This window comes from Crotalus tigris, unplaced genomic scaffold, assembly GCF_016545835.1.
Source record: "Crotalus tigris isolate CLP2741 ecotype Arizona unplaced genomic scaffold, ASM1654583v1 scf7180000017549.6302385, whole genome shotgun sequence".
Taxonomy (NCBI): domain Eukaryota; kingdom Metazoa; phylum Chordata; class Lepidosauria; order Squamata; family Viperidae; genus Crotalus; species Crotalus tigris.
Genome location: NW_024096467.1, coordinates 4,442 through 1,157,874, shown reverse-complemented (window position 1 = coordinate 1,157,874; position 1,153,433 = coordinate 4,442). Strand labels below are relative to the sequence as shown.

General features: G+C 37.8%; 14 protein-coding genes and 3 long non-coding RNA genes across 53 annotated transcripts; 6 read left to right on the top strand and 11 right to left on the bottom strand.

Annotated features, from left to right (window-relative positions):
- Positions 1-61,406: 61,406 nt before the first annotated feature.
- IL17REL (interleukin 17 receptor E like) lies at positions 61,407-115,781 on the bottom strand. 4 transcript variants are annotated; one of them, XM_039337334.1, is made up of 19 exons: positions 115,626-115,781; positions 102,762-102,789; positions 98,567-98,716; positions 96,671-96,780; positions 92,483-92,597; positions 90,068-90,112; positions 87,973-88,109; positions 85,756-85,827; positions 85,184-85,238; positions 80,921-81,084; positions 78,287-78,331; positions 77,057-77,114; positions 74,505-74,650; positions 73,044-73,109; positions 71,188-71,245; positions 68,886-69,002; positions 65,676-65,730; positions 65,302-65,354; positions 61,407-63,289 (listed from the first exon to the last, which is right to left on the bottom strand). In XM_039337334.1, the coding sequence occupies exons 1-18, from the start codon at positions 115,719-115,721 to the stop codon at positions 65,351-65,353; spliced, it is 1,521 nt and encodes a 506-aa protein (XP_039193268.1). In that variant the 5' UTR covers positions 115,722-115,781; the 3' UTR covers positions 61,407-63,289; positions 65,302-65,350. The 4 variants fall into 4 exon arrangements, with proteins under 4 accessions (XP_039193268.1, XP_039193288.1, XP_039193296.1 ...); XM_039337354.1 differs by lacking the exon at positions 68,886-69,002; XM_039337362.1 differs by lacking the exon at positions 98,567-98,716.
- Positions 115,782-121,870: 6,089 nt separating this feature from the next.
- On the bottom strand, positions 121,871-167,427 carry TTLL8 (tubulin tyrosine ligase like 8). 3 transcript variants are annotated; one of them, XM_039337251.1, is made up of 15 exons: positions 167,402-167,427; positions 166,754-166,851; positions 159,843-159,938; positions 155,255-155,346; positions 152,763-152,919; positions 150,769-150,836; positions 148,630-148,758; positions 136,279-136,393; positions 134,387-134,503; positions 133,970-134,150; positions 131,338-131,486; positions 130,640-130,886; positions 129,745-130,180; positions 127,264-127,732; positions 121,871-123,803 (listed from the first exon to the last, which is right to left on the bottom strand). In XM_039337251.1, exons 2-15 carry the CDS (start codon positions 166,815-166,817, stop codon positions 123,598-123,600), a joined length of 2,526 nt encoding a protein of 841 aa, XP_039193185.1. In that variant the 5' UTR covers positions 166,818-166,851; positions 167,402-167,427; the 3' UTR covers positions 121,871-123,597. The 3 variants fall into 3 exon arrangements, with proteins under 3 accessions (XP_039193185.1, XP_039193194.1, XP_039193202.1); XM_039337260.1 differs by lacking the exon at positions 167,402-167,427 and adding an exon at positions 167,341-167,397; XM_039337268.1 differs by lacking the exon at positions 167,402-167,427 and having other exon boundaries at positions 166,754-166,926.
- Positions 167,428-170,230: 2,803 nt separating this feature from the next.
- Positions 170,231-193,980, bottom strand: MLC1 (modulator of VRAC current 1). 5 transcript variants are annotated; one of them, XM_039337283.1, is made up of 14 exons: positions 193,856-193,980; positions 190,937-191,075; positions 189,970-190,153; positions 187,347-187,436; positions 185,454-185,507; positions 185,260-185,361; positions 183,825-183,926; positions 179,373-179,444; positions 179,171-179,287; positions 177,379-177,435; positions 177,155-177,220; positions 176,061-176,183; positions 171,507-171,674; positions 170,231-170,785 (listed from the first exon to the last, which is right to left on the bottom strand). In XM_039337283.1, exons 3-14 carry the CDS (start codon positions 190,147-190,149, stop codon positions 170,711-170,713), a joined length of 1,206 nt encoding a protein of 401 aa, XP_039193217.1. In that variant the 5' UTR covers positions 190,150-190,153; positions 190,937-191,075; positions 193,856-193,980; the 3' UTR covers positions 170,231-170,710. The 5 variants fall into 5 exon arrangements, with proteins under 5 accessions (XP_039193217.1, XP_039193238.1, XP_039193229.1 ...); XM_039337304.1 differs by having other exon boundaries at positions 171,507-171,671; positions 193,856-193,975; XM_039337295.1 differs by lacking the exon at positions 193,856-193,980 and adding an exon at positions 192,780-192,797.
- A 64-nt stretch (positions 193,981-194,044) lies between these two features.
- On the top strand, positions 194,045-241,317 carry MOV10L1 (Mov10 like RISC complex RNA helicase 1). 3 transcript variants are annotated; one of them, XM_039337217.1, is made up of 27 exons: positions 194,045-194,262; positions 198,955-199,139; positions 203,429-203,585; positions 204,440-204,552; positions 206,281-206,471; positions 207,416-207,556; positions 208,712-208,860; positions 208,952-209,126; positions 210,323-210,517; positions 212,952-213,066; positions 216,785-216,962; positions 219,203-219,273; positions 219,630-219,721; positions 221,413-221,471; positions 221,672-221,781; positions 222,808-222,889; positions 223,117-223,295; positions 223,853-223,999; positions 224,897-225,018; positions 225,767-225,866; positions 230,221-230,385; positions 231,815-231,988; positions 233,261-233,410; positions 235,237-235,344; positions 237,057-237,194; positions 238,818-238,909; positions 241,137-241,317. In XM_039337217.1, exons 1-27 carry the CDS (start codon positions 194,178-194,180, stop codon positions 241,144-241,146), a joined length of 3,483 nt encoding a protein of 1,160 aa, XP_039193151.1. In that variant the 5' UTR covers positions 194,045-194,177; the 3' UTR covers positions 241,147-241,317. The 3 variants fall into 3 exon arrangements, with proteins under 3 accessions (XP_039193151.1, XP_039193162.1, XP_039193170.1); XM_039337236.1 differs by lacking the exon at positions 198,955-199,139 and having other exon boundaries at positions 194,124-194,262; XM_039337228.1 differs by lacking the exons at positions 238,818-238,909; positions 241,137-241,317 and having other exon boundaries at positions 235,237-235,433; positions 237,057-237,193.
- An 8,456-nt stretch (positions 241,318-249,773) lies between these two features.
- On the top strand, positions 249,774-280,595 carry PANX2 (pannexin 2). Of its 4 annotated transcripts, none has more exons than XM_039337198.1 (4): positions 249,774-250,255; positions 250,938-251,263; positions 270,660-272,111; positions 277,335-280,595. In XM_039337198.1, exons 2-4 carry the CDS (start codon positions 251,038-251,040, stop codon positions 277,694-277,696), a joined length of 2,040 nt encoding a protein of 679 aa, XP_039193132.1. In that variant the 5' UTR covers positions 249,774-250,255; positions 250,938-251,037; the 3' UTR covers positions 277,697-280,595. The 4 variants fall into 4 exon arrangements, with proteins under 4 accessions (XP_039193132.1, XP_039193124.1, XP_039193117.1 ...); XM_039337190.1 differs by lacking the exon at positions 249,774-250,255 and adding an exon at positions 250,276-250,478; XM_039337183.1 differs by lacking the exon at positions 249,774-250,255 and having other exon boundaries at positions 250,276-251,263.
- A 9,256-nt stretch (positions 280,596-289,851) lies between these two features.
- On the bottom strand, positions 289,852-312,726 carry LOC120306098 (tetraspanin-7-like). 3 transcript variants are annotated; one of them, XR_005556173.1, is made up of 2 exons: positions 300,806-302,847; positions 289,852-290,421 (listed from the first exon to the last, which is right to left on the bottom strand). XR_005556173.1 is itself a non-coding variant. In XM_039338754.1 (2 exons), exon 2 carries the CDS (start codon positions 302,047-302,049, stop codon positions 301,312-301,314), a length of 738 nt encoding a protein of 245 aa, XP_039194688.1. In that variant the 5' UTR covers positions 302,050-302,255; positions 312,337-312,726; the 3' UTR covers positions 299,181-301,311. The 3 variants fall into 3 exon arrangements, 1 of the variants encoding a protein (XP_039194688.1); XR_005556172.1 differs by lacking the exon at positions 289,852-290,421 and adding an exon at positions 297,285-297,451; XM_039338754.1 differs by lacking the exon at positions 289,852-290,421 and adding an exon at positions 312,337-312,726 and having other exon boundaries at positions 299,181-302,255.
- A 2,066-nt stretch (positions 312,727-314,792) lies between these two features.
- TRABD (TraB domain containing) lies at positions 314,793-350,504 on the top strand. Of its 2 annotated transcripts, none has more exons than XM_039338741.1 (10): positions 314,793-314,961; positions 321,481-321,542; positions 322,893-322,971; positions 324,988-325,154; positions 329,606-329,746; positions 336,607-336,717; positions 339,392-339,531; positions 343,761-343,933; positions 345,239-345,365; positions 347,334-347,464. In XM_039338741.1, the coding sequence occupies exons 2-9, from the start codon at positions 321,519-321,521 to the stop codon at positions 345,352-345,354; spliced, it is 951 nt and encodes a 316-aa protein (XP_039194675.1). In that variant the 5' UTR covers positions 314,793-314,961; positions 321,481-321,518; the 3' UTR covers positions 345,355-345,365; positions 347,334-347,464. The 2 variants fall into 2 exon arrangements, with proteins under 2 accessions (XP_039194675.1, XP_039194667.1); XM_039338733.1 differs by having other exon boundaries at positions 314,794-314,961; positions 345,239-345,350; positions 347,334-350,504.
- Positions 350,505-355,195: 4,691 nt separating this feature from the next.
- On the top strand, positions 355,196-364,275 carry SELENOO (selenoprotein O). Its single transcript, XM_039338720.1, has 9 exons — positions 355,196-356,076; positions 356,945-357,148; positions 357,698-357,878; positions 358,519-358,649; positions 359,558-359,838; positions 361,107-361,257; positions 362,826-363,011; positions 363,332-363,488; positions 363,817-364,275. The coding sequence occupies exons 1-9, from the start codon at positions 355,538-355,540 to the stop codon at positions 364,021-364,023; spliced, it is 2,037 nt and encodes a 678-aa protein (XP_039194654.1). The 5' UTR covers positions 355,196-355,537; the 3' UTR covers positions 364,024-364,275.
- A 5,405-nt stretch (positions 364,276-369,680) lies between these two features.
- TUBGCP6 (tubulin gamma complex associated protein 6) lies at positions 369,681-397,684 on the bottom strand. 4 transcript variants are annotated; one of them, XM_039338665.1, is made up of 26 exons: positions 397,393-397,684; positions 394,043-394,872; positions 393,219-393,382; positions 392,013-392,223; positions 390,726-390,899; positions 388,805-388,926; positions 387,289-387,364; positions 386,637-386,746; positions 386,314-386,405; positions 385,863-386,002; positions 383,169-383,318; positions 382,922-383,003; positions 382,747-382,835; positions 382,448-382,563; positions 381,485-381,623; positions 381,287-381,403; positions 378,837-380,082; positions 378,098-378,150; positions 377,299-377,491; positions 375,917-376,085; positions 375,208-375,349; positions 374,774-374,968; positions 374,457-374,589; positions 373,592-373,805; positions 371,600-371,799; positions 369,681-370,181 (listed from the first exon to the last, which is right to left on the bottom strand). In XM_039338665.1, the coding sequence occupies exons 2-26, from the start codon at positions 394,790-394,792 to the stop codon at positions 370,090-370,092; spliced, it is 5,169 nt and encodes a 1,722-aa protein (XP_039194599.1). In that variant the 5' UTR covers positions 394,793-394,872; positions 397,393-397,684; the 3' UTR covers positions 369,681-370,089. The 4 variants fall into 4 exon arrangements, with proteins under 4 accessions (XP_039194599.1, XP_039194591.1, XP_039194616.1 ...); XM_039338657.1 differs by lacking the exon at positions 397,393-397,684 and adding an exon at positions 395,166-397,366; XM_039338682.1 differs by lacking the exon at positions 397,393-397,684 and adding an exon at positions 395,166-397,366 and having other exon boundaries at positions 378,837-379,959.
- A 2,000-nt stretch (positions 397,685-399,684) lies between these two features.
- HDAC10 (histone deacetylase 10) lies at positions 399,685-429,635 on the bottom strand. Of its 2 annotated transcripts, XM_039338696.1 has the most exons (21): positions 429,561-429,633; positions 428,304-428,370; positions 424,312-424,446; positions 421,026-421,122; positions 420,142-420,239; positions 419,956-420,060; positions 419,811-419,879; positions 419,104-419,230; positions 418,443-418,508; positions 417,055-417,114; positions 416,863-416,952; positions 414,308-414,414; positions 412,098-412,165; positions 410,564-410,849; positions 409,535-409,622; positions 406,943-407,028; positions 404,310-404,363; positions 403,566-403,647; positions 401,936-402,121; positions 400,484-400,643; positions 399,685-400,331 (listed from the first exon to the last, which is right to left on the bottom strand). In XM_039338696.1, exons 1-21 carry the CDS (start codon positions 429,589-429,591, stop codon positions 400,306-400,308), a joined length of 2,088 nt encoding a protein of 695 aa, XP_039194630.1. In that variant the 5' UTR covers positions 429,592-429,633; the 3' UTR covers positions 399,685-400,305. The 2 variants fall into 2 exon arrangements, with proteins under 2 accessions (XP_039194630.1, XP_039194640.1); XM_039338706.1 differs by lacking the exons at positions 399,685-400,331; positions 400,484-400,643 and having other exon boundaries at positions 401,978-402,121; positions 403,562-403,647; positions 429,561-429,635.
- A 3,647-nt stretch (positions 429,636-433,282) lies between these two features.
- Positions 433,283-445,759, bottom strand: LOC120305950 (phospholipase A2 inhibitor and Ly6/PLAUR domain-containing protein-like). The gene is made up of 5 exons (XM_039338421.1): positions 445,711-445,759; positions 443,368-443,484; positions 440,130-440,285; positions 438,835-438,975; positions 433,283-434,863 (listed from the first exon to the last, which is right to left on the bottom strand). Exons 1-5 carry the CDS (start codon positions 445,757-445,759, stop codon positions 434,655-434,657), a joined length of 672 nt encoding a protein of 223 aa, XP_039194355.1. The 3' UTR covers positions 433,283-434,654.
- Positions 445,760-471,185: 25,426 nt separating this feature from the next.
- Positions 471,186-474,289, bottom strand: LOC120306048. The gene is made up of 3 exons (XR_005556164.1): positions 473,149-474,289; positions 472,209-472,517; positions 471,186-472,110 (listed from the first exon to the last, which is right to left on the bottom strand). It is a non-coding gene; the product is annotated as an uncharacterized LOC120306048 (long non-coding RNA).
- Positions 474,290-497,906: 23,617 nt separating this feature from the next.
- On the bottom strand, positions 497,907-535,316 carry MAPK12 (mitogen-activated protein kinase 12). Of its 2 annotated transcripts, none has more exons than XM_039338642.1 (12): positions 534,931-535,316; positions 529,825-529,949; positions 518,951-519,009; positions 514,650-514,761; positions 511,903-511,932; positions 511,168-511,215; positions 508,204-508,318; positions 506,245-506,316; positions 504,926-505,005; positions 502,849-502,927; positions 502,311-502,484; positions 497,907-499,281 (listed from the first exon to the last, which is right to left on the bottom strand). In XM_039338642.1, the coding sequence occupies exons 2-12, from the start codon at positions 529,837-529,839 to the stop codon at positions 499,211-499,213; spliced, it is 855 nt and encodes a 284-aa protein (XP_039194576.1). In that variant the 5' UTR covers positions 529,840-529,949; positions 534,931-535,316; the 3' UTR covers positions 497,907-499,210. The 2 variants fall into 2 exon arrangements, with proteins under 2 accessions (XP_039194576.1, XP_039194568.1); XM_039338634.1 differs by having other exon boundaries at positions 529,825-529,954; positions 534,931-535,046.
- A 9,581-nt stretch (positions 535,317-544,897) lies between these two features.
- MAPK11 (mitogen-activated protein kinase 11) lies at positions 544,898-587,177 on the bottom strand. Of its 3 annotated transcripts, none has more exons than XM_039338598.1 (12): positions 586,965-587,177; positions 569,905-570,034; positions 567,959-568,017; positions 562,901-563,012; positions 559,873-559,902; positions 559,722-559,769; positions 553,767-553,881; positions 553,593-553,664; positions 552,122-552,201; positions 549,392-549,470; positions 548,552-548,725; positions 544,898-545,777 (listed from the first exon to the last, which is right to left on the bottom strand). In XM_039338598.1, exons 1-12 carry the CDS (start codon positions 587,075-587,077, stop codon positions 545,704-545,706), a joined length of 1,086 nt encoding a protein of 361 aa, XP_039194532.1. In that variant the 5' UTR covers positions 587,078-587,177; the 3' UTR covers positions 544,898-545,703. The 3 variants fall into 3 exon arrangements, with proteins under 3 accessions (XP_039194532.1, XP_039194542.1, XP_039194553.1); XM_039338608.1 differs by lacking the exon at positions 586,965-587,177 and adding an exon at positions 586,669-586,820; XM_039338619.1 differs by lacking the exon at positions 586,965-587,177 and adding an exon at positions 571,006-571,028.
- A 62,105-nt stretch (positions 587,178-649,282) lies between these two features.
- Positions 649,283-1,053,680, bottom strand: PLXNB2 (plexin B2). 13 transcript variants are annotated; one of them, XM_039338498.1, is made up of 38 exons: positions 1,052,498-1,053,680; positions 1,016,073-1,016,143; positions 927,938-928,015; positions 753,718-754,834; positions 752,735-752,917; positions 749,585-749,707; positions 747,160-747,260; positions 740,160-740,286; positions 736,907-737,057; positions 733,775-733,886; positions 732,708-732,810; positions 731,964-732,065; positions 726,587-726,679; positions 724,600-724,681; positions 716,281-716,441; positions 715,341-715,489; positions 714,717-714,825; positions 699,558-699,694; positions 696,879-697,049; positions 695,400-695,535; positions 693,112-693,327; positions 692,209-692,385; positions 690,657-690,793; positions 689,542-689,642; positions 681,559-681,788; positions 680,668-680,849; positions 672,919-672,985; positions 672,477-672,623; positions 670,018-670,174; positions 668,132-668,232; positions 667,337-667,421; positions 663,538-663,692; positions 659,627-659,787; positions 657,344-657,491; positions 656,141-656,205; positions 653,218-653,293; positions 651,434-651,508; positions 649,283-649,420 (listed from the first exon to the last, which is right to left on the bottom strand). In XM_039338498.1, the coding sequence occupies exons 3-38, from the start codon at positions 927,979-927,981 to the stop codon at positions 649,316-649,318; spliced, it is 5,586 nt and encodes a 1,861-aa protein (XP_039194432.1). In that variant the 5' UTR covers positions 927,982-928,015; positions 1,016,073-1,016,143; positions 1,052,498-1,053,680; the 3' UTR covers positions 649,283-649,315. The 13 variants fall into 13 exon arrangements, with proteins under 13 accessions (XP_039194432.1, XP_039194475.1, XP_039194482.1 ...); XM_039338541.1 differs by lacking the exon at positions 1,016,073-1,016,143 and adding an exon at positions 793,212-793,317 and having other exon boundaries at positions 927,836-928,015; XM_039338548.1 differs by lacking the exon at positions 1,016,073-1,016,143 and adding an exon at positions 793,216-793,317 and having other exon boundaries at positions 927,836-928,015.
- A 684-nt stretch (positions 1,053,681-1,054,364) lies between these two features.
- On the top strand, positions 1,054,365-1,124,144 carry LOC120306026. The gene is made up of 3 exons (XR_005556156.1): positions 1,054,365-1,054,596; positions 1,066,215-1,066,358; positions 1,124,037-1,124,144. It is a non-coding gene; the product is annotated as an uncharacterized LOC120306026 (long non-coding RNA).
- Positions 1,124,145-1,134,483: 10,339 nt separating this feature from the next.
- LOC120305962 lies at positions 1,134,484-1,143,246 on the top strand. The gene is made up of 4 exons (XR_005556143.1): positions 1,134,484-1,135,246; positions 1,136,120-1,136,229; positions 1,139,139-1,139,217; positions 1,143,187-1,143,246. It is a non-coding gene; the product is annotated as an uncharacterized LOC120305962 (long non-coding RNA).
- Positions 1,143,247-1,153,433: the final 10,187 nt, after the last annotated feature.

The following is a 1,153,433-nucleotide window of genomic DNA, read 5'->3' as shown; positions in this document are numbered from 1 at the left end:
CATCCCTGCTGAAAAACATCCAGGCAGGCAGGGGGAAGCCCTAGGTCCTTGCACAGGCACAAAAGATCCAGAAATTACAGGGGGTAACCCCTTAAGCTCCATAGAGCCTTATCTATCTATTCCCAGACTGAGCTGGCTGTCTAGGGAGATTCCTGTATAACAGACAGAATATAATGAAGTAGCAATCTTGAAACCACTAGAGTATAAAAACAGAGCACAAAGCCACTCTCTTCTAACATTGATGATGTTACCTAGTTGGTAATGAAGCATCTGCAAGAAAACAATCAAGCTCAGAGAGCACCAAAGATCCCACAAGCTTGAATTCTACACATGTGGGACTGGTTGCTGGTGTCTGACAATCTCAAAGGAATGACATAAACCTCTGCAGCCTAGAATTCACTGTATATCCATGAATTGTCAAATCTGTTGTTATTTATAATAACTCCTACCAAACATACATTTTATTTTTATTCCTAGCTTAGGGACCATTTTTTTTTTCAGATCCCTGAGTATTGATCCATTGATTGTGACAGAAATTGACTGACTGGCTTGTCACCTAAGTTGGATGTCATGGGCTGGGAGAGAATGACTGGCCCGAAGGCACTGAGCAGACTTTTATGTCTAAAGCCATTACAAAGATGTACATTGTATATTACAATGATTTATGACCACAATTGAGCCCAAACTCAATTGCCAAGCAAGGCAGATATTAAGTGAGTTTTGCCCCATTTTATGACATTTTCTGCTACAGTTGTTAAGCAAATCACTGCAGTTGTTAATTGAATTATGCAGTCATTAAGCAAATTGGGCTTCCCACCTTGACTTTGCTTGTCAGAAGCTGGCTGGAAAAGTTACAAGTGGTGATCACATAACCATGGGACAGTGCATCTGTCATAGGTACTGTTATGTCCCGAGCCTTGCAAACGGCTCGGGCGTTTGCAGGCAGTCCCGGGCAGGTGCAAAGCTGCCCGGGACCAGACAGGCTGTCGCCAGCGCCGTGCGCATGCGCGGGTGCTGGCGCGGGAAAAGTAACCCATTTACCCGGGAGTTGCCTATATAAGAGGCTGCGAGGCATTTGGGCGAGGCTGAAGCCATCTTCCTGTAAGCTGACGCTGAATAAAAGAAACTGAGAACTCCAGCTGCTTCTCGTGTCTGTTTTCCCGCCAAGGACGCAACACTGGCGACGAGGGTGGGATGCCTTGCACTACCTGGAAAGGAAGAAGTGTAAGCTTACCCGAGGAGTCCTGAGCGGCGGAAGAGGAACGGCGTCGACTCGGCAGCTACCCGCCAATCCGGTGCGCATTCGGGGGTAGGCTGGCTGATAGACCCGTCTCCTGAAGATCCGAAGATGGCGAAAATCGGAAGGCTTTCGGAATTCGACGTCTCACATCCAGAGCGGTGGGAGTCCTACGTATCCAGAATGGAGAACTACTTCAAGGCAAACCAAGTGAGGGAAGATAGCTTGAAGGCCGCCACCCTGCTTTGCGTTTGCGGCCAAGACGCCTTCGAAATCGCAGAAAATCTTGTAGCACCTGTTCCAGTAGAGTCTGTAAGCTACGCAGACCTGAAGAAGCTGCTGAAAGAGCACTTCCACCCCAAGGTGTCCGTTATCTCATGGCGCCACACCTTCGAGCAGAGGGATCAACGGTCCGGTGAAACAGCCAAGGAATACATCGCCGCGCTACGGAAGGCCGCCAAGCCCTGCGAGTTCAAGGACCTCGAGGAACGACTGAGGGACCGATTCGTGTGCGGGCTAAGGCATCGAGAGCTACAACAGAGACTTTTTGCCAAGGAAGAATTATCCTTCCAAGACGCCTTAAGGGAAGTCACCGCAGAAGAAGCAGCAGGCGGCGCCATCAAAAACATGCGGCCGATCAGAAACAGTGCAGAGGGTGCGTCCGTGCACCAGGAAGACGTCCGACGAAACTCCGAGGAGGATCCGGACGAGGAAGTCGACCGTCTACACCCCGCGAAGGAAGAGAACCAGAAGGGAAGCTCTTCGGCTCTGCTCAAGTGCATCGGCTGTGGAGGTCGCCACAGGAGAACCGACTGCAAGTTCCGCTCCGCTACCTGCCGGGCATGCGGCAAACAAGGGCATATTGCAGCTGTGTGTCTGAGCCGACGAAAGGCACAACCCCAAGAAGAACGCCTGAAAGGTACCAGATTCCCCAGCCAGAATAGGGTAGGGTTTTGCGCTTCGCGAAGAAGCATCTGTAGAACAGGCACACACAAGCCCATGAAGAAAAAGCTGTCACTCAACGTGAAGCTACAAGGGGTTCCATTATCTATGGAACTAGACACAGGGTCTGCCCTGTCCATCATTTCATTGCATACATTTAGGAAGATTTGTTCCAGTAGTGGGTCTAAGGCCAAGTTAAGGCCTTCTGATATTGTATTAACAGATTTTCAGAACTCAAGAGTGTGTGTTAAGGGGGAGGCCACCCTTAACGTGCAATACAAGAGCTTTGAAGGTCCACTAGACTTATTAGTAGTAGGGGGTGAACGAACGAGTCTCATAGGACTCGATTGGTTTGAGGCCCTGGGGATACACGTCACAGGACTCAACAGCTTACAAACACTCGACCTACAGGAAGTCTGCAAAGAATTTGCAGATGTTTTCAGCCCCCAGCTGGGCACATTCAAAGGACCACCTGTGTCCTTAAAGCTAGACCCCACTGTCACTCCCATTAGGATTAAAGCAAGAAGGGTCCCTTTTGCTTTAAAAAGTAAGATTGACACTGAACTAGACAAACTAATCCAACAGGGAATCCTAGAACCTGTTGATTCCAGCCCGTGGGAGACCCCCATTGTCACGCCTCTAAAGGCAAATGGGGACATTCGCATTTGTGCTGATTACAAATGCACACTCAATAAGGCATTGCAGCAACATGCCTATCCTGTTCCTGTGGTCAGTCACATCCTGGCCTCTCTCAAGGGGGGGCGTGTTTTTGCAAAGCTTGACCTAGCTCAAGCATATCAACAGCTGCCTGTTGATGATGATGCTGCCATAGCTCAGACCATTGTGACCCACAGGGGAGCCTTTAAAGTAAAAAGGCTACAGTTTGGAGTAAATGTCGCTCCTGGGATTTTCCAAAGCGTAATGGAAAACACACTACGAGGTATACCAGGGGTCTGCCCCTACTTTGACGATGTCTTGATTGCAGGAGACTCCACACACATTCTAGCTGAAAGACTTAGGGCTGTCCTGTTAAGATTCAGGGAATCAGGCCTCAAGCTCAGAAAAGACAAATGCAAGATCGGGGTGCCTTCTACTGAATTTCTGGGATTCAAAATTGATGCTGCTGGGATTCATCCTGCTGAATCCAAACTAACTGCTATTTTACAAGCACCCAGGCCAAAGTCTAAGGCCGAACTTCAGGCCTTCCTAGGCCTCCTGAATTTCTACAATTCTTTTCTTCCACATAAAGCTAGTGTAGCTGAGCCTCTTCACAGGCTACTAGACAAACAAGCTGTGTGGCTGTGGTCACAAGCACATGAGGCTTGCTTTAAAGAAGTCAAGGCCTTGCTCACTTCTAACAGTGTTCTTGCACATTTCAACGAGTCTCTTCCTGTGTGCATCGCTTGTGATGCATCCCCCTACGGGGTTGGAGCTGTCCTGAGTCACCTCAGGTCTGATGGAACTCAGGTTCCTATTGCATACTACTCCAGAACACTGTCTTCTGCCGAGCGCAACTACGCTCAGATAGACAGGGAGGCTCTGGCTGTTGTTGCTGGAATTAAAAAATTCCACGATTTTCTATATGGCAGGCATTTCACGGTCTTCACTGACCATAAGCCTCTGCTGGGACTGTTTACCACACGTAAGCAGACTCCCCACATCATTTCCCCTAGAATGCTTAGGTGGTCTATTTTTTTGTCTGCATATGATTTTTCATTACTCCACAAGCCTGGGAAAGAAATGGGCCATGCTGATGGCCTCAGTAGGTTGCCTCTGCCAGTAGTAGAAGCTGACCCCGCGCCAGCTGTCAACATTCTATCAATCCAAGCCTTGCCCGAGCTCCCTCTTAGTGCCAGGGATGTTACCGCTGAAACAGGTACAGATCACACACTTTCACGTGTCCGCTCCTGGGTCCTGTCCGGGTGGCCTGAGCACTGCCCTAGTCCTGAGTTTCAGAGTTTCTGGTCCAAAAGAAACGAACTGTCCCTTTCTCAGGGTTGTCTGCTTTGGGGAAACAGAGTTGTCATTCCCACCTCAATGAGGACTAGGGTCTTAGAATCCCTCCACGAGGGTCATCCTGGCATTGTCCGTATGAAGGCTCTTGCACGAAGCCACTTGTGGTGGCCTGCTTTAGATAAAGATATTGAGGCTAAGGTGCACGCATGCCACCTCTGCCAACGATCTCGCCCAGAGATGCCCCAAGCTTCCCTCCATAGATGGGAGGAAACACAGTCCCCATGGTCTAGGGTGCACATTGACTACGCTGGGCCCTTTCAGGGCCAGTTCTTCTTGGTCCTTGTTGACAGCCATTCAAAATGGCTTGAGGTTGTGCCTGTCTCATCCACCACCACTGCAAAGACTATTCAGGTACTGAGGGGGATTTTTGCTGCACACGGGCTGCCAGATGTCATCGTGTCCGACAACGGCCCTCAATTCACCTCCTCCGAATTCCAAGCTTTCTTACAGGCAAACCTGATTCGTCATGCCACGTCTGCGCCTTTTCACCCGTCCACCAACGGTATGGCGGAACGCATGGTGCGCATCGCAAAGGACGCCTTGAAGAGACTCACCTACGGGGACTGGCATCACAGGTTGGCTGACTTTCTCCTTTCTTATCGCACCACACCGTCCACTTCTACAGGGAGAAGTCCAGCTGAACTTCGTTGGGGGCGCCAACTTACTACTAGACTTGACCGGTTGCATCCGGACAGACTGCCTTCATCTACCTCACATCCTAGGGCACCTAGACAACTACTTGTGGGTGCCCCGGTTTGGGCTCGCAATTACGGGCCTGGTCATACATGGGTCCCCGCTTCTGTGTCCAGGATCACAGGTCCTCTCTCCTACGAGGTTGCCCTGGACAACGGTCGTGTCCTACGTCGGCACATCGACCAACTTCGCTCTAGGCGAGACTTTTCTGCTGAGACTCCTGGGTCTTTTCCAGGGGGGGAGGGGGACCCTTTGGAGCAAAGGGAAGGGCAAGAGTTACTGCCCATCTCCACTGAGGGAGCCACAAACGGCCCGTCCCCAGATTCCGCAATTGCTCCGAAAAGGAAGTCATGGAGCTTACCCACACAACAGGCACTCACGCCTACTCCAGCCAGGGAGTCACCCCGGGGGCATACTCACGTTCCACACACGTCACACAGCACTCCAGTCACGGAGGATACCCGGGGGCATCCCAACAAATCATTCCCCGCAAGAGAGCTGGCACACAATCCCCCAAGTTGGCCTGACCTTACCCCAAATCCTACAGGGGGTCAAACATACACAGAGCTAGTCGAGGAACCAAGTCCCGACTACAACAACCCTAGCACAAATCAGGGAACACCTGAGTTTTGGGAAAGTACAGAAACCCACACGAGCCCGAGCACAGAATGGGGTTCAGGGAATGGACAGCCTCCTGACAGGTCTTGGACTGACCTAGGAGGTTCTACAGAGACGCCCAGCAGCGGCTATCACTTCAAGGGGCCTGAGGGTCTACAGCTAGGTAGGTCAACCAGGTCACAAAGTAACAGAAGCCCTGGCCTGACGAGCCCGGTGGGCAAGCAAGCAGGCCAGGCATCGGGGCACAGTCCTTGGAAGACACCAGGGCACAATAGAGAGAACAGGCTCACGCCTCCCTCCAGTCAGGGGACTTATGCCAGTAACCCACAGCTAAGAAGGTCACAGAGAGCAAAGAAATCTCCTAAGTACCTAGAAGACTACATAACATTGCTGGCAAGGCAAAGGCCAGTAAACAGTGGGAGCACTGGGGAGCAAAATGTCATATAAAAATAAATGTTGTATGTTGGTAGTAGTTTTAGCCCGGGGGAAAGGGGTGTTATGTCCCGAGCCTTGCAAACGGCTCGGGCGTTTGCAGGCAGTCCCGGGCAGGTGCAAAGCTGCCCGGGACCAGACAGGCTGTCGCCAGCGCCGTGCGCATGCGCGGGTGCTGGCGCGGGAAAAGTAACCCATTTACCCGGGAGTTGCCTATATAAGAGGCTGCGAGGCGTTTGGGCGAGGCTGAAGCCATCTTCCTGTAAGCTGACGCTGAATAAAAGAAACTGAGAACTCCAGCTGCTTCTCGTGTCTGTTTTCCCGCCAAGGACGCAACAGGTACATTCCAGTTGCCAAGTGCCTGAATTTTGATCATGTGACCATAGGGATGTGGCAACAGTCATAAGTGAAAAACAGTGCTAAGTCACTTTTTACAGTACCGTTGTAACTTCAAGCAGTCGCTAAATGAATGTTTGTAAGTCAAGGACTATATATATAATTTTTTTTTACTAATCAAAATCTTATACATGTGTGGAATTTCAGCAATACAGATAGATTAGAGGCCACAAAGAAGGCACTGTCAAGATAAATGAGCTGGAAATAGTGAACAAACAACCATTTTACACAACCTAATATGTGCCAGGAATTACAGACAAGTTTTGACTTGAATCTTTATTCTACTTATTGCAAAGCAACCTTATAAAAGAGCTATCTAATTCTTTGCCAGCACTGATTTTCAATGAAAAGGAAAGTACAATTAGCTTACCACAAAGGTGACATAAAGGTACCATAAGATAATTTAAAAGAACTCTTGATTTCAATCTATCCATTGCAACTATTTTATTAGAATAAGCTACCAGAGGAAAGGAAATTATGCAAAGCTTTTCATGATGTTAAGTCCTTGCATTTATTCTGTCTCCCATTATTCTTTTTTGGCTTGCAAAATATCTAAAAATAACTAAAACTTGATCAGCTTTGGAAGGAACTGAGAGAAGTTAATGATAGGAATGGTAGGTGAATAATTTCTGGATACAGCAAACCTCAAAAGAAATGCATTTGTGAAGTTATACACAATTTGTGAATTGAGCAATATCCATCCCTATATATTATAAATAATACTGAGCTATCCAGACTAATTATAAGATTAGCATATTGCAGTTCCTATATATCTGGGACTAATGCAGAAACTATGCAGAAACTTAAAATTATGAAACCTATGAAGTACTATATAGAAACAGGGCTTCTATACATTCAAAGAACTGGTATGCAGGTGAGATATTTCTGAGATAGCAACCAGGGGTTCTGCATTCCTGGTCAAGAAAACAACTTTCTTAGAATTGCTTTTTTCCATACATATAAAGTAAGTCATAGTCTTCCATGTCTTTTTATATTTCTCTTTGTAATCATGGCTCTCCTTGAGTGATTAATAGTATACAGAAATATCTACATTTTATTTAAGGAGACAGAAATCATATTTGTCAGCTTGATCTTCTTCCACAATTGTTTTTTATGTTCTTATGCCACTGACATTTTACTGCAATACTTCATAAACCCTGGAGAATTTATCTGATACCTTCCTTCTGGAACTGAATGAAATATATGCATAGTCTGTCAGTAGGTCATCTGTCTCTTGCTAAGGTAGATTTTTCACTTTTTATCAGTGGATTTCAAGACAGAGAGATGACTTGCAGATTGACTAGAAGCTTGCTTTATTAACATAATATTAAAGTCTTCGTTCCATTGAAAGGAGGCTTAAAACACTGGCTACTGTAAGGCTACAAAGAAATTCGTGACAGTGTTATTATTCATTCTATGAGAATATGGAGTATATTTTAGGGAAACATTTAGTCCAAACATATGGAATTCTTACTATAAAAAGATATAGAATACACAGCAATTGCTTTCCACATGTGTTGGGATTGGAAATCCAAGAAAGCCCATCCAGCATGTAAATTCAATGTAAGAAATAAAACTTGCAAAACAAAAACCAACAGTTCCCCACCTGGGAAATACCATGATGTCAGATATCTTTCAAGACCATCAAAAGAGTGGCTGAGTATCTGTTGACTCAAAAGGGTTTGAAGAAAATGCCTAGAATTTAAATTGTGAGGTGAAAACCTATGTAAAGTTATGTGTCATGCAGTGGGAAAATGCTCAGTATATTTAGAGCTTTGTTGTTTTCTACAATAGACACTACTCTTATCTCGTCATGTTTGTGAGCCTTCATATCCTGACAAAAGGATGTGATCGAGGGAACCTGATATTAAGGGAATTCTGGCTCATACTTAAGTGATTGTCCATTGGGACACCAAGATCTTTCTCACAGTTATTACTGTAGAGCCAGGTACCTTCTATTCCATACCTTTTCCTTCCTAAGTGCAAAATCTTACTTTTCTCTCCACTGAACTATATCTTGTGCATTGGAGAACTACAAAACAAGAAGTCAAGTAAAATTAAACTACTGAAGCACTAATAGATTATCGGGATTCCTCACAAGGCAAAATCATCTTACATTCTCACAAGGCAAAATCATCTTACCTTGGGGAAGGATCATTTTTTTTTAATTCCTGTCTAAAAGCCACCAGGGTCATGAGAACCGTATTTATTATCAATTTATTTTATTTATATCCTGCCTTTATTATTTTTATAAACATTTCAAGACAGTGAGCATATCTGATACTCCTGACCACTCCTCTTTTCCCACAATCACCTTGTGAGGAGGTTTAGGTTGAGAATGAATAACTGACCTAATGTCACCCAGCTGGCTTTCATGCCTAAAGTGGTACTAGAATTTACAATCTCCTGGTTTCTAGTTGATGTCTTAACTACTAAACCAAATTGGCTCTAATAGACCAAATTATTCCAGGGGAGGGGGAAAAATCACTCTGGGGGAAGCTATAACAGAAAAGGCATGGATTTAAGTCTCTTCTTATGACATTGCTTCAAAAAATCAGCTTGAAATGGGCCTATCCAATTACAGAATGTGGAATAGACAGAAAGAATTGGGAAATATGAATCCTGCAGACAATCTAGCCCTCCATCATATACAGCTTTATAAGTGATAACCAGCCCCCTCAATTGCATTTAGAACTAAGGCATGAGTGATCACAAACAGGGCTTTCTGATTGCAAAACAGCTGCAATTGAAATGGTGTACACCTTGAGGACTCCCAAACTGCATACCAACTTGGTCAGGAGGAGGACACAACACCTGCTTCCCACTCCAAATCGCCTGAGATTGTCCAGAAGGATCTCCTGATCAACTCAAAATCCACTGAGATCAAGAAGGTCTAGGAAGGATTTAGTTCCCCTCAACACTTTTCTTAGACTATCAAAGGTCCTCAGAAAGCACAATCTATGATGCCTCAGTACTATGTCCCTGAATCCAGTCTGAAAGGGATTCAGATAATCTATTCCCTCCAGAGTCCTTTGGAGGTGCAGATGAATTATGTTCTCAACTCTCTTCACTAAAAAGGAAGACTGGAGACAGAATATAATATTATGTAATTCTGTTGCATGGATCTAACTCATGCATCCCAACCCCCACACACAAACACATACTTTAGAAGCCTTGCCCTACCAGCAAGGGAATGGATTGTGACAGATAAATGAACAACACCATGCTTCAGTCATTTCCATAGGATCTGGGTATCTGATAGCAAATCTGAGCTACTTTATTCACCAAGGGCCAAGAATAGTCCATACAATAATCTCCCCAGTATTGGTTCATCCCAGCAGTCAGATGATTCACCAAATTCTTGCTTCTCCACTGATGGCAATGGAGGCCAATAGAATAATGACTTCCAGGAAAATATTGCTTCTGGTAAGTGAACAATTGGTAGATAGTATCTGTACATACATCATGTATCAATATAAGCAACTGATTCTCTCTCTTCTTAATAACAGTATTTATGTGGAAATTTATGTGGGTTTTGCTTTTCCCAGTGCCAACTAGTCACAGCCAACTTCATGCTATTGACCTTGTTCATACAATTTGGCCTTTTGTTATCACCAGCAGAAAAATGATTTGCTTTGCAGCAGCTTAGTAATGCCACCAATGTGCCTAAAATGCTTGTTTTTCCTGAAAATATTTGGAATTATCCTCAATAGGGTATTTACTGATCAAAAGATGAAAGCTCTTCTAAATAATATTACAGCAGTTTCGCCCTTCAAAATACTATATGTAACTTAGGTAAAAAGCAAATTTTTTTCTATGTTATCTCCATCGTTAACACCAGGGATTGTAGCTAAATGCTCCACTAGGCCATGAAATCGGAATAAACGCTGAGTCCTTATACAGACAGCAAGTCTATGTCTTTATTGCTTTTCTGAGCATTTCATTTTTGAATAACATCAATAACTGTCCATCTTTAGCCCTTTGTGCTATCTGAATTAGTCAGTTTACTTTCATATGAGGTATGTGTACCTAATAATTTAAAACCTTTAGAAATTGTACAGTCCAGATTCCTAATAAGGCTGTTTGGGATACCTTGCTGCATATGAATTTGGGATTTAGAAACTATGATGATCCACCTGGAATCTAGGCTCCAAATATGCCACTGTGGTTCAAGCTTCACTTTCCAGTAACTCCCTGGCTGTCACAAGCCTTTTTGATGTTTTTCCTTGCTTTTGGAAGTCCAGAATTCAGAATTATCTATGCCAGTGCAGCTTTTCAAATAATTGTACAGGGAGACAAAATCCAGCAACATATTTCTCCAAGTAGAGCAAGGTGAATTGGACAATCCATAATGGCAGGATATAAAGGAAAGTCTTCACACCAGGAAATTACCTACTTGAATTATCCGGCAAATGCACTGTGGAGCCTTTTCTTTAGCCATTTTCAGGTTTTGATCTCTGAGACATTGGAAAGGAGGGATAGCAATACCTCTTTTACTGAGCAAGCCTGGCCCTTTAATGAGGAAGAACCTAAGACCCTATCCCACATGTTCCTTTAATTCCCTTTCTACTGCAACTTGTGCCCTACCTCCATACCTCAGCTTGCTAATAAATGTTCGGCTTTTCTGAGGCTGATCTCCTTTGCTTTTGACTAACATACCAGTACCCAAATATTCCCAGAGAGTAGCAAAAATTGGTTTTTACTGCCATTGTACACAGAAAAAAAAAACTCTCCTAATTTTAGCACCTCATAACTATATAAATAAATGTTTCCCATGTTTTTATGTCTTCTGTTGTGTCTCAAAATATATGAGATTTGTATGCATAGTGGTTAAGGTAGTGGAGCAGGGAGATCCCTTTGGCTTGTTACTCTTTCTCAGTCTGAGAGTAGGAAGTGCAAAACATCTGTCTCCCAACCTCTGGCAGATTGCAATCCATACTCTTCAATGAATAGTTCCTTGTCCTGCAGTGAGCTGATTTGCACTGATAATAATGACTATATACCCATGTACCACAACATATATTCACTTAGTAATCTTGTAACTCAGTATATTAGCTTCTCGGTATTTTATTCACTAAGTAGTTTTATAACTTAGTCAATGAGTTCTAATAGAAGAGAATAGCAATGAGATTTAAATCTTTAGACTTTTTAACTCTTTTTTCCTGTCAGGTTTATAGTGTTTGGTCATCTAAACTATTTTATTGATTTCTATTAATCTTTCAGAAAATGTTTATGTATTTTAATCTGAGCCTTGTAAACTTTAAAAAATCTATAAAATGCTAGTCAGTGATAATAAAAAGTTACCATTAGTATATAGAATAACAAGATTGGAAGGGACCTTAGAGATCTTCTAGTCTAACATCCTGCCCATGGCAGGAGATCCTATACCGTTCCCGACAAATGGAGGTCCAGTCTCTTCTTGAAACCTCCAGTGAAGGAGCACCCACAACTTCAAGAGACAATTTCACTGAATAATTCTTCTCATGGTTAGGAAATTTCTCCTTAATTCTAAGTTGGGTCTGTCTTTAATAATTTTTCATCCATTACTTGTTATCCTGTCCTCAGGTGCTTTGAAAAATAGGTCGACCACCTCGTCCCTGTGACCCCTAAAGTATTAGAAGACTGCTATCATATCACCCTAGTCTTTCTCTTCAGTAAATTAGACGTACCCTGTTCCTACAACCATTTATTGTATGGTTTAGCCTCCAGATTCATTATCATCTCTGTTGCTCTTGTCTACACTGTTTCTAGACTGTCGGCATTTTTTTTTTGTATTGTGGTGACTAGAAACGGACACAGTATTCCAAGTGTGGTTTTACCAGTGCAGCATAAAGTGGTACTACTTTCATGTGATCTTGAAGACTGCAGCTATAGCAATTGCTGGCTTAAACTTAAATCCTAGTTTACTGGAACTCCTAGATCACTCTCATAGTTGTTACTGTTGAGCCAGGTGTCATCTATTCTATACCTACTGTATACATCTGGTTTTTCCTGCTTAAGTGTAAGACCACACTTTTCTCCCCGCTAAATTGCATTTTGTTAGATAAGTCGCAGTATCTCAAGAATGTCAAGTTCTTTCTCTTTCTTAAGTTTATCTATTCCTCCAGCTTGTTGTCATTTGCAAATTTGATGAGTTCCCAATTGCATGCTTTCCTCCATATTGTGAATCTATCTGTTGGTCATACAGTCTATCCCACATTGTTCTATTTTACCAACAAGTGGGCTATAGTCTACTTTGTCAAATGCTTTACTGAAGCCTAAGTAAACTATGTCCACAGCATTTTGCTGGTCCACTTTTTCAAATAAGACAATATTGTCTGGTATGATCTGTTTTTAACAAACTCATGTTGGCTTCTAGTAATAGTCTTGCTCATTTCTATGTGCTCACAAATCCACAGCTTATTTTTTCCAGGAATTTCCCAGGTATTGATGTCAGGCTGACTAGTCTGCAAGTTCCTGGATCCAAAATAGCACATCAGCTATTTTCTAGACCTCTGGTTGTTCCCAGTGGTCCATGATGTTTGAAATATTTTGTTCATTGGTTCTGAGATCCCATCTGCCAGATCCTTTTGAACCTTGGGATGTAACACATCTGGTTCTGGTGATTTGAACTCATCTAGACTGGATAGGAATTCTTTTACCATTTTATTGCCTGTTTTGACTTGTATTCCTATTCTGTCTTCTACAGTATTGCTTTTTATAGGTTATACTTTTTTTCTTTTGTGTAAAGATGGGTGCAAAGAATGAATTAAGTAGTTCCACTTTTTTTCCTGCTTCCCATCTTCTCCTTGCCATCTGCTCCCATTAGTGGACCAGTCATTTCCTTGACTTTTTTCTTTTTTACATGTTGAAAGAAAAATAACAATAACAATATTTTAGCATTCATTGCAAGTCTTGGTTCATTCTGAGTCTTAGTTTTCCTGACTTTGTCCTTGCAAATTATGTGTCCCCTTTCCATTTTTTATTCTTATCATCTTTGTCTCTCAGTTTATCAGAAAGTTCTTTATGCAGCCATGGTGGTTTCATGGACTTTTACTGTATAATGTCACTTGTCAGAGTTTCCCAAACATCTTGAGTTGTTTTCCCCTTAAATCTTAAGATTTCTATCCATAGAAGCCTTCCTAAGATCTGTCTAAGTTTGTTGAGGTCAATAATCTTAAAGTCTAAGACACTAATTTGACTTGTTCAATCACTTGTGCCTGCATTACTCTGATTCCACTATGGAAGAAACTTAAATAACAGGGATGTTCACTTTCTACAAACTATGACTTGGGTTTTACAGTTATGCAATGAAGGCTGCAATTGTATTCTATCTGAAATGGCATCCAAATGCCACAATGATACCCAATATATTTATTTCAATTAATTTATGCTACTATGTCAAATGCCTATATTTTTGGCTTTCCAGTCAGTCATTTTGAGGAGGAAGAACTGACTTCAAGTTGTTTTTCCAAAAAGATAAGAACTTTGGAGAGATTTTCTGCATAACTTTTTTTCTCCTACAAAGAGAATTTGCTCTTGCATGTGTATGTATAAGAAGACTGTTGAGAACAAATTAACAAACAGCTGTGCAAGCTAAAAAGCACTTTAATAATTTAAAGAAAGATGCTCTGTAGCAGTTCCTTGTGTTAAAAACCACCTTTTTAAAAGGATTTTCCTAGTTCTAACGCTTTGTCTACTAGCCAAGAAAGCAAAGGATTTGGGGGAGGGGGCAGATATAAGGAAAGTAGTTGCCCTTCTGGCTAGATTTTTTCCACAGCAACCCAAAGATCCTATACTGAAACAATTTCCCATTCATATTTAACATATGGATCATTTAGCCTGCATACTCCTTGCATAGTAAGCTAACCCAGCCAGTCATAAAACTTAAAATCCTTAAAAGTAAAACTATTCTGTTGAAAACCAGATTTGAATTTGTACTATGCCAAAATCTAACAGGATGGAATAGGACTCTCCAATCTGGTATACAACGTACTATATACAGTTTTGTTTCTCTAAAGGAGAGAGGTTTTTCAGATTTTATACTGGAAAAAAAATGCCCCAATTTTTTTCACTTCAGATTCATTTGGTTGGGCTTTTTTTTTTCTATTCTCTCCACAACAAATTATCCGCCACACTTCATGTGCACTTCCAAAATGTTGACTAGAATTCATCTTTCATAACAACCTGACAAGTTGCAAACTTCAAATGGAAGATAGGCAATGTTTCCTCTGTGACGGGACATGTGTTCACAGACCCAGTGCTTGACATCTGTCCTTTTAAGGCAGACTTGGATGACAAGCTGGAAAATTGAACTCCAGTATTGACTAGCATTTTAATAGACAGGAACCATATGCCTTTGATTTTTGTTTTTAAAAAATGTTTATAATGAAATCTTTAGATAAAACCTCAGTGCCCTTTTCTTTTGGAAAAATGAAAGTCCTTCAACTACTAATGTGAAATGCTACAGCATTATTTGACAACAATAAATATCTTTTAGAGTGGATGAACATGGTGTCTCTTTACATAATGCAATATACTTTATGTACCTCTGCCAGGATGTCATTAACCTATACAGAAATGGTTTCAAATCAAATCAATCTTCATTGTGGTCAATAAGCAGCACATTATAAATATACATAAAAATATATTTAGATAAATGTATTTTTAGCTAAACTTAAAGGATTAAAATAAGTTACAAAGGGTAAGTGTGTAATTTTTACTGAAAGAAATGCCAAAGATCACTTAACATTAGACCTAAGGATAAAAGATTTTTAGAATGTATTTATCCATGTGATTTGGATGCTGTCCAATTCTACAAGTTTCTGGGCTGTTTACCTAACGGATAAAGAAAACAGTAATTTTAACAAAGACATTTAAAGATAAAAAAAACATCAAATACAAGAAGTTTTGACTAAGGAAGGGATAGGGAACCTTGGCTCTTTTATGACTTGTGGACTTCAACTCCCAGAATTCCTGAGTCAGCATGGCTGGTTCAGGAATTCTGGGTATTGAAGTCCACAAGTCATAAAAGAGCCAAAGTTCCCTACCCCTGGACTAAGGAAAAGATAACTTAGTCCTAAACTGAAGTCTAAGAATAAGCATTTGTAACAGACCAAAATTAAGCAGATTCAGCTGCTTTTCATTGACATATGTATTTTGTATGCAGCAGCACTGAATCATGTAATGAGCTCTTTGTCTCAGAGTTGATGTCAGATAGCAGAAACTGTATACATTGTTGGTTGGTAAAGCCCATAGTTTTTAGAAACAGCATAATTAGAGCTCTGTGGGGCTTCTATTCCTTGACCATAGAGAAGGACTGGGTCCAATAGATTCTTCCTGCTCAAGTTGGAATGGACATACAAACATTAGCATTGCATTGGGTCAAAAATCTATTAGTAATCTGACAACTAAAAATTTCTATTTCCAATAAAAGCATAATTATTTTGCTATTGTGAAAGGGGTATAGGCATCTGTGTGTGAGAGTTGATAAAATCAGGACCTGGATGTATATTTATTTACTTTAAAAAATTATATGGCCACTCAACTCAATCATAGTGACTCTGGATAGCTTAAAATGTACAAAACTGTAATAAAAAACAGCCCTCTGGTGGCAAGAATCAGACCAGTCACTTGATGGGCTCTATGCCATTCCAAGGTCCCCAGGCTGATTGGGAGAACTATGTCTTCAGGTCCTTGAGAAAGAATATCAAAGGTGGGGGGCAATTTTATCTCCATTGGGATGGAGCCATAACAAAGAAGTCCCTTTTTGGTCTTACTAGATACACCTTTTTAAGAGAGGGGACACTTTCTCTTTTTCCCTGCTCTAGTGGTGGCCTAGATATGGGAAAAGGGTGTCCTTCAAATAACCGGATCCCAAGCCATGTCAGGTTTTGAAGGTTACAACCAGTACCTTAAATTGGATCTGGAAGCAAATTGGTAGCCAATGTAGCTTCCACAGGAGAAGTGGAATCTAGGCTCACACAAAACAATGTGGCCCACTATATTTTGAACCAATTGAAGCTTCTGGATACTTTTCAAGAGCAGCCCTGTGTAGAGTACATTGCAATAGTCAAGACTAGGGTGTGAATAATTGTGAACAGAGATTGTATTGCATAATTCTTCAAATATGGAAAGGAGTTAAAGAAAGATTGAAAGTGACTGGGCTTTGATTCAGAAGTGGCATTCAAAGGGAATTCAGTAAAATCTCTGAATTAGATCGACAGTTTTGATGGTCTCAAAATGCATCTCGATCCATTTGAAATTTAGAAGGGCTTTTGTGCATATAAAACAGCCTCTTTCTTCAAATTTGAAGAGCCCTGGACAACCTTTAAGAAGGCTATGAATACATGGCTTTTCTCCCCAGGCCTGGAGTTAGAAAACTACAATATACGTTTATTCTCAGTTTTATATAGTATTTGGTTTCTTTTTGTGCGGAATTATTTTTAATTATATTTTTGTTTAGTTGTAGAAAATATCCATCTACCCATACTTGAATAAAATATAGTTTATATATCATAAACATAAAAATCTTAATTCAATACATGCACACATACACACAGGTCAGTTACTCAAGTGATTATAGATCACTTTTATATCAGGCATTAAATTTTGTGCACTGATATATCATTAAACCAAAATTAGATTCTTCACCCCATGATTTCATTCTACATTGTCCAGGATGTTTACCAGTTATTCACAGATGTTTATTTCCCTTTGGGCCTGAGATAGTATTTATAAAGAGACAGAGATCAGACAGGGATGAGCAATTTATCTGAACTCAGATGGTTTCCAATTCTTACATGGAAGAAAATTTATTCCTATTTTCTTGAACCTCTCACTGATGATAAATATTTTCCCTTTCACTCTTTTTCTGCTATAAAAATTAGTATTTCCAGCTCTGTGATTCTTAAAAATGGAGCCACAAGGTATTCTGCAACTTCTGGATGAAACCAAAGAGGATAGAGAAAGATGGAGAATAAGTTTTGCAATGAATCCTTCCATCTTAGTTCCCAGAAGGACTAATTTATGGGAAAGATCATATTTAGAAAGTGACATTCTAGAAGATGAAATCTGTCTCCTTGCAAATAAGAAAAGAACTACAAATAAAAGAGAGAAAGGTGGAGCCAGAAGATATTGGATAAGATACCCCTTAAAGGAATAGTAGAAATGTGGATCAATAGTATAGTTGCTACTTAAAACATTTCTCCCTTCTATGCATTTAACATTTGAATTATCTATGACAGATAAGAGTAATTTCTCATATCCTGGTCAGTTCTCTTTTAATCAAAAGGGAGGTGCTGAGTCTCCAGTGCATTTTCTACAGAACCAGCATACAGGATGCTCAGTCCCAGCAGCCCTTTAGCCTTGATTATTATTCTCAACTGCCAATTTGCTATTTAGGAAAGAACATTGTGATGCCTTAAATGCTAACAAAGACATTTCTAAGTGTGTGAGAGTGTGTACAATTCTGTGTAATAGGAGCACAATTAAAAACATCAAATTGGGCCTGCTCTGTTCCCTTGGTAGTCCTTCCAAGAAAATGCATATATTTATTGGAGCTGTTTGACTGATGAAAGATTTTTATGACATGAAATTCTTGTTCAATGCGTTTTTGTTCACTAGCAGTCTGTGAGGCAAATAATGTGTAGCAACATAAAAGGTTTCATTAGAGAAGGCAATGGGAATAGATTCAGGCATTCAGAGGGGAAAATTTCACAAGGCATCAGGAGAAAAGAAGTAGGCTTTTTTTAAAAAAGAAAAAGAAAAAAAGAAAAGAATGCCAGCACTATAAACAAAGACAACCTTTTGATTAATGAAAATTCCTTCCTTTCACCCACAAAAAGGCCCTATCAATACAATACCACAAATGAGCTTTCTAAAGCAATACATAGGACAACTTTTTTAACAAATAAAGGATAGGCAAGACCAGATGTTTTCATTGTATGAGAATATATTAAAATACAGCTGCCTTTTAAATTATTTTTTGAACAGGGACATATACCTTGACCAACACTAACATCTAAAGTCAGGATATTGATGGCACATTATCCCTCAGCAGGGACCACTATCATATTGACATCTTATATACCAGACTTTTAAAAGAAATCTCATCCGTTCATTTATTCATTGTCCACCTATGATGTTTAACAAACACATCGTTTCTGTTTATATTAAAAATTATTTTTCTATTCCAAAATCTCAGACTCCTCAGTTTGTATTAATGAAGGACTTCATACCACAGTAAACAAATAGCAATAACTTGGAGAAGAATAACCACAGCTATTAGCTCTATGAAATGCAGGTTCAGCTTTTAATATCTTGAGGTCATTATTTGTTTCTATACTTGTTTGTTTCTATATGTCTATATCACTTTGTTATAAAACATTCTAATTATAAAAGCATCAGAAAAGCTTACAGATTTGTTTATAATTGGATTGTGTTAGCTTAGAACACATCAAATTGAGATGGATCCAGTATTAGAGCCTGATGCAATAAATGCATTTAATATGAATACATATACTCTGCCAAACAGTATGTGCTTAATATCCATCAAATTCTGTTATTTGGTCAATAGTATTTCTAGATCAGTGAATCAGCGCAAGAACTCTGCACAAGATCCTTTGAGAGCCATTATCAGCAAAAATAGACACTAATGGCTTTGAAGGATAAAGTGTACCCTTTCTTTAAGACTAAGAAAATAACATTGTTCATGAGATTCAAGGACTCTCCTACTGATTGCTGCACTACTCACTACTCTTCATTCATTTACTTTCTATTCTGCCAGTAAATTTGATGAACAATTGTGGTATAACAGACTGTAAAATAACTAAATAATCATTTAGCAGAATTTAGTCACACTGATGTGGCAGTTATGATTGGTTGCACAGTCAGATGTTTAGATTGGATTTGATATTTTTATCTACCTACTCAATCCTTCCCAAGGACCTGGAAGTTGAAGTCCACGAGTCATAAAAGAGCCAAGGTTGCCTACCCCTGCACTAGAAAAACTTGTCATGGCCAACTCATCATGGCCATCTCACTGTGGGACAACTCCATGCCAGATAACTCAATGTGATAAATGTTATCTGCCACTGTTTCTTTGACATTTCCATTTTTGTCAATGGAAGTATTATCAAAGAAACAGTGGCAGTTAACATTTATTGTATTGAGTTATCCAGCATGGAATTGTCCCATGGTGAGTTGTCCCGCAGTGATTGGCCCTGGTGAGTTGTCCCCCAGCAAGTTGGCCGCAGAGAGATGGCTACAGAAAGTTGGCTGCGGTAAATTGTTCCTTTCTGGTCAAGGATGTAAACTGTTCCAAGGAAAACTGCCTTTTTTAACTGGTGATTTTGTCAATGCTCATAGTGTTCAAGTGGTGGTCCCAGATGTTTTAAGATTGCACACATGAGGTCTATTACTTTTTTTGCTTCCCCCCTCCACCACCGTTGTTCTACTTCTATTTGCAGGTGTTTGTATTTTGTGATTTTCTCCAGTTCTTTCTTTTCTATTCTATTGCCTCCAGGTACTTTTTGTCTTTCTTATCAATAATTGCTAAGTCTTGAATGTTATATGACAGATGCTTGTCTGTTTGGATTCTCTGTTTGAAGTCCCAGAGTACTTTAGCTTATTCATTTTCTATTACTTTGTCTATTTTGTAGTCCCACCAGTTCTTGCCTGTAGGCAAATGGTATTTCTTTTTTGTTGTTATTGCCTTCAAGTCAGTGTTGACTCCTGATGACTGCCCAGACTAGTTTCTGCAGTTTTTTATTGGCAAAATTTCAAAAGTGTTTTGCCTCCTTCCTAGGACAACAGAGAGTAACTGACCCAAAATATACCAAAATGGCTCTCAATGTTTTATATTACTTGACATCATATTTTACTGCCTTATTTCTACCAGATTTCTAGTGTCTCTGCAGCTAAACTCATTTAGGGCATCTCTAGCTTAATGTTTTGCAGCAGTTCAGAAGCAGTATGAGATTTGTCTGAACATATAACATACTGAAAGTTGCATTATACAGCTGAATTTGAAGGATGTTTTCTGACTTTTGATACAGTTATTTGAAATTGGAACAAAATTGGGTTGTTTTTTTTTTTAAATTACAGTGACATTATGGCATTTGTCAGTAGTCTGTTTTCCCACTGGCACAAACCCATCTCTAGGTTTCTGCATTTTCTCTCTCCACCCTAGGCATTAAATCATATTGTGTTTCATTTCACCAACCCTTAGCATTAATTAGTAGTAGCCCTACAACAAAGCCACTATTTCTTCCTCTATAGCTTTCTTGAAATCTAGCTTCAAATTCTTTGGTAAGATCCTGAAATACTGTTAATCTATCCCAACCAATCTTCCTCTATAGCAGGGGTGTCAAACTCGCAACATCAGGTGATGTGTCATGACGTATCGCAACTTTTTTTCCATTACCAGACAATGGAGTGGGCACAGTTTTGGTATGACACATCCAGCCCACAGGCTGGCAGTTTGCCACCCCTGCTCTATAGCTTCAGTTTGCAGAAATAATTTGGTCATGATGAGTCAGCTGTACCACACTACTGTAGATACCTGAGCTTTGTGAGCAGCCCTTCAGTTGATAAACAAACACTAAACTGAATAATCCAATACCCCTGCTTGTCAAACAAAGAAAATATAAGACTATATAGTACAGTGATGAAATGTGAAATCTGTGCCTTTTTTTCTTGCATCTTTATCCCATTCTATTTTCGTCCAGTGTCTTCCAACTAAAAAGACCCTTGAGATAAGGTAGCATAGAGTGACCTGTCCATGCCTGCCCAGTTTGATCCAGTCAGATGTCAGGTTTGCTAATTTCAATTATCTTCTAGATTACATTGTCCTCTACAGTTCTTCCCTAGGATCTGCACAGCACATCAAATTCCCTCCTATGCAACTCTGAACCTGTACAGTTCTTTAACTTCCACAATGCATTTCTGCTGGAGTCAAAATGCCAAATAAATGTGAGCTACAATCACCTGATTTAAATCTGGATTATAAGCTTATTAATAGTTCCTTGCAACAGTTATCAACAACAGCCACAAAAAAGAAGGGTGGGGGGAGAGAAACTATGGATATTAATGTAATTAGGTTAAGTGACCCTGCAATTATTCATCACTGGTGTAAAGCTACTCGGATATGTTGAATTACACCAAGGGTGAATTTTGCTTTGTGAGAGAGAACTTCCAAGAAATATGAAGCTGCTTGAAATAAGAGATCTCTGCTGACGTACAAATGGAAAAGCAGGGCAGAAATAACAAGGCAAAGTCAAGGTGGAAAAAAAAATATCAAAGAGCAGAGTCATACCGATCAATTATCCAAGTAAAAGGAATGTACTCAGCAAGCAAAATAAGCCCTAATATTGGCCCAAGAACATTATGAAAAGGTAGATTGGCAACAATGAATGAATTAATATGATGAAAGTGAAGTAAGCTGAACAGATGGGCAGGTAGCATTTAAAACAATATTGGAAATTGTGATTTTTACTTGATGTCCTTATTAATAAACAGAAGAATGCCACAAAACATAATCAGGCTGAAATGCTATAAATGAATATAAACAAGGGCTCGTTCTGGTACTTTAGGATTGCAAAAATATGTCTTAGAAATGTTTTCAATCATTTGTTTCCATTTTTGGTGATATTTTTGTTCTCCTCACCCACAGGACTTGAATATTTCCTCTCCCTCTGAGTGGAATGGATTTGGAATCTCAAAATTTAAAAAAAAAATAGTACAGACTTAGTACAGGCAAAACATTTTATTAATAAGAAAAGTATATGATGATATATTATTTCAACATTTTTAGCCTTAAATTAAAAGAAAAAATGTAAGTCTTTTCTTTGGCAAAAATGATCCATATTATTATGAATAATCCATGGAAATGCTTGTCCGTGAATCTACATAGCCCATCAAAATAGCACTTATATCATTTAATCTTTTGGCTAAAGCCTCATAAGTCTTGGACTATCCTGGATCATAAATCTTAAGGATCCATTTCCTGAAGGATCCCTATTTGCTATTTGCTCGAAATGGGCATTTCCATCTGTTCAACATCCCCTGTACAGAAGCTAAAAGATTTTCTATGGTGTTTTACTTCAAAGTAGATAAAGGGAAAGCACTTGTACTGCATCTGATGTATGATGAAAACCTGCCTGTAGTAGTTCATTATATGTAGTTTACACAAAGATATGTTCTCCAATGTCTCACCATCATTCCTCACCCCACTAGCATCAGCACCTGATTCCAGCCTCTTTTATACTGATGATGCCCTTCAATAACCTCATAAAACAGTTCAACAGTTCTTACATTAAATCAAATATAAACAAAAATAAAAAACTTTCTTATCAGGTTCCACAAGGCATCATGAAAGTTGGGTAAATTATTCCATTTGTAATAATCCTAGATTAGAGTACTGCATTTTAATCCAGCACATAAAAAAGGAATTCATTATTTAGTCAAAACTTGCTCCAAAAAAGTTTACTGCACTTTTTTGGACATTTTCCAACAAGACGCCTCTACTAATGCCATTTTTTCAATACAAGTGTTTGTTCTAAATCTGTAATGATATGTTATAACAGAAGCTCCATCCTTTTGAAATTGTACAATGGCAAGTACTAAAAGGTAGATGTTGCGTCACATTGACATGGCACACATTTCATCACTTGTCCCTGATCCTTTTGCTCAAATATCAAATAGCCTTTGTTATCCTTTTATGAATCCAAATTGTGCAGGATGGGCAAATAGGAATGTGGTGCTCTGTGAGCCTGGTGATTTGCAGACATTTTATTACTGAACTAGGTAATTGCTAGAAGAGAGTGGAGTTTGCTTTTATTTTTTTTATATTAGTGGCTTGCCCTAGCCATACATCAAAAACATCTTAGAAACCACAAACAAACTATTACAACCTCATAACAACAATGTAGCACACAAACCACGTAAAGCCGTCCCAAACTGGAATGGGACAACTTGCCGTGGCAAAGTCACCACAGCCAATTTGCTATGGCCAACTCGACACAAGACAATTCAATTTAATTATTTAAAATAATTTTAAAAATATTTTCATTGTTGTCATTCACATTTCATTTTGTCCCTCCTTTTGCATCCTTTCTTTAATGATTCTATTACATCATTTCTTTGATATTAGTGTAATATTGTCCCACAGCAGGTTGTCCCTCAGGGAGTTGGCCATGGAGAGATGACCGCAGCAAGATGGCTGTGGTGAGTTGATCATGGAGAGTTGGCCATGGCAACTTAGCTGTGACAAGTTGTCCTGGACTCCTCCAAAACACCCTAAGTCAGGGGTGTCAAACTCGCAACATCACGTGACGTGTCGTGATGTATTGCAACTTTTTTGCCATTGCCAGCAATGGGGTGGGCGCGGTTTCGCTATGATGCATTTCGGCCCACAGGCCAGCAGTTTGACACCCCTGCCCTAAGTAAACCAAAAGACAAAATTAGACAACTGAATAGGATAGCCCTTATAAACAAGGAGTTTTTAATGGATTTAGTAATATCTAAATTTTTCTGAACAAATAAAAGTACAATTAGATTATCTAGTACAACTAGATAAACAGCTTGGTCATAAATAATCTTCAGAGGAGGTATATTATTTTAAAAATGACTAGATTCTTTCTTAATAACCTTTGATTCACTATCATAAAGTTGAATATTTTTTTAAAAAAAATCCTGATTTAGTAGATGAGGGTCATCATCTACTTTTCCTTGAACATCCTTAAGAGTTAAAATAGTATTACCATTAATGCTACTTCCACTTACCTTATCTTTCTACTCACCTCAGTATCTGTGTTATGTTATTCAATGGAAATCTGGTGCACAGAGAAATAGGTTCTTTTTTTCCTAAACCAAATATTTAGCAATGAAAAAAATTATAGAATAAAGTGATCAAATATTTGTAATAAAAGCAAAAATACTAAACATTCCTTAACACTAACATATATATATATAAAATATATACAAAATGTTAAATAAATTGAACTGCCAGCAGCTCGAGAGAATTAGGTTATAATGCAGCAGGCATAAACACTTCTTTAGAGTTGGTGTAGATTGTCTTATAACTCTCTTACACATAGACGAAAAAAAATTGCCACCTTTATTGTCCACATTTTCCAGTACATAAATTTATAGCACTGTATATGTGTGAGAATTACATTTAGCTGAAATAGAATTACAATCTAACAAAAAATCTTTAAAAATCTAAAAGCATATGGAAATTTTTAAGCATTCCTGGCAATAGCCTAGATTTCACTGAAGCCATAAATGAATATAAACTAATATGATTTTTTTTCTGCCTTCAAATCAGTGTGGGTTCTGGCAACTACCTATACAAGTCCCTGAAGTTTTCTTGGCCAGATCTCAGATGTAATTTGCCCTTGCGTTCTTCCTAAGACTGAGAGAGAATGACTGGCTCAAGGTCACCCAGCTGACTTTGTCCCTAAGATGGGACTGGAACTCAGACATCCCTCTTTGTAGCCTGATGCCTTAACCACTACACCAAACTGGTTTGTACTACAATCCATATGTGGTACAAAATTAAACACAGCATTTTTTGAAAATTTAAATATTTTCTTACTACTTATTTGTTTTAGGTGTTTATAGTTCCCAAATAAAAACATATTTGAAAAGGCAGGTACAGTCAGTGAAAATAAGAGGAGGACCAAGTTTCTAAATCACTGAAGGGTGTTTTTTGTCCTTGATTTCCCCCCCCCCCAAAAAAAAAACTTCTTTTCCCTTTTTTCATATTTTCAATTGCTGTCTCCTATTTTTTTTTCTCTTGGAATATTAAAGCAATAATTGTCATTGCCAGCCATTCAGTCATGTCCAATACTTGGCCACTCTGTGGATCAGCACTCTCCATACCCCTCCATCTCACATTGCCTCCTTCTGATCTCCCATGGTCATCCCGATGTTCTCCTTTATAGTGTCCAGTCAATGTGTCCAGCCCCTTCTTCTTTTTCTGCTGATCATTCCCAGCATAACTGACTTTTTGAATGAGTCAGCTCTCATGACATGACCATTGCCTATTGGTCTCCGTGTCCAATTCAAGGTGTTGGTTATTACCTTTAAAGCTCTATATGGCTCAGGGCCAGGCTATTTGTGAGACCGCCTACTACCTCATAGTTCCCTTCGTCCGGTTAGATCCCACAGGCTGGGCCTCCTTCAGGTCCCATTGGCCAAGCAGTGCCATTTGGCAGGGCCGCGGGAGAGGGCTTTCTCTGTGATGGCGCCCACATCTTGGAACCAGCTCCCCCTGGAGATTAGGACCGCCTCCACCCTGTTGGTTTTCTGCAAGCTGCTTAAGACCTGGCTTTTCCGGCAGGCCTGGGGTTTATAAAATCTGACCCCTGGATGAATGTTACTGTATTGTTTGTCTTGTTAAGTTATATTGTGTTTTTATTGTTAGCCGCCCAGAGTCCTGCGGGAGTGGGGCGGTCTATAAATTTTAACAAATAAATAAATAAATAAAAGTATGACAGCCTCTGTTTGGTGATCTCAGCTTCAAGTGATATTTTTGGTGAGGTTCGGTCTAGGACTTCTTTTTATTTTTGCAGTCCATGAAATGCGTAATAGTCACCTCTAGCACCACAGTTCAAATCATCCATCCTTCTCCTATCTGCCTTTTTCAGAGTCCACATTTTGCAGCCATAAGTAGCAATTGGAAAAATTATTGTGTTAAATTACCTGCATTTGTTTGTGAAGCTGATGTCTTTCCTCTTCCAGATATTATTCATACCAGACATTGCAATTCTTCCAAATGCTATATGCCTTCTGATCTCAGGGCTGCATTTCCCACTTTGGTCATTTTTAATTTTAGATAAATAATTTGAGATAATTTAGATAACTTTAGATAATAAATAAGATAATCTAAAAGATCATGGCTGTTATAACTAGTCAGGCCTTGAGAAACTGTTGAAGGGAATTTGAGTAAAACACGTATAACTAAAAGGTACTGTTCTTATTTTTACCAATTAATGGAGGGCATAGGAGGTGACAGCATCCTGTTTATCCTTTGTACAAAGTCTGTCATTAAATCTACATTCTGCCTAGTTTTCTACTATTCATCTAATTTTCAAAGAAAGACACAATGAGAAAATTCTGTCCACTGGGCTTTCCCATATTGAGAAATATGCCCTTTGGAATGATGGGAAAATGTGCAACAGAAGACAGCATTCCAAGTAATAACTCTTCATCATTTCCATCCAACAAGCACATAAACTCAAAAATACTAACAACAATTTGAAAGAATTTCACAAGGATTCTGAAAAAAGATAGAAAAACCGAAGTTACTATCACAGGGACAGATTTAGAAATAAATCTTGAGAAATAATATTTAGAAATACTTACCTCAAGGTGAGATTTTCCTATCAGTATGATTATCCAGCAAAATGGACAGAATAAGAGCAACTAGTGAATGAACAGGACTCTGGTTAGAGCTGCATTGAAAATCAACTTGCAAGCAATTCTTTCATTTCCATTTCATTCAACTCTTTCCTTCAGCACTTCCTGTTTCTATTTGCTTTCATCACCTTTTAAAGTGATAGCAAGTCCTTGAATAAGTTTATCAGATCACCTGAAGATAGGAAGACCTATGTTTCCACCATATCTTTTTATTTACAAATATGCAGCATAGCCAAAGGAAGAAAAGATACAACTAGCATAAAACAGAGTTACTTTTACAGAGAGACTCAATTGCCGAATAGAATGTTCAAGTGTCTGTTATAGTTCTTCAAAATTGCTCCTTCTCCAGCATGATTGGATGGAGAACCCACGGATGGGTTGTCTTAATCTATCTGCTCCAATTAGACTAAGTCTGAAATTTAGTACCGCCCCCTCTGTGCCAACTGCACCCCAGTTTTAGACTTAGTCTCTTTGCTCTAAGACGCGTTTTTTCTTCGCTCCTGGAGCAGAAGACTGTGTATTTTCCCTTTTTCTTATTCTGTTAGCCTAGCTCTAACTACTCATTTTTCATTATTTAATTGATTTCATTAATTAATTTCATAATATAAAGAAGATTTCCAGCAATTGGAATCATCCTCACCTGACTGCCTAGCCGGGCTGACAGGCTGGGCATCTATAGACCCTTTTTTTCCTCTCCTCTTCTGAGAGCTTCCTTGAATTGCTGCTAACAGAGCCAAGCTCTAGTCTGACTTTTACAACTGACTGCAGCTCCGGAAGCTCCGAAACTTCACCGAGGCCTGAAGGCCTTATCGGGCCTAGGCCAGTCTCAGAGCCTCCCAGCTGACCATCCAAACACCCTCCGCTGCGACTGAGAAGAAGACTGATCTTTTATTCAAAATTGTCAAACTGTTTCTGTCAGCATTTCATTGCCTGCCAACCAGCAGTCACTAACTGCCAAAGCAGTCAAGCAATATCTACCGGTAAGAACATAAGAGGGATTATAATCTCTTTATTGCTTACAGTGTCATAGTTTCCCCTTTAATAGAGAAATGGTATCAGGAATCACTCCATAAGGTAACATGGTGCCTTAGGTTGAAGTATATTCAGGACATATATATGTCAAGTGTCTGGGATAGCTGACAGGTTATAAGTAACATATACAATGTACATTTTCTTTGGTATTTTCAGAATAGGTCTCAACTTCATAACCAACAATAAATCAAGCTTCTCCTTTCCATTTTAGCACTTTTCTTAAGAGAACTGGGGAAGTGGAGTAACCTTACAACTTTTCAATCTGTAAATGTTATTTTGTTCTCCCACATTTCTGTACATTGTCTTCAGAATCTATCTTTCTAATGGCTTCTGTTTGCAAGCACATAAAAGATGAAGGTTAGTCAACATTTCATAAAACACCAACATAAATTATTTTCTTGTCGAAGCATCCAGCACCAGGAGGCAAAAACAAAACTAAAACCCAGAATATTTTGTTTCTTCTTTGTAGAAGATGAATGATCTCCATCTGCCCAGGTAAAAAAAAACTGTCTCTGAATTTCCCTCTTATAAAGCTATGCAGTTTGCCTTTGATCGTCTGGGATGACACAGAAACCTCTTACTGCATCATACAAATGCCTACTGGCTTTATCTAAAGTGGTAAGTAATGTGCTGCACTTCAGGTATTGTACACACTAGACAATTGGCTCTCATTATCTGTGATTCAATTCCCAAATCAATTTCTAGAAAAACATCAGTTGACACTGTTATAAGTTAATTATAATTACTGAAGACTTTAACAAAAGAAAAATCCTGAAATTATGTTCTTTAAATCAATTTAATGTAGGTTCAAATATTGTTTCTCCTAGCACACTGATAAAACAGTATATTGCTTGGGCTTAGGACTTAGCTTTATGAAGCCAGAACATTGGTTTATCTAAACTAGTATGGTTTGTAAAAAGCTTTTTCCAAATTCAAATCCTCCACAGATTGGGATGAAAGTTCCAAATCTAGTCTTCAAGGCCAAAGTCATGTTTCCAGAGAAATCTTATATTATCCCAATGTTCTTGTGGGACAAGATTAGGAAAGGTTAGTTTTAATTATAGGTAATTGCTGTCCAGACAGGACTCTCAGACCAAATGTTAGGAAAGAAAAATGGAAAAGGGGGAGGACTTATGAAAGTGACAGTAGAATCCTCTTACACTAGAATCATCCAAAAGGATCTGCCATGCAAGCAAGGTCTGTTAACTAAAGGAGATCTATAAATCAGGCAACCCAATAGGGATGTAAACATGGTGATCATGTGTACCTCAGAAAGTGTCTGAAAGGGAACAACACAATGAAAATATATAAGTGATAAATGACAATGCAGGAGGAAGTAGTAATCATTGGGGAAATAGCATGCAGTGGGGAAACCAAAAATAGTGTTGTGGGATCAGCAGTAAAATATGAAAAAAATCCATGAAATTACTTCATGGGAGAAGTTATAAGAATGGGAATCAAGGTGAAACTAACTATCATTTAAACAATGTTCAGGGAATAGCAATGAAAAATCATCATCAAAAATTCTGGCAGTAAATGATAAAACTGCATATGGAATGTAGTTTTTAGAGAAATGGGACCAATAAATACTCCATAAAAGACTTTCTTCCCCAGGGGTTTTGGGTGGAGAAGAGGAAGATCTGGCTTTGCTGTCCACATAATACAAACATAATTTGCGGTTGAAGAATGGATGTTTAGAAACTAATATTACAATCTGTGGCAGAGTTTGTTTTTTAGATGAACTGATCACAAAGATCCAGATATTGAAAATAGAAATAATCTTTTGGCAGCTCAAAAAGAGAAATGCTTTTACAAAAAATCTCAGGAGATAGCTTTTTGATTAGTCATTCAAATTATTTTAACTATAATTGTCATTACCATTCATGTTTTACTCACATTTAGCCCCGAAATTGTAAGCCTCAGTTTGATTCAGCAATCCAGAACTATGCAGAAGCCAGTGTCTACTTCATTCTCAGTATAATGTAGCATCTACTATATATTGTCAGTTCATCCTTTCCATTTCAAAAGCAATTATTGGGAAGAAAGATTCAATCTTCCTCCCAAGTAAAAACAATCCTGTAATATTCTTTTATTTTTACTTTGTTAAAGTCATTAATTCTGATATTTCATTCTGTTTTAGTAACTGTGAAAGGAGTTCATTTCAGATAGAAAGTGGGGTATCAATTCAGTGAATAGATTTATGTCAATAAAAGCCATATAGACCTTGATATAGTAGATACAGCTCTACTTGGCAAGTGTGGTATTTTAGCAAAGAAGGATTTGTTCTGACAACCTATTTTCAGCACTACTTTCAATTAATTTGTATCCTATGTCACATTTAAGGAAAAGTAATGGTGATGATTGCCAGTAAGTTATGCCCTTTGCATGATCTCTCTCCTTGCACCTTGGGGCACATCCATAGAGCCATCCTTTCATCAGATTGATCAGTGGTAATAGTACAGTACTTGTTTTATAAGGAAGTGTACATCTCATTCCTTTATGTTCTTGAATTGTCCCCTAGCCCCATTTCTGGCTTTTATAAGTGGAAAATAAAGATTACTATCAGGTAAAAAACTGCAGGTCAGTTAAAATCCTTATGTAAAACTCATTCCCGGCTCTAGAGAGCCATTAATGATAAGGCCATAGCGAGCTTGCTATTAAATGAGAAATAAATTTCTGACACTATTAACTAGAGGGGGGGGTGAAATTAAGTTATTAGAAACACAATGATTGGCTAGTGTAGTGCCTTTCATACAATCGTATCAAAGCAATAATTTTATAAATTGTAAAAAGATTAGAAGGGCTCTCAGAGACCATCTAATGCCAGTGTTTCTCCAATGCTGGCTGTGGAATTCTGGGAGTTGAAGTCCACATGCCTTAAAATTGTCAAGGTTGAGAAATACTGATTCCAACCTTTTGCCCAGTACAAAGCTACTACAACAGCCTTTGTTTAAATAGCTCCAGCAAAGGAGAGTCCCCCACCTTCAGAGGCAATCTTTTCTATTCATGAACAATTCTTACAAATCAGTTTGTCATATTGGAAGAGGTGCCTCTGCCCTATATCAGTGGGGATGGAAAGATTCCCCTTGTTGTCATTGTAGTGTTTCTATGCAAACTATGAAACGTATTATGCAAGATTGTCCATAATATGCATTCTCTGATTCCCTAGAACAGGAGTGTCAAACTGCCAGCCCACCCCATTGTTGGCAATGGAGAAAAAGTTGCGATATGTCACAACACGTCACGTGACGTGAGTTTGACACCCCTGCCCTAGAAGATCTGCATGAAGCAACACCAGAGACAATCACCTGGATAGCTGAATTGGACACCCAGTTATGAGGCTGCTACCGTACACACCCCCAGAAGTTTTACATATAATTAAGTGGATTGTATATATATGGTTACTTCTCTTCTTTCATGTTCTTATCATAAGCTAAATAATAAGTTTGTCATATCCAAACAAAATCTATTTTCATTCTAATTTGAACCCATTTCTTTCTAATCCTGCCTTCCAAAACAATTCTGCCCTGACTTCTACACCACAGCCCATCAGATACTTGAAGCCACCTATCATATCTTTCCATAAAGTATCCAACTGGTCCTCAGAATTATTTTCTTCTGGGCCCATATTATCTTGGTTGCTGTTCTCTGGACACACTCCAGTTTATCAACATCTTTTCCTAAAATATAGATGGTGCCTGTGTCTAAAATTGGATACAGTATTCTAACTAACATGGTTTTGAAGATACGAGTCTCAGGTATATTCATATTCAAAAACTAAAACACAGATCACTGAGACTAAAAATTGTGACGATGTTAGCAGACGCTGACGAAAACTAAGTTTTTAATAAATTTTTAGTCTCAGTGATCTGTGTTTTAGTTTTTGAACAGTATTCTAAGCATACCCTGATAATAATGCAGAATTGGCAACAACAATGATTTCTTATCCATACAAAGTGAGATTTTGTCCATATCTTTCCTTGCCTGGGAGAAAAACAGAATAGTTGACAAATAGTGTTGGCATCTACCTACAAGCTGTCAGCCTTCTAAGAATATCCTGCTCCAATACAATTCTGAATATGATCTCCCTGCCTAATCAGGAGCTCAAGCTTAATAGAAGTGATGAAGCTACATTTTATTCACTGCTATGTTGCAAGAAATAACATCCCTAATCCATTCTACAGTACTATTATTATTATAATTCATTTGCATCTTATTGACATTTTGATTGTTGATGTTTTAGTTTGTTCACAGCTTTTTCTGAGAAAGAAAATTGAGATTTGAAATAAATTAGTGAAGATTGATAAATACTGCATCTGCTTATATGACTTTAAGGCCTTTCTGTAGGTGTTGTCAAGATTTCAGAGTTCTGTCTAATAACAAATGATAGTAGGGCAGTGTGTATGTTCATCTAACACCTGCAATAATGTCTTGATCATATAAATTTTAAATAGTGATTTCCATAATGCAAGGTCTCTTATGGCTACACAGAAGTAGGAATTGCCATTGGAAAAATATAACACTTATTGACCAATGACCAAAATAAATTGTGATGACAACATGGAAAAAGAAGGGAATTGCAACCAGATAATTGTAGCAAAAAGAGGCAAACCTGGTGCTTAACACTATCCATCCTGAAGGTCCTCTTCCATCCAGGAGATCTAAATCTGTACTTTGATTTACTAGGAAACTTGGAACAGGACTGAACATAGAAAAATCACTGGGCTAGATCATGCTGAACACAAAGTGGTGCCCTTTGTAAAGGCTACTTAAAATCCTATTCTGTGGCAATAACATGAAAAGGACTTCATTCTTTAATGCCACTACTATCAAAGGTGTACTAGCAGGAGTTGTCATTATTTTTTGCAATCAATCAGTTGTGTCTCAATTTTGACTACAGTATTGGTGCAGGTCAATCTTGGCAACCATTTGTTCAACCACTGTGGAATTTTTTCATAGATAGAACAGTAACAGTGAGATGAGACTACCTCTTTGTTACCCTTGCCTTCTAGCTGATTAAATTGATTAGATTAATAAGATAATAGAATTATAGGTCAGGAAAGGATCTTGAAAGGCTTCTAGTCCAGCCCCTGTCCAAGGCAGAAGTCCTTTACCAGCCAAGACAAAGTTGTCCAATCTTTTTTTGAAAACCTCCAGTGATAGAATGCCCATAACTCCAGAAGGCAAGCTGTTTCAATGATTTATCATTCTCACTTTGGAAATGCCTCCTTAGTTCCAGTTCCTTGAATCTCCCTCTGATGAGCTTCCACCACTGCTGCTTGTACTGTCATCGGGTGCTTTGGAGAATATATCAACCTCCCCTATGACAGCCCTTCAAGTATTAGAAGATGGTTACAGTATCATGTCACCCCTAAGACTTGTCTTTGTTAGTCTAAATATTCATAGTTCCTTTAGCCATTCTTTATACAATTTAGGCTCCAGATCCCTTATCATCATTGTTGCTCTTCTCTGCACTCTTTCTGCACTCTACATCTTTTTTGTATCATCGCGACCAGAACTGGATTCCAAGTATGGTTTCACTATTGCAGTATAGAGCAATACTATATCAATGCTTCCTTAAGTTTGGGGTGGTTCCTATCTGTTTGAAGGAGAGAATTATGTTAATTAAATACCCTTTCTGAACTTGAACAATCTCTATAAATGAATGTCAAATATTCATTTCTTGGGTTAGGTCAGTGATGACGAGCCTTTTAGAGACCGAGTGCCCAAACTGCAACCCAAAACCCACTTATTTATCGTAAAATGCCAGGGCTGCATCAGCATTGTGGTGCCCTCAGGTGGGGTGGGGGGGTGGTCCACTGGGTGGGCGTGGCTGCAATGGTCATGGCAGACTGGGTGAGCGGGCATCCTCAGGGGGCCAACGCCGCTTGCTCGCTCACTTCCTGCCCTGTCACTTCCAAACGCCACGTGCTCGCTACTCTGGTGAATTCTGCTGGGGCAACGGCATGCGTGCCCACAGAGAGGGCTCTGAGTGCCACCTCTGGCACGCGTGCCATAGGTTCGCCACCACTGGGTTAGGTGATAAAGAAATCATTCATTTCTCAGTTCTAATTTTCCTGAAACTGTAGTTTAATTTCTGTTGACCATGCTATTCTTTGGGCTTATCTGGGCTTGAGGGGACAGCACTGGTTTGGAGTGGACCTGGTCCTTTCTGTTGGGAAATGTTCAGAAGGTGGTATTGGGAGAAGACTTTTGCCATTTGGTTTAATCTATGGTGTCCTATATATTCTTGTTCATTCCTATGCTATTTAACATCTACTTAACATTTGTTTAGCATCTACATGAAACAATTGGAAAGTATGTGTGATATGGAGCTTTGGAATGGAGTGTAATGATGACACCTGATTCTACTCTTCTCTACCATGTATCTCAAAGGAAGTAAAGGTAGTCCTCATTTAATGACCCTACTTGAGATCAGAAATTCCATTACTGAACAATGTGTCATTAAGGATGGACCCTAGATGACCATGAAATTTACAATGGTATTTTCAGTCATTGTTATGGTGGTCTTTAAGTAAGGACTGCAAGGGTCGTTAAATGAAGGTTTTATGTGACCCCAGCTTGTGACTTCCTACCGGCTTCTCCTCGTTGGGTTTGCTTGTCAAAAGCTGGCAGGGAAGGTCATAAATGACAATCACAAGATCAAGGGATGCTTCAATGGTTGGAAATTCAGGCTGGTCACTGAGCAAACAAATGTTGATCACAGGGACACTGCACCAGTGATAAATACATGGACCAATCATAAATACTACTCATACAGTACTGCCATAACTTTGAATGGTGGTTGAATGAATGGTTATTAAGTGAAGACTACTAGTAATCAGAACCACTGTGTAGTCCCAGTCTTGACTACTGCAATCTTATCTAAGTAGAACTGAAAAACCTCCATATATCTGTGCTTTGTAAGCCACCCAGACTCACTCTGGATAGCAAGTTGGGCAACATACAGTATACATTTCATGAATAAAAAAATAGAAATATGTCCAGAAATTGAACTCTAAAAAAATGAAATCTTCAGGATACTAACTATTGCAAGAAATAGGGATCATATGATACCTATAAAGAAAAATCAGCACTGACTACCAGTTGCCTGCTGGAAACATGGCAAGTTCCTTGTTCATTTGCTTTAACACAATAGAACCATAATTTATCAGTCTCTCCTTTAAGGAATAGCAGTATCCAAGATTAAGAAGTGGGAGCCACACCCAAAGGCATTATTAAATAATGAAATAACCATCCTATTGAGCAGGTTAAATTGTTCAGATACTGTACCTAAGCATAATCTTTCCTGCCAGGATTACACATAGAATGCACAGGAATGTGTAGTGCAAAATGATCAGACATCTGTTTCTCAGAGAAAATGTTTTCTTCTTTCTTCAGGTCTTCTTTCTGCATAAATAAAACTTAGAAAGAACTTAAAGGGTATTTTATTTCATTAATATCTAAAGGGGGGGAGAAAAAGAGAGAGGGAGCAAGAGAGAGCTATTTGATCAGAGAAAGCTCTTTGGTGTCACCTGGTGGACTTCTTAAAAAACATGCCATGTACTATCATTCTAATGCAGTCAATGACTCTTCCCCCCCCCAAAAAAAACCTTTCCATTAGTGCTAGTTTCTAATAAATCACAGCACAGAGAATGACATGAAAAGCAGCCAAAAGATAATGCATCTGACTCTGAAATGGAAGTGCTATTCATATTGCTTATGATTTAAAGCCAAAGAACTGGTTTCTGACATTCAACAGCTTGAAGATACAGCTTTAAAATATTGGTCTCCAGCTTCAGAACTATAAATTTGTATATTTATAGGATACTTAAACTAAACTTGTAAAATGTGTACACAGTTTTAACACCCATTCATTATGCTCCCACTTTATAGGCGAGAGATAATGGAGCAAAGCATTTTCCTGTATAAAATACTTTGGAGAGACTGATCCCTGAATTTAGCAATCGGTAGTACTATTAGCTGCTCAAATTCCTACCCAAGGAGCTCCAATAGGTACACTGTGTGCATAGTGAAGGACATGGGACCCACTTTGCTGAGCCAATTTTTAAATCTTTACAATGACCAGATATAATGCTTATAGGCGTAAGACAGTGGTGACGAACCTATGGCACGCATGCCAGAGGCGGCACTCGGAGCCCTCTCTGTGGGTTCTGAAAAATCTGGAAGATGTGATCTCAGAACCACTGAATATAATCTTTCAGAGCGTCTGCAACTTGGGGACTTATTAGAGGACTGGAAAAGAGCTGATGTGGTTCCAGTCTATGAAAGGGGGGGGGGGAGAACAGATCAATCAGCCTGACATCAACACCTGAGAAGATTCTGGAAAAGATAATCAAGCAGCACATTTGTGAGCACCTAGAAACGAAAAAGACAATCAATACAAGACAGCATAGACAAACTTTATTGCCTTCTTTGACAAAGTAGATTACAGACTAAATCAGTGGAGAAGGGGGAAATGTGGATATAGTTTACTTAGAATTCAGTAAGATATTTGACAAAGTAGACCACAGCCTACTTTTTGGTAAGATAGAACAATGTGAGATAGACAATACCACCACCAGATGAATTCGCAACTCACTGACAAACCACACTCGGGGTATCCTCAATGACACTGCATCTATATGGAAGGAAGTATGCAGTGAGGTACCTTACAGTTCTGTCTCAGGCCAGTACTCTTCAACAACTTCATAAATGATCTAGATGAGATGATAGAAGGAGAAATCAAATTTGCAAATGACACCAAGCTGTGGGGAATAGCTAAGACTTTAGATGATACTAAAGATTCAGAGGACCATGACAGATTTGAACACTAAGCCCTATCCCACAAAATGCAATTCAGTGATGGGAAAAGTAAGATCTTACACATGGGCAAAAAAACCCAAATGCACAGATATAGAATAGGTAGTATTTGACTCAATAGTATCAACTGTGAGAGAGATCAAGGTGTTCTAATAGATCACCACTTAAATATGAGCCAGCAGTGTTCTTCAGCCAAAAAAGTCAATGCAGTCCTAGGTTTCATCAACAGAGGGATAGTTTCAAGATCATGTGAAGAGATAGTACCACTTTATACTACACTGGTGAGACTACACTTGGAATATTTTGTTCAATTATGGGCACCATGATACAAATAAAGATATTGAGATCCTAGAAAAAGTGCAGAAAAGAATAACAAAGATGATAAGTGATTGGGAGGCTAAGCCATAGGACAGTGGTTCTCAACCTTTTTAATGCCGCGACCCCCAACTGGTCATAAGTCGAGGACTACTCAACCGGTCGTAAATCAAGGACTATTCAATTGGTGCAGCACTGTTTGCAGAATGGGACTTTTGGTGGGCTCAGCAGGGCAGAGACAGCCTGGACAATTCCTATTGGCTTTTGAAAGCCAATAGAATTAGACTCTATTCAAGAGAGTCTATTCTATTGGCTTTCAAAAGCCAATAGAATAAAAGGGAGTAGCACAGCTAAGGAAAAGGGGGAAAAAATGGCGGACTGCATTGTTTGGCGACCCCAGTGAAATGGTCGTTCGACCCCAAATGGGGTCCCGACCCACAGGTTGAGAACCACTGCCATAGGATGAACAATTGAGGAAAGTAGGTATAGCTACTCTAACAAAGAGAAGGACTAGGAGTGATATGATAGCAGTCTTCCAGTAATTGAGGAGCTGTCACAGAGAAAAGAGGATCAACTTGTTCTTCAAAGCACCTGAGGGCAGGACAACAATTAACAGATGGAAAATCATTAAAGAGAAATCCAATCCAGAACTAAGAAGATATTTCCTGACAGTGAAAACAGTCATTGGAACAGCTTGCCTCCAGATGTTGTGGGCATTCCTTTGCTGGAGGTTTTTAAGAAGGGACTGGACAGCCATTTGTTCAGAATGGTGCAAAATTTTCGTGCATGGGATTGGACTAGAAGTCCTCCAAGATCCCTACCAACCCTATTATCTATGTTCTATATTCTATGTTCTAATTATTGGGAGGTCTGGCCAATAATCTTCATTATATATACATGGGTTATTATATAACATTACAATGTTAACCAAATATCTACATATATTTACTAGTAGCATAAAATGTCTCTTGCTATTCCCAAATGTGAGCAATATATGTGGTATGTAACACCATTCTCTCTTAGGGTTTGATCTACTGAGTATGAGAATGAATGGTTAGTGTGCCGCAGCTACCAAACAAAAAACAAAAAACCAACCAACCAACCCAGTCCTGGGCTAAATCCACAAAGAGATATTAGAATAAAATGTTGATTCTTGGAACTTCTATTTAGCAGATTTCAGATGCAGTGGACATTTTTGTTCAGTCTTCACCTCCAGACCACAGACATCAATCCTCTGGATGAGTAGGTTATACAATTTATGTAATTTATGTTCTTTGTATACTGACATAATTGAATTTTTTTCATTTATGTCATTTGTGTAATTATGCAGCTACACAAATGATATTAAATGTCAATCATATAATTAGACAAATGATGTACACTGACACAAACCATGCAATTTAGGATTTAATGAATATTCTGCGTTAATAGGCAGTTCTTCCTCCCAAATGGCCCATTAAATTGAGGTTTTAATGTATTCCCTTAAGCAGTGGTATGCAAAGTGGAGAAAAGGAGGAACAAATGAAGAACTAGAGAAATGAAAGTAATAGGACATTTAAAAAGGAAATAGAACTAAATCTAGTTTAGGCCAAAAGCAATCAATTTATCTCTCCAGGCCTTTCTACCCTTGCAAACCATCCTGTCATCTACAATGCATATACATTGCTTCAAACATTGACATTTGGTCTTTACGTTTCTCACTCTTCCTTCCCCAGTGAGGAGAGAAGACAGAATAGAAAAGTAGTAAGTAAATAAAACAAAAAATACAACAAGGAGAAAGGGAAAAATCTCTTTCTGAAACTTTGTTTTTCCTTGCAAGTGATAATAAGTAACTTTAGCTCAAACTCTTAAGCCTATAAACTTATACCTTAAATCTTATAAACCTATAAAAAAGGGGGGGGGGGAGATGACATAATGTAACATCTTTATCTCTGACCTTAAGGAAAAATGGACTGTATATACCACTTGAATAGATTCTACATATCCCTTCCTGTGACTATTGAGCACCAAGATCTGGATAATATCCAAAGATAATGCACTGCCTATAATCACTGAAGGTCCATGAGCCCAATAGAAAGTTTGAACCATAAAATAACATCAGAAAAACTAAGGATGAAGCCAGTAACAATGCCTGACTTGCTTTTGATCTATGTGACTGAAAGAACTACTGGAAGTCTGGGAGTATACAAATTTAACAATAAAATACAACATAGGATATATATAGATATAAAAAGAAAGAAATTCCTGCCTCTTCAAGGGGCCTTTAAATCCATCCTCCATAACTCATGTAACATCTGTAACTTTCTCCTCTGAGAGTTTAAGGGAAAGTGGACTGTACATAGCAATGTTTTTCAAAGCAGTGTGCCATTCATACAATAAAAGGTGTTTTTTTACATGGGGGCCAATTACCAAAGGTGTTGATGCGTGCTTCTCTCTGCCAGATTTCTGTTCCAGCAGAAATTGGACAGTAATTGGTCAGAGACACCTTCAACTGGATTCCTGCATTGAACAGGGAGTTAGATTTGAAGAGCTAAGAGGTAACTTCCTTCCAATTCTGTTTCTATAAAATGGCATTGTGTGTAGGTAGTGTTTTCCAACTTGACAATTTTATGTTGGCTGGGAATTCTGGGAATTGAAGTCTTAAAGTTGTCAAGTGGGAAAAACACTGTTAAATGCCATTCTAATAGAATTTATACATTTGTAATGCTCAGAATGAACACACGAGGGAGATATAATATCAATTTTCTTACTCTGGTTTAAATTTAAATCCCTCTTAAGGGATGTTTGACTCCTGGTGGCATCACAGACATATAGTCTATTCTTTCTTGGGTTGTCTGTGTTTTGCCTCCTCACAACAAAGAAACATTTTGTCTTTTTGAATATATGAAATTAACCAGCACTTGAGAATGTTCCTGTGTCATGCTTTTGATGATATAGTAATCAGATCCTCTTGCAATTATAAAATGAGGCTGTATGGAATAAATTAGAGATAACTATGTTCAGCTTTCATTTTGACACCTGCTAGCAAAACCACAAACTGCTTCATTTAATTAATCCTCAAAACTTAATTCTGTGTAAAGCAAGTCAATCAAGGCATAAAAAAATCAGCACTTCAGTTTCAAGGAAACATTTCCCAATCTTCCCAATTCTCTCATTTAACTTCATAGTTTATTTAGGTAGATCTTGCTTACTGACAGCCTCATTCAGCAACTATGTGACATTATGATGATACTGGAAAAAAAATAACTATAACCAATCCCAATCACCTTTATAATTAGCAAATTTTGCCCTTTGCCTTCTCCTTGGTTCCCGAAAAGAAAGTGGAGAGGAAAGGATTGCAAGAGAGTAAGCAGGTACACAATAGGGAATACACATCAAAAGCAATGCACTGATACCTGCAAATGATCAAGCTGCGAAGGCACTATGCAAACAGCCCAGTTTGTTCTTTGTGCATGCCTTTTTCCTCCCCCCCCCCCAGAATGGAGTAGATGGGTTATCTAAGAAAATTACATGGTAGAGAAATCCTCTTCTAATCATCTTGGTAATTTTTTGGCATGGGTATGGCTTTAAGTCAATCTTGGCTCCTGAAAACTACTTGTGCAAGTCCCTGCAGTTTTCTTGGCAAAATGTTTGGAAGTGGTTTGTCACTGCCCTCTTCTTAGGGTTGAAAAAGAGTGACTGCTCCAAGATCACCCAACTGGCTTTGTGCCTAAATCCCAGTTTTCTGATTTCCAGGCCACTATTCTTAACTAATATATCAAATAGACATTCATAGTGACATGCTAGACTACTAGCTTGTTGAGAAAATGTTCAGCAGTCATTTATTGGTGAAAAATAAGCTTGAAGAATTGTACAAACATCAGAACTAATACAACAAAAATAATGAAATAAAAAGGAAGAGCTAATGAATCAGATTGTTATCTAGTTATCTAATGAATCTGAATGTTATCTAGGAATGGGAAATCTTAAGGCTGTTAGCCTGACGCTATCTATAAATCAGGATCAGAGAATTATATCTGAGAAAACATATACATGGAAGAAGCCTGTGTGGTCACAGAAAAACTCATTTACTACCTTAGGGGATCGGAAAGGGAGGATAGATTTTTTAAAATATATATTTCTTATTTGTAAGGCCACCTACCCTAAGCAAATAACACATTACTAATACAAAAAACCAATATAAAAAGAGACCAGAAGCATACAACCAAAAGCAATCATAATGAAAACAACAACCAAAGTACCTTGAAAGCTACTATACTTCCAAACCAGTCTGGTTCAGAAGGAAATGCCAGGTTTTCACAGACTTTTGGAGGCCAGCTGGGTTGGAGATGGCTGGATCTTAGGAGGCTGTTCTACAGGGAAAGTTCATCTCCTGGTCCTACAAGATGGTACTGTTTCGCAAAAGGGACCTAGAGTATGCCCACCCTTTTAAATTGGGTGGGATGAGTAAAAACTATTGGAGAAGAGTGGTCCTACAAGTTAATCGTGTAGGGCTTTAAAGATGATAATCAGCACTTTGAATTGCCCCTGAAAGCCTGGTAGAAACCAATGCACTTGGCGCATCAGTTATTTGCATCTCCTGTTGCAACAGAGTCTACCTTGAGTTGCTCAGTGAATGCCTGAAGAGGCCTGTATAGGTGGGTGTGGCCAATGCCCAAATATTCAAAGAAAAATGTTCCTGTACTGATTCCAAGCTATGGAATTGGCATTTGTATTCCCTCTGGCTCTTTCTGCTTCTAAGAAAGATAACCATTTCTCCAGAATTCAAATTCATTTTGATGAATATATTTCATGGTTCTCTTGGCCCCTTTACAAACAGTTGCATGATGGGAAGTTTATTAAGAAGTGACATTAGTTCAAAGTAATGCTTCCTTACTTGCCCCTTGCTTTGTTAATTTTATTTTTTAAGGAGGAATTTGGTTTGTTAAATATCTCACTCACAAAGAAAGGTTTTTAAAGATTCCTTTTATTGACTCATGCTGGGTATCTTGATTATGTGTCTGTTCACTGCATTATTTCTCCTAACTGCAGGATCATTTATTTACTTATTTAGCATATGGCAATGTAGCCAGGAGACTACAATGCTAATGCAGAGTAGTAGTTTGGCTGCCTGTTTGCTAATCCTATTTGGTTCATGCTTGCATGCTTCCCAAGGAGGATGAACTAGCTCCACATCAGAAAGAAAGACAAGCGGCTTTCCTGCAGCTTCATCTGAGACCCTCTACCTCCACTGAAGCTGCCTCACAAACAGGTGTCACAACCAGGAAGGTTCTAACCATCCGCCGGATGTGCTGGTTTGTCTTCCCACCAGAGTGGTACCTATTTATCTACTCGCACAGAACATGTTTCAGACTGTTAGGTCTGAGGTGAGTGGTAGGAGCTCACCCCACCATGCAATGCTAGGACTCAAACTGCTGGAGCAAAGACCATCTCCAATGTCATTAAGCCACGGAGCCACCATACCTTCTTAACTGCAGGATGTAGATAACAGAATATTGGTTTGTAATGCAATTCTAGGATTAGAAGCCCTACCTTACGTAGAATAGCTTGAGGATATAGGGGTAAAACTGGAATTTTGTTATGCTTGTGAAATCCTGATTAAAGTGTTCCAAAGTGGCTGGCTTATTGTTAGGTATGACTAAAGCAGGTAATCTGATCTACATCTTTTCTGTCTTACTAAAACCTGTTATGTGAAAGCCTCAATTGACCAAAGCCATAAAGGACAATGAAGGGATCCATCTGTTGAAAATCATGATATTTAAAAGACTCAAGCTTAAAATATAAAAGGAGTGATCAGTAAATAGCAGGACTTAATGAAGGGAAGAAAAATAGGTATGCTGTACATACTGGATTTTTATTCCTCACAAGTTCACAAAGAAATAAAATATCATTTATTCCATACTAACTGGTACAGAGAAAGTGTGTGTTCTATGAATAGTGTTGAATTGCTGTTTAGCAACCAATCACAGCTATGACAGCACTGAACAGGTAATTTTATGACCAGTTTTTGCACTTATGGCCATCACAGCATCTCTATAGTCACATCAATGAGAGTTGAGCACTTGGTAACCAGCAAGTATTTACAATACTCAAATGTCCTGCAGCCATATATCGCCATTTGTACATTTCACAGATGTCTTCCAGCAAGCAGTCACCGGAGAAGCCAGTACTAAAATCATAAGTCATGGTCATGTGATGACCATGTCACTTAACGAGAGAATTGATGGTTCCAATTATGGTTATTAAGTAAGGACCACCTATAGTGAATGGTTGATTTGACTGTGAAATTGAATGCTGATTTCTGAAATTAATGAATGGATGGAAATAAAGCTGAAAAAAACAAGTTTCTGTTTATACTGATATTATGGATGTAATTTTACTGCTCGGCTTATTTGTGGATGGGCTTATACCTGACTCTACTCTATACAGTAAAACAGGGGTCTTCAAACTTGGCCCTTTTATGACTCGTGGACTTCAACTCCCAGAATTCCCCAACCAGCAGTCCACGAGTCATAAAAGGGCCAAGTTTGAAGACCCCTGCAGTAAAACCTCATTGCTTGATTAAATTACTGGAATGCTTTTTCTGTGGGGAAGCTTTTGAAGGAGGTAAGATCAATTAGTACAAAATGCAGCAACCAGTCTCAGTTTTAGCAAATGAGTGCTACATCAGCTACATCAGTATTGTGGGTAGCTGCAATGGAGTGAGGAAATGACCTTGAGGGATGAGAAGAGATGCTGCCTGGGAAATAATCAAACAAGAGAGGGAGGAGCCCCCTTTTGGAGGAAGAAATTTAAGAATCACCCATCCCAGTGATCTGATGGTTCAAAGTGGCAGCAGGATATTTTTTCTCTGAGACTTGCAAGATAATATTGATGTGTCCTTACAGGATAATAAAGTAGAATTAGTCATCTAGTTATGTTTCCTGTTTGGTTTACCTGGGTTACTAGCACTATGTTGCTTTCCAGTAAGTTTCCAGGTATAATTCAAAGGGGTTTTTTTTCATGACCAACCTCTGCATGGCTTTAACCCCAAGGTGTTTTGGTTCACCTCATACAGATAACGCCAACCTAAAACCAGTGAGAAAAACCAAGAAGGTCATGACTTGATATTGTTATTGAGAGATGGAGGGAGGGAGGGACACAGAGAGAGGCTTAAAGCATAAAAAGCAAATGTCACGCTATAGAATAGAATAATAACTTAGAATAATAATAATTTAGAATAAAATTATTATATTCTAAAAGAAAAAGAAAATTTTCAGCAACTCCACTAGCTGGCTACTATAGCTTACATAACGAACATAATTCAGCCTAGTATTGTGGAAACAGCTGTGTGATGTTTATAATTCAGGAAAAGAAATACTGTGCTAATGATTAAACCCTGGTTCAAGTTTGGATCTTGGCTAAATCATGAACCTCAGGTATTGTTATCCTTGTGGATGAAAAATTGCAATATTCTTTGAAGAAGAGGGAAAGGGCTGTGGTATCCTGGCAATTAAAATCCACACATTAACGTTGCTCGGGTTGAGAAACACTGTCTTAAAATGTTGCTATTGTTATACCTTCTTGACTTAAACAGCAACATGAAATACAGATGTTGGCTGAATTTATTTTTTGGATATTGAAATGATTAATCAGAAAAATACAACTTCCAAGAGATCAGCGAAACGGCAGTGAGACCTTATCTCTGTTTGAAAGAAAGAAGGTCCGTTGTTGAAGAAATTCTTTTTGCTTAGACAACATCCCTCACAATGCTGATCAGGATGTTGGCTTCTTTTCCAAAACAGCAGGACTGGAAGCTGTCAATCAGATGATTAATATGTGTTTAAGGGTAATTCAATAAAATAGCAACAATTCAGAAAAATAGTGCATGTCTATGGAGATTCTCAGTCATCCAGGTCATGGTTATCCCAAAGGTGCTTTTCCAAAAGACAACTGGACTTTCTTGGTTTTTTCCTTGAAAACATTTCATTTTTCATCCAAGTAGCTTCTTCAGTTCTAAGTGATTGATGGTGAATGGAAGGGTTTATATTCTTTGCAGTCATCTGATTGTTAGCTCTCTGAGAGTTGTTGAGGCCATTGCGGGTTTATCTGCATCCTCAGAGTTACCTGAATCAGAGGGTGAATGTGTGTCTTGGGGTTGCTGAAAGGGCTGTGGTGTGGAGAGGGGGAGGGATACGACACCACTGATCTCCTGTCTACATCACAGTCCTTTCACCAGTCCCAAGAAGGTTCTACACCCGTTTGCACTCTGATTCGGGTGACTCTGAGGATGCAGATAAATCCCCAAGTGGCCTCAACGACTTGCAGAGAGCTAACGACCAGATAACTGCAAAGCATATAAACCCTTCCATTCCCCACCATTGTCAGAACTGAAGAAGCTTCTTAGTTAAGAAGCAAAACATTTCCAGTGCAAAAACCAAAAAAAGCAACTTTGGAACAAGAATAGTGCATGTAAACACTTAAGAGTTCAAATAAGGCTATTTGCTAGCGAACAAGAAAGTACATGGAGACCTGTGATTTTCTAACTTATTCCCTATCACAGCTGAAATATTCCTGACTTAAGGAATAAGCTGCATTTCCCAGGATGAAGAAATTCCCCGCCTACACAAGGCAAACAAGTGCTAGCAAGAAGCACCCTGGGCCATGCGTTAGGCAGAAAGTACATGAGTCTTTTTTAGCAATGCACATTCATTTAAAAGCAAAATAAAAATTCCTGCTTCTTATCTGTGCTAGTTATTTAGCCTTCATCATCACTGTTCCTCAATGATGAAGTACGAGACATGACTTATTGCAGCTTTTTGGAGATCTGAGTCAACAGCATGAAAGACATAGACTTTCTGGCAGGAATAGCCAACACTAGACATAAGATACAGAAGGATCTTGACAGACTTGAACATTGGGTGCTATCTAACAAAATGAAATTCAGTGGTGAAAAAAGTAAGGTTCTACATTTAGACAAGAAAAACCAAATGCACAAGTATAGTATAAGTCAGGCATGTCAAACTCGTGACGTCACGTGATGTTGCGCGATGTATCGGAGCTTTTTCACCATTGCCGGCAATGGGATGGGCACAGCTCCAGTATGATGAAACTGGCTCACAAGCCGGCAGTTTGACACCCCTGATATAAGTGGTAACTTGCTCAATAGTAGTAACTGTGTGAGGGATCTCGGAGTCCTAGTGGACAATCACTTAAATATGAGCCAGCAGTGTGCTGCAGCTGCCAAAAAAGCCAACATAGTGCTGGTCTACATTAACAGAGGGATAGAATCAAGATCACCTGAAGTGTTAATACCACTCTTCAATGCCTTGGTAAGGCCACACTTGGAATACTGCATCCAGTTTTGGTCACCATGATGTAAAAAAGATGTTGGGATTCTAGAAAGAGTACAGAGAAGAGCAACAAAGATGATCAGGGGACTGGAGACTAAAACATATAAGGAACGGTTGCTGGAATTGGGTATGTCTAGTCCAGTGGTTCTCAACCTGTGGGTCGGGACCCCATTTGGGGTCGAACGACCATTTCACGGGGGTCGCCAAACAATGCAGTCTGCCATTTTTTCCCCTTTTCCTTAGCTGTGCTACTCCCTTTTATTCTATTGGCTTTTGAAAGGATTTGCTTAACGACTGTGTGAACTTTGTGACCATGGGATTTGCTTAACAACCACTGTAAAATGATCATAAAATTATATCCAGTCACATTATGACTTACTTAATGACTGTATCACTTAATGATCAAAATTCTAGTCCCAATTGTGGTCATAAGTCAAGGACTACCTGTACAGTAGTGTCATTTGTACTTAAAGTAGTATGTAATAGAGGAGAGCTGCATCTAAATACATCAGGAAAAGCCATTTCTATACAAAATCACATACTGTAGGATACAAATAAGTCTTTCCTCTCCTGATGCCTCTATATGTGTCAAATCCTGGATTACCCAGCCAGATGAGTATTGCCTGTGTAACTTAAAAACTCTGGGAATTGTAGTCACAACAGGGCAAGCTGATTTAAACAGGAAGTGTTTGAGTGAAGGACTTGGGACTGTTTAATGTGAATCAACATCACTACTATCAAACTGGGTTATGCACTGATGGAATACATTCTAGAACAATAAGAATAGCTGGACAGGCTTATATTGAGTATCTTATTGGATTTCCCCCGCACAAAAAAATCAGAATTTCTAGATGTTCCATAGGAGAAAGGATGTCTGAAGAACATGTGTTATGGTACACCAAGCAGCATCTCAGCTTATGCTGTAGCAAAGCCAAGAAATAATGTATCATCTTTTCTTATTTTCTTAATGCTAAATATTTAGAATTAGTAGCATTCAGTGCCTCAAATGTTGCAGAAGCTTAAATCTTATCCAACCTGTGCATACACAGAAAATGAAAAGAATTATAATATCACTCTCAGCTGCCACCTTGTTTGTGCTTCACTGCTAGGTGGTGACAGACTGTCACGAATTGTGGGAAGGGGTAATGCTTTGGGACGCAAAAGTAAGTGCTGTATCTCCTCCAGACTGTGCCTCAAGGTCACCCAGTTGGAAGAAGGAAGGGGCCACATACCAAACTACGCTTGGATGGGTCAATAGGAAAACATCTTGCCGGAATCTGATTGGTTGCACTGGGTTGGGCAGTGAGAGACATCTGAAGGAGGGAAAGTAGAATTTAGGGATTTTGGCATGCAATTTTCAGTTCTGACTTTGCTGTGCTGCAATACACTTGATCTCTAATAAAACCATACCTTTCTCAACAAATGGAGCCAAGGATCGTTTTTATCTAGAGATTCAAGGTGTGGGAAGTCTGACACTCACTTCCGCTCCCTGTAATGACACTATCAACTCATCCATGATATTCCCTGAGAGTGTTAAAAAAATGAAAATAAATCTTCCTTTCCATGAGCCTCAGGTCCCCTGAATATATTCATTTAGAGCAGTGGTTCTCAACCTGTGGGTCAGGACCCCATTTGGGGTCAAACGACCATTTCACGGGGGTTGCCAAACAATGCAGTCCACCATTTTTTTTCCCTTTTCCTTAGCTGTGCTACTCCCTTTTATTCTATTGGCTTTTGAAAGCCAATAAAATAGACTCTCTTGAATAGAGTCTAATTCTATTGGCTTTCAAAAGCCAATAGGAATTGTCCAGGCTGTCTCTGCCCTGCTGAGCCTGCCAAAAGTCCCATTCTGAAAACAGTGCTGCACCAGTTGAGTAGTCCTCGACTTACGACCGGTTGAGTAGTCCTCAACTTACGACCAATTGGGGGTCACGGCATTAAAAAGGTTGAGAAACACTGATTTAGAGGCCTTTTTCAGTGATAAAGTAATGGCATAGAATGCTACTTATCAGACAGACAGTCCAAAATCTGTGGAGTTCTTGGTACAGACATTTTATTACCCAACTAGATAACATCAAGCAAACAATCAAGCTCAGAGAGCACCAAGAACTTCACAATTCAATCCTGAGCTACAGATATTCTCTTCTTTTGGAGTCTGGAATCCCTTGCTACTGGGATACAGCCTATCACAAAGTTTTTTCCACAATTATATATAGACCAGTTGCTTTTGAATAAGTCTTAATTTATTCTAAGAGATCAACTAAGTAAACATTGGCCTATGCTGAACACGTTCAGCAATTGCCTTAGTGACCATTCATAGTTAAGATGGTGATGAAAAAAAAAATGTATAAAAACTGTCACAGTGGCATGCCCTCCCTCCCTCCCTCCCTCCCTCTCCCTCTCTCTCTCTCTCTCTCTCTCTCTCTCTCTCTCTCTCTCTCTCTCTCTCTCTCGGTGTTATGAAGTTTCTTTGCTCTTTTATTTTATTTCTATTTTATCCTTTGGAAATTTATATTTTATAATGTTTTCATGTATTTAATTCTAGTTTTAATTCTATGTCTATACCTAATGGTAAAATTAATTCTAATTTTAATACTAAGTCTTTTAGGCTTTTCATAATTCTTATAGAGTCTTAGCTGCCTTCAGCAATTGTTTCTGATTTTTCTTTTTTTAATCTTGCTGGCAGAATAAATAAATAAATAAGTTAAACATTGAAAGGCTTAAGGAGAAGTCTATGATTTTCTTTGTTTTCACTGGATAATAAGTACAGCTTGGGGATTAAATTTCTTGGCTTTTTTTGGAGAGTGAGCCCAGTTCCTTGGACTATATCACTGAATGCTACTTGATTAGATAACGCTTGAAGCAATTATTGCTACTTGATGAAAAGAGGGGTGTGATGCTAAAGACTCACCTATACTTAGGTTTCTTACCCTAAATATGCAAATGATGGTGCAGTCTGTTATCAGATCGGGAAATCCCTTGGAAATTGCCTTTTGCATGGAATTTTTATGAGCCCTAACACATCAACTTTTATCAGTTCTAACACACAACAGTCTTACCCCACCTTTGCTGTTGAACACACACCCAGAGCTTACGCATTGCCAGCAGCAAATTAGTATTAATGTATTAGACAGTCCTCCCAAACCCATTTACTTGCCACCAATTTAAAATCATCCTTTTTTCCTTCTCCTGCTTAAGACACCAGGCTAAAAATCAGGAGACCGAGTTCTAGCCATGAAAGCCGGCTGGGTGACTTTAGGTCAGTCATTTTCTCAGAGTCCACAATGTCAGGTTTAGGCAATAAATTGATTGGTCATTTCCAGTCACAGTCAATAGATTGACTCTCAGTTGATCCAAAAAGAAAACAAATAGTAGACCCTGCACTTGCAGGAAGAAAAGAAAAAAAGAAATAAAAATTTTACAGACAATATTCAGAAGTAGGTGGATATTCATACCAAAGCTGCTCAAGCTATCAAACCTTCCTCCTTGCATTCACTCATGTGATTTAAACTGGGGGGGAGGGGAGATGGTTTGCTAGCTATGGAATGTCCTGATTGGTTGATTGATTGACTGATTGATGTAATTTTTTTTTATTTCAAACATTTATATAGCCACCCATCTTATAACAAACTCTGGGCAGCTCCCAATCTAAAACTAAAATAACATAAAAACCATATTAAACTAATAAAACCAAAGGCATAAAAACAAAAACTTGGCACCAAGTCAATTTTCTGATGTGCAATCCACTTTCCATATTTCACAAAGTTTGCCAGAAATGCATGAGTATGTTCTTCTTCTTCATTTTGGGGGTGGCTTTGCTTCCTTTCCTATAAAGGAAAAAGAAAGGGACTATGGGTGATTCACAGAGGGCTCAGATAAATTCAGTAACTGACACACTAATTGTCTGGGTTTGAGGATTCCAGTATTGGGTAACTCAGGCAGGAAAAAAAAGGACTGACAACAAGCATAATACTATTCTTAGTATGTATGAGACATCCACATGGTGATGAAGACACATTGGGGAGGACACATTAGACTTAAGGTCCTTTCAAGATGGCTTGTGATAGTTCAATGATTCTTAATCTTGGCAGCTTGAAGATAAGTGGATTTCAATTCCTACAATTCCCCAGCTAGCATGTTGTTGGGGAATTCTGGGAGTTGAAATACACACATCTTCAAGTTGTCAGGAAATACTGAGATAAATAGTAGTATGGTAGAGCTTTATGTTTGCCTTCTGCAATATATAATCCCAACTTACCTGCAGAGAAATATGCAAATAAAATTAAGATGTCTTCTATGCTTTTCCTCCTCTGATATGCAAAATTGGCATGTTGACTTAGTTCAGTAGATGTTTATTATAGATGCTATATTGTAGAATGCTGCAGAAACATGGTTAGCCAAAAACCCTACATGAGATCAGAAAAATCTTGAAAATATTATTAAGAATACTATAAATGGGCTAAATCTCATAAGGTTATCAAGTGTTGTGCAATTTTATATTTATTGGATATCTAGCTATCATTTAAGTGTGATACTTTTTTGTATCTCCACAATCCATAGACTCTCAGCAGTATATTACCAAGTAAAAAAGTGATACAAAGGCATCACTAAGCAATCAACTCAGTTCCATCTATGCCCACATAACCTCATGTAGAAGAAAGTCTCAGAATGTTCTTACTGAATGGACAGATTCAATTGTTGCAAGGAAGTGCCTGGTATAATTAACCAAGTACTGTGCCATATATGCACTCTCTCATGTCATCTTATGAGATTTCAGGTGCAACATATAAGAGCTTGGTGATTTAACAATGCTACGAGATTATGCAATAGTTCCTAAATTCCCAAAATATGCCCTTCTCCTCTATCCTAAATCCCAGGCACTACGAAAAATCTAGTAAGAAACACTTTATCATATGCTGCTCAGTTTTCACAAGATTCAGGAGACAGAATACTGCCTATTCACTGATGTTGCTAAATACTCCTCTACTTTTAGAGCTTGCCACAGCCCAGATGCCATCATAATATGAATTTCACCATCACAGAAGGCAAGGCCTGGCCAATTGCTATACGGTTGAATTTAAGGAGTACATTGTTGCACTAATAGGACTAAGCAGTGCTTTTTTTCTTAAAAAAAAAAAAGGTGCTGGAATTCACACACGTCATACAACCCGCCTTGCCTACCCTACAGGGTTCCATCCAAAAAAGGTGCCGGAACTCCGTTCTGGGCATTCTATGAGAAAAAAAGCCCTGGGACTAAGTATGCTTGAACCTGATTTTGACTAACGTGCATCTGAAAATGACCTAAGATTAAATAATTAAAAGCATTACACATTCCAATAGAGACTAATTGTTTGCTTAGGTAGCCTGTGCATCATCTTAAAATCCCTGGCCAGGAATTAGATTTGTAATGATGGACTAATATCTAGAATGAGTAAATGAGTAAATAAACAAATAAATAACAAGATGCCCTTGAAATTAAATTGCATGGCTTATTGCATATTGATTGCATACATGATTTTCTTGGAAGACATCTCTACATTGGGTTCAAGCAGTTGTTGGCTCAGAGGTATCTTGCCTTGTTTCAGCGGTGATTTTCTATCATATACCTTCACACACTGGGCTTTCTTCAATCATGCTTTTGATTGAATTCAGTAACATACAAGATACTGTCCTATTTTTTAAATTCAGTATTATTTCTTCAGTGGGGATAAAGTAAATAAGCGAAGATGCTCCCTGAAGATTATTTATGAAGTACATGAAACCATGAAAGGAACAGCATTACAAACAGCTACAAAGAAAACCACTGACCATGATTTGCCCATCAGGGGGAAAAAAGCACTTCCCTTCATGTCCCACCAGAATTCTAAAAATAGTTCCTTTTCTGCAATAAAGAAATGACTTTTTTTCCCCAAAATACCCACAGCTTTTGTTTGATGTTTTGAAATGATTATCACGAGGACAGGTTTAAGCCAGAGAAAGATTGTAGCAGAGCAGCATGACCTGCTTTTTAAAAATATATAATTTTATTGAACGTTTTAAAAACAAGAGTAAGAATTAATAAACACTAAAATGGGCTAAGAAGGAAAAACAGAAAAAGAAATAAATTCAAAACTCCCCAGGCTTGCTGCTAGGCTAGGGTACATCATTCTGAACTTGGAGGCTCCATTTTTTTTCAGCCAGCATGAGGCAATTTTCTTTTTTTCCTTTCTTATATAGCAGTTCTCACAGCAAATATATCCTAACCAAAGACAGGGACCTGAAATTGCCAGACTAGTTAGGGTTTCCTGCATGTTTGCTGCAAGTAAAGTTAGCGTACTGAGTGGAAAACATGTTTTGTCTACATGAGACACAAACCTATCTTTATTTTTATTTCATAGACTTTAGAGCAAAATGCTGGAGCAAAAATGCTAAAAATATTATAGATAATTATTTGATTTCTGACTTCTTTTTTTGGCACTCCAGTCAATTTACTGCATTTATTAACATAAACCTTGGTAAAAGTCATACCCTAAGTATTTTTAGTTGTCTTGCTATTTATCAGTATTCAAAGCTCACTTCCATTTTCCATAGTAATTTGAATAACTTGGTAGGCAGATACACAGCTCTCTGGAAGTCTGATAACAAAATTAGTCTAGCGCAGATATGTCAAACACAAGGCCCGGGGGCCAAATGCAGCCCATGAAGTGGTTTCATGTGGCCCGCGAAGCCATCCTGGAAACAGTGAGGGAACGGCCCCCGCTGCCTTGGCCCTGGCCCAGGCCAGCTGGGAGCCAATGTACAATTTTGTGGTGGCCATCTATGCTGAAACGCATTCAGTCTTAGCTCCAAAAAGGTCATCTAGAAACAGCAAGGAACCAGCCCCTGCCGCATTGGCCCCGCCCCTGGGTGCATGCTGGGGAGGTGTCACCCTTTGTGAGGAATGAAGAAATGCACCATGTCTTGGCGCTTGCTCCAGTCCCAACCCCTTCTGCCAGAGACCTTCAGATCTGTCCCACTCCTGCCCAGGCCCCCACAGGCACCCTTAACGCGAACGATGTAGAGCTGGCCATGCCCACCCAATAGGCCACACCCAGTCAATTCATATCCACCCAGTAGGCTGCACCCTCCCTGGCCACACCCACCCAGCCCCCCTGAGGGCAACCACAATGCTGATGCGCCCTCAATGAAATTGAGTTTGACACCCCTGGTCTAGCGACTTGCTTCCAATAATTATCACACCTTTGAGCTCTACATAAGGAGTGTATCCTAAGTCTCCCTAGATTTCCTATAAAAGGATATTCAATTGCAGAATTACAATTAAGAAACAATTGCATAAAAGAACCTTGATATAAGTAACCTAGCACTTGGCAGACCAATGTTTTAACTCACTGTAGCCTTCAGCTAGGCTAAGCTGAAGAGCTTCATTTTCTAGGTCAGGGGTCCCCAATCCCCATCCATGGACTGGCACCAGTCCGCAGAGTGCCAGAAACCAGTCGGAGGAAAGTCCCATCCGTGGGATGCAGGCAGCATGGGAAACCATGCCCCTTCTCTCCACGGAACCGGTCCCTGGTGCCCAAAAGATTGGGGAATGCTGTTCTAGTTGATGGAATGAAGACCATTTTCCACCAGTCCCTGCACAATTTTTTGTATATACAAATACAAATGCTCTATGCCAATGGTAGAATTTTTATGGAAATAAATAATAAAAAGATGAACTCTTGTCATCTTACAAATGTATAAATGTATATGTATATCAGTCCTCTATGTGTGAATGTTAATGACTTATGATGATCTGATGCAGTAAATTGCTTTTCTGATTGCCTTATTTCAGATTCTTCATTAGCAATGAAGGAGAATGAAATATTACTTAGGTCCGCTGGGAATTACCCAGGAACATCACACAAACAAGGAGAGGTCATTTTATCTGATATGTTCCACACATATTTAGAGTTCAATGTCCAAAATTCCCAAGCAATATATTTGGGTGTGCTGGTTGGAAATTCTGGATAGTACAGTCTCAACATACCTGGAGGGCACTGAGTTAAACATGATTGATTTAAGAACGATAGCTATTGGCATATTTCATCAACACTTCAGTAGTACTCAATTAGATATATGATGCAAACCTACTGTGAAGATGAAGTTCCTTGACTGCTAGTGTGCCAATTGTTCATGCACAATGTTTTTCCTAAGAATTAAATTTGAAGGAAGGGAACACAGATGAATTTTTAAAGGCAGAGATTGTTAAATTTGTTGACTTGGGTTAAATAACAAAATAGCATTAAATGAATGCTAACATTTCACCATTATGAAATTTTCATTCTTTTAACACAGTTTAAGTAAAGGCTAATGTGATGATACATTCTTTGTTTGCTGTTACACTATTCCTTCTTAAAGAGTATTAAATATTTTTCATATATCTGGTTTTCAGGTATATATTTATTTTTCAGATCGTATATTTATTTTTTGCTCACATGATCAAAGAGAAGTCAGTATCTTTCAGAATATTTCATTCTCTTTGAATAACAAAACACAAAACTGAAGTTAACGTTGTTTCTAAATGACTAGAATTAAACAGTTTTCCCATTTTGTTGATTTCAGGAAACACAGTAAGACTGGGGTTTTTTTTAAGATAAAAGATGGTAAGACCAACATGACCTAACATGTTGGTTACAGAATGGTAGCAGAAAGGTATGATAATACAGGGTGTATTTTTTATGATTGTGCAGTGGAATATATTGATGATGCCTAATCTAGTTGTACATTACCTCCCCAAGGTTGAAACAAGAATGCTGACAAAAGCTTAATTTTGTGTCTATAAGCCTATAATAATATGGATTGGTCAAAACAGGCTTAGTTTAAATCCTGCAAGATGGATTTACAAGGGGAGCGGTTCTGATGTTAGCTCTTGACAAAGTATTTGGTTCCTGATATTTGGGCTGATGAACTAGTTAGTTTAGGCTGGATTGTTGCCAGTATATAGTTATTTACTATAATCTATTTTGTGGTTAAGTGTTTAAATTTGAATTTAAAAAATGCTATGTCCCCTGACCTTTGGCTCTCAGAAACATACTAGATCATGCAATTAATAGAAAGGTAGCACAGTGATCCATTCCAAACCTAACAGAGATTTGCATAAATCAAGGAAACAATTATTCAGTGATACACTAATCTAAGTGTTGCATATCTCTCATATGTAAATAACACAGAATAAATACCATGTGACAGTTGATGAGATATTCTAGCTCTTAATTTTTGTAAAATGCCATCCTGTATAAGTTCATAAAATGCCATCCACTGTATTCTTAGTCGCATACACACAAACACACCTGGCAAAAATAATTTTAGCAAGAGCTGTGCATAAAGCAAAAAAACCAAAAGAAGCATTGGTTTCCAAAAGTAAACAATATATGTTAGAAAATTATTTCCAGCTTCCTTTTGCTAAGAACAAAAGAATAAACACATGGTCTAATAGGAAGGGCTTGAGACAGATGTGTGCTGATGGTTTTTTTATTATTATTATTATTCTGAAGATCTGAGAGTTAAGCCAGCTAAGGAATATCTGGGCAACTGGAATTTTTGAGACTTATAGTTAGGATCTCTAGAGGGTAGCAGATTGGAAGAGGTTGAATCTAAACATGTTGGTTAGAAATTGAATGATTGTTTGGCTTTGTGCTTGAGGGATTATTTTGGGTGTATAAAGCTATATAAAGTCTCATATGCACATATGAATGCAAGTCATTAAAAAGGTACCAAATTATGCTGAGGGGCCCCAGATGGGAAACAAGTGGGTGGCCCACCCTTACCTTGAGATTTTCCAGATTTGAGGATGGGATGATTACTGACAACAATTCAGTCCTAGCCTGAGTCTAGTTAAACTATTAACAGAAGCAAATAAAGTTCACTGGTCACCTGGTTCTAGGTTACCTCATATGGGGAGCTGCATTGTTTGTCTACAGTACTGAAATCCATATTTATAGCTATGCAAATTGGTTGTCCTGCTGGTTTCTGTGTCTCCTCTTTTTTTAAAGTATGTGAAGTAACCCCCTGTCCTGTGCCTGATTGTCTAACTTGTACTTTTGTATTTTCTTCTTCCTTTCCCGCTTCCCAGGATTTCCTCTCTTGCAGAGGGAAGAGACTGCTTGGACAGGCTATTTTTTCCTAAATTGCTTTGACAGGTAGGTTGCACTTCCCTGAAAGGTGCTAGCAGCAAGTTAGTTCAGGTCTGCAACCTTGATTAGCACCTTTGCTGCCTTGTGCTGCCCTGTGCTACTATCTGAAATTGCCATGGTCTTAGTCAATTTAAACCCCAAGTCTTCTTTTTGTATTCTAAGTAGGGAGGAACACTGCCATTCCTTTCAAAGTGTATTCCCCACTATGTGCTTGTTTATTCTCTTGCAATCTCTTCCTCTCCAATGAACATAAACACAAACAGTGATTTCCCCCTTGCTAAGTGTCCCTGAACCAATTAAGGGAGTGGAGAATAAGACTACAAGATATGCCCTTTTCCTAGTTATTCCTAGTAGACATCCATCCCAAACATCTTAGTAGACAATCTAAGCATCCTAGTAGAAAACCTAGGAGTCCTAGAAGACAACCTTCTAAACATGAGCCAACAGTGTGCGGCAGCAGCCAAGAAAGCCAATGCAATCCTAGGTTGCATTAACAGAGGGATAGAATCAAGATCATGTGAAATACTAGTACCATTCTATAAAGCAGGGCTTTTCAACCAGTGGTATGGGTACCACCTGTGGTACATTGGCACCTGCCTGGTGGTACACGACCATCCTAGAAAAGTGGTAGCACGGGAAGGGAATGAGCTGAACTGGTGGCAGCACCACACAAGCCTGAGCGAGACATGGCTGGAGCTGCAGGACTGTCAGGGCTCAGCGGAAGCACCAGGATCAGCACTTCTTCGGGGCTGTCAGGGCTCAGCGGAAGCACCAGGATCAGTGCCAGGCTCCAACTGGAGCTTGGCACTGATCCTGGTGCTTCTGCTGAGCCCTGAAGAAGCGCCGGTCAGCTGGAAAGCAGCACTGATCCTGGCCCTTCTGCTGAGCCCAGAAGCGCCAATCAGCTGGAATGTTGCAGTGTCTCCAGGGTCTTGTGATTTACATTCAGATGCTTGGCAACTGATTCATATTTATGATGGTCACAGTGTCCTAGGGTCACGTGAAGTGACCAAAACCTGCTGCAACCACCCAGCAGACGGGGGAATAAAATCCAAACACCCCCCATCCTATCCCCGCTGCCAATCCCCAACAGAAATGCTCACAACAATGAAAACCTCGGACAGGAGGAAGAGTGTGGCCGGGCAGGCAGGCAGATGTCTTGCTCAGCTGTGGCTTGGGGGGCCCTTTTTTCAGTGCCATTGTAACTTCGAACAGTTACTAAGCGAACTGTTGTAAGTCGAGGACTACCTGTACTTCATCACTTTTTTTTTTTTTTTTTTTGGTCATCACGTTTTTGACACCTTGCTAGGTGACTGGTGGTACTCGGATATTGCCATATCCTAAAAGTGATACAATGGGTGAAAAGGTTGAAAAGCCCTGCTATAAAGCCTTGGTAAGACCACATTAGAATACTGCATCCAGTTTTGGTCATCATACTACAAAAAAGATGTTGAGATTTTGGAATGAGTTCAGAGAAGAGCAGAGAATAGCAACAAAAACAATTAGGGGTCAAGAAGCTAAAATGAAGAACAATTGCAGAAACTGGGTATATCTCGTCTAGTGAAAAGAAGGACTGGGGTGACATTACAGCAATCTTCCAACACTTGAAAGGCTGCCACAAGGAAGAGGGGACCAACTTATTTACCAAAGCACCTGTAGGCAGGACAAGAAACAATGGATAGAAACTAAGCAAAGAAAGATGAAAACTAGAACCAAGGAGAAAATTCCTAGCAGTGAGAACAGTTAACTAATGGAACGACCCGTCTCCAGAAGTAGTGGGTGTCCCATCACAGTAGGCTTTTAAGAAGAGACTGGATAGCCATTTATCAGAAATAGTATAGGTCTCCTGCGAGAACAGGGAGTTGGTCTAGATGATATCCAAGGTACTTTCCAATGTTACTGTTAGCTTCCTTGTGTGTTGAGTTCCAGAACATGAATCTTCCCAATCATCTGGCTGATTGTCCTTTTGACACTGAAAGTGCTTAGTAAATCTTTTTCAAGCTTTATTGAACTTCTGATATCTCTCTTGATGTTCTCCTTCTTTGGTATCTGTCCTGCAAATTCTAAATTAAGTGTTGACACATAGTTTAATGGAAACACCTCCAATTTAGAGAGTTTTCTCAAGTTTTCCCATCCCTTTCTTTTAATTGTCATTATTAATTCCTGTGCTTTTTATTCTATACCATCTCCAGAAAAAATATAATAAAATGTGAAGATGTTTTTTCTCCTGAATCGTTTCATTCTTTGGTTGGAGACATCAACTCAAAAGGGGATAACATCTTAGCAAATGAACAGCAATAGTATTAATATTATAAGGAATCAGCTTCAGACTATCCAGTGATGGAGAACCTTTTAGAGATTGAGTGCCCAAACTTCAACCCAAAACCCACTTATGTATCGTTGGGTGCCGGATGGGCATGGCCCATTGGGTGGGTGTGGCCAATTGGGTAGGTGTGGTCCATTGGGTGGCCGTGGCCCATTGGGTGGCCGTGGCTGGGATAATGGCAGACTGGGTGGGACTAAAATGTTCAATCAATTCCAACTTTGCAAGATCTTTTTTTTTCCAACGAGAGGTTGAAATTGATTGAATCTTTTTTTTTTTTTTTTGAACACGGCACTGGAGGCCTAAAGCAAAAAGGTTTTATACAATCCAGCTGAAGGTCTAGGACTGGGGCGATGGCACGCGTGCCCACAGAGAGGGCTCTGCGTGCCACCTCTGGCACACATGCCATAGATTTGCCACCACGGGGCTATACTATAAATATGTCTGACAATGACGCTTCCAAAAACAGCTTATTTCCTCCTCTGTCTCTCAATTCCACAAGCCACGACCAAATCTTAAAAATAAAAACCTAGAGGATTTCAGCATGACTACATTGTTCAACTAAATAGAGGATTTCATTTCTACAGCTGAAGGTTGGCAGAGTAGGTGACCCTTTATACTGCATGTATGATTCTGGTCTTTGGTAGATGAGAACAAAAGTGTTTCAGTTAAATTGCATTGATTCTGTTTCATGTGATCCATTTTTTGCTATCTTGGATTTTCCTAGTGAGATGTGACAGTTGAGTTCTGGGAAGAAATCTGGAGGAAGTTATTATTGTTATGCTTTCAACAGTGGATATGTTTCCAAAACCCATGCTGGAAAATTCACGTCTGCTTCCTAGCTGTATGAAACAGTATCATAGTACAGACATGAAATCACATTTCTTAGCAACAGACTTTTGCAAAGATCCAAATTGTGAAACAGTATTTCATGCATATTGAGAGAGAGATCATGTGTTTAAATGATTCTGAAATTAGTTTTCCATGTCACAAGATTTCTTGGGTGCATGAACATAGCAGTCACTTCCTCTAGGACAGTGTTTCCCAGACTTGACAATTTTAAGGCATGTGGACTTCAACTTCCAGAATTCCACAGCCAGCAACACTGGCTGTGGAATTCTGGGAGTTGAAGTCCACATGCCTTAAAAATGTCAAGTTTGGGAAACACTGCTCTAGGAAAAGAGAAGCCTGTTTCTTTAATGTTGAACAGTGCTAAAAGAAAGGTAGCCAGAGCATTTCAAATGAAGACGGACTATTGCACTTTCTTTGATTCCATCAGAAAATTGAAAAGCGATTATAGTCATTTAGTTTTGTTATAAATTGTCAAAAAAAACCCAAATCTTGTTTTTCAGCTTTTTAACAAACATCCTTTCTATGTTTGATGTAATATATGACAGAATAAAGGCTCATGTTATGAAGCTTTATGCTAATGCAGTGGTTCTCAACCTTTTTAATGCCGCGACCCCCAACCGGTCGTAAGTCGAGGACTACTCAACTGGTGCAGCACCGTTTGCAGAATGGGACTTTTGGCAGGCTCAGCAGGGCAGAGACAGCCTGGACAATTCCTATTGGCTTTTGAAAGCCAATAGAATTAGACTCTATTCAAGAGAGTCTATTCTACTGGCTTTCAAAAGCCAATAGAATAAAAGGGAGTAGCACAGCTAAGGAAAAGGGGGAGAAAATGGCGGACTGCGTTGTTTGGCGACCCCTGTGAAATGGTCGTTTGACCCCAAATGGGGTCCCGACCCACAGGTTGAGAACCACTGTGCTAATGAATAATTATGTCATTTCCCCCTTCAGTTCCAGGAAATGGTTATTTCCCCTCACCAAAATCTTAGGCTTATTCATACAATTTTTGAATAAAAGCCATACAAATTAGGTCATTTAGTAACCTAACTAGAGTGAAATGTGAAGCACTATATGTACTAAGAAAATATTCAATATATGGTTCATATGTCCCTAATTTTTTTCTGAATGTGGCAAAGGAGCAACCAAGTCTGAAACTATTATGAGGAAGTAAGCAAATCCTTAAGACTCTCAATCTATATTGATGCACATTTATCATAATTCATTTCTTTTGATATTGTTTTTTCAAGTATATGAGTTTAGCCATCAACCTTAGCTTTCACTGGGAGGTATTATGGGTTGCAACTTTTCTCTTATAGCACTGCTCTTTCACAGCAATCACAGCACGAAAGGCTACCCCAGACTGAACTTATTTATGGAACTCATGCAACATAACAGTAAACCAGCACAAGTAGTCTTTGTGGACATGACTTTGGAGGAAGGTGGAAGAGCCACAGACTAGAAAATGGTCAGAAAAGCAGCAGCTGAATTCACAGAAAGAATGTGGGTGTGGCAAATGTCTCAGAAGGGACTTTCCCTAGTTTCAATATGGGTTGGGTTTTCACATTTCTATGAAATGTGCCTTTTGAAAACCTAAGAGAAAATGATTGATAGATGGAAAACATTTCTCTACTGCCAGGCTTTTTACAGTCTTCACTATTTCTCCCTTTTGGGAAGATGTGGGGACGGTAGAAGCCATTGCCTGTGTAAATCAAGTAAACCCACATCGTTTAAACAGCATAATTTTCATGTCTGTTACCTTTAATCCTTTTTTATGAGAAATTAAGAATGTAGGGCAAGAATTTAGATGACAATAGGAGAAGTAAATAACAAACTTTTGACATTTGTAGAGTTCAAAGTATTTTATTATTTTTCTTTGCAAGTATAAATATTGACAGGAGTATATAAAACATTGGCATGAAAGAACACATCTTCTTACTGTCTCTTTTGCTGCAAAACACTAATACAGCTATCCATTTGGGAACATAAAATAAAGTTTCCCCACGTCCTTTGGATTTCTGTTAAATATTAAATACTTTACAAAGTTATTTAAACATAGTCCAAATATCTCCCTGTGGCCAATACCAGTAATACAGTTTTCTTAGAAAGATAAACATTTTTTGCATATTACTGCAATAATTTAAAATCCTAAAAGTCAAATCTTAATCCAAGATTTAATTTGAATGTAAAGAAAAATCACACATGAATACTACACATAGCCCATACATAAGCTTAGATTAGCAAGGGTAGCACAGCTGGAGATGGTACTGTATAACCAGACTCCACCTTATTAAGGTACTCAATAAGTTATTGCTTTTTTATTATATTCTTCCACTAGTTCCCTTGCTTTTCCTCACATTTTCTCCCCTAGTTCAGATTTTGCTGTAGACCTAGGTGAAAAGCTTTTAGGAGGACTGCTGGAGGAAAAAGAGTAATAGTAAATGGAGCATTCCTGTGAACCTTGTAAGAGAAGACCCATGTTAGTCTATGGCAGTGTTTCTCAACCTCAGCAACTTTAAAATATGTAAACTTCAACCCTCTCAGAATTCCCCAGCCAGCATGCTGATTGGGGAATTTTGGGAGTTGAAATCCATGCATCCAAGGTTGACAAACACTGATCTATGGTAGCCAAATTTGGGAGTTTGGTAGCACTTTTCATACTAACAAAACATTAAGAGGCATAAACTTCATCAGATGTAATCTAATTAAGTGAGCTGTACTCACAGACATTAATGCTTTTCTAGAATATTTGTTACTCTGAAAAGATGCTACCCTAATGCCATTAAACATTGAAATGGTCTGACAAAGTTAGCTTAGATCATAGGAAACAGATGATGGATAGTTCATAGGAGCAGCCCACTAATCAATAACAGACTCTTTTGGAACCCGTACATAAGAAGTAAATCAGACACATGTCCCACAGAATTTAATAGAACTCAGTTCTATCTAAAGTATGCCCAGAACTTTAATCACTGAAAATATTGTGTCATTGCCAGTTACATAAATCCAATTCTCTAGTAAACCTGATCAGTGTCTAAGTGCTAGGTTTCTATTCATGGCAATACTTTTTAAGAACTTGTTTATTTAAAAAAAAACAATTTCTGGAACTTACATATTTTCCTGACATATTTATTTCTCTTAATAGAAAGTAATATTCCGAATGGAATGATCTTCAAAGAGGAAGGTATATAAAACATGAAAGAATCATAGAGATCAGTATTTTTTTTTTTACATTACAGGGCATATTTTATCATAGATTCATCCTATATACTGTAGTGTTTAAAAATGCCATGAACTACACTGACAGTGCTGTTGTCATGATTTATTTCATGGAATTGATCATCATCAGGATGAGAATAAAACTATCAATTATGTATGAAATGTCCAGGTTCCAATTCCTTCTCTTATGTTGGTAGGAACACATTCCACAAATATATAGGGCACCATCATTGATTCAGGAGAAACTCACATCGTTTACAGAAAGACTTTTTGTTATCAAATTATTTCAGCAAGGGAGACAATAGGGCAGAGAGTAAGGAATTTTCCTCACAAAAATTTATTCCTATGTTACTGAAGTCAAAGAAGACCTCTGACACAGGAGGATTATTTATACATGTAACTCTTTACAGTAGAGAAATCTTTCAATTACTTGTTAAAATGGAGAAAGTGACGACATTCTGCTAAGTTGTCTGCTTTTCTTCATACCTAAAACAAATGGTGCTATTTCATCCTGAGGAAAGAAGAAAATGAGACGCAAGACTCTTGAAATATCTGCAATTTGAAAAGTGCAGTTATACATTTCCACTTCTATCAGTCACTAAGGCTGCCAATCTGTTTTACTAGCTCATATATTCCTAAAAAGAGCTCGTTCTGCAACTATTGGCAGGCAGTAGTAGCTGTAATTTATATCATTAGACAATAGGTAATAATTCTTTGCTTGTAAAGCAGGAAACATATCATTAGATATGTAGACAAAAATAGATATGTAGATATTTTTCATTAGATATATAGACAAAAACAGTTTGAATATATTCTATCACAAAAGGAGTAGAAACTATTGATCCTGAGAGTATTGATAAAAAAGATATTCATTTTCTATGAATTTGTCAAATGGGAAATGCCCTTTATCAAAATATGTCAGATCTATCTCCCCATTCAATACAGATGAAAACAAAACATCCCCCCAAAATAGGAAAGGCCTTAATGCATTCTCTCTACAGTTACTGGATTTCTAGGTCTATAAAAAGTTTCTAAATTGGCAAACAAGATGCATCAAATGAAACCATAGAAAGATTAACTCTCTTAATGGGAAATTGAGAATGATGAATAATAATGTACATAATTGTAGTTAATGCTAAACATATATAACCAGGACTAATTTAATTCCTTATACCTGGCCAAATTGGACCCCTCTGCAACATATTTATGCTGCTTTAAGTCATAAGGTGACCAACTGTCCTCCTTTAGGGAGGACAGTCCTCCTTTTTTAAGTTCTGTCCTCCCTTGAAAAGTGTCCTCCTACATGTCCTTGCATGAGCTGTGCTACTCCTCCTATTGGCTTTTGAAAGCCAATAGGAATTGCTGCTGAGCGCGCCAAAACACCCAGCCAGCAAACTTTGCACATGTAAATTGTCTGCAGCAAAGGCGAATTGGCAGGAACTTTGCACCCCTCCCTGCTACCCAACTACACCATCTCCTAGTTAGTCCCAAAGATAAGGTGACCCACCATCCTCCTTTAGGGAGGACAGTCCTCCTTTTGTAAGTCCTGTCCTCCCTTGAAAAGTGTCCTCCTACATGTCCTCCTTTTCAATATTTGAAGACTAATCTGCAGGGCTTTTTTTTTTTTCCCTCATAGAACGCTCAGAACGGCATTCCGGCACCTTTTTTTGATGTTTTTTTTTCAACTTTTGCATGAGCTGTGCTACTCCCACTATTGGCTTTCGAAAGCCAATAGGAATTGCTGCTGAGCATGCCAAAACACCCAGCTGGCAAACTTTGCACATGCAAGTTGTCTGTACTATTGTTGCAATGAATAAAATGTTTCTTTTATTTACGATATTTTTTCTTCAATTTATTTGTGTCCTCCTTTTCATTGTAAAAAAAGTTGGTCACCTTATTTAAGAGCTCTCCATTTCCTTTTCCATTTCAAACTAATTAAATACAGATGAAAATGTTTCCACACAAAGTAATTTATAGCACCTTACAGCATCAGCCATCACGGTGGTCTTATAAAACCCATTTTTTTTTAGTGAAACAGCACTACAGGGATGGCTGAATGACATGATAAAACATGATGAATCTCTGGTATGGAAATACTCTGAAATAAATGGCACCTGCTAACGCAAAAGGGGGGGGCTTGCAGGTGCACACATGGGTGCACTGGCCAGCCACTCATGCAGCCCAGTGGCCAACAGCCCACAGCCCGGTAATGGGATGTGGCCCACAGGTTGGGGACCTCTGGTTTAAGGCATGAGGCTAGAAACCAGGAGACTGAGTTCTAGTTGACATTTCTAGGTAAAAGGTTCAAGCAATTATCTAAAGTAATAAGTGATGATTTAACAATCAATTTCAGAGAGTGAGAGGATTTACATTTCATTCCAAAACATCAATAAAATTAGCCCAGGCCTTCTGAATTTAAATAATAAATGACAAGCTTTAAATTTATTTAAACTATCAATTATGTCCTAAACCAACTTAAATAGCCTCAACCCAAGTACACAGATCCTTCACATGATATTTTACCAAGGCAGAAGTGTGAGGTATATACTTCATATCTTTCTCGAGAACCGTGTTACCTAAAAGTAAATAGAAACTTTAAATTATTTCAAATAGGGAAAATTGTAATTTTAGTGGAATCAGAAATTCTAACAGAAGAACATTTCTTCCATCATTATTAGAACATTATAAATGTATTTGTAAAAAATGTCACATATTTATAGAATATCCTCTGACATTTTTAGTTGTATTCATATGCCTTTTATTTTACTGATATTAAAAAATTAAAATTCATCCCCAATTTTAAGAATTCATGACACACTGACTGTAAAATAATTATTTGCATTTTAGAGCAAAGATTCTTCAGAATGTCAAAGAACTATACAAAACTGCATGCTTACCTATGTATTATCATGTGTATTACACTTTTTTCTTCATAAGTCTTCCTAGAATTAACTGAGAAAAAAATGCAATCAGTTCATACTGTTCATCACTGTGGCTCTTTATGTCACTATGAGAGTCTTTGCTCTGTGAGTTTTTGGCAATGTATATGGCTCTATTCCAATGAGTTTTATGGCTGTGTGGTGGTAAATAGATAAATTTTTCTCTTAATCTCAATACCCCTAGTGAGTTCATATTGTCCTTGGTTCACATGTCCACCAACCATTCAGCTGTGGAAAGCTTCTCTGAGCATGCATGGTGATGGCATTGGATTAAGCTAGAACTAGGGTCTCCCAACCATTGGGAACTTGGTGGACCATCTGAAACATGTTGACCGGTTTAAATGAGAAATGTTATGAGTGTTAAAATTCTAAAATTACTGTTGGAAAGCATACCATTTCCAAAGCATGGAGGTTACCTGCTACTCCACTCTAACTGATCATTCCACAGGAAGTTCTCTGCTAATACTGCCTGCCATTTTTCTTTTTCTGAGTAGATGGATACACCTCATTTACAGATTTCATCATTTTTATTTTCAAAGAAGCCTTATGTGATCTATTTGAGGCTCACCTAGCAAATTCCATAGAATTCAAAATGCAGTAAAGGACTGCTCATGTGCATTGCAGCATTGGAGTTCCACAATTTTTAATTTAAAAAATCAGTATAAAAAAATCAGGTGGACTGAGAGATTGATAGTAACCAAAGGAGGTCTGTATGTACTCACTGAGTCCCAGACACTATACTGGGGCTCCCAAACACATTTTATTTGGACTGTAGTATTTGTAAAAACATCCTTTATATAAAAAAATTAATAGGATTTCATTATTCCATCTTGACTATACAATTACTTTAATATCAGTATTAAGATCAAATTATATAAACATGATTGTAGACTATTGCTCATACAGTTGTTTCAAAACCAATGCTTTTTAACAAAAGTATGAACATTGCAATTCAGTACAAGTTACATGATCAATCAATCACTAAGTAGTAACTAAGACATGAATGTGTGAATCAGCCAATAAATTCGTATTATGACTTTTATTTTCCCAAATTACCATCAGACATAGTAATCCACCAGGATACCATAATTGGAATGCTTGTCTGCTTTTTGAATGAACAGTCTTAGACAATTTGAGAGTTGAATCACAAAACTTACTGTGCCCTAACTCACACATTGATTTTGTTTGTACATTTTTTACTCAGAAATGGAAAGCATGCATACAGGAAGGCCGTACACAGAAAATGAGCCGAGGTGGCGCAGCAGTTAGAGTGCAGTACTGCAGGCCACTTTAGCTGACTGTGTTCAGCAGGTCAGTGGTTCAAATCTCACCGGCTCAAGGTTGACTCAGCCTTCCATCCTTCCGGGGTAGGTAAAATGAGGATCCAGATTGTTGGGGGCAATGTAAATATATATATACATTGCTTACTGGTGTACACCGCTTAGAGAGTGCTTGCACTTAAAATGGTATATAAGTCTCATAAATAAATAAATCCAGGGTTTTTTTAGGAGAAATCAGACAATGGAATTGCAGCAATGCATATTAACATATCTACTGATGCATTCAGGTGTGAAAAGGAAGTAAAATACCATCAATCTTTATCATTGATATTATGGCGCCAACATTGTATTTTCTAATGAATGTGGCAACTTTAGTATAGCATGATTATGGGAAGTTCAAGCTAGTTGGAAAGTACCAAACTGGGGAAGATTGACTTACAGAACATTGGCCGTCTGTAAGCGACAGGTATAAAATCCAAATCTATTATGTAAATGAAGCTGGAGATGTCATACAAATATTAAGTTTTATTGCTGAAGCAAGAAAGGGTCAATCCCTCTCTTGAAAGAAATTTAGAAGTAGTTGGCCTATGCAGTCATGTGGTGGACTCAGCCTCTAATCCAAAAGTCAGTAAGTACATATAGAATTTCTTACAGACATTCCGGATACTTGGCACATCCCAGACAATTTGCCTCACCTTGATTTTAATTTTTTTTTAAATCAATTTTTTGTCAGTAGTTGTCACATTTTCAAAACACAGTGCCAACTACAAAATTAACTGCATATCTAAAAATGCCCTTAGCAATTCGTGTCTCTGGGTCGCATATAATACCCAAAAGCATTCATAGAAAACATTTGGCTTGGAAATGCAGTACCTGCCTGGAAAAAGAAAATAAAGAGACTAAGTAGCATACCAGGATGATAAAGGCAGTAATGGAAAGCAACCATATCCCATTTATAAGAAATGGGTATTTTGGGATTGATTCTACTTGCCCAGATGGGTGATCTATTAATAGGAAAGTTACCTCACTTCTAGAACACATTTTCTAAAAGGATTTGCAAAAAAAGTGGGGGGACTGTACTGATTTGCTTCTTTTGCATGTTTTACCCAGAGAGCATTGGCTGGACATCAGTTTCATTTATAAATTAAGTTTGACTTGCAGAGCTCACCCTCAAAATGATGCATGATAAAGGATGCTTTAGACATTGTCTCTGGTTATTTATTTATAAAAAATATAGAAATTGCTCATCTTCCTCACGAAGGAACTCTGGGAGTTCTATAAGTAAAATATTAAAGCAAAAACTTTATATAAAATTTATATAAGAGGCAAAAAAGTCAAAATTCAACATTAAAATTTAATTAAATTAATTAAAATAATTTAATTATAAATTTATTGCTGGAAGATTTTGTACCCACAATCCTTGTCTTCTATTTCCTCTTTCTTCATAGGCAATATTTTATTATTACTGCCACTGGATCTCAATTAAATTTTGTATAAAAATAGATTTCATGCAAAAACCAGAATGCATGTAAAACAATAGGAACAAAGGGTGCTTTGAAGAGGGAATAATTCCAAATGTAATAAGCTTCTGCAAATGGGTAAAAAAATGCCCTGATCATTCAGTATAATAATCAAAGGAAAATTTACATGATGGAATTGTAAAAGCTATCATTTAAAAAAAACCCACTTGTACATTTTCCCTGTGCAAATTTTTCTTGAACGTATATTGTGAAAATACAAAGCTAAAATAACAAGCCGTTAGCTGATTGCGTATTAGTACTTCTAATAAACTTCCAAGCCAGTGTTGTAAAATTAAAATCTATCGATTATAACTAAAGTTCTATTGTTACAACCAAATTGTTGACTTTTTCACTGCATAAATAAGTACCTGACAAAAGTTTGTGTCCAAGGAGAGCCAACATGATTAGAAATATGGCAAGAAATGCTATGAGAGAGAGGATGCTTAAGGAATATTCATAATATTCTTGAGTCCCAGTAGAAGAGTCTGGAATTAAACAAAATAGTATCTTAGATGTTCATCTAAGAATAAGAAGGCCCTTATTATTTTCCTTCATTAGATTTTGATAGTTCTTCTAGTTAAAGCCAAATCATAGAAAAGAAAAAACAGACCAACGTGCTTCATAACAAAGCACCATGTAAATGAATTAACAGGGATTGGTGGCCATTAACCATTAACCATCATGTTCCAAACAGATAGCAAAGTGGAAGATCCAATGGAGGTTAAAATGGATGTTGACATACTCCAGGAGTGTTGCTGTCATCAGCACACAAACCTACTAATATAGAAAGCCTCCCAGCGGAAAGTTTGCTGGAAATTCAAATAGTGAAATGCCCTAATTTTCAATTGTTTGGAGTGGGAGGAAAGGGTGAAATACACAATAAGATACATGTAAGGAATTCTATATTTTGTCATGTTTCTTATCATCTGTTTGCTTCAATTCCTCTTTGTTTGACAATATGCAAAAGATTCTTTTGTTCCCCAATCTATTATAATAAGAATGGACAGAGAATAATGATTTCTGGGTCAAACAGAGCTATCAAAATTCCTCCATGCTTTCAAAATACTGTTGTATCTTTTGCCCTCAGTACGATTGGCTGAACAATGGGAAATCAATAAGCACTGTGCTTCATCTACATACTATTACAATTCTTCTGTTTGTCTGTAACAGTGGTTCTCAACCTGTGGATCGGGACCCCATTTGGGGTCAAACGACCATTTCACGGGGGTCGCCAAACAACGCAGTCCGCCATTTTTTTCCCCTTTTCCTTAGCTGTGCTACTCCCTTTTATTCTATTGGCTTTTGAAAGCCAATAGAATAGACTTTCTTGAATAGAGTCTAATTCTATTGGCTTTTAAAAGCCAATAGGAATTGTCCAGGCTGTCTCTGCCCTGCTGAGCCCGCCAAAAGTCCCATTCTGCAAACGGTGCTGGACCAGTTGAATAGTCCTCGACTTACGACTGGTTGAGTAGTCCTCGACTTACGACCGGTTGGGGGTCGCGGCATTAAAAAGGTTGAGAACCACTGGTCTATAACCTTTAACTATGCAAAATGGTGCATCATAGGGCAAGAATTTTTGAACCAAAGTATCTCAAATGGACTAACTTACAGAGTGCATCTAAAATACAGGAGCCTTGACTCCCATGGAACTGAAATTTGGCAGATTTTATAAAACATTTTATAACATAAAATTATTGTAATTATTGTATTTTATGACACAATATAAAATGCCATAAAGTATTTCTTGTGGTTTTTTCCTGTCCTCGTGTTTGACTGTACTATATACTGTAGTTCACCACAGGCTATTTTCAAGGCAGAGGCTGTACATCTCTGAATCTCATAGATAATAATCTTGAGAAGCCTTAGTCTTTTTTTTCCTTTTTGTACCTTTGAGTCAACATTGACTACTGCTGACTGCCTTGATAAGTCCCTATACTTTTCCTCCCAGTATTTCAGAACTGGCTTGCCATTGTTTCTCTCTTAGGGCTGAGATAGTGACTGGCTCAAAGTCACACATTTGGCTTTATGCCTAAAGTGGGATTAGAACTCCGGGTCTCCTAGTCTGCCTTAATCACTACATTATACTGGTTCTCATCTTTAGCCTGCCATCACATTCATAGTCAGATTTTATCTATATGTCTGGAGGTTTTATTTGTTAAATCAGTATCTTCTCTTACATAGTCCTCATAAAGCCATCATGACTGTAATCTTGGTAGCTGCATATTATCTTCTTGCAGTTATCACCATGATGGCAATCTCAATAGCTCCATATGTATTTATTAAAGGTTTTCACTTCATTACAACATCTTCACAGGTTCCTCAGAACAACCTTCATATTCCAGAGGCAAATAGTCTTGAATAAAAACCATAATATATCAGCTGCCCATCACAACAGGTTGAAAACTCTAACTCTCCAGACCAATGTTTCTCAACCTTGGCCACTTTAAGATGTGTGGACTTTAACTCCCAGAATTCTTCAGCCAGCCATGGGCTGGGGATTTCTGAGAGTAGATGTCCACACATCTTAAAATTGCCAAAATTGAGAAACACTTCTCTATACCAAAGGATGATGATGGTAGTGTGCTAGCTTCCCAAATCACTTCTATTAGGAAACCTCAGATATTTTGTCTTATCTCATATGCAATAGCCTTTTTTTCTATTGAAACTTACTGCAGGGTAAATCACAGACATATGAAGAAACAGAATAGTCCACATCTGTCCTCCAGCCCTTGTTTAAAAAAAAGAAAAGGAAAACATTTTCCTGAATAATCATGAGAGACAACATGCAATAAAATCCAAGTACATATATTCTCAGGGTTTTTTTAATCATATAGATGAAATACAACATGGGAGAATATTTTAAAAAAATGTTTTGGAGTGGCACTAAATGGAATTCTGTACAAGGGTGCCTTATATGGCTGGGAAACTCCTAAAAATTACAAATAGTTCTTGTTTAATATCTGCCTTGTTTTAGCAATCATTCACTTAGTAACCTTATGACCAAACCTCAAATGTATGACCTTTGCAAATCTGTAAAGCAAAGGAAAGTTGAAGGAAGATTGAAAGTACAGTTGCAGTTTTATTTCACTACTGCTTTGCTTAATGATTGAATTACCAGTCCCAACTACAATCATTAAATAAGGACTATCTATATCTTCTTTTAGTTTTGTGATATGTGAGTGTTATGAGCATAGATCTGAAAGGACAAGATGAATGACTCTGGTCAGGAATAAATCATGGATAGGCTAACAATTCTCTAAGGCCAGCCCTTTGCCAGAAAAGGCCAGCATTGATTAGTTGCTCATTCTTTGTGAACTGTAGAACTGTGCATATTCAAACATTCCCAAGTTCATATTGTCTTACTATCCAAATAAGTCTAAAAAGGAGTCAAATCAACATGGATCCATTTCAAATGTTTTAAACTGGTTTTAGACAGGGTGAGAAATGAAAAGGCTGAGTATCTGGAAGAAGACAAAGCTGTAATAAAAGCTTTCATGGGAGAATTGATTAGGTCTAAAAAGTTAGTAAGAAAAATAAATGATACCAGCAAGGAAAAAAAATCCACTAATTCTCTATATTTTGGTTTGTTTTTTTTTACTTGTGACAATGATAGCTGCAGAGAAATAATTCAATAAACCTGAACTTACAAAAAAAATACTTTGAAGCAAAATACTATATCAGAAGATCACTTCAAAGGCTTGTTGGTGCTCCTAGTTGAACAGAAATATGCCAGAAAATTGGAAATTAAAAGGTATTTGAGTGACTCTTTACAACTCCACTTTCAGGATACCTATCTATACACACCCAAGGACAATGGTACTAGATTGTGAAGGAAGAGCTATGCTCTGAAGCAGCAGAACACACACTGACAACATGGATGCTTTGGCCAGCAGATTATATATCCCAAATTTAAAAGGAGGAGAAAGAAAGAGACTATCCAACTCTTTGTTCCATTTCCTGCCTGCAAAGTAAAGTACTGCTCCTAATGTTTGCGTTTAGCTATTTGATTTATAGAGATGTGTTTATTATTACTGCTCTATGTACATGCTTTTACCTCAGTTGGCCATTAAAAATGCAAGAAACTGATTTGCTGAAGAGTTTGCTGCTACTTATGTTGTGATTGCCCTCTGTTCATGGTCCTCAGGGTATGAAGGTTTTTCCCATCCTGCCCAGCTATGGCACTGCTCCTACTGCCCACCTTTAATGACAGCTGATGGGTTTGGCCATCATTTGGGCTCTGATTTCTCAACATCTGGGGAATTTCACTTCCAACTAAAACAGGGATTGAATCCAGGTTGCCCTTTCAGAAAGCTTTGAAAATATTATCTCTGTCAGTCAGAGATAGTTGCTTTGCATAATTTAAAATGTTGAATCATTTCCCAGATTGTTAATATCATTATTAACATTATTTTAATGTGAGATGTTATGATTTTTATCTTTTACGTGTTTCCCACATACACACACACACACTTTTAGTTATTAATTGCACGCAGATCCATAAGAGAGCATAATATCAAAAAATATACCTTAATGCAGATGTTTGAGCCACAAGGTTTCCCTGAAATGTTGACAGATGGTAAATGTAATCCACCCTGGAAAATACAAGTCAAAACCAAGTCAACTTCAACAAAATAAAGCCGTGTAATCTTTTGGATCTGTTGCCTGCCACTTATTCTGCGGTTTCACAAAATATATTAGCTTTATTCTAATGCAGATTTCACTGCTCCTGACATGTTCATCAAGTGACTTGCTATGCTAGAGTCATCTGAAGGTGCTTTTTAATTGATTTAACATTTGGGAATACATGGGAATATGTCTTATTTCTCAAACTCTAGAAATGATCTTGGAATTTCTGAAATTGCCATTTGTTGATATTATAGAGAACACAGATGTCAGTCAGCAGACACATTGATTTCCAAGAAATAAGGAGAGGGAGGGAGGGAGAGAGGAAGGGAGGGAGGGAGGGAGGGAGAGAGAGAGAGAGAGAGAGAGAGAGAATACAGTATACTCAACATATTGCCAAAAAGAGACTATTGGCTTATGATCATGTTGATACCCCACCCACCCACCCCTCAAAATAATAATACTCTGTCTCTGTTGGGTTTCTAGAATAAAAGCTAGGAGGGAATTTCCAATTTATTTAAATCAGTCTGGAATTAAAAGTTTGACAGCCAATCTTTCTTTAATAAATATTTAATAAATATTTCATTGTAAACATAATACAATATTGCATATTATTTTGTATACTGGAAATTCAGGTGTAATCTCTGGGAGCATTGAAAGAACAATATGGGCGTTTTTTAAAAAAACAAACAAACCCTGATCTCTATGAACAAGAAATAAGTTTTTAGGTCAGCAATAATTGCTGACTGTGAAATTACTATGAGAAAATTTGGAAGGAGTCAGTATGTAAAAGTCAGTATGGAAACTTTGTCTTCAAATCATCATTTCCCAGCATAGCACTAAAGAACATTTCAGGATTTTTTCAAATATATGTCTACTTTTAGAGTAAATCCCTTGCCTACTGTCAAGAATGAAATGTGATGTTTCTTCTGAACTGAGTGTTTATTGTTTCACACAGAGACACACACAATCTTGTCAGACTGAAAGTTCTACTATCTGCATCCAAAATATATTCTGTGAACTATTAGGGAGGGGCTGTGTTGCTTCTTACACTTCTGCAGTACATCACTTCTCTCCTGAAAATCCACCTCCTCACTACATTTCATCATAACTATAGTCCAACTGTATGTATGTAGTTGTTCACTATGATTTAAATATATTGCAGCATTAAGAACTTATGTTCACATGTGTGAATAATTGTGAGCACGGTAAGTGTACATATAGACATATAGTTCTTTCTAACATAAATGTTTCTCATGCATTGCATCCTTCTTAGCATTTTTATCTGAAATGAATTTCACAGACATATCTCCTTCACACTGGATTTGCTTAAGCATCTTTGAAACATAAAAAGTTGTACTAACCACTGAAAAGGCTTTGAGGGTCCCAGTAGAGTTGCATGAATGCAAGTTGGTCCTGTTACATACAAGTACTGAAAACTCTGCTTCAAAATGTGACAAGAAAGAAACTTCTATTTGTTGTTCCATCATAGCAAGTCGCATTTTCCAAGCTGAGAACAGAAAGAAACCCATCAAACTGATATGTAATCCTAGCTGGATTAGTAATATTTCAGTTGACATACCTTATTATTATGACTGGGTTTAGAAAGGGTGATCAAACCAGATCATCCGCTGAATTTCAAGCTGAACCTGGGTCTCCTTGACCTAGTCCAGGGGTAGTCAACCTTGGCTTTTTTATGACTCGTGGACTTCAACTCCCAGAATTCCTGAGCCAGCTGTGCTGGCTCAGGAATTCTGGGAGTTGAAGTCCACGAGTCATAAAAGAGCCAAGGTTGACTACCCCTGACCTAGTCTAACTCACTAACCTCTACACCACACCGGATGTTTATTCTATTCTTAGGCTTACAAATAATAATAAAATGCATTCTCATAGCCCTATGATAAACATTCTTTTTAAAAAATATTTCATACACTCATAATTTTACATTTTTATAATATTATGATGGAATCATATTCCATGAAGAGGTTTTGAACCAAGCTCCAAAAGCATCCTCCTCTCCAAGAGTCTTATTTCTACTTCTAAAATTTGCAATCAAAAGCTTCCACATTCATCAATTCAATTTAATTCAAATCTGTTGGCAAAAATGTTGGTTGCAGGAACTGGGTGTGGCTAGTCTAGAGAAAAGGTGGACTAAGGGAGAGATGGTAGCAGTGTTCCGATATTTGAACAAAAAGAAGAGGGGGTCAAGCTATTTTCCAAAGCACCAGAAGGCAAGACAAGAAAACAATAGATGGAAACTAATCAAGGAGAGAAGCAACCTGGAATTAAGGAGTAATTGCCTAACAGTGAGAACCATTAAGCAGTGGAATGGCTTGCATTCAGAATTGTGGGTACTCCATCACTGGAGGGTTTTAAGAATAGACTGGACATCCACTTGTTTGAAATGGTATAGGGTCTCCTGCTTAGCAGAAAGTTGGACTAGAAGATCTTCAAGGTCCCTTCTGACTCTGTTATTCTGTATTGCGTAAAATGCCTAACTTGACCATGTGATCCTAAGAAAGCTATTGGAAAAAATATGTGAAAGTTCATTCCTTCAGGAGCATAATAAACAATCAAATAATCAGAATAAAGCTGGAAAACCTCCAATTTTTAACAAAGTTTCCAACAAATACTAGCCCTGGGCTGGATACCTACAAAGATTGCAGCAAGGGTGTGGTGCTTTCATGCACTTTAAAATGTCACCCCAGATTAAGTTAAACTCATAATTCTTAATTAGTAATTTATACTCATATTGGAAAATACTAAAAATGTGAAAGGAATAAGGAGTAACTGGAAAATATTAATCTAAATCTGCCTAAACTGCAGATTCCAGCTTGATCTGAATGATTAATAGACAATCAGCCTCAGTCTGAAATAGTCAGTTTACAGATGATTTCCATTAGAATGAAAAACTGAATTGTAACTGGCTTTTGGAGGGAGCTTATGGAACAGAGATGTATGTGAATCAACCTTTCACAAATCACTCTGATGTCATGCAGATGAGATGATCTTTGGGAGTGACACTCACCTGCAGGTTTTGGATATCTCCTTCAACTATTTAATATACAGAATTAGCAGATAAGTACATAGGGATTTAAGTATCTATTAAGTGATTCCTATCTTTCAGTGGATCTGTGTTTGTAGTTTTAATCATAAAAAGCAATTTGTATTAAAGTATTCCTTATATGAAGAACAATCTATTGAAAACTTATCAATTAAATTAATTGCTTGTTCTGCTTTCTTATGTGGGCAATGAATTGTAAGGACATCCTATCTAAAAAAAACAGAGACAATCAAGAAATTCATAAACACATACTAATCTTCTTTTCATTAAAATTAGGACTTTACTGGATTGGCTGAAATAAATTTAATATTTCTGTAAATTCTGTATGGGAATTTTATTGGAACAGGATGAAGACCAGCAGCTAGTATAATTAATAGATGATGACATACAAGTCAAAAGTTGCACTTCAATGAACGTCCCTATAGCTTAGAAAATGTTTGATTTATTCTAAAGGAATAAACACTATATACACTATATGATGAAAAATTGTCATGTTCCAAAAACCAAGAAAGAGACTTGTACCATAAAACATATAATATGAGAACTATTAGAGAGGAGTTGTCTTCACTCTCTTTTTCCCACACAAACTATCTAAACTGTGTTGTCTCTTGCTCCTCTGAAATGCATTTCCTCTTCTCCTGGGAATTTTATCATTTTATCACAAAAATACCACAAATCAAAAGATATATTCTCACACTACTTAAAATTCTTCACGTTTAAATGATAGTAATAATGAAATCATTTACATGTTATGCTATGTATAGACCAAACTATTTCTACATGCTTTGGTTATTGTTAGTCATTTAATCCATTATGAATTACAATTACATTACATTACAATTAATATCTTACCTTGAAATTGTCCATGATTGAATGGGCACTTAACCCAGATGTTGTGCTCAGTTGCAAACTAAAAAGTTTAAGAGAAATTAACATTTAATTTGAGTTATCCAGCCTGAATTTTCTATTGCAATAAACTGAAGCAAAATGTTGAATGGATTGAATCTCTGTCTCTGGAGAAATTGTCCTATCAGACTGAATGACAATGTTGCTTATAAGGTTAATAAGACCAAAGAAATAATAGAGCAACCTATGGCTGCATCCTAAAGAGTAAGCCCACTATAACCAATCAGATAAACTTTTGAACAAATATCCATAAAATTAAACAATGAAACTCTTCCTAGATATTTTAATGAAGGGTAGTGGGGATAATGTAACAATAATTTATAATTTGCATCCTATTCCAATTTATGATGCACTATATGTTAATTCCTTACCATATCTATAGCTTTTTGACCCACATGAGCTGGATTTATCAGTCATGCTATGCCAAAACTATTCAAAATTTTAGTATGAATTTGATATAAATTAGCAATTGCCCTTTAAAAACCATGGCTTATGGATTCATGCATTGTATGAATCAATTGTGGTTTGTTCAATAAACTATGTTAAACCTATCACTGTTTGCAACAATGGATGATCCAGACCATACTGTTGGATACCTTTTCTACCATAACATTTATGTATAATTAGCATTCTGGGTCAACAAAAGTGTTTATATTATTAGTCGTGCTTGTTTCTTCCAAATTATCTCTGAAAGGTGATTATACTTAATGTCAACATATACATGGTACCTTTACACAGTGTACACATTTTACAGTTCAAGCAGTGTTAGCTATTGATATGGGCTTGTGAAGGATGGGAAGGAGCTCTAAAATTATCTTCCACCCTACTATATGGCTAAGACAAATTCTTCCTCTGAAATTGACATTTGTTTCAAAACGACATATCACCTGATTTCAGTGGAAAATTACCCACCACCACATGGACACACAAGTCAAATGCCAGGTTCAGAAAAGAGACTCTCTTCAGAATTCCTGGTGGGATAAATTTTTCCACCATATCTACTAAACTATTAGTTTCAAGCTCCATCAGAACAAGAGACTTGCACATTAAAAAAGTTCATTACTGTATCAAATCAAATCAAATCTGTATTGAGACCATAAACCAGAATAAGGGTCATAACCTCTCACTTAGACATGGCAATTGGATAAATGGATAAGTTGTTAGGAAATAATATACCTTCATACAAAGACTTGGATGTGTATCAACTCGGGAATATTTCACCTGATTGAAAAAAGATTATTAAATTGTTAGCCAACCCTGAAAAGACAAGCATCTGAACAAGAACATTCTATAAAGTTTTAATGATATATCATGCACAATGAACACAATTGGAGTGAAGGGGGAAATCAATCTCTGCTGACCCTAGTCCCTGGCTGTATTTGTCTCCACAACTCCTCCCTCTGCACTGAAACTATTCTTTACTTGGACAAGAATATTAGATTTGTAATGGAGGCTATCTGATCTGATCTCTGCTAAGAGCAGGAATTGTAAAAGAAATCTCTGGTGCTAAGAAAGGGATGGGAGAGTCTTAAAAGAGTATTAACAATGAGCAGAGGGTTGCTGTAGATTAGAATCAGTTTCATCTAGAAAAAGGGTGGTTAGCCCTTTAGACTTGCCTCTGGAAAAAGTTCTCAAGCTTGATGAATTCACTATTAAACGAATTTTGGTTTTCGTAATTAATTGGTTTGAAAAATCTATATAATACCCCCATACCTTCCTGACAATAAACCTACCATGATTCCATTTCTGACAATGCTTTGCTGACAGATGATTCTTTTAACTATAACATGCTTATTAACAGAAGACCATTCCATAACCTGCTTAACAGTCACCCATGCCATGGTAATTCCTATTTGAACTATTGTAATATGTTCTACATGGGGATGCCCTCAGTTGGCTCAAACCAAAACTTTTAAACTTTTAAAGCTCTACATGGCTTGGGGCCAGTTTATTTGAAGAACTATCTCTCCCCAGTTACCTCTACCTGGCCCATCAGAGTGGGAAGGCAGAGCCTGTTGAAGGTCCCATCGAGGAAATAAAACTGGTGGAGCTAAGAGAAAAGATGTTCTCTGTAGTGGGTCTCTCCCTTATTCCTCCAGTGATGAGTTTCACCACCTTGTTATTTTGCAGTAAAACTACAAAGACATGGTTCTGTCAGTAGTCTTGGGGAACCCGGATTAATATGGAGCCAATCAAGTGACTTGTTTGACTTGTTTGTTGCTGCTATGAGGGAGAAGGGACTGACGGTGGGGTTAAATTGTCACATTTTATTGTTGTACACCACCTAGAATCATTATGTGGGATTTGGGTGGCCATATAAATCTGTTTAATAAATAAAATAAAAACTCAAATGAGTAAGCACCCCCAAAATAGGCCATGTCACTATTAAGTAGTCCCTTTGCCCATTGGGAACTTTCTCATAAGTGGTTAAAATTTGAAATAACAGACATTTGTTATATTATTTATGCACCAAAGTTATGGGGTATGAAAAAGTAGATCCTTCACTTACTAGGATTGCATAATTATTGTCCAATGGATGCCACTGGGTACAAATTTGACAATGAGTTCCCACTGGAGCCCAAAATGAAATAAATACTAGTCAAAAATAAAACTCCACTATTATTAATCTTCCTGTAAGACATTCTAAAAGTTACTGGATGTCAGGGAGAAGTGTTTTCTTTACTTCCGTTTTTAAAATGATCTGCATTCATGAATAGAATGGACTTCTCTGTCTCATCACTTCCTTGAAAGCCCTTGTATATTATCCTGTTTCTGGCATTTCAGAAATTGATATATAAAGAGGAAGCTCGAGTTGGAGAACCTAGAATTGCTGCAAAAAATAGCCTTTTTATTTCTGCAACATGATGAGGCAAGCCAAAATGAACTTCCTCTTCAAGCTCAATAAATACATGTTTTCATATAGTCATACTGGTCTTTATGAAGCATTGATATAAAGTCTTTGTTGAGAGCTCGGAAATCTTGTGAACATCTGGTACATTTTTTAAACGTGAAGGAGGAGGAAAATATTTGGGTTACTTTATGCTCTTAATAAAGTGTGATAATTCTTTCATTACCGTGCAGTTTTCATTTTTTAAAATCAACTGAATGAAAATCCATGGATTGCAGAGATCCATATATCCTCTATCTTGACTCACTCACTCCAAAGCTCATAATACACATGGTTAGTTAACTGTGCAGAGAATGTAATATGCAGTTGTGAAAACCTTCTCTATTATTGATGTTTGCAGGTAAGCTTCTACATTATAAATCTATGTTTGCATGCAGATCACCACTAGTTTAAAATTTTTGGCTCTGCTTTCATTAGTGCTAGCTTTGTGAAAGAGGATTAGCATTGGCTATAGGTGTGCCTTGATTCAGATGTTGCTCCATATGCATGTCAAATAATATAAAGCAGCATCTTCCATGTTTACAATAAGACATCGATGTGATTCAAATGTTAGAGAAGTGGGAGATATGTCAAATGGAATATACTCTATTTACAACCCTGGTTAGCTTTTGGCTTGGAGAAAGTTGGACTGGAGTATGCGTTTTTGGCCTTATAAGTCAATCAGATATCAAAAAGATAGGCATAGTGATCCTCTGTTTTTATTTGCATGGGCTTTTGAGTACCCTATAGGGCTTCATTATAGGAACTTGACAAGTCTAAAATATTGTCTAGTGAATCTGGCTAAAATGGTTCTGTTGAACTGAATGAAATTTCATGCATCTGAGAAGCATTCATGACAGCCAGTAGTGTGGACAATAAGCCTGCTTCTTATGTAGTGAACATTTTCTTTTATTATTGCTTACTTTCTCTGTAATGATGTTGACAGTGCCCTCTAGATCAACACACTGATCATTAATCTTCATCAGTTGACAAAGGCTGACAGTAACATGAACAGGACAGACAGCTTCCCAAGTCAGTGTTTGTGTAGCAGGTTGAAAAACAATATTATCCCACAGGGTCTTAGTATCTAAGACAAAGAAATGAAGAAAACAAAGACATATAAATATGAGTTTCTCTAACATTCAGAATGTTGATCTGAATCTGAACATTGATCCAAAATGCTGCTATACCAAGTGCCTATTGTGTGGGCTAATATAGGATGGAGAGAGTTGTGGCTTCGTTGGGTTACCATATCTGAGTTTTAAAAAATCCTAATGCCCTCAGGAGGGCATCAAATAATCAAAGGTTTTTTATATCTTTGCTGCTATTCAGTACCCTTTTAGATTTTTCCAGCAAAGACGTATGAGAATCCTGATCTGAGCTGTGTGAAGCATGAACCTAGTTAATTCTTGCACTGTAAAGAACCACGCTTCTTACTCCTGGACTCATTACTTGTGCTACAAAAACATAGATCAGAGTTTTCTTCTGTGTGGTAGTTTGAATTCATGTAACTGACATTCCTTCCCCTCTTTAAATCTCATGCTTCATGCTATGAATGCATTTCTGTACAATGTTCAAGGATCATGGGAGCTGAAGTACTGTACCAGGATGCCAAGGGAGAGAACCTCAGAAAATCAATAAGCAACCACAGAAAATCAAAAAGGATTTGATTTTCTGTGGTTCTGTTATACAGTATAACATTAAAATACTGTAATGCTGCTTATCATTATTTGATTTGATGCTCAGCATTATCAGTCTTATGCAAACACTTAGCCCAGGTCCATGAAGGTTAAAAGGAGAGATGGCTATTAAGGCACATTCCCGTCCCTGCCCCCCTGGACATCTGTTTCCTTGCCTGCTTAATTTCTTCTCTTCTGTGCTAGTAGAGTAATATCCAAACAAGATTTCAACTCATGTTTGCTTGAACATACAATAAATAGAAACCTCCACAAACCCAGGAACTTTGCTTGGTCAGACCAGTTCAATAGTGGAGGTAGGACTTGCTATTTAATCTTAATGGGAACAAGCTAGTCTCTCTATTATGGTTCAATTTTAGGCTAAGAAATTTATTCTGAATTATGGAGTTCAAAGGCAATTCTGCAGTTTCCATTCACTTATCAGTCACATGTTTGAATGGGAAATCTCAACTTAACTGCACCTATTGAGACAGCCAGAAAAGATAAGAATCCTTGAGGTGCATTGCAGTCTGACAGGTCATATTTATCACTTCAGCAGATTTGCCAGAAAAATATCCCTTTTAAATAATCACCAATAGTTTGAAACCCATACCAAATAATCTTGCAGAATTAATTCATTTTGCTAGAAGGTATGATCTTTACAGAGTTATATAATGCCCTCTCTCTCTTCCTGTTCTTATTTACTTTTCTTTCCATATACATAAGACTGGATTAAAGCCAACTGATGTCCCAAGCATAACCCAACAATGGCACCCCTCAATGGAAGGGAAGCTCTCCTTCTATGGAATGGGAACAAATGTGGTATCCAATGATCGCTTCAAAACAAACTTTTAAACTTTAGTCACTCATTATACCAAAAAACATATTTTTAGCAATGCAGATTAAAATCAAATACAGCAGATAAGACAATTATGTGAACCTGACTAAAGTTAAGTATGGAAGTGAAAGAGATAAGGACTTAATAGGAGATTAAGCACATGCTTATTTTGTATAATGATTAATTCAGACCTGCACGTGCACATTTGGAAGCAAATTTCATGTATCCAAGGAATAAATGTTTTTTTTTCAAAGTTAATCTCTACTACTATTGTTACATGTTTTATTATCCTTACACTATGACAGCTTTGAGTATGAGTAAGCCTAGCCTGATTTAGCAAACTTTATTACCTGTTGCAAAAAATAGACATGAAGCCATCTGATGATCATGCCTCACCCTTAAATATCACACTTGAAATTGCTGACTTCAAATTCTACATTTTGTCTTCTCTTTATAAGCTTATACAATTTATAGCATGAGATATAAAAATGTTTCTATCATATGCTAAAGTAGTTTCTGACAGTTCTTGTAGCTAAAAAAAATATCAGTCCACATGAAAATATGGGTTGTGAATCATTGGGAATGCTATTGTTCTGGCTAAATATATATCAAATGAGCTTTTAATTTTTCATGGCAACTCTAAGCGACAGTAGAAAGGGGATATAAGTAGTGTGTATTCATATTTGGACATTCATTTATTTTCAGGAATCTACGTGCCATTCAGTTCCAAAAATATTCATTCAAAAATGGTACAGAAATAAAATTGAAAGAATTAAAAAATATCAGCTTGCCAACCTACAAACTTTTTCTTAGATGTATTGGCTAATGCAGTGTTTCCCAAACTTGACAATTTTAAGGCATGTGGACTTCAACTCCCAGAATTCCATAGCCAGCAACAGTGGGAAACACTGGGCTAATGCATGAAGGAGAGCCATCCTATGTCCAGTCCCCATATTTTTTCCAGAAGAGCTGGGTCTTTATAGCTTTCAGAATATCAACATGATCAATGCTAACCTGCCTTCAGATATAGCACTCTTGCAAAAGAGAGGGTCGGGTCAGCTACAGAAAAGTCACACTTTTGTGGTTCCTGATAATGGGAATCCCTCAAAGATGGAATTCAGAGGTCCCTGCTAGATTTTATTGGATGGGCACAAGCCACTCAGAAAAGAAGGTCCTGCAAGTGTTCAGGACCTGACCCATGTAGGGCTTTAACTATAACAACCAGCATCTTGATCATCAGTGCAAGTGGGGTTGCTCTGGCAAACAGAGAAATGACCTTAACCACATCATAAAGATGTTCAGATGATACCACTTCACTGGCTTTGGTGAGACTCCATAAATTACATTATGCCCTAAATGTTTTCTTAAGCATATGCTCAACACTCTAACAATAGTTAGCATCATGTACATGATAACTTTGATTCATGTCAACAAAGTACTTCACATTGTTCCACAGTCTCAACTAGCATTTCTCAGAGTTGGAAGAAGCTTGTAGATACTGCAAGTGCCAGCTGAAGATGCAGAAGTTGCCCCTAGAGAAGAGACAGAGTCTCCCATCCTCTGTGGAGCATTTCAGCACTTGCTGCTATTTATTACTTAGCATCTATGATGGGAGATTTCTTCATTTTGCCTCTCTTAAGGCCTGCATTCAATCCCCCCAAACACTTTGTTTTTTTAAAAAAAGCTGGTTCTCACTGCTTTGCTTTTCTGAAAGGCAAACAAGATCAGTATTTTTATTTTTAATCCAGTGAGTAAAAAGGTACCATATAAGCACTGCATAAATCTTGATGACCACAAGCATGCAGTAGAGAGGCAGCATTTTGTTACTCTTTCCTCCTATCTAGTAGTAATCTGGATTTTCACAGCCCAGATGTAATACAGCTAGTCTAAAGGGACAAATCATCAGAACAAATAGACAGTCATTCCTTCCTGTTTCCCCTTCTGCTTCACTTAAAATCTCCAGTGCTTATTTAGTAGTGGAATAGTTTCACTGTTTCTCAAGTTAATATAAATCCTGTGGTTCTGTTCAGTGGCACAGGAGAAAAGGATAAACCTCAGAATGTATTGTTACTATTTCATATATTTATAATTGACCCTACATCTCCTATGGTATCATACTAATATGGCCTATTCTGTCATATGACTTGAATCAGTGGTGGGATTAAGCCAGTTCACACCAGTTCAATAGAACCGGTAGCTAATTTTTTGTTGCCCAGGCCCAGAATGGACTTCCAGAAGCGGCATCCACACAGAGAACCGGTAGTTCACATATTTGAACCCCACCACTGACCTGAATCCATGGTCTTGCTACAATTAGATCAGAATGATGAGTGAATATTATGTGCCTGTTTTGAAATAGCTGCAGAAATGCTGAGATTTTTGCAATTATTTTCATAATTAGAAAAATAAGGCAGACACTCAGTTTTTTTATTGTTATAGGGCTCCCTCCAAAATTTTTATAAACAAGCAAATGTAGGAACACAAATGTAGAAGTCAGATTTATCTATTGTTTGTTTACTTTACAATTTGTGTATGCTACCCACTCAAATGACTCAAGTGACCTATTATTGGGGGGGAAGCTACATGTGAGATTATTATTCCCGCCCATTAGTTTATGTTTCTAAAATAGAATAATCACAACTCAGAAAAAGCAAGAAGCACATTTCACTTGCCATTCTTGAATGGGCACAACTGCATTCTTCGTGCATCTAAAATCGCTGGCCATACCTGTAATCCAAATATGTATCCATTAGTTCACATCACCATAAATTGCTTTTCAATTAAGTATTGCCCATATGACAGCTTCTATGTGGCCTTTCTCCTAAGGTGTCTTATGGAGTAATTAAATTACATAAATGTATAATAGGAAAAATAAACCAAAAATAAAATATCAGTTCTTCTTTAGAAAAAATCTAAATAAAATGAATTTCACTATTTTTTTGTAATGATTAAATATTGAAAACTGGATGTAATACTAATGCAAACCATTTTGAGATTTTTGTTATCTGTGTATCATGGATGCGAGGTTTCCATTTAGGATTAGCCCTCTCCTCTAAGTCATGATTTCAGAGCTGTCTTCAGGGTGTGGTCAAAAATCTCAAGATGGTGGCCACAATGGCATAATCAAAGTGCCAGCTGATTTCTATGTATATTGACCCAATCCTGTAGACAGCTGTGAATGGGTATTTGAAGAATTCCTGCATATTGAGCTAGTTCATACATCAAGCTACATGGAAACATTTACCTCAATACATAGACAAGGCAGCAGCTGAGTGTATTGCAAAGAAACAGATTTCATCAAATCCTGTCCCTGAATCTGAAATTATAAAACAACAGGTGATAAGTCAAACATTTTTGCATAGACAGAAAAGTTGCAGAAAGATGTATCTGTCTATACAAAACTCCAGTCATTTTGCTGTTCCACACACACAGGGTCTTCAAGCTGGCACAAGATGATTTCTTCAGCACTTTAAGCTTAATATTCCAAAACTTTGCATTTATTTATGGATTATTCCAGGATCATGGTAGAATTAAAGCTGTCTTCTGACTTATTCAAAGAAATTGTATGTATATGTTTAGACTGCGTTGATTACTTGGGAAGAAGGAAAATGCTTTTGCAGTTGTGCCAAAAATAACATCCTACTCAAAGAGATGGAGAGAAATCCTAGTTCTTTCATAAAGATTAAAAGATTTTACATTTTTGAATCTCAGTTACACCCCTCAGCCTCCCTCCCAAATGAAATGCTCAGACCTTCAAAGGTTTACCCATCTTTGCTTTCCAACAATTGTAGTTACATGTCTTTGCATTAACTTTTTTCAGCATTAGCTTAAACATTAAAAGCAGATGTATAATATGATCTAAAATTAACAGGGGTCAGTCTAAGATTTACTGAAATAAGAACATGCCAAGAAATCTACTAGATGTCCCCAAGGAGTACCTAATCTATCACTGACTATAGGAATATCTATTGGAAATCTATAATCGGGACACAAAGACATTATTGGGGGAAGAGGTCAGAAATTGTTGGAAGTTCCTAATTGCACACAGTCCTGAAAAAGATAAGCTCCCTCTTGAATAGGAGGGAAAGGGTGAAGGTCTCAGTTAAAGATCTGGTTGAGGAAAGAAGACTTATGTAGGAATCCTTATGAAGTCAGTGGGAAGGAAGGAAATATAAGAGAGACTAATGGAAAAAGAGTCTCCTACTGACTTTGAGAAGAGTTTCCATTGTAAGGGAAAAGATCAGTTAGGTCTGTTGTGGTTGTTTTCCTTCTGTGTGTGTTGCATTGGTTGTTCACTAACATTTTTGCTGGTCAAGATGTCTAGTATTCTATATTCCCCTCTTTACTTATTACAGATTAAGTAGATAGGGTTAACACCCTGAGAAGATCAGATGTCCATTGTCATATATCTTATTCCAGCCCAGTCTTCCATCCTACTTATATTTCCAGCACCAAGCAACATTTCTTAGTAGCTATCTTGTTGTCTGGACAATTGAAAGGAAGAATGAAAGCTAGAATTAATTCTCTAATATTGACCTTAACCCATAGTTCTCATAACTAATAGCTACAAATGGGCTTACCGGTACCTATTATGAACTAATCTAAGCCTTTTTAAAGGTGCCCAACATGGCAGCCACCAGTTTTATTGGTAGCTACAAAATTCTATAATTTGACTATGGGTTAAGTGAGGAAATACTTTCTTTCATTTGTCCTGTATCCCCCTGTGTTAAGTTTTATTCATGATTCCATTCTGATATTCCAAAAGGCAGACACATTTCCCTCTATAATATCCCAGTATCATGAATAACTGTATGCACCTGTTTTCTTGACATTTATTATTCTGACTTTTTCTCAAGCAAAACATTCTATTTCCACAATAAGCTTTAATCATTAACCACTGGTTACACAGAACTGAATACAGCTTCTTATAGATATTTTTCTTATTCATAATACTTAGCAAAGATGATTTCCAACATAACAACAAGATCCAAATCATATTAGGAATTATGCCTATGTATCCTTGTTTTCTTTTTCCTTATACCTAATTTATTTATCAAATTTGCTCAATTCCCAACAGTTCTTATTATATCCTATCCCATATACTTTTCCACCAACTTTCATAAACTGGTATTCTCTTTATAGGGCAACAAGTCAAAATCTTATTATTTGCATTTAGAAATCCTTAGAATTTCTATTCATTTAACTTCTCACAATTAGATGTCTTCAAATACTAGAGGGAATGGGAGAACAAAAAAGCAAGAAAAAAAGATTGAAGAAAGAAAGGTGCAGATTTTAGAAAAAAGGGGAAAATAATATTTTTTAAAAACACATTTCTATTATTCTTGGAATTCTCATGGAATTATGTTACCCTTTAAATGCCTTCAATAAGTAAGAAATTTTATATTGTTTTGCTAGCAGAATTAATTTTATAAAACATTTTCAGCTTCTCTGAAGTACTTACCAAAGTGACAGGCCCCACATCTTCACATACAAATCTTTGATGACATAAACGGACATAACAGTCTATGTTTTGGACATCTGAAATATTCACTGAAATGGTTTTTCTTGTTCTGTCCACATTATAAGCCATTTTGCTCACTGAAATTTACAACAAAGAAAAAACTGTAATTGTACTGTTTTATATTTGTATTTTCTATAGCCAAAAATTATAGTGTGTCAATACAGGACAAGATAATTGAAGACTTTAAATTTTATTTAGAATTTAGTGTTATTTGTGTAGGAAATTTGATTTCAATAATTATTAAATGTTAGTGTACAATCTTATACAAATTTATCTGGAGTAAATACAAATAAAATTGTAATACCATCTGTCAACTCTTAAAGAATCCTAAAATAAAATGTCTCTGAGACTGTAGATAAAAAATGGCTTTAACAGCAATCCTAGTATGTCCAATTGAAAGTAAGTCCCTTAGTGGTCAAATTAAGTAAAGTACTAAAAATCATACGCATTTTGTAATATTTATTTTGTGTATGTGAAAGAGAGTATATTGTGAGTGTGAATGTGCACATGCCTTCAAGTCAGTGTTACTCCTGGCAATTGCCAGAACAAGTCTCTGCAGTTTTTCTTGGCAGAAGTGGTTCACCATTGCCGTTTTTTTCTTAGAGCTGAGAGACACTAGCTCAAGTTCAACCACCTAAGGTGGGACTAGAACTCTCAGTTACTGGGCTTTCCAGCCTGACGCCTTTAACCACTACACCAAACTGGTTCTCCAATTATTACACACAGGCTTTTAATCACATTTATTTTTGATAAGGAAGCTGCAAAACTCTCTAGTCTCAAGAGATATATGTGGAACTGTCTTTTTGAACTACCAGGTATTCAGCCATTGCTCTGTTTCCCCATCTGATAAAAGAAAACACACATCAGATTTGGAAATCAGCTAAATGTAGGGTGAAAAGTACAACAAAGTTCAACTCAAAAAACCCACTAGCCTGTCTAGGACTTCCATGTTCAAGCTTGCCAGATTGTTCCATTGTTCTCCAGTTACTGGTTAGAAGGAAACTATAAACAGATACCAACAGATTCTGTGCATTTGTAATACATATATAAGCATTATAATCATTACCTTCAGCTCTTATTCAGAACATAGAATAATAGAGCTGGAAGGGACATCAGAGATCTTCCAGTCCAAACCCCTGCTTGAGCAGGAAACCCTATATTATTTCAGACAAATGGATATCCAGTCTCTTTTTGAAAGCCTCCAGTGATAGAGCACCCACAATTTCTAAAGGCAAGCTATTCCATTGATTGATTGCTTTCACCATTAGGAAATCTCTCTTTAGTTTTAGGTTGCTTCTCTCCTTGGTTAGTTTCTAATCATTATTTATTGTCTTGCCTTTTGGTGCTTTGGAAAATAGTTTGATTCCCCCATCTTTGTAGGAGCTCCTCAAATATTAGAACAGTGCTATCACGTCACCCCTAGTCATTATTTTCATTCGACTAGACATATCCAATTCCAGCCCCCTCATCATTTTTGTTGCTCTTCTCTGCCCTTTTAGCCAGATGTTATCTAAAATAGGAAACAATTGGTCTATAATTCTTTCCTTTGAATCTTAAAAATGGGGAATGCGGATGCTAGAACAGCTAGTTGTGGAAACAAGAATCTCATTCAATGATGGCAGGACTATATGGAAAGTAGAACCTCTGCAAAACAAATTACTCCTGGAATTCATCAATTCAGGGAGAATTTCTGCTGGAGAAATGAGATGAGAGGGCTTGTGCTAGAAAAATCTCTCTTTTTCATTATTTTTAGAGAAATCGGACCCAACCTTGATGCACAGTTTTTCTCTTTGGAACCCTGATTTTCTTAGTAAGTGGTGCTACTCCTGCATTTCAGTCCTCATTATGTCCTATTTCTGGACCCCTTGATTCAACTCCAGATGGCCAGCTTCAGAAGAAAAAGAAGAATTGAAAAACTGGTTTTCAAGAGTCAAGCTGAATTTGATAGATAATACCCATGTATTCTTGTTGAAATATTTAATAGACTACTAAATACTGTATGCTACTGTTTTAGATCTCGGAGATCTCAACTTACCAAAACAATCTGGAATATTTTTCCCCACATCATTGTTTCTGCAGTCTGCAAAATAAAAAATCAGATTTTCAACTTGTTTATTTCTTAAGACATCTGCTGTTCTATTTTCATGGGGGATGGTCAGAAGTCAGTACAAATCCCTTAATAGTATACAGATTACAAATATTTAATTGATTCAGTTACGATAAATAAGGGATTTAATTGGAGTGACAATCTGCTTCTAAGTCTGTGTGTGTGTGTGTGTGTGTGTGTGTGAGAGAGAGAGAGAGAGAGAGAGAGAGAGAGAGAGAGAGGGAGGGAGAGTAGATTCACATATGCTAAGACATGTCATTGCTTTGATTTTGGAGAAGTGTGCTTTGTGAACCTAATGATGTGGCTTATTTAAGTCATTGTGTGATTGTGAGATTTCCTGGAGGGAGAGAGAAAAGGAAGAAAGGAGTAATGAAAGGAAGGGTGGGTGGGGCATAGTGGGGGTGGGTGGTGTGGTGGGGCAATTTTTGGTCACTCAGTGTCTAAAAGGTTCACCATCACTAAGTTATTCTGTTTTCAGGAATGAAGCTAATAAACCAGCCATGCTGAGTTTCTTCAATACACAGCTAGGGCAGTTTACTCCTCAGGATTGAATCTTACGTTGGCTTCTTGGCAGAACTTTCAGATCTACAGAGTCCTGCTCTCTGTTGTAGAATCGTTATCATGTACCTCTGCCTATGACTGGGGGTTGAATTGTCAGTTGGTGCAGTTAAGGAGGCCTGGGGGCTTAATAGGTCTGCTTCAACCAGAATGGACTCATTGGTCTCATCACTATTGGCATCACCTAAGTCTATTCTCCATAAATGAACCTGATTCTACTTCCTCTCTATCCTCCTCATCAGCAATATGTCCAGCAGGGCCATAACATGATTATTTTCTAGGGCAGTGTTTCTCAATCTTGGCAATTTTAAGATGCATGGATTTCAACTCCCAAATTCTTCAGCCAGCTATGAATTCTGAGAGTTGAAGTCCACACATCTTAAAGTTGGCAAGGTTGAGAATCACTGTTATAGGATTTTCCTAAGTGTTGATGTCAAGTTGATTGGTCTATAGTTTTCTGGGTCTACTTTTCTCCCTTTTTCAAAGATTGTTAGCTCTTCAATCTCCAGGCACTTCTCCTGTACTCTAGAAGTTCTCAAAGGACAATGATAGGTAGAGGACAAAATCAAGTATATCTTCTCCACAACCAGTCAGATTTGTGCTTCCTAACTATAGGAACAGATTCCAACAAGGCAAACTGCATCTAAAATTCTTAGTGAAAAAAAGTCTCTTTCCCCCATTATTGGCTTGACTTCACTTCAGTGAAAAAACTAGACCGCAGAATAAGAAAATACAGATGTGCAAGTTGCCATATCCAGCAGTTCCAGAAGCAGTGTGTTAGCAAAAGTCTCTTTCTGCAATTAGAACTGCTAGAGGAGACCTCAAAGACCAGGTGAAGCAAAGCAAAGTGGCTAGTTTGACATTAAAAGCTGGTTGCAGGGGTGTTGAGGACATGTTGCATTGTGAAACAGCTTCTGGAACTTTGCATAAACCTTCACAGAAGCAAAACGTCCCACCACAGCTTTTCATAGCCTTCCTTTAACAGCTATTTCAAAAACCAATGTTATATATCCAAATAAGCTGAAAACCTATAGTGAAAATGATATCAATTTATTTTTATTTTCATCAAATGAATGTTATATAGTCACAGGAATAAATGTTTGAGCTCCTGTACCACAGTTTTAAGATCACAAGTAGTAGTTAATATTACTTAAGCACAAGATAATTTGCTCTGTTACTAGTAATATAAAAATAAAATGGACATCCTAAAATTTAAAAGTAGGTATCTGCTTGATTAAAGTTTGATTTTTTTTTCTTCTTATTGTACTGACATGAAACCCTAAATTGAATATGGAGGTAACTGGATTTTTGCTGGTAAACTATAAGTTGTTCTTCATGTGCCTAGGGGATTTCTGATATAACACCAACTTTTAGATCACAAAGTACTCTTGTTACACTTAAGTAACAGCCATTTAATTCAATATCCTGATCTTAAGGCATGGTCTAAAGCAAAGTTCCCCAACCTTTTCAGTTTTGTGGACTAGCAGAGGGGGGGGGGAGAAGAGAAGGTTCCACACATGTGGCAGGCAAATGCACGCACAGCTCCATTTGATTGTGGAGATGCTGCAACATTTGTAAGTGTGAGTACCAACTGTCAATTACTTCTTTCAGTGTTGTTGTAACTTCAAACATTTGCTAAACAAATGGTTGTAAATCAGGGAACCTGTGCTGATATTTGTGTCAGCATCATCTTCATTTCAGTATTAGCATTAGCATAGCCATGCAAGTGCACACACCTACATGCATGTACATGCACAAGATCAACATTTTTTTAATGTTTCCTACCTTCAACATAATATTCTTGAGTCTGTTTAACTCCACAATAATTTGGAATTGTTGTCATGGTTATGTAAAGATGTTGTCCCACACTGACTTCAAAGCAATTAAATTGTATTTTCACCTGTTTGCATCAAACGAATCTTCAGTTTAGACACTATTTCACAAAATGAGAGCACAAGGAAACATGCATTCCACTAAAAATTATTTTTCAAATGTATTAATGTTATGTTTCATTTTTATTTTATTTTCTCACCCTGAATAATTCTGGCAGATAGAACTAAAATGTCCTGACAGTGAGAACAATTAAACCAGTGGAACAGTTAGCCTCCAAAAGTTGTGGATGCTCTATCACTGGAGGTTTTAAAGAAGAGATTGGACAACCATTTGTCTGAAATGTATAGGGTTTCTTGCCTGAGCAGGGGTTTGAACTAGAAGATTTCCAAGGACCTTTTCAACTCTGTTATTCTGTATTTATTAATTTCCTAGATTTCACTTAATTATGTTCTCAGTTTCCAAAGACTATCCTGTTTCAAGAAATGCATTGATAACATTCCAAATTTAACCCATAAATCAGAGTTTTCACAGTCAGGACTATCCAGCAATCTACTTGAGATTGTAGGAGTTCTGCCCTCCTGTTAGAACTTGCCCATCCACTGAAGATCCAGGAAGCAATTCTAACCCCTTCATTAAAGCAAACATGACTGGGCTCACGAGCTTAAACCCTGACTGTATTTTATATTAAACTCACAGATTTGGATTATGATAAAATAATACTGTTTCTAATATAGAAATATTGATATATGAAGGCATATCCTTTTTTCATTCTCTTTTATTTTATTCAAAAGGAAGTTAAGATATAAAACTCCCAAAAATCCAAAAAAAGACAAAAAACAAAAACAAACATAAAAAGACATACCTTTAGAACTTCTATAACTTAAAATGGGACGCCCATCTATGAACCCACAAACAAGCCATAAAGAATAGAAGAGAATTTAATTCAAAGTAAAACATTTAAAAGATTATGTTGCTTTGCAACATTGGCTCTGATTTAGCTTTCTTTGCAGGAAGCTAGCCATATGTAAACACTGTTGGCCTTAGATCTGTGTTTGTATTTCTTATTCCCTCATGAATCAAATGCCATATCCAAGCAATTCAACTAGGCCAGGATGAGCATATGGATATAGATGTATATACCAATAGTATCTAAATTGTTTGCGGCAATGTTCAAACCTTTACCCATGAATCAATATGAAAGTATTTTCATGAGGTATAAGCTTTTCTGGAAAATCCCTTTCTGCAGTAACATTTCCTAGCCATAAAATATATACTGTATATATTCATTGCCTTTACCAAAAAGAAGTCTGTAAAAATACAGATTTCAGAAACTGACAGATTAAATTAGCTGTCCTTTTGAAACAAGAAAGAGGTACACAATATTTTATGTTAAAATATGAAGTGAGCAGTTGGATGTAATTAAGTTTCTGGGGAATAATGGTTTGATTTATATCTTTAGGGATGTTCTTTTAAATAAATCCATATGAGAGCAGTGGCATGCAATATTCTTAGCCCACACATAGTCATCATATTAATTTTCTTAGCACATGCAGACAATCCTCTCTGAGCCAGACAGTAATCAGTCAGTGAATGTGAAACCAATTTGAACCAATTCTTGTTCCTTTTGTACTAATGTTGGGCATCCTGTTTTAAATAGTTTAAATATCTTCATTCTCACTTTGGCCAAGCAACCATTTGGCTGATATAATACAGTGGATAATAAACTAAAATGCCAGAACTGAGTGGGATGGATAGATATCTTCTAATCTAAAAATAACTTCCAGAGCCAACATTGGAGATTGGAAGTTATGATGATGGCAAAATAATGTTACACACATGTCATGATCCCATTATATAATGATATGAGTCACTGGCATAAAGCTGTCACAGTACAGTTGACATTTTTCCCTCTTGACTCTTTTTTTTTATTGAAAGTTTTTAAAATTTTACAATAAAAACCCCTTCCCCAATCCCTCCCAACCCTCCCCAAAACCATCCCCCATTCTTCCCAGAGCTGAATACAGGCTTAACTAGAACTTAAAAGGAAAAAAAAAATTAAACCCAAATAAACCTTAAACCAATATCATTACACTCAATAAACAGATTATAACATGCTTTAACTCCATTATATATAAAAAACAGAAAGGAAAACAAAAAAAATAAAAAATTAAAGAATAATAATAATTACACTTCTAAATAAATATCTTAAACTTTAAATATAAATTATTCAAAAGCTAGATGGTATTTTCTTATATCATACTTATATTGTATAAAATTTATCCATCTTTTCCACACCAAGAGATACTTCTCTTGCGATCGATCTTTCAAGAAAGCCGAAATTTTTGCCATTTCCGCTAAATAAGAAACTTTAAAAAACCATTCTTGCAGAGTAGGCAAAGATTCCTTCTTCCAATATTGCCCTATTAACAACCTAGCCGCAGTAATTAAATTTAACATTAAAGTGATCTCTTTGTCATCACAATCCGATCCTCTTGACTCTTCTCATAGGCCCCATGAGGGCCAATCTTCATAGCCATCATTACCCAGTTACCCTCAGCACTATCCATTCATCCTTTCCAGTCTATAGCATTTGTGGCATGGGATGTTTGCAGGGCTGAAGCAGCAAGTGGTTAACTATCTTCTTTCTTTTATCTTTGCCTCTGGTGAATTAAACAATGATGTTGATATCTTATCCCAGTGCCTCGAGCCTGTGGGAGATCTGAATGAAGAATGATAAACTTCAAGTGAACCCTGGCAAGACTGGGTTTTTGAGCCTTCTGGATCTGATATTTTCCATCGTTGGTACTAGATGAGGTAGCACTATCCAATATATGGTCTGGATTTTTTCTAGATTCATATCACAACTCTTGCTTGAAGAGCAAGTGGCAGTGGTGATTAGGAGGGGTTTTGCACAGCTTCATATTACCTATCAGTTGCACACTTTACTGAATTGCAAGGCTCTACTCCCAGTCACCCATGCTCTGGTTGCTTCCAGAGTAGATTACTATAATGCTCTTTGCATGGGGCTTCCCTTCAAGAGTATCTGACAGTTTCAATTGGTGTGGAATACAGCTGCATGAATAGCTGTATATGTGTCCTGTGAGCTGAACTGGCTGCCTCTTTGCTTTTGAATGCAATTCAAGGTGCTGGTTTTCACATTTAAAGTCCTACATGGCATGGGGCCAGGCTATTTAAGGGACCACCTTTTCCCAATCACATCTCCCCATCCCATCAGGTCCATCAGGGTTGGGTTGCTGCTCCCATCTGCTTTCATACGATGGACCCAAACAGCATGCTCCTGCCTTCTAGAGCATCATACCCCTGCCCGAAGGTGATGTTAGTTTTCAGAAAACCCTGAAAATGTAACTTTTCCAGCTGCCTTGGGGATCCCATGGAAAACTACATAATTATTATATTGTGCTTGGGTGCATGTTCTCCACCAATCCTGCTTTTATTTATATTTTCAGCTTTTTAAAATAGCTATAGCATTGTTTTAAATGTAGGTATGCTGCCCAGAATCACATTCAGTGAAATGAGCTGCCATATCAATTTATTAAATAAATAAATACAGTACATCTTGATTTTTCTGCAGTCTCAGTGATAACTGACAAAAAATATATAGGAGATGGTCTGCAAGGGAAGATCCACAAACCTTCCTATTTGTAATGGTCTGCGGGAATGACCTTGGAAGAAAGAAGGAAGAGTCACAGCTTAGCCAACAATCAAATAAGAGAAATCTGAGTCCAAAGGAAGTGTCAGGGTAGACAAAGCATATCAGAAGGAACTCTCATTAGTATTTGGGAGAGTAAAAGTAAAAGACAGAAACTTATAAACTTGCAAGATTCTGTTAGTGTAACCTTCAACTAAAAATAGTTTGAATACTCATGGTTGGTATTTTTTGTTTAAACTACCTACCAAAAGGCTGATTCTATCCCATTGTGTTCTGTAAATAACTTTATAGCTTTATAAAATGAGAAAATGGGAACACCGTCTTTACCTCTGAACATACAATTTTGCCCTATCAGCTTAAAAGAAAAAAATCACTTCCAGACCTTACATTGAGGCACACCATATCACCATCTTCCTAGACTATTTAAATTTAGCTCTAATAAAATAACAGAAACAACTGAAATCTTTTACCTTATTTCCCTCAGGATGGGCATTTTCCCCCCTGGAAATCTTCACATTCACACACTTGGATTTTTGAGTAACCATCAGGAAATAACAAATTCGAACACCATAAGTATTTTCTGAAAATAGTGTAGAAATAAATGCAAATTCAGAATTCAAAGAAATGAACTTTGAGAGGAAGAAATTATTACTCACTTCCAATAGAATATTGTGAAAAAGGGAAAAAAAATCTTTATAAATGAATCATAGAAATAAAAAGCCCTTTGAATCAAATAGCATAAATGTTAGAACCTGTAGGCCAGTAGTGGCGAACCTATGGCACACGTGGCCAGAGGCAGCACTCAGAGCCCTCTCTGTGGGCATGCGCACCAGAGATGGCAACCATCCCTCTTCAACCAGCCACTCGCTAACTCGCCAAGGTCCCACGTGGCCAGATGCATCCCGGCACAGCTGGTTTTTCTCCCCCCTGACCCATCGCTCCTGGCCTTGCATGCTCTCCTTTTCCAGGGCACGACCCACTGCATCGCCTCCTCAGCTGTCAACCGTCCGTCCAGCTCAGAGGCAGCTTCTCTGAACTGCTGGTGGTGGGCTGCGGAGCCCGAAAGTGCATCGGTTGAGGGGCTGGCAGGTTGTGGCTGCTGACAGACACCATCAGCCCCCATGCACTCACTGGCCTCTGTGTGCAGGCCCCTGCCTCACCTTTCCTCGCAGCAATGGCACCCCTGCCCTGCCTCGCCTCACCTCATCCCCCAGGATGAGCCCACTTTGGCCATACTCTTCCAGTCTACCATGACTACCACAGCCACACCCACCCAGTGGGCCATGCCCACTGGCACCTGGCGATAAATAAGTGGGTTTTGGGTTGCAGTTTGGGCACTCGGTCTCTAAAAGATTCGCCATCACTGCTGTAGGCTAATCAAAGATGAACACCTCACTTTTGAAAGGTGAAATACTCCTCAATCAAAGTTCTACCAAATAAAATGTAGGAGATTTTTAATTCTACTTTCATGGAGCTAAAGTGTATTAGTAGCCAATCCCTGTAAATGCCAATCCAGCTTGATCAAATCCATTAAGGTCAATGTTGATTAGACAGATGACTATCCTACTTTCATATCTCCTTCATCTCCACTAAAATTTCTGCTAGAGAAAAAATTTTCATAGATTCCTATATGGAACCATGCAACTGGGAATATTGATTTACAGTATTTTGTTTGCTGCACAAAAACAATTCCTATTGTTTTCTTTGATGCAGTAGCTTTCTTGATTTCTTTCAAGTTGCATTCATTCAATTTTAATTTGTAGTTTCTTATAGGCACTTGGAAGCATCTTAAGAACCCAAGGAATATTCTCCCATTGTACTAAGCAGAAACCCACACTGTTGAACTTTATATTGTTTTAAATTGCCTCAGTATATACTGATGTGACCACAAGATGGCAGCAAACGATATAACAATCCCCATCCCTTTGCTGCTCTCTAGTGATCATCCATATTCTTGCAATTCAAATACGATAGTTTTAATTATGATGCAACCTATTGGCACTACACACACACACACACACACACACACACACACACACCAAGAGAATATTTTACACCAAGACCAGCTTGTGTGTACAAGCAAATATGTGTACAAGCTTGTGTGTACGAAAACAAATATGCACTCTTTACCCTTTTTACCAATATTGTGAAGAAAGCCCTATCTGACAGGATTATCTCAGGGCCCAAAGAATGCCCTGGGTTTCCCCTTCTCTCATATGGAATAATTCTCCAGGAATTCGCACATTAGTTCTTCCTAAATCTCTCTAAAAAACTGGAAATAGAGCTGGGATTTTCTGCACATGCTCTTCTACTGAACAAGAGCTCTCAGTTATTATCCACATTCCCTATGAAATCTTCTGATTTACCATTAAGTTGCAGGTTTGCCTTGAGACTTAAGTAGAGAGAGCAATGCCTGTGATCTTCACACTTCATTGTGGTCCCAAGCTTCATGTTTTTAAAATTGACTGGAGAAAGGGAAGCAGGTGCAGGATGGCAGAAACTGCTCACAACCTCCGCTGTAAAAGTAACAAATATATGTGGCTCTGTGCAAAAACAAACTTGAAATAGCTAAACAATAACTTAAATCATTGAAGAAAAACTCAGCAGATGTCCTTATGATCATCCCTCATACACTAATAGATAGGCTAGGAGAGACATTCACTAGTCCAACAATGCACTATAGACATATACTTCAGTCACATCTTCTAAAAAAAACATGGTAAAGATTTCCCCTGTCCAGCCAATTCCAACTCAAGGGGCTAGTTGTACATATGGTATTTTAACACAAAGAAGGATTTTAGATCAATCAAGAGTCTTCCCTCGGAGGAAGGAACTATAGGTTTATTGGTCATAATGTCTTGGGCCAATTTAGATTTTGACCAAATATGACTGTACTGAGAAAAATGACTAGTGCACACATCACCTACAGGCAAAATGATTGCCAGGGAGAAGATCTACTCCATGCAATACATGTGTTTGTATTAGTTCAAATCATTCTTGACTCCTGGCAGTTGCCTGGACAAGTTTTATTGGTTACATTTTCAGAAGCAGTTTATCATTACTTTCTAAGAGAGAGAGAGAGAGGGAAGGAGGGAGGGAGGGGGGAGGGAGGAAAAGAGAGAGAGAGAGAGAGAGAGAGAGAGAGAGAGAGAGAGAGAGAGAGAGAGAGAGAGAGAGAGAGAGAGAGAGAGAGAGAGAGAGAGAGAGACTAGTCTAAAGTTATCCAGATGGCTTTGTTCCTATGGGAGGAATAGAACACATGGCTTCTTGGTTTGTAGCACCAGACTACACCAATCTGACTCTTAATTGTTTAATGAATGTACTCTTAAGTTATAAAATTGACTTGGAAATAAAAGACCCATTGGTTAAATGCTTCCCCTCCCTCCCATCCCCCCAAAAATGAATAACTAGAACAACTAATTGGGGTTGTGCTACCATTCTATGTATAGAATTATAGTCCAAAAATAATTTCCAAATATGATTGAGCTATACAGAAGGTTTTTTTATATATATATAATAAAATTATTCTAGACATCAAAGCATATTCCCACAGTTTGATTAACCATTCTTCCACAGAGGAAAAGAAGGCTCTTTTCCAATAAAAGCAGATAAAATTATTGCAGCTATTATCTTAAATAATGCTAGGTCAGTACAATTTGAAGAAATGTGTGCTTTAGTAAAGTTAAATAGAAATATCGTAAGTTGAAATGGAATTACAACTTTCAAATCTCCTTCCATTCTACAAAGAATTAATTTCCAATATTGTTGAGCGTTGCTGCATTAACATTAGATTTGGAAGAAAGATACAATCTGTTCATTTCCAGCATTTGCTGGGGCGGGGGGAATCCCTTTAGCTATCATGACTAGAATAATACACATTATTAGCCATAAACTATCTTATAGCAATTCTCTGTGATGTATAAAATGAACTTAATATTCTTTTTCCATTGAAATTGTCATTGCTCAATCTCTGTAGCAATGGAAATGCTATTCAGATTTTGCACCTGCTTAATTATACATCCAAAATAAAAGCTAAGGACATGACGATAAATGTTTTGGACTTGATGGATTAAAAATTCAGAAAATACCTAACTTGACACTGCTGCTAGCCTTTGTCCTTGAAGTAGCTTTGGAGAATGCTGTTCTGCAGCCTCTGAACATTGCACAAAAATAGATCTTGGTCTTGCACAATTTTCAGAGACTCAGGAGGCCACACAACAGAATGACTCTCTCACATGATTCCCACAGAGTCCAGAGGCCACACAAGAGCATACACCATTCTCATGCAGCCTCTGCAGCTTCCAAAGCCTCCAAAAGGTGGACAAAAATATGAATGTGCTTTCAAGAATATTTGTCAGGATTTGGGGAGCACTGGTGTGTCATCCAAAATGTCACAGCATATCACCCTTGATCTGCGTGTCATAGATTGACCACCACCGCCCTAGGAGATGGTTTGTGATCAATAGAGACACCACCCCATTCCACCTTGCTTCCCCACCAACTCCTCTCAACCGATTTTCAGATGACAGGCATTGGTAACATCAGACATCCTGAGGATCATTTTGTGAAAGAAGGGGGCTGCCCAATAAATTATTGGGACCTTTTCATTTCGTAGGTCAGTACCAGCCTTCTGATAAAATCTTTCTGCCCTCCCAGTCCCAGCCCCAGTCCCAACTCATAGTAGAAAGAGTGATGGGTGGACATCAGCAGGTAATGCCCATTGAGGAGGAAATGAAACCAGGGAATCCACCAATCTTTGTCCTTAATATCAAATATGTGTAGACAGCACCACTGGGTGGCCTCATCACGGAGACAGAAAATGACTTAGCAACTGAAGGAGAGAAGCCTGTGCCAGAGTATTTTTCTGCTGACTCAAGGACTGTAAGAGTGCAGGTTCAAGGGGCCATGAGCAGAGAGATAATAAATTTCTGAAAATAAGAGTGATGGGTACAATAAAAGCTAAAATACAACAACTTACTCTAATAAAAACATAGAGAGACCAAGTTGTGAACAATCTTTCACAAGATTTGATCATTTCTACAATCTTTTTATGTTGGCCTCTTTATTCACTTGATTCCCCATACCTTTATTGTTCTGATGTTTTAATATTTTTAGGGACTTTTATTGATTGTAAGTCATTAGAGTCACCTCCAGCAGAGATGGGTGGCATATAAGTTAAATAAATAAATACACAAATACATAAATATACTGTGCTTGAATTATATACCTAGTACACCAAGGCCATAACAGATGAAGAAAAAGAAAATTATATCCACCTTCTTGAATATACCATATTTCCAAGTCAATTTTATAACTTAAGAGCCGAGGTGGCGCAGCATTTAGAGTGCAGTACTGCAGGCCACTTTAGCTGACTGTGTTCAGCAGGTCAGCGGTTCAAATCTCACCGGCAAAAGGTTGACTCAGCCTTCCATCCTTCCGGGGTAGGTAAAATTGCTTACTAGTGTACACCACTTAGAGAGTGCTTGCACTTAAAGCGGTATATAAGTCTCATAAATAAATAAATAAATAAATATAGAATATCAAATCTACTGGGGGTGGACCAGTAAATAGACTACTTTGGTCTAGTAATTAAGGCACCAGGCTAGACACTGGGAGACTCTGAGTTCTAGTCCTGCCTTGGACATGAAATTCAGCTGGGTAATTTTGAACCAGTTCCTCTCTCTCAGCCCAACCTACCTCATAGGGTTGTTGTTGTGGGAAAAATAGGAGGGAGTATTACATATATTTGTCATATTGAGTTATTTTATAAAAATAATAAAGGTAGGATAAAATGAATAAATAAAAAATAAAAAATGTTGTAGTGATTTTAAGTGATGATAGCTATTGAAGATACACACATACACACACACAAACACATGCAATCAAAAGCTTATCACATCCCACTCTTCAGGAGAAGGGTGGGACAAATCATTGTAGAATGCAACCAAATTGAATATTTAGCCTATAACAAGAGTTGCAGGCAAATGGATTTGGAACATACAATAACATCTGATAACTCAACTACTGATGCAATGTACACTTCAGTAACTATTCTACACTGCTAATGTGCAACTTTCACCCATTCAAAAACTCTGTTTAAAGATTTTGGTAGCTATTTATACAACAATTTACATCCAGAAAATTTGGTGCGGAAAAAGCCACCATTGATATATGACAAATGAGTATGCCCATGATTGTTCATTTGCAGTACTTGTGTAGTACTGATATTTTCTTTCAGGGACAATGGGTGATAAAATCAAAATATTTGTGTACAAGCTTTTTTGTTTAGTTTTCATGGATGAGTGGTAATACATTTTGTATTTTGAGAATCAAACCTTGTTTTTAAATAATTCTTGTTAAACATAAGTGTACTATTTTAGGTCATCCACAAAAAAGCTTACATTCTGACATGACCCAAGACATTTGAGGATGAATAGGAAGATCTTCAAAGGAATTTTTTTAAAAAATAATAAGCTTTCAGTCTGATTGGTCATTCAAAAGTTTTGTTTTCCTGATCTTAAGAATGAATGTAATATAATAGGAATGAAAAATAATACTTACTAGAAAATTGATATTTGCAATGAAATCCCTATGGAGGAGAAAAACAAGATATATTAATTTAAATAATATAGCTAAGGAATAAAATAAGACAAATAATACATATACTGTTCATACAAAAATATATGTTACTTCTTAGAGGTTACTTGAATTATGTGACTGGAATCCAAAACATAATAGCACATAAGATTTCAATCCTGGTTAGAAATATTAAAGAAATTGCCTAGATAAAAGAAAATTAAAGGAAGATGGAATCACTCTCTTAAAATATATGAAGAACTTTTACACAGAAATGAATTACAACTGCTCTATGTTACTCTAGACCGGGGTAGGCAACCTTGGCTCTTTTATGACTTGTGGACTTCAACTGGCTGGCTCAGGAATTCTGGGAGTTGAAGTCCACAAGTCATAAAAGAGCCAAGGTTGCCTACTCCTGCTCTCGACAGAAAGACCCAAATGAAATGGTGAAAAATACAAAAAACTATAGAACGGCTATATCTGGGAAATAATGGGCCCTTCTTCACTGAAGCTATTGATATCAAAACTAGGCAATTACCTATTTCGGTTGTAAAAGCAAATCATGTACTGCAAATTCTACCTGAAACTTCTGGAGTAAATGATCTTCAAGTTCTCTTCAACTCTACAATTCTAGGAATAAACATGAGCTTAAAATTAAATTTGATTTCAACATTTGTTTTCTAGAAAGAAAAAATTTCAGCCATCATAGATTCAGATGAACGTCAAGTAAAATTCTATTCTTGGTAAATAAGTTGCATAAATGAAAGGGAAATTGTGCCACGTGTACTCTTTAAGTACAACAGTGTCTATCATATTATGCAAATGCACCCTCAAATAAAAACATTAAAGAAATATTTCAAATACAAATAAAAATAACCAAAGGGAAAAAATCAGAAAATAATAATTAATTGAAGAACAAACTGTACTATGACTGAAAATTCTGGCAAACAAAAGTATTTGCAATGGAATTGACAAAACATTCCAAAGTTAGCATTTTTTTTCCCTCAAGCCAACAATTTGTTTGGAAATAATAATTTCCACATTCAACCTCAATTAAGGATCTCAGTAACAATACAGTATTGCAATTTTAAATATTGAATTATTATCACCTATCTTAAACTATAGGTGAGTAATTGAGACCTAATCTTAGGAACAGGCTTCAACAAGGTATTATCCAGTATATGATTATATTGTTAGAAGTTGTAATTCTGAATGAATCAGAAGGCAAAGGAAAAAAATGAAGCTCAGCAATGGAGAGACCATATCTTTTAGTGAAAACCACCCTTAGTTTCTACTATCATGTAACTTTTGGTCTTTCTTTCATATTTTTTCATATAATATAACCTCAAGATAGCCCCTTTCCAATTTCAGCTCCAAACAATTTCCTTCAGCATGCTGAATGATAAGTATTGAAGTTAATATCCCTTGGATTGATATTAAGTTGAGGAAGAAGGGCAACAGAATTAGATAATTTATTGGCTCAGCAGAGATAGCTGCTTTTCTAATTTATTTCTCTACCTATTTTCTTTTTAACTAATGAAAATCTGTAATATCGTAACACAAGATAAAGCAGGTGGTTATCTCTCAAGTTATCATTTATGGAGTCCATGATCCGAAACAAGATGGACAGAATACAGGTTTGACAGATGAATAAATCCATTTTTATATACAACTATAACAGATTTATGGATTATGTTTTCACTTAGAGATTTGCAATCAGACCCAGCAATATTTAAATAACATTACAATATGAGCATTATTTGAGTTAGTTATAGAATTAAATATTCCATTGATTGAATCTTAATTGAAATCCTAAATATCTAAGAAGAGAGAAGTCATTTTCTTACTGGATTTAAATTCTATGTCAGGGAGAAGATATGGGACTTATACAACTTCACTTCCCACACACTTATAACAGAATCACTATTTCATCTACCAAAAATACTTGTCTTAAGAATTAATGCTGGATAGAGAACATTTTGGAAATTGTAGCTGCAAAAAGCTAAATAACTAAAGATCATCAATCATGTCACAACTGAAGTGAATAGTACAGTTAATCAAAATATTCACAATAAAGGCATAAAAGGAAATAACTTTTGTTAGTCTCCTTTTATTCTGCCTGTCAGAAGACATCTGGAATACAAAATATAATCTCTGCCTGGCTCTTGTTCATGGAGAGACATCTGAAAAGTATGTTCTATGAAAATGGTATGCAAAGCCCAGGGAACCAAAGAGTAAAGGAACCATGATGCTTGTTGACTCTTAAGAGGTGGAGCAGATTTAAACTATGTTGCTTCAAAGATAAAAACTGAAAATAAAGGGTAGAGATGAAAAGGAGAAGCACTTTAATGATAAGAGTTGTTTGCTGGTAAAACCGACAACTGGACAAGTTCATCTCCTTCACTGCAGATACTTAGACAAAATGGAACGGTCAAATACCACAATCTTGTTACTTTACTACAGATCGTACAGACTCTTGCCACCTCTCAGGGAAAAGTGGAAGTTGTGATACTTCTTTTCGAGAATCTAGGCTCTAGAACAGGGGTGTCAAACTCAATTTCATTGAGGGCCGCATCAGCATTGTGGTTGCCCTTAGGGGGCTGGGTGGATGTGGCCAGATTGGGTGCAGCCTACTGGGTGGGCGTGGATGGAGTGGGTGTGCCTACTGGGTGGGCATGGCCAGCTCTACATTGTTCATGTCAAGGGTGCCTGTGGGGGCCTGGGCAGGAGTAGGAGAGATCTGAGGGTCTCTGGCAGAAGGGGGTGGGACCAGGGCAAGCGCCAAGGCATGGTCCATTTATTCATTCCTCACAAAGGGTGACACATCCCCAGCATGCACCCAGGGGGTGGGGCTGATGCGGCAGGGGCTGGTTCCTCGCTGTTTCCAGACGGCCTTGTGGAGCTAAGACTGAATGCCTTTCCGCATAGATGGCCACCACAAAATTATATATTGGCTCCCCGGCGGCTGGCCTGGGCCAGGGCCAAGACAGTGGGGGCCGTTCCCTCACTGTTTCCAGGATGGCTTTGCGGGCCACATGAAACCACTTTGTGGGCCGGATCCGGCCCCTGGGCCTTATGTTTGACATGTCTGCTCTAAAATGTTTTTCCACATAGAGTTGCTTGGCAGTGACTATTATGCCCTTTACTCATTTAATCTAAAGCATTTGGATGGCCCAAAGCACCAATTAAATCTCTTTTAAATTTTTCTTCTATTTAGTCTTTATGTGTTTAGATTGTTCGAGTTTCCATTTTCTGCCTTTTTACTGTGTATTTCACAGTAGTGCTATTCATTTTTATGCTTTTGCTATTTTAAATCTTTGGTACGTCATGCTGAGGAATTCTTTGGACTGAGAGAAACAATATTAAACAAAAATGTATTATTTATTTATTTATTCATTAGATTTAGATGCTGCCCCTATCACCCTTAGATGAGAGTGCCTTTGTTGTTATTTCATATTATGCTTCCTTCCCAAGGAACCTCGGCATGGTTTGAAAGGAATAATAAATTTTCAGATCAATTTTCAGATAAAACCAACAATGTTTAAAAATAATAGACATATAATAACAACTTGTAAAAGCAAAAAAGCAATGTCCTGGAGCAACATTAGCCCAGAAATAGCTAGAGAAAAGGATATTTAATTATTCTGTGAAATAAGTTAGCATGCAGGCCATCCAATCATCTCTTGAAAGAGGGCACTGAAAGACGGCACTAATTGTGGCATTGAACTAAGAAGTTCCCACACCTGGCCACGACACTGAGAGATAGTCCCATTGGCGCAGCATAAGCAGCTGGTCTTACACATAAGGTAAATAGTCTTTTTCAGTATCTGGACCTTAAGCAATTAGGGTTAATTGACTAATGACACCACTTTAGGTGTACACAATCAGTGCTGTTCTTTCAGAATTAATATTATATAATCTCAGTTAACAACCAGACTGCTCTCCTTAACAGACAGCTGTATGCAGCACTATTTGCGATAACAAGGTTATTATTATGAGATTCTTATGAATCACTACAGGCAGGTAGCAATGTAGGTGATATACTAACCAGGCACAGGGACTCCTTGTGACTGTTACAGCTTGCAAATACAGGTGCATTTACATGCAAATATAGATACATGGTAAATAATTCACATCAACAATTAAGAAACTGAGCTTCACTGAGTATATATGAAAATTTAAGATCTTTAACCTTGCCCACAATAAACAAGATTGTTTAATCATTGTTTAACATATAATAAAATAATATAACTATTTGCTTGTCTACTAAGTAGAGTGACATTTAAATTATGGATGTATTTTAAATGTGAATTTCAAACAAATTCATATGCCTTTTATATATAAGCATACACATATTAAACTCTACTTGGTATACTTTCTGCTCTATTGTTTTGGGGCAGGGGGTTGCCTTAGGAATTCAGCAATATGTTTTCACATCCAGTGATTTTTAAACAGATTATTTCAGCTTTTAGCAACACCTATCAGAGTGTGGTGAAAAACATTATAAATCATATTCAGTTATTAAAGTGCTATGTACTATGTTTAACTGTAGCAAAAATTGCAAGAAAATATAGCACAGTATGAGTTTTGGTGAACAAGATACGAGGAGAGAGAGAAAAATAACTAGACATGGTAGTTTTTCCAATCAACTGGAATAGATTGTATTAGTCCAGATCAGCTTTCTCCATTCTGCTGTTTCCAGATATATAGAATAACAGAATAACAGAGTTGAAAGGGATCTTGGAGGTCTTCTAGTCCAACCAGCTGCTCAAGTAGGAAACACTATACCATTTCAGACAAATGGCTCTCTATTTCTTTTTAAAAACAACCAGTGTTGGAGGCAAATTGTTCCACTGATTAATTGTTCTGTCAGAAAAAATTCTCCTTAGTTCTAAGTTGGTTCTCTTTTTTATTAGTTTCCATATACTGCGCCTTCAGGTACTTAAGAAAATAGGTTGACCCCTCTTTACTGTGGTAGCTTCTTGGATATTGGAAAACTATTATCATGTGACCCATAGTCCTTCTTTTCATTAAACTAGACATACCCTATTCCTGCAACTCCAGTCCCCTAATTATCTTTGTTGCTCTTCTCTGCACTCTTTCTAGATTCCCAACATCATTTTATATTGTGGCAATCAAAATTGGATGCAATATTCCAAGTGTGGTGTTACAAAGCATTATAAAGTGGTATTAACACTTCACATGATCTTGATCCTATCCGTCTGTTAATGTAGCCTAGGACTGTGTTGGCTTTTTTGGCAGCTACAGCATACTGCTGGCTCATATTTAATCCACTATTTAAATTCCTCAACCAAATTTCTGGTTAGGATTTATTTGAGCTGGGGACATAAACATATCCAGAGATCATGATATGGAAGTCAGTTGCAGCAGTGGGGTAATTTCAAATAGTTGCTAAACTGGGCAGTGACTAACACAATACTACTACTTAGTCCCTTTTAAGCTTATTTCAGGCAAATTGTGCATGGTAGTTTTCTGTGTCTAAGCTCAAGCTGCCAAAATGCTGTATATTAAAAGGATGAACTACTAAACAATTCCATGTCTTGTACCCCAACTCTAAGGATCATAAAAACAAAAAGTTTACTTACTCACTAAGCTTACTCATTATGCACTGCCCTGATTTTAACTACAGGTTGTTGACTAAGCCATAATTGACTGGATTCATACACTGAATGAAGCTAAGCTAAACTAACTGCATTTCAATTTAATACAATGTGCAGACCAAACCAATAAGGTGTAAATTCTGTAAATATAACATTAGGAAGCTAAGGTATGGGCTTTAAGCATCACTTTTATTTTTTTAAAAAAAATATTGACAATTCTTCAGAAAGTTAAATTGACCTCAGCTTTACAGATTGTCTTCAGATATAAAATTAAGCTATAAAATGATTTGATCCCAGATGCGATTTATGGATAACATGAAATGTAAATCCACCCATTGTAATTTACTCTCATCATGGTTATAACATGAGATGTGGGAACTCTGCCACAGCCTAATCCTATTTTTTTTTCACAAATTACTAGGCCAGATAGGTTACACAGCAGCCTTTGCAGAATGAAAAACAGATTCAATTAGTACTTGGAACAGTCATGTAATTCAATTTATTATGAAGTCAAGCCACACAGAATTTAAACAGTATGGGGGAACTACAATAAAAAAAAACAAGCCTGAAAACCAGGAAAAAGCTTTAAGAAATGAAATATAGCCCTCTTCATGAACGATAGCTAAAATACATAAGGAAGTTGTGAAGAAAAATGGTTACAGTAATGTGTCTGTAAAACCTTGAAAATACAATATGTGAAAAATAATTTCCTTTTCAAAGAAAACAGTCCGTAGTACAGTCATACAGGTTAAGAGGTATCAATGCAATTTCTAGAAGGATATGCAGTTCAAACTCAATGCAGTTTATCTCCGTGAGCTAATTCAGCAAATATGCTAGACCTCCACTTTGACTACTTGGTTAGGTTACAGAGCAGCCAAGGAAGTCAACTGTTTTGCTCAGTGCCTTGTTCACTTACTGTAAAGCAACCAAATCACTTTGAAGAAGCCATATTATAAAGATGGTATAATAGAGGACAACGGTTCTCAGAAGCATATTTAGAGATGTACTGTCTCCTGCCTATCATTTCATTGAGGGATTACATTGTATGACCCCAAAATAGATTAGCCATGTAAGAGTTTCCTGACCAAGACATTTTACCTTATCCAAGAGAATGGAAAGGTGGCATGCCATAATTTACTTAGGGAATAAGCTCCCCTGTCTGTCATGTGTTTAACTAGTAAGCAAAGGAATGTGCTACAAGGTACAAATCATAAACTGAGACAGTAGAATCAATGGTGATTAGGATCATTTCACAATCTGTATACGTCAATTTTTGTTTCACAATATTGTGTCCAATGTGGCATTGTAGATATGAAAGTGCTATCAACAATGCATTCATTTGCAAAAACTTGTATATATCAACCTTAGGCCTGAGCAAGTTAGAACTACAACTACCAAGAATAAGTCAAATCCAAGTGTTTTTATAAAGCTATGACCTAAGATCCAGAAAGGGAGTCACATTTTATTGTTATCTCAACTGCATCATTTCTTTTCCTGATAGCACAATCAGGTGATTGAGCAACTTTTAATCTGGAGATGTAACAGTGCCATCTAAATTTTCATTAAAAAGACAAACATTATAGAAGATGTCCATAAATTCCACCTGATTGTATACACATGCAGCTGGGTTAGTAGTAGTTATCTCCTCTATTACTGTGACATCTATTGTATTTCTAATTAATTTTTAACCCGTGTAAATCATCCACATAGGGAATATTTTATGCAGATCTATATATATGGTGTTCTTAGTTATCAATTTCTTCATAGTTGGTGTTATAATAACTAATAATTTTAGCAGGTAAATTTCATCTTTTCCCTTTCTTTTGATCATTAAAATGCTTTAGTCATTTCTAATCCCATAGAAAGCAACAAGATCTTCCTAAAAATAATTTAGAAAATATTTAAGAAAAATAATTGTCTCAATCTAGTGTGACAGATGAAAAGGTTGTACAGTATCAAAAATGAGATAAAATACAATTGGTGATATTAATTAGAAATAAATATAAAATCTGCAATAACATCTGCAATACAATTTTCTAGGAAAAATTAGACAGTTTGCCATTTTAAAAGACTCATTTTTTTCTTAATGTTTTATATTTGTCAGATAACCAAGATCAGTGTTTTAGGTGATTGGGAAGTCTTCCTCCAACACATTATTTTTAAAAAGCCAGGATAAAAACCTAACAATATTATTTATAAAAATGCCAAATCCAGTCTCAGCATTTGGCTGACTATTCAGTGAACCATAATAATAATTCTGATATTGGTGTAAGTCATTATGAGTGTTTGTGGTTGAAGTGGATATCTTATTACATATAAAAGTTTTAAAAATAAAACCTCTCTAGTGTTTCACGCAGGTAAACTAGATAAATGGAATAAACTCTTAAACTGCAGTCTGGAATGAGAAGGAACTTGGTGAAAAAATAAGGAAGCATCAGTGTGTAAAACCAAAAAGAAGGAAATAAAATTCACAAGTCCTAAGTGGATTTCAGTCCTATTTCTTCAACTTTGTTCTAAGAAAAGAACAAAGAACACATGAGGACATCTTGGGCTGACCCAAATTGACATAATGATTCAAAGAGCATATGGCATGTAAGGACAGCATAGAATACTAATCTTTTGTAGGACTTGAATAAAGGATAAAGAAAGCAAAATAGTTTCTCTTTCATGTTAGATCCATCATCCGCTCTGTCCCACTAAACAGAAGATGTATTTATGCCTGGAGGGAGGTTTTCTTTTCTTTCTTATTTCTATATGATTGTACTAGTCAAATTTCAAGGGAAAATGGGCACTTCTCTCTCTATTCATATAACTCTAGATAAGTTAGAATGTAGGTCCTACCAGGTTTAGTTATCTTGTAAGTCATTTTCAAAAGAAAAGTGGATAAAGGCCCTAAGATAATTTTCTTACACATTTTAATCAAATCTTGGCAGCCAAGGATTTTTCACTCCCATCTCACCTAGATGTGGGATGGAGCTTCCAGGAAGGACATCTCCAGAAGGCAAGGGCTGACATTTTCAGCCCTTAAAGTGGAGGATAGATATTGAAACGTCTTCTCTTTTACATAGGAATTTCCTATTTTGCTTCTCATTTCTGTAAAACAAAAACTTGCTGTTGGATTTTGGCCACTTGGTGTCCCTTGTCTGAATCCTGATCTGGGAAGATCTTCAAGCCCACAGAAAACAGTTTAATGTGGTATTCCATGCCTTAAAGGTCATTTTCCCATTATCTTGTAAAATGAGGTTCATCTCAAATTTTATCTGAAAAGAATTTGACCATCTCAGAACTGCAAAAATGGGATCTGAAATGTGTTCATTTTGCCAATGTATATATTTTCAGAAATTGGTTACCTGGCTTACACAATGCTCTTGTGACTCTGTTGATAATTCGTATGACAGTCATGGTTGTGGGCAAAAAGTTAATGTGTAATCCAAACTAGCAGAAGCTGGGGCCACAGGACAAATTGCCCCAATTCTACCGGTGTTCTTTCAGCTCATACACTAATGGCATAATCTTTTTTCATTTAGAATAGTCACTGCCGCTGGCTGAGCTGGCCAAATTCAGTAAAGCTTTGGTCCCACATCAAGCCAAGGAATGGGTGCAATTCAGTGATGGGATTCAAATATGTGAACAACTGGTTCTCTGTGTGGATGCCACTTCCAGATGTCCATTCTGGGCCTGGGCAACAAAAAATTAGCTACCAGTTCTGCTGAACTGGTGTGAACCAGCTGAATCCCACCACTGGTGCAATGACTCCTTCCATGTAATATCCTTGCACATTACTAGAATAACTCTCCATTAAATTATAAATGTTTATTATTTGGATGAGAAAAGCTGAATATAGAGATGTGTATCATTGATGACGAGCTGGCAGTCTCTAGGGTGGGTATTTGTGCAAGTCTATAAGGACATCCAACAAGGCGGAAAAAACAATGCAACTTGTACACTACAAATCTGCTTATAAGTTGGCATCATGAAGACAAGCATAAGTACATATATAGAGAACAATCACTTAAATAGAAAATGCAATGTGTGAACTTGTTTGATTCAAGTCAATGGCATTCTTCATATTTTTAATTTAGAGGTCTGTATTTGGATCAAGAAATAGTCTGTTTTACTCAAATGGATGGACTGCTGTCACCTTATTTTTCCTCTTTTGAGAAATCATTTCAGACCCTGAAAGGATTTCAAAATCCCCATTAAAATGCACTTGTTAAAAAATCTTTTTTCAATCCACTATAAACCGATGTGCTGCAGCAATTGCAGCTTAGTTGTCATTTCAAAGTGATCTTTTTTTCATATGATTTTTTTAAAAAAATTGAATTGCAAGTCTAAAGACCACAGCATTTTCTGAAGAAGTGACAATGAAACATAGGGAGTTTGCTGAGGTATTATGGAGTAATATTATATGAGGTATTATATGAGTATCCATTAAGAATAATAGAATAAGAACACATGTACAAGTGCTTCCTTTCTGCCCTGCCCAGACTTCTTTTGGAAAACAATTGGCTGATTTGTTCCGTTTTGATGAGTCAGTGCAAACTGAGTTTTTTCTTTTGTTCTGATCAGCAAGTGTATTTGGCCGTAATCTGAATCCTCTTTCAAAATAAATCAGCAAAAAATATGATGTGACATGAATCAACCACAGGCCAGTTTATAAGCAAATCTTTGAGTCTGGCTTTACTTTTACTTTAAAGCTGTTTTTTCTAGTTGCTCAGATTATGCAGGTTACAACACACAGGTCATTAAGCTGAACTATACCAAAGGTGAAGAACTGAAGTCACATCTGATTGGGAAAGAGCTCCTTCATGATTCATTAACTGCTTTTTAATCAACTTTCCTTTGGCAGGGAAATCCCGTGTAAAATATTGCTATTTCCTCCTTTAAAAGTGTATTTCAATCATGGGAAATAAAGGAAAAGAAATCCACATTGTGAACATTTATCATTTTCAGTGCATCACACATACCCACTCCCAACTCTCAAGAATCGGAATGTAGCAAGACATCCATTCTTCACACATAGATGTTCACCAGACATGAGTTGCAAAATTAACTGCACCAGGATGCAAGTCAAATCAGGGGATTTCCCTATACATTCTACTTTAAAAAGAACATTAGGTAATGTAGCTTATTAACAGTGCAATCTTGTGCAGTAGCAGCTTTCCCAACTTGGATCTTCCAGGTGATTGGCAATTTAGGGATTTAGTCTCAAAACATTTAAGGGAGACCAGATTGGCAAAGATTTATAAGGAACCTTTCAGATAAATTTAAATCAATAGTACCTTTCATGCTCAATGTACATAAAAGAGATCACCATGGGTGACATTGCAATTCTCCTCCCTTTATCTCTCACATCCCAACATTATTGTGGAATCTGAATAAATATCTGCAGTATTTGAGGAAAGAGAACAACTTCTGTGGTATCAGAGTTATTTTGTTATGAATGTTTGCAGGCAAGAGGACAATTTGTCAGGTGGATATTTTTCCAGCAAGGATTTCTTGGGTTTATTTAGATTTGTAGCCCCAACTTTTCTTCTGGAACTTGAGAGAAGCTGATGGGGCAATCTTCTTTCCTTCCCCCCCCCCCCCAATGTCATCTGAAAAATATGTTGATCACAGGAGAGCAGGAACTTCCATGGCTGAGGTAAACTCACAATCAGGTTTCCCCAGTCCTATTCCAAGATCTGAGTATAGGAAAGTGCATTTGGGTTTGCCGGAGCTGGGGTGGGCATGGCCTCCATATGATGCAATCGACCCAGAGGCCAGCAGTTTGACACCCCTACATAAAGCATCTCTGCCTTTTCTTGGGATCATATAGCTGCCTTTCTAGTTGCTGTACATTCCAAATACTTTTAGTGACAGAGCTGTGACAGATAGTACAGGGAAGGGGTGTGTGCCCTTACACACTGCAAATCCCTTTTTCTCTTTAAATCCAAGGTGGTGCATAACATTAATCTGAATCACCTATAGCAGTACATATAGCAGCAAATGTGGATCAGCACCAACTGATCAATCAATCATTGCATTCCCTAAGGCTCATTCAACACAAGCTCGGTGAATTATGTTGTCAACATCAGCTGATAACCTCTCAGATAATGAGATACCAAAGTCAGAAAGTGGGTGTATGCCTCAACACTGTACCTTACAAATAATTTCTTCAGAAGGTATTCTAGTATGCAACGATGATAATTCACCTGTATTTTTTTCAGGTAGAAATTAATTTATGCCAAACATTTAAATAATCCAATGAGTTTAGCCTTCCTTCTCTAAAAGTAATAGCACCAAATAATTAGTCCACAGAGCTAACTCTGCCCGTCATGGAAAACAATAGTGTGGGCATATTTTCTCTTGTAGACTGAAGCATTTCTGCTCTCAGGAAAATTCCTCAGCAATGTTGGGACTTCCAGTTATGCTTCAGACATTCTGCTAGCAAACGTATTCTAACATTTTGTGGTTCACAACTCAGTTTTTCAAGCATCCATTAGCATTTGCACAATTTTGACTTCTAACTCAGACCATCTGCAAGGCTGCCCTCAAGTGGAGTTAATTTAGAAAACCACCATTCTCAAGATATTGCCTGCTAAAAGTGTAGTAGAAATAATGTATTTTTTAAAAAACACAATTGGTGTCCAGAAAAACCAAATCTAAGTATTACATATTCAAGTTATCTAGTTTTAATTATTATGTAAACATACTTTAATATCCAGCTTTTTATTTTGATTTGAATCAAGATATTTTATTCAGTTTAGAAATTATAACACAAGAATTAATGATTTGATATTAATCAAAGCAATGGTGACATGACAATATGCTGAACTTTTTCTGATTTCTTTGTCATATATATATATGTGTGTATATATATATATATACACACACACACACACACACACACATACACACACACACACACACACACACACACACACATATGCAGAAACTAGAAATATCACTGATATTTTGTGGCAATGTAGCATCTAATATAGTCAATATGAATTCAACAATTATCAGCCCCAATATACAACATAACAAATCTATTAATTTTCTGCAAATGTAACCTTGAGATTTTCCTGAATCCTAGCCTATACAGATTTATACTTTAGAAAAAGACTGACATATTTCTCTATGGACACAAGATTGTAGCAAATACACATGTTCCTCAGTGAATCAGATAATGGAAAGAGGATGGTGCTATTTAGAGACTGCAGATATAAATCAAATTGTAACATACCTGTGAACAAGTGATTCCACATTCTTTAATCCTGGGAATGAGCTGATAGCCATATGTTCCATAAAATATTGCAAATATCTGCCATATAAACTTCATCTTTGAATTGTTAAGCTTTTTTTTTTTAAGTTACTTTCTTTTCTGGTTTTATTATGGTGACTGTCCTAAAGAAACAGCTGTTTTACTCTGACAAGGCATTTAAATAGTGTAATAGTCCCACCCTCCCCCCACCCCCAGTACCTTTGAAAAGAACTCCTCCTTTTAGTAGAAATCAACACTAAAGATGAGTCATAGGGAAGTTCAGTTGTTACTGGAAGCTATAGCATATTCTAGGCTTTTTCTGAATTTAATAGCTTTAATTTTCAATCAATGTTGTTTTATTTATTGTAGCTACTATGTAAACATTTTCTGTTGTTCAATCTTAACATAATTATCAATTGATCCTTACAAGGACAGATATAATTGTGCAAGAATGTTTGTTAAGATATAATAAGTAACAGACTTCTGACTGGAACTATTTCGTTCTATTTTATGTAAGTTGATGACTAGAACTTATTCTCAGGCTGTCAATAAGATGCCACAGTTGTAAGTAACCATGAAAAAAATATTACGGACTTGATTCCTCCCACTTGCACTTTTTTTCCTTTTTTAATGTAATTTGTTTTATGTTTATATTTCCCCTTTTCCCCAAGATGCTGTAAACAATTTCCCCCCCATCAATTCTAAATGAATAAAAGTTTGTATGAGTCAGGTTAGGGTGAGGCTGTCTACCTCAGAGGCAAAGCAGAAACTTCAGTTCCCAAAAAGAAATGGACATCTCAAATATTTTATCCAGCAGAGCATTGGCAAGGACAGAGTTCCTTGCCCCAAGAGATCTAATCTAATCTAATTATAAATTTAAGAGACTTCAGAATGGAAAACAGAAGAATTTGAGGCAGGAGAGAAGCATTTACTATTCTTTCAATTATGTGTACTTAATAAGCTATGCTTGGTAACATAATAAAATTTAGGAGATGTATGAAAGGGATGATAGAGAAGATGAACTTTCTAAGAACTGCATTCCCAAAATATGCAAATATTGGTTAACCAAATCATGAGTGAGTAAATAAATTTATTCAGATTCATCCAAGACACAAATTAACCATAGGGGCTGGATTTGCATATATACATATAATTCAAACTAGCCAGTACCACTACAACATACAATCTCCCCAATTATCTAATTTTGCCAAGACTTTCTGACATCCATGGTTCATTATACTACAAGAAAACAGATCCTGCAACAGCAGGGTTGGCCTCCAACTATTACCTAAAAATTCTACTGCTAATGCAAGTCTTGCTATAACCAAATCAAAGAGAAACATCTTCCTTACATCATGATTATATGGTTTCTTCACCTTATTCACTTTTCGGCGGGGTGAGGGGGGGGAACTCTCCAATTTAGGTGTAAACATTATTTCAGTTACTAATGAACTGTTTCAATCTACTATTTCAATCTACTATTGTTGCCATAGCATTTTTGTAGTCCAACGTGCTATGGCAACCCAACTATTTGATTCTTCTCCTCTACCAAGCTATCTTAAGACAGGCAAATGGCTGAGAAAATTAGCTTTCTGACAAGCCATCAAGGAACAGCCTGGTATCCAATAACAGTTACAAAAATAAAAGCCAACCCATTCAAAAGAGGGGGCCAAGCATAGTAAGAAAGAAAAGCAAGCCTACAAGGCTTGAACACTGTTTCAACACATAGAGCTTGTTCTTAAATTACAACACTTGCTGAAATTCTTTGCTTGCGGCTCTCAAGTGTCTTCATTAAATATTACTTACCTGAAATTGTGAGCTTGCCAAAATGGTTTATTCCTGCCCACAGGGTAAAGCTTGACATAGCCTCCACACATATTTTAACTTTTCATTTCTTCAATTCTTTGTAGAAAAAGATTCAGGAGGCTCACTGGTGTAAAGTAAATTTACATTTAGGGCCAGATAAACAGGTGGAACACAGTGGAGACACCAGCTAAGTGCTTCATTGCCTCCGTCACATAGACTTTTCCATTTTTCAGAACTGTTAATATGTTGCTTAGTGCTCTCTCCATCCTCCAGAATCCTCTTAAGCATTATTCAAACTAGTAACAGTAACTGCTTCTGTTCCAGGTTTATTGCATGTTTCAAAATTCAAAAATTAAACTAATCTGGTAATAAAGCAGATTATTCACCAGTGTGAGGGGCTCTCTTCACAAGTAGTTGCTGTAACCTTCAAAGAACTAATCTGTAAAATACTGCATTTTCCCTTTTCTCTTTCAAGAAGAAATTACAGAAAAGGGAGAAAAAGAGGAAAGAGATAGGTTAAAGAGAACTGTATAGAACAGGGGTAGGCAACCTTGGCTCTTTTATGACTCGTGGACTTCAACTCACAGAAACTGGCTCAGGAATTCTGGGAGTTGAAGTCCATGAGTCATAAAAAAGCCAAGGCTGCCTACCCCTGGTATAGAAGAAAAGAGCAAAACTGTTGGATCCAAAATTCCCCTCCACCAAATTATTTCTTCATAGTGCCAAATACAGGGGGAGATCACCTGGCCTTCTACTTTCCATCTCATTCTGGTGCTGTTCTATACATCAAAAGGTTAAGACTGGGATTTATTTGTTAAAATTAAAGACCACCAATCTCACTACCAAAATTCCTCTGAGAAATGTACAAGGAATAAGCAAAAGTCATTCTTTTTAAGATTATCCAATATTATATCATTTCCAATAGTTCTGGAAAATTCTGTAGAAATATTAAGATAGATAGATAGATAGATAGATAGATAGATAGATAGATAGATAGATAGATAGATAGATAGATAGATAGATAGATAGACAGACGACAGACACAGACAGACAGACAGACAGAAACAGACAGACAGACAGACAGACAGACAGACTATTGTTCATGTCACACTCCATCACCCATCCCCTGCATTTGTCTGCATTTTACCCTATTGGGCTAGTTAACTTTTTTGATATTTGCTGATGTTTAATAAACACCAAGTTATAGTTTTACTAACTATTTTGAATGGCATATATGCTTTCTCTGATCTCAATTTGACCTGAATGTGGAGACTGTTTGGGAGCATCCTGGGTACAAACTCAATCTGGAAATTATCCACACTCATTTTCCAACAAAAGCTTCACTTAGGTTTTACAAAAAAGGGTAAAGTTTACTAGCCAAATACTGTATTTGCTGTCTTTAGGCTAGCTCAGGGGTAGGCAACCTTGGTTCTGGCTCTGGGAGTTGAAGTCCGCGAGTCATAAAAGAGCCAGGGTTGCCTACCCCGGTAGCTGTTAAAAGCATCTGTATTTTTACAGCAGCAATGCAATCATTTATATTTCCTGTTTATTCCTTGATTTTTCACACTTTTAAAGGTGGTATGAGCCTTTGTCCCACCCAATGCAGGGATTAATTATTAGAGGCCCAAAAAAGTTTTTAATATTGGGTGATGGTGGTAATATGGTAGAGCACTGTGGGATTTACAGAATGTACAGAAATGTTATCTCAGTGGGATCTGATGGTGTCTCCTTCAAATCACTACCACCAGCATAATTTGAAACCTTAGGGCAGGGGTGTCAAACTCGCAACATCATGTGACATGTCGTGATGTATCTTGACTTTTTTGCCATTGCCGGCAATAGGGTTTTGCTATGATGCATCCAGCCCGCGGGATGGCAGTTTGACAGCCCTGCCTTAGAGCTTTCAAAGCTTGACAGAAGTTCTTTGAATTTGCATTAATCAAGCAAGAAATCTTCTGGTGGTCTGTTTTTGGCATACTATGGAGCAAACTTAAACATTGTCATAGCTAACCTAAATCATGCACACACACACCACACACACTCACCCATTCCTCTTCCAAGGTTGCTTTTATCCACAGATGAGAGAATTTTTTGCAAATGAGTATTCCTTTGGTCCTTTAATGTTGCAAAACTTTGATTTAACTGGCAAAACATATCATAAATATTAATCAAGACTTCAGTAATCTGAGCCATAGCCAAATGTAATATAAACTGTGTGGAGAAGAGCAGCTGAATTCCTATGTGTAGCAATCCACTTGTAAAGAAGGGGAGAGGAAAAAAAGCATTGTCTGCAGCTAGAATGTGGTTGGTTGATTTGTAGCTCAAAGTATTGTATACTTTCAAAGTCCTCAGTCATGGACAAGGCACTAATTCAATCTTGATCTCTAATTTTGGCCTAAGGGTAATTAGAAATTAGCTATAGGAAAATCTGAAATATCATAATTCCATAATATCTACATGTATTATTCTTTTCAAGTATCTCACCTAAAATCCAGACAGTAACATGTCTTCCTGTTCATACTAGGTACTTGCTTCAAGACAATCCATACACTTATTTAGTGAGTAATTTGTAGTAAAAAATAGTCACGATGTGTTAGCACCAGTCACAATATTACATTGGCTACAGCAGGGGTCCCCAATCCCTGAGCTGCGGCCCACTACTGGGACTTAAACTCTTCAGAACTCAGCTACGGAAGGGGCAGGCAAGCATATGCACATGCCCATCCCCACTTGAAAGAGCAGCGTTGCCTGCCACTCACATGGAATCATTATCTCTCCTTCTCCCAGCCAGTCCTCAAAACCAGAAAGGTTGGGGAACTCTGGCCTATAGAGTTAAAAATCTGGGAATGATTTGGAGGAACACGTGATACATCCCAACATTTGCTGTCTAATTTAAAAAAAAAAAACAAATATTGCCATGACTTCATAACAAAAAAAACTTCAGAATTAAATCACAAAACTGGACTGGTAAATATATTTTTCAGTTTTGTTATCACTCTCAGATTTTTGTCTACACTGTACATATACTGTAAATGTTTATGATGTACACTTACCGTTTTAAAATAACCACAGACATACACAAAAGAGTGATGGTAGAAAAGAGCAAATGAAACTCCTTGTTTTTAAAGTCAGGATATGAAGACTTCCCTATTCCTTGATTTAGAATTGGAGAAAGTTCTCACTAGAGGAAGGTATCTAACCCTAAAACTTAAATAAATATTATAAGTATAAAGAATCCTGAGAACAATACTTCTATTTTCAGAAACTTTAGAATGGTTAAATAAGAACATAACAAAACCCCTAAAATTTTGTGCTGTAGCCATCTGAAATTTCTTAGATCCTGAGACAGCTTAAAGTAAGCAAATATAAAATGTTAATCAGCATATAAATAATACAAGCAAGTATGACAAATAGGTGATAAATAGAATTCTAACCATGCTGGAATAATTTGAACACACTTTTGATGTATTACTAGGAACAGATTTTCAGGGCAGACGTGTTGAAAACGTCTTAAAATAGCAGTCTTGACCAATGATGTCTTCAATTAAGAGGGAAATTCAAGTACTAGTGTTTCCTAATTGTATTTATACAAGGATAAAATGTGTTAGATACACAAATTACAAATGAATAATCCAGGCCTCAATCAATTGTCAGATTTTCTTTGATTAGTGACCACCTGGCCTATTCCCAGGATTCTTCGTAACCCAAAGGATGTCAGTGGGTACATTCCCTACTTGCCTGAGTTGGCTGAGGGGATTGAGATTTTTGGGTATTATATTTCAAACAACTTTGAAGAGTACAAGCTTTACCCAAAATTGTATTACACTGACAAGTACAAATGGTCTGATTAGTCCATGGCAAGGTCTGAGCTGTTTGCACTGCTGAGGACCATATGGCATAGACATTTCAGAGGAACTCTGAACAAACTAGCACCCAGTCCTGGAGAAGCATCATTTCAAAGTTCAACTGACTCCCAGCAAAAATAATAGTGTAGATACAGTATGTTGCTGGAAGAAGAATGGAAAATAAGGAAAAGTACAGTTCTTTTCCAATGGTGCTTTCTTTCATTGTTATTGTTGTTCAGGGTAGTGAACATGCAACCATAAATTTTAGCCTAGTAGTTTAGTGAACAAGTAATTCACTTAAAAAAAAAATCACATATTTTAAATTGTCGAAACAATTAATGTATATTATAAAGGTTTGCTTCTAGACGTCAAATTGTCTTTGAGATTGACCACATGAAAATAGTAAAACAGGATTATTCTTATTTATTATTATTAATAATAATATGTTACAGGTAGTCTTTGACTTACAACAATTTGTTTAATGACCATTCAAAGTTACAATGGCACTGAAAAAAGTGACTTATAAAGTGTCTTCACCCTTACAACTGTTGCAGCATCCCCCTGGTCACATGATCAACATTCAGGCACTTGGCAGCCAGCATGTATTTATGACAGTTGCAGCATCTTGGGGTTCTGTGATTGCATTCATGTCCTTCCCAGTTAGCTTCCAACAAGCAAAGCCAATGAGATTCCTTTACCACTGCCCAATTCACTTAGCAACTGCAGTCATTCACTTAACCATGGCAAAAAGGGTAGTAAAATTGGGCAGGACTTACTTAACAACCACCTTGTTTAGCAATGGAAATTCTGGTCCCAATTGTGGTTGTTAAGTCAAGAGCTACCTGTATAGCCAACCACGCACATTGGTGAATACAAAACAATACAAACTGTTAGAAACATACAATCTTATAGGCAGCCCAGATTAAAGCCAATCAAGCAATAACAAATGTAGTGAAATAAGAGGCCTTACAAAAATATCAACCCCAGGACTGTGACTGAAGGCAGGTCTTAATTGTTTTGGGGAACCATAGGAGAGAGAGACAGCATTGTCTGGACTCTCTCCCACAAGATGACAACATTTAATAGAAAGGACCTGGAATGTATGATTTTGCTGGAACATATTGGGCAAGCAGAAACAGTTGACGATTGGACTTGGGGACTTGAGAAGTAATAAAGTGCTTTATAGGTAATGTCCAGCATTTTGAATTGTACCCAGAAGCCTAACTCACAACACAAATGCTGCTCACATAGCAGTGGTGACACATAGGAATACAGGAAGGCAGACATTATTGCTCAGGCATTTTGTATCAGCTGTAGCTTCCAGGTGGGCTTCATGTAGAGCACAGAGCAATAACTCAGTCTGCTTACTTAAGATTTTATCCTAACTGTTCTTCATAATTCAGCTATGGACCTTGGGCAGAATCTGAAAACAGTTTTTCAAAGTGTAAAGCAAGCAGAGACCAGTATGCCAGTATTTCATCAGATTTTTCATTTTCATGTCTTTGCAGATCTGCAACCTCTTTTAGTATCATAAACTAGTGTCCTTCAGTGTTTTGCCACACAGGTTTACTACCGACAAAGCTAAAAATCAATATAGCAATCCCTTCTTAATAAGACGCTAACTTGACTTGTATTATCATTACCGTAAGAATCTCTTGGGCAATCTTTCCTCATTTTTATTGTTTCATGTCAAATGTGGTGTTTTCCAGTTTATGCTAGTCAAGCACTGATGTCTGATTTGCCTACAATAAATAAATCTCTCCACTCCATATGACTACAAAGTAACATGGGTCTATAGCGTCCATCGCCTGCCTTCCTTCCTTCTTTCCTCAAAAGGGATGATAAAGAAGAGTAATCCACCAATCAGGAGCCATGGTGAAAATGGTCCAGAAAGAACACTGGGCATCACAATAGCCAGAATGGACAAAGGGACTGAAATCTGAAAAGTTGACTTTATTTCTAGCCAATTGACACACAGGCATCAATCGGGATTAGTTCTGTCTACAAAATCCACTACTTCCCTGGTGCTAATCACCTTTCTAAAAGAGACTTTTCCTATTTAAATATGTCCATCCAAATACTGGTAAGGCTGATGTGCTGTTATGCTGCCCATAAATGTTGAATGGTAAGATTTATACCAATAACAACATTTTGTCAAATTCCTATCACAGAATTGCACAGGTTTGGGTTTTTTTACGAGGACTTTTTTAAAATACAAGGATGGTTCTTGAGTTCTGTTTTATCTTTTAGGGAATTGGTTGTAAAAAAAAAAAAACCACTATCTCAAGGCACATTGAATAGAGTCAAAAGTATTTTGGAAACCCATAATATGGAGCAGCCACCCTGGTCTTGGCCATCTTTTCAGGAGCAGAACATGGACTCATAGGTAAGTATGAACCTCCTTGTAATACAGTTGCACAAAAAGAGCTGCAGCGTTTACAAGTTTTCTCCGACTGGAAACCATCTCCACAAACTAGGCATGGAGTCTTCTTGGTTTCGTTCTGTAGACCTTTAAATAGAGAGCAAACAATAATTCCTATCAACACTGAATCACATAGCTTAATGTGTCCCACTTAATGCGTTTCTACAAAATAAAAAGTAAAACAAAAAGAAGTGGTCTTTGGGTCAAGGGTATTTGGACTCTTAAATGAAATACACATAAAACTTTCTCTAACTATTAGGAGTTGGGCTTCCAACAATTTCCAAGCTTGAGATGTTACCTCTTTAATTAATTGTTCGCCCTACAAGCATATACAGATAGTCCTCAACTTACAACAGTTCATTTAGTAGAAGTTACAACAGCACTTATGACCATTTTTCACTCTTACAACCGTTGCAGCATCCCCATGGTCACATGATCAAAATTCAGATGCTTGGCAACTGGTTCATATCTATCACAGTTACTATGTCCCGGGGTCACCTTTTGTGACCTTCTGACAAGCAAAGTCAATGGGGAAGCCAGTTTCACTTAACCACTGTGTTATTAACTTAACAACTGCCAGGATTCACTTAACAATTGTGATCAAAAAGGTCATAAAATGGGGCAAAATTCAGTTAACAAATGTCTCTCTTAGCAACAGAAATTTTGAGCTTAATCGTGGTTGTAAATCGAGGACTACATGCTTAATCAGTACATAGTGTTACTCATGGTTCATATGAAGCTGTTCATCCTTCATTCCCTCTTTGTTATTATTTTGACAGCCTATGGGGATTTTTTATTCTCTTTTATCAATAGACACTAGACCTAAGTTTATATGGCAAGGGGAAAAAACCAAGAATCAGATATAAACTACTGAAAGATGTTAAGGAAAGAGGGGGTTTGGGTTTACCAGATCTGAAATTGTATTCCAATGCTTGTTGTTTAGTCTGGCTAAAAGAGTAGGTGAACCTCCAGAATAAGAGGCTACTTGATTTAGAAGATCCTGAATTAAGATTTGGATGGCGCTGTTATTAATGGTATGGCAAGGTTAAAGTAAATGTTGATTTGAACAACTAATTGGTTAAACGTGCCATTCTAAGAGTTTGGAATAAATATAAAACAAGGATTTTTTATGAAGATGCCTCTCTGGTGTTTCCCCCCCCCCCCAGGAAGCTTTTTTTTTAGAAAAGAAATGGTGCCCAAGCCAGACTGGTGGACTTAAGATAAAGTAATATCTTTTAATTTTGATGATCCTATCCTCAGGTCTAAGGAAGAGCTAGAATCAGAAGGACATGTCTGCCACTGGTTTACATATTTACAATGAAAGAAAGATTTAAATTAGACAAAAAGCCTTAGGGGTTTGAATTTTGTTAAAAATGAATTGAAAATCCTATGTGTGGTAGTGATGAATATATTATTGCTAAGGTCTATAAAACATTATTGAATTTGAATTTGGAAAGTGAATATGTAAAGCATTGTATGATTCAATGGGCAAGGAATTTTGGATATAATATACAGCCTGAACAATGGGAGAATATGTGGGCAAAAGGTTTAAAATTTATATTAAATTAGAATTTAAAAGAAAATTTTTATATGATGATGTATCATTGGTATTTAACACCAGATAAGTTATCAAGAATGTATAAAGGTATTTCAAATGAATGTTGGAAATGCAAATGTAAAGAAAGGACTTTTTATCATTTATGGTATACATGTGATAAAGCAAATAAATATTGGAGTAGGATTTATATTCTAATACAGAAGATTTTAAAAGTGAATATTATAGATAAAAACCAGAAACCTTTCTTTTGGGTTTAATGGAAAAAGACTTGGGGGGGGAAATGTTGGAACTTTGATGTTATATATGTTGATGGCAGCAAGATTACTTTATGCACAAAAATGGAAGGACGCTTCAATGGATGAAGGGGTGCATAAACTGATGGAGTTAGGTTAGCAGAGATGGCTAAATTGACTGCTTCAATAAAAGAAAAAAAACACAATTACTTTTGTTTCTATTTGGAAACCCCTTCTGGACTTTGTGCTTGAGGTGGAAAAAAATGAAATTTTGATTTTGGGTTTACTGATTAGATAGACCTGTTGTTATAGAAATGGCTAGTTTATACTATTATGTAAAAGTTGAAGTTTGATGTTACTAACTTACCCTACTGCGCCAAAGGGATTCAGAAGTCATTGGCTTTTCTTTCCTTTTCCCTCCTTTTCTACACTTTCCCCTCCCCTAGTTTTCCTATTATTTGCTTTTGTATTTTTGTATTTTATATTATCAACTAATAAAAAGGATATTTTTTTTTAAAAAGGGGGGGGGGACAAAAAAAAGACACTGGTCCAGTAAAAAAGTAAAACCCATCATGCCTTGTTAACAGTACACAAATATCTCCCTAGCATTATTTTATAGCAGTTGTTTTTAGAATCCAACCGAAGGTTATAAAATAGTGTTCAGTTTTTTGAGTTTGCCCAGTCAAGGAGGAAAAAGAAGGGAAGAAAAAGTAGCTGATTTTCTGTATATATCATGCCAAAAGTCTTACGTGTATCTCTAAGTACAATCCCAAATGCTGTATATGTAATTTAAACATGTGTAGTAGATTTGTATTGATGGTGAATAACAGAAGAGATAATAATAATTCCCTGGGAGAAATGCAAGAAATAAAGATGGTAGTGAGCAATTTACCACCATGGTTATATTGAGCAGTGAAATGTAGTGCCATTTCATTGACACTTCCAAAGCATCTCTAGTTAACAGGGAAAATGACATGGGTGACTTTATCCATTCATATATTAAAATGTTAGCATCCTGCATGAGGATGTAATCTCATATTGCAAGTATGCAAAATCAGGCTTCAGTGGCTTGATTGTGAAGAAATTAGTCTTCAATAAACTAGAAAGTGGGAATTATCTCCACCTTGCAATTCCCTTAAGAACCATTTCTCCATTAAGTGGAATGCTTCGTCTTTATAAGAGGTTTCCTGAGTTAGCTACGAATGCCCTTCTTTATTTAAAAGAAAGAGATTATAATAATGTGTTAGGGGTACAAGTCTTCAACAAAACAGATGCAATTTTGAAGATTAGATTTGGACCTTCTAAGATATTTTTTAAGAAAAGAAACACCAAAGAGTTTCAGTCAATTTGGAAATGCAGGGATGGGGAAGGAGGTTTCCCACCTTGACCATCTGAGAATGCAATCAAGGAGATAGTTGCTTCACCTCAGAATTTACATGATGTCTCCATGTTTCTTAGTGCAGACAGGAAAATTTCGAGAAGGGAAATGTGGCACAGAAAACACAATGCTTAAGCTCTGCCCCATGAGGACAGATATCACCTAAAGATTTGTGTGCGGAGCGTTTGAGGTTAAATTACCTTTGAGTCAAGCTGGATTCCTGATGACTTATGTGGACGCAAATGTGCAAATATTTTGGCAATACAAAAATGGTTTACTAAGAGGGAGAACTGGGAAATTTATCAAAATTATTTGAATGAAATCAAAATAGTTTATGTGTCTGTGTGTGTCTGCATATGATTTACATATTTATTGTACCTGTATTTTTAGAGGGCTGAAGTAATGCCCAGTCTAATGAATTTGAATTTGGAAAGCTGGTGGCTGCTTGATTTCCAGTCTGCTGTCTGGGTTCTTTAATTGCCTTGGACTTTTTTTTATCAGGCATAATTGCTGCTTCTTGGAGAATAGTTATGTGAGGGAAGTCTATGATTTTGATGTGCTTTTTGTTAGTCGACTTTACTTTAGTGCTTTTTTCAGACTTCTTCTCAAGGGTCTTTGGCAAGGTGCAAAGAGTGCTATTTCCATGTTTTACTTTTATGATTTGCTTCTCATTGATAGGTGGAATTGAATCTCCTTTACTTTCCTGATTAGTTGAAGACTGCACTATGTTCAACAGAGGTTCAATAAAATTAAAGTTACTGATGACCACATGCTTTTTCAGTTTCTTAACACCGATTCCTTCCACAATGAGGTCTGTAGAATTAAAGGGTGGCATATCCAACATGGGCTACAAAATAAAAAAAAAAGCCAATGTTTCATTATTAGTTTTACAATTTGTCTTAATAAAATAGGTATTAGTTAAGAGATGCTTATTCTCTGAGTTCTGGATTAATGGAGAAATGGAAAAGGCCTGTTAGTTCCCATCTAAAAATAATTATGACTCCTCTCTAGATATCTATTGAACATCCAGTTTATTTTTCCAGTCTCATTTTTTTTTAGATTTTTATTCTGCTTTTTTTTCATATATAACTCAGGGTGGAAAATATATCAGCATTTCTTCCCTATTTTCTCCACAACAGCTCTGTAAGGTGAGTTGGGCTGAGAGAATGAGTGGTCCAACATTACCGAGCCAATTTTTCATGCCTGAGGTGGGACTAGAACTCAAAGTCTCCTGCTTTGTAGGCCCACACCCTAACCCCTATGCCATACTTTTTTATTTCTAAATAAAATTTTATTTAGAAATAATTAATTTTATTTTATATTTCTAAATTTATTTCCAAAGAGGTATTCCAAAAATCTTGGAAAACATTTCCCTGGTGCGAGCCCTCATAATCAGCCCTGGAACCTGATGTTTTGATATAATCAGAGCTATCTTTCCTTTCCAAGATTATGTATTAACCTTCGTTTGATTGTGCTGAATACTTAGTGATTCAATGCCTTTTATACAGATTGGTACAAGCAGGGGCTTAAACCTGTCTGAGGCTACCTCATGCAAAAGGGAAGTTTAAACTCTCTCTCTCCTCACCACTTCTGCTTTTCAAAATCTTTCCACAACCACGTTTGGTAGGAACATCAAAAAAGAGCCAATTATTATTTGGGGAAGGGGTTGCATTTACATTTCAGAGGAGTTTTCAGAATAAATGAGCAATGGGAAGTGTTTTATTAGGTGCATTAAAAGCAAAAGGAGAGCTACACACAATGTAATGTATTTTAATAGTTTAAATTTATGAAAACTATCATAATGGAATACAGGTAGTCCTTGACTTATGGTACAACAGTTCATTTAGTAGCTGTTCGAAGTTATAACGGCACTGAAAAAAGTAACTTATGACCATTTTTCACTCTTACACCGTTGCAGTATCCCCATGGTCACATGATCAAAATTCAGATACTTGGCAACTGGTTAATATTTATCACAGTTACTATGCCACGGGGTCAGTCATCACCTTTTGTGACCTTCTGACAAGCAAAGTCAATGGGGAAGCCAGATTCACTTAACAACCATGTAACTTAACATGTAAAATGGGACATCATTCACTTAACAAATGTCTCACTTAGCAACAGAAACTTTAGGCTCAATTGTGATCGTAAGTCGAGGATTACCTGTAGTTAGGGAATGGGAATGGGAAAATCCAGGTTCTTGTTTTGCTTTAAACATGGGAATCAGCTAAATCAGGGGTGTCAAACTACTGGCCTGTGGGCTGGACGTGTCATCCAGAAGCCGCACCCACCCCATTGCCGGCAATGGCAAAACCGGCCCGATACATTGCACGATGTCACATGACGTCACAAGTTTGCCATGTCTGAGCTAAATGATTGTGGGCCAACCACTTCTCTTAGCAATAACTGGCATCAAAGTTTGTGACAAGCTGACTGATGAACAGAGCCTCTTGTTATATCGTGCATTGATCGCTTTGCTACAACTCAGCAAGCATGAGGCAAAAGCAAGTGAAACCTGCAACCCCATGTAACAAATGCTAAGAATAGCAACCAAAAATGTTTGGCTTTATATTAGCAAGCCTAAAAAAGATAAACTATTTAAAGACACCCAGGGAAATAAAATAGTATAATTCCTACACTAAACCAGCACTATGTCAAAATGCTTTCAAACTTACTAAAATTTATTATTTGCATGAGGAGAGGACCTTTTCCTGAAAGTAGAATTTGATATTTCTCCATTATTATTCATATTCTGAAACCATGGTTCTAATTTCTCTAACCATAGTTAGATATACAATAGTTATAACTGAACTGTTTTGTATACTATTCAGCTGTGGAACAAAATGAAACACTACTTACTTGTCTCCACAGAAGTTCAAAATTTCCAGTTTCACAATTTTTGTCAAGCTTCTTGTCAAGCACAACTTTGATTGTGTCTTCTTGCACTTTAGCACAAAGGTCCATTGTAATCGGAGTAGAAGGATGCATAGTTGGGCTACTGTTGATTTCAATCAACCAAGGTTTGAAATCACTGCCAAGAATGAAATCCGCTCCATACAGTTCAAAGCTGCTCCTTCGTGGTTCCACTTGCTCCTGAGCCATCTTTATTATATATATTAAGATTTTTTTCATAGATGGATAGATGATGTTGCACCAAACATGGCCAAGGCCTCTCTTCTGCAAATACTCTTGGAATTTGCTACTGGACCACATGTTGTGATATGGCAACTGAGAACTACGATCTGATGCATTTTTGTAATTTTTCTGGACGAAATTATTACAAAGATGAATGGAGCTGTGGAAATTAAAGAGACCAGTTAGTCTTGTGTAGACATTACACCAAGTACAAAATATGAACATAAATACTGTACCAGGGGAAAATTATAAGAATGATCTGTTGAACTTACTTTTTTTTCCTCTTACTTTGAAAAAAATATATAAGTACTAACCAGAAGGGACTACTTGTAATTCAGCATCATTTTAAAAATAAAGTAATCATGAGTATATTGAAATTATTCTGTGATCTAATGTAACATTAAAGAAATACAAATGTTTTGCCCCAAAAAGGTGAGAGAAGACTAGATAATCACACAGTAGAAGTCTGATCTGGTGCCAAGTTTTTGTTTTTAATAGGCAGCCACATAAATATTTTAAATAAATAATTATTTACCTGAAATAAATCCTTCTATAGGATATTATCCATATACATAATCACATATCATACAATCAAAATTAGAAGTATAATCTTGGTTACCTGTGAAGATTTTCTAAGGAAAACCGTTGAGTTGAAAATCTCAGATAGCTTTCTTTGTAGAACCATATAGTCAGTGGGTTCCAATCTGTTACAAGAAACCACTGCCTAATATCAAATTTTGTATCATAAATGAGGAGTGGTTTCTCTATATACTTTTGGACAACCCACTTATGATCTTTAATTGGAAATTGATCAGTTGGTTCAACAAGTTTCAATATTTCATCCAGTCGATTTTTGCATACTATTTCTGGAGAAAAAGATAGGAGAATTATCCTTTGGGCATCAGCATACATCAGCATTGATAAGAATATTGCATATTATTCACAAGCATTGTGCTGCCTGATCACTGCTACTTGGTACTTTCAATTGAAAGTTTAACTAATACTAAAAATTGTGTTGCTCTTTATCAAACCTGAAATGAAAATCTTGTAATATGTTTTAATAGGAATATAGATTTGGACACAACCGTATTTACTTTTTTTGTTGGGATGTTGATGTTTGCTGATCTTGGTTTCTTCTTTGAAGGTTTCAATATCAAAGTAGGTAGCATTATGAGTGTTACATTAATTTCTTTGGTAATTTCTCATTGGTTTCACAACTTCTTGATTTTAAGGTATAACATTATTCTCAATACATGGCTCCACAAAAACGTAGATTTTTAATAATCTTTAATAATAATATTTTTTTTATAATCCTACCTCTGCCACGGGATTTTGCTCCAGGCTTAATGATCCAAATGTTGTAAAGACCATCAATCTCTTGCTGTGGGTTAACTAGCCTGATTTTATGCAAAATATTTTGACACTGAATAAAATAACTGTCTGCATTACAAATAACTGCACCTTCACTGGAAACAAAACAAGAAAATTAAACCAACCATGTAATAAATTTGTATTCAGAATTATTACAATTACAGATTATTTGGAGTACAGTATAACATTTTAAAGAAAGGAAAATAGGATATAACTTCAAGTCCAGGATCCTTTTGGGAAAACAAGTCGATGTCAAAGTAGTTCAGATACACATTAAAATTGTTGGTCCCCCTATTTCTAGGGGAAGTGGGCAATTTTGAAAGCTTCTCATGAAAGGTCTATTGTGGAAAGGCAGGAGAAAAAACAAACACTTTTAGAAAGAAATATATTTTATGTTACAACTAATTCACCAAACAATTGTTGAATGCAAAAAGAATATAAAAGAAATCATAATGAGACTAAAAACAATTTAGACAATATAAACGAGCAAATCTCCAAATTAAATCTACAACTAGAAAACTCCCAGATAATGACTACAAAGTATGAACAAATAATCCAGAAATCAGAAGACGAAACAGAGGAAATGGATTTAGAGATGGAAGAGATAAATGAACTGCAAGACTTAGCTATAACAACGAAAATGCAAAAGACCTTTTACCCCTGCAAAATATATCTGATGGCAAAGAAAAAGATTTTTAAAAAGGGAATATAGAACTGTTAAGGGAAATTTCACACCTTGAGAGACAGGAAATGAAAAGAGAAATGGAGGGAGAAAGGAACTGGGAGTTGTTTAAGGAATATAAACGGGTGGAATTCCCCCCTAAAAATACCCTACCCAGATTATTTTCCTTATGCCAAGCAATTTTCACAAAAATAGAAAGAAAATTCCTGGGCAATCTAATTGCCCTGGCTTGGAAAGCGATTTGACAAAGAAAGAAAGTGAGAGTCAGATTTAAAAAACAGAAGACTTGACCTTCTAGAGGGGGTATTATATGTTTAAATATTCTTTTGAATAAGATTAAAAGAATGGAAGATTTTTAGAAATAATTAGATTTTTACAATGAATTATATGATTTAGAATTAAGAGAGCATTTTTTCTCTTTTTTTGATGTGGGAAATATGAAGATAAGAGGATTGATTTGAATAAAATTTTCAGCTATATAAATGTAATTAATATTGAAAAAATCATAACTGATAAGGATATTTCAAATACTGATGGGAAATCAAACTTTAACAAGCGCACGAAAAACAGGATATTGATTAATGAATTGACACTATTGATTTATGAATTGATATTATTGTTATTTGTATGACATTAGTAAAATATGATGAAGATGCTCATATCTAACTTTGTATACAGTAATAGTACCAAAAATTGTAATGATGTAATGAAGAGAAAATCGAAAAAATATAGAGAAGAAAGGAGAATCAGGGGGAAAATACTGGATTGTGTAGTATGAACAGATTTATATTGAAACAGTTAAATGTTAAATATTTGAACCCAGACAACATGTTGTTTACTAAGCACTAAAGACTGTAATTTTTAAAAATTAATAAAACTTTTATGAAAAAAGAGAGAAGTTACTTTGGCCATTTCTGTAAGTTCCATTGTTTTCACCAACCATTTCTCCATTATGGGTAGTACTGAGTCTTTCTACTTTTGCACATGTAATACTCTTGCTGCATAGTTCCACATGTGGAACCATGTGAGCTATAGAGACATTTTGGTATTGTCTTATGTACTATACTTGCTTAACATTTATCTCCGCTTATCAGCCATTCAAGAAGCCCAGGTCAAGAAAAAAGCACCAAAGATCCCAAAAATACTACTTTATTATCGTTGGGTATGATAACAGATTCTTGAAAATCAAGCTTCCTTCTGTCCCACCCTATACCAAACAAATCAAAACAGGATTATTTTGAATTGCTTTTTTACACTTCCTCCAATCTCGGGACTGTGTACAGTAATCTCTTGTGGAAGTCCCTTCTTAACAGTTCTTCAAAACTTCCCTAAGGTCAGTTCTACTTTTTTTTATATTCTTTATTTACAACATTTTATACATTGATACACAATTACACACAGAGAGAGAAAATTCATAGTGTGAAACCCTTCTTTGTAGAGTCCTTGGTACTTTCCAAATGTGGTTGTTTGCTTGTAGACATTTCATTACCCAATCAGCACTGTAATCAGCACTGATGATGTTACCTAGTTAAGTAATGAAATGTCTGCAAGCAAACAATCAAGTTCAGAGAGCACCAAGGACTTCATAGTTCAACCCTGAACCACATATATTCTCTTCTACTAAAAACTCTTTTTCCTCAACATGATGCATGGTGCTTATAAATTTGTTTTCTTTTTTTCTTTTCTTTTCTTTTTTCTTTTTTTGAAAGCCCTCAGATAGCTAAGGAAAGCTTACTAGATGAAGGAGATAAAGTTTCTGCTGGGTTTTGACTAGCAACCTCTTACATATTTGCACGTGTGAAATTATAGTTTCCACAAAGAAAGACCTATAAAATTAAGAACCAAGATAAACATAAAGCTGTTGATAATTTTCAGTTAACAGACAACAACACTTACTGAATGAGAGAATAGTAGTGGTCAATGAACTGATTCCATTCTGTTTCTGAAAGTACTGGAACATTATCTGTCTCTGCATCAATGTCTTCATGTTCAAATTGTTCAAGGTAGGTTTCACATATTTTGCATGCCATTTCTACAAGTTCTCCAGGAAGCTCCTTAACTTTCTTTAACTCATAATCTAGGAAATCAAGGCAAAATGTTTATCAATAATGGCACTCTGTATGCAGTTCAATCTATTTCTCCTTAAAGCTTCTTTGCAAGATCCCTGTAACATTTATGCAATTCAAAATGTGCAAGAAAAAATAAGTTTGGCAGATTTCATTTAAATCAACATTGAAAATAAAAAGGCAAACTGAAGCTGTCACAAATGGACATTTATTCAACTGTAGAAACAGCCACAATAGTAAAGAATACCTTTAACCTGAATGGCATCTTCTTTGTCACTGTTTTCTTTAGACGACCAGTCATCAGAAATATGTAAATTGACAACCCATTTAATTATGCAGAAGGCTGCTGTTTTTCTGAAGTCATCTGAAATACATGACATTTCTTTTAAGCAGCAAATTGTCTAAATGATAAAGCAGAGAGCAGAACTATAAGCATATGGTGAAAACATCACTAAATCCATCCAGAATCATAATTAAACTGCAGTTTAAGAGAAAATAAGTCATGGCTACAAGTGTGAAATGATTTGGAAACATCTCCAGATGCTTTTTCTCTCTAATTACTCTACCAACTGGTATAGTTCAGTCTTGATGCATGTCATTAGGAGGAGATCTTAGTACACTGTGAACAGTGGTGGGATTCAAATATGTGAACAACCCATTCTGTGTGTGGATGCTGCTTCTGGAAGTCCATTCTGGGCCTGGGCAACAAAAAATTAGCTGCCGGTTCTGCCGTACTGGTGCAAACTGGCTGAATTCCACCACTGACAGTGAATATTAAAATACTGGAGTCTTGGGAGGGGGGGTTCTTTTCAAAAACAAGAATAAGAGTTGTCTGTAGTAACACAACTAACAATTTAGTGCCAGTGCAAAAAATCTAGAGTACAATCTGTTTTTGTAAAATTGTAGGCCTAATATTGTCATACAACTTTTATTCCCTAACAATAATAAGATTAAGAATATGAAAGTTAATATTGAATCATTATTAAAATGAATACTAATTTAAGAGAAAGGGGTTAACTTGCAAGTCTGCTAGAAATAGTACATCACAAGTAGATTCTATTCAGTCTATTCAGATATTTCCACAGGCCCTCGGTTCCTGAGAATGGCCAGAATTAAAATTAAAAGTGATAACAAGTAAGTCATACATTCAAAAACCTAAAATTTGACTTTGGGGTCCTTCTGGCCATTCCTCTGATTGGTTCTAATCACAAGCAGTCAAGAAAAGAAGAAGCACATCCATCTTCAACATAGTTTTCCATTGTCTCTATTACACATCCTTCATTCCAAATCTGCTAAATAATTTTCTTGCTATTCTATTTTGCAGGATTTTTGCAAAAGAAAAAGAAAAGATGGATGCAGCCATGAAAAACAGGAGCTCATTATAATACTTGACTATCAAATAATTGGAGACTTTTGTGATAGTAGTAGTAGTAGTAGTAGTAGTAGTAGTAGTAGTAGTAGTAGTAGTAGTAGTAAAGTTGGAAGGGACCTTGGAGGTCATCTAGTCCAACCCCCTGCTCAGACAGGAAACCCTATACCATTTCGGACAAATGGCTGTCCAGTCTCTTCTTTAAACCTTCCAGTGATGGAGCATTCACCGCTTCTGGAGGCAGGTTGTTCCACTAGTTAATTGTTCTAACTGTCAGGAAATTTCTCCTTAGTGATATAGTCAAGTACAAAATTGTGCACAAAAATGTAATTTCAGATTTAAAAAGTTTAGGACAGATCAAGAGATTGCATAATCCTGTAGGAAAATAAACTGTTTTCTTAAATCGGTTTAGGAGAATTCTTAAATCATCTGCAGAAAGGAAAATTATTACATAGTTGTAAGTGAGTTTATGAAACATTCCTCCTTCAAGGCAATAAATGTCAGGAAAGCTGCAATTTTAACACATATTTAAAAGTTCTATTCATCTCAATGGATATTATTTCCAAATAAATGTAACTAAGATTGTAGTGCTGACTTATCAATATGGACATTTCCCTAATTTCCATTGAATTGGAATAAATGCTCAACAAATGCATGCATTGTTATAGAATTGTTATAGATTTTAGTTGCTTGTTGTCAGCCACAACAATAAAAACTCTTTCACTGGCAGGTTTTCAGGGCTAAAATGAAGGAAATTTAAAATAACTCACCGATAAAAGCAGATTTGTCATCATCTAAACAGATGGCATAACACCGAGGAAAGAAACTGTTTGGGTTCACTGACACATACCATGGCAAATTCCTCATGTGCAAACAGAGTCCTATCTGTAAGTAATATATATATATATATTATCAGTCTTTTATGGATAATAGTAAACTAGCTCTGTCCAGGAATAAGTATAGTTAGTATACCAACCAAAGTTGTTCACATACTTAATAATGCTTTGATCAGTGCTTCTCAATCTTGGCAACTTTAAGATGTGTGACTTAAGATATGTTCCCCTGGCTGGCTGGAGAATTCTGGAAACTGAAGTCCACACATCTTAAAGCTGCCAAAGTTGGGAACAGTTTATTGCAAGCATTTTATTGGAACTATCCTTGTGCTTGGTCTGCAAGCTGCAGCTGATACAGCATCCAACAGTCATATCACTATTCATAACCCACATCTGTTCATATCCCACATCTGTTGAAGTATCTGTCCTATTGATAATTAGTTGTTGAGCCAGAGTCAAGGGTTTGTTAATATATATAAAATATAAACATAAGTCATTGGACTAGTACCACCCTCTTAATTACAAACAGGGAAGATGTCTGAAATTGTCAATGGAGGTTTTGCTTATTATGTCTCGAGGACTATCCGGTGATTGATCATGGGCAAGTTTTCTTGTGCTGGCATCTAAACTCTACATTGCGTGTTCCCTGAAATCTGTTAAATGCCTCTGTTACATCCTCTAGATATTGTTAAAGAAGCCCTGTCTTTTCATTTTAGATCTTCTCTGGATGAACTTGGCTTCTGGTTTTGTTTTTCTTTCCTCCCCTCTTTTTTTATGTTTTCTCTCTCTCTCTCTCTCTCTCTCTCTCTCTCTCTCTGTGTGTGTGTGTGTGTGTGTGTGTGTGTGTGTGTGTGTGTGTGTGCGCACGCACGCGCGCACACACGCATGTGTAATATATTTAATTCATTTTATAGTTTCAATGTTTGCAATGGCTGCAAGGAAGATATGAAAAACAAATAGTGCTGTTAATACTAGAAGGAATACATGGAACTGGTGTGATCATTGTAGTTTTATATGTAAAACTTACAGTATAGTTGCAAATAAATAAATATAGTACAATTCATTTTATTACATATCTTATATTTTGTAAAGTGCTTTTTTTAATTTTATTGTGCATAAAGTGCTTCAAGGAACTTGAGTATATGTAACAGCATTAAAACACAGAGTCCTTTGTGCTCTCTGAACTTGGATTTTTTTTGCAAATGTTCCATTATCCAAGTAGATAATGCCATCGGTGCTGATGATCAACAAGCTCAGAGAGCAACAGGGGCTCCACAGGTCAACCCTGAGTTGCATACATTCTCTTCTATTGGAAGTATAAAATATACTAAATAATAATTACAACAACAGCAAAAGCATAGCTGATATACTGAGCAAAATTGGAATTGGCCCGCCCCATCCACGTTGGCAGAGGAGGCTTGCTGAGGGCCCCATTAGCCGGAGTATTCCAGCTGGTGGGGTCCAGGAGAAGAGCCTTCTCTGCCGTTGCTCCTGCCCTCTGGAACATCTTGTCCCCTGGAATGAGGTCTCCACCAGAGCTCCTGACCTTCTGTAAGAGCCTAAAGATCTGGCTCTGCCAGTTAGCTTGGGGCTGCAATGGGGGAGCATCACAGTGGTTGACTGATGAACCACCGATCCCACCTCTCTCCCATCCTACTCTGCCCTCCCCATTCTTAATTGGGATCCAGTATTTGGATCTTCACATTATTTTATTTATGTCTTTTAGCTTTTGCATAGTTTTTATCTTTTTATGATTGTAAGCCACCCAGAGTTATCTGTTGTAAGATAGGCAGCCAATGAATTTTGCAAATAAATAAATAGTAAATTATTGCTTCTGACCACTGGGCTCCAATGACAACAATTACTCTAGGAATAACCCTCAAACTCTGTTCTGCTTCTAATAAAGTGCAATTCCTTTTAGAGCAGGTAGTCCGCCTCCCAATTTCTATACCCAAGACGCACCCTCCACAAGAATTCAAAGCTTGTTTTATTTTTTATCTGAAGTATTTGTAAGATTGTTATGTATTGTAAAGTTGAAAATAAAAATTTTTACAAAAAAAAAAAAGAATTCAAAGCTACTTTATTTCCCATCATCCATACCTTCATTGCATCTAGACATAGGTTCAACACATGTCAAGCCTTTCCTAATTAAAGTGCTGTGGAATGGGGAGAATGTAATCAGCATATTGATGAAATTCCTGATGAGTGCTCTGATTGACTTCATATATATATCTTAAATAATGCAAGGCACATAATAGCACTACAAATCATCCCACAGTAGGATTCTCAGGGTTTAGAGGCACTGTCATCCAATGTTACTTTTTGAATCTATTCCAGCAAGTGGGAACAAGACTACTGTAATAAAAGCCCCAACTTATAGAAAAATCCAGTAGGATATCATAATTGGTAGAATCAAAAACCCACTGAAAAATCAGTCAGGTTTAATAGTAACACTCCCCAATTTTCTCCCCTGTAGGAGGTTATCTAACAGAAAAATTATGGTTGGTTCAGTCTCCAAACCAGACAATGAACCAGATCAAGAAGGTCAAAAAAATTGGTGCCCTCCAAGAATATCTGCAGTTGCCCAGACACAACCCCTCCCCTGCCAATAAAAGAACTGAATATATGATTGAATGGTACTGTAACTGGTGATAGCTGTTTCAGTAGTAGGTGAACCACTGCCTACTGTACTTTAAGACAAGCATTACCAGCTCTTTATCCAAAAATATATTCACTACTTCTTAGATTAGTGGTTCTTAAAATGGTTCCATTCAATTACCACACTTCCTGGTCTTGAATAATGTCATTACTCCCATGACACACATAAACACAAACACGCATACATACACCTCTGTTTTTGGCACAAATGGTCATTCCAAATCACAAACAAGAAATTATAAAGTGCCTCATTGCCCTCCAAATATGCCCAAATTTTTTCCCTGGATTTCTACCAATTTAAGAACCATTGTCCTAGATCAAACCAGTCAGTCCTCCTCTTAGCATGTATAACCCAAAATAAGTAAGAGTCAACAGAACCTGTGGTTGACTAAACACTATGTACATCCTCAGGCTCATAAATTGTAAGTCCATTCTTATCACACACATCATAAATCAGCTACCAGGAGCATGGCAAAAATATATCCTATCACAGACTGATTACCCTATATGCCTCCTTTTCTCTACCACCATCATTTTATGTGTGAGTACAACAAGCTCATCTGAAACCCTCTGAAGTTATGAGGCTGATCTTCAGGCCTCCTAGAAATATGTCTCTCTTATGTCAGATAGTTAAATTACTCCAAATGAAAAATAATGTAATATTAATTTTATTCTTCCCTTTTAACCCACTGTTCTCCATCCCTCACTCTAAAATCATACATGAAAAAGTCATCTTTCACCATTCCTATATTACCTATGAATTTTCAACTCAGATTTAATCTATTCTACTTCAAATATTCCAATTTGCTCATAACTTGAGTCCTCCAATGCAGACAACTCTAAGATCAAATTATACAATTTCCAAAATAATAAGCTTGCAATGGATTCTTTTTTTTTATTGAAAATTTTTAAAATTTTTACAAATAGAGAAAAAAAAGGACAAAAAACAAAAAACAGCCCTACCCAACCACCCCAACCCTCCCAGTCCATCCCCCCAAACTTCCCAGAGCAGAATATAGGCTTAATTAAAATTTCTAAAAATCTTTAAAAAATTAAAAAAGTATAAACCATAAATATATCTAAATACATTACATAAACTTATAAGATAATTAACAATAATATATATGTAAAACAAAAAAGAAGCATAAATATTAAAAAAGAAAAATGCTTAAAAAGAAAAGGAATGAAAAAGAAAAGAAAGAAGAAAAGATATATATATATATATATATATATATATATATATATATATATATATAAAAAGAAGTAAAATAAGATGAGATAAAAATAAAAAATATAAGGAAAGAGAAGAAAAAAAATACAATCTATAAAATATTAAAATTTATATATAGGTTATTGAAAAACTAAGTAATATTTTTTTATATCCAACTTATGTTGTATAAAATCTATCCATTTTTCCCATACCGCAAAAAACTTCTCTTGCGATTGATCCTTTAAAAAAGCCGAAATCTTTGCAATTTCCGCCAAATAAGAAACTTTAAAAAACCATTCTTGCAAGGTAGGCAAAGATTCCTTCTTCCAGTATTGCCCTACTAACAACCTTGCGGCTGTGATTAAATTTAACATCAGTATAACCTCATTAGCATCACAATCAGTAACGATACCCAACAAAAACAATTGTGGGGTAAATTTTACCCTCCTTCTAAAAATTCTTTGAATATTCCACCATATCTTAATCCAAAAAGCTTTTATATTTTTACACGACCACCAAATATGATAATAAGTAGCATCCAAACAACCACATCTCCAACATTTAGGCTATAAGTCAGGATACATACGAGACATTTTTTGTGGATCAAGGTGCCATCTATAAAACATTTTGTAAAAATTCTCCCTTAAGTTCTGGGCTTGTGTAAATTTAACATTCCTCACCCAGATGGTTTCCCAAGTATCTAGTAGAACTGGTTCACCAAAATTTTGTGCCCATTTGATCATACATTCTTTAATTAGTTCTGGTTCTGAATCCAGTTCTACTAGCACCCCGTAAATTCTCTTAATATGAGTTCGCCTTTGGTCTTTTACTTGTTTAAAAAGGTTTTCATCTTCTCTAAGCAAGCCCATATTACGATCTATCTTCCATCTATCCGCTATTTGTCTATACTGAAACCATGAATATGTAATATTTTCATGTGCTAAATCTTCCAAAGATTTTAACTGCCAATTTTTACCATCCCATCTGAGTAATTGTGCATAAGAAACACTATCCATCTTAACTCCTCTCCTTATCTCCTCTATCGCATGCCAAGGTATAGCCCATAATGGTATTTTAAAATCACTTTTATAATATTTCCTCCAAACCTGAAGTAAAGAAATCCTTATAATATGAGATTTAAAAACCCGGTCAACTTTTTTATTAAAAATTAAATAGGCATGCCATCCAAAAAGTAAATCCCAACCCTCCAAGTGGAGTATTTCTACATTTGTTAAATTAACCCAGTCACTAATTAATGTTAAAGCCACAGCATCATAATACAATTTCAAATTTGGTACCTTGAGTCCACCTCTCTCACGAATATCTTGCATAATTTTAAGCTTTACTCTTGGTTTTTTCCCTGCCCAGATAAATTTATTGATACCTTTCTGCCATTCATTTAAATTAACCTCATTCTTTAAGATAGGTATCATTTGAAATAAAAAGAGAAACTTTGGTAGGACATTCATTTTAATCGCCGCAATTCTTCCCATAAGAGATAATTGCAGCTTCTCCCAATTTTTCAAATCTCTTTGTACCCTGACCCACAACCTTTCATAATTGTTTTTATACAATTTTACATTAGAAACAGATAAAGTGACCCCCAAGTATTTTATTTTATCAACAACTTCAAAGTCTGTCAAGTTAACCAGAGTCTGCTTATCCAAATTAGTCATATTTTTGGGTAATATTTTAGTCTTATTGTTATTAATTTTAAAACCCGAAACCCGTCCATATTGGTAAATCTATTGTAATAACTCTACTACAGAATAGGTAGGTTGAGATAGGGTAACCACCAAGTCATCTGCAAAAGCTCTTAGTTTATATTCTTTTTTATTAACTTCTATTCCTTTTATTTCCTGCGATTCTCGAATTTTAATCAGCAAAATTTCCAAAGTTAAAACAAACAGTAATGGTGACAATGGACATCCCTGTCTTGTCCCTTTTTCTATTGTAAAAACCTCTGACAAACGCCCATTAACTATAAGTTGTGCCGTTTGTTTTTGATATATAGCACCAAGAGCTTGTAAAAAATTTTCTCCAAAATTCATATCCTCAATTAATCTTAACATAAACTGCCAATTCAATTGGTCAAAAGCTTTTTCAGCATCTAAAAATATCAGTCCTGCAGAAACTTAGTTATTCTTATCTAAGTATTCTAGTAAGTTAATAATTTGTCTAACGTTATTCTTCATATACCTACCAGTTATAAAACCCGTTTGGTCCTTATGTATAAGCTGGTGCAAAACCCTCATAAGCCTATTAGCTAAGATTTTTGCAAAAATAATCTACATTTAAAAGAGATATAGGTCTATAATTCTTTGGTAAAGTAAGATCTTGATCTTCTTTTGGAATTAAAGATATAAAGGCTCTGCCCCATGACGGAGGAATCTCTAAACCTTGTAATATATTATTAAAAAGCTCACATAAAGGTTGAATCATCTCTTCTACCAAAGTTTTATAATAAATAGATGTCAGGCCATCCGTACCCGGTGCTTTACCTAATTTTAATTCCTTAATCACTGTCACAATTTCCTCACTAGTAATTAAACCATTAATTTCTTGTTTCTGATCTTCTGTTAATTTGGGGAAGTTGGCTTCACTCAAATAGTTTTTTATATCTAAAGTTTGTACATTAGTACTCTTATATAGTTTTTGATAATAATCTAAAAAAGATTTCTTAATCAACTCCTTCTGATACACCAATTTACCATTATAATTTATTTTATCTATAATTCTCTGTCTCTGTTTCTTTCTCAATTGGTAAGCCAACCATCTCCCTGGTTTATTGGCATTGCAAAATGTATTTTGTTTCATATACAATAAGTTAGTTGCGGTTTGATCAGCCATCAACATATTAAATTGTGTTTTGAGCAATTTTATAGATTCTTTAGCCTTCTCATCTGTAGGATTTAAAATCAAAGTTTTTTCTTTTAATTTAATCTCATTTTCCAATTCCTTACGTTTCTGAATCTGCTTCTGTCTATGAGCATTATTCATTTGTATCAAAATCCCTTGCATGAAGGCTTTACCTGCATCCCATACCATAGACATTGAAGTTCCCTTATGCATATTTAAAACAAAATAATCCTTTAGATGCTCCTTTAATTTTTGAATATTCTTTTCTTGTCTAAATAAATTCTCATTCACCCTCCACGATCTCCTCTCCTCTTTTTCATTAACCAACTCTATCCAAACTGGACTGTGATCCGTCAACGTCCTAGGAAAAATTTTTACATTTACATTGCCCTGAAATATAAATCAGTTGTAATAAAAAAAAAGTCAATTCTTGAAAAGGATTGATGTCTGTCTGAAAAGAAAGTAAAGTCTCTCTCCTCCTGGTTGCGTTCACGCCAGTAGTCTCGCAACTCCCAGTCCTCTTTCAAATCAAAAAAAGCTTTGGGTAGTTTAGCTTGTTTGAAAAAAGTGGAAGATCCTTTTTTATCTCTTTGTATATCTAACACACCATTCCAATCTCCCATTAATATCACAGATCTATAATCCAACAAAGTTAGTTTCTGATGCAACAATCTATAAAATTGTTCCTGTTGTTGGTTTGGTGCATACAGTCCCACTATAAGTATTTTCTTACCATATAAACCAACTTCAATCATAACATATCTCCCTTGAAGATCAGATTCTACCAAACGGGCTGATAAGTTTTGCTTAACATAAATGACTACACCCCCTTTTTTCCCAGGAGCAGAAGATACAAAATGAGATCCCAAACGAGCATTGACTAAATATTTTTGATCTTTAAGTAAAATATGTGTTTCCTGCAAACAAATAATATCATTATTATGTTGCTTTAAGTAATGAAAGATTTTCTTTCTCTTTTGCGGGGAATTGAGGCCATTAGCATTCCAAGTCAGGAGCTTTACCATCTCCCTTAACCAGAAGCCTGGAGAAGACTGCCTGAAGATCTGCCATTGAAGAATGTGTTGCAGAACTCTTGGGTCTTGCTTCTCCCACCGGCAATGAAACACTTTCTTGAAGAGATTCTTTAACTTCTTTCTTTTGTTGTTCCTTTTCCTTGTGTCTATGTGCTGCACGGGTCATTCTTTGCTCTTTGATCTCTGTTTGTCGCAACCATTCCGTCTGTAACTTTCCAGCAACCATCACACCTAATCCTTCAGACTGCTGTTCTGCCTCTTTACCATCCAGAACTTTCTGCATCATAGATGACGATGAGCCTGCTCCCAGGACCAAAGTATAAAACTCCTTTCCTTTAGTGATTGTGTTAAGTCTATAACGCGTCCCCGCATGGCTCAAAACAATACCCATCAGAATCTCCCATCTGAATGGCATCATTCTTGTTTTAAGTTCATTAGCTAAAAAAGCAAAGTCTTTTCTATTTCTTAGAATTTTAGATGGGATTTCCTTTAAAATGATAACATCTTGAGCAGCAATCTGGAACCTCTTATTGTAAAAAGCTTGTATAATTTCATTGCGCAGAGATCTCTTTGCAAAATAAATCACCACATCTCTTGGTAAGTTCTTCTGTTTTGCGACCCAGGAGTTAACTCTGTAAATTTTTTCCACTTCTCTACGTAATCCATCTTTCTCCCTATTCAAAACAGCGGCAAGGTCATTAACCACAATTTCTGTCAAATCTTGATTCATGTCCTCTTTCAAACCCCTGATTCTTAGGGCATATTCCATTTCCCTGTACTGAGACATAGCAATATCATCTTGTGAAATTTCCATCTTTTTTTCCATACCTTCAAATTTATCTTCCAGGATATCAACTTTGTCTGCGACCTCTTCCACTCTAGAATCAAGCTTCTCAACCACAGAAGCCAGTCCTGATAGAGCCATAACTATATCTTGCCTCAAAATAGTGTTATTCTGCTCTAAGAGGTTCTTCATTTCTCCTCTAATTTGAGTTTTGTTCTGATCTAAAAGCTCCTTCATTTCCCCTCTAATTTCAGATTTATTCTGATCTAGAAGCTCCTTCATTTCCTCTCTGATTTGGGATACAGCATTTCCCATTATATCTTTCATATCTTGTACAGATAATACTGGCAAAGGAGGAGAAGATGGTGGTGTAGCTTTAGGTTGTTGTACTGGTAAGATTGCAGGAGAAGAAGCCATCTTAGGAACTGTAGAAGCTGCTTGCCTCTTTGAAGCCATTTTTTAAAAAATCTTGTTCCCTCTTTCTTCCTTCTTAAAAAAAAAGTACTAAAATCCTCAAAAATTAAAAAAAACAAACAAAGGAGAGTCCAAAAGAAACTTCAAAACCACAAAACCACTTTCAGAAAAAAGTTTAGAAAGTTTAAAAAAGAAAGAACTATATAGTCCATTACATTCCGTTTAACTCGCTTCTTTCCAGAAAAGAAAAAAAAGCACTTTCAAATCGCCATTTTACTTTCACTCTCCACACCAGCAAAGAACAAAAGAAGAAGAAATCAACGTAAACTAAAAAGCAAATAAAACTCAATAAGTAGAATCCTTTAACCAGCTCTGTCCGCTTTAAAAATCACTCACCCGATCACTTTAGGCGCGGAGATGGTAGCGGCGTTTCACTTTGTTTCCGAAGAAACAAAAACAGCTGGGAGGCGGAGGCAACATGAACTCCAAGGGAGCTCTCTTTCCACTCCCAAAAAAGAAAAGTCCTGGGGGGGTTAAGAGGCTCTACCTCTATTCGTGTAATTCTCTACCCCCTCCCTTTGCCCGGGAGGGGGATTTCGAGCCGCGGGACAGCTGGTATCCACTGTGCTCCGCGGTTCTGACGCCATCCCAGGAGGACGGCTAGAATGTAGCCGCCATCATCGACACTAACCACCGGAAGTCCCAAGCTTGCAATGGATTCTGGCATCTGTTGTAGATGACAACTAATGGACAAATCTACTTGCTACCTATGTGAAATGGTAGAGTACTCAAAACAGCAATACAAAATTTTTATTTTCATCAGATCAAATTACCTAAGCCTTTCCTTGATGGGTAATATATCTTGGATAATGCAAGGGCAACTTCTGTTGTGATGGTAGAACATCTGTTTTCCATTCATAAGATCTTTGATTCAGTAAACATGTCACTTTTCCTTGAGACTTTGGGAAATTGTTGCCAATCAAGCATAGACATAATATTGCCCAACAGTTGCTTACAAGCTTGATGTTATAGCAAGCAGATTATTCAATTCCAAAAAATATTTTAACTCTATCAACTGGGAGGAATACATCCACAAAACTAAATACCACAGTGATGTCAAGCTCAAGATTTGCCAGCATGCTGTAGGTGTTGTAGGGCCAATTAAATCCCCTAAGCCAAATATATCTTCTCAGGAAAAATAAAGCTTTGGCTCCAGTATCAAATTAGGCAACTATCCCATTACAAAAAGACTTTCCCATAAAAACTACACTGTTAGCATAGTCACAGAATGGTCTGGAGGCCAAGGAATGTTGAGTAAGTTGAGGAAAAGATATTGGAAGCTAAGCAGAGCTCTGTGAAAGCTAAAGAAAGTAATTCCTTGAAAGATACTGTGGAATAACTGCCTCCTTGTTTTTTCAAAACCTCATTGTCATTGTAGTCCTACCTCATTACCTCATAGTTATACCTTAAGGATCTCACTGACTTCACTAGGCATATGAGTTGTTACATCCAATGAAACGCCAGGCTGCTTTTTCCAATCATAGATGCATTGTAATTTGCAACTCTGGCCCTCTTTAAACCCATCTTTGCCTCCAGGATTAATTAAAATATTTATAACTAAACAACATTGTTGACAAGTTAAACCTCAAGGGGGAAATCTCATTTTTTACTCTGTTGTTAAGAAATTCTGTAAAAGCAATTTCAAATTTGCAGTCCTCACACCTTTTTTTCCCATCTGGCCTCTGTGCTAGACAGGAACATCCACAGGGAGTAAACAAAAAGAACAAGTTGGCAGCCATAACCTTTTTTACAATCATTTCTGATACCAGGTTAAGCTGTTTGCTGGCTAATCCTACTGGGAGGTATTGTTTGCTTGTTTTTCTCTGCATCTTTCTTACATGCTTTTGGTTTGATGGACAACATGAGAGAAATTATGTTCATCAAAACAAAAGTACTGTCAGTCAGTAAGATTGCTCATTGATAAATACAGTACATACATACATACTTACATACATACATACCTAAATAAATAAATGATTTTTGAAAGACTTTCCAATAATGCATAAATTCAAACCCAACTCTTAAGGAGTCATATGCAATTTATAGGGAGAAAGGCTATCAATTTTTTCTATATGTATTTTACCTAGTGACATATAAAAGCCTCCAGTGATGAAGCACCCACAACTTCTGAAGGCAAGCTATTCCACTGGTTAATTGTTCTCACTGTTATGAAAGTTCTCCTTAGTTCTAGGTTGCTTCTCTCCTTTATTAGTTTCCATCCATTGTTTCTTGTTTGCCTTCTGGTGCTTTGGAAAATAGGCTGACTCTCTTTGTGGCAGCCCCTCAAATATTGGAACACTGCTATCACATCATCTCAGTCCTTCTTTTTCTCTAGACTAGCCATACCCAATTCCTGCAACCATTCTTCATATATTTTAGTCTCCAAGCCCCCTAAACATCTTTGTTGCTTTTCTCTGCACTCAACATCTTTTTTATAATGTGTGTGATCAAAACTGGATGCAATATTCTAGATATGGTCTTACTAAGTTTTTATAAAGTGGTAGTAATACTTCATGTGATCTTGAGTCTATCCCTCTGTTTAGGCAACCAAGGATTCCATTAGCATTTTTGGCTACTGTGGCACATTGCTGGCTGATATTTAAGTGATTGTCCACTAGTACTCCAAGATCCCTCTCATAGTTACTGCTTTTGAACCAGGTTTCACCTGGTCTGTATTTGTACATTTGGTTTTTCTTGTTTAAGTGTAAAACCTTACTTTTCTCTAAATTAAATTTCATTTTATTGGATAGGGCCTAATCCTTACACCAATGACATTAGATTTATTTAGGTGCATAAGGGTGTCTACCATCTGTGCAAGGGAAACCAATCTTCTACAGCAAATTCATGAAAAATAAAAGAACTTTTATTATAGGGTTATAACTGAATCTTGCAACCCTGAAAGTGTCTGTTCCCTTCCTGCCTTTATCCTAAAGAGAACTATAGAGGGACCAGTTTGAGGTGCTATCTCAAGTACCATTCATGCTTTGGGCTGGGAGTTCTCTTGTCTGGTTGTTGCCTTGACTACAGACCTTTCTCCTCTTTCATGGTTATTTTCACAACTCATGAGAGTGTCACACTAATTTGTATATCATTTTAGGAATCTATGGCTCCACAGTCTTGCTCTAGTTTAATATTCTATCAGTTAGGATTTAAATGAATTTATTGGGAAAGTTGCTTTCATTATTCTGGAAATGAATCAACCTTACTAAGCTAAAATATGTGTTAAACATTTACTGATATGTTATCCTTGTCACTATTTACGTACTTACTTTGGTTGTAAAAGAGCCAGTTTTTGAATAATGGTTCAACATTTGATCAATATGGAGAGTGTAGTAATCAACTGCATCCTTTTTAGTAGTCCAATAAAAAGATGTTTCTTCATTTCTTATCAATCTAGACTGGCCCAAAGAAGACTGTGTTATGTTTCCATACGGAAAATATTATCCACTTCATCCAATACTCTTTGATAACCCATCTCTGAATTGAACAAATTGAAGCAACACCTTCACTTCATTTTATAGGAATTCCTGTTGTGCAGTAACTAAGGAACGAGAAGTTCCATGAGGATCCAAGGCTATAATTGTTACACAGAACAATAAAGCATGGAAAATTAATAGAAAGAGACATTCAAATTACAAGAAAAACAACATGGAAAGTGGAAAATTGAATTGATTGAAATCAGGATTAGAGTCAGATTCACCATAGAGCTTGGTCTTCAAATCAATACATATTGATTCCTAGGCTGCAAACATTATGATTATCTAAGAATAACTCCAGTTTATTTCTTTGTTAAATTTATAACCCTCTTTAATCATCAAAGGGTGAATACATTCATAAAAGGTAATCAATCATTAGTCCCATTCACATGCATCAACTGTTTGAAACCTGTGCTCCTATGATGTAGGTGAACTTTTGTGAGTCTTTCAAGCTGAGCCAATGAACTCGAAAAATAATCACTTCAGATCATACTACAGAGAAAATGTGGTCCAGTTACTTGCTAGTATTTCTTCTAGAACTGCAGAGTAAGGAGTTGCATTTTAGGGCAATCAGAAGGACATTCTGATGAATCTACTAATCTCTCAACAATAGGTAGATGCCTCTACCCTCATTGAAAATAAACTTGATGAGGTAATGAAAGGGTTGCAGGAATAGAGTGGCGGTGGTGGTGATGTCCATTTTTGTGTTCCACCAGCTGGGGACAAGGAAGAACTACTAATCAATTCAAGAAGATCCTTAGAAGCCAGGACAATAATGTAAGCATTATGGGCAGAATTGGGAGATGGGAATGGTGGCTATGTTACTGTTGTGTGAAATGTCTTTTATAAAACTATAGCAGATTTCCATATAATCCATGAGTCTTGGCCAATTGCAGAATATGGGACTATATTAGAGACATATAACTCAGAAGATCACCCGAAGACTTCAATTCACCTTTAAAGATATAATTTACAGTAATTAACCATTGTTAAGACACAAAAGAGAATGGAATTATTTTTATCAGAAAATTGGAGCCTCCAATCTGGCTGGGGAAAATATCTCACATCAGGATTCTGCCAAAATAAAAAGTAGATGACTTGCATGTGCAGATTTAAACATATGATTAATATAACTGTACTTTTGGCTCATATATTGGGTGTCTTGGATGCTGTGAAAAAATATTAGTCTACTGAGACAGAATAAAGTATGTAACTGCTACATAATTTCAGCCAAAAAGATTCCTGTTTTATCTGTACAAAACTGGATAGAGATAAGGCCAGTGAAACAAATCAAACTTAAGTGAGGGAGAGATAAAAATTCTGCTTGCATTTTTGTATCTGGTGCAATTGGATCCATGATATTCAATGGTTCCCTCTTACATGGAAGACCATAGAACAGGATTCAGATATTTATCTTAAAGCTGTGGTAGATTTTACAGATGCTAACAGTGTTGTAATGACCTGGTCCCAAACTGTTTAATTCTCATGAAAAACTTCCAAGCCAACCTTTTATTGTGCAATTGCTCTACTTTACAGCATTAATAGAATTATTCACAGGTCCTACAGTGTGATTTTCCATTAATAACCCTACTGAATCATCTTTCCCTCTACTTTTTCCCTCATTTTTCCATGCTGAAAAATCCACTTCAAGGGAAAGGCAGAATAACTACCCAACATCTTTTCTGTAGAAATATGAAGAACTGTTCATTTGAAGTAGCCCATAGGAGCTATATAAAGTATCAGGATGAAATCACTAAAATACATGTGATTTGCTGATGAACTGAATTAGATTACCATGATGAATTAGCCTGAAACCAATAAATATATTGTTTTTCCTCTGCTGTGACATAGATTAATGGGGCTGAGAATCTGTTTTCTGTACCAACAAAAATCCTAAAACTTACTATAACATGATTATCTCTATAATCTTACCATTATATCATGGATGTCATTTGAATGGTTTAAATGACGTTCTTCTTCATGCAATACAGTCTTGCTTTCTTAAAAAGAAAATATAAAAAGTTAAATAGGCTGAAGCAAAGCATATTGAAAATACATTATTGCTATGAATTAAAAAATATGTAAGATTCAAATAAGGTTAGCTATAATAGAACATTGAAGTATATGTTAAATGTTTTTAATGTTAAAAAAGCTATAAAAAGCCTCACTTCAGTAATATTTCCCAAAAATGTTATTAGAAAAATCAAGTCATGAGATAGAATAATCAGAATTTTGTTGTCACCACCCCCCATATACCAAATCTTTTTCCTAATGCCCTGATTAGGTTTTATATTGTAAAGCCATATCATTTACTGTCATTAACTTCAAAATGAAAAGGCAAATTTACCAATTGGAATGCTATTACTTGCTTTAACATTGAGGAGGAGAAAATCAAATTTGATAGATATTTGTAGCCAAAAATGGCAGCAAAGAGATGGAGCAAATGTGAATCCAGTACATAATTGTCTAAATTTTTGTAACCCAGATATAGTAGGCTTCATTTAAAGGAAAATATAAAGTGTATTTCCATTGTTTTGAACTGTAGTGCTGGCATAAATTATTGCATATACCATGGACCAGAGTAACTAACAGAAATTAAATTGTATAAAACCAGACACATCACTGGAAGCTAAAATCATAAGTCTACGTCTGATTTACTTTGGCCATGTTAATGCATACAAATTCATTGAAGAAGGCAATGATGTTGGGAATAAGGGATAAGCAAAGAACATGCTGGTTTGATAACATCAAATCCGAAGCAAAGTTGATTATACAACAATTGAAAGAAGCTGTGCTTAAAGGATAGAGTCACCAAGAGTCAGACATGACTAAATGGTTAAAAACAAACATTTCCACTAACAGCTTACAATGTGTATTGTCTATAGCTTAAGCTGATCTTAACCAACCTTTTATTTTCCAACAGTTGCACTTATTCACAAATTTCCTGAACTGGTACTTCTCCCTCTTCACCAATCAGATCAATTAAGAGCATTCTATAACCTCGTAATTGGTAAAGTTATCATCAAGGGAGAACACTAAATAAGAAACTAGCAATTTTTTGGCTTCTTAGGGCAAAGAGAGAAATGTATCTGAAAAAGTATATGGACATAATATAAATCTCAAATAATTCATACATCCATGAGAATTATCTGCATTAATTAATCAATCAGAATAGAGCTGGAAGGGACCTTGGAGGTCTTCTAGTCCAGCCTCTGCTCAAGCAGGAGTCCCTATATCATTTCAGACAAGTGGCTGTCCAGTCTCCTCTTAAAAACCTCGAGTAATGAAGCACCCACAATGTCTAAAGTAATGTTAGTAATAGTAGTAAAGTTGGAAGGGACCTTGGAGGTCATCTAGTGTCCTCACTGTTAGGAAGTTTCTCCTTAATTCCCTGTTAAGTGATCATTACAACTCCAAGGTCCCTCTCACAGTTACTGTTTTTGAGCCAGGTTTCACCTAATCTCTACTTATATCTTTGGTTTTTCCTGCCCAGGTGTAAGATCTTGCTTTTCTCCACATTAAATATCATTTTATTCGATAGGGCCTATTGTTCAATTCTATCAGGGCCCATTGTTCAAGTTCTTCAAGATCTTTTTGGATCCTTGTATTCTGGGGTGTTGGCTATTCCTGCCAGGTTAGAGTCATCTGCAAATTTGATAAGATCCCCTTCTATTCCCTCATCTAAGTCATTTATGAAGATATTGAAAAGTACGGGGCCTAAGATAGAACCTTGTGGTACCCCACTACTTACTTTCCTCCATGTAGATGTAGTACCATTAAGGACTACTCATTAAGTATGGTTTGTCATTAAAGTTTACCAACCCTAAAAGTAGAGTAGAAAAATGTATTTCTCATTCAAGCCAACTATTATACATTTCTAAGCAAATAAAAAGCAAGAAAGAAACCATGGTTAAAAGATCTGTTACCATTCTTAACACCGTTGTCACATTCTACTTCAGTCCCTTCATCTTTATGGTTCTGAATGTCAAATTTAAGAATATTCTTTCTTTCCACCCATCCTCTCTTTCTTAAAGAAGAGCGGATTACTGGGTAAGGACCACAGATGGTAAAAATTCTCCTTTCCTGAAATCATAAAGAAATGGGTTTCAGAGCCAATGTTAACATAAAGTAATAATCAAACTAAATGTCTGCAATGATATGTTCTTCATCTTTGTATAACTAAATGTCTGCAATGATATGTTCTTCATCTTTGTATCTAACTAATTTTTTAAAAAGTCTTTCTCAAAAATAAACTGCAATGCACAAAAAAACTACAAAGCTTTGATTGCACTGGCTGGCATCTTAACATTTTTTTACCATACTGTGCAGATTCTCTGCCATCACTGTATTGCCCTCAATGCTTCCAAGCAAATTAATGTTGTTCTAAACTGGCTGAAGGCTCCATTGGACTTGGATAGCTTATCCAAGCCAAATAGTAGGCCAGGACGAAAACCTAATTTGAGAAAGGTTTTCCCTTTTTAAAAAAATTAAAATTGATTTCTGTAAAAATGTACATTTAATTAAAATTAAACCTAATAAAATTACTCCCAGTGAGATGGTTAATAATTTACCTCCTGTTGTATAAAAATAACCTTTTAGTAGCAACAGTTGGACATCCCTGGGACTGTCTCCAAGGATGTTGAGCCACTCATGACTCCAATTTAAATCCTGTCAACCTCCAGGTTGGGAGCCATCAGCATCATCTTGTTATTAGTGTTGCTGGCTCTATATGTGTGCAACTATATTATGCATTTTATGCCATGTATTTGTGTGAAAGTATGAATAAACATGTACAAAAGATGGGCTCCATGGCAGCCTCTCAAACAGGTGATAGATACAAAAGTTTTGTGATGGTAGATATCCTCTTCTCTTTCCCTGATCTCAGCACATGAAAAACTATCAGAATGAGGACTCAAAAAAGACAACAACAAAAATGTAGTTCACAAACAAGAATTTCTATTGGTTCCGAGACACAAAGCAATTTTCAAAACCAGAGATGGTCTCATGTGAAATGAATGAGGTCATGGCCCTCAAGTGGAAAAATATTAGAGGGGACTGAAAAAAGTAGCAAGCTGGTTTGACTGACTGATAATCATAAAGGTGGAGGGAAAATATAGTACTTGAGAGTCATCACTGAAAATAAGATATTATGTATGGTGAGTGGGAAGGACTCTGTTTCTTATAACACAAATAGAGAAAAAACCATGCTCCGTTGAAGAAAATAAAATAATAATACATATGGTGCTGTGGACTAACTATAATAGGGAATGAGGAATCTGTGGCCTTCTAAGTTGCTTAAGTGGAGTTTCCCAATAGCTGATGGCCATACAGTATTAGGAATATTAGGAGTTATACTTTAGCAGTACCTGAAAGAAGAGTCAGCGATTCCCTTTTCTGAGCTGCATGCAACTTTTACAGATAATAATCAGGAAACAAACATGCTTGAGTTCTTCTGTATTGTGGCAGAGGGCAGAGCTGCATATGCCATGATACTCTTGTCCCCAAATCATCATGGCAATATACACAGAGGAATCTTGTCTGGATAAGGAAGAATCCCACCCTGACTAGGAAGCCTACAGTAGGGCTTCTGTGTCTTTGACATTATTAGAAGCAGATCTGGCATGGGTACTTTCCCTCTCATGTTCCACTTGCAATCAGCAAAAAACTAAGAGAAAAAGCAGGCCAAGGAAAGCTAAAATCTCCTATTTGTGTATAGGAGAATGGACATACTGACATGATTTCCCAATGGTATCATTTGATACTTAGGACATTTAGATCTTTTCAAAACTACTTCTGAGTCTCTGTCGGAACCATGACACCCTGAACTCAGCAAAGCACTGAAGGGAGTCACTGAAGAATGAGATCTCAAAGCCAAACTAGACTGGCTCAGACACCACCTCACCAACACATAATAGCAGTTTTCTGGGGTCAAGAGAGCAAACTTGAAGAATTTTGAACATTGAACCATCCTACAACAGATATACAGATATACAGATATTATTCTTTTTCTCCCATTGCCATCTCTGAATTAATTAGAAGATCTTGCAGACATTTGACACATCTGAAAACTTGGGAAAATGCACTGAAAAATTCCTTTTCAAATCACTTTAAAATCGGTGAAGAAAAAAATATTGGCATGATCCCAGCTTTTAAGAACCTTTTGGAAGAATGAAAAAATATAGACATTACACTGAGTGTGAAAAATTATTGAGCTGTATTTTTAAACAGATGCCAAACCTATTCTCACTTTTGCCTCTATTTGTTCAGTGTAATATTTTCCCTTTTTTTTTTCTTATTTCAGGAACAGTAGTGCTGTACTTAGTATTTTGTGGAATATTTTTAAATGGTTTAATTCCAAAAATGAGCTAGACATGCTACAATACAAATACTATTTCAAAACTTTTGCTACTAAATATACCCTGATGGCTTTATCAGCTAAAAATCTTGCAAGCTTGTATTTGTCTATTTTGGGGGGAGGAGGCAATTCTTCCACTGATCTCGGAGTGAACTCTAAAAATATAAAGAAAAAAACTATGTTATAAAAAGGGTTAAGTAAAAGGAGAACAATGTAGAATTAGAAATGCACTGGAAAATAATAAGGTTATTTGGTAATTCTTATCATACACAAAACAACTAAAGAATTTACAAAAGAAACACTTGAATATCTCATAGAGGGAAGCAAATATTCTCTGCACTACACTGTCTCCATAATAATAAAGACCTAATAATGGAAGATAAGAGTATGATTTCTTTCAATGTCACAGCACTCTTTACATCCATGGACCCAGAACAAATGAATGAATCCATGGCAGCAGTACTGCACAACACACTTGACCAAATTCACTAAGATCAAAATGCCCAGAAATCATGGATCTTATCAACCTCTGCCTTACTACTTTTTCAGATAGATGGACACATATACCTATGAGTTGGGCTGTTGGTTTGATCACCAAGCTTGGCAATTTGGCTGTAAACATTTCATCTCCATTCGAGGGGGCATCTTCAGTGCACTATGAATTGTGCACAATTCAAAGTACACTGAAGATGTCCCCTCCCTGAATGGAGATGAAACATTTGCAGCCAAATCGCCAAGCTCGGAGATCGAACCAACAACCCAACTACCATCCCAATCTACTAATATTCAAACACATTTCAACCTACAAATTAGAAGAACAACCATGGGATCACCACTCTCTGGACTCATACCAGAGACTGTAATGCAGCATCTAGACACTATAGCATTCCCATTCAACCAAAAGTATGGGTCTGGTATGTGGATGACACTTCATCATAATAAAAGAGAAACAGCTAGAGAAGACACTTGTACAATCAACATCATCTTCAAAGAAATAAGATTCTCAAGGGAAGAAGAAAACAACAACACACTATCCTTCCTGAATATCCACATCAGCAGAGAAAATGGCAGCAAATTAGAAATACAGCTGTGTAAAAAAACCCACGGAACTGCTCCTCCACCAAAGAATCCAATCTATCTCAAGAACAACTGTGTTAAGAACATTATTCAGAGAAGCACATATGCACTGCTACAACCCAGAACACCAGAACGAATGAATGAATCGATGGCAGCAGTACTGCACAATACACTTGACCAAATTCACTAAGATCAAAATGTCTAGAAATGAAGGATCTTATCAACCTCTGCCTTACTACTTTTTCAGATAGATGGACACATATACCTATAAGATGAGCTGTTACTTTGATCTCCAAGCTTGGCAATGTTACCTAGTTGGGTAATGAAACATCTGCAAATAAACAACCAAGCTCAGAGAGCACCAAAGACCTCATAATTCTTAGTCATATACATCATGGAGGCATATATAATCTGTATAGCAAAAGAAGCATTTATATTTAGTATTAGAATGCAGCTTCAAGTATCTGCTCATAAATATAAATAAATCTTTCTAGCTGACCTCAGCCATAGTTCAATTTCTCTAAATGTAATCAGCATTAGAAATTATTAAAGCTAGAGAAGATGATCATTTCGTCTATCTGGACAATATGGATACTTAATTTGCAGCTTATTTTGGCCTTTTGAGAGTAAATGCCTATGGATTTGAAGCGTGAGAATATTTATAAGCAACAATCATTGGTTTTAAGAAACATCCAGAGCATCAACACAGGTAATCTTTGCCACAGGCCTGATTTTGCCCAAAGGAAGGAAGGAAAAACAAGTTATTGTTGAAGTAGTATCTCTATTTACACATTTGGTGTAGACAAGTCCAACCTTGGCAACTTTAAGACTTGTGGACTTCAACTCCCAGAATTCCCTGGCCACAAGCCTTAAAGTTGCCAAAGATGGAAACCCCTTGTCTATACTATATTTAGCATATTTTCAACGTATAATTACCCAAATTCATAAAAATTACAGTTTCCACCACTACATAAGCTTCCCTGAAATGTACAAACTCTATTATGCTCTTCATCTTTCATATTTTTCAGTGGGGTTAGAAAAAAGTAACATTTTTTTTAGTTTTTTTATTCTGCCTTTATTAATTTTATAAGAAGCAAACATACCCAATACTCCTTCCTCCTCCAATTTTCCCCATAACAACAACCTTGTGAGGTAGGTTGGGCTGAGAGAGAATGACTGGCCCCAGAGTCATCAAGCAGGCTTTCATGTCTAAGATGGGACTAGAACTCACAGTCTCTTGGTTTCTAACCTGGAGCCTTAACCACTAGATCAAACCATTCCCCTGTCTTTGAGAAAATTTCCCCAAGTCCTTTTTTCATCTTGGTATCTATCAGTATGGAATGAAGCTTTATTGCCTATTTCTTCTCTTGGAATGTTGCCATGGGAGATTATTGGAAACAAATGCACTTATAATGAGGGACATTCCATCTGAGAAGAGCTGAGAGTCAGAAATGTTGGCAGATCTTCTTTCAGAAAATGAAATGAAATGAAAGGTTATTATTCTAAATTAATCTTACTTTCCCTCCCCCCCTCTTTTCTCATGCTTTCAAGCACATCATGCTAACAGTACAGGTAATGGCAATTGGGTCCAGCAACTCCATTGCTAAGCGACATGATCATTAAATGAAACATGATGTGACCACACCTGACTTACAACATCAATTCCACTAGAGTCATTAGGTGAGGTGTCATATCACTGTGACTTGTGACTTACTGGCCTCATTGACTTTGTTGGAAGTCAGCTGTGACACTCCAAAATGGCAATCACATGACTTGGGACAATTAACTGTTATAAATCACACTGGTTGCCAAGGGCCAAAATCATGATGACAAGACCATGAAGATGCTATGACTCCTGTAATTATGAGGACCAGCTATGACCCTACTTTTTCAGCGTCATTGTAAGTTTGAATAGTCACTAAATAGGACAGTTGTTAACTGAGGACTACCCATAATGGATGTAGCAAAGACGGATTATAAAATTTGTTTAAGGGACATTTTGCTCTTTGGATATTTGGTTTCTGACCACAGATAGGCATGTCTCCATAGATCTTGTAAAAAGATAGCAACTTTTAATTTTCTAACTTCCTAATCTAGAGTCAGATTTTTTTGTCTCATGATTCCAGCCTCCACCTAAAGTACTCAGAGAAATTAAACCAGGAGGATGCAATAGCAATGATGTTTCTCCTTCTCCTTATTGGCAGCTCTGTAATTTTTAACCTTAGTCATTCAGTTGTACAGACTTCAGGCCTAATCTAAATGTTTTGTCAGAGTGGGAGTTGTGGTTGTGAGATACCTGATGGACCCAGTGGTTTATTTACTCCCTGTGTCCAACCACTAGTCACACCTCAGTTACAGACTCCCTTGTGTTAGAGTATTTTGATACAGAAATGAACTAGCGTTTTGCAGTGAGACAGAAAAAAGAATCTGATCTATGTTATACTCTCTGAAGTTGGAATCCTACGATGGCTGGGATCATAGGAGCACAGTCCAAAGCTCTAATCCTTTACTCTGGAGTCTTCAACCTTTTAGGGTTGGTGGACACATTTAGAATTCTAATAAGAAGCTAGGAGCATTCTCACAAAGGACTATGGTAGGGGAGTGTAACTCATAAAATCACTACCATGGGGACAAAGCAGTTGGAAAACATGGATTTAACAGAATGCTATCTCCCTCTGCCCTCTTCCATAGGACTTTTTCTACTATCCATGCTTTTTTCTGGGCATTTGGGTACACTTCCAAACTGTGCGTTAAGATGCAGCCCATCATCATTTTTTAAAAAAGTTTTGGCACGATTCAGGATCTATAGTTACAGTATTCCTGGAATAAATGAAGATGCTGCTGGAGGGCCTAAATATGGCAGCTTCTCATTCTTTTAATTATTTTTTTTAATACAAAAAGGAACCATAGGAGGGCCTGTAAAAATATTTGTACTGCAGCCAATTTGGTGTAGTGGTTAAGGCAATAGGCTAGAAATGGGAGAAATCTGAGCTCTAGTCCCATCATAAGCACAAAGCCATATAGGTGACCTTGGGCCAGTCAGTCTTTCTCAGTCCTAGGAAGAACACAAGAGCGATCCACTTTTGAATTTTACCAGGAAAACTGCAGGCAGTAGTCCAGCAGTCACCAGGAGTCAAACTGACTTGAAGACAGATACACACAGTGCATACTGAAGGCTCTATTTTTGCTCCTTTGATCAGATACAATTGCTCTAATTTTCTTTTTTTTTATTAAAAGTTTTTTAAAAATTTATACAATATATATCCCAAGTCCCTCCCACCCCTCTCCCACTTCCCAGAGCTGATTACAGGGTTACAAAAAACAATCATAATTTAACTAACATTACCCAACTATACTAACAATCAAATCCATAACATACTTTAACTCCTTTTCAAAATAAATATTAGCAAATTAAAAACAAAAATAATAATATAATTAAATTGCTCTAATTTTCTTATACCATATATTCCCGACCAAAATGCACTGTGTGTGTTAATCAGCTCCCGTGAAATATTTCACAATATTTTTTAAAACGAATGATTAATATTCCAGTATATAGATGCTGGAAACATACCCGGAAACATCCCATGGTGGCAGGAAACTACAGGAAGGCAATTGTCCAAAGCAATATTCAGGTTCTTTTCAGGGGAAAGTTCAGACTCTGTTAAACCTGATAGAAAATGAGCAAAACTTGTCAGATGAATGATGATGAGTAGAAACTAGAATTGGAGTGCATTTTTACATATGTGGAATTAAATAAACTAATAGGCAGGCCTCCTCTGAATGCTCAAATCAGAGGCAAATTGGCATCTTGCCTACAGGGCAGAAGGTCTATAAATGTTCAATAAATTATGGTTTGTTGTACAATTAGCCAGATATTTAGACAGGATTTTCCATTTTTAGCGACCTATTGAGTCCTTCCCAAGGACGTAGAATAGGCCAATGGTGTTGTTTGATGGTGTTAAAGGTATTGTCACAGGATGTAAGCTGTTCCAAGTAAAGCTGCCTTTTGCAATTGATTGATGGTGATTTTGTCAGTGCTGAGGGTGTTCAAGTAATGCTTCAGTTAATTTGGGATTGCATCCAAAATGCCAATTACCATTAGTAGTATTTTTGCTTCCTTTTGCCACAGTCATTCTATTTCTGCTTGCAACTTTTTCTATTCTATGATTTTCTTCAATTCTTTCTCTTCTGTTCTGCTGTCTTGAGGTACTGCCATATCAATCCAGACATTTTTTTTTGTCTTTCTTATCAATAATTGTTAAGTCTGGGGTGTTATGTGACAGGTGCTTGTCTGTTCAGATTCTAAACTCTCAGAGCACTTTAGCTTCTTCATTTTCTATTACTTTCTCTATTTTATGGTCTTGTCACTTCCTACTTGCAGGCAAATGGTATTTTTTGCAGATATTCTAATGCACTATTGTTGCTACTGTTGCTACTGTTATTATTGATTATGCTGAACCATAGCCTGGCAACAACCTTTCTCTGCCTTGTTCCCATGATATTTCTTTCATCTCATGGTAAAACCATGAGGGAGACTCCTTAGGTAGCCCAAGCTACACCTGTGTTACTATAATGTCATTCCCTCTTCAGCCAACAACATCCGGTGGCAGTTGCATGAGGGATAACAACATTGGAAATGAGGTCAGCTGACCAGTAATGACTGGGATCACAGTAGAGCAGGGGTCCCCAACCCCCAGTCTGTGGACTAGTACCGGGTCACAGCATGTCAGCAACTGGTCCGCATAAACAAGCAAAGCCCCATCCGTGGGATGCAGGCAGCACACAAAACCATGCTCTCTCCAGTCCATGGAAAAACCTTTCTCCACAGAACCAGTCCCTGGGGACCTCTGCAGTAGAGCTTATTTTCTGCTTCACTGGGCATGTCCCCTGCATTTCAGAGTCTGATAAGCCTAGCCTACTGCCTTTTTGCTATCTTTTTCCTGAGATACTGCTAAACCAATCTTCCATACCTGTTTCCTCATCTTTCTGATGTTAGAATTTTTAAGATTGGAAAAGACTATATAAATTCTTGGGAGGAAAAGATTTCTAAGAATCTTTGGAATTTTTCTTTATTTTCAGAAGGGCAAATTGAAGATACCTTAGGACCCCTTAAATGTTTTAATTACTTCACATTGAAGCCAAATTGTTATAAATGATGTCATTTCATCACATCATTTTCATATATTAAGATTTAGATCTGTAACTTTTTGTAAGTACCAGTGCACATTCTAGAATAAAATATTCCTTCACTTGTCATACACTCATCCATATACCTGTCATATATACTGGAGGGTAAACTACTAGATGGCATGTTCCATAATTATTTTAAACCAAATGTCCATTTACTGTGACCTAGAATTCCATCTCTTGCAATAGCTAACCCATAGCTCATATGGACATCCTAAAATACAAAATAATCTTATACATCTTTATGTGGGAAGATGGAAGTATGTCCTGCAGGATTGAGCTGAACCTATATCTCTGCATACAATCATTTATCATCTTCTTAGGACACTTATTTATGGAAAGCTGTATGGTCCTCAATGGAACTACATCTACAGTATGTGAAGAGAAGCATACAATTAGGTATGTCAAGGTTCTGTCTTGAGCCCAGTATTATTCAACATCATCTAGATCATCCCACCTAGATGAGGGATGAAGGGGCACTCATCAGATTTGTGGATGATAGTAAACTGGAGTATATTGCTAACACTTTGGAAGGCAGACTCAAAATTCAGAAGGATCTCGACATACTTGGGCATTCAGCCCTTTCCAACAAGATACAGTTCAGTGGTGAGAAAAGTAAGTGCCTCCACTTATGCAGGAAAATCCAAATGCACAGACACAGACTTGGCAGTACTGGCTCAACAGTAGTACTTGTGAGGGGAATTTAGATGCCCTAATGGACTACCACTTAAGAATGAGCCAGCAGTGAACTGCAGCTGCCAAAATAAATCAATGCAGTCCTAGGCTGCATTAGCAGAGGGATAGAGTCAAGATCACGAGAACTGATAGTACCACTCTGTACTGCACTAATAGTCCACACTTGGAATACTGCGTCAAGTTCTGGTTGCTATGATACAAAAAAGATGCTGACTTCCGGTGGTGACGGCCGTGGCAATGGCGGCTTTCTTCAGCCGTCCACCCTGGGATGTGTCAAAGCCAGCTGAGACAGCGAGCAACAGCTGTCTCGCGGCTTGGAACCTCTCTCCCCGGGTGAAGGGGAGGAGGTGAGCTTTCCTCAGATAGTGGTAGAGCTCCCTGAGGCCCCAAAGTTTTCTTTTTTGGTGGTCAGAGGGTGAGAGCTCCCATGGAGTCTGGGATGTTCTCCACATTCCAGGATGCCTTTGCCCTGATTTTCCCAGGGCAAAGCTAGACGCTGCTTCCACATCTGTGCTTAAAATGAACTTGTGAGTAAAATTTAAAGCAGACAGAGCTGACCAGGAGAGACTAAAATGGGGATTATTTCGGACTTTAACTCTGGAAAAGAATTTATCTTCTCCTTCCTTTAATTAAGAGTGGTGAAAAATGGCGCTGAGATGTTGATTCATTGAGTGAAAGGACAGGAACTTCTACTTGGAATAATGTAACAGATTTTGTATTTGTATAAATTGCAAGAATCTTCTTTTTTTCTTTTAAGGGGGCTTTTGTCTTTTTTCCCCTTCTCCTTTTTTTTGGGGGGGGGGAGTATTTGTTGATTTTATAAGATTTTAGCAGACTTTTTATAAGTGGTCTTAAAAATAAAATGGCTTCAAAGCGTCTCAGAGCTTCTGTTGCTTCTAAAGCCTCGATCTTCCCGGTAATGCAGACAGCTCAGCAAGCTAAGTCTAAGCTTCCACCACCTTCTCCATTGTCTCCAGCATGTATACTTAAAGTTTTACCGGATGCCTTGGAAAAAAGGCATGACAGATTAAAGAAGAGATGGAGGTTTTTATTGAAAATAAATTCATGAAACTAACAGAGGACATAGCGTTTGCGTTTCAAAAGTTTGTTGGTCACATAGATCTTCTGGATGAGTGTATTGATGATGTTGTGGAAAATTTTGAAAAACTGGAAGATCGAATTGACAAAATGGAAAATAATGTGGAAATAATACAGGATGAAATTACTATGTTACAATACAGAAACATGGAATTTGCTTTAAGAATAAGGGGAATGAAGGAAAATATTCAAGAGGATTTGAGACAAGTGGTGGTAAAAGATATAGCTTTCATTTTGGGGGCTGAGCCTGAAAAAATATTGAGAGAGACGGAAAAAGTTTTTAGGGTTAATTCTAGGGTTGCAAGACAGAGGAATTTGCCATGAGACGTGGTTATCTATTTTTCTAGGAGATCACTTCGTAATGAAATTTTACAGGCTTTTTATAAGCAGAGATTTCAAATTGCAGCTCAAGATGTTATAATTTTAAAAGAAATACCTTCAAAAATTCTTAGAAAAAGAAAGGATTTTGTTTTTTTGGTTGATGAGCTCAAAAAACGACAGGTTCGATTCAAATGGGATATACCGGTTGGAATAGTCCTGAATTATGCGGGGATATATTACAGACTTAATACAATGTCAAAGGCGAAAGATTTTTACATTTTGGTTTTGAAGGTGGGTTCTCCATTATCTTTACGACCTGAGATAATAAAAGAAAAGTTGGAAGAGCAGCCGGTTGAAAGTGCTATGCTATTGGATGTGGGAGACAAACAGGCTGAACCTTTGCAGCAGTCTCTTGAGACAGAAGATTTTTTAAAGGAACCGAGAATGACTCATGCAGCCTATAGACGTAAATTTAAAAAACAGCAGAAGATGGATGTTAGAATAAAGAAAAGGAAATGATGAACTTTTGTAGTAGTTTTTTGAGATAGAAGATGTTTTAAAGGAATAGTGATGATTTGTATTTAGTATGTTTTAAAGGAACAGTGAATGATTTGTGTGGTATGTAGATGTAAAGAAAAAGAATAATAGAAGGTGTTGATTTAGTGGAAAAGTTTAAATATTTGGGAGTATATATATATTATAAATTCTTAATTTAAAGTGAAAAATAATTATGAGATATTATGGGTAAATGTGTAAAAGAATTCAAATTTTAATTATCTCTGTTGGTGAGAATTTTAGAAAATGAATGGTTTGCTGAAACTTTTTAAGTAGGAGGATATTAATAGACTTTCTTAGGGGTAAAAAGCAAAGAGCCAATTTTATTGAATGTAAGTTTATTGGTTAGGTTATATTGGAGGGGAAATTTTGTGTTTATTATGGATGAATGGTTGTTTAAAAGAAATATACACCTCAGCAAGGTGAAGATGGATAAATTATATGTAGAGTAAATATGGGTTATGATATGGGTTTAAAATGCATTATGCAGATTATGAATTATTTATAGTTCTTAATTTGGAAATGCTTATATTATTAATTTTTTTCCTTTTTTGTATTTGAGTTAAAGTATATTATCGATTTTATTATTTGTATAATTGGATAAGTTTATTTAGAATTTGCTTGTTTATTTGTAACCCTGTAACCAGCTCTGGGAAGTGAGGGGGGAGGGAGGGAGGGGGTTATTTTAGGGGGGGATATTGTTTAAAACTTGTATAAAACTTTTCAATAAAAAAAAGATGCTACAGATCTAGAAAGAGTCGAAGAAGAGCAACAAAGATAAGAGGTCTGGAAGCTAACTGTATAATGAATGGCTACAGGAACTAGGTATATTTAGCCTTATGAAGAAAAGGATTAAGGGTCACGATAGCCATCTTCCAATACTTGAAAGGTTGTCACGGGGAAGAGTGGCAGTACAAGAGGCAATGAGCAATGAAGACAGTACAATAAGCAATGAGTGGAAGCTTATCACAGGAAGATCCAAACTGGGACTAAGGATAAATTTCCTGACAGTGAGAACAATTAGTCAGTGGAACAGCTTGCTTGGGATATCCATCACTGAGTTTTTTTATGATTAGACAACTATTTGTATAGGATAGAATAAGGACTCCTGCTCTGGGCAGGTTAGACTAGAAGACCTCCACGATCCCTCACAGCCCTACAATTCTATGATACTCTATACTACATAATTAAGGATTCTGGTAAACTTACTCTAAAGTAGAAAGTAGGTTGGAATTCACTGTAAGAGTTTATGTCTTCACTATATTTAGTTTGATTATGTGCTATCAAGATGGTATGAACTCTTACCGTATCCAGGTGGATCTGTTCCCAACCTGGTCCTTCATGTCTTCCAACAGTGCACATATTGTTGCTATAATTGAGTCCAACCACATTGATGCTAATCACTTCGTTTCCTGCCATCTTTTTCTTAGACCAGAGGACATCCAAGGTCCCTTCCAGCCTAATGAGTCTATGAGCATTATCGATTTTATTATTATCTCCAAGTCTTTGCATAATATGTCTAAAATATAATAATTTGAATCGGATTATTTGCACCTTGAGTGAGAACTCTGATTGATTGGTTGATTTGATCCATTTGTTTTCTTGGTTATCAGTGTTTTTTCTTAGGAATCTTCTCCAACACCAATGTTTAAAAGTTCACTCTACTCCGATACCCTACTTTCTGCCTTGCTTCTTCAAAGCCTAAGTTCAACTCTAGATATAGCTTAAAAGAGCCGAACTCATGGTTATTAGAATACCAATAGTAAAAGGGAGTCAGAAATAGAATTTCATGGGATTCGTTGATTCCTGATTCATCTTACTGAAGCAGTGAAATAAGACTATTTCACCACAGCAGGTGAATAATAAATATATTAATTAGGATTAATCGTATTGGTTGATTCTCTTGCTACAAAAAGATACCATTTAGAGAATGATTAGGGTATTGGACCAGAAACCAGAGAACATGAATTTTGGTCCTGTCTTAGGCATAAAGCCAGCTGGGCCACTCACTAACTCTCAGCCCTAAGACAAACCACTTTCAAAATCTTGCCAACAAAACTGACCGGACTTGTCCAGGCAGTCACCAGGAGTCAAGACTGACTTGAAGGCATAAACTAAAATCTGTTGAACTTCTAGTGACATGGAAATACCATTCTGTGTATAGATCAGAGCATTCTGACAACAGAGTATTCACCATCTTAATACTTTGCCAACTGTATCTTTGAAGGATGGAAATGAAGGATACAACTATCTCCCCCTCCTCCTAAAGGAATTTAGAATTTTTTATCTTCTCTTGCAATCAGTGGGAAGATTTGTATTTAGATCAAAGGAACAACTAGACTAAATTTTCCCCTGACCAAATTCCTTCATTTCCTGCTATCTAACAGGATATGCCCCCTTTTTCTGATCTTGGGAAGTGTTACCTGCACTAAATGACACAGAAGTGAGACAGATCAGATATTTCCCTCTGAAGTTGAAATCAGGTTTCTGACTGAGTGTGGAATTGAAGGGGATGATCTTTTAAGGGTCATGTAATTATCCAGTCATTTCCCTGTTTTGCTTTTAATACTCCCCTTCCCACAACCCCATTAATAAACCCCGATGCTGTAATTTGTAAATACTAACTATTTTCTCCTTCATGTTTTGTTTCTTCGTTTTTAGATTTTCTTTCTACATGAAGCCGGTTCATCCTGTCATTGTTGCTTCACTGTTTTGTCACAGTCCTGCCAATGGAGAAATATTACAACCTTAATACTATATTTCAACCAAAAGGTACAAGCAGCAGTTATTCAAGAAAATGAAATATTAAAAAATCCTTTTTTAAGGTATGGCTAAATCTCTCCTTAACTTTTCTGTCTACTACCAAATATATAATTTTAACTGTGAATTTCTAAACATATGATTTTCATGGAATACTTTACTGTAGTCCTTAAACTGATCTGTCATGGTTGTCAGGAGAAGCAAACATCCTCTTTAGTTACTTCCAAACAAAATGTACCATCAATACATATTATCACTAGAAACAAATGGAAACCCTGTTTATGCTTAACCACACCATTTATGTGAATTGATATGAAAAACCCAAAGTGTAATTTGTTATTCATGAATACCTGAGCTCCTAAATCATTTTTACAAGGTTCTGATGCATATCCTAGGAATATGTAGTCAATCACTCTCTTCATGTCATCTTTCTTTCATTATCATGTACTTACTAGACTTTCAAAAGGGCCCCTAGATTGGCATTCTGGCTATTTGCTTTCCATTTTGTCTTACCCTCCTGGAAGCAGCTGAGCTCCTCTACCTGGTGACACCTGAGACTTCTCCTTTAATCCTCCCCTTACAAAGGGTTACATTGCTCCTTACACCTAACTACCATTGTGACCTCTGTAGGCATGCAACCTTGTGCATTGTAGGTAGGGAATTGTACATAAAGCAAACATATTTGTGAAAGGGGTAAACTCTGTATTATTATTTTTTACTGATTAAGCTCCAGTCTCAGTGGTAACAAATGCATTTAGTTAGACAGTTTTGTATTAAGAATCCTGAAAAGGAATAGGAATTGCACAAGTATATTAAAGTATGAATCAGCTCAATTTCAAACGCATGTTGCTTGCTGCCCACAGTACATGCATCTAAGCATTTTTTTTCATCACACCTGTTCCAATCCTGGCTTGATTCCTTTCTAAGTCCATAGTCCATATTCTAGGACTGTTTTTGTAACATTGCACAAGTATCAGATGTTACACATTGGATTACCAATATCCTATTGAGGAATGCTTAATTTTGATACAGAAGTTTATGTTTTTGTTGCTGGCTATTACTGTAACTGGAAAGTTATATTCTTCATGTTAATTATTAAACTTGTCTTCTGCAACAGAAACCTTCATTCTGCTTTGAAAGTTTTCATTTAGCATTTGAGAGGAATTCATTAGCACGTAGAAACATTTCTGGAATTTTTGATACAAAAATTAGTTAAACTTCTACACTTGTTTCTTTCTTTTCCTATAAGAGATTTATGATGTAACATAAAAAGGGGTATGATAAACCAGAACATGTTTTGATTTAGGGTTTTGTTTTGTTTTTTGTTAGTACACATTCAGACCTTCATTGTCATATTCTTAACTTACAACCACAACTGAGCCCAAACGTTATGTTGCTAAATGAGAAATTCGTTAAGTGAGTTTTGCCCCATTTTACAACTTTCCTTGACATATTTGTTAAATGAATCACTGCAGTTGTTAATTTAGTAGCACCATTGTTAAGTGAATATGGTTTCCCAATTGACTTTGCTTGTCAGAAGGTTGCAAAAGGTGATCATATGACCCTGGACACAGCAACCATCATAAATGTGAGTCAGCTGTCAAATGTCCAAATCTAAATGACATGACTATGGGGATGCTGCAGTGTGAAAAATGTTCGTAAGTCATTTTTTCAGTTGCTATTATAACTTTGAACAGTCACTAAGCAATTGTTGTAAGTCAAGGACTACCTGTTCTAAATATTGTTGATATAAGATGCCTATGACCATATTTAAGAATGTCCATGTTTAAGTTTATTCATGACTGACTGTTTTATACTTTATTCGTATTTTGTTGTGTTCCAGAACAAATTTGTCTGATACTACTGATGCTTTTAGCATTTTCTTTCTTTTGAATGTACATATACAATACTTCAAACACAGGAGCAGGCTGTAATATAAACATTTGATACCGTTATTACTACTATAATTGCTACTGTTTAGAAAAATCAGATAGACACAGCATCTTCTATAATTAAATTCTAATGATTACGAAGTATAAAGTGAATCAGACATCATTACTCTTATCGCATAATATAATTTGTTTAAACTGTGTATTTTCCAGTTCATTTCTGCGCACAGTTTAGAGTTCTCATTATTTTCAGCAAGGTTTTCTCTGATTTGAAAGCAGAATATCAAAAAGTGCTGCCTTTTGTCAATTGACACTACTTATCCTCTAAGGCAGAGGTCCCTAACCTTTTGGGCATCAGGGACCAGTTCCATGGAGAAAGGTTTTTCCACGGACCAGAGGGGGCATGGCTTTGTGTGCTGCCTGCATCCTGTGGATGGGGCTTTGCTTGTTTGTGTGACCCGGTACCTGGCATGCCATGGCCCAATACCGGTCCATGGACCAGGGGTTGGGGACCCCTGCTCTAAGACCTTATCTCACATTCTCTATCACTGGAGTTAGGGATGACTGGGACCCAGGAATTACCTTTTTCAAAAGTGACATCTGAGCATGAAAATAACTGGAGTGTAAGTTTGGTTAGCATACTCTCTTATTGCTTTCTTGGACATAATCCATACATCACTCAGGAGGGTCAGATATTTTCCAGCTATCAACATTAGTTTTTTAATATATTACCATATATTAGTACTGAACTATTATAAGACCATCATATCAAAAATAGAATTTGGTACAGAAATGGATAATTAAGGTGAAAAACTCTGAACACTGAAGCTGTTTCAGTTTTAAAACCCCCATAAAGTTGTGTAATACAAAATCAACAGGCGGTAGTGTGATATTTCTTTCCAGGATGACAAATGATTTGACATTTCATGACAAATGAAAGAAACCTGTTCCTACTTTAGAAACCACAAAAAGAAAATGGCTCATCTAAACATATAGCTAAATCTGCACAGTCGCAATTCCCATTGACAATTGTGGCTGTATTTTTTTAGTCAAGGTTGTTGGCTAAAGTAGAAACAAGTCATATTTCAAAATTATCAACATTTTTAAAAAATCCTGGTTTCTTTTAGCTGATTCTGCCTTATATTCTTGAGCATTTATCAAAGTAGTAAACTGAATACAAAAGTAAATCAAAAACATTCATCATCATTTACTGCACTCAATAACCTCATGATTTCAGACTTACAGATTTCTGGGTTTCTGCCCTAACCAAACACAGCTTTATTCATTTTCTTCTTTTGATAGATTACACTATGTGAAAACTACATTATTGTTTTGTATAATCTATGAATGAAGCATTATGTGTCCCTGTGATCATATCTACAAGTGACATCTATCAGAAATTGTGATATTTCTGTGATTTTAGTTAAAGCAACATCAATCCAATGACAAGAACTGGCTTGCAATAAAGATTTTTATTTTATCCAAAAGTAAAAACAAGTTTAACTTTAAAAAAAATAATCAGAAAAAGATTACAGGTAAAATATATTTGTTACAAACTTGCTTAAAATTTTATACCAGTTAAATACCAGCAATTATATTAGCTTCTTGCAATAACAAAACTAATTGCATTAACTGTTCATGTGGTCAAAATATTTAATTAACAATGGTACTGTTTAAAACCACAGTTTATAAAGAAAAAAAGTTACTGAAATCAAGATGAACTAAAATCAAATACATGTACTATTAGAACAATCTATTACTTTTAAAGGATGTTATTGTTTATTGAAAATATTCTGATGCAAGAATTGTTTTCAAGCCATTCTGGTCAATGGAGTTGCTATGAAATTAATTGCTTTGCATTTAATACCACAGCCCTTGTATACAAACATTATTTAGCCCTAAAATTTATCTGGTTCAGTTTCCCAAGTACAGATTACTGAGCCATCTGCACTACAACAGCTTTCCAAGCTTTCTCTTTGTCAAAATCCTTCATGCTGTTATTGGACACCTAAAACAAAACAAAAAAAAGATGTCAAGGAATGGAACACAGAACAAAATGCAGAAGAATCCGTAATAATAATGGGTCATGATTAAATGAGTTAGATAAATTGATTACATATTTCCATGATTATAAATACCATAACTCCCTAATTCATCAGTTTCATCAGGGCCACAAGAGAATTTTAACTTTTTCTACTATTTTCCTGAACAAACCTTCTATTTGCTCTAATTTTGAAGCACAAATGTCAGCTTTCCTCCCAAGGCAAATTAAAATAAATATCAGGATGCCAATTCAATTTATAAAATAGCATTTAAGAAATGCTTTAAATCCTTTTCTATACACCACTGTTTCAGGCCTTCTGCTACATTAAAAAGATACAGAAAAAAATCTAAGTATAAATCTGCCTTATATTGTTTGATTCATAAATACATGAGGCAATAAGTGCACAGATATATTTCTTTAGCTATGATGCATGTAGTACCGTTAGATATAATTGCATATAACATTTTAAGGTATTTTATGGGATTGATCTATGAAACAGTTGAAGTTGCTAGATATTGACACATGCATGTCAAAAAGAATTGTAGATGTAAAATATTCTGCACATTTTAATGAATAATTATGTCAAGCTCTACATGGATACCACCATTCAACAATTTTGGGAGCAATAAGATTTAAATTATTAACAATATTTTTTTATGAAATTTAATCTGTAAATATTGCTCACCTCTGTTGTTTTGTATTCTTGTTTGTTTGTTAGTGGCCCCACCCATAACGAATCATGCATTTTCATTTTTGCTTTAAAATTTACACAGAGTATGACTGTCCCAGTTGTCAGAAATGCTTGAACTAACAGCATCAGCATTAGAAGCAAGAGCAGCACATCATAAGACTGCTAAAAATAACAGATATATAAAACAAATTTTAATTATCCTGAACATTATGTACTTTTCTATCTCAAAATGTCATTTTTGCTAGAGGCATTTTGGCTGATTTAGTTGGTGCCTTTGAGTCAGTATTGATTCTTGGTGACTGTCTGGACTAGTCCCTGCAGTTTTTTTAATTATATTTTTTAAAGTGGTTTCTTCTTGTCTACTGCCTAGGGCAGGGGTAGGCAACCCAAAACACTCAAAGAGCCACTTGGACCAATTTCCCACCAAAAACAAAACACCGGGAGCCGCAAAATCCTTTTGATATCTAAAATGAAGATAACACTGCATATATCCTTTTTTACCTTTATTATAGGTGTGTGTGTGTTTGTGTGTGTGTGTTTGTGTGTGTGTATATGTGTGTGTGTGTGTATATGTATGTATATACACACACACACACACACATATATACACATACATACAAATACACATACAGGTAAAAAAAGGATATATGCACTGTTATCTTCATTTTAGATGTCAAAAGGGTCTCTCTCTCTCTGTCTGTCTCTCTCTCTCCCTCCCTCTCTATCTGCCCTTGGTCTGCCTGCCACTTCTCTTCCCCCACTCTCTTTCTGCTGCTCACCTGGCAAGCTTCAAGCTGTTGTCCAACAACCTCCGAGGTAGGCAACCTCGTCTCTTTTATGACTCATGGACTTCAACTCCCAGAATTCCTGAGTCAGCCTAGCTGGGCTAGCTAGCTCTCTCCTGCCCTTCCTGCTTCCTGCTTCCTGCAGAGATGCAGCAAAGGGAGGAGCTCCGCCCAGAAAGCTTTTCAGCTCTTCGGAGGACACTGTGAGTGTAATCTTTTACACACACACACACACACACACATACAGAGAGAGAGAGAGAGAGAGAGAGAGAGAGAGAGAGAGAGAGAGAGAGAGAGAAGGAAGCAGGGAAGTGCAATTGCCTCTCTCTGTCTCTGTCTCTCTCTGCAAAGGCAGAGGAGGCTGGGAGCCACCGGGGAAGGCTCAAAGAGCCGCATGCGGCTCCGGAGCCGCAGGTTGCCGACCTGTGGCCTAGGGTAAGAGAAAGTGACTGGCCCAAGGTCCCGCAACAGGGTTTGTGCTTAAGGCAACTCTAAAATTTACAGTTTCCTAGTTTTTAGCCTGAAACTTTAATGACTACATCAAACTGACTCTAGAGGGGTGTATTAGGCTCTAGCAATTCTATACATAGCAATTGAGATTCAAAGATCATTCATTTTTCAAGTTGCATAATTAAGAATTTTCGTATTCCTAAAGGCTAATTTAATATCTTTGTTATCATTTCTTAGCAAGAGTTTACTAAGTATGAAATACAAGGACTCATCAATGTTTACACACTGTAAACACACACATATGCATATACATATATAAACCTTTGTGTTGTTACATGTTAAATTGAACATTTAGATTGTCTTTTAGTTTGTCTTTGAAAACAAAAAAAGAGCTTCTATCCTGTAGAACAGTGGTTCTCACGTGATCAATGGCCAGGGGGTGTGGCCAGCTGATCACTCAGGTTGCAGAGTGCCTGTGGGGGGGGGAATCTGTGGGTCTCTGGGATGGGAGTGGGGTGGGTGCCTACCTTCCTTCCCTCCCTTCTCTCCCCTTGTCCCTTCCTTCCTTCTTTTCTTCCTTTCCTTCATCTCCCTCTTAGTTTCTTCCTCCTTCCCTCCCTCTCCCATTGTCCCTTCCTTCCTTTTCTTCCTTTCCTTCACCTCCCTTAGTCTCTTCCTCCTTCCCTCCCTCTTTCCCATTGTCCCTTCCTTCTTTCCTTCCTTTCCTTCACCTCCTTCTTAGTCTCTTCCTCCTTCTCTCCCTCTCTCCCATTGTCCCTTCCTTCCTTCTTTCCTTCCTTTCCTTCACCTCCCTTAAGTCTCTTCCTCCTTCCCTCCCTCTTTCCCATTGTCCCTTCCTTCTTTCCTTCCTTTCCTTCATCTCCTTCTTAGTCTCCTCCTCCTTCCCTCCTTCTCTCCCATTGTCCCTTCCTTCCTTCTTTCCTTCCTTTCCTTCACCTCCCTTAGTCTCTTCCTCCTTCGCTTCCTCTTTCCCATTGTCCCTTCCTTCTTTCCTTCCTTTCCTTCCCCTCCCTTAGTCCCTTCCTTCCTTCCCTCCCTCTTTGTCCCTTCCTTCCTTCCCTCCCTTCCATTGTTCCTTCCTTCCCTCTCTCATTATCCCTTACTTCCCTCCCTCTTCGTCCCTTTCTTCCTCCCCCCCCTCCATGCCCAGGAAGAGACAAGGGGAGGGGGACAGGCTGCGATAGGCAGAGGAGAGCTCCACCCAGCTCACTTGCTCAGCTTCGCCAGAAAACATGCTGCTTGCTAAGTTAGCAGAAGCCCCAGGATCAGCGCCGGGCTATAGCTGATTCGCGCTTCTGCTAAATTAGCAAGCGGCATGTTTTCTAGCAAAGCTCGAGCAAGTTTGCTGGGCAGGAGCCAAGGAGAGCTGCTACAGCTGACCTGCTTCTTGGCTGCTCTGCAAAAGCACGGATCAGCTGTAGAGGTTCGCCCCGATCCTGGACAAGAGGGAAGGAAGGAAGAACGGAAGGGACAAGGGGAAAGAGGGAGGGAAGGAGGAGCAAAGAGGGAGGCGGAAGAAAGGAAGGAAGGAAGGAAGGAAGGAAGGAAGGAAGGAAGGAAGGAAGGAAGGAAGGGACAAGGGGAGAGAGGGAGGGAAGGAGTGACAAAGAGAGAGGCGAAGGAAAGGAAGGAAGGGACAATGGGAGAGGGAGGGAAGGAGGAAGAGACCAAGAGGGAGGGAAGGAAAGAAGTTCCAGCCAGCAGAGGCTTGGCAGCCCGGCTACCGAGGAACAGAAAAGCGCAAAACCAAGGAGAAGAAGGTGGCGGTTTCCTCCCAAAGGGGGCTCCTTTTCTCCACCCCTTCCCTGGATTTGGGGGGAATTTCTCATCACCAATGCTGACAGGTGCTCCTTCGAGCCCGCCACGAGCTTTCTCGCCCCCTTTGCTTCTCCCCTCCCTCCCCTGCTTTCGTGAGGATTGTGGCGCCCTTGGGAAGCCGATCGTGCTTTGAAGCTTAGGAGAGGAGGAGGAGTCCCTTCCTCCTTCCCTCCCATTCTCCCTGTCAAGCCCCGGCGGGCTCAATATGAACGGGCGGAGGAGTCGAGGACAAGCGGGGTGGCAAAGGAGACTGGTGGCCGTCGCTAGACCTCCCAGCTGACAAGCGCAAGTTTGGGGGTCACCAGCTGACAGGCGCAGGAGTTGGGTGCTGCGGCAGCCTCCCCTTCGCTAACCTGCGTGTACGAGAAGAAGTCAATCCAGTTGCTGCACAATGGGTCTCTGGGGAGGGTGGGGCCTTGCTTTGTGCCTGCACTCTTCATGCACCCTCTGCAGGGCACATTTGGTGGAGTTTACGCAGACTGCTGCCAAGCAGCATATTTTCCACAAACAAGTGAGGTGGAACGGGGGGGAGGGAGAGAAGGCGGTTGACAAGCCCTGCCTAAGACCATCGGAAATATGTGTTTTCCGATGGTCTTAGGCAACCCCTGTGAAAGGCTCGTGCGACCCCCAAAAGGGTCGCGACCCACAGGTTGAGAACCGCTGCTGTAGAAAATAAAGTAGTGGCTTATCTTTAGTTTCTTACAAAATTCTGAATTCTGCAACACAGTGTTATAGTATGTTTAATCCAAGAAAGACAAACTAGGAGTAAATTTGTTCTTTTTAACAGGGTCATTAAAACCCAGATAAATAAGCTTTGGTGCAGGCAACACCTTTCTTTACTGAACAAATGTAGGTTTCATATAGTAACATATTTAAAAATTATGAATACACTTTCCTAAAATTTAATTCTTGTGTCTAAAACATTTACATTGGACATCTGTGGTTAGAAATACTAGCACATGTTATCACAGCTGACAAGAAGAAACTTGTGAGTGATTGAAATTCTTTCCTGAAATGAATGTCTTTGGCAGTATGCAAATATGCAAATATTTTCCCTGTTGATATATAAACTGAGTTCAATCAACTGATAAATATCTCTAAAACATTACAAAAACAATAAATTCCATGTTCACTAGTCTTGACTTGGTCTCCACCAGTTTCTCTAAAATTCTGTGTTAACTAGTAGACCTGCAGCCAACTATTTTCTGGTTAATTTAAATGTTTCTGACTTTTCATTTTTGATTTTGCTGTCCTTTTAGTTCCTAGCTCACATTTTCTAATTGTAATCTCCAAAATATACACAATGTTCTACGAATTGCTACTTCTGTTTCAAAATGCTTTAAAATCACATTTGTTTTAATAAATCACAGAATTTCTTTCATAAGAAATCAGTTATTTGCACAGAATATTATGACCTATATACAATATTCATAAAAGCTTATTATGCATTAATAGCTAAAAAAATAAAACATACTTGAACTGTTGGTGGATAATTTTTAATCATGTCCACAATGCGCATTACACTGAAAGACAAGTATCCTGAAGCTGTGAATAACAAGGGTGATGTAACACTGCTTATGGCAATAAGAACTTCCACCTAAATTAAAGATAAAATTGTAAAATATACAGTTGCAAAGAAGAAATATCCATAAATGTGTGCCTTTTTATGTCATCAGAATTGTTATACTATTATTTTTATTTACACAAATATTTTAATTAAGCTATAATCATAGAGAAATTACCAATGAATATTAAAAATTAACACATAAATATTTCAGATATTATATTTAAATGTATATTCAAAGCTACAAGGTGGCTGAAAATAGAAATCAGGACTTAGTACTAAGCTCAATTGAAGTTCTGACAGCAATCATTCAATGGATGACAAGGAAGTACAATATGCAGGTACATTGTGACTGGACTAGTACTTTACTCAGCTTGCAAGCCTGTACATACCTGGGCACGCAATGGATGCTGTTTTGCATATGCTATTAAATTATTTAAGGTGTCCCTGTTTTAATATGTCAGTGATGTCAGGGCAAGGTGTGAGGAGGAATAAAACAAGTCAAACTGGCATTCAGGACAGCCCAGTCAAAATCCCATTCCTTCTGTACGTGCATCTACATTGCATACATATTGAAAGGAGCAGGGCTTCAATTAGACTGTTGCAATTGCCATTTTGATTTTTTTTTTAACTATATCCTGCTAGCGTCCATCATAACATAAATTACAGAAGAGATGCATAACTAATAATGTAACAATGGAGCCATGCAAAAGAACAGATTGAAAATAAAAATAATCAAGTTTGAAACTGTATATTGAATAAGAACTGAAGAACAGAAACAAGTACTACGATTCTAAATAGTTACAAGAAATGGAAACTGAAATATTTGTAGATGAAAAAATATAAAACCATTTTGTCCCACTAATCATATTTGGACACATTGTTTAATTGTATAAAATCCTGTTCAGCCATTTTTTCAGCAATTCTTGTGAGATCAGTTTCCACATGGCCCCAATAATGGTCTATTAAGTTATCTTCTTAAATTTTATGAAATAAAAAGATACCTTTTTGCTCAGTGAAAAGGAAGATCTCAAACAGTTCAGCAATACCTTTATGGGCCAATAGGCGTCCTACGATATCTCCCAAATAAAAGTGTTTCCCAGTTGGGCATTGTATGAAAACAGAAAATACATTTGAGGTAAAAACCACAAGACTAATACAGAGTTTGGTTTAAATGATTTAGAGGCTATTATCTGTTACCATTTAATTATTTTAACAATGTACTCACCAAGCATTTGCTTGGATATTCAGCAGCAACATGACTTGCAATAGCACTGGGAAAACACTAAGAAAAATAAATAAATATGACAAAATGTTCACAGTAAGAACCATTGAAAGCTATACTTCAAGAGAATAGTAGATCCTTCTAGGATGCACATTCACAACTTTGGTTTTTGTACCTAAGCTCAGAGAGAAAAAAAATGTCATGCCTAGTTGAAGCTTTTCTATTCTTGACATGCTATGGACTAAGAATGAATCTTTATTATATACAAAGACTGAAGCCACTTCCAACAACAGACTGCCCTCTATGCAAATGAAGTGTAGTCCATTCTTAAAATCTTATGTTTTAACTGACAACAGATTGCTCTCATCTTACAACCAGTCGTTTGGTGGTTTGGAATTACAATGGCCATGGAAAGGATGACTGCACCGCCACCCCCATGGTCATGCAATCGCAATCTGAGTGCTTGATATTGTGTTCAAACATATGACCAGTTGTCAAGTGCCCCATGATCATATGATCATATCTGAAGTCTTTTCTGCTGGCTTTTTTCCCAGAAAGTCAATGGGGAAGTCAGCAGGGAAGGTTGCAATCTGCTGCCATTTGCCGAGAGGACTCCTCTCATCTCTGGGGGATGGCTAAAACAACTGCCTGCTGAGGGGAGCCAAATCCTTTGAGAGGGTACAGAAACAACCTCCATTCCTGCATCCTGTGAAATGAGTTCCCTTCTGCATATGAAGGCGATCTCAACTCCTTTGGTGAGGTGCAGAAACCAACTCAAATATTAAAAATCTGCACTACATTCCTACATCCCACCAAAGGAGTTCCCTTCCCTATATGAAGGGAGTGAAGCTGAATTCTTCAGCAGGCAACTCTTTCAGCCAGCCCCCCCCCCCCGAGGCAGAGGGAACCAAAATCCAAGCAGAGTGCAGCAAGACAATGCAGTAAAGTAAGGAACGTGGAGTGCCTCAAGCAGGTGGGGGAGACCCTGGAAGACCCAATGCAGGCCACTCACAAGTGTATCTTTGCTCAAATCCTGTTTGAGTTTCAGAGTGGAGGATTTTCAGTTCCTGAGCCAAGACTCCCAAGGTCTCCTCCACTGCTGAAGCATCCCGCACTGCTTATCTGGGACACTGTCCACTTAATATCCTACAAGATCACTTAACTATTGCAACTGGGAATGCCAGGATCGTGGTCACTGAGCAAAGCAGGCACATGTGTCTTGATTAACAACCACTTCATTCAACCATCAAGATTCCCATCCCAACTGTGATCCTAGGTTAAGGGTTATCTATATGTCTCTCATTGCTTAAGGAAGGCCACTTCGTGAATCTCATGCCTAGTGCTGGGTGACTGTTGTTTGCTGACATTTTCAGCATCCATAGCCTGGGAAATTCTCCCAGCTAATCTCCTATTGGCTTTCCATCATGGGAAGATACTATATCTAACTCATATATGAAGCAATTAATTTCATTTACTATCAAAATATATTTTAACAAGCTATATATTATTTGCTTCAAGTCTCATTCCCAAACTTTGTACATCTTTTTGAGACAAGAGTTTCAAGTAAATTAAAAATAGATGGAAATTACCTACAAAGGATAAGGATTCCTTTTTATTACTTTGTTGTACAGTGGGATTCAGTGATATCCTCCAATCATATTTTTAGAGACAAGTTATTGGAAATATTAAAGGTAGTTTACAGATAGTATAAAAGGATATGACAATAATTGTTCATTGTTAACAAGAGTTTGAAATGAAAATAAAAATAAGCTATATTCAATTGAGTGCTACTTACAGCAACTAAGATCCAAAAAAAAGTGACCGAAAGGTATGGGCCAGAAATTAGCACATCCATATTCAAGGCAATTATTCCTCCAAACACTGCAGAAATTCCAATAATTACTTCTACCACCTTAAAAAAAATAATATGATTGGAATTTGATTATAGTAACAAAGTGCTAAAAAATTCCTCAAGAACAATAATATAATTTCCTTACCGAATAAGATTTTAGGATCCGTATTGGGAAGTTGACATTATTCAATGTGCTAGTAGTATCATAAATAATTGTCTAAAAGGGAAAATATGATCAAAATAAGAAAGCAACAATATCAAACATTAGCAATCTACTGAAGCTATTGATAGAATTATATTGTTAAGGTTTTACCATATAGTATGCATATATTGAGAAAAGAAGGTTCTTATGTTTAAAATCATGGCATCGTGCATATTCATGTTTTGTGGTAAATATGAACATGATCCATTCTTTATCAACATCATCAATACATGAATAAAAATCGCACATATTTTCTATACAGCCTTTAGAAGGCTCTTAGGAATGTTTAAAACAGAACTGAATGTTTCTTACAAAGTATGCCTGCTAGTGGAAAACATTCCAAATGTGATCAAGATAATAGTTTCTTTAAGGTCGGATGACTATTCAGAATCTGAAAGCAACAGTCTTGGGAAAAAAAAATCTGTGAGACAAAATTAAGACACAAACTGGATATTCAGAAATGCACTAGTCTAAGAAACTGTGGCAGTGGATTGTTCAATATAACTATTCCACAAACTCTAGAGGAACGCTATGGAGTTGGCTTTTATAACATTATGTTGTCCCCCCTCAGCTATCATCTGGCAACAACTATTCTAATACAGGTAACTGCAGAGCAGAAGAAGCTGTTTCATACCTACCTAATACTTCCCAGTTGGCAGACATTCCAGAAAGCTTATTCTTTCCTGTTGAACACTAATAAGAATGCTTTTTTTTTTTCAAAAGATATCTGACCTTCTTTCCCTGCCCTCTCCCTACTTTTCCTCTACCTGTTTTAAAATTATAAATCTCAGTAGGTATTGTTATAATAAAGATTGCTGTAAATCACCTTAAAAACCCATTTGGCTAAACAATGAAGCAAGAATGTTTTAATGCAAGCATGTACTTTGAGGTATTGCAAGCCATTATATATAACTTTCAAAACATTTTGTTAATAGATTTGGTTAAAAAATGCATACTGATATATTTTGCAAGAACTTTCTCAATGCTTTGGACTGCAGCTTTACATACAAAGTGCCCTACCTCACATAAGGTATCTCTAGATTCAATCTTGGTTGGTTAAGTAGAAGATATGATTTAAAAATGTAACTTTGTTCCACTGAAAAGTTATGAGCAAAATACAGATCACAGCCTCCTTATAATATTTCAGAATGCACTAACACTAAATTATGTACACACTGTATATACTGTGTATAGATACACACACACACACACACACACACACACACACACACACACATATATCTTGAGTGCTTTTGTTGCACCCTGTCGACCCAAATATGGGAGAAAGAAATCTTTTGCCTTGTATCAGCTCAAATTAGAGCCATCCTCAGGCAGCAGTCACAACTGCGACATCATTTATATTATAAAATTTGGATTGCTAACAAAGAATTAAGGGAGAATGGAATAGCTATTTCGAACTTTTCGAAAGATTTCTTTCTCCCATATTTGGGTCGACAGGGTGCATCAAAAAGCACTCCCCCTGTCTCTTCCCTCCCTGACACAGCTGACAAAGTGAGAAAGAGCCTGTGGCCTAGAGGTTAATACAGCTGCTTAACATGCAGACAACCCAGGTTCGAATCTCAGAAGGGTATGTCTGGTTGACGAGAACTGAAAAGTTCAAAATAGCTATTCCATTCTCCCTTAATTCTTTGTTAGCAATCCAAATTTTATAATATATATATAACTACAGATAACTACATAACTACAGATATTGCAAGTGTTGTATTATGTGAGGTTTGAGATACACAAATACATTCAAAACAAAATGATTAAGACAGAATTTCTTGTAAAATTACAATATGGTTGTGGACAACATTTAAGAAAAATGCATTATTTCAAAAGAAAAGCAAGTTTCTGATTTTAAGGTCAGCCATAGTTGTACAGAAAAATATTATATATATATATATATATATATATATATATATATATATATATATATATATAGGTCTTTGGTTGTTCGGGTTTTCTCCCACGTAAAATTGGAAGTGTCTTGGCGACGTTTCGACAAAGTCCCATTCGTCATCTTCAGGCTGGTGCTTTCAGCTTCGTGCTTTGAGCAGCAATGTGTGGTCTTAGCTGTTTCTTCCTTTTAACTGCCAGTGGGGGTATGAACTGATTGGGTGGGAGCTTGGCTGTGTTCTGATTGGGTGGAGGTGTGTTCTGAATGGTTAGGGGCTTGGCTGTGCTCTGATTGTCTGGGGGAGTGTTCTGTTTGGTTGTGCTCAGGTTAGTCTGAGTTGCAGAGGGGTTTAAGATTTTGGGCTGCCTTGCTATTTTTTGGCTTCGCGTTCGTGGTCGTGCTTCATCTTCATGGAGGGTGTCAGTTTGCTTCATGTATGGATTGGAGGGGTTTAAAGTGGCTAATGATACAGCTGTGGTCTGGCTTCTGGTTTGTGGTCGTGCCTCGTCATCGGTGTGGCTTTGGGTTTGTTTTTTGCGTGGATGTGTGGTGGTGACCTCCTGTGTGGTTTTTGTGGGTCTGGTATCATTTTTTGTGTTAGGGAGTCGTTTGTCAATAAGGGCGGGTTTCCAAATGGCTGGTAGGCGGGAGGTATCATCTCGCTTGTCCCTAACACAAAAAATAATACCAGACCCACACTGCTAAACGGATTAAGACCAGGGTCCACGAACACAGATTGGCAGTGAGAAGGGGAGATTGTTACTCCCAGATATGGGCACACACGGTAGATCTGGGCCATAGGTTTAATTTTAGTGGCGTCAGCGTATTGGCGAATGATAACACCAAAGGGGGCCGCCTACTTAGAGAGGCATGGCTCTCGGATAATAGATCTATTAACAGGCATGTTGACCTATGCCCGGCATACGTGGCTTTAAGATCATGGAGCATTAATAATCAGCGGCAACACCCCCGATGGCTTAATAATAATCCCGGTGATACCAAAGAGGAAGGGCAAATTGCCCAACAGACCTGGTGCAATCCGGAGGAGGAATGGCAACTGCGGGACACCCCGACCATCCCAGTGAGGCTACCGCAATCCCAGAGGACTAGGGGGATGGTGGAAACTGAGATCTGGAGTTCTGATAGTGAGAACAAGATGAAGGAGGATACGGCAGGTGGAGGCGCGGGGGAATCGCCAAACGCAACAGCTCGCCTGCGCGCCAAAAGAAACATCGTGGCCGGTCCGGAAGGGAGGAGAAGACCCCCTCGCGCAGCCAGAGCGATCGGACTTAGGAGGGATAGATCACGGGATATGGCCAACGACGAACCCCCGAGCACCGCCGGAGAGGAGGGGAGAAGATCAGAGAGCGGTGGAGTGCGAGGGATTGAGTCGTTACGCCCCCTACCCGATGATCCTGAGAATTCCCATGGAATGCACACGAACACCAACAGTGCAGAAAGGGGGAGAGCCGAAGAGAAACGTTATGACAGCCAGAAGGAGCGTGATTCGACTACCACACACACACACCCCGGACCGAGTACCCGAAGCAGGACGCGCACAAGACAGCTGGGTATGGCGATGACCAGGAAACGACCCCTCCACCTTGCTGAACACCCCCCCACACCGTATTTGACTCGTACCAGCTCGCAAGACCATCCGGATGACGGGCGCACCAAAAATGAAAGTATTGGGACTAAAAAGGAAAGTTACTTTAAAAGGAACAATTGGGTAGGACATGGCTGTGAAAGGAACGTGGAATGTGCACTACCACCTGAACCTGGGGGGAGGTCAGAATGCAAAGACAACCAAAACAACTGGAGTTGCCACCCAACCACCCCAAGGTTGAGAGAAATAAGGATGGATGAAGATAGAAATGCAACCAAAAAGAGAAAGGAAAAACAGGTTAACCGTACGCAATTGAATCAATCAGGCCCGATAACAAGGTCAAGGAGCCGGGCGCAAACCTTGACATGCCTATAAAGGACTTCCTCATTCACTGGCGCGCTAGCCCTGAAGATGCCGGCAGGTGACGGCGAAAGCTTGGCGCTTTTAATTAAACTTTTATAGTTTTAATTAATTAAAAACTTTTACAGTTTTTATTACCCTGGTGTTCATTTTATTTCTTCACCATATATATATATATATATATATATATATATATATATATATATATATATATATATATAATAGAAATTAGAGAAAATGATTATCATATGTTTCTATAAGTTATATTTTAAAGAAAGCGTGACTCAAAGAGCAAGTTCCAATAGCATAGACAGAACAGAATATTGACTATATTGTTAATTAACAGGGAATATATTCTCCAAATCACTATGTACAAATAAACAAATTATTCTGATTTGAAAAAAAGGGTATACAATATATATTGAAATAAGGCAGAATTGCCTCAGGCTAGATAGACAGCATGCAAAATAAATAAATAAATGCATACATACATGAAAACTATATTAAAAATAGTAAAAGTCAGCCTTACTCTTTTCTTCCTGCAGCATTCCTCATTAGACCTAGCAGATATTATTACAGTAGTTGCCATGAAAACCTCTAGCAGACTCAGGAGAATCAGGTTGAAATTTATCTGTCAGTAAAATGTTTTAAATAATTTATATTAACATTAAGTATATTGATAAAATTGTTGTATATGTTTTAACATAATGTAGGAATCCAGCTATTTTCAAAAATATCATGCTATTTATCTATTTATTTACTTATACATTGCTCTAGTTGCTGACAGCTTTGAAAGGTATATATATATATATATCCATCATCTATAATTCAGGTTAAAATAATAACAAAATTACAATTTAAAAAATTCAAGTATATTTACATATGTGAACAGTAATATCAATTACATTAGACAAATATTCCAAAGCCCAGGGAGGGAGGAGGCAGACATTTCAATATCTCAGTCCTTGAGGAATAACCAGGTTTTAATGTCTTTCCTAAAAACCAGTTGGATGGCAGAATTTAGAAGTCTAGAGAATGGATCAGACAGATTTTGTGCTCTCTCCCAGGGTCGATTTTTAAAATGGGATAAAAATATATATCTTCCTTGAATATTTATAGAGAAAACAGTAAAGGAACATATGGCTTAGGGATTCCACAGAGTCAGCTATCTCCTCAGGGACATAAGCATTGCTAAAAAAAAAAGGGGGGGGGGTTATACCATCCCCACAGAACTAGAGTTCTGTGCATCTAATGCATACAACCTGGCCAAAGTAAAAGCCCCCAAAACCTTCAGAATTTGAATTGAAGAGAGCTAAGATGATGGCACATGACCATCTGAGAAGAATCCATAAACTGTAGGGTTGGATATTAGGCTTAAACTAAATACATTGTTTAAGTTGACTCCTGGCACTTTCCAGCCTAATGACTTGAAAGGATTAAAGTTTGCTACTGGCTTTTGTTAGACAGATTGATTTAAAATGGTCTCTGAGAACCAGTAAAGCGGAAAAGGAAGATCTTAATATCAACCCATACTTTGCAAAACTACCAGCAAAACCTCTAATGAGCTGGAACACATATGCTATGAACCATCCTCTCTCACTGGCCCTCAGATACAAATCATAATTTACTATGTACTAAAACAACCCTAGCACATTAAATCATCTGCAAGTAAAATAATAAAAGTTTACTTGGTAAAGAAATTAGATATTGAGCAGAAAGTCTGGGTTAGAAAATAAATTAGTCATGCTTCAATATAATTGAAATGTGTATGAAAAATTGCTTGAGTTCCTAACTTCAATTAATTTTAATGAAACATACAAGTGTATGCAAATTACTGACTGTATTCTATTGATAAACAATTGTATTTTATCTAGCCTTTATTTAATGGTCACAAATGCACAGCAAATCTTTGCTGTGAACACTTGAATTGTTCAAATGTTCCATATTTGTTGTTTACAACTCACATTTATTGCTGTAGGTGTTAACACAAGCTTGCATCCAAACCAAATTAAACACGTTGTTGTAATCGCAAATGTTGAAACAAACAGAAACTGAAAATCAGGTATCTGTAAAAATGGTAAAAATATTACATTTCTTATTTATATATAAAATAATACATAAATAATACTACTCAGCTTTCTAAACTTAAAGAACTTACCACATTAGCTTTGTTTCTGGCTATGGCAAAACTCACTGCTGCTGAGGGACTACACTAGGCCAAAAACATTAAGAAAACAACTTAAAAAATAATATATTTTTCATGTTAGTGTGAGACTTACTATATGATAGAAAAATCAAGTTCTATTTCAACTATGAAATCTTATATCACTCATTTAAGTTGGGGGGGAACAATAAATAATATACCATTTTTAAAAATTATGCAAGGCCGTTTCAACAAAAAGTTTGTATCAAGGACCTAATTTAGTTGTTCTCCTGGAGTTTAAAAATAAAGACACCCTCAAGACAAACTCATCTCCTAGGGGCCACATGTACATAACCTTGCAATGTTGTATTGAGCTTTACTCCAGGATATTTTTCAACATCCAGCCCAGTTTGTGATCCTAAGGTTTTCTGGTGGTCTTCAAAAGCAGTCATAAGCAGGACTGAATCCGCCTAGCTTCCAAATCCTGACAACTCTAGCAAAGTGCTGCCACTTGCTGAGATTTTATACAGTATGAGATGATTTAAAGAGACTACTGGTAAACACACACATACACACACACAAACACATTATCTGCGCTGCAAGAATCCATGTAATGATAACAAGAAGATACAAAAAAATCAATCTTTTATTATTTATGAGCTGAGGTGGCGCAGCAGTTAGAGTGCAGTACTGCAGGCCACTTTAGCTGACTGTGTTCAGCAGGTCAGCGGTTCAAATCTCACCGGCTCAAGGTTGACTCAGCCTTCCATCCTTCCGAGGTAGGTAAAATGAGGACCCAGATTGTTGGGGGCAATGTAAATATATATATATACATTGTTTTCTGGTGTACACCGCTTAGAGAGTGCTTGCACTTAAAGCGGTATATAAGTCTCATAAATAAATAAATAAATTTATGTAAAGGTTGCAGTTCTTATAGGTCAGTGATGGCGAACCTTTTAGAGACTGAATGCCCAAACTGCAACCCCAAACCTACTTATGCATCGTCAAGTGCCAGGTGGGTGTGGCCCATTGGGTGGGCGTGGCTGTGGTGGTAACGGCAGACTGGGTGGGACTAAAAAGTTCAATCAATCAATTCTAACTTTGCAAGATTTTTTTCCCGCGAGAAGTTGAAATTGACTGATTATGACTGCTTTTTTTTTTTTGCACACAGCGGTGGAGGCCTAAAGCGAAAAGGTTTTATAAAACTCAGCTGAAGGCCTAGGACTGGGGCAACGGCACGCGTGCCCACAGAGAGGGCTCTGAGTGCCGTCTCTGGCACCCGTGCCATAGGTTCGCCACCACTGTTATAGGTCCTATGAAAGGAACATAGATGGGGTCAGTCATTAACACGTGTATAATTCCCATCCTAGAGTGAATGGTTCCTGGGCTACAGCAGAAATTCTAAAACCCTTCTTCTCAGTCCCAAAATATCTGATCGTAAAGTTTCGTTCACATTAAGTTCTCATCCAACAAAATACATTCATGACAAAACACCAGCTCTAACCCCTCTAATTTCTTGTGAAACCAGAGAACATTTACATGATTTGGGGGGGAAAGAGTCTATTTTTTTTTAAACTGCTAATAATAGCATTTCATTGCAGGACTTATTTTAATTGAAATGCATATATAAAATAACGTAATTTTTATTGTGGATTACTCTATATCTGCTTGGGTGAAAAAAAAATGTATTCACTTGGCAAAAAATGCAGCAATTTTATGTTAAATAATTTATCAATGATCAATAGCTAGGAAGCTAAAGAAAACATATATATATATAGATTGTCATAATTGTCAATACAGAGAATTTGACATAAATATGTAACATATTTGTAAATGAACATTAAATAATTAAATTGCAATTCTAATTCACACTTCCATGGAGTCACAGCAATGCTGCAGAATGCTTACTGAACCTGCTGCACAACGCAAATAATCCATTTCAGATGGAAAAACATTCCCCAGGTAAAGGGAAAATCCAGAAGTAACAAGAATACAAGTCTGAAATATAAAAATATAACAAGCATATACTGATTAATATAGCCATAGAACTATGTAAACTATGTAAATTTGAGAATTATTAGCCGATAATATCTGGCAGCAATATAAAAATATTCATAATTCACTAAGAAAAAATACATTGAAGAAATACAGTGAGAATGTCCCAAAGATGCTTTTCAAAAGGCAACTGGACTTTCTTGGGGTTTTTTTCCTTGAAAATATTTCGCTTCTCATTCAAGAACTTCACTCTTCAGTTCTTCAGAACTTCAGTTCGTCTTCAGTTCTTGGATGAGAAGTGAAACTTTTTCAAGAAAAAGAAACAAGAATGTCCAGTTGCCTTCTGAAAAGCACCTTTGGCACAACTATGACCTGGATGATTGAGAATCTCCATAGACATTTACACTGAGAATGTGATACAGATTCAGAGAAGCAATAATATTTCCCTTCTCTATGCAACTGCTGTTAATATGCAGGCAGCAAGCTGATATTTCTGTCATTATATTTCCCGTATCAAATATGAAATTCAGCAATCATTTAATAAATTTAGTTAGTTAATTGCAGTAACATTATTAATATATATGCATAATTTTTTTCTTGGCAGACACATACAACAATTAAATATCCATAGCTTCCCTACATTTTCTGATTATATAGCCACTATAGCAAAGTATGTTGGAGCTATTTTTATTCATAAACTGCTTAGAGAAAATATTCAAGAGCCACTGTACTATTACGGCAATATTGCAAGTAGGTATCATTTAGTCTGTAACAATAGTGGAATAGAATTTCCAATGCCAAAATCACTATTATTAAATATGTACATGTATTAATATATAATTCATATTAGTATTGTTATGTTACTAAATGTTTCTAAGAAATAGGAAGTCCTGGGAGTGCAGAGATGATTCAGCTTCCTTCCTATTATATATCTACTTAGAGTGTGGCCGACCAGTAGGCTGAATGAGACTTTCCAGCATTCTACTGCCCACTAGCACTCCAAATTCACTTCACTGATATTTGGAACCTAAATCTCCCAAAATGAGGCTGCAATTTTTCATTCCCTTCGCCCATTGTTTTCCTTTGTTTTCCCACAAACCTAGTTGCCATCATCACCAGCATGTTCTGTTCTCCCAATATCTAGATGGCCCCCGCTCCTGCTTTTGTTTATAAGAGCCATGAAGGTTCTGGAGCAAGGGAAAGTGAGACCCTTTGCTTCATTCTGCCTTCCATCTTTTATCTTTGATTTTTAATTGTCATTTCTTTTGATTGTTGTGAGTTGCCCAGAATCATTGACAATTGAATAGCATACAAGTTTAATACAGCAACAACAGCAGCAGCAGCAATTTAAGAATGGGAATGGAAGTAGGCATGGAAATTGTTCCCACTTCTATTTTTTAAATCTCTACCACCAAAATCTGAAATTATTCACATAAAAAGAATTTGGGGGCTTTGGAGGAAGTTAAAAATGGTGGAATACTGTCTTCCATTCCCATTTCTGAGTATTCGTCTTCCATTCCTATTTCTATCTTTAAAAAGAAGCAAAAAAAGAGCAAAAAAAAAAAACATTCCTGTCCCTTCTGAAAATGTCACTGATCACTGAACGCAGCACCCTAGAAGAACAAGAAGCTCAACCCCTCAAACAATCCCACACTTACCATAAAACATCACAAGGTTCAAAAATCATCTTACACCATTATTGAATATAGGGAGCAAAAGAGTCTCATCTATATTAAAGAAAACTCTTTATCTTTATCTTTTATATAGAAATAGCGTCCCTTGTTACTGACATGGGTTCTGTTCTCGCCTAATAGACAAACATAACAAAAACACAAATAAACTTGAAATTTACTTTAACATACAGATGCTATTCTCTGCATGCATGAAATATATTAAAAGACTCCAAGAGCTCTCCTGGAAACACAACCACACACCAAAAGTGCAGGTAATCCATCAGCACAGATCATAAGTATTGTGTATTTTTATTAGTCAATGAAAGGTATGGTCACAGATAATAGAACTGTAGATAACAAGGGCCACCCATTTTCTTGAAAAAAACTGTGAGAACGAATACTGTTATTGCAGAATTCTTTTTACATTTATCATGTCATCATGGAGATAATTCATAGGCAGCTCTGCCCTCTGATAAAATTGCACTCTATAACTTTTCCAAATTGCATTGACATGCTAAAAGCAAATTTCTGCCTATTACTTTCCTTGAAGGCAATGCCATATGAGAGAATTAAAAAAGGGTGTAACAAGTGCTAAAAGGAACCATTGTATTCAGACATTCTCTACTCTTTTTGATGCTTTTTTTCCCCTTTTAGTCAACAGGCAATGAACTCTCTGCTTTTACCAGGAGTTACAATGATCCTTTCTACAGACTGTTTAAAATTACTTTAAGTCAAGGACTGCACATAGCCCTAATCTGCCTATAACTGAATTAAATAGATGAAAATGTAATGTATGTTTTCCATGTACACGAAATCAGTAACTAGCTAGACTAAAGTAGATCTGAACAATTTCTTGTACTTACCCCCATCAGCAATGAATAAATCCAAGTTTTATAAAAGAAACAAGGATGAAATTTTTTGGAGAGCTGAAGATTGCTAGATTTAATATCTGGAACATAACTTCCATTCTGTTGTTTTCCGCGCTCCAAAGTTGGCATCCTATCATAACTAAATTCTTCCCTGTAAGATTCTTCCTTTGTCATAATGCTTTAAAGAAAAGAGATAACAAAATATCCAACTTCATTTATTTTCCACACTATGCCTTGAGGTAACAGAAAAATGTATTTTTTTAAAGGTTAGATAAAAATCTAATAATTATGACAAAGCTCCATGCTTCTTTTAGTATCTTCAGTTTTATTATGTAATATTACACTTAACATACATATTGCCCCCACACATTTCATTGCATAGAAATGCTCAAGATACTAACTTCTCATCCAAGATTTATTTAATAGATGATAAATTTTAACCTATTTAAGTGTTAAGATTTAAGTTCCACATCAATTTGTTTTGGACTAAGGAATAAATTATTTAATAAATTTATTTCTAATTTTAATTAATTATCCTGATAAATTACTTAATAGTTTTCTATCATACCTTACAAAATATTACACTGTGAAACTAAAAAAAGTGGTTTCTAACAGTTGATGTAAATTGGAATATATCTTATTAATCATATTTGAGTAAATTTCAATGTATGTGCACACTTTCTTAATAATGATTAATTTTATCATGAACTGAGTAACTGTTCATTTATATACTGTTTCCTAAGTTTTATTTGGGTATGAAAATCAGCAAGTACTAGAAAAATGACAAAAGATCCTTACTTAACCTGACATTTCAGTTGTAATGATTGTGTGACAAAATACTTTCTTCTATACATACAACTAATCAATGGTACCCAGATAAATTGTTACATTATTTACAGCACAGATTGATTACTATAACTTATCTATGCATATATCATTCCTGCAAAAAAGCTATACATACCTTAAACTGAGAAGTTTAATAGTCAACTTTGAATAGTTTGGTGAGTAGAGCTGCCTGGATACTTTGTTATAGTCTCACTGTGTAATGATTCATGCACCCTTTGAAAATTTTTCTCCTCCACTTTGGCTTTCAACAGGATCTATTCATACAAGAACAAAAGCACAGCAAAAAACTCAGGCAAGGGAACATAAAAATGCCAACAGAATGTTAATGAAGAGAACACACTACAAAACTACTACACCATATTTTCACAAGGTTTTTCCATCATAGTCTTCAAGAAGAATTTCAAGATAAAAGTTCCATGCTGCTGAGAAGTAAACATATAATATATAACATAACATATACTAAACAGTATGATTGTTTAATTATATTTACATTGTGATACTGAGAAATTATAATTTCAGTCATAACACATTACTGTGTCTAATGGACTTATTTTGAAATATATATATAGTATTGTGTAGTCCTAGGCCATACCTGCAAAATTATTCCATTACAAATAGCATTGTAGAAAAAGGATTAAAAAGGGGGGGGGGAGTCAGGAACTTAAATATGGACAGTGATTGTAGGACAGAAACTCAAACATGCCGACATGAAAGTATTATTAATTTCAAATATCTTTAACTTCCATTAAAAATAAAGGTTAAAAACAAGATTTGAAAATACAAACAATATTATTATTCTATATTTTGATTTAATCCTCTGCATAAGAATACTATATGAAATGAACTTTTCTATATATTACAGTATATATGCCTATTTTTGTAGCGAGAAATTTAGAATAAGACAAATCTATATTCTCTCATAGGGAATATAAAATACTTTTGTTTTATTTTCTCTCTCTCCTCTCTCTCTCTCTCTCTCTCTCTCTCTCTCTCTCTCTCTCTCTCTCTCCTTATTAAATACTACTGGTATTAAGAATACCATCTTCTATGAAGCTACTGGCACAGTTAACTGGAACGATTACATTTTGTACTGCCTTAACATTCCTTGCAACTAAGAAATAACTCCAACATAGAACTTTGAAAAAAACTTCTGTCTATGCTAATTTTAAGAGAGAAAGTATTTTGAGACACTATTTTTTCTTGGTAAAAAGGAAATAGATGGCACAATTACAATAGCTTTTATCTAAATGCAATTGTTCTCAATATTAAAATGTACTATCCAACCTATATCAGACTTACATATATACACAGGTTGTATACATACATCAGATCTGGTGCAAAACTCCAAATGGCCATTAGATAGCAGCCCACATAAAGTAGCATTAACTCATTTGTTGTATCAACATAGCCATTAAAAAGCCACTTCACTTATTGTAGTGTCCTTTGTACATTGTGAATTAAGACTGCTCCCAAATATGGGTTCAAACATGGTTAGTACTAGGGACATCTACAGAGCGATGTTTTAAAACAAAACCTCAAAAGGTTGGTCATGGTAATTTGATCAAATCTTGTTTTTATCTGTCACCACACACACATAAAACAGGCAAAGCTTAGATACTAGCATCATGGCTCCTTTTTGACTCATAGGCACTTCTGTTTACACTAAATTACAGCATTTTTTTTCAGCCAATGAACTTTGCAGCCAAGATCTTTTGAGAGCATGCTGGCTCAGGAATTCTGGGAGTTGGAAGTCCATGAGTCATAAAAGAGCCAAGGTTGCCTACTCCTGCCCTAGGTTTTTCTCATTTGTTCCTCTGCCCCTTCTAAATCTCTTCAGCCCCAAACAGCCACATTTCCATTCACATCCTGAAAAAAAGTCATTTCATTCTGCATATGGACCGAAACATCAGAAATGCATATTTTGGTTTGTGCACAGGACTTTTTGCATATTCCCAGACCTGGGCTAGACTTTGCAGTCAATGAGCTTCTTCTTTTTTCTTTTCTTTTCTTTTCTTTTCTTTGTTTTTCTTCTTTCTTATTAAAAGTTAAGTGGAGTAATTTTGCAGAACAGCACAAAGTATTCATAACCCATGTTGGGGGTGCAAGCTTTCAGTTATAATGTGGATTATTTGGTGTAATTTCATCAACATATTCAGTGCTCTGTCAGTCATGATTTAGGGCATAGCACGGATGGAAACACCTGACCAATTTCATTTGATTTTGCAAAGCTAAGTAGGATCAATTATGTTTAATACTTGCATAAAAAATATCTTGCCTAAAAACTAGACTACACAAGCATCCTGGAAAAGGGCAAGCCAAGCCATCTTCATTGTGTCATCAACTAATCTACATCTTTTCCAGTAGGGGGTGCATACCTATGCCTCAAGGACAAAGCAAAGTAGCCTTCTTGATTTTTTTTGACCCCCACAGTCCCCATATGCTTGCATTCATGCAATCATGAGTCCTTTTTGCTACAGGATTCCTAATAACTCAATCAACTGAGGTGAGTGTAAAAATGTTATCCTCTCTACCAAAGCTACCAAAACGTACCAGCACTGCCTTTAAAGGTTAAAAAAAAATTGCAAGACTTTTATAATGTGTGAATATAAAAGATGCGTATCCTGTGTAAATGATACCATATATGTGAAACACACACATATAAGTATACACTATACCAGGGGTAGGCAACCTAGGCTCTTTTATGACTCGTGGACTTCAATTCCCAGAATTCCTGAGCCAGCCATGCTGGCTCGGGAATTCTGGGAATTGAAGTCCACGAGTCATAAAAGAGCCAAGGTTGCCTACCCCTGCACTATACATACACATACACACATTGCTTTCCCATTAAAGTGCATCTGTCTTCAATTACAAACGGTTGGTAATTATGGGAGCCGTAGTCGCACCCTTTTCGGGGCGCCGAGCGAGACACCGAGTTACATGACTTAGGGAAAGCTGTGAAGGCATCCGGGTGGAAGAAGGTACCTCCCAAAGCGCTGAGGACAAAAAAAAAGTGGGGGGGACTCATCATACCCACCTGTCACGAGACGGGAAGGGGAGCGGGATTTAAATTAGGAAAGGCAAAGGAGGACCCCCTCCCCCCAACTCGTTACACATCCTTCTCCTCACGAATAGGTGAAAGAGCAACCCTTAATTGAGCGCGCATGCGTGCCAGCGAAAAAGCTCCTCTCCCCGGCTGGGTGGAGCTTGACCTGCCTGCGGGCGCGCGGAGAAGAAAGGGGTTGGGAGACACGTGGCGTGATTCGCGGGGTTTTGGTGCGCGAGGAGGAGGAGGACGACGTCGACGACGACGAGGCCTTGCCGAGGATTGAGCGGGGTGTGACTGGAGGCTTGGTGAAATGCTCCAACTTTTGTCCAGAGGCTTTTCGTTTTTCTGGCGGGACGCCGAGCGGGAGGTCGAAGAGGAGTTTCAAGCAGCCCGAGGTAGAAGAATGGAGGTCACTTGGTGCTTTTTCGTTACACCAATAATTGCTTGGACGGTAAAAAAAAAAAAATGCAACAAGGGAGAGAATTCATATCACAAGTGTTATGTGCGAAAACAAGAAAAATAAGAGCTTAATAGGCGAACTGTTAGGGCCTACAGGAATTCAGCTTAATTAGTATAATTAATAGATGTTATGGCCACTTCTCCCGAAGACTGGGTGGCTTATTCTTTCATTTGGTTATGCAAGGGCTTTAGGTTTTCATTCGTCCATTTGGTTATGCAAGGGCTTTAGGTTCTCCCATTAGACAGTTTACTGTATTAATTCGTTGCGTTTATAACATTTCAAGAATTCAAGGTGGCATAGAGGATGGTCTCCCCCAAATGTTATCTCCACAACAACTCTAAGGGCTAACTAGCATGGCCTGAAAGTGATGCAGCCAAATAATGGATTTGTGGTGGTGTGAAGATTAAGAGTTTGGTTTTCCCAGTCAACCTAATGCAAAACCAACCACGTTGCATTGGCTTCTGATCAAGACTGAGGAATCTTTGGCTCTTTACAAGATATGCTTCTGTTCAGCCTAATATGAAGGTCAAAGAGTCATTACCCTTCTCTATATTTATGCCTGATCCCCAAAGTCACCCAAATTGGGTGCTTGATAACCTGCCTTTGCTTATGATCTCAGGGTGTTTCCCCCACCCGTCCATCTCCGCATCTCTGTCCTTTTTATTGTCCTGCACAGTGGCATGTGGTGGCAGCATCAGTGGCACTAGGGCTGAAGTAGAGGCTCAGGCCCTTCCAACAGTTTCTGTCAGCCACCTCCACCAGAATATCTACTTCATCCTTAATACCACTGATGCCACCACGGCCACTAAGGAGTGCTTCCTCAAGCCTTGCAGCCAACCACCACAGTGGAAAGCCCTCGCCACTTTGCCCTCACTGGCCGTACCACATTCAGCTGACCATAACCAGCTTCTTCCCACTGCTGATGAGGCTTATTTAGCGGGCCTATGAAAGGCAGCTGCTGGCTGCAATAAGCTTTTTTCCCCAAGACTGCAAACACAGTTCTGCAAATTGTATGTATCCTCACAGTTTGGAAAACAGCATGCATGAGTTGGAGAACAGTAGTGGCATGGGATTTCAGGTGGTACTCAGAAGTGGCGCTAGCAGGGCTGCGGCTGAAGTAGAAGCCCTGCAGCAGTGACAGCCAGATTAGACTGGTGAAAGCCCTGGGCCTGTACTTTAGCACTGGTACTGTCACCATCACAACCAAGGAGTGACACTGCAAGACATAAGGGTAAAAAGGGGGGCCATTGGCAAGTGGAGAGAGTTCAAGAAGAGGTAGCACCCTGCCTTATTGAGACTCAGGGCTTGGAGGAACCAAACCAAAGTGCTGTTACAGAGGATGTGATAGAAAGCACAAGACTCACAAGATGGCAACGTTTAATGGAGGGGATCTACAGCATATCCACTCTGCTGTAAAATACTGAGGGCCAGAAACAATTGGAAACGAGCATTCTCTCTGGTATACTGGCCTTATGCCATACAGGACTTAATGATATTAATACATTTATATAATTGTATGCATGACAAAAATTAGGAAATAATCATCTCCAAAAACTTAAGTAGATTTTTATTGGGAGTTAGTATTAAATGCAAAGTATATCTGTATAAACTTCTTTTTAAAAGACATATTTGAATACACTAGTTATATACAGTTCTTATCCTGAGATACAGAAGCAAGTTTCCTAACATTTGTATCTTTGAGTATAACTTTATTAAAAACAACACTTAACAATAATAAAATCACTTTAGGAAAATTTTATTTTCTCAGACCAGCTCTTACTTTCTAAATCTAAGAAATACATTGACATTTTAGTTTTTAACATTTTTGGATATCATCGGCTTGTTGCGTAATTGTTGCATAACCTGTCTTATTTGTCACACAATATTTATTAACTTTTAGTAAGTATATTTCTAAGAAATACAGTTCTGTGAATAGTAGTGCATCCCACATGTAGGCTGACTTTCTTGAACTAGAGGCTGTGAAAATATTGTTTTTCTAAGAATGATAGAAGTACACATTCTTGAAATGGATGCTCTGAATTTAAATCAGAGTAGGCAATCTGGCCTCCCTAACAAATGCTTTGAGCGACTGTTCCCACAATTCTTGATAATGGAGTGGGAGGGGAAATTAACCTAAAAGTTTTGAAGGATGTAAGATTGCCTCTCCAAAATCAAGATCTTTAATTTTAGAATATTTTTAAGAAATATTCCTTGACAAACAATATCCAACAAAGCTAATCTATAGCAGCAAAAAAAAAAAATAGCCGCCTGTCACTTTAAAAAGTAAAATTAAACTGAAATATTTTAGTTTTGGGGACTAATTGACCTTGGAAGCCATTAGTGTAGAATAGTCTTTGTAGGGTATTTATTGTAAGGTTTAAATTGTCTTGTTTATTCATTACAAGTTATGTTCCAATATAGTGGAGGAAGTGACTTTAGCAATCAAGTATGTCCTAGAGAAAGGGTAAATGATACAGGAAGAAGTTAGGCTTAAGGAGCTTCCATATTAGTTTCAGACAAAAGTGGTCATGAGAGATTTGATTTTATTCATTGAAAACTTTACCTTTAATAACCATTTGGTGATCACAGAAGCTCTGTAAGCTTTCAGCTAGAAAAATGAAACTGTTAACATGTTGGATTATACTTTAGGAAACCCAACTGAAGCCAAGAAACTCACTGACTGATTTTGGTAAGTTCATACTTTTTCTGCTCAGCCATTCTTACATCATTCTTTGGGGAATTGAGTAAGAGTACTTGGCAAGTTGCCTTGAGCTACTCCAAAAAAGGAAAGAATCTAGTAAATGAATAAAAATAAAAGTCAGTGCTTACCAAATATGTCCAATTAATTCATAGCATGATTCAAGTAGATCAGATTTCTTAGTAACATATTTGTGATCAGGATACATGGAATGATTTACACGCATTTCTTCGTTCCGTTTTGTTACCTTGTTTGATGAATATATGTAGTACAACACTTTGCATTGTCTCATTTCAGGATATAAGGATATATATTGAGAATCAGTTTGGTTTAGTAGTTAAGACATCAGGAGTCTGTGAGGTCTAGTCCTGCTGGCAGGGTGACTTTGGGCCAGTCATTCTTAGTCTAAACCACCATCACCACCACTATTGTGGGGGAAATTGGAGGTGGAAGGAATATAGGTAGTCCTCAACCTACGACCACAATTGAGTCCAAAATTTATGTTGCTAAGTAAGACATTTGTTAAGTGAGTTTTGCTCATTTTACAATCTTTCTTGCCACAGTTAAGTGAATCACTTGAGTTGTTAGTAATATGATTTTTAAGTGAATCTGGATTCCTCATTGACTTTGCTTGTCAGAAAATCACAAAAAGAGATCACATGATCCCAGGACACTGCAACGGTCATAAACACATGCTAGTTGCCAAACATCTGAATTTTGATCTCGTGATCATGGGGATATTGCAAAGGTCCTAAGTGTGAAAACCAGTTATAAGTCACTTTTTTCAGTGCTGTTGTAACTGTTCAAACAATCACTAAATGAATTGTTGTAAATCGAGGACTACCTATATCAGGCATGTTCATCTTATTTTTTTTTAGGAGAGGTGAAAAAAAATAAAAAATAAGTGGGCTAACTGGTGAAAATTTAACACTACCTTAGCAATTTTTCAATGTTTTATATAGTAAAAGTTTAGATAACAAGGACGTTACACAAAACTTGTTTATATAAATTCTTTTGCCTCTTAACGAAGACATGTCTTTAAAAGGTGGAACTGTGTATGCTTGGCTTGTTTGATGTTTGTGAAACTAGTGGCCTTTCATCTTCTTGGGTGGTATATTTGGAAAAAAAATTCCACAGCCTTCTAGGGTTCATATTTCTATGCTGTCAATGTGAACTTTCTAGCCAAGTCTCTCCAACATGTTTGTACAAGCAGATATACTTTTGAAGATATCATGCAGTGAATTATAATGCATAATAAACTAGAGAATATTTTCAGAAAGTCCATAAAACCCCTGATGCTTGGAAAATAGGAATATATGGAAATTTAGAATACTATTGACAATTTACATATAAGGTGACATGTGCTTGACAATGCAGAATTTTTTTTATTGAAGAACAACAGTAAGAACATTGTGACTGTACAACTGGATGAAACAGGGTAATTTACTGAATACCATACTTATTGCTAAATTCAAGACAGTGTCTTCTTTCAGGCAGACAAAATAGAATTACTAGATGTTGATTTATTTCAGTTCTGATGCCAAATTTTGAACTGATACTACTACAAGGAATTTTTCACTTTTCTATTGTGAAATGCAATGTTTTTCAATTCAAATGTTACGAAAAATCTTATTGAGTATCATTGTTGATAATCATTAAATTACCTAGCAATTTATATTATATGAATTGATGTAGGGAGATACTCAATTCTGTGAACATAAAAGGGAGATTTAAAAAATGTGTTGTAATGTTTTGTGTGCTGTTTTCATTTGTAAAACCGCTTTGCAAAGACTGACCTATCAGAAACAACTGACTATGCTTTACTCTTTTCTATAATCGAATACAAAGAAAAATATTTTTAAAACACATTTTTGCTAACAAATACAGATTTATTTAGTATTGACACAAATGTTTCTTTATTTCTTTAAGATGACAAGGAGTTGAAAACAGTAGAAGGTGTAGTAACAAGATTTTGTCCGGACTATGGGATGATCGATGATTTAATTTGCTTCACCAAGGATGCTGTGATAAGGAATGTGCTACTGCAAGTTGGACAAAGAGTAATAGCTCACGTTGAAGAAGATAAAATATCTCATGGATTAAGAGCAGTTAGGGTGAGGTTAAAACAACTGGAAATGCTTCTTAAACTTCAATTGTTTACAATAGTGGACCCCTGAAGGGGGCTTCAGAGTTATTACAAAGGGTCTGTGATAGACCAAACAGAAAACAAGTCCAAAGCTCACTCACATGGCTCTTCCTCTTGAATGGACTGAAAGGTACTTCACTGCCATTAGTAAAGTAGAAGGGAGAAACAGAGGAAAGGAATAGAAAGCCCCAGAAGGAAAGAGTATCTCAAGTTCCAGTTGGAAATTTTTTGAGCCTCAGCTCAATAGCCATACCAATAGCTTGTTTCAGCCTCCTGCCACAGTAGCAGAGCCGAGAAAAAAGCATCCTCAACTGCATCAGTGTAGTTCATCTTGTATAGGCTGCCAGAAGGCTCTTTCCACTGTTTGCTGGCTGCCATCACAGACAAATACAGAAACTTAGATTTGTGGACGATTCACAGGAACACCAGCCTGCCTCTGCCTGTTTTATTTACATACACACACACCATTTATTTTCATATACAAATCAAGACAGTGAACAGACCATTATTCTTCCCTCCTCCAATTTTCCCCACAACAATAATCCTGTGAAATGAATTGAGATGAGAAGTTACCCAGCTGACTTTTTCATGCCTGAGGCGAGAATAGAATAGAATAGAATAGAATAGATAGGGAGAATAGAATAGAATAGAATAGAATAGAATAGAATAGAATAGAATAGAATAGAATAGAATAGAATAGAATAGAATAGAATAGAATAGAATAGAATAGAATAGAATAGAATACTTTGAAGGTGATTACCAGCACCTTGAATTGCACCTGAAAGCATAACCACTGCATCTCCCACAAAAGAGGTGGCACGTGCACCTATTGAGTCTTGTGCAAAACTGGGCCATTGCATTTTGAACCAACTGAAACCTCCAGATTTTCTTCAAAGGCAGTCCCGTGTATAATGCATTTTAGTAGTACAAACTTGAGATGACCAGGGTGTGGGTGATTATGAGAAGGCACATTAGTCCAGGAATGGGCATAATTGGCACATGACTCGCAATTGTGCAAAATCCCTCCTGGCCATGAGCGCCAGCTGCTGTAGCAAGAATTGTGAATCCAGGTTATGGACCAAGTCCATTGGGCAGTGCAACTCCATTTATGACTAACAATGGTAATTCTCCAAGACCCAAGAATCCCTAACTCAAAGTCACTTCATCTTTCTAGGTTCAGTTTTAGTCTGTTGCTCTCCATCCAGACTTCCATAGCCTCCTGGCACCGAGAGAGGGCAGCTGCAGTATTGTTTAGTTCACTACAGGAAGAGATGTATTTTAAGTGTCATCGGCATATTAATGATACCTCACCCCATGTTGACAGATAATCTCGGCATTTTATGTAGTTGTTAAACAAGAGAAGTTACTGTTATTTACTGGCAGCAAAATTGAGAGGATGTGGTTATTTTTTAAGCATGCACAAAGAGATTGTGCATAGGAAATAAGTGCATAGGAAGGAGAGTTGTTTGCTAAAAATCTTTCTGGTTTGTTTTGACTTTTATTTATCTTGCTGTGAACAAGTATGGCAAGGAGTGAAGTATGAAAAGGGGGGATTTCACTACCACTTGAAACCATTTTAGCAGCTTGCCAAAGGGCTTCATCCTTTGAAAGGGAAAACCATAATCTACAGACTGAAAAAAATGTTTACATAGTGCTAATTTTAAATTGAATGTGGATCTTGTGATTAATAAAATGCAACATCGCCTAAAAACACTATTGATCATTACTGAATAGCTAATAGTCTTTTGTTATGTTTTATTTCACTTAACAGATACTTGATATACAAAGCTATCCTGTGCAGGTCTGCAAAAAATTTGAAAAGGGATCTTCTTAAATAAAAAAAATAGGGAACCACTGGTTTACAAAATAGACATTTTAATGTGATTGCCACCCAGTTAGTCAGATTGAGAAGACCTATTGAGTGTCCTACCAAGGGAAAATTTAAAGTTTTGGAATACATAGATCTGTCTCCTACCACCTAAATGTGGAAATGCAATGAATGGTTTAGTTTATATATGGTATTGACTATGATTTTGCCCAGGTTTTGTCAACAGAAAATAATTCAATCTGAGATGAATCAGGGAAGAGATTTCAAATTCAGATACATGCAGAATAACCTTAATGAGATATTTTCAAACAGGTAGAAATTTTCAGAAAAGAGGAATACCTGCATCCAAATTTCCTGATAAGAATAGAGTATGCTTAGGGTTAATCATTTACACTTATGAGTTCGTTTTTGTGCTTCTTTTTAATCATTTGGAATTCCTTTTCCCCTGAACCATATAGAAGTAGCTGTTGTCTGGGAACTTGCCTCCAAGCACTGAATTTTTGTTCATTCTACGAAAAGTATAATTCTAGATAAGACAGAAATGAAAAATACAAATAGACTCTGTGTATTAATAATAGACACAGGAAAGCACACTGCAGATGGAGGAGGTCCAGTAGGGGGCAGACTTAGAGCACAAGTTGAAGTTCAGTCAATTTGAATTGATAAGGTTAGGAGAGAATGAAAGATCTTTCACCTTCGTTGGAAAGTAAAAGTAAAATAGGTTTTAGATAAGAGTGCCTTCAGAAGTTTGCTGCAATTGTTTTAAATAGATAAATAGAGGTGAAGGGGAAGGGTGTGGCCGAATTCAGAAAAAAGAATGTAGAACAGCATCCAGTACAGAGAGAAACACCCAAATGGCATTTTCCATGAAATGGTAGGATATTATTAGTTGCCTATATTTGATCAATTGTTTTTCATTCTTGACACATTGACTAGAAAACACTTCCCAATGCGGAAAAGCAGTCATCCATACAATCTTCAAGGAAGAAAGATTATAGGCACCACAATTTTAAATAGAGTACTAATTTCATTTTTATCATGCAAATAAAATATTAATACCATGTACAGTAGTAATACAGTACCAGTGCAGTATATTCTGTAGATCTGAGTGGCTGTTTTAAGAGGGGGAAATAAGTGTCCATTTTATCTGTTCCAACAAGGCTTAAATAGGCACTCTAGAATAATAATAAAAGGTCTAATTTCCCTTCTCACAAATATTTCTGTAGTAGTAAACAAGATCCAGTCTATTAGTATGATGATTAAATGAGTGTAGCAGGAGCCATACATCCCTGCTGGTTTAAAATCTTAGCTGGCTTGGCAAATTATTTCTCAGTAGCTTAAATGCATATTATGATAAGTTACTAAAATATTTCAATTGCCTTCCATATTTTGACACGTATTAGAAAATATATTCCCTTTTTTAGATTGGAAGCTAAAGGATCTATGTCCTTTTTTCTGTTTCACACCCAGTTGTCTTTTACCATTTATGGTATCTGCTTAGTAATAGTGGCGCAATGGCTCAGCGTTTAAAGATGCTGAGCTTGTCGGCTGGAAAGCTGACAGTCTGGGTTTGAGACCCAAGCACCACACAACAGCGTGAGCTCCTGTTACTTGCCCCAGCTCCTGCCAACCCTAGCAGTTCAAAAGCAAGCAACTAGAAGTAGATAACTAGGTACCACTTTTGTGGGAAGGTAACAGTGTTCCATGTGCCTCGATGTATAGTCATGCTGGCCACTTGACCACGAATCTCTTCAGACAACACTGGCTCCCTCAGCTAAGAAATGGAGATGAGCAGCACCCCCTAGAAGTGGACACAATTGGACAGGGAAACCTTTACTTTTATCTTAATAATTGTGTCCTTGGGTAGAATGCCTGCTGTCCTGTATCAATGGGTTTAAAGGAGATGCAAAAACTAATTGCATAGATGAAATAAAAACTAACTAATCTCTTCTGATATCTTTCTATTTTTACCTTAAGTCCTATATGTCTGCAGGATATGATGCCAACGTGATGTTTTGGGGGGATGATTTAATTCACATGTTCAACATTTCATAGGTTGAATATGTTTCTCAGAAGTATCTATATGTGTTTCCGTTCTCTCCATAAAAACCTTCAACTTAGTGATTCCTGTTTTGTATTTGGTTTAGCTTGATTGCCTTAGAGCTGTCTGCTCTACTCCATGACTGTCTAGACTCTAGAAATTATAAAAATAGTTTCACATGTCTGAAAATTATTGGTTTAAAGAAAATTCTCAACTTTCAGTTGGGCTTGATTACCTATCATTTGATCTAGTGTTCAGCTCCTTGTTCTTGTCTTTAGAATGATGCCATGAAGTGATTCAGGCCAAGTACACAAAGGTTGTTAAAAGGGCTGCACTCCTCCCACCAGAAATACCATCAATAGAAATATTTATTTGTTCCTTTTTGCAGGTAGAAAGCATCTATGATAAATGGGATGATAACAGCATAAGTTCTTACACAATGGATACAAATGTTAAAACACTCATTGGAACTATTACAAGGTTTACTGGAGATAGTGGCCACATCAATCAAACAACCTCTTTCTCTATGAGGGTAGTTTGTAAAGGTAACCTGTATATTTCCTTGGAAAGTTTTATTTTTTTTTAAAGCTACAGTTTTAGGTTTCAAATGGTATATTGGTTTAAATACAGATAGTCCTCAGTTAACAAAAGCATTTGGGAGCGGAATTGCCATTGCTAAGTGACAGTGTCATAAAGCATGAAGTCACATGACCACACCACTTAGCAGCAATCTCATTTGCCATCATAAAGTAAGAATTTCACATGATTATGATGTCAACTTCCTAATGGCTTCTCCATTGAATTTGCTTTGGAGAGCTTGCAGGGAAGGACAGAAATTATGATTATGACTGCAGATTGCTGCAATGTCATAATTGCAAGCCAAACTCGCAAGTGCCCATATCACAATCACATGACTTCGGAGATACTTGATGGCTGAATTAAAGAAATATTTGCTCCCAGAAAAATATATCTTTGAACAGCTTATTTACTTTTAAATGTGATTAAAATATGTATTGACTGCTGAAATGCATATCTTTTTTCCTGCTTTAGTTGTTTTCTTTTGTAATCCAGCATTTGGATAAATTACAGTGTGGTGTAAAAAGGTAGTATCATCTGTTACATGTGCAAAGCCTGAAAGGGCTACTTCATTTCAGTGGCGCCTTTGACCAAATTGTTTCTGTGGTGCAGTTTTGTCAAGCCACACTCTGTCAAAATAAAGTGGTCTACTCTGGTTGGAGGTATTGAGGGAGAGCACTTAGCTTTTCCATTTTATGGCATAGCTTCATATCAGAACCAAGGCAGCTTCACAAAGTCGAGCAGTGCCATTTTATACAGCCTTGAAGCCTCTCTTTTAACAGATACGGAGTTTTTCCATACTGCTTTTTATTTTATATTTAAGACTTTTATCCTTGTAAAGGAGATTTGGTGCAAGCTGAATATATTGTCAACCCAACAAGATGGACTAGTGAAGCCATATCTGTAAAGCCCTTACGGTTCAAAAGAATTGACAAGGTACGTATAATACATTGGGAGACCTTGCAGGTATTTCAGTTACTGTAATGGATGGTGGGAGGAGCCACAGTAGGAACTGTCTTGATGCAGTTAGCTTAGAATAATTCTGATTCGGTCCAATAGCCATGAAATCTCTTTGTTGCAATGGTCCTTATCCTCTAACAAGATTACAGTTATCAAGGGTGGTTTTGAGAGGAGGGGAAAGATATGGCAGTTAAATTGTTATAAAGTCTGTTGTGGTGTCATTTTTTTCTGTAAGATATACAGAGCTATCCTGTGCAGGTCTGCAAAAAAGTTGAAAACAGATCTTAAATAAAAAAAAAAAATAGGGAACCACTGGTTTACAAAATAGACATTTTAATGTGATTGCCACCCAGTTAGTCAGAGTTAATCTAAAAAGTTTTTTTAGATTAAAGTTCATATTGGTAATCTGTTCCTGAAACATTGAACTGAAAACAGGACATAAGTCCAGTAGCAACCTCTGCAGGTAGTCCTCGACTTACGACCACAATTGAGCCCAGAATTTTGTCATAAGTCGTTATGGTCATAAGTTGAGTTACCATGACCAGACTTGATTTTACACCCATTTTACACTGATCCTTTAGCAAGTCACTGCATGGTCATAAGTCCAAGTCCAGCTTATCCAATGTATATTTTTTGCCAGAAAATGGCAAAAAAAGGTCACAAAATGTAAGCATAAACACTCATAAATGCAAATCGGTTGCCAAGCTCCCAAAATGTGGTCATCTAACCACAAGGATGGTACAGCAGACATAACTTTGAGGATGAATTATAAGTAATTTTTTTCAAGTCCATCATAATTTTGAACTGTTAAGTGACTGGAATTAATGTTTTGGCTGTCAGGAATTGTAGAATAAGAGTTCTTCCTGCAATAGAGAAGATAGTTTGATCTAGTGGTTAAGACACCAGACCACCATCCAGGAGACTGTGAGTTCTAATCTTACTTTAGGCATGAAAATCAGCTGGGTGACTTAGGACCAGTCACTCTCTCTCATTTCCTATAGTGTTGTTGTGAGGAAAATAGAAGTATCGTTTGCCACCTTGAGTTATTTATAAATATTTTATGTATATAAATGCAAACACGTTGTGACATATACAGGCAGTCCTCGAGTTACAACATTCATTTAGTGACTGTTCAAAGTTACAGTAATTTGTGACCATTTTTCATACTTAGAACTGTTGTAGCATCCCCATGATCACGTGATCAAAATTCAGACAGTTGGCAATTAACTCAATTTATGAGGGTTGCAATGTCCCAGGATCATGTGATCACCTTTTGCAAACTTTTGACAAGCTATGGGGAAGCCAGATTCACTTAATAACTGTGTTACTAACTTAACAGCTGCAGTGCTTCACCTAATAACAGTGGCAACAAGGTCATAAACAAAACAGGGAAAACTCACTTAACAAATGTCTCTCTTAGCAACAGAAATTTTGGGCTCAATGGTGATTGTAAGCCAAGGACTATTTGTAATTTGGATACGGTACCAAAACCTATAAGTCATAAACTATTAGAAGACAAACAAGCTAGAGTTCTTCTTCACACATAATGCTGAACAAATCACAGAAGGTACGAGTCTATTTTATCATTTCTGCTTATCGGGGGTGCTTAATCAGGACATACCAAGCATATTCATACATACTGGGGTATCAGATTACAATTGTTTATACTCTTACTTGATCTAATGATAACTACAATTACTACAGATTCATATTTCCAGTATGTATGGAAGAACTGGTGTAGTAGACAACAGTATATTTTTCAGTCTGGATTTTTTGAGTCTTCCTAAGGATTATTTACCCCATAAACATGATCTTGTCAATGTTGTGGTTGTGGAGAGTAACCAGTCCTGTTATAATTGGAGAGCATTTTGCATGGCTCCAGCAGACAAAAAAAGGTAATGCAGTTTTCATAATTCTTAACAAAATTATTTCATTCCAGTTAATAAAGTGTTTCTACGGTTCTTAAAAATAAGTGTGATTGAGTAAAATAGTGTCTGTTCTGTTCTGTTCTGTTCCGTTCCATCTTATGGTTTTTGTTTGAGATAACTTAAGAGTAACATGTTCGTTATCCTTATTTATTTTGTCACTCAAGGATAGCTCATGCTAATAATAAAGAGATTAATAGTTATTTTAAAAAGAACTGTGGTGAGCAAACTTTCAAAAGGTTACACTCATTAATATTTACTGATCATATTTATTTCCACTATAAATTCAAGACTATATAATGAGCTGATACGAAAAATGGAGTTTTAAATAATATTTTAAACAGATTTAAATAGTATTTTTCCCAGGGTTTTTAAAGGTTTTTTATCCAGTCTTTATTATTTTTTATAAATAATTCAAGGTGATGAACGTATCTAATACTCCTTCCTTCTATTCTCTTCACAACAACAACTCTGTGAGGTAAGAGAGAGTGACTGTCCCAGAGTCATCCAGATGGCTTTTATGTCTAAAACAGAACTAGAACTCACAATCTCCTGGTTTCTAGCCTGGAGCCTTAACCGCTAAACCAAACTGATTCTTTTCTAATTTTCAGTAGTTTCAAATTAATCCTTATAGAAAATCTGTCCAAAATAAATTGGCAATCGGCAGTCAAATATGTTTTCTATCTATTTCTTAAGAACTTGATTTAATAAAATATACAGTATTTTAATGATGTTACATAAAATATATGATAATGTTTTTATTTGCTTTTGAAAGTTTGGTCCATGTTAAGTTTTTTTTTTTTTTAAGATACTGGATGAAAGTGTATGTTAGCTGCTGGTACAGTTACATTGATACAATGAATAAAATTTATTTTAATAAATTTATTAAATCATATTATCAATTAATATTTCAGATCATTGCTATCACAAGACATAAATCTCAATGAACCAGATGAAAATTTATTGAAAGACAAAGAAGGACTTGAAGTGTCAAAAATGACAGATTTTGGAAAACTCAAATTAGGATTGAGCAAAAATATGGAAATTTGGATAGAGTAAGTTAATTTTGTTATTGCCTAGTTTTTTTAAAAAAAATATTTATCATAATTTAAATCTACAGCTTACTCTGAAATCCAAGGCTGAGCTACCCACGACCCTTTCCCTGTCTAGCAGATGAACAGGACAAAGTGGAAGTCCAACAATGCAGTCCCACTTTGGTTATCCTGTATCTTTCCTTTTGAGAAAGACAAGGGACAATTAAAGCGTTTTACTCTGTATGTTTAACAAACACTTAGTACGATCTCCTAGTGCAGGAAAAACGACAGTACTCCATGAACCAGGCATACTGGAAAAAAAATGTGTGTTTATCTAATGCGTGGGGGGGGGGGAATGTTTTTCCTACAGTGTGTAGGAAAGTGTTTTTCCTACTTGGTCCAAAAGTCACAGGCAAGATTTTTTTTACTCTTAATGCACAGCAACATGCAAAATACAGGCTTCGAGTATATAACCACAACCACACTCTAAGCTAACTTTATTAGTATTTTAACTTTATTAGTATTAATAGAGGGCTTCTGAAAATCCCTGCAAATGAAAGGACTTCATTGGACATAGTCTCTTGTCGTCGCAGGGATACAGTTTCTTGTCATCATATTTCTAATATCTTGGGATAAAACTGTCATAGAGTATTTTCTTACCACTCTAGAATTATTTATGATCCTATTAAAAATGTACAAGTAGTCTTGACTTTCGACCAACCATTTTACGACCAGTCGAAGTTATGATAGACATGGAACAGGTGCTTTATGGCCCATAAAACATCCTTGTCATCCTAAATGGTTGTTCCCTCCACCCTACCCTGTGCAACTCTATGACCGCATGTTGGGCAGGTCAGCTCTACAATTGGTCCCGGTGTTCTGTGCTCATGTGACCACAATTTATGGTGCTTTTTGCTAGTTTCCAACAAAAAAAAAATGTGCAATGAGACGAATTGTTTCACTTAACAATCACTGTGAAAAAAGGAAATAACTTTTGGCCACATGAGTTTCTTGACCTATGACTGTAATAACTGAAACTGGATTTCTGGCCCCAGTGATGGTTATAAGTGAAGGACTACCTATATAAATTTAATAAAAATAAAATTATCTTGAGATACCATTTCTTATATACAATATATTTAAATATTGAGATGGAAAGTGGTGCTATTATTTTAGGAACAAAGGGGAAACTGAGCATTCTTTAATTAGCTGCAAATTATGTGGCTGGGATAAAGAGAAGCAGTTCTGTCTTCAGTTGCCAGAAAAAAAACAGGTGTGCTGGAAAACAACTTCAGCATTGACTGTCCCTAATGGAGCTACTTCAGGTAAATATACATCCAGTATTTAAAAGCTTATTACAGTGCTCATTAGCTCTACTCTAGCTAGAGTATTTGGTTTGGTTTGTTTTTGTAAAAGGTGAATTTACATACCTAAGCAATATTGGAGATCGTAATAATTCTAAAGCTGGACAATCTGAAAGTCTAATCTGTGAAAAACAAGAATATGAAGGAGAAGAAACCACAGGATCTAACGGAAGCATATCTTTATCTTCTGGGAGCAAGACTTCTATAATGGTTGTATGCACTGCAAAGTAAGTTTCCTTTTCTCTGAGTCCCAATTTTCTGAAACAATAATGTATGGTTTTCTCTGTTAGAAGTCAGGATTTAAATTGATAGACAAAAGGAATTACACATGTATATTATCAGACTAATTCCACTCTAGATCCTTCTGTTCTGAGTCTGCTTACCTGTTGTTTTTTTACTTGATAAGGCTTCATGAAAAAGTATGAAAAAAGGCAACTTTTATTGTTTAACATTCCTTCCATCCAAAATCCGAGCTCAGGAGTGTTGATTGCCCATATTGCTGGAATGGAATTATTTAAACTTTAAATTAATGTGGGGACTTAGCAAACATCCAGGAGTGAATTCATTGAAGCTGTCTAAGTATTAACCAGTGATTTTGAATGTCTGTTAAATTCATCCTAGCTGTTGGAGCTTAGAGAATCTCTTTCACAACAAAATTTCCTTTTAGTGAGTTTAAACCAGTAAAATTCAAGAAATTATACTTAAAGTTTTTAATTTCTTGATTTAGATAGCTGTGTTGATCAGAATCCTGAAACCTAGGGAAGATAGCCACTTTCTTGATATTTGGACTTCTTGCTAAGATAGAAAAATGTGGGATATTCACAACTGGCTAACCAACGGCCTTTGGAGGGAAGCATGCAGTGGGATACCTCAGTGTTCTGTTTTAGGCCCAGTACTCTTCAATATCTTCATAAATGATTTAGACAAAGAAACAGTAGGGAAAGTCATCAGATTTGCAGATGACATCCAGCCTGGGAGAACAGCTAACGCTTTAGAAGAGAGATTCAAGTTACAGAAGGCTCTTGACAGACTTGTCAAAGGAGTTAGTTGCCTTAGCTTTCATTCACAAACACTGTTCAATGCATACTATGCATTTTTTTTTTAGTTAACGAGCCTTTGTCAATGTGGTTCCTTCCTGATATAACAATTCCCAGCTAGCATGGCCCAGAAAAAGCAAAACAGACAGTACTTGTTATCAATCCAAAAATATACAGAAAGTGAATGGCATTAATTGGTTTTCTATAGATTGAAGAAGTCTGGTGTGCTTGAACCACCCAGTATGATCTTAAAACAGCTAATATTGTTCATATGGTTGTCATATGGTCATCTTATTCTCCTGCCAGCCATATCTTGGGATAAAAGCCAACTTTATTATAGGTTGTTAACTTTTTATGGTTTTAACTGAATTCTTATTTTATTCAAGAAATCCTGGACGCTGCACAGAACTTTTGTTGCTGTGTTTTTCTGACTGCATTATTGGTCGGTACCTCGAAGCAACTATAGTAACGGAAGAAGAGTCATTGATAAAAGCTACTGAGAAGTATTCTCAGAGAAAATGTCAAGCCATTTCTGAACCCCAGTTTGCAAAAGCAACAGTGATTTTACCACATTTGAAAAGGTACTGCTGATTAAAGTAAGATTAAATCCACTTTAAACAAATGGCTTGCTTTTCTTGAGTAAAAATTCTTTTAAGCATTAATGTCATATTGTTTGTCTTTAAGGGATAGTGATTATCTTCATATCAGAGATTTATTAGTAGAAATACAATCAGTAGGAGTTACTTCAAATAAATGGAATGTCTGTTTCAAATACCTATTTTAGGAAATCCAAGATTTTCAGGTTGCATTTTGGAAACTTGAGTGCTTTTGATCAACCATTTTTTTATTGTGAGAAGAGAAACAGTTTTTCATTTGGGATATTTCAGTGCCCTGTATATTTGAATTTTAAAGAGGACTATTAGATAATAATAGTAATAATAATAATCACGAAAATAACATTAAGAGTCTGGATGAGGAAGATTACTACAAATACTTGGGTATCCTTTAAGCTGACAACATCAAGCACACTGAAGCCAAGAAAAAGATTAGAGGTGAATACATCAAGAGAGTGAAGAAGATCTTAAAGTCCAAACTCAATGGAGGAAATACCATAAAGGCAATCAACACCTGGGCAATTCCAGTCATTAGGTACACAGCTGGAATAGTGGACTGGACTCAAGCAGAACTAAAAGCAATGGATAGGAAGACCAGAAAAATAATGACAATGAATCATGCCCTTCATCCATGCAGTGACATTGACAGACTTTATCTACCAAGGCAAATAGGTGGGCATGGAATGCTACAAGTACATCAGATTGTTGAAGAAGAAAATATGGCTTTGGAAGAATATCTGAAGAACAATGATGAAGATGCATTGAAATTAGTATATCAGGAAGGCTTACTGACTACTGGAGAGACCAAACTGGCCTACAAGAAAGACCAAATGAAGAATAGAATAGAGGCATGGGTAGACAAAGCACTACATGGCCAATACATTAAAAAAATAGCTGGGAAAGCAGATAATAACAAGACCTGGCAATGGCTAAGAGCGGGAAAATTGAAAAAAGAAACCGAGGGACTAATTCTGGCTGCACAAGACCAGGCCTTAAGGACAAATTCATATAAAGTCAAAATTGAGAAGACAGCAACAGACAGTAAGTGCCGCCTATGCAAAGAAGCCGAAGAAACAGTGGACCACCTGGTAAGCTATTGCAAGAAGATTGCACAGACTGACTACAAGCAGCGGCATGACAAAGTAGCAACAATGGTGCATTGGAAGATCTGCAAAAAATATCATTTGCCTGTAAGCAAAAACTGCTGGGATCATAAAATAGAGGAAGTCATAGAAAATGATAAAATTAAACTGCTCTGGGACTTCAGAATTCAAACAGACAAGCACCTGCAACATAACACCCCAGACTTAACAATTGTCGATAAGAAAGACAAAAAAGTCTGGATAGTGGACGTGGCAGTGCTTGGAGATAGCAGAATAGAAGAGAAAGAACTGGAGAAGATAACAAAATACAAAGACCTACAAATAGAAATAGAAAGACTGTGGCAAAAGCAAGCAAGGGTAGTACCAATAGTCATAGGCTCCTTGGGTGCAATCCCAAAACAACTGGAGCACCACTTGAACACCATTGGCATTGACAAATTCGCTATTAGTCAATTGCAAAAGGCGGCCTTACTAGGAACTGCTTCCATCCTGCGATGATATCTGTAATACCATCAAACATCCACATCTGCCTATCCCAGGTCCTGGGTAAGGACTCGATAGATAGACAAAATGCCAAATCCAGTCTGAACATCTGGCTGACTGTGCGATGATCGATAATAATAAAGTTGGAAGGGACCTTGAAGGTCATCTAGTCCAACCCTCTGCTCAGGCAGGAAACCCTATACCATTTCGGACAAATGGCTATCCAGTCTCTTCTTAAAAACTTCCAGTGTTGGAGCATTCACTGCTTCTGGAGGCAGGTTGTTCCACTGGTTAATTGTTCTAACTGTCAGGAAGTTTTCTTCCTATATCTGTTTTAAACCTAGATGCACCTTTTCAATATCTGTATCTGTTTTAAACCTAAATGCACCGTTTCAATATTTAAAACATTGCATTCTACTTAGTTTTAAGGAGTACATTTTATCTGTTTAGCATTTTATTGAAACTTTCTCCAAAATTGTTTTATAAATCATTCCAACAGCTATGATGTTGAACCAGTAGCAGTATCCATGTGTTTTTATGGAACTGTGTTTATAGTTTATATGTGACTTTTTGTCATGTCTGACTAGTGGCCAGTGAAGCTTCCTTATTGTGGAAATTAACTTCAAAATCGCTACAGTCTTTTTTTATTTCTGAGAGAGAAAAGTCAGAGACTTTGTGGAAAGTATTGCAGAAGAAAATTATGTTATGTTTATGATGGCAAAAAAAAGTTTAATAGTATAAATGGCTGGCTAACTGCAAGAAATGGTTTGTGTATTTTGAGTACTAACTACTCTTTTGATTTTCTAATACCTTAGAAAGTCAAGGAGACAGCTGCCAAACTTCCTTCCACAGTTCAGTATTCCAGACAGAATAAGAGAATGTGTGGAAAAGAAAACTGATATATTAATTTTTTATCCAGAACTTGGAGAGGTAAGTAAAGATCTCTATCAATTTAAATGTACAGATGCATGAATCTGGTACAACTGTAATCAAATATCTTACTAGTAATATTGACTAAATCCAGATTATTGCACATAAATGTATGTTTAAGATCAATATGTGTGTTACACTAGGCCAGCCTTTCTCAACCAGAATTTTTCTTGTACTATGCAGTGCTAATGCTCCCAGTGGTAGGAATTTTTGCACATGTTGACTCAGCTACCAGCCTACTGTTTTCCTCTTGTTGCAGATAATTGTAAAATGAATGTTACGTAGGATAGAAATGAATTATACTATGATTTTTGGTGGGGGAGGGTTGCAATTTTTACAATATGCCTAGCTTCTCTTGGACCTGAGTATTATTTCAAGGGCTTCTTGAGGATAAAAAGACTGAGAAAGACTGCACTATAGCATATCTTTTATTAACTATAGCGAGTAAACACTTGAAACTTGGACTGAAAAGATATCAGCATTCTGCCTTTGTTTTCTTAAAAGCATCAAGGTGGTCCCACTGAAGAATGGCAGGGCACATAAGTCTTTGTCGACTCTAGCTCAGAATAAGTAAAATATAGCTTTTTTCTCACTTTTTACCAGTGAGGTGGGGAGGAGAGAATTTGTTACAAAGTGCTAGCTTATAAGAACAGTGGTTTAGAATGGACTCGTATAAGAGAGTATGCCTTATTTGAGATCCAGTTTCATCTAGTGGTTAAGGCACCAGAGTAGAAACTGGGAGACAGTAAGTTATCATCCCATTTTAGGCACAAAGCCAGTTGGTTGATCTTAGGAAGAAAGCAATAGCAAACCACTTATGAAATCTTACCAAGAAAATTGCAGGGATTTGTCAGGCAGTCACTAGGAATCAAAGCTGCCTTGAAGGCACCAAAATATGCCTCACTTGATTAAAAAACAATTTCCTAATTGTTAATTAGGAAATAATAAACATCTGTACTTGTGTAGGCTTATTTATTATTATCGATCATCGCAGAGTCAGCCAGATGTTCAGACTGGATTTGGCATTTTGTCTACCTGTCGAGTCCTTACCCAGGACCTGGGATAGGCAGATGTGGATGTTTGATGGTATTACAGATATCGTCGCAGGATGGAAGCAGTTCCTAATAAGGCCGCCTTTTGCAATTGACTAATAGCGAATTTGTCAATGCCAATGGTGTTCAAGTGGTGCTCCAGGTGGTTGGTGTATCTCAGCTAGGCTGATAGGTTGAACCCCTCCTGCTAGACCAGTAGGACGCTCAGCTATGGCTAGGATAGGTTCAGTGTCCTTCTCAGCTATTTTGAAGAGAATTTGAAGAACTTCTCTCTTTGATCACTAGGGGTCGCTACTTGTAGATCAGCTTCTGAGGTGCTGTCTGTGGGTGGAGATGCCACTGGGTGCGTTCTCCTGTGTTTGTGGGTACTTCAGTGCAGTTCACCCTTTCACCACTAGGGGTCACTTGCTGTGGGTCAGCTACCAGGGTGCTCTGGCTTCGAGGTTCACCCTTTGTCCACTAGAGGGGCTTCTCTGGGTGCGGTTAAAGGCTTGCGTGTAGAGCTTCCTTTAACCACTAGGGGGCGTCTGGAGAAAATTGGGTGAGTGAGTGAATGCTTCTGGTAAGATCACTCTGTGCCCTCTGGGGGGTGTTGGTAGCTTGGGATAACTTTAAGTAGCTTGCACTTTAACTAACAGATTTGCTCTGTTGTGTGCTGAATTAATTGTGGCTGTTGTGACTCAGCTAGAAAAAAAATTGCATGACCACCAGGGGGTGCTTCTGCAATGATGATTCCTCCTTATAACATTGGCTGAAATTCCGAGCATACCTAGGGCTGTCACTATGGCAACAGATGAGTTCATTGAAAGGCAATAAACCTTGCTTTTGTCTGAACTTTAGAGGCAGTCATTAAACAGTTATTATTATTATTATTATTATTATTATTATTATTATTATTATTAAACTAGTATTCTGACTATTTAACAACACTCAGCATCTTATATAACATAATAAAAGTTAAAACCTCAATTGTATAATTAAAAGCTAGCAATAACATTGTCGTGGTTCTGATAGATGAGACCAGCAAAAGCAGAACTCCAAGGCATGAGGTTTCCTTAAAGAACATGTTTATTGACTACAAAGTATCAGCACAGCCAAAAGAGAAACCAAGTCTGGAGTTCCCTCCAAAGAGTTACAGTGTTACAAAGTTGAACTTCCCACCCCTGCTTGATGTAATTAACTACATTCCCCAATAGAATACTTTGGCAGGGTTTCTAACAGAAGGCTCAGCCCGCCAAAAACCTTTGTTCCCACGGAATAAAATATTGTTTAGTCCAGTGATTCTCAATCTGTGGGTCCGGACCCCATTTGGGGTCAAACGCCAAACAACGCAGTCCGCCTTTTTTTCCCCTTTTCCTTAGCTGTGCTACTCCCTTTTATTCTATTGGCATTTGAAAGCCAATAGAATAGACTCTCTTGAATAGAGTCTAATTCTATTGGCTTTCAAAAGCCAATAGGAACTGTCCAGGCTGTCTCTGCCCTGCTGAGTCCGCCAAAAGTCCCATTCTGCAAACGATGCTGCACCAGTTGAGTAGTCCTCAACTTACGATCGGTTGAGTAGTCCTTGACTTACGACCGGTTGGGGGTCGTGGCATTAAAAAGGTTGAGAACCACTGGTTTAGTCTAACGTTAAAACCATTCATCCCCCCTCCCAATACTGTGGCAACCGAAGACGAAGCAAAAATGGCTTCAGCCAAGATCATTGCAGAGTTGACATTTGGGTCCCCTAGAGAGAGAACAAATCCTGTTGACAAAGAAAAGTTAGAGTTAGGAATCTCCTTGAGATTTATGAGGATGCTTATCAAAAAAATCTCTGTATTAGCCTATCTGCCTTGATGTCAGCACTTTTTACCCACGTAGCTTCTGGTGTGGGTGTTCCTTCCACTGTACTAAATACTGTGTACTGTGTACAATCTAGAATCAAGAATTTGTTTTATTTCATAATTTGTTTTATTTCATAATGGGTTTCCTCCTGCACTAAAAGGGGACCACGTGCTTTCTTGGGAACAGGTCTTAAGGAGGATTCCCTGACAGGTTTTAGTAAACTGCTACAATAATCCAGGAGGCTTTCCAGGACCTTTTTTCATGGCTGCACAGCTTTTCACATTACTTTCCACATCCTTTTTCATACCTGGCCACCAAAATTGCCTTCTGACCAGATGTAAAGTCTTTAGAAACCCAAAGTGGCCACCCTGTTTGGCACTGTGGCTGCGCTGAAGTGCTTGGACTCTTAAGTATTCCTAGCAAGTACAGTTTTGATCCTTTCCAGGTTACCATCTCGATAAGTCAGTAACCCACTTTCTTAGAAGCAGAAAGTCACTGGTATAATCTAATACAATGTAATAATAATAAAAATAAAGTACATTATTTATTTGTTTGTTTATTTAGAAAATTTAGAATATAATGCACTTAAATCATCCTGAAACACACACACACACACACACACACACACACACACGTCCATGGAACAATTTTCTTCCATGAAACCGATTCCTGGTGCCAAAAAGGTTGGGGATCTCTGATCTAAGGTAGGCATGAGGATGGGGATCTCTGGTGTCCAAATGTTTTTGAGATGCCATTCCCCAAAGCAGCATCACTAATTCTGAGAAGACCTGTAGATCTAGAGCTCCTGTAATTTAAATTTTCTCATCTTTTTTGTATTTCAGGGTTTAACTCTACTTAATTATAAGACAACCTTTTCTACTCTTTTGTGGCTTGAAGAAATCCATTCAGAGGCGGAACTGAAGGAGTTTGCCATGTGTGGGGTCACTTTGAAAAAAAATGGCAATTTCCTAGTACTTGAAGTACCAGGGATCCTAGAGGGCCGCCCTTCACTATTCCCTGGTGGGTACTTTCTATAATTTTATATACAAAGCTATATACTGCAGTCCTCAAGCCTCATTTCTGCCTCGCTGAAGCACAGCTAGAAGCGTGTATCATATAAGCAATATACTTAGCCTTTTCCCCATTAGTGTTATACTTGTTTTTTTAAAGAATTTTATTTATAATTCATTGTCGACCAGATCACAGTCCACATTCAAGCAAAATAAGCACAATTAAAGAACTATTAAAATTACATGCTAGTGGTATATTTACAGCAGTGGTCCCCAACCCTTCCGGCTTTGCGAACCAGCAGCAGCAGTGGCAGGGGAAAGAGAGGAGATGGTTCCGCGTAAGCAGCGAGCACATGCACCCGCTGCTCATACAAGTTGCAGCCCAGTTCCGAATGGGCCATGACCCAATACCAGGCTGGGGTTGGAGACCCATGATTTACAATCAATGTAAATGATTTCATTTTATATTACTATAACCTGATACCTTTTCCATCCAACTTTGCCAATAAGGCAACAGAGCAGCCCTACTATCTAATAATTGCTATTTTCAACAACTGCTCACAACCTCTTTCACCAGTCAATCTGCTTTATTAAATAGATTTTCAAATCTTTCTCAAATATATCCAAAGACATGCAGTTGTGCATTGGTTTTTTTTTTTCATCGACACGACTACTATCTCAGGGAAACACTACCAAGGAAGGAGCAGGTGCATAGTTTGAGGTTTTTTTCTGGACTCATGGTTCCTGTTGGAAGAACAGATAAAAAGATGCATCAATTATTGCATTATCTGATGCAGGAAAATCTAGATGCCCTCATTATCACCCAGTTATTTTTTATTTATTATTTTATTGCTTTTCAAATAATAATAACAAGGCCCTACACTGAAGGCCCTACATTGGTTGTTGATTGCTATCAAAGCATAATTTGACTCAGTTGGGTTTAGTGGTTAAGGCACAAGGCTAGAAACTGTCATGGATCCACCCCTGGACCCCCTACAGGTACGAATTCAAAAGAGAAGGGTGAGTTTGAGTCTGCAGAGGAAAGCACAGAGCTGAGTATTGGTCAGGATTAGGGCTCAGAGAGTGCTAATTTGATGGAGCAGCTGGGTCAATCAGACAAGGGACAGACTGAGGCTGAAGGAGGTGAGCCACAGCTGCAGCAAATTGGTTAGGAAGCTCTAGGCAAGAACAAGGAGCAGTTGCTGTCTGTTGTGGAGGAGGTGGCGTCCATACCGCCTCCTGATCCAAGGACCCTAAAGCAGAGAGGAGGCAGATACGTTGGTCAGCTATACTATTCATGAGGAGGCAACCTCGCCTCTCATGAAGGGCTGCACTTATTTAATCCCATCCTGAGGATTTGAATGTTGCTGGAGCAACATACCCAGTTCTGTGCCTTGTGTGCTTGTGCTGTGTATCCTGATCCATTTGAATTGTGGACTGCTTTCCTGGATTTTGTGTGTCCCTGTTGGACTCAGTTATCCAATGCCTCTTGCTGTGATGAGCTCAGAATCTGGACCTGCGCACAATGTGCTTTCTGGGGGGGGGGGTTGAATAAACGCCTGTATAACTCTTGCTGTATGTGTGTGTGTGTATGTTGGGAGCGGGACACCACAGAAACCAGGAGACTGAGTTCTACACCCATCTGTCTGACTTTGGACCAGTCAGTCTCTTCCCACCCAGCTCACCTCAGGATTGTTGTGGGAAATTAGGAGGAGTATTAAGCATGTTAGCTGCCTTCAGTTATTTATAAAAATAAAGGCAGGGTGCAAATAAATAAAAATAACTGAAAGTCTGGTATTGACTTTAAAGCCTTGGTGGCTTGGTACATCAGTACATGATGGTTGGCTCTCCAGATCTTCTAGGGCAGGGATATCAAAGTTGCAACATCATGTGATGTGTTGTGACGTATCATGACTTTTTTTCCATTGCCGGCAATGGGGTGGGTGTGGTTTCACTGTGATGTATCCAGCCCGTGGGCCGGCAGTTTGACACCTCTATTCTAGGGAACAACTTATTGTCCCAGTCTTGAAACTAGAAGCTGTTTCTCTGTGGCAGTTCTAATACTTTGGGATGGGTTCCTGGCAGGGATCAAACTATTTCCCTCCTTTTGGGCCTTCAGGAAAATATTGAGAAAGAGAACCTTACTAATTTGATATAGTGATATGGTTGGATTTCCTAATTCTGTTCCATTTGCAAAATTATTACATTTGGTACCAAGGGAAATAATGTAACATATACACTTTAAATTAGGTGACAAAGTGATACTGAAAACCCAAGACTATTTAGAAGAGATAATTCACTATGTTGCATATATTTCTGAGGTAAGTTTATTTTGTGTACAGTTATGTCTTAATAATGCAGCTCAGCCATATTTACTTAAAATAACTCTCTTGTATTATTAGGAATCAGTTCCATGTTAGTGATGTAAAATTGTATCCTTCAATTTGGGTTTTTTTTAACTCTGAATTTACTGCATTTAAACTTTAATTTATATGACCTCATACCAGATTCCCACATGTTTCGGTTCCTGCAGTTTTTGGAGCTTTAGTAAGTATATTAATAAAAGAATCTCTCAAATAGTTCAAATAGGAACATAAAATTTTACTCTTGGTGTTTTGTTAAGAGTTTTTTAAGTATGGGTATATAATGAAATAATTAGCTTCTTTTGTTTATATAGATTCATGATGAAGATGTTACCCTGAAACTCAACTCAGAATTTGAACAGGCATATAATTTTGAACCTATGAATGTGGAATTTATTCATAGCAGGTACTGTTTTGAATACTTGCATCTCATTTCATTGTGAGGCATAGTATATATGTTCTTGCCAGTTCAGGAGACTACATTCTGGTTCTCTCAAGCACTCAAAATGGATAAAAAAATAATATTCACATTGGTAAAGGATGGGTCTTAAAACGATTACTTTGCAGCCCACGTAAAAGACCATGATTGCTTTTGTTTGAAGGTTCCTTTTAATTACCATTATACAAACCCTAAAGTATTTTTTAAAAAATAGTTTGATAATGGTCAGAGAGACCTCTTGGGGCGTTTGCTAATATTCATAAGAATAAATTTGATAATAAATAATTAATAAATGCATAAAAATAAGAGCCAGTTTGGTAAGTGATTAAGGCACCAAACTAGAAACCAGGAGTCTGTTAGTTCTAGTCCCATTTTAGGCACAAAGCCAGCTGAGGCCAGTCACACTCTCTCAGCCCAGCTCCTCTTTGTGTCAAGTTTCAAAGCACAGTTTTGCTCCTGCGACAAATATTGCTTCTTAGCTTGCCAACAAACTTGTGGGGAGGGGAGAGGTTTGGAATGCAGACTTCAAAGATTAAGAAGCCAGACCATGAGATTCAAGGACATTACACCAGGTGCCTGGCCAGACCCAGAGATGCTTTCTCATAACAATATTTTTCCACTTAATTGGGCAATGTGGCCTGATGCAGAGGGAGGAGGAAGAATTCAATGCTTGTACTATATGGGTTTGGGAGGGGTCTTGCCAGAGCTGTTTTGCTTTCATTAGTGCCAAAGTGATGTACTTAAGAGAACGGAATGTCTCAAAAGTGTTTGCTTGGTTAGGTTTATCAGTCGGAACCTTGACACTTTGTCTATCATTCTTTGTGTTCTACCTGAGATTACTAATCCCAGATCACTTCTTTCTGCCTTTGTTCCCAGGCACACATATGGAGCTCATTGTGTTATTTTTCTCCTCCTGTTAGGCTCGGCCTGCCTGCAGTGCATTTTTAAATAACTCTTTTCTGTTATGGTTGTAAAAACTGCACTTTTTCTTGCTCAGGTTACAGTCACAACTCTAAAGACACAAACACAGAATGTTTCTGCCTCCAATAGCAACTAAATGTGGCATTTAGTCTATGAATTGTCAGCCTTTGTTTAAGATAAGCCTTTATAATTTTTAATCTTAAAGGATCCCAAAATAATTCAGTCTAACAAAATAATTTTTAAAATGGGGTGGTGGATTACATAGCATTCCTTGATTTCAGCCTTGGACTGTCTATTAGGCACCTTCCCATCAAACAGATGCAGTGTTGTCAGAGTGTCTTTGTTGCCATTTCACAGCTTTTGTTTGTTAATGACATCTGTTTTGTTAATGAATTTGTTTTTAATATAAGATTTCAAATATTTCATATAATATTTTGAAAACTAATATGGATCTTTTGGTACCAATTCTAATAATGAGCCATTTGCAGGCATTTTTTAAGACAACACATTCCTCCAACCACCCTTCCAAATTTAGGAAAATGATAAATAATGGTGTTTTGGATAGGTGATATGTTTTGCAGTTGCTAAGACAAGAAATATGAGCAAACACAAATGGATTTAGACATACTTTCCTGATATCATATATAACAGCAATCTTGAGCATAATACATTGGTCAGGCTTACTGTTTTAATCTGTTGGAAATTATGTTTTAGCCTTTTTTCTGAACTTTTTACAGGATAACAACCAGAAGATGCCATCATGCAACAGAACAAGCCATCCATTTAGGAGCAAAGGGTATAATATGTCCTACCTACTTGTTTATTTTTACTGAAACTGTAATAGTCTAGATTTTTTTCATTGTTACTATTTCAGTAGACACAGTACATTGAGGTAGGTTATTGTTGAACTTTACAAATAAACATTTTAGCATCTTCTACAAGGATAGCTTCTATTAATTTCTCATTTTTCGTTCTTTTTTGCTCTTTATTCCAAAGTTTTGTTTCCTGATATTCTTATTGTGCAATCACCACAATTCATTAAGCAGCAGCATGATTCAGAATATTCTTACAACATTCCAAATCAAAGTGTTATCCAAGAAACTAAGGTAAACTCCTGCCCATAATCTACTTCTCCATTAATTAATTTTATTGCTGTGGTGTTTAACCAGCTTGTTTGTAAGTAAAATGTGAAATGTGTTCATTTGTTTTTGTATTTAACATATCATTTAACTATATTTTATTTTATTAGTCTTATATGTTGCTCCAATCCTAATTACTCTGAACATCTTTACATTATCCTGTAATAAAATTAGCCATACACAATACATAATAATAATAGCAACAACAACAAACTGGGCACCACATACATACTCCCTTCCAAGATGGATCAGTGTCTTTATAAATCTTTGTGGAAGACAGTCTGATATCTGGAGGAATGTTATTCCAGAGAAATGGGGATTAGAAAAGATTGACCACCAAGATCCCTGAAGATGGCATTTGTCAGGAGCTTGAGCCCAGAGAGAGATTTTTGTTCTAGATCTAATGGGTGGGCAGCATGCCTCTAGGACAAGGGAGTACTGAAGATATCCACACATCGAGATTCATTTATTTATTTATCCAATTTATTTGCTGCCTATCTTACCACAGAGTAACTCTGGTAGGCTTACAATATTAAAAAATAAAATTATATAAACAAAATATTACAAAAACATGAAAATACAAAATACAATAGGTCAAAGTTGGGAAGAGAGGAAGTAGGATAAATGCGGTGGGGCCTGATATTAATCTTATCAACCACCCCAACATGAAATCTTCCTTTGGAGCCCCAAATCAGCCAGCAGACCTAGATCTTTAGGCTCTTACAGGAGGGTTGGAGTAGATTTCACTTCAGGGAACAAGATGTTCCAAAAGGGCAGGTGCAATGGTAGGGCTCGTCTGGACTCTGCCAGCCAGAATACCCTGATGGGGTCCACAGTATGCTTCCTCTGCCAGCCTGGATGGGGCAGCCAATCCCAGTGGGATGAGACAGTCCCGCTTGTGAATATTTTAAATTACATTAAAATTGTCGCTTTATTCAAAGTGGAATGAATGAAACATTACAAATGTTGATTTTCTTTTTTTGCTGGTTTCAGGAAGAAGGGATAAAAAAGGAAAAACAAATGCCAAAAAATGAAAAAGTTGCTTCTGATACAGTTACTATTGCCACACAAACAAGTTGGTATCATTTTGTTGGGATAATATAAATTGGTTTAGAGGGTGCATTTTAAATACTTGTTAATTTTTGCTATATCAAATGGCAAACAATCTATACTTGTTACCTATTTAAAGGGATAAGTGTTTTGAAGGTTACTATAATTTTGGAGACATTTCCATATACTGTTTTTTTTAAATTCTGTGCACCATAATAAGATGTTCATTAAATTGTATAATTTTGGATATAGTAAATAGAATTCTAACTTGGAATAGACAAGACTGTGACTTTTTCAACCCTCTGCTGAATGAGCATCAGAAACTCGCAGTTAAAAGGATTCTTAGTGGTGAATGTCGTCCAACTCCTTATATCCTGTTTGGACCACCAGGAACCGGCAAAACTGTCACAATTATTGAAGCAATTTTGCAGGTAATAGTGAATTGTAACTGGTTCTTGTCTCTGCTATTTTTAATAATGTTAACTCTTTGTTAAAAATTATTCACCCTTTTTGTTTGGGAATATACTTTGTGAATGAATACTTGCTGCTATGGAAGATAGGAATTGCTGATGGATTTTCTTATCTACAGATAACAGAATTTTAACATGCACGAGAATGCTTTGAAAATAATAAGACCTTTTCTCTCTAGATTAAAATAACATGAGAATAATTATAGTAATGTGCTTTGAATGCTACTTTGGTACATGCTTTAAAAAGAATGTTACAAGAAATTGTAACTTTTTATGGTGAATCAATATGAAGAAATAAAGCACTAGTGCATAATTGTAGCTTATTGAAATATTCTGAATATTGTGTTAATGTCTTCTCAGTCTTCAGTACTGCTAGTAAATATATCCATATCTAGCATGGAAAGAAAATAATATTGGAATTTAATTGGTTCAGTATAATTCTTAAAAATTACCATGTAACTGTTCACTGTATTAAGATTAGCAATACAACATATGAATGCTTGTTTTTCTCTAATTAGATATATTATAGTTTACCAAGCAGCCGAATACTGGTCTGTGCACCATCAAACAGCGCTACAGATCTTATTTGTTTACGACTTCATGAGAGCAACTTGTTAAGACCAGGAGTTATGGTCAGAGTTAATGCAATCAACAGAAATGAAGAGGTAAAAATGTATCTAAAAGACTTTCTTGCTCTGTGAGTCATTCTGTCTCATCATTAGACAAATGGTGCATTTGAGCTCAGAATTAGTTGTAACCAATTAGTTCATACTTATTTGAACTGAATAGTGCTTGGTTTTCCAAATTACTCTGTTACCATCTGTTACTTGCTAATGTCTCCTCCTAAATTGTTGAATATGATCTCCTGAAAGATTGAATCTTAAATCATAGGCCCAATACGTCAGTTTCTGCATAAGAAAAGTCAGATCAAGATGTAGAAAGGGTTGAGGGAATTTCTCCAAGGTTCCCATCAGGACAGAAAGATGTATCATGTTCTAGAGTTTATTAGAAGAAATGAAGATTTTTCTTTGACTTGGGTATTTTCGAAACAATAGAACTTCCAAATGAAATAAATCCTCTGCAGAAACTAGTTCATAATTGCATTACACCTATGCAGTTTTGATGCAGAATCTACTTACAAAGAACGAAGGTAAAGAGCTATATGAATATATTGTACAGTTTTAAAACAGCAATTACACAATGAAAGGTAGAGAACAGTAGAGAAACCAAGTATCTAACAGAATGCAAAGGGGTCAAAATTAAAACAGAACATAGACAAAAATGTTCTGAGAACTCGGATTTTCAAGAAGGGACATGGTGCTTCAAAGCAAAAATATTTGAGAGGAGGATCTCATTCACTGTTTTCAAAATTAAATTGAAAGATAGGATACAAATCGAATTAGGGATGCTTTATTGGTATGAAGAGGCATTGCCTTCCTTTCAGAGTATAATAATATAATAAATATCATAACGTTGGAAAGAATGCTTCGTGTCTGCAGTTGAAAATGTGTAAACTTAACTGATGATAGGCATATTAATAACGTCCTTCTTTGTACTGGCAGAGTTTTAATGAAGTAATAAAGTTTTACTGTAAGGGTGGAGAAGATATTCACGAAGCATCTCGGTTTCGAATAATTATTGTGACATGCAGCAGCGCAGGAATGTTCTACCAGATAGGAATAAGGTACTATGTAAGCTTTTCTGACTATTCCAGGAAAAGTAGGATATAAAAATATAAGCAACTTCTTAGAGAGAAGGAAATGGAGAGCAAGAAGCTATTACCTGAACTAAGTAAATGGGCAAAAAACTCCCTCCCCAACAGCTGATAAATGGCTGGAATTACTCCACATGGGAAAAGATCCCAGTAAATGAAGAAGAGTTTCTTTCAAGATTCATATTGTCATTAAAAATATGTAATAGTCATATATTGCAATTAGCTTTATTTCTTATTCTTGAACCTCCAAGTAGAATCTATATAATTGCCACTGTGAGATAAAATGCAGATGTTTACCCATTTGTACTGTAGCTCAGTCATACATTTATACTAGGCTACAATATATCTGAATCTGGATATACAAAGATATTCTCAGAATCCCACAATCAAAGTTGGATAATTATCATTTTTATACTAGGCTACAATATATCTGAATCTGGATATACGAAGACATTCTCATAATCCCACAATCAAAATGGGATAATTATCATTCCTTGCTATTTTCACATTGAGATTGCACAGTGGCAATTGAAAATACTGTACTATGAACCTCAGTGTTCTTGAAAACATAATAACTTGTCAAAAGGGCTTAACTGAAAGTAAATACTTTTGTTTTACCAATGTTACTTTGGTACAATGTTCATTATTTTTTTAAAAGTGATGTCTGAGAATGCAGAGCATATTACAAGTAGTTCCAATTTTTATTCAACAATATTAGGTTTGGACATTTCACACATGTATTTGTGGATGAAGCAGGGCAGGCAAGTGAACCAGAAAGCCTAATCCCTCTGGGACTGATTTCAGAAGTCAATGGGCAGGTATATAAGTTTTTATTATATCTAATTGATTATATCTAACTTTATGTCTGTTGTGTGGAGATTGTTTGATGTTCTCTAAGGAGGCAAAAATTCTGTTTGTAGATACTGCTTGCATGCTGTTGATCTAACGTATCTAAAATATATAATATGAACCGTGCCCATTACTAGAAAAACACTATGCCTATTTCAAATATTATTCATCCATGTATTGGCAAGGGACTGCACTGTCACAAGTTCAGTTTTCATGCCATATCTCTAAGTTTTATTAAAAAGGAAGAGGGGAAACTCTTAATTGATTATGGATGCCAGTGGTTTTCCATAGTCAAGGTCTTGCCCATGGCCGTATCATTTATTTGGTTTAAGGGTAGTTTTATCTTTCATATCTGTTTCTTCTCTCTACTATGCCCTTCATTATGTTTTTATCATCTTTTATTTATATGCAATCCAATCTTATAGCTCATACCAGTTTACCACAATAAATGTAGTCAGTACACAAGAAAAACTACACAACGGTCTATCAAACAGGAGGAGTAAAATAAAAACAGTAATCCTTATCCAGTCACATTAATTATAGGCACCCGTGAGTGTAGTTGGCATGGCTATTTTGAAAACCCCTTCAAAATAGCCTCCATTTTCATTGCCGTAAAGAAATTCAAAGCCTGGAGAAGACTAGACTTCAGAAAGAACCATTTAATAAGGAAATGCCTGTTTCTGTAACAGACACACAACAGGTTTTCACCAAACTAACCTGTTAACATACCAAGAATAGGTAGCGTCTGCTACCAAATTAGCTCACCATGTAGGATGGTTTTAACTGAAGAAGGCTACCCTGCAGGACCTAGGTACCAAATCATGCACGGTTTTAAAGTTCAAAACTAAAACTCAAAATTGCACTCAGAATCTCTTGGTGATCAGAACAGTATCCACAATGTACATGAACTATGAACAAAGTGGCATTTTTCACTACTTGTGAGTTTCTAAGTAATCTTCAAATGTGGCTCCTTATAAAGCAGTGGTTCTCAACCTGTGGGTCGGGACCCCATTTGGGGTCGAACGACCATTTCACAGGGGTCGCCAAACAACGCAGTCCGCAATTTTTTCCCCTTTTCCTTAGCTGTGCTACTCCCTTTTATTCTATTGGCTTTTGAAAGCCAATAAAATAGACTCTCTTGAATAGAGTCTAATTCTATTGGCTTTCAAAAGCCAATAGGAATTATCCAGACTGTCTCTGCCCTGCTGAGCCCGCCAAAAGTCCCATTCTGCAAACGGTGCTGCAAGTTGTCTGCAGCAAAGGCGAGCTGTCTGGAAGTTTCCACCCCTCCCTACTGAGCAACTACTAAAAATGTAAGTAAAAGAGTGCCAGGGGTGGGAGATGGGAGGCCGGCGGGCACAGGGAGGGTTGCTGGCATGCGTGGGGCCTGGCGGGTGCCTTACCTCTCTTGGGCTGGGCCAGCTGGTGGCCCAGCCGGTGGTCGGCCTGCGCCGTCTCTGCCGCTTGCCAGTTACGCCTTGGCCAGCGCAGGGGGCGGCACCACACATGCGCGGCACTCCTGGGCAGGGAAAGTCCTCGACTTATGACTGGTTGGGTAGTCCTCGATTTACAACCGGTTCGGTAGTCCTCGACTTACGACCGGTTGGGGGTCACGGCATTAAAAAGGTTGAGAACCACTGTTATAAAGCACATTGCAATAGCCAATAAATGCATTATCTCATATATTGTCATTCCATTATCTCTTGCAGGATTTTAATACACAATAATAGTAGATCACTGCCCACATTCTTCTCTTTTTTAAAAGATGGCTATGAAAACGGAACAAGAAGCATCTCAGCAAAAGAAATACAATTAACAAATCTGTAGCAATTCAAATTAGACAGGAGAAGATCATTTCATTTCTTTAAAACTCCAAAAGTGGTTAATATCTAAGTAATTGTAATACTTGAATGAAATGGTCATACCAATGGTAGGCTATCATAATTTGTGGGCTATCATAATTTGTGGGATACTAATAAAATGAGTATTTGTCTAGTAGTTATTCAGTTAACTCAGGGACAGGGACCTTGGACAATCTTAATTGCTGGGAAACTTCACTTGAGGAAATAGAGATTTAGCCTATATCAAAATTATAGGCCATTTAAAGGTTAAAGTTTATTTACCGTATTTTTCTGTGTATAAGACACTATTTTTTCCTGCAAACACCCTGTTCAAAAATCAGGTGCGTCTTATACAAGTGCATCGTCTTATACACGGAAAAATAATGGTAACCTCTGCAGCCCAGGGCATGCCTGTATAGGTTGCCATGCTGCTTGGTGCAGGTGTCAAGCCCCTGTGGGCTTACCAGTAATGGGACGGGGCAAGATCATCGGCCAGCCAAACTTCCGGATTTGCTGGCTCAGCTGTTCGGTGCTCTGCCGAACAGCTGATTGGTGCGGAGAAACTCGCATGCCAGAGCATCTTATACAAGGGTGCGTCTTATAGACGGAAAATACGATAATTAAAACTCCATATCATCATGAGGTGCTCATACTACTGAATCCTCAGAAATCTTTTAATCATCTCAACTTCTAATGATACAGAGAAATACAGGTAGTCCTTGACCGAAAACCCCAATTGAGCCCAACAGTTGTGTTGCTACGTAAAACAGTTAAGTATGTTTTGCCCCATTTTACAACCTTCCTCGCCACAGTTGTTAAATGAATTTCTGCAGTTGTTAAATTAGTAACACGGTTATTAAGTGGATCTGGCTTTCTCACTGCTTGTCAAAAGGTTGCAAAAGGTGATCAACATGACTCTGGAACACTGCAGCCATCCTAAACGCATGCCAGTTGCCAAGCATTGGGATTTTGATCATGTGACCATGGGAATGCTGCAATAGTCATAAGTGTGAAAAACTGTCATAAATCACTTTTTCCAGTGCTGTTATAACACCGAACAGTTACTAAACAAATGGTTGTGAGTCGAGGACTACCTGTTACTGCCCATTGCAGCACTGATCATAGGTTTGATCCCACAGCCTTAAGAATGTTCTTTCTTTCCATTCTGGAGATAAGAGGAAAGTCACCTGTTTTTAAAACTGCTGATTATCCCACAGCATTCCGCTGTCTATACTTCAGGATTTGGCCAGAAAGTTGTTCTCTCCTTCTCTTACTGTCAAAAGAGAAGGAGAAAGGAATTTTCCTTCCTTGCTGCCTGCTTCTCTCCCTCCCAGGGCAAGTATGGATTTCTCATCTTCCTTCTTCTTCTCCCTTCCCTGGTCCTCCATTCTTGTGAAAGAACATCTCTGCTAGTCCCAATAGCAGTAGCAGGTCACTGCCCCACCTAGGGCAACACGGGAGGGGTTAACTGTGGCGGCTGTTGTTGAGGGAGGTGTGGATGTAAAGGAAGTTGTAATCGCAGGAGGATCTGGGAGAATGAAGGATCTGCAACTGACTATAAGGATTGGGGAAAACAAGGAAAGCTAAAGTAAGAAGATCAGCAAAGTGGGAAGGTATTCCATAAAGCTAGGCTTTCTCTACCCCAAAGCAACTGCCAGTACTGGCTGGTGGTGAGATTCTGGTCACTAACTGAAATAGCCAAGAGTTAAAGAGCCTTTCAGCAAGATAGGAAAGATTGATCCTGCAACATCTCTATTGACAAGGTTACCATTCTCCATTCTGGTGACACAATTATACAGGAGATTTTTTTTCTATTTCTCCAGTGAAGACACTAAATCACCATATTTTTCCGTCTATAAGACACACCCTTGTATAAGACGCCCTGGCATGCGAGTTTCTCCGCGCCGATCAGCTGAGCCAGCAAATCCGGAAGGCCTCAGTTTGCCACAGATAGAACTTCTGCCGAGAGTGTTTATCTTTCGTATGGAGTGCTTCTGGGCCAGATGAGGCCTGGAGAATACTAGATATTTCTACTATATAGACTAACCAGATTATTCCTCTCCTTTCTATATACTGTATGTTATAGTAATAAAAATAGGTAAAATTTAAAAATCACATCAGAGTATCTCTTGGTCAATAGCAGTCTGCCTGCTAGTTAAATGTTATAAAAGGCATTATTGTGAGCTTTTGAGCCACTTGAGCCTTGAACAGCCATATTGGTAGAAATATTGCTTCTAAGTGAAAACCTGGAGATGCTGCCTTGGGAAGATTATGCTGCTTTTAATTCAAATGCAACAGTAATTCAAATATAATGTCCTACTTTGGATATGGATAACTATTTTTTATTTAAAAAACCAGAGAGAAATGGGTATTACTTTTGATTTGATGGCATCTGTCTCCCAGGTTTTTGTTATGTAATTCATGAAGAGTGTTATATGAAATGCAAGTTGTCACATTTTGAAAAAATGTTCTGTATCTGAAGATCATACTTTCAGGGGATCCCATGCAACTAGGTCCAATAATAAAATCTAAGCTTGCAACACTTTATGGATTAAACATCTCTTTGTTGGAGAGGCTGATGCATCGCCCTTTGTACCTGCGAGATGAGGATGCTTTTGGTCCTTGTGGATCATACAATCCTGTGTTGGTAAGTGAAACAGGGCAATAGAGTGATTAAGAGCTGCTTTCAAACTGACAGATTCTTTGTGTGGAAGTTTCCTAAATCTAAGGCATTTGTATCAAATTGCTGTTAATATAGCAAAATTTTGTTGTATTGTGAATTTTGATTAAATTTAGAGCTGCAGTATATGGACTTCCATATGAAGGAGCCCTAGTGGCACAGTGGTTAAAATGTAATATTGCAGGCAAAGTCTGCCCACAGCCTGGAATTTGATCATGATGGGGCTCAAGATTGACTCAGGCTTCCATCCTTCTGAGGTCGATGAAATGAGGATCCAGATTGTTGGAGGCAATATGCAAATAATGCTTCTACATTGTAAACCTCCCAGAGGGTCCTGTAAAGCATTATGGGGTAGTATATAAGCCTAAATGCTATTGCTATGGCTTTTCTTCAGCTGTAATTGACTAAATATATTTAAGATAACGTTTATTTTTGGATCAATTTTCAGGCTGTTTGCCATTATAATTTTAAACCACTAAATCATGTAATGTGAGACACTAACTAATCACCTTTGGGAAGCAATGTTTCTGTTCCTCAGACCTGACAATTGTGAGTCAATCTCACATGTACATAAGTTAGCAAAAACTAGTACCATATAAAACATCTTGTGCAGCTGAATGACAGGGACTACTAATTGTGAATAGAAAACAAGATACAGCCAACAAAACTTTCAGTAGTTGGATCTGGTTTTCTCTTTGCTATTCCCATGTATTGTGGTATTAATATTGTTGAAGCCAAGAGGAATCAAGAGGAGCACATAGTTGTGGGTTTGACTGGTGCTCTGAAAGCCCTCCCTTCACCTTTTAACTAATTTTAAGAGTGTTTAATCATCTTTGCTTCCTTTTAAATGCTTAACTTTTCTATAGTGTTTAAACTGCCCAGAGTCCCTCTCTGAGAGAGATGGGTTGTTCAGAAATAGCTTAATTACTAATGGAGGTTGAGTTCATAACTGGATAGACTTCTTTATGTTAGTATAGGAAAATCAGTGATGTGGATGAATCCATGTGTTTGCATTATGAGTGAGAGATAGAAATGGTGGCTCCCTTTTTTAGTTCCACATATGACTGATACTCAGAATGTGACTGAAAACAATGTCCTCCTGATGTACTAAATATAACCTAGTAGGGCAGTGTTTCCCAAACTTGACAATTTTAAGGCATGTGGACTTCAACTCCCAGAATTCCACAGCCAGCGTTGCTGGCTGTGGAATTCTGGGAGTTGAAGTCCTCATGCCTTAAAATTGTCAAGTTTGGGAAACACTGTAGTAGGGAGCCATTTAGAGTTCCTCAGGTATTCTGTCTCGTTTTATAGAACTGGACTCACCTATCAACATGTTAATGCTTCCGAATATAGCCGTATTCATGTTCATGCTATGGTGTTGGTTCTATGCTTGCAGATTACAAAGCTTGTGAAGAATTACAGATCACATGGTGCATTGCTTGCATTGCCATCCAAGCTATTTTATCATAAGGAACTAGAAGTCTGTGCTGATCCTTCAGTGGTAAACTCTTTGTTGGGGTGGGAGAAGCTGCCAAAGAAAGGCTTTCCACTGATTTTTCATGGAATGAGGGTATGTAAACAATATTTGTTGCATTATACTTAAAATTAGATAGATTTTAGAAATCTCAGACATACACAAAAGTATGTAAATCAATAAGCATATCACATTATTTAGATTGTTGTGATACCATGTAGTTTGAATACAACAAGAAATTTAACATAAATGTTCCTTTTCTTTATAATTTTATGTAATATTGTGATTTATCTTTGCAAGAGAATATTACAATCTGCTGTTCTATTTTGGGAAAACCACACTGAGGGCTCTTGGGCATGACAAAATAACAATTTTAATTTTGCTTCTAGGTGCTTTAAAAGAATTGTGTAAAAACCAGATGCAAGGAGAAGCTAATTAGCTTTCTATCTTCACACATTTCATCTTATGAATAATGAAAATATAACGATGTCACTCTGCTGATGAAAACTGTTTTCATTAATTTGTGAATGAAGATTATGTTCTAGAAAGGATGAGGACAAATATTTAAATTAAAAACTATTTCTGGAGAGACATAAGTGATAAAAAATGCTTAACTGTATCTCCTGTTTTTCATTGGCTGAAATTACAGCTGATTTTTTAAAAAATTGCTTTAGCACCCAAACCTTTCTAAAAAAGGGAAGATATATTCAAAGACTACATAATTTGATGGAGGCCACATAGAAGTAGAACAAGGGGGAAGTGCTCATCATCAAAAAAATAACAATGTATGAATCCAGAGTAAAGCCACTTTTTCTTAAATCTACTATTTTAATATTCACCTCCACAACCATCTTATTTACTCACTAAACCATCAATTTCATTTTACTGAAAATTATGAGGCATTAGGGAGGGGTCTGTGCAAAGAATTTGGAAAAACCTGCAGAATTGTTGGGAAACTACAAATTATCCAGAATAAATTAGAAATGGCTGCAGAGAATATTCCTTTTAGCAAAGAACAGTGACTATTACTGTTCAAATTCTGAACTGGTAATGATGCCCCATAAAATCTTAATTTTAAGGACCTGTTCTGTAGAAACTCCATATACTAAAATCCATTCAAAGAGGTTTTTTTCTGTAATGAGTGACTTAAAGCCCTTTTTTAAATTGCCCCAAAGCTACAGTGGTATGTTCAGTCACTATTGTACAGAGTCTCCTCAGGATGATAAACATAATATTTTTGGAACAGCTCTGGTTATTAAATGCCTGTTTGGACTTTTTATTATTAACATAAGCACTGTGAAAAGAGAGTTAAGTATTTGAAATAATATTTTTTTCTCTGTTTTTCATTTCTTGCCTTGCTAACATTAGGGTACGGAAATGCGTGAAGGCTGCAATCCTTCTTGGTTCAATCCTACAGAAGCAGTTCAAGTGATGCGCTACTGTTGCCTTCTTGTTAAAGGCATCAACTGTTCAGTATCAGGGAAAGACATTGGGGTAGTTGCACCTTATCGAAAGCAGGTATAGCTTTCTAATCCAGCTTTTTATATTTGAGTATTTTTAATTGCATTGTATATTTTGATGTTAATTTATTTGTTTGTCTGTTACATTATTGGACTATAAATGTGAATACTAAAAACATTCTTTTTGGGGTGTGTTAAGAGATACGGTATTCCTGAATCTCCTCATTGGTAAACCAAGGGCTTTGAAATTCCCATGATATATTTTTTAGCTTCCCAGATTGAAAATAATTTTACAATGATTTATTCATTATATCAAGCTGATTTTTTACCTAAAAGGCAGTTTAAAAAACAATGTTGGATATTTTGGAATATTTTGGAATTGGATATTTTGGAATATTTTGAACAGCACAATGAAAAACAAGTTGCATTAATTTTTTCAGATGCAGAAAAAGCTTCTGATAGTTTGAACTGGACATTATTTAAAAGTTTGAAATATATATACTTTGGGGAGAATTTGAATTATGAGCCGAGGTGGCACAGCAGTTAGAGTGCAGTACTGCAGGCCGCTTTAGCTGACTGTGTTCAGCAGGTCAGCGGTTCAAATCTCACCGGCTCAAGGTTGACTCAGCCTTCCATCCTTCCGGGGTAGGTAAAATGAGGACCCAGATTGTTGGGGGCAATGTAAATATATATATACATTGCTTACTGGTGTACACCGCTTAGAGAGTGCTTGCACTTAAAGCGGTATATAAGTCTCATAAATAAATAAATTTTATAAAATGAATAAAATCTATTTATACTTTACAGAAGGCATAAACAATTGTTAATAGAGATTTATCTATACCCTGTGAGAAACAAAAAGGAACAACACAGAGTTGTCTATTGTCTCCTGCTGATTTTAGCTTTAGAAATATTAAATAAAAACAAGAGGATTTAAGAATGTAAAGATTAAAGAAAAAATATAAATTAAGAGCTTTTGCAGGCAATCAGTGCAAAAAATAGTGTCAGCTATTTTCCCCAGCTTGATACCGTTGGCATGTTTGATGATTTCCCTCTATGTAGACATTGTTCCAGTGAGGACTATTTGCTGAGTGCAGTTCAGCCAATTGTAAATCTATCTGATGGGTAATACTGTATAAACCACCTTGTTTTACAAAATTTTACATTGTTTCCTAGAGTAGTTAAAGTAGGTGAATGACCAATGTGGTTCACATTTTATTTTTAGAAAAAAAATATCGACAAATAATATCAAAAATGAGCTCAATAAAAATGAATTTTTACTGAGACTAACTAAAAAATAGTTTTGAAAAGTATACTGAGAAAATTGTTTCTTCAGAAGTATAATACCAGTGCCTCAAGTAGAAGATCATAATGATAGACAGTGATCTGAAACATGGTTGAAGATTTTTTAATGTTCAGCCTGTTTTAATGTGTAGCTCAATTTTTCTCATTCATAAAAGATATGCATAGTGAAAAATACATGTTTGCAAAAGTGTGCTTCCCCATCCAAGACAATCCTTGATAGTTGGTAGAAGATACTTCTATCGAATTTTGGAATAATTTGATCAGCATGAAAAAACAGAAAAAATAGTGGATAATTATCCCAAGAAAAGTAGGCCTTATTTGAAGATCTGCAATTAATTTATTCATTTTAAGTACATTTAAATTCAGATTGCTTTCAACAAACTTCCATATTTTCTAACTCAGATTGTAGTAAAGTACTATCAGTGAGATAATTATTCAAAAATTTCAAAAATACAATTCAGAATTGACTTGTTTAACTGTTTCAAAACCTGAATCATTTTATTTTTATTTTTAGAAAAAAATCATGTTATTTTTTGAGTCCAGTGCTTTCTGTGAAATAATATATGTCATTATTTTTAGGTAGAAAAAATCACAGTTCTCTTACGCAGTGTGGATCTAGCAGATATTAAAGTTGGCTCAGTGGAGGAATTTCAGGGACAAGAATTCCTAGTGATCATCATATCAACAGTACGTAGTGAAGTGCTGCTTGTATGTGTGGTATTCAGAAGCTAATGTCACCCCCAAGTTAGCAAGCTGAAGTAGAACAAAGTGCATGTGTAAGTAACTAGTAAAACTCAGGACAGGCAGATTTTTTAATATATATATATATATATTACATGTCAATCCTTTTTATTATAATAATAAATACAAAAGTACAAAAGCAAATAATAGGAAAAATAGGGGAGGGGAAAGGGCAAGGTGTAGAAAAGAAGGGAAAAAGAAAGAAAAGCCATTGACTTCTGACTGCCTTTATTGCAGTAGGATAAGATAGTATAACTAGCCATTTCTATAACAACAGATCTATCTAATCAGTAAAACCCAAATCAAAGTTTCATTTTTTTTCACTCAAGCACAAAATCCAGAAGGGGTTGTTTCCAAGTAGAAACAAAAATGATTGTGTTTTTTTCTTTTATGAAAGCAGTAAATTTGGCCACCTTTCCTAACTCCATCAACTTTTGCAACCATTCATCCATTGTGGGGATTGAAGTGTCCTTCCATTTTTGTGCATAAAGTAATCTTGCTGCTGTCAACATACAGTATATAGCATCAAAGTTCCACATTTTTTCCCAGGTGTTTTTCCATTAAACCCAAAATAAAAGTTACTGGTTTTATCTTAATATTCACTTTAAGAATCTTCTGTATTAGAATATGAATTCTACTCCAGTATTTCTTTGCTTTATCACATGTCCAGCATAAATGATAAAAAAATCCCTTCTTTACATTTGCATTTTTAACATTCATTTGAAATACCTTTATACATTGTTGATAATTTATCTGGTGTTAAATACCAATGATACATCATCTTACTAAAAAATTCTTTTAAGTTGTAATTTAATGTAAATTTAAACCTTTGGTCCACATATTCTTCCATTGTTCAAGCTTTCCTCCTGATATTTCAAACTGTTGCTCTCACAATTACTTGCAATTGATCGTCCTGTCTAGCTGAAGTCCAAAATATCTGGAAGATATCTCTTTACAGATAATACAAACCTCTGCATAATTATTCATTAGTAGCTTTCAGTGTACATAGTGAAGCTGATCAGTGTGCTTAAGATTGCAAGTTGTGTATTACTACAAAATGTGGTAGTTGATATATGTTGGTTGTACTATAGTCTATACCAGTGTTGGCGAACCTATGGCACGCGTGCCAGAGGTGACACTCGGACCCCTCCCTGTTGGCACACGTGCCACCACCGCCAGCAGCAGGTCCATCAGGCCACCACTGCCACCCAGAGCAGGAGCCCCGCCCAGCACAAAGGAGGTGAAGCGGCCGACTGGCAAGCTCATTTTAACTCACTTGCAGTACTTGGTAGAAGAGAATGATTCATTCTGGGCTTTGAAACTTTTCAAAAACACATGGTAATCATCTCGAAGGCTGCACAACCTCTACATCATGACTATATCCTGTCTTTTCCTTCAAGAGTTCAAGGCAGCACAGATAGTATTCTTCGCTCCCTTTTTTCCCATAGTAACAGCTTGGTGTTAGAAGGATGGGCTAAGGGAGAGCAACCAGCCAAAATTCACCTAGGGAGTTTCTGTTGCTGAGGACAGAATTGAACTTGAACTCTCCTAATTCTAGTCCATTTTAATCACTATGTTATATTCAACTTCAGATTATAAAATTGTCTGCAGTACTATGCGTAATTGGAGGAATTAAATGGTCGATGCTTATGTTCCAGGTTCGGTCAAATGAAACTTTACAAAATGATGAAAAACCCTTTTTAGGTTTTCTTGCTAATTCAAAGCGCTTTAATGTAGCAATTACCAGACCCAAGGCTTTGCTCATTGTTGTGGGAAATCCTCATGTGCTTGCCAAAGTAAGAATTTCTTATTTATTATCTAATTCATGTTCATTTAATTACATTAATATAATAATTTCATTGCCATATTGGCAGCTGCCTGTCTCTATTTCTAATTTAAAGTTCTGGGGGAAAGCTATGTGCTAGTGATTCATCTGAATCTTTCTTAGCAATACATTAATCCTTAAATGCAGAAAAGATAATTTTTCTGAAATATGGTGAACTCAGTCTTAATTTCAATAAATGAGAATACAGCAGGGAGCCAAATGAAGTCAACAAATGAACGTGTTTACTTGTAGTAATATATGCTATCATAAATGATCTTAAACATCTGACTTGTAAGTTGTAAAGTTTTGCCTCGTCCTGAAAGAAATTATGTAGTCACTAAGTGTTGACATGAACATATGGCATATATGGATTATATGGCATACAATCAAAAGTAATGCCACTTTTAATAACAAACTGTTCTTTCCCTCAAAAAAGCAACCATATTATGCATTATTATCGCTAAATGTGGTACTATGTTAGTAGATTGTATTGCATTTAGTTGTTGCAACTGGAGATGGGCAGCATATAAATTTAATGATATTTTTTGTTTATGTACAATTGAAATTAATTGATAAATTCAGCTGTCGGTTGCAGCAGCAGTCTTCCATGCTATGATCCTCATTTGTCTGTTTTTTGCTAACTCACACTAATATAACTTTAGCTAATATAGTATGGTTTATTTTATTTTGCTTCTTCTAATTTTTCATAATTAAGAGAACAGTGGTGCTATAAATTGGACAAATCAAATATTAAGCTTTTCATAGTGCCTTTATAGCCCAATATAATTTCTTGTTTATATAGTTCAAAAGTGACAACACCTAGTAATAATTGTTGAGTTTCTGTTAACTCCAAATGGAGACTAGAATTTCATGGGAAAGCATAGTAACTAATTAAATAGAAGTGTAGTTGTGTTTTTAAAGACTTTTTTTGAATAACAAATTAATGCGGGTATTCTTTAGGATGTTCCTTTTGTAAGAATGTTGATTTTCATGGCAATACTGAATCCCTAGACTAAATTGCTAATTTCTTTCCTCTTCAATTTGCTTGTCTTCAAAGAAAGTGTACCAGAAATTGGGCCAGGTTGTTCCACTTTCACTATAGTAATAATGGCAATAACAAAAGACAACAAGAATTGGGAAGGAATAAATTGACCCAGGATATTTGGACAGCTAAATTTTGATTTTTAAATGCTAGTTCAGATCTTGAAACACTACTTTCTAGTTATAGCAACCTTTATTAAGTAAAGTCTGCTGAACATCTTGAATAGTTGCCAAACCAAGTCTTTCAAAAAAAATAAGGAAACATGTAATTTGTCTCAGTGAAATAAATGTTACAAAAGCCTATAAAAACTTTTAATGGGATTTAGTAATGTATATTTTAAATTATAAGTTAGACTATGCTTGCTTTAGCCAGCTCCCACAGTCATCTTAGGTATCCTAGCAACACAATGTTATATCAGCTGCATATAATGTTCTAAAGCTAATTCTTATTTAGGCCTGCTAATATTAAAGAATATAAACCAGAAAAGTATCTATGGCTGATTTATAGTATAATAGTTTGTACAGTTTTTATAATCCTCTTTCCTTTGGCCAGGATCCCTGTTTTAATGCTCTTTTGGAGTACAGTCTGATAAATGACGTTTACATTGGCTGTGACTTGCCTCAAGAATTTGAAAATCAGAAAAAGTGAGTGTATTTTCAACATTATTGATGAAGAAATAAGTGGAAATGGATGAATCATTAAATAATTTAAGGCCTTTGTTGTATGTTCTCTAGAGATCTGTACTGGAGGCCATCAGAAAGAGTGAGTGAAGCTCTGTTAGGGCAGGGAAAGTGGTCTCACACTCCTAAATCTTCTTGCATGTGTGAACTGAGATGCATAAGATTACAGATTTGTAGTGGTGTCATACATGGTTTTATAGGATTTTGTACTTTCTTGGGGTATCTAGTTCACCTATGCACAAACTATTCAAAATTTTCTAGACCTTTCATAATTCTTGGTAGGGGTACATATGATGCATGAGTAGTCTTACTTTATGCTGAGCCACTTTAATCTGTTTTGACCACAAGAAACAATAATATATCCATTCTCAGAGCTTTCAATTTTCCTAAAATATTCTTTCCTTCACGTCCTCTATTTTATTTTGATATATTTTAGTCTTTTTTTAATATCTTCATATCTAATGTTGACTCCTGGAAACTGCCTGGACTTCTCCCTGCTTTTTTCTTGGCAAGATATTGTAGTTAGCTTTCTCAGCAAATAATTCACTTTACACAACTTGAGGTTCAGGGTCAGCTGTTCCTACGTCCTCCAGTTCTTGAGGATGATATTTAATGTTACTAGAGTAGGATTTTTTTTTAAAAAAAAAAAATCTAATAAACCAGTGGTTCTCAACCTTTTTAATGCCGCGACCCCAACCGGTCATTAAGTCGAGGACTTTCCCTCCCTGGGAGCGCTGCACATGCGTGGTGCCGCCCCCTGCGCTGGCCGAGGCGTAGCTGGCAAGGGGCAGTGACGGCACAGGGCGACCACCGGCTGGGCCAGCCCAAGGGAGGTAAGGCACCCGCCGGGCCCCACGCACACCAGCAACCCTCCCTGCACCTGCCGGCCTCCCACCTCCCACCTCTGGCCCTCTTTTACTTACATTTTTAGTAGTTGCTCAGCAGGGAGGGGTGGAAGCTTCCAGACAGCTCGCCTTCGCTGCAGACAATTTGCAGCACCGTTTGCAGAATGGGACTTTTGGTGGACTCAGCAGGGCAGAGACAGCCTGCACAATTCCTATTGGCTTTTGAAAGCCAATAGAATAAAAGGGAGTAGCACAGCTAAGGAAAAGGGGAAAAAATGGCGGACTGCGTTGTTTGGCGACCCCCGTGAATGGTCGTTCGACCCCAAATGGGGTCGCGACCCACAAGTTGAGAACCGCTGTAATAAACTGATACTAAAACTACAAGTGTATGATAGAAGTTCTTGCATACAGTGTCTTCCTGGCAGAAAGAGTGAAGGCCGTGTCATCCTCCACTTACCTATGCATCACTCCCTTGGATTCAGATATCATACAGTTTCCATCTTTCTATCCCACCTAGTTTGTGGAGTCCTTTCACTGATAGTTAATTCTCATTGATGATGTAACTTTGTGCTTTCCCTGATGCAGGTCCTTATTACCATATGAGGAGTATACTTTTCATCTCTTCACATCCTCCTATCTAAGGATTTGATTCATACTAGAAGTATAGCAGCATATCAAGAATTAGAACTATTGGAATAGTTGGAAGATATTCAGAGTCTTTGAAGGTTTCCTCTGATATCCCATTATCCAAATTGTTTCAGACAATGCTACAGTTATCTAGTAGATCAACATAGTTACATAAGATCCCATTTTTTCCCTTTCATATTGAATATAGCATTGGTGTGTTCCATATTTACTCTGGCAGTCCATCTGCTGGAAATAACTACTCTGATCAGATAGTCTACTTGCATCGCTTACAAATAGAGACTTCATCAAATAATTATGATTTTCTTCATAATTGGCGGAAAACCCCAAAATCAATCTCTTTGCACTTCAGGACAACCATCAATGCCTAGGCTCTTGTTCTGGAGTTAGAATGCATCCTTAATCTTAAGACGATGTTTTTGTTTCTTTTATTATTTTCTAGCAATTACCCTGTTAATTAGAGCTCTTTCAACCATGTGTGTGCATGTTTATAGATGGTCTTAAAGTTGCAAGAAAGCAATTACTTTGGAATGCATGATACTATCTAGACATGATTATTAAATCAATTTAAGCTAGTAAAACAACTATTTCATATGATGCCTTTGGTTATAGGTACCATTTCCTGCATTCTGGATTAACTGATTAAAATAATATTTCTCTAATTCTTGTTTTATTTCTTGTCTTACTTTGTTGATATGCAGGTGCAGTTAAATAGAAGAAGTGCCGCCAGGCCACTTTTCCAGCCTATGACTTTATTTCCTTAAAAAAAATAGAGATTTGTTTTCTTGGTTGTTGAAAAGAATATACTATAAAACAGTGCTTATTGAGTTATAATTATGGTTTCATTGTTGCTGTATTTTTATGCTATAACAATAAATATGATTAAAGCATTTTGCAGGTATCTTCTTTTTTCTTGTAGAATGTACAATAAAGTACTAGATTTTATTCTTCATGGCAAATCAGCCTTAGCTTGTTCTGAGATTCTTCAACTTCATATAAATATTGTTGGCAGTTCTATATCTGAACAATAGTTTTCCCAGCTAGATAAGAGTGTATGGCCAACCTGGGCTGATCTCAGAAAAAATGAAGCAGAGTGGACTGCTTGACTCAATCAAGAAGAGAAGCAATCTGGAATTAAGGAGAAACTTCCTGAAAATGAGAACAATTAAGCCGTGGAACAGCTTGCCATCAGAAGTTGTGTGTGCTTCATCACTCCAGGTTTTAAGAAGAGACTGGACAGTCACTTGTCTGAAATGGTATAAGGTCTCCTGCTTGAACAGGAGGTTGGACTAGAAGACCGCCAAGGTCCCTTCCAGCTCTTATTCTGGTTGGTTGGTTGGTTGGTTGGTTGGTTGGTTGGTTGGTTGATGCTTGAAGGGAAGAAAAGGAAATACACAGTGCTGTGGTCTAAAGGGGAATGTGTGAGGGAGGGAACGATTTGGAAGAAGTTTGTGGCAAACTACTCCCAAACTTCTACTAGTGAATTGTCAAAGTTCAGTTCGGTTTGGGGTAGCCTTTATATTTAAATAAACTTCTCCACGTTGTTCCTGTGTTACTTTGGTCAGAAAGTAGAATAGCAAGCAAGATGATGATGTTACCCAGTCAGTCACATCTGACTTGGTGATTCTGTGGGCCAAGTCTCCATATTTTGTAATCCTGCACTACTACTTTGATTTTTTTTTTCTTCAGATGAACTGAAAAAGCTTGGATGAGAAACACAACATTTTCAAAGAAAATCCAGTTGCCTTTTGGAAAAGCACCCTTGGGATATCCACCCATTCTCAAGCCACAAAAGGAGGCCTGTTCCATTACAGAAGATATTTCAAAATTTTCCCCATAGGACAGCCAACGGAAGCCCTTCTTACCTGAATGTTTTCCCTAATATGGGGAATAGAAGGAAAGAACGGTAGATTCTCAGGAACATACACACTTTTTGTTTAGCTGGACTTCACTTTATCAGATGAAAAGCTGCCGTGGCCAGTAACCCAGGGACTATGAGTGAAATAGTATTTTTGCGTAAGTTGGGAAGAAGGCCACTTTCTCTTTTGTGTTTAATTACTTTTCAGGGCTTTTTTTGTCATAGAACCGTGTTCCGGCACCTTTTTTTGAATGGAAGAACTGGTTCCTTCTAAGCTTCCAGCGCGAGTATAGGTATGGCCCGCAGAGCGATTTTGCAGACACACAGCAGCCCGATCTGACTCTGGAGGCCTGGAAAAGACCTCTGCCGCCCGGATCTATGGCTGCAAGAGTGATTTTGTGGGGGGCCCCCATGGCCGATCCAGGCTCCAGAGGCCTTTTCTAAGCCTCCGGAGCCCAGAACCATGGCCGCAGAGCAGGCTGCAAGGGGGCCACAAAACTGTTCCATGGCCATAGATCCGGGCGTCAGAGTCTCTTCCAGGCCTCCAGATCAGGCCGTGGGAGGCTATGGACGCATTCCCTGGCCTCAGATCGCAGTGGCAGCAGGAACTGTGGCACAGACCAGACAGACCTTTTCCAGGTGAGTGATCGGAAGCTCGCTAAAGCGGTCCCCCCCCCCCGCTCCATAAAGGGCTTTCAACTGGAGCCAGAGCTGTGCGTGAGTTCCGGCACTTTTTTTTTTTTTAACAAAAAAAGCATTGCATTTAATAATTAAAAAGGGATGCCTAATAATCTTAAAAAGTATGTGGCATTTGTTTCATAAACAAAAACTATTCTCCTAGGGACTCTACTGCATCCTCTTAACCCCTTTATTGCCACCATTGAATAATACAAAACTTCCTGTATTGACTTCTTAAGACATCATGAAGACAAATAGGAATCTTGTTATCTTTACTTAGTAGAATGGATGTATTTGGATCATAATTAACAGTGATCTGCCCTATATAAAAACAAGGCTTCTGAAAGCAGATTTTTATTAATGTCAACTTCCAGAAAAGGAAAGGCTATATTGCAAGATTATCATATATAATATGCATGAAAGGCTTGGTACTACCTTATTTTAGGAAACACTTATTAAATACATTTAGGAGATTTCACCACATATGTAGCATCAGTTCTATGGAATTTGATGTCTTTACAACACAAGGCTTTTTATCTTTTTACCACCTATTTCCAAATATGAAAGAAACTCAAGTGAAATAATTTTCCTTAAATTATTTATGTCTCCCTTCTGTGGGCCTGCCTTTGTACAAGATGCATTCAGAGCACAGCCATGAAAGACCTCCAGCTGAAGAGATTTAGAATCTAAAAATAAACTCAAGAGAAACTAACAAAGGGGGTTCCCACAGCATCCAACAGATGTCTACAGGAAACCCACAGTAGGGTAGGAATGCAATAGCTCTTTCTATCCCAGGTTCCTTAGCAACTGGTATTCAGATCTGACAAGGAATATAGAGGCAGGACCAGTAATCATTGCCTTACCTGCAATGATTATTTTGGATTTGCCACCACCATATAATATGCAATGCACTCAAAGCACACACAATTCTTTTAAGACAATAATTGTCCTCTAAGATAATTCAAGGTAATTTAAGTTTTAAGTGCCTGAAATAAGCAACCAAGGATAGAATACTCAAGCATATTATGGGAAGAAGTGAATGGAATCAATAATCAGAATCAGAAATGTTTGTGGTGCAAACAGATGTCCACTGGAAGCCCATCAATAAAGTCAAGAAGGCACCCATAATCAGGCCAGCAACGACCCACCTTAAGAATATATATGTACAAGTAGTCCTCACAACATTCATTCAGCAACCGTTCAAATTTACAATGGTAACGAACAAAGGAACTTATGACCCACGCCCAAAGTTACAGCCATTGCAGCTCCCCCAGTCATATGGTCAAAATTCAAGCACTTGGCAGCCCACCCGCAGTCACCATCTCTCAGTGCTGCAATTCCTCCCACCCGCCTATCCCTACCTGGTTCTTCCAGAAAATTATGGAGGGAAGCAACCCCAAAATCAAGATTTAGATTTGCTCAGGCTAAACTTTCCTAACATTGATTGGCTGCCTTAGTGAAGCCACACCCACTGCTTCCTAACTACCCAGAGGAGAAGACCACAGATGTGAGATCTCAATGACCAGTCTCAAGTCAGAAAGCTGATGTCTGGCCATTTGAGACCCTGGGAATTTCATGGTGTCTCTTGGGGAGGAGGGCAGGCCATTTCCTCATTCTCTGTAGTCAGAGCTGTTTTTTTTTTCATCAGTATAAATTAACAGACAAGGAGGGGAGGTAGGGTTTGGAGGCCAATTTCTGTCCCCCCCCCCATTGGCCAGCTGTGGTGTGGACAATTATGTCTTGTTGCAAGAATGATTCCAAAGATTTGGAGAGTGGCAACAAAATGCCCTGGGTGGAACCTATACATGAAGATCCAGCACTACAAATTCTAGACTCTGGATTACATTCTGAATTATTCATGTAACACTCATACAAAGAGGTACAGATTTTGTTCTTGGGTAAGTCTATTTATGTTATCTAAGCAATTCCCCCCCCCCAACTATATATGTGTCATTCAGTGACTCAGGAGATAACATATTGTCTGTTTATCATCACTTTAAAATGGTGCAGATGTTCTGCTATGGTTCTAGGGGGAAAGCAGCTAATGTTCTCCAACTATACTGTGTTTATTAAATTATCAAGCAATTTAAATTTTACAAGGAAAAAAATCTATCTTCACCAGTAACTCATTTAATGTTGCTAGAAATATTGGAAAACTACAGGTTCAACAGAGAAATTAGAATTTTAAATTAGAATTGTAGAATTCTAATCTCTTTCGGAAAATATAAATTGTAGATGTTGCTGCATTTTCCCTACAGATTTTCCTGTTAGCATAAAGAATGGAAGGGTGAAAGTATGAATCCAGGAGTTTCCCAAATCCCAAATCTTTTGTTCAGTAGGAAAGAAGGATCCTCAATTCTGTTTTTGAAGTAAAGATTTGCTTTTACTAAAGTCAAGCGGTTATAGCATTAGCAAAGCTGGTTCTGAATATTCCTGTACAAAACCTGTGTTTTTTTTCCTCTCCCTCTGGCCCTCCCCCCCCCTTGACCAGTCCATCAGTGGCCAATGATATTTGACTTTGATTTGGGAATGGCTTGAAGGTATGATGCCTCTTTGGTGGAGTTTCACCTTCTGTTCTCACGGCTCTGCCCTTGATCGTCTGGGTCTGTTCCAGATTTACACCTCTGGATCCTTTCATCCTGTCATTCCCCCCCCCACCACCACCTTCCTAACCTCTTTCCCCTCCCTGCATTTTATTGCAGAATGCCAGCAAAGTATGCTAACTGCCAGGGTTCCTGGCAGGACAATCTTCTGAAGGTGAACATGCTTAGACTCAACCCTGACAAGACTGAGTGGCTCTGGGTCTTGCCTCCCAAAGGCCAACTGGATGGTCCATCATTAGTTCTGGGGGGGGGCAAATTTACCTCCCTCAGTGCAGGCACGCAACTTGGGTGTCCTCCTGGACTCACAGCTAAATTTGGAACAACATCTATCGGCTGTGGCCAAGGGGACCTTTGCACAGGTTCGCCTAGTGCACCAGTTGCGGCCTTATTTGGACCGGGAGGCTTTACTCACAGTCACTCATGCCTTTGTCACCTCAAGACTGGATTACTGTAACGCGCTCTACATGGGGCTACCCTTGAAGGGCGTTCGGAGGCTGCAGTTGGTTCAGGACGCAGCCGCGAGAGCGATTGTGGCCGCGCCAAGGTACGCCCACGTGTCACCTATCCTCCGCGAGCTGCACTGGCTTCCTGTGGGTCTCTGGACGCAATTCAAGGTGTTGGTTATCACCTTTAAAGCCCTTCATGGCATAGGGCCAGGTTACTTACAGGACCGCAGTCTGCCGCATAGTTCCCAGAGACCGGTGAGGTCCCATAGATTGGGCCTCCTTCAGGTCCCGTCGGCCAGACAATGTCGGCTGGCGGGCCCTCGGGGAAGGGCCTTCTCTGTGGTGGCTCCGAGTGGAATCAACTTCCCCCCCCGAGGTTCGAACTACTCCCACCCTGCCAGCCTTTAAGAAAGCCGTTAAAACTCTCCTGTTCCGGCAGGCCTGGGGCTGATGTCCCCGGGGGGGGGGGACGGGATATGATCGGACTCACGGTATGACTGTATTATTTTATTGTTTTATGATTGTTTTAACTCTGTACGCCGCCCTGAGTCCTTTGGGATTGGTCGGCATATAAATAAAATTAAATACAAAATACAAATACAATGATTTCCATCGACACTGATGCTGCTACAGCTCAGGAATGAGCGCTTTCCTGGTAGAACATTTGGCTGTTTGAATGAACTTTTCTATTTTGTTCTTAGTCTTTTGTAGAACCTCATCTAGTTCTCATAGAACTTCATACAAGAATGAAGAATCCTAATCTAGTGAATATACAGTATAAAAGATATAATGCCTAAAATATGGTAGATACTTTGTTGTGTCATTATTTTGAATACAACACCAAGTAACATATGATAGTATTCTATAATTAAAAATATTCGCTCTAGTCATAATGGGTAACAAAAGCAATTATCTGAAACCAGAACCATCTCCAAAATGCCTGAGATGATGGACCAAATAAGGCTCCTACATAGGATTTGTCTTAATATGTCACACTGTGGAATGTAATTTATGGCCTTTCAGAATAATTAAAAATTGCAATTTGAGGAATGTGTGTAAAATGTAAAAAATGTAAAGAAATGTTCAACTCTAAAGTCTCAATATGTGTGAATATCTAGCCCAGTGGTGGCAAACCTATGGCATGTGTGCCAAAGGCGGCACTCAGAGCCCTCTCTGTGGGCACACGTGCCATTGCCCCAGCCTCGCCTCCCCCCGCGGCCCCCTCCTAAGCAGCAGCCCCCCTGGATGAGAGTTATTCCCGAGTGTGGTCCGCATGGAGCAGCATAGCCAACGACATGGAAGCTGGGCAGTGGTGACAAGACTCTGCCCTCACACCCCATCACACGCAGTTGATGCTGTGGGGTGCAGGCAGAGGGCGTCACCACCAAGGCACTGCTGGGCCGCCTGGGCAATCTGCAGCAGGCAATGGAGGCGGTAAGTGGCCCTGCAGGTGGGTGGGGTGGGGACGGAGCAGGGGTGGGCTGGGGTCGGAGCGGGGTGGAGCAGGGGCGAGCTGGGGTGGTTTTGGGGCACTCAGTCTCTAAAAGGTTCGCCATCACTGACCTAGCCTATTTCAGTTAACTTCCAAAAAATGAAGGCGCTTTGGAACTTTCCCCATTACAGCCCACCCACTTACCATCTCTCAGTGCTGCAATTCCTTCCTCCCACCCACCTATCTCTCATCTGTCCTGTGCTCCACCACCCCAGCTGACCTTTACCACTGTTTTTGCTCCCACTGTTGATGAGGCAATGAGGCACGTCTCTGCTGGGCTATATGGAGTTGGATTTGCATTGTGAAAAAATGAAAAAAACAGGTTAAAAGAGTTGGAGTGTGCCAACAATACCTTTGTGTCGTGCTCTTGGGTGGTATGGGGCTGGCTTTGCATTGGGAAAAGGCAGGGGAGCACAAAGTAGCCCCTCCCTGAGCTGGAGTGGAGAAAAGGATTGTTTTGTTCTGTTCTATTCGCTTTGTGTTTCTTCCTTTTCATGACACAAAGCCAACCCCCTACAGCCCAGAAGCCAGACCAGGCACACCTCAGCAGCAGCAGGAGCACGAGGATGATGGTAGTGATGGCCAGCTGGGGCGGTGGAGCACAAGGCAGCAGGGGTCTCAAGAGTGCTGGGTGGCAAGGGGGACCAGGGCTTGGCTTGGCTGACTTCAACTTTCCAGGGCACAGCAAGCAGCTCAGAGCTGCATGGTTTTGGGCCTGCTTGCTGGTCCACAAGGTAGGATACAGGATGGCCAAAATGGCAGAGTTGAGGGGTTTAAGACAGGTGGGGGAGGAGTTGAAGGCAGTTCCTTACCTTACTGAGGCTTGGGGTAGGTAGGAGGACCAAGCCTAGAATGGCTTGCATGGAGTGGGTACTCTGCTAGCAACCACTTAATAATGGTAATGGGGATTTCTGGGAATGTGGTCACTAAACAATGCAATCATGTGATATCCATATTTCTTAAGAGACTGACATTCCAGTCCCAATTGTGGTCATAAGCTGTGGCCTACCTTAAGTTTTTTTTAATACACATACACCAATCACAGTCAACCCCTGGGTACAAACTTGTGATGAGAGTGCCAGATTTGTGAGATTTTATAAAGCTCAAATCAATCTTGTTTTGAAGATATATTCATACAAACTGGTTCTAGTTATTCTTTTACTTCATGTGACTGAACTGGATGGGAAGATTAGTTTTTCAGTTATAGGTTACATTGCTTTATGAATAAACAACATGAATCATTGTCTTTCGGCTTCCTTTTATATGTATATCCCCTAGGATCCACACATAATATTCAATGACAAAGGTATGCAAAACCTCAGATATAACTCCAATAAATTTTTTCCTCAACTATTTTTAGACCAGGCATGTCCAATCCGTGGCCCATGGGCTGCATGCAGCTCACGAGATAGTACATTTTTAATATTATATGATTTTATATTATGAAACTATATATTTTATATGTAGCCCAAGACAATTCCTTCACTCATTGCAGTCCAGGCAAGCCAAAGTGTTAAAAGACACCCATGTTTTAGATCAAAGCTTATAAGGAACTACTTATGTCATTGCAAATAAGGGTCTGATAGACAATTTAAGCATTAACTTGGTTTCCTAAGCTACTGCTTGATTTAACCATGGATTATGGAACAAACCATAGTGGCTGGATTCACACTAACCCACAACCAGCCCTAACTATCCTGGTTTAATGGATGGGCAAATCCATTCTAGAGATAATAGAATGATTTTGATTATATTGTAACTTAATCCTGACCATTCCTTTAAATCTTTAGCACTGGCTGTCTGACTATACTTCTTGGATTCTGCCTAAGTTTTAGGCAACGTTTGCCAAAGAATATCCAGCAATGCTTTGGAACCAGGAATCTACATCTATTCCAGGGGTAGTCAATCTTGGCTTTTTTATGACTCCCAGAATTCCCGAGCCAGAATAGTTGGCTCGGGAATTCTGGGAGTTGAAGTCCACGAGTCATAAAAGAGCAAAGGTTGACTACCCCGATCTATTCCAAGAAGCCTAAAAGCCGCGACCCGCCGATTTGGCGCATGCGCCTCAATGCCATCGAACGCTGGAATTAATTTATAGGAGGTGAATTTGCAGAAGAACTGAATGGGCGACCTAGTAATGAAAGGAAGTCGAGGGAAGCGAAGCAACCTGAGAACAAAACAAGTCGCCAGCTGCGTTTGCTATAGCGATGTTTCACCGCCGCCGGTTGCTGCATTTCCCTTCCGTCCCCCGCATCTCCGCCTTTTTTTCCAGCTTCCAAAATCGGAGGAAGGGGGCCGCGAGAGGCAGGTCTCGAGGCTGGCAATGAACGCTTTTGAGGAAAGCGCTTGGCCACCACCGTAGTAGCCGTAGCCGCAGCCCGACTGAGGACCGGGCCCGACCTTTCATTGCCGTCCCGCCGGTCGCAACGGGTTGCGTTGAGTGACACTGCAGCTTCTGCTGCGATGCCAGCGGCCACTGCCGCCCCCTCCCGGTTCTCCCGCCTGGCCCGGCGCAAAGCTGCCAGCCCCGCCTCCCGCGGCTGCCAGGCGATGCGAATTCCAGATGTGGACGCGAAGACCTTAAAGGACCTCTCGCCACCGTCTGCCGGGGCTTCCGGGCGTCCTTCCGCCACGAGTGCCGCGGCGGCTGCAACACCCTCCCTGCCTGGGTGGGCTCCGAGGGGAACATTCCGAGCCTGCGCCGGCATAACTGAGCCCAAAAGAAATCGGCCGTCCTCATAGGGTTGTTTTATGTTTGTTTAATCCGAGGAGGGGAAAGCAGTTCCAGGCTGGGGGGGGGGGGGTACAGACTCTCTTTTGGACCGGGAGGAAATTCCAGGCCGGCGCTTTCTTCTCCTGCCGCAGCATCAATAATTTTCATGCCTACCTTTGCTTTCGCGCGCCAGCCTTTCGCTCCCTCCGTGGACGGGGAGAGCCTTCCCTGCCCCGCTCCACAACTTCACAAGGTAAACTAGGACAACCCTAGTTCCGCAGTAAGCCTTTTGCTTTCCTACCGCTCGCGCCCCGCGTGTCTTTTACGCCCCAGCAAAACACCCGCTTGTGCTTCGCTTGGATCCGGTTTTTAAATCTCTTCCTCAATTGTGAGGGTGGCGGTGGGGTTTTTTGTTGCTGTTTTTGGACGCCGGTGGCATTTCCCCGACAGTTCATCTGCTCGCGTTGGTTGCAGCAGAGCCTTCCTGTGTGTAGCCGTGCTTTGCAGCTGCCGTTGTCTCCGGTCCGGGGAAAGGAGGGGAAGGCGGGGTGTGTAGGCTTTCTGATCGCGCGCAGGCAGCCTCCCGCCCCGGGTGCCGCAGTCTCGATAGAGACCATGCCTGTCTGGCAAAGAATATGGTGCCTCCCCGGCCCGCGTCCTCCGCCGCCCGCCTCGGCCTGCCCGGGCGCATTCATTGGTCTCCTCCCCGCAGGCTGAGCCCATCTCGGGCTCTGGATCTTCTCCGGCGAGGCGACAACGCCGCTGCTCCGGCCACTGGAGCCCAGTGAGTGCCCTCCTACTCGCCGCCGCTTATGCAACACATCATCGAAAACCATCCGGACATGGCAACGGCGCTGCTGGCTGGGGAGAAACTTAAGGAGCTGATCCTGCCGGGGCAGCAGGACGACAAGGCGGGCTCGCTGGCCGCGCTCCTCCTGCAGCTGAAGCTCGAGCTCCCTTTTGACCGCGTGGTCACCATCGGCACCGTCCTCATCCCGATTCTCCTGGTCACGCTGGTCTTCACCAAGAACTTCGCCGGTAAGGGCAGGCTGGGGAATGAGCTGGCTTTGCTGGCTTCAAGGACCGGTGGCAGGGGGAAATGCAACAGGCCGTGGGATGTAAGGACCGGGTGCAGCTTCATCTGTTGAAATTTTGCCTGCCAGCCAGCAATTGAAAGTGGTGATCCTAAGGAGAAGGTGCAGCAACAGCTCATTTAGGTCAAAACAGAAGCGGCTCTAACTGCTGCTTAACCACTATTTATACATCTCACCACTAGGCGGCAGCCAATAGAATTAAAGCAGTATTTCCCTCTTAAAGACAAGCTAATTAACATGTAGACAGTCAGTCTGGATCTTAAACAGGTACAGCCCTTTGGCCATTTCCAACAGTTTCCAAGTAAATTAACCTCAATACATAACAGAGCTGGTGCACCTACCCCTTCCCATCTGGAGTAGTGAGCATACAAGGAGGAAAACTCTACAGCTTGATCCCTTGTTACTGGAAAGCCAGTAGGATCTTGTTTTATTTGCAGTGCTCTTGCTGCAGGGTCACAGGTGGATGATGTTATATTGTCTGGATGCTCTGTAAATCAGTGAGCAAGGAAAGATGGGCACGCACAAAATCTCTTGTACAGACCCACCCCAAGTTCTTTATGAGAAGGTTCTCCCACGATTCAATTTCATTGGAATCTTGAATTCAATTTGGTCACAATCCTTGGCTTCCCAGCCCCTCATCTGTACTTCAGGAACAGTAAGGGCACCCTACTTACAAATTTGTTTTATCAAGATGACTGGCTACTTTGGTGTATTAAATGCCTTGGGCATGCATGAACATTATATTTGGATTGTCAGTAAGGATAATGGTTAGGGTAAAGTTGCAACTGAAAAGGCAAGACAAGAAAATTGTCACAAAAGTGCCAAAAAATCAACATGGTGGCCATCAAAATAGTCAAGATGATGCTTGTAAAAAAGGGAGTGGGATTTGATTAGACAGTTGTGGCTACCATCTTAACTTTTTTGATGCCCCCTGGTCATTTCTGCTGGAGGTGGAAGATAGAAGGGCAAACCAGAGGATTGTTTAGAAAAAAGTTTCTTTTTTCTGAGTTACAGGCCTCCACTTCTCCTTGGTAGGGTGTCAGCAAGCTGTCTTCCAAGCCACTTCTAGTTACTCACTTTCTTCTAAGATAATAGGGGACAAAACATATTTTATTCATGTTAAGGCTGCCTTTAGGCAATGTTGGAATAAGAAGAAGAATAATATTTAATGACAACCTATACAGTTAAGAATGGCTTATGTCTGTTTCACTCATGACTGGAGCTGAGATGAAGGTAACTTTATGATGAGACAGGCAGAAAGACAGATAGAGACAGAGAAGGAGGGAGGGAGGGAGGGAGGGAAGGAGAGAGAGAGAGGGAGAGAGATCAGTTTGTCCCATGATAGGATGCAGAGGGGGGACATGGCTAGAGTGGGAATGGCAGAGAAAACAGCTGTCATGTGCTTGTATGTGTCACACAATATGTGGTGGTGAAGATATTGGAAGGATGAGGAAGAATTCTACTCCCTAAAACAGCCATATTTATGTGTCCCTCTATTTTTAAATAAACTTTCTAAAATAGTTTTGTCAAAGGATCATATTGGCCTAGGTTGTCCATAGGAGCAGAGAGCCAAAATGAATCAAAAATAGCTGCACAAACACATGCACGTGTGCAGACGCACACATGCACGTGCATACTTTTTTAAAGACTACAAAACAGGTTCAACATAAAAAATAAATTAAGCAAGATTAAAACTTTGGACTTTTGTACAACTTCAACCTCCAGAGCCCTGCAGAACAATACCACTTTGGCAGCTTTTTGGGAAGGGCGCCCAAGGTTATTTTATTTATTTATTCGATTTTTATCTCGCCTTTATCACTGTATAAGTAACTCAAGGAGCAAACATCCCTAATACTCCTTCCTCCTCCTATTTTCCCTACAGCAACAACCCTTTGAGGTGAGTTGGGCTGAAGGAGATGATGACTGGCCCAAAGTACCCAGCTGGCTTTCATGCTAAGGCCAGATGAGAACTCACAGGAGGTTGGTGTTAGTCTGACCTCTGAAGGAAGCTAGTGCATGATAGCCCTTGTGTTCTACATGAGCTAAAAGAAATGATGTATGATGTGCCGACTAAATAGTCATTGGTTCTATTGTTCATTTCATTTCTTGTTATATTTCCAACTCCTTGGTGTCTTGGATTTGGTCTTTTAGAATGCTAGTCTAATGCTCTTCATTTATCTGTTTTTATATACATAGAAAACCCATAAGGGTGAGAAGGAAATTTTATTTTACTGTATATGTATAGCAGTTTTGGCAAGGTAGACAGCTAAACAGCTCCTCCGTTGCCCACTTGGAGTGATGGAAACTCTTTCTTTAAGATCTGATTTAGCACAGTGATGTAGTTGTTGTTTTCATGAAGGCTGCGGTATTTATAATTGGCCTGCTGTTGACATTTGTAAGATTGCTGGAAGTGCCTTCTTGCATGGCCAAAGGAATCTATCCCCAACCAGGCTCCTTTCCAGATGTGTGAGAACTGCAGTGCTCAGCATTCCCCAGCAAGAAAAGTCTTTGACTGGGAATTCTGACAATTCTCACACCGGGAATTCAAAGTACTAGAAGATGTCTGGTTTGGAAAGACTGCTTAATGGCATTCAAGGATGTTTTCAGTTTTGACTTGGCAAGAGATAAATAGATAATTGCCCAGATATTCTGATCCTTTTCAATTGTAATACAGTAGTAGGTCTACAGCAGTAGAAGAAACTGCCCTTATATCTTGAACAGAAGATATGGCCATGTATTAGTCTGTTGTTCCAGGCATCTGGCATGGTTTCTTTTCCAAGAGGAATAGACATGTTTACTTGTAGTATCCTAAAGAAAAATACACATAAAAGGTTATGATATGAATGAGAAATTGAGTGCTGGTATGAGCTGCTTTTTCTTTGAAGTCATTACTATATAGCAGTGTCTGCTCTAACTGTATCTTCCATGTACAATTTCCCTTGGAGATTGACATAAGGCCAGCAGAAGGATAATATGTGTGGTCTGTTAGATAAATGAGAAGTATCTAATTCCATACTGACTTTTTCATATTGAATTGGTTGTATGAAAGCTCAGAGAAACCAGAAATTCTATGTGCGGTGAACCCAAACTTTCTTTTTAAAAAATGATTTATAAGAACATTCTAAATAAATGTTACATAAACCAGTATGAGGCATTTAAATACTTGATGATTTTAGCTTGATTGACCTCTTTGTTTTATCTATTTCACAGCCCTTAGAAAATAAATCATATTGGCTGTTGAAATCTACCTAACCACTAAGTGTTTAGATTTTTACTTGAAGCCATTTAGTTTAGTAACTTTAACTTACTGGAGTATGTTTATTGGGCTGTATAATAGCCAGCAGTATGTTCTAGGGCAGACATGTCAAACTTGCGACGTCACGTGATGTCGCGCAACGTATCGGAGCTTTTCCCCCATTGCCGGCAATGGGGTGGGCGCGGTTTCATCATGACACGTCCAGCAGTTTGACACCCCTGTTCTAGGGCTAATTTCTGTTGGTGTGAATAGAACATAGAATCATGGGGTTGGAAGAGACCTTTGAAGTCTTCTGTTCCAACCCCGTGCCCAAGTCAGGAGATTTTATACAATCCCAGTCAAATAGCTGTACAGTGTACTCTTGGAAACCTCCAGTGATGGAGCACCCACAACTCTGGGAGTCAAGCTGTTCCATTGATTAATTGTTCTCTGTCAGAAAAATTCTTATTTCTAGATTCAATCTCTCTTTAACAAGCTTCCAGCCATTATTTCTTGTCCTGTCCCTGGTGCTTTGAATAATAAGTTAATCCCCTTTTTTCTGTGACAGATCTTCAAGTACTAGAAGATAATTATCATGCCCTTCCCTCCAAACCTTCTCTTTGATAGCCTAGGCACACCCAGTTCCCTCACCCATTCATGATACAATTTAGCCTCCAAACCCTTTATCATCTTTGTTGCTGTTTGCACATTTTCTAGGGTCTCAGCATCTTTTTTGTATCATGGTGACTAGAACTATACACAGCATTTCAAGCACAGCCTCACTAGTGCAGTACAAAGAGGTATCATCATGTCTCATGACCTTGATGTTATCCCCCTGAGTTGCATCAACAGAGGAATAACATCAAGATTCCAAGAAGTGATATACTGTACTAGTGAGGCCATACTTGGAATACTGCATACAATTCTGATCACCATGATACAAAAAAGATGCTGAGTTTAAAAACATTTATATGAACTGGAAAAGGTGCACATCTTATGACAGTAGTAGCGTTTAGTGGTGGCACAGTGGTTACAATACAGTATTGCAGGCTATCTCTGCTCACTGCCAGGAGTTTGATCAGGTTGACTCAGCCTTCCATCCTTCCAAGGTCGATAAAATGAAGACCCAGATTGTTGGGGTCAATATGCTGACTCTGTAATCCACTTAGAGAGGGCTGTAAAGCACTGTGAAGTGGTATATAAGTCTAAGTGCTATTGCTATTATTTCAAAAACAGATGCCTATTTCCATATTATATTCTTGAAATTGGTATTTTTTATTTTTGTGAATTTCTCAGGGGGTTCTCTAGGTTAATGTAATCAGTTCACATCTGATCAAACAAAATTTCTGTGTGAAAAGAACATTATCTATAGACATTATGGGGGCCACAGTGGCTAGGACGTTGAGTCAGAAGACCATTGAGAGGTCTACAGTTCAGCAGTTCCAAACCCAAGAGCATGAGCCACGTGACTGAATGTGTTCCCACCAATTTGTCCCAGCTCCTGCTCACTTAATAATTAATCAATCAATCAAAATAGAGCTGGAAGGAACCTTGGAGGTCTTCTAGTTCAACCACTGCTCAAGCGGGAGACCCTCTACCATTTCAGACAGTTTGCGAATGTAAATAGATAAATAGGTACCATTTTAGTGGGGAAATACTAGGGACATGAAAGGAGCCCACTCAGGCATCCCCCTGGGCAATGGTGATGTCACCAGCTAATTCTTTCAACCTGGAAGTGCCTTGGTAGGTGTTTTCAATGCAAATATAGTAGTGTAGAAATAGTTATTGCTAAGCAATAACTCTTGTAAAAACGTACATATTATAGCCCACCCCCTGTTTTAGCCAGAGGCCTTAAGCTCTTCCATGATACTCAAAGGCACCCTTTCTCAATTTAGGGTTCTGCAAGAGGCCTCTAGGGGTTCTGTTAAAGATCATGCTTAAAAATTACTTGGATTTTTTGAAATTTATATGTCATAACATAGAATGCTAGGGAATTTTTATGTACCACAGTTGAGCTCACTGATCACACTACGTGATCTACAATACTATGAGCTATAGATACTTTTTTATATATAAACCTGTTGACAGGGACTGTGATTAAATTTTGTACGACATCCAAACTTGGATCATACGCCAAACAACCACAGTTTTTAATCTGACTTCTATTATGGATTAGACATTTGCATAACATTTGAACTTAGATTGGATGGATATGTGTGATTAATCTATTGAAGTTGTGAGTCTGAAGTGACTGCACAATGAAACTGTTCATCTATAGCAGTGGTTCTCAACCTTTCTAATGCCGTGACCCCATAATACAGTTCCCCATGTTGTGGTGACCCCCAACCACTTATACATCACCGGGTGCCAGGGGCGTGGCCAAAGAAAAGGGGGGAAAAATGGCGGACAGCCTTGTCTGGCGACCCCCGTGAAATGGTCATTCGACCCCAAATGAGGTCCAGACCCACAGGTTGAGAACCACTGATCTATAGCATCCCAGTGGTCTCTCTCCTATTTCTTTCTCATTTTAATCATTTGCAGTCATGTAACAGAGGTGGAATCTAGGCTGCAAGCTGTTAAAAATAAACCCAAAAGTGTCAGCCAGCCTGCCCACAGAGGTAGTTGAAATAGAGGCCCAGATGGTGATTGACTGGCTATCTACAAGAGAGTATAATTTGAACTCAGTGGCTCAGATTTGGTTCATTCATTCAACTCTTTGATGGCAAATCAGTGAAGAATCATGACAGGACAGAAATGTACTACTTCTGTTGGCCTGAGGGCCACACTAGGCTTAACAATGGATGTTGAAAGCCACATTCCAAACATTCCAGGGCAGGGTTCAGTTTTTAAAATGGGGGTTCCAGTGTTGTTAAGGGAGGAAATGGATGCCTGAGCTCTTACAGTGACTGAAATCACACAGTTTTGCCCCATAAATCTGCCCCAAACACCTACAGTGCAAACATCTCCAGTTTATGCTCTGTTTGGGAGGAGACTTGGGGGTCATGCAATATTGATAAGTCCCACTTTTTGCACTCCAGAGGTAGCAGAAAAAAAATATCTGGCTGAAGAAAAAGTTTTGAATTACAAATTCAGAAATGTTTCTCCAGTCATCCATTAAAATAAATGCAATATTATATGTATTTATTTTGGAATATGCCTGACTGATTAAGTGGGGCTTTGACTTTTTAAGATTGTACTATTCAAACAACTTAAGCAGAAATACTTCACTAGAGAGACGTTGCTGCTCTAACATTCTCTTTATCTAGTTTAAGAAGACAATGTTGCTTACAAATTGCCTTCTAGATGGACAGGTGCATAATTACAAAAGTTCTTATTTACACCTTTTCTATAAGAACATGGTGCTTATATGGTAGGATCTTAAATTACATAGCAATATCATTGGGAATATAATTCTTGATAGGCTTCTGGGGTGGGCATATTTAGTACTGCAGTGTTAGATACCAAGAAGAAAACAATTCTAACTTTTATCAAAATAACTAAACTCTCAGAGATTAGAGCAGCTAATTTCTAGATAATAACTATAAATGGGGGAAGAGCAACTAAAAAAGTAATGATACAGTGTTTGAGTTGGTGAAAAATCTGTCCAACAATAAAGTCCACAAAAAGCCATTGGGCAAGTAAATTTCTTATATCCTATTTACAAGACTGGCTTGAATTAAAGGAAAAAACACACCCTTTGACCAAGAAAAGCTTGTTGAGAAAATCTAGATGCATAGGTGGTGCTGCTTTGGCAAAATTATGGAAATGGTTTAACATTGCTTTTATCTAATTTTTTTTTATTTCAATGACCAAGTTGGTTGTTGCTTGTTTGTGTTTTTGAGATTAGCCAAAGTTGCCACCAGAGTTTGGTGGCAGGATAAAAAGGATAAAAAGCAGGATAAAAACAATAAATAATGCTACGATTTGTCAGACTACAAACAGGCCACCAGCAGACTGAGTGACTGAATCAATGGGTTTATAACCTATTTTTCTGTTTAAGCACTCAAAGGAATTTACAACAATTAAAACAGAAGCTGTAAAACCTGATAATAAAAGTAGTACAATTCAAATTAAAGACAAAAACTTCAAAATCAGTGAATAGTTAAAAGAGTGGGGGTTTTATTCCAGTAGTCCTTAAATATTGGATGATTATTTGTAATATCTCATAGAGCTGACTTTTAATTGCTTAATTAGCTCATTGTAATATTGTTTTATGTGAATTCTTTTGCAGAAGGGCTATAGCAGGATTATGTAAGTGCTGACAGATTGAGGTTTTTGTTTTGTTTTGTTTTGTTTTTAGTGTCAGATATAATGTGCCCATTTTAGTTTGTAGGGTTTTGTAACAAGAGAAAACAAGGGCACAATCCAAAACAAGTTAAGCATCCTAATGTCCCCGAAGTTTCCATCTTACAAGTTGTCTTTATCTCTCATTAATCTTAATAGGTATTTCAGTCAGTCATGGACAAACTCAACTGGGAATTTGGGGAGATGCAGTTCTAGCATAACTGGAACTTGAATGCTTTTTACTTTGATGCAAAGAAAACCCAATTCTTATGTCAGCCTTTCAGGAATTAGGGCAGTGGTTCTCAACCTTTTTAATGCCGCGACCCCCTAAGTCGTAAGTCGAGGACTACTCAACCGGTCGTAAGTCGAGGACTACTCAACTGGTGCAGCACCGTTTGCAGAATGGGACTTTTGGCGGGCTCAGCAGGGCAGAGACAGCCTGGACAATTCCTATTGGCTTTTGAAAGCCAATAGAATTAGACTCTATTCAAGAGAGTCTATTCTATTGGCTTTCAAAAGCCAATAGAATAAAAGGGAGTAGCACAGCTAAGGAAAAGGGGAAAAAAATGGCGGACTGCGTTGTTTGGCAACCCCCGTGAAATGGCCGTTCGACCCCAAATGGGGTCCCGACCCACAGGTTGAGAACCACTGAATTAGGGGATGTTAAAGTAGCAACAAAAAATTGGAGAATGGCCTTATGAAGCAACTTTAATAACTGGCTTAAAAATTAATTACTCCTCAAATCAACAAAAAAAAGGATTTTTCTTTTGCTGGTATAGAGAAGGCATAGAGCAGTGGTTCTCAACCTGTGGGTCGGGACCCCATTTGGGGTCGAATGACCATTTCACGGGGGTCGCCAAACAAGGCTGTCCACCATTTTTCCCCCTTTTCTTTGGCCACGCCCCTGGCACCCGGTGATGTATAAGTGGTTGGGGGTCACCACAACATGGGGAACTGTATTATGGGGTCGCGGCATTAGAAAGGTTGAGAACCACTGGCATAGAGAGACCACAACTCCCCTTTGCCATGAGATGTTACAGTTCTCAGTTGAAATCTCATGAGATTTGGCAACTTTGCCAGACTTTTACCATTTTACCTTAGAAAAAAAGAAAAGAAAATAGTTGAGCTTGGGCATAAGACTGTTAAAACCTCACATTTTAGCTACCTCCTTCCATGTCTATCCATTTTGTCTGGATTTGTAGGGTTCATTATGTTAAATTATTCATCATGCTTTAAAGCAAGGTTTCATTTCCTAGCAGCTGCATCATCCAAATGAAAGGACAGATTGTTATTATTTCTGCCATTGGTAAGTAATTTTGGAATTACAGCATTCAAAGAAACAGAAGGATAGATATTAAAATGAAACCACTTACATAATGTTGTTGTAGTCTTCTATTTGATATCCAGAAAAGATAGCATAAGCTTGCCACTTTTTTTTAATATAGAACATTTCTCCCAAATGTGTTGTAGTTTTGTCTTTTTTTATAAGATGAACAAATTAAATAAACTGTACTTAGATCAATCTGCATGTTTTGCCTTCTATTTTCTTATTGCGTGTATTTGAAATGGCCTAATTGCAGCAAAAAAAGCTCATAAATGCTGTGTTTTTGTATCTCTTAGCAGTTTCCAATTTCAGCCCTCTTCCATTCTCATGAAGAAAATAGTGGAGACAACAGTAAGTGACATGACTGATCAGTCAATTTTATTGGTTTTGTTTTATAGGTGGTCCTTGGTTAACAGTTGCCTTGTTCAGCAACTGTTCAAATGATAGACAGACAGACAGACAGACAGATTTATTTTTGCAGTTTTAGTATTTTATCAGTCATGTGTACTATACTGACTTTGCTATTATTGGTTCCCAGAGACAGCTTTTTAACATTCATTTAAGTGAGCTCTAGTAACGTGTCTATTTCTAAAATATCTTCAAATATCATGCAGTGTTCCTTCTCAGTCTTGGTTGAGATGATTTGCTGTTTGAACAAGAGGAAGGTTGTGGTTAATGGTGCAGCATCAATTTAGTCTGAAATGATGAAAGAACAGAAAGATGGTGACATGATCAGAGTAAACTGATGCCACACCAAATGAAAGCTGTAGCTTTGATATGCTAAAATTAGATTTTGGATCTATCAACTGCTGACTTCTTTGTTTTTTCCCAAAAAAGGGGGGGATTGGAAACTACAGTCAATCTACTTGCAGCACAAAGAAAAATTCAGGAAGATTATAACTTGAACATAACTTAAATTGCATATATTTATGGTTCTTAAATCCTGTGTTTATTTTTCTTAATGAATAAATCTGAAAAGATCCAAACATTCTCATTCAAAATTAAAGCATTGAAAAAGAACTCAAGTTCATATTGTTTCCAGTTTGGTACTCCTGATTTTGAGGTCTGAAAAGTCTGTTTTGAAAATTTCCTAAATGATCAAAAGAGCTCATTTCATTCTAAAAACAACTGTCTTGCATTCAGAACAGGACCTTTTGAATTCAAAACATGGTAGTTTGCATTCAAAACATTTTCCACACCATAATTTAAATTTTCTGTAATTGTGCCCCTTTGGGCAATAACAGCATTGGCAGATGGTAAAACCTTTTCACTTTAGTGCACCTGTATTCCCACATTCTTAACACAAATATAACACAAAGAATTACACCCATGTTTTTGCATGCCTTATAGGTCTTTCAGCTTCTTTTACTTGATCTGCAAGTTTTGAAGTAATGTAGCGAATATTAATTAATATTTGAAAAAATTGTAAAGCACTTTATTCTGGAAGAACATAAATGTAGGAAGTTCTCCTGTTAAACCAAAATTCTGCTGCCATATCTAGCTTTTGAACATACTTAAATACTGGTAGTCCTTAACTTACAACTATTGGGACCAGAACTTCCATCGTTAAGAGATTCAGTCATTAAGTGAGTCACGTTCAATTTTATGACATTTTTTGCCACGGTCATTAAGTGAATCTGGCTTCTCCCATTGACTTTGCCTAATGGAAGCTCTCTGGGAAGGTCACAAATAGTGACCTTGTGCTGTTGCAACCATTATAAGTACGAACCAGTTGCTAAACACTTCCATTTTGATCACGTGAATATGAGGAGGTTTGAAGATAAGATTAAATGCTGATTGCTGAAAGACAAATATTTAAGAATCAGAAAGTGGTCAGATGATCTTCATGATTGGAATAAAATAAATGGATATCACTTGTCTAAAGCAGTGGTGGCGAACCTATGGCACATGTGCCACAGACGGCACTCAGAGCCCTCTCTGTAGGTACATGTGCCATTGCCCCAGCTCCACCTCCCCTGCAGCCCCCTCCTCACCAGCAGCCCCCCACAGGAGAGTCATCCCCAGGCGCAGCCCACGCAGAGCAGCACAGCCAAGGACATGGCAGCTGGGCAGTGGGGACAAGATTCTGTCCTTGTGCCCGTCGTGCACAGATGCTGTTGCAGGGTACAGGCAGAGGGCATTGCCGCCATGGTGCTGCTGGACCACCTGGGTGATCTGCTGCAGCAGGCCATGGAGGCTGTGGGTGGCCCTGCGGGCAGGAGGTGGGGCGGGGGTGGTTTTTGAGCACTTGGTCTCTAAAAGGTTTGCCATCACTGGTCTAAAGGAACAAAACCAATACAAAGGAAGAATTGTCTATGTTTAAAAAAATACATGTGTACAGAAGTTCAAATTGAACTTGGTGATCCTGGGTTAAAATAAAAGAAAAATGAAAAGCAATACTGTTGGTGGTGTCTACTATAGACTGCCCAGCAAAACAAAAGGTGATAATTTCCAAAAATAAATTTAAAATAGCCATTAAATATTTTAAGTCTTGATTTTGATGGAAAGTTGAAGGTAGTCAAATATATACCTTGGACTTCAAGAAAGCAGGTTTCAGTAACTCACAATTATTTCTCACATCAATAATAAATATAAGTGAATGAAGCTAATGAAAAGAGGAATACAAAATGAGTGAAAGTTCCTAAAAAATTAGTTGAAGATTATTTTGATGGACTGATAGATACCTATGAAAAATGAATATCTTAGGGAAATCAAATGTGCAGTATTGTAGATACATGACTTGATGATAGTGTATGAGAAAAATGTTTTGGAATTTTAGTTGATCACAAACTGTATCTAAATTCAACAATCTACCATAATTACAAAAAATTAGAAATTAAGTCCTTCTAGGAAAAATTGAGGAAATATAGTCATTACACAGAAGAAAAGAGAGAAGCCACTAGGCCTGTTGCAGATAATGAGGTTAGAAATAATTCTAAAAGCCATGTTCCTTGTGCATTCCAGTCTTGGTCTTCTTTCCAGTCTATTTAATTTGGAAAGAGATAATGCAGAGGGGGTCAGGATTCTGCCCTGATCAGAGGATAACTCTCTGAAAATTGAACCATGTGAGATCAAACTCTAATCTCAACCTATAAAAGCAGTTCAGCTGTAGAATCTGTTCAGCACTAGAAGAGATCATGAAACCTTTTCCTGGATATGCTCAAGCAGAGGCTGGACAGTTAATTGTCAGTAACGCTTTAATTTGAGTTTCTGTATTGAGCATAGAGGATTGCACAGAAGGAGCTAAATTCTATGATATTAAAGACTATGGTATTTCTAAAACACAAAGTGTTTTTTTAAATATACAAGTTTCATAGCATTGACTCTGTAGTGGCCTGAAAGATTATATTCCTTCTCCTTTCCTTGATGTCAAGAGGAAGTGTGGCCAATGATGTCATGAAGCCACCAGAATGGTAGGTCCAATATTTTCAAACCCAGGATGTTTTTTTGTTGTTGGGAAACAAGTTGAAATTTATGAGGTGTATTGTTTCCTATACCGCTAAAGGAGGAAAGAAAAAAATGGCCCAATTTGGAATTAGGTTTGTGATTTTACAGGTACTGTGGATGTCTTAAGATCTTGCTAGTCTTGTAGAATTTATCTTGTCTTTTCAAAAGCCTTCAAATTTCTCAAGCTAAAAAGAAAAAAAAAAGGTTGAAATATTCAGCCTCATACAATCTGGGGGCCTCTATGGGCTGCAGAATGGTATTGGGTATGGGGGAGGGGGGTTCTATGAAGGCAGTAGGTTGACTGTTTGTGTCTTAATTCTATTGGAGTTTTGCAGAGTCTATTTTCTGCCCCCTTTTCTGATGCAAGAACAAAGTGTCTTTGTTCTCTACAGATCTCATTCTTTCCCTCCCCTTGGCTCCAGCCAAAGAAGAATGACTAATCCCCACCTGTCAGCGGCTATCCCAGATACTATGACAAACACATTTCCAAAGTGTTATTCCATCTGCTGCTCTTTTAGGTTATTGAATTCCAAATAGAAATTACCTGTTTTTCTGGTGTTTGGATGCATTGCCTCAGAGTATCCATAATATTAACTAATGGAAATCGGACTCCAGAATTCTAGTTGGAAAGGATTCTCTGAAGTCTTTTTTGTTTAACTTTGTTATGGAGTACCCACTTTAGACTAGTATGTCTCTTCTACGTTTCCACTAACATATGGAAAGAAAAATACATAAGATAGGGTCTTTATCCATGATTGATCTTGAGAAAGGCTTAGCAGGCCTGACTAGTACTTAACTGGGAGTCTGTCAGAAAAATCTATCTACCGCTATCTATCTATCCATCCATGGCAGTTAAGGAACAACAAACTATATTCCTCTGAAAAATGAAATAGCAAACTATCCCCATGCATATTGCAGCAATAAATTACATAGAATTTCTAATGGAATCATAAAAGTCAAGCGAACCTGAAAGGAAACATAACTTTTATCCATTAATAAGTATTACCGGTACTTGTATGAATTGAAAGATGGACTAGGTTTCGGAATTTGTGGATTTGTTTAATCAGTGAGGAGGGAAGAGGATGGAGAAAATAGACTGAGAGAACAGCCCAAAGTCCTCTCCATAGACAATGCATTGAACTATGAAATTTGAATGCCAGATTCCAGATCTGCTTAGAAGACCTGTGGATTCTTTTATCTTTGGTTTCTTTAATTAACAGCAGTAAGTATCCTAGTTAATGCTAAAAATATTGCAAAAACTCCATTGTGCTTTTATTGGATTCTTTATAGCAACCTGCAAACAGTATGGCTACCATTACCCCACCTGCAGCTTAGGCAAAACCAACATTTACAATCTTGGTAAATAGGGGAACTTGAATGGGGAAAAACAAATGATTTAAATTAAAAATGTCAAATTGGGCTGATTCCTCCCCATTACAAAACTCGCTGACTTCAGAGATAGGGTTTTTTTTACAGGCATAGGCTTCAGTCAGTAGAAAAATATCTCCAACTCCCACTCCCCAACAGTAAGAGGATTTCATACCATCTCGGGGCTCTGATGTGCTGTGGGATAGGTATGTTGAAAGAAGAAAAATGTGGTGACCCCTTAATATTTGAAGGGGTTTCATTTGAATTCCTAGCAGCTAAAAATCTTGAATCCTTCATTCTAAATATTTGTTTTAGGTACTGATTATATATACCAACTCTTATGTTTTTGCACTATGTCTCAATATGGTGAAGCAGCTTTTCTCAGCTTGTACATTGGACCAGATATTGGCGGACTTTGCACATTGTTTACCAATGAATGGGCTGCTTGTTTAGACATTTATTCTCATTTCATATAGTGGTAAAACTAACTAGGAAATGATCATTTGTAATTGCCAGATCCAGATGCCTGTGTAATCTTTTTCTAAATATGCCGAAACCATGAGCATGTCCGACCCAGTAAGTTCTAGTTTATACTCCTCTATTATTCAGAGAGTAACCAAAATTTCAAGGGTAGATATCATACTATGGTAGTAGACCAATGCAAACATTATTTAAACTGTATTAACCAACTTTTAATTTATTTTTCAGAAAGAAGAGGATCTGGAAATTTAAAAAAAATATTTGCACTAACAAAGGAATAGTACTTTTCATTAAATAAAAAAAATCAAATAATTCATGTGCCGGGTTGTATTCTTATTTTTGGGAACTACATTTGGCTAAGATTGCTGGGAGACTTGTGAATGCAGTAACCATGTGGCATATTACAGTCATGACCTAACAGGAACATTTCCGCATGAGCACTAAAGATGGATGATAAACAGCAGAGCATTTTTGCTCGGAGAAGGGGGAGGGGCATACATGAGGTCTCTTATTTGCATTCAAAACCTTTATGTTCATGCTCATATCTTCTGCAAGATCAAATCATGGCCACGTTCAATATTATTACTAGAGTATATGTTTAAACCAATAAATAAATGTTTACTATGGATTTTAGCCATACAGAAACTATTTTTTAACAAAAAAATCCATTTCATCTCCCAGTAAGGCTTCAAGGCTATGCTAGTATAATTTTCTTCTCAGTGATACAGAAGTATGTTGTCATTTCATTCCAAGGTTTTGTTCAATCATAGGGAATTTCCTTGATTCTCATCCAAGTATTAATCAGGAGAAACCCAGTTTAGCTTTTTTTTTTTTTTTTTTAAGAATTAGCCAAGGCAGTCTCAGTGCTGCCAGCTGCTGCAACATAAGCCATAAAAACTGTAAAACCCTTGACTATATTGGAAAAGATCCTGTTTCAGGCAAATTAAATCAATCCAGTTCTTTCCTTAATGGTAAAAAAAAAACCTATGGCCAACTTAATTGTTTTTAAATATACGGTATCTTAATTGATTCTTGTTTTTACTGGTATTCCTGTAAGCTTTATCCCAAAGGTGTAGTCATATTAAATATAACATTTATCTACAATCAAAAACCAGCTATCATTTCTACATTAAACATATTATGGAAGATAATCAGAAGTATTATCTTACATAAATTAATGGAATATTACTTAAAGGCTATAGAGAGAGTGAAAAGGAAAATAAAATTGTAACAATAAGTCACAAACAACAATAGTTATGTAATGGAACTTGGTAACCTTCTAATATTTCTAAGACAGAGTGGGATCTGTATAAGAGCATCTCTTTGGGGGTGGTCAAAAAAATATAGTGGCTGTGACTGTGTGGTTAAACTGCCATCTTTTTTTACCCAATCACCACCTTGACTTCTTTAATTCTTCCTGCAGACACTCCTGGATCTGTACAAATGCACAGAAACATAAACAGTGAGAACAGAGAGCATGGTTTTGCCAAAAGGAGGGAAAAATATATAGTTGCTCAATGAATTAAAAATAAGGAATGGGACTATTCTGAATAATATCAGTAATATAATAATATAACGTCAGTAAAATATCTTGGCATTGCTTAGCGTACTATATTTTATTTATTTACCTATTCATGGTTTTATTTACATTGCCTCAAATGTAATTTAGGTTGGTAAGATTGCGTATACAATTCATTCATGCATGAATAAAAATCCAGACTGTTCACAATTTTCTGCTCGCCTTTGATAGGTCATGTCCCATTAATATTTGGGAATTATTAAGATCAGTGTAGCATTTTATGCTATCTGTGTGCAAAGAGTGAGGAGCTTACAATCTCAGAAAACAACAGGAAGGGGAGGGAAGTCCAAGTAGGGGCAACTAATAATTAAATGAGCTGTTGTTTCAGTTGCATGTGCTTTGATTTACAGATAAATTTAGTACTCATTCCAAGGAACTAGAGGATGGTGCCAAAACTTAGTGGAAATAGCAAGGGTTGAAAATGGATTTGAATCAATGTGATTATTGTACATGGAACCTGTATAAATTTTCAATTTCTAACTTCGTACTTTAAATACGGATACTTATCAGTAAAATGTCATTGCTGCATTCGTAAAGTAGAGGCAGGTTGACACCCATAGGCTGTGGTCTCATTTTATATCCAAACTTGCACCAACAAAATGTGATGTATTAATGTCACTGTTTGCCCAAGTAAATTTTATTGGAACAGAGAAGAATATATTTTATTTTTGTGCAAGTGTCAGGCTTGGAGATTGTTTCTTTGGCAGAAGCTGTCTACCACCACACATTTGTTGTTTAAATTAAAATGCCTTTTGGAACCCAGATAAGTGGGCTGTTCCATACCAATAATAAGGAATGGTTAAAAGCTGAAACTCTTTATTCATTGGTTTTTAAAAATTAGCCTGTTTTTCACTATTGAACAGAAATTCTAAAGAGGAGATTTGCTTTACAGTTAGAATTTACTCATATGGCACTTATCAGGTGTTTCAGATGTATTTATTTTATTGGGCTTATTGCTGTTACAATCTCTCAAGTTTTGCTTTTCTAGTTTAATTTTTAATTCTGTTAGTAAATAATGCTATCTAAAAAGATAAAGAGTAACACTACATAAAGATTAAAGATACCTGCAGGAGAGGGATCAATGGCAGCTTAATGCTATTGTAGTGCAAGTCCCACACCTTCATCACGGGTCTCATGACAACCTTTGTACCTATCAAACTTGCATCATGACAATATACCATTTTCATCATTTTGACAAAAGTTTTAAAATCTTTGGACAACTGGTAAATAAGAAACTACTCTCCATTTTAGTCGAGTTTAAAAATAGAACCATAAAAATTAATGAGGCAATTTAGTAATGCCTATCATATCCCCGTAGAATTAAATAAATTTACTCTGTGCTGTATTAGATTTGACTTCAATCTAATTGATGGGATTTTGAATACAAGTGAATAAGGTACAAGATGAGTTTCTATAGATTGCATTCATTTACTTACAATATGTTTTGCAAAGGTTTGCTATGCCTTAGTGCTGAATGATAATCTTGAAGATGATTCTGAAATCTATTACTTAGATTACACCGGATTAATATTTTCAGAGAGCAATGAATATGTGTGTGTCATTAACACAATCCCAAAAGATATTTTGTGCCAGACTTTCTGGAAATCATAGAATGTATTTCTTTATAATGCTTTCGTTTGTATTTTTATAAAAGCTACTGATTTTTATAAGATGCCATTTTATTGATTTTCATAAGATGCCATTTCATGGATGTGTGATCAATACTATATATAGACAATGAAGTCTCACTGTGCAGTTCCAAAAATTATTAGGGATAGTGTTAATATCTATAGTTTCTTTTCAGGACGTCGAAAATTTAGTCAATTAAGGAGTATCCTTAAATTCAAAACAGGTTCCACCAAATTAGATATCTGGCCCCAAAATGATGCGATTGTGCATACTTGGGCAGTATTTTTTTTTTCTTTAGAAAAATTGAAAGAAAATATTTGCAAAATTGTAACTGGCAACATTCAGATGCAAAATGTTCATTTAGTAGCATATAGTAAGACTTTTGGGGCAAATTAAATTTCAGTCTCCTGATTCCATTTTTATTATTTCCACGCTAAGCAATAATTCTGTAGGGTCTCAAACCTGTCTTTATTACAACAGGATTTTGATTAAACTCTGCAATATTCCTTTCATTATAATTTGGGGCATTGACTATGAGGAAATATTTTCAACTGTACCTTTGAAGTCCATAATATTTCATTTTTCCCTATTGAATGGAAGCAATTTAATGGTCTATAACACATTCTGAATTCAATTACTTTTGAATTTAAAATGTCGTGTTTTGTTTAGCTGCTCCAATCGTTTGGAGAGCATTTCAAGCTTATAACAGTTCAGTTCTGAGCTTAAAACACTTCCAAAATGATCAAAGCAGCCCATACTGAATACAAAATAATGTTCTTTAGCTCAAAGTAGGGAGCCGCTGTCTCAAACTACTTTGAATCTGAAAATATTTCCTACCCTTAGTTGCAATTATTCATACACATTGGAGAAACAAAATTCTTTTGAGTACATCTATGAGATGGGAATTGAATATGCCCCCTGTATTTAGGATGGTAACATTCATTATTCATATATTTGGAGATGAATCCCTATTACAGAAATGGTCCTATATTGAGATGTGCTTTAGAAAATTAAATATTTATTTATTTAAAATATTTATATCACCACTTATATTATATTATATAATATTATATTAAACACAACAGCCCTGGGTGGGTCACAACAATAAGGAATAAAAACATTACTATGTAAAAAAAGTATTTTAAAAAATGGCACTAGAAGATCTTCATTGAACTCCTATTGATAATCATAGTTATGGGATTTTTTTTTTTTTTTTTTGAGATGACCTACCTCACTGTCTTTGCCTCCTTTTACCAGAAATTTAATCAAAGCTTACAATTTCAAGAGAATTCTGGTCATTATCATTGTGGGGTAGAGGGTTCAGAGTTTAAATCATCCATTTTGTCCTATAACTATCTCCTTGCAATAAAAAAAATCTGAGTTATGTTGAATCTACGAAACTGCAATTTTTGCACTTTTTAAATATACTGTTATGAAGCCAAAGTTTCTCAAGAGCTCAGCAGAAAATATAACACATTCACAGCTGATCTTTTTCAAGTTTCGGTGATGTGAGAAAAAAAACCTCCAATGTACTTTTAGATTGCTTCTCTTAAAAGGAAATGAAAAATCAGAATTTTTAAAAGGATAGCTGCTCTTTTGAATGTTCAATATGAAGAGATGAACTTGAGGACCTTATGCAAAATACTTTTTTCATAGGATGAACCCCCTAATTATTACACTGTGGGACTATCCTGTTGATTTGCTGTCCAAATTTGATTGATTAGTATGAAAAATTATCTCCAAACCCATTTTCCAAATGTAATTTTTCATTCCCACTTCAGGTGTCGCTGTATATTGAGTATATAGATTTTTCTGCATTGACCTCATGTCTTGGGGAGGCATTTTTTAACTCTTAAGAGAACAGAGTAGTTTGAGGTCATGCTGAATATACCATAGACAAAAACCGATATACAGTAGCTTATGAAAATATTTATTTTGCAGAGCTCCTTTTGTATGTTAAATGTACAGCAGTGATTTTTCTCTCTGTTATACAGAGGAGCCCATATACTGTTACACACCACACAACTTCACCCGGGATCAAGCCTTGTATGCCAGAGGATACTGTTGGACAGAGCTAAGAGATGCATTGCCAGGTGTAAATGCCAGCCACTGGCCTTCCTTGTTTGAGCATAAATTTCTTCCATATGCCTTGCTGGCTTTTGCTGGCATTATGTACATTCCAGCCCTTGGGTGGGAATTCTTGGCTTCTACCAGACTGACTTCCGAACTTAACTTTTTGCTCCAGGAGATAGATAACTGCTATCATCGAGCAGCTGAAGGCCGTGCACCAAAAATCGAAAAACAAATCCAGTCAAAAGGTCCAGGGATAACAGAACGTGAAAGAAGAGAAATCATTGAGAATGCAGAGAAGGAAAAAAGCCCTGAGCAAAACCTGTTTGAAAAATATCTGGAGCGCAGAGGGCGTAGCAATTTCTTAGCCAAGCTTTACTTGGCAAGGCATCTCTTCATCATTTTTTTAAGCATCATCCCCATCACATACTTGTCCACCTATTATGCTACACAGAAACAAAATGAATTCACATGTGCTCTAGGAGAGCCTCCAGACAAAACAAGCAATTCCAAATTGCTCATACGGGTAAATTGCAAGCTGCCCTCTGTTCAGCTGCAACGCATAATCGCTGGAGTGGACATTGTCCTCCTTTGTTTCATGAACTTGATCATCCTCATCAATTTAATCCACCTTTTCATAGTCCGCAAGTCTAATTTCATATTTGACAAGCTGAACAAGGTTGGCATAAAGACCAAGAAACAGTGGCAGAAATCTCAGTTCTGTGATATTAATATCCTGGCCATGTTCTGCAATGAAAATCGTGATCACATCAAGTCTCTAAACCGCTTGGATTTCATTACCAATGAAAGCGATCTGATGTATGACAATGTTGTGCGTCAGTTGCTGGCGGCTCTAGCCCAGTCTAATCATGATGTTACCCCAACTGTACATGATTCTGGAATACAAACAATAGACCCCAGCATTAACCCTACAGACCTTGACCCTAATGAGCCACTAATTATCAAGCGTCCTCGGAAGAAAATGAAGTGGATCCCAAGTACCAATCCCCTTCCTCAGCCATTCAAGGAGCAGCTAGGTACCATGAAGGTTGAAAACAGCAAACCTGAGAAGCCAAAGCCAGTGCGTCGGAAGACAGCAGCCGATAGTCTGATTGCACCTTTGCTGGAGACCAACTCAAAACATACCCAACCATCCTCCATTCACAAAACTGAATCTAGTACTCTGTCCAGCACAGGTAATGAAAAGAAGCATACGCGTCACTTTTCCTTAGATGTTCAACCATATATATTGAGTAATAAGAAACCCAAGCAAGAAATTCCATCCAATACATCTATGGCAACATCCAAAAACCAAGAGAGTGGATTCTTAAACCAAGAAGACAAAGCCATAGTTCGTGTCACTTCTTCTCTCAAAGGTATGGAGATATATTTAGCTACTTTTTCCAATCGCAGTTGCAACTAACAAAATTGCTCCTTGTTTTGGAATGTTTGAAATGTGGTCGAAGTGATTGGGATTCCATTTTCCATCCTGTTGATATCTTGCATGATAGCTGTAGCCCAGGGGTAGGCAACCTTGGCTCTTTTATGACTTGTGGACTTCAACTCCCAGAATTCCTGAGCCACCATGGCTCAGCTTTGAAACCTCTCCCTTTTCCCTCAGCATGGCTAACTCAGGAATTCTAGGAGTTGAAGTCCACGCGTCATAAAAGAGCCAAGGTTGTCTACCCCTGCTGTAGCCTCTGCTGGAAATCATTCATCAGGCAGAGAGAGAGCACTGGAAAATGTGACTGATACAAACTGAAATATTGATCACATAGTATGGCAGCTACACGATTAATGGGATGTTTGTTAACCTGAAACTTAACAGCAAGAATCATGCTTTTAAGCTTCGAATGTATGAGCCATTTGTGAGCCTTTAATTTTTATAAGTATATTTCTAGCATTGGTGTGGTTCAGGAAAAAAAAAAAATACTTGTGACACTTAATCGGTGACTCAGTTCTGATTTCATTTTTTTCTCATAAAAATCTTTTTCATGAAATCTAAACTTCTTGGGAGCAGTTTCCTGCAATTTAAAACATCTGAATCTTAGAGTTGGAACAAAATCACAATAAATGTCAAATATTAACAAGGACTATTGGAGAGGGAGTGGAGTGGAGTGGAGTGGAGTGCAGTGGAGTGGAATAGAATAGAATAGAATAGAATAGAATAGAATAGAATAGAATAGAATAGAATAGAATAGAATAGCTTTATTTGGCCAAGTGCAATTAGACACACAAGGAATTTGTCTCTAGTGCAGAAGTTCTTAGTGTACATGCGAAGCAACAGGGTAATAATAATCATAATAATGAAACCAATAAGAGGGAGTAGTAGAGAAGATGAGAAGGACAATAATACTACAGCCATATAACATGGGTGAATATACTTAGACATAAGACAGTATTATGAGGATTAGGTGCTCAGCAGAATGATGGCACAAGGGTGCCCCTGTGTCTAGTTGTTTTGGTATGCAATGCCCTATAGCAGTGGTTCTCAACCTTTCTAATGCCGCGACCCCATAATACAGTTCCCCATGTTGTGGTGACCCCCAACCACTTATACATCACCGGGTGCCAGGGGCGTGGCCAAAGAAAAGGGGAAAAATGGCGGACAGCCTTGTTTGGCGACCCCCGTGAAATGGTCGTTCGACCCCAAATGGGGTCCCGACCCACAGGTTGAGAACCACTGCCCTATAGCAACATTCATAGGGGAGGAGTTGAGTATACTGAGAAGAACATCATAGGAACCTGGGTAAAGAAGAAATTTGATCTCTGGCTTCTATTGATATAATTTTCAGATAACTTGAATTATTATTGCTTGCGATATTTCCTCCTGTAGGATTTCAAAAAACACTACTCAAATATAGTGACGCTATATTGAATAGCCATATGAAATTTAAGAATAATGCATTACTTCCCTTAAACATCTTCTGAAGAGTGCACTGTACACACTTAAAGCAATTTGACACTGTAACAGTAATATAATTTTGAAACTTCCCTGAAGTTTTTGTCTTTATAGTTGAATCGCAGAATGTTAAGTAACCTCATTAGCTTCAATGAAGGTACTTTGGTAAGCAATCTATGCTGCCTTCTTATCTTAAAGTTTTGTTTTCTGTACTTTTTAAAATAATGCTACATCATTTATTTTAACAGTTTGACTATGACTGTTTCATATCATTGATTATGATATCACAATTTCTCATGTATTAAATATTTACTCTTCTGAGTTTTTTTTTTAAATATAGTCCAGCATTCACAGGTTTCTCACTACTTTGAAAAATGCAGTGTTTTCTAAAAAAAATCTTGAATCACGCTATAAACTTTAACACAATCATTCAAATGAAAGTCAATTTTCCTGAAGAGCTATCTTTTGCTGTTAAAAATCTGGAATAACTTGTACAATAACCTTGTACAAGTAACATTACCTACAAATAGTAAGGAGTGTCATCATCTGGATGCCTTCAAAATAAAGGATTTTTCAGGAGCCATTCAGGTCAGATAATGGGGGCCTCTGCTGATGTTCTGAATTAGCAAATATTTTCATGGGCTTATAATATTTATCACTTTCAATACCTTGGTCTTCCTTCTCCAGACGCCTTGGAGAATTCTGCATATTTATTTTCCATGGAATATCTTGGTCATTACTTTTATAACGGAGTAGTATTACCCAAACAGCTTTCTAGAATTTTTTGTCTTCTTTTCTGCCCTAACCCTAACCTTTCCTGCTATCTATTCAGCACCTATTCCCACATTGACTTCTTAATTAAACATGCATTTCTATCCTTCCATCTTTATTTAGAAGTGCTCAGATCAAGACAGCCATAATTACCACACAACCAGAATTACAGAGATTATTTTCTTGCCATGGAGAACAATTTGAAAATGTCTTTGTTTTGCTTCCCTGTTGTGTCAATTGTTAGCTGGATTTCCATGGTTTTTCCTTTTCCAAAATGCAATAGAAAGTAGCCAATTCCAGGAAACACAGAAGAAAGATGACACAGAGTTTATTTGTCCTCCTAATCCAAAAAAGTTAAAGATCAGTGAGCATTAACACATAAAGATACGAAGGAAGCTTTCTAAGGGGATGGTAGCAACCAGTGAGCATTAAAGAGAGCTAACTCTTTAAAAAGATTATGTGTCATGCAGCCAGTGAGTCATATGGAAAGATGTAGCATCCTACAAGTCAACCAGCCATGACACAGTCTATCATCAATGAAAAGACTGTGCTTTTTAGAATGAAACTGCACTCACAAAAAATGAATCCATGAAATTTTCCAGAATTTATTCCATTTCTATAAGAAGGGAACAAACTCATTCATGAATGCCAGTAAAGATGTGGTAGGACTTCTATGAGGGACAAGATGGACAAGGTGATCATAAGTATGTCTTTATATTAAATAGGCAGGGAATTCTGTAATTGTAATGAAACTGCAATTTCAGCATATATACTAATAAATAGTAATCCTCCAGCAGATCTAGAGAGAATATCTTTTCCGAAGGTGGTATTTGAGGTGTACGTGTGTGTGGAAGTGATTTTTCTTCCCAATACAAATACCAGCTTTGGAGAAAGGATTTTTCCTTAGAGTTCCTTTTTTCTTTCTATCTATCATGATCCTGATGAAGATCATGAAAAAAAACTCTCCAGAATCGGTCCAAGGCTCATCTTTGTCCTTCGTATTTTTTTTCCTCATATTCAGTATTCAGATCCTTCTGGGTGGCTCTCAAGCAGGAAACATAGCTATTTAACAGCATGGATTCCCAATTTCAAGATATGCTATATCTTCTAGACTTATAGACCATCACCCTTTCTAATGATAATGAATTATATAAATTAATTAGAGCTGGGCTGCAGGAAAATATGTTTTGTCTAAATTTTCTAAATTTTCTTTCAGTTAAGGTCACTAGTTGCCTACGAGCTTTATTTTACTAGGAGAAAAATATCTCTTAATTCACTTTTTCCATAGCAATAATGATTTTAGACATTTTAATCCTATACTCCCTCAATCACCATTTCTTCAAGCTAAAAAGTCCCAAACGTCCTAATTTTTTTTCTCATTTTGAAGGTGTTGAGACCTATTATAATGTTGGTTTTTCTTTTTTCTGGGTTAATTATTTTCTTGTTCAAACCCAGGGACCTAAATGTACACAGTATTCCAAGTGCAAATGTACCATGTATATGTATAATGGATTACAGTATTGTAATTTTTATTTTTCTGATTATTTCTAACCTGACCTTTGTCTTTTTCAAAGCTATTGCATATCGAATCATCATCTTTATAGATATGTCCATTATGACTCCAAGTTCATTTTCAAGTTTAGTTCAGATAGGTTAGATGACATCAGTGCATAATTAACTGTGCATCACTTATGTGCATGATCTTACTCTTGCATCAATTGATCATACTTGCCATTCAATTCTCCATTTGTCATGCCTATTTACAGACCTCTTCAAAATTATTTTTGATTTTTATCATCCTAAATAGTACTGTATGCAAAATACCTAGGCTAACTTGGTAGAAGCTAAATCAAGAGCAGGTGATTCTGAGCAGAAATATCTGTTGTGACAATAACCAATAACTGCCCAACTTCAAGGACACGAAGCTGAAAGCAAAGAGTCCATTAAGAAGCAAACATATTTAAACTGTCTGGGGTGTAAAAGTGAAACTTTGCCCACTCTCATGCTAAGTGAGAGCAATTAACACATAAATATGGCTTCACTGTGGCTTGCAATAAAGATACTTATTTAGTCATGCCATGCATCTTAAAATTCAAATATTCATTTCTTAACAGGATCACCTCCACCTTCTATAGCATCTTTATAGTCTCAAAAACATGAAAGGTTTGGAGAAACCTCCATGTTTTCTTTCTATAAGCTTGTTAGGTTTTTCCCCCGTTTGGTTACCTTTTTTAATCAATTTCCATTGAACACATTCTAAGCTGACTGTCCTGTAGCTTCCAGGATTTACCCTTTGGACCCCCTTTTAAAAATTGTTGTTCAAGTTTGAGCCTGATTTGAGGGCTAATTACATATTTTTCTAGAAGGTCAGAAATTTCAATTTTGAGTTAAGATATTTTGGGATTAATTTTGATCCCTCTCTAATCGGGATTGTATAAAACTTACATAATAAGTACAAAATCACATTTAAAGCTATGTATAGTGAGGCCTTGAGTAAAAAATATAATAATTGTAGTTTAAAAAAAAATATGGTATGCATTTTAAATGCATATTACAACCAATAGTCCTAAGACATATACTGGGCTGAGAGAGAATGCCTTCCCAAAGTCACCTAATGAGCTTCCATGACTGAAGATAGAGTAAAACCTGATTGCCATTCCTAGTTCAAAACTTACACTGCTATACTACGGTGGCTCTCTTCTAAAATAAGCCCCTTTTGAAACAGAACTTGGAGGGAAGAAAGACATCCACATTCAGGCCTTTCCTTATCCTCCAACCTCACTAAATGCCTTTGCTCTCATCCAATTTAGCAAGATGAATTGCTGTTGTGGAAATAAAATGAAGAGACCGCATATAATCATTTTTTTTCAATTTGGAAAAAAGATGTCAATTCATTAACTAAATAAGTGTTTTGCTTCTCTTTCAGATTCTTCCCTTCCTGGAAAAGAGTCCCTTTATTCCCGTGATACCTGCAGGACAGTGCCTGCAACAGGGGTTTTTCTCACCTGTACCCATAACCATATAGCAACAAAAGTCTCTCTACCCCAGACTACTGAGGTAGAATCAGGGCCTGTCCTGAATTGCAACCCTGTGCATCCACTTCTGCACATCAATACGCTATATGAAGATCATGAAGAAGAGGGCTCAAACCTTATAGATGATTCTTTAGACAATAGAATTCACTCTCCATCAGAAAACGGAGACATCATTTCTATGCCTTCCACAAAACAAATCATGTTGGCAACTTTTGATGAGCCCTTGGCAATAGTGAATTCGGTAGAATATTGATGCACAATCCAGAACTGCTGTTAATCAAACCTTGAACCTGATGTTCCACCCACAGCAGTACGAACCTTATTCTCCCACAAACTACTGCATGAGCATGGAGTGCTGAAATACAGACCACAGGTTACTCCACATCGGTTATTCAGGGTAGTGTCTTGGCTAATGTCAATAGCTTGCAAAATATGACAATAATAATAAGCCAAACAAATTATTCTATGCTTGGAAACACATGCAATAAAGCACAAGAAATATTAGCTGTACCTTCAAGAAATCACTTTGGATTACTACAACTATCCAAAATGTTTGAAGTGCTTAAATGCATGTCACACCGTGTTTCTCAAAGCACATACCGCCTTGAAATTCCAGCTCACTATATAAAGTAGCAACAGACGTAAATGTGTAGGATATTTATTCTTCCCTTTTAAAAACAATGCAGCTGTAAAATTGTGCTTTGTCTCCCTAAGATTTTTTTTAAAAAATAATTTTTTAAATAATGAAATTGTGTTTCACGGGTATCCATGGCTCCCTCCCATCGCTGACATTAGTATAAAGAAGAAATCAGGAGCTGGACCTTAATCATTACTATGTTTTTATGTGCCAAGAGATGATGAAAATTAAGAGTTTATTTTTTTATCACCTATTTTATTGTGAATGAGAGTTTTTGAATCAGATACTATCTTTCCAGAGTGTGGGAAGAGGGTTGCCTATTGCTGCATATTTTTGTCAATTGAGTGAGGTTTATAAAACCAGGTTAAAAATTTTCTATAATAAAGCTTTACAGATGTGAAGAATATTCAAATAGTGCTGCTAAAATATTACAAATAAGTTAATTTGCAATGATACAGAATTTTAGAAGTTGGATACTTAAATCTTTTTTAGGACTTGCCTTCACTACAGCATAACACAAGCAAATACAGGCTTTTGATACATCTAGCATGTTATGATTTATTCCAATGGTTGCTTCTTGGAATCCTGTTAAAAAAAGCTGGCTCAAACATGCAAAAGAATGATGTAGTACAAACGAAAGCATTTTTTCTAGGAAAATTAATGCAATCAATGAAGTGACCTTTCAGAAGTTCCTTCAGATATCTGCCATTTTTTTTTAAATTGTCTGCCCCATTGTCCCCAAAATAAGGTAAGGATGAAGTAGCATGGAAGTTGCAAAGTTGAGGCCACTTTACTGCCACTGTGGTTAGTGAGCTTCATCCAAGAAGGTATGGAGAAATTTCTCCTTCCACTTGAGAAATTTTGTCCATGATAGAAGTTCAGGTGGCTGAATGTGTAAGTTCTAGGCAGGCTTTACATGATACATAAGGATTTGTTTTAGAATAATTCCCCTTTTATTAAAAGACTTCCTATATGAAATTTAATAGAAGTCTATTAATTCAGTTCTTACCCTGAAAAGCCAGAGGCTGATAGGAAGTATAAGATTGCTTTGTGTATAAATTCTAATCAATTTTTGACATTATTAACTGAGATTCAAATTTATAATTGTTATGGATCCATGTAAATTAAGTTCATCCTGGAATTAGATAATGAAATTAACTACTCAAATTCGCAAGTCTGAGTTGACAGTAACTTCTAGATTTACAAACTGGTCACCATATCAAGAAGAGCTGCCAGTTTAATGGAGTGTGATACAAGCCTGCCCCAAGATATTTGAAATGTATCAAATGTTTGAAAATGCATCTATTGTTGTTTGAAATGCTTTTTGCAAATATCTACCATTGCTATCTTCCCATCTCCTAGCTGTTTAGCATCCTTCAAAAAGCAATTTTTTTGCTTCTCTTCCCATCTTCCCAAACGGGATCTGCATTTCCTTTAAAAGTGCTCAAGGGAAGACCCATTAGCAGTTAAAATGATGTATTTCAAAAAGGAAGAAAATATTAGCTAAGGGCTACAGATATTCAGGGGAGTTCTCAACAGGAGGTAGAACAAAAGTGGGCTTTAAATAGAAGACCTCCTAACTTACCTGTATTGGTTTTTGATTGGACCTTTCATAAGCCAGTCATCATCCAGTAGTACCTCTTAAGGGGGGAAGGATTGGTATCAATAGAAATCAAGATAAAGGTTGCATAACACAATTGAAATCCCACTCCTTTGGAATACAAATTGACATTGCATATATATAAGGGCAAGGCTTCATTCCTGCTTTTGCAACTGCCATTTTGACTTTTTTTTAACTCCTCCCAGATGCCTTTGGTAAGAGCCCATTCCAAGCAAAAATGGAAGAAAAGACAATCCAGCTCAATAACTACCACAAACACAATTTGGGTGTTATCTCCATATGATTCTATTCTTCCTTTTTTCTCCAGTATAGGTATTACAGGTCAGCTTCTGATTAAGCAGTTTCCACTAAGCACATGCCTGTGTTAAGCTGTCAGATGGTGAAGTCTAATGTAGCAGATTACTTTATGATTTCCTGAGCTTTAAACATAGGTGTAGCATTTAAAGCTAAAACCACAAACTTGTGCACGATCAAAACTCAGTTTTAACAGTGTATATTTTAAAGATGAAACAACATACCTACCAGCACTTTCCTATTTCAGACCGTACATTAAAGAGATGAGAATGTAGTAAGCATTGTTTTCATACAATGTTTACCTTGCTTGGCCTAAAGTGCATCCTTATGGCATATTTCTTCCTATGATGTGATGTTCTTAAGAATAGTGTGATTTTCAAAAAGCACATTGGAAAAACTAGTACGCAATAACCATTCTTTATCAGTTTTCAGCAAAAGAGAAGTTTTTAATACTATTGAAGTGACATGGAAGGAAATATGACATTTCTGTTTGATGGTTATGAAACAATGCTGCATAAATTTATAGGTTTAGATTCTTGATTGTTAGTTTATTTTACCTCAGTATGATACAGTATTTATTGAAAATAGCACTGAAAGCAAATAAATATTCTCAATACAATTCATGTTTACTGTTCTATATTCAAAATGGTAGCTAGCTTTTATAAATAATATATACAATAGTACTTATATAGTACTGTTAGCAGATCTGAAGAACCAGGTTAGGGACAAATTGCCATAGAGAAAATCTATGTGATTACGAAGAGTGAACAATTTGATGGCACACAATCAAATATTTAAAACCCCTATATATTAATTAGTAGTGTGGGAAGAATCCAGAGAAAGAAATATTTTGGGAAATATTAAAAAGGCAGAATATATTTCTCCAAAGGAATAATGAAGAAGATCTTTTTAAAAAGACAGAAACTTCTCCCAGTTTTTAGAAATGCAGATGTAATAATCCATTCAGGAAGGTTGGAGCCAGGAAGCTAGAAGCTGATGAGATTAGGAAGACAAAGACCCCTAAAATCTATATACCCCACCCAAATTCTAAAAGACATGACCTTTGGGGACATAATAGGATTAACCCACCACTACTGAAAGGGCACACTCAGACTTAGGTCAAAGTACATGACACAGGAAATACAAAACCTCAAACAGGAATAGGAAACAACTTCAAAAGCCCAAGAAGGTATAAAAACCTACTACTCCCATCTACATGTGGTCAGTTTTTTCCAGAGCCATCTTTCTGTCTGGCTCGCCTCTTCAATAAACTGCAACCTTCTTTCTAAAGCAGTCTCCATTTTGTAATTCCTGGCTTGGACTGAACCCTGATGATGATTTTTCTTTCAACATTAGTATAGTTTATTACAAATGGTGGTGGGCATGATGCAAAAATGATTTTAAAATTCCCACAAAAGTTGATCTGGAGAATATGGCATCCTTAATTCATTCCTTGAGCTTCAAAACATATATCTCTTAGAAAGTTTTAACATAGTTTCTGAAAAGCAAATTCAAAATACTGTGCAATATTCTCTGCCAAATTCCAGTGAAATTATTTAAAGGATTAACCAGAAAATCAAACAATTAAGATATGCACCACTGCAGGTAAGAATGAAAACCATCCAGGCATTGATTGTGTGCTATAATGCAGAAAAGTTAAATCCTATTTATATATTGCTAAGTATCCTCTAGAGCAAAGCTTTTTCAACCAGTGGTACGGGTACCACCTGTGGTACATTGGCACCTGGCAGGTGGTACACGATCATCCTAGAAAAGTGGTAGTGGGGGAGGAGAATGAGCTGAACCAGTGGCAGCACCGCACAAGCCTGAGCGAGAGATGGCTGGAGCTGCAGGGCTGTCAGGGCTCAGTGGAAGCGCCAGGATCAGCGCTGAGCTTCAGCTGGAGCTCGGCACTGATCCTGAAGCTTCTGCTGAGCCCAGAAGAAGCACTGATCAACTGGAAAGCAGCACTGATCCTGGCACTTCTGCTGAATCCAAAAGAAGCGCTGATCAGCTGGAATGTTGCAGCATCTCCAGGGTCTTATGATTTACATTCAGATGCTTGGCAACTGATTCATATTTATGATGGTCACAATGTCCCAGGGTCATGTGAAGTGACCAAAACCTGCTGCAACCACCCAGCACATGGGGGGGAATAAAAACCAAACACCCACCCCACCCTACCCCCGCTGCCAATCCTCAACAGAAATGCTCACAACAATGAAAACCTCGGACAGGAGGAAGAGCGCGGCCGGGCGGGCAGGCAGGTATCTTGCTCAGCTGTGGCTTGGGGGGCACTTTTTCAGTGCCATTGTAACTTCGAATAGTCACTAAGCAAACTGTTATAAGTTGAGGACTACCTGTACTTCATTACTTTTTTCTTTTCCTTTTTTTTAATAATCAAATTTTTGACACCTTGCTAGGTGACTGGTGGTACTCGGATATTGCCATATCCTAAAAGTGGTACAATGGGTGAAAAGGTTGAAAAGCCCTGCTCTAGAGCATGGGTGTCAAACTTGCAACATCACGTGACATGTTGTGACATATCGTGACTTTTTTCCCATTGCCGGCAATGGGGTGGGCGCAGTTTTGGCGTGAAAATACCTCTGCTCTGATATCTAGAAAGTTATCTCCTGAAATACTCAAACATTGGTCCTTGAGCAGCCCCAGAAATTGTTTCCTAATGCTATACTTCACATCAAGAACAAACATGCCTGTTTCCACATTTTTCTTGTATTTGTGTTCTTTTTCAATAAAACTGTCCTCTACATGTTTCAGAGCTCTAGGGGAAGTCCTAAACATTTTTGGAATCTCCATGCAAGAAAAAGAGACAATTGCATAAAAATATTCTGAGGTAAATTCACCTCAGTAGAAAGTCATGCAACAGAATTCATTACTTGAATAAAAGTCTTATTCACTCATGACTTGAAAAGCTGTCATCCTTGCCTCAATTTCAAAATCTGAGGGATGGACCCCACAATGATATGCTTTTGTTGGTGGACTGCCATATAGTTAGGAGGGCTTAAGGTAGCAAATGGTGTGGAGGCTAAGTTGGGGAAACCTGCTGTTAGACCACTTGCTCAATTTTCCCTGCATTCTCAAGTTATTCTGTGGTATTCAAATGTAATAGAGTATATGTTGAAGTAAGATTCAATTGCTATTGCCTTAGCTTCTGTAGGTGAAAGAGAAGGTGAGGGTTGTTAACCTTTTCCCTTAAGACAGCTGGTATTTGGATCAGCTTTAGCATGTGCCTGATTGTTACGTTTCTAATACTATATAAAACAGTTAAAATTGGAACGACTTGGAGTATCTGAGTGCATACCATAAATTCAGGCTATATATTTTTATTGTTGGAATCAACAGCAAAATTCCTCTTGATTTTAATATATTAAGAAATCTGTCAAAATCTATAAATCAACATATTTGAAAAGTAATTATGAAGTCATTTTCATTAAATAATGGAAAGTATGAGACCCAGGAAGTGTGCCTTCATTTGTCATGGTATTTTTCCAATGGGATACTATACCATCTCCTCTAACTTGATTTCCAATAGCCCCAACCATGCTAACCTTTCTGTTATTATATATTGGTTGAATTGATCCAACTAAATTGGGTCTCATCAAGATACAAAAAGAAAGCCTTCTTTTACAAATATTATCTTATTTACCAAATATAGTAACTTCTCAGGGCATGCAAAATTGCAATAATAATATTTAGCCCAACAGCCAGTTTTATTGCAATAGCTAATAAACAAGAGTTAACTGGAATTGAAGTTCTATTAAATTCAACCAATTACATCAGACAAACTGTTCTTGGATCCCTCTGGTGGCTAAACTGATTTTTTTTTTTTTTAACAGAGCACTTTTAAAAATAAACCATTCACCTTATTCTACATAACTTGGGAACATAAAATATAATTGTCATAGAATGCTCTTATCTATTTTTAGTTCTTGACTGTTTCCCATTCTCACCAGAAGGAAAGCATCAGCAACTAAGCATCACTTTCTTTAGAAATTTAGAATAATTATAGCTTAAATATAGATGGTTCTATATTTATTCTAGCCTTAAGTTTGTAAGTATATTTGATCTTAGAAAAATAAATGTTTAGATAAGTCATACATGGTATACCTACGCATGTGTCTTCTAGATCCTTAACATAGTGTAATATGTCAACTTAAATGCGATCCGAATGCCTCCCACCCTGATAGCATTTTGGAAAGCCTGGAAAACCACTTGGCTGTTTTCCCAGGGTTAGGGCAGGGGTGTCAAATTGCCAGCCTGCTGACCAGAAGCGTCACAACGAAACTGCACCCACCCCATTGCCAGCAATGGGGGAAAAGCTCCGATACATTGTGCGACATCACATGACGTCGCAAGTTTGACATGTCTGGGATAGGGCGACTGCAGGCCCTACTAGATTCTGTGGGACATTTTGGACTGACTCCTGGATTCACCATTCCATTCTTTTTCTTCCTTTTTAATTTGGTTTTGGTTGTATCTCAGTTCTTATTATGTTGTTTTCATTCTCCTTAGTGTAGTGGGAGCCAATCAGACTCACTCTGGATTCAGGTAGCTGCAAATCAAATCAACAAACAAATACTCAAGTGTAATCTGCTGGAGGAAGCTAGACTAATTAGGCCCAGTTGAATCAAAGTTGGCTGGTATTTAAGGAGTAGCCTGTCTTGAGAAAGATCATTAATACAATATTAGTAAAGTAATGGTGACCTTTTTGCCCTCAGAGTGTCAAAAATTCAGAAAATGCTTAGTTGACTCTGCTGGTGTATCTTTCACTCACTCGTGCACATATATACACACACATACACACAGACATGAGAAACAATTATCTCTCTCAGTGCCACCCCCACCCCCAATCTAGGTGACCCTGAACAGCAGCCCTCAGCAGCCGCCCTAAGGCTACACTTGAAGCAGAGGCCCAGGCCTCAACTACAGTTCTAGTGCCACCACCGCCACTCAAAAAGGCCTCCTTGCACTGTTGCCCAAGGAGGGATAGCCTTGGGGATTGGTGCAATTGCCCTGCCCCCCCCCCGGGCCAGCATTCCACAGCATCTGCCATGCAGCACTTACTTCAGATGGTTTTCTCTTTCAAGCCACTGCAGCCTCCCTGAGCCTGGTCCCAGTCGCACAAAGCCTTCATTCTTGAAGCAGCTTCTGAGAAGACTCTTCCACAGCCTTTGTATCCTCTGAACAATGTGTGGTAATGGAGCGTGCTTTTGAGAATAATTGTTGCCAAGTGTTGGTAAACATTGGCGCATCACCCAAAACATCATGGCATCGTTGTGTCATAGGTTCACCATCACAAGTATAGTCTATGAATTTTCCTCTGAAAATTGTTTGCCTTGAGTTTGCCTATATGTGTATGATACATGATTAGATTCACAACTTCAAGATAAGCCCAAATATATTTAAGATACAGAATGAATGCAGTCATTCATATGACCTGGATATCATATAGCACAGTGGATATTTCCTGAGACATCATATTAAATGACAGCCAGAATTCTCCAACCCCTAGGAATAGCAATAACCCACAAACCCACAGCCACACTCTGCCAGGAAATATTCAGAACCAAAGACAAGATACAGAAGAATGAAAGAAAAAATGTAATCTACAAAATCAACTGTAACCATTGCAACCAATTCTATGTGGGACAAACATGTCAATTAAAAACCAGGATCCATGAACACCGGCTGGCAGTCAAACACCACGATCCCAAATCCCTAATCTCTACCCACACTGACACCAAACAGCACCAGTTTGATTGGAACAGCACAAAAATCGGCCACACTACCACCCACCGTGATCATGATTTCATTGAAGCCTGGCACTCCACAAGCAATTCCATCAACAGACACATCAACCTACAATCAGCCTACGAATCCCTCAGAATCCAAATCAACCGCCAGAGACAGCACCGACCCTCAATCAACCCACACAAGCTCCCCTCCCACCAGCAGTTCACCTCTCAATGACCCTGACCTGAAGTAACCTCCCCATCACAAGACCCATCACAAGGTTCACTGATGACTCACACTTGACCCATCACGGACCCTCACTTGACACACCCACACCTGAAGCCCTTATAAACAGATGAACACTGACACTGACATCCCCTAAACTCTGCTAAAGATGTTACCTAGCCTGGTAACAAAACGTTTGGAAACCATCCCACAAGTTCAGAGAACAAACCTTTACCCTTATCTTTCACCTGAGCTACAGTACAGATATTTGCCACTATTGCAAACATATTAAACTTTGGTTGTCCCCAACTGCTACTATTTTAACTCCGGAGTGGGGGGATTCTTTGAAAGAGCACAGAAATGCATTTGGGGTTAACACTTTCTATGACTCCAAGGCAGTAAGAGCCAATATATAAAACTGAATAAGGAACTGTGCAATCCACAATAACCTTTCAGTCAGCCTAATTCAGTCTCTATTCTCCATGAGTTCAGTACAATGTGAATGAATCCATCTGACCCAACATTCTGTTTGGACACGTAGTTATATAAAGAAGCAATAGATACGCTGATGCCCTCATATTATCCTCAGCAAGTAGGCCCAGTGGCAGCAAGAGTTAAGTCCAAAACGTCAGGATGACACCACAATGTCTCTTGTGCCTTAAAAATTTGTCTGCATGCCAAAACTAGTTAATGAATAAGAAATAGTAATAGTAAAACTAGTCAATGTTTATTTATCCTATAATAAACTTTGGACACATACACAGCATCGTATCTCCACAGCTTCATTCTAGCACAATGCTTTAACCCAGGGATGTCAAACTGGCAAAGTCACATGACATGTCTTGAGGTATCGCAACTTTTTTTCCATTGCCGGCAATGGGGTGGGGGCAGTTTCGGCATGACACATCTGGCCCATGTGCCGGCAGTTTGACATCCCTGCTTTAACCCAATATTTCTCAAGCTTGGCAGCCTGAAGATGTATGGAACTCAACTCCCAAAATTTTCCAGCCATCTTACCTGACTGGGGAATTTTCAGAGTCGAAGTCCATACGTCTTCAGATTGCCAAGCTTGAGAAACACTGCTTTAACCAACAGCAAAACAAGCATGACATCTCCAAGTAATAATAACAAATGGCAGCAAAATTAATAAGAAAATAAAACCTTTTCATCTAACCCTGCTTTTTATAAACAAAGAGGAATTTTATAATACTCCATCTGAATAGTTTTATGTTTTATTATGTCGCCTGAGTGTAGTTTTCCTTGAATCTTTAATTAGCATGTCAGTTTTTTAAATGTTAAATTATCAGCTATGACTACAGCTCAAGAAGTATTTAATAAAGGTGCCAGATGGGGCTGAATAAATCATAATTGAATTCAGTGCCCTATCAAGCTTTGTTTAATAATAGCTTTTTGCAAATAGTTACTTTTAATTAGTTCTCATATGTTGATTTATGATGTTTTCACTTGTTTATTTAAAAAAGAAGAAACATACAACTCTTGAGGCACATTGATGAGAGAAGTTTAGCATAGATGACTAGCCTAAGAATAATTTTATGGTCCAGGAATAGCTTTAATGAAATGCAGATGGTTGATTTTACAACTATAGTGTTTCTATAGGCATAAATATTAGTTAGTAACAAGCAGGTGAAAAAAAGAATATTTTTTTAGAAAAATATTAAAGTCAGTTGGGCTGGTAAAACATATTGTTATAAATATACATGCTTATTTTCAGTTTGCATTCAAGGTATATCATTATTAGAACCAGACACAGTTTAAAAATGATTTAGGAAAGCGTACCTGCAGTGGGTAATAAAAAAAAACCCAAAATGGCAACTATGATCATGCAATCAAAATCCCACATCTTTTAAATGTGCGTTGGACATGGGATTCATATAAAAAGGGGGTGGAGATTTTTCAGTCATGGTCATAAGTCTTTTTTTAACATCCCTCTACAGACATCCAAATAAATGGTAACTATGGGAGGGTTCAAATAAGCAAGATAGCCAATACAGCCTTGCAAAGCAAATACATAGAAAAGGGCCAGAGCTTACATCCACCATCTTTCCATTTAGATGCCCGCCCCACTGCTCTTTCTGAATTATACACATAATTTTAATTGTCTAAGTTCTCATTCTCATTATTATAAATTCAAGGAAAAGAGTAGTTTTCCACAATAAACTTTTTTCATGGGCAATTTGTGATCTTTTATGCTTCACAGAGTAATACTGAACTAGTTTTGCACAAAACATTAATGGTGTCTGCCATTATTTCACTTTTGAGTATCCTGTGGACACCTTGACCTACCCAGAAGAAGCAAATCCAGTAAGCACATTATACATACCATAGTATATGTTGGTGGGTTACTGCATACATCAGGGATGTCAAACTGCCGGCCCATGGGCCAGGTGCATCATAGCGAAACCGCGTCCACCCCATTACCGGGAATGCAAAAAAATCGCGATATGTCTCGACACGTCACGTGATGTTGTGAGTTTGACACCCCTGGTATAGATGGTCTTAAACTTTGATTTTACTTATATTGCTGAAGGAGAAAAAATCTTATTTAAATGAATGAAAATTGGCATAAATACTAGTTTACAACTAGATAAATGGCCCTAAATTACTCAATAAAGGATAATAGCCCCTGACAAAGTATTCTGTGCAGGAAGTTTTTTCTAGCTGTATATTAATAAAATTCTCTATCCATCATGCCATTTGACCAACATCTCATCAGGTGCAGTAAGATTGAGAATCCTTAAAAGTCAGCAACAAATGGAAGAATGTGGTTTAGAAAGGAAAGAATGATTGAATTACATGATAATAAGCTGCAGTAGCACATAATAATAATAAGATGGAAAAACACTTCTATTCTGCCAGAAAGTCTTCTTAAAGCAAAATATGGTAATCCATTTTGGTTCATTTAATGAACATTAATTATAATCATTTGCAGTGGTGAATACCAGACGAGGAGCTCAAAAATTATTCTAATAGGCTTTCTCTCTCTCTTTTCTTTCCATTTTATTTGATAGTATGAATATTTCTCTCAATAATCCTGCTTTATTTTCTATTGTACCATGCTATTTAAATTGTGAACTTGTAACCATGGATTCTTATTACTGCTAACAGCTTTTGTCTGAAAAATGGGAAAGGTTCAATTAATAAAGTATCTCAAGGATTAAAGCAATGGTGATTGAGAATTTGAGAGAGAGAGAAATATGAGAATAAAGATTAAAAATATTTAGGAAAATGTCAGATTATGGCATCAGCAAACCTCTATATTTTATTGGAAAATACAGCAAAGGGCCAACAATTCTGCAATATAACTACTACAGTATGATCTTTAATTGTGATATGAGAATATTGCAAGATTGATTATCTAATCTTTCCTCAAATTTGAATTATGGATTTAAAAAACAAGGTGTTGAATGAAAGCTGCATGTTTAATATGGGAGTCATATAAATAATTACTAATGAGTCATCCTTAACTTGCATTACATATTAAATATTACTATAATTTGTTCTCTCATTTTCTACTTGTTGGAATATTGGAAAAACTTTATCTACAGCACTATTTCTTAATCTATTTCCTCTCCAATTTACTATTTGGTTATAATTTTACAACATTGTCAAATGCTCCCGCTTAATGACTTTATGCTGATCCTGGATATGAGTATATATAACTTCAATAATATAATCAATTTAGAAAGTTAATTTCAAGTTGCACTTTAAAGCATTTTACACAATGAGTTGTAATTTAACTGTAATTTAATTAATTCCAAGCTGTTTTCTTCCATTTCTCGGCATGTAGGAAATATGAATGCCATCTTAGAGTACAAAGAAACTTTGTTTGATGTCAAAAAGAGAATATTTAGCATATATATTGATAAATGAAAGATCCGTTTTCAAGAAAGAGGAAAAAATTTTCCAGGGCTACCTCAAAAGGAGCAGTATTGTGGTGAGGAGAAAATGTTGCTGATTAAGCAAACAGTCCCTCTTTCTTTTGGATGGGGTGAATACAATCTGGTTATTCTGACAGAGTGAAATCTGATACCTTGTAATTAATTACCATAATCAAATTATACTGAGCAAAAAAAATTGGGCAACAGAGCTTTTTAGAGAAATAAAATTCAGATGAACATAATGAGTAAAGGCACCATAACCAAAGATCTGGTTGATGGCGACATAGCAGTAAAAAGTTATTTTTCTCATCATATGAACATCTCAATGTTTACAGCTTGGTCTGCAAAACCCTTAAGGGGTCACCTCTAATTCTGAAAATAATTACAGTCTTAGCTACTTTGTTAGTTCCATATGTCATAGACTTTGCAATTCTACCTCTTTTTAAATTCAGATTATTGAATAATCTCTTTGGAGAATTTCTCCCTAAAGAAATGCTGAGAAATTTGGGCATCAGGAAGCATTTCAGCTTGTAGGCTCCATCTGAAATCTGAAAGAAAAATTAAAAACTGGATGATTTATATACTTGCAAATAGAAAGTTACATGTTTGAAGTTCAGCTTATATTTACTCCAGCTGTTGACCTGCTCTGACATTTCTGTGGATCAGAAGCATAGTTCACAAACCACAAAAAATTGACAAAACCCAAGAGTAGATTATTTCCATTAGTTCCAAGAGTTATTCTACTGAAATGAATTTCAAATATAATTTTATTTCATTGTTTTAACACAAAAGGCAAAAATTGTTTTGCTAGCTCCAACCACTGATGTCAAGATTCAGGGTGTTTTCTTGCATGAAATTAGAATTACTCTTTTCCACTAGCATTATGTAGACAGACAGGTTGAAAGTAAATACTCTCGCTGCTATTTTATTATTAGTTCCAGCTGAATAATAATACACATTTTCAATAAAACACAGCCAAAGAGTCAGAGAAAGATTCCCTTTTCAGTGTCAAAATGTTTTCACATGAATATGATTGCTTCTTCTACTGAAGGCACTTTGGGGCCTCATCTATGTAAATCGCCATCTGAAGCCATTGCGTTTGAGAAAGATAAGAAAAATAACATTATAATGCTTCAGTAGTAAGAATCTTTCATGTTTCCCCCTCCCAATGTGACTTTACTAAACTCTCTCTTATGGTGTATTTTCAGATTTCTGAAAAGAAATCCCTGCAACATCTTTCCAACAAGCAGTTCACGATTGTCCATTGCCCTGAAGCATTTATTGTTTTGGCTAACATCAACCTTTTTCTCTTTTTGCAGTTCCTTTGCCTTTCTTGAGCCATACAAAATCAATCATTTGCCTGTTAGAGGCATGAATGTGATTATTTGTTCATTTTTATTATTAATAACAATCATGCTAAAACTGCTCTGTTTATTAACCATATCGATCTGAATATTAATATTAAAAATGCTTATACTTAGCACTGTTTTATTTATCAATGTTAATCAATAATTTAATTGCTTGCTCTTATCAGTCACAGAATTATGACTCAGTGATAAAGCATTTGCTTTGTAAGCAAAAGGTCTTGGGTTACTTCTTGACACAGCCAGTTGAGAAAGTGGCCCATAGTCACTTTGGGTACAACAACTTAAAACAATAACAGGTTCCAGAAAGAATCTCATTTTCTGCATTCTACATATCTTTTGTGTTTCGGGATTCGAGGCATTGAAGCACGATACATCGTAAACCAAACTTCTTTATTTCTCCTTAACTCCACTCCAAGCAACTGCAAAACAGGTACCCAGGCCTTTTATAGTTTTCCAACCCCCAGGCAGTCCAGCAAATAAGAATCCCTCTTTCTTCGCACCTTGCGCATGCACAGTAGTCCGGCGCCAGCCAGTCTGGTCCCGGGCAGCTTTTAGGTTGCCTGGGACCATTTGCAACATTTCTGGGACTGCTGAGTTCCCTTATCAGGCCCAGGACACAACAATATCCCTTTCAGTTATATCCAGATCTTAAGCACTACCATAGTTCAAACATTATTCAAGAATCAATATACTAAGTATAGGATATTGCTGTCAAAAATAAAATGATTAGCAGGCAGCAAAAGAACAACTTTTCTGTTGGGCTTTTTTTTAGTCAAACTGTCTTTGCTAGCAAGGTTCTATTGGTGATGATTTTGTAAATAAAGCGTTTTAAATTAGTAATTATGTATTTAGAACATATTGGACTACAACAAAAACAAAGAAAGTATATGCAAATAATAAATAGATAGGGACATATTGCATAAGGACTTGGGAAGAGAGCACAAGGCTCCTTATGTTATGTCAAAACTAGAGTTATTTATCTTGTAACCCTTGCTTTGGGAAGGGATCGTGTTCATTGTTTATTTCTATAAGCTTGGATTAAGAACTGTTCTGATGATGGTGATGATGGTAGCTTTCTCTGGCAGAAAAAACTGGTTTCCTATTTCTGTGGGTCCTATAATCTCTTCCATTTTGACTTTCAAAGGAAACAGAGTCTGGCCAGCAAATTAAAAGAGGAATTAAATGTGAATGGTGGCATTGTCAGATGTTCTGAGCTGATCCATAGCCAGGAGTTTAAAAGAAATCCAATGAATAGTTTCTATTGAAGCCCTTTCACAGTGACATTTGATGGCGTTTAGAAATTGGTTCTTGACAAGAGCAGGCTGAACTGATGAAAAACAAATGGTGTAAGCTATGCATGGAATACTGAGAAGAATAAGGTGCCAAGAAAGTTATATGAACATGTCCAGGTAGTCACCAGGAAATGGGCTTGACTTAAAGGTGTCTTTACCTTTTAGAGCATAGGTAGTGCTTGGTTAGCAACACTTGTTCAGTGACTGAGCTTTTGATACTTGTGGCCATCACAGAGCCCCCATGTCATGTGATCGTGATCTGGGCACTTGATAATCAACATGGCTTTCCAATTGTCACAATGTTCTGCAATCATGCAATCTGTAACTTTCCTTCCAGCTTCCCACAAGCAAAGTCACTGGGGAAGATGGTAAGAAATTGGAAGTTATGGTTAAGTGAGGTCCTCGCTTAATAATCCATGGTGATTCATTTAACAATGGTAACTAGGGGACTGCCAGAATTGCTGTCATTCAACAGTGTGATCATGTGATGTCACACTTTATGACCCTATTGCTTAACAATTGAAATTCCTTTCCCAATTACTATTGTTAAACAACATATGCTATTGAGCTCAGAAAGCCAATTGGGTATAAAGGACCAGGCTAGAAACTGGAAGACTGTGAATTCTAGTCCTGCCTTAGGCACAAAACCATTTGGGTGACCTTGAGCCAGTCATTCTTTCTCAACCCTAGGAAGCAGACAACAGCAAACCACTTCTGAAAAATGTTGCAAAGAAAACTGCCAGGAATCAACATTGACTTGAAGGTACATACAAACACACAAAAATTGAGCACAGTGTTTTTCTTCTCCCATTGATTTGAATAAGTCTTCTCTGACCATGCTTAAGCCTAGATTTACTAATTCTCATTTTAAAATCTGCATGAAATGTTTCCATGTTTGGGGACAGAGTGTTCTGATTCTTTTTGATTAATAAAAGCCTTTGGCTTCCTGTTGGATAAAGTTATACACAGTATGGATTAATCTTAGAAAGAAGCACATTGTTTAATGAAGTTGCTGCTGTGATGCCATCTGAAGGGCTTTATGCAGATGTCTATTGTTAAAAAATCTTCTTTCCTTCATCCAAAGAATTATTTGCACAACAGCCAAGAGGACAAGTACTTGCCCAATGCTTTGCCGTAGACTTCATTGATAAAGATACTTACTTAGGTGGATGCCATGTCTAAGCAAATTTTAACTGTGTGAAACAAGAAAATGTAAGAGTTGTTTCCTGACATCATCAGGCAAACAACACCCCCTCCTCCCCAAGGAAACACTTTCCTTCATTTTATACCAGAAAATAACAATTAAAAACATCCAAGATTTGCAGCAACAATGTTTGTAGTCATTTGTATACTGGTTCCTTTCCTTATTTTTAACAGTGCTCTCTAGCTTTCTAACCTTCACCTACTGCATGCAGAGAACTTTATTATTATTATTATTATTATTATTGTTGTTGTTGTTGTTGTTGTTTGGAGGGAAATCTTCCTCTTCCTATTTGGGAAATGCTGCAGTCTCTTTAACATTTCTTCCCATTAGTAACTCTAATAGTCTAAAGCAGTGGTTCTCAACCTGTGGGTCGGGACCCCATTTGGGGTGGAACGACCATTTCACGGGGGTCGCCAAACAACGCAGTCCACCATTTTTTTCCCCCTTTTCCTTAGCTGTGCGACTCCCTTTTATTCTATTGGCTTTTGAAAGCCAATAGAATAGACTCTTTTGAATAGAGTCTAATTCTATTGGCTTTCAAAAGCCAATAGGAATTGTCCAGGCTATCTCTGCCCTGCTGAGCCCACCAAAAGTCCCATTCTGCAAATGGTGCTGCACCAGTTGAGTAGTCCTCGACTTACGACCGGTTGGGGGTCGCGGCATTAAAAAGATTGAGAACCACTGGTCTAAAGCGAAACCAGAAAGCCAGTCACAAATTGTACTTTTAGTATACTTTCAATTAACAACCCTAACCCTGTGGCCATTTTTTTTTCCTGTAGGCACTGAAAACCACCCACTCAGTAAAATCAAGCATCTATTTGAGATGCTTGTCTTTCTTTTGTTTTACTTCCCTTTTGGGAGGCTGCCACTTTCTTGTACATCAGAGATGATATCCTGGTGATAAAATGAAAGGGACTGCTAGTTATGATATCTGCAGGAAGAGGCAATGGAGGAGACAGCATGACATTGCAATGCAAGCCCTGCTCCTTCTTAAAATGCATTGTGATATCATATGCATATGCAAGAAGGATGGAGCTTGCAGTGGGACAGCACAGTGCTGATTTTGTCATTTTGATGTAAGCTGTAAGCTCCCTAGATGCCCCCTAACTGCTGGTGCTTCTTAAATTCATGAATTGCAGGATATTATAGCATGTCACAAAAATATGGACAAAATGCATCCCCAAAGTTTAAAAAAACATACTAATAAAGGCCTTGCGTTCTTAAATGCTAGAAAGGCCCATGCGGCCAACAAAACCCAGGGGATTAATCGAACCAACATGGTATTAGCAAACTTTTTATTTATGGAATTTCACATGCCTTAGCAGAACGTGGGTGTGAAGCATGGGAATGCCCTGTTACCTGCACAATTTGCACTATCTGCCTGCTGTGCTGTAGCTTCTCCATAGAAAATATGGCTTTTTTAAAAATACCAGCAGTTTACAAAGCAGGAGAGAAGACTCAGAGCTGTGAGCAATTTTCTTCCACCTGATCAGAGATGTAGCTGTTGATTTCCTCTTGATACACATCTCTATCACTCAGATAAAAGCAATAGATCAGAATAGATTTCTGTTGCTCTGGTATTTGTCCAAATGCTTGAGACAGCTGCTTCAGGGTTGAAATTTTCAGAGTTGAAATATCCCTGGATTGTGTAAAGTGATATAAGACATTTCAATACTATTACAACCCAAAAAACTATGGCTGGTGCAAAATGCAGCAACCTGGACACTAGTGGATATGCAGCACTATAGTAACAAAACATCTACTATATTCTCCAGTTTCTTTATTGATTAGTGAGAGGTTTCCAAGTCCAATTCTTAGTGCAAACTTTGACCTGCAAATCCGTACATGACTTGGCTTCATGATACCTCCATATGGAATTTTCCTGGACTATTTGTGTCTATGTACTGAGGGGAGGTTTAATATCAGCACTGAGGTGGAGGTATGGGCCCCCAAACAGGACTCCCGTTTTTTAGAGTTACCTACAATCTCCCAGCTGCTATTTTACAAGACAGTGAAGACTTTGATAAATAGTTGAGCATCTCGGTAGATGACTGTGGTAGATTTTTTTGAATTTACTATGGGTGTAAATTGGCAGATCTATTACTGAAATAATGGAACTTTATCTTTTCCTCTGTTTGTTTGACAAAAATGAGATGCTCTGCCATTGTGCTTCTTTGAAGAGAAGGCTTGGGCCTGATAAATCACCTGCTTTTCTAATGATATTTTAAGTAGTATGGGAAATACACGATGATGCAAAGTGCTGAGGGCATGGCTTACACCAGGGGTAGGCAACCTTGGCTCTTTTATGAGTCGTGGACTTCAACTCCCAGAATTCCTGAGCCAGCCAAGCTGGCTCAGGAATTCTGGGAGTTGAAGTCCACGACTCATAAAAGAGCCAAAGTTGCCTACCCCTGGCTTACACCCATGGGCAGGATCAGGATTTCTCTCTTGTTTTGAAAGAAATTATAGATTTTCTTTGGTTTTTTTTTTTTTAAATAATGTTCAGACAAAATTTACATTTTCAGATGTTCAGACAACCACTCAGAGGTAGAATTTATACCTATTGTAGTCATTAAGATCTTTGGAATCCAAATATAATTTTTTTTTTTACAGTTTAACTTTTGCAGGATCCAATATGAGTCAATCACCAGGACCAAAGGTTTATTCTTCCAAGCTTTCAGGCTTGTATTGGAGTCCATGATTAAGGAATTTCTCTCTTTCCAGAATGTGTGCACAAAAGTTTAGCTTTTGTCGTTCTCCACCCCAGTGGTGGGAAATCAAATCACTGATTCTCATCTACAATCATCTCTGAGTTCTGTCCAGAAGACAATTTAAGAAATGGAGCATATTCAGGCCTATTTTTTAAACTCATATTATATAAACATTTAAAGAGTTTTGAAACATAGAACATAGGGCCTGAAAGACCAGACTGGATGATCATGACAGTAATGATTTTACCAAATTTTGTCTAACTAACAAATTTATTTATTTATTTATTTATGAGACTTATATACCGAATTAAATGAGAGGAAACACAGAAGTTTTGGAAGTTTTCAAGATGGTTATGACATATGGTCATATACTAAATTTCATGTACAAACATGAAATCCCCCATTGGTCAGGGATGAAAATAGTAAACACATACATGAGTTAGAAGTCCTATCCCATTTTTACATGGGTTTGATCCCTCATAGTTGCAAATGTGTGCCACATTTTTTTTTATTTTAAGTGAATGATGCTTTTATTTTTCTTTAAATTGCATTATTTTATAGGAAATTTTGCTCTGGCTTTTGTGCTCAGAAATGAACCATGCAAAGATCAAAATGAATTTTACTGTTGGAAGAAACTTTATGAGAGTTATGCACAGTGCTTTTTTTGTTAAAAAAAAAAAGGTGCCAGAACTCAAACATGTCATACAACCCGCCTTGCCTACCCTACAAGGTTCCATCCAAAACAGGTGCCGGAACTCCGTTCTGGGCGTTCTATGCCAAAAAAAGCATAAATAGAAGTATACTTCTGAACAAATGGGAGAAGAGAAAGGAGCATAACGTGCAAGCACATTGGGGGTGGGAGGCAGAATTATGATCCCCTGAATGTTCTCACAGAAAGTCTTAATATATTGAGTTTCAACATTGATGCATTTTAGTAGCTTGATTAACTGGCTTTGAATTCCATCTCTTCTGAAGCCCAGTTTGAAACAGCATTAGCACATATTCTATAAACAGAAAGGCAGAAGTGATAATTAGACTAGACGTTTCTAAAGAAGATTGGCCTTTCAAAAAAAACCCCTCACCACTTATCCATTTTTCATTCAAACTGCACGAAATGGAAAATTCTAATCTGGATGTTAATGTCAGAATATTAGAAATCTGGGAATGGTTTGGAAAGGAAATAAATTGGTTAGGCTATGTTTTCTTCCATTCTGTTTGCTTTTTTCTGCTGATACACGACTTAATTGTTGCTCCTCGCTTCTCACCAGATGGTACTATTTGCTTCATGGTAAATTGAATATAAATGGGTTCAAACATCATTGTAACCCACTAGGTGGTACATTTCATTTTGGCTTTGCATGTGGTGGTCTGTCAACATATTTTATGGCTTTATGGCTTCTTCAACAAAACTGTTAAAGCATGCCATGGCTTAGTGATTATATTCTCCAATAGCAGAAAATAGTAACCAAAGTTCTTTTGCCTTTAGCTGAATAGAAAAATAGTAAAGTGTTGCTAAGAAACATGGAGTCTTGCTGTAGGGCAGGGGTCTTCAAACTTGGCCCTTTTATGACTTGTGGACTTCAACTCCCAGAATTCCTCGCTGGCTGAGAAATTCTGGGAGTTGAAGTCCACAAGTCATAAAAGGGCCAAGTTTGAAGACCCCTGCTTTACATGATGGAGAAGAAGAAGCCATATCCAATCTTAGTTTTGCAACTAATGGATTATCATTTATTTGGAGCAAATGTACCCAGCTTCCTTGCCTTAGCATAAATACAGTTCATTAAAATTTTCTTGGGGACAAATTCCCATCCACCCACCTGTATCTCTGTTCTTCCAACAGATGAAGTAACTTGAGGAGAGTTTGAGGGGCTATGCCCTTGAAGAGTTGTTTTCCATAATATTTCATCTCAAGGGCCATGTATGGACAATGTAAAGTGTGATAATATCCATTGAGAAGCCAAGAAGTGATGACACGTTCCATATGGGACTCCTGTTGCTCTAACTGGTTCTGCCAGTTCCCTGGGGAATTACCTCTTTCACTTCAATTGATAATCTATCCACATCTATCCCTCTTTTGGGTCTGAGAGACTGCTGCCCACTGCCCCTTTTTCTTTTCTAAATGGGTTGACTGAGCAGTGGTCTAATCAATGCACAGAGTATGTACGCATCTGGCATTGACTGTACTATTGCCAATGTCACAAACCCCAAGGAAAGGGTGACCGGGGGAGAAAAAGATTCTTTGTGTTAATATGCATGTGGTTTGTTTGCCTCTTCACACGGTTAGCTCACTGAAGAAGCAATCAGGAGGCATCCAAGATACACAAACTTGAAATCTTTGCTACCACTTAGTTGAGCCATAGCCATATTAGGTATATATTTAGAGGTATTAGATAGGTATGAAACAAATCAGTTAACAATATAAAAAAGAAAAAAACTTGGAGTGCAGGAAAGACCTGAGGGTTGGACAAGGGACAAAAATTGTCCAGACAAGTTGGGTCCGATAATGATTTCTTGAGGATGGGGCAGACCAAGGCCTCTTAAATGGTGCTGGGAATACCCCCTCCCATGTATTAATCACTGAACCTGCCTGAAGGTCACCTGGAGGCTTTCACCAGCCAGGAAGGATAAGAATCTACCATAAAGCAGGGTGGGGGAAACAGGGAGAGAGCACAAGAAAAGACAGGGTGGGAGAAACAGGGAGAGAGCACAAGTAATTTCTCAATAGAGTTACAATTTGCAGGGATTAATTTATTTTCCAGGCATAAAGAATCCCTTTGCAAAAATTGCTGATTTTTTTTAAAAAGTACATTGCTATGATTTCTTGTGTTACAGCATAAAATACACAATTACAGAACTATAGAAATAGAAAGGAAAATGCAACTTTTAAAATTGCCATAAATGGTAAAGTTTTAAGAACAGTTACATTGTGGGTATTTACTTGCCAGACATTCACAGTATAATATGGCAAGCTGCCCACCCCTACACTAATTACAAATATAAACATAATATCATAAACATTAATACAACAATTCCTTCAAATGTATTTGTAAGCTAAACACAAGACACTTAAAACCAGACAAGTCATATGCTATACTTTCCACTGAATGATACCATTATATCTTTTTGCTCTCCTTCTTCAGCTGATCGTTTCAGTTTGTTACCGTTGGAGAGATTTATTTTATTAGGCAGTCATTTTAATGATTACAAATTTAATACTGTTATTCTGAAGCTGTTTAAAACCATTTTTTTTTCAAACTTGGCCACTGTAAAAGGTGCAGAACTCCCAAAATTCCTCAGCCAGCATTGACTAAAGATAAATTTCTGGGTATTGAACAGAATATGAGAGTCTGTGACAATCAGACCCACTTGAAAAGCCAGGCATAAACCTACCATACCAGTCATTGATAAATTATTACTCATTGACATCTCTGCCAATTTGTAATTTAAAAGAAACTGAATCAAACAGAATAATTCCTCTAAAAAATAAAACCAGAAAGGGTAGTGATTAAAGTTTTCTTTTTCTGTTTTAGATAGCAAGATCTTACATGTTTTTCTCTTTGTGAAAATTGCCAGGAAAAAGAATCTAACTTTGTTTCTGACAAGATCAGCAACTTTAATGCCCATAGCTTCTTATTAACTCTTATGGAAGTAAAAAACCCACATTTGCAAATGACATATCATATGAATAGGTTTAACTTTGAAGAGTTAACCTCAGAAAAATCATGTGCCCAAGATGAGGTAGCCAAATTATCCATGTTATTAGCTGGCCACAAAAGTTTTCCATGTCAGTCGAATTAGGATGAATATAACTTACAAGGAAAGGGGACAGGCTGTGAAGAAATACAAAGAAAAACTCTGATGACATAACATTACTAAATAGGGAAATATTTTTGCTTGCTAATTAAAACAAAATAAAAAATCACAGTCCAAGGTTTTAAATTCTGTAATGTTCACATACAATACTTAATGTATGGTGATATCAGCTGTAGATAAAATATTAGGTATCAGATAGACAGGTTAGAGCAATTATCTTAAACATCTTAAGCCTATAACTACACCTTGAAATAATGTAGATAAATCAAAATACAATTTAAAGGAGAAACAGTTGCTGAATTAAGACCTACAGCATGATGTCAAAGACGCTTTTCATGAGTATATGAGGGTTGCCATTTGGACTGCAATCTTATGGATTTCCTTCAGAATAAACTCTATTGAAGCCACAGGGCCTTTTTCTAGGCAGAAGTACATATAGTATTATTTTTTTTCAAGAAACATATTACAGTATATTATGACTGAATTATAATAAGTTACAACCCCCCTTCCACATTCCTATCATAATACTGGGACTAACTTCTAACCTTAATCTGTGTCATCTTCTCAATTCTCTCCACTCCCCCAGCAAACTGTTATCACAAAACTTTCACTGGCTGGCACAAGAAAAAAAAATGGAGGTTTTGTTCTTCTTAGCACTGTTGATAAAAGAAGTAGTTTTTAAAAGGCATCCAACTGAGAATAGCTTTACAGTTTAATTATCTGTGAAGTGAGCCAAAAAATCTCCAGCTGAATTACAGAAAGGCTGCCAACTCCAGTTGCTAAAGGTGTTAAAAAGGAAGCTAATTGGGAAAGAAACTTCTTTCTGCAAGACAAAATAGCATTGTTCTATATTACAAGAAAAGAGAACAAGAGAAGACATCGAGTAGTTTCTTGTCATGGTGACAAAGATAATGCTAGCTGGAGCAAAGGAGTCTACAAGAGTCTGATATGCAACTATCCAACAATGTTGGAGAATTTGGTCCTGCAAAGTGAAGTTTATGGAAGAAGGCTACAATGCCTTGGAAGAAGGAAGGCTCTCAGGACTCCATATTCAGTGTGAGATGGTCCCTGCAACTGATTCTCCCTGTGGTAGGATACGTGCAGCCAGGAGGCAAGAAAGGACGATCCCCACAACTTGCATGAGGGCCAGCCCAAGTGCAGCTGAGGCAATGTAGAATATATTGTAGCTGACAAAGTCATGCACCTTGCTGAAACATCCGTTGTGGTAAATACCTTTAGCATCGGAAGGGAGTGGAGCATGCAGGCAACCTTTTCGGGTCCTACAACAGCTGAGGGGCACAGAGCCATTAGGTGCCTGTTGCTCCACAGACCAGGGTGAGGAAAACCAATCGCGGTAACTGTCTATGCCACAGCAATTCAGGTTGCGCTGAATGGAATCCAGGGCCTCTGCTTTTTCCTCATCATTGGTGTAGGAATTTATGGCTTCTCGCAGTCCATTCTGGAAACCTTCAGCAATATTCTCACGATAAAACAAGCTAGACAGCCCTGCTGTCAGTCCAGCAGCCAAGACAGCCAGCTGGAAGCCCCCATAAGTGCGCAATAGGCAACGATGTTCAGTGGCAGCACTAAAGCAACCCAGAAAGCCCCATATGATGATAGTGATGCCAGCAGCCAACAAAATAAAGGGGTTGGGAGAGTATTGATTGGTTGACAGCATCAAGTAGGTACCTAATGAAATCTTGGCCCAGATACCAATGGTGAGCATGGTTAGACCTGCTGCCCAGAAGACAAAGCTGAAAGCCATGAGAAAAAGTTTGAGGAGAGCCATGCTACCTTTTGGATGAGGAGAGATGGATTTCTGATGTGCTGCTTAGGTGCTTCCAGTCCTGGTATGCTGTCACCGGATGCTCCTGAGTTCCACCTTTATTCTCCACCTTGCCAACTGGATAGCGTTGGTTGCCTCACCAGAGATCCTTGTGGAATGCTGTTAATGATGCTGCCAGGTGTTCCAGTTAGAAAAATGTTGTGCTGTGCCTTTTTCATAGAGTAGAAAAAAATAGAGCTTATAACTTGCTCAACCTGGTCAGAATCCAAAATGCAAACTTGTTAGTCTGTATAGTTGTCTCCCACCAGCACATCACAAATGCAGTTGGATTGTTTGCCTGGTCAAATAGGTAGCTGGACTGATTCAGTCTTAGGGTTGCAGTACAAGCTGTTTCTAACGTTCTGGAGAATTTCCTCCAGGGAATTGCCTGCCTCTCAAATTGTCACTCAAGGGCTCCTGTCCTTGTTTCTCCTGTTACATGCCACACTTTGATATCCCAGTTGCTAATTGGTTTGCCGTGGTTCTCTGATTTCCCAATGCTAGAAAGGTTTTAAACTTCAAAGATTGCTTTTCACTGAATTGCCACTCAGAAAAATCAGGTTCCATGAGAGCCCTGGTTTACTGACTTAGCAAGCTTTCTCTTGATCCCCCTCAACCGAGAATATAAGATTCTATTTAAATATACTTTTCCCCACTGCAAAGCTGAAGACCACCGTTTTTCAATATATCCTTATCAACAACATAACACCCCAGCATGGAATTCTGCTTTTCATCTAAAAAGGTGCTCAAAATATTTCCGTGATATGCGATAATCTGAAAAACATCAACCCTTTTGAAATACAAGGCTCCGTTAATGGAGATGAACGTGAACTTTGCAACCAGAAAGAATTTCCTTTATTATGCATTAATTTTAGAAAAGTGTTTAGAAGTACACAGAAAACCCCAAGTTATTATTCAGTCCTCTTGCTCATTTGCAACTACTTTTATATGGAAAGAGATACAGGATTCCAGAAGAGATGATAGACAATTTAGGTTTCCATCCAGTCAATTTACTCCATACTGTAATGTATCTATGTACTGTATAAGAGAGATTATTTACTCTTGTTTAATTGGAACTCATAAAATGAAAGCATTTTGCAGCTGGGACAGGAGATTAATCTTGGAGACAATACCTGGCAGACCGATATTACATTTTTTAAACCATACTTCATAAACCCAGTACATAAAAGCATAAAAGCAACCAGTATAATCTATTTTTGAGCAGTTCTTAATAATGGAATCTCCCAAAATTGCATCCCCTTCCTCTTTTGTTAACAAATTGACATCAGTCCCAATTTTTCCTTCTTTTCTTGGATATGCTCTGACCAAGAGTTGATGCATGTAAAAGAGGGTGAAGCTTTGGTTTTGTTCTACCCTCATAGATGCCTCTGGTTCTGAAGCTGTATGATGACCAACAAATCAAAGTTATCTGTTTATATTAATATATAACTAGTGCTCACATAAAAAAATTTTTTTAATTCATAATAGAAACAGAGAATTTAATCAGGATTAGGGTTTGTAGTGTTACTTCTTTAGGCTCTGATAGGATTGGTAGATGTACAGATAACCCTCCCAATATTCTGTGATTCTATTCCACAGTATATTCCTATGTTGAGAAAAAATATTAAAAACATTTATAGGTAGTCCTCAACTTATAACCGTAATGGAGCCTGTCCATCATAATCATAAGTCATGACAGTCATAAAACAAGTCACCCAAGTCACCAACCCAATTTTACTATCTTTTTTACAGTAGTTGTTAAACAGTCTTTAAGTGAACCAATAGTTCAATATGGGCCAGTTTTGCTGAAAGTAAATGCCAATTTTCAGCAAAAAACATAATAAAATGTGGTCACATGACTGGGGACGCTGCACGTGGCCATAAATGCTGAATGAGCTGTTGCCCAGCACCTGATGTGGTCACATGACTGCAGGCAGGAGGTAACTGTCAGAATTCAGAACTGGGTCATAATTACCCCAGGAAAGTCCATTGTAACTTCAAATGGTTACTAAGCAACCTGTTGTAAGTTGAGAACTACCTGTTGTTACTTACTATACTTGCTAAAGCTATATGTTTCATATTATTATAACATGGGATTTAACTCCCAAATTGTGAGATTTAAACTTGGGGCTAAAAGAAATCTAGTCAACTGTTTAAATTGAAATTTATTAGCCATAATCTAAATAGAAATTTATATTAAAGGGCATATTAAACAGCAAGATTAATTTGCCAGTTAAGTAAGAACACAGTGAAAAAGAAGTTCATGCATTCTCTGACTGATAAAGCTGAAGCTTAACATAAATTTTAAGATAAAATTATGATTTTATATTTTCAGTTTATGCCAAATTGCTTGATTATGATACTTGGGTTCATGAAGTTCAAAGTACTGATTCATGCTTCATGATTCATTAAGGTCACCTATGGATCGTGGACAGATTGTTTCCCCCATTTTTCCATCACACTGTTAGTAGTTTTAAAATAAAATAATAAAATGCCTCTAACTGTTATAAAATACATAAAGTGATCGGAAAATTCTTGTCAATCTGTATTTGAGATCAGCAGTTAGTCCTATTCATAGGAAAGGCAAGAAATATATGTGGATTAATAATTTACATGTAACTTGCTTTAAGCTAAGCATAATACACTGGTTGCCCTCTACATTCTACTATGTGAGAAGAGTAAAAGAGAAGAGGGCTGTGTTACAAGGCTTGATTTATTTTGGAGAAACAATGGCAACTGACTGTATTTTGAAATATTTGCTATACAAGAAGAATATAAGAGAGACAAAATGATTCCTTTTCTAACTTTATGTTAAGTTACAAACCTGGGTTCTAAATATTATTTCTATTACTTCCAAAAGCTCCCATTAGCTGGGGGGGAGGAACCATTAATGCGATTGAGAAAGTTGTATGATTAAAATCTGTTACCGTTCATAATGATTGAAAAGAGTACTGTGGGGTTCTTGGTGGTTTCTGAGCTTGCTTGTTTGCTTGCAGACATTTCATTATCCAACTAGATAATATTATCAGTACTAGTGAGTGTGGGATTTGCTCTGTTTATATATAATAAATTGTCCTACCATGTTGGTGAAGATGTGGTTTTCTCCTTGGTAGTTACTTGATTAGGGCATTGTTTTCTGCCTGCTTGTTTGTCTGGTGTTAATTGCTACTTATCTGGATATTGGCTGCTGGACAGGATGTGTTCTGGACCTTTTGTTTCCTTCTTAGCTTTTTATTTTCTCTGTATGAATGGTATGTAAATATTGTATGGTTTATCTCTATGTGGCTATTGAGATCTGATTTGCTAGAATCCCCATCTTACAGGTATTGCCTAGTACTTTTGGATTTAGTTTACAATGCTTGCAGTTTTACAATTGAAACCATAGTTGAGTTTGTCAATGTGTTGTGAGAAAGGAGCTTTCACCTTGTCTTCTGACTGCTAACTGGTGTTCATGGATGTACTCTGCTCATCTTCTGCCTGTCTATCCTATATGGTGGCTGTTGCAGTCCTTACACTGTATGCAAGATCCAATCTGAGTTGGTCACCAGAACCAAAGATTTACTCATACTTTTTACACTGTTTGTTGTCAATGACTTCTTTTTCTTCTGGGGTTACTGGTCTTTTGGGTGGCTTAAGATGTTTTGGAAGGCATTAGTTGATTTGTGTGCTACGGTGATGCCATGTGGTTGTAATCGTTTGTGCATTGTTTCAGAGATGTTGTCTGATATATGGTAATGTTGTCCTTTTCATAAATTGTGCTGGTTGTGCTGTAGTGGGTTGAGTGGTCAGGCACTTTTTGATAAAGTTGCCTGGGTATCTATTTTGTTGGAAGATGTTGTATAGGTGGTCTGTTTCCTTTTTTTGAAATCCCAGGTTGTTACAGTTTGTGCACACCTGAATACCATTCTTACACAGCTCTTCTTGTGGAAGGTTTAGTTGTAACTGGAGCACTTGGGTTGTTTTTCAATAGATTTGCATTTTTAATTTGTCATTGTTTCCTCTACTAATGAGGATACTTTTATCACACAAAATGAAGGCTGAAATACAGTACCCACTCACTTATGGAATAGGCCTAATGGAACATAATGGAAATAACACCTGAGTAAGCAGGTGAATAAGTTAGGACACAGTTTGTTTAACTACAATTTCTTGAATAAATCATAATTATTTGGGTTTGTTTATTTATTTATGTATTTATTCAATTTGGATGCTGCCTCACTCTAGATAGCCTTGGGCAGCTTATAATGAATAATTTAAAAAATGTGTGTCTATGAAAAAATAGTTTTAAATCTCTGTAGAAAAACCAATAGGGATTCAACAACCATGTTACTCCAAAGTCTGAGAGAAGAGTCAGGCTTCCAGAGATGTTGAGAGCAGGGTTGTTTGGAGTTCAGGATGTTTATAGTCACAAAAATCCAGATGACCACTGGATGGAAGGAAAGAGATTTTTTTCTCCACTGTTTGTCTTTCCTGCCTTCCGCTTATTATCCTGACTTCTGCAGCCCTAAACATGCTAATCCAATGGTGGCAAACCTATGGCATGGGTGCCAGAGGCAGCACTCGGAGCCCTCTCTGTGGGCACAGATGCTGTTGCCCCAGCCTCGCCTCCGTGACCCCCTCTCCAGCAGCCCCCCTGAAGGAGATTCACCCCCGAGCGTGGGCCACGTGGAGCAGCACAGCCAAGGACATGGCAGCCAGGTAGCATAGACAAGTCTCTGCCCTCACACCCCATCACGCAGTTGATGCTGCAAGGCGTGGGCAGAGGGCGTGGCCGCCATGGTGCTGCTGGGCTGCCTGGGTGATCTGCGGTGGACCCTGGAGGCGGTGAGTGGCCTTGTGGGCAGGTGGGGTGGGGGAGGGGCAGGGGATGGAGTGGGGGCGGGGCCAGTTTTGGGCACTTGGTCTCTAAAAGGTTCGCCATCACTGTGCTAATCCAAAGGTTTGATCTTGTAGCAATGGACAGCATCTATCTCTGAGGAAAGCACACCTGACCACAGATGATGACAACTAATATTGCATTATTTATAATGCACTTGAAAACTAAATGCAGAATAAATGTTAATTGAATTTAAATATACAAAAACACGAAGTAGACGTATATTAAAAGGCAGCTCTGTCTCTAACAAAAAGTAGAATACCAAACAAATAGCCTCTTTACAATAAAGAAAGTAAAGACACTAGACCCTATAAAATCTATCAATTTGCTGTATAGATTAAGAAAAATTAAATAATAATTCAGTTTGATAACTATTAGAGCATATGTTCCATTGTGGCAATTCTTGGAAAGCAATTAGAACCAGCAATATTTCTTGAATGTGATCATGAAACTGCAACAATATATTCATGTAGTCATCAAGTGTCAAACTTTAAAAAATGTAATTTTGAAAAATATGCAGAAACAAATTAAGTAATTTACAGTAATATAATAATTATCAAAAGAATACCAAAATAAATTCTAGAAAAATAAAACAAAACAATTTCACTAAGAATTAACATGTTAAGTTGATATAAATCATCCAAATATATCATATATTTATACCAGGAGTTAAAGGTGATTTGAAAGAGACCTTATTTTATTAATCGGAATTGCTTAGATCCATGGATATCCAATTTATGTGGTTTGGAGTGAGACTAGCTGATTGACTTTCCACCAGGCAGACCTCTTCATGGCACGATGTATAAGAGACCTCTATATCAGGACTGAAAATGAGGATTTTTAATTACAGAGAAGGTCATACAATGATGAACTGCCCTTCCTGCCCAAAATGTAGAAGTACTAACTTCTTTTAGATATGATCACCAGAACGACAATCCTAAACTATTCTGTAAATTAAGAAAGCTTTTTATGTGCCCCTCTTAATTATTTACCTCAATTAAATCAGTTGCAATCGTTGGTTTTATACTCTTCTAATAAAAACTTACTAAAGATTATTTATATTGCAATTTCTGTTTTTTTAAATTACTGTATGATGTCATATGCTCTCCAGCCCCAGACTGAAATGTATCCAGTTGTCTATATTTGTGAAACATTAAAAAAAAAGAACATGTGAGCTCCTTCTAGCGGCTAATCTATTACAAAGCATTTACTATACTTTTGAAAGCCAAATGTATTCATTTCTAGGGCTATGCTGCAATCCAGATTTAAAGGGACAAATGTGGTTAAGAACCTTTGAGGGGACACGCAAGCCCACACCCATTCTGAATCCTCTATCTTTTGGATCTGAATTGCACCACACTCCTTTTAGTTTTCAACATATTTCTCCATAAAACTAAAGAATGAAATACAATTTCTGCTTTGTTTTGATCTAGAGTATCAAGCTGTGTACCAAATATTATTTTACGAAATATTTAGCACAGGGTTCCCCATAGTGGTCAATATCAGCCCCCAAGAGTCCAAGAGATTATCATAATGGATGATCCATGGGTGGGGATCAAAACGGGGTCAGTAAATGTCTGGCAGTGAACAGGTGGTTGATAAATGATGGAAGGCCAATTGGGGTCTATTAATCTTTTGGGGTTCTGCAGAGCTCCATACTAGTCCTGAAAATGAGATGGCTACCAGTGAGATGGGGTTACCCAGTGTTGGATGGTCAGTCACCAGTGAGAATGGCCTCGAGTTGACTCTATTATTATTTTTAGTACTGTTACTTACAATGCTGCAATCTAAATTATTTTTGCATAATAAATTTGAATGAACAAGCTGAAACTTCATGAAGGGAATCAATGAATTGAACAGTGTGATGACTCCTGATTTACAAATAAAATCTTAGTAAATAAAAATGAATAAAATTCTCCTACATGAAAAAAGATAATTTGAGAACATTACTCTTAGATGATTTAGTGGTAAAAGGATTGGGTCTCTAGGATTCTCACTTATGGATATTCCAGAAACTCAGAAAAAGTTATTTTGAGACTGAGTAGAAGAAATATTAGCATTGTTCTTTCTTTGATGATCCTGGTTCTCAGCAAAAAGCCAGTTGTAATTTCCCTTTCAATTGCTTGGTATTTGTCATATCTGAGAAAAGTTATCAAACCATTGCTTCTTCATTACTATCTCCCTCTCAGTTTCCCTTTCCAATAGCCATCGATCACAATATTTCACCAATTCATTTGTTCTTACTCAAGCAAAGCTGGGGATTGGAAAAGTGGAAAGAATGGATGAGCAGATGGATGGATGAGGAAGTGAATGGAAGAGGGAGGTGGGATTCTTGCTTTAAGTCAAGGTTTGTGAAATAAGCCTCAATAACTGGGATCACAAAAGCATGAAGCAAAAAGCAAGCAACTGATATTATGGCATTATGTAATGCCTGGATCCTATGGAAGAGTTTGAGGCCATTTCTTCCCTAGTGATTCATAATCTGGTGGTCCCAGATTACCTCTACTGTACCAATGTAACATCATTAATTTATACTAAACAACCCATTTGTTGGGTCATTGTTTCATAGATATTTTTTTTACCATGGAGATAAAAAGATGAAAAATATAATTTACAAGCATTTATGACAATTTGGTATTTATATTAGAAGATCCCTTAGAGACAAGCCCTAAATTACTGACAAAGATTGAAGAATTTGGAGAAGTAGCAGGATTAAAAATAAACAGAGACAAAACTAAAGTGATAGTCAAAAACTTTACAGATAAACAAAGAAATCAATTGTCAGAAAAAAACAGATCTCCAGATAGTTAAGAAAGTTAAATACCTGAAGATACACCTAACAGCAAGGTATGTGACATTAAAAAAAAGATAATTATTTTAAACTATTAAAACAAATAAAATTAGATTTGGAAAGATGGAAAAATCTACAATTATCGATGTTGGGAAGAACAGCGACAGTGAAAATGAATATTTTACCAAAACTACTTTTTTATTTCAAACAATACCTATAAAATTGGAGAAAGATTTTTTGGGATGAGTTAAATGCATTGATTTTGAAATTTATCTGGCAAGGGAAAAAAGCCAAAATAAGATTGAAATTGCTACAAGAAGCAAAAGAAAATGAACTATATTATCAAGCAGCTGTATTAACATGGTTAAAAGAGTGGATAACCCTTAGACACAAAATATTACTATACTGGAAGGACATGACTTACAACTTGGATGGCATATTTTTCTATGATATGAGAAGAATAAAATCCATAAATATTTTCAAAATCACTATATAAGAAATGCCTTGCTTTTGACATGGGAAAAGATAAAAATGAAAATACCAGGATGGATTTTGACAATGGAAGCGTTTGTGCACCCAAATTTAATCAACTATGAGAAACTTGTGACATACAGAGACATTTTGAATACTGAATGGAAATTACAAACTAAACAAGAATTGGAAGAACAAGGCATTGAGCTATCATGATGGCCACACTTGCAGATGCAAATGAGATACAAAAAAGATGCTAAAACATATGGTTTTTATAAAGATCAACCAGTGTTTGACCAGATATTATTGTCATCAGATGAAAAACTGATTAAGAAACTATACATTTTTGTTAAACTTAAAGATGGAAGGTGAACAAGTCAAAGAAACAATGATAACTTGGGCAAAAAACTTTGGGCATAACTAGAACTAGAAAAATGGCAAAACTTGTGGGAAAGAAACTATAAAATAACAAGGGCAACTACTTATAAAGAAAGTTTATATAAAATGTTTTATAGAGGGAATTTACCACTTGCAAGATTAGCAAAAATGTTTAAAAACATGTCTAGTAATTGTTGGAAATGTAGGCAAAAGCCAGGCACATACTATCACCTCTGGTGGACATGCCCTAAAGCAAAACTATTTTGGTCAAAAATACACACGTGGTTAGAGAAAATGTTAAAAAAACATGCAGATCTTAAGCCAGAACTATTTCTTCTAGGTATAATTACAGAGAACTATGACAAGAAATGTATATATTTAATATTACATGTATTAACAGCAGCGAGAATTACATTTGCACAGTATTGGAAAAATAAAAAAAACCAATGGAAGTAGACATAATTAGAAAATTTTTGGACTGTGCGGAAATGGACAGGCTTACATTGAAAATGAAAGGGAAAGAAGATACAAAATATTTTCAAACGTGGGATAATTTTTACAACTTTGTGCAAAGAATTTTAGAGACTATTAAACAGTATATCTCTCTTTCCATATAGACACTCAGCATGTTTCCAGATCCCTAAAAAGATCTCCAGGGATTGGGACAAGAGGCATTTCATTCCACCAGTTTGACACATAGTAGCTCTAATAACTCTTGTTCTCTTCTTGATTTTCTCTATCATCAGTAATCCATGCCTTACAGTAATCCAGCATTCTTAATCCTTGGCTCCTATTCTGCCCCAAATGTCTTCTGTTATTCTGCATGTTGTTCTAGCTTTTTATCTATCCTTCCCTGCCTAGAATCGACTGTCCTATTCATATTAATGACAGTAACCACTCATTTCAGTCAACAAAACCTTAAAATCCAGAAATCCCAGAATTCCTTGTAGGTGGGGCAGAGATCGGGGGAGTTTCCTGTTAAGAAGATAGGATTGCCAAACATCAGAACTGTTTGAGTTCTGATGTTAACTGTTTGAGCAGTTAACTCACATCCCTTTTTGCTTTTTTTTTTAATTAAAAGTTTTTAAAATTTTACAATAAAAACCCCTTCCCAAATCCCTCCCAACCCTCCCCAAAACCCTCCCCCATTCTTCCCAGAGCTGAATACAGGCTTAACTAGAACATAAAAGAAAAAAAAAATTTTTTAAACCCAAATAAACCTTAAACCAATATCATTACATTCAATAAACAGATTATAACATACTTTAACTCCATTATATATAAAAAACAGAAAGGAAAATAAAAAAAATAAAAAGAAATAAAGAATTAAAAAATAATAATGATTACACTTCTAAGTAAATATCTTAAACTTTAAATATAAATTATTCAAAAGCTAGATGGTATTTTTTTATATCATACTTATATTGTATAAAATTTATCCATCTTTTCCACACCAAGAGATACTTCTCTTGCGATTGATCTTTCAAGAAAGCCGAAATTATCTTGTGAAATTTCCACCTTTTTTTCCATTCCTTCAAACTTTTCCTCCAAAACCTCCACCTTGTCTTGCAACTTCTTCAACTCGAGAATCCAATTTTTCAACCACAGAAGCAAGTCCTTTTAAAGCCAAAACTATATCTTGCCTCAAAATGCTATTATTCTCCACTAAAAGCTCTTTCATTTCACCTCTAATTTGAGATATAGCATTTCCCATTATATCTTGCATATCTTTTACCGTCATTGGTTGCAGGGGAGGAGAAGCTGGTGGTATGAGTTTAGGTTGTTGTGCTGGTAATATCGCAGAAGAAGCCACCTTAGGTACTGTAGAAGTTGCTTGACGCTTTGAAGCCATTTTCAAAAATTTTATTTCTTCTTTCCTCCTTCTTAAAAAAAAATACAAAAAATGCAAGAAAAATCCCTTTAAAAAGTTTAAAAAAAAGGTTAAACAGAAAGGGAAAATAGTCCTCTTAAAACCCAAATCCACCTTCAAAAAATCAATGTAAGTAATCAAATCCGTTCCGTTCCAGTCACTTAAAAAAAAAAAAACCCTGCCGATCGCCATTTTACTTTCCCTTTCAATAAAAGAAAAAAAGAGGGAATAAAAATAAATCTTTAAACTAAAAGCCCAAATAAAATAAAAAAAATAAAATCCTCTATTCAGCTCTGTCCGCTTTTAAGATAACTCACCAGATCACTTTATTCGCAGAGGTGGGAGTGGCGTCTTGCTTTGTCCCTAGAGACAAAGACAACTGAGAAGCGGAGGCAATCTGAACTCCGTGGGAGCACTCTTTTCACCCCCAAGAAAAAATTCTTTGGGGGATTTCAGAGGCTCTACCACTATTCACATGATACTCCCCTCCCTCCCTTTGCCCGGGAAGGAGGTTTTGAACCGCAGAACAGCTGATGCCTGCTGTTCTTAGCGGTTCTAACACTTTCTCAGGAGGACGGCTACAAAGTAGCCGCCATCACCAGCGCAAAACCACCAGAAGTCCTCATCCCTTTTTGTTTTATCATTCCTCACATTCCTTCCCATCTTACCATTCTCTGCAGCCAGCATCTGTTCTGAACTGCAGAGATCTTCATTTGCATTTGCTATGCTGTGAGTTCTTTAGCCTGTCCTTGTTATTAAAAAAAATTACACTGATTTTATGCTGCAAGAAAATACTGGAACCATACGAGTTAAAATGGGATATTTGTATTTTTATTTCATGAGACCAGATCATTCCACTTGATATCTGGAAATGACATTGTCCCTGATATGGCATTTCTTGTCACCTGCCCAGAAACTTACCTAACATGAGTTTTAAAAGCTTTTTAATTAAAAACCCAAAAATGAACATGAGACAAAGCATGCTGCAAAGCATCAACACCAAGCTTCCCAACAATCCTTGTAAGTGCCACATAAAACCCAGAAACTTTGGAAACTACAATGATGGGTGACTGCAGCTCAGTTCTTTGCTTCTAGCGTGGATGGGTTGGCCATCAAGACAATTGTTTGCTAAGAGTCCTCTCAAAACTGCAAATGGACCAGTAACTTCCCAAAGCAGGGAAACCCTGTTCTAACCGGGTTCTTACTTGGAAGGAGAAAACAACAAATGCACCTAAAATTATAGCACTACCATATTTAGATGTAGTTTTGAAAGAAAGTGGGGGGAGGATGGGGGAAATTCCAGTCTTCAGGGCACACAGCTTGTCTTACAGGAACCTAAGCAGCTGCATTGCATCTCTCACATCCCATTTCTGTCTGGCCTCTCTGTTGATGTCACTCCCTCTTCCTCCCAAATGACATACAGAACTCTCTTCTCAGGAGTTTAGTGATAAGTGGAAGTCATCTGTCACCATGTATGTCCTAGTCTTGAATCTACATAGACTCTCTCCATTTTGGATTTTTAATTTCCAAAATGGCTTAGAAAGTTTAGCTCAATGGAATCTGAGCCTAGCATTGCATCTTATCTGGCATTCCAGCATTTCCTGTTGGACACATATAATCTTACCCATCTTCATAAAAAAACCCCAAACCTATCACTTCCAGATCTGACGTGCAAAAATCCATGAGTGCTAAAAAGCAGCAAAGAGATATGAAAGTTATAGCCTCCTGCTCCTATCCAGTGGCTGTCCAGAGTTTTGCAGAACAAGCAAATTCCACTGATTTAACAAAATCTAGGGAGACTAAGGAGCAGAGTATCACAACTCTATAATGGTTTACCCCAGTGTTACTCAATCTCACCAACTTTAAGATGCGTGGACTTCAGCTCCCAGAATACTTCAGCCAGAAGACTTGCTGGGGAATTGTGGAAGTTGAAATCCGTATATCTTAAACTCGCTAAGCTTAGAAAACGCTACTTTTCCCAACAATCCTCTACAGACGTTGATAGCCGAGAAACGCTCCTAAAACCAGAGATGGGCGGCTCTATAGAATGAATTCAATAAATAAACAAAGTTGCAGCTCGCAGAATGCATTCCACCCATGCAGAAATCCTCCCACGGAGAAACTCCAACACGAAAGCGGACCACTCTCCGCTCCTAGAGTCAGCGCACATGCGCCTTGCTCTGCACCTCGGGAGTTGTAGTTGGCCGTTCCAATCTCCGCCCTTTGCCGTGCAGAGGAGAGGAGCAGGAAGCGAGGCTGAACTACAGCTACCAGAATGCACAGCAGCGCACTTCCCTCCCCCTCCACCTCCCATATGAATGACTAATACAACGTGTTGTCAGGCTAATCTGCCGCGAGTCCCAGGAGGACTCGTTTTCCCTTTGGGGACTTTTTCTTTTCTAAGTTTGGTCCCGGAACCGCTTTGAGTTTCAGCTGGTGGTTCGTACGCACAAGGTTTCTCCCTTGTCGGGGAGCGGCATAGCTTGGAAAGTAAGTAAGGGGCGAGGTAGTTAGTGTTTCCTGCTTAATTTTTGCTTGGAGCAGTACGGAGTTGGCCGAGTCTCTCCTGGTGTGTCTACGGCATGTCGTTGGCAAGGCTTTGACTGCAAAGGGACAATATCGGTTTAATTTTCAGGCACCCTCCCCACCGTCCTTTCTCCAAAATGGCCAAATGCCAAGTTGGGGGGTGGGAAGAGCAGGAGGTGTGAAATTAATATTTTTTTTTTATTCTGGTGGAAGTTTGTGAACAAGTGGGCTTGCTTTATATTGTGTATTATTTTTGATGGGATGTCTGCTTTGTTGTACCTTTAAACTTTTTTTCTCCTTCCTAGCATCTCCCAATTTATCTAGGTAAAAGTCTCTTCAGGGATTTTCCCACGAGGCAGCCTAATTGGAAAGTTGTGCAAAGGAATCCGGCAGTGGCATATGGCGGTGGGGAATTTTGATCGAATAAAACTTTTTCTTTTTTTAAGATAGAAAATGATAATATTATAATGTGTGACAGTGTAAAGGGACCTTATCTGTCTATTCTTAGCTCTTGCCAAATATGTGTTATTTTGTAGAAACTGGGAAAGCAATTTAGATTACTTGCTAATAATAGGTTGTAGCACACTTGTAGTTTTCGTTGGTGGAATGATCTGTGTAATTCCTTTTGCCCTGTAATAATAGCACTTTTAATGAAGAAAAATACCATTCAGCCAGAAATTGAATTGGAGCAAAATTCAAATTTTAAGAGAACAATATGCATTTAAATTCATATTGCTACTAATATGTTCCAAAAAATACAAGGTTTCATTCCCTTACTAAAATAACTTTTCTGTTGTAATAACAGAGGCTTGTTTTGGAATTATTTGAATAATTGAAGCAGTGGCATGATAATATATAAAATATCATTTTAATGTGGCATTTTAATGTGTGTATATAGTGTGTGTATATAGTGTGTGTGTGTATCAAATTGTCTATATGCCCATGTTCTATTTCATGAAAGTTATACTAAAAGTAAAATCCAACAGCTTAAAACAAGGTTAGATACAAGTCAACAGGACTAGAAAGCAGTCCCATGTGAATCTAATTTTGAGGTTTGACTTTCCTTTGTTATGCCCAAAACTTATATATTGCGACATTTCTGCACCAAGATGTTTGATATGCATTTGATATCCTGTGCCAGTTCCAGTAAATCTGATCTAGCTATGGTCTCACTTAAAAGACCGAAAACATATTTATCCCCTCATTGCAGGGATGTGAGTCAACTGTAACTACTGGAAATTTACTTGGAACTAGGTAGTTTGCAGGTTGGCCTGTTTAATCAAATAGTATATGAACTTTTGGAAAAGGTTTCAGATTTATAAAAGAGGTACCAAACTCTTTGGCTTAAGAATTGGGGAAAAGGGGTGTTTATTTTGTTAGTCTATTATCACCCCCTGGAAATTCATGTGTTTTGTATGGTGGGTACATTGCAATCCTTTTTCTCCAATCTTGTGCTCTCCAGATTTGTGGCCAGTAGTCATCACCAAGTTGGGGAAGATTGCTTTAACACATCAGATATACATGTTTTTCCCCTGCATTTAAGGAACCAGAGTTGACTCTTGTGACTATGCATTATCAAGATGAAGCATTTAGTTCCCTCTTGTACATTTGGTGAGCTTACTATATCTGTATTTTATGAAGTAACAATTCTTTCTTTAAGTAACTTAAAAGTTACTTAAGTTGAATTGTAGTCTAACAGGTTTCATGGGGACTGAACAATACATCAAATGATTGCTTAAACTCCTGAAAGATGAGCTAGTTTGACAGGGTACAAATTCCAGCATCCAATTATTTCTTGGTCCTGGAAGTGAACTTTGGGTTCTTGACTGTTCACTGTCTTGACTCCAGAATGAATGGTGCAGCAGTCAGGTCTTTTTATGTTTTGGGATCCATTGACCATATAGTAAAATAAAAGAAAGTTCAAAGCAGGTTAGTATTTTGCAGTCTATAATAACAAAAGAGTATACCATTATTGTTTTCATTGGTCAAAAATACCAGCAGCTGATCTGTTTCTGTTTTCTCTTATTTGATTTAACTTGATCAATTCCAAAGCAACGTGATAATTATTTTTCTGGAAAAGCTGAGAATAGACTACTACGTTTATTTAAAAAAATAATTATCTGGAATAATATTTTACTTCATTTGTTTTGAAAACCCTTGGAGTACAGTCATCTATTTCATGGGTGGTAAAAGAGAGTGAGTAGTACCTCAAGTACCAAACTGATTTCAAATTGATTGGGAATATGAGATCTTTATAGAAATATGCCAGTTATTATCATTTTTTATCACTGGGGATAGCATTTATTGACCCATTCATTTGTTAGACATATATTTCCACCTGGAGCTCAAAACAGTCTGCAAACACTATCTTCTTCTTTCTCTTCCCCCCCCCCCCCCAACAATAAGCGAGAGTGTGATTGTCCCAAAGTGAGTTTCAGTGTCTGAGGGTGGATTTGACTATGTTCCTAGCCAGTGCCTTTACCCCTATACAAGACTATTTCTTAAGGCAATTACATTTTTAACATCTGAAAATTTAAAACAAAATAATCCTTTTCTAAATGAATCAGTGAAGTGACTTAGAAAAAAATAGATGTTAAAAACTTGCAAATTCAGCTGAAATATGTTAAAACAAATTAGTTGTAATGAACTAGGCCAGAATCTGAAAAAGTAATAATAAAAGGAGTTTGTATAGATTGGTTTAAAAGAAAATTCAAATGTGAATAAATTAAAGTACTTTTAAGTAGATTCAGATATTTCTCTGGAGACAAGGGAAAATGAGATTTTCTCTGTTTCAATATATTAAAAAAAATAGAAGGTGATTCAGAACTTGGTCAGACATTAAAATTATAAATAAGATGAATGAGAAGTATTCTGCTTATTGTTGAAAATGTCAGTATAAAATAAGAAACTTTAATTTGCTGACAAAGAAATACTGGGAGATAATTAACAATTGGAAAGAGTCCAATTTCATACTGAACAAACATATGGTAACTGTAGCATGGATGTTTTATGCAAAGAGAAATGGTGCTAAAGCCAAACTTGCAGGTAGACAATTAGATCATGTGGAATTGTAGTGTTAAAATAAAAATAACATATGGTATTAGAATGGCATATATGCAAATGATAGGATGAATTCATGGAAATTGATCAAGTTTAACTGAATTTTGCAGTAGTTTTTGACTTTTTAGCAATATGATTTAATGATTTATAAAAAAAAAGTTATTGAAGAGGCATGAATTAAGTTTGATTTTTATGATACAGTTTATTAGAGACCATGTACAGTTAGGGAATTAGAGTATAAATAAACAGAACAGCAGATTGCTAGTTTCAAAGATGTCCAGCCTTAGAAAGCCAGAGGTGGATGATCACATATTGACTGATTCTCTATAGCTGTAAAGGTACAGTATAAGTGTGAATTGTTTCGCTAAAAATTATACTTCAGTCTGTCAGATTTGCAAGCCACAGTTAATGACTTAACTTCTTCCATCAAGTACTTATTAAATACCATTTTTTAGTTCCATAAAGGCCAAATAAAGAAAAGAGTGGGTGTGCCCAAACATGAATAAAGTAAAATTCAGAGGGCTGAAATTAGACAAATCTGTAGTGACAATTTAGGCTTCTTCCTCAGCAGGCTCCTAGTCACACTTAACTCCCATTTGCACATTATTATTTGCAATTTATTATTTACAATTTAAGGATTATTGGGTTTCTTTGTACAGATTTATTCAGTAAGTTCCGGGACATTAGAAATTAACATTTGGAATAGAGCAGATCTAAAAATAATATTATTCATAATGTTATGCCTTTCAGCACAGGGGCATTCAGTAACATTTCTGATTTAAGTATGAGTGAGTATACTGTAAATGTGAGTAATTAAATGAAAAAAAATTGTATCTCTAAGAAAAAGCTTTGTTTCTTCTGTATTGTTAATTTCTACTCTATGGCACATCATCTTACAAACGAGTTTGGACATATGATGTACTATCAGTGATATTGTTTAAATTTGTGTGCAACTAGTACTAAAGGTAAATTTGATACTTTTTTTAATCTTGGAAAAGGTTTCTTCCTAATGCAACTTTCAAACAGAATCTTTAAGGTATAATTATTTTTGAAGGATTCATTTTCCTTTTGAAGTCCATTTTAATGACTTTATATTGCAGCTATTTGTAATTCAATCAAATTCGAACTTTTCGGTCCATATGGCAAAAATACTAGAAGGAGTGTATATAACTTTAGTGTTTGCTATGCTATCTATCCTCAACTCCCAATGCACTGTTATATTAAGTCATCTGAACAAAGAAGCTGGAAGTAGCATTGTATTGAATACAATGGGAGTGGAAATCGTGGATTTGCTGTCATAGACGATTTCCATTCTTTTTCTTCCATTTATGAATGTTACTTCCCCACTACCACTACCACCATTCATAGGATAGCAGTAAGCTATCTGGTCTCCTGTGATGAATTGCTTGGCTTTAAAGGACTTGCTGAAATAATTACAAAGTTAATTTCTCTGAGTGCTGCAGCATCTGAAGGCTAACACATTTAAGGTGATATAGAATTTTGTGGACTATAGCCACTTCAGCAGATGCATTTTTAGTTTACGCTTTGCACATTTTTGTGAGAAAATACTGGGAGAAGATTTCATTGTTTAAACCTTGTGATTTTAACGTGAGAGTTTGATCTTGGGAAGAAAGCAGATGTCAGCCCCATTGGTTAGGCCAGACTATGAAACCAATTCCACAGGAAGGCTAAAATTACAAAAATAATGATGATAATCATAATATAGGTGGCCCTTGATTTACAACCACAATTGAGATCAGAATAAGTGGTTAAGCGAGATGCCCACATGATTGCTTTGTTCAATGACCACAATCCCAGCACTCCAGGTTATACTTGTTAAATGATCTCACAGCTCATTAAGTGGGCAAAAATCCCATATAAGGAGCCTTGGGGGGGGGGGATCCAGGGATTCCCAGGATCAGGAGCTGAAAATCTTCCCTGTCAAAATCCAGGCAGATTTTCTGAGTGAAGATTGAAGAGACGACGCTAATGTGCAGCCTTTACCAAGTCTCCCAGGGGTTTCTCTCACTCCTCTGAACACTTTGCACTCCTTACCATGTTGCTTTCTATTCGGGAGCTGAAAATCTTCCTTGCAGAAATCCAAACAGGATTTTCAGCCCGAGTGAAGAAAAATGTATTGGTCTGTGCTGGGCCTCCCCTACATGGCTGAGACACCCTGTGCTCTTTACCTTAATGTGCTGTCTCTCTGCTTTCTGCTTGGATTTGGGATCCTTCTCAACTCTGGGAGCTGGCTGAAAGAACTGCCTGCCAAAGGATTTCAGCTTTGGCAGTGTACTAGAGCAGAGCTGAAATCTTCACATTTCTGCATCCCATCAAAGAAGTTCAGTCCCCTTATCAGGCAGCTCTTTCAGCCAGCCTCCAGAGATGAATGGGAGTCCTCTCAATAGGTGGTAGCAGCTTGCAACCTTCCCTGGTGGCTTCCTCATTGATCCTCTGGGGAAGCTAGCAGAAATAATGGCAATCGCATGTGGGCACCTGGCAGCTGATTGTAAGGGTGAACAGGTTACCAAGCACCCAGATTATGATCATGTGACTGGGATGATGGTGTAACATTTTGGCAATGACTGGAAGTACTTTATGGCAATGGCTTTATGGGCTTTGTGGATTTCTCTGAGATCTTTATAATTGTTAGACAGTCATAAGTCAAGTCTACTTGTAAGAGTCTTGCAATTCTGCTCTGTACCTCCTTTCCTTATACTTCAGTGAGTTAGGGAGGTGATGCTTGAGAGACTTCCAAACCTTATCAGATTGTTCAGGACTTAAAACATGTTTCAGTCTTCTCTGAATAGGCAACAGTTTCTGCACTTGTCCATCAAGATCATCAACCTTACTCTCTACATGGGTGAGGAGAACAATTGCAGACTGGTTTATGTACATCTGACTAAGCTTAATATACCTTGCTAGGTAAATATTCAACCTCAGGCTGCCTTTTTTACCTTTTGTTTTCCTTTACATTTTGCATAAACTAATAAACATTGTCATTATTGAGATCTAGTTTGGTGTAGTGGTTAAGACACTGGGCTAGAAACTGAGAGATAGTGAGTTCTAGTCACCTCTTAGATACACAGCTAGCTGGGTGATCTTGGGCCAGGCATTCTCTCTCAATCCTAGCAAGCAGGCAATGGCAAACCACTTCTGAAATTTTGCTTAGAAAACTGCAGAGACCTGTCCAAGAAGTTGCCTGGAATCAACACTGATTCAACCCCCACCCCATATCTATGAGAGAAATCGAGCCAGTCTTTCATACTTCTTGAATATCTTTTGGGCAGGATTTATATACTCTTAGTTTAAGCAGACATTTATGATTAGCCCTAATTAGTGACTTGAGCTGGTACTTTTTGATTAGATACTTTAAACTTTGTCAAAACAATATCCTGAGAGCTTCTCTTTTCTTTTCTGTAGATCTTACTTGATTGGTAAGAATAAGGGACATTCCAGCGATGGAGGGGGATCAACAGCAAGAGGTAAATTTGCAAATTACAATACGGTATGTAGCTGGGAGAAGTTCTTCTGCTGGTATATTTAGCAGATATTTGTGGTGTGTGTAGTGTACAAGCAGAAGATGGAAGCTAACCTGATAAGCTGCAGATGTGTTGAATTTGAACTTTCACAACTCCCAGCAGGCAGAGTCAAAGGCACTAAATTGGGGAAGGCTAGGTGAGACTGATTGACTGATCTAAAGGTAAGGTTATCCATCTACTAGGCCTTGAAAATATGGTATCAGAGGCTACACTCTTGTGTATACTTGCCCTGCAACGCACTATAAATTACCAAAGTAACATTGTGACAGTGTAACCACCAATAGATCTTCCTTCCACCCTGAGAGCTGTAGCATCATATACTGCCACTCTGGATTTGTTATTAAACCTTGAGCATTCATTTGAATAAAAAGATGGATATAAATCTTATTTTTTAGCAGAGCTCCCTTAATACAGCTACTTTATTTATCATTGATTTGCCTTAAGGAAATAGGATTATATCCTTGCCTGTTGTTTTACATGGAGAGGGCAGGGTGTGCTTGAATTCCATCCAGCAAATCTTTTGTGGCAAATAGCCCAAAATGCATTTACATGAAAGATTGACAACCATCTCTTTAAAACCATTCATCTCTAAAAGGAAGAAAAAGCTCGCCTGCCTCCATTGCCATATGCTCAATACATTTATGGCTAATTATTAATTAATATGTTACAGTATTGTTGCTTTTAGGTAGGTGCTCTACAGGTAGCCCTCCACTTATGACCAGTCACTTAGGACTATTCAGATTTTCAGCTAACCTCCTTCATGCGATTTATGACTTATTTTCAAAGATCCAATGGCTGCCCCCCCATAGTCATGTGATTTCATTTATGTCACTTGGTCATCAACCCATATTTATAGCTGTTGGCAGAGTCCTGTGGCCACATGACCACGATTTACGACATTTCTTGCCAGAAACTGGCTTTACTTCTGGTTTCTGGCAAAAAATACCCACTGCACACAATGGGCTTGCGTAACAATCACTGCGTTCATTTAACCACGAGGAAAAAAGATGGCTTGTAAAATCGGGCGCAGTCACGCGACGATCCCTTAATGATCACCACATCCATAATTTGAGGTAACTTGTAAGGTCATTGTAACTATCCATGTACACTTGGAATTGCCTGTGTTTTTCAATTACAGCCTGTTTCCAAGCAGTAGAATAATTGAAGTTGTAAATTAACTTGTTTCTTAACCTACAACCAATATCAGTAGTGAATGAATTTGAGTGGTGTAAACTAGAATGTAAAAAATAATAATTAAAAAAAGTCTGCATTCTTTGTTTTTATTCCATATAGACTGTTGCAGAACCAGAACCCTTACCTAACGCAGAAGGCGATGGTCCAGAAGATGCTTCAGACATTGCATCAAATATTTGTATGTTTTATCCTATTGGAAAGCCAGTTTGCTTCATAGTTTTCTTTCAAAGCCATTAGCAGTTTTGATTAGAGTTAGGGCTTCTTAGAGAAAGTTAAGTCTTGTTTACAACTGCTGTAGCCTAAAGAGTCAGAGCTTGATGCATTAAAAGACTTCCACTTTGGATTAACCTACACATGTATCAGAATAGATGGCATATTAGACAAGGTAGAATGACCCACATCATTTTGTTCTTGTAGAACTGTGTTCTAGAGGCTTCCATGTGCACAACATATTTCTATTTTTATAACTGAGGGTGAAAGCTCATTCCCCACAAGCTCGGAGAACGAGCCTTCACCCTTATCCTATACCAGAGCTACAGATATTCACCATTTTTATAACTTTCTTTGGTTAAAAAAAAAATAAACCTGTTATTGCAGGATTGGCTGAGACCTTTGTAATATATTATTTGCTTAAAATAACTTAAAGGTAGAGACACTTAAAATAATGTGTTAGCAGGAAGCTATTAGAAAAATAGAATTTAATGAACGGTAGTTCCCATTACTTTTGCTTTGTCTTTAGAGCTGTTGCTTTCAGTAATCTGGCTTTTGGATCTGTTTTGATGAAATAGAATATTTCTATCTAAAAATACCCTAAATGACATGACAGTTTTATCAACAATGAATTCTTAAACTGGCTAATTTATATAGTAGTAACTGTAAGAATTCCAAAATTTTGTTAGAGTTAGAAATAGAGCAGTGGTTCTCAATCTTTTTAGACCGGCGACCCTGGTCATGAGCAGGCGGCGCGCATGCGCGGCGGCGCCCCCCTGCGCGGCACGCATGCGTGGCGGCACCCCCTGTGTGGCACGCATGCACGGCGGCGCCCCCTGTGCGGCACGCATGCACGGCGGCGCCCCCTACACGGCACGCATGCGCGGCGGCGCCCCATGCACCGCCCCCTGCGTGCCGGGCATGCGCGGCGGTGCCCCATGTGCCGCCCCCTGCGCGGTGTGCATGCACGGCGCCGACCCCTGCGCCGGCTGAGAAAAAAATAGTGGATTGCGTTGTTTGGCGACCTCCGTGAAATGGTCATTCGACCCCAAATGGGGTCGCGACCCACAGGTTGAGAACCGCTGCAATAGAGCATTGCTGATTCTGAGTATTTAAGAGCCAGGTAGCTCATAGGATGACAGACTAACAATTATTTGCAAAGTTTTTGCATTTAGAGGAAAGCTGATATAAATAGGATTTATAGTTATGATGTCCTCCTAAACAGAGATCTTATATTACAGATAACTATGGTATTATTCTTTCTGATTTAATGGCTAGACGAGTAAAACATGTTAATTCTTGTGGGCAAGCTGCTTAGCTTGTTTGATGATATTTAAATTGTGAGTGTTCTATGAAAGATTGCCTGTGCAAAAAAACAACTCTCTCCAATTTATGATTTGGAATAGAGTATGATAAATCTGAATCATTTTGTCTTTGGTACGACTTTTTATTGTTGACATGCAACAAAATTGGATTGTAAAGAACTGTATTACATCTGTGAACTGTTTATGCCTTCAAAGAATCAGCTGGAATCCCTTCACACAGCTTTTTTCCCCGAAAGGCACTGAAGCAATAGGGGAGGATCCTAAGGCTTTTGCAAACAGAACCAAAATGGGGCTCAAAAAGAGTGAATGGTGTAAAGAGGTTTTAGGTATACATTCTGAACCCTTCCTGTTTTTGACCCCAAAGTTCACAACCCAAAATGGAGGTTAGACTAGTAAACTTAGTCTAATAAACTTAGCCTAGTCTAGTCCTTCCATTGCATAGATCAGTGTTTCCCAAACTTGACAATTTTAAGGCATGTGGACTTCAACTCCCAGAATTCCACAGCCAGCGTTGCTGGCTGTGGAATTCTGGGAGTTGAAATCCTCATGCCTTAAAATTGTCAAGTTTGAGAAACACTGGCATAGATGATAGGCTTGTGAAAGGTCGCCACTGAATATTTGAATATTTGAAATGAATGTCACTGTTTTCATACGCAAAGCTGATGCAGATGCATTAAAAATACTTCTGGAGATGAAGATGAAGAAGAGACAGAAGATGCCCAGCCTTCCCAGCACTGTGACGGAATTTGCAACTGAAGAGGGCTCCAAAGTTTATGTCGTTGGCACTGCCCACTTCAGTGATAGCAGCAAAAAAGATGTGGTAAAGGTAATTATTGATATTTGCAGCGGGGGGGGGGTTAATAGATCATCTTCTATGTAATCTTGAAGAATTTTGTAAAATGGAAATTTTAAAAAGGAATTTCTTTATGATTGAAGAGAATGTACCTTTGTTTCAAGTTTCGATCAAATCATTTTTGTAATGTAAATACATAATCTCTTTTATTTTTTTTTTATTTTTTCTTTCTTTACTTTTCTTTTTTTTTTTATTAAAGAGTTTTATAAATTTTACAAAAAATAAAAAACAATACAAAAACAAAAAACAACATATACAAATAAAAAACAAACATTACCCAACAAAACCCCCCTTCCCCCGCCCCTACCCAAACCCCCCCCTTCCCCCCCCAGGACCTCCCAGAGCAGAATATAGGCTTAATTAAAGAAAAAGTTAAAAAAATTTATAAAAAAAGAATATAAAATAGAAATATATATATATATATAAAGTTAAAAATTATGAAAAAACTATATAATATTTTTTATATCAAATTTAAATTGTATGAATTTTATCCATTTATCCCAAACAGCAAGAAATTTCTCTTGCGTTTGTCCCTTTAAGAAAGCCGAAATCTTTGCCATTTCCGCCAAATGAGACACTTTAAGAAACCATTCCTGCAATGTAGGCAAAGATTCCTTCTTCCAATATTGTCCTACTAACAGCCTCGCAGCTGTTATCAAGTTTAACATCAATATAACCTCCTTTATGTCACAATCAGTAACTATACCTAACAAAAATAATTGTGGAGTAAATTTTACCCTCCTTTTAAAAATTCTCTGGATATTCCACCATATCTTAATCCAGAATGCTTTTATCTCTCTGCACGACCACCAAATATGATAATAAGTAGCATCCATACAACCACATCTCCAACATTTAGGTTGTAAGTCAGGGTACATAAAAGACATTTTTTGTGGATCAAGGTGCCATCTATAAAACATTTTATAAAAATTCTCCCTTAAGTTCTGTGCTTGTGTAAATTTGACATTTCTCACCCAAATAATTTCCCAGGTGTCCAATGGAACTGGCTCACCAAAATTCTGCGCCCATCTAATCATACAATCTTTAATTAGTTCCGTTTCTGAATCCAATTCAACTAAAACCCCATAGATCCTCTTAATGTGGGTTTGTCTTTGATCCTTCACTTGCTTAATAAGATTTTCATCTTCTCTGTAAAAACCCACCTTACAGTCCATCTTCCATCTATCTAATAATTGCCTATATTGGAACCAAGAATAAATAATATTTTCTTGTGCTAACTCTTCCCGTAATTTTAACTGCCAGTTTTGTCCATCCCATTTAAGTAACTGTCTATAGGACACCATATCCATTTTAACCCCTCTTTTTATTCCTTCTATTGCATGCCAAGGTACGGCCCATAATGGTACTTTGAAATCACTTTTGTAATATTTTCTCCAAACCCTAAGTAAAGAAATTCTTAAGATATGAGATTTAAAAGCCCAATCCATTTTTTTATTAAATATTAAATAGGCATGCCAGCCAAAAAGTAAATTCCATCCCTCTAAGTGAAGTATATCAGAATTTGTCAAATTTACCCAGTCACTAACTAATGTTAAAACCACCGCATCATAATATAATTTCAAATTCGGCACCTTGAGTCCTCCCCTCTCACGGAAATCTTGCATAATTTTAAACTTAACCCTTGGCTTTTTCCCTGCCCAAATAAATTTATTAAGGCCTTTCTGCCACTCAGTTAAATTGATCTCATTCTTCAAAATCGGTATCATTTGGAACAAAAAGAGAAACTTGGGTAGAATATTCATTTTTATCACTGCAATTCTTCCCATGAGGGATAATTGCAACTTTTCCCAATTCTTCAAGTCTCTCTGTACCCTAACCCACAACCTTTCATAATTATTTTTAAATAATTTTGCATTAGAAACAGATAGCATCACCCCCAAATATTTTACCTTATTAACAATTTCAAAACCCGTCAAGTTAACCAAAGTCTGCTTCTCCCGACTAGTCATATTTTTAGGTAAAATTTTTGTCTTATTAACATTAATCTTAAAACCCGAAACCAAACCATAATTATGAATCAGCTGTAATAATTTTACTACAGAATAAGTAGGTTGCGACAAAGTGATAACCAAGTCATCCGCAAAAGCTCTTAACTTATACTCTTTTTTATTAACTTCTATTCCTTTAATTTCCTGCGACTCTCGAATTTTGATCAACAGTATTTCCAGTGTTAAGACAAACAGCAACGGTGATAATGGGCACCCTGTCTAGTACCTTTCTCTATTGTAAAAACCTCTGACAAACCTCCATTAACGATAAGTTGTGCCGTTTGTTTTTGATATATTACCATAAGAGCTTGCAATATCTTTTCACCAAAATTCATCTCTTCCATTACTCTTAACATAAAATGCCAATTCAATTGATCAAAAGCTTTTTCAGCATCTAAAAATATCAGCCCTGCAGGAACTTGGTTGTTTTTATCTAAATATTCTAATAAATTAATAATTTGTCTGACATTATTTTTCATGTACCTTCCAGTTATGAACCCAGATTGATCTTTATGCACAAGGTGGTGCACAACCCTCATAAGCCTATTTACTAAGATTTTTACAAATATCTTGTAATCCACATTTAAAAGAGATATAGGCCTATAATTCTTAGGTAAAGTAAGATCTTGATCTTCCTTTGGAATCAATGATATAAAAGCAGTACGCCATGAGGGAGGAATCTCTTGACCCTGTAAAATGCCATTAAAAAGATCACCTAATGGTTGAGTCATCTCCTCCAGTAAGGCTTTATAATAAACAGCTGTTAACCCATCCGTACCCGGTGCTTTCCCTGGTTTCAATTGTTGAATTGCTAGCGAAATTTCCTCCTTAGTAATTAAACCATTAACTTCATGTTTCTGATCCTCTGTCAATTTAGGGAAACTAACCTCACTTAAGTATTTATTTATCTCTAAAATTTGCACATTAGTAGATTTATATAATTTTTGATAATAATCCAAAAAAGATTTCTTAATCAATTCCTTCTGAGAAACTAATTTACCCTTGTAATTTATTTTATCTATTGTTCTCTGTCTCTGTTTCTTTCTCAACTGATAAGCCAACCATCTCCCTGGCTTGTTAGCATTACAAAATGTGTTTTGTTTCATAAACAATAAATTGGTTGCAGCTTGATCTGCTAACAACATATTAAATTGTGTTCTTAACAACTTTAAGGATTCTTTAATACTTTCATCAGAAGGATTTAAAATCAAAGACTTTTCTTTTAATTTAATTTCATCTTCCAATTCTTTACGTTTCTGAATCTGTTTTTGCTTATGACAGTTATTCATTTTTATCAAAATCCCACGCATAAATGCTTTCCCTGCATCCCATACCATTGACATTGAAGTCCCCTTATACATATTCAAAACAAAGTAATCCTTTAAACACTCCTTTAGTTTCTGAACATTTTTTTCTTGTCTAAATAAATTCTCATTCACCCTCCAGGATCTTCTCTCCTCTTTTTCTTGAGTCAACTCCATCCAAACTGGACTATGATCCGTCAAAGACCTAGGGAAAATCTTGACATTCTTTACTCTATTATATAAGTCCGTTGTAATCAAAAAGAAGTCAATTCTTGAGAAGGATTGGTGTCTATCTGAAAAGAATGTAAATACATAATCTATGAGTATATAATTTGAGGATCTCTTTGCGGCTTTAATACAACTTTGAAGGTTTAAAGCAGTGGTTCTCAACCTTTTTAATGCCGCGACCCCCAACCGGTTGTAAATCGAGGACTACCCAACCGGTCGTAAGTTGAGGACTACTCAACTGGTGCAGCACCGTTTGCAGACTGGGACTTTTGGCGGGCTCAGCAGGGCAGAGACAGCCTGGACAATTCCTATTGGCTTTTGGAAGCCAATAGAATTAGACTCTATTCAAGAGAGTCTATTCTATTGGCTTTCAAAACACAATAGAATAAAAGGGAGTAGCACAGCTAAGGAAAAGGGGGGAAAAATGGCAGACTGCGTTGTTTGGCGACCCCCGTGAAATGGTCGTTCGACCCCAAATGGGGTCCCGACCCACAGGTTGAGAACCACTGGTTTAAAGGAAGAATGGAGTGTATGACAACCTTCTTAGGACAAAAGTCCTGATGTGAAAAAAATAAGAATTCTTTTCTTTACGTAAAAAGAAGCGTTGTCATCTTCTTTTGATGACTTCTATAAGAATACTAAAAAAAACTAGTATTTTTTAAAAAGTTCTTTTTAAAAAAGATTATTTAAATTATTTAAATCATTTGAATAATGTAATTATTTTAAACTTGTAAAATTTTGAAAACAGAACACAAGCCTTTATACTTCGTTGCATTTTTAAAGATGTCTCTGATGAGGCTATTCGGCACTCTAGTATAGAACGTTGCAGGTTGGTTCTTTTTAATTTTGTCCGTAGGTTTGAGCCTGAATCCATCTCTTGCAGACAATACAGGAGGTTCAACCTGATGTGGTCGTGGTCGAGCTGTGCCAATATAGAGTTTCTATGTTAAAAATGGATGAAAGAACTTTGCTAAAGGAAGCCAAAGAAATCAATCTGGAGAAGCTTCAGCAAGCTATAAAGCAGGTATGTGTTCCTCTGTGATAAAGTCCACTTGTTTTGGGCGTATGAGATAATTCATCACAAAGAGATTCAAACCATAACTTTTCAACTTTTATAATCGGCTGCAACTGAGTCTGGTGTTAAGTGTACAGCACGAAATCAACTGTATAATTCTTTTTGTAGCTTTTTCAAGAGGTGTCCTTTAAAATAAGTATGCACAGCATTAGCACACAGCTGTGAATAACAGCATAAACTTGTATAAGTTTAAATTTTCCAACATTTTCTGAAATTCCTACAGGAAAGGATTGTTTGAGCTTCCATTGCTTTTTCACACTCTGAGTCAGAACTGTTTCTTTTATCGAGGTCAGGGCTGTCCAACCATGGCAACTTTAAGACTTGTGGATTTCAACTCCCATATTCTGGGAGTTGAAGTCCACAGATCTTTTTTTTTTTTAATTGAAAATTTTTATTTTTTTAAAACATACAATCATTTATAAAAATACAATAAAATTTTAGAATAGAGAACCCCCCCTTACCCTCCCTCCCACCCCCACCCCCCCTCCCTTCACTTCCCAGAGCAGAATACAGGGTTAGAAAAAAAAAAGAAAATTATAATAATTAAGAAAAAAGAAAAAAAAAGAGAGAAAGAAAAAAAATATCATAATTAACCTTTAACTCCATAACCTATAAAACAATTCTCTATAATATTTGATATTCATTCATAAAATAAATAAAACTTTTTAATTCCATACTTTTTCTGAATATAATCTATCCACCTTCCCCATACAGTAATATATCTTTCTTGTGTATGATCCTTTAAATAAGCAGAAATTTTTGCCATTTCTGCAAAACTAGATACTTTAAATATCCATTCTTCTAAAGTAGGCAAAGAATCTTTCTTCCAATATAAACCTACTAGTAACCTTGCTGCAGTTAATAAATTCAACATCAAAGTAGTTTCTTTTTCATTTAAGTCAACAAAAATACCAAGTAAAAATAGTTGAGGAGTAAACTTTATCTTTTTTCTAAAAATCTTTTGAATGTTCCACCAAATCATAATCCAAAAAGCCTTTACTTTTTTACAATTCCACCAAATATGAAAGTATGTCGCATCATTATTGCCACATCTCCAACATTTGGGCTGTATGTTGGAATACATACAAGATAATTTTTTAGGATCTAAATGCCATCTATAAAACATTTTATAAAAATTTTCTCTCAAATTTTGAGCTTGTGTAAATTTAACATTTCTTATCCAAATTATCTCCCATAAATCCAATGAGATCGGCTCCTGTATATTCTGAGCCCATTTAATCATACAATCTTTAACCAATTCTGTTTCCGAATCTAACTCTAATAAAACATTATATATTCTTTTTATATGAGCCGGACCTTGGTTTTTAATCTGAATAACCAATTGTCTATCTTCTAGTGTTATTCCCTCTTTCTTGTCTACAGTCCATCTATCTATTATTTGTAAATATTGAAACCATGACTGTAGAATATTTTGCTGCCTTAATACATCTAGGGATTTCAAATGCCAATTCGAACCAGAACAAATTAACAATTCTTTGTATGAAATTTTATCAAAATTTGTCCCCTTAGAGGTTCCCTCAATTGCATGTCTGGGAATCCCCCAGATAGGTATTTTATAATTTAATCTATAATAATACTTCTTCCAAACACGAAGTAAGGCATTCCTCAAAATATGTGATTTAAAAGTCCGATCAACTTTCTTATTAAAAATTAAATATGCATGCCAACCGTATATTAAATCCCAACCTTCCAAAAAAAGAATATCCATATTTGTTAAGTTAAGCCAATCACTTAACCAAGTTAGGGCGGCTGCATCATAATATAATTTCAAATTAGGTGCCTTAAGTCCCCCTCTTTCTCGAGCATCCTGTAATATCTTAAATTTAACCCTTGGTTTCTTCCCGGCCCATATAAAATTATTGATACCCTTTTGCCATTCCTCCAAATTTGCCTCTTTTTTAAGAATAGGTATCATCTGAAACAAAAAAAGAAACTTTGGTAGAACATTCATTTTTACAGCTGAAATTCTCCCCAACAATGACAATTGCAATTTTTTCCAATCTCTTAAATCCTTTTGGACTTTTGCCCATAGTGGTTCGTAATTGTTCTTATACAATTTTCCATTTGAAGCAGTTAGATATACTCCCAAGTATTTAACCTTTTTTACCATCTGAAAACCTGTGGCTTTAATCAAACTTTCCCTTTCTTTAACTGACATATTCTTAGATAATATCTTAGTCTTATAATTATTAACTTTAAAACCAGAAACATTCCCATACTGTGTTATAAGTTCTAATAAACCATCAATCGCCTGATTCGGCTGTTCCAAAATTAAAACCAAATCATCCGCAAATGCCCGCAATTTATACTCATTCTTCCTTATCTTTACACCCTTAATTAACTTCGATTCCCGAATCTGAATCAATAAAATTTCCAATGTTAAAACAAATAACAATGGGGATAATGGACATCCTTGTCTTGTCCCTTTTTGAATATTAAAATTCTCAGTCAATCCCCCATTTACAACAATTTGTGCAGATTGCTGCTGATATATAGCTTTAAGTGCATGTAAAAAATTGTCCCCAAAATTCATTTTCTCTACCAAAGAAAATAAAAATTGCCAGTCCAATTGATCAAAAGCTTTTTCAGCGTCCAAAAAGATAAAAGCCACAGGAATCTGATTATTCTTATCCAAGTACTCAATTAAGTTAATAATTTGTCTAACATTATGTTTCATATATCTCCCTGTTATAAATCCTGCTTGATCACTATGAATCAAGTCTTTCATAACCTGCATTAATCTATTTGCCAAAATTTTTGTAAAGATCTTATAATCAACATTCAATAATGAAATTGGCCTATAATTCTTAGGCTCTAAGTCCACAGATCTTAAACGTTGCCAAGGTTGTATACCCCCCGACCTAGGTGTTTCTAACCTTAAGTCTGGGGTCAACAAAAGAGCTATCATGTAATAATCACTTCTTGCTCACTGCTTTTCAGAGGGGGTGGAGATGAATTGCAGTGTGGTGTGAAGAGCTAATATGACTTGGTCCCTTTTCCTCTGCTCAGCCATGCTCTGGACATTGTATCCACTTTTTATTGCTTAAAGTTTAAATGAGCCATTGCATATACGTTGGAAATAAACCAAGCAGAGAGAGAGAAGAGGAAAGACCAGTTTTTAGTGGCGGAGAAGGCGATTCTCCAAAGTATGCAGGGGTATAAACAAGGCTCCTCCAGAATTGCTCAGCAGCCATTTGATCCTGGGAGCAAAATGCTGCTGCACACAAGAGCTATGCTTGTACCCTCAAACCCTCCGAAGCACCTTTGACTCTTAACATTTTGCATAGCCTTAAAATACATAGCCTAAATAGTTTGAGAGAGAGAGCCCCAAATGCAACCCAAGAACATTTTAAAAATGATAATTTCAGTTATGTCAAATCTTTTTGGCAGGACAATCTAATCAACATTTTGAAATGTGATTATATGGTGCAACTTCCAACAATGTGCAGATAGAGAACCATGACATGTAATAAGCTTTAGATAATAGTCTCGGAAGACTGGACTTAATATTCTAAACATTTCTATTTGTTCCTGATTAGGTATGGGCAGAGAATGGGTGATCAGTAACCTGTGACTCACCCTAAAGAAATAGCTTCTGTTTCCTGTTACAGTTGTCAATATTGCAACATTTAGAAGTTACAACAAAATGGTTTTCTAATCTACATTTGAAAACAGGAAATGGGAGGTGGCTCAGAGACTTAATGACACTGGAAATGGTCTCAGCTCTCACATTTCAAGCCCTAGCACTGTGTGGCAGGGTAAGCTCCTGTCACTTGCTTCAGGGCTTGTCCACCTACAGCAGGGGTAGTCAACCTTGGCTCTTTTATGACTCGTGGACTTCAATTCCCAGAATTCCTGAGCCAGCTTAGCTGGCTCAGGTATTCTGAGAGTTGAAGTCCACGAGTCATAAAAGAGCCAAGGTTGACTACCCCTGACCTACAGTTTGAAAGCATGTTCTGTGCAAGTAGATAGATAGGTACCACTTTGGTGGAGCGATGAGTTGGTGCTCTGTGCAGGCAGTCAGATGACAGCTCTGAACCTTCCTGGTTATGGTGTCCATTTGCCAGGCAGCTCTGGGAAGGGAGGGGGCCTTGCGTGATGCTGTAGGAAGAGTCATTCATCTTTCTCTCTGGTGCAAAGCCAGCTTGCTGTCCTGTGGTGCATCTTGGGAAGCATGCAAGTGTCTTCCAACAATGCTGGTATCTAGGCAAGCCAAACTATTACTCGGCAATTGCCTTGTGATCTCCTGGCTCTTGTAACAATGCCCTATGCTAACAACAACTTGAATTGTTAAATTTTTACCAGTCCCAGATTATGAATCAAATTGAAAATTAACCATAACAACAACAACATGCACCAATGACATTTAGAAATTCTGTCTTAAAGTAAAAGTACAGTCTGATGGCAAAGGAAATCAACTAAGACCACAATATCATTAGCAAAGGAGGAGAACGCTATATTGTTTTTAAAGTAGAAAATCAGAATTTTAAAAAAAAAACAAATAAACCTGTTTTTGTTTTAAGTAGCAAGAAAATAAGCTGTATGTTGTGTTGGACCTTTTAATTACTGATTTACTTAGGGAATTATTTTTACTGTTCCTTGATAAGAAGGTTGAAACAATAAACATTACTATGCTAGAATGAGTCAGATAATTTTAGAACCATTTTCTTCCCTTTTGATTTTCCAGGAAGGAAATTAACAGATGACTACACGGTTTTTAGTTACTTTTGGATTATATGTACATAATTATCACTAGTCTGAATCAATCCACTCAAGGATGCAGACCTCTTCACTGAATGTTGTTGATCATACAGGAGGGCCTTTGCACACATTAGAATGATGTGTCAGTTGAAGCTTTCTTGGATTGGGAGGCTTGGTTCATAGTCATTCATGGTCTCATTAGCTCTTGTATTGACTACTGCAATGTGCTGTACATGGGGCTGCCCATGAAGAACATTCAGAAGCTACACAGGAAGTAGGAAGTAAAGGGTATTGGATATTTGACACATTGTAACACAATTGCTTCATGAACTGCAATGGTTACCAGTGTGTTTCCAGATGCAATTCGGGGTGCTATTATCTATATATTACTAACAATCTCATTGTCATGACCTTTAACTGGGTGAAATGGTGAATCATAAGGCAACAACTTTTTAATCAATACCTCAAATGGACTAACTTATAGAATGTGTCCAAAATCCATGACCCGGGACTTTCAAGAGAATGAAATTTGGGGAAATAGTTTCAGTACTACTGGATGATGCTACATTGTTGCTGCAGTCATAGTCTTCATTTTCAATGTTTCATGACAGTTTCTCAGCCAGTCTCTCAACCCCTGCCTGCTGTGAAGGGGAGGGGAAGGGGAAGGAAAGAAGGTTTATGCCTGAGTTCCACAAGCAAAATCAATGGGGAAGCTGGCAGGAAGTTAGAAGTCGCTACTGCTCCCACTGGTTTTTTTTCCCACCCATGGTCATTCTGTTTAGCTAAAAAAATATTTCTGAAAGGATGACCCCCATAGGGCGCGGATTGTCCTAGTCACTTTGAAAGCCTTCATGGCTTGGGGTTGTGTTATCTTAGGGCAGTGCTTCTCAACGTTTGTGTGACGGCGACCCCGGTCACACAAACGTGCCGCGCATGCGCGGCGGCGCCCCCATGCGCGCCTCATGCATGCGTGGTGCGGCGCCACACCCATGCGTGGTGCCACACCCATGCGTGGCGCACATGCGCGGCGGCACCCCCATGCGCGGCATGCATGCGCGGCGGCGCCCCCCGAGGGGGAAAAATGGCGGATCGCCTTGTTTGGCAACCCCTGAGAAATGGTCGATCGACCCCAAATGGGGTCGCGTCCCATAGGTTGAGAACCGCTGTCTTAGGGACTGTCTCTTCTCAGTTGTTTCTACCCATCCAATTCAGTCAAGTAGGTTGGACATGTTACAGGTCCTGTTAGCAAAGGAATGTTGGGTAGCAACTTGCATTCTTTGCCATGGCCCCTCTCCTCTAGAATATTCTCTCTTCAAATATCAGGATGACCCCGATCCCTGCTGCCCTTTTGTAAGACCATGAAGATTTGGTTGTGTGCATGGACCTAGGCCCTGTATGTATTAAGGCAGCGGCCCCCAACCTTTTGGGCACGAGGGACTGGTTCTGTGGAGAGAGGTTTTTCCATGGACCAGAAGGGGTGTGTCTTTGGTGTGCTGCCCGCATTCCGTGGACGAGGCTTTGCTTGTTTGCATGGCCCGGTTTCTAGCATGCTACAGCCCGGTGCCAATCCTGTGTTAAGGGGCCCATTTCCTGCTTGTATGACCATGCACAGTAACAGTTTACTTGGTGCCATATGTATTTATTTTGTACTGTTTTAATTGTTTTTAACTGTTTTTATGTTTTATGACGGATGTCGCCCAGAGTCACTTGATGAGATGGGCAGCTATAGAAATCAAATAAATAACATAAACAATCATTTTAATCCAGTGCTGGCTGGTAGATAGATGGTTTTTGACTTCTGTTAAGGGTTGAAAGAGCCAACTTCTATACCTAAGGGAGGACTAGAACCTGTCGCTGTACTCCTCGCTCACCATCATCACCACCACAATGGCTCTGTGTGTACACCCCCCACACACACACACTTTATATAGTTTGTAGGAAATTTGGTGCTAAGCCAGCTCCAAGTGGTAGAATAACTGTTTTTTTCCTTTCACAAGACTGTTAATGGAATTATATTTGTCTTTTCTTCTATTCAATTCAAGATTAACAGATTTATTTTAATGATGTCTCTTTCTCCCTCATGTTAGAATGGGCTCATGTCTGGATTGATGCAAATGCTGCTGCTGAAAGTCTCTGCACATATCACGGAACAATTAGGAATGGCTCCCGGAGGTGAATTCAGGGAAGCTTTCAAAGAGGTGAATTTAAAATAAAAATGACGATACTTTTTTCCTTGAGGCAATATTATAAATTGCAAAAGACTGGCAGCTAAAAAAAAAAATGGAGATATCCATTTATTTCATCAGATTCTCCTGGGCCAATTTCTGCCTTTTAAAAATGAAAAGAAATTCTTAAAAATAACAACTTTTTTTTTAAAGTATCCATTGAACAGAATGGGACAACTCATTGCATCCAACTCACTGTGGAACAACTCAGCACAGGACAATTCAACAAATACAAAAGTTAATTTTGACCGAACTGTGCCCAGTAATAAAATAAAGTCAATCCAGAAATACAGGAGTTACAATAATTTCAATTTATTATGGTCATCAATGATAAAAGTAAGTGAATGAAATGATTAATACAGTGTTGAATAGTCCTGCAGCCAGTTGTGCTGTGGTGAGTTGGCTGTAGCGAGTTGTCCTAGACCCCATCAGAGTCTGTGCTTCTCTACTATAGGTTTCAATCTCAGTGCTAATGTCAAGTATCTGTAAGGATGGTGGTTTGGGTATATAGCCAAGGAATTTGAAAGAGATTTCAAAATATTCTGGCATACATTAGCATATAACTGTGATGCTCAGTGTTTCTCAATGTTAGCAAAGCCCTACATCTAGATGTAGGACTTCAAGTGCCCAAATTCCCCAGCCATTATGGTTTGCTGGGGAATTCTGGGAATTGAAATCCCTATAGATAGTCCTTGATTTACAACCAAAATTGGGATTGGAACTTCCATCATAAATTGATGGGGTAACAAAGTGAGTCGTCACATGTTTGGACCTAATTTTTTGATCATTTTTAACACAGTCATTAAGCAAAACACTGCAGTTGTTAAGTGAATCACACAGTCGTTAAATGAATTAGGCTTCCCCAATTTATTTTGCTTGTCAAAAGCCAACTCGGAAAGTCACAAATCACAAGCACATAATCCCAAAATGCTGCAGCTACTGTAAATGTGAGCCAGTTACAAGCACCCTGACATTGACCACACTTTGACCTGTAAGTGGTGTAATGGTCATAACTTTGAAGATGGATCATAAGTTATTTTTTTATCATTTGAACCGTCATTAAACAAATAGTTGTAAATTGAGAACTATCCATCTTAAAGTTGCTGAGATTGAGAAGCACTGTTGTTAGATCACAACTCGGTCCAAAGCTATCATCTTTGTTTGCTCTGAAGACATGTTTCTCTTCATGCTAGTATTACTTCAGTGTATTTATTTATTTATTTATTTATTTATTTATGAGACTTATATACCGCTTTAAGTGCAAGCACTCTCTAAGCGGTGTACACCAGTAAGCAATGTATATATATATATATATATATATATATATATATATATATATATATATATATATATATATTTACATTGCCCCCAACAATCTGGGTCCTCATTTTACCTACCCCGGAAGGATGGAAGGCTGAGTCAACCTTGAGTCGGTGAGATTTGAACCTTTGAACCTATCTGATGGATGATAACTAAAATGAAAGAGATAAATATAGGCAACATTCAGTTTGTTTAATTTGAACAGTGATGTTGCCTTACTATATTCTCAGGGATTATATTGGCATCCAGAATCTAAAGAGTGTTCTAGATTCCCTGGATTGATAAACTGAATCCTCCCAGTGTGGTTGATCCCATATATTTAAGTTCCCAGTCTAGTTGCTCTTTCAGATTGTGTGATATAAAAACATTTAGTCACCTTCTGCTGACTCAAATCTAAAACTCTTTAGCAATTTGAAAAGTCAGAAATGATTTTACTTGCAAAAAGGAATTTTTAATGGCAACCCTTCCCCCCCCCCATTCCCCACAAGACCCATTCAGTCTTTTCATTTGCCCTGGGGCTTAAACCCCTAGAAGTTTATTTTCATTTATATCACATAAAATCTGGTTGTTATGTTTACTGCCAGGAAGCCACATATATCAAAAGCTTTCTCTTGAACCTGGGTTGTGGTTAGTTTGGGTATTCTGTAGAAACAAAAGTACAAACTTTATTATTATTATGGATCATCGCACAGTCAGCCAGATGTTCAGACTGGATTTGGCATTTTGTCTACCTATCGAGTCCTTACCCCGGACCTGGGATAGGCAGATCTGGATGTTTGATGGTATTACAGATATCGTCGCAGGATGGAAGCAGTTCCTAATAAGGCTGCCTTTTGCAATTGACTAATAGCGAATTTGTCAATGCCAATGGTGTTCAAGTGGTGCTCCAGTTGTTTTGGGATTGCACCCAAGGAGCCTATGACTATTGGTACTACCCTTGCTTGCTTTTGCCACAGTCTTTCTATTTCTATTTGTAGGTCTTTGTATTTTGTTATCTTCTCCAGTTCTTTCTCTTCTATTCTGCTGTCTCCAGGCACTGCCACATCCACTATCCAGACTTTTTTGTCTTTCTTATCGACAATTGTTAAATCTGGGGTGTTATGTTGCAGGTGCTTGTCTATTACTATTATTATTATTATTATTATTATTATTATTATTATTATTATTATTATTATTATTATTATTATACCATGACAATATCTTCCAATGGGTGGCTTATCTTTACTGATAAACGAAGATTAAAAATGAACCAAGACATTCATGTCAATATTATTGTATATCCTTGCTGTTAGAAACTTATGCAGCGCTAATCTGACTCCTGTTTTAGGCGAGCAAAGTGCCTTTCTGCAAGTTTCACCTTGGAGATAGACCCATTCCAGTCACATTCAAGAGAGCCATTGCTGCACTTTCTCTCTGGCAAAAAATAAAGCTTGCTTGGGGCCTCTGTTTCCTGTCTGACCCGATCAGGTAGGCATAAGTGTGGCAATTAGTAAACAGATTGCATGGTTCTCAAGGGATACTAGATGCTTGTGCAAACATTTGTAAACACAGTGAAAAGAGTGGCTGAGGACAGCACGTCTTTAGTGCCAGTTCTGTGGCAAAATCAGGGTAGGGTAAGATTTGCTAAACAGCTCCCTAGTAGGATATAAATCTGTAGTTTAGTATACAGTATTTATATAACAACTCACAGGAAAAATATAACAATTTAGAAGGTAGAACATACAGTGCATGAAAAAGGACATATAACAAAATCTTTATTCCAACATGAAAGGCAAAGTTCACCCAGTAAGCAGAACTTCAGAGTATAAATACAGAATTACTATGCTGGATGATAGCATTGTTAAGAAATCAGCATGTGAGAGAATGTTGTATTCAGAGAAATTTTTTTAAGAGAGACTGTCTGAAAATTACTCTTCAACCACAATTTTAAGGAAAGTTGAAGTAGTAGAATGCTGCTAGACAAACAGAAACTACTGTATGTCTGAATTATCTTTTAATTATGGAGAACATTGTAGAGATTAACAAGTTGCCTTTCTTGTTTTTACTTCCAGAAAAAAAAAATCTGCATTTAAAATTTAACTTAAAGCAGTACAATATATTTAAGCATTTAAAAACATTTTGCAGTAAAAGGCACAAATAGCCACTTTCTGTGATCTAATTATATAAAATATATTTTAGAAAGCCAGTAATTTTAGCCAAAATTTCAGATTTAGAATAGTTTATTTTATTCATTTTGTGTATTTCCTTGAAATCAAAAGGGTAGATTGAACTTGAAAGGGGAATGCAATACATAGAAGTTAAATTAAAATTAGGGTCTCATAAAAATTGTTACCGGTAGTCTTCAAATCTTTTCAGAATAACAACTATCATGTCATTGACTAGATGGAGTTTTATTTCCCTGTGAACAGGGCGCTTTCATGGAATTCTAGTGCTTTTAAAAATATATTTGCTTTTAAATTTTGCAACCAGTGATCTGTTTTTGTATTTATGTCTTATTAGCTGCTTGTTCAAGAGTGTTATCTAGGCTGTTTGATCTAGTTAAAGTATCAGATGGCAAATGGTTGCACACATTAAAACTGAACCCCAAATTCCTATTTTTTCTGCTGGCATCTCAGGCAGTGTGAAGGAAAAAGGCCAGGATATACCTGAGATGGATGAGACATTGTATGAATTGGGATACTCCAGAGCTTCCAGATAGCCAGCATGTCAAGGCAGAGTAGAAAAAAATGGCAAGTTTTGGCTTAGTTGCTCAGTTTTATAAAATATATTAGACATTGGCATCTAATGAATAATTTAACTTCAGTCAATTATTTTTTAGAACATGAAAGGGACTGTAGTTTATGGATGAAAATATCTCCCAATTTTTTAATATGCTTTTGTCTATTTAGTTGAATAGGGCATTGGGCTATTTTAAATCTGAACTATATCAGTCCATCCCAAACATCAGAATGGGTAGGGTTTAGGATTGAGGCTCGTACCTTTTAACCAATAATGCCTTTACAATAATTTTAATTATCTGTGGACAGTATCAGCCATGTTAAAAAGGAAATGGTGTTAAATGATGAAATTAAAAAAGGGTAAACACCTCTAATGTCACCAGTCATGCTCATTGAGCAATATCTTCTTATTGCTCTTTGAATAAAGCAACCAGAATCAAATGTTTTAATCTGGATACAGAGTTGAGGTAAGATTTGACATGATGCTTCAGAGGAGTTTAAAAACTGCTTTGAAGGCTAACTGAGCAGCCTCTTGCAGCAAACTCAGAAGGATGATAGGGACACCCTTGCATACTTGTGTGCTGAAATCTGATGCAATTCTCTAAATTGCAGTATTTAACTCACAGCACATGTTTTTTCTATTACTGCTCTGTAAATGCCTCTGACTCTGTAACTCTGAATCAGACAGTAATGAAATTCTTCTGTCACATTTAGCATAAACAGCAAACCAGACCCATTTGGATACTATCATGGCCGTGGTGATACGAGAATAATGTAAAACAAGGTCTAATGACTGAGGAGTTGTGTCTAGTGGGCTTTTTGGTATCTCAGCTGTACCAAATCTTCTGTTGTATCACATGCAACATAAATGTAACAGCCAAGCAAAGCTAAACATCTCCAAAGAAATGACATCTTATAATTAGAATGTGTTTTGTGTACTTTTAGTCATCCACACCTCCCACTCACTCTGTGAGCATAGTAAGGTAACAGCTGTTTTGTTAAGTTTCTATTGCCCGTTCTTGGTAATAGAAATGCCTACTAAGTTTGTTTACAAATATGTTGTTGCCAACAGTTCTTGGTCCTGAGCCAGATTTCCACTGCATGCAAAGAATACACACAATGATTATTCAAAGGGTTACTTCGCTTGCAAGAAGGTATTACATAAGTTTAGGTTATATTTACTGCCGCCATAGTTAAAGAACCTTTTTCTACAATTGTGATGTCCAGATTGTATTGGACACTAGTTGAAAGAGGAGTCTTGCAAGATCAAGCCTTCAAAAGCAAATGACAAAATGTTCAATGTTTCTTTCATAATCTCATCATTGCATTGCCCTTAATTACTACAAGTAGTCCTGCACTTACAATCATTCATTTATGACCATTCCAAAGTTACAACGAAAGTGACGTAAGATCATTTTTCAAACTTACAACAATTTCAGCATGCCCTTGGTCACTTGCTTAAAATTTGGATGGTTGACTACTGGTTCATATTTATGACAGCTGCACTGTCTCGGGGTCATGTGATCACCTTTTGCAATCTTCTCAGAAGCAAAGTCATAGGCAAGCCAGATTCACTTTACAACCATGTTGCTAATTTAAAAGCTGCAATGCTTCACTTAACAACTGTGGCAAGAAACGTTGTAAAATGGGGCAGAATTCACCCAACTATCTTGCTTAGCAACAGAAATTTTGGGCTCAGTTGTGGTTGTAAGTTGAGGATTACCTGTACTTAATGTGACAGATCAGTTTTTTAAAGACATTTGACATTTCTAAATCCTTTTTTTAAAAAGTAATGCTGTTAATAAGTATCACCAGAAAAATAAACAACATAAATCCACAATTCCCAAATAAGGAGAATATTTAAAAGTGGGCTGTGTAGAAAAACTATATACATAATTTATAGCAATCTTTCCAGTCAGTAAAATGAGCCAGATAGTTGAGGGCAATATGCTCACATTTGTAAACCACTCAGAATGCTCTAAAGCACTGTGGAGTGGTATATAAGTCTAAGTGCTAATAATTTTGATCTATCTATCAAATTTCTACACCATCCATTTCACATAAGTGACTAGGCAGTTTACAATTTTGCTTGAGTTGAGTGTTATAGAAGTCATTTGTTATCTTTTACATCCTGTGGTAGATGATGAGTCCTTTAAAAAAGGTGTACAGTTGGAATATTTTGGGATTCAAGTTGATATTGTACTAACTATAGTTAGAACACCAGATCTTTTCCCCAATATTTTATAAAACAGAACACCAGACCTTTTCCTCAATACTTTATAAAACAGTACTTTGTAAATAATACTTTATAAGTAGGAAGTGAACTCTGAACTCCTTTTTTCAGAAAAATAAATAGCTTAGTTGCATCAGTGAAAAACCAGTTATTGGTGCAAAATAGTATAATTTTTATACCATTTTAGATAGAATTTAATATATATAACATTGTAGAAACCTATTTGTCAAGGTATTTAAGGTTTGTACCTAAAATAATTTTTAATGATTAATAAGCAAAAATGTCATATTTCTGACCTCAGATATGTTCATCAGTAATTTTTCATTTGATATAAGTTATAATCCATAGATTTTTTTCTCACAGAAGTCTCTCTCTCTAGGTAACATCCAAAGCACTTACTCATTTCTTTTTAACATTAGTTATGCAGATTTTTTTTTTAAACTGCTTTATAGTAAAGGGAAAAGACTGTCATGTGTTCTACTCCAGGTGGTTACTTATTACTTATTAAATGAATATCTCCTATTGTTTAAGGAAAGTGAATTTGCAGTGTACCAACAATCCTTTAAAAAGGAAAGACTACTACATCATTTCTACATGTTCTGATTTCTGTGATTGATTCCTACTTGTGCACTTGTCATTAATTTCTCAGCTAGCTATCATTTATTGTAAATGTTTTAGTTTTCAATTTCCATTATCTTTTTTTCCTCTGAGAACATAATGAAGACATTGAGACATTTTTGTTTCAGTAAAGATGATGTGGAGAAATGCAAACAAAAGGATTTACTAGAGCAAATGATGGCAGAAATGATTGGAGAATTTCCAGATCTTCACCGAACAATTGTTTCAGAAAGAGATATTTATTTGACCTACATGCTGAAGCAAGCTGCAAAAAGAACAGAACTACCTCGTGCTTCTGAAGGTATGAAGTTCATGAGCCAAAAATATACATTATATATACATGGGTAGTAGCTCTTATCGTGTGTTTTTTCTCAGGAAATCTAACCAATCTGCATTGATAACAGTTGAGTCAGCTTAATCAAAAAGGTTAAATTATGGAGTGCTTAAAAAACTTTCTTAGCTAGCAATTTTGGTCTTTATCAAGATTGTCAGAGTTGATTAAATCAAAATGTAACTTAAGTTTACATTCTTGAGCTTAGCCAAAAAGGCCAAGAAGCAATTAGCTTAAGTTTAAATTTAAAATAATTATATGATTATTCATGTATTTAATAACTTATGTTAAGAATCATAATTGGACAGTCAGATTTGAAGCAATTCTGAGAGCATACCCATGTCTATGACCTAGGAAACTCAAGGCTGCATTTCTTTTCATGGATGTGCCAATGAATGGTTTTGTGCATCATGCTAAACTATGATTTCCAAACCATATGTCATGGAATAAAACACATGTGCTAAACCATGAACATGTTTCCTGTGGTTGAATTCATACATAATACTATATACAAATAATGCACATTCTAGCTTAGTCTAGTGAATCAACCCAGTTATTATGGTCTTCATATCATGTTTGAGCATAATGTTATCTATATCTAGCTTATTTAAGACACCTTGATTGAACAAACCATGACTTAGGACAGTAAATTAGCCCAGTGATCCAAATATTTGCTACCCATTTACACCTTACCTCTTTAAGCAATATCATAATCAGATGCATTAATGGGTGACAACCGTATTCCTCCATTTCCTCTTCCTCATCTTTTTTCCTTCTATTTTGGAATGTTTATAGCAATAGCACTTAGACTTATATACTGCTTCAAAGTGCTTTACAGCTCTCTCTAAGTAGTTTACAGAGTCACCATATTGGCCCCCAACAATCTGGGTCCTCATTTTCCGACCTCAGAAGGATGGAAGGCTGAGTCAACCTTAAGCCAGTGATACTTGAACGGCCAAACCTCCACAGCTCATGTTTATCCTGTGACATCTATCATAGATAGAAGAAAAAGTAGAGGCTAAATGCTACAGTTTGTGTTTGAAGGCAGGTGATCTGTGCTTCAAAACTAGTATCAGGGAGACTTGCTTTCATTTTCTGTAAACTAAGGATGAAGAACCTCTGGCTCTCCTGATGCTTAATTACAACTCTCACTATCCTTTGCTATTGTCCTGTTGACTTGTGCTAAATAATGCATTCCTTTGAATCCCTAAAATAATACTGTAGTTAATTAACATTGATATTACCAATTATTGTTTCTTTTGCTCTCCATCCTAGCTGAACCTAGAAGATGCGTCCCTTCTGTTGTAGTTGGGGTGGTCGGCATGGGTCATGTACCGGGGATTGAAAAAAACTGGAACACCGATTTGAATATCCAGGAAATAATGAGGTAATTCTTTTTCGGGTAGGTTTAGTTATTTTTCTTATAAGTTACAATGGCTGCAGTTACTTTGAGGCAAGAATAAAAATAAAAAACTAGAGGAATAGACATAGGTGCAAACTGTAATATTACAGATGCAGTAATTACCTTACCTTGTGCTCAAATGGCTTTGATTAGATAGAAAATATCTCAAAAATCAGTATTTGGTAGACTGCCTATTAAGTAATTTCATACCTGGAACAAATGGTGCAAACAGCAATAGAAATGAGACATCAACATTGAAACAAAAAAGCTCCTCATTAGCAAATATGTGTGACCTGTAGATATCGATATGTAAATATATTCAAATAGTCCTTGATTTACAACAATTTCTTAAGTGACCTTTCAGAGTTGCAACGGCATTGAAAAAAAAGTGATTTATGAACATTTTTCATACTTACAACTGTTGCAGCCTCCCTGTGGTCACATGATCAAAATTTGGGTGCTTGGCAACTGGCTTGTATTTATGACGGTTGCACTGTTCTAGGGTCATGTGATCACTTTTTGCAACCTTATGACAAGCAATATCAATGGGGAAGTCAGATTCACTTCACAACCTTGTTATTAACTTACAGTAACAACTGCAGTGATTTATTTAACAACTGTGGCAAGGAACGTCACAAAATGAGGCAACACTGGCTGTGGAATTCTGGGAGTTGAAGTCCACATGCCTTAAAATTGTCAAGGTTGAGAAACACTGTCCCTAGACCCAATGGCACAGTAAAGAAGATTGATCTCCTGGGATCTGCCAAATGTTAATCCCTGGCACATGGTCTCTGCAGCATGCTCTCTCTGCCAGATCACATGGGCCAGGCTGATATAAATGAGGAGAAGTGGTCCCTGAAATGCCCCAGCTGCAGGGATTTAAAGTTTAAAATCATCACCTTGAACTGCTTTGAACTTGGGAACCGGTTGCAGAGCAGAGGTGTAATATGACCCTCCTAAAAGTACACATAAACGCCACTGCACTTTGCACCAGCTGGAGCTTTGAAATACGTTTGATGATCTGTGCCAGTTTTGGCACTGTTATAGATTAATTCCTCCCCATTGCAGTCAATGGGAGTAGATTAAGGGAATCCACAAAAAGAATGTATAATGTGGCCTCCTGCTCTGAACTTCAGACAGCTGTGGTTTCTCTTTTTTCCTCCCTCCACAATTTCAAATTTGCTGTGGTAGAGAAAGACAAAGTGGAAAAAAATCCTTAATAAAATTAAAATTCAACTGAAAGCATACTTATTGCTCCTTTAAACATGAAGAATCATTGGAAAGCTGAAAATGGCATCAGAAATCAAACCACTGCAAATAAGCTGCAGATACTGGATTACTATCCTTATTTTTCCCTTACTACTAGGTATTGGACTCAGATTGATGCAAGTTGATGCCTGCATGGTTTTTTTATTGTTTAGCTCTGGGGGGATGATGAACACTATTGTTCACGGTCTAATCTGTACAGGATGATTTTCACCTGAAACTAAGGCTGCAAATTATCTTAAACTCAAGGGCACTTCTTAGTAGAGATACATGGAAGAGTTTGAAGTTCATTTTATCTGCTGCTATTGAGAATACTTTAAAAATGGGCAAAATAACCTTTTCTGCTGTAATCTGATTAGCTGTTTGGTGGGTAGCTTTGAGATAATTGCATATCTATTGACTGAATTAAAAAGGCAATACATAGAGCAGTGGTTCTCAACCTGTGGCTTGCGGCCGGGGGGAGGTGTGTGCGAACTCGGCACAGGGTCCATGAAGGCTTGAAAAAATGTTATGATTTAATTTTCAGTTAAGTCTTGGGAGTCCATGGCCACAAAAGGTATTTAAAGGATTCCGTGGTGAAGAAAAGGCTGAGAACCACTGACGTAGAAGATTCAATATATGGCAATAATGGCAGCTATGATAATATTTGGTGTAAATAATGATTGGTGATTTTTCTGATTTCTCCCTGTTTCCTTGTTTCAGTGTGCCTCCTCCATCCACGTCCAGTAAAATCCTAAAGTTTGTTACAAAGGCTACAGTATTTGGACTGGTGGGCTATGGCTGCTATCGGATGGGACACAGGACAGTTCGGTTTATTCTTTCTGTGCCCATTGCACAGAAGTATCTTCAGAAACTGATAAACATAAAATCTCAGCATTGATTTGGGAGACTCTGCATCTGGTTGGGACAAAATGGAATGCACATAAAACTGGAAAACGAGGCAAGAGAGTTTTTGTCCCAAAGTCTGTTCTGATGCTGAGTTACTGCACAATCACTGGATTGGCATTAAGTGCTACACCAGCTGTGATCTATATAATTAAATATTTTCCTATCAATCTAATAAATTGTGTGGCATAAACATATATGCCAATATAAGGTACTTAGAATATGTACACATATATTATATTAATATGTGTATGTAGCATATTTATAATGATGAAATAAGACAACAGTTTGCCCAATACGATCCACTGGTAACTACCAACAAGCACCCTAAAAATGAATGAATCTTTTGCAAGAATCTGTACAGTTCTTCTCATCACTGTAGCTTGCACAGGAAAAATGCTGTGACCTTTGATTTGTCTGTCAAAGGAACAGAAAAACAATTATGCGAATTGTGTTCTAATTAGAAAGCACAGTGGCCCATATGGTGTGTGTGTTTTCATTATCAGTAATATTGAGTTATATTTCCTAGAGTCAAGCAATTCAATCTTTAGAAGGATCCCTTCTTACTGGAAATCTTTTATACATAGTGGGTTTTTTAAAAGAAAAAAAAAACCTGAACAAAACTTTTGGAATATCACAAATATGCTGGCTATTATTGATAAAATCATTATCTTTTGAAAGCCTTATTCACTTTAAAAGTTGCCTTTAGCATTACTAAGCAGACGTGATCCAGCCAAAATTAAGCACTTTAAAATTCAAATTGTATAAGGCAGGAGTGCAGAACTTTGACTGGAACATGCTTTTGCTTTTAGGCCTCTACAACAATTTTTTTTTTCCTTAAATGAAAAGTTTAGCTGCAGTCTGCTTCCCCCCCCCCCTTTATTACAGTTTCTGTTAGAAAACCTATGTTTATAAGACTCTCAGTTCCTGTTGGCGTGAATGTCAGTGTTTAAAACTTACTGAGAAAATTATACATTTATACTGTAGACTTTTTCATTCCTTTCATTCCTCCTTTTTGGAAAAAAAAATCTGGAACAGCTGTGTATGTAGAATTTATCTTTCATTTCTTGAATACCATGTGAGCTATTATCACAATTCCATGTGAATGTAATAAAATACTGATTAAAAGACTAAATGGAATGTTATTTTAACAGATACTAGTGTTTTTAAATTGTCTGGATTTTGCTAACATTACATTATGGGTACTTTTCAACTAATTGAACTTTTTAACATCACATTTTTTAAAAAACTGTCATGTATATTTATATGCCATTAGAATTAGGACTGTGTATTTTTTTCCTCCCTACAGATCATAATAAGGTAATAATCAGCCCACTGGAAACATTGTTAGGATTACAACTTTGTTGAATTGGCAAAAAAAAAAAAAGAACCTTGTTCCTTCTCTCCTCATTTTTTGGGAGGATGGATAAAAGTGCACAATTAGTGATTGAAATTAACAAGTGGATCTCATTTAGTGATTGCCTTGTTTAGTGATAGTAATTACAATGGTGATGCAAAAGTACTTACTCTTGCATTTATGATTGTAAAGAGCTAAAGTAAGATCATAAGCACAGTTGTAATTTCACTTAGCAACTGCTTTCCTTAACAAACAAGTTGCTGGTCCCAATTGTGGTGGCTAAACAAGGAAGGACTACCTGTAACATCTATGCTTTTGATTGTCTTTTTAGCACAGCAAACACGGGAATCAAAACCTTCAACTGAGGGCTATTAGAAACCTGCTTTTGAAAGGTTCTGGGGTCCACCTCTATTTCCTTAGCATAATCTGGAACAGAGAAGTGTGCTTAGGTCCCACTAAAAAAACTAAGGCTTAAGCACTATTGACTATAAGGGGCATGTCTATGCTTAATGCTTGCCTTTGGGGTAATGGCCTTCGTTTTCTTGCAGCTGATCTTGAAGTAGAGAAATGTCATCATAGGGCAGGATGGACTTCAAGACAGTTTGAAATCAATAGGAGTGGTAACAGTCTAACGGGCTGTGTTCCCCAGCAGCAGGGGGAACAAATATTGCTGATTGAAGTTTATTTTTTAATGGCACTATGCATTGCTATTATATCTGCAAAAACAACAACCTGATCTTGCTAGTTAATTGCATTAGAAACAATTTGTTCTAAGATTGTGCCAATCAGTTGTAATCAGTTTTCTGAACTATTAGATTTCTACTCCTAACATTCCCAGCCAATCAGATTGAAGAATATGGATCCATAATATGGTACCTCAATTCAAAAATCAAAGTTGTACGCTGGCGGAGGGGGGAAGAGAGGGAGAAACAGCTGTAACTCTATATATTCCCCTCAAGATAAACTTGTCAGAATAAGCATAGAGTCTGATACATGAAATGATGGATTTGTTTTTAAAGGTACAAAATCAACATGCGTGCAAAGATTGTATCACTATTCATACTACTTTTTGATCACGGCTAGAAAGAAATTCCACTTAAAAGGTATCATGTACAAGCAGTGTTTAATAAACCAGAGTATAGTAATTGTTAATTCTTACAGTTTCCTTTAATTTTTAACACTTAAGTTGAATCAAATGTTTACAAGAAAATTATGTGAAAATTATTCTACTTGGGGAGGAATTAGAAAACTGAATGGAGGAACTATAGAGTATTACATTTACATCTTAGTTCACTGAACAGTTTATGGTATTTTCAATTTTCAAGCACAGTTCTCTATTTACTGGGAAATAACTCCCACTGAATTTAGTGAGAATTAGTTCACAATAAACATGGATAGGACTTTTAATCTATGTTTTCTTTATCTGATAAATTAAATATGTTCCTCTGAAGTATTTGTAATTGGATAATTATTACATAAGATTTTTAAAAGATACATGGCAAACACAAGCCTTAACTTGAATGGATTAATGCTTAATGATGGATTTGAGGCACACTGTGCTGTATGTATTTCCACTTGCCAAAAATAAATAAAAAGTACCTGTATGCAGGTATCTTATCTTTACCAATAAATTGTATGTGTTTTATTTAAAAAATGTATTGGCTATTTGTTGATGTATATCCCAGAATTCTACTGCATGCATGAATAGATATAGTGGGATAGTCTTTATCTTGAATGCCTCATTCATCCCAGGCTGTTTCAGTATTGATTAAATATATTTTAGGTATCCAGCATAAAGGAAATTTATAGAAATATTGGGTCTGTACATTGTAAAATAATGTAAAAGAAATATGTAACAAAATAAGGCAGCGGGGAAATAACTGATATATAAAAGCAATATATTTTTCCAGTTTATCATTGTGTGTAAACAAATAAATGTTAAAAGAGAGACACCATAAGTCATTAAGTCAGGGTTCTTCAGCTTTGTGTTGCAGCATTTAATTCTCCTTTTGGACAGAATTGCTGTTACATAAGAAGTTTTGGAAGCAACAGATTTTCTGTGTCTGCATGAATCAAAGTTTTTTTTCCCCAAAACCTCCTTTCAGAGTTGGCTTTAATGATTTTGGCATCCCACAAAACATTAAAATGGCTATTCTGAATTTGAGAGTGTAGCTTCCACAAATCCCATGTTTCTGCAACGGCATAATTACTGGAGAGAGTAATTGTTCTTAGGCACTCACAACAGCTTCTCCTTTTGCTGGTACCCATGTTTTCCCCAAAATAAGGTCCGGACTTGCTTTTTTTTTTTGCCTCCAAAAGAGGCACCAGATCTTATTTTGGGGGGATGTCTTTTGCACAGTCTCACCTCGTGGTGGCACTGAAAGCCCCGCCCAGACAGCCCACTTCTGCAGCCACTCATGCGCATCACCCCCAGCTTCCATTTCACCATTGGGGGCTTTCAGGAAAGGCCTCTGCAGCCGAGAAATGAGCTCCAGATTGATGCATGCAGCGTCCCGTGGAAGCTAGGGGGCGATGCACACATAATGCCAGAGTTCCATTCTCAGCTGCAGAGGCATTTCCTAAAAGCCTCTGACAGCAAAATGGAGGCTGGGAGTGATGCACGTGAGCAGCCGCAGAAGTAGGTCAGAAGGGCAAGGAGGTGTTGGGGCAAGGGAGGCTTGGCTGCACCGATAAGCAGTTGCGGGGTGTGTGGGATGGCTCCACTCTCCCACTCCCACCACAGCTTGAGTTTTAGGCATGCACCTTGCCCCAAAACTAGGGTTTATTTTTGGGGTAGGTCTTATTTTCGGGGAAACGTGGCATTTACTAGAATAGAGGTATCTGTAGGAACAAGGTTGCTAGTAATCTGGAATTCTTGCAGCTCAATATGAAAATTAATCCTTTTCAGTGGACTGATTTTCCGGAGATTCTTATTATCCTTTAGGCCAGTGGTTCTCAACCTTTCTAATGCCGCGGCCCCATAATACAGTTCCCCATGTTGTGGTGACCCCCAACCACTTATACATCACCGGGTGCCAGGGGCGTGGCCAAAGAAAAGGGGGAAAAATGGCGGACAGCCTTGTTTGGCGACCCCCCGTGAAATGGTTGTTCGACCCCAAATGGGGTCCCGACCCACAGGTTGAGAACCACTGCTTTAGGCATATTTCAGAACTGAGTCACAGTCATATTATTGTAAAATACAATAGACTACAGAGATCATCCATACCAGTGACTATAGCATGGTGATATCACAAATGCGAATAGGTTTTATATAACACTGCTGATGGTTGGATTAGGCTAGCAATCACTAATATGGGTAATTCTAAATAAGCAATAGACCTATTGTAACTTAGATTACAATTAGTGAGAGGTTGTTTCTAGTTAGATCTAGTTAGAAGTTGGATTAAACTTGTACAAAAAACAAGAAAGCGCAGTGCATTCTTAAGGTATCAACAAATTTTATTGTTTTTTGCAGATCCTCTTAGTTATTTGCATAACAGCCAATGTGAATTTTGATCTGCTTTTACGATAGCAGTATCTCTGTTAAAATTCATAGAAAATAGAAAAAGAAAGAAAAATATTACTGTTACTGTAGGAAGATAAAGGCTGGCTTAGGAAGAAAACACTGGGAACAGATTTTTCTAATGCAAAACTAAGCAAGCAGCAGCAGCTTCCACAGAATCCAATTCTTCTATAAAAATGACAAAAACAGTGTTGCACCATTATGAACAAGCTCTGCCTCTTTCCTATATGCATGCAATGTCATGATAATCACAAAAGGGTCTGACAGTGCAATTCTGCCTTCATTTGATCCCCACCTGCAGATCCTGTGGAATGCAGTTGCCTTTGATATTCTGAACTATCATTCCATGCTTTCTTATTGCTGACAAGCAACGATGCTAATATGAGGGGGCTGAGGAGAGCTGAAACTGAAAAGCCACAAAGGTACCTCATTGTCTATCTTTGCAATAGTTTCTGTGGGTTGCTCCTAAGCCACAACTAAAATAATGGTTGATAAAGGCATAACTGGATGGTCACATTGAAATGCTATATCATCAGTATATGAATTGAAGGAAAAAGTATTCCAGCAGGGTTAAAGCCTCAAGCTAGAAAGTGGGAAACAGTTCTAATCCTACCTTAGTCAAAAAAGCCAGCTAGGTGACCTTGACCCAGTCTTTCTCTCTCTCAGCCCAAATTAGCCTCAAAGGATTGTTGTGGGGAAAATAAGAGAAGGAAGGTGTTTTGGATGTCTGCCTTCTTATTTCTAAAAATAATAAACATAGTAGGAGATGATAGATAGATAGATAGATAGATAGATAGATAGATAGATAGATAGATAGATAGATAGATAGATAGATAGATAGATAGATAGATAGATGTGACAGGCAAGTTCTTTCTGGCCTCAGTAATAAGGCTGGTAAAGGGATCCAATATAGGTAATCCTTGACTTAACAATAGTTCATTTAATGACCGCTTGAAGTTACAACGGCACTGAAAAAATTGACTTATGACCATTTTTCACACTTATCATCATTGCAGCATCATGGTCATGTGATTTACATTTGGATGCTTGACAACTGACTCACATTTTTGACAGTTGCAGTGTTCTGGGGTCACATGATCCCCTTTTGCGACTTTCTGACAAGCAAAGTCAATGTGGAAACCAGATTCACTTAACAATTGTGTTACTAATTTAAGAACTGCAGTGATTCACTTAACAAATGTAGCAAGAAAAGTCCTAAGATGGGGCAAAACTCAACAAATTTCTCACTTAGCAACATATTTTGGGCTCAATTATAGTTGTAAGTTGAGGCCTACAGTACATACACTGCTATGTATTTTAAGTTTTGTATTTATGATGAAAATTTGTTTTAAATTTATTTTTACATCCAGTGTCACTTGCTGAGATGGGCGGTCATACAAATAAATAACTACCCCTGGTTTCATTTCCCCTCACATTTTCCATTACCCCATTTAGATGCAGGATCAAGTGACTGTAAGTGGCAGGGCTCCACACAGAAGATGGCAGGTACAACTCTATCCCTTTGTCTGTGAGTGAAACTCTATACACGACCAAAGTATTGAGTTTTGATCACAAGTTATACTGTACCTCCCATAACATGATTTTTTTGCCCTGCCCTGCAGATACCCATAGTGGGTGGATGCTTTGAAAACTGCATTTAGCCATCTTCCCACTTTCCAGACTAGAAAAAAACTCTTTAGAGCCCTTTTTTTTAAAAAAGATCTAGCACTCTTTCAAAAGAGCATCCAGTTGTCTATGTTTTCAATAGTTTGTATCGATTGCCTATTTCTAAGAGTCTATAGAAAGCCTCATCAATACTTCGGAAAGCTGCAATCCAACATTATGCAAGGAGATGCCTCTGGGGATGCCTGGGGTCCAGCCTCTCCTGCAGCCTAAGCAAAACTGGGCGTAGGCGGCCTTTCTTGGGGAAGCATCTTCTGCAACAGTCAACGGGAGCTGCACAGGCTCCAATATCTGATTGCTTCTGTATCCACAACACTCAGAATCATCCTAGTTTGCATCCAGGACACCACTGGAGTTAGGAGAAGGGGATAAAGCATTACTTTAAGATTGCACGCTGTGGACATATCAGATTTTTAAAAGAGTGCAAAACATGTTTATGCTGCATTTAGCAGGCCAAGGCAAATTATAAGAGGAAGATTGAAGACCATTTTCATAACAATGACGTGAGGCATGTGTGGCAGGGAATCCAACAAATCACCAAATATAGACCCAATAACATCACTCCTGTTGACAGAGATGCTTCATTGGCAGAGGAGTTGAATTATTTCTTTGTCTGCTTTGAAGTGAAGCCATCAGAGGCAGCTGTACCACAGTCATTAGTCCATCACAGCTCTCCCCTCACCGTGGAGGAGCATGAGGTGAGGAGTACCTTGAGAACTGCGGACTCAAGGAAGGCTCTGGACATGATGGCATTTCTGGCTGGGTGTTCAAAGACTGCACAGACCAGTTGGCTGGGGTCTTTACTAAGATTTTTAATGGGTCTCTTTCCCAGTCCACTATTCCATCCTGTCTGAAGGCCTCCATCATTGTTCCACTGCCAAAGAAGTCCTTTATTAACAGTCTCAGTGATTATAAACCAGTGGCACTCACCCCTATTATCATGAAGTGTTTTGAAAAACTGGTCTGCAGGCACATTGTGTCCTGCCTCCCATATACACTCAACAGTCACCAGTTTGCACTCTACTCTACTCTACTCTACTCTATTAATTTGTGATCAGGAGCCCATATTTTACCCCATATTTTATTGAGGAATTTTAGGAGTTGAAGTCTACACATCTTAAAGTTGCCAAGATTGACAAACACTGGGTTACCACTATTGCAGAGCTATTAAGCCTCTCTGCCTTACTGGCATCTTGGCGTAGCCTGGCGGGTTGACGGCAGGACTCGCAAACGGAGGAACCGGAAAACTCCTAAACCAACAGGACTGGCACGTTTTGTATGTTGCTCCTCTCCACGTCCTCAGATTGGCTAAGTCTCTCCGTGCCGTGATAGGGTGAACGCCGGAGGCGCGTTTCGGTGAACACATTTGGATAGGCTGCATGGAGAAGCTGCGGGCGGGATTAAGAGCTGCGTGACAGGCGATCTGTCAGACGGTAGCCGAGACGGGAAAAACAATGGATGGCCGCCGCTCTGCGCTGTAAACGTCGCTGCTTCGGTCGCTTAGGGTCACTGCCCGGCTGGTTCGTGGCGGCCACGAACGTGAGTCCCGCTGTTAGCATGGAGGCGGCCGCCTCGTCCGGGGCCCCGCGGTGGTTCAACGCTTTGCGTTTCGACAACCGGGCTCTGAGAGCTCTGCCGCTGGATCCGAGCGAGGAGAACGTCCCTCGGTCCGTGCCGGGTGCCTGCTTTTCTCGGGTGCGGCCCACGCCAGTGCAGTCCCCGCGGCTGGTGGCCGCCTCCGCGCCGGCGCTGGCTCTGCTGGGCCTGAGGGAACCGCAGACGCCGGAGGAGGAAGAGGAGGCCGCGCTCTACTTCAGCGGGAACCAGCTGCTGCCGGGAGCCGAGCCGGCCGCCCACTGCTACTGCGGCCACCAGTTCGGCAGCTTTGCGGGGCAGCTGGGCGACGGCGCGGCCATGTACCTGGGGGAGGTGCTGAACCCGCGTGGGGAGCGCTGGGAGATCCAGCTCAAGGGTGCCGGACTCACCCCTTTCTCCAGGTAAAGAGAGGCGGAGGAGGGGGACGGGTAGCCGAACTTGCCAGCTGCTGAGTGCGATAAGCTCCCGGGGTTTGGTGAATGGCAGCGACACGTGCATCATGCAGGGGGGTTGGGCTTGATGGCCTCTGAGATCTCTTCCAGCTCTACTATTCTGTATAGGAGGACTTGGTTCCTTTTCTCAGCCAGGCCCTTTGTCGTGTACAGTTATCTCGACTCTGAATAAAAAGGCATGGAAGATGATTATGGGCTGAAGCAATTATCTCTCAGGGCTATTTTAATTTAGATTACTGAACAAAACAAAAGTCTGGACTTAGATGGCTATGTGTCTCTATGGAGGTAGATCCATTTCTGGATTTATTCCCAATTCCCCAACAGGTTTGTGATCTTCGTTTACATTCAGACTTAAGAATTCATTTCCCAAAGAGGGCAAGATCTAATTTGCATGCATTTGTTTTCCTTCCTTCTCCCCCCTCCTCCCCCACTGCAAGTCCCTGTTTGTTTTCTTGGCAAGATTTTAGAAATGGCTGGCTTTTGCCTCCTTCCTAGGGCTAAGTGAGAGAGATTGGCTCACTCCTTTTTCTCCCATTTTCTAATCTATTTTCAATGATGTTTCTAAAATGTCAGAAATGATCATGTTATAGCTGCACTCTACTATTGTTTCAAGCTGGCATTACTAAAGCCATTCAGTCATGCTTATTAGATTGGAAATACTTGAGCTGGAAAATATTTAAAGTAAGAAATTCATTTTGGTTATTTGAGCCTTAAAAGATTCTTTAACATATAAGATGACTTCTGGCCCTATGTGCTCCGTTTAATTTTGAGTTTTGAAGTTACATCTTATTTACACCTCTTATTTCATTATTTTCAGACAAGCAGATGGTCGTAAAGTTCTGAGATCAAGCATAAGAGAATTCCTTTGCAGTGAAGCTATGTTTCACCTAGGAATACCAACCACCAGAGCAGGGACATGTGTAACATCGGATTCAGAAGTTATTCGGGATATATTTTATGATGGAAATCCCAAAAAAGAAAAGTGTACAATTGTACTAAGAATAGCACCAACATTTATTAGGTAATTGTTCTGGTTGGATGTAATATTAAAAGTGGTGTTCTTTATAACAGAATGTGGATAAATTCTTATTACGATAGGACAGCAGTTAGTCAGGTCCAGAAGATTTTTGCATATTGCCATGATATATTGTAAATATTCAGCTGCAGTGTTTTCTGGGATCACAAAGCTAGGATGACTAGCATTTGTTAGACTATCTGAAAGATGCATTTTGGCAACTTAATGACTAGTTTCATTTCTGAATTATTATTTAGCTATTTTTATATATGTATGGCTATAGATTTAGAGATGAATATGCTTGGTCACACAGTCAGCCAGATATATAGACTGGATCTGGCATTTTATCCACCTATCAAGTCCTTTCCAAGGTCCTGGGATAGACATATATTAATATTAGTTTATTATTAATAATTATATCAGAAATCAGTTTATTTTCATTTTATGGTTAAATGTGCTTTTTAAAAAAATAGTTACAGAGAAAAAAGATCTTACTGAAATGTTGAAATACCTTATGAATGGATAGGAATAATTGGCAATTTCTGTTTTAAACAGGTTTGGATCATTTGAAATTTTTAAATCTGCTGATGAATTTACAGGACGTAAAGGTCCCAGTGTTAATAGAAATGATATTAGAGTTCAAATGCTTGATTATGTGATTAGCACTTTCTATCCAGATATTCTGCAAACACACCCTGACAATAATATTCAGAGGAATGCTGCTTTCTTTCGAGAGGTAAGGTGACAGCTGACAATTTACAGTATTAAATTAATCTACACTTTTCCTCCAAAGGCATTCAGGATGGCCTTTTAACATTCAATTATTAATGCCATAGTTAATTTAGGCTAATTTATCTCATTTGCTTATCACTGAGTAGGAATTTGAATGGAAAATTCATATTCACAAGCTTGTTTAAATAGTTTCATGCAATCTCTCAATCTCTAAATTTATGTATTGTGTTATTTTATGAAAATATCAGTTTATTGTATTTCTTTTATTACAGAAGATTCCTGAGACTCACATTTATTCTAAGTCTATTTTGTTCTAATTGTATAATTTCAGACTTTCTGAAGTACTTTTGAAGTACTTGTTAATCTGCAAAAAGAATAAAAAATTATTTAGGGCCAGTGAATTTAAACTTCCATATGTAGGAAAAATTAAGATCCCACTGCCCCAATTTCTACCCTGATGCTTATGTGAAGAATATCTTCCAAATTAAAAGCTGTTTTAGATATTGAAGTCTAAAACTGTATGAATGCTAGAATGGAAAACTTTCAACATACACATTTGTTTACCATGTTATTACAACACAGCTCTTTTAAAATATAATTTGTAGGTGAAAACAGCTTGACAACTAATTGGTATATGTTTTAAGGTATCAAGACGGACAGCCAGGATGGTTGCTGAATGGCAGTGTGTTGGATTTTGTCATGGTGTGCTCAACACAGATAATATGAGTGTACTTGGACTTACAATTGACTATGGACCTTTTGGATTTATGGACAGGTTAGTGTAGCTCAGGTTCTTACAATGTATTGATACTCTCTTGCAATTTTGGTCAATAATTTAATTTCAGTACTTTTTCTTTAATAGTAATATTTACTGGAGACAGTGGAAAAAACTGAAGCACATTGAATTATTATTTCAGATAAATTGTCTTGCCATGCAGTATGTTTAAGTATTTGTAGAGTTAGTACAAAATGATTAATTTTGCATGTAGAAGTCCCATTCAGAAAAGATGGAGAGGTGAGACTACCTTCCTACAAGCAGAATGGGACAAATTGCCACAGCCAGCTCACCGTGGCCAACTCACCATGGCCAACTCATTGCAGAACAACTCCCTACAGGACAATTCAACAATTCAATTATTTAAAATAATTTAAAAATAATTTAATTTTTGTCATTCACAGTTCATTTGTCCCTCCTTTAGCATCCTTTTTTTTAATGATTCTACTCCACCATTTCTTCAATATTAGTGTAACTTTTGTCCTGCGGCGGATTGTCCTACAGTGAGTTGTCCTAGATGGACAGTTCAAGATGGAGAGAGATGAGCTACAAAAAGATCTTGTCTCTAATGATAGACCATACTAAAAGACTATATGGCATATGGCATATAAGCATTGTTAAAATTGTTATTTCAAATAGCAATGCTATCTGCGTGAATATGATGATACAATGTTTAAAATGAATGTGATGGCAGTTTATATACTCTGATTTCCCCCCCCCCCATCTTTACCTGTTGTTTGTAACTTTGTTTTTGTACCTGTATTAGATTTGATTAACTCATCTTAGAAAGTGATGCATACTGTCTTCAAATATATAAGTGCTTCCTGCAGTATTTAAGGATTCTGTGCCATGTATCCATGTCAGTTAAATATTGCCTTGTATCATTTTATATTTTGTATTTTTTCTAGATACGATCCTGAACATATTTGCAATGGATCTGATAACATAGGACGATATGCTTATAATAAGCAACCAGAGATTTGTAAGTGGAATCTAACTAAATTTGCTGAAGCCTTAGTCCCAGAACTTCCACTGGAAATCAGCACGCCCATCCTGGAAGAGGAATATGATGCAGAATTTGAAAAGCATTATTTGCAAATGATGAGAAGGAAACTAGGTTTAATTCAGCTCCAGCTAGATGAAGATAATAAGCTGGTCCTTGATCTCTTGGAGACTATGCACATCACAGGTGAGTATGAATTATATTCATTTTAAGAATACTAAAAAACAAAATCAATTTGACCACAATATTACAATTGTAAAAACACTTGGAACTCAGTTATAGAAAGTTGAAATAAAAAGTGGAAACTTTCTTATAGTTCACAACCTACTACTTGACAAGATAGTTCACAACCTACTACTTGACAAGATAGAAAAATGTGGGGTAGACAGCATCACCACCAGATGGATCCGTAGCTGGCTGACGGCCGTACTCAGCGTGTGGCCCTCAATGGAACAGCATCTACATGGAGGGAAGTGTGTAGTGGGGTGCCCCAGGGCTCTGTTCTGGGCCCAGTGCTCGATTTGGACGAGGGGATAGATGGGGAACTCATCAAATTTGCAGACGACACCAAGCTGGCAGGAATAGCCAACACTCCAGAAGACAGACTTAAGATACAGAAGGATCTGGACAGACTTGAACACTGGGCACTATCTAACAAAATGAAATTCAATGGTGAAAAAAGCAAGGTTCTACATTTAGGCAAGAAAAACCAAATGCATTGGTATAGTATATGGGGTATCTTGCTCAGTAGCAGTAACTGTGAGAGGGACCTCGGAGTCCTAGTGGACAATCACCTAAATATGAGCCAGCAGTGTGCTGCAGCTGCCAAAAAGGCCAACACAGTGCTAGGCTGCATTAACAGAGGGATAGAATCAAAATCACGTGAAGTGTTAATACCACTTTACAATGCCTTGGTAAGGCCACACTTGGAATACTGTATCCAGTTTTGGTCACCGCGATGCAAAAAAGATGCTGAGACTCTAGAAAGAGTATAGAAAAGAGCAACTACGATGATTAGGGGACTGGAGGCTACAGTATATAAAGAATGGCTGCTGGAATTGGGTATGTCTAGTTTAGTGAAGAGAAGGACGGGGGGGGGGGGACATGATAGCAGTGTTCCAATATCTCAGGGGCTGCCACAAAGAAGAGGGAGTCAAGCTATTTTCCAAAGTGCCTGAAGGCAGGACAAGAAGCAACGGGTGGAAACTAATCAAGGAGAGAAGCAACCTAGAACTAAGGAGAAACTTCCTGACAGCTAGAACAATTAACCAGTGGAACAACCTGCCTCCAGAAGCAGTGAATGCTCCAACACTGGAAGTTTTCAAGAAGAGACTGGACAGCCATTTGTCTGAAATGGTATATAGCAGGGACTAGATGACCTCCAAGGTCCCTTCCAACCTTACTATTATTATTATATGGCTGAAATTAACATTCTTGTCTAATCTTCTCTGTAGGTGCAGATTTTACAAATACTTTCCGCTTGCTGAACTCATTCCCTGTGGATTTTGATCCTTTAAACCTAGAAGAGTTTCTGGATCAGATCTCAAAGCAATGTGCATCTTTGGAGGAACTGAAAGTTGCTTATAAGCCTCAGATGGATCCTAGGTATATTGAGTCATGAGACTGTGAGAGCACCAGGGCTGTGACAGTTTTTGTGAGAGAATAATTTAATAATTGCTGACTAATTTTATATATTAAAATATCGCTATGAAATAGATAAATATGTAAATTGACTGCTAAAGTTCAACATTGCTGTTATAATGTTCTTATACCTCTGGCAAGGCAGCTGAAATAACATTTTCTTCTATATTTAAATTAAACTAAAGATTTTAAGCTATTAGGTGAGTTGAAATGAGAGGACACTGCAGTTAGCCTACTAACCATCCATCTTATAGAAATAAGGCTCAACATACCATTTAACTCCAAGGATTCTTGGACCTAAGAATTACACATAATATTATAAATGATAAAATATTATAAGATTACAAATTTATAATGGAACATGCCCTTTTCATAAGCGTGTACAGGGGTGTGGTGCAGTAGCTCTGCCACTAGTTCTCCATTTTTTGTTACACATACTAGAATTAAGAAATTGCTGTAAGTGAAAGACCAAAAGAGAAGGGAGGACAAAAAAATGAATTAGGCAACTAATTCAAAGATGCCCTCTGGAACAGTATCTTTTCAGTGATACAGCTCCTCTCCAGTGGTATTTTGGAAATTGTTGAAAGCTGATGGATCTGACCCCTTCGATGTGTTCAGCATGCTTTTTCTGCCTATATATGACCCTTTTCTCAATTATAATAGTTCTTTACTTTTTAAAGTGTAAGCTACCCTGGAATAATTGGAAATCGGGCAGCCTGTAAATTTCAGCCCAACCCCCTTTTGGGCTGAAATATACATGTAGATCAGTGGTTCTCAACCTTTTTAATGCCGCGACCCCCCAACCGGTCATAAGTCGAGGACTACTCAACCGGTCGTAAGTCGAGGACTACTCAACTGGTGCAGCACCATTTGCAGAATGGGACTTTTGGCAGGCTCAGCAGGGCAGAGACAGCCTGGACAATTCCTATTGGCTTTTGAAAGCCAATAGAATTAGACTCTATTCAAGAGAGTTTATTCTATTGGCTTTCAAAAGCCAATAGAATAAAAGGAAGTAGCACAATAAGGAAAAGGGGAAAAAAATGGCGGACTGCATTGTTTGGCGACCCCCGTGAAATGGTCATTCGACCCCAAATGGGGTCCCGACCCACAGGTTGAGAACCACTGATGTAGATCAAGGGGAGAAGGGAATAGAATAATCAATACAAGAATGAGCAAGCAAAACCTGCTTTGTGGTTCCATTCATGGTGGAAATTGCCTGTTGAATTTTAAGGAACTTTGGGAGGAAAGCCTGAAATGACACAGCCTGTTATGTTACAGAGTTTAAAGCATAGGTAATATATGAAAAGCCAAGTCTGCCCACTTTTATTTAAACATGCCTTTAAAACGATGTTTTTCAAGCTTTTAAGACGTATGGACTTCATTCTGTCTGGGGAATTCTGGGATTTAAGTTCACATGTCTTAAAGTTATCAAGTTTGAGAAGCACTGCTTTAGAAGGATAAAAAAGAACTCTTGACAAGTATAATGCCTAATGATAGGCATTATCATATGGAATTGGTGTGCTTTTTTCTAGGCAACTTTCCATGATGTTAATGTTAGCACAGTCTAACCCACAACTCTTTGCCTTGATTGGAACAAAGTCGAATATCAATAAGGAATTGGAACGAATAGAACAGTTCTCTAAGCTGCAGCAATTAACAACCTCCGATTTAGTCAATAGAAATAAAAAAAACTGGAAAAACTGGTTGCAGAATTACAGGTGAGTTTATTTACATTCTCTTTGCTTAGTGGCTTTTTCCCCCTTTTGTTGAGATATATTTATAAATCAGATAATAAAAATTTAGTCATTGCCCTGTGAAATGCCGATGAATATTTGTGTCTAATGCTATTATATAACTTCTAATTTTTCATTTGTTAATATTACATACTTAGCTAAGCACTATGAGATTTATTCTGAAGTACATACTTTTAGAATATATTCAAATTAATGTCTTTTATTTAACAGTCTCTTTTAAATGAATCATTTCAGATATTTAACCAACTGTGTTGATCTAAGCACTTGCTTTTATCTGCTTCCAGAGATAGGCTACAAAAAGAAATGGAACACATTAGTAATACTGATGCATGGAATGATGAGCGCCTGAAAATTATGAATGCCAGCAATCCAAAATATATATTGAGGAACTATATTGCTCAAAAGGCTATTGAAGCAGCAGAAAATGATGACTTTCTAGAGGTAAACAGTTTTTTTTTCTCATATTTATGTTATTTTTTTTTGCCCACCCATCTCATAGCAGGAATTCTGGGTGGCGTATCAGTAGTTAAAACTGAGCAACAATAAAATTGAACAATCTCTTACACCCAAATCCAGGGTCAAGAAAAATCATTCTAGATTTACCATAAAAAGGAATAAAACCAACCAATCAAATTCTTGTGAGATGTGCAGGAATGGGGTGGGGGCTCCAAATCCAAAGATGTCCTCCATATTAAGAACAAATCCAGTGTCCTCTCCATATTAAGAGCATTCCTGTGTTGCTGTCTTGTGTCCTTTCCTTTCTCTACAGGTGAGAAGAGTCTTGAAACTCCTAGAAAGGCCATATGAAGATTCAGAATGCTTCCTAGAGCTATCTGAGGAGAGAGAGGAGGAAGAAAGTGTGATGGCAGCTGCTTCTGCTGTTGCTACCTGCAGCTCAGGAACCCAGGAAAGAATTCCATATAGCAGTAAACCTCCGCTTTGGGCATCTGAGCTCTGTGTGACATGATCCTCGTAACTGCCTTGCTAAAATTTTCCACAAAGAGGTTATGAAGCTCCCAGGAGTGGAAAGGGTAGCAAGGTGCTGTAGAAGTGCTATTAGGTCTGAACAGACCATTTGGATGTTTTCTTGCATCACCTGAGCCATGTTTATTTTATCAAATGTGACAATCAATTGTTTGGGCACCTTCTTCATATGCCAGGAGACTCGGTAGGTTGATGTTTATCTTCTCTCTTGAGCAGGAAGTGCTATTATATTTTTATGCATATTGGCTGGTGAACATCCAAATGAAATCTGTGTTTTTGAAGACAAAAATATGAAACCAGATGCTGGATATATTTTTGTCTGAAAATGAGCTACTAGTACTTCAGAGCTACTGTATGTTTTTAATTTTTACTTTTGAAGGGATATTTTAGAATGGAATAGAATATAGAATAGAATAGAATAGAATAGAATAATAATTTTATTGTCACTTTGAAGGTACACTAATCGGCATACATTAAAATGAAATTTCGTTGCATTCAGCTCTCAAAGGGTCACCACCTCTGATTTACACTACTTAAAATATCAAAAATAAATAAATACAGAATTATGCATATACCCACATATATTATATGACAGAGAGAAACAACAGTTTAGTTCGGGTTATGTATACATTTGCATGGCAAGTTTACCAGACAGAGGGCATAGGGAACAAAGCTATTATAGAATCGGGTAGTCCTGCTAGAAATACTTTGAAACCTCCTCCCAGAGGGGAGCAACAGAAATAGACCGTAAAGTGGCTATGTGGGGTCCCTGACAGTGCTTTGAGCTCTAAGCACACAGCGCTTATAAGCAGCATCCTGAATACCAGGGAACGAGCTTCCTATGATCTTGGCTGTCCTTACCATTTTCTGTATGGACTTTCTATCTGAGGCACTGCTGCCACCAAACCAGACAGTGATGCAGTTTATTAAAATGCTTTGAATTGTGCCTCTATAAAAAGCGGCCAGGACAAAAAGAGAAAGACGTGCTCTCCTCATCCGATGCAGGAAATGCAGATGCTGGTTTGCATGCTTCACTAAGGATGACGTGTGGAGAAACCAATTCAGATTGTTAGTTATCTGCACCCCCAGATTCCCTCTCATTGGGTAGCGAGTTGCTTTTATTTTGAAGATGTGTTTCACTTAAGCAGATTGTTCATATATTGTAACCTCTATGACTCAATCATGAAAATATCATCACTGGGCTTTAGGGAAATAGCAGATCTGCACGCTATAAAAAAGCAAACAATTCAGACAAATATTTTCAACAACTGCATTACATGAAGTTGATGATCTAGATACACATGGATATGCATCCAGAAACCTGAGTCACTGTCTCCACTTCCTTGTGAATTAGGAAGCATACAGCAATTTTTTTTCTTTTTGGTTCAAGGCTGTATCCTGCTTTCTGGGTCTCTGCATTCAGTTCACTGAATGAGGAATATTTAACACTTTATTCCCCCAAAATACATTTTCAAAGTTAATGGCACCAATTACTTGTTGAATAGATGAATAAACTGAGTTTAGCTTTGCTACTCCTAATCTTGTTCATTAGCCCTCTAACTTAAGAAATATAGCCTCAGAGTATGTATGTGTGTATTTTTGTGTTTCAAATTTACTACCTCAGGAGAGTCTTCCATTTTTGTCTACGTATATTTCATATATTTCAGTTAAAGATCATTCAACAAAGTAACTGGATAAAAACATATCTTCTCTTTCTGAAGAATATGTGTCTCAGATGGTGGGTGGCAATGGCTAGAGTTAGAATACATTTTTTCATGTTTTCATGGATTGGCGCTGGGATGTGATGAACATCAAATATATGCTCTTTTTGCATTAATAATGAATTCTTGCTTTTGTTGATAAGTTGACATACAGTAGATAAATTCTGAAAAATAAAAATCCAGATTACAGGTAATTGTGTTATGACCATAATGGAACCTATTATGGTTGTAAGTTGTGATGGTTGTAAAATGGATCAGTCACAGGACCAACCTGATTTTACTATCTTTTCTGCTGCAGTCATTAAGCAAACACAGTTGATAAGCAAATGCTGTGGTTGTTAAGCAAACCCATTGTTCACTGGCAAAACTGTCATAAAATGCAGTCAAGTGATTGGAGGGCATTGCAAGCGGCTGTAAGTGCACCAGTGTTGAGTGCTCAAAGTGAGGTCATATGACAGCAAGGTTGGGGCAACCATCAGAACTTCAGATCCAGGTTGTACGTCTCCTTTTGTGGATCCGTATTAATTTTGAATTGGTCACTAACCAAGTGGTCTATGCTTGGTTAGTCATACTATTAAAAGGTCTTATGTTTTGGGGTCTTTTTGGTACTTTTTAAAATAAAACAACAGGACAAATGATGTGAATAAAATTAAGTAATTTTATTGGGTCTGGATTTCAGGGTTTTTGGCAATAAAAATACACCATGTGAATTTTGTTACATGAATTTATTTTAAATGAGTGTTATGATTTTCATCATAGTGCATAAAATCTACAAGCTGTTACCATGAGCTGTGCTAATTGAAAATAAATGAATTTGATCATGTTTATAGCAAATATTGTCTCTTTATTTTTTAGGGTAAGGAAATTAGATGAAATAAATGTTTTAAATTATTGTATGCAACTAATTTATAGTTTTTGGAATGGCACTGAAGTAAATTGATCCCATGTTGAGGTCTGAATGGATGGAATTCATCTTATTTCCCAAGAGAAAAGGTTGCTGTTAGGACTGCACTCTTTGAAGACTACTTGTGTAAATATGGCAGTAAATGTGAAATGATGTTGCAGATCATGATTTGGGAAACCTGCTAAACGATGGGTTTTACTGGTTATTGGAGCTCCATTGCTCTGAGCAGGACTGGGAATAATGGCTAGAGAATTCTGAGAGATGAAATCTGCACATTTTTAAAAGTTGTTGAAATTGAAAAGTACTACCCTATAGAACATCTTCAATAACCCTGTCACCTTCCTTTATTTACCCATTACTCCACAGAAGAGAGAACAAGGCGAAATATTTAAATAAGGGAAGAACACATAGTTTAGAAACAAGGTACTGCAGTACTATAATGGTTTTCTGTTGACTGTTTTGATTATTAGAGTCCCATAATAGTGTACAAAATCTCAAATTTCTCAAGGTTGGGCAGTCAAAGTCAACTTGTTTTACTAACACATCCAAGAAGCCTCTTGGTAACAATACAGAGGTGATTTATCATTGTTTTCTTCTGCTTTTGTTTTGGCTTTTGATTTTCCATTCTAATCTGTAGGCCTGAAGACAGGTGTGACCCATCTTTCAAGTATTAATCAGGGCTAATTCTGCTTAGTGTTAAGGTCAGCCAAATGCTGCCATTTCCTCAGTTTGTATTTTTGATCTGTCTGTTTTCATCTGGGCAATAATGCAAATTCATGTTGCCAAGCTGATCCTCCACCCAAATTTATTACTAGAAACACTCTCATGGTCTATTACTACATAATATAATTTGTTCATGAAAATACCAACCATAAATGGGACAATCTCAGAAGAGCTGAGATGCCACTTACAATCTATCGGGTTTCTATTAGATTTTGCACAATGCATTTTACTCTATTACTCTAAGCCTTAGATCCAAAGTTTATAAATTATGATTATAATGTAAAAATGTTCTGAGAAATGTAAAATTGGATTTGCAGTTATTTAATTAGAACATTACAATTCTATATGTACAATTTATTAGGCGTTACAATTCCAGTCACCATGTCCACTGAAAACAAGGAAGAACTAGATTTAGTATAGTCCAGGGATGTCAAACTACTGACCCGCGGACCGGATGCGTCACGAGGAAACTGCCCCCCCCCATTGCTGGCAATGAGGAAAAAGTTCCGATATGTCGCGCAACATGTGACGTTGCGAGTTTGACATGTCTGGTATCTGATATATTAAACAGCTGGCTAAAGTACATTAATTTATTGCATTAGTTTGACTGATTTGGGGCTGTTTAGTGCTAAAATAAACAGTAACGATCAAGTAGTCACATGGATAAAACAGATTAACTATATTTTATGTTAGTTATTATATCCTAACTCCAACTCTCCAACCCTAAAAAAAGTTTGCAAGATTATGTTTAGTAATCGGGAACAGAGAATCAGTTCTGTTTTTTCTTGTTTTGATGTTGCATTAATTATGCACATTCATAGAAGTCAAATTTGTATCATTATGGATAGCACATTATGTTAAAACAGAGTTTGGGAGATTTTTGTTTTTAGTGCTGTTCTAGGAACTGAGATATTTTTGACTTAAAGACATACTTGCGAGGGAGTAAAGACGGAATTGCTGTCCACACTTTGGAAAAGGAGCTGCATTTAGGCAGAAATGCATCCCAGCTCCACTTCCCTTACACATTCATACAGTTATTCATAAGCATCCAAGATGGCGCTGCAGCTGTGATGAGTCACACCTTTAGCTTTTTCAAGGATGTTTAGTAGTCCAGACGGCAGCCTCACCTCACCCAGGCCCTTAGCTTACAAAGCAAATACTAAGACAAAGGGGTGGGGGGTATAGGAGGAAAGGTGATAAGGAAACTAGGGAACCAGAGGCTATGTCTGGAGACTGGTAGCTATTATAAGCAGATAAAAGGACTTCCAGTCAACTGCCAGGACCATAAACTATGGTGAGCAGCATATCCTGGTGAGAGTCCTGCCTGGACCTTAGAGCTTTGCCTGGAGCTTGGAAGCAACTAAAAAAGGAGCAACTACAGTGAAATAACACCACATCTCAACTAGCGCAAGAATTTTTGGAAAAAGGCAAAAGTTGTCTTTGGAAATCAAAGAACCTTCACAATGCTTAAACAAGTATTTCTACATTCTTGGTGCCCATTAGCACATTCAGAAATGTCCTGTAACACCACAAAGCTTGCAAAAAATCTGAATGCAACACAGAACCTACATACTTGAGCCTATAAAGCGCAATAGAATAAGGTAAACTTAAAAGCTTTGGTAATATGCTAGTCATGGACTAAAGCAGTGATAGCGAACCTTTTAGAGACCGAGTGCCCGAACTGAAACCCAAAACCCACTTATGTATCGTCAGGTGCCAGGTGGGCATGGCCCACTGGCTGGGTGTGGCTGCGGTGGTTACAGCAGACTGGGTGGGACTAAAAAGTTTAATCAATCAATTCCAACTTTGTGTGATTTTTTTTCCCCGTGAGAAGTTGAAATTGAATGAACCTTTTTTTCCCTCACACGGACTAAAGTGAAAAGGTTTTATAAAACCCAGCTGAAGGCCTAGGACTGGGGTGATGGCACGTGTGCCCACAGAGAGCACGCTTGCCAGAGGTTCGCCACCACAGGACTAAAGCAATATAACAGACTTTCACATCCAGCACCTCTCTGCCATCTTGCTTCTATCCCTCACATTTCCTTCCTTCCTTTTTCCTTCCCTCCCTCCCTCCCATTGCAAAGCAATAAATAGTAAAATTTATATGCTTGCCCAAATCCCAATGATTGGTTCTCTTCTGGTGTGCCTTGATGCTAATTAAAAAATAATAAAGGGTACAATAAGAGGGAAATGAGGGGTATGTAGATGTATTGGGAAATGATTAATTAGATCTATTAAAAAATCTTCACAGCATCTATAATTATAGGCCGTTACAGCGTAATTAAATAAACAGATTCTGGATTGTGTACGTATTAAATTTATCGACAAAGAGGTAATTTTCAGGAATATAAGTTTTTTTTTACTTTGAACATCTGCATATTGATTACAAAATAATAAATTTATGCTTTGCTCTTTATTACACATTTACATGAGAAGCTTTGACAATGCTAAAGGAAGAATTTACACATTAACAAATTTACATCTATGCACACTTTGATATATCAGACCAACATGGGAAACATGCTTCTGTGAACTGAGAAGACAGTATGAACCAGTGCCATGCATGTGAGGAAAATGGAGCATCTTGTTGTATCAGTGGAACCATTCTTTGCCATGTTTTCAGTGCAAACTCTTCAAAGTTTCTGAGGTCAGCAGCTTTCAAATGGCCTAGGTTCCTTGTAGAAGAAGACCAGTAGTCTATTGTAAAAGCTCAATTATCTTTGTAATAGTTGTTAAAGTTAATTCGTAGTAAGAAATCTTCCAGGTGAGGCTGGTAACCTCTGTTGACAAGCTTTGTTACTACTGCAAGGAAACGGGGGGGGGGTGGGGGTGGGGAAGAGGGAAAACTTAGAAAAGTCAATCTGTCAATTGAATCTGCATCTTCAGTCGGTCTGAAACAGCTTATGGCAAGAGAAATGTTACTGAGTGTCTTCCAAATGTTCTTATTGGAAAAAGCAAAGTGGCCCTTGAATGACAGTGTGCATTAATTGGATGATGCACATCAAATCCTAAACTATTATTTCTCCCAGCAAAGTTTCATTTAATTGCAGAGAACCTTGTCCAGCATCCTGCCCCACTAAGAATGTTTTAGATATCCTGTAGTGATGCTACCAAGTGCATTGGTAACCATAGCAGTCATCAGTTGGCTTTCCTTTTAACAGTTGTAAACAATGGGACTTAAATTCTGAATAAAAAGGGAAAGGAAATAAGGCTCAAAATTAGGGGGTAAAAGTAGGCCTAAAGGAAAAAATACATGCTTTGCAAAAAGAGGATCCTTAATTTGGGGGTGATGGCAAGGTGAACGTGATGTGTATTTACTGTAAGGAACCAAAGAATTACAAAGAGGATTGCAGAGAGACAGTGTTGTTGCCATCTGCCTTCCTTTATGCAAACTGCTGCAACCTGAGGGGTTACGTAGCAAACTAAGGTGCAGACTGCAGTAGCACAGCTGAATCTGCCCAATTTCACCGTTTCACCATCTTAATACTAAATTATGCTTTAATATGAAATAAAGTGCAAGTGTAGACCAAAGTTTTTCCTCTACCCCAGGAATCCCCAACTTGTGGGCCATGGCCAACTACTCAGCTATGGCCTATTGGCCACTGAGCTGTGTGAGTGGCTGGTCGGTGGTTGCGCATGCACACAGCCACACTTGTGCAAGTGTCGCTGCATTGTGGGTATTTGGAGCCCCACTCGCGTGAGTGTCACAAACATCGTAGGCGTTTGTGGCCCCACTCGCACAAGCATCGTCAAGAGAGTTATGGGCATTCGTGGCCCCACTCTTTTCAGGGTTGGCGTCCTGGAGTGGAGGAAGGGGGAAAGAAGGGATGATTTTGTGGGAGGGGTAAATGTGTGTGCATGAACATTGTTGCTTTGAGTGGGGCTGTGAATGCCCACAACAACGCTCGCATGAGTGGGGCCATGAACATGGCAATGCTCGCGCAAGTGGAGCCAAGCGCAAATCAGCCACTCATGTGGCCTAGTGGCCAATAGGCCATGGCCTGGTAGTAGGCAGTGGCCCATAAGCTGGGGACCCCTACCTTAAAATACAGAATGTTAATTATCATTTCCCTGAAGGTTTGCTCTAAGAAAACGGATAAACTAATTAGTCTTAATTTCAAAGAAACAGTAATGTAATCTTAAGATTAGTCAACTATGCTGTGCTTGAGTTTCATTTTGATTTTCAGAGTAACAGAGAAAAATTGCATGGCAAGCCTTACCGTTGAACAGAAAATGAGAGTAATATTTGAATGTATTATAGGACTGCTGCATTAATCCAAAGTTAGGGTGAACAGCCACTTGTTTGCTGCTATCAAAATTCCACGACTGAGAGATTAACTGGTTACGGAACTTTAAAATGAGGCTAAAGATGCTGTGAATTATATTCATCACAGGGGCTGCCTTTTCAGTCAATAATCCCCTGTCAAGGAAAAAGCAAAGATATATTTTAAACAGATACCAGTGTGAAATTAACTGACAGGTAGCAATGCAATTCCTCTAACTTTGTAGTAGATTTTAAAGCTATGTATCAACAGTTACAAAAATATTATTTAAATCTGGAAACAAAGAAAATGTTAAAAAAGAAGTCAGACTAGCTCATTGTTTCTTCAACATCTTGCTTTCAGAACCCTTTCCCACTTTTAAAAATTAGAGAACTCAAAATCAGCTTTTGTATATATTTATCATTTACCATATTCAGAATTAAAATTGATTGATTCACAGAGTATTTATTATTGAATCATGTAAAATGTACTAATCCCATTAGATACTAATCCATTGTTCATGAAAAACCCCACATTTTTAACAAATAAAAAATAGTAAGAGTGTAACTGATTTACATTTTGCGAATATCTTCAACAACTCGAAAATAATTTTGCTTTTGAGAACCAGAGAAGGCCTGGGTGATCCCCAGCGGTCCTAGGACACTGCTATAACCTTTCTTAATAAACTATAGTTCCAGTCAAACCTGTGGATTCTGTTCTGACCCTGGATTAGCTTAAAGGGTTGACATAAATCTCAACTCTTCCCTGCTCTGCATAAAGTCATTGTTACCATAAGGAGCCAATTACAAAGAGGATTGGGGAAAGAAACCACTTGTGCAAAGGATCCTAACTATATTTATTTGATTTTTATTTATCATTTACTATTAGCCATTTGGGGAGACCTATTATCCTAAAAGGATACAAATTATTGTAATCAATCAATCGTCTGACAGGCTCTAGGACAATGGTGGCGAACCTATGGCACGCATGCCAGAGGCGGCACTCAGAGCCCTCTCTGTGGGCATGTGCACTGTCGCTCCAGCCTTGCCTCCCCCTGCGACCCCCTCCTCCTCAGCCCCTCTGGAGGAGAGTCACCCCCGGGTGCAGAGCAGTGCAGCCAAGCACATGGCAGCTGGGCAGCAGGGACAAGGCTCTGCCCTCGCGCCCCATCGCGCACAGATGATGCGAGGCATGGGTGGAGGGTGTGGCCACCATAGTGCTGCAGGGCCGCCTGAATGATCTTCGGCGGGCTGTGGAGGTGGTGGGTGGCCCGTCAGGTGGGGGCGGGGCAGGGGTGGAGCGAACGATGGGGGTTTTTGGGCACTCAGTCTCTAAAAGGTTCGCCATCACTGCTCTAGGATTTAAACAAAGTAATAATACTAAACTAGTGGTTAATTTCCTTTTCTTAAAACCAGTAATGTACACTATTTACAAAACTTCCAAGAGAACCACAAGTGGTTCTGCACTAGGGTGGCTACAGTTCAGATTTCTCCTCAGAACATACATAGACTGACTTTTTAACAATTTTAAAGGAATTTTTCTGGTAGTTGAAGTACTCTATAAACTTCTCTTCATTCCTGCAATGCAATGCAAGGAACTATTTCTGTGGTCCATCAATGCACAATGCATTCGTTCTGCTACATTATAGTAGCAATAAACCTAAACCAGGTCAGTATAATGGAAACCCATGTTTATCCAGCCTTTATGAAATATGAAAACTATTGATCAAGATAAGCAAACAAGTAAGTTGTACCAGGGGCCCCCAACCTCCAGGCCACTACCAGGCAGTGGTCTATTCAGACCTGAGCCGTGCGAGTGGCGGACCTGCATGTCTGCAGCTTGATTTGTGTGAGCGGAGGGCTTGCACATGTGCATACGCGCTGCAGCTTAACTTGTGCAAGTCCAAGCTGCAAAGATTGGGGACCACTGAATTTATATCAGCTTTCTTACCGGAAAATTGCTTTGTTGAGATATTCTGCATGGGTTCTGTAAATTTCCTCCAAATTCCCCACAGAAGACAATTTATTTCCAAATTCACACCAAGTGACATGCAAAATCTGATTGGCAATATAACCTTGAATAACTTTAACAAAATGCTGCATTTCATGCTTATAAAGCTGGAGTTGTCGAAACTGGACTGAGTTCGATGCATGTTTTACTAATGCTGCAAAACAAATATATTTAATCAATCAATCAATCACAGGGTTTGAAAACACATGGTTATTATTTAAAAATGAGAATATTTTAGAAGCCAAATTTAAAAGAAAAAAAAAGATAAATATAATGTAAGGTTTATGAATTACTGGTAAATGTAATAATGTTCGATAAAATATTACATGAGGTGGCGCAGCAGTTAGGGTGCAGTACTGCAGGCCACTTTAGCTGACTGTGTTCAGCAGGTCAGCGGTTCAAATCTCACCGGCTCAAGGCTGACTCAGCCTTCCATCCTTCCGGGGTAGGTAAAATGAGGACCCAGAAAATATATATATATGTAGGTCTTTGGTTGTTCGGGTTTTACGCGGGAGAAAACCCGAACAACCAAAGACCTACATACAAATACCCGCGAAAACCTCAGAAAACACACATGCACACACACACACACATATACACACACACACACACACACATACATACATACATAAACACACACACACACACTGCTTACTGGTATACACCACTTAGAGAGTGCTTGCACTTAAAAGCAGTATGTAAGTCTCATAAATAAATAAATAAATAAAATCAATAAAAAAGATGCAAAAATACTTCAATTAAAAAAAAAAGAAATATTTGGCAGAAGTACGCAAATCAGTCTTACCAGTTCGCTTTAAGTGGAACCAGACATCTTTAAGAGTCCATACCATATGTTTCAGCTGTAGCAGGAAGGAGAATATCTTGTTATATTTATTCATACAGTTCTCAGTAATTACAATATTTAAGGGCCAGTCAACCTAAAAGAAAAAGAAAATAATTCTCACTGCATATGAATCTATATTTTGCAACCTTTTGAGACAAGTTTAAAAACAACACAAAGATGCATTTATAAATAGCTTCAGAAAACATTCAGGATCAATTATTCTAATAAATCAGTCATGGTTTTAGAAAACAAGTCAAAAAGTTCCGTGGGCATCTCACCTTGTATCGTAGATCCAAGCAGGTTAGGGCATCAGGAGCATTGGGTTTGAACATGTCTGGGAGGTATTTCAGTGCAAAAGAGAGGTTAGAAGCCAAGTGACTGTCTCCATGAAGGCTATACTGAAGTGCCTTATTCAAGATGGAATTGAGGACTAATGGATTCAGAAGTTCACCAGGTGTCTGTCCTGATCCCAGCTTGAATTAGAAAATAGCATATTAGAGACTGAGAGTTCACTGACCATGATATCTCTTGTAAGCAGAAGTTAAGCATGTTGTTTATTATCAGAAAATCTCCTTGTGCCAGAGTTTCCTATAATGTAAAGTTCCAAGAGTGGCTGTTTGCTCTTGACCATCATTGGAAACATGATCAATGAAATGGCTATTTTCTGACCTACCACTGGTTTACATTTTGGCAAATAGATATAATTCAATACCTTTTCAAAAAGCAAATCGCTTAGTGATTGAGCAAATTCTCCATCTTCCATTAACAAAAAATGCCTCAATGCTTCAAAATGTTTCTCAACATTCAATTCCACAAAATAATAATCCACAATGGCTTTGTTAACAAGGGAAACACTAGAAAAAAGAAACAGATGATCCAAATTATAAAATGTAGAATAATTAAATTCTCTGCTCATTGTAAAAGGGAAGAAACAAATTCATGATAAGCTACCCCAAGGTAAAATGAACTGAATCATAAATCAAGCTGTGAAGTATATTAAAAATATACTTGATGCTGTATACAGAATTAATGATTACTTTGTACAAAAGAACTTACTATAGAATAGTTCAACATCCTTTGGTTGCTCTTCAAATAAGGATGCACCATGTGTATTGAAAATAAAAAATTCCCTTCAAATAAATCTGGTTTTTCACCCTAACTCTTCAATCATATTTGTATGTAATTCCTTTGGCCTGATGAAGAAAAGACTGAAGAGGAAATATACTATGACATTTATAGATCTAATACAAGTTATTATGATATATGATATTCATATGTTTCTGCAGTAATCACTAAATTGCCTATACTGGTGACTCAATAAAAGGAGGGGAGATGATAATTTGTTTGTCTTTAACAAAACAATGCGAATAGCAGAACAAAGTACTCTTACATATTGACTTAACATTTCCATTACTACTTACTGAGAAACTAAAGGGGTAGTGATTGACCGTTTCATCAGCACTGGAAGCGATAAGAGCTCACTTAGTTGTACAGCTGTTTCGTCTGTTGCCGGTTGTATTGAGGGATCCGCAGGGAAAGTGTAGGATCTGGGGATCATGTGATGTAAGAGATGGGAAACTGGAAGCTCGGCTGTATTACAGATAAAATATATTTTTAAAGGCTAAACATTATTTTAAAATATTATCAAATGGTAAAATACAATGAATCAAATAACCAATATGTAACAACCTGTAGTTTGCACTCTCCAACTACTTAGTATATAGATAACAACCATAAAGCAATGGAAGTATTTATAAAATGCTGTTCAAAAATGCCTTATATGTAGGGGAACTGCACCCATATCCCCATCCCCAGTCTTGATTATTTATTTTAAACATGTTTTTAATTGCTTATGGCTACTATTGAAATGATAATATTAATCCCCATAATTTAAACCTAAACCAGAAACAGTTTATAATGTTCCAGACAAAATTTGAGGTGGACTATGATTGGAGCATTACATGAAGCTTCCAGGGTGGATAATTAATTTCCAGGAAAATATCCAGGACAGACAACATTTCTCGTAACATTCAGCTCTGCACAACCTTAGTCACATATTAAGAGAGTTGTACATTTTTGCAGGCCCTAAAATACTTAGAGATCATGCACCAAAGTTTTATGTACTGTAGTGGCAGTACAATGAAAAAAGAATCTCTCTTTTCTTGCAGCCTTTAGAACAGTGGTTCTCAACCTGTGGGTTGGGACCCCATTTGGGGTCGAATGACCATTTCACAGGGGTCACCAAACCATGCTGTCCCCCATTTTTTTCCCTTTTCCCTAGCTGTCCTACTCCCTCTTATTGGTGGCCACACCCACTTGGGGGTCACCACAACATGGGGAACTGTATTATGAGGTCACGGCATTAGAAAGGTTGAGAATCACTGCTTTAGAATTAATTAAATTAAAAGAATTTTTAAAAGTATGTAAAAAAACTCACCCTTCCCAGTCTAAACAGATAGTGGTCACTGATGTAGAGTATCTACAGCAAACGTGACCAGCCCACGGACAGCATGCAGTCCGAATAGCTAGTAATGTAGCTTTACATAAGATTGTAAACTTTTAACATTGTGGCTTTTTTTAAGCGATGCTAGATTATATATGGCCCAAGACAAATTCACTCTTCACTCAATGCAGCTCAGGCAAGCCAAAAGATTGGACACCCATGATCTAAAGATCATAAACTCCCCACCCTTGAGCTATTGAGTTTTAAATTAGCATCAGTCAGAGTTATCTTCTTTGAAAGGCTGTATCATATCACAAGCAGTTACATTGTCTTAATGCATCTCACTTTGAGACTACTCACACATAAATTCATATTGATCCTGATATTTTTCCAGGCAATATTGATTAGATAAGGTTTGCAGGTAATCTTCTTCTTTCTTCCATACAGCAACACTGGTGCTACCTCCTTCCTGGTTTTCAGGCACAATGACCTCAGAGACAGAAGTTTGCTGAGTCACAACACTTAATGAGGTTGATTTTTCAGGTTCTTCTACCTGATGAAAAATAACTGTTGGTATTATAATGTTCCTTCAATTGTTATATTTCTGTAGTATCATTCATTTTTCTAAATTCTAAAATGTTCACATCTACATAAAAATATAGTGGAATAAAAACAGAAATTTCCCCAGTTTCCATAATGCAAAAAAGTTACTTTGTTCCCATATAAATCAACAATTACTTTCAATTAAACATATTAACATCCTCATATGGTCTTTGAATCATTCCTACAATTGCTAACCCCCTAGCTAGCTAATTGTAAAAGAAGAAAATCCAATTTTTAATGCTAAAAGAGACAGTGGAAGGTAATTAATATCCTCCTTTCTTTTCTTTCTGTTGGTCAACTGCTCCTTATGGAGACATCGGACTTTATATCTATACACTGATGCTGGCATTGCTAAGCAAAATCAGCTCAGTGAAGTAAAGCATGCCAAGCAGCAATAGCCAAAATAGCAATAATCAGAATACTAGTAGTAGTATTCTGACTCTATAATTGTTTCCTTGCTGGCTTAGCCTCGAAAGCCTTTGCCAAAGTGGTGATTGGAAAGTCAACAGTACTTTGCATTTTGAAACAGTACAAAAAGACGTATGATTCTTCTCACCAGGAAAGGCTGAAGACCTTCAATATCATCTCGGAGGACCACTACATCCCCATCTATAAAAAAATAATTATGGGGGGAGGGGAAAGAAATACATAAAATTCATATACATAAATCAGATGTCTTTTTTTGTATTCAGTTTTTATGTTTTATATCGTATTTTATATTTTAGCCGTATATAACTTCACCTCAGGATAATATATTTTTGCAGCCATATCTTTTAGTTCACTTTTAGTATAGTTCTTAATAATATTGTAATTCTGTGTTTTAATATTTTAACATTTTTTAATTGTTTTATAACTTGTAAGCCGCCCAGAGTCACCTTAAAGGAGGGATGGCCAGCATAAAAATTTAATAAATAAAATAAAAATAAATAAAATATTGTTTTTGTTGCATAAACAGCTTTTTGCTATTAGATGCCATTCATCTTCCATTTATTTTTATTTAAGGGGGACATTCTTAAGATTTGTTTAAGTATCAATACAGACCAGTTTTAATTATTTTAATGTACCTGACAAATCTATAATTTTGCTATATAACTTCCCCAAACAAGTGACCTCCTGACTGCTCCCTTACAATTACAAAAAGTGCTGGGGATTGTAGCCCAGCATATTCAAAAGCAACAAGTGGGATAAGGGGTAGTGCTTAGAAAACTCAGACTTCCACCCAGCTATTTGACTTATCTGAATTCAACAGATTTCCTTAGTAGCTATATCGTTATATATTGGTGTATGTCACTTACCCTGCTCTTCTTCCCCGAAGCTTTCTTCATGCTTTTTATCCAAGTTAGCCAACTCAAGGCCAGGTGGCGTTGCTTCTTGTTCTTCTGCTTTCTCATCAGAGAATCTCCCATTGTATAGGAATGTCTGTACTGTACAACTTGATGCAGGACCAAAACCTGCTTTAAGATGAGGTATTGGATCACTGTCAGTTGAAGGAGTCCATTCCCCCAGTTGAATACTTGACTGCGATACATGACCAAAGGCGCTCCATCGAGGCTTTGAACTCTCAGACTCAGCAACCAGCTCTCCAACTTTAAAATGTGACTCAGAGGCATGCCCGTGGACATTCCACTGAGGACGAGAAGATAGACCTTTGGAAACATTTTCCCCAGTATAGATATTGGCATCCAAAATACCCCCCTCAGTGTTCCATCGACTTCTTGTGGCTTCGACCTTTGGCACATATTCACCAATCTTTATATGAGCATCTGAAGCATGACCATGAATATTCCACCTGGGTCTCGAGAGCTCTACCTCAGAGGCATATTCTCCAACAGGAATATGAGCTATGGAAACATGCCCATGGATGTTCCAGCGAGGCCGGCGAGGCTGTTCTTCAGAAGCATATTCTCCAACCTTGATGTGTGCATCTGAGGAATGCCCATGTGGATTTGAATGTGGTTGGGAGAGTTCAATATGAGGAATGTAGCCCCCTATTTTAATACTTGCATCAGATATGTGGCCATGAATGTTCCACCGAGGTCTCCTGCTTTCAACATTGAAAACATTTTCACCAACCTGAATGTGGCTTTGTGAAACCGAAGGCCTGAGAACAGTGTTAAAATCATATTCATTATGCAGAGAAGCATGCAAGACTGTTTCTCCTTCTGTAGCCTCTTTTGGCAGAGAATTACTTTCCTTTCTTTGATCACTTAAGGAAAGATCTGAATTGATACTTTCCAAAGCTTCATCCAACAGGTTTGTCTGCTGTGTTGTTTGGAGTATTTCTTCCTGAGGTTTTGGCAAAAAATCTTCAAAATTCAGACCAAGTTCAGACATACCTTTTGAAAGAGTTGCCATCTGATCACCGGAGGCAGTTTGAGCAGCAACTTCTGCTTCTTCAGATTCAGACCAATCTGTAGGCTGCACATTTAGGGGCTGTGTTAATTCCAATGACTGATCATTTGAAATGTAATTTGTCAGTTCAGATTTTGTATCTCTCCCCATGTCCATAATCTTTTGATCGTCAGACTCTAAAGAAGTTACCTTATGTGCAAAAATTGAAAATAATTACAATGTATATGTAATTTAGTTACATAGCTGACATGTTCAATCGTTTTGTTTCAGTTTCTGAAATTACTTGTACACAATTTTATTTCTCATTTTATTTACTAGCTCATCTTATTGTCTTCATTAATTTATCAAAGGCCTCAAAAATGTTTCATTACCATGGAAATCATCTGGCTTACCACAAACCTATAAGCACTAATCAAAGGGCACATTCACCTTTAAACCAATAACCAATTGAATGGTAGGCTACACGTATAAGGAAAGTCCCAGATTCCTTACTAACCATCGCAACTTAAAACAGCAATCATGACTGCTACTTCAAATCTGAATAGAATAATCATGGCTAGAAGGAGAAAAGATCTGAAGTAAGATAATTCCCTATATTTATTTTTAAACTGCACCTAGTCATGACTGGCCGATATCAAAAAACAAAACAAAAACATGACTTTCTTGAATTCCAGGAGATGGTATAGATATACATAATATACTATTACATGCTATTACTCATTAGAGCTGGAGCAAAGGATTGAAAGGAGTATACTGCAATGTGTACCAGTGTAACAAAGTACCTCCTGAAAGCATTGTTTTCTGTACCAAACTAATCTTAACTTTTGTAGTATTGAAATGTTATCCCATTTTTACTCTTTTGAACAGGAAAAGTTACAATTGCTTTTTAATAAAATATTTTTTATAATTGTAAAGATGGCTATTTTGTTATCAAGTAACAGGTCTATGATTATAATGATAATAATGATAAAGTTGGAAGGGACCTTGGAGGTCACCTAGTCCAACCTACCGGTCAGGCAGGAAACCCTATACCATTTCAGACAAATGGCTGTACAGTTTCTTCTTTAAAACTTCCAGTGTTGGCGCATTCACCACTTCTGCAGGCAGGTTGTTCCACTGGTTAATTGTTCTAACTGTCAGGAAGTTTCTCCTTAGTTCTAGGCTGCTTTGGTTAGTTTCCACCCGTTGCTTCTTGTTCTGCCTTCAGGCGCTTTGGAAAATAGCTTGACTGCCTCTTCTTTGTGGCAGCCCCTGAGATATTGGAACACTGCTATCATGTCCCCCCTCGTCCTTCTCTTCGTTAAACTAGACATTTCCAAAATATCTCTTTTTACTAGACATTTTACTAGCTTTCAAACTCTGGCCCAGAGCCATATATGTAAGAAGTACAAACCTGAAGATTAGCCTCTCTCTCTTGCTCTATTGCCAGCATAACCTGTTGACTTTGGTGTTCTGGAATTATATTTACTTTTTTCCTGTACTTTCCACCGGGAAGTTTTTCAAGCATGTCCTAAACATAAAATAGAAATATTAATGTTTGCAATAAGTAGGATCAATGTGTTTTAAAAAAAAGAAAGAAAAAGATCAGTACCTCAATATTTTTTTGATCTTTTAACAGAAAATTGAGACGGGCTGTTTCCAGTTTATGCCTCTGAATTTTCCATAAAGCTTTTTTTTCTCTACGAGCTGCATCTTCAGACAGCTTAGTATAATAGTCAATTAACTCTTGTCTAAATGGAAAGAAAGAAAGAAAAAAAATTAACACTGGTATCTTAGATCAAAGATACTATCAAAGCATAGCAAAACTAACAAAATTGATTAATACAAATTGCATTACTTCCGAAATAAATACAGCTGAAAAGATCAAAATCAATGAGCAAGGTAGATGTTCATGGAATTCAATGTAATGAAGTTTCCTGTAATATAATTATAGTGATCAAAACTTACAATTACCAGAAAAATGTACCCTAACTATAAGCCAATTTACAAAATAAAAAACATAAATGCCATGTGTTGCTGTGTCTTCAGAAGGCACAATACTCTTTTCTACACAATCAAACGGCAAAATTAATATTCTCTATCATAGTTCTACTATAAGTAAAAATACACTTCAGTTAGGACTTTTGTGTATGCGTATGGTAAGTATATTGTGTTCTTTAATTATTTACTCTGATTAGTGGTGCATGATCCATTAGGTTGGCTGAATTCATCACAATGTTTGACAATTCAACAGACTAAAATATTGCATACCAGGACCATGCAATGCTTCAGATTTGATTTGGAAGAGGAGTCTCAAAACAGGTGGCAACAGGAATGCAGTTTCTCTCTAGCAACTCATTAAAGCATCTGCTTCTGTTTCCATTTAATGAGCTGCAGAGAGGGGCTGGGCTGCATTTGTATTTCTGCATATTTCAAATCACCTCTTTTTCTTTCTTTTTCTTACATACATGATTTAGAAATTTTTAGTATTAGCATAAACATTCTTATCAATACTAAACTAAATCTGCTCTTGATTATTGAAAAATTTGAACATGAAATACTATGATTGGCTTACCTTGCTCTTTTCTCTAAATCTTCTTCTAAAGCTTTCAGTCTCTTCTCCCTCTCTCTGAGCTCCCGAGCATAACTAAAATCATCATCAATTTCTTCCTGTTTCAGAGCACATCGACGCTACCAAAATATTAAGAAAGATTTTCAGAATAATTTTCCAAGACCTTAAACTGAGCTGTATATTTTTTCAGGCAAATTCAATATACATACATACATACACAGACACACACACAAACACATACACACACACAAACACACTTTGCTACTAGTGAAAATGTACATTTCATATGAATAAAAACATACCTCTTGATCTTTTACAAATTGTTCTTTCAACTTCTGAAATTGTTCACGTTTTTTTACATCCAGTGCCATTTTTTCTGATATCTGTTGATCTAAAAATAAAGTTAAAATGCATATTTTTATTTAAGAAAAAACACAGAAGAAACTCAACTAGAACGTAAAGACAATTATAAATTACCAGTAATGGCTTTGAGAGCTTTGCTAGCTGTTTCTCGAGCATGAACAATTAACTCCTGTTTCTCAATTTCCATGCGCAAAACCTAGGAGAAAATCCACATGATTTTCTGTAATTTCCAAATGTTATACCATAAAAGGATATACACATTAAATAAATTTTAAAAAATGAAATTCAAAATGTTATCACTCAAACAAAAATCTTGTCTAGGAATACTCCATTCTGAAATTATTCTGTTAAATATATTTACCTTTTCTTCCTTGGTGATGTTACTATAGCGAGCAATTCTTTCCATTCGACCTACGTAGACTGCACAGTCTTTCTCAATCTCTTTTAACTCATCAAGAGAGAACGTTACAGAAATCCGAGGAACAGGAATATCAGACCAGCATATGTAATGCTGCAAAAATATTAAAACCAAATTTGATTTCAAATTGTGCATCTTTTACTTTTCACTAGACACCTAAATTGTTTAAAGGCCACAATCCTATACTTTCTGAATTTAATGGGCTTTATTCCTCCTGCAACCCTAGACTTTTAGCAACAGTGCTTCTATTACAAAGGAGATAGGAGAAATAATCTAAAGTAGGCACTGTAGAAGATATTCTGATCACTTGTTATAAAAAAAAATAGTTTTTAAGGACCTGCAAATGAAATGAGCTCCAGGGTTTCATGAAAATCATGAGACATAGCAGAAAAGGAGAGAGGATAGGAAATCCCTAAAGCATGTAGAATAGAGGTCTCCAATTTTAAGACTTGTGGACTTCAACTCCAGGAATTCTGGCTGAAGAATTCTGGGAGCTGAGATCCACAAATTTTAAAATTGCCAAGTTTGGAGACCCCTGACATAGAGGATGCAACTGGACATTGTAGGAAGACAAACAGAGTAGCCACACAAGCTGGTAATTCTTTACTATAATAGCCTGAAGATCCTGAACCACCAGCAGCAAAGATAAAGGACAGGACAGAACAACTTCCAAACTTTTCAAGTCCAATGCCAATTATAATCTCTTTCTGACATACATGGGGAAAAATAATACTGCAAAAAAACAGCCAGAACCTCCACCAATGTTGAACATGACTGGTCACGCAAATAAAGGTGGGATAGATGGATGGATGGATGGATAGATAGATAGATAGATAGATAGATAGATAGATAGATAGATAGATAGATAGATAGATAGAGGGTGAATGGGAGAAATCTGGTTTCTGGGACCGTAATCTGAGTTATCTAGATGATGGATTGTTGGCACCTAACAAGGACTGGTAAAAATAAGTTTCACAAGTGTGTTCAAAAGGCTTCAAATCCTCTGCAAAGCAGAAATAAAAATGCTGAAGACCAAAGAAAGAGATTTGTTTAAGCCACTCAAAGAAAACTGAGAAACATTAGTTCATCAAGTTCATGTCCTTCAATGTTAATACTAATGTTTGGAGTATGGAAATAAACATGAGCTTGAGCTCTCAGTACAAAATATGGAAGGTACAACAGAGGCTGTGTGAAATGACTATGTCTGCAACACAGCAAGTGAATTATACTATTTATTCAAAAGGAACAGAAGCAATACAAAGCAGGGAAGAGAAGTTGTAAATATATTAAAAATATTAATCCTGCTTAGAAATCTGAATCAATAAATTGGCAGTATTGCAGAGAGAATCTACCTAAAAATAAGTGGAGAAAAAAATGAAACCAAACTGTTCTTAGAGACTACTAGAAGCAAGGAAAAGATGTGGATAGTATCTTCCAAAAGGAAGCATGTCTCTCAATAAGGGATGAAACTATATTCATGGAAGATTTATTTCAATATCTATTAGAAGACAAATTCTGCCAAGATATTCCTTCCAGAAATCCCTGATTCGTACTGCTGACATTTTTTTTTCTTGTTCAAAAGCTAAAAGAAGGTATAAGAGGATCAGCTGTCCATGACTTGATACTATTCAATACAGGAAACTTAGCTGAAGTAGTGACAGGGACATGAAAGAAAATGACCACCTAATTTTAGAATTCTTGATCTTCAGAAAAACTAAAACTGTATATATTCAAGCATGTATTGTGACTTCAAAAAACCACATTTTAATAAACTCAGAATGACTGGTAGGCTCTGATGGCAAGAGAAACTAATCAGAAAAGGCTCAGGAAGAGTAGGGTTTCCTAAAGATATTAAAAGCACAACAGCAAGCAATTCCAGTGAGGAGGAAGAGTGGACAGACAATACAAACTTTTTTTATTTAGGAAACAAAAATGAGATAAATAGGCATATGATTTGGTATTTGTGATTTTTTTTTTTTTTGAAAGAGTAGGTGCTTGTAAATTAAGTCAGCATTGTGATGGGGCTACAAAGGCAGTTTTAGATTATATCAATACAAGTTTAATTTCTAAATGAGAGTAAATTATCATTCTAGTTTATTTTGCTTTGGTCAACTGCACTTTCTGCCCTAGAGCCAGTTCTGGACACTATTTCAAGAGCGTCTGAAAACAAATTCAGAGAACAGCTACAACAGCTACCAAGATGACTAGAAAGTAAGTCCTAAGACGAGAGACTAAGGGAGCTGTGTATGTTAGTAGTGATAAAATATGAAGTGAAGGGGGCATGACTGTATTTCTCAAATACTGCAAAGAAATTTTCATAGAAAATCAGGACCTATTCTCTCATGTTTCAGAGGACAAGCCATAGAATAAAAGATTAAAATTACAAGATTCCAAATAACATGGGGGGGGGAGATACACATGAACAGAGCTGCGAGCATGTGCACTCTGCAAATGGAGTTGTTAATGCTGCGGCGAGGCTAGCATGGGCACAAGGGGGGGGGTGAGCGTGCACACATACATGTGTGCACTGGCCAGCCACTCACGCGGCCCTGAGGCCATGGCCCGGTAGTGAGCAGTAATCCATAGGCTGGGGACCTCTGTTCTAAACAAAGTAATCAATGATCTTCTAATACTTACCCTGGGACAACACAGCTTCAGTAAGTTTATGGTTTTCCCACAAATATATACATCATTAGCAATATGTTTCAAGAATACAGGAACACAATCCTCTACTTCTTTAGAAATCAAAACATATCCATTGGTCCAATAATGCTTGTCTAAGTATTAAAAAAGTACAACATATCAACATTTCTGAAATGTATCATTTTGGCACAGTTTTAAAGCAATAAAATAAAATGCAGTGAATATACAAATATTATTGATTTGTTCTTCAACTTCCTTTGAATGGCATGTGTGTTGCAAATATTTTTCACATCTGTTACACTTATTAGGTTCCCTATCTCTCTCAGTCCAACATATCTTATAGAAATAATTGTTGTTTTGGAGAAAAATGAGTAGAGAGAGCCTTATTTGTTTTGCCCTGAAGTGGGATATAAATCTAACAAATACTAGTTCAAAGAAAGCTTACCTCTAAAGCCAAGATAATCTTCATTCACCTGAATCATGAATTCACCATACACATCTCTGAATACACCACTATATACCCAGTCATGGATAAACCTAAAGCATGAAACATTAAACGTCTTTTTTAAAAAAGATATTCTAGAATGGCTGTTGTATGCAAGATTAATATATTTCATCAGATTACTAAAATGGTTCAGTTACAGTAACTGGGAAAATCTGTGTGCCTCACTTTCAGAAATGCCCCTCAAACTGATACCTAAACTGAGAACTCTTAAAAAATTCATTACATCATTTTGCCAGATCACTGTGACAATGCATGGCTCCTACCTTGTATACGGTTCACAGCTTGTTTTCAGTAGTGACAGGAGAACTGGATAATGCTCACTGCTGCAGTTATTAAGAGTCTCTTGATAGAGATATGAAAGAAGTTTAACTCCCTGAAATACACACAAGCCAGTTTATGTAAAAAGCCGTGAAACTCATAAATTTTTTACAGTTCAGACTCATTTGCCTAGCCCAGGGATAGACAACCTTGGTTCTTTTATGACTCGTGGACTTCAACTCCCAGAATTCCTGAGCCAGCCATGCTGGCTCAGGAATTCTGGGAGTTGAAGTCCACGAATCATAAAAGAACCAAGGTTGCCTATCCCTGGCCTAGCCTTATTCAAGAATTCTGTTGGATAAAGCTACTTTTGACAGCTGCTTGTTTCCTCAAGTAAGGCTGTTTTAGTAGTTACTTATTCAAGCTCTGAATAGGTGGGGAAGTACAGAATATTTTATGCTCAGTTATACTATTTCAAATACTAATGAATAAAAATACACAACTTGAATAGTACAGAAGTCACTTAGGTCAAAGCATTTAAAATGCATTGCCTCTAAGTATATTGAGACAAACTGTTTATTGCAACCAAGCCATAAATAAAAGTATACAATTTTTTGTTGTGACTTAGAAAGAGAAACAAACCCAGGTACTACTCACAGTTGGAAAGGAAGCACTGGTACCTCCGCCAACTCCCACAGCAGCCGCTCCTAAGCCACAGAGTTCAGCTAAATACCTTAAAAAAAGAAACCAGTTACACTTGCATAATCATTTGCAGAATATTAAAACTGTCCAAGGTAGTGGACAGACAAGATAAGCTTGAGATATACCCTGGTATTTGGCTCAGCAGATGATGATTGTAGCCTTGCACCCTCAATGGAGTTTTTATAGTTATTCAGGCAAAAAACTGATGAGAGATCTTACCTTCTAGAATCTAACCCAGAATTCTCAAATAGTATATGTTATGTGTAACTAAACTTTCAGGAAAAGATAACAAATATCTTTTATTATAGGTCTTTAAATCCTATTTAAATTAACATTTTAACTTAATCCATATAATTAAATATTTTAACATACCGCACATTTCAAAATATCATAATCAATAAAAACAATTCATTGCAAATTACATCTAAGTTAATTATATGCTATATTGATGTATTGTACTATTGTATAATAGTAAAATATATTTCAATTCTTTAGATAGTCCATTAATAATAGCTAGGTGTGACAGATTATCTTGCCTACCCTAGGTTTGAGCCTAAAAAGCTAAGCAGAGCCAGATTTCATTAGTTCTTGAGTGGGAGATCACAAGGAATCCTGTGGTCCTACGTTAGTCAGGGACTTTGAAAAGATATCTCAGAACAAGCCACCAGCCAATCATTTCTACTTGGTCTCATGAAAACAACATCCAGATGTCCTACCAATGTGACATGACTTTCATATATAAATTTATGTGTATTACACTGAGGCAGCAGCTTTTTTATAAAGATTTATTAGAAATGAGGGGGTAAGGTCTACATTTTTTATTCCCTAATGCTCTTCTAGCCTTAAGTATTGTAGATTCTTTCACAAAAAACATCTTCTTAGTCATAAGAAATTATATGCTTAATTCAGGAACACAGCACCACAGGTAACTCATTAAAAATTATGTCTGCTAGCTTCTATGAACAGGAGGTATAAATATTCTGTGATACAACACTGAAATAAAGTCAGGTAATTCAGCATTCAGTCAGTAGTTTATTTTAGTTACAGATCTAAAGGACTTCTTAATCTAGCTTTCTAGACTTATTTTAGCAGCTGCAATTAAATTACACTAAGTTGTTAAAAACAACCTTTCCGGCTTTACAGTTCAACCTTTCCGGCTTTACAGACTGGAGGGGATGGTTTCACGCGACTGACTGGCAAGCACACACACGCAGCTCCATTTGCATGAGCAGGCACGCGCACCCACCACTCACACAAATGCATACACATGCTTGCCTGCTGCTTGCACAAGTGGAGACGTGTGTGCACGTGTTTGCCCGCCACTTCCATGGCCCAATTCCAAATGGGCCATGGGTTGGGGACCCTTGTGTTAGAATAAAGGCAGCATCTTTCACTGCACTATCTTTGGGACACTGTTGTTAAGTGTTCAATCTTCCATTTTTGTCCTACTGCATTCATCCTACAATGTTACCTTAGCTGTCGTCCTAGTTTTCGGAAGAGAACGCTGATTGTTAGAAGTGCTAAAGTCAGGGGAGTAGACAAAACACATGCTCGGTAGTACTGTAAATATTTCCTCAGTCCACTTGTGAATGCCTAACAACAGCAAAAAGAAAAGTTTTTTAATTAAAAAATACTAAATCCAATATATCTCAATAGTGATACTAAACTGGAAAATGGAGATAGGATACATTAATCTTTTTCACACATTACAGCTACCTGGACACCAATCTTTTGAAACAAAATCATTATTCATTAGTGGCACACATGCACTGCATGAGCAAACCTATTTGTATATCATGTTAAGTTATGGCTTATTTAATCACTGTTGATAAATGACACACAATTATTGCCAATTACTATGGTACAAACCATGAGGGTTACAAATATGCTGAGTCAAAACCAAATAAGGACAGCTAATCCATCTTGGTTTAATTTATATCCCCTTACAAATATATAGTGATGGGCAATCAGAAAGATTTTTACCCAACAGTCAACAATACATTCTGTGCCAGTACACTACATATACATATTACTTTGTGGGATGTGGACAACAGTATGTTGAATTGTAAGGGAAGCTCTAGCTTTGGAGACCACTGAATGTATACAATATCATAAGCATATATGGAACGTAACTGGACTTTTGTATTCCTTGCGATATATCAACCAAAATGTGGCAAAATTGAGTGGTACTAGTCTGAGGTGACATTATAGAATTTTGGCACAAATATCAATCTGAATGTTGGTTTCTGAATAAATCAAGAACAGTTTATAATAGAAGGCATTTGTGGGAATAAATGGAATGCATAACAAATGGTACAATGCTGAGCAGAGAATAAGACAAAGATATGTGAGGCTATTTCATGTCTTTCATATAAGGAATATTTGTGTCAGTTAGATATGTTGGTCTAAGACATGAATCTGCATGTATCTTTGTATGCAGAGACAATGCTACCTTGTTAATGAGAATAATAAATAAAGGAATGAGATATTGTTGTCAGTGCCTCCTAATCAAAAAGTGCCTCAAATGTTATATCAAAGCTTGGCAAAGTCTTCTCCTAGTCAAGTACCCTGCCTGATTATCAAGCAGGAAGGTAAGAATCCAGAAAAACTCCCAAATTATCAACCTGTTTCTTCAGGAAAGTAAAAAAACCAGCTCCCAAAAAGGGTTAGTCTAGGCCTTGTCAGGTATCAGCACTATCCTCTGGGACACAGTTGCAACTTGCTTTGTCCCATCCACTGTCTTATGATCTCCAGAGACTCTAAAAAAAAATTTACATCATCTCCTACTCGGCTCAGAATGATGTAAGTGAATGTCATCAGCAAACTAATTATACTTCATCCAGAATCAACAAATGATGTGCCTCACTAGTATTGGGAGAGAAGGGAAATCATGTAGCACCCATCCTGGAGAGACAAAGAGCTTGACTGCTCAAAACTACTGACTGGAATCATCTGCTCAGAATGGAGAGGAATTACATCACAAGCGTCCAGGAGAATTTTATGATTGATGGTATCAAACACTAATGCAAAATCTAACAGGACTAAAAAGTCTGCACTACTACAATCCAAGTTCTGACACAAGTTATCTATCAGAGAGACCAACATATCTTTGGTCTCATAACCAGGTTGAATCCCAAGTAAAATGTAACGTTTAGGTTGGAACTGGTGATGCAGGAACAAGGTTCTGCTTGCTCTCAGTACCTCCTCTCTGAACATTGTGAAAAAAAGTTTTGTACCACTGGGATTTAATTGAACAGCGTAAGAGACAGAAAAGGCATTTTGTTCTTCCAAAAACAGAGGACACACCAGACTTTACCAATAGATATCAGGTAAAGACAAGGCCATAATTGCATATTCAATCAAATTAGTAATAAAAACTGCAAGTGCATTACCTGAAATACAAGCCCTTTTTTATATGACGAGTCAAGGACTGGTTGAAGAGAGAAACGGCTTAGCCGTGTGTAATAAGTTCCATATTCAGCCACTTCTGACAATAGACAGTTCATACTTTCAGGTGAAGTTCCAGATACATAAATGCCTTCTTTCACTACAAATATCTGAATTGCCTATAAAGTTGGAAAAATAATAACAGGAAATTATTGAAATGCACAGCACAGAATATATTTACTAAACAAATGCATATTCTGATAAATATTACCTCAATGCTAAATACTAATTTGACATTGTAAAAATATATAATCTTCTAAATATATTTTAAGTAATTTAAATCTGTATTTTAATTCAACAGGAAACGTTACTATCTAAGGTATTGATAATTAATCAGTAAATATATGGCAAATGCTCTTTTGCAACAACAAAAAGTTAATTTTACTGAATACACTGTTCAAGTCTTAAAGTTAAATCAAAATTATGGCCATTAATATTTGGTAATATATTTTTAATCCATTCAAAAATAAAAGATCTGGACAGTTTATGAAATTACTTGCAATAGTTTAAAAAATAGCATACTTTAAAATATTAAGTAGCAACAAATTAACTTAATGCAGGCATTTAAAATCAGCGGCAAATGTATTTTTTTCACAGTATAAGATTGGATTCTTACATGAATTCAATTAGTTTACTCAAGTGGATTTTTATAATCATGTCTTCAAGTGTATAAAAATGGAGGAACAATCCAATGCCCACTGCCATTTATGCAAACCCCTTGCTTGAGAAGAACCGTTTTCCTTCCACTATACCTCCTTACCAGCAACAATCAACATTTATTTCAGTGGGGCAAAGGACTCTATTGAATCACCTTAGAGCACGGGTGTCAAACTCGCCATGTCACATGATGTGGCGTGACGTATCGCAACTTTTTTTGCATTGCTGGAACTGAGGTGGGCACAGCCTCTGTATGATGCAACCAGCCCGTGGGCCGGCAGTTTGACACCCCTGTCTTAGAGACATTTGGGGGGGGAGGGGGAAGGACATTAGGTAATGCAAAAGAGAGCGGGGAAATAATAAAAGGTCCATTTTGTGAACCAGTCTCTCTGCTCACAATGTGGTGCTGTTCCTAAATCAATGGCATTAAACAATATCACTGACAGATTTTGCAAAATTGAGAAATGTATACTTTTCTTAGGCTAATTTGTCCAACAGAATAAAATGCAAAAATGCATATCTAAGTTTTTTTTATTAAAAATAAAATTATTATATACTGTATACAAATGTTATACCTGATTAAATGAGAAAGAAGTAGATACAACCCCAATAAGAACATTCAACACATCTTTAACAATTTCTGATTCTTTTACTAATACACGCTGTGGAAACTGAAATTTAGTACTGCTGAAAAGTTGCAGTTCTTGTTCTCGAAGTCTGCAAAATTTGTCAAAGGCTTCTCTTCCAGCTTCTGAAAGATACGGCTCTTCTTTTTTCCCAGGTGGACTGTCAGGAAAAACCACAAAAATGTGAAAACTAAAAGTCTGAATTACCTTTGAAACCGAGATTCAGTTTGCCTCAAGAAAAATATTGACGAAATCATGTATAACATATTATGATTTTTCTTTTCTGTTTGATCTTCAGTATAGCTAAGCTATGAGTCATGCAAAAGTATCCACCATGTTATAAAGAGATGTGGATTAGAAGCTGTTTTCAATTAGCTGGCATCTAAGCATTATGGCCCACAATTCCTTTTGAGTAAAGATCTTTTTATTAAATGTTATTTAATACCTGTTGCATTAAATATAGTCAAACAAAAAAAGGACAAATAAACTAATTTTAATTTATTTTGGCAAATTAGTCTTATTTTATTTGTATGTCAGTTTACCTCTGCTTTTTATATAAAATAACTTTTAAAGGATCTGGATTCAAATGTTCTGTACATTTATAAAGTTTTGGACAATTTTCTTCAGAACTGCACTAGTGTGTTAATCAAAAACTTGGTGGTTAGTTTAACAATTTTTTACATTTTTAAAGCTAGACTTTTAGAAAATGTCAGATAAGAGACACTGTATACTGAATCCTGTTACTATGCATTCCTTTTCATCAACATTATGTATCATCCAAAGGAAAGCAAATGTGCACATTGTTTATCAGTTTTCCTTTACTACTATAGCCTTCACACTATTTAATGTACAACTCCACACGTTTCCTCTCTCTTGTGCCCTACCAAAATTTACAGAGTAAGGAAACAGAACTGAACAACTTAGATATGAATGTGATATTTTGGATTCAAAGACTGCCATTCTTTGCTATTTTTCCATTCATTGCAAACAAATGGATTTTAGTTGTGTATCAGCAAAGTAATTCTGGAAATTGAATTGTAGTATGAAATCTAATGAAAAGACTTGGAGCAATGTTATATTAATCATGGCACTCTCCAGCTCAAATATAGCTCATTACAACTAACACTTTTTAAAAATATAAAGCCAAATACTTACAATCCAATTCTTTCCCAGCACCTTCGTTTACTAGGTCCATAAGTAAGTGCTGCCTCCCAGAGATCAAGATCTGGTGTTACGCTGGGTTCTGATTGAGAGTCTGGAGTGAGATTGGATGCTGATTGGAATCCTTCATCTTCAGAAGGATCAATACTTTGGGGAACCTGCAAATATAAACATACTTCATCACTGTTCCTATATTATTACAGAAGGATCAATACTTTGGGGAACCTGCAAATATAAACATACTTCATCACTGTTTCTAATTATTACTTTTAATAATTCTTCTTTAGGATTGTTCTAATAAAAGTAGAGCTTATAGCAAATTGTTTAAATTAATACTTAGACTCGATTTGTATCCAACTTTCTATAAAAATATCTCATATGAGACAATATTGCTATACTATAACATTCAAACAGGAATCAAAAACATTAATAAATAAAAGCAATAAAACATTTTAGAACCCTAAGCTGTTGTGAAATATTGGCTGATGTGTCATAAGCATATTACTGGTCAAGAAACATTTTGAAATGTTGAGACAGAGATAAGGCATACTGATCTTCTTAAGTATATTTATAGGAATTATAGTCCCATGACGGAAACATATAGCATCAGAACAGAGAGATACATGAAGGTGAAAATTTTCATTTTTGTCTTTGTTTAAGCTTCCAATGAGCTAATAATTGAGGAATTGCACAGGTAGAGTGAATGGAGATAGTAGTGCTTCTTAGCCAATATCATCTGTATTCTATGAAGGAAGTATAAATATCTATGACTTCATTAAGACAATTATTGACATAGACAAAACAAAACAATCTTATACCTTGATTGCAAGTCCAGACAGATCTGCATTGTCAGGCACTGGTGGCAAATCCAACCTGATGTCCATATCATATGTACGACTGTGAATGAGAGCACCAAAGAGCGAGACCCGAGTTTCTCTCTCATATCTGTCCCCCATTGAACAATTCTGTGAAAACAGTTCTACCATAGGAAGACCTGTACCAGGTGCTGCTTCCAGAACTTGCAAGGTCTTTTGAATTGTATCATTAAATTGAAGTTCTTCATTTGCAATAAAAGCCTGCATGTCTGCTTCAAATATGCTAACATCATAATAATCATAACCTTGATATTTAGTGTTTCTTCCTACATATTTGTTATTCACGAAATAATCCTTTTTTAGGGGTGAACAATGAGGAGGCCCAGTTCCTGCAAGCTGTACCAGAAAATCCAAAATAGAAGTAATTTCAGTAAATGGTAAGCAAGTAGACTGTTCTAATTCCTCTACAAGTTGTTCCAGCCTGTCGGCTTCTAAGCTAAGTCCAGCAACTCTCAAATTGAAAGACAGCATTAACATTTTGTTTTTCACGGGGAGTCTAGAAAAATGTGATTGAGAAACTTTGTGGGTTTCATTCAGGAAAAGATTAGCAAACAAAGTATTATATGCAATCTTTTTGAGACTTTTGCTTGAAATTTTTTTGCTGCTCTTTCCTTTGCTCAAATGGACCTTTGTTGACATAGATACTATGTGAGCCTCACACAAGTCACCAAATAGTTTTGTAATACTCTCCATGGTCTCATCAGTTATGGATATCCACAATCAACTCAGTATGAATCCAGCATTAAAAGTCAAGCAAGCATTCATTTGTGATCCTGAAAAAGTGAAAGAAAGCAAAATTATTAACATAATAATTAATGCTATCTATTGATTTTCTCTGCAATCATTATAAAATTAACAGTCAAGACTTTGGCAATGTCCTACTATTAGAAGCAAGTAGCAAAAATCTTGCATAGCAGCTCAAGTAACTATTAAGGCTATTTTAAGAACAATAATGTTTTAAATCTGTTAGTCTAATTAATACACAAATCTTTAATCAAAACTTGCTATTCTTTTTTCAGAAGACCTTAATCACATTTTTTTTGGGGGGGAGACTACTCGTGCATACCTTTGGGTCAGTTTTTCACTCCTGGTGACAGCCTGGAGTAGTCTCTGCTTATTTTAATTAGGCTATGACACTATTTTTCGTAATTTCTTTCAAGCTACCATTATTTACTTTATATTTCTTGGCAAAACATTAACTATAAAAACAATGCAAGATAAAAAGGGTTGAGTATGATACTCAAGAATCTTGTGTAAACTAAATAAATGCATAACCTCCCAAGAAAGAACAAACACACTTTATATAGGAACAACTGTCAGGCTTACAGCCAACACTACCTAGGGTAGATGGGGTGTCAACTACAGCAAAAAACTGCGATGTAGAACTCCATAACTGCGATGTAGAACCAAAATGGGAAGTACTCAACAGCCATCCAGGTTACAAATTCAATTGGAAAAGCAAAGAAATAATTGACCATGCAAACAGAAAAGTCAGAGAATTCCTGAAAGCCTGGCATGCAAACAAAGGAATGAATCATAAGGCAAAAAATGCATGACAGACATGTCTTTCTGAAGGCATGAACCAATGGCATCTATGAAAGTAGAAACCCATGGTGATAGTTGCCTGTTACATTCCATGGAAGAATCAGAGATTTGTGCAACATTATGAATAAATGCAATCTAGGAGAACTTTTTTTTTATTAAATTATAGGATTGGATGGTGGGAAAAAGACAAAGGGATATCAAAAAAGAGGTTGGCTCATTTCAGAGTCCCAAGAATGAGTGAGAAAGGTGAAATAGTTTAGATAAAGGTCTGTTTCAAATATATGGCTAAAGCACAAATCAGTTCTATCACTTGGCATTGGTATTATTCATTTAAACTTAAAGAGGTTGTATTGTATTATTATCTCCATGAGAAAAGTTGGTCACATCTGTTATGTATTTGTTTAATATATTTTTGTCACTTTTTAACTTGACCTGTTATCCCCCTTCCTTTTTTTCTATTAGTTTGTATTTTAATGCTCATTTTTGAATTTTAATAAGATTTTTTTCTAAAACTTGGCAGAGGAATAACTATAAACCTAAAATTATTATTTAATTGTTGATGAGTATGATGAAAGCTGTTAGAACAAATGGATACCAAACTGATAACAGGTTCTGAATATGAGACAGAATGGTACTTGATACTGCCAAAAATTAATCTTGGGGGGAAATGGACATGGAAGATGAAGTGAACAAAACTAGAGTGAAAATAAATCTGCAATAATAAAAAGTATTAGATGCCAGCAGAAATGTAAATTAGATGACTTGCTACAATGATGAAGTGAAAGAAACTGTGGAAAAGAAATAGAATTGTAGCAAAAAAATTGAAATACTTTGTATTAGGGTCTACACTGATCACCCCAAAGAATGTAGTCAGACAAGGAATGATAGAATAAAAGCTGCAGCTTTAATTTTTGTTGAAAAGGTGTTTTGTAAATGGATGGCACAGCCTAAATACCGAGCCTCCATCAGTATCAAGGGAATTAAAAGTAAAGATGACAAGAACATTTTTAATGAAACTATAACAGAGGGAATTATCAGGAGTATTTCAGAAATTTGCATAGGATGATACAACTAAGAATGATACTGAAACAAATGTTAAAAAAGTTAGTCTCCAAACAACGAAAAGGGAAGTTATAAATATTGTAAGAATTGTCAGAAATGGAAAGATTGTGCCTGACGTTCGGAAGAGGGAATTATTTCATTGAACTGATACAACGGCTACCACCAGGTTGTGTTTCCCTGCAGAAAAGGACCACTGAAGCGTGGCGACGGGTAGGATTCCCTAGGTAAATAGGGATGTACAGCAATGCCTCCTCTCCGCCATCGACATGCCCAATGTTGGCTGGAGATGATGGATATTATACTTCAGTATCCTAGAAACCACCAATTTGGAAAAGTCTCAAAACGCGGAGGGTGATGTGACGCCGGAGGGAAAGGAAAGTCGTCGTTGGCGGACCAGGCCCAGTTCCAGCTTCCGGGATGCGTGGTCGTCTGGGTCTCGCGCCACTTCTTGGTGGATTAACCAATTGCGCTGGCCGCCCGTGACCGAAAATTTAGGCAGGCAAGAAAGCTGGACTCCCAACTGGGCAACCGACGAGCCTGGAGAAGCCGAGTCGAGAAGGCGCCATTTCGCCTCCTCTCCCAAATGGTAATATATAAAGAAACCTCCTCCCCCTCCCCATCGCCGGTCAGGGAAGCAAGACCGCCCGCCTCCACAACGCCTAAAATTCAAAGAAACATTGACCTACCGCGAGGCATGAAGTAAAACAGCAAGATTGAGGCGGAGCTACCGCAGGAGGGAGGAGCCAGGCAGGCGCAGAATGGCAGAAGTACCATCTGGTAGTAATGGAGGCATGTGATAGGCAGATGGCTGGATCAATCATCTCACCCTGACAGCGAGGGAGTAGATCGGGCTCCGTAAAGGGCGAGGGGAGGCGGTTGATGGGCTCAGACGAGGCCCGTGGTGCTTTTTGGTTTGTATGCAAGGCGCGCACCGCAAGGAGCAACTCGCGCTGTCCTATTGGACGCTCCTCTATTTGTACAGGTAGTCCTTGACTTACGACCACAATTGAGCCCAAAATTTTTGTTGCTACATTAAACATTTGTTAAGTGAGTTTTGCCTCATTTTATAACTTTTCTTGCCACAATTGTTAAGTGAATCACTGCAGCTGTTAAGTCAGTAACAGGTTAAATGAATCCATTGACTTTGCTTGTTGGAAGGTCGCTAAAGGGGATCACTTGACCCAGGACACTGCAATGGTCATAAATGTTAGTCAATTGCCAAGTGTCTCAATTTTGATTAGGTGACCGTGCTGTAATGGTCATGTGAAAAACGGCCATAAGTTGCTTTTTCAGCCCCCTTGTAACTTTGAATGGTCACTAAATGAACTTTTGTAAGTTGAGGATTACCTGCCTAGGGACGGCTCGGATTTCTTTCCCGGTCTTGAGTTAAATGAGTTGTGTATGTTTCTGACAATACCACCCCCATCCAACAACTCCCATGGCACCTTGGCTGTAGCAATTGACATGAACATGCTCCATGAGTGGGGTGGGATGGGGAATGCAGGCAAGAGGCTTAAGATTTTCAAACTTAACTAACAAAGACAGCAGTGAAGCACCCATGGAGAAGAAACAGGGTTTGCATTCCTCAAGATGGGATCTGGATTTTTTGATATAATGATGGACGGTCCTTGCTAATAGTTAAAATGGAATTATTGGCTAGTATCTGTGGCTAACCGATCTTTCAAGTATTCGTGCAAATCTAGAACTTTCAGTTCATGTGTATCCTGGCTCAGGTTGGGATTATATGAATACAGCCTTTAGCTTAGTGCAGCATAGTAAATAATCCTGAATTAATTCAGTATAATTTCATGTACAAATCACATTCCAACTTCATTACAACCAGCTGAGGGCCCCTGAGAACCAAATCCACTTTTATTCAGTTTCCAGCACATCTATTAAATCTTTATAAAAAATTTTTTTACAAAGTTGTATGAATCCATGTACAGTAATTGCATGAACACATATGTGTAGTGTTCTTGGAAACAGTATAGAAACTTTGTCTGGGCATTTTGACTTTCCTGTCCAACCTGCAGCTTTTCCAAGCACAACCAGCACCAAAATTGTTTAATTTTCAATTCCAGACTACATCAGTCAGATGCCATGACCTGCTGAGTAATATACAAACAGATTCCCCCCACCACCATACACACAGAGAGACACATGACTTCTTGTCCAAATTACTGGTCAGTATTGAAATATTTAAAACTTCACTAACATCCCAAGAATATTAGTAGCCTTATTGATCAAACATTAAAGTTATTTCATACACCTAGAAGATAATCTCATTAGAGTTAATAATGTAATTAAACTTATTTAACATTGTGAAAATTATACATAAGAAATAGGTTTTATTCATTGTAGTTGAAAAATGGTTCAGATTCATACTTTCCAGTGGGAAGTTACTACAGAAATACAATCCCATTTGTGATCACTATAACTTTTTCCCCCTTGGAGCTACAGTGCTAAATGACTGCCCCATGTGTCTGCCCAATTAGAGCAGGACCACACAAAGCCTATATATCACAAGTTCTTTTTTTAGTACAGTTTGTAAAGGCCAACAGCTAACAAACCAAATAACAGAGTTGGAAGGGACCTTGCTCAAACAGGAGGCTCTATATTATTCCAGACAAGTGGCTGTCCAGTCTCTTCTTAAAACCCTCCAGTAATGGAGCATCCACAATTTCTGAAGGCAAGCCCTTCCACTGAAGTGTTCAATCCATTGTTTCTTACCTTGCCTTCTGGTGCTTTGGAAAATTGGTTGACCCCTTCATCTTTGTGGCAGCCCCTCAAATATTGGACTGCTATCATGTCATCATCCCTTGTCCTTCTTTTCACTAGACTAGACAAACCCAATTAGTGCAACTAATTTTCATATGTTTTAGCCTCCAGCTCCCTAATCATCTTTGTTGTTCTTTTCTGCACTCTTTCCAGAGTCTCTACATCTTTTTTATAATAGGGTGACCAAAACTGGATGCAGTACTCTAAGTATGGTCTTACTAAGGCTTTATAAAGTGATATTAATATTTCACGTGATCTTGATTCTATCTGTTAATGCAACCAAGGATTGTGTTGACTGTTGCATACTGCTGGTTCATATTTAAGGATGCCAAGATCCCTTTCATGGTTAACTGCTACTGAGCAAGGTTTTACCTAATCTGTCCCTGTACATTTGATTTTTCTTGCCTAAGGTAAAACTTTACTTTTCTCTACATTGAATTTCATTTTGTTACATAGGGCCCCGTGTTCAAATCTGTCAAGATCCATCTGAATCTTGAGCCTATCTTCTGGAGCGTTGGTTATTGCTGCCAGTTTAGTGTCATCTGCAAATTTGATGAGTTCCCTTTCTATTCATACAGTATTCATACAATATTCATACATTTATACAGTACATATATAAATATATATGTACTGTATAAAATTTTCAAAAGTCTTTACAGCAAAGCCAATAACATTTCTGAAGTTAACAGGCTGGGAGATAGTTCTCAATGTACAAATTATATAAAAATCAGTTCAGGAACATTTTGTGCCCTTTTATTCTAAAGCTTATCTTGTTCTGATCGTTTGTTTTCATGTGGGAGAAGAGATTGTTGAAATAAAGATTACTTTTCATCTTTGAAGTTCTTTGCTACACAAAATAAAAGGAAAAATAGTCAAATTTTGTAACAAAAACATGCATCTTTTTCCTTTTGAGAATCTCTAACCTCAGGTACTTCAAAGCTCTGCAGTAAGATATTTAATGAAGATTTACATTTTATTTTCATTCACTTGATTGCTTACCTGAACACTGAAGCAATTTCCATTCCTGTTGAAATTGCTCTCTTAATTCTTTTACCATTTCCATATTCTCCTTTAAATCCGGTGCAAAGGAACCAAAGTTGGTTATAAAATCACCTATCAGGATGTTGGTTATATTTTGCATTATTTTTTCTTCAGTATCCTTTAAAAAGAAAGTAAAACACTTGCATAAATGTGTACTGATTCCCCCCCCCCAAAAAAAGAAAAGAAACATAGCATTTTGTTGCTTTCAGTGTAATAGAATTTGTACTCTAAAGTATTAAAGGGCTATGTTAATACACTGGACTAAGCCGTAATACAGCTTGCTTGGTTTTGGTTTAATGAATTGTATAAGCTATGATTTGTAAACCTTGGTTTATAGCTTGATGTATTCTGCAAACACAAACAAATTAGATTCAATTAGTAAGATGCAATGAAACATACCATGCTTAGTCCAATGTGGGAACATATCCATTAAGGAATCAGTTATCTTTAATACTGTATCTTTTATACTAAATCAGGCTTTCACAACTGTGAGATGGAACTCCAAGAAGTCTCTCAGCAATTTGTAAGGTGCCTGTATTGTGCTTTTTCTAAAAGGCAACTGGAGTTTCCTAGGTTTTTTCCTTGAAAACATTTGTTTTGTCATCCAAGAAGCTTCTTCGCTTCCTCTGAAGAAGTTTCCTAGATGAGAGGCAAACTGTTTGTATGCATACATGTAATCAGTCTCAGAGCAATGAAACAGACACACTGCGAAAATCTTGCTCTCAGCTTTTTCCCCCCCTCCTTTTGTCTAGGCAAGTCCTGTCAAAATTTGCTCTGAGTTTTGTTTCTTGCTTTGCCTGTGTCAGTTTGGAGACCCAATAGAAAGTTGTTATGTTACAAAGTTTGGGAAGCCCTGGTGATAGATTAAAACTGAGTTATTAATAGGAAGCTTCATATTTCTTTCTTGCTAAACTCTAATCACAGTGAAGTCATTCATTGTATTTGGGAGGGGTGTTATTTCACATATGTTTATTTATCATTTTAGAGATTTCATGATACTGCAGAATTAAAGAACCCCTGCAATAATTGTTATGCATGTTTGGTTTGTTTGACTTATTTAGATTTTCCCAGGATCGAGGCATAGAAACATAGACAAACAGAGAAGCAAAGCAATTATTCAGGTTGAATCTCAAAAAACGTGATTTGGCACACAGACATGAAATATCTGTCTGAACTACTTTAAAGACATTTTTTTTTTTTTGAATTTTCACAATTGCCCTTCACTCCCTTTTAGAAGCGAAATTGAAATGCTACAGCGGCTTATTAGATTCCTCGTGTATTTGCTTCAGGAAAACAAGAGAATCTGAAACCATAGAAAGTTTTAGAAGGAATTAATCACACATTTCCCCTGGTTCCTTTATTCTAAAAGATAAGCTCTTTTATTGTAAAACCCACTTATGTACTCCTTACCTGGATTACAGCGAGTATCTGAGAGTTCGATAATCCTTGCAGTAAATTAATAAGCAAGGAAATTCTATTTTTGCCAAGGTTCTGGTTTGGTCCAACAATTATAATAGTTAAATTAGGCTGATAGCTGTACGCGACTGGAAGAATAAATCCAAAGGTAGCAGAGAAGAAGTTGTTTGTTTTAGGATCCTTCCAAAAATAAACAAAAAATTAAAATATTTTAGTTTTATTTAGTAACAAATGTTAGCAAATTAAAATTATCCAAAGCTAAATTTCTTAATTTCTCAATATAGAAACTGTATTTATATATTACTTGTGTAAAGGGATTAAAAAAACCGGACATATCTATAGGGCGGTGGTGGCGAACCTATGGCACGGGTGCCAGAGGCGGCTATCAGAGCCTTCTCTGTGGGCACACCCCAGTCCTAGGCCTTCAGCTGGGTTTTATAAAACCTTTTCACTTTAGGCCTCCGCTGCCATGTGTAAAAAAAAAAAAGGTTCAATCAGTCAATTTCAACTTCTCGCGGGGAAAAAAAAGATCTTGCAAAGTTGGAACTTATTGATTGAACTTTTTAGTCCCACCCAGTCTCCCATTACCACCTAGCCACACCCACATAATTGGCCACGCCCACCCAATTGGCAACACCCAGACAATGGGCCACACCCACTCGGCACTCAACGATGCATAAATGGGTTTTGGGTTGCACTTTGGGCACTCAGTCTCTAAAAGGCTTGCCATCACTGGTATAACAGTAACATGCAGTTGTTTCCAGCGCAATAATCAAGTATGTGAATGCTAGACGCTTGATGTTTACTTTCATTTACATGGAGTGAGGTAGGGGTAGGAAGCTGTTCACCTTCTGCTGACTGTGATTTCGCCAGAAGAGGTGTTTTGGATTGGGGGGGGCATATTTAGCTTCCTGCTGGAATTTAAACATTGGAGGCTTCCTACATTCAAATTATTTGCATTCATACTGTCAAAATTGCCTCAAGCACTTATAAAAAACTCAAAATTATGCTGCTGAAATTTGGCCATTTTGCTGCTGAACTTCATTACTAAAATCTTGGATGTTGGGTTGCCACCTCTGGTCTGCATGAACAAACTTTTGTTGTTCCTGGAATTCAGAGTGATCAAACAAGTAACTCTTCTCCCTTGATGATTAATATAATCAGACTTTCTTGACTCAGATGTCCATAAAAAGTCGGTGGTTGGAAAAACCCTCTTTGTATTTTACAATTGTGCTTTTCCTCAGTCCTTTTCTATTCATGCAGGGAAGACAAGGGTTAAAGATGGTGCAAAAATTTCAAAGGTTCTAAAAATGTTGTGCCAATTTCTTCCACTGTAGCAGTTCTTCAGTTTACCCCAAATATATTAATAGCAATTTTTACAAGACATTGACTGGTTTTTAAATTTATAGCCTGCCCAACTCCAGCATGACTCCAGGTAGCAAACTGTACATTTCCAGCAGGCAGAATTCTCAGTTGGATCACATTATTCAAATATTTGTATGTCATCCACACTCTAAAATCAGTGACAATTGCTGAATATATAGTTCAGTTCAAAATTTATATCCTTGCATTCTCACTAAATCATACTTGGGTGATAAAAAAGACCATAAAATACCACACCTACTTCTTTCCAGTTGAGAGAGATATTGTATTTGGTGTTAACTTGTTCAGAATGTTTAGCACAAATATTGATTAAGAAGACTTTGCTGTAAAATATTAAAGAAAATAGGTTCTATAAATATTATCTCTATAAAATAGTTGCCACCCTGGTAATAATAAAATAAAGCAAATACATGTAGTCCTCGACTTACAAAAATTCATTTAGTGACCGTTCAAAGTTACAATGGCACTGAAAAAAGTGACTTATGACCATTTTTCACACTTACGACCTGTGTAGCAGCCCCATGCTCATGTGATCAAAATTCAGATGCTTGGCAGCCGACTCATATCTATGATGGTTGCAGTCTCCAGAGACAAGCAAAATCAATGGGAAAGCCAGATTCACTTAAGAACCGTATTACTAACTTAACAACTATAGTGATTCACTTAACAACTGTGGCAAGAAAGGTCATAAAATGGGGCAAAACTCATTTAACAAATGTCTCACTTAACAACAGAAATTTTGGGCTAAATTGTGGTCATAAGTCAAGGACTACCTGTAGACATATCTGGGGGGAAAAAGCATTATATAGAAACTGTAAAGAACTGCTATAATCAAATATGTGTTTTAGATGTAAAATTATTCTGATAAAAAACCAGATTTAAAGTTTCATGTTTTTACTACGAAGCCACACTAACCTTGGCAGAATTTCATTTTCAGAATCAACTGTGCACATTTAAATCAACTGGTTGAAATACTGAGACTTACCCATTTTCCAACTCAATTTTCATGTCCATGTCACCAACAAATACACACAGGACTCTGCGAAACAAAATATTTCAGATTTACAATCTGTTATGCATACATATAATAATTTATATCCTACTTGTCAACGCTGCAAATATTGTATATTCTTGCTTTTGACAATATGCAGAATTGTCTGGTAAATATGGGGTTAATAAAGAGCAGAATTTGGGGGTAAAGCCCGGGAAAGAAAGAGGAAGAAAACATTTGACTTCACACTAATTGGATAATGTGAGATATGACGGCTAATTTAGGGAGGGAACATGCTGATAATTTAACTGCTCAGAGGAAGAGAACTTAGATCCTAGCATCCGTCCCTTGTGCCTGTGCTGACATTTTGTAACAATAAAAGACTTTTAGGAAAATAAATGCCTGGAAGTTCTTTGGAATGTTTCATTAGCCGGAACCACAACACGTGGTTCACCCCTCCTTAGGCAACCTGATGGCCCTCGGCTCCCCGGGGATCTCCATATTGATGCCGAACTTATTGATGCGGACACCTGATCGGCATAGCCCACTGCAGCCCAGAACTCCTGAGCTCAAGCGATCCGCCAGCCTCAGCTTCCGGAGTAGCTGGATTACAGGCTCGTGCCACCGCGCCCGGCTTCAAGGCACACCGCGGCAGCCCTCCTACTTGTCGCGGCCTAGCCCCTGGGGCACGCTTTGCCGGTGACAGCCGGGTATGGGCCCGACGCTCCAGCGCCATCCATTTTCAGGTCTAGTTGATTCGGCAGGTGAGTTGTAAACACTACTTTAATATTTTTATAAATAACTCAAGGTGGCAAATTTACCAAATACATCTTTTTCTTATAATAATAATCCTGTGAGGTATGTTGGGCTGAGAGAATGGCTGGCCTAAGGTGTGACTAGAACTAGCCTGGTGCCTTAATCACTAGACCAAACTTTATGATAAGTAGCTTAGTCTATATAAGATAATCTGATAATGTAATAAGTAATAAGTACATAACAAACTGGCATAGCTGACAGTCCAACAAAATTAACCACGTATGTGCAGTATAAATAACAAACCCTGAAAATTCGGTTAAGGAACTGCTAATCTAAACCTCTAAATTAAAGAGCTCTTTTATAAATCTATGTGAATAATTCTGACAATATCCTAGCTACAAAAGACAATTTAAGGATTATAGCATCTATGGCAAAAATTTCCTAATCTGTAAAATAATATTATGCATCATGAACAACGGACATACCATCTTATTTATTTCTATCAAAGTAATATATTCTGTATTCATTCAGTAACAGCAAACCTCTGCTTTTACCATATCCCATCCATCCCCTAGGTCAGTAGTGGTGAACCTATGGCACGCGTGCCAGAGGCGGCACTCAGAGCTCTCTCTGTTGGCACATGCCCCACTGCCACCAGCAGCAGTCGCCTCAGGCCACCGCTGCCGCCCAGAGCAGGAGCCCCGCCCAACACAAATGAGGTGAAGCGGCCGACTAGCAAGCTCGAGTAGAGGTGGTAGAGCAGAGGTCACCAACCATTGTTGATTGGTGGACTGGAAGAAAAGAGAGGGGGAAGCATTTTACATACATGCGTGCGTGCATGGGGCCGCGAGCACACACATGCTGCAAATGGGGTGGGGCTAGTGCCTGCGTGATACTCACTAGCCCTGCCCCGTTCTTGCATGGTGCAGTGCCGTTTTTGTGCCTTGCAGCATGGTGGCCCATTTTTGCGCCCCTGGTTTTTGCGCGCCACTCAGAGGCATTTCCCTGCCCCCCCCAATGAGGGCATCACAATGCTGATGCGGCCCTGGCACTTTGCGATAAATAAGTGGGTTTTGCGTTGTGGTTTGGGCACTCGGTCTCTAAAAGGTTCGCCATCACTGCCCTGGGTATTCCTATTTAGTCCCTTTCTACTTCCACAACTCTGTAATCTGTTCCATGTTCGTTTCATATACATTCACAGTATTCTTAAGATGGATCAGATTTTTGCAGTACAAAGTACAATTCTGTATGAGAAATAAATTCCACCTTGTTAAATGGAGTTTATTCATACAGAAATAAGTACTGCTCACTCTGCATACAGACGCATCTGTATGCAAAATAGTCCAAGTTATGATTCAAAATCTGTCAAGAATTTTCCCAGGTCCCTAAATAATAGACAATGTTAAGAAGAACTGAAAGAATTAGCCAAAAAAGGCACAATATACAGAGTTGTGCCTGCTTTGAAAAGGTGTTGATAAAAGAATAGTTGTAGCTTTGTGGGGTCCTTGGTGCTCTCTGAGTTTGGTGGTTTTTTCGCAGACTTTTCACTGCTAAACTAGTTAACATCTATTTGGTAATGAAAAGTCTTCAAGAAAACCACAAAGTTCATAGAACACCAAGGACTACATTGAAAAAATGTGCTTGGTTTGCAGAAGATGGCTAATTAAAGTTAGTATGACTCCGAAAATTTTTTTTTAGGATCATGCATATGGCTAAAAAAAATCAACTATTTTAATGAATAGTAGAGAGGTGTTGCCTTTAGTGACATTCAAAGTATCTCTTTGAATCATTTTTGAATAGTAATTTATTACATTGTCCTTTAAATACACAACTGTGCAAGAAGGTATTAGGCACAACAATCTTATACCTACTTTTGTACCTTCAGGTTTCTACAATGTGCTACCGCAATGGCAGAAGCAAGTGAAGGTGTAGATGAAACTGCAAGCCCATTGATCACCTAAATAACATGATAATAATTAAAATGTTACTATTTTATGTAATATTACTTACAGTCAAAATTATATATGTATTGCCTTATATGTATAAATTCATCATATATGAATGTCTAGATTGATATAGTTATAAGAACAAATAAAGTCTCTGCAAATACTGTAAAATTTATATCCAAACAAAATATCTGGACATTTAAAAGCATATATATTATCAAGTCTGGATACGTTCTGCCACAAAAGGAATAACTTGGCTATTATTACATTCAGTTGTAAGTAATCCAGATCAGAAAATCAGTGAAGGATTTCTATTTGAGGGGCTACCAGCAAATACCAGTGTCTGGATGACATATAATGAGCCGAGGAGGCGCAGCAGTTAGAGTGCAGTACTGCAGGCCACTTTAGCTGACTGTGTTCAGCAGGTCAGCGGTTCAAATGTCACCAGCTCAGGGTTGACTCAGCCTTCCATCCTTCCGGGGTAGGTAAAATGAGGACCCAGATTGTTGGGGGCAATGTAAATATATATATATATACATTGCTTACTGGTGTACACCGCTTAGAGAGTGCTTGCACTTAAAGTGGTATATAAGTCTCACAAATAAATAAATAAATAAATATTTCCCCTAAATTAAAGTCAGTTAAATCTTAATGATGCACCAAATAGGAATGTACAGTACATAGTCTATTTACATGATACATTTGTGTTCTGGTTTCAGTCAACCAATATTAAGAAAACATTTTGATATGGGATAAATAGAAAGAAGCTTAGGCTTCCCCAAGTATAAACCAGAAGGACTCCAATTCTAAAAAGCATGTTGCTAGCTCTCTACTATTCATTTGAGCATATTAACTGTGCAAAGAGGGAATTATTGTCATTTAATTTACAAAAGTATTAGGATTGACTTAGGTGGCTTGAAGTTGCTTTCTACTCAGTAATTTTTATCCTAGCAAAGATTATGCATGAATAAATGGTCTGCTTTGGCATGGAGAAGGACTGCATGCTATCTGGGCCTCTTCAAACTCTTACATGATTTTGTATAGGCATGTATACAAGTCATACAGCCACAGGTATATATGGAGGATGGAGACAAATAATGAAATGCATATCATGATACCACAATTTAGATATTTTATCCTGCCTTTATTGTTTTTATAAAATAACTCAAGGCAGGGAACACACTTAATACTCCTTTCACCTCCTATTTTCCAACAACAATTTTTTCCAACCTGTGAGGTGAATTGGGCTGAGAGTGACTGACCTAAAGTCACCCAGCTGGCTCTGGAACATAAGTACAAAAGCCAAGATCTTCATTGTTGTTTAGAATAAAGTAAGAGTTGGAAGGACCTTGGAGGTCTTCTAATCCAACCCCCTGCTCAACCCCGCTTCTTTGTGATTATGGTTACTTGAGGACATCTATGCACACAGTTTGGAACTTTTTCAGTTCCAGCAAAAATGTTTAACCTTTATTCATAAGATGTGATTTACTGCTTTCAGAAAAAATATTCGCATATCTGTAATCCAGGTTAGTCTTCTCTCCACGCAGTTATCAGCTTTACTGAGTTAACTGAAATGTTTTTGTTATTAGCATTAGCATTTACATTGCAGCAGGATGCCCAAGGTGGGAATATATGCAGCTTTTACCTTAGCAGTAATAGAGAAATTATGCAGCAATTAGTGTAATGGGATAATAATGCATTGTTCTAGGAGAATATAAAGAGTTAACCATCCATATAATAATTGGGTAGTTAGTTAAGCATGCAGATGGAACTTGTGATATATCTCTCTAAATAGAATGAATTTACGTCCTAACTGTTTGAAAGATGTAATGTGATATCCACTAACCTACATCTAAGATGCTATGCTATCAGGAAAATGAGCAAAAAAGAAAGGTATCAAGTGTTTTTTTTATTTTTTTAAAAAAAGGAACTGGACTGATTTTTTGAGGAAAATTTAAGACCAGCTGACTGCAAAGAAAACACAATCTTTCCATTCCCACCACCAGCATCATATTGTCAAAATCTATCATTTCTCCCTCCCCCACCATCTAATTTCAACTGTGAATAACTAATCCTTCCAACTCCTAAAGCAGGGGTGTCAAACTGCTGGCCTGCTGGCCAGACGCGTCACCAGGAAACCGTGCCCACCCCATTGCCGGCAATGGAGAAAAAGCTCCAATACGTTGCAGAGTTTGACATGTCTGTCCTAGAGCATCCAATACAAGCTGATGAAGCTTCCAGGATAGGGAGCAAAATGTCTTGTTTTTCCTCAAAAAAATCAATGCAGTTGCTTTTTTTTCAAAATAAAAAACACTTTTGATTCTATGACCTGGACCTATCCTAGGTAGCTGAGAATTTTCATAGAGAAAAAAGAAAGGGCATAGCTTCAATTTAAGCACAACTTCCTTGTAGGGATGGCTGTGAGATTTTATAGTATGTTTAGTTCTCCTCAAAACCAACTAGAAGAAAATATGTCATATCAAATAAACTCAGTTTTGCCAAATGTTTAACATTTACCTCCTTTTTAATTATTTTGTTAAGGACAGCCAGCATGTTCAAGAGTGAGCTCAAGGCCTCTTCTTTCATATTTTTCACATCAAATGGACTGTGAAATACATATATTTGAATGATGGTTATACCCCGGAACATTTGCAACAATTGTACTGCTTGAACAATATACTGAGGTTTGAATTTATGACTTCTTAGTGGATATATAAAAGTCACCCAGATTATAAATAACTGTGTATTGTACACTAAAAATGATGGCCCTATTATTCAGGAGAAATCTTCTGTTAACTGCAACATTAATTAACCCATAGCAATTCCTTCTTGCAACATATAAAGAAGGACTTTGGAATTCTGGAGTAAACAGAGTATCACTGTGAGGTTTTTTTTATATATATGGGGGATTTTTAAAGGTTATAAGACGCCCGGAAGCAGCTCTGTGTGAGTTGGGCAGCTATATAATTTTGCAAAATAAACAAATAATCACAGGCCACTTCTACTTGAACTTCTACAGGTAGTCCTCGACTTACAACCAAAATTGAGGCCAAAATGTATGTTGCTAAGTGAAACATTTATTAAGGGAGTTTTGCTTCATTTTATGATCTTTCTTGCCACAGTTGTTAAGTGAATCACTGCAGTTGTTAAGTTAATAACGTTGTTAAGTGAATCTGGCTTCCCTATTGACTTTGCTTGTCAGAAAGAGCCAAAAGCTGATCACACAACCGCTGGACACTCTGACCGTCATAAATATGAACCACTTGCAAGCATCTGAATTTTGATCACATGACCATGGGGATGCTACAAATGTCACACGTGTGAAAAATGGTCATAAGTCACTTTTTTCAGTGCCATTGTAACTTTGAATGGTAACTCAATGAACTGTTGTAAGTTGGGGACTACCTGTATTTTACACAGACACACTTCTGCTACCAATTCTTTGAACTGAAGAGGCTGGACAGTGTTTTTCATTGAAAGCTGAATACTAAATATTGGTTGTACCATGATACACATTATTTTGAGCTGGTGACCGGTATAGCTAACCTGATAGTTGCTTTGAACTCTTTCACATCCAGTCCATTTGGAATGTGAACAGTTGGTGAGAGCAGATGTGTATCACTCTCATCAATAGCTGCTGCTGTTTTAATAGGAGGTTTCAAAGACAAAATGCTTTTCATATGCATCTCCAAAAACCTATCTGTTTTGATGACTTCATTGACGTCTCCCTTTCCGACTTCTTGAGAGCTTAGGAGTTCCACATTGGTCTGTGTAAGCTCAGCTTCCTCTGCTTGACAGGACCTAGTACTGAGATCTTGCACTGGAGTTACATCTGAGAACAACAACAGAACACAGCCTGTCTCTATACTGAAGATAAATTATGCTTGTTTTCCTCAAGCCTGCAGCCTCCAGATCTCAACTCTTCAAATTACAACTCTCAAAACTCTAGCCAAGTTGTGGAAAGTTGGGGTTTGGGTATTGCCACTTTTCAAATCTCTGAACAGATTTTTGAAAAAAAAAAGCATTTAGTTCAGAAATGGTTCATTTAGTTCAAAATCTGAACATTGTTTTTAGTAGAAAACAATAAAAAAGATAGTTTTCATATTTTTGTTGCCTAGTGTATAACATTTAACATTCCTCTTATTGTTGGAGCTATGCACTATGACCTACAAGTCAGATAAATGGGTTGTGCCTACTTTAAAAATGACTTGAAAAAAATGTATCAGAGTTGAGGGAGCACAGTACTTAATTAAAGCAGCTGTGATTTTCCCAACTGCTACAAGAAGGAAAAAGATGTAGTTCCATGAATGAATCGTCTTATTAAAGCAGTGTTTCTCATCCTGTGGGTCGGGACCCCATTTGGGGTTGAATGACCATTTCACAGGGGTCGCCAAACCACACTGTCCGCCATTTTTTCCCCTTTTCCCTAGCTGTCCTACTCCCTCTTATTGATGGCCACACCCACTTGGGGGTCACCACAACATGGGGAACTGTATTATGGGGTCACAGTATTAGAAAGGTTGAGAACCACTGTATTAAAGCATCATGTCCATATTGCAACTCATTGTGCTTATGCTCCCACATCCCAAAACACTTCTTTTAGTTGATATTTTTAAGTGCACACAGTCTTAAGTTCATATTCTTTTAAATTAATTCAACTTCGGTTATTTTAACCAAGTATATTGTCGTAATTATCCATGCTAAATTTGCCATTGACATCCTTTATATCTTCACTCTTTCATTTGACAATTCAAAAAGAAGAAAAAATACTGAGGACAAGTTGTTAATTTATATCGACTAAATTAACAATTTGAGAATAAGTTAATTAAGTCAATGTAATGCCAATTTATGTGACTTTATCACCTAGTGACATTAAATCTAGCCAAAGTTTCTAACTCTGCTTCTAAAATGGCATAGGAATTTGATAACCTACTTAGGATTTGCTTTGGAATATTTAAACTTGATAAAATTTCTGTGAATTATGAAAAGGATGGGCAGTAAACTAAATCCAGAAATATTTTAATACTTTTTCCATGATCTGCAGCAGTATATCAGAAAAAAAGGTAATTTCTGCCATTACCTTCGTATGTCAAACACTTCCAATATGGCTTATGTGCAGCTCTTACATTCTGAATTGATTCCCTTGCACTGAAAAAGATCAAACGGGATATACATTCTCTTTAAAAATATTTTTTAAATATATATATATTTTTTAATACTAAGAATCTGTGAATGTGTTATATGCCACAAAAAACTTGAGGCCAGGATATCTAAAATAAACTTGTATGAAATAAAATTATTAAAGCATAATAACCTAGGTATATCAATATTCAATATCCCATCTGGCAGTATATGGAATTTTTCTACCATTCTTTGTAATTCCCATGGTTTTCTGATATATAGACATTTTTAAAAAAAGAGCTCAAATCTACCTATATTGTTGAAAAAAATCTTTGTTTTCTATTAGCATTGGGGATTCTTTTGGATGTATAGACTGACATATTTGTAGGCAATTAAGCAAACCTACAGAGGCACTTGAAGTATTGGAATAGAAGAATGGTGATTCTACACCTTTGGTTTAATTCTTGCCCCATCTCCTGCCCAACTAGCAGTTCAAAAGCATGGAAATTAAACTATCAGGTAACAGCGGAAGGTAACAGTATTCTGTGTATAGCGATGCTAGCCACATGACCATGGAAAATGTCTTTGGACAACGCTGGCTCCTTCAGCCAAGAAGCAGAGATCAGCACTGCACCCTAGAGTCAGACTCAACTAGACAGGGAAACCTTTACTTTTTATAATTACCTATAACCTCCAAATAGTGAGGTGTAATCTACTGCACAATTAAATTCCTTGTGGGTCGATGCCTCCTGCACCAGTTTCAGAGGTCTCACCAAATACTGCCTACATTTTATGCTGTTTATCAAGAGACAGAGTGAAAGTCACTAGAAGTTCCCATAATACTTGGGTTTTATATAAGCTTCTGTCTTTGTCATCCAAAGTTTAAAGCATGCTGGTTGGGGTCTTGTAGAAAACGTAAGAGACTTTTACGAATTCCAGAAGGTTTAGCAGAGAGATTTATTGCGCAAGGTTCAGAAGCAGTAACAACAAGCAATTCTGAACAAAGAGGGTGGGTTCAAACTATAGTTATATACTTTCCATTTCTCAGGAACAAAGAACCATACATAAATCTACATTGTATTTCCTTCGGTTAGTTTCTCACAGACATACAATGAGGAGAGTTTTACTTCATACGATGTTTCTAAATGTCATGAGTATTTGGTCAGTCATAGATTGCTTACACAGCTTTATTCCAGTAACTATGCAGACACATCATTTTTCTTTTAGTGATTTTTCATTATCATCATTATTATTATTCCACTTTATTCTACTTTATTCTTCATTATTCTACTTCAGGGGAATTCTGAAAATTGAAGCCTACACATCATCAAGCTGCTAAGATTAAGAAACACTGGTCTAAGGATATGGGTATCATATGAAACCTTCAAATTAAAAAGATTATAACCTCTCCATGTCATAATTGTACACCATTGTTCTCTTATAATTAGGGAGAACAGATTAAGAATTTATTTCCTCACTGAGCCATGGCTTTATGATGGAACAGTGCAACATGGTATGTAGGCCTAACACCAAAAGAACAGGTACATACCAAATGTACATCCAATCTCTCCTCTGTAAAATCTTTACAGGTTTGTCTCCTACCAGTCAGAATATATAAAACTGTTAGAAGCTGCATTTAAATACAGGGCTTGCGTAGACCAGTATAGCTGACTCAGGAATTCTGGAAATTGCAGTCCATGAGACATAAAAGAGCCGAGGTTGCCTACCCCTGACCTAGGTCAAGGGTCTTCAAACTTGGCCCTTTCATGGCTTGTGGACTTCAACTCCCAGAATTCCTCAGCCAGGCACGCTGGCTGAGGAATTCTGCAAATTGAAGTCCACAAGCTATAAAAGGGCCAAGTTGAAGATCCCTGACCTAGGTACATGTTGGTGTTTGCAGTGTTGCCTGACTCAAAAGATCTAAATAGCTGAATCCTTTGTACAGACATGCCCAAAAGGAATAAAAAAAGTTCAGATAGTGGTTTCAATTGCATGACCACCATTTTGGCTTTTTTGCTAACCCCTGAATAGAAATAATAGTGTAAGACTGTCCCACCCACAGTCTTGTTTAGAACTGGCCTTTTGTCTCTATAATGACTTGTCAATACAGGTCTATCTTTCTGGTTATTACATGGTTATTATTACACGTGGACATAGTCATACATGTACCTTAAACATGGCATCATTTCACCAGACAAAGGAGGTAAAGGATCTCCAAACAAAGCTTTTAGAGTCATGCAGACTGATTCAGAGAGTGACCTTAAGTGATATCCACCCTGAATAAAAAAACAAATGGTTGTAAAATATAAAGGAGCATATGAAATTTCAAGCAAAGATTAAGCAAACAACAACATCCAGATGTTATATTATCAGAAAATAAAACAAGTGGTATACATAAGGCACCAGCGTATGCGGGTCTCCAAGCACCTGATGCAATCACCTATTGAAAATACTGATGGTCTTCACTTAAGGACCACATGTTCAGTGATAATTCAAATTAATGATGGCACTCAACAAATGATACTTACGACCAGTGTTCAATGTTCCAGTTGTCATAGAATCTATGTAGTCACATGTCTCAATCATCGAGGTCATGGTTGTCCCAAAGGTGCTTTTTCAAGAGGCAACTGGACTTTCTTGTTTTTCTTTGAAGACTTTCGCTTCTCATCCAGGAAGCTTCTTCAGTTGACTGGATGGTGGGGAATGGAAAGATTTATAAAATATAAATACTTCCATTCCCCACCATCCAGTCAGAGCTGAAGAAGCTTCTTGGATGAGAAGCAAAACATCTTCAAAGAAAAACAAGAAAGTCCAGTTGCCTCTTGAAAAAGCACCTTTGGGACATGCAGTCACATGGTCATGATTCAGGAAATTAGGGATCAGCTTGCAATTATGATGTTACAGCATCCTGCAGTTATATGATCACAATTTGCAATCTTCACTGCTGACTTTCTACAAACAAAGTCAATGGGGAAGCTGGCAGCAGGTTGCAAATGGCAACCACATAATATTGGGCTTAAGAATGGCACAGGATTTGTTTAACAATGGCAACCAGAAGTACCATAACTGCAATTGCTAAGCAATAAAGTCATGTAACAACTTGTTTTATGATTGCCATTGCTTATCGACAGAAATTCCAGTCCAGTTAATTCCAGTCCTGTCGCTGTATTTTTTTATATGTGCCTGTTTTTAATATCACTTTTTGAAGCTTTGAAGTTTAATTGTTAACAGCCTGGCTGAATGCTGATGTGCTTTACACTTCCTTGTTGGTTTACAAATGTGAACTTTCTTCATTATACTTTGGAATTTTAAAATACTTTCTCTCTCGCTGCAAGGAAGTCAGCAGTGTGACGGTTTTCCTCTTCATAGTGAAAGTGACTTGATTTGATTTATATCAGATATTGTATTTTACCAGTTTTTTAAAAGAACATTTTATTTTTTGGATATGTCCTTGGATTTTTTAATCTTAAAAAGATGGGAACTTTCCCCCCTTTTTTCTTTTTCATTTATTCTCTGCTGTGGGAATTCTTATTTCAGCTTCTTCTATGATTATTTTGCTATGGAACATTTACTTTCTTTGTCCTGAGAAAGAAATTTTGCACCCTGCTGTAAAAGCTTGACTGTAAGAGAGATCTGGACTATATTAAAATCAAAATAACAATAAATTAAGGATTTTGAATATTACCTATTACTACATGCAACATAAGACAACTGCCAAGAGACATTGCATTCCAATTTGTTGGAAAATTTACTGAACAACAAGTGTTATTGTGGAAATATTTTCAATAAAGACCTACATGTTTGAGGAGTGAGAAGCAATTGTTTGGAAAGGTCCCATTTATAATTTTAAAGAAAAGTAAATACTAATACTAATAATAATAAAGTTGGAAGAGACCTTGGAGTCATCTAGTCCAACCCCCTGCTCAGGCAAGAAACCCTATACCATTTCAGACAAATGGCTGTCCAGTCTCTTCTTAAAGACTTCCACTGTTGGAGCATTCATAGCTTCTGGAGGCAGGTTGTTCCACTGGTTAATCGTTCTAACTGTCAGGAAATTTCTCCTTAGTTCTAGGTTGGTCCTCTCTTTAGTTAGTTTCCATCTGTTGCTTCTTGTCTTGCCTTCAGGTGCTTTGGAGAACAGCTTGACTCCCTCTTCTTTGTGGCAACCCCTGAGATATTGGAACACTGCTATCATGTCCCCCCTTGTCCTTCTCTTCATTAAACTAGACATACTCAATTCCAGCAACTGTTCCTTATATGTTTTAGCCTCCAGTCCCCTAATCATCTTTGTTGCTCTTCTCCGTACTCTTTCTAGAGTCTCAACATCTTTTCTACATCATGGTGACCAAAACTGGATGCAGTATTTGTTTGCAGTGTCCTGGGTAAATCTCATTATTTCAAAACTTCACACATTTTTATGATCTCTGGAATGGCCTGTATGGCCTGCACCCAAAGTGAGGTCACATGATGGTGGGTGGGAGGGTGGGCATTGGAACTTCAATTTCAGGTTATAAGTACCCCTCAGGTAGGTCCATTGGAACTTCGAATGGTTGCTAAGTGATATATCATAAGTCAAGGACTACCTGTATTTATAGACCAGTGAGCATCTGAGATTTGTGTCAATATGTAAATATTCATAATCCTAGAAAAATTTGAACAGTAATTACCTCAAAAAGTTGACAGCATTTATTAAACTGAAAATCAAATTTTAATAAAATCCATACCTCTAAAACTGCACACAACTTTCCTTTAGCTAAATTCATTAGAAAATGAGTAAGATGGGAAAAGCATTCTGGAGTTGCTTTCATCTGCCCCTAAAAACAAAACGAAGAGAAACAAAGATATTTTTTAAAAAAAAAATTGCCTGTTTTGATGAAAAAAGAGAAAGGAGAAACAGTATCTAGAAAAGAGCTTACCTCAGGATCGCCTATTCCAGAATCATATCCAGCAGAAACCAAAACAAGTTCTGGATCAAACTACAGTTGGAAAAAAAATCAACACAGAGTTCATATTACAGAATAATGTGTACAGTATAAAGATGCTGTGAGTTGTAGTCCATCAAGACCTGGAAGGTCATAGGTTCTTCAATTCTCCAACAAGCCTTTCAGGGCATGTCCAGCCACCTACTTTCTTAAATTAATTCAAGATTTGATCTCTGATCTACTATTCCCTTTCCAACTTTTCATAAAATCTTTGAGCAGTGTTCCTCAACCTCAAGCTATTTTAAAACTTGCAGAATTCCCAGAATTCCCCAGACAGTTGAAATACGGTGACTAAAAGCAACCCACAAGGGTTCCCTGCATTGCTTTTTTGCTAGGAAGAACTTGCATGCCGATACTTCTTCCAGTTGACCAATGTAGGATATGGAGAACTAAAATTGTCTTTCAGACCTCACATTGTCATTCTTAATTCCTTGCTCATTTGTTTGTTTCCCAGTTCAGTCCCAATCCAGTCAGTTTAAGCTGCTAGGTTTTCCATTCATTTTAAAACCATGGATCTCAAACAGACAGGGAAGAATGAAAACCAAGGGCATTCTCATTACAGGTAATCCTCGAGTTACAACCATTCATTTAGTGACTGAAGTTACAGTGAAAATTTTTCACTATAATTTATGCCCCTATGAACATTGCAGCATCCCCATGGTCATGTGATCAAAATTTGGCATGTATTTACAACAGTTGCAGTATCCTGGGGTCATGTGATCACTGTTTGCAATGCTCCCAGCCTACCACTGACAAGCGAAGTCGATGGGGAAGCAGGATTCGCTTAACAATCATGTGATTCACTTAACAGCCCTTGCAAAACAGGTCATAAATTGAGGTGTAACTCACCGAACAACCTCCTTGCTTAAAGGTTGTGGTTGTAAGTCAAGGACTATCTGTAGCATCTCTGGAGCTATTGCTTTCACACCATTACAGAGATGTCAGAGAATTGGCTCACACAATTGTACAGTAACATTCAGGAGTTGTAAGATTTGTGAAGGGGCTCATAGTCTCTCTTTTTTTAAAAAAAAAATCCAAACAACTAGCAGCTCTCATTATGCAGGGATAATTGTAGCAAAACAACAAAACCGGGGAGCTCCCAACAGAAGCAAAAAATTCAGGAGTGTGGTACAGCTGCTGTCTTGGTTTTGGATCCTTCTTCCTGCAGATAATCTTAAGCATAATTTTTTAAAAAAGAAATTGTTGCTTTTAAATAGCTGAAGATTATTTCTGATAGTACACAAAAATATTTTAATATTGTACTCTACTTTTAAATAGCATTGGCAATTAGGAGGAAAAAAAGTCCAGAATTCAAAAGTTACCTCAAAAGCTATTGGAAGCAAAACATGAAGAAATGCAGCCAAATAATCTGAATTTCCCATTCCAACCTGCAAAGCCAAGCATAATATAAAATAGCAATTATTTTAAAACAGAAAACAAACAACCCCAAACTGCCATTATATATAGGCCTATTAGGCCACAAATATCTTAATGGACATCATCTCTGGAAAGCATTGTGCTTCTCCAACAAATTCTAAACTGTATTCAGCAAGCAGTTTTCTAAATCCCCAGGAAGGAAAATTACATGGACATTTTAAAATTTGTGCTAGGTTCCAGCTGACAACATAAAGTCTGCATTTTACTTTTTTTTGCCCCAAATGCAGCCCTCATTAATATTACCAAAATGATAAAACTTTGTTATTTTTCTTAAAAGTCCTTGCTACAAATAAAACTTATATAAGCAGTAGAATAGGAAGAGTTTTTGTTAAATTACAGTATTCCATCAGAAATCATGCTTCCTTGTGCATAATTCATCTGCTGTATATGAGAACACAAATCTATTCTAATTACAAAATGAGTTCTCAGCTGACACAAATATGTACGCAAGGTGTGTGTATGGAATTAAAAACAAAACTGCATCAAATGCATGATTGCTAGAGCTTAACATCTATTTGTATTATGGTGCTATTAAACAATATTTACCTGATTCCAAGGAACATTTATGGTGAATCCTCTTCCCTTCCCCTGACCAACCGCATCATAATTAGATTCACTGAGCCAAGGCCAAAATTTCTGGTGTTCGAACCGATGCCAGGAAAAATAAAGAATACTAACAAGAACAAAGTACTATTTAATGAAGTTGCTGCTGACACCAAACAAGCAAACAAGCAGCAGTGCTTATTCCAGGAGAGAACAGCTGAATTAAGCCTGAAATCTATGAATTTTCACTATCTAGTTTTCTGTAAACTGACCTAAATATGGGGTGTTCTCAAAGAGTTTAATTTTGTATAGCTATGGTTTTAAGATGCTGCTGAACTTAAGCTTCCCGCAAAAATGTGGGTGTTGGTATGAGTGCCAACCAATTTGTAAATGTATCTGACAATGACACATATACTTTTAATCAATTGTTTTCGTCTTTATTTATCTTTGTATTAGACCTCATCTATCACTTTAGTTCAACACTGAAGGGAGTTTTACAACCATGCTATAAAAACAGACAATAAAATATAGGTTATAGCAAAATTAATACCATTTGCCTAAAAACCAAAACAACAGTACATAATTGTGTAGTGCAAGCTATCAAAATGTCTTGAGACCTGCTGTTTGCTACTGAAGTTCATTGGTAATTCATTTCTAAAATGAAATGAAAATGTTGCTGCAACATTTCCAAGAACAAGTAATTGACAAACCTTGGGTCATCATCAAATGCGTATTGAATTCCTTGTCCATGATGCACATCCCAGTCAACAATGAGGATTCTGCATGAACCAACCACAACGCTCATTAAAAGGTAAGATCTTCAAGAATTTGTGATTTTAAATAGATATACTCCACCTTTGCAGGCCGTATTTTCTTTGAGCATATTTTGCTGCAATAGCAACATTATTGAAGATACAAAATCCATTGGCTGCACTTCTTTGACTATGATGACCTGGAGGCCTGCAAAGAAGCATGATTGAGTCAACTAACCATAAACTGTACCAAAGAACATTTACCTAGAGAATATTTCAATTTGGTTACCTTACTAGAGCCAAGCCATTACGGGTCTTTCCCGACATCACAGCATCTACCAGTTGCAGTGTTGCTCCCACAGCCAATTTGGCACAACGATATGTTGTCTGAAGAACAAAACAAGTTCATGATTCAAAGACTCTACTGTATTTTCCAAGAAGAATGAATGAAGGCTGGAGAGATGGGAACAGCTTGGCACTCTACAACATTGAATTTCCCCACTCATCCAGGCATTGGGTATTAGAACTGTAATCCAAAGAAGCACTCAACAGTCACCTCCTCCCACTTTATATTCCCAGCAGTAGGAGAACTAAGAAAACAGGAATTTGGGGAGGCGGAAGGATAGGTCTGGAGGAAGCTTAGAAGCCATAAGAAAACCTCCACCTGTCAGAAGGGGATAAGTTCCAAGGAAGGTAAGAGCTGTGAGCCTGTAGAAACATTTTAAAGTTAAGGGTGGCCATTGGAAACCCATTTTAAATTATTTAACAGGGCTAAATTTGATTCCTTCTTCCAACATTAATAAAATGACTGTGGTGTTCAGCATCTTGCTCTAGTTACGTAATTTTGGGTAGAGATTTTAAGAAATAGAGAAAAAAGAAAAGCATCTGTAAATCAGGAAAGGGTTTAGTGGTGGTAGCAAAAGCAATAGATCCTTTTCAGGCCTCCACAGGGAGACTAAAAAGTCAAAACAGCTGCAACCATGTGATCCTTGCAAGATCCAGCCCCTGCAAGATGTCCATGGATCCTTTAGAAATATTCATGAGTTAAGAACAATATGCTTTAATTTTGAAGAACAGCAGCCCCACAACACTGATGGACAGCAGGATTTGGAGAAAAAGGTTTATGATTAAGGAATATTATATCTAGGAAGAATTCTTGATTATGCTCCATACTGGATGAAAGTAAACAGCATCATATTCAGCAGAGACTTTTTGGAGCGCTTCTTTTTCCATTTTCTCAGTGCTCTTCACAATTTCCACATAATCCATACTGGAAAAGAAAAAGAAAAACACAGTCACCCATAGAGACAACATAGGATGTGAGCCAGTTTCAAATGCTGCTATCTCTATTACTCTGGTAATCAGGAATCTGGTTGGAGATAAACTGACAGGACAGCTATCTATGGAAAGCCAACTGAGATTTCAGACAAGATGCTGAACCAATATGTATATAAACTGGGCTGATTATTGATTTTGCCCCTAAGCCAAAACTATATTGGGACCATTTCTCTTATCAGGAACAGGCATGTAAAATGCAAATCCATTGGGATGGATTTTTTAAAGTTTAAAACACTAAGTCTAGGAGGCATTGAACTTAGTAATCCAAAAGAACATTTCTTACTGGTGCTTCATTTCTTACTATGGCTCAGTTCAGGGCAACAATAAATCTCCCAAGATTAAGAGACAGAGAATGAATGCCAGCCTTGAACCCATCCCCCTTTCTATTCTAACAAATATTCCCTTTTTCCAATTTTTTGTGGATTAATCTGAGTATGTAATTATATTTACATCAGTGCTAATGCTAAGAAACTATGGAAAGTGGAAAATCTGGGAGCAGTTAGAGATGGGAAGATGGCCTAGTGCCATAGCTAAGGGAAACAGGAAGAGATCCTAAAAGCCAAGAAAAAACTCATTGGAAGGCTAATTTAAATATTCAGAAATCAAGATATAGCTGAAGAACATAGAATAATAGGGTTGGAAGGGACCTTGGAAGTCTTCTAGTATCTAGTTCAACCCCTTGCCCACGGCAGGAGATCCTATACTATTCTGGACAAATAGTGTCCAGTCTCTTCTTGAAAATTCCAGTGATGGAGCACCCACAACCTCCAGAGGCAAGCTGTTCCACTGATTGTTTTCACTGTCAAGGAAATTTTGTCTTAATTCTAGGTTGGATTTCTCTTTAATGAATTTACACAGGTTACTTCTTGTCCTGACCTCAGGTACTTTGGAGAATAAATTGACTCCCTCTTTGACAGCCCTTCAAGTACTGGAATACTGCTAGCATATCATTGTTAGTCCAGACATATCTAGTTCCCTCAATTGTTCATCATATGGTTTAGCCTCTAGACCTCATATCATTTTGTTGGTCTATTCTGCACTCCTTCTAGGGTCTCAGCAGAATCCACTTCTGAATGGAAGTTATCTCTTTGCAGCTTGCCCAGCAAATGACCTTTTCTAGTTATCAGGATAATGAGCTCAGTGACCCATATGATGAATTCTTAGTCTTAGTACATAAGGTCCAACTCAACACAGATGCACATGGAATACCACAGCATACTAGGGTGGATTGAAACAATGATCAGTAAAAGATAAGTTCAAATAAAAATGCTAAGATTCTAGACCAGCGGTTCTCAACCTATGGGTCGCAACCCCATTTGGGGTTGATCGACCATTTCATGGGGGTCGCCAAGCAAGGCTGTCCGCCATTTTTTTCTCCTTTTCCGGCAGGTGCCTTACCTCCCTTGGGCTGGGCCAGCTGGTGGCCCAGCCGGTGGTTGGCCTGCTCCATCTCTGTCGTTTGCCAGCTACGCCTCGGCTGGTGCAGGGGGCGGCACCACGCATGCGCGGTGCTCCCAGGCAGGGAAAGTTCTCGACTTACAACCGGTTTAGTCCTCGACTTATGACTGGTTTAGTCCTCGACTTACGACCGGTTGGGGTCGCGGCATTAAAAAGGTTGAGAACCATTGTTCTAGACATAAACTTCCATGTTGAAGAATCAGTCAACAACAAATGGGCCCCTCCTCAAATTGTCTTCTAAATTGTAATGATCCACATCAAAAATGATGAAAAACAGTCAGTCAGAATCCAACAACTCCAGGTTATAAAACAAAACATAAAGAGAATATCTTTATGCATATGCTGGGAGAGGTTTATGAAGCATATAGAAATAGAGCGTAAATGTGTAAAGGTTTTACACTGTGGAGTGTAAAAGTTTCTTTATCTATAGGTTGGTATTTTGTTTGCTGCTTTTTGCCCAATTCTTCCCCTGCAATCTAATTCATGCTGGAATTTTTTTCTGGAATTAAAATACTATTAGCTTTTGGGAAACTATCTAGTTACTAATTAGATTAGTAATTCTCTGTTTACATCAATGGGGAAGTCATGTTTTCTCTAATTAGTTGAGCTGGGATCAAAAAATGTAATTGAAAGGACAAATGTATTCAAGTTTTGATTCAATAAACAGTATTTAAACTTTGATTCAATTGTGATATTGTCACTTTCTGTAGTAATTATGCACACTGGCAATGAAGATGCTGAGAGATAAAGAAATAAGTTATTTATGTTTTCCCTCTTTCAAGGAGTTTTTTCCAATGAGAAACTAAAGCTCCGGGGGAAATACTGCAAAACTCTCTTTGCAATGTTTTTACAGGCAACATTTGAGCCAATAGCCCATTTATCATTTTATCTCTTGGCCATCCAGTGAACTGCTAAATGGTCTTCAATGGTGTGGACTGGAAAAAATTCTCCTTAGTCTTTCTTTTTTGGGTAGGGGGATAGTTTACAGATAGTTGCAGACCTATTCCTACGTGTCCTTGGGCAGGGCAACTGGTGTCATACGTGTCATGATGCCATCCACAGAAATGGTACAACTTGTACAATGACATAAGTGCAGCTAGTCACTGACTTAGACCAGTCACTTCGCAATCATTTAAAGTGATGACCAACTTGAAAAAGGAGACTTACAATCTGAATTCAAAGTTTATGTGATCGAACTTTGGGTGCCTGGCAACATGGCTGCATTTACAGTTGTTTGCAGCATCTCAAGGTCACATGAGCAATTTTTCAAGGTTTTTGCCAAAACCCAGCACTTCTGCTTTTTGGCAAAACCACTCATATAGCGAACCATTGATTTGATTAAAGACTGCAGCAAAAAGGGCTGTAAATTGGGCAGGCTCCATTATGGTAGTATCTGAAGGACTACCTGTACATACATGATGTCACGGGCACTAAAAATTGTATCATTTAACATAGGCTATTTTCTTACCAGATTTGGGGTGGGACATTTGGGGTATTTCTCAGTGCAAATGACCATTTCTTTTCTAGGGGGTTTAGGACTTAACTTGAACTTTATGAAAACAAATTATGTCTGTTAAGTGTAAAAGAAACATGGCACTGAATTTTCCCCTCATAATTTCTCCAACACTGGCTGAGGTGGAGGGATGCTGCCCTAGGAGCGTACCTGTGGATCAGCATGATTTCACTCTCAGTTCCTTCTCTGGCAGAGACAGAAATGCATCTTTCAATCAGGTGATAGTGCTGAAGGCGGCCATAGCAGGAAGAAAGCCGTTCAGGGACCTCCACATCACAGTTTGGGCTAAAATTGAGAGCAAGATTTAAGTTCCCAATGAAATCATTACAAATCTATGTTACAGCTGAGAAAGATGATTTTTTTCATTACTAGAAAGAAAAAACTGGCGAAGGAAGGAATGTGTTCTTTACTACAGTATTGATAATGAAATACCTCAGATATTAACTAAAACCCTTTTAAAGTGGGGGTTTGAATGATGCAAAAGAGCCCCCATTAAGAGTTCTACCTTGGTTGTTAAGAGCAAGGAAATTAAATCTGTCGTGATACTCCTTCCTTAGACAGGGGATTGGACTAAACCACCTCCAAGGTCCCTTCTAACTCTGATTCTATAATAACAATGGACCAGCGTTTCTCAACCCTGTCAAGTTGAAGATGTGTGGACTTCAACTCCCAGAATTCCCCAGCCATGATATCAACACATCTTAAAGCCAAGGTTAAGAAACACCGCAAGGCAAGATCAAGACCAGATTTTCTTTTTGAAGCATGCATTAGTATCCACAGCAAGGCTTTATGTATCAACATCAAAGCCCCTCTCCTTTTGCACATGCAGCAACAATGCACAAGCATACAAAATAAAGGTTTCTGATCATGATGCTCCATTGACTAATATGGGCAGTATAGAAATTGAATAAATAAAAATAAACAGCAGTATTGTTCATTAGTATATTTCATGCATGTAATAAATCTGTACATGCATCATAGCACATTAGCATCATCTAGCCAGCCTGGCTGATCTCAAAAAAAAAAAAAAAGCTAAACAGGGAACAAGGTACCAGTACTTATTTGGGTGAGCAGAAAATTCCAAGTTGTAGGGAAGACAACATCATATCGTATAAGGATCAAATGTCCTTGTAACAACAGGATATCACACTAGGTGGCAGCACCTAATTGACCTTGAAGAAAGCTAAGCAGGGTCAGATCTGGTAGGAATTAAGAATTCCTTTGTTAATGTTGAGAAGCAAAAACCAGCATAAAATGAACAGGCTTATTTAGTAGGAGTGTGTACATCAACGACATGCATCATAAACAGAGTACAAGAAAACCTTATCAATAGTTACTGAACAAATACAATTTTATGATGGTGCAATAAAACATAAATCATGAAACTACACCAATCAGCAATAAAACAAAAGAACAGATTATAATCAATTAATAATGTTCCCATATTGCCCTTTGATCTAATCTTAAAGGCTGCAGCATAGAATCTTTATTAGCTAACAGAAGAATCGAGGAAGAGAGATCTGATTCACCGAGTCTTTTTATAAAAAGAATTTCAGTCTTTAGATCCTGGCATAAATAAAAAAATGTAAGAAAGCAGTGGTGGGATTCAGCCAATTTGTACCACTTTGGCAGAACTGGTAGCTAATTTTTTGTTGCCCAGGCCCATAATGGACTTCTGGAAGCAGCATCCACACAGAGAACTGGTTGTTCACATATTTGAATCCCACCACTGGTGAGAAAGTCTCCATTTCCTCAGAACCACAGGTATATTATTAAATCTTTCCTGGAACACAGCTGTGGGGAACACAGTGAAATGCACTAATAATCTGGAACTCTGGAATTGATAGCTAATTGATCAATGTGCCTAAAAAGTATTACTGGAGAAAAAAATCTCGGAATTGTCTAAGTTCTGTCCGACAGAATCAACCATTGTTCTTTGTCTAACAGCAGAAAAGGCATCATTGTGTCCCTTGCCCAGAAGAAACCTGAGTGGCAGGACCTCAGCTTAGGTAGTCTTCAACTTCCCCTAACCATGTTACTTCAGAAAGTGATATTTACAAGGCTAAGGAAAGAAATATGATCTAGTTTGTATTTAGACATCCACCAGGAAATCGTAAGCTAGACTGAGATGTCAAAAAAAGAACTCAGGAGAAGGCAGTGACAAGTTACTTCTGTATTCCTGCCAAGTAAAACCATGACTGGGTCCTTGTAGCCCAGTGTTTCTCAACCTTGACAATTTTAAGGCATGTGGACTTCAACTCCCAGAATTCCACAGCCAGCAATGCTGGCTGTGGAATTCTGGGAGTTGAAGTCCACATGCCTTAAAATTGTCAAGGTTGAGAAACACTGTAACGTAGCCCAAGTTAAGGAATTTTTTTTGTCAAGGACAGGCAGTCAATGCTTCTCAGGGCATCTTATTTAAATGCAGATGAAATAGGCTGAGTTCAAATCACCACAAAACTGGCATAAATTCTACTTGCTCCAATTATTTTGTCTCAAATGCTTTAAAAGAATGCGAAAGGTTCCATTCTTTTCTCTATGTTTATATAACTGCAGCAAATACATGAACGTTGGGAAAGTAGAAAGTCTGAGAAAAAAACAAAACAATTTCATATTAATTGGGTTAGGTATAAATTGAAGTACAGGGGGTCTCTGACAGGTTTTCAAGATTGTGTTAGTCTGTCAAAATCAGGAACCAGAAATTGCTAGGAATCTTGGAATGTATCTTAATGTGGTTAGAATATTATAACAGAATCTCCAATGTTTGCCAAAACTTTTTCAATTTATATATAACAGTATAAAGTTGGAATCCCCCTCCCCCCACTTCTTCTTGCACAGCGTGCTATGCCTTCCTTCCCTGGGCCTTGCTGCATTCACACACACACCTGCATCCGCTGCACCCTCTTCCCTCAACTCCTGCAACTCCAAGCCTTCCCCCACCCAGGCATTCCTGGTCTAAATTACAGTTGTAACTCAAGGACAACCTGTATCTGTAATTCCCTTTTATTGCAAAGTAGAGGTTTCTTAAATGAAACAACCCAAAAAAAAAAAGCTGTACTTACTCTTCCCATAGTAGCTTATGATTGATCATTTCATCATCATAAATCAAGGCTGTTCCAGCTGCCATCACTTTGTTTGAAAACACAATGCAAATGTATGTGGTTTATTAAAGAAACAAAACATGAATCAGGAAGGGAACCAGCAGAATCAAGACATCAATTGTTATTTTGCTTAGAACAGTCTGAAGTGATGCTACAGCTCACAAATTTAATAGAACAATCATCCTTCTGGTTTAGTTTAACATTAAACTTCAGCTTAGCACAATGTGAACAAGCCTGTTCAAGCTTCAGACATAGCACAACTTCTTCCAGTCTTCAAGACCATTCCAGAGGAGGAAACTAAAAGCATCTTCTTTCAAATCCAAACTACTCATAATTCTTAGTTTGACAAGGATAAACTGTTTCAACTATAGTTTACCAAAGTAAGACAAAATCAAACCACTGTTTCCAGCTCTCGTTTGTTTCGCTATAGTTCATTGGTTAAAACAACCATATTTCCCTATAACTGCATAAGTTTCTGAACTGGAACTAACTAAATAAAGTTGCTGAGTGCTAACTTCAGGATGTGTGAACTTCAACTCTCAGAATTCCTCAGCCAGCATGACCATCTTGAAACTGCCAAGCTGGAAAAACACTGAATTTGAGCATGTTCCTATCCAGCTGGAAGACATTTAGAAGTTATTCTCAAACTGGCTGGGGAATTCTGAGAGTTGAAGTCCACACATCTTAAAGTTGCTGAACCTGAGAAACACTGAGCTAAGAGAGAAAGGTTGGCCCAAAATGCAATCACCAAATGACTTCAGGGATCAGAGTCCAGAAACTGGGTCTAAACAATTAGAATTAACTACCTCTCTACATATTGACTGTCATATGGCAAAAAATAGGCAGAACTCATCCATGGACACCTGAAGCTACAGCAATCTGTGAGCATACTTTAATAAAGGAAGATCTTAATTTCAGATTCATTCATTTTCAAATTCTTTAGATTTGAATGAGCACAGAAGAACAATTTTCTCAGTCTCTTGAAATACCACCCAATGCTGCTCTTAACATCACTCTTAATCACACTCAGGACTCTCTTACCTAGGTGCAATCCAGAAGATCCTGCTGCAGAAAATAATTTCAGGATCAAAGCCCAGTGTTGAAGGATCTAGCAAGAGTAAGATAAAACTCTGAGCATGCTGTGGACTTCAACTCCCAGAATCCCCCCAGGCAGCATGACCATCTTCTTGAAGCTGCCAAATTTGAAAAAAAAAACACTGAATTTGAGAATGTTCCTATCCAGCTGTAAGACATTTAAATGCCATTCTCTAGCTCAGAGGTGGCGAACCTATGGCATGCGTGCCAGAGGCGGCACTCAGAGCCCTCTCTGTTGGCACGCGCACCACCGCCGCCAGTAGCAAGTCTATCAGGCTGCCGCCGCCGCCTGGAGCAGGAGCCCCGCCCAGCATAAAGGAGGCAAAGCGGCTGACTAGCAAGCTTGAATAGAGGTGGTAGAGCAAAAGTCACCAACCATTGTTGATTGGTGGACTGGAAGAAAAGGGAGGGGGAAGCATTTTACATGCATGCATGTACACGGGGGCCGCGAGCATACACGCACTGCAAATGGGGCAGAGTTAGTGCCTGCATGATACTCACAAGCCCTGCTCTGTTCTTGCATGGTGCAACACCCCGTGGCACAGCGGCAGCCATTTTTGCACCTTGCAGCACAATGGCCCAGTTTTGCACCCCCCCCCCATTTATGTGTGCCAGAGGTGGCACTCAGACATACCTCCTGCACCCCCACCTCTGAGGGCACCACAATGCTGATGTGGCCCTGGCACTTTGTGATAAATAAGTGGGTTTTGGGTTGCGGTTTGGGCACTTGGTCTCTAAAGGTTCGCCATCACTGGTCTAGCTGGCTGGGGAATTCTTTTAAGAGTTGTCAAAGAGTTGAAAAATACTGGCCTAAATAACACTAAAATGAAAAATGTTGCAAATTTTGTGTACTATCCTCAAAAAAAGTGTAAAATGTAACATTAAAGGGGGGGGGAGACCTATGTCTCCAATAAGATTAAGCAAAGAATGTGCAAAAGCAATTTTTTAAAAAATCTATTCCTCTGACCCTGTGCAAAAAGCAATTTCTCTCAATTCCCCAAGAAAGCAGAATCAGTCACTATACAAAACATCTGAAATTAGGCGATCGGAGTCAGCAAGTAAGATCTCAAAAGAATCTCTTCTTTGCAATAATATTATTCCAAATTTAATTTTAACCTACTAGAAGCCTCACTTCTATAGCAGCCAACCAGCCACATATTACAGGGAAAATGTCAAACGGTATTTAGATAAAAACTTTCCTACCCGAAATACAGCCTCTGCTAAACTCTACCATTCGGGGCAGGGAGGGGAAAATCAAAGTGCTTGGAGGAAGGAGAGGACAATCTGCAATGTCTTATTGGCTTGAATGTGTACACAAACTGCTTAGTCGGACCAATCGGGAAAAAAGCAGTGCAAAGAAGGCGGGGAATATCAACTTACAAACACAAATTCCCGCCCTTTTCTAAGCGTTTCCATCCCTGATTGGACCCCCCCGACTACTCTTTTGCCAATAGCAGTACATAGAAGAGATTGGGAAAAGGATGGGAAATACGTGGTGCACTTTAACTCTAATCGAAATAAGGTTTGGGCTGCTTCGTGTACCGAATCTAGAAACAAGCGCTTGCTGCAACATAATATTCTTTATTATACTAGCTCCATGGGCGGAAGTGGCTCAAGATTAATGTTGCATTGCATATGATTCATTATTAAATAACATTTATGTGTAGAAGACATTACGAATAATACAAAAGAAAAAAAATGCTTAAGCCATTTTCTTTTCTTTGCTTAGGCGCACTCCAATTTCCCGTAGAATCCATTCCGGGTTTTCTATATAGCCCATTCTTCGCTGACTTTGTTTTCAATTAAGCCTAGCGGCGGCTATATTCCTTCGCAGCTCCTGTCATCTTCTACTGCGTTTCAAAAATCAACCTTTGTTTCCTTCGGACGTTGCTGTTTATTTCAAAACATCATCTAAAATATGTGCCTATTCTCAGTTAATCACCTCAATAATTAAGCATCATTTAAGCATGTTCTCAGAACGCTGCTTTCAAGAGACTGATAGTTTTCCAGCTATATAATGTCTGGTATGATTACTGTCATCCTGAGCGTCCTTATGCAGATCAACATGTGTAAGGACAAAAAGCCACATGGATGCCCTAGACCAGTGGTTCTCAACCTGTGGGTCAGGACCCCATTTGGGGTCGAACAACCATTTCACGGGGGTCGCCAAACAAGGCTGTCCGCCATTTTTCCCCCTTTTGTTTGGCCATGCCCCTGGCACCCGGTGATGTATAAGTGGTTGGGGGTCACCACAACATGGGGAACTGTATTATGGGGTCGCGGCATTAGAAAGGTTGAGAACCACTGCCCTAGACCAAGGGTCTGCAACCTTGACAACTTTAAGACTTGTGTACTTCAGCTAGCTGAGGAATTCTGGAAGCTGAAGTCCACAAGTCTTAAAGTTGTCAAGGTTGCAGACCCCTGGCAACCTTGGCTCTTTTATAACTTCAGCTTCCAGAATTCCTGAGCTAGCATGGCTCAGCATGGAAACCTCTCCATTTCTCCGCAGCATGGCTGGCTCAGGAATTCTGGGAGTTGAAGTCCACGAGTCATAAAAGAGCCAAGGTTGCCTACCCCTGGTCTAGACCAGGGGTAGGCAACCTTGGCTCTTTTATGACATGTGGACTTCAACTCCCAGAATTCCTAAGCCAGCATGGCTCAGCTCTCCCTTTCCCCTCAGCATGGCTGGCTGAGGAATTCTGGGAATTGAAGTCCACGAGTTATAAAAGAGCCAAGGTTGCCTATTCCTGGTCTAGACCAAGGGATAAAAACCTCTGGCTCCATTTTAACTATGCAACAATTCTACAAGAAAGGTTAGCTTTATGGCCAAAAGTCATAATCAGCCCGAGTCACTTAACTGCCTTACTTAACAATGGAAATTCTGGTCCCAATTGTGCTTGTAGTGCTTGTAAGTCAAGGATTACCAGTATGTAAACTTACGTCTTGATGGTCCTAATATGATGCTCAAATTGTATTTACATTTAATATTTGCTTGGAAATCTAAATAAATATGTGGTATTTGATAAAGATGGCATAAGCTCTGGTTTATAACATTATAAACATTTATTACAAAAATATATAAAAATGGAACCAGCATTTTGTTATACTCATGCAGTTGCAACAATGATCATTTGTCCAACAATTGCCGACTATAGTATGCACAGATATTTTATTTCGCTGTTTTAGAGTCACTTTCCTCTCCCAGTTTTATATAAATTTGCTACTGATTATGGGCATCTCCTTTAAGATACTTGCTTCTTGTGAAGGGTGGTTCAGAGATAACTGATGTTCCAAGGCTTAAATGTTGAAGCAAGAACAATGAATTGCAATGGTGTATCTTACCTCCAAAGGAGGGTGGAATGTTGGTGCATCTATTTTTACTGCAAAGGAACTTACTTTAAATGGAGCTCACATCCCGGTGACTATTTGGACATGTCCATGTAGGTTTCTTGGCTACAATTCCCCAGTGCTTTGTGAGCAGCTTCTAGCATATGGTTTTGGTATCCCAGATTAGCTTTCAGTTCTAGAATTTCTTGGTTACTCACCCTAGACTTGACAACACTACGCTTTTTTTTCTGAGAAAAATGTTGGATAAGTGCTATGCATGTGTAAAGAACAAGAAACATCTAAGTTGGAAATGTTTTTAAAGAATGAAAATATAAGTAAAATTCATATATTAGAAAGACTTCAGAAAAGGATCTCTACAAGAATGCCATTATTCACTAAAAGCTTATGTACTATCGTGACTAACAAAATAAAAATATAGACTTCGAAATTAAAATAGTCATATGGGTTTCTGTCTCTGTCTCCCTAGCTCAGAGGTCTTCAAACCTGGCCCTTTTATGACTTGTGGACTTCAAATCCCAGAATTCCTTAGCCAGCATGCCTGGCTGAGGAATTCTGGGAACTGAAGTCCACAAGTCATAAAAGGCCAAGTTTGAAGACCCCTGCTCTAGTTGATTGGCAGCTGGTTGGCTGTCATGCAAAACAGAGTTTGATGGTGTTTTTCACATGTATCTGACACATTGATGGAATATGTATATCCAATAGAACCCATATCATATTCCCAGGCTTTGTATATGCACAAATAAAGCCTGTTTCATAAGTTTTAGTGACTTACTTCTATGGAAACCAACATTAATTAAATATTGGTCACTCACAAAATTCTCACTGTTGAGAAGTGGGGTACACTCAAGGTGTATGGTAAAAAACATCAAGATGATAGCCACAATAGTGTGCTTGAAACTCCAGCCATTTTTTTTAGATCACAGAGTTTTGATTGCACCATCATGATTCTAGATGCACCCATGATTCCAATGCTAAAATGAATGAAACTATAGTAATCCCTAATTGATAATTGACAATTGGATAATTGAATTAGCTGGATCCGGAAAATAGTTCCAGATCTTTATTGCAGGAATACTGCCCTTGTCCTGACAGACGTTTTTCAATGTGGAATTAAATCAGCCCTGGAGTTCATTTTATCTTCATTTCAAGTAAAAGCATGAATTCTGATGATTCTATTGAAAACAGTCACACATTTTACATCAAGATCCATCAAGACTTTGGGATCAGATCCCTTGTGTTTGTTTCCTAAATGCCAATTATAGCTATTCTGTATCTAAAGCCCATGACATTCAGGTTAAAGCTTTTGCCTGAATGTTATCAAAAAAGAGGTAATATATGTGAAACAGAACTGAAAATCATTAATATTCCCATCTTTCAAGCTAAGCATTGATCAAAGGTTTAAAAAAAGATGGTAAAGTACATGCAGAATAAATAAAATCTTCCTCTAAGCTTAAGAAACAAATAAATCAATATCTTGTATTTTGTTTCTTTCATTGATTTTATTCTTTAATGAATAAAAAAACTGATTAGAAGCCAAATTCAATCAAACATTTAATCAAATGGTTGTCCTAGTTTAATGACAATTACTATATATATTCATTTATTACAATAAGTAGGGGAACATAGAGGAGAGGCGGGTTTGTGACTTAGTATCAATAGCCATAAAACCACCTCAGCATCTAGCAACTCAAATTTCTCCAAAATTCACATTTGCTGCAGAAAAGATTCTAACATTGGTCTGAAAGAGGAAAACTTTATACTAATTCTGAACTGAAATCTGTTCTTCCGTCGAAAAAAGGCATCTGTTTTTCTACAACATTCTCAGCTTTTTTTTTCAGTTCCTTCCACATGTGGGCCACCATTGACTTCAGATCAGTTGCCCCACTCATTCTTATCACATCAAAAGCTTTGGAAAGCTTAACTTTCAGCTCCGCTCCTGATCCAGTCAAAATACTTCAAAAGGATAGTAGCAAAGAAGAGAACTTCTCTTTGAAGGTCCTCTGCTTCACCTCATCTCACTTTTCTTGAATTGTTCCACTGCTACCTGAAGTCAAAGTCCTCAGGTTCCTTGGTTTATATTCCTCCTGCCCTGAGTACTTCAGGAGCACCCAGAAGGTTAGTATCTCCACCCCCCCCCCCCCATATTGTGGAAGGATCAAAAAGGGTGGGAGGGAAGTGACAATTGTCTTGCATTGGTCAGACAGTCCTTTCACATGTCTCTCCCTTCATCCATTACAACTCTAGGGTGCAGCCATGAGGATATTTATGAAATATCATGAAGGTACAGCAGCAGTAAAATAACATGGGGTCAGTGTCAGAGGGGAAAGGGCCTTACAGTAGAAGAATCTTCAAGCATTTCATCACAGCATTCCTTTAAGTGGTCCGTGCTTTCTCCAGAGCTGAGAAAGGCTTTGCAGACTTCACTCATTATATTACATTTTCTCTTGGGATTTTACTGAGAGCTAGGAAACTCCATACTGCCTGGGAGATCATTGAATAGTACAGAATGGGGCTCTCTCAACTGCTTGGGAATTAAGATCAAGGATTCCAATTTTTCAACCTTGCTTGAAAAAAATAGGCAATCATTTTTTAACATGCCCTTTCCATTCCCATCAAATTGAATGAGAAGGCTAAAAATGCTATATCAAATATGACCCTAACAGATGAGTTCAGTCTTTAACCAACACATCAATGCGTCAGTATTATATCAACTGCTATGACTATGATAACAGTTCAAATCAGAACTGGTGGTTAAATAACCGCTTTCCATAATAAATGCTGTAAGCTGTAAACAACCGGCATGATGATGGATTAGGCCTTAAGGCATCAAATGGCTAATGCTCAGCTCACCAAGAAATTTTCCATCAGTGATACCAGAGACCCAAAGATTAACATCTTTGGTTTAGCATCTGCATCATTTGCTCATAAACACAGTTGGCCCTGTTAGGATCAGAGCTGCAGCCTCAGGAAGCTCGACATGACTAAAAAGAAGAGTCTCACTGGTCCAGGAAAGCTGCTGGCTGTGCTAACGGCTGGTGTGCATTCAAGGTTGGTAATTGTTGAACTGGCCTGGCTAAATGTTGCCGCACCTCCAATGGTAGCATCACAGACAGCATGGGTAGTGCAGCCCTTCATGGCAACTTTTGTAGATGTTTCTTCTGGTGTTTAGAAAGACAGAAAATTATAAATTGCATGTTAACCACAAGGGGGCAACAGATACACATCAATCCATTTCTTCAAGGCCAAAAAAATACAGTAGTCTACACCCACTTCTCTTAAGGTAGATGGCCTTCCTTCTCAGAAAGAACCAATTTGCTGCATTTGTAATTTGCATTTTGATAGAATGATTCATATCCTTTCTTTTAAATTAAAGATAGTCAACAGTCAAATCCTGTGCAACCTAATAAACAGAAAGCAGTGTAATAAAGAAGGACAATACCACAAAACTTTTTACAGACAACAGAATCAGCACCCAGTATCAACCATATTACCTCAGCTATTCATTTTGCTTCTGTAAACTCATAACATTTCCCATAAATTAGCTGAATGACGCAGTGGGCCTAAAATATATTTGTAAATTTGCCAGCCATTTGCCTATAGAGTAAAAAAAAATGTTGGAACTCTTTTGCTCCCATAGACTTTGGACCTCTTATGATCGGCACTGACATATTTTAGAGTAAATAGCAAGGCTGTTCAGAATAGTTGCAGAAAAATGGGTTTTTCTTCCACATCTAATATTGATCTGAAGTGCTATGAGAAATGGAAAGGATGATCAGAAGGATATTTAACAAAATAACAGATTTGGAAGGGACTTTGGAGGTCTTCTAGTTCAACCCCCTGCTCAAGCAGGAAACCCTATACCATTTTAGACTAATTGTCCAATCTCTTCTTTAAAAACTCTAGTGTTGGAGCACCCACAATTTCTGAAGGCAAGCTGTTCCACTGATGGTTCTAACTGCCAGGAAATTTCTCCTTAATTCTAAGTTGGCTCTCTCCTTGATTAGTTTCCATCCATTGCTTCTTCTTCTGCCTTCAGGTGCTTTGAAGAACTGGTTGACCCACTTTTCCTTGTGGTAGATATTGGAACACTGCTATCATATCACCCCTAGTCCTTCTTTTCATTAAACTAGACATACCCAATTCCAGCAACCGTTCTTTATATGTTTTAGCCTCCAGTCCTCTAATTATCTTTGTTGCTCTTCTCTGCACTCTGTCTAGAGTCTCGACATCTTTTTTACATCATGGTGACTAAAGCTGGCCTTACCAAGGCATTATAAAGTGGTATTAACATTACATGTAATCTTGATCCTATCTCTCTGTTAATGCAGCCTAGGACTGTGATTGCTTTTTTAACAGTTGCAACACTCTGCTGGCTCATATTTAAGTGATTGTCCACTAGGACTCCAAGATCCCTCTCATAATTACTATTTTGAGCCAAGTATCACCTATTCTATACCTGTGCTTTCAGTTTTTCTTGCCTAAATGTAAAAGCTTACATTTCCCACCATTCAATTTCATTTTGTTAGATAGGACTCCCTATTCAAGTCGGTCAAGGTCCTTTTGTATCTTGAGTTTATCTTCTGGCTATCCCTGCCAATTTAATATCATCTGCAATTTGACGAATTTGACTTCTAATCTCCTTGTTTAAATTGTTGATGAAAATATTGAAGAGTACTGGGCCTAAGACAGAGCCTTGTATACCCCACTGCATACTTCCCTCCATATAGATACATTTCCATGAAGGAGTAGACATTACATGTGGTTGGTCAGCCAGTTATGAATCCATCTGATGGTGATGTATCTAACTCACATTTTTCTATCTTATCAAGTAGTAGGTTGTGGTCTACTTTATCAAACTTACTGAAGTCCAAGTAAATTATATTCACAGCATTTCATTACTCCACTAATTTTGTCACATTGTCAAAGAATGCGATAAGATTTGTCTGGCTGTTTTTGACAAACCCATGTTAGTTTCTGGTTACGACTTTGTTTGCCTCTAGGGGTTTGCAGATTTGTTGCTTGATTATCTTTTCCAGAATCTTCCCAGGTGTTGATGTCAGGCTGATAGGTCTATAGTTTTCTGGATTCATTTTTTCCCCTTTTTTAAAGATAGGAATTACATCAGCTTCTTTCCAGACCTCTAGTAGTTCCCCAATGCTTCAGGATCTTTGAAAAATATGGTTTAAAGATTCTGAGATCAGGCTTGCCAGCTCCTTCGGAATTGGCATTGCTTAGTCTTGACATTGTTTAGAGTGTCTTGGTATTGCAGAGTGCCAGGTCAGGAGAGCTCAAAACAGGCCGGGCAATTCATCTAACACAGTTTATCTTGCCTTTTTCCCAGAGTCTTAAGGTAGAATCAATATTTTTCCCTTTCCCATCTTATTTTCCCAGATAAGTTAGGCTGAGACATGGTCTTTGGTTAAAATAAACAAGTGAACTTTAAGACTGAGTAAAAATATGAATTAAGGTCTCTACCATTCTAATCCATCATGCCAATGTCTACACTTAGCTACTCTAAAAAACTGACTCCTTGCCCTACATTTGAAATGCAGCCCTGGCATGTTAAATGGAAGTTCCATCTACTGCAACAAGTCCAAATCAAAGTTTCTTTCAAGTTTGACTTCAGGGGAATGTCTTATGTTATTTTCCTGGCAACATCATAGAAATAGCTTTCTGAGATTGTTTGATCCTTCTCCCATATATTTTATAACCCTGGGATATTCTGAAGATGTCTAATCTAGGTACTATCCACGTGTGATCCTGCTCAGCTTGTCAAGACAAGCCAAAGTTAGCTAAGTACTGCCAAGTTTCTATCTGAAAAAACTGAGAAATTGAGAAGACAGAGCTCAAAGATATAAAATACTTAAAAAAAGAAAGAAAGAAAGAAAGAAATGCCCCAATTGTTTAAAAACCTAAGACCTCTTCTTTATAAATGTACATTCCATACCTGCTGAAAGCTTTCTCATCTATTTTACTCATGAATTTGACTGGCAGCAGCATTCCTTTGCTCATGTTATTGGATCTTAATGCAAGAAAAAGCCATGTGCCCCTCCCCCACAACACACATAATGCACAAGTTCTCAATGCATCTGTATCTCTGATGAGCACAACATTCATTTCTGCTTGCTGTGTTCCTATGAGTATCTTGCATAGTTCATAGTTCAGATTCCAAACACCAGGTAAACAGCTTAAAGCATACTAACCAGGGACTTTTGGGAGCTGAAGTCCATATATCTTCAAATGCCAGGGTTGAGAAACACTGGCTTAAAGACTGCAATCCAATTTAAGATTGCAGATGCCTGCACAATGTTATGAGCTACTGATGTGGTTCTTCACTTCTAACTTTCCTAGATTCATGTTGGACTTCATGCCCCTTTTGGCAATATACTTAAAAAACTTCCAAGTTGTTTCATGCATCTTCTAATGATATGTTTCCAAACAAGTTTTACTGCTAATCTTTCAAGGAAATTGACAATGCCTGAATCAGTCCATGCCATTACTGGCTTGTTGGACCTGTCCTTGGCTTGGCATATAAGGACCTTCAATGATTATGTCCTGCCAAGTGATTCCTGAGATTAACACTGTGACAATCAGAGTTTCCAGTTTCACAACATCCCTCTGCATCTGATGAGTTTGATAAAGATTGATTAATATTTATTATCACATGAATAGGCAAACTGACTATTGCTGCTGCAACCTTAAGAATTCTTATTGGGATTTTTTTTCTAGATAATTACTAATCTGGGTTCAGACATGGATTTTGCTCAGAGACAGCATTGTTGTCCTGATAGATACTCTGTTAAGAGAGAAACAAAGGGACTATAACAAAATCTCTTGGTGAATTTTAATACTGTTAACCATAGTGGCTAACTGACATAGCAAAGATAGCTGGAGGAAAGTTAGTAAAATTCAATAAACTCTTTAATTAATTGAAAACTTTCTGCATAAAATTGCCATATGATAAATATTTGGACAAGTTTCATTAGACACAACAATTATTATTTTCTTATCTTCCATGCCTGATATAAGGTTCTCCATGTTGTATACATTTTATTTAAATGGTTGTTTTCTAAGATGCAGCCTAATATCAAACCCCAGAAGAACCCATATAAAATGCTGAATGAATTACCAAAATGTATGTATCCAGCCAAATCAATGCACTGAGACTCGGATCCAACACAATCAACAGTGTCATCCTTACAAGAATCAGGAAATGAAGCATAGCAGGCAGGGCACTGAAGACCATTGACCTTGGTATCTAATTCTGGCACTGAATAAATAGAAAAATTGTGGAAACTATATCAAACAGCATAATTAAATAAGACAATGACATCTCTATGGGTTACATATTTTGTGGGGGGATTCCTTGTTTTGAGCATGTTTCTATTAGTCAGTTGATGGGATATTACAGAAGATTAAACAATTTTGTACCTTGTTCTACCTTTTCAAGATCTCTTTTCCCCCCACTCACAGTAGCAGTAAACATAAACTATGCATTTTAAGATTCATGTTCCTCATCAATCATAATTCTTATGTTTATTATGGCAATTTTCTTGTCCCTAAGAACTGAGCTCAGTGAATGAAAGAATGCTTCTTATAAAGGATTTGTTTGACTGCTTATATTGATAACTTTAGGCTATTTCATTTTAGACTGTTCACTGAATTGTTATAAATGTGCACAAGGCAAATTACCCATTTATATATTGTTATATATATCTTGTGTGTCATTTTTAATGTCCTTGTTATGCTGTCTCTGCTTTCAGTATGTTCTTGAAAAAGAAATGCATTTTCAGAGACTTTTTAATGGCCTTGGAATTCTTCCCTCTTTTGTTTACTTCATTTTTGATATTCCTCTTCCCTTGTTCCAACCTTGCTAGGAAGCCAGGAGCCCTGAAGAGGGGTTTCCAACTCAGAACAATGTTGTCAGAACTCTTCCAAAGAGGTTGGAATAGCCATTTCCAGATTAAAACATTTTACATCTCATTTCTCTGCTCCATCTGCTAATATGGAAATGGAAAGACATGGTACCTTGAGAGCAAAAGGTTCACTTTTTAGATTAAGTACAGATTTAAGATTGTGCAATGATCCTTCCAAAAGTGTACAATGAAATTTAAGTTTATAAGTATAAGCCAACAACATGTGTCTGGCTCTGCTGATCACTTGGGCTTAAAATGAGTATGGAAATGATATATTTCCCCAATTTCTTTTTAGAATTTATGTAATCAAATTTGAATCAGGACCATTCTTTCTAGAGTGTGGGAGGTTAAATCTTCACTGCTGACTTCTTAGCAGGCTATCTGGTTATATTTAATTTTTTTTTTTTATCCTGGCCTTAGCTTGCTCACTCTGCTTTTATTAAATGCTCCTTGTGTGAAACCATTTGTACAAAAGCACAAGGGAGTAAAGCTCAGAATAGATACCTACATTTGACTGGAAAATCTGTATTGCAGGCATTGTGCTTACAGCAAAAAACACTGGTCCTTGATCTTCCTTTTTTACCCAGATTAATGTGAGCAGAACCACCTTCGCAGACACTTGATGGAACACAGCTTTTAATAATCCCTTGAGCCTGAAGTTTTTCTGCAGGGAGAAAAATAAATAGACATTTCTAACAGATAATGAGAATGTGCTGACACTAAAAGTGGCAAAACCTATTTAAAATTACAGTAAATACAAAGAGTAGTACCCTGTTCAGATAACATATTTGACCCTGAAAATCACTAACCAGGGAAGAAATCTTTACTGGTGACTGGTGCATCACACAACCATTAACTAGTTCAGTAGTCATAATTTGGAGATAGAATCTCCACCACCCATGAATCATTACATCAAGAGTGACACAGTTTCATAATATCTGTAGCCTGTTTGCCATTGGCCATGCAAGCAGAGATGCAGCAGTGGGCAAAGCCTGGTCACTGCAGCCATCCCAGGTTTGGAATGTGTGTTTTATAAGCAGCCCCAGTGCTTTTTTTCTATATATGAAAAAAAAGTGTCAGAACTCACACATGACATACAACCTGCCTTGCCTACCCTACAAGGTTCCATCCAAAAAAGGTGCTGGAACTCCATTCTGGGCGTTCTATGACAAAAAAAGCCCTGAGGAGCCCCTTATATTTTTAGTCATTCTTTCTCCTCAGGATTTTTTCTTGGAGAACTAAAGGCATGAGCATCCTCAGAAACCTGCTACTTTCATTAAAAGCAGTGCTTTTTTTGTCACAGAACGCACGGAATGGCATTTTGGCACCTTTTTTGGAAGGGAAGAACCGGCTCCTTCTAAGCTGCCAGTGCAAGTAAAGCTCTGGCTCGGTGAAAGGAAGCTGCCCAGAGAAATCGGGGGCATTGAAGGTCGACCCCGAAACACTTCCACGGCCCTGAAAGCAGAACTTCTTCTCTGCCTTGACTCATGGGGCTCCCCCCACCTCCGCCACCTGTCCTCCCCCCTGTGTTGGCCACCAGGGACAGGACTGACTCCTGGAGTGAATCTTTTTGAGGGACCAGGCGCGCTCCCAAAGCAGCAGCGCCACCACTGCCTTGGTCACTCTGGCTCTGGAGGAAGCCTCTGTGTCATCAGAGGTGGAGGAAGACGAGGTGGCAGAAGACATGCTGGCTCCGAACAAGCATCCTCTCAAAAGCCGCAGCAATGGCATCCATCAGCTGATGCTGCTCACGTGATCTGCACCTCGGAAGCTCCCTAAAGCGGTTCCCCCCCCCACTCCGTAAAGGGTTTTCGATTGGAGCCGGAGCTGTGCATGAGTTCCGGCACCTTTTTTTTTTAAAAAAGCACTGATTAAAAGCAATATTTTGGCATTGTTGCCACAAGCTTACCCCTTTTGTAAATGCTTGTGACTACCCCATAATGCACATATAAAAGGGGATTCAATTAGTCTAATCCGATTTATGAGTGGGATCTGTTGAAAGCTACATCTAGTCTCCTAATGTTAGTTAGCTAGATTAAAAGGCCTCCATTTGAGTTCCCACAACACATTACTCCCCTCCTGTAGGATTTCTCACTGCTGGACTGTATCAACAATTTAAACTTTAGGTCAGGTAATTTGATGGATTACTTCTTCCCAACTACATTTACCTGGCCCATCAGAGCAGGAAGGCAGGATACGTTGTGGATCCCAACTATTAATAAAGTACACCTAGTGGGACCCAGGATAAGGGCCTCTTCTGTGGGGGGTCTCCATTTTGGAATATCATTTCCCCAGAGATAAGATTGGCCCCACCCTGCTTTTCTGAAAGGCCTGAAGACATGGTTTTGTCAGGAGGCTTGGGAATCCCATTTGGAGCCAATCAAGTGGTTGTGGGGTAAAGGTTTAAATTGTGAATTTTAAACTGTGGATTTTTAATATTGTTTTCTGCCCAGAGTCAATGTGTATGTGAGCTGGGCGGTTATATAAATTTGTTTAATAAATAAACAAATGTTAAAACACTATTATAAATTATTTCTATTGCTATTCTTCACCTTCCAGCTAAGTTTACTCATAAAGCAAATTTCAGAATAACTCAAGCATGCAAAATTGTCCAGAGTCATTTGGCATATAAATGTAATAATTATTAAAACAAGTGAAATGAGAGGACAAATAAAGTACTATAAACCTTTACAAGGGAACCTTTACCCTCCTGGATACCCAACTCTCCCCAGGCAAAATGCATAATAGAAAATAGGTCTCTACCAACAAGTTGCTTTGTAGTTTCATAGTATCAGAGTGGTGTGGGAAGTCAGCCCCTCAGAGAAGGAAATATTAAAAGGGCAGGAAAATATATTTTCTTAAAGGATCTTAAAAAACGCAGGAAAGCATGCCCAGTTTTCTTAATAGCCCCAGGTCTTCCTTCCCCAAGCAGAAACCAGCTCTATAGAGATGCAGATGTAAATCCAGGGAGCTAGGAAATTAAGAAGACAAAGACCTAAAATCTACATACCCCACCCAAACTCTAAGAGTTATCAGCCCCAGGGAAGCAGTATATGAGCTTTGGACATAATAAGATTGACCCATCACCATCAGAATGCCAGAAAGGCACACTCAGACTCAGGTCAAAGTTCATGCCATAGGAACAACTCCAAACAAAAGGCTCAAGAGGGTATAAAAACTTACTCCCTACATGGGTTCAGCCCCTTTTTTCACTTCTCTTGCTGCCAGAACCATCTTCCTGTCTGGCTCTCCTCTCCAATAAACTACAACCTTCTTCCCAAAGCAGTTGCCATTTTTATTCCCAGCTTGGATGAACCATGATGAAGACTTTTCTTTCAACAGTGGAAAGGGCTGCTGTCTCCAGAGGGCAAAAAAATGGCTAAAGTTTTATTGCCTGCTGGCCAGCTGAACTTTTGCTGTTTGATTCTGGTCCATCACTGAGTCCAACCCCCTTCTCCATACAGGAATGTATCCCCTGGCAAGTGGGGTGCGGCTTCTGTTTGAAGGGACACCCACAACTTCTCTGTTTTTTCATTTTCAAGATGGTTCCATTTTCAAACAACTTCTATTGTTCATAGGATTTATTTTTTTAACGTGCAATGGGTATTTGTTGTGCCAAATTAGGCAGCCACACGCAATTCTTCATGGAAGTTCTCTTTTTAAGTTTATTTATCAATTTTCAAGAACACAAAAGATATGAATATTCTGAAATCAACATATAATTCCTACTTTCCAATGTTACTTACCCAATACACTTTCAAATGCAATAATACCACAAGAGTCATGTTCTGAAGGACATACTTCTATTTTACCGGAACAGTTGTAACCTTGACCAGTGCAAACTTCACATTCCAGAGTAAAACCTGGAGAACAGAGATGGAAAAAATGGTTTTATATATATATATATATATATATATATATATATATATATATATATATATATGTGTGTGTGTGTGTGTGTAGGTCTTTGGTTGTTCGGGTTTTCTCCCACGTAAAATTGGAAGTGTCTTGGCGACGTTTCGACGAAGTCCCATTCGTCATCTTCAGGCTGGTGCTTTCAGCTTCGTGCCTCGAGCAGCAGTGTTAATATCTCTTCCCAATTGTATATCTCTCTCCTCCTTTGTCGTGTCCGCAGCTCTTATCTGAGTATGAGATAAGAAATAAGTATGAGAGCTGCGGACACGACAAAGGAGGAGAGAGATATACAATTGGGAAGAGATATTAACCCACAGTTAGTGGAACCCTATCCCCATCATAAGACACAAGAAAACATCAGATCGAATCCTCCCCTCAACACGGCAGGCAATGATATTATCGGAAGAGGAGGAGATGCAAGGTCACTAACGCCTCCAAAGACCACTAGTGGAGGGATAGGGAAGGGCATCCGAAGAAAAGAACATAACGTTATAGACACATCTTGGCTATCAGCTGGCCAATCAGGGCCAGTAACACGGTCTAGGAGCCGTGCGCAAACGTTACTTGAACCTACTTAAACCACCTTTATTGCAATGGCCTTTTAGCCCTGACGATGCTGGGGAGTTCCCCCAGCGAAAGCTTGACAACTTTTTAGTATAAGTATATTTTTAGTAAAGTATTCTTACTTCAACCCTCCTGGTGATCATGCTTTATTCTTTTATTCATAATTATGCCCGGGAGTCGCATTTTTACCAATATTCTTGAAAATATATATATATAATTTTTGGGAGAGAAATTATTAAATTTACTTAGTTCTGAAGTCTGAAATGTTCCCTTAGGGTTCTAACCAATAATACTATTTGCAATTCCCATTGCTAACTAAAACAAGCTATGGATGTATATATAGATAACCATTTGTTTATATGACGTGTGAAAAAAAAAGGATGCGTAAATTTGTATTTGGGGCAATATTAAATGAGCCCACATACTTCATACAGATGAACTAATTATTCTGCAATGCTATTCTGGATTTTTGCCAGAAATCAGGGATAAATGGAAGCACATGACTGCCAGGATGCATAACCTGTTCATAAACCTGTTCATAAACCAGCTTGGCCTCATTAGTAAAACATTTACAGTATCTGGTTTATATAAAAGAATTATCTGTATGCTTATGTCATTTCACAAACCTGTTGTATTATACATACTCTTTCCTAAAAATAATACAAACAAATTTGAAAGTGAAATTCCCCAGAACCTTATATAGATCAGACAAATTTGCATAAATAAATCCGTCATTCAGAAGGAGATTTCAGAAAATGAAAAACATACGATTATTTGTTAATGATGAAGCTACAGAAATGCCTATCTGAGTTTTTTAATATTAGTGTACTCCTTGAAGGCAGCTTGATGATTGAAAACAAGTATGAATTACAAACAGTAAGAAATCATATTTGAAATAATAAAATCTGAAAAGGGTACAGCAGATAAAACAAGGCATTAGGTCAAAACCTAGCCATTCAATAAAAAGAATGCCTGACCAAATAGGAAGATTTTTGAGAGCCAGCAAACACCGTAACAGCAGAATTCTACACTTACATGTCATGTTATTTTTTTTTTTCTGTTCAATCTTGTTTGATTCTCGAAGAGTGTCTGGACAAGTCCCTGCATTTTCTTAGTAAGGTTTTCAGAAATGGTTTGCCATTGTGAAAAACTGATTAATTGGATCTTGACCAGAACTTCTGTTCATTTGCACAATAAAATCCTTATATAAGTGGCCCAAATAATGTGATTTAAGTTTATTTACATTATCTATGTAATGTTGACATTTCCCAGATTGTTTAAATTACTTCAGTTGCATCATTTGTACTGTTACAACGATGCACCTTTCAGTTTACTAGGTTTTAAGGAATAAGGAACATTCCCCTCACCCAATTAATTCATTAACATGAGGTTTCACTGTATTCTAAACCAAGGAACACAAAACCTGTTGGGTATTCTCTTGTCCAATCCAAACAGTCAGATCTCCATAGAAAAAGAAATAAATAACTTGTATTGTGTCAATCTTTTCAAGCATCTGTGCTGTGTACTCATAAAAGGGACAATAGAAAGGCACCACATCTGTTCTTCCCACACCATTTTATACCACCATCACCAAAGAAGGAGCTACTCACCACTGGCTATCAGTGCTGAGAGGAGACCAAAGCTGAGGAAAGCCTGCATTGTTGCTAGGTTAGAACTGGGCTAAACCTCTCATGTGGCCAGCTTTTTAGCTAGGAAGGATACCTTCAATTACTACAAATGAAGGAGTGTCCCAAAGCATCCTTTCTCCTCAAGGTACAATGGAGAGGAAGTTACACAATAATGACATACCTCTTGACCAATGCAATGCTGCTTTGGCTTTTGATAGGTTTAAAGTGCTGGTTTTAACTGAAGTCCAAGAGGGGAAGGACTCAGAAATATGGGGATAGCTTTTTCCTGTCCTCAATTCTTCTTTGAACTGTGAATTCTACTCAAAAGAAGATACTCCAGGTACAAAGAAGGCAAAAAAGACAATTTGATAGCCACAATTGCATTGTTGCACCCACCATCCTGACTTTTTTCAACCTATCATTTGTAACATCCTGCTGAGTACTTTCAATTTAGGAGCTGGGATCCTGGAAGCAGGTCTTCTCCTCCACCACTGCATCTCTAGAGTAACACCCTCCCCCAAAATCCATTTGGCCTCTTTTATACAGCAATCATCTTCCAGAAAGCTGCTCCAACATGCCTGTTAATATCTCTGCTTTGCCTGCCATCTGTTTGGCAGGATGCTGTTTAAATCCTATTATGTTCTTAATTAGAGTTAGGATGTGTCTTTATGATTTTACTGTTTTAAGATGTGTGCTTGCAGCCATAGAAAAGTAATGAAAAATAAGAGAGAGGAAGGAAAGATGAATTAGTCACATTTTAACCTGTGCAAAGGGGTGCCCTTCCTGCAGATCCACCTAAGAAGCCTTCCAAGGTAGCCAGACATCACATAACATGACTTAACAGGGGCACTTAGAGCTTGTTCTCACGTAACTCCATGCCTTGAATATATAGTTCCAGATTCCCAAGTCTTTCTTCAGAGGAAGCCTATAGTGTTTCATAAAATAAACTGCAAGGACACCAAGATCTAGTTTTCATACTGTACTGATCCATGGTTTGTACGATAAATTACATTGGGCTGTGATTGCACAGCACACTAAGCTATGTATCATTGTTTAGAAAACCACACTGCAGGATTCAAAAGCAGTTTAAAATACTATTTGGATTGGTTTAGTACATTGCCTTGATGTATCCTTTTGTCTTAGCATAATGCTAGCAAAATTTTGTAGTACCAGCAATAATTAAAGCAATGTTTGGATTTAGCATAACAAGCAATGATAAATTATTATTTTTTTATTGAAAAGTTTTATACAAGTACATTATTACAATACGATAACCCTCCCTCTCACCCCCACCCCATCCCAACCCTCCCCCCTCACTTCCCAGAGCTGATTAAAGGGTTAAAAAAAGATAAAAAATAAACAAACAAATTCTAAATAAATTTATCCACCTATACCAATAACCAAATCCCTAAAATACTTTAACTCAAATACAAACAACTCCCAATTTAAACTATAAGTTAATCAAAAACTAAATAATACTTACTAATCCCATATTTATTCTGTACAAAATTTATCCATCTTCTCCACACCGAGATGTATCTTTCTTGTGAATGATCTTTCAAGTAAGCAGAAATTTTGGCCATTTCTGCTAAATTAGAAACTTTAAACGACCATTCTTCTATAGCAGGCAAAGAATCTTTCTTCTAATATTGCCCAACCAATAGCCTTGCCGCTGTAATAAGATTCAACATTAAAATAGTTTCTTTAACATCACAGCCTTCAATGATACCTAACAAAAACAATTGTGGTGTAAACTTTATCTTCCTATTAAAAATCTTTTGAATGTTCCACCAAATCTTAATCCAAAAAGCTTTTATATTTGTACAGGTCCACCAAATATTATAATAGGTTGCATCTAAGCAACCACATCTCCAACACTTAGGCTGTAAATTAGGATACATGCGAGACAATTTTTGTGGATCCAAATGCCACCTATAAAACATCGTAAATTTTGAGCCTGAGTAAACTTCACATTCCCTACCCAAATTGCCTCCCATGTATCTAATAATATCGGCTCTTGAAAATTTGGGCCCATTGTATCATACAATCTTTAATTAATTCCATCTCTGAATCCAATTCCACTAATACATTATAAATTCTCTTAAATGAGTTCGACTTTAATCTCTAATTTGTTTTATCAAATTCACATCTTCTAAAGTGATACCAACTTTTTGATCTAAACTCCATCTATCTAACAATTGTCTATACTGAAACCAAGAGTAAACAATATTAAAGCAATGATAAATTATTGATACTGTAATGGTCCTAACTGAGTTTCAAAAAAATAAAAGACCTACAAATTTCTTATTGTTTTATTAATTGCAGTGTGGTGTCACATTTGAATCCTACCATTATAGCTGTTATTTACTGCCTTTTATTGAAACAAATCAGATTCATAAACCCTAGCTTAAATTAAAGGTAACCATAGTAAGGCCATAGTCAGTTTGTTTGGATTTAGACATAAAGCTAAACCACAATTAGCCTGAAGTAGAAGTAAAAAAAACCATGTTTCTTAACATAAAACTCATTCCAGTTTTGTTTTCCAATAGCCAAATATCAAGTGCAATTGTCTGCAAAAGAAATACCTAAATATGAACAGCTGCTGCAAGGATTTCCATTGGGGAGTAACATAAAATAAAGTAAAAATGTTGATTATATGGTCAAAACATCACTCCTTTTTTACTTATGTATGAGTACAGGCAGTCCTTGCCAATTGGGACCAGCAATTCTGTTGCTAAGTGATAGTCATTAAGCAAGACACATGAACATGACAGACTTACCTCACTTCCACTAGTCATTAAGTGAATCATCTGTCTTTGTTAAGCAAGGCATCACATGACCAAACTTGCAATTTGCTAGCTTTCCCCTTCATATGTGGGTGTCAAACTTGATCGCGTCATGTGACGTATCGCAACATTTTTTGCCTTTGTGGAGCTGGGGTGGGCATGGCCTGTGTGTGACACATCTGGCCCACGGGCCGCAAGTTTGACACCCCTGCCCTTCACTTTGCTTGTTGGAAGTCAGTTGTGAAGCATGCAAATGGTGATCCCAAGATGCTGTGATGGTGGTAAATTCCTACTGGTTGCAAAGTGCCTGAATCTCAATCTCATAACCATGAGGACACTGCAATGGTCATAAATGTGAGGATTGGTTGTAAAGTTATTTCTGAGCACCACTATAACTTGTAATGATTGCTAAACAGAGCAGTCATAAAGTGAGGACTATTTGTATAAGGACTCTATTCTTTAATATTGTTATTGTGGCCATCTTGCCATAAGCATTTCAGTGCAAATGTGAAAATTTGGGTGTAAAGAACAATGAGTCACTCTGACTTCCTTTCAAACTGACAAGCCCATGAAAACAATTTTTCCAAGTGTACGTCATCACTGCCACCCACATATCGCCTCTTTCCCTCAATAGGAAATCTTGTCATCACCCAACATTCCAGCTGGGCCTTTGCTCTCAAACCATAACTTGTCTTTCCTCCAGTGATGGCATTTTCTTCACTTCCTTCACCCGTGGTCAAGAATTCAGGCCTTTTAGGCAAGTGAGTCTCTCAGTTAAACACTATCCATGATCTTTCATCAGGGTAGGACCACACCTTTTTCATGTTACTGTGTTTGGCTGCCTGTCTGGAACTTTCAAAATGAAGGTTTTGTTTACTTATTTTAATATATTTCTCAAAACCAATGGCCAGGGCCAGATTGAGCAATGTTATAGTACTGCTTGATGTGATGCACCAAAAGCCATCTAAATTATTCTGGCTTTGGAAGTAAAAAAAAAAAAAAATCTCACAAGCAAAATCTCCTGCAATCTGGCAGTAAATATCCAACAAGAATATGAGAATTAGTAATAACATTAGTTATTAATGAACACTGCTCCACAGATAGCTATCTCTGTGATTTTTCCAGCTGTGAAGCATAGCTGGCTCAACTTTACTATTATAACACTTGGTTGGGTTTTCTTTCTTCTCTCTAGAGCATGGGTGTCAAACATATGACGTCATATCACGTGTTGCAATGTATCACGACTTTTTTCCCATTGCCAGCAATGGGGTGGGATGCGGTTTTGGTGTGATGCATCCGGCCCATGGGCCGGCAGTTTGACACCCCTGCTCTAGAATTTAGTTTTTAAAATTGGATGCATTTGAGAATGCATTGCATGCCCATCTAAACCTAGTACTTGGGCAATCAGTTTCAAAGCAAATGTGGAGACACAAATTGCTTGAACAGAATTACACAGAGATATTCGGTAATTTGCTTGCCTGGCATGTAATGTTTCCTGTTTGCAAGCAGTATTAAAGCAATATTTTTATTGATCAGAAAAATCTGTCGTCTTTTTTAAAGTATTTTTTCCCTTTCCCTTTTTCATCTGTAAGAAACCGTAAGCCAATTCCAGTATGCATCCAACTAAATAAAAATGAAAAACTTTCCCATTCGTTGCAGACTTGCCTAAACCTCAGGGTGGCAGCATCTCTTTGTAGCATTTGTTTATTGTTTATACATTAATTTGTGTTTTATTTTTTTCTATACCAGACTCAAGGGGTCTTAGACTAATAACAAAACATGTAAAATATAATAAAAATACAATTAAATGAAAAACACTATTATTTATTTATTTGTTCAATTTCTCTATGGCTGCCCATTTCAGTCAATGACTCTGGACAGCTTACAATTCAGAAAATATTACAAAATTTAGAAAAACATTTTAAAACAATAAAAACAGTAAAAAAAATTAAAACATCCAATTCAAAATACACAAAAGCAAGATATTTGGCCCATTAGCAAAATAGCCCAGAAACGGGGCCTTTGGCACATTCAGCAACCCAGGCCCAGGAACATAGCCAGATTTTTAAGGCCTTACGAAAAGTTAACAGGGTTGGGGCCATTTTGATCTTCGAAGAGAGGATGTTCCATAGAGCAGGGGCCACTGCAGAAGTAGTTCACCTTTTGCTCCCCACCAGCCAACATTCTTTGGCTGACAGGATCTGCAGCATGCCCATTCTACTTGACATAATTGGACAGGTAGAGACTCTTGAAAAAAGACATTCCCTTAAGTGCCCTGGTCCCAAGCCATGTAAAGCTTTATAAGTAACCTCCAACATCTTGAATTGCATCTGAAAACATCCCAGTAACCAATGCAGCTCATGCAGAAGTGAGATTATGTGTGCTGTATATCTGGCACCATTTACTACCTATGAGACCACATTCTGCACCAGTTGGACTTTATGAATGGTCTTCAAGGACTGTCCCATGTAGAGTGTGTTACAGTAGTTTTATCTGGAGGTAACAATGGTATGAGTTACTGTGAGCAGGGCCTCCTGATTCAAGTATGGGTGCAATTGGCACACCACCCACAGCTGCCTAACGACAGCTGCCACCTTCTCTGGGCCCCCAGATTGTGCACCAAATCTGTTTGGAGCAGTGCAACCCCATCCAGAATCAGAGAATCATTGTCTCCGGGAGGTTCATATACCCACAGCCAGTCCATCTTGTTTGGGTTGAGTTAAAGCCCGTTTGCCCCATCTATCCCCAACAACCTTCAATCACTGGGATAGGACATCCATAGCATTACTCAAGGGGCCTGGGGTACAAATATAAAGCTGAGTGATTCTGTTAAAATCATTATTAAAACCAATTTGGTTAACAAGTAAAACTTGAAAAGGAGATGTGAATTTTATAATTTGCTTGATTACTGAGATATCAGAGTCAAACACACTACTTTGTAAAATGCACTCTGTATTTTGAGAACCAAATAGAGAGCCAAATAGCCACAGTGAAGATGTGAAAACATATTGAAATAATAATACTGCTCTCTTCCAAGTTGGAAAGTCATATTTTCATAATGTAGTTTGGTTCTGTTGCTAGGATTTGAGAGGAAGATGCCAGTACAGTGATAAAGCACTGCATCATAGCCTACAGGTGCTGTTCCTAAGATGGGACTAGAAGTCATAGTCTCCCAGTTTCTACCCTGGTATATTAACTATTACACCATTAACGGCCACTGGCTTTATACACATCTATTCTTAGTGTTGGTTTAGACAGGGCTTTTCAACCGTACTGGTTAGTACATTGTCACCTGGCAGGTGATACAAGACCATCCTAGAGAAGTGGTAGCAGGGGAGGGCAATGAGCTGAAGCAGCGGCAGCACTGCACAAGCCTGAGCAAGAGATGGGTGGAGCTGCAGGGTTGTCAGGGCTCAGCAGAAGTGCCCGGATCAGCGCCGGGTTCCATCTGATCGGCACTTCTGCAGGGCTGTCAGGGCTCAGCAGAAGTACTGATCAGCTGGAGCCCAGGGCCGATCCTGGAGCTTCTGCTGAGCCCCACAGAACCACCAATCAGCTGGAACCCAGCGCTGATCCTGGCGCTTCTGCTTAGCCGCCCAAACATGCCGATCAGCTGGAGCCCAGCACTGATCCTGGTCCTTCTGCTGAGCTCTGCAGAAGCGCCAATCAGCTGGAGCCCAGTGCTGATCCTGGTGCCTCTTCTGAGCCCTGAAGAAGCACTGATCAGCTCCTGGCACTTCTGCTGAGCCCCGAAGAAGCACCGATCAGCTGTTAGAGCTCAGCAAAAGCGCCAGGATCAGGGAAGAAAGAAAGGAAGGAAGGAAGGAAGGAAGGAAGGAAGGAAGGAAGGAAGGAAGGAAGGAAGGTGATGGGAATGAGAAGGAGGGAGGTAGGGAGGGAAAAAGGAAGGAAAAAGGTGGGAATGAGAGGCAGGGAAATGAGGGGAGGAAGGAAGGAAGAAAGGAAGGAGATGGGAATGAGAAGGAGGGAAAGAAGGAGGGGAGGGAGGGAGGGAAGGAGGGAGGGAGGAAGGAAGGAAGGAGATGAGAATGAGGAGGAAGGCAGGGAAGGAGGAAAAAAGGAAGGAAGCAACCTCCCCCCCCTCCGCCGACAGTAACCACAATGCTAATGCGGCCATCAATGAAATAATAATATAATATTATTATTAAGCGAATCTGGTTTCCCCATTGACTTTGCTTGTCAAAAGGTTGCAAAAGGGGATCACATGACCTTGAGACACTGCAGTCATCATAAATATGAATCAGTTGCCAAGCATCCGAAAGTAAATCACATGACCCTGGGAATGCTGAAACGGTCATAAGTGCCATTGTAACTGTAAACAGTCACCAAGCAAACTGTTATAAGTTGAGGACTACCTGTTCTTTATCACTTTTTTCCTTTTGGGAGGAGGTCATCAAGTTTTTGACATCTTGCTAGGTGACTGTGATACTCAGATATTGCCATATCCTAAAAGTGGTACTGTTGAGTCCTTGAGTCAACGGCAAATGAATACAGCACATTCTGTAATTCCAACAGCCCTTTATTTAAGTAGTTCTCTTTCCGTCACAGCTCTGAGGCTCGCAAGCCTCTCTGACTCCTTTAATAGAATCCCCGGGCAAAAGGTAACATTCTGGTGCGCTTCCGCACCTCGTGCATGCGCGTGAAGCCGGCGCCACTCAGTCTGGTCCCGGGCAGCTTGCAACTGCCCAGGGCCATTGCAACGTCCCGAGCCTGCCTTTGCAAGCTCGGGACACAACACCCCTTCCCCCGCAGATGAGACTTATTAACTATATAGGTAGTTATACGTGACTTCAACACGAGCGTGGTGTGCCAACCCAAAATCTGCACATCTATTGCAGCTGTGCACTAGCCACACCACAAATGGTACTGTGCTATTGTTTTGGAATTAACTACCCAACTCACACTCCCAGTTTTCCAACAACAGCAGCACCATCTCACTTTCCTTGCTTTGATAGCAGGGTTACAAAGTCCTCAAGATACTTGGGAGATCTTTTTACTCTCTGTGACCTCCTCAGGTTCTGAGAACCCCCTACTTCCTCTTGTGCGGAGGATGAAGTGGAGTTGCCCCCTCTTCCAAACCCTGGTGGACCCCGTGAACTGTGTCCCGTTGCCTGGTCTGCTTGCTTGCCCACCGGGCTCATCAGACTAGGACTTTGCTCCCCCATGAACCTGGTTGACCTGCCTAACTGCATGCTCTCGGGCCCCTCTGTATGCCTGCCAATGTTTGGCATTTCTGTAGAACTCTCCAAGTCCACAATGGACCTATCAAGGGAACGCATCCCTTCACTCCCATGCCCCGTAACGGGATTGTCTGGGGTTTCTGCAGTGCCCCAATACTCAGTTGCCCCCCAATCTATGCCGGAGGTGCCAGAATTGGGATTTGCCTCTCTGACCACCTCCCTGTGTGAAGACTTCCTTTTGGAAGCAGTAGCAGTACTGGGCCAACTTGACTGTTTGTGTGCCAGTTCTCTTGCAATATTTGGGTTATTAGGATGCTCCCGGTTATTCTCCCTGACTGGAGTACTGAATGGTAGTTGTGAATGATGAGTATGCCCCCTGGGTGACTCCCTGGCTGGAGTAGGCACTGGTGCCTGTATTATTTCTTGTTCCCCTGAATTCCTGTTTGGAACACTTGCGGAACCCTGGAACAGGCCGTCTTCAGCCTCTCCGTTTGGCCCCGGCTGCTGCCAACACCCTTCCTTTTGCCCATAGTGGTCCCCCTCCCCCCCGGAGAAAGCCCAGGAGTTGCAGAGGGTAAGTCCAGTCTCGTACGCAGCTGATCGATATGCCACCGAAGGACACGACCATTGTCCAAGGAGACCTTGTAGGACAATGGACCAGTAACCTTGCATACTACGGCAGGAACCCACAAGTGACCGGGCCTGTAGTTCTGGGTCCATACTGGGGCACCCACTTGCAGACACCGCGGTGCCCTGGGTTGGGTGACCTTAGGAGGCAGTCTGTCCGGGTGCAACCTGTCAAGTTTGGTGATCAGTTTGTGTCCCCAACGGAGTTCAGCTGGGCTCTTCCCAGTGGAAGTTGAAGGTGTGGTGAGGTAAGCAAGAAGAAAGTCTGCCATGCACTTGAGCCTCTATCTTCCCTCATGAAGGGAAGCCAAGACCCTAGGTCTCATTGAGGTAGGAATAACAACTCTGCTGCCCCACAACAGACAACCCTGAAAAGTGGATAACTCATGCTTCTTGAGCCAGAAACTCTGAAACTCAGTACCTGGACAACTCTCAGGCCATCCAGACAAGTCCCAGGACAATACACGAGTGAATGTGAGATCCGTGGCTGATTCAGCAGCCACATCCCTGGCATTTAAGGGAGACTCGGGCAACGCCTGAATGGACAGGATGTTGATGGCAGGGGCAGGGTCAGACTCTACCATTTGTAAAGGTAATCTACTAAGGCCATCAGCATGGCCCATTTTCTTGCCAGGTTTGTGAACCAGGGAAAAGTCATAGGCTGAGAGAAAGATGGACCATCTCAGCATTCTAGGGGAGATGATATGGGGAGTTTGTTTGTTTGTAGTAAACAACCCCAACAGAGGCTTATGGTCAGTGTAGACCGTGAAGTGTCTGCCATATAGAAAATCATGGAATTTTTTAATTCCAGCAACAATGGCTTCCCTATCTATCTGAGCGTAGTTTCGCTCAGCAGAGGACAAGGTTCTGGAGTAATACGCAACAGGAACCTGAGTTTCATCCGGTCTAAGGTGGCTAAGTACTGCTCCCACCCCATACAGGGAGGCATCACAAGCGATGCACACAGGGAGAGTTTCATTAAAATGTGCAAGCACATTATTGGATGTGAGTAAAGCCTTAACCTCATTGAAGCTTTCTTCATGTGCTTGTGACCACTGCCACAATGCCTGTTTGTCTAAGAGTCTATGAAGTGGCTCAGCTACATTAGCTTTGTTAAGTATGAATGCATTGTAAAAATTCAAGAGGCCCAGAAAAGCTTGTAATTCAGCTTTAGACTTAGGCCTAGGAGCTTGCAGTATAGTCTTTAATTTAGACTCAGCAGGGTGAATGCCCCTGGCATCTATTTTGAATCCCAGGAAATCTGTAGAAGACACTCCAATTTTGCATTTGTCTTTTTTAAGCTTGAGACCTGTTTTCCTGAAACGCAGCAGAACAGCCCTCAATCTCTCAGCCAAATTTTGAGTGGATTCTCCTGCTATTAGGACATCATCAAAATAGGGGCAAACCCCTGGTATACCTCTCAGGGTGTTTTCCATTACACTTTGGAAAATTCCAGGAGCTACATTCACTCCAAATTGTAGTCTTTTGACTTTGAATGCCCCCCTATGAGTATTCTGTTATATGAAAGGTCAAGAATTAAACTAAGTAGAGCAAAGTTTCAAGATTTAAAATAAAAACAAAATGCAAAACTACTTGATCAAGAAGAACAAAAAAGATCATTTAAAACATTAGTATGTTCTAGAATTGCTAACATTATCAGAAATCAGTTGGTTTAAGACACAGTATATTGTCTTCCAAGAGTCTTTGGAATCAAGATGGTAGATATGACTAAGAGGGGGGAGGAATCTTTTTTCAAAAGCATTTTGCATTTAATGCATGTTACAAAGAGGCCAGACTTTCACTGCATGGTTGCAATCAGTATCTTGATTTTTTTTAATGCCCTTCCCCCATGGCAGACACCCATGTCCTCCTGAGTTAAGTAAAATTCCTAATAGCAATAGACTCATATAGCCATAACTGCATGGGAAATTATACACAAAATAGGATAGAATTATGTGTAGCTTTCCTTCATTTAAATATTCAAGATCAAGTAATTTTTTGTTTATTTAAAACATTTGTATTCTATAATTCCCCAAATGGTTTATACCAGTGGTTCTCAACCTGTGGGTCGGGACCCCATTTGGGGTTGAATGACCATTTCACGGGGGTCACCAAACCATGCTGTCTGCCATTTTTTTCCCTTTTCCCTAGCTGTCCTACTCCCTCTTATTGGTGGCCACACCCACTTGGGGGTCACCACAACATGGGGAACTGTATTATGGGGTCACGGCATTAGAAAGGTTGAGAATCACTGGTTTATACAGTCAATGACATGAGAAGGAAAGATTATACAAAAGTAACTCCTAGAAATCATGTTATGGGTGTTTTTTTGTTTATACATAAATATTAGAATACTTGCCTATCATTCTAACATATATCTACCTAGTTATCTAAGCCTGAAGAAGGCACTGTATAAGTTTTCTAAATCTTTTAAGAAAGTTTATTATGTTATAAAATATTATATCACAGAATAAAGTAGTAATTTCAAATGTGCTAAAGAAATAACACATTTTGATAGCCAAACATTGCTAAAGTGTCTCAGGAAAATATTTGCACTTTTATATTGTGAACTGCAGAAATAGAATTTTATATATTTTATTACACCTCGGAAGGCAATTTTACACCATGTTTTTGCATTCTTTTCAAAATGCAAGATACTTTTGCCCTCGGCAATTGATGGGAGTAGACATATTTTTTCCCTCCGTTCATATTTAAAAGAAACATTATAACTGATCAATCTTTTCTATTTTTAGAACAGTAATAAAATGATTGAAAGGGACTGGAGTTGGAGTGTGTGACTAAATGATCTAATTCTAATCTGACTCGATCACCAGGACTAGAGATTTAATTTTCCAAGCTTTTGGAATTGTGCTGGAGCCCATCCTTAGGGAACTTCTCTCTCTCTCTCTCTCTCTCTCTCTCTCTCTCTCTCTCTCTCTCTCTCTCTCTCTCTCTCTCTCTCTCTCTCTCTCTCTCTGTGTGTGTGTGTGTCCTGTCTCTCTCTCTCTGTGTCTGTCTGTCTGTCTCTCTCTCTCTCTGTGTGTGTGTGTGTGTGTGTGTCTCGTGTGTCTCTCCCCCCCCCGGTCTCTCTCTCTCTCTCTCTCTCTCTCTCTTGTGCACTGGGCTATTGTATGCATATTGTTTATGTGGTGCCTGGTTGGGTGTGGCTTTTTGTTGTTAATTGGGGTGTTGATGCACACATTCTGGAGAGAGAAGTTCCCTGAGGATGGGCTCCAGCATGAGTCCAAAAGTTTGAAAGGCTAAAGTTTGAGTGACTAACTCAGACTGCATCCTGCAACATTATCCTGGAAATGTATATTTGCCTTAATTGCCTTAATTTGTGTGTGACTAAATCCAAGAGCAGGACTAATAGCCCTTGTCCTTAATGATACTGTGAATAGTAAGGGTGGAAGTTTACTACATATTTGTTTTTTTTTTCTGTTCAGTTTTTCCTTGGAGCAGCACCTGACAGCGGGAAAGGAAAGGAAAGAAAGATATCTAAGTCTGCCCACCCCAAGAGTAGATAGATAGAATAAAGAAGAAATCTAGCCCAGGAGTAGTAATTTGAGTGAGATCATAGTTTGGTTTTACTTTGTATGGCTCAAATCAAGCCTCTCCCAGTTTCCTTCAACCTGGTTTTCTCTGAGACCTTACTGTCTTTATTCATCCTTCCTCTTTCAGAGATTAAATCTTTTATTTAAACCAGATTATCATGTGGTTTTACTTTGTTTTGTTTTGCTGTGCCTTCAACTCAATCTTGGCTCCTGGTGACTGCCTGAAGATGTCCCTGTAGTTTTCTTTGTTTGGAAGTGGCTTGCCATTGCCACTTTCCAAGCGCTATAAAAGAGAGACTGGCCTAGGGCAAGGGTAGGCAACCTTGGCTCTTTTATGACTTCTGGACTTCAACTACCAGAATTCCTGAGCCAGCCATGCCATGGTAACCCAGCTGGCTTTGTGCTTAAGACAGGGCTAGAACTCACAGTCTTCCACTTTCAAATCTGATACTTTTAACCACTAAAGTTTTGTGTTCTCAATAAACTGTATTATTTTTAAAAGAATATTTTTGCAATGACCTTTTTTCCTTCCATTTGTATGGCTGCTCATCTCAACAAATGATTCTGAGTAGTGAACAATTGTAAAATCAGTTAAAACAAATGTCCATCTAGTACAAAAATTAAAATGCACACAGCAGCTGAGAAGAATGTTGCAATGCATGGTTGTTAGCACAAACCAGGAGATGGGATTCTTCACACACTGGCCAGTTATGATCTTGTGACATTCATTGGAAGACTAGAGTTTGTTCGCTTGACAATCAAATGTAGACTTAATTTGTTTTTCTCTCTTTATGCACATAAAACTTCACTACCCACTTTCATTTTAATATAGGATAAGAATGAGGCTGGAGGAGGATCTGTTTTGGCGTGCATTTTTGTGGGTGCATTCAAAGGAGGTCAGTATCAGATGATAGCCTCCCTTTGAACACACCTGCACAAAACATTTGTTATCAAAATCAGAACTGATCATCCTGGTTCATTTGGATGTAGGTTTAGAAATGCTTTAAAAGAGAGCTAAACCCAGATTCAAAAAGAGCACCCCCCACTCACAGAGAGAGTTGCAGCAGGAAGCACTCTCTCTTTTTTCTTTCCCACTTCACTAGGCAGTCCTTGAGCAGCCATGGATTTTTATTCAGGCTGATCTAACTCATCAAATCAGAAATCAGTGCAGGGACTTGGTAGACATGAGGGAGAGTTCAGTTTGAAATAACTGGATTCTCCTTTTGTCTAAAGCAGACTCTGCAAGTGCCCAAGAACCAAGAAGTGATCACAGTAAAACTTTTAAAGGGACTAAATTAACCACACTCAGAAATCATCTCTTTGTGATGCTGAACAAATGACAGGTGAAGCATCGCACCCATCTGTTTTTCTGGGGCTTTTTGCCTGCTTTAAGGGAAAAAAGATGCCTTAAGTATAAGTTGAATATAAGATGGAAGCAAAAGTATGAGAATATTGCAGAAAAAAAGATTGCTAAGGTATATTTGTTTTTCCCATGATTAGTTGCAAATTAGAAAAGGCTCTAAGTGAGCTATAAAACAGTGAAATGGGAATATTACACAATCAATAAGTGTTGATAAAAGCAAAGTGATTTGCTGTTATGCTTATTGATAGAATACAAATTACTGTCAGCTCCACTATGTAGACCAGACCAGGAAATCAACACCACAGGAAAACTGGAACTACTGTACCTTTATTGAGATTGGTTATAATAAGTCTGCCTATGTTTATACTTCAGTGAATCAGGGAGGTGTCTGAGTCTCACAGGCCACTGCTTCCACCCACCCACCCCCGAGGGAGCTCTCCACCTCTGCTGCTGCTTCTCCCCCACACTAAGCACCCACACCAGCTAGTGCTCCCCCCCTTCACCCAAGGTTCCAGCAATTTCAATTTCCTCTATCATTTCTTCTCTATTTGTTGTATTAAGTCCAAAATCAAGTTTTGTAAATAATAGCTTTTTACCATTAAAAATTAGAATATTTTCCTCTCAAAGCTACATGTTTCTACATAAACTATGATTGCCAAAAAGGCAGAATTACAACCACTGTATTCTAAACCTACATATTTTCTACCTTTATGTCACTGGATTTAATTGTACTTTTAATTAACAGTTTTATATGTTTTGCGTCCTGGTCTCCCAGAAGTCACCGAAGATATAGGTTTGTATTCTTTGCTGAGAGAAACAAGACACATTTCCTCGTCATCTTGGAATTGATTAAATTGCTTGGCCAGGAACATCCATGTCATTCCAGAACAGGAGCACAACTATGTCAAATCATAACACACACTGTTGTGGAAGGTTGAATAAAATTGTTGGAAAAGCAGGTTAGATTTTCTCAAGCCTGGTATGGGATAGAGCAGACATCAAACTTGCGACGTCACGTGACATTGCGTGACGTATCAGAGCTTTTCCCCCATTGCCGGCAATGGGATGGGTGCGGTTTCCTTGTGACGCATCTGGCCCATGGGCCGGCAGTTTGACACCCCTAGGATAGAGTCTCCTCTATGAAGTCTCTTTAAAAAGCAGGTTTTCGCACTTGGAGAAAAAAGGCAATCACTTCTTTCAAAACAGGCTTTTCTTTTTTCAGAGCCCACTGCATGATTCCAATATGTGCACAGCTTTTCCTATGCTCTTTAATAAATGCTTTCTATCTTGCACATTTAATCCATTTTGAAGACTTCGGTATGTGCTTCTTACATTTATCCTCAGCAGGTGGCAGCAACTAGCTTATTTTAGTTAATCTCAGGAGCTAAGCGAGGTTGACCTGAAATTCCAAGGCTAAATGGCTAAACTGAGAAGTTGAGAAAAATATCCCATAAAGAAGACCAAATCATTTTCATTCTCTGCCAAAAAAAGGACAGGATGGCAGTCAGCATGGGTCAAGCTGAAATATTTATTTTATTTATTCATCAAATTTATTTCCCATCTATCTCATGATTTAGGTGACTGAATAAAACAGCATTCATCGATTATAAATATAAAATGCATTAAAATTACAATTAAAGCAAACTAATTAGTGTGGGTCTTTTCTTTTACTACACATACACACACATTGTTTTCTATATTCTATTTGTGGATAAATTATTCACTTATTTGAGTTTTTCATCCTATCTTTTACTTTTACTGTTTCTATTTTAATTTTCCTATTTTATCCTACCCTTGGAAACCCAACCTAGTGTCTTTTTAAATTACTTCTTTCTTGTTCCTATCTCTTCCAGATTCACATTCTGACTTGTCCACATGTCTCTGGCAACTGAGGCCTTCCCATTAATCAATAAATTGTCTAATTAAGTCCCTATTAGTTTGTATGAGAGTGGTCAGCATACCTAATGGGAAAGCACTTGAGGACTAAAGTACTCCAGATTGGCACAAAAGTTTCCTCATCCAAGCATAAATTGCTACTATATATTACATAGAACACAATGTGCCAGAGGTTGCATGGAGCAATAATAGAACAGACATAGCTTGCAGGGAAATTGCCATCTCATTTCTGGATTCTGAACAAAACCTTGTACATCCAGCTTTATATAATTCAAAAATGCCTCCAGTCATAACAGAATCACAGAATTAGAAGGGGGCATTGAGGTCACTAAGTCTAGCCCTCTGCCCAGCACAGGAATCCAAATTAATACATTTCAGATAGGTGGCTGTGGCTTTTGCTTGAAGGACAGTAGATCACTATTAATATCAGCATTTCATTCACCATTAAGCATGTTGCAATCAATAAATTCAAAACAGTCTGTGGATTATAAATGAAAATGGTTTTAAGATGAGTTAGATAGTAAAATAGATTAATTCCTATCTTTGAAAATCAAATAAAAAGTTGGTGCTAAGAAAAAGTGACTTTTTCTAAAAAAATAAACAATATGTTGCTTTGTACAATCCAGTTGTCCAGCTACAATTCATTGATAAATTAAAGTTGATCAATTATAATTAAAGAGAGCTAGTATTATTAACTTTAGTTATACAGTATGTGCCTTTTTAAAGATTATTAAAGATAATCTGAGGTCATTTATATTTTGTTATATAAATGCCTATTATATACTACAAAATCCATGCTTATTGTTCTCTTTGTGGTATCCAAAGCAGAACATCCAGATTCAGTCACAGTTTTGTTCCATACAGTATTAACCTTGTGAGCTCTAAAGCTTCCTCCTTCTGTTATGTATTCAATATGGACAATGATTAATATTTATATGTTATTTATATGTAAGAGTGTAGATCTATATACATATGTTGTATATAGTATGTTTAAATGTATGTTATGTATGTGTATACTTTGAGAGCAAGCAACTACATTGTGCTATTGTGTCAACAGTAAAAAATGACAATAAAGTTTCTCTCTCTCTGTCTCTCATCATCATCTATCCTCTATCTTATCCATTTTACTGTATTAATAACAAAGGAATTTAAGGAAATTTTCATTTCAATCAAAACAGCTAGAATTTTCCCTCTCCAATTAATCTGTCTACTTTCCCCCTTTGATGCACCTTTGATGGACTCAATTTCCCATTGTTAAAAGTGACTATGAGCAGAATATGAGGTTTTTTTATTTTTATTTTCAGCATCCAGCTGGGGTAAATTTTTTACATTTTTAATAGCAGTAGCACTTAGACTTATATATGGTTGCTGGAATTGGGTATGTCTAGTTTAATGAAGAGAAGACGAGGGGGGACATGATAGCAATGTTCCAATATCTCAGGGGCTGCCACATAGAAGAGGGAGTCAAGCTATTTTCCAAAGCGCCTGAAGGCAGGACAAGAAAAAATGGATGGAAACTAATCAAGGAGAGAAGCAACCTAGAACTAAGGAGAAATTTGCTGACAGTTAGAACAATTAACCAGTGGAACAACCTGCCTCCAGAAGCAGTGAATGCTCCAACACTGGAAATTTTTAAGAAGAGACTGGACAGCCATTTGTCTGAAATGGTGTAGGGTTTCCTGCCTGAGTAGAGGGTTGGACTAGGTGACCTCCTAGGTCCCTTCCAACATTATTATTATTATTATTATTATTATTATTATTATTATTATTATTATTATTATTATTATTACTACTACTACTACTACTACTACTACTACTACTACTACTTCTACTACTAGTTTACAATGTCAGCATACTGCCCCCAACAATCTGGGTCCTCATTTTACCGACCTCGGAAGAATGGAAGGCTGAGTCAACCTTGAGCCGGTGAGATGTTGGATGTTTGGCTCATTTTTTTTCTTTTTTTCTTTTATGTACACACACACACACACACATATAAAGTTAGATTATGATCTGTTGGCAAGCCTCAAAATAAACATACAAAGAAACCCTCTTGGTTTGTGTTATATTTAGGCCATAATTAATTAAGAGCATCTCACTTGCTCCATCAAAGAAACAGAATACCCTCAAGATAAAGAGAAATCACAACTGGACCCCCTCATAATAAATGTACACTTAGGAAGGAATCTATATATCTGAGGACCATCTTCCTTCCCAGACTTTACATGTCCTCTGGGGGCAATGTACGCATGTCGTAGCAAGTGGCCACAGGAGAAATGGGCTGGCAGCAGGAGAAATGGGCTGGCAGCGGCAACACAGGCTCCTGATGGATGAGGTTGTTGGTCTGCTACCGCAAGGCAAGGCAGGTGTCAAGGCATGGGAGGCTTGGCTGCAGGGGCCCTGAGGTAAGCGGGTGCAGGGCGCATGAGGCAGCTCCATCCCCCCACCTGCCTCACCTCGTGTCAAACAAGCAGACAGAATGGGCTTATTTTGGGGCTAGGGCTTATATTAGGTACACTCATAAAAATCAAGTGGTTAAACTATCTATTTCCAGCAGTTGAAATTTGTCTTTATTCATGATCCAGCTTAGGAAACTGGACCAAGAAAATTATTCTAATCCCATCAATATTCATACTGCCTGGCGATAATGGAAATTGTGGTCTGAAAAATCTAGAGAGCACCAAAGCTGAGCATTATTTTCTAAAACACACTCCTTATCTTAAGGCAGAATCAGGAATCTTGTTGTGGGCAAAGAATCAGGACCACTCAATTCAGAGATTTATTGCTCACACATATACATAAAAATCTAATCAACTAACAGTCAGCACTAAACTGGTCCTAGATAAAAGTTAACAGAAATCAAGATGGGGGGGGGGGAGTGGACCTGGATCTCTTGTGGAAACTTAAAGACTCCAGACCGATTTCTCTCTTGACTTTGCCTCTAGGCTCTGCCTCTTCTTCTCCTACATCATCCTCTTCCTCAGCTTGCCTCCCTCCCCACTTCCATGGCTTCGTGCAGTTGTCTTTCCCTTCTTGCAAAGCTTTTCAAAATCTGAGTTCTCATAGGGGAGACAGTGAAGCAGTTTCAAAAGAACTTTCCTCCCCCACTTCTGAAGTGGCAGTTGCTGCAAAAAGAATGCCGTTAATAGGCCCCTCCCTCCTCCCCCTCAGAACTTGAAAGCTAGAGGTGGAAGGCCCAGCATAATCAGCCTCCCTGCCTCCTCTTGCATGTGCCCACAGGCTGGTTAACTGCCTCCCCTTCCTTCAAAATAAAAATGAAGTGATCTGAAGTGGGAGAGTGCCTGAAGAAGGCCTCTGAGTATGAGGCAAAGCAACTTCTTGTCCATCTGAAATGAAACACAGAGATGGTGCCATTACTTTTGGAGAACATTTTCCCATGCTGAAGAAATGGCAGGATAGTCAGAGGAAGGGGTTCTTAATGATTCAGAAAAAGTTTGGCCTCTGCTCGACCTCCGGGCCAGAGAGAGCATTTGGACAAAGAGAGAAGTTTCTCCTATATAAATCTCTGTGAAGAATCCCAGTCCTGAATACATCCCTTTCCTACCTTACCCTTCTCTGTTCCCCCTTCCCAGGACAAATTGTCTTCTCACTAAAATGCTTTTTACACACCAGTAAGAATATATTTTTCTCCTTTGCTGTACATAGTGACTGAGCCTGTTGTTTCCCCTGGACATTGAACATCAGATCATAGATGTCTTCTACAGCCTGTCTCTTTCCCCCCCACACACACAAACCTTTTCTCTCCCTGAAACAGGAAAAATGTGGAGAAAAGCAGTAGACAGAAAGGGAGAAGACAGTGGCAATGAGGCAAAAATTCAAGAAAACATGCTTAATTCATGGCTAGTAAAAGGGATTGTGTAATCCCAATTGATATTATCAGCACAACCTTTGGGTCTTATCATTCCCTTCAGATTAGAAAACTATGGAAGAAAATTTTGCAGTAGCCAGCATTTATTTGTCCCTCTGTATGTCTGTCTATTTGTTTATCACCCATTCTTCCCTTTGTTTTCTCTCCAGTGACTTTAAGGCAGTGGACAGCTCACAAACAATTGTAAAAAGAATAACACTTGTAAAAAGAACATAAAAACCAGCAAAGAACCAGGTGTCCCAAACACAAGATGTCCCCTCACATCCATATTAGACTTGAGAATTTCACTGAGATCCAGCCTGATACTACCTCAAGATTTTTGTGCAAAAATAAAATTAACATCAAAGCTTGACCTTGCCAGATCAAGGGTATGCAACAGATAAGGAAAAACTAGATGAAATGTAAGAGACCATCAGAAATAAAAATATCCCAAACCTTTGGAATACTGTATAGAACATGAAAAAAACTCTCTAAAGCAATGGTTCTCAAACTTTGGATCATATTTTCTAGGGAAAAATGAACACATTTAAGAGGGGTGCAAAATGAGTAAGCCTTGCCCATAAAAAATATTCAGCTGATGTGAGAATTGACTCAATTTCTTCCTAAACAACTGGGTGGTGATCATATGAATTCATTCCTCATTCTAAAGAATAACAGCACCATTTTATTTGGCCAGAATATATTCTATAAAAGTGGGAACTCCTCCCCCCAGATTTAGGGTTCAGCATATTGGAGAATGCACCCTAGTGTTGTGTTGGGCTGAAGAGGAATTGATAGAAAGTGATTGCTGATCTTAAGGCCTGCTCCATTTCTTGGAGAGGGATAGTCTCTTTCTCTCTCTTGTACATCAACTTTGGGGTGCAGAAAAAAGGAGAGGGTCTTCATGCAAGCAAAAAAAATGGAAAGGGCCAAGCCATAATGTGAACCAAAGTGACACTGCCAGGAAAACTACTTTAAACCAATTTGTGACAAGCAGAGTAAGGGAAAATGTGGAAGTAAAATTATAAATCCCAGTCATGTAATGTTTTGCTTAAAGGCCATAAGTATTCACTTAACAACTGAATGGCAGTAATGTTGTAACGTGGTGTTTGACATGGGGCCTAGAAAGAAAAGCTGTTTGCTGGATGTGATTGGTGCAGTAACTCAGAAGGCACCACTAGCTCTTTGATCCAAGCTCCTATTTCTTTTAGTTTTAAACTTTTGCAAGCCAGTTGTCTAGTGGTTAAGGCACTTGGCTAGGAAGCAAGAGATCATGAATTCAAATCCTGCTTTAGCCATGAAGGCAGCTCTCAGCCCAACTAACCTCATAGGGTTGTTATAGAGAAAATGGGAGGATGAAGGTATGTTGGATATGTTCACCATCTTGAGTTATTTGTAAAAAATCATAAAGACAAGATATAAATATATAAATGTAATTGCATAATAATTTATAACTTTTCATATATGTATGTTTTATTATAAGATTCTCCTCAAACTGCACAATAGGTGGTATATTAATTTAGCAAATAAATAAAAGACTACCTGTAATTGAATGTTAATTTGGCCCTGGGAATGGGAAAGGATGAATGAACAATTAAGGAAATAGTTACAAAAAGAGAAGGAAGAACAATGTCTAGATTTTGTTTTGATATAAGACAAAGTAGAGAAACTCTGTCAGGCTTGCAAGATTCTTTTATTATATCCCAAAACAGTAAAAAATATTCCTGAAAATCCTGCTGCTCTTCATACTGCCCACCTCAAAAATGCTGAAGCTCAAGGAATGAAAAGTTGAAAACCTAGAGTTATGAACCGTTCTCATCAACCAGATGGTCTAAAGCAGACATGTGGAACACAAGGCCCAGGGGCCAGATGCGGCCTGCAAAGTGATTTCATGTGGCCCGTGAAGGCATCCTGGAAACAGTGAGGGAACGGCCCCCACTGCCTTGGCCCTGGAGAAAGTCTCAGAAACATTTTAAGTTTCCCTTCTAAAAGAGAGACCAATGGTGACCTTGGGAAAAGACACCACACAACATCCCTGACTTATCAGTGTCCAGGAACAAGAATTTGTATAATCTTGTTGTGACGGTAAATATGTGGGAGGGGGGCTTAGGAAGATATTGGAGAGAGAGGAGAAACGCTATCCCTGAATTCTCAAAAAGTTTAGTAGAAGCACATCTAGTTTGTCAGAGAAACAGAATGCAACTTTCAAAAACTGGCCCACAAGAAGAGTCCTTAACCTGGTGGTAATTTCCCTTTGCCCTGAAAAAGAAGCTGTAGCAGGTCAAAAGGGGCTGGGACAAAGAGGAAGGCTGGGGCAGCCTGGTTGAAGTTAAATTCTCTGCTTCTCTTCACTCTTGCTTCCTGCCAGGATCTCCTGGGGGACAACAATTTTAGCAACTTTGCTGCAGGAGTAGCTGCCTTGCTCACAATATATGATATCAGGTCAGCCTTTTGTTTCTTTTGTTCAATATGATCATATGAGATGGGGCTGTTGTCATTTTGAAGACAGGTCATAAATAACTTTTTTCAAGTCTGTCATGACTTTGAACAGTTGTTAAGCGACCGGTTTTAAGATGAGAATTACCTGCACTCAAATGAGGATACAACCAGTGGGATTGATTTTCTGTCACTTCATGTGCCAATGCCTTCACTCCCTCCCCTTAGTGTTCTAAATAAAGTTATCTTCATTAACATATGCATAGGTCTTCGCAGCATGTCAGATTTCCCTGGGAACTTCTGCAAATGGCTGCTGGAATTGTGATTCATTTGGTTGTTGCTGTTCTTGTTATAGTTGTGCTGTTTTGGGCATTTGTATTGTTTGTGTGTAGGGATCTCTGGATGAAGCCTCGTGGATATCTGTTTCTCTCAAAGACTCTGCATAAATGTCTCTGTCCTGCTAATCTGGCTTCTGTGATGTTGCAATGGGATGCTGCTCTTCTGAAAAGTGTTCTGACACAGCTTTCTTTATGGCACTTGGGGTGGTTGCTGTGGAAGTTGAGGATTTGGTCTGTTTGTGTTGTCTTTTTGTATATGGAAGCAACCTTCCAAACAAACAGAACACAATTCAAACCGCACTGAAGATGTCCCCCCCCAAAAAAAACATTGATCTCCAGGATAGTAAAACCTTTTTTATAACTTAGCTTTTGTCAATCCACTGTTGACATCGTCAGAGTATGAGCTAGTAGCAAGAAACACTTGTTACTTTTATAGCTATGCGGATATTAGCGATCTAGTCATGGAGCGCGTAACTGGTCTACCCGCCCCATGCTCCCCCACAATTGGCTGCATCGATCATGGTTTTGCTGTCCAAGCTGATATTTGCTTCGGATATGGTGCTTTTACCTCCCCCACCTGCCCCGCCTACTGGTCATGTCCATCCTGTGTTGCATAGCTGTTCGGCATTGTTGCCAGATTGCACCTGTTGCTATTCTGTCTGGCCGTGCTGTCAGCCTGCCGGCGATCTTCCCATCATGTGCCTCACCCTGATCGTGTTGTCCTGTTGTCCTTTTCTTGGTCTTGTGATGGGTTCTTTCGTACTTCCATCTCCCCATCTGTTGTGATACCCTGCCGTTTCATGAGTGAACATCCCGGGTCTCGTGCGCTCCTGTTTACCCGGCACAGAGGTAGTAATAAATTCACCCGCCCCAATCCTCTGCACCGCTGTTTATGCCTTCTCAATGTTTGGTATGCTGGAAGCAGTTCCATGTATCGATTGATGGAGTATCGATTGGATAGCCATGTTTCTTTTAATAACCGGCCACCTTTCATAGAATCCTGGGCGATGACTTCAGCCCCAGTAAAATTGAATGTATGCTCCCTTTCAGCCATATGCGCCCCAGTAAAATTGAATGTATGCTCCCTCTCAGCCATATGCACCCATACCTGGGAACGCTGTTCATGCCGTTTAACCATTAGTTCATGCTCATGCATTCTAGTGCAAAGGCATTTTGCCATTTCTCCAACATAATTCTATAGATTACAGATGACATATCGCCTTTAGATAGCAGTTCCTTTGGGTGCATTATTCTTGTGTGCAGGGTCTGGCTGGGCCTATGTGCCATACTAATACCATGGGCTGCAAGTATCTGTGCGGTCGCTTCGGATGCACCATTGATGGGGGGGAGAGTTACCCAAGCATCGATCGTTGGTCTGTCATGGATCGATCGTGGTTCCTGACATTTACAACAGCGTTGAATGAAGCTTGCTGAGTACCCATTCTGCCTGCATATATGATGGAGATATGTCAGTTCCTTAATTTTTGCTGCCCTTGTGCTGCAATGAGTATTCACCCTATTGAACAACATTTGAATGCAACTAATCTTGTGTGCAATAAGGTGATTGCTCTCATTGTGTAGAATCCGGTCCATGTGTGTGGCCTTACGATAGACAGCAGTAGAAAAGGTACCATCAGGTTGGCAACTAACCAGCACATCCAAGAAAGCCAGGGTGTTGTTGGTTTCCTCTTCCGCCATGAATTGAATGTCTGAATAAACCGAGTTCAATTTCTCCATGAACCTGGTGCTGTCACGGCATTTAATGATGGCAAATGTGTCATCGACATATCTGACCCAAAACTTGGGTTGATAGTTGACCATTGCTTTGCATTCTAGTTCTTGCAGAATGGCTTCAGCAATGACCCCTGAAATGGGGGACCCCATAGACGTGCCCTTTATTTGTTCATATATGGTATCATGAAATATGAAATAGGTTTTGAGGCAAAGATTTAACAATTGGATGAGGTCTTCCGTGCTGGGCAAGTTGGCATGCCATGGCCCCTCATTCTGTAATAGGCCTCTTATCATGGAAATGGCCAGGTCTTGAAGGATGGAGGTGAATAAGGATGTCACATCAAAAGATATCATAATTTCATCATCATCTTCCACCTTTACTGATTGTAGCCTTTCTAGGAACTCCAAGGATTTTGTTGTGGTCGTGGTGTCTTCAACCAGATGCTGGAGCCATCCACTCAGCCATTTAGCCAGGCCAAAGGTTTGGATGCCCCTGAATAACACAATAGGTCATAATGGGACTTCCGCTTTGTGAATCTTGAGCAATCCATAAAACCGTGCCATGGCGGAGTCCTTGGGTCGAATTGCTTTAAAATCCTCTTTATGAATTTTATTTTGCCTCCTGAGTCTATCTGCTATTTTGCTAAGTTGATTTCTGAGTGACGTCATCGGATCTTTGCTAATGACCCGATATGCACTCTCATCACCCTGCAGGGCGTGGATCTTGCAATCATACTCAGGCTTGCCCATAGCCATGGTTGCCCTGCCTTTATCAGCTGGGAAGATGGTAATTGAGCTATCCTTCCATAGCTCTTCAAGGGCCATTCTTTCTGGTACTGATAGAACGTGGTTTTGCCTGTGGTTAATGAGAAGCCGTTATGCACTGCCTAATGGAATTTTTAGTCTCATCATTGGCCTCAATGTGGTGGATTGCTGATTCCAAGGGCACAGCAAAATCAATGGGTTTTGCATCCATTAAGTTGAAACAAACGTCCCATTGCAGGACTGAGGATTGTTATTGGTGTCGTAGATGATAGGTTGTGTATATGTTTGTTGCCACTCCTTCAATTGTCCAACGCCCTTAAGATTTGTTTTTCGCTGGAGTGCGTCGGCCTTTCTCTGGCGTGCCTCTTGCGTTGCGAGGTATATTTGGAGATTGAGGGCATTAAAATGTTCGTATGTTAATGTGGTGCGGCAATACTCTCGGTGCCCCTGAATTTTTATAGTTTGGGCCTCAATCTGTCTATGATGATTGTTGATCATAGCTTATATCATCTGGTGTTCGAATTGCCGGACCGCCACGTGGCCCTCTGTCGAATCCACTGGTGGTTTTCTGCGTAGCGATTTTGGCATTAGATTGTTCCGGATATAAATGTGTAGAAAAGCCAACTTCTCATAGCTAATTGTCTTGCGTTTTGCGAGGTTTTCCCACTGTCTAGCTCGTAACAGCGCTGCCCACCCATATCCATCCTTAATCATTTTAAAAACTTGAATCCCAGATATATTCATTTTAAAATCTACCAGAAACCATGGATCTCTGGGATAGTAGAACTTTTTAATAACTTAGCTTTCGTCAATCCACTGGTATGCTTCCAGCATACTAAACATTGAGAAGGCATGAACAGCGGCGCAGAGGATCGGGGCGGGTGAATTTCTTACCACCTCCGTGCCAGGCAAACAGGAGCGCAAGAGACCCGGGATGTTCACCCATGAAATGGCAGGGTGTCACAATGGATGGGAAGATGGAAGCACAAATAGAACCCATTACAAGACCAAGAAAAAGACAATAGGACAACATAACCAGGACAAGGCACATGATGGGAAGATTGTTGACAGATGTGACTCTGCGGCAGGCTGACAGCACGGCTAGACAGAATAGCAACAGGGGCAATCCGGCAACAACGCTGAACAGCTGCGCACCACAGGATGGACACGACCAGCAGGCGAGGTGGGCAGGGGAGGGAAAAGCATCAGATCCGAAGCGGATACCGGCTAGGATGATGAAACCACAATCGATGCAGCCAATTGTGTGGGGCGGGTATATTTATGGGAAACAACCATTAAATTAATAATACCATTAAAAACAGAATATAAAAAGAAAAATAAATACATATACATACATATATATAAACATACAGTTCTATGCCACCCATGTAAGGAAACATAAAGAAGATAGAAATTCAATCAAAAGGGCTACCTTCAGACTTCAAGATTCTGTTAATGTAGCCTAACAATAAGGTAGAATTAACATATTTAGTCATAGTTCCTGTCTGCTTTACCTGGGAGGCCTGACACACATACAGGCACACAAACAAACACGCATGATCCCTACAATCTCCAGACATTGTGTCTGTAATGGCATATAACTTAAATGGCTGGCATATAATTGGGCATACATGTTCCATAGATACAAGAAAGACACTTTTCCATCAAAAACTCTAGTCCATAAGTAGAGTCCGTGGATTTACAGAGTGTTTCATTGTTCCTCTATCCTGGGGAGATGATGGTCCAGCCAGCGACAGTCCAAGCAAGCGAGATTCAGGCACCATATGGAATTCTGTCCCAAGCTGCTACACAGCCTGCAAAGAGACAAATCACATGGCAAAAAGCAGTATCAACCATATGCTTGATAGAAGAAAAACCCACATCTCTTAGTCCAACCCTCCATACCACCAACCTGCAGCAGCATATTAAAACCAATTATGGTTGGCATCTGCTCCACAACACAGCACCATCTTCGAAACTCATAGGGAAACTTCAGTAGTAGAGAGGTCCACTCTTCCAATGATCGGGAAGCAGGATTTGGTATAAAGTCAGGAGGTACAACAGAGCAAATTCAATTAATTGCTATAAGTTGTAGAAGGGCCATTCCTTGTGTCAGAGTGGAAATTCTTTTTGTCCATCCTTGAGTTAACTCTGTTGTTTAGCTGGATCAAAGGCAGTTTGGGGGAGGGAGGTGGTCACAGCTCGTCTACTGCTAGGTCACCTGCATGGAAATAAAAGGTGAGAAAAACCAAGGAGGGGTTGGCAAATGGCAGGGGACCTTATGCCTCCAAACAAGGGAGAAAATTTGAAAGACAAAGAGATATTGAAATGTTTGCTACAAAGGTGGAAAACATATACAGGTTTTCCAGCTCTGGTAGTTTTCCTCAATTTATGACAATAACTGAGCTCAAAATTTTGATGGGAAGTCATTGCAGTTTTAAATCAAGTCACCACATGTCTGGATTCAATTTTACAATCATTTTTACAATAATTGTTAAGTGTATCACATGGCGGTAAATCCAAATGCAGATTATCCAGTGGCTGGTTTTTCCCATTTTTTAAAATTTTGCTCTAAAACAAACCGTGATCACATAAGCTGCAAATGATTCTAAATCTGAGCTTGTTGCCAAGTACCATACCCAAAATGTGATGACATGAGTGTAGGGTTGGTGTGACTGTTGTAACTAAGAGTAATAAGTAATTCTTTTCGAGTCTGTCGTGACTTTGAACAGTTGAACCAGTATCGGTCATAAATTGAGGATTACCATTGGAAATACAAAGCCTGGGATTGACTTGCTGTCACTTCATCTGCCATTTCCTCACTCCCTCCCCTTGGTATTCTAAATAATTACCTTCATTAATGTATGCATAGGTCTTTGCAGCATGCTAGACTTCCCTGGGAACTTCTGGAAATGCCTGCTGGACTTTATTGAGCTGGGAGACAGAAAAAAGTACATCACAGCGTTGCCAAGTGTCTTGGGGAGTAATTCTCCTTCCCTTGGCCCATAAACATAAATATTACCAGCAAGACATCCATTACTTGGATTCATTAGTCCATCATCAAGTGGAATGTCCTTTGGTTCCAAGAGAGAGGTTATATGAGGGTGGGGTCCCAAAAGCAAAGGGGGGCTCAAAGCCTACAGTTCATGGAACTTTAGCTTTGCTACTTATGTTGCTCCTAGGACGATGATTCCCACAGTAGAGAAGATTATTCAATACTGCAGAGAATAATCATCTGTGTGGCTAAAAGTGCTGTGGAATTGAAAAAGAAAATTTGCTCATTTCTTAAAATTAAGAATCTCATTGCCAAAGCACAGGTATACAATTGATAATAAATTCTTCTTTCTGCCACTGGAGCCATCCTGTCCCTCTGATATTGCTACAGCATTCTTAGAATCCAGCCTCTTAGAAGGAGGAAGATTTGGGATGTATGTAGCAAAGAACTCTGTCATCATCAGCCATTCAGTCATGTCTGATCTTTGAACACTCTTTCGATCAGCAATCTCCATGCCCCTCTGTCTTGCACTGCCTCCTTCAGATCTGCCATGGTCATCCCAATGTCATCTTTTATTCTGTCTAACCAGCGAGTGCTAGGGCAGCCTCTTCTCCTTTTTCTGCTGATCACCCCAGCATGATTGACTTTTTGAGTGAATCAGCTCTCATGACATGACCAAAGTATTTTCAGCATCTGTTTAGCAATCGTGGAGTCAAGTGATATTTTTGGTGGGGAGTTTGTTGTTTGTTATTTTCATAGTCCATGGGATGTGTAATAGTCCAGGTCCTTAAAAACACCTTTTCCCTTCTCCTCTGCAATTCTGGCCTTGAAATATTACAGTTGAATATGCATCTTTATGAAGAGATCTCTGCCTGGAGAAAAACAACTTTTGTGACAAGCCATGTTCTTATCTTACTTGATGCGTGTCCTCATAATCTCCAGTTATTGTTCACAGAGGGACAGTTAACGGGAGTTTTGACATGTGATACTGGCCAAATATTCTTCAATCTTCTTCTATGCTTTGACCTTCAAAATAAAAATGAAGAGCTCTGAGTTAGTAAAAGATGGGTCAACTGTCAGGAGAAATGGGGAAGTCAAACTACCCTCACTTCTCTCTGCCTCATGAGGAAAAACCTTTCCTTTGATTTGGTGACTCCAGCTGAAAAAGGTCCAAAAGGGCCATGGTCCAATTGAAGCTTCTGGGTGCTATTCAAGGGCAACCCTATATGAAGTCTGTTGTACTAGTCAAGCTGCAAAGTGATCCAGCATGAATGACTCTCTGAAAGGCCTCCTGTTCTTACTCGCTAAGTACTTCAAACAGATTTTCCTTACCCATTACAAAAGAAACAAAAGGCTGATCTGATGTCATATATTGTGAGCAAGACTGCTAGTCTCATGGCAAAACTACTTAAATTGTTATCTTCCACAAGAACCTGGCAGGAAGCAAGAGTGGAGAGAAGCAGAGAATTTAACTTCAGTCAGGCTATCCCAGCCCTTCTTCTTTGTCCCAGCCCCTTTTGACCTGCTATTTTGCTACAGTTTGTTTTTCAGGGCAAAGGGAAATTACTGCCAGGTTAAGGATTCTTCTCATGGGCCAGTTTTTGAAAGCTGCATTCTGTTTCTCTGAGACTAGATGGGCTTCTGCTAAACCTTCTGAGAATCCAGGAGTAGCTTTTCTCCTCTCTCTCCAGTATCTTCCTATCCTCCTTTGCTTGTCCCCCATTACCACTTCCTCCTAAGACTATAGATGTTTTTGTTCCTGGACACCTAGAATCTCATTTGCCCACTCTTCTTCAGCCAAAACATTGCAGCGATCACATTGAAGCCCTGGCTTATGTGGTGCTCCTGCTGGAAGGAAAATAGTCAGGCTGTAAGTCAGGGAGGCTGTGGGGTGTCTTCCCCCAGGTTCCCCAGTCATCTTCCTTTTAGAAGGGAAACTTCAAACCCTTCTTAGACTCTTTCCATCCAGAGGAACCTTTTGCACCACACTGAGATTGGACAAACGAGACTCAGATTGAAACCAAAGCCCAGCCATGGAAACCTCCACTTGCAAAGGATACCAACTGCTTGGACTGTCTCCTCTCAGAGGCTTCCTGCTACAGATTTTGGCTGGTTCTCAGGTCTCTTTTGAGACAGGCCACCTCCTGTTTCCTGAACATTTGCCTTTTTCTTCTATCACAACATTAAGATAATTTCCTACCATCGGAAATTATTTTCTATATAGCACTCTTCATTATAAATAAAGGTATAGACAGGTGGTGGATCCTCAGCAAATTTTGAGGAATCCTCTCGATGAAGAAAACTACCAAAATCAGCCTACCATTTCTGTTTTCTTTCCTTGGAGACCCAATTCCGTCCATTCAAAAGCTTTTGTGCTTCACAGAGCTGGTTAAGTCTCCTGGCCATGACAAACCTCGTAGGAACCTTAGGTAAACTGCATTTTCCATATTATCCCTCCCCATTTGCCAATATGTAGATAGGTGCCACTGAGCAAATTAAAAGGTTCTGAGAAGAATCCCATGGAAGCAGAACTTGTGGAAAGTCAGGGTGGAATCAGGAGCTTCTGGAGGAAGGGTGCTTAGAGGGTTAGGTACACTTTGCCTTCTACCCAGTCCCTGTGTACAACCGTGAATGTAGAAAGATCCAGAGGTGGCTCCTATAAATGCTACTCCTTAAGGAACTCCTTCTCTTTCTCTCTCCATGTCTCATCCCAATCCAAAGTGTGTATTCACCACATGTGTGTATTCACCACATCCAATGATGAATTTTACTTTTCTGCTGCCAAGGAGCTTGGTTGTATTCTCCAGTTTACATGTTGGAGAGCTTGCTGTCTTGGCCTTCCTTCTTTTTCTTCCAAAACAAGAGAAACATCCAAAGAATGACCTAAAACAGAGAAAAAACAATCTACAGAAAGGAATGGAATAAAGATTATTGTTTAGAATTATTTTGATTCAATTGTACACATACTATATATATATCCCATAACAACATCCCTATGATGGAAAGAAGCCAAAGTGCAAAAATCAAACTTCTGAGTTGAACTGTAGCTTTAACCTTGGCATAGTTTTGCCTGATCTGTGGATCTGTTCCACTGCCATATGAATTTATCAAATTTAAAAAGCTTTTCCTAATTCAGAGGTTAAGGATGCTATGTGATCCCAATCAATTGGAAAAGTGACTGACCCTATTTTTTAGTACCAAGGAGGAATAAAAGATAAAATTGCTCTGGAACACATTTGCCCCCTGTTTATTTTTCTTAAGAGAACAACAAATACCGTGTTTTCCCGAAAGTAAGGCCTGCTCCAAAAATAAATCCTAGCTTGATTTTGGGGGGCGGGTGAACCTAATATAAGCCCTACCCCAAAAGTAAGCCCTAGTTTCGTGGAAAGGCATACACCTAAAAATCAAGCTGGGGCAGGAGTGAGGGTGTACATCTGCCCCATGCGCCCTGCACCCACTTACCTTGCAGCCTGTTGTGATTCCGTGACAGCCTGTGCTCCCAACAGCTGAGTCTGAGGAATCTGAGGAGGAGGTGGAGGTGGCATTTGAAGGGCCATCAGGGACAGAGGGAGGCTCTGATGAATTACAGGACTCATGGTTTGATGCAGAGCCTGGTCCCTCCAGTCGTTTTCCTGATGAAGCTCAGCTGTGTGAGGAGAATGAGTCAGACTCGGAGGACTCACACCTGATGGACATGCTAATTGATGCACGCACATGTCATCAATTAGCGAGAGTAAAACAGCAGCAGTCAATATGGCAACTCCAGAGTAAAAGGAGAAGGCACTGAGAGGCAACGCCTTGGGACTGCTATATAAAAAGAGGAGGTGTGGGCGGTACATTTGCAAAGTACTTCTTTGGATCCTGGTCTGTTCGTCTTGCTTGTGACTACTCTTCTGTTTGCATCGTGTTTCCTGTGGACTATTTTCTTCATTTGGATTGAGTTTTGCTATTTGTGTTTTGGACTATTTGGCAGGTTTGTCACCCATATTAAAAGGGGTTTGTTTTGTTTTAAAGTCTCCTACCTATTTTATCAACAGGGGTTTGGTCCTTGTGCCTTTAACAAGGACGGCTATGGGCTGGGATAGAACAGAGCCAGGCCTCTCCTCTCTGGCCCACTTCTGTGGCGTCTTCTACAGCCAGGTCTGCATTTCTCAGTCACAGGCCTTTCCAAAAGGCCATTGCAGCTGAAAACCAAGCTATGGATTCAGTTCATAGCTTGGTTCTGCAAGACCTATGTTTCCTGGGACTTTCTGGAAATGCCTGCTGGACTTTATTGAGCTGGAAGACACAGAAAGAAGTACATCACACTGTTGCCAAGTTGTCTTGGGGAGTAATTCTCCTTCCTTTGGCCCATCGATACAAATATTACCAGCAAGATATCCATTCCAGGGATTCCTTAGTCCACCATCAAGTGGAATGAAAAGCAAAAAAACCCTCTCTGTCCTTTGATTCCAAGAGAGAGGTTATATGAGGGTGGGGTTCCAAGAGCAAAGGGGGACTCAAAGGCTACAATTCATGTCATTTTAATTTTGCTATGTACATCGATCCCGGGATGATGGTTCCCACAGTAGAGAAGCTGGTTCAGCGCCAGTGAGAACAATCTCCCATGTGGGTCAAAGTGCTATGGAAGTGACAAAGAAAGGACACTTTTGACTTCCGGTTTGCCACTGCAGCCGCCGCGGACATTTGGAAGGCAAGCTCTGTCTTCCATGTTCGATTTCTCATCGCTGGGGGACCCTGGAAAGGGTCAAAAGTTGCCCTGTAAGGGCAACAAGTGAGGAAGGGATCCCCGCTTGATCGCCGGAGGGCGGTAGCCCTTCTGCTCGATCTGGGACAGCCCTCCAAACCAGCGGATGAAAGACCGGCTATAGAAATATGGCCCGTGACTAGGCTGCAGACAGCTGAAGTCAAACTTACCACCAGGCACCCATAAAGCAGCATGGATGAGACTGGGTGAGATCTGAACTTCTCTTCAATCCTAATTATTTTTTCTACCTGTATAAGCTGCCCAAAGTATTTTTCGCCCTGTGGAGAGAAGGAAGGGAAATTCCATCCCACCCTCTAAAAACAGTGGCGACTGACTATCCAGGGGAGTTTAAAACATTGAAAGAACAACCTGATTCTAACTGGATTTTTATCTTTCTAAAATTTGAGGACTAAAAGATTTCTTATTCTTATTAAAGATTTGGGTTCTTACTTACAAAAAAGAAGTAAAATTGGAAAAAGGATTATAAAAATTTTGGACTTAAAAAAAAATCTTAAATGGTATGGGCAACATCTTGTGGCTAAACCTGATATTACAATTTGTTATTGCTTAAAAGAAACTTGGCTTGAAGCCCAGTCTGTAGATAAAACTTTTGCAACCTTGGCAGATATCAGCTCTGAGAGGCCCAGCTGTGTTTTATACTCAGTGACAGAATTATTTTCATTCTCTGACTGTAAAGCTTTTAATTTAATACATCACTAAGAGAACATGGATGAAGATCAGGAACAGATTCTCTTTATGTTGAAAGCAATTTATGAAACTATTCTGACAGCTATTGATGAAATAAGAAGCTACAGAAAAGAACAAGATGTCAGCCTAGATACATGAACCCAAACTTTGATTACAATTAAAGAATCAACTACACAGAATATAATAGAAGAAGTGGAACAATTAAACACTTTAAATTAAATTAAATGATAGAAGATTCAACTGATCAACAAACACAGTTAATGGAAAACCTGGAAAAGGGACTGGTAACACTGAAAATGGAAAAGACTTCCTATATAAACCAGAAGAAACCTGAAGAACAAAAAGAAGAACAGATCAAAGGGAAGATAAACATTTCAGGACAACTATATCGAGATGGAAAAATAGAGAGACAATTTGTTAGTTCTTCCAAAAAATGGCAACTGGATAGCCTTTTTTTATCTCAAACAATATATCTAATAACAGAGGGAGATCTATTTGATGATTTAAAAGCACAGATATGGAAGGCGAGTTGGCAAAGAAAGAAAGCTAGAATAAGGCTGAAGAAAATTGGGGTTTTGACTTATTAGTGAGGATTAAAATAGAATATACTCAAATAAACAAGATGTGTACTTTGAATACTAGATTTTATCATGAACTGAAAGAAAACTTTGGTCATTTAAAACTTGGAAGTATAAATATTAAAAGTTAAATTTGAATATTGATTTGTTTATAAAGGTTGAATGTAAAAGTAATTAAGATATATATAAGCTAAAATGTATTGATAAATGTAATAAACATGTATTTACTTAGCTGATATAATAAGAACTGTAGTAGCTTAAAAATGAGATAGCAGACATTAAGAGAAAAAGAAAGGAAGTATTTGATGTTGAAACAAGAAAAATTTTGATTACTAAATTTAAGACATTTGGAAACTAATAGAAAATAAAAATGTTATATTGTATTATTAATTAGATGATGTAAGATAGTGAGAAATAGAATATATTTAAATAGACAAGATATGTATCCTGAATATTAGACTTTGTGATGAATTGTGATAAAGGGAACTTTGGTCACTCAAAACCTGGAAATTATAAATATTAAATATTAAATTTAAATATTAATGGGAAACTAAAAATTGGGAAAAACTAATTAGGACGTTGATTGTCTAGAAAGACTGACTGTTAAAATAATCTGGATATGTATAAGTTAAAATTATTGATAAGTGTAAGAATGTTATTTTTATTTAATTAATATAATAAGAATTTTATTAGTTTAAGCATGAGACAGTAAATATTAAGGGGAAAAGAGAGGAAATACTTAATGTGGTAGTTTGAGACTGGTACTAAAAGGTACTTGTATATTATTGAATTATCAATTAACTCAGCCACCACGTTGCGTTTTAAATACTTAAATGTAAAACTAGAAAATCAATAAAACATTATATAAAAAGGACACCTTTGCTTATTTGTGAGAACCAAGAATCCCACTGCGAAAACACATGTGTGCAATTTATAACACATCCTTCTCTCAGCCTCTGAGACCGTCTGGTCCCTCTCATAATGCTCCAGCGTCCCTAAAATTTATTTTGAAGACATCCCTGCCTGAAGAACGGCAACTTTTGTGACATGCCAAGTTCTCATGGTACTTGATGCCTGTCTTAAGGAACAATCCTCCAGTTCTTGTTCACACAGGGACATTTCAGAGGAGTTTTAACACTTGATTCTATGGATGTTTGCACTTCCTTCAAGTTCTCATGGGATTTCTGGGCTCTTACCTTCAAAACAAAAATGAAGTTCTCTGAGGTGGGACAATGCCAAAGAAGGCCTCAAGGCAAAAGCCTCCTCCAGCAACTTCTTCTCCACCTAAAAGGAAACCTAAGAGATGATGCTATTACTTTGGGAAAATATTTTCCCATCCATGCCATGACCAGAAAGGAAATCCCAGAAATGTTGGTGAAAGTGGTACCTCAGGAACTTCTTCATCTTGTACCCCCATGGTAGCCATCCAAAAGAAGATCAAGATTCCCAGCAGCATGGATTCCACCAGTTGGTCCATGGCTGGTGTGACCTTGCTGTGGGTCAAAAGAAGAAAGAGACATCTGTGCCCATATTAATGAGCCATCATTTTCCCCATAAGAATAAGGTGAGCTGGCTCAATTGCTAGGAGATCTGGGGAGATCAAGTTACTCTCTCCACTATTCTCTCCACTTCAGAAAGAAAATGTTTCCTTTATTTTGGTGACCCCAGCTGAAAAGATCCAAAATGGCCATGCTCCAAATGAAGTTTCTGGGTGGTATTAAAGGGCAGCCCTGTGTGAAGTGTTTATATATTTTTTTAAGAGGAATAAAATATTGTAATTGCATCTCATCTATCTCCTTGACAATGTCTACAATTTGGCTAGTTTGCTCCACAAAGAAGCAAATGTGGATTATCACATTCTTTTTTTTTTTTTAATAATTTTTTATTTTTCCAAACTCTCTCCCATACATATACCGTAATACACATCAGATATTAACATACATTCCCTCCACACTCACATACAGATACTTTTAACAAAATGAAATAAATACATACACATAACTTTTGGTGTTGCTCGCCCATTTCCCCTTTCACCGTATCCACACTCCTTCTTCTCTACCTTCTTTCTTCCTTTCTTCCCTACTTCCCTCTTCTTCCTCTCCTCTCCTACACCACTCTCCTCCCCTTTCCTCTTCCTCCAACCTTCCTACTTCCTTCTCCCCTCCTTTACTCTTTTCTCTCTCCTCTCCTTTCTTCCCTCTCATCCCTCTTCAGATACAATTCAGGGGTAATGTCCGAGCAACTCCTCTCTCCAAATTTCCCTATCTGTATTATATACAATAAGATTAATACTTCTATTTATCTAACCTTCTCGGTATATACTTCTATAAACATTTATACAACCTCCAGTTATTCAATACTGTGTCGCCTGGGTCTCCCTCCTTATCTGCTCCTTCTTCTTCCATCTAAATTGATGTTAACTATCTTTTAACCGTATTCTCTTTTCAGCCAATCATAAAAAGTTCCCCAAATTTCATAGTAGTCTGACTCTGTCTTATCTTTAATTGTCATTGTTAGTCTATTCATATTTGCACATTCCAGTATTTTCCCAATCACCTCTCCCTCTGGGGGGGCTTTCAGTGCTTTCCAATTTTGTGCAAACACAATCCTGGCTGCCATAATTACATGAATAATTAAATATGTTTTTTCTTTATTATATTTCTCTGGTAGAATACCCAACAGGAATATTTCTGGTCTTAGTTCTATATGTTGTTGTATCATCTTTTCTATCCATATTCTAATTATATTCCAATAAGTTTTAGCTTCTACACACGTCCACCACATATGGTAGAAGGAACCTGGTATCTGATGACATTTCCAACATTTCATAGACCTGTCCTTAAACATTTTAGCTAATCTTTCAGGAGACATGTGCCATCTGTAAAACATTTTGTACATATTTTCTTTATACGCAGTCGCCATTGTCAATTTATAGTTTCTTTCCCATAATTGCTGCCATCTATCTAATTCAATTGTGTATCCAAAATTCCTTGTCCATTTTATCATTGTCTCTTTCACTTGTTCCTTCTCTAACTCCATATGTAGTAGATAACTGTACATTTTTTAATCCATTTTTCTTCCGTTCCTGTGAGTATTTCATCTAACTCTGTTGTCCCCAAATTAACACCATCTAGTTTAACATCTTTTTCATATCTAGATTGTATTTGCGTTCTCATGTACCAATCCATCTTTATTCCTTGTTCCTCTAATTGTTGTTTGGTTTTCAACTCCCCCATATCTGTTAATAAGTCTTTATATCTTATAATGTTTCCCATGTTAAACATATTGGGGTGTATTAGCGCCTCCATAGTTGAGAGCCAATTTGGAATCTTTAAATAATGATTTCTCTTTACTTTCTCCCAGACCATAAATAAAGAATTCCTTATATAGTGTCTCTGGAAATAGTTATGTATTCTGTTTTTTCCATACCATATGAAAGCATGCCATCCCAACTGTAAATCATGTCCCTCCAATGTCAATAATCTTGTATTCCTTAGTAAGATCCATTCTCTCATCCATGATAATGCTGCAGTCTGATAGTACAATTCCCAATTAGGTAGACCAAACCCACCTCTCAATCTTGTATCTTGTAACATTTTTAGTTTAATTCTTGCCTTTTTTCCCTGCCAAATATATTTCAAGATTATTTTATTAAGCCCTTCAAAATATTTCTTTTCTAATCTTATTAGTATTGTTGTAAACAAGAACAATAATCGTGGTAATATATTCATTTTGATTATCGCAATCCTTCCCATTAATGATAGTTGTACATTTTTCCATTTATCCAAATCTACGTGAAGTGTTTGTATTGAGTGCAAAGTGACCAGGGTGTGAGTGACTCTCTGAATAGCCTTCCCCTTCTTACTCTCTGAGTACCCCAAACAGATTTTCCTTACCCACTACAAAAGGAACAAAAAGCTGACCTAATATCATGTATTACCAGCAAGGCAGCTAATTCAGCCACAAAGCTGTTTACATCTTTGCTTAGCAACAGAACTTGCCAGGAAACAAGAGTGGAGAGAAGAGAATTCAAGATCAACTAAGTTGCTGCAACCCTTCTTCTTTGTCCCAGCCCATTTTGACCTGTTCTGCTGCTGCAATACCTTGCCTTTCAGTCCAAAAAAAAATTGCCCCTGGGTTAAGGACCCTTTGGAGCTCTTGCTAAACCTTCTGAGAATTCATAGTAACTTTCCTCCTCTCCCTTTCCCTTTGGTATCTCCCCATCCTCCTTGATTGCCACCCATTAACTCCCCTACGCCCTTACTTACTATCACAAGAACACTATATAGATTTTTATTTCTGGGCCCTGGGACCTTATTTGCCCGTTTTTCTTAAGGTGAAACAATGCAGTGATCACCTTGAAAACCTGAATTATGTGACACTCCTGTGCAATTGAAAAGAATCAGGCTGTCAGTCAGGGCGACTGTGCAGCACCTTCTCCCAGAGTCCCCACTGCTCTCCCTTCTGAGACTCTCTCCATTCTAAGGAATCTTTTGCACCACACTGAGATTGGACCAAAGAAACTGGGATTGAAATCTGAAGGCAAAGCCCAGCCAAATTTGATCTCTCTCCTCCTCCTCTCAAAGACCTCTTGCCTCAGGTTTTGGCTCTTCAAGTCACTTTTGAGATAGGCCAGCTCTGATTGCACTGCTTGGGGAAGGTCCTGTTGCTTGAAAAGGACCTCCCCTTTCCCTTGCTGTTCTTTGTGGACAAATCTGGGAAAGGAAACACAAATGGTGGAATCTTAGCAAAGATTTAGATCTCTTTTCCAGATGACGAAAGACACTAAAATCAGCCCTTTGCAGCATCCTTCTCTTGGGGACCCAATTCAAAAGCTTTTGTGGCTGCTGGCTAAGTCTCTTTAAGGGAAAGACAAATTGCATTCTCTATATCCTCCCTTCCCAGCTGCCAATATATAGAGAGGCGCCACTGAGAAAATCTGGAGGTTCCTGGAAGAGTCCCATGTAAGCAGAACAATTTGTGGAAAGTTAGTGTAGACTCAGGAGCTTCATTAGGAGGGGTATTTAGAGGGGTATTTATTTGGTTCTGCCCAGTCTCTATGTGCATCCTAAAATACAGGAAGAGGCAGAAGTGGCTCTTCTAGATGCCAGCATAGAAGAGTCCACTCCTGAAGGTGCTTCTTCCCTTTCCCACTCAATGTCCCCTTCCAATCCAAAATGTGTACTCACCAGGCTGCCCCACTTTGTGGAGTTCCATCTCAATGATAATTTTGCTGTTTCTTCAGCCAGAAAGCTTGCTTGTCTCTTCCAATGTACAGATTGGGGGACTTGCTGTCCTAGCATTTCTTCTTTTTGTCCCCAAACAACATCTGAAAAACGGTCTAGAACAGAGAAAAAGGAATCTAAGAAAAGCAATGGACTAAAACCTACTTTCTAGCATCTACCTGCTCTATCTCTGGGCCAGAGAAAGCATTTGGGCAAAGAGAGAAGTTCCTTCTGTATAAATCTCCATGAAGGACCCCAGTCCGGAGAGCATCCCTTCCCTACCTTACCCCTCTCAGCTTCCCCATCCCAGGGCAAAGGCTCTTCTCACCACAATGTTTTTTGGAGACCAAGAGGGAAACTTTTTTCCCCTTGCTGTACATAGTGACTAGATGTGTTGCTCCCTCTGGATGACTTTGAACATCAGATCTTAAGATGTCTTCTACAGCCTGCCTCCTTCCCCACATATAGACAAGCCTCCCTCTCCCCAAACAAGAAAAAAAACATTGATAAAATCTTTAGAGATAGCCCTTCTGAAGACCTACTTACATCTTGGAAAACATCTTCGCTCTGCTCACTGACTACTGACAGTTTGTGACCTTTGACCCTGGTTGGATGAAGTCATACAGCCAATAGAATTCCCCCAGAGACGAAGGCCTCCTTTGGGATCCTACCAAGGGTGACCTGCTCCACCTTTTTTACATACCCTGTTGGCAGCCAAATATCTCTAGGAACCTGCTAACAAATCTCTATAGCTGCCTCTTTCTCTTTTTTTGGCACTTTGTATGTAGCCTGCCTTTTTAATAGCAGCTCCATTAAGCTCGCAGACTGAGCAAGACTCACCAATGCAGCTCTTGGTCAGCTTCCAGTCAAAATCAGTTGAGTTGCAAAGTTGATTTTGTGTGTGTGAACTCTGCTGGGACTAGAGTCTTTCTGTTTAGGTGCAGATACCTTTTTCTGCCTGCCAAATTATTGTTAGATGGTGCTGAGTTTAAGGACAGAGAAAGATTGCAGAGCAATTATCTCTTCGGGTTTTTAACTTCAGACATCATTTCTCATACAGCAATCCAGGCTAGAAAATATGTATTTATAGAAAAGATTCTACCCAAAGAAAATATGGCATAGTTTAATGATTGCTGGGCCCCAAATCACATGACTCTCTTTTAGACTAGTTTCAATGTTGAGGAATCCGGCTCTTAAGGAAGCCAAAGGATCAGATTTTTTCCTTTTTATACAACAGGCCGATAGACTGCCCCTTAGTATGGAAGCTCCATTAAACCTGTCATTTGAGCAAGACTCATTATCATAGCTCCCTGTCAGTAGTTTTGTCCTTTGGTGCACATCATAGCTCTGCCCTCTCAATTCTTTCTGTTTGCATGAAGACACCCTCCTTTTTCTTCTGTACACCAAAGTTCAAGTCAGACAGACAGACAGACAGAGACAGAGAGAGAGAGAGAGAGAGAGAGAAAGAGAGAGAATATTCCTCTCCAACCACATCCCTCCATCAAGACATGGAGTCATGTCTTAAAATCAGCAATCACTTTCTATCAATTCCTCTTCAGCCCCATTGATTTGCAACACCAGGTGCATTCTCCAACATTCTGAATCCTAAATCCAATCTGGAAAAAAAGTTCTCACTTTTATAGAATATATTCTTGCCAAATTAAAAAAACCATATGCTGCTGTTATTCTTGGAAAAGAGGAATCATGTCATGTGATCACCACAGATTCAAGAAGATATGGAGCTAGTTTTCACACCAGATGCGTTTTTTTATGTGCAAGGCTGACTTGATTTAAATTTGTTATTTTTCCCTAGAAAGTATGACCTAGAGTTTGAGAACCTCTGCTTTAGAGTTTTTTCATGTTTAATAAAGTATCCACAGATTTGGGGTACAGGTAGTCCTCGACATATGACCAACATTTCTGTTGCTAAGAGAAACATTTGTTAAGTGAGTTTTGCCCCATTTTATGTTGTTAAGTGAATGTGCTTCCCAACTGATTTTAAGTGGTAGAAGGTTGCAAAAGGTGATCACATGACCAGGGACATTGCAACTGTCATAAATATGAGTCAGTTGCCAAGTGTCTGAATTTTGATCACATGACTATGGAGATGCTGCAAAGGTCATAAGTTTGAAAAGCTGTCTTAAGTCACTTTTTCCAGTGCCCTTTGTAACTTTGAATGGTCACTAAATGAATTGTTGTAAATCAAGGGCTTCTTGTATTCCTATTTCTGTCGGTCTCTTATACTTCAGCTAGCTTATCATTCTCTGTGATGTACTCTTTTGAATTTCACATGTTGGTTAAGTCACCATTAACAACAATTTTTGTTTGTTGTGATGTATAGATAGCTTTTAACTCCTTGAATAAAATTATACCCAAAGTCTGTTTTGATTAAAGAAAAGAATACAAGTACCTTTGTTTTTATATGGAGACCACTTCTGGACTTTGTGCTTGAGCTGGAAAAGAATGAAACTTTGATTTTGAGTTTCACTGATTAGATCAGTTTGTTGTTACAGAAATGGCTAGTTTTTACTATTATGAAAAAGTAAAAAGTCGAGGCTCGACGTTAATGCTTTATTCTATTGCAACAGGGGAGGTCAGATGTCAATCTCTTTTTTTCCCTATTTCCTCCCTTTCCCTTCCTTTCTTCTCCCTTTTTCCTCCCCATTGTGTCCTACTATTTGCTTTGTATTTTGAATTTTACTTTAGATCTTAATAAAATGTTAAGAAAAAAGTCACTGGAGAGAAAACAAAGGGAAGAAATAGTTCATAAACAAATAGACAGGCAGACAGATGGACAGACAAATAAATGCTGACTACTGCAAGCTTTTTCTTCCCTACTCTTCCAGGGAAGGATGTGCCCAAATCTGCTGCTGATACCATAATTGCAAAAAAATAACCTTTTTACATGCTCTTTCCATATTCTTAACTGTTTAGTTTTGAAACTGTTTAGTTTTTTTTCTTGGCCATATTTTATTTTGTACTTCTACTGGAAGAGTTTGAAATAAAATACGTAATTTTGAAAGAACCATCACATTAACTCCAATTCAACCCAGAATATTTGTATTGTTATCTCACTTTTATTTTTTTTCCACATTGGGATGAAATTTGTATTAAATAGTTGGTTGATTTTTTTTGTTTAACAAAATTAATTCCTACAAATTTGAAGGATTTGCGTTCTATGGGTCTATTTAAAATATTAGTTATCTCCCTTATTGTTTTAGGAAATGTATAGAACATGAATTGCACCTCATGAAAAATGACTGCTAATCCTGGTACTTCTGCAAATTATTTCAAATCTATCTTAATGTCCTTAGATGTATTAAATATTTAATATCCTTAGATATTAATGTCCTTAGATGTAATAAATATCACCTGGAAACAGTCACCAATTAAGAATGGCTACAGTACTTAACTGTCTTTAACACGAATTTGTATGTAAGTCAGAATGGACTACCTTTTACTAAAAATGGCAGATGGTGTAGTCCTTCCTCGAACTGATGAAGAGCTAAAATTGCATAGGTTATATATTAAAATTGGGCAGGATAGACATAAATTCATAAAATACAATTCTGAAATCTGGTTGCGATGTCTTTCTATAACCACTAAGTGGCTATCTATAATTCTTAAACAGACCTCATCTATAACCAAGAGGTATTGAAACATAGTTTTCACACTCTTAGCTACCATCAGCCACAGAAACGGATGTGTTTTTTTTATCTCCCAACCTAATCAACTGGAAGATGTTTTGTTAAAGGTGCCTGTGGATATAAGCAAATCACTACAGGGAATCCTTAACTTACAATTAAGCCCAAAATTTCTGTTGCCAAGTGAGATAGCTTTTAAGTGAATTTAGCCTCATTTATGATCTTACTTACTGCAAGTGTTAAGTAAATCACTGCAGTTATTAAATTAATAATCCAGTTAAGTGAATCTTCCCCACTGACTTTGTCAGGTCTCAAGAGGTGATCACGTGACCCTGTGACACTGCAGCTGTCATAAATGTGAACCAGTTGCCAAGTATCTGAATTTTGATCATGTGACCATGAGGATGCTGCAACGTTTGTAAGAATGAAAAACGACCATAAGTCCCTTTTTTTTAGTGCCGTTGAAACTGAAGTCACTGAATGAACAGTTGTAAATGAAGGTCTACCTGTAGTCCTGTGGCTTATGACAAACCTCTCCTATTATTCTTCTTAAAGCAGTTACTGTAATTCAAGAATTCCAGGGCAATACTGAGGATCCACTGGGGTCATGCAGGCTTCAGAAAGAGTGGGAAGGAACGTTTGGGATCAGTGCAAGGACATCATATACTCTGCTACTCAAAGATGCAACCTGGCTTTTTTCAGCTTATTGCATACACTTGAATTTGAATTCCGTTCACTTTAATGAACGGATTTCTTAAAATATTGGCTTTTTTTGCAGGCATACATGGAAGACTGGAAGAATGGTGGATGCCTAAAGGAGGTCAGACTACTTCAATTAAAAAAGCATAAAGATGCTGCCTCCTTGAAAATCACAAAGCATTACTTCTGAATCATTTTAAATGGGAACAGCTCTGAAAGGCATTGATTTTAATATTAAAAAGGCCCTCCTTGTGACCATAAGTGACAAGGATTTTAAATGAGAAAATCACCCAGAACACTTTAAAAAAAAATGCAACTCACAATACAGTATTACTGTCCATGCAAATATCTATTTTTATACACAAGGCACAACTGAATACTTATTATCATGATTTATGAATAGAAGTGCTTGATCTGTGAAATATAATGAGTGGTTTTTAAATTGCACAGAAGAGAAAATCAGGGTGAAAAGAGCGTTGTCTTACCTGAACGCTTTTTCTCCGCAGGATGGTGTAGACTCCACTGATTGGGTAATTTAATCCCACCTGCTCAGACTAAGACAAAAAAACTCTGCCACGCCTCCTTCTGGGTGTGACTTCCCAGTTTTTGTCGAGGCGAAGCTACCAGACGCAAGGCTCCAAACAAAAAAGGAAGACACAGGCCTAGACTAACACTAACAGGGTGGGTGTGGAGTCTACACCATCCTGCTGAGAAAAAGCGTTCAGGTAAGACAACGCTCTTTTCTCCATCAGGATGGATGTAGACTCCACTGATTGGGACATACCAAAGCTGCTCATGTCCCTATAGGGAGGGAGTCTAGGCTTGTGACCCCTGAGAACCCACTATTTGCTGTAGGACTCTCCTACCGAAAGCAGCCTCAGCTGCTGCAAATTGATCTATCCTATAATGTTTTATGAATGAGGAAGGAGAGGACCATGTCGCAGCCCTGCAAATCTCCTCGAGTGATGCCTGGGTAGACCAAGCCGCTGAGACAGCAGCACTACGTGTAGAGTGAGCAGTAATATGTGAAGGTACCGGAAGGGACTGGGAAATATAAGCCCTGGAAATACACATCCTTATCCACCGCCCAATGGTGGAAGAAGAGACCTTCCGACCCATAGTTGAGGGTTGAAAGGACACGAATAATGCCTCGGACTTCCTGAAGGTCGAGGTCCGTTTAATGTAATGGCGCAGAGCCCTGCGCACATCCAACATATGCCACCGTCTCTCCAGATGATGGGAAGGGTTAGGACAGAAGTTAGGAAGGACTAGTTCCTGCGAGCGGTGAAACCCTGTATTGATCTTTGGAACAAATGCAGGATCCAACCTGAGGACCACTCTATCCTCATGGAACATGCACAAGTCCTCCCTGACCGACAGGGCCGCCAATTCTGAAATCCTCCTGGCCGACGTGATGGCCACTAGGAAGGCTACCTTCAATGTAAGGAAGTGAAGGGAGCAAACTTTCAGAGGTTCAAATGGAGAGGACGTTAAAGCCTGTAACACCTTAGAGAGGTCCCAGGATGGATAACGATGAACCGTGGGGGGCCCTACATTGGCCGCACCCTTGAGAAAGGCACTGACTGCTGGGTGTTGGGACAGGGAAACCTGGTTGTCACAGGTGAGAACTGTCGACAAGGCTGCTATCTGCCTACGTATGGTGCTGGTTGACAGACCTCTAGTTAACCCCTCAAGTAAGTAATCTAATATGTCTGGGATGGAGACAGCAAGCGGTGAAAGCCGCTTTTTGGTACACCAAGAGCAAAAACTTCTCCAAGTGGCGTCATAGATTCTGTTGGTCGAGGGACGCCTCGAGGCCTGGATGACGGAAATAACCCCAGAGGAGAAAGACTGTTTGGTCAGACTCTCCCGCTCAAGTGCCAAGCGGCTAATTGGAGCCACTGTGGATCCGGATGTTGGAGGTTCCCCTGGCTGAGAGCTACTCGGTCCGGGGGAATCTTCCATGGAGGTGAAATTGACAGGTCCACCAGGTCGGCAAACCACGGGCGTCTTGGCCAAAATGGAGCCACTAAGATTAGCTCTGCCTGTTCCTGGATGAGCTTGCGAATGGTCGCTTGTATTAGTGGAAGAGGAGGGAATGCATAAAGTACGCCCTCCGGCCATCTGCTCCGGAGGGTGTCCGTTCCCTCCGCCCCCCTCGCCGGAAACCTGGTAAAAAATCTGGGGAGCTGTGCATTGATCGGAGAGGCAAAGAGATCTAGAATGGGCTGTCTGAACCTGCGTGATATTTCCTGGAATAGGATTGAGTCTAGCTTCCACTCTGAGTGATCCACTGTGACCCTGCTCAGGGAGTCTGCCTGTTGATTCGCCTCCCCCGATATGTGCTCTGCCCTGATGGACCTCAGGTTGGACTCTGCCCACAGCCCTATGGCCTGTGCTTCCTGCATGAGTGCCCAAGAGTGGGTGCCCCCTTGTTTGTTTATGTGAGCTTTGGCCGCAATGTTGTCTGTCAGGATTAATACGTGTTTCCCTGATACCAGGGGGGAGAATCTTTGGAGAGCCAGGTGGATGGCCCTGAGCTCCAGCCAATTTATATTGTGAGCCAAGTCTGAACTGGACCACTGACCCTGGGCTAAGTGGTTCAGAATATGACCGCCCCAACCGAACAGACTGGCGTCTGTGGTGAGGGTGATCCTGGTGGGTTCCTTGAACAGAGTGCCCTTGGACAAGGCGGACGAGGTCCACCATAGGAGGGAGGACAGAGTGTGATGGGGAACCCTGACCTTCCTGTTGGAGGCGCTGATGTTGCGTTTCTGAAAAGGAAGAAGGAACCACTGGAGGTTCCTGGAGTGCAGTCTGGCCCAAGGAACGATGCCCAGGCAAGAGACCATCTTCCCCAGGAGTTGGGATAATTGTACCAGGGGTACTCTTTTTTCCCCTCGGATCTGCAGTGTCAGCTTCCGGATGCTGACTTGTCGCTCCTGGGAGAGATATACCTTGCATAGGCTGGAATCTATCAGAGCTCCTAGATGGAGCAGACGTCTTGTGGGTGTGATGTGACTCTTTTTGAAATCCACGGAGAACCCGTGATCCTGAAGTGTTTGAATAGTGATTGCCAGGTCCGACTGCCCTGATTGGAAAGATTTGGACTGTATCAGTATGTCGTCCAGGTAGCACTGTACCCGTACGGGTATCATCCTTAGATGAGCCGCCAGCACGGCCAAGATTTTTGTGAAGACCCTCGGGGCCGAGGATAGGCCGAAGGGAAGAGCCCGGTACTGGTAGTGTTTGTGTGCGTAACAGAAACGCAGGAACCTGCGGTGTTCCTGGATGATCGGAATGTGTAAGTAAGCCTCTGTCAGGTCGATGGAGGAAAGGAAATCCCCCTTCCTGATACTTGCCAAGATGGACTTTAGGGTCTGCATCTTGAACCTCCTGTAAATGAGGAAGAAATTTAGACCCTTTAGGTCCAGTATCGCCCTCCAACCGCCTGAGGCTTTGGGAACTACAAACAGGATGGAGTAGAACCCTTCCCCGATCTGTTCCTGAGGAACCCTTTCTATGGCTCTGATCTCTAATAAATGAGCGATGGCTGTTGTGATTAGTTGTGTTTTTGATGTATTGTTTGAAACCGGGCACTGTATAAAACGATCTGGGGGAGAAGATCGAAACTCTAGGGAGAGACCCTGTCTTATGGTCTCTCTGACCCAGGCGTCTGTGGTTGTGTTTTCCCAAACGTCGTAAAACAGTGCCAGTCGACCCCCAATGGGGTAGTCCTCCTTGGCGTCACTTGGACCGCCTGTAAGGACGACTGCCTGATCCCCTGAAGGGACGCTTGGTCTGGAACTGACCCCTGGCTGCACTACTCTGGCGGTCCTGTTGCCGATCCTGTCTGAAAGAATAGGATCGCGAGCCTCTGGGCCAATCCCAGGACTGCCCTGCCCGAAAGGGCTGTCTCCAATCCCAGGAACCGCTGGGACGGAATGATGGCCTACGGAAGTCCTGTTGGGGCCGTCTATCTGGTTTTTTAGAGGGATGGGCCAGCGCCTTGCGCTTGTCCTTGCCCTCAATGATATGAGGCTCTAGGACCGGACCAAAAAGGTGGGTGCCACTGTACCTAGATGTTGCTAAGCGCCACTTTGCCTTTAAATCCGTGCGCCATTGCTTCAACCAGAGCAGCCTACGTGATGCCACTGAGGCTGCAATGGATCTGGCTGAACATCTAGCCGAGTGTAAGGATGCATCCGCAATGTATTCGGATGCTGCCACTATTTTCCCTATTGTTTGGTGCGCTCTGACCTGATCCGGCGGAATGAGCGTCTGGAGTTCCTGCAACCACATAATTGCCGAGCGTGCAAAGAAGGAGGATGAGGTTGCCGCCCTTATGGCCCAAGCCGAAGATTGGTGAGCTCTACGAAAAGAGAACTCGAACTTTTTGTCCTCTGCCTTCAAGAATTCAGCCATGTCCCCCGGGACGGCGGTATTGGAGAACAGAGAGGTCAGCGGAGCGTCTACAGATGGGACTTCTAGAAGAGAAGCGAAAGAAGAAGAGACATTGTAAAGTTTCTTGTCTAAACTGCTCTGTGAAGGAGTGGTAGCAAGGGATGCCCACTGCTTTTCCACCGTAGACCTGAAGACTAGTGGGCATGGAATCTGCGGTTCCTCCTTGACCTTTTCCGCAAACAGAGGGTTGGCTTCCCGGTTGGATGAGGAAGAAGGAGTCTCCTCCTGGGCTGAGGTAAGTTTTACCGTGTCAATAGCCCTTACGAGGAGTGACCGAAAAATGGCCGGATCGAAAAGCCCGGAAGAGGTCACCTGTTCAGGAGCTGGATCCTCCTCCTCAGACAAGGGAGTGTCTGCAACTCCCAGTTCCACTGATCCCTCCTCCCCTAATTGTGAGGATGTCTCCGAAACAGCAGAGCTAGGTCTAGTATCACGCTCCACCAGAGGTGGGGGAATAGATGCGGGAGGAGTAGGATGGGACTGCACCTGGCTACTCTCAGTTGATGACATAAACTGCCTGAATGCTTGGTGCATGAAGGCCTGGAATTGAGCCTGGGACCACATTTCCCCTTGGTCCCTGGAACTGACCCCAACCTCCGTTGAGGCACACCTGGTCTCAGGTGGTTGGTGTGCTGATGAAGGAGAGGAGCGAGGAGGACCTACCTGCTCGGTTTCCCCCCGAGGAGACCAAGGTCTTGGGGCATCCTGAGATGATTCAAATTGAGGTTCTGTCAAAGGAGCATCCAGTGGGGCGGGGGAAACCGTTTCAGTCCCACTGGATCTGAGCCTTTGTGCCTTGGAGAATTCTCTCTCCAATGCTAAGTGTCTCCTTGTGGCCTCTCGCCCGGCTGATTTGGAAGTATCTTTGGAAGACAGATGTTTGGTTTTAGCTTTTTTCTCCCCCCCCCATGTCCAATTCTTCAGATCTGCGCTTTGCTTGAGCGGGGGGGACACTAGATTGAGAAGCCTGGGGCGAGGAGCTGTCTGCCATTGCTGTCTAGGTATTCCTGGACAGTAGTACCTAGAAATGGGGGGAGGAACCCAACACGCAGATCACAGTCAGAGATGGAAAACCGATCCTCGCTCTGAACAGAAGGCAATGGCAAGAACAGCCAGACAGTGTTCTAATGCTGCCTGTACAGGCCTTGTGACAAAAGGTCACGGGCTAAACTGAGAAACAGGTGGACAATAAAGGAATCTCTTTGCTCTTCTCTTCTAGGCTTTAGGACCAGTTAATAACACCTTGGTCTACTCAAATGCAGCCAAGGCCCACACCTGAAGTAGCCCCCTCAAGTTTGACCACAACTCCTGTGGATACAAAAATATCTTCCCCCCTGAACAGGTCTGCTCACAGACCAAGTGACACAGGCAACAACTATGCGTCTGCAATAATGCAGGAATAACTGCCAATGATTATGCAAAAATTTCTATTAGGCCTCCAAAATGGCGTCCGCCACGTGGGACCTCTAGAAGCAGCCGCGCTAGACCATGTGGTCAAAATGGCGGCCGCCAGGCCTTAAGGCCTGGAGAAGCAAAACCCTGTCGTATTTTAAACAGGAGAATCAATTACACAGCAGGGGAATACAAGGCTGATTTGGGATTCCTCCCCCAGTCCCCAAGCACTTGCGATTAGTAGCGCAGCCCCTGCTGCGATCCAGATAAAGCTGCAGTCAGGAATTCTCCCTCAAGGCCTCGAGGCAAGTAAATCACTCAGGAGGTCTCCGAGTTGAAAAGCCGACCTCCGCTACCCAGCTGAATTGGCGGAATCGCAGAGGCTACAGATCGTCGGAACGGGAGCTCCCTAACAAACGAAGCCTGCAGCCTCCTTTTCAAAGCCCAAAGGGCTGCAGGGGAGGGAGGACAGAGTCCCTATCCCCCCCAACGCAATCCTCTTAATTTGGAAGTGAAGCCGAATTAATCTAATTGTTAATCAATTTGAATTTAAAGTATCCAATTTTAATTTGAATAGCCTAAAAGAAAAAAGGAAAGAATCAAACTTAGCTAGGAGCCTTCTGAAAAGCGTCTTGCTGAGCACGAGACTAAGACAAAAACTGGGAAGTCACACCCAGAAGGAGGCGTGGCAGAGTTTTTTTGTCTTAGTCTGAGCAGGTGGGATTAAATTACCCAATCAGTGGAGTCTACATCCATCCTGATGGAGAAAAGTATATGATTATTACAGCAGCTTTTGAAGACAAATGGATTTACAAATATGCCATATATATATATAGTCCTCAATTAATGACCACAACTGAGCCCAAAATTTCTGTTTTATATGAGACAGTTGAGTTTTGCCTCATTTTCTCTCTTTGTTGTCAGTTGTTAAATGAATCACTACAACTATTAAGTTGGTAATATGGTTAAGTGAATCTGGCTTCCTAATTTAACTTTGCTTGTGTCAGAATGTCAAAAAAGGTTCACCTGACCCCAGGACACTGCAACCAACACAAATACAAGCCAGTCGGCAAGTATTCAAATTCTGATCATGTGATCAGAGATGCTGCAACGGCCATGTGAAAAATGGTCATAAGTCACTTTTATCAGTGCATTGTAACTTCAAATGGTCACTAAATGAATGGTGTGACTTCCTGTATAAAACTTTCAAGACATGTATCAAAATGATTGAAAAATAGTAAATTCCCCAAAGGCTAACAGATACCAGAACAATTAGATCAATTATTCTTCAACAGACTAGATCAAGGATACAAACCTGTTTTATTTCTCAGTCTCATCAGCTTGGTTCCTGAAAGGATCCAGTGACAATAGGATTTCCAAGCCTAGATATTAACAGTAGGGACTAGGTGGAACCATCACTTTGTGTGCTTATAAACCAGCATTTAGTCATTTATCCATACAGAAGGGTTACCTTGCAAAAAAACCCATATATCTACATGAAAATGTCTTTCATCAAAAGTATCTTACTTCTAGCATATCATCCTTCAGTATTTGCTTCCACAAATAACTGTACCTTTTATGAAGATGTACTGGAAGCCATGTGGGAAGTATTCGCCAGAATTAAGTGAATAGTTAACTAGATTGGATACAAAAAGATAAGATAGTTGCCTGAGGGAAGGCAAACAAAACAATTGAGGTCTTTGATCTACCATCTTCTCTCAATCTTCAAAGGACACTTAGGAATGAAAATTATTTTGAGAAAAAATTTTCTTCCTTGCATTAAGATGGACTTAGCAAGTTTTCTTCAGATAGCATACGTTCATGCTGAAAATTAACTTACTGGAAGCACACAAAGCATGCCCACTTAAAAACAGATAACTTAGATACAACATACATAAGAGGTCACACTCCCTTATTCTCCAATAGGTAAGTTCAGCTTAGACAGATAACTGTCTGAGAGAATTTTAGGCTGCATGAATCCTGACCACCACCAGATATCAGTACAGCGATCTAGAAAATCCCAACTTGATGCATTTAGAAGATGTCCTGAATATCTCCTTCCAGTTTGAACTACTGGTGGTAGCCTGATAGAACTGTGGTGCAATTTGGAATTGTATTTCAAAAAGATACAGGAACGCTTTGAACAAGCTGCCTCTTTTCTAGGGATCACATGGTTGCTGGGATTAATTTAACAAAACAAGAGAGCAGTTTTTTTGTATCTTTGCAGCTGTTTTCACCTAATTACAATTAATATCTACCTTTAAAAACCCGCTAGCTTCATGAAAAACTGTTTAGAACAGAGAAGAAAAACATTATTACTGTTATTTATTGAAGTTGGAGGTAGACAAGAAAAGCATTGCAAAGAATTTACAATACATTTAATCTACAACATGGTTGTATTTACATTTAATTTTAAAAGAAAGTAATTACTTTTTTTTTATTCCTGAGTTTCTCACCATTAACAGAATTGATAAATAAAAGGAACGGCATGCTGTTTTTCCAAGTCAATAGTCATTATTTTATGAAGGCTTATTTTTACCAGAGAGATGGATTATTTCAATAATCATTAACCATTTTTCATACATGTTTTTTAAAGGAGCATATTCACAATTACAGAAGGTTGAGTTTGGGATTCTAGATTTCTTTCATTGAAAGAACCCTGCATAGTAAAACAAATATGCAAAAAGAAAGCAGTGAATTTAGATAAAATTCAGCACACAGAGATGACAGGAAACAAACATTGTACGTTTTGCACGTAAAGATGTCCCTGTTTTAATTAGAGGCAGTTTATCAAATTTCAAGCAACACATCTAGGAAGTATTATTAGGTTAAACCTTTGTATTACCTTTGTTAGTTACAATAGGAAGCATTGAACTAGATAATCTGATTTAATCAAAATGTCATCTAATCTGATTTTCAGTGCATATGAACATGTGTACAAACATACACATACACTCTACTCCATGCTTGCATTTCCAAGTAAGAATGCTGAAGGAAACCTTATGTTTTCTTGTCTTTCTTTCTTTCTTTCTTTCTTTCTGAGACTTATATACCACTTTAAGTGCAAGCACTCTCTAAGCGGTGTACACCAGTAAGCAATGTATATATATATTTACATTGCCCCCAACAATCTGGGTCCTCATTTTACCTACCCCGGAAGGATGGAAGGCTGAGTCAACCTTGAGCCGGTGAGATTTGAACCGCTGACCTGCTGAACACAGTCAACTAAAGTGGCCTGCAGTACTGCACTCTAACTGCTGCGCCACCTCGGCTCTTCACTTGTCATGTACTTCTTTTTAGACTAAATAAAACTGACCACCCAATGTTTTCCCTTGAAATCAAGTATGTAAAGTTCCATTGTAGAAAAAGATCTACAAAAGATCTCTAGCATAAACATGCTCAGTAATTGTTTGGCAATTAGATTATAATATTTCAGATAATCTCTGTTTGATGAGCTGGTTGAGGAGCTTTGGGCCATCGTAAGATTCAGGAACTCGAATGTAAATTTCCCATTTTCATAAGGTCCATATTGCTAGTTGCAACTCTGATGCTCAATACGCACATTATGAGTTATCTTCTAATTAGCTGAGAGCACACAGTGAAGGAAACTGCTATAGTTTTCAAATACAAACTATACACTAGAAGGAAGAGAAGGGACTGCAGAATCTAGAGGTGGTCATGAGGCAGAATGAAACATTCACATAATCATATAATCTCATTTATAAAGGCACTAGCTTCCAAACAAATATTTAAAATATAGGTAACTGGTTCTCAACAAGTGTGCATGGACCCAGTATATGTTAAATACAGGCAGTCCTCAACTTATGACCATTTAATGATGGTTCAAGGTTACAGCAGCCTTGGAAAAAGCAATTTACAATCTGTACTTTCACTTATGACTGTTGCATCATCCCTGCACAATTGGCTCACATTTACGACTGACTGCAGCACCCTGCAGTCACGTGATCACAATTTGTGTTTGCCAATTTCAGGCAAAAAATGTCCATTGAGAAAGCTGGATTTGCTTACTGATCGTGTGATTCACTTAACAATTGTGTTGATTCACTTAATGATGGCTGTAAAAATTATCATAAAATCAGATTTGATTTAACTTACAATCACAATGATTTATGATGGAAATTCTGATTCTAATTGTGGCCGTAAGTCGAGTACTACCTGTAATTGAAGCATACCTTGAAAAATATCGTAATAGAGATGATCCATCTTAGGAAAAAAAGTTTTGTTTCTCTTATAATAGAACTAAGGGTCTTTTAAAGAGGGACTGCTGTAATTTACGATATAAAAAGTTTTGAGCCCAATGGCTTCAAAATTCATATTAAAATGGTTACATCTCATTTATATATAAAAGATTTATATAATTATATACATATATACATATACATTTACATAACATTTACAGTCTTTTATTTACTCAGTTTTTAAACAAACACACAACTTGAGGTTATACTACTGTTTCTTTTGACTCAGACAACTGAAGTGGCTTAAAGTTTACAACTTCTTTATATGTGATACCTGGAAAAGTTAAAGAAACACAAAAATATTCATGTTAGATTCAGGAAAACATTTTTTTTAAAAAAGCAAAATTTATTAAGATGGTGCAGTAATCCAGACTTGGGAGAAGGAGGAAAGCGATCTGCAGCTTGGTGTAGGCAAGCATGTCACACTTGTTCATGAAAATTGTTTATCTTTTCCTGAGATCTTATAATTGTGTTAATAAGTCTATTAACCAATATCATCAGTAGCTTAGTTTGAGGTCTCCCATTTAGCTATAGCTGAACTTTTAAAACACTATTACAGTCAATTCTAGAATGACAGCAATAAATTAATCTAATATATATATATATATATATATATATATATATATATATATATATATATATATATATATATATATATATATATATAATGCTAAAAATATGAACCCTGGGAGTATTCATATCAAAAATAAAATGAACACCAGGGTAGTAAAACTATAAAAGTTTAATTAAAAAGCGCCAAGCTTTCGCCGTCCCTGCCGGCATCATCAGGGCTAGAGCGCCAGAAAGTGTGAGAGTTTTTTATAGGCAAGTCAGAGTCTGCGCCCGGCTCCTCGATCTCGTCACCGGGCCTAATTGATTCAACTGTGCTTGATTGGTTTGTTTCTTCCTATTCCTCTTAGTTACGTGTATGTTGTCGTCTCTCCTCCTTTCCTTCGATTCTGGGATGGGTGGGATAACTCCCCTACCGTTCAAATTATCTCTGTTCTTCAACCCATCCTCCCCATCAGGTTTGAGTGGTAATGTACACTTCCCCTTCCTTTCCCAATCATCATCCGCTCGGCTGTTCTTTTTGCGATAGTCTTCTCTTTTAACTTTAGTACTTTCTCCTCCCATCCAACTGTCATCTGGGCAATCCTGTAAGTCGTTCTGAGTTGGCTGCGATATGCTGGTGATCTGGGACAGGTTGATGGATTGTTTGTCTACTGGGGGGGGGGCGGTCCCCTGGCTGTGATTACATTCAGTCGTCTTACTCCTCCTCTCCCTTTCCTGAGCCTCCTGTGTTCCTTTCGCACGCGTTATAATTCGGAGGCCTGGGGGAGGTAGTGGAATTACGATCTTCTCGAGTGCCGCCGTGCTTCTCTTTCGCTCTCCTCTCCCTTCTAATGTCACTCGTGGCTTTATGGGCTGTCGGATGGTTGCTCTCAAAATGGAGAATCCTACCCGTACATGTTGATTTTCGGTATACCCTGGTGGTCAGACATCCATCCAGTTGGCGCTGCACCAGTACATCCAAGAATGCTTATGTGCCCTGATTTTCTTCCTCCATGTGAACTGGATGTCTGAGTATACCGAATTCAAAATGCCCATGAAGTCAGTCTTGTGTTGCTTCTTGACAACTACAAATGCGCACATGGGCACGAGCGACGTTAGAAGGGAGAGGAGAGCGAAAGAGAAGCACGGCGGCACTCGAGAAGATCGTAATTCCACTACCTCCCCCAGGCCTCCGAATTATAACGCGTGCGAAAGGAACACAGGAGGCTCAGGAAAGGGAGAGGAGGAGTAAGACGACTGAATGTAATCACAGCCAGGGGACCGCCCCCCCCCAGTAGACAAACAATCCATCAACCTGTCCCAGATCACCAGCATATCGCAGCCAACTCAGAACGACTTACAGGATTGCCCAGATGACAGTTGGATGGGAGGAGAAAGTACTAAAGTTAAAAGAGAAGGCTATCGCAAAAAGAACAGCCGAGCGGATGATTGGGAAAGGAAGGGGAAGTGTACATTACCACTCAAACCTGATGGGGAGGATGGGTTGAAGAACAGAGATAATTTGAGCGGTAGGGGAGTTATCCCACCCATCCCAGAATCGAAGGAAAGGAGGAGAGACGACAACATACACGTAACTAAGAGGAATAGGAAGAAACAAACCAATCAAGCACAGTTGAATCAATTAGGCCCGGTGACGAGATCGAGGAGCCGGGCGCAGACTCTGACTTGCCTATAAAAAACTCTCACACTTTCTGGCGCTCTAGCCCTGATGATGCCGGCAGGAACGGCGAAAGCTTGGCGCTTTTTAATTAAACTTTTATAGTTTTACTACCCTGGTGTTCATTTTATTTCTTGATATGAATACTCCCAGGGTTCATATTTTTAGCATTATTAACTATATATATATATATATATATATATATATATATATATATATATATATATATATATATATATATATATATATATAACATCTTGTGGGCTATATATATATATATATAATAAAACATCTTGAAATTTGGGCTCTATTTTATAAATTTGAATCCTGATGGTGATAGCTTTTGCGATTATATATTTCAGGTATTTTAAGCATTCAATGCCTAGAAATCAAAAGGGTGCAGTTTCCCCTCCTCTTGCTTCACTGACTATCAGAAAAAGAGCCAGTTTGCTCTTACTATTTCAAAAGCCATCTGATACACAAAGTAGCTGATGATTTTCATGAAATGGAAGTATATTGCTTGCACACATAGCCCTGCAAGATTGAAAACAATTTAGCCACCTTAATGAGCATGAGTCTCTGATTAAAACACATTGGGACAGAAAAAAACTCCCCAATTAATTCTTGTAATGCGAAATTTACAGAATGCTGTCAGCAAAGAATATTTTTTCCCTCATAAGGCAGTTTTAATAATTACTATTAAATTTATATCATGCCATTTCTGCTTATAGAAGCTTTCACAGCGATTTACATTTCTCCTTGCTGTTCACTCATTTCTTGCCCATCCATGTATATTCAAGTCCTTTGTAGAACTGATCCTAGGAAAGACATTTGTCTAAGAGTTTAGAACGTTAATTAGAAAAGAGGAAATAATATAGGTCAAAAAGACAGAATGGAACAGCAAGGACAAAGTATTTTTGAGTCTCATTTAATGCAGCAGATTCCTCAGTTCCCCTGAATTATATTTTAATTAAAATGTATAAAAATCTATTTGTAGAATATAGATAAGATTTCCTACACCAATCTCATCTTCATTAGAAGACTGCTATTCAACACAACAATTCCAAACATACACTTCCATTCATCCAGGGGCATATCCATGTTGTCAAAAGTGTCATCATATTTCTCTGCTTTGTTTTCCTCTTCGGGATCATGAATGGTTTCGAAATAAGAATGTGCCAAAGCTTCACTTGCTGTTATTCTCTTCTCTGGGTCTAACACCAGCATCTTTTCCAACAGGTTTACAGCTGGATCAACAAATTAGAAAGGAGATTTAAGGACAAACTCTCTGGAAATAGATCAAACATGTACTTAATATTTTGGGTAAGTTCTGCATCTTCTAGAGATCATGTAGTTGTTCAAAGACCAGAAGCCCAAAGAACTGTAATTTATAATAAAGTATATCTAGCAGGAAAAGCTTACCTTTATTAGCCAGATAATCTGACATTTATGAAGAAATTATTGAGAAAATAATTCTACAATGAAATTTTCACAGGAAACAAAAAAATCTTGAAAGTTTTTTTTATGTAGGATAGAAGATAACTCAACCTGTTTACTATCTTGATATCACATAATTTTCTAATATACTACATCCATCAATATTTAACTTACCTAAAGGGTTTACATTTTTCAAAATGGCAGCAAAATCTTTTTTCTGTACTTGTGGAAGGCTTTTGATATAATTTTTTGCCTTAAAATAAATAGACACAAAGATTATTGGATATGAATTGTTATCAATTTAGGAAAAGAAACGAAGAAAAAGAAATTAGATGCCATCAAACTGGATTTCATTCCTAGTGAATATATGGAAAAAAATGCACTTGTGGAATACAACTCATTACATATGAGTTCACTTTGGATCTGAAGATCCTAAATTAATTCATACACAATTTGCATACTTTCAATAATTTCTATAGTTTAAGATAATTTTAATTTTTCAGACCACAGATGCAGGCAAATCATAAATCATGGAAGTGTGTATGTGTGTGTGTGTGTGTGTGTGTGTGTGTGTGTGTGTATATGTACACATACACATAAAGGTAAAGGTTTCCCCTTTCCAGTCGTGTCCAATTCTAGGGGGCGGTGCTTATTTCTGTTTCTTAGCCAAGGGAGCCAGCATTGTCTGAAGACACTTCCGTGATCATATGGCCAGCATGACAATATACTGAGGCACACAGAATGGAAGTGGTACCTATTTATCTATTTATGTTTTGCATGCTTTTGAACTGCTAGGTGGGCAGGAGCTGGGGCAAGTAACAGGAACTCACCCCATTGCATGACGCTCAGATCTCAAATCCAGGCTGTCAGCTCTCAGACAAGTTCAGAATTTTTAACCGCTGAGCCACGGCATCCCCTACATATATCTATATATACATAAAGTCAGCTCCTTTATTATATTCTGAACTGGCTATAATAAATGAATTAAAATTGGGCAGAAATTGTTGATCCCCACGTTCAAGGTTCTCTTGGCAAACATAACTGAAACACATAACCTGTCTTTCAAGGATATTAGAGCTTCTGATGAGCTTACTACAGAAAAGCTTATAAGGCCACTACAAAGGAAAGTGCTAATGGTTCTCGACTTACAACCATTCGTTTAGTGAATGTTTGAAGTTACAATGGCACTGGAAAAAGTGACTTACAACCAATCCTTGCACTTACAACATCGCAACATCGCCATGATCACTTTATCAAAATTTGGGCTTTGGCAATTGGCATGTATCTATGACAGATGCAGTACCTGGGGTCATGTGGTTGCCATCTGCAAGCTTCCCGGACAGCTTCCAACAAGCAAAGTTAATGTGGGAGGCCAGATTTGCTTAATACCTGGGTTATTATTTTAACAACTACAAGTGATTTGCTTAACAAAAAGTTTGTAAAATTGAGTGTGACTCACTTAACAATTGCTTAGCAACAGAAATTCTGGACTCAATTGTGGTCATAAATCAAGGATTACCTTTATACAATGTAAGTCAAGTTTTACATTCTTGCACCTCTTATTTTTGTCTGTGTGATTTTTAATTTTTATTAGTCAAATTTATATAGCTGTTCATTTTATCAGAAGTGATGTCAGAAATCTCTATCTCATTCTACTGATTAGGATAAACAGTTTCCACCTATCTCTTTCTTTGATTTCAGATCATTTTCTTGAGATCATGTGACAATTTGTTCTTACATCAATCATATATAACATGGAAAAGGGAAGTTCAGCAACATCTGAAGGGTAAATAATCACAATAAGTAAAGTTTCAAACAGAAGTTGCCTGAAATATTTCTTTTTAAAAATTAGAACCATGTAAAATTTCTTACGATATATAGATTTTAAGATAGCAATCATTTATATCAGGGGTGTCAAACTGGCAGCCCATGGGCCGCATGCATCATGCACAAGCCACACCCACCCCAGCTCCGCAAAGGAAAAAAAATGTCGCAATATGTCACGTGACGCGATCGAGTTTGACACATATGATTTATATTAATGGGATACTGATGACTTTGAATAAAAATGTGTATGAAAAAAAACCCAACTAAAAAAAGTTTCTAATAGTTTCTAACCAAATTTCCTTGGTTTGCTGTTTTCTATGCTCTGTTAAAAGAAAATCTCAAAATAGTACCAGTATATTTAAGTACCACAGAACCATCTATTTCTGAACCTGCTCATGTAAATTTTGCAAAAGCAGCAACTTACATCTTGGCTTTGTAGTTTCTGAACAAAATCCTGAGCTGGTGTGCCTGTAACTTTCATAATTTCTGTAAGCTGGTCCAGATCTGAATGTCAAAGTCAGGAATCAAATATTCAGTCAGCATGTCATTTAAAAAATAATATAATTGATCTGATTTTCTTACTTTTGAAATCAAACCATATAACATGTATACTTCATGTATTTTTTCACAACTAGTGGCAGTTGGTTAGGAATTAACAACTATTTTTGGTCATCTCTTTGTGTATTCTCAAGCTAACAATTTGTAAAAGCTTTTATAACTGCCAGGACCCCCTCATAATCATATTTTCGGCGCTCTGCTATTCTGACAGGAGGGGGACTCACGGATGTATTTCCTTTATTTTGTTCTCTCTACATTTTGATGTATCGCTTTGGATGTGAAGAAGGGGAAGAATGTGCCAGGAGCCATCTGCCTTATCTCTGAGACATTGTAAAAAGAAGACACAGGGCCTGGGAACCATCCCTTATCATTCCAGTTCCCATAACTTCACACCTGTAGATTGGCTGGAAGAGCGCTGAAAGGTTGGACACTGGGGGGAGGGTTTGTCAAGGAAAACCTTAATGTAACAATTTACTTGGGACTTCCTCAGATCTTGCTTTGCCTTTCTGCTTTCACTGACTCTCAATAAAAGTTAACAAAGCTTTCTTTCTTTGTTAAACTAGTATCAATGACCTTGTCGTCCAAATATTGAAGATAGAAAGCTGTTTGTCTTTAAACACTGATTTTTCATAACTCATTATGAGCCTCTAAAAATGCCCATTGACATAAACTGCATCAACACATATAAAATAAACTAAAGTGCAACCCATATGCCAAATATTGGAGCCAAAAATGTGATGTTCAACCAGCATTTAATTATATTTAATTTAATTATAATAGAGTCCTGGTGGAGCAGTAGTTAAAATGCAGTATTGCAGGCAAACTCTGCCCACAGCCTGAAGTTCGATCCTGACATGGCTAGAGCCTTCCATCCTTCCAAGATCGGTAAAAAGAGGACCCAGATTGTTGGATGCAAGGTGTAAATAATGTTTCTTCATTGCAAACTGCCCAGAGAGTGCTATGGGTTGGTATAAGCCTAAATGTTATCACTATTGCTATGAGGTGGGACAAACTTTTAATCTCACAACTTTCTGGCAAAGCTACAGAACTCCAAAACTGGCTTGATGTTTGCAAATAAATAGCTCAACTGATCATTTTTCACTTGAAGTGACTACAAAGTGACTAATACCTGAGTTTTTGCATATTTCTCCAACTTAATGTGAAGCATTCATCAAGAAAGGATACGATCATTGCCCTTGAAAAGGGGCCTTCCTGTTACCATCTCAGCCATTATACACCCCACTGACCAGATATCCACTGAAATACAGAAAATGCACCTATTAAATTGGTGTGAGCAGCATCTAAATTCAGCTCATCAATCAACCACAAAACCTTTAAAAAGAAAGCAACAACACAAAACCAGTGTTTTGTGATTTGTAACTGAAAATGTGTATTCTGTTTCTACAATTTCAATAGTTCAATGAATGCTTTTGAGAATCTTGATGGTCTGATTTACAGGCATCTTCTTTCTTTCAAAGTTTATGTTCTTTAGCATTGATGAAGCAGCTAGGTATGATCCGAATTAAAGCTGTCTGTTGTGCCAGCTCTTTATTACATTTTAAATTTTTATGTAAGGAGCTCAGCTTAATATAGTCTCATTTCCATTTTATCTGCTCATAAATCTTGTGTTAGACTGAAAAAAAAAATAATCAGGTCCAGTGAGTTCTGTGAATCAGTAGGCTACTATTTTTTAAAAATAAAAATAACACTTCTATGGTTGGTTTATTATTGTGAAATGAGTTTCCTGGAAGTACCAGCTTCCCTTGTCAGAAATGCAATCAGTAGTAATTAATACTTAAAATTAGCACAGAGAAAATAATTGTTGGTCTAAGTCAGCGGTTCTCAACCTATGGGTCGCGACCCCATTTGGGGTCGATCGACCTCTTTTGTGGGGTCGCCAAACGCGGCGATCCGCCATTTTGTCCCCTCTGGGGGCACGCTGCGCCTCCCGGGGGGCGGTGCCGCGCACGCGCGCTGCGCGTGGGGGCGGCGGCGCGCCTCCGGGGGGCGCCACCGCGCATGCACGCTGCGCGTGGGGGCGGTGCCACGCCTCCGGGGGCGCCACCACGCATGCGCGCCGCGTGTGGGGGCGGCGCCACGCCTCCGGGGGTGGCACCGCGCATGCGCGCCGCGCACGGGGGCCCGCCCCCATGCGCGCTGCGCGTGGGCCCCGCCCCCATGCGCGCCACGCCGCACATGCGCATAACGTTTGTGTGACGGGGGTCGCCGTCACACAAACGTTGAGAACCGCTGGTCTAAGTCTTCAGGATAGCATTTGGAGAAAGAGGAAGACGAGGAAATTGTGGGAGAGATCCTATGTAATCACAATGATATACATAGGAATACAAGCATGAAAGGCAATACAGGTAATCTTCATTTAATTATGGTAATTGGAACTGCAGGGTATGTGATGGTTTGTGAAGGTTAGGTGAGGTTTGGGGTGGCTACTCCAGGATGAGAGAGACTGAGATTTTGCGTATGGAACTTTGCTTGTGGGAAGACGGCAAGGAACGTTGCAAATGGCAATCATGTGACTGCAGACACTGCTACCATTGTAACCACAAGCCAGTTGCCAGGTGCCCAGGTTGCAAATCACGTGAGAGCGAAGGTGCTGGGAGCTGACAAAATTTTGAGAATTGGTTGTAACTCTCCTTTTACAGCGCTACTGTACCTTCAAATGGTCGATCAACAAATGATTGGTAAGCAAAGACTACGTGTAGGCAGAATTTTCAGGAGCTACATATGGCTACTCAGCTTCCAAGTCCCCACAGTAAGGGGCCACTGTTAAGAATCACTGAACAGATAGACCAGACAAGTAAAGTCAGACATTGCAGAAATGGCAAAGCCTTGAAACCCAAGAATTTCAGAAACCTATTCTGCAGATGACTAGAACTAAGATGTTTCCCTCTAGAAACGTTATGGAAATTAATATGCAAACAGCTACACTACCTGTTGTTCAATTCTTTGCAATTTTATTCAATGTCTCTGCAAATAAAACAACAGACTTTTTCAGTTAGTTAGTCTATGAAGAGATTACAAGATAGTTTTTGTAAAGCTGCTGCTCTTTCGCAATAGAAGTGATGAAATCAGTGGTTTCAGAAACCCCAGCACAGAAAAACAGTTTCTAGCAAATACAAAAATTACCTGTTTGTGTATAATGCATCCAATTAAGTATAACTTCTGGGGCTCGATACCACCTAGTAACCACATAGCCAGTCATCTCACTATCTGTATGTCTTGCCAGCCCAAAATCTAAAATCTGTTTTAGAGGAACAAAATATAATCCATTTTCATTTCTGGAATGTCATAAACACCTTGAATTGGAATGAGATTTGTTTATATTGGAAAATATCTAGTAATACATTTATCATTCTTAAATCCTATTAATTCAATGGCTTCTTCCTAAAAATGTAAACCTATTCCCTTGAAAATAGTTAGAGATCCCTAATAAGCTACATTACATTTCTGTCTCATTGCTAAAATACATTTCTCATATCCATATATTTTCTCATTACCTTCATTCAACTTACAACATTATCCAAATAATTGATTGCAATGAAGTGATACCCTTATTTTAGAGGAATGCAAACGGTTATTTGGATTTTGTAGCCTTGTTCATATTAAATAGCATTTTTGCAAGTAAAGGACAAGAATCTTAAAGCCCTATTCATTACATGCTATTTATTCAATCATCATAAATGCAAGTTCTATATATTACATTTTTCCTGACAGTAATAGGTGGAAATCTCAGTTCACAGGAATTATTTTTTACATTATATAATCATAAAGGCAGCAAAACTAAAACCACATGAATTTGGCATATTATTCATATATTCACAGCTACTGAGAAAGCTTTGAGCTTACTTTATGCCATATAATGCAGCTGGCAGAAACAGATCCCCCCCCCCATCATCAGCTACTCCAAAATGCCATGCAAAGTGTCAAAGACCTCCGGCTCCAAGCATTACATAGGGTTCAGGGATGCTATGCCCAAAGTTGATGGAGATATAATTTGAAAATCAATCTCACTAGTCATTACTGCATGTACCAAAATGTGGAACCAATTCAATGCAATTTTTTAAAATTAAATTGTTATGATTTAAAAAAAATGAAATAAAGCACTTACAGGTAATCCTCCACTTATAGCCACAATTGGACCTGAAATCTTGTTGATTGAGATACCATGTGACCACTTTGTTCACCAACTGCAATCCTGGCTCTCTCTCTTGCAGTTGTAAAGCAATGGTGTGGGTCATTAAGGACATGGTGGAGAGAGGAGAGGGTCCAAGCCAGGGAGAACGATCACGAGAATGCTAGGTTTTGTCAGTGTTTTTGCCAGATTTGAGGACCATTCCTCCAGTGTGTGGAAGGATTTTTCCTCCCTGCATAGAGGGGAGAGAAAGTCCCTCTGCTTACTAGGGCAGGGATCCCCAACCCCCAGTCCGTGGATTGGCACCGGTCCGCGGCATGCCAACAACCGGTCTGCGCAAACAAGTGAAGCCCCATCTGAAGGCAGCATACAAAACCACACACCCCTCCAGTCTGTGGAAAAACCTTTCTACATGGAACAGGTCTATGGTGCTCAAAAGGTTGGGGGCTGCTGCACTAGGGGAATGGACGAAATCCAACATGGCTTCCATCTCAAACTTCTCTGCTGACTCCACTGACTGTTAGGCACACCCAACCAGATACACACATGCAGAGTTTGAATTAACTACTTTATTATGTTCTGTATATAATACAGGAATCTCCCCAGTCTAGCAGTCTACTTTTGGAAACCAGTAGATAAGGCTCCAAGGAGCTTAGGGAGGGTTGACCTTAGCCCTTTTGTGGTTGTACTGTGACTCCAGGCTAGCTCTGAGCTTCATTTCTTCTCCCTGCTAGGCTGGGTGCTTCCCAACACTGGCAAAGCTGGGAAAGAAAATTATAAACGGCAATCACATGATTGCAGGACATTTGGCAATTGGTTATAAATGAGAACAAGCTGCTAAGTGCTAAAAACGTAGTCATGTGATGGGAAAGAAGTGTGAGATTTTATTACAACTGGAAGCACTTTATGATCTCTAAAGCACCCATTTCAAGCCTGTAATGATTGAACAGTCATTAAATAACTGATCATAAGTTGTGGACTACCTGTAATTGCTTTATTATATTAAAGTTGCAATTTAACAGCTGGCAGGTAAGAAGCTTTGCATGTTTTCAGAGGATTTTGCTACAACATTTCCATAAAAATACTTTACACCTAACCCTCTATTTAATTCCTCTTTTTCTGTTGGAAATTCTTTTTAAAACAGTGTATCTTTTTAAACACAGACACGATGCTCTAACAAAACTTAAGCAATTTATGTTGCGTTAATGTGCTCTCCTATGGATTACTGCTTGTTAGAAAGATTGTCTTCTTTGCCATAAATTCATACAAATCCTGAACTCAGTAGCCAGCTATGGTTGTAACATATACCCCAAACTGAAGGTCATACTGAACTAACTGCTTGTAGCTTCAGTCAATCCACATTAACTCAAAAATAATTTAATTTTTTGAAGCTTTTTACATGAACCCCATCAACAGAGCCTTTATTAAGATGCTCAACTGTCTAAATGAAAGCCTTACAAAGTGAAAAGCCCTAGGGTATCTACTCATCATTGTATTCCTATTACGCCAATCTAGGAGAGCATGTTATGTTTCCAGCTTGTATCTTATTTTCCACAGCTTAATTAAAGATACCTTTTGTAAAAGACAAATAAATGGTCTTTTGTAAAAGACAAAGACCTGATTTTGCTGTATTCTTACAAATAACAGGATGAAATCCAATAATTATCTATGTAAAACATTCAAGCTTAAGCTTCTGGAAAAATGTTAACCAACTTCTTTTATAAGCAATCATCCTTACATACCATAGTATGCAATGTTGCAGAGTCTACCCTTAGTCAGGAAATCTGGAGTTAATCCAGGCACACAGACATTAACAGTCTATTACTTCACACAATAGTGCTACAGACTGTAACCTGTTCTCATTTTTAAAATGCTTTTCGCATTAGTTATATCTGACATACTTCCAGATTCCCCAGTATTTACTTCCGAAAAAGCAACTAGAGCATTCAGTTTCTTACCTTCAACTCACAGTCTTCATTAACCGCTAGGTTTCCAGGTTTTAAATCCTATGAAGATGTTTAAAACAAAAAATCTAAAAGTAAATTTATTTGTAGTTGGAAGTATTTATTTCAAAGGCAGGCATTTTTTTTAGTTGTTCAAGACAAACAATGGCCCAGAATGCAAATGGATTGATGTGTTGCCAAATATGAACATAGAGACCAATACTCAGCCAGAAGCTTCTCTGGCAGTGACTAAAAAATATATTACAGAAGACAAGGGAGCAAGCAACAGTATTAAAAAAATTCCAAAGTCAAACATGTGTGTACATATATAACTATAACATTTCCACTGAGCAAAATGAAAATATTACATGCATGCAAACATCCTGATCTCCTTTTAATCAATCACAAAAGAAACCTGTACTATTTATCATGTTTATATTGAATTGGAAATGATTATTGTAATAATTCCTGAAGGATACAGTTTGATTTGCATTTAAGCTGTAACTTTGCAAATAGTACATTAAAGAACCCAAGGAATACATCATTAAAACAGCAAAGACTTTTTCGATGAAGCCTTATAGGTATCAATAATTGAAATTGTACAAGAAACGTTATCTTTCTTTGTATATTTTAGTATAAAATTTCAGGATAAAAATTCCAAGCATTATATATGGATATATGATTGAAAAGAATCTTTCTACAAGAATATATAAACCTATCAAAAAGAAAAGCCTGAAAAGTTTTACTTACTCTATGAATTATGCCAGATGAATGGATATACTGTGGAAAGAAACAAAAAACACATTACTCATTTGCTATCGATGAAATATGTTTTTTTTTTTGTTCCAAAGCTTTTCAGAGTAATGGCAAAAACAATCCATGGGGAACCACTGTGGTGTAAGTAGTCATCCTCATCCTGATTTGACTTTCGTTTTTTTTATTTTAAAAAAGGTCTTCTGCTAAGCAAAACATCAAGCTGTAGTTTTGTCTATATTTATAGATATGCCTCAGGGCCCCACACAACCTCTTTATAGTTCTTAGGAATCAAAAATGTTTGGGGTCTTCAATGGTGCACTTTGCATGAATACCCATCTTGTTAATGGTTAAAGGTAATCTGGGCCAATAATGAGCATCTTGCAAGATTAGAGTATGAGACAGAACAGCCTCATCTGTTTGTCTTCTCATAAATGCTATTTTGTGACCTGAATGCCCTCACTATAACATTTGTTACATGAATGGGCAAGAGTTCACAGGGAACACCCCTTTTGTCAGTGTCCATGAAAAGCTTTTGAAATTAAAATTTGTCTTTCAACTCAAAAAGACCCTACCTACTGTACTTTAGCTGTGTTTTATGGAAGTTGCAATCCAACAACCTAGAAATCAATCTTTAAATTGTCAGAAATCAGATATCTAGATTGAGAAACATATGAATGGAAAACTCAAAATTCTTCTATCAAACCAAATACTATTAATGGAGGATTATTCTTTGCCGCAGACCAACAATTTACCTTACCTACATATGTAGGAAACCAGTCTTCTGAATTATGGCTCAAGACCAAATGTCTGCTCTTCTTGCCTGCAAGCACTAAACTTCCAGATAAAATGAATTTGCAAAACAGAGCTCAGATGGTGATTTTCTATACCATAGCTCTTCTTGGTTCTATTTCTGTCCTTGTTTCACTTCAACAGATGGCGTTGCCATCAATGTGGGATTCCCAAACTAGAGCCTTCAGCCTTTCACTTCTTCCTACTACAATATTAGCAGGAAAAAAAACGTTTGAAACTTTAGCATGAACTCTTATGTTTGCACAATTCCACAATGTATTTTGTGTATAAGAAAATATACTCAAATATAGAGTAGGAAAGGATCATTATGGAAATATTTGTAGGTAAGCAAAGCTTCCTAGAAGCTAACAAGAAACAGAGAAAAACAATGATTTCTGCTGGTGATTTTGTAATGCAGTGATGAATGTGATGGACTAAGACTGGGAAGGCACAGATTTAAGACCTGCCTGAGCCATGAAAGCTCACAGGGTGATTTGGAATCAGTCACTATTGCAATTCAATATATCTCATGGGGTTGTTGTTGCAGGAGGATAAATGCTCTCTATCTGTATCCTCAAACTTGTAGAGGAAAGGTAGGAAATCAATCAAATAAATATATGAAATCATTCTTAATCTGCCATGACAGTACAACATCAAGTGTCCCATTTATTTATTTATTTATGAGACTTATATACCGCTTTAAGTGCAAGCACTCTCTAAGCGGCGTACACCAGTAAGCAATGTATATATATATTTACATTGCCCCCAACAATCTGGGTCCTCATTTCTTGTTGATGTTAACAGGAAGTTTAAAAAAACATGAAAACAGCCAGGTGTTGCTTTTTGGCAAACACCAGGTACAATATTTCTGCCTTTCCAGTTCTCCCTGCATCTGGGCCAGATTGCACATTGCGACTGAGATGACTTTCTGGCTTAAAGAATCAGAGTACAACATGAGACCCAAAGTTGTTTTCCTTGCTTGGTTTGCAGTAAATTCCGCAGTGGCAAGACCTAAACCTGACCACAAAATTCCATTCCACTTCACTCAGCTTTATCCCTATTCATCATCCCTATCCCTACTCTATTCTTCCCTTCCTTTCCCCTTCCCTCCTTCTACAAATAAAAGGAGAGATAATTTACCATTAAGCCCAAATCTAGAAGAGTAACTGATTGTTGCCAAGTAATTCAGGATCTTCAAAACAATTTTGTAAAGTGATTTAAAGGAAGCTTACACATCTTGTATATTTCAGGACCAAAAACTGTAACCCCAGCTTCAGACAAGTCATGAAGCAGTTTATTTTTATTTATTTGCTAGAATTCCTCATTTTCTGCACAGTACAAATAAGGTTCATAAATAAATGGACTAAACAAAATCTTCAAATTTACCTTCAAATTAATTAAATTTAGAAACTAGAGAGGGTTTTGTGCAAATAATCAGAGCTTATGAACCTAAAAGAATTTAAAATTCAAATCCTCACAAAGAAAAAGATTCGCCAATGAAAATGTAAGAATCAAAATTCCTTCAGAATAAGGATTTGTAAAACCACATTGTAATTTCAAATTCCATCTGTCAATGAATATGTAATTTTACACCATACTGAAGCACACCATGAAGTGGATTAGAAAATTGCATGAGGAGGTTCCTTATACTGTATATATATTTATATATATTCTTTCATTCAATTGATTATCAGAGGCTGCCTCAACATGTCCCTGCAATTTTCTTGTGGCAAAGGTTTTCTGAAGTGGTTTGCCATTACCTTTTTCCCAGAGCTGAAAATAATAGATCCAGAGTTACCTGGCTGGCAATGTACCTAAGGCAGTTAGGACTAGAACTCACAGTCTCCTGGTTTCTAGCATGATGCCTTAACTACTACTTATCATAAGAAAGGATATGAGGAGAGAGAATGATGACAAAAGCCAACAAAACAATTGAAAGAGGAAGATCTAACCTTTAGGCCCTTTAACATCTGGTAGACCAGGAACTGGATCCTATCTTCAGTTAGTTTTTCATGCTTCATTATTTTACTTAAGTCTGTTCCCATAAATGGCATGACAAGGTAGCTAAAATGAAAAGGAAATTAAATATGAACTAAACCAAATTACATAGTCTAATTGTAACATTGTATAGTAGCAGGTTATCATGTATAGGCATGCCAGATTATGAAGATTTCTGCAAGACGCTATGAGGACAGTGTAGAAAAAATATGCCTATCTTTAAAAATGAGCCCTAAATTGGAACATAGGTAGCTCTATATTCCATGATTTTCATTGCTTAGCAAGAAACTTGGTTAAGTAAATCTGGCTTCCCCATTGACTTTGCTTGTCAGGTGAGCACATGTCCCCGGGACACTGCAACCGTCATAAATACATGCCAGTTGCCAACTGACCAAATTTTAATCACATAACCAGGGGGATGCTGCAATGGTTGTAAGTGTGAAAAAAGGTCATAAGTTATTTTTTTCAGGACTGTTTTAACTTTGAAAGGTCACTAAACAAATTGTTGTAAATCAATGACTATCTGTATAATAAAAAGGTCAATGTAAAAAGAAGTGCCTTGAAACCTTTTCTAAAATTCTAGAGAACTGGTGGCAAAATTTCTGTCTAAAGTCTATTACCTAGGTTGAGAGCAAGATAGAATTTACTTTGGATTATAAAATAACCATGTAAAAATTGCTCTTATTTTCCACTAAGCATTAGGTTATATAAAGCTTTCTGGGTTTTTTTTAATTGAACATCACAAATGGTTTATGCTCTAGAACAAGAAATGTTGATTGATAACATTATCTACAGTTGGCATAGTTTTATACTAGTACATAAAACTAGTCTCAACTAGAGGATGTAGGATGAAAACTGCTCTTTTGATCCCTCCATCATCTAACTGCTTCAGCTGAAATCCATTTATCAAGGCAAACCAGATCAAAATCAGGATGAGTGGAGACAACTGAGCATCTCATATACATACACATATAAAGCAGTCCTTCAAACCCACATTTCCAACATAAAATATATGAACCTGGTCTAGGTCAGGATTTTTTAAAAAAATTATTTATTGAACCAATTTATATAGTCACCTAGCTCACAAACAAGCAATTTTGGGCAGTGTACTGCAGAGTTAAAAAAGTTAATACATTAAAAATTATTTTTAAAAAAATCATAAAAATCAAGATAAAACAGAGTAATAGATGAAGGTTGTTAGTTTATTGAAACTAGCCAAGCAGAAAAGCAAATTAATCAAAGCCTGATTTGTTTTCTTCCTTTGCTTCAAATAATATATAGATTTTGGAGAACAGTATTAAAGCAAATCAGGGATTAATTATGAAGTTCAGCAATATTCAAAACTAAAACATAATAAACCCCAAAACACTCATATTACATTATGACTTATGTTAATATCTGTATAAACCAGGGAAAGATGCCATCAAGTCAATATTGACTCTTAGTGAACATATAAATAAATTTTCTCCAAGAAAATGTTGATCATAAGGAGATAAAACTAAACTAAATAGCTTACCTTGTGTTCTGCGACCTATTTTTTTTTTTTTTTTTTTTTTAAGCAGAGCTAATTCTTGGGATGGGAATCCACAGGAACATAGACAACAATGGATACTTCTTAGAGACAATGTAAATTGCTTCCATATTGCTATCACGAAAATCAATGGGAGATCATCCTATTGCCTGTCAATAAGATTTTTAATGGTGTAAACTGCCCCAAGGCACCATGTGTGAGTTGGGTGGCCATATAAATTTCTTAAATAAATAGTCAGTCATTCAAAGGAGAGGCACAAGTGTACTATCAAGACCAAGACTGATAAGAAGATGAAGACTGTTCCAATTGCTTTTTTGAAGATTGCAATGTAAGTTACTTGGAAGAACCAAGTCTTGGGGACTCTGAAATAGAACAGATAATGTGAGAAGCTCTGGCACATGGAAAAGTATTATCTTGCTTGCCAGAAGTAATAAAATATCATTTATGCTTAATTAGAAGTCCTACTAAATTAAATGGAATTCACCTAACCCAATGGTTCTCAACCTGTGGGCCAGGACCCCATTTGGGGTCGAACGACCATTTCACGGGGGTCACCAAGCAACGCAGTCTGCCATTTTTTCCCCTTTTCCTTAGCTGTGCTACTCCCTTTTATTCTATTGGCTTTTGAAAACCAATAGAATAGACTCTCTTGAATAGAGTCTAATTCTATTGGCTTTCAAAAGCCAATAGGAATTGTCCAGGCTGTCTCTGCCCTGCTGAGCCCGCCAAAAGTCCCATTCTGCAAACGGTGCTGCAAGTTGTCTGCAGCGAAGGCGAGCTGTCTGGAAGTTTCCACCCCTCCCTGCTGAGCAACTACTAAAAATGTAAGTAAAAGAGGGCCAGGGGTGGGAGGTGGGAGGCCGGCAGGCGCAGGGAGGGTTGCTGGCGTGCGTGGGGCCCGGCAGGTGCCTTACCTCCCTTGGGCTGGGCCAGCTGGTGGTCGGCCTGCGCTGTCTCTGCTGCTTGCCAGCTACGCCTTGGCCGGCGCAGGGGGCGGCACCATGCATGCACGGCGCTCCCGGGCAGGGAAAGTCCTCGACTTATGACCGGTTGGGTAGTCCTCGACTTACGACCGGTTGGGGAGTCACGGCATTAAAAAGGTTGAGAACCACTGACCTAACCCTTTAAACATGTCTAAGGTATCCTGCTATCAATTATTTAAATTCAAAGGGAAACAGTGACATTTGCAGAAAACTGATCAAACACATAAAAAGGGGTGGAAAAAAGTAGGCACTTTTCAGCTTCTGGAAACTATATTTAGCACAAGGGAAAAAGCAGTGCTTTCTGATTTAAAAAAAACACAGGATAAACAAGGAACCAGGCCTGGAGTACTGACAAGTGTTAAATAATGAAAAAACTGATGTGTGCTTTCCTCCATGATTTTATTATGGCTAATGTGCCACAGCTTATGAATATTGCAAAGCTGCTGAATAGCTCACAAGCCATTCCAACAATATAAGTAACTAATGACAAAAATATGGTTGAAGTAACTTAATAACTGTAGCCTTTTTACACTAATACATGTATGGTAGATATTACTGTATTCATGTGTAATAAGAAAATGCAGAACTTTAAATACAGGGTTAAAAGCTGACAAATAACGCAAAAATTCAATACTAATTTAAAACAGAGGGAGAGGAAAAATAAACTATTTATGGAAGCAATTAATTGTACAAACCCAAATAACTAATAAAAGTTTCATAGACTTCTCCAGCTACACGGGGAGGAAGAAATAGCACATTTCTGTTTTTGTACAGGTAGCTGTAATTTCCCAAGTGTTGCATACTACAGCACCCATCGGTCTCAGCCATTTTATATTTTAATTGAATACAACAGAAACTGTGAATCAATACCTGGCTACTGCCAAGTAAAAAAAGCTGCTTTAGGTTTCAAATGACTAAGCCAATCTACTTTTTAATAAATAACCAGATCTTTCAATACCTAATTATAAATAATAAACATGTTATTTTAAATATCAGATATTCAACTTCTTGACAATTAAACAAGAAGTTGCACATACACCTAACAAATGAATAAATGAACTACTTTTAGAATAAGATATACTACTTTAAATAATTCCATCAGCAATATTTTCATCACTGAAAAACATTTGAGCATTAATGTGCTAGTTTACATTTTATTTGGCAAACATTTGGTCTAAATGTCCTCCAGCTTTATTTAGTAAAATCTCAACCATTATAATTAGAAAAATATTTCAGAAGTTTTTCTACTTAAACCTATAGGGAGGTAACATCTAAGTTCATTTTGTGCAAAGACATAGATGATTGTGATGTCATTTTATTCTAGTCACGATTCTTGCAGCATAATGATAATGCTCATCAACATCTACATTAATATATCCTAATATGAAGAATCAGATTCCAAACTGTTCCAAGAACAAAGGTGGGCCACTAATTTTCTCAAGGGGCCACATGAGAAACTGGGAATGTTGTGGAGGACCACAGCCACCCGGCCAATGCACCACCTTCTGCAGATGCCAAACTGATATCCTGCCCCCGCCCCCCCCCATTTCTGAAGCCCTATTCTCCCACTGATACCAATGCCATGTGCTAGACTGGGATCGCCTGTGAATCATAAAATGCTCAGGTCTGCAAAGAAGAACAATAATTCCATCAATATAAATAAAGAAATTTGATATCAGCATCTGTTTTAGTGTAAATTATAACACAGAACTCAAAGTTTTCCCAAAAATTATACACTTACAAGTCATTAAATTTATCCAGTGAAGGATCTGGTGTGAAGACATCTAGAAGCCCAATTACCTACAGAAGGGAAACACAAATAAGTAAATAATGCCATTGCAATTATTTGCATGAGAAACATTAATTGCCAGTCTGCTTCCAGATCCAATTCAAAATGTTGATTATGATCTTTAAAGCCCTACAGGGCATGAGGCCAGGTTACCCTTTATCCCTTACATCAGCATGTTTCCCCCCCCCATCACATAGGAAAGATGTGTTGCAGATCCCATCAGTTAAAGAGTGATTGGCGGGGTCCACAAAGAAAGCTTTCTCGGCCTTTACCCCCCCACTCGTGGAATTCTACCCCCTACCAGAGGTGAAGCAGGTCCCCACTCTCTTGGCCTCCCATAAAGGTGTTGAAAACATGGCTCTGCACCTTTTCTTGGAGCAAGCAGATGGTGCCCTGAAAGTCCCCCACTTTTTAATCAATTTGTAACTTTCCTTGCCTTTTTTAAATTTTACATATTATTTTTTATGTTTTTAATATTTTATTGAACACCTCCCAGAATCACTTTGTGAAGGAGATGGATGGTTCTTAAATATGACAAATGATTAGTGAATTCAGGGTTTGTTATGTTGTAGGGAAATGGTGTCACATTTAGTATACTATATGTTGCATGCATTTCATGTATATAGGTTAGATCTGAACAACTGAGAGCAAGTTGCAAAACTAAGATTTCCCATCTCTTCAACTCCTCTAAAAACACTCCAGAGGTTAGAAAAGCTTCATATGAAGGAGGATATCAATGGAGATCAAGGTTTTTTTGCACTGCTCTCTTTGTGGGAATGTCTCTTTGGATCAGAAAAGAAAACTGTTGACTTGCAGCTTCCTTTGTGCATCTTCAGAGATTCCTCTACCAGAATTGTATATGCTCAAACTAACACCATTTTGAGGTAGGCAACACAAGGAAATAATTTTAAAGAATATATATCACAATTAAAAAAATAAAACACTCTCACTATATTGCCACCAGCTAAGTCTTGTTCATATGGAAGACGTGAAGCTCTTGTAGACATCATTCGTCCAGAAAGATTAACTATGGTCCTTCGCCACTAAAAGATTTCTACCCATTTTAGATTTGGTTTAGCAACACAGCATAGATACCCCTCCCCTAAATATTTAACGAATAGATAAAATATTACAACCCTGCAATTATCTCACATATTCTCATGAAAATTCATGACCCATAAGTGTTCAACTTAGAAATGACAAAGCCAGGAGCCAAAAAAAGGGGCTGAGCCTTGATTTACTGCAAGAAAATCCTGACCAAATTAACTTGCATGAAAACACAAACCTGCCTGATTCTTACCTACTAATTTACTTGCTTGGCAGAAAAATAGAAGATAATTAGTGCTGAAAAAGAGTAATTTTAATGGATTCAAAATATACTCCATTTGTTCCATGCTAAAACAAAAACTCTGAAACAGCACTTTAACAAAACTGTTATGGCTTGAATGGAACAGAATATTTGTAACTAGCAACAACACGGCATTCTCTTCCTCAGACCCCAGATTCACAATCAGTACTGATAATTACTAGACAAAACATGTAACGTTTAATTGGACAGATAATTAAACACATGGAAATATCAATTGGTATAACAAAAACCTTTGGTCCCTTTAGCTTTCAAAAATCTGACAAGGGAGCAAGCATTGTGCATAAAATATTATTGTTCAGACATGATGATAAATTATTATATAATAATATATGTATGTGTATGTGTATGTGTATGTATGTATATATGTATGTATGTAGGTAGGTAGGTAGGTAGGTCTTGGTGTATTTGGGTCTTTTCCCGTGTAAGATTGAGAGTATCTTGGTGACGTTTCGACGAGGTCCCACTCGTCATCTTCAGGCTGGGGTCTTTGGCTTCGTGCTTGTGCGAACAAAGTGTGATCGGAGCTGTTGTCTCTCTCTCTCTATATATATATCAGAGAGGACCCTCACCATAGCAGAAACCAATGTCCCTTCCAAAGGATTCAACTTTGCAGTCGCCCCCAAACGCATCCCCACTGAAAACATCATATGCGGAGTTGAAGCTACCCTACCAAAATCAACCCAGATGAAGCCAACAAAATCAGACTTGAAGTCACCAACGTCCTCCTCTCCAGCAATCCACCTAGAAGCAACTTACATAAAGAACAACAAAAAACACTCACCAACCTGAAGAAAGACAACAGCATAATCATTCTCCCAGCATACAAAGGCAACGCCATGGTAGTGATGAACACATCAGACTACCAAGCCAAACTATCCAACCTACTCCAAGAACCCACTTACAAACCTCTAAACACAGACCCCACCACCTACCTGGAAAAAACCACCAAATCCAAAATAAAAGCTCATCAGTGAAGAGATCCAGCACAGAATCATACCCAGAGAGAAATCATCCAGATGCCCCAAGCTCTATGGCCTCCCCAAGATTCACAAAGAAGGAACACCACTCAGACCCGTAGTCAGCTCCAAAGGCTCACCTCTACAGAATCTTGCCAAATTTCTCACCAAACAACTTCAGCCCTACATAGAATCAATCTCCTCACACGTACAAAACTCACTCCACTTCATAGAAACAATAAAGAAACAAAACCTACAACCCAGCAACCTACTCGTGAGCATCGATGTCACATCCCTCTTCATCCAAGTGCCTATCAAAGAAGCCTTGACAGCTATCCAAAACAAATATAACCCCCGTAAGCACGTCCTACATCTGACCAACCACTGCCTAACCAACACATACTTCATCCACAATGGACAAAGATACAAACAGATAGAAGGAGCACCTATGGGATCACCCCTCTCACCCATCATCACAAACCTATACATGGAACACTTCGAAACCAATGCCATAGACAAATCTGAACACAAACCCAAACTCTGGCTCAGATATGTAGATGACACTTTTGTAATTTGGCCACACGGGAAAGAAAAACTGGACAACTTCCTCACACATCTCAACAGCCTACAGCCCAAAATACAATTCACAATGGAAATAGAAGCTAACAACCAACTCCCCTTCCTGGACGTCCTAATCTACAAAAAACCCAATGGCTCCCTAGGACACACCATCTACCAGAAAAAAACACACACCAACCGCTACTTAAACGCACAATCCCACCACCACCCTGCACAGATCAACTCCGTAGCCAAGACCCTCATCTCCAGAATCAAACGCCTAGCCGACAAAGACCACGTGAAAACTGAATTACACACTCTCACAAACGTATTAATCTCCAACAGATTCCAAAGAAATACTATTACCAACCTAATCCAAAGGGAAACACCCCCCAAGGACCGAGACATAGAACAGTACAACGACATCACCCTCCTCCCCTACATCAAAGGCACCACAGATAAAATCAGCAAAATGTTCCACAAACACAATATCAAGACAGCCTTCAGCACCGACCAAAAAATAGCCAACATCTTAAGAAACCCCAAAGACACGATCCAGCTAGAAAACCAAGGAGTCTATGAAATACCATGCAAAATCTGCCCAGCCACATACATTGGACAAACTAATAGGAGAATAAATGCACACATCGCAGAACACAGGAACGCAGTCAGAAAAGAAGAAAAAACTTCCTCCCTCTTCTAGCACCTTAAAACTACAGGATATGAAACTGATTTTGAAGGAACCAAACTAATCTCCAAAACTGACCACCACAACAAGAGAATAATTATGGAAGCCATCGAAATAGAGAAACACCCGCACAACATGAATAAACGTGACAATACCTCCCGCCTACCAGACATCTGGAAACTAGCCCTAATCGACAAACGAGTCCTAGCCACGAAAACTGACTCCGGACCCAGAACAACACAGTACGCCACCACCATTCACCCTCCCAGACCCAAACCCAAGCCCAAACCCATCCCTCAGACGAAATGCAACCACCATCCAGAAGCCAAACCACGATGACATCACCAGCTGCTGAACCTCTCTCTGACCCCCACACAAAGCAAACGGACACACGCCATGAACACAGAGCTAGACCGCAAACTTGGAGCCAAACCAAAGTCCGGTATGTTACTTCACAGCCTTCAGCCCTGGACATCACATCACAGAACTCAGGAGGCTACAACGCCAAAGCTCAGGATGTTACACACAGCCAACTACCCAGGATGGTGCAACACAGAACTCAGGATATCACTACACTGAATCTCAGGATGTCATCATACAACCCATTACCCAGGTCGTTACAACACAAAAGACTAATGGGCACACAGCCAGCACCTCAATTACTCAGGATGTTACAAAACAGCTGAACAATCCACAAACAATAGCTCCTACACAGCCAACAATCCACCTACAGCAACTAAGCCAGCACTCCACACACCCCCACCAATATACAGTATATAGAGAGAGGGCAGCTCCGATCACACTTTGCTCGCACAAGCACAAAGCTGAAGACCCCAGCCTGAAGATGACGAGTGGGACCTTGTCGAAACGTTGCCAAGATATTCTCAATCTTACATGGGAAAAGACCCAAATACACCAAGACCTGCATACCTATACCCGTGAAAATCTACGAAAACATACATACATACATACATATGTGTCCACGAACACAGACTAGCTGTGAAAAGGGGCGAACAGCACTCCCAGATATGGACTCATATGGCGGAATTGGGCCACCGCTTTAATTTTAATGAGGTAAACGTCTTGGCTAGTGACAGTACAAAGGGAGGCCAACTGCTAAAGGAAGCATGGCTATCCAATAGCAGCTCTATCAACCGGCATATTGACCTCTGTCCGGCACACTTGGCACTTAGATCATGGAGTGCGACCAACCACCCATCTCGCTACTACCGGCACGACAACAAACCTAGCGAGAAAGCCACAGGTGATATGCCAACCCCCCAGTCAGCTCGGTACAATCCAGAAGAGGAGGGACAGCGACTAAGAATCCCCACTACCCCCGCAATGTTAACACGCTTGCAAAAAGCTAAGAGAGCGATAGAAATTAAAGTCCAGAACCGCTGCATTATGAACATCGGAGATATCCCACTTAGCGTGCAAGGAGACACGATAGACAAAGATGGGGAGAGATCGTTAAACCGGACACCTCACTGACGCTCAGAAAGAAACAGGATGACCGACTTAAGGGAGAAGAAGCGATCCCCCTACTCCGCATCATCAGCCGGCCCAAAAACATATGGAGTGTGGCACGGCGCCGAGCATAACAGCAAGCCTGCGGACGCTCCAGAAAGTAAGGAGAAAAACGAGCCCAGACGGAGAGGTGCGAGAGAGGGCGGAGCCAATGAGATCAGCTTACCACGCCTCGTACCGGCAACACCCATGGACTCCAAAGACTCCTGTCATACACACGCAGGAGCGAGAGACGTCGGAATGAAGAGGAGGGTAAAGAAGGAGCGTTATCACGCTCAGGAAGATCGCAACTCCACCTCCCCCCAGACCAAGACCTCAGATTATAGCATGCGCGACAAGAGCGCAGAGGACAAAAAGGAAGGGAAGGGTGTGGTAGTCAAAGATAATTATAACTATGAGATCACCCCCATAGAAAAACAACCTATTGAGCCACCCCAACCGATTTGGAACACTGCGTATGACTATCTTGATGACAGTTGGGCACGAGGGAGGGGTGTTAAGGACGAAAAGAAAGATACTCATAGAGAAAGTGACTGGATAAAGCGTGATCTGGGAAAAGAAAAGGACAAATGCAAATTACCACTCGAACCCGAAAGGGAGAATGGATTGAGGGATAGAGACAATTGGAAAGAGAAGGAGTTTATGCCACCTGCCTCAGAAGCCAAAGAAAAGAAGGTAAATGAAGATACACACGTAGCTAGGAAGGACAGGAAGAAACGAACCACCGGAGCACAATTTAACCAATTGGGCCCGGTGACGAGATCAAGGAGCCGGGTGCAGACTCCGGCTTGCCTATAAAATGACTCTCTCACACCCTGGCGGCCCAGCCCTGATGATGCCGGCAGGTGACGGCGAAAGCTTGGCATTTTTAAATTAAACTTTTATAGTTTTAATTAGTACCTTGGTGTTCATTTTATTTTAGATATGAATATTCCCAGGGTTCATATTTTTAGCGTTATTAACTATGTATATGATAGAGCAGTTTTGCTCAGAGCCAGGAAGTGGGAGAGGCTTGCATGTCGAGTTTCATCTGATTATTGCAAGCTAGCATTTCTGCACGGCTGTATTAAGGAGAACCTGGTCCCAAACTCGCTATGAAGAAGACCAACGGTTGACTCCTTGGAATGTCGGCAGGCAGTTCGCCAATTTCAGCGGCGCACTTTGTATGCACTGATTAACGACCAACATAGGCGAATAAGAAGTTTAAAAGCATGGATCCAAGACCATCGGAACTTTTGCAATATGGAGTTGACAAACCACCATTTCTGGATGCTGGATCAGCATATCCAACAAGCTGCAGCACAAACAACTCAACATATGACTGAGACATTCTCAAGGAGAAGGAACGTGACTCCAGCAACAACCAACCGTCGGGAAGAGTGGTATGCAATTTGTCCTCAAAAATCCTAACCCAGTCACAACTCGCTCTATTACAACGGGATGTGGGGTACAATCTCATAGATGCGGGCACCCTGGACTTTGTAGCGGCATTAGAGCCTGCTTTACATCATATTGGAGCAGGGGAAGAGGCCAAGAACCATATCAGGCAACAAGTCACAGGCCTCATAATGAATCACAGACGCTACCAGACATTATCTGGGAGTGAAAGAGAAGCCCTGATACAACTTAAAAAAGATGACACTATTGTCATACTCCCAGCAGATAAGGGGAGGGCAACTGTTGTCATGGACAAAGTGGTGTATATCAATAAGGCACTGGAATTGCTCAATGACAGTGCTGCATATAAAATAGTAAGTAAAGACCCCTCCACCACTTTGAGGAATCGTATTAACAAGCTTCTTGATGACTTAAAACGCAATAGGAGGATGGGGGAAGACGTGTTGAGAAGGGTACGCCCTAGCGATTCAGCTCTTGCCAGATTTTATGGCTTACCCAAGATACATAAACCCAATGTCCCCCTCCGGCCTATTGTTGCATTTAGGGGCACGCCCACCTCTGCACTGGCCAAGTGGCTGAGCGTATGCATCAGCCACTTGGCCGGTAATAGTAACACCACCGTGAGATCGGCAGACGAGTTCCTCAATAAGATTAGAGCCCTGAGGGTAGAGGAAGACGAACTCATGGTGTCTTTTGATGTGGTCTCCTTATTCACTTCTATTCCGCAAAATCTTGCGATCTCAGTATTAAGAGACCGGTTGAATCAGGGAGAACAGGAACAACATCAGGACTCCCTCCAGACGGAAGACCTCATAAAACTGGTGGGAGTCTGTTTAAAGACCTACTTCACCTTCCAGGGCACTATGTTTGAGCAGATCAAGGGAACACCAATGGGGTCTCCGATCTCAAGTGTAATTGCAGAGGTGGTGCTCCAACATTTGGAACACATAGCGATAGCCCAGTACCAACCAAAATTTTGGGCCCGCTACGTGGACGATACGTTTGTAGTCATCAAGAAGCAACACAAGACTGACTTTATGGGCATTTTGAATTCGGTATACCCAGACATCCAGTTCACCATGGAAGAGGAAAATCAGGGTGCATTAGCATTTCTGGATGTATTGGGGCAACGCCAACTGGATGGATCCTTGACCACCAGGGTATACCAAAAAGCAACTTGTACGGATAGGATCCTCCATTTTGAGAGCAATCATCCGATAGCCCATAAAGTCAGTTGCGTTAAGACTTTATTCAAATGGGTAGAGTCACATTGCAGCACTATCAAAGCTAAGAGGGAGGAAAGAAACCACCTCTTCCAAGTGTGTAAGCGTAATGGGTACCCGGTAAGATTCATTAATCGGTTTAGTACACCATTTGAACCCCGGAGTAACCCCATACCTAATAAACTGACACCACAGACAACACGTATTACCCTCCCCTATATCTGTAATGTATCAGAGGCTACGGCGAGAATTTTGGCGCCATATAATATACAGGTAGCACATAGACCCAGTCAAACGCTACGAGCAGCCATCATGCGCCCCAAAGACCCACTCCCCAACATGGAGAGATCGGCAGCCATATATAAGATCGACTGTATGGACTGCCCGTGCAACTATGTTGGGGAGACTTCCAAACGAGTGAAGACTAGGGTCCATGAACACAGACTAGCTGTGAAAAGGGGCGAACAGCACTCCCAGATATGGACTCATATGGCGGAATTGGGCCACCGCTTTAATTTTAATGAGGTAAACGTCTTGGCTAGTGACAGTACAAAGGGAGGCCAACTGCTAAAGGAAGCATGGCTATCCAATAGCAGCTCTATCAACCGGCATATTGACCTCTGTCCGGCACACTTGGCACTTAGATCATGGAGTGCGACCAACCACCCATCTCGCTACTACCGGCCCGACAACAAACCTAGCGAGAAAGCCACAGGTGATATGCACCCAGTCAGCTCGGTGCAATCCAGAAGAGGAGGGACAGCGACTAAGAATCCCCACTACCCCCGCAATGTTAACATGCTTGCAAAAAGCTAAGAGAGCGATAGAAATTAAAGCCCAGAACCGCTGCATTATGAACATCGGAGATATCCCACTTAGCGTGCAAGGAGACACGATAGACAAAGATGGGGAGAGATCGTTAAACCGGACACCTCACTGACGCTCAGAAAGAAACAGGATGACCGACTTAAGAGAGAAGAAGCGATCCCCCTACTCCGCATCATCAGCCGGCCCAAAAACATATGGAGTGCGGGACGGCGCCGAGCATAACAGCAAGCCTGCGGACGCTCCAGAAAGTAAGGAGAAAAACGAGCCCAGACGGAGAGGTGCGAGAGAGGGCGGAGCCAATGAGATCAGCTTACCGCGCCTCGTACCGGCAACACCCATGGACTCCAAAGACTCCTGTCATACACACGCAGGAGCGAGAAACGTCGGAATGAAGAGGAGGGTAAAGAAGGAGCGTTATCACGCTCAGGAAGATCGCAACTCCACCCCCCCCCAGACCAAGACCTCAGATTATAGCATGCGCGACAAGAGCGCAGAGGACAAAAAGGAAGGGAAGGGTGTGGTAGTCAAAGATAATTATAACTATGAGATCACCCCCATAGAAAAACAACCTATTGAGCCACCCCAACCGATTTGGAACACTGCGTATGACTATCTTGATGACAGTTGGGCACGAGGGAGGGGCGTTAAGGACGAAAAGAAAGATACTCATAGAGAAAGTGACTGGATAAAGCGTGATCTGGGAAAAGAAAAGGACAAATGTAAATTACCACTCGAACCCGAAAGGGAGAATGGATTGAGGGATAGAGACAATCGGAAAGAGAAGGAGTTTATGCCACCTGCCTCAGAAGCCAAAGAAAAGAAGGTAAATGAAGATACACACGTAGCTAGGAAGGACAGGAAGAAACGAACCACCGGAGCACAATTTAACCAATTGGGCCCGGTGACGAGATCAAGGAGCCGGGTGCAGACTCCGGCTTGCCTATAAAATGACTCTCTCACACCCTGGCGGCCCAGCCCTGATGATGCCGGCAGGTGACGGTGAAAGCTTGGCGTTTTTAAATTAAACTTTTATAGTTTTAATTAGTACCTTGGTGTTCATTTTATTTTAGATATGAATATTCCCAGGATTCATATTTTTAGCGTTATTAACTACATACATACATACATACATACATACATACATACATATATATATATATAATAGAGCTGGAAGGGACCTTAGAGGTCTTCTAGTCCAGTCCCCTGCTCAAGTAGAAGAATCTATACCATCTCAGACAAGTAACAGATCCTATAGATACACAGCAATGCCATTCACTCAAAGGCTCAGTAAACAAAATATCAAACTGACGCCAGTTGTTCATTAGACCCTACAACAATTCTCACTTAATCATGAATTTTTTTTTTAATTTGGCATTCTGTAATGTTAGCCTACATATTAACTATGGTTAGCATCTGCTCTGTTCCTTTATTATCATGACTATGAGATTAATGTCTTTTAAACTTCCAGTTTTAACTAAATAGACTTTAATTATGGATAGATCTCAATTGTTATGCATTTAACCAATTCTAGCTGGTTTGTTTCAATAATGTTCAATAAGCATTTGCAGATTGAGTGATCCATTTATGGGGACATTTTAAGGCTGAAAGAGGTTAAAGCTGGAGGAACAAAACTTTTTAGTAATCAGGAACACAAAAAAATGGATTAGCCTAAATAGATAATTTTACTGATGACTTTTATTTGAGATTGTTCTGGTAAATTTATCCCAGGTTTGGGCTCACAGCTAATGCTAAATGAAAATGAGATGGCAATCTCATGGCCACGCTTTGTTTATGAGGTGCTAAACCAGAATTGTCATACAATGCTTGTCCATACCAGGCTTCCGTATTTCATGACCTGTTACTAATATAGTTGATGAGGCAGTGGAAGAATGAAAGGTTGTGCAAAACTTAAGTCATTTAGAAGAAATGGGAATACAAAACAAAGCAAAACAAAATAATGATTTAGATCAGAGGTCCCCAACCTTTTGGGCACCAGTGACTGGTTCCGTGGAGCGGTGATTCCACAGACCGAAGGGGGCGTGATTTTGTGTGCTACCTGCATCCCGCAGATGGGGCTTTGCTTATTTGTGCGGCCTGGTTGCTGGCATGCCGCAGCCCGGTACTGGTCCATGGACCGGGGGTTGGGGACCTCTGATTTAGATCTTCATCTAGATCCATGTTAGTCCATGTGAAATAGTTCCTGTTAGGCTGCTAAACAGAGTGCGCAAGGGCTTTCTGAACTGTGAAACAAAAGGTTCGTTAGAACAGATACTCACATTTTCATGCTTCATGTGCTTCAGAAGGCGTAGTTCCCGATAGGCTCGCTTGGCAAAAAGCTCTGATTGAAATGGGCGGTACAATTTCTTGATAGCCACCTTGCTTCCATTTTTCTGGTCAATAGCTGAACTTAACAGAGACAGGAAGAGTTGAATTAGATATAAATAGAGAAGACATGTGGATCTGTTAAGCCAAAACAGCTACTGTATTAACTTTCTAAGGTAGATTCAGCTCTTATCTTTAATTGTGCTACAAGGGTGTCTATGAATTAATAAGGATGGCTGTTCAAATGAGGTTACCTCTGCCCTCTTCTCCTTCTAAGTGTGGCAAGAAGTTTGCTTCTCTTTGGAAAATTCTTCACTGACTGGAGGTTCATTCCTAGCACCAACAAAGTAACTACGTACTTCTACCTTAACAACAAACTTTGCATATGAAGCTACAAAGATCTACTTAAAAACAGCTTATTTCCCTATAATCCCCATCCAAAGTACCTTGGAGTAACATTAGACTGGACTCTTTCCTATAAAATACATCTAGGGAATACAGTAGCAAAAATCAATACTAAGAACATATTCCATATTCCAGAAATTATATGAAACTAAATGGGAAGCTTTAGCTGCCATCTTCAGGTCATTAGCACTAGGGTAGATCTACAGTGGCCTTGTATGGCTTAACAGCTGCCACACTAGCAAATTAAAACCAGATTCAACAATACTATAAGGATTAGAAGTGAATGTATTAAAACCACTCGGACTTGCTGATTTTCTGTTCTGATCCATATAGCACCACCAGCTTTACAAAGGCAAGATGCACGAGTGACGTAAACAGAAAAATTCTGAACTACCGGTACATGTGGACCTTCCTCATTTGTATCAGCCAGAAGACTCAAATCAGGAAGCCCCCAATGGCACTTGCATAACATCTGCCCAACAACTTTAACATTGATTCCTAATGGAAAGCCAAATGAGTAAACATCGATCTTTTTAACAATTGTATTGTGTTTTACTAAACTAGGTGAAATGTTAATATATATTGTTAGTCCATGTATGATATGCCATATGCTAAATAATAACAGCTTGCTTCTTTCTAAGTTTATCAGTTATAGAGGTGTATTGTAACAAAAAACCTAAGAAACTGCTCAAGTTTTATCATTTCTCTAACTGGCACTGACTCACTGACACTTCTTTTCCATCACCTTCCATCAAATCCTTTTAAGTGGAGCCAGGTAATTTCTACATGAGAAACAGATACTTTATCAAAGAACTAGGAACTCACCTCAGCAAAATGTAATTACTTAAGATCATGCTTTGTGTAATGGGGGTAGTGGTAAGATTGAGCAACAACATGTATTGTTGTTTACTGGAAGTCATATGCCACTCCAATCCATAAGATTCAAGTGACTTACATTCACTCTACAGTAACCTCAACACCTGAGGAACAGCCAAACATAACAAGAGGGATTACACCAGCCTCTTCCATTTCCATGGCCAAGTTTTGAAAAGCCAATGGGATTTGAACCAGTTAAAACTTGAAGAGGAATGTTGTTCCAAAACAGAGGCAACAGAAAACACTGGTCCCTGGGGAAGACATTCCTTAGGGGACTGGGGATACTCTTATATGGGTCTCTCTCATTGGAAAGGAAGAAGCCACTGGTAGAAAATCCTACAGACACCCTGGTCCATGTAAGGCTTTAACGGTAAATACCTCAACTTGCATTCAGTTCTCAACAGAAGTGTTACATGAGAGGCTCTAGATCAGGGGTCCCTAACCCCCGGTCCGTGCACCAGCACTGGGCAGCAGCATGTCAGAAATTGGTCCACGTAAACAAGCAAAACCCCATCCGCAGGATGCAGGCAGTACATGAAAGCACACCCCCTCCGGTCCACAGAAAGATCTCTCTCCATAGAACCAATCCCTGATGCCCAAAAGGTTGGGGACCTCTGCTCTAGATGTTATCATCACTACTGAAACTGGTGGTTTCAAGTATATCCCAGAAAAGGCATTTTGCATTAATTCAAACAGATATGCGTGACTGTAAGCAAGACCTTCTGATCCACAAGATAGTATCTTATGCACCAGATAGAACTATGTAGGTGTCCATGCAACCTCAATAGCTGCCTGTTCTTCAAAGAGTTTGAAAACATTTTCAAAAGAGTAATACTCTTCGTAGCTTATAGGACTTAGATATATTGAAAATTATGAGTTTCTGAAGCTGCAGGCAGCTACTTCAATTTTGCTTATTTAGATTCACCTGGATGGGCCTAATGTTCTTGTCCACAGCAGGAATTGGGCTGGAGAAATTAAGGGATGCAACGACTGCCTTTTAGACCAGGGGTCCCCAACCTGTGGGTGCGCATCCCCCCTCACTTATGTTAGTGTCGCGGCCGCAAAAACATGATGCTGCACCACGGGGCGCAAAAATGGGTTGCCGCTGCGCCTCGGAGTGCAAATGAGCCACTGCTGCACCTCGGGTGCGAAAATGGGACGCCAACGCCGTGTTATGGGGCATGAAAACAGAGCGCTACCACACTGTGAAAACGGGGCGCTGACGCACTGTGGGGTGCAAAAATGGGCCACTGCTACGCTGCAAGGTGCAAAAATGGATGCCACCATACCGTGCGCTGTAGAAATGGGCCACCACCGCACGGCACAAAAACAGGGTGCCACCATGCCATGGGGCACAAAAATGGGCCGCCGCTGCGCCGCAGGGTGCAGAAACAAGGCACTGTGCCACACAAGAATGGGACAGGGCTAATATCACGAGGGACGCTACCCTGTTTGTGGTGCACACGTGCTCACAGCCCTGTGCACATGCATGCTTCCCCCTTCCTTTTCCTCCGGTCTGCCAACCGACAAAGGTTGGTGACCTGTTTTAGACAGTAAAATACACAGTTGGTGCCAGCCTACGAAAAATTTCTAATCTTTGTACTTGCACTTTTCAATCACTTTATATCTGTGAGGGCATTATTTTTTAAATTTAAGGAATAACAAATATAAAGAATAAACAAAAAGAACCATACATTTGACAGGTGTTTTTTAGAAATTCAAATTCTGTGTCCCAATATATAACATGTCCAACAAGATGGAGGGTTTGGTAAATCCAATTAATATGGGTAATACTTGGTGCTTGTACACATGTATTTCATCTATGTGGTATTCTGCCTAATGTATCAATAATTAGAGGAATGACAATTTTCATACCTTTTTTCATAATTACTCTTTTTAATTGTTTAAACTTAGAATTTTGTATTTTTCCCATTTTTCATTTCTATTATTTTCAGTTATTATTAGGTAACACTGCTTCACACATTGCTCAATTTTGTTTCTTTTGAGTTTGAGTTACAAACAGGAAACTGGAAAGTTTAAAGGAGCCAAATATTTTTTCCAGTTAATTCCATTCAAAATATTTTTTCCACATAAATTCACTTCATAAATTCAGTTCATTCAATGAACAAATTGCACAAAATGAGCCAGAGATGTATTCACTTGATCAGGTCATAATAGTACCCTGAATGGAAAAAGCTGGATAACCTCTAGAGTAATTGAAGATTGAAGTCAAGACTCCAGCATTTTATGTTGCAAAATCTGTCCGAAATATAACTGGTCACAGAAATGCAGTTTTGTCAATGCATTCTGCCAATTACACCAACCATCATCAGGGCACATGCCAGAGGAAGTAAAATATCATTTTTTCCTATTTCCACTTGAGATCTGGGATCAACAGAGGGGAAGAAACCAGTCATTGCTAGATGAAAGTCATAGAATGAAACATTAAAATGGCATGGAAATAGGGACAGGATGTAATGTGATGTAATGGGCATACTCCATAGTGTTTTGGGCAGTAATATAGAAGCAGTTTGCAACTGCCTTTTCCCAAGTTGCTTTTTCAACTTCCCAGTCTACCCTATAGCTGTAGAATCTCCTGGTGGTCTCCCATCCATCAAAACAGATTCAATTTGTTTAACTTTTATCAGATCAGCCTAGGTTGGTTAGAAGTTGCTTATAAATTATTGGAATTGGGTTTCCAACAGAAAATTTGGCTTTCTGTTTATTTGGCTTTTGTTTTTAATTACTCTCAACAGAAATTCAGAATAATAGAACAGAGTTGGAAGGGACCTTAGAGGTCTACCATTTCAGACAAATGGTTGTGCAATCTCTTCTTAAAAACTTCCAGGGTTGGAGCATTCACAGCTTCTGGAAGCAGGTTGTTCCACTCATTAATTGTTCTAACTGTCAGGAAATTTCTCCTTAATTCTAGGCTGCTTCTCTCCTTGATTAATTCATTGTGGCAGCAAAGCCATTAAAAGGCTGAGTCATTTCCAGTTAGTAAAAATGGCATGTATTGCAAGAACATTTCTGGGGGTGGGGGGGAATTAAACATTTCCCTTTACAAACACCAGCCACTTTTTTTTTTTTTTTTTTTTGCAAAATTGTAATTTGCTACCCAAGGTTGTTTCAGTTGTTTCCCTCTCCCAAAGAGCGTCACCCCCTTCTCTGCCCCAAAACAATGCAGTAATTTTTCTCTCGCTGGCATGTAAAAAAAGAGCAGAGATAAGAAATTCAACCTTCAAACCATCCGAAGTCCTGCCAATATCACCCACTGGTTCTGGGTTCACTTTCAATGCACGAAGGTGTTTGGGCGGGACGGCGAATAACTGCTGCATTCACACGACACGTTGTTAAAAACCTCGCAATCTCTATGTGCGGACCATGCTAACTTAGTTAAAGATAGTTAATTTTTGATTAATGGAATCTTTCTCGTGTCTCCGGGTGTTAAGAGACCCCGGCTGATGCAAAGTGAGCGAACCCAGAAAACGGATCCCCTCAGTATCCAGATCGAGCGTTATCTGGTGAATAGGTACAGCAGGTCCAACCGCTGGTCTGCAAAAGAAAACGCGCTAAGGTTGGCACTTCGTGCGCCCATCTCTGGTTACCGGCTGCCGCGGAAGAGCCTGGGATGTGTGTGAGGAAGGAACAGTGCGAAGAGGCCATTGTTCCCTTGCTCGACGGCGCCGGACTTACGTTCTGGCAGCGCAGCGCTTCCTTCGGGGCTCTTTCCTCTGCCCGCAACCAGGGGCGCTTGCTGCGCCTTGGCGACCACTTACCAGACGGCGCCGTAAGCTCCGGAGCCCACCGCCTGCAGCTCTCGGTAGCGCTCCCTCACTTCCCAGACGGTTTTGGTGATCTCCTCTCGGTAGAAGCCTTTCCTGGGGGCGGACATCGTGACCTCTCCCTCCTCCCCAAGTTGCCCACAGAGAAAAGGGGGAAAAAACCAAAAAAAACAGCCTGCGCGGAACCGCAGCCAGGAAAAGGGCGGCGGGGTCTGGACCCGCTCCTGGTGCCTGGCGCGCGCAGGGCCTTTTGTGCGGCAGCGCGGGGGCGCGCGCGGTTCTTCTTGCGGGGTCTGTGGAACTGGGTCCTAGATCCCCCGTCTCTTGCCTTCTCCTATTCGCTTTCCCCGGGTGGAGGAGGAGACCAGCGCGGCGGTACCTTGGCTATGCCGAAAGGCCGCGTGCGCGCTCTCCGCCCTTCCTTCCGCGCTTTTGTGGGGGCGGGGGAGGGCTGCGGGATGGACTCTTTTTATTTTAGCTCCTGAATGGCTACTCTTGCTTCCTCCTTGTTGGAAAATGCCGGCTTGGGTTGCCGGCTTTCAGCAAGGAGGTCCATGGTGGAAAGCAGCTGCCGGGCATAATGGAACAAAAATAAGTTTTTTTGTCGAGCGGGGCGGCCTTGGATTCTCTCTCTAGCTGCTGAAAACGGAAGACATTATTTCTTCATAATTAACTGCGCTTGAAGTCCTAACATAGGCATGTCCCGATTAAAAAACGAGAAAACTTGCAATTGCTTAGAAACCCAGCCTGGCCACAGATACGGTTTCCCTAGATTATTTGATCTCAGGCTCACCTTCAGTTTTCTTATCTACCGATAGTATTTCTATTTCTAAGTTTAATCATGTTTTCAAGGAGGAGGAGGTTGCACTTTTAAGGCCATAGGCTCCTTTTGTGGGTTGGTGCAATCCTGTTCTCCAGGACTTGTAAACTGGCTGGAATGCAAAGTGAAATTGGAGGAGAAAGGTGTGTTAGATACGTTTGCTACCTTGAGTTATTTGTAAAAATAAAGGTGGGATTCAAATACATAAATAAATCCCAATCAAAATAGGACATATGATAAACCTAATTTCCAATTTGCAGAAACTTCCTTGGATGAGATCCCTTCAAGTCTCAGGGTTAGGTTCTGTCCACCATTACATTTAACTGGAATGAAGTGGGTTGATACACACTGTAATGTATTGTGCAATTGTATAAATTCAGTCACCAGTAAATTTAATTTTGATCTTAAACTACCCTGGGATTATTTGAAGCTGAACCAGCCCTCATGATCCATTATGTTATCCAAAACCAAAATAAAGATGGCAAAGTTGATTTTGTGTCATGAAGTTGATGTCAGTTCTAAGCAACCACATAGATTTTCTCTGTGAAGATCTGTCGCTAGCCTGGTCCGTCAACTTTTCTGATGATACATTCCTCACAATTGTAACTGAGCCTGATTCTGTGGAGATCATAGAAGGAAACCTCTTGTTAGTCTACAGTGGCAAAAAAATCTGATAGAACTTTTTTCTTTCCGACCTATAGGCTGGCTTAGTCACTCAACAGAAACTGGTGAAGCGGGCACAGCAGTGCCTGCATTTTCTGTGTTGCATGAGAAAAGCACATCTTCCTTTCCTTCTCCTGACCACTTTCTACAGTCATACAGCATCACTGCTTCAGACAGAAAGACAGTGCAGAGAGTGGTGAGGATGGCCGAAAAGATCATTGGCATCTCCCTCCCTCCCATCCGGGACATAGCACAGAAGCGTTGCTTGAGCAGGGTCCATAAGGTCATCTGGGACACTACACATCCTCTTCATGACCTGTTTTCCTTGTTACCTTCTGGGAGAAGGCTTCGTGGTATCCATCCAGATTCAGCCATAGTTTCATTCCATACAGCGTTAACCTTGTGAACTCTCAAGCTTCCTCCTTCTGTTATATATTCAAGATGGACAGTATTTAATATTTGTTATGTATATGTAGGGGTGTGGGTCTATATATATGTTGTACATAGGTGTGTGTCATGTATGTTTCACTTTGAGAGCGGGCAACTAAATTTCATTTTTGATGTGTGCTGTTGTGCCCACAGTAAAAAAATGACAATAAAGGTTATCTTATCTTAAAAGGGTACAAGCTTTTGTGAACTGCAGCTTTTTCACCAGATACACAGAGTGCTAGACTGATGTGAGGTGAAGTGGGTAGTGGTGGTGGAAAGGTGTTTATGTAGATAAACCAACTGAGATGATCTGAAACCTTTCAAGGTATGTGATTTCACCAATCTCTTGCTTAGTGGTGGAATTAAAATGCTGGTTTTCCAAAACAGTCACCTTGAAGTCTGCTGCAGAATGTCCTAGGAAGTTGAAATGCTGTTCTGTTCTAAGGATTTGTGATGTACTCTATTGCCCTTTTCATAAAGGAGGTTAATTGGAGACTACTGAGATGACCAGAGAAGAGCATGTGGGCAAAAATATGTTCCTGTGGTGTGCCCCCTTCCACCCAGGATTGATTTCTTGACTGCGGAGTTCAATTAGGCATGATAGACAAGAGAAAAATCAAAATCAAGAACAAGGATATCCAGGGGTATCTAGTATATGGTCAAAAAAGTCAAGATCGCAGCCATGATAGGAAGATTGAAGCTCTGCCTTTTTTTTTTAATGTGCATTGCTCATGAAAAAAAGAGAGCTTCAATTACAACTTTATGGTTGCCATATCAACTTTTTTGAGCATATCCCTAAAGGTATCTAGTAATACAGTATAAGCTGAATTTAGCATTTGCTATTTTTCATTTACTTTACAGTTTATCAATCTTGTCTCTACCATCTCTATAAAAAGTCAGTGTATAGATTATAAGTAGAAGCTATGAACCATCTTAATAACCCAAAGTATGTTCTCCAGCCTAGATTTTTTAAATACAATGTAATCCCTTATAGGTTTGATTTTTCCTAAACATGGTAACTTAAAGAGGGGAAAGCTAGCATCTCATTCCCCCACCCCAGTGCCTACTTAAGAATGAAGCTTAGAGATAACTCATGCATAAATATTACATATGCTAAAAGCTCCTTTGTGCACTTTGCCTTGAGTGATTCCTTCACCAAGAAGAAAACTGTTTGGGCATGTTATACTTAATCCACAGTGAGCTTGCTTGCGAGATGCATAAAACCAAACCAAATCAAAGCAAGCAAACCAAAATTAAACCCCTTCCTGGAATCTTAGCTGATGATCCATCAAGGATTTCTATTAAGGTATGGCTGCTGTGACTGCCAACGCTGACTTCAGTGTCTCAAGCAGACAATTCTCTGATAGATGGAACAGCAGTCATACAAAGTACTGGCAAAATGATCTATTTCCCATTCCCATTACATGCCTGTACTAGTTACAGAACAATAAATAGAACATCCTAAAACAATCCTGCCTGAGTACAGCAGGTGCACAAAACATATGAACAACCTGCTTTAGTAGAATTGGTCTTTGGCAAGATTTTCAAAAGTGTATTAGTTCTATTTGTTACCATTTTTGAGCTAACATCATAGCAGTGGGAGCACATAATTGATCTTATTGAGGCTGGGAAGATAAATTGAACTGGAAGCTGAAAACCCAGCTTTCTACAGTATATTGTTATGGTATACCAAAAATGACATGGGCCAGGAGTTGAGTTTGAATGCAGCCTTTTTTCCTTCTAACCAATGTTGTACTTCAACATACACATCTAGTGGGCTGAGAAATCTGAGTAATAGACAATAGGAAAGCAAGAGCTGGAGATAACAGAAATACAAAATAAAATCTGCGTGGGAACACCTTCCATCTGTCGTCTGCAATATTTCTTTGGCAGAGATTATGTGTGCTGTGCTTTGTTGCTTTGTTTTAGATCAGGGATACCTTGAATGAACTGGCTATTTGTGGTTAAATGCTAAAAAGATATATAATTAGATACATATAAATTAGATAAATACCTTTTAAGAAAATGCATATTTCTAGTCCTTTTTGGGTGACAGAATGACCAAATTTGTGTGAATTCCAGTATTCCTGTATTAAGGTGTCTTTTAATAGTGAACTGTTTTCTGCATCCCCTTTTCCCATTATTTCTGGGATGCTGTAACCTGCCAACTGAAGTTAGTATCGTGTTAAGTCCAATGCAGTTAGCAGTCTCAGTATAGCATTTGCAATATTCCTTAGTTTTTGTTTACACAAATCTCTTTGCTGTATAAGGACAATAACCTTGAAGGACAACCTTTTGAAAGCATTTCCAAAGAGAGAGAAATATTCCACCTTCTCCATATTTCAGAGTTAGTTTTTACTTTTCTTACATTTATTCGCTTTTGAAATTTATCAAAAAAAGTGTGAAAAGCTGACACATGAAAAAAAAATACTCATAATCCTAGAAGATAGGATGTGGTAAAATGGATTTAAATTGCAGGAAGACTTTGAAGAGAGCAGGTTGATTGTGGACCATTTACTCAAAACAGTAGTGGTGGGATTCAGTTTATTGGCTATGTTAGTAGAGCTGTCAGGATGTTTTATTTTAGATTTTTGCATGAATGTCACATTTGACTAGATAGCCTACATAACTTCTTCCAACAATATGGCTTTGTAGAAGATCTAATTTCACGAGAAATGGTTTCTGTGAACATTTTCCTACTTCTCTAAACTGCCACCATAATCCAGGGCCAACAGTGGTTAACTATGAAAGCAAGCTTCCCTTTTGCACGATGTCTATTAATTTGTTCCAAGAGATGTTGTTCTTTATTTATATGCATTTAAATGTGGAAGATTTTTGTCCAGTTAATAGGGCAGGAATATTGGGAGATGGCAATTTTAAAAAAGGCATTGCCAAGAAGGCATCTCTGGCCAAATGATTGATTTTTAATCTGCACTCTGGATGCCCTGGGAGTGTTAGGAAGGTGAATATTTTAAGATAACTGATTTTACATCTGCATGAATATTTCAGCTGTGATTTAGTGTGCCATTGCAATATACTAACTGCTGTTGACTGCTGCTGCTTTGAATGAATTGGATCAGGTTTGGGGGCTCTACAGATCAATTATATTTTAATATTATATCAGAAGCAGCAATTAACAAGTGTGCACTTTGCTACACTCACTATATAATTGAACAATATGCTTTCAGCAGAGTAATTTCTGCTTAATGACCTTGACCAATTTTCTAAACAAGGCTGTGTCAGTGTGCTTAGGCAGAGTACTCTGTTTACCTGTGAACAATTAATTTTTGACACCTTGTGGAACATAGTAGAACCATTTGTTCAGCTGCCTTCAAATCCTGCCAATATACAAAACAATTTAGACTTGTTTTCTTGTGAATTCACTTTAGAAATGGCACACCATGCAGATATTTCATGGTCCTCGCTGGCTTTGAGGAAGATGCTGAGTTTGCCCTTTCTGAGAGTCTTCTTTCTTTTTTTCTCTCTCGCTGTTAACAAAAGCAAAAGCTTTCTCACTGCATAACGGAGATACTATAAAATCAGTTTTATGATTTTTTTTTTGTCTTTTAATCTAGAATGAGGATAGATGCTGCTAACCCAGGACACTGCGCTTCCTTCACTTGGCCACATTGGCCAGAATGTCCAACCTAGTCCAGATCTCAAAGGGCGCTTCATGGTTCTATTAATAGGGTTTCTTTCTGTAACACTAGAGCTGAAGTCAGGGATGTCCACAGGGTGTAGTCAAAGAAGATGGCTTATTACGGAGTCTTGGCAAATAGTGACTCCACCATCACAGCCATTATATTGACTTTTTTAAAAAATAACACCCTCTGGATGCTCCTGATTCTAATATGTATTTTACAATCCCAGTAGGCTAGGAGATCAAAACAGCCATGAAAATGAACAATAATGGCTTCCATATATATTATATAGCAAAGTAAATGCAAACATTTAGAGCAGTGTTTTTCAACTCTGTAACTTTAAGATGGATGGACTTCAACTCTCAACATTCCTAAGCCATTATGGTGGCTGGGAAACTCTGGAAGTTGAAGTCAACCTATCTTGCCAAGGTTGAGAAACATTTATTTAAACCTTGCATCAATAGGGATTGCTTGGTTAAAGTACAAAAAGGAGGAAGTCAGAACCTAAATATTTATCTGTATTATTTTTAGGAGCACTTTTCTTTTTTAAACATTTAAAACAATAATATAGTGAATATTTTGAGATTAAGTTAAACAGTTTACACTTGGTTTTTTTAATCATAAAAACAACTGTTTTGCTCAGTATTTTTTACTAACGTCATGTACAATTATATAATCTCAGTAGTCATACGTTCATTCAGAGACAATGTCTTTTTTTTGAAAACACCTGTTTTAAATAAAAGGATTATTAAAAAAAGAAAACAAACACAAAGCAATATTAATATGCTTTTAAAGAGGGGAAAGGAATCTATCTATATCTATCTTATCTATAATCTATCTCCTTGTATATTGTATTATGGCTAAATAAAGCTTTAACTTTTTAAAAAAAACTGTGGAAAAATGAAGTTCATGTTCATGCATGGTTATGGAGATCAGTCCCTTTTTCTCAGTCTACTCACTTTCACAGGATTGTTATAGAATAAAATAAGCCCTACAGATGCTACCAACCTGCTTAGAACAAAGGGCAAACTATAAATGGAAAAATGAAATCAATACAGTAGAAGAGTGAATTCATTTGCTAATTGACATTAATACTTAAGCACAGTAATAAATATATCTTACTTCTGCTTGTGTGTGTTTAAAAAAGCTTATTTCCAATTGGATGCACAGTCTAATGTGAATATGTTTGCACAAGTAATTTCAATAGATTTATTTCCAAACAAGTACAGAAAATTGGAGTTGTAATTAGAAGTCAGCCTCATTGATCAATGACATTTACACCTATTAAATTATAAATTAATAAATGGAGATTCAATACTAAGCATCATAATTTTGAAAAGAATTCCATTAAATCTGTTAACTCCTATGCAGAATAAATTAGTTGCCTCTAAGACTCATTAAAATTAACAGGACTATTTCATTACAACTTTCTTCAATCCTATTCATTTCTATGAAATTTAAACAAAACTGCAATTTTTTGGATCAATAACGATGGCTTCAGGGTTAAGAGGTTAGGACACGGATTTTACTCTGAGATAATAGTGATGGTTTTCTTTCTTACTTTCAAATACTAACTAAACTTTCACATTTTAGTTTTAAATGACCATATTTTAATCTTGTATTGCCATCAAAGCATAAATTGTAGGCAGAAAAACATTGTATTATTCTCATCAATCATTATAGTGAATATAGAAGATGGCCTTGAGGGATGGAAAGATTTATTGCCAAGGCAACAATCAGGTAGATTTGACCTGAGCCCAGGTCAAGAGGGTAATTTGTGAAAACACCTCATACAGCATGCTCCCCTCACCTCAAATTCACATGAAGCTGAGGCAAGTTGAAACACATTCATATTTGCAGAATTCTATTACTAGATAGCTCATGTAATAAAAAGAACTTTAGGTCTACACTGTCTGTTTTAGTCTGGTAAATGTAAAGCCACATGACCTGCTTATCAATGTACCTGCAGATCTGTCAGCCGAAAAAGACCAGACTAAGGAACCAAAGACATATAGGTTAGAACTATTTTTATTACAACAGCTATATTAACAGAATATTCTAAGTCCAAATATCCTTTGCCCTCCCTCATTTTATCTTCATATGAAATATAGAGAGGTTTGTCTGATAGCTTTCTCAATTTAGTTTTTTGACCTGCACTTCAAGCTCTTTTTATCTTACTGTTGTCTTATAGCAGCTCTTCCTTCTCTTCAAGGCCATTCCCATGTCCTCTATTAGATCAATCTAAAAGTTCCTGGGTGAGCCCAACTTTAGGCAGAATAAGGCACTTTAGGCAGAAGACACTATAGTGGGTATCCTAAAAAACGGAGGAAATGTTTGGGGAACAATGCAATGCATGCCTTGTGACTTACTTGCTCCTTAATCCCAATAGCCTAGCATGGGATATTGGGCTAAGAAACTGCTTTCCATGATTCCTAAACAAAAGTAAACATGTGCCATAGTTTATAACGCATCAAGAGGATTAGAGTTTTGATGAGATACAATGCCTTTTTATTTGCAACAATGGTTGAAAATGATTAAGTAATCTAAATAATGCTTTTGGCATTTTTTTTTCAATGTTTGCTGTAATAGTTGCAGAAATTGTAGAAATTTACCCTGCATATTCCTAGAAAATAATTTAATAATTTCAGGTAAGATGGGTAAACCCCTCCCTACTCCAGAAGAGAGTTCTTGCCCTATGTAAAATTGGGAATCCATTAACTGAGTAGAATTGGATTTAGATTTATTTAAGAGTCTAGATGTACAGCTTAACTTAGCAGAGTTTTAGAAAGAGGACAAATTGTTCCTCTAGCAGTGTTCTGCTGAAAATAGGGACTTGGAATCCTACACACAGATGTATCCTCTTTCGTTGGTCAGGTAAGGAAAAAGGTTTCCAGCACAAAACGTTTTCTGGCACCAGCCTGGAATACTGCTCCATGATGCTGTTGTTTTTGCTGTCTTGAGCTAGTTAATTTTGCTGACCAGCAGCTGTTCTTTAATTTTAATCCTTTAATTTTTGCCATTTGGCACTTCTTCTTGAACTGCAAGGAAATTAGCTTCCTTTTGGTGAAACATTTTTCATCATGCCTCCTTAACTCTCTTTTCTGTGGCACTCCAAGCAATCTTTAGCACAGGTGTTGCTCTGCCTCTTCCTGAAATAATTACAGCTGTGATTTGGGAAGAGGCACTCAGCCAGGTAAGGAAGACAGATGGGAGAAGCCGAAGGATGGTTTGTTGCACGGAATGCAATGATCAGGATGGCAGCATCAAACCCTTTGAACTACTACTAGGGTATTACTAAGGTATTGTAAACTGAACCTTGAAATCCTGCCAATGTAATTCTCCTGAACAACTTAAATCTAGTGCAATTAAGGTGGAGTTTGTATGTTTTTCGTGTTGCTTCTTCCCCTAGACCCAAGAAATCTTTTTTGTAAGGGTCCATTTCCTATCTGAACAATCCTGGTGCCTCTTCTGGCTGGGTAGACTCTCTAACAGTGCAATACACATAGATTGGGGATGAATTGTTATCAGTCTTTTTGACACAGATAATTGTATGTCAATTTTAATCTTAAGACAGAGGAAGGTCTACCAAAATAATATTTTAATGCCATGAAATCATATCCCCAAATTATTGAAAATTTCAAGCATCTTGTTACAATAGTTTTAATGTTCTAGATTTCTTTTTTTAATGTAAAGGTAATGATAAATATCAAAAAGATTAAAGTTAGTGGCTGTTAAATGCTTAACAAAGTATTACTATTCTTCTATGACTAATATTTGATAATTTATTTTTGCCTATAATTTTATTCAACAGAGCGGGTTTTATCATTGTTCTGTTTACATCAAAGCAACAGTTGCCTACATTATGCTTGCTACTTTAAGCTTGGAAAACAAAACACTGGGATAGGGAGATAGGAATTAGTTATTTATTGTTATTCCCCTTTCCTATAAGTATCTTTAGGATAATCAGTGGACATTCTTTTCATCAAAAATCTGGATTTCGATGGTTTTTTCTCCCTGTAATCTGTTCAATAGGGATCTCCAAGAAGCTATTTGTAGCAATCAGATATTTCCAGTCTTATTTTCACAGATAAAGCAAGAGAGCTGAGAAAGAATCTGCATATCTTAAATCTTATAAAAGGAAGGTGAATGGAGAAAGCAAATTAAATATGGGATTCCACTTTACAAGGTTATTAGCAGGAGACATCTTCTTTTGAACCATTTTGTTTTTTATGCCCATAGTCCTGCAATTTGGATGTAACCATGCTTTTGCTAGTATCATGTGCTAGACTGTCACTTGGTATATTCAACATATTTTGATGAAAATATATTTCTCCAAACTTTCTTTTCTTTCAGTCCATTCATGGTATTCCGTATTCGGTAGATTAAAATGCAGCTGTCAAAGGCTATAGGAATTTAGAAAAGGAAGCAGTTTATTGACAAGAAGATGAAAAGATAGGCACTGCAAAATTACAGGAAAAATTGTGTTAGCAGAGAGCTTGATCTTCAAAAGAGCTCAAGTATGTAAGATAAACTCTTATTCCTCCAGACCTTATGCTGTGGACCTCTGAACTGTAGTGCAAAATTCCCAGTAAAACTTGTGCCCTGCACTTTTTCTACAACTACAGGAGAAACAATGACAAACTTTAATACTATAAGGAAACAATAAATTTGACTGATTTGTAATTATTGATCACTTACATTCTTGAAACTGTTACAAGTAAAATTACAAGTATATTTTACTGTATGTCTAATTTACAACACTGGCTCCTTTTCCTAATGTCACTAACTAGAAATTAAAAAGAAGAAAAACATCCTAATGCTTAAAAATAAGGAATTGTTTCTATGGATTTCTATTTGTCTCCACATATATTCATGCATTAACTATACCATTTGAGAAAATAATCTTTTTTTAAAAAACACATTTTTTGGCGTCACACTGGGGACATGCAGAGAAGACAAAATTTAAAAAGAAAACTTCAGTGCATAATTTTTCAGAATGAAGCAGTACTTAATGTTCTGCAATTATTACATTCGTAGTACAAGACAATCCCCTCCCCAATATATGTGTCTTCAGACTGTTTTGCTTGCATTTTTGTAGCTTTTCCAAGATCTTTGGATAGTAAAATATATGCTTGTCATATAGGAAATTGAATTGCAATGCTAGATGTTTTATAGTCTTCATAGTAAAGCATAGCAAAAAAGAGGAGTCTGGATTTATTGTTCAATTTCAAGGCTATCCATCTTCAAGTCAGGTGGTTTAAAGCTGATCACTTCTTCATATGTTAGTTCTTTAAAAAAGAGGAAGGATAAGAGAGAAAATAATGTGAAATATTTTAATATGACATATTAGCAGTTGAAAAGTTGTAGGATGTGAAAACCGTGAACAAAATCAACAAACTTGAAAAGATTATATGAGAAATGCTTAGTTCTTGCAATAGTACAAACATTTTGTTTGGCTTAATTTACTTAACAGCCTCAGATTTATTATTTTCTAAACAGATTCTGCTAATTACCATACTGTCATATACGTTTATGAACACACAGTTGCTTTCACATAAAAGTATTTCAATGGCTAGAAATACATGAAATCTGCAGGAAATACATTGGAAGGCTGCAACTTGAAAGTTAGGAGAAGGATGTTAGGTTGGTGTCTGGCCTCCCTTTCATTTAATTGTCCATCCAAAAATGTCTTAGTGATGGTGCATATGGGCCAAAAAACCTGCTTTTGAATATCTAGAAAAACGTCCATTATTGAGAATTTAATTCTACATGAATGTGCTGATCTGGAATTAATCTCTCCAAGCCCTGTTTGTCTGGACACACTATGATGCAGCTAGGACTGAAGGATGTATAATTAGTGAATTCTATCTTCCTTTTCAAAAACATTATTTGATAGTTTGCTGATTATGAGGACTGTTGCAAAGGGGAGGCTGACTTAATGTAAAGAAACTATCTGTGTACTATCCACTCTACTATATTAGTTTGTTTTCCACTGTATTGTCATTAGTCAGGGTAACTCTGGAATAGCACTGAATTACCGTAGACATCTTGACTTGGGATTAAACATACATACATACATACATACATACATACATACATACATACATACATACTGAAACTGCCTAATCAAGGGTCACTTGAAGTTTTACACCAGCCTGACAACCACAGACTTGGTACAACTGCACATGTTCAGTAGGACATATACTGGATCCCACTGCTGGAAATTCAAATATCAGCAAAACGAATGACGTTAGGAGATATCACTGTTTCTTTGTCTAAGGCTTTAGTCCAGATAAATAAATAAATAAAATGGAATCATAGAGGCTTAAAAATAGCAATAACTCCTTACTTTTTAAAGTTTGGCTTCTTATAAGTTGATAAAGAAATATCCCCTAGAAAATTCTTGAAAGAAAAGTTCCACGTGAGACTTCATGGACACTCAATTTTTCAGCATTTCAGCATGTGTTTAATGATGCATTCAGTAAATGTGCTTAAGATTAATGAAAAAAACTGAACAGCCTAGTATCCATTTGTTACCATATCCACCAATTCATAAAACAAGAATTTCTCACAGAGTTCTAGCCTTTTCCTGCATTTTTAAAGGAAGGAAAACATTACTGGAAAGTATTTCCTGAAGCTTGATAAAGACACACCAGAGGTTATGAAACTAAGTAATTTCCTTTATTTATATGCTCTTGAAACAGTTTTGATGAAAATTCAGTGGGAAATTACTATAGACATAGTGTGCATTAGTAGTTCCCAGCGCTAAACTATGACTAAATGGCACATGCTGGTATAAAGGGGGCTCCTTTATGTATTTATCTAAAAGTTATTCCAACAGCAAATCAAGAGAATGTAGGCGTTAAAGCTATTATACCATATCTTAGCAGTGAGCATCCACATGAACACTAGATGGCACCAAGGACATACAGAGAATTACCAGATACTTGATATTCTAGGCCAATTTCATTGAGGGCCACATCAGCATTGCAGTTGCCCTGGGGGGGGGGGTGTCAGGTGGGTGCAGCCTACTGGGTGGGTGTGGATGGAGTAGGTGTGGCCTACTGAGTGGGCATGGCCAGCTCTACATTGTTTGTGTCAAGGGTGCCTGTGGGGGCCTGGGCAGGAGTGAACAGATCTGAGGGTCTGTGGCAGAAGGGGGTGGGACTGGGGCAAGTGTTAAGGCATGGTCCATTTCTTCATTCCTCACAAAGGGTGACACCTCTCCAGCATGCACCCAGGGGGCGGGGCCAACACAGCAGGAGCTGTTCCTCGCTGTTTCTAGATGGCCTTGTGGAGCTAAGACTGAATGCATTTCAGCATAGATGGCCACCACAAAATTGTACATTGGCTCCTGGCCGGCCTGGCCCAGGGCCAAGGCAGTGGGGGCCGTTCCCTTACTGTTTCTAGGATGGCTTCGAGGACCACATGAAACCACTTTGTGGGCCGCATCCGGCCCCCGGGCCTTGTGTTTGACATGTCTGTTCTAGGCTATCATCAAGTTCTTGTCTTGAGTTTTGCAGCCTAGATATAGTAGTCCTAGCTGAAACAGTATTTGCAACCTGGCACTGAAGGTTTCTTTTAACTCAAATAGTTAACATCCAAATTATATCTTAAAATAAATATATATGAAAGGCAATCTAGTAAAGTTGTTAATGTGTTGACCTGGAACTCAGAAGACTCAAGTTCTAGCCCACCCTCATTCACGGAAGCTCATTTGGTGATTTTGAGCTAGTTAGTGCAACCTGCTAAGGTCTTATTATGGGAACAAAACAGAAGGATGGTATGCTATATATATTTCCCTGAGCTTCTGCAAAAAAATCTAATTAAGCTATCCATAAAACATGTGTGATAGAAATGTGTGTCTAAAATAACGTAAGAGTAAGAAATGGGGATTCTGGGACAATTTAATCCTTGGTTCATATTTGACTCTTCACCTCTGCTACTTAGGCTCTGAGTAAGTCTGCACTCACTTTCTGTAAATTTATCTTTGTGATATTTAACAAGGGTTGTGTTTTAAGTATTCATAACATTTTATGCCGCAAAGAAAATACTTTCTTACCTTTCCATTCATCTATAACCCTTTCTTTATTTTCTATTGATTCATCATACATCTCTGCTTCCGGTTCATCCTCAGGATCATGATACTGAGCAAAATAAGAATGTGCAAGTGCTTCTGAGGCTGTTATTCTTTTGTCACTGTCCAGGATGAGCATCTTCTCAAGAAGATCCACAGCTAGATATCAGAAATTGAACTAATATAAAGCAGCTGATCAATTTTATATTAACTAATAAGAAAGTCTTGATTTTTTTCGATTCCACTGCCAAAGTTTCCAACTTAATCTCAGCTAGCAATACTTGAGATATAAATTATAAATTAACAATTTATTTTCAATAGAAGAGAATATATGTAGCTCAGGGATGGATCCTTGGCACTCTGCCTGCTGTTTGCTTGCTCTGTTTATTTGCTTGCAGATATTTCATTAACTACATAACCCAGGGTTTGTTTTGTGAATGGACAAGACCCTTGAAGACTACTTGTTTTGTGAGTACATCCACAATATGCTCTCAAAATTCCAAAAGTTCCTACACTTCAAAATGTTTGGGAACCTTGACATAAAGGAATCATTAACTATTTACAAAATAATAATTTGTAAATTATTACCATGATTTTTATTCCCATGCCTTCTTATCTATTTATCTATTTATTTTTTCTCAAAGATATCCGAGGCATCATACTCCACTTCACAGAAATCAATGTAATTAAAATGATATAATGCTTAGGGTTTATAAATAAAATAGCACTGAAGGACCAATTCATTTGGCATTTGTCTGTACCCAATGCAATTTTTATAACCAATCTCAGTATTAAATGGAAGATTTCTGAAGATTAAGCATTTACCTAATGGATTTGCTCCACGAAATACTACTTTCAGATCCTGTTGAGGCATGTATGGTAGAGATTCTATATATTTTCTAGCCTGCAAACATGAAATTGCATAAACATGCATAAATTAGAAGTTTGAGAGTAAAAGGTTCATCCTTAAAAATGTGACTTGTGACTGCACTCAATTATAATCAAATGTCCCCAAAGATTTATAAAGTTTTCATCATTCTTTTCATTTATCTTGCTGCTCAATGTAGATTTTAATTAGATAGAATAAAATTCCTGAGCTTACTAATCTCCTTAATTATATACACCTGTAAAAAAAAGCAAAGACAGATATGATTACAGAAAAGATGCCATAATTTACTACTTCAATAAGATCCACACAAGTTGTATATTGTCACTATCATCTAATAGGGACCACCACTACCATGTTTCCCCAAAAGTATGACCTAGTCTTATATTATTTTTGCCTCCAAAAGAAGCATTAGATCTTATATTTTTTGTGACACTTGCCTTGCCTCATGGTGGTAGCACCAACAACCCCGTCTAGCAGGAGCCGTGTGGCTGCCGGCTCACTTCTTCTGTGGCTGCTTGCGGCAGGAGGCCACATGGCACATTGCGCCACTGCCATCACGAGGCGAGGCACGTAGGGGAGGGGGTGGAGCTGCCCCACGTGCCCCACACCTGCTTACTTCAGCCCCCCCCCCAGCCAGGCCATTCCTTGCTCGGTGCCACTGCCATCACAAGGTGAAGCAGGTGGGGGAGGGGGGGTGGAGCTGTCCCACGTGCCCCACACGACCTTCCTTTTCACTCCCCTCCAGGACTGCCATGCTACAGAGGATGGGTGGAGTAGGCCCGGTCCCCCTCCGTTGTTTTGGAGCCAGGAGGGGAGTAACAGTGAAAGGCTTTGTTCTGCTGTGCGCCACTGGAAGGGCTTTCTTTGCGCTTCGCCCCATAGATCACCTGCCCGGCGGCAGCAGCTGGCTCCTTCTCCTCCGCCAACTTTCCTGTGGTTTACGCTGTGACCGGGTGGCTCAAGCCTTCCCTGCCACCTTGGAAGGTCTGACTGAACTTTTTTTAGTCCTACAAATTTGGTTTTCCTGCAACAGGAAAGAAACGCGTCAGAGCTGGAAAGCAGGTTAGTGAAGAAATGCTTTCAGGAAGAGAGAGGAGCTGGGCGGTGGTGCACCAAACTGTATAGAGGCACCGGGAGAAGCTGCAGAAAACGGGGCTGCCATTTCCAGAACGGAGAAGGGAGACGTGGGGCGATGCAGGCAGCAAGCAAGTGCTCTTCTCTGCTCTACATCACTGTGCGGATCTGCTCCCCTCCCCATTCTCCATTCTCTCCAGTGGTGGCGATGGAGGTCTGGGAGAGGGAGGCAGCAGGGGAGGCTAGCGCCACCCGGTCATGGTGCAAGCCACAGGAGAGTTGATGAAGGAGGTGGCGGCTGCCACCGGGCAGGTGATCTGTGGGGCGAAGTGCGAAGAAAGCCCCTCCAAAGGCACAGAGCGGCAGCGGTCCCTGGTGTCACTCCCACCTATCTCCGAAATGGTGGAGGGGGACTGGGCCCACCTTGCCCATCCTCCGTAGCATGGTAGTCCAGCTTGGGAGTGGAGTGAAAGGAAGGTTGCCAAGCAAGGAATGGCCTGGCTGGGAGACCCTGAAGTAAGCAGGTGCAGGGCATGTGGTGCAGCTAGCCCCTCCCCCACCTGCCTTGCCTTGTCGTGGCAGCAGCGGCGCGACACGTGTCTCCTGCCCCATTGCGGTAGCGAGGTGGGACGGAGTGGGCAGGGTCCTAACTAGAGTTTATTTTAGGGTAGGGCTTATATTAGGCCCATCTCCAAAAATCAGGGTAGGTCTTATTTTCGGTATAAAGGTCAAAGGAGACTTTGCAGGACTAGAAAGACCAAATGCCATTTGCTCTTGCATGAAAAAAACTATAGAGATTTTTTGGGGGGTATGTGTTAGGAAATGTTTGGCAGAATTCTGATGGAAAGAGATGTGATAATAAGCAAAGCACAAGAAATTCAGTGTAGCCTAATATTAGGCAAGAGGTCTGCTCTTCAGCAGTTATCTTCTAGCAAGTTAGAAGTCAATATAGGCCAATAATATAAGCAAATAGATTAGATTTCTATGCAAGTGAAACAATAGATGTAAATAGTGAAACACTTTGGTCTGCCAAGAGACATTATTTCTAACTTTGAAATCACATTTTGCTACAAATTACAGTACATTAAAGGGAAATGACCATAAGAAATATATCAACTAACCTTTGCCAACAAACATTTTTCTTTAAATAAAACTTTATTTAAATATGGTTTAAATTTATATATTTCAGGTAAACAGAGATTCATATAATAAAAAAACAAGATCCATATAATGTGGTGAACATTTCAAAAAAAGAATACAGACTTCCTGTGGAAATTGTATCTTCCTGAAGGATGGCACTGCCCTAAAGGTGCTTCTCTATAAATATTTTCTTCAGCAATTGGTTAATTATGTTAACTAGAAATCAAATGTTTTTATTGGTTGTTGATACCCAGAAGCCCACAATGGGGTCATATTAAAAACACCAATTTTTTGGAGTTGGATTTTTTAGGAAAAAAATAAAATCACTCATATTTGAAAATTAACTTGATAAAAACATGCAACTGAAAAAAACATTATCAGGAAATCAGTGTCAGTCATGTAACAGATTAAATGAAGAATTAATTATGATGCTATGAATAAATCATACTTACATGCTCTGATGATATTTTCTTGAGAAGTTCAGAACTAGGTGTACCAACTACTTCCATTATTCGTTTCAGCTGGTCAATATCTGTAATGGTTTAAGAAAACTACAAGAAGGATAGGAAAGATAGCAAAGGAGTTTTATACACATATAAATTGTCAAATGCACATATAGTTCTTTTGTTCTGTTATCTGAAACAGAAAGGAGAATGAGAAAATTGATATTCAGAGATGGACACTTCTATCACCAAATTGGCCTGGATCATAAATAAAAAGTTTTTAAAACCGTGGTTGCTGATCAAGCCACAGATGGTTCCTACATATGATAAAGCTACAATGGGTAGATTCACATATCATATTGACCAACAAAAACAAGCCAATTATAGTTGAGATTAGGTGTGAATAAAATTATATTGGACAAAGACAAGGCACAACTGATATATAGGCAATTATAATAGTACCCACTGAGATGACACTAAAGAGCCCTTAGAAATCCAGTTCAAGAGTTAAGCAGAAACATCAAATTCCTAAGTCACCAGAAGGTATTTCACCATTACTCATTATCTTAAGTTGGGCAGTTTTCAATCAGGCTACTATTTGCTTGAAAGAGCTTAAAATAGGGGTGTCAAACTGCCGGTCCACAGGCCAGTTGTGCCCACCCCAGCTCTGGCAATGCCCCAAAAAGTTGCGATACGTTGCAACACGTCACGTGACATGGCGAGTTTGACACCCGTGGCTAAAACATAATTGAACACTATTATTCTTCACACAGAACAATTATATCTCTTTCTTTTCTAAAATGAGATGGTACAATGGCCCAAACCAAGGGAATACCTTATGTTGGCCATTGAAAGGAACCATGCTTTCAAATGTTATATAAAGATCCTATTTTCCCTTCATAGTGAATGAAAATATTTTCTATTCAGGCTTTTGAATCAGCATCACCAGCATCACCAGCCTCCAAAATCCCTGCAACTTAAAAATTGGGGTGGGAAGTGTAAAAATCACCAGGTCTTGTTATTTAAAAACTATTACATCATATCACAAACTGTTAGGCCCAGTTCCTTAAATTGCTTCAAGGATAGCTTCCTGTAAGAGCCAGCAGCTGGCTTTCACGCTTACCAAACAAATTATGAATTTCTCAGCAGCTTTGGCCTTCAACATCAACTCACAAACTACTGGCTGTTGTAAGCTCTGCTTGTTTGCTGGTCATTAGTTAAATGAGACATACAAGAAGAAAATTTAGTCGGCCTACTGCAGCTTGAGGATACATTATGTTCTGAGCCTTTATGGCTATTACCAGCTGTGAAAAACAGCCACTTTAGATATTTGCTACATGTCTGCTATAGCAATTTTGCTTAATGACTAATATTGCCTTAAAAGCTTTCAGTGCAAAGCAAGATCTGCAGCCTGCTACCATGGGTATGTATCTGTGGGTTGGGGTGGGGAGTGGGTTGGGTGGGGTTGTAGGAAGGATACAGTCATTTCCTGGGAAAAGAGCCTTCCCCTTCAGCAGCTCTGCCATGATGCATCCAACTGACCAAATATCAACTGCCAAGACATAAATACACAAGTCAAGAGACTCTGTACTATCCAAGAGCTTACTATACATATATCATAGTACAAATTGATAAGAAAGAATATTTAATTTACCTGTCTGATTATAATGCATCCAGTTTAACATGATTTCTGGGGCTCTGTACCATCGGGTTGCTACATAGCCTGTCATTTCATCGTCAGTTTGCCGGGCTAAGCCAAAGTCTAAAATCTACAGAATAATGAATAAAGTTTCCTGTTATTTTAGTTATATTAAATTTCCCACCGCTCTTTATTCTGATTATCATAACTCGTGAAAAACTGCAATGGCAAGCGAACTAAGCTAGAAGGCCAGTGTAGTACGTGGTTAGGTACTGGATTAGAAACCAGGAGACTGTGAGTTCCAGTCCTCCCTTAGGTATGAAGGCCAGTTGGGCGACTTTCGTCCAGTCACTCTTCCTCAGCCCAACCCACAAATTCATAGGTTTGTTGTTGTTGGGGAAACTGGTAGTTGCTTTTGTACACTCCTTGAATTGTACAAAAAGAGGATATAATTATAATCATCATCATTTGGTGACTCAAATCCAGGCAAATTAAAAAAACCAACAAACATTAGCTCTCCAACTAGTTAACAAAGCCTTTCTGCCTTTAAATTACATGACAGGTTATACTGCAATCTCCTGGTCTGCACAGTGCTTTGAGATAGAGCACAACAAATTGAGCGGTGGTTTGAAGAAAAATAACATGTAATTCTGTTGACCCATAATGCAATGGGTTAGCTCAGCTAATTATGATTATTTCCTCACTACCTTTTCTTAAAGCCAGCACAGACCCAAATATAAAGTTGGTAGAAAAACTGAATTTTGATAGAGGCTCATGGTAAAGGGCATAAAGTGGAGGACAATATTTTTGAGATTGTTTTCAGTGGAATGGTACCATTATCTTAAATATCGGCCAAAGCACCAGTATATTCATTGTACACTTAAAATCATAGAGAGGTTGGATTTTTAAGATGGTACCTTGATGCTAAAATCTAAATACTTGGCTGATTTATATCCCTGAAAAAAAACCTTGATGTCCACCACCACCAGACTGCATAGCTTAGCAATGGAGGACTTGTAGCTCTTTAATATTATTAAACTCATGTAGGTTTAGTTCAGCATTCCAACAGGTAAGGATGTTAGGAGTGACAGTCCATCCACATGAAGACCCCAACATAACTGTTTATAAGTCAACTGAATGGATCTGATGTCAGGTTGTTATACGGCTTGAGGCACTGTTGACACACTGCCCATTAATCACGTAGATGAACTTAAACATACAAAAGTGGATGAATTTCTAGGGATAGGAAAGTAATGTATATAGTGTATCAAGTCATGGGATGAGAGGATTATGTTCTACCACAAAAGAACATGTTGAGTTTGGGTGGAAGGGATAACTGCAATATAAAGATATATGGACTTTTTATATATTTGGCTATATATAAATATATATATGTTTTCTGAGGTTTTCGCGGGTGTTTATATGTAGGTCTTTGGTTTTTCGGGTTTTCTCCCGTGTAAAATTGGAGGTGTCTTGGCGACGTTTCGACGAAGTCCCATTCGTCATCTTCAGGCTGGTGCTTTCAGCTTCGTGCTCCTCCTGGGTAAGTGTAAGAACCGCTATGAACAGCAGACATCAGCTGTTCAGCGGTTCAAAACCCCCTCCCGACAGTTCAGACTGTCTCCGCTTCCCAACTGCTTTTGTCCTTAGGGACAAAACGAGCCGCTGCAAACACCTCCGTGATTAAAGAGAACTGGTGAGGTTTTTTTTTTATAAATGGACAGAGCTGAGTAGAGGATTTAGTTTTTGCTTTCTTTGATTTATTTGGATTTCAAGTTTCAAGACTTGTTTTTACTTTTATACTCCCTCTTTTTATTTTTTTTTTTCTCTTTGTTGAAAGGGAAAGTAAAATGGCGATCGGCAAGCCTCTCGGTGTTTTTTTTTTTTTGGGAAGCTAGAATGGTGACCGGCAGGCTTTTTGGTGTTTCTTTTTTTCCCTTTCCTTTTTTCTTTTTTGTTTTTTTATGATTGGAACGGAGTGTTAGTATTATTATTTTTGTTTAGTTTTTGTGTTTTGTATTTTGTATTTTTTGGTACTTTTTAAAAAATGGAACGGATTTTTTCTATTTAATTTTTTTTTCTTCTCCTCCTTTTTTCTTTTTTTTTCTGAACTCCTTTCTTTTTAATAATGATCCCTTTTGAAGGATTTTTTTTTTTGAATTTAGGGAGTTAATTTCATATTTTTTTTTATTTTTTTTTTGCTTAATTCTTGTAATTTTTAAGAAGGAGTAAAGTTTTTTTTAAGATGGCTCCAAAGCGTCCAGTAATCTCTACAGCTTCCAAGGTGGCTTCTTCTTTGGTGTTATCATCAGGGCAACAACCTAAATTAATAGCTTCACCTTCTTCCCTGCCACAGTCAATAATGGTGAAGGATTTGCAAGATATGATGGGAGATGTTATACTTCAAATTAGGGGAGAAATGAAAGAGATTTTAGAGGAAAATAACAAGACTTTGAGGCAAGAGATAGTTTTAACTTTAAAAGGAGTTGCCTCTGTTCTTGAAAAGTTGAACTCTCCTGTAGAAGAAGTAGTAGAGAAAGTGGAATTGATGGAGGAAAAATTTGAAAGTATGGAAAAAGAGATGAAAAACTTTCAGGATGAGATTCTTATGCTTCAATATAAACAAATGGAATATGCTTTAAGAATCAGAGGTTTACATGAGTCTGTGCAAGGAGATTTGAGAGAGATGGTGGCAAAGGACTTTGCTCTGATTCTGAATAGAGAAGAAGAGGAAATACTTAGTGGAATTGATCAGACATTTAGAGTTAACTCTGTGGTGGCAGAGCAAAAGAACTTGCCAAGAGATGTGGTAATTTACTTTGGGAAAAGATCCTTGCGCAATCAAATTATACAAGCTTTTTACAAGAAGAGGTTTCAAATTGCTTCACAAGATGTTATAATTTTAAAGGAGATCCCACCAAAAATTTTAAGAAGAAGAAAGGAGTTTGCTTTTTTAGCAGACGAACTTAAAAAGAGACAAATTCTGTTTAGATGGGATGTTTCGACTGGAATGGTGGTGAGCTACCTGGGGATACGTTATAGTCTTAATACTGTTTCTAAAGCAAAAGATTTTTATACTTCGGTCCTGGGGGTAAGCTCATCGTCACCTATTATGTTTAAAGCTTTGGAAGAAAAAAAGGCAGAATTGCAGCCAGAAGTGCTTAGAATTATGAAAATTGGGAAACTTCAGTTTGAGGGGCCTCAACAAGTAGAGATGGAGGAGCAGAAGACAACCTGTGTAACATATAATTGTAAAGACAAGGATCAACAGAAGAAGTTTAAGGAAGTTCCACAAGTATTGGTTCCTGAACTTGCGGGAGAAGTAGGATTTATAAATTTTTTGGAGCAACCTTTAATGCCAGAACTGCAGTCTGAAGAGCCTATATTAATTAAAAATGGGAAGCCTCAACAAGTAGAGATGGAGGAGCAGAAGATAACCTGTGCAACATACAACTGTAAAGATAAGGATCAACAGAAGAAGCTCAAGGAAGTTCTACAAGAGATGAAAGACCAGAAGACAACTTGTCCAACATATAAACGTATAGAAAAGGAGGTTGAGGAAGCTTCACAGGTATTGGTTCCTGAGACTTGTGCAACATATAAATGTAAAGAAAAAGTAACATATAAACGTAAAGAGAAAGACCAACAGAAGAAGGAGGTTGAGGAAGTTTCACAGGTATTGATTCCTGAGCTTGTGGGAGAACCAGGACTTACAAATTTTTTGGAGCGATCTTCAAGGGCAGATTTTAATGCATTTCTTTCGTTGCTTATGGGCAAGAGAGACTGATAAGGATTGTGTTTATAGTGGATGCAACCGGCTATTGGACAGAAGATTATGGATACTGAATGAAAATTTTAGATAAGAAGTTTGTGTTTATAGTGGTCGCAACTGGCTACTGGATAGAAGACTATGGAGACTGAATGAAAATTTTAGATAAGAAGTTTAAGTTTAAGTATTTTGTTTAAGATTATTGAGATTGTGGGAGAAGTAAAATTTATAATGTTTTTGGAAAATGTCTTAAGTAATGTTTATATATGTGTTTTGGGATAATAATATAAGTATGATATGAAAAGGTTTAGAGTATATTATAAAATGATGGATAATAATATAAATGATATGAAAAGGGTTTAGAGTATACTATAGTTTGTTTAAAGATTGGTTTCTTTTTTATTATTATTATTATTATTTTTAAGAGAAGTTAATTTGTTTAATTAAATTTTAGATAAGAAGTTTAAATATTAATATTTTTAAGAGAAAATAATTTGTTTAACTAAATGTATCTAGATTTGTTTAGGATTTATATGTTTTTTAAATTTTTCTTTTGATAGGAGAGAAGATTATGAAGATTGAAGGAAATATGTATTTACTTTAAGTATTCAAAGAGTATTTAGTTTTAATGGCATAACAAAGGTTTATATGTTTATTTTTCTGTTCTAGGATAAAGAAAGAGGGAGAGATTAGATTTTATATTATAGGTATAGATATTCAAATAAAGTAATGTTTAAATTTGTGTTTTGGAGGGAGTTTATATAGAATGATGATTGTATTTAGATTTGTTTAGGATTTATAAGTGTTTTAAGTTTTTTTTTTAATTAAGCCTGTACTCAGCTCTGGGAAGCCCAGGGGAGGGTTTGGGAGGTTTGGGGAGGGGGGGGGAGGGTAAGGAAGGGTGGGGGGGTATGGGGAGGGGATTTGTTTTTGTAAAATTTAAAAAACTTTCAATAAAAAAGAAATACACGCTTTTTATATATTCTCCTTCACTTAATTATCAGGATCGTTTTCTACTTAATTATCCGATCAGGACAGGGAATTTTTTCTTTTGATAAGCGCTACTAAGTAGGAGGGGGTTAATTTATTGTAACATTTTCTGGAATAGAGATTCCATTCTGGATCAAATGTAAATGGCAACGACTGATGACCTTCTTTTACCAGTCCACTATAGAAAGCATCCCCTCACATTGCATTATGATGTGGATAGAAAGACATTACAGAGGGTGGTGAGCACACAGCACAAAACATTGTGGGCTGTCCCCTGACACCACTAGACAACATCGCTAGGGCCTTAGAAGAGCCAATCTCATTGTACACATGTTGTACTTTGACAATAAAGGTTGATTTGATTTGATTTGTTGTTGTTCAGATTGTTGTCTTTTGCCAAGTTTTCACATTCCATGAAACAGTATGCAAGTGATGAAAAATTTTAAACTGACTCTATTTAATTGTATAATTACGGTACTTATATTCTTATCAATGCCCATATTTATCTTTGGAGAAAACATTGTTGTGCATTACTACCTAAATTGAGGTACAAACATTATTAAGTGACATGTCCTAAAACAGAATTTCATATCTTGGTATAAAAATTCAGAAAAAAATCAGTAGTAATTTTGTCATCTGTTCAGGAGATTCATATTTGTTGCTAATATATAGCAGTTTAATCTTCCTTTCCAAAGGTTAGGCTTTAATTCAAGCAATGTAGATACTGTATGTATCAATTCTTTCATTTATACCTGCAAGGCCTGATGTGCAGCTATGCGCAATTACTTTAGATGCAATTACTGTTATGAATGAAGAACCAAAACTTCCAGAGCAGCCTATTTAATAATCAATATGCTTCCTAGCACTTTAAAATTAGATAATTCTATGAATATCACGCTTTCTGCAAATACTACTTAGCTTAGGGAATAATAGATAATGAATTGGAAGACACTTTATTTTTCCTTTTCCAATATCAGGATGAAGCAGGAAAAAAAATAGCAACACTATACTGTATGTGTATGTGTGTGTGTGTATACACATACATACATACATATATACACGTATACATAGCTATGTAGATAGATAGATAGATAGATAGATAGATAGATAGATAGATAGATAGATAGATAGATAGATAGACAAGACAGACAGACAGACATAGACATACAGTCTAAACAGTATTGCAATAATCAAAATAGCATGAATCCTACCCTTAATTCACAGTCTTCATTTACAGCTAAGTTACTGGGTTTCAGGTCCTGAATCAGAATGAGAAGACTATTAAAATAGGGCTAAATTTAAAATGATGAAACTAGTCAGTGGAGATGTACACAAAGCATCTTATCAGTGATTGAAACTTACCCGGTGAATGATTCCAGCAGAATGAATATACTGCAACATGAACAGAAAACAGGTAAGGTCAAAATCAGAAATCAGACAGAGTTGAATGAACATGATTATCAGAAACCATTTGCTTTGACTCGTATTTTTCTACAAAGTAAAGATTTAGTTAGGCTGCATTTATTTCCATTCTACCAACTCATAGTAATGAATCAAAGAAGGACTTGGGTTACATTTTAAATGGTGTTTTAAAGTACAAATTCCGTCACTCTTTGCAATCCAATCTAGGGGCCTTGACGATAAAGATTGCCAGTTAGAAAACTATCTCTTCTTGGAAATTAGAGAAAGAAAAAGAGAGTAAAGTTTTCCACAACAGATCATTTCATGGCTGATAGGCTTATTTTAATTCATATTCCAAAATGCATGGAACTTCAAAGTCACAAAAACTCTCTATATCAGTGATGGCAAACCTTTTAGAGACCAAGTGCCCAAACTACAACCCCAAACCCACTTATGTATCTCTGGGTGCCGGGTGGGCATGGCCCTTTGGGTGGGTGTGGTCCTTTGGGTGGGCACAGCTGTGGTGGTAACAGTAGACTGGGTGGGACTAAAAAGTTAATCAGTCAATTCCAACTTTGCAAGATCTTTTTTTCCTGCAAAAAGTTGAAATTGATTGAACCTCTTTTTTTTGCATACAGTGGTGGAGGCCTAAAGTGAAAAGGTTTTATAAAACCCAGCTAAAGGCCTAGGATTGGGGTGATGGCGTGCGTGCCCACAGAGAGGGCTCTGCATGCCACCTGTGGCACGCATGCCATAGGTTCACCACCACGGCTCTATATAAAGCTGCATATTCTCTGTCTTATAAAAAAAGTACTCATCAGCAAGAATACCATAGCATCACCATGGGAATGGATGTTGTTTATGTAGGTATTTGTGGACATAGATATAGAGGATATACAGTATATGGATTTTCCAATCATTTCAGAACAGCAAAAGCATATTTGGTTCTCAATTTGTTGGGATCCTCCAAAAGCACTAATATCTTTGTTCAGATATTAGAAATTGGTCTTCCTGCTTACTGCGGAGGGCTGCATTAGATTATATTTCGGGTTCTTTTCAAATATTCAGTTCTATGATTCTTAGTTCTACTGGATAACCATAGCTAACCTCCAAGTATCAGATTCAAAAAGATTTGATGTCTAAATTGTCTAAACATCAGAGTATTAATAATCTTTAGTCAATACTGTGCAATATAAATGCCATTCTACCAAAATAATATAATGAGGTATGTTTTACAACAATATAATAAAGGGAAAAATCAATTGATTTCCAAGTCAAAAATATGACTCAATACATAATAGTACCTTCTGCATTATGGTGCCTGCCTTATGAGACAACTTTCCATGATTCAAAATACAGAACTGTAATGCTGGTAAGAACACAGGGAAATCTCAATCTCTTTCTCCATCATCTCTCTCTCTCTCCCTCCCTCTCTCTTTCATCTATATCTCATTTAGAAACTGAACAGAGTTGCTATGTGAGACAGAAGATATGAATGGTCCTGACCCTGTGGGCTCCAGGAATGCAATGAAGACTTGGCTTTTCCCAAGGCACTGGGGCCAGGATGTTGATGGAGCTGGCATAGTGGTTGATAGATGAATGTGAGTTTTCTTGGGACAACAACTGTATTGTTTATTCTATTAAATAGTCTTTTTATTTTTAGAGTATTGTATTTTTAACCTGTTTTCTCCCCGGAATTCCTTCTGGTAGATGCACAGTTATGCAAGTTTATTTATTTAATTAATTGATAAGGTTGGAATGGCAGGCTTTGCATTCCATATCTTTCCAAATTAGATCATTAACCCTCAGGTTTGTAAGGAGAAGCACTGTAGTGTAATTAATTTCAGTTTGTAATTAATAGATGAATAAAAGATAAAATAAAAAGATAAATAAACAGCACCCCTTGATATAAAAAGCATTCAATATTTGATTCAACAGTTTTTGCTAGGAGGAGGATCTCAAGTAAGTAAATGTAACTATTAATTCATTGGGTGTCAGCTTATACAATGGAGTTAAAATTTACCAATTGAAAGATGTATTTCCAATTCCTTTAAAAAAAATTTTTTTTTTTAAAATACCCTATACAGGTAGTCTTCATTTTACAACTCCAATTGAGCCCCAAATTTCTCATGCTAAGAAAGACAATTGTTAAGTGAATTTTGCCCCATTTTACAACTTTTCTCGCAATAGTTGTTATCATTGAAGTTGTTAAGTTAGTAACATGGTTGTTAAGTAAATCTGGCTTCCCCATTGACTTTACTTGTCAGAAAGTCACAAACGATGATCACATAATCCTGGGAGACTGCAACCATCATAAATACATGGCATTTGCCAAGTGCAGAAATTTTGTTCATATGACTATGGGGATGCTGCAATGGTCATAACTGTGAAAACCAACAATAAGTCAGTTTTTTTCATTGCCATTGCTTTGAAATTCGAACAACAACAAATTGTTGTTAAGTCTAAGGCTACTTGTAGCTGTAAACAATAAGCTACTTGTAGCTGTAAACAATGAGGACAGCATAAAGAAAAAGAAGAAGAAAAAAGTTCCAGTTTTACTGGAATTTCGGTTTTATGAAACATTCTCCCACTGGAGGTGCAGATGACTCTATAGGCATCTTCAAAAATTAGACTGGATCCTGCAGCACTATCCTGGAACATGTATATACATACACACATCCTAAACTGAAGACCAAATACTTGCTGGTACCAGAGGTTTCAACTCATGCTGGAATCCATCTTCAAGGAACTTCTCTCTAGCGGTCCCGGTGACCAACCCAGGTTGGATCCTGCAGCATTATCCTGGGGCATGCATATTTGCCTTCATTCATAAGATTTCGAATGATGATTGTTACTATTTGTATATGAACTTTGTCTTCCTTTTGCTTCGAATGTACGATGTGGTGGGCTGCCCAAAGTCCTACTGGATTGCGGTGGACTACAAGTACTGTTAAATAAATAATTAAATGAAATGTCCCTGTGGCTTTACCTTTAGTCCTCGAAGTAACTGATATATAAGAAACTGTATATGGTCATCTGTCAATTTTTGACATTTCACTATATTATTCAAGTCAGCACCCATTAAATTGGTGACAAGATACCTGCAAATCAAAACCAAGATTATGAACACATTTAAGGTACAATTTCTTGTTAACTGCAAAGTAATCCTCCGTGAGTTAACAGTCTTAATTGGTTTTCTTTTTAATTACAGCTCTAATGATTTTATAGATTCAATCATTTTTCAACCATAATTGCTTTTAGAGTTGCTTTGAAAACTTTATTATAACTGTATATATTCCACTAGTACAATTTAAATTTCTAGGCTATGGATCTTACAAGCATTTGATACAACTAGGCCTGATTAATGGCCAAATCTGAAATCTTAATTGATAGAGGGAAATTAGGGGTAATTAAACACAATCAGATTCAATGGTTCACTTCTGATGCAAAGATTTTCTCCTGTTAGAACAGTGGTTCTCAACCTTTTTAATGCCACGACCCCCATCCGGTCGTAAGTCGAGGACTACTCAACTGGTGCAACACCGTTTGCAGAATGGGATTTTTGGCGGGCTCAGCAGGGCAGAGACAGCCTGGACAATTCCTATTGGCTTTTGAAAGCCAATAGAATTAGACTCTATTCAAGAGAGTCTATTCTATTGGCTTTCAAAAGCCAATAGAATAAAAGGGAGTAGCACAGCTAAGGAAAAGGGGGAAAAAATGGCAGCCTGCGTTGTTTGGCGACCCCGTGAAATGGTCGTTCGACCCCAAATGGGGTCCCGACCCACAGGTTGAGAACCACTGGGTTAGAAGGACATTTCTGGCTCTGGTACACAGATTTTGGTGGAGGTTTAAGCCAATAGTATACAAGAGAAGGACAAAAGCAAGGAGGGATAGTGTAACCTCCCTCACCCTCTAAGAAACTGCTTCAGAGAGGAAAGGTTATCTCAAAGCAAAGGTTATCTAGGACTCCAATTCTTCTCTAACCTAGTATTTAAAATAGTCATCAGAAATGATGGGAATTAGATTCCAGAAATACATATCTGGATAGCCATAAATTTCTCACTGCTCATACAGGGTAATATTGGAAAATAAATGTTAGGTCATCTAAGACAAGGGTCCCCAACACCCAGGCCACAGACCAGTACTGATCCATGGCCTATTAGAAATTGGGCCACACAGCTGGAGATGAGCAGCAGTCGAGGGAGCAGAATCAAATACCTCCCCCCCCCCGGTCTGTGGAAAAATTGTCCTCCATGAAACCCTGGTGCCAAAAAGTTTGTGGACTGCTGATCTAGGAGAATAAAATGTCAAGATATTATTTATTTATTAATCCAGGTAAGGGATCACTAATCAATACTTTGGCTATATAAATTACCAGGCAATGGATTCCCAATTACTCTTTCAAGACACATCCCACCTTGGCTCAGAAAAGAAAACTATTATAATATATACTACTGGAAGTAATTTACTGCTTGTGTTAAGTATGTCCCATCAATGGAAGATTCAGCTCTGAGACACAATTGAAGAGATGATTGATATTTCCATGGAGTTTCTCAATTCATACCTAAGGGTCTTCCACAAATGACAACTGCATGGATCCAACTTCATCATCACACAAGTGAGTTAGGACAAATTCTCCTCAAGCTGCCAACTGTATGTTCTACCAGCTCAGCTACAGCACCGCTTAAACTATACAATTTACACTTTGCAGTTTGTACTGCTGTAAGTTTACAAGTCTAGGATATAAATATTTTCTCATTCATAGGAATTCTTGCCTTCCTCTATTCAACATTGAAGCTTACTAGTAGAGTTCAACAAGGAAACTCTTACAGGCAAGCCTCACCTTCTAGTCAATTTCACAATTCCTGTACTATGAAATAAATAAATAAATAAATAAAGCTGCCTTTTGCAATTGACTGATGGTGAATTTGTCAATGCCAATGGTGTTCAAGTGGTGCTCCAGTTGTTTTTGGATTACACCCAAGGCATCTATTACTATTGGTACTACCCTTGCTTGCTTTTGCCATGAGTCATTCAATTTCTATTTGTATGTCTTTATATTTTGTTATCTTCTCCCGTTATTTCTCTTCTATTCTGCTGACTCCAGGTACTGTCACGTCCACTATCCAGACATTTTTGTCTTTCTTATCGATAATTGTTAAGTCCAGGATGTTATGTGGCAGGTCCCTGTCTGTTTGAATTCTAAAGTCTCAAAGCAAGTTAACTTTTCTAAGACTTTCTCTATTTTATAATCCCACCAGTTCTTACTTGCAAGCAAATGATATTTCTTGCAAGTCTTCCAATGCACCATTGCTGCTACTTTGTCATGCCATTGCTTGTAGTCAGCCTGTGCAATCTTCTTGCAGCAGCTTACCAGATGGTCCACCAGATGGTTTCTTCAGCTTCTTTGCAGAGATGACACTTACTGTCTATTGTTTTCGTTTCAGTTCTGACTTTGTATGCATTTGTCCTTAAGGCTTGGTCTTGTGCTGCCAGAATTAATCCCTCGGTCTCTTTCTTCTTATTATCTGCTTTCACTGCTAATTTGTTTAATGTACTGGCCATATAGTGCTTTGTCTTCCCATGCCTCCATTCTTTTTTCTTCATTTGGTCATTTTTGTAGGCCAGTTTGGTCTTTCCAATAGTCAGTAAGCCTTTCTGATATACTAACTCCAGTGCATCTTCCTTATTGTCCTTCAGATATTCTTCAAAAGCCATTTTTTCTTCTTCAACCATCTGATGTACTTGCAGCATTCCACGCCCACCTATTTGCCTTGGTAGATAAAGTCTGTCAATGTCATTGCATGGATGAAGGGCATGATTCATTGTCATTATTTTTCTGGTCTTCCTATCCATTGCTTTTAGTCCTGCTTGAGTCCAAGCCACTATTCCAGCTGCGTATCTAATGACTGGAATTGCCCAGGTGTTGATTGCCGTGGTGATATTTCTTCCATTGAGGAACTAAAAGCAATCGATAGGAAGACCAGAAAAATAATGACAATGAATGAATGAATTATTATTATTGTTGTTGTTATTTAAAGATAAAAATTGGCATTCCAAGGCCAGCATGAATGAAGTCAATTGCAGAGCCAGTTTCAAAATGCTTGACAGCAAGGGTGTCAAGCCCAATTGCATCGCAGACTATATCATGATGTATCTGGATGTTCTTCACCCATGGGAAGCTGGGGTGTGCATGGCCTGTGCGCACAGTCTGCATGTTTGACATGCCTGCTTTGCAGGGATTGAGGAATGCAAACAATACTACACAAACATACCTAAAGTAACCTATTTTCATTTTAGTTTACTACAGCATTGTAACATTTCTCAGAAGGGTAAACAGGTTGTTTTTCTGGGGCAAAAACAATACATACTGAATCCTGTAGCATGCTAAAAGCTATTCAATTTATCAAAAGGTTATGTGATAATAAAGTGTTTAGTTACTAAGATGCTCTAAGTCAGAGGTCCCCAACCTTTTTGGCACCAGGGACCAATTTCATGGAAGACAATTTTTCCATGAAAAGGGGGGGGGGAGGTTTCAGTGCATTACATTCATTGTAAATTTAATAAAGAAAGAAAGAGAGAAAGAACTTTATTTCTATTATTGTATTAGACCAGACCAGTGACTTTCTGCTTCTAAGAAAGTGGAAAGGAAAAGAGACAATCTTAAACTCAGTCTTCCAGCAAAAACAAATCAAAGACCCAGCATGCTGAGGAAGTGCTGACGAAGAGAGAGAGGGGGGGTGGGTGGGAGAGGGAGAGAATCAACTCGGCACTGTGCAAGCGCCCAGCAGTCTTGGAAAAGGTGCAAATGAGAGAGGGATTCCCTTGGAGACACAGTGTTTAAGAGGAAATGTAGCTTCTCCCGCATTGCAAGTCGAGTAGGAGTGTGTTTGGTTTGCAAACTTGGAAAGCTGCATGAAGAAAGGAGGAACACACACACACACACACACACACACACACACACACACACACACACCCCAAATTAAACCTCGAAAAGAAGGCAGGATGTTGCCAAAACACAAGGCACCTAGACATCAAAATAAAGGCAAAAATCTCCAGTTGAAGTGCAACGGAGCCCAGCGATCTTAGAAAAGTTGCAGATGAGAGAGAGAGACAGAGAGAGACAGAGAATCCCTTGCAGAGATACAGTGCTTAAGATGAAAGGTAGCTTCTCACTGCCCCTATCTGCACCCTGAGAAAGACACCCTCACACACAGATACCTTGGGCGGGTCCCCCTCCAACGAGGCTTTGGGGGAGCTACTGGTTGCAAGCTGGGCTGGTGTGCATTTGTCTTGCAAACTTGGAGAGTTGCAGGAAGGGAGTGTGAGCCCAGCTGGGGTGCCAGGAGGGGAAGAGGAGGAAAGTGAGGGAGAAGAGAGGGAGGGAGAAGAAGCAGCAGGAGGGAGCAGGACCAGGAAGAGGAGGAGGAGGCAGAAGAAAAGATGGCACAAGCAGCAGGAGGGAGAGGAGGAAAGATGCGGAGCTTAGATGTTGCAAACCAGTTGCAAGCACAGCCATTGGAGGACCCTGCCACCCTCCCGCCCTGCCCAGACCCCTGCAGACTTGCCGCATTACTGGAGATAGAAGATGCGCTTTCATCGCATCTCCAGCTGCGCAGCCCAGTTCCTATGTGCCTGCGGCCCAGTACGGTCAGCGGACGGGGTTTGGTGACCCCTGCTCTAAGTGAGTTGTTTTCTTAAGCATCGTAATCCATTTAACATTTCTTTAAAAACATTTAAAATTACTACCCTTACAAAAGAAGATTAAACAAAAAGATGATTCATCTTATAACATCCTACTTCCAATAGTAAGCCAAAATCCCTTTTAAAAGGTTCTTCATATCCAAAAACTGTATTCCGATAGGTGTATTTCATCACAATTAAATATTATGAGATTTGACGGATGCAATAGAAAAAGTTAACCACATACTTCATTATATCACTGAAATTAATTCTACTTATAAACATTTAATTTTGGCTATCTAATGCCAATGCTATATATCCCAGTAACTTGCCAATTATCAATTTTATTTCAAACTTTACTTACACTTCGTTAAAATTTTCTATTGATGCTGCAGGTGTAAAAACATCTAGTAATCCTATAACCTGAAACAAAAAAAGAATTTTTATTCTACTTAATGAAATGAATAGGGAACTACAGGATTTTACACTTTGCATTTGAAGATTTCTAGACAAAGACAACTGAGACTAGAAACAGAGGTTTGGCATACTTTAGTCAACAATATCAGTTGTATACAACTGCTAAATTCTAATTGCTAGGAGCGCAATTGTACTTGCAGGTTAATTAGGACTGATTTTTTTCTTCTTTCATAGCTCAGATTTAGATTGTTCCCAACTCAGGAACAGGTTTTTAAGAAATATCTGCCTATTCATTACAATGCCTACATACCTCCTACCATGCTTCAAATAAGCCTCCATCTTTCATTTATCTTTTTAAAAAAGCATTTAACAATAGAGCAGTGGTTCTCAACCTTTTTAATGCCGCGACCACCAACCGATCGTAAATCGAAGACTACTCAACCGGTCGTAAGTCGAGGACTACTCAACTGGTGCAGCACCATTTGCAGAATGGGACTTTTGGCGGGCTCAGCAGGGCAGAGACAGCCTGGACAATTCCTATTGGCTTTTGAAAGCCAATAGAATTAGATTCTATTCAAGAGAGTCTATTCTATTGGCTTTCAAAGGCCAATAGAATAAAAAGGAGTAGCACAGCTAAGGAAAAGGGGGAAAAAAATGGCGGACTGCATTGTTTGGCGATCCCCGTGAAATGGTCGTTTGACCCCAAATGGGGTCCCGACCCACAGGTTGAGAACCACTGCAATAGAGTAAAACATGAAAATAAAGATTTATAGGGTAGGATAAAGATACTGATATTGTCACTTGTTTCTACATAACCAGCATTGTGAATACTTTCACTGTAAACATGTATACTCTTGGTTGATTTGGGGAAGAGTCATGCTAGGCACTCTGCTTCTACATCACAATCTATGCCCAAATTAACATTATTCTGATTTGTCACTCTAATTTGTAGTGTAACTATGATATGTATGCACCATCCTGGTTTTTCAAGATTGGATGGAGCAGGCAAATTTAATATGGTCTACCGAAAAAATAGGTGTGAAAGGACCAAAAGAAAGGAATATATGAGAACCACCCTTTTTGAAATGATCAGGGCTGTTATAACTAAACTAGGGTTTCCTGCCTGAGCAGAGGGTTGGACTAGAAGACCTCAAAGCTCTCTTCCAACTCTATTATTGTTATTGTTAACTAGTTCTGTACTCCATAATTATTGCAAAGCAAACTCAGCCCTTTTTTAAGCAAGACAAAACTTAATGAAATAAAACCTTTCAAGTGAATTCTTGTATATCAATTAGGCTATTTGATCTTACGTTATAAATGAACTAATTTTTTGTGTGGTACCATTTGAATGGCTAGCAGTTGATTCCAATCATGTAAAAAAAAAAGTTCTACATTGTTGAATGGTTTTTTTTTTTTTTTTTTTTTTTTTTGCATTTGTATCTCAAAATTCAGCCTTCATCAAAACACTGCATTTATTTTGCAGGAACAATTTTAAAAAATATCTTTAATGCTATGACTGTAAACTGCCCAAAATAATTAAAGCCACAGTCCTGGGGAAAAAAGATTGAAAACAAAATGCAGTACGTCCTTATTCTTCGGTACTCTTCATTTACCAATATTCCAGTCCTCTTAAAAGAAACACGAAAAGATTACTTGAACCAAACTGCTCAGACCTGCTAAAGCCTGCTTCTATTAGAACCACAAACCTGATCTTCACTTGAATATAAGGTTAGCTGAGGATACACAAGAATGTAACAAGCATTCAAGTGCTTCTGCTAAATTATCTTTCTATGTACGAATGTGGGATTTTCTGATTACCGCTTCAGTAAAACCGAACAAAAGACAAATTGCCATTTCTATTGGAGGTTTACATAACATGGTTTTTCCACTCACATTTTCATGTTTCATGTGCTTGAGTAATCTAAGCTCCCGGTAAGTCCTTCTAGCATGAATAAGGGACTGGAAAGGTCTTGAAAGCTTTTTGACTGCCACCTTCTGCCTTGTTTTGGTATCGTATGCTGAACTGAAATAAAATCAAAATATATTTTAAAATTCATCTCACCTTTTTCACTTTTTTTTCACATTTCAGACTGAAACCAGCAATTTATTTTAGTTCTATTTTCAAGCAGTTATGACTGTTCATTCGTTTTATGAAAAAAATGCAACTTTATTATAGAGTTTGACTTTATTTTGCACAGTTATCATTAAACATATAATTGTGCTACTTAACTAGCAATGAAGCTGCAATTCTACAATATGCCTTTCTATCAACCTGTCTCAAACACATAGAAAGGGAATTTCCCAGAATTCCTCTGGATTCCTTTCTACCTTCCAGTTCTACGGCACTGCAATTAATTTGAGTAAGATATTACATATTTTTATAAAGAGATCAGCAATTTCAGTTTAAAAGCAGATGTCATCAGAAACTGGTGATTGGGTACAGTGCATTTGGTCAAGGTGTCATGAAATAGCTTGTCTTGTTACCTCAATTTGCTTTGTTTCTTTTTCCTCCCTGAGAACAGGAAGCCAGTCATCTATTCTATATCAGTGGTGGCGAACCTATGGCACGGGTGCCAGAGGCGGCACTCGGAGCCCTCTCTGTGGGCCCACGTGCCGTTGCCCCAGCCTTGCCTCTCCCTGCGACCCCTCCTCAGCAGCAGCCCCCCTGAAGGAGAGTCGCCCCTGAGGATGGCCCACGCAGAACAGCACAGCCAAGGACATGACAGCCAGGCAGCGTAGACAAGACTCTGCCCTCATGTCCCATCCTGCACAGTTGATGTGGGCTGCCACCATGGAGCTGCTGGGCTGCCTGGGTGATCTGTGGCGGGCCCTGGAGATGGTGAGTGGCCCTGCAGGCAGGCAGGGTGGGGGCAGGGCAGGGGTGGAGCAGGGGTGGGGCACTCGGTCTCTAAAAGGTTCGCCATCACTGTTCTATATCCTCTGCAGTAAAGATAGAGACAAAGAACTCATTGAGGTTCTTTGCAATCTTCGTACCTCTTCAAACATCCATTTCAATTCTTTGTCCTCCAACAGCCAAGCTGTTCTGTTGCTCATTTTCTGTTTCAAATATATTTAAAGAAATTATTCTCGTATCCTTTAATAGTTTTTGCCATATGTTCTTCAAATATTATTTTTGTAGTCTTTATCATCATTTACATTTGCGGGGAAGGGTGTTGATCAGTGTTTGGGCTCCTTTTTTCCTTACAATTTTTCCTTTTCTGGAAGGATGATTTCTTAACTGTTATGGCTTCCCAGATACTACTAGGAAGCCATGTCGCCCTTTTCCTCCATTTGGTTGATTTGTTCTTCTTCTAATATGGTCTAGCAGAGAATTAGTTACTATGGTTTTAATTAACCTTCAGGCACTATGAAGTAATAGAGTCCTTTCACTTTTCTTTTTTGGTGTGTTTTTTTCACGAGTTCTCTCATTTCTGAAATGTTTCTCTTGCTACATCATCAGTGAAAGTGTTGGATCTTACTAGCAGTTTTTCATTTGTAGTTGCTATGTGTAAGAGCATTAGAGTCACTGTTTCCAACTGGTTCTACAGCAGCTGCATCTCATAGTAGATCATGGATACCACTTAGAATTAAGTGTAGAGTTGCTTCTCCTCTAATTGATTTCAAGACTATTCTAAGGCACAATTAATCACTTACAATTGTTTAACAGTCTGGTTTCTTTGTCATGATCCATGCATGAATGCACCCAATCTATGCACAGATAACTGACATCTCCCATTGTTACAATAACTTCTCCTCTGCATGCATTCCTAATTTCTTGCATTCTCTCAGGATCAGCTGTAATATTTTATCATAGGAATCTGATCTTCCAATGCTATCTTAAGCAACCTCTCTCCCATCTCATCTTTTCTTGTGCTGTATTCAGGACAAATCTGTATTCAGGAATGACTGTCTCTCACTATTTTGCTGGGTTTTGTGTTCTTGTTCACAATCATTATTACTGCTACTGCTATTATTGTTGTTGTTATTATTATTATTACATTTTGATATGGACACCAACTCCATCACTGACAAAATTGCTGGCTAGCACCCATTGGATTTCTCTTACAGATCAATTTAAAAATTGCCCTTTCATGTTTTTGATTTTAGAGCCAGCATTCTGATTCCATCACAGTTCAAGGGGAACCCAGCTCTCTTCTGCAGGTTCAACTTCTACCAAAATATTTCCCAATGTCTTGTGAATCTAAATCTCTCTATAGCGTTTCTTAAAGTGTAATCTTAGCAGTTCTATACTACGATCTGCTACTTATCTATCTAGATCAGTGGTTCTCAACCTTTTTAATGCCGCGACCCCAACCGGTTGTAAGTCGAGGACTACCCAATCGGTTGTAAGTCGAGGACTACCCAACCGGTTGTAAGTCGAGGACTTTCCCTGCCCGGGAGCGCCGCGCATGCATGGTGCTGCCCCCTGCGCCAGCCGAGGCGTAGCTGTCAAGCGGCAGAGATGGTGCAGGTCGACCACCGGCTAGGCCACTGGCTGGGCCACCCAGCCCAAAGGAGGTAAGGCACCCGCCGGGCCCCACATGCGCCAGCAACCCTCCCTGCACCCATCGGCCTCCCACCTCCCACCCCTGGCCCTCTTTTACTTACATTTTTAGTAGTTGCTCAGCAGGGAGGGGTGGAAACTTCCAGACAGCTCGCCTTCGCTGCAGACAACTTGCAGCACCGTTTGCAGAATGGGACTTTTTGGCGGGCTCAGCAGGGCAGAGACAGCCTGGACAATTCCTATTGGCTTTTGAAAGCCAATAGAATTAGACTCTATTCAAGAGAGCCTATTCTATTGGCTTTCAAAAGCCAATAGAATAAAAGAGAGTAGCACAGCTAAGGAAAAGGGGAAAAAATGGCAGACTGCGTTGTTTGGCGACCCCTGTGAAATGGTTGTTTGACCCCAAATGGGGTCCCGACCCACAGGTTGAGAACCACTGATCTAGATAGATTGATATATATTTATTTCTGTCAATGATTAGACAAAAAGAAATGTATAAAAATTAAAATAAAGTTTTATTTTTCTGTTCTCAGGAAAGGAATAGACCAAAGCGCTATCTCTTTCCCAGGACTATCTAAAATTGATCGAGATAGCACAGGATATCAGCAAACTTTGTAACAGGTAGGCAAATCAGCATAATACCTATCCATCTGTCATAAACGCTCATCATCTTTATGTATCTTGCCCCCATGGAAAACTTATATACACATCCGGAAGGCACAATGTGGAAAAAACAAGATAAAACAGATTAGCTCTAGGATGGCAAAAGAATATGACAAGGCTGTATGTTCTTCCTTATTTATTCAACTTACATCCTGAATATATATTAAGGCAGTGGTTCTCAACCTGTGGGTTGGGACCCCATTTGGGGTCGAACGACCATTTCACAGGGGTCGCCAAACAATGCAGTCCTCCATTTTCCCCCCTTTTCCTTAGCTGTGCTACTCCCTTTTATTCTATTGGCTTTTGAAAGCAAATAGAATAGACTTTCTTGAATAGAGTCTAATTCTATTGGCTTTCAAAAGCCAATAGGAATTGTCCAGGCTGTCTCTGCCCTGCTGAGCCCGCCAAAAGTCCCATTCTGCAAACGGTGCTGCACCAGTTGAGTAGTCCTCGACTTACGACCGGTTGAGTAGTCCTCGACTTACGACTGGTTGGCGGTTGCGGCATTAAAAAGGTTGAGAACCACTGTATTAAGGGAAGATGGACTAGAGGAAGATGAGCATGGTTTTAACAATGAAAGAAAAAAATATCAATAGTTTGCACTATGCTGATAACACTATCCTGATAGCAAAAACCCAACAGATCTGCAAGCTCTAGTAATAAAAATTAAGGAACACGGTGAAAAAAATGGGATTCAAATTTAATATAAAGATAACCAAGAATACCATGGCAGCTAAGAAAACAAATAAATGGACCATTGAACAAATCAAGCCTGAGTTCTCAGGGCACAAATGACTGGCTCAGACATCCTACTTCAGACATGACATTTGGCTCCCTGAAAAAAGTTCTAATTTTGGGAATGGTGGGAAGAAAGAAAAGAAGCTGATGACCAGCAGGAAAGTTGATAAACTCAGTTACAATGCACTGTTAGAAGACCTGAAAGATCAGATTAGGTTAGGGAATCGTTGCCGTAGAGAAACTATATGTAGTCACTGGGAGCCAAAGTGACTTGGTGGCACATAATCACTCATTCATAGTTGTAGAAGGCAATCATAAACTTAACACCTTATGCAGAAAGGGACAATCACTTGAATGTAGCCAGTGAATCCAGTTCAGAATCAAAGAAATCTTAATTCATATAGGGGCAACAGCAAGTCTTTATAAATGTTCCCTGAGTTGATCTTGCAGGAACAAAATAACTAATGAAAAAAAAAACTGAACTCTTCCCAGGTTTTCCTGTTCAGATTGTATTTTCACAGAGTGGTCCTGAATATCTGAATTAAAGCTAAAACATTTCTGATATAAGAACCTTAGTTACGCTTTTGGGGCAGGGGAAACTATCCCAAGTGTTGTCATTATTTTTTAACATTTGACACATAATAAATTTTGTGTTTTTTATAATAACTACCCAAAGATTATCCTCAAGTGATACCTCTTTCCCATCTACCTTGACAAATACCCAGAGAATCAGTCTCCTTAATTTGGCTTCCTATCTTCCATGTCTCCAAGGTAAGGTTGTCCTGGGAGCATCAACATCTGAATTCTGGGCCCCTGGTGAACAGATTGGAGCCTCTATTCATTAGAGAGTCTGCCACCCTGTCTAGATATATCAAATGCTAATTATGCCTGCCAAATATTGATATGCTTTAATGTAATCCTCTAATGTACATCATTAATTAAAATCTACCAATTTACAATGCTGCAAAAGATTGCTCCAGGCGCCACTGGCAGTAAACAAGCTTTCACTATAAATGCACAAAGCTTTGATCATTTAAGTTAACCTTGGGTGACTCAATCTTTCTTCATTGCAAACAGTAACTGGCGCTGTCATCACCCAATGCAATCCAAAAGCAAAACAATCAAGACTACGAATACTGGTCCTGTGCATGTTCTCTCCAACTAAGTGACCTGTCATGCTCAGAACTCTACATATGTTATATCAAATGTTACCAGGGCTTTTTTTCTCATAGAACGCCCAGAACAGAGTTCTGGCACCATTTTGGGATGGAACCTTGTAGGGTAGGCAAGGCGGGTTGTATGACGTGTGTGAGTTTCGGCACCCCACCCCTTTTTTTTTTTTTAGAAAGAAAGCACTGAATGTTACGTATCTTGGCAGAGACTGGTATTTCACAATCTGAAATTTAAAATTCTTTTTCTAAAATATATGTTGGTATCCCACCTAGTAAAGTGTTTCTGTTAGACATTGAGATTTAATGAAGCATTGCATTGAGTAATTTATCCTGCTGCAGGAATCCAGGAATTCTATGCTGGAAAGTATAGAGCAGTGGTTCTCAACCTGTGGGTCGGGACCCCATTTGGGGTCGAACGACCATTTCACGGGGGTCGCCAAACAACGCAGTCCGCCATTTTTTCCACCTTTTCCTTAGCTGTGCTACTCCCTTTTATTTTATTGGCTTTTGAAAGCCAATAGAATAGACTCTCTTGAATAGAGTCTAATTCTATTGGCTTTCAAAAGCCAATAGGAATTGTCCAGGCTGTCTCTGCCCTGCTGAGCCCGCCAAAAGTCCCATTCTGCAAACGGTGCTGCACCAGTTGAGTAGTCCTTGACTTAGGACCGATTTAGTAGTCCTCGACTTACGACCGGTTGGGGGATCGCATCATTAAAAAGGTTGAGAACCACTGGTATAGAGGATTGCATGCAGGTGAGTGTGCTGCCAAAAAAAAAAAAGAAAGAAATAGGTAGTTCCTTTGTATCAGCCTGCTCAATTTCCCAGTAGATGCAAAGTAATAACCTTTCTTAACAAACAGGATAGAAACACAGTGAGCTGATGGATCTTTCCATATTTCTTTTAGGTGAGGTAGAACACACATGCACATGTATGCACACACACACACACAGAGAGAGAGAGAGAGAGACAGAGACAGACAGACAGAGAGAGAGAGAGAGAAAGAGAGAGAGAAGCTAGCTTGATATAAAAAGGGAAGCAGAAAGCATTTCAAATCCAAAGGTTGGCGCTCAAGAGGAATAGTTCCAACCATCCTGAAAGTCTTTGAAAAAGTCATTTTGATTCTTCATTACAAAACCCCTGGAAATCTCTCCCACTGTCTTACTCCAGATTTTGTAAGGCTAGGTGTTTCCTGGTCAAATCCTTTTTGAGTTCAATTAGAAGAGCAGGGACTAAAGTTAGTGTAGATAACTCTCAAAGAATTAGGTCAGTAACAAGTTTTAAGAAAACTTTACAGGCTTTTTCTGAATTGTTTTTCTTGTTTATTTAGCTATGGTTTAACATTGCTATCTTGAATTTTTATAACATTCCAAAGTATATCCCATAAAGAAATGTAACAAAATTCTGGTTAGTTTATTGTTATATGGAAAGTCTTAGTCATATTTTTGTATTGGCAACAATCCCTTCCCAAATTTGATTTTCAGAAGGACCAAAAGCATGTGAGAGAAAGAAAAATGAAGAAAGAAAAGAATCTGAAGCAACTGAATGGAACTAGTTAAAAGTGTTTTATTTGCTGACGTTGTTTGAATGAAAGTCTTTTTGCATAGTTCTTCATTCCAAACACTATTTTCTGATTTTCTCCTCCCAAACCCTCTTCCTCTTTTTATGTCTCTGAGGGATTGTAAAACATTTTGCTGCTTCCAATGTGAATTATGTTTCTGAGCATAATAAAACTTGTGCCCAGCTCTGGGGTTGAAACCAAAGAATGAGGCCTTCCTATGGAAAGTCTTATCAGACATCATATAGCTTGATCATGGCAAGCTGGAAAACTCAAAGTTTCACTAAATTCTGTGGAGTTCATCTCCTAAACACAGAGCTACTTTTAATAAAGATTTAACGATAAAAAGCCTGGTGAAAACTTAAAGTCTATTTCTCTGTATTGCAAACTGTCCTGTTTCTTCCCATATGCATAATCATAGTTTGATTCCTTGGTTTAATAGGGCTTAGGGTGTTAACATGCCTCTAGACACAGATCTTCTCCTATTATTTTGCTCTTGCCCTAGTGTAAGAGCAAAACAAGCCAAGATTGGGAATATCACCATAGCTTCTTCTGAAAGATTCCTCTTTTCTTGGAAAATAAATTGTAGCTTCACCCATTCTCCATGTGGCATACTCAGTTGTGCAGAACAAAAGAGATAAAAGATTAGCAAAGTCTGCCCAATCCAGGAGGATCTCAGGAATATTCTTCAATCCATGGCCCAGCATCTAGAACAGGAGTGTCAAATTCGCAACATCACGTGATATGTTGCGATGTATCGCAACTTTTCTCCCATTACCGGCAATGGGATGGGCGTGGTTTCAGCATGATGCATCCAGCCTGCGGGCCGGCAGTTTGACACCCCTGATCTATAGAATACAATGTCATAGAAGGCAGCTACAAAGAAGTAACAGATTTGTTCAACTGCAATTTGTAAAAATGTATTGTAATGCTATGATTCATCAATTCAAAGCAAAAAAAAAAAACCCCTTAGAATTATTTTCATGGCTTGACAGTTGTTACTTTTAGACAATTCTTTGTTTCACAGAAACTTGCAACATCTAAAAACGGTTTTTAGTTTACAAGGAGCTCTTGCAAGAAAAGCTTTGATTGCTAACAAGAAAGAAAGTAAATGTTTATGCATCGCAAAAACTCTGTAAAATGGAAATGGAGAATTTGCTGACATGAAGGACAGATAACAAACACATTCTTTGTACTGAAACTCAAGCTAAAATATGTTACTCAATTTCTATGCTGGAATTCACAAATATGTTTCTATACCTAAGAAATACAAAGCTTCGATGTCACATTAGTATACATATTTGTCTGATATGGATTGTGAGGAAGTGATATTTTCCTGTAATACCAATGTAGCATACTAGCTATGTTCAAAGATAAATGTGAAAATATAAGTTTAAAAAATGTTTTCATGTTATGTTGCTGTATGTGGGAAATCTGTGGGGAATTAAATAATTTTTTTTGTTTTACATAAATTAGTTCAGAATGTGAAAATCAGAAATAGATTGTCAACTGAGACCAGCAATATTCCATCTTTGGTTCTGAATGTTGTCATTCCTCCTTGGACCGCACAAATTCATAACAAATCCTTGGATAACAACTCCTATTCAAAATAATGTTAGCAGCTAATGACTAAATAGGGCACTACACAGCTCATCTTGTGTACCTATTGAAACCATTACTGAATTAGCAAGCCTACTCATGTCACTCATGCCTCGGTCATCTCTCAATTGGATTACTGCAATCCACTATACAGGAAACTGCTACTAAAGACCATCAAGAAGGTACAGCTGGTTCAGATACAAGCAGTTAGGGGTGCCCATTATCGCAAGAATGTACTGGCTGTTTGTTGGCTTTCAAGTGCAATTCAAGATGCCAGTTATAACTTTAAATCCCTCCATGGCTCAGAATCTGGGTACCTTCAAGACCACCTTCAACCAAAGGTTTCTGCCTACCCATTAAATTTAGGAGGGAGAACACTTTTTAAATCCCATTTCTGAAGGAGCGATATATTTAGGGGCCACAAGAAGGCCGTCTGCATTGCCTCTCCTCTCCTCTACCACAAAGAGGGGATCAAACTATTCTCCAAAGCACCAGAGGGCAGGACAAGAAACAATGGTTGGAAACTGACCAAAGACAGAAGCAACTTGGAGTTAAGAAGAAACTTCCTAACAGTGAGGACAATTAACCAGTGGAACAGCTTGCCTTCAGAAATAGTTGGCGCTCCATCACTGGAAGTTTTTAAGAAGAGATTGGACAGTCACTTGTCTGAAATGGTATAGGTTCTCCTGCTTGAGCAGGGGGCTGAACTAGAAGACCCCCAAGGTTCTATTCTATTCTATTCTATTCTATTCTATTCTATTCTATTCTATTCTATTCTATTCTATTCTATTCTATTCTATTCTATTCTAATTTTATTCTACTCTACTGTACTTTACTCTACTCTTTGGAACAAACTCCATCCAAAGTTAGACAATCTCCAATCCTGGAATCATTTAGAGAAGCTGCTAAGATCTGGCTGTGTCAGAAAGCCTTTGAGATTGTTATAATGAAAGATTCCCACCGCGCAATATGTGATTGTTTTGTTATGAACAGTGATATTCCTCACTGGGTTAGAGGAAAAGATTTTTATAATACTATTATTTATTTTCCTTTCTCACTATTATGAAGTTTTCACAGAGGATTATGTGCAACAAACAAAGCAAAGGATAATCAATGATCTTTTATGCTCAGTTATTAGTCCCTTCTAAGGTAGTTAACACATGCACAGCACAACACACTATCCCCCATTTGAAAACCTGACAACAAAGTCTGGAGATGAGTTAATACTTCCTATTTAACTGTAGAATCCCTAATTAAAAAAAGGATTCTATCGGAGTTTGAAGTGTATCCAAAAACACAACCAAGAGTCAGTCCCTAATCATATTTGAACCACATATAAGCCATAAACCTGTTACATTAATTAGCGACATGATATTAACCTCAAACACTACATACGTGCTGTTCAGAAATTGCATGAACGTGTATTAAAAATTATTATAGCTGGGAACAAATTATTATTGATGGGAGGTATTTTTTTGTTGATGAATGAATTTTATCACTCAAAGAAATTGCCTGAGCTATCAGAACCTTTAACCCAAAATTAAATGTCAGAGAAGTGAGGGACTAAGAAGTGATGGACTGCCAATGATAGAGAGTATGTTTTTGTCATCTTTCAGGGGACTGAGAGCTATGTAAGTTATCATTTATTTAATGACTGTTCAAAGTTACCGCACTGAAAAATATGACTTCCAATCAGTCCTTGCAATTGTTAGTGTCATGGGATTGTGATCTAGGCGCTTGGCAAGAACTCCTTGCAGTGTTGTGTTAACACTTGAGCTCCATTTCCCAGCTGGCTTCTGATGAGCAAAGTCAATAAAGAAGCCTGAATGGAAGTTTGCAAGTTGCAGTCCTGTGATGTCTCACTTAACAACCCTTAGCAAAAAAAGGTCATAAAATTGGGTGTTTTCATACGATGCCTCATTTAATGACCCTACCATTTAACAATATATCTTCAGGACCCAAATGTAGCTGTAAGGCAGTGTTTCCCAAACTTGACAATTTTAAGCCATGAGGACTTCAACTCCCAGAATTCCACAGCCAGCAACGCTGGCTGTGGAATTCTGGGAGTTGAAGTCCACATGCCTTAAAATTGTCAAGTTTGGGAAACACTGCTGTAAGGGAAGGACTATCTTTATAAATCTTCCTGTGTCCTTACAGAAAGCACGAGGAGAGAGAAGCCCGCACTTCATGTCTAAAGAAAGATATGAATCCAGTTCCTAACCCAGTATTTTTGGTCTAAGACCCTGAATCTCTCTTCTTCATTTTGGTTTCTCCATATTTGCAGGCGTTATCTGGATTGCAGCCACTAATACTGATTTTAAATGGATATGTTTGGATTTTTAGGATCACTACACAAATCCATATAATTTACTATATATAAGAGTTTCAAATTCACTTCAAAAACAGCCAAGCCTGGTGAGTTGGTTATGGTGCTGGACTAGGAGCAAGGAGATGTAGATTCTAGTCCTCTCTTAGGTATGGAAATTGGCCTTGAGCTAGTCATTCCTTTTCAGTCTAAATGAGTATCAACTGATAAACATGCCAACTCCCCTCATCATGCATTGATTAATTTCACTACAAAAACCATGTTCTGCAAAAATAAATGGACCCTGTAAGAGTGCAGGATATCTTAGATGCTAAGAAAGATGATAACATTTCATCTCAACTGATGTGTATTGGCCATAAAATGGCAGAATGGGCCATGAATTAGCAATATGAAAACTAGAAGGGAGAGTGCAAACTAGCAACCTTTCAAAGCAAGAATTGCACCAAGAACAAAAAAGTCAAGTGAAAATGAAATTTACACAGAGAAATACATGATTCTGATAATAGCAAGGTAGGAATCTCTAATTAGCTTCATCAAATAGCAATCCTTTTATGTGCAACAAAGAATCAAACACATTTTAAACCGATGTAAGTAGAAAGTCTGCATAAAAGTGAGCTGCGTAGTTCAAAAGAATTTTCTTACAGCATGAGGAGTCTCCTAAGGAAGAATGGAAAAAACCTTGTAACAACCCAAATTATGGACAATAGAATGGTTCAATTAAGAGATCATAATTAAGATAATCTATTGTTGCAAAGAAGGCTTCAGTTTTGTAAAAGCTTATAGTTTATGGGTTCTGCATTTTATTTCAAATGTGTACAGGTAGTCCTTGACTTACAACTACAACTGAGTGTAAAATTTATGTTGCTAAGTGAATTTAAGTGAATTTTGCCCCATTTTACAACTTTCCTTGCCACAGTTGTTAAGTGAATCGTTGCAGTTAAGTTAATAACACGGTTAGTAAGTGAATTTGGCTTCCTCGTTGACTTTGCTTGCCAGGTCATAAAAGATGATCACATGACCTTGGGACACTGCAACTGTCATAAAACTGGGTCACTTGCCAAGTGTCCGAATTTTGATCACATGACTGTGGGGAATGCTGCAACGGTCAAAAGTGTGAAAAATGATCATAAGTCAATTTTTCAGTGCCATTGCAAGTTTGAATGGTCACTAAATGAACTGTTGTAATTCGAGGACTACTGTATTATTTCAAGTGACAGTTTTGCCTATTTTTGTGTGAGTTGTCTCTCTTATAAATTACTTTTGCCAGGATCCGCATGTTGTACAAACATTATAAAGTTAACAACATGAGATAAGCAAACTAACCTAAAGTAGCCAATATGGAATAGAAAACACTAATTCTTCTTGCCATGTTTACTGGTAGAATCTAAAGCAATTATCGGAATAATTCTCCATATTGATAAACTGCTATGCTAGCTTCTCAGAAATTAAACTGTGCAATGACTCTGCAAAATCACTGGCAAAAGTGAAAAGGAAGGGAAAAAAATCAATGTTTGGACAGTCTACCTGCAAATACACTTTGTTTTCTTATGATCATATAGCATTTCTTCTAACACTGTCTAAAGTGATTTTTAAAAAGTACCCAAAGCTGCAGATCACTCAATAGCATAGGAGGCGCTTAAGAAATTTGGGATCACAGTGAGATCATTTTCTAAGTGGTTGACATATAAACGTGCCTCAATAACAACTGTTTTGTAGGATTCAAAGGTTTAGTTCTTCACAGGGTGGTATCAATGCTTTTTCCAGTGAGCTAGTCTCAGATAAGGCGAATAACTGAGTTAAATCTAAATATAGATAAGAGTATCAAGACAAAGAGAAAATATCCTTTTTCTCTAGTCCATATCAGACTGCATTTAAACTATCACGTCCAGTTCTGGATATCCCACTTTGAGAAAGACATGGACAAACGGGAGCATGTCCAGAAAACAGCATCCAAGATGATAAAAGAGGCTCTAGTGCAGGCATGTCAAACTCACGACGTCACATGACGTTGCGCGATGTATCGGAGCTTTTTCTCCATTGCCGGCAATGGGGTGGACGCGGTTTTGCGATGACGCATCTAGCCCATGGGCCGGCAGTTTGACACTCCTGCTCTTGTGTGTTCAGTCTGGGGAACAGAAAATTTCACATTCATCTTTAAGGATGATATATCTCCCCCACACTTTGCGATCCTCATCCTGAACATGTTCTTGTATCCTTCCGAGTTGCTCACTTCTAACCTAGATTAAAGTTCAATATTTAGGTCTTATTTGCACAATTTTAAAAAATGCCCAAGCCTGCTTTGGAATGAATTTTATGGATTATTTAATTTGCCAAGGCCCAAAGAGAGAATTTTCTGACATAAAGTACAGTGGCTTTATGATTCATATTCATAGTAAGAATATACCTTTTTATTTCTTTATCTTCTGATACCCGATTACATATCCTACCTCTTAGGGAGATGAGTTTGGTGGGGACTCCAAGCAGGGCCTTTTGTATAGTCACACTTACTAATGGACTTTTATCTTGGATAGTTCAGGATGTTTCTCTCTCTCCAGATGCCTTGAAACAACCAGTAAAGTTCTGTGTAGATGTATCAATTATTTCACTATTATATGGTTACATTTCTCAGAAAGAAATTTCACACCTCCATTGATAAATCAATTAAGGCACAAACTGATCATTGCTAAAGGTCTGTTTTTTGCCTGAAAGGCAGAAAATGCAGTTGCCATCTGAATGAATAATGGGGTTTACCACTACATACTACCAGACAGCCTGACCTTTCAGCTTACATCATCTTCCTATTCAAGTAATCAAATTATTTATTTACTTGAAACTCCCTGAAAATCATTGATTTCATTCATTAGAGCAGTGATTCTCAAGCTTTCTAATGCAGTGACCCCATAATACAGTTCCCCATGTTGTGGTGACCCCCAAGTGGGTGTGGCCACCAATAAGAGGGAGTAGGACAGCTAGGGAAAAGGGAAAAAAAATGGTGGACAGCATGGTTTGGCGACCCCCGTGAAATGGTCATTCGACCCCAAAAGGGGTCCCGACCCACAGGTTAAGAACCACTGCATTAGAGGCATATCCTCCCTTCCCTCCAAGAGTCCATGGTAGCACAAAGACCATTCTCTCCTCCAATCTTCCTCATAATCATAACCATTCAAGGAAGTCTGATCTGAAAAGTAATGGTTGGTCCAAAGTTTTCCAGTGAGCTTCGATAACTATAGGTGGATTTGAACTTGCCTTTCTCAGGTCTAGTCCAACTCCTTAACTTTAACACCATACTGACTTTAGGTGATTGGCCATGTTGCATACTGGTACTAGAACACAGTATAGAGGAAGCATTTACAACGTACTATTTAACACACAATAGATCCCATTAACCCCCAAGTGAAAAAGTGCGCCTGACTGAATGAGTAAAAGATTTCCTTGCACTCATCTCAGTTCTTGGGGACCACACAGATATATCCTAGCAGGTTTCTTGGAAAGAATGTAGAAGTTTGGTATTGCCTTTTCAGCAAATATATCAACATAGTGACTTGAATAATCCCATCAACAGTTATATCAAAATCAACACTTGGCAGTTATGGAACACATTTCAAGTCCTCAGTAATGTTCACCAAACCTTAATAAAAGTAAAAGAGAGCTAAATATCTCTATCGATACTCAGTCATCCAGCTCATGGTTATCCCGAAGGTGCTTTTCCAAAAGGCAACTGGACTTTGTTTTTCCTTGAAGACATTTTGCGTCTCATTCTTGGATGAAAAGAGAAATGTCTTCAAGGAAAAACAAAGTCCAGTTCCCTTTTGGAAAAGTACTTTGGGTAAAACAGAGCTACTAATCTCTTATAGACTGACCTGTCCAGTCCATGTTTCCAAAATGGCCAGCCAAATTCTCTGGGAATTTCTAAAGCGACACATGAATATACCTATCCCTGGCCATTTTATGTCCACAGGACTTGGTAACTTGCCTTTGAACATGAAAGATCCATGTCATTGTTTTAGTGATAAATTTTAGTGTTTATCATTGTTTTAGGGATAAATTTTACAACAATGTTCTATTTGTCTTCTAAAACTAACTTAAGTCATACCAATCAATACATCCTGTGACAATATTTGTAATAAAAATCTTGTGAACTAATGATCTGTCTTGACACTGATGCTGCCCAATTTCTATGAGACAAAATTCTGCCTAAGTCAGGACATTTATCATATTTATAAATCTCTATATAAACTATACATATCATACATAATGATCTTTTACCATATATCCACTAAAGATAACTCTTCTGGATAATTACAGAATCTCATTAGGGTATATCTAAAAGTACTTTTTTCTCTTTGGCCTCCAGTATCTCTCTCTTTTTGTACTTTACTGCACTGAATCATATTTGCTGTTCTGCTAGTCATATACACCCAACTTAAAGAGATTAAATGTCTACAGTTTTTGGCCAGCTGCTTTAAACTTCACTTTAGAATTATATGGTGACATTCAGAAACTTGGCTACCTTACTGCTCAGGACAACTACAAACAGATTGTAATAAGTTAAATAGCATCAGCTCTAATATAAATTCCTTTCACATTGAAAACTTATCCTATTTACTCCCAAATTCCTTACTTCTGACTGTACAAAATAAAACAAACAAAGCTAATGTTATGTCTTTTTCTTACATCATATGTATATTCTTTCTTTTTTCCATCAGCCACCCCAAATGACATGCTTAGGTTTATTTTCCCTCAACTGATTTCTCATTTAGAGATTTGTTTAAACATGGTTTTTTTTAGCCTGAGGCCTAATTACACAAACACTAACAACATAAACCTTGATGCATAATTTTTAATTACTTGAATAACAGTTAACCCAAAGGAACTCCACATGATTCATAGCAATCATGTGATATATAAAGGGGAAAGATAACAATTGTTTGAAATATGACCCTTTTCTAGAGAAATGGGGCTGCTCAATTCTCTGTAGAGTGCATTTCAGTAAGGCTGGTGCATCCCTCCAAAATATTGCTAACAGGTTCTAAAACAGCTCTTCAGATTTGATCTTAATAGCTGTAGGAAGAAAAGCATCACCCTGTTAAAGTCCCATTCCCGTTGCAGTACAGTGCAGAAAGAGGGAAGGTCTTTAAAAATAGCCTGGGGAAACCTCTTTCAGTAGCTGGCATGGTCTGGGGTTACCCTTAGCAACCTGGGAAGAATTCCAGGCTGAATTGCATTGTGAAAGCCCTGTCTCTGCTCCAAAGCCCAGTGGGGGCAGGGAAGACAGGAATCTGAACACAAACCCACTGGGCTGCACAATTCAGAGCAACAAGAAAGACAAAACAAAGCCTATTACACTGCACACCTTTTGCACACCACCCATATACATATAGGCTCTGCCTACACCTGCTTCAAACAAAAGATGATCAACTCTGAAGTCTGCCAGAAAAAGGTCCCTATACTTTTTTAAAAGCCCTGCTCCATCTGCCTCATTACTTGCAATTCTTTTTCAAAATCATTTTCGAGTGGCTCTTTTGATTTCCCCCAAATAATTATTTATATACACAAAGTAAGGTCGGGTTGTATGCATTCCTCCCCCCCCTCCAAATATTTCTCTCCCCTTTTGGCCTATTGCTTCCTGCAAATCATCAACGACAGAATAAACACTTACTGTTAAATCAAATACTATACTCCACCAAGCAAATCAGTCTATCCAGGCGTCCTTCTTCACACGTTCTCTAGGCCTGTAATTCTCTCCTTCTCTCCACCCCAATTCCCCTCCTGCCTTAACTGTAACCCACCTGCCCGTTTGTCCACACCAGTGAACCATACAACTAACCGAAGGGCTTGGGGTCGCAAACGAAATGAAGCCCCCCCTCCCCCAAAACACCCAGACACGGAATCTCTCCCTTGCGCGCACGCACGCACGCACGCACGCACACACACACACACAAACACACAGCCCAGACAAAATCAAAACTCAATCTTGGCCTATTGTGTGAACTTAAGCACCAGGTTCTAAGTGACCTCTTTCCGCCGGGAGTACACAAATCGGCCCTGCTACATGCCGGTGGCGACGGCCTCCCCCAGCCCCACTCTCATTATTTCATACCGGCAACCGGGGTTTCTTCAGATGCCACCAGAGCCTTGCAGGGTTGTGGGTGTTCCCATTGTGCGCCTCCTCGATCTCCACACACGCCCAGCACAAGACAGGCCGTGTGTGTTTGTATGTGTGTTTCTAGCGAGTTAAGCTGTTCCGCATTGTTAGTTCCTAAATGGCGGGGGTGGGGGGGGATTACTCTAAGCCTTCACTTGGGGATCCTCCTTCCCCCCCCCCTCCGCCCCGGATAGAGATGCCTGAAAGCGCATCCCGGCACCTGCCCGCTGCCTTCCCCCTCCAGCACCTACCACACGGAGCCGTAAGCCCCCGAGCCCACGGGGGTCAAGTGCTGATAGCGCTGGGGAACCTCCCACACTGTTTTATTCAAATCCTGCTTATAGAAGCCGCCTCGCTCAGACATCTTCCGGAGCCGGCGACAGCAGCAGCAACGGCGACTGAGTTGCAGCTGGAAGTGGAAGAGCAAAACTGAGCCGACGGGGAGGAGACCGGGGGAGGAGGGGGGGGGAGGAGGCCAACAGACGGCGCTGAGGAGATGGAGAGGGAGGAGGGAGAGAAAGGTGATGAATGGAGAGGCTGAGCAGAGTAAGGAGAAGATAAATCGATCTGGAATCGATTGCAGGGAGATAGGTTTCCCTTTCCGATCTGAATCCGGGCCACTGGTCGAGCAGCCTCTCCGACTAGCCTTAGTCGTTAAAGAAAAACGTTTGCTCCATGCAATGCTACTTTGCTTCCCCCGAGTTGGCTCTTCCTTCCACGTGTTTCCGACTCCAGTTCCACCGTTCTCTTCCCAGCACATCCAAGATTTGGAGATAATGTGAATGACACATCAAATCAAACGGAAGATCCTACGCAAATCTCAAGGTAGACAGAGGACGATGTCACAAGAAGAGGAATAGGTTTGCACAGGCTCGCCAAACTAGTTTTCCCTATGTTCAGTTCCCTGGGAAGAGGGCTTAAAATTAATTCATTATGAAAAGAAAGAAATCCAAGAGGGAGTCTTTGGGTTTTTTATATATATCTCAGTACATTAAAAGTCACTTGGATGCTACAATGATGGCCATCCTAAATGCTACTGTAAAATATGAAGATGAGATGTAATATTCAAGGAGGCACGAGAGATTGGCATGAGGAAACCACAATTAAATTTGGGACCCTCGTGGTTAACTACTCCGGTAAATAGGGACACACCTTCTTCCACTCCTTATGTTTGTTAAATTATTTGGTTCTGTAGGCCTTGCTTTTTGTCTGTAGCATACTAAAACAATGATTAAAATAGAACATTAAATAGAATAATTTAACTCACTGCAGTAAAATAACTGATCACACAACTGTATCAAGTGACTTTGAGAAATCAGACTAAGCTTTTAGCAGATGTAGCTGAATTATCTTTTGGAAAACAGAAAAGAAAAACAATCCCAAGGACATTTTAAACCAGTGATGGCAAACCTTTTAGAGACCGAGTGCCCAAACTGCAACCCAAAACCCACTTATTTATCGCCAGGTGCCAGGGCTGCATCAGCATTGTGGTGCCCTGCGGGGGCATGGGGGCATGGCCCACTGGGTGGGCGTGGCTGCAGTGGTCACAGCAGACTGAGCTTGGCCGGGGCCAGTCCCTCACCATCTCCGGGGCATCTGCTGCTCACTTCCTGGCCTGTCGCTTCCAAATGCCACATGCTTGCTACTCTGGAGAATTCTGTTGGAACAATAGTGCGCGTGCCCACAGAGAGGGCTCTGAGTGTCGCCTCTGGCACGTGTGCCATAGGTTTGCCACCACTGTTTTAAACTATGAAGTGCTCTCTGAACTTAGTTGTTTGCTTATAGATGTTTCAGGATCCAACTAGGTAACATCTATGTAACATCGACAGTGTTATGAGTGTGGGCTTGCTCCCTATTTATATACACTAACTTGCCCTGGCAGCTACTGGTGGAGATTTGGTAGTTCCTTGATCAGAGTATTGTGTTCTGCTTGATCGTTTGCCTGGGTGTTGACTGCTAGGGAGGATATGTTCTGTGCTTTTTGTTTCATTCTTAGCTTTCTTATTGTGTCTTTTGGATGGTGCATAAATATAGTAGTTTATTTCTCTGTGCCTATTGATGGCTGATTTGTCTAAATGCCAAGCTTCCAGAAATTCCCCAATGTTTTGCATTTAGCTTGGTCTAGTATGCTCACAGTTTCCCAGCTGAAACTATGGTTGAGCATGTCCATGTATCCATGCAGTTTGACACCCCTGCTGTAGTGGGTTGAATGGTCAGGCAATTTTGATAAAGTTGCCTGGGTATCCATTTTGTTGAAAGATGTTGTATGGGCAGCCTGTTTCTTTTTTACTGGTGTTCTGGCTTGCTGCATTTCATTTGTGGATATCTGAATAATGTTCTTAGACAGCTCCTCTTGTGGGAGATTGGGTTATTACTTTGATAATGGAGCACTTGAATAGTCTAGGTTGTTTTTCAAAAGACTTGCATTTCTAATTTGCCAACATTTCCTTTGCTGATGAGGATATCCAGGAAGGGTCGTGTGTTGTTTTTTCCCATTGTGAATTTTATTCCTTTGAAGATTTTGATTGTTTCACTTTGTAATGGAATGTATGAATGGCCTTGAAGAAATAGGAGAAAAGTTGCTGCCTAGGATAGCGGTCCCCAACCTTTCTGGCTTCACGGACTGGCAACGGTGGCAGTGGGGGGAGGAGGGGATGGTTTTGCATGTGCAACCTAATCTTGCGCATGCACAAATGAAACTCCACCTGCTTGCCTCTGCTTCATGGCCCAGTTTTCAACAGGCCATGGACTGGCCCCGGTCTGCAGCCTGGGGGTTGGGGACCCTAATGAACAGTGGTTCTCAACCTTTTTATACGGTGACCCCCGATCATAAGGACGTGCTGCGCATGCGGGGCGCCGCCCCCATGCGCGGTGCGCATGCGCGGTGGCGCCCCCTGAGGGGAAAAAATGGCGGATCGCGTTGTTTGGCGACCCCCGTAAAATGGTCGTTCGACCCCAAATGGGGTCGCGACCCAAAGGTTGAGAACCGGTGAGTTAGACAGAAGGTGCAAGACTTCACAGTCGGTTAACAATCAGTGTGGGGGAAAATGCACGCACAGCAAACTGCCATGCTTTCCCCCCCACAAACCTCATAACCTTTTGATACCCTTTGTCCCAATGAAGCAGCCAGGAGGTCATACACTTTTGACTTAATGCCTCACCTACTTAAATAGATAATATGCTTAAGTTACTTTCTATCTCTTCCTGCCTTTGTCAGTTCTTTCTCCTTTTGATCTACTGTATTTGTTTTTACCTGGTCTTTGAACAGGTAATATGTTACTAGAAAATAGTTGCTTAATGAAGACATTTTCCAACGAAGAAACCTTTGTCAGCATTTAATGGTAAAGCCTATGTATGTAACAAGTATAAAAGAAGCAATAAACTCAGAGTTTGTCAAGCTGTGTCCTGCAGCTTCAGACCTCTGCTCAAGACATGCCTGTGTCTTTTTCTTAGCGTCTTACAGATCAGAGAAAGAAACTTGGAAGGACCGGCCCTAATGGATCAAACAGTTACAAGTGGAAGCCAGAAATGTGTACCTTCAGACTTTCAAGATTATGTTAACGTAGATAGAATTAAGTAGAATTAGTTAATCTTGTCATGTTTCCTGTCTAGTTTTCCTGTGAGGGCTGGCATCAATCTTGCAAACAAATCTGAAGGCACAAATTTTCTGCTTCTTAACTGTTTGACACAGTAAGGCGGATCCTTCCTAATTTTTTTCTCTGACTGGTAAGTGACCGAGAGCTGCTGCCTTTCTTGTCAGATTGTTTCCTAAGTCTCTTCTCATTCTCCAGGATCATTCATACATTTCATTACACATGTAATGTGACTTCTCTTTTTTATTATGAATGAATCTGTACTTTTGGTTGTATGTTTGAGAATGCTATAGTTTCTAGACACTGATCTCTGCTGTGAGTCCTAAGAGTGGTTATTTTCACGGGTGCTCCTCTGAAGAGTGTTTCAAGAGTTGATTTCCTGATCTGGTCTATCTAGTGGAGCTAAAATCCTGCTAAATATAGGGCTAGCAGTACTAGTACAATGTGATCGTCTCTATTTCTTCAAAATTCCCAGACATGTAGTACATAGGAAAACAACTTACCCAGCACAGAGCTGCCCTCTTTTAAATCTAATTTTTACAAAATCTTTACCTTGTCTTGTTCAGGATTGGTGGTTTTATTATGGATTTTAACTGTTAAATTTTTTCTTTTGTATAATACAGTTTACAAGACTCCTTTGGGAATAATACCAATATCAAAATAAAATGAATTCATCTCATCATTGTCTTTCTCTTAGCAGTAAATATTTGTAGTTCTGTTTTGCATGGATAAGGCACCTTATTACACTTTTTATATTGCAACATATTGTTTTCAGGCTATACTTCAGAATTCAATAAAATTCACCTGGGACACATCATTGGCAAATATATAATGTAACTAAGCTATATGAGGCTATTTCAATTTGGAACTAACCTTACTATTGAGCATTAGCAGTTTTTCAATTCTATCCCATGAAATGCTCCATGCAACTTTAAAAGCTTGCTGACATTAACACTCTCCCATTTGAACTTGTGCCAATGGAAGATGACTTTGCCACTATTGTATCTTCTGAAAAGTCAGCTCAATTCCTCCCCACCAATTTTGGCACAGGGAGAGAAAGTCATATTATCATTTTTTATTAAAAGGAGGAAAACAAGACTCTGGACTTAACAGCAATCCCAAAGTTTAATTCCATAAATAAGATGATACCAGCTCCCAACTTGTTTCTATCATATTTACAAGATGAAAATGTACCAGAAAAAAATTCCACAGTGAAAATGGGTTGTAAATGCAAAGTGCAAAAACAAGTAAGGCCTATCTAATAAGGACTGAATCCGGGAGAATCCAGCTTTAAACATTTAACATTTGACAGAATAAATGAGATTTTGCCTGCCTGCAAAAGGCCCAGGCCACAACCGTCCAGCCTTTATTTTGATCATAGACCATGATAAAATAAAGAATTACAGACATTTCAGTAATCATTCTGGAATGTATAAGAGATTAAAAACACTCACAACTAGTATTGCTGACATAATATTATACAGTGTATTAAAACCTTAAAATCTTCCTACAAAATTCTTCATACCAAAATTATTAATTAAAACGAAGAGGGCTCTGTAGTTATAAAAAGGATGTACAGATAAAGAATAAAAGGGTTTCAGTGAGTTTACTCATGCTGTGTATCCTTATCTGTTTATGGATCTTAATTGCTGCAAAGTAGAATCTACCAGCATAATAAGATGATCCTCATTTAATAACCATTTATTCAGCAACTGTTCAAATTTGCAGTGGTGCTGAACTAATGACACTGATGACTGGCCTTGAAATTCTGGCTGTTGTAGTGCCCTCATAATCAAGTGATCACAATCCAGGCACTTGGCAACCGGCCTGGATTTCTGACCGTTACGGTGTTCCACAGTTAGATGATTGCAATTTACCATCTTCCCACAAACAAAATCAATGGAGAATCTGGAGAAAGCCCTTCTTTTATTTCTATATTTTTTTTCTTTCTTTTTCCTCCTAACTGCTACCTGCAGTTAAAATATTTTTATACTATGCTTTAAGTATCTATGATTGTTCTAATTTCTATTTAAGCAATTTTAATTTTTTTTTTAAAAAAAACAGTTTTCCTTCAAAAACTGCATTCTAAATGTCTTAGCTCAGTGGTTCTCAACCTGTGGGTCAGGACCCCATTTGGGGTCGAACGACCATTTCACGGGGGTCACCAAACAACGGAGTCCGCCATTTTTTTCCCCTTTTTCTTAGCTGTGCTACTCCCTTTTATTCTATTGGCTTTTGAAAGCCAATAGAATAGTCTCTCTTGAATAGAGTCTAATTCTATTGGCTTTCAAAAGCCAATAGGAATTGTCCAGGCTGTCTCTGCCCTGCTGAGCCCGCCAAAAGTCCCATTCTGCAAACGGTGCTGCACCAATTGAGTAGTCCTTGATTTACGACCGGTTGAGTAGTCCTCGACTTACGACCGGTTGGGGGTCGCGGCATTAGAAAGGTTGAGAACCACTGTCTTAGCTTTTCTTATTCTGTAATATGTTATTTACAGTAGTATGAATTTGGTTAAATTTCTGTTATGAAGATATGTGGTTATTTTCTTTGCTGCACATTCTTTAAATTTAGCCTTCCAATCTGTATTGGTTTCTCTTTTCCAAGGTTTCTCTTTCCCAATGCTGTGCCAGATTGATGTTACCTAATCTGGTAATGAACTGTCTGTAAGTAAACAGCCAAGCCCAGAGAGCACCAAGGACTCCACAGTTCAATCCTGAACCACAGATATTCTTTTCTCCTAGACACTGATTCTTGTCATTGCCAGCATATAACTTAATATAGACTTTTTACTCTTATGATATTTATTAAAAATCAGTAGATGATTGATAACAGAGGGTAAGGCAGGAGTGATGGGAATGTAGCAAGAACACACATTTTTCTTTTGTTTAACTACTAAAGCTGAATTGCTCCCTAATTGCTAGGGAGACAGTTATAAATTAGATAAGTAAATATGCTTTCCCCTCATGATCTTTCCTAGCAGCAGTTTTCAAAGTCATGTGATGCCAGATGGAGGCAATTGAAGCCAAATGTTTTTGGAAATAAAGGAGTGAACTAATTTACCTAATTCTTGTTTATTCTTCACCTATCATGAGGTTGATTATTGTATAACAGCAACTGAAGTTTCCTTCTTAGGAAATCAACACATATTTCATATAAAAATCTGTAGATTACAATTCTTTTCCTGGAAAAAAAGCTTTGTGTGTTTCAACTCGTTCATGTAGTGCAGAATACATAATCATTCATTTGGTGACTATTCAAAGTTATAGCAGCATTGAAAAAAGTGACATGACCCTTTTTACACATATAACTGTTGCAGAATTCTCCTGGACACTTGGCAACTGGTATGTTTTTAATGACAGTTGCAGTGTCCTGGGGGTCATGTGATCACCTTTTGCAACCTTGTGACAAGCAACATCAGTGTGGAAACCAAATGTACTTAACAACCATGTTACCAACTTAACAATTGCAGTGATTCACTTAACAACTGTGTCAAGAAAGCTCATAAAATAGGACAAACTGTCTTGCGTAGCAATGAAAAATTTGGGCTCAATTGTCAAGGACTATCTGCATATACCTATACATATTTACAATAGAATAGGTTAGTTTTGACAAATTAATATATTTCTTACATAACAGATGCTGATGCTGTTAATAATAAAGCTTGAATAAAGCGAACTCTGTATTTTGCTCTATATTTGGATAAGGTGACAAAATGGAAATGTTAACCCAACGCCCTCCTAAACTGATGGATGAATGACCTTGTATAGACTAAAACTCATTGTACTTTGGAATAGGGTTCACTGAAGTCAAGAAAACCCATTAACATTGCTTCCAAGTAAATATCTATAGGACGTGGTGCTAGGAATTTTAATGTTCTTATCAAGATATCTTAAATGGAACAAAGGATGACCGACTTTCTACTATGTCAATCTAAAATTTCTCTTTCATAACCTGCAACTATTGTAGCATTTATTCTTCATTTTTTTCCATCGGCATGGTGAGTTATCAGTTTTGTAAGATAGAATAGTATTTTATAGGTTAGTGGGCTTATAATGCAGAAGAAACATTACTGATGGATATCTCTGAATGTGGGTCATGCCTATAATTTCATATCTCCAATAATAGCTGTTTGCATCATTATCTTTTGATCATCTTAATCTCTAACCGTTTATGATGATCTTCCTTTTAAAACCTATGACCTACGGCAGTCTTCCTCAGTCTGGAAATCACACATATTGTCCAGCCAGCCTGGAAGTTGAAAACTAATACATCACAAAAGTATCTGTTCGAGGGATGTTGGCGTTGTGTATCAGAAACATGAAGTGATGTTTCAGAAGAGACCCTGAATGCCTTTATTCCAATCAGAAAAGTTTTGTCTCATTTCCAATGTGTGATTTTTCTTTCTTTGGTGCATTTGAGATCATTTTCTTTTCTGCTCAAACCCTCCACTTCCTGGCACCTTCCAGTTTCTTCTAGATTCCAAATAGTAACATGCTGACCTTGCCTGTTTTCCCTCACGAATGCCTATTTAGCCATTCTTTACAAAATACTGCCTCCAAAGTCCCTTTCTTGGATTTCCCATCTGGAGATCAGTTCTATTATACAAAATAAAAAAACTTTCTTCGATAGATAAAGTCTGTTTTAACATAACAAAGTTTCGAGGGAGATCATTTATAACTTACCTGGGATATCATTTATAACTAACCTGAACATTTTATCTGACAACGAATCAGGTTTCTTTCCTCTCAGTGCTGAAATTTAAAATTGGAAATTCTCAGAAGTATCTCTTGCTACCTACTAACTAGATGTATGTAACTGTTATTTTTATTTATTTATCTAATGTATAGAACTACCCATCTCATAAGCAAGTGACTTGGGAAGCATACAACAAAACTAAAATAATAAATATTTAAAATCATTATCATTAATATTAACATCTGGAAACTATAAAAAACAGTTAAGCAGAAATAATCGATGGAGATATGTTAATAATAATAGAGTAACCTTACTAATTCATCTGTCTGCTGGGGTTCCCAGGTCTACTGAAATAACCAGGTCTTGAGGGTCTTCAGAAGCTTAGAAACAGTGAGGCCACCCCTCACCTGTGAAATGGACGAGATTACAGAATGTGGGAGCCATAGCAGAAAAGGACAAATGTCGCTCCTTAAATAAAGAATCCTTCTGTGAAACTCACCTTCTACTCTATGGTATTCATGCATCTTAAAAGTAGTCACAGTCCTATTTTATGGGATCAGTCTATTTGAGGTTCAGTGAAAAAGAACCCTATATCATAAGGGACATCCCCTCCAAGTCCACTGTGAAGTGGAAAAATCATTATTAAGAAAACCACGTCTCAGAATTGTTATTCATACTCAACATCTGGAAAACAAACAGAATAGGCAAAATGTAAAAGATTTCCAAATCTGGTGAGATTTATTATGTTGCTGTTTAAATTACAATACTTATTTCTTAATCAGTGGCTTGAGGGAGAAGTTAGCAATACAAATGTTATGCAAATCTCTCACTCTCTCTCTCCCCCCCCCCAATGATATACTTCCTCTTTATTTAGGATATGCACAATTCCACACAAGCCTTCTTGTTTCTAAAACAGAACTGGCAAAATGGAGTCTGTTGAGAAAAGTCTATGCAGCCCAAAAGCTTATTCTTGTATCTGTGAATTGATACAGGTGAAACATAGATCAACTTGCAATTTCATTTCACTACAAATGAAAAACAATACAATTTCAGGATCAGGATAAGCACATCCTGTTTTCATTATAAATTACGTGCCTCATGTTTCATTATTTTGCACAATGTATTCATTTTCCTGAAAGCATAATTTCCCGTAAACCACTAGAATACCATTTTAAATGTTTCTCCTACATTTGAAGCTTATGTCCTAGCTTTTCACTACCTGGTATAATGTTGGCTGGAAATTCTTAAATGAGCCCAAAATGTTTAGAGGATTGGTTGGAAGAAAGCATTTAAGAAGAAAGCATATTTGCATTTCAACCATTTTTTAAAAAAATTCTATGGCATTATCTTCTCATCACCCAGTCCAAAATATGTAAATATGCAGACAATCTAGTGACGACAATTTACAATAGTTTCTATATTAATTTGGAGTCAGTGCCTTGTATTTAGGGAATCTTGTACTGGATGGGGATTCTTAGTTAGGATCAAAGGTTAATGTAGTAATTCTTAATCTGGTTAAGAGTTTTCGACAGGCCAGTTCAAAAGACACTACTAATGGTATTTGAGAAGGTGCTTGAGAGTTGGGGCGAAGGTCTGATAAGAGAAAGCATAGCATGCAGTTGCATAATGAGCAAAGAAAGAGACTTAGAAGGGATCCAGACTAGCGTCTCAGACTGTTAAGAAGATGGTGGGAGATCTGTACTTTAAGACTTGTAATATTCTGTTATTATAGCCTTATACTAAATAGAATTAGTTCTTCTAGTCATCTTTCCTGTATGGTTGGTCTGGAAGGCTGACATACAGCTGGGGAAAGGAATACAAATGTAATAAGTATGTGCTATTGTGAAAGATAAAATTGTTTCCTCTGTTACTGTGTATAATATTTTCTGGAAACTTGGCCAATTCTTTGCTAAACGATTCAATGACATTGCCAGTTTCTACCAATTTCCAACTCAAAATAGATATCTCAACAAAAGATATCTTCAGTTGGTTTTATTAACAGATTAAACTGACATCTACATATCTATCCTTTGGAATAATTTGGGGAAATGATTTGACTCAATCTAGCAAATAGTATTTGGGGAGCTTAATATTTAAACTTTGGCATTAAAGAGCTTGTTCAGTATAATGGCATTCTTGATCAGCAGGGACAGTAATGAACTAATAACCTTTTATTTTAATATGCCTACTGTTACAGAATTTGCATTATAAACAAAATACAAGTAAATAATGAACAAAAAGATTTCCCCAAAATAGACATGAGTACTAGTCACATTAATTATTTCCTGATCGGCATGCAGAGGAGCCCTTTCTACCAACAAAATAATTGCCATTTAACAGATTGCTATTACAGAGAGCTGGCCAATATTTGGTTTTCCTAAATATCAATTCTCAGTTTATGCCAGGGTTCATCAAAGCTCTGTTCCATAATGTAATGACATTATCACTTTCAAGTAAATGTAAAATGGTGTTTCTCAACCTTATATGGACTTCATGCTGACTGGAGAAATTTGGGTTCTGAAGTCCACACTCTTATAGTTTCCAAAGTTAAGAAACACTGATATAAAGCATCTTCAAGAGAGGAATGCATCCCATTTTAAAGGGCTATCCTGGACTATGTAGGTAGTCATCAACTTACAATCACAATTAAGCCCAAAATTTCTGTTGCTAAGTAAGGCATTTGTTAAAATATGGCATTTGTCCCATTTTACGACCCTTCTTGCCACACTTGTTAAGCGAATCATTGCAATTAAGTTGGTAACACAGTTGTTAAGTGAATCACTTAACACTTCCCCATTGACTTTGCTTCTCATGTCACAAATGTGATCACATGACAGTGGATACTGTAATCATTATAAATATAAGCCAGTTGCCAAGCAACTGAATTTTGATCACATAACCATGGGGATGCTGCAATGGTCATAAGTGTGAAAAACAGTCAAAAGTCACTTTTTCAGTGCTTTGCAACTTTGAACAATCACTAAACGAACTGTTGTAAGTCAAAGACCACCTGTAGATTAAAATTACCCCTACATCACTATTTGGCATCATCTCAAAATTGGTTTCATTCCCAATCGTTTTCATGACATTGTCTATATTTGAGAATCAGTTTATTTCCAGCTTTTCTCCAATTTATTAGAAATGAAAGAGAAAATATTTCAAATCTCTGTTTCTTTTAAATTGTCTATTTAAATCACCAAAATCACCTCTGAAAACTTTGCCAGAATTTTCCCATTGGGAGAAATCCTTCTGTTGTCCCTCCTCTTTATTTGTGGCTTCCCTCTTAACTCATAGAGCTTCCAAATTTTGCCCCCCAAATGCTCTTTATGTATTTCCTTCATTTTCTCTTCAGTTAATATAGTCACTAGAACATGCAACAACAACAGTTCTTGGAAAAAACGAATGGTTGCAAAATTACCAGCATTCAATCTTCACATGTCAAGGAGTTTTAATGCAGCCAAGGAGTAACTGCTCATCAAACACACAGTCTCATACATGCACACAGATGCATGCATCCTGGGAAACATGGAAAAATAGGGGCTATCTATTTTCTTTTCTTTTTGTGTTAAGGGGGGAGAGAGAAGATTTGTTTCCCCACAAAATGTCCTTATGTTTGCCAAAATTTATTGTATTATTAGATTTATAACCCACCTTTATTTGGTGTGACTTAAGACAGTGTACCTAATGCCATTTTCCCAACAATAACCCAGTGGATTAGATTGGCGAAAAAAACAAAACTATTGGCTCAGTTACCCAACTAGTTTTGATGACTAAGGAAAGACGAAAACCTAAAGACTAAAAAAGTTTAGTCCCATTCCTTAGCCATAACCCCAAAGTGGCTCTCATATGTCAAGTATCTTCATGTTTATTATTCTTCAGCAAAAGCAGAAAGTCCCTAACTGGAATGGAGCTTTAAAATATTAACATTGTTAATATCTACAGAATCAGAAAAACAACAACTTTAAGAAGAAGATTGCTTCCCACGTTTGGCTGCGCTGTGTGAAATAACTGCTTCATATTTTTTAAAGGTAAGCCTGGTCTTGGGAATTAATTCATTTATATCCTACCAGATTTCAAAGGATGAATGCTGAAAGCAGCTATGGCTGATAAATATTTCATTTTATAAAGACTTGTTTTATTTTTGGCCAGTGTTCCTTTACATCGGTGATAACTTTTACTGCTTTTCTCCTATCCACCCCCACCCACCACGTGTTTAATTGCATAAATCTTTTTATCTGGGCTATAAAGCATTTCCTTTTTGCTCCTAAAAAAAAAACGTACTGTTTTCCAGTATTATGTGTTATCTAAAGCCAGTTTAAGCCTGTTTTCAGAGCAGTGACAGCAACACTCAAACAGTCCTTAGCAGCAATGTTGGAGCTGTATGGAAGAATGCCAAATAAGACTTTCTCACTTCCTTTCTGCAGAAGTCAGCAAGTACACCCTCTGTTTGCTTTTCTTTTAACTATTATTTACTAAATTTGCAAATATAATTGGGAAAAGAACCAAGAAAATATAATGGAAGCAAGTAGTAAATGAAGAGATTTATAATACGCACTGCAAAAATTAAGAAAAAAAAGCAATGACACTAATATAAATCTATTGATTGAAAAATATGTTGGAAAATTGAAAATTGTTAAAATAAAGGAATATTAGAATCAGATTATTACATAGCACAGTAATTGATCAATTTAACCAGCATGGTTTGATTCTATCTGGTCTGAAAAAAAATATCGAATTTAGCAAATAAAAAAAAAGGAAAGAAAACACTAAATATTGTAACCTTATGTTAGGACAAACACATACAACCAACCACCCCAAATCAATTTGTAAAATTACACCTAATCATAGTTTCCAGATTGAGTTAATTTGTCTATCAAATTTGTTTTTTAAAAACATGAAATTAGTTTTGACATTGAGTCATACTCCATACTTTCCTAACTTTGCCATACTTCTACAGAAGGATTTATTTGTGTTTTACTATAGTAAAGAAAGAGTATTTTAACAGCTGTTACCATGTACAAAACAAGTTCATTATATTTTCCGAGAATATTAGGTTTAATAATATGTAGTAATTAATATAGAAGAATGAATCTGAATATTATATCTCCAACAGTTTTTAGAAAAGAAATTTTCTATTTTGGCAAGCAGTAGTACCATTAATAGAATATGTTATACCAATTTTAAATATTTTTCTTTCATAGATATTCCCATTGTTGCATGACAGTTATTCTGTTCAGCTTCCACATCTATTTGATCATTCACCCCTTAACTTGTTCATTTTCTGAATCATACAGCAACTTGTAGATAAGCCCCTATAAATTCTCTAATTTTTGTGTGATAGATTTTATGAGTTTAGTTAAATCTCTAAGTATTTTATCTTTGTGAAATTCCTTTAGGACTACACTACTTTTTTATAGATATTGAAGCCAAAAAGGTAGTTCTGGCCATTATATATAAAAAAAAATCTCACAGAACTTAATTTGTGTTTCTTCACAGTAAAATCTTACAATCTGTATGAATTGTTATCCTTCTCCTAGTCACATTTCTTTGTATGTTCTTCTTTAAAAAAAATTAGATATTTCATAATGAAACAAAGACGATAAATCTGGACTAATTCTTTTTCTATATTTAGCCCATACTTTTAGAATGCCTTTTATTTAAACCCTTGTGTTTATGAAGTTTTTATCTGTTCTATATTCAAAATAAAATCCTATTTGTGTTTCCTAATTCAGTTCATTATTTAATATGCTTGTTTTTGTATGGCTTTCCTTCTCTTTGGTGCCAAAAAAATATACCGTTCAGTAATAAATCTTTGCTCAAATCCCATTCTGTAAATAAAGAAATATCAAATTAGCTTGGTTTGGAATAAAGCTTTGCAGTTTGTACTGACACTTCAGCTAATATCCTCTTGTAGTATTAATAAACGTTTAACTCTCCACTTTTCAGTCTCAGGCTTCCTATATGTAATGTCATATGGTAGTTGCTGGCTTATGATCTGCATCGATGAAAGGGGCAATTTCTACATCTTCCTTAAGTCTCTTGTTTGCTTGCTATTCATCTTTAATGAAGTAATACATATTATATTAGGATTAAACCAAGATATGAATGTATCTGTTTTAATTAGAAAATGATACAGTTGGCTAGCATGTGAACCTGAAAGGCATTATGAACATTTTCCTGAGTTCAATATGACACATTGCCAATAGTTACCACACTTAAACTGGTTATTATATGCGGAGCACTGCTCCAGGCAGAAAAGTAGGTTAGAATAATTATAATAGATAAAATAAGAAACCTAAAAAGGAGAAGGAAGAGAATGGGGAGATGTTACATGTCAAAAAACTCACACAATTTTCATAAATCAAGTTGACTGATGTGTCATATTAACCCAATGGTAGGAAATGAAATTATGAGTTTTTATCTATTTATATACCATATATAAAAAGCAGAGTTGTGAATCCAGGAGGATCCCCAGATTGTGCAGCCCCTTTCATCCCAGTCCCCCTAACATACTCAAAATGTACGGTAAGATAGCTTATTTTTCTCTAAGCCAAGTACAGTGGGACCTGAACTTTTGCTTTCAATTCTACGGCACACCACGGTGCTACTAAATATTTTTTTTAACTTCTAACTATTCAACAGATGCAAGCAAAATCACAGTTCATGCACTATTCATAGCAAACAGTTCTTGCTTTTGCCCAGATTGTGATGTATTTAGTGAAGAGGTATCCACTAAAGGGAGGGGGTGCATTCCAGAAAGTAAGAGGCAACTCAGCCCAGATATTTTGTGTGAGAGATGAGTGAAGTCAGCTCCTCCCTAACAATTTCCAGAGTATATTATAGATGCAGATAATAGAATCTTCAGTGTCTATGAGTTCAGTGTGTAAGATTTTTGTCTATGGCTGTGAAACAATATAATAGCTTGGGAGAATTATCATCTGGTTTGGGCCTGACACAGATGGACAAAAAGGGAATTGAGAGATTTAGATTGAAAAAGCCTTCCTTCTTACATGGAATGTAGGTGGATCCCCATTTGAAACAGCAGCTGTACCCTTTGTGCATGGTGGTCCTCATCTGTCTTGATCAACTGAAATATGTTCTGCCCACTTCGCTATGTTGCCCAATCAGCAGACACCAAGGAGTGGAAAGAACTAGGAGAGTACTTGGTTGGCATCTTGATACAACCAGCCATGAAGGTGAATGAGCAGTTGTGTGCAGATTGGGGAACTAAATATTATTTATAAACATACATTCAACTGAGCCATCTAGTCAGACATTCATTTACAAAGCTGGTTGATGTACAGATACATATGATCTAGCTCCAAATTTATTTCCAACTATTTTTCTCATCCATTACTATGACTCAGCTTTGTTGGCACAAACTAATTGGAGTTATATTTATGAGGATTGGAAAGGGACCACTGCTGACCTGCCTCATTTATCTCCTGCAAGATGTTGCTGTATTCTGGGAGGACATGACACATACATCTATGCATATCTTTAGTCTCAGGAGATCTGCAGTAAAAAGCATTATCAAATGTATTATGGATGGATCCTATGTTGATTGAAACATTAAAAGTTCAGATTAAAAATGATTCCTGGTGAGGAATGGGCACATCTATATTATTTTCTTTATTGTAATATAAAAGTGGTTTGCTTCTGGGTGATTTGTTTGTTAGTTGATAGAGACAGACACAGACATACACATACACAGATAAATTTTTAAATGATTTTTGTCGAATGTTTCATATCCCTAAGGCGCAATTTGAATTCTTGATTTCTTTGTTCCTGTCTCATCTTCTTAATCAAAACACAGCAGCACTTTTGATCTGACATTTTAATGTATTATAATATGAAGCATATTATTCATAAGTCATTATGAACGAGACATTGAACAAAAGCCATTAAGTTCCCACATGATGATTTTCTTTAAATTGCTGAATTTAAAGAAAAGTAGCTTTAGTGATATCATCCCCAATATATTTCTTATCATAGCATGATTGTCTTTTGCTCTGATAGTCTAAATGTCCCAGGATAAAACACACGTTCCCTTCAAACTAATTCTATTAACCACAAAATTGTGCTTCCCTTAGCATTAATATTTCAGATACTGCTTTGTAGAACTGTGTACTTTTAATACACAACATGCAGTATTTTATTGTAACTCAGAAATAAGTTTCCCTCTACAATACGCAGGGGAAGAATCTGCATAATTCCTACTTCATATGATGGGTAACAAGCAATGCTACTCATAAATTTTAATACAAGAAGGACAATTTCTGAGAGTGGAAAAGCTTTTTGAAAAAGAAGGGTTAAATCTCTTCTCTCCATGGCCTGCAGTTCTGAGCTTTGTTGTCACTACTTCATGCTGTTTTGAGTTAAGAAAATACATACAGAGCTCCATGATAAATAACATCTAATTTGAAACTGCTTAGAGTAGCTCTTGGAGAATTAGGCTAGGAGAGGGAAGAATAAACAAACCATTGCATGTGGCTATACAAGCCAAGGTGCAAACTGAATGGAAGTCTAGAAATTCTTTTTGTATTATGCCAAATAATTAGAACTTGATCTCCAGTTTCTGACTAGGGGAACACTAAAGTAAATGAAAGCTTTTACATATCTGGTAACATTGTGAGTAGGGTTGTATGTAAAGCAACAAAGGAAATTTGGATCTACTCCTCCAAGTCACAGTTACTTAAAAGATGGGTGCAGCTGCTTTGAGGCTTTCGGAGCTCATATGAGCATATGTGTGTACACCAGGGCTAACTATGACACAATTCTCACACTATGCATTTGGAGAGCTCTTGTTCCTTTTCTGCTTGCCAGTGGTGTTAAAAATCTCATGCTCCAAAAAGTGTTTGCCTGCCACACCTATAACTGATTGGTGCAATATCCTAGCTATGGTTACAGCATGAGTACATAAATTTGCAGAGCTAACTGTTAACCATTGATTGATAACCCTAACTCATTTGGTGGGAAAAAAGCATGAGACAGCCACAATAAATAGACACAATCAACTGATGTGCAAAACTTAGTGACAGGCAAACACTTTTTGGTGAGAAAAAAAGGAAAATAAGCCATTTTTTTTACATACATTTACACTTTCTGGTTAATGGGTACATTTGGAATTTTGAGAAGAGTACGGAGAACAGTAGAATAATAAGAGTTGGAAAGAATTTTAGATTTTTTCCTGCATAGTGCACTTCACTAATCACCTGTAACAGAAGACTTATCTTGGCTCTGTTTGTAGACCTCCAGCAACCTACAGCAATAGCACTTAGTCTTATATATCACTTCCAGATTAACCAACTGGCAGCTCAGTGGATACAGCTGACATGAGGGAAAGGACTTGCCTGCTATCAAAATGGTAACCATAGTTGGTAACATAGTTCTGTGTCTCCAACCATAGAAACACTTGTTTAGCACTTAAAATTACACCACCTCCCATTCAATTTCCTCATGACGCTTTATATATCCCAATTCATCATTCCCCCCCCTCCGCAGAATACATACAAATACAGCCCTGAGATGCATCCACATAGATCTACATCTATTTTAGCTTTCTAAAAATGTTTGATGCCTTTGGCCTCAAGTAAAAGTTCCCTATTTAATGCAGGAAAGAATAAGGTGATAGAGCCCACTTGGCACCAGTAGAGATACAATTTAAAATTAGCCCCCATTAAAGCCAATAGCGAAAATTAACCTTGAACATCTTATCTATTTTGATGTCAATAGGAATTATGTTCAGCCAAGTTAGCTGAGATCTGCAGTCCATGGATTCATAATGGTTTTTTTGATCTGATGCTATATCCATTTTTAACACTTTTACTATGTAATCTAGTGACAGTTCTGCCTCTCTTAATACAAGGGTATTAATATGAATATATCTTGTAATTATGATTGCACATCAAATGTACAGGGTTTTTTTCATTGTTATTCTATGGTCATCTTCTCCATCTAGATTCTGTCCAAATATCTGACAACCATTCCAATTACATTTATCAAAGCATCACATCTTGAAGGGGGAAGAATGCTCTCTACATTGGTCCATAACCTAATTTATTTGATGTACTCAAAATCAAATTAGAAATAACAAGCAAACAAAATGTTTCACTTGTCTAGGACAGCCTATGGATGCTTACAAGGAAGTGACGTATGTAGTTGTCATCAGGGTGGATTAATCTAAGATAGATAATAGGCATGCAATGCTGATGGGCAGTTTGGAATGTACGTTGACAGTAACTATATTAGCATAACTACTTAATTAAAAATATTGACCTTAATTACATTTTTGAAATGTCTAATGAAATCTTTACACACTGTAGTACCCTTCTTTGATCAAGTAGCAGATAAAATAAATCACTTTCATTGGGGGTTTTGCCTGGGTATCCTGTCCCAGTTGTTTAAAGCAAAAAGGACAATTGTGAGCTGCATCTTATTTTCATAGGCTGACAGCAGTCCTGGATACAGAGTCAGGAGCTACGAGGCATTCTCCTGCCATGACTTCTTCAAACTGAGTTTGCTTGGTGCTTGGTACAATGTGTTTCCTTTTTCCATCTTTCTTGGGTGAAGAGTTACTTGAGTAGTCTATGATGAAGAAGGAAATGGTTTACACATCCTTTCCTACTCCTCGCTCTCTCAATGTGCAGTATATGTTAAATTTAATTGCATTCATTCAATACTGTATCTAGCTTGGCCATTACAGATAGTCCTCACCTTACAACAGTTCATTTAGTGACTGTTTGAAGTTACTGTTGCAGCATCCCATGGTCACATGATCAAAATTGATATACATGGCAACTAGCTCGTATTTATGACGGTTGCAGTGTCCCCAGGTCATGTGATCACCTTTTGGACCTTCTGACAAACAAAGTCAATGCGGAAACCAGCTTCACGTAACAACTGTGTTACTAACTTAACAACTGCAATGATTCACTTAACAACTGTGGCAACAAAGGGGCAAAACTCACTTAAAAATGTTTCACTTAGCAACAGAAATCCTGAGCTCAATTGTGTTTGAAAGTCAAGGACTACCTGTATTTGAGGCAAATAACCAATGTAGGTACATTCATACATATACACACTTTCTTTCTCACTTACATGCAACCCATCTCTCTCCCCACATCCACCCACTGCTCTCTCTGTCTCTCAACTGCATACTTTAAAATCCTGAATACTATCAAATCAGCACTTTCCAGAACTTTTCCCCCCTGCTGAGCTCGGACTAGCTTGTGAAGGAAAGATTGTCTTTGAAATGCAGATCCAATTGGCTCTTGGATTTTAAAGAGCTCAGCTAGAAATTGCACATTGCCCTTCTCTGATCAGATAAATATATGCATAGATCTTCAGGCAGGCTGGAATGCACAATTCCATCAAGCTGCCCTAAGCATGAAAGAATTTCTAGCCAGCCAGCTTTTCTTTTATACAAGGATTGAGATTCTCTTCTTCATCAGTCTCACAGAGCATGGGAATAGAAGGGCTGTCCAGAAAATCAGCATGTGTGATTCTTGCATTAAAATCGGGGCAGTAACTCTTCTAATTATCCTTACATATGGCGTGTTGAAACTTCATTCAAAAGTCAAGTTTTAAATATTTCCTTCCAGTTGGGGAACTCAGGAGAAATCCAGATTTAACATTTTGTCATGATTCTACATGTTAGGAAAGGAGAGTAGCATCAACAGAGTCCGACATTTTGATTCCCCCAGAGATGCATATTGTGGCATGATTTCTAGCAAAACGAATCAGTTGCCTGCATCCATAGCCCTGCAGACCTGCTCATTTCAATGTCTTTGGTAACTCATTTTTGCTCTGCATAATTTCAGTTTCATAATTTTTGACATTTAGATCACTCTGTTCATGAGATTCCAAGGGCTTTCCTCATTTCCTTCCTCTCCCATTTTAGTTCTCTTTTTGTCTTCCACCTCTAACATGTGAATTTCTGATTCTTACTTAACTTGCTCTTTCTCCATAATGCTGGAGAACACATTACAGTCCCCTTCAGTAATTTAATCTTTGCCATCACTATGTTATTTCCTAAGTAAGGCATCTAGCACAAAAAAGACTAACTTATAAAAATTATAAACCTAACTGTAGTGTTCTGGTATCCATGCAGTCTTTCTACTTTCTAAAGCTATCTGCTAGGCAACAAAATAAGCTTCTGTGCATGTGTGCAATGTGTGTGTAACATGTGCAGAAGACCATTGATAGCTAGCTGAAGAACCAGATGTGGTGTCTGGTTCTTCAGTAAAAGGAAACGCATCACCCCTGTACTGTAAATGAGACAGAATATTGAATCCACAAATTCATAGTAATTCTTGCCTGCCTCACACAGCCCTCATTCTGGCTGTCTTCAACAGTTCTCCATCCAGATGTGATGGACAATGGAACTGAAGTCTATCATATCTGGGCTCTTCAACTGTTTGTTTGAACTCCATATGTTTTGCACTACAATTTTCAAAATACCTGCCAGCATATGAAAAGGAAAGCAGAACAAAGAAAGACTTATATAAAAAGTAGCAAGCAGGATCAGCATAATATGCTTAAAATGTAAATAAAATGTATACTCAGAAATGCAACTTGGTATACAATAGGGAAACATTTAGCAGGCTTTGAATAAGGCTAATGTTTACTTTGATTATGTCTAGAAATCTGCAAAACAGTTGTTATAGGCAACAAAAGCTAGTCCTTGGTTTTAATTTCTCTTCCTATCTACTTGAGTCTTATTAGTAGCACCATCTGTCTTTTGTTAGAGCCACTAGCTTTTTATCCAAGTATTTTCCGTTACAAATATTTCCTTACTGCATCCCTCTCCACCCTGAAGGTCCCTGCCCAAATATGTGGAGAAAGCTTTGCCAAGTCTACAGCTAATTAGAAGAAAAGTGAGTGGTTTTTTTCATGAAAAAATGGGGTTAGAGCTTGATTCTTCCATGAAAATGTAGGTGGACATGATGCTTATTTCATTTTTTTTATTTCGGCACACTTCATAATAATTCTCCTATCCCCTTCGTCATCTCACATGCAACAACAGTCCATATGTTGAATGGGAGCTGCACTATTTTTCTGTATTCTGAGTGAATTTTAATGATGTTCCCATTTATGTAAATCATTGTGGAGCTGCTGTAAGAGGATGGCATAGAAGAAAACAATTGGGTGCGAGTTTTACAAAAAACTTATGATTCTTCTCATACAGATGAACTCTTCCTTTTTGAAAAAATACATATGTAATCCCAAGCAAGAGAGGGTAAACTAGATTGCCTAGATATTGCTGAACTACAAGTCCCAGAAGCATTGGCCATCATGGTTAGTGATGAGAATGTTATGAGTTATAATCTAATAATGTCCAGAGAGCTAACAATTCCTTTTTCCAATTCCTGACTCTCAAGGGACAATCTATTATTATTATTTATAAAGAGATCATAAATTACCATTATTCTCACAAGACACAATGCTTTGTCAATTTCAATTTCAATCTTCTTGCTTGGTCTATTGAAATACATTGACTGTTGTACACTTTGTGTATGATGAATGAGTATATGAGTTTGATGACCATTACACCTATAATGATAAATTATTTTAATAGTTAAAATGGATATAACAAAACTGAATTCCTCATGAATTCCTATCATTAGGCAGTATGAGCCAATAACCACAATTGGTAGATCAGGAATCCCTATTCCTTGGTCTGTGGACTGGTACCAGGCCGCGGCATGCCAGCAAACGGGCTGTGGGATGCAGGCAGCACACAAAACCATGCATTCTCCGGTCCATGGAAAAACCTTTCTCCACGGAACCGGTCCCTGGTGCCCAAAAGGTTGGGGACCTTTGTGGTAGATGACACAAAGCAGCAGCAGCAGCACTTTATGTATTTCAGCAGAGGGAAATGTCTTTGTTATTCTGAGAACTGATAAAGGTGGTGTTTGCAGTCAATACTGCTCGCTTTTATAACATCACTATATCTTCAATATTTAACCAGTTCTTTTGTTTCTTCAACAAATCCAAAACAACTAACAAAGGCTAACTTAATGTTAAGTAAAACATTATTGAAATCATCATTGTGATTCAAACAGTGCGAAGTAGCAGGTAATGTTGTATAGAATTCTGAATATTTTGTAAATATTTGACTAAATAAAAATATTTAAAATGTTCCTCTTTTTTGTCCTTTTTTCCAAGGAAGGAACACAATCTTTTCTTTCAAAACCTGTATCTCATCTTTGGACACTTGTTTGTAGCATGTGCAGATTTATTGGTATTATTATTTATTTAGAAATGGGAACATGGAGTTCATCAACAGTGATTTAAATATCTTTCAACTTGTGTAAGAAGTAGGACTCCTTACTTCATGTTTGACTGCTCTATTTTGTCCATTACGCTGAGACCTTCATAATATTATTTCTTCTTCTCCTTATCTGAAAAGATTTAGATAAACAGGAACTGTTTCAGGAACAGAAAACAAGTGGATTGGAGACTAGAAGCTGAGTTGTAGGTAAACAGATCAAAGAAATTGGAAATGTTAACTTTGACAAGAGGAAACCAAAGGTGAATATGACAGCACTTCAAATACCAGAAAGGATATCACTCAGGAATGGAGCAAAACCTTTCTTTCCTTGTCATTCCAAGATATGGAACAATGGATTCAAACTACAGGAAGGCAATGTGTTTGAATGTTACAAAACAGCTTTTTACCACTGAAGTGTTTGACGTTGAAATAAATGATGGAAAAATGTCATGAAGGAGAATGAAGTCTCTTTCATTCCAGATATGCAAGCAAAGCCTAAACAGACATATTTAGGGGATTTGGATTTTTACACTGAACAGAGGATTGGACATAGAGTTGAACTCAGTGGTATACAAATTAAATAAATAAATCCTTCCAGCATTATGATTGTATGATTCTATGAATATGTAAACTGAATTTTTGTTGATGTTTTTAAAGAAAGAATAGCTTCCAATATCTCCATCAAATTATTAATGCCTTAAGATTTTTTTATTACTATTATTATTATATCTGGGCAGAGTATAAAACAACTGATTTAAATTGTGTTCAGATTGATTGATTATAATTCTGTTCAACAGTCAAATATATTTGTGGCATTATCTCTGTGGACTCAAGACAAATGAGAAACTCAGAACATTATAGTAGTTTACTTAGAAAAATGGAGCTGAAAATATAGAGTAATGAAACATTTCTAAGAATAAATTTTACTTGTTTTGTTCTCTACAAGTGACTGAAATTGGATTGTGCCAAAGAGACCAATCTTTATATTACAAGAGTTGGACTACAAATTTGGACTACAAATTATCAGTGGAGAAATCACTTGGGAAAATATTGTTGAAGATAATACATTTGCTACTCTACACAATGAACACAAATTTGCATTCAATTTGCTTGCAGGAACAAGTTTTTCTATTTGGCACATTTTATTAGAGACATTTTTAAAGTATGCTGAACTCAAATCTGTTAATAATTCAGAAGCATCAACATCAAATTCCCTTCCTCCCCCCAATAGAAAACAAATGAAGATGAACATTGGGGCAGAGTTGTATCTCCCTGCATTAACGTTGAATTATGTCTCTTGTATTGAATCTACTTTGTGGATTAACTGACATTTCCAAACTATAGTCAAAGACAGACCTCAGTTTATATAATGCATTATAGGAATCAAAGACGGCTGTGTCTAAATCTTCAGGAGAAAAGTATCATGGTCATACCATGCCATATCATACCATTACTCAAAATTGTGAACCTGATGTTTATGAGGGTAACCCCTTCCCAAATGACTTGAATGTCTAATCCTTGTTTTCTCCAAAATATCAGTAGATGAAACCTTATTTTATTTTGCTCACATCTTTTCATTTTCCACACTGCACTGATTTAGAGCTGCTTCTCTAGCTTGTGCTTGGAAAAAGAATGTCTACAGGCCAGCGTCCATGTTTCTACATCTTTGACCTTACAGTGTTGATGCGGATAGTCTGCAATAAGGGAGTAACCACTTCCATATCTACATTCTTATTAAGACTAATATCTAAGATCTGAAGGGGATGGGACCAGCATGTGTTGTGGATCATGTACTATTTTGATGAAGTCTAGAAGAGGACTATATAATTTAATGTCATTTGCGTAGAGGAAATGAAGCATTTCTAGTTTATTTTTTATTTTCCCAAAAGGCCAGGCAATTCTGATTTCTAAAGCATTTAAACAGACTAAATATGCTTCATTGTCCCCGAAGAAGCTGTACCTACCAGCCATAGAACTTGAGAACTCAGCCACTTGAGGCTCAGGTCTTTGTTCTTCTCCAACAAAAGAACTCAGAAAGTACTTCACAGAAGCAGAGCTGTTCTCTATCGCTTTTTGAAAAATATAGCCAAAGTTCTAATCTGATATTATTGGACAAAAATTATCATCCAAAATAATATAAGGCTACAATTTAGCCTCATGGGACACATGCTGGTCCCATCCCCTTCAGATCTGACATTGTTTTTCATGATAGACATAGTCTTAACAAGGTCACTTTTACCATTTACGTAAACCTAAATACAGAGAGAATATACCATTCATCTTAGAATTATTAATCTTGTATTTTGTCTTTAGTTCCACCAAAGTTTGCCTTCAGGATTCAGGGACATGGGATATATCACTCATAACAACTATCCATTTGCACAATAGGCTAGATTAGTCTGGGGAAACTAGTCAAAATATTACTTGATTTTTATCCCACTTTTATTATTTTATAAGTAACTCAAGGTGGCAAACATACATAATATTCCTTCCTTTTCCTATTTCCCCAACAACAGGTGGGTGGGTAAGGTGGGTTTCATTGAGAGCCAGGGACTGGCCCAAATTCACCCAGCCAACTTTCATGCCTAAGGCGGGATTAAAACTCCTGGTTTCTAGCCTGATGCCTTAAACTAGATATGTCAAACTCGCGACATCATGTGACATTGCGCAACGTATCAGGACAGTTTTTCATTGCTGGCAATCGGGTGGACATGGCTTCCGTGTGACGCGTCTGGCCCGCAGGCCGGCAGCTTGACACCCTGGCTTAAACACTAGATCAGAGGTCTTCAAATGTGGCCCTTTTATGACTTGTGGACTTCAACTCCCAGAATTCCTCAGCCAGGCACACTGGCTGAGGAATTCTGGGAGCTGAAGTCCACAAGTCACAAAAGGGCCAAGCTTGAAGACACCTGCACTAGACCAAACTGGCTTACAAGACTTATAAAACTTTATAAGAACAATTGATTAATTTGCTAAACAACTTGTTCTTCAAAATATATACTTTTGTATAATTGTAGAATAAAGAAATATCAAAAAAATGTGATTGTTATAAGCTGTAGAATCAAAAAAGAAAATACAGGCTGAAAAAATTAGCAACTTAAGTTTGCCACCAGAGGGCGATGCCTCCTAGCCAAAGGCAACACAAAGCAAGGTAAAGTTGCATTACAACTCTAGTCATTTTCTCTTTATTTTGTTGCCTGTTAAAAAAATTCTAAATACTTCTGTGTATAGTGAGGTAAGTTAAATCAGATATTTCATAATGTCAGTACTGTGCATTACATTTCTTTTCAATTCCCCAAAAACAACGGAGGAAAAAAGAAGCAAGATCATGAAGAGGGCATTGTCCTGACTCACTAAACTCCAGTTTCTGATCTAAAATATAAGAAAAGAATTTGTATATGTTCAACTTAATGAGTTGTTAAAAACTTGCCCAATCACACAAAGAGATCTCCTTCTTGTAGATTAGTATATGTATCAGGTGTCTCCATACTTTAATTAGTTTATTTACACATATGTTCAGACTAAAACTGATTGGAGATGTTAGAAGGTTTAGCTATGTATATCTGAAGGACATCAGGCTGGGAATACTGTTTTGGGTAAATCCATCCTAATTGTAAGAGAACTAATAATAAGGGAGTAACACTGATCAGATTGATAATTCACCTGCCATTCTCCCAAAAGCAGCATTTCCCAACCTTAGTAACTTGAAGATGTGTGGACATAAACTCTCAGAATTCTCCCAACAGGCATGGCTGGCTGGGAAATTCTGGGAGTTTAAGTTCACACATCTTTGAGCTGACAAGGTTAGGAAACATTGCTTTAGCCATAACAGTGCAATTTTTTAAAGTCAGTGATCGTCAACCTGTGAGATCAGAATCATTCAAGCCATAGTATTCCTTGTGACAATCTATGGAAAGTTGGAACTTTAAAGAAGCAGAATGGGAAGAGGATTGACAGCTTTGAACTTTGGTGTTGGAGAAGAATTTGAGAATACTGTCGACAGCTAAGAAAACAAACAGATGGATCACTGAACAAATCAACCCAGAGTTCTCACTTGATATATAAATGTCCAGGCTCAAATTAGCCTTTATTAGGATAATTATACAAAACGTCAGCTCTCTTGAAGTAGCTCTAATACTCTGATGCTAGGAAAGGTAGAAGGAAAGAGGATGACCTGCAGCAAGATGGCTGGGCCTAATTACAATGAAGATGAGTACACCTTTGGAAGACTTTAAAGAACAGATTTGGGACTGATTGTCATGAGGAAACAATGGTTGCTATAAGTAAAAAACCTGTCACATTCCTTTAGCATTGAACCTCTGTCCTATCCCATCTGAAGCAGGAATGCCATCAGGTGGTGGTGGTGATGGTGGTAAGCACTTGTTGGAGACTCATAGTTGGTCTTAAAGTTGTTGCTTTTATATTTAGGAATGAACAGTAGCACTACCCATTTGTTATAAAATAGAAATTTCTATTTCTATTTTACAATGAAATAGCAACAGAGAGAAAGGCAAGTAAATGAACAATGACAATAGCAAAGAAGAGGAAGTATTACATGAGGTCCAGCTGTAATATACTTCAAAAATCAAGAAAGACATGGAGATTAACTTATGAGCAGTTTATTGTTCCTCACTTACAGTATAGGCAGAACCTTGCCAAACAAAACAAACTACTTGCATCATTAAAGATATATGCTGAGAACTTCTAAAGAAGAACTGACTTGACCCTCTTCCTCCCAACCAAACTATCTAAACTTCACCACCTCTTATTCCTTATTCCTCTTATTCCTTACTTCTAAAGAAGAACTGACTTGACCTCTTCCTCCCAACCAAAGTATCCAACTTCGCCACCTCTTATTCCTTTGGAATGCACTCCTTCCCTCCTAGGTATCCAGACATTTCACCATATGCATCGACACTGGATTTTGTGTTGTGTAAGAGGATATAACAGCTGCAATAACCTATTACTTTAATTCAAGGGTAGATTAATTTAAATCAAGACAACTTAAAGCGCCGAAAGGAAACCTTGATTTAAATCAGCGTTTTTCCTATGTGTGTTAAAACAATGATGCAAATCTCATCACAATGTAAATGCTGGTTTATAAAGAAGAGATTAGCAAGACCTATGAGTGACACTTTGTGTTGTTATGTATTTTAACAATGGCTGGTTAAGCCAATCACAATGACTTGGTTCCCACTTAATAATGTACCATAAAATATGGCTTATAATTCAGAAGGACTGAGTTCACATCTCCATATGTTAAACAAAATCAAATTACATTCTAGTGTGCGAGAGATGAAGCCAACCAAGCAGCATGTGATAAAGTTATTAATTTATGTTAATGACTTTAGGTGTTGGTTTAGCACAGTGGTTCTCAACCTGTGGGTCAGGACCCCATTTGGGGTCGAACAACCATTTCACGGGGGTCGCCAAACAGCGCAGTCCGCCATTTTTTCCCCCTTTTCCTTAGCTGTGCTACTCCCTTTTATTCTATTGGCTTTTGAAAGCCAATAGAATAGACTCTCTTGAATAGAGTCTAATTCTATTGGCTTTCAAAAGCCAATAGGAATTGTCCAGGCTGTCTCTGCCCTGCTGAGTCCCATTCTGCAAACGGTGCTGCACCAGTTGAGTAGTCCTCGACTTACGACTGATTGAGTAGTCCTCGACTTACGACCGGATGGGGGTCGTGGCATTAAAAAGGTTGAGAACCACTGGTTTAGCATGAGTTTAGCATGGGCTTGAATAACTACACTGTTTTTAAATGTCAAAATTATATTTTCATTAAAAAGACGTGCATTTTTTAAAAAATGATTTTGTCTGATTTTAATTAGAAAATATCTATAATTTTTATGTAGCCTTTTCTGATCCTGTCTGATTGCATGCTATAACTCCATAGCTGAAAGTAGTTCCATCCCCTTTATTATTCTGGACTCCAAACCCTGTTGAATGCTTATAAATTATCCAATTCCTAGATGTCCTTGAGGTTTCTTTTCCATTTTCTCTCAGCTGAATAGATGTTCCTTGGGGTTGAGAAGGAATCTTTGCTGGGAATGAGTAAAATTTCCTTGTTAATCTCATCAGTGGATGGTTTCTTCATTACCCAAACTGTCATAAAAATCTGAAATTCTCCCGTAGGCATATTTAAATATTAACTCAGTGGCAATATTCCAGTTTGAATGTGCATCTATGGATTCCTCTCTCATAGTCAATGTCATTTAGGGTAGACAAGACTTTTACAGAATGAAAATTATACATTTTTGTCTTTAGATAAATAATCTTTTCCTCTCCTCTGGAATAAGCCAGAAACTTTCCTATGGAAAAGGAATCTTAAATTTTTAAAGTAAGCATACCCAGAAATGAATTATTGGACAGCCTGCCTATAGAGACCTCAGGCCTGGCTAACGAAGTGAATTCACAATAGGAACCTGATACAGCTGCTGCCACCGCTATCATTTATGCAGAAATTGCAGCTGAGGGTACAGTACTTCATGCCAATTTTGGAGGCAACCTCCTCTCTAATATCCAAGCCACCTATAACTTCATTCTTCAGTCGTTAGCAGGAGCTGACTGATCAATAGGTTAACAGAAAAGGAATTAAGAGTCAGGAAATGGGGGGTGAAATGAAGAAGTTCAGGGAAGAACCTATCAGTTTATTTTTTGGAGCATCAGTCATGACAGGCAGCTCTTGGATGAGAGATTAGAACAGGGGTGTCAAACTCAATTTCATTTAGGGCCACATCAGCATTGCAGTTACCCTTGGAGGGCCGGGTGGGTGTGGCCAGGGTGGATGAAGCCTACTGGGTGGGCGTGACCAGCTCTACATCGTTCGCGTTGAGGGTGTTTGTGGGGGCCTGGGCAGGAGTCGGACAGATCTGAGGGTCTGTGGCAGAAGGGGTGGGACCAGGGCAAGCGCCAAGGCATGGTGCATTTCTTCATTCCTCACAAAGAGTGACACCTCCCCAGCATGCATCCAGGGGCCGGGGCCAATGCAGCAGGGGCTGGTTCCTTGCGCTTTGTGGAGCTAAGACTGAATGCATTTCAGCATAGAGGGCTACCACAAAATTGTACATTGGCTCTCGGCCGGCCTGGGCCAGGGCCAAGGCAGCGGGGGCCGTTCCCTCACTGTTTCCAGGATGGCTTCGCAGGCCACATGAAACCACTTTGTGGGCCGCATCCAGCCCCTGGGTCTTGTGTTTGACATGTCTGGATTAGAATAAATACAGTGAGCTGGAAAGAGAAATGGCAACCACTACAGTATTCTGCTCTCATCTGCAAAATCAAATGGACAATTACAAACAGGAGAATTGGTCTCAAAATTATTGGAAAAGACTGTGATGCTTGGAAAAATTGAACAGAATTGAAAAAGAGGTCAACAGAACACCAGGCTAGATACGATCACTGATGTCACCAGAATATGCTTACAATTGCTTAAGGAAGCAATTACTAACAGGTAACTCTGATTAAATGAAGAATGGAAGAAACTGAAGGAATGAATAAAAAATAATGAAAATCAGACTGTTGCAAACATAGATCAGCTACCATGATAGATGCGACAAGATTCTTGATAAAAGCAATCTTCTTAAATTGGGAAAAGAAAATGGCCACATTGATCAAAACATTCAGCTTGGTAGATTACAAGAATCTGGTATGTGGAATAACAAAAAATCATTTACAATGGAAAATTTAAAAACTCTTCTCCCATCAGATAAATACATTATGTTGTGGCATCTCAACTAGTATTGCCTGCCAAAAGTGGTAATTCAGAAGGATTTCTTTTGAATTTATTGTTACTATTATTTATTAAATTTGTTTGCCGCCCATCTCCCCATCAGGCAACTTGGGATCTTTAATACTAATAACTCCTAAATAAAGTATGTCTCTCATGCAGTGGGGGGATTCAAATATGTGAACAACCGGATGTCGCTTCCGAAAGTCCATTCTGGGCCTGGGCAACAAAAAATTAGCTACCGGTTCTGCCAAAGTGGTACTAACCATCTTAATCCCACTGCTGCTCTCATGTGAGTATTGCTCCCAGTGACATCCCTCAGTCTCCTTCTTTAGGGAGGGAAATTCCTCCCTAAAAAAAGTAGGTTATTCAATATAATAAAACATCCCTGCAGATTAGTTTGTTGTGTTAACCAGTTATGTGATAAGTTTGTTTTTTAGAGGAAATATTTGTCCTGGTAAGAAGATAAGGCAACTGCTTTATACACAGAGGGGGGGAGGGGGAGGGAGAGAGAGAGAGAGAGAGAGAGAGAGAGAGAGAGAGAGAGAGAGAGAGAGAGAGAGAGAAACATACAGAGGCCCTCAAGTTTTTGCTTCTCTGTTTCTGTCTTTTTATCTCAAAGCTTGTAATCGGCAAGACAAGGAGACAAATTGTGTTCTGCCTGGTTGAGTATTTCAGGGGAAAAATGGAAAATGGCTTGACCTAGAAATGGGCCATTGAACAGGGGTTCCAACTTGTTATAATCCCCATTTTCTACCATTATTTCTGATGCTCTTTTCTTCAGTTGCCAAACATCCTTTGAATAAGAGGGTTGATGCCAGGTGTAAAGAATCAGGATCACTATTAAGTTCCAGTTAAGAAGATTTATTGCCAGTCAATTAACAGCACTAAATTGTGCTAGGTGAGAGTTAACAGAATTCTTTGGGGGTTGAACTTGAACTGATTGTGGGAATATAAGGATTCCAGACTGATTCCTTTCTTGACTTTGCCCCCAGGCTCTGCCTCTTCTCCTACACAGGAACCAAGAGAACCCCATTATATGTTTAGGGGGAAAAGGGGCTAAAGTGAGGTTACCCCCCAAAATTACAACTGACTTTGGGAAAAGTTCTACTTTGCAACATTTGTTTCAGGTTCCCCTTGTTCTTTTTGGTTTTAAAAGACTTTTTAAAGAAATTGATCTAACCTCGAAGCAGTTTTATTGATTTCAGTCTAAAAACTGTGAGTTCTTTCAAGGAGCACAGTGATAATCTAACTTCTCCACTAAATTCTTTTCCCCTTTGGCTTACCTGGCTGGATCATTTCTGATATATTTCTCTTGAAATGATAGCTTGTATTGACTGACTGAGATGATCCATAAAGATCCACTAGCTTCAAAAATACAATTCTGGAATATTGAGCCAATTAAGATTATTGGTGAATGTAAGTGCAAAGAATTGGTCTAATTCAAACCCATGTTTTAGAAAAGATACTACCCTTTTCTATTTACCAGATTCCTTAATCACAAAATATATTCGTGACCCTGTCCATTATATCAGCCTATAGGTGTGCAGAGACTATCTCCCAGAATTCTTAGATTTAAAATGTCACAATTTCATTCATTTCTTTCATTCATGGAACAGGGGTAGTTTACTAGATTTGATCATGACTTTATCTTATTTTATGGGGAGTCCAGCTGACATTTTCTATCAATAACTACAAGTTGTACCTTTGTCCCTAAAGCTATTTAACCTCTATATGAAACTGTTGGGAAAGAACTACCAATATACTGATGACAGTTTCAACTCCCTTGGCATCATATTCCAAGCAGAGATCTGGGCTTCTGGGGAAAAGAAAGATCTCCCTGAAAGCTAACAAATTAAATCTGAATCTAAACATGACAAAGATGCTGTTAATCAGGCCAAAAATCTTAGTTTAGCATGCTTTGAATAGAGCTTTAACATACATATACAAACTAAGATGAAGGTTCTTTTGATCTAGTCTTGATCTGGATGCTCAGTTATCAACAGTGGCCTGAGGTCTTTTTGCTCATCTGAGAATTTTGATCTTGCAAGGTCAATGCATGTCTGAGTAACATCACATCTGACTGAATAATAGGATAACAGAGTTGAAAGGGACCTATTCAAATCCCCTGCTCAATCAGGAAACCGTGTAAACAAATTTCACACAAATGGTTGTCCAATCTCTTCTTAAAAACTTTCAGCGTTGGAGCATTCGCAATTTCTGGAAGCAAGTTGTTCCACTGATTAATTATTCTAACTGTCAGGAAATTTCTCCTTAGTTCTAGGTTGCTTCTCTCCTTGATTAATTTCCATTCATTGCTTCTTGTTCTGCTTTCAGGTGTTTGGTGAATAGGCTGACTCTGTCTTCTTTGTGACAGCCCTTAGAATGCTATGATGTATTTTCTATAAGTCTGCCTTTAAAGAGTATTTGGAAATTACTTTGGTGTTGCTCATTAGTTAACTAGAGGTACAGATAGTATGCAAATTTCTGAGCTGCACTGGGATTCAGGTTCAAGTTTTAATGATAGTTTCTGGTTTCCTAACCCTAACGTTTCCCCATATGCTTTGATAATCTTTTGGACTCTTCCTGTATGTCCAAAGAATCTTTGCAATCTGTGGATTTGAGACAGTTCATTTTCAAAAAAGCTTTCAGTATATAATTTAATATTTTAGAAAATCAATCATGGCTCTTAATATTTTGAATACAAAAATATATGTTATCCTATTTTCTCTTTTTTAAAAAAAAAAAAAAAAATTACCTACATTTTTCAAATTAGGATAAATTTGTCATGTGGATATATTTCCACCCCAACATCTTTCAAATGTGCCTTGCAGATTTAAGTGCAGGAAATATAACAGAGCTATTATTAAAAGCAGATAAATTGAAATTTTATGATAATTTAGATAATAAAGATCTTCCTGTAGAACAGCGGTGTCAAACTCAATTTTATTGAGGGCTGCATCAGGATTGTGGCTGCCCTTGGGGAGCCGGGTGGGTGTGGCTAGCATGGGCATGGCCTACTGGGTGGGTGTGGCCAAATTGGGTGTGGCCTACTGGGTGGGCATGGCCTACTGGATGAGCATGGCCTGCTGAGTGGGCATGGCTGGTTCGACATCACTCACATCAGGGGTTCCTGTGCATGCCTGGGACAGATCCAAGTGTTTCCAGCAGAGGAGGGTGGAACCGGGGTGAGCACCGGGACATGGTCCACTAGAGGAGCTTCACCGTTCCTCTCAGGCCATGCGGGGGGGCAGACGGTGGCGTGGGCTGCCCAGAGCCTTGAGCAGCGGAGGTCAAGCACCCAGCCCTTGAGTTCAGGGACCCCACAGCCCAGCCTAGCCTAGCCCCACTTCCCCAAGGGGGCGCCCAGCTGCACTTACCTCTTCCTCAAGGCTGCTGCTGCTTTGCTCGCTCTCCTGAGCCAAGTTGCTCATGGTATTGCAGGAGGGCAAAATGTATGGGTCAGAGGGAGGCCCACTGCTTCTCCCTGCGAGGAGACCCGGGTTTGTAACCAAAGCATCCTCAGCAATAGGATGGGAGACCACCAGGAGAGGCCAGGAGGAGGGGACAAGGGGATGGCAAAAGGGCAGCAGGCCTGCTCGTGGCCAAGTGCTGAGACAGGACTTCCCTCAGACCCTTTCTCCCTCTCATTATAATCTATTTTCCTTCCTTCCTTTCCCCCCTTCTTCCCTCTTCATTCTCCTTTCCTTCTTCCTTCCCCTCTTTCCTCCTTTTTGTTTATATTTCCTCTTTCCCTTTCTCCTTTCCTGTCCCTTCTTGGATGCTCAAATGCAAAAGGGGAAACATTTCTCGATGCCTCCTTGCCTTGTGATCAAATGCCACTTTTGCTAGCAGTCTGTGGCCACTTAAAAGACCGAGAACAAACCAGGCTCAGTTTACCCCATGCTTGCCTTTAATGGGGGCGTCCACAGACAACATTACAGCAGAACTGTCAAAATGGTAGCTGTGATAGCTGATCAGAGCTTCTCTGTTTTTTATGTGCAACAGCTTTAGCATTTAGGAACAGAGGTAAGTTAGTTGCTTTTCTATTAATACATAATCCTTAAAAGAGCTCTCCTGCAGGGACCCTGCCAACGTCTAATTCAGACTGGAAATATAGCAAAGGAAAATATTTTCCTCATCTCTGCTTTGTCCTGTTTTCCCCACTGGAAATGGCTGTTTGCAACACACAAGGAAGAGATACTTTCCTAAGAGTTACAATTCAAGAATACCAGTGTTAACTTGGATTGCCAATAAAGTCCTCATTGTGACAAAAGAGAACACAAAATTGCTTTCTCTTTGAGCCCAAGTCTCAATGGATCCAGGATTGAAGCAGAACTGTATGAACTGGGGCATCTCCAACCAAGTTGCCTCTCTTTTCCTTCCTTTCTTTTTCCCTCCCTCCCTCCCTCCCTCCCTCCCGCCCCCCTCCCTCCCTCCCTTCTTCCGTTCCTTCCTCCATTCATTCCTTCGCCTTCTCATCTCTTTCCTTCCTCCGCACTCAGGAAGGGGTGATGGGAGGGGAGAGATTGCCAGAGATTGCCATCCCACATGGGCAGGCGGGAGCTGTCCCAGTGAAAGGAAGGCCTCATGGCTGCGAGGCTGGAGGTGCAGGTGGGAGGGGTGGCGGTGCTGATCTACACACAACCTGGTTATGTCCATCAAAGCCAGAATGTGCTCCATGGGGCAGCCCTGCTCTGCCTCCTAGGCGCACATGCAAGTGGAATCTGGTATCCCTGCTGGCTGTCTTGCCCCGCAGGCTGACTTCACCCAGGATGCCAGCATGGCCGTCTCCTATGCGCTCACCCAGGTGTCAGGACAGAGGCAGCAGGGCAGTTCCTTGCTGATTCCAGGGCTGCTCCATGGAACCTTTGTTCCTTTCTTCCTTCCTTCTCTCCTTCTCATCTCTTTCCTTCCTCCGCACTCAGGAAGGGGTGATGGGTGGGGGAGAGATTGCCAGCACTGCCATGCTGCTCAGTCTATCAAAGACAGAACTCACTCAGCCTTAGCCCTGGGACCAGCAAAGAGCTGCCCTACCACCTCTGTCCTGCCCCCCAGGTGTGTACACAGGAGATGGCCAGCGCCGGCATCCTGGGTGAATTCAGCCTGCAGGGCAAGACAGCCAGCAGGGACGCTGGACTCCGCTTGTGCGTGCACCCAGGGACCGGGGCGGGGCTACCCTGTGCTGAGTGCGTTCTGGCTTTGATGGATGCAATCAGGCTATAGATCAGTGCCTGGTCGGCCTGGGTTGGGCTGAGGTGTAGTAGGCCGGTCCTTCGCTGTTTCTAGAGCAGGTGCCCGGGCTGGACAGAACCACATATCGGGCCGGACCCAGCCCGCAGGCCTTGTGTTTGACATGTCTGCTGTAGAACATATTTTACTAACTTATGAATCTCTTTAAAATAACATAAAAGTATTAACACTGGAATACCACTAAGAAAAAATATCAGTCAGAGTAATATTTGTTTTACAGTGTTCATCTTTCCCTTAATCTCAGTGGGATCTTTAACTATTTATCTGAAATGTTTTTTTAAAAAATTATATATTTCATATATATTAAAATTTTCAGTGGGATTTTTAACTATTTATCTGAGATGTGTTTTAAAAATGATATATTTGAAAATCAAACGAAGCAATAAATAATTATTCCCAGATAGTTAAAAGAATTCTAACTATAAATAACATCTAAATATCATATAATACCATATTATTTTTTCTAGTACACTGAATAAGTTGATAAATTCCTTGTGTTGGTCTAGAAAAGACATAATTATCAATTGTACATAACATGTGATAGGCATATAATTAAACATTTAATTTAATTCCAGCCACTGTTAGATCAAAAATATTTCCCTTTTGCCTAAAAAGGAAGACCAACCATTTCAATATTAACAGAAGATAAAGAGTTGCTGAAAAGTTTTGGGATGCCTTGAAAGTAGAAGCAAGAATTCCATTTTTAATAACACTTAGAAAAAGTGACACATAATCCATTTCAGAAAAAATAATAAACTAAAAATTTCCACCTCATGTGATCAAAGGCCTTTTTTATAGCCAACAATATAAGACAATCATTCCCAAATTCAGTTATACTGAAATTACATCCAGAATGTCAATGTAATCTAATATTATTAAGTGCTTAATATTCTTTTATAAAACCAGATTGTGCATAATGGATAATTGAAGATGATATCACCTGTAACCTGTGTGTCAAGGACAGTGACAATATTTTTTAATGAACATTTAACCATCAGCAAATTCTTCGCTGTCCTTCAAAAGACGCCTGACTGAAGGATTTTGAAAAAATCTTTATTTTAAAAAGAGATAATTACAGGCTTCCTATAACATTGGGGCAAATAACACTATTAGTATTATTTAAATTTATTGGCCATCTCCAATGGACTCAATATATGTCTTTTGCCAATAGTACAGTAAGCCTCAGAACCAGATGTTATATCTTATTTTTTAAAAAAGACAAATATGTAAAGCGTTAAATATGTAGCTTGATCATGAAGAATCTTGGGAGAACCACGTTAAACTTTTTTTGTTTGCTTAGGAAGAGAAAAAAAAACTTTGTTACAAAGAAACAAGTGGTCCTCGCTTTACAACTGGCCTGTGCAGCAACCATTCAAAGTTACAATGGTGCTGAAAAAGTAACTTGCAATTTGTGTTTGTAGTTAAGGCAATCATGTGATGGACACTTGGCATTCACAGCCAGCTTCTTCCATACAGACTCAATAGAGAAGTCAGAAGTAGAATTGCAAATTATGTGATGTCTAGCTTAAGGACCATAACAGAAATGAGGCTTTAAGTCTATCATGGTCACATGATGTCTCATTTAACTACCGTGTTGCTTAGCAACAGAGTTGCTTGTCTCTATTGTGGTACTTAAATAAAGACTACCTGTATTATATATGGCAATAAAAGTATTACATGACTATAATAACAGTGTTTCTAAACCTCATCAACTTTAAGATGTGTGTGCCTCAAATCCCAAAATTCCCTTGCTTACAATAGACCTTATATTGCATTCATTAATTCATTCAAAGAATTTAAAAACTAAACAATCTGAGAAAAACTGGGATTTGATGTTGGTAATACAATATATTCTTATTATAAAGGATTTAAAAGTTGCCAGGGATCCAAAAATTAAACTCTAATAGATAAGCATACAATACTTTCTGTGTACTACAACCAGGCTTATTATGGTTATGATCTAATGATCTCAATAAAATTTGATAAAAATATTCAGCTATAATGATTTTCTATAATGATTTCATAAAAATATCTATGAACTATATGTGGAATAACTTTAGTAAGTCGAAAAATGTTAATAAATATCCTACATTCAATGAAATATTTAATCTCCATTTAAAATTTAAAACTTTCTGGATCATTTATTTCTTGTTCCATTATGATTTTGAGCATCTGTTAATCACAATTATTAAACCTCCAGCACTTTGAAGATCTTGGATTGCTGCTGTTACATTATATATCTTGTGCTTTTCTATATTTTATATTGATGCATTTTAGAGCAATGCTTTAAATAAAATCAATCTAGATCCAGTGCTTTCCTACTGCTATTTCCATCTTTTTTTCTGTCCAGGAAGAAAAAAAAACGAGCCAGACTGCACTGTCCTTTGTTTGGTAAGGCAAGGAGCTCTTGGCCTGGAAGTAGCCTTGGTTACAGCCATGATCGTGAGAGAGGATAATCAAAGTGCTAATTTGGAAAAAAAAAAAAGAATGCAGAGAAGAAAGGAAGAAATATTTGCTTCCCTGTATTTAAAGTAAACAATTAGACTTAATTGGGGATGAGGCTTCATTTTATTTTGACCCTTGAAGATGAAACTGGCTTTACTGGAAAGTTCATTCAGGTGTTACCTTTCAAAATGTAAACAATAGGGAAGGATTAAAAAAAAGAATGATAAAAGGAAGACAGATCAGTTGGCACATAGCTGAATATTTTTTATGATTGTGTTCAGTATAGCAAAGTTGTACAGGGGATGCTTAGGCCAACAAGTTCTTTATGGGGCCTACAGGAATGTGAGACACCTGGGGGGGGGGTCAAAAATGTCAAGATGGTAGATGCAGTTACATGGTTAAAAACTCACCTGTTTGTATACGCATCACATTTTTTTCAATCTGCCAGTCACGTTTGGATTTCCTCCTGGTCTCCTATCTAAGTTCTAAAGTATTACTTGAGTAGCTTGTTTTTTATTCTGAAAGCAGCCCAGGTTGGCTATACAGTGTCATATATAACCTTTGATCCAATTATATCAATACAGCATTAATTTTTCATTCTCCCCAACTTTATTTCCAAACAAAACTTTCTATTTTATACCAAACAGCATAAAATGTATATTTCCCTTTCCAAATATCCTAAATTACCCATGGAGGTGGACTTCCTCACTGCAATGGTATGTGAGAAAGACCTTGAGAGAGGAGCTGGCCCAAGCAATGGTCAGATAAGAGACAATGTAGCCTAAGCTGGATAGTGGATGGGTTAAGAGGCTCTAAAGCAGGGGTGCCAAACTGCCGGCCCGTGGTCGGTTGCATCATATGGAGGCCATGCCCACCCTAGCTGGGGTGCAAAAAAAGTCACGATATGTCGCAACATGTCACGTGACACGGCGAGTTTGACACCCATGCTCTAAAGAGACTTTCTTAGTTTCTTGGGCTGTAAAAGAGACAACAAGACAAGTATACTTTTTGTTGCAAGATTCTGTTAATGTAGCTTTAAAATAAAGTAGAATTACTTTATCTAGTTCTGTTTCCTATCTTTCTACATGGTAAACCTGACACTCACTAATGAGTGTCTTTCTAAATGTACATGTAATGTCACATCCCCCCAAAAATTACCAATCTAAGGATGCAGCAAAAGAGACTTCTTTTGCATCAGTCCGTGTTCCTTAGAAAAAAGGGAGGCAATTAATGAATATTTTAACTTTGTAAAAAGCTGGTCAGCTTTAAATATATCAAATCCTTCATACTGTTGAAAGGATTGCCATGCTCAAAATCCACTGAAATGTCACTGAATATTTATGGAATATAGAAAAAGAGATTATTAAGGAATAAAACACGCATCCTTGTGATTTAGGTGCCATAGTTTTTTTAAACATGAGTATATTTTCATTATATAATTTCTGAAGCAAATGTCCATAGTGCTGTTGGACCCAGGTCTTTCTTTATACTAGCAATTCACATTCAGCCTGCTAAGTTAATGTAATAAGCTGCTAAAGCTGTTTGTTTTGGATCCTAGAGTGGCTTGAATTCATTTAAGTTCTAGAGAAATCTAATTTTCCCCCATAATGAAATCCATCTATAGCTCTTCAGTGGTTTGGAAATCTCTACCAGGTGACTACTGATTTAATATTGTTACTTCACATTTTGAACGTGAATTTAATGTTCAGCAAAAGCACCAAACTGATAGCTTGGAAAACATTCTCACTTTTATGAAAATAAATGGGACCGAAAGGGCAGCAGCAGCACGGTGTGGTATTCCATTCCAGTACTTCGATTTTTTTTTGTTTTTGTTTTTTAGGCTCACAAATCAATCACTTTAGAGAATAAAATACTGGCATAGCCGCGCAATTGTTTATGGCGTTTAGCTAGGATTGTGCAGAACGCCAATTGTTATGCATGGAAACGATCCATTTGGGATGTTTATATATGACAAGCTTAAACTGATCTGAAAGGCAAATATGAAAAACTGAAATTCCACCAAGAGAGTCCTTTTAATCTGCTGCAGCTGAAACAGGTTGTGCTATCTTAAAGATTCATTCCTCACCTGCAGCTCCCATTGGCACCAACAGCCCTGATAACTTCAGCTTCTTGGGATCACATCGTGGTGGCCTTATCTTGCTTCCAGCCCAGAATGTAAATAGTGTTGGGCCCACCCTTCTAGTTCCAGAAAACACCTTGGGGGGAGGGGTAGATGGGCGGGGATGGAAATCTTTTTAAGGGAAGATGGACTATATATACCATCATGATATTAAGTTGCATGTACCTACTGATTATATTGATTACTACCACACCTTTTTGGCAAAGTGCCTGATCCCTTTATAAAGTAGTCCTTCACTTGCAACCATTTGTTTAGTGAATATTTGAAGTTACAAAGACACTTAAAAAGTGATTTATGACCATTTTGCACACCTATGACCATTGCAGCATCTCCATGGTCATGTGATCAAAATTTGAACACTCGGCAACTGATTCATATTTATGATGGTTGCAATATCCCAGGATCATGGGATCACCTTTTGTGACCTTCTGACAAGCAAAGTCAATGGGGAAACAAGATTCACTTAACCTTGTGTCTAATATAACAACAACAACTGTGGCAGAAAGACTGTAAAATAGGGCAAAAGTCACTTAAGAAATGCCTCACTTAACAATGGAAACTTTGGACTCAGTAATGGTCATAAGTTGAAGACTACCTTTAACTTTCTTCACAACTTCCATGAGACTTCAACTTAGAACTCCCAAAGATTGTATCTATATTGTATTTCACCCTCTATACCAGGGGTGTCAAACTTGCAATGTTACGTGACGTGTTGCGACGTATTGCAACTTTTTTTCCATTGCCAGCAATGGGGTGGGTGCGGTTTTGCTATGACGCATTCGGCCCACGGGCTGGCAGTTTGACCCCTGCTCTATACTCTTGGCATCCACCACAGTTATATCAGTTTGAGTGACTATTGGAAAGCTTTCTGAAAAATAACTGTCTTTAATAACGAATGTTCTTGAATGCAAGAACTAGGTGTTCTTTTCAACCAGTTGGTCTCTAATCACTTCACCCACCCTTATTCCAATATCACATGGTCTCATCAAATTCTTAGAGTGGAAGCATATGGTAGTAGAGATTCTCTACCTTTCTGGTCCCTGCTAGTGAGATTCACAACAATTAGGTCCTGCACTCACTCTGGGCTCAAAATATCATTCAGTGCAGTTGTCATATTTATTATCTATGTGAGGCATAGAACATCTAACTTCCTTTTGATGGCATCTAGGAGGAATGTCCAAAAAGGGAAAATGGTGGCCATAACAACACAATAGAAGTACCATACTTGGTTAATATGTTATGCATTAAAAAAAATGAAGTAGGTGATCTGCCATCTTGACATTTTAGTCTTACCTCTATCTCCTCCCCCAACCATGGATAGTTCTCTTCCTATATCTTCTTGGTTCCAAAATCTATTTATCATTAATTTCTAGTAAATGGTTTTCAAACACCTGAATTTTAACAGAAATTGTAACTGATGCTCATCTGGCTTCTGAGGAAAAGATACTGGTAAAGTCCAAGTTCCTCCCATCTTTATCACCAATATGTTTTATTCTCAGGACAATTTACAACAGCTCTATCATCTGTTTCCTTCTCACAAAGAGCTCATTGCCACACCCTTCCAAGCCCCTTAAAGGTACAATACACAATTAACTGTAATACATCAATAAGTCAGGTATTTGTTAATGAATCTGTGAATGAAAATGTTTCCCTTTCCTGTCTGTTAAATTTAATTCTGTTCCTTTTAAACTATTTCCATCCCCCCCTAATCTATAAAGATTGGTTTCAATTTTCTTTCTGCATTCTTTATTCCTTTCAGTTTGAATCATCTACAAATTTGATAACCATTCCCTCCACCTGTTCATCCCAATATTAAGCAAGATATTGAAGAGTCAAGAGTCAATAGTAAACCCTTGCACCCAACTGAATATGTTGTTTCAGTCTGACTGATGAACATTCTAAGAGCAATTTTTGAGCCAGTTATGTATCCACTTATTTTCATGCAACCCAGTCCCACTTAAATAGCTTCTTAATCAAACTTTTTTGTGTTAGGGCACACAAGATTTGATGAAGTCAAGGTATATTATCACTACAGATTATATCCCATATTCTATTAAGGAAGTTAACCAGAGAGAGAATGATTTAAACTAAGTTGCTCACCCAGTTCAGTATGATGAAAAACAGATTATTTATATTATTTATATTAACAAAACCTGTTAATATAAATGATGGTTCACAAAATGGGCTATCATGGCTGTCATTATTTATTCAATTTTCATTCTTTTTGAATCTTTAAAATGTTTTAAAAATATTTACTCCTTTTGTTTTCATCAATATACGATAACCCCAGCCTCCTTACTTTAAGTCTGATATCTTTCCACATTCTTTTTAGTAAGTCTTGCTGTTCGCTGGATGCTTGTAATCTGATAATTTTATAATTTACTCTATAATGTTCAGACTGTCATTTGCTGAATCTTTCATTTCCCCCTTTTGAAGATAAATTTCCTTTCCTCTCCCCAGAATTTCTCAGAAAAAAGTGCAGCCTGATCATCAACTGGTTCCTTCAATATGCTTGAATGAAATTCAACTGATCTTGGAATTTAAAGCAGAGATATTCCTTGACCATGTGTCTATCAATCACAAGTTTCAATCTACCACAATATCCTGTTGAAGCAAATGTTTTTGCATTCAAATCAAAACAGGAATTGATTACTCTTCCTTCATTATTTGGCTGTATTAATTTAATTTTTTTAAAAAATAACTTTTTTTTACTCTTAGCAATTTTTGCAATCTGCCAAGCTCATTCTGAACATCCTGGATTAATTCTGAATCCAACATTAGTTGGATTCTCCTGGCAATGTCCTCTTAAGTTATTCCTGTTCCCTTAATGGGCTTGCTTTCTAGAACCTGGCCAACTTAGATTCCTCATAAAATCTGTTTTCTCATTGACAATGACCAATCAACAGAATACATTCCTTCCAACCACCAGCTATTTATAAAATGACCTTTTCATTCTTCATACTTCAGCACACAATCCATCAGAACATACAACTTGCCTGATCATTCTGTTCTTTTCCTCCCATTGAATTATCTGGGCAAAATTCTGTAAATGCTGTCTTTACTCACCTATTGAATTACGAGATATGACCAGCCATGTGGCTCTGGCATGTGGGAAATATGGTCACAACCCAATTACAACAGTGGGAGAGACCAGCCATTTGTTAATTAGATATTGACCACAGTCATTGGCCTGAAAATACTGTATGTATACACCAATCAATGAGAACAAGATGTTTCACCATATATATTATGGTGTAACTGCAATTAATTTGGTTCCTGAATGGGCTTTGGGGAGAAATATGCATTACTATCTTGAGAAGAAAACTCTATTGAGAAATGGAAGAAATTAAATCATGGAGGGTTAAAACTGATTTTGGTAAGCAATTCTGTATTGTTCGTTTGTTAAATTTATTTGCTGCTCACCTCACACTGGGGCTTCTCTGTAAAATGGAAAAGATGATAAAAATATAAAGAAACAATAGCAAAGCAATAAAAAAAGAAAAATAAACAATAAAAGTATAATGATACCAATTAAAAGATAGGCAGAGGGGGAGCAGGAAGCACAGAAGAAAGAACTATTGAGCCACTTCCAGCATGGTACTTCCCTATTGGGACCCCAAGTCAACTGGCAGACTTAGGTCTTCAGGGTCTTGAGGAAGGCTATAAGGGTGGGATCAAATCTCACTCCAGGAGGCAGAATGTTCCAGAGCAGGGGTCCCCAGCCCCTGGGCCACAGCTCACTCCCAGGCCTTGAGCCATTTGGAGCTGGGCCGTGGAAGTAGTTGGCAAGTGCGCACGTGCACATCCCCACTTGCTTGAGTAGTGAGTGAACGCATGCACTTGCGCTCCATTTGCATGAGCAGCAGATGTGCCTGCCCACTGCTTGTTCAAATGGAGCTGTGCAGGTGTGTGCACTTGCCCACCACTCACATGGAACGATCCTCTCTCCCCCTTGCTGGTCTGCAAAGCCAGAAAAGTGGGGGACTCGGTTCTAGAAGGTCAGCAATACAGTATAGAAGGCTCTTCTGGATCCCATCAGCCATAGGATCCACAGTAGGCCTCTTCTGCCAGCATGACTAAGATAGACTTTTCTTAACAGGACAAGACAGTTCATCAAATAACCTAGAGCAATGCCGTGGAAGGCTTGACCTCCATCCGGTAGCAGTGTAGTTTATGAAGCAGTGATGTAACACCACCATTCTAGGGACTCCAAATACTGCCCATGCTGCTGCATTTTGTACTAGTTGAAGTTTCCAAAATGCATTTCAAGGGCAGCCCCATGTAAAGGGCATTGCAGTAATCAAGACGATAGATAACTAGGGCTTGAGTGACCAAGCACAGGAAATCCTGATCCAGGAAAGGGTGCAGCTGGTGTGACTGGCCCAACATTACCCATATCTGAGGGTAAACTTGAATCTAGGGCTTCCTGACCCTGATTCAGGACCTTAATCACAGTTCTACATTGGCTCTATTGGTTTGTTTTGTAATTACGTACAATTTCTTATGCTACCTATTGATAGTTGTGCTAGATAGGACATCAATTTACATTATCACAATGATTCCGAATTGAATTCTGTCTAATAATATTTTGAATGAAAATCCATGTCTCCCATCTCTGGGTATCAACATTTCATTAGAAAGCACATTAAAGCTCTGCCAGAAGTGATTGTGTACTTAATAGAGCATTCCTACATTTCAATCATCAAATTGTATGTTCCTTACAGCTGTACTGCAATAAATACTGTTTGCAGTAAAGAGATCTTAATCACGAACACTTCAACTAACATTTGTTGAGAAGCATAACCGTATAGCTAATTTTAAAGATTAGCATGTTTCATCTTAATCTTTTGCAGCTGAAAGGGAGGGAAAAAACCCCCAAACAGCCTATAATAGGGAATCCAATATTATACACAACATGAATTGAATTCCTTAATACTGCAGGTCTATTGCTTTAGAAAAGGTATAATTCAGTGGTCTTCTAAATTTTATTTGCCATCTCCATTTTTTTGCTTTTGCCAGAAGTAGAGTTTTAACATGAGTTATTCCCACCACAGCTCTCTCCAGGCTGGTTTACAGTAAATGCAGTATGTTATTTTCCTGATGTTGAAACCTGTCCAAAAACTTGAGAAAGAGACATTATAATTCTCACAGGAAACAGGAGATTAGAACAAGTGTTTGGATTCTTTATCAAATAAACCAACCAGGATAGGATCTGGCTTTTACCTTCATCCTTCTAAATAGTTTAAGATCTTAGTTTCTTTGGGAACTTTGTCCTCCATAAAACTTTACCTCTTCTGTGGGAGAGATCTTATCCATGTACCCTTGCAGCCTAAGGAACAAAGAATGAATCAAGACAGATGATCTTCTCAGTCCTTTTAAGGATTATGGAAGGTTTTGGGTTTTCCTCCACTAAGAAGTCTAATAATTTGGGCTCTTTGATATTCTCACTGCTGTGTTATTTTTGTTGTTTTTAAATAGTGTCTTGTTTAGGGATGTGAAGGCCATTTTCAAATCATTTATCCTGTCCTTTTCCCTTCCCAGAAATGAAACACTTCTTGTTCCAGAAGATGTTAAAAATGGACCTAATTGTTGCTCATATTGCCTGATTATGTAATTGCATTGGAAATCCAACTACCTTATTAAAAAAATATTAACTGAAAATGAAATTAAAAATTAGATATTGCTGTTGTCTTTACAGCTCAGAACTATTCTCTAAAATTCTTTTTTCTTTCATAGTCTTCATCACTCAGATGTAGTTCCCCTCAGTATCTTAATCATTACATTGATAAATTGTGTAAATTGGATTAACTTTTAGTTGGTTGTTGGCACAACTCAATATATAAAGACTCATCTGGTAACCATGACTATGACTACAAAAGACTGATTCAAAATGTAAGAGGAGTATAAGGTAAAAAATATGGATTAATGGAAGGGAGGAAAGAAGGGTTTATTGTTTGTAAAAATAAGAGAAAGGGGAATGCTATAAAAGACCTGACAAAGGTGAAGGTCTTGTGAAATGGAGTTGATGAATATGTGCAGGGAAGTGAAGGTATAGATTTAATTATGAATGAAAGTATTTATATGAATATCATTAAGTATGAGTAAAGACTGGGTGCATATGAAAATAGAACTAAGTTGGCTATACAGTCCAGCTGATGAGATAATGGAAGAATATTGGCATGCATTGTGGAAAAAGTGTGGTGCTTTATGAATATATTGTGTGAAGGGATGAGTGGAAGTGAGTTGATGGAGTACAGAAAAAGTGACTGGGCCATTTGGAGGCCAAAAATGAATCACAATAGGATTGTTTGGCATGTATAGGCTTAGAAACAAGTCTGCTTGTTTTTAATAAAGTATATAGTTTAAGTGTAAGTCTATTCATAAATATACATGGAAAAGAAATGAACCTAGAAGCATGATTGATTTGATTGTTTATGATGAAGGACTAAGGAAAGTAATAAAGAAAGCATGGGTGATTGGAATGGTAAGCTATACAGAATCACTTGGCCGAGATGGGCAGCTATAGAAATGGAATAAATAAATAAATACATAAAAAGTGAGAGGTTCTGAAAGAGGGACAAATCAGCATCTGATACAGTGACATGTAGATTTAGGGAAAACATACATGGGAGAAAAAGAAAATAAACAGAAGTTATAATCCTTTATGAAACTCTATTAAAATTAAGTGAATATTCCTACAGAATGAATGGAATATTGGATAAAATACTGACTACAGGGAGCCTTCAATTTGTGACCACACTTGGGACCAGATTTTCTGTTGCTAAGCCAGGTGATTGTTAAGTGAGTCTTGCTCGATTTTATGACCTTTTTTTCCCTTGTTAACTAAACTGCTGCAGTTGTAAAGGGATTTGCATGGTCTTAAGCAAATCTGGCTTTCTGACTTCCAGTTTGCCAATGCGGCTGCTGCAGACGCTGGAAAGCGAGCTCCGTCTTCCATGTCCGACCGCATCGCTGGGGGACCCTGGAAAGGGTCAAAAGTCACCCTGTAGGGGTGCCAAGTAAGGAGGGGATCCCCACTTGATTGCAGAAGGGTGGTAGTCCTTCCACTCGATCCAGGGCAGCCCTCCAAACCAGCGGACGAAAGACTGGCCATAGGCTGCAGACAGCCGAAATCAAACTTACCACCAGGCACCTATAAAGCAGCGCAGATGAGACTGGGTGAGATCTGAACCTCTCTTCAATCCTAACTATTTTTTCCACCTGTATAAGCTGCCCAAAGTATGTCCCCCCCTGTGGAGAGAGAGAAGGGAAATTCCATCCCACCCTCTGAAAACAGTGGTGACTGACTATCCAGGGGAGTTTAAAATGTTGAAAGAATTTAATTTATTTAATTGATATAATAAGAATTGCATTAGTTTAAACATGAGGCAGTAAATACTAAGGGGAAAAGAGAGAAAATATTTAATGTGGTAGTTTGAGATAAGTATGAAAAAGATACTTTAGAGCCGAGGTGGCGCAGCAGTTAGAGTGCAGTACTGCAGGCCACTTTAGCTGACTGTGTTCAGCAGGTCAGCGGTTCAAATCTCACCGGCTCAAGGTTGACTCAACCTTCCATCCTCCCGGGGTAGGTAAAATGAGGACCCAGATTGTTGGGGGCAATGTAAATATATATATATATACACACACACACACACACACACACACACACACACACACACACACTGCTTACTGGTGTACACCGCTTGCACTTAAAGCAGTATATAAGTCTCATAAATAAATAAATAAATAAATAAATACTTGTATGTCATTGAATTATCGATTAACTCAGCCACCATGTTGCTTTTTAAATAGTTAAATGTAAAATTAGAAAATCAACAAAACATTAAAAAAAAGCAAATCTGGCTTTCCTCATTGACTTTGCATGTCAGAAGCTAGCTGTGAAGGTCATGAATGGCAATCACATGGCCCTGGGCTGCTGAAACCATTGTAAATATGTACCAGTTGCCAAGCACCCAAATTTTGATCATCTGACTGTGGGAATGTTACAATGTTCATAAGTATGAAAAAGTGTAAGTGTAAGTCACTTTTTTCAGTGCTACTGTAACTTTGAATGGCTACTAAATGTTATAAGTTGAGGACTATCTGTATAAGAAAAGAACTGCTTGAAACAGAATGAAGAATATATGTGTCACAATTACCACAATTACGTTTGAATATGTGCAATTTGGAGTCAGTTTGTTGGAGTGGTTAAGCCACCAGGCCAGAAACGGGGAGATTGTGAGTTCTAGTGCTTCCTTTAAACACAAAGCCAGCTGGATGAGCTTGGCCCAGCCATTCTCAGCCCTAGGAAGGAGAAAATGGCAAACCGCTTCTGAAAAATCTTGTCAAGAAAACTGCAGAATCAGACACCATTGAACAAAAGATAAAATGTGTAATTTAAAGTGAAGTGTGTCAAAAAAAAATTGATTAAATGACAGCACAGTAAGAAAAAAAAGTAAGGGAATGATCATTGCAAAAAATGAGAATGAAAAATCCATGTATAAAGAGAAAAAGATAAGATTCCAAAATATAGTCAAGTGAGAAGAACAGTTAAGACTAAAAAGGCAGAGAAAATGCAAAGTGACTTTGTTGGAAATAATACATTTGGGCAGGGGTAAAAAGGGCTAAAGAATGGCATGAAAAATAAGGAGATGAAATTACTTGAGAAGAAATTGGAGTGCTGGAAAATTGTTTGGGAGTGATAGTGATATGTTAGATTAACACTGAAACTGATGCTTTCAATACTAATGCCTAATGCTGTAAGAATGTTGAAAAGTATTAACACTGGAGAAATTGATGACTTAACTGGAGAAATATGATTTATGGAGTGGCTTTGCCCCTTGGTTCATGTCTGTGTGAAGACCTCATCTGTGTCTGACATTTGGAAGAATGCTCTTATCATTCTCCTGTATAAAAGGAAAGGCAGCCATGATAGTGACTCTGGGCTACATGGTGCCCCCAGGTGGGATTCGAATATGTGAACAACCAGTTCTCTGTGTGGATGCTGCTTCCGGAAGTCCATTCTGGGCCTGGGCAACAAAAAAATTGGCTACTGCTTCTGCTGAAGTGGTGCGAACCGGCTGAATCTCACCACTGTGACTGAGAGTGCTACCTCCTGCTGATGCAAAGATTTCTGAAAGCTGGACCTGGAGAACAACTGTGAGTATGCAGCTTTATGGCAGAAGGGAGTTTGTAGGCAGATATTTTTAATGCTTAGCAAGCTGTTGAAAAATTATGGCAAGTTTGTGGATTTAGAGAAAGCACAAGATGAAGATATGAGTTGCAGAATATTTTATATGAAGATAGACTTGAGGTTTGATTATTAAATGTGTAAGAGTGGTATATGAGGGAAGTAAATCATGGCTGAGAATGGAATGTTTAAAGATTAGATCAGCAGTGAGCAATGAGCAATGAGTTATTTGATGCCTCTTCCATTTTTAATTTAGGTATAAGAGATGCTTATGGTGATATTGGAGATATGTTGGTTGGGGACATGAATGTACAGGTACTATTGTATACAAATAATATGTTTAAGAATGATTTGAAGATCTATATCTATAATCTATCTGTCTGTCTGTCTGTCTATCTATCTATCTACCTACCTACCTACCTACCTATATCTCAACATGAATCTACTGAAGACTAAAGTACTTGTATTAACAGGAAAAATGGATAGCAAGTTACTCATATATATATAAAAAAACAAAAGCATATACAGTGGGGCAAAAAAGTATTTAGTCAGCCACCAATTGTGCAAGTTCTCCCACTTAAAAAGATGAGAAAGGCCTGTAATTGTCATTCCCTGGGTTACAATAGAAAATGAACCCATGTTTAGTTGTTTGGTACTCTATTTTTGTATGGCAAAAAGCAGCAGCATTCACAGCCTTTCTCTTCTTCCAAGTGATTAAATGATAAAGTCACAAGGTTACAAGGATCTGATAACAGAAAATGTCCAGGTCAACAAGGGTAGTAGCTAGGTAGGTGCTTGAACAAAGAATGTACTGATCGCGAGTCCTCCCAGGAAGAAGTCTGAGAATGCTAATAATTCCCAGTGGACAAAACACCAAACTATGTGTGTGATGCTCAGACCTAATTACATATTTGGTAAAGGGTTTTACCCACGTTCCTGGCAATTTTAATCTCAGAAGAATCCCTTTAAAACATCTGTGGGTTTTTTTAGTCACTCTCTGTGCAAAATGTTATATAGGCAGATCTTACATATTTATTATTATAGCTTTTGTTTTCCTCCTCTTATACAGACTCTCACTCACTTTTAAGTTGAAACCTATCCTTTCTCATTTATCTGATAATAACTAGAATTCCTTTTGGATTTTCTTTTTCTAAGATAATGGATCTTGTGGATGACTGTTTGACTTTCCTCACCAAGATGAAGCACAGTTTTGACAAATGTTCTTCTACAATTGACAAAGGTATTCCTGCTCTTCAGTAACTTCATGATCAGTGCAACAGAGGCAGCAGAGTATTTGTCAATGACATATTTTGAGTTTTCAAGTAACAGCAACTCTTGATGTAGAGCAAAGGAAAGAAACAATCAGAAAGAAATTGTGTGAGTTCATAACTATGATGAATACTGTATGTACATTCAGGTTTTTTTTTAACAGATCCACAATTACACCCAGATTCAGATTTCAGGAACATAGAAAACTGCCTTATATTGCGCTAAATCATTGGTCCATTGACTCAAAATAATTGTCTGCACAATGTTTGGTGCAGCCCCAGAATCTTTCTGAATGATGTTGATTAAACAAACTTCCAATTAACTGCTGATGTTTTTATTTTATTATTTAATCAAATGTATAAAGCATTTTCGCTCACATGGTGCCTTGCACTTCCATCAGCTGTCCTGTATGGCAAATATAAACAGATACCATTGATTGAAAGACTCTGCTCCTGTGGCTCAGGAGAGGTGGAGACCATTGGACACATACTGCTCCAATGCTCTTTCTACAGAGATATTAAAAAAAAAACATATCCTCCCAATAATCAATAAGTATCCTGGGCATTCTAACACTACTTATCTCCAGTGGCTGCTTAAGGACAAACAGGCTGTGATTACAGCATTGGTGGCTAGATTCTGCACAGCAACACTTTGAATTCGTTGGAAATATAAATAAGATAAATTTTATTTTTAGATATGTTTTAATAATTTTTATTTTAAAATTAATTTTATTGTATGTTTTTATTTATCATTAGATCATGCTCAGTGCATTTTTACATAGGTATGTACTTAAGTAGCCTACAATTAGATATTTTACTCTTTCTGGCCACATGGCTGCAATAAACTGATTTGATATGATAAAGGAAGTTGTTTTTTTTTTTAATCCAGTATTTTGAAATGTTCTTTTTTGCTTGATCATCCATACTTAGTTTGGATTATAATTCTGCCATAGCAATCCTTAGAGAACCGAAGCCAAACAACAAATACAATTTCAACTTGTGACAAATTGGCCATCTCTAGTGAAGATAAGTGATACTTATGGTCCACCTCCATGATTTCAGGTGGCTCTCTTTCCATGCATAGCTGGAGAAGCCAAGGACATAACTGGAAGCTCTTGCACACAAAATATTCCAGTATTTCTGCCACTGGGCTGGGGCATTACTTGAAAACCCAACATTAAAACTCAATTATATAAATCAGGTGTGATCTAGGATTTCCCTGCTATATCATTTGCTTTCTACAAATAGAAACAGAGCTAAACACTGAAGATTCTCATGTGCTTTGTTTTTAGATAAAAACGCACACACATAAACACCAACGGATGCCAGCTTACTAATCACAGCTAGCTGGCTTACTTCTCTTTTTATTAACACTTCCAAAATACAGTGAAATATTCCACATACAAGCAACAAATTCTGCGAACCCATCTCCCAACAGCCAATATCCTTCCATTTCCATTAATTTCAATGAGTCTCACAAAGGTGAAGTGCTCATAATGTTTCATTCATAGCTTTGCGAGGCTATTATTCTTCTGTATACATAAAGCTACAACCTTGGTAGAAGGCTGCAATGGCACTTACATAATGATTGGACACTGCTACAGCTAATCTACTCAGTAGAACAAAGCATAGAACTCACTGAATAGAGAGAAAAATCACAGGCTAATGCACTTCTCTGTTAAATGCAGAGAAGAGGGTAAGTACACAGTCGCTTGTCACTATTAAGCAGTCATTTCTGTAACACTGAGATAAAAGCTTAAGAGAGAAGAGAGGATTCAACCATAGCCCTTGACTTGCCAAATATAACAGAGCAAGATTACTGACCTTTGGAAATGCAAGCCAAATAGTCAGCAGCAAGAAAAAAAACTAAGGAAAATAAAACAATTATTTTTATCATCTAAAACAGATTTCTAAGAAGCAGTGTATTTTATGATGGACATGCAGAATGCCCATGAAGCTCATAGAGTGCAATATTACAGGCTAATTCTGCCAACTGCCAGTCAGATTCTGCCGATCCTCACCGGCTCAAGGTAGACTCAGCGTTCCATCTTTCTGAGGTTGGTAAAATGAGGACCCAGACTGTTGGGGGCAAGAGGCTGATTCTGTAAACCACTTAGAGAGGGCTGTAAAGCACTATGAAGCGGTATATATAAGTCTAAGTCAGTGGTTCTCAACCTGTGGGTCGGGACCCCATTTGGAGTCGAACGACCATTTCATGGGGGTCACCAAACAACGCAGTCCACCATTTTTTCCCCTTTTCCTTAGCTGTGCTACTCCCTTTTATTCTATTGGCTTTTGAAAGCCAATAGAATAGACTCTCTTGAATAGAGTCTAATTCTATTGGCTTTCAAAAGCCAATAAGAATTGTCCAGGCTGTCTCTGCCCTGCTGAGCCCGCCAAAAGTCCCATTCTGCAAACGGTGCTGCACCAGTTGAGTAGTCCTCGACTTACAACTGGTTGAGTAGTCCTCGACTTACGACCGGTTGGGAGGGTCGCGGCATTAAAAAGTTTGAGAGCCACTGGTCTAAATGCTATTGCTATTAGGGGTACCTATGAGATAGCATTTGAAAGAATATCTGAATAACCAGAACAGTTTGAAATATCTTCATTATAATTACTTGTAATTACATCTGATTCTCGAACTCGAGCCAATCTGGCCTAAACGTACTCATTGGTCTTTCAGTGGAGAAGTATTTAGAACCTATCCTTCCTGTGTGACTTCATATCACTGACTGAATGAGGACTTGAAATGGTTAACTGAAGATAAAGGCCACAACTTTATTTGCTAACATAAGATGAACCAGTGAATAAACTTATATTTGAAGACATTATGCTGTGAGAAATTTGTTACTGAAGGAGATAGAAGAACTACCGATCTCACCTTGGCTTAGTGCAGTGCAGCATTCAGCTAATTGGGCCATAGCTTTCCATGACTATACTCCTTAAAGATAATCAGGGATTCCAACAGTTCCTTTTTTAGATCCTACAACAGTTTACACCAGAACTGGCGGTTTGTGTCCACCTACTTCTCTTTTGATGGGACTTAAATTCCTTTTGATGACAGAGCTAAACTCATAAAACCATTTCCTATCACTGAGAAACTGAGAAAGATTATACATGATATGCTAAATTTGCACGTTTTAAAAAAGATCACTATTTGCCCCTCCCCCAACACACAAAGTATTAGATTTCAAAAAGACACGTCCCTGATATCAATCAAATTGGCCTCCCATATTCTCAAGAGTAAGACATTGATTGGAAGCAAGGGGAAAGGGAAGACACTCCTTACCTTGACTCTTCGCAATTGCATAGTTACCTTCAAGTATAGAAGTAATTTGCCACTGCCTTCTATTATTTTACTTTTCAAATTATCTGATAACTTCAGATCCAAGTAATATTGTGATCAGCAAGACTGCAGTGAGGGAAGTTGCCAAAGTGGAACAAGATCAAACTAATCAACCCCAAAACTGGATGCTCATTTCTGTCAATAACCTCCTCCTCCTGAATTATTTTATTTTTTCAAGACTTGGAAAACACTTCAAATATTGGATTGTCATTCAAGTGTGTTAAGAAAGCCCACTTGAAGGAATTTCTCATTGATGTTTTAAACCTATTTGCCTTGAAAGAAAAGATGGTTGGGATCGGAATACAATTTCATGTACATTTTTTAGAACAATCGAGCTGGTCTTATTTCCGTCCTACAGCAAATATTGCTCCACCAGTGATGGAAGTTCTAATGCATTAGATTTGCTTGAAAAAGAGAATGCAGTTTTAAGCAGGTTTTAACAGAATCATAAAGGTGCAAAGTAGAGCAGAATAGAACAGCAGGGGCGGAAGCAATGAAATTGATCAAGACCCATTATAATAAGGTTCCTGGAAAACCCTTGCGGCAGCTTTACAATTGACAGGACCATCACAAACCTACCTATGCTCAGCTGCAACAAACATATATTTTTTTTAACATCTCAGGGACTGGCACTCAGGCCACGTAACTAGCAAGTGTGATCTTGCACTGAATAGGTCCAAGCTACAGGAGAGAAAAGATTAAGGGTATCAAAGGAATACTTTCCCGCTTTCATTCCTTTCTTGCTGCATGCAGGATTAAAAAGGTGGGGGTGGTGGTGGGGGGAAATAACCATTTCACTCAACATTCAATTTTGAAGAGAATTAAATTAGCCCCAAACATTGTTCGGAATTAGAAGAGTGAAAAGGCGATTTTAGAAACACAGCATGTGACTTGGTAGTATTTTTCCTCTTCAAAACCAGGCTATAGAAAACTTGAAAAAGGAGCTATTATTGTGCTCTACCCAACCAATGAAATTTTTCTCTGTCTTCTGATAAATACTTTAAAGCCTTTAAAAAAAAAAAAAAAAAGACAATTTTCTGATTCAAAAAGCAATTCATCCCACAGATTGGTTGAATGTTGGTTGAATCATTTAATTCTGGTTAAGCTCTCTTGGGTCTTTTCTTTTAGGGTTATCCCTAAGTCTTATTTTATTTTAAATCTTTAATCACTATATATTTTAATAGGGAGGGCTGATAAGAATTAATGAAAAGCAAGGAAAAGTTATTTATTTATTGGTACTGATGAAAGTTAGCCCAGAAGGAAATATTAAAAAGGGCAGAAAAATATATTTTTCCTCAAAAGGACTTTTTAAAACCAAACTTGGCCCCAAATCTATCTCTCTGCCCCAAGCAAAACTTTAGCCCTATACAAATGCAAATGTAAAACCATCAGAAAGTTGGAGCTAGAGCAATCAAGAAGACAAAAGAGAAGATCTGCATACCCCACCCAAACTCTAGGAGTCAGCCCCATCACCTGGGGAGCAGGATATGATAACAGAATTAAACCACAGATATCAAGGCCTAGACAAACACTCAGAAACAGTCTCAAGGTTCATGCCACAGGAACAGGAAACTATTCCAAACAAAAGGCTAGGGGGGGTATAAAACCTACTGCCCATGTGCTCAATCTCTCTCTGTGCTCTTTGCCTCCCTTCTCTCTCCTCTGCACTTTCCTGAAGAACCATCTTTCTGCAATAAACTGTAACCTTCTTCCCAAAGCAGTCACCATGTTTGCTTATTTATTCCCGGCTTGGATGAACCAGGATGAAGACCTTACTTCTAACAATTTGGCACCCCAGATGGGACTCCAGGCTAACCTCTCCAATGGACTGAGACTGGTAAGCCCCATCTTGCCGGCAGCAGACCCCCTTGTGTCTGTGGATGGGTTTCCCAGGCCTTGCCCAGGTGGAGCTAGGGTAGTAAAGGGAGTTTTGAGAGTTTGAGCTCAAGGGCTGCTTTGGAAAGAAGGTGAAGGTGAGTACCTCTAAATTTTAAGTTTAAAGCCCAGGGGAACAAAGAAAATGTGTGTATTTCTGTTTGGGTGAGTGAGAAGACCTTTTTTTTCCCCAATCACAGTTGGATTTTGCTCCTTCTGGTCTTTCCTAGCTGCAGAAAGGATCTGTTTAATTGGCAGAACCTGGACAGCATGGGGGTTGGCCAGAGCACAGAACCTTTTGTTAGGGAAAAGGGAGAGACTGTGTGAAAATGAAATGGAATGAGTGAATGAAAGAATTAGATTGGGCAACTAGCTGGTAAGACCCTGTAAGCAAAGCAAAGTTGGGAAAGAAGTCTCGCAAGGAGACTTCGACTGTATTAGGAGAAAGAAGTCTCACAAGGAGACTTCGACTGTGTTTGGAAAGAAGTCTCACAAGGAGACTTCAACTGTATTAGGAAAGAAGTCTCACAAGGAAACTTCGACTGTGTTAGGAAAGAAGTCTCACAAGGAGATTTCGACTGTGTAGTGTATGAAAGAAAAATAGACTTTGCTTAGGGCTTTGCTGGGAAACCAATTTGGCTAAATAAAGGTACTTAAAAGGGAAAATAAGAAATAGTGATTCTCTCTCTCTCTCTCTTCTCTATGCAACCATGTGGTATGTTTAAAATTTGTGCCTTCCCTAACCTGAGTTATCTGAAATTTATGGTGGGAATGACTAGGATGTGTAAAACTAAGACTTGTTTCCTTTTCTGTTCTCTTGTCTTTGTGTATATATGTTTGTCAAAGTCTGTGTGTGAGAGGTAAATGTGACTGTTAACTGTTTCAAATCCAAAGAAAAAAGAATTTTAAATTCTGCTAGAAATTATGCTTAAAAATAAGCCACAAAAAGGAAATACCTCACTCTGTTTGTCTGGCCAACAAACAGAGTGAAGAAAAAGAATTGTGTTTGTTTGTTTGTTTGTTTTCCTCTTTCTCTGTGTATACGCTCAAGAACAGCCTTAAGTTACTAGGAGGGATTGTTTTAAGTTTATCTGTTGGAAAAGTTTCACTTGCATTTACTGTATGTGTTTTATCTATCTATCCTTTTCCTGAAAAATGTGTGTCTATCTACAAGAACATTTTGAAACTCAAGTCTGCTTGTGTGGGGAAACAATTTTCCTAAGTTACTTTTCATATCCTATCACTTATTGTTGAAACTACTATGAAGCTTTCTGAAACATAAGCATTTTCCAATCTCTAAAATAATGTTATCTATTTTAGAATAAATGTTAAAGGCAGATTCTCCTGCCCTTGGCAAGTTGCACGTCTTAAAATATTAGGCTTTTAAAATTATTTGGAGTTTTCAGCATTTTCAAACTGCCTGCAAGCTACCCCCCTTCCAATTCTTTTCTTGACCTTTGTTCTCCATACCTTTTGTCTGCCTCTCCTGGTAGAGTCCACCCAGAAAGGGCGGGGGAGACCTTGTTCTTGTATCTTTCAGCCCTGAAACCTTCTCCCAAGCCTTTGGAAGCAGAACACACAGACCCAGATGCTGCTTCCATCCATTTGAGCCATGGAATTGAGTTTTGAATCCAGCCATCCACTAAAAAGCCACCATGCAATCTGAGTGGGGAACATCTTCCCAAGTCCTACCATTTACCCAGATGCCTGTGAGAGCTGCAGAAGGAAGGTGGTGCCATGTGAAGCCTCAGAAGAGAAAATTAAGACTGTGGGGAGAGGGCGGAAACTCATTGTAAACTTTTCTTTCTTGCCCCATTTGTATTGTAACAAGCCAGTTGAATGTATTAGTGGAGAGATGGCACTTGGGAATAGGTGGCAGAACAAGTACTGAACACCTTGGACTTCTATCTGGTGGGAGGGAAAACTTTTCCAGAATGTTTGTATTGCATGTTTTGTAGAAATAGCTGCATATGCACACATACACCATTCACACCATTCAGAGTCTATCCCCTCCACCTACCTTTAGTAAAGTTCCTCAGGCTGATTTTTGCTCTATTGCACCAAAGCTTTGTGGGACCAACTTCCAACAGATTCCAAGGGGGAGGGAACCAAGCCCCCTCAGGTAATTTGCAATTCATATGCCCTGACTAAGGAAGCAACAGGAAAGATCCCAAACTTCAGCCCTGAATATCTTGCACGGTGAGCCCAGATTGGGATTCCTAGAGCTCAGTATGTGCAATTTAAAGACAATTTAATAGCCTGGCAATTGGGCATTACAAACCTGGATGCACTGAATTAAGAGCTAAGGCAGGAAACAACCCTTGAAACTGGGCAGCCAGTGGTCATGTACTAAGGAGAACCATGGCTGTGAAGAATTTTGGGGGGTATGCAAACCTGACTGGAAGCTAAAGGTGATATCCAACATTTGAAAATGATTGGCACAGAATATTGGACACTATAAATTTCTATCTAACAAAATTTTGCCCTGACTTTTAGAACTTTATGGGTGCAAGCTCCCCTTTTGGGAGCCACTAAAGGGATCTTTTTCTGCTGCCTCCATTAATGTCTTATTATTATTATTATTTTGCTTAACAGTTTAAAAGCTTGCCTACCAAGTCTCCCTGACCAGATCAATTTTAATGTTGTGCCAATAAGTGTGTCATAAATTTACACACTTAAGGCACAAAGCGGGGGATTGATGAAAGTTAGCCCAGAAGGAAATATTAAAAAGGGCAGAAAAATATATTTTTCCTCAAAAGGACTTTTTAAAACCAAACTTGGCCCCAAATCTATCTCTCTGCCCCAAGCAAGACTTTAGCCCATACAAATGCAAATGTAAAACCATCAGAAAGTTGGAGCTAGAGCAATCAAGAAGACAAAAGAGAAGATCTGCATACCCCACCCAAACTCTAGGAGTCAGCCCCATCACCTGGGAAGCAGGATATGATAACAGAATTAAACCACAGATATCAAGGCCTAGACAAACACTCAGAAACAGTCTCAAGGTTCATGCCACAGGAACAGGAAACTATTCCAAACAAAAGGCTAGGGGGGGTATAAAACCTACTGCCCATGTGCTCAATCTCTCTCTGTGCTCTCCCTTCTCTCTCCTCTGCACTTTCCTGAAGAACCATCTTTCTGCAATAAACTGTAACCTTCTTCCCAAAGCAGTCACCATGTTTGCTTATTTATTCCCGGCTTGGATGAACCAGGATGAAGACCTTACTTCTAACAGTACACTTTATAATTCTGTGCATTATTTTTAAAACAGCATTTTAAAATGAGTAGTAATAAGCTGCTGTTCAGGCTATCGACATTTTGATGCAAAATAATGTTGCTAACCTAAAACTGAAGCTTATTACTGCAAACTTTGAATCCCCTTTTCCTTAGTTTCTGAAGTCCATTTCTTCTCAAACTTCCCAATCTGGATTAGCTGAGTTTCATAATCTGATATATAAATATAAGATTACTGGACCTAGTCTGAGCAGTTGAGATGCTTCCTCAAATTTCTAAAAGGTTTATCCCTTATGTTTCTGTTTTTGTTTGTTTGTTTGCTCCTGATCACTATTTTAAAAACAGACAAATACTAAGAATGCCATAATATTACAGATCACTCTTATAAAAATTTTGAAGGCAAATTTTCTATCTGCTTCAAGAGTTCTGCCTTCCTTTTTTCATCAAAGCAACTATATTGCTTCATCACAATGCAATCTTATGAGCAAACCCAAAACAGGGACGATAGAAAAAAGAGATCTTCATTTGCCGTTCAACCTTCCCTTCCTTTTATTTTAGAAAAGGATTACTTCCTACTGTTAAGTAATACTCAGAATTTATACCAGTTTGTGGGCTGTTGCTGCTGCTTTGAATTGTGATTTTCAATTCTTCAAAGATGTGAAATGCATTATTTTAATAAGAGTACTCAGTATCAGCACCAATTTCCTATGAGTTTTTCCTTATATAAATTACAATTGCCTGTTGAGAAAGATAGATTTAGTTTTCAAAATATTCATTGCGCATGTAGTCTCCTTTCAGTCACTGGCTGGAATATGGGATTTCAGAATTTAGCTGTTCTTTGGACCAAACATAAAAAGTTATTAACTGATTCCACTGAAATCCTGGGAAAGTTCTGGGATTGTACAGTTTTGCAGAATTTTGTTTTAGTAATTGCATTAAATGTTGTAAGACATAAACAGAAAATATTGAGTCAAACTCTAACACACATCTTTATCTGGAATTTATCACAAAAAGCCTATGGTGATGATTTAGAGAAAACACAATTAAATGAATCAGCATACTGAATACCACCTACACTTGAAGAAGTAGTTTGGGAGGCAGCTCAGCTTCCGCTTAAATTATCTATTCAAGGATCTAAGGGTCATGTCTTTTTTGAAGATTCTGGCCGTTAATATAAAACTCTTCCCCAGCTTAATAACTAGAGGTATTTTTTTCTGACGCATTACTACACACTAACAGTTACAGAGGAATCTTAATGAAAAACCAATTCAAAGATCTATTTTTAAAAAAGAATTAAAAAAGAAACTTTAAAAATTCAAGGAAAACACCGTGGAAAACAAAAACCCCTTGTATTTGATTTACAATTAACAGGATTTACAAACAATAACAAAACAAAGCAGGTAAGCAGGTTTGTTGATCAGTCAGAAGGCGAGTAAAAGAAGCTTAGCTTGACCCAGAATTCATAGGTATATTCATCCAAACAATTCATAATTTCATATGCTAAGGTGTGCATACAGTGTAAGAAAATAAAAAAACAAGAAAAGCTGTATGCTGTTTCCTCTTTTGCTTCTGCAATTCCCCTACAGTAGGCAATGAACATTGTCATCAGCCAATACTGCCTGTAATTCACTACAGAAATCAAAAGATTAATAAAATACATTTTAAAACTGACATCAAGAGAAAAGCAGAATTCAACTCCAATACACAGAGAGGTAGCAAATAAAATTATTATCATGTTAAGAGCAAAGTAAGTTTAAGGTACCAAAGGACAGTGCTACCTGGAAAATGCTATTGAATTGGCCAAAATAATTGATCTTATTGTGAAAAATAAATGTAACTGACATTGCTTATGTATGTATATAAGTGTAACACAGCATTTTAAGATTACATATCAAGTTTTATAAACTTGCCTATAAGCTAATACTGTACACACACAGTATTCAATAAGGTACTTTAATTCCACTGCAAAGGTAATGATTCTATTCATTGCAGTTTTCCAAGGCTCAGATAGTGTTTATCCTGGACAAGGCATGGAATTTCTTTACAATTAGTATTTTATATTTCAGACACAGGATGTTCTTTGTTTCTATTCATGTTTTAAAACAATTTAATAGCAATCTTCCAGGATAATGTGAAAATTCATTTTAAAAATCCTATGAACCATTCCAACGAAAGATACACATATTTGAATCAGGCCAAACTGCACATTATTGGCAAAAAGCTAATTACAGGCATTCTGCTAGTCAAAGTTTCTCACAAAAATCATCAAACCACACATAAATATTTTTGATATGATTCTCTTTACAAAACCATTCAGATCCACATAATTAGTACAAGTAAGGCACATTAGCATATATAATAATTAACAATTAAAAAAAAGAAAAAAGAAAAACCAGTTTGATTTCAGAAACATTTGAACAAACAGAATTTGTTGTTTGTACTTTTTATCAGAGATTTTAAGAAATGGTCTGAGAATAAGAAGAGCCTAATCCAGATCCAGGTATTTCTGAATCTTGGATACTTGTTAAGCCAAAAAAGCAACCTTGTACATTGCATTATCCTTGACACAGCTAAAACTATGCCCTAAAGGTAAGTGCCCATGGTGCGTATTGCAGATTCCAAATGTAACAGTAGGTTCACATGCATAACAATCACTTTCCTAAAAGTCAGAGAAAAAGATTCTGTCTTTCTGGTTCCCTTTTGTGCCAATGATACACAGGATCAAGTTTGGCTCTTTAGAAGTACCTTGGGATTTCATCTATTTCCTACTGAGGAATGTAAACATCTTCCAGAGTTTGAGTATTTGTGTTGTATGCTAAAGCTGGCACATAAGATTGAAAGTTATGTTCTTAGAGACTTGTAGACACCTTCCAAGATAAAAAACCAAACCATCACAATAGATCTATAACTTCATCTCCATAGACTGTGAAAAAGTGGGTTTGGGGGCAGTAGTTACAACCACATGTTTTCGCGTTTAATATTCACATGAATGTAAAAGAAATATGGTACCCAAATCCACTGCAATCTCCTAAAAGGAAAGTCATCATAATTAAATTGTTTATATCCTCCTCAAAAGCAGAAGATTGATGACTGTTTCTTCAAAAAAAGAGGGAAAAAAGCTATTTCCAGTTATTGAAATTAAAAGGGGATATTGCATTTATTTTTCCAATATGCTATTATTTTTTCTAGTACAAATATTGCTTAAAATATAAAGAAATTATAGGTAGTGATTTTACTAGCATAATGACTTCTAAAAAAACGCAGATGTTTCAAAAATTGTACTATTTGATTAAATGAGTATAACTCCCCCCACCCTTCCCTCCCCCTATGGACCTCCCCCATGTCCCTCTGGAAATTCATTTATACACCACACAAGATTTTAATTAGAAGCATAATTTACAGTAAAAACTCTTTACATTACAGTGGTTCTATATAAAAAAGGAGCCTTTTGTTTTTTCATTTAAAATTGTAATTACACATTAAAAAATAGAACACTATTTTCTTATTAGGGAGAATGAATTTACACATCTTCATATCAGACTTTTTTATTGCAGCTTTCAAATCAAAGGTCAGTCACTTTATGCTCTAAAGCAGCTGCTATTTGCTGTAATCGAATAGCAAGCTGCATTTTTTGTGCAGCTGGGTCTTCTTCTAGTGCATTTATAATCTAAAAAATAAATAAAAGGGAGAACATTCAAGTCAAGATATTACAATATGATCCTATAAGTATTTCTGGAGAAATACATTCCAAGGGTTTTAAAGAGTACTATCTATTAACCAGAAAAAACCTTCCCTGGTATTATGAATCTGCAGAGCCATTTTCCTCATTGTGAGCAGACAAGAGACAGTGAGATTTTCAAAATGTATGAGAAGAAACTACTATCAAATGGATGGCAAAATGTATTCTCTATCTACTTCAAGGATGGTAAGCCAGGTTTGTGACATGTGAGGCTTCCTGGACATTTTGTTAATAAGAAACTCATCACTGTTCTTGTTTAATATAGCTAGGAAATCTGCTATATTTGAGATGGAATGGGACCTTTAGGCTCCCAACCTTGGCTACGCCTCTTTTACATCTCGCCTCCTGCCTCTGCCCATTAACTTCCAGTGTTTCTCCTTGGCTGGCCCTCCCCTGCCTATTCTCCCTGGCCATTGGGCCCCTTGCACTCCATCCCATGCCCTTTGGCCTGGCTCTTTCACCGAGGCATCCTTTGTCCCAGGCCTTTGGCTACAAGAGACAGATAGCCGCCAGCCAGTCGTGTGGGTGGCAGGCAGAAGCCATGGTGCTGCAGGGAGAACAGCATGGGATGGGCTGTGTTATGGGATAGCAGGTAAATGGTGCTGCTGCAGCTTCTACAATTGTGGTGGGTGCGCAGACGAATGGCAGGGCCAGACAACTTCAGTGATTGCAGGGGGAGAGGATGGGTGCGCAGGCAGACGATGCTGGCACGGCTTCTGCCATTGTGGAGGAGGAGGGGGCATGCCATGGGGCAGCAGGCCAACTCCCCATTGTGTGTCAAGCTGGAGTGCTATTTGCCTGCGCTCCCACACAACCACTGAAGCTATGCTAGCCCTGCCATACGCCTGTGCCCCCTCCCCCCCCGTAATTGCTGAGGCCCTGCCATTCACCTGCACACCCACCGCAATTGAAGAAGCTGTGCTGGCACTGCCATTCTCCTGTGCACCCCCGACCTCCTGCAATTGGAGAAGCTAATCCAGTGCCATTCACTTGCTGCCCTACAACACAGCCCCTGCGATCACCCATCGCACGCTGCCCTCTGCAGCACCATGGCTTCTGCCTACCACCCACTCAATTGCCTGGTGGCTATCTATCCTGTGCAGCCAAAGGCCTGGGACAAAGGGGACCTTGGCAAAAAGGCCAGGCTGAAGGGCATGGGGCAGAGGGCAAGGGGCCCATTGGCCAAGGAGAATGGATATGGAAGGGCCAGTGGAGAAGGAACACTGTAGGCAAATGGGTGGAAACAGAAGGAGGGAGGAGAAAGAGGCATGACCAAGGGTCAATGCCTGAAGGTCTTAGACCAGGGGTCTCCAATGTACTGGACGATGGCATGCCAGCAACTGGTCCACACAAACAAGCAAAGCCCCATCCGCAGGATGCAGGCAGTACACAAAACCACGCCCCCTCCAGTCTGCAGAAAAACCTCTCTCCACTGGTCCTGGTTTCCAAAGGGACCTCTGTCCTAGACTCATTTGAGACCCCTAGTGGTGCAGTGGTTAGAATGCAGTACTGCAGGCTACTTCTGCTGACTGCCGGCTGACAGCAGTTTGGCAGTTCGAGTCTCATCGGGCTCAAGGTTAACCCATCTTTCCGAGATTGGTAAAATGTGGACCCAGATTGTTGGGGGCAATATGCTGACTCTGTAAATTGCTTAGAGAGGGCTGTAAAAACACTGTGAAGTGGTATATAAGTCTAAATGCTATTACTATTGTTGTATAAAATCCCATACAGATTTTATTTATATATTTAGAGATGGGATTCTTCTGAATATGCTTTAAAGATGTATATTTGCCCTGCATGAATTACAGTCTCTTGGTAAAAACCAAGCATCCAATAAGCCAGGAAATTATCAGCTTGGAGGCAAATCAGCTTGTTAGATCTTACCCACCTTATGACTTTGTACAGAATAATAATAAAACAAACTCAGTGGTGGAAGCTTACCTCATCATAGTACTTGTTAGTATATTGGTAGAGCTGGTGTAAAGCCACAAGGGTGTTTAATGAGTCTGTGTGGGCCTATTAAATTAAACAAGAAGAAAAACACTATGTCAAACAGAGAGCTGGCTACCCAAGAACTTTAATGAAACCTATATAATGCACCAGAGGTAATATTGTTTCTCTTTCTATCCACAATTTTAATAGATGTCCAGGTTGATAAGGAAGCAGAGATGATTTTTTTATCAGAAATATAACATCAAGCTTGCTTGCTGATTTGTTACAGTCACTACACCATTTCCCTCACATTAGAAATTGCTGTAGAATAACTAATACCCCAACACTACAGGTGTATTTGCCAGCTGCTTCACCTGTAATCTTTCCATTTGTCACCACTATATATATCATGGAGAAGGAAGCAAGCAGTAAAAATTACATCCATTTTGAATGTTGGATAATTACTGTTATAATTCCAGTCTCCCCATTTTAAACAAAGTTGTGGAGAAGATAGTAGTTCAGGAGGAAATGTATTATTTGGATCCCTTACAGCTGGTTTCAAGTCTGTGGCTGGTATTAACCTTACATTGATTGCTCTTGTGCACAAACTATGAACAGATCAGGGCAATGAAAATTATCTCTCTATGAGGGAGGTAGATAGTTTCTAAATAAGATAGACAGACAGACAGACAGACAGACGCAGCTCCCCTGGTCTTGCTTCTCCTCTTAGGGGCTTTTGATAGCATCAGTCAGGTATCTTACTGGACTGACTTTGAGGTACTATTTCCTGTGGGAAGCAATACTCTCATACTTAACATCTATACAAAGCTATTGGGTAAAGTAGAGTAAGGATGAATAGGTTCAGGCTTAATCTCAGCACAACAGACTAGTTATGGACTCAGAAGCCCTCCATTACTAGAGATAATCCAATTTTAAATCTCTCTGATTCTGTCCTGTGTAGAATTAATTTGTAACTTAGGGGTCATTTTAGATGCACCTGCTACCTGAAGAAAAGATAGCTAGGAAAGGCACTGCCCAATTTCATCTAGTCAAATCAGTTATAGCCTTTTTTAGGCTGCCCTATTCACAGTGACACATGCTAAGTAAGGCACTCTACATGGGCTGCCCTTGAAGACCACTCAGAAGCTTCTTCTGGTCCAGAATGCAATGGCTTATGTAATGATAGGAACTGATAGATTTTCACAGATAGCATCTTACCAGAAAGAGATGTCTAGTGATGAGTTTGATTCTGGGAGCAATTTAAGATGCTCTGGGATAGGCCAGATCAAAAAACAGACACTGCAGGAAAGTTTTGGTTGGGTCCTATCATAAAAGCCTTTCCTGAGATCCTGGGGAATACACTACTGATAGACCAGGTGTTATGGATTGGATGTTGTGGTTGTTGATCAGAATACTGCTGCTTTGTTTTCCTATTGTTTATGTCTTATTTAAAGCTTACTTGAGCTTCGTTGGATTGAATGGCATATAAAAGAGAAATGGACCAATCAATCAGTCAGTCCGATCTGGTTAATCTAACTCAGGGAACTATGAAAATAAAACTGGTTTGAAACTACTAAAGATTTTCCCCCATTGACCTCAAGTGTGGTCAACCATTGAACTAAACTATTAGGAATGCCAAAACCTTGGGGGAGGGGGGAAAGTGGAAAGAACTCCAGAGGACTGATACAAAATAGGACACATGGTACAAATAACCCAACGCAAACAAATAACCCAGCAGCTTTACTTTTATCAGGTACTGTATATTTAAAAGTTGTTTCCAATTTTGTACTTACTCGAGAAATCTCTGCTAAATGTGTATTCATATCTTGATCACTCACTTGTACCATCTGGCGAATACCTCTATAATAACTAGAAAAAAATGTTTTAGCTGAAATAACAACCTTTAAAAATACTTTAACACTTTGTACTGAATTTATGACATTTTCTTAATAGACATTACTAGATTGAACTAGAACTTTTAAAGGATGGTTGCTGATTTTCATCTTGGATATATTTATAAAAAAAAAAGATCTGATCTCCTCCTTATAGATTAATGTCAGGAACTGAAGTTTTCTCCATGATGGATTTTGCACGGTTTCAGAGATTTAGTGCAATTATTGACAGCTAAAATAAATCAAAATAGCAATAGTTTCCTATGATGCAAAATAAAAACATTACCATAGGCCAGGGATTAGCAATATTACAGGGACAGGCTACAAGAAACTATCTGCTATTGTCATGGGAAGAGATGAAACCAACTTTTGGTCTATTTTATGAGAATAATGTCTCCATGCTTATTCTTAACTGTCTTAACCAGGGGTCTTCAAACTTGGCCCTTTTAAGACTTGTGGATTTCAACTCCCAGAATTCCTCAGCCAGCGTGCCTGGCTGAGGAATTCTGGGAGTTGAACCCCACAAGTCATAAAAGGGCCAAGTTTGAAGACCTCTGGTCTTATCTCTAGAAAATCACATTTGGGGCATTTTTTGGTTGGGAATTTAAGTATAATGGAAGACATCCATTTTCATCACCATTTTCAACTTTAGACAAAATTCATGAAAAAAACAGACTGTCAAAACTGTTCACTTTTTGTGGTCGAATTTTGGCAGAGAAACCTTAGGATACCCATGAGTTGTTAAGGGTCTGCTTATAGCTAATGAGCTATTTATCTGGTAGTATTATGTCCAAAATTTCTGCCAGCATTTCTTCTATTCTAACAGCTGGAGGAGAACTCTTGATACTTATAAGCTAACCAGGGCTATCCCAATAGGGTGCTTGGAGGACAAGACATAGAGATAAATGACTTCCTATAGAGTTTTCAAGTCAATAGAGCTTCTATTACATTCATTCCTTCTTATACCTTGTTTTGAACATAAGCATTTCAGTGGATGGTTGCTCATAAACCCACTAAAGGCTCATAGGCTTGTCTTATACTACAACTTAGACCAGAATTTCCATCACTAAGTGATGTGGTTATAAAGCAAGATGTCACATGACCATATTACCTAGCAATCACAATCCCGGCATTCCTGGTTGTCATCATTAATCTAAAATCACAGATTGTTAAGCAGAATGGGTCTCAGGTAAGAAGTGTGGGAGTGCATGAGGAGATGGGGAAAGCCCCAGTTGCCCCATCACCCTATGTTACACAGGCACTACTGTGCCCAGCTGACCTTCACTGTTTTCCTACTGCTGCTAATGTGCACCCAACCTAACCCTACTGTATTCTGGCCCTGCCTAGTCTTCTTCCCGAAGCTTTTTCTGTCATTCTCCAACTTACTTTTGCCGTTCCTTCTCCAAATCACACGTCCCATTCTAGTGATCCTTTAGAGACCTTCTCGTCTTCCCCAGTTCTCAAAGAACAGGTGTGCTAGTTGGAGACTGGTAGGAGTCCGGTTCTCACAGTGCTTGGGAAATCCTCATTCTCCAAATTGCACATCTGTTCTTGTGAAAACTGGGGAAGACCAGAAGGTTTCTGAAGAATCTCAAGAACAAGATGCATAATTTGAAAATGAATGGTACATGCAATCTGGAGAATGAAGTCTTGCAAAGCACCATGATAATGGGGTTCCTGATGATTTCCAAATAATGTTCCTGTTCTTGTGAGTCTTGGAGAAGGCCAGAAAGTTTCTAGAGCATGAGAACAAGGCACATGATTTGGGGAAGGAATGGGGAGTGTGATTTAGAGAAGGAATTTGGAGAACAGTGTACATGGCCTCAGGAAGAAGTCCTGGTGTGGCCAAATGCTGCCTTGCATAAGGTAACTTTGGGCACGAGCACTGTCGTAACTGTGAATGGTCAATGGACAAATGGTCATAAACTGAAGACTACTAGTATGGTCCAACATGACTTCCCTAATCAGCTATCTAGCATGATACTTTTTTGCGGTTCCCAAATAGATTCATTAGTGGAGAAACTGTAATAAGGATGTGGTTCATTTGAGTATCTGCTATACCCCAGCACATTTTGAGGAGCAAGAGATCAAAAGGTACAGTAGAACAATCTGTGCAGCTATCTAAAGCACCCACAAGCCCAAACTTCTCAGATTCAGCCCCAAATGTTTTCTGTTGCTTTTGTTGATCTTCCAAGTCGGTGATTTCTTTAGAATAAAGGCAGACCATCTTTTCTAGCCCACCTAGAAAAACTTTATTTCAGAGTAGATGATACCTTCTAAAAATTCAGGCCACAGGAAGTTTGCTAAATCTTTATGATATTATAAACATTTGCTTCCTGACAGATATGTTGTCATACTTTTTTCATTTTTGAAAGTGTTTCTTGGATGGGGAATTAAAGTATCTTATTTCCTAAATCCATACTATGTACAAACATACACACATGCCTGAATCAAAAAGGGAAAACCATCAGAGTGAAATACTGGAATAAAATACAAAGGCAAAAATCATGATTTTTTAAAAGCAATTAATATATTCAAATGTTGCAAAATCATTCTACACATTAAATCAATTTCATTTGGCATTGCTAAATTTCTATCTGTTTTGAAAATGAATATGTTACTGTTATATTATGTGTTTATCATTCTTTTGTGTAATTTCCAGGTCACTTTTATCATGATAAATATTCTAATAAAATTATTTTTATCTTGATAATTTTTACTCAGGATATATTTAGAACCAACTTGCCCTAAACAGAGATATGATGTGAGAAACAAACATTTTGTCCCCAAGAATATAAAATAAATTGTAGTTCTCTCTACTTACTCTTCCACCATTTTCTTATATGTAGAGATCTCTTTTGCATAGAGTAACTTGTTACTTGGAGAATCCTGAAAAAGAGAAAGCAACGAAATCTGATTTTTGAAACTCATAGATTTGTTTTTTCCTAGCATTGCAGAAATTTGAAGTAGAAAATCCATTCCCTTCAATAAGGTGTATGTCACAGCATCATGAGTAACAAGATAGGTAGATCAAAATCTGCTTGATGACAGGTATAGGATCATGACTGAAGTTCTATCCCTGTTGTTGACTACGATGCTAGGACCATCATCTTGTACTTTCTCCTTCCTTTATGGATGCTGCTGCATACCATTTGGAAAGCAGAATATTGATATGTTATATCAACAACAAGAAGAAAACTCATGGCATTTAAGAGTTATTTATCTTTCAAAACAAGCATGAAAGAGAAAGAGAGACACCCCTGCCCAAATCTGTTGCTGCTGTTGGGAAAGCAATTCTTCTTCAGCAGGCCATGTAAATATCTATATAAAATCCAATTTCTGAAGAGCAGATCAATCCTCCTTGAGCATCTGTATTCTGAGGCCTCAGAATATATTTTCTTTATTGCTACCTCCTGCTCATGTATTTATTCAAATGTAACAGCAACATTGTGATTCTTTCTCTGCCCTCTACCTTTTCCAGTACTACCTCTCTTTCTAGGTACCCTCTCTCACAACATCTAGTAGACCTCATCAACCCTGACTGGACTCAGCATATATTTTTCATGATATCAGGACTACCAGAAATAAATCAATTAGAGAAAAATTTAACTAAGCCATCCATTTTGGGTGGATTTACTAAATGTTTAGATGCCAGAGAAACAGGTAGAGAGAAATAAATTCTGGCAGTTTTTATGACAGAAGGGATAAGTAGTTATTACTCAACAATGGTGACATCATTTTTTAAGTAACTAAAAAAATCTATCATTAGATGCATTATAGAAACTGCAGGAAATAAATATCCCTGATTCTGTGAAGCAGCATAAATATCCCTTATAGGTGATGAAAAAAAATGAATTAATGCCTTTAATAAAGACTTTTCTCTATTAGTCTTCCCAACCTGGTATCTTCTAGATGTATTCAGTTTTAACTCCTTTAGTATAGTTGGATTCTAGGGCAATAGGACCGAGAAAAGTGGTTGCAGATTGCTGTTTGTGTCAGACACATAGAACTGAAGATAAAGCTTTACCCTGCTTAGTTTGTGCTCTGTTCTTGTGCAAGCATCCATGAAAGTTTGTGCAATGACTGATAAGGAAGCATCTACTACTTCATGAACGTGAACATCAAAGATGAAGTGGGGATTTTTCAATATGTTCACCCAGAACCTAAGGGGCAAGCTGGAAAGAAAACAATAAATAATTGAAACTGGTATTCAGGAATGAATGAAAAGGTAATACTAACAAGCAAAAAGCATTATCATTAATAGATCACTCTACCATAATATATCATTTGATTATATACTTTAGGTACAAAGTATGCTTCTTTGAACATTATCATAAACAGGAATTCATGACATTTGGATTAATAGGATCAAGCATGCATGACCATACATTCTATCTTATCATTTCTGCTTTGCTCCTCTTGGCAATAACTAACTAAATCATGACTGGCTTGCTATTATATTCAAAGTTCTATTCATGGACTTGTTGGTGTTGATTTGGATTCTTTTGGACAGTAACAAAGCAGAGCATGGTTTCAACAAATGCTAAGCAGATCTCAGATAGTGTTTTCTTGATTTATTTAAGGAGAAGCACAAGTAGAATAAATAAGCCAGTGAGCACCAATGAGCTTTCTTATGCTGAGTAACCCAGAAGATTTCTACCTTAATGTGTCATAAGCTTCCACAATGTGCTTGTATACTAAAAAGAATTTAAATTATCTGAATGGCAATTTGGCTAGCTATATGTCAAAAAGTTCCATGATGCAAACAAATGCTAGCTTATTTAGCAAAAGCTCTTTAGCTCTGTAATAAGGATTTGTATGCAGTTGTAAGGTTCTGACAACTCGGTCAAAATGCAGAAGTTTAGTGCTCATGCTGCTGATAAGTACTGATTCCAAAGGAAAGTCCAGCTGCAGAAAGAATAGAGGTAAAGGTTTTCAAATTAAACTCAATGTTTGGTAGACAAAAGTGAAACAAGAAAGAATCTGGGCTGCCATACATACTGTGCCACGTCTAGAGTTTTTCATGTGTAACAAGCAATAGCAACAGAAGTGAGTAGCTCTTCTCTTTTGTAAAATTGTGCTAGTGATTTCAGTGAACATCTAGAAAATTCTATAGACAAATCCTCTGTCATGATCCCACTTTGACCTGCAGTGTTGGGGCTCATTGTGCAGACCACCACCTAGTATTTGTGAATATTGGCTTTTCACTAATGTCACATGATGTTGTAGATGAAGGGACTGTTCGCCATTAAGTATGGCGAATTGTATACTCCTTTGTAACAGCTGAAAAAGGCTGCTTAAAGTAGGGAAAATTCCAATCTCCCGTTTTAATGTTTCCATCATTCTCCTTTAATAGTTTGTTAAATATATTCTGACTGATATCTCCTTTGTTTGTCAAATCTTTGTATCGCTTCATTTTTTAGTAATTGTTTTTTATCCACTATCAATACTCTATGCCACCCAGAGTTATTGTGAACTGGGCAGCTTTACAAATTTAATAAATTAAATTACACTGAATTTTGAGGTTTTCAAAGTTTGTGGTTGAGCAATATGAGTACCCAGAATAGCCAGTGTGATGTACTGGTTAAAAAATTGAACTCAATTGGAAAGTGTCAGAATCAAACCATCTTCAGCCCAGGACACTTACTGAATTATACTGGACTGGTCATTCTTTCAGAGCCCAGCCTAACTTAGACTTGCTGCTCTGGGGATAAAGGTAAGGGAGAACCTTGTATTTGCTTATCTTGAATGAAGGCAATGAGGGATACAAATTTAATAAATAATAAATAAGTAAAATGCATCTGTTTGAAATAGAAACTGTGACCATTGAGCTACGTACTTGCATATGCTTTTTATTATTAGGTATATGGCAATTTCCCCAACTTTAGAAAGGGATCATGTAATGGTTGATTCCTGGGCTGATAAAGATTTAGAAGACAGTTGTGTAAAAGGCCAGGAACAAGGTTTTCCTTTCTCAGCGAAGAGGCTTGCTAGTTCACAATTAGAGGGGAAAACAAAGAAGTCTCTCATATAAGATCCCATGAAATTACAATCATTTACATTTTTAAAGTAAAATAAATAATTGTTTTATCTGCTTCCAATACTCTATGTTTCAGGGTCATTCTGAACTAGACAGCTTTAGAAATTTAATAAAAAAATGCATATCTGAAAAATTGTTGAACCCTTCTCTGGAAGCTTGTTATAAAACTTGTTTAATTCCCATTTTTAGCCTTATTAATAACAAATAAAAAGAAAGAAAAGAAACAAACTTCTTGATAGTTAATTCGGTACTATTTTTCTCCCCAGCTACCTGTTTGTTTTCCAGATGTGGATGGTGTCCTCATCTTTGATATCATGCTTCTCTGCTTGCTCATCAAGAAAGTCAAAGAAATATTTCACAGCTGGTGGAACAACATGATGTGAATCAAGTACACTATGGAAAAAGTTATCTACAAATTGCTGAAGTGTACCCTAAAGGGGGGAAAGCACACACACAATACAAACATTAAAAAATCTGATTATGGTGTGAAGTGTAACATTTTCCAGCAGATCCTTTCAATTTTATGACTGCTTCCGAAATTGACTTATAGTCATCTGTACAAGACTTTATCCCAAATGGCCACAGAATCACAATGGCTCCAAGTGCTGCATTTTTCAACTATAAATGGGTTGTAAATGCTCTTATGAACATAAAATGAACAGTCGTAACAAATGTTCCAGGGACTTCAGAAAGAATAATTCTCTGCTCTGTTTAAAGAGGTGGCAATTTCAGCATTGTGGATCAGGGAGAACAGAGGACTCTAGTCTGAAATAAATGGGCAACCAATAGCAGGAATTCGTGGGAGAGTAATGTATTTAGAACTGAGCTTTCTGGGTATATTACAACAACAAAAATGAGCTGGTGGGGGGCACTTGATTTTTATATGTTTTAGTAACTTTATTATAGTAAAGTTCAGTATTTCTTATAACTGTGTGGATGGATGGATAGAAGAAAGGAAGGAAGGAGGGAAAGAGAAAAAGAAAGAAAGAAAAAAGAGAGAAGAAGAGAGAGAGAGAGAGAGAGAGAGAGAAAGAAAGAAAGAAAGAAAGAAAGAAAGAAAGAAAGAAAGAAAGAAAGAAAGAAAGAAAGAAAGAAAGAAAGAAAGAAAGAAAGCATCAAAGATCTGGAAATCCAATAAGTCTGCTCTTCCCAAGAATATTTTTTTAAGCAGTCAAACTCTTCCTTTTAAAGTAGTGAGATACTTATAACATAACTGTCCCAAAAATCTGAACATTAGCATGTTGAAATACACTTTCCACAGAGATTTTGGAGGGCTAATACAAAAAACCCCATATGAGCTGAGATTGTACCCCTGTGGACATGGCTATTGAAAGTACATCTCACGTTCTGCTATACTGCATCTTCTATAAGGACTCATAGACTCAATTTATAACACTTTGCCTAATAAAATACCAGGAAATATTGATCTCTTTGTACAACTGCTGTTTTCAGATTAGAACAAACTAGTTTCTTTGAATGTAGCCAAATTTTGTTATAATGTATGCAAAATCAGGCAGACTCTAACTGCCCACTGATAATCCATCCCTAATCATAATATATTATTTTGTCTGTTTTTAAATAATAATAATAATAATAATAATAATAATAATAATAATAATAATAATAATACTTTTATTTGTAATGATGGTCTGTGACCGTAACAGATATTGATAGGAGGGAGGGAGGGAGGGAGGGAGGGAAGGAAGGAAGGAATACCTCTGGAAAATAATTCATATTTAATTGGGATGCATAAACACAACAACAAGACTTATGCAATACAATTGGAGATCTTGTTAATAAGCCAAGGATTTTCATACAAAATCAGTTTGGCTTGATGAAATTTTAACTGGTCCTGTCTGCTCTGCATGTCACATTTTCTTCAGATATTGTTAAGCAGATTTGGCTATCTTTACACAACAATAAAGAGCTCACAAATGAACTTCAATATAGTTTAAATGAAATTACGGACTAAGTTGCTATAGATACTCATATTAATGTTTATAGAAGAGGACCTCATGAGAAATTGTTCCTGGGCTTTAAACTAATTTAAGCCCTATTTAGGCATGCAACTTTCCATTTATATGAACAATCCTGCTGGGTGTTCCTACAGATCAGTCATATAATGTATCCCTAGGGCAGTCATCTGCATATTCAGCATGAACCTCTATGAGGGGAACTGCTTTGGCATGTAGAGTATCACGTGATCTAAAAACCTATGATGTACACCCAGAGTCTTTTGCGGAAATTGGTGCTATTCATGCAGAGCCCATAAAGGTATTTAGCACTAAGGACAATGGACTTTACTTTGCCATTTTCCAAATTTATCAATACCTAATTATAGATAACTCAGGTATTTAGAATTTATCAACACAGCTTAAATAACTACATAGAGAGGATAAGTCTACATATGATTTTAAAAAGCCCCAGTATTATGGGCCTTTTTTAAATCAAAGTTTAAACTGGGCTTGGTTTCTTTGAAATAGATAAGGAACAGCATTCTAGAAATAGATTAAAACAGAACTTTTTGGGGAGAATGGCTGTGGAAAAAAATGAGCTAGTGTTTTCTGTTTTCGGTTGCTTCTACTTGTTTAATCACTGCTATACTGCATTTTTGTGGAATTTTTAATTTTTATTATGGAGAGCCCCAAAACATAGAGATATATGAATCTAGTAAATAAATAAATACATTTCTCTTCTTCAATCAGAACTGAAACAACAGTGTTAAATCATTATTCAGAATCTTTTTTGGGCTGGTGTCAATGTTCAGAATTGAGGCTGTGGTGGCTATTAGGATTGACTATAACTTCAAAACAAGGGCTGGCATGGGTAGCAATAACCTATGATATCAATTTATCAGGATGCTCCTTATCACATATATCTTGTTGCCCTTCTTTCTATTTCTTCTTTTTGGGGTGAGATGAGCATTTTTTTTCAAACTATAGTTCTCCATTTAATTTTTAGCTGTTAAGATTATGGGGTTTAGGTTATGCTAAGGTTCATTCATGGAAATGATCATAATACTGAGGATTAATGTTTACTTTTCAGAATTCTTTTTTAAAATGAACAGTGTCAGGAAAAGTAGGAAATATGGTAAGATACAAGAGAGATGTCTGCAGGCACATTCAGACCCCAAAATGCCACGTTGGAAAGCCTGGTTCAAAACTACATAATATTAGCCTTTCAAATTACTAGAGGAAAAATATTACAATGGCTAAGTATGGTTTGTATTTAAAAGGAGTGCCCTGAGCTATTTATATACTTGACTTTAGATCTCAGCAGTACTTCAGACACGGTCATAACAGAAATAGAAAAAAGGGAAAAGGGGAATGTAAGGGTTTTACATTCTTTGCAAAGTCAGTATACATCAGCTTATATCATATCTAAAATTTGGATTTTTATTAATGTAAAGTTTTAATATTCTACCTTTAATGGATCTATACAATCAGAATAGATTTTCAGAAGGTTGGACAGAATTTAACTATTAATCTTATTATATAATGTATAGTGTGCTGACTAGTGCTGACTACTGCTGTTCATACATGTTGATATTTATATATTGCTTGGATTTTAAAACAATCTGTAGTTTTTAAAATAATATATTCAACTACCTAATAATAGTTAATGAAACATTGAAAGTTCTATCTTAATTCTATCATTTTTGTAAATTTCCTCTTTATTCATGGCCTTTTAAAAATTTTCTGTATTTTTATTCCTCTTTTATCTATCTTTTTAAATTATTTTTTTTTCCTTTTTTAAAAATGTTAAATGAAAATATACTAGCAACAACAGAAATAAAACTCAGGTCCCAATAAATCAGTTGGAACTCTATTGGTTCAGACTAGTTCAACTCTTGTTATGCACAGCAAACAATAAAATTAAGAAAATGAAAACACTGGAATGTTTGTTTGGTAACTCTTGGGATTCTTTGTTATCAAATGGACACATAGTGTATTATTTCTGGAATTTTCAAAGAATAAGTTCATAAGCAAAGATGAAAAGACTTGAGTTGCTTTAACATCAATGAAGCTTAATTGAGACCTATTAATTTCAATGCAGCTACTCTAGGTATGACTGTACCTAGCCAATGTCTTTGAATCTAAATCTTAATTCTAAAGGAAAATTCTACATCTAAATTCACTATTTAAACACAGTAAAACTTGGCTCTTGGCAGTCAATTTTACCTTCACAGAGAGAAGCCTTGTCAGGTAGATTTCAGTGATAGCTTTGGTCCTTTCCTTCTCCTTCATACTCCCTCTTTTTGATTTACCTTCATCAACTTCATCTACTGGTCGAACTAGATGCCAGATCTTATTTTCTTCTTCCAATAAAGCATGTCCTGAATAAACCATAACATTTCAAAGCAATCAACAGATGAAATGAAATCCACTGACTGAGCAATTGATTGCCATGCCTGAAATAATGTCCTACTGCATTGCAACTAAATGGCATATTTAATGGCCTGCAATAAATATTATTTGCATTTCATAAATGAAAGGATCCCAAAGTAAAATCTAAGCTATATTATTCTTGCTTATAAATTCTAGATTTTAAAATGAATAAGTTGAGGTAATTTTAAAGTAAAATGGGAGGGCATTCCATGCCCCCCTTTCTCTAACTCTCAGAGCTATTTCTGACCATGGTTGATCGTATTAGTTTGAAGAGGAAAAAGCACAAAAACAGTAAAGTAAGTCAGTATTCCCTAAACTCTGTTGTTAAAGCTAGCGGCGTCTATTTTGTGATATGGTTTCACCTATTTGTTATTCATAGACCCTAAGAAATATAAAGTAGATCCCAGCAATTCAAAGCTTATCACATGTGTACAAAACTTAACTTATACAGGTACGCTTCTACAGTACTTATGACCACAATTGGGACCAGAATGTCTATTGGTAAGCAAAGTGGTTGTTAACTGAGCTGTGCCCAATTTTATGATCTTGTTTGTTATGTTGATAAGCAAATTACTGTCGTAAAGTGAATCATGCAGCAGTTAAATCTATCCAGCTTCCTCTGTTGACTTTCCAAACTGGAAGCTTGCTGGGAAGGTTGCAAATGGTGATCACATGACTCTGGGATGACACAACTGTTGTAAATATATGCTAGTTGCCAAGTGTCCAAATTCTGATCACACGTCCATGGGGATGTTGTAATGATATGTTCCGAGTACTAGTTTTAAGTCACTTTTTCAAGTGCAGTTATAGCTTCGAACGGTTGCTAAATGAATAGTTGTAAGTAAATGACTACCTGCAGATACCCAAATGAAAATAGATTTCCTATTTGTTTTCCTATATTTATATTTAGGTTTTGGAACATTCTTAGGTAGTTACAGAAGTGATAAAATCTCTAGCTAAATCAAATTATAAAATACTTGATTTCTTAAGTCCCGAATGTCTTTATATTTTAGAAATGTCTCATAGACTTCATGTCTGAAGACACCATAATCTGTTCATTTACAACACATCCCCTTTTGTTGATAATGAGATTCTTAAATCAGACACAGGCTGTGTATAGGAAAAATCAGACAATTTTATAATAGGATCCTGTGATTTTTAAAAACCATGAGTGTGTAATTCCATTTACTGACGTATTTATATGTTCATTCCAATTTAATTTTTTTTCTTGTAAACTAAGATTGCAATGCATTCTTACATAGTGTGGGAACTGGAGACCTTAAAACAAAGCTACTTCCCATTCCAGATCTCTTGAACAGTATAAATGTAGTCCATCTGTTTAACTATATTGTACAGTTCAAAGCAAAATGGGCACCATGAATGATATAAAGGTTCAAGCAATTACACGCCTGCACTTTAAATATAAAACTTTTCATCTATGAAGCTGAATAAATGTACAATAATGGCAACCAATTAATTATAGTCATAGTACACTCACAATACATGTATGTCAGAAAGGCCAAAGCATAAAAATATGTACATAATGACATTTTTAACAATTCTGAATTGTATTGTTTTTTATTCAGTTTCCAGCATCATCATGACTTTTAGCAATCAGAGAAAAAGCCGCTATGGTATATTGTTCTTCCTTTGGTAAGACTGATAATTCCAAGGCCAAAAAGTAATGAATACCTGCCATTTTGCAGAACTATTGATTTCAAAAGACCAATAATATGAAAAAATGCAAAATCTAACCCTGCTGAACTTCAAACAGTTTTATGGTATAATGTCTATTATAAATACTAAATCCTCTTTAAATAATTTTGAGGCTTCTACGTGTTTTTGTAGTTCATGAGCCCTGGTGGCACAGTGGTTAAAGTGCAGTATTGCAAGCAAAGTGTGGTATTGCAGGCAAACTCTGCCCACAATCCAGAATTTGATTCAGCCCTCCATTTTTCCATGGTTATTAAACTGAGGACGCAGATTGTAAGGGACAATATGCAAATAATACTTATATTGGAAAGAGAGTGCTGTAAAGTACTATAGGGCAGTATATAACTCTAAATGCTATTGCTATGAACCGAAGTACATAACCTATAAAACAAACAAATGGACTGTCATTTTGATGATACCATTATTTTCAGAATCATCTTCATAAACCAATGGTATTTGGATAATTCAAATCTTTAAAAATGAAGTCTGAAAATACCCTAGAGAAAAGACAAAGAAGATAAATCAAGGTTTACTAGCTGCAAAGATCATGAAACCACTAGAAGGGAGCCAAGACACACAGAAAACTTTGCTGTGAATAGTAATGTCGGGAATTTTGCAGATAAAGATCTCTATCTAGGATGGAGAGTCTTTGCAAAACTACACTGATTTTTTTCCAGATTTACTTTTCTATAAGGAAAAGAACTTGTGTTCCTCATACCAGTTTTAACATTCTATAATTGGAGAAAATGCTATAGATTATTAATAGCCAGGTTATTAATAGACGGAGGTCAGCATGACTGGATTCTTATTTCCATGTAATTTATTACTACTCAATTGTGTGCTACACATGATGCTGGAATGTATAAGGAAGCTGTATTATAGAAACACTAAGACTGTAAGTTGGAAAGTGTGTGTGATTCATATCTTATCTCAATTACAAATTTCTGAAATAACATTGAACATTGTCATTATAACCAAGATGCCTTACAGAGATATACAAACCTCCTGGGATAAAGAGAAATAACTTGAGTTAAAATAAAATATTTGTTATTATTAAAAGAACAAATTAAAATTATAGTGATTTTCTATAAATGCAATATTTGTGAGAAGTTAGCCAAAAAAAAAAAATCATTACTGAACAGGAATACAAAAAAAAGGAACAGTCAAACAAATATTCCTACTTTCAAAATCCCATTGAAATAAATGCAGTGCCCCATTTGTGCAACTGCAGACATTTAATTTAGAAATGTGAAATGTTATTGCATTTATCCCCTAGGATCTGTAATTCGCTACTGCATTTACCTCTGTTAAAACATCAAATACTAAACAATTTACAAAAAAACTTCTTAGTGAGCTGTAAACTTATTTTCTTTTATCTATTTTTTTAATAAAAAACCAACTTTTAACAGTGTCTAGTTTTATCCATATTGATTTTTAAAAGGAGAATCAAACCTAAAGGAGTCAACCCAAAACAATCCCTTTTAAGCCACTATTTTTTTTTTGTAAAACTGGCAAGAGTATTTCAATCAATCTGGTTTTTAATGGAAAACACTGTATCTGATTATCCAATGAAGAACACCACAAATCATTGTCAGTGTAGGTTGCAGATTTGCCTGGTTCTCTAATTTTTATAGCTTTTCAAATAAACTGACTTAGCTACATGTTAAATGATAGCTTTCCAGAATTTCTCTGCATCACATTTTCTATGTGGTTTAAAGAATGTAAAAGGCTCTTTACCACTTTATCTCTTTAGATTGTTTTGCAGCACATATCTATATCCCAAGCTAGATGCTATGATTATACATGTAAACTCACAGTATCCAGCTTGTTTTCTGTCATAAAATAGAACCTGTCTGAAAGACTAACATGCTATACTTACGTTCCTCTGGCATGTCTTGTTGGTGATCCTCTGGCTGTTGAGAAATCCCCATTTTTGACAAGATGAGGGTAGCACCATCTCTTACCTTCAAGAACATACATACAACAAATTGGTGAGAACAGCAAAAATAACTCTTATTCCTATACAAGCACTGTATGCAGTATAAGAATAAATTCACCTTTCTTGGCCATTTTTTTTTACAAAGCATTCAATTATTCTTTTTATGTACTGTATGTATGCTACTGAAAGAGACAAAAAAAGCAGCTAGTCTTCCATTTTTTAGTCTTCTAAATACTCATTGGTGAATAAAACTAGGCCCATCTTTGTAGTCATTTGGGAAGGAAGTATCATGGACAGTTCTACCCAGAGTTCTTGCCCATTACTGAAAGGTATTTTTTATCAGTCAATCTCATATTCAGGTCCTCAAATTCTTTTGAGATTAGAAAACTGACATTCACAGAGATTAGAGAAGGTATGCTTCATTCCTTAAGTTTAACCTTTACTGGAAGGATTTCTTGCCGGAAGCATAATGATAACAATTTCTATGCTGGCTTTAAACAAAGATAACTTTTTTTTATATCACTAATACAGAATTTGCCAGTATCCAAAGAGCTGCATTCAATAATTGCCCACTTGTGGCATGGCAATATAATCTGGGCTTTGTTAAAAGAAAATAGATATTGGATGTGATAGGAAGGAAAGGGAACCCTTTTTGAGACAGATCACTCTTAACGAAAAGCTGTGCATTACTAAAAAGCAGCAAGGAGGTGTAACGTTTCCAAAATGCTTCCTTACGTTATAGTGCATCAGGGTATTGATGCGCTTCCACCTCCCTTCCCTTTGTGACGTTAAATCCAAGTCTGAGAGTATCTGTGCAGTAGATCCTGGACGCCACTCTGAGGAGCAATTGCAAGAAGAAAAACATTTTACAGGTGTCCACACAAAAATAATCTGCATATAAAGGAAGCTTAGCAGATTAATGAAGTCTTGCAGAATTCTGTTCTCCTCTCTAGATCCACCCACCCAAGCAATCCCGTTTTTAAAAATGATAAATTAGATTTAATAGAAAAGTTTTTTTTTTCTGTAGTAGAGACAAGGCATTGTATAGTGGGACCGCTCCTTCCTAGAAGATTCTGCACTGCTACTGCTGGGCCAGTTGCTCTCTCTCTCAGCTTGACCCCCCCCCCACAGGGATGGTGTTGTGGGAAACATAGGCACAAGAAGGATAATTAGGTATGTTTGCCACTTGAGTTATTTATAAAAACAGTAACAGTGGAATAAAAATAAATAGTAATATAAATAAGGTGGTTAGTCTTAATAGGAGGTTATCTAGAGGAATCTCTTGATTTGATAATGGGCCAACATTATCAAATCAATGAGACTTACTGCTCTCTGATGCTAAAATTAAGGAGGGTCTACACTTGTCTGTAAAGATGTGTTGTCATAAACCTTTATTAGGGTAGGCTGCATATCTAGTTAAGATCCAATTTATTTTAAGATTATAGACATACAGTTGTTGTCTATAAGTAGCAATTCCCCAGATGTTTCATTTTTTGTAAAAAAAAAAAGCCAAAATCATCACTAGAGGAAACTCCATTTAAGAGTTGAGTTGTTTAGAAACATAAAACATTCTCCAAAATTTAGTTCCAATAAATGATTTTGTTTGTATTAGTATATTGTTTTCAACTTTTTTTTCTTGGAGGTCAAGAAACAATATATCTCAAAGTAAAGATCTTAGCTTGCATAGTATAAGCATGGTCTTATTGTGCTTGTGGGATATGGCAAAAAATTATATCTTTACCATTTTTAGGGAATGTTGCATGTAGTTCAGGTAAGGCTAGTTTGCACCTTCCCTGTGTTACTAAGAAATACTCTGTAAAAGCTTGATAAAAGCCACAAAGTCATATTAGATAATGTCCATGGCATTAGAATTTGAAATATTAAGAGAAGTAAATGTAAAGAACAGGAATTAGCAAATAATAATAATAATAATAATAATAATAATAATGATGATGATGATGAAAGGAAGATAAATAGATTGTATGTCGAAAATAAATAAATTATATATTTCCAAGTGGTCTAATCCTGTTGGCTGGAGAGGATTAATATATGCAGGGAAATTATTTGGTTTTTTTAAAAAAATTAATCTTACTGTTTTTAAATTGTTTTTTTTTTAAAATAATTATAATTATTACTACCTATAGCTCAGCTGAGTTATAAATTATATTGCTGGATACATTATGAATAGATTCTACATCAACTGTAGTATTTCTATATGGAAAACAGATCAGTAAATTGTTATAAGTAACATAAGGAAATTTTAACTCCACAAATCCTACTAACCATAATACAAAGATAGGCAAAGTGGGGGGGGGGAAGTTATTACCCTTGTTTCTCTCCAAATTTTATCTGTTCAGGTAGGAAATTACAAGGGGAGTCATATTTTTACCTTCCTTATCTGATAGAGTGAGTACTTTTCAAATAAATGAGAACTTCTGAATGTATGGAAATTGGAAAAAAGTTGGGGTAGAGTTTAGTGAGCAAAGTACTTTTCGTTTTACTCTTAGATTGTTCCATGGATTCAGATGGAATTACTAAGTCAATCTTTTGGTTTTTTCCAAACATTTGCATGTTGACAGCAATTTGTTCTTTAAAATAGATTTAAAAACTCAGATACATACCAAGAACAACACTGTCAGGCTTTGGCCACTGTGAGTAAGGCAGAATTCGATATACTTGGTCTATGATCTTTTCTTTTACTTGAGAAATAGTGTCACAATTTAGCACTTTTACAGGTATGGATTCTGTGCCTTCATCTTGAACAATCACATTTACAGTCTGAAAGGTTAGAAATTTCAGAGTTATTGAAATCACACAAGAAAAGAACACTGGTATAAACTTGTCTATTTATAGACATTTAGACAGGTAGCCCAGTCATTTCATATCTGTTTCTCTGTTTTTTGATGGAAATGGGGCATATTGAGATTTCTATGAGAATTAATAAACTACTCATCACTTTTAACACTGAATCTATTGAAAATATAGCAAGTCTTCAATATATTTCTGTATCATCACAATTGGATTTTGAAGACTTATTTTTTGTTAAAAAAAATTTAAACTGACATATATCATCAGACTAGTAGACCAGCTAGTATTCGTAGATGCTTAGATTAATCCATTAACCTTATAGGAAGACACTCATTAATATTAGAAATTCCCCCTGTCAAAACAGCAGAGAAAGCAATTTCCACATAGGTAAAGCTTCACAGAAATGTAATTCCTACTATAATCCCCAAATATCAGTTTTGATTGAAATAGACTCAAACTCTTAAATTAAAAGAAGCAAATGTAGTCTAAAAACCCTTATTATAGCTGGCAAGCAAGTACATTTCAGTAAAAGAGCATATAATACACCCATGTCATTCAAGAGATATTTTGGTGAACATTTTTTTACTTACATATACACTAAAACATTGCTTTCATGAGCCAATTGAGTAAGGAGTAGTTATCCATTAAGTAAAAAATTAAGCCATTTGCTGCAAATTATATTGTTTGCATATGCAAATTGCCACACATTATGTAAATTTGATGTATAGTTAACCTCAATTTGATTGCCTCATTCAGAACACTTGTCCAGATATCCTGTTATTACAAAGATATTTAGGCTGTCTGATTTACCAATCTGTAAATGCATTGCAGCCAGTCCACCAAATGAGGTTGACTATAAAATTACTCTATACCGTTTATTACAAATTACTTCCATAGTTTTGATTTGGCAATTAAAAATGATATATATTTAAACTTGACTAGAAGGTAGCTGTCTAGGGAGAGATTCCAGACTACAATGCACTGCTTATCACACTAGCAGATAAAACAGCATTTACAGATGCTTGATTTTACTGAATATAGTGGATTAATGTTAGTAATTAATTTTGTCACTAATTACTTTCCTGCAATTAGATTTATATTTCAAAAATGGGCTGAAAGAAGCATATAATTCTAATAATCTATTATCTTACAACCAAATCATCCACTGATATAGTTTGCTTCAATTTATTTGTAAATATAAAATCAAGAAAAAAATTAAACAGTAAGAGAGAACCTGGCATAAAATGGATTTTTAAGAAGGCCAAATGTTCTTGATAGTTTCCCTATATAAATATGGGAATAATAATTCTGGAAATCATATTGATGATCAGCAACTGAAAACAAACCCCACCTGACAGAGATGGTCATTTGGTCAATTCAGAGTTGCTGATAAAGGATTGGGAAAGGATTTTAACATTTTTCTCTGCTTCTGAAATCCTGAGAAAATCCTTTCTCTGAAGCTAATTCTGAATTAAGGAGAAGAAATTTTGGGAATTTTTGTCCAAAGCAAATAGCAACTTCACCTGTGTTTTTGATGACCTAATCTGCAACTTGCTTTAAGAAAACAAAACAAAAAATTCCACATGTATTACACATTAATATCTCTGCAAAGACATAGTAAATACATCATCTAGTTTGGTTCTGCAGTTCCCTCAAATGAAGAGCCTGTTTGACGTAATCATACCCTCTGTTCAGCAAATTAATAAAATGATAAATATTAGTACAATTAATATTTCTCCAAAACTATTTTGGACCTTTAATTTCTTATCTTATCCTTTTTTCCTCTAACTGGCATTTGTGGCATTTTTAGGCAGGCTGGCTTCATGAATATTATGTATTAGTTGACTTAGTCAATTAAAGGGCCAAACTTCATAACAAATCATTTCATTAGTCTTAAAGCTTTACCTCATTCTTTCTGTAATGTATATGTCTATAGCAGTAAAGGTGCTGAACCAGGAGTAGTGAAACTTTAATTTTAATCTTTCCTTAGCTCTGGAAGCTGGATGGATCAATCACTCTTTCTTTTCAGTAAACCAGGGAGTTGAAAAAGTTATTTATAGCAACCCACATGGAACCAGAATTTAGATTATGACCCATAACTTTCAAAGCCTTCATCTTTCAATGAATTGATTTGACTAACAATAATAATAGTTTTCTATCATTCATGTTTTACAAAACACATACTGTAAATGGTGAAAAAATAGGAGGTCATATTTCAGAAGCATTTCATGTTTTGAATATTCTAAAACAAATATTAATAAAAGCTACATACCAACTGTGAATACTCTACATCATCTCCCAACAAACCAGTGTCATTAAGGGTGTATTTGGCTTTCATTTGCACAGCATCCACTGGTCCTTTCTCTACTTGATGTTTGATAGCTTTGAACAATTTATAAAGAGGCTCCCCAGCATTATCCTGATAAAGTTGATGAAAGAGGAAAAAATGGTGAGTGAAGACAATGGCTACTTTGTCCACCATTATTGAATATTAAAAAACTTCTTAAGATCATTATTTCTGCAGAGTACATTTTTCCATTGCATTTAAACTACCATTTGTAACTGACTTCAGACCAAGACTGTGGCATGTTTGGATCAAAAGTTATTCCTATTAGCATATACTCAGAAGAAGTATCAATTAAAAGCTTAATGTCAGTCTACAATTTGATAGGATATTCAAAATAAATGTAAAATGAATGCATTTTAGATCTTACCTTGAGGTACTGATAAAGACAAATTGACATCCAATTAGAAAGCATTCTTTCCACAACGGTTTCAGATCTAAAATTAAAAAAACCCTGTGTTGAGGTGCATAGCTAGAAATTGTACATGAGTCTGTCAAGAACTAAGCAGGCATTATAATGTTTCTCCCATTTCTCCAATGTATTCAGTCTAATGGCTTTGGAAAGTATGAGTGCTATGCAAATCCTTCAAAAGAGGATTTGGTTTTGAAAGCCAAACCTATTTTGCTGGTGACTTTGGTCACCCTCTCTTGTTTAACCTTTCTCTCAAGGTTACTGTGAGGATAACATGGGAGAAGAACCTTATATATATGAGCTTCTCCTGAGGCAGTACAGGGCAAAAATCAATAATAGTAATACAGTAAATAAAACATTATCTCAGTGAAGAATGTGCTGACTTTCATGCTGTCATACAATATAGAAACTACCCGTGTTGTGAGCTGTGGGAAATGCTACAACTGCCAATAATATAAACATGCTATCATGAGTCTTCCTCTCAAATAATCATACCGGAAAACAGATTCTAGATTTTTTCCCCTGGGATATAGCAGTGAATTAAGTACAGACCAAGATGCTTGCTTCTCACTATTGGCATGAAGAAATATTCTAATTTCAAAAATAAATAAAGTTGCACGTCTGAATCTATTGAGTTTGTCCTGTACTACAGAGACCAAAAGCACAAAATGTGACAAAACGGGGGGGGGGGGGAAGAGAGAACATCATACTCTGGAACAGTGAATTCACAGGAAACTAGAAAGAAAAATGCTGAACTTAGTAGGAAACAGAACACAACTGCTTAACCAAAGGTGGGAAACATGGTAGACCTCACATAATAGGTAAATGAGGAATGAACGTCTTGGTGGCACGACATATTCCTTGGGGGCTCCCTAAGAATCGTCGCTTTCCAGCTCTTTGGGGAGGTCTGCCTAGTCCTAGACAGACCAGAGTTGTCCTGTAGGGACAGTGAAGTAGTTTGGCAGCACAGGAGGGATCACAATCGCCTGGAGAGCCGAACGGAAGCTTCCCAGACCAGCAGCTGTCAGACAGCCATTGCGAGCTGTCACAAGCTGGGAGTTTGCTTCCAAGAATCAGGAAGAAAATTGGAGGATCGCCTGGGTGAGCTGATCAAGAGATTGTTAAAAGGAGGAAAACTTTCTCTCTTAAATGCTGGAAATGTTGAGGGGTGGAATAAGAAGAATTTGAAGCCGTGGAGAAAAGAGGGGGAGCGAACCTTTAAGCTGCTCCTATCCCTCCTCTGGAATTTCAGCGGCGAAAAAAGCGGAAGGCAATAAATCAATAAATCAATGTAAAGACTGGAATTTAAAAAGCCTACTGAAAACAATTGGATTAATAGAACTGATTTGAGAGTAAATAACTGTTAGAGGTCTAGAATTGTTTGCTTTTTCCTGGGTTGCTTCTTTTTCTTCAGCTTCCTTCTTCTAAAGCAGAAGACTAAGTGACCTTGAACAACATCTGCTGGGCTCACTGATAAGGAGTGAGACATTAATTGCATTTAACACAGAAACTGTTTTTTGTTTTGGAGAATGGTGGACTGCCTTATGGAAGTTTTATTTTCGATCTCCTCCTTTTTTTCAGATTAAGGCACAGAGAACCTGAAATAAAGAAGTGTAAATTGTACTTTTTCCTGCCCTTGGACTTGTGAGGTGGGATTTTTCTCCTATTTTTGTTTCTTTCCTCCTCTTCTTAGAACATATTGGGATTATAATAGCACACTGACATTTGGATTATAAATCATTGGATAAGATGAAGAAGATCACAACACACTTAACAATAGCCCCCTCAACACTACAGAGTCCGGTGGCGTAGAAAACACTGGACTCTACAATACAACAAGATAAATTTAATATGGAACTGAAAAATATGATACAGGCATTACATACAGACTTCAAGGAAGGGTTAAGTAAATTAGAAGAGGAATTAAAAGAGGTCAAAGAATTGATGGGGAAAAGTGAACAAAGACTGCAACAAGTGGAAGGGAAAATTGAATTAATGGATAAGAGAGTAGAGGAGATGGACAATCGACTGACATTAACAGATAGGAACCAGGAAAAAATGATTATCTCTCTAGAGATGGATAGAGCTGATTATTACTTAAGATTCCAAAATGTTGAAGAAGAAAAGGAAGAGAATTTAGCAGACGTGATGGCTGAAATATTAGCAGAAGCACTGGAGGAAAGCAAGGAAAAGATAATTAATGATATAGATGAGATATTTAGAATACATACTAGATATGCAACGAGAAATAAGCTTCCTAGAGAGGTCCATATAAGGTTTACTAAAAAAGCATTAAGGGCAGATATATTACAGAAACTGAAAAATGTCACAATAAAATATAAAGGAAGAGAGATAGTGATATTAAAGTAGATTGCAAGAAGAGTGAGAGACTTGAGAAAGGAGTATCAATTTTTGACAAAAGTCTTAATTGAAAAAGGGATAAATTTTAGATGGTTAACACCAGAAGGAGTAATGGTAAACTGGCAAGAACAGAGACACAGACTAGACACATTAGAGAAAGCAGAGCTTTTTTATGATCACTACTTTGGACAGCAAGAAGAAGAAAGGCTGAGAAGGGAAAGAGGAATTAGACATCAAGGAGATCAGATAGAGAAACAACGGGGTGAGTATAGCAAAGAACAGGAGGAAAGGGCATTGGTAGAAGGAGTAAGGGCAAAAGAGGCAAAAGAGCAAAGAGAGATGAGAATGACGAGATCAGCTAAAATCTTAAATAAATAATCATGGAAGAAGAGATAAAAATAATCTCGATAAATATAAATGGTTTAAACCTGACTATAAAAAGGAAAAGAACACTAAATAAACTGGGGAAACTAAAATGGACATAATTTGTTTACAAGAAGTTCATATTAGGAAACAACATAACAATTTATTAGAATATCCAAAACTGGGAGAATTATACACCTCACTTGCGGACCACAGTAAAAGAGGTGTGGCATTATATATTCAGAAAGCAATACAAACTAAATTGATATATTCAGACGAAGAAGGATGAATCTTAATGGTGGAAGTAATTATGAACTGTAAAAAATCATTATTGGTAGCGATTTATGCTCCAAATGAAACTCAAGAGAATATGAAAGCATATGTATGATTGGAGATTTTAACGCTATTGTAAAGCCTGAGCTGGATTATAATACAACAACAAAAAAATAAGACTCTAAGAAGAACACTTCCTAAATCCTTCTATAATATGGTGGATGAATTACCGTATATGCCGGCGTATTAGGCGACCTGGCGTATAAGACAACCCCCGTCTTTATCGCCGAGCCACATTCCTAGAATGTCGTCTTATACGCCAGAAACTACCAGTATTTCCGGCGTATAAGACGACCCCCGTCTTTGGCGCTGAGTTTAGCGCTTCTGGAAGTCGTCTTATACGCCGGCATATACGGTAAATATACTTGATGCTTGGAGAGAGAAATATCCGGAAAAGAAGCAATATACGTTCTATTCTAACAGACATCTGTCCTGGTCGAGAATTGATATGACATGGATGTCAACAGATTTATTTACAAATATACAAAATATAGCCATAGAAACAAGCACATGGACAGATCACAGCCCAGTTACAATCATATGGAAAGGACAAAAAAAGAGAACAAGATGGACATTAAACCAAACTATATTGAATGAAAAGGATTTTCAGCAATATATGAAAAAAGAAGTACTTTTCTTCTTTAAGAAAAACAAAAAAGAAGATACTTCACTTCAAAATGTTTGGGATATGGCGAAAGCATACATGAGAGGACTTGCTATGACTTGTTTGAGGGAAAAGAACAAACAGGAAAGACAAAATAAGGGAAAACTGGAGGAAGAATATAAGACACTTGAGAAAGAATTACGGAAAGATACACAAAACAAAAAGATTAAAAATTTAATGGAACTGAACAAACATAAAATGAACTTACTAGAAAATGAAGAAGTGGCAATGAAAATAAAGGCAGCTAAGCAAACTTTTTTTGAGCATGCAAACAAACCAGGGAGATGGTTGACATATAAAATTAAAAAGGAGAAAGAGAAGAGATGGATTAAACAATTGGAAGATGATGAGGGGATTTTACAACATCGAAATGAAGAAAAGAAAGAATAATCTGGGAATATTATGAGAACTTATACAAGCAACAAACAGTTTCAGATGATAGGATAAAACATTTTTTGGAAGAAATAGAGATACCTAAAATGCCGGAGAAATTTAAAAAGCTATTAGAAGGGGAAATAACAATGATGGAATTAATAGAAGCAATCAACAGACAAAAAAATGGTGAGGACCGGATGGACTACCAGCAGAGCTATATAAGACATTGCAGGAAGTACTAGGTAATGTAATGTTGGAACTTTATAATGAACTTCTTTCTGAAGCTAAGATACCAGATTTGTGGTCCGAAGCTCTTATTACTCTCATACCAAAGGAAGAAACGGAAACACAGAAAATAAAGAACTACAGGCTGATTTCCCTACTGAATGTGGACTACAAAATATTTGCATCAATAATGGCAGAAAGACTTAAAAAGTTTTTAAATGAATTTATACAATTGGATCAAAATGGCTTCTTACTCAAAAGACAGATTAGAGACAATATGCGAATTATATTGAATCACTAGAATGTTATGAAACACACCCGGAGAAACAGATGGCGTTGGTGTTCCTGGACGCACAGAAGGTATTCGACAATGTGAACTGGCAATTCATGATAAGCCAATTACAGACTATGGATTGTGGGGAGAAATTTATAAATGTAATCAGAACAATTTATAATAAGCAGTCAGCCAAAGTAATGATAAATGGAGATATGACTGAGAAGATCAACATTATGAAGGGAACAAGACAGGGCTGTCCCCTATCTCCACTGTTGTTTGTTCTGACATAAAAGGGATGAAAATTAAGAGGGAAGAATATAAACTACAAGCATTCACAGACGATTTAGTATTTATTTTGGAGGAACCATTAGAGACAGGACCTGTATTAATAGAACAAATAGAAAAATATGATGAGGTAGCTGGGTTGAAAATTAATAAAGATAAAACCAAAATGTTAATGAAAAATATTACTGAAAAACAAAAAAAAGAACTAATGGAAAAATTAGATATACAGATTGTAAAGAAGGTAAAATATTTAGGGATCCACCTGACCGCAAGATGCACAACAATTAAAGAGGATAATTATCATAAATTGAAAAGACAAATTGAAGTAGATTTGGATAAATGGAAAAATGTACAACTATCATTAATGGAAGGATTGCAATAATCAAAATGAATATATTACCACGATTATTGTTTTTGTTTTCAACAATACCAATAAGATTAGATAAGAAATATTTTGAGGGGCTTAATAAAATAATCTTGAAATATATTTGGCAGGGAAAAAAAGGCAAGGATTAATCTAAAAATGTTACAAGATACAAGATTGAGAGGTGGGTTTGGTCTACCTAATTGGGAATTGTACTATCAGGCTGCAGCATTATCATGGATGAGTGAATGGATCTTACTCAGGAATACAAGATTATTGACATTAGAGGGACATGATTTACATATTGGGATGGCATGCTTTCATATGGTATGGAAAAAACAGAATACATAACTATTTCCAGAGACACCATATAAGGAATTCTTTATTTGTGGTCTGGAAGAAAGTAAAGAGAAAGCATTATTTGAAGATTCCAAATTGGCTCTCAACTATGGAGGCGCTAATACACCCCAATATGTTTAACATGGGAAACATTATAAGATATAAAGACTTACTAACAGATATGGGGGAGTTGAAAACCAAACAACAATTAGAGGAACAAGGAATAAAGATGGATTGGTACATGAGAACGCAAATACAATCTAGATATGAAAAAGATGTTAAAATAGATGCTGTTAATTTGGGGACAACAGAGTTAGATTAAATACTCACAGGAACGAAAGAAAAATGGATTAAAAATGTACAGTTATCTACTACATATGGAGTTGGAGAAGGAACAAGTGAAAGAGACAATGATAAAATGGACAAGGAATTTTGGATACACAATTGAATTAGATAGATGGCAGCAACTATGGGAAAGAAACTATAAATTGACAATGGCAACTGCATATAAAGAAAATATGTACAAAATGTTTTACAGATGGCACATGTCTCCAGAAAGATTAGCTAAAATGTTTAAGGACAGGTCTATGAAATGTTGGAAATGTCATCAGATACCAGGTTCCTTCTACCATATGTGGTGGAAGCTAAAACTTATTGGAATATAATTAGAACATGGATAGAAAAGATGATACAACAATGTATAGAACTAAGACCAGAAATATTTCTGTTGGGTATTCTACCAGAGAAATACAATAAAGAGAAAACATATTTAATTATTCATATAATTATGGCAGCCAGGATTGTGTTTGCACAAAATTGGAAAGCACTGAAAGCCCCCCCCAGAGGGAGAGGTGATTGGGAAAATACTGGAATGTGCAGAAATGAATAGACTAACAATGACAATTAAAGAAAGACAGAGTCAGACTACTATGAAATCTGGGGAACTTTTTATGATTGGCTGAAAAGAGAATATGGTTAAAAGATAGTTAACATCAATTTAGATGGAAGAAGAAGGAGCAGATAAGGAGAGAGATCCAGGCGACACAGTACTGAATAACTGGAGGTTATATAAATATTTATAGGAGTATATACCGAGAAGGTTAGATAAATAGAAGTATTAATGTAAGAGAAAATTAATCTTATTGTATATAATACAGATAGGGAAATTTGGAGAGAGGAGTTGCTCGGACATTACCCCTGAATTGTATCTGAAGAGGGATGAGAGGGAAGAAAGGAGAGGAGAGAGAAAAGAGTAAAGGAGGGGAGAAGGAAGTAGGAAGGTTGGAGGAGAAGAGGAGAAGTGGGGAGAAAGGGGAGGAGAGTGGTGTAGAAGAGGAGAGGAAGAAGAGGGAAGTAGGGAAGAGAAGAAAGGGAGAAAGAAGGTAGAGAAGAAGCAGTGTGGATACAGTGAAAGGGGAAATGGGCGAGCAACACCAAAAGTCATGTGTATGTATTTATTTCATTTTATTAAAAGTATCTTATATATGAATGTAAAAAGAATGTATGTTAACATCTGATAAATATCACGGTATATGTATGGGGGAGAGTTTGGAAAAATAAAAAATTATTAAAAAAAAGAAAGTAAATAAATTATATATACCTGTTCAATATGGCATAACTTTTAAAAAAGACAAGATTCTATAATATGGCCTTTGTAAAGAATCAGAGACTTTACTTTTACTTTCATAACTAAATGTTGCTACTCTTTAAATTCTAATTAATGACGAATGGCCAGATTTTTGCAGTTGTCTCAAGCTGACACCTTAGTTGCTTATTTGAAAAGTTAGAAATCTGTTTTAACAGTGCTTGCCTGTGGCTCCCAAGCTAGTTAACTGCACTCAGATGAAATGTTGGGTGCATCTCATCATCACCACTGGAGCAAGACAACTGGTTATTTGGTTTCTCCATAAGAGGAATGAAGTGGGCAGGAAAGCCGGCTATCCATCTTATCTTGGACAACAAAACATACTGGACCTGCCTAATATATAAAAGCAAGCCTTTGCATTTTTGGGATTGCACTGTGTACTCATTGAGGTATGTAAAGATTTTAAAAAACCAAGGAAATGAGAATTTAAAGGGGCAACTCCCATTGTACTAGATTACTGAAGAAACCTTCCCTACCTTCGGAGCATCAGTTTGGGATTTTTGGCCACAACATACTGCTCCATAAGTTCCAAAAACAATGTCCTCATGATGTCAGTATAGTATTCTAGCTTCCCATGCAAAGCCACGGTCAAAAGAGATGCAAAATATACTTTTGCACGGGCAGAAAATTCCTTTTGGTTTTCCAACGTGTGAATGAACTAAACAGAAACAACAACAACAAAAACAGATATATGAAAATGAAACAGTTGAGGCTTATTCTTTTTATTGTTCATTCTGGAAACACAGTATAATGGGATAAAAATTGGGATACAATACATTCCAGAAGTATTGAATATAGTTTTTGTGGTTCTGGCCAGATAAACTGAGGACTTTGTTCAATGCACCTTTTTTGCATTCAGTTTATCATTTGCAACAATTTTGTGCACATGTTCAGGACTCTGTTTATGCTTTAGTTTTGGTTAATTTGATCCCTGGCATATATTAAACAGGAGTGCCAACAGGGCAGGTCAGCAGCATCAAAATAACAGGGACAACTGATGCATTGTCTGATACATCTTTAAAAGGGGTAGTGAGGCTTCATTTGACAGTTGCTCCCACCACGGTTGATGCTGTTGACCTTTCATAGATACCCCTGAATATGTACGTAAAGGGTGCATTTCATGGTTGGCATAATATATAATGAATGTAATGGATACTAGCTAATAGTATTTCCAGTGAATACCATTCTTCCACAGATGACAGGTACAGGAACAAAATTATGTAAGATGCTATTATACATCACATACACAGCTTTACAAGATGTTCCGGACACAAAATATGCAAATTAATTTATTATTGTTATAAACAGATGTATCAAATGAAAATGCTTTTTAGCAACATAAAAGTTGACCTTTATTTTCTACTCACATTAATGAGGAATGATTTACTGTTGAGCAGATTGGAGAACTGATTCAATGCCTGTTCTACGGTTGGTCGTCTGGCTTCAGGAATGTCCAATTTCCCAGTGATCATTACATCCTTTTCTCCGTCCTTAGAGGGCAGAAAGAAGACTCTGTCTGTATAGGTTTTGTAGTCGAGCACTGGAATTCGTGCTTCATTGATGTCATTTGTCTGATCCTCCATTTCTATCATTAAATCTGCAACAGGAAACAATTTTAAAGCTTTAGGAGAAAATAATATTATTAATTCAATTATTGCTACCCTGAGCAAAATATTAAAATGCTTTAATTGAAAATTTTCTTAACTTATTACAACAATACTTACAACCAACAAGTAAATAGGAGTTTTGGTTTTTAAACACATTTGTGAATGACTGATTCAGATTACAATTACTTTTGAATAAACATAGTCACCATTCTGATCTTAGAATGAAATCATTGCAAGAGAAAACTCTCTTTCTCTACTAGCTCTAGTTGTTTTTCTTGCTGACACTTTGGGGGGCTATCCTGAGGGCTGCATTACAAAAATAATGTGTAGGGCAAGGACAAAAATTGATTTCATTACACTGATATGTAAATTTAATTGAAATTAAATGTGGCTAATTTGATTAATCTCTAGTTCATGCATTTAATAATTTTCACCATCTGTCACATGAAAATTATAATTCGGTGTGAACCTTTAATGGTATCTGAAGGCTGTAAACAAGATTTTTCTGCAGGGGGAGAGAGGACAAAGAGCTTGAGGTTGTACAGCTCTGCATTCATATACACATAGCCCACTGAGACTAGGATATTTTTGTGTTAATTAGATCAGAATGAATCCAAATCTCCCAGGTCATATTCTCTATCCACAAAGTGGAATTGGTTCTTAATTACAATCTACCAACAAAAGGTCCTTGAACTTTTATTTGTCTATAGGAAAGTAATGGTCTCATCTTGCTGCTGCAGTCCGGCTTAGCTCTATTATGTTACCAAAGAAAAAGACAGTAAAGAATTCTTGCTGCCTCTGACTTTCTCTTGCTTTGGCTTTGGAGATGAGATTGGAAGAGGACTGGAACATACTAGCACTGTCCTTTTCAGTACAATCTTAAAAACACTGCTCACAGTGCCCAACTAGTGAAAAGTGAGGGTATCCATCATCAGGGACATTGAGCTGATCCTGTTCCCACAAACACATAACAGTGTAATAATAAAAATCAATCATGTTTTTCCTCACTCTTGCTTTGGGACAGGGACAAACAACTCAGTATGTTAGATACGTAGCTATTTTTCATTGAAAAGCAAAACAATATAATATGTTGCATGAATGTGCATGAATGCCAACCTGAAATTGAAATTACCACGGCAGTATGGGAATCTAATCTTTTTTCCCCTTTGTTTGGGAAATATATAAACCTTCTTTTGTGTGTATTGTTGTTATTTCTTCACTTTGAAAAAAAAACTTAGTTGGCACCGATTAAATGTTAAAGGAGTATATATTCAATAGATGAATTTTCTAAAACAGTCCTTGGGGGAGAAAGATTAAATTTCCTTCAAATGCATTGTAAGTCTCAGAATGAATCTACCATTAAATGAACTAACGAAAAAGAAAAGAAAAAGCAGCTCCACATTACACTGTAAACATATTGAACTATTTTTTAAAAAATTGGATAGCTTCTTTCAGCTTGTATTAGACTGTAATAGAAAGTGAGAAATGAGTGCTGGGGAAAAATAGTAATATTGTTATAAAACCATTTTTATTATTTGATTTTTATCTTACTCTTTAGTATTTTATAAGTAACTCAAGGCAGTGAACATACCTAATACCTTGTGAGGAGAGTAGGGCTGAGAGAGTGTGACTGCCCAAAATCACCTAGTTGGCTTTCATGCATAAGACAGGAATGGAACTCACAATCTCCTGGCTTCTAACCCTAACCTTAACCACTACATCATTCCAAAAACCCCAAATATCTTACCCCAAAATACTGGTTTTGAGGGATTCAAGTCATGCTAGATTTACACTGGTATTTTTTCCAAGTTGTTTAGAACAAGGGTCCCCAACCCTTGGTTTATTGACTGGCACCAGTCCATGTCATGCCAGAAACCGGGCTGTACAAATCAAGCGAAGCCCCTTTTGTGGGATGCAGGCAGCACATCAAACCATGCTCCCTCCAGTTCATGGAAAAACCTCTCTCCACAGAACTGGTTCCTGGTGCCCAAAAGGTTGGGGGCCACTGGTTTAGAAAACTAGGGAAACTATGGCTTAGGTCATTTCAGTGATGAGTGTTCAGCTCCAAGATTTGTAATTGATTTTTAAACACAAAAATGATTTAGCTCTCTTAAGGATCATCCTTTGATGCTTTATTACATATCATTTCCAGCAGAGATGTGCTGTACAAATGTAAAGTAATGAAAAAGGACGTGGAGCTGCTTGGAACAAATGAAAAATAGTTATATTATAAAGCTCCCAAGTTATCTTAGTGAAAAGTATGAATAAGGGTGCTTGCTGGAATAGTAAAATGAAAGAGGCAATAGATGAGAAAAACGCATGTAAGAAAAGTTTGCTGCAAATAAAAATAAGAAAAAGATACTGTATAAAAGAGTTACAAAAAATTTAGACAAACACCAAGGAGCAGAAGACTGAAACAGGCAGATAAAGTGTAGAATTTTACACTTTCATTTTGATGAAAATAAGAAAAACTGGTTTAGAAATAAGCGGAGAGGACTAAACAAGTAGTTTGTAATACAGTTAAACAAATTTATATAAAAATTATGAAATGATTTGGAATGAAGCTGATGTGATGAGTGTTGGAATAATTATTTTAAACATTCATCTGGCAATTACTGGTTTCTTAAAGGGTGGAACTAAAATAAGTATTATAAATATTAATTGAGAATGAAAAAAAACATCTTTCATAGGGTATTCCATTTTGCTCTTTAGCAGGTCAGTGAGAAATGTATGAATGAATGACAATATCCTGTACACTGTAAATTAGAAAAAGTATATAATAAAGTGAAGAAACCTGAATTACTGAATACTATATACCTGAAGATTGTTTGCTGAGTGGTACTGTATATAATAAAACTAAAGCATGGATGAGAATAATTAGAACATTTAAGGTAATGGTTCAGCCTTAGCACTAGGGAGTAAGAACAGGTTCTGTGATTTCTTTATTGTTCAATGTTTTGCTGTATAAACATAGAAGAAACCATGTGGTGACAATAGAGAATTGGTGAGATTTTCAGATTCTTGATGGAACAGTTCGAATCTCAAAAGGGTATGGCTGGCTGATGAGAGCTAATTAACTTGAAATAGCTATCCCAGTCTCCCTTTAACTCTTTGTTAGCAATCCAAAAAAATTTAGCGCACATAGATTTTTTTTTGCCGACAAAGACTTAAAGGGAGACAAAAAAATAATCTAAATTTACAGAAATAGTCCATCGCAGTAGCGACTTGAGCCTGCAAAACGCTTAGATTGGGGTTGATATATGTGTGTGTGTGTGTGTGTGTGTGTGTAGGTCTTTGGTTATTCGGGTTTTCTCCCGCATCAAATTGGAAGTGTCTTGGCGACGTTTAGACGAAGTCCCATTCGTCACCTTCAGGCTGGTGTTTTCAGCTTCTTGCTTCTAGGAGCAATGTGTGATCGTAGCTTTTTCTTCCTTTTAACTGCTAGTGGGAGTATGAACTGATTGGATGGGAGCTTGGCTGTGTTCTGATTGGGTGGAGGTTGTTCTGATTGGTTAGGGGCTTGGCTGCGCTCTGATTGGATAGGGGGCTGGCTGTGCTCTGATTGGATGGGAGAATGTTCTGTTTGGGTGGGGGCTTTGTTGTGCTCAGATTAGTCTGAGTTTCAGGGGGATTTGAGATGGTGAGCTGCATTGCTGTTGTTTGGCTTTGCGTTCGTGGTCGTGCCTCATCTTCATGGTGGGTGTCAGTTTGCTTCATGTATGGATTGAAGGAGTTTAAAGTGGCTAATGATGCAGCTGTGGTCTGGCTTCTGGTTTGTGGTCGTGCCTCATCATCGGTTGGGTTTGGGTCTGTTTTTTGCGTGGATATGTGGTGGTGACATCCTGTGTGGTTTTCGTGAGTGTGGGTCTGGTGTCATTTTTTGTGTTAAGGACTCATTTGTCAATAAGGGCAGGTTTCCAAATGGCTGGTAGGCGGGAGTTATCATCTTGTTTATTCATGCTGTTGGCGTTTTCATGTGTGGGCATTTTCTATCTCGATGGCTTCTCTGATTATTCTGTTATTAAAGTGTTCAGTTTTGGTGATAGTTCTGGTATTTTTAAAGTCAATTTCATGTCCTGTGGCTTTAAGGTGTTGGACCAGGGAAGAAGTTGGTTCTTCTTTTTTGACTGAGTTCTTATGTTCTTCAATGTGTGCACTTATTCTTCTGTTGGGTTGTCCAATGTATGTGGTGGGACAAGCGGTGCATGGGATTTCATATACTCCTTGATTTTCTAACTCAATTTTGTCTTTGGGGTTTCTTAGGATGGTGGATATTTTTCTGTTTGTGCAGAATGCTGTCTTGATGTTGTGTTTGTTGAGGATCTTGCTGATTCTGTCTGTGGTGCCTTTTATGTATGGGAGACACTTCCAATTTGACGTGGGAGAAAAACCCGAATAACCAAAGACAATACAAACACCCGTGAAAACCTCAGAAAACATATATCAATAAAATATAGAAAAAATGAACACCAGGACAAAAGTAAAACAAACCTGTTTAATACAAACAAGTTTGTAAATAAAAGAGTTACCAAGCTTTCATCAGCCCAACTGCCGACGTCATCAGGGTTGGAATGCTAGGTGATTAGGTAACTTGCCTATATAGCTACCTGTCTCTGCGCCCGGCTTCTCGAGCGCGTAATCGTAATTAGTTGTATTAATCTGCAACGTGCTAAATTGATTCACATGCGACAGCCTGTTGATGGACCCGGTGGTTATGCCCAGATCCTCTATTACTTTTCTAGTGCATGTACGAGTGCCTGGGGGATGTCTGTCAAGCTGTCTCTGCCCCCTATCTCTCCCCCCCTCTCTCATTTTGGAGCGATCTCTCAATCTGCATTTCAAATGCACTATAGGCGTTTAATACATATATTAAATAGTCCTTATCTTACAACATAATTGGGACCAGAACTTCTGTTGCTAATCAAGGTGGTTAAGTGAATTACACCTAATTTTAAAATGATTTTTTGCCACAGTTATTAAATGAATCATTGCAATTGTTAAGTTTATTATGCAGCCATTAAGTGAATCTGGCTTCTGCCATTGACTTTGCTTATCAGAAACTGGCTGGGAAGGTCGCAAATGGCAATCACATGATTCTAGTCTTTCAATTACTATAAATACCTGCCAGTTGCCACATGCCCAAATTTTGATCATGTCATCTGGTTGGAAGTCACATTTTTTCAGTGCCATTGTAACTTCAAATGGTCACTAAATGAATGGTTGTAAGTTGAGAACTTTGTGCATATGTATTTATTTACATACATACATGCACATCATATACATACATTTATATTTATATTTATATATAGAGAGAGGAAAAATCTAACATTATGAGAAACCAAGGAAAACCTCTTGGCTTTTCTATAACAAGCACACACAGGGGGCTATACAATATAGTGATTATAAAGAAAAACGTCTCCCTTAAGAATTGTGATGTGTGTCTCAAATACTATTTATTGTAAATATTAGTTTTGACCTATTATAGGAAAAGAAGAAATTAGAATCCAAGGGTGAATTCTCTTTCCTTTTTTTTTCACAAGTAAACATACTTTTCTCTGAAATATTGCAGATAACTGAAAGCATGTAAGACAAAAAAAGTCTAGCTCAGTGTTTCTCAATCTTGACAATTTTAAGGCATGTGGACTTCAACTCCCAGAATTCCACAGCCAGCACTGCTGGCTGTGGAATTCTGGGAGTTGAAGTCCACATACCTTAAAATTGTCAAGGTTGAGAAACACTGCAAGCTGCATGGGTGCTGTTTCCATAATTCTGTTATATTAATAAATGTTAATTTTAGTATAAATTTTATGTATGTTAGAGGTCTAAGACTGATATTTATGATTTAACAAAGATCAGAGAAAACACATTAGGTCCATCCAATTTCCTTTAAATTTGACATAGGGGATAATTACTTTGTCCACTTATATAGAAGATGTCTGCATTGCTAACAAGATCTCCAAGTTAATTAATCTAATAACCTGCTATCTCAGAAATTTCTGTTGACTATAGCAGTTAAAAAAATAAGAATTTGACTGCTCAGTGAGCAATTTAGCATCTGTAAAAGATTCTAAGATTCCTGGCTAGTAGCACTTCAAATGTAGTTATCTATTAACAAAGAACTAGATAGTAGAACTGAATAATCAGTGGAAACAAAAAAAATGAAAGAAGAAAAGTAATTTCAAGGCAAAGAGCAGAAACTAGACAGAATTAGCAAGGATTAAAGGCAATATATTGGCATGCTGTCTGTGTTAGGCAAAACACAGTTAGGCACCTTATGCTAAACAAAAAACTGACTTCAGTGTAATACACAACATGAGTTTTGGCTCTACTTGTGTAATAAATCAAACTGGGATTTGGTACTTACACACTGCTTCTATCTAGGCCAGCCTCCAAATGACTGAGGGCTATTCTTGGAAGCCAAAAATGATCTTATGGCCTATGACAATTTAATGGCTTTAGGTAAGCTGAAGTCATTGCTAAGGGTGCAGCACAGTGTCAAATTAAATCAACAGTATGATTTCCTCAAACTCATAAACATGAGTTTGAACTATCAGCAAAGAACCAGCATATGAATATCATAGATGGTATCCATGAGTCAAAGAGGTGAGAATTTCTTGCCTGTTTCAAAATATGCCAGCTTGAATGTATAATGAGCATAATAGATTCAAGACAGATGTGTACATCTTGGAATTCCAGAACTGTGAAATCAGTATGTCTAAAATTCTTACAAAATGAAGCTTTCAGATAAGTCACTTCCAGATTGTGGAGTGTTAAATTGACATGAACACCATATGCCTAAAAGTGACCCAGGCTGCATTCCTTAAATCTTGTTGAAAACTGGATTGATAACATATTTCTATTTTGACTGCTATCTTAGATATATGAATAGGATTTTATTAACATAAGATACAATATATTGAGTAAAGAGATGCTTCTTTCATAACAGCTTGTCATTGCTGCCTCCTGGGATATGTTTTCAGTGTTCCAGTCTATTAAATGCCTTAGTATTTCCTGATCATTTTCCATGTAAGTACTAACCAAAAATAATTTCTATTATTGGTTCTATTTTATCAGATTTTTTCTGCAGTCCAAAATTCCAATAAACTTCTACAAATTAAATTATATTTGGAACCCTCTCTATCCAGCTGAGAAGTTAGTTGTGAAGCTGGTCAGCCTTGTCTGGCCTCAAAAGGCTAAGCAGGTACAGACTTTGTTAGTACTTACATGGAAAATGACTAGGAAATACTATGGCAGTTAATAGACTGGAAAAAAATCCCAGAAGGCAGCAATGACAAACCTTCATTGTTGCAACGAAACCTACTTGGATGAGTCCATGAATCACTAGTAACTGGACTTGTTTCTACAGAGATTTTACTTTTTCTCCTTTAGACAACAGGAGCATAACTTTCAAATATCAATCCATTTTCTGTTGAAATAAAAACTGATTTACTATGTCCTAAGAGAAACATCTTGAGGATTTTATTATCAATGATTTAGTTCCTGATATGTACTATTTTATTTCTACTTCAAAACACAGTTAATGTTTAAAAACACATTATCTTTTTATGGATCGCTTTTGGATCATTTGCCAGACGAGTAAGCCATACTTAATTTAACGTAGTAATCAAATATGTTTTTGCTTCCTGCAGGTTCTCTAAAGACAGTTTAAAGCAGACAGTAGTAGACATTCAATACATCTTGTGAATTCTCTGGAGACCCTAAGAAATCCAGCATCCGTCACACCTGTAAATTCCTTTTTGCACCGATCTCTGACGCTTTCTTCCAAGCCTTCAAGTTGTGATTTAATTTTTTCGTATTCTCGTTCTGCTTGTTGGCTTTTTCGTCTATAAGGAATAAAGAAGAAGTTCAGAAAAGTTACAAAGTGTAAAAATAAATCATTTTACAAGAGTAAAGGTATCTTTAGAAGTACATTTTATCTTAAGCTATAAAATAAATGCATAGAATATAAAGTATGCAAGTGTTTAATATTATATTTATTCAAAAGTACATTATTGTTTGAGTTATAATCATTTCTAACTTTTATCAAACTTGTTTATGAATTTAATCTATATTCAGTGATATTTTAACCAATATGTATTTTAACAACCAGATTAATTTGACTTTTTAATACATAGACATATGAAAATATCATTTCATGCTTTCATCTTTTTCCCCCTAAATATATATTTTTTTCTACGAATCTATCAAGACCAGAGAGAAAATAATACAATTTTTAGCACATGGATGTTAAAAATTGTGATATGGAAAAGACACTTTGGAAGTAATCCATGGAGTATGTGTGTGTACACTGAAATCATGAAAATGTCTGCACTATGATTAATATGCAAGAATTGTGATGCCTAAAATATTTTTTATTCATTGAAATAAACATTATCAAGGAACAAAAATTAATACAGATGTTTTTAGCAAAACTCCCTGAGAACAGGAGTGGATGAATCCAATACCGTAACTATAGAATTCACATATATCTTCCAAGTAATATGTTGTACATTTTCTTTTATGGATAGTTCCTTGCAGGAAAAAACCAAAGCCTGCCTTTCATTATTTTTAGTATGATGTGAATGAAAACAAGCTGCCTTGCAAAGATATATAACAAGAGGTTATCTTGCTTCCTCCCACACAATTTATTATGATATGGTCAGAAAATGGTCAGTTAAGAAAAGCTCCCATATCTATTCTGGATTGTCCCTTAAATCCTTAGAGTAAATTTTGTAGCTGCCGTGAGGAGTTTGGGGAAGAAAGAAAGCCTTGTCTGCTTAGATTCTTCCCACATTTTTCTCAGAAAATCAGTTTTGCCTTTATTATTTGCACAACAGCTGATGACAATAAAAACTTACCTGTAGCAAATGACTGAGATGATGATAATGGCCACCATGGGGATAATTACCAATGTCAAGATCAGACTCAGTGGCACATCACTGACTTGAGCATACTCCACTCTTCCTAGGACCCATTCTTTGAAGCCAAATTTTACCTAGGGAAATAATTGCAATTCTTAAAAACAGATTTTGCTAAGCATTCAATGCTTAGTTATATGCCAGTCTGGCAATTTAAAAGAATCAAAATAAGAGAAGCTCATTGGTGTATGCAATTCATATTCCAGATGTATTGGGATTAAATCTTCAGAATCACCAGCCAGTGTAGGCAACAGTTTTGGAGAAATGGCCCCAACATAACTGAAATGCACCAGTTTTGGCAAGATAATCTGGAAAACCCACATGTGGCAATAATTACTGAAACAGAATATGACCCATACATAAGAAATATAGAAACACATGTTGAATTTAGTTCAAATCATAATGGTTTTTTAAATGATAATAATGCCCACTGTTAGCAACAAACGGACATTTCAATCCAACTTTCAGCTCTTTCAGGGCACTTAAAACAGTTTCCATTTAAAACAAGAATAAACAAGAACATTAAATCAATTAACAACGTCAAAGAGAGAATTTAAACAGATCTGTTTAGATTTACCAAAACTACTAGGAGCAAATTGCAAATGAAGCAGTATGAAAGTTTTATGAGCAAATGAATTAAAAATGATGGACCATTTAAGACTGTGACAAATTTTAAATATATCCTAAACTAGAAAAGCAAAAAATATGAGAATAACTTTTGAAAGTGGACTACCAGAATGAGCAGATTATGAGACAATGGTCATGTCCATATAAATGGCATTTGGTGGGCAAGTTCACATAGAGAAAATGGTCCCCCAGAAGGTTAACTGGATAATCCAATGTATAAAAGACAATAATAACAAAAGACTAAACAATATTTGGTGCTAAACATGATTTGTTGAACATAGCAAACTGGACTAATTATCACATGCATTAAGCAGAAACTGTAGTTTATAAATCACAATGGCAGCATACAGTACTAACATTGAACAGATCATCCTATGCTTAATGCTATGAATGAATCCAGACAGACTGTTGCACTCTCAAATTTAAATTTTATTATGGTCACCATTTGTCAGCTTGGCTTGACATGAATTGTCCAGATGAGATGCCTGCTAAATTCACACTTTGCTATGTGATTGAAGAGTCCTAGGATGCCATTCTGTTTCACTGAGGCAAATGTTAATGTTAATGAATACAAGCCAAAATCTTAGCCTATAGAAACCTTGCCCAAATTAAAATCCTCCAGAATTCTGAGTCATCATGAACTTGCTGATTGGGAATCTGAAAATCTGTAAATCTCAATTGTAGGAGGTTTAGGCAAAGAAAGGCAATTGTTTCCTTGTATTTTGTTGAAAATAGGTAATAGCAAATGTAATTAGGATTCTTGTTGAATAAACTTTAAGAGAAAGTCAAAATTATTCATAATTGCAAGTTTTTGTATTAAATTTCTATATCATATTGCTAAAAAATATAGAAAAATGTGACCTACGATGAATTCTGGAAGGTTGTTGACTGTATCCCTTTTTTGCCTCCGCTTGGGTAGAGGTTGATCTTCAGGTGGTTCACAATATAAATCTTTTTCAGTTAGAGTTGTTATGTTGCAGGGTTCTTCTCCTACAAATGCACGAGCCTCATCGATTGTCATAGCTTTGTTCAGATTACTACCCTAGATAGAAAAATTAAACCAGCCACTTTAGCTATTTGCTAATTTAAATATTTTTAAAGTAGGGTTTATTGGTGCAAGGAGCAAGAGAAAAGAAACATTTCAAGATCAAAACATGTCTATCATAAAGACAAGGGCTAAGTTTATTAAGTCAAGATACTCAATGCAGTTGATATACTAGGGCAGTGATGGCGAACCTTTTAGAGACCGAGTGCCCAAACTGCAACCCAAAACCCACTTATATAGCGTCGGGTGCCAGGTGGGCATGGGCCATTGGGTGGGCGTGGTTGCAGTGGTAACGGCAAACTGGGTGGAACTAAAAAGTTCAGTCAATCTATTCCAACTTTGTGAGATCTTTTTTTTCCCGTGAGGTTGAAATTGATTGATTGATTGAACCTTTTTTTTTTTTGCACACAGTGGCAAAGGCCTAAAATGAAAAGGTTTTATAAAACCCAGCTGAAGGCCTAGGACTGGGGTGACAGCTCGTGTGCCCACAGAGACGGCTCTGTGTGCCACCTGTGGCAAGCGTGCCATAGTTTCGCACCACAGTACTAGGGTCTGTGACTAAGCTTGATCTTGTTTATAAACTATTGTTTGCTTACTCAGCTATTCTTGTAAGACCAGGAAATTATCAAAAAGTATCAGGATAAATTTATTGAAAAAATCCTAGATCATAATAGAAAAATCAAGCACATAACGTAAAAATCAATAATTTCCTAATAGATTTACCTTTGCATGAATAAGTTTGTTGACTTGTTTTTTGACTCCATCAGTAAAGTTTTCAAAAGTTGGATCAGCAACATACTGAAAGTCTTGACGCTCCACCACATGACCATCCATTTTAATAAGTATAAAAATTTGATAATGTTCTGGATCCTCTAGTACTGGTGGAGATAAGAAGACTAATGCAGTATCATTGATTTTTGAGATGGTCTTTCCTTCAAACTAAAGAAAAACAAAAGGAAAAGAATATTGCCCGTTACTATTTACAAATTATATATTTTTTATCTGAAAAGGAAATCAGTACTATAAGCCATCAAACAATCTCATAAATTTTAGTGTATTTTTATTGTAGTTTTTAAAAGTCTGCAATATCTGCAGGTGTTTTACAGTAGCTGAAAAATGCATGTCATGATGAAAAAAGAATTACAATTGGTATAATTTTCACCGCCTTATACAGAGTGAATGTTTGAATTTTAGAAATGATTTTTGATAAGATATTCCTACTAAATCAATGTTTTTTTGGACTGAATATCTACTTGGACTAAATATCTACTAATAGCTAAATATCTTTAAGATGTGATAAAATGTAATTCCTTAAAAGTTTATTTAGGAAAAAAAATTATCCTCAAAACTGCAACATAAATATATTATCATGAATTTTATAAAATGGTTGAAACATTAGGACATACAATTTCAATTATTTTTCTATTCTCAATATCATTTTAATATATGTTATTTGTAATCTTTCAATTACTTGGTTGTTTTATTTTGGTTGCTTTCAACAGGGCTCCAGCTGATTGGTGCTTTCGGAAGCAGTGTGGAGCTGGAGGTGAACTAGAAAAAAAGGTGGGGGGGAGGAGAGGAGAGGATATAAAAGGAGGTGTTTTTGGCGGGGAAAGGGGAAAAAAAAGACAACAGGGAAAGAGAAGGGGACAGAGAAGAAGGAAGAAGCTGTGTAATCAGCACTGATGAAATGAAAAGCCAGGAAACGAGTATGTTGGAAAGGAGGTGGATTTATTTCGGAAGCCAGTGGGTTCTTGTCCAGCTGGCAGCTTGAATGGATTACCATAAGGATTTTTATACAGTTTTCACAGCATTTTGTAATTCAGAGGCTCGGATTGTGTGCTTTGGTTATTGGAATATCTTAGTCTGTTTCACAAAGGCTAGCAATGAGTCCAAAGTGTTGACTTCCATAGGTTTAATTCCTTTAAACAAATGTAATTGGTTTTACCCCCTTATCTTGAGTCTGTCTATGGCTTTTAGCAAGTCTTCTTTGTAGGTAAACAGGCTTAATTTAAGGTTATCGCTTTTCACAATTGCCGAGCCTTTGCTACATTGTTTAAACTGAGACACACCTGAGGCTGCTTAAAGGGGAAAAAAAACCTCCTGGAGTTTAGTGTTTCTTTATTCTGGGAGGCTTTTGTGAGCCTTTCTTGCTTTGTGCTTGATTCCTGTGTCTTTAAGGATAGAGGGAAGGGACTGGGGGAAGTGCATTCTTACTACACTGTGGAAGGAGAGCTCAGAAGGCAGAGAGGAAGAAGAGGAGAGGGAGAGAGGAAGAAGGACCTACCAGCTAGCTCAGAGGTCTACAAATTTAGCAACTTTAAGACCTGTGGACTTCAACTCCCAGAATTCCTCAATCAGCCATGATAGCTGAGGAATTCTGTGAGTTGAAGTCTACAAGTCTTAAAAGTACCAAGTTTGAAGACCCCTGAGCTAGCTGGTAGTGGTGCATATTAATAAACATGGATAAATTCATCATACATTTGTCAATGGAAAGGCAAAGTGATTCAGCAAAGGAACAGCCACCAAAGAACTTAAAACAGTACTTTTTCACTTTTTTCTACAGTTTGTAATATTTTATTAGATTATAGAATAAAATACAAAAATATAAAAGCAAATAGTAGGATACAGTGGGGAGGAAAAGGAGGAAAAAAGTGAGGGGGAGAAGGGAATAAAAACAGACTTCCTCTGTTGCAGTAGAAGGAAGCATTAACATTGAACCTCAACTTTTTACTTTTCTATAATATTATTAACTAGCCATTTCTATAACAACAAATGAATCTAATCAGTAAAACCCAAAATCCCTCCCTTTTTTTAGTCATCAAGTTTTTGACATCTTGCTAAGCACTGGTGGTACTCAAATATTTTCATGTCCTAAAAGTGTCACAATCTGTGAAAAGATTAAAAAGCCCTGCTGTAAAGCACTACTGAGCAGTATACCAGTCGTAAGTGCTGTTGCTATTGCCTAACCCATAGCTAGACTGTATTTTGAAACAAAGGGTACGTAATACCTTTTGATGCCTCTCTGTTTGTCTCCTCCTCCTTCTCCTTGATGATATATCTGTAAAAGGCTTGAATTTAACTTCCACAGAGAATTTCTGAATGATATCAAACCCAGCACCAAGTACAGTAATATTTCGTCCTCCACTAAAATACATAAAATTAGAAATCACATGTTTTCTGATTTTAGACAGATATTTGAAAATGCCTACCTTGCTTTTATTCTAAACTGAATCTTGTTTGTAGATAACAGAAGAGAATCATTAAATGTAGTCTTAGTTTTTAGGTATGTTATTTTATCACACATCTTTCTTTTAAAAAATATCTGTACCATCAAAGAGAATTAATGATGACATTGCTTTTTCTTGTGACAGAAACTCAATAACATTACTAAAAAATAAATTATGACTGTTTCCCCCCCACATATGATATCATAACCTGGTTTATTAGGTTTAATAGTTTAACAGTTTACTAAGTTTAATATCACCACTGCTAAAACAAGCAGAGATTCCTTCAAGAAACTAAAAAGCTATAGCTATAAATGCATGGTGTAGAGTTCAACTGATTGGAAAGACACTAGAATGACATATTAACTATGGTTTGTGTCCCTGCTTCTCAGTTGCTCTTGGTCTGCATAGCGTTGTTTTGTTTTTATTATATTATCCAGCAACAATCCTGAGTTATCACTAATCAGAAAAATAAACTCGAAACTGTGAAGCAGAAAATTTAAAACAGCCATGTAAACCTTATGGACAAGTTATATTTCTTAAATAAATTAAGAAATTTATTTTTGATTTTCACACATAGTTCTGTGTTTGGTCTCCAGATATAACATAAAAATTCAAGAACACTGTTTCTCAACTTTAGCAACTGTAAAATGTGTGGACTTGAACTCCCAGAATTCCCCATGCTAGCTGAGGAATTCTGGGAGTTGAAATCCACACGTTTTAGAATTGCCAATGCTGAGGAGCACTGCACTAGCCTGAAGTGTTATCTAGCATAAACAGAATTGAACCCTATAGGCCAGTGTTTCTCAACCTTGACAATTTTAAGGCATGTGGACTTCAACTCCCAGAATTCCACAGCCAGCAATGCTGGCTGTGGAATTCTGGGAGTTCAAGTCCACATGCCTTAAAATTGTCAAGGTTGAGAAACACTGCTATAGGCCAATGTTTAACACAGTTTAAACAGCTTCCTATATTAAAGATCACGTTGAATGTTTTCCTTTAATTTTGTAAATCAATAATTTAAATTTTTTTAGATGAAATAAGCAGTCACACAAGCGCCTGATAATTTTTTCATTAATTCTTAAATGGATGAAAACATTTACCTTACCTGAAGTTGATGACTTTTATTTTAGAAGAAAGATGCAATTATGTTACATTTATTATGACTGCCAAGACCTAAAGTAGTAGTTATCTAATAATTACACTGGGGGAAAAAATCTCATTAAACCTGAACAAATCTTTATAACAGAACCATTTTATTACCTCCGAATGCTGACTTCAGGGGTGATCTTGCTAACGGTAGGATTTTCACTGTAGGTAAATTGTACATTCTGTATTTCTTTTTTGGTATTTCCGTGCTGTAAAGTTACAGAAACAGGTAGCTTCTTGTTGCTTGGTCCAGTAATACAAACGATTTCTTGCCCAAATGTGATACTATTTAAGAGTAGGGCAAAGGGGAAAAAAATAATCAAACAACTTATTTTATCAAGTTTATTAAGACATCACTATTTCGAATTTCACATCTAGATAAAGGAAAGGAGGAGTTTCAAAAAGAAAGAGTGAATTAGGAAAATCAGTTGCCTGAGAAACCACCTTCACCACCCAAACAGGTGTCCTATTGTGGGGGAAGAGAACACAGCAGTACTCTACAATTTGGCTTTCCGGATATTTGATTCAGTCCAATGTAGCCTGGGATTTAGCTTTACTATTAGATTATAATAATTTTGCTCAGTGTGATAGGGAGAGGATTTCAAAAATGCTTCTTTTTTAGTTAGGAAAAAATATTACCAATTAAGAACGGGTGAGCATTAATGATGTGTGCAAGTTTCTGCTCTGGCTTTTGCATATCTAAATCATCTTTCTTAGAAATGCCTAAAGAAGTGACTTATGATTCTACTATCAGCACGTTGTTCAATAATACTGGGATATCTTTTTTTTTTTTTAAAGAAAATGCCAGTATCATAGATAGAAGTTATTTCAACATAAATAAAGGCCAGTTTCAGCATGGCCTTTTCTATGGTTTCATTCATTCATTCATTCATAAATTCATTCATTCATTCATTATACCATTTCAATCTTCTCTCTTCCAATTGAGATGCTTGAGAATTGCCCTAACTATGGTCCTTTAAGTGTTTCATGGGAAGTTGTCTTTTTTATACTACATCTATAATATATTACACTACATCATACTGTATAACACTACTTAGCCAATGTGACCTAATGTCTTTTCTGCATGGAAAAATAAATTTAAAAACACCCACAGAATATTATTTCCTTTTACGTTCGAACTGACCAGCCACATTGTCGAGAAAAAGCCAGCTCACAAGTTGTAAAGTCTCATTTAAGACATCAGTATAACAGAATATATACACAACGTTTACTGACATTTTCTCCTCCATGGAAATATTACGTAAGTATGTGTGTGCATAATATATATTATACATAATCTTTATGATAGCATTTAAAGTTATATTTCCAAATTTAATCATTTCTATAGTTCTTTTGATTTTAATGTTGCAACATGGTGTGCAAGTCTTCAATGCCAGCATTAACATCTGCTAACATAACCCATGCTGTGTTCAATTATAGTTTTTGAGGGTGTTCAAATACTGCAACAATATTAGCACTCCAATTATGTGCCTTTCAGAAAAAAATACTAGACTGAGAGCGTACAGGCCTTCCTAAAATCAAGCATGTAATTGCAAGGTGATATCAAGATTACCATCTAAGAAGTACAAAGTAGAAGAACTTAAAATGAACCTAAACTGTTCCTGAATCACCCAGATGGAATACAAATATGATAAATAGATAAAGCTTGATTCACTCATATTGCAAATATTCCTTAATTAAGGCTGAAGCACATGATTAATTACCACATTACTTGAGCAATACAAACCAACTAATTTTCAATGAAGGGCAATTCAAGTATTCCACAGGCTGAGCATGACATATTAACCAAAGCAATTCTGTTCCCCTCCATCAAACTGGACTCTCTGAAGTGGATAATACCAATTTATTACTGAACTCTTCCAGACAACCCAAAATACCTCAAATTGTTGTACTGTTGAAAGTTATGTAGATAATATATTTTCCACCTTTAATTCACAAAGCAGTGATAAATATCACCCCTGTTTATCACCTATTAGAAATAATTAGCTGTAACTTCCATCTTTTAACCCTGTGTATTCACCTTACTGTCAAATGGCTTTGCTATGACTCATCACCACTGCCATTTTTTCAGAGTCCCACACTATAAAAATGAGGCACTTTAAAACTATTTTGTTTTTGATTTTGCTCTTGCCTGGAAAATTATAGATTCAATGGTGGACCTATAAGCAACTAGAAAAACAGCGTGCCTATATATAAAGAGGCATTTTGATCTGTTACTCTTAATTAATGGCATTATCAAAGGAATTAAAATGTTATCATGATCTAAATCTTGCCCCTTCTATATATGCAACAACCCAAAGGGTAAGGCAAGGATCATGACGCCACACCATATTTTGACATTTTCTACTCTGGATGCCATTTCTTTGAAGGTGCTATACTCCTATTCCTTTTCATGTTGGCTCTTTAATTAACACAGGAAAACCTCACTTAACAATGGTAATTTATTTCAGGTTGCTGTGATGGCTGCAATTACATTAAGTTGGTATTTTTTAGATTTGGAACGTTTTGTTCACATGCCTAGTTCACTTACATCAATGGCTAGTAGTTAGACATGCTAGGAGTGTAGTTCCTAATCCTGTGTTAATGCTGAATAGAATAATATTGAAAAACAAACACCATACAATTAAAGAATTAATAACATGTTGTTATCAAGATAACCAATTGTTCTACTGACAGAATGTAGGTTGGAATACATGATACAAATGGCTCAACAGTATATAAGGCAGTAGGTGGGCTGGGATATTAAGAACAGGTCATGGATCTTATACTTACACTCTGCAGGGTTCTTCATCAAGGTAAACACTAACATCTTCAATAGAACCTGTGGCTAAGTTTGTGCCACTGATAGTTAGAACTGTTCCTCCAGCTTGGGGACCTCTCAGAGGATTTATTCCTGTAGGTATAGGATCCTGTAATGTAGAAAGTCATAGAATAGTTAAATTCTGGACATCTTTTAACAATGCATTTTCCAAACATTGTAATAATACATTTTAAGGGTGCAAAAACAACTCAGGGGAAAAAAAATAAAGTCTATTATAAACAACTCTTCTCAGTGTTAAACTATTATAAGCTGCTACTGACAATAATATAGTGGATAAGCTGCCTATTCAGTTTTTAAAAATTTCTTTTAGAGCATACTTTTCATAATGCTTCTTGCAGCACATTCTTGGATATAATCACATCAGTGGCATGAACAGCAAAACCCATTATTTGAAAGGAACTGTGAAAGCAGCAGATAATTTTTTCATGTGTAATAAGGAAACCCTGCCCACCTATCTCAAATCAGAACATTTGCTGATCTAGAAAGCAGCATTTAGGTGTGCACCTTAAAAGCAAGCCTGCACAGCATAACGTGTGACTTCCTGAACCAGATATAGCCTCTCCCCAGCTTGATAAAAACTTCCTGCTGAGAAATGCAGTGCAAAACTAATTATTTCCTAAACAAATAATGAGGTTCTGTGACCTTGCTGAATTTGTTGTAAGCTGATCTACAAACAGTTTTTTAAAAAACTGAAACCTACACATCTCCCGTGTCTGAATGAAAACATCTTGGCCAAAATATCACTGATAAGTTTGCTGCCCTCAGAAAGAAACAGCAAGGATAGTTTTTTTTCTGGTGATCCTTTGAAATTTTATACTTTTGATATTTTAGGGCACAACAGAAATATAATAAGGCTCAAATTCCCAGGATTTTACAGGTATATGAAAGTCTTTCCATGACACAGTAGGAGAATGTATAATCATTAAAATTTAGACCACTGGCAGCTCCAGGCAGCAACCGATGTTAACAGGAGCAGGTCACATTAAGTGCATTGGTAGTCCAAATGTAAGAAAATTAGGGAAAGCACCACTGACATCAACAGCTTTCCAGTCTGTGAAAGGCTTGCAAGTGAAGTCAAAATAATGCAACCAGACAAGGTGTCCCTGGTCACAGCTTCCATCTGTTGGACAGAAGCAATGCATCCAGCGGAACCTCCAAGTTATAAACCTGCTCCTTCTGAAGAAGTAAGACCTCATCTAGAATAGAAATTGTTGGCAGATGTGAGCCAGATCAACCCATTACACAACTAGCTTCTCTACCTTGCACGAATTTAATGTGAGTTTATTTTAATCCATCTAGTCCCTCAGGACTTCTGTATTCTGGTTAAAACCTCAGCAACGTCTCTGGTTTAGTCTGAGATGACAGTCTTTAAGTCTCATCAAGATTGTGATAGATGACCTTGCCTAGCAATTTTGGGCAGTTACTGTGAGATAAATGGCCAAAAGAGACATGGATCTTGCCCATGGTTAGAGATTTCATATTATAGAGAGCCCTATCTACAGTATTTCCAAGAAACAGAAATCACTTTAAAGATTCTGCCAAAGTGGCATTTATACCCGAGCAAAGGCATTTTATCTTTTATATGGTATATTATAAAAATTAGGGTTTGGATCCCAAATGTTTAGTTAGTGATCTTATATAACTTCACACAGGAATGTTAAAAATTGGTATGATACAAGCCAGTTTTAGCTCTATGAAGAGATGAAACCAAGAACATTCCCAGTACCTGAAAACATACAATTTTGTTTCAGGTTTTGCTTTTGTATAGTTATAATTAAAAAGCTCAGTTAGGTAATAGGACATGGTTGACTTTGACTGGTTAAAATGGGTTAAACCCGTTTTAGTACAAGGAAGGGAACTAGACTGGGAAGACAAAAAGCATTCAGAAGAAATCAGAAAAACACCAGGTAGTCCTCAACTTAACAGCCATGTGTTTAGTGACTATTCACAGTTATGACAGCACTAAAAAGTGATTTACAACTGGTCCTCACACGTATAACCATAGCAGTCACATGATCAAAATTTGGGTATTTGGCAAATAGCATGTCTTTATAATGGTTGCAGCATCCTGGAGACAACAAGATCACCATTTGTGATCTTCCCAGCTGGTTTCCAACAAGCAAAATCAATGGCAAGCCAAATTTGTTGAATGATGATCTGATTCACTTAGTAAGTACACTGATTCACTTAACAACTGTGGCAAAAAAGGCTATAAAATCAGGCACAATGCACTCAACATCCACCTTACTTAGCAATGGAAATTCTGATCCCAATTGTAGTTGTAACTCAAGGGCTACCTGTATTAGGTTGTAGTTTGTTTTTTTTAAAAAAATCCCAATTATTTAATAGCAAAATACTTTAAGCATTTTCTTCCGAAGTATGCTGGTTTAAATATTGGGAATGTTTCTACTATATTTTGTTTAAAAACCAACATATCAATATGCTAAAATGCACAAAAAAGAGATGACTCCATAAAAACATAATATTTAAATTTGGTCTATTATGGGTACCTGTTATCTCTGATTGCTCAATTAATTGTCTCCACCCCCCCATCATGAATCTTCTCTTTTGTAAAGGAATAAACTTCTTACATGATAATAATGTCAATTAAGCTTCAAAACAGGCATACCCACTTATGGACTGCTTCAACTCAGGAACTCTGCAAATGAAAGCTTAGTAATAGATGGTTTAGATGGATTTTTCTTAACAAAACTTAATGGCCTGGGCCTGATTTTACAAGGCATAAAACAAGTTTTGTAGGGCTAGACTTGGTATTTATCAGCAGTTTGAGTATATTCATTATACACAGTGAAACCAAGTGCAACTGCCTATTGCTCTCTTACATAAATAGATATTACAAGTAGCCCTAGCTACAGAAACCTTAATGACTGCACAAAAAGATATTCTTATGAAACATGCCTTGGGAGCTTTATAGCATAGCAATTTATTGCCACATGTTTATTTCCTCTTAATTTAGAACTGAAATTGGCTGTTGAAACCTAGGCCCTTTATTGCAACTCTGCTGTAAAATTGCAGAGCTGAGAACAGGGAAGGATATGTGGGGAGACAAGAAGTGAATGGGGCCAGGACAAAATGGAATTTGATTTTAAATTCACTTAAATTAATTGAATATTGTCAATGTCACTTCTGAATTATTCTGTCATGATAAAAAAAAATGCAATAAGGTAGCAATTTTGGGAAGTGCTGGGGAAAAGACAGGCAGCTCTGTATTCTTAGCCTGAAAATATTTAACAGTAAAACAAATTGGGGGATGAGATCCATGTAAAAAGGGAGGTATTTAGAGGAGAGGATATGGATTGATGGCTGGGATTTACAGCCTAGACGAGTATAACTGACTCCTACTGATTCACAACAGCTGATGATATGGCTATGGTGGTCTGGTTTTTGTCTAAGGCAGACTTAAAGTAGGTTGGTGTTTGCTGGGAACTATTGTTCACTCTCACACAAAAAGAGGAAGAAATGCCCCACATGATTTTGGATCACCATGAGACTTACAAGAATACAAACACAGATTACATGTGGTTATTTTTCCTTATTCCTGTGAATGTTACTTTTGCAACCACTGTGCAAAACAGCCTCCTAAGAAGAATGTATTTCATGTTTTAGAACAGGAATCTCCAAATTTGGCAATTTTAAAGACTTGTGGACTTCAATTCCTAGAATTCTGGGAGTTGACGTCCACGTATCTTAAAATTGTCAAGTTTGGAGACTCCTGTTTTAGAATAGAAGCCAATCAATACAGGGTAAGTTGTGGGTGATTAGTCATTTACTTTGCAGTACTTATATAAAATATTTAAAAATATTAATTGCATGTTATATGATATCTACTCTGACATGAGGCAGACACATTGTACAAAATATGTATTTCTATGAAATGTTTTTGTTATCTACATTTTTTTTAAGAGCTCCTAGAAGAGAAATGGAGAATGTTTTGAGGAGCAAACTGTGTGAGTAGCACTTATCTTCCTTTTTATGAACTCTCAGACTAGAAAGATAGAACTGTTATTATGTCACACTCTCATATTGGATATTTCGTGACTCCATCGCTCTGGGTGAAATGGACTATTTCAGCCCTTAAGAGAGGGCTTGGCAGCACAAGGAAACAACAACCAATGATGTAATAGCGGGCCATCAAAACCACAATCAATAACTAAAATGCCACACACAACCAGACACCATATAAATATCACACACAGAAAAGCCCAAAGCACACACTCTGCTAGGAGGAAGTTCCTTCAGGATGTTCCAACATAACCTTGAAAGCTTGGAAGACTAAACGTTTGGTTCCAATAACCAACCCAGATTGGATCCTACAACTATTTTCTGTGTTACACATTAATTAAGGATGTGTGACATCCTTATTGGGACTCATCAGGTACACACAACCACTGTAGTTAGTATAGGTCTAACATGTTTAGAATATCTCTGTACCAATCCTATTGAAATGAAGACCGCACTCTCAACCTCTGAGAAAAGGAACATGTGCACATAGTTACATATATTGCATTTAAATAAATACCATGTCATCATAGAATATGAAGACTGATGGGATATTTTCTGTGGAGCTGAAATCCCTTTGGGGTGGCATTGTTCTGTAAGGAGAACACAGTTTTACTCCTAAGATAGAAAGCTTTGATGAGTAGTCAAGTGTCCAGCATTTATCACAATCCCAATTCCTTCATTTGTGCATAGATACAAGGGAATGGAAATGTGATATTGCCTTGCTTAACAGAACCTATTTCAGAAACCTAGCTTCTAAAGACTACTAAGCCAAGCAGAATATGTATAATTACTTGCATATAAATACAGAAATCAATTCACGTATCAGCTTAGTCTTTTTGCTTGTTCACCAGCCAAATTAAATAGCATTTATTACATATGTAAATGATATTTCTACCTGGCTTTATCATGAAAGTATCATCTAGAAGTGGGGTTTAACTCATTAAAAAGAAAAACCCAATGTATAATTGATTTAAAAAGTTTAGACGATGGTTTAAAACTAATGATTAAAAAGAATTAAGGCCAAAAGTATGAGTCAGTGAATTTTAAAAAGTTAAAACAAAAAAAAAATCAGTGTCACCCCTTCAAAAGAATAAAATCTTAAATAACTGAAACATTATTTCTCAAATGGGATACACAATGAAGTAATATAACAGCAGATCAGAAAGTCTCAGCAGCACCTGTTAATTGAAAGTCTGATACTGGAAGTTTAAATGCTCATGGCCAGCTGTAATTGAACACAACTTTCCTACAAAGCACATTTTGTGTACACAAACCGCATGTGAAATAGGTTTTCTGGAGTGACAGTAACTGGTCTCAATTACCCAGCCAGCTTCATGATTGTATTGCGATTTAAAATCAGATCCCTTCAGTCTTTGCTCAACCTTCTATTCAATATATCAAATGCACAGCACAGCAAGGGCTCATTGATTTCAGTGGAGGAAAATGAATGTGTTTATAATTCTACTCCTAAAATCAATTAGAGTTAAAATAATTGACTTTTTCATATCTTGGTTTTGCTCTTTTTTTGTTTCTGTGCTTTGTATTTTAGCATGAACACTCACTCATGTAACAAAAAACAGATGATAAAGGCCATACACACAAATTTAAATTTTGAAGATGCTCCTTTATAATAGAAAATAGGGCAGGTACTTTCTTGTACTTTTAATATAATCCAGTGTTCAACAAAGCTGCCTCAATACACCTAATGTTTTTTTTAATAGGCCAATAAAGCAAGCCATAAACCTTTTTAGTGCTATAAATTTAATGAAAGGCTCTTTTTAGAATCAAAGTATGCACAGCTGTGAGATTTTGAATTTCTCAATTTTGATTGTGGTAATGCTGAGACAAGTAATATCCCCACTTCATCGAAATATTTCTTTCTCTAACTTAGGCTCACCCCAAATTCTCTGAAACAATGGATCTATTCACCTTCTTAAGAGCCAGTTTGGTGTACTGATTAAGGCACCAGGTTAGAACCCAGGAGACTTTGAGTTCTAGTCCTGTTTTAAGCACAAATCCAGCTCAGTAATCTGTGGCTAATCATAAATCTTGGCTCTAGGAAAAAGACAGTAGCAACCAGTTCCAAAATTCTTGCCAAGAAAACTGCAGGAACTTGTCCAGGCAGTTTCCAGGAATCAAGACTGATTCAAAATAGAATAATTAAATAAACAGTTCAACACACAATAATGAAATGTACTCTGTATGTTTTACTGACATTCTGGTTTTTTTTTAAATTCTATTTTTATCTTTTTAATTTAAATTGATTGTTTTAATGGCTCTTATGAATTTTCATTGTCTTATTATGTGCCACCCAGAGACATTATGTGAGGTAGGTGATTATACAAAATAGATAGGTCTCGAATTACGACTACAATTGACCCCAAAATTTCTGTTGCATCTGTTAAATACATTTTGCACCATTTTACGACCTTTCTTGCTACAGTTATTAAGTGAATCACTGCAGTCGTTAAGTTAGTAACACACGGTTGTTAAATGAATCTGGCTTCCCCATTGACTTTCCTTGTCAGAAAGTTATGACTGCACACGTCATAAATATGAGTCAGTTACCAAGCATCTCAATTTTGATCACGTAACCATGGGGATGCTGCAATGGTCGTAAATGAAAAAAAATCGTCATAAGTCATAAGTCACTTTTTTCAGTGCTGTTGTACCTTTGAAAGTTCACTAAATGGACTGTTGTAAGTCGAGGACTACCTGTATGCAATATATATATGGGAAGCTATACAAAATACATAAATAAATGATAACTAAATATTCACTCACTCACTTTCATTCCTCCATTCCCATTTTCTCATAAGTCACATACAACCAAAACACATGTAGAGAGAATAGTTTCCTTGCTTTCATGTACTTCAAGAAATTCTGCTACAGCTGTCTTCACTGAGCAATATTGCTGAACATATACATTATGGCATATGCTTTTAGCATAATAGGAACTGGCTTTATTTAAATTAAGGTTTAAATAAAGATTGCTTCCTTGGTATGATTTTAAGCATTTCTTTATAAATTGCATCATGTACAAATTATTTTATTTAATCCAGTTTAAGGATTGCCGATTCCAACCAACTCTGGGCAGCTCACAAACCAATAAAAACCATAAAACACAATACAAGATAGGATTTGGTTGCTGTATAGAATCCAAATGCCCAACCAGGTGTTCAAGGTGTTATGAAATGCTAGCAAGGTGGAACCCTTGTGAGAACAATCAACCAATGGAACAGCTTGCCTTCAGAAGTTGTGGGAGCTTCATCACTGGAAGCTTTCAAGAAGAGACTGGATTGCCATCTGTCAGAAATGGTGTAGGGTCTCCTGCTTGGGCCAAGGGTTGGATTAGATGACCTACAAGGTCCCTTCCAACTCTGTTATTCTATTCTATTCTGTTCTGTTCTGTTCTGTTCTATTCTATTCTATTCTATTCTACTCTACTCTACTCTACTCTACTCTACTCTATTCTAAATATCTGTTCAAGGGGTATATTCCAGAGGGCAGGCTCTGCAATAGAAAAGGGATATTTTCTGGGTCCCAATAGATGGCACTGTTTAATTAAAGGAATTCAGAGTACTCCAACTCTGCTTGGCATGTACTCAGCAGGCAGAAACCGTAGGATAGGTTGTAACTTATCAGGAATCTGATTACTGATAAGGAAGGTTACTGATCTCTCTCTTAATTATAATATAAAAGAATATATGATGCAGTCAGTTAAACAACTTTGATTGTTCTCTTCCCAAATATTTATGTAGAAATATGATGTTATTTCAGGTGCAGTTGTAATTAATTTTCTAAGAGTCACCAAAACATTTGAAATGCAATTCACATTTGAAATGCTGCTTTAGGAAATCTTTTTTTGTTTTCTTTTGTTTACTTACTGAAGAACAGTAAGTACACTTATAATGAGGTTTCACAGATTAATTTAGGAGAGGATGTAACTTTGCACTAATGCAGTCTAGTTCTGTGATGGGGGGAGGGGGAAAAGTGAGAGAGAGATAGGAAATCTCTATAAATAATGCATGTAGTAACTAGTAAATTAATAATTATTTTGACTGGAAACTGGGATTTATTCCATTCTTTCAAACATAATAACTGAGGAAGATTTTTCTATAAACAACTCTTCATAATTTTAAGTTTTAGAGCTTACCAAATACTGAATTTTTATTTGTAGACATGCACGCCCTAGAAGGTTATGAAATATAAAATCTGAACACATGAAGCAACTTTTTTTAATTGACTATGAAGGTATCATCATCATTACATTGTATCACAGATTAAGCTTGGAGATCAAATATAAAATTCAAGGTTCTCCTCTCTACCATATATCAGCCCCAGTAAGAAATTAAGATGAACTCAATCTACACCTTATAGAAGCATGGGAGAAAAAGTACCACCCTGCTCATCTGGAGTTATTCCAAGTGAGTAACTGTTTCTTTTTATGGAAAAAATGAAGGAAAGTCAAGCTTAAGTTCATAAACCTATCAGGTAATTCTGTTATTTTGAAGTGGCATTACAGAATAGCCATGTGTTTTTCTACACAGTTAAATAAAGAGAATTGACTCATCCTCCTCCATTGATACCTCTTCCAAGTCATACAGATATGATCCTATACCAATCCCATTATGACATTATAGGCTATAGTTTCTATAACTTAAATGAACAATTGTGTTGTTTTGTATTATGTTAGGTCAAAACCATAATGTCCTAAAACTATATTCCTAGTAAATCAAATGTATGTACAATGCATGCTAAACATCTATCACCAAGAGGAAACTCAAAACAAGAAAGGAACTAGTTCCTCAGGATGTAACTTATGTGGGTGAAGATTTATATTCTTATTCCAAGTAAGATTAAGTTTCATTTCCTTGCATGCTGAAAGGCTAGTGGGTGAATATATGCTTTTAATTTCTTTGGGCAGAGTGTACAGGAACACCTCCAGACATACACATCTCTTAATAAGAGGTTCACTAGACTGTGAATGCTTCTTAGAGCCTCAGTCCTCTATTTGGAAGGACTAGTGTTGAAAATCAAAGTTTCAAATATGGCGTTGAAAAATAAATAGAGGAAATGTCTTGTCTTTGTATGTACTTGTGTTATCAGAACCTAAGGCCATCACCATAGAGCAAAAAGTGGTGGTTGGAATAAAGGGACTCTTTAAATGGCAGGGGGATAAGTCACAATCCTCCTGCCATTTCTCTTAGATTCCCCATTACTGCCCAAGAATAAGTCACTATTCTTAATTATCAAATATACCCTTCCCTTAGTCTCTATGCTTTTTTCACCCTGCCCTGTTGATGCTATCTAAACATCAGCTTTCTCTTCTAGTCCTTTTCTAGAAGATTCTTTTCTAGTCTTCTGATATAGCTATCTCACATCCTTCACCCCACCTTTACCTACCCTCAAGCCTCTTTTTTTAATCACAAATTTTTCCCCAAAACAATTGTCCCCCAAATTGATTTATCAACCAATTGTCCACCAAAACAATTGTCCCCCTCCCTTCCTCCTTTTCTCTTTATTTCCTAATATCAAGGAACCTAGAGCAGGACTGGGCAACTATGGCCCCTTTATGACCTGTGGACTTCAACTATCAGAATTCCTGAGCTGGAATTTTGGATATTGAAGTCCACAGTCATAAAGGGGCCATAGTTGCCCACTCCTGATCTAGAGAAATGGATTACCCTTGAATTTCCATATGAAGTATAGTGACATGGCACAGCAGAAGTCAAAGATACTATAAGGGTTTACTTTGAAATGCTTCAGACTACAATTAAAATGGAAAATAAATAGGCAACATAGATAATTTGGAGAAATGAAGCAAACTAGATTAGTAAGATTGGTGACCATGATTGTTGAGATTATTAAAGGTCATATTTGAGTATTATTGAAATAATGAAGTCCATAAAATTTTAAATATTATTAACTGCTGTTTCAAAAATGGAAAATTTTTACTGCTTTCCCTCCAAAATTCAAACAATAGGGTCCTCCACCTATTGTTTCTAAATTAGAGTTCTTTTTTGTATTTTCTTTAAAAAGACAGTATTTCAGGAAACAATTTTGTTCCAACAGCAAAAAAAAAAAAAGGCTATTTAGGATCAAAGCTGATCTCTAAATAAAAAAGAATAAATCTTCTGGAGGATAAATTACCCACAAACAGCAGCCATAGGCTATTTCAGGGACAAAAGCTATTAAAACAATACAACCAGACTAGCTTCCTTGATTTGAATATCAACTGCTATTCAAGACTGAGATGGTGTACAAATTTCACAAATAAAATGCAGTACAAAAAAGTCAAAGTTCATGCCATAGGTCTGGAAATGTCTGTTCATTGTAATTGTACAAGGAACCTACCAAGCCAATCATTTCAGTTCTTTTCTAATAAAATAAAATAAAATGGGATATTGTGGAATTCTTCATTGGCTATATCCTATTACACTGCAGTCCAAAATGCTATAGGGTCTTGGCTTAGAATCTTGGCTTTGATCAAAGAGACATGATTTTAAATCATATAAAATGCATTAGCAGATCTTAGGCTCAGAATATTTCATTCTGATCTGCCTCAACTAAATTTTATGAAAATGAAAAGCAAAAGCAAAAATAGACTCATTGATGTCAATCACAGGTGCTTGGAAGAAAGCGCATGGTGGTTAACGCAGTTAAATAAACTATATTAGAATTTTTGTTAATGTAGTTTTATACACAACCCTGTAATGATGAGTTTTAAAATGAAAGCATAAAAGTGCTCATGAGAACTCAAATGTCACAATAAAGGACCCAAGTGCAACCTATTGTTGCTATAGAGAATGGCAACACAACTATACTTTTTTTTTCTAATTTTGGCTTAATAGTCTATATTTATTAGACTTCCTTCTTCTTGTGACTAATATTTCCTCTCTGTGGTTTTCCAATAGAAAAGCTGAATTTGCACAAGCAGAAAAAGAATCATTCCACAGAATAAGCTAACTTTAATTTTCTATAACATATATTTCTTGAATTTTATTTTAAACTTTTTTAAAAAGATAATTCTGTATCTGTTAATAATAGGAGTCAATGTATACTTCATCAAAGATGCACAACAGCATCAAATAACTTTGAATCTCCCTTGACTCTTGAAGTGGTGGTGGTGGGGAGGAAGAGGAAGAGGAGTAGAATCCATATTTCAGAGGGCCACTCAGCAAGAATCTACAAGCAACTGGTTCCTTCTAGATATTTTCAATTACACCTTCTATTACTTCTGATTATATTAGCTGAAGCTAATGGAACTGAAATCTAAAATGCTGGGTGGGCACTAGATTACTTATCCCTGTATTATAGGAATCTACCCTATTCATTTCAAAGCAATTTCAAACTATCTTTTGAAATGAAGGCACTATGGTTCCATGTTAAGATTCTTGTCTGCTGGTCTCCCTTTCAGATTTCCTAAGCCCCAGATACAATTGTATCTCACCAAAATTTCTTATTAAGCTTTCTGACACATGGGCAGCTCTTCTTTCTTCTTAATTTACTTCCAAAACAGAAAATATTCCCAAGGACTAGAAGAAGGTGATTGCTATGCTTATTCACAAGACAGTAAGGGGATTCATCTAATCTATTAGCCTTTTGAGTATAATAGGAAAATTTTATGTTAGATATCTGAACCAGAATTGGCACAAATGGCTGCATGAAGGATTTCAAATGGGGAACTTGCTGCTAGATAATATTTTTGTGTTGTACCACCTGAAAGTGAAATACTGTACATCTAGACAATTCAGTCTCCTTTATATAGATCTTAGATCAACATTTATTTATTCATGAGCTACCTGATCTCACAATTATTCTGGCTAGCTTACATTAAAAATAAGAAGAAAAAGAAAACAAAATCCCAAGCGTCTGGACAAACATAGTCCCTCTAACAAAATGGCCCCCTAACACTCTGACCCAAGGATTGGAAGAACAGCCAAGCTTTTAAAGACTTACAGAACACCATCAGAGGAGAAGCTATACAGATCCCATGTAGGGTGGGGGAAAATATGCATTTTTAATTATATTATGGGTAAAACTACAAAATGCTAATATTGATATACAGCTGATATTTTTAACTCAAAAGTTGTATATAAATATTTAATAGATGAAAATGCAAATAATTTTCAAAATCCAGTAATGAAAGTCAGAGCACAGCACAAAAACAGTATTAAGATTAAATGTAACTAATTATACAAAGTATTGCAACTTAGAATTGATAATGAAAATGCAGAAGTGGTATATTTTAGGAACAACTATAAACACTAAAGGGAATGGTAGTCAAGAAACATGCCATAAACTAGCACGTAGTAGAGTAACCATGAAGGCCTTGGAAAAGATGTGTCTAAATCCACCCTCTTTGTTTATAAATGCTTTTTGTTTATTTCCTTCAAGGTCATCTCCCAGGTTCTCTACAGCAGTGGTTCTCAACCTGTGGGTCGGGACCCCATTTGGGGTCGAATGACCATTTCACGGGGGTCACCAAACAAGGCTGTCCGCCATTTTTTCCCCCTTTTCTTTGGCCACGCCCCTGGCACCCGGTGATGTATAAGTGGTTGGGGGTCACCACAACATGGGGAACTGTATTATGGGGTCGCGGCATTAGAAAGGTTGAGAACCACTGCTCTACAGGAACCCTGATCTGCAAAGAGTTAGATTCAGAGTTCCCCTTATCCATTACAGCTTTCCTTGCTCCATTCCCAAATACTTTTTTAACATTTCACATATGAGACTCTTTGTCTTGGCCCCAACTGGCAAATCAGAGCAGTTATAGCAGTATCCCCTATGAAAATTCCACCTGTATATGATAGAAGTCGAATTGCTTTTACAAGTACTTGTAGAATGCCCTCTATATAATAAATGAAGGGCAGAATCGTAACACCAATTGTAAAAAAATCTTAATTGCTCCTCTGAGCAGGATATTGTCATTTTTCTCCTTGGCAATCAAACTTCAACTATTTCCAATAAGGTTGCTAAATTTTTAATAATTGCTATGTCTTGCATAAATAATCGTGCTTTCCCTACTCTGTTAATTGCTTTAGGTTTTTCTGTACAAGTTTTATTTTATTTTTTAATGTTACATTGTTGTAATATATTTGGTATCTTGTAATATCATCCTCTTTTAAATGCATGTCAAACAAACAAACAAACAAAAAATGATACGCCAGGGACATTACAATACTCAAAACTCCATTTTCTACCACTGCTAGATCAGAACACCTACACTCTTTTTGCATTAACAGAGCAGAAATCTCCAATACTTTGTTTGGATTCAGAAGAGCATTAAAAACTATTATGCAGCTATGATTTCTGTAGGTCCAACAATGAAGGCATGACTATTATCCCAGTCCTTGGGATAAATTGATAGTTAGCTTTTTTCTCTCTCTCTCTCTTTATATATCTTGGAAGGGGATTCTATTCTATAGGATCCAGGAAAGTCACTACAAAATATATCAGAGAAGCATCGAAATCTTTGATGGCAATCAGGACTTTTTTTTTAACCCGGGAAAGGGAATTTGTATCTTCAGATTTTAAATCTTTTGAGGCCCAAATCTTGATTCAAGATTTTTATTTCGGGGGCTGATAGTGCTATTCTTTAACAAAAGTCTCTTTCAAACTAAATTTTCAGGTTCACCCTCTCTGCTTCGAAATGCAGCTTTCAGGCTTGAGGTAGCATAGAGTAAGGAAGATGTCCTTAATGGAGATATGCAAGCTCTGTTGCCAAGAGAATAAGGGTAAAACATATTTAAAGTCCAAAATGGCCAAGCAACATTCAAAAGCATCTCAGACATCTCTCTAATTCGCTGAACTACAAGAAGAAAGAAGAAGTACACTACAATCAGACTTGAAAGATGCGATTATTATAGCCAATCTCAATAAAAGTAGTTTTGGCTTACTGTAGAGTTGATTTCCTGGTCTGGCCTACCTAGTGAAGCTGACAAGCAGGGATGTCTGCAATTGAATATAGAGCTTGGAGGATAGTACTGCTATATTGGCTGAAACTATTTTTTCTTCATTACCACTGGCTCTAGTAGCTCTAGCACAGGGGTGTCAAACTGCCGACACGCAGGCCGGATGCATCATGTGGAAACTGCGCCCACCCCATTACCGGCAATTGCAAAACAGTCATGATACATTGTGCGACGTCACATGATGTCGCGAATTTGACATGTCTGCTCTAGCAGATGATAATTCCACTATGGGCTACATCAGCAGAAAACAAAATATTTATATTATATTGATTAAAGATAATTTTATGTCTTTTTGCTGGCTCTGATCAGGCTAAAGTATTATTTGTCAACAGATGGAGAACATAGAATATCAATCTGAAATTAGATTCTTAACAGAGAGTTTTAAAATACTCATTACTAGGAATACATTAAAGTTATTGGTTCAGGAACGAATCATGAACTATTTACTAAATTTAACCCTGTTTCTGACCTGAATCTTTTCTTAGGGGTAGATCAAAATTTCAGTTGTGCAACAGAGCTACATTGCTTGAATTACTGCAAACAGAATCAACAATTCTCCTTGGCCCTCTCAACCACCAGTGACTGCTATTCCTTCTCTGGCAAAACACATTTCATCTCAAAAAAGAATTACACTTTTCTTAATACAGCCATAGGATTAGATTATTACCCCACAATTTTATGAAGGGAAATTATGTTCTCGGCATTATCTGAAAAATTAACAGGGCTCTCATTTTCATTACAGTTCTATTTTAGCTCCAAATTGGTAAGTTTCCTAACATGACAATACTTTTACATAAAGTGGAATTGCAGCAAAATAATACCTTGCATTTCTATACTAGTTCCAGAAGAGTCTTTTCAAGAAAATATTCCAGATGCACAAGGGACTACTATGCTTTATGGAATGAACTATCTATTTTCCTCCTGTTCACTATAAATGCAATAAGGTTTCTCAGTATGATATCAATAGGCTTATTGATTTTCTTTTGAGATGATCTTTAGTGTTCCCCAGTAACAGATGAGCAAATATCCAGTAAATAAAAAAGGAATAAGATTTTCCATACACATGTATGTACACAAACGTAGACACAAAGAGTACATATATACACTCACCTGATATGTAAATTGCACTTCATTTGTGGATGTGCCATATTGTCCATTTATATTAACTTGAATTTCACCAGTTTTTTCCATTGACCCTTGCCCAACTTCACATACAATTCTGTTTATAAAAACACAAAATGACATATAAAGGTTTAACAGTGTGCATATTACCAGCTAGTCCATTCTTGAACTACATGCCTACAAGAACACACAGAGATTTAGATCAAAAGCCTAAAACCAAGATATATAAAAAAAATATGTGTTTATAGGGTCTCATTATCCTAGGACCTTTATGATAAAAAAGCAATTAATTATATCATTTATTTGAACAAGAGAAAATTTTCAATTTTTGTGAAAGTGTAGAAATCTGGAAATATCAGATGATTTGTAGCCCAAGATTATAAAAAAGATGACTGTTATTGTATATCTTTTAATTATACTTTTAAGCAGCAGCAAAATAATAATTAAAACAACTCTCAAAATATATTAACAGTTTTTATATATGTCGAATTCTCTATTACATTTATTATATTTAAAGTTATTTTATTTTACATTTATGTAGTTACTGGTATGTAGACTTTATTTTTACTTCTTGGGTAGTCACTTTTGTCAAAGTTGTCAGAAATTACTTACTTGGTAGAAACAGAGTAGAATTCTTTTCTAAATTGACATTCAGTGTTGGCTACCATTATTTCTTTGACATCTTCAGCCTTTATGCCCAAGTTAGACCCTCTTATTGTCAACAAAATTCCACCACTTAGAGGTCCATTCTTTGGTTCAATCTAAATATACAGAAAATATTATTGTTACCTATATTATATCCTGTAAAATAATAACTAGGCGGTTAACAAACATATATGAAATGCCATGGTAGCAGCCGAATTAGCTTGAAAAAACAGAAATAGATCCAGGGTACTTGAATCCCCAAAACATTAATATATTGATCATAGCAAATAAAGAGGACATATAAGCTCTGCAATTTTAACTTCAGAACTTCCAGAAAGGTGGTCCCTAAGCTTAACATTATAGTTTTTTAAAAAAGCCATTGACTTTGGCACTGTTGATATATTTTGATTGTAAACCATATGAATCCTTCTCCATTAGCAAATCAGCAAATGATTATTGAGGTGCTATAACATAAGGACAGACAACATTTTGTCTTCTAAATGTTATTTAATAATTTGTTTTTATTTATTTATTAAATGTATATGCTACCCATCTCTCTGACAAGCGATTCTTGTTCACTTCAAGCTTACACAAACCAAAACAGCATTACTGAGGAATGATGAAATCTGCAATTCAGCAGCTTCTGAAAACAATAGGATTTGTCCATTCTGCTCTAACATCCTCTAAGGTACTGCAGAAGGCCTTTTATGAGCTATTCTCCTTCCTGAAACATATGCTCAAACTTCTTGCTATTTATCACTTTGCATTTTGATGGTAAGAAAATACAGATAACGTTGGGAAAATACAGAGATTATATATTATGGAACTTGACCTACTTTGCTAACTGCTCCCAGCACTGCATTGCAAATTAATTTCAATATCATGAAATTATGTGAAATTCATATACCTGAGTAATGACTGGAGCAGGGCAGGTAGTTGTAGAAGATGAGCAACGTTTTGTGAAAACACAACTCTCCCTGGTTTCACACCAGACACACTGGTACTGAGGATCAGCCGCAAGACACAAGCTGCAGTCATCCCGACCATAAGAGCAGCTATATAAAGTCACTACAAAGATTGCAAATAAGTAATGTGCATTTCCTTAGTATCAATTTCTAGTTCACAATTCAGAACCACAAAAACAACTTGTAATGGAAGCATGGATCAGGATAAGAGGCAAAGCAAAGCAATGAGGTGAAACATAATGCTGCTCCAATGGTCTTTTTTATTTGTTTAGTTTCTTTTTAAATTTAGTGGACTTACTATGCTTAGCCATTTAAGACTGGGTAAGAATGACTCTTGAGTGATATAGGGAAGGGACAAAATAAAATTTATTGTTATTGTTCTACTTCTCATGTAGTTGATTCCTGTCATTCAGTAATCTACCAATCGTTTGCTTTATATGCTTTTTTTTGTCAGATTGACACATTATATACTATGGAGATGGCTGTATCACTTTTGTATTTATCAGTTCTCAAACATTTTAGTTTGGAAGCTGTGGCATGTTAGAGCTAGACCACACAGGGGTCAGGTCCAGGTTCCCTCCAACAACTTGTGAAAATGGCAGGCCAGTAGAGGTAAAGAGGAGAAAAAAAGCAAGTTTTGTCAAGAAACACCACTGCAAAAAACAGTACAATGAATGAGCGAAGATGGAACAAGAGGTCTGAAAACTACTTGTTTGGAGCAAATAAGGAATAAATATGAAGCAATTTATTTTTGCAAAATATAGTTTCTGAAAAAGAAATCTGAAAGTGAACGATAACACAGATGTGACAAAACACTATCAGATGGGATATTGAAAACACATAAATCCAAAACTCTTATTATCAAATATAGTGGTTTTGATTTAGATTTTTCCTCAAATAAAATATATTTTCTTTCATTTTCTTTATATTGACATTCCCTTCTATAGAGTCTTCCTATTATGAACACAATCCCTTCTTTTTATTAACACTACATATTTTTTGCCAAAACCTCAGACAATCCCTAACAATAAAATTAAAACTTTCCAAAATTTCTTTAATGAGTATGCTATAAACCTAAAGTCAGAATTCAAACAGTGTATGAGAACTTTCACTCAATATTTTAATATACCAAGATAGTTCAATCTATATCTCCACCATTTTACACTTCAATTTAAAGTCAAGGGAATGCAAATAGTTCTCTGGCATGCTTTGAGGTTGACAGATAAGGTCAGAGACCATGGGTACGGGAGTACTGCAGAGCACTGAAATCCCGATAAAAATGCCCTGCCACTTTTGGTTATCATGATCATGAATCATGGAGAAAGTCAGAATCTCTCTTAAGCCTATAGACCCCTTAGGTATTTGTAGATGGATAAAGTTAACTGGAGCTGAATTTACAGAAGTAAAGAATCTTGCAATAATACAATATTGTTGTGGAAAAAAATAGGAGGAAGGAGAAGTATTAGGTATTTTCACTTATAAAGTTACTTATAAAGTAATAAAGGTGGATACAAATCTAATAAGTAAATTCCAGATATAAAAAAGGGCATTGTCCTCTAATATCAGGATAGTTAGTAAATCCAGGATGTTAAATGGTTATCTGAATGCTGGACGTGTGTGAAAATAATCTGAAAGAGGTTTTTCCACACAGTGAACACATAATCTCTTAAAAATAGCTGCATCTTTTTTTAGGCTTCTGCATACACCTGAAAAAAACAACAATCACTAGCTGCTTCGATCAGTGACATTAAAGATGTATTTAATATACAAGTAATAAGGAAGGAGGTAATGACAAACCACTTCCAAAAAAAATCTTGCCAAGAAAATTTCAAAGACACAAAGCCAATAAAACTTTAATGAGATGAAATATGTTCAGAATCTAAAAAAAAATATACATCTGCTTAAAGGAGGAGCTTTGTGCAAGCTTCTTAATGCTTTCAAATCTCATTTAAAGCATGCACAGTCTAAGGATTGGAGCTGAGAATTAGTTCAGGAAAGTAAGAGCAACAAATAATATCAGTGTGATTTAGAATTCGGTCACTTTTTAAAATTGAGTGCTCAAACATTGTTCATCAATGGACATCAAACTGAAATATACAATTGATTATCATTATCAAATTTCTTATTTTTCTTATATTATTTTATTTAACAAATTTATATCTAGCTTCTCAGCTCAACAAGGAATATGTTGTATTCCCTCCTCCATTTTTTCAGAATTAGGATTTTCCTAATGTTAGTCCAACATGCCTTAGATTATATGATGGGCAGAAGAGAAGGCTTGCAAGTTACATAGGAATCAGAGAATTCTTGACAGTCTTCCCTAAATTATTACAATTTGGTAGTTCCTTTTTGTTAGTGCTTTCTTAAAAAGCATAGTTTTCATAAACATTCATAAAAGTTTATCCCCTTTCATAAAATTTGTTAATACGACAATCAGACACTTTGATTTTTCTTCCTGACATCATCACTACCACCACCACCACCACCATCATTGTAACAACAACAACAACAACAACAACAACAACAATAGAGTTGGAAGGGACCTTGGAGGTCTTCTAGTCCAACACCCTGTTCAGGCAGGAAACCCTACACCATTTCATACAAATGGCTGTCCAGTCTCTTCTTAAAAACTTCTAGTTTTGTAGCATTTACAACTTCTGGAGTGGGTTGTTCCACTGATTAATTGTTCTAACTGTCAGGAAGTTTCTCCTTAGTTCTAGGTTGCTTCTCTCCTTGAATTCATCCTACTGGGCATGCCCACCAGACAGAATATTTAAGTTTTCATAGGAAAATGTTCTCTTGGTAGAAACAACTGTAGCATCTGGTTTGCATATTGTGACATTTAGAATCTAGGTATTTATAATCCTGGCTTGTTTTCTTAACCATGATCTCATCCTTCCCTTGATCAGAAATTTTCAGCTTGACTTTGAACTGCTTGACTTGGAAATTCACACCTTGCTCATCTAGGTCTCAGCTAGGATTTGCAGAAGCAAGTCTTTCCCTTAACACTCTGTGCTAGTGGAGGGGTGGAGGAGGGGGAGACATGAAAAGGCCAGCAGAGCTGGGGCCATCCTAATCTAGGGAGAATTTTCTAGAGGGCAGGGATTATGATAGAAAAAGAATATCTCCAAGTATCTGCCAGCCAACATTCCTTAGCTGATGGAATAAATCAGAATGACTTGGTAGATATAGCAGGTAAGCTTCTGGAGCGGGTTGTTCCACTGGTTAATTGTTCTAACTGTCAGGAAGTTTCTCCTTAGTTCTAGGTTGCTTTTCTCTTTGATTAGTTTCCATCCGTTGCTTCTTGTCCTGCCTTCATGTGCTTTGGAGAGTAGCCTGACTCCCTCTTCTTTGTGGCAGCCCCTGAGATATTGGAACACTGCTATTATGTCACCCCTCGTCCTTCTCTTCATTAAACTAGACCACAGGTCGGCAACCTGCGGCTCCGGAGCCGCATGCGGCTCTTTGAGCCTTCCCCTGCGGCTCCCAGCCTCCTCTGCCTTTTCAGACAGAGACAGAGACAGAGAGAGGAATTGCGCTTCCCTGCTTCTCTCTCTCTCTCTCTGTGTGTGTGTTTGTGTTTGTGTGTGTGTGTGTGTAAAAAAAAGAGAGTGCACTCACAGTGTTCTCCGAGGAGCTGAAAAGCTTTCTGGGTGGAGCTCCTCCCTTTGCTGCGTCTCTGAAGGAAGCAGGAAGCAGGAAGGGCAGGAGAGAGCTAGCTAGCCCAGCTAGGCTGACTCAGGAATTCTGGGAGTTGAAGTCCATGAGTCATAAAAGAGACGAGGTTGACTACCCCTGATCTTGTTGGACAACAGCCTGAAGCTTGTCAGGTGAGCAGCAGATAGGAGAGGGGGGGGAGAAAGAGAGAGAGGGAGAGAGAGAGAGAGGAAAGAGAGAGAGAGAAAGAAAGAGAGCGGGGGAAGAGGAGTGGCAGACCAAGGGCAGATAGAGAGGGAGGGAGGGAGAGAGAGAGAGAGAGAGAGAGAGAGAGAGACCCTTTAGACATCTAAAATGAAGATAACACTGCATATATACTTTTTTTACCTGTGTGTGTATGTAATTTTATTCTCTTAAAGCATTATCTCGGTGATCATTGTTTTAATAGTATGGATATTCCCAAGAGTCATATTTTTACTTTTATTTTTAATGTGTGTGTGTGTGTGTGTATACACATACACACACACACATACACATACACACACACACACCTATAATAAAGGTAAAAAAGGATATATGCAGTGTTATCTTCATTTTAGATATCAAAATGGTTTTGCGGCTCCCAGTGTTTTGTTTTTGGTGGGAAATGGGTCCAAGTGGCTCTTTAAGTGTTTTGGGTTGCCTACCCCTGAACTAGACATACCCAGTTCCAGCAACCGTTCTTTATATGTTTTAGTCTCCAGTTCCCTAATCATCTTTGTTGCTCTTTTCTGTACTCTTTCTAGAGTCTTAACATCTTTTTTACATTGTGGCAACCAAAACTGGATGCAGTATTCCAAGTGTGGCCTTACCAAGGCATTGTAAAGTGGTATTAACACTTCACGTGATCTTGATTCTATCCCTCTGTTAATGCAGCCTAGCACTGTGTTGGCTTTTTTGGCAGCTGCAATACACTGTTGGATCATATTTAAGTGATTGTCTACTAGGACTCCAAGATCCCTCTCACAGTTGCTACTATTGAGCAAGGTACCCACTATACTATACTGTACATTTGGTTTTTCTTGCCTAAATGTAGAATTTTACTTTTTTCAGCATTGAATTTCATTTTGTTAGATAGCGCCTAGTGTTCCAATTTGTTCAGATCCTCCTATATCTTAAGCTTACCTTCTGGAGTGTTGGCTATTTTTGCCAGCTTGGTGTCGTCTGCAAATTTGATGAGTTCCCCATCTATCCCCTCATCCAAATCGTTGATGAAGATGTTGAAGAGCACTGGGCCTAGAACAGAGCCTTGGGGTACCCCACTACACACTTCCCTCCATGTAGATGCAGTTCCATTGAGGACCACACACTGAGTATGGCCGGTCAGCCAGCTACGAATCCATCTAGTGGTGACGCTGTCTAACCCACATTTTTCTATCTTATAAAATAGTAGGTTGTGGTCTACTTATCAAATGCCAAAGTTCTGAACATTATGCTTCCTGTCCCTCGTTTATTAATTTATATAAACTGGATCCACTGGGTCACTAAAATCTATGATTAATAGTCAGATTTGACAATAAAATAATCCCTATAATATCTTAAGTTTGATTCTCAACTCCTAAGATAGATAGATGTATGTATGTATTGACTTCACTCTGATAGAGTGCTTTTAATGGAAATCTTTTTGGGGGTTTTAATTTCAGCTTCTGAATTGGATCTGTACATATAAACATTTGAAGGGAACAGTGATAAGAGTCATGACAGAGGCTGATAGAACTCCATTTCAAAAAATCTATATTTCAGAAATCTATCTGCAGGTTCTCCGTATCTAACCAACTGATCCAAAATATATTTCATCTGGGCATGCAGAAATGAGAATGACTCCTGTGTCTGCAAAAGCCAGCCTTCAAACCATCTCCAAATTAGACTTGTAATATACTGAATGTCCTCACAGCTATACATAATACAGATACAGAGCTCAAAATGTTAATACGTTTTGTTACTGATCAGCTCATTAAATGTATCAGCAGCAAGCCTGACATTAGATTCTAGCCTGCATCCATCGTTTTTAGATTCTAGCTGGGAAACCATTGATAAAACAGGACAAAGGATAAAAGGGCTATATTGAATTTAACATTGTTCAAAGTCTCCAGTGGCTATAAAAAAAGTATTAGATACCAATGTTACTCGCGCTAGTTAAAATAGGCGATTGAAAGAAAGGAACTCATTTATAGTTGGAAATACAATAATTGCTTCTCTTCTAAGTGAATAACTATTAGTCTTGGGAACTGAACAATATAAAAATATGCTTAATAAAGATAAATAAATGACCAATGTGATCAATTTAATGATGTAATTACATTCATCTACTAGGTTTAGTAATAATACACAAATACACATGAAAATGGATAATAATGATAAAAAAACCTTTCACACTTTGTTTCTCATTTCCTTTTATTCTTTCTCTAAGCTTGACAAGTTATTTCAGATAGATGGCATTCTGTTATTTCCAATTGATTTTTGAAAAGATAAAGCAGGAGCATATACAGAAACCAGAATTTCTAAAATATTCCTTTGGGATTATAACACAACATTTACTAAATTGAAAGGAACTTAACTGATAGACTTAGATGACAATAGTTTAGGAACTGAATCTTATCTTTGCAATAATTATTGGATGAATTATTTTTTTTCTGAGCATGTTCAACAAAAAGATGGCCAGTGTGCTATGTAAGGGCAGAATATTCTCTATCAGTACAGTAAGTGGTAAGCAATATTTGAATTGTCAACCTAGAACCAAGGAAAATTCCAAATAGTGAGAACAATTAACCAGTGGAACAAATTGCCTTCGGAAATTGTGGGTGCCTCAACACTGGAGGCTTTTAAGAAGAGACTGGACAGCTATCTACCAGAAATACTATAGATCTCCCACGAGAGCAGGGGGTTGGACTAGATGACCTCCAGGCCTCTATTACTGTTATTGAATCATGGGTGGTTGCAATTCAATCTGCTGAGATTCTATAGGGCATTGATTGTGTAATGAATTTTTCTGTTCCATTTTATATTCTTTTTTTAGACTTTAAAAAGTGTGAAATAAACCAGTTGAATCACTAGCCTTATTCTCCCAAAGAACCCTAAATAACCCTAAATAGCCATTGATTTAATGTCATTTTCTGTGTTGGGGGGGGGGGTTAAGGATGGACTTAATCCCTGCTCCAATCCCCAATTTTAGTTTTGGAAAAGAAAGAAATGCATTAGTGAAATTCATCTATTTTGCTGCTGAATATGATGCAGCCTATACCTGCATGATATTTTTATATATTTTCTTTGGAAATGCTTAGTAAAACATACACTATGATGTTTTTAAAGTTGAATACATTCCATCAATGGTCCATTCTCTTGACAAATAATAAGATATAATCTGTTTGGGCTGAGAGGATATCAGTGCTTTTAAAAAAATAATATATTTATTTAGAAATTGTTACAATCGTTAAAAAGGATTACTATTGCTTATAATTATAGCTAGAGATTGTAAGATTTATTATAAATATAAATATATCAGGTGCACATGACACTGAATTCCAGCAAAAGGATTACTAAAATGGTTTTGGAAGGTAACACTTTGATTCTTCAAGTTTAATTACTCATTGTAATTGACCCTCTTGCCCAGCCATGAAATATACTGGCTGGATTTATGCTTTGAGAAAAAACATTTGTAGATTGTGATCAGAAATATCCTCATGCATACTGATCTAAAGTTTAAAAAAGCAGTAGTAATAGTATCACAAAGAAACAAAAACCTTGATTTATTGTCTATAGACTGGCATGTCTGAAATGAAAAAAGAAAATGCGGCCTTTTATACATAGAATTAGTTTCAATAACAACTTGGGGTCAGTCTAGCTTCAGATGTGATATAACAGAACTTGGAAGTAATTAAATGATTCTTTCATAAAACTGCAGAAACTATTGGATTTTTTTTTCTCACCCTACTTGCAAATGGTATGAGAAAGTTTAACAATTGCTTTAGTCTCCTCTTGATATATGACAATAATTACAGGTAGTCCTCGACTTATGAACACAATTGACCCCAAAATTTCTGTTCTAAGCGAGACAGTTGTTAAGTGAATTTTGCTCTGTTTTACAAACTTTCTTGCCATGGTTGTTAAGCAAATCACTGCAGTGGTTAAGTTAGTAACATGGTTGTTAACCTGGCTTCCCCATTGACTTAGCTTGTCAGAAGGTTGCAAAGGGGCATCAAATTACCTCAGGAGACTGCAACCATCATAAATATGAATCAGTTGCCAAACATCTGAAATTTGATCATGTAATCATGGGGATGCTGCAACAGTCGTAAGTGTGAAAAATGGTCATAAGTCATTTTATTCAGCGCTGTTGTAACTTTGAATAGTCACTAAATGAACTATTGTAAGTTGAGGACTACCTCTATAATAATTTTGACCTATTCTGATTTTTAATTTACGTGACTGCTTGTTGATACTTTTGATAAGTATACATTCATCATTTAAATAATGGACAACTCTGAAAAGGCATGACATTGGAAAAATTAAAATATTTCCCATTAATTTCTATTTCTCTTCTCCATTTTGGGTTGCTGGATACTTACCAATTAACTTGCTATCAATTTTATCTTTGTCTGTTTTAATGAATAAACTCAATGGTAGAGTTTCATTTTCAATATTGGTAATCTGAAAATAAAAAAATAATAATAATAATTGCAAAAGCTAGGTTTACTTGGAACAGCTTACATCCTGCGATGATACTTTCAATATTATTATGATACAAGAACATTTGCCTATCCCAGGTCTATGGGAATGACTTGATAAGTGGACAAAAATGCCCATTCCAGTCTAAATACCTGGCTGCCTGTGCAATCACATCATAATAATAATAGTACCCATAATAACAGGCCCCTTGGGTGGAATTTCAAAACAGAAGCACCACTTGAACACTATTGGCACTGACAAAACCAGCCATTGCAAAAGGCAATTTTACTTGGAACAGTTATATGGAATGTGCTCCTGGAGAAGCAGAAAGAGGAGTTTGAGAAGCAGAATCAGAGTTTTCCTAGGGAGGGGGAATACTCTACCTGCTAGATTAAAAGGTTATAACTTTAGTTTGACAAGATTCTTTCTGTTAGAAATACTCAGGTTATACCTAGTAGATTAGAACAGTATAACTTTAGCTTGGCAAGATTGTGTTGTCTTTGGGCTTGGGCCTGATAACAGCTTATATTCTGTGATGATAACTTTAATGGCATCAAACAACACCTTCCTACCCTAGTTGCTTGGGAAAGCCTTGATGGGTGGATAAAAATGCCAAATCCAGTCTAAATATCTAGCTGGCTATGTAACTACTACTGCCACCACCAATTTCATTTAAAAATTATCCAATGTTTTTGGCCATATATCTAAAACCAAACGACTTACTACTGTATTACTGCAATATTAGTCACCTAGTGACTAATGACTATTCATAGTCATATTATTCTAACACACAAAAAAAGAACTGTGCAGCAAAAAGCCAATAAATGCACCAGAAAATGTTACTCTGTAACAGGAACACAAAAGAGCTATTCTAAAATCAGGTTAAAATATTTATGTAGTCCACTATTCTGTTCTCATAGTAACCATCCAACTATCTCTGGAATTTGCTACTTTTCATTCATCAGGAACTAATATTGAGAAATATAGTGCCTCTGGCAGTGAAATCAATATGTAGTCATCATGGCCAGAAAGTATAGTCTTAACCTGCACCAACATTCTCTGTTCCTTTAAGTTACCCATTTTGTGGTACTGTATTCCATAAATTAACCAGGAATTATATGAAAACAGTACTTCTGTGTTTCCTGACTTACATTTAGTTTTACTTACTAACTCTAGGAAGATATAAAATGGAAGCAAAGTGCTTAGTCAGCTATGCTATAAAAGAAAAATATCCATTTAAGTAGATTTGTTTTCTTGTTTAAGAAATGTGGCTTCCAAAGAACTAAGAAAAAATATGAATAAAGCAGACAAAAATATACTTTGCATTCTGAAAGTCTACACCATTACTATAAATCTTCTTCCCATATAAAAGCTCATGGCATGAGAGTTTCCAGAACCATCTGTTCCATCCTATGTACAACTATCATAAGTACATTTTAGCGAATACAGAACATTTGAATGACATCAAAAGCTGAGTTTATAATTTATCTTAGATAGGTCTTCAACACCAAACTTCCTCCACTTTCTTACCTCCATAGCAGGAGGCATATGATATATGTTATATGAAAGATGACAGATTCCCTGCCACATGAGATCAAAAGGACCGTTCATAAATAGTCTGTATATGAACACACCAACAGGAAATCAATGCCATTTTCTCTCCACACAAAAATATAGTCAACAGTTATTTGAACATGCCCAATAATATACCAATTATAGGTGACAGGTGAAAAATAGGACTTTCCCAATATTACATGAAATCTACACCCCTCTTAATCAACCTAACTGTGACTACACTCCCATTTAAGCAAGACATGATTAATTATTCTACAACAATACAAAGAGAGAAAAAAACAGTAAATTGTTCTTAAAAAACAAAATATTTACCTCTGGGCTTTCAAATAAATATTTTCCATTTTCTGTTTGTTCCACTGTGGTCTCAAATTCAAACTTATTATTTCCAATTTTGAAAGTTCTATCCTGTGAAAAGAAATCTTTGATTTATAATATTTATGTCATCATTAAATCAAAGTTTTACTGAGCAATATAAATTCCACTTCTGGGGTGAGAATAAAACTACATTTGTGAGCAATATTATGAAAAAAAAATTGTATGTCTGGGAAAGAAGTTTACAGAATTGGCTGACTTCCCAAAAGAACAAAAGTTTCATGAAATCTGCATATGTCTAAAATGTACACTTGGAAATAGTAGCATGTTGGAGTGATGAGCCCCTGGTCTTTACAGTATTTTGCCTTTATATCAAATACTTATATTTGATATAAAGAAGCCCTGGTGGCACAGGGGTTAGAATGCAGTATTGCAGGCTAAATCTGCCACAGCCAGGATTTTGATCCTGAGCGGCTCAAGGTTGACTCAGCCTTCCAACCTTCCAAATGAGGACCCAGATTGTTGGGAGCATTACGCTGACTCTGTAAACTGCTCAGAGTGCTATAAAGCATTATGGCAGTGGTTCTCAACCTGTGGGTCGGGACCCCATTTGGAGTCGAATGACCATTTCACGGGGGTCGCCAAACAATGCAGTCCGCCATTTTTTCCCCCTTTTCCTTAGCTGTGCTACTTCCTTTTATTCTATTGGCTTTTGAAAGCTAATAGAATAGACTCTCTTGAATAGAGTCTAATTCTATTGGCTTTTAAAAGCCAATAGGAATTGTCCAGGCTGTCTCTGCCCTGCTGAGCCCGCCAAAAGTCCCATTCTGCAAACGGTGCTGCACCAGTTGAGTAGTCCTCGACTTACGACTGGTTGGAGGTCGCGGCATTAAAAAGGTTGAGAACCACTGCATTATGGAATGGTATATAAGTCTAAGTGCAATTGTTATTGCTATATTTGACAAAGATTCTTTTGATAAAAAAATAACTTATTTTCTAAAATATGCCATTGTCAGGCTTACTCTAACCAATTGCAAAGTGTTCCAAGTATGTTTTCTTCACATCCATTAAAAATATACATTATTGTTTATATTATACACCATAAGTGTTTATAATCTTTAAGGTTTTATCCCATTAAACCCATTTTGAATCATCCAAAGTATAAATACAAAAGAAATTATACAAAACTGGATGGGGAAAGATAATATAAAATATTAAAATTTTATTAGGACTAAAGCATACAGGTTTGTATCTGGTACATTCAAAAAATAACTTTCTCTTTTATTTATTTATTGTCACAATTGTGTGCCGGTTAAGATATTTTTACTCACAGCCTTTTAATTCCTTAATTAAATAAAGAGGAACTTAATCGAAGTCAGACACTGTTTATGACAGTATTTTGCTTCTACTCTTTCAGGCATTATATAATAAAAGCAAAATATTTTTTTTAAACTTTAATAGTGACCTTGGCTCATAGAAAACAGATAACAGTATATATTATAATCTTTGCTTTCCTATGTAGAAATATGAAATATAAATAGAAAGCTAGTTTTGTCTAGTGGTTAAGGCATTGGGCTAGCAACTGATGTTCTCATCCTGCCTTGGGCACAAAGCCAATTGGGTGACCTTGGACAAATGATTTTCTCTCAGCCTTAGTAAGGAGGCAATGGCAAAGCACTTCTGAAAAACCTTGAGAGAGAAACCACAGAGGCTTGTCCTAGCAATCTCTACAAATCAAACATGCTTGAACGGAAGAAAAAAAATATCCATCCTGAATATTCATATATATGTACATTCAGAAATCAGAGTGAGAGTTTTTCTAACTCCTGAATGTGAAAAAGATATCTTATATGTCTTTTTACAGTACTACATTTTACAGTAGAATTTTCTGTAGCAAGCATATTCTAAACACAAATTTGCTACTTAGAAGGTAAAAATATGGTACTCTATTTCTTTTGCTAATGTACTATAAATTAAGTTACCTCTCCATTTATCAAGACCTCTTGTGGAAATCATCAAGAATGTCCTTTATCTCATCTTGATCTTAATTTGATATAAAAACCATCAGTCTGTTACATCAGTAAAATTGAGGACCTTTTGAGTATAAGAATGGCTGGACTTTAAATATTAATTGTTGGAATATGCTGAGGATAGTCTCTTTGACAGTGATATATTTTATATATATTGTTTGTTAATTTGTGAAGTTATGTATAGAACAGGAGTGTGATGTTTCTCCTATGGGTTTTAATGGCTATTACTGATCAATCAGTAATAACTGAGGTCTCAACTGTTGCTTGAATTCTTTTAATTTTTTAAAAAAGAAGTTGTAGCTCCAAATGTTCCTTTTTTAAAATCAAAATCAGCTTTAATAGATGGTTAAACATCTCATTCAATTCATAGGAAAAACACATTTTGTACAAATAAAAGTAACTTTTCAAAATCAATACATTAGTGATATCTAAACACAATATTCATATGTGCTCTGATCCTTTGCACATGATCACACTCTGGTTGCCAACAAATTGGATTTGCATTACATGCTAAGAAAGTTATAACTAACCAAGCTTATCATGTTATATGAATACAGCTACTAGCTTTTTAAATGGCCTTGTTGAGAGTGAATGTTAATCCAAGCCATTGAGCACTAAGGGCTGTGGGAAGGAGAGATGTTGTAAATCATTAAGGTGATGACTGTTTCCTATTTATTAAGAAACCTGAAAATCTTTAGAGATATTTGAGCAGAGCCATCCTTGGGTGTTTATAAGTACGTTTCCAGGAAACTTTTAATTATAATATGGGCAAACTGAATAACTTTTTAGTTTATAAAGACAGACATGGAGATAAATAATAAAAACAAAACAGTTATAGAAATTATAATTTAATGAAAATTAATAATAATATGCAAATTTGACTACTGAAAGAGGGATATATAGATTAATTTAAGTAATTTTAAATAGGATAATGATGACCTGGTAAACCACAGTGGTAAAAACTTGATCTAATCTGAAATTTAACAAAAACTGAGGAATCTGAATAAATGGGTTCAAGACCAATAGAATCCCCCCCTTTTTTCCAGAAAAATTTCATAAGTTCAAAGGTCAACTGCATTTATTCACATTGATGCAGACATAATCTAATTGCTAATCATGCATAACATAAACAGTGAGGAAAATGACCTTGATGGAGATATACAGAAGCTGATGTCAAGACAAAAGGGGTTAAAACATTTTTGAAGTCCAGAATGTCTAGATAGTGTTTTGAAGAGATTCAGTAATCCACTGAACAATAAGCGGGAGTAGACACAGCACAACCAAATATATGCAAGGTTTTGTAATTATACCCAGACTCAAGAAAAGTATGTCCTATCTTCTTGTGGAGTTGATTTCATAGTTTGGTCTACCTAAGGGGGCTGCTACAGAACTACTAGTTGGGTACAAAGGAAAATTTGCTAACTATGAACATTTTGTTTTTCATCATCATCATCATCATCATCATCATCATCATCATCATTATTATTATTATTATTATTATTATTATTATTATTATTATTTAGGACAGGCATGCCAAACTCGCGATGTCATGTGACATCGCACAACGTATCGGGCTGGTTTTGCCATTGCTGGCAATGGGGTGGGCACGGCTTCCGGTCTGTGGGCCAGCAGTTTGACACCTGTAATTTAGCAGAACATGCATAAACATTGATGAGGACTTTTCTTCTGAACAGGTAATTGTGGATCAAAATGTGGCAAGATCACAAATAGTACCCTACTTCCAAAACTTATAGGATTATGTTACTTGTTTAAGTAAATGGTTACTTGAACTTCAAGTATTGTTGCTGTCACATTTAACAGTTCTTGCCATTTACCAAACACCAAGTAAACTAATCATATTTATTGAGTAGTGACTAACTGCTTTTCACATAATTATGAGTAGCTGACATGATTATTCTCCACAGCCCTCCAAAATCCCATCTGGAATGTAAAATAGACTAAGAGTTAAAACTATCTGCTAAACTTTGCATGCAAATGGAGATTTAACCATATGTTCCTTGCCTTGGTTTAACTTTCAAACTTCTTTTTTTATTTTGTTTTATCAATAAGAATAAAATAAAAACAGAAAAACATATACCTAACATTAACAACAACAAAAAATGGCGCACAAAAAGGGGAAAAAATGATCCAAATATCAAATAAATGTAACATTAAACATATCTTGTAGAATCCACCCAGGCTGTATGTTGAAAAAAGAATAAAAATAAAAAAAATAAATAACCCTGATAAATTCTCTTTCCCTTTACATAACAGGTCTAACTTTCAAACTACTATATCAAACTGACTCATTTTGTCTAGACTTGAAAATTTTACAAGTAGTATGACAAATGTGAATCCCAAATATCTAATGGGAAAAATTGGTTATATTTCTGATCAGTCAACATAGATTTTAATACCAGTATGTAAAATACTAAAAAGCAAAATGAAAATGGAATATTTTCATCTAGACCAAAAGTTAATAAAAAGATAGAGAGGAAATGGTTTGCAAGTTCAACACATCCAAGGCAATTAGACTATTGCAGAGGCATTATTTCTCTCTCCTCATTTTGAGCCCAAAGAAATGTCAAATTTTATATTCATGCTCCTGAAAAGACATCACATTAGTGTTATACAGCACCCTCAATCCGATTTGTGTCTTCACATTTAATTAACTCTGGTAGAATTAACATTGAAAGTAAACTAAAAAATTCAAGAGCATCCACTTTCTCAATGATTTCCTCATATTTCTTACGGTGTACATAATACGCACTGAGGACTATTGCTATACTTTATTCCTCAATATTAACCAAAACATTACAATTATAAATACTATGCAGAAAAAACCAGCAGCGTTCAGGACATGTCCGTTCATAAAAAAACAACAACATTTATTTAAAAATAATTTACCAAATGATGTTTTGTTTGCATCATGCTAAAGCATGGAAGTGGATTTTAATCATATCGTCATATAGATCAATTTCTAATGAATCACCGACCTCTAATACAGTGATCAAATTTTCCTGCTAATAGAAGGGTTCATTAACATGCAAAGCAGCTCTTTGTATGAATCCCTATAGATGTACAGGTTCATCTGCTGATGAAATTCAGAGAAACCCCACAGCGCTAAAACACACTGGAAGTTTTGACTGGATGATGCATAACTTTTATCTAGTAAAGATATTTTAAATTATCCATCAAAACAAGCTTTAAAAATTGCATGATAAATTATGTATTCTTTCCATTCTAAAAGGCTCCTCCCAACATTTGACATTTAATTTTTAAACAAGGGAATTACAAACTATCGGGTTTTATATCTTAAATACATATTAGAATTTATTTAATTTTACCTGATAATTATCTAGATTCTTTCCTTCAAAATAAACTTTTGTTGAGACCTCCATTGGTATTACTTCAGGACTGGGATTTAGAAAATGTGGACATTCTTCTTCCTAGAGGACAAACATTTCATACATATTAGTACAGAAATTGTGTATATCAGAATATGTTTCGGACAATGATTTTTTGTGTTATTATTATTTTTACAGATTTGACTATAAGCATACAATTAATATGTTGGAATGTCTGAACTACTACTCAACACTTGAAAATTTTCCATCCTTACAAGTAAACTATGAAACAGAATGGAGGGCAAATATAATTACCTAAGCACACAATTATAATTCAGATATCTACGTCATATTCATATTGCTTCTGCCTCTTCAATGACAGGGATTTTAAAAACAGGTCTATATCTTTTTGCTATGAAGCATAACTCAACTGACTTTGGCCCTCTACAATGCAATTAGATAGGTTTCACAATACATTTACCTTATAGCGTTTATTGCTGTATTGCCTGATATACTATCAACCTGATTTATTAGCTGATTGCTATCTTAATATTACCTGCAGAACTTCTAAATTTTATTCCTTTATATGGTCACTGGGCTGTGAAATATTTTTTAATACAGTTCTATACAGTAGTTATATTTTATTTGAGTTTTAAAGATGTTGCCCATACTAAACATTATCTCATTTTATCATAACCAAGTTCAGCCAAAGTCTTGAATGAGATTCCATCTTAGAACATTTACCATATTCTGTTTAATCACATCCTGCTCTAGAGAAGCATCTTCACAGACATGATTCTTCCAGTCCCATTGGCAATTCCATCTACTGCTTGCACAGGAATAACACCTACATGAATAAATAAGAAATGCTTTTAGTTTGCATGCTCTTTGGCTCCTTTCTAATAATAATTTACAATGTCATTTTGTACATTAATAAAAATCCAAAGTCTTTCAGAGACAAAAATGTCACTTGGAAGGTAGAAAATATTCATTACTGCCTGAGTGCATGTATGTACTCTTTAAACCAGCTGTATCTTTAAATCCATAGCTGAAATATAATCCTGGGAAAAGACTAACTGGTTTATAGAGATGAAAACAGGACCACTACAGACATTCACATGTGCTGCAAATCATATTTTTGCTTTATATCACAAAGCCATAATGGCCTGTTGATAGCCCAAAAATTCAACAAGGTTATCTCCCAAACTACCAGATACGCAGATACATGTTCTGATATAAGGACTTAAGAAACAACTAATGGTGTTACAAAGGTTCAATATTTCAAAATCCTGCTGTTGCGGTATATGAGACTATGGCTGCAGTTTTTCTACCAGCACAAAGGACTCTAGGGCTGGAACAATGGTTTGTTACCATCATATGTAATCATGATACAATCATGTGTTATATCAGGCTATTGGACCAGGAGATTTCCAAACTTCACCAACTGTTCCTTAACCCATCAAGATAATTGTTTGTATTGTTTTCAGTTATTTAACTTACAAAGCAAAGGAGATAAGTCAGACAGATCTTAGATGCTTGAGTAGTAAAGGTCAGACAAAAAATGCTTCAATGAAAGCAAGTAAAATGGAGTGTCTCCCCCACTATTTAAACACTTTTTTTAATCAAGATACAGAAGGTCTCAGTTACAGGAAAAGTCAAGGTATAGTTTACATCAGCTTTGCTGATACTCCACAGAAAAGTCTTCTTTGAACAACCTGACTATGAAATCAAAGACATTAATTATTATAATATGTGAGTGCAAATAGCATGGGAAGGGGAGGTATAATGAAGTTCAGCAGCCAAACACTTACGGCTCATTTTCAATATGATTTATAGCTTCTCCACAGTCATAAAAAGGGTATGTACCCGATGCAAAAAATATATTATCTCCAAAGGTCAGATTTACCAGAACCAGGACAGAGTCTACAAAAAAATAGTAAAGATTAATTTGATTGAAGATGCTTTACAATTTACACAGTTTGGTTCAATTTAAGGTCTATTCCAATAATATGCCCTACTGAAGCATTTAGTGAACTTCTGAGGTTAGGGCATTAATCTTTGACTCTTTCTTAATAGCATATACAATTAAACCTGATGACAACAGGCATGTTAAAATACTTTAGAATCCCAAGCTTTAACAATGCCCAAATGTTTTTTTCCAGAAGTAGTAAACATCCTATTATTGAAAAATATAGTCTGATAAAAAGTAAAAGGAGAATAGCAATAGCAATAGCAGTTAGACTTATATACCGCTCCATAGTGCTTTACTTTGTAAGTGGTTTACAGAGTCAGCATATTGCCCCCAATAATCTGGGTCATCATTGTACCAACCTCAGAAGGATGGAAGGCTGAGTCAACCTTTAGACCTGTCAGGATGGAACTCTAGACTGTGGGCAGAGTTAGTCTGCAATAGTCTGTGCCATCAGAGAAACACCACAGATAGAAAATAAAATGCATGAATAAATCTATTAATGAAAGAATATTTAATTTTAGATTTTTAATTATGTTAATGCTTCAAAAATGATTAGGCAGAAGTGTTTGGACCTTGTGTGAGTATAGCACCTGTTTGCTCTTTATTAAAGCACACTAACTTATTTCACATTTCTATACAAGCCTGTGAAAAGTCAATGTGACTTTAAAAAACCCAGTATTATTTTAAGTTTATATGGAAGCCTGAAGACATTTAGGATGCTTTTAAAGAATAGTAAAAGTGTTTTGCTTATACTTAAACTTCTGTTGAATTTCTAAAGAGGATACACTCCTATTTGTTTTTAATAAGATACATGGATTCAAAAATAAATGCATACATACACACAAAGATTGCATATAGAAAGTATATGTTGCTGAAGTCATTTATAAATAAAGCATGCTTCTCAAATAGAAAATATGTTCTGAAAATAATAATTTGAGACTAAAATTTTGGAAAAAACACTAGTATATTGCACATATTTCCTCTATTAATACATTACAAATCTGAATTATTACAGAATTAAGAATAAAATAGATTAAAAATATTATTGTCACTCTAAATGTATACTAAATCAGCATATATTAAGAATGAAGATCTATAGAAATTGAGGCTTTCTCAATGAGACTCCTAGCTATTCCTCTTATGGAAATCATTAAACCTTCTGACAAGCTATTTCACAACCTATTGAGCAACTTCAAACTCTGCTTTCCTCTAACAGCTTGTGGAAAGAGTGGTGACAGTTTAGATTTAAGCTCACTTCATGAAAAATTCCAGTGAAAATTTTTGGATGTTTTTCACTTTAGGCCATACATTCAGAGGTCAACTGGAAACTGAATATATATTTTAGAGACGTCAGTTAATTCAGAGCTGTCGCTTTCAAAACAAATTTATTATGACATAGTTCATTTGCATTGATCAAATCTTCTCAGGAGAAGTGGATGTGACTAGAAGCATTTCTTACATTCCCCAGGAAACCACTAATTCTTACATTCCCCACAGGAAACCACTTGCAACAATCTGCAAGAAATGGCATTATATAAGAAGGCATGCACTATTAACTTGCTAGAAAAATGCACAAACAGAAAATCTCTTATGTTCAATATTTATGAAGCAGCCACTGTCTCATCTTCCAAAATATAGTCTACAGTGAAAAATAACTTAAAATGCATTTATATATCATTCTACCATCCAAGACAAAAATGGCATCTAGGTCAACTATTAACTTTGGCTTTAGTCAACCAATGGTTTCGGCATACGATATGGCTTTTAAGGCAACTTTTTCAACCTGGTCTCCTGGATAGATACTGGAATGCAAATTTGAGAAGATTAGATAGTATAATCTTTGTGTTTACTGTTTATTTACTATATTTATAAACTGGCCCAATCAACTAGGATTCTGGGCAATAGAGAACACGATCGGTATACCAAGAACCAAAATGGGAAGTTCAACCAAATAAAATAATAAAATACAAATCTAAAGTAATAATCAGGACAAACTAATACTCATTGAAATAACAAAGTTTGACCTTGTGTCCTAAATAAAAGAATGGAGGAAGTCATCCTCATTTCTGGATTTGGGGTATTTCAAAGAATAGTTGATACCACTGAGAAGGCCTAGCATCGGATCCACAGCCTAAGAACTGCATGGAATGGGGATGGGAGAGGCTCAATAGTCCTATCTGCAAGATGAATTGGATGGATAGATTCTAACCTGACATCATTGTCTGATATAATCCAGTGCTTTAAAAGTGGATGAATAGCACTTTAAAAAGTCATCCAGCTGTATTTATATGCCAATGGATTGTCTTATCAGGAGTCTTGTCAATGAAATTTTGAACCAGACAGTTTATAAATCATTTCCAAGGGTAGCCTGACATAGAGAGTATTACAGTAATCTTACTATGTGGCGAACTGAACATGACTCACTGTTGCTAGGGCATTTTATTCAAGGTAAGAGATACAGCCAGTGCAGCAGCTGAAATTGAACAAAGATCTCCCTAACCATGGCTTACACTTGCTATTTCATCCTGAGTCATGAGTGCTGAAAGAGCTCAAGTTATGCATCCTTGGGGAGTAACTACGGTATCAAGAGTAACTACGGTATTGATGTTTTTAAAAAGTACCCTGATGTTTACTGGCAACAAGCAACTCAGTTGTAGCAGGCTTTAGTCCAAATGAAACTGAAAGCCTATTTAGAAGTTCATCCATATCCTTCACCTTTTAGCTTTTTTTGTAATACTTAACATAAGCCTAAGGAGACAAATATGCCTGGAATGCATGAAGCAGAATTAACAGACAAGCTGCTATTAATATTTCTGAGAAGAAAAATGTTAAAGATATCATTTTTAGACTAATGCCAAGAAAAATGAATCACAGAAAAACCCACACAACATTTGTTGTTTCAAGCAGCTATTAAAATAGTAGCTTCAAACTTGGGATATGGGATTTATATGGGGCTCGGCTGTATCTTTACCTTGGCCTTTGGTTGTTGGAGGAATTTGATTTGGAGGTAGGCAGATAACAGCATCACCGTGTTTCTCTGCCTGCTGCCTCATTTCACCAAACTGACACCAAAGCTGATCATCTTCATTTAAGTCTGGCAAAGGGCTTATAGTAAATTCTACCTGGAATTGTAAGAACAAACAATACTTAGAAACAATACAGATTCTAACAGAGCAGCAAAAAAGTGCAGCTGTAAAACTTTGTACAAAAATAAAACAAAATTGATCAATGTGTAAATGTAACAATAGTGGCATTTTAATGGGTTACTCTTAGCCCTAGTAATTCTGGAAAAAAGCCACATGTTTTACATACAAAAGGTTAAAGATTCAATACTTGGTACTGAACAAATTTTTGAAAAGTTTGGAGCAAAGATCTCAGTAGAAGACCCCTTGCTAGTTGAAGTAGAGAGTAATTGTTTAGATCACAAATAGACAATTATGGCTCTCTTGATGTTACTGGATTCCAGTTACTATGACACAGACCAATGGATGATAGGAATACTTTCAATAACTTTCTAGACCAATCATCTGTTGCTATCTAAGGCATCTTCACAGTATTTTCATACATTTGGTTAGCTATTTCCAAGGAAATTAGTTCAGAAAGGGCTTATAATGACATTTTATTACTTTCAAATGACACCTTATGTTATTTCAAGAAGCCTGATGTACTGATAAATTTTGCATTTTTTATACCGGAATGTCTTTTTTAATTTTAAGAATAATACTTTGTGATGATTTTATGGAAACCAAACCAAACCATTAATAGAATTCACCCATCCTCTCTTGTGTTGTCATCATATTTACGTAATACTGTATTTACACAGTATGCTGACATATATTTGGATAAATCTTAGGAACTGACTTATTTTTGTTGTAAAAAGAACAGGGCAGTCCCAGTGGAACATAATTTGAATCAGTCTGCATGAATTTCCACTTTTTCTTTTTCAATTTTTAGATGGAATTCTCTATGTAACTTGCAAAGGTGAATTGTCCCCTAAAAAACTGCCCTGCATATTTTTGAAACAAGACATAAGCCATTTTTGTCATGCTTTTATGTCTCTACAAAATATAACAAGTCTTTTGTTGAATTCTCACTTCAGCCTAAATGTAGCATCTATTCAGCACAGAAGTTGTTTAGACTTTTCCAGCACAATTAAAGCATGCTGTCCACAGAACAGCATAAGCCAGAACACACAGCAGGAGTTGTAAGTCAGGCTGGAAATAATCAAGGAACTTATTCTGAAAGGACAACAAGGCAACTGCCCATCAAATAGAGCTGAAACAACATTTTGTTTGGTGAAGGACAAAAATGAGATATTTTCTGAGGAAGAGTAATGTTTGGTTGCTTTACAAGCATTGCAGAATGAGCACCCCAATGTTTAATTTAATACTTATTAAGAAATAAGTATCCTCAAAAAAGATGAGAAAAAATGGAATGGGTTAAGAAGTTCATTGATTTGAATAGTTCCCTAAGAAAACTGCTGACATCTTTCCCAACACTTTAGACTTCACAGTTCCATTCTGCTTAGCCATCGCCTTTAACTTCTGTGTGTTTAAAGTAATTGTGTGGCCTATTTTCCCAAGTGAGAGAGTTTTGCCTTTAGGAATCAGAACATTCGGGTCATGAAAAAATGAACCACGGGAACTGGTAAATGTAACTATACAGTCAGGGAATGAGCAAGAGATGAAAAGATGCTATCTTTTTGTACTATAATTATTCACAATATAATATTGCTCCTATTCATTGTAATTCTTCCCCCCCCCCCATATAATACTTTTGTTTTGAAAGGAATGGGGATATCCTATCTGTCTAAACAAACTAAATTCATGACTTAGGATTTTTTCTGTCTTTATAGTAATGATGATCTCAGCAAGATACTTTGTTTATTAAAGCTGAGTCTTCAATTGCTAACTCACCGCAACATACTTCTGTATCTTTTGTATAAATACCTAATTGCAAAGGACTCCCAAATTGTAGTTTACCATTTGAACAACCGAATTATCTAACAGGAAATCTCTTTCTGTTGATCATTCTGTGCAAAATGCAGAGTTACTAAAGATATGTCAACACCAGATGTTTCTGTCTCCTGGATGTACTAGAAATAGCCAGTAAATCTAATTCTAGATTATATCTCCTAAGAAGAATCTGCTCTAGTACTTAATTCTGGGGGGGGGGGTTCTTTCAAAGTTTTATGTTTACAGGGTTATTATTATTATTCCTTTCAAAGTTTTAAGTTTAGAGGGTTATTGTTGCGTCCTTCGCGAAATGGCAATGACACGAGAAGCAGTTGTAGTTCTCAGGAACTTCTTTATTTCTGTTCAGCATACTGGTTACAAGACGCCAACAACGCCCAAATCTCCCAGCCTCTTTTATAGGCCATTCCAGGGCCAATCTGCAACATTTGGCATGCCAGCACCCGCGCATGCGCTCAAGTGCTGGCGACAGCCAGTCTGGTCCCGGGCAGCTTGCACCTGCCCCATTGCAATGCCCCGAGCCTGCTTCCACAGGCTCAGGACATAACAGTTATTATTATAAGAGCTGAGCTATAATATTTTTGGCTTGTTTAGCTATAGTTTAAGGTCTGATTGGAGGGCTAGTCTGCAAAATTGGCATTCCCTTTCCTCAGATATTATGGGAGTATTTCTCAACTTTGGAAACTTTAAGATGTGTGGATTTCAACTCTCAGAATTCATCAGCATGCAAGGTTGCCTGGATATTGAAATCCATACATTTTAAAGATCCCAAGGTTAATTAACACTATATTAAAAGTAGCCACAGAGAAGCTATAGGATATGGTCACACCCACTTTAATTGCATGTTTTAGTACTTTGGAACTAAGTCTTTATCTAAGCAGATATTATGAAAATATGATATTCTCAAAATATGGAATCTTTAAGTCAATCTACCTCTCACAACTCAAAATATAGCTCTGCAGATGTCTTTTTAAATTGTCAGTTTCTTGGGTACAGGCAAATTTCACTTTTTTTTGCACCCAGATGTTTTGAAAAGAAAAAATAGAACTTCAAGATTTTATATAAAACTAGCATTTTCTCAGAAATAAGTACAAGATAAACCACATTAAACAAGCACAAGGAATGGTAATTAAAATAATCTAAACTGCTTTTATGTATGACCATGCAACACGTGTGCACAACTATTTCCTACCTACCTACAACCCCAAACATATTTTTTTCATATATATGATGAATTTATTGCACATTTACCTTGCTCAGAACTTTCCGGCTCATATTTTGAGGGTTAGCACTTGTAATACTCAAGCAAACACCATTAGGACTCCAAAGCCAATTATTTTCCCTAGCTGATCTTTCACAGTCCTTTTTCCTTGTGCATCTGGAATAAATAATAAAGCCTAATGTTATCCAAAGTAAATTAAAAATTTTAACTCAACACTCAGTCAAAATGAAATGACATTCAAACCTATGCAAATTGACAAATGACAGATGGCACACGTTAAATGTTTAATATATCATTTTTCCTTTCTTTCAGTTTACTTATTGTTCTTTGCGACAAGATAATTACCTATGAGCACTTAAAATGAAACAATAAATGTACAAATAATTGTCTTAAATACAATTTACTGTACAGTACTGGAAAATCTAATCTAATATTCAAGAAACATATAATGGAAAAGTAGCTTTAGCTGTTAAGAAGCTAAACTCTTATGAAATATATAAATCTGGATTGTTTTGATTATTCTTTAGCACTTTTCAAATTTGCCATCAGTTCTTTATTTTTAGCCTGAGACTTAGCTCCGTAGGCTCTCTCTCTGCTACAGAGAAAAGAAAACATTTCTGGCTTTGGAATTGGTTATTTTTCATTGCTGGAGGAAATACGAATTTAACAAAGTTCTTGAGATATGATCTACTTTCAGGTTTTGTCAATAATTTTAAGGAATAAACAGCACTGAGAACTCCAAATAGAGCTGAATGCAGGAGAACCCCATCTAAATTTATTGTGACTTTGGGTGGCTGAATATATTACTGCCTACACGCTTGAAATGTAAATAAAAATAAAAACACAATGAAACCATCATATGCATTTTACAGGAATAGATTCCATTAATAAAAATCTTTTGAGATGGATGGCCAGCCAACAGCTGTGGAAGACCTAAATTTAATGAATAGACACAGGGAAGCCAGACAATTGAAAATACCATGGGAGACTGTAAGGACCTAACTAGCAATGAGTCTAACAACATGGAATGGCACACTTGGCAAACATTTTTTATCTGCAGCTCAGTGTGAATAATCCTGAAAGCTACCTCTCCTGAATTGCAAGTTCTAGTTAAATTGCTTGGGTCTTTTTCTAATGTAATTAATAAGCTCCATTCCTTGCATCTAGCTATGAAGGTAAAACATCACATTCTTAATACAGGACATCAACTGTATTTTTAACTATGTAGCAAAGTAGAACAGAGCTATCTTATTTTGAACTTTTTTGAGCAGAGTCACATGACTCCCAGATTTGTTATGAGAAATTTTCCTAGACTGCAGAAAACTTTATTTGGCATATACATTAGGAAAAAACTAACACTGATGAATAAGTTCAGTAATGTCTACCCAGAGTGACAATGGTTTTCTAAGCTTCCTCCAGTGGTGGGATTCAGCCAGCTTGCACTGGTTCAGCAGAACTGGTAGCTAATTTTTTGTTGAGTTCAGCGAACCGGCTAAATCCCACCACTGGATGGTGCCCACTGAAGCCCTCGCCCTTTTTCGCAGGCTCAGAACGGCCCGCTGGAAGTGCTTGGATGCCACTTCTGGAAGTCTGTTCTGGGCTTTGGAGGCCCAGAGGAGGCCTCCCTGTCCCAGAACAGCCTGCCAGAAATGTGTGCATGCTGCTTCCTCCAAAAGTCTGTTCTGTGCCTCGGAGGCCCCCCCAGGCCCAGAACGGCCTGCCAGAAGTGTGTAGATGCCACTTCCGGAAGTTCGTTCTGGGCCTCGGAGACCCAGGCCCAGAACAGACTTCCGGAAGCAGCATCCATGCAGAGAGCCGGTTGTTCACATATTTGAACCCCACCACTGGCTTTCTCCAAGATTTTCTGCCAATTATATGTAGTGATGAAATCAGAGGACTTTCTCTTTTCATTGTTTTAATTGGTTTTTAGCAGTTTTAATTGTTTATTTGCAACTATTTTTTGTTTTCTGTTTTAAAGTCTGTCAGCTGCCCAGAGTCACATATGATGATTATAATGGATGACTACAATGTAATGGTGTGTGGAAAAGGCCTCGTGAGAATGGGCCAAGAAACACTGCCCAGGTAATGATCAGATAAGAGACAACTAGTCTGCAGCTAGATAGTGGATACAGCAAGAGGCTCAGAAGTGACCCTCCCAAATTTTGTAAAGAAGATAGCAGGAGAACTGTACCTTCAGACTTGTTAATGTAACTTTACAATAAAATAGAATTAGCTGATTTGATAGTGTTTCCTGTCTGGTGTATCCAGTAAGGCTGACATATAAAATGAATGAATGATCTGTATTATACTGCTAAATGGTAGGAATCTGACACATGTAATCTGGTATTATGTAAATATGACACTAAAATAAAATGCTGGCAGTGTACCATAGCTGTCTCCTTGCAATTAGGACATTGTCACTATTGATATCTAAGACTAATGAGTATCTACCACATACTGTGTTGCACCAAAGTGCTGTTACTACTAGCAAATGAAATCCCCAACAAGCAGGGCTCTAGACTCAACTTTCCTATCTTAGCAGGATGAGAAATTTGTAACATGCCACAATATTCCTCAATATATTTTTAAGAAGGTAAGCATGACTCCATTCTGTTATTTTTATTTCACATTTAACTGTTAACATATGTATTTTATGCTTTTCCCAAATGTCCAGCATATGTTGCATCCGTTTTTTCGTCTTTATTAGAGGTCTTTGCTTTGAGATTTTTTTTTTTTTTACTTTAGGCTTACCAAGTGATCTTCATAACTCTTTAAGAATTTGAATCTGGTATCTTGGACAATGAAGGAAAATTGAAAGACAGACAAGATTTACAAGAACATGGTGGCCATATTTGCAAATCCAAACAAGATATGAAAAAGATGTTAAAATAATGGGATTTTATAAAGAACAGACAGAATTTGACCAGATACAGTTAAAAATAGATAAAAAGTTGATTAAGAAACTCTATAAATATCCGTTAAGCCTAAAGATGGAGGAAGAACAAGCAAAAGAAACAATGATAATATGGGCAAAGAACTTTGAATATAATATAGAATTAGAAAACTGGCAAAAGTTATGGGAAAGAAATGTTAAATTAACTAAAGCAGTCGCATATAAAGAAAACTTATATAAAATGTTTTACAGATGGCATATGACACCAGTGAGATTAGCAAAAATGTTTAAAAATATTTCAAACAAATGTTGGAAATGCAAACAAAGACCAGGTACTTATTACCATATCTGGTGGACATGCCCTAAAGCAAAAAGATTTTGGTTAAAAATACACTTATGGTTGGTGAAAATGACTAAAAAACAAATAGACTTTAAGCCAGAATTATTTTTGTTAGGAATAATAGGAGCAAATTATGAGAAAGACTGTATATATTTAATTCTACACGTACTAACTGCAGCAAGAATTGTATTTGCCCAACATTGGAAAAATGAAAATTTACCAACTGAAGAAGAATTAATTAAGAAAATTTTAGAGTGTGCAGAAATGGATAGGCTGACTTTAAAGATAAAAGAGAAAGAAGATTCCGTGTATTTTAGAACGTGGGATAATTTTTATCAATGGCTAGAAAAACGAGTTAGAGAGAAAGGAATGTGATAGGTAATTTTGAATATATATTAGCAAGAAGAAGACCATTGAGTGATTAATTAACATAGTTTATGATAATTAACTATTACTTATTGTTTTTTTTAAACTCATGAACCCAGACATTATGCTGTTTGCTAAATATTGAGAATGTTATTTGAAAAAACCCTTAGCTCAACCCCAACCCTAACCCTAACCCAAATCCCAACCTCAATCCCGACCCTACCTTATTCCTAATCCTATAAAAACTAATAAAATATATATTAAAAAAGAATTTGAATCTAGGAACCTTGGTCTTAGTCCAAGATTTGAATTATGACATGGACAATGTTGGAGAGTGCTGGGAGTTATAGTTCAACTGGAATACTACAAGTTTTCCACATAGTGTATTAACGATACCATTGTAACCAAAATAAAATAATCCAATGCTACAAGAAATAAATTTTATGTACACTCTGCTCTGCTTTAAGGTTCTAACTTCTAGTATATTCTTGAAATATCCCTGAGCAAACTATGTTGCTAATTGATCTTTATAATGTGGTTTCTTCTTAATTTTGTCTTAAATCTTTCCTCAAGCCCAGTGATACCCTCTTCTTTGATGGTTGTTGCTGTCTCTCACAGATTTGACTTGGTATTACTATAGGTATCAAACCATATATTTTCCTGCATAGATCTTTGATATGTCAAAATAATGAGAGCAAAAGTCAGCACCAAAAGCCAAAAGAAAAGCTACTTTTCCAGTAAATGTGATTGTTTTATTCGTATTTCGTGAGTTGCATGAAACACATATTTTAGACTGTATGCCTTGGTACGGCATTACAATAAGCTTTTTGGTAATTTTACTGAAATCTTCTATATATTTAGAGAAGAAGCAGGATCCTCAAAACCCAGCCCCTTCCTATAACTAAATAAACTCTGTGCCAAGTTTATGAATTTCATATCACAAAATCCCATTTGGTTCTGCCATTGGGTTAATTAACTTGTAAGTTAGAAACAGAGTTTAGACCCATATTAAAAATAAGTCTAGAGACATTCAAAAATTTTGGTTCAGCAAATTTTAAGCATACTTCTGAAATATCATTTAATTACTATGCTTAATCTTCAATCAAGTGATAAATAGATTGTTCAGTAACTGGCAGAATTAATAGTAGTATCAGTAATAGTAATAATCTGAGCAAGAACTGGTGAGACCACAAAATAGATAAAATACTAGAAAATGAACAAGCTAACATGCTTTGACACTGTAGAATTCAAACAGACAAGCACTGCCGCATAACACCCCAGACTTATCAACAGTGGATAAGAAACACAAAAAACGTCTGGATAGTTGACATGGCAGTACCTGCAGGCAGCAGAATGCAAGGGTAAGAACTGTAGAAAAATCACAAAATACAAAGACCTGCAAACAGAAGTAGAACAATTGGGCTAAAATAAAGCAAAGATAGTACCAATAGTAATAGGCTCTTGGGCACAATCCTAAAACATCTGGAGCACTATTTGAAGACCATTGGCATTGATCAAAATCATCATCAGTAAACTGCAAAAGGCAGCCTAACTCAGAACAGCTTACATCCTGTGACAATATCTGTAACACCATCAGACATTCACATCTGCCTATCCCAGGTCCTTGGGAAGGATTCAATAGGCAGGCAAAAATGCCAAATACAGTATGAACATCTGACCAGTAGTGGGACTCAGATGGTTTGCACCAGTTAGGCAGAACTAGTAGCTAATTTTTTGTTGCCCAGGCTCAGAATGGACTTCCAGAAGCAGCATCCACACAGAGAACTGGTTGTTCACATATTTGAATCCCATCCCACTGATTGGGTGACAAACCATAATAACATCTGCCTGTGGTGGATAAAAATGCCAAATCCAGTCTAATCATCTGGCTGACTGTGCGACAAAATATATTAACATGAACTAGTCTTTTTCTTTCAAAATTGCAATGTAAAAGCTTAGAAAATTCATCTGACTGACTGTGAAATCTAGAAATGAAACAATTTGAGAAACAACAAAAAGCCAGGCAAATCCAAATAAAACCTTTAAATTGTAAATATTAATAAAAGGGGGGAAAGACAGATTGAAAAGGTAATGTATATAAAATGTAAACTTATTCAAATTGGAAGTAAAATCTTGCTTAAAATTTTCCTAAAAATGTCCACTCACATTTGTAAATTTAAACAATACAAAAAAAATGATACCAGCTATATTTTGTCTTTGTAACAACATCTACTGGGATTCATTGTTTGTGATTTGTTGAGATTCTCTCTCTGAAATAGCTTTTTGATACTATGGCACAGGTTTTTCAAGAAGTAGGATTTAATCCTATGCATCTCCAATTAGCTCAGAAGAGATCTATCTGAGATCACAGAGATTGTGTAGATAGCTAAAATAGTTCACCTTTTAATTATGTTTTATGTTGTATGCTGCACAAATTTAAACAATAGAAATGGTCCTGAATTTCAAGTGGGCTGTTGATATATAAATCTAAGAAATCATAAATATAAAATCAAAACCAATATACTAAGGATAACTTTTCTAAGAAAAGCACACAATCGGCTTACAGTATATCAACATGTGTTTGAAAATATTGTGGTTATATCTCCCTTCTCATCTTTGTTAATTTTAAGGTAATTTTAGTATTAATATTTTATTTTAATCTTTTATCTTGTTGCTTTTATTGACTGTAACCAGCCTAGAGTCACCTAGGTGAGATAGGTCTATATAATATAAATTTAATAAATAAATAATAAATGTCTATGCTTGAATGGACAAATTAAAAAAACGAAGAATTCTGTTGCAATTAACTCAGTTCTATACTGTCTATGTTTCAGGTGAACCAAATTCTAATTCTGAGTAATGTAAACTGTCACTCTTAAGGAACTACTAAGTGTAAAGGATTTGAAAACCTAGCATCCACCACATCCCAGACATAATCCTGAATAAGTCTTTGTCACTGCATGCAGAACATTACAAATTCTAGTTCAGTAGCAATTTTTTTTTAGAAAAAGCTTCAGACAGCTAGAAACATAAATATAGACAAAAGAAAGCAAAATTTGGCATAGCATTTATCCCTTCTGCCTCTGATTATAAATCCTTCTTTATAAACATCATTTTTGGAGCTATATTAAGGACCATTTAGGGTTAAAACACAAGAATAAGACTATCACTAGATAGATACTAAACGTTCACCAGCTGTGGCTTGGCAACTACCATTTTCATGCAAATTATATTCAAACTGTACAGGAAAAAATGTAAATTGGTTTTCACCCCGCTGCTCATTATATGTTTATATTGTGATAATTTGTGATGAAGATTTTTTTGTTCTCATACAAATGCTTTGAAGAAATTAGTCAACGTCCTGATCTTGTGAAAAAAATTAACTTGCATACTAAGATATCTCTCTCTTAGGTGCTGCTACAACACTTACTTTCCTTCTGTTACACACCAGCCACAGTAAGGATCCCTGGCTTGGATGCACAGGTTACAGGTTGAGTAACTAGCACAGTCTTGGACAGGCAAACGAAAAACCTAGTAAAGAACCAGTTAACATAAATAAGAAAATCACAGTAACTTTGAAAAAGAAAGCATGGAAAATTATGTTTACACACAAATAATATTCCAACAAGGCATTTTGTATTTTTAGCTTATCTACGATTTGTCCTGCATCTTCCTTGAATAATTTAACCAAAAAACTCAGGAACAAACATTGTTCAAGGTACTAGTGTAATGCCTGAAGATCATGTATCTAAATGGAATCTTTTGAGCCATCCAATCCAATGAAAATCCAATCATGGATTGGTTTACACACACTTACTGACACATTTGTATGATGTCGTATTATACTGAAAACCATTGTAAAGGTTTTTTTTTTCTTTTCAAACAATTCTCACTCAATCTGATCTTCTGTGATAAACTGCTTTTGAACCTGGGGTTCCATTTAGTTTTAACAACTTCTAGCGAGCAATAAACACCCATCCCTTCCTTATCCTCTGCCCACTGAGCTGCAATATTAGCACAGTAAGTACCACATTTCTATCCTTTATAATGCATAATTGAGAGCCTGGGGAAGGGGGAGCAAGCACTCTCTTGGAACTAGGAGTGCAGGATTATATGGCACTCTTTCACCTCAAGGCAAACGATCACTTCTTTCTGTAGAAATGTCAGTACAAGTATGTTGCAGGTAGCTTTTCACTGGGTGCTTATACAACCACAGGGCAACTGAAATTAATAGTACTTTTCCATACCCTCCCTCCAAGCCCCAAAATGTCGCTCACAGTTTAAAAAACTGTCATTGTTCATGTGAAAGTTCAATGGGCTTGGGGTTCTTCCTCTTTATTTTTTACTTCCAAATTTTCATTAATCAAATTGTTTTCACTAAGTCCCTTAGAGACTTAGGATCCTTTGTCATCAGCCATCATTAAAAAAAGTTTAGAACACACTTTGTAAATCATTTAAAAAATGCAGTTGTTTATGGAATTCTCATGATAATTAATGAGGGATACAGGACTTAACATTTTTGAACCTCACTTCAAATTTGGCTGGGAGGCGAGTGAAGCATTTTCCCAACACTTAGTCATGATTAGAAATGAATATTATGGTCTATATACACCCTTATTAAAGATACCACTCTGGAAGTCTAATAGGATTTATTTCAAGTCAGTGTGTTAAGAATTAGAATGTCATATTTCATAACTGTTAGTTGTATTAAGTTCCTGCAATATCTTCCTTCAAGCAATTTAATATCAAAGAGATGGCTCTTAAGCCATATGACAAAAGCACTCATTTTAAATCCCAGCACTTTTGAAGCAAATCATTAAAGAATGTATAACTCAGTGCAACTTATACATAAATTTATTGATTAAAAAAGTTTAGTATAGATTTTTCCACTATACCTTATGCCAATCATGCCTATTTCACAAACAAGCTTCTGCTGATTATCCTTAACAGTATTTTGAATTTGGAAGGAGGCGGAGGAGGAGGCAGGAAATCTGAGCCACCAAGTGAACAGCAATAATAATTAGTGTGAGCTGTTTTAATTTAGAAAACTACATTTGAGAGCAACCACATCTGATTAAATAACATGATAAACAAAAACGTAAGAGATTGTGGGAATTGATGGTGTGGGTTTTCTCCAATTAGTACATGAAAATGGGAGTAGGTTAAGAGAAGAATAAATTTCAAAAGAAAGTTGATTCAAGCTTCTAGCTGCTCCATGGTTTCCACAATATTAACAGAAATGATATAGCAGGAGTTAAAAATCTACATGTATTGTCTGTTTTCCTATATAGTTGTGTCAAACATTCTGAAAAATCTTAATAATAGGTTTTGTACCAAATATTGCATCATTATTGTTGCTATCTTAACTCTGCTCCAAGATGCACACCATCTTTTAATGGTACTTCCCAGCTACAGTTGGATAATAAACCACTACAATTATTGGCAACTGAGCCTGGTGGTCCAGTGGTTTTCATAATGGGTTTGAATTAAGGTCAAACCAAATGTTATGTTAGAAATAGATGCTGTGTATGTGAATTAAAGGAGAGGTATTAATGTTAGTTGTGGAAACAAAATATGGAAAAAGTTCTCTCTCTCTGAATATAATAGCCATATTCCCTCTACTGTAAATTTATTAATACATTTCCCCAAACATCTGACATCATTCAAGAATGAAGAAAACTTAACCTTCTTTTCTTCCAGTAAGGAAGTAAACATGCAGTTGCTGTGATTTTCATTTAGAATCACAGTAATTTGTTAATGGCTCATTAAGTAGTCCTGCAGATAGGCCTTATGATGCAGAAATACACATTTAACATAATTTTTATGATCTCATTATTATACTAAAGATTTTTTACCTTATCTGTAGTCATCACATATAAGTTCTCATGGAGACTATCAAGAAGAAGATCCTTTTTTATAGGCTTATTTTTTTCAATAAGAATGCTAGCATATTCCTTTGCAGGATTTGACAAAGCTACCTGAAATGCAGATTAGGTATGTTATTTTATCTGTTTTCAGTGAAATTAGAATGGTGGTTATTCACTTAAAATGTATTTATATATATACCTTTTATTAGTTAAAATAACCTCATTAAATAATTTTAAGCAATAAGAAAATATGTTTTTATTTAAATGGTATTGGTAACTTAAAATATTTTTATTCCCAGGAGAAATTGAAAGTTTGATTTGCCATTTTTGTGATGTATTATGAAGCAAGTATGGTCCAAGTTTTTTTTTTTTTTTTTTTTTTTATGGTCCAAGTTTTAAAATGGCAAGTCAATATATTATCAAACAACTTCTGAATATAATTTATGATCCATTTGACTTATAGCAGATATCTATTAAAGTGTTAGAACCAAACAACTTTATCAACATGAGAGTTTATGGCATATAATTCTAGAACCATGATTTAGACTTATGTGTATAATCTTAAATGAACTTGACTGAAATGTTAAGCCATCATGATCTTTCTCCTTTTAAGGAAAGAAAAATTAATGTATCTGCATTTAAAATTTGATTGTTGAATAAGAAATATCATAGATTTAAGGAAACCCCATGATTTATTAAACAAACCTACTGCTGAAATCTTGATCTGCAACTAAAATTAAATCTCTTCTCTGATTCTTATATAAAGACACATCAAGATACATTGAAAATAGAATTAAACTTTATTTAAGTCTCTCATTCAACTATAGGGATAGAAGGGAAAGGAGGCTAACTGAGGTCCCAAGCATTTATTCAAACACATGCATATAATCGGACATTAATATTTGGTTAAAAACTTATTTGATAACTGGATATGGACTTTGGACTGATGCGCCTTTCCTCTTCTCCCATCCTGTATTTCTTAATCATTACAATACAAACTTGTAAGCAACTGTGATAAACTGATTTTTTGCTTGCCAGGCTGAAATGGAAATCAACTTATAAATGTAAAAATGTGTCTGTGTCACTCCAGAAAACAGTTCATTAAAATATACTGTCTGTTGATATTTTCTGCTGTTTTTGACCATCACTGAACACTATGATCAAATGCTTTCCCAATAACAGCTGTTGTAGTCTTTAAGATGCCAAAAGGCTGTTTTTGTTGCAGGAAGCACAGCTACTAAAATGGAAATAATATTTAAGCATATTTCTAATCCTGGCTAATAGGCCAAATGTAATGAACTTAAATTAGTTTGCTCATATTGGCTATGCCACTGAACAGATGTCAAGAATCTAAGGGGAGAAGAGAAAATGAAAACCTGTGATTTAGATCTCATTCACTACTGCATTAGGCCCTGATTTAACCAGAGTCTATTGAATAAAGCCATGACTAGTTTGGTATATGCACTTCATTAATCCATAAATGAAATGACAACATTGAATTTCTGGCTAGAACGCAGCTTCCTGTGACCCTTTTCATCATCATCATTTTAGGCATTGTCTATCCTCTTTCGCCTGTTTCCAATTAATATGGTCCTGAGCTTTCTTTTGCCAAATGGGCCCACAATACTTGCTGATGTCATCAGTCCATCTTGTTTTAGGTCTCTTTCATGGATGCTTTTTATCAAGTGGGATCATTCTATGACTGTCTTGGTTCACCTGCCATCACTTCACCTGCCATCATTTCTTGCTATGTGATCCTTTTATGTCTTCCAATTTTTTTTGGAAAAAAGTTATAATCCCCCCCCCTTTTTTTAATTTCAGGGATCTTTTAAGGCTCAATGTCTAATTTAAGTTTTTTAGAAGCTTACTATACCTGTCCCAACTCTAAAAACCTTCCCAAATTTTCCTGCCAAAAGTCAAGAGATATATTTTAGAAGATTTTTTTAAAAAATCTTCAAAACACAATCAAATATATTTAGCTAATAAACTAATAGATCATCATCTTTTTGGGAAGGTTATCTTTGAAGGCTGAATTTGTACTGATTTTAGACTGAAAACTAGATTTCAATTACAGGTAATCTTCACTTAATGACCATTTATTTAGTGACTGTTCGATATTATGATAGCATTAAACAAATGGCTAGTTATGGCTGATTCTTGAAGTTACAGTGTTCCATAGTCACATGATCAAAATTTGGTTATCTAGCAGCCCACTTGTATTTATGACTGCAGCATGCATTTCAACTCCCCCACCTAGCTATTTTCTCCCTTCCCTTCCTTTTAGCCACTCTGCACACTGCTGCTGCTGTCTTCTCTGTCCCAAAGATCAGCTAGGGATGGTGAGTGGTGGCAGGCATAAGAGAAATCAGCAGATGCAAGGCAGCCAAAAGGGCAGAGATGGTGGGGAGTTGGCCAGGAAGTTGAAGTGAAGATATCAGCAGCGTGAGAGGAGGAGCATAAGATCCTCGCCTAACTACTGCTGCTAGGCAACACGATCACATCGTATGTTAGCTAACAACCACTTGGTGACAGAAATTCTGGTACCAATTAGGGATTGTTATGCACAGATTACCTATATTCTTGAATTATGAATTTATGAATTTTAAGCACAGTCATGATTGAGGGAGGAGCTCATTTTTGAGTTATATATCACTAGCATAATCTTTTAAACACTTTACAGATGGTTCTTGACTTACAACCACGAGTGAGCCCAAAATTTTTGTTGCTAAGCAAGACTGTTAAGTGAGCTTTGCCCCATTTTACGACCTTTCTTGCCACTGTTAAGTGAATCACAGCCGTTGTTAAGTTAGTAACATGGTTGTAAAGTGAATCTAGCTTCCCCATTGATTTTGCTTATCAGAGGATCACAAAAGTTGATCACATGACTCCAGGACACAGCAACCATCATAAATATGAACCAGTTGCCAAGCACATGAATTTTGATCATGTGATCATGGGGATGCTGCAACGGTCGTTAAGGGTGAAAAATGGTCATTTTTATCAGAAGTTATCCTTCAAATGTTTTTAGTTTCATTTATTTTACTTAAAAATCAAACAATCTATAGCTGATTTCTGATGGCCGTAATTTTAGTATTCTATCTCACCTAATTTTTAGCATTAAGATTCATAAGAAATTACCTTCAGAATTCTGCCATCTGATGTTCCAACAAATACTACAGTCTTCCCATTCTCCACAGCAAAGGCCACTGCTGTTAAATTTATGCCTTCCTTTTTGAACACAGGTTCTGCAGAAATTCCTTCTTTGCTTCCCAAAGGATACGGTAAATGTTCAGAGCCACATGGAAATGTTACACTTGAATTCTAAGAAAGGATACATGAATTAGGAAATCATAAATTCAAACAAATATTAACCCTGAAACTAGGATTGATCTGAAAATTTAATTGTTTAAGAAAAATAGAAAAGTTGCGCATTATGACATCTAAGTAAGTTGTGAATGGATCAATGGATTACAAAACTGCATATGTTCAACAATGTTAGTATGTCATCTAAAAAAAATTGTTCCGCACGTGCAGGATCTGTAATGTTTCCTCAGATGCTCTAAAGTTGCTGATACACTGCCATTAATATAATCAATCTTTTTTCTCCTATTAAAAAAAACTATTTACAGAAGCAACTACTGTTCCTTGATACAGAAACCATGAAGGCATAATCCAGCCAACAGGAAGCACTTTTAAACTGGAATTATTTTAATGAAAGATATTCATAGACTTGCTTAGATTTGACTGAATTGTGCCTGTTTGAAACCCTTAAATCAGTGTTTCCCAAACTTGACAATTTTAAGGCATGTGGACTTCAACTCCCAGAATTCCACATTCTGGGAGTTGAAGTCCTCATGCCTTAAAATTGTCAAGTTTGGGAAACACTGCCTTAAATGGCCAGCATAAAAACATAAATGAAATGCTGTTTGAAATAGTGATCCAATACTGCCTGAGAGAAAAGAAGATGTTATAAATATTATGTAGAAATATCTCTGAATGATAAAAACCAAAATAATACATTTGGGCTTATTAATGATGTTTGAGTCTTAGAGTTTTATGTTATGAAGGGGAAACATTAGATAAACGTTCATTTCCACAGCAACTTCATTATTTCAACTCACCTGGTGCGATGAACTTTTGCATGGAGCATTTTCTGTTCGGAATGGTTTGTAAAATACATTGCGTGCATCCTTTGTATAACATTTCTCCCTGTTTTCTTCCATTTTTTTGTTGATATCGCTCAAGTTATAAACACACATGGCAGACACCAAAGAGTCTTTTTCCATTCTCCTGAAAAGGCCAATGAGCAGTTTGTCCTGTGGTGAGGTCTCAAAAGCTTGCTCTGATGATGCTAGATTATGTGTTGGGTGTTCCCCATGGACAGAAGCATAGATTGCATTGCTTTGATTAAAAGGACCGGTGTCATCTTTACATTCCAAGTCCATTTCAAAATAGGAATGATAATGTTCATCTTCTTTGCAGAGCCGTCCAATAAGTGTCCTGTTTATAGTGGCCTGCCTCTCATTTTGATTGAAAATAAAATAAACAAATTTATTGTCTTCAAAGATGTAGAGGAACTGCTGTGAGCTTGAGTAAGGATATGCTGATTTAATAGCAGCAGGATCAGCATACAATTCAAAAATCTCTCTCCCATCTCCATTGAAAAGCTGTCGAGTGCTGATTATGACCCCGTTGTCATTTGCCCCATTGCCCTTCCCCACAAACATCATTCGGCCTTTTTTCAAAGAGGTGATCAGCCCAACTGTAGCTACATTCTCATCATTGCTTGCAACAAACGATTTCTCTCCGCTGCCAGTCTCATAGTAAGTCCTGTTGGATATATTTTCAAGCTCTCTTATGGAGCATATGCCCCTAAATAGACTCCCACAGACTACTATTCTTTTCTCCTGAGTGTCCACCAGCAGTAATTTGTTGTAATTGTCTGTCATTTGTTTGTCAGAGCACTGGCTTTCTTCAATGGGAGGTGTGCATTTTTTGTTATCCAAATGTGGCCCGGTGATTACTTCATCTATTGAGGGTTTCAAGTCTTTTGTGAGTTGATGCAGGGCATTTACTGCTCCTAAGTAGACTGTCCCCGTATTATGGTTCACTGTTAGGTGACTAAGTTCCGTCTTACTCTGGTACACATCCCATTTCTTTGACCTTAATGCACGAGAAAAGCAAGAGTAGCTCAGAATGCTCAATATCCATATCCATATAGCCATTTCTCTGTGGTACCTGATGAGTAAAAATTAAAAAAAGTTTATATTATGAATTTCTAAAATAAAACAAAACAAAACTTGAAAAAAGAACAATTTATAAATCTGAAAAATACCAAAAATACCAAAAATCTAAATTGTAAGGCAACCTTTCCAGCTCTGCGGATTGGCGGAGGGAGCAGCCATGGGGGGAGGGAAGAGGACATGGTTTTGCACCTGGATGCAGAGTGGAAGCTGGCATACTCATCAAAACCTTAATTAAGTCTACGAGTGGCTATTTCATAACATGGTCACTAGATTTGCCACTTTTAAACCATCTAGTCTTTTGCATGTAGTTTATCTTAACCAGCAGGGCAGAGATCAAATCACTGTTGTACTGTATGAAAGCAGTATATAATCAAATAAATCTGAGACACGAGCAAGATATTGTTTTCTCACCCCAGAGATTTTTAAAATTACTTTCCAGTAACAGGCAGCCCATTTTGATTAATTGATAACTTTATAAAATCCTTGTCTAATACAAACCTGGTAGAGATTTACAACTTTAAAAACAATGAAAACATATCCGGGATAGAAAACTGAATAAAATAACTCAGAAAAAAGACTGGGAGATAGAAAATGATACAGTCTATTTATACAGTTATAGTTCATAATGTCAAACTCATAGTCTAAAGCAGGGGTTTCAAACTGCTGGCCCGCGGGCCAGATGCATCATAGCGAAACCACCCCATTGCCGACAATGGCAAAAAAGCCGTGATAGGTCATGACACATCACGTGAAATTTCGAGTTTGACACCCCTGGTCTAAAGTCATACTAATACAGAATACAATATGCTTTTGTTAATGGGAAAAAAGCCCTCTGAGGAAATCTCACAAAATTACTTTTAAATGAAATCTGAAATTTGCAAACAAAAATATTTTTTGCCCACATCTGTTCACATGTTTATAATACATACTTTGAAAACAAAACAAAATCTTAGACTGATGTAACGTGAAAGACTCTGAATATTAAAAAGGTAGGGTTGTCACAGAAAATATCTTCCAGGTTCCCGTCTTTTGTAATATACAGCAAAGTTAAGTCTGTGACATAATTCATCCTTGTTGGTATTTTCCCATTACTGACAAAAGGAAAAAAAAAAAACACAGAAGGGAAACTTAGCAGAATGTTACAGTGAAGAAAACATGGACACAGAACTTCCATCAATGGCAATCATTCTTTGTTTTTAGCAAGTGGAAGTTCTGCCATTTGCATTCTGCATTTCATCATTGCTAATTTGCTTCCTGGTTCCATAAAAGAAAAACAAGCAACTCCTTGCATCTCTCATAGGAGGCCCAACTGATTATCTGCAAAACCACTGAAAGAAAAGGAAGTGGGAAACACTGCCCATTAAGAGAAAATAAAACGATGAATTCTGGAATAATTGGCATTCAGTTAATCTGGTGACTAATCATGGAAGCCACTGGAGAAAACCATATCTTCTCACATTTTAATTAAAACAGAACTTTTTTTTCCCCTAGACTATTAAAGTGCATCCATTAACACTATTCCTTTTTAAAGGTGGTTTGAGAAATTCTGTCATAAAAGGTTAATGCTTTCATAGCTATTTAATTAATTCCTAAAAGAAATAAAACGAAGGTGGCATGCAGTTTTTCATTTTTCAGCCCTTTCTTCTATGCTAAGAGTTAGGGCAAAACTAGATAGAAGATACATATTTAAGCATGAATCTTCCTTGATCATCCAAGTCAATTAAAGAAAGGCACCACTCAGTGAGAAGAACTGCGATTTTTTTTTGCCTGTTCTGTATTATATATTCCTCCCACAATTTCTGTCCCCAAATGATTTACTAATATGAGTGTCCCATGTGAAAAAGTAATACAGAAAAAATGACCATAGGACAAAGGCACATGCAAATATGCACTGTACAACCTTGATTTTCTTTTGCTTCAATTTCTGAGATTTACATGTGCATAGTTATGTTATTTGTTTCTAGTTTGGCATTTAAATTGTAGACATAGAAAAGAATAATATTGTTGAAATCAAAGGACCCCTTTAACTAGAAAATGAATTTATGCAATCCAGTACTTCTCTATAGCCCAGTTTATTTTGATTTCTATTGTTTCTGCTCAACCCATCATCTTCTGAGTTATTTAAATGTACATGCTATATATAAATTTCGCATATTCTAATAGTGAATCATGAATGTAAAACATGCATTGAAAATAGTATGCCTGGAAGTCAGACAATATCTGTGTTTTTGCATTCATGTTCGGGTTTCCAGGAAATTTATTAAGTGAGCTCCTGGTTGTCTACTAAACTTGACAAAATAACTGGTTTGGGGCTTTAGAGTCATACTCTTTGTTTATAGACATTAATTTTTAATTGATAATGAGTTTAATTAAATGAAACATCTTAAAGCCATATTTTTTATTTGAGAAGGTAGTAGTGAAATATTGCACATTTCAGCCTTGTTATAAGCTTTGGTTAAAATGAATTTAATTTTTTTTTTCATATTATCAACCCTGGTCTTCTTGTAGATCTCTGGACAGCCATTTGTCTGAAATGGTATAGGGTTTCCTGCCTGAGCAGGGGGTTGGACTAGATGATCTCCAAGGTCCCCTCCAACTTTACTACTACTACTACTACTACTACTACTACTACTACTACTACTACTACTACTACTACTACTATTATTATTACCTTTCACTGGTTATTCTATGTTTTGGAAGCCTGCTTATATTGTTCCAATGTCTTCTTAGGTCAGTAATTACTTGAAGCCCAGCTATTTTTAACTGAGCTCTAATTAGCAATCAATAAACTTGATTAGTGTACACACTAGCAACAGCCTACAGTAAAGAACATGAAGAAGCAACCAAAACTCCATCTGCTATTAGAGAAAACTAATTTAATAGACATGCAAGACTGGCACATGGCACATAGCCAGCTGTGCCATAATAAAAACAGAAGAAAGGAAATGTTGAGGATTGGTTATAGTAGGAAGAGGAAGAATCATTGACTCAGTAAGAAACCATAGCAAATGGAAAGTTGTTTAAGTTTATTAAATGTGTATAGTCACTGACTATTATATCTATTAACATTACAAAAAGTAACAGCTTTAAAAAATAAAAATACACCTTAATTCAATACTGGCTGCATATGATTTAGTAAATTTTAGTTGATTTTTTTCTGGAAATAGAGTTATACTCTGTTATGATTTTATTAAAATCAGATAAAAGAAAGCATCTTTTTACTGCATCTGAACTTAGCTGAGAATTGTCTACCTTTTTCAATTTATTTCTCTGAGATTTGATAAGTATTATGAGTAATATAAAAGATAATATAGTAAATCTTCAATCTAAGAATAACCACAAAGGCAGACGCTTTGTTTAGAAATTTGCTGATATTTACCCTCAATTATAACCTTGGTCATAGCCTGTAATCTTAAAGTTGTAAATGTTTGGTTAGCTTTACAACTGGTTATACTGACGTGTGTCTTTTCAAGCTGCATGTTGTGAAATAATGTGCAGAGTTCTGGAAAACATAGGGAAATCTCTCAAGTAAGAGTGATATCTACTAAGTTCAGAGATTTATTGGATCTACACTGAATCAAGGATTTAAACTTTGCTGATAATAAATATTGCTTGGAATATACAAATACACTTTTCATTACATGTGGGAAGATTTATTTTTTAATTTATTTAATTTACTAGACCAGGGATAGGCAACCTTGGCTCTTTTATGACTTGTGGACTTCAGTACCCGGAATTCCTGAACCAGCCATGCTGACTCAGGAATTCTAGGAGTTGAAGTCCACAAGTCATAAAAGAGCCAAGGTTGCCTACCCCTGTGCTAGACTCTCTAACAAGAGAGTCAGTTTGGTGTGGTGGTTAAGGAATCAGGCTAGAAACTGGGAGAACATGAATTTTAGTCCCGCCTTAGACACAAAGTCAGTTGGATGATGTTGGTTCAGTCAGTTTCTCTCAGCCCTAGGAAGGAGGCAATTACAAACCACAATTGATATCTTGCCAACAAAACTGAAGAGATGTTTCCAGACAGTTTCCAAGAATAATGCACACACACATATACAGTTCATAAACCATCTAAATCAGAGGTCCCCAACCTTTTGGGCACCAGGGACTGATGCCGTGGAGAAAGGTTTTTCAATGCACCAGAGAGGGTGTGGTTTTGCGTACTGCCTCCATCCTGCAGATGGGGCTTCGCTTGTCTGTGTGGCCCAGTTGCTGGCATGCTGCGGACCGGTGCCAGTTCATGGACCAGGGGTTATGGACCACTGATCTAGGTGAGGGAATAGTAGGGAAACTCATAAAATTTGTAGATGACTTTTAGCTGGCAGGAACACTTAACACTCCCGAAGACAAGCTCAAAATCCAAAAAGATCTTGACAGACCTAAGCTCAGGGCCCTATCTAATAAAATGAAATTCAACGTAGATAAAAGTAAGGTTTTTACACTTAGGCAAGAAAAAACAACTGTATAATGCCAATAACTGTGAGAGGAATCTTGGAGTCTTAGCACATAATCATTTAAATATGAGCTAACAATGTGCGGTGGCAGCCAAAAAAGCCAATGCAATCCTAGCATGTATTAGTAGAGGGATAAAATCAATATCATGTGAAGGTCTAGTACTGCTTTATAAAGCCTTATTAAGACACACTTGGAATACTGTATCCTGCTCTGGTCACAACAATATAAAAAATATGTAGAGATGCTGGAAAAAGTGCAGAAAAGAGCGACAAAAATGATTAGGGGGCTGGAAGTTAAAACATACAAGGAACGGTTACAGGAATTGAGTATGTCTAGTCTAGTGGTGGCGAATCTATGGCCCGCATGCCAGAGGTGGCACTCAGAGCTCTCTCTGTGGGCACGCACGCCATTGCCTCACCAGAGTTTGCCATAGTAGCGAGCACATGGCGTTTGGAAGCGACAGGGCAGGAAGTGAGCGAGCAAGTAACATTGGCCCCCTGGAGATGCCCCAGAGATGGAAAGGACTGGCCCCTGCTGACTTGGCCCCGGCCACGCTCACCCGTCTGCCATGACCACTGCAGCCATGCCCACCCAGTGGGTCACGCCCCCGCCCCCCCTGAGGCACCACAATGCTGATGCAGTCCTGGCACTTTGTGATAAATAAGCGGGTTTGGGGTTACAGTTTGGGCACTTGTCTCTAAAAGGTTCGCCATCACTGGTCTAGTCTAATGAAAAGAAGAACATGGTAGCAGTGTTCCAATATTTGAGGAACTCCTATAAAGATGAGGGGGGTCATGCTCTTTTCCAAAGAACCAAAAAGCAAGACAAGAAACAATGAATGGAAACTATCCAAGGAGAGAAGCAACCTAGAACTAAGGAGAAATTTCCTAATGGTGAGAGCAATCAACCAATGGAATAGCTTGCCTTCAAAAGTTATGGGTGCTTCATCACTGGAGGCTTTCAAAAAGAAACTAGACAACCATTTGTCTGAAAAGGTATAAAGTCTCCTGATTGAGCAGCGGGTTGGACTAGAAGACCTCCAAAATCCCCCCAAACAAGACCATCTATCTAAAGAAAATATTCCGGTCCCCTCTCCACAAAAACACAAATAAAGAAATTGCGGCTGAATAAAAATTCCAATAATCATAAATATGATGTACCATCTGGATCTCAAGAGAAAGTTGTTCCAGAAGTCAGGCATCATGAAAGAGAATGACACCTTCTTGGAGTTATCAAATAGTTCAGTTTTAGTAAGGGTACCTAGAGCATGCCATTCAGTGAAATTAGTGGGAAGGAAAATAAGAAAATAGTTCAGCAAGAATCAAAAGTGCCCCACACCAGAGGTCAGTACTTATTAAAGTTGCCTTACAGTGTCCTCTGAGGTTATGCAAAATTTTACTTTTATTATTCCTGTTGAATTTGATTTAGTAAGCATTAAATCAATGATGGTGAACCTATCACATTCATGGCCTCTGCTGACTCCAAAAATCATGCAAGAACAGGGCATATCTTTCTCACTGTTTTTGGAAGCTGCAGAAGCTGCACTTGTTAACAGAAAGTGAACACTGCCTAAAATTAAGCGGTGCATGGGAGCAATCACCTCTACCTCAGGTCCACCCTTGGTGCTGCCACCAAGAGGCCTAGAAGGGGACAGATAGAGAATTGTTTCTATTTTGTTCCGGATGTGTGTGACATGCCAGCAGAGTCATAGTAGGCATTTTCGAAATTTTCCACTTGCCATGCCTAAAAGGTTTGTCATCTCTGCATTAAATAATAGTTCGCTTGTGTTTTATAATCCTTGCTTACATTTTACTTTGTTGCTAATACGTTACTTTCAAGATTAATTTATGTTTCTCCAATCTCTGGTAAACATGTATACACACATATACATATGCTACACTTAGCTGTATCCCTTGCCTATCTGCTGCAAATTTTAAATACATCTTTATGGTTTATTTCATTTATAACCTATCTGTGACTTTTCTGGTTCAGTTATTTTGCTCACTGGAGTGATCTTTCTCTTGAGGTGCAAAAAAATTTGATACTTAAATTTTTCATGCACCTCAAGAGGAAGATAATTCATCAGCCCTAAAACAATTCACAAAGTCTTTCTTTTGGCCCCAGCAATTCTCATTTGGGTGAAAGAAGTTTATTGCAGCTACTGCCTTTAGTGCAGGAAGTAATTCAGAAAGCTTTTCAGTTTTCTGCTTCATGGATTCATGTAAATATTGCCCAGATGAAGCATTGCCCCTTCTTTTACATGGAAGAACCCTATTTGCTTACATGAGTTTTGAACTCTCAAACATGATAACACAGTTACTATCTACAAATTAATCCTGCCTATTCTATAGAAATCAAATAAAATGATTTCAAAATTTTTGACAAAGAAACATTACAGTAATATGTACTGTATTATGAACATAGCCAGCTTACTCCAGTTATGATTAATATGCAACATGTACAGTGATATCCTTCATTTTCCATTTTTTCTCATGTTAAAATGACTTGCGTGGATAAAGACTGCAAGTTTGCCAAAACCACCTTAGGAGCGGAGCTTCACATTAAAATTAAGATCTGAACATGGTTTCTCATTTCCAAGCTCAGCTAGGTATGGCACTGTTCTTATTATTTAGTTACTCCTGCATCTGAGCCCCTGTGAAGAAGTACATCACAGAATATAATAAAGCATGCTCCCTGTTCAAGAGATGAGATTCTCAAGATGGCAACTTGTATTGCTCAAGATGAAATACTAGAAATGGATCTATGAGATTTGTCAAAACACGTATATTAAGTTCCTCTGAGAGTGAGATGGTAGTATCTAAATTTGACCTATAAATAAATAAATACATAAATAAATACTGATGGAATTAAAATTTCTTTATTCTCTACCGGACACCCTAAACCCAATCTTTCTTTTCTAGCCATGTTTAAATCTCCACAGCAGTGCCAGTTCAGGATGGTTCTCAGAAATCTCACAGAACTGTGAGGTATAAAGGGTCTTTGACACAGAACCTTATTAGTTATGCAGTTCTTTTCAGTTTCAATCTCAAGCTGTGTGCATTCTTTTTTCATCCTCCAAAAACCGTCAAGGCGTCATTTGCCCTGTACATCTGTTGGGATTAATTGAATTGCAAAGCATTCTGTCTTGAGAAACCTGTTCTCTTCGTCTACCCATTCCCATTCTCTCCAGGAGCTGGGGTTACTTATTTACAATTCTGTTTAAGTCAAATCCTTCTCATGAAAAGCAAATTTTTCAAATTATTACCAATAAATATGCACTATAAAGAGCAATACAGAGTAAAAATATAGAGTAAAATATTTCCAAGAAGCAGAAAATACTGAAAAAAAAAATGTCAAAGTAAGATACAAAAGCACAGCACACCACAGGTGTCTCTTCTACAACATAAGAAAAAAAATGATTGTGATTAAGAAAGGTAAAATACAATTTGCATGCAAACTATTTTTGATGAATCCATCGTATTTCAGGCACATTATAAGAAGGTTCATTTTCAACTTTAGGAATAAAAGCCTGAATATTAAGTGTACCAGTTTCATTGACAATAAATTTTAACTTTAAGAATGTCTTCTAGTATGACATCCCAAGGACAAAATAGTAGCCACCAAGATCCAAGATCTTAATTAGATGTTTTCATTAACAAACTCAATAGCCAGACAGTGTTTTATAGAATTCTCTTCTCCTATGAGCTCAAAACAAAAAAAAAAGGAAAAAAACCCCCAATGATTTCAGAATATTAGGAGGGTCCAGATATTTGGAAAGTGCAGATATGAGAGACAAAAATATGATTTTGGTATCTGGATTATTATTATTTATCAATGGAATACAAATGAATTCCTGCCTACACTTAACTACCATGTCACATGAATTAAACTGTCTGTTGCATTATATTTATGAAAAGCCACTCTTCCAAATGCTTTAAACTTTTCAAGTACACTCAATAATAGGTATTCCTTTATTGTTTTCTTGTCTTTTAAAAACCTGCCAAACAATAAAGCAGTTCATCTCATGCTTCAACCTTTCCTGACATTTCTGTTGAGAGAAATAATGTAATACATATGTAAACAGCAAAGGAGAATCCTATTCAATTTGTTTACTGCTTTTTTAAAAAAATCTGCTTGATGCATTTCTATTATCTATTTTAGGAAGCCTCTTTGTGCAAAAGAAACACCAAACTAGTTTTTACGATTTCTCTTTTAAATCTTATGAGAGTAACTTAGAATTCAACTATCTAGTAGGGAATTAACAGCAATTTGTCTGGAATGGTAAATCATCTCAATGGCAAATCAGACAACTTCTATTTGATCACAGAACCTTTCTGGAAGCTACGATAAAACCTTCGGTAAAATAATTTATGATGCCCATAATAGGATAAATGTGACCAAAACCAATTTTAAGCCAAAACTGTAGCTCTTAGTTAAATGTGAACAGTATCTTCTGTCTCCAAACTCTAATGCAAACTACTTGCTAGAAATCAAACCTGATTAATTTTTTGGCTAAAAATGTTTTGTACACTAAATGGGATAAATGTATTCCATGGCTTAGATTTAAAAGCATATCTTAAAGATCAAATGTGTAGCAGGAAAAGCCTGATTTAGAATGGCTCAACCAAAGTCATCTTATCATTGGCCCATAACTTTATTCTTTCAGAGAAGTATCAGAGATGAGTGGGTTAAGTGTACATCTAGTCACACTGTTGTGGACATTCAACATTCAAATTATAGAAGAGGTATTTTATATATGCATTTTTAATTGCTTTTCAGCCGGTTCGCACCATTTCAACAGAACTGGTAGCTAATTTTTTGTTGCCCAAGCCCATAATGGACTTCCGGAAACAACATCCACACAGAGAACCGGTTGTTCACATATTTGAATCCCACCACTGCTCTTATGCCTCGTTACAGGGCCCCTTCGTGTTCAAAGTTCTCTATTCTTTTAACCATATTCAAACAAATGTTTACTCACGTAATACTTCATCTGATAAGGTGAGTCAAATCTCTTGATTCTGTCTCTAGCCTTCTTCTCTTGCCGAATAGCTTTCCAGATTGATATATTCCGCTTACCCGGCAGTTTCTGTATTTTTGCAAGTATTGTTGGGAATACAGAAGATAGAATAAGTAGGATATATACTTTCCGTCTCCCAAACTCTAATAATTCTCCTGGGAATTCTATAGTCCACTCCATTTTTATTGTTATATCAAAATCTTGTAGATTTTTTCCTGTTTGCATTGGATTATAATTCTTTTCATTTGTAGCTTCATCAATATGATCATGTTCTTCCAATTTGTGTTCGGTTATCTAATTTGTTTGTTCATTCACCATCATTTTCTGGGTGTTTTTTGATTGTAGATTTAGATTGGAGATGTACTTATTTATGTTGTCAAAGTTGTTTTGGATTTCCTTGTGGTTTATACCTATTGTCTTTTGTATCTGTCATAACATTGTGTACATTTCCTCTTAGAAAGTATTTGTCTTGCCTTGAAATATTACTTCTGAAAGTGTTTGATGTTGCAGGCTAAGTCCTTCAGGAGTGAATACTGAGTATGGTGTCCTGTCATTTGTTGATAAGTGTATGGTATCCATGTTATCTCCCCCCTTCAAATAGTCTTTCATCAATATTTTAATTCAGGGGTTAATTATCAATCAGTCAAAATTGCAACTCAATATGTTAAGCCACCTTGAGTCCTTCCTGTAGATTCTCCTCTAAAAGATTAGCCAAGAGTCAAAGTTTTTCTTTTTCTCTAAACAATTCTTAGATTTAGTCAACAGTTCAGATATTTTTCTTTCAGACACTTTTTAATCTTATGGCTGGCGCAGCTCTTACTTTGTTCCCAGCTGTCTTCAAGGTCACTTAAAATGTAAAGGAACATTTTGTTTCCTAGGTGTCCTGCCAGTTTCTGAGTCATTATTGTTACTGTTCTGTGCTCTGATTCTCCACTAGAAGTCAGTAGTTATTCATTTTCCATTTTTTTCAGACAAAAAATTATATATGATATCCATAAAAATACGACTCCCAGGCATAATTATAAATGAAATAAATAATATGCGACCACCAGGAGAATTTAAGTAAGAAAAATACTTTACTAAAAACTGCCAAGCTTTTGTTGGGAACTCCCAACATTGTCAGGGCTAAAAATCATGTCATGAATGGGCGAAAAACCACAGAGGAAGAATGCTCCTATTTACAGTTAGATCCTTTCCAGGAGGAGTGTAAAGGACCCGCCCTGGACAGGGATAAAGACCACCAACGGATAAAACAACGAAAGGCGGCTAATATAGAGAACGCCATGGTGGGGGATGGAAACATAAGCACCAAAATGCACAATGCCTGGACAAGCGCTACCCATATGGTTAAGGGACAGGAGAATACAGAACAGGGAAAAAACATTGATCCACAATCAAAAGGGGTGAAAAGCACCTGGAGCCCTAATGGAACGAAGACCAACACTAAGAGAGAATCTAATGCCCCTGAGACCCGTAGCAGAAAGAAGGATGTAATGGGAGTTAATACCATCGGAGGGGAGGAGGGTATGAAGGTGTTAATAAATCCAAATGTTGATAACGAAGGGGCAGGTAGGAAGATCCGAAAGAATGACAGAAGAGAACATAACATCAGAGAAACATCTGGAACACAAATTGACCGGCTAGGGTCGGTGATGCAGTCTAGGAGCCGGATGCAAACGCCAGCCAAACCTATTTAAGTCATCCTTGTTAACTGGCTTTTTAGCCCTGACGATGTTGGGAGTTCCCAACGAAAGCTTGGCAGTTTTTAGTAAAGTATTTTTCTTACTTAAATTCTCCTGGTGGTCGCATATTATTTATTTTATATATATATATATATATATATATATATATATATATATATATATATTCAAGAATATTGGTAAAAATGCGACTCCCGGGCATAATTATGAATAAAAGAATAAAACACGATCACCGGGAGGTAAGAATACTTTACTAAAAATATACTTATACTAAAAAGTTGCCAAGCTTTCGCTGGGGGAACTCCCCAGCATCGTCAGGGCTAAAAGGCCATTGCAATAAAGGTGGTTTAAGTAGGTTCAAGTAACGTTTGCGCACGACTCCTAGACCGTGTTACTGGCCCTGATTGGCCCGCTGATAACCAAGATGTGTCTATAACGTTATGTTCTTTTCTTCGGATGCCCTTCCCTATCCCTCCATGTGAGCGGGTTGTCATTCTATGCTTTCTCTCCCCTCTCCATGTGAGATGCTCCTCCTTGTTGCTATGGGCAACCGCACACTCCGAGATTTTAACATTAAGTCTTTTAGGTGTTCCGGCTCCACTGGTATTGCTTCCTCCCTCCTGGGGGGGTATGAGCCTCACATGGGGTTGTTGGGCGGTGCGCAGATCGTCTGTATCGAGCACACCCTCCCTTTCTTTCTCCGTGCACGGGGAGTCCATAGCCTCTATTCCAGCGTCCACATGTTGGGGTGGGAGACTCTCTCGCCGCGCGGTCCGACGCCGGTCACCTGGCAAGGGGGTGTTGATGGTATAGTTATTTACATCCGTATGCAGGCGTTCCCGATGATGGGGGGGGTGCGGCTTCCTGTCCATAACGCCGCAAGTGTTGGTATGATCGCTTGCGATGTAATGAGTGGTAATTCGAGTCACATGGAGAGGGGAGAAAAAGCATAGAATGACAACCCGCTTGATCTGCAAGGGGAGGAGTAATGAGAGCGGTTTGAGTGCCAAACAACGGGAGGGAACAGATGTAAGGAAGACTGGGGTGGGGAATAAAGACACGATTACTGAGGCATACCATACTCAGATAAGAGCTGCGGACACGACAAAGAAGGGGAGAGGTATACAATTGGGAAGGGATATTAACCCACAGTTAGTGGAACCCTATCCCCATCATAAGACACAAGAAAACATCAGATCGAATCCTCCCCCCGACATGGCAGGCAATGATATTATTGGAAGAGGAGGGGATGCAAGGTCACTAACGCCTCCAAAGACCAGTAGTGGAGGAATAGGGAAGGGCATCCGAAGAAAAGAACATAACGTTATAGACACATCTTGGTTATCAGCGGGCCAATCAGGGCCAGTTACACGGTCTAGGAGCTATGCGCAAACGTTACTTGAACCTACTTAAACCATCTTTATTGCAATGGCCTTTTAGCCCTGACGATGCTGGGGAGTTCTCCCAGCGAAAGCTTGGCAACTTTTTAGTATAAGTATATTTTTAGTAAAGTATTCTTACTTCAACCCTCCCGGTGATCGTGTTTTATCCAGCAGTTTTTTTAGTTTCTAGATTTGTCCAGGCTATAATATTTTAAATTTAATTTCAGTCTATTTCTTTTTCCCTTAGTATTAATTCGCTGCTTCCTTCTATAAGGGAATGGGGATATAGTCTCCTCCAATTACTTTTGGAGGTTTTCTTGCTTTGGGGGTCTTTTCCAAGGATTCAGTTAATAGAGAGAAAAGAGAAGATCAATACTCTCACCAGTTCCAAGCATGCTGTTCACCATTGTTCTTGTTTGTGCTCTTGGACTTTGGCTGCAGGTAGTTTGGGCTGGACCCTGATGCAATGCCAGCCTGTCTCCTATTCGGTCATGATCAACGGAGCACCTCTCCTTCATGGTCACCTCTTTGGGTGACTTCAGATCCATTTAGGGTCCCCCTGGCAAGACAAAATTGGCCACGGGGAGCGGAGCTTTGCTATTCCGTGGCCGTGCGCTATGGCGCAAAACCAGAAGTCTGGGTTATAGGTTCTTTTTGCATGAAGACTGATGCAAAGAATGAGTTAAGCAGCTCTGCTTTCTCTCTACTGCCCGTTACTTCCTTACCACCTTCTTTCTTAAGCGGGCTGATTGTTTCATTGACTTTTTCCTTGTTATTTATATGTTGAAAGAAATTTTTTTATTATCTTTGACTTCTGTTGCTAATCTTTGCTCATTTGGAGCCCTTGCTTTCCTGACTCTCACTTTTGGAGGATTTTTGGCTTCAGCTGCTTGTAGCTTGGGCTAGACTCTGGAGTGATGCTAGCCTTTCTTCTGTTGGTTTCTGGACAGCTTTCCCTGAACGACCGGAATGACCGCTATTTCTCCACAGTCAGCAGGGCTTCTCTCCTTCTTTGCCACTTCTCCAGGGTGAGTTTAGGCCCATTTAGGATTCCCAAACAATCAGCCATAGGGTGCGGAGCCCCGCGATCCCTCGGCTATTTGCAGTACTGTGCAAACGTGAAGCCCCTCAATCCTTGCCAGGTATTCCTTGTGAGGAGAGATGGGGCGACCTTCTCCCAAGCAGCCAAGCAACCCTCCTTTGAACTTACCTCTGCTCTGCTCTCCGTGACTTTGAATCGAGTGGGGAAGGGAGCTATTTCTCATTAGAGGGTATCAAATGCCTCTCAGAACCACTGCCTGTCTGCAGCCGACCCTTGTGTCTGTGAGGGCAGGCAGCTCTCCATCAGGTCGACCACCTCTCCCAATGTCTGAGAGGCCTGGGACAGCCCCTGGCCTCTCCAAACATGCCAAGGGAGACGTGCCATCCCTGTCAGACGGTCCCAGTTCCAACTCCTCCTCCTCCTCTAAAACAGGATCTGGAAGGGGCCATGACATAATTAAATAATAAAATTAGGATCCATACGCTCCTAATACAATATGTCTATGTCTATGTGAATACATATTTGGCTATGCAAAAGAATCTCTGTACATTGAATTACTTTGCAGACTAAGTGGGCATGTAGAACACTTTATAGGCTAGGAAAATGGAGTTAATAAAATAGTCCTTCAAATCATCACTCAACTCACAGCTCTCTTCATCTGTACTACATTTGGATATGCATCTCCATCTATGGTCCTGCACAATTATTCTATTTAAGAGCTACATTAGAACAAAGCAACATCAAACTTGCACTTCATGGAACTAGTAAGTCAGATCTATAAATATTTTCTTCTTCTTAATCATATATCTTCCCAGGAAAGTTTAACATTATCTCCTTATGAAGAGAATTCTGTGTTTTGACATTCCACTTGTTAGGGAAAGACTCCTATGAATTGAGCAGAATTCTTGGTCACTGCATAAACCTATCCATATAATATTCTTGATAGTAATAAACACATAGTTTGCCACTGTCCTCTACCAAGATACTTTCTGATTTGCCAGTCTATCCAATAACTTCTCACCCAGAGGGTAGTGGGGAAATCAGCCAAGTGCAGCTATTTCCTATCCCTATGTTCAATGGAATACGTAAATTTACTGTTATATAAGGGAGGGAATACTAGAATGTGATTAAAGTATGGTTTTTTAGGGACAGAGCCATCATTCTACAACTGTATAAACTGAATCATCAGTAACTGGAAGAAAATTATAAGTGCTTTGCTAACAGTCTTGAACTGTGATTAAGTATCTAATGTAATTCATTCTGTGGAGAAATGGGTGTTGTAAAATCAGTGTCTAACTGCAATGACATAACCTAATAATTTTGTAGGAGTGCAGAACGCAGTTGTTTCATATGTTTCAATTCAAGCAGCATATTCTTGTTTTATGTCCTTTGTAATATTCAGGATTCACTATCTACTGAAATGAATATGGCATAACCCTATACTCCAATGTAAGAAGCTCATCATCATGTCAGAGCAAACAGAAGAACCTGGCAATTATTTTCTGTTTAAAAAGTTATAAGTAATTAACATTTTGCATTGGGCAAAATGTTATGCACCAATACAAAGGTCAATTATTATGCTCTATATGCCTTAGCAGATAGTAATTATTATCATTGGTAGGGGGGAATCACCATTGAACACAGCTGGGAGTCAACTGACTTTAAATAATCCAAGATCAGAAATTTTCTGATTTGAAGCTGGGTATCCTTGATAGTTCAAAAGCATTTAACCATCAATCCTTCCTGTGACTTTTCTGCATCTTTGAATGCACCTTTTGATGTTTTCCCAAGAGTCCTGGGAAGGAAGAAGTGTTATATCAACCTACTTCTCTTGCATATAAAGATTTATTAGGTGTGAAGTGATGAATTACCATATGTTGGAACATGACAGTATCTCCGTGTAACACACTTTAAAGGGAAAAGTAATTTCTTTTATTGCATATTTTTGAGATGAGCTCAGGTCAGCTAGGTGCTACCAGTTAGCTGATCTGGAGATGTAAAAAAGAAGACTTAGTAGAAAGAAATAGATGTAGGAAAAATACAGATTTACAAAGCTGTTGAAAAATATTTTCCATTTATAAATTTTTCTATAATTTTATCTGAGAAGTATTTGATAAAGTCAACCTTAATTATAAATCGCAGTCTGGGTCCTACATAAAAGAAATCCATTTTCCATTTAAAACCAACATTCACCCATCTTAAGAAAGAGGGAATTCAGACCATTTTTTTTTTAATTTTACAAGAATACAGTACGGATAGTCTTTAAAGTCCCCATAAATCAAACTTACTTTAAAGAAATTCTACCTTTACTTTATATGTCCAATATTAGATTAATAACTAAATGATATAGCCTAAATAGTCTTTCAGATTTTTCTAAAAATGATATTTTTGCTACTAATGTTTTTGGTTCAACTAATTATTGCAAAATAAATAAAATAACCCAAACTCTCTGAATTACAGAACACAAAACAATGAACCACAGGACAGATATCAAACTAAATGTCAAATTTAGTATACTCCCACAGTATACCAGTGGTGAGATTCAGCCGGTGCGCACCATTTCGGCAGAACCGGTAGCTAATTTTTTGTTGCCCAGACCCAGAATGGACTTCCTGAAGCGGCATCCACACAGAGAACCAGTTGTTCACATATTTGAATCCCACCATTGCAGTATACTATTTATTAATACTGACAAACTGTAATGAGAAATAATTAAAAACACAAATTTGAAGTATACTATATATGTTGGATTTTTGAACCCATGAGAAGTAACTACCTCTCTTAATTCTCACTTAACAGGATTCTGAACACAATTTCTCAACTATATGAATTTTCAAAAAAAGATTATTAGTCAATTATGTAACTAATACACAATTCATATTATGATAATATTATTTCAACTTTTCTGAAGCTATGTATTAAGTTACAAGCCATCCATACTAGATATTCTAAGGGTGCTTATGGAAGAATGAAAGTGCAGCAACTAACAGGTACAAAGACTAAGTTTTGGACATCGCCACTCTGCATATAGATTCCTTACAAAATCTACACTAATGTATTATATCTTTGAAGGTGTTTTTTTCCAGTGTAAAGAAAAGCTTTGGTTTAAAACCCTTTCAAAACCTTAATTTTCCATATCTCTTGGAAGGATATAAACTGAAAAAAAGACATGCTACACAATGTGTATCTCTGCGTGCACTGTACTAATCCTTAAAAGACTTGCTTTATAATGCACAAATATGTATACCAAGCAATCTTTTTGCATTAATAACATAGAACTGTCTTTCATGCTCATATGGAAGCTGTTTCTGGTTGTCTCCACATGAAGGTGGATGTGTCCTATCAAATAAATCAATGCTTCAAAAGACTTTCATATGTCCAGAAAATATCTAGCAAATTGCAGTTATTCATGCTTGGTAATTTCCACACATCATCCATGCCAAACAGTAGCTTTTCCTATGATCATCTTAATTTTCTCAATAGCTGGCATTTTGCCATATGAGATTTCTGAAAAATCAGGGTCACTGACTTCAAGTGTCAAGCTACAAAGTTTTTTTTTTTTTTTAAGGACTGCCATAGTGCTTCTAGCTCTACAGTTGCCAGGGAGGAGGGAAGAGCTTGCGATCCACAGGTGTTCCCTATCAGTGTGAGAGCTGAGGCCACTAAAAAGATGTTTTAGAGAAATGAAGTTTTTTACTCATAACAAATGCTGGAAGATTAATTGGACAATGTGACCTGGACTGTAAGAGAGAGGAGAGAATATCTTACTCTTTTAATTATCTATTTCCTGCCATATTGTCAGAGCTAGCTTTCCTTCTATCGTACTGGTATGCTATGTCTAATAAAGTTTACATTAGAGATCATCGTTTCTCTGATGTTTTCATTGGGCTTTTCAGCTGGAACTTAACACCAAGATCTTGATAACTCAATTTCTTTAACGTGATATTTCTTGATTTATTTTTGTTCTGGACCAGTTATGTAATCATCTGATCACAGTATATACTTGGGAATTGTGTTATTGTGTTTAGCATTTATAAGGTTAATGATGTATTATTGAATGAATTGTATGTTAGAATATCTGTCTCCTTAAGAGATGGCTTATGAGTAATGTAGTTTTAGCTGTTCAGTGAATCCTATGTTAACAAGTCAGTGGGAGGGGCTACTAAGTTCATCACAGGATATCCTGGCTACGTGCCAGTTTGGAATGTCTTTGTGTGAGATGAGCATGGGATTGCAGGAGGACAGACACTGTCCTAATTCATGCTAGAAGTTGATATGAAGGAATTATTGTTTCTACCGACGTAAATGGACAAATGTAAAGCTTCTGGATGCATCTTCAGAATGTAAGTTTCTGTAAAGGATTCCCGGATTAAATATTTGTTTAAAACCATTTTGTTGAGTTAACTGCCTGAATTTGAGTTACAAAGCATCTTAATGCAGGTTCCAGAACAATTTTACAAATTGCACTTAATTTCCTGGCAAATCATATATATGGAGCCACCTTGATGCAAATAAATAAATACAGTAATGTAATATGCATTTTTGGAAGACCTCCCCCCTGCACATACATATCTCAAAATACATAATACAAGTATTCATTTCCTTGCTAAAACTATTTATATTTTGCATAAGAGAAGAGTGGAGGTATCAGATATGAGATTTACTATTATATGCTTTGGGCATTCAGAGAAGGCACTGTTATTGTTGTATAAACTATAACCAAGGGTTCCAATTACAAGAATAGAGTCACAGCTTTCCTGATCACTTCTAATGTTCATCCATTGTAAATCAATCAGAGAAGAAAGCTAAATAATATTTTGTAGGAGAAGCAGTCTCTGCTTACTGTTGGTATTATTCCAACTAGTTTGGATTTCTTTCAATCTATTCATACTCAATAACTTGAATCCTGAATCATAACTGAAGCTTTAGTGCTTTGTAACTGCTTCTGAATGCTTAGTTCATGAAATATAAAAATGAGTATCATCCACATACATACAAAGCCCATCTCCAAAGCTCTGGATAATGTCTGTGAACGGCTCATGTTGACATTAAGTTGAATTTATGTAAAAGTGAGGTTTGTAGAAAATGTTTTCGGTCCCTAGTTGGCTAACTTCAAAATCCCTAATAATGAGTTGCTGAGAGAAAAATTGCATGAACAATTCAGTTGTACACATATCTGGTCTTCTAAAGCATTGAAAATGAATTGTTTCCTCTTCAACTTGTGTACAATGCTGTTATACTTGTGTATAACTGAGAAGGCTCTTGGCCAAGCTCAAAATATATTTTAAGACTACCTGAAGAGGAAAATGTCACTTAGATGTGGTTTCTTTACTATGACATTGCTAATTAGACTTGCTCAGAAGTGCACTTTTGAGAAAGGTCCAGCACTGATAAATAATCAATTTTCTTAAGAAAGGAAAGATGACTACATTTAAACAATATGCTATACTTTCTTGGCTTTAATAAATTCTCTCAGTCTCTCTAGAAATATACCTCTACCCACAATTCTTGAATTTGACAAAATGGACTTTGAGCCCAAAAAACGCTTTGTGAATTTTTTCCTTTTTTCAAATTCATGCACTCGGATATTAGACAATAGGAGAAATTTAGAACTTTTTAAAAGAAGTCTGAAATAGAAGAAAGAAAATACTGTTACTTAAATTATCTGCTGCACAACAAAAATGAAATAGTTTGTTTAGTTTGAACCAGGAGTGTTGTGGCAAAGAACAATATTATTCGGGGAGTTAATAATATCTTCTGAATGCTATTATGATACCATTCATAATGGCATAACTCTGGAACAAAAATCTAAGCTCTAATGCAGGGGTGTAAAACTGCTGGCCAATGGGCCGGACATGTCACATGGAAGCCGCACCCACCCCATTGCCAGCAATGGCAAAACAATCCCGATATGTTGTGCGATGTCACATGATGTCACGAGTTTGACATGTCTGCTCTAATGAATTGTTTATAGTTGCAATAGTGAATATTGGGCATATTTTTTTGTCCTTTGAAGTCTTAATTAGAATGGAAATGAACAATTCTTTATTCAGAATCAATCAATCAAATGAGAAAGAACATAATTTCTTGTTTGCACCAAGTGTTTCTAAGTTGAATTAAAGTACAGTGAGAGGCCAGTTCCTCACCACTCCTAATATTAATTACACTTTTGAGACATACATACATAAATAATATCTTAAAGAATAATTAACAAACACTTTTAGTGAGTTTCAGGAGACTGATGTCTTGACTAGCACTCCCAGAATAATTAAGTACCTTTTTTTTCTCAAATCATAGGGTCATGTTTTTAGAAAATAAGTTTAATTTCCAGAGGGCACCTAAAGCAATAAAAAGTCTTGTGCACTTTAAAGCCTATTATTATCTGATAAGGTTTCATGAAAAACTATATACCATAATATAGAACATAAAATGTATTATGATAGTACTGGCTAGGAGCTGTATTCCCCAATGTTGTGAACATTTTCCTGGTTTTGCTCTTTATTTTATATTTGATGTTTGAATTAGAGACTCTGAAATTCTAATGTCTCTAGTCCTAGTGTATAATGGCAAGTAAGCAAAATTGTTCTGTTTTTATAGTGGAAAACTATTTTTCATGAATTCCTCTTTGCTTTCTTGCCTTTCTTTAATATAAACTTTAAATCTTCATGGGAATAAGGACAAGAGCTAATTGATTTTAATGGGCCACACCCATAAAAACAGTTCATCCCCTATGATACATGCTTTTGGGGCTTCTGTAGAGAAAAACTAATGCATGTTGTAGATAACATGGACAGGTGGGGGAGGGATTCTGCCACATTGTTAGAACTCAAGATTATCTATGAGACCAAGTTCTAGAAAATTCAGAAGCAACAGATTAAAGTCCCCCTCCTCACAGTGAATAATAAAGCTGGGGAATTTGTTTTAGAAATAAAACCCAATTTTGGATGAGATCCATAGAGGATCAGAGTATATAAGCTGAAAAAAATATAAGCACAGAGATCAATATAACCAAGAAATAGGGCCCTAACTATACTTGGAGCCCCAAGCAAGAATGATATTTAGAGTTACTTAACAGTAGTTTCCTTTATTGTTCTTCACATATAGACAGAATCTTGCTAGACCAGGGGTGTTTAACTGCCAGCCTGTGAGCTGGATGTGTCATGGCGAAACCATGCCCACCCCATTGTCGGCAATAAAAAAAGTCATGATACATTGCAAGTCACATAACATTGTGAGTTTGACACCCCTGTGCTTGACTAAAGCAACTATTAGCATAACTACATATATACTCTGGGAAAAGCTAGGGAGGAGCTGCTTTAAGCTCTTTCTGCCAATCAGTCTTTCCAAGCTCCACTGCCTCTTTGCCTTCTGGAAAGCAGCCTCTCCCTTCTGGGAATCCAGAATAATTCCAACAATCTCTTCAGGTATTCACTTCTCTCCTGCCTCCCCAGCAATTTCTCCTGGGATGTCTGCACCTTGCTGATGTGTGCAGCTCAAGAGCAAGCAGCAAGTAGTAGTAGAAGTAGTAGTAGTAGTAATAATAATAAAAAGTTGGAAGGGACCTTGGAGGTCATCTAGTCCAACCCCCTGCTCAGGCAGGAAACCTTATATCATTTCAGACAAATGGCTGTCCAGGCTCTTCTTAAAAACTTCCAGTGTTGGAACATTCACCGCTTCTGGAGGCAGGTTTTTCCTCTGTCTAATTGTTCTGTCAGGAAGTTTCTCCTTAGTTCTAGGTTGCTTCTCTCCTTGAACTTATCATACTGGGCATGCTCAGCAGACAGAATATTTAAGTTTTCATAGGAAAATGTTCTCTTGGTAGAAACAACTGTAGCATCTGGCTTCCATATTGTGACATTTAGAATCTAGGTATTTATAATCCCGGCTTGTTTTCTTAACCATGATCTCATCCTTCCCTTGATCAGAAATTTTCAGCTTGACTTTAAACTGCTTGACTTGGAAATTCACACCTTGCTCATCTAGGTCTCAGCTAGGATTTGCAGAAGCAAGTCTTTCCCTTAACACTCTGTGCTAGTGGGAGGAGGAGAAAGAGGAGGAGACATGAAAAGGCCAGCAGAGCTGGGGCCATCCTAATCTAGGGAGAATTTTCTAGAGGGCAGGGACTATGATGGAAAAAGAATATCTCCAAGTATTTGCCAGCCAACATTCCTTAGCTGATGGAATAAATCAGAATGACTTGGTAGATATATCACGTAAGCTCAGGTAAACCATTTCCAAGTCATGAAGGGTTTTAAAAGTGATAACTAACACCTTGAATTGCACCTGGAGGTAAACTGGCAATCAATGTAGCTGATGCAATAGGGATATTACATGTGTCAAATATCAACCTCATTTATTATCATTCAACTGTGTTCTGCATCAGTTGAAGTTTCTGAATGCTCTTCAAGGGAAGCCCCATGTAGAATGCATTGCAGTAATCCAGAAAAGAGGTCACAAAGCCATGAGTAATCTTCCTGTGAACTTCCTAACTGCAATCCATTGGCCTTGTGGGACACAAAATGTTGGACTTAACTGTATTCTTATTTTGATCAAGCAGGGCTTTTCTTAAATTCTTATATTTTTGTATAACATCCCAAAAAAATTTAGCAGTGCCTTCAACATGAACTTCTCCATGGATTCTTTATTTAATGTGCAAAATTAAGCTTTCAAGGCAATATATTAAGGCAATTTCAACTCATGCAAATTTATTTTCTTCCCTCAGTTACTAACACAATTTATATTTTCTTCTTCTCTCCTTCCTTTAGTTGTTAATGTTATAAAGTAAACCAAATAAAAACAAGGTTCCACTTTCATAAGAGCTCTTCATCAATCCAAGCAAGAAAGCAAGCAGATAGGCTATGGGAAGGAAAGAAAAACGAGGCTGCTGTCATGCTTACATCTTATCACTAGTTTAGATGAAATAAGTTTGCTCTGCAGACATAGGCAAAGAAATTCTCATTCATAAAAGTAGGGTTGGATAAACTCAGTTCCCTCTTGCATTTGATAAGTCAATTTTCATTTTTTCTTATTTTTTAATGAAATAAAACTAGGTGAAGGATGTAAAAGAATGCAAACCAGTTCATTGTACCCACTTTGTTTATATCAGCATTCTTTGAATGGGATTAATTTCATGGCCTAATTAAATTGAACAGTTATAATCATAATTACTGAATGCATGTAACAGAAATGTAGGAAGCTAAATGAAAAAAATAAATGTACTTTTCTTTCACCAACTTATTAACCTGCCTATAATTTCCATCATTTAAGTAGAAACAACTGCATAGTGGATTTTTGAATTTAGAATTTGGGTTATACAGTGGGGCAAAAAAGTATTTAGTCAACCACCAATTGTGCAAGTTCTCCCACTTAAAAAGATGAGAGAGGCCTGTAATTGTCATCATAGGTAGACCTCAACTATGAGAGACAAAATGGGAAAACAAATCCAGATAATCACATTGTCTGATTTGGAAAGAATTTTTTTGCAAATTATGGTGGAAAATAAGTATGTGGTCACCTACAAACAAGCAAGATTTCTGGCTCTCACAGACCTGTAACTCTTCTTTAAGAGGCTCCTCTGTCCTCTACTCATTACCTGTATTAATGGCACCTGTTTGAACTTGTTAGCAGTATAAAAGACACCTGTCCACAACCTCAAACAGTCACACTCCAAACTCCACTATGGTGAAGACCAAAGAGCTGTCGAAGGACACAAGAAACAAAATTGTAGACCTGCACCAGGCTGGGAAGACTGAATCTGCCATAGGCAAGCAGCTTGGTGTGAAGAAATCAACTGTGGGAGCAATAATTAGAAAATGGAAGACATACAAGACTACTGATAATCTCCCTCGATCTGGGTCTCCACGCAAGATCGTACCCCGTGGGGTCAACATGATCACAAGAACGGTGAGCAAAAATCCCAGAACCACATAGGGGGACCTAGTGAATGACCTGCAGAGAGCTGGGACCACGTAACAAAGGCAACCATCAGTAACACACTACGCCACCAGGGACTCAGATCCTGCAGTGCCAGACGTGTCCCCCTGCTTAAGCCAGTACATGTCCGGGCCCATCTGAAGTTTGCTAGAGAGCATTTGGATGATCCAGAAGAGGATTGGGAGAATGTCATATGGTCAGATGAAACCAAAGTACAACTGTTTGGTAGAAACACAACTCGTCGTGTTTGGAGGAGAGAGAATGCTGAGTTGCATCCAAAGAACACCATACCTTTTGTGAAGCATGGGGGTGGCAACTGTTTGGGGCTGTTTCTCTGCAAAGGGACCAGGACAACTGATCCGTGTACAGGAAAGAATGAATGGGGCCATGTATCGTGAGATTTTGAGTGCAAACCTCCTTCCATCAGCAAGGGCATTGAAGATGAAACGTGGCTGGGTCTTTCAGCATGACAATGATCCCAAACACACCGCCCAGGCAACAAAGGAGTGGCTTCATAAGAACCATTTCAAGGTCGTGGAGTGGCCTAGCCAGTCTCCAGATCTCAACCCCATAGAAAACCTTTGGAGGGAGTTGAAAGTCCGTGTTGCCCAGCGAGAGCCCCAAAACAGCACTGCTCTAGAGGAGATCTGTATGGAGGAATGGGCCAACATACCAATAACAGTGTGTGCCAACCTTGTGAAGACTTACAGAAAACGTTTGACCTCTGTCATTGCCAACAAAGGATATATAACAAAGTATTGAGATGAACTTTTGATATTGACCACATACTTATTTTCCACCATAATTTGCAAAAAAATTCTTTCCAAATCAGACAATGTGATTGTCTGGATTTGTTTTCCCATTTTGTCTCTCATAGTTGAGGTCTACCTATGATGACAATTACAGGCCTCTCTCATCTTTTTAAGTGGGAGAACTTGCACAATTGGTGGCTGACTAAATACTTTTTTGCCCCACTGTATCTGTGCTATAAAGTTCAAATAATAATGTATCTAATCATAGAGAACTGTTAAAAATTACAAGTAAATGCCCTTCATATTTTCTGTTCAGATCTGTGCTCTAGGGCACTGGCCCTTTTATTGAAAAAAAGCCCCAAATTTATTTCCCCCCCTCTCTTTCTGTTTCTAAAAGTAGTTTAAAAGGACTAGACACTTTTCGTTCAATGTTTCTTTGAAGTCTTGTTTGTTTGTAATTCAAAGGTTATTTTCAAGGACTACATTTGTAATATCTCTGGACTAAAGAAATAAGGGAGAACTTTATAAAACACAAAAGAATTTCATCAAGAAATTTACTAACAAAGGACTATTTTTAGTCTATCAATAATATACTTAAGTAACAATACTGCTAAACAAGTATATTTCTCAAGATTTTCACCTATCACATTAATAAAAAGCAATTAAAAATACTCTGATTTTATCAAGCAAACTATCTTTAACAAGGAACACACATTTTGAAATTAGAACCAATTACTCAAACAAGCAATGCACTGGAAGGTCTGAAATCAGAAAACAGTATTTGCCTTTGTAGTAATTTTTTTCACTGCACTGTTATTTCAAATAAAAGTACATATTTTTCAAAACATGGGAGTGTTTTTATTCGTGATCATTATTATATATTCCACATTAAATGTAATTTAGTTTCAAAGAAATCTATAATTTTGGCTTACTAATCTTAGAAAGGAAGGGATGAATGTTTATTAACTGAAAAGTTAACAAATCTAACATACATTTTGCTGTGACTTTAGAAACCTATATATGCATACAGAATTTGATTCATAATTGTTGTGTATGCTTTCACTGTTCACATTTTGCAGACTTTCATTGTCTTCTTTGCATATAACTTTTTCACTTCAGCCCTGAGCAAATTTATAACTAGAAAACGAAATCTACAAAGAACACGGAAGTTGTCTTTAATATCAGGACTGGGAGCCTGGAAGTTTGTTCCTGTCCTCTTTCTTTTTTAAATTGGAATGCTTTTTTTACTATTAAACATGTCAACTTTGATTTTCACTTTCTATATCTGAAGAATTATTATGGACAGGACTAAAATCAGCCACGTGGGTTGGGATTTGAGAACATCAGCAGTGTTCACAAACAGACTTTATACTATGACATCAACTATGGCTGGTAGCTATAATGGGGACACCTGCATTATACTTTATCAGACTAGCCAAGAGATTACTGAGTCAAATATGTACTGTGTCAGAACAGAAAAGACTTCAATTTTGTTGTATTTCATAAATCCAAGTAATCTATTTGCTTCTTTCTTCCTAGCCAATAGAATAGATGCTTAATTCAAATTCAAATCACCTCTGAATCTGAAAAGATTAATCCCTCATTTCATTAAATTTTTAACTGGGAGCAGGCATCTCTTGAACTCTGCTCATATTCTCAAAAAATCTAATCTATATTTCTGGATGTTTTACATAATAAAATATTTATGGAATTTGGAAAATTTGTAACCACTAACAAACCTAATAAAAGCGTTTTCTTTCGAGGAGACAAGAAATAATTTGGATAAGACAAATGGGAGGTCTTCAGTATAAATTCACAATTAGAAAACTTTCAACAAATGATTACAAAGAATGAGCAAAGAATCCAGAAAATGAAAGAGAAATCAGAAGAAACTGAGAAAAAGATGGAGGAAATAAAAGAAGAAAATCAAAGATTAGTACAGCCAAATAAAAGCTTAGAAGATACAGTCGCAGTACTGGAGATGCAGAAAGCATCACATTTTTTTTAAGACTACAGAACATATCCAAAGACAAGGAGGAAGACCTAACAGAACTGATTACTAACTTGTTTGCTGAAGCACTAGAAGTTGAAAAAAATGAGATGGAAGGAGAATTGGATCAAATATATAGAATTAACTCAAGCTATGCAAGGAGACATAGAGTCCTTAGGGAGGTGCATGTTAGATTCGTGAAAAAAAAATAAGAAATGAAATACTGAAAAGAGTGAGAGATGAACCACTGATATATAGAAAAAAAGAAACCGTGGTCCTGAAACAGATCACTAGGAGGATAAGAGATTCTCGAAAATACTAATTCTTGACTACAAAATTAAATGAAAAAGGAGTGTATTTCAGATGGCTGGTCATGGAGAGGATCCTAATTAATTGGGATGAGAAAAGATATAGATTGGACTCCATTTTTAAGGCAACAGAGTTCTATAAAAGACATAGAAGTTTCCTTGAAGGAAAAACACAAGAATCACAAGGGGATAGGGAATATAAAAAACAGAAAAAGTTAATAATAGAAAAGACAGCCACACAAAGAGAAGAAGAAGAAAAAGAAAATACAGATCAAGAAGGAGAGGAAGTGATAAAAGAACAGAGATAGGAAAGGACCACTAGGAGAATAAAACCTAAATATAAGTAAAGAAGATGGAGAAAAAAAGTGGAATTCTCTCAATGAATATAAATGAATTGAACTCCCCATCAAAAAGAATTTTTTTTTACATGATTACAGAAACTAAAAATAGATATGTTTCCAAGAATCACACATAAAAAACCAACACTATAAACTGTTGGAATGTCCAGAAATTGGGAAACTTTATTTTACAAGAAAAGAGGAGTAGATTTATATATAAAAGAGACACTGGAATCCAAACAGGTCTATTCAGATGAAGAAGGGAGAATTTTAATGGTAGAAATAATGATAAATCAAAAACATACTTTTAAAAAATATTTTATTAGTTTTACATTTTTACAAATCATAAGTGCTTAGTAAACAACATGTTGTCTAAGTCCATTTGCCTTACCTAATAATACACATTAAATTCCTGATCTCTACCCCATTTTTCCAGCCATTAATACACTACATCTCATATTTAAAATTATTTGGTGTCTTCTTTTTCTTTATCCTTCAGTATAAATCTGTCTATTTTTGCATAGTCCAGTGTTTTCTTGATCATCTCTTCTTCAGATGACATTTCTTCATTTTTCTAGCACTAAACAAATACAATTCTTACTACTGTTAATACATGCAACATTAAACATACACTTTCCTTATCATATTTTTCTAATATTATACCTAATAAAAATAGTTCCGGTTTAAAATCTACATGCTTTTCTTAACATCTTTTCTAGCCAAATATGTATTTTTGTCACCTAATCAAATCTTGTCTGATCTTTATAAAATCCATGTATTTTGGCATCTTTCTCATATTCAGTTGTATTTTGCAACTGAAGCCACCATAACAAATCAATATCCTGTTCTTCCAACTCTTTTTTCAATTTTGATTTCCCTTCACTATTCAAAATATCTTTATAGGTTACAATTTTCTCGAAATTAGCTAGGCTTGGGTGAACAAAAGCTTCCATTCTTGAAAGCCATCCTGGTGATTTCATATAAATTTTAGCTTTTGTCTTTTCCCATACTAAAAATAATATGTTTCCTATAGAGTGATTTTGGAAGTATCTATAAATTTTATTCTTCCCATATCATAAAAAAGTATACCACCCTAGTTATAAATCATATCCTTCTAAGTATAATAATCTTTTTGTGTCTAAGGGTTTTCCACATGCTTGGTAATATAAGACCCCATCTGTTAAGCCCGATCCTCCATTTTCTTTAATCTAATTCTAGCTTTCTTCCTTTGCCAAATAAATTTCTAAATCAGTGTATTTAGATTATCAAAGAATTTTTTCTCTATTTTTATGGGTACTGTTTGAAATAGGAAAGGCAATTTTGGTGGAATATTTTTGAGGGGGAGTTCAACCCATTTATATTCATTGAAAAAAAAAATCCCACTTCTCTTCTCCCTCAATTTCTCCTTCCATTTCTTGTTTCCCAATTTCTAACATTTCTGCTAAGAGCTCTGTAATCCATTCTATAGACTCTTCTTCCTTGTCCTCAGGTATATTCTGAAAACTTAAGGGATGGGATGCATTTTCCATTTCCAATATTGTCACTGAGTTTTCCAAGTTTTTATTTGCCTGCACCAGTCTTTGATTTTCTTCCTTTATTTCCTCAGTCTTTTGGTCAGTTTCCTCTGATTTGTCTTCTATTTTCTCAATTCCTTGTTCATTCTTTGTGGTCATTTTCTGAAAATTTCCTAATTGTGAGTTTAAATTAAAGTTTCTTCTTGTATCTTCTTTGTGTGAAACAATTGCCTCTTGAATTAATTGTAGTGTAGATTGCATTTCCTTCTGGAAATTGTTAGCTTTTTTTGGTTGAAATGTTACTTCTATAGATCTCTGGGGGTTTCGGAGGAAGATTTTGGGGATGGTTTTTTACCACTTTTAGCTAGGTTTGGGGTACCCAACTCTTCTATCCAGAAATCCAACAATTGTCAATCAACCAATGTTTGTAAGCCATCCTAAGATCAGTCCGTAAATCTTCCTCAAGCAGAAATAACCGAAAGGCAAGTTTTCCTCTCTCTCCAAATAATTCTTAAAGTCAAAAGTTGAAGTTGAAGTTCAATTGATGTTTGTAATTCAAGAAGGTCAGCTCCCATCATGCAGAAAACAACCCAGAATGTTTTTTTCAGTTTCCAGTGTTCTCTGTAGAACTAAAAGCTTCCAAAATCATCAAAGAGGTTAGATAGTTATCTATGTCTGGGCTTCATGCCAAGTTCACTCCAGGCACAACAAATTTAGTGCTATACCTATGTTCTACCATTAGATGTCATTTGATATCCTTCTTCCAACACTTAAAGTGAAAACTTATTTCTTAAACTTTACCCCAATATTCTTTCAAGAAAAAATCTTAACAGTTCTCTAAGTTCCCAAGTTTATCAAAGCTATGTCTTTATATTATTTCCACTTTAGTATTATGTATTTCTCTGTTTCTGTCCCCCCAAAAGAGTTAGGCCATCACTTTCATTTCTCTGGAAGGGTGGGGCAGAAATCCCCTTTCTTCTCACATTTGGGGGCTTTCTTGCTTTTGGGGGATTTATCTTTTCCAGGGAATCAGGTTACAAAGTAATAGAAAAAGGACCAGTAATGTCACCCAGTTCCAAACACGATGGTCATGATCTGCTGATTAGTGCTTTCTTTTTTCAGTTGTCAGTAGCCGTGTGCTAGCTACAGGAATGCAGCTAGTCTTTCCCCTACTGGTTTGGAGGGTTTTCTTGGATCAAACAGAATGATTTCCACCTTTCCATGATCAATGAGGGTCCCATCCTTTTTCATCACCTCTCTGGGTAACTTTAGACCCCTTTAGGGCCCCCTGGCAGGGTGAAGTCTGCCATGGGAAGCGGAGTGCCGCTTTCCTTTGGCTACATCACCATGATGCAAACCAGAAGCCTTGATAAATCAAAAACAGATATTGATGGTAGTAATATATGCACCAAATAACAAGAAGAATTTTATCAAAAATTACACAGGAAAATATTGGAAATGGAACATCAAAACATTTGCTTGATAGGAAATTTTAATGCAAATGTAGATAGAAAATTGAACTAAAGAAACAGTAAAACGGGAAAAAGGGAAGAAAGATACTTCCTAAAGTGTTCTTTAGAATGACAGAAGAAATTTCTATACAGGAAACTTGGAGAAAAAGAAACCCAAAAAAGACCCAGTATACATTTTATTCAAATAGACATAAATCTTGGTCTACAATTGATATGATATGGATGTCCCCTGAGCTAAGAACTAATATATATGAAATTGAGTTAGAACCTAACATTTATAAAGCTGACTTGGAAAGAGGTAAAGAAGAAACCAAGATTAAACCAATTTAATCAATGTAAATTTAGGAATTTACAACATTAAGGGAAGAATTTAAGAAACTGGAGTCAGAATTACAAATACATCCACAAAAAAAAAACTGGAGACAAATGGAGACAATAAAATACAAACTAAACCCAATAGAGTCAGAGGAATTGGCTCAACAAATTAAAAGGGGAAAACAAAACTTTTTTGAAAATGCAAATAAGCCGGGAAGATGGTTGGTCTATAAACTGAAAAAAGAGAGAACAAAATTGATAAATAAATTACAAGATGAGAAGGGCAGTTTACAATTTCAAACTGATGTAATAAAAAAATAGTTAAAGAATTTTATGAAAAATTATATGATAGAGAAGAAATTTCTTGGGATAAAATAATACAATATCTGGAAAACGCTAATTTACCAAAAATTCCAGAGAACCTGAAAAATATACTAAATGAAAAAATTACAATGATGGAACTGACAGAAGCTATAAAAAATAGAAAAATGAAAAAAAAAAAAAAACAGGACTGGGCTACGTGCAGAGGTCTACAGATGCTTACAAGATATAGTAAGCCTACCAATGAAAGAAGTGTGCAATGAGGTATTATTAGAGGCCAAATTACCAAACACAGAAAGAAGCAAATATTACTTTAATACCAAAAGAAGATTCAGATTTAACACAGATAAAAAATTATATACCAATATCATTATTAAATGTGGATTATAAAATCTTCACTTCAATAATAGCAGAGAGATTGAAAAGATTCTTGACTGAATTTATCCATCCAGATCAAAATGGATTTTTATCAAAAAGACAAATAAAAAATAACTTGAGGATTGGAATACTATGAAATGCATCCAGGAAAACAAATGGCTCTAATTTTCCTAGACACTCAAAAAGCTTTTGATAATGTAAGTTGGCAATTTATGATACAAATATTAAATTGTATGGGCTTTGGAGAAAAGTTCATAAAACTATTAAGACAATATATGATAAACAAACAGCAAAAGTAATTGTCAATGGAGACTATATGGAGAACTTTAATATAAAGCAAGGCACAAGACAAGGATGTCTACTATTTCCACTGCTATTCATACTAACGTTGGAAGATCTCAACAGGAATATCAGACAAGCTCCAGAAATTAAAGGAATGAAGATAAAAGATGACTACAAGCATTTGTAGATGACTTGGTATTTATTCTAGAAGAACCATTGGAGACAATGTCCAAATTATTGAGAAAGATAGAAGAATTTTGAGAAATAGCAGGATTGAAAATAAACAGACCAAAAAAAAAAAGGTTATAGTTAAAAACCTTACAGATAAGCAAAAAACACAACTGTCAGAAAAATAGAAAATAAGAAAGTTAAATACTTGGGAATATACTTAACAGGAAGATGTGCAATGATAAAAGAAGATAATTACATAAAATTACTAAGTCAAATAAAAATAGACTTGGAAAAATGGGAAAACCTATAATTATCAATGCTAAGAAGAATAGCTACTATGAAAATGAATATTTTACCAAAATGTCTTTTTTTATACCAAACAGTATCTATAAAAATAGAAAAAAAAGTTTTTTGATGATTTGAATAGATTGATCTTGAAATTTATTTGGCAAGGAAGGAAAGCCAGAATTAATCTGAAAATGATACAAGAAGCCAAAGAAAATGGAGGATTTGGACTACCAGATTGGGTCCTATACTACCAAGCACGTGCTCTAACATGGCTAAAAGAATGGATAAGCTTCAGAAACAAAAGGTTGTTATATTTAGAAGGAATGACTTACAACTTGGGTGGCACGCATTTTTATGGGATGAAAAGAATAAAACCCATAGATACTTTCAAAACCATTACATAAGAAATGCATTATTATCTGTATGGGAAAAAATAAAACCAAAAATTTATACAAAAATCCCAGGATGGCTATTAACAATACAGATGGCATTTTCCACCTGTTAGATTAGCAAAAATGTTTAAAAATATGTCTAGTAAATGTTGGAAATATAATCAAAATCCCGGTACATTTTATCACTTGTGGTGAACATGTGTGTGGAACATGGACTGTGTGGAAAGGGATAGATTTACACTGAGAATTATAGAAAAAGAAGATACAGAATACTTTCAAACATGGAATTTATTTTATCAATGGTTGTAAAAACGAGATAGAGAATAAGAACTCAACTTGTATGACTAAGCAAAAATCAACCCAGACAACACGTTGTTCATTAGGCACAAATGAATTGTAATGATAGAAAACTAATAAAATACTTTTTCTTTATTTGGAATCTACATAGAGCAGTGGTTCTCAACCTTTTTAATGCCGTGACCCCCAACCGGTCGTAAGTTGAGGACTACTCAACCGGTCGTAAGTCGAGGACTACTCAACTGGTGCAGCACCGTTTGCAGAATGAGACTTTTGGCGGGCTCAGCAGGGCAGAGACAGCCTGGACAATTCCTATTGGCTTTTGAAAGCCAATAGAATTAGACTCTATTCAAGAGAGTCTATTCTATTGGCTTTCAAAAGCCAATAGAATAAAAGGGAGTAGCACAGCTAAGGAAAAGGGGAAAAAAATGGCGGACTGCGTTGTTTGGCGACCCCCGTGAAATGGTTGTTCGACCCCAAATGGGGTCCCGACCCACAGGTTGAGAACCACTGACATAGAGCCTTGAATATATGTAAATATATCTATCCATACAAGGAAAGAATATATTTTCATATTTACACATATGAAATGGTTGTAGCTTACATATATAATACTGGAACAGGTTTGTTTGTTTTTCTTCTCTGTTTTATACATATCTCATATTTTTTCTGGCTTGTTATTCATTAGGCTTTTTATTTTCTGTTTTGTCTGCCTGTATTTTCCCTTGTTTCATTTACTGGCCTTCTCATACATAGCTTTCCACTGCAAAACTCCCATTGTTTCCCCTATTTTCTTAAAGGGTTTCCCTTCTAAGCTTTAGCAGACTAAGAAGAAAATATAACCACCACTCTTGCCCCAGGTGTGTTATTATCTCAGTTTGGCAGAAGAGAACTGAAAGAAGGAAATCTGTTCAGCATGTCATCCCCACCAGAACAGGGCAGGCAATATACAATCTGATCAATGACCAAGCAACCAGATTCTACTACAGGCAATTGCATATATGTATGTGAATGTGTATGTTTATATGTATATAAGTATATGTATCTATCTTATGTGTGTATACACTTGTACATACTGTATACACACAAATTTAGTATCACCAAGAATCAAAGTCTTATTGTGAGCATCAAACACACACAATATTATCAGGGTGTACATGTCTATGCAATAATACACAAATACATAAAAGAAAAAGAATCACATATATGACTTAAGGCCTTGGAAATACGGTAATTTTTAGATGGTGTAGCAGATATATATATATATATATATATATATATATATATATATATATATATATATATATATGCGTTTAAGAAAATTAAAAACGTGAACCCTGGGAGTGTTCATGATAGGAAATAAAATGATCACCAGGGTAATAAAACTATAAAATTTATTAAAAAGCGCCTAGCTTTCGCCGTCACCTGCCGGCATCCTCAGGGCTAGTGCGCCAGGGAGTGGGAGGGTCATTCTTATAGGTGTGGTGAGGTCTGCGCACGACTCCTCGACCTCGTCATCGGGCCTAAATAGGATAACTGCGTGCGGCTGGTCTGTTCCTTTCTATTCATCTCAACCGCCCGTTCATCCTCCTCCATCCTTCTCTCCCTCAATCTTGAGGTGGGCGGGCAAATGTCTCTATGGTTGCAACAGTCTCTATGTTTGAGCTCTTTTCCCTCGGGGGTAGATGGCAGTGTGCATTTCGTGTTTCTTTTACAGTCCTCCTTCGTTCCATCGTTCTTCCTATGGCAAGTTTTTTGTTGTTGAATTTTGGTATTTTTGTTTCTTATACAGGTATCATTTAAGTGATCACATAGGTCCTTTCGAGGTAGTTGTAATTCGTTAACGGTCTGGGGCTGGAGGGGGGGACCTTTCGAATGTGGAGGGGGGAGTAGTGATTCTTCAATTGTCCCTGTGTGTAGTCGCTTTGTGCGCGCTGCGCCCTGTTTGGGCGGTCCAGAGAGGGTAGCGGTGGGGGCATGCCTTCGCTCTTCCTCTTGGGGTAGGTATCGTCCAGGTGATCTCACACGCCCCTCCCAAATAGATATAGTTCGTCGGCAGTCCAAAGCCGAAGGGCAAGCCATTCGGTCGTGGGTGGAGAGGGGCGGAGGCTCCCCGCTCGTCGCTACCCCCAGCTGTCCGGCGCGTCTCCTGCTGTGAGTGATCGATCCGGGGGGAAGGTTAGCGATAGAGTCGCGATCTGTTTGATCTTTGTAGCGTCTTTCCTCGGCTTGTCTCCTCCTCCCTGCGTCGTCGGTGGTCATGCGGATCCTCCGAAGCTCTCCGGGATACGCAAGCGGGGGGAACGGTGGCTTGATCTCTTGAGTTCTTTCTCCTTCTTGCGGTTTCCTCTCTCCTAACTTGGTCCCCTTGATCCAGCGGGGGGCTCTCTCTTTTCTTTCTGAAATGACTGGCACATTTCCTTCCATATGCAGGTGGGTTGCCATATCTAAGGGTCTCCCCCCTCCTCCAACCGCGATGTCTTCCTTAGTATTGGTCACCACATTTCGAGTATCTATATCTTCCTTAATGCCATTAGAGTTATTATTGGAACGTCGGGGGTGCTGTCCTTGATTACTAGTGATCCACAGCCTTAAAGCCATATATGCCGGGCACAGGTCCACATGCCGGTTAATAGAATTGTCATCCGAGAGCCATGCCTCCTTAAGTAGGCGGCCCCCCTTGGTATTGTCGCTAGCCAATACGCTGACCTCACTGAAATTAAATTTGTGATCTAATTCCGCCATGTGTGCCCATATTTGAGAATGTGGATCTCCCCTTCTTACTGCTAACTTATGCTCGTGGACCCTGGTTTTAATCCGTTTGGCTGTCTCCCCAACATAGTTGGATCGGCAGTCCATACAATTGATCTTATAAATGGCTGCCGACCTTTCAGTGTTGGGGAGCGGGTCCTTTGGGCGCATTACAGCTGCCCGCAGTGTTTGGTTGGGTCTATGGGCCACTTGTATCTTGTGCGGTGCTAAAATCCTTGCAGTGGCCTCTGAGACGTTGTGGATATAGGGGAGAGTAATACGTGTGGTTACTTGGGATGTAAGTCTTTGGGGTGTGGGGTCACTCCGGGGTCCAGATGGTTTGTTGAACCGATTGATAAATTTGGCCGGGTACCCATTGTGTTTACACACCCGGAAGAGATAATTTCTCTCCTCCCTCTTGGCTCTGGCAGTGCTGCAGTGCGACTCCACTCGCTTGAATAAGGTCCTGACACAGCTGGCTTTATGAGCCATGGGGTGATTGCTCTCAAAGTGTAACATCCTGTCTGTACATGTGGGTTTTCGGTATACCCTGGTAGTCAGACATCCGTCCACCTGGCGCTGTACTAACACATCTAAAAACGCTAAACTGCCCTGGTGTTCCTCTTCCATGGTGAACTGGATGTCTGGGTATACCGAATTCAGGATGTTCATAAAGCCAGTCTTGTGCCACTCCTTGATGACCACAAACGTATCGTCCACATAGCGGGCCCAAAATTTTGGTTGGTATTGGGCCAACGCTATGTGTTCCAGTCGCTGGAGCACCACCTCTGCGATCACGCTGGAGATCGGCGACCCCATGGGAGTTCCCTTAATCTGTTCATATGTCGTGCCCTGAAAGGTGAAATAAGTGTTAAGGCAGACCCCCATTAATTTTATAAGGTCTTCCGTTCGAAGGGAGTCTTGGTGTAATCCTTGGTCTCCCTGATTCAGTCGATCCCTCAAGACCGCAATGGCAAGTTCTTGCGGGATGGAAGTGAATAGGGAGGGCGCAGCGCGCACAAAGCGACTACACACAGGGACAATTGAAGAATCACTACTCCCCCCTCCACATTCGAAAGGTCCCCCCCTCCAGCCCCAGACCGTTAACGAATTACAACTACCTCGAAAGGACCTATGTGATCACTTAAATGATACCTGTATAAGAAACAAAAATACCAAAATTCAACAACAAAAAACTTGCCATAGGAAGAACGATGGACCGAAGGAGGACTGTAAAAGAAACACGAAATGCACACTGCCATCTACCCCCGAGGGAAAAGAGCTCAAATATAGAGACTGTTGCAACCATAGAGACATTTGCCCGCCCACCTCAAGATTGAGGGAGAGAAGGATGGAGGAGGATGAACGGGCGGTTGAGATGAATAGAAAGGAACAGACCAGCCGCACGCAGTTATCCTATTTAGGCCCGATGACGAGGTCGAGGAGTCGTGCGCAGACCTCACCACACCTATAAGAATGACCCTCCCACTCCCTGGCGCACTAGCCCTGAGGCTGCCGGCAGGTGACGGCGAAAGCTAGGCACTTTTTAATAAATTTTATAGTTTTACTACCCTGGTGATCATTTTATTTCCTATCATATATATATATATATATATATAGATATATAATATATATATATATATATATATTATATATATATATATATAGATATATATATATATATCTGCTACACCATATAAAAATATATAATATGTAGGTCTTTGGTTGTTCGGGTTTTCTCCCGCGTAAAATTGGAAGTGTCTTGGCGACGTTTCGACGAAGTCCCATTCGTCATCTTCAGGCTGGTGTTTTCAGCTTCGTGCTTTGAGCAGCAATGTGTGGTCTTAGCTGTTTCTTCCTTTTAACTGCCAGTGGGGGTTAAAACGCAAAGCCAAAAAATAGCAAGGCAGCCCAAAATCTTAAACCCCTCTGCAACTCAGACTAACCTGAGCACAACCAAACAGAACACTCCCCCAGCCAATCAGAGCACAGCCAAGCCCCTAACCATTCAGAACACACCTCCACCCAATCAGAACACAGCCAAGCTCCCACCCAATCAGTTCATACCCCCACTGGCAGTTAAAAGGAAGAAACAGCTAAGACCACACATTGCTGCTCAAAGCACGAAGCTGAAAACACCAGCCTGAAGATGACGAATGGGACTTCGTCGAAACGTCGCCAAGACACTTCCAATTTTACGCGGGAGAAAACCCGAACAACCAAAGACCTACATACAAATACCCGCGAAAACCTCAGAATATATATATATATATATATATATATATATATATATATATATATATATATATATATATACACACATACACACACATACACATACATACATACACATACAGCATTATAAATTTAATAAATAAATAAATAAATATATTCATGAAAATGCAAAAAACCAGCATCTTTTGCTATTCTTAGCAAAAGATCACCAAAATAAAATATCTACCCAAGACAAATATAACTCTGAAAAATCCAAATTAGTACATCAAATTTAATAAGGTTGATGTTCTGAGTTGAAAATCACATCTCTATTCCTAAAAAGATCAAGAGAAAGTTGTTGAAAAGAAAAAATTAAGCATAACTAGCAAATATCAGCTAGTAACACCAAGCCTGCCCATCGATTTAATGGCATGTCAGTTCAGCCATTAAATAGTATAATCAATTTTTATGGGTATCTAGTGTGGCCATTAAATTGTTGGTTTTGGAGAGATGTCCAACAAGATTCTGTCATAGGACATATTTTTATTTTTTGGGGGGAGTTGTGTGAAAATATGTTTATATCTGAATATGCATTCTTGCTGATTTAGGAATATTTTCCTGGATGGTCTCCTAAGAGAGAGAATTCTATCTTTTGGGAAATTTGCTCAGAGGCAACAAATATGTCCAGCAGCATTGAAACCAATATGCTCACCTCATTTTAACCATTCAGTATGTTCCTTTTGCCTAAGGGATCTTAATATAAACAATGAAGCTGCAAGTATCAAATTTATATTTATTTGCATTGCAAAAGTATGCATGTTACTGAAGCTTACTTATGATTAAGGGATATACTGCCTACATTCATAGCAGAAATATGATCTCTCTTATAAAAAGCATAAGTAGAACAATCGCTGCAAGAATGAGAAAATGTTAACATAAAGTTCCTCAAGAATCGCAGACAGGAGATGGGAAGGAGGTTTGAAAATTTCTAGACCCTCCCAAAACATTTTAACTTTGAACTGTTAGAAATGAAAACAGAGAAAAATTTTCATACTTGCTTTATAAATTAGTTCGCATGAATTCAGTTGTTTTTGTTCCGAGGCTCTCACTTTGCCTAATGATGTTCTGATCTTTGCCGTTTTCATTAAATACAGTGTATTCTGAATTGAAACAGAATATTGCTGGTTAATACATTATTATTTAGAAAAGTAGGATCCTAATTCAGCTAAAGAGCCAGACCATCCCTCAGGAGACTTCTTAGCAATAACTTTGCAAAGCACCCTTCTGTCTTTAAATTCATCTCCTCAAAGTAGCCATTCCCTCCATACAGAGAGAATCAACCCACATGAAGAAGCATCCTGGGTTAACTCTGAGCTGCAGGTTCTTCAACTTTATTTGTTGTTTGCTAATTTGTAAAACTGGCACAAGATATTTTTTAAAATATAAACTGCAGAAGAAACACTGGAAACTAAAGCTATTACTCCTACAAATCCTGCCTATGTGTCATTCTATTGCACAACACGAAAAAGGATTTAGAACAAGTTGATATTTCAACAGTTTAGTCCAGAGATAAACACCACATGAGTCTCAAGTTTTTGTTGAATCCCAATTCCCATCATCTCTATTCAGCATAGCCAATTACAAGGATACTGGGAACTGAAGCACACCAACTTCTGGGGAAAATAAATTAGCCATCTCTCCATATAGGTAGTCCTCAACCTACGACCACAATTGAGCCCAAAATTTATGTTGCTAAGTGAAAAATTTGTTAAGTGAGTTTGCCCATTTTATGACTTTTCTTGCCACATTTGTTAAGTGAATCATGGCAGTTGTTAAATTAGTAACACCGCTGCTAAGTGAATCTGGTTTCCCTGTTGACTTTGCTTGTCAGAAGGTCGCAAAAGGGGATCACATGACTCTGGGACACTGCAACCGTCATAAATGTGAGTCAGTTGTCAAGCATCTGAATGTAAATCGCATGACCATGGAGATGCTGCAATGGTCATAAGTTTGAAAAATTGTCATAAGTCACTTTTTTCAGTGCCGTTGTAACTTCGAATGTTCACTAAGTGAACTGTTATAAGTTGAGACCTACCTGCAATTTTGTCTCCAGATTTATTTACACATAATCATATACAATACAAAGCTCTACACATTTGCAGATGAGGTTAAACAATATCCAGTTTAGCATTTAGATTATACATCATAAACAGAAGATAAAATATGGTAGCTTAAATGTAAATCTGAATTAAAATTTCTGAAGACATCAAATGAAAAATACATATATAGATCAAACATTGATGTTATCTGTCAAAATGTACAAAAACACGTGAACTTCTATTCAATTTTTGTTCCTTTTTCAGCCTTACCTATTTTTTAAAATGAATTTCATAGCTTAAATCAGACGTCTATCTACACTGGCCTACTGCTCATGCATATTTTTATTTAGATCTGTAGATTTATAGTTTCAAGTGTAAAATGTTTCTGTCAATATTTTATCATGGGTCAGAAAAGAGACATTCGGCTATAATTTCATTTTTTAAAATTTATTCTTCCACTCTAATGAAATTACAGAGGAAAGATGAATGTCAGATTTATTTAATTTATTATTTTATCAATAGCAAAATGAATAAAGTGATATTCTTCTAGTTATAAAATAGCATAACAAAATGTAAAATCACATTATATGCTGTATCCTGAGTGTGTGCCTATCTAGAATAGTGTATATGTCTCCAAGTTGATGATGTTGAGATGCTGGCTTACAAGAAAGCCTCCAAAATTGAGAGTCTAGGTTGCCTAGCATAGTGTCAGCATCCTGTGGCAAAACTCAGTTTTGTTACGTTGTGGCATACAGTAGTCCTCAGCCTATGACAGGGCTTGTCCATGTCTGGGTGCCTTAGTACTGGTTCGGCAGAAAAAAGTCTCTTTAGTCTCTCAAATGCTGCTTGGCACTCCATTGTCCATGTTAGTGGCTGGCTAGGTTTTACTGAGGATGCTCCCTTCGTTTTTAGTAAGTTAGTGAGGGGCAACTATAACTAGAGCCCAAAATTTCCATTGCTATACAAGAGAGTTGTTAAATGAGTTTTGCCCCATTTTACATTTCTTGTTACAGTTGTTAAATCAATCACCACATTTATTAAGGTAGAATTTGGTTGTGAAGAAGTGACTATGGTTTCTCCAATGACTTTATTCGTCAGAAGGTCACAAAAGGTGATTACATGATCCTGGGACACTGAAACCATCAGTGGTGGATGAACAGACAGACAATTGCACTAATAAAGAAAGAAGTTGAAGGCAAAGAAAAAGCATTGTATGTATAGAGAAAGGTTTCAAACTTGGCAACTTTTAGATCAGTAGATTTCCCCAGGCAGAATCTTAATCTTTAGATCAGTAGAATTCCCCAGGCAGAATCTTAAAGTTGCCAAGTTCGAAAAACATGTACAGGCAGATCATAGACAAGGAAAGAAAAATATGGTTAAAATTAAAATAAAGAATACTGAACGACATTTTGATGGAAATTAAATTTTATTTTGGAAATGGGTAAAGAATTTTAAAAAGGAATCTCTAGCACAGACAATTTAAAAGAGGTGAAATGATTTGGGATGAAACTAAAAGGAGAAAATGCTGGAAAGAGACCTTTAGAGATATAGGAACAATAGTGGCATGTGGAAGACTGATATGAAAATAACTGCTATAAATATCTACAAGTAGTCTTGACTTATTACTACAATTGAGCCCAAAATTTCTGTTACTAAGTGAGACATTTGTTAAGTGAATTTTGCTCCATTTTATGACTTTTCTTGCCACAGCTGCAAATGTTAAGTTAGTAACACAACTGTTAAATGAATCTAGCTTCCTCATTGACTTTGCTTGTCAGAAGGTTGCAGAAGGAGATTCAGATTGTCTGAATTTTGATCACATGACCATGGGGATGCTGAATTGGTTATACATATGAAAAATAGTCTAAGTCAGTGCCACTGTAACTTTGAACGGTCACTAAATGAATTGTTGTAAGTCAAGAACAATCTGTACAAGAAATTGTTGATGAAACACATACCCGATAGGTTGTACATAAATTATATTTATGGTCATTAGTAAATCACTGAGCAATGAATGAATCTGACAATGGAAGTTTATTGAAAAATTTAGTTCTAGATTAAGGCTAACTCAAAAGAAATATCTACACTAACTATCCTAGATCTTATTTGTAATATGAATTTAAGATTATCAGTAGCCATAAAAATCAGCCCTAATGTGAACCCTAACTCTACATCTAACCAAAATATATTAATTCTAATTTAACCTAATGTAACTGTAGTTCCAACACAAATATTTTCCTAACCATAAATCCAGTGGTGGGATTCAGCCAGTTCGCACCAGTTCAGCAGAACCGGTAGCTAATTTTTTGTTGCCTGGACTCAGAATGGACTTCTGGAAGCGGCATCCGCACAGAGAACCGGTTGTTCACATATTTGAATCCCACCACTGCATAAATCCCAAGATTTACTTACAATTAACCATATAAACTATCCTTAATTCTAAATTTAATATTAAATTTACATTTAACTCTTACTGAGCTCTAAATATAACTTACCATGAAAATTGATTGTTAAACATAAACAGTATGTGATGGAAGTAAAAAATGTGTGAAAATAAATGGAATAATGGTTTTACAGACAGCAGAGGGTGAGGAAAGTAAGAATTATTCACTTGGTTTTTTTAATGAAGCCATGAATAAATTTATAAGGAATGTTTATTGGCTGGGCATGAATATATACTGTATATAACTTTGTATATAGATTATACTGGGTTTGACTGAGAAACCAGATACTTTGCATTGAATGTTTGATAGATTGTATAGCAGCATTTAAATTTTTTGAAGATCAAGGTACTGATATTTGAGAATGAATACTAAATTATACATAAATGTGCTAAAACCTAAGGCAATTAGAAGGATTTGGTACCTTAGTAGAATGTTCAATAAAGATTGGGACACCTATGAAGAAATGTCATGATTTGCAAGTATTGATAGAACAGAAATGGATAGTAAGTGGCTATGTTGTAAAAACAAATATTTATTTAAAATAGGTGAAAATAGCAGTATATAAGAATTAGTTATGACAGGAGAAATAGGAGAAAATGATGAATGAAGTGTGAGTAGGATAGTAAACTAGAGAGAAGGTCAAGAATGAATGGTTGATGAATGAATGTGCATTGAATACAAATGTGAGTGACCAGTACATTGAGACTCTCTGGATATCAAAAGAAAAGGAATGTGCATCAAATTGCAAAATAAATATACAAAGGAGAGAAGTATCAAGTAAATTGTGCTTCTATTAAGTAAAGAAAGAAATGAGAAATTTAAAGAACAAAAGAAGCATATGAATCAAAATATGGGTTTAGCAGGGATATATAACAATATAACAGAATAACAGAGTTGGAAGGGACTTCTAGTGCAATCCCTGCACAAGCAGGAGACCCTATAGCAAGAGTAGGCAACCTTGGCTCTTTTATGACTCGTGGACTTCAACTCCCAGAATTCCTAAGCCAGCCATGCTGGCTCAGGAATTCTGGGAGTTGAAGTCCACGAGTCATAAAAGAGCCAAGGTTGCCTACCTCTGCCCTATAGCATTTCAGACAAGCAGCTATCCAGTCTCTTCTTAAAAGCCTCCACAACTTCTGAAGGCAGGCCATTGCACAATAGAGAGGTACGGCAAGTTATAATGAATGCTCTTGGTATAAACAAGGTGTCCTTTACTTTTTCTTATTTCACACCTTTAGTTTCTTTGATTGACAATTTCCTATTCCCTTTTGGCACTTTGCATAGTCCTGTTTACTCTCAAAGGGAATAACATGATGGATATGTAGGTATGTAATATAATGTGATTACACTGTACAGAATTCATTTGGGTCTATTATTTGTCATGTACAAATGCAAGCTCTTGAGAAGGAATAGATGATTCATAAGGCAAATGGTATGCCATCTGCTTGCTTCTCTTCCTCACTAGCATTTTTTTTAAACTGGAGCAGAGGGGATAAAAACCTCTGGGGTTGCTAGGCAACTGCAGGGTGGGATATTAACTACTTCGATGACAACTTAGAACTATTAAAAAGATTTTCATGCAATAGTCTACATATCATAATTTTATCCATCAAAGCTAATAAAACTAGGCATGTTGTTGATAGCACACATTACATTTTATTTTAGTTGAAGATCTATCTTGATTTGAATACTTCTATATTGCATTCCCAATTAGCAAAGAAATCTTCAAAAGAGTACTGGTAAGCAGCTTTTATCACCAGCGCCAGTATTCTGGGTTACTTGAATGCTGCTGCTATGATCTTCAGGGTAAGAAAAAATATATATTTATTTTCACACTTTTTATAGTTTTAGCTTTGGTACTATTTTGAGGAGCACAGTTTGTAGTTCCAAGCACCATCAAATCCAGAAAGGTTATTACACTGTAACATGCAACTTTAGAAATACATAAGAATGCAATCAACATACATATAAACTCATAAGTGTGATTAAAGTTTATTGGTATTTTGTATGCACTGCTGTTGCTGCTATAAAACTGAATAATTTGTGCATATTGCATAAAAAATAATCCCATAGTTCACCTCAATTATTTCGAATTATCACTGTGCAGTGTTTTCATTTGAGCTAGACTAAATTCTAACAATGTCAAAAATACATAGAACTCCTGAAGAAATCTATAATTACAAACATTATGTATCATCAAAGATGAGTTTGCATAAAGACCAGGCATGTTTTTTGTTTTGCTACTGGAAGAACATTTGAGTTTTTAAATATCATCCACTTCTAGACAGTGTAAAAACCTGACCAAATTGATCTGTTCCCAGTAAAGGAGAAGTATTAAAAGGCACAAGATTGTCTGATAATAATCATGGTTAGAGGCTCTGCTATAACTCTGTGATTGGAAAAAGGCCATTCAGCTTTATTGCCACCACTGTGAATAATAAAATATGGCTGGAACAATATGAAGAAATGGAAACCTAGCTTATTGATTGCATTTGCAAAACACAGAAAAGAAAAATGAAAACACATTCATGCTTCAACTACATGGCACCACAGTTACAACAAAACAGTCAGCTTAGGGCAGGCTTTTTCAGTGGAAATGTACAAAATGATTGTGCATAAAGCATTTCATTTATATAGAATATCTGGCTTCAAATTAACCATGTTTAATCTACAACACATTTTTGGTGGTTTGATCTATAGATGGAAAAAAAAAGCTGTTTTATTCTAGGTATGGACCAGTATGTGGCTGTTCAAGCAGATATAGTGGGGGGAGTGAAGGTCCATATTACAGAAGGAGGAAGGGAGGTAAGAGATTAAGAAGGGAAGCAAGACTTAGATAATAGGAGGAAGGAGTTAGTATGAATATCTTGCCCAAATTACCCATAAAATCACTCTAGGATTCTTCTAAGACATTTCAAATTTGGGTTTGGCTGAAATCTGTAAATAGTAAAATGCTGGATTTTATTTTTGCTGAATCACATCTGATCCAAAATGGTTTGGCTGAATTTTTGGAGCTTGATGGTTTATTCTAGGATTTTTTGAAACAGATTTTTTTTTAGATATTTTGTAAAACATAAAATAGTCTATTCTGTATTCTGTCCTGCATTCCCACTCATCTTGAGTTGAGGTAAGTCAATGAGGATGCATTTATATGCATGGTTTATTGCGTTTCCAATACTGAAATTATATAGTAATTACATTAAACAGGAGCTTCTATAACATGCAAATAATATAGTGCCATGAAGGTTAAACCAAATTTAGTTTCCTATTATTAATAAACAAAATTGGATTTTATTTTTTGCCTAACATTCTGCTACTATTTGCCTTGGATATGATGTAAGTGCTATGTGAACCATTATAGTTCTACTCCTTGAAAGCGCCTCTATTATCATTTACCCCAAACTTTCCCCAAGCAATAAAAAATATTTTACAAATCTAGCTAATACTATGTATATCATTATTTAGAAAAGCTGTACAAGAGAAATTTTCAGAATGTTGAGTTCTGCACCTATGACTCCAAATTTCTTTGATTAGATAATTATAAAATGTGAATTATGTTCAATATGAAATGTGTCAAAAATCCAGCAGATTGTCTTCCGGTGGATCTGCGCGCGCGATGGCGGCTACTTTGTAGCCGTCCTCCTGGGTAAGTGTTTGAATCGCTATGAACAGTGGACACCAGCTGTTCAGCGGTTCAAAATCCCCTCCCGGGCAAAGGGAGGGGGAAGAGGATTGTCTGAATAGTGGTAGAGCCTCTTATGCACTCCCAAGGCTTTTTTTTGGGGGGGTGAAAAGAGTGCTCCCACGGAGTTCAGACTGTCTCCGCTTCCCAGCTGCTTTTGTCTCTAGGGACAAAACAAGTTGCTGCAACCATCTCCGCGATTAAAGTGATCTGGTGAGTTTTTCTTAGAAGCGGACAGAACTGAGTAGAGGATTTTGCTTTTGCTTTCTCTGATTTTATTTGGATTTTAAGTTTAAAGATTTACTTTTATATTCCCTTTTTTATTTTTTTTTCCTTTGTTGAAAGGGAAAGTAAAATGGCGATCGGCAGGCTTTTCGGTGTTTTCTTTTCCTTTTTTTTTTAATGACTGGAATGGAATGTGGACTTGATTATTTATAATGATTTCTTGATGTTGGGTTTAGATTTTAGGAGGATTATTATTCTTGTTTAACTTTTTTGTTTTGTTTTTGTACTTTTAAAAAAAATGGAATGGATTTTTTCTATTTAATTATTTTCTTTTTTCTCTTTCCCTTTTCCTTTTTTTAACTTTTTTCTTTTTATTATAATGATCTCCTTTTGAAGGATTTTTTGATTTTTTGGAGTTAATCTCTCTTTTTCTTTTGCTTAACTTTTGTAATTCTTAAGAAGGAGTAAAGATTTTTTTAAGATGGCTCCAAAGCGTTCAGTAATTCCTACAGCTCCTAAGGTGGTTTCTTCTTCGGTGTTATCATCAGCGCAACAACCTAAATCAATAGCTTCACCCCCTTCTTTGGCACAGTCAATAATGGTGAAGGATTTGCAAGACATGATGGGAAATGTTATATCTCAAATTAGGGGAGAAATGAAAGAGATTTTAGAGGAAAATAATAAGATTTTGAGGCAAGAGATAGTTTTGGCTTTAAAAGGAGTTGCCTCTGTTCTTGAAAAGCTGAACTCTCGCGTAGAAGAGGTAATAGAAAAAGTGGAACTGATGGAGGGAAAATTTGAAAGCATGGAAAAAGAGATGGAAAATTTTCAAGATGAGATTCTTATGCTTCAATATAGACAAATGGAATATGCTTTAAGAATTAGAGGCTTGAGAGAGTCTGTGCAAGGTGATCTGAGAGAGATGGTTGCAAATGACTTTGCTGTGATTTTGAATAGAGAAAAAGAGGAAATACTTTGTGAAATTGAAAAAACATTTAGAGTTAACTCTGTGGTGGCAAAGCAAAAGAATTTGCCAAGAGATGTGGTAATTTATTTTGGGAAAAGATCCCTGAGCAACGAAATTATACAAGCCTTTTATAAGAAGAGGTTTCAAATTGCTTCACAAGATGTTATAATTTTAAAGGAGATCCCATCTAAAATTTTAAGAAGAAGAAAGGAGTTTGCTTTTTTAGCAGACGAACTTAAAAAGAGGCGAATCTTGTTCAGATGGGATGTTCCGACTGGAATGGTGGTGAGTTACCTGGGGATACGTTATAGACTTAATACGGTTTCTAAAGCAAAAGATTTTTACACTTTGGTCCTGGGGGTATGTTCATCGCCATCTATTATGTTTAAAGCTTTGGAAGAGAAGAAGGTAGAATTGCAGCCCGAAGAGCCTATACTTATGAAAATTGGGAAATCTCAGTTCGAGGGGCCTCAACAAGTTGAGATGGAGGAGCAGAGGATAACTTGTGCAACATATAATTCTAAAGAAAAGGAGCAACAGAAGAAGGAGGTTAAGGAAGCCTCACAAGTATTGGTTCCTGAGTCTGTGGGAGAAGCAAGATTTATAAACTTTTTGGAGCAACCTTTAAGGGCAGATTTCAAAGCACTTCTTTCGAGGTTTATGGATAAGAGAGACTGTTAAGGAATGTGTTTATTGTGGGTGGAATTGGTTATTGGTAAAGATTTAAATATGTATAAGGGAATTTTAATGTTTTAAGTAATGTTTAAATTTGTGTTTTGGAGGGAGTTTATAAAGAATGATGGATAATAATATAAGTATGATATTAGAAAATGTTTAGAGTATATTATAATGTGTTTAATGATTGTAATTATAAAAAAATTTTTTTTGGGTTTTTCCTTTTTTATTATTTTTAAGAGAAGATAATTTGTTTAATTTAATGTATTTAGATTTGCTTAGGATTTATATGTGTTTTAAGTTTTTTTTTGATAGGAGAGAAGATTATGGAGATGGAATGAAAATTTTAGATAAGAAGTTTAAGTTTAGCAATTTAAGGACTATTCAAAAGAGTATTTAGTTTTAATGGTATAATGAATGTTTATATGTTTATCTTTGTGTCTTAGGATAAAGAAAGAGGGAGAGATTAGATTTTATATTGTATGTATAGATATCTAAGGAGTATTTAAAGGAACATTTTGCTTTAAATATGTACAAGGGAATTTTAATGTTTTAAGTAATGTTTAAATTTGTGTTTTGGAGGGAGTTTATAAAGAATGATGGATAATAATATGATATTAGAAAATGTTTACAGTATATTATAACGTGTTTAATGATTGTAATTATTATTTTTAAGAGAAGATAACTTGTTTAATTTAATGTATTTAGATTTGCTTAGGATTTATATGTGTTTTAAGTCTTTTTGAAAAATTTTAACTAAGCCTGTACTCAGCTCTGGGAAGGTTGGGGGAGGGTATGGGAGGTTTGGGGAGGTGGGGGAGGGTATGGGAGGGTTGGGGGGGTTTGGGGAAGGGAATTGTTTTGTAAAATTTAAAAATTATCAATAAAAAAAAATCCAGTAGATTACATTGATAGGTTAAATTAACAAAAATGCTTTGTCTCCAATCCTTACATCTTTAATACGACTTCCTCTTGGAATACAACTGATAATTCTAAATTACTAATTAGCAGTTCAAACATAAACATAAAGGTTTATTGTGGTCAATGAACAGAATTCAACTGGCAGTTCATTTTTTGTCAAATAGTACTACTGACATCATACAGATGAACAATGGTGAAAGATTCTTAATAAAAACTGGAATATTTCTCTAGATGGGAAATATAGTCTGATAATTGCAAAAACTGCAATTATCATTGCAGCAAATACCTTGATACAAGATAGACTGCTGTTGTCAACTCAACTCAAGTCAAAAAAGAGCTACTAACACTAAGCTAGAAGTGATGTGCCCTCTTCTGAGACTAGATATTTTTAGCTGAATTGCATAACTCCCAACCTGTGTAGAAAATATATTTCTGCTTGCATGAACAATCTTGCACTTTAGAACTGGATGCTAAAACAAAAGGCAAAACAAGTGCTACCGTGATGTTTTATATAATTTTTTAAAAATTAATTTTAAGTATATGGTGGTAGAAAAAAAATAGAGAGGCATATTTCATTAACTGTAGAAATATTCTCTGCCAAATATAAGCCTCAGTCTGTCTATGTGATAGCTAAGAGCTGACATAAGTCTGACGATACATTATCAGTCAATCAATTTTCTGTATTTCTGAAATATTTACTACCAAATAGCTCTTGTAACTCCATGTCAAATAATTGACACTACGTGTATTTTGATAGACATGGAAAGAATTCAGATTTTCAGCAGTAATTTGAAAACAATAAATGTCAGTAAGAAACAAATCATACAAAAGTTGTTAGAGTGTATTTGGGTTCAGTTCCAAATGATTAACTGTTTAGCATTCATGTCTAAATGCCCAAATGTTAGCATTTTCCATATTGCAGATAGAAAGAGAGGCTATGGATGAAAGGGACTGACTTTCAAGGGATTGGAATTTTTTTTAATGCTGGGCTTAAATTCTTGACAGACTTCACAAGATGAGCCTTACTTCCATCTCTGTATCTTGAAAGGAGAGTTGGGGGTTTGTTTTAGTGATAACACAATGAGGCAATCCAATAAAATACAGGAAATATCAGCCCACTCTCTATTTTATGACATTATCATAGAGTATTTTTAAAACATTACTAGGCCTTCAAAATGTGACAGCAACTATCCTTTCGGTTTCTATTTGCCCTATCTGCATTGGAAAAAGAACTCAGGGTTACATGTTATTTTATCAAGCCAATAAAAATAATAGAACAATGTGATGACTGGACTTCTCCAGTTCAAGTTTACATTGAACTCACTGAATAAGCAACATAACTGATATGACATACATAAATTCACATGCACACTACACACACACACACAACTTTAGAACCTCAGAATTGGAAAGGGCAATTCAAGCTGTCTGTTCAAGTGCAGTTATTCAATCAAAGATTACTATCTAGATTATTAGCCAAAAACCAATCAAATGGATCACTTAACAAATCAACTTAGATTTCTCAGTTGAGGCACAAATGACTAGTCTTAAATTATCATACTTTACACATATTACTGAAGAACTAGCTCTCTGAGTAAGTCTATAAAGGTAAGAAAGATGGAAAGTAAGTGAAGAAGAAGACAACTGGCATCAAAGTGGATGGACTCACCTAGTAGAAATCAGTGCAGCGGTGGAAGACTTAAAGGTTTAGACTGGGGCCTGATCATGCTGAGAAAAATCTATCTATGTAGCCATTAAGAGCTGACATTGACTTGATGTCAATCAATTAATTTAGATTGTTTATAGAATTATAGAAGAAGTCAAATACAACATCAAATGGGTGTATTTTAAACAGCTCTTCTCCAGTAAGTCAAAGTAAATATGCCATGAGTGCTGTGCCAAAGTAAATATTTCATGAGTGCCCTGCAGATGGTATAATCCCATCACCTCTAAACAATGGGGCTAAGGGGAAAGATCCAGGCTTGGAAAGCTGTGAAAGCAATAGAGAGGCTAGATTCCCAACCTAGGGCAAGCTGTGCAAAGACTATTCCTTGCCATAAATCTATATAACACAGAAGCAAATTCATAAATAATGATTTAAGGAGAAAACAGTAAAGAATTGTTATCTTTGATAATTTATTCCATATAACAATTGAAAAATAATAAAGCCTTAATGGGGTTAAGTTTATATACTGTTTTTCAGCAGAAGCCAAACAACTTGGCTTTTCCACATAAAAAACCTTTTCCACATTAAAAAAAACCCTCTACATCTATGGCATAATGTTGCATCCTAAAAGTAAACTTTGACACTATATTCTTTTGCGTTTACTTACACTGTTCCTATATAGCTAATAGCGAAGTAGCATAGAAATTTTGTGTCAGTGCAATGTCCCCAGATGAGAAAGTTACAGATTTCCTCTACTTCCTGCTTATATATGGCTAAAAAAACAGCACAGGCTCTTTTAAAAATTCAGTGTGTTAGATAAAAATATCCTTCTCTTTCCAGCTTGACTGAATCCAACCCTTTGTATCTCTGACTTTACCTTCACTGGTGGAGAAAATGCACAAACAAGTACATTATTGCAAGTCAGAGAGCTGGATAATGCAGAACAAAGATAGGAGTACTGCCAGTTCACAGAATAAAAAAAGGAAAAAAAACCAGTATTCAGGTTTAGTTGACTTGAATGTTTCCCATTTCAAAAAATGAAAGGCAAGGATATTAGGTTTCTCCAGAACTACCTGTTACACATAAGGATCACAGGAAACCATCTTCACATGGTTTTTTTAAAACCCTGCAATAATTTCATGTTGATTAAGATAGTATAATTGTCAGACGTTCACCTGGCTCACTGTACAAACATATGTAGTTTTGAGAATGGATTTCAACGCTTCATTTGTTACACAATATTTTGAAATAGATAGTCTGTGGGTTAATATTAAGTATAGTTAGTCTTTTGATTAAATATATTACCACTGAGGCCAAAAACAAGGTCACTTGCATTTTGTAATATAATTAATCGACAGTGGAAAAGCTACCAGAACAAAAGGAACAGTTTGTGTCTTTGGGGACAGAAAGCACAAGTTCTCACTGGAAGCACACTAAGGTATAAATATAGTTAGCAAAGGGGCATGCAAGGTAAAACAAGTGTTTTATCAAAATTAAAATAGCTGCTTTTCAATTATTTTCTTTTCCATACTTCCATACTTCTATGCATGATGGCCCAAATACTGACAAATACTGTTCTTACTATTCCTTCGGAATGTGCATGTGAATAGATATAACCGAACTAGTAACTCAATGTATACTTTCATCTTCCTAAAATGTTTTTAAATCATAATTAAATCTCTCCAAAAAGCTTCCTTTTACTGCTTTCCAAAATACTGGTAACTAGGGCACCATCTGGATCTCTGAGAAAATTTTTTAAGAGTAGAGTGTTACAAAGGATGAAGCATAAGCTTAAAAACATTATGTTGGGTATGTCAACATAAACATAAAACAAAGGTGAAAAACGATAAGCCCATAGGTATTAATGTTGAGTCCTTGGCGAAAAGCAGACACGAGAAGCAGTTGTAGTTCTCAGGTTTTCTTTTATTCTGTATTCAGCTTACAGGTGAAGGCTTCAGCAACGCCCAAAAGCTCCCAGCCTCTTATATAGGCAATTCCTGGGTCAATGTGTTACTTTTCCCGCACCAGCACCCGCGCATACGCACAGGCGCTGGCGACAGCCTGTCTGGTCCCGGGCAGCTTGCACCTGCCCGGGACTGCCTGTAAACCCCCCGAGCCCGTTTGCAAGGCTCGGGACATAACACCCCTTTTCCCCGGGCTAAGACTACTACCAACATACAATTATTTCTTGATGCAATGTTCTACTCCCCAGTGCTTCTACTGTTCACTGGCTTTTGTTTGGCCAGCAATGTTATGTAATTCTCTAAGTATTTAGGAGATTTCCTTGCTCTTTGTGACCTTCTCAGCTCTGGGTTTCTGACAGGTGTTCCCTGACTGAGGGGAGACGTGAGCCTGTTCTCCTTATCATGCCCCAATGCCTGGCCTGCTCGCTCGCCCACCGGGCTCGTCAGGCCAGGGCTTCTGTCACTTTGTGACCTGGTTGACCTGCCTAGCTGTAGGCCCTCGGGCCCCTTGAAGTGATAGCCACTGCTGGGCGTCTCTGTAGAACCTCCTAGGTCCGTCCAAGACCTGTCAGGAGGCTGTCCATTTCCTAAACCCCGTTCTGTGTCCGGGCTCGTGTGGGTTTCTGTACCTTCCCAAAACTCAGTTACTCCCTGATTTGGGCTAGAGGTGTTGCGGTCGGGACTTGGTTCCTTGACCACCTCCCTGTATGTTTGACACCCTGTAGGACTTGGGGTAAGGTCAGGCCAACTCTGGGGATTATGTGCCAGCTCTCTTGTGGGGTATGATTTATTGGGATGCTCCTGGGTATCCTCCCTGACTGGAGTACTGTGCTGTGCAGGTGAATAGTGATTGTACTCCCGGGGTGACTCCCTGGCTGGAGTAGGCGTGAATGCCTGGTAGTTGGATAGGCTCTTAGAATTCCTGTTTGGGGCACTCGCGGAATCTTGGAATGGGCCGTTTGTGGCTCCATCATTGGAGGTGGGCAGCAGCTCGTGCCCCTCCCTTTGCTCTAAAGGGTCCCCCTCCCCCCCTGGAAAAGACCCAGGAGTCTCATCTGAAAGATCCCGCCTAGGGCGGAGTTGGTCGATGTGCCGACATAGGACACGACTGTTGTCCAGGGCTACCTCGTAGGATAGAGGACCTGTGACCCTGGAAATAGAAGCGGGGACCCATGTATGACCAGGCCCGTAATTGCGAGTCCAAACCGGGGCACCCACAAGTAGTTGTCTAGGTGCCCTAGGATGTGAGGTAGATGAAGGCAGTCTGTCCGGATGCAACCGGTCAAGCTTTGTAGTAAGTTTGCGCCCCCAGCGAAATTCAGCTGGGCTTCTCCCTGTAGAAATGGACGGTGTGGTGCGGTAAGAAAGGAGAAAGTCAGCCAACCTGTGATGCCAGTCCCCATAGGTGAGTCTTTTCAAGGCATCCTTTGTGATGCGGACCATGCGTTCAGCCATACCGTTGGTGGACGGGTGGAAGGGTGCAGACGTGGCATGACGAATCATGTTAGCCTGTAAGAAAGCTTGGAATTCGGAGGAAGTAAATTGAGGGCCGTTGTCAGACACGATGACATCTGGGAGCCCGTGTGCAGCAAAAATCCCCCTCAGTACCTGAATAGTCTTTGCAGTGGTGGTGGATGAGACAGGTACAACCTCAAGCCATTTTGAATGTCAACGAGGACCAAGAAGAACTGGCCCTGAAAGGGCCCAGTGTAGTCAATGTGCACCCTAGACCATGGGGACTGTGTATCCTCCCATCTATGCACAGGAGCTTGGGGCATCTCTGGGCGGGAGCGCTGGCACAGGTGGCATGCATGCACCTTAGCCTCAATGTCCTTATCTAAACCAGGCCACCACAAGTGGCTGCGCGCAAGGGCCTTCATGCGAACAATGCCAGGATGACCCTCGTGGAGGGACTCTAAGATCCTAGTCCTCATTGAGGTGGGAATGACAACTCTGTTTCCCCAAAGCAGACAACCCTGAGAAGTGGACAACTCGTTCCTTTTGGACCAGAAACTCTGAAACTCAGGACTAGGGCAGTGCTCAGGCCATCCAGACAAAACCCAAGAAAGGACACGTGAAAGTGTGTGATCTGTGCCTGTTTCAGCGGCGACATCCCTGGCATTCAGAGGGGACTCGGGCAAGGCTTGGATGGATAGAATGTTGACAGCTGGTGCAGGGTCAGCTTCTACTACTGGCAGGGGCAATCTACTGAGGCCATCAGCATGGCCCATTTCTTTCCCAGGCTTGTGGAGTAAGGAAAAATCATATGCAGACAGAAAAATAGACCACCTAAGCATTCTAGGGGAAATGATTTGGGGAGTTTGTTTACGTGTGGTAAACAGTCCCAGCAGAGGCTTATGGTCAGTGAAGACCGTGAAATGCCTGCCATACAAGAAATCATGGAATTTTTTAATTCCAGCAACAACAGCCAGAGCCTCCCTGTCTATCTGAGCGTAGTTGCGCTCAGCAGAAGACAGTGTTCTGGAGTAATATGCAACAGGAACCTGAGTTCCATCAGACCTGAGGTGGCTCAGGACGGCTCCTACCCCGTAAGGGGAAGCATCACAAGCGATGCACACAGGAAGGGACTCATTGAAGTGTGCAAGTACACTGTTAGAAGTGAGTAAGGCCTTGACCTCATTGAAACTAGCCTCATGTGTTTGTGACCACTGCCACACTGCTTGTTTGTCTAATAGCCTGTGAAGAGGCTCAGCTACACTAGCTTTATGTGGAAGAAAGGAATTGTAGAAATTCAGGAGGCCCAGAAAGGCCTGAAGTTCGGCCTTAGACTTTGGCCTAGGTGCTTCTAAAATGGCAGTTAGTTTGGATTCAGCAGGGTGAATCCCAGCAGCATCAATTTTGAATCCCAGAAATTCAGTAGAAGGCACCCCAATTTTGCATTTGTCTTTTTTGAGCTTGAGGCCTGTTTTCCTGAACCTTAACAGAACAGCCCTTAGCCTTTCAGCTAGAATGTGTGTGGAGTCTCCTGCAATTAAGACATCATCAAAGTAGGGGCAAACCCCTGGTATACCCCGTAGTGTGTTTTCCATTACGCTTTGGAAAATCCCAGGAGCGACATTCACTCCAAACTGTAGCCTTTTTACCTTAAAGGCTCCCCTGTGGGTCACAATAGTCTGAGCTATAGCAGCATCATCATCAACAGGCAGCTGTTGATACGCTTGAGCTAGGTCAAGCTTTGCAAAAACGCGCCCCCCCTTGAGGGAGGCCAGAATATGACTGACCACAGGAACAGGATAGGCATGTTGCTGCAATGCCTTATTAAGAGTGCATTTGTAGTCAGCACAAATGCGAATGTCCCCATTTGCCTTTAGAGGCGTGACAATGGGGGTCTCCCAAGGGCTGGAATCAACAGGTTCTAGGATTCCCTGTTGGATCAGTTTGTCTAACTCAGTGTCAATTTTACTCTTTAAAGCAAAAGGGACCCTTCTTGCTTTAATTCTAATGGGAGTGACAGTGGGGTCTAGTTTTAAGGACACAGGGGGTCCCTTGAATGTGCCCAGCTGGGGGCTGAAGACATCTGCAAATTCTTTGCAGACTTCCTGTAGGTCGAGTGTTTGTAAGCTGTTGAGCCCCGTGACGTGTATCCCCAAGGCTTCAAACCAATCGAGTCCTATGAGACTCGTTCGTTCACCCCCTACTACTAATAGGTCTAGTGGACCTTCAAAATTCTTATACTGTACGTTAAGGGTGGCCTCCCCCTTAACACACACTCTCGAATTTTGAAAGTCTGTTAACACAATGTCAGAAGGCCTTAATTTAGCCTGAGTTCCACTGCCGGAACAAATCTTCCTAAATGTATGTAAGGATATGATTGAAAGGGCAGACCCCGTGTCTAGTTCCATAGTTAATGGAACCCCTTGTAGCTTCACCTTGAGTGACAGCTTTTTCTTGATGGGCTTGTGTGTGCCTGTCCTGAAGATGCTTCTTCGCGAAGCGCAAAAACCTACCCTATTCTGGCTGGGGACCCTGGTACCTTCCAGGCGCAGTTCTTCCTGAGATTGTACCTTTCGTCGGCCCAGACACACAGCTGCAATATGTCCTTGTTTCCCGCACGCCCGGCAGATAGCGGAGCGGAACTTGCAGTCGGTTCTCTTGTGGCGACCTCCACAGCCGATGCACTTGAGGGGAACTGCAGAACTTCCTTTCTGATTCCCTTCCTTCGTGGGGTGGAGACGGTCGACTTCCTCGTCCGGATCCTCCTCGGAGTTCCCTTGGACGTCCTCTTGGTGCACGGATGCAACATCTGGACTGTTCCTGATCGGCCGCATGTTTTTGACGGCGCCGCCTGCTGCTTCTTCTGCGGTGACCTCTCTTAAGGCATCTTGGAAGGACAAGTCTTCTTTGGCGAAAAGCCTCTGTTGTAGATCTCGATGCCTTAAGCCGCACACGAATCGGTCCCTCAGTCGTTCTTCGAGGTCCTTGAACTCGCAGTGCTTGGCGGCCTTCCTCAATGCGGCGATGTATTCTTTGGCCGACTCTCCGGATCGTTGATCCCTCTGCTCGAAGGTGTGGCGCCATGCGATGACGGACATCTTGGGCTGGAAGTGCTCCTTCAATAGCTTCTTTAGATCTGCGTAGCTGACAGACTCTAATGGGACAGGTGCTGCAAGGTTCTCTGCGATTTCGAAGGCGTCTTGACCGCAGACACAAAGCAGGGTGGCAGCCTTCAAGCTATCTTCCCTCACTTGGTTTACCTTGAGGTAATTTTCCACCCTGGCTATGTAGGACTCCCACCCCTCTGGATGTGAGACGTCGAATTCCGAAAGCCTTCCAACTTTTGCCATTTTCAGGAGACGGGTCTATCAGCCAGCCTACCCCCGAATGCGCACTGGATTGGCGGGTAGCTGCCGAGTCAACTCCGTTCCGCCGCTCAGGACTCACTTGGGTAAGCTTACACCTCTTCCTTTCCAGGCAATGTAAGGCATCCCACCTTCGTCGCCAGTGTTGAGTCCTTGGTGAAAAGCAGACACGAGAAGCAGTTGTAGTTCTCAGGTTTTCTTTTATTCTGTGTTCAGCTTACAGGTGAAGGCTTCAGCAACGCCCAAAAGCTCCCAGCCTCTTATATAGGCAATTCCCGGGTCAATGTGTTACTTTTCCCGCGCCAGCACCCGCGCATGCGCACGGGCGCTGGCGACAGCCTGTCTGGTCCCGGGCAGCTTAAACCTGCCCGGGACTGCCTGCAAACGCCCTGAGCCCGTTTGCAAGGCTCGGGACATAACAATTAATGCTCCAACTGGAAGAATATTGCTGTGGTTAGTTTCTACAGCCTGTTTAGTTTGTGTATGTGTGTGTGTGTGTGTGCAGATTGCATCTTTGTCCAAAAATTGGAAATGTGCCATTAGTGTTTTATATTCAAGGGGAAAGGTAGTAAGAATGAAAGTAAAATTTACAGGGCATTAGCTTCTTAAATATATCTTGGAAGATATTTTGCAGAATTCTAACTGAAAGGACAAGGCATGTGACCACTAGGAAACTGTGGGAAGATTATTTTTCTCTTAAGTACGTCACTGAAAAATGTATGAATGTGAGAAATGGTGTTTGTTTTCTTGTTTACAGAAAGTGTAACAAGTTTGAATGATGGAATGGTATTCCTGGAAACTGAGTTGGAAGTTGATTAATGAGGTAACATGTGTGAAAATAAATGGAATCTTACAGAATGATTCAAGTAAGATATGTTATTTTTTTTCTTAGTTCTCTAATGTTATGATTAGAATTAGAATATAGTTTGTTGGTTCTGTTCTTAACTGCTTCTATTTAGCTGCAGAAAATCTCATAAAATCTGGTAACTGGTAGATTCATACATAAAATGAGTTTTTATGATCCTAGGATCGTTTTCCCTCATGGAAATGGATGTGTGGCCTGGACTGTGTCCACCAAAACTCTTGAAAAATACAGCAATTTTTCTTGAAAGCTTACATCTTCATGGGCAACTTTTCATCCAAATTGATTACCACAAAATCCTAACACTAACATTTCTGAACTTATCTAAGGGACTAAGCAACACTAAGGGTTTTTTTTTTTTTTGAAACACACATTTTAACAGAGGATAATCTAGAATCCTATACAGCACTCATAAATGTGAATTCAGTAAAAAAAATAGCAAACAAAATTGCTTTAAGAAAAGGATGTTGAAATAAATACTATCTATACAGAATAAATCAATGGCTGCATTGGATATATGATACATGGTGAATTTCCTAGTCTGATAAGAAACAGCCCTTTATTGATTATCTTTTGTTCAAGCAGAATTCTTTTACTGTGTGATATAGGTCTCTTGAATCCAGAGACTTTATAAATTTATAATGTAGAGTACACTGCATAAAAATAATGTTTATTTATACACTAGAAAATAGTCCCCCTGTCTCCCTTTTTTTCTTTTATCTCCAAACCCAGTTATTTTCCATAATATTCTGGGGACAAAGTCTTATTCAATAAAGTAACATTCTTAGTAAGTAGGCCAAGATGATAGTAGAATCACTTATGCGTAGGCTGGACAAAGGGATATGTAAAAGTTGTCAGAACATTTTATGAGAAAAGAACACAATTGTTTTCTGCTGTTGGAGGAGCAGGATAAGAACTAATGGATGAACTATAGATAATCGGGGATCAAAGTTGCACAGCAGCTTTAGTTAATAATCAGCATTTTCAGTGGTGTCCATAAATCTTCCATACCAATATTCAATATTACAAGGTTTGGTTTTCTACCTATACTGATAGAAGATCCATAGTAGATTTAAGATGAATTGCTATATATGCTTATCTTTGTTTATCCATTTTGATTCTCTTTTCTCCTATTTTTTTCTTCTGTTTTATATGATGACTAAAGACCATAATAAAATTGATCTGATCTGACCAATATCCAGAGGCTATTTAAGCATGATAGCAACTGGCTTCCACAATTGGCCTCAATATTAGGAAAAAGCACAATTTTAAAAACAGAGTTATTCCCATAACATAGAGCAGGGGTCTTCAAACTTGGCCCTTTTATGACTTGCGGACTTCAACTCCTAGAATTCCTCAGCCAGTGACCCTGGCTGAGGAACTGTGGGAGTTGAAGTCCACAAGTCGTAAAAGGGCCAAGTTTGAAGACCCCTGACATAGAGGATGAGGAGCAGGTCTTGTTGCACTGCAATTTCTATTTGAACCTGTATGATATGCTAATTTAGCCCCTTAAAAAGATTATTAGGATGAAGGTCAACAGTGAAGGGACAAAGGGCAGAAAACATCCTGCAGCCAAGAAGACTCCACACACATTTGCATTCCTCAGGTGATCCTGAGGACACAGGTAAACCTCCAAAATAGTTTCAACAATTCTCTAAAGGAATGCAAATGACCATCTGTCTGTAAGCAATATAAATCTTTCCACTTCCCACTATCTAGTCAGAGCTGAAGAAGCTTCTTGGATGAGAAGCGAAATGTCTTCAAAAGAAAAACAAGAAAGTCGAGTTGCCTCTTGAAAAAAATCACCTTTGGGACAACCATACCTGGATGACTGGGAATCTCCATAGACACCCTTATAAAAGAATTCCCAGGGACAGATGACCACTGCTACTTCAACTATCTTCTAGCAAAACATAAGGCCATTGTTATCTGTAATGAAGCCAAATGTTGTCTCCTCGTTATGAAAGTGAGGCAGAAAAGATTGACAAATAAAACTTCTTTGACACCTTTAAAAATTTTTTCCTTTGCCTCTCCTTTTCTCCTTAACTCTTTTAAAAGTTAAATGTTAATTAAATTAAAAGTTAATTAGCTTCTTTTTGTTATTCTGTAATGTATTTAGAACTGTATTTATATGTGCACCCCCACTGGTCAAAGACCTCAATAAAGATACAGAATAGAATAATAACTTTATTGTCACTTTGAATGTACGCTAATCAGCATACATTAAAATGAAATTTAGTTGCATACAGCTCTCAAAGGATCCCCACATCTGATATATACTGCATAAATATGACAAAAATAAATAAATACAGAATTATGCATATAGCCACATATATTATATGACACAGAGAAACAACAATCTAGTTTGGGTTATGTATACATGTGCATGGCAAGAAAAATGAATCTTCTGAGTTTACCATATAGTTATGTAACTAACACTTCCATCTTTACACCTTCATCCAACAGAACAGATGCTGTATGTGCAGCATCCTTAAATGAACAAATTCACTATTTGTAAGCTTAATATTATATATTTTACCCTAGAGAAGGTCACAACAATTATGTAAGAGAAAAACTCAGGAAGCTAATTATCTTAATTTATATCAGTTCATGATAGAAATGAAAAAAATATTTCCAGCCAATTATAAGGATTTCTGCTTCTAGCAGCAGACTTTATTTTCTTTTTTTTAAAAAAAAAATATGTTTATTATTATTATTATTACTATTATTATTTATATCTAACTGATTATCTTGATTGCTTTATCATAGATCCTGTTTAAAATTCTTATTTAAATTTGTTTTCCCCACAATATTAAAAACATTCTTAATGGTTAAGATTTTCATTATAGTTAAGTATTTAAGTCTTTTTTCTCATACAGGGCATCCCAACACTTTTACATTTCTCGTATCTAAAAAAAAAGAAAGAAAAGAAAGAAAAGAAAAAGAAATAAGAAGATAGTATACTATTTAAAATACATATCTTTCTTAGACTAATGTACATTTATATCCATAATTTTTCTCTTCTTTTTAACCATATTCAAACATATGTTTAATCTTTAAGTGTTCATTTAATAAATCCAATTATCTAATCTTTTAGATCTAATTAAAACATTTTTATCCCTTTGAAGTTTTCTCAAGATCAATTTCACTTAAGTATCTAAAACATTTCCTATATATAAATCATCCCAACATTTTTATATTTATCATGTCAAAAAACAGAACACAAAAGAAAAATGAAAGAAAAAATACTATATTACTTGAGGGACTCATCCCTCTTAAACTAAAATTCATTTATATTCAAAATTTTTCTATTTCTTTAACCATATTCAAACAGATGCCTTTTTTTGCCAGACATCTTTTCTGATCAATATGTTTCTCTGAATCAGAGTCTTCCCATACTCTTGTAGATGTTGTTATAGGTACAAAAGGCAAATCAATTGAGATGTTTTTATAGGAAGGTTTTGCCCCTTCATATTCATTGATTTTTTTTCCTTTCTTTCTCTCTTAATTTCTTTTATCATTTTTTGTCTTTTAAGTTCTTGTAGTTCTCCTGGCAGTTCTGTAATCCATTTTGTCAATCTTTTTTCTTGTCCTCAAACTTATTTTGTGATCTTAGAGTATAAGTTATCTTTTCCATGTCCATTATTTCCTGTAAATTTTTTCTACCTGGGTTGAGTCAGACAGTTTTAAAGTCACAGTTGAATAAGTATTTGTAATCCAGAAAGGTAATTTTTTCTTCTTCTAAGGTTTATAATTCTCGCTTTGTAGGTAGCCCAAGATGTTTTCTTTCTTTTTTTGTCACAGCTGTTCTCTGTTATTAAGACATTGAAGATCACCAAAAACAAGTTATCCTTTTCTGGGCTTTGCCAGTTCCTTTTATTGAAGCAACTACTATATTTTCAACCACCACTAGATGTCAGCACTAGTTTGTTTTTCAGTTTTCAGTTTTCAAAATAAACAATTATTTTCTTCTATTTTCATGATTTAAAAGGGAAATCTTAACACATTCCACCAATTTCAAACTTATCCATATTTAGGTCTTATATTCATTTCATTTCAGTATATTTCTGTCCCCACTTAAAAGTTTAATTTGCTGCTTCCGTCCGTAGAAGGGTAAGGCAAAGATTCCCCTCCTTCTCACTTTCGGAGGCTTTTTGTTTCTTGGGCTCCCCCCCCCCAGAAATCAATTATCAAGTAGAAGAGAGAAAATCACTGTTCTTACCCAGTTCCAAGCACATTATTTATAGTCAGCTTAAGATAGTGCTTTTGGGCTTTGGCTGCTTGTAGCTTGGACTAGACTCTGAAGTTAAGCTAGCTTTTTTCCTGCTGGTTTCTGGAAAGCTTTTCCTGGACTGATTGACTCGGCCACCATTTCTCCGCACTCGGCAGGACTTCCCTCCTTCTTTATCCCTCTATGGGGTGACTTCAGGCCCATTTAGGGTCCCCTTACAGGCAGAAATCAGCTGTAGGGTACAGAGCCCCACGATCCCTCGGCTGCTGCACTACGGCACAAAACCGAAAGCCCCCCCTTCCTTATTTTCAGACTTTATTTTCTTTTTTATCTAGCAGTAACAAAAGCTGAAACATCAAAACCTTAATCTCCTAATATGCTGCATTTTACTAGCTGTAGCAATTGATGTGTACCCATTTCCTTATTTAATTGATGCAAAGTTTATTGGTAATTAGCTTGTAACCATTTACATTAATGAAATGTGCATTGTGCAATCACAGTTGTGTATATCACTGTAACAAGGCAGCAAATTAATATGATTCTACAAAATCCTAAGGCTGAATGTGCATTTACATACAACTTTACAGCAAGTAAAAATAAAATAAAGGAAACAAACTGCACAGCTTATTTACCAAGAGTAGAATCCAATACTTCAGTCTTGTCCATATACTGTATAATGAACAATGGGTTAATTTTTATTTGCATAGGTTTCAATGATTAACAGGGGAATGATTAACCAAATACAAAACAAATGAATTTGTTTCAAATTAATGACATAGGGACACAGAAACTTGGATATACCTTTCAATATATTTCTCTATGCCTTTCCTGCGCATTCTCTCCTTCATGTGAGCAAAGACACATAATGTATGAAGAAGAAGAACAACAACAAATAGTTAACAAGTACAACAAAACAACAGGAAATTATGAAGCTGTCACAAATTCCACAGTCTCAGATATTTAATAGCAGGTTTCAGAAAATTCCATTAGTCTGGTCAGATAACAGTTTTGATACCAAAAGTGTCACTTACCTTGTGGTTCCTTATGTCACTGTTAAATTATTATGTCACTATTATAATCTGTTCACAAAAATGTTAAGCCATAGTTGCCCTTCCTTTGCCATAATAAAGACACCTTGTAGAATTCTGTCCAACAAACATTTGTCCATAATTTCTGCTTTAAGCATCAACTGCTTCCTTTTAATCTGTGAATTTATCCAACCACTATTTTCTTCTCTGGAAAGAAATCTCACTTTTAACAGTTTGCTAATAGTACCTAAGCTTTGCTTTTCACACAGAAGCTTGGAAATGGGTTTGCCATGTTGAATCTGACATTTCTGAATCTACTGAAATGAATCACAATTATGAAGCTATTATTTTTAAATGTGTGATTGTGGTACCACAAAAGCTCTGTGAATAAGGCCAATTTGAGGAAATATTTCTTTTACCTTCTTTGCCTTTTTCTGCACAGTTGGATATCCTATTACTTTTTATTGTGCTTAAAAATATTGCTTACTTGCTTATTCTTCCCAAGTTTCTGTATAATTGTTGCCAAGATGATAGAATAAACTATCTTGGAGGAGGGGAGAAAATGGGAGTATATAACCTGGACAGGGGTATTTTGTACAATGAAACAGGTTCTTTATAGGGCTGTTCTCTATGAGAGGTAGGCTGAAGTAAACTATGTTCTTTCTGACTTGGTAATAACTGTAGCTCATCCTCACAGTGATATTTTGAGGAAGTTGCATATTGGGACTTATTCTGAAATCTCCAAGCTAATACTGAAATAAACCAATGTAAACAAAAATAGCTTCTGTGTATTTTTTTTAAAATACATATATATTTCCCTTTATAGGAAATTCAGAAATTTGAGATAGATTTTAAGGGATTTGAAATAGCTCTGGTAACGTTACCACAGGCAATCCTTATCTTTCCTAGAAAGCAATATATTGAATCTTTTCATAGACTGACATGTAGGCTGGTAAAAGTATGAGTCACTGGAAAGGCTGTTTAGTCATTTTTTTGAGGGAAAAAAACTTAGTTCCATCTTCATTATTAAGAGACACAAAAGAATATTTGCTCTTGCATCAGTATCGGTGTTTGAAAGGGTTCCAGTTGGGGCTTAGCACATTGTAGAACACAAAAAATTGGTTAGTAACAGTGTTAGAAGGGGGTGGTACAAAACCATAATACAGATTTCAACGTTTCTTGTTCCAAAATTGTTCGTAGACGTCTTTTAGATTTAATCAGAACTTCCGTGATACTATAGAAGTATGCAAACTTCAACTATAGTTGCAGGAAGATATTTTGCCAGCCTTCTCCATCCCTTAATTTTTGTTATTTTCATTCCTCATTATTACTTCTAGATCCACAAAGTCTGCAATCCAACCCCTTTTCTTCTTGCGACAAAATATAAAGAATTCACATCATAAAATCAAACCAATCCAGAATAAAAAAGTTATCCCCTTAAGGCAGTGCTTCTCAATTATTTTCTGTCATGCCCCCCTAGGAAGAAGAAAACATTTCGCGCCCCCCGCGCGACTGTAAAATTTTTTTTATGTACAGAGGACCGATTTCCGGGTCTAAAAGTCACACGGGCGGATTTGGCCAATCAGGATAGAGCATCATGTCTATCCAATCGGGTCCTTTGCATGTGTCACGTGCGTTGGCGGTCATGTTGTCCTCCGTGTCGGGCTGCCGCTTGCGAGTGAGTCGGATGATCTGATCTAGAAATCCAATATGACAGTATTTGCCGAGGTCAAACGAGCCCCCCTTTACGGAGCCTCGCGCCCCCCCCGGGGGGCGCACCCCACTATTTGAGAAGCACTGCCTTAAGGGAATCTCTAAAATCCACTTCATGAAGAGACAAAAGTCTTGTTTTAAGTTGGCAACTTTTGATACTTCGTACAACTTTTGACTTTTTGGAAAAGAGAAAACAACAACAAGATGTATGTATGAATAAATGTGTTTAATACCACAGGAGTAACTGGGATAATATACTTTGTAAGTTCATAACTTATTCCTTATATTATAAAAGCACGAACAAACTCCAATTTACTTAAATTTGAATTTAAATTTTCAGTACTTGACAGAATACAACTTTGACTTTTACTTTGTTTCATATTATTGTTTAAAATGTATTTCATAAATTAAATACTTCGGAAGAAATTTACTAATAGGATCTACTCAAAACTCAAAAGCAAATTGTTCTTATATTATTCATACTCACAGTATGATGACAGAGCTTTCAGAAACCCATTATGTGTATAGACTAGTTTCTGATTTACCTCCTAGAACAGCAACAACCCTAATCATGCATTATCTTCCAAGTTTACATGCAAATACACAAGGCAGACTTTGTTTACCTTTTGTCCCCTTTTTCTGCTTCCTACCTCCATTAGCCAATAGGTAATCAAGAACTCTCCCAGGGACAACGTCAAATCTGCAGCATATATATTTCTATATGTTGCCATGGTGATCTCCAGAATGTTGAAAACAACCCAAAATTCAGAGCAAACTGGGGCAAAACATATAAGTGATACCTCTGAAATATATTAGTTTTAAAAAACAAAATAAGGGAGTAATACTAAGGAAGTAAATACCAGAAAACTATTCTTATCAACTGCAGAACGAATGAGTGTTCCCAAAAGTATCCAGTGTACTTACTTGTTTATCTAAAACAAAGATAGGCAATCTGATTCAGATATGATTGGACTGTAGCTTTTCTAAATTCCAGTTAAAAGACTTAACATTTCTGGAGAGCAGAGCATTACCCCTCCTTGGTTTATAACACTGGATTTCCACACTTGTCTCAAGTAGTCCTAGTTAAAAGCTGATCATTTAATAATCAATTCCATCCAGTAAAGTAGCTTACTCTTACAAGATTAACATTTCGATAATATTAAGCAAATAAAGCAATTTATTTATTTATTTATTTTACCTCACATTCAAGGAATTGCAAGATAGTGGCAGGCCTGAAGCATCTAGGGAACTCCATCCATGGCTACGTGAAGACTTGAAGTAGTGATATAATGTAAATTCCAATACAGAAATTCCATATATGGTTAGTTCCTAACTGGAGATTGCTACAGTAGCCCTAGACTTGCTTTTTATACATTCAACAGAATATAAAAGACACAGGATCTTCCATGTCATCAGGAATCCTAGATGACTGGGCTTCATAACAGCTGCATATTCCTTGGAGTCCTTTCATAACTTCAGTTGGCTGTATGATGACTAAAGAGACAATCTGTGGGCAGACTCAGCTTTTTTCTTCCTTTACTTAAACAGAACATAATTGGAGAACTAAGACAAGATTTACTGCAGTCTGCTACCCTTTTTGTAATATCTTCGGAAAAGCTTCTTCTGTCATTTGCACTCATCAATCAGAATACAATGCTCAAAGTTATTTCTTTTTCCAATTTGGAATACTCCTGCAACTCCAAACGAGTCAGCACAACCATAGGTGGGAATTTCAGCTTTGCTAACTGCAATATCAACACTGCCCTTTGCCAACTGTGTTTCCTTTGGTGTCATGAATTACAAATGTCAGAAATCAGAAATAACTTGTACAAATGACATTAACATTTGTACATTAATTTGGAGGGAAACCTAATTTTATACATCTTTCAACTCATCATTGTAAGTCATAAAAATAAGACTTGGCAAAAGCATTTGGAAAGTGGAATTAAAAAACTAGTATGTACCCACTGATCCCCTTTAATCTACACATGCATTGATATGAGTAGTGCCAAGGGAAGAGGTATTGGCTGGTTCACTCTGTCCCCTTATGTTTGATATGTAGGATTTATTGAGTGTACAACTGCATATATGTGAAATATCGTTCAGGAATTTGGGATTGTATTTCTATGGGACAAGAACGATGGGCATAACTTCCATTAAATGCATGAAATAATGTGTGAAATGGGACCTAAACATCCAAATGAACCCAGTAAATTTTAAATGATATTAAGAGACAAGATATTGATTTATGAGCCTAAAAAGAGTAAACATTATCATAAAAACCTCTCATGAAACATGCTGTCTAGTGGCAGAACAAATATGCTTAGTCAAGATGGCCCAATTTTCTGTTCAATGTTACATACAAGCACAGTAAAAGCAGCACATCTTACACTGTATTTCTTTTTTATGGACATGAGTGCATTTATATATATAGAAGAAGTCCAAAACTCATTCTTCTTAAAATTTGCTTTCTGAACACCTTTAAATCTGATGTGATAGGAATGAATTTTGTAATTTCCTTAGAATTGAGAACTGGCTCCCACAAGTTGAAATGTTTTAGAGTCATGTGCTTCTAAAGTTTATGTGACAAAAAATCCCTTCTTCCCATTTCTGAAGCTCAGAATTATGTTAGTTATTAGATTCTGTTTCTCTCCCAAAAGAGAATCTTGGGAGCAAGGTGAGCAAGGTTAGTCAAAATAAGCAGATTTACAGATCTAATTTCTATTAAAATTTGCTGCAAATGTATTGATGCAACTATTCCATTAAGTATTTACAGATCTCTTATGGAGTATCCACTTCCACCCAGTATAGTCACAATGCTCCAACGTTTGAGGAGTGAGCAACAATTCTATCTTGGTTACTCCTCTCTGCACTGTTCTCCACTTCGTTTGCAAATGAGGTTTTGTGGCCACATCTTTAAATTTTCAAGGAGGAGGCAGAGTTTATTTATATTTGTAATAAAAGTCATTCTAAATCTTTTGGTTACTAAAGTACTTTAAAAAATGGGAGTCATACCTGCTTCTTCTGCATTAATAGACCTTTTTAACTTTCAGCCCAATTAGTCACTGCATGACTACAGTCAGTATTTTAGTTAGTTTCACCTTTGTACTTTCTGTACAAAGCCCTTATGTGTCTTTCACAATATAATGAGATTACACTGCTTGCCCATTTTACATTCTGTTGCAGCAATTGATATTGAGAATAGCTATGACTAGGGATTGCGTTGCCAGATCTACATTTTAAGGACAAATACTCATAAGGCTTTTCTTTTCTGTAACATAAAATGTTCTATTTTTGTAGCTAAGAATAAGCCACGATATAAAGTTGATATACCCCTACAATTATTCTTTGAACCTCTTTCTATCTGTATTTAGGCTATTTAACCTACTTGCAAGTTAACTACCTCTGGTTTCCTATGCATTAGACAATTATTTACATATTATTAACAAAAATCTTCTAATATGTTTTAAATGAACCAATAATAGCATGTTGTGTTATTTAGAAATTCTAACATAGTACTCAGTTCTGTTGACTTGATAGGCAATGAAATAAAATTCTCTAGACACAGATATTCATCCTTCTATTAAGGCAGGGGTCTCCAACAACCCCCCATCCACAGCCCAGTGCTGGTCCATGGCCTGTTCAGAACTGGGCCATGGAAGTGGTGTGCGAGCGTGCCCTAAGCTGCATTTGTGAAAGCAGCGTGGTCGCACACCATTCCCCTCTCCCATTCCCTCTCTCATTCTGCTGTCGCCACTTCTGCCAGTCCGCTGAGCTGGAAATACACCACTATATTAAGATCAAGTTGTCTTCTATATTTTGAACAATAATATGGGAAATGGGTTTTCTTAAATTCTGCCAGCCATCTTACAAAACTGGCATGTATTTTTCATAATAGATTTTTTTGAAACAATGTATTTCTGAAACAGAAGAATTGCCATTAATCAGCTCTTCTCACAAGGACATCAATCATATATACCACTTTATATTTTATATTATTTAAAGCTGTAGCAGGATATGCTAAGAAGATGGAAAAAGACAGGAATAATATTATGATAGTTGCTTTCTTGTATCTTTATGAAATTATGGTTTATTTATGAAAATATTCAACAACCTTCAAGATATTGTAGAAGTTGTGAAGGGAAAGATAATTCTTGGCAGCTATACTTAACAGCTTTAATACAGTCCTCATTATGTGATATAACTACCCAATCATATAAATGTAACAGGAATTCCCTCCTCCCACAAAATTATTAGGTAATCTAATTTACAGGATTTAGTCACAAAAATGAATTCTAATGTAATTTGCACTTAACTAATTTGCAATTTATAGCAATTTACACATCACTCAGGTACATTCATTTTCCAGTGTAAGGCAAATGGAATAAAAACATAACAAGCCCCCAAAGACTCGGCCACAATATCTCCTGTGTGCACTACAGATTTCATTTCTGGCATCTGTGTTATTCTACATTCCAAAACAGCAGAGTACAAGGTATGATGTAACATTCTCCCACCTGGTGTTCTTTAGATGTGTCAAGCAACAATTCCCAATAAGCACCAAGAACAGAAAGCTGTATCCAGGGAGAAGATATCCCTTAAAAAATTGGATCATGCCAACCAACAGATCAAAACTCTGTACTTTTAACTGATACTAATCAGCGTACTGCTTTCTTTAAGCTATTGAAAATTATGTTAAGAATATTATACATCACTAGCTTATCATAAAAGGTGCAAATAAAATATTGATAAAGTGTACCGGCTACTGTTAATTGTTACATTAAAAAAAATAAAAGCAATAACATTGAGATGACTTCTATTTGCTTGCCAAGTTTTGAACTTGAGTTGACACTGACTGTACTCTATTGTATGCCATCAAAAACTAATAAAATGAGTGACTCATTTGTATTATCAGACTCACATTATATTTTTTAGAAATGGATGTACTGTAGACACATATTACAAATTTATAGATTAAAAAACAAAACTATCTCATTCTCTTTAAGAACTAACTCTAACCCTACTATTTCTTAAACTGATGCAAATCTCTTTGCAAAACAGTTGTATATTTTTGAAGCCAATTTTGTATAGATGCAGGGAAGAGCAACTAAGTAAATAAAGTAATCCTTCAAATATAAAACCAAAAAGGAATGAAAATGCTTATTAAATCTTCCTTCTAAGATGAACCCTGTGTACTTTAAAAGAATGGGCTTTATAATGAATTACTTCTTTCTGGAATTACTTCCATTTCTTTACAGGAGGAGACTGCCTCAACAAGACAAAAGACAAGAACAAAAGAAAAAGTACAAACAAAACATGCCAGATAGTGGAACAAACCACACTACAGAAAACACGGAAAAATAGAAAAAGACGTGAACACTGAAAGCATAATTTAATTTGTTTTTCATGTGGGTGTTTTGTACTACAAAAACAATTTCTACTTATCATAAAGTTCACCTTTCATGTCTAAAACAAAAAGCAATCTTGCCGACTACTTTTAGCAATTATATGCCAAATTTACCTCTTTCATCTATTGGAAAATCATATATCTTGCAGCTAAACATAAAGATATCCAGCCAATATAAGCATAGTCTAACTTGCAGTAGTGTTCACTATTTCTCAGACAAGTGTCTGAAGTCTGTCATAATTGTTTTAATTTAAAAGAAATGTACAACATAGTCCTAAAACATAAAAGTATTGCTGTAATTATTTTCTAATTATGTAAGGAATATATTTCTCATTTTATAGCAAAATACTATAGATGGACAGAAGCAGATAAGACATTATAGAAAAAACTTGCATATTATTTTTTAAAAAGCAGCCTTTGCTGTCATAACCGAGCAAATAAAACAAAACCTATTTATATTAGTTGTAAAGCACAGATCTACTGTAATTGTCAGAGAAAGCCATCTGCTTCCTTTTCCAGCAGCAAGCAACATTATTTAACATACATTAAAGACAATTTTACAGTTGGGATAAATTCAAATAATTGCAAATTGGAGTTTCTCTAATTTTTAACTACACAAAAAGCAAAATTTGTATAAAGATTTTGATAGAAAATGATAAGGCCTATGATCAAGCCCAGAAAATTAGAACTCTTAAAAGTAAACACATTGCCTGCAAAAATATGATGTGCAATACTTAGCTAAATTCCACTGGGAAAACCAGTTTCCAGATACTATTACTAATTTGTAAGTAACAATATGTTAATAAATTACAATTCATTTAATATTAAACAAGCAGCTTTGGTCTCTCCCAATTCAAGTGTCCTCCATGTGCTTTGAATTCCATTCTCATTAATCTGGCAATACCCACATGCTAATTTCCAGGCGATGTGTAGTTTTTACACCTCTGGAGACTATCAGAAAGAAAGACTGATGGACACTCACCAAAGGAGCTAGATTAAAATATGAAGTCAGATATACAACAAAAATTGCACATAATAATATTTGTTTATAATAGACTTGCTGTTTAAAGATAAATCCTTGTTATTACACAAATGCAGCAGATAAATAGCAAACTGGCATTTAGAAACCACCAACTCAATTTAAGCTGGAAGCTGCATCAATTGTTAGGTTTTTTCACATAACCAGCTTTAGCTTTAAATGAGGCCTCGACTGAAATTATTTCTACAGCTGAAAGTATAGTTTTGAGTTCTTGCTGTGAGTGTCAAATCAGAATTGGAGCTTCCAATTTTAAATGTAAAAGCACATAAAATCATATAATCACAGAGCTGGAATGGACATTTATGCCATCACGTTCAGTTTAATCCCCTACTCAATGCTGGAATCCAAATGAAAACATCTCTGACAGATGATTTTTTTATACATCAATGAATAGTTGCCATTAATTTCTGCTAAGAAAAGTAGAACGTTGAAGACAGCAATACACCACAGCCAATTGCATGTCACATTTGCTTGAGATCAGAAGCTCAATGACATTATGGTATAAAATAACAAAAGGATAGCAAAATTTTATATCTAATTTAACAAAGATACAAAGGGTACAGTAAGGGAGCCCAACAAATTCTTTTTGTAGTCAGTTTTTCCCCTTTTATAGGTGATAATGCTCTTTGCTGAAATACATGTTTGTTCCCGGTTTTCTATGTTCTCTGAAAAAAAAAAAAAAAGCCAAAGACATTCATGTAATACCAAGCATACTCACAAAAAAAATTGTGGTTCCTTTTCAGAAATGAGATCAGGTGACAATTCCTACTTACAAAGCAACATCAATGTACTTTTAGAAAACTACATTTAACGAGCTACTACAAGCCATTGGAGTCAACTGCATACTGAACAGGTCCAATTAACTAATGAACATCACAACTCATTAGATCTACTGAAAGCAATATAGGCAAGCTGAATGCAAGAAGGAACTACTTTCACTAAGTTGGATTGTGCTGACAATGCAACTGAGCTTTGTAAAGAAATCAGAAAGCACAGCAAGGCTGCCAGGTAGCTGCAATGAAAGGAAGAGTGTGAAGAAAATAAACAACCTAAATTACCTGTCAATATATTTATTTGGTCTTGTAACTTCAAGCACTTCTATCCAAATGTCACTGTCAAAAAACTTCAAAGGATTTTCATTTATAGAACCTGTCTATAGAAATCAAATCTTGCTATTTTACCAACCAAGGGGAATACACACATACACACAAATAAAGCAGCACACAGAAACAAATAAAACTGACAAACAGCAAACCCCAGGAAAGGAAAAGGAATAAAAAGCTCTCCAAAGTTTTGACATCTGATCCTTTACAATCTTTCCATTCATCCTGATTAAACAGCAATATTTTAAGAAAAGTAAACCATTTATAGGGAAATAAATGCCACCTGTCATTAACACTATACTAAAATATGTCTCCTCTGAACATCTGAACTTTAATTAAATACAATCACACTTTTACTAAGCTAGGAGAGTTGAAAATATCCATGGTAATACTTTTGAGTGACAAAGGAAAGATTATTCTGAGAAGCAGCAGTACCCATATGCAGATCTCTTGCCCTCTTTTCAGTGCCAGGAAAGAACTATGCACACAAAGAATTATACATTCAGAAATTGCAACATAAAAACATAACACTATGAGCACACATAATTCTGGATTAGATAGTTATGAATGACAATGCTACTTCTAATGCTGCAACACATCATTGCACTTATATTGAGATTAGTTAAATCACGGATGTCAAACTTGCCATGTCACATGATGTGTCATGACGTTTTGAAACTTATTTCGCATTGCCGGAGCTGGGGTGGGTGCGACGTCCGCATGATGCAACTGGTCCGCAGGCCGGCAGTTTGACACCCCTGAGTTAAACCATTTCCAGCAAACCAGACTCAACTTTATGTACACTAAATTAAAGAAAATAATGCCAAACTTACTGTTACAAATCAGCAATAAGTAATCAACCTACTTTTAAGAAAAGTGTTAGAGCATTTTAAAATTCATGTGATGGGAAAATGCTATCTTTGATCTACAGGATTAAACATGTAAATATGAAAAACACTGATTACGATATAACTAAATAATTATTATGATAAAATATTTGTTTTTATAAATAAATTAAGGCGGCAAACATATACAATTTTCTTTCCTCCTCTACTTTTTCCAGAATAGCAACAATCAAGGTAGGTTGGGCTGAGACAGAATAATTGGCCTAAAGTTACTTAGCTAAGGCAGGACTAGAACTCATAGTTTCCTGGTTTCTAGCCTGGTATTTTACAACGACTAATGGCTTTTTATGACTAAACATGCTCTCATTTTCAATCATGTGGCTGACACTGAAACTCATGAAAGGAAGTCCAATGAATCATGCTAGGAGGGGAAAAGTCAATTTATTTGTGAAGTTCAACACACTTTGATATTAACCAACACTATAATTTGTCAAGACTCATAGCTCTCTGGGAAATAAAATTGTTTTCTGTCTTAAAGAGCTTGAGCACAAACATTTATGTTGTTATTGTATCCACTGAAACTCACTGCCCTACTACTCCCATGGTTTGAGAGAGTTTGTACAACATAAGTTATTTTTAGCATGCTGAGGGAATGAAACTGGTTATGGCTTATATAACTTCTTAAATTTTGTAATATTTAACAAAAGAATTAGGAGAACAGTATGTGGGAACATACACCCATTCAGAAATCATCACAGAATTGTTAACCAGGGATAAAGCAACCAAAATTAAGAAACAAATTTTCCAAAAATTAGATTTTAATGACAGGTTTTGGGCAGGCATGACCCATAATGGCTGTTTTTGGTGGCCCAGTTGAAAGATTAGAAAATCTTTTGTGTAATTTGTCAATTTACAGCAACAAAGTAATGGCATATTTTGGCATACTTTAAGTCGGGGGTTCCCAACCAGGGTGCTCGTACCCCCTGGGGGTGCGAGACGATATTCCAGGGGGTGCGAAAACTTGGGTTTCCAAAATTATAGTGTATATGCATAGTTTGTTGCTGTTATTTTGAACTTTTGTAAGGGGTGCGAGAATATATCAGAAGTGTTCTAGGGGTGCAGGATATAGAAAACATTGTGAACCACTGTTTTAAGTCTACTACTTTAGTGTATACAAGTCAGTTCTGGGGTTTTCATTATTTGTGTCATAAGGTAAAATGTTATGGCTGCGTTTAGAAGGAAAACATAAACAAAATCTTATCACCTATAGAACAGTAATAAGAAGTTTTATTACAGTATATAATAGTAAAAATAAATAGAACTTTTCTCAACTTATTTAAGCATATTATGCAAACCTAAGACATTAATAGATGAACACATGATAAAAGTAGAGAATAAGCAATGCACATTTTCACATGAGAAAATATTAAGCTGCTGTGGGCAAGTTTGAAGTAAACTTTTATTTCAGTAATATTAGCTGAGTGGGTAGAACATATTGACATATCTATCTCGCTGAATCGAGCATTCCATTTTTGCTGTATCTAAAAAAGAACTCAATTTTTGGTGCAATGTTGGCTCTTTGTTATGAAGATCCGTGCTTTTTCTCTGTCTGCCATAAAATCACAGTAACTCTATAAATCAAATCCTCTTCCAATTCTGGAGAACTTCATGTTTTCTTGCTAGCAATAATTGCACTACATTTTGCTATTACTGCTATCCAACAATTTGGTCATTTGGGAGTCTTAAGGTGACTTCTCCAAAGTGGACTGTACCAGCTTAAGATGTTTTCTACTATGAACTCAATTACTGCATCAATTTCTCTGAATCCAAGGCAAGGACAATCTTCAACAGGTATTATTTTTTTAATCCTGTATCAAAGGGTTCATGCAGAAAATCTGTTTTGCCTCCAAATCCCATCATGTAATATAACCCTTCACGAATGAGGGCAAATATACATGTCCAAGGATAATATCGCAGGATCCAATCTGAGTCAGTCATGGGGACCAGATTTTTAGTCCAAGCTTTCAGACTTATATTAGAGTCCATCCTCAACGAATTTCTTTCTCTCCTGAATGTGCACGCCGTGCTGTCCCATGTATGGTATTTATGTGGTTCCTGGTTGTGTGCAGGCACCACATAAATACTACACATGGAACAACCCAGTGCACACTTTCTAGAGAGACAGGTTCCCTAGGGATGGGCTCCAGCATGAGTCTGAAAGTTTGGAAGACTAAAACTCTGGCCCCATGACGGATTCAGATTGGATCCTGCAGTGTAACCTTTACTGCATACTATAATTTTTTTCATCTGGATTTCTTGGTTTTTGGTTCTGATTTTAATTAAGCCTAATATTATTCAGCACAAGAATTAGGCTATTGTAAGATGTAAGTAAAATGTTCTGATTAGACATTTAAAAATATATCAAGTAGTGTTGAACACATTTTCTTTCTAATCACAGATCACCATCACAGATTCTCAAGAGAAACATTTGTTACAAAGAAGGAATATACAAATGTCCAAATATGCAGGGTCAAATATCCAAACATATTACCTAATACTTTTACTTATTAGCTAAAGATCCTAGCACAAATTTTGTTTCACCGTAGAGAAAGTGCAGTTTAATTGCAGAAATGCAAAAATCAAAAATCTATGTTTATTATTGTACACGTAACTGAAGGGAGTTTTAGATGTGTCCTTCCACTAATTAGAATGAAAGTTATTTCCATGAATGTCTAAAGCATGATACTGACTAAAAGAACCACTATTGCACTAATGAACCAAAGAAGAGAATCCTTAAATTGGCCTAATGAAAGACCTGGCAGAGAAAATATTACTCTTGTATAACTATTTCAAGTCAAGCTATTCCAACAGTACTGGTTTATCACAAGAGTATTCAGCAGCACTCCTTTTTCAGAAGAGATTTCCTTTTGTTAGATAAAGTAATGTTAAATTTCTGGAGGTTCTTTTTTTACAATATAAGGCACACATATTTTTGTTGTGACTCATCCTGAGCACTGCCCTGGATATGTTAAGCCTCTGGAAGCCTTTGTCTGAAATCTGGTACCCCTGGTAGATTTAAGTAATCATTACTCTTTCTTAATTTGCCTTGCTGCCTATTGGCTGGGTTAGCTAGTCTGGTTCTCCCTAACCCCATCTCTTTTCTGTGCTGCCATCAGGGCCACAATCATAGTTTCTTTCTCTGATCTATTAGTTTTATTGCTAATCCAGAGATGTTGTAAGAGCACTTTATTCCCTGCTGAGTGCAAGGCCTATTTTCATACCTCCTCTATGATGTTGGACAGGAAAAAACGTTCCATATCAATTTCTGGCTTTGAGAAACTGCTCTATAAGACCTCAAGACACAGGAATTATTGACTAGTCTAAGATTTAAGGGCTCTTTTTTTCCTGAAAATAACCAAACTTTTCATTCAGAATTATTTGTTTCTTTTTGGCCTTTAAAAAGAACTGTGCTAGAAATTGCTTAACAGGCTTCAGCAGCTGGAGTACCATGATTCAAAAGTAGCCAGTATTATGGATGTCATCTTAAATACCACACAAGCAGTGGTGGGATTCAAATATGTGAACAACCGGTTCTGTGTGGATGCCGCTTCCAAAAGTCCATTATTGGCCTGGGCAACAAAAAAATAGCTACTGGTTCTGCCCAACTGATGCAAACTGGCTGAATCCCACCACTGCACACAAGTTAAGCCAAAGTAAAGATTTTGTACTTCCTTTTCTCTGGAACAGGTGATGTTTTTTCTCTAGTTTCTTCATTTATCTCCTCTATCATTTCCTTCCTTTCTTTTCTGTTTCAATTAGGCTATTTAGTATCAGTGCCAGACAACTGACTGTCTTATATGTGAACGATTGTATTAAATAGATTACATCTTTTCTATAATGTGAATCAAATTGCCCCTAACCTTTTATTGTTGCATAGGTGTGAAAAACTGCACTTTAATCATTACATAAAATTATTATAACTTTTTCTGTAATTGCTTCCTTGTTTGCAATAGTTATCAGCAAACTATTATATTAACTACAGACTACCTTATTTGTGAATTCCTAGCAGTGAAATGAATACACACACCTGCTGTTTGCATGGCATATCTAAGTAAAATTGTGTCTCATTGTGGTTTCTAACGTATGAAAGAATGTGTTTGTGTATGAACAGAGGACACCATTGATTTGTGTGGTTCCCTCCACCCCCGTCTATAAATGGGCTATAAATAAGAAGCAAGGAAGGAAGGGACAGTGTATATTGAAAGAAAGGGGGGAAAACCCTCTAATTTATAGGACATAACACAGTGAAGAGGAGATAAAGCACAAATAATAGGTAAAATTATGGTTAGTGACAGCTAAATCAAAAACCATCTTATTGATGGGAAAAAGTAGATGACAGAGGAGTTTGGTGAAGTGGCAGCTTACTAAAAAGAAGTTGACAGCTGAGATGTTGTATTATACTTTTTGGGAAGGCAGAAAGAAGCTTTGAAGAAAACACAAAAAGTTTTGCAAATAGAGCAGGTTATGTGAATTTGGAAAGGCTGAAGATTATATCAGTAAGACAAAAAAAGATGTATGAATAAACTAAAATAACTCAAAACAGAAATACAGAGTTTTGAAAGAAAGAGAAACAAGATGGGTAGTTGGTGGTGGGTAAGGAATATCCTAACTTCTCTGTCGATCAGAGTCAAGAATTAAGTAGTCAGGCTCTTTCTTGAATTAAATAATTTAAGAAAATATGAATGGGATTCAAGGGCATTCTACTATTTACACCGCATATGTTTTGACATAATAAGTTTATGGAAATTTTGAATTAAAAAAAAGGTGAAAACCTTTTTTCATGCGTGAGTATGTGTGGGTATGAGTGTGAATTTTTGGGGGGAATTTGTAGAAAATTAATGTATTGATTTAATCAACATATAAATATAGAACATTTATAAATTTAAAGCAATACCTTGGTGAGTGATTTAAACATATTGTAGGCAAATGAGAATTCAATTATAATTTACATCATACAGTATTATTTTATAGTATATTAGATTATATCAGTATAGCTTTGGATACAACAATAGCTATATACATATTCCTGTCCTATCGCTAGCCTAACTTGGTCTCAGAGAGCTAGGGGTGCCCTGAAGTGACCAGCAGTCAATTTGTTCTTACAAGCCAGCTGAAAGAAAGAATTATGACAGACTTGAGAACCAATTTGGTGTAGCGGTTAAGGTATCAGACTAGAAATCAGGGGACCATGAGTTCTAGTCCTACCTTAAGTACAAAGCCATCTGGGTGACCTTGGGACAGTCACTTTCTCTCAGCTCTAGGAAGGGGGCAAAGGCAAACCACTTCTAATAAACCTCTTCCAAACAGTCTCCAAGAATTGGGACACAAGTGAATGAAAGAAGAAAGAAAACTGTGAGTTTAGTGTATAGATTCTAGCATTTTATTTTTCAGTAAGAAAAACACAGTACTTTCTTTCAGCTGGCTTGTTTGTGCTGATCCCAAAGTCCAATTAATACTGGAGGAGGAGGAATTCTTTCCTATTCTAAAACCTTTGAACTTGCTTAATTCTTCTAAGGAAGCAGACAATCAGTTCTTCATTTCTGATCTAATAAGAACAAATTGACTACTGCCCACTTCAGGGCACCCCTAGTCCTCTGAGACCAAGTTAGGCTAGCAAGAGGACTGGAGTAATCAACTTCTACAAAAGTGAACAAGGGAATCTACAAATAAAGGAGGCCCTATATTTATGTATTTTTTTCTTTTCTGAAAATTGTAGTAGTTTTGGAGATGGTAATGCTTTCTCCCCCCAAATTTAGCCAATTTGTACTCCAAAATCATGGAACTTCCATATATTCTATTAAATCAAACCTTGTTCTTCTTCAACTATTTACACTAGCAATTACTTTTTGTGGAATTATATCTGAAAATGATAGAGTAATGCATTTAAGAAATACTGGGGCAATCACAGTGGAGGTAATATTTCATGAATTGTGATAAAGGGAACTTTGGTCACTTAAAACTTGGAAATTATAAATATCAAATGTTAAATTTAAATATTAATGGGAAACTAAAAATTAGGAAAAAACTAATTACGACATTGATTGTCTGTAAAGACTGAATGTTAAAATAACCAGCATATGTATAAGCTAAAAATTATTGATAAATGTAGGAATGTTATTTTTATTTAATCGATATAACAAGAATTGTATTAGTTTAAACATGAGACAGTAAATACTAAGGGGAAAAGAGAGGAAATAGTTTGAGACTTGTACTAAAGATGTTTGCATGTCATTGAATTTCTGATTAACCCAGCCGCCACATTGCTTTTTAAATATCTAAATGTAAAATTAGAAAATCAATAAAACATTCGTATGTATGTATGTATGTATATTTCATACCTTTGACTTCCATGCTTTGGATGTGGTGTTGGTACCTCTACTTCCATTAATTTGTAAGTTTCCTGATTATGCAGTAATTCTAATTGCATTCAAGCCCTGATTTTTTTCAAGTATAAAACCTGAATAAGGCTACTCTACTCTTTCCAGATGCTTGAACATTGTAACAAAAGTCATACCTGTCACTTAATTCTAGAAACCTATAAAACATTTACTTTCAGATCTAGGTCAATTGTAAATAAGACAGCTAAGAAATCTGTTCAAACCCAAATAATTATTTTCCAGACAAAACATTTAGACAAGATGCCTTGAGCAAGGCTGGAACTGGCGACGTGTTAATTATTTACTGAAAGGGTTTTTCCTTATGTCAGGACATAGATCATAAATAAGAAATAGAACACAGCAGAATAATGCTTGAAAGCAGTCATAAGACATATCTTTCTTTAAAAAAAATCAGTTTGTCCTCTTTATTTATAAAATGTATTTTATGTATCAAAATGATACTTCAAAGTATATGAAATCACTATCTTTACTTAATTGGCAATGGATATATTTTAAAATGACATAACTTAAAACAAAAGTGTCCAGAAGCTAATGACAGCAGCAAAACTCATTATTTTAAAGAACTGTTTATTGTTTGCCTTGGGAAATTTTATTGAATTTGACATGGAAGCTGAAGAAATATAATCTTGTAAACATTATTTTAATTTTCAAAATAGAATGTATACAGCATTAGCCTTAGTTTTATTCTTGTCTACTTCTTTTTTACAATAATAAACTCTCTTCAGATTTTACTGTAATAATAATAATAATAATTAATAATAGTAGTAATAATAAAAATGGGAAGGGACCTTGGAGGTCATCTGGTCCAACCCCCTGCTCAGGCAGGAAACCCTATACCATTTCAGACAAATGGCCGTCCAATCTCTTCTTAAAAACTTCCAGTTTTGGAGCATTCACCACTTCTGGAGGTAGGTTGTTCCACTGGTTAATTGTTCTAACTGTCAGGAAAGTTCTTCTTAGTTCTAGGTTGCTTCTCTCCTTGATTAGTTTCCTTCCATTGCTTCTTGTCCTGCCTTCAGGAACCTTGGAAAACAGCTTCACTCCCTCTTCTTTGTGGCAGCCCCTGAGATACTGGAACACTGCTATCATGTCCCCCCTCGTCCTTCTCTTCATTAAACCAGACATACCCAATTCCAGCAGCTGTTCTTTATATTTACAGTTTTATTTAAAACTGTGATGCTGTCCAGATAAATTGTTGAGATGGATGGCTATATAACTTTAAATAAATATATAAAGCAAGCAAGAATATGGGACACACACACACAGAGAGAGAGAGAGAGAGAGAGAGAGAGAGAGAGAGAGAGAGAGAGAGAGAGAGAGAGAGAGAAAGAATTCATACCATGCCCCATTTTAAATTTGAGTTTGGGAAAATATTTTTGTCTCATTCAATAAAATATGCTGCATCTTATTTGGGATTAAATAGCACAAACTAATCTAAAAATTAAGTGCTTCCCGCATGATGCCCACTGTAGTCTAAACACTTTTTTGCTTACACAATAAAACCTTCCAATTCTTTCCTCTTCTTGAACATATTTCTGCCTTCCCCCACTATTTAGGAATATGGGATCAAATTTGGAACAGATGGGAAACAAAGCTTTAGAGGAATTTATTTTGCAGGCAGACGTAATTCTGTTTTCAGGCAGACACAAACAGATTTTAACCTTCATTTATTTCTAAAACCCAAAAATATCCTTGGATAACATGTCCTAATAAATCTACAGATATTTCTGATGAGACTGCATTTTCTTACATTAAAAAATTGGGACAAAAAAACCCCATTCTATGGGAAGCAGAAATTAATGCCTTTTTTCCTGCAAGTACACTTACTTTTATTTAGGGCATATTACAATGCATTTTAAGCATTTTGAAATAGTATAATATGTTCCTTCCAGAACTATGATTGCTAATTTGTTATATTTTATTATTATTACAGCATTGGGCTGGTTTGCATAACATACCAGAATAAGCTAAAACAGGGTAGGTTAGTTTCCTTATAGGAAACTCAAATATTCTTAATATTAATTCTCATATAAATACAGCAGTTGTGTTTTGTTAATCTGCATTTAAGGCTAAGTGTGCTACTAAGCTATAAAAGTCAATAAAATCTTTACCATATATATAGATATAACCAAAACATTAAATATATTATTTATTTATTAAATTTATATAGTCACCCATCTCACAAAATATAACTGGGGAATGCACATCCATCAAATAACAACAATATTAAGCAAAAACACAAATCAAGGAATAAGAAAAATGGCCTTGTCTGTAAAAATGTTGTCTTGTTCTGTTTTCTTCAATTAAACTGACAACTTGTCCTGACAGGAAACACAATACTTTGGTGATATTTCCTTTCAAAATGAACTAGAATGAAAGATGAGCTGTTTTCCAAAAAGAAAGAGTTAATTCACTCTGGAGACTTTGTCAATTCTTGTAACTAATTTACTGTTCCTGGAGGCAGAGAGGAAATTCACAGTGACCACAGACATTCCTTAATCTTTCAAGAGTGTTCTCTCGGAAATGAATGTAAATGGCCAGTTAAAGAGAGCCAAAACCATAAACATTAAAAAGAGTTTTAAAAACAGCTTCAACAAAATGCTCAGCCACAGGCTTTATTTCTTATTTTAATTTCCAATTTTTCATGCCTTGTTTAGAAGACTTTTTGTGTCTGTCTGCAATCCTATGTAGTATTTAAAATGAACAAGGAACCTATTAGCCATAACTCTAGGACCTAAGACAATCAGTCAAAATTGCATTACTTGTTATCTACAAGGGTAAAAACTTAAAATTCTCCTCTAAATTCATCTTGACTACTGTTGAATTTTTAAGTATGTCATTTTCATGGCAAAAATACAAAAGTGGTTTGCCACTGTGTTCTTCCAGGGTGTTATTTAGACTTCCGGTCTACAGATAGTTTTTGAATTATGTTAACAATTGAGCCCAAATTTTTGTGACTAAGCAAGGCAGTTGTTAAATGAATTCTGCCCCATTTTATGACCTTTTTGCAATAGTTATTACTATAGTTGTTAAATCATGCTGCCATTAAGTGAATCTGGCTTCCCCCATTGACTGTTTGTCAGAAGCTCCTTAGAAAGGTTGCAAATGACAATTCCAGAAGGGGCGTTGACTTACCTGAACGCCTTTTCTCAGCACGGAGATGGATAATCCACCAATGGGTTGAGACTGTATTCCTGCCCAATCAGATCAGTCAGCCAAAGTTGCCACGCCCGTCCTGGACCACGAGATCCCAGTCTTGACACGAGCGAAGCCATTGACTGACAGTAAGATGTTTTGGCTCAAACTAAATATCCCCTATTCTCCCTGTCTAGAAGGGTGGGTGTAGATTATCCATCTCCGTGCTGAGAAAAGGCGTTCAGGTAAGTCAACGCCCCTTCTCCAGCACTGGAGATGGATAATCCACCAATGGGACATACCAAAGCCTATTGTCCCTTGGGTTGGGGAATAGACTGGTCCTGTGTGTAACTTTGGTCTAGCACCTGCTGGAGAACCCTCCTTCCGAAGGAGGCCTCTGCAGAGGCGTACTTGTCGATTTCGTAGTGGCGAATAAATGGAGAGGGCGAAGCCCAAGTGGCTGCCCTGCACACCTCTTCAACAGAAGCTTGCATGGCCCATGCTGCTGAGGTGGCAGCGCTCCTTGTGGAGTGAGCCGTGATATGCCTGGGGCTGGCAAGGCCTCCGCCTGGTATGCCCCAGTGATGCATGCCCTAATCCACCTACCAATGGTAGAGGACGAGACCTTCCGGCCCCTAGTGGAGGGGTGGAAGGATATGAAAAGCGCTTCTGAGTGGTGGAATTCCATTGTATGTGAAATGTAATACCTTAGTGCCCTGCGTACGTCCAAGGTGTGCCATTGCCGTTCTAGGGCATGAGTTGGGTTTGGACAAAAGTCTGGTAGGACTATCTCCTGCGCTCTGTGGGAAAAGTGTTGACCTTTGGGATGAAGGATGGATCAATTCGTAAGACTACCCTGTCCCTGTGAAAGTGACACAGGTCTTTTCTTGTTGAGAGAGAAGCTAACTCGGATATACGTTGAGCTGATGTAATAGCCACTAAGAATGCTACCCTATGGGTTAGGTAGCGAATGTCACATGTTTTGAGTGGTTCGAAAGGTGCTCTGGTAAGAGCTTGCAGTACTCGTGGCAGTTCCCACGATGGATATCTGTGCACGGCTGGTGGTCTAATGTTCGCAGCCCCTTTGATGAAGGATCGTATTAAGGGATGCTTACCCAAAGTTTCACCAGGGCTGGTCGAAAGTATTGTTGAGAGGGCGGCGACCTGCCTGTGCAGCGTGTTTGGTGAAAGGCCCCTCTCTAAGCCGCCTAGTAGGAATTCTAGGATCTTGGGGATTGTGATCCTTTTGAGTGGCAATTCCTGTTTAGAGCACCATGATTGGAAACTTCTCCATGTGGCCTCGTAGATCTGGTTCATGGAAGGTCACCTTGAAGCCTGTATAACCCTAATTACACCCTATGAGCAAGACCGCTCAAGTGCCAGATGGCTAGTTGTAGCCATTGTGGCTCTGGGTGGAAGATTGCCCCCTCCTTGAGGGAGATTCTCTCCGGAGGGATCCGCCATGGGTTTGTGCGGAAGAGATTCCTCAGGTCTGCGAACCAAGGCCTCCTTGGCCAATAAGGGGCCACAAGAATTACCTCGGCTCTTTCCCGCAGAATCTTGCGTACTACCGCCGGAAGGAGAGGTAATGGTGGGAATGCATAAAGGAGCTCCCTTGGCCATGGACTCCGTAACGCATCCGTCTGCTCTGCTCCCCTGGATGGGAATCGGGAGAAGAAGCAAATCAGTTGGGCATTGGAAGGAGAGGCAAATAGGTCTACCTGGGGAAGACCGAAGCGGTGGCAGATCTCCCTGAAGATCCTCAGGTGTAGTTGCCACTCCGAGTGATCTATTGTTGATCTGCTCAACAGGTCTGCCTGGATGTTTGTTTCCCCCAATATGTGGTCAGCCTTTATTGAGGCCAGATTTTGTTCCGCCCAAGCTCCCAGTAGGAGATCCTCAGCCGAAAGGGAGCGGGAGTGCGTGCCCCCTTGACCGTTTATGTGGGCCTTGGCTGTTACATTGTCCATTAGAACTAATACGTGACTGCGTGTTAGGCTGCCCTGGAAATGTCTTAATGCTAGGTGGGTGGCTCGGAGTTCGAACCAGTTTATGTTGTGTCGGAGGTCCGCTGTTGACCAGCAGCCCTGTGTCCACTTGGTCCCCAGATGGGCTCCCCAGCCGAACAGGCTTGCATTGGTTGTGACAACTATTCTGTCTGGTTCCCTGAACAGTGACCCTCTGAGAAGGGCCGGAGATAGCCACCACTTGAGAGAGTGTCGCACTCCCCGTGGTAGACTTGCCTTTCTTCGGGATGCACTGAGCTTCTGTCTCTGAAACGGAAGCATGAACCACTGTAGTTCTCTTGAGTGCAGTCTTGCCCATGGGATGATTGCTATGGTCGAGATCATCTTCCCTAACAGTTGGGAGAGGCAGACCAGCGTCACTGACTGACCGCGGCTTACCTGTTTTACTGTTTTCCTTATGTTGCTGAGGTGATCCTGGGATAGGTACACCTTGCACTCCATTGTGTCTATGACAGCTCCCAGATGTAGTATCCTCGTTGTTGGAGCTAAATGGCTCTTGGGAAAGTTCACCGAGAAGCCATGATCCTGCAGCAGTTTTACTACTAATTTTAGGTCCGCCTGAGCTTGGTGGGCGGACGTTGATTGGATTAGAATATCGTCCAGGTAACATTGGACTCTGACCGGAATGGTCCTTAGGTGTGCTGCCAGGACCGCCAGTATCTTGGTGAACACCCTGGGCGCTGATGAAAGGCCGAATGGGAGCACCCTGTATTGGAAGTGATGCCCCCTGTAGGCGAACCGTAGAAAACGGCGGTGAGCCAGAGAGATGGGGATGTATAAGTATGCCTCTGTGAGGTCAACAGATGTCAGAAAATCCCCTTTTCTTACGCTTCCTTGGATGGAGCGTAGTGTCTGCATTTTGAATTTGCGGTATTTTAGATAGAAATTTAGCCTCTTTAGATCCAGAATGGCTCTCCAACCCCCTGACGGTTTCGGAACCACAAAGAAGATAGAATAAAATCCCTGGTCTCTCTGGTTCATAGGCACCGGTTCTACAGCCCGTATGTTTAGGAGGTGCTGAACGGCCTCGTTCATGAGTCTCCTCTTTTTTAGGTTCGCAGGACAGGGGCAGGGGCGGAAGCGATTTGGGGGTTTGGAGAGGAATTCTAGGGATAGATCGTGACGTATGGTGTCTCTGACCCATACGTCCGTGGTGGTCTCTTCCCACTGGAGGGCAAACTTTGCAAGCCTGCCCCTTATGGGAAAGTCTGGGAGCGAGTCATCTGGTACGGCGGAAGGGGCGGTTGTTCCCCCGAAAGGGCCATCTTCCTTGTGTCTGTCTATGTCTTGTGTTCTGTCTATCCGTCTGTCTTTCCCTATCCTGTCTAGGTTGGAAAGGTTGGGAATTTTAGAAATAATTGAGCCTGGTTTCCGTGCGAAAGGATTGTTTCCTTCCGAAGAAACCGGGTCTCCTGTCCTGTTTCTTAAGCATGTATTTGAGAACCTTGCGCTTGTCCTTGTTCTCTGTTAGGTAGGGCGTTAGTGCCTCTCCAAACAGTTTGGTCCCTTGGTATGGGGCCGAAGCCAATTTCCACTTGGATTTGGCATCGGCCTGCCAATATTTTAGCCAGAGAAGGTGTCTGTTCGTGATGTTTGACTCTATTGCCTTGGCTGAAAATTTGGTCGCTAAGAGTGTCGCGTCCGACGCATATTCCGTGGCTGCTACCATCTTACTGAGTTCCTGGTGGGTACGGATGTCCTCCACAGGAACTCGGCCTTGTAATTCCCGGAGCCAGCAAAGTGTGGCTCTGGTGAAAAAGGAGGCGGAGGTAGCTGCCCTGGTGGCCCATGCTATTGCTTGGTGTGTTCTTCTATAGGCAGACTCACCCTTTCGGTCCTCGGCCTTAAGAGCCTCTGCAAAATCTCCTGATATGGCTGTGTCCGATATCAGGGGTCCTATGGGTTCATCCACCGCTGGTACCTCCAAGGTTCCCTCCAGCTCCCTGGCTACATTAAATAGACTCTTCTCCATGTTGCTAGGAAGAGGTAGGGAGGTTGGTGCTGACCACTGTTTCCTTATTGTATTTAGGAACAGGGTTGGGCATGGTATGCGGTGTTGGGTGGTTACCTTTTCGGCGAACGTTGGATCAGCCACCGTGTCGACTGTGATGGGTTCCACTGCTGTCCCTTGACCAAGATGGGCTGTGGCTTCAGCCTTGCGCAGAATAGTGACAAAAAGAGAGGGGTTAAAAAGGCCGTTAAAGGAGATGAGATGAGTTGTCCTCCTCCTCAGACATTTGGATCTCCTGTGACGTACCTGGTTGGTCAAGGTAAGAATCCTCAGAGATTGACAAGTCTGAGAAGGAAGAGGGGTCCTGTTGGTCCTCTGTTTCCTCCCGATGCCTTGATTTATGCCTTTGTGGCTTGGGCTTGGAGGCCTGAGCCCTGGACTCCAATGCGCGGTCTACTGCCTGTGCTATTAAGGTAGCTAGCAGGTCCCCCATCAGAGCAGGAGGGGTAGCCATTACCTGCGTCCCTGCCAGTGTTGTAGTTAGCGTGTTCAACAGAAGCTCCTGTATCCTACGTGGTGAGGGGGATCGGGAAAGCGATAAGAATTCACCTATCCCGCCTCCTGCTGGAGACTGAGATGAATCCCCAGTAGACCAAACACCCAGTGGGGATGAAGAGAGCCCCAGTGGTAGTTCGGGAACTATTCCCCCGCTCTGACTATTTTCAATTCTGGCCTTTTTCTGGGCCCTGTTGAATTCTTTTTCCAGTACCTGGTGCCTTCTGATTGCCTGTTTGTCTGCCTTTTTAGATGATTTCCTTGCAGCCTTGATTCTGGGGGCTGCAGAGGCTTCCGAACGCTCTGAAGCGGGTGCTCCAGAGATTGAAGGCAAGGCTCCATTGGAGGGAATGATGGCTTCCTCCATTCTCCACTAGCGCAGGGTCACGATAGGGGAACCCCGGTAGTAGGAGAGCTTTTCCTCTGAGTAAGGACAGACGCACTACAGGGGGCGCCTGGAACCCAGGAACAAACTCTGTGAATGGTCTGAATTAGTCACTGTGCATGGATAAGGACAGGCACACTAATGGGAATGCCTGGAATCCGGCTTAGACTTTAGTGGGTAAGGACAGGCACACGACTGGGGATGCCTGGAACCCACCACTAAATCCAGACAACGTACGGGCCACTAACAGGGGGCCCGAAGTCCGGATGGAGCCAGAGGCAATTTAATTCAATTAGTAATGAAAGTCCTTTAATTTATTTTGGGAGTGAAGGCACCAAGTCCTGGAGTAAAAAGCTATTAGATTCTGCCTCCCCTATTTGTTTTCTTAAAATTTAAATTCCGGCCGCGCATGCGCAATTGCAACCCGCGCACGATTTATGACTCTTTGTTGTTCCAAAGAATGGCCGCCGCAGGCAGGAAACTACTGCGCATGTGTTAAAATGGCTGCTGCACATGCGCAATAGCTTCCCCTGTTGCCTGTGCCACGTGCGTGTGGAAGACAAAGGCCGCGCGTGCGCTGAGCTGCCCTGGTAATGGCGGCCCTTTTAAATGTCCCGGAGAGTGCCTGGTAAGCTAAACAAACGGCGACTCACTTCCCAGCTGATTCGTGCCACCTGCAAGCGTCCCCGGACCTACCTCCCTCCATGCCTGCCTCCCTTTAACTCTCTGCTACCCCCGCGGAGCTGACGGCTGCTGTTGTTAAGCTCTTAAGATCATTGAAAAACAAAAGACTCTGCCCGGCCGATCGGTTTCCTTTCTCTTATTTTTTTTTTTTAAACCTGGCCTGCCAACGTGGATAGCAAAGGGAGAGGGATTGGGTTAGGGAGGGATCTTAAGGGGTTTATCCCCTTTTCTAACAAGGGTGATATTCCCTTAGGAATCTAAATTCCAAAATCCTATGATTTAGAAGAATTTGGATATTTTTAAATGTTCAATCAAATTAATTCTACTTAATTCCAATTAACATAACCTAAAATTCTCAGCTACTGGAAATTAATCCACCAATGGAAGAGAAACTATACCTGCCTAGGAGCCAAAGTTGAAACGTCTGAGTTCTGGGCGAGATCAGTCAAGACTGGGATCTCGTGGTCCAGGACGGGCGTGGCAACTTTGGCTGACTGATCTCATTGGGCAGGAATATAGTCTCAACCCATTGGTGGATTATCCATCTCCAGTGCTGGAGAACTCCCTGACACTGCAACTAATTGAGGCTTAGTTTATAGTCCTGGGATTTCCTGATGGATTCCCATAGAAGAACTAGAGGTCAGTTATGCGCTTCCACCTCAGCATGTTATGAAGCCTGCCTTAAGTGCATCCTGATGCACATAAAAAAAGAGTGGGGCTTTAATTACATTATTTTCGCTCTTGACTTGTTTTGATTCTTCCTAGAACCATTGCTGTACTGAAGTTACAAGAAAAGAAACTAACTATGTACAGTGGAGGATACAAATATGTGAACAACCACTTCTCTGTGTGGATGCCGCTTCCGGGGCAACAAAAAAATAGCTACTGGCCTGGGCAACAAAAAAATAGCTACCGGTTCTGCTGAAGTGGTGTAAACTGGCTGAATCCCTCCACTGGCTATGTATCATGATATAATGTGATGAAATAACAAAGCAATAATTGTATAATAAAATCTGACCTATTGTTTTACACAAAAAGGGTTGCTGAGAGTTGCTGAGAGAAAATAGCCCAAGAAAAAGAGATGAAAGATGGAAAAGCTCTCCAAGACCTAAGTCTGAGGAGCACATCCATACACTAACCTGTTGTTGCAGTTATTGCATACACTGCTGAAGTCAGGAAATCAGACAAATGGACATCAGCAGGAATACCATAGACTCTAAATATAAATTATTTTCCCAGCAACAGTTAGATTACTTCTCTGATTGCTAATTACTTCTTTGATAATGGTTTCCTGGTAACACATGAATTACTTCCCTGGTAACTGCTACAAATAGTTTTCAAATGAAATGACTACCAGTGCTTTCATGTGAAGGCCTATGTCATTTTATATGAATGCTACATGGATTAGCTGGGCTTCAGGGCAAAACAATCAGTGTTTATCACTTTGGTTTGCAGATGAACTTCCCCCAATTTTTACGGGTAGCAGACAAATGTACCAGTTGCTGTGGACAAATCCTTTGGCAACTGAGTACATTAAAATCATTTACTATATTTTACAATCATGTTGTCCAATCTGCCTTCAGCTATTTAGGCAACCAAAGCTTGTGTTCCCAAGAGTACTAGATAGTCAAAAAAAATTGAAACAGAAAGGAATGCAAAATAAATTCATGGAACATATAATAAAAACACTGATTAATGTTAAAAACCAGACAATCCACAGGCCTGTTTTTTAAAAAAATGATATACAATGTACAAGACTTTAATTGCTTTATTACTTTTTTCATTTTCTTTCTTTTCTATTTCTTTTTCACTTTATTACTTTCCCTATTCTTCTATTCTCTTCATTTGTATTACTTTTATTCTGTGAAAATGTATTTAATAAAAATTAAATACAAACATACACACGCAGAGAGAAACATAATTTTAATTGCCAGTAAAAGTGTATGGCTAATATTTGTTTATCAAAACAGCAACAACTCTTCTTGGTGTTTACAACTACAGATATATAGAGAGAGCAGTGGTATCTCTCAAATTATGGATTTTGATGGCTGAGTGTTAACTATAATTATTTGGTTATATCTAAAAATAAGCATCAAGAATTAACTCTCTACTACCTACTAAAATAAATGAGAGATTTCAGGTATAAATGATTAATTTAAATTAGGACTCCTGGTAGAAATTTCAAATTGTTTCTCAGTTTTATTCTAAATGCATAAAATATGTATCTGATATGTGTATATGATGTACACGATGAATATGATATATATGATGTCTGCAGTTTGTTTCTTACTTGAATAATGGAACACATTATATAAAGATTTTAAAAGCATTCCACAAAAATTCTGCAATGTTATGCTAATTCAACCAGGCACAAACAACTTGCCTATGTTGGAACATAAAAAAATTATTACTTCTATGCATTGAGAAAATACTGCAAAGGTTAGGGAAGTATCATAATGAAGCAGTGATTTTAGGATATATATATATATAGGCAAGCGTTTGCAAACTTTCCAAGTAGGGTAACAATTAGAATCTAATTAGCAAAGAAGGTCAATTCTTTGACATATTTTTGAAGGCAGAGGAATGATATAAAAAGCTCAGATAAAATATGCAATGGTAAGGAAAAGCACACTATGAGATTTTTGTTATTAAAAATTTGCCTATACAGTATTCACATGAAGAGTTTTAGCATAAAAAAGAAAGAGTTTCTTGGATCCTAATTTACTACAATAGGCTAAAAGGCTAATCTGAATATGCCCTACATTAACATTTAAGGCTAACAAAACCTGGAATAAAACCAAGCTATCAGCAACTACTAGCAGCTTGCTTCAATGCCAGATTTACTGTTGCATGACACAGTAATATTTTTGTACTCTTATAATTGATTATTCATCCTAGCAAACCTAAATCAAATCTAGAACAAGTAGGAAGTTGATATTACCAAAATTAATTAAAATATTGCAATCTATGCATCACACAGGAAATCCAAGTCTTCATTTTTTGGTTATAGCATGCCCACTTTAATACTATTAGATTTTGGAGTTTTTTATTCCCTGGGAAGGCAAAGAATAAGGCTTTGGTCAACTCATCAAATATTTAAAGAATGATGCTGTGTACCTCCTCAAACTTTTCTCTTCCTGCTTATACCGAACACATTTTTGATTGACTTTTCTTTCCATACAGTAATTTGTTTTATATTGTGATTAACCACATTTGTTGCCCTCTTCTGAACCCTTCAATATATCTTTGTTCTTTTCAAAGTTTAGAATTGCTATTTTGTTGATGAGATCACACTAATTCAGAATAAAGTAAATAATCTGTATGTTCCTGACTTGGAACTATGTTTCTTTAGAGTAGTCTAAAGCTAGTAGTCATTAATTTATTTTTTATGTCGATTTAATGTTTTTTCTTTGTTAAACTTGAATATTGAGTTATGTTGCATCCTAATTTTTCCAAGTGATGTAGGTGCTATCTAATATCTACGCTATACATTCCTCTTGTTTTGCTCTCATCGAAATATAGAATGTTGTATTTGACTTTGTTGTTTTATTTTTTTAGATTAGTGCAAGCTTTCCAACTTATAAAGATCCCAGTTTTTATAATAATATGTGGAATGTTACATGTCACCAGACAGTTGAAGAAGACAAAAAGGCATTGGAGGAATATCTGAAGGATAATGAGGAAGATACTCTGAAACTAGTATACCATGAAGCTTACTGAATATTGCTAAAACCAAACTGGGCTACAGGAAAGACTAGAAGAAGACCAGAAAAGACCAGAATGAAGACCAGAAAAGGGATGTGGCAAGGCAAAACATGGCCAGTATATTTTTAAAAAGTAGGCAAAGTAAATAACAATAAGACCTGGCAATGGCTAAGAGCAGGAAAATTGAAAAAAGAGGCAGAGGGGCTAATTCTGGCTGCACAACATCAAACCTTAAGAACAAATGCATAAAAAGCCAGAATTGAAAAGACAGCAACACATAGCAAGTGCCATCTCTGCAAAAAAGCTAAAGAAACAGGGGACCAGTTAGCTGTTCTAGTTAGCTGCTAGAACAGCGGCTCCCAACTTTTTCTGTACTCCACATCCCTGATATATTCTCACACCCCTTACAAAAGTTTGAAATAATGAATTATGCATATACACTATAATTTTGAAACTTCTAAATCCAAGTTTTCGCATCCCCTGGAATATCATCTCGCACCCCCAGGGGGTGCAAGCACCATCGGTTGGGAACCCCTGTGCTAGAAGAACATACAGTTTGACTACAAACAATGGCATGGCAAAGTATGCCAACAATGGTGGCATATTTTAAGAAATACTACTTGCTTGCAAAAACTGCTGGGACTACAACATAGACAAAGTAATAGAAAGTGAAGGAGCTAAATTGCTTTGGAACTTGAGAATTAAAACAGACAAGCACCTGCCACATAAGACCTCAGATTTAACTGTTCATAAAAAAGACAAAAAAGGTTCGATAATGAACATGCAATATTTGTATACAGCAGAATATAAAAGAAAGAATTAGAGAAAATCACAAAATACAAAGACCTGCAAACAGAAGTAGAAGAACTGTGGCAAAAGAAAGCAACAATAGAACCAATACTAATAGGTCCCTTGGATGCAATCTCAAAACTTCTGGAGGATCATTTGAACACTACTGGCATTGACAGAATCATTAGCGGTCAATTGCATAATACAATTTTACTTGGAAGAACTTACATCCTGCAACAATATCTTTAACATCATTAAACAACATCTGCCTATCCCAGGTCCTTAGGAAGAACTCGATAGGTGGATAAAAATGCCAAATCCAGTCTAAACATTTGGATGAATGTGCAAGAACTATAATAACATCAATTTCTCCCAAGTCCTGTTAAAAATCACAGACATATATTCCTTTTTTCATGTTGAAAACTACTGAGCTTAGAAACAAAAACAAAACTATGCAGCATCTCACTTGAAACTCCAGTCCAATCTGAACAGGTGTTGCCAATGAGTTTACTAAAATACTTGATAATATTTAATGGGTTTGTTAACTAAATTATCACAAAATAAAATGAGAAATATATTAACAACTTTTTCTCCAGTCATTAAATTATTCATCATAAAAATGGTACCATATTAGGATTCCCTTTTGACAAATTCATGATTCTTTTTGACTCAAAAATCATGGCCTTAGTTACAACAATCCTTGACCTCCTATCAAGATGTTTACAACTTCCTTTATATACAGGAGGATCTGGACAGATTTGAACACTAGGCACTATCTAACAAAATGAAATTAAATGGTGAAAAAAGTAAGGTTCTACATTTAGGCAAGAAAAACCAAATGTACAGGTATAGTATAGGGGATAACTTGCTCAATAGTAGTAACTGTGAAAGGGACCTCGGATTCCTAGTGGACAATCACTTAAATATGAGTCAGGAGTGTGCTGCAGCTGCCAAAAAGACCAACACAGTGCTGGGCTGCATTAACAGAGGGATAGAATAAAAATCATGCGAAGTGTTAATACCACTTTACAATGCCTTGGTAAGGCCACATTTGGAATACTGCATCCAGTTTTGGTCACCACGATGTAAAAAAGATGTTGAGACTCTAAAAAGAGTACAGAGAAGAGCAACAAAGATGATTAGGGGACTGGAGGCTAAAGCATATAAGAAAAGGTTGATGGAATTGGGTATGTCTAGTTTAATGAAGAGAAGGACGAGGGGTGACATGATAGCAGTGTTCCAGTATCTCAGGGGCTGCCACAAAGAAGAGGGAGTCAAGCTATTTTCCAAGGCACCTGAAGGCAGGACAAGAAGCAACGGATGGAAACTAATCAAGGAGAGAAGCAACCTAGAACTAAGGAGAAACTTTGTGACAGTTAGAACAATTAACCAGTGGAACAACCTGCCTCCAGAAGTGGTGAATGCTCCAAAACTGGAAGTTTTTAAGAAGAGACTGGACAGCCATTTTTCTGAAATGGTATAGGGTTTCCTGCCTGAGCAGGGGGTTGGACTAGATGACCTCCAAGGTCATAATTATTATTATTATTATTATGTCTTCCCCTTTAGCAAAGCTGAAATGAGTAGTCTGTAGTGGCTTGGACAAGATGCCTCTGTCCAAATTGTTTATCAGCTCTATGATTTGGGACTGATGTGGTTTCACAATGTCTGATAGGTCAAGCAGAATGAACCGCTAGAACTTTCTATTACAAAAGCTGTGTGTAGAAATTATATATATATAAAATACATCTATCAAGTCTGAAGCCTGAAGCTTTTCTTGGTCGTTTATTGTTTATATTGAGAATAAATTCCAAAACAGAAGCTAGCAGAATTCAGCCTCGTGTGAAAACAACTTTTATTCTTTCCAGGAATTCTGAGATCCATCAAAAAATGACTCTAATGAAAAATGGAATGCAATTAAATTATTCTGATATTTAGAATTTGGGGGGGGGGAATTCTTCCATTCAAAATTCTAGTTCGTGTGCTCTCAAGCTGACTTTATAACCTAGGATGCTTATTTATTTAAGTGATTAATTAGTTAAGAAAATGTATGTCCACTCAGCCTGAGCAATTATAACAATGGGGAGTGTTCAATTCATTAGCAAAACATAAACAATGTAGTTTATTATATTATAGTTTAAACAACAATTAATCAATGGCCAGGAAGCTAAATTCATATAATATCCATCTAGGCAGGAACTCCAATAAATTTATTCTCAGTGCTCAAGGAAAGAATAATATTTTAAGAGCCTTTCTAAAAGTCTGGGAGTTGGGGCCAAATGGCTCCACACCCATTTGCACCACTCAGTTGACCTTGAGGATAATCATTTCAGAAGTCAGGCACTATAATGGGAAAGGCAAACCTCTTAATTTATGAGCTGTACTGGGTGCCAGTGTGTGCTTCCAAGTGCAATTCAAGAGCCTGCTTGTCACCTTGGAAGTACTTCATGACTTGGGATTGGGTTGAGGGACCAGCTTTCCCCAGTTTCTTTCTACCTCTCCAATCTGATCAGGCAGGAAATGTATACTTTGGGTTCTGTCAGCTAAGGAATGTCAGTTGGCAAGGCCTTGAAGACGTATCTTTCTGCTGTAGTGCCTGCCTTACGGAACTTCTTCATCCAGAAATCAGGATGGCCCCAACCCTGCTGGCTTTTCATAAGGCCTGGCCTTCTGAGTGATGCAGGGAACCATTTGCTGGTTTATTTAGTCATTAGGGTGGATGATTCATTCTTGGCTGCTATGTATTTAATGTTTGTATTATTTTAATTGCTTTATTTTTAAATTTTTGTTTGCTATATCACTTGGTGAATGGATGGCCATTCAAAATAACAAAAAATATTATTTATTAATGCATCAAAATGAATAGTTTTAATTATATCAGCAACTCATTGTTTTAACATGGCAACAATTCAGTGTAATTATATTTAACCATCAGGCAGCTGCCCTGGAACACAGAGAGTCACACAACTTGCCTGCTCAATACCTTCCTATTTGACCTTTGTCTTGCTTTAGTAGTATAATCAGCTTTCTATGGGCCATAGCTGTAATAATAAATTATTTTTGTGATTAGCATACCAATTTTATAGGTATGTTATTTTCAAAAACTGCAGAAATTTACAGGAAAGACGATTAGATTTAGACTCATATTATATATTTTGAAAGTCTTCAGTTTTGCTGCCCCTCCCCTAAAATTCAGCATTATAGGGGAGTGCCTAGGCTTACTGTAGAATTGATCCTGCTACAGGTGATATCCAGCACCTCATGGGGATTCATGGAGATGTAGAACAAAGTACTGGAGAGGAGGGTGGGTGAGTGTTTATATTATTGCTTTGTATTTAATTATCTGGCCTGTTAGAAATATTTGACACTAAAACACCTAAGAATAACGCCAATAAATACAGATTTGTATATCTAGCCTTCTTTTGAGATAAACAATGGCCTTAGCTTAGTCAGACACTTCCCTTTGATTCTATTATGAATAGTAACCAGTGGAGTGCAGCAGCTACTGCTGTTTTTACAGGTGCTCCCTCAGGAAGAGGGAAAATTATTTCATATGTGGATTCTTCTTCTGGATTTTATTTTTTTTTGGGCTAGACACCTTCTAAATCATCAAGAATACAAGTGAAAGAGAAAACTTTCTCCCTACTGAAAGGGCAGCTGCACTCAACAGATGTGAGAGCAGTCTTCACACAGAATGACCACTGCAAATATTTACAAGTTGGAGATTTCTAATTTTAAGGGAGCTTCATAGTTTTGTCAGTGATATCTAATCACGCAAACTTATGTACCCTTAATAAAATATGAATGTATCATTAAATACAAATTGGTGCCTCTTCTACAATTTAACAGTTCTTTACTGTTTCTAAAGTTGCATGAATGTGCACAAAGGGGCGTTGGTCTTACCTGAACGCCTTTTCTCAGTACGGAGATGGATAATCCATGGATGGTTTTCTCTGTCTGCCTGCTCTTGAGACCAAGTAGCCAAAGCTTGACATGCCCCCACTTCCTGTGGAGTCCATTCTTAACGAGGGCGAATTGGCTGATGATTGACGAGGTATTGGCTCTCAGCTCCCTACTAGCGGCCTGCTGGCCTTGGGGTGGGTGTGGATTATCCATCTCCGTACTGAGAAAAGGCGTTCAGGTAAGACCAACGCCCCTTCTCCAGTACAGGAGATGGATAATCCATGGATGGGACGTACCAAAGCCTCACTGTCCCAAGGGGTGGGAAACAGATAAGGCCGGTAGATTGATCTCTGAGACAACTTGCTGGAGGACCCTCCTACCAAAGGAGGCATCCGCCGATGCAAAGCGGTCTATCTTGTAGTGTCGTATAAACGGGGAAGGCGAGGACCATGTCGCGGCCCTGCAAACTTCCTCGATTGACGCCTGGGTAGCCCATGCCGCCGAAGTTGCAGCGCTTCGGGTGGAATGGGCTGTGAGATGACTTGGGGGCGGCAGGGATGATACATTGTAAGCTTCTGCGATACAGCTTCGGATCCACCTTCCAATGGTGCCCGCGGAAACTTTCCGCCCCAAGGTGCCCGCTTGGAAGGACACAAATAGGACCTCCGATTTGCGGAAGGGTTCTGTACGCTTTATATAACGCCGCAAGGCTCTGCGGACATCCAATGTATGCCACTGCCGCTCCCGGTCATGTGTTGGATTTGGACAGAAGTTTGGGAGAATTACTTCCTGTGTCCTGTGAAAGAGTGAATTCACCTTCGGTATGAAGGCAGGATCTAACCTAAGGACCACCCTGTCCTTGTGGAAAATGCATAGGTCGTTTCTGACTGACAGTGCGGCCAGTTCCGAAATTCGTCTGGCCGATGTGATGGCAATCAGGAACGCCACCTTTAGCGACAGGTGTCGCAAGGAAACGGTCGCCAATGGTTCAAATGGTGACCGAGTGAGTGCGTGAAGGACTCGCGGTAGTTCCCAGGACGGGTACCTGTGAATTACTGGAGGTCTGGTGTTATAGGCGCCCTTGATAAAGGCGCGGATCCTGGGGTGGTGAGCTAAGGGAACCGAATCCGTGCAGGTGAGGAGGGTGGACAAGGCCGCCACTTGCCTGCGGATGGTCGCGGGGGCGAGGCCTCTGTCTAGTCCCTCCAAGAGGTAATCTACTATCTGAGGGATGTAGAGTTTGTGTAAGTCAAACTGCCGTTCCCTGCACCAAAGGCAAAAATTTTTCCAAGTGGAGTCATAAATGCGGTTTGTTGCCGGACGGCGTGAAGCTTGAATTATGGTAATGGCCCCGGGAGAGAATAGTTCCTGTGCCATTATCTGGCGCTCAAGTGCCAGGCGGTCAGTTGTAACCATTGGGGTTCCGGGTGACTGATGGTTCCCTGGTGTAGGGACACTTGATGAGGGGGAATGTTCCATGGGGGCGACTGAGACAGGTTCATCAGGTCGGCGAACCACGGTCTCTGTGGCCAATATGGTGCTACTAGGATCACTTCTGCCCGCTCCTGAATCAGCTTTCGGATGACCGCCGGTATGAGTGGTAGTGGGGGAAAGGCATAAAGCAGACCCTGAGGCCACTGAGTTCTCAGAGCGTCCGTCCCCTCTGCTCGCGGGTTGAAGTAACGAGAGTAAAATCTGGGGAGCTGGGCATTGTCTGATGATGCGAACAGATCGAGGATCGGGTACCCGAACTTGCGGGAGATGTCTAGGAACAAGTTCGGGTGTAGCCCCCACTCCGAAGGGTCCACTGTGGTGCGGCTTAGGAAGTCCGCTTGCTGGTTGTTGACCCCCGATATGTGTTCCGCTTTTAGTGACTTCAGATTGGGCTCTACCCAGCTGAATAGGAGTCGTGACTCTGTCATCAGGGTTTTTGATCTGGTCCCCCCCTGCCGATTGATGTGCGCCTTGGCTGCTACGTTGTCTGTTAGGACTAGAACGTGGTGGCCTCTGATTCTGTCTTTGAATTGTTGCAAGGCTAGGTGGATAGCCCTGAGTTCTAGCCAGTTGATGTTGTTTCTCAGATCCGTGGCGGACCAACGTCCCTGTACAAACCGGGAGTCCAGATGGGCTCCCCAACCATACAGACTGGCGTCTGTAGTGATGGTAACTCTGACTGGTTCCTTGAAGGGTGACCCCTTGGTCACGGCCCGAGAGCACCACCAGCGTAGCGCCCTGCGGATTTGTGCCGTGACCCTGACTAGGTGGTTGGATGCGCTGGTGTTCTGCCGTTGGTACGGGAGCAGAAACCACTGTAGTTCCCGTAGGTGGAGCCTGGCCCAGGGTACAATGGCTATGGCCGATACCATCTTGCCCAATAATTGGGAAAGTGTTAGTATCGGAACTGAACGTTGCCTGTGAACCCAGCGAGCCAGTTCCCTGATGCCGGCCACCCGGTCTTGGGAGAGATAGACCATACAGTTGGTTGTGTCTATCATGGCCCCCAGATGCAGCAGCCTGGACGAGGGAACTGTCTGGCTCTTCTGAAAGTTTACTGAGAATCCGTGTAATTGGAGGACGCGAATGACGGTCCTTACGTCCGCCTGAGCTGTCTGTAGGGATGTTGCTTGGATTAGTATGTCGTCTAGGTAACATTGGACGCGTATTGGGATTTTTCTCAGTTTGGCGGCTACCGCTGCTAGTATCTTGGTAAATACCCTGGGTGCCGAAGATAGACCGAAGGGGAGAGCTCTGTATTGGAAGTGTTTTCCCCCGTAACAGAAACGTAGGAACCGGCGGTGGTTTGGGTGGATGGGGATGTGAAGGTAGGCTTCCGTGAGGTCTATCGATGCCAGGAAGTCTCCTTCTCTGATGCTTCCCAGGATGGACTGAAGGGATTGCATCTTGAATTTTTTGTATGTGATGTAGCGGTTGAGGTTTTTTAGGTCCAGGATTGCCCTCCATCCTCCTGAAGTCTTTGGAACCACAAAGAGGATGGAGTAAAATCCTCTGCCTCTGTATTCCGCTGGGACCGGTTCTATTGCTTGAATGTCCAACAGGTGTTGGATGGCCTCCTGCATGAGTTTGCGTTTGGTGGGGTTCCTGGAGACCGAGCAGTTGATGAGTCGGTCTGGGGGTGTGACCAGGAACTCCAGGGACAGCCCGGACTGGATGGTTTGTAGTACCCAGTTGTCCGTGGAGGTCTGCTCCCACTGGTGGAAGAAGTGAGCTAGTCTTCCTCCAATGGGTAGGTCTATGTAGGAGTCATTTTGTCTTCCGGTACGGACGACCCGTTCCACGAAAGGGTCGTCTCGACTGGTTTTGTTGTCTGGGCTGGAACCCCGGTCTGTCGTAGGGGCGGCCGTACGGTTTGTTCTGCCTGGGAGTGAATGGCTTGGGTGCCTGACTGATAGGCGTGGTTGTCGGTTGACGAAAGGACTGCCTACGAAAGTAAGGTGTGGTACGTTTGTCTGACCTTTTGTTCAAGTGTGCCATGACCTTCCGCTTGTCTTTGTTCTCTACAAGATAGGGGTCCAAGGCCTCCCCAAACAGACCGTTGCTTGAGTAAGGGGCGGTCGCTAGCCGCCACTTAGCCTTGGTGTCAGCTTGCCAGTGTTTTAGCCATAGCATTCTCCTGGCAATTATGTTGGATGCTATGGATCTGGATGAAAAAATGGCCGATTGGAACGTTGCGTCTGCAGCGTATTCCGTGGCTGCTACCATCTTAGCCAGGTCCTGGTGTGTTCGTATGTCCTCCATAGGAACTATGGTTTGTAGTTGTTGCAACCAGATGAGGGTGGCCCGGACAAAAAAGGAGGCCGAGGTGGCTGCTTTGATGGCCCATGCCGCTGTCTGGTGGGTTTTGCGAAAGGCTTGTTCCCACTTTTTGTCATCTGCCTTAAGGGCCTCCACTAGGTCCCCAGCCATGGCTGTCTGGGAGACCAAGGGGGTCCAGGCTTCATCTACTTTAGGAATTTCTAAGGCCTCATTGAGGTCTGTGGCAGTGCTGTATAATTTTTTGTCCGTACCACTCACTGATGGGAAGGAAGCGGGAGAGTCCCATGGCTTCTTGATCCCTTTCAGGAAAATGGCGGGGCAAGGTATATGGTGTTGCGTTGTCACCTTTTCTACGAATACGGGTCTGGATGTGGTGGCCGGTGTCGCTTGCGGCTGAGAAAACTGATCCGTCCCCATGTCCGCAATGGCTGTGGCCTTGCGTAGTATCGTGAGGAAGCGGTTGGGATTAAATAATCCCCCTGAGGGGGGCTCAGGGGGAAGTTCCTCATCCTCTGACATAGAGATCCCAGGTTGATCCTCCTCTTGTGGTGAAGAATAACCACTCATGGAGGACTGGGCCGGGGAGACGGGTTCCTGAATGCCTGAGGACTCTGAGGGGAGTTCCGAGTGTGGCATGGCTGAGATGGAGGGCCCCTGGTCGTGGTGGGCGGAGCGCTGTGCTAGGGCTCGGTCCACCACTTTGGTTAATAGGGCCTCTAGCCGTCCATCTGCCCAGATGTCCCCTATGTCATTACCTTTGGGTGTGGTGACCGCAGGTGGAGAGTTGGACTCAGTGGTTGTGCCTGCCGCCGTGGTTGTTTGTTGGGCTGATGTAGATGGCGGATCCAGTGGTTGCGGTGTTCCTGGAATGGACCACGCGCTCTGGGTTGATGTGGATGGACCCAATGGTAATTCCATCTCGGTGGCCGCTATTTGAACCAATTCCAATTGGGCCTGCCTCTGCGCTCTGGAGAACTCCTTCTCCAGGGCCTGGTGCCTACGGCTGGCTTGCTTTTCCGCCAACTTGGAGGGCCTCTTGAGCAAGTGTTTTGTCTTCGCTTTGCACTTGCCTGCCGCCTTCTGGTCAGAAGGTGTGTTGCAGCCGTAATTGGGAGGTGGAGGGGTCGTGCTCATGGATTGAGGCAACGAGGGTCCCTCCATTCCGCTTGAGCAGTCCCAGAAAAACTGAGAAGACGCTCAGGCAGGCAAGTATTGGCGGGAGCGAAATTGGAACAAGTACCAGGACTGTTCCCCTGATCACCCGACCACAACAAAAATATTCTCTCTGGGCTAAGGTCACGGTAGCTGAGGGAGGTACCGAAGGCACGTTTGGAACCACTCTTTGGGTTCCGCCCGGAGGCCTTAGGTGACCAGGCAACGTGCACCAGTAGAAAAAGGAAAAGGGAGGCAAAAAATATCAGTGGCGACCTCAAAAGGGTCTGTAGGCCTGACTTAATACACAGCAGGTATCAAATGGCGGTCACCTAGAGCGGAATTTATTCTTATTAATACTATTACTATTATACTAATAATAGGAACAACAATAATAGTAAAATAATAATAATAATAACAACAACAATAATGGTGATGATGATAATATTGTGTGTTCTGTCTTTAGGCCTGTTGGCCCTGCAGTCGCTTAATTTTTAGCTTTAAAAAAAAATTTTTTTTTAATTATTATTATTATTATTATTTTTAAAATTTATGTATCTATTTTTATTATTATTATATTTTGTCCTATTATTATATGTGTGTATCGGGGGTGGAGCGCTGGTTGTGTGCTCCTATTCCGCCTCTATCAGTGATTCCAGATATGATGTAGAGCTTCCTTAAGCTCGGTTTGCCTTTCTCTGGCAAGAGATGGCAGCCACAGCTCGTTTCTCCCTGAAAAAGGGCTTTGCAGATCCCAGGAGGGTTCTCTAGCCTCCGTTTCTTGGTTGGGGCTTACTCCCTTCCTGTGCTTCGTTTCCCTCTGAAGATAAGCTCCGCAGCCTCCCAGAAGCTGCTTGTGCCCGGGGATTTAAATTTGGCGCGCTGTGACGTTTTAAGGGAATCCCAGCCAGGGATTGCCTTTGTTGTCTGAAAACGGCAACTAAAATGGCGCCCGCGGTTGCCCTGGGCTGCTAGGGAATCTCCGATGATCCGAATTCAAGTTTGAATCCGGACCTGGAGATTGTTATTTTTTCCCCCAATTTGAGGAAAAAATCCCTTGGAAGGTTGGGGAGAAAAGCTCAGCAAGTGGTCTCTGCTGATGCCTTTGTTCCCCCCCCCCCTTTTTTTTCACCTCCAGAGCCCTGGGGCTGACTGTATCTGTGGGGAAATTTCCCTCCCCACCAATCCCCTTTTTAATTTTAGGTTTGAGATCAGGACTGATCCCCAGAAAATTTTGTGGTTAAATTCCTATAGGTGGAAAATTTTTTTGGGAAGGGGAAGCCAATTATCAAGGGATAATCAATCAATGGATTTCTTGTCTAACCTGATAAGCTGAGAGCCACGCCAAAACGAGTCTTCTCCGAGCAGAGACCAAGTTAAGAATGGACTCCACAGGAAGTGGGGGCGTGTCAAGCTTTGGCTACTTGGTCTCAAGAGCAGGCAGACAGAGAAAACCATCCATGGATTATCCATCTCCTGTACTGGAGAACGTTTATTTGCACATCATGTGCTCTCTATGGCCAGGCAGCTACTACTAATTAAACTAATTGCTATTTGTCATAGGGAACATTATAACACGGAGCCTGCTGTAGATGTATTGCTTTCTTATCTTAACTAGAACAAAAATAAGTTCATCAATTGGATTTAGCATATACTGTATGCTGTGAGACAAAGATATCATTTGGCAGCAGCCCTCTGCCAATTTTGAACAAGAATAGAGAAGCTGCTGAGAAACCAGGAAGGAAAGGATGAGTTGTAGGGAAAATATATTTATATGTATGTGTGTGTGTGTGTGTGTGTGTGTGTGTGTATTTTTTCTGAGGTTTTCGCGGGTGTTTGTATGTAGGTCTTTGGTTGTTCAGATTTTCTCCCGCATAAAATTGGAAGTGTCTTGGCGACGTTTCGACGAAGTCCCATTCGTCATCTTCAGGCTGGTGTTTTCAGTTTCGTGCTTCGAGGAGCAATGTGTGATCTTAGCTGTTTCTTCCTTTTAACTGCCAGTGGGGGTATGAACTGATTGGGTGGGAGCTTGGCTGTGTTCTGATTGGGTGGAGGTGTATTCTGATTGGTTAGGGGCTTGGTTGTGCTCTGATTGGCTGGGGGGTTGGCTGTGCTCTGATTGGCTGGGGGAGTGTTCTGTTTGGGTGGGGGCTTTGTTGTGCTCAAGTTTAAGATGGTGGGCTGCCTTGCTATTTTTTGGCTTCACGTTCGTGGTCGTGCTTCATCTTCATGGAGGGTGTCAGTTTGCTTCATGTATGGATTGGAGGGGTTTAAAGTGGCTAATGATGCAGCTGTGGTCTGGCTTCTGGTTTGTGGTCGTGCCTCATCATCGGTGTGGTTTTGGGTTTGCTTTTTGCGTGGATGTGTGGTGGTGACATCCTATGTGGTTTTTGTGAGTGTGGGTCTGGTGTCATTTTTTGTGTTAGGGAGTCGTTTGTCAATAAGGGCGGGTTTCCAAATGGCTGGTAGGAGGGACGTATCATCTTGTTTGTTCATGCTGTGTGGGCATTTTTCTATCTCGATGGCTTCTATCTCGATGGCGTCCAACACCTTAAAGCCACAGGACATGAAATTGACTTTAAAAATACCAGAACTATCGCCAAAACTGAACATTTTAATAACAGAATAATCAGAGAAGCCATCGAGATAGAAAAACGCCCACACAGCATGAACAATGAGAAACAGCTAAGACCACACATTGCTCCTCGAAGCATGAAGCTGAAAACACCAGCCTGAAGATGACGAATGGGACTTCGTCGAAACGACGCCAAGACACTTCCAATTTTACGCGGGAGAAAACCCGAACAACCAAAGACCTATATATATGTATGTATATATGTATGTATGTGTGTGTGTGTGTTTGTGTGTGTGGTATGTATATATATATATATATATATATATATATATATATATATATATATATATATATGCATATATGTATGTATGTATATATATACACATACATACATTATTATTAAGAATATTAAAAACAAAACAGTGATTCCTGGGTAGACTCATGTTCACATCTCCATTTGAATCATCCTCCTCCATCATGGTGTCCTACATGCTCATCTTCCCTCGTAGGTCAATATTCAAGTTACAGAAATATTCACAGAAATGGGGGGGATTTAACTTGAATATTGACCTATGAGGGAAGATGAGTATGGAGGACACCATGATGGAGGAGGATGATTCAAATGGAGATGTGAACACAAGTGCTCGAGAGAACGACGGAAGAAATCTTTACTCCCCCCTCCCACCTATCAGCTGTTCAGCGGGGAATGCTGGCATGGTCTAGGAACCAAGCGCAGACGTCTATGGAACCCATTTAAACCACCTTGTTAGAAACGGTCTCTCAGCCCTGAAGATGTTGGGGAGTTTTCCCAACGAAAGCTTGGCAACCTTTTAATATAGTAAAATACTTTAATTAAAGTATTTTAACTTTAAACTCTCCTGGTGAATGCGCTTTATTCATTCCATTTATAATTATGCCCGGGAGTCGCATTTTCACCATCATTATTGATATATATATATATATATATATATATATATATATATATATATATATATATATATATAATTTTTTCGTAGATATAGGTATTCAGGTCTTGGTGTATTCGGGTCTTTTCCCATGTAAGATTGAGAGTATCTTGGTGACGTTTCGACGAGGTCCTACTCATCATCTTCAGGCTGGGGTCTTCGGCTTCATGCTTGGGCAAGCAAAGTGTGATCGGAGCTGCCGTCTCTCTATATATATTGGTGGGGATGTGTGGAGTGCTGGCTTAGTTGCTGTAGGTGGATTGGTTGGCTCTGTAGGAGTTATTGTTTGTGGATGACATCCTGAGATCTAGTGTAGTGATATCCTGAGTTCTGTGTTGCATCATCCTGGGTGGCTGACTGTGTTGTAATATCCTGAGCTTTAGCGTTGTAGCCTCCTGAGTTCTGTGATGTGATGTCCAGGGCTGAAGGCTATGAAGTAACATACTGGGCTTTCGTTTGGCTCCGAATTTGCGGTCTAGCTCTGTGTTCATGGCGTGTGTCCGTTTGCTTTGTGTGGGGGTCGGAGGGAGGTGCAGCAGCTGGTGATGTCGTCGTGGTTTGGCTTCTGGATGGTGGTTGCATTTCGTCTGAGGGATGGGTTTGGGCTTGGGTTTGGGTCTGGTGAGGGTGAATGGTGATGGCATACTGTGTTGTTCTGGGTCCGGTTACTTCACAGCCTTCTGCCCTATGTAACTTATATAGGTTTCAAAGAATTAACTTGATAAATCAACCAAGTCTCTTTGAGACTTCCCTAATTGTCTCCTTTTGCTTAAAAAGAAAAATAGGAGAAAGCAATATTCTGATTTGTGTTCAGTAAAACAATTTGCAATATGCTGCAAGTCCCCCCCCCAAAATGTGAATTTGCTGTTTTCATAATGTAAAAGAATATTAAGTTGTGTATAAAATTTGAGTCATGTAACAACTGTCTGTGGATTACATGGAGTTCCTGTTATTGCAAAAGAGGAATGACATAAAATGAAAGATATCAAGAGTCATTTTCTCCTGTGCCTATGTGAGCATGAAGTGATTATGTCTGTAGATGGGGTTCAAGGCAATCTTTTTTTAAAAAAAATTTTTTTAAAGCCCAGAAAGGAAAACAGGCCAGAACTTCCTAAATATCAATGTATTCTTCAAAATCTAATTTCTTAAAATTAACTCTTATTGATTTTGCAGTTTTTTCTTTGAAAACTGTAACAACAGAACAAATGAAGACATATGAAGCTAAATGATTCAGATGGCTGAACCTACAGATACTACACTGATTAATTTCCAAAGGATTCAACTGATTACTCAACTAACATGGTAATCATGTGATTTATTTGGCTTTTAACTTGGCATGTTGTATGAATCCACTGAAGTTTGTAAATCACAATTTATTACTATGTAATAGTTTGTAAACCACAATGGCTGATTCACAAAGCAGACATTTTTATTTTTTTATTTATTAATCAAATTAGAGACTGCCCATCTTACTCTCACAGTGACTCCTGGAATAACAGCATCAATGAGTTCAGACCTCACTTTTCAGAATAATTTCCTTGGTTTTTGTGTTGTGCAAACCCACTCTCCTGTTATTTTCTGCTTTGTACATACATCCTTTTATATTATTTGACTATTTGTCATTATTATCTGTTTTTGAAGATCTGTTTTTGCTACCTCCTGCCCTTAAATAATGCTGTATCATTTATTTATTTTCCCATACAGTATATAAAAGTATTTCAGGATTGCCTTTTGGGTCTGAAATATTTATTCTAAAATGAATTAGAACTGGAATTTTAATATGTAATTAAATAAATGAAATTAGGGGAAACATTAACCAATTTAAATGCCAAAATTTAAAATCACTGTAAAACCAAGCAAGAAAAAGTGCTCCACCAAACATGTGATAAAGTAAAGAATTATTGGAAAAAGATGCATACTTGGTTAGAAAAGATGTTGAGAGAACATGTAGATTTTAAACCTGAACATTTTTTATTAGGTATAATGCTAGAAAAGACTAACAAACAAAGCCTATATTTGATTTTACACATCACAACAGCGGCAAGAATAATATTTGCGTAATATTGGAAAAATGAAGGAACACTATCAGATGAAGAAATAATTAAAAAAATACTAGAATGCGCAGAGATGGACAGATTGACTATGAGACTGAAAGAAAAAGAAGAAACAGAATATTATCAAACTTGGGACTTATTTTACCAATGATTAGAGGAAAGAATAAAGTATTAGGAATTAAATATGTATTAGTATATTTAAACTCAGATGGCACGTTGGTTGAAAATTATTATTGTATATATGGAAAAAATTAATAAAATCTTATTAAAAAAATGCTCCACCAAATATTAAGTGATGAAATCTGTCTTCATAGAGTCTGCCTTGTTTCTGATCCAACAAACTTAACTTGTTTTGTAATGGCAGAATATTCTATGGGTTGAGTTTATGATTATGTGACAAGGGGGCAGCCCCTGAGATTTGATCTTCAAGCACAGTTTTGAAGCAAGTGTCAGGCCAATGACACTGAAAAAGTGACTTATGACCATTTTACATGCTTATGACCATTGCAGCATCTCCATGGTCATGTGATCAGACACTTGGCAACTGACTCATAATTATGAAGGTTACAGTGTCCAGGGGTCATGTGATCAATTTTTAACTTTGACAGGTAAAGTTAATAGGGAAGCCAGATTCACTTGACAACTGTGTTACTAACTTAACAACTGCAGGGATTCATTTAACATCCGTGGTAAGAAACTGTGGGAAAATGGGGTAAAACTCACTTAACAACTGTCTCACTTAGCAGTAGAAATTTTGGGCTCAATTGTGGTCCTACATTGAGGTGAACCTGTACTTAAAAGTAGTGGAGACAGGAGCTGAATTCACATCCTGCAGAATCTTTTAAAGATCAAATACCAGCACTGCAGAGCCCTGTTACATAGGAAACAGATTAGCACAGTTTGGCCATCATCATGACATGACAGGTCATAATTAGATTGCATAATGGTGTACAGAAGTGTGAATGTAGCTTTTTAAATCCTGCTTTTCTTTTGATAATCTCTTATTTTAAAAGTAATATTTGTTTCAGTGCCAGCTTACATGCATCTTTAGAACAGATTTACCCAATCTCATATCCTCCATGTGTTTTGATTTATAATTCCCATCATGCTCATCTGATGTCTTGCTAGGAGGTCTAGTTTAAACATCCAGAAGATATATCTATTTATTTCAAAGCACAAGCAATATACTCATCTTGATGGGTATAGTTTTTTCTTAAACAGATTTCTTTTGTTAATGTAAACTGCAGGTATTGGCTATCCAATACTGACTAGCTCCTCAGCAGGAGCAAAATAATATATTTCTTATCTGAATTGCCTATGCTTTCCTTACAGGAACAAATGAAAAAGAAATAACTCTACAAGGTACATCTTTAAGATAATTCATAGGTTGACTCCATCAAGTGTACAAAATCACTCACACAGTCTTCCCAATATATTAATTTCACTACAATGCACAAAAGGTATGATTATGGCAGACAGATGGATATTTTTTTTATTGTACTCAAGGCTGAAATGGTATCAAGGTTAACTGTCATTTAATTTATCTCCATCAGACTGCAGCACAAACTCACCGACTGCCAAACAGAGAATTGCTGGAATGGCTAAGAAAGATCTGAGAGCTTAGTGTATCTAACAATTCTGGCTTTGTATGAAAACAGCAAATCAATGCACTAAATGCAGAGCTACAACTCAAGAAAAATGGTTTACCAAATTTTAATTATAGCTATTAGCTCAAACTAAACATGTAAACTTTTGAATGATAGTCTACAGACAACATTATGTTTCTCCTGCTAATGTAATATGAAACCAGGTATGGATATTAGTAAAAGTGTAATGGAACTCCTCAGTAATTTAGAGTGTATATATAAATTTTGTAAAAGATTTTTAGATAGGCTGAAGTATCCAAGCAGTTGTCCCAACTGTGCATTATCCTCAAAGTGCATAGATTTACAACTTGCAGAACTTCAATGCCTAGGTAATCTGTTCTACTGGGCTTTCTTCTGCAGCAATCACAATAGGAATCTGGTCTTTCCTGGTCTGTACAACTTTAAACCAAAAGGAAGACTACATAAATACCTGCTATCTACTAAGCTTGATTTGGCTATCTAAAAGCTTATAAACAGTAGACCAAAACACCATGTGGAATTTAAATGAAGATCCAGCAAAATATTGTTCTAGAAAACACATCATCTAAGGCAGACATGTCAAACACAAGGCCTGGGGGCCAGATGCGGCCCGTGAAGTGGTTTCATGTGGCCCGCGAAGCCATCCTGGAAACAGTGAGGGAATGGCCCCCGTTGCCTTGGCCCTGGCCCAGGCCAGCTGGGAGCCAATGTACAATTTTGTGGTGGCCATCTTGGCACTAGCCTCAGTGGACCATGCCTTGGTACTTGCCCCGGTCCCACCCCCTTCTGCTGGAGACCCTCAGATCTGTCCCACTCCTGTCCAGGCCCCCATAGGCACCCTTGATGCGAATGATGTAGAACTGGCCACGCCCACCCAGTAGGCCACACCCACTCCACCCACGCCCACCCAGTAGGCTACACCCACTCTGGCCACACCCCCCACACCCTCAGGGCAACCGCAATGCTGATGCGGCCCTCAGTGAAATTGAGTTTAACACCCCTGATCTAAGAATAATTAATTTACATTTTAAATTCTTAGCAGTAGAAAATCACTGTATCTTTAATTATTATTAGAATTAGCATATATAGTCATCAACGCAGGAGAATGGAAAACAGAAAACAGCAGGCTTTATTACCAACCTTTTATTAAGTCTTTATAATTTTTAAAATTGCCCTTGTTTGTAACTGAGGAAGTAGTATTTTATATCTCGCAGTAGAGCAATCTTAGTCCAAAGAATGTCTGTTCCTAATTTCTAGTCTAGTCAAAGGTTGTACAAACTATACACATTATTTCCCACACAAGTTTACCAAAGATGTTTCTTCCAGAAGATTTGGGAAGATACACAATAAAACCATGGAAATAAATAAAATGTCTGCTTAGCATCATAATCCAGACATTGTTTCTCCTGAATAAGCTTTCTAAAATTGGCTCTCATTTTTCCCCATGCAGATCATCAATCACATGATATACCAAGGGATTATATTAAATGCAGATATCTGTGTGTCGTAAAATAATCCATTCAGCTGCAGTATTTTGACACCAAACAGTGCTCAGGCTAAACTACCCTTGTCTAATAACTATATGCACATAATTCATTTATTTTCATGGTTTTGATTTCTTTCACATAAAGTATATATCTCTGAATTTATCAGTAACAATTCAGAAAATAAAGACAATGGAACTAAAATCTTTATTTCAGTAATTAAAGTTTCAGGCATTCTAGGTATGATTATTTTATAACAGAAAAATTAATAATTTACCTTTTCAAAGAAAAAGCTTATGTAATAAATGCAATGTTTTACCTTTATGTAAATGTAATATGTAATATTAACATTTTGATTTTTTTGACATAAAATTGAAAAATGAAAACTGCTTTATTCTGCCTTGCATATTGTGAACATTTTTTAAACTAAATTTGGACAAGTCAAGCCCACACAGATTAATTTATTTGAAGTAAAATATTTCAAATGAAAAGATAATAAAAATAAACAAGCAGATCAAGAATGTGTTTGCAGAGGACTTTAACAGACATTAAATTGCTGCAAAACACTGCCTCTTCCTTGTAGACTGACAATTAAAATCAATGTATTGAAGCCTCATTTTCTTGAAACACATTCAGCATGTTCCATGTCAGCATAATACATTTTACTGTCATAACCAATATGAATTAATCATGGCCCTAAAATGCTTTCAGAATTATCAGAAAAAAATATGATCGATCCCATTTGTAAAGAATTTAAAGAAGTATTTTAACAGCCCATAAGGGAGCATAGACTGAGTAGTGTGCCTGATTTAAATATATTTTATGGTTGAATGGAAATTTGAACCCATGAATGGGCTGTTTCTGTAGCATAAAGATTAGAAGTGCATGGTCACATTGATAAAATGTTGTTTTAATTTTTTTTCTGAAAGCAGATTGTTCAAAGATAAAAGGTCTCCCATGAGTGATAAAAGATTCCTGCTAAGGACAAAGTCCTCTTTGCTGACCAATGACTTTTTAAACAGAGACACTGAAGAGCAACAGAAGTAAAATAATAAGCAAAGTAATGTCTTTTGTCAGAACATTCTTTCACAAGTGATCTACTCTAGCACAGACATTCATAGACTAGAAATAGCATCATGAAAAGGAGAAACAGTTGCAGTTATAATAGTGATCTGCTTGTACTTTATGACTCACATGTTGTTGCCAAGAATACAACAATCTCTTCTATGGTGCTCACACTGAACAACAGTGTTGTATTATTCCATTATTAAAACATCCTTATCTTCTTTGGATTAGCAGCCAAAACTTATGTACGATTGTTTTTTAAATATTACTTAATTATCAAAGCTGCAGAGGAAGAAATTGCAGAAATTTTGAGATGTATATAGGTTAAATTGTGAAAAGCTGTCTAACTGTTTATAAGGCCAAAGCAATGTAGTCAATCCCTCAGTATCAATACTATAGCTAAGATAATACAGGACAGCAATCTGAAATGCCTGACAATAGCAACATATGTTAAATTGCTTTTTAGTTTGACTAAATTTGAAAGGAAAAATTTCCACTATATGTTTGAAAACATTCCATAAGAGGTTTTAGATATTTTTGGTTATGTTTCAGTTAATTTTTGTTTAAACAGTATGCCTCTGTTACTTCTTCATTCTTCCCATTACTGAACTCTGTACTTTTCACATAATTTAAATAGTTATTGTGATCACTTTGTCTTTCTCCTTCCACTTATACAGGTAATCCTCCATGTACACCTACATAGGACCAGAATTTCAGTGCTAAATCATGATAGTCATTAAGTCCAGATACCCACATGATTGGACTTGATTTTACAACCGTTTTTATGATGGTTATTATGTGAATCCTATGAATCTTCCAAATGGGTCCTTTTTGATAGAAACTGGCAAAAACTACTGGAAAATGACAAAAAAAGTAGCAAATTAAAGTCACTTCATTGCAACTAGTCAGAAATGTTGAAGTAGTTGCCAAGTGACCATGGGGGAGAGGCATAACATTTTACGATGTCTGGAAACGCTTTCCAAGACCCTTGTAACTCCAAACGGTTATTAAATGACTGTCATAAGTCAAGGACTACCTGTAATAGTTCTAGTTGATGGAAGAGGCCTTTACACACATTCTTCTCCTATATTATCCCTTGATGAATAGGGTAAACTAATTTTGTGCCAAATCAGATTTGTTTAACTTGTTGCTATGAACACATTTACTGAGGATTAACTCTTTATGGGAGTTAATCCTCATAAATGGGAATGACATTTCTATAAAATGTTTTAATATTCTAAGATGTGATTCAGTAACATAAGTTGAGCAAAATATTATTTTTGATTACTGAGAATAATAGATAGTAGAGCTCTGAAATCAATTTGCATTTTTCTTAGCTTGGATCATCAAGGTAGTTTCTCCATTCCATTGTTTGACCACAACTCCTATCAGCATGCAATAATAGTACATTGTATAAGTGGTCCTTACAACCACAATTGAGCCCAAAATTTATGTTGCTAAGCAAGACAGTTATTAGGTGAAATTTGCCCCAAATTTCTGACCTTTCTTGCCACAGTTCTTCAGTGAATCATTGCAATTGTTAAGTTAGTAACATGTTTATTAAGTGAATCTGGCTTCCCCATTGACTTTACTAGTCATAAGGTTGCAAAGGTGATCACATGATCACAGGATACTGCAATTGTCATAAATATGAGTTAGTTGTCAAGCATTTCAATTCTGATCATGTGACCATGGGGATGCTGCAATAGTCATAAGTGTGAAAAATGATAAGTCACTTTTTTCAGTGCCGTTCTAACTTTGAACAGTCACTAAATGAACTATTGTAAGCTGAGGACTACCTGTATTTCCCAAATCACAGTGAATCCTAGTATGAAGGACTGGAATATACTGATAAAAAATTCCCATAGTCCTTCTTGTTCCCTGACACTCAAGTGAATTATCATTCACCAGTCTTACCATCAGGATTATCCATAGTTTTATTATTTAATATTATGTAAATTGTAGTTATTTTTTCATTATACACCTTCAAACTAGCATCAACTCTTAGCAACAATCTAGATAAAAAATGAGCAAGTAGAAATGAACAGAAACATGTTTGATTGCAAAATTGCTCATTGTTGTTGTTATTGTTAATTGCGAAGTCGTGTCCGACCCATCGCGACCCCATGGACAATGTTCCTCCAGGTCTTCCTGTCCTCTACCATCTTCTGTAGTCCATTTAAGTTCACACCTACTGCTTCAGTGACTCCATCCAGCCATCTCATTCTCTGTCGTCCCATTCTTCTATTGCCCTCAATCTTTCCCAGCATTAGGCCCTTCTCCAGTGAGTCCTTCCTTCTCATTAGGTGGCCAAAGTATTTGAGTTTCAACTTCAGGATCTGGCCTTCTAAAGAGCAGTCGGGGTTGATCTCTTCTAGGACTGACCGGTTTGAACGCCTTGCAGTCCAAGGGACTCGCAGGAGTCTTCTCCAGCACCATAGTTCAAAGGCCTCAATTCTTTTGCGCTCAGCCTTTCTTATGGTCCAACTTTCACAGCCATACATTGCAACTGGGAAAACCATGGCCTGGACTATACGCACTTTTGTTGGCAGGGTGATGTCTCTGCTTTTTAGTATGCTGTCTAGATTTGCCATAGCTTTCCTCCCCAGGAGCAAGCGTCTTTTAATTTCTTGGCTGCAGTCCCCATCTGAGGTGATCTTGGAGCCCAGAAAAATAAAATCTGTCACTACCTCCATTTCTTCCCCATCTATTTGCCAGGAATTGAGAGGGCCGGATGCCATGATTTTGGTTTTCTTAATGTTGAGTTTCAAGCCAACTTTTGCACTCTCCTTCTTCACCCGCATCAAGAGGCTCTTTAGTTCCTCTTCACTTTCTGCCATTAGAGTGGTATCATCTGCATATCTTAGGTTGTTGATATTTCTCCCGGCAATCTTAATTCCAACTTTTGATTCATCTAGCCCTGCCTTTCTCATGATGTGCTCTGCATATAAGTTAAATAGGCAGGGCGACAGTATACAGCCTTGCGGACTCCTTTTCCAATTTTGAACCAATCAGTGGTTCCGTGTCCAGTTCTCACTGTTGCTTCTTGACCCGCATATAGGTTTCTCAAGAGACAAATAAGATGGTCTGGTATTCCCATCTCTTTAAGAACTTGCCACAATTTGTTGTGATCCACACAATCAAAGGCTTTAGCATAGTCAATGAAGCAGAGGTAGATGTTTTTCTGGAACTCCCTAGCTTTCTCCATGATCTAACGTATGTTGGCAATTTGATCTCTAGTTCCTCTGCCTCTTCGAAATTCTGCCTGTACTTCTGGTAGTTCTCGATCCACATACTGCTGGAGTCTAGCTTGTAGGATTTTAAGCATAACTTTACTAGCATGTGAAATGAGTGCAATGGTGCGAGAGTTTGAACATTCTTTGGCATTGCCTTTCTTTGGAATTGGAATGTAAACTGACCTTTTCCAATCCTGTGGCCACTGTTGAGTTTTCCAAATTTGCTGGCAAATTGAGTGTAGCACTTTTACTGCATCGTCTTTTAAGATTTTGAATAGCTCAGCTGGAATACTGTCACCTCCACTAGCTTTGTTGTTGCTCAGATTTTCTAAGGCCCATTTCACTTCACATTCTAGGATGTCTGGTTCGAGGTCAGTGACCATCTCATTGTGGTTATCTGGGATGTTAAGCTCATTCTTGTATAGTTCTTCTGTGTAGTTTTGCCATCTCTTCTTAATCTCTTCTGCCTCTGTTAGTCCCTGCCATTTTGGTCCTTTATCATGCCCATCTTTGCATGAAACGTTCCCTTCATATCTCCAATTTTCTTGAAGAGATCTCTGGTCCTCCCTATTCTGTTGTTTTCTTCTATTTATTTGCACTGTTCATTTAAGAAGGCATTCTTATCTCTCTTCTAGCTATTCTCTGGAATTCTGCATTCAATTGGGTGTATCTTTCTCTTTCTCCTTTGCCTTTCGCTTTCCTTCTTTCCTCAGCTATCTGCAAAGCTTCCTCAGACAGCCATTTTGCTTTCTTGCATTTCTTTTTCTTTGGGATGGTTTTAGTTGCTACCTCTTGTACAATGTTGCGAACTTCCATCCATAGTTCTTCAGGCACTCTGTCTATCAGATCTAATTCCTTAAATCTATTTGTCACCTCTACTGTATATTCATTAGGAATATGATTTAGTTCATACCTGAGTGGCCTAGTGCTTTTCCCTACTTTTTTTAATTTAAGCCTAAATTTTGCAACGAGAAGCTCATGATCTGAGCCACAGTCAGCTCCTGGTCTTGTTTTTACTGACTGTATAGAGCTTCTCCATCTTTGGCTGCAGATTTCTATGTTGACCATCTCGTGATGTCCATGTGTAGAGCCGTCTCTTGGGTTGTTGGAAAAGAGTGTTTGTTATGACCATCGTATTCTCTTGACAAAATTCTATCAGCCTGTGCCCTGCTTCATTTTGTACTCCAAGGCCAAACTTGCCTGTTATTCTGGTTATCTTGTGGCTTCCTACCTTAGCATTCCAATCCCCCTTGATGATAAGGACATCTTTTTTTGGTGTTAATTCTATAAGGTGCTGTAGGGCTTCATAGAACCGGTCAATTTCATCCTCTTCAGCACCAGTGGTTGGGGCATAGATTTGGATTATTGTAATATTGAATGGTTTGCCTTGGATTTGAATTGAGATCATTCTGTCATTTTGGGGATTGTATCCCAGTATTGCTTTTCCTATTCTTTTATTGACTATGAAGGCTACTCCATTTCTTCTGAGGATTCTTGCCCACAGTAGTATACCTGATGGTCCTCTGAGTTAAATTCACCCATTCCTGTCCATTTTAGTTCGCTGATTCCTAAGATGTCGATGTTCAGTCTTGTCATCTCTTTTTTGACTACGTCTAGCTTGCTTTGATTCATGGATCTTACATTCCAGGTTCCTATGGAGAAAAAAATCTTTACAGCATCGGACTTTCCTTTCACCACCAGATATATCCACAGCTGAGCGTCCTTTTGGCTTTGGCCCAGTCACTTCATTCTTTCTGGCGCTACTAGTACTAGCCCTCTGCTCTTCCCCAGTAGCATATTGGACACCTTCCAACCTGAGGGGCTCATCTTCCAGCGTCATATCTTTTTTCCTTTTAGTACTGTCCATGGGGTTTTCATGGCAAAGATACTGGAGTGGTTTGCCATTTCCTTCTCCAGTGGATCACATTTTGTCAGAACTCTCTGCTATGACCTGTCCGTCTTGGGTGGCCCTGCACGGCATAGTTTATAGCTTCATTGAGTTACGCAAGCCCCTTTGCCACGACAAGGCAGTAATCCATAAAGGGGAAAATTGCTCATAGGTCAATGCAAATCCCTCAAAAGAATGTCTGAAGTGCATCTGGGAATTCATATAGAACATTTTTCTCCAGAGTTTTAAAGTGGCTGTATTTTTTTCTGGGCTCATGCAAAACACATGTGCAAGCTGTTTCTGGCTGTCTGTGCATGAGCCTAGCAAGTAACACAGCAAGTAAAGCAAAGTGGCTGAGCATGTCCCTGCATGCAAAGACAGCCAGAGTAGCTTCTTTCTGGTTTTGATTTGAAACCTCCACCATGTTTTCATTTAATTTTATCACGGGTAGCAAAACTGATGGCTGAGAACCAATGAAATTTTACACAAACAGCTACTCCATGCAGGGAAAGAAGTATAAAAATCGGAACAAATCAGTTCAAAAGTGAAGCTTCAGCAAAAGCTTCCAGTTTCTTGCTGCTTCAGTGAAGGAAGGACTGAGACAGAATAACAACAGTGCAATTTTAATGGAAAAAATCTATGTGGTCACCAGGAGTTGAAAATGACTTGATGGCACGTAATCAATCAATTTTAACCAGTCTTCTTTTTCTCCTTCCCATATTAGTGACACCTATTTTGGAGAATTTAATTGAAAGTAAATACAATTTCTAATAGACTAATTAGATGTGAATAGCTTCTATATTTATGAATCTATAAAATGCTAATAGTTTTGCTCTCACATAACACTGATTCTTTGAGAAGTAGCACTAGATAAAACAGTGAATTTCTAAATGTGTATGATATATGAATTTTCAACAACCTTAATTATCTATTGAAAAAGGCAAAAAATGAAACAAGCATTCACTCATTAAATCTAAAGGAGTCAATTCCCTCAGAAGTTTTTATAAATGCTAGGATGATAAACTCATCAATTAAATTCATTCTGGTAATGCAAACTTTGGCTCCAAGATGGCCAAACCGTGTCTGCTAACATGCCTGTGGAAAGGAATGGCAGTATGTGGACAATTTGAGACAAAAGAGCCAATCAAGTTGTGTTGAATTATAATAACCTCTGGTGAGGATGACACACTCTAGGTAGCCATTGCACTTTGTGCTATGATTAAGAGTCACGTCTCAAGATGAATAAGCTAAACTGAGGTGAAAAAGAATGCATCATCAACAAGCTTTGCAGTGATTTGGAATCAGGAAATCTGAAGGCCTATCTCCTCTGAAACAGACATGTTCATTGATCATAGAAATCATCAGCTGCCAAACAGAGTTCACCAATCAATACAAAACATAAAACTATGCCCACATAACAAAAACAAGCAGGACTACTAAACACATTTTCCCAGCTTGTCCTTTTGCCATTTTACTCCTTCTTATTTACTCTAAGAGCAATCAAGCCTTCTTCCATAAAAAAAAAATTCAGAACTATCTTTCTAACTAGGAGTGTTGATGAACATCTTTAATATTTGGTGGAGGGGCTAAAGAATTATTGATGAAGCTACTTTTGAAATAATAAAATGGAGTGTAGGAAAAATAAACATTTATGTCAATAAGAAATCTTTGGAATAGAGAGAGTATTAAAAAAGGATTACTAAATCCACAGAGATGGGACTGATCTTGTAACCCATTCAAATTTGCTAACTGAAACATCTTCGGTGTGAGAGATAAGCACAGAACATGACAGCTAATATTCGAAAAGTCAGAAGAAATGAATTTGTTGAAAAGATGCTACGCTGTTGTTTTTGCAGGATACAACAGGCAGGAAAGTTAAATGAAACTTCTACCTGATGTTATGAAAACAACTTTTAAAAAATGACAGAGAAAAGCGAAAGTTTGAAATGAGTGTTTGAAAAATGCCCTGTCTAATTTTTATTACAAAGGAGAAAACAATGTAGACATGGATTAAACATAAGGCTATCTGTCGCTATTAATCACAACAACTATGCTTTTTTTCCCCCAGTACAGTTTTTGTTGCAAAAACTGGAAGATGGTTATTTTTCTTATGCTCCTCAAGTTCCCTTTGATATCAGAGACACCACTGTGGAAAAGGGAATGCCGAGCTAGAAAGGCCTCTGGTCTGATCGAGCAGATGTAATTGGAAATCTCTCTTTTGCTTCCTCTTGTAAATACAATACATACTACATGCATATTCTATATCACAAACATTCAAAACATTAGTTCTAAAATAAATTGGCTGTGCAGGGAGAATCTTCCAAATATTAACAAATGGCTATATTACAACCAACTACTTGATACCAAGTTTAATTGGTTTGAATTTATATTTATTCAACAGTTGTTCCTAAGTGTATGCTCCAAGATTATTTATTGTCAATCAATCACATTTACAAATATTTCTTGGCTACCAATAAATTAAGACTATGGGTGATGAAAAACAAACAAAAGAACAAAAATTTAATTAATCAAGGAATATAATTTACCAACGAAGGAGAAAATTTGTAGCTCAGAGTTGAAATGAGAGGTCCTTGGTGCTCTCTGAGCTTGCTTGTTTTCTTGCAGGCATTTCATTATCCTAATTAGGTAACATCATCAGTGCTAGTAAGGAGTGCTGTTTGCCATCGGTTCTGGTGTCTTGCATGTCTGGATGGCTGGAGGTGGTCTTAGGGAACCTTTGGTTGGGCTGTTTACTAATGGCTCTTTGGCAGTTTCTTGACTGGGATATTGCTTACTTGACTGATAGTCTGAAGTTGATGTTGGAGCTAATCTATGCTGATCTGAGCTCTGATTACTGGTGGGGAATGCTAGAGTCTTTTTTTCTTTTGGGCTGGTAGATTCTCTTTTGCATAGTCTATAGATGCTGTTAATGTCTATATGTCTATTGATGGTAGATTTGTCAGAGTGCCAGGGTTCTAGAAATTCCCTGGCATTTTTGGATTTGGCCTGGTCTAGGATTGTCACATTTTCCCAATTAAAACTATGGTTAAATCTTATAATATCAGGGGTGTCAAACTTGCCATGTCATGTGACGTGTTGTGACTTATTGTGACTTTTTCCCCATTCCCAGAGATGGGGTGGGCACAGTTTTGGCATGACGCATCCGGCCCATGGGCCAGCAGTTTGACAGCCCTGGTCTATATGTTGTGAAGTTAAAGAACTTTCATCATGCCTTTTGACTGCCAGTTGGTGTTCATGGATGTGTTCTGCCAGTCTTCTGCCTGTTTGTCCTACATAGTGATTGTTGCAGTACTTACACTGTATGTTGTAGATCAGAAGCCCCCAACATTTTGGGCACCAGGGACCAATTCGTGGAGAAAGATTTTCCTATGGACCGAGGGTGCGTGGTTTTGTGTGCTGCCTGCATCCCGCGGATAGGGTTTTGCTTTTTTGTATGGACCAGTTGCTGGCATGCCATGGCCCGGTACCGGTCCACGGACCAGGGGGTTGGGGACCCTTGTTGTAGATGATTCCTGTTTTTCTTCTGAGGTTGCTGGGTCTTTTGGTTTGTTTAGGATATTTTGAAGGGCTTTAGTTGGCTTCTGTGCTATGCTGATTCCATGTGGCTGTAGAAGTCTATTTACAGTTTCTGAGATATTCTTAATGTATGGAAGTGTAATTCTTTTTAGGGCTTGTGTTGGTTGTGCAGTATTGGGTTGAGTGATCAGGGACTTTTTGATGAAGTTGTGTGGGTATCTATTTGTTGGAATGTGTTGTATAGATGCTCCATTTCCTTTTTTTTTGCTGTTCTGGATTGCTGCAGTGTGTTTGGGCTCGTTTAAATCTCGTAAGATTCTCTTACGGGAGGTTGGGTTGTTGATTTGGTAGTGGAGCATCTAATTGGTATGCCATCAATAGACACATAGCATAAAGGGCTTTCTGCCATAGCAGAAAGGGCTTTCCTCCTGTGTCCCACCAATGAAGCTAGGACCTGCAACATGCCCTGGCCTCTTGCTGGGCATGATGAGATGGTGGATGTAATTGAGATGAAGCTGTGTCTAAATCAACCTACCCCCTGCCATGTAGGGCTTTAAAAGTCAACACCAGTCCTTTGATTTGGACTGAGAAGCAAACTGCTAACCAAGGCAGCTTGCAGAGCACAAGTATACATGTGCTGTTTTTGGAGCACCCAAAACTATCTGTGCTGCCACATTTAAGTTTAAAATTAATTAATTTAAATGAATCTAAAAATAGTTCTGAACTGAAATCCATGAACCTCATCAATTGCTATGTAGATTCCAATATGTGTATCCAAAAAGCACTATGCCTATCCTGATGGATTCCTTGCAACTAAAACTATGAAAAGCTTTTAGTTGCAACCAAATGTAGCAGTAGCACTTAGACTTATATACTGCTCCACAATATTTATAGCACTGTTTGAGCAGTTTGCAAATATCAGCATATTGCCCCCAATAATCTGGGTTCTCATTTTACCGACCTCGGAAGGATGGAAGGCTGACTCAATCTTCAGCCAGTCAGAATTGAATTCCTGGCTGTGGGCAAAATTAGCCTGCAATATTGCATTCTAACCACTGGGCCACCATGGCTCCATAAAACAAAGCTCAATTTTTTTGTGGATATTTAGAATGCAAGCAAAGTCTTTAATTCATTGCTAAAACCAACAATAAAACCATTTTAGAATTGATTCAAGAATACAATTACATATTTTGAACTGGCAATGAAAACACCATATATTCCTAGCAACTCTCTAGGCAAAAAAGAAAAAAGAGAAATTAATCAGATGCTTTGTTTAATATTAATGGAGCAAGCCTGTTAATGTTAATGGAGGTACATGTATAATTTTTGACAACTAACGTAACTACATTCAATTTCTTTTATACAAATACAAATTATATATATCTATTTCACATGAAAATTGAGAGATCATTTTGGATAAAAGAATTTACAAGAGCACATTATCTCTTGTTTTGTTAAATAAACTGAAAAGGGTGGACAATCTGGCAACATATTCAGAAATGTTTTATTCAGTGAAGGATCTCTGGAAAAGATCCCCTCTATTAATTTTTCATTTGCAGAAAGAAATGCTTGTTCTTGGCTATGTGCATTACATGCACAAGCATAGCAGCAATTATATGTTGGTTTTATTCCTCAGACTACATTTTCTTAAATGGTAGGCGTCTATCAATGGTACATGTTATACATTAAATAGTTCCAGTATCCCAAATGTGATATTTTACGCTTTCTCAATCTGGTACACTCTAACTCTCAAGCCAGTTGTTGTTTCAATGCTCTTATTATTTATTCAATTTACATTTCAACTTCCCGTTTGGGAAAACTTACTAAAATCTGCCTATAATTGCCATCACACAAAGCTGAAACATTTTTTCATGTTTACTGTTGAAAGAACAACTGAACTCTACTTCGCTTCTTTTCTCCTTAAGCCATAATAATTAAATTGAGTAATATTTCCTTTAAAAAAAAGTCTTTATCCTCTCTTAAAATGTATGGATTCACAATCCTGCTTATCCAGATTTATTCTTTCAAATGTAATATATGTTAAATTATCCTGCATATCCAAGAAAAGCTATTCATTATTTCAATCTAAACAAGTTGAAGAGCCAGATGTCAACCAAGCTTCAGGTCTTTGACTAGTCTTATTCTCTCTGCTTTAGCTCCCACAGTCTAAATCTGTCACTAAGACTAGAATCCAGGCTCGCTCTAGTAATAATTCTGAGGTTCATAAATACAATAAAGTTGAGAAGCAAATGAGAATTCACTCTCATCTTCCCACTGCAAAGATGGAACTATGGGTGGCCAGGCCATTGAGACGAATAGACTCAAGGTTTCTCCTTTTTTGAAGGAGACTGCTCAAAGCAGGAGGCTTTCTTGCCATCCAAAAGTCTGATTCCATGCCATTTTTTGCATCAGGGAAACAAAAGGAAAGAATGTCCTCAAACCAGTCTTTTGCATTCCCCACAATCTCATCAACTACACAGATAAAAATAGAAAATATATCCTGAGCCAGAACTGAATACAGAGTTCTACTAAGTTTCTGCAAAACAAAGTGGCCCTTTTTTCCTGTTACATGAAGATGTTCCATTTTGTTTAGAACATTTAGGACAGAATAACTTCCTAAGAAAGGAAGTAATATTGAACTAAAAGTACTTTTCAATTTGCCATTTCAAAGTCCGCTTGCCCACTGATAACTGACTGATTAGGACTGAAATCAGGATGCCAATATACATGTTCCAAATTCACATCAAGGGGGCTTTATTTAAAAATGCTTTGCTTTGAAATTCAATCTTTAAAACAGGAAAAGGTAAATATAGTCCAGTTACATGGTAAACTAACCAGGGCATATAGCTTCTATTAGAACATGTTTCCTAAAAAGGCATAAGACAAGCCTTAGTACAAAGCAAATGATATGAACTTCAAGCAGAACAAATGGGATTGCAAGCTACTCGCACTGGTGAACAGTATGGCTTCTATTAGGTAAAACTCTATTTACCACAGAGATGTAGAAGTGAGGGAATAATGTTACCTAAAAACCATTTGTTACATTTTTTAATATGAACTATTTGCACATTGGCCTCTTTAGTAGCACAGAAAGGTATGTTTCAAAGATTTCATTTCTTTATTAAATAGGATTCTAGAGATACAGCTGAATTATCTAAACCAGTGTTTCTCAACCTTGACAATTTTAAGGCATGTGGACTTCAACTCCCAGAATTCCACAGCCAGCATTGCTAAACAGTTATAGGAATGCCACTTAATACAAGTCACAAATCAACTTTTTAAAGAAAAGAAAATATTTTATTTTCCAAAATCAACATATTAATAGTTCCAAGAAATACAGGCACAGCCACAGATGGTTTTGTGCAAATAAGAAGCCCTATATTCATTAGGTTAAATCACCTGTTAATTGACTAACTGGATTGAAAAAAAATCATTGTACCCAGGGCCATTTTCTATTGTTGCTGCCCTTGTCTTTGAAGATCTGATCCTAATTTGATACATTAATATGCAAGAAGTGCTTCTATGGTTCCCTTCCCTTAGGTAAGATTTTCTATGAATCTTAAACAAACTACATATCATCTGAGGAAAAAGTGAGTGGGTAACTAGATGGTCACTACCTTAATTGATAACATTAAAAATTTTTATCAGTATGTTGTACAAGTTAGGAGGCAATCTATGGTGTACAATGCAAATTCCCTCCAGCATGAATTGTATTTCAACTCAGGCATTAAGAACATTTTAACTATGCTAATTTATAAATCATGGTCTATAAGCCACAATATACTAAGCCAAACCAAGCAATTCATATTATGGTGTAGAGTACTTAAATGGGACTTCAGTAAAACAGGGTGTAAACAAAATATGCAACTAGATAGGCCATATTCGAAAAGAACACAAAGGTCTTTTCTTCTCTCCAACTGAAGAGAGAAGTCACTTTTAACTGCACACTGTTAGTGTGAGAGTTATTTCTAACACCACTCAGAAGAATGAGTTAACATTAGAGTGAAGAGATAGATCCAATGCTTCCTTCAGAAGAGAGGCATAGAAAGAATGAAGAAACTCCTGCTTTTGCTTCTCTAAAACTGTCTGTATAAAGGACTTTCATTGAAAAGTTGGACAATTGCTGGAGTTAGTATTGAAACATTTACCTTCTAATAAATACTCTTAACTAGACCTTTTGGATTCTCTTTCCTTGCATTAACTGTTTCTTCCCAGACTACAAGGAGAGGAGTCCGACAGTTACACAGATACCAGCTTCTAAGATATGAACAGCCAAATTGCTGAAATATTAAAGGAAGATCTTGCTGAAAGAGGAAAAATTAGAAACAATTTAGTGACCACAATAAAATCACAATCCATTAGAAAATGTGAATTAAATGATGAAATGTATCTATGATACATTAAACCTATGGAGGCAATTATAAGGCCACACTTGGAATACTACATCCAGTTTTGGTCACCACGATGTAAAAAAGATGTTGAGACTCTAGAAAGAGTACAGAGAAGAGCAACAAAGATGATTAGGGGACTGGAGGCTAAAACATATAAGGAACGGTTGCGAGAATTGGGTATGTCTAGTTTAACGAAGAGAAGGACAAGGGGGGACATGATAGCAGTATTCCAATATCTCAGGGGCTGCCATAAAGAAGAGGGAATTAAGCTATTTTCCAAAGCACCTGAAGGCAGGACAAGAAGCAACGGGTGGAAACTAATCAAGGAGAGAAGCAACCTAGAACTAAGGAGAAACTTCCTGACAGTTAGAACAATTAATCAGTGGAACAGCTTGCCTCCATAAGCAGTAAATGCTCCAACACTGGAAGTTTTTAAGAAGAGACTGGACAGTCATTTGTCCGAAATGGTGTAGGGTTTCCTGCCCGAGCAGGGGGTTGGACTAGATGACCTCCAAGGTCCCTTCCAACTTTACTATTATTATTATTATTATTATAAACATGTAACAGATGACTGTTAGATGTTGAGAGGACCCTTCCTTCAACATGGCACCCTGTGTATATGTTCAGAAGCAGCATCTAGAATTCTCCACCTACTTGATGTTCAGTCATTTTCACAGGGAGTTCTTAAAAAATTACAAATTACACTTCCATACATTCATTAGGCTTAATCATTAACTTTCTCTTACAGTATTGTGCTCTGGTGAATTTGCATTCATAAGCAACTCACTATGATTTTACTAAACCAATCCCAATTTGATATGATCATATTGTTGGGAAACTATTGCAGGTACTTTCCAGCTTGATTCACATCCAGCACAACCCCAATCAATTCCTACGTTCAGATCAGAGCAAGTACAAGTAGTCTTTGACTTACAACTGTAATTGAGCCTGAAATTACAAATGTAAATTGTGCCAGTCATTAAGTGAGCCACCCAAAACTCTGGAGGCAAGCCATTCCACTGATTAATTGTTCTCACTGTCAGGAAATTTCTCCTTATTTCTATATTGGATCTCTCTTTGATATATTTCCATCTGTTACTTCTTGTCTTGTCCTCAGGTGCTTTGAAGAATAATTGATTTCCCTTATCTCTGTGACAACCCCTCAAATATTTGAAGACTGCTATCAAGTCTAATAATGATAATGAGCCGAGGTGGCAGCAGTTAGAGTGCAGTACTGCAGGCCACTTTAGCTGACTGTGTTCAGCAGGTCAGCGGTTCAGATCTCACCGACTCAAGGTTGACTCAGTCTTCCATCCTTCCAGGGTAGGTAAAATGAGGACCCAGATTGTTGGGGGCAATGTAAATATATATATACATTGCTTACTGGTGTACACCGCTTAGAGAGTGCTTGCACTTAAAGTGGTATATAAGTCTCATAAATAAATAAATAAATAAAGTCACCCTAGTCCTTCTCTGTTTTGCATTAGACATACCCAGTTCATGAATCCGTTCATCATATGGTTTATCCTCCAGTCCCTTACAGTTGTCTCCTCTATTCTGCACTGTTAGAGAAATGACTTGGTGGGCAGGAATGATATATCCAACACACATGAAAACTTTTTAAGATTATTAAAAAAACAATGACAGCATTTTGATGCAAGAAATTGTACCAAATTCTTGGTGTTGATTTTCTAATTTATACTGTAATGATCAGAAAATATATTTTAAAAAATTATAAAGGAAATATATTTTCCCTCTAATTTTAAACAAAACCAAACACATTAAACAGAACTGAATCATTTGTAAATAAGACCAGTGGATTTTTTATTGTTATTTCAAATAAGAGCTTTTAATCCTAAATTCCCTTTTTTAAAGGGAAAAGGGTAAATGTAAACTTGTTAAGCAACACTGATCAAAACTGAATTAATTTAAAATACTTCAAATTCAATTTTTACATAAGATTAAAAAGAAACATTTGTTTTTCTCTATCTGCTATTCATACATTTGAGTTGTTGTTTTTTAATATGCAAAGATTTACATTTATCTTACATAACTTCAGACTTGTCAAATAAATGCCCCAAGTGTTTTACAATATCTTGACTATGATAGAAAAAAAAACATTCTAGTATTTGGAGAATACAGGCTGTTTTTGCAGAAATCCTCCAATGATGATACTGATCACTGCTTCATTTGCTAAGATAATATTTTTCTCCAGAGGAAAGCATTATTTACCTTATAAATTGTAACTTAATTTGTTCGTAAATGATTTATGAAGCACAATGAACTAAGCTAATCAATGCAATCTTATATTTTAGAAATCTACACAAGTGTACAGAGCTACAATTTTCCCTCTGAAAGCAAAGTAAATTATCATTTATCATTCTCAATTTAAATATTAAACTGACACAAGCCCATGAAGCAAACTATTGCAGGCATGAGGCTGTACCTTATTAAAGATAACGCATGAAAGTATGTGCAGAAAAAAATCTGCCAGTAATAATCAATATGAATTGCACAGCAGCAAATGTATTTTAAAATCTCTTGGAAAGCTTGTATTGATCAAACTGGCCTATGAGGCCTCCAATTTCTAACTGTATTCATTTCTGAACTTACAAGCTGCAGGTTCTCACTTGAAACCTTTTCCTTAGGTTATTTCCTAGCAAATAACCTGGCTCGGGAATGATTCAGAAAAAGGGGGAAAAGGAAATGGCATTAAGCTTGGGGGTTTAAGCAAAAAACTGGCATGCACAATGTAAAACAGATGTGTTGCAACAAGTCTAGTAATGGGGAAATCAGTTTACGCTTTAGATGAGAATGTTCAGTGGAGAGATGATTCTTGTGAGGCACTTGGTATAGTTAAAAGAAGAAGAAAGAAGCAATAGGTTGGTTCACCTGACTGAACTTGTCATTCTTCCAGGAGGCTTCTGTATGAATTTTGAGATCTGATTATATAAACATAAGGTTACCTAAAGTGGTTTCGTGGGCTGTCAATTCAGGGTCATAGTTAAGTTAATAAAACAGACCGAGACCTCAATTAGGTTAATCACTTTTCATTCTTTGTTGAACACTTAAAATGACACACAACAAAGCAAAATGTATAGTTGAACATATGCCATATTCAAGATGATTTTTTACATTCTTCAGTTATAAATAGTTACAAACATTCCATCAGGTCCTTAGACAAGGAGAGAGGAACCCCAACTAATTCTCAAAGAGATGCTTGTATACCAATAACAGCCTATTGAAGACTTCATTCAACAGCACATGCACATATAATATGTATTGTTAAGAGCATATCTGAATTGGTGCGATTACCCATTTATTATTCTGTGGACCCACAAGTAATCTTTTTTTAACAAAACAAGATTTTTTTTTATGAATGGGGCTTACAGACCAGTGTTTCCCAATTCCAGCAATTTTAAGATGTGTGGGCTTTAACTCCCCAAATTCTCTTAAGTCCAGATACATTAAATTGGTGAGGGCGGGACACACTGTTGTAGACTACAAAAGATAACGAAAGATTTCATTTTTCTTCTTAGGTAATCGTAAGCATTTTTAGAAGAAAAACAAAACCATAAGTATCTTCTAATGAATTTGGCTAATGAGAAATATTAAAAAACAATGAAAAAGAATATTTAATAAAAGTAAAAAGGTAATAAATGAAGTTTTCAAGCCAGAGAACTTTAAAAAATTATGAAATTCAAGCAAATGGATACCCATCATGTTATTGAGGAACCCACATTTTGAAAAACTTGGTCTATGTTGCATATTTTTGATGAAATCTATCTGGAGATAACAGCTTTCACTTAACAGACAAATGAAGGTTGGAAGGTGATTGGAAAAATCGTATGTTAAAGGTGGTTCCCACAGATAACCAGGATGTCTTTAGAGAACAGCCTTCATCATAAAAATATACTGACATCAAACAAATGTTCTATTTTATCGACTATTAAGTTTCTGAACTCCAAAAACCACAAGGCACAAAGAAAAACATTTTTTTTCACAAATCTCTAAATCGAAATCAAAACGTTGGAAGAGGAACAGATAAAAGATATAGATGAACCAAGAAAAAAAGGCTACAACCTTTAAGGGAGAGAGAAAAAATAAACTAAGGCATAGAGGCATCAACAGAAATAGCAAGGCATTAAACTGAAATAGCAGTAAAACACAAAGCAGAGTCACAGAACTAAACCAATTTGACACACAACAGGGCCAATAGATATTGGCCTCTCCTTATGAAACTATCCCCAAAGCCAGTGAGTGGACATAGTTATACACCTTGGAAACTAAGTAATAAATCAGGCTCTATTGACTGTATTGATTTACAGTCAAAAACCAACTAGGCAGGCAGGCAGGCAAGGTGGATATATACACATGCTACAAGCCAATTAACAGATTTCAAGAGTAACTTAATTTCTTTTAAGAAAATGCCTTTTAATAACTTTTATTAAGGATGATTATTAATTAGAGACTATGAATGCTGGAAATTATATAAAACTAGAAATTGGTTCAGCTGAAATGATCTAAATTTTTTTCCATGTATTAATGTCAAAAACTGAGGAAGTATGCCAACGTCAACGTATTTTAATCCCCTGACTATTTACAAGTAAGCCATAAAAACCGTTCTAACCACAAAGAATTTTTTTAAAAAGTTCAATTGTTTATGAAAGTAAAGCATAAGAGAGGAACTATCAGACATTATAGAACTGCTCACATACTGGCTGTAATATAACTATTTTGTAAAATTTTGCAACATATTAAATATGACATCCACTGGTGTTATCTAATACAGTCTTTAAAGTCACAACTGTAGAAGGTACAAATACACCATCTATTATACAAAAAAAAAAAAAAAAAAATTTGCAACCATCAGCAAAATAGGAAAACATGCAGGAAGTAGGATGAGAGGCATCATAACTCACCAGTCCTGGCCGGACAAAGAAGATAGCTGCAGGCAACTTTCTCTGCTGAAAAAATGAATTGGTCACTGATTCAGGAGTTGAGCTCAGGAAGTAGAATGACACTTTTCTTTTTTCCAGTCTACCATGTCAATTGTGAAATAGGCTAAATGAGTTTGCTCAGCATCTTTAGTGTGTTCAGATTTGTGTCTCTTCTTTAGTCTAGACAAAATTGCTCACTGTTCTGATTGACTAGCCAGACTGTACTTCTCCAAATACTTTATGTTCGTTCAAAGCCTTACTTGATCTGAAAAAGAATCAGATTCTCTTTCTTCTATGTATATGTGAATTTTGTCTAACTTTATGTCCTAAAAAAGTGGCAAGATGAAAAGTGGGCAATTTTCATAGCAGCTTTGGGGGTGGAGGAGAAAAAAAAATGATACCTCCATCCCTTTCTAAACACCTAGCAACTCTCATTGCTCATTTATAGGAAGGAATATGTATTCTCTCATTTTACTTCCTGAAATCAACATCCATACAGATTAAATGCCTAAGAAGGCCAGCTATCTTTTTTCCCCCACAACATCTTCTAAAGAAACCAGTCTCATTGTATTATATTTCTTCTTATATATCTTGTCTTATTTTCCTTCCTTCCTTAAAAACAGACAATTTCACTAATAAGTGTCTTAATTGCAAGTTCCAGAATAAAATATAAATATGAGGTCATGGAACTGGGATTAAACTTTTACTCATACATTTCATCTGATTTCCAATTGCAAACCCAAGGCAAATACTCTTCAGTGACAAATAATTAAGTAGTCTGTAAGAGTAAACGCCACACAATATTCTGGATGCTTAGTAAGAGTGATATTGCTCATCAACAATATCAATCTAGTCAATTTATTTACAACAGTAGCTATTGCAAGTATCCTAGAAACCAAGTTAAGAATGGCATCTGAAATGTTTGAAATGTTCTGTGATTTGAAACTAGTGGATTCAAATTTTCACTTGGTCTCAGATGTTTGGCTGAATGGCTTTAGATCAGTTGCTGCAAACAGCCTAATTTCACCAGATGAACATTAAAAACAGGTAAAGAATGTGAACCACTTTCAACTTCTCCAGAGTGACATTTTCTCCATTGCATGGGCCTTTAAAAACTTGGTTTTGCTCCTAGCCCTGGGGTTTGTCTTGTTTGGCACCTGGCAAGCTTTATTTTTTTCTTCTCTCTCTCTCTCTCTCTCTCTCTCTCTCTCTCTCTCTCTCTCTCTCCCCCTCTCCCTCCCTCCCTCCTTCTCTCTCATAAGGGATCGGTAGATTTTGTCCAAGCGTATATGTCCTTTTCTTTTTAACAGTTTTTCTCTTTCACCATCCTTCTTCTTAATTTGTATGATGCCCAGAGTCATTTCAGAAAATTCTAAATTTAATAAAATAAAATAAATAATATTAAATGTAATTAACCAATGAGCAAAATCTGATTCTGGAATAAAAGAGATCACAACTTTCATGACTGACAGACGTATGATTTCTTATTTAAAATCCACTATCTGACTGCATCTACTTAATTCAGAGAAAGAAAAAAAAGACTGAAACTTTATACAAACTATCTTGAATTCCATGATAAAATACAGAATATAAAAACACTACAATTAGGGCATCAGATTGCTATTAAATATTGCGTCTGTACCATATCAGTAATGGAATCTGTGAATTGTAAATTGTTCTGCACATAAGCACAAAACTGAAACATTAAATATAATATTAAATATATACTGTCACTTTGTTTTTAAAAGAAAACAAATTGACACAGACTTTAATGTATGCCCTGCAAGTCTACAATGCTTTTTTCTTATCACTATGGGAATTTCACCATGTAAATGTAAACTTTTAAAAAAGTGCTAGCATAATGCAAATACAAATATGTCTGTTCAGAGTAAACCTTTTTATTAGTGTACCTCCAAGACTCAATCTGGTTTTATATCATAGAAGACACTGCTTTATTGTCTTAGACATATTCAACAGTAATTACTTCACACTATTTATAAAAACAAAGTTGAGGACTATTTGGAAGCTCATCAATGCTATCCTCACCTCTTTTACTCCCCTCTTCCACTCAGTAAACAAAAGAAAGCCATGAAATTGCCTGATTCCAAATTAACTCATCCATTCAGACATTTCATAGCTCTTATGCTGCAACAGCAATAAAGCAAAGACTTAACTGTGAAATCTTAAAAATACACTCATTGGTTTGTTAAATCATAGGCTTGATCATTACCAAAGGCAATATAATCATTGAAATCAAATCTATTTCATATATTTCTATAGTTTGGGGGGAGGATGCCCTGAATGTGAAACTTAGATTATTTAGATGTCCGTATAATTAAACAAGTTCTTATCCATCAAGGGTACTATAATAAATTTTCCATTATTAATTTCAGAGTCTTTGTGAAAGTCAAATTTCCTATTCCTTCTATTATACACAACACATTAAATGAATCTACCATGGATTGCATTAAAAGCCAAAGTGATGCTGATACATCAAGAACTAAATGAAAAGCTTATGCTTGGGTAAACACAACCAATATACAGGTACTCCTCAACTTATGACCTCAACTTGTAAGTGAGCCCAAAATTTCTGTTGCTAAGAAACAAACATGTTAAGTGAATTTTACCCCATATTGCAACCTTTCTTGCCATAGCTGTTAAGTGAACCACTGTACTTGTTAAGTTAGTAACACAGTTGTTCAGTGAATCTGGCTTTCCCATTAACTTTGTTTGTCAGAAGATCGCAAAAGATGATCACATAGTCTCAGGACACTGCAACCGTCATAAATATGAGCCAGTTGCCAACAGTCTGAATTTTTATCAGGTGACCATGGGGATGCTGAACCAGTTATAAGTATGAAAATTGGTCATAAGTCACTTTTTTCATGCCACTGTAACTTTGAACAGTCTGTAAATGAACTGTTGCAAGATGAGGACTACCTGTAGACAGAAGGACAAGGAAGGGGGAGAGAGAGAAATACAAAAAAAAAAAAAAAAAATGGAGATGAATGGTTTGGAAGGGCTTTTTTTAGACAGGTGAAGGGCAGTTTATACTATATACAGAACTGTTTAGTCACCAAAAAAGAGTTAAACGTGGTGAAGAACAATAGGCACTTTATACATAAATACACACAATGAATGCCTTGCAAATATCTGACGAAATGAGCCAGTTTCTGGCCTGACATCATTCATTCCTCAGATAGAACTAATATACAATGTCTCTTCTGATATAAAATAAAAATGATGATAAAAATGATTCCTCTTTTGATATAAAATAAAAATGATGATCAGCTCAGAAATCAAATCAGGAATGAGAAAATTCCACAACAAACTAACTTCAAACAAGTAATAAGAAGAGCATTAAAAAACACCCCAGGTTTCCCTGACAATAGGTGGACACAAAAAGTGATGTGCTGCAACTGCACACACCATAAGCTCCTACAGGATGGAGAAATGGTCTACCAAAAAGTTCATAGCAAAAGACCAACTGCAATATATACCTCTGTTAAAATTGTTGGTTCAGATAACAGTGCCATATGCATGAATGTGATGATAAAATGAGACAAAATGAGATAGCAATGTATCTTTTTAAATGTAAAATGGATACCTGTGTAACTGAAATGCTCAAGAATTGATTATTGATTCAAAATTAAATACAACATGGAGTGCTTATTTCCTGACATCATGAATTGGTAACAGTTGGTGACGTTCACACAATTTGTTAAACTGAAGGAAAACAGCATAATGGCTTGGCTGTGATGTGTGAACTCAGTCTTAAACTCATTTTAAAGAAAGGTTTATATGCCATGGAATGGTGGTAAGGGATAAGAGAAACTGATGCCCAAAACATCTGCAAGACATCATGTAAACTACTGTTGATTTATATTTTTCTACATGTAAATAATGACACAAAAATCAGGAAAGGGTTCTTCTGCTTGTCTCAGCTATTATATCACACAAATAACTCTAAATTATTTATTATAAATTCTATAGTTTAGAATGTATTATAAATTTTAAATTATAATTATAGGAACCATGGTGGTGCAGTGGATAGAATGCAGTATTCCAGGATGATTCTGCCCACCGCCAGGAGTTTGATCCTGACCTGGTCACGGTTGATTCAGGCTTCTGTTCTTCTGAGGTTGGTAAATTGAGGACCCAAATTATTGGGGACAATATGCTGACTCTGTAAACTGCTTAGAGCAGTGTTTCTCAACCTTGACAATTTTAAGGCATGTGGACTTCAACTGGTCCATGCTGGCTGTGGAATTCTGGGAGTTGAAGTCCACATGCCTTAAAATTGTCAAGGTTGAGAAACACTGGCTTAGAGAATGCTGTAAAGAACTATGGAGTGGTATATAAGTCTAAGTGCTATTGCTAAATATTAAACTGTGACTTGGCAGGTTAATAACAATGTGTACCAGCTGGATTCATTTCTACTATTAGTAAATATATAGTACTGAAAAAAAGAACTAGAGCTATGAATCTATGATAGGAAGGAGAAAAAGTTAAAATGAAATAGAACAGGAGCCAGTATTTTCTTGGGATTTTAAAAAGTCTGTTCTGTTATCCTTTTTTAGGGTAAAATTACTTGTTTTAGTTAAGCTTATATATTATTTACATATTTCAACAAACAGTTTTCACTCAGTTTGAACATTTATATATATTATACGTATTATATGTCAAACTGCTGGCCTGCGGACCAGATGCATCACGCCAAAACCACACCCACCCCATTGCCGGTAATGGAAAAGTCCCAATATGTCGCGTGATGTCACGTGACATCGTAAGCTTGACATGCCTGTATTAGGGTGAATTCCTAACAGCGATGACAAAGTGCTACATTGATGCAACACCTAGTAGCAAATCTGGTTTACTGCAATATAAAATCAGAAATGATGTTCAATTATATGTTAAATTTGAAAGCCTTTTATTAGGAGCTGGGTTTTTTTGTATATCTCATTCTGTCATATATCTTTATTCTTATTGCTGGCACCAAATGGACCTTTTCATTAAACTGAAGCTAAATTTATATTGTGCTTCTTACCCATTTGTACTAAACTGCAATCATTTTTTCATTTTGATGATTTTATGACATCTTGCTCCAGACTCCTTTTAACAAAATTTACAAATCTCCTGTATTTTGTTTTCCAGCAAGATTAGTAATAAGAGATTTTTATGTAATACCAATAATTATATGACTATATATATACATGCTATTAACTTAAAACAAAATATTCATTTTCTTTTAAATCATCCTTAAGAGGAAAGCACACACTTGCACACAAAAATGTTACAGATACAGTTTCAACATATTAAAAACCTGCTATATTTCAATTCTGGCTAATTTAAATATAAAGAATTGTTCATCTATGTTTGTAACTGCATATATTATGTCCATGAGTGTGTGTGGTATCAGAGATACACATATTCAAATCCAACCTTAGCCACAATGTGCTGGGTTATTTGTTTTATGATCCATTTGTTTGTTTTCTTGGTTGTCCACATTTTTCCCAGAAGTCTTATTCAACACTAAGATCAACGGTATTAATACTCTTCATTCCTTGCTTCTTCAAAGTACAATTTTTGCTTCCATCAAATATCACGAAAATATTATGGTTTGCTCTATTCTGATCTTTGTAGATATAGGCACATCACAACACCCAAATATCTTTTCCATGACCTTCAAGTCTGCTCTACAAGTTCTAGTCTACTTCTAGACCAGGGGTGTCAAACTCAATTTCATTGAGGGCCACATCAGCATTGTGGTTGCCTTTGGGGGGCTGGGTGGGTGTGGCCTACTGGGTGGGTGTGGAGTGGGTGTGGCCTACTGGGTGGGCATGGCCAGATCTACATCGATTGCGTCAAGGGTACCTATGGGAGCCTGGACAGGAGTGGGACAGATCTGAGGATCTCTGGCAGAAGGGGGTGGGACCAGGGCAAGCGCCAAGGCATGGTCCATTTCTTCATTCCTCCCAAAGGGTGACATCTCCCCAGCATGCACCCAGGGGGCGGGGCTGACACAGCAGGGGCTGGTTCCTCACTGTTTCTAGATGGCCTTGTGGAGCTAAGACTGAATGCGTTTCAGCATAGATGGCTACCACAAAATTGTACATTGGCTCCTGGCCGGCCTGGGCCAGGGCCAAGGCAGCGGGGCCATTCCCTCACTGTTTCCAGGATGGCTTTGCGGGCCACATGAAACCTCTTTGCGGGCTGCATCCGTCCCCTGGGCTTTGTGTTTGACATGTCTGTTCTAGACTGTATATTTCTTTATTGTTGATGGTTTATCCTAAAAGGCAAAAATTATTGTTGATGGTTTATCCAAAAAGGCACTTTGATATCTTGATTAGCAATTCTAAGGCAGGTTGTTGCATCTGTTGTCATTAATTTTGTCTTTAAATTTAATTTTAATTCCATTTTTTTTCACAATGAATCTTGACTTTTATTAGTAGATCTTACCGTTCTGTCGCATTTTTTTAATATCAGGATAATATCATCAGCATAGTGTAGGTTAATGATATTTTTTCCTCCAATTTTAAAATCAAACTAATCCATTTTCTTTAATATATATTCAGCATATAGACTGAATGAATAAGAAGACAATATACAATTTTGTCTCATTCTTGACTGATACAATCAAAGGACTTTTTCTATAATCAATGAAGCATGTACTGACTTTTTTTTGGTATTCTTGTTGTTGTTGTTATTTTAGCCTACAATAATAAAAAGCTGAAGTTCTTGCTCTGCCTGTTTCTTGATCTTGACTATCTTGTCAGGCTAACAGGGCTAAACATTATCTCCTATTCTATCTCCCAGGTATGGGGGGTGGGCAGGGAAATGGGAGGAGAGACCACCACATATGTTATCTAGAGCTCTTGAAAAAAAAAGGCAGGATAAATATCTACTAAATAAATAAAATACAATTGCATTTTCTATTTTTAAAAAGCAACATCTATATGTTGATAGCAAGAGAATAATTAATTTCAGATGAAGATGCAGAAAAATATAATAATATTATAGAAAGAAGAAAGTTAACTTGTACCAGTGTGGGCTTATGCTTACTCTACTCACAGATAACATATGGAAATAATGACATATGCATAAAAGCAGTGAGTAATTAACGTTTGACAGGGGCTCTAAATTTACTGCATTAGGCTTGTTTTCTTATACTTCTCTGCCAGGCATGCTGCTTGTTCAGTTAAGCAGTCTTCGGATTCATGTCCAATAGTGTGCAAGTGGACAATGAAGATGAAACATTAAACATCAATTCAGTCATCTGTAAATGATAACCTCAGTTTTATTTCCTTTCAAGACTTCTAGGACTATCTTTACAGTTCCGAATATAACACATTGCAGTGTTTTTAGTACACTATTACAGATTTTATTGGACATACCATAGAACCTGCTGTCCACTTGGTCTTTTGAAATTTATCAAAGCTCTCTCATGATGATGGATGAGATACAGTAAAGTAGACAGATGGCAGATCACAATTGGCTAGCAGATTGCTACTTGGCTTGTAGTAACAAACTGGCAACAATTTCTGAACTCAATTGTTTCACCACAGTATATCAAGAACCACAACTGAATTAGGCTATCACAACTCTCAACCGGTAAAACAGATATCTATAGTGAGGGAAATAATTATTTGATCCCCTGCTGATTTTGTACATTTGCCCACTGACAAATAATCAGTCTATAATTTTAATGATACATTTATTTTAACAGTGAGAGGCAGAATGACAACAAAAAAATCCAGAAAAATGCACTTCAAAAAAGTTATAAATTGATTTGCATTTTCATGAGTGAAATAGGCTGACCCCCTCACAAAACATGACTTGATGGCAAAACCCTTGTTGGCAATCACAGAGGTCAGACGTTTCTTGTAGTTGGCCATCAGGCTTGCACACATCTCAGGAGGGATTTTGTCCCATTCATTTTTGCAGATCCTCTCCAACTCATTAAGGTTTTGAGGCTGATGTTTGGTAGCTCAAACTTTCAGCTCCCTCCACAGATTTTCTATGGGGTTAAGGTCTGGAGACTGGCTAGGCCACTCCAGGACTTTAATGTGCTTCTTCTTGAGCCACTCCTTTGTTGCCTTGGCCATGTGTTTTGGGTCATTGCCATGCTGGAATACCCATCCACGATCATTTTCCATGCCCTGGCTGAGAGAAGGAGGTTCTCACCCAAGATTTGATGGTACATGGTCCCATCCATCATCCCTTTCATGCGGTGAAGTTGTCCTATCCCCTTAGCAGAAAAACATCCCCAAAGCATAATGTTTCCACCTCCATGTTTGATCGTGGGGATGGTGTTCTTGGGTCATAGGCAGCATTCCTCCTCCTCCTAACATGGTGAGTTGAGTTGATGCCAAAGAGCTCAATTTTGGTCTCATTTGACAACACTTTCACCCAGTTCTCCTCTGAATCATTCAGATGTTCAATGGCAAACTTTAGATGGGCATGTACATGTGCTTTCATGAGCAGGGGACCTTATGCTGCAGAATTTCAGTCCTTCATGGCGTAGTGTGTTACAGCCATTTGTCTGAAATGGTATAGAAGTTCCTGCCTGAACAGGGGGTTGGACTAGATGACCTTCAAGGTCCCTTCCAACTTTATTGTTATTATTATTGTTGTTATTATTATTACCTTTTATTCATTAGACATGAACCTTAATCAACTGAACATTCAAATTGGCTGGTGCTAATGGTTGACATGGGTTGCTACCAGCATCCTAGGTGTCAACCAGGTATCTCCTTAAAATATAAGATGTTCTGAGAAGCGCAGTTTTTTGAAACATTGCTGGACTTATTGAAGGAAGCTGCAGTTTCTTGATGTATTTTGTAAAGTTTTTGAACATAGTTCCCAGTACCCCGGTGACAATGGGTATCACTGTTACACGTTTCATCTATAATCAGGCAGTTTTGATGGCCAGGTCGTGATATTTTGTAATTTTTTCCAGTTCTTTTTCTTCGACTCTGGCATCTCCTGGTACAGCATTATCAATCAGCTGTACACTTCGGTTCTCTACAATTGCGATATCTGGCGTATTGTGTTCCAAATGGCGATCTGTCTGTATTCTAAAGTCCCACAAGATCTTCACCCTCTCAATCTCAACAACTTTTTCCACCCTGTTCCCACAACTTTTCAGACACAGGCAAGTCATATTTTTTACATAATGCCCAGTGGATTAATTTAGCAACTCGGTCATGTCTAGCTTTGTAATTACTTTGCGTGATTTTGCTGCACTCACAGATTAGCTGTGAAACAGTGTCAACTTTATCATTACAAAGTCAGCAATTTGGATTGTCAGTGGATTTTTGTATCTTCACTTTCATGGCATTAGTTTGTAGTGCTTGTTCTTGAGCAGCCAGTATTAAGCCTTCCATTTCTTTCTTGATGGTTCCCATCTTAAGCCATGCCCATGTCAAGTTGTTATCACATTTTCCTTCAATGTTTTTCAAATGCTGTCCATGCAAAGCTTTGGTTTTCCATCTATTTAATCCATCATCCAGCTGTTTTTCCTTATATTTTGCCTTTGTTTCTGTTATTTTTATAGTGTTCTCTGTTTTCACAGCTTGCAGCAGTTATTCTGTACTTTGATTCACATAGTCATTCAAACTTCGTTTTTCTTCTTCTACAGTTTGGTGGATTTGCAATAGTCCTCTGCTCCCTATTTTTCTTGGCAGGTACAACCTGTTGATGTCACTTTGTGGATGTAGAGCGTAATAATAATAATAATAATAATAATAATAATAATAATAATAATAATAATAATAATAATAATAATAATAAACCCCCAGTGAGGCACTACCTTGACGTGGTTGTGGGGCTTGTGTACTCTGAGGAAGATGAGAGCTATGCCATAGGTTCAACCATACTGGACAGGTCTCATCAGAGGAGTCAGACAAAGAGTGTCTCTCCCATAAAAAATATGGTGAGACGTAAATTGCAGAATGCCATACCGGCTCAGACGTCGCCCGGGTTAACAAGGTCCGCGCTAGATATTGGAGTTCCTGGATATCTGTGAAAAATGGGTTACAGGACTCAGGACTGTTGGCTGAGCAACCAGGGCCAGCAGCTGCAGACTACTGGAAAAAAAGGTGTTTAACAGAATACCTGGGATGTAAAATCAACAAAAAAGAGAAAAACAAACAAACAGTGCACCACAAAAAATGGAAGGTTAGACTAGAAAATAAGATCAGCAAGTTAAGATCACATGCAAGCAAGCTAGAACAGATGAAAGAAAAGAAGCTGAAGAACAAGAAGACCAAAGAATACCTAATCAAGAAATACCACTTAGAAACAAGGAAGATCAAGGAAGCACTGGAAATAATAAAGCAACAAATAACAGCTATAGCCAGGAAAATCAGTAGATATGAAGCTCGAATTGCAAACTATAGGCAGAACCTCCAATTTCAATCCAATCAGAAACGTTTCTACCAATCCATCAATGGAGAAACTGCAAGGAATCAGTCAGTACCTGACAAGGAAGAAACAGTGCAGTTCTGGAAGCAGATATGGGATAACCCAAAGAAATACAACAAGGATGCGGCTTGGTTAAAAGAGGTGGATGCAAATAAAACAGAAGTTGAAATGAAGAACTAGTAATAACAACAAAAATGGTAGAAAAAAGAGCAAAGAAAATCAAAAATTGGTCAGCACCAGGTGAAGATGAACTGCATGGGTTTTGGTTGAAACATCTAACTGTTATACACCCACTCATTGCCAAACAGTTCAACAATATACTACAAGGAGGAGAAATTGAAAAGTGGCTAACAACTGGGAAAACCTACCTAATAATGAAAAATCCAGCAAAAGGGGCAACACCAGGTAACTACAGGCCAATTACCTGCTTACCAACAACTTTCAAATTACTAACTGGTGTGGTAGCTGATGCAGTACAACAGCATCTAGTTGAAAACAATCTCTTTCCACCTGAGCAGAAAGGAAACCGCCCCAATAGCAGAGGAACAAAAGATCAACTCCTAATAGACAAAATGATCTTGGAAAACTGCAAGAGAAGGAAGACCAACCTGAATGTGGCATGGATTGACTACAAAAAAGGCATTTGACTCTCTGCCACATGATTGGATAATAAAGTGCCTAGAAAGTAGAAACATCAGAAAATTTGTGCAAAATCGATGCACATGAAGACCATTTGTCAGATCACTTGTTACAGCTTGGCGAGGTTCATATCAGATATGAATATTTCAATTGAGATTCTTTCTCACCATTACTATTTGTTCATTGCCCTGTTTCCTCTGCACCAATCTGAATAACTCAGGACGATGGTTATCAAACCTCAAACATCTGCTAGACTATCCCACTCCTTTACATTGATGATCTAAGCTGTATGGAAAAACTCATCTGAGATAGAAGGGGCGTTGTCTTACCTGAACGCCTTTTCTCAGCAGGATGATGTAGAGTCCAAATGGATGGGTTCTATGACGGCCTTCCTGCCTGGCAGACTGTGTAAAAACTTCGGCCACACCCCTTCCTTTGGGCGTGACCCCAGTTTTGACTTAGGCGAGAAACTTTGTTGGAATTAACCTTGCAGCTCTTTATTATATCTTTATTATATCCCTGCCTAGAACTATCCTCTGGGTGGGCTTGGACTCTACATCATCCTGCTGAGAAAAGGCGTTCAGGTAAGACAACGCCCCTTCTCCAGCAGGATGACTGTAGAGTCCAAATGGATGGGACATACCAAAGCCCTCATGTCCACCTGGGAGGGAATGTCTAGGCTACCGAACTCTGAGCAGATACGACCTGTTGAAGAACTCTTCTGCCAAAAGCCGCGTCTGCTGCTGCTAGGGAGTCTAAACGGTAGTGTCGAATGAACACCGAAGGTGAGGACCAGGTTGCGGCCCTGCAAATCTCTTCCACCGGAGCTTGCGTTAGCCACGCCGCAGATGTGGCTGCGCTCCGAGTTGAGTGGGCAGTCACCTGAGTGGGTGCTGGCAAATCCTGTGAGACGTAGGCCTGCGCTATGCAGGCTCTGATCCACCTGCCTAGGGTGGAAGAAGATACCTTCTTTCCCATAGTTGATGGTTGAAAGGACACAAATAATGCTTCAGTCTTTCGGAAAGCCGAGGTGCGTTTCACGTAGAAACACAGTGCTCTCCGTACGTCTAGCGTGTGCCATCTGTGTTCTAGCTTATGTTTGGGTCTTGGACAGAAATCAGGAAGCGTAAGTTCCTGAGATCTGTGAAAGGTGCTATTTACCTTCGGGATGAAGGTCGGGTCTGGTCTAAGAACGACCCTGTCTTTGAAAAGGTACACAGATCCTTCCTTACTGACAGTGCTGCTAGTTCTGAAATTCTCCTTGCCGAAGTAATTGCCACAAGGAAAGCTACCTTCAGTGATAGGTGATGGAGTGAGCATGTTTCAAGAGGTTCGAAGGGTGCAGATGTCAAGGCTAGAAGGACCCTAGGCAGTTTCCAGGACGGGTACCTGTGTATGACTGGGGGCTTTGTGTTAGACGCCCCTTTTAAAAAGGCATTAATCGCTGGATGTTGTGCTAGGGAAGTTAAGTTGTCGCAGGAGAGTACGGTTGAGAGGGCCGATATCTGTCTGCGGATGGTCTTGACTGATAGGCCCCTATTAAGACCCTCCAATAGGTAGTCTAGGATATTGGGGATAGATACTGCGGTCGGGTCTAGGTGAAGCGAAGCGCACCACCTGCAGAATCCCTTCCATGTAGCGTCGTAAATCCTATTGGTGGACGCCCTTCGTGATGCCTGTATGATCGATATCACCCCTGCAGAATAAGATTGTTTAGTTAAGCTTTGCCGCTCAAATGCCAAGCGGCTAGTTGTAGCCACTGGGGATCTGGGTGTACAAGCTTGCCCTGACTGAGTTTTACCTTGTCCGGGGGGATCCTCCACGGAGGTGATATCGAAAGGTCCACGAGGTCGGCAAACCACGGGCGCCGTGGCCAGTGAGGGGCAATGCAGACCATTTCTGCGCCCTCCAGGATCATCTTGCGTATGGTTGCCGGTATTAGTGGCAGCGGTGGGAAGGCGTACAGGAGTGGCGCCGGCCACCGGCACCTGAGAGCATCCGTTCCCTCCGATCCCGGGGACGGGAATCTGGAGAAGAACCTGGGGAGTTGTGTATTCTTGTGGTTGGCAAATAGATCTAGTTGCGGTTGTCCGAACCTCCGGGAGATCTCCTCGAAGAGAGCCGGGTCCAGACGCCATTCCGACTGGTCCACCTTGGCTCTGCTCAGGGAGTCTGCCTGGGTGTTTGTTTCCCCTGAGATGTGTTCCGCTCTGATGGACCTCACATTGGCTTCTGCCCACCGAGCCAGAGCCAATGCTTCTTTCATTAGTTCCACTGATCTCGTTCCTCCCTCCTTGTTTACATGTGCCTTGGCTGCTACAGTGTCTGTAAGCACGAGGACGTGCCTCCTCGTTACTAGGTGTGAGAAATGACGGAGGGCCAGGTGTATGGCCCGGAGCTCTAGCCAGTTGATGCTGTGTGACAGGTCCTTCTGACCCCACTGGCCCTGTGCTATCTGGGTCCCCAGATGGGCTCCCCATCCGAACAGGCTCGCATCTGTCGTGAGCGTGACCCTGTTCGGTTCCCTGAATATGCTCCCCTTGAGTGTCATGGGGGATAGCCACCATTTTAGTGATTTCATCACCTGTGCTGGTACCAGCACTCTCCTGTTGGAGGTGCTGAGGTTCCTCCTCTGGTAGGGTAGGAGGAACCACTGCAACTCCCTCGAGTGGAGCCTTGCCCATGGGATGATGCCCATGCAACGATATCATCTTTCCCAGGAGCTTCGAGAGTTGTAGCAAGGGCACTCTCCTGATCTCTTGAATTTGGTGGATTAGCTTGGATATGTTGATCAGTCGCTCCTGGGAAAGGAATACCCTGCACTGTGACGTGTCTATCACCGCGCCCAGGTGTTGCAGTCTCCTTGAGGGAATGAGGTGGCTCTTGTTTAGATTGACCGAGAATCCGTGCCCCTGTAGGGTTCGGATTGTGGTCTTGAGGTCTGTCCTTGCTTGTTCCCGAGATCTGGACTGAATCAAGATGTCGTCCAGATAAAACTGGACGCGAACCGGAATCAACCTGGGATGGGCCGCTAGTACAGCTAAGATCTTTGTGAATACCCTTGGTGCTGACGACAGTCCGAAGGGTAATGCCCTGTATTGGTAATGTCGCCCCGCGTAGGTAATCTGAGGAATTTCCGGTAGCTGGAGTGGATGGGGATGTGTAGGTACGCCTCTGTGAGATCTATTGAGGATAGTAGATCGTCTTCCCTGACGCTGGCTAGTATGGACTTTAAGGAGTGCATTTTGAACCTCCTGTACTTTATGAAATAGTTCAGGCCCTTCAGGTCCAAGATTGCTCTCCACCCTCCTGATGTCTTTGGGATAACGAAGAGGATAGAATAAAATCCTCTTCCTTCCTCTTCCTTTGGTACCTTCTCTATTGCTTGAATTGACAGGAGGTGATCTATGGCCGAAGTTATCAGCCTTGTCTTGTGTGCTCTTCTGGAGATGGGACATCTGATGAACCGGTTTGGAGGGGGAGAACAGAAGTCTAAGGTCAGGCCATGCCTGATCGTTTCCAGGACCCAGGCGTCGGTAGTGGTCTGTTTCCAGACCTCGGTGAAATTTCCTAACCGACCCCCGATGGGTGTATCCTGTTTGGCGTCACTTGGTACGCTTAAAGGATCTGCCTCCCGCTCCTCTATATGGGCGTCTGGACTGGAACTGGCCCCTGGCTCCCGGGCTTTGGCGATCCTGGGTTCGATCCTGTCTCGGGTAGAAGGATCGTGAGCCTCTGGCCAGTCCCAGGATTGCCCTGATCGAAAGGGCTGCCTCCATTCCCAGGGGCTTCCTGGGCGGGAGCCCTGCCTCCGGAAGTCCTGACTGCCTCTCCTGTCTAACTTCTTTGATGGATGTACTAGGATTTTTTTCTTGTCTCTGCCTTCGCTGACATGTGGATCCAGAATGGAACCAAATAGGGCCTCTCCACTGTATTTGGACGTCGAGAGACGCCATTTGGACCTCAGGTCTGTCTTCCAGTTTTTGAGCCACAGTAGCCTACGCGAGGCCACTGTGGCCGCAATGGATCTTGCCGCATACTTTGTTGCGTACAGTGAAGCGTCAGACATGAACTGAGAGGCCGCGAGGAGTTTGGCCAATGTCTGGTGTACTCTGACCTGGTCTGGAGGCACCGTGCCCTGCAGTTCCCTCAGCCACATGATGCAGGCCCTCGCGAAGAATGATGATGAGGTGGCTGCTCTGGCCGCCCAGGCTGCAGCCATGTGGGAACGCCGGAAGGAGTGTTCAAATTTCTTCTCCTCAGGTTTCAAGACCTCCGCCATGTCTCCTGGAATCGCGGAGGTAGAGAATAATGAGATCAAGGGGTTATCTACAGTGGGAACCTCTAACATGTTAGAGAAGGAGGGAGATAGGTTGAAAAGCTTTCTTTCCGCGCTGTTAGGTGCCGGTGGGCTTGCAAGTGAGGACCATTGTTCCTCCAGCGTGGTCATGAAGACCTCCGCACATGGAATGTACTTGTCCTGTGGGACCTTTTTGGCAAACAGAGGGTTGGCCTCCTTGCTAGTCGATGGCCTCTCATCCTGTACTGATGTTAGGCTGACTGTGGAAACTGCCTTAATCAGGAGTGATTTTAGGAGCGCTGGGTTAAAGAGGCCAGAGCTCGTCTCCTGCTCAGGTGCGGTTTCCTCGTCCTCCGATAGGGGCATGTCTGACATGTCAAGATCTACTGAGTCACCCTCTCCTAGTTGAGAGGAAGATTCAGAGATGTTGGTAGGGGGTGGCCTAGCTCGTCCCTTACGGGGTGTGTGAAAGGCCACTTGCCCTTTGGAGGCCATGAATTGGGAGAATGCATCCTGCATGAATGCCTGAAATCGTGCCGACCATATGTTCTCCTGCGCTTTGTCGCTGGGGTGAGGCGCTGGAGTGTGGTCGGGTGAGGGAGAAGAAGCTGGTGAGGAGGGATTGGAGGAATCTAACTGTTCAGTTTCCCCAGGAGGAGACCAAGTCTTGAGCACTTCCTCGGCAGTAGGTTCTGTGCTGGTCGCCACTGGGACAGGGGAAACCAAATTTGTCCCATTGGCATTGGATCTCTGTGCCCTGCTAATTTGTCTTTCTAAAGCCAAATGTCTCCTCAGAGCCTCTCGCTCAGCCGTTTTAGACTGTCCCTTCTGAGTAAGGTGCTTTGTTTTAGCTTTCTTCTTCCCCCCCACCTCTGATTCAGAGGATCTGCGTTTTCGCTGCTGTTGTGGGGGGGACAATTGAGGGACCTGTGTGACTGAATACGAGACATTGTCTGCCATTGTGCCAGACACCCCGAGTAGGAAATGCCTGGGATGGGGGAATGAGGTACGCAGATCAGAGGCAGATGCTTGGGACTGTGCCCTCCTCTGCCTATACAAACAATGGCCGGACAGACAGGATTCTTTGGACCGAAGATCCTGCAAGGCAGTGACTAAAGGCCACTATGGGAACAGTTAGGGAAGAATGTTCCTCCTCACCTCCTCACCTAGTCCAGACAAGGTGCAGTTCATATGTCTCTCTCTCTCCCCCAGTCTGTGGCTGTGGCAACAGACCACGATAGGAAACGGTTATTTTACTTTCCCTCTTCCTTCCTCTGTCTCAGTTTCCTTGGGTAACCTCAGATCCTTGCAAGGGAAAAAGCCCTTTGTTTGCCGGAAAATGGAGTCCGGGTGAAGGCCCCGCCCCCAAGGGGAAACGGCGGGAAGATCAAGTTCCAAAATGGTGAATGGGGAAGAAGCCACGCCTCCCAATGGAAGCCCGGGAATCCACGAGGTTCAAGAGTAATGGCGGATCCTGATTTTTGCAATCAGGAAGACTCCTCTAGTCATGAGGGGCTGCGCCTTTCCTCTGGGTATAGGGGAATTCAGCGCCGGCTTTGCTCTTGCCGCGCTGTTTATCGCGCCGCTCAGCTGATCGCAGCCGAGCGGCGACCTGGTTTGCCGCTTCCCGCGCGGCTCAGCTGGTTCGCGCCGTGGCGCTCAGCTCCCTCGGCCAGGCTGCTCAGCTGTTGGGAGGGCCCGGAGGGCTACGCGCAACCCGGTGAAAACCCCCCCCCGCGCCGAACAGCTGCTCGGCGGGCCGGAAGAAAGCGAGCGATCCGGCCCGTTCCGAGCCTCCCCGGCTAGCCCCACTCACGAGTCCGCCGATCCTGTTCTAATCGCTGCCGGGAAGTTTCTCTTGTCAAGGGAAGAAGAGGGGATTCCTTTTTTTTTTTTTTTTTTGAGTTTAAATTCGTTTGTTTCTGAGAGCTGCCTCTCGCACTTGTACCAGGCTTCGAGACTGAGTCAAAACTGGGGTCACGCCCAAAGGAAGGGGTGTGGCCGAAGTTTTTACCCAGTCTGCCAGGCAGGAAGGCCGTCATAGAACCCATCCATTTGGACTCTACAGTCATCCTGCTGGAGAATCGCTGCTCAACACTGTCCGTATATATAGCCAAGATATTGTAATGGAGTTTGGCTTGGACAAATGTGCCACACTTACTATCAAACAAGGAAAAATAGTGAAAACTGAAGGAATCAAGATGCCCCATGAAAATAACATTAAGAGTCTGGATGAGGAAGAATACTACAAATACTTGGGTATCCTTCAAGCTGACAACATCAAGCACACTGAAGTCAGAAAATAGATAGAGTGAATACATCAGCGAGTGAAGAAGATCTTAAAGTCCAAACTCAATGGAGAAATACCATAAAGGCAATCAACACCTGGGCAATCCCAGTCATTAGGTACACAGCTGGAATAGTGGACTGGACTCAAGCAGAACTAAAAGCAATGGATAGGCAGACCAGAAAAATAATGACAATGAATCACGCCCCTCATCCACGCAGTGACATTGATAGACTTTATCTACCAAGGCAAATAGGTGGGCGTGGAATGCTACAAGATACATCAGAGGTGGAAGAAGAAAAAATGGCTTGAGAATATCTGAAGAACAATGATGAAGATGCACTGAAATTAGTATATCAGGAAGGCTACTACACTACTGGAGAGACCAAACTGGCCTACAAGAAAGACCAATGAAGAACAGAATAGAGGCATGGGAAGACAAAGCACTACATGGCCAATACATTAAAAAAATAGCTGGGAAAGCAGATAATAACAAGACCTGGCAATGGCTAAGAGCAGGAAAATTGAAGAAAGAGACCGAGGGACTAATTCTGGCTGCACAAGACCAAGCCTTAAGGACAAATGCATATAAAGTCAAAATTGAGAAGACAGCAACAGACAGTAAGTGCCGCCTATGCAAAGAAGCTGAAGAAACAGTGGACCACTTGGTAAGCTGTTGCAAGAAGATTGCACAGACTGATTACAAGCAGCGACATGACAAAGTAGCAACAATGGTGCATTGGAAGATCTGCAAAAAATATCATTTGCCTGTAAGCAAAAACTGGTGGGATCATAAAATAGAGAAAGTCATAGAAAATGATAAAATTAAACTGCTCTGGGACTTCAGAATTCAAACAGACAAGCACCTGCAACATAACACCCCAGACTTAACAATTGTCGATAAGAAAGACAAAAAAGTCTGGATAGTGGACGTGGCAGTGCCTGGAGATAGCAGAATAGAAGAGAAAGAACTGGAGAAGATAACAAAATACAAAGACCTACAAATAGAAATAGAAAGACTGTGGCAAAAGCAAGCAAGGGTAGTACCAATAGTCATAGGCTCCTTGGGTGCAATCCCAAAACAACTGGAGCACCACTTGAACACCATTGGCATTGACAAATTCGCTATTAGTCAATTGCAAAAGGCGGCCTTACTAGGAACTGCTTCCATCCTGCGACGATACCTGTAATACCATCAAACATCCACATCTGCCTATCCCAGGTCCTGGGTAAGGACTCGATAGGTAGACAAAATGCCAAATCCAGTCTGAACATCTGGCTGACTGTGCGATGATTGAGAATAATAATAATAATAATCCATCAATGGAGAAACTGCAAGGAATCAGTCAGTACCTGACAAGGAAGAAACAGTGCAGTTCTGGAAGCAGATATGGGATAACCCAAAGAAATACAACAAGGATGCGGCTTGGTTAAAAGAGGTGGATGCAAATAAAACAGAAGTTGAAATGAAAGAACTAGTAATAACAACAAAAATGGTAGAAAAAAGAGCAAAGAAAATCAAAAATTGGTCAGCACCAGGTGAAGATGAACTGCATGGGTTTTGGTTGAAACATCTAACTGTTATACACCCACTCATTGCCAAGCAATTCAACAATATACTACAAGGAGGAGAAATTGAAAAGTGGCTAACAACTGGGAAAACCTACCTAATAATGAAAAATCCAGCAAAAGGGGCAACACCAGGTAACTACAGGCCAATTACCTGCTTACCAACAACTTTCAAATTACTAACTGGTGTAGTAGCTGATGCAGTGCAACAGCATCTAGTTGAAAACAATCTCTTTCCACCTGAGCAGAAAGGAAACCGCCCCAATAGCAGAGGAACAAAAGATCAACTCCTAATAGACAAAATGATCTTGGAAAACTGCAAGAGAAGGAAGACCAACCTGAATGTGGCATGGATTGACTACAAAAAGGCATTTGACTCTCTGCCACATGATTGGATAATAAAGTGCCTAGAAATAACAGGAGTCAGTAGAAACATCAGAAAATTTGTGCAAAGATCGATGGCACAATGGAAGACACAGTTGCAGATCAATGGTGAGAGGCTGGGAGAGGTTAATATCAAGAGAGGAATATTTCAAGGAGATTCATTATCACCATTACTATTTGTTATTGCACTGTTTCCTCTGTCAACAATACTGAATAACTCAGGACATGGCTATCAAACATCAAAAACATCTGCCAGACTATCCCACCTCCTTTATATGGATGATCTGAAGCTGTATGGAAAAACATCATCTGAAATAGAATCGCTGCTCAACACTGTCCGTATATATAGCCAAGATATTGTAATGGAGTTTGGCTTGGACAAATGTGCCACACTTACTATCAAACAAGGAAAAATAATGAAAAATGAAGGAATCAAGATGCCCCACAAAAATAACATTAAGAGTCTGGATGAGGAAGAGTACTACAAATACTTGGGTATCCTTCAAGCTGACAACATCAAGCACACTGAAGTCAAGAAAAAGATTAGAGGTGAATACATCAAGAGAGTGAAGAAGATCTTAAAATCCAAACTCAATGGAGGAAATACCATAAAGGCAATCAACACCTGGGCAATCCCAGTCATTAGGTACACAGCTGGAATAGTGGACTGGACTCAAGCAGAACTAAAAGCAATGGATAGGCAGACCAGAAAAATAATGACAATGAATCATGCCCTTCATCCATGCAGTGACATTGATAGACTTTATCTACCAAGGCAAATAGGTGGGCGTGGAATGCTACAAGTACATCAGATGGTTGAAGAAGAAAAAATGGCTTTGGAAGAATATCTGAAGAACAATGATGAAGATGCACTGAAATTAGTATATCAGGAAGGCTTACTAACTACTGGAGAGACCAAACTGGCCTACAAGAAAGACCAACATAACACCCCAGACTTAACAATTGTCGATAAGAAAGACAAAAAAGTCTGGATAGTGGATGTGGCAGTGCCTGGAGATAGCAGAATAGAAGAGAAAGAACTGGAAAAGATAACAAAATACAAAGACCTACAAATAGAAATAGAAAGACTGTGGCAAAAGCAAGCAAGGGTAGTACCAATAGTCATAGGCTCCTTGGGTGCAATCCCAAAACAACTGGAGCACCACTTGAACACCATTGGCATTGACAAATTCGCTATTAGTCAATTGCAAAAGGCGGCCTTACTAGGAACTGCTTCCATCCTGCGACGATACCTGTAATACCATCAAACATCCACATCTGCCTATCCCAGGTCCTGGGTAAGGACTCGATAGGTAGACAAAACGCCAAATCCAGTCTGAACATCTGGCTGACTGTGCGATGATCGATAATAAAAAATAGTAGTAGTAGTAGTAGTAGTAGTAGTAGTAGTAGTAGTAGTAGTAGTAGTAGTAGTAGTAGTAGTAGTAGAAGAAAGTTGTTGGTAAGCAGGTAATTGGCCTGTAGTTGCCTGGTGTTGCCCCTTTTGCTGGATTTTTCATTATTAGGTAGATTTTCCCAGTTCTTAGCCACTTTTCAATTTCTCCTCCTTGTAGTATATTGTTGAACTGCTTGGAAATGAGTGGGTGTACAAGAGTTTCAACCAAAACCCATGCAGTTCATCTTCACCTGGTGCTGACCAATTTTTGATCTTCCTTACTCTTTTTCTACCATTTTTGTTGTTATTATTAGTTCTTTCATTTCAACTTGTTTTATTTGCATCCACCTCTTTTAACCAAGCTGCATCCTTGTTGTATTTCTTTGGGTTATCCCATATCCAACAACTTTCAAATTTCTAACTGCATCTAGTTGAAAACAATCTCTTTCCACAGGAGCAGAAAGGAAATCACCCCAATAGCAGAGGAACAAAAGATCAACTCCTAACAGACAAAATGATCTTAGAAAACTGCAAGAAAAGGAAGACCAATCTGAATGTGGCATGGATTGACTACAAAAAGGCATTTGACTCTCTGCCACATGACTGGATAATCAAGTGCCTAGAAATAACAGGAGTCAGCAGAAACATCAGAAAAGTTGTGCAAAGATCAATGACACAATGGAAGACACAATGGAAGACAGAGATCAATGGCGAGAGACTGGGAGAGGTTAACATCAAGAGAGGAATATTTCAAGGAGATTCATTATCACCATTACTATTTGTTATTGCACTGTTTCCTCTGTCAACTGAATAATTCAGGACATAGTTATCAAACATCAAAAACATCTGCCAGACTATCCCATCTCCTTTACATGGATGATCTGAAGCTGTATGGAAAAACATCATCTGAAATAGAATCGCTGCTCAACACTGTCCGTATATATAGCCAAGATATTGTTATGGAGTTTGGCTTGGACAAATGTGCCACACTTACTATCAAACAAGGAAAAATAGTGAAAACTGAAGGAATCAAGATGCCCCACGAAAATAACATTAAGAGTCTGGATGAGGAAGAATACTACAAATACTTTATTTATTTATTTATTTATGAGACTTATATACCGCTTTAAGTGCAAGCACTCTCTAAGCGGTGTACACCAGTAAGCAATGTATATATATATATTTACATTGCCCCCAACAATCTGGGTCCTCATTTTACCTACCTCGGAAGGATGGAAGGCTGAGTCAACCTTGAGCCGGTGAGATTTGAACCACTGACCTGCTGAACACAGTCAGCTAAAGTGGCCTGCAGTACTGCACTCTAACTGCTGCGCCACCTCGGTATCCTTCAAGCTGACAACATCAAGCACACTGAAATCAAGAAAAAGATTAGAGGTGAATACATCAAGAGAGTGAAGAAGATCTTAAAGTCCAAACTCAATGGAGGAAATACCATAAAGGCAATCAACACCTGGCCAATTCCAGTCATTAGATACATAGCTGGAATAGTGGACTGGACTCAAGCAGAATTAAAAGCAATGGATAGGAAGACCAGAAAAATAATGACAATGAATCATGCCCTTCATCCATGCAGTGACATTAACAAACTTTATCTACCGAGGCAAATAGGTGAGTGTGGAATGCTGCAAGTACACCAGATGGTTGAAGAAGAAAAAATGGCTTTGGAAGAATACCTGAAGGACATGATAAAGATGCACTGAAAATAGTATATCAGGAAGGCTTACTGACTACTGGAGAGACCAAACTGGCCTACAAGAAAAACCAAATGAAGAATAGAATAGAAGCATGGGAAGACAAAGCACTACATGGCCAGTACATTAAAAAAAAATAGCTGGGAAAGCAGATAATAACAAGACCTGGCAATGGCTAAGAGCAAGAAAATTGAAGAAAAAGACCGAGAGACTAATTCTGGCTGCACAAAACCAAGCCTTAAGAACAAATGCATATAAATTCAAAATCGAGAAGACAGCAACAGACAGTAAGTGCCGCCTATGCAAACACGCTGAAGAAGCAGTGGACCACCTAGTAAGCTGCTGCAAGAAGATCGCACAGACTGACTACAAGCAGCGGCATGACAAAGTAGCAACAATGGTGCCTTGGAAGATCTGCAAGAAATACCATTTGCCGGTAAGCAAGAACTGGTAGGATCATAAAATAGAGAAAGTCATAGAAAATGATAAAGTTAAACTGCTCTGGGACTTCAGAATTCAAACAGACAAGCACCTGCAACATAAGACCCCGGACTTAACAACTGTTGATAAGAAAGACAAAAAAGTCTGGATAGTGAACATGGCAGTGCCTGGAGCCAGAAGAATAGACAAGAAAGAACTGGAGAAGATAACAAAATACAAAGACCTACAAATAGAAATAGAAAGACTGTGGCAAAGGCAAGCAAGGATAGTAACAACAGTAATAGGCCCCTTGGGTGCAATCCCAAAACAACTGGAGCACCACTTAAACACCATTGGCATTGACAAATTCACCATTAGTCAGTTGCAAAAGGCGACCTTACTAGGAACTGCTTCCATCCTGCGATGATATCTGTAAAACCATCAAACATCCACATTTGCCTATCCCAGGTCCTTGATAAGGACTTGATAGGTAAACAAAATGCCAAATCCAGACTGAACATCTGGCTAACTATGCGATGATCAATAATAATTTGTTTTCTTGGTGACTATGGTCCCAGCTGCCTTGAGATCATTGACAAGATTCTCCTGTGTAGGTTTGGACTGATTCCTCACCATTCTCATGATCACTGAAACAGCACGAGATGAGATCTTGGAGCCTCAGACCAAGAGAGATTGACAATTATTTTGTATTTCTTCCATTTGCGAATAATCACACCAACTGTTGTCACTGTCTTACCAAGCTGCTTGGCGATAGTCTTACCCTGGCAACTTTAAGTTTGATGGACTTCAACCCCAGAATTGCTAGCTGGGGAATTTTGGAAATTGAAGTCCACAAGTCTTAAAGTTGCCAAGGTTGGACACCCCTGTTTTATTGGTTTAGAAGCTGACAAGAAGCAGAAACGAAAGAAAGCTGAAACCAAAAATGGAAAATATTTACACCATTCTCAAGAAATTATAGATTAGCGGGTCACAGCTCAGTGGTAGAAAGAGCTTGATAATATATTAATATGCTCTCAAAATCAGTCCTCACCAAGTCCAAGTAATCCTGGAAGAATTGCCACTAGAATACAATTGAAGAAAGCAGCTTTGTATATGCATAAGATATTTTTCTATCAAAATGCACTTTCTGGAAGAAAAATATTGTCTTCTCTATGAATGAAATAAAAATTATATTGCAAATTCCCGACTAGTGGGAGCAAAGACATAAAACTATCTGTCACATAATTTTTTCTCCTCTGGCTTGTTACATATACATTGATATGAATGTTGATATCAGGATGAGCATGAAGTTCAGATTTGAAACTGAGCCTTCTTATATATCAGTACCTTTATTATCATGGTATTTTTGCTCCCCCTTTCACATATAAACACATCAGGACAAAGTTTTCAACGTTCCTTCAGCTTCTGCAAAGGTCATCTGAATAATCAGTATGAGCAAAAAAATTATCATAAACACAATACGCTGCATTAAATTAATCCTATCAAAATATCTCTAGTTTAGAGCAGCCTTAATTAGAGCATTCCAGTTTGTGAAAAAAGCAACTTTATAAGATCAATGTCATTTTAATTTGGTTCAATATAATGAATGTAATACACTGTAAAGGTAGTATACTACGTTACCCATGTCAGGAATCATTAAGCAATTTCAAGGTTAAATCAGGCTGATTGTGGTGGAGATTCAGCCGCTTTTGTGTGATATGTTACATAAAGAAACAAATATTCAACTGAATCTTCCCTGCTGATAGGCAAATTAGTTTGCAAAATCCATTTTTACTCCCAACTGCTCTGTATTTTTCTTAAGAGGGCATTAAGGAAAGGAACATTGAGTTCATGCAAGAGATACGCTACACAAAATGCAAAACTAATCTGAATTAATGTTATCTAAACCTTCCCATACAATGCAGCCAAAGTTTTTGCACAAAGGGTAAATATTACAGCAAGTTTATTGCATAAGACACAGATACAGAAGAAATTTCTCTACGTATAGCAATTTTTGAAACTACATTGTTACTCCAAAAGTGTTTGTGACATTACTTCTTCGAAAAATGCAAACAAGTCTGAAGGTGCAGGTTAGTGTTACCCCAATTCTGTTATTCTGAAGCCCACAAGGCTTTCTCTGATTATAAGAGACTAAAATCAGAATTTCCTACCATTTGGAGGATGAATCACATAAAATCTTAATATAAGGCAGAAAATATCATAACGTGATAAAAGTGGAAAACAAATAAAATTTGACAAAAACTAGACCAATCAGAAAAAAAACTAGCAAACTTGCTTATAAATGTATGTATCACATGCTCTATTCAGTTTATATCTCTGTCAGACCCAGGAGAGCTTCTACTTCTCCCTAAAACTGTTAGATTCCAGCCCACCAAAAAGTTACTAATCCTTGATACATGTGATATGCAAATGGTTAAAACACTCAATCACTTCTGGTGTCTCATTTAGAAGAAATGAAATTAGATCTTGTGCAATGCATAAAACAACTTAATGAGAAAATAAAAACTGCCACTTAAATTTCCCAACATACTTCTGTGAGAAACTACAACACATTCTCCATAGATTCATGTGAAAAGAAACTTTTTTCCCATTAACTAAATTGAAACAAAGCCAAAAGTATGTAGATAATTTGCTGAAGCTAGTTAAAAGCATGGTCAATAGTTTTGCTTCTTAAAGCTCCACTCAGGGATTCTAAAATGTGATTCTCTTTATATAAAGTTCTATAAACTAATTAAGCAAAACGAGTTTTCTTTCAAGATCAACTAAACAGGTTGGAATAAAGTGACATGCTAGATTAAAAATGAGATTTAAAATATTCACAATCTGGGCAAACACACATTAAGAAGGAGCAGCAATTATTGCAGCACGTAATTGGGAGGTAGGGAATGAATGGAAATTTAAAATCAATATATCATGGTACTTTATTATGAAGCAAAGTGCCTGCATTAATGTTTCAAAGGTAGCATTATACAAAGCCTAATATCTCAAATACTTTTTGAACCTAGAGCTCTATAACCATCATTAAAAGCATTAATATTTTACATCGTACTTTTCAAGAAATATGCAGTTTCCTGTTAATCATTAAGTTAAAGAAAAGTATGTTTAGAAAATAAGCTTAAATCATTAACCCACAGATTGATACCAGTATATATATTAGCTGTAATGGTTATTCCAGTAAAATATTTTTTCTATATTTTAAGAAGTCTTCTCTGTGTTATAGATGAAATAAAAAAGACCTTTTCTTTTATTCTGAGAAAAAATGAAACATTTTCTTATTTTATTATAAGAAAAATGAAACAACGGAGGATTACAAAATACTATTTGAATAGAAAAATTAATGGTATTAATTGACAGAATGGGAAGATAAATCTGTTCAGATGATCTGATGCTGTTGAAAGGAATGTTTAAAGAGACAATCGGAATTAAGTGACATTGAAAAGGTTTTATTAAAGAGCTAAAAATATTCAGTTTCAAATAACAATTGTCCTCAGGTGTTATATTACCTACATAAATTATTTGCTTTCTTTTTAAGTTACTCGTGTTTTTGAATGAGTAGATTCCAAAGAAAGTCACTACCACATGTTCCTATGTGTTGTATAACCAAACAAATAAAGAAATGCATTAATAGGGGGTGATGGTAGCATAATTGGGAGATTGTTCTCCCATATGCGGGAGAAGCATAAAGAGCAAACTTAAGATTCGTTGGTCTGAATCTTGCTCTGCAGTGGCCACAACCTGTTAAGAGATGTTTAGATATACCACAGTAACAAAAAAAAGTTTGCAGTTCAAAATAAAAGTTATTTAGCAATATTTAAATTACGCAGAAAGCAAGCATATGGATAAAGAATTCTTCACAAGGATTATGAAGCAGGAAAATTTATTTCTAATGCCTGAAAGATGACAAAAAATCTTTTTCTTATGTTTATACATTCATGCTTTATTTCCCAAAGTGCACTCAATCTCATACATGTGCTTTAGACAGCAGCCAAAAATTGATCTTTCCATTTCTTGGTAAAATTCACAGATGTCTAACACTCAAGTGTCTTAAAATGAGCTAAAAGCCTCCAAGGAAGAAATGTGGCATAGTTTTGGGAATTGGTCCAATGTTCCTAGCTATAAAATACCTGAAATCAAGTATAATGAAAGCCTATGGCTTATGGAACAATGACATTTACACAAATCATATTTGTTTTTTCCCAAACAGCATTCTGATGTCACAGTGAAAAGTGTACTACTTTGGTTTAGTAAATACTCAGCACACTCCTACTTATATGAGAACAGAACAGCAGTTTATAAAACCCAGTCTAAGAATGAGCTATTCTAGGTCTTCCCAAACTGGTGTCTCCCAGATGTGCTGAAATTACAATTGAAAGGATTCCTAACCAATATACATATTGGACACTAGCTAGAAATTCTACAATTTGGAATCCCAAAACACATCAGGTTACCAAGTTAAATGTAAGCTTTGCTATTCTAAAATGAAATCTATAACATACAGAGAATGGTTTGCATCTGTGAGGATGATCACCAAAATATTAATTTCCCATATCCTCCCTTCTATTCTGTTTAAGAAAAATATATCTGCAATATGCTGACTGAACATGTGTTAACCACACTGAACAGCTGCTTGAACTGAAAATGATTCTTTTCCAAGCATGCCTGTCTGTAGTAAGATTGGCTTAATGCTAAGCAACACAAGAATTTTAACAAATTATTTTATTAGTTTAACTGAAAACCAATGTATCTCCATGTTCATTAGGATGGAGGTTCTCTGATTTTTCTTTCTCACTGCTTTCCACATAAATCTGTGACGAGATGGGTCTCTTTACTAATAATAGGAACATATGTAGCTTGTTTATGAATCTTTATCAATATGGAAATCTACTCTTACATTGAGGTATTAATTAAATGTTACAACACCTACATAAAATCCATGTTATTTCTTTCACAGAAATCATAGTGTAAACATTTGCTGTTGTTAAGTCTCTAAATGACTTAAATATACATGGACCCTACTCAAACTCAACAAAGCAAAATCAAGGGCACAGTGTACTATATAGAACTTCATAGTGTAAACATTTGCTGTTGTTAAGTCTCCAAATGACTTAAACATACATGGACCCTACTCAAACTCAACAAAGCAAAATCAAGGGCACAGTGTACTATGTAGAATCCAAAATAACACAAAATAGAAGTATTTTCTGATATATCTGATGCCTCTTAATGTAGTTTAAGATTTAGTTCAACCTGATGCTTCACAATAAGGTAAATTAACTGTTATCCAAAGATATGGATAAAATATTGTACTAATAAATGAGCATGTACAATATGGTAAATATATAATCCAACTGTTAAATATATACACAACAATAATAATGATTATTGGGTGAAATGTTTAGTGACGTTCTCATTTAAAATCATATGTTATATAAATAAAATCTGACTCTCAATGAATTGTCTTTCTTGAAAGGGAAATGAACTTTTTTTTAATTTATTTGATTTATTTCCTGACATTTTATTGTTGGGAATACTCAAGTCAGCTAAAAAAAATCTTCACTTTCTTCATTCTATATTCATAACCTAACTCTATTTATTATTAATATTCAACATAATCTCTACATCAAAATAATTCGGCTATATTCAAACTGCAGACACCTTGCTATTTTGTGTGTTTAAAACATTTATAAAATAGGCGAGGAACATAAAATAACCAAATGTTTTTTGAAGACTTTGGAAGACTTCAATTATCTGGCCAACTCAACTGTATCAACTATTTTTTATTTGATAATCAATATATTATAGAAAAGAACAATAGGCTCCTTAAAGACAAAGGACTGGGTGGCTGATGGCTTTGCCTTGCCATTCATACTTCTTCCTGACACTTTCCTTTTTATGCACACATTTGGGAGCAAAACTGACACTAAGGGAAAGTTGAACATATGATAAATCTGACCACAATCTGTATGCAAATAGACCACAATCTGTATGCAAATAGTTTCATATAGAAAAAAATGAAAAACAGCACAAAACTGTACTAGTGGCAAGTTAGCAAAGATTTAAGTTTGGGGATTTCGAATATATAATGATAAATATTCTTCAAAAATATTATGTATAGAGTTGATGTCTTATTTTTAGATATATTTTTGATATATTTTCGATATATTATATCTTATATTTTTAGATATAATTATTCTACTTGTTGCATGCTGAAGAATATAATTTGTGGAGAAACATAATTTATGCAAAAATAGCAAATAAGTTATCTCTTTTTAAAAGCACTGATTAACTTATAGTTTTTCACATTTCCTATGCTTTTTAAAATTCTATTATTACCATTAATAGTCTTCAGAAGAAAATTGACAGTAAATTAATTTTAGAGAACATCAAAATATTCTAACATGATTCTGCTTAATATTTGTTCTGTTTCTTTAGAATACCTCTGCTCTGCTAAAATGTACAAAGGAATAATTTTAAACATTACTAATCCGAATAAAGTATGACAAGTATTACAAATGCATCACCCTTAACAAAATGGCAAAAGTATAATTTTATCACTGAATGCTAAATATAGAGCAGACAGCTATAATATATGATTTATTTTTCCAATGCTTTGATGTCTAACCAAATTCTTGTGAACTGTACAGATTGATATAATTCTGTGGATTTAGTTAATATTTTAGTACTGTATTATGCTAAAATGAATACTTGTAATTTAAGTGCAAGTTTCATTTAAGTTATGGTATAGAGGTTTGTATTCTAAATTAATAATATTCTGTTAATGCTCTAGTTAATTTCAAATCATCCAAAGAGTTGGATGGATTACATCAAAAGATCGACTAGAAGAAACAGTTCTTCCATGGAAGTCCAAACAGATGCTAAAAATAAACCCTAAAGCAGTGGTTCTCAACGTTTGTGTGACGGCGACCCCCGTCACACAAACGTGCCGCGCATGCGCGGGGGCGCCCCCACACGCGGCGCGCATGCGCGGCGTGCATGTGCGGCGGCGGCCCCTGAGGGGGAAAAATGGCGGATCGCCTTGTTTGGCGACCCCCGAGAAATGGTCGATCGACCCCAAATGGGGTCGCGACCCATAGGTTGAGAACCGCTGCCCTAAAGCAATATCTGAGAATACCCTCCCATGGGGAAAAGATGCATATTGCTAAATCGATGTTATATTGGTAATAGTTTATAATCATCATGCCCACTATTTTGATCTCCTTTGGATTATTTTCATTTTATTTTAGATATATTTCTGAAATGGAAAATATTATTATAACAAGCAGTTAAGACATACTCAGGGATCAGATATTTTCAACTAAAATGAAGTATCTTCCACATTTTTTCCAAATGATTTCATTCACCTACTCCATCTCAAAAGGCCATCATCATCTACATTTGCAAAATAAGTTCTTTGGAAATATATTCCCTGTATTTTTTTAGACAATGGGAGCAACAATATTTTGCTGTGAAAGATTTTGTAATGAAAAATGCCAGTCTTTTTTAAAGGGAGGGGTCCATTAAAAAAATTTAGATTTCTAAGTCCAATTTGCTTTAATGTAAACTATGCTAAAGGCTAAATTGCTAAGTGTGACTTAAATGGGATGAATTTCTTGCTTTATTTTTAAGCCATACAGGTAATCTTTGACTTAAGACCACAATTGGGACTGGAAATTTGGTCATATGTGGTTATAGTTATAAGTCAAGGCACCCACTTGACTGGATACAGTTTTCTGACATTTTTCAAGGTGGTTGTTAAGTGAATGGCCTAATTGTTAAGTGAGCTGATGTCAGAAAGCAGCAAAAGCTTCATGGGATGCTACAATCGGTCATAAATGCAAGCTGGTTGACAAGTACCTGAACCAGTTATATGACTGGGGAGGGGGGGAGGTGACATTATACAGCAATCAGAGGTGCTTTACAGGCCATATAGCACCCCTCCTCAGACCATCTGTAACTCTAAACATCACAAAATCATCAGCTGTTAAGTTGTAACCACAACATTATTTATGGCCTTGTATGCAATGCTGCGCTTTGGTACATTCCTTTTTAAACAGCTGTGACATCACAAATTGCCTTGAAGCCCAGGAGTTCAGCAATTACTACTTTTACCAAACTACACCCCTTGATATAGGATGACATCTTTTAAAAAGCCTATTCTGGTATTACAGAGATATCAGCATTGTAAACTCTTAGCTGATGTATAATTAATTAAAAAACTTATTTAATTAAAAAACTTATAACTACATTGCAGTCATGGAAGTCTTGAAGAAAGATAAATGAAACTGTTTATCTTTGAAGCAATGAATGATATGGGAAACAAACAATGAAATTCAAGAAGGCAGTGTAGCATTTTTCTCTTTCAACACCAGCTGTGAACTTAAATCAATTAAATTATGTGGCATAAAACATTAAGCTATTCGCTTCTTTAAAGTAATGGACTAATGATTTAATGAATATGACTATCAAATAAAGTTATTTTAGAATCTAGTACTATACTTTGATAGGCAATATAGTTTCACTTATTATTTAAAATATGGATTTACATTTGTTTCAATATATATATATAATATATATTGCATCATATTGTAGTTTGTAAGTGTGTGTAAAAATTTTATGTGATAAACTTTCAACCATTATAGATCTTTTCATTTTGATAGTTTATCGATTAAGGACCTTATTTTCAACTATTCAAAGTGATTGTCTTCAACAGTTAAATCAACTAAGATAGGACTTATTAATATTTAAAATGCCTATACTTTCAAGTATTCAAAGTGCGAATATACATTACAATATTGTCAGAGATATAGTAAGGAAGTGATCAGTATTAAGACTACGTAATCAATTCATGGCCAAGAAAAAAAATCAAATTAGGTAATGTGTTGCTTTATTTTCAGTCTTTTATTTTTACTAAGTTACGCTAATTCTTTCACTGAGAATCTTGTCCTGAATATGCTTTCCTGGGAGTAAGAGCCATTGAATAAAACATAATTAAGTTTCCATGATGGTGCAGTGATTAGAATGCAGTATTGCAGACTACCTCTGCCAACAGCTTGGAGTTTGATCCTGACTGCCTTAAGGTTGACTCAGCCTTCCATTCTTCTCAGGATGGTAAAAAAATTGTTGGTGACTCTGTAAACTGCTTAGAGAGGGCTGTAAAGCAATATGAAGTGTTATACTGTATAAATTTAAGTGCTATTGCTATTCTTTAAAGCATTATTCAAGAGCAGGGGTAGGCAACCTTGGCTCTCTTATGACTCATGGACTTCAACTCCCAGAATTCCTGAGCCAGCATGGCTCAGCTTGGAAACCTCTCCCTGTTCCCTCAGCGTGGCTGGTTCAGGAATTCTGGTTCAGGAATTCTGGGAGTTGAAGTCCACGAGTCATAAAAGAGCCAAGGTTGCCTACCCCTATCCAAGGGGGGAAAAAATCAACTGTGGAGTGACCAGAACTAGATCTAGTGATCTCCAGTAGAGCTTACTAGGTTCCCAACATTTTTTTATTAACATAAAGTCAGATTGAAAACAAAAAAAAATTAATAAAGGAGAATATTTGTAGCTCAGGGTTGAAATTAGGCTGCCTTGGTGCTCTATGAGTTTTGTTATTTTCTTGCAGATGTTTCATTACCCAAACTAGGTAACATCATCAGTGTTATCAGAAAACTACCAAGCTCAGAGAACACCAAGGACCCCTCAAAAATTAAAATAAAAAATAGTAGTGTAACTGTTTATCTGCTTCATTCTTTCTCATTCACAAAACAGGAACATGAATACTGCTTTTGAATGGCCTCAATTTCATTCTGCCCGTCGTTAGAATTAGAATTTATTTAACCATCATAATAGCTACCAGGAGAAGACATGAAACTAGGTTTGGCGGTCGTGAATCTGTCTAATGGAAGGGGGATTTTAGGGCCACTATTCCTTAAAAGCGCACTAGAATGTTCCGTACTTAAGGGGCAATCTCTGGACTGAGCCATACTGGACAATTCTTACCCAGTGTCTTCTTGGAGAATGTTGTTAAGGGTTGCTGAGGGTAAGCAGTTACAAGGATTTTGTAAGAAATTGTTATACAATTGAATGGGTGGACTGAAGAATTATTACACAGCACTTAAAGTAGTCATTAAAATTTCCATACATACTTTCCAGAATCCTTTTAATAAAACTGTAAATCAGTTTTATCAGGATCCTCTTTGCCCAAGGCTACATTGAGGATTCATGGTTTAAGTTACTTCCATAATTGTACAAGGGAACAAAGCAGACATTCAGTCAGGAATCTGCAAAATTTTAGCTGATGTATTTATTGTAATAACCCCCAAACTATGTGCAAAGGCAGCTGGCTCAGATACCAGATAATTCTTTTATGCATCCGTACTAGACTGGCTAAACAGTTCCGTTATACCAGATCCAGCAGTGCAGCAGAATTTTGCAACCTCCAGTACAAAATGCCTGAAAAAAGGCAAATCTTATAGAAATATGACAACAACCTTGGCTGTGGCTAAGTACGTTGGCATCACAGGAACCTCTAATTGGGAAGTTTGATTTTTGTCACAATTGTCTCATAACAGTTTTGGTACAACGACCAAGCAGATTATACTGTCAACAAGGAATATTCATATAAAGTGGGCAAATCTTGATTCTTATTTTGCAACATATTCCATTGTGTGATTCATCGGGTCACATGTGTGCCAGCCTCTCTTCCTTTTTCTTTTTTGGAAAAATAAAGAGGAAATAGTACCCTGCAATCTAGTTGTCAGGCTGCCAGTGACTTAATGGCCATTACTGTGAAGAGATTCTTTGCCATATATATATATATATATATGGGGAGGGGGGAAAGTCAGGGTATCATTGGGCCTTTGAAGGATAATAATGTGGTTTTACCCTGCAATTAAATCAGTGCAAATGTACAATTATACTACCAGATTCAGCTGCAACCTTTCAGTTATACAAATGCAGCTGAAGTTCCATGTTTAAAAAGAAAATCTATTGAAGGAGAACAATTATTTGTTTAATTTGCAGCTTTAAAGTTTCTTTTCAAACACAGAAGTTGTAGAATTTGGGCAGAAAACTATACAGGACTGTGAAAGGCTGTCACGTGCTACTCTGCTTCCCACAACAGATCAGAATTGGTTTTCACACTTGTTCCATCAAAAATCTCCAGCAAGGCTTTCCTGACGTTATCAGATCCATCAATATTCTGAGCAAACAGGCTCATGTAAGCAGAAAATAAATCTCTACCAAAAACATTTTAAAAACAGAATTGCTATTGGGATTTCATTCATACTGTCAGCAAGAAAAGATTTTGGAAAAACTTTTGTTCATCAAGCTTTCCACCCTTCCCCTACCATATTTTAAAAGTATGGTACAAGTTGAATCATGACTATTAAAGGTACATTCTTGCAATTAAATAAACAGAAAGGAAAATAAGTGGAAGTGCATTGTACATACAAAAGACAACTGGTAGTAGCTGAAAGAGCTAAGTAACTCTCTATGTCAGTGTCCCCCAAACTTTGGGCACCAAGACTGGTTCCGTGGAGAGAGGTTTTTCCGCGGACTGGAGGGGCCGTGGTTTTGCATGCTGCCTGCATCCCACAGTGGGGGCTTTGCTTCTTTGCGCGGCCTGGTTTCTGGCATGCTGCAGCCCAGTGCCAGGAGTTGGGGACCCCTGCTCTAGGTTACTGGTTTCTCTGCCAGTAATTTTTACATAGCTATTTCTCTCTGTAGGCATGCTGTATGTTTTAATTTCTTCTCTGACTGATATGGTTTGATTTCCTTCCAGAGACTCACTAATAATCAGGAAGTAGATCTTTACATTATTAATCAACCTTGAGGCAAACTAAAAAGATAGATGTACTTAAGTCTCTCTCTCTCTCTCTCTCTCTCTCTCTCTCTCTCTCTCTCTCTCTCTCTCTGTGTGTGTGTGTGTGTGTGTGTATGTGTGTGTATGTGAGAGAGGGGGGCATGGGCACATACATGCAAAAATCAGGGCATATTAAAAGAAAATACTATGTTCTACAGTAACTCATCATTTTATCTGAACATCAGAAAGGAAGGAAGAAACTCTCAGAAGATAAAAAAAATCCTTGTTTTTTATTGTTGAGAAAAAATGAAGTTGTAAATTGAGAAGATTTGAAAGCAGAGAAAAATAATTCAATCAAATCCTTAGATATCTAAGGAACTGTCTTATCTTTTCATATTTTTTATGCCCTAATTCAGGAAAAGCTGAAACTTTCCCAACTGTATAGATGTTTTTTTTCCATTTTTCTAGTTTATATGCATAGACCTTTGGATCTTGAATAAATGTAATTCCTGCATCTAGTGAACTGAAATATTGAAGCGTGAATTTCAATTCTTTAACTAATTCTAGTTCTTCTTACCAATACTGATTATTAGGTTAATGAAAAAAAAACATTTTAATCTTCATTGTTTATATTTTTCATTTTCTAGTTTTAATATGTGTAATATCAAAATAGTTTGCCCTTTCGAATCTGTATGATTGCAAAAATAAGTTCAGCCAGACCAATTCTTTCAAAAAATCAAGATGTTACAGGAATAGAAAATAAATGTAACGAATTTGACATAAAAGCTCCTCTTACATTGTATTAGGGAAAAAAATGTGTGCCAAAAGGCAAATATTCTACTTCATAAAAGTTACCACAGTCATAATTCAGAGATAGGGTTTTTTTGCTCCAGTAAAAAAGATATTTGCATATGTTTGAACTCAAATAGTGAGATTATTTACTGTACGGTACATAGAAAGTTAGTGATTTCATTTCAAAGCAAGATTTCCATTTTTCAAACCTCCACCATGCCTCATTGCTCTGCATATTTTCAGACTACTTTAAATCCCATAACACATTGTCCTTTTTTAATAGTTTCCATACAAAATGCAAATAAATCTACTGACTATTTCTATGTCCTCTCTACAATTCTATAGGGACTCTCCCCCAATAGCTGAATGTTTTGTTCGCCTGTTGAATTTTTATTCTGCTCCTAGAGTAGGCAATCTCACTAGCATCTCTTGAGACCTATTCCTTTTCCATAATTAGAAAAAAGAAATTTCTCCATTAGTTGGATGTGGCATAATAACCACCATAAACTTATGTTCCAATATTAATGAAACTAAATGTAAAGCTTTTAAAATGAAATACACACAGTCTGGAGCAATGGAAAAGAAGAAAAAGGCGATTGCAATAGGCATGTTTGTTAAAGCACTCCAAAAAGTTAATCAATGTATGTTGACTAATAAGTTATAATTGAACAAGGATGTTTAGAGGTCCAGTAGCATGCTTTGATGATTTTCTATGATTTCTCAAAGTCAAAACTTCTTCTCTGCTTCTTCTTACTAACCTCATAATTCCCAGGTGAAATATTTTAGTAGAGATCATTGGGACTGAAAATACATCATTAATGTCTTCTTTTCTCCACAGCAGAAAAGGGAAACATTCCTCCTATAAAATGCCAACTAATTTTCACAAGCTATTAGGCAGATTAAGCAAATCTAATGGTTAAAATAATTCATTTCAGTAAGGATTAATCAAAATATTAAATGAAATAACCTTGAGAAAGTGGCTTTTATTTTATCCTTATCCTTTACCATGAGATTTGGATTATGAATGTAAAAAAAAAGTCTTTTAAATTTCAAGGGGCTTACATTTGACAATATTACACTACAATATGTTATTTCTCTACTAAGTTTCACTATTGTTAATATGCAGGTTCTTTTCCAGTGGTGATGCTTACCGGAAATTAGTATATTGTACCATGAGAGTCTGATGCCAACAATATTCTGTTATTATTTTAAAAGCAATAAAAAACTATTTTAAAAAGATTGCATATGTATTGAATTTCAGTCCCTGAAAAATCTGAATGAAAATAACTCAGGGTATCAATTTAATTATGAGAATAATTTTATATTGTGGAGATACTCTCCACAATATAAAATGTATTTGCAGAATAGGCTTTTAATTGATCATATTGGTCATGTAGTAACAAATAATAAAAATCAAACTCTTCCCAGCATTATAATTACTCTTGCATTTTCACTCAGAATTGCATAACCACTGAACAAATTAGTGTAATGAGTTTTCTCACTTCAGGATTGTTTTTAAACATGGAATCTGACGCAAGCTTATAGCATCTTGGTAGAGGTAGGTCATCACTTGCTTAGAGACCACTAGGAAGTATGGATTTTAAAATAACTACTGTGCACCATCTCTGTAAAAGAGACTGCATCTAAGAAATTTGCTAAATGTAACTTTGCTAAAAAAAATTGTATGTGCCTTTGAATTAGTTTTGATTTCTGTAGATTGCCTAGATAAGTCTCTGATGTTTTCTTGGCAAAATTCAACAAGTGGTTGCCACAACATCATTGTTAGGACTGAGAAAATGACGGGCCAAGGTCACCCAGATAGCCTTGTGCCCAAGGTGTGTGATGAAAGGAGAATCTAGTTAGAAGGGGGAAGGTGTCAAGAGGGAGGTGAGCTTAGAGCCCTTGCACAGCAAGAAATGACATAGATCTCACCTCCCCCAGAATCCCTGAAACCTTTGTCTGGCTGCTCACAAGAGAATGCAGTCTGGCCACATGGTTATAGATAGGTTCTGAGCAGCAAAAAAAGAATGTTGGTCAACTCATGGTGTATTCTGGTTCCTTGTGCCTGACAGGTGGGATGAAAATTCATGGTTTTAGTTTCTGGATCCTAGTATCTAGCATGATATTTTAACCAGTACATCAGTGTGGCTCTCTACTTAAGAATTTAGCCTTCTATTATCTTAATGCTTCATCTTTTTTTTCATTTTTTTTTATTAGGACCATTTGTACAAGTCATTAATGTGTAAAGTGAATTCTGGCTTAATTCTACTTCATTAAGCATAGTAATTAAATAATATTAGGCAATGACCTGAATGTGGATGACTTAAAGATCTGATACATTGCAAGATGGTTCATAATTATATTCTAAACAAATATATCTTCCTTAAGGTTCCTTCCAACATAGTAGAATATATGGGGGGATTTAATCTATCTGTCTATCTATCTATCTATCTATCTATCTATCTATCTATCTATCTATCTATCTATCCATCCATCCATCCATCCATCCATCCATCCATCCACCATCTATCCACTATAACTGCCCAACTAAACAAATGACTCTAGGCAGCTCACAATTCTAAAATTCTAAAAGAATTTAAAAAACATTAAAACAATAAAACATCACCCAACAAATAAATACAAACAGCACTCATGATGATTAATCAACTAATAGTAAAGCCAAGTAACACGGTCCTTAACACATTCCATGCCCCAGGCCCAGGTACATAGCCAAGTTTTTAAAGCTTTGCAAAAAGCCAACATGTTGATGGAATCTGATTTTTTTTTCTATAGCTAGAAAAATATCTGCATAGTAGTGATGAATAAATAAAGAGTAGAGAATAAAGAAGTGAACTTGATGGAAATATCCAAGAACTGTTAGCTAGATCAAAGGGTTAAAACATTTTTTAAGCCCTAGGAAACAAGATAATATTAAGAAGGAATTCAGAGAGATGCTTCCCTGATTCACCTTGGTATACTGTAATAAGGAGATGGGAGGAAGTATAGCCCAGTCAGACCTAAAAGATTCGATTATAAACTATCACAACAAAAATAGTTCTAATGTTCATGTGGAATTGATCTTGTGGTCTGATCTACCAAATGATGTAAAGTTAACTAATTTGTTTCGTTAATGGGAAAATTGAAATCTTTAGCATATGTTGTGAGATTTGTTTTCCCCAAAATGGCTAGTCTGGGCAGTTGCACATTCACAAAAAGGCTGGTTATGGGTTAAGGTCACAATCTCTAGAGATCTTCAGGATGTCCACTACTGCCTTACCTCCACCCTCCCCTCCATAGAGAGATGTATATATACTGCCTAACACAGAATCAGGATCCACTCATCTATCATTTTAATTTTCTAAGAAAGGCTATATATACTAGGCATTCTTGCAAATAAATTGAATCTAAAAATGGACTGCTTGTTCTGCAGCATGCCAGCTTCTAATTTATTATTGTTAACCAAAAGTATCTAAATAAAGTAACTTTTTTAAAAAGCAGGAATCATCTAAGGTTCACTATTAGCCACTATCATTTGAAATAGTAGTAGACAAAATTTCTTATGTGAATAATTTTCACAACATTAATTTATAATGGCATTTGGACTTTGTTCAAAGTCCAAATAGTCCTATTTATACAGGGATAAATAATTAATATTGTTAATTACTTCACCCCACCAGCATTTATTCATCACAACAACCCTATGAAGAGCCTGAGATAAAATGATTGGCTTAAAGTCAGAACTTCGTGGTAGACCAATCATTTCAATCCATTCTCCTGAATCTAATCTAGCATTCAGACCACTACAACACACTGCTAACCACTGCCGGCATTTGTTGTTCTGTGGCTCCTCAAACTACAAAAAGAGATTTAAATTGGCATCAAACTGAATATGTGAAAGTGACTTTTAAAAATAAAAACTGCACATAGCAGCTTCTATGACATTATTCTGGTCACGCATCCTTCAAGGTACAAACTGTTAAACCTTGTTCCCTTCATTTAACCACATTGTCTGAATCTAGATTCCATAATTAAATTTTCTCTCTCGTTTTTGCTTTTCAGGTGCCTGTAAATTAGAGGCAGATGTTTTCATCAAATTATTCCTAAGGGAAAGCTTATACCTCTGTTCACTATCTATGCTAAAACAAAAGGCACTTCATTTGCAGCTGGTTATGTGCATCATGACAGAATCCACTTGCCTATTAACAAGTAGGAATGCCAAATCCAGTTAGTTTTTTCATAGTGTTATTTCATTTTTCTTCTTGCTGCTGTCTCTATTATAAGATTCTCCTTGTTTTTCAACAGGACTCATTTCCGAAAAGGTTTGATTTATGATCATTAATACATTAATGGCCAGCTAGATGGCAGCACATAGCTGACCTTGAAAGGCTAACCAGGGTTGTTTAGTATGAGGATGGGAAACTACCAAGGAATACCAGGTCTGTAGGCTAGATTCATAATTTAAAACCATCATAGAAATAAGCAGAAGCAAATCATTATCATACTGTCATCAAGAAAGTCAATGTAGTTTCTCAAAGGAGGCATTGCTTCCACCCCCACTCCTCCCAAAATATAGCTGGTAGTTGTAAATTAAGAATATAAACATCAACCTAGAACTGAGGCAAACAGAGCAAAATTTCAAAATCTCCTCATTAGTTTAAGATTCACCAGACAAGACAAAACATACAACAAGGACCTACTTATGAACTAGATGAACTTTTTTCATGTTATTCAAAGCATAATTACAAATAAAAAGATAATAGCTACTCTATGAGATTGATTCTTTCAGCCAGATAACTGTGCCAGCATCATTCAGGTAAACTTTGCCAGGACTCAGTGCTACAATGAAATATGTTAATTGGTCTGAAATCCATTTTTGTTGTTAGTTGCGAAATCATGTCCGATTCATCGCGACCCCATGGACAACGTTCCTCCAGGCCTTCCTGTCCTCTACCATCTTCTGAAGTCCATTTAAGCTCACGCCTACTGATTAACTATTTTCTTACCTGATAATACAACAGCATGTTTATGCTAAAATGTAGCTGCTATTCAATTACATGTAAAGTTAATGGAGGGTTTTCATTAAACTACTCTTGCAATCACTTGTGATAAATACAACTTGGGTCTTTCTGTTTCTTTGGATCTCCTACTTATGTGTGTTTGCAGCAGGTAGACTGATTCCACACACACCCCTTCAGTGATCCTGGTCATTTTAATTCAATACACTACTGCTGCCTGTCAACTCCTTAACTCATCCCAACTTCCTATTTAAAAAATCAAAACAAAACATGTTCTTCCTAACTCTTTTGCTCCCCTCAAGTTATAGCTAGAAGTGCAATTTTCATTACCACAAAAGGATGGCCGATTTTATTTCTTTCATATTGCCACACTTCTGACAAATTCATTTTTCATTGCTTAAAAAAGCCCATATTAAAAATTGTGGGCTTGTTTAATATATTTTGCCTTTTATATTGGAACTGAAGGCAACAGACTCTCTTTCTCTCTTCCTGTTTCCTCACAACAATCACTGAGGAATGATGTATTGGTCCAGGAGTCTTCAAACTTGGCCCTTTTATGACTTGTGGACTTCAACTCCCAGAATTCCTCCGCCAGCATGCAAGTCATAAAAGGGCCAAGTTTGAAGACCCCTGGACTAGATCTTTTGAGAAGAAAGCAATATACTATAATACTAGTATATTATAGTAGTATAACAACTACTATAATACTTAGCTTATAGTGACTCAGAGTTGTTAAACTGTGGGAAGGTAGTAATTTAATAAACAAGCAAAGACATAAATTCAGCAAGCATGTCAAGATGTTACAAAATGAGGAAATGGCAGTTCAGTGATTTTAAAATGATAGTGATATTTAAAAATGATCTTAAAATGAATGTTGGGTGATTAGAGAACATATACCTAGGCATGTACATATTCATATACATAATGATGTAACATTTTGTTATATACATGTAGCCAATGAAATAAATGAATGTACTTTGTTGTGCTTGTGTGTGAAGCTATAAATACTATAATCTTTTTAACCATGTCATACAGGATAGATCCCATGATTATCATGGCTAATAATTTTTTTCTTTTTATTGCTTAACCTTCTCTATTTATTGGATATGAAATAATTATTCTACATGAAGTCACTAGGAATCAAGCTTGACTCAAAAGAATGCATAACTCTGCCATCCAAGATCGTCTGAATAAACCATAGATAAATCATGCCGAAAAGCATTCCTGATAGGACCATCAAAGAATTTCAAGAAAGGCTGCGTGCATCGTTCTTCAAATATCAAGAAAGGAATTGAATCCTACACTACACAAGATATGATGATGGCCATGACAACTGAACAGAATCTTCTCCAATATCCAGAAGTACCATAAAATAATCATGAATTCAATATTTCATACGTTCTTTAAATTCAATATTTGATCATATTTTAAAATATTACATTGCTTACAGTCAGTGAAGGACAACAAGACTTTTGGTATTTTTTGATGTGGACTAAAGAATCTTATTAGCAACATGGAAAAAAATCCAATCACTAAACCCTTGAACTATGATTATTTATTTATTAGATAATTAGATTATTAAATCTTAAAATGTCTCAAAAGGATTCAAGACTATTCATTTTAATGACAATAATGAAAAGCTTGATTGTTCTTTGGATTACTGCATGATTAAATTATATTTTTACACTTCAAAAATATATCAATTTGGAAAAATAACATTAATTACAGCAAAATCTGACTTTTTATTCAATGAACCTTGGTAAAATGGATTTTTTATTTTATTCCCAAATAATATACAAAGTGCTGTTTCTAAAGCAATTCAGACAACACTATTCATGCCATTTATTGAGATAGTTATTTCATTTGTGTAATTGCATATTGACACAAATATACTTAAATAATTAAGCAGGCTTTATTTATATATATGTCTTTGGTTATTCGGGTTTTCTCCCACGTAAAATTGGAAGTGTCTTGGCAACGTTTCGACGAAGTCTCATTCGTCATCTTCAGGCTGGTGCTTTCGGCTTCGTGCTTCTAGGAGCAATTGCTCCTAGAAGCACGAAGCCAAAAGCACCAGCCTGAAGATGACGAATGAGATTTCATCGAAACGTCGCCAAGACACTTCCAATTTTACGTGGGAGAAAACCCGAATAACCAAAGACCTACATACAAACACCCGCGAAAACCTCAGAAAATACACACACACACACACACCACACATCCATGCAAAAAGCAAACCCAAACCCACACCGATGATGAAGCACGACCATAAACCAGAAGCCAGACCACAGCTGCATCATTAGCCACTTTAAACCACTCCAATCCATACATGAAGCAAACTGACACCCACCATGAAGATGAGGCACGACCATGAACACAAAGCCAAACAACAGCAATGCAGCTCACCACTTCACATCCCCCTGCAACGCAAACTAACCTGAGCACAACAAAGCCCCCACCCAAATAGAACACTCCCCCATCCAATCAGAGCACAGCCAACCCCCCATCCAATCAGAGCACAGCCAAGCTCCTAACCAATCAGAACACAACTCCACCCAATCAGAACACAGCCAAGCTCTCACCCAAGCAGTTCATACCCCCACTGGCAGTTAAAAGGAAGAAACAGCTACAACCACACATTGCTCCTAGAAGCACGAAGCCAAAGACACCAGCCTGAAGATGATGAATGAGACTTCATCAAAACGTCGCCAAGACACTTCCAATTTGACGTGGGAGAAAACCCGAATAACCAAAGACCTACATACAAACACCCGCGAAAACCTCAGAAAACATACACATTTTTTTGAGTTATATAAATTTGGATTTAATAGACATTCAGCTATAATGGACAGCCTTCTTCCTAGCTGGTCCAATAAATCAAGGTTTTGGTATAATTACTTATTAAAGTAATATTCTTATATAGCACATTAATACTGTTTAGAAAAAATTAAATTATTACCTGTAGTGATTCATATGCTAATTCCTTGAGAACTGGGATGCTTATCCCTGCAGGCTTTCTTCAAGTACCATAAAATTCTCTAAAAACAGGAAGAATTTATACCTGTAAGCATATCCATACAAAAATTGTACTGGCTCCCCTAGCATTCAACAATTCGAGTTCTGGATAAGTCTGCCAAATCTGCAATAAAACAATGAGAAAAAACTATGTAAAACTTTTTTTATAAGATTTACTAAATCGGACAACTCTTGTTCTTTCTTTATTAAATATTATTTCTAGATCCATATTTCTATTTCCTTCCTAATACAAATATTGTTTGTTATACCACCTACCTCTCTTTGTTCCCTTCTCTGTAGAATAGAGTTTAGGTAGTAACTACTATAGTTTATTAATTTATTAATCTTATGACCATATCCAAGAGAGTAAAATAGGGGTTAATACCAAATATAATTCCAGAATAAAATAGATAAAAAGAAAATACAATAATAAAATACATATGTGATTAAATACAAAAAAATCAGCATTCAGATAAATACATTCCTTGTATATTATAACCTTACCTGTGCAATACAACATACATTCTAAGATGCCTTGTGTATAAACTGTTCTGCTCATAATATATACATTACAGCCCAGGAGGAAATAGGATAATCTGTGATTTGAGTCCCAGTGAGCTGTTTTTTTAAATTGGGGTTGTCAAATATCTAAGCCTAAAAGAGGCATAGAGTTGATAGTCAAACAAAAGATGAATATTTTTGATGGCTGGGACACCATGTATACAGTATGGCAAGTGATGAAAGTGCCCATATTTGACTATGGAATTCAACAACTCATATCTTATTCTAGAATAGGTCCTTCTTAGAAGATGTGTCCAATTCATTGAAAATTATTTTTCAGACTGAGAAATAGTTTTTGTTGTTAGCGACTCAGTGCAAAGATCTAGTTTTTATCAATAACTCCAAGACTGTTTGGGCATTGATATCTAAAATTTTCTGATTAAAATGTCATTTACCTGGGAGACAATTGAGAATAAATATTGGGTGGAAAACCCATGATGTGAAATAACTTTTATAAGTCAGTTTACCCAAGATAGCTATTTAGCTTTCGCAACAATCTTTACAAACCCATTTGAATTTACATCATTAAAATCTTATCAGCATATAAAAGAATATTAATAAATTTACCATGGAACTTTGGCATATGAAGCATACAAGGATCCTGGAATATTATTAACATAACTGTTTACAAAGCATTGGGCAACCCTGTCTAATAACTTAAATTCTTAGTTATAAAACTGTTTATACTAATACAGATTTTCAAGTGAGTATTTGAAAACATTAAAGAACAAGATTGTTAAAAATAAAAGGAATATAAATTTGGTATATTGGATGAAAATTAAACTACATATATCGTTATCGCAGGTAACTCTTAATTTTGCTAACCAGACAAATAAGAAGTTTTAAGGATTTGTTTATAGATAAGAGATAGGATATGGGAAGAAGAGATTTGTTGTATTTGTTGTATTTTAAGATAAAGTGATAAGTTGCTAAAATTGTTTATATTTCTTATGATCAAGGGGGAATTCATATCTTTATATATTTCTTTTTTTCATTTTTTCTTCTTTTTTTACTTTTCTATTTTTAGTTTGTACTAGTTTTTGTCTAGTTGTAATATTTAATAAAATTATTATATATAAAATAGAAACAACATTGTAGAATACTAAAATTGGAAACTTTTTTACACTAAGTCTGAGGTATCCAAAACTGATTTCCAGGAGAAACAACATTCCTGCAATGGCCTTTTCAGAAGGGCCGTTAAGGCTCTGTAATTCCATACAAGCTTTGAGCAAAATTGTAGCTGTTAATTTTATGATGCTCCCTACTGTTTGGTATAATACTACGGATGACTACTTAATTATTTCAACATTTAAGTAGCATAGCAATGTCCATGGCTTAGATCCAAATTGTTTTAAGAGGAAAGAAGAAATGCATTTATGCTATTCTACTGTGAAGTCTTCTGCTAACATAAAGAAAATATAGACTGATTAAAAATAATCTTGACAATGAGCTTTGTGTCCAGAAATATGTCTAATTATCTGAATCAATGAAGGTAAGAGTATTTTATTTTTATTTTTGTGAATACTCTTTTAGTAATTTAGAGAACTGTGAGCAACAGAGACATGCCTGCAGAAGGTCATTTTTGCATCCAGTTTTTGCATCAACTATTTTTATCTGTTCTGAACGTTGGACAAAGAATGTCATTTGATATTATGAAAAATTAAATAAAAATGTTAGTTTTTTCTTTTTAGCCTGTATGCTTACTCCTCTTCTTCAAATACTGAAGGTAAGATGAATGACAGATTTAAATGGAATGTTTTTAAATAGCCTAGCAAACTGTAAATAGCTATTAACAAAAATAATAAATTCTGTCACCTTCCCAGAAGAGAAGAAAATGTTCTCCAGATTTTATGTATTAATCAAAGTTTATAAAACTTTAAACCCTGGCACACTACTATATAGCAAAAATGCAAAAGTACAATTTTTAAAATTCAAATATCTTTGAAAACCAGTTTCTGCCATAGGCATATTTTAGTCTAAAATTCTCAGGAATACTGCTCATAGGCAAGAACTAGTTTCTGGCTGGTAATCTGAATTTTTAAAGTAGTCCTCAGTGAATTCACATCCAAATTATTAATTTTAATTATGCACAAAGCTATTTGGAGTTTTCCAGAGCATATAATATTCTTGGAAAGAATCCCACCCTGCATGCATTCCAAACATGATTGAATCTATGGCTGAATCTATGAGTGAACCAAGAAGGAATGCTAAAGTTATCTAACAAGTGTGATAGTAGGTAAGTTGTGAGAATTCATAGATGGTCACTTGAATTACTCAAGTTTTCAGGTTAAATAACTAGTTCTTCACAGTTTCTGTGCTGCATAAGTGGCTTATTAACTGGAAGAAAGGTTTATTAACTTTTTATTAACTCTTTATTAACATAAAGAGCTGAAGGCTGTACCCATCCTCTTGTAGAAGATTTCTACAAATATGAAAGGCAAGTTCTGTTTAAATGATAAAAGCATGGAGGAAAGGTAATAAATATACCAGTGATGGCGAACCTTTTAGAGACTGAGTGCTCAAAAACTGGCCCGCCCCCGGCCCACCCCCGCTCTGTCCACCCGCAGGGCCAATCACCACAGATCGCCCAGGCAGCCTTGCAGCACCACCATGCCCTCTGCCCACACCCCGCAGCATTATCTGCACATCATGGGGCACGAGGGCAGTCTTGCCCCTGCTGCCCAGCTGCCATGTGCTTGGCTGCGCTGCTCCACATGGGTCACGCCTGGGGGAGCCTCTGGTAAGGAGGGTGCTGCTGGTGAACAGGGGTAGGTGGGGGGACGTGGGGCTGGGGCAATGGCATGCGTGCCCACAGAGAGGGCTCTGAGTGCCACCTCTGGCATGCATGCCATAGGTTCACCACCACTGAAATATATTGTCCTTAGTTAAGTGCATTCTGGTAATGGGTTTGGAAGGAAAGTAGTATCTGCACAAATAACTATCTTATACACAAAATAAGTTCTTTAATTCTGATAGTTCTTTATGCAAGACATATAACTCTCCCATTCAATAATGCCATCATCCATGACAGAAAGCAACCAATTCAAATGTTTTGATGTTAATATGGGGAAATGATAGAAACACCCTAGGAACAGGCTGATGAAAATACTGGTGTATAAAGATGAAAAGAAGTTGGTACTATCTATCAGTGGGTAGAAGAAAGAAGAAAGAAACGGTTATGGAATACAGTTTTGTGAAGGACAGACTTAAGCCACAGTGTTTTATATTGTTTCCAATCCAAAAGGAATGACATATTTTGACTCTGATATTGCACAGAAATAAAAAGTCCACAAAAGATGACCACTTAACTGCATGAAGATCTTTTGTGGAAAGAAGCCATGTAATGAGGATCTTCTCTATTTTTATTCCAAGCAAAAGAAGGATAGATCCAACAAGCTCTGAGACAAAGGGATTGAGACCCAATTGGTACACCTACCCCAGTGAAGAATAGGTTGCAATGGTTCAGAATACAAAGATAGCTTCAGTGACTGAGCCTCAGCAGAGAACCAAATAATAGGTACCAAAGCTATCACAATGTTATAACCAGTTTCTTCATACATGTGAACCTTTGTTAGTACTTCTGTCCAAAGAGAAATCTGTGCAAAATATATAAAGGAAGGTACATTCCTAAAGAAAAGGAAGATCTGCTGTAGAGGTTCATTGTGCTCTGAAGAAGCAGCTTGTCCCAAAATACGAAGATAATGATCTTATGTTTGGCCTTAGTATTTATTTATTTAATAAGATTTAATAAAGATACAGCAGTGCAGTGTTGCTTGACTAAGCATAGCTGAATTAGCCAACCAGGATATTGCCATTTTCTTGTTTACTTTCTCTGTGCTAAATAGGAAATGTAAGCTGCTTTAGTACTATATAGGAAACTGACGAGTGGACCTTATGATAAGTTATTTATATGCCACAATTTTAACACTGTTTGATACAATCCAATTTGTTCATCCCTGGAAGTAAACTTTAATGATTAGAGCTATTTCCATGTCATGAATACAAGTAGTAATTGGCATACCTCTGTAATAGAGACTGCCCGTTATAGTCGTATATTGTAATGGTTGTAAAATGGGTCAGTCATCTTTTCTGCAGCAGTCATTAAGTGAATCTGCAATTGTTCAGCAAAAGCCATCATGGTTAAATGAACAAACTATGGACATGGCCAAAAACAAGGGCAGATATCCGGAAAACAATCACAAAATGTAGTCTTCTAACCACGGGATGCTGAAAACAGACATAAATGTGGCCCTCTTGCTAAGTACCCAAAGTTCAGTCATGAGACTATGGCGGGGCCTGATTATCAGAATCCAGGTCATAAATTTCCTTTTTGGGGTTAGTCATAACTTCAAACAGTCACTAAGCTGCCCTTTAGTTCCTCTCCAACCCATGGCAAACACTTATCAAATTAAATTTGTTTTTAGCACTGGAGTCTGCTCCAGAAAATGTGATCATAACTGTTACAGTAAAATAATCAGGTATTTTAATATTAATTTGTGTGAGTGTGTATGCGTGTGTGTATGTGAATTCATGTTAGCCGATACGTCAACAGTATCGATCTCCTAAATCATGAAATTGTATATTATGAATCATTACAGTAATATACTCTCCTCCCAATTTTGACTTTTACCCATTTCCTGCATTTTTGTGTTTGACTACATATATTTCATTACCTCATCAGAACTGAAATCCTGTTTAAAATATTCTTTACTTCTGCCTTCAATGAGGAGTGATTTAAAAGGGCTTCCTGCCATCACGGGTAACCTAGTTCACCCTAGAGAGGTGTTTATCTTTAATGTCTGATATGTTGACTTCCAGCATGCATGCAAAATACAGTATGTGCAACCCTATCCTGTATTTTCTGTCAAGAAGAGAAGGCTCTTGACTTGCAACAGAGATTTTCTTGATTATAACAATATCTCATTCTGCTTGGATGGCACATTTCCCAGCGTTAGGAGAACTGGGCAGATCCCCAGCTACTGCGATTCACCAAGAAATGTACAGAGCTCTCAATCCTGGCTTGGGAGTTAATAAAATTAACTTCTGGTTTAATAGGGATGCCAACGGAGGAGGAAGAATGATTCAGGGCAGCAGCCTAACACACATTGTTAGGAGGTTGCAAATGAGAGAGAATTGCCTGGAAGAAAACTGGGGTTGGGGAAAAAAAGAAAGCTGGGAGACAGCTATGTTTGGCACCCTGGTGTCCAATCTTGGCAACTTTAAGACTTATGGACTTCAACCCAGAATTCCCAGCCAGCATGGATGGCTAGGGAGTTCTGAGAGCTAGGGTCCAGGGGTCTTAAAATTGCCAAGGTTGGGCACCCTGGACTAAGGTTTATACAGCCAAGAAAATATCTATACTCTTTAAAGCAGTTTACTTGCCATTCCTGCTAAAGGGGTCTTTAGCAGGAATGGCATATTAAGAACAGAAGGGAAATGCAAAGTTGCTAAAAACAAAATGTACATCTTCTTGAGAAAAGCTGTTTCATTTGCTTTGGGGGGGGGAGAAATACTGAAGATGGTACAGAAAGCTTAAATTTCTTTGGCACCTGTTCTGAAAGACAAATCAGACCACAGCTCAAAATGCCTCCAGAAACATTTAAGTGAATCATCTCCATATTCAGAAATGTCATGAGGTACCAAGGCAGGTGTTGCAAGTACAGACATGATCCATTTATACCCCCAGCAACATTGCCGTTCATGTGATGTGATTTTTAAAATTGAAATCAAGAAAAACATTGCCTTGTGGCAATCTAGCATTTCATCTCTGTCTCCCCTAGATAACAGCATCCTGTATTCTGCACATTTTCCCCCTTATGGTAGTTTAGACTTGCGAAATGGAATGTAAAGAGTTCATCCCTTTTTTTTAGGCCTGGGACATATATATAGCTAGAGCTAAATGCACTTTTGACCATGGTTCCATGAATTCAGCTATCTCCATCTGCCACAAGTGATGTGCCCTTAGATAACTCTATTGGCATGGCTGCTCTTATCAAAATACATTGTTACTCATTTCCATATAGCCAAAGAAAGAATTAGCAGGAAAAATAAGAAGAAAATCAGAGATGATTTGCCTTTTTTTTCCACTGATTCTTTCTCACAATTTACTATTCTTCCCCTACCTCCAAAGAGGCTTGCTGTGAAATATCTCTCTCTCTCTCTCTCTCTCTCTCTCTCTCTCTCTCTCTCTCTCTCTCTCTCTCTCTCTCTCTCTGTGTGTGTGTGTGTGTGTGTGTGTGTGTGTGTGTGTGTGAGAGAGAGAGAGAGAGAGAGAGAGAGAGACAGGGACTGGTCCAAAGTTCCAAAGCTGACTTTTTATACCCAAGGCAGGACTGGAACTCAAGTTTCCCAGTTTCTACTCTAAACTGGCTCTCAAGCTTTCAGTTCTGGAAGAAAGAAATGAAAAGGCTCAAATAAGTGGGATATTTAGCCATAGAAGAAAGCTACACTGTAGACATACATGACTGGTATCAGAACCTAGTGGTTAAAGTGTTGGATGAGGAATGAAATTCATTCCAGTTCTACTTCCCCTTCTTCACAGAGGCTCCCAGAGTGACTTTCAGCCAACCACTGCTCTTAGTCCAACTTATTTCTGATCTTGGGTTGCAATAAAGATTATTGGTTGTTATTTGCCATAGGGTTATTGTGGGAGGTAAAAAAAATCACAGAAGGAAACACTATGTATGCTATCCTGAATTCCTGAGTGAAAGTTAGCAATAATTTGCCATGTACATTCTTTTGCTCCTTAACAGGGGATCACAAGATTTTGAATACATAATATGTAAGGGGGGGGGGTTCTTACTGCAAAACAACCATAAAAAGGAATACTATTATCTGTGTAAGATATTTATAGTTTTGCCTGTTGCTGAGAGAATCCATAACAAGTAAAGTAAAAACCAAATAAAGTAGGTAATGAATTGCTCAAAATCACACACTTGGAAACCACATAGAAATAAAGAAGTTATCACAGTCAGAGAAGGCAAAAGTCATGGCCAATTCTTCAAAGTAGGCCAGAACAGGAACAAATACCACAAAGATTGCTGGAACTCTATAATTGCTATAGGATATAATAACAGAATCTTGAAAGCATGCCAGAATTTATTTCTTCATTCTCTATATAGAATCAAGGCAGAGTTATATTCACTCTCTTTTTCATGATCCTCCTTTTGTGGAATTATGTCCTCTTTTACACATTTGTTTATTATCTCTTAACAGTTCTGCTGACAGTTCTTGCATTCCTTTGTCAACTTTATCTCTGCATTCCTCTACTGGAAACTAACTCCCAAATAACAAAAAGCAGATTTTCATCCAAAACAGAAAGGCAATAATATTAGATACAGACATGCTATCCTTTCAGCAAAAGGGCTATCCACCACAGGGAAGGCTTCTTGATGCATTTTTATTATAAGAGGGTTATGATTTGCCTGCAACAATATTTGATAGAGTAAGAATAAACAGCAACTTAACCAAGGTATCCCATGTCTTTTTAAGTATATAAGCATCCACTAAATATAGGGGTCTGCTGAAGTACTAGCAATTACTATGGCAGCAGCACCCTCACCATAAGAAAATGAATGAGTTAATATTGAGAACATTTTTCAGTTTCAGTGGTGCCTATAATAAACACAATGGAATACTTCTAAATCAGCTCTAGGTATGATTTATATGGAGCCACTCCCCCCAGTTTTTGAAAGATGAAATTAATCCTAAGTTTTTTTTTCCTTTTGGCTCTCTTTCTAATTAAAGTTAAAATATATGCTGATCTATGACTATAATAAAGACTGATCTGGCTTGAAAATTAAATCAAAATTTGTTCTGTCAACATCTTACTTGAGAATACCAACAAAGGAGCCAGACTAAGAAAAAGGATCATTGGAATAAAATAAGGATTATTTTCTACACTACAGACAGAAGCAACATCTGGCTCCATCTGCCAGTTAATTATTTTGAAGACTTTTCATAATAAGATTTTAGAGAAAATCATTTTGTGTACAACTATTTAGAGATTGTACCGGGGTAGAAAAGTTAGTTTATCTGACCGCACATACTCCACAATGAAGTAAAGTGTCTACCATATGGCACCTACTCTGGGCAAGGTTCATACCAGAGCAGCACTGTCTGCAGACTTTCAGGGACTCCTAACACAGATCTGTTGTTTTTCAGGAGTGTGCTCAGTGTATGAAAGATATTTCCTGTAAAGTTAGACTGGATTGTCAGTGACCTTTTTTCCCTCAGCAGCACTAATATTTCTAAGTGGAATTTTCAGAATTCTTCTGTTAGCAAAAAGGAAAATGAATACCAAATACCAATAATTCCTCCTGGGCAAGTGCTCTCTCCTCCTTGTTTTAGAGGATTCCCAAATATCTAGAGCAGTTGTGCAGGGGCACATAAACCATTTCTTTCCATAGAAGATTCTTCTATCAGATTAGAAATCTGTAACGGAGTTCTTCCAACTGTGCTATATTTTGCAAACAACCAATGATATTGAGCGGTGAACCAGACATATCTACTTGCAGTGTCTAAATGGTACAATTTAACAAAATACAGTAGTCCTTGACTTACAACCATTTCTTTAGTAACCATTTGTTACTGAAAAAAGTGACTTATGATTGTTTTTCACACGACTGTTGTAGCATCACCATGGTCACGTGATTAAAATTCAGATGCTTGGCAACTGGTTTGTATTTATGACAGTCATGTGATCACCTTTTGTGATCTTCTGACAAGGAAACACAGTGGAAAAGCCAGATTCACTTTATAAACATGTTACTAACTGCAGTGATTCACGTAAAAACTGTGGCAGGAAGGTCATAAAAAGGGGCAAAATTCACTTAACACTGTTTCACTTAGCAACAGAAATTTTGGGCTTAATTGGGGTCATAAGTTGAGGACTATCTGTAGTTGTTAAGTTTATGCATACAAACATCTGATATACAAAGACTCTTTGGAACTAGCTATATACCATGGGGTATGGAATTATGCCCATTAAGATTTTCTTGAACTACAACTCCCAGAATCTCTTAGTCCTTATAGAACTTTTAATGTGGAACTTTTAACATGGATTTCCACCTGTACTGTCAATACGTTTCAAAATCCTATATTAAAATTAACATTATTTAAAAATATGGTAGCTTCTTGATTTCTGAAGTTAAATTGAAAAAGCTGATCTTTATATGAGATTACTTTCGGAGTAAAATACTTCCAATGTTAAAATAGTATAAACAAATATTTTTTTTAAAAAAACAACAACGTGAAACCTGAACAGTTTCTATAGCTTTGAAAAATTAAGAAAGTTTGCTAAGTAAACAATGAGAAGGGGTAAAGAATGCAATTACTTGTCAAATTGAATTTACCAATACTGAGGTAAGTTAATTTTTAATTAGAAAGAGAGCTGGCCAGATTACTAAACAGAAATTAGCATTTTGAAAACTCCCATTTGTTACTTACTTTATTTCAAAATTTGAAAGGTATCATCATTTTTGTTACCTAAATGAATTGTTTCTTATTTGCATGACAGCATGCTCAGAAATTCAATTTCAGTTTGAACAATTCTACTGATAAAGTATTTTACAACATGTAGTAAATTTAAAACAATGCTAATAAGGTAGAACATATTTTAATACTAACGATCTCTGAAATCTCTATAACATGATAATCAACCTAATTCCATATATCCTGATCTTCATAGCTAATTGTAAAAAAAAAAAAAAAGCTGTGGTTTAGGCTATCTGGATGATATTTGATGGCCTATTTCTTGCTGTAATATACAGACTACAGCACAGGATTTATTGTAAACCATCTTACGAAATGAATTTTGTAGAAAACAACTCAATACAATTACTTCAACCAAAACGGGGGAGAGAGGAATCGCCCACACCAGACACATTTTTCTTCTGTGCATTTTTGAATGCTTTTGTCCAAGAACAATTGATACAGGATTGTACATGAAACGTCAGTAAAACAGTTCTGACAACTGATCACAAAACAGTTAAATATCTTATTATATGAAAGAATGAATCTATTAGAGCAAAAAAAGAGGAAAGATATAGAGCAAAGAAAAACAAAGTTATATGTTGCATTGTTAAAAATACAGTCTAGATCACTTCTTAAAATGAATTTAGATGGCCTCTCAGTTTAAACATAAAGTAGAATTATAATAGTTCTAAATACTTAGCAAATTTACCCAGGCTGTCACTTGGATCTGCGGTAGGGACGCCCCCCGGCTCCTCGAAAGAGCCGCCTTGCTTGGGCCTGTTGTCTGAACCTGTCTCTGTTACTGTTTCTCTCACCTTGACGGTCCGATCTGGGCTGATAGGAACAGGAAAAGGCCGCCTTATCCGTGCCTGCATCAGGTCAGAATGACGGTCTGCGGGAATAGGAGGGAGCTCTCCTCTCCGTCCTCTTTGTCAGGTGAGCCAGGATCTTGTATTTGTCCTTATTTTCAATTAGATAAGGGTCAAGCGCCTCGCCAAAGAGCTGGCCGCCCTTATAGGATGCCGCCGCTAAACGCCACTTAGCCTTCATGTCCGCTCTCCAATGCTTGAGCCACAGCAATCTGTGTGCACCAGTGTTGTACGCTATTGCTCTGGCAGAGAAATTGATTGCGTGTAAGGAGGAATCTAATATGAGCTCCGCTGCCGCCACTAACCTCCTTAAATTCTGGTGAGTTTTTTCCTCCACTGGGAGAATACTCGACTGGAGCTGGCGCAGCCAAAGAAAAGATGTCCTGGCAAAAAAGGATGTAGTGATGCCTGCCTTGATTGCCCATGCCAAGGCCTGGTGTGCCCTGCGGAAGATGAGGTCCATCTTCTTGTCTTCTGATTTCAGGGCCTCTGCTGCATTCCCGGCTATCGGGGGTGGAGAAAAGAGGGTTGCAATGGGTTCATCTATTATTGGCACTTCTATTATCTCTGATAGTGCCGGATCTATGCTGAACATTTTCTTGTCTGCCCCCCCCCATTGGGAGGAAGGAACCAGGTGCCCCCATGTTGTTCTGAACATAATTAAAGAAGAGAGGTGGACAGGGGACAAAGTGTTGGGTATAGGTGGGCTGTGAAAACACTTTGTTGTTTGTGACCTTACTAGTTGAGGGATTGGTGGAGGTTTCTTTCTGTAGAATCAAGGGCCTCTCGATATTTGCAGTGCCACTGGCTTTATGTAGCAGCATCTTGAATAAGGACAGATTCAACAGGCCTACAAATGGAGGAGGATTTGGAGATACATCCTCTTCGTCGAACAGTCTCTGATCCGTCAGCTCATGGTCCTCTGCAGGAGACCTCCTGCCTCTGGAGGACCTGGAGGAGGAAATACAGTCTTGGTATTCAGAGGCCTCTTGAGAAAAGCGGGAGCTGCCCCTAGAGGCCACAGACCTTGTTCTGGAACAATGGTGTCTTGAGGAGGCCATGGCCTGTGCAACAGCCTGAATTATCAGGGATTGAAGGTGCTCTGAAGACATTGCTCCATGATTATCTGAGCGACGGGTGCCTGCTTCTGAATCCAGATCTCCAGGCCCCTTGCTTAGGGGAGAACTGTTCCCCTGTTCCGTATCGGCCTCTGTTTCCAGAGGTTCCTGGCTGGGTTTCCTTGTGCCAAAAATTTCCTCTTCCCTGTAATTGGGTGGCTCTAACTCATCTTCAGTGGAGTTTTGTCTCCTTTCAGCTCAGGAGAATTATCTCTCTAGAGCCTGGTGATGACGCTTGGCCTCCCTATCTGCTGCTTTGGAAGGCCTTTTGGCTGATGTTGCCTTGGCCTTGATCTTCCTAGCCACCTCCTGCTTGGGTGATCTCTGTCTTTTACGAGCAGGTGGGCTGGTGGTGGCAGTTTCCTGCGCTGTTTGAACTGGGCTGGTATCTGCCATTCTTAACTGGAACAAAATTCAATTCCGGTCTGGTTCAGGGTAATTGTGAGCTGATCTATGTCTTGTGCTCTTCAATTATTACTATTATTATTAATATTAATTTTTTAAAATTATTATTATTATTATTATTATTATTATTATTATTATTATTATTATTATTATTATTCCTATGTGGCTAGGAAGAAGGACTGAGCTTGAGTGAGTTGAGGTTGTTATTTGTCGAACCCAAGTCTCTCTCGTGTCTCCCTCAGCTGAATTTCCTGGAGACTGCCCCAAAAAAACCAACTGCGCTTGTATTCAGTGGAATACGGTCAGCGTGAGTTGCAAGGGAGTCGTGGAGATGCAGCGAACTCTGTGAGGGAGCTGTGGAGTTTAAAAGTCCCTATTGTTCCCACACGGCTCGCCGGTTTCCGTATGATCTGCGGGAGGTTTAAATTGCCCGCTGATCAGCTGTGCTAATGTATTCTGAATTTGCTTTGGCTATCTTGGCTAGCTCTGTGGCATGATTGGTTTGGGGCGGGGGAGGAGATTGTCTCTCCCTTTGTTCAGGGTCACAATTGGTGACCGGAAAATGGCATCTGGTTCCTTGTTTGTCCAGTGATCGGTTGGACTCAGGCCAGCATCGTGGTTGAGCTGCAATCCGGCAGCAGAAAGGGCTCAAACGAACAGCTGATCATTCTTTGCAGTTCCTCCCCCCCCCAACGGGTTGACCAAAATATCAGAAATATACGACCTTAAAGAAAAATCACTTCAGGAGTCAAGAATTCAGTCTAAACGGGCTCAAGACTAGTCGAGACTGGGGAAGGGAGGTCCCAGGAGAGGCGGAGCAAAATTGGACAACTAGTCTATGGGCAGAAGAAGAAGTTAACCCATTGGTGGATTCTCCACTCGTCATACTGGAGAATTACAATAGTTCTAAATACTTAGCAAATTTACTGGATAAATGGGAATGAGAATATATATTTAAACTAAAGTCAGTAAACCAGTTTTAAAAATGTATGGCCTGATTTTGATACTGGAGGAAGTGACAAATGTTGGGATGTGCTTAAAAAAATGACCGTGTCAGAAATGGATTGTGGACATGTCAGAACTTGCAGAAATACTGAAACTGAACTGCTTGGGCAGAAAATAAACGTTTGTTTCTTAAAAACTTGAAACTTTATATGGAATTTTGGCAGAAAGAAGAAAAAGTGAACTGTTTATTTATGGATTTAAATATTAAGAAAGACATGGACTAAATGGGAGGTCAGGATTTATAAAGTACTGAAATAGTAAAAGGACAATAATCATCTAATTATGTGTTGAAAAGAAAGTTAAAAGATACTTGTATATTTCTTATCTTTAGCTTCTTTTTTTGTCATTTTCTGTTTTTCTTCTTTTATCATATGAAAACTTTTAATAAATATACTATAAATAAACAAAAATAAAACCAGGGTCCACCAAATGATTTTTTTCAAAACAAGACCAATAATTTTAGATGACATGTTTACTCAGTGCTGTTTCATATATTCACAGTAACCATATATATTCTATATAATGTATTATTTAAAACTGATTTTTCCTATAAACCTACTGTAGCAACCACAAGTGCAAAAATAAATATTGTCATGTAACGAGAAAGTAAGAGCAGGTACCCCTCCAGACAGTTTGGATTTTAACTTCTATTAATATCAGCAATCATTATGAATCTTCAGAGATTTAGAAATATTTAATTATTGTGCTTCCATGAGTCTGGAAAAGGCAAAAGAAATTATTTCATCTTAAAATGCAAAATATATTTCTTTTCTATACCTATATCAATAAATACAAAGAATTGGTTCGTATATCATACCATACTAAGATTAAGTTTTACTTAACCATGTTTTACTAAAAAGAAGCACAACTATACAAAGCAATACCTCACAAGTTGTAGTTTACAAGCTAGGCAACATAACAAACCCAAACTAAAAAAGGCACAGCATTAAGTATGTATTCTCTAAATGGTTTAGAAGAGTTCCATAATTGTTATGTACAACATCCATAGAAAAAAGTTGTGGGGAGTTTAAGTAGTTTAAAAGTACTTTACTGCTATGTTTAAACCTTGCAATGGGGAGTCTTCTCTGTGGCTGAGGCCTGCCCCCCAGAAATCCCACTTAGCTTATCTTTCCATAAGAATCTGTAGATCTGGTTATTCTCCCAGCCATTTCATCCAAGAACATAGATGAGCTGTAAGCTAACATTTTGGAGCTAGTGTTTTAACCAGGTGTCATGGGTTATACTGTATATTGTAAGGTAATTTTTAATTAGTGTTTGCCACCCAGAGTCACTGCTGTGAGATGGATAGCTCTAAAACCATTTGAATAAATGAATACACCAATTTCTCTGCTCAGACTTTTTCAGAAGCAATGAAATATAATTGGAATTAGAACCAAGTTTTCATTTAAAAATATGTTCTGGTATACTTTCTCCTATATCCCACTTTCAATGAATGCATGCAAGAAGATGATGAGAAAGTCTATCCTACTTTCTGTCACAGAACGGGAAAGAGAGAGAACAAAATTATTGTTGCTGTTCACATTTCCCACTGGCATTGTAGCCTATTTCTCCGAAAAGCTATTTGTGGCTTTTGTGCAGGAAGCTTAAAAACAATTTTCTATTTTTAAAAAACTGCAATAACTGCCCCCCCTACTTTCTTTCACATCCATACCCACACTCACACACAAACACACACAATGTCACAGCTGACTGAGAGCAATACTTGGATAAACAGTAGCCACATGAGAACAGCAGAGGCATTTCATAAGAGTAGCTTACACATATTTATTTTGCTGACTTCCTAATACAAACCACTCACTTCACAGCTGTAACTGAAGTTATCAATATTACAAAATTATCATCCAAATGTGTATTTGCCTGTCATCAAGTATCTTAGGGGGCATACAGAAAAAGCATGTAGAACTGGAAATATCAACATTTCCAGGGTACAAACTAATGATTCATGAAAAGGCAGATCTTTCCTTTCAGAAGGCTTGTCATTTCAATTGTTTCTTTCCCTGCATAAAATATCACAAAACATTAGTGAAATTCACTGAAGAAAGTTCAGTATTTTTTATCAGCTGAATTATAGAGCATCAAATATTTGTCTCCTCATGCAGCCTGCCTTCTTTCATTAAATCATGTGAATTCACATTGTCATTTTGCAAGAACTTTTTTTTTTTAAATACCATCATTAAAAAGGAGAAAACCTAAATTACAGGGTATCATCAGTGAGAAAACAGTATTAGTTTTCCCTGTCACTGGAAGAGATATTTGAAGAAGTAATTAGACAAATCGGAACAAATAGTAAATAATTTCTATCTTAGAAATAGCTTATATCCTACTTTTCTAAAAAAGAATTCTTCATTAGAATGATGAACTTAAAATAATCCAGTGTAGTAATTGGTATCACAGTTTATCATTTTAATAGGGAAGAAATATCTATTGTGGATGGATTAATCTGTGTCACATTCTGTAACATCCATTATTTTCTAACAAAAATATGTTTTACTCCATTTGAACATTCATTTCCAAATGTTTGACACAAACATTTGTACATATTTTTATACACAATTTCCCCTATTGTAGGTGCTTTTGCAAATACACCTACTCTGAGTGTTTTTCCATAATCTTAACCTCCTTCTTTGGGCAGAGATCAGTATGATAGCATTCAACCAAGTGAAGAAACCAAAGAATAATGGTCTGATATATTTTATAGATGGATAAATAGATAAGATGGGTGAGTGTGTGTGTGTGTGTGTGTGTGTGTGTGTGTGTGTGAGAGAGAGAGAGAGAGAGAGAGAGAGAGAGAGAGAGAGAGACCACATTATATAAACCACATTAATTTCATCCATCTCTACCATTCATAATATAGAGATTCAGCTTTCTGAAATCATTTTTATATTTATAAATATAAATCCCTTGGTCCTTTAACACTTTTTAAAACTCTGTTTTTATTCTATTCTTCATTCTGCTTTAATTGTGCTTTTAATTATGTCTCTTTTATATGGTTTTATGATTGTATTTGTAAATTGCCCAGAGTCATTTGGAAACTGAGATATGCCATGCTTAAATTTGATAAATAACTTAAATAAAACAAATTTGATAAATGAGATTTATTTATTTATGAGACTTATATACTGCTTTAAGTGCAAGCACTCTCTAAGCGGTGTACACCAGTAAGCAATGTATATATACATTTACATTGTCTCCAACAATCTGGGTCCTCATTTTACCTACCCTGGAAGGATGGAAGGCTGAGTCAACCTTGAGCCAGTGAGATCTGAACTGCTGACCTGCTGAACACAGTCAGCTAAAGTGGCCTGCAGTACTGCACTCTAACTGCTGCGCCACCTCGGCTCTTAAAAGCAAAGGTAAATAATATACATATTGCATTACTTATATAATAAGTGGTGGACCCATGGTTAGCATGAAATATTTCAGGCTAATTCTGCTGACTGCCAGCAGTTCGATTCTCACCAGCTTAAGGTTAACTAAGCCTTCCATCTTTCCAAGGCTGGTAAATTGAGGAGCCAAATTGTCGGGGGCAATAGGCTGACTCTGTAAACTGCTTAGGGAGAGTGTAAAGCACTGTGGAATGGTATGTAAGTCTAAGTGCTAGTGCTCTTTTTACTTCTAAAGCAAGTCAAATATCCAATTCACAAAATATATCACCAAAAAATAGCAGATATTCTATGCCATTCAATTGATTGTGGATTTTTTTTTAACATGCCATATCAAGGGACAGAATAGTAAGCTTTCCAGTATTGGGACAAGCTTTACTTGGAGCTTTTCAAGAGAATAGCCAAAAAAATCATGTATGTTGTCTTAAAGCTCCACTGTGTCATTGCACTTACTTCTGCAATGTTGCACTCCTATTGCTTGCATAATACCCAAAACATCCTATTAAAATAGTCAGGGATTACCAAGCATGCAGCTTCATATCCACAGAAGTAACTATGGCCATGAATACTTATTCAATGTCCATTAGCCCTCCCTGTATCTCCTTTTTATTTATTTATTTTCCAGTGTTAACTGGCTTTCCTCAAGCAAAGTACAAGCAGGGCCTTTATAACAAGTCCTCCACAAAGGGCATTAAGTGTACTTAGGAAATTAAAGAACTGGATGAGCTGCATGCTTTGCTTACATACGCACCTAACTGCACCTCTATATGCACAAAAAAGAGGGAGTGAAGTAAGACTGAAGGGGAGGGAATTCAAGTAGTTCTCATCTTTCAAAAGTTCATTTAGTGACTGTTCAAAGTTACAATGGTACTGAAAAATGTGACATGACCATTTTTCACAGTTACCACCTTTGCAGCATCCCCATGATCATGTGATCAAAATTCAAATGCTTGACAACTGATTCATATTTATGACTGTTGCTGTGTCCCAAGGTCATGTGACACCTTTTGCAACCTTCTGACAAACAGAGTCAATGGGGATCCCAGATTCACTTAACAACATGGCAAGAAAAGTCTTAACTTTCTTAGCTTATCAATTGCAGGGATTCACTTAATGACTGTGGAAAGAAAGGTCATAAAATGGGGAAAAACTCACTTAGCGATATCTCACTTAACAACACAAATTTTGGGCTCTATTGTGATAATAAGTCAAAGACTACCTGTATCTCAAATGCAATAGGTATATTACTTTTGCCAATTTGATTTCCAATAAACAGTTTTTTTAAAAAAAAAAACAAAAATAGCGATGCTGTCATGGTCGTAAGAATCTTAAATATTAAGATTTTAAATGTTATACTTTAAAAATGTGGGAAAGAAAACTGGAACTGCATTAATATTTTGCTTGGCAAATGAAATAACATTTATGGGATGTAAAAGAAAAGAATTCCTTGCTTGTTGCCACAGCTGCTTTTTTAGCAATATAAACACACATTCTATATGAGGGTATCAAATAACAACAGTGAACTCAAAAGGGCTACATAATAAGAAGCAGAAGATGGAGAAGTTCAGACTGATCAACTCTGACATTTTAAGATGCAGAAGGCGAAATGGACTGCAAATTAATGATATCAAGTATATAGCTTAAACTTTAAAAAAATGAAAGAGCTATGCTGAGCCAGTACTAATAATTTGGAGATAGTACAAAATATTTTAGTTCACAAGAAGATTCTAATTAAAAAAAAAAAAAGCTGAAAAGCTGATGCAACAATAAAGCTAAACAATCCTAACTTTCTCTATTTTTTAAAATTATCTTGTCTCTTGTCTGCTTTAACGTATAAGCCATCTAAAGATTTTGTACTTGGGCGACTTCTAAACATTATTAATAAAATAAATAAATGAATAATTATCAAGACATATATAAATTTAGAATTAAGCACATCACAGGATACAAATTACTGGCTATATGTTTTATGTATTCCTATAAAAACGACAAAAACCTAAATTGAATGTTTTTCAGTTTCAATACCTTGATCCTTTCCAGCTTCTTCAATGTTTACATGTTCCTCAGAGGCTGCTAAGAGGGGACATAGAAAATCCTGCTTTTTGTTAGCCTCTCTCCAAAAACCTCTCTAGAAATCTCTCCTTTCTTTTAAAGGGATTAAGGTTTTTCATTTTCCAAAGACCTGGAATAATCAAATGGTGTATGACCAAGAACTATGAATTCATCAAGGAGATGTGTTTATGTGAATGAGACTGCAGACTGGAAAGCAGGTTACATAGTGACCATGATAGAATGTGGACTACATTAAAATAAATGGTTGTACTAGATATCTTAATGTTCTTCTGAATGATAAGCTTTTGTAGGAATTAAACTTGGAGAAACAGTGATTCAGAATAGAGGAGGAGGACAAGAGTACACAGTCTCTATATCTTTTTAATTCATACAGTGAAAGGACACCTGGAAACAAAGTAGACAATTTCATTCTGATAGCCAAGCAAGCCTTAAGAGTAAAAGTGGAAAGTGAAAAATGTGGGTTAATGTTTGATATTAAGAAGAGAAATGTGATGTCAACCAGCATGCTTAGTGGATTTAAAAGTTGATGTGTCAACTAAGCAAAGATTCTTTGACTTTTTAATTCAAGAATAGATAAAAATAGACATTGTGCTGGAAAAATAAAGAGATCAATCCTAGGAAGGAAAGCAATGACAAACCTAGTCAAGATCATGAAAGATTTACAGTATATATTTCTATGACATTAAATATCACAATAGTTAATGGAAAAAATCTTTCCAGCTTTACTGTATTGCTTCCTATGCAAGCATGTTTTGTATGCTAGACATCAAAAGACTGATTGAATGAAGACAAGGCACCTTCATATTATAGATTTGGAACACCATGGTCTGCAAAGGAAAAAAAAGTCAATTAATTTTAAACTAAATAAAGGATTGTTCCCTTGAGGCAATGATCAGCAAGCAGAATATCACATACTTTGAACATATGATGTAAGCAGATGATGAGCTAGGGAAAAAACTTTGCTTGTCAAGGTTGAGAGAAATGTAAGCAGAAAGAAATATGGGCTAGTTGGAAAGAAATTAAAGGCCTGACTTTGGGATATTGTTATCTTTACATTTTATGCCCTCTAAATCATAGTAAACAATTACAAAAGAATAACTACAACAACAATTAAGAAACACATAAATATATTTAACCCACAACCTTAATACATTAAAATAAATATTATCAAGACATTAAAAACAATTCATTAATTGCAGCCCACAATAATCACAATTTATTAAACAGTAATACTTAAGTTGATATGAGAAGCATTCCTCCATCTAGACAGAAGTTAAGACTGAATAAGTAATTAGTACTTTAAATATAAATTGTATCACATATCACTGAAAATATTTCCATTTTCAGTTTCATTGTCCAGAATAAATTTGCAAACTCCTTAATTTAAAAAGCTGAGAAATACCCTAGTTCCTGTTTTGTAGAAAGAATATTGATTTGCTTTCCTATTTATATTATATAGTTATATACATCTAGAAAAGTAGGTCACTGTATTGGAAACATGTATGTATGTATGTATGTATGTATGTATGTACATATACACACTTGACTCATACCTTTTAATTATCAGTGCCATCTCAATGACAAGAAGTTCTTTAAAATATTTATTAATGAAATACAGTTTTATTCAGAAGTTACATTTCAAACATACTTTTTTGCCAACACTCCCACATTATATCATTAGTTGATAACTGAACACACTACCAAAAAGCCTCATTCTTGAAAGAAAAATTGCCAAATTACACAAGGCAAGCTGGAATAAAAGTGTTCCATTCAGCAGTTTCATTGCCATGAAAGCTTCTAAGTACATTGTTTTAAATTAAAGGAAGAGAAGCCTGTGCATTAGGTATCCTTCAAGCAAAACAATAAAATATATTTATATCTGCTTTTCAGTTAATTTGATCTTGTTTATACCCAGTTGGCATACTGAAGAAAGTGTGTGTGAAAGACAGAATACTTACCAGATGAGGATTCTGTAAGCAGAAGTGAGCTTGGATCTTAAGGGAGTATTTCAAGTAAGGACTTAATATTTGACAATTGTGTTCACCAGCTTTAAAATGAGAAATCTGCACCAAAACATAGATGACATAAAAATCAAAGTGCTATTTCCTAAGAGGAAAATGCCCTTTTTAAAAAAAAACTTCTGATTAAGCTTCACACCTTCTGTCAACTTGTCTAAAAGGATATTACATAAAAAACAATTTTCAGTGTGGGTTGAGATTTTTCTTTAAAAATTAAGTGCTGGTTTCAATTCTCTTTTATCCTATGCTCTCTTACATTTTGCATCTCTTCATTAATCTTTCTAAAAATATAATAACCTATCTACAGTCTGAATCAAGGAGAATTTCCCAAATTCAATATCCGTGTTGTGTTCCTAACAGATTTAGCTCCGTTCTTGAGCATTTAATCAGGTATAGAAGGCACCACGGAGAAAACCAAAGCAATGGTGGAGATGCCTGAAGACACAAGAATTGCAGGTTTATATTCCAAAGCAAGAAGAAAAAGTAAAAGAATAGCATACATTGCAGAAGAGATTCAATTTATTTGCATTATGCATTTTTTAAAAAAAACAAAACATTTGTTTGTTGAATGGAGAATGTGTGGTACATTTTAGAAAGCCATTCGTCATTCATAGCCTGAAATATTAGACTTCAAGACAAGACAGGGTGACTGTACCTTTTCTTACAGTATTTTCAATTTATTACATAAAATTATAAAAAGTTTAAGGAAATAAGCAAGATTCTATAAATAGATCTATACTAGATAGTCTAGTGCAAAGCTACTTGCTCTCATTAAATCTGTGGTTTTGCTCTCAGATGGTTAAAGGTTGAATGCTAATATTCATGCATATACATATAGTCCTCAACCCATGACTGTAATTCAGCCCAGAATTATAATCATTACGGTGCTGGTCATTAAATAGGTCATCATGTGACCGTCCCAATTTGTTAAGTGAATGCCACAGTCATTAAGCAAGCCCATTGTCTACAACAGACTTTTTTGGAAGAAAGCAGAAGTAAATGCCAGTTTCCAGCATTTACATTGTAAATCATGGACTTGCGACTGTGGGATGCTGCAAATGGCCATAAATGTGTGCCAATTGCTGCCCAAAATGCTATCACATGACTGTGGGACATGGATGCCAGAACTTCAAATCTGGTTCATAAGTACCTTTTTTGGAGCTGTCGTAACTTTGAATGGTCACTAATTAACCAATTGTAAGTCAAGGATTACCTGTAGACACATCCATACACACAGCTTGTGCAAAGACTTTATTTTCACTGATACAATTTGTGAAGCTCTAATAAGCTTCCTGAAGTAAAAATAAATGGAAACTTTTTGTGAACTTAGAAATGGTAAATACCTGGATTTGATTTACTCAACTGAAATACATTTTCACCAGACTAGAAAGTCATGTAATTATTTCAGTGCTGCCATTTGCATCATGATATCAGTCATGATTTTTAAGCAATACATGATGTTTTGTAGTTATGGGTTGGGTTGTTGTTATTTTATGGTTTCCATAGGCATAATAAGCACTTTCTCCAGAATTATGCAATTCAAAGTAAGAAAGGGAATTTCATTAATTCAAACTCCCAAATCCTTAGGGTAGCCCGGTACCTATGGATTAGCTCATTAGCATTGCTCTGACTTGAAAAAAAGCATTACAAGTAGAGGATTAATGCAACAATCTACCAGTTTCAAAGAAATAAGATCTAGGTTTTGACAAGCTGCTTTGCAATTTACAGAATAAATGTCTTGCTTTTCTCTGAAGTCTATGATTCTGAGTGCTCATTCAAAATAAAATGATCACATTGAGAAAGACATGCCAATTAAAAAAATCTCTGGGGACAAACTTGAGGTACATATTTCACCTCTTAGAACTTTACTTCCAAATACAGTATTTCCCTATTTTAAATGATAGTATATTCGTCTGCTATATTCTGACTCCAAGAAAATCATTTTTCTTGGAGTCACATTTTTTTTAGGATAGAGAAGGGCAGGTAAATGATTTATGATGCTCAGTTTAGCCTGATGCATTCATGGCATAATCTCTGCATCTATATAATGTAAACAAAATATACTAGATTCCTAATAATAATTTTAAAGCCTACCTGCCTAGGAAAGTAAAAAGATATCTAACTTTCTAAAAATATATATAAACTTTTGTACTTACAATAGATAGGTAATGGACTTTAATACATGATACATATTATTGTACTTTAAGTAGAAAACATTAGTGATGCATATACGAAATTGTGCTCAGGATCATTTTTCTATTATTTGCTGAGTGTTTTACAATGTTCATTTTTTAAACCACAACAGTAGTAATCTCTTAGATATCTGGAGGTTAATTGTCTGAGGACCCAGTCTGTATCTGGTGCCTCATGCCTATACTCTGCACTTCTGAACGTTTCTCTCTTAAGGAAAACTTCAGTTTGTCCAACCCAAATTCTCAAATGACTTGAAATTAAGATTGGGACCAAGCATTTAAAGACCAATTTTGTGCTGATACTATCAATATTCTAGGCTTCACAATGAGGAAACAGTCTTAGTTTTCCCTGTCACTGGAAGACATATCTGAAGAAGTAATGATAATGATAATAATGATAAAGTTGGAAGGGATCTTGGAGGTCATCTAGTCCAACCCTCTGCTCAGGCAGGAAACCCTATACCATTTTGGACAAATGGCTGTCCAGTTTCTTCTTAAAAACTTCCAGTGCTGGAGCATTCACCATTTCTGGAGGCAGGTTGTTCCACTGGTTAATTGTTCTAACTGTCAGGAAGTTTCTCCTTAGTTCTAGGTTGCTTCTCTCTTTGCTTAGTTTCCACCCGTTGCTTCTTGTCCTGCCTTTAGGCGCTTTGGAAAATAGCTTGACTCCCTCTTCTTTGTGGCAGCCCCTGAGATATTGGAACACTGCTATCATGTCCCCCCTCGTCCTTCCCTTCGTTAAACTGGACATACTCAATTCCAGCAACCGTTCCTTATATGTTTTAACCTCCAGTCCCCTAATCATCTTTGTTGCTCTTCTCTGTACTCTTTCTAGAGTCTCAACATCTTTTTTACATCGTGGTGACCAAAACGGGATGCAGTATTCCAAGTGTGGCCTTACCAAGGCATTGTAAAGTGGTATTAATACTTCATGTGATCTTGATTCTATCCCTCTGTTAATGCAGCCTAGCACTGTGTTGGCTTTTTTGGCAGCTGCAGCACACTGCTGGCTCATATTTAAATGATTGTCCACTAGGACTCCGAGATCCCTCTCACAGATACTACTATTGAGGAAGGTACCCCCTATACTATACCTGTGCATTTGGTTTTTCTTGTCTACATGTAGAACCTTACTTTTTTCATCACTGGATTTCATTTTGTTAGATAGCGCCCAGTGTTCAAGTCTGTCCAGATCCTCCTATATCCTAAGCTGTCTTCTGGAGTGTTGGCTATTCCTGCCAGCTTGGTGTTGTCTGCAAATTTGATGAGTTCCCCATTTATCCCCTCATCCAAATCATTGATGAAGACGTTGAAGAGCACTGGGCCCAGAACAGAGCCCTGGGGCACCCCACTACACACTTCCCTCCATGTAGATGCAGTTCCATTGAGGACCACATGCTGAGTATGGCCAGTCAGCCAGCTACTGATTCATCTGGTGGTGATGCTGTCTAACCCGCATTTTCTATCTTATCAAGTAGCAGATTGTGGTCTACTTTGTCAAATGCCTTACTGAAGTCTAAGTAAATTATATCCACAGCATTCCTCTGGTCCACTAATTTTGTCACTTGGTCAAATGGAATAAGATTTGTCTGGCATGATCTGTTTTTGACAAACCCGTGTTGGCTTTTAGTAATGACTTTGTTTGCCTGTAGGTGTTCGCTGATTTGTTGTTTGATTATCTTTTCCAGAATCTTCCCAGGTATTGAGGTCAGGCTGATAGGTCTGTAATTTCCTGGGTCCTTTTTTTTTTTTCTTCCTTTTTTGAAGATGGGAACTACATCAGCTCTTTTCCAGTCCTCTGGTAGTTCCCCAGTGCTCCAGGATCTTTGAAAAATATAGTTCAGTGGTTCTGAGATCACATCTGCCAGTTCCTTAAGAACCTTGGGGTGTAATCCATCTGGTCCTGGTGATTTGAACTCGTTTAGGCTGGACAGGTGTTCACTTACCATTTTCTTGCCTATCTTAACCTGTATTTCTATTTTGTTTTTATGGCACTATTTTTGAAAGGTTGGTCTGTTTTTTCCCTTTGTGTAAAGACAGATGAAAAAAATGAGTTAAATAGTTCTGCTTTCTCCCTGTTGCTTGTCACCTTCTTGCCACTTTCACCCATTAATGGACCAATCATTTCCTTCACTTTTTTCTTGTTCTTTACATGTTGAAAGAAGCTTTTTTTGTTATTTTTGACTTTGGTTGCAAGCCTTAGTTCATTTTGAGCCTTAGCTTTCCTCACTTCGTCTTTGCAGGCTCGGGCTATTTGCTGATATTCTGACTTAGTTATGTGTCCCTCTTTCCACTTTCTATACTTGTCCTTTTTATCTTTCAATTGATCAGAGAGTTCTTTATGCAGCCATACTGGTATCTTTTGAGAGCTGTTATTTTTCCTCTTTGTTGGTATTGTGCTAGACTGGGCCTTTATTATCTCACTTTTCAAAATTTCCCAAGCCTCTTGAATTGTTTTCCCCTGGAGGATTCTCATCCATGGAATCTTTCCCAAACCCTCTCTAAGTTTATTGAAATTAGCTCTCTTGAAGTCCAAGACTCTAGTTAGACAAACTGGAACAAAATTGTCGATAATTTCTATCTTAAAAATAGCTTATATCCTACTTTTCTAAAAAAGAATTCTTAATTAGAATGATGAAAATAATCCAGTGTAGCAATTGGTTTCACAGTTTATTATTTTAATAGGGAAGAAATACCTATTGTGGATGGATTAATCTATGTCACATTCCGTAACATCCATTATTTTCTAACAAAAATATGTTTTACTCCATTTGAACATTCATTCATTGACACAAACATTTGTACATATTTTTATACACAATTTCCCCTGTTGTAGGTGCTTTTGCAAATACACCTGCTCTGGGTGCTTTTCCATAATCTTAACCTCTTTCTTTAGGCAGAGATCAGTATGATAGCATTCAGTCAAGTGAAGAAACCAAAGGATAATGGTCTGATATATTTTATAGATGAATAGATGAGAGAGAGAGAGAGAGAGAGAGAGAGAGAGAGATTTTGAGATTCCCAGCAAGCCTCTTTGGAGGTAGGGGAAGAGTAGTAAATTGTGAAAAACAATCAGTGGGAAAAAAGGCAAATCATCTCTGATTTTCTTCTTATTCTTCCTACTAATTCTTTCTTTGGCTATATGGAAATCTGTCATCTTTTAAAACAGTACCTCAGATAATTTACAAGTAGTCCTTATTTGATGACCAGTCACTTAACAACCATTCAAAGTTATAACTGACCTCCCCCAAACATTACTTATGACCAATCCTAGAAGTTATTATGCCTGCTGCAGTGTTAAAAACTGTTGAAATAACAAGTTGGGTCATGTGGTGACCCACTTAATGGCTACAACTTAATGGCTTACAATGGAAATTCTGAGTTCAATTCTGATTGTGAAGGAAAGAATGTGTGTTAAAACAAGAGAGAAGGTCAAGAAAGATTGTGTGATGGATGAATGTGGATTGAATACAAAAGTATTTAAAAGGGGTCTTTGGATTCTGGTGGTATACAAATATGAGAAATATAAAACAAATAAATACGTGACCATTATGTGAAAAATACATTGAAGTGGTCTGGTTGCATAAAAAAGACTAAAGGGTAAAATTTTGCAAAACAAACATATAAAGGAAGAGTATTTGAGTCATGAGAAGGGAATGTTCAAGAAAGTCATGCACGGATGCACTGATGATATCCTTTAAAAAAATGAGAGGCAATAAGTTTATAGTACAAAATGAAAGGTATGACTCAGTGTATGGACATGCTGGAAGCAAGGATGGTTTGCCTGGATAGTAAAGTACCGAGACATATAGTAAATGACAGTTTTGTTGACTAGAATTAGCTGTATTTTTTTAAAAAAAATGCCTAAAGTTTTTCTTATTTTTGCTTCCATAAACACATTGCACAAAATTGCTTATAGCAATAGCACTTAGACATATACCACTCCATAGTGCTTTACAGCCCTGTCCAAGCATTTTACAGAGTCAGCATATTGCCCCAAACAATCTGGCTCCTCATTTTATTGACCTCAGAAGGATGGAAGAATGGAGCCAGTGAGATTCGAATTGCCGAACTGGTGGCAGTTGGCAGTCAGCAGAATTAGCCTGCAATATTGCATTCTAACCACAGCGCCACCATGGCTCATACTATCCCATAAGATAAGGATGACAACAATGCACTTATGTGTGCATTAGCAATTCTATGCTTCGCTATTGATTGCAAATAATAATTACAAACCACATGAAGAAAAATGCTTAAGTAAAACTGATTATTTTGAGGGGGGAATGCCTCTATGTGGGAAGTATAGCCCATGAAGATAGCCTTCTTCCTTATACATGAATATCACAACACTGATTTTAAAAAGTTCCCAGAGATGGGCTTAAGGACAAGATTTTAAAGCACGGACAAGTTCTAAATATGCAGACATTCTTCTATGTTTTGTTTTACAGTAATAAAATGGTGCATGATATTGATTATTCCATGGAGGTAATTGTAAAGACACCCTGGAGTTAGGGTTAGATCAATTTCTAATGATTACATGGGGTTAGGGTATTATCTGGTATTACTTGACCTATTGCTATCTTCTGGAACTTTTTTTTTCAGCTTCCCAATACAACTCTACATCCTTGATGTTCTCTGACAGTATTCTCTCCAAGTAGTACCAAGGCCTCACGCAGTTCTGTTTCAAATCCACATGTGGTTGGGATCTCTACAGCTTTCATTATGGTAGTTAAAGGTTACTAGTCATGATGGCAATGTATTTTTTTAAAATCTTATTTTTAAGTGTTAATTATTGAGAAACATAAATAAGTGAATTATTAGCATACTGATCTATGTGCTGACTGGGGACTGCTTACTAGAAATTGTGTAAAAAGTATGTTGGAGTAGTTAGGCTTTTGCAAAGCTCAGGGCCACAATATGAAAGACATTGCTAAGTCTGTTATAGAATTTGCACTTCATTTGCCATTTGAAAATTATGAAAAAGTGTGCCCTTAAATTTCATCAACAGAGGCAGGAACTTCAACAACCAGGAACACAGTACTGGGATACAAGTTCCCTAATCCAACTAAAACTGTGCCTGTTTGAACATGATTCTTTTTATGGTCGTGTTACTCAAAGCATACATACCAAGCAATCAAAAGACACTTAAAATTTCAGCACAAGTAAACCATACTATTGTCAAGTTCATCATTACTTACAACGTATTCAAACCCAGCAAAGAAGGTCCCAAACAAGAATCAGAACAGATGCATATTGTTTGACTTAATCAGCCCAAGAATATTCAAATTCTTTTTGCTGAAATTTCAAGTTTCATAAACAACTGCATGGCAATGATTCTGTAGTCACCATTTTTCCAAAAGTGTCTTTAAATGATTTTCTAGAACAGGGGTCCTCAACCTTGGCCATTTTAAGACTGGCTGAGGAATTCTGGGAGTTGAAGTCCACAAGTCTTAAAATGGCCAAGGTTGAGGATCCCTGCTCTAGAAATATAAACTTTTATATGTTTCAGTCTTTAATAAATCTGTTGGCATTTACAAAGCAAATAAATGTATTTGTTCCCCAGATATAGCTTATCCTATAGACACAAAGAACATAATAAGTAAGGTCATTGGCTTTTCTGTTGCAATCAATTAAATCTGTGTTTACAGCTTGTCTAGGAAGTAATTAATTACATTTTATTTGCCAAGACTGAATCTGACTGTCCTAGATTGCCAAGAAAAAGAATTTTACATAGTCAATAATATTAGAAACCAAACTGTATGCTACCCAGAGCTTTCCCCATAACAATATTGGCATATTAAGAGCATTAAATATATATTTTAACCAAATTGTTTAGTTGATAGCCAACAGATACATTCAAGCCTTTCCACATTATTAAGCAACGTATTTCACAGCCACACTGTATTCTCTTATACTAGTCACACACAAACTCTATGTAATTGGTAGGAGACAAGAGAGAAGAAAGAACAGAGGACCAGCCTTGTACGAATGATGAAAAGCTATGTTACTAAACAACTGAACACTGAATGTGAGCATTGTGTACCATAAAGCAATGTGGTTGCAATAAAGATGATTTCTTGCACTGCAGTTAGAAGTAAGAATACACTACTTCCATTATTGTTAACCAGGTGTACATGTACATATACTGCATGAATGCCATAATCCACATGGCCCACAATATTTAGTGTTAAAAAATATACTGCTCTCTGACTGCAAGATGTTCCACTGAGTTGCCACTGATAGCGCTGTATGGTATAAATATGTCCACTAGCTTTTCTAAAATAGAAGCTCAGCTGTAATTCTAAGTAGCAAATACTATAGCTGTATACGAGGTATATAATAAAGTTAACATTTAATTTAGAGACAGATATTATTAAGACTTCACACTGTGAAGCATCTATTTTTGTAGCCTGAAATACCACTCAGTGGTGATATCACTATACATTTTTTTTTTCCCAGAGAAGTGTATTATATTTCATTTCCTTTGGCAAAAACCCTTATCTTGTGGGTGGTGGTAAGTCTGAAAGCATTTAATTTAAGCATAACTGTCTTTTCCTTGCTGACAGTTGCATGCCTATATTTAACACTGTTCCAAGTCTTTGCATTCTGCTTTCCATCCCTAATGCAATTCTTGACAAAGGACCCAAACATTACATGATAAATATGATTTAATCTTTCTTTCTATGTTTTTAAATATTCTTAGAGATGTGGTTCAGTATACTACTTCCATTACTGTACAATCATCCCCATCCATATACTTATACCATAGAGCAGGGATGTCAAAATTGCGACATCATGTGACATTGCGTGACATATCAGAGCTTTTTCGCCATTGCCAGCAATGGGGGGGCGTGGCTCCGGTATGATGAAACCGGCCCGCGGGCCAGCAGTTTGACACCCCTGCCATAGGGCATGAACATGATGAAATATTGTTACACATTCTTTTATTCTTAAAATGGATTTTACATTGCTAAACTGGTTGCACACTGTGGTTTAAAACAACACAAATAGGGGAAGCCATGAAGGGATATGAGCAGGATTATGCATAAGGTGAAAGGATTAAGCTATAGGATTCCATAAGCTCCATCTTATCCTATAGGTTTTCAAGATGTATATGAAATACATGGATAAGTTCTCAACAAGAAGATGAAGGAATTCTGTTCTATTTGTAATTAGAATTAGGGAAAGTTATAAAGAGGCTGAGGAAGGCACTATCTATTGATTCTAAGCCCAATTCATCTTTCAGACACAAATATAAGGGAATTGTTCCTTAACTCATCATGGCCTTGTCTAAGATTATCTAAGAAAGCTCTTCTCCAAGTTTCTTGGTTATAATATGTTAAAAAGATGGCTTACTTTGCCCCAAATATGAAACTTTGTAAACTTTTACAAAGATCAGATCAAAACATTTTTGTTATTCTCAAAACATTTTAATTACCAGATATAATCTATTTATTGTATTTCCTGCTAATCTGTAGTGTTTTATATTTTTATTATATATTTAATAGGTTGGCTACTATTCAGAAGATTTTATGTCTAGGCAGAATAATAAAGCCTCTTTTATCACACATCAAACAATGTAAACAATTTTTGAATAGCCTTTTAAACTTCTTTGACAATTAATTATTAATTTGTTATAGTTAAAGTGAAAGTTAGATATTGCATGAAGGCACAGCTGAGTTACTTTATTGGGGAGAAAAATAAGAGAATGTCCAAGGGAAGCAAATATTTTTGCACTTTGTAAGTCTTAATTATTTTTAAAGTCACTAAAACAATTTGTTTACAGAATAAAAAATTGTCATTTACTACAATATAGGTACTTCTAATTGGAATCCTGAATTAATTTTCTGCATCCCCAATGAGCTGCTATTTTATTAAATTGGCATACTTATTCATTCTGACTACTAATTACTGAGAAGAAGAAAGAGCATAAATGCTGTCTTCGACCTTTCAACAAGGGTCATTAAAAAATTATGAGTTTTTCTTAGAATTCCAATATTCATGAGTTGCTTTGAGCTATATTCTAAAAGTATACCATTCATGAGTTACTAATAGTGTCCACAAACCATTTAGTTATATCCAAGTAAGCAATTTTAGCAACTCACCAAATTTTTCCTGTCAATTTCTCCACTGTTAAAAAGAAAAGTTGCAGTTTGGAGGGAACAAAAACAGCAGAGTAAATTAAGTAGTTTCCCTTTTCTGGAGCAAAAAGCAGTTGAAGGGGGGGGGAGTCTACAAAGTACACATAGTTGGCATAGCAAATTAGGTCATGGTCTTGTCTCATGTATGAATCCAAATAAAAGATGACCGTCAAGCTTCTGCTTGATATACAGTATAAAACAAAGGTGAGCTCACCGTATCACTTGGAAGTGGCTTTATCATCAATTTCCTCACAACAGTTACAGCATTTTTCTTACGTTTCAATTGGAATTTATATTATTGAAATTTAAGACTATAATTTTATACCTTACACACTTGTATTATACAGAAAAGATCATTCCTCTATTGGTATCTTTTCAGGTGCTTTTTAAGTGTCACTTTCTGAATGACAAATCATACTATTTCTTTGAATTCCATACTTTTTTAAAAATTCTTAATGTAAATTATTCAGCAGAAAAATGGTCTGTAATCAAGGTTATGTCCATATTTAAAAGCTTTTCCCTTGCTACAAGTTTTTTTAGTAATAAATTCTAATAGGAAAACATCTACATTTGGTTTCATATTAATTCAGTTTCTGTTGTATCATGAAATAAATTAAAAAACAGTTTATTAAAGAAAGTTTATTACAAAAGACACATTGTTTTTATATAATTACAGTAATATTCATTTTCTATGCAATAAAAATAGACATTTATTCAGTTATTTAGTTTAACATCTGGAATAGGCAGTTTAAAGACAATATTGTGTAACTGAGATGCTAACATGATTACAAAAATATTTACCTAAAAAACTAACAGCTGAAAAGTTCTCTTATTTGAACTAGTGTTACAATAAATATCAAGGGCATGGTGGAAAATTCCTTTTTTTAAAAAAATAAGAGTTCCAGAGTATATCATTATCTTCAAGTACATTTGAGAAGATGCTGATTTTAGTTCATTTAAAACCTCAAAGACTACCTTATTTCAGTCTGAACAAATGCTTCTTAGTTTGTGCACTTTCTATTCCAGCTGGGAATTAAATATCCTTTCCTTCTACTCATATAGGTCAATCATTCTTTGCCTCTCAAATTGAGTTTCCAGTGATTCAAAGTCTCTTTTTAAGAATACATATTCCTGTCTAGTGCTTAAAGATAGAAATAGAGAATATTTTCCCCTTAGAATAGTAAGTTCAGATGGATTCTCCGGCAGCTAAGACAAAGGGCTGCACTACTTGGTCCCTCTATAAGCAAATTTTGTCTAAAGAAATAATATCCATTAATGCTTTTATAATTCAGTAAAGTTAGCAAAATCTACATTTCATTTCAATGCAAAACAGATTACTTTTCATTGTTGGGCAATAAAACATTTTTGTATCTGATTTAAGAAAATATATTACTATATAGTATATACCAAAACCCGTATAGTCCTTTCCATTAAAAGAATGATGAAGATAGCAGATAGAAGTTGTACAAATTTCCTCCAAGCAAGTATACTAGAAAATTAGCATGATATTAAACATTTATTTTTTAGTAGATGAGCCTTGTAGATTCTTCCCTTTCCTTTGGGAAAAAAAGAAATGGAAAAGGAAATCAATAAAAAGCATTTTTGACCAACAGCTGTGATCATCTGAGAACCTGCTGTTTATCAACACAAGCATGATCTTTCACTCTGAAATGGACTGGAATTGGGCTGTAACATTGTGTGTTACTATCCAGACTTTTTCACTCTGCAGTATCTTAACCCTGCTTTATTGGAAGAAAAGCAAATGCCTTTATTTCCATCAGGCTTTCTTTGTTGAAACATAAATATATAAGGATGATTTGAGATGTTTCAGTAATTAAATCTATAGAGTCAACCTGTCACATACCAGAGGTGTAAATCAGTTTTAAGTGTCAGGTTTCAAGCCAGACAGAAAAATGACTCTCAGATCTAGATACCAACTCTTTATTCAGGAATTGGCTTCTCACCAGAAGGGCTCCCAGACAGATGACTAGACAATAATGAAGCCATAAAGACACAGAAGATTGTCTACTGCACTTCATAGCAATCAAAGCCTATATATAACTGCATGCATCTCGTCTTATATTTTATTTATTTTTCTCCACCTACTCTTTGGAGTGGGTGGATATTTGGTTATTTTCTTCATGGGAAGAGGCTGGATTATGTTGACATAAAGCTTTTCTCAAGCCCAGGAATTGCAGGTTCTTGATTCTCCTAGTTTACTCTTAATATTAAGAAGTCCTTCTGTGAGGGAGATGGACAGTTTTAAAATGCAAACAAACAAACAAATCAGTCAGTCAGTGATCAAAAAGTAAAATAAGAAATTATAAATCCTAAATTGCTCCCAAAGAACATGTTAATGCTCACTTAACTCAACTGTCCTGTTTAGCAACCATTTAAAATTACAACGGCACTGAAAAAGTAACTTTATAATCTGTTGTCTCACTTATGATGCAGTGTCCCCGCAATCTCATAGTCAAGATTCAGGCAACTGACAGCATTTACAACCATCATAATGTCCATTGGTCAAATGATTGTCATTTGAAATGCATAGCACCTCAATGGAGAAGCTAGCAGTAAAATTGCAAGATGAGGTTATATGGTTTCTCAATTATTGTATCACTTAGTAACAGAGTTGCTGGTCCCAACTGTGGTCATTATGTAACAACTACCTGTAACTGGCATATAAATATTAGCCATACAGTTAATTTCTAACTGAAGGAAAAATATATCAGATTAAAATATAAATAAACTAGAAAAATAAGTATCAATGAAACTTCTGAAAATGAAAAAAAATGGCTTGGTGTATATATTACAAGATAAGTGATTGGGTTTAGTAACATGAACAGGGGTGTTAAACTGCTGGCCCATGGGCCGGATGCGTCATCTGGAAGTCACACCCACCCCATTGCTGGCAATGGCAAAACTGTCCTGATACGTTACGCGATGTCACGTGACATTGCGAGTTTGACATGTCTGAACTAGACCCAAATTTCATGGCAAAGATAAGCTATATTGTGCCATTTACTAATATTGCAAATTCAGCAAAAACTGCTACTGAGCCACTATCTTTGAACAACAACAACAAAAAACGATCAGTTAGAGTTTATAAAACTAAGGAATCCTAATTAAGATAGTAGATCAAAAAAAAAAGTATAGATAAGATAAACTCAGCTCCTAATAAGTAGATAGATAGACTCATATAGTTTTCTTAACAACTTAAAATTTTGCAATTCCCTTCTTCTGGAGTGCCTTTGACTCTAACCTGCAGCTGTGGTTTTCTGTTTTTTTCCACCATGACCCTATTCATCTTCTGAGCCCAGAGATCAGCTAGGTATTGCCATCTGCTGAAGATGAAATGCTTATGTCCAAAATGCATTTATGTTTTAATTATATTTGATCTTTCATTACTAAATATGTGCAATGAAACAAGATAACTCTCAAAACATTGAATATGAGATAAGGCTTGCTGCACAGTGGAGAATCTTGGACAGTTGACATTGATGACTTTATCAATTAATTGTGCTTATGGATAGGGTCTCTATTTTAACTGCAGAGCAATTACCTGGGATATTTCAAGATAGTATATCCATCCTATACTGGTTTTTCTTCAAACAGATGCACTCCATATTTGAAACATCAGTTTGGAGAAGACTGTCCTATACCACTATATAGCATGGTTGAACAATAGACATGGTCATAGTCAAAATAGTCTTATTTTCTAACTTTGTTCATCAGTATAAAAATAAAATTGTTCCATTTTAAACAATTTTTATTACATACAGTAAACTGTTTTGATTGTTTCCAAGTATAATGGAACATATGAGATCAATATCATTGTTAATGAGATTTGGTCATTGCTTAAAAGGAAAGATAGTTATTATACTAGCTGCATTGTCCACAACTAGGAAAAGACACAAACTGATAGTACTGAATAAAAGTGAAAAAAAAATGAATAGTCTTCTAAAATATAATCTTTAATATCAATTAGATTCTATATTTGTATGATCTGTCAAAGCCGGAACACAGTGAATTAATTCAATTTTCTTTGTTATCTCCTGCATATATTATGTGAAAATTGAAAAGTAACATTACAACTTTCTTGGATTAATAGTGTTTTAATGGAAAATGTTTACAGAAAATAGCATTTGAAAAAGTAACACAAATGTAAAGAATACTTTAATTATTGCTGATACTACTAAACATTGGAGACCAAATGTGAATAAAACAGATGATTTTTCAATACAAATGCTGAAGGCAAGTTAAAAGTTATTGAATAAGGAGGTTAACATTTTGTCTTTCTATGTTTGCAATGTATTACTATAAAATCTCAAATGATGTAGGACATCTCTTTTCTCTTTCTGTTTAGTTTTTTTAATAATTCTGAACTGTTGTTTCAATGATACCTGTATGTTTAACCAAATTTTAATAATACAATGAATAATTGTCATCATTATCACGTGGTATGAACAGGTTCACTGAAGATCTTGTTCACATAGGCTGACGGTTTAAAGAGTACTAACAGTACTCTTGCAACAGTTAGTGACTTCAGAAAAAAGTACAGCACTTGTAGGAAATTTCATTCAATAAAATGTAGTCCACAAATGTTATTTCAGATTTCCTTAGGCATAAAGTTTGGACCATATATTCATACCTGATTTGTCATCATTTAACAGGCCTTGAGTTTTTGTGCAATAAGCAAATTAAAAGAATTTGGAATTTGAAAATACTACAATTCATGCTCATTTATTCCAAAATATCAAATTACTTATTCATGCATAGAGTTCAAGAAAAAATGGTTTGAAGAATCTTCTTGGACTTAGCTAAAGGAATTCATATTTCTCTTTGAAATAGCAAAAGCTACCAGTTAAGGATAATAATTCTAATTCAATCAGAAAATTGTTCTGATTATTTTTTTTAAAAGAGCTTCACATAATTTTTATTTTATTAAATCTTCTGTATACTAAAAATAGTAATGGATTTTGGGACACTTCCCACAAAAATATTTCCATTGCCTTTTATAAGAACTGATGGCTGTTTTGAAATATAATCCAATATCAGAGCAATCATATGAATACTGAAAGTCTAATTGAGTTCAGGTGAGGCTTACTGACAAATAAATAAATATAGGTTTGTTTTCTAACAGTAAGAAATATAATACCTTGCTTTTATTTGCATTTCAAAAAATGCTTTTAGGGAACAGATTTTTTAAAGACCATCTGTAGAAGTTTCATGCCATATTTAGTTATCTTCCTATGTATCTTTATGTATATAAGCACATGCATATTCATTTAGTGGCATATTTTATGCATGAAATAGTTTATATTTTAGTAAATTGGTTTTACGTACCTTTTTAATATCCTACAACTTTCATTTATAGTATTTTGTACAGTATTCCTCTACTTACAACAGTTCATTTAGTGACTGTTTGAAGTTACAATGGCACTAAAAAGTGACTTATTGCTATTTTTCACACAGCATCCTATTGCAGCATCCCCATGTTCATATGATTATAAGTCACATGATTAAAATTCAGATGCTTGGCAATCTCATATTTATGGCTGTCATGGGAACATCTTTTATGACCTTCTGACAAGCAAAGTCAATGGGAAAGGTAAATTCACTTAAAACTGTATTACTAATTTAATAACTGCTGTGATTCACTTAACAACTGTGTCAAGAAAGGTCGTAAAGGGGGCAAAATTCACTTAACAAACATTTCACTTAACAGAAATTTTGGCCTTAGTTGTAGCTGTACCTGTAGTTGTACCTGTAGTTCATTTTATTTATATGTATTAAACTTCTAGAAAATGCCTATCTATATTTGAACATTGCACACTTTGTACAAAAATTGTACAAATGTCGGTTGGCATTATTGATAGTACTTCCAAAGTTACTACTACTAAATAATAAAGCTTAGAAAAATCTGAAGATGCCTGCCTTAAGGCAAAACTTTAATTTTAGAATAAATTTTTCATCAACTGCTAAACCAGCTGTAAACTACGTAATGATTTTTAATTAGTACTCAAGTGTGACAGATTCTGATAATTGAAAGTATGAGTGAGAAGGAAATCAAATAGCAAGAAATTTACCACATTAACTTGAGTGCTGAGCTTTACAAATGTTTAGTAGAAACCAGACTTTTTAAGTACTCTAAATAGAGTTTAAGTAGAGATAGGTAGCTGTTGGATCTGAAGCAGAAAAATCTCATTTGTGGACATGCTCATTGCATCTGCTAATTTGGTAATCCTTATCAAAAAATGTCCCTTTTTTGGTCTCAAGAAAATACAGATACTCAACTTACAACCTTTCGTTTAGTGACCATTCAAAGTTACAACACTAAAAAATGTGCCTTACAACTGGTCCTCACATTTATGACTGTTGCAGCATTCTCATGGTCATGTGATCAATCTTTGGGTACTTGGTAATAAACATGTATTTATGATGATTGCAGCATCCCAAAATCATCCCTTCCTGTTAGCTTTTGACAAGCAAAGTCAATGGGGGAAGGCAGATTCACTTAATGACAACATGATTTGCTTAACAACTATGGGGAAAAAAGTTGTAAAATTGGGCACATCTCACAACAATCACCTTGCTTAGCAAGGAATGTTCTGGATCCAAGTGTGGTCATACATTGGGTGAGGCTGCAACAGGATACCTAGACCTGGCCTCACTCTGTGAGTATTGTTTAAGGCAGGGGTCTTCAAACTTGGTCCTTTTATGACTTGTGGACTTCAACTCCCAGAATTCCTCAGCCAGCGTGGGCTAGCTAGCATATGAGCACAATGTTTATTTTTAAACTCCTAAGTATAATCTGCCGTTTCAGGTTTTCTAGATCTCTGCGTGCGTATTTGCATGAAGTACAAGTTATGGTGCTTCAGCAGACATGTCAAATGTAGACACTGATGAAAAGAGCAGAGACTTAAAGATTGTGCCTCTACAAATAAGCTGCAGTTTATCAAGCTTTGGGGCAAAATGCCTGGCAAGGAACATGTGTACAATTTTGGAACTACTGACACTGTTAATTGGAAGTGTATGTATTTGTTCTCAGAAAACTTTCATTCTATTTTCTATGAGTGAGTAGAAATAGCTAATTAGTGTAACAGAAACAAACAGTTTTGTTTGTCAAGCCAAAACACTGCATTAATTTAAACTGTCTGAAAAAAAATTAGGAAGAAACGTTTCCCTGGGCCAAGGAATCTGATTCAACAGCTTTCTTTTACACAGAATGCTGCTAAGATTCTAAGCAGAATAAGACTAAACATCATGATTTACACAGAGCTAGTTCCTAAAACATCAACCTGTCTAGTTGTTTCACAAAAGATTGTGTGACATTGTCTGGTGTATTCCATCCCTTCAATTACTGGGGGGGGGGGAAGCCAAACAAATCCATCTATCTGTCTTCTATGTTGCTGTTTCTTCTAGGCAAACTCAGAAGATAATGAAAACAGAAACAATATTATCTTAAATCTGTCATAAAAAATAGGAATCCTTAAATATACTAAGCACAAAAATTACACCAATTTTCATTACAACAAAGAAAACTAATTGAAAATACTTTCTAAAAGACAATCTAGTTTCAGAATAGGCAGCTATATTACAACAGCTTGAGTATAATATGGCTTCCATTGTTCAAAAGATAGAAGTGAGGGCCAGTCATATCTTATTCTAAGATAGAATTTCATAATTGGGGTGTTACCACTGAAAAGCCCTAATTCTGGCCATTGTTCTTTAATTTAATTGAACTTTGGAGCCAAGAGCAAGGATTTTCCAGCTGTTCTTAATGCAAGAACTGGGAAATATTATAGGGACATGGATATGAAGTGCCATATAAATGAAACAGTGAAATATGAATTTGATGAAGGGGTCTTAGGTGAATCTAGTAGCTATTATACTCTAGTAGTTGCTAGGAAGCAAATGAATTTGATTTTCTTCTTAATTAATTCATATACAATAAATGTTTAGCAAATAAATAGGAAGCAATTTCAAATATATATGGATGAATCCAGTGTTTCTCAATCTTAGCAATTTTAGGACCTGTGTACTTCAACTCCCAGAATTTCCCATTGGCTGAAGTCCACACATCTTAAAGTTGCCAATGTTGAGAAACACTGGATTAATCTAACATTAGAAATCTTATGTGATTTTTTTCAGGGTTTTTGTCTTTAATAGACTTGGATCAAGTAGCACAACATATTTTAAAAAGTTATTTAAAAGTTAGAGCTGTGCATGAGCTAAGAGATAATATTCTTGAATTACCTTCTCTATCTAGTAATTGCACAGATGCATACATTTTTAAATGACCATTAATGAAAGGTACAGATTTGACACATTAAATCTTAACAGCTTTTGAGAAGACATTAAAATTTATAATCAAAATCTGCTTAAATTTGCATTAATAGTCACTGATCCAACAGACCAACAGCTGCAAATTGGGTCTAAAAATAAAATTAGAACAGTAACTAGAAACACAATTTAATGTGTTGCTGAGGCAGTGGCTGATTAAATCTAATGAAGTAAGACATACCAAATGTAAATCTGTAACAACTGCTAAACAACTGACTTTCATGGAGGTAAAGTATAAAACTGAGGAACATCAGGATGGTGGGTAGGGAGAGCTTCTTAAACTATGAAAAACCTACCTAATTCTTACATGTTTCCTTGAAGTTTTATGCCTGAGCTGCAGTGATCTGATTAAAAAAGGATAAGGATGGTTAGGAATGTACATGGGCAATCATGATGAACCTACCAAGAACCCTTAAACAAACTGATTTAAGTAAGTACTGGCAGGTTTAATGTGCATATCTATAGCTGTTCAAATCACTTTCTTCCCCTCAAATCCATATTACAGTTAGTTCTTGACTTACGACACAACTGGGACCAGAATTTCTATTGCTAACCAAAGAGGTTGGTAAGTGAGTCATGCCTGATTTTGTGACCTTTGTTGCCAGAGATGTTAAGCAAACCACCACTGTTATTAAGTGAATCATATGGTCATTAAGTGACTCTGGTTTGCCCCATTGATTTTGCTGGGAGGGTTTCAAATGGCAATCATATGACTTGGATGTTGCAACCATGCCAGTACCCGTGCTGAAATGGGAACTATTTCAAGTCAGTTTTTTTAGTGCCACTGTAACTTGAAGCAATTGCTAAACAAATGGTTGTGAGTTGAGGACCACCTGTACTGCATGACACTGGAAATCAGATGTACCGTATATGCCGGCGTACAAGGCGACCCGGTGTATAAGACGACCCCCGTCTTTATCGCCGAGCCGCATTCCTAGAACATCGTCTTATACGCCGGAAACTACCAGTATTTCCGGCGTATAAGACGACTTGGCGTATAAGACGACCCCCGTCTTTGGCGCCGATTTCAGCGCTCGCGGAAGTCGCCTTATACACCGGCACTTACGGTAATCAGTTTCTACTGGAAGCTAATTTCAAACTTAGTTTTACTGGAATTTACCTTGTAGTAATACGTCAACTGAGTAAAAACCAATCGTGATCCCAAAGTTGTTTTTACAAGAGGCTTCTCATCCAAGAAGCTTCTTCAGCTCTGACTGGATGATGGGGAATGGAAGGATTTATATTTCTTGCAGACAGCTGGTCATTTGCATTTTTAGAGAGTAGTTGAGGCCACTTGACACTTATCTGTGTCCTCAGGGTCACATGAGTAGGGCAAGCTTCTTGGATGAGAAGTGAAACATCTTCAAAGAAAAACAAGAAAATCCAGTTGCCTCTTGAAAAAGCACCTTTGGGACAACCATGACCTGGATGATTGAGAAACTCCATAGACAACCAATTGTGATTATTTCAGGTATGAAACATGAGTCATTTTCTTATGTTTCAAGACCCATCCAAGAGATTTATATTTACACATGTCTTTCCAACCCAAGATCTTGCTGGAGTTAAATTCTATGAAATGTTTCAACTTCTAATTCTTACCAAGAAAGGGTTCATTAGCCCTTGCACCACATAGTATTAATGCAAATATGCTAACCTGCTGAACAAAATGAGAGTTTCATTAATCCAGGAATGCTCTCCCCTTGTTTTCAGAAAGAAGAGTTGTATTAACTTTGATTGCATTTAAGAATTAGAAGTTAAAGAATTAACTTTGATTGCATTTAAGATTAGAAGACCCAGGTCTGATGGAATGGACTAGTAATGAAAGTCAATAGACTAGCCATAAAAGACAAGATGGTAAGGCATCTACCATGTATTTTTGCAAATGTAATATAATAGGTATGGTTGCCTGAAAAACACTTAGGGCAAAGGTATAATCTGAAAATGTTATTATGTACCAATTAGGCCCACAGCAGGAAGGGGGGAAAGTTCTTAGTTCTCCATAGTGTTCCGAAACAATCTCATGTCTTTAAAATAAAATGTAACAAAATGCTCATCTGCTCTGCTTTCAATCATATAATTTCATCCTAGAATGTAATTAGTAAAACCATACCCCCTACCAACATCCTCTTTCAAAAATAGTAATTAACACAAGCCTCACTAGCAATATAGGAATACAAAGTGAAAACAAACTACAGGTCCTAGAAAAGGTAAAATTCCTAATGCTTTAAAATATACCTGCCACTTCCTATCTGCATTGGTTCAGTTGCAGAATTTTGGTGGTATAAATTGGCCAAATCCCTTGAGTTTTACAACATGTGATCATGGTCATAATAGAGACTGTTTCAGGGGACTGAAATCTACACATTTTACTTCCAAGCTCTCTATATACATAAACAGAGAAACCATATTTTTAAGCACTCATCTAAGCCCTGTAGGACTACTAATTTGTATTTTCTGTATTTAGGCTTAATTATGGAAAGCAGCTGCTATTTCAAATGGATGATTTAGCACATATTAAAATAGCAATAAAGTATCCAATGGTTGCAAAGCTGGGTTTCCCACAAGAGAATCTTATTGGTAACAATGTTGCCATCAGTCCTAGTTCTGATTATATATACTTCCTGGGTTTGAATCCTCCAACTATGGAATTTAGGAAAACCACGAGTGATCTATTCTATCATACTACAAGTAGTCGACCAGAATTTCAATTGCTAAGCAATGCAGTTGCTAAATGAGTCACATGACTGGCCCAAATTTTTCAGCCATTTATACTATGGTCATTAAGCAAAGCATCAAAGTCATTAAGTAAATCCTGCCGGCGTTAAATGAATCTAGCTTCCCCAATTGACACCGCTTGTCAGAAGCTGGCTGGAAGGGTAGCAAATTGCGATCACACGACACTGCAACTATATTTAAATGTGAGCTGGTTGCCAAACATCTAAATTGCAATCATGTACCTGCAGGTTTGTTGCAACGGTTGTAACTTCAAGGACAGGTAAGGTGACCAACTTTTTTACAATGAGAAGGAGGACACAAATAAATTGAAGAAAAATAATGATTCTAATGCGTGCATGTGTGCCGTGTTGCATTTTGGTAAGAAGTAAACAAAGCCACTTGCGTGCAGCGCACTCTTGCGTTCAGCGCACTCTCTCAAAACAATTCTCCTGTGCGGAGCGCATACGTCTCATAATTGCATCTTGCCACACTATACTGAGCTTTGACGAATCGTCATGCCAAATACAAATACATCATATCACACGCAACGGATAGGGCGTTGTCTTACCTGAACGCCTTTTCTCAGCATGAGGAATGTAGAATCCATGAATGGGTTTTAAAAGTCCTCTAGCCCAATTAGACCAATCAATCAAAGTTGCCATGCCCTGCAGGGCCTGAGCACGCCCCAGTTTCAAAAAAGGGCGAAGCCAATGATTGTGTGACATGATGGCTCCCGAACTGCTGACACTGACCAGACTGCTAAGGTGAAACAGGGAGGGGGTGGATTCTACATTCCTCATGCTGAGAAAAGGCGTTCAGAAGACAACGCCCCTTCTCCAGCATGTAGGGAATGTAGAATCCACGAATGGGACATACCAAAGCCCATATGACCCCACGGGTGGGATGCAGGCCGGTCAAATGTCGGTGCTGAAATGGACTACTTGTTTTAAGACTCGGCAGCCAAATGTGGCCTCTGCAGAAGCAAACTTGTCGAGCTTGTAGTGACGTATGAAAGGCGAAGGGGACGACCACATTGCCGCCCTACAGATGTCAACTATGGAGGCTTAAGTTTGCCACACCGCTGATGTGGAAGCGCTATGTGTAGAATGCACCATTAGGCGATTAGGAACTGGCAAAGAGTAGACCCGGTAAGATTCAGCAATGCAGACCTTAATCCACCGGGCAATAGTGGAAGACGAGACTTTCTGCCCTTTGGAACCTGTGCGAAAGGAGACAAAAAGTGCCTCTGATTTATGAAAAGGGGCAGTCCTCTTAAGGTAATGATGCAGTGCCCTGCGCACATCCAGGGAATGCCACTGCCACTCTAGTGTGTGGGAAGGATTGGGACAAAAATTCAGTAGCACGATTTCCTGGGCCCGGTGAAACAGTGTATTCACCTTGGGGATGAACAAGGGATCCAATCTTAATACCAATCTGTCTTGGTGGAAGGCACACAGGTCTTCCCTAACAGAAAGAGCAGCCAGTTCCGAAACGCGCCTTGCCGATGTGATGGCCATCAGGAAGGCCACCTTATGGGACAAAAGACGAAGAGAGCAAGACCTGATAGGTTCAAAGAGGGATCCTGTAAGAGCCTGTAGAACTCGGGGCAACTCCCAAGAGGGATACTGATGTACTACAGGAGGTCTGCTATTGGTAACTCCTTTGATAAAGGATCAAACCCTCGGGTGATGAGACAATGGTGTGGAGTTGGTACAGGTGAATACCGTGGAGAGTGCAGCCATCTGCCTACAGATAGTGCTGGGTGCTAAACCCATATCCACTCCATCCATGAGATATTCAAGAATTCTCAGAATAGTGACAGAAAAAGTAGACAAACCCTTTCAGTTACACCAGTCAATAGAAGTCCTCCAAGTGGCATCGTAAATCCGGTTCGTTGCCAGCCGCCTTGAAGCTTGAATCATAGATATCACTCTGGGGAAGTAAGATCCCTGCATCAGGAACTGGCGTTCAGATGCCAGATGGCTAATTGGAGCCACTGCGGATCTGGGTGCTGTATGACCCCTTGCGTTAGAATTATCCGCTCTGGAGGAATTCTCCATGGAGGAGCTACAGCGAGGTTCACGAGATCCTTGAACCATGGTCGCCTTGGCCAGTGTGGGGCCACAAAGATCAGCTCCGCTTGTTCCTGCAACAGTTTCTTGATGACGGCCAGAATCAGAGGAAGAGGTGGGAAGGCATAAAGTAGGCCCTCAGGCCAAGAACTGCGGAGGGCATCTGCCCCCCTCCGAACCCTTAGACGGATACCGAGAGAGAAACCGGGGAAACTGGGTGTTTGCTGGGGACGCAAACAGGTCGACCCTGGGCCGACTGAATCAATGAGTGATCTCTCGAAAGAGGCGTGGATGCAGATGCCACTCTGAATGATCTACTGTAGATCGACTCAGAAAATCCGCCTGTCAGTTCTACACCCCCAATATGTGTTCCGCCTTTAGGGACAGAAGATTCTTCTCTGCCCATGACCCCAGCAGTTGGGCCTCGGACATTAGAGCCTGAGATCGAGTTCCACCCTGCCTGTTTACATGGGTTTTTGCCACCACGTTGTCCATCAGGACCAGCATGTGGCACCCCACAATCGTTTCGTGGAAATGACAAAGTGCCAGGTGTACTACAGGAGGTCTGCTATTGGTAACTCCTTTGATAAAGGATCAAACCCTCGGGTGATGAGACAATGGTGTGGAGTTCTAGCCAATTTTGTGTTTTGCTTGAGATCCCGCTGGGACCACCGCCCCTGAGTAAACTGAAGTTGAAGATGTGCCCCCCATCCGAATAGGCTGGCATCCATGGTCAAGGTCACCCAAACTGGCTCTCTAAAAAGAGAGCCCTTGGATAAAGCTGGGGAGAGCCACCAGAGAAGGGATGTGAGCATCAGTGCAGGGAGCCTTACCATCTGGGGAAAAGAGGCTATGCCCCACGTCTGGTAGGGGAGCAAAAACCACTGGAGCTGTCTCGTGTGGAGCCTGGCCCACAGCACTATGGCAATGTAGGAAATCAGTTTTCCCAATAGTTGCGAAAGCAGAAGTAGGGTCACCCGTTTTTTTTTTCTGCACACTTTGAGGATCAGTGCACGTATGCTGACCTGCCGCTCTTGAGATAGGAAAACTTGGCATAGGTTGGTATCTATTATTGCGCCCAAGTGTAATAGCCGGTTGGTTGGAATCAAGTGGCTCTTTTGAAAGTTGGTCAGAAAACCATGATCCTGAAGCATGCTGATTGTCAGTGCCAAGTCCGAGCGAGCGTTCAGTGCCGAGGACGACTGGATTAGAATATCGTCCAGGTAACACTGAACGCGGACCGGCACCAATCTGAGCTGTGCGGCAAGAACCACCGGGATTTTGGTGAAGATCCTGGGGGCCAATGACAAGCTGAATGGTAAGGCCTTGTACTGGTAACGATGGTTGGAATACCTGAATCTGAGAAACCGTCTGTGACCCGGATGTATGGGGATGTGAAGGTATGCTTCTGTAAGGTCTACTGACATCAGGAAATCCCCCTGACGAATGCTGCCCAAAATGGAATGAAGAGTTTATATTTTGAATTTGTGATACACCAGGTATGAATTTAGGACCTTGAGATCAAGTATCGCCCTCAATCCGCCTGAGGCTTTGGGGACCATGAAGAGGATGGAGTAGAACCCTTGTCCCCATTGATCTGATGGCACCTGTTCTATGGCTTGTATGTTCAGCAGATGCTGAATGGCTTCCTTCATGAGACCTTGCTTTACGGGATTTTTCGATAGGGGGGCAGGCGATGAAACGTTGAGGAGGGTAGGTTAAGAATTCCAGGGACAGACTGTCCCTGATGGTGGTGAGGACTCAAGTGTCCATGGTGGTGTCTTCCCATTTGTGGAAGTAATGGGCCAGTCTGCCGCTGATAGGAGGGGTCCGCTCCGAGTCATGAAAAGGGACGACCTCTCCTGTCATGAAAAGGCTGCTTGGCCTGAAATTGTGATCTTGGCCTGACTCTGTAGCCGGACTGGTCTGAGGAACGGTCCAGCCCTGCTTGAAAGGGCCGAGAACCGCTTTCTGATGTCAGGTCTGAGCCTGTCCAAAAAGAAGGGCGGCAATTATATGGAGTGAAGCGTCTGCCCGTTCTTTTGAATACGTGAGAAAGTACATTCCTCCCTATTTTCAATCAGGTAAGGAGTGAGGGCCTCTCCAAAGAGGCGGCCACTCTGATACGGTGCAGCAGCCACCCTCTATTTGTGTCTGGTTTCGGCCCACCAATTCTTAAGCCAGAACAACCAACGTGCAGCAACGTTGGAAGCTATGGCTCGGGCCGAAAACCTGTCCGACTGCAGAGACACATCTGTCATGTATTCTAGTGCAGCCCTCAACTTTGTGACGTCCTGATGCACTCTTACCTCATCTGAGGAGATCCTAGATTGGAGTTCGCGAAGCCACCTTAGCGAAATTCTGGCAAGGAAGGAGTTTGATGAAGCCCTTATAGCCCATGTTGAGGCCTGTGGAAAGAAACCTCAGATTTCTTGTCCTCGGCCTTCAGAGCCTCCGACATATCCCCTGGAATCTTGGAGTCTGACAATATGGAAAAAAGAGACTCGTCTATTCCCGGGACCTTCAGTGCATCGAGAGTGATTCCCCCAAGGGCCGAGAAGTTACCAGGGAATCCCCATTGATCCTGAATGGATTTCAAAAACATGGGGGGGGGGCAAGGAAACTGTTGATTTTTTGTAACTGGTTCCAAGAACAGCGGATCAGAACTCTGGCCAGAGTCCTGGTTGGTCGTTTGGGGTTTCACTGGTTCAATCTTTCCGGTGACGCAGGCCTTGCGCAAGAAGGAAGGAAAAGAATTAGGATTAAACACACCGACCAGAGGAGTGGCCTCCGCGGGGGTGTCCTCGTCATCTGACCAGACCCTCTTCGAAGACCTGTGCAGAAAATTCACATACCTCACTTCCCCCAGAGTGCGGTGGTGAGGCTGGATCTGGAAACTCATAATCCCTGGGACATGTAGACCTTGCAGATGTAGGGGGGATTGATGGCCCTGTCATCAGAGAGGCCCTCCCAGAAGGAGGTAGGGGCTAGTTTGGTGGCCGGAACCAGATCTTGGACCTGCATCCTCAGATCCTGATCAAAGAGAGAAAGATGGTCACGACTGAAACCAAGTAAGGGATCCTGTTCTGGAATCTGCCCGGGGGACCAAGCCCATGCAAAGGGTGAGGGACATGGACTGACTGATGTAGATGCAAGAGAAGGGGAGGTGGAGGCAGGTTGGACCTCCGTTGCTCATTTTTGGGTCTTGGAAAATTGACGTTCCAACGCCCTATGCCTGCTACCTGCCTGTTTCTCGGCCGTCTTAGAGGCCTGTTTGGTCTTGGCCTTGACCTTTGCGGCCGCTTCTTGGTTGGGTGACTTGCGTTTCATATTTCCACTGGGAGTGGAAGCCTGTGGAACGGTGTTATCCACCATATTGAACCAAAAACAGGAGATTTCCAGTAGATCTCTGGAGCTGTCCTGAACTACAGGAGACGAGGCTATGGCCCACCTAGGTGGTACAGGCCTACACAAGGGTCTGTGAAGTCCGGCCTGCCGTTAAGCGCAGAGTCACACTGCGCGATATAAGCCGCGTGTCACCCAACGGAGCTGTCTTCTCCCCTTTCACTCGTTCAGACTCGTGGTTGAGGGTACTAACAATTGAGTTAATATTATTGTTTATGCCAATTCGTATTGACTAATATTAATATTATAATTAATTAAATTAATTTTTTTAAATGGGGGACCCTCATGTCTCACTTAGTGGCGGCTAGGACAGCAATACCAGTCCACTAGATGCAGACAGCGGAACAGGCAAGGCAAGAAACAGCTCAATCTATTGTCACTGAATGTTGGGGCAATCCAGCAGGCAGGAATGTAAAAGTGCTTAACACTGTAAATTTCTGAAAGGCAAGAATATAGATAATAAGGGACATCAATAATGAATCTGCGTGATATAGATGGATATTGGGAAAAAAACACAAGGAGTATTGATCCAGAAAATTTTCCTCGCCAGCCACGTGGTGGCCTAAAATGGTGTCAGTAAGAGAGGCAGGAGAAGAAGGGCCTGGACAGCAATGGGGAAAATAGGAGCCCCTATCTCCCCAGTGGGGGCTGTTCCTTGACAAATCAAAGGAATTTCAAGAGAAACCCCCCCCCTGGACTGTCCAGACAGCCCACAGTAATTGAAAAGTAACCAGTAAAGGATAAGTAAAATTTATTAGAAAAAACCGCGATCGTGCGGAGGGCCTCAAGATGGCGCCCGCGATGATCTGAGCAAGCCAGGGAAACCAAAAGGAGTAAATACAGTGCTTTTGTATAAGGGAGAAACTGCAGGGTGAGGATATGGCCGAATTTAAACAAAAGGAGGCTGAGAAGGCTGAGAAAGCTGAGAATGGGGGGATGCGATCGCAGCACTGCACCAAAAGCAGTGATGGCGACAATCAGCTAGCCAGCGGTAGAAAGACTTGACGAGGGAAGGGAATGAGGCTGAGAGTGGAGAAACTAGGGCAGCGCTGAGCCCAGTGCTGAACCAGTTCACCAAGAAAAAAAGAAGAATCCACGAATGGAGATTTACTACCTGTCCTCCTAATTACAATTGGGAGCCAAATTCTCACGTCTTTTTGAGACCAAAAAGAAACTGGGGCATGGTCAGGCCCTGCAGGGGCGTGGCAACTTTGATTGATTGGTCTAATTGGGCTAGAGGACTAAAACCCATTCGTGGATTCTACATTCCCTACATGCTGGAGAACGGATTTGCATCAATCGAATACAGAGATTTACAGATTAGTCTTCAAATATCGAAAAGGAGGACATGTAGGAGGACACTTTTCGAGAGAGGACAGAACTTACAAAAGAAGGACTGTCCTCCTTAAAGGAGGATGGTTGGTCACCTTAAGATAGGTCACTTTTCAACATTGATTTCAACCTTTTATAAGTAGCCCACACAAATCACCAATGAGTACTAACACTATATTTATGGTAAGGTTATAATAAAAACATCTTGCAAGTCTAAAAGTATAAGTCTCTGTCCTCACATTTATAGTCCAGGAAATCACTGGAGGTCCTTTCTGAGACATTTGCCATGTCCCCATTCTTTCTATGGGCTAAACTGCCTCTTATCTGACCTTTGCCTGATCTGCTGCTCCTGCTCCTCCTGTCTCTCAAGGACAGTTTTGCAGACAAAAGTTTCATAAAATTATACAATGGGAAGGGCCCTCTTGGGATCCTGAATCAAAGTCCTGCTCAGCACAGGAATATAAATGAAAAAACTTAACTGAAAGCTAATTAGGTTCTGCTTAACATTTCAACTGAAAGATAGAATACCATTTTCTGTGGCAAGAGTCCCATTGTTGAAACTGTTCTTACACTTAAGAAAGTTTTTTTGTTTGTCTATTATTCAATTGGAAACTTTCTTCCTGTAACTTAAGGCCATTATTTCTGTACTAGGAGACTGTGTGTGATCTTATTTAATAATTTTATTTGCTCTTGCACATTCTAAATGACTCTGGGTAGCTCAGATTCTAGCCTTTTCTTCGCCTTTTTCTTTTCCCAAGGCCAAATATATTCAATTCCTCTAGTTTCTCATCTTTTCTGATGGTTTTTATTCTCATGAACATCCTTGGGCTTCACTACAGAAGCAGAAAAGTTTATTATGTCACACACACAATACAGTTGGACAAAGTCACAGAATAATAACCAGGAAAATGAAATCAGAATGGAAGTATGAATCTCTTTGGAAATATCACTTTGAAGTAGGAGTTGATAAACAAATCTGCTTAGAAGATAGAGAAAGATAGATCACTTAATTAAAGTGAGGAAAACCTATAGGGAGATATTAGATTCTGTTCCATAACTAAATAATTGTTTGCTGTTTTACTAGCAGTTTTCTGCAGTTGGCAAATCATATGCTGACTATTAAATATTGAACCAAATAGATAAAAAGGGATGTTTTTGAGAATCAGGACGGTGATAGGAACTGATTAATTTGGCATACAGGTAGTCTTTGACTTACAGCCATAATCGAGTCCCACATTGCTAAATGAGAAATTTCTGTTGCTAAGTCAAATGAGTTTACCCTCATTTTATGACTTTTCTTGCCACAGTTGTTAAGTGAATAACTGCAGTTAAGTTAGTCACATGGTTGTAAAGCAAATCTGGCTTCCCATTGACTCACGTGACCCTGGGACATTGCAACCAACATAAATTGAAACAGCTTGCTAAGCATCTGAATTTTGATAAAGTGACCACGGGGATGCTGCAACCGTGGTAAGTGTGAAAAATGGTCCTAAGTCATTTTTTTCAGTGCTGTTGTCATGACACAGGACTTCCTGTATTAAGAGATTTTGTGAGCTAGAAGAAAGCTTTACTCAGTTTTCTCTATGCACTTTTGGCCAATCTAGTTGCAAAGCAAATGACTTTAGGAAATAAAATGCTTCCTGAGGAACTATCAGTAGAATATTCTAAATCAGAAGCACAAAATCAAAGGTAGCTGATAAAGAAGAAATAATGAATCTTCAACCATACAATAATAATTATAAAATAAAAGAGAAGTGAGAAAAGCTGAGAGTGGAAATAAAGGGAGGTGAAAGCTAGTGATTAGACAAAGTGAGACAGTTGACTGGATTCAGACAACGAAGGACCAAAGCAGTACTGATAAAGAACGGGCATGACTAAAGCAGTTCATTTGGTAAACCAGTAATGCCGAAGGCCAGAATAAGGCAATGGGGAATTTATAGAATTTGTACTCAGTGGATCAGCTGATAACTATACTGCCAGTGCCTATTATTAGGGTAAATTTTAAAAAATCTGGTATTTCAAATAATAAAACAGACACAATCAAAAGGCCAATGAAACGGTTTTAATACTCATCTTTTTGGTCTACAAATGGAATAATATAAATAATAATTAGTAATAAATCAGATATCTAAGAATCAAGCTTGGTAGTTTGGATTTACCCATTCTATGGATCAAAACTAGGAAAATGAAAGATGAATTTGACTCATCCATCTAAAGTGAAAACAACAAAAGATCAGAGTCTGGCTATATGGTTTTGACATATACTGTGATTTGCTTAGCTGGAGTTATGACGTATCCATGAGGATTGTAGACAAGAAGCAGAGCAAAAACTTCAAGTTGAAAGAAAAATGCAAAATAGTATAAACCAGAAAAAAAAATACAAACTAGTGTAATTCATATGTCTAGCTCATTGAAGAGAAGGATTAGGGAAGACATAATAACTGTCTTCCAGTACTTGAAGGGATGCCACAAAGACTGACTTATTCTCCAAAGCACCAGAGGGCAAAACAAGAAATAATGGTTGGAAGCTTGCTAAAGACAGATCCAGCCTAAAAGTAAAGATAATTTTTTTGACAGTAAGAACAATTAATCAATGGAATACAGCTTGCGTCCCGGAGTTCCATCAATGGAGGTTCCATCAATGGTGTTCCATCAATAAAGGTTTTCAAAAATAGATCGGGCAGCCATTTGATTGGGATGATATAAGGTGTCCTCCCTTCAGTAATGGGTTGAATTAGATGATTATTTTTCTTTGTTAAAATATGGGCAGCAAGCTTTCAATCCAGCACCAGTATGGCTGCTTTCAAATCCTACCAGACACGAAACCCATTATTGCAATGACAGACCTAACCCAATTACTAACTTTGAAATCCAGACAGAAGCTTAAAGGACTGTAATAGCTTTTTAAAAGACATGTTCACTGAACAACACTACATCTAATCATACTTCAAAGTCTGAAGTTAGTCACTTTCTGATTTTTTTTATATTTAGCTGCTAGGGCATAAGATAGAAGTCTGAAGTGACAGGATATTGCAATGCAAAATAAGGGACAAATATCTTGTTCTTTCATTCTAGATCAGGGGTCCATGGCATGCCAGAAACTGGGCTGCACAAACAAGGAAAGCCCCATCCATGGGATGCAAGCAGCATGCGAAATCATGAGCCCTCCAGTCCATGAAAAAGACTTTCTCCATGGAACTGGTCCCTGGTGCCCAAAGGTTGGGGGGGGGCTGTTTTAGATGCATTTAAGTAGTTTTTATATGAAATGTGAAGGACCAAACAAAGGCTATTCCAAGAGCCCTTTGGGAGACATGTCTATCGGGTTGCAGTATACGGCACTTTGCATGATATAGGTAAGCGATATAAGTCCACTATTCATCTTACAATTAATAACAGTTCCCACCATGCAAGAATAGGAATATTAGTGCAATTACATTCAGCTAGCAAGTGGCATATTTCAAACTCTGGAACTGGGCTGCCAGTCACCAACTTAATGTAAAGCAGTACATCTATGTAATCTACTTAAACCTAGCATGCACGTTATCCAGTAACATTATAGAAATTTCATGCCACATAAATTTACTAAAGACTAAACTTAACTAACCAAATAAGGTGATGTAGAATGAAAGGTGAAGGGTGGGAGAATAAGAAGGAAGAGGAGGTTATTATATTTTCAAAACAAACCTATTAAAAGACTTTGTTTTCTTAACTATTTTTAAACTAGACTGTCAAGGATAAATACTTCAGAGGAAAAATTTTGAATTAAAGCAATTAATTGTAAGGAAAGTTACACTACAATTAAAACTAAATATATACTCAGAGAACAGTTTTCTTTTTAAAAACTACTTTTTTCCCTTATGGGAATAACAGCAGTTCAGGTTATTAGCATCTTTTTCATATTTTGCAGCATCAAATATTTTTAATTTTAAATATAAATCAGATATAATAGTAATAGCTGTAACAAGGAAACTCTAAAAATATAATTTTTCACACATCATAGCTCTAGATATCTGTATCTGTGCATGTCCACACAAGACAGAATGCAATTGCATCTAAAAGTAAAGATTTATTCCTATAGGAAGTTTCCCAGCTTTAGTCTTTCATAGCATTAATTATTCTGTTTTTAATCACATCTCTTTCCTCTGGGACTCTTGCTAACAACAAGCTTCCTGGAAGAAATCCAAAAAGTATTTAACCTGTTGACTCTGCTAGACATTTCTGCCATTTGAAGATCTTGCCTTTGTACTTGGGCATGTTGAGTTATACTTCAGAATTCTTTTCCTAGGAAGCTGAGCTTTAAAGCATGACATGATCTGCCATCTTTATTACGTGTTGAGTAATACTACTTCATTAGAATAATCAAAAATTCAACTGTGACATTCTTTTTACTTTTTTTTCTCTTAACTTTCATCTCTGGATTCTTCTCCCAAACATTATTCTACACTGTAATATTCCAAAAGCAGTATGTGTCTGTAGATGCTATGGGGATATAATTTCATCCTACATCCACCAAAGGTCTCCCTGCCTTCTCATTTAGAATTTCTACTGAACTAAACCCAACTCAAGATGAATGCACTTTTTCAATTGAGATTTTTGAAAAAGTGTCATTTCCCATAAACTAAATCTTTTCAAAAACTAGAAAAGGTTTATAATTAACATGAATTCCCCCTTTGGCCAAAGCATGAGTCTTTCCCCAATTAGAAAATAATGTTGCCTTGTTCTGCCACACATTTATTATCAGTTATTATGGCACAAATTTAAAGCAAATATAATATCAAGAAAAGGTGTTGGCAGCAAATATAAAAGAGGGAACACAGACCATTCTTTATCACCCTGGATCATAAATTATTACTTTTGCCTTTACTATCTGAACTACTCTGATGACAGGAAGGGATATTTTGATTGTTATATATCATCCCACAAACCTGTTAATTTCCCTGCCCAGCTCCCTTAAAATCCTCATCACCATTAACTGCCAGCTGCAGTCCAACACATTCCTTTATTATTTATTGTTACCTGCATTGATTAAAAGAACCTGATGATTGATAAATTACCTTACAAAACCTGTAGACCCCTTTTAGCATAGCCCAAATTATTTACATTTTATTGAAATTAGAATAACCACAATTACTGTGATGTATAATATGAGGGCAATTAGGAAATAAACCTCCATCTGGTTATCAATGACAGACATTCGCAGATACAGAACTTTTATTATGCGCATTAGAAAACTAAACATTACATTACTTTTTGACATAATAAGCATTCAAATTGAGGCACTTGTCATAACGTCTTACAAGGTTTGAAATTTCTTAGTAGTAGTCACTCGGTGCCAAATCTGGGCTATGTTGGGTGGGTGATCAAAAATATCCCAACGGAACTGCTTAAAAAGTTCTTGGGTGCGTCTAGCGGTGTGCGGGCGAGCATTATCATGAACCAACAGCATACTGGAAGTCAGCAGGCTCTGACGCTTGTTAAGGATGGCTCATCTGAGTTTTTGTAATGTTTCACAGTAGACTTCTGAATTGATGGTCGATCCACACTCCATGAACTTCACTAGCAGTACTCCTTTGGCATCTTCACATTTGGCGGGATTTTCTATGGCACCACTTCCGGTGTGGTGTTGGTTCACAATAACGCTCGTCCGCAACCCACAGACGCGCCCAAGAACTTTTAAAGCAGTTCCATTGGGATGGTTTTGATCACCCGCCCTTATAGCCCAGATTTGGCGCAGAGTGACTACTACTAAGGAATTTCAAACCTTGTAAGACATTATGACAAGTGCCTCAATTTGAATGGTGATTATGTGGAAAAGTAATGTAATGTCGTAGTTTTCTAATGTGTATAATAAAAGTTCTGTATCTGTGAGTGTCTATCATTGATAATGAAATAATTTATTTCCATATTGCCCTTCTATATAGTTTTATTTCATCTAAATTTCCTTTTCTATGAATTTACCTACTAATACCTTCAATTCATCTTGGGAAACCCTTCCCTAGATTCTATTCTAGAGAAAAGGTAAGCTAAAATACACATGATGCACAGAACAAGTAAGATTCTTCCTTATTAAAGATGAATAATTTTTGTTTTTAACAAAATGAGTATTATACAAAAGAAATATCAGTCCAATTAATTTTATGCCAAAACTAGAATGAAATTAGCTAGTTCAATCACTTATTATTTGATTATGAAGAATAAAAAAGAGGAGAAAAGCATTGCATAAGACTACAGTGAAAACTGATAGTTACTTGATTGAGAGTCAAAGTCCATATAACAACAACAACAACAATATAGTTGGAAGGGACCTTGGAGGTCATCTAGTCCAACTCCCTACTCAGGCAGGAAACCTTATACCATTTCGGACAAATGGCTGTCCAATCTGTTCTTAAAAATTTCCAGTGTTGGAGCATTCACAGCTTCTGGAGGCAGATTGTTCCACTGATTAATTGTTCTAACTGTCAGGAAGTTTCTCCTTAGTTCTAGGTTGCTTCTCTCCTTGCTTAGTTTCCACCCGTTGCTTCTTGTCTTCAGGCGCTTTGGAAAATAGCTTGACTCTCTCTTCTTTATGGCAGCCCCTGAGATATTGGAACACTGCTATCATGTCCCCCCTCGTCCTTCTCTTTGTTAAACTAGACATACCCAATTCCAGCAACCGTTCCTTATATGTTTTAGCCTCCAGACCCCTAATCATCTTTGTTGCTCTTCTCTGGACTCTTTCTAGAGTCTCAACATCTTTTTTACACTTCTTGTCCTGCCTTCAGGTGCTTTGGAGAACAGCTTGACTCCCTCTTCTTTGTGGCAACCCCTAAGATATTGGAACACTTTATCTTGAAAGACCTTCTCCTCTAATAAGACATTGAAACATCCACAATATTTTTTCTTAAAATAGTTGTCCGGGATAATAGAACTTTCAGGTTTTAAAAACTGTAAATGAACACTTTATTTTATCTAGAATCTCTTTAAATAATTCCCTGCCTTTTCAATATCCTTAGTTTTAATTTGCTTCTATTTTTATTTGGTTTCTGTCTTTTTGAATACACAATGTTGAAGAAGGGACTTACATAACTCAGAAGTGTTGCCTTAATATGTTGTAGGTTAAAGAAAGTAACAATATAGATCAACAATATCTTTTTTTAGTAAAGTGCAGTTAAACAGTCTTTGTGTACTAAGCCATAGCTTTTTGATTGTTATCTTTTTCGCTTTCTGGCCTAGTTTATCTACATAGATATCTTGTATAATTTTTCTTAAAATAAGTTTGTCTTTCCTAATACTCCCTCAGATTAGATTCAGCAGTAAAGACTCTGAGCAAATACAGAAATATATTCTTGATACTGTAATTAAGATTATTTATCTTGGCAGGCTGACTGACTTGACAGGAAATACATACTTCCAGAAAAGAATAAAAAAAGTTAAGAATCAGTGCAAAATATGCCTGCTATTGGTTTTAGACATAGCTGGATAATCTTGCAAATCTGGTTTCAAATGAAAACTCACTTGGCTACTCATCCTATACTACAGAAAGACAAGATGACATGCTAGCATAAAAAGAGTGCTGCTGGATGAAATAAACCAAGCATTTAATTTTCCCAAGTTTTGAACCATGTGTCTCAATGATGCCAGTGAACGTCTGTCAATTTAGGTAACAGCCATCCCAGTTAGTGATCCTCATTATCTTGTGGAAACAGATTCCTACAATCAATCACACTTTGTGTGAAAGCTTTTTCTTTGGCTTGGAATAAGTAGTCCAATGGGATCCCATAACTTTTGTTAGAAAGTTAAAAATAAAATCTGGAAGAATGGGTGGCAAGCTACTTCTGTACTGTTACCAAGAAAAATAAATGGCCATGAAATATAGATGATGATGATGATGATGATGATGATGATGATGATGATGATAATAATAATAATAATAATAATAATAATAATAATAATAATAATAATAATAATAATAATAGTTGGAAGGGACCTTGGAAGTCTTCTAGTCTAGGCAGGAAACCCTGTACCATTTCAGACAAATGGCTGTCCAGTCTGTTCTTAAAAACTTCCAGTGTTGGAGCATTCACAGCTCCTGGAGGCAGATTGTTCCACTGATTAATTGTCTAACTGTCAGGAAGTTTCTCCTTAGTTCTAGGTTGCTTCTCTCTTTGGTTAGTTTCCATCCACTGCTTCTTGTCCTGCCTTCAGGTGCTTTGGAGAATAGCTTGACTTCTCACAGTTGACGCCTCACAGTTCCCAATCAGACCAAATGTCAAATCTCCTTCTTCATCATTTGTTGGTTTGATATAGTATGATTCAACTCCTATCCAAATGATTGTTAACCATAAGAGTTCAAGGAAGAAAATATATATAGTGAACATTTACTGTACCCTATCACCTTGGGACTGCCTATTCATGTCTGCCAAAATCCAGATTGTTAGCTTACTCAGGATTCATTCTATTTCTGATAATACAGGTAATCCTCAATTTACGATCACAATTGGGGCCCAAATTTCCATTGCTAATCAAGGGAGTGAGTTGTGCTCCATTTTACAATCTTTTTGCCACAGTTGTTAAGCAAATCATTGTAGTTAAGTAAATCATGAGGACATTAAGCAAATCTGACTTCCCCCATTGACTTGTTTGTCAGACACCGGCTGGGAAGTTACAAATGGTGATCAAATGAGCCTGGAATGCTGCAATATTCATAAATACATGCTAGTTGACAAACATCTTAATTTTTATTATGACCATGGGGATACTGCAATGGTTGTAAGTATGAAAAATGGTCACAAGTCACTTTTCAGTATCATCGCTTCAATCACTAAGTGAACAGTGTGAAGAAGGTATTTCCAATCCAATTAGTGGAGAATTAGGCTAATAACTTTTTTATGTTATGCACAATTTTAATGGGGGTGATTATGGTAAAAATATAATTAAACATTTCAAATTCAGATTTTCCCAGTTTCACCATGGATGTGTATATAATTCAGAAAGCTTAAGAAATATTGATACATAGATTATTCATATTGAAATATGTATGTTTTTATTTCATGGAAACAAAGATTCCTCAAAATCTACTGAATAGGAAGGTCACTATGAATTAATTTAACAATAATATGTATGAGAATATTCATGGCACAATCTATTAAATTTACATAAATATGAGCAGAAACATGGAACAGACTTCTTAATTATGTGAAAAAAGACCTTTTTAGAGATGTTATTTATGTCCTGGAATAATCTATATTGATTTGAATATAACGTTTATTCACAAACATATGTGTTGATGGGGACATCTAGTTGAGCGAAGAGGATGGGGAGAATTTTATTCCAATTTTAAAATAAAACATTATTTATCCAAATTTTACAAGCATAACAACTGCAGGCTATTGTTCCGACACAACAATACAAAAAATGAGCCGAGGTGGCGCAGCAGTTAGAGTGCAGTACTGCAGGCCACTTTAGCTGACTGTTCAGCAGGTCAGCGGTTCAAATCTCACCGGCTCAAGGTTGACTCAGCCTTCCATCCTTCCGGGGTAGGTAAAATGAGGACCCAGATTGTTGGGGGCAATGTAAATATATATATATATATATACATTGCTTACCGGTGTACACCGCTTAGAGAGTGCTTGCACTTAAAGCGGTATATAAGTCTCATAAATAAATAAAATAAAATAAATATACTTATACTGAACTATACTTTGGAATCTCTTTTTGACATGAAAGTAAGCTTAGTAGTAGAATCATAGCATTCACTTTCCAGAAAGATATCTTAAATTCCCACTTCTAAGCAAGACAGTTAAGTGAGTTTTGCTCCATTTATGACTTTTATTACCACAGTTGTTAAGTGAATCACTGAAGTTGTTAAGTTAGTAAATAATTGTTAAATGAATCTGACTTCCCTATTGATTTTGCTTCTCAGAAGGTCTCCAGAAGATGATCACATGATCCCTGGACACTGCAACTATCATAAATACATGCCAGTTGCCAAGCATTCAAATTTTGATCATGTGACAATGGGGATGCTCCAATGGTTATAAGTGTGAAAAATGGTCATAAGTCATTTTTTTTCAGTGCCACTGTCACTTTAAATAGTCACTAAACAAATGATTGTAAGTCCAGGACTAACTATATATCTGGCTAGAATTCTGGGCAGAAGTCTCTGTGTTCAAGCATTCATATCAGGTCCAATTTGTTATAAATATTTTATTTTTCTAATACTTTTATTAGAATTTACAGTTACAAGTGGATCTCTATTAGTGACTGCTACAATTGTTTGCAGTTATGATGGTAATGAAAAAGTAAATCTACAACCAGTGCTCATGTTTATGACTTTTGTAGGACTATAAAGCAAAGGAAAGCTAAACTAAGATGATAAGCACAATTGCAGTTTCACTTAACAACCAGTTCACTTAACTAACAAGTTGCTGGTCCCAACTGTATTTGCTAAATGAGGACAACCTGTATCATCATGCAAAATTCACTGAATCTGTTGTTTTAAGCCAAAAGGTAAACCACTGAGTATCACAGTTGTCTCATAGTCATCTTTAAAATATAAATACAATAATATTCTAAACAGAAACATGGATTTCTGGATTAATGTTATCAATTTATAAGTCATAATTGACTGCGTGTTGCATGTTGCTTCTCTAAATTTTATTCTCAGCAGATATGAAGATCATGGTATGGGTAATTTCTGATTGAAAGATCACATGGCATTCAGCTTGTAATATAATCTTTTATTTCAAATTAGCATATTTATGTACTTTTCATATTGTATAAGGAGTACATTTTAAGAATCAAAATAATACCAAAAGATAGCATATATACAAATTCTGGGGACACCAGTTATCTGCCTTTCTAAGGTAACATGACCTCCTTAAGTTTTTTTATCCTCAAAGATTTTATATGCTAAACTTGTTGCCCCTGTGTTAGCTTATTTGGCCAACTGTTTCATTAAACAAAACAAAAAAAAATTCTTAAATGTTTATGCTTACATTCATCCTATTCAGTTTTCTTTTGTTACAGGCTATACTCTAACTCTAGATTGTTGGAGAAAGTCTCTGATATTCTTGATTGTGTATCTTGAATTACACTTACAGTATAAAACATCAGACCAATTCTTTTTTATATTACAGCCACTATTTGTATGCAAACTTCAGACAAATTAATGACTTTGTCTTTTCTAAGAGAATCTGACACACATGTAGATTAGTGAGATTTAGTGAGAAAATCAGACAGTTTGATAAAACCTCTGTGTGTGTGTGTGTGTGTGTGTGTGTGTGTGTGTGTGTGTATTTCTTGCTTCCCTTACTATTATTCCATTCCCTATGAGAAATCTAGAGGCTTACTTGATTATGTATATTATATCATCTACTTATATTTCAAAATATGGTTTGGGATTAGAACAATAAAAGAACAGTGACACCCTGGAAATCAAAGGAAAACAGGCCGATCTTTTCTCTGAAAATGTTTTGAGTGAGACTAATTTTCATGCAGAAAGCAAGGTATGGCAAAGATGTACCCATCAAGAGCACATGTCCCTAATGGAGTAAGTTGGTTTGATACGTTTTGACACATTTATTGTTCATTTCCCTGGAGACATGCTGGTTGACAGTACGATTTATAAATTCAATTCATCATAGTTCACATAGTTGTATTAGTCATAATGATAAGAAGATTCAATAACTTTGACTGTCCCTGTTCAACAGCAGCTCTTTAATACACATGCCAACCCATTATCTTATGGCATATTCAATGGTCATCAGACTAACATCATCCATACAGCAAAGAGTCTGAAGTGTCTAAAGGTAAGAATGACTACAACATTGTTGTGATTTATGGAATCAGCTCTTTATTTGTTAGGTTTTTAACCCTATTTTTTTATCAAGATGCGCTCTTCATTATTTTTCTATGCTCTTGTGCTTTTATGGCATTTTGTAAGACCACCTTAAATGTGATTTGGCAGAAAGGCAAAATATGCATTTTAAAAAATGGATGAAAACCAAAGGCACAGCAATATTAATCTATTTATGTAAGAGAAAAATGGCTTGATGCTGCCTGCGTGTGATGGAATAAAAGAATTAGTTATTGACCTTTTAAGAAATGACAGGGCGGATAGTTCAGGATACATTAATAAGATCTGGTTGGCAAACACTTTCCTAGCTGAAGCTCAGTCTTTCTTTCTAGCTTCCTGGTGTACACAATCAGATCATTTTAAATTTTGCCATTCAAGGTCCATGTACCAATATTATATAAAACCCAACCAAAAGACTTCCAAGTGATCCCTATTCTCACTGAGGCACTTCTTGGAATTAACTGTTGATCTGAGATGCATCTCAAAATAATTTTTCTGAAGTTTCTTTTTTATGGCTTTCCTGTCCCCTGACATTTGACACTTCCTGTTTATTTTATTTTTGTCATCTAAAAAACCAGTCTCAGTCCACACTCATTACTGCCACTATGGCTGGAACCAAACAGTTCTACCCTTCCCCCCATACTAACCATACTAATAAGCTAGTCTACTTTCACTCTTTCTGAATTCTTCCAAATATCCTGTCTTCCCTAACACATGCATCTTTAGAAACATTTAGTGCTCAATTAAGTTCCTGTTGGCAAACAACTTAATCAGCATTACTCCCTCCCGAGGAAATGGCGAAACAAAAATTAGAAAGTTATAGACTGCTTTTTCAGATTACCAATTCAACATCTGCCACAATATACATGGAGTCATTCCCAAAGAAGGTCAGGGCTTGTTGTCTTAAATACATTTGGGATGAGGTTTCTTTGTAATGGCGAGGAGTGACACTACAAATTTTAACTGTTTTGTACCCTACTTCAACAGTTTTAGCAGTTTTGGTCAAATGTGCTACAAGGACCACAAAACAAGGTTCAAATGTCACATACAATTCTAGGGTTGAACATTGCCTGCTCATGTCAAAAAATGCCTGTTGGCCAATTGTCAAAGATCAGAAGTACCTGCTTTGACCAGAAGCTCCAATAAATTCTTTACCTACAGAGAATTTGTGCTTAAAAGTATAGCAGTTTTGGTTGATGGAGCACTAACCTTTTGATACTGCTCACCTCTCATTATCATGCACCCAATGGGGATGGGGCATGCCTCACTGTACAAAACCAAGAGTGATTAATGTCAAACAGCTTGGTTCTTTATTTATTGAATGTAAAAAAAAATAAAATATTAAAGGGAATGCTGGCCCAAGTTCTGTTACTTTCATTAAAAAAAAGCAGATATAGTATCAACATTTGCATTTAGTATAGAATAGTATAAATAATTCAATTTTAAAAAATCAAAGTCTCCTTCAAATTAAATTCCACCCTTAACTTAATAGACACACTCAATTCATTGCAATATTTAGGAAGTGGTTTTGCACTTCTTCACATATGTTCTTTTAATTTCAGAGTTTGGAATTTTCTGGTAATCTCCCATCTGAATCCTAACCAGACTTAATCTTAATTAGATTTGATCAGTCAAGATCAGGTAGATGATGTTACTTACTTAGCTGGCTAAAACCGCAAACATACTTGCCAATTTTTCAATAAACATGATTTTCTAAAATAGTGTGACTAGGCATCTTGTCAGGCATAAAAGATCAGGTCCATACATGAAAGTTCATGTAAAAGCCTATGCACAAAAATCTTCTCAATTAATGGTCAGCACCTGGGTATGGTCAGCACCTGGCAGTCAAGGGTGTTGCACATAGTTGTGTCTGAGGGGTCCTTGGTATTCTCTGAGCTTGCTTATTTTCTTGCAGATGTTTCATTACGCAAACTAGGTAATGTGCTAGCACTGATGATGTTACCTAGTTTGGATAATGAAATGTCTGCAGGAAAACAAGCAAACTCCAAGAGCACCAAGGACCCCTCATTTCAATGCTTACCTATAAATATTTTCCTTTATTGATAGTTGTGTCTACATAGTGATTCTAGGCTGATCCCTCTTTTCACCCCTCCCCCTAGCTCTGCCACTCCTTCTCCTGTACATCCATTCCTAGCCACAGTACTGTCAAAATAATAAAAGACACATTGTGTGGTCATGATAAAAGCTCAGTCTTTGTATTTGTGTTAGTCAAAGAACTATGTAAGGAACAGAGTTGATATTGCAACACAAAGAGGCACATCCTTGGCTTCTGCTTCAGATGTCTACATAGAGTAATGAAAAGTTCCTTGTTTGTCATATAATTTGTCTTAACCACAAAAATTGGGATAGATTATTTCCTGTTCTCCCCAGCATCTCTCTCACACCCCAATACCCTATTATGTTACAAGTATGATGCACTTTTTGCTAGGAATAAGTGCAGACAATAGAGAAAACTGAAGTCCCCAACTCTTTACTTAAATGGCCTCTTTTCATTACATCTAAATTCACAAAGTTAAAGAAATACAACTTATAGTTAAGATAAATTTACATTTGGTATAACTGTAAGTGAAAACTGATTAAAATGTTACATCTGCACTTAAACAGTTAAGAATATGAATTAGTAAGTTTTCATATCAGAAGAGAGGGCTATGTCTTCCAAAGAGCATGAGCAAAGGCATGAGTTTGGCTCTTAACACTAGATTGTTGCCAGATTAGGACACAGAATTTTAATTAAATCCTACTAGGAAGCTGCAATGAGCAAAAGAGAATGACTCAGAATGGTAATTACTAGCAGTGGTCGGTATGGAAGTACAAATTTAGAAGCCATGCAGGTGTTACTCTTTTACAAATGCCTTCAAAAATTATAATCAGACAGTTCTCTAGATAATATCACTGAGAAAGCTATAAAACTTTGAAATGCATTTCTAAGATGTCCCAAAAGAGTCATGAAAATGAGGCTATGCTTAATGTTACCAAGCTAATTGGTTGTCACTGTTTAAATACAATTCCCTTCTAATAGAAGGCAAATGTGTCGCTCTGTGGGTGTTTTTCTTAAAGGGAGGAGATATTTCAAGCATGCTGTCAGGTATGGTTGAATTATGACATTCATATGACACAGATATATTCTTTCTTTTAGACTTTTTTTTTGTGCCTTTGAATCAGCATTGACTCCTGGCAAATGCCTGGACAAGTCACTGCACTTTTCTTGATAAGATTTTAGGAGTTGTTGCCATTGCCTTCTTGGCCCAAGGCCACCCAGCTGTATTTGTATCTAAGGCAGAAAACCTCTCCTGATTTCTAGCCTGGCACCTTAGACACTATACCAAACTAGTTCACTTTAAACTTATTAGTTTTACAATATTGTGAAAAGATTAATAATTAATACCACGTTAAAATACATGTATGAGTAAAGCAGAACATTTAAGGGAATACATGTAGAACCCCCAGAACTGCAAAGATCACAAGTAGGAAGAGGAACTAATTGGCACAACTATCACAATCTCACACTTCCTCAAATACAAGGAATAGAAATATATAGCATATGGCAGCATACATTATGGATACAGACGCTAAATTGAGTTTTCATGTCTTGCCAGTTGTATAAGACAGGAATCCTGTCTTATACATGTTTATAAATCCATTTGCCTGCTTCTTCTCATATTCTACCTTTAAAAATTAATGCATAGAAAATGTTTTGCATCTACCAGTTTATACTGTCAAGTAAGCAACTGAATGACTTTCAGTCTTGTTAAAAATGTACTCCTAGTTTTAATCATTTGCAACTGCAATTCACAGGACTGGAATTTTCTTCTTGGGAGTGTTTGAATGGTCCTTCAATTATTCATGAAATCACTGAATGATAAAATGTTGCCAATTTTGCTAAAGGAAAATTATCTTAAACGGGTATAAAATGCTTTTTGTTCCGAGATAGAACCTATGGGTAGCCACCTTCCCCATAGTTTAAATTACAGGAACAAAACTCCTTCATAGGAGGGATGTTCCTGTAATTTACACTAAAAACATTCCTAATTCTACTGTTCCATTTTACAGATAAAAAACTGAAAACACTGGGACTGAATGTCCTCTCTGGCATTCCATATTCCTTCATTGAGAATTTTTTTGAAAACTTCAGTTTAGCCTTCTTACATTTCAAATTATCATCCAACCCTAGGAAATACCAAATGTCTAGAAAATTGATTTAGATGACAATGAAAAATATGCATCAGTAATGTTGACTGCCAGAAGACTGAAACCCTAGGGCTATTTCATTAAACTCAGGAGAGCTAGAAAGGGATTTTCCAATGTGGGTGAAGGAGGGGTATTTTATTCCCACAGAAACCATTGAGGCAAATAGGGCTGGGCTTGGTGTAAAGTTACACAGTGAGCTTCCTGGGAAAAGAATTTTTTAGGCTGAAATTTAATAGCCTATGTGATACAGCACACCAGAACACTGCAGTTGCAGTATACCATGGAATCATGCCTTATCATCTTTCTGAGTAATTACAGATGTTATGTGACCATGTGAGTGAAGCCTACATAGCAATACCTCCAATCTTCCAATCTGTTTGTCTCGATCTCTGTGGACAGAACACAAACACCTGCATCTGCCTTTCTAAGCTTCATGCACCAAAACTTAAGAATGTCTGTGTGGTCTTTAGGATGGACTTTTACAAATGATGGTTCTATTGAATCTGGATATTTTTAGGTTGTCAAGATTGGTCAAGAGGGCAAATACAGAAGCAAAGTCCACAATCATAAAGATGTTACACTCGATGTGTGATGCATAGGGCCACACAACATGGTCGAAGATTAAGCTGTACAGACCTCAGTTCATGGATTTCTTCAGATCAACATATCTGAAGATGACCTATTTAATTTCCCCTTCTACATAAAGTAAGGAAATGATAATAATTTTCATCTGTCACAGAAAAATTATTGTGCATGATCCTTAATGTTACCCAATAATGCAGCTGTCACTAGGTCCTGCAGAGTCACTATATGAAGGATGTTTAAATATAAGTCTTTAATTCTTATTTCAAAAGTAAAACATCTGTAACATGTAATTAACTTTATTAAACCCTGGGTAAAGAATACTGAAACCTTCATTAGTTTTGTAGGTACACGAACAATGAATTTCTACATGTGAAATTTTAAAATATGAATTATATTATTTCCTCTCCCCTAAGTCAGGGGTAGGCAACCCAAAATACTCAAAGAGCCACTTGGACCCGTTTCCCACTGAAAACAAAACACCGGGAGCCGCAAAACCCTTTGGATATCTAAAATGAAGATAAGACTGCATATATCCATATATATATATGGATATATGCAGTCTTATCTTCATTTTAGATGTCAAAAGGATCTCTCTCTCTCTCTCTCTCCCTCTCCCCCTCCCTCTTTCTGCCCTTGGTCTGCTAGTCTTCTTCCCCCTGTGTGTGTGGGGGGGGCACTTGCGCTTCCCCCCTTTCTCTCTTTCCTCTCCCTCTTTCTTCTCTCCCTTTCTTTCCTCTCCCTCCCTTTCTCTTTCCTCTTTCTTCTCCTTTTCTCTTTCCTCTTTCTCCCTCTTTCTATTTACTTTCTCCCTCTTTCCTCTCCCTTTCCCTTTCTTTCCTTCCTCTCTTTCTCCCTTTCTTTCCTTTCTCCCTTTCTCTCCTCTTTCCTTTCCTTTCTCCCTCTTTCCTCTTTCCTTTCTTTCCTCTCTCTCCCTTTTTTCCTTTCTCCCTTTCCCCCTTTCTATTTCTTTCCCCGCTCTCTCTCCCTCCCCTTCTTTCATCTCCCTTTCTTTTCTTTCTCCCTCTTTCCTTTCCTTTCCCTTTCTTTTCTTCCTCTTTCCCCCTTTCTATTTCTTTCCTCTCCTCCTCTCCCTTTCTGTTTCTCCCTTTCTTTCCTCTTTCCTCTCTCCCCTCCCTTTCTTTCCTCTCCCTTTCTTTTCTCTTTCTTCTTTTCCTTTCTCCCTTTCTTTCCTGTCTCCCTTTCTATTTCTTTCCTCTCCCTCACCTTCTTTCATCTCCCTTTCTCTTTTCTCTTTCTCCCTTCCTTTCCTCTCTTTCCTCTCTCTCCCCCTCCCCCTTTCTCTTTCCTTTCCCTTTCTCTTTTCTTCCTTTCTTTCTTTCCTCTTTCTCCCTCTTTCTATTTCTTTCCTCTCTCCCCCCTCTCCCTTTCTTTCATCTCCCTTTCTCTTTTCTTTCTCGCTTTCTTTCTTTCCTCTTTCCTTTCTTTCCTCTCTCCCCCTCCCTCTTTCTCTTTCCCCTCCCTTTCCTCTCTCCCTTTCCTCTACCTCCCTTTCTCTTTCCTGTTTCTTCTCCCTTTCTCTTTCCTCTCTTTCTCCCTTTTTCCTCTTTCCTCTCTCCTCCTTTCCTCTCCCTCTCCCTTTCTTTCTTTCCTCTTTCTCCCTTTCTATCCGTTCTTCCTTTCCTTTTTCTTTTCTTTCCTCTTTCTCCCTTTCTCTCTTTCCTCTTTCCTTTCCTCTCTCCCCCTCTCCCTTTCTCTCCTCTTTCCTTTCCTCTTTCTCCCTTTCCTCCCTTTCTCCCTCTTTCTATTTCTTTCCTCTCTCTCCCCCTCTCCCTTTCTTTCATCTCCCTTTCTTTCTTCCTCTTTCTCTTTCTTTCCTTTCTCCCTTTCCTCTTTCTCTTTCCTCTCTCTCCCCCTCTCACTTCCTCTTTTCTCTCTCCCCCTCTCCCTTTCATCTCCCTTTCTCTTTCTCCCTCTTTCTCTTTCTTTCCTTTCTCTCCCCTCTCCCTCTCTCTTTCCTCTCCCTTTCTCTTTGTTCCTCTTTCCTCTTTCTCTTTCTCTCCTCCCTCTTTCCTCTCTCTCTCCCTCTCTTTTTCTCTTCACCTCCCCCCCCTTTACCAACAGAACCAGTTCACCTACCAAAACATTTAACTTCCTCCTTTAGAGATGGGCAATGTGGATTCACCACATTCTGACCAAGAGAAATGCCAGCACCTCTCATCAATTCTGCTGCAGGGACAGCAAACGCTGTATGTTAGCAATATCTGGAGAGCTACAGTTCATCCGCACCCTCCTGAAAGGCTGTTCCATCCATTGCAATCTCACGCTTTGAAAGGCCCCTCCCCCTCCTCCGCTTCAAGCCGACTGCACCCAGCAGGGAGCCTCAGTAGCCGGCGCGGAAGAGAGCAGGGGAGGAAAAGAGACAGACCATCTCCTCGCAGCTCACTTCCAATCCCAAAGTGGTGAATCCTGCTTGGGATTTGGGACTGAGAGGGGGGAAATCCTGGCTCCTAAGTTGCAGGGACTTCCAACCACAGAGCTTGCTCGGCTCTGTTCCCAGCCAGTGCCACGCCTGCGCAAAACAACAGCAACAAAATACTGCGATCGAGACTTACCCGCCTGCCTGGCTCCCGGACCTCGGTAGCAAGCCATTTGAAGCAAGCAGCCTCGTTCGCAGAGAGGAGAGGAGAGAGTGAGGGCGGATGAGCTGAGTTTGTGGCAGGGATAACAAGGGTTCGGGAGAAGCTAGCACGAAAGTTCCGTGTCTTTTGACTTAGCTCGCCTTGTCCCCCACTGGTTCTTTGCCCGAACAAGTCACCCTCTCTCTTTCTCTCTCTTTCCTCTGCCCCCCCTCTCTCCAGATGAGGAGAGAGAGAGAGAGAAAGCAAGGCAGACGGCGCCAAAGGGGCAGGGAGGGGATGGAGGCAGGAGGCGGTAAAAGTCGCTGAAAGGTGCCCGGGATCCCACGGACCAGCCTGGGGAGATGCATGGTGAGCTCGGCTGCCTAGGGAACGGCCTGGGGACGGCCCAGGAAGTGATGCCCCCCTGCTGCAGCCTGCCTGGCCCAGGGAGACATATGGCCGGGTGAGTGGCCCAGGGACGGCACAGGAAGCAATGTCCCCCTGCCACCCAGCCCGGCCTGGGGAGACGCAGACGCCGCCCCAGCCAGGACTGCCACCTGGCCTGGGCAGACACGTGGCCGGCTCGACGGCCCAGGAAGTGATGTTCCTGCCGCCCCAGCCAGGACTGAAGCCTGGGGGGGGCAGCAGGAGGAAGGAGGGGGAGGGGGGAGGAGGAGGCTCCGGAGCCGCAGGAGATGGCTCAAAGAGCCGCATGTGGCTCCAGAGCCGCGGGTTGCCGACCCGTGCCCTAGGTCAACTGTTATTAGAAATTAAGTACCAACATATTCTAGATAGGCATTCCCATCTCTTTACCTGTCAAGAAATTCCTTCTAACATATACACAATGACTAATGCCTGTACACCTAAAGTTGATATTATGCTTTTTAATTAAAAGGTTTAATTAAAAGAAAGGGATGATGACCTTTAAATCCAATCATTCCTTTTTGTCTATCATTTATATTCTTATCTAAAATTTCTGGAGGCTCCTACATATGCCAGGGCTTGGTAACACAAAATATTTAGATACCACTGGATTCAGCTGAACAAAAATCAGTCTTAAAAAAGTGAGCACAACTTAATGAAATAAACAAACAGTATTTCATATGACATATCATTCTAAATTCTCTGAAATGTGGAGTGAAAACTCATTTTTATTTACACTAGGAACAATATACAATATTTTCATAGGCCACTACTGGTACAAATCAATCGTAGAGGTTATTCTATTATTTTTTTCCCTGTCATACAGTTAGTTTGTTTTTTTTTTTTAAAGCCAGAGAGACCCCACTGAACCTTTGGATCCTACCTCCAGCCCAACATACTTCCTGCAGTCACCTCATTTATATAAAAGGGACTTTTTCAATGGGCAACTGCTAAGTTAGAAAAAGGGATTTCAAAAGAAGATAATTGGAAAGGGAAGGATTAAATTCAGATAAATCATGGGAAAGGCTTATGAAAAAGATCCCACTTGCATTTATGGGATTTTTTAATATGATTAATCAGCATGAAAGCAATCTGCAAAAAGGGCAAATAGAAGAAAGAAAGAACATTATTTCTCCTATCTGGTTTGACTCTGCTAATCTCAGATTAACATCTGCCTCAAAATTAGCTATGATAAAATATGAGCTGCAGTCTGAAACATGTCCTATCCCTGTCAAATGATTATTAAGTGTGAAAAGATTTTATTTCTTTTCTTTTCTTTCTGTATGGTTACCTATCTCACCATAGCAAATCTGGGCAGCTAACACATAAAAATGCAATCCAAAATAACATCAGATCAGAAACAAACTCATAAAGACAGCCAGGGAAAAAGGCTAACCTACAATAAACTTTTAACTAGCAACCATATAATTGTTCCATTACCTAACTACAGTCAGCTAAAGGTGCCTCGAATCCAGTATCTGCTTTTTGAACTGATTCCTGAAATTGCTGTTGTCCATATTATGGCAGATTTAGAAGTTTAATCAGTTCATTATTCAGATTAGATCTCATGCTACTGCCAAACATTCCTGGTATGCAGCTGGACAGAAAATAAAAAAACTGAATCTAGTCCAAGATCCATAGTCACACATGACTTTTCTTAGTGGAGCTCTGCATCAATAAAGGACATCTAGCTGATTCAGAAGGACTGAGCTCCATGCCCCAAGAATATACATCATTTTTATAAGGATTACTTTCTTTGAATAGTTTCTGGTAATGTTTCCAATTCAGCAATGTCAAAAGAACCATTTTACTTTAAAAGAAGTGTGTGGAGAAGGAAGACAAAATAAAATCAATCAGTAGACAAAATTTGAATTGGGTTGCCATCCCTGAAAACTCCAAATCATCCTGAAATTTAGGATTGAATGCAGCATTAATATAAAATCAGCTACTTCTGGAAATCAGATCAGCCTATCACACTAGTGATAAATAGGCCCTTTTCTCCTGGAAAATAGCATTACAAAGCTCTTAGCCACCTGGCAACAAAGAAGAAGTCTCTTTAATAATTTAAAACAAAGCCAGCTTTAAAGTGATGTCACTTGTCATGTGGCAAAACTGATCAACTGCAGATTTTATTCTAGTGAGGCACCGGTTCTTGAATTTCATGGATTTAAAACACACCACATTCTTCTTTTACATCTCTGATAACCTTTATTATGTACAGCTTTTGCAGCACAGCCAGGATTTTCTATAAATCTTAGAGGAATCTTGCATTCAGAGGGAAAATGTCTAAATATTACTGCGAGCTAATAGGATTTCATTGTTAACAAACCAAGCTGTTTAACCTTGCAATTTACTGCTATAATTTAAATGCCATCAACATAAAATGTTTATTAATCCAATTATAATACTCTATTTTGAATAAGCATTAAGAAATAAAGCCACGTTATCCCATGCAGGGAACTGTTGATTCGTCCATCTGCAGCAAAATTCATTTAAATGGCAGAACTTAAATGCTGAGTCACATATTAAACAAACAAAACATAAGCAGCTTGATGGGGGTTCACCTATGGCAAAATATTGTGAAGCTTTTCATAATTTAAATAATAGACATTGTCCTAAAATAGTTGATTAGCAGATCAGAAGTAGAAGTACCCCTACCTACTCAACATGCTCTTTCTTCAAATCCTACCAATTTTGCAACATCTTTACTACTCTACATTCTGTAACAAAGAACCTACAAGCTCAGTAAGAAAAAAAAATCGTACCTACCTTTTTTTCTGATTAAAGGAGAGAAGACAAGACTACACAGAAGTGTTTTGATATGTCATCAATGAAACTGCTACCTATCCATCACACAAACTAAAAATATTAAATTAGTTTGAAATACACATCGCTGAGAGGTTGGCAGAAATCACTTTTTCTAAGCTCATTCTCTTATAGAACGTATAACACATTGCTTCTTCTCTTCTCTTTCCCCACATTTAACACTTCCTGTTATCAACCAGCCCTAGTACATTAACTGAAGATAAAAAACTTGTTATAGTCCAAATAAAACTTGTAAACAATGTATGCAAAGGGATAAGCCAGAGACAACTTAGCACAATCATATTACACCTTGGCACTGGAATTTGCAATGGAAGTGATACTGTAGTACTACCTCTTACCATCATGGTACAGATCCCTTTACCATGCTTTATGGGTGGTTTAGGCAGTGGCTATCTGAAGTTTTTAGATTTAGTTCAAAGTTATGTAATACAGTTATTATTTAATACAATTAATTTAAAAGTCTATAAAATAGATACTTATTTCATTGGCTGTTTTAGTTCCAAAATCAAGAGATATGTAGTAAGCTGTCACAGTTCATCCACAAGGAACCTTTAGATCTTCTTGTAGAGACTGGAATATGGATTGTGATGAGCAAAGTTTTGTATATAATACATTAATATAATTTCATAAACATCAAACTCTAGTTGATCCAGCCAGCTAAATGCAGTGCCTTAAAAGCATCCCCATAAAGTCAGTGGTGTCAGTTTTATGTATAATCATCCATCTAAAGGCTGCAATAAAAGGCTTTTAATGTTCAGCAATAAACCTTGAACCAACAGAAAAAAAGCCACCTTAATCGACCAAAGCAATGACACTAAATATAAGAGCATATTGTTTCTCGAAAGTAACTATTTTCATTACAAGCCTGTCACACTGGAATTTCTCTTATGGAACTATCAGTGTGAAATTCCACACTGGAATTGCCATTGTGCTTTAGTTTTTTTACCCTAATTCTTTGGTCTTAAGTAAACAGTCTTCATGATGCTGGAAGTCATATCTTGAATATATCATTGTCCATAGTTTTCCTCAAGTTGGAAAATAATGTGGAGATATAATTTATATAGCACATACTGGCAGTCCTTGGTAACTAAGCCCAACATTTCTGTTGCTAAGCAAGTCAGTGGTTGAGTTTTCTCCCATTTTACAACCTTTCTTGATACGAACAAATTACTGCAGCTGTTAAGTTAGTAACATGGTTGTTAAGTGAATCCCCATTGACTGCTTGCCAGAAGGTCGCAAAAGGCGACCCTGGGACATTGCAACTGTCATAAGGACATTCCAATTGCCAAATGTCCAAATTTTGATAATGTGACTACAGGGTGCAGCAATGGTCATAAGTGTGAAAAGCAGTCATAACTCACGGTTTTTAGTGTTGTTGTAACTTCAAAGGTCACTAAATAATGGTTAAGGACTACCTGTACTTTATAAGGTATGACAAACATATCAGTTTAAAATAAGACTGCACATTTAAGAAGTATGCAGAAAAATAAGGAGAGGTCAAAATTGCCCTGTCCACCTTAAAAAAAACCATAATTTTCAATCTTTTGTGTTGCAGTCGAAGGCAACCAATATATGTATTATGGATGTCAAATTAGAAGTTTATGTACTTGGTATGAAGGATCAAAATTTGCACCATAAACAAGTTCTTGATATGATATTGAAAAAGTTGTTGCTAAGCTGGTGAAAGAGATTCAATATAGATGGGCACTTTCCTCTGACTTTAGTCCTCCGTTGTGAATGTAAGCAGCAAAGAACAAGACAAACACTCACTATAAAAATTAACACTGTCTATGGAAGCACGTTGTTTTAAGAATGACTGGGAAAAGGCACCTAATTCCATTTATCTTTTAATCCAGTAAATTGATGTATGGCCTTTCATTGCTATGCTTACAACCAGAATGGCCTTACCATTCTCCCACTCATGAACTTCCAAATATGCCCATTGTTAGTATACTTTATATACTCGGTAGCTTCAAAAAACCTAACCTACACTCAAAACTATTAAAAACCTTAAGATAGCGGTTCTCAACCTGTGGGTTGGGACCCCATTTGGGGTCGAACAACCATTTCACGGGGGTCGCCAAACAATGCAGTCCGCCGTTTTTTCCCCTTTTCCTTAGCTGTGCTACTCCCTTTTATTCTATTGGCTTCTGAAAGCCAATAGAATAGACTCTCTTGAATAGAGTCTAATTCTATTGGCTTTCAAAAGCCAATAGGAATTGTCCAGGCTGTCTCTGCCCTGCTGAGCCCGCCAAAAGTCCCATTCTGCTACACTTCGGCCGGCACAGGGGGCGGCACCACGCATGTGCGGCGCTCCCGGGCAGGGAAAGTCCTCGACTTACGACCAGTTGGGTAGTCCTTGACTTATGACCAGTTGGGTAGTCCTCGACTTACGACTGGTTGGGGGGTCGTGGCATTAAAAAGGTTGAGAATCACTGCCTTAAGAAGAAAACATTTCCATCTGATTGCCTTAAAATTAATACAAATGAGCTTCTGATCAATATAAGGATAGATTTATCAGAGAACCAACAGCACTTATAGATTTAGAATGTAAGATGATCAGGTAAGGGCTTGACCCTTAATCTCAACACCTATTAATAACTATTAAACACTAGCCTGGCCTTACAGCTTTATAAAAGAGCTTTGATCCCTTCACAGTACGAATGTATGCAATAATCACATTAAGAAATTGTTGCCACAAAAAATCACCCTAACATTTAATTACATCTTTCATGAGGGATGAACAAATATTTTTTCAAATATTCTTTTGAAGAACTTATACAAAGTATACAACAGATGCCAGAAACACATCTATAGAATTTCAGAATCAGAATAGCAAAAGCTGAATATTTTCAGAGAACCAATGCATTTATCTGAATTTTTAAAATGGAAGATAACTGAGAAATGACCCAAGTATTCAGATTCAAAAGGAGAACAGACCAATTAATTGTAGAATCAATATAATTCTCTACTTCACATTGTCTCCACTTTGAAACTATATTAAATAAGAAAACAATAATGTTAAACATGAAATGCAGTAAGAATGTTCCATCTTTTTCAGACAGTTAATCTATTTAAAATTTCAAGAGCATATCTCGTATTCTATCACAAAATGGCCACTATAGATGGATCTATTCTCTTTCACAAGATAACTGCTTGCTAGCTATAACCTATCATAAAACATGGAAAAGTGGATATATTTAAACAAATAGCAGTTGGCTATAATTAACAATTATTGTGATTAGAACACAGAACATAGAGCATAGAATCATAATACTGGAAGGGACCTTAGAGGTCTTCTAGTCCTATCACGTGCTCAGTAAGGCAGGATATCTTATACAATTCTGGTCAAATGGTTGTTCAGTCTATTTTTGAAAACCTCCATTGATGGAACACCCACAACTCCGGGAAGCAATCTAGTCCATTGATTAATTATTCTTAATGTCAGAAAAAAAAATCCTTACTTCTAGGTTGTATCTCTTGTTAACAAGTTTCCACCCATTACTTCTTGTCCTGCCCTCTGGTGTGTTGGAGAAGACATCAATCCTCTCTTCTTTATGACAGCCTCAAGTACTGCAGGACAGCGATCATGTCGTCCTTCTAATAGGTTAGACTTACTTAGTTCCTTTAGCCATTCATCATACAGTTTAGCCTCCAGACTCTTTATCATCTTTTCTATGGGCACTTTATAGGGTATGCTAAGTATATCTAGCTAAGGCTATATCTGAGGCTCAAAGGTATTCATGGAAATTAACATGAGATTAGAGCTTTCCATTTATCTGCAATATGTGAGATATAGCAAAAACATTGGAGAATGCTAAGAAAGATATTGGTGCCAAATTGGAAGAAAGTTGTCTTCCAATAAACTACTACCACTCACCCCTTCCAAACTGTGGTCTTTTTAGAATGTTAATGATTGCTTCATGTTCGTCAATGGCCACAGGTTGCCTAATAATATTATGACAAAGTACCTTACAGCCTATCAGTTTGATTCACCATGTATATGTTGTCTTTTAATGACCTCTTACAAACCATCACACTTTAAACTTGTCACAGACAATCTTTGCCTACCAGAATTAGTTGCTCATTAAGCAGCCAAGCCACTTAATAATCAAGTCATTTGATTATAAAATATATATCTGGCTACTCTGGTTGTGTTGTCATCTTAGACCTAACTCCAGCTTTACATGAAATTAAGTTCTCTGCCTAATAACATCCCTATATCATATTATGAATATTCAGAATATTCTGCTTTGAGTAATACCTACTTTCTTATGGCCCTTTCTACCCTGAAGTATATTTTTAAACCAAGATGTCCTAAATTAAGAGTTTTAAAACAAAATACAATGTGAAGATAACTATCTTATTTATTATCTTAACATAGCAGTCCCCAACCTTTCCAGATTTGAGGACTAGCGGGGGGGGGGGATAGAGAGGATGTTTGCATGAATGGCGGGCATGTGCACCTGCTGCTCATATCAAACGGAGCTGCTGGAACAAGTGGAGCTGCATGCACACTCACCACTTCCACAGTCTGGTTCCAATTGGGCCATGGCCCGGTAGTGGGCCATGGCACGGGTGTTGGGGACCTCTTGTCCTATAGGTCTGCAGACATTCCCAGAAATAAGTTCCTGTCAATCAAATCCATTTTGTTCCTCACAATACATTATCCATAATGAATTTTATTTTGTCTAAAGCATGGGAGGGAAAAGACTACACAAATTTCCTAGAATGGCCATAATATGTAAATAAACAAAATAAAAACAAGATAATCAAAGAAACATAGACTATAGGAACTGATTGAAAATTAATTAATTTCTTTGACTCACTTATGGAACAGCTGGAATCTGAAACTGAGTTTAGCTGAACTGTGAATATAACTGGATTATTATCCATCAACCCCTACCATACTTTCCGGCGTATAAGACGACTTTCGCAAGCATTAAAATCGGCGCTGAAGTCGGGGGGTCGTCTTATACGCCGAGTTGCCTTATACATCAGAAATAACGGTAGTTTCCGGCGTATAAGACGACTTTCTAGGCATGTGACTTAGCGCCAAAGTCAGGGGTCGTCTTATATGCTGGGTTGCCTTATACGCCGGAATATATGGTAGTTTAAATTAGCAACCATAATTATGCTCAATTTGCTTCTTGTGTATGCTGGCATGTAAATCTGGAATGAGAAGTTCTCTTGTGCCATGGCCAGTATCTATACAAAAGATAAATTGGTTTCATCTGTTTGCTATGTTGTTGGCATTTTTTAAACATCTAAGGTAGGGCTGCTATGTCTGAGCTGCAAAAAAAGATTCACAAGTTACACCTTGTGAATCATCTTAAACTAGCTGATCCAGATTCCACTCATCAGAACTGTATACAGTTTCTTTAAAGCATTCTGTAGGAGAGATATACTTGAAATGCTGCTTAAATGTTTACCAGTGAGAAATGTTTATTTCTACCAACTGTAAGTATTTAAGCATTTGACTATACAAACTAAAATAATGCTTTCTTTTTTTCTTGTGTATAATAAAAATCATTTTTAAATAAACTAGATGCTTTTGCATTCATCACCATCATTATTATCATGACCAGATTATGGATATATTGTCCATAATATATGTGAGAGCCTCAACTCTGTCATAATCAATATAAACCAGATATGTCCAACCTAGTCAACTTTAAAACTTGTGGACTTTAACTCACAGAATTTCCCAGCCAGCTTGCTGGGAAAGTCTACAAGTCTTAAAATTACCAAGCTTGGAATCCCTAGTGTAGAGGGGTTCCTAGTAGGGAACCTTTGGCTCTTTTATGACTTGTGGACTTCAACTCCCAGAATTCCTGAGTCAGCATGGCTGGGTATTGAAGTCCAAAAGTCATAAAAGAGCCAAGGTTCCCTACCCCTGCCCTAGTGTAAACAGTGAGGAGCCAAAGCAAGGCATTTCCTTTCTCCAGCAAGAGGAGAGATAGCAAAGGGACTTGGACTTGGACCCATGCAGAAAGGAGTCATAGCCAAAAGGATGTAGCCAGGAAGACTGAGTACTCATCTATCACAGTGGCTCTGTCTGTCCATGCACTACACAAGGCTATATTCCTCAGTTATCAATTTGATCAGGAAAGTTCTGCTTAAGAAAACCAGATAAATTGCTAGAGTGATGTTTATTTATTTATTCATCTAATTTAATTTATAGACCATCCTAACCTGTTACAACTCATTTCAAGAAGAGAGAATCAGATGCATTCATAATGAGTTCCTAGAGCAGGTCTGTGTGCCTGATAAAGTGAGGCATGAAGCCAAATGGGAACTAATCCACAGTTTGTTTCTTCAAGCCTCCTGCTTTGCTATTTTGAGGAATATGATGACCCGTATTCCATCATTCCCATTTTATACAGAACAAACAAAAAACCCTGAATACTTAAAGTCAATACTTAAAACCTGCATTTCTCAATTACTGTTACTTAAAATAAATTGTTGTAAATCAATAAGCTAATCTTCCAAATGCGTAAGGTAAGGATTATGATGTTCACTACCCCAAAAAGGATAAGAGATGCTTCTACTAAGTTAGCATTTTAAAAAAATCAGAATAAATTGTCCATTTCAGCTTAACAATGTGATGCTTTTTATTCCTGAATAACACATGACAAATAACCAGTAAATTACAAGAGAAACACATTTATGGTTATTCTAATTCAGGGGTCTCAAACTGCCAGCCCGCAAGCCGATGCATCATAGTGAAACTGCGCCCATTCCATTGCTGGCAATGGCAAAAAAGTTGTAATACATTGCGACATGTCACATGACTTGCATGTTTGACACCCCTGTTCTAGTTTCTTTTCACCAGTGTTTGTAATAGCATTTATAAAAACCAAGCATATATTTTAATTTCAGGGAAGGTGTCATCCAATTTGCATTACTAATGGCAAAATTTTATACATTTTACCAAAACCAAGATCCACTTAACTAAATAATCCACTTTGGGATTATTTCATTCACTAGGAAGGCTATGATAACATACATAAGGTGGTTACTGAATAATCCCCAATTTGCTGATAACAACATAAGCCACAATTCATGGTTTACAAACCAAAAATTGCTAGTTTTACATATTCTAAACCCAAATCAGATAAACCACATTATGTTTTAGCATTTTGAATAAACTTAAGTTGGCTGATTTTTGTAATACATGATTGCACATTATAGGCTACTCCAAAGTTTGAAATGGACAATGGATGACCACTTATGTATGCCTGATTGTCCATCTTAAAGTACTTCTAGCTCTTGATAATTAGAAGATATCCCAAGATGTAGACTGCAATCACAAATCCTCTTGCAACCACTTCAAGACTAAAAGGATCGTAATTATATCTAGTGAGGCACTCCATATCTTCTGGCCACACCATTCAGGCTACAATTTTCACATCATTTCAAGGAATTCTAAAGTGAAGGGGAAATGCCTCAATCTGATTCAAATATCAAATTAGAGCTTGTTATAAACTCCATATGGCACACAGCAAAACCAATTCAATTCAGCAGCTATAAAGAATAACTTTGTCCATATTACATATGTTCACTTATGCATTAACTGATCACTGTATCTTTGAAAGGAATGGTCAAACATACTCAATCAGCTACAAGACCATTAAATTAAGAAGCCGAAGCAGCATAGCAACAGCACATACTTAACATACTTATTTAACCATTTTAAAGGGACATTTTTGTTTATATAAAAAATAGGTCTTAAGTGGAATGGAAAATAGGAATGGGAAAAATGTAGTTCCAGATGGGCACTCCTGGAATCTCAGTTTGATACACAGATTCTTGTAAACACATATACACATCATTTTAGAATATATTAGCAGTACCAGGACTAACAAAAACTCATTCTAAAGCTGGCACTGTGAATCTGGATTACAGATAGTCCTCAATTTACAATCATTTGGTAAATAACCATTTCAAGTTACAACAGCACTGAAAAAAAAGTGACTAAATGGTCCTTGCACTTACAACCATTGCGGCATCCCTATGGTTGGGTGATCAAAATTTGGATGCTTAGCAACCAGCATTTGTTTATGACAGCTGCTGTGTCATAGGATTATGTGACTGCCATTTGCAACCTCATCCAGCTTCCAACAAGCAAAATCAATGGGGAAGGCTGGATTTGCTTAACAATTGTATGATTCACTTAACAACTACAATGATTCACTTAACAAGCATGGAAAAAAAAGTTGTTAACACCTGCCTTGCTTATCAACAGAAATTCTGGTCCCATTTGTGATCATAAATCAAGAACTACCTATAATAGTATCCACAAAGAATTAGAACTTTCTATATGATATCTAGCATTAATTTAATGGGCTTTGCAACCTAAATAATGCAAGCCTTAAAATGTAATGATTATACTTATTGTTAAGAATTAAGGCTGGGTCTTAAGCAGATCTGGGCATTTTATGGCCCGTGAACCACATCTGGCCTGCGAGCAGTCCTGGTCTGGCCCATGACATTGGTGGTAGGGGTGGGGCAATGGCAGAAAGGGGAGCAAGGGCGGGGGAATAGTAGCTCTCCATACCTGCCTCAGTTTCTCATGTGGTCTCTTGGGAAAATTAATTGCTCATCCCTGCTATTAAGAAATAACAACCACAACAAAAAAATAAAATAAAATAAGGGGAACAACGAATATGTGATGTCACAGAAAACACTGTAGCTATGGATGCTTTTTACATTCAGTATACAAAAAAAGATGTGTTCTTATTTTACATATTGGGTGTGAATGTCTCCGAATATTTTTAATTTCTCCCATAAAGTATTATATCTGGATGTATCACTACATAATCTGATGTTTTTAGGTATAATATCTAGCTTGCACATGCATTTATATAGAAGCAAAAGAATTCTGAATCTGATTCAAAAGTAACTAAAGGGATCTTCAGAAACTAAAACCATATCTGATTTACTGGTATTTCTTAAAATACTAGTCATCCTACAGCAGACACACCATAGCAGTGATATATACATCTAATTTTTTTTTAATCCTCTGAACTGAATTTTCTAGTACTATTATGGTCTTTATAAATGCACTTGCTGGAGTTCCGGTGGTTAAAGCGGTGGAGATGGCGGCTACTTTGTAGCCGTCCTCCTGAGAAGGTGTCAGATCCGCGGAGCACAGCGTTTACCAGCTGGCCCGCGGCTCGCAATCCCCTTCCCGGGCGAAGGGAAGGGGCAGAGATCGCATGAATAGAGGTAGAACCTCTTAACTCTCCCTGGATTTTTATTTTTAGGGGGGTAGAAAGAGGGTTCCCTCGGAGTTCATTGCCTTCTCCGCCTCTCAGCTGTCTTTGTTTCTTCGGAAACAAAGCGAGACGCCGCTACCATCTCCGTACTTAAAGAAACCGTGAGTAATCTTAAACCGGACAGAACTGTTTAAAGGATTTTATTTATAGTTTAGCTTCATTTTATTTTTTTTTAGTTTATTTAGTTTATTTAGTATATGCTGATTTTTTTTTATTTTTTTAAGCTTTCTCTTTTTTTTCGGGCGGAAAAGTGAGAGTGAAAGTAAAATGGCGTTTTGAAAGTTTTTTTTTCCTTTAAAAGACGGATCGGCTGAATTGTTGTTTAATACTGCTTTTTTTTTACTTTTTTTACTTTTTTATTCTTGGGGACTTTTAGATTGATCTTATTTTATTCTATTTTATCTTATTTTTAATTTTTTTTTTGGATTACTTATTTTTATCGGTATTTTTAAGAAGAAAGGAAGATAAATTAAAATGGCTTCAAAACGACAACCAGCTACTGCAGCTTCTAAAGTAACTTCTTCTCCTGCTACTTCTACTGTGCAACAACAACTTAAAATAATACCCTCAGTGCAGCAACCTAAATCCACTCCACCTTCACCTCCCCCATCTGGCACATCAGCACAAGACATTAAAGAAATAATGGTAAGTGCTGTCTTACAGTTTAGGGAGGAAATGAAACAACTTTTGGACCAGAATAAATCTGAAACTAAGGAGGAAATGAAGAAAGAAATGAAGGAGCTTTTAGAACAGAATAATGCTATTTTGAGGGATGATATACTTCTAGCTCTATCTGGAATGGCCTCAGTGGTTGTGAAGCTGGACTCCAGAGTAGAGGAAATTGAAGAAACAGTTGAACTTTTGGATTATAAATTTCAAGATATGGAGAAAAAAGTGGAGACTTCACAAGATGATATTCTTATGTTCCAGTATAGACAGATGGAATATGCTTTGAGAATAAGGGGTCTGAAAGAAGATAAAACTCAAGATTTGATGGAAATGGTGATTAATGACTTGGCTGTTATTTTGAATATTGATAAAGAAGAGTTACGTGGGGATGTGGAAAGAATTTATAGAGTTAATTCTTGGATTGCAAAACAGAGGAATTTGCCTAGAGATGTGGTGATATATTTTGCTAAGAAGTCTTTGCGAAATCAGATTCTACAAACTTTTTATAATAAAAGATTTCAGATTGCTGCCCAAGATATTATTATTTTAAAGGAAATTCCACCTAAAATTTTAAGAAGCAGAAAAGATTTTGCTTTTTTAGTAAATGAACTTAAAGCAAGACAAATGCCATTTAGATGGGAGATTCCGATGGGCATTGTTTTGAGCCATGCGGGGACACGTTATAGACTTAATACAGTTGTTAAAGCTAAGGAATTTTATAAAACGGTCCTGGGAGCAGGCTCTCCTTTGCCCATGATGCATAAAGTCTTGAGTGACAAAGAGATGGAACAGAAATCTGAAGGTACAGGGATGATGACTGCTGGACAGGTGGTATGGATGTCTCAACCAGAGGTTAAAGAACAGAGAATGACCCGTGCAGCACATAAACGTAAAGAAAAAGAACAACAGAAAAAAGAAAAAGAAAAAGAAATTGAAGAATCTACTCAGCAAATTGCTTCAGTGCCGGTGGGAGGAGCAAGACCCAAAAGCTCTGCTACATATTCATCAGCAGCAGAATTTGAGCGGATCTTCTCCAGGCTGAAGGCCAAGGGAGATGGCAAAGCTCCTGTCCTGGAATGTTAATGGATTAAACATTCCTCAAAAGAGAAAAAAAATTTACCACTATTTGAAACAACATAACAATGATATTATTTGCTTGCAAGAAACTCATATTACAGCTAAAGATCAAAAATATTTAAATAATCCTCGCTTGGGATCTCATTTTGTATCTCCCGCCCCTGGGAAGAAAGGGGGTGTGGTAATCTATGTTAAACAGAATTTATCCGCTACCTTGTTAGAATCAGACCCTTACGGAAGATATGTTATGCTTGAACTTGGTTTATATGGCAAGAAAATTCTTATTGTGGGGTTGTATGCACCAAACCAGCAACAGGAGCAATTTTATAGGTTACTACATCAGAAAATAACTTTGTTGGACTATAGATCTGTGATTTTAATGGGAGACTGGAATGGTGTCTTAGATATACAAATGGACAAAAAAGGCTCTTCTACCTTTTTTAAACAGGCTAAATTACCTAAAGCCTTTTTTGATATGAAAGAAGATTGGGAATTGAGAGACTATTGGCGTGAACGTAATCAAGAAGAAAAGGATTTTACGTTTTTCTCAGATAGACACCAATCTTTCTCAAGAATTGATTTCTTTTTGATCACAACAGATTTATACAACAGGGTGAAGAATGTAAAAATTTTTCCTAGGACATTGTCCGATCATAGTCCAGTTTGGATGGAACTGTTTGTAGAGAAGGAAGATAGGAGATCCTGGAGGGTGAATGAGAATTTATTTAAACAAGAAAAAAATGTTCATAAATTAAAGGAATGTTTAAAGGAATATTTTACTTTAAATATGAACAAGGGAACATCAATGTCAATGGTCTGGGATGCAAGTAAAGCTTTTATGCGTGGTATTTTGATAAAAATGAATAATTTGCATAGACAGAAACAGACTCAGAAACGGAAAGACTTGGAAGAGGAGATTAAATTAAAAGAGAAACTTTTAATTTCAAATCCCTTAGATGAAAAGGTTAAAGGAGCTTTAAAATTGCTAAAAACACAATTTAACATGCTGATGGCTGATCAAGCTGCAACTAATTTGCTATTTATGAAACAAAATACATTTTGTAATGCTAATAAACCAGGGAGATGGTTGGCTTATCAGTTAAGAAAAAAACAGAAACAGAGGAATATAGATAAAATAAATTATAATGGTAAATTGGTTTATCAGAAAGAATTGATTAAGAAATCTTTTTTAGAATACTATCAAAAATTATATAAGGGTACTAATATTCAAATTACAGATATAAATAATTATTTAGGCAAAGTTAACTTTCCTAAATTAACAGAAGATCAGGAAAAAAAGATTAACGGTTTAATTACTAAGGAAGAAATTGTTACAGCTATTAAACAATTGAAATTGGGCAAAGCGCCGGGTACGGATGGGTTGACATCTATTTATTATAAAGCTTTAGTAGAAGAGATGACTCAACCGTTGTGTGAACTGTTTAATAATTTATTACAGGGGTTAGAGATCCCTCCATCCTGGCGTAATGCATTTATATCATTGATTCCAAAAGATAGTCAAGATCTTACTTTGCCTAAAAATTATAGGCCTATATCTCTTTTAAATGTGGATTATAAAATTTTTGCAAAAATTTTAGCTAACAGGCTTATGGGGATCTTGCAGCAGTTTATACATAGGGATCAATCGGGTTTTATAACTGGAAGGTATATGAAGAATAACGTTAGACAAATTATTAATTTATTAGAGTATTTAGAAAAGAATAACCAAGTCTCTGCAGGCTGATATTTTTGGATGCTGAAAAAGCCTTTGATCAAGTGAATTGGCAGTTTATGCTGTGTTTAATCAAGGAGATGAATTTTGGACAAAATATATTACAAGTATTATCCAATATATATCAAAAACAGACTGCTCAAATTATTGTAAATGGGGGTTTGTCAGAGGCTTTTGTAATAGAAAAAGGAACAAGACAGGGATGCCCGTTGTCTCCGTTATTGTTTGTTTTAACACTGGAAATTTTGTTGATTAAAATTCGGGAGTCTCAAGAAATAAAAGGAATAGAAATTAATAAAAAAGAATATAAATTAAGAGCCTTTGCAGATGACTTGGTTGTTACTTTGTCTCAACCTGTTTCTTCGGTGGTGAAATTATTACAATTGATTCAACAATATGGACGTGTTTCTGGCTTTAAAATTAATAATAATAAGACCAAAATATTAGCTAAAAACATGACTAATGGTGATAAACAGGCTCTAGTTAACTTAACAGACTTTGAAATTGTTGATAAGGTAAAATATTTGGGGGTTACATTATCTGCTTCTAATGTAAAATTGTATAAAAATAATTATGAAAAGCTGTGGATGGAGGTACAGAAGGATTTAAAAAACTGGAATAATTTACAGTTATCCCTTATGGGCAGAATTGCAGTTATTAAAATGAATGTCCTGCCAAAGTTTATTTTTTTGTTTCAAATGTTACCTATTTTAAAGAACGAACGTAATTTAGATGAATGGCAAAAAGGTATTAATAAATTTGTTTGGGCAGGGAAAAAACCAAGGGTGAAACTTAAAATAATGCAAGATTTTCGTGAGAGAGGTGGACTCAAGGTACCAAATATGAAATTGTATTATGATGCTGTAGTATTGACATTGATTAGCGACTGGGTGAATTTAACAAATACAGAAATACTTCATTTGGAAGGCTGGGACCTATTTTTTGGATGGCATGCCTATTTAATATTTAATAAAAAAGTGGATTGGGTTTTTAAGTCTCATATTATAAGAAACTCTTTGCTAAGAGTGTGGAGAAAGTATTATAAAAGTGACTTCAAAATACCATTATGGGCTATACCTCGGCATGCCATAGAAGGTATAAGGAAAGGGGTAAATATGGACAAGGTCTCTTACGTACAGTTATTAAGATGGGATGGCCAAGACTGGCAGTTAAAATCTTTGGAAGAATTAACACATGAAAACTTAACTTATTCATGGTTCCAATATAGACAAATAGTGGATAGATGGAAGATGGATTGTAAAATGGGCTGGCTTAGAGAAGATGAAATTTTTTTAAAACAAGTAAGAGATCAAAGGCCAACCCATATTAAGAGAGTTTATGGGGTTTTAGTGGAATTAGATTCAGAACTTGAACTAGTTAAAGATTGTATGATTAAATGGGCACAGAATATTGGTGAAACGATTTCAATGGATACTTGGGAACTTATTTGGATAAGAAATGTTAAATTCACACAAGCGCAAAATTTAAGAGAGAATTTTTATAAGATGTTTTATAGATGGCACCTTGACCCAAAGAAAATGTCCATTATGTACCCTAATCTACAGCCGAAATGCTGGAGATGTGGATATTTGGATGCTACCTATTACCATATTTGGTGGACGTGTAAGCATATAAAAGCTTTTTGGATTAAGATATGGTGGAATATTCAAAGAATTTTTAAAAGGAGGGTAAAATTTACTCCGCAATTATTTTTACTAGGTATTGTTATTGACTGTGATGCTAAGGAGGTTATATTGATGTTAAATTTGATTACAGCCGCTAGGTTGTTAATAGGACAATATTGGAAGAAGGAATCTTTGCCTACTTTACAAGAATGGTTTCATAAAGTTTCGTATTTGGCAGAAATGGCAAAGATTTCGGCTTTCTTAAAGGAGCAATCTCAAGAAAAATTTTTTGCGGTATGGGAAAAATGGATAAATTTTATACAACATAATTTGGATATGGAAAAATATTATCTAGCCTTTTTATAATTTGTAATTATTGTTTTTTCTTTCTTTCTTTCTTCTTTTTCTTTTTTATATATATACATTTTTTATGTATTATTATTCATATATTTTTTTTTTATATATATATATATGCTTTATTCTTCGTCTACTTTCTTCTTTCTTCTTTCTCTCTCTCTTTTCTCTTTTTATTTTTTTTTTCTTTTTTAGTATATATTATTCATTTTAAAGTTTATGTTATCTATATTATTATTATATATATTATTATTGTGATTTTTATTATTATTATTAATTATTTTATAAATTGCAAATGTTATTTTTAAAATATTTGTTAAATAATCCTATATTCAGTTCTGGGAAGTCGGGGGGGGGCGGGGTGGTTGGGGAGGGGGGGGTGGATTTTTATTTGTAAAACTTTTGAAAAATTTCAATAAAAAAAAAAAAATGCACTTGCTTTTATGTGATGCATAAAAACAGATTCTTGTATCATTCAAATCAGCTGACATAGTGGACAAAAGATGGTAAGAAACAATTTCTAGACACAGCATGGGACTTCAAGAAATGCATTTTCTAAATTCTGCTTAGAGCCAGTATTATTCTTAACATAAAAGCTTGGTTCTACCTAATACAGCACATTAAGTTGTCTACAATAGGAGAGGTAAACAATTTTCTAATAATGCAGAGCAATCATGTAGACAATGAGTTTAGCCATTAACTTAATCAAGCTTATCTATGAGCTTCTTTTCACTTTATAACTTCTGACTTGTTATCTTTAAAAAACTCGACCTATAACTCGTTTCCTGTCAATGCTTTTTAGAACATTTTCCTAAATCAACACTAACACTATTTTGAAGTTTTAATAAACAGCAAATGCTGTGCATGTAGTTGTTTATATCAAATCAAAAAGAATAGATGAAATTCTATGTTAAAAACTTGAATCTTCCTGAAATATTTTGAAGCAATTAATCTTCATGTCAAATAGCCTTTACGCCTGTTGTACTACTGTATAGGTTCTTAACGTCTTGTCATATGGACAGATGGATTCTTCCACCAGAATCTTTCATAAATTCATTCACAATTCATAACTCAAAAATAGAATTAGTGACACCATGATACAATTTGATGAATGAGATGCCTTTGTTTCTCCACATGCTACATTTCTCACAAGATAGAATAGCACACGCCTAACTTAGGGTAACAAATGGCTTGAGTACATTTTTTGCACCACCCACACACTGCTAAATCCATCTGATGAAAGGATTTGGAAATTACTAGAACACTCATGTCTCAGTAACTATATCTGGGAAAGGAAAGAAAAATGTATTTATTTGGAAAGTATATATATGTAATAATATAAAAGGATATGAATGTCCCAAAGACTCCTATTATACATATTTTGTGGTAAAATCCAAGATTGCTCTATTATGGCAGAGCAAAGCATCAGAATTGCATACCAAAATCCTTACCATGCTTATAAGACACTTCTTGGGTAAAAGGTCATTTCAATTTGGACATTTTATTTCTCAACAAAATTGGAGGGTGGACTACATTAATATCTACACCTATCCTCAAATTTTTCAAGCATTTCCCAGACCTCTAAAAATGTCCTGAATGTTACTTTTCATTATAAAAAAAGGAAAACATATTTAAAATATGGCAAATAATTACACATATGGTTCAATTAGATTTTAATTAAACCCAGATCAAATTTTGTTTTTGCCCTAGCCTTACACCATGGGTTTCCAAGCTCTTTAGCTCATTGACTCTTTTATGAATTTTCAGCTTGTTCACTGACCCTCAAACTTTTATTATATGAAAATAATAATAAATACTAGTTTAATAATGCTATGAATAATAAATATTGACTCACCAAGACCTGGAGGTCGATATTAAGCATCTTGGGAACTCTGCCCTTCCATCTCTTTGTTCTAAGCCCATTTTCTATAAGGCAAAGTTATACAGTTCAAGCCTAAAAGATTTCGCTAAAGATTTTGATAGCCATTATGCTGTCACCTCTTCATCTTTATTATCTAAGCCTTAAAAGTATGGGAGTTATGTGAAAAATATATACTGATAAAAATCTTGAGATACCCAGCTGAACTTCAACATAGTTAAAGGTCTCTAAAGGGTTTACTAAAAATAGAATTCCTACTATTTTTTCCCACGCTGCCTCAAAATGAATGTTTTTTTTTTTTTTTGACATTTTCCCATTCGAGGCTATGGCTGAACCTTTTTGAATTAATTTTTTATGAAGTACCTTAAAGTGAATCATAATCAAATTGTGTATCTCTTTGAATCTCAAAGGTGATCAAATCAAGGCTCATTCATAGAGATACATAAACCTTAAGATATGTAGTTACTAATACATCTATTTTCTAGAAACTGTATTAAAATATCTTACTGTGTCATATTCAAAAGATATCTGAACAAAAAAATCTTTGAACTTTAATATATCATAAAATATATTTACAGAATGTAACCAACTGTGATTCATTTTATTTATTTATGTATTATTATAGATGACATCTGAATTACTATTTAAGTCACCTTCTAATGTTAGAACTATATATTTCTTTTAGGATTTGTCAAAAAATCAAACTAAAAAAGAACTGCAGAGGTTAGTTCACATTCAAAGCATTTGCTGAGAAGTTGAGAGACTGCCATTATATTCATACTTGTTCACTGAAAATAGAATATTGGGGGGGGGGGGCAAATAGAAAGTAGAAGGGATAAACATTCCCAAAAATAAAAGCTTGGGTGAGTACCCAATTTTTTCACCAAAATGCTCCGCAGTATTCCAGGGAAAGAAAGAGCAGTCAGCCAATTATTGATCCCCCCCCCCTTTGGCATTTCTCTTTCTCCTCCCCCTCCCAACAATATTTAAGACTTTTTGGGAAAGTTCCTAAAGAAGCAGCTACCGAGTTTTTACTCCAGAAGACCAGTGAAGGGAGGGTAACATGCTAATTGAAATAAATGAATGTGAAAGAAATAGAAAATGTAAAGTGAAGTTTTCAAGGAAATAATCTTGAAAGAAAAATAGTCTTGCAACATTTCCCCTCATCTTGTATAATCTAATAACAGACTGTAACTCTGTTGGATGCAGAATTTAAACAAGAGAATGAAAACTGAGTAGGACTAAAGACTTAGTGCATTCAGCCCTATGTTAGAGGCAATTTCTAGAATGATTTCGGGGCAGATGATCAGCAATATCATACATAAATTTTTATTGTTACAGCTGATGAACATACCATGTTTTTTTCAGGGATCACAATAATTTTTATTAGAAGTAATCAGAACTGTTTTTTCCAAACATTTTAGATTACAACTCCCAACAGTCAATGGTCAGGTATGACGAACACTCCAAGTCAAAACAGGAGTATATTTAATAAGCTACAGAAAACAATTGCATTTGGAGGCAATTTTGTTTCTGAAAACAGTCCCATGGCAATTAATATGCATAACATGCTCCAAATTAAGATCCAGATTATTATTCCCAAGAACATTTCCTTCAGTCCTAAATCCTTGTTAAGAATCAACTGTTCCTCTATGTAAGTACAAAATGGCACTGCTGGTGGATACACATACTGGTATTAAGAGCACTTCAGCATTTTTTTAACATATTGCTTAAAGAATTCATACTATTGAATATAGTCAGCTCTTGACTCCCACAAGAAAAACAAATCTGCAGTTGCTGTGGGTGGCACCTTCTGCGCATAGGATTAGATAACATAAAAAGCATGCAGCTACATCATCCCTGTAGCTATTCCTGCAGCCACTACCATAGTAGAGAACAATTGAAAAAACCAGTTCAACAGGATGTTCATGCTTATTCAGATGGGCATAAGTTTAAAAACATTGCTTACATTTCCAAAGATGACTAAACATGTTTAAATCCATATATTTGTAAAAAAACAAAAAAACAAAAAAAAAACCAACCACTCTTTCCCCTTGAAATGAATAGATAATTTTGTTTCAAAGTGCTATGATCTTCTCGTTGAAACATTTGGCTCCTAAAAAATATTTTAAAAATGAATTCCTCTATTAAATATGCTATCAGTTTACTTCTGCTCCATTATGCATCTTTGTTAACACTTTTTGTGTCATTTGCAAGTGCAGAAAAATTAATCTATTATAGCAAGTTTTTTAATGCTTTGATTTAATAGTTCTTTGTTCTATGTTACAAAATCTGATGTCTTGTATATTAAATGTCACTGTTCAAAGTTGTGTGCATGTGCGCACATGGGTGAGTATGTTTGTAGATGAGATTGGAAGAAAAGGTGGAAATTTTACAGTAACAGACATCGTTATCAAAGTGCAAATAGTTTAGCAGCATTCTTGTTTTTGTATAGATTGTACAATAGAGTGAAATCTAGTTAATCAATTGTGAATTGATATTTTTATCTGACCTCTAAAAGAAAGCTGGAAATAGGTGGATTCAGAAGAGGGAGAGAAGTGTGCTTTTAGAGATTATATGGTAAGAGGCATCACGATAACATTCATTTTAAAAGTATCAGTGATTGAATCACTAAATCAAATCAACTTTCTTAATTGAATTATCAACTCTGATCAAACAATAGAACCAAATTACTAGCCTCTGAACTTATCTGGTGATTTGGAGATTTTTTTTTTTGCACATGCTCAGTCTTTCTTCCAAGTCAAATTGACATCCTAAACTGGTTCCATTCTACAGATCAATTTAGAAACCAGAACTGTGTTAATTTAGGGATCCTTACTGACCAAAAATTGAATTAAATCAATCATACAATTTAAATCAGTGGTCAAAGAAGACGTGTCTGATCTATATACCCATCATATCTAACTGCTTACCCTAGTTATTCTTCACTTAGTTTTTATAATGAAGATAAAGCACAGCATTTTGCCCCTGCATAGCACAGAATTGTATTTAGAAGAGCATTATACCTGTTGAATTTTCAATTTATATTCTTTTTTTGTATCAAAATAAAATACAAATAGTATTTTGCTCCTATACTATCAAGCTTTGCAATACGCAAACTACACCCAATTGAAATATTTTGGAAAGAAATTTGCAACTGTTTGATTAATAGTTTGGACAAAAGAAAACTCTACTAACCTTTTATTTACCTCCAGAACTCAAGGAAAAAAATGCCTTTACACCAGTGGTTCTCAACCTTTTTAATGCCGCGACCCCCAACCGGTCGTAAGTCGAGGACTACTCAACCGGTAGTAAGTCGAGGACTATTCAACTGGTGCAGCACCGTTTGCAGAATGGGACTTTTGATGGGCTCAGCAGGGCAGAGACAGCCTGGACAATTCCTATTGGCTTTTGAAAGCCAATAGAATTAGACTCTATTCAAGAGAGTCTATTCTATTGGCTTTCAAAAGCCAATAGAATAAAAGGGAGTAGCACAGCTAAGGAAAAGGGGAAAAAATAGTGGATTGCGTTGTTTGGCGACCCCTGTGAAATGGTCGTTCGACCCCACATGGGGTCCCGACCCACAGGTTGAGAACCACTGCTTTACACAATACAGTGCAACCAATAGGCATAATCTAATAATAGTTTCTTGAACTACTTATCATTCAAAGCTATAATATTATATTTATTATTGATTCTTTCTGCTTGGAGTACCTTCCTAAAGTGAAATGAACTGGGACTTTCCTAGAATTCTACTTCAACTATGTCCACTTTTAATCAACAATTACATTTAAATAATTATGAATAGTCTATGGACAGAAGTTTTCTATTAAACACCATGACCTTCCAAGAACTCAATACTAGGGAGATGCTCTCCAAAAAAGGGGAACAGTATCCCACGTTGGCTCTGGGAATAGCTGAAGACTCAGGGAACTCAGTATCCCCTATGGCATCTTAAATAGCTTTTCCCCAGAAAAACTCTGTCCAAGATATCTCCAGTGAAAGACACGATTTCTACATGCCCAGGATCTTAGGAGCAGTAGCAGGTCTTCAGCTTCTCCAGTAAACATGGTCTCATCATATTCTCTGAAAAGGCTTCACAACATAATACATTTTTCTCCTTACATTTCCAAACAGACATAGGAATACTAACTGAATGGGTTTACCATGTAGTACAGTGTTTCTCAACCTTGACAATTTTAAGGCATGTGGACTTCAACTCCCAGAATTCCACAGACAGCATTGCTGGAATTCTGGGTGTTGAAGTCCACATGCCTTAAAATTGTCAAGGTTGAGAAACACTAATGTAGCATAACCCTACTATAAATGGGTTTGCAAGGCACCAGTTTAATTTCTGTCCTCTTCCTAACTGTCAGACAAGAGTCATGCAATTGCATGTTTATAAGCCCTGAAGCTTTTTGTCATCCATCCCTTGTGAAAAGCCAGTCAAAATGGCGACACAGTAAAGAGTTTGTCAATCAAGCTCTATATTTCTTTTCTTTCTCTGCCAAATTTCCATCCCTTTGAGCACTAGCGAGCTATAGTATTTATCTATCCCTTGCTCTTTAAAAAAAAAAGTAAAAATTAAGAGATATCTGGCTTATCCCATCAACCTTACGTTCAAGTAATTGTTTCTTACTGTTCAATACTAATGTAATCACAGTACAAAATCTTTAGCCACGAGATAATTTCCTGGATCAGTAAGATAAAGGGACATTATTTCCTTCCAGTATATATTTAGGTACTTTTCTCTTAAAATAGAGAAACTTCTACCTTATCCTAGTGGTTCTTTCCAGGACATATTTTATTGTGTAAGGAAGAAAAAAAACCCACTGTGATAAATAAAGGCCCTCTACTAGTACTACTAGATGAGCAACTCACATACAAGGAAACAATCACCATAAATCCAATATGCATGTCAATGGGGACTTCAAAATGAGGAAATGATAATTCAGCATTTTTAAAATGACAAGCCAGCTTTTTAATGACTGTTTAGGAGATATATATATGCAACAATGTAAGATAGGAACATACATATAGCCAATGAAATTGAGACAAAGTATTATGCTGCCTTTGAAACAAAAGATACGGTAACCTAATAATAATAATAATAATGATAAAGTTGGAAGGGACCTTGGAGGTCATCTAGTCCAACCCCCTGCTCAGGCATGCAAATCTATACCATTTCAGACAAAGGGCTGTCCAGTTTCTTCTTTAAAACTTCCAGTGTTGGAGCATTCACCATTTCTGGAGGCAGGTTGTTCCACTGGTTAATTGTTCTAACTGTCAGGAAGTTTCTCCTTAGTTCTAGGTTGCTTCTCTCTTTGGTTAGTTTCCACCCGTTGCTCTTTGTCCTGCCTTCAGGCGCTTTGGAAAATAGCTTGACTCCCTCTTCTTTGTGGCAGTCCCTGAGATACTGGAACACTGCTATCATGTCCCCCCTCATCCTTCTCTTCGTTAAACTAGACATACCCAATTCCAGCAACCATTCCTTATATGTTTTAGCCTCCAGTCCCCTAATCATCTTTGTTGCTCTTCTCTGTACTCTTTCTAGAGTCTCAACATCTTTTTTACCTCATGGTGACCAAAACTGGATGCAGTATTCCAAGTGTAGCCTTACCAAGGCATTGTAAAGTGGTATTAATACTTCACATGATCTTGATTCTACCCCTCTGTTAATGCAGCCTAGCACTGTGTTGGCTTTTTTGGCAGCTGCAGCACACTGCTGGCTCATATTTAAATGATTGTCCACTAGGACTCTGAGATCCCTCTCACAGTTACTACTATTGAGGAAGGTACCCCCTATACTATACCTGTACATTTGATTTTTCTTGCCTAAATGTAGAATCTTGCTTTTTTCACCATTGAATTTCATTTTGTTAGATAGTGCCTAGTGTTCAAGTCTGTCCAGATCCTCCTGTATCCTAAGCCTGTCTTCTGGAGTGTTGGCTATTCCTGCCAGCTTGGTGTCGTCTGCAAATATGATGAGTTCCCATCTATCCTCTTGTCCAGATCGTTGATGAAGATGTTGAAGAGCACTGGGCCCAGAACAGAGCCCTGGGACACCCCACTACACACTTCCCTCCATGAAGATGCGGTTCCATTGAGGACCACACGCTGAGTACAGCCGGTCAGCCAGCTACTGATCCATCTGGTGGTGATGCTGTCTAACCTGCATTTTTCTATCTTATCAAGTAGTAGGTTATGATCTACTTTGTCAAATGCCTTACTGAAGTCCAAGTAAATTATATCCATAGCATTCCTCTGGTCCACTAATTTTGTCACTTGGTCAAAGAATGCAATAAGATTTTTCTGGCATGATCTGTTTTTGACAAACCCGTGTTGGCTTTTAGTAATGACTTTGTTTGCCTGTAGGTGTTCGCTGATTCGTTGTTTGATTATCTTTTCCAGAATCTTCCCAAGTATTGAGGTCAGACTGATAGGTCTGTAATTTCCTGGGTCCTTTTTTTTTCCTTTTTTGAAGATGGGAACTACATCAGCTCTTTTCCAGTCCTCTGGTAGTTCCCCAGTGCTCCAGGATCTTTGAAAAATATAGTTCAGTGGTTCTGAGATCACATCTGCCAGTTCCTTAAGAACCTTGGGGTGTAATCCATCTGGTCCTGGTCATTTGAACTCGTCTAGGCTGGACAGATGTTCACTTACCATTTTCTTGCCTATCTTAACTTGTATTTCTGTTTTGTTTTTTATGGCACTATTTTTGATAGGTTGGTCTGTTTTTTCCCTTTGTGTAAAGACAGATGCAAAAAAGGAGTTAAATAGTTATGCTTTCTCCCTGTTGCTTGTCACCTTCTTGCCACTTTCACTCACTAATGGACCAATCATTTCCTTCACTTTTTTCTTGTTTTTTACATGTTGACAGAAGCTTTTTTTGTTATTTTTGACTTTAGTTGCAAGCCTTAGTTCATTTTGAGCCTTAGCTTTCCTCACTTCGTCTTTGCAGGCTCGGGCTATTTGCTGATATTCTGACTTAGTTATGTGCTCCTCTTTCCACTTTCTATACCTGTCCTTTTTATCTTTCAATTGATCAGAGAGTTCTTTATGCAGCCATGCTGGTATCTTTTGAGAGCTGTTATTTTTCCTCTTTGTTGGTATTGTGCTAGACTGGGCCTTTATTATCTCACTTTTCAAAATTTCCCAAGCCTCTTGAGTTGTTTTCCCCTGGAGGATTCTCATCCATGGAATCCTTCCCAAACCCTCTCTAAGTTTATTGAAATTAGCTCTCTTGAAGTCCAAGACTCTAGTTTGACCTTTCTAATCCTGTCATTTGATTCATTCTACAATATCATAGCTAGTAAGTTTTTCTCTTTATTATCAAGTTTTATCCATCGGGGAGGGAATTGTTATTTGGCATTTGTTTAAATTTGGAACTGGCAACTTACATTATGTTCTAAAGATCAAGAAAATGCAAGACGCACATTGCCATTTTAGTCCATTTTAATATGTCTAAACGAGTGTCTATGGAAATTCTCCGTCATCCAGGTCATGGCTGTCCCAAAGGAAAGGGAGGAAAAACAAAGAGAATCCAGTTACCTTTTGAAAGAGCACCTTTGGGACATGTCTAAATGAGGCCAAAAAAATTTGCACTGCTGTTTGAAGGACAAGGTCAGTTCTAAAAATACATGTCCAACAAATTCACAACTTAAAACAAGGAGAGCACAAGCAACCTGAGTTAAATGCTGTCCCCCCAAAAACCAAAAAATACCCAAGATGCTTCTTCAAAACCCATTGCAAAGATTTTCCCAACTTTATTACATTTCCCTCTCTGTGTGTGTTGTGTGTGTGTGTGTTGTGTGTGTGTATATTTGTGAGCCTGAACCGGGGGGGGGGTGTTCTTAAGACATGGAGCAAGCATATCAACATTATAAATGCTTTTATCACCTTTTGAAGTTTTCTTTTCTTTTTGGGTGTGTGTGCTTGTATGTGTGTCTTAAGATAGTGACTACCTGCAAATCTCTCTTCAAAAACTGTCACTGTGGAAATAAGAGAAATAAGGAATACAAATAAAAACATAATGGTCTCTAAATCTGGCACCATCACAATATCTTGACTTGTTGACCTATAATGCTGTACTGAGGAAAACTGATACATATTTCAGATGATTGTATCCTGAATGCTGAATCCCCAACTGATAATTTTTGACATTGTGTTCACTGCTATTTATGGAGCTAGAAGTGCTTATTTTTACTAAATCAATTGTATTTTTGTAAATAAAATAAAGATTATTGGACCCTCAGCTAATATGGAACTGCTGTGTGTGAAGAAGGTTTCATTCATTATATTTATTTCAGATGTCTGATGGGATGGAAAATGCAATAAAATATCCTATTCTAGATTTTTCCACGAAGATATCTGTTGGCTAGAATGAAAGGAATACTTTTTCACTACTCCAACTTGTTTTTGTGTTATCAAATACAACTGGCTCTGTAACAACATGAGATCACTATGCTGCATCCACGATCCCAGCCTGGGTAAGTTAACATCAAGAAAGGGTCTAATATTTCTTTAAATACGTCCAATTAACAGATTGCAAGAACTGCAGCACACAGTATGCAAAAGATGGCTGAACAAAAACACTTGACCCCAATCTGTTCTTTCATTTTCAATTTTCATGAGTGAGATTTTGGCACGGACCCAACCTGTATCTTGCTTACATTATTTTTCCAAGTTTGAATAGCAATGGACTTGGCATCGACCTGTTCTCTCACAAACGTCTTCATAAATAATTATCATTTTTAAAACTGTATTTAAGTATATAGTGATCAATAAAAAATTGACAATAAAGAACATAAGAAACAAACAAACAAAAAATCCCACAGAATATAAAAATTACATCAGGAAAAGCCAGCATGGTTCGTATTAATACACTTGTAACCTTAAGGCAGGGTTGGGGAACGATGGCCCATTTATGACTTGTGGACTTCAACTCCCAGAATTCCTGAGCCAGCCTTTCCTGGTTCAGGAATTCTGGGAGTTGAAATCCACAAATCATAAAGGACCATTGTTCCCCACCTCTGCCTTAAGGGGAAAGATGGGGCGTTGGTCTTATCTGAACGCCTTTTCTCAGTACGGAGATGGAGAATCCACCAATGGGTTTTCTCTGTCTGCCTGCTCTTGAGACCAAGTAGCCAAAACTTGACATGCCCCCTCTTGCTGGAGGATCCATTCTTAACGAGGGCGAAGTGGCTGAAGGTTGGCGAGGTATTGGCTCTCAGTTCCCTAATAACGGCCTATCTGACCTTAGGGTGGGTGTGGATTTTCCATCTCCGTACTGAGAAAAGGCGTTCAGGTAAGGCCAACGCCCTCCTCTAGTACAGGATATGGAGAATCCACCAATGGGACATACCCAAGCCTCACTGTCCCAATGGGCGGGAGACAGATAAGGCTGGAGGATTGACTTCTGAGACCACTTGCTGGAGGACCCTCCTACCAAAGGAGGCGTCTGCTGAAGCAAACCGGTCGATCTTGTAATAGCGTACAAACGGGGAAGGCGAGGAACATGTCGCAGCCCTACAAATCTCCTTGATGGACGCCTGAGTTGCCCATGCCGCCGAGGTTGCCGCACTTCGAGTGGAATGGGCCGTGAGATGACTTGGGGGTGGCAGAGACGATACCTGGTATGCTTCTGCGATACAGTTTCGGATCCACCTGCCAATGGTGCCGGCGGAAACTTTCCGCCCCAGAGTGTCCGGTCAGAAGGACACAAAGACGGCCTCTGACTTGCGGAAAGACTCCGTGCGTTTTATGTAACGCTGCAATGCCCTGCGGATGTCCAATGTATGCCACTGCCGCTCCCAGTCATGTGTTGGGTTTGGGCAGAAGTTTGGGAGAATAACTTCTTGTGTCCTGTGAAAAAGAGAATTTACCTTCGGGATGAAGGAGGGATCTAGCCTAAGGACCACCCTATCACTGTGGAAAATGCAGATGTCATTCCTGACCGACAGTGCGGCTAGCTCAGAGATACGTCTGGCCGATGTGATGGCAATCAGGATCACCACCTTTAGTGACAGGTGTCGTAAGGAAACGGTCATCAATGGTTCAAAGGGTGACCGTATGAGAGCGCGAAGTACTCGCGGCAATTCCCAAGATGGGTACCTGTGAACCATGGGGGGTCTGGTGTTGCACACACCCTTAATAAAGGCGCGAATCCTGGGATGGTGTGCTAATGGGACCGAATCCACGCAGGTGAGGAGAGTGGACAGGGCCACCACTTGCCTGCGAATAGTCGCAGGGGCAAGGCCTCTGTCCAGCCCATCCAAAAGATAATCTATTATCTGAGGAATGGTAAGTTTGGAAATGTCAAACTGACGCTTCCTGCACCAAAGGCAAAAAATTTTCCAAGTGGAATCATATATGCGATTGGTCGCAGGATGATGTGCAGCTTGAATCATGGTAATGGCGCAAGGGGAGAATACTTCCTGCGTCATTATGCAGCGCTCAAGCGCCAGACAGTCAGCTGCAACCATTGGGGTTCCGGATGACAGATGGTTCCCTGGTGCAGAACACTCGTTGAGGGGGAATTTTCCACGGGGGTGACTGAGACAGGTTCATCAGGTCAGCAAACCAGGGTCTCTGTGGCCAGTATGGTGTCACGAAGATCACTTCCGCCCGCTCGTGGATCAACTTGCGGATAGCTGCCGGTATGAGCGGAAGTGGGGGGAAGGTGTAAGTAAAGTAGGCCTTGTGGCCACTGAATTCTTAATGCGTCCGTCCCCTCCGCCCATGGATTGAAATAGCGGGAGTAAAATCTGGGGAGTTGGGCATTGTCCAATGATGCGAACAGGTCGAGGATCGGTTGCCCGAACCTGTGGGAGATGTCTAAGAACAGGTCCGGGTGTAGTCCCCACTCTGAAGGGTCCACTGTGGCGCGGCTCAGGAAGTCTACTTGTTGGTTGTTGATCCCCGATATGTGTTCCGCCCTTAGCGACCCCAGGCTGGGCTCTACCCAGGCAAACAGGAGTCATGCCTCTGTCATGAGGGCTTTGGACCTAGTGCCACCCTGGCGGTTGATGTGTGCCTTGGTTGCCACGTTGTCCGTGAGGACTAGAACATGATGCCCCTTGATTCTGTGTCTGAAATGCTGTAGGGCTAGGTGGATTGCCCTGAGCTCCAGCCAGTTGATGTTGTTTCTCAGATCCGCGACGGACCATCGTCCTTGCACAAAATGAGAGTGCAAATGGGCTCCCCAACCGTACAGACTGGCATCTGTTGTGATGGTAACCCTGTCTGGTTCCTTGAAGGGTGACCCCTTGGTCACAGCCCGAGAGCACCACGAGCGTAGTACCCTGTGGATGTGTGTCAGAACCTTGACTAGGTGATTGGATGCGCTGGTGTTCTGCCGTTGGAATGGGAGCAGGAACCACTATAGGTCCCGCAGATGAAGCCTGGCCCAGGAAACTATGGCTATACAGGAGACCATCTTGTCCAACAATTGGGAGAGAGTTACCAGAGGAACTGTGTGTTGTCTGTATACCCGGCGAGCCAGTTCCCTGATGCTGACCACCCACTCCTGGGAGAGATAGACCATGCAGTTGGTTGTGTCTATCGTGGCTCCCAGATACAGCAGCCTGGACAAGGGAACTGTCTGGCTCTTCTGGAAATTTACTGAGAAGCCATGTTGCTGAAGTACGCGAATGACGGTCCTTACGTCCGCCTGAGCTGCTTGTAAGGATGTTGCTTGGATTAGAATGTCGTCTAGGTAACATTGGATGCGTATTGGGATTTTTCTGAGTTTGGCAGCTACTACTGCTAGTATTTTGGTAAACACCCTGGGTGCTGAGGAAAGGCCGAAAGGGAGAGCCCTGTACTGGAAGTGTTTGCCTCTGTAACAGAAGCGTAGGAACCGACGGTGAGCTGGGTGAATGGGAATGTGAAGGTAGGCTTCCGTGAGATCTATCGATGCTAGGAAGTCTCCTTATCTGATGCCTCCCAGAATGGACTGAAGGGATTGCATCTTGAACTTTTTGTATGTTATGTAATGGTTGAGATTTTTGAGGTCCAGGATTGCCCTCCATCCTCCTGAGGTCTTGGGAACCACAAAGAGGATGGAGTAAAATCCCCTGCCTCTGTGTTCTGCTGGGACTGGTTCTATGGCCTGAATATCCAACAGGTGTTGGATGGCCTCCTGCATAAGTCTGTGTTTGGTGGAGTCCCTGGAGATTGAGCAGATGGTGTGTCGTTCTGGAGGTGTGACTAGGAACTCCAGGGACAACCCGGACTGGATGGTTTGCAGTACCCAGTTGTCCATGGAGGTTAATTCCCACTGGTGAAAAAAATGGGCCAGTCTTCCCCCAATGGGTAGGTCAGGGTAGGAGTCATTTGGTCTTCCGGTAGGGATGACCTGTTCCATGAAAAGGCCATTTCGCCTGGTTTTGTTGCCTGGGTCGGAAGCCTGGCTTGTCGTAGGGACGGTCGTACGGCCTGTCCTGTCTGGGAGTGAATGGCTTGGAGGTCTGACTGAGAGACGTGGTTGTCGTTTGCCGAAAGGACTGCCTTCGAAAATAAAGCGTGGGGCGTTTGTCAGACCTTTTGTTTAAGTGGGCCATGACCTTCCGCTTGTCCTTGTTCTCGACGAGGTAAGGAGCTAGGGCCTCCCCAAACAGGTTGCTGCCTAAATAAGGGGCGGTTGCTAGGCGCCACTTAACCTTGGCGTCAGCCTGCCAGTGTTTTAGCCACAGCATCCTCCTAGCGATTATATTGGATGCTATGGATCTGAATGAAAAAATGGCTGATTGGAGTGTTGCATCTGAAGCGTATTCCGTGGCTGCCACCATCTTAGCCAGCTCCTGGTGAGTCCGCATGTCCTCAATAGGAACCCTAGCTTGCAGTTGTTGCAACCACATTAGGGTACTCCGGACAAAAAAGGAGGCCGAGGTGGCCGTTTTTTAGCCCATGCCGCTGTCTGATGGGTTTTGTGGAAGGCTTACTCCCACCTTTTGTCATCAGCCTTGAGAGCCTCCAATAGGTCCCCAGCCATGGCTGTCTGGGAGACCAAAGGAGTCCAGGCTTCGTCCACCTTGGGAACCTCTAAGGCCCCGTTGAGATCTGTGGATATACTGTACAATCTTTTGTCCATACCACTCACTGAAGGGAAGGAAGAAGGAGAATCCCATTGTTTCTTGATCCCTTTTAGGAAGATGGAGGGGCAAGGCATGTGGTGCTCAGTTGTCACCTTCTCAAAAAATATAGGCCTGGAAGTGGTGCCCGGTGCCGTCTGCAGTTGAGGGAACTGGGTCTGCCCCTATTTCCGCAGTGGCAGTGGCCTTACATAGTATCGTGAGGAAGAGGTTGGGATTGAATAGCTCCCCTGAGGGGGATGGTTCAGGGGGCAGTTCCTCATCCTCTGACATGGTTATTTCCGGTTGCTCCTCCTCTTGTGGCGAGGAGTAACCGCTCATGGAGGACTGGGCTGGAAAGGTGGGCTCCTGAATGACCGGGGGCTCCGTGTGGAGTTCAAGGGATGGTATGGTCGAGGTGGAGGCCCCCTGATCGTGTTGGACAGGACGCTGCATTAGAGCGTGGTCCACCACCTTGGCTAATAAGGCCTCCAGATGTCCATCTGAGAAGATGTCCCCTATGTCATGACCTCTGAGTGCCGTGGTAGTGAGTGTTAAAACAGTCTCCATGGTAGTGCCTGCGGCAGTGGCAGTTTGTTGGGTCAATGTGGTGGGCGAGCCCAGTTGTGGTGGTGTTCCCGGAATGGACCAAACGCCCTGAGTTGATGTCGATGGACCCAATGGTAATTCCATCCCAGTGGCTGCCATTTGATTCAAATCCAATTGGGCCTGCCTCTGCGCTCTGGAGAACTCCTTCTCCAGGGCCTGGTGCCTACGGCTGGCTTGCTTTTCCGCCAACTTAGAGGGCCTCTTAAGCGAATGCTTTGTTTTCGCTTTGCACTTGCCTGCCGCCTTCTGGCCAGAAGGGACATTGCAGCTGTAATTGGGAAGTGGAGAGGTCGTGCTCGTGGACTGAGGCAACGAGGGTCCCTCCATCCCATTTGAGCAATCCCAGAAAAACACTGAGAAGAAGCTCTGGCAGGCAAGTAGTTGATGGAAGCGAGATTGGAACAAGTATCAAGACTGTTCCCCTGATCACCCGACCAATAAAAAATTCTCTCTGGGCTACGGTCACAGTAGTTAATTCTCTCTGGGCTACGGTCACGGTAGTTGAGGCAGGTACTGAAGGCACGTTTGGAAGCACTCTCTGAGCTCCGCCCGGAGGCCTTAGGTGACCAGGCAGTGTGCACCAGTAAAAGAAAAAGGCAGAAAAATCAGGGCAACCTCAAGCAGGTTTGAAGGCCTGAAGTGATCAGTAAAAGGTACCAAATAGCAGCTACCAAGACTGAAGGGGGATATAGGCTTCCCCCCTCCCCCTGATTTATATTTGATTTGCTGCTAGATGCATGCTTTTTAAAAGGATGCTATATTCTGTTCATAGGCCTTGCTGGGCCTGGATTACCATGTGGCTCCCCCCTGGAAGGCCTTCCGTGGCCTAGAGGGCCTCATGTGGGATTAAAGGATCCGCTGCTTTGGGGACACGCGCTGTGGTAAATTCGCGCAATCCTGGGATCAGCTACCTTCTGGAGCTTACCCCCCCCCAGTTGCCTAGTTGCAAGAATCCTTTCAAAAAGGAAAAAAGCCTCCGTTGATTGGTGCAGCTTGGAAATGGCGGCCGCGGCCCGTTTCCTTCCAAAAACAGGCTCCGCGGCTTTCTTGCAATTTTTTGTGTCCGGGGGGATCGTGGATGCAGCGCTGGTCGTGCGCTGCGATTTTGCCGCTTTAGGGCTTGATTTAAGCGAAAAAACAGCCTTCATTGCCTGAAAAGGCAACCAAAATGGCGCCCGCGGTTGCCCTGGGCTGCTGCAGCGAACTCCAGTGATCTGGATTCAAATTTTGAATCTGAGTCTGGAGCTTGCTATTTTCCCCCAAAACTGGGAAAAAACTGGGAAGCTGGGGGGAAAGGCACAGCAAGTAGTCTCTGCTGATGCCTTCTCCCCCCCCCCCCAAACAGAGCCCTGGGAATGGGATGGGAAGTTGGAGGAATTCCCCCCCACACCCCACCCTTGAATTAATTTGAGATCACAAATGATCTCAGTGCCTGTGGGGAATTTGTTAAGGGAAATTAGCCAATTTAAAAAAGCCAATAATTTAGGGAGAATCCATCAATGAATTGCTCTGACTAACCTGAAATATCTGAGAGCCAAGCCAAAATGAGTCTTCCAGAGCTGAGACCAAGTTAAGAATGGATCCTCCACAAGAGGGGGCCTGTAAAGTTTTGGCTACTTGGTCTCAAGAGCAGGCAGACAGAGAAAACCCATTGGTGGATTCTCCATCTCCTGTACTGGAGAAAAACTTTCATACATCTATATTCAGTGCGGAAGAAAGAAGGGGGGGAATTAATTGAAATGAAAATCTGAGCTTAATTTAATCTGGGCACTCTATCAGACGAAAGTGCAAAGTGTTCTGCATTGTTTCATTTATATACTTACCTTTCACATGTTCAAAATGAAGAATCCAAATTTTAGTTTTTAAGTCCAGTCACATATTTATGAAAAATTTAAGCCTGCTGTGATAGTTAGATATCTTAACACATGCACCAAAGAGGGTAAAAAACTTCAGGGTTCTTACTATTTTCAAATAAAATGGGAAGGGATACAAAAATAGCTTCTAGGTGCTTTATTTATTCTACAACTGCTTTGGGGAGAACCTGGTAAGGAGTTTGTTTTTCTACAAATTATCACCTCTTTCTCAGGATTCAAAAGCCAAGGGTGGTGGAGTGATCTCACAGAAAAGGAAAATGAATAAATGTGTGGCAAGTACTGTATTACCAGCTCAGCTTGCTAGTTAAGAAATTCCCATAAAAGCAGGTTAGGACCTTCCAGTGCATTAGCAAGAATCTTGTAAAATATTCACCAACAAAGACATTTAGGGTTCTAGTCTGGGATTTAATTTGATAAAATCAAGAGTATTAAAGACATTAAAATTACTGTATAGGAAAAGTGTGGAAGAAGGTCAATAGTAGTAACTCAATAGTAGTAACTGTGAGAGGGATCTTGGAGTCCTAGTGGACAAACATTTAAATATGAGCCAGCAGTGTACTGCAGCTGCCAAAAAAGCCAACACAGTGCTAGGCTGCATTAACAGAGGGGTAGAATCAAGATCATGTGAAGTATTAATACCACTTTACAATGCCTTGGTAAGGCCACACTTGGAATACTGCATCCAGTTTTGGTCACCATGAGGTAAAAAAGATGTTGAGACTCTAGAAAGAGTACAGAGAAGAGCAACAAAGATGATCAGGGGACTGGAGGCTAAAACATATAAGGAATGGTTGCTGGAATTGGGTATGTATAGTTTAACAAAGAGAAGGATGAGGGGGGACATGATAGCAGTGTTCCAATATCTCAGGGGCTGCCACAAAGAAGAGGGAGTCAAGCTATTTTCCAAAGTGCCTGAAGGCAGGACAAGAAGCAATGGATGGAAACTAACCAAAGAGAGAAGCAACCTAGAACTAAGGAGAAACTTCCTGACAGTTAGAACAATTAATCAGTGGAACAACCTGTCTCCAGAAGCGGTGAATGCTCCAACACTGGAAGTTTTTAAGAGCAGACTGGACAGCCATTTGTCTGAAATGGTATAGGGTTTCCTGCCTGAGCAGGGGGTTGGACTAGATGACCTCCAAGGTCCCTTCCAACTTTACTACTACTATTATTACTACTACTACTACACTTGTTTAATTCACCTGTGTAACTTAGAATTAATGAAGATTCAGCAGATTGTAAAAAAAAAGTGATTCTATGCCTGGCAGTAATGCTATTGAACTGGCTGCTCATGTAGTTACTGAGAGAAGGACATCAGGGATACAAAGTTCTATTCTTAATACTAACAGTGCCCACTTATAAATTCATCTTTTTAACCCCTTTTTACCTCCTGGACCTTTTTGCCACAGGGAATGTTTATTCCTACAGATTTATTCCTGCACTTCAAAGTTATCTGACAAAGTACATTTATGCAAATCGATCCAGGGAGATTACTGGATTGTTTGGAGAACTGTCCTGTGGTGGGCTCTGAAGAGAAACAGAGTTGGTCCAACCTTTGCTTAAGGTTTTCTATACTGACCTAAAAATGATACTATTTCAAAGACATCTGTGGTCACTTGCTGATTACACTTTCAGGACTGCTTTTATAGCCCCTCAATCATTCCAGATTTTGTTTCTTATTTCATTATGCTTTGTTTGTTTGTTTGTTTGTTTGTTTGTTTGTTTGTTTGCTGGTTTATAAAAAAAGGGCTTAAGATCTTGGCTGCTGAGTAGAAGCAACCTAAATCTTTTAAGGCAAGTCTATAACTTCAGCAGCTTGTGGCTTCAATTGTGTTCTGGTGGCAGCTGTAGCTGAGACTAACCTTTACCAGCTTTAAACTGTTTCCACACATATTTTCCTACTCCCACCATCAAAAGGAAGGAATAACTCTATGCTTTAAATCAGGGGTCCTCAACCTTGGCAACTTTAAGACTTGTGGACTTCAACTTTGCCAGCTTTGCTGGCTGAGGAATTCTGGGAGTTGAAGTCCACAAGTCTTAAAGTTGCCAAGGTTGAGGACCCCTGTTTTAAATAATGGCTGCTACATATTTAATATAAGTCTGGATGAAGCAACTTAAATCAGATCCAAGATGGCCTTTTTCTGCACACTTCAAGAGTTAAGTAAAATATTTCACATTTCACATTAAGTCATAATGGGACCTGTTTGGTTTTGCATATTGTGCAGCCTTTTGAATTAAATGTTACCGCGTGTATGTGTATATGTATATGCAAGTGTGCACTATAGCTTTAATGTGATTAAGTCTTATATGATTCATCTCTTTTAAAATATCCTGAGAACTATAATAAGTGTTCATAGAAAGACAAAATAAACTTGCTTCGTTTTTTCAAATTGATACTATGCAACTAACTATGAAACTAAGGTCAGACTCTTTCTTTACTTTGGAACAGGGTCACTAACAATTTAGCAATTGTTTAGTCACCTGAAATGCACTTGCAGGGCTGAGGATTGAAATGAAAAGACAGTGACTAATTGCTTCAGCTGAGAAAAATAAATTTAACATCCCTTATAGAGAATATCTATATATTATAATTTCTGAACAGCAGCAGCACATAGCACAAATACCAAAATTATAATTAACAAGCCAAGTTTTAGAGCAACGAAATAGTGTAGGAAAAAATGTGTTTATTGTAATTTACAATAATGTAACAATGTCTTTTAAATGCATAGATTAAAATAAGACAGAAAAAGGAATGCTGCACTGAAATAAAACATACGTATACAGTTAAGTTTACTACAATAAATATTTTAATGGAACATCAATTCAAAAGATAATCCACAGTGAAGCTTTAACAAAAGTAGCTTTAACAAAATCACAAAGCTACAACTGTTGAATATTCTATCCTGCAGATCTTCATGCTCTGGATAGTAATTACAGCTTACAATAGGTTACTATAATTTATCTATGTTCCAGAAAGACAGGATGCAGAAATCTGCAAAGTTGATTAGAAAGCAGTGGTGGTGTGGGGGGGAGGGGGAACCATGAATCGTCACCCATCGCATTTATAACAGCTCCAACCCAACAGAAAAACAAGTATGTGCTGGCCATTACAAAGGTTATTATGAAATCAAACAGGAGAAAGATTGGTCATAGTTAGCTGAATCATGTGAAAAGGATTCACTGATCTTGTGATGTTATCTTGAGCAATGGTATACCTTTATTAGCAAGTTGTGCAGATATTTACTGTGACTAGACCCAAAGTCTCCCAGCTTGCTTTCATGCCTAAAGTGGGACTAGTACTCAGAGTTCTTTGGTTTCTTGTCAAGTGCCTTAACCACTAACTCAGTGGTTCTCAACCTGTGGGTCGGGACCCTATTTGGGGTCGAACGACCATTTCACGGGGGTCGCCAAACAAGGCTGTCTGCCATTTTTTCCCCCTTTTCTTTGGCCACGCCCCTGGCACCCAGTGATGTATAAGTGGTTGGGGGTCAACACAACATGGGGAACTGTATTATGGGGTCGCGGCGTTAGAAAGGTTGAGAACCACTGCACTAACTGGTTCTGAGATTCAGAACAGAAAGGCAATAGGTCACAAAAAAAACTGCAATGTCCAGTAGTAAACTACATTTTCCAGTCCCAGGCACCATTTTATGAAAATGATCTGGACAGCCATCACCCCCAAAAAGCTAACATCTTACAGGATTAATTATAATCATTTGAGCTATCGGAAGGATCACTGACATCTTATTAGATTCTATTACGTTTCTAGAAGCTTTTTGCATTTTATGTTAGGGAAGCGCTTGCAATAGCAGTTATATATGCCACTTCACAATGCTTTATAACCCTCTCTAAGCGGTTTACAGAATCACCATATAGCCCCCAACAATCTGTCTCCTTATTTTACCAATCTTGGAAGGAAGGCTGAGTCAACCTTGTGCTGGTGAGAATTGAACTGCTAGCAGTCAGCAGAATTAGCCTGCAATACTGCAATTCTAAGCACCATGCCACCACAGCTCTTACAAAATACCTACAAAGGAAAGTAGGTCTGACTACTCTAACAAGTCACAATCCATTCTTCCATAAAACACGTTCTTACTAGGCATTTAAATTCAATTTTAATTTCACCCTTCCTTTTCAACTGCTCCTTGTGTACTCATTGCTCCCATAATTGAACCCATCCACCTTGCTGCTGCTCGTCCTCTTCTCTTTTCCTCCGTCTTCCCCAGCATTGTGAGTTGTACAAAAGAAATAACTTTTTCCCACTCCCACAGGATTAGAATGTGCAGGAGTAGAAAACAGAATAAATAATACTATTGTTTTTATTAGCTTAATAAAGTTTTTCAATCCATTCAGGTTCACTCAGCCATTAAAGAACATCAATCATAGTTGACAGGCTATAGCACATTTTGGAACTCCATAGTATGCTACAAACAAAAAAACAATCCTTTAGATATACATATTCAAGAAAAAAAAGAGTAAGTGCTGATCTACCAGGAGTAAAGTCTGCATATCTGGTAATAAAATTAAACTCTTTCCACAATCCACATTCCCAATCAATCAAAGAAATGGTAGACATCTGGAATTACTGCAGAGAATTATAAGCCACACATGTGAGGAAATTCTAAGTCTAACAGCTCCATGGAATCCTCTAGTTTAAATCTTGAGTCATCTCTCATCATTTCAACAACAGTTTTGCTCAGTGGTGGGATTCAGCTGGTTTGTATCAGTTCGGCAGAACCGGTAGCTAATTTTTTTGTTGCCCAGGCCCAGAATGGACTTCTGGAAGTGGCATCCACACAGAGAACCGGTTATTCACATATTTGAATCCTACCACTGGTCTTGCTGATTATTTCTGATCTTCAAGGCTTCCAGCATCTGTTCCTTGTTTACAAAACACTTTTCTCTGTAGCAAGAACACTCACTTACCAGCTTCAACCCTAACACCATGCTTTGTAAATAAGATTTGATCTCTTTACTTGCATCTCACCCCAAAGTGATAAGATGCAAGTATTTCACTATCTGCATATTAGAGAAAATAAAGTGTGAATTACTGTTTTTCAGGAACTTTGTCTTCATATCTCCTCTGAGACAGAAAAAACATCCATGCTGCTAGTATTTGATTTCTTTAAAATACTGTAGGGTTATTCTAATAAATTCACAGTTTTATAAAATTTGTTCAGCCATTTATACTCAGTGGGATAGACACTTTGCCTCTAACCTAAACTACCAAGAAGAAGCCATGCAGAAACTGTTGGCATAAATAAAATCAATGCCTGACTAGTACTGTCTACTTTTCTCTTTCATTATATTGATTTAAGAGCTTACTCCAATAGCTATGTATCCTACACTAGCTTAAACCTAAGCCCAAACAGAATATGAATACAAGTGCCCAGAGTGGTTTATTTAACATTACTATGTAACATCCCTCCTAGTGCTCTGTTCTAGTGAAATTGTTCTGCACTTATAGCATATTTTATGCAAATACAAACATTATGCACGCAGATATTATGCACTTACAACAGGATAATATACATTATATCTACAAAAAAACAGAACAAATGGAATCCTACTAGATTTAACATCTTTCTGATTCTACATTTTACATTATGAGTTTTAACAACAATATGTTGGATCAATGACCAAAAACAAGCAAACCCACTGATTGCTGTTTGTAGCATATTTAATGAGCTACACAGCCCCTTCCTACAATGCTACTTCCTATAGCAGCGATTCAGAATATAATTTTACTTCATTAGTTGGACTTCACCTCACATAATGTCCAACTGGTATTTCCCAAAATAGAAATTATGGATGTGATTTCCCAGAAAATTCAACAATTCATTCTAAATTAATGGCTTATACATTATTCCACAGAAGAACCCTCTTGAAAAACCTATTTCATTTATTTCTCCATTCATGGTTTATGGTTCACTATTTCCCCCCCAATATTTTTATGCAACTACTCAAGTTTAACATTCATCAGAATATGACAAAATCAGCTCTCACCTAAATTAATCAAACTTTGTTATTGAGAGACAACAGATACAGGATATCTCATTTTAATCTTGCTTACAGAACAAAATAGACCCCATTCTTTTATAAAAAAATATTTTATAAGAAATTTCACCAGAGTAAGAGTCATATTCTTGGAATGAAACCAAGAAAGCTGGAAGTGAAAAAAGCAAGTAAAAGACCAGAACAACTTGAGAATGTCTTGGCTGCAATATCCCAGCCATCTGTTTTTATCAAAAAGCTCACACAATCCAACAATTCCATGATTCCTGGATTTATGATGTTAAAATTAATTCAACTGAATTGGCACAAATACCAACATTGAAAGTACTTTAATTGAGAAGTTTGTCCTGCATAGAAAATGCAACTCTAGGCATCCCTATTACCAATATGTTTATTACAAAAGCTTGTCTTACTTCAAAGTGTTTGCCTAAAATATGTGAATAGAATCTTTGGGCTGATGAAAGTAACTAAGGGCAAATTGATCCATTTTATTTAATAGCTGGTTGAATCCATCCAAGGCAAATCTCCTTATCCTTCAATTCATGTTATCAACTCTTCCTTTAGAGGTCAACATTTTCTCTATTTAAATTATTACTCAAATACATTATATATGTTTCTTCTCTTCAAAATGGTCCAAATGTTTTAGCAAGTCTGGATTACAGCTGTAATACTTTTAATGCAAACCATTTTAAATATATTATTCAACTGCGCTGGTTTTCAGGCAAAAGAATCCTTATTTTAACTTCAAAAACTTATTTAAGGCTTCAAAGAAAATTTCTAAAAAAAAAAATTTCCCTTCACATATTATCTAGCTAGACTTTGGAAGGGTCAAAATCTTATACTTTATACCTCCCCTGAAATCTAAGATAAAGAAAAGGACTGGGAAGTGTCTCTGATGGCACTCTACTTTTAAAATAACTCTTCCAGAGTGCCTTGTCTGGCATTTTCTTCAATAATTTCTGACCTCTTAGTATATTATATTGTTCATTTTCAATAATATTTATCTCTATAATGGAATGTGAGACTGTTGACATTGTTATGAATGTATATTTTTATGTATTTAATAATGTAATGACTGATGCATTTTTTAAAAATGTACATAGACTGTTGACAGCTTTGCAAATTTTGTCAAAATTTGAGCTATAAATATCCTAAAGCAGACATGTCAAACTCGCGACGTCACGTGAAGTCACGCAACGTATCGGAGCTTTTCTGCCAGTGCCGGCAATGGGGCGGGTGTGGTTTCCTGATGACGCATCCAGCCCACGGGCTGGCAGTTTGACACCCCTGTCCTAAAGAAATAAAAAGCCACAATACATTAGTTTTGTTCCTAATGTCCTAAAGAAATATAAAGCCAAATTATTTTTGTCTTGTACACAAAAGGGAAGATTATAAAAATCTATTTCTACAGCACTGTAACAAGAAAACAAAAATAGAGAATTCACACCAGTTTAAAAGAGCTTTAGAATGTTTAACAAGTTTTTAGACTCTGGAATAAGACAAACAATTCTGCCTCTAACTTTGCAGAGTTGAAGTTGAATCCTTTCTCCGCCCCATTTTCCAGGTGTGCTACACTTGCAACTGCTAAAACCTGACTGCATAAGTTCCATCATTTGGAAGCTTAAATCAATTTTAAACCATACATGTGACTCTGTCTCCGCTCCCATTCTGTGGTCTTTATTCCACCAAAAAAATTTTAATGTCTGCTCTGACCTCATACCACTGAATACTCCTGTTTTATAGATTATTAACAAAAAGAAAAGGAAATTTTTGTTGTTCAAGAAATAGATTTTTAATTCAGATCAGGAAAGCAATTCCTCCCAAGAATATACAGCAAGGCAGTTAAAAACTAATTCTGAATTCTTAAAACATGCAGTATTGATTTCAAGATAATCTAAACTGATTTATTCATTTCTGGAAATTCCAAGTTAGTACAACAACGGACTTTGCATAATACTCTTTGATAATACCTATTGGATTTTACTAAGCTTTCCACAGTGTATAGATACTGAACAGATTGGAAAGCATGTTGAATGATTTTCCTAAAGCAGAGACAGGCAAAATCCTGACCAGGATATTAATGTTCCTTTAGTGCCCAGTAAGAAGCTGACAAACTACAAAGGAGAGGCCTGCTTGTAGAACACTCTTCATCTTCTACAATACTTATCAGCCACCCATCATCTTTCTTAAAAGTAGAGGTAGTTGATGACAGTGATCTAAAGCACAGGTGTCAAACTCCCCATGTCACATGACGTGTCACAACATATATAATAATAATAATAATAATAATAATAATAATAATAATAATAATAATAATAATAATAGTAGTAAAGTTGGAAGGGACCTTGGAGGTCATCTAGTCCAACCCCCTGCTCGGGCAGGAAACCCTACACCATTTCGGACAAGTGGCTGTCCAGTCTCTTCTTAAAAACTTCCAGTGTTGGAGCATTTACTGCGTCTGGAGGCAAGCTGTTCCACTGATTAATTGTTCTAACTGTCAGGAAGTTTCTCCTTAGTTCTAGGTTGCTTCTCTCCTTGATTAGTTTCCACCCGTTGCTTCTTGTCCTGCCTTCAGGTGCTTTGGAGAATAGCTTAATTCCCTCTTCTTTAGGGCAGCCCCTGAGATATTGGAATACTGCTATCATGTCCCCCCTTGTCCTTCTCTTCGTTAAACTAGACATCGTGACTTTTTTTGCATTGCCGGAGCTGGGGTGGATGCAGCCTCTGTATGATGCAACCAGCCCGCAGGCCGGCAGTTTGACACCCCTGTTCTAAAGCATTTTGTTTGAAAATGTGATCATCTGCACAGAAAAAAAAGAACAAAGGTAAGTTGTGGGAGCATTCTTCCCAAGAATCTGGAACGTGTATGATAGTCTTCCTTAATCTATAGATGCCATAATTTTTTTTTTTAAAAAAAGCTCACTAAAAACATGTTTGAACTTTTGCTTAATTTTAATGGAATTCAATGCAACTGAAACCATAGATTACTATACAGAACAGATATTATTAGGTAACCAAAAAGGTTCAAGGAAAAATGTTACTGGTACATTTGTCATCAGACTTCTTGAAAGTCAGAAAAAAACAAGGTATTACAGGTTCTTTTGCCCTATAGAGAGAATTGAAATGAAAGAGCCAATCAGAGAAAGAAGATGTGAAATTGCACTCTAAAAAAACAGAGCTTTTTAAAGAAGAGAAGAGATTGCAAAGGAGATGAAGATCCCACCAGTTCACCTCTCTGCATCTCCTGTTTTCTCCTACCATGCTCTTCCTGCTTCATCTAACCCCATCTCCGAAAAGATCAATTATGAGAAATATAATTTAGTTCTAGTTGGTCTGATTCAAGATATTAAGAGATATTTTCTTTTCTCTACATTCCTTTAGTGGGGCCTCTTCTCTTCACCAGGAAAGCTCTACCAGTTATAACCACTAGCTAAGTTTCAAAGAGAGACCATAACAACTGTTTTATTTGTAAATCTTTAGTCCTCGACTCGTTTTTGATCTCTGAATAACCCACTTAATAGGACAAACTATAGTCTGGATAGATTCAAGTGGCATGGCTATCCTAACAGAACGTAGTATTTGCATTGGGTAGTAACTCAGAAGTAACCACTAAGTCTCATTTAGCGGACAGAAGTCATGGATAGCAATAATAATTTCCTATTTCAACCTAGTAGTTGAAATAGGAAATAGACTCAAGCAATACATCAAGATTAACATGTTGACTTTAAGAATGTCAGCAGATATAACTAGCTGCTCTATGAAATCGTGAGTTCTGTTTTTGATGATTACGTGTGAAAAGTATTCTAGTGGGCCATGCTTTAACAGGAAGTTTGACAAGATAACCTCTAAGGTACTTTCCAATCAATGATTTTATAAGAAAATATCTGACAATGACACACAGGCAATCGCATATGAGCAAATAATTACTTTGCCTTCAACCTTACAGTTAATAGTTTACGTAGACAAAGCAGTTAACAAATGAAAGACTGACACAGTTATTTAAAAAAGAATAGCAGTCTGGGGGGATTTTAGAACATTAGTTAAATGAAAGAAAGATGAAGAGCATCAAAGCTTCTCACCAGATTGAAAAGGGCAGAAAGTTTAAAGATACAGCATTCACACATACTTATACCAAAGGAGAGCAGTGGGCATAGCTTAACTTGAGAATGGAAGAAACAGCAGGTTGTGTTTTTGGAAAGAAAGTGGAAAAGAGAATTCTGATCAAAAGGAGAGAAAGAATCATCTTACTTAAGAGAACTGGAATATTACTACTAGCCTGGGAAAGAAGGAAGCAGGTTTAGCTTTCTTCTGGATTAAAAGAAAAGACAATATAGAGAAAAAGAAACCTTTCTTTGGAGAAGGAAGGAAGGAAGGAAGGAAGGAAGGAAGGAAGGAAGGAAGGAAGGAAGGAAGGAAGGAAGGAAGTCATCTTTCCCTTAAAGGTACAGCAAATAAAAAAAAAGCTTTTGGATTTGGGGAAAATTATTACTCAGCTCACAAACCAAAAGAAAAGGAAAACCTCAGATTTTCTATGTAATGGATTCTATACTGAGAATGGAATTGGATGAGATATCCTATAACAGTGGTGGCGAACCTATGGCACGTGTGCCTCACGCGGCACGCAAAGCCGTCCCTGTGGGTACGCGCGCCATCGCTCTGGAGTGAGGCGGGGCCAGACTGCTCCCTTCCGCTTTTCCACATGCGCCTGGGCTCTCGGCTCTCTTTCTCTCTGCACTGACAGCCAGAGAGCAACTGCAAGAGCTGGGCGGATCCGGGCTGGATGGTGGAGGCAGCTGCCAGCACGAGTCCAGGTAAGCCTCTGGAGTGATTTTTGCCGTGCCCCAGTGGCCCGACCCAGGCTCTGGAGAACTGGAAAAGGCCTCTGTTGCCTGGATCGGCTGCAGGGGGATGTGAAAGCCCCCACCCACCACGCAGATTGCCCTGCCGCTGGCACCTTTCACCAACAGCTGCGTGAATTGCATGTTCCCCCACCTGCCGTATTTTCCAGGCCTTCAGTGCCTGGATCGGGCCACTGGAGCGCCGTAAAATTGGTCCACGGCCATGGATGCGCGTTCCAGAGGCTTCAAAAACACTTCTGCTGCCCAGATTGGCCATGGGGGGGGGAGCAAAATCACTCTGCAGCCCTAGATCTGGGCGACAGAAGTGGCAGAGAGAGAGATGGAGCCAGCAGGGAAGCAAAAGTGTTGGGAAAGAAAAGTGTTGCAGAGTAAGCAAACTTTAAAAAGGGGATCTCTCTCTGTCTCATACACACACACACACACACACACACACACACACACTGCCCCCACCCCCTTTGATATCATGTCTTCCCCCACCCCCTTTAATATCTCTTCCCCCACCCTCTTTAATATCAGTGAGGCTCCTCCAGTGGACCATGACCTGGCACTCGCCCCAGTCCCATCCCCCCTCCGCTGGAGACCCTCAGATCTGCCCAAGTCATGCCCAGCTCCCCACAAGTGCCCCTGATGCAAGTGATGTCGAGCTGGCCATGCCCACCCAGTAGGCCATGTCCATGCCAGCCACACCCACCCAGTGGGCCACGCCCATCCAGCACCCAACGATAAATAAATGGGGTTTGGGTTGCAGTTTGGGCACTCGGTCTCTAAAAGGTTCGCCATCACTGTCCTATAAGATCCCTTCCATCGCTATGATTCTACATATAATTAAGTTTAATTTAATTATGATTATTAACAACACATCTTTTAGTTATTCATTTAATGCTTTTTGTGTTTTATCTCATTCAAAATTACAATTTAATAAAAGGATTCTGGAGCCATATCTAAGGTATTCAGAGATAACATGATCTCTGGCTTCAGGTTATGCATTTCACTTTAAACATGTGCAGAGTATGAAAATCTTGGACACTGAAATCAAAAGTGCCATATATAAAGAAAACTAGTTTTGGGTCAAAACATACAGCATAAACTTCATCACTTTATTTCAGTGATTTCAGAAATTTTACAACTGGCAAAGGAATTGCACTGCAAGTATTTCTTTGTTTCATTTTGCTTTTCACTGCATATTCTGTCTATAAATCATCCAAAAGTATTTGTTCTACAGGCTACCTTTCTGTAGTTAATAAAAATTACTATGATCAGGCCTTAAATACGATAACTGCATTGTCCTGTAGTGGACATTCATCTATAGAGGTTTATTCAGTTTGAAGAATGAAAGCACAACTAGAAGAAAAATATCTATTCATATTATGACACTGCCGTGAAGAATATTGTATTTGGCAACATTGCTTCAGCATTTTGGCAGTGCTTCAAAAGCCTGCAATGTTTATTTATTATTATTATTATTGCTTTATGTATTACTACCCATGAAGCTACTATTTCTGTTATTACAGATAAGAGAGAAGTTCAAGGAAAATTAAAATGCTATAGTAATCATGAAAACTCTCATATACAAAGTGCTTTACTGAATTATCCATCATTCAGTTATGTCCGATTATACTTATTTTTATGTCACCAATTTATCCTCCTGCACAATTTTACTTTTCTAAACTAAAAGGCACAAATTTTCTTTACTTCCAAGAGACCAGGCTGCAAATATGTTTCGACAGAAGGATTATAGCAACTTATGTCAAATGTATTTCAGAACCATAACAGAAAACTGTTAAAGCTTGTTAAAAAATATTATCATTAGATAGACTGAGATTAGCTAATATCTTTGGAAAGGCATAATAACAAAAGTTTACAGTTTGTAGACTTGATGAGATCACTAAAACCAACTTTTCTAAAATTAACTCTTCTACCTAATTTTGAAAAAGAGGGCACAACCAAAGGTCATGGCCATTCTAGGCAGGGATCTGTCATCCCCCATCAGATGACCAAAAACTCTAACTTGATTTAGAATTTTTAACCCCAGTTAATGTAAAAGCAAAGTGTAAAAGGTGCAGGCACTATTCGATGCCCAGATTTTATATAAAATTAGCTTGATCCTCCTTTTCAGAACTCTATATGGAATGAACTTCCTAGCAATGTTGCTAATCCAGCTAAAATACTGAATGATCTATTTTAAAATTTTGATCTAACAATTATTGGACATCAAGCTTATTGAATGAACAATGTCAAAAAGTGATGTTAAACAGCCAAGCAATAACAAGGTAAGTCTGTAGAAGCTACAGTTTCAATCAGACTACCTAGTGAAGTCAGAGTAATGAAAAAGTTCCTGTTGAATCTATGTGAACTTTAAAGTAGGACAAATTATCTGTAGAGTTATGTTTATTGTCTTGCCTTACCAAGAATTTCAGGAAATCTTTTTCAGAGATCTATGACATCATCATAGTGAGCTGCAATGAGAAAGAACAGTGTTTCTCTCAATTATTTAGTTATCTTTATGAATGAATCACTTCTGCTCCTATTATGTACATCTGTGTGGGTGTGAGTAGGTATATACATACTGTTCTTGCAAAAGGGTTAAAAAAGAAATTTCAGCAAAAAGAAAATGAAAACTGGAAAGATTTTAAAAAATGTGGATGAATTTTAAAAAGAAAAAACTATACTGTTATTGCATGATGTTATAGTTTACATGGTAGAAATTGGCCATAATCAAATACATTAATTGCAAGGATAAATTTAAAAAAAGTAAATAAAAATATTGCCCTAATGATTAAATAACTTGACATGTTAAATTTGTATATTATGTATGTTAATCAAATCCTTGTACTGATCTTTAATAGGTGTCTGTAATACAAAACTTAATAGTTTGTATTTATTACTAGAACTCTTAATAACCACTAATAGACTAGAAAATATTTTTGAATCTCAATTAATGGCAGCAGCAAAAGTCTTCCTTTCCTCCAAATTTTCATTTAACTTGGGCGCTGAAATACTGCACATTTATAAGCTTGAAGCCAGCAGGTCCATAACGGACTTGCTGTCCAAACTGCTAGCAACTGGTACTGATCTGCTACCCCAGGGATAGGCAACCCAAAACACTCAAAGAGCCACTTGGACCCATTTCCCACCAAAAACAAAACACTGGGAGCCGCAAAACCCTTTTGATATCTAAAATGAAGATAACATTGCATATATCCTTTTTTATCTTTAATAGTCTCTCTCTCTCTCTCTCTCTCTCTCTCTCTCTCTCTCTCTCTCTCTCGTGTGTGTGTGTGTGTGTGTGTAAAATAAAGGTAAAAAAGGATATATGCAGTGTTATCTTCATTTTAGATGTCAAAAGGATCTCTCTCTGTGTGTCTCTCTCTTTCCTTTCTCTTTCTCTCTCTCTTTCCTGTCTCCGCCTCCCTCTTTCCTCTCTTTCCTCTCCCTTTCCTCTTTTTTCTTTCCTCTCCCTCTCTTTCCTCTCTTTCCTCTCTTTCTTTCCTCTTTCTCTCTTTCCTCTCTTTCTTTCTCTTTCCTCTCTTTCTCTTTCCTCTTTCTCTCTCTCTCTCTCTTTCCTCTCTCTCTCTCTCTCTCCTTCTCTCTCCAGATGAAGAAAGAGAGAGAACAAAAGGCAGATGGCGCCGAACGGGTGGGGAGGGGGAGGACGGAAGGCAGCGGCTCCGGTGGCAGCAGTACGGTGGCAGCACTGCAGCATCGTCGGGGGTCCCCGCCGCCCTCGGCCCAGCCGCCGCCCCTGCCACATCCTCGGCCACTTTGCCATCATAAGAGGAGGGTGCCAAGGGGACGCTGCTTCCCTGCAGTGCGGGTGCACCATGGGTGGCCGCACCGGCAACGGGGAGTGCCGCTGCAGGGACGAGGGGGGTCCCGGCCTGCCATTGGCCCCGCCACCATTGCAGCCCAAGGTCTCCTCCTGCAGCACCAATGGCTCCCCAAAAGCAGCCGAGGAAGGCACCACCGATGGGGCTGAGATGGGGCCAGATGGTGGAAAGCCATGCGGCAGCCAGGCGAACTTCATGCAGTGGCAGTTCAGTCCGATGCTCCAGCCAAGCATCAACAAGTTCTTGTGACCGGTAGCAGCGGGAGGACAGTGAAGGGGCATGGCTGCTCAGTCACCGCCGCCTCTCCGGCCTTGCCCAGCACGACCAGCAGCGGTGGTGGCAGTGGGAGGATGGAAAAGGGGCATTGGTCACTGCCGCCTCTCTGGCCTCACCCAGCACAACCAGTAGCGGCAGCAGCAACGGGAGGATGGCCAAGAAGACTGCACAGCAGGTGGAAAAGGGACCGGGCAGGCCCTGCAGGGGAATCTTTCAAAAGAGGCCACAGAGATCCGCTGTCCCGTGAGATGGCTGAAAGGCACGGGCGGAGAAGGGAAGCTACAGAGATCCCTGGTGACCCCTCCACCCCCGGACTAACAGAGGTGGTGGCAGAGCAGGGCGAGGGGACATCCACCGGTCAGGGAAGAGGCATCCCAAGACTGGCCACCCATGGCTCTTTACCCGGGTTCTGGCTCCGGAGGACAGAGACCTTTCCAGCAATCCTCCCGGCTCTTCCTCTGCTGCCAACATGTGCAGTCTGAAGAAGGAAGTCCTACAAACCAAAGAAGTTCAACCAATCAATTCAAACTTCATGAGAAGTTTGAATTGATTGGTTGAACTTTTTTAGTCCCACTTTTTTTTTCAGACTGCACGTGGTGGCTGAGGACAGGGAGGTGCAGGATATGGTTGAAAGAGCTGCATGCGGCTCTGGAGCCGCGGGTTGCCGACCCATGTGCTACCCTAACCTTGTTGAAACTGTGTGTAAAGAGTGAAGAGATAAATTCATTAGTTTGCAATACAACAAAGAATCATTGAATTTTTTTAAAAAAACCTCTGTGGTTATATAAGAAGCAGTCTGAATTGTACTTGGATATTCTATTCTAATGCAAAATATGAGGCATAAGAATGATCAGAGATTTTTAAAAGAGATTTACAGTGCAGGTCTATCAAGAAAAAACCCCTATTAAGTTTAATGGAGATTATTCCTAGGAAAGTGTTAAAATGACTGCAGTCCTAAAGACTAAAAATAGAACCTTGAGGCAAGGGCTAGCAAAGTTTATAATGAGAACAAATCCATTCTGACACTATAATCAAATAGGTAGAAACACACACAAAAAAAATACACAAAGACTTTGCACACATGAGCCACGCCATTCTCAACATGAATAAAGTCTTTCTTATAGAGCAAAATGAAGGTCCCAATTTAAGTAGGACCAAACAAGTGATAAAGCTCTACAATTATTACAAAATATTCTAAATGGAGTTGGCCCAACTTTAACAAAATCTACAATATAAATTGAGTGTAAAAAGCTGTTGCCTGATTGTAGGTTGGTACAGGCCAACTGGATCCTTTCTTTCTCTTTCTGCTCGATCTGTATTAATACCTATTTCATTTCATTTCATTTCAGCTCCCTTTAAAACTAAAAGCAAAGTAATATGCTATGGCTATCCTTTCTCAGTGCCCTGACAAGTCCAAGGGAGCCTGGATGGGGGATAACAGGCTTCATCTGAACCCTACTAAGACAGAGTGACTATGGGTAGGCAGCTCCTGAACTCATGACTCTTGCTTGCGGTACAGGTGGCAGTCATAGTTGGGAGAGCCTTTACTGGACTTTGGACTGTATGCCAGTTACATCCCTTCCGGGATCAAGAAGCTCTCCTCTCAGTGAATCATATCCTGTTCATCTCTGAGATGGACTACTGCAATATGCTCTACTTGGGACTATCCTTGAAGAGTATCTGGAAGCTGAAACTGGTGCAGAATTACAACAGTGCGAGCAGTTTTGGGTGCCCCTAGGATGTTGCATATAACACAAGCTATGCAAGCTGCTCTGGGTACCAATTTGCCTCTGGATCCAATTGAAGGACATTTAAAGCCTTTCATGGTATGGGACCAGAATACCAGAGGAACAGTCTTGTCCCAATTAACATTGACATATCCCAGCTAGACAAGCTGTGTTTCCCATCAGCCAAGGAGTTTTGGCTGGAACGATATAGGAGGAGAACATTCTCAGTTGCTGCTCTAGCCCTATGGACTATTCTATCCCCCCAGGAGCCCCCACTCAAGTTTTCCAGAGTAATAAGACCTGGTTTTGCCAATTAGCATGGGAATCCAAAAATATAATGCAGCCCTGGGGATGGCTGGTGGCCTGTGAATCTCCTGCTCCTTATTAATCTCCTAGTTCTTTGAATTTTGTATCCTGATCTTTATTTGGATGTTCTAATACTTTTAATTGTTTTAATTTATGCCTTTATTCGACTATTTATATGATTTCATTATGTTGTAAATGCTCAGAGTAACTTAAGTGAGATGGGAGGTATAGAAATTTAATAAATAAATAAAATGAACTGAAGAATCATTACTTCTGAATATCTTCTGAATATCTTCTCTCAATGTATCCTTGCTGCATGAAGCTCAATAGACCAAAATGTTTTTCAGTTATCATGATGTCTATTTGAAGATATAGGTAGATAGGTGTTGTTTTACTTTGTTTTGGTTTATATTATTGTTGAAATGTCTATGTTCTTTGGGGAATAGTATGATACATTTTTTTTAAAAAACCGAAGTAAATAATAAATATATCCCACCTGTAGAAATGAGGAGTGTTTGGGAAGAGAACAATAATCATTCTCTGCAGCCTCTATTACTTTAAATGCAACTTAAACAAAATCCTAGTGGATTGGGCCCAAATTAATTAGCAAGAAACCTACCATTTTAATATTTAGGCAGCAATCCCAAATGAACTCTGAGCCAAGGCTGTAGGGAGTGAAGCAAAGCTGAAGAGATCAAATCCAACTAGTATTTATTGTAGTCTTGAAATTATTAAAGTGAAAGGAATCAAGGAAAGGCTTCATAAAATCAATCACTTTCTAATTTGACATCAAAGACATCTTCAAATAATTTTCTTATACCTTGTAAGGAATTATTATATCCATATTCCTAACCTATATCCTTGTACATATATGACATTAAAGCAAGGTATGCATAATTATATATTTCTGAATGTATTATTTTATTGGCAGGATTCACATGACATATTAGCAAAACAAGGTTTACAAACCATAATAGCAATGTGTTAACCCAGAAACAAGAAAAATACCTAGCTTGTTATGTCTATACTAGGTGTCAAACTGCCGGCCCATGGGCCAGATGTGTCATGGCAAAACCGCGCCCACTCCATTGCCGGAAATGGCAAAAAAGTCACAATATGACACATCACATTGTGAGTTTGATACCCCTGGTCTATACTGTATGATTTCACCAGAAAATAATTAATAGATAGAGGGAAGAGCAAGAAAGATCCTTAAGCAAACTATCTCTTTTACTTATCATTAAGCCTATATGTTAGTAAGTGAAATAATAAAAATAACTGATGTTCAAATAGCAAGATTTATCAACTATAAATATACCCTATAGTTTCTCCATATCTGCCCTATGGGAAACAGTGCAAAGAATTTTCCAGAATAGCATTAAATGATGCTCAACCATGGGGTCAAGTCAAAGTCTTCTAAAGGTGGAGGGGCAGAATAGCAGCAGATGCTTTAATCTCAAACATAGAGTCCTGATTAAATTATTCCATTTGAAACTGGAGATGGATCAACATCAAGACATCAACACAAATATTTTGAAGCACAGTGATAACAACTGTATTGCAATATATTGGGTTACTAAAGTCTTTTCCACACATTCTTAGTTACTCAGCAACTTCTTCAATGGACAAAATATTAAACTAAAATTAACACACTTACACATACAATATTGGATGCAGCAAAGCACGTGGGGAGGGGGTGGTACTGAAATGGACACAGCACCCTATGTCTTTCAGATTTATAAAAAGGCCCTGGACAAGTTCCACTGATTTCAAGATGACTAAGTCTAGACACAACCTGTTATTATTTCAGCATTTACATCCCTAGGTTTTACTCTTATCACAAAAGCTTGTAACTCAAAGGAGAAGTGCTATTATTTCATTTCTCCCAGTTTCCCAGTCACTTGTTTCATCTTTCCCTCTTCAAAATCAGGCTTTTCCTCCTTTTTTATGGTGGAGTTGTTATGCTAGTACTATTTTCAATTATGCACTAAATTGTATTTTTAACCTTGCTATGTCATGATCTAGAAGCCCAGCATGTGAGAAGCAATTAGACTCTAACCCACTGATCACTTTTTGGCAATCACCATCTGGAAGGATGCTACTGTGTCAATTCTGTGTTAGGAATAAATCCAAAATTCACCAGGAAAAGGAAAGTTCTTTAAAAATTAAACATGAAAATATCTAAACAGAAAGGGTGGGGAATACTAAACTAGTTCATCCTATACATGCCTGTTATAGCTTCCACATGTGAAGTTCAACAGGGTATGCTTCTGAGTAAGCCTGTCCAAAATGCAATTACCTACACCACAGCAAGATTGCTGCTCTAGAGGCACCTTGCTTCATTGTAATATCTGTATAGATGCAAAAAGGAAATAAAAAAGAACCAGCAATTTTTGTCCACAAAATGTGCTGATACGCTGGATTGTGGGAAGAGATACTATAGAAACTTGAGTCTAGCCAGGTAAATCAGGCGAGCATAAGTTAAAGAGAGTAACTGCCTTTCATTTTTTGGGAAAGCAGCTGAGAAACAATCTAAATTTCTAGGCCACCTAGAGACAGCTGAATTTCAGATAGAATGAGTAGAACATAAAACATAGTGGGTAAAGCTGCCAATTTTAAAATCCACAACTGGATTATTAATGTGTATCTTTGGTGTGGGCATAAAATATTCAAGTAAGCACAGAGATTGATTTTGTAGTATGTGTACCCTAATCGGATGAGGGTTATCTTCCCTTTAGCAGCTAATTAATTGCCAAGCCAATGAAATACCTTTCCATACAAACTGCAGGTGTCACAATCTCATGCATGGAAGCCTCACTTGGATAACTGCAGAGGAAAACCCCCAAAGCCAAAACTACCCTGTTCCGAAGCAAATAAACTGAGTGACTCACAAACGGAGTACAAAGCCCAGTTCCCTTCAGCAAAATAAGAGAAGTGTTTTATGAGCTACTTTTAAACCTTTGCCTTTTTTTCCAACCTGCCTTCCAAACCCCCAATCTGCCTTCAGTCTCAGACTGTGTCAAAACAGGGGCAGAGATCTCAAGTCCAAGTGGCTGATTGCTGCTCAAACCAATGACTCCCACCAGCAGGAATGAATGGGAGCTGAGTGAAAGGGTTTGTGTAATTCTATACCTCTGGCGGATTCTAAGGCATGATAACATCAGCTTGATATGCTGAAAGTATTCACAGGCACAAACTCTAGGGAAAAAAAATCTTTCTTCCACAGTTCTGAAAAGGAACTGAAAAACTTCTTGCCATCCCCAATTCCTCAATCCAATCCTTTCCTTTCCTAAGCATTTAATGGTGACAAGCGCGATGGGAAGAGGGAAATCTCTTTCACACCACAGACCTCGAGAAAGTTTCACATGTAACTAAACCTGATGCTTCCAACGAGCTGAATCACAGCACCGCCAGCCGATACATAGTTCGGCGGTGAAAGCCAGGAGTTTGCCCTTAATGGAAACCATCTGCTGTTCAAACATGGAAGGACGGTCGCTTATTCGTTCAAGAAAAGCAGAAAAAGGAGCGGCAATCGCTACACTGAAATACACCAGGGGGATCAAGTGCTCTTTACCCTTCCTGCCTGCCTCCCAGCGGTCCTGAAGCTCCGAACTTCCTTCCAGCGAACAGACGAGCGCGGGCCACCGACTGAAGCCGTCCTCGGAGTGGAAAGCGGCGAGCGAGCGCTTCCGAGAGGCTGGGTTGTTTGTTTGCTCGGCGGATCAGCAAATCAGCAATCCCGGGAGGGGTTTCCAGGCTTTCAACAGGTGGAGCCTCCCTTTGTGAAAAGGAGGGGACCGAAAATGGAGGGGGAGCGGAGGGGAGGAAAACTTACCCAAGTTGGAAGGCTGAGGAGGAGCCGAGCCGGGCGCGCCTTTGTGTGCGCAGCTCTCTTCGGCTGCAGGCGCCGCCGCCGCCCGACACTGGAGCCGCGCTCTCCCGAGTGGCTGCGCCTCAACCGAGCAGCTCCCGGAGGCAGCTCAAAGGACCGGCAGTAATCGCCGCGCTCAGCGGGCTGTCCATGTCGCGAGGAGGCAGCAACCTCGTCAGCTGCCGTCGTTTGAAGCCAGACAGCCGCCTCCACAAGTCGGAGCGAAAGCGGCGGCTTCCACGAAAAAGGAAAGGCGGGCGGGAATGAGGCGCACCGTCAGGGAGAGCGAGGGGCTCATCACATGATGCGCCGGAGCGCCCGCCTCTGCTCGCGCCCTCCTGCCAGCCCCGCCGCGGGAAAGGAGGAAATCAGCCCGTAGCAGACACACCTGAAGAGGCTGCTGCCCATATCCGTCGCCCGCACAAAGCCAGACAGGAAATGGAGGGACCAGGCCGGGGAGGGGAGGGGAAGGGAGGGCAAGAAATAACAAAGCCGAGCAAGCAGCTTGGGAAAGAAGGAAAGCTCTCCGCCCGCCCTCTAGCGCCCGACGCCTCAGTAGAAAGTGGGATCTTCGGTAGCCGCGACTAGAATCTCCGGATAAAAAGGCACGGAACGCGCGCCGGGAAGGGGCTTCTTCGCTTCTCCCTCTCCGCCTCATTGGGTTCTCTGCCAGGCGCTCAGGCTTCGGCTTGCTGGTGCCAGGAAGCGCCGCTATGCGAGATGAAGGAGGGCCGCGTGGGTGTCAGCCCGGTTTGGCCCTGGAAACCTGAATTGGGACCTGTAGGGCCTCGGAGTTTGCGTCCGACCAGACGGCTGGGGAGCTTTTCCCTCCTCTAAGCGGCTAGTTGAGGAAAGGCCGAGTATCTTTCTTCCTCCTAAGCGCGTTGGTGTTTGAAAAAATTGGAAAGAGTTCTCCCCCCCCCCACCCCGCAAATCATTCAAAATATTATAGTTTAAGTGTGACTTGCTTTCTTCTTTACACTTCCTAACAGCGCTGTGAATTTTTACTCCTGTCAGTAGAAATTTGCACAGAAATACATGGAAAATTTCTGTCCATGTGTTGTGAAGTTACAAATTATCACCTATAGGCAGTTTCCTTGCTCGTTAATGATGACTTTTTATTCCAGGATGTGAAGATCTGTATCTGAAAAAAATCCTGGAGATGTACTATTGTTTTAAAAAAATTAATAAAGACTTCATAAGATAATATCATTTCCTGGGAACCCAATGAGCAGCTGGTATAGGAATCCAGTATCGTTTCCTTTGTTTCTTTGTTATTTCCCAGATCTGGGATTTCATTTTTTTGTGGTCCCCTGTTTAACTACCTATCAAACGGATCCAACCCAGCTTGTTCTCCAAGGTCAGCCAAGGTTGGCTAGTGGTGCCATCTACTGTGACATTTGCATAGCTACCAGATATTTTAAATTGGAATACAATGGATTGGCAGCGTTAGAAAGTTTGTTATTTTGACTGTTACTTAAGTATTCACACAACACTTCTTAGGAAGATAAAATAGATAAAGGTTGTCAGCATTCCTACTAATGGTAAAAAGACAGGTCAGCTTTGGGACATTTTGTTCCTATTCCATAACTATAATAACGCTTGTTCTTCTATGCAAGGGTAGGGCTTCAGCTATTGTTGTCTGTCTCTAAGCATCAGTGTCTGTAAGTAGCCAAAAGACAATGAAATGACACAGCACAAAACCTGTTTTGCATCTCAAGGTCATGACATTACAGTGTCAACACTTACCTCACCCTATAGTGCCTATGTATACAAAAGGTACATGCAGTATATTGACACACTTAGGAGTTGGCTGTGAGGAGACTTGTAAAAGTGAATTGAATGGAGTATTTAAGAAATACATCTATTAGAAGAAGAGGCAAGGTGAAGAATGGACAAATGAATGAATGTGGATTGAATAAAAAAATCTGAACTGTATCAAAGATGGAGAAGTCAAGATGAGAGTTAAATAGCAAGCCAAATACATGAAGGAAAAGTGAGTTGAGGTAAAACTGAGAAAGTTGTGGCTGGATGGAATTTATGAGATCCTGAACAAAAGAAAGGTGAGACATTTAAAGAATAAATTTGAGTAATAGAATATATATAATTATATACTTTGTGTCATTATATAGATTTCTTATCAACTTGAAACATTCTACATGCTTACTCTGAAGTAAGCACAGTGACAAGAGTGTCATCCTAGAATAGCTAAAATCTACTAGCATTCACTTGGCTGTATATCCCACTGAAATAAGTAGCCCCGATTTCCAAGTATGTTTAGTTTGTTACTATAATTGTACTTACTGTTATAGCCTTAGTTATTTAATGAAGGCTTCATGAGCACAATACTTATTTTCTCACATATGGTTGCAGGTTGCTAGGCTGTAATAATAATACTTAGATGGCAAACAATGCATTTCAAGCATTCAAAATACATCCCATATATTATCTCTGTAATTTTTATAGTAGCCTTCAATATTACAATGGGAAAATGTTTGGCAACTGGTTATTGCATTTTTAAGACCGGGTTTAGCAGCAGCCAAAGACTGCAGCAGTGGTGACAAAGATTCCAGGTGGTGGAGGTGGGGCTTGTTTTGGAGAAAATGATAATTAAGTTTGAATGCAGCAATGTTTTACCTTGTTTCTGTCCCAAAACAGAGGGAAACCATGCCTCTATTTCTGGATGGCTTCCCCCCAAGAATTCAGAGCCGCATTACTGGAGCAGCAAAACAATGTTAAAACAAGTTAATTTTTTTAATTAGAGTTGAAGTTGGAGTACATCATGAATTAGATTGTGACTAATAGCTTGCGTAAGGCTACATACTGACAGTATTCACATGGCACATGAGCCATGGTTGATTAATCATGGTTGGATTCAGCAATTGGCTAGGTGTCATATCATGGCAGATCATTAATTGGCTTCCAATAGCAGGCTTATCCCCGTATCATGCACATCATGGCTTAATCCATTGGCTCAATCTGTTGCATGAGGCAGTGACGCGAGATCACCATTCTCGGGAGAAAAAACACTAAAGACCCACAGACTTATGGCTAGAGGATGGTCAGGACTTTAGCTTCGTTAATAGGCCTAGCCCAGCGCTGTCTCCCACCGCCTGCCACCATCTCTTTCAGGCTGCTCCATCTTGACATGGATGGATGGCCAAGGGCAACGTAGTCTGTAGGAGTAATCGTTTGTCCCAGTCTATTTCGACATTCCCTTTCGCAAGAGCTGCGGCGCCTGGGCTTTATTGCTCGGTTCCCACTCCTCCGGGCTGTAGCCTGGCCGCAGAAGCATCGAAATCAAAGGCAGTTCCCACGACCGCCCGGTCAGCTTTGCTAGAGATTAACGCCCGGAAGCCATTTCCTAAAGACAGCCTTTTCGCTGTCCCTGGCCTTGGGGACTAGTGGCTGTTTCTCCTTCCTGGCCCTCATGGGCGGGGGAAGAACAAGGGAAAGTGATTCAAGACGAATAAAGGAAACAATACTTTCACTGCCCTTGGCTTCCCCCCGCTCCCGCGCCCTCGCCGCCCATTTCCTTTCCTTTCCCTCCCCCTGTTCCCAAGCGCGATCTTTCAGCAAATCACAGCAGGAGCGCAGGATCTCTTCTTTCCTTCCTGTCTCAGCATCTGTCGAGGTGGCAGGGAGCGACGAACCCATTCCCTGCTATCGCTGTAACCCCTTCTGGACTCTGTCACCTTCAAGCCTCAGTCATCTTTCTCTGCTGTCACTGTCATCTGTTTCCCCTGCCGCTTGAATTAAAAGAGGAGAGGGAAAAGCAAAACCTGCAGAACCAAACAGATCTCGGGAGGCGGGGCGAATGGCTTACTAGTAAAGTAAAATGTTTTACTGTGTTGAATTAAAGAGAAATTAGCTGCTCAGAGAGAAGGCAAGTTTACCCTAAGGAAGGAAGGAAGGAAGGAAGGAAGGAAGGAAGGAAGGAAGGAAGGAAGGAAGGAAGGAAGGAGGAAGTAAGTCATATCAGTATCCTAATAAGCCACAATTAAGGGGACTTAGATACAGGTAAGGATAGCAAACCTTAAATTCAATGAAATTCTGATTTTTGTTGATAAGTGATCCAAGTGACCTAAAGGAAATGGTAACAATAAAATAAAGCTAGTACAGTTCTTGATTTACTTTCTCTTACTCCATTCTCCTTTCATATACAAACACCACACTGGAAACTTTTTCTTAAGTAAGCCACTTGCATCATCACACCTGGGAATTGCTTGTTTACTTTATAATCTACAATTACTACTTCATCTGTTTATTTATCTTTTGCCAGAGACAATCCCAAAATAAGGGAAAGGATCCATTCAAAACATGCTATAATTTTGGGGGAAGACACAAAGTAAGCAAGTCAGAGCTGTTCTGAGACCCGAATACCACTTAGATTAACCTAATGCTAGGAGAAGAATTACATATCACACCTATTATCTTCAGATAATTTTGTTGTGAATGCTTCCATAAAGAATTTATACTCAGTGGAATTCATTCACTCATAGCTATTCAGGAAAACTATTCATGAAAAACCCTTCTTCTAATAGGACCATGTCAAATTATGTATCTAACATGGCTCCTCAAAATCTGTGTTGTTAACCGTATCTAAGGTAAACTACTCTGTACTCAAGTCCTTATAAACCTTAGATAAACTAATTGAATTGCTTTAATTTCTAGTTCATAAACATTTTTATGGAGATACTTACACTTGGGTTCTCTCTTAATCCACAAACGGATTGTTGTTCCATAGTTTCAAGATTCAAATTCTTCATCAGGCTTTCTATTAGCTGACATTTTCCCATGTGTTAGCTGAGATTGAAATTCCAAAAGGTCATCTGGCAAACAGTTCTGGGAATTGCAAGTTCTAGAGACTATCAGGCTGGGAGAGGCTGCCTGGAGCATTTGGCTGTTAAATTATTGACACTTCTGAATTGGTTGCACCATCCCTAGATGTCCAAGGAGGATGTCAACATCAGAAACCCAGTGGGAATGGCATTGTGATTGAAAGTTTGCAATACCACACATACCATGTTGATGATTTTAATGTACACAGATGCTACTAGTGCTATCTGCAAAATGGGGATATTATTTGCTGTTTTATCTTTATTATGGCTGGCTATGGTTTTTTCATTTTGCATATCTTTTAATGAGATAAGATTTCAGTAACTGAAGGTAGACATTTGTTTACTAATTAAAATTAGGCCATAAATAGGTTTCATTGAAGAAAGCAAAAGGCTGCTAGAATTGTTCTTTTATTATTTGTGCATTCCATGTTTCAAGGGCACTGGAGGGTGGGTAACATGATCATGTTCACATGACACCTTTAGCAAGAGACTGCCACTAATGAGACTATATTATCATTTTTATTCTATATCATTATATGTGATTTTTTAAAAATTACAATTTCAATTTTAATGGTGACCATTTGAACAAGCTAAATTGGAACCTTCAGTTAGAGGAGTGAGAAGTGGGGGAATAAAATGGCATCCTGCTATGATTTTTGGTTAAATGTTTTATGCAAATATAGCCTTTGTCTCACTTAGAGAGAATTTAGCTGAGATCACACAATGCCACAAGCCATTATTTTAAGGATAGTTTGATGAGAAAGTCACCATTGACAGACCCCACCCAACATGCTAATCTAACCCTCCCCCCAAAAAACCCCTTATGTTTTAGTGTATTGTGTGAATCCACCCTTCATTGCAAGCTCTTGGACTAGGATACCCCAAGAACATCAAGAAAGGAAAAAGTTCAGAGAGTCAACTCAAATCAGAGAGCAAGTCTGATTGGAAAAAAAGAGAAAAAAAATCTTGGAAGGTGCTAATTTTCTGAAAATGTGATACACAGAAAAATTGCTGTCTGCTCACAGGAACTTTTTTTTTGCTTTCACTATGCTATAAATTTTAATCTATTTTTTTAAAATGCCACCACGTAGCTTTGATGAAAGCATTCCTGACCCACCACCATATCTTGCTATTCAGAAGTGATCTAGCTTTTAAGTGATGAAAATAAGGTAAAATAGTGGCATTGGCAAATACTGTATTCTATGTGTTACCACTCTGTTCACATTTATTCTTGACTTGTTATACTATAATATGAACATCCAAGTCCTAGTTAGAACCGGACACTGAAAAAAGTAAAAAGTCCTAAAGGCAGATGGAGGGTCTGGATATTAAACTTCAGAAAAACTTAAAATATCATAGGATATCATATCTGTCTTCCCTAATACAACAGAATTCATATAAAACATGAATTTCTAATAAATCAGTCACTCTTTACTGAATTAACTCTGTTTCTGGTTGTATAGGACTCAGAGTATCTACCTTCCTACCTACCTACCTACTATCTTCAAACATGCAAACAAAGATAAAATATGGTTAACCAGTTTGTGGTTCAGTTAATCATGCAAACATAGTTATTAATTACCTTCTTTTGGAGATATTCAAACAAAATATCCTACAGTTTCTATTTCAATATCAATGTTTTGTGACTGTTGAACACTAGAATTCATGGTCTTATCAGATGTTCACTCTTGGGATAATAGAACTGCTAATCTGGTAATCTTGGATTCTGCTGAGTGAGTGGTTGTTCTCCTGAATGCCTGCCTTACAGTCCTGCCTTGACAGTTTTACTAATCAGCCTTCAATCATTCAAGTTTGAAAATGTCCTAGGGTAAATGAACTGTATGGAGGTGTACATGAACCCACAAATCAAAAGAAGACTCAGTGATCACCAAAACTGAAAAGAAACTGGTAAAATATAGATTTACTACATGTAATGCTTTCAAACATTAGTGGATTTTGTGGGGACTGTCTCTATTTTTTTTTCAAGCATTTATAGCTGCCACAATTGAACCAAGTCAAAATAAAGCACACTCAATGGAATATACCTGAACTTCTAAATACACTTATTATGGTGTAAATCACCATTTACCCACTGGGATTTATGTTCCATATAAGACATGTCTAGTTTGTACTGTGTGTTAGATTTATTCATTGTGCCATTTTCTAACTTACATGAAACATTTAGGGAACTAAAAATCTAAACGAGAGAAAAGAAATTAATATTGTAAATTTTTTGCATGGCTTTGTCAGTTTACCTATTGATAAGAATATGCTAGATCAGTGGTTATCAACCTGTGGGTCGGGACCCCATTTGGGGTCAAATGACCATTTCACGGGGGTCGCCAAACAAGGCTGTCCGCCATTTCCCCCCCCTTTTCTTTGGCCACGCCCCTGGCACCCAGTGATGTATAAGTGGTTGGGGGTCACCACAACATGGGGAACTGTATTATGGGGTCGCAGCATTAGAAAGGTTGAGAACTACTGTGCTAGATGCTAGTTATAATTGAATTGTGGATTGAAGAGACCACATTTAAAAAAAGATCTGATAAAAATAATGTAGTCATAATTTGAACAAGCAGACTATGTTTATTACCATTAATGCATCATCATCATCATCATCACTAATCAGAAGAGGTTATAAGGCTGCAGAAGGCAAGCGATATAAAGCAGATGAAAATTCCTGTTGAATTACCTCATTCTACTTCTTTCTTTTGACAGAAACAGATGGAATTTGATTTTGTCCCAATTACTATGACCTGAATATAACAACACTTTAATGGAGGACTAATGAGGTGGAAAAGCTACAACAAGAAAAAAAAATCCCTTAAACATCATAAATATAGATAGTGAAATATAATCAAATGACAGGTGGAATAACAACACATGACAGATGATTTATTGATTAGATTCAGTTCTACAATGGAACTACATCAAGTCATTTACAATGCTAATAGTTAGAACTGGAAACTAGCCCAGGGACACAAAGGGAAAGGTCTCACTCATCTCTTTCTTTTCAGAAAGGTTTTGCCTTGTTACACCATTCCAGTGGAGGCTTTGAACGTTACTTCACTTCTTTTTGCCTTACCTGCAGTGCAGCTGATTTAACTCACTGTCAGATTAAACATATATCCTCAGCTCTGTTCATGTGACAGAGCATTAGAGCTGTCTGTTCAGTCTCTGCCCCAACACACTAAATGGGATGTCGAATGAGGATCTGTGCATTAGCAGAAAAAGCCAAATGCACATGGTATTATTAAGGGTGGATAAATTGTAGTTTTGGTCTAGTAGTAGATCATCCGATGACATATAGTAGTTTCTGGCTACAAATTAACAAGAAAAGCCTTTCTCCAAGCTCTAAATTAAACTGTTAGCTTTTCTGATGTGTAGTAATTCAAATCATTGTGTAGGCTATCCTAGTATGCATGGATACTATATTTTAGCTTTTCCCCAGCCAGCCCCTTCCAGATGTGCAGACATCATTTACAAGCATAGCCAAACTATCATGGTCATCATTCAGAACTCTGGTTGTTAAAGTCCACACATCTGGTTGGGAACCCAGGTTGGTGAAGACTTCTATAAACATTATCATTCTGCAGAAAGTCAAGCTACATCCAGAAAGCAAAGGATACATTGTTCATAGATAAGATTAAGAAAAATATTAACAAAATGACAGAGTTAGAAGGGTCCTTCAAGTTCTTCTAGTCCAACTCTGCTCAGGCAGAATATCCTATACCATTTCAGACAAGTGGTTGTCCAATCTGTTCTTAAAAACCTCCAGTGATGGAGCACCCTCAACTTCTAAAGGCAAGCCATTCCACTAGTTAATTGTTCTGTCAGGAAATTTCACCTTATTTCTACACTGATATTCTTCCTTGATTAGTTTCCATCCATTGCTTCTTGTTCTGCTTTCAAGTGCTTTGGAGAATAGGTTGATCCTCTTTTCTCTGTGGTAGCCTCTTAGAGATTGGAGTATTGCTATCATGTGACCCCTCTCCTTTTAATTAAACTAGATATACCCAATTCCTGCAACCATTCTTCATACATTTTAGGCTGCAGTCCCTAATCATTTTTGTTGCTCTTCTTTGCACTCTTTCTAGTCTCAACATTTATATATATATATATATAGCATGGTGACTAAAACTGGATGCAATACTCCAAGTGTGGTCTTACCAAGGAATTATAAAGTGGTACTAACACTTCGTGTGATCTTGATTCTAGCGAGCTGCACTGGCTTCCTGTGGGTCTCCGGACGCAATTCAAGGTGTTGGTTATCACCTTTAAAGCCCTTCATGGCTTAGGACCAGATTACTTACAGGACCGCATACTGCCGCATAGTTCCCAGAGACCGGTGAGGTCCCACAGATTGGGCCTCCTTCAGGTCCCGTCGGCCAGACAATGTCGGCTGGTGGGCCCTCGGGGAAGGGCCTTTTCTGTGGTGGCTCCAACGTGGTGGAATCAACTTCCCCCCGAGATTCGAACTACTCCCACCTTGCCGGCCTTCAAGAAAGCCATTAAAACTGTCCTGTTCTGGCAGGCCTGAGGTTGATGTCCCTGGGGGGGGGGCGGGACACGATTGGGACATGTTGTATGAATGCACTCATTTTTATTGTTATATTTATTGTTTTAATTTTGTATGCCACCCTGAGTCCCTACGGATTGGGCGGCATATAAATTTTATTAATAAATAAATAAATATTTCTCTGTTAATGCAGTCTAGGACTGTGCTATTTTTTTGGTGGCTGCACTACACTGCTGGCTCCGTCCACTAGGACTTCAAGACTCCTCTCACCATTACTACTATTGAGCCAGGTTCCTCCTATTCTATACCTGTGCATTTGTTTTTTATTGCCTAAGTGTAAAACTATTTTTCTTATCATTGATTTTTATTTTGTATTTTGGAAACCAGAGCTGAAGTCAAGATGAAGTCTAGTTCCTCAAAGGAAGTAGTTGTGAATTGCTTCCTAAGTTTGCAAACTTAGCACATCTTAGCACATCAAATTCCCGTTGTTGTTTTTTTAAATGCATTGGTTCTCAGTTTCTGCTGGGCTTAATTCAGAATTCCAGTCTGAATCTTGAAAGTCCCTCATAGCTTAAGAGTGAAATACCTAGAGAATTTTTGTCTCCATAGATGTCTACCCTGAATTCCACTATTTTCAGCAGAGACTTTTTGTTGGTGGTATCCCAATTGTAATCTTTGGCAGTTACCTTGATGAAAAGACATTTGAAAATATTTTTTATCTTCAGCAAAAAAAAATAGTGCTAATTATTATATTGTGATTACTGTAATAATCACATTTTAAAATTATTTCAACTTTTTGAAAACATTATTGAAACATATGGTATAAATTGTGGCTTAAACAAGATAATAAGATACAATATATTTATTAATTTAATCATTAATAAGTTGACAATTCAAATAAATAGACATATCAACTAAAATAGGCAAAAGGTATTGTGTGGGACCATAAACAAAGCTGAACTTAGAAGCATATCAAACTGTATACCTGATTTATACAATGTGCAGCTGTATCCATAGCTAGTTTTATATCCCCTCCCTGATTAGAAAGACATCCACCCAAACAACTCTGACCTGGACTAAACTTCAATTTAAATTCAATTAAATTTAATATCTCATCTAGTTCATTATTATCTTGATACCTTGTTTAAAACATCCACCATTATGAATGGATCAAATGGAGAACAGCGAGAGAATTATAAATAATTATCTGGATGTTCGTGACATCAAGATTTTTCCTGCCATTGAATATAAAGATTAAATAAAAATAGTGATAAAAGAAAGACTTCCTGTATCTCAGATATAATTATTTTGTAGCATCACTTCCAGAATCATACAAGGGTGGAATGTGATGCTAGAATGGGATGCCTCCGACTCCATCCCAGTTCACCAAATACATTAATTGAAAGTATTTAACATTATCTAGAAGTCGAAGAGTACTCACAAGGACATATTGCCAGGACCTTGTACATTGAGACACAGGCACTTTTGACATAGTTGAATGTTTGCTGATATTGCTTTTGAGTTTTCAGACCCTCATATTTCTTTATCAATATTTACCAAATTACAGGCATTCACTCTTCAATATATATCTCTATATAGTTGAGAGTTTATAGTGCTACATTTAGGAGAGTGAGCTAAGCTTATCTTCTAGTGTGAATGTTTTTCTTTTAATATTCTTGAACTTATTCTACTTTTATTTTACTTTTATTTTAGATCTTTCTTTTTCATATAATTTAACACACACACACACACACACACAGTTTATATTCTAAGTCAGCGTGAGTCTACAGTGGAATACTGCAGGATCGGTACAAGTTTAAGAGATTTTGTATATGCATAATAGCATGGCAGCTACCATTATTCTTTCTTTATACTGAACATCTACTTTTGTTATGTAAAATAAAACAAACATGGAAGTATAAGCATTATGTTTTGGACAGATGCCCTCCCTGCCTACTGGGAGCAAAATTAATGGCAGCGACATCCCTTGTCCAACTTTTATGCCTAAATATGAAAAAAAATCACAGATCATTTCAGATTTGTTTATGTCATGCTATAAAATACATTAATGAAAGAAAGGACTTCATGATACATAGTGTGAACAGCACTGATGTAGAAAAAAATTAATTATGTTGCCTTTGGTCTATTATATGTCTACTGGCTTTCATTGATGGTGAAAAAAGTCTACCAACCTTATTTCTTTCCATTGTGTGGAAGACAGAACACAGAAGTAATCCAAACAATCTCATTTTTAAAAATTAATGAAATACCAATTACTTCAATAATTCCCATTGAAGAACCACACATTATACAATTCCTGCTTTTTTCAACAATGTAGTTTTCTGGAACATCTGATGTGTAACATTGCTGTAGAAGAAAAATATACTAAGAAAAGAAAGAATATCATAATACCATATTCTCTTTGTACAGTACACTGTCAAGCATTGCAGATAATTTTCCAGTGATTTTGCAAGACTCATGCACATAATATTGTTTAGTCTTCTATGTTCTTTCTATACCTGGTTTATATTTATATGCATTGCCTGTGTACAGTCTACAGAGCTGGGGGGGAGTTGTGCTTTCTTGCTTGCATACCTGGGGGGAAAAGTTGTTCCTGAGATTTGAAAATGTAATCTACACTCCTGAGGCCTTTTTTTAAAAAAAGGAAAATTGTACTGAGAAGATGCTGGCCACAGTCCAGTATCTGTACACTAGGCAGCAGATCTCTGCAGCTTTTTGCATTCCAGCTAAAGCACAGTGTGACAGCTCAGCTGTAACCACCTGCTGCCATCTGCCCTCATTCCTGCCAGCTAATAATACAAAAACAAGACTGTAAACAAACTAGCAAAAAGCAGGCATACTGCAGCATGGGAAATAGCTAGACTATGATAACAGGCAAGTAGAGGTAGCAACGGAAGGAGAGAGAAGGCTCCTCCAAGCTGATCTCAAGAGACTTCATCATGTCTTCCATAATGTGGTCTAGAAGCATAAAATGCATCAGAATCCCCTGGTCAACCCAGCTGTTGGGGCTACATTGATAATGCAGTGCTTTCTCTTTAGTAAATTGTAGTGTTCTTCACTTTAGGGATTTAACCCAGATACATGTCACCATAAAGGATACATGTAAATTGATGCATATACATACGTAATAAGTTGCAATTAAATTTGCTTTCTGCTTTGATTATGTGCCAGGAAGCCTCTGCTGACTTTTCACACAAACAGATTTTCTGCAGATGATCTGTTCCCAGCCTGGTTTTCCAATGGTGCACTCAATTGTAATTCAAGCCATCTACCTTAGTACTGGTTATCCTCTGTAATATGGAAAATTACAGCTTTAAAAAGTCAATTTTCCCTCTATCCTCTGAAAGTCTCAGGTCATGTCCATGGGCATACAATCTTATGAACTTGGGTGTGCATGTTGACAATCAAGTGTTTTTTATATGGCTCTATTTGTACCTCTTCCAGTAGATGAACCAGCCATACCCATTTTCCCAGCATAATACAGGTAATCCTCAACTTACAACTATTCACTTAGTCACCATTCAAAGTTTCAGTGGATCTCCCTGAGGTGTACTTATGACTTGGATTCAAATTTCCACCCCCAGTCATGTGATCACATTTTAGGCTCTTGGCAACTGGGCTGCATTTCAGTTGCAGTCATGTGACCACATTTCAGACACTTTTGCCAAAACCCAGCATTTACTTCCATTTTTTTGGCAAAACCAGCCCAAATGACTGTAGCATTCACTTAATGACTACCACATTCACTTTATGATATCACATTCATTTAATGACTGCCACAAAAGATCAGAAAATCAGATTAGTCACGTATCAAATCAGTTGCTTACACTAACCCACTTTACGACCATTGTTGAGTTATGACTGTGATGGCAGGCTCTATTACAATCATAATTTGAGGACTGTCTGAGTCATAAAGAAAGATAATGTCCATGAAAATAAAGATGCATTTCCTCAGTTTATGAATAACACACAGTGAATATATTGTTAACATGGAGTAAAGTTCAAAGGAGAAGATTATACTGTATTATACAGTGGACACTATATCACTCATTTGCATGAGAGATAATTGAATCCCAAAGATATTTGATAGCAGGGTGAATAAGTGTTTTTCTCCCTTCATCGTATTGCAGTGTAAGACCCAGCTTCTGAATTAATCCATGGTAATAGTTATGCTATTGCAAGCCTATCTTTTGTATGCATAATAGAAGCTAATGAAAGCCTGTTGCATAGGATCTCTATGGAAGGCCAGTATGGCCTCTTTTGACAAAGATCATTGAATTTTTTTCATCTCTGATCTTAGGTTCAGCAGACAAAGAAACAACAGCTGGAGGCAGCTGAATGTGACAGACTCCATCTGCATTCAGCACACCGTCTGCACGTAAGGAAAGCCTGCCTGTTCGAGCTTACTTTAAATACATATCCCTGCATCAAAGGATAAACACAGGTAAAATTCAACATAAATTATAAATCTGGCATAGTTGGGGAAGCACAATTTACAGTTCAATTCCATGCACTTCTATTTCAAAGTCATTCCTACTGAATTAGGTTGAGTTTACCTTTAGGAAGATGGGTCTCAAATTGTTGATTACAAGTCTGTTCATATTAATCTCTTCATCAAAATGTTTAGCAGATCTATATCCAATTGATGCAGAAGACTAAACAAATATAAAATCTAATTATGTAAATTATCAACATTTTCATACCATTAAACTACAAAAAGACACCCTTCAAAGGAAAACTTAAGAGTTAGGTACTGAAAAGAACAATCGAGGTAGGGAATAGAAGAAACCTGATTGTAGTTCAGGCTTTCATATAACAACTAGTTAATTTCCAGATTCATAAAATATTTTAGAAAGATGCATATTTTTTATACTTGCTTATATATTAGAAGTTGGATGGTTGCAACTATCTACGAAGTTAGAATTTAGCTTTAGGGATACTAGCACACAACATTTGCAAAGCAAAATAACCGCAATGTAGCATCAGATTTGCTTCACTGTGGGCTGAGGGCCAAGACATGACATGTGTACCATGTACAAATAGTGTGGCTTAGGTAAGAAATCCTGGAAGAGCTGTAGATGGAGTCTCATCCAGATGGTAGCAGCCATAAAAGAGGAAATGCAATAATACTATGACTTTTCCTCCAGTGTCTTTTTGCTTGTGAAGTACATCCCATATTTTATGAAATTCCATCTGTTCATCAAACATTGGGAAGAGACATGAACTGCATCTCTTTGCCCTCTTGATCAGGAACGCTTCAGAGATACACTTACCAAAAGATGGAGATTTTAGGCGGAGAATAGAGGGATTAAGGAAAATGTTCTGGAGAGGCCTGAGAAATAATAACCAGGATGTAAGTAGTTCAGGAAGGAGCATGCAGAGAAGCTAAAAAGTCTGCAGGGAGTCCACAGTCAGGAATGTGAGCAATGCTGCTAAGAGACAGATGTTCCTCTACAGGCCCCACTTAAAATTTTGCTGGGGGCTTGTGGAATATCCAGATCACAAAGGGGTTTAGAAAAGTTTTCAGTGAAGGGAAAGGATATCCCTGATTATGAAAGGAGTGGCGATTCAGATATTTTAACAATCTTCAAATTCAGCTGGTAAGTCTTCGGGAGACGGCAAGCCTTTTCAAGTTGTGCCATGATAACCCTTAATTAGATATCCTAGTATAGACTAACAGCCTAGTTCCAAAAAGAGGACTGTGGTTCAAGGAAATATCTCTGGCCTTAGATCCCTTTATTTCAGTTCCAGAGTTGGCATTATGGCTGCAATTATGTGTGATAAAGGCCTTCTGCATTCTGCATACACTATTATGGACCATCGCACAGTCAATATTATTATTATTATTATTATTATTATTATTATTATTATTATTATTAGATCAGAACATACTTAATCACACTTGCAGTCCAAGCAGGCTAAACAAAATATATTTCAAAAAGACATGCCCAGGTAATGTCAGGGATTGATTCTGGAAATTCAGCGCAAAACAAGTGCTTTGTGGTCAAATGCATGCAACTAACCCTGAGCTTTGCTTCAATAAGCAGAGTTTGAATGAGAGTAAATTGGGAATTGCTTTTCCTCCAATATTTCCCATCACATTACACCCTGCAGAAGTAACAGAAAGAAGAGCTCACACACTATTTCTGCATATATGTATTCTGTATGTGTGTGTGTGTGTGTGTGTGTGTGTGAGAGAGAGAGAAATATGAAGTATTCATATGTATAATATCTGCATTTATATTTATGCAGACAATATTCTACATTCATGTCTTTATTATGTATTTATATTCACTTGCTATATTTTTAATCTTTCCACTAATTACAGATTATGAGGTCAATTAATGATTCACTGTGATCAAAAGATGCAGATTGATTAAAAGTCTGAAGTAGAGTTTATATTTCACCCTAGACACATTTTGCTCACAGACGTTCAAGCGGATGGAAGAATTTGCTGACTTCTCAAGGCTAGAAAACTTTTAGCTTTTTTTAGGAGACATACATGCAACAAACAAAACTCTACCCATTATTTATTATAATTTCCCTTTAGGCTCTAGATAGAAGCCACTTAAGCTAACTTTTGTTTATCTCTTGATGGAGAAGTACAGACTTTCCAGCATACAGATTCTGCTAGCTTATTTGACAAAATCAGTGCTGCTGACCAAATTTAGCTCATTGGAGATCTATAGCATTAATAGAAAGCTCTGCTAGGATGTATCTGCACTGTCATTCATTAATCAGTAATCCTTCATAAGCCGGCCATGTCATCCACAGTGCTCAGTGTGTATGCTTAAATAAAATACCAAAGCAGTCAACTGTGAAGGAATATTGGCAGCCTGTTTAGTTAATGTTGTTCATTTTTTTGACGCAAAACACTCTGTTCTCAGGCTGTAAGCAGACAAGCCTTTTATTGCAGCAAGGTAATAAAAAAATGCCTTCTTTCAGATCCATTTGTTTCCGCATTTTAACATGCCAAAAGACATACAAAAGGCCTTGTAATTTTCCATGGCTATCAATCCAGTATCTTCATAATACAGCTTTCACAGGTCAGGCTTGGTCAACACATTAAACATAATACAGTGGAAAAGCAGCACATCTCTGTGTGTTCATTTCAGAGAAGAGATAGGAGAGTGTCTCATAAATAAATAAATAAATAATAAATATCCCAGAAAACCAGCCAAGGAGAAAAGGGGTTGCACAAAGATCTTTTTTCTGCTAATATATGTGATTAATGCTACAAAAAACAGTTAATGAGAATGCTGGTGTTACCATTCTCCCATTCTCAAGCTATGCAGTTGATTGTGTTTTCTGAAAATTGGAATGGGACATTTAGGTGCCGACCCTTGGCGCTGGCCACTTTGCTCTCAGCCAACCGCTGCCACTGAACTGCAGGCTTTCCACCTCACTGTCTATCTCCCAGTGCTTGTCCACTGCCAATGAATGCCCCCCCCCCGGCCCTCCACCTCCAGCCCTTCGTCCCGGGCCAGTCCGAGGCATGGTTTGACCTGGACATTTCACTGCTGACTGGGTGGTGGGCAGCAACAATGGCGCTGGGGGAATACCACATGATTGGCAGTGGGCGGGATGATCACGGGGCTGTGGGGAAACAGCACAAGATCAGCGACAGGCAGGCAGGGCAATCGCAGGGGCTGGGGGGCACACAATCAGTGTGCAATGGGTGGTAGGCTGTGGCTCTGCCTGCCTACTGGCTGGCTTCCTTGCTTTCTGTCTATGCAGTGAAAACCTTTTCCCCCGATGAAACAGTTTTGCACAGTAACTCAAGTTGCTGTTGCTGACGAAAATCATCTCTTTCCCGGTCCCTCTTTTCATATCATTTCTAGGACAGCTGTGCTGTCTTTTGAACTGCAGAGACAGCAGGTTGAGTGGAGGGGGGCACTGCAGTGCAAAGCAGGCATTTGGCAGCCTGTGGCAATTTCCCTCACTCCCTCCTTCTCTCCCAGGCAGTGGATCTCAAAGTTGCAAGCACTGTCAGATAACCTCATTGATTCCCCCCTCCCTCTTCCCCCATAGCCGATTGCCATGGGTTGCCCTCCCCACAGCTTGCCGCCGATCGCATACTGCTCACCCACAGCCTGATTGCTCTGCCCTCTGCCAATCGTGCGCTGCCCCCCCAGCCTCATCACTGCTGCTCACTGTTTGATTGGCTGGCAGCTATTTGTCCAGTGCAGCGAAACACCTGGGTCAAACCATGCCTTGGGGAATGAGCTAGGAGGAACAGCTGGGAGTGGAGGGCCAGGGGGGCTATTGGTGGTGGACAGTTGCTGGCAGATACCCAGTGGAGGTAGAAAGCCTGCTGTGATTTGGCAACAGCAGTTGGTTGGGAACAAAGTGGGCATGGCACCTAAACATCCTAAACCCCTGTAATAAAAAAAAGGGATGGCAGAAATAAGTATCTTAACTTTGTATCTCATGCAGTCTCTAGTGTTTAATTTATAGTATGTTTTAATATAGAGAAAGCCTCAAACTAGTATCCTTCACAACCATCTCAGTTACTACCATTCAATCTATTAGTTCATGAATTCCACTTAATAATCTGCATTAAGTAGGCAAGATTTCATAGGTGCACTAACCTATGATTTGTTCTGACTACAGCTACATTTGCATATAGCAGTAAGCCATAAAACATGGTTTGCAAACTGTAATAGTTGAGTTCACATATCTGCAGTTCTATCATAGTCCTTTTGAGATTAGGGGTAAATCAACAAATGTGCCCACAGATTCAAAGTATTTTCTAGCTAGCTTAATAAAATAAATGTAAATAAGCCACAATGGAGCAAACAGCCTTGGGGGTGGGTTATATTGTTGCATCTCAGAAAGGGAAGCAAGAAGATGTACAGGCTTATTATCTCATTGATTTGAGTTGTATGCTGCAGAAGATGCCAGAACAAATGGCAAAGTAATTAATTTGGAACCTAGAGAGAACAATAATACAACATAAGATGAATTTAAAATCAAATCATGCCAGACAATAAATGAACAAGAATGGGAAGGTAGCGGGAACAGCATAGCTCACTTAAATTTATATGATCTCTTTTCACTTTAATGTCAGTGCAAAAACAGGCCTAGTTCTGGAATAGTTGTCCTTAACAGTTGGAACTGGAAATTGTGTCATTAAGCAATATAGTTATTAAGCAAGACATCAGGTAACCACAACGGACTTGCCCAATTTCGCCTGTAATTGTTAAGCAAATCAGCTCAGGTTGTTAAGCAAGGCATTTGAATCTTGTGATTTTACTGCTGACTTCTCCATTGACTCAGCTTGGCAGTAGCCAGCTGTGAAGGTTGCAAATGGTGATCAGATGATATGGGATGCTGTAACAGTCATAATTGCCAACTGCTTGTGAATCACCCTACTCTTGTTCACATGACCATGGGGATGTTACTATAGTTGCAAATCTGAAGACCAGTCATATAGTTACTTTTCAGCATCATCATAACTTTGAATGGATGCTAAACAAAGCATTGTTAAGGACAAATTATCACGTTTCCCCGAAAGTAAGACCTACCCTGAAAATAAGTCCTAGCTTGATTTTTTGGGGTGGGCCTAATATAAGCCCTACCCCCAAAATAAGCCCTAATTTTGAGGCAAGGCACAAACTTAAAAATCAAGCTAGGATGGGGATGGGGGGTAGAGCTGTCCCACGTGCCCCGCAGGCAGGCCTCTCCTCTCCAGCCCATTTCTTCTGCAGTGTCTTCTATACCAGACCTACATTTCTTAGTCACAGGCCCTTCCAGAAGCCAATACAGCCGAGAACCAAGCTATGGATTCAATCCATAGCTCAGTTCTGCAAGATCTCTGCAGCCAAGAACCGAACTATGGATTGAGTCCATAGCTCGGTACTCAGCTGCAGAGGCCTTCTAGAAAGGTCTGACTGAAAAATGCAGGCCAGAATACTGCAGAATGAAGCTGCTCCTTTGGTTGCGGCAGAACTGGACTAGCTGGGTGGGGCTGTTGGTACCAGAGGTGAGTATAAAAGACATCCTCTGAAAATAAGACCTGATGCCTCTTTTGCAGCCCCCCCCAAAAAGAGAGAGAGAGACCCGGTCTTATTTTTGGGGAAACACAGTATCTGTAATCACTGAAATTTTGCGAGATGTTAGATTCTTGTGAAAAGGTTGCCATTGTTATTTTGAAAGCATTTTTAATTTAATTTTGGGATTTTCTGAAATATACGAGAGTGATGAAGATATCATGGCAGTGGTTTGATAGTCTTAACATAATGTTTGAACCTAGTCTTTCTCCCAAATCATCATTCTTTAAGCAGCAAGCAACAGTATGTCCAGGGCTTTTTTTGTCATAGAACGCCCAGAACGGAGTTTACAAAAAAAAAGCACTGAGTATGCTTACTTTCCTAAGCCTGGTTTCCATTCTCTCTCTCTCTCTCTCTCTCTCTCTCTCTCTCTCTCTCTCTCTCTCTCTCTCTCTCTGTGTGTGTGTGTGTGTGTGTGTGTGTGAGGGGGAGAGAAATAAGAATATTTTTTTTAAAACAATTATTGATTTACTTAAGTTAACTTTGTGTGCTTGTGAAGGGAAGATCAAACATTCTAGTCAACAGAATTCAATTTTAGCTACTTGTTTTCATTAATTGCTGTTGAACATATTTTTGTCATGTATCCTGTATTGAAGGACTTTTTGAAAAATAATCTTGGACTTTGATTTTTCAAAATGTGGGCAATATTATGAATTAGGAGGTGAGATCAACATATGTAAAATACTAATATGCTATTAGGTGCAGAAAGCTCTTTCTAAATACAAAGTAAAAACACTTTCAATCTATTTGTTGTCATTTTAACACTGTGCAAATAATAAAATGTGGGTTTTATGGCATGAAAAATATTTACAGACCTTAACGCCTTGCTGTTTCAACTTCCTCTTTATTGTACAAATGCTCCACTGTTTTACATTTACATTATCTTTCTGTTTAGACATACTTGAACCATTGCCCAGGGAATGTCACAAACAGAAGTCAATGACAACAGAACCATGACATTTTAATTAAGAAAAATGAGTTAGTATTGACAAGGACTGTATTCTGACACCTATAGGCAGAAAACTGACCAATGAAAGTTAACAGGCATAGAGCTCTAAAAACTCATGACTGGAGATTTACAAGACCTTAAATCTAGTTTATGCCATCCTGCAAATACCTCAAAATAATACTGAATGCCTGCCTGCCTGTCTGTTGATGGAGGGACAGAGGGATGGATATGGATAGACAAGTAATTGATCAGAATGTTGTTTTTGACACGGGAGATCAGGATCCAAATCTCAGCAGGTATCTACAGTATTTTACCAGTAGGGGTTTTTGGGCAAAGATCCACTGATGTTTCATCTGCCTATCTCAAATATGAATCTGTCATGATTTAGGACTACGGGTATCAAGACCTTCAGAACTGGCCCATGGAAGTGGTAGGCGAATGCGCATATTCCCACTTGCACGAGCAGAGGGCAAGCGCAGGTGTTCAGACTCCATTTGCACGAGTGTTGGGAGCACATGCCCACTGCTCATGCAAATGGAGTTGCCCACCACTCACATGGGACCATCCCCTCTCCCCCACCAGCCGGTCTGCAAAGCCGGAAAGGTTGGGGAACTCTGATCTAGGAGAGTCATGCTGGCTCAGATGTTATTCTTCATAAGGTACATATCAGATGTTGGAGAACCAGAATAATCTGACAATAAATGGGCTGCTAGAACAAACCATACGTGGATGAAACAAGAGAACTTGGAACTGATGGAATCCTATTACCAGGGCTTTTTTTTCTCATGGAACACCCAGAATGGAGTTCTGGTACCTTTTTGGAATGGAGCCTTGTAGGGTAGGCAAGGTGGGTTGTATCACATATGTGAGTTCCGGCACCTTTTTTTTTAATAGAAAAAAAGCACTGCCTATTACAATGATAAACCACAATGCTGATGCGGCCTTCAATGAAATTGAGTTTGACACCCCTGAGCTAGATCATCCCAGTCCATATGGGAAATTCTGTAGAAGGTCATGGAGAATAACAGTGCTAAGATCCTGTGGAACTCCCACATCCAGGCAGGTACTGGCCAATCAACCAGTGGTAGTAGACAAGGACCAAAATATAGTGGTAGTTAAAATGTAGCAGTGCTAAGTGACAACAACTTCAGAAAGAAATATAAAAAGCTGAAGAAGTACCAGAGCCTGAAGAAGGAAGCACACAAAATGTCAAAAATAAAGACCAAAGTGATATGTATGGGTGTGTGTGTGTGTGTGTGTGTATTTATTACAGAATGGCTGTCAAGATCTTTCTATTCCTATGCCTAAGCTAGGGGTAGGCAACCTCAGCTCTTTTATGACTCATGGACTTCAATTCCCAGAATTCCTGAGTCAGCATAGTCTACCCCTGGCCTAAGCCATTCGCTTACAGTTACATATGCTGAGATCTTCCAAAAAGAGATGTAGATACTTCAAAGTTCCCCCCCATAATGAGGAATGTGAAACAATGCTAAGCTAAGGTTGTCAGAGGACAGCAAATTGTGCAAAAATCACAAACTCATTATTGATATCTAGAGGTTCTCACAGTTTTAGCAACTTACAGTAGATTCAATATGTCCCAAAACTGCTTTTCAAAAGGCAACTGGACTTTCTTGGTGTTTTTCTTTGAAAACGTTTCACTTCTCATCCAAGAAGCTTCTTCAGTTCTGAAGAAGAAGCTTCTTGGATGAGAAGCAAAACATTTGCAAGGAAAAAAAAAAAACCCAAGAAAGTCCTGTTGCCTTTTAAAAAGCACTTTTGGGACAACTATGTCCTGGTTGATTGAGAATCTCCATAGACACAGATAAAACAGTGCTAGCTAAGCTGTAATTGGCTTTTCCTGCAGATGGGAAAAGAACATTTTGCCAAAGCAAAATGTCATTGCAGTGATAAGAACATGTTGCTGCCTTGTGCACATGGAAATGTGTTCGAGGAGATGCTTGGCATGTTGAGCCTCCCACTTGTTTTTTCACGGTACTGGGATCCTCAGAAAGAAGTCCAATGCAGGATGCATGGCATATAAAGTTTGATCTACTAACATGCTACCATGTTAAATTCTAGAAAGGTCAAAATATATCCTTTTCCATAGATGAGGTTAGAGGTTAGCAACTGATGGCGTAGGAAAAGATAGCAAATGTCTTCTGCAGCACAGTTTGATTGGCAGTTGTCTATTGACCAAAAAATGAAAACACTGGCCAGTGGTTCCCTAAATGTAAGTATCTGCATGTTACTGTAACATCCTGTTCTAAAACAGTCTGAAATTATTAGCACAGCCTATAATAGTGTCAAGTGGGTTGTAAATTGCAAATGGAAAAGTATATGAATAATAAGATTTGTACCTGGAATGATTCCCCACACACATCTCCAGCTGATCTAATTTTAATGTTTAACACTGTTAAAAATATAGTTGAAAAGTTAGCCTCATACAATGAAACTCAAGATTTTCTTTTTCAAAAAGTATTTGTATTTACACCTAACTTCTCCTTTCAAAGGAATTATTCATGGGACTATCCCATTTTATTTATGTAGCGCTAACTTAGACTGAAATAATGTTACACATTGTTCTTCAGTCATTCTTGCAGAACAGAATGTGCTGTGTGTGCCACAGCAAAAGAATAAGGGGGAGCTGTTTATGAGGCTACAGCTCTTTTTGCAAATGAAAAGATGGAGAAGATTTTTAAAAAGCGTAGCAGCCCACTAGTTATCATGATGTGCAACGAACACAGTTAGAGGCAGAATCCTCCATGTCAAGTGCAGATGGGGCTTTGCTATGTATAAACTGAAAGCTAGGCTTTTTAATGTTTTTTCTTCGTTTGGTGCTTCATTGCTCTTTACTAATTCTTTATTAGCATTTTTATAGGGTTTCATGTACTTTCTCTCCTAAAATGTCAGTACAGTAAGAGGCCCCCCTTTTAAAAAAATCTATTATGGCTATGAAAAATGCAATAAAAGGTTTGATTGGCACATGACCTCTAGGATCAGATAAATGTTCCCTGTTTTGAGGAAAACACAATCCAGAAGTTACAGATATTGAAGACTTAAAGAAGACTTAAAAAATAGTGATCCTTTGTACCATAAATTTTCTTAGCATTAACCTTGATGAGGAACATCTTAGTATGCAAAGGTACCTTGAGATAACAGGTCTTGAGAACAGGTGCAAATGAGTATTCATTATGTCTTGGATGCCTTGACATAGTACTTCTCAGAGTTTTTGTCTTTTGTATAAGGAAAATAAGAACTGTTTTATTATCCAAGAATACTTATATTCCTTGGACTCTCGGATCTAGGGCTTAATAGAAGACCCTAAAATGGTGCTGGATAATTTGGTGATAAGGGTTTCAATGATAAAGTGCTGGCAGGATACAAGAATAAAGTGCTCTGGAGCTTTTTTTCCAAAGCAGCTATGATAATTTGAACAAAGCAGATATGATAATTCTAAGTGTTTACTTAGAATGTTTTTTTTCTTTTATTTTAAGAGGCATAGAGGCATCCTTTACATTCAATGTTGCTTTGATATCTTGCATTGTATCTTGCTCTACACTCTTATCAACAGTTAAAAATGAATCTTGTCAACATGAAAGCCTATAAATAATCTGCTGCTTCAACAATGCCGGTGTTTGTATTTTCCCCTTCTGCCACTGAATTCAGTATGAGTTGATATATTTTATTCAAATAATAACCCTGCCTAGTAAGCTATATTTAGAAAGTTGACTATTTCTTATTAGGCTTATTATATCATCAGTTCATGGTCCACATCCAAGATCGTCATTAAACATTGATCACAATGTGGAACCATGGTTAGGTAAATAAACTTAAAACAAGCAATAGATAAACTCAGAGAGGAAGTTAATAAACCACTGTTTCCCTCATTCCTTGTCAGTTAAATTGCCACAAATAGCCACAAGGTACCTATGCTGTTCAGTTACTGTTTTCCATTTATACTGGCTCCTTCTTCTTCTAACATACTAATTTTCTGCTGAATGAAATATTTAGCTATTCTGTACCATTCAAGAGATGGGCCTAATTTTAATTTTCCCACAGGGCACATATATTTCAGTTTGCTGTTGGAAAGATTACTGGAGTCCTAGCTATGGTAGGCAGAAAACTTTTACTACCATACTAAATAATTTGCTATCTTTTCTGAGCATGCACCATAAATGGATCAGCCATTCTTAGTTGATCTACTCTAATATCTTCAGTCACTTCCCTGTGGAATAGGACAACTTGCTGCAGTCAACTTGCCATGGACAACTTGCCACGGTAAGTCACCATGGCCATGGTGAGTTGTCATAGACTCTCCCTGCGGAATGGGACAACTCACCACAGCCAATTTGCCATGGCCATCTTACCATGGCCAACTTGTTGCAGGCCAACTTGAAATGGCCAACTCACTGTGGGACAATTCAAGAATTCAGTTTAATTATTTGAAATATTTTTTAAAAATATTTTAAATTCTGTTACTCACATTTCATATTGTCCCTCCTTTGGCATCCTTTCTTTAATTATTCTGTTTCACCAGTTCTTCAATATTAGTGTAACTCTTGTTTGGTGGTGAGTTGTCTTGTGGTGAGTTGTCCATGGCAAATTGTCCCGTGGTGAGTTGTGAGTTGGCTGCAGCGAGTTGTCATAGATCCCTTCCCTGTGATGTCATTACTAATCTAGGTATTCCCAGGCAAAGTCTCCAGAACTAATCAATACCACAGGTTGACAGCTAATTAGCTAATTTATTTTATAGATTTGGCATTATTCTAGATGGTACAAAGGTTTGCATGATCATCCTTGGGGATAAGATTATAGAGGTTTGTGTATTTTATACAATGAAGAGATGTAAGTGGAGCCAATTTGTAGGACATTAAAATGAGTCTAGATAGAACGTTAGAGGGTTTTGGTGTACTGTGGGTCTGGCACAAAGGGACATAATAAATGCCATTACTGCCTCAATAGTAATGATTAGTGAATGATAACCAAGTAAATTAATTTAACTCCTTTAACAAAAACAATGTATTCCAGGGGGCACCAGAGCCATAAAAATCTGTGATTTATTCCCATTTGTAAATCATTACTTGTGGTGGTTGCCAATTGATGAGTATGCATGAACTCTATTTCTCTGTTTGTTGGGTTTGCCAAAGTTGGCAGGTATCAGAAGCTTCTGCACTATAGACATCAATTTAGTTCTGTGCTTTCACAAAGCTAAGACCTGAATTTCAATTTTTCCATGGTCTGGTATTAAATCCTTTCCTTGTTGCCAAGCAGAGACAGCCTTGCCATTCCCATTTGACTGATTTCAATTTTAAAGGATTTCACAAGCCCTTCCCAATAATCAGTAATGAGCATAATGATATCTGATATTTGGTCTTGCCACCCACATCTGTGCTAGTACAGATTTCATCAATGGAAACTGCCATCATAGGATAGTGTAGTTCACAGAGCTGACATTTAAAGCAGATAATTCTACTACAGCAGACAACTGCTATTTTAAGGATTACCTATTAGAAGGCAGAAATGTACAATTGTCATCAAACAGGCTAGACAGACTATTTGGCTGGATAAAAATAAATCAGGGAGGAAAAAGATTTTGATTTATGCAGTAGCACGAAAAATTGTTGCATTCATAATCAATTTAATATTTACAATAAACATGGACCACTAGCAAATCTGCTTCCTGGAATTTAAAACAACAACACCCTGAAAGCTACTAGACAAGAACTAAGGGAAACAGACCAGGAACATGTTATTTAATTCTCTACCATAGGTAGAAGATCTTCCAGATTCACAAGTTTTAAATTTAATTAACTCCTGATCCAAATAGATCCAACAGATTATAAAAATAAAACAGCCTGCCATAAAGATTTACATTAGCCTGTATAACATATATTGTACTGGCTCTGTCCTGTGAACACACTGGTAAAAAGTAAGATAATGCAAGTAAGTTAATTCTATCTGTTCACTCAGACCTTGCATTGAAAATAACTTGATACAAAAATTACTGGGGGGAAAACATCTTGGTCTAACCTTAAGTAGCTGTAACACCAGCTTAGAAAATTGTTTCACAGTAAGGTTCTTTCTGGCTGGTATTTAAACTGTCGATTACTGTTTTATATGTTTTGGATGTACTGGGGAAGGGTGAAAAAGAAAAGTGTTGCATTTCAATACTCTCCTTTATCATATCTATTATTGCAAGTGATTTAATTACACTCCATAAGAAAAGTAAAGAATCAAAGCAATAGATAGTACATAGGTACTCACTCACAAAGTAGAACAGATGGCACTGCTATGCCAAAATGCATATAGAAAAACAAGGAAAGGATCTGGACAATCTGTTTTTATAGTTTCATGTGATCACAATCTTCCTTTATATATTTGGGTCTTGCTAATAGTGTCATTTGCTTGGTTTTAGATTATGTGACATCAGATTGGTATCAAGTCTTAGTGGCCATATACTTAGGACTTATCCAGATTAACCAATTCCCAATTCAGCCCTCAAATTTTCCATCAGTACACCCATTATAATCAATTCTATCTATCTTATTACAGTACCTCCTCTTCTTTTTTCTTCTACTTCCCATCATTACAGATTCTCAAGAAATCTAGGTGTTCCCATACAGTAATGTTTTTAAAACCTGATAACTTGAACCTAGTTATTTGTACACCAGTGGATTGATTTGTTCTTTGATCCATTTGTTTGTTTTCTTGACTATCCATGCTATTTTCAGGTATCTTCTCCATTATCAATCATTTTCTATCTTGTTTTTTCCAAGCCCAATTTTCATTTCTATAGAGCAAGGGTTTCAAACTCGCAATGTCACATGATGTATCACAACTTTTTTTCCATTGCCGGCAATGGGGTGGGCAATGATGCATCCAGGCGGCAGTTTGACACTCCTGCTATAGAGTATCACAAGGAAAATAATTGCCCACAATTGGTTTGTATGATTGTAGCCATTGGGGTTTCTAAATTATTGTCTGGGGCTTGTTATATATTAATCAGGCCACTATAAAAATAAGTCATGGTTTAGCTTGGATAAAAAAAGAGCAAAATTTAGCAAGGAATGCCAAGTAATCTAACTGCCACCAATCCCTTCTCTTCCAAGTGTGAAAGTTGTCAGAGACCTACATCCTTCTGCATTTGATTGTTATCTGCATGTGTGGTGGATAGAAGTATGTGCATCATTTCTTGATTGAATGCTGGCAGGTAAGTGATAATGGTGGGACTAAGATTAACTAGTGAATAATGGCCAATCCCAACTCACATAGTTAAGAACTTTGCTGACTGGCATACTAAACAGAAAATAAAAATGATTTGCTCTCCTTGAATGTGTGTTGATTTGTGGAGAAAAATCTCTAAAATACAGCTTCAAACATCAGCTCCCTTTAATTCCCTGTCTTGAAATTCAGGATAAAGGAAAAGAGAATCCTAAGAATTCCCCATTTTATATACTGGAGTATGATAGTAATACTGAAAAATAATTCACACCATTCAATAAATCATATGTAAGAACCACAAGAGATAACTAATACTATTTATTATTACTTTTCTCACCAGCCTTGACAGGCATTCCTATAAATCCATTAGTAAAGGAAATTTTACATCCACTGACAATTCATTCCAACTCTTGACATTCTCAAGCAACACTATGCACTAACCTTTGTGGTGAAGAGCCACATAATTCACAATATAAATCAGTTTTAAATCACACTTTTAGAAGTAACTTTACCTCTGTGGGTGAAATCCAGTCCAATTTTTCTGCTGCCAGATTCCTTTTTCTCAAAGAAACTGCAAACCTTTTCTGCTTTCCTCCTCCAGAATCTTTTCAAAATCTGTTCTAGAGGATTGAGTAGTCCTTGAGAGAATGTAGAAGATAAATAACATCTATTTGTGTGGCACTGCATTTCAGCACACATTCACTGAATACATTACTAACTTTATGTATGCAGTAACATTTCCTGCACTACATGTTTTGTGCATTTGGCTTAAAATGATCTCATAGGACTCAATCCACTCCATCCACTCTATTATGATGGCAAAGAAGCAATGGGCAATAGAGAGAAAGCAGAGCTGCTGAATTCATTCTTTGCATCTATCTTCACGCAAAAAGAAAATACAAACCAACCTACTAAAAATATAATTGTAAAAGACAGACTAGGAATACAAATTAAAATAAGCAAGAAAATGGTAAAAGAATGCCTGTCCATTCTACATGAGTTCAAATTACCAGGACCTGACAAATTACATGCAAGAGTTCTGAAAGAGCTGGCAGATGTGATCTCAGAACCACTGTACCATATCTTTCAAAGAAGCACCAGGAAATTATCAGACGACTGGAAAAGAGCTGATGTGGTTCCCACCTTCAAAAAAAGGGGAAAAAAGATCCAGGAAATTACAGACCAATCAACCTGACCTCAATACTTGGAAAAATTCTGGAAAATATAATCAAGCCACAAATCTGCGAATACACAGAGGCAAACAAAGTCATAACCAGAAATTAACACGGATTTGTCAGAAACAGTTTATGCCAAACAAATCTTATTTCATTCTTTGACAAAGTGACTAAATTAGTGGACCAATGAAATTGACAAGTAAGGCACTTGACAAAGTAGACTACAAACTACTTGGTAAGCTGAAAAATGTGGGAAAGACAACATCACTAACATATGGATTTGTGACTACCTGACAGATCACACTCAACATGTGGTCCTCAATGGTACTACATCTACATGGAAGGAAGGAAGCAGTAGGATGCCCCAAGATTCCATTCTAGGACCAGTACTATTCAATTAGATGAAGGGGAGCTCATCAAATTTGCAGATAACACTATCTGCATATCAGCTGACTAAGATTTATAAAGGCTAAAATTAAGCTCTCATAGGGAGCAAGAGACCATTGCAAGTCAGTTTCTACCTAATACTGCCTTTTCATTTTCTACAACCATAGAAATTTATCAGGACTGTCTGGATTATTGCAAAGGCCTATTTAAACCATTGCCTTCTAGAGCAGGAATGTCAAACTCATGATGTCACGTGACGTTGCGTGATGTATCATGACTTTTTCCCCATTGCCGGCAATGGGGTGGGCACAGTTTTGGCGTAACGCATCTGGCCCATGGGCCGGCAGTTTGACATGCCTGTTCTAGAGCATACTACTAGCTTCAGGAGAGCAGCATGTAGGCAATTTCTCCTACAGTCCCCCTTGCCTGTAGTGAATCAGAGGGGCTGATGATCACTGAAATTGGGAAGCCAATCTGAAAATATTTAACCTGGTTCTTTAAACATTCAGAGACATAGTCTGCCACACTGCTTCTGTTCACAGAGTTAAAAGCATATTCTCCAGATTCATCATCCAACCTTGAGCCATTTAAAATGATCAGCCCAGCCCTCTGCTTCAACTTAATTAAATTGACTTCTGCATAATTGATTGTTATCAACTACCATCTGTGATGCAGCTCAGTAAAGGTTGTTATAGTTAGCAGACCCTAGGAAGGAAGGTGTGTGTAATTTTAACATTCAAGGAGGAGTTTATCTAATTAGCCAGGCCTGCTTTAAGCCTCCCTTTCATGAAATTTTGAAGAGCCTTCAGAGATAGCTCTGGAAGCCTTAGACCAGTAATGGCGAACCTTTTAGAGACTGAGTGCCCAAACTGCAACCCAAAACCCACTTATGCATCGTCAAGTGCCGGGTGGCTGTGGCCCATTGGGTGGGCATGGCTGTGGTGGTAATGGCAGACTGGGTGGGACTAAAAAGTTCAATCAATCAATTCCACTTTGCAAGATCTTTTTTTTCCCTGTGAGAAGTTGAAATTGACTGATTGAACTTTTTTTTTTTTTTGCACACGGCGGCGGAGGCTTAAAGCAAAAAGGTTTTATAAAACCCAGCTGAAGACCTAGGACTGGGGCAACGGCACATGTGCCCACAGAGAGGGCTCTGAGTGCCGCCTCTGGCACCTGTGCCATAGTTTGCCACCACTACCTTAGACTCTATCACCTTCCTTGAGGACCCATGTTTCATGAAGCAGCAGAATATCAAATTGCTTGACATTATCCCTAGAAATACTGTCTGAGCATTTATCTTCCCATATGGCAACATTCCAACCAAGAAGATTGGAGGATTGATTAATTAAGCCTGCAGGCTTATAATTTTGAGACCCAGATTGTCTATTCTACCTCCTGCATTTAATTTTCCTTTGTTTTCAATAGAGATAGTCTTCACTTAATCAGGGCAATTGGGACTGGGATTTCCATTGCTAAGGGATACAGTCGTAAAGTGTGACATCACATGACTACATCCCTCCACTTCCTGTTGCTACTGTTAAATGAGGAGCACAGGTTGTTGAGTGAGTCTCATGAGGCTTGCAAGCAAGTCAAGAAGCAAGTAAACAGTTGCTGCCAGGCAGAGAAGGTTGCACATGTGGCCAGCAGAGTGTCAATGCAGCTAGGACATGGGTGGCTGTTGTCAGGCATCAGGGATTGTGAGTAACTTCCCTGCTGGCTTTCCCATTCACTTTGCTTATGGGAAGCCAGCAAGAAAGACTGTAATGGTGGACGCTGCAACCTTTGTAAATGTGACTGATTGCCAAGTGCCCAAATCTCGATCATGTGACCAGAGTGGCAAGAACTTTGAGGATTGGTTGTAAGTACTACTTATACAGTGCCTTTGAATAATGGCTGAACAAGTGGTGCTTAAACAAGAACTATCTGTAAATAGCTCCATTGTTCCTTGGGAGTATTGTTATTGTCATTTCTGATTGTCTGCATGTAGCAGATATAGATTCACTCAGATCAGTCACCTAAATAACTCACTCTATCAGTCATAGGCTGCTCACCTTAGGCAAGTACTGTATATAAACTATGGTTCATGACTTGGTATTTTGTGTAAACCCAAGAAATATAGTTTAGACCAGGAATCATGATTCATACATTGTGATTTCGCCAGATGCTAAACCACTCATTGTTTATATCTAAATTTATAAAATTATTCCAGGTAGAAATACTTTAAAGCATAGCTTTAGTACTGCCAAATGATTTTTGTAAGAGTGCAATTCTATCCAATCTAGAATTCATATCTGAGAAGGAATTGATAGACGCTATGGTATTACAGCATGTTACTAAACAAGTTAACCAATAAACTATAGATTTGGAAGACCTTAAGAGAGAAAGTTTGAAAACTTTAAATTGAATCTATAGAAATTTCGAAGGAAAAGGTATTCTTTCAGGTGTTAAATATGAGCTTCCTGTTCCTCTTTCCTTGGACAATCCTGTCAGCATTTTTTTAAATATACGTTATTGATTTTTTACAATAACAATATTTAGTGCTTAGTAAACAGCGTGTTGTCTGGGTTCATATATTTAAAAAACAATAATAATTAATTTCTATAATTTCATAATCTATATATTAATTAATGATATATTTCCTTGATCTTCTCTTCTTCCAGTAGTATTCTCCTTTTGTCAACTTTAAACAAATATAGTTCTTAATACTTTCAATAAATACGAAGTTGGATATAAACATTTTTCTTGTGTTTATACAAATAATAGTAACATCAGCATATAACATCTTTTCTGATCAGCTTATATTTCAATTGTATTTATAAAAATCATCTTGGTAAGTCACTATATGTCCTGTTTTCAAGATTCTTATTTAAGTTTAATTTCCTATCTGTATTCAAATCATTCTTATCAGTCATGATTTTCTCAAAGTTAATTACCTTTAAATATCCATACTTTTCATTCACATACACCATCCCAATATTTTTACATTTCATATATTATAAAAAGTACTATACTACTTATATATCTTATCCCTCTTACTATAGGGCCCCTTTATATCCATAATTTATCTGTTCTTTTAACCATATTCAAACAAGTGTTTAATCATATAGTACTCCATCTGGTAAGTCGAATCAATATCTTGAATCTAACTCTAAGCCTTCTTCTTTTGCCAAGTAGCTTTCCAAGTCAGTGTGTTCAGCTTGCCAGGGGATTCTTCCTGTATTTTTATGAATGTTGTTGGGAATAGGAAAGACAAGTTAGGTAAGATGTGCATTTTTCGTCTTCCAAACGCTAATGATTCTCCTGGCTGCTCTATAATCCATTTTGTTAGATCTTCTTTCCTATCTTCAAGTTTATTTTGAAGCCCTGAAAAATAAAATATCTTTTCTATTTCCATTGTTGTGGCAAAATCTTGCAAGTTTTCCTTTGTTTCTATTAAGCTGTGCTTCTCTTCCTTTGTAGCTTCCCTCTTTGGGTCACTGTCCCTGGTTTATGTTCTGTTATCTGGTTTGTTTGTTCATTCTTTGTCATTGCCTTCTGAGAGTTTTTTAATTGTATATGTTTAGGTTAAAGATGTGCTCATTTATGTCATAAAAGTTGTTTTGAATCTCAGCATCATTTGAAACTATTGTCATTTGAATCTGTTGCAGCATTGTATACATTTCCTCTTGGAAAATATTTGCCTTGTCTTGGAGTATTGCTCCTACAGATCTCTGATGTTCCAGGCTGGGGCCTTCGGAAGGAGATATTAGGTATGGTTTCCTGCCACTTTTAGATAGGTATGCAACATCCATTTATCTCCCCCTCCAGATAGTCTTTCACCATTGTCTCTGTTATTAGACTTGTCAAATCAGCCAATCTTAAAGTCCAAACAACCAACTTTTATATAGTTCTTGTCTTTGTATATGGTTTTTATAATCTAATGCATTTCCAACTGTCAAAGCATCACTAAAAACAGTATTTTATAACAGTTCTATTCAGAGATCTTACAATTATCAGCCAGCCAAAATTGCAGTCCAGAATATTTAACCCCCTAAGAGTTTTCTTCCTTAGAAGAGTAGCCAAAAGTCAAGGTTTTTCTTTCTCTGCAAACAATTCTTGAGCTTAGAGATCATAGCTCAATGAGTGTTTATAATCTCCAAAGGTCAGCAGTTTTTAAAACAAATATAGTTCTCACTCTGTAGTAGGTAGCCCAGTGTATTTTCTTTCCTCTATTCCCAGCTCTTCTCTAAGTTGTTCTTTATTTCTGGGTGTCTTGCCAATTTCTGAGTCATTGCAGCTGTTGTTTTATGTTCTAATCCTCCACTAGATGTCAGTAGCTATTCATTTTCCAACTTTTAAAACAAAGAATTATTTTCTTGTAATTTCATTAATACTCTTTCAAATGTGAAATCTCAACAATTTTCATAATTTTCAGATTTATCCAGACGGTAGTATTATTAACTTAATTTCAATATATTTCTGTCCCCCATAAAAATTAAATTGCTGTTTCCGTCTTTGGAAGGGTAGGGGTGCGGTCCCCTCCTTTCTCACTTTTGGAGGATTTTTTGCTTCTTGGAGATCTTTTCCAGGAAATCAGTTACAAAATAGAAGATTGATATTTTCACCCAATTCCAAGCACGCGTTCACAGTTGTTCTAATTAGTGCTTTTGGACTTCGGCAGCTGGTAGCTTGAGCTAGTCACCGAGGTATAGCTAGCCTTTCTCCTGAGGGCTTCCCCCGGATCAAACAGATCAACTGCTGTTATTCTGCAATCATCGGGGGGGGCTCATTCTTCGCTGCCTCTCCGGCGTGACTTTAGACCCATTTAGGGTCCCCTGGCAGGGCGAAACCAGCCATGGGGTGCGGAGCCCTGCAATCCATCAGCCATGTCACTACGATGTAAGACTGGATGTCGGTCCCTCTCAGCATTTCTGAAGACTTGGGGAATTAAGTTGAATGCAGTGATGTAGGGATGGGATTATGAAAGAGAAGGGATTCTCCTCTTGCCTTCAGCCACTTGTACTATAGCCCAGGTCCCTAACTAATAATTTTAATACTGTAGGAAGACAACATCTCCTCCCCCAGAGAAAGAAATATTTTGGGAATATTAAAAAGGCAGAATATTATATTTCCCCAAAGCATCTTAAAGGCAGAAAAGCAGGCCCCCAATAGAAACTCAGGAAACCACCTTTTAGAAATGCAGATTTGATAATCCCATTCAGCCCCATTCATGAGCAAATAACACCAGGCAGAAGCCCATTCAAGACAAAATATTTTGAAATCCCCTGCAGCAAAACTGATAACTAACAATAGCAGAGTGATAGAATTAGAACGCCTCACCCAAGAAATCCAACACAGGAAGTAAGCCATCAGCCCCAGCCCTAAAGAAGCAGGGTATGACTTTGGGACATAATAGGATTAACCCACCAATACCAAAAAGGATACACTCAAAACCTCAGATCAAAGTTCATGCCACAGGAACAGGAACTCCAAACACAAAAGCCCAAGAAGGTATAAAAACCCACCACTCCTAGCAACATGTGGTCAGCTTTCCCAGAATCACATTTCTATCTGGCTCTGCTCTTCAATAAACTACAACCTTCTTTCTAAAGCAGTCTCTATTTTGTTTATTCCTGGCTTAATGAAGATTTTTCTTTCAACAATACCATTAACACTTATTTATGATTCATAGAAAACCAGAAAAGAAATAATATATTCAGTAAGTGGGGATATTTTACATCACATTATGTAAACAAAGAAGATTTACTTTAAACAATTATAATCAATTATATAATTTTTTTAAATTAAAGGATATAATCCTCGATAATTCAATATGAAACACTAGAAAAGTAATTATACTTTTGCTATTAATTTCAGTAGATGACTTGAACAAATATAAGATCCATTTATAGCAGAGGAGTAATAAGCAACTTTGGTTTCTGAAAGTGCAATTACACAATTTTGGATGTCTGTTTAACTAATAACAACAATTTATTAAATTTGTATACTGCCCAGCTTCCAACAATTCTCTTCAGTAAATGCTGACTTGGGTAATTTTGCACCACTTCTATGGGAAGATAGTTCATGGGAGTTTTTTGTTTTTGTTTTTAAATCTCACATTGCAAATTTGCATTTTTGATATATGATTATCCCCACCTAAAAGGCTACCTTGTTTTATTCATTTGCCTCCAACATGACAAATTATTACCCCCAGAAGTATATACTCATACAAAATCCATTTCTATTAAGCCATTGTCTAAATAGTTGCTCTCTCTATAATTTTCCACTGTAATGGCTTTCACATGTATAACTCTAATTCCAGTATTTTTAAAAAAACTCAGTGACTTTGTGGACCCATTTTCTTTTTACCTTTTGGGGTGGTTTGGTATTCTGCAGCATCCTGGTTCAACATCACAGCATGCATCTGTATCTTCAATTTAAATAAAAATGAAATTTAATGTAAACATATGCATGTGGAGACATAACACACTAAGTAAAGATTAATTTTGGCTAGACTGGCTCTGTGTTATCTGTAAAATAATTTTATGGTTCATCTGTTGTGCTATTGAATTACCTGTTGATTTTCTCTGATGTGCAGCTATTATTTTTGCAACTTCTGGAGTCCCACCCATTTTTCCCATTGCAAAGTCTGTTGCCAGATAAGAAATATCAGTCTATCAGCTGTTGCTCATTGCCATCCCAACACATCTGTAAACTGCCATAAAGAAAACTTGTGTAGGATTTTAAATTGCTGGAAAAAGTTCTGCAGAAGCTCAGGTTCCAGTTTGATAACTCTTCAATTTGCCTGCCAATTTCAATATCCCCTCTTCAATTTAGGTCAGAACCTGTTATGTCTAAAAGATACCTCTCTGGTTTGCTCACTAAAATGTTGTTTAAATAAAGTAAACACAATCAGCCTGTATTGAAGATAGAAATTACACTAGCACCAGCACTCATAGATGGTTCAAGACATCTGTTTTTTCAATCACATAAAATATTCCCTCATTTCTTATATAAAATTCTGACCCTGGTAATAATACTGGTAACAGGACAGTCCTATTGTTAGTGTTACATTACTTATTACTAGGGTCAGAATTAGGGGCCACTTCACTTCAGTGAAGAACAATGCTCTGTTTTTGTTTTTCAGTTCTACCTTCCAGATCGGTTGCCTGAGCTGTCTATAATGATGGAACTGGTGCTGTCATTCTTTATTTCATATTAACAAACTGGGATGGAAGCATAATGCCTTTGGTAGGAAATGACAAAGAACAAAATTCCCCTAAACATATTAACATCCACATAGTGCTAATTATGTTATCAATGTTAGATTAAATCAATACTTATTTGCAGATTATAGGAATGTTTTTCTCAAGTTGTATTGGCAAACAGCTTATGAGTCCACTTTTTGAATAGCTTTTGATAGGCTCTTGGAAAGAGTAGATAAGAAGCACACATTTTTGATCCTGTGTCCTTCATTTTAAAGGTATTAAAGATTCTAGAACTTTTATTTATGTATTTCTGTGACTACAAAGTTTCTATGAAACTATTATTCTTTGGACATTATTACAGGAAAAGAAGATCAGCCACAACTTTTTTTAATCTAAAAATGTTTTTATGGAATTTTTGGAATTGCATTTTTCCTGCATGAAAAATAAATCCAGATTTCTGATTTCTTAGACCAGGGATGTCAAACTGCTGGCCCATGGGCCAGATGCGTCACATGGAAACCGCACCCACCCCATTGCTGGCAATGGCAAAACCGGATCAATACGTTGCGTGACGTCACGTGATGTCGCGAGTTTGAAATGCCTGTTAGACTTTGCCTAGACGTTATTTTGAAATGTAAAATAATAATGCAAAACCTGGATGATTCATAGATGGTCCTGGAATGAAGCTATTGATTGTTAGGAAAACAATTAATTTTGTACTGCAATATTTAAATTTAGTTGGATTGTTATGCAGATAGTATTTTTAAAAATCACTATTATCCAGTAGAATGGAAGCAATATAACACAGTAGATTAACGCAGTTAACCGAACCATGGTTTACCCACTTAATCCAATTTTACATATTCTTGACACATTGGATAACAACAGCTAACCCAGACACAGGAAAGCTTAGGTGGGAGTTAACAAAAGCAAAGTTTAAGCAGGTGACTAATTATTGCTCATGTTACAAATGTGTACCTTAGCTGAACAGCTGGATGATCCACTTTATTTCTTATGAAGCTAAGTGATCTGAAAATATCACTTCTTTTGTGTACAAAGACAGGTTCATTGTTTCAGGCAATATGTTGGAGTTTTTTTCTATCAACAATAGACCTTTCCATTTACAAAACCAAAAAAATATTTCAAACAGTAATATGACTGCAGATACATATTGCACATTCATATATTCTAGTTTAAAGGAGATCCTGCTCACACCAGACTGCCCCCACAGCTTTAGCAGATCCTCAATAGTTTCAAAAATAGGGGACACCCATTAATCCCATTTTACTTTTTGTGACCCACAAAATTATAAGAAGGTGTCATAAACTAGGAATCACTAACAATCATAGATTAAAGATAGGACCAGCTCAAGGGAAAAATTAATTCTGTAAGTTGTCAGCCATGCCTACCACCAGTTTCCTATTCTTCCTTCTGAGAATGCCCATAAATCCATGAAGTATAATGGCTAAATAAAAATACAGCCCTCTCTAGAGAGTTAAATAGTTAAAATGTTAAATATTGTCTGTCATTCACGAACATGTGGATACTTGCTAAGCTCTCTAAAATTCAAAGGCTGCCATGGAGAAAAGAAAACCACAGTGAAATAATACCACCTAATCCCAATGCTATCTGAAGTTGCTGAGATATCCCAGAGGGCCAGGTTGGTTACACAATCCCCATCATGATTCCTCCAGAGGTCATCCATAAGTGTGACCAATGCAATCTCGGTACTGTATCCCAACCTGAATCCAGACTGATAAATGTCCAGCTAATCCACTTCTTCCAGGGCCCTCTGAAACTGAGCACTAACCACCCTTTCAACACCCTTTTCTGAATAAGGAAAGATTGGAGACTGGACAAAAGTTGTCTAACATGACTGAGTCCAAGATAGAGAAAGGAATGTACTGCCATCTCCTTCAGAGCAAATGGTACTTCTCTCTCCCACACATATGCATTAACCACTGCTTGGACCGAACAACTACTACTTCCCAGGAGTCATTAACCAGCTAGAAGGGTTACGAATTTAGAATAGAGGTGTCCAAGTTCAAAACCACAAATAAACTGTTAACTACATTGGATTGACAGTCTTGAACTGCTCCCAGATAAAGAGCTTAGATGTGTCTTTGTCACTTTGTCCAGGCAGAGTCCAACTCAGAATGAAACCAAGTGACTTTTTTTGACAGATGATAAGAATATCCTTAACAGTATCCGTCCAAGGATCCCCTGATTACTCTTTATCCAGGAGTGACCTGGTCACCCAAAACAGGACCAATGAGTGTCTATCTGCAAACACAATATGGGCAGAAAAGCAAGATGACTTTGCTACCATTATTAGCACAAGGCAAGTCCTAATGAAGGCTCTTACCTGTCCTCAATTGACTTCAAGTTTTATCTTTTCCATTGGTGCTCTCTAGACATCTCAGGTGTGACCTTTTTACCAAATCATCCCATTATAATTTCTAAAACAAAAATAAAATTGAAATCAAGATGTATCAGATCAGGAAACATGACATTATTTTCTATACACAAAAAAAGAGATGAATATATATGAAAATAGGAAAGCACTTAAACTAAATTGCAAAGGGATATAAAAAAGAGAGAGTGACAGACTAGAGAGGGAAAAGCAATTACTGATAATTTTAAAAGGTTCATGTTAACAGGTGGGGAAACTGTACTAGAATAATACTTTCCTGAATTTAAAGTTGTCATTAAAAAACTTTTCAAAATGGAACTGCTTGTTTACTTTATAGTCTGACCATTCACCTCAGTTCTTTCATCAATTCTGGCTGCTGAAAGATGGACAGCTAAAACAGTGAAAACACAATTTTCTTTTTTCTCTTTTATTTCTTGAGAATGTATAATCTTCTGAGAAAACATCTTTCACAAACTTTACTAAATTTGTCTGCCAGGACCAACAATTGGGTTACCTTCTGTTCTGCATGTGCTGATTATTGTTTTTTTGTTTCTGTTTTGACTTCAGTAATCTTGGTCTTCTTATATCTATCACTGTGTGACAGGCATGGCAGAGAACATTTGTTGTACTTTCTGTTCTATTTTTTTTACTGCAAAGAGGATAAGGTTATTTTTGTATAGGCTGATAAAGAATCTTTTAACCTTACCCTCTCTGCAGTAAGAAACGGAACAGAAAGTACAACAAATGTTTTCTTCCCATATCTCAACTCTTTTCTGTAAACAAATCCATAAAATCTCATCTAGTCCTGATGTCAACAAAAGCCAAAGTCCATTAAGGGTTACCAGAAAGAACAACATATGCATCTTATCACTGATCAAATGAACCAACTTTATATTACTTCCTTTTACTTTTAACAATCTTGGTATTTAGCCCCTTCAAACAATGCCTTAGATTTCTTTACATTTTTTCCTTTGTCCCTTCTTACAAATTCTTCAGAAATTCATTCAGCCTCTTTTATAAATCCAATTCAGGAAAATTATCCAGTCACTCTGTTGGTGTGTCATTTGTATGTCCTTTTAATTATAAAGACATCAGCCAGTTTCTTTTCTATATCTAGTAAAACATATTTTTCTCTACCGTTCTTATAGACTTTCATTTTAAAACATCTTTGGTAAAAGATAGTAAATATTAAGAACTTTGATATGTTTTTGAAATAAATGAAGAAAAATCCAAAACATATGTTTTTATGCTGTTATATCCTTCCTCTTTTAGTAAGGCCTAGGAAGAAGAAAACTTGAAATTTCTTGGGGTAGATTCCACCAAACATCCCCAAACCCAGGACATTTTGGACAATCATGTATAGTTGATAGAAATAGAATTAGAAACAAGAATGTGCCTTGTTGTAGTAACATATTCCATATTTACCTGATCAAAAAAGACAAATTTGCCAACCTATAAACCTCTATTAGGCTCAGGTTAGGGTGCTCCATCACTGGAGGTTTTTAAGAAGAGATTGGACATCAATTTTTCTGAAATGGTATAGGGTGTCCTGCTTGAGCAGCAGGTTGGACTAGAAGACTTCCAAGGTCCCTTCCAACTCTGTTATTCTGTTAATCAATACTTATACTATTTATAGATACAATATAAATCAAATTATCACATATAATTTATTTTTTTGTGTCTGATGAAGTAATCAAGTTGACGTTTATTACCCTTGTATTTGGATATGTACATTTCTTTTAAATATTTTGTGGAAAGTCAGCACAACCTAGAGAAGGAAATATTTTGGGGAATGTTAAAAGGGCAGAAACCAGCTCCAGTGTCCCTACTCCAGGCAGAAACCAGCTTTCAGATTTGGTAATTCGTTCAGGGAAACTGGGGCAAGAAGCTGGATCTGAGGGGATTAGAAAAACAAAGACTCCAAGGACAGGAACATGACATTTAGGTTATAATAGGATTAACCCACCACCATTAGAACACCAAAAGGGCACACTCAGTCTCAGGTCAAAGTACTTTACACAGGAACAGGAACAACATCAAATACGAAGTCCAAAGAAGGTATAAAAAGCCACTCACTCCCATTTCCATTTTGTCAGTCACCCCAGAAACATGCTGTGTCACTGAAGTTTCTGGCAACTAAATAAACAGAACCTTCTTTCCTAAGCAGCCTCCATTTTTATTTTAAGTGACTTAGCCTCCATTTTATTTACTCCTGGATTGGACGGGACCTGATAATTTTTCTTTCAACAATTTCAAAGAGAGAAAAGCAAAAATACAAAAAACACAGACACTAATCAAGTCTAGCTTACTTACAGGCATAGAACAGCCTTCTTTAATCTAATGGGTATATAGTAGATGATTTGGATTACAGTTGTCATTATTCAAAGCTATAGACTTCCTGGCTTTGACAAAATGAAATTTTCCAAATTTTGTTCAATCACTTGATTAGTACCACACCAATGCCCCTTTTTATTTTACAGTTTTTATTGTTCAGAGTCTACATGTATAAACAGTTAAAAGATACAAAATGAAGCTGACATGAATTTAGATTTCAAACAGCTGGCTAGTGTTGCCTCTACTAATCAGAAGGTTGGAAATTTCTTCCTTACAAAGAACAATCCCAGTTCAGAGGCAAAAAATATTATGTACATTCAGTATTGAATAGCTATGGGAGAAATAAATATTACCCTTAATTTTAAAGACACCCAAAATTGAATCATTAGAAAAGAAGATTGTGGCTTGTCTAACATTTTCTTTGTTGGCATCCCTTGCAGACACTTTTAGTTTGCTTCTCAAGAATTAATAAAATCTCAGAATTAGACCAATAAAAATTATGGATATTGGAAAGCTCCGTTGCACATAATAATTCTTATCCAACTGAGCAGAAACTTGCTAATGACTCAGATTCTATATGTTTATTTCCATATAAGCCAGACTACATTTTTATTTATTTATCTTTTTCTGAATTAGCCTTTTGAACTACATTTCCAATGTCATTGTTTGTCTTATCTTCATGACATTGTTTGTTTTATCTTTATGAAAAGAAAAAAAATCTTAATAAAAAAGAGACCTATTTCACCAAACATACTATACATACTAGTTATAACCTAGATAGGATAGAGTTATGGAATCTTTTCCCCTTAAATCAACAACGTGAAGCATATTTTAGTCTTACACCACAGATTTCATGTTTCTCATCTGAAAATTGAAGGAAACCATTCAATCACACTGAAGCAGAAAGCTCACCAAGGACCCCTATAAGCACACAAAGCAGTTTAGGGGCAGTTTCAACTTCCCAACTCTTCCCCACAATTTTTTTTTCTATTGTTGTTCCTATTCTGTCCTATTCTAGCCAGTGTGATTTCTAAACCATGGTTGGTACTAGATGTTATTGTGTGAATCTAATAAACTATTGTTTATGAAAGATCATTGTTGAGTCCTTGGCGGGAAGCAGACACGAGAAGCAGTTGAAGTTCTCAGTTTCCTTTATTCAGCGTTCAGCTTACAAGTAGATGGCTTCAGCAGCTCCCCAAAACCTCCCAGCTTCTTATATAGACGCTTCCCGGGTAAATGTGATACTTTTCCCGCGCCAGCACCCGCGCATGCGCACGGCGCTGGCGACAGCCTGTCTGGTCCCGGGCAGCTTTGCACCTGCCCGGGACTGCCTGCAAACGCCCGAGCCGTTTGCAAGGCTCGGGACATAACACCCCTTTCCCCCGGGCTAAAACTACTAACAACATATAATCATTTATTTTATGCAGTGTTCTGCTTCTCAGTGCTCCTATCGTTACCTGGCTTTTGTTTAGCCATCAATGTTATGTAATCCTCTAAGTATTTAGGAGACTTCTTTGCTCTCTGTGACCTTCTCAGCTCGGGGTTACTAGCATGAGTTCCCTGACTGGAGGGAGATGTGAGCCTGTTCTCCTTATTGTGCCTTGGTGCCTTCCAAGGACTGTGCCCCGATGCCTGGCCTGCTTGCTTGTCCACCGGGCTCGTCAGGCCAGGGCTTCTGTCACTTTGTGACCTGGTTGACCTGCCTAGCTGCAGACCCTCGGGCCCCTTGAAGTGATAGCCACTGCTGGGCGTCTCTGTAGAACCTCCTAGGTCAGTCCAAGACCTGTCAGGAGGCTGTCCATTCCCTGAACCCCGTTCTGTGTTCGGGCTTGTGTGGGTTCCTGTACTTTCCCAAAACTCAGGTGTTCCCTGATTTGTGCTAGAGGTGTTGTAGTCGGGACTTGGTTCCTCGACTATCTCTGTGTATGTTTGACCCCCTGTAGGATTTGGGGTAAGGTCAGGCCAACCTTGGGAAGTGTGTGCCAGCTCTCTTGCGGGGAATGATTTGTTGGGGTGCCCCCGGGTATCCTCCGTGACTGGAGTGCTGTGTGATGTGTGTGGAAAGTGAGTATGCCCCCAGAGTGACTCCCTGGCTGGAGTAGGCGTGGATGCCTGGTAGTTAGGTAGGCTCATAGAATTCTTGTTCGGAGCTCTCACGGAACCCTGGGATGGGCCGTTTGTGGCTCCATCAGTGGAGATGGGCAGCAGCTCGTGCCCTTCCCTTTGCTCCAAAGGGTCCCCTCCCCCCCTGGAAAAGACCCAGGAGTCTCATCTGAAAAGTCCCGCCTAGGGCGGAGTTGGTCGATGTGCCGACGCAGGACACGACCGTTGTCCAGGGCAACTTCGTAGGAGAGAAGACCTGTGACCCTGGAAATAGAAGCGGGGACCCAGGTATGACCAGGCCCGTAATTGCGAGCCCAAACTGGGGCACCCACAAGTAGTTGTCTAGGTGCCCTAGGATGTGAGGTAGATGAAAGCAGTCTGTCCGGATGCAACCGGTCAAGTTTAGTAGTAAGTTGACGCCCCCAGCGAAGTTCAGCTGGGCTTCTCCCTGTAGAAGTGGACAGTGTGGTGCGATAAGAAAGGAGAAAGTCAGCCAACCTGTGATGCCAGTCCCCGTAGGTGAGTCTTTTCAAGGCGTCCTTTGTGATGCGCACCATACGTTCAGCCATACCGTTGGTGGACGGGTGGAAGGGTGCAGACGTGGCATGACGACTCATGTTAGCCTGTAAGAAAGCTTGGAATTCGGAGGAAGTGAAGTGAGGGCCGTTGTCAGACACGATGACATCTGGAAGCCCGTGTGCAGCAAAAATCCCCCTCAGTACCTGAATAGTCTTTGCAGTGGTGGTGGAAGAGACAGGTACAACCTCAAGCCATTTTGAATGGCTGTCAACAAGTACCAAGAAGAACTGGCCCTGAAAGGGCCCAGCGTAGTCAATGTGCACCCTAGACCATGGGGACTGCGTTTCCTCCCATTTATGCACGGGAGCTTGGAGCATCTCTGGGCGAGATCGTTGGCACAGTGGCAAGCATGCACCTTAGCCTCAATATCCTTATCTAAAGCAGGCCACCACAAGTGGCTGCGTGCAAGAGCCTTCATACGAACAATGCCAGGATGACCCTCGTGGAGGGATTCTAAGACCCTAGTCCTCATTGAGGTGGGAATGACAACTCTGTTTCCCAAAGCAGACAACCCTGAGAAAGGGACAGTTCGTTCCTTTTGGACCAGAAACTCTGAAACTCAGGACTAGGGCAGTGCTCAGGCCACCCGGACAGGACCCAGGAGCGGACACGTGAAAGTGTGTGATCTGTACCTGTTTCAGCGGCAACATCCCTGGCACAAAGAGGGAGCTCGGGCAAGGCTTGGATTGATAGAATGTTGACAGCTGGCGCAGGGTCAGCTTCTACTACTGGCAGAGGCAATCTACTGAGGCCATCAGCATGGCCCATTTCTTTCCCAGGCTTGTGGAGTAAAGAAAAATCATATGCAGACCGAAAAATAGACCACCTAAGCATTCTAGGGGAAATGATTTGGGGAGTCTGCTTACGTGTGGTAAACAGTCCCAGCAGAGGCTTATGGTCAGTAAAGACCATGAAATGCCTGCCATAGAGAAAATCGTGGAATTTTTTAATTCCAGCGACAACAGCCAGAGCCTCCCTGTCTATCTGAGCGTAGTTGCGCTCAGCAGAAGACAATGTTCTGGAGTAATATGCAACAGGAACATGAGTTCCATCAGACCTGAGGTGGCTCAGGACAGCTCCTACCCCGTAAGGGGACGCATCACATGCGATGCACACAGGAAGAGATTCGTTGAAATGTGCAAGTACACTGTTAGAAGTGAGCAAGGCCTTGACTTCGTTAAAGCAAGCCTCATGTGTTTGTGACCACTGCCACACTGCTTGTTTGTCTAGTAGCCTGTGAAGAGGCTCAGCTACACTAGCTTTTTGTGGAAGAAAAGAATTGTAGAAATTCAGGAGGCCCAGGAAGGCCTGAAGTTCGGCCTTGGACTTTGGCCTAGGTGCTTCTAAAATAGCTGTTAGTTTGGATTCAGCCGGGTGAATCCCAGCAGCATCAATTTTGAACCCCAGAAATTCAGTAGAAGGCACCCCAATCTTGCATTTGTCTTTTTTTGAGCTTGAGGCCTGACTTCCTGAATCTTAACAGAACAGCCCTTAGCCTTTCAGCTAGAATGTGTGTGGAGTCTCCTGCAATTAAGACATCATCAAAGTAGGGGCAAACCCCTGGTATAACCCGTAGTGTGTTTTCCATTACGCTTTGGAAAATCCCAGGAGCGACATTCACTCCAAACTGCAGCCTTTTTACCTTAAAGGCTCCCCTGTGGGTCACAATAGTCTGAGCTATAGCAGCATCATCATCAACAGACAGCTGTTGATACGCTTGAGCTAGGTCAAGCTTTGCAAAAACGCGCCCCCCCTTGAGGGAGGCCAGAATATGACTGACCACAGGAACAGGATAGGCATGTTGCTGCAATGCCTTATTGAGTGTGCATTTGTAATCAGCACAAATGCGAATGTCCCCATTTTCCTTTAGAGGCGTGACAATGGGGGTCTCCCACGGGCTGGAATCAACAGGTTCTAGGATTCCCTGTTGGATTAGTTTGTCTAGTTCAGTGTCAATCTTACTTTTTAAAGCAAAAGGGACCCTTCTTGCTTTAATCCTAATGGGAGTGACAGTGGGGTCTAGCTTTAAGGACACAGGTGGTCCTTTGAATGTGCCCAGCTGGGGCTGAAAACATCTGCAAATTCTTTGCAGACTTCCTGTAGGTCGAGTGTTTGTAGGCTGTTGAGCCCTGTGACGTGTATTCCCAAGGCCTCAAACCAATCGAGTCCTATGAGACTCGTTCGTTCACCCCCTACTACTAATAGGTCTAGTGGACCTTCAAAATTCTTGTACTGCACGTTAAGTGTGGCCTCCCCCTTAACACACACTCTTGAATTTTGAAAATCTGTTAACACAATGTCAGAAGGCCTTAACTTGGCCTGAGTTCCACTACGGAACAAATCTTCCTAAATGTATGCAAGGAGATAATTGAAAAGGCAGACCCTGTGTCTAGTTCCATAGATAATGGAACCCCTTGTAGCTTCACCTTGAGTGACAGCTTTTTCTTAATGGGCTTGTGTGTGCCTGTCCTAAGGATTCTTCTTCGCGAAGCGCAAAACCCTACCCTATTCTGGCTGGGGAATCTGGTACCTTTCAGGCGCAGTTCTTCCTGAGGTTGTACCTTTCGTCGGCCCAGACACACAGCTGCAATGTGTCCTTTTTTGCCGCATGCCCGGCAGGTAGCGGAGCGGAACTTGCAGTCGGTTCTCCTGTGGCGACCTCCACAGCCGATGCACTTGAGCGGAGCTGACGAGCTTCCCTTCTGTTTTTCTTCCGTCGTGGGGTGGAGACGGTCGACTTCCTCGTCCGGATCCTCCTCGGAGTTTCTTTGGGCGTCTTCCTGGTGCACGGATGCAACCTCTGGACTGTTTCTGATCGGCCGCATGTTCTTGACAGTGCCGCCTGCTGCTTCTTCTGCGGTGACTTCCCTTAAGGCATCTTGGTAGGACAATTCTTCTTTAGCGAAAAGTCTCTGGTGTAGATCTCGATGCCTTAACCCGCACACGAATCGGTCCCTCAGTCGTTCTTCGAGGTCTTTGAACTCGCAGTGCTTGGCAGCCTTCCGTAATGCGGCGATGAATTCTTTGGCCGACTCACCGGGCCATTGATCCCTCTACTCGAAGGTGTGGCGCCATGCGATGATGGACATCTTGGGGTGGAAGTGCTCCTTCAGTAACTTCTTCAGATCTGTGTAGCTGACAGACTCTACTGGAACAGGTGCTGCAAGATTTTCTGCGATGTCGAAGGCGTCTTGACCGCAAACACAAAGCAGGGTGGCAGCCTTCAAGCTCTCTTCCCTCACTTGGTTTGCCTTGAAGTAGTTCTCCACCCTGGCTACGTATGACTCCCACCGCTCTGGATGTGAGACGTCGAATTCAGAAAGCCTTCCGATTTTCGCCATCTTCAGAAGATGGGTCTATCAGCCAGCCTACCCCCGAATGCGCACTGGATTGGCGGGTAGCTGCCGAGTCGACGCCGTTCCGCCGCTCAGGACTCACTTGGGTAAGCTTACACTTCTTCCTTTCCAGGCGGTGTAAGGCAATCCCACCCTCGTCGCCAGTGTTGAGTCCTTGGCGGGAAGCAGACATGAGAAGCAGTTGAAGTTCTCAGTTTCCTTTATTCAGCGTTCAGCTTACAAATAGATGGCTTCAGCAGCTCCCCAAAACCTCCCAGCTTCTTATATAGACGCTTCCCGGGTAAATGTGATACTTTTCCCGTGCCAGCACCCGCGCATGCGCACGGCGCTGGTGACAGCCTGTCTGGTCCCGGGCAGCTTTGCACTTGCCCGGGACTGCCTGCAAACGCCCGAGCCGTTTGCAAGGCTCGGGACATAACAATCATAGTTTACTAGATTCACACAGTAACATCTAGTACAAATCATGGTTCAGAAACCTGGTCAAGAAAACCTGGTTTAAAGTAATATACAAATTCAGGAACTATATCACACTCGTGTGCCACCCTGATTTTCAGGAACTATATTATAGAATACTAAGACTCCCACTTTCAAGTGCATCCATGGGGAAGGGTTAAAAAAAGTCAAGATTGCAGCATGATCACTAGTAATCCTTGGGTCTTTGATCACATGATTACAGTCACCTTCCTGATTTTTATGACATCCCTCTTTCCTTGGATACACATGGCAATGTTTATTATGGCATATGCCACCTTTCTCAATGTGATAGCTTGTAAGGGCTGGTGCCCATGGAGAGGGAGTTGGTGTGATGGGCAACAGCATAAGTGGCAGTTTCACAGAAAGGAGGGAGCACATCCAGGGTAGGGAAACAAGAAACAGCACTGCCTGGAGCTGGATAGGAGGCAGAGGAAAGGATAACCATTCCCTAGAATCTCCCAGTGAATATCTGTTAGGTTGGGAATAGTAAAGATTTAATCTGGCAAGATTCTATATTTATGTCTAAGCAAATAAAGAACTAAACTCTTTGGTTGGATTGATCTATGTCATTACTTGGCTTAGCATGACCTACCTTCAAGATGTTTTGGGTTTAGCCTCAGAATTCCCAGTAGTACATTATCTGGAAATTCCTTGAGTTGTAGTCCTACTATATTGGGAAGTCAGTATTTTTGGCAAAATAAAAAAGTTGTCATACACTAGAAATGATATATGTGAGGCATTCTCAGCAAATGAAATTCTGGCAAAATGACAACATATATTTCATGACATCATAACATCAACTCCATCCTTTTTTACTCACATCCCAATACCTAACTTATACAGAACATGTGGGATTTGCCTCATGACACACATTTTGCTATTTACCCCACCCTTCAACTCCAAGTATGGGACTCTGTATAATTCTATAACATAATATATAAAATTTCTTCCAATATTACAAGATACTTTGTTGGTTTTCTGCCAATAGACTAACATGAGCATTCTTGTGGAAATTGTTTATTGAAAATATGTCTGGTGGCAAAATAGATCTTTAGGCTATCATGATCACTGCTTTGAAACAAACATTCATAGCTAAGATAGATTAAAGATGGACATAACTTTGGCTCCTGAAGCACAAAAATCAGTGGAGCATGGCATACAGGATGTCCTATTTCAGACATTCATTACCAAACACTGTTCTCTTTTGATTATAACCATGCTAGTGTTCTTTAGTTTGTGCAAACACATTAATCTAAGTCCAGAGATCTGTTCATTCATTTCTGTAACCTTTTAAGCATCTCAGTTCTATAGGTTCCAGGCAAATATAAATACCAGATATAGTGTTCAATAATTAATGAAAACTATATTAACAGGTTAGGTCCATATTATAAATTAAATTGTAGCACAATTACTGAAATATTTCTTTGACTTGCAAATAGAGTTATATAAATAGAATTCCTATGCAGATCTCTAAATTGGGTATGGATAACATGATGCTAAGAAGGTGGTAGGACCCCACAGAACAATTTGGTGCTCACTTTGCAGACCAGGACATCAAGATCAAGAATACTAATACGATCTTATTGTAAGATTACAATAACAGAATCTTGCAAGATAGAAAGCACTTCCCCTTTTCTGCCTTTATGTTCCAGAAAACTAGGAAGGGTCAATTCTGAGACTCATATTCCTGCTTTGGACCTAGATTTCCCTTATCAGAATATTGTCTAGGTTGCAACTCTTCTTTCTGTCCCTCAAGATTATGCTTGTAGCCTATTACACTACCACATTCCTTTCTTGAATTAAAAATTTAAAAATATTGTTTTAATTTAAAGAAATAAACTGGAATATGGCACAGCGCAAAGCACTCATCTTCAACAAATTTATTTGTAGCAATAGTCTTTGACCCCACAAGTACAAAGTTTGAAACAATAGTTCATCATCTAGTAAATGGGTGCTTTGAGACTGGTCATGCCCCCATGACAGCCATTTTGTTAACGAGAATCATCTTCTGACTGTCCCCACCAAATGGTCTCAAAATTCCAAATATGGCTTCAGCTAAAACACTCTATATCATTGTTTTAGTTGGATACTAGATTGGATATGCTTTCAGGTGAGGTTTTATAGTACAGTTGTTCATTTTAACCTTTCTAAACTTCTGTATGATTTCTTTCACCTCTTCTACAAAAAAACCCACTGAAGACAAAAAGATGGAATAACTCAATATTTATTCGACCAGTAGCACTAAAGTTCTCTGAATAGCACTGTAATTATTTTTTTCTCAATTGTACATAAAAACATGTAGTACAGAATAACTCTGTTTTATGGGACAGGTTATGGATATGTGCAGATAATAGGCAAGGTCCTGCTCCATAAAGAGAGAGTGCTTGTTTTTAACATAGAGTGATGTGCAAAATCAGTCTCTGAAATGGAGTGTTTTATGGGAACCAGGCCATTATGAGTTATAGTACAATAGCTGACAAAATGATTTATCTCAATATATGAACCAAGCTATCAGTTATATTTAAATCAACATATTGCAGAGGCATTGTTATGTATTGGAGCTGAACATGATTCAAAAATTACAGGCAAGATGTGCTTTGGACCTCATGCAAGAATAACATTACTCTGCTACTTCTTAAGGTAGCCCAACCTTTTTCAAACTTCTACACATATCTAAAAAGTAAAGTCTCTCAAAGTCTGAAAAAAAGACAGTGTGGAAGACTGAACTCCCCACCCAGGGGGCGTAGGCATTTTCTTCCTTCCTGAGATCCAGAGGTTTAGTGATGTCTGGGAAGGACAGTTAAAACAGTATCACCCTCTCTTGGAGATTTTATTTTGTAAAAGAGAAGAAAAAACAAATCTAGGAGAGCAAACATATGAGTGGCTAAGTCAAGAAAGAAGTCAAGCCAGGAAGACACAAGAGATGCAGGAAAGAGAAACCAACACAAAGGCTAGCACCTCAGTAATACTTCAGCACAAGAGAACTCTTCATTTTTTGGAGCTGCAAGGCTTATGAGAGGCATAGCTGTGAGACGGGCAAGAAAAAGAGCCCAACCAGAGTCAGCAAACCCAAGGAAGCACACTGCATGTGGTGCAAAGCTCCACAAACCAGTTCCAGAAATAGTGATGGGGGAGGGGAATCTAATGCAAGTCTATTGTGGAGTGAAAAGGGTTGTCTCATGCAAACAGTCTGACATGGGCTACAAAATCTGAAATCTTTTTGGAGAGGTGGGGGAAGGAAATATTGAAAGGAAATTTTCCTCACATTTTCTTATGGGACTGGTTTTTTAAAAAATGAAATATATTTATTTATGGTAAGCTCATCCATAGTTTGTGATTTTCAAAGTAGTTTTTGAAGAAGACCCAAAAAGAGAACCAGACAGAAAAGCATATTTTAAAGACTCAAAACTGCAGAAGAGAAAGTAAAGAGGATTGCAATTTCAAGTATCAAAATAACTAGAAGATGGTTATTTTTTTCTTTAAGAAAAGGACAAAGACTTGTTCTCTCCTGTGCTGAAATATAGCAAGTTCAAGCAAGCTCCCTCCAATTTTGGAAGCTTCAATTACAGTCGCATATTAGGATAAATCTTATCCAAAATAGCACCAATTTGAAAAATGAAGGAATAACTTGAGAATGGGAGAGTTGAAGTATAATGTAGTCATCTATTTGTTGGGGAAGCTCTTATTGTAAAGGGGTCCTTGTTGTAAGCACCAGAAGGGTGGTATATTTTTTAAAAAAATATAAGCTAAGGATTTGTGCTGCAAATGTTGAAGATCCAAATCCCATGACACTGACTGTAAGCATCTCATGATGCACTGACCATAAGGGACACTGAGAGGTAGATAATTAATTACACTCTTCTGTTTATAATTTTGCTTGCTTGTTATCTAATAGATTCCTAAGCTGAAGTGAGTTCCTTCTTAGGCTGCCCTTATGCTCTTTGACCTCTTCCTGGTAGAACATAGTTACCTAGATTTGCTTTGCTTGCCTCTATGTGTCTCTTTAAATAATTCTTATAAAACATGCTTCACTAATTCTTGCTCAGGTTAGATTTCTACTTTCAGGAATGCTCACATTAATAAACTTCCATTTCCAATAGAAAAGGAACACAGCCCTAACCTGCTTTGCTAAATATCCAGAAGCAATGTTGTACACAAGTTAGGAATTATGGATTAGGAGTATGATACTGCCAAACAATAACATCTATAGTTTTGACATATGTTTCTAGCCGTAACATTTTATGAGTTTTGTACTGGAGCATATAATCAGGAAGGGGGGTGGTGGAAAGCATGCAAGGTTTTCATGTTCTTGTTCTATTGTTAACTGCAAGCACATCTGGTTTTCATTTTCTTTCATAGGGTACCTTTGAATACATTCTTTCTATCTTCAGTCAGGCAAAATTCCATTAAAACTGCGTATGTATTTGTATATAAGTCATAACAGTAGGTTGTGCGCTTCCCTACTTATTTCCACTTTGCAAAGTCTCCAATGTGCCTGGAAAACATTGGTATATTTCTGAATATCTGCCTTCTCTTTCCAATTTGCTATATCTCATATTGAACCTTTTACAGGCAAAGGTGCTACCACTGAATGACATTTCCTTCATCATTTGTGTCTGTTGTATTTATTATCCCATTTCTATGTCTTTGGCAGTAGTGACAATCAAATCAATTCCAAGAATTACTGTGCTGATTGCCATTTTATATATCCACCATGCCCAAGGGCTACATCAGTCAAGGGCACCATGAGTAAAAACAATAACTGCTGTAAAGATTAGCACTACATGATTAATACCTAACATTAAAAAAGCAAAATAAAAGAAAAGCTGCTCGATATCAGAGATCCTGAATAAGGTGTTTTTTTTTTATTATTGACTTCCTGGCCCAAGAGTCTGAAGAATTTTCCCTGGCAAGTTTATTTTTGCTACTGCTTTTGAGAAGAGAAATAGTACCCAGCATATTGAAAAACAAAAACTTCATTTCTTCTAACATTAGTTCTTGAATAAATAGATGTAGATAGAACTCCCACGACTGATAACTTGCACAGAAGGAAGTATCCAGTCATATTCCCATAAAGGCTAAGAAATCACCTTGGAGCTTAGGAGGGAAGTCCCAAATTTTTCCAAATTGTATAATAGCAAACTCTCCAAACATTTATAATGTAGCTATCCTACCAGAACACATATCCACAATCAGATATCTAATGGGGAGATTCCATAATGTATTACTTGTATTATAAATTGGGACAATTTAGACTGATAATAAATAACAAATAACAAAGAGATAGGACAAGGCTTGCCAATAACTCCATTCAACATATAGTATATTTATTTATTAGGTTTATTTCCAACCTTTCATTCAGGATCATACCACTATTAACTTCCATTTTCCCACATAACAGACTTGTGAGGCCGAGAGACCTGAAATCACTGTGAACTTCATACAGAGAAGTAGGTTTACACTTTACATCATTATATAGCTATTTTGAATTATTCTAGAGTAAGAATTCAGTGGGGACACTGTGTATCAGATTCCCTCAAGTATTCATTACATTCCTGAAACAGAGTATGTAAGCCTTTTGATGCTATTATTATTATTATTCCATAGTTCTCTGTACAGAGTTTAAATGTTTTTTTTAGCAATGGACATATATAACAAAAAAATTAAAAGCATATATATCATGCCTCAAACCTTTTCCCAAAACAGTACTCCTTGGCTTAGAATATGCAAAATAAGTTAAATTTTAATATGCACAAATGTCATTAGAAACAAGAACTGCAGAACTTTTGTGCTTCTGTTCTTTTGAATAACATACGTTTAGAGCAGTGGTTCTCAACCTTTTTAATGCCGCAACCCCCAACCGGTCGTAAGTCGAGGACTACTCAACCGGTCGTAAGTCGAGGACCACTCAACTGGTGCAGCACCGTTTGCAGAATGGGACTTTTGGTGGGCTCAGCAGGGCAGAGACAGCCTGGACAATTCCTATTGGCTTTTGAAAGCCAATAGAATTAGACTCTATTCAAGAGAGTCTATTCTATTGGCTTTCAAAAGCCAATAGAATAAAAGGGAGTAGCACAGCTAAGGAAAAGGGGAAAAAAATGGCGGACTGCGTTGTTTGGCGACTCCCGTGAAATGGTCGTTCGACCCCAAATGGGGTCCCGACCCACAAGTTGAGAACCACTGGTTTAGAGCCATTTAACAATAATACTAATAGTGAATTTTAAAGAGAAATGTTTTTCCTGTTTTACTATTCTCTTTTTAAAAATAAGATTTTTTTTTCAAATTACTTATATCAAACTCACGGAAACATTATTTTCATCTTCAGTGGTGCATCTCATATACAGAATTTAATCTGACAATATGAACCAATTAGCTACTTTACTATCACTAAAGCTCTCTTAATTAATTTGTTTTTACTGCTTTAACTAAATTGTATGATATTATAAACAATGCTTTAAGGATTGTTTTGATTATCCTACAGAGAAAATATCATTTCTAACACTTTCTGGCATTATACAAGTAATCTCTTTGTTTTAATTATTTAAAAAAGCTTTTGCACGTCTAATTATTCCATTGCAGAAATACAAATACTGAAAAAAAAAATCCATTGGGCAATTGTGGGCTTCTCAGTTTCAGAAGTGATAAAATGACACTTTTTAACAAAGGAAGAAAAACTCAGCATAAAACCATCACTGACAGAAATCCTGAATTGGATCCCATTAGTATACTCAACAAATATAGTCATTTTTGACTTATGACTGTAATTGAACTCATCATGTCACTGATCCAATTTTACAAGCATTTTTGCAGCAGTTGTTAAGAAAACACACTAAGCAAATGTGGCAGTCCATTAGGTGAGTCCATTTTCCCCAATGGCCGGAAACTGGAAATGAATGCCAGAAAAAGGCAAAAAATGCCAAAAATTGCAGTGACCACAGGACTCTGCAAAGAGCCATAAATGCAAGCCAGTTGCCAACAATTCAAAATACAGTCACAAAACCATACTGTGTGTGTGTGTGGCTATCAGGACTTCAAAATCAAGTCACAAGTCGTTCTGAAGAGGTCCATCGTAACTTCAACTGATTGTTAAGCGAGGATTATCTGTACAGGAAAACATTGTCAAAATTGCTCTGCTTTCATCTTGGAAAAGAAAAATGGGGGAGAGGAATGCAAACAGGAATGCAAAAGTGCTACAGCAAACAGAAAAGCAATCACTTTAGCCTTCCATTGTCATCCCTACAAATGTGGCAAATTCATTCAAATCATCAATGGAATTTAGCACATCAAACTACTTTTAAGCTCTGGTCAAAATGCTTAAAAGCCATTGGAAAAAGTACACGTTGATAGTCCAAAATGAGTTCTCCAGTGATATGGATATTTATTGAGAAGGACATTTCTGCACATTCATGATCCATGTCAAATGTTTAATAGCAGTCTTACCTCTGTTCTCACTTTAGCTGTTATGAGGACTCAAGATGAGCCAAGCAGGGTTTCCCCCAGCTGATCAATGAGAGAGAGCCCCAGCTGGCTTTCATCACATCTTTCTTCTCTCATGTTATATTTCTTTTTATGATGGCAAGATTGTCCTGAAGCCTGGCGTGAGAACATCAAAGCATTCTAGCTGCCTGACAATTGCAGCAGAAATAAAGAAAAGAAAGAGATTGGCTGGTGTTTGTATCAATGATAAGTCAATTTTCTCAGACACACATGGAGTTCCACATTGCAAATTAGGTAACACCAATTTGAGCAGAAGGCAGAAGAGGCCTTGTAGAATCACAGAAGCACAGAACTAATCTATGCAAGCCTTGTATGTAAGTGCCCTAAAGTTATTGGTGGGATTTTCTTACAGCTAAATATATATAAGATATCAATGCATAACTATAATCCTGTTAAAATATAACTACATGTATATGGTCTTGCTGCAAGGTTGTTAATTCAAGGCAACATCTGGAAATGGCACAGAACACAGTGGGAAATTCTTTGGATAAATGTGCTTATAAGCAAGTTAGAAAACATGACTGGATTATGCTGGAATTTTTAATTCCTGCAAGCCAGAACAGTTTTTCAATACAATAAAAATCAAGTCAGAACTTTGCACCACTAAATTCAGATTTGTTCAGTTCTCAGGCACCAGTGTTTGTACAGTAGTGGCCAAAATTGTGGGAACCTTTTGGGAAAAGTGTACAGTAGAAATGCCACCTTTGGTTAAGTTTCCACCAATTTTTCTTCTAATTTCTTTATAACTGTAGCCTTGTCAACTTAATAATACTATTTTACATTACTTTCTGGGCAACCAGTCAACTCTTTGCACCATTACTTTAATTTTATTACGTTTTACAAGCTCACTAAATGAAAGGGGGAAAAAACCCAACCAACTTGATAGCGATCACATAACACACTGACAAATGTCCTCCTCTCAGCTTCAATACATGACATCAATAACTGAATCCTGCTGTGATCTGATTGGCTCATTGCCAAACAAGATGACATCTGATTGGCTCTCTAAACACTCATGCTCATTGCTACAATCAGATGAAGGAAAGCTACCTGATATCAACCTAAGCAAGTTGTGCTTCCTTTTTCCGGTTATTTGGCTATAACGTTTCATAGAATACAGTACAGATAATTGAACAAACTATATTGCATTACATTCTTGATTAAATTATCTTTCCATTGATATATAATTTTATGGTACTGCTACAAAAAAGTGGTGTTATTAGCCATCAAACCTCAAATGTACACTTTTCCCAAAAAGTTTCCACAATTTTGGCCACTACTGTAGCTTCAATCATATATTAGTTTCTCAGTGGTCACTTTTGCCATAAGGAACTTCTTGTTTTTCTTCTTCTTTATTCTGCATAGGCTTCTATTTTTGCACTGAGCTCACTTAGTTCTTACAGTGGAACTAATCAATGTACTATGCAACAAGTCTTGTATACTAGTCAGCTTGTTGCTATTCCTGATACTGATTTGGGCAGTGACTGGCCTAGGATCAACCAACTGTCTTTCCTGCTTAAGGGAGGACTATAATCTGAGTCTTCCTCTCCTAGTCCAGCACCTTAATCATTACACCACGCTGGCTCACTTTTGCTATATGGAACTAAAAAGCCACTTCCTGAGAAAGTAGAGATGTGGGGGGAATGATATAATGAAAGATAATTATGGTGCCTTCAGATTTTAAACATTCATATTTTGAGAAAGTAATAAGAATTTTCTGGGTAAAAAAAATATCTTGGTTTGCTGTCTAAATGACATCAAATCTTCCATCAGCATATCACTTAGCAGTTCAGATCCACTTTCCACCAATGAAAGTGGTGCTCAAGAATAATTGTATCCATTTCTATCATTGGCATAGTGAAAGAAAAATATAATTGCCTGTTGAAAACTATCTAATTTAAAGATTTGGTTTCAGTTACTGGCTCCTCAAACCTACATCTTTCATGCCTCATTTGTTACAGACCATCTGTATGCTAATGTGACCTGAGGGAATGATGTAAAAGAGTGGGGACTTTGGGAATTATCCTATTCATATTCAAGACAACCAATAATAGTAATGCTCCTAAAAGCTATTGATAGAATAGGCAATTTGAACTTCTGCTGGAAAAATATGAGGGCGAGAGGCTGGCAAGAAATAGAGTGTATCGGAATAACTCAGTATTTGGTCTGATGAATGTTACCACCTTTCATTAGAGAATGTATCTCACTGCTTGGTTCCAAAGATAATCTGGATACACATAAGAACAATTCTCAGGATGCCAAGGGACTTTTCAACAAATAGTCTGTATATATCACTTGCTTAATAAAGCAAGAATAAGCCACTTTGGGGGTTCATTGAAAATTGTGTATCACAGAGTTATTTGGTGGATGTGGTCAGTGAAGACCCATAATAGCTATTTGGTAGTAGTAGTAGTAGAGTTGGAAGGGACCTTTGAGTCTTCTAGTCCAACCCCCTGTCAGGCAGGAAACCCTATACTATTTCAGACAAATGGTTGTCGAATCTCTTCTTAAAAACTTCCAGTGCTGGAGCATTCACAACTTCTGGAGGCAAGCTGTTCCACTGATGGATGTGGTCAGTGAAGACCTATAATTTGTAAGAAGATAAAGTAATGAGATTGCTCCCAATCACTCTATCGGCCTTTCAGAATTCTTACCATTCTCCATCTCACAGCTCACTTTTTTCAGGACAGGTGGGCACCCTTTTGAAAAAAACATCAGAATGCAATAACCTTTTGTTGGATGTCTAATACATATGTAGGGCATAGTGGGGCCAAAAGGCATCGTTGCAAATAGAGATGTTAAACAGCAAATCATATATTGCTGTTGCCTCATTAGCCTGCAATCCAGGATGGATTCTGAATTTTTACTCAACAGCATAAAGCAGATAATTCAAAAATTATCTATTTCCTTTTCCAGTTATATTATCTTCTTTTTAAACTTCTTTTAGATTATAAGGCAGTTATTTCTATTTAGAAATTCATCTTTTTCTGGCTTCCCAGTATACTTGTTTTTTAAGATTCTGATAGTAGAAAAATTTTCAGATGGATTCAAGATATTCTTTTTATATTGCTCCTTTTTACTATATTTTTAACTATCTTCTGCATTATGGATATTTGTTAGGAAGATTTATAAAGTACAGGTAGAATCAATACAAAAAAGGTGCACAAGGCACTAAGGCCTCAAGGCTATGGCATCCAAATATCCTTCAAAAGTCGCTGCTGAATTTTGATGGCATTCCAATATGATCCCACTTTTTCCCATCTCACACACTAGCTGCTGCCCTGTTTTTATAACCTTTGTCCACTACCTGCTCATTTGTCAGGTCTGCTGCATTTCAAGCTAACAACCAAAGAAGGCCTGATAAATCAAAAGGAATCAGTTCAAATAGACTTAGTTTTTAGTAAAGGCCAAAATATTTTTGCCATTTTTGCAAATGTTGGCTGCTCTCAACAGTTCTGTTGAGTTTATATATTATATATTAAATTATTATAATAGGAAAGCAATTATTTAGCTACAACTTGTCTTGTAAGTCAATATAATCAGAAGATAATAGACCTATTTTTTGAATTGAATATGAATAGAACTAAGTAGAAAGTATAACCTAAACTATATCATTACAATCTTTTTATGTTCAACACAATGTATAAGTTGCAGAGATTTTGTTTAAATCTTAGTTAGAATAAGGCCAAGAGATACACTTACATTTAAACTGGCAAGAGATGGTAGAGAAAAACAACATGAGAATAAATGATTTCATAAAATAGTTGTGATAATAATTATAATACTCTGCAAGCTTTAAAATGCAAATTGAAAAGCACTTCTAAAATGCAAAGCATTTTCACCAAGGAATAGAAATTATATTAATAGGTATAATATAAAAAGAATTGTCACATAAACTATATTCTAGGAGTCTTACTAATGAAGATTTGCAGAAAGTTTGAAGTAAAAGCCCTTTTGGATAAAATGTGCATTAAAAGCTGCTATCCTTTAAATTACCTATACTTTTCATTAATAACTAGAATTTTTCTTTTTACTTTAATGAGTTTTGCTACTATCATGTAAGTGTGTACCCTAGTAAATATTGACAATCATTGATTACTTGAGCCAACTTTGCTGAATAAAATAGTGCTATTTGCCCCAGTTCGTGCACTAAAGTGGTATAGAAAGATCATTTTAATCTCTCAACTGAATGGCTTAATTGCTTTCCCCACAACTTTAGATAGCCATATCTACTACTTCATTTGTTATGCATCATGCAATTAATTCAGAACCCATTCAGTCTTGCTTTGGAATAAGCTTTTTTGGAAAGGAATGGAAAAGAAAGTAAAAATAAAAAGGGAAAAAATAATTTCATATCTGTCTCAAAGAAAAAAATGCAACAAGAGCCAACATGAAACCCAAATACATCTGTATGAATCCATATGCCAAAATTATATTTGTATCCAACACTAAACATCTATTAAAAGTGATGGTTCCCAACATCTATATAATATTGTATACAGACATCTATACAGTATATATATACTCAGTGATGGGATTCAGCTAGTTCACATTACTTTGGCAGAACCGGTAGCTAATTTTTTGTTTCCCAGGCCCAGAACAGACTTCTGGAAGCCCACTGATACATTCCAAAAGGTTCATTGAGCCAGTTATAAATATAATGTTACAATCTGATAGCAAGTTATTGAATATGTTTGAGAGTTGCAACCAAAGCTTTGGAGGTGGCCTCAGATAGCATATCTTAGATCTTAAAAGAAGCTAAGTGTGAGCAGTATTTGGTCTATGCATAGAACTTTTGAATTCTATTCTTTAAATAGAATATTTCTTCAAATATCATCTATCATATAGGCAGCACATTATTGGAGCACTTCCACACTGAAGTCATAATCTGGATTGTTATATCATGGCACATGCATATCTTCTCAGAGAAAGGGATGAGATGCTTTGGAGACAAGCCACCTAAACCATCAAGGAAAATTTGATGTGGGATGAAACCACATTTAATGATTATAGCAATTTTTAAGAAGTGAAGTCCAGAATAGCATCCAACCATCACAGAAAGAGGTGAACTATTTCCTAAGGAAAAGTTGCTTTCCTTCAGACTGCTGGAATTGGGTATGTCTAGTTTAATGAAGAGAAGGACGAGGGGGGACATGATAGCAGTGTTCCAATATCTCAGGGGCTGCCACAAAGAAGAGGGAGTCAAGCTATTTTCCAAAGCGCCCGAAGGCAGGATAAGAAGCAACGGATGGAAACTAATCAAGGAGAGAAGCAATCTAGAATTAAGGAGAAAATTCCTGACAGTTAGAACAATTAACTAGTGGAACAACCTGTAGATTCAGCTTTTAACAACTTTGTGGGATCAGCAGATTTCAGCTACAACACCAGCAGTCTTTTATCCTTATAGAGCAACTGGGTCCATCAACAACAACAAACCTCCAAATCAATTTCATGTCATCTGATAGAGAAATCAGTATTACAGATTTCACCTTGTTTTATTTATATTTTTTGCTGTTCTATTTTTATCTTATTCAAAAAATGTTAAAATATAAAACTCCATTTTTTAAAAACAAAGAAATAAAGAAAAAACATCAAACAAATGACATTTTAAAAAGTGCACATATGCCTATATTATCCCCCTCAGTTGAATACTGATTAATATATTACAACAATATTAATTTCCCACCTGTCATCTACATACTATATTAATGATAAAATAATTAACGTTTCTAATTATAGAAAAAGACAAGATCAAGTTTTCAAAACCTTCTGTTAACAAACTAATATTGTAATCCATAGAAAATTTACCATGGCGTCTTATCTAGCCCAAATTGTCCCAATAGTTAACACTGATTCATCCTGTATCAAATATCCATGTTTGTTTCTTAATACCATCTCTTATCAATTGTTGTTGGTTAAATAAATCCAGTCTCTAAAGTTGGTCTATCTTTCCAAAAAAGTCTGGATGAAATTGTTTTCCAGTTAAATGTGATAAACCCATTTCCCAATCTCTTTCAAACGTCTTAAGGAAAACCAATTTATCACTTCTCCACTTACTGCTATTGTAAAAGAATGCAGGCTGGAACTTCAGAGAGGTATGTCCAATCCATTCAGTTCTAAGTCTGTAAAGTCCATATTTCTTTCCAGGAAATCTGTTGCTTTCAGATCACATTATTTTTGTGAATCTAATATATCTTTCTAGAGCTATATGCATCTGAATCTTTTCCGCAGCCATTTCATCAAACTATTTAAAAAAGTTTTCAATTAGGGATTGCAAGTTCCAAGTCTTTTTTCAGATGTCAGCCACATTTGCTTGTCTTTAATTTGATACATTGTTGCTCTAGGTAACTTAGAAATGATAGATAAGAGAACACAGGAAACAAAGAACATTTAAGTAATATTCCTCCTACTGAAGAAATAATGTAGAAAAAGAAAGAGGGAAGATATTTTTTGGATATTTCAATCTAAAATTAAAAGAAAAATTTTAAAAATTAAGCTCCAAATCTTTTGCAAATTGGTAAAATGCAAAAATGAGGTAGTGAAAATATAATATAGATGTAAATGAAATGAAAGCACTTTCACTACTCAGGAACACATTGTATTTTCCTTATGGAAAAGCAAAAGTTATTTAAAACAACAACATAAATCAAACAGAAAAGAAAAAAGACAAAGTCCAGCAGAGGGTTAAAATAAATCAGCATTCCACCAGCTGATTAATTTTTAAAGACAGAAAGCAAAGTGAAACAAAAGCTTCCAAAAGTGAAATTAAAACCCACACATACTTTAAAAAATAAACTGCAGATGTCCAGTGAGTTTCCGACTGTTCCCACAGGGAACTGGAATCTTCAAGACTCCCCTTCCCAGGTGGGCCCATGGCTGTCTGAAACTTGTCTTGGGTCATTCCTAAGTGCTCCCATTCAAATTCAGGGAGCAACACTGCCAAAGAACCAGGTTTAGCAGCAAAATCAGCAGATCATTGGCAGGAAAAAGAAAGTTCCTACTGTTCAGTGGCCATCTTCGGGAGGAATTCTTTTTATTGCTTGATTAAATGAATTCTTATCTCTCTCCAATTATGTTTCCAGGATAAGATACAGTTGGGCTTTACACTATGATTATATATGTTTTTATAAATAATGCAGCTATATATTCATAGAAAAATGCACTATTTCTTAATACATTATTTTTATCCCCAAATCTTTTTCTGCATAATAGCTGAAACTGATGAGGTGGGAAGTAGTGGTTCTCAAGCTACTCAGAACAGCTAGGAAATCATAGCGTATAATTGTTATCTTTTTTCAAGTAATTTTGTTATAATTGCAATAGTAGAAATTAATACAAGTAAAAAGAATAAAAATATAAGAAAAAAGAAAATGTGTAGACAAGAAAGGAAAAAGAAAAGAAAGAATAGTAAGAATATAGTAAAGAAACACATATGCATGCACACACACACACACACACACACACACAGAGGAAGAGATTTCAAACCTTCATCACAAGTATAAACAATTTTGGTAACTTTTCATCATCTCCTAAATTACAACAAATTATTTTTTCTTCCTATATCCAATCTCTTATCAATAAACAAATCCATAAAATATTGTCATTTCAGTCCTGGTGTCAGAAAAATCCGTAAGTATTACCAGAAATAATAGTGTATCTAGTTTAATCTTGACCAAATAAACCAATGTTATATTCCTTCCTTTAATTTCAAGCAATCTTACTCTTTATTCCATTCAAATAATGTCATAGAACTTGATTTATTTTCATTTCTTGTTATGCCTTCTCATAAAATTCTTGAAAGCTTTAACAAGTCTTTTGTAAGTCCTATATATATATATATATATATAGAATTCACTTTCTTGCTTTATTGTATGTATGTCCTTTTTAAGTATTAAAACATCAGCCAGGTTTTTTTGCATATCCAGTGTAACATCTTTTTCCATATCATTCTTGTAGTCTTTGTAAATCCTCTTTCAATTTAGTCTCATTTAGTCAAGTAAATCTTGTTCATCCTCCAAAATATCTTTTAATATACTATCCATGGAGGCAGATATTGTTGTTGAGATTAATATTAACTTTGACTTCATTTTTTTCAAAAGTATCTTTTAATATTTCCAGTGTTAGAATAATTTGCCCCATATCAAAACTATTAGTCAAGTCTCTGTTCTCCCTTAATTGATATCTTTACTTTCCTTTAGTGTCCAATTTTTAAAAAAATGTTATAATTTTTTTAATTCAAAACATAAACAAAATTCTTTATAATTAATTCCAAAATCTTTCAAATTCACTTGGATCTTTAATCCATTTATAATTTTCTAAAAATCTTAATTAGCTTTTTGCTGTTTTTTTTAGTTCTTAAGCTTGTAGTTAAAATTTTCTTTCCTTAAACATTTAAGAGATTCATCAGTTTTCAGACTCCAGAGGTTTTTAAAAGCCAAAAAGTAGTTAATAAGCAATTTCATAATGAGATTAGAAAAGGAAGTGTTCAAACTTAGTGTCCTTTGAAAGACACATATTGCAGTTTGAGTATGATGGCTATTCTAAAAACCACTGAAGGCTGCTGTCTTGTAATGTCTTCATTTGGAGCAACTTGCGGATGATCTCCCATTTCCTTTCTTCTCTCTGTCTAGAGAGTTCAAAGAGCCCATCTACTCATCAGTTCTTCAAGTCACTGTTTTTACTTTTTACAGAGCTGTGTTCAGTCCCTCATTTCACTGGTCAGAAGTCCCCATAATAGGAGTAAGGGTATACCTTTTATATCTAATGGCAGAGCATTATGCAGAAGGGGAGCTCAATCCATGTTCCTTATTGTTGCAAATCACAAAGAGGAGACTATCAGCACTCCTATTATCTCAGTCTTAAACAGCAAGAATCTTTAACACCCAGTGGTGGGATTCAGCCGGTTCGTACCACTTCGGCAGAACCGATAGCTAATTTTTTGTTGCCCAGGCCCAGAACGGACTTCCGGAAGTGGCATCCACACAGAGAACTGGCTGTTCACATATTTGAATCCCACCACTGTTAACACCTAATACTTTAACATATTTAAGAGACATAGTTTTGAGGCCAGAATAGAATATGTTTAGAAGAGGTTAAAAAAAACTGTTACTCTTAACAGCTGCATGACAAATAACCATCAAATTAATGTTCCACTCTATTTTACTGCTGTTGAAGGAAAGGAGCTTTACCCCTCCCCCCCAAAAAAAAATAGACAACCAACTCCATAAGTTGGTATTGAGTTATTCTGAAATTATAAATTAGACACGCAAGAAGGTAACAAGTCACAACATGTCTGTTGCCTGAAGTAATAGACTGGTTTAAATTAAAACCTAGAAAAAAGCAAATGTCAAACTACATGAAGACTATAGAAATCATACCATGGTCATTGTAAGTAAATCAAGACTGATATTTTTCAAGCTACTTCATGATTCTAACAGCAGAGATTAAAAAAAAAAACATTAGCAAGCTGGCTTGTCTGGGATGTAGCTGAGGGGTTGGTAGAAAGGCAGAAAAAAAATCTACTTAAAGGCTTGGCCACTTTTCTTAGAAATGCTTGACAATATAAGGGAAGAGTGATGCAGGCAACATATTTTGGCACATCTAATATTTTACAAGATCAAAGTTTCTACTGCAGAAAGAAAATTAGGAAACACTTGGCTAATAAGTTGGACTTGGCCTGGCTTACTAAGTTATTAGTGGTATTGGCTAAACCTGAACAGATTTAAGACTATCAAACAGATTTCGGCGCATATGGCAGAAGATCTGAATGAAGAGGGTTATAGGGCTTTGCTTGTGTTGCTTTTTCACTTGATTTGGCACCTATCACTGAAGGACTAAAATCTTTCCAATCATCACTAAATTTTACCTGCAGTCTTAACTGTTATTGTATTATGAGCTTTCCTAATCCTCAACGTTTCCTACTGTGCCACTATTCAAAGACATCATGGCTTCCATTCATCTTTTGTTTCTCAGTGACAAGAGTGATAGAGTAATAAAGTAATAAAGACCAGACCATCCTATGCCTTAGTACAGGAGTGGGCAACTAATTTTCTTTAAAAAAAGTTTTATTAGTTTTTTCATTTTACAAACAAGTGCTTAAGAATCAACGTGGTGGCAGGGTAATCAATTGTCCAAAAATAAAGTCATTCTCATATAGTTCAGATTAAATCATTAGAAAACCCCTCTCTATTCCCTCTAATAATATATTATATTCAAATTAATGTATTTCAATACAACTAAGTCAATCCAAACAATCATGAATAACATTTCATTTAAATAAGTCCAAATCCTGTATTAAGCTTTACTATTTCAATTGCTATATTCCATATTGCTAATACATAATTAACACTTCAGGTGTCTCTCCATTCTCTTTTTCCTTAACATAATCAATGATCATTTATTAATATCATTTCTTCTTTTTTCTTATTCTTCTTCCATAACAAAATAACTATCATTTCTAATAGCAAAAATATTAGTTCAAAAAAGAAGAGAAAGAAAACAAAAAAGAAAAAAGAAAAAAATACCTTTCTACTCTATTATACTTTATAATCTATCAATCCCTCAATATCTGTGTCAAATTCCTTTAACCCCCTCCCAAAATTACTATATCCACAACAAACATGTTAATACGTAAACGAACATCTTATTAAATTCAAATCTTTAATTAATTTTTATTCAATCTAACATCTTATTTAACTGTCTTAAACCATAAATCAATCCATATCTAATAAACCTTTTAAACCCGTTATATAGAGCTTTGAGTCACACTCTTAAATCTTATTCTAGCTTTCTTTTTATACCAGACAGGTTTCCATAGCAACACTTTTTGTGCCTTATAGTATCCTTTGGGTCAAACAAAAGCGTCCCCTTTTCTGTTTTAGAGACCTAGCTCCTTTGTAGATAATCCCATGTTGTTTTAAAGAGTCAAGTCTCCATATTTGAAACTGTTGAATAACAGACTCAGTTATGTCCAACTTTGTAGTTAATAGTTGCTTATCCAAGCTATCATGGTTCTCGGTAAGTTGAGCTTGTCTATCCATTTCTGTTGTTTTGGAATTGTAAGTGGTTTAATTTACAGTCCTTTTTGGTTCCTCGGAGATCTCATCAGAATGCATATGAAGTAAAGTGGAATCTTCTTTAATCTTAGTTGGTTCCACTTCTGTTGTTTTTTTGGTCTATGGGATGCTCAGATAGAGTCTGGGGGTTAATTTGTAGATTCAAAGCAGAATTTCTGTTTCTTATTGCTATAGCGCACTCTTTTATTTGCAAACATATTTGGTCAGTAGCTTCATAAAGTTTTTCCAGCATGAGTTTATAGTCAAGTTGAACATAGGGTTTCTCCATTTCAAAAATAATTAGAAACAGGGACTTCCGGTGGATTTTGCGTGCGTGATGGCGGCTACTTTGTAGCCGTCCTCCTGGGTAAGTGTAAGAACCGCTATGAACAGCAGATATCAGCTGTTCAGCGGTTCAAAATCCCCCTCCCGGGCAAAGGGGGGGGGTAGAGAGTGTCTGAATAGTGGTAGAGCCTCTTTCGCACCCCCCAAGTTTTTTTTTTGGGGGGGGTGAAAGGAGTGCTCCCACGGAGTTCAGACTTGTCTCCGCTTCCCAGCTGTTTTTGTCCTCAGGGACAAAACGAGCCGCCGCAAACACCTCCGTGCTTAAAGAGAACTGGTGAGTTTTTTTTTTTTAAATGGACAGAGCTGAGTAGAGGATTTAGTTTTTGCTTTCTTTGACTTATTTGGATTTTAAGTTTTAAGATTTGTTTCTATTTTTATTCTCTCTTTTTATTTTTTTTCTTTGTTGAAAGGGAAAGTAAAATGGCGATCGGCAAACTCCTCGGTGTTTTTTTTTTCTGGAAGTTAGAATGCTGACCGGCAGGCTTTTTGGTGTTTTTCTTTCTTTCCTTTCCCTTTCTCTTTTTGTTTCCTTATGATTGGAATGGTTGTTTTTGGTATCTCTAAGTATTTTTTTTTTGGAACGGACTTTTTCTATTTAATTATTATTTTTTTTTTTTCTTCTCCCTTTTTTTTTCCTTTGAACTCCCTTTTTTTTTATTGTAATGACCCTTTTTTGAAGGACTTTTTTTCTGTTTAATTTTTTGTAATTTTTAAGAAGGAGTAAAACTTTTTTTTAATTCTTTTTCTCTTCCTTTTTTTCCCTTTTTTCTTTTTATTATAATGACCTTCTTTGGAGGGAGTTATGATTTTTGAAGGAATTTTTATAATTTCTTAAGAAGGACTAAAGGTTTTTCTTTAAGATGGCTCCAAAGCGTCCAGGGATTTCTACAGTTTCTAAATCAACAGTTTCACCCTCTTCTGGGGGTCAGCTAATAACTATGAAGGACTTGCAAGACATGATGGGAGATGTTATAATTCAAATTAGGGCAGAAATGAAAAAGATTTTAGAGGAAAACAATAAGATCTTGAGACAAGATTTTGTTTTGGCTTTAGAAGGTGTTGCTTCTGTTCTTGAAAAGGTGAACTCCCATGTGGAAGAGGTAGCTGAAAAAGTGGACATAATGGAGGGGAAAATTGAAAGTATGGAAAAAGAAATGGAAAATGAGATTCTTATGCTTCAATATGGACAAATGGAATATGCCTTAAGAATTAGAGGCCTGGGAGAGTCTTTGCAAGGAGATCTGAAGGAGATGGTTGCAAAGGACTTTGCATTGATTTTGAATAAAGAAAAAGAGGGAATACTTAATGAAATTGAAAAATTATTTAGGGTTAACTCTGTGGTGGCAGCACAGAAGAATCTGCCAAGAGATGTGGTAATTTACTTTGGTAAAAGATCTTTACGCAATGAAATTGTGCAAGCCTATTATAAGAAGAGATTTCAAATTGCTTCACAAGATGTTATAATTTTTAAAGAGATCCCATCTAAAATTTTAAGAAGAAGAAAGGAGTTTGCTTTTTTAGCAAATGAACTTAAAAAGAGAAAAATTTCATTCAGATGGGATGTTCCGATTGGAATGGTGGTGAATTACCTGGGGACATGTTATAGACTTAATACTGTTTCTCAAGCAAAAGATTTTTATACTTCGGTCCTGGGGGTATGTGCATCGCCATCAATTAAGTTTAAAGCTTTGGAAGAAAAGAATGTAGAATCACAGTTTGAAGAGCCTATATTTATGAAAACTGGAGAATCTTTGTGTGAGAGGCCTCAACAAGTCCAGGTTGAGGAGCAGAAGACAACTTGTGCAGTATATAATCCCAAAGAAAAGCAGCAACAGAAGAAGGTTAAGGAAGTTTCATATTTAGTGGTTTCTGAATCTCTGGGAGATGTTAGACCTACAAAGTCTTTGGAGCAATCTTTAAGGGTGGAATTGTTGCCTGAAATGGAAACTGGGAAATCTCAGTCTGAGGGGCATCAACAAGAGAGGAACGGGCAGAGGATAACTTGTACAACTTACAATTGTAAAGATCAATACAAGGAGGAATTTAAGGAACCCTTATTGGCTTCGGAGTCGATGGGAGATTCAGGAATTTTGGAGCAGTCTCCTAAGGCAGAACTTGCAGCATTTCTTACGAGTTTGATACAAGAATGGAGAAGGGAAATGGAAGAATGGAAGAATGGAGAATGGAAAAAACTGGAATGTGAATAATTAATAATACTAATATAATTGAGATTGATAAGGATGTAGTTTTTTACGGATGGAATTAGTTATTGGTGAAGATTGAAATGTTTAATGTGTTTATTAACTTTGTTGTTTTAAGTTTTGAACCTTTAATGATAATATTGTTTAAATTTGTGTTTTGAAGGGATTATAATTTGCTTATTTTAGTGAGTGGATTCTAATGTTTTAAATTTTAAAAATTTGTGGTTTTGGAGGGAGTTTATATAGAGTGATGATTGTATTTAGATTTGTTTAGGATTTAAAAGTGTTTTTAGTTTTTAAATATTATTATTAATATTTTTAAGACAAAATAATTTGTTTAATTAAATGTGCTTAGATTTGTTTAGGACTTATAGGTTTTTTAAGTTTTTGTTTTTTTTTTTTTTCTTTTTGGATAGGAGAGAAGATTATGAAGATTGAAGGAAATATGTACTTACTTTAAGTTCTTTAAGAGTATTTAGCTTTAATGGTATAACAAAGATTTGTATGTTTATTTTTTTGTTTTAGGATAAAGAAAGAGGGAGAAATTAGATTTTATACTATAGATATAGATATTCAAAGAAAGTAATGTTTAAATTTGTGTTTTTGGAGGGAGCTTATATAGAATGATGATTGTATTTAAATTTGTTTAGGTTTTAAAAGTGTTTTAAGTTTTTTTTTTTTTTAATTAAGCCTGTACTCAGCTCTGGGAAGTCCAGGGGAGGGTTTGGGAGGTTGGGAAGGGGGGGGGGTGAGGTAGGGGGGGGTATGGGAAGGGGATTTGTTTTTGTAAAATGTAAAAATTTTCAATAAAAAAAAAAAAAAATTAGAAACAGTCTGTATCTTTTAGTAGAGGCTGTGTTCAAGGAACATTTAATCAGTATCTACTCCCACAAACACAGCTGTTAAGTTTCTTTGTCTTTTCCCTTTTATGGTAATCTGAAGGTCAAAGTCAATCTCACCATCAGAAAAAGAAAAAGAAACAGTTGCAATTTTGACTTTTTCCACAGTACACAGTGTCCTCAGTAAAATATAAAATCTCCTCCCAGACACCAGGAATAATGTTAACAAGATCAGAAAACACACAAAAAAGGAGAATTCTTCAGATGTAGACTAAGTCCAGTAATAAATTTAATATTAATTTTTTTTTCCCAAGACCCCAAAGTGAATAAAAAAATAAAAATAGAAAAAAAATCACTTTAAATTAATTCAGTCCATTTAAGCTTCTTTTCCCACACTCACAAACGCCGCTTTCTTAAAGTAGAGAAATAATTTCAAAAGTGCTTTTTACAGGCACAAAAGAAAAAGGAGAACCAAGAGAGGGAAAAAAAAGTCTCACCCAGCTCAGCCACAGTGGTTCCTGCACTTAGATGTTCTTCTGACTTCTGGTTACAGTGGCAAGGTGAACGGCCATTTTACTGGCCGGTCTTTCCACTGTTGGCCCAAAGGAGCAATCTCGGGCCGTGGAAGAAGCTGCCGTTCTCCCACAGACAACAAGGACCTCCTCAATGGTAGCCGCCCCTCCAGGGCAGCTTTTCGACCCGATTAAGGGTCTACCGGCAGCGGAGAATCAGCTGGCGAACAGTCTCTTCGCACAGCTGCAAGTGCCGTGATTCGGAACCGGAAGTTGGCAACTAATTTTCGCAAGGAGCCACATGAGAAACTAGGACTGTTGTGAAATGCCTAGGCATGCACACAGACACATATGTAAATTGAAAAAATAGTATCTTCAAAATAAAAGCAATGCAATTGTATTGCAAGCATAGGGTATACTTATTTATATTTGATTTTCAATCAGTTTCATGCAGGCTGCACAGGGACAGCCAAAGGACTGGATGTGGCCTGGGGGCAGTAAAATGCCCAGGTCTGCCTTAGTAATTTATTGGATTTATTGTATTGAATGCTCTTCAGCTGATGCATTTCACCTGGCCATTGCTATTTTCATTTCATTTGGGAAGGCACAAGCACCTTTGACATGTCTTTCATTAGCTAGTCTTGTTCCAGTCTTGCATTTTTGCCTGAAGGTAATCTCTGATTCAATCTGAGACATTTTCAAGTAATACTAAAGAAAGATCTCCTTCTAAAACTTTGAAGAGCATTGCTTGACAGTGTTGTTAAAGGATAGAGATTCTATGGTTCTTCAGTTGATGACGACTCATATTTTCTAGCAATCTAAGCCAACCTGGCCAATTAGAGCTCTAAAGAATCTTCTATTTCATAATTAATAGTGGAATTTATACTGTATCACCTAATACAAATCTTTTTTTCCAGATAGAAAAATAAATGTGGTTATTGCACTTGGCAATACTTAGATGGGCAATCATTATAGGAACTGGGATTCAATTAATGTCTGGAGGCCATATGCTACTAATCCCTGGTTAGGATTATTATTCCTAAATATTTTATGGAATTTATTTCTCTCTTCCTATATTTTGCCTGTAGGATGTTGATGAATTCATCAGCACTGAAATATCAAACACTGCCTTTGCTCTGTTTCACCTCCATCACCCATTATATCAAACTGCTTTGAAGAAAATGGCAAGCATCTGCAACACAGAACGTGTTTAATGATTCTTAAATTTGCTTGACTCATATTCATTAATGGATCATTTTCCGTATTAACCAAATAGCTATAATAGCATCTTTTGTGATAATATTTGATAGCTCTTTTCTTTCAGCTGTACTCTAAACAACCTGGCCTTTTAAAGTATTCAGTTAAGATTTTGAACTCAGACATGCTGCAAAGACCCGATGTGATCAATTTCACCAGGACTGTTCTTATTTATGTCTTGCAACAGAACCCAGTGAAAGCAATCAATAAGCACTAACACTCACAGTAATGCCATCCTGCTGGGTGTTGTCAAGCAATCCTTTTCCAGACTGGTGGCAGAATCCTGAAAGAGAAGGCTTAAGGTAAAAATAATTAGGTTATTGACTTCCATCCTGTGATTTATTCATTGTGCCTTTTATCTAAATTCTCCTCAGAAACATAATTTAACCGTGCTGAACAATGCTACAATTTTTCCTAACAATCAACCTGTCTGCATCTGTATGTCATCAGGATGCTTCTTCTCATAAAGTTTTGTATTCAGGCATTATTAATGGCAAAATTTTCTCCTGTATAAATCTGGGAATGGTTAAGTCCACATTGGAAGCCCTGCTCTGAATGTCACTACCATCAAAGGTTAAATCAATGGTAACAGAAAAGAGCTTACTTATTGTGATGTCCTGTTTGCTTGATTACTAGACTGAGTTATAAAAGAACAAAGAAACAGACCTCCAATTGAACCTTTTTTAAAAAACATTCATACATTTAACTGCCTCACTTTTGTTTTTACTATTTTGTTTTCAGTTTGAGAACTGCTTCACTATCATGCTATATAGTGTCTTGTTAGCTGCCTTCACTACACACCAGGGAGTGATTCATAACAAAGCAATAAAGAGAAATCATTTGAACCTGTTCTTACATGGGGCAACCTTGAAGCATGTTGTGTCCGGAGCCTGCAAATGCAGGCTCGGGATGTTGCAATGGTCCCGGGCTTTGCAGAAGCTGCCCAGGACCAGACTGAGTGGCACCAGCTTTGCGCGCATGCGCAAGGCGGGAAAAGTGCCTGTTCTCTGTTGCCATTGTGTCTGGGGATTTGGGTGCATAAAAGGAGACCTGTGTGCCTTTGCTCGTTGTTGGAGTTTTGGCTGAAACTGAAATAAAGAGTGTTCCTGGCAAGATGTGTCTTCATCATTCGCCATTATTACGAGGACTTAACACTGGCGACGAAGGTGGGATGCTTTATAAGCTTAACAGAAGAAAGCTGTAAAGGCTCACCTAAAGAAGTCCTGAAGACGGAAGACGGCGTTAAAGTCAACGTCCAGCCTGCCAGTACAGCGTCGCTGGAGGGTGAGTTCGGCTGAAAGACCCCTTCCCCAAGAGAAGCGAGTGGTGAAGTGAAAGTCAGAATGGCGAAGAACGGCCGTTTATCCGAGTTCGATGTCTCACACCGGATAGATGGGAATCCTACATTGCGAGGGTGGAGAATTATTTCAGGGTAAACAAGATCAGAGATGATGGCTTGAAGGCTGCAACCCTGTTATGTATCTGTGGGCAGGAAGCCTTTGAGATTGCAGAAAATCTGATGGCCCCTGCCTCTCTGGAATCAGTAACATATACTGATTTAAAGAAACTCCTGAAAGAACATTTCCAGCCCAAGTTGTCCATCATTGCTTGGAGACGCACATTTGAACAAAGGGACCAGAGGGCAGGTGAATCTGCTAAGGACTTTATTGTGGCCTTGAGGCGAGCAGCCAGATCGTGCGAGTTTAAAGACTTGGAAGAAAGGCTGCGCTGTTTTGTATGCGGGTTAAGGAACAGAGACTTACAGCAGAAGATCTTCGCTAAAGAAGATGTCTCTTTCCAAGATGCTCTGTAAGAGATTACAGCAGAGGAAGCAGCAGGCAGGGCGGTAAACAATCTGCGGCCCACCAGGAGCTCTCCAGAGACACTCACTGTCCACCAGGAGATCGTGCGAGAGGATTCGGAGGAAGATCCTGAAGAGGAGGTGGAAAAGCTTCACCAGGCAGCTGGAAGGAGACAGAAGGAACGCACAGAAAAGGCCCCAACAGCTCTTCAATGCTTTGGGTGCAGAGGACGACACAAACGAGCTGACTGCCGGTTCCATTCTGCCATTTGCAGAGCATGTGGCAAGCAAGGCCACATTGCATCCGTCTGTTTGGGTCGTCAGAAGGTACAACCTAGAGAAGAATTGCATCTGAAAAGTACCAGGGTCCCCAGCTAAAATAGGGTGGGTTTCTGCGCAACACGCAGAAATATTTTAAAGATAGGCACACATAAACCCCTTAAGAAGAAACTATCCCTTAAAGTAAGGTTATAAGGGTTCCTTTATCCATGGAATTGGACACTGGGTCCGCCCTCTCCATTATTTCCCTTAACACATTTAGGAAAATTTGCAGCAGCAGCGGCCTTCGAGCTAAACTCAGGCCATCCAATGTAATACACACAGACTTTCAGAATTCTAAGGTGTGTGTTAAAGGGAGGCCACCCTTAAGGTACAGTACAAGGATTTTGAAGGTCCCTTAGATGTGTTGGTTGTTGGGGGTGAACACACGAGTCTTATTGGACTCGATTAGTTTGAGGCTCTGGGAATCCAGGTTACAGGGCTGCACAATTTGCAAATGTGGAGTCTGGCAGAAGTTTGCAAGGAATTTGCGCATGTGTTTAGCTCTGAGCTTGGAACCTACAAGGGGCCTCCAGTTTCATTACGATTAGATCCTGCCATAACGCCTATCAGGGTTAAGCCCAGGAGGGTACCCTTTGCTCTCAAGGGCAAGACTGATGCTGAACTGGACAAATTGTCCAGCAGGGCATTTAGAACCTGTAGATTCTAGTCCATGGGAAACCCCCATAGTAATGCCTCTAAAGGCTAATGGGGACATACGTATATGTGCAGACTACAAGTGCACACTAAACAAGGCACTGCAGAAGCCACATTCTGGCTTTCCTCAAGGGGGGGCGCATTTTTGTGAAGCTTGACCTGGCACAAGCCTATCAACAATTGCCTGTTGATGAAGCAGCTGCTAAGGCTCAAACAATTGTAACCCACAGAGGGGCCTTTAAAATCAAGAGATTGCAATTTGGGGTGAATGTAGCCCCTGGTATATTCAAAGTGTTATGGAAAACACCCTGAGGGGTATTCCTGGAGTCTGCCCATATTTTGATGATGTTCTCATTGCTGGGGAATCATTTCAAAACTTGGCAGAGAGATTAAGGGCTGTCTTGCTTCGTTTTAGAAGAGCACGCCTTAAGTTAAAGAAGGACAAGTGTAAGATAGGAGTCAATTCTACTGACTTTTGGGGATTCAGGATAGATGCTCAAGGCATTCACCCTTCTGAAATTAAATTGAAAGCCATTCTGCAGGCCCCAAGCCCTAAGTCTAAGGGCGAACTACAAGCCTTTTTGGGGCTATTAAACTTTTACCATGCATTTCTGCCACATAAAGCTGCAATAGCTGAACCTTTGCACAGGCTTTTAGACAAACAAGCCTGTTGGCAGTGGACTAAAGTCCATGAAAAAAGTTTCAATGAGGTTAAAGCCTTTCATACTTCCAATGCAGTGCTAGCTCACTTCAATGAGCAGCTACCTGTGATGCATCTCCATATGGGATGGGAGCCGTACTTAGCCATCTGAAGGCTGATGGGACACAGGTCCCTGTGGCCTACTATTCCAGGACCCTGTCTTCTGCAGAGCGTAATTACGCTCAAATTGACAGGGAAGCATTGGCTAGTGGGCTGGCATTAAGAAGTTTTATGATTTCATATACAGCCGCCACTTCACAGTCTACACTGACCACAAGCCCTTGTTGGGATTGTTTACCACTTCCAAACAAACTCCACATATTTTGTCTCCTCATATGCTGCGTTGGTCCATTTTCCTGTCAGCATATGACTACACGTTGATTCACAAACCTGGAAAGGAAATGGGTCATGCAGATGGCCTGAGTAGATTACCCCTGCCAACCTTGGAGCCTGATCCTGCTCCAGCCATTAATATTCTGTCCATTCAAGAGCTGCCTGAGTCTCCCCTCAATGCTAGGGATGTGGCTGCAGAAACTGCCACTGATCACACGCTTACACGTGTGCTGACATGGGTGTTGTCAGGATGGCCTGACACGTTCCCAGATACTGAGTTCCAAAGTTTCTGGCAAAAGAGGCATGAGTTGTCCACTTTCAAGGGATGCTTGTTATGAGATAGTAGGGTAGTAATCCCAGCCTCATTGAGGTCTAGAATCTTAATCTCTCTGCATGAGGGACACCCTGGGATAGTCAGGATAAAAGTGCTTGCGCGCAGCCATTTGTGGTGGCCTGGCCTTGATAAAGCCATCGAGGCCCAGGTGCATGGGTGCCATGTGTGCCAACAGTCCCAGCCTGAAATGCCTCAGGCCCCAGTTCACAGGTGGGAGGAAACTCAAACCCCGTGGTCTAGGGTACATATAGATTACGCTGGGCCCTTTCAGGGCCAATTCTTCCTGGTTGTTGTTGATAGCCATTCCAAGTGGCTAGAGGTTGTTCCTGTGTCCTCCACTATTACTGCCAAGATTATCCAGGTTTTGAGAGAAATTTTTGCAGCTCATGGCCTTCCAGATGTTCTGGTTTCAGATAACGGACCTCAATTTACCTCTTCTGAGTTCCAGGCTTTTCTTCAGGCCAACCTAATCCGCCATGCAACTTCGGCTCCTTTTCACCCATCCATCAATGGAATGGCTGAGCATATGGTGCGCACCACCAAGGATGCCCTTAAGAAACTGACTTACGGTAACTGGCATCACAGGTTAGCAGACTTTCTTCTTGCACATCGCACCACACAGCCACAGGGAAGAGCCCTGCTGAACTTTGCTGGGGTCGTCGGCTCATCACTAAGTTAGACAGACTGCACCCTGGCTGGGTGACGTCTCAGGTGTTGCAACCTCGGGCACCGAGGAGTCTGCAAGTGGGTGCTCCGGTCTGGACTCGGAACTACGGGCAGGGTCATCTCTGGGTACCAGCTGTGGTCTGCAAGGTCTCTGGACCTTTGTCCTATGAGGTGACTTTGGAGGACGGCTGCGTTTTTCGGCGGCATATAGACCAGCTGCGGTGGCGGCTGGACTCTCACCCTTCTGCTCATGGCTCTGCTCTGGGGGGGGGGGAGGAAGATGATAATATGCATTCTGAGGATCAGTATCACAGGCATTCACTGGCCGCTGAGGAGGCCATTGGTGACCCATCTCAAGTTTCCGCAAGTGTTCTGAACAGGAATTCATGGGGCAGGGGGGTCACCCCATACACCCATACTTACTCCAGCCAGGGAGTCACACAGGGGGTATCCACACTATTCATACACAACCAGTAATGCTCCAGACAGGGAGACTGATCAGGGGTATCCACACAACTCACAGCCGACAAGAGAACTGGCAACACAGCATGGGGGCTGGCCAAATTCCGCAACTGCTCCCAGAAGGAAGTCCTCTGGAAAGGGGGCAAACAGAGAGGCAATTCCTGATTCTGGCACCTTAGGCATGACCTTGGGGTGCACGGGGTACTGGGACCCTGTAGACAACCCCGACTCTCCATCTGCTGACCTTGGATTCTAGGGACAGTGCTCCCAATGAAGATCCATTGTGGATCCGGGGAATACCACCCCTCCAAGGGATGCTGGGTTGAGCTCAGAGGGCCCAGCCAGCCAGCAGATGGGCAGGTCAACCAGGTACTTGGGGCAGCAAAGTCCTGACCTAATGAGCCTGGCAGGCGAGCAAGTGGGTCAGGCAACAATATAAAATCTCACAAATAAATAAAAAAATAAATAAACACCAGGGTCTTCTGAGGCAAGTGGGCAGAAACATCTTGGATCACCCAACCCGGTGGGCGAGGAAAGGGACCGAGCAAACTCTTCCGGTCCGAGGAGGTCACAAAGGGCCAAGTGCCTGCCCAAATATCTTTCAGATTTTGTGAAGTTGCTGTTCAGTTCCAGGGGTAATGCCCTCAGCGTCATAGACTGATAATGTTATTTTGTTTTATTTATGATTTCGGGCATAGCTATTCACCAAAGCAATGGGGAGAAACTTGTGGGTGGAGGCAACCTCAGGCACTCCCTTCCATGTTTGGATGTGAGGAAGTATGACACTCTTCCCAAAGAAGAAAGATAAAAAAATGACAGGATTGATTCAAGCTAGGGGGGAGGAGTGTTGTGTCCTGAGCTGATGTTGCAATGGTCCCGGGCTTTGCAGAAGCTGCCTGGGACCAGACTAAGTGGTGCCGGCTTTGCGCGCATGCGCAAGGTGGGAAAAGTGTCTGTTCTCTGTTGCCATTGTGTCTGGGGATTTGGGCGTATAAAAGGAGGCCTGCGTGCCTTTGCTCGTTGCTGGAGTTTTGGCTGAAACTGAAATAAAGAGTGTTCCTGGAAAGATGTGTCTTCATCATTCGCCATTATTGCGAGGACTTAACAAAGCAGATAATGCCCACGGTCACATTTTATATTATTTTCCAGAGTCATATAACCATCACTGTACGTAAATAGTAAGGCAGCCCAGACTTTATACCATCTCAGCAACATCTGAATAATATTATGAAGATACACTATAAATCACTAGTGCAGAAATGGCACTACGTGGTACTAGGGGCATCACACTCTTTTACTCCTTCTTCCCAAAAGCCCTATATAAACTGGAACTTGAAGATAATTCTATCTGTTTTTTAGTACTTGAATGGGAACTCCAGAAGTCTAGATCTAGATTGGGAAGTCAAAAATAGACTTCCTTAAAGAATGTAGCAGTACCCTATTTCTATGATATTGACAAGAAAACTCTATAGATGTAGACACCAGAAGCAAGCTTGACTTTGAGAGAGGGTGATGTATGTTTTGAAATGTTTTAAGAAAAAATACAGTAAGCATAGTTCCAAGAAAAGTAAGCAAACTGATGACATTTCCATAAAAGTAGAGTTGACAACTGCAACAAAAACCCAAAGAACCAGTAAGTAGACTCTTTCCTCTGAACCAGGATAAAGAGATAATAGGGAATTGCCCATATGTGTTCCAGGTAGCTGCTTTCTAGACAGGTTTCCACAGGTTTCAATGCCAGAGATGACAAGAACACCCATCTTGCTTGCAATCACAGTGGAGCCTTTCAAGGATATTGAATTTGCAAACCTCAGTTTCTAATCAGTTTCAGAAATTGCTAATTAACTATATTAAAGTTATTAGAGTCCTTCAGAATGATAAGTTTGAAAAGTCTATATTGAGTGAGTTTATTTTCACCTCTGAATAAAAGAAGAAATAATTATAAGCTTAAGAACTTAAAAGAATTTGAAATAAACAAGAGCTAAATAAGATTTTTATTCCTGAAAGTTATAAATGGATTTAAGGGTAAGTTTGGAATATTGATTTTTATCATAAGGTTTTGGAATTAATGATAAAAATAGCTTCTTATGGAAAAGATTTATTTTGGCATTCCTCGCTATCGTAAGACATAACAAAGATGATTTTAGAAACCGGTCACTACAAACCACAAAAGATTCTAAGCAGAAATAAAAAAATGCAAGCCTATTCTTGATGTCAGTTAATATTGGGACTTATAAAATGACACAAAACATTACTACATTGGATATATTAAAGGATATCTTTGAAGAATGGGTCCAGAAATTAGTAACCACAAATCAACACTGTCAGTGATGATAGCTGCTTCTGTGGATAGACTATGCTTAAAAAATGTTAATGAAGAAACAAGACATATGTAGCAAATTTTATCTGGCAGAGAAAGTATCACAACTAGAACTACAAATAACAGACCATGAGAATGGCTATAGAAAAGATACTACCCTAAGTTTCAAAAATTAAAAGGGAAATACAAATGATAAAACTACGAGAATAACCTGGAAAATATTTTCCTGTTGGATCTATAAAAGAGGGATGGAGGGAAGAAGGTGCTTCATATTCAACAAAGAATTAGATTAGTGAAGAGAAATTAGCTATTCTTCTCTTCCCCTATAATATTATAGCTCACAGGTTCTGGCTACCTTTTGACAGAATAATAAAGATTAGCTTAATTTCAACTCAGTGTTCTTTTAGAAAATGTCTTCCAGCCTTGCTGCAGTAGAAGAAATTTTCTAGCTATACTTAAATGTCATTAATTATAATTTTCTTTCAACATTACTTTTTGTGTTGCAAAGAACAAATTAATTTTTGTATCATCATTATACAATATACTAAAAAAGGGAGGAAGATTGGATTTCTTTATCATCTTATTTTTTCAGTAGCAGATGATATTCTGCAAATAATAGATGACAGTAATTAGGATCTTCAAGAAAAATAGACAAGAAAAATTTCCAGAGTGAAATCTAATTATTTGTACTATTTACAGAAAAGGCGACAAGACAAAGGAAGATAGCAGGATATGCTATAGTTCAGCACCATATTCTAGTATTAGAACATTCCTATTCCTCAGAAATGGTTTGTGCCAAAGGTGGAACTGCTTCGATATATCCAACTATCCATTCAGTATAGTTACTGTGTGGGAGTCCAACTACCTGAAAGGCAACAGGTGAGTTCTTCTGAGGTAATAAGCTCATCCACACAAATGCAATTGACTACAATGCCAAATGATGGTTGTCTTACATTAAAATTTGAATAGACCATTTATTTATCAACTCAAAATTATAGACATCATTGAAACATTTTGCACAATCAAATGTCATTATCAGGAATTGGTTCAGATATAGAGACACATTATATACCAACTGTAGCCTCAAACATATTTATATGATAAGCAGGGGATAATGCTGACCAAGTGGAAGATATGGATGCTAATTATATGGACTACTGTTCTAAGGTCATAGTCAAACCATGTCCTATTTAAGAGAAGGAGAAAGAGAAAGGGAAGATGCATAATAATCTAATCTAAAAGTCATTTTCTGACGTTTGATGAAAATATTTTTTCCTATTCCTTTATTTTACAGATCTAAAAAAAATCAGAGCAATTCAAGAAGAAAACAGAGCTAGAATAGCTAAAACTCAGTAACATAGGAATATTACATTTTCTATTTCTGATACCATATGAAGTAGTCCCACATTTGGCTTTGACAAGATGTGAGCCCGTAATTATGAATCATGCACTCAGGTATTGATTAAGGCTCTCTGTATTACAATGCAGATTAACACATGGTGTGAATAAACCTACTGACTATATTTCTATGTTTTACTAAGGCATAATTTGCCTGAGTGATGTTGTGTTAAACAAACCAGGATGGTTAGATTTACACATAATGCTAACTTACTTCAATTCATTAGTCAAAATGGCTGCATTCCCGTAATATGTAAGTGAAAAACCAACCAAGTAAAATCATGCTAAAGCATAATATATAAGACTTGGCTATCACAGGAGCAGTTACAAATACAAATTAACAAAGGAAGACATTCTTCCATTTTATTCAGGTTGGGATACAGTACTGTAGCTTGTTCTGCAGCTCAGTTGCTATTACCTTTCTAAAGGTCTTTCTTTTTTGCTTCTGATAGTACTAGTAGCTGTACAATAAAGATCAAATCCTTCTTGCCAACCCAGCTGCCCTGTGAGTTTTCATCTTTTCCTCTGGCTATTTACAATCTTAGATGGTACAGCCTAATAGCCAAAAAGGAAAGAAGACTGCAAGGGAGTGAATAGGGGACAACACAGGCATCCAGTACTGGTCACAAAGATGTCATGTGTATAATGATGTGATTGCAGAATATATTCAAATCATGTCTTTTGCATGAGACATATTCTAGTGCCAAGATAAAACAGATACAGTGTACATCAATTTTTTGACAATTATATCATAATGCATAATATTTGTTCCCCATCCCTTTGCAGATTTCCTTACAGGGGTGGAGGGGGCACAGTGAAAGTGGAAAGAAAGATCCTTTCTCCAGTTTGGATTATATTATGAACTACAGAAATCTAGTAATTGGAAAAGCTTGAAATGACTTAATTAATAGTTACTGGAAGTTTTGAGAATCCCAAAAGTCAAGAAATTATGAACTTTACCCACTTTATAGAGTGACTACTCTATACTGAGTTTTCATATTATTCAAATAAGAAATGTATAGGAATTCTATAGACTGAATGCTTCATGCTTAGTTTGCCTATAGTCAGCTATTAATATAAACACGAACCTCTTTCCCCCTTAGGAATCTTCTTTTGAGAAAAATGTTACCATACGCATGGACTTGGGTTTCATATCGGGGACTTGATTTACAAATGCTGTCCATATGTATGTACATAGACCTATAGCCAATATTAGCATTGCAAAGTAAAACATATGGAAAGCATCCATCAGAATGTGGCTGCACATTATAAATCAGAATATTCTATCTTAGCTGCAGCCAATTGCTACCAGATGTTCCAGAGTACTGCATGTTGTAGGTCTGCGGTTTTTACATTTCTGAACACCAACAAAACACTTTCCACTTTGAGTTTGTCACCAACAATTTTTGTGCATTATGGAGGATTGTCAGCATATTAGGTGATTGTGGCGTTCAACTCTGCTGCCAAATATGAAGAGCAAGCTTCAACATTCACCCTGCTCCTTATACAGAATTCCGCACTACAGAAAAAGATTTAAAATGGTGGTTGAGCTGCCCATTCAGAAAATTACAGTTATCAAACAAGAATCCATGAAAAACTATTCTATCACCCAAGGACTCCCGGGAACACAATTTGAAACTCACAAGTTGCACTTTAATTAGTTCTGTACAAAATCCATTTTTCAGCTGGTCTTTTCTGCTACCCATCAGACAGACTCTTGTTTTTGTACCTTATTGTCAGGAGGCTTGAGAATTTTGTTCTAATTTATCTACATAAGTTTTATCAACTTACCTATCCTTTCAAAGTGGCTGAGGGTTCTATGATAGTTATTCCATTAAACATCTTTTCATTCCAGGCTGCACAGACTTTGTAGTCTGAAAATGCTCCATGCATTTCATTGGAGATCCAGTAAAGTGTGGAGCCAGGTTTGCTGCAAACTGCTAGAAAAAGATTGCCCCATAATATGCAGGCCATTCTCACTTAATCAGTAACATGCCATGCTCCTCCTAGGAAAATTTCAAAAAAGTTATCTTCTCCTTTGAAATACAAAGGAAAAGCCTTTCTTTCATCAAATGAATGAGATGGGGTGGGGAGAGAACACTTGGGTGCAGTTATATTAATGGAGCCAAAGGGGGAGGGTGGGAAGACTATTGGTAACTGTACTTGATTAGAATGATAGATTGACTTAGCTGCAGGTCTCCCTAAAATTCACAACTATTCTTATTCTTCCTATGCAGAAAAACAGATGCCGCTTCCACACCTTTTTGCAGAACAAAACCTCCCTCTGAAAGATGTGCAAGATTTCTAACCTGTCTTCTGCACTCTGCAGTTCTCTGCCCTCACACAGTGGAGAAAGGTCTTCCTTGCTGATCGATTTTTCTCTGAGTTATCTGCTGCCAGCCAAATGAGTCAGTATGTTTGTAGCAAAATCGATTGAATGCAGGGCATCCACATTAGAGCATGGCTAGTACAGTGCTACAGCTGATTTTAATTATTAAAGGCAAGCACACTTAGCCCACAGCTGGAACTTATTATTTCGAATATAATCTTCTCTCTCCCCTACATTACTACTTCTGCTGTGATGTCTGACAAAAGAAAATCAAAAGGCACCCACACATGCACCCACATTCTTATTCCTGATGTACTGCCTATTTTCTTTAAAGATCTGCCAAACTGATGCCCAGGCTTGGTTATGGCATAAATGGCAGAACTGAAGAGAATCTAATCCCTTCTGCCTTTTGAGTCAAAAAGATTCATTAACTCACTCTTCACATTTCTTTGGAAGATGTCTCTTCTGTAAAAAAAAAAAAAAAGATGGGTAAACAGCAAACAATAGGGAGTAGTTTCATAAATTGGAAAAGAGCTTACACTAAAGAAATGTATTTTAAATGTATGCAGGCATGAAGAATATTTGCAAACAAAAGAATGATATAATAAATACTTGACTTTAAAATAATGTTTCCCATGGAATTTACTGAACAACTGCATACATTGAGAATAAAAGTTCTTCATATTAGAGATAGAGTAGAAAACTTGGTTATTACTATTAATAGTAAAGAAAATTAGATTTCTAATGTTCAGCACATCCATATCATCCAGCATTTAATAAACTCTGCTATGTTACCTATATCTGCAGTCTGGATCTGTAGATAAGGTTCACTGGAAAACATAGATTTCAGTGTAATTATATACAGAAATGAGTTGCCAATTAATGTGGGGTGGAATCTGGTAGTGTAGTAATGAAACTTGGAAGACCTTCATATAATGTCTTGTCCTTATAGGTATTGTCTGACAATCTTTTCTCCTTGAACATCTTCTCAAAGAAGATTCAACCACAGTGCCACTCAATCATTCTTACACGGCTTCTACAGTTCTTCTTACATCACAGAAGGTTAGTAAATCCAGAAAGAAAACAAGTAATTTATACCTCAGGGTTATTGCTCCTATTAGTTCTGCCTTAGCAGCAAACCATTGTAATATAGCTGCTTTGTCATCAAAGAAAATTAGCCAAGCATTTTGAAGCAAGATGCAGAGCAGAAACAGTAGAAATGGCACAAATAGTCATCCTTTGTCTTCTCAGAAATGAAAGCTCTGGCCTGAAACACCATATGTGTGACACAGATGCGTTTAGACTTGATAGCTGCTTTTATTACCTGAAACAGCTGGAGATTCTGACAATTATAAATAGCCATCACTAGAAAATTGAAAAAACTCAAAGATCTTATATGGAGGTATTTCTACAGGGATAAGAAGAAGAACCATTTCCTAAAGGGTCTGGGAGCAATGCTTCATTTTCACACATATACTGGACAATACACCTTCAGGATAGGTCATTCACTTGGACAGTCTTTACCGGAACAAATCTAAGAAGCTAAGCAGAGTGTAGAAAAAAAAAAATGGGAATCAAGTTTACAAATACTACTAACATCCTATGAAATGTTGAATTTATACCTATTCTGTATATTGGGAAGCTTTATTAGCTTTTGGTCATCCATGATATGACTGTAAGATCTGAGATCATATGAACTTCTTTGGGAGAATGAGCTGTATATAACTAACTAATAATGTAAACAATAATGAGAGCCCATCAGATTTTGCAGTTCTATTGAGAGTGCATTTATTCTTATTCCCTTGATGTATTCTCCATGTAAACTGATTCTGGATGAGGGTAAAAAGTTAATTGATGTTTTGTTTTAGATGAATTATATTTACTCAGTCATAAATCCTGTTTCTTCAGATTTTTGCATCTTTCTGTGAATTAAAAAGGTATTTCCCTAATATGGTCTTTGAAGATCTAACAAAACAAACAAAAAACTGAAAACTGAAAACTCAGTCTCCTCATCCATCCCTCTGATTGGGGCCATAGGTTGAGCTGGCTAAGACCCAGGACAATAGATTCCTTCCAGCAATGTGAAAGTTCAGTACAGATACTGCTTCCTTCTGGCTGCATTGTTGAAGGAGAGAGGCTTCTTCAAAGCGTGTTCTGCTCAGGGTCAGAAAAAGAGATTGGATAGCCATTTGTCCAGAATTGTATAGGGTCTTCTGCCTGAGCAGGGGGTTAGACTAAAAGATTTCCAAAGTCCCTTCTAACACTGTTATTCTGTATTCTGCATTCTCTACTTCCACTTCATGGTTTGGTCTCACCTTGCCCACTTCCAGGTATCTACAGCAATGGTTCCTTCTTCCCTTCATACAGTCCTTCTACTAGAATTATTTAAGGTTTGACTAAATTTGTAGAAGGCTTAAGGCACTGGTTCTCAACCTGTGGGTCTGGACCCCATTTGGGGTTGAACGACCATTTCACGGGGGTCGCCAAACAAGGCTGTCCGCCATTTTTTTCCCTTTTCTTTGGCCACGCCCCTGGCACCCGGTGATGTATAAATGGTTGGGGGTCACCACAACATGGGGAACTATATTATGGGGTCGCGACATTAGAAAGGTTGAGAACCACTGGCTTAAGGGGAACTCAGAGTACCTTATACTTAGCTGTCCTATCTCTGGTAACCTCACTCTTTATATGCACCTGCTTCTAGTTCATGAAAAACAGAAGAATACTGCAGATGAAAGACTGGGTAGAAATAATACTGATAGGATATATTTCATTTCTTGAATAATTGGTCTGAATTATATGGGTAAAAGACTGCTTGCAAAAGTTGTCCCAAATATGCTTTTCAAAAGGCAACTGGACTTAGTTTTTTCTTTGAAAACATTTCGCTTCTCATCTTCAGTTCATGGATGAGAAGTGAAATGTTTTCAAAGAAAAACAAAGTCCAGTTGACTTTTGAAAAGCACCTTTGGAACAATTATGTCCTGGATGATTGAGAATCTCCAGAGACAAAAGTTGAGTTGTACCACAAAAGAACCCATAAAAATGTGTTTGGTAAAAACGACCTAAGAGTGAAAACAGTAAACCAGTGGAACAGCCTTCAGACATTGTATGTGCTTCATTACTGAAGGTTTTTAAGAAGAGACTGGACAGTCACTTGTCTGAAATGGTATAGGTTCTCCTGCTTGAGCAGGGGGCTGGACTAGAAAACCTCCAAAGTCCCTTCCAGCTCTATTCTGATTTTGAAATATTGCAAACTTGATCACTAGAGTTGAATTGACTGGGATTGGAGGAAAAGAGCCTTGAAACAGAGTTCAGATAAAGGATTCTGCACTGTTGAAAGAAATAGGACCATTGAAACACTCAATAAAAATCAGACCGATTTCTCCAAATCTAAAAGGAAGGCAGCGCAACTGGTTGCTCACCTAAAAGTCATGGTCTGGGAATTGCATCAAAGTGAAAGGTAAGGTAGAACTAAATGCCATCAGCTTGGGACAGGATGAGACTGAACTGATCCTTCACTTCAACCCTCATTTTGAATGTTTGAAATTCCAAAATGTGTGGAGAATGAAGTGTGAAACTTAGGGAGTCACAGTTCCCTTACTGTCAGGGGGAAGACATCAAACTCTTTGCCTGTTTTGATGCCAAAGAGGTGACAGTGAAAATACCCAGGAGTCACAAATTCAAGTTTCTAAATAGGATGGAAGTGGTATTCTTCTCTATTGTTGGTGATATTAGAATTAAATCTGTCAAATTTGATTGATTCCATCCCTTGTTTTGCACCTAGAAATAAAGCTTGAATGAATGAAGTAAAAAAGAAATAGAAAGATTTTCATAATGTTCATGGGAATATTTGCAATAAAATAAGCTTGAACTCTTTGAACAGAAAAATAAATAGAACTTAATTGAAATAACGAGATATTTCCCATGACTGGAATACAGCACTCAAAGTATACAATGTATTCAAAATGCAGGAGAAAGGAAGGAGAATGGCACATTCACATTTCAGAACACAGGAATTCTGCAAAATAATTGAAGACATCTGAATTTATAGTAAGTGGAGAATAAATAAAGAAATGTTTTGTTGGGATGCATTGTTGTCTTTACATTCAAGTAAAAGATGTGGCTGATGCTTTCCAAAACCAAACTGAAATCTTTAAAAAAGCATGATCTTAATTAAAACTGTTGGGAGATGAGCTCTACTAAGTATGGTCCTTCCAAGAAATTTCTGATCTGTTTTGCTGATAAATCTTTCCTTTAGAAAGTAGACTTAAGGTACAGCACCAGAGAAGTACCCATCAGTTCAAAATGGTGGACAGAGGAACAGGAATATTGGTTTAAAATGGGCACACAATTCTGGCGATTATATTATGAGGGAAACTAAAGCAAATAGCAACTGAATGTATCAAGGATTTCAAGAAAATGGGTTATAATAAACTCAAAGCAAATAGCATTCCCTGGCACAAAGAGATAAGAAGAAAAGAGTTTTTAGAATATTAGATACTAACAGCACAATTTCAGTGAGAAAAGAAATGGGGAACAGTAGAAGTAGCCAATGTGGTGGTGGAAAAAAAAAAGCTTAGTAAAGATCTAAGAGTAATTTTTGAAAGGGCATGTAATAAGTGAAAAACCATGGAAGCCAAGGAAGATTATACAGAGACAGACTGGAATTATAGAGATGATATCAGAAAGGAAAAAGTTTGGGATGCGCTAAGGTTAGCAAAGGATTCAAGGAACAAAAATAAAGATATTTATGAAAGAAAAGAATAAGTACAGTCCACCGAGGGAATACCTATTTTGAACGATTTCAAATGTCTAGAGCCAGATAAACTGTATCCTACAGTTTCAAAGGAACTTGGTGGTACTCTCGTCAAACATTTAAGATTTGTTAGTTTATGAGGTGTGTATATGCAAATCTCCCAATACGTCCAGCAATTAACAATAAAAACATACAATGCAAATAATTAAAACATCCATGTCATAATTATAATTATATAAAACACAAAGCAATAATAAAAAATGCCTTTAAAAATTGTGGAGCATGTGTGAAGTAGCTGACTCCTGAAAGAGAACAAATGTTATTTCTAATTATGGGGAGAGGCCAAAACAGAAGATGCAGGCAACCAACCAATTAGCCTAACATTGAAAACTAGAAGAGAATATAATTAACAAGGGTAAAAACCTCTTGAAAGCAAGCCTAGTGATTACCAAACATCAGGATGGTTATGTCAAGAATCAGTCTTTACAGACTAAATCTTATCTCATTTTTAGCAACTTCTAATTAAATCTGGTATGACAATTAAATGGATATAAATCTTCCTCAAAGATCATATTTAGAGAATATGAAGAACCACCAATAGTTCTTCATCATGCTAAATGGAAGCATGCAGATAGATTTAATCCTAGTTCTATTATTTATCAATACTATTAATGACATGCATGAGAAAGTGTGGGGAATATTTATTAAATTTTCAGGTCATACAAAGTTGGGTGTAATAGTCTGGAGGGCAGAAATAAAATTCAAAATATTCTTGACAGATTAGAAAAATGGCCAGAAAATAACATGACAACAGCAAATAAATGCAATATAAGTCATGCTTTTAGCCCAGCTGGGTCAGATGAAACAACTATCTTATTAGCCATAAGCAAGACTTGAAGCAGGACCAGTTTCCTCAGCAAATGACATTTAAACTGTAACTATATAACTACTGAATTCACTTGCTGTTCATTAATGAAGTTGTTGAAGTTGTGAATACTCCAACATTGGAAGTTTTTAAGAAGAGACTGGACAACCATTTGTCTGAAATGGATTTTCTGCCTGAACAGGGGATTGGACTAGAAGACCTCAAAGGTCCCTTCTACTTTATTATTGTTATTATATTATCTTGTTCCTCAGGTTTATGTCTAAACACACCATAAAAACAAAACAAAAAATGCAAGTGTTTTGCTGCATTTCTGTTGATATGTTGATACACTTGTGTTGCTTTCTCAAATCTTGATTCAGCATTCAGACTTCTTCACGAAATCATGCCAGTACAGTGCTACAAACTAATCCCAGGAGCTGGGAACAAGGAAGAGTCTATTTATGGTTAACAAGATAACTGCTTCATCTGATCCAGCTGAGCTAAATATATGACTTGCATTGCATTTATTTGCCTATATTAAATTTTATTTTATTTTGATTATGCCAAATGAGTATATGTAAGTCAGGAGATCACCACAAAACTTTGCCATTATATATCTGCATCCAAATGTCTCACACAAGTACTTAAATTTTATCATTTCTTAGATGATGATGATGCCTTGGATGCTTGCTCATTTGATGCTCTATGGATCTCAGTGGAATAGGATAAGTCAGAATTTTGCACCAAAAAAGAGCACAGGCAGTCAAGCATAAGACAATGATTCTTTGGCACTCTGAAGCATTCTCCATCCCAGAGAGATTTTCACTGGTGCAGACTTATAATTAGTGTCTGCAATTGCAAATTCCAAGTGACACTGTTTATGTGATCAGTGTTGAGGTCCATTTCATGTCATTCAGACAATGATTACGCCTGGCAGACTTCATAGCTTATCTAGTTTTCAGCCTTATTCCTGGTTAGATTTTATCCTAAAAAGCTTCTAACTAGTCCATAAAGTTGTAAAGCAAGGATGCTCAGAAGGGTGCAAATCAAATGGGCAAAAAAATATCTTTATGTTTCTCATATAGAAGACTAACTGCAGTTTACTTCTGGCTTATTTGACAAATCACTGTAAAAGCAAATGCACTTCTTTGATGCAAAAATGCAGCCAATAAGAGCAGATCTCAAATATAGGAATGCTTCCTATCCTAGCATGTTGTATATAATATTTCCTTGGTTAAAAAGAACATGAACATTTCACATCTTGCTTCTTTTATTTCTCAATGCTGACATATCTTCACCTTTGGGTATGAAGCCTAAGAAAAATGTGTCCATTGCACTTTCTCTCCCCATTAAAATGGTTTCAGGGGGACAGGCTTCCTTTCCAAGCTGTGATCTGATAGTTCTGCCACTGAGCGCACATCACAACTAGACCTGGAGCTGCCTGCATCTTCTCTGGTTTCCAGGCCTTAGGCTTCAGTCACATGCAATATGGATTTGACTATTCAAGGAACTTACATTAGAGCTTCATTTCCCAAATGACTTATTGCAGAGTTTTATTCCCTGAAACCAAACCAAATCTAATAAAGAAAAAGGTCTACTCAAGGACACAATAGCTTGTTGTTGTTTTTTTTATCCATCTGTAGCCTGGCATTATGATGTATTTGCAAGAGATTCAGCTAATGTTCACATAGTAACAAAAGACAAAAAAAGTTTGCTAATGTCTACTGAACAAAGTTTGTTTTATGGAGGAAGGAATGGAAAAAACCCAGGTTAATAATAATAGAACAGAAAAAAATATATCATTTGTTAAAAGAACTTTCAGATCTCTGGATTTTTTTAGAATGCAGTATATACACCCATACTTGCATTGATAAAAACCTTAGAGAAATATCTATTTATTGCCTGTTTATGCTACCTGTTCCAAGAACTTTTATTCAGAGTAACACCCACAAATGGCACTTATGATATATTAAAGTAAAAGTAACCAATTCTAGTTCTGCTTCAAAAGGTTTGGGTGAGAGCATCATTTCCCTTTTCTCTGAAAAATAACTCATCTACAATTATACGCAATATAAAATATTGTCTCCCTTCTTTACATTATAATCTCCAACCCTACAATTGCATTTTTACACATTGCAAGTGTCCTCCAAAAAAATTACAGTCTAATGGTATCCTAGTCTGTTCTATGTATAAAGACAAATCATTCTTCATCATCATCATAATGGCTCTAGATCAATGGTATCATGTCTGCATACAATAGTCACTGGAAATGGACTGCAAGAGATGGCCTTATTTCTTCTTCCTTGGCCTTCCATGGGTGGCCATGAGGAAGACAGAATGCTGGAGAAGTCAAGGGTCTGATATGCAGAGCTGTTCTTACATTCTTACATCTATACAGGGTTAAGGTCATCCTGAAGTCTGAAAGGTGAATGTTTCAGAGGGAGTGGCTAAAGCAAAGAAGGTTCCTGGTCCCCACCAATTGACATTCCTCAGATGATGGGACCTGTAACATGCCCAACCTGCTAGTCCAAATTGGACAGGTTGGAAAGAGTGGGAGAACTCTCAGCCTCAAGCCACGAAGAGCTTTAAAGGTAATAATTGATCACCTTTAGATGAATTGCAGCTCATGTAGCAGTGGTGTTAAATGTGTTACATGTATTACATGTATCAAATATTTCTCATTCTCTACTACTCATGCAGTCACATTCTACACTAGCTGAAATTTCTGAATGCTCTTCAAGGCAGTTCCATGTAGAGTGTGTTGCAGTAATCCAGATGACAGGTCACAAGGGCATGAGGGTCTGTGAGAGACTCCAGAAATGGGTGTATCTGGTGCACAACCCAAAGTTATAGAAAAGCCTTCCTAGCTATAGCTACCACCTGCTCTTCTTGCAGGAGCTGTGGGTTCAAGAGGGCTCCTAAGCCCATCTATGCAGTGCAGTCCCATCTACAACTAGCAGTGGAAAAAACCTTCCCACCAGAAGGACCAAATACTCAAAGTCCTTCAGACTTGCTTGGGTTGATTCAAAGTCCATTGCACCCCATTCCAACCCTTACAGGTTCTGGGACTGGGACAGGACATCCATGGCGTTGCTCAGGCAGAGTAGAGATATAAAGCTGGGTATAATCAGCATATTGAAGATACCTCACCCCAAACCATCCGATCACCTCACACAGCAGCATCTAACATCATGTAGATGTTAAAAGTGGGAGAATTCTGAGGCACCTCAGAAATTAAAAGCCATAGGGTAGATCTCTCCTCCCCATCAATATCAGTTGGAAACGACCAGTGAGGAAGGATATTATTATCAATTTTATTATTTATTGTTTTTCTATATGTATAAATATTTTTTTCTTATAGGTACAAATGATATTTATTTATTGTTAGAATACTTGTTAGAATATATTTTGCATTGCAACAACTAAAGAATTATCCAACTAGTAGATGGCAGTGCTTAGTTTGCATCTAAACACTATGGTTCCTTTTGTTCTGAGGAGTTTCCTGTGACAGTTGAAACCATTAAGCAGCAAGGCCCATGGTGAGTGTACATTGTACAATTTATTTGATTTGTATGGCTATGTAACCATCCTCTGCTACAAATCTGTATAGCTATATAATAATCCCCTGCTACCATTTCTATGTAATAAAACAGAATTTCTAACATTTATTATTCCCCATATTATTGTCTAGCAAATCCTGAAGATGTGGGATGTAATGAATAAATATTAAATTTGATTTGGAGAAGCTAAATGCCATCTAATGTCACCTTTTAGAAAGGAAGCACAACCAAGATTTTCTAACCTGTTCTGCCAAAATGAGGCTGAGAATGTTATAATGTCATCTAGCTCACAGTTAACTGTATCCCACTGGGGTGAGAAGTCTGATGTAATTTCAAAAGTTGTTCAAAAGAAATTTCTAAGTTACTAGATGACAGAACAGCAAAAAGGTTTTAACTGAATTACTATTCAGCCTTCTTTCATTTGGATTTCCCAAGAAAATAAGCATAGTTTCAAATAACTAAGGTAATCTACATTTCAAAACACAAATATAACTTGAAGCTGGGAATGTGAAATGTTCATATTTTGGAAACTAATCACATTATCATGGGATGAGTAACCAATCCTAGCACATTCTTATTATTAGTATTATAGATCTTGGAAATAGGCCTACCTATGATACATTTCAAGAATACAGTACATGAACCTTAATCATGAATACCAAATGTGTTGTCTAGTTATGAAAACTGCACTTCTGTCAGTATCATGACCATGGTTGTCTTTAGAATAGACATACTGTCACACAGAAGAGATATTGATCCAAGAGAGTCTCTCATTAGAGGAAAAGGGATTTTTCCGATGTGGATATCCTGTTCTATGTCTCAAACAATTCCACAATCCAACAGAGCAAATTTTCAGTATTGAATGAAGAATTTAGAAGAAGCATAGCTGACTCAAGAATTCTGGGAGTTGAAGTCCACGAGTCATAAAAGAGCCGAGGTTGCCTACCCCTGGTCTAGTCTAATGAAAAGAAGGACCTAGGTGCAGTGGTGGGATTCAGCCACTTCGGCAGAACCGGTAGCTAATTTTTTGTTGCCCAGGCCCAGAATGGACTTCTGGAAGCGGCATCCACACAGAGAAGCGGCTGTTCACATATCTGAATCCCATCACTGCCTAGGTGACATAATAACAATCTTCTAGTACTGGGGGGGGGGGCTTTCACAGAGAAGAGGGGTTGACCTATTCTCCAAAGCACTTGAGGGCAGAACAAGAAGTAACAGGTAGAAGTGCATTAAAGAGTGATCTTTAATGATCTAGAACTAAGGAGACACTGAAAACAATTAATCAGTGGAACAGGTTGCTTCTAGATAGAAATTGTGGGTGCTCCATCACTGGAGGTTTTCAAGAAGAGATTGGGCAACCATTTATCTGGAATAATAATATTCTCCTGCTTGAGCAGGGATTGGACTAAAACATCTCCAAGCTTCCTTCCAACCTTGTGTTCTATGATATTTTCAGGCTGATCAAATTATTTACACTATTAACAATTACAATTATGTGACCAAGGCATTTCATTCCTTATTTGCTTCAAAAATAGTCCAGTAATGTCAGAACTTATCTTTTTCACCTCTGCTTATACTAGAGTTGTCTAGTATTTCAGATTTAATTTATTCATAATCAAATTTCTTCACTCACTGCTGACAGTGCTTAAAACAATCCTATGATCAATATTTGAGGGTCCCAATACATTTTGCCCATATCTGCCCCAGAAAAGACCACAATACTGAATTCCCATTAATTTGGATTTAATACTTTTTTGTATCAATTTTCTTTGCTATATATTTTAGATCTAGTGAAACCTGGAATAGTTTACATTGTGTCATCTTTATAAGTACTTAATTCAGCACTTTTCTATAATATTCTAAGGATTATGTTACACCTACCTAAGCACTCTTTGATAATGGTACATTCTGCCCTCTTGTAGCCCTTACATCCATGCTATCGTAAATTTAGAATCAAGGTGGAATAACAACATCAACTGTAAAATAATAGATCTGGCTTGATCTTATATGTTGCTGATAACAGAAAGATATAGTTAAAACTTGGAGAAAAAAGACCTAAAGGTATTTGACAGACAGCAGGGAACCAATCCTAACTTTTAATGTACATCTTTGAAAAAGAATGAAATCACAGACAGTCAGAACATGTAGAGTATAACAAGGCAATCATTTTTTGATATTTCTGTTGGTTTTAATAAAAGTACTGGATTAGTATGAATCTTGCCTCCCCCTTCCTTCATACAACAACAAATCAGCTTCTTTTTTTTATTTACTCTAGGGCAAAAATATCTTTTGGAGTGTGAACTTCCTGCAACGCCCAACAAGTTGAATCAAGTGAGAAAACTGCCAGGGGATAGAATTGTGAAAAATTCACACATGCATGGACACATGTACACACACACACACACACACTTTTATTAAATGATGAGAGATGGTAATTTTTTCAAACATTAGGAATGATGAGCTTACTAAAATCTTCCACGTGAATCTATTTCAACGCTCAAATCTGTGAGTGGAATTGAGCTGGAAATTAATTTTAAGGAGTAATAATTCTATTCCTGCTCTTATACTGCCACCCTATGGGTTAATAGTAAATTACAGGAGTTACTGAGAGGTTTTTGAAGTGGTGCAGTCGTTTAATTTAATCAAACATTGTACAATGTAATACCAGTGACTATAATGTATTTTAAAACCGATAAATATATTTCAGTTCTTCAAATACTAACCTACACACAGCATTAAAATCTTAGCAATAGTGAGACTCTCAGCATTATAAAAACCCTGGATAAGCATTTGATCAGAGTCTGGATGGGGATAAGCAGGCTCAGATTAAATCCTAGCAAGATAGCCTGGCTGCTGTGGATTTGAAAGCCAACTGCATCTAGAGACAATTCAGCTTTGACTCTTCATAGGGTTGCCGCCACCCAGGGGTCCCCCAGTGCTCGGTACTCTCTTCGCTCCTATTTAACATCTACATGAAGCCATTTGTGAGATCATACATTACCATGGACTGAGATATCATCAATATGCTGATGATACTCAGCTGTATATCTCAGCCCATAGTGAGTTAAGCAATGCCATACCTTCTTCTTGCAGTGCCTGAAGGCTGTTAGGAGCTGGATGATGAGCAATGGGTTGAAACTGAATCCTGGCAAGAGCGAGTGGGTCTGGGTTTGGGGTTCTTTGGTGCATGGAGAATTGTTACTTGGATGGGGAGGTACTGCCCCAAACAGACCTATGCATAATCTGGGGGTTTTCCAGGACTCATAATCTCTGCTCAAAGAGCAGGTGGCAGTTGTGGCCAGGGGGGCCTTTGTTCAACTATGGATTGTGCGCCAGTTATGCCCTTTCCTGGACCAGCAATCCCTACTCATGCCCTAGTCACCTCCCATCTTGACTATTGCAACACAATCTACATGGGGCTGCCCTTGAAAAGGATCCAGTTGGTGCAAAATGCAGCGGCCTGCATGGTTTTGTGCAGATCTTGAGCTGCATTGGTTAGCCATTTGTTTCTGGGTGCAATTCAAGGTGCTGGTTGTCACCTTTAAAGTCCTTTGTGGCTTGGGACCAGGTTATCCGAGGGACCATCTCTTGCCAGTCACATCTACCTGACCCACTAGAGTCCCGTCCTCTAACGAGATACATCTGGCAGGTCCCAGAAGAAGGGCCTTCTCTGTGATGGCTCTCTTTGGAACATCATCTCTGTGGAAATTAGACTGGCCCCAACAATAACACTCTTTCGGAAGGCTCTGAAGACCTGGTTCTGCCAATGGGCCTGGGGAACCTAGAGCAGGATGGAACCCATTAAATGGCTGGTATGAATGTAAGTTGTGACCCAGGTAGGAGGTTATTTTATTATTTTTATTGCTTTTATATTGTAATTTTATGTCTTGGAAGCTCCCTTGAGTTGCCCTGTGTGAGTAGGTGGCAATATAAATTTTATAAATAAATAAATATAACAACAACAACAATAATAATCATAGTAATAGTAGTAGTAGTAGTTACATTCATTTTTGGAAGAGGCAGCTTTACTTTCATATCCTTGTCACTTCATGGCTGGATTACTGCAACTCATTCTACATGGCTTGTTCTTGAATACCATTTAGAAACTTTTATCTGGTCCAGTATACTCCACCATGAGTAGTTATGGGTGTTCCTAATACTACAAATGTGACAGCTGCATGACTGCCAAATAGATTCAGTGGTAACTTAAGATGCTGGTAATCACTTTGAACCATTACATGAATCAAGGCTTGGATACAGTACATCTCAGAGAACGTGCTTTCAGGTAACAAAAATGTATTTTTAATCTATTTGGAATGAAATTAATGTAATCCTATTGCCAACCTTCCCACTGCATTAGCAAAAGAAACTCCTGGGACATTTTTTCTCCAAGAGACTAACTTTATTGAAAAGCCACATGGGTACAGAAGTAGAAAGACAGTTCTGATGTTTTCACATGCAAACAGTATAGGAAACTCTTCCTTTTCTCCCATGGACCTCCCATTGTCCATTAAATAGTTGTACTTGCTTTATTTTGGAAATGGTCTGTCCGCCTCTGACGTTCCCAGTCGATGACTTTGAGGTTGGGTCTGTTTCACGCTTCCAGGTGACCCACTTGCATTCCAGAGTTCCCTCCCAAACCTCCCTTACATTCCAAAGCCTCCCCTCTCCTCTCCCATTACTGTTGTCTGGTTAGGAGCAGGGGTGCCTAGCGAGAGTCAACCATGATACCTATTTTAACATTGAAATCCTTTTAATAGTAAAGCAATTTGATTTGCTTTACCTCCTGCAGATTAAGCAACTTCTTGTTGGCTAACTGGACTTAAACTGTTCCATAATTTCTTAAGTGCCCCTCCCCCTCCTCCCTGCAAATCTCACTCCCTTCTAGCACTGATGTTACCTAGTTGAGTAATGAACTGTCTGCAAGAAAACCACCAAGCTCAGAGAGCACTAAGAAGCTCACAGTCCTCCTCCCCTTTTCCTCCCCTCTCCTCCTCTCTGCAAATCAACTCCCTTCTAGCACTGATGATATTACCTAATTTGGGTCATGAAATGTCTGCAAGCAAATAACCAAGCTCAGAGAGCACCAAGGACCCCTCATTTCAACCCTAAACTATAAATATTCTCTGGTACAGAGCAGGCATTGTATATCATACTGTGTAATGCATGTGGCAAATCTTTGCTATGCAATACTTTATTTGAGAGGTTAACCAGTTTTATTTTTATTTTTTAAAAAAATCACTATTCTTTTCTTTCTATTAGAGTTATAGAATACAGAATAACAGAGTTGGAAGGACTTGGAGGTCTTCTAGTCAACCCCCTGCTCAAGCAGGGAACCCTATACCACTGCAGACAAATGACTGTCCAATCGTTTCCCAAAACAATCCTCTAGTGATGGAGCATCCACAACTTCTGGATGCAAGCCGTTCCACTGATTGATTGTTCTATGTGTCAGGAAATTTCTCCTGATTTCTAAATTGGATCTCTTTCTATGTTAAACTATTACAAAGAAATGGTTTGCTATATACTAAAGAGATAGCATTTTACATTTAAAATGCACTTAGCATGTGTAACTCAGGCACTTTCCCATATAGATATACAATTCTTGAATAAAACAGCAAATCCAGAAAATATTTCACAAGAGGTGTCCTTGGTGCTCTGTCTGATTATTTTCTTGCAGATGTTTCATTACCCAAACTATGTAAGATCATCAGTACTAAGCTACTAAGGTAGTAAGAAGTGGGGTTTGCTCTCAGTTTATATTCAAGTGGCTTGCGCTGTCAGTGTTGATGGGAGTGGTTTTACAGATTCTTTGGTTGGGTTGTTTACTGTTGACTTGTTTGGGAGTTCCTTGATTGCAATATTGTTTACTTAATTGTTGATCTGATATTAATCTTGGAGTTAATCTATGCTCATCTGGGTGTCGATTGCTGGTAGGGAGGTACCGTTGTCTTCTGGCTTGTTGATTGTCTCTTTTTTGTTGTATATAGATATTGTTTATGCCTATGTTTATTGATGGTTTATAGAAGCTTGAGTGCCAGGCTTCTAAAAATTCGCTAGCGTTTTTGGACTTGGCTTGGTCTAGCATGGTCACAGGTCCCCAATTGAAACTATGGTTAAGTCTGTCCATATGTTGTGAAATTAAAGAGTTTTCATCATGTCTTCTGACTGCTAGTTGGTATTTATGGATGCGTTCTGCCAGTCTTCTGCTTGTTTATTCTACATGGTGGATGCTGCAGTCATTACACTGTATCCCAGATATGCTTTACGAGGCAACTGGACTTTGTCTTTCTTTGAAGACGTTTCACTTCTCATCCAAGAAGCTTCTTCAGCTCTGACTGGATGGTGGGGGAATGGAATCCATCTTTGGGATAACTATGACCTGGATGACTGAGAATGTCCATAGACATTACAATGTATGTCGTAGATGACTCCTCTTTTTTCTTTTGGGTCTGCTGAGTCTTTTGGTTTACTTAGGATGTTTTAAAGGGCTTTAGTTGGCTTGCGTGCTACACTGATTTATAGTAGTTATAGTAGTTGTTGTTTTCTGAGATGTTCTTGATGTACTGTAGTGTTATTCTTTTTAGATCTTGTATTGGTTGTTCTGTATTGGGTTGAATGGTCAGGCACTTTTTGATAAAATTGATATCCATTTGTTTGGAAGATGTTGTGTAGATAATCTGTTTCCTTTTTCTGCTGTTCAGTGTTGCTGCAGTGACTTTGTGTTCATCCAAATAAAGTTCTTACACAACTTCTCTTGTGAGAGGTTGGCTTGTTGCTTGGAAGTGGAGCACCTGGCTGGCGTGGATGGGTTTTTGATACACTTTCTAGTTTGCCTTGTAGTGTCTGCTCATCAGAATGTCCCGGGAGGGTAGTGAGTTGTTGTTTTCTTCTCTGTTAAGGAATCCAGTTTACCAGAAAAGAAGAAAACAGTTGATCAGAGAAGAAGAAAATATAGAATGCAGCACTGCAGGCTAACTCACTGCTCACTCAAGGAGTTTGATTCTGAACTGCTCAGGGTTGCCTTAGCCTTTCATCCTTCCAAGGTCATTAAAATGAAGACCCAGATTGTTGGGGGAAAAATGCTGACTCTGTAAACTGTTTAAAGAGGGCTGTAAAGCTCTATGAAGTGTATATAAATATAAGTGCTATTGCTATTTGTTAATATTTTAAAAGAATACCTAAATTAGAACTAGAATTAAACCAGGATGCTTCTCAAATATTTCTGAATCTATAGACATTACACAAAATGAAATTTCCAAAATGAAACCTCCATTTTGTGAGCTTTTAAAATGTCTTTCCTCAACTAGTGGATGAACAGGGTTTATGGCTCAGAAGCCAGGAGTGATTCTTCCCCACTCCTCTCAGCATTACAACTATAACTTGCCCAACAAAGGTAAATGAGATGGAAGGCCTCCTTTTGCCATTTGTCCCTTAAGAGCAGCAAATGCCTCTGAGAAAAACAGCAAAGAATGATCATTCCTGAAAAGAGAAAAGATTACATTGAAGTGAACACCTGTGGTTGAGACACAGATTCCTTTTCATTTTGGAAAATAATGAAGGAAGGTAGCAGGCTGAATGGAAAAGCACTTTGGTTGAAATGTACTGCACTGTTATGAAGACTTTTTGATCTCATATGAACTATATAATATACTATAAAATGAATGTGCTCTCTTTGGTGTAGTTATTACCATTTCTAAAATGGAAAGAATCCTTTCCCATACCATTTGAAATGGCTAGAATGAATAATTTTCTTTGCATAAATACAGCCCATGGCCTCTTCACATTTTTCACAATCTGGCATCTAAGCCTGTTTGCCCATCTCTGATTGTAAAGTGAACACTCTGTTTTTGCAGCCTACTTAAGCTTGGCGATATCAATTTATCAATCCAGAGTTTGAAAATGGTTACTTAGCACAATACAATCCTTCCATCCCTCTTAACCCAATTTCAAGTTTATGTTACTGCTGTTAATTCTGCAATGTTGTTTGTTCAAGATTGGTTCTGATTTGTAAATCTATAAGAAAAGCCCTGTTGGTTTGATGTTTCTACATTTAATGTTATGCATTCCATTTGCATCTCTTGCTGTTGCTGTTTTCTATTTATTGTTTAAGATTTATTTATTGGTTATCTAACTTGTATCTCTCCAACTCACCCCTCTGGGTAGTTTACAAATTTAAAACAATCACAAAATGCATACAAAGACAAAACAAATTATCAATAAGGATACCAATTAATATATTACTATAACTCCTAGAGATGGACTCACACTATTTTGGTCCAATGTTTAATGAAATATCTAAGTCTTCAGAACTTTAAAAGAGGCCAATTGGGTCAGAGTCATGGCCATCCAAACCTCATGGTACAAATTTTTCTATAGGGCAAGGACTATGGTAGAGTGGCACACTTTCTGGGTCCTATAGGATGGCAGTGCTTGATAAAAGAACCATGCCCATTCTATCCCAATTCTGGTGGGATAACCAGAACTAATGGTCCCACAATTAACCCAACATTGCTTTTATAGGATTTTATAGACAATAACCAACATTTTAAATTGCATCTTGAAGTCTACTGAAAGCAGTCAATCTAGAGAGGTATGTTAATAATAATAATAATAATAATAATAATAATAATAATAATAATAATAATAATAATAATAATAATACACAGTGACATTGACAGACTTTATCTACCAAGGCAAATAGGTGGACGTGGAATGCTACAAGTATATCAGATGGTTGAAGAAGAAAAAATGGCTTTGGAAGAATATCTGAAGAACAATGATGAAGATGCACTGAAATTAGTATATCAGGAAGGCTTACTAACTACTGGAGAGACCAAACTGGCCTCCAAGAAAGACCAAATGAAGAACAGAATAGAGGCATGGGAAGACAAAGCACTACATGGCCAATACATTAAAAAAATAGCTGGGAAAGCAGATAATAATAAGACCTGGCAATGGCTAAGAGAAGGAAAATTGAAGAAAGAGACCGAGGGACTAATTCTGGCTGCACAAGACCAAGCCTTAAGGACAAATGCATACAAAGTCAAAATTGAGAAGACAGCAACAGACAGTAAGTGCCGCC

Coding starts and splice junctions, on each gene's coding strand:
- LOC120305950 (XM_039338421.1), bottom strand. CDS start 445,759: ATGCAGGCTTTCCTCAGCTTTGGTCTCCTCTCAGCACTGATAGCCAGT. Junction 443,485..445,710: donor CTCAGCACTGATAGCCAGTG/GTGAGTAGCTCC, acceptor TCTGTTCTCCAG/GTTTTACTCTGGAATGTGAA. Junction 440,286..443,367: donor TGCATTTGAAAGTGTATTGG/GTAAGTAACATT, acceptor TTCTCCCTGCAG/AAAAACTTCAGGCTCAAGGG.
- TTLL8 (XM_039337251.1), bottom strand. CDS start 166,817: ATGAACCGGCTTCATGTAGAAAGAAAATCTAAAAACGAAGAAACAAAA. Junction 148,759..150,768: donor ATGACATCCATGATATAATG/GTAAGATTATAG, acceptor TCTTTGGGCCAG/TCTAGATTGATAAGAAATGA. Junction 127,733..129,744: donor TTGAACTTCTGTGGAGACAA/GTAAGTAGTGTT, acceptor TTTATTTTGTAG/CCCATGTTGGATATGCCACC.
- MLC1 (XM_039337283.1), bottom strand. CDS start 190,149: ATGACAAAGGAAGAATCTTACAGGGAAGAATTTAGTTATGATAGGATG. Junction 183,927..185,259: donor TAACACCTACAGCAATAAAT/GTGAGTTGTAAA, acceptor TTTTACTGACAG/ATAAATTTCAACCTGATTCT. Junction 177,436..179,170: donor TTTTTTGGATCTTAGTTGCT/GTAAGTAGCACT, acceptor TATTTTTCTTAG/TGTTTTCCCAGTGCTATTGC.
- PANX2 (XM_039337198.1), top strand. CDS start 251,038: ATGCAACACATCATCGAAAACCATCCGGACATGGCAACGGCGCTGCTG. Junction 251,264..270,659: donor CTTCACCAAGAACTTCGCCG/GTAAGGGCAGGC, acceptor TCTGTTATACAG/AGGAGCCCATATACTGTTAC. Junction 272,112..277,334: donor TGTCACTTCTTCTCTCAAAG/GTATGGAGATAT, acceptor CTTCTCTTTCAG/ATTCTTCCCTTCCTGGAAAA.
- MAPK12 (XM_039338634.1), bottom strand. CDS start 535,046: ATGTCCGCCCCCAGGAAAGGCTTCTACCGAGAGGAGATCACCAAAACC. Junction 511,933..514,649: donor AGATGTTAAAGGGCCTAAAG/GTTAGATCTTCC, acceptor TTCTTTCCACAG/TATATCCATTCATCTGGCAT. Junction 511,216..511,902: donor CATCTGGCATAATTCATAGA/GTAAGTAAAACT, acceptor ACATCTTCATAG/GATTTAAAACCTGGAAACCT.
- LOC120306098 (XM_039338754.1), bottom strand. CDS start 302,049: ATGGCTCTCCTCAAACTTTTTCTCATGGCTTTCAGCTTTGTCTTCTGG.
- MAPK11 (XM_039338598.1), bottom strand. CDS start 587,077: ATGTCTGAGCGAGGCGGCTTCTATAAGCAGGATTTGAATAAAACAGTG. Junction 559,903..562,900: donor AGTTACTTCGAGGACTAAAG/GTAAAGCCACAG, acceptor TTCATGTTGCAG/TATATTCATTCTGCTGGAAT. Junction 553,665..553,766: donor GATGCATTATAATCAGACAG/GTAAATTAAATA, acceptor ATGTCTTGGCAG/TTGATATTTGGTCAGTTGGA.
- IL17REL (XM_039337334.1), bottom strand. CDS start 115,721: ATGAAGTTTATATGGCAGATATTTGCAATATTTTATGGAACATATGGC. Junction 92,598..96,670: donor CCCATCCTGAGGGAAATAAG/GTAAAAGATTTC, acceptor TGATGCAAACAG/GTGAAAATACAATTTAATTG. Junction 74,651..77,056: donor CAATCATGGACAATTTCAAG/GTAAGATATTAA, acceptor TTCTGTTCTCAG/CTTGGAAAATGCGACTTGCT.
- TRABD (XM_039338733.1), top strand. CDS start 321,519: ATGGAGGGGGATCAACAGCAAGAG. Junction 321,543..322,892: donor AGGGGGATCAACAGCAAGAG/GTAAATTTGCAA, acceptor TATTCCATATAG/ACTGTTGCAGAACCAGAACC. Junction 325,155..329,605: donor GCAAAAAAGATGTGGTAAAG/GTAATTATTGAT, acceptor CATCTCTTGCAG/ACAATACAGGAGGTTCAACC.
- MOV10L1 (XM_039337217.1), top strand. CDS start 194,178: ATGCTCCAACTTTTGTCCAGAGGCTTTTCGTTTTTCTGGCGGGACGCC. Junction 221,472..221,671: donor CATCCATTTAGGAGCAAAGG/GTATAATATGTC, acceptor TTTATTCCAAAG/TTTTGTTTCCTGATATTCTT. Junction 230,386..231,814: donor GATCATACAATCCTGTGTTG/GTAAGTGAAACA, acceptor CTATGCTTGCAG/ATTACAAAGCTTGTGAAGAA.
- PLXNB2 (XM_039338498.1), bottom strand. CDS start 927,981: ATGCTAGGGGAGCCAGTACAATTTTTGTATGGATATGCTTACAG. Junction 672,624..672,918: donor GTCTTTATCAGTACCTCAAG/GTAAGATCTAAA, acceptor CAACTTTATCAG/GATAATGCTGGGGAGCCTCT. Junction 670,175..672,476: donor ATGTAGAGTATTCACAGTTG/GTATGTAGCTTT, acceptor CTAACCTTTCAG/ACTGTAAATGTGATTGTTCA.
- TUBGCP6 (XM_039338665.1), bottom strand. CDS start 394,792: ATGGAGAGTATTACAAAACTATTTGGTGACTTGTGTGAGGCTCACATA. Junction 388,927..390,725: donor AAAAAGGGCTTGTATTTCAG/GTAATGCACTTG, acceptor TGCTGTTGTTAG/GCATTCACAAGTGGACTGAG. Junction 373,806..374,456: donor GTTCCACTTAAAGCGAACTG/GTAAGACTGATT, acceptor TTTGTTTTGCAG/CATTAGTAAAACATGCATCG.
- HDAC10 (XM_039338696.1), bottom strand. CDS start 429,591: ATGGTAGAGTTTAGCAGAGGCTGTATTTCGG. Junction 421,123..424,311: donor GAAATCATGCTGATCCACAG/GTACGCTCCTAG, acceptor TTTCTTTTCCAG/TATGGATTATGTGGAAATTG. Junction 416,953..417,054: donor CTGGAATAGGCGATCCTGAG/GTAAGCTCTTTT, acceptor TTTTGTTTTTAG/GGGCAGATGAAAGCAACTCC.